This window comes from Spodoptera frugiperda, chromosome 15 (genome assembly GCF_023101765.2).
Source record: "Spodoptera frugiperda isolate SF20-4 chromosome 15, AGI-APGP_CSIRO_Sfru_2.0, whole genome shotgun sequence".
In the NCBI taxonomy this organism is placed as follows: Eukaryota; Metazoa; Arthropoda; class Insecta; order Lepidoptera; family Noctuidae; genus Spodoptera; species Spodoptera frugiperda.
This window is the reverse complement of record NC_064226.1, coordinates 11,322,999-12,247,625: the sequence shown is the minus strand read 5'-3', so window position 1 is coordinate 12,247,625 and position 924,627 is coordinate 11,322,999. Positions and strand designations below refer to the sequence as shown.

Here is a 924,627-nt window from a genome sequence, read left to right as displayed (position 1 = left end):
ATGACAGGTGTGTTAACTTACTAGCAGACTAAGTAAGTATATACTTTATTACTATAGCCTTCATATTTTAAGAAGAATAGGTAAGGTACTGACTGTATGACCCAGTACTAATGATAATGAGTTCATAACTAAGTAAAAGTTGGTGTCACATTTTAAACTGCGCACCTATCTTCTAAAGACAATAATATGTGAAGATACCTACTGTAGGTACCATCGAATATCGCTTCAGCCTATGCCTTGCTGCACACAAAGGTTATAACTACGACAGTTGACCTTATTCTTGGGCGACGTCGCACGAGTGTCATCTTGCTGGCGGGTGGCGCAGGGCGGCGCGCTAACCGCCTGGTACGCGCTTTGCCCACTTACTGTACTGGTCGCAGAAGCATTCATACAATAAAAGTATAAAAAATTGGATCTAAACATCATAGTAACGTAACTTGTTATTTTCACATTAAATTCAGGCAGTTATTAATATGACAGCGGTAAGAAGACGTGAGATTTGAGCTCAAAAATAGTTTGACTGAATGGTCATCATTCTTTCAGGACTTATAAAAGACGTGACCATTTTGATTACCTACAGCAACGAGTTTGAGTCTCTTAATTTTCTAGTAGGCATCTGTAATAACTAATTATAATGAAGTTAATAGGTACAAGATATACCTACTATACTAGTGGTACAGAGGTGTATCAAGAAAGTTTCATATTCTATCAGATTGCTTCAGTTAATCCACTTTTTGTGTACACCGTACACTTAATGTATTTTAGTATAGCTATGCTGATGCTCGTTACAAAGGAGACATCGTTCCATAATGGCATGCCGTTGGGACTTGCGTGACTTGCCTTTTGCCTCTACCTTTCGCAGTCCTTGCTTTGTCAAAGACGTTCCAACCGGCGTAGGAGAAGCAGGCTTTCAAAATGACTTAACTTACAAAGAAATCTTTTATTCTAACCAAACATGGACCAACAGGCTCCATCCTCATCCAACCAGGACCCTCGTTTTGACTTCATAGGGTCTTATGCAGTAAAATCGCTAAAACTAAAGCCTGAAAAATGGATGAGGGTGCTGGGTTTAGAAGAACACAGGTCCACTTTGAAGGACTTTGTGGACAAACCCTTGCCCATGCTTTTGGTGGTGGTCCTGACGAATGCCCTGCAGTTGGTACCGGTCGTGTCATTCCCATGTTATTTGAAAAACAAAGCTGTTTACTTCGTCAAGAAGAAGCCGGACGCAATACCGAAAGAAGATTGTGCGCAGATGGTTATTTTTGGTAAGAATTTATCATATCCTCCTTTAAAATCTACAACATTTTTAGAATATTTACATGCGTGAATACCAAAATCTTCTTCGTCCATAGGCGATTTAGCACCAAGACTAATAGATGAGTTAGCAGCGCTGGTCGATGAGGTATTTGTGCCTCTTCTTTCTAATCCATTGAACCATCAAGGCTGGCCTCTTGTCGTCTCCCAAGATATCCTCAAACAAATTCACAACCTTAAGAGCACGGTTTATGAGGTGAGAGAAAATATTTTGCGATCGATTATTCTGGTTTGTCTATCTGTAACAACTTTGTAGACAAAGACTTATCCGCCGATTACTGAAGATATTTTAAGACAAATAGATACAACATGTTCGTTTAAAGCTTTTCTAATTAATTTTATTTAGAAACCTTCTAGATATCTTCTGATTCTAAAACTTAACAAGTCAGGCAATCCGGTTATAATACCCAAAACGTAAAAAATATATTTTAAACCAATAACAATGCAATTTCTACTTAGGTAAAAGGCAAAGTAAATGGCCAAACAGTGTTACCAATGCCAGTAGGTGTAGAACTGGTCCACGAAGCAGAGAAGGAGCTGATAAAAGGGAAAGAGGTAGACTTGTACCTGAAGAGCGCTATCGAGGGTGTGGTCATCAAGTGGGCACAGCAGATCAATGATGTGATGATGGAGGACTCTGCACAGGCTTTTGATAATGGACAGAACCCGTCGCCGAGTGTTGGTTAGCACTTTTTAGATCATTTAAAGGCTTTGAACATATTTATTGTTACGCTTTTGAAGCATATTTTATATATTTGTAATTTTAAAGTACGTAGGCCATTTCTGTGCACGATTACCTGTCTCGCCACGAGTATCTGTGTACCATTTATAAACTATAAATCTCCAATATCCCTTTTAAATACGTATTTAAATAAAAATACCTTTAGTTTCTATAAACATAATTCTACATTGCTTTTTGTCTTCGTCAAAACTACTTCATACCATTAAAATCTTGACGTCTCTTCAGAGCTGGCATTCTGGAAATCAAGACTAAGTAATTTGAACTACATTTACGACCAGCTACGAACAGAGAGAGTCAGGTGCATGGCAGTGATACTGGAGAAAACAACGTCAGCTTACTATCCCTGCTTCAGCAGACTGTTCAAAAACATCGTTTCAGGTTTGTATGTAGAGATATATAATGAAGACAGAAAGTGCCTTTATTAAAAGTAATATAACAGTACATAGTTCATATCTAAAATAGTGTAATTGATTATGTGTAATAGCTTATACTTGGTTTAGTAGGCGCAACTACTGAACAGCAGTCTTATTTGGATTTGCAGCATTAGCAGAGGCCCGCGAAATAGACCTGTATCTCCGAACATTAGAGAAGCATTTCCAAGGTTTAGAAGAGATAGACTTCACGGAGTGTCAGCCATTGTTTCGGCCTCTTTTCCACGTCATCTGCATGATCTGGAGAGACTCAAAGTACTACTGCAATTCATCGAAGCTCATCGTGTTGTTGAAACAGATATCTAACTTGCTGATTTATCAGGTAAGTGATCTTAGCTGTTCCCAATTTTTGTTTCTCAATATTTTTTTAAAAAACAAAAGAAGTTATGCATTATTTACGTTACTGATACGTTACAAATCAAAGAAATCAACTGCTTTCTGAAATTATAACACCACATGTATCTCGTGTTTCGAACAGCGTAGCAATGTAAGTGATGAGCTGCCAATCATTCACAGCATATGATGCAGTTCTACTCGTACTAATTACTTGGTATGCTATCACATTTCCTAGTTAAACGATCGTAAGAGTGACAGGGAGGTCGAGAAATCGGTTCTCGGGTCGAATTAAGTAATATTAACTACAAATACATCTAACCAATAACTCTTCGCGCAATAGCTGCCGTACTCATAGTCATTTAATGGTTACTTAACGCAGTCCTTAGCAATTGTTTGCGGAACAAAATCGTTACTAAGGAAAAGTTTAAGTAATCTTTAAATGTCTCTGAGTGCGGTGGTAAGAGGCATAACGTAGGTGCTTCTTAAAGACAGCATTAAGTAATTAAGTAAAACTGAAGTGAAATAGAATAATTAGCTAATATCATACAAAGTTGAGTAAGGCCCAGTCTAATTGCGGACTTGCGGTTACTAAAAGTCGTTCAATCTAAATGAGCCGTAGCTCGTATGAGGAGTTTAAAATTCTGGTATAATTGACCTCAAGCCTTACCCATGCACACACTTGCTCAACTCAATATTCAAACGCCTACATGCAATAACCACATGTGGTTACAAAGATTGCGTTACCACCTTCATTTTTCGACGTTATGTATGTTCACGTGCAAAATATACATAGTTAGGTAGATACACAAGCACTAAGTCAATTCGTACCAGTTTGCGATATTGTCAAAGTAATTCCTAGACATTCTGTAGCCAAAACGCTATATGAATTATTAATCTTAGGATGTTCACGAACGACAAAAATAAATAGTCTCGGTCTAGTTATTTACGATTTATGAACTTGCGAGTTAGCACGAAGGTACGAAGCACGCGGATGTTACATAACAGTTGTTGTATTCCAATGATATTAGTAAAAGACAATTTTCTATTTTAGGCCAAGAAATGTTTGGATCCAACTACATTATTTCACAGCGACATCGATGAAGCGACACTACGGATCCAAGTCACGATAGACATACTAAAGAAGTTTAAAGCGACCTTCGAATATTTCAAAGAAAACTTGGGGAAATATTTCGTCGACAGGCGAGTGATACCGTGGACATTTCATCCTAATGTTGTATTCGAGAGGCTCAATAAATTCTTGGACAGACTAAACACTATACAGTGGTTCTTCAAAACAGTTTTAGAATTTCAAAAATTGGAGAAGATAGAGATTGGTGGGATGAAAGGAAGGGTCCTCGGTGGACAGATCAGAGAGATATCATCAGAATTTGACGCTTATTTTACTGGATTTGCTTCAAAATCGTACGATGTACTGGACCCAGACGATGAAACATTTAACGAAGATTTCAAAGCATTTCAAGAGAACATAATCGATCTGGATCTCAAACTTTCGACGGTTTTAGTTGAATCGTTTGATAATTGCACGACATTAGAGTCTATTTTCAAGGTAAATCGATTGCATGACTGTGATAAATTATTTAATGAACACTCAATTATGAAAATAAGCGAGAGATCGCACGATACAGTAATGTTATACTTGTTTCAGCTGATTGATGTTGTTGGGTCGGTTTTGGATCGACCTCTAATCAGCAAAGAATTTACAGCAAAATATGTGGAGATCATAGTTATGCTTGAAGAAGAAATTAATACTTGCGAAGTAAGTTTAGTTTATTCCAGATTCATTACGACTTTAACTAGACTAGTACCTACTATGTGTGGTAGAAGAGTTTTATTAGCTAATTGACGTTGGGTGTAGCTTAGTCTTTCTTTCAGGAACTGTTCAATGAACAGAGCAACCGTTTGGAGAAGTACGGCATGATGGAAGTGGATGCCTACCTGCCTCCCATTGCCGGCGGTCTGCTGTTCATGACAACGCTAGCTGCCAGAATAACCAAGCCTATAGCTAGCTTTCGCAATTTGCCGCACCCGTAAGTGAGCCTGGGTGGGGCAAATTGCGAAAGCTGATTATTTGGCTTACACTCGTCTATATACTTTACAAAAATCCATGTCCTGAGGTTTCATGTTTTTGGATTAAGTAGATTTGGAACACATTCCAGTTTTTTCTTTTTGTAATTACTTCCCGCACCTACATAAATACTACACATTGCTTCTTAAAGTCAGTAATTACAATAAGGAATACGTTATTAATTACGTTTCCTCTAGGATAAAGGGTACGGATGAGGCGAAGAAAATCTTCATAAGATATGAGGAATTGATAGAGAAAATCAATGAATTTAAAAGAAAATATTTTTACGATTGGACACTAACAGTTTCAAAGATCATCGAGGAGACTACTAACAACATGATTCTTGCAAGACAAGGCTCAGATTTAGTTCTGAATTTCCATCCAATGGTTAGTTCTAATATTTTGTATAGACTGGAATGTTAATACAAATATATGGCATATTTAAAATAAAAATTGTGATGTTTACGTTCAGCTCCTCGATATTCTAAAAGAAGTACATCAGTTACGATCAAATGATGAGTACAAAGACATGTTACCAGCTGATGCTTTAGCTATATTTGAGAAACAAGAAACATACAGACAATACAGAATCAATTTGGGAATAACAATAGATTGGTACAACCAGATTAGGAAGAACAGTCAGAAAGTGGAATTTGATTTAGTAGAAGATGAAATTAAGGCTATTGATCAGAGAATTGAAATGGCACAGAACAAACTCAATTGGAATTCTAATGGTGATGCATTGATTTTAAAGCATGAAGTAGATTAAGCATTTGGAACAGTTGATACTAAAAGTGAGATTTATTACAGATTTGTGGAATTACTTGCAAGAACTACACACATTAGTAGGTAATCTATTTGAAAGGATGTCGAAAATCCAATCCAATTTAGTGGAAATTAAAGAGACAATGAAGGATTGGTCAGTGCAGCCATTGTTTGAAAGAAGGGAAGGCAAGAAGGTGAGACAATCGATAATAGAGCTTATGACAATGTGTGAAGGTATTTGATTCTTAAACATGGTTATGTTTTTAGGATACTTTAATGAACTTAGAAGATCGACCGGATAAGAAAGCTAAACGTTACAATGATATAATAACCACAGCTAATCGAATTAATGAACTATTGAATGAGAACATGGAACTATTCAATATGCAAAATAACCAAAATAGTGAAATTTGGATGAATTACGTCGCGTTTATTGATGCGTTATTAGAGGAAGCTTTGTTCAAAACTATTGCATGCAGGTATAATATCATTTTTATGTATTTGAAACTCGTTTTATAGAATAGAATAATTATTTTTATTTAACTACCTAACTGGACCGATTATGATGAAATTTTTTGTGTGTGTTCAAGGGGATCTGAGAATGGTTTAGATTCACAATTTTGTCCGCTGGAAAATGTTTTTTTAAATAATTTTTAATTTATTAGTAGGTAGTTGTTGATGCAATTACTAGTTTATAGGCAAGTACCTATCTACTGAATTCTGAATCATTTGTTCTATAAGTTTCAACTTTGTATTCACAGTTTGGGCTACATAACAGAACACATGAATCCCAAAAACAAATTAGCTCCATTATTTGAAGCACAACTGGAACTTCTTGACCCAGACATGGTGTTTCTTCCAAGCTTAGACCCAAGTGATGAAAAGGGATTCACAGCACTGATAAAGAGCATTATTGATGATGTAGTAAATATGGCCACCTTGATTGAAAGGATTGACAAGCAGAAAGAGCAGACATATGAGAAGGAAATTATTGGTAGTGACGATGTTATTGAGATGAAGGAGGAAATTTTGAATGGAATCGAAAAGGTAATTGTTGTCTGAAAGTAAATACCTTCTAATAAAGCAGTCTTTATTCTACAACTAGTTACTCGTCAGTTTACTCATCAATTATTTTGTGAACAAAAAGTGTATGTTTAAAGCATGCTCCACATATGTCTTTAATTTTGAAATTATTTACAGGTCATTGAAGATGCAAATGAATTTTGCAAAACCTTTGAGAACTATTCCTACTTATGGCTTGAAGAGAGAGATGCTGTAATGGAAATATTCTTAACCTACGGTAGAATTCTAACTCCTGATGAAGTAGACAAACTAGCTCTGGACGAAAAAGATAGAGTAGAAGGCGATGTACCAGTGCCATGCGAACCTAAAATGGAGGCTTTTAGAGAACAGATTGATCATTACGAAAACTTATTCATGGAAATTGAGGATATGCAGCCTTACAAAATCTTCAATAATTGGTTTCAGGTGAAAAATTAACCAACAATAATATACAGTTGTAGTATTTACTTTATCCTTTTAAATTGTTGCTTGTTTTGTCTCAGGTGGATGTACGACCGTTCAGACAAGCTTTATTGAACACTGTAAGGAAATGGGGCAACATGTACAAAGAGCATTTGGTCAATAAAGTGACTTGCAGTCTCAGTGACTTAGGGAACTTTATACGAGACGCCGATGAAGGTATATAATACAAAATTTGATACTTTTCATATTAATTGTTTAACTCTTTATATCAAAACATGATATATTTAGATTAAACTGACAAAGTTACTTACTCTCGCTATTCATTTGCAAAGGTTTACTTCAACCAGTGCCAGAAGGAGACTACGAAGCCCTCGTCAGGATAATGGGCTACCTAATGCATGTAAAGGATAGGACAGTAACCACTGATGACATGTTCCAACCTTTAACTGAGACCATTGAGCTTCTAAAGTTTTATGATATGGACATACCAGAAGAAGTGAATGTGTTGCTGCAGGTATGATACAAATTAACAGTCAATTAGATGAACGTAATTATACAGGAGTATAATAATGTGGTATTGTTATGAATCTATAGGGCATTTATTATGAAATGATTTTTTAGGAATTACCAGAACAATGGCAAGCAACAAAGAAATTGGCGTTGACAGTGAAGCAGCAAGTAGCGCCGCTGCAAGCTGCTGAAGTATCTGGGATTAGAAAGAAGATATCTACGTTTGATAGCCACGTCACTTACTATAGAGAAGTGTTCAAAAGATATGAAGTAAGGACTATAATATAGCCCTGACTCTTTGAAGCCCTAGATATAATTTTAATATCAAAATATTAATGCTAAATTATTTTGCAGTTCTTCAAATATGATTGTGAAGACCCTTACGAAGTGATGTCGAGAGTAGACTTCGAATTATTGTACCTGGAAGAAGAGATGAGAAGTATACAGGAATCAGGATCACTGTTTGAAGTAAACGTACCAGAATTCAAATTGCTAAAGCAATGTAGGAAGGAATTGAGGATGTTAAAGGTATTAAACAGGTTATTAAGAACAAACTTAAGATTTTGTAGGGTGCTAATAATGTTATAACGGTATTCTAGCAACTTTGGGATTACGTATACATTGTAAGAACGAGCATAGAAGATTGGAAGACTACGCCGTGGCGTAAAATTGATGTTGAAAACATGGATATTGAATGCAAAAAGTTTGCTAAAGAGATTCGGTTACTTGACAAGGAAATGAGAAGGTAAGTGAAGAACAAAATAAAAAAAGTACAGGAGGAAATGTAAATTTTAAATACAAGTGTTATGTAACTATACCTTTTTAGTTGGGATACATACATAACCTTGGAAGCCACGGTAAAGAATATGCTCACATCACTACGAGCAGTTGGTGAGCTCCAAAATCCAGCGATTAGGGAGAGGCATTGGGACCAACTGATGAGTACGACTAAGGTGAACTTTACATCATAAGGGAAATTAAATACTTAAATGGAATTGTAAATAAATAAATAAATATAAAATGTAAATATAACATGAATGTTGTGTTAGCACTTTCAAGTTCGGGATCGTGAATCAGCTGATGGGTTTGGAATTTTCAATTATGCATTTTGCATGGTCGTTAGAAGTTATCATTCCATTTGCTCAAATCTTTGTTGAAAATATTTTGAACTTGGTAATTTTTTTTTACTTTATACTCTTGGAATGGTGATGGTAACTTTTCGTTTGAACGCGGCATGCATTTGCTTTGAATGAAACATTCACCTAATTGTACAGTTTGTGATTGCCTGATATTTTGTATTATACAACGTCAATGTTTTGAAAGTATGCATCGAATGAATTGTTATGCGAATGTAAATATGTTTGTGGTTCACAGAGCTTAGCAGCATTACCACGTGAGCTCACTGTAAGTATGACAATGCCTTGGTGTGTATAGTGTACATATTTACCATGTACAATAACGACTTTACTAACTTTTTAAATATTATTTCCAATATTTACTTTATGTTCGACATCTTCACATATATTTTTATACTCAACAACACTGTCTACACCGCTTCGTGTTAGCGCATTTTGGAAGTGTGTCATATTTATATTAGTTTGTATTCCACTAATTAAATATTGAATTCCTATCATTCGAGTAATTCGCACTTACGTAAGTATTTAACACGAGTTAAACAATTTACATAAACCTTAATATAAAATCTGTAGACATAAAATTTACTATTTATCATCATGTAAATATATTTTTTCTTTATTCATGTGAGACTGGTTTTCTAAAAGTCGATGTACTAAAACAGGTAAGAATTGTAATGGACATGAATACAACGTTGGCTGATTTACTTGCCCTGAACTTGCACGAATGCGAAGAAGAGGTGAAGAATATTGTAGATAAAGCTGTAAAAGAAATGTCTATGGAGAAAGTATTGAAAGACTTGCATACTACATGGAGTCATTTGGAGTTTGAACAAGAGGTGCATGCCCGTACACAGTGTACATTATTGAGAGCCAGTGAAGAGCTTATTGAGACTCTAGAAGAAAATCAGGTAAAATTTGATGAAATAAAATCTTTTGGAACTCATGTTTAGGAAGGAACACATTTCATAGAATTGTGAATTGTTGTAGGTGCAACTGCAAAACTTGATAACATCGAAATTCATAGCGTATTTCTTGGAAGAGGTATCAGGCTGGCAGCAAAAACTGTCTATAGCAGATCAGGTGATCACAGTGTGGTTTGAAGTTCAAAGGACTTGGACACATTTGGAGAGTATCTTCATGAGCTCGGAAGATATTAGGAAACAGCTGCCTGAAGATTCCGCTAGATTTGATAGGATTGACGCTGAGTTCAAAGTAAGTTAAACTATAAACCGATATATTTTTTCATGAAATGGACCTTAACTCACTAGCAATAAGATTTTCACTGAGTTTTCATAATGGTTTTTTAGATTTTATCTGCTGAAATGGCAAAAACTCCTAATGTAGTGAAAGGCACAAACAAAGAAGGTTTGGTAGAACATCTAGACAGCATACAGAAGGACCTTATCATTTGTGAGAAAGCTTTAGCTGAGTACTTGGAGACAAAGAGATTGGCGTTCCCAAGGTTCTATTTTGTGTCCTCTGCAGATTTATTAGACATTTTGTCCAATGGTAATCAGGCAGACTTGGTTATCAGGTAAGTTATTGCCTCCAATAAAACTTTTAGAAATGCTCTAACAGTACTTAAAGTATTGTAATATTTTCAGACATTTAACAAAACTGTTCGATTCCATTGCTAAATTAAAGTTCATTGAGGATCAACAGCCTGGTGAAAAGGTGGCTTCTGGTATGATAGCTAAGGATGGAGAGCTGGTACCGTTTCATGGTACATGCGACTGTACTGGAGCTGTAAGTCCCTGCATTACGATATTTACAACTTCTATCAGTTGGATATACTCGTATGTAGTACCTAACAATATAAAATCTATCAGTTTTAATTTGGCCTTAAGAAATTTTCAAACCTTACTAACAAAATACATTGTAGGTTGAAATCTGGCTAAACAGACTACAAGACATGATGAGATCGACCATCAGACATTACTTCGGAGAAGCCATAGTATCATACGAAGAGAAACCACGAGAACAGTGGCTCTTCGATTTCATGGCCCAAGTATCTTTATGTGGATCCCAAATCTGGTGGACTACTGAAGTTAATATGGCCTTCGCGAGGCTGGAAGAAGGATATGATAATGCTTTGAAGGATTACTATAAGAAACAGCTGTCTCAGCTCAGTACGCTGATTTCTTTGCTCATTGGAGAGTTGACGAAGCAAGATAGGCAGAAAATCATGACAATTTGTACTATTGATGTGCATTCTAGAGATGTTGTTAGTAAGATGATTCAGGCTAAAGTGGAAGCTGGGTCGGCGTTTCAGTGGCAGTCGCAGCTTAGACATAGGTAGGTGATGGAATAGATAAGGAGTTATATATAAAAAGTATTCATCCCATTTCCTGGTTGCAGGAAAGTAGAAGTATTTTCAATTTAGTTAGGTTTATTAGCTAAACAATTAGAATAAACAAGTCGAATTTTCGAGCTGATAATTGGTTTGAAAATACTATGTACCGTGAGGAATGGAGAAATCTCATATCGGAGGATCTTGATCCACGTAGTGTCGCTGAGCCAACGGAGTAGTAGTAGTAGTCATAATTTTATAATACATTGAAATTGTGTAGGTATGTGATTACTTTGGTTAACATCAATAACTTATCTCTTACGTACGTCTATGTTTACTTATATATGCAGCCACATACGAAAACTGCTGCGTTAATAAGGATCATTCATCAAATTCTTACATTCATGCCAATTATATAAAAGGATTTGCTTTTTCACGCACATAAATTATGCTATAATTATAGACTACTGCTACTTACTACATAGTTACTTTTAATAATTAGTAGAAAGTACATTTAATGCCACACTTACTGGCGAAAATAATCTGCATAGATATGCACATATGCGAATAGTAATCGTACTTTGAAATCCTTTGAAATAGAGGGTGATCTGATTACTGTATAAAATTCCAGACTTTGTGGTCTTATTGAAATTTTCTTAAATAAACTTTTATGATAATATTATACTCGGGAATCAAAACCTTTTCTCTTTAGGCAGTTGTCCCACCGGCAACGATGAACGAGTAACGAGTAGAGCTAGAACTAGAAACGAGTTAAGCGAGACGTGGCGAGCGAGTGTGTAGTTGTGATATTTGTGTAGCTCGGCTATAAGCGAGTGTGCGAGTGAGGCGGGCGATTACTCGCACTACGATACGCACTGTAGAGAAATGACCACTGGTTGCTCGCTCGGCGTGAGTTTTAATCGCTTGGCGAGTGTCGCCGAGCGAGTGTTATCTTTCATAGCTCTTGTCGCTCAGCGACAAACTAGTGAAGCGACCACTCGCCGGCAGTGTGAACAGTCAGCGATCAACTATTTGTATATGCATCTCTTTTGTTTACACGGAAAGTATATCTATTGTACGTTTCTTGAGCGAGAAAATAGCCAATAGTTAGTCGTTCACTCGCCGTTGGTGGGACAACTGCCTTAGGGTCGAACGAGACTTATAAGAGATAAGTCTGGAATCGAAATCAAGCCTTAATTTCTGTTGCAGATGGGGAGAGAAAGAATACCATTGTTTTGCGAATATTTGTGACGCGCAGTTTACGTACAGCTATGAATATTTGGGAAACACTCCGAGATTGGTGATCACACCGCTGACTGATCGGTGTTACATCACTTTGACTCAAGTAAGCACCATGCTATTTAAGACTGTAATATTAAGATATTATTGTCTTCTAGCATTAATTTCTTTTTCAGTCTTTACATCTAATCATGGGTGGAGGTCCTGCTGGACCAGCCGGAACTGGCAAGACAGAGACCACAAAGGATCTGGGACGAGCTCTGGGCATCATGGTCTATGTCTTCAACTGCTCTGAACAGATGGATTATCAGGTAATTAGCCATTTTAATATTATGCGTCTTATTTAAAGATTGAGATTGTTACTATGTACTAAAATTATTGTTCGTTCTCAAAATTGTGAATAATGCAACCATATTTTGTAACCAATGACGTGTTTTAGTTTCCTTAATGGATTTTGCTCCTGGCTAATTGTATGACTCAAATCTGAAAGAGTCCTTTTTAAGAACGTAACTAATATGGATGAAAGTTGCTAAGATCACTTTGCGGTAAATCCGCCTTTGTGCCTAAATAGTTGGAACTAGGTCATTTGCTAACAAAAGCGAATAACCTGTCCTCGTTTTTCCATATAGTATGGTAGGAAGAAAATCACTTATTGTGCTACTTTGTTGTTCTCGAGTCGAGTAAAGGGTATCGAATATTCATGGAGCAACACGGAGTTTAGAATAGAGACCGTGGTATGACTATATACTTACTCATTATCTGAGACTTATGAAACATTATTAGTAAAAAGTGACGTTGCATTTAATAATATGACAAATATCCTATTTTTTCATCGAATAACATAACAGTTAAGTATTGTGTTTTGTAGTCCTGCGGCAATATCTACAAAGGGCTCGCACAAACAGGCGCTTGGGGGTGCTTTGATGAGTTCAACCGAATCTCGGTGGAGGTGTTGTCTGTAGTTGCCGTGCAAGTGAAATCTGTTCAGGATGCTATCAGGTAAATATGAAACAAATATGAAGAAGTTAACATTATAGAGACTAACTGATTGATTATAAAATCTTGACTGAACTTTTAAGCCGATTTCATATTTTTAGTAGAAGATGGAGTTTCTTGCTCGTTCTTCTCCATTCGAAGCAACACTTTGGAACGAGCGCCTAGCTTCACTGACAGACAGACTGACGGACAATTTAATTTGACGTTTCAAAAGTGCCTAATTTAGGATTAATTGAAATAAATGCTTTGACTTTGACTTTGAAGAACGATGCATAAATTTGCAAATTAAATTAAACTTATTTTAATTTCTTTCCTTTAGGGACAAGAAAGAAAAGTTCAATTTCATGGGAGAAATAATATCACTAACTCCATCAGTTGGTATTTTTATTACCATGAACCCTGGTTATGCCGGTCGTACAGAACTACCTGAGAATCTAAAGGCTTTGTTCAGACCATGTGCTATGGTGGTTCCCGACTTCGAACTAATCTGTGAGATCATGTTGGTAGCCGAAGGGTTCCAGGAAGCTAAGATCTTGGCTAGAAAGTTCATCACATTGTATACTTTGTGCAAGGAGCTACTGTCAAAGCAAGACCACTACGATTGGGGATTGAGGGCCATTAAATCCGTGCTGGTCGTTGCTGGATCTTTAAAGGTAAGATATTAATAGAAATAAAGTCTTATTTTAAAGCGGTTAAGATATAAATTACCATGTGTGTTTCTTACAAACATTTGTGATATTTACTTAGAGAGGTGACCCAGGAAGACCTGAAGAAGAAGTACTAATGAGAACTCTTCGTGATTTCAATATACCCAAAATCGTAACAGATGACATGCCAGTATTCATGGGACTCATAGGAGACTTATTCCCCGCTCTAGAAGTGCCAAGAAAACGTGACCTAGAATTCGAACGAACAGTCAAACAGGCTGCAATGGACCTGACCTTACAACCAGAAGACAACTTCATATTAAAAGTAGTTCAGTTAGAAGAATTACTTGAAGTTCGTCATTCAGTCTTCATAGTCGGTAATGCTGGTACAGGAAAGACTCAAGTATGGAAAACTTTATTCAAAACTTATCAGAATGTTAGGAAGAAACCTATCTATAACGACTTGAATCCTAAAGCAGTCACTAACGATGAGTTGTTTGGTATTATAAATCCAGCCACAAGAGAATGGAAAGATGGTCTACTGTCTGTAATCATGAGAGATCAAGCTAATTTGGCAGGAGATAATCCAAAATGGATATTACTTGATGGAGACATTGATCCTATGTGGATTGAATCTTTGAACACAGTGATGGATGACAATAAGATATTGACGCTAGCCAGCAATGAACGTATCGCTTTGACTCCTGTAATGAGACTGATGTTTGAGATTTCTAATCTACGTACTGCCACTCCAGCTACGGTTTCTAGAGCTGGTATTTTATACATCAATGCACAGGATTTAGGATGGAATCCGTAAGTAATTCTTTACTTATATTATCTTTGGCCGTAACTTGTAACTTTGTTAGCTTCTCTAGTTTTATCTAATTATTTGATGAAATTTTAGAACTAGCTTTTTTTTAAGAAACATAGTGAAACGTAATCGAGCAGACGTATTACCTGATGGTAAGCAATCGCCGCCGCCCATGGATACTTGAAACACCAGAGGCTTTACAAGTACGTTATCGGCTTTTTGGGAGTTAGGAATTTAAGGGTTGTTGTTCGGGAATGGGGATGGGGAAGATTGGGAAGGGGGGAATTGGGTCTCCGGTAACCTTACTCACACAACGAAACACAACGCAAGCGTTGTTTCACGTCGGTTTTCTGTGAGGCCGTGGTATCACTTCGGTCGAGCCGGCCCATTCGTGCCGAAGCATGGCTCTCCCACACTTAAAAGCTAGCTAGCTGAAGCTTGAACCCAGTATTCATTCTTATTACTATTGGAATACATTACATACATAAGATTGAAATCAATATGTCAAGGTCTGCTGGTGGTACATCTACTGGCTTAGTAAAAGTTTTCATGGATAACATTCTTTGCAGATACGTAACAAGTTGGGTAGAAACAAGAAAGATACCAGCTGAAAAGTCAAACCTGGTTGTTCTCTTTGACAAATACATTCCATCTTGTTTAGAAACAGTGAGGACTCGTTTCAAGAAGATCACTCCTATAGTGGACATGGCGCATGTACAGATGCTGTGTCATCTACTAAACTGTCTGTTTGTACCTGAGAACACACCGGCTGAATGTCCTAAGGAATGGCATGATATCTTCTTTGTGTTTGCTTGCGTTTGGGCATTTGGGTCTGCCATGTTCCATGAGGGCAGTGTTGATTATAGAATTGGTGAGTAAGATAACATTAAGAGTATCAAGTAAGCTTTTGTTTTCTCTTAATTCTTTGAATTTGTTGCTGTTGATTTGATTATAAACATGAAATTATCGCTTAAAGTCATGACTACTATTTGACTATTATTGTAGGTATGTTAAATATGTGTTGGAAACGTGTCTTCAAAATTGTTATTTTGTCTACAGAATTTTCAAAATGGTGGAATAATGAATTTAAAACTGTGAAATTCCCTCCGGGCGGTACAGTTTTTGATTACTACATAGACCATGATACTAAGCAGTTCACTCCCTGGACTGAGAAGATACCAAAGTTTGAATTGGATACTGATGTTCCTTTGCAGGTAAGTCATATACTTAAGTTTGAAATATACTATGAGCACGTAGTACAGAAACCTCAGCTGATTGTTTTATTATTCCAGGCCGTATTAGTGCCAACAGCGGAAACTATAAGAGTTAGGTTTTTCTTAGACTTGCTGATGAAAAATAAGCATCCAGTAATGTTAGTAGGAAGTGCTGGCTCCGGTAAAACTGTTCTCGTCAACGAAAAGTTACAAGGGTAAGATAAATTATTATCATTCTTTAATTTTTTTGCTGTGACAATGGCTATAACTTTTGCGTGTGGGAGATAAAAACGTTATTTTTATATTAATTTATTTCAACAGCTTATCAGAAGCCTACGCCATACAATCAGTGCCATTCAATTTCTACACATCATCAGAGATGTTGCAGAAAATTCTAGAAAAACCTTTGGAAAAGAAGGCTGGTAGAAATTACGGTCCACCGGGAAATAAGACTCTAATATACTTCATAGATGACATGAATATGCCTGAAGTAGATGCGTATGGGACGGTGCAGCCCCATACGATTATCCGTCAACATATGGACTATGGGCATTGGTATGACCGTACCAAGTTATCCTTGAAGGATATCCACAACACCCAATACGTGTCTTGCATGAACCCCACTTCAGGCAGTTTCACTATAAACCCCAGGTTGCAAAGGCATTTCTGCGTGTTTGCTATTAGCTTTCCTAATGCTGAGGCTCTGAATAACATCTACCATTCTATCTTGAGTCAGCATCTCATTAATCCGGAGTTGAGGATCAATCCGCAGATAGCTAAATTGTCGAGTAAGTACAATTATACTGTTATTTTTACATTAATAAACCTAATGAGTAGATGAAAATATATGGTTGATGTGATGTTAATTTCCAGCTAACGTGGTGCAGGCAACAATAACATTGCATAACAAAATATCTCAAGTATTCTTGCCGACTGCCATCAAGTTCCATTACATATTTAACTTACGGGATCTGTCTAACGTCTTTCAGGTAATTTTACTGATAAATTTGCATTTAATCTAGTGGTAGAGAAAGTGGAAACTAAGTTTCATTACCAGGCCTTAGTCTGCTATTACAATTGTGTCACAATGGTCGATCATTGATCAGTGCAGAGGGACGGAGCTAAGGTTGTATAGCTCCGTATAAACGGACAGTTTGATTCAGAAATTTGATAATTTCTCATTACAATGAGCTACTTTTGGCGATATAAGCAAAGAAAATGTATTAAACTTGCCATTTCTTTCAGGGTTTCCTATTCAGTACCAATGAATGTATAGAGAATACATCCGATATACTGCGTTTGTGGCTGCATGAGACAAGTCGTGTGTACGGCGATAAGTTAACTGAAGAAAAAGATATCGACGCTTTTCTCAAAGTTCAAGTCGATATCTGTAAAAAGAATTTTGAGGTAACAATACAATAATATTTATCTATTGAAGTATTGGGTATCTAATATATAACGGAAATAATTTGATATCACAAATTCAACATCTTTACTATCTCCTCATATTTTTTGCATTTTAATCAAAGAATCATTATTTTCTCTTACATTTTGTGTAATAATAAGTCCTGTTTATAGTTTTGTGTAATAATAAGTGTGTGTTCTTAGGACATCGACGAAGGCGTAGTATTTGAGCGACCGAATATCTATTGCCATTTCGCTGGCGGTATCGGTGAGCCGAAGTACATGCCCATATTATCATGGGAGCAGCTCAACAAGTTGCTGACTGAAGCCATGGCGAGCTACAACGACCTCATCGCTGCTATGAACTTGGTGCTGTTTGAGGATGCCATGATGCATATATGCAGGTACAGTCTACCATTATTTTTTGTCAACTAAATAGGGATTTAGTGTGTGTGTCTCTTAAAATGGAGTGTGAGATATCCAGGCCAGATTTAGTGTCTGATGGAGTCTGACAATAAATTATATTTTATATCATCACGTTATTTTTATTTTTCGTGCAGAATATTTCCGATGGATTAATGTTTTAATTAGCGCCTTCAAAACCTTTACGACTCTCATCACTTTTTTGACCATGCAAATTAATTTTCATTTCAGAATTTCTCGTATCCTAGAAAGTCCTAGGGGCAGTGCTTTACTAGTTGGTGTGGGAGGCTCCGGCAAACAATCGTTGTCCCGATTGGCCGCATTTATATCGAGTTTGGAAGTCCTTCAGATACAACTGAAAAAAGGATATGGAGTTTCTGATTTAAAGGTAAGAAAAATAATAGTGTGCAAAAATTGATTTTCTTTAATAGGGTCGGTTCATATCTGTCGGAACATGCGTCGCGTACCATCGGTCGCATAACACCAGAACAGAGAAATGTATAGAAAAAAATTGGCCTTTCACACTCAACCGATGATAGGTCATGCGATCGACATACGATCGATGTCACGCTCGTCGAATTTTACGTCAGATATGAACCAACCCTTAATGTCATTAAATTTTTGGCGCCCAGCATGGGACTTCAAGTATCTTGTGGCTTTATTTTAGAATGAACTATCTCAACTATACATCAAAACTGGTCTGAAGAACGTTGGCATAATGTTCTTGATGACGGATGCTCAAGTTGCCAACGAACAGTTCTTGGTATTGATCAATGACTTGCTGGCATCTGGTGAAGTTGCTGATCTATTCCCTGATGATGAAATGGAAAATATTATTGCTGGTGTGAGGAATGAGGTAAGTTTTCATATTTATTTATTACTAGCTTCCGCGCCCGCGATTCCGTCTGCGCGGATGTCGGTCTTTGCGTGGAAGTTTTATTTCTCCATTTTGAGTAACTCTGACAATGACATCTTATAAATATCTATTGGACCCAAATACGGCTAGGCCCATAATAATTAAGGAGATCCCTCTATTGAGTTACTGCTGTTGAGCTTGCGTTCTGTAGAATAAAACTGGATGAAAAATAAATAATAGTTTAAAAAAACTAAACAAACACGCTTTTATATGCAACCGAACTAAAAATTTGAAAATAATTTTTCATTACAAAGAGTTTGTCACTTCATAGTAAAAAGCGTGGGGTGCATTTTACTATTTTTTCATAACTTTTCCCTCATAGATATTTGCAAATAGAATAATTATAACATTTAATAATATATTAAGCACCCCGAGAGTAGACAAATATAATCAGAAAGCTCCGAACTGCTAAGCTATCGGGAGTTATACGTGTTATTGTGAGTCAACCATAAAAGATAGACATTTGCTGTCGTGGAATATTTTTTAAACAATTTTAAGGAGAACATTACCGTCATACATGATTTCTGTGTAGCTTTAACCATTAAGGCTGCACACGCGACGGAAGCTTAAAAAATGGAGTAAGTTCTCCTGTTTTCCCAACATTTCCCTTCACTGCTCTGCTCCTATTGATCGTAGCGTGATGAAAAGTATACTATAACCTGCCCAAGAGTATGAAGAACAATTGTACCAAGTTTCGTTGAAATCTGTCGAGTGGTTTTTGTTTCTATAAAGAACATACAGACAGACAGACAAAAAAAAATCTGATTGCATTTTTGGCGTCAGTATCGATCACTAATCACCCGCTGATAGTTATTTTGGAAATATATTTCATGTACAGAATTGACCTCTCTACAGATTTATTATAAGTATAGATTGTATACGTAAGGCAAGTAAACAATCACATGACAATATTAATGATTACATAATGTTTTTTTAACAAACGTTTATGCACTATTGTTTGTGTGTCATTTGTTATTATGTTACGTCAATGTTTTTGTTGTTGTTAAAATACATCCTGAAAAAACATCCTTCGTGTCTTTATGGTAGTAGTAGTAGTGGTGATTATTAGTGGCAGACTAATATCGTAAAAGCTAAAAAGAACAATTTTACTTTACGTAACTTGATTCTTACGTCAGTCAAATTCTTGCGTTAATACGCAAAGTGATGAAGAAAACATTATATTCTAGAAAATTCTGTCTTTCTAGGTAAAAGGTGCAGGTTTACCAGACACAAGGGAAACTTGTTGGAAGTTCTTCATAGACAGAGTTCGTAAACAACTGAAAGTGGTCCTTTGCTTCTCTCCCGTGGGCTCCACTCTGAGGGTGCGATCTAGAAAGTTCCCCGCGTTGATCAATTGCACGTCTATCAACTGGTTCCACGAGTGGCCGCAGGAGGCGTTGGTGTCTGTCGCCATGAGGTTCTTGGAGGAACTCGATAATTTGCCGGTAAACATATTATTTTATTATTTTAGTAGTCTGTGTTATATGTATAAAGAATAAGATGGTTATCCTTATTAGTTCAATCACTAGTTTTGTGTAAAATTTCAATTAGTTAACGAATTTTTGGCAATGGTATTGCTCTAAAAACTAAATTAAGTTTTTTTTTTACTTTAGCCTTTCTGGGATCGTAGAATTCTGAACTTTTCTTGTGAATCTGAATCTTTGATTATAATTTATATTATTTTATGTCAGTTTTTGTGGTTTAATTGCCAGTTGATTAAGGAAATCAGTCTCTTTATCATTGTCAATTATATTTCTCCAGGTAACTCTCAGAGACTCAATATCCAGATTCATGGCGTATGTCCACACTTCAGTGAACACGATGTCTAAAGCGTACTTAGCTAATGAGAGAAGATATAACTACACCACACCCAAGAGTTACCTCGAACAAATCAGTTTGTACGCCAAACTGGTCAATAATAAAACTGATGAACTGCGAGCGAAGATTGTTAGGTAAGTTACGAGTTGTTCTTCTGAAATTGTGTTAATTTTTGTATATCTTGTTTCTGCTCCTAGTTAGTTACTTTCTCATGGTTACCATAATCATCGTTTTAGTATAGTCTACTGAAAATTGGCGGCTCCAATGGTACGCCATTATTTTCATCTTTAGGTTTTTGCATCCAAGTACCTACGTATATTTACTGATAAATAAATATGACACATTAAATTAAATTTGTGTTCATAGATTGGAAAATGGTCTCGAAAAGCTTCGCAGTACATCCTGTCAAGTAGACGCACTGAAAGAAAAGCTAGCTGTGCAAGAAGTAGAGCTACATCAAAAGAATGAAGCAGCTGACAAACTCATTGAGATGGTCGGCGTTGAAACTGCTAAAGTACAGAGCGAGAAAGCACTTGGTAAGCTTACTTCATTATTTAGAAAACATGTTCACCAATCCTAACTACTAATCCAAAATTTTAAGGAACTCATAAGCAAAGTTTAGTGACACCTAAGAGTAAGGGGTTAGATTATGTAGGTACTACGTTATGCTAAGTAGCTTATAGTTAAGAGATGATTTAGGGGAAACTGGTGAACACGGTCAAAATAATTAAAAAGAAAAAACCTCAATTAAAAATATCACTTTCTCAAAATTTTCAATTTAATCCACCATTACAGCCGATGAGGAGGAAGAGAAAGTAGCAGTGATAGCTGAAGAAGTATCTAAGAAGCAGAAGGATTGTGAAGAAGACTTGATAAAAGCAGAGCCAGCTTTAGTGGCAGCTCAAGAAGCTTTGAATACTCTGAACAAGGCTAACCTTACTGAGTTGAAGTCTTTCGGTTCACCACCTGGCGCTGTGACCAATGTCACTGCAGCTGTCATGGTGTTACTTGCTCCTGGTGGCAAGATACCTAAGGATAGGAGCTGGAAAGCTGCTAAGGTAAAGTGCTAAAATGTCTGGGTGATTATAAGTAATGCTGTATGTGACGGACTGTGTGTAATCCACAGGACTTGAACTAATCTATTACCAAAAGTATTTCTATGTATTTCTAATGTTAAAACTATTGTCTGCGGTCTCTATCTCTTCATGATCTGTACTTAATGGTTTTTGTTATTTATTTCAAATATTTTTAACGTCTGCAGGTTGTCATGGCAAAAGTGGACGTGTTCCTTGAGTGTCTCATAAATTATGACAAGGAGAATATCCATCCTGACGTCATAAAAGCTATCCAGCCTTACTTGAAGGACTCTGAGTTTGAACCAGGTATGTTTCATAAAAAATCATCAACATCAAGTTTTTATTCCCGGTAATCATCTACAGAGAACTTTAATCTTTATTTTTAGAGTTTGTAAGATCAAAATCGGCCGCAGCTGCTGGTCTTTGCGCTTGGGTTATCAACATCATAAAGTTTTACGAAGTGTTCTGTGATGTCGAGCCCAAAAGAAAAGCTCTTGCAGCCGCTAACGCAGAATTGGCTGCTGCTACTGAAAAATTGAGGTCTATAAAGGCGAAAGTTGCTGTAAGTATCTATCCCGAAAAGTTAAAAATAAAACTATATAATCAGTTTATACGAATCTATGAAATTATATGTTTTTTCCTTTCTCAGTCCCTTGAAGAGAAACTGGCTACGCTTACGGCAGATTTTGAGAAGGCGACCGCAGAAAAGATGAAATGCCAGAAAGAGGCAGATGCAACGAATGCCACGATTCAGCTTGCTAACAGATTGGTTAACGGTCTCGCTAGTGAAAATGTCAGATGGGCTGAGGCTGTATCTAGGTAAATCGTATTATCTGCTCTAGATTTATTTCCTAACTACTTGAAACTTGATACTATTCTTAAAGTAAACGCCATTTGAAGGAAAACAATGTTACGAAACATTTTTACTGATTACTAAATACTTTATACTGCTTCTATATACCTTTTACAACTTAACAACGTTATTTACTTCATGTGTATATAACTTCCAGTCTAATGCAGCAAGGGACAACTCTACCAGGAGACGTGCTTCTAGTCTGTGCCTTCATTTCTTACGTGGGATGTTTCACTAAACAGTTCAGATTGGACTTGATGCACAAAAACTGGCTCGTGTTTTTGAAGACTTTAGAGGTAAGAACTTACAAGCAAACATTTTTAAATCTCTTTATTGACAACAGTAGCTTCGTCATCAAACGTTACAGTTTGGCGAGTCTAGATTTAAGGCCAATTTATGTAAAAAAATATTATAAAATTATTTAAAAAAAGTAGTTGTAATGGATTATCATCTTTTGCATTTTGTTTATCTCTTTTTTAAATTTGATACATACATATTTATCAGTCACTCCTCTTCTTCATTGGTAAATTTTCTTTTTTGTCTTTTAGCCGCCCATCCCAATAACGGAAGGTCTGGATCCCCTGACAATGCTAACAGATGACACCACAATAGCGATGTGGCAGAACGAAGGATTACCTTCCGATCGTATGAGTACAGAGAACGCGACGATTCTATCTAACTCTGATCGGTGGCCACTTATGATAGATCCTCAAGTAAGTTTACAATAGATCGATTTTTCTTCTTAAATTCTAAATAAGATCTTTGATTTTATTGATAATAAGTATTTTGAAATTAATGCCAATTGTCTATTTCTTGAGATAGAATATACTGCTTCTGATTTTCTATCATCTTTAATCTTACCGTTGTACCTACTTGTGAGTTATATAATTGTAGTCCTCATCCAATATTCATTTATCGTTTTTATATCTACTCAATTTCAGTTACAAGGAGTAAAATGGATAAAACAGAAGTATGGTGATAAACTAAGAGTGATTAGATTAGGACAAAGAGGTTATTTGGACACGATTGAGAAAGCTATAATAAAGGGAGAAACGGTTCTATTTGAAAACATTGGAGAGACTGTGGATCCTGTGCTTGATCCATTGTTAGGAAGGACGCTTATCAAGAAAGGAAGGTGAGATATTAAGACATTTTTTAATTCTACGACCAATCGATTCGATAATTTGGCAATAAATATATTTTTGTTTGTTGTTTCTTTGTTTGATGCATAGGGACGCATAGTAATTAATACGTTATTCATGCAATCCTCTACTTAGTTAACTGATTCCTTGTTTTATCATCATGATCATTTTATTCAAGTTCTTCTTTGTAATCTTCTAACTCTTCTTAGTTGTCCATAATACAACATTGATATTTTCTTTTATTTTTGAAATTCCTTCCATAAAATACCTATTGATTTCTTAACTTCCAGAGCGATCAAGATAGGCGACAAAGAAGTTGAATATAGTCCCAACTTTAGACTAATTCTACATACAAAATTAGCTAACCCACATTATAAACCTGAGATGCAAGCTCAAACGACCTTAGTAAATTTCACAGTAACTCGCGATGGCTTAGAAGACCAATTACTAGCAGAAGTAGTGAAAGCAGAAAGACCAGATCTAGAAGATTTGAAAGCAGAACTAACTAAACAGCAGAATCAGTTTAAGATTCAGTTGAAGTCACTAGAAGATGATCTGCTGTCAAGATTGTCATCGGCTGGTGATGATATTCTTGGTGATACAGCTTTAGTAGAGAATTTGGAGACTACTAAGAAGACTGCCGCTGATATTGAGAAAAAGGTAATATCCATACATGCTTACAAACTTTCGGATTTATTGTATTAATTTAGTAGATTACTTATTGGTTTGTTAAAATCTTTTACTTTATATAGGGTGACTTGTAACTCGACTTTTTCCTTTAGCTACTCCCGCGCGGTTTCACCCGCTGCTCGGCTCTTAGTGATCGTATCATGTTTTATAGCCTTTTCTTGATGAATGGACTATCCAGCTAATTCGGGAGTATCTCTTGATAACTAGCTTTAGCACTAGGGATTTCAGAGCTAATTTTGTAGAAAATTAGTTGTATCATCACATCCCAAGAGGAATACGTCGAGTTACATGTCACTGTGTACCGACGGTGACTTAATATTTTATTTAACCTCCATATTTTCTTGTGTCTTTGTGATATTTTCGGTATGTATTATTTTTCTAAAACGTTATTCTCTTTGTCTTAGGTGGCTGAAGCAAAAATAACTTCCCGAGAGATTGATGTGGCTCGTGAATTCTACAGACCTGCCTCAGCGAGAGCATCGTTATTGTACTTCATTCTAAACGATCTAAATACTATCAATCCTATCTACCAGTTCTCTCTTAAGGTAAAACATTGAAAATAATTTCTATTTAATATCTACCAATCTGTAGAAACTTGGCTATCTATAAAGATTTGAAGGATTCAATACTGTACTTCTTTTCAGGCCTTTAGCGTCGTGTTCCAAAAGGCAATATCTCGTGCCGAGCCCGCAGATGAACTTGGCCCTAGAATCAAGAACCTTATTGACTGCATTAGTTTCTCTGTGTATCAGTATACCTCTCGTGGATTGTTTGAATGTGACAAACTTATATTTGCGTCGCAGATGACATTCCAGGTAAGCGCTTAAGTTACCGGAAACTCAATTACTTATACCTGCATGGTGCCTGTGGTGCATGTCTATAATTGGCATAAGCACATGATCTTGTGTCTTCATCGTGTTTTTCATTAATGTTGGTGTTTATTCTGTTGACGTGCCTTATAATAACAGATAAATAAATAAATACATAGTAACAAATGCATATATAAGTAACAGTGACGATAACATATATCTGACTCCAAAAATTAAGACTTTAATTTTTATGGACATATTTTTTGCCATTCAAGGTACTCCTCATGAGTGAAGAGGTATCATCAGTGGAACTAGACTTCTTCCTCCGGTTTCCTATAAAGCCTCATGTGACTAGTCCAGTAGACTTTTTATCGAACCACAGCTGGGGAGGTATCTGTTCTCTGGCTGGTAAAGAAGAGTTCAGGAACCTGGACAGGGATATTGAAACATCGCCTAAACGGTGGAAGAAGATTGTTGAAGTTGAATGTCCAGAACGGGAGAAGTTTCCTCAGGTATAGAGTATTTTTTATATATAATGGAGGCCATTAAGTAACTTCAAAGTGAACACGAGGAATATATCATATTAAATTCATTTTAGGAATGGAAAAACAAACCAGCACTTCAGCGCCTTTGTATGTTAAGGGCATTACGACCAGACAGAATGACGTATGCCGTGGCGTAAGTATATCACACACAACACAATCTCGTAAAACTCCTTGGAAAACAGTAGCCTTACTAAATTAATTATTTCTAGAGCATATATAGAGGAAAAAATGGGGGCTAAATACGTAGAAAATAGGACAGTGGAATTCAGTAAGTCTTTTGAAGAGACCAGTCCGACTACACCGATATTCTTCATTCTGTCTCCTGGCGTCAATCCGTTGAAGGACGTGGAAGCTTTGGGCAAGATCATGGGCTTCACGGCAGACAATGGGAACTTCCATAACGTGTCCTTGGGTCAGGGGCAGGAGATCGTGGCGGAACAGGCGATGGATATAGGCTTGCAGAAAGGACATTGGGTGGTGTTACAGGTAGGATAGTATTTCTGATTTAAATTTTACCTACACTTTGTTTTCGTCTCGTTGTGCCTATAACATATTTGAAAAAATATCGTGATTTCTGACTCCGATCATTGCTAATCTTAATTCCTCTTCGCAGAATATCCATTTAGTAAAGAAATGGCTTCCGAGTCTGGAAAAGAAGATGGAGAGCTTTGCAAATGGCTGTCATGATGATTTTCGTCTATTCATGTCTGCTGAACCAGCAGCTACGCCTGCAGCTCACATCATACCTCAAGGCATTCTGGAATCCAGTATTAAAATTACCAATGAACCGCCTACTGGCATGCAGGTTTGTAGAATTTCAAAGTATTGTATTATTGTTCTGTTATTCTCAAGATACCATCAGCGAAGACATTATTTATTAAATCTTAAATGGTGACGTCAGTGCAGGATAAATTACCCGTGGATGTCGTAAGAACCGACTAAAGAAATGGAGATGTTCTAAAATACTTTTAAAATCCTGAATCTATTAGTCATAGAAAACTCAAATTATGTTATCTTGTACTGCAGGCAAACATCCACAAAGCTTTGGATAATTTCAACCAAGAGACCCTAGAGATGTGTGGCAAAGAGGCTGAGTTTAAAGCGATATTGTTCGCTCTCTGTTACTTCCACGCCGTGGTTGCTGAGAGACGCAAGTTTGGGCCGCAGGGCTGGAACAAGATTTATCCTTTTAATGTTGGTAAGTATGAGTTTTTAATCAAAATAAAGGCTATGGGTCAAATGATGTGAAATTTTTATTTTGCTGCATATTTTTCAGTGTGTTCTTATATGACGTCATGTCTGTGGACTTCTCTACTAAGTTACTTAATGAAACTACGTACTTATATTATTTACGGGAAATACTAAGAAATTCTCAATCAATAAATACATTCAATGTATTAATTTTTTAGGTGATTTAACTATCAGCGTATTTGTCTTGTACAACTATTTGGAGGCGAATGCGAGAGTACCTTGGGAGGATCTGAGGTACTTATTCGGTGAAATCATGTACGGAGGACATATTACCGATGACTGGGACAGGAGACTCTGCAATGCGTACTTGGAGGAACTGATGCAGCCTGATCTAGTAAGTCATAATTTTCTTGACTATTTTTACCAAATTACTGTTTATATAATGTATTGTGTGGTTTAAGTAAATGTAACAATATGTTCGATCAACTACTATCATTGGACACTGAAATACGAGATTTGGCAAAGTATTATTGAGTCTTTATTTTTGACTGTCTAAGGAGCTTGAAGTTCATAAATGGCATTACCTTATAGCCAAAGTTACATGTATAATACTAAAAGTAGGAACTTCACATGAAACATGAATTTATTACATCGACTTTGCCTGGCACAATCTACACATCATCCTTATCAACAGGTAGATGGCGAGCTCCAACTAGCTCCAGGGTTCCCAGCGCCTCCGAACACGGACTACGTGGGCTACCACCAATACATAGAAGACGCCATGCCGGCAGAATCTCCCTATCTTTACGGCTTGCATCCTAATGCTGAGATCGGCTTCCTCACTACCACTTCTGAAAACCTCTTTAGAACTATATTTGAGATGCAACCAAGAGACGCTCAAGCTTCTGGTGCAGCTACCGTTACTAGAGAGGATAAGGTTGGTTTTGCTTGTGTTTGTGTTGAAATTTTACTGTGGTGATTTTAAATTCCTGCATTGTTGGCCATATCTTGAGTAGGACGCCCAGTCTTCTTTATATTTTTTTAATACAATAAACACAACATGTACTTTAGAACAGATTTTATTTTGGGTCGTAAAGATCACAGAGTAATTAGTAAGTAATTCTGTTGTAAGTAAAGTTTTAATTTGTATGATACAGGTAAAACAAATGTTAGACGAGATAATAGAAAAGTTGCCAGAAGAGTTTAACATGACAGAAATAATGGGGAAGGTTGAGGAAAGGACGCCGTATGTCATAGTGGCTTTCCAGGAGTGTGAGAGAATGAACTACCTCACGGGAGAGATGAAGAGGTCTCTTAGAGAATTGGACTTGGGTCTGAAGGTAAAGTAATCTGTTCATCAAAACATTGGTGTTCTATTTTTCATTGTAGAACTTAATCAAAAACTAAAACGGTTTATTTCTTATCTGTATTACAGGGTGAATTAACAATCACTTCTGATATGGAAGATTTGGAAAATGCTTTGTTCTTAGACCAGGTGAGGTGGAAGAAACAAAAATATATTTTCATTTAAAGTTTATTATTAGTTGTAGGGTTTTATTTAATGCGGAACTAAGGACCAGTTAGCAGCATAGAGAAGGTAGTAATTTAGTTGATTTATTTACCAGGTGCCAGCAATTTGGTCTAGCCGTGCTTATCCGTCGTTGCTCGGTCTATCTGCCTGGTTCGTGGACCTTACGCTGAGATTACGAGAGCTAGAAACATGGGCTACGGATTTTGTGGTAAGAAGTTTTTGAGGTTCATTTCTCTTAAATACAATATCGTTGTGAATTCTGTGTTCTTTTTGTTATGAGAAGGCTTCAATTTAAATGACTTTGGTCTTAAAACTTTTGAAATTTCTGAAAAAAATGATATATGAACGTGACATATGATATGATGACATTTGAAAGAGACCTTAGAGCCTTGGGTTAAGGGTGGAAAAAGAAGATTTAATGTGTTAAGCTTTCATAATACTTTTCTTTACGTAGCTACCAGCATCAGTATGGTTGGGTGGTTTCTTCAACCCTCAAAGTTTACTGACTGCCATCATGCAGAGCACAGCGCGCAAGTATGAACTACCTCTCGACAAGATGTGCTTACAATGTGACGTCACTAAGAAGATGAAAGAAGAATTCACGTAAGTATTTATTTAAAGTAAAATATATTATAATGAGAATGGTTTTTATCATTGAAAAATTTCCTATTTTTACAAATAAATCTGTGGACGATTAATATGGATTATGGCACGTTTAATACACATTCAAATTTTCTATATCACAAAATTTTCTTCATGGGAATGGTTTGGATTGATTTTATTTTGGAATGGTCTGGGTTGTCTTTTATAATCTCACTCATAAAGCAAGGCTGTGTTTAACATTTTTCTGTTACAAATGAAATGGTTTTCATAATTTAATTTTGTCAACATATCTTCATCATTTTCTACTTTTCATAGGTACTGGTGAGTAACAACGCTCTTTAAATTGGAATAATAAGTACATTTTAAATTCAACGCCTTTCTTGCATTTTGTATAAAAACAATTGGCTGATATACTAATTTAAAATTCACGCATGACTATATGAAAAGCACATAAGTACCCGGTATATAATTTACTTATTTGTGAGAATGTCAAGAAATTAGGTATCCTCTCTTCTATCTTCTTCCTCTGTCGCTTTGGTAGCATATCTCTTCCTCTTCTCTACTGGCAGATATTTACCAAGAGTAAATAATGTAAATAATAACTTTGCTGTATATATTTTAATATCTTCTTTCTGGAACTTTCGGTGTCTTTGCTTCGCTTCGTGTCTCTGAACAAAGAAAGCTTTGAGCGCGGTAAAGGTGTACAGGACTGCCCGTAACTATTGATGTTTTATATTTTGAAAAATGTAAAAAAAAAAACGCTTTTCAATGTACTATTATAGGTAGTTAATATTTGTACTATATCTAGGTAGTAACTTGGGTATTTGGGTAGGTACTGTGTACTGAGTTGGTACTTTCTTTAGATACTAAATTAATTTTATGCATTACGTGTACATTATTTTATATTTTGTAAATATTATACGAAGCTTCAAACTTTTTAGGTAATATACGCTTTTGTGTAAATAGGTACATAATATTATGACGTTCATTTCGTTACGAAGTAATTTGTACATATGTATTTATTCATCACCATACTGTCATCACCATTAGATGATACTTTGGTCTTTAACCGAAGACTAATATCTATTTTAATTGAACTAAGTTAAACTTGTAAGTGATGTCACGATAATAATATTACTGTGTGTGATAAAAATATTAATGATTGCACCAAAGTAGAACTTATGATATTAAGATTCCGTTAAATAAAAAAATACAAATTTACTTGAAAACTTTTGGAAACAGCCCATGAGCCAAGCTATAGATGGCTCTATACTTCTTAATAAAAACATATTGCATCTGAAAACCAAAGTATCATCTATCACACATTCTCTTAAATATCATACTAATACCAATGCTTCTCTAGGATCGCCGACACCAGGTCAGCACCACGCGATGGCGCCTTCGTCCATGGTCTGCTCATGGAAGGAGCTCGCTGGGACCAGCAGGCTGGGATTATCATGGACTCTAAGCTTAAAGACCTGTTCCCTCCGATGCCTGTTATTAATGTTCGAGTAAGTTAAATAAATATTTTTGTCCTCCTCTACTAATATCTTCTGATTTATTTCGTTGCGGGATCCAAGACAGTCATTCATGTCTCTGAGACGCGCCGGACTTCAGTGTTCCGGTGTTTTCATGGTTGTATCTACTGTAGATCTTGGCTTACAGGAGTTGCAGCGGTTTTGAGAGGTTGGGGCGGTCTTGTAATTTCATGTAAACAAGTGCAGTCACCTGCCTTTTGGGGGTTGGGAATTGGGAAGATTGGGAAGGGTGGTGATGGGGCGTCTGGTAACCTCACTCACATCCATTCTGAAACCGTGTACAAACTGACCCATGCGTATATATATTTTATAAAGCAGTGAAAAAACGACGTACACGTTTTTATTCTCTAACAAAACTAATACCTATTTCAGGCAATAACTCAAGATAAGCAAGATCTCCGTAACATGTACGAGTGTCCAGTATACAAGACTCGCACCAGAGGCCCGACTTACGTGTGGACCTTCAACTTGAAGACCAAGGACAAACCTGCTAAATGGACCCTGGCTGGGGTCGCTTTGTTGTTGCAGATTTAAATTATTTTTTTGTTAGTAATAGAGAGTATTTGAACACTTGTTATTTCGTTGCAAATAGTTGTTGTATATTTATACAAAGATTTAGTTTGTTTTTGGTTGTATATTTTCGATTTTTTTTATGGAACACGCCGGTTAACGAGCAGACGTATCACCTGATAGTAAGCAATCGCCGCCGCCCATGGACAATTGAAACAAAAGAGGCGTTACAAGTGCGTTGCCGGCCTTTTGGGGGTTAGGAATTTAAGGGTTGTTGGGGAATCGGGGAGTGGGAAGATTGGGAAGGGGGAATTGGGCCTCCGGTAACCTCACTCACACAACGCAAGCGTTGTTTCACGTCGGTTTTCGGTGAGGCTCCGGTCGAGCTGGCCCATTCGTGCTGAAGCATGGCTCTCCCACATTTAATTTGTTGCCAATTATAATGCTACGCAAATAATATTTTGTAAACCTCTAACTTTGGTATGTAGTTATAAAATCATAAGCGCGTTTATCAAGCAAAGGATGTCAGATTCGATTCTCAGAATGAGTTCATATTGAGATTTGTAGGAACAGACTACGTGCGCTTTTGTTTATGTTTTCAGATGACATCATTATTAAATATTTATTGATTTCGTTTAACAATAACAAGCGTTGTTATTTTCAGGTGATGTTTATTATTTATTTCAATTCAGTTGTGTGTAAATATTTTGTTGAATAGTGATTAGGAAAAATAAACAATATTTCACGATAATTTTCTTTTATTTTTTACGAACCCTAAAGTCAAAATAAATTGGTTTCGATTAGATTTTTAACCCACACAATAAAAAACATATTGTGTCTCGCGTCGATTCGCGTTTTGGCACACGATTAGTAAAATAGGTATAAACATTGCTAAATGCTTATTAACTATACATTAATAGTAAATAAGCATTAATTTTTTTATGGTAAACTGGTCACTTATTACCTAGGTATATGATTTGATGACTAACACGGAAATGAAATCATAACCTAACTTAACTGACCTTTTTGCCATAATCTCACGCCTATTATATTAAAGCTCGTTGTAAAAAATATGCGATTTTTTTTCTTAAAGCAGATGAGTCATCATTCGATGGTTTGTAAGTCCTAGTTTATAATGTTGCGAATTTTACCAGTGAAAACCAAAAGGATATTGAATAGTGTAATGTAAAAACTATAATAAATATGAGTTGAAGAGAGCGTGTGTTTCGTTCAGGAAATCGACTTTCATACTCGAAAATTTCTTTATAATCTAGTCGTTTGTTAGTTTTACCTCTCCTATCACCAAATTACTAGAATAAACTAACTGTCTATGAATTCTGGACAATTACTTCCAGCTAGCATACATATAGCTATATATATTTCAAGAGTGATCCAGAAAACATCGAAAACCAACTTTAATAAAATTTACTTTAAAAAGACCTACCTATTTAAAGCATCATAATAAAAATCCTAAACACTTAACTTCGCCGCTGCCAATGTAAAATGAGCCTTATATCCAAAAATATGCCATCGACGACAAACTTGACTTTGGCTAGCGAACTGTGACCTTCATTAGTAAACGTCATATCAATATTGACCACAAAGCAGACTTTCACTGATTATATCATTAATATATGAATATATTTCTCCCATAGCTTTCTCACTAGTTTCGATCATTTGAATCTCTTTGTGATATGGACCGTATTGATGTGAGAACAAAAGAAAAGAAATTGTTTTGTCTATCATTATCGAATTGCGAATAAAAAAATGAGGTTGTTCTTTGTACTAATATACCTACGTAGGGTACTCATTATCCGCAGCTGCGGACTGCCTAGCAGGTTTACCGGGGCTCCGGCTCGAAAAGCAGGAGTAGGAACGGGGTGGTTTTTAGTCAGTAAGAGTCTGACAGTTCCTTTCGCCTCGCCTATGGCGAGAGAAGTCATTGGATGATTTCCCCCCATTAGGACCTTCTCTTGTGTCGTGGATGCGTTTACAAACATACAAGTTTACATCCACATGACACCCAGACCCGAAACAACAATTTATACAAAGAGTTGTTCCTTGTGGGAATCGAACCCGCTACACATTGCGCGGCAGCCGGTTGCCCAGCTACCGCACTAACCGTGCAGTCAAAAGTAAAAAATCTAAGCTCCTTGCTCCTGAGAATCTGAAGCGTACTTACTTAATTTAAATCTTTAGCTTGGCAGCCGCACTTGTGTCTCTTCAGCCAATGAGGCAGACATATACAAATACTGGCGTGGCCACATATATGAAGAATGTATGGAAAAACTTGTTGTTTTATACAAACGAACAAAAAGTGTGAAGCCACTTCATTCTGACCTATGGCCCTGACCAACGGCGTGACTAAATCAACGGCTTGACATCAATATGCATATTCGCAAACTTATATTATATTCACTATAAATGTTTTGATGTCATCAGTTAATTTGATTGCTTTTTTGGTCATAAGTGCGACTACATTGCTTGAGTTTCGATTTTTATATCCAGCAAATGTATTAGGTATTGGTTTTTTATTTGTATAGGTAGGTCTGTACGTACCACAGCTCGGGGGCAGATGAGCAAACGGATTGCTTTGTGTTTAGTTTTTTTTTATGAAACAAACGAGCATACGTATCACCTGATGGTAAGCATGGAACTTGAAACACCAAAGGCGTTACAAATGCGTTGCCGGCTTTTTGGGGGTTAGGAATTTAAGGGTTGTTGTTCGGAGATTGGGTGGGGCGAATTGGGCCTCCGGTAAACTCACTCACACAACGAAACACAACGCAAGCGTTGTTTCACGTCGGTTTTCTGTGAGGTCGTGGTATCACTCCGGTCGAGCCGGCCCATTAGTACTGAAGCATGTTTGTCCCACACTTATTTAGTGAAACATTTAAGTTTTAGGCGGTGAAGAATAAAAGGTTAGAATTTCGTAATTTATATAAATTGGAAACGTCACATTCATAGTAGATAAGATTCCTAAAACAATGGAACATCATGACATCATCAACATAATCTAACTCGTAAGTAATTGGCAATAAAATGACTTCAACATAATTTAGGTGACATTTATCAAATGCTATATTTTACTGATGATCGAATCATCGAACTCAAATCAATTTCAGACCAGGATGTACAGTAATTTATTAGTAGTAGGTAATATTTCGCACAAAAGTATCAAGTTTGTAATAATATAGTGGGCTGGTAATTAATTTATGATTAGATATAAAAAGGTGTGGTCGTTCTCTCACAATGTGTTTTATGTTTTTCTCTCCTAATGACATTTTTTTTTTTTTGTTAAAATGAGACAAATTTATTTACAATTTTCTTTTGATGTTTTGTAATTTGGCATTAATTTGGCTGTACGTGACATTAGTCAGCTGATGGTTTGTTGGATGTCAATCAAGTTTAATGATATTGATTTTGTTATAAATATTTTCGTAATAATTAGGTAATCAAATGGGGATAAAATACCAAACAAAATGTGATTCTCATTGGTCCTACCCGTAAATTATAATTACCTCCATATTGATCTTCATTCGAAGCTACACTTTGGAACGAGCACTTTGCTTCACTGACAGACAGACTGATGGACAATTCAATTTCACGTTTCAAAAGTGCCTAATTTAGGATTAATTGAAATAAATGCTTTGACTTTAACCTCTTTACAGTCGACTTGCTAACTATTACAATAACTATCGAAAAATGTTTAAATTGTACTCTCCAGTCCAGATAAACCACATTTCCCTTTCTACACAATTAGTTTAGCATTTGTTTGGTTATTTCTTCGGCGTGGGCGCCGACATTAGCATGCTACACACAGTTACTTAGTCCGATGTTAGGATTCAAGCTAGTTCTCATGTAGGAGGCATTAAGTCGTTGTTCCTTAGCTTAAAACAAGATGAAAACGAAAGTTAATGAAATGAATTATTTACATATTCTAATATCGAATGTGGAGAGAATTTGTAAACGTTAATTTCTACCTTTTGGAATGTTTGATGTTCGATCGAATGGATGTGGTTTTATATTCATACTAGCTTATGTCAGCGGTTTCTCCTGCGATCCCAGGGGATAAAAAGTATTCTATGTGTTATTACAGATCATAATCTACCTCTGTTCCAAATTTTATCCCGATCCCTTTAACCGTTTTGACGTGATTGAACAACAAACATAAAAACACATAATCTCACCCCTCGGTTAAGAGTACTTTTATTTGGGCCTAATAAATAATAATACTCCGTAGATACTTTTTACAAAACTACTAAATCTACAAGGCAGACATAGGAAGTTCCAATTGATCACTCCACCTACGCAGAACTAAAGAATATTTTTTTCTCAATCACGAAATTGTAAACTATAAATCACACGAAATTATAATTAAACCTTATTATTGATTCATTAAATCATGTTGTATGTGATATTTTACTTGTAAAGTGCGAATAATAGTCAAGACATTAATTTTCTTGTCAGAATTTTTATAATTAATGACCTATTTTTGGTTTCCTTATGACGAATCTATTTTATTGACTTGTAATTATTAAATTAGCACGTTAAAAAGGCTTGTTTAACCTTTTTATAGGATAACGGAATTTGATGATATTGATAAAGAGACAGGAGAGTCTTCTTTTTACGTTAAACGTTTTTCTCCTGTGTCGTAGGTGCGTTTACAAACATACATTTCATATACACATAACACCCAAACCCGGAACAACAATCTCTGGATCACATAAGGAGTTGTTGCGAGCGGGAATCGAACCCGCGACACGTTGTACGGCAGCCTATTGCCCAGCGGCTTGCGGCAGTTTTCTTTAGTATGTATATAGGAAGGAGGTAAGCAAAGAGGAATAGTCCCAGGTTCTTAAACAAGTCAATAAGTACCACAAGTATCTAGGTAATTAAAAATTGTAGATGTTAACATCTTTCCATAGTTTAATAGATGTTCCTAATGGGCTTATTAAATCCAACAAGTGTTGAATTTATAATGATTTATAACACAATATTGGTTTTTAAAAACCGGTAATTGTTATCTTAGTATGATTAAGTAATTATGTTGAATGCTTAAGTTTCTTTGCTTAATTAATGTTTGCGGGAGGGATATTTAAATCACGCATGGAACTAATTGTAATTTTAGCAGAGATATTTAGGTAGTAGAGTCGGTGGAACTGATAGGAATAATTTGCTGTATTTTACGACTAGGAAACATAACATAACGTAATGCCCTAAGCCTTAAGGGGTAAGTAAACAGAGGTAACAACACAATCTTTCAAACTATGTTATGAGTTCCATGTATATAATAGAGATTGTTATGTTCATTGACACATGACTAATTTTTATTTTATTGTCCGTCTTGTAGATTACTATAATAACACATATTTTTATTTTCTTACGAAGATATATCAATTTCAAATATCGCGTGACGTCACTTTTAAGTACATTTTTTACGTAGAAATGACGTATTTGCTCCCACTCCTAAACTTTGATTCGTTTTATCTAAGTTTTATTTTCTTAAATGGCAAAATAAAAAATACGCGTATTATATTTTTTCATTACCTAACTGACGGACTAAATAGATTTTTAATTGTCATAACCCGTCATCACCTTATTTCTGACATCATGCTTATAATAAATAAACTTTGTCAAATGTTTTGACCTAAACAACTCGTATTATCCAGGCAGGTTTGCAGTTTGTTAGCTAACAATACTAATAAATTGACTAATAAACGAATTTATTGGTTTGTTAATTAGTTTCAGTTATTGCTAGAATTCTTACGTAATTATATTTCATTGTTATTATTGGTAGGTTTAGCACTAGCTAGACACTAGCTAGACTAGTGTAGCTAGGCATTAGACTATTGATTGTATTGTATTTGGTTTCCTGATCGTAAGAAAAGAATAAATAGAGTCATATTGAAATCATCGTTTGTGTATCTATTGAACCATCTTTATAACATAATAGGTATGTACACAATCAAATGTTTAATCTTAGCCCTAGGCAATATTTACACTACCATATCAAATGATGAGACTTACTCATCATTTGTTAATAATAGGTATACCATTTATGATTATGCCCCACATATGGAAACTCGTACTACTTTATCAAAAAGGGCTGTGACATGAATTTCTAGGTTCTTTTTTATTTATTTTTAGCGTTGATAAGTCTTCGTTTGACCATCGAACCCGCTTTCTGCCAGAACGACGAAGCGAAGATGTGGCCGAAGATGGAGCACACAGACTTAGAATTAATACTTAGGTAGCTTATATGTTCTCTTCTCTCTACCCAACTCTTCGAGGACCGGTTATAATCAAATTAGCTACCTTGTTTAAATAGAAAAGGCTCGTCATTTCACCTTGACACAGAGTTAAGTAATCTAATATGAAATCCATTGTTTGTCGTCGTGTGGGCTGAAGATGAAGATGAACTAAGTAGGTATCGTTAATTCGAAGATTGTTTTTATGACAATGTATAGATTGGTATTGATATTTTTAAGCCAGTTTTTTATATTTTACGTGCCATATTGTGCACCTCTGCCTACCCCTTCGGGGATAAAAAGGCGTAACGTTACTTTTTAATTTTTAATTTTATGAACTGACAACTTTTGATACAAAATTTGTCATTTCATAATTTGGTGAATATTTACTACAGTAAATATTCACCAAATTAGTAGCTACATTGGCTACAGCCAATGTAGCTACTCCTGCAGCCTTAGAAGTGATACCTATTCCCATAATTCTCTTTACTACTTTAACAAATTCGCTACTATGGTTGACTGGTAGAAAAATATTTCCTTGACTGATATAAAAATATTACCTACCGAACACTAATTCTTGATTTTCTTAAAATATATCTACCTATATGCCTTTTATTTAAGTTCAACCAAGTACCTACATGACCTTACTCCAATCTAGGGTCAGACAGAGGAACTAACATTGTTTTTTTTACGTTTTTGATTCTAGTCCCTATTTTACAGAAACAAAAAACAATATGAAGCATGCCACAAAACTTATAAGTACCTAAAAGTTAGGTAGGTATAACTAGGTTTAGATTATGTCTGGTGGGTAAACACTGAAAACATTGATATTCACATGAAATATGTGTATAAATTACACATCTATACTAATAATAAATCCGTAGAAAGGTCAATTACATGAAATATAATTAAAAAATAACTATTAGGGGATGATTAGTGATCAATACTTATGCCAATCAGTATTTTTTTTGTCTGTGACGGAGTCGGGGGCACAGATCTCTACTTTTCTGCCCGCAAAGTCATCATCCCACGCGGACGAATTCGCGGGCAAAAGCAAGTAACAAATAACGATCTTGACTTTTCACACAAAATTCTTATCAATAGGACTCATGGTATTTGAAAATAACTCTTCAATGTCAAACACTTAATTAGTGGTTTACAGGAAATATCATGACTTATCTAATTCTTTTATAATACGTTTTAATAATAGATATGAAATAGGCACCTATAGTTATTGATAATCTTTATACAAAGCTATGTATGATGTGTGTATTTATTCCGGTAGATTACTAATACCTAATTAAAATGCTGTATTGATATGTTTGAATACCTTCTATATATATCTTTTTCTGTTTAATCCAAGTAAAGGTTAAGTAAACAGTTCGTTTTGTTAGTGAATTTTGAAATTCATGTTTATTATTTTCTTAAGTTTTTAAACTGACATGCGGGTGGATGATTTGTCTCCTCATAAACATACACCCGCATATACTCCAGTTTAACCGTAATCATGGCGCTTGCAACAGTGCCGAAATATCTAAAAACTTATGAACATAAATAAACATGGTAATTAACCCGTGTCAAGTTCTAATGAGGATATTTTCTTATATGGAAAGAGGTTTATATGTACAAGAAAGTAATAATCTGAACCTAATCTTTCGTAAAAACCTAATAAAACAGACATGTATTAATTCTTTACTATTAGTAAAACCTATCGAGTCATTTTTATAAATGTCCATGTTTAGAAATCTAACAATTAATTGTTTTAAACTTTAACCTTTCATAAGTCTTGACCAGTTATCTGTGGTTAGTGCATCTGTGGAATTGAGAGAATAAAAAAGCAAAAGTATAGAGTAGAAACTTTTTGGTCGACAGTGTCTAGGTCATGACATTGTGAAGGTCGGATAAATCTAGATCTTAAACTGGGTCTTCATTCCTTTAAACCTATTTTTTGCAATCCCGAATCGATGTCAGGTAGGGACCTTGTTACAGGTATACCAAAATAACCAAAAGATATACTAAGATAAGTGGTTTATTTTTATATTACATCTTCTAATTGGTATTTTGAAAATGTTCGTTTTTTATTTTTACTCTACTCATATGTTAGTTAGTTAGAACTCTACGGGAACGTAGTTAATTGGTTAGGTCATTTAAACATAGTCTTGCAAGATAGTCATCTAAATATCGATTAGAAGAATAATGTAATTGGCAAAATGTCTACGTAGTGGTATGTGTGGACATGCGACACTAGACGCCTACAGTCACATATCCCACAGGGAAACCTAACTTTATACCGAAATTACTACGCTTTTCGGCAGTGTTTAAAAAAGTTTCAGTACCTAAAAGGGGTAGGCAGGGGTACACATTACAGCACGAAATGCCGCTATACAATGTATTCGTGGATGAGCTTAAAACAATTAAAAGGGTCTGCCTAAGCTTTTGCGAAAGCCTATAGTGTCTAGAAATGTTTTGTTTTTCTTTTCGTTGCCTTACGTGTATTGTGCAATGGTATATATATATATACCATTGCACAATTATTGATTGTTTTTTGTTTTTATTTTACCAATTTTATAGTGATGTCTTTTTTATGTTTTTCTTAATTTTATTTCAATTTTATTTTTATAATTCTATTTTGTGTGTGTTAATGTAATTGGTTTCTTAAACCGTGTTAACATATTAACAATAAATAAATAAATAAATATAAACCCACTCTTTACCATTTGTGTTATAAGTCCCATGTAATAGGGGGTGAGCCTATTGCCATATACTGGGCTATTTATTGAATACATGTTCTATAAAACAATACGGTATAATAAAAACAATTCGGAAATACAGAATTAAACGTGGGATACAGTACTGAGTCAGGATGTAAACAAGTAAGGGTACAAGCAGTACGAGTGTAGGCAGTATTGGTAGTCTTCACTCATGTAATATGCTAATTGTGATCACCACGATGTAGCTCGGGTAGGTAGCTCTGGTAGATGCAAGCTTAGGAACATTTGATTTTATTTAAGTTCATTTATTTATTTTTCTTCTTAAGTGACTCATGTTAATGTTTTGATTTTGGTTTTCTTTCTCGGGTCAGCTGAAGCATAGCACAGTTATGCTTGATATCTAGTATCTAAAAACAGTCTTAAACTGATTCTAAAATTTAAAGATCGGGACCTTAAACAAACGTTATTAATTTTTACTCTTAAATAAAGTTCTTATTTTTATTTATATTCTTAGCTTTCATGAGTATTTTAACTGCTTGAGTAATAAAATTCATGTTATGTACAGAGAAGTTTTAGTAAACAGATTTACTTACTAATTGAATGTGCATATTTTCATACATAATAAATGGGAGTGCCTAGAATTTAAAGGTCGGAATCTGATGCTCTTTGGTCTTTTAAACCAATCCTTAAACAGCCATTCAAGTTTCCATAATTCGGAGATGGGTATTATTTGTAAAGGTTTCACTCCAGTTATAACTACAAGCTGTGCTATAATATACGTATATACGTAATACTTCTAATTCCCTGGAGGTTAGTCGCCCATTCGATTGATTCATTCAGTGATAGGGATTGAAATCCAAAACCCGAATAATCCCTGAGCTGCGGATAACTTAATGTGTTACCGGAGCTCCTGCTCGAAGCACGAGTAGAAATGGAGTGGGTTTTAGTCAGTAAGAGGTTGACACTCCTTGTTGCCTTACCCAAGGCGGGAGAAGCCTGATTTTTCCCCCCTCAAAAAAGTACCCGCTAATGTTTCAGACTTCATACTGCTCCTCAGAATTTGTGAAAATTGATAAGCACGTGAATGAACTGACTGGTATGTTACCATTTTACCCAAGTCCTATACTAACCCCGAGACCCCTAAGTATAACTCACAACTCTTGTTCTAGTGATGCGAGTATCCATGGCTTGCACTGACCACTTAATGATGATCTGACCAGATAATTCATCTGGTCTTTCTTTTACCTTTACCTCATAATATATTATACGTTTGCATAGCTTACTATAAGTATACTTAAACCTTATGAAGTTGACCATTCAAAATATGTAATTGGGTGTCCTTGCCTCCATGTACGAACAAGGTGTACATTGATGAGCCCGTTTTAATAAAATTCTATATAGACATGTAGAGTGTTGTCAATTAACGGGGATTAGATTAAAATCATTGAATTCATGGTAATTTGTTTGGACTGAGGTCAATGTATTTGATTTGTTAAAGGTGTTGTGTTTTTAAATAGTTTGTATTCAGTATTTATATCAGTTAAAAATTGTTATTTTGTTAGTATGACTGCACGGCTTCCAAGTAAAAAACGTTGCCCCACATTAGGATTTTCTCGGAACAACAATTTGTGATACATTTCGGTTTCGGAACGTTTCGGGTCTGGGTGACATGTGTGTGTGAACTTGTATGTTTGTAAACGCCCCCACGATATAGGAGAAAATCCTAGTGTGGGGCAACGTTTTTTTCACAAAGAAATTTGATTGCTCAGTTTAATAGATTATTAAGCTTTTTTTTCGGTGATATTTTATATGGCTGTTTCTTTTTATGATAAGCAAATACCTATTGCTTTTTTCTAACCTGAAAGAGAAACTGAAACCAGAAAACACAATATTGTGAACCAAACGCACATAATTACAAACTACATCATTATTACTATTAAAATAATTATTTTCCGGTGTAGACTTTTTTTCATAATCTTCTGTCATACATTTGCAAAGGAAATAGTATCATAACAGAGTAGTGTAAAGTTTAGATTAGCTTGTTGATGTGGTTATGAAGATTGCGTGACCACATCGTGAGATAATGGGTGGTCAGTATTCTGTGGTGAGTGAAAGTGACCAGATACAGTAGGTATTTGTGTTCTACAGATTCCATCTCGTTGGTACTGAGAAGATACTTATGATAGTTAATTGCAATAGTTATATCGTGTTAATTACAGTTGATGTACTTATAGAAAATTTAGGAAGAGCCATGCTTCACCACGAATGGACCGGCACGAAGTGATACCAGAGCTGCACAGAAAACCGACGTGAAACAACGCTTGCGTTATGATTCGTTATTTGAGTGAGATCACCGGAGGTCCAATTACCTCCCTTCCCAATCTTCCCAATCCCCGATTCCCCAACAACCCTTAAATTCCTTACCTCCAAAAGGCCGGCAACGCACTTGTAATGCCTCTGGTGTTTCGGATGTCCATGGGCGGCGGTGATTACTTATCATCAGGTGATCCGCAAGATTGTTTAGCGGGTTATAACATGAAAAAATAAAGATCATTTGTTTCAATTTTCAGTCCATTTAACTAGAGCAATGGGGAGCTTATGACAAAACAGATAATGGAAAATTTTAGTTTTACTACATGAACAAGTGAATGAGAGATATAAACTAGTCGCATTTTAGATTCAAATCTGGGGGCCTACTCCGGTTCTCGGGTCCGAAGTTTCGTTTAATTTTCTGCCGTAGGTTTTATTGATTTACTAATAGAATTACTTGAAATAACGTTTTAATTTCATATCAAAAGTTATTTATTTATCTTCATTTCATTCGTTCATTTTTGTTCACGAAAGTTTGCAATAAATAGAATTGTAGTATACAATCTGGGAAGTTTCGTCCGAAACTTCGTTTTTCGTTTTCGTTGAATTAGAGTAGGCCCCTCGTGCCTTTCTAAATAGGGTCAGGTACCTATCTATTCCAAATAAAAATACACCTTTCTCTTCAATCCTATACACCAAGCCTATAATCCCGTTGTCCTTAAAACGTTCAGATTTACGATTTAATAAAAACTTTTTGTGCAGTAACTGGCCAGTAATAAATATTGAGCTCGGTCGACGCACGCGCCTACCAACCGGTCACTTTCCACATATGGAAGCTGTTCCCGTTACCACCGACTACTGACGGACTTCCATTCATAGGTCAGAATGGTACATTTATGTGAATCTATTAGAACTGTTGATTTATGTGTAGAGGAATTTGGATTCTAGGAAGGTGGATTTTGGGTTGATTGTTGGTTGTGAAAGTGATGTTTGATTTTTGTGTTAATGATTGTGTTTAGTTTTAATGTTGTTCTTATAGATTTTTATCTATCTCTCTGTTTTCATTTCATTTGACATTTTCGTTTGTATTCACTAGATACTGGAGGCATCTGTACCACACTTTATTACCTAACAACATACAATTTTTGGCACTCCCGTCTTATAAATATGGGAAACTTATAATAATAGGTAGGACTTAACGTAACTTGTTTTAGAAATGTTGGGTAACAAGGCCACTATATCTATTTAAGCATTGCCCTAAAACTTCTAAACACAGCATTTTAAAAAACTTTTAAAAATGAAGTTTTACTTATACCATTGGAATTTAGCTTTTCTATACAACGGCTTGACATGAAAGACTATGTTACAATTTAGTTTTTTCTTGACAAGCGTTGAAAAAGTGGACGTGATTTTAATTGGCTACTTGTATGTGTGCAATACTAGGCCGACCTGGTATTTGTAGTAGAATGAGATTCGAATCAGGTTTAAAGGCATTTTGAGGTATATAATGACGTAGGAATGTACTCGATGCCTATGAAAAGGATTAGCCATAGAAGGCTCTACAAAGAGACGTGTGGAAGTAGTGTAGGGAGGCCTTTGCCCTCTAAGACGACCATGGCTGAAAATATTAAAAAATAATAAAATAAAATGACTGTCTAGTAAATGCAATTTTTGTCATCAATATTTGTCAAAGTCTTCCAATGCCTTTTTCCACTTTGGGTGAGGCGATAGGGAATGCCAGACTCTTCCTGATTAAAAACAACTTGGTTCCTACTCCTGCTTCGAGCTGGAGCCCCGGTTACCCGTTAGGTTGGCTGCAGCTTAGTAAATAGCTAGCCTAGATTGACTGACTAAGGAGCATCTTTACTGACAGACAGTCTGTGTATTTTGTAGCGGGTAATAAAATTGTACATTGTATCAATACATAACATGTATTTGTTTATTTTTTTGAACACAATGCATTTATAACATCAGACTGCAGATACTTATCTAATTTATGTACGTATAACTTTGTTTTATGATCGAAAGTAGTGTTAAGAATTTTTACTTTCTACCTATATTCAATAGTGTTATAAAAACCAAGTTTTTTCATTGAATTTATTTGATTAAAATATATGCAATGTCACGCCTTTTACCCCCGAAGGGATCGCCTTTTATCCCCGGCACGTAATGCCGCTATACAATGTACACCTACTTTTCACCATTTGTGTTATAAGTCCCATGTAACAGGGGAGCCTATTGCCATATACTGAGTACAATTCCAGACTCCGTGCTACTACTGAGAAATTTTCGAAAAATCGATAAAGCCCATTAATATTTTTCCCGGCCCCACTTGTCCGGCAGTCCCACTTGATCAACGAGGCTGTCTGATTATATTTGTATTAGTCAGTTTGATTATATTTTATCTCTATATAATTACTTATATCAAACACCTTTCTGGTCCGATCCCAAGATCGAACTCGGGGTCTCATACAAGCACTTCTGACCTGACCACTAGATTAACTATTTATCAAACCAATTGCGAAACAACTCTTGAAGGTTCTCAACGTTACATAAAGAAGTTCTTATTACTCGTACATCGAATAACCCACGAAATAATGTCAAGTGAGCATCAGCAAACATTTGAATGTCAAACTGTTGATTGACAAAAAGTACTGATGATTTGGATTGTGGTATTTTTGGTTATAAGTATTTATGATTCTAAGAAACTATTAGTGGTATTAGTTAAGGAAAGTGAGATCACGCGTCAAACGTAGCTTTTCTAGTTATACAAAGCGACTTCACACTTTTTATCCCCGAAGGGGTAGGCAGAGGTGCGCATTACGGCACGTAATGCCACTATACAATGTACACCCACTTTTCACCATTTATGTTATAAGTCCCATGTAATAGGGAGTGAGTGTTGTCTAGTTATACAATAAATGACAAAATGTCATTTGTTATAATGGTCACATCTCAATATTGTTGCTGCAACTAAACTGCTAAATCAATTGTTGCTCTAACTAAAATACAATACTAAACATGTTTATTGTTTATCCACAAATAATAGTCATAACAGATGGGAGTATATAACAGATATAGTATGTTGGCATAATATTTTGTTTAAAAAAAAATATATATATTTACATTATAACGCTGCTAGCTGTAACAGAATATCCGGAGCTGCGGAATACCTAGCGGGTTTACCGGGGCTCCGGTTTGAAAAGCAGGAGAAGGAACGGGGTGGTTTTTAGTCAGTAAGAGTCTGACACTTCCTTTCGCCTCGCCCAAGGCGGGAAAAGTCATTGGATAATTTTCCCCTTTCAAAAAAAAGCTGCAACGGAATAAATTTGGAAGTAAACCTGAGATATGGCCTTTCAACACATTATTTTAGCACTCTGAAAAGCAGTTTTTTAACATGTATAAAGAACCCTTAATTAAAAACACGATAATCTATCGAGTCCACATATCTAATTGCTGAGTAATTACATCGAAAGTATGCTGTTAACGAGCCACGGTTAGTACACTAGGAAAGTGCTAGGTTCGAGTCCAGGTGTGCTTTCTTTTACGAGTGCATTACTGTCGTTTGTGGTTGAGTTCAACTGACGATATTGGAAAGTGGAAGAAAATGATTGTGGTATATTGGAAAAATAATGGTATCTACTGTCATATACATTATTGACTTGCGATTTTCAAAGAAGATAAAACAGTAATTATTGAACGTTTTGATTCTGTAATAAGTATTTAAAAGTAGTACACCGTTTTCATACTTTAACATAATACATATCACAAAGTAATAATGTAATATTACCTATATTACCTACTATAAACTTCTGTTTTTATATTTTAAAACCACAAGTTCTTTATGCAAAAGTCGATTTCTCAGAAAAGTACCTAATAAAAAATGGCGGCAATAAAAAATAGACAAATCGAAATTTTATTGACAATCCAAATCAATCTGTACTTACATACATACATTATTATATCACAATTTATATAATGAGTACTTTTAAAAAGTAATTATTTTACAATTTGTAAACAACAGACGCAAGCACAAGAAGCTACTATTAACTAACAATAAATATTCTTAAATCATTTTCAACTCAATATCTAAAATTAGGATATTAAGACATTTCGAACATTATTATTTAGAATCTAAACAATACATAAGGTTTAAATTGCAATAAAAATATTTGACAGATTGGATTCGGTACGTGCAATCCTATTAACACAACCTGTAGCATTGTACTTGTAAAAGCGCATTAGATGTCCGTAGGTGTGAGGTCGACTGGGAGGTTACAGAATAAAATAATGTTATAAAACTTTGCTACTTGGTTGTAAGTAGTTGCTTTATCCCACGTATTCTGTGGTAGGGCTTAAATTCTCTGCTTTTTATATGAATGAAGAGGCAAGCCGGAGTATTTCAAAGATTGACGTGTAAAAGTGTTATCTTATAACCAACTTGCAAAAATAAATATCATTTATCATTATCATTTGTATACTACTTCTTTTCTTCTAGCGAGTGCCGTAAGAGCTGAAGAAGGCACTAATAATTCGAAAAAGATCGAGTAAGTACACTCTTCTAAGAAATTAAACTGACACTACTTTTAAACTGGAACTTCCAACATGACTGCCAAATATATGTTTATAGCAAACCGTCTTATGTTGAGGAGGCTCGTAATCAAACGGTCGTCTGTCAAAGGCTGATGATGACTTCTCGTTGGTCACCCAAAAATATGGCGGAACGGGATCGAGCTCACTTCGATTATTTCGAATTGACAACTGCAGAATAACCTAGCATATACCTACTAAAAATCAGTTAAAACTTATATACACAAGTATATGTATTGTAAATACAAGTATATGGTTATTTTCACGCAGTTACAGAAAAAATATTTATTCTACAGCGATTAAGTACGTTTATTGAGCTATGAACATATAGTGTATGTTGACATTTAAGCTTCTGCAATGCAAATAACGTGTACAAAAACAAAGGTCGTCGTGTTGACCTAAATTTGGCTTGTGTTTGTTCTATAGGGTTTTATAATTCTATTATTTTCGTAGAGACTCTATTTGAGGGTATTGAAGCTCGGAGAATAATAAGTTTATTGAAACTGATCAGTATTTAATATTTATTTTAGGAATATGATGATTATAGCTAATGAGTAAAACGTTCAATTAGTAAATTTAAAACTGTATTGTCACGACTTTTATTCCCGAAAGACTAGGGAGAGGTGCACATTACTGAAGTAATGCCACTGTACAATGTACACCCACTTTTGAGCATTTGTGTTATAAGTCCCATGTAATAGGGTGTGTGTCTAATGCCATATACTAGACACAATTCCATACTTCATGCTACAACTGAGAATTTTTAGAAAATCCGAAGAAATCCCAGTAACATTAAATCATTATTCAATTTAGAACTATCACTTTTAAGGCATATACAGCTTCTAGTCGATTAGCTGCGGTACCCAGATGAAAAGTAACCTATATGGGGAGAGTACACGTAAACTATTATAATGCTATCTATTTTAAGAACTAACTCATTTTTATTTGCTCTTCTAGTGTAAGCGTCAAAGATCATCTAAATTTCTTGAATCTGCCTTCTTTTGTGGAGAAAAAAAATAGTCTGTCATGAGTGAAAGTTAAATAGTGTGTAATTAAGGTCTATTTGGTGTTCAAAGACCATCACAAAGCAAGCAACGATGCAAACCGTTTTGGCCATATTTAACAACTTTTTCTAAACCAACCAATTATGGCGTGTTTATTTATAAAATTGACAGAAAGTCATTATTTTTCGTAGTTTAGAATTTTGCGTGTAATACTTAATTATTGAGAAAGTATTTTTGCGTTTGCTTTTAATTGGATATGGTGTGAATGAAAAGTGACTGTATTTATGTTATAATTTTCGTGAAATATATTAATTTCGATATATTTATTTATAACACTCTAAAATTATATTTTTAAACATTACTTATAAAAATAAAAAACAAAATAACATTTAAAAATATAAAAATAGGAGCCGACCAGTAGCGGGAGCATGGTCCAAGCTACCGGTGGTTAGGGCTCCAAAGACAGAAACCTCCTCACAATACGTGCCGTTTCGAGGAGTACTGCCTTCTGCATCAGGCCCTTGATCCATCCGCCTAACCCCAGCCTCCTAAGGTGGTTGTCGAGGCTGTTGGGTATTAATCCGTTGGCCGACACGACTATCGGCACAACGATAGCCGAATCCACATTCCACATGTCGACAACCTCGTGAGCCAAGTCAAGATATTTTATTTGTTTATCTTTTTCAGCTTTCACGAGGTTCTCGTCATGAGGGATGGTGATATCGATTATCATCGTGCGGCGCGCTTGTCGGTCTATCACCACTATATCAGGTTTATTGGCTACAATAGTCCTGTCAGTGATGATAGATCGATCCCAGTACAACGTGATATGGCCGTTTTCGAGAACTGGATCGGGCGCATACTTGTAGTATGGAACCTCAAACTCAACAAGTTGGTAGTGCAAAGCAAGTTGCTGGTGGATAATCTTGGCCACCTGATTATGTCTATGCAAATATTCACCATTAGCCAAACGACCACAACCAGAAATTATATGTCTTATGGATTCACCAGGACTATGACATGCCCGACATATGTCAACGGTCCCATCCTTAATAATATATTTCCGGTAGTTATTCGTAAGGATAACTTCGTCCATAATTGCAAAGACAAATCCTTCAGTTTCTCCAAAGAGATTACTGAATCGTAGCCAAGATACGGACGCCAGAAAATCTACACTGGGTCCATGAAGGACCCGGAAGAAGCGTCCGTGGAGCTCCTTGCTATGCCATACCTCCTTGCGGTCATTGACGCTCAGTACCACAGGTTTACGCCATTTCTCTTTTGCTAAAGATAGTGGAGTGAATCCATTGTCCATTGCTGCTACTTCTCGATGCATACCCTCGTTTACTTTCAGGAAATATTCCCTGAGGTTGCACACCTCACGGTTATGAAGGGTCTTAGCATTTAATAAGCCTCGACCCCCACACTTCCGCGGGATATACAACCTCATGATCGATGAACGAGGGTGATGCATACGATTTGCAGTCAGCAGTGTTCGGACTCGCCTATCCAGGGAATAATGGAATGTTTTTCAATATGTTTTGTTATTTTTGTTCTCAAAATAGATGTAAGAAGTTTATAGACCGTTGGTAAACATGTTATTGGTCTATAATTTTTGGGTATACTGTATGGAGAAAACTCTTATCCATTTTTTTATTCTATCATATTTATTATCGTCTATACTGACAATGTGCAAAATATGAGGCAAAATGGCCCAGTAGTTAAGCCAAAAATTGCATTTTTCTTTTTGAGCAAATGTAACCACTCTTTGTAAACACGACACGGGTATTGACCCGACCGCACTACGCGACGTTGCCGCTCTTCTGTTTTGGTTCGCAAAATGGGAAAAGAATTGGTAGATATTATACCAATTCTTCTAACCTAACTAGACCCAAAATAAGATTACACGTACGTCACCGTCCACCAATCCGTATTTTATACGAAATAATCGCGATAAATTTTTAATTTACATTGTAGGAATACACATTAAGCTATGCAAAACCAGTATAAACTGATCGTTGAATATGAAGAAAGATCATACAAAACGAGACCAAGATATCTTGGTCTCGTATTTTTGTTCAATTTGTATTTGTATTCAATGGTTTATGTTGTTGAGGGGCACACAGATTTGAAGAAGGGTAAGCAGTAGGTATCACGAATGTGATTGAAAAACAACTTTACTCTATTTAATTTGAAAACAAGAAAACACATTTCATAACCTGTGTGCACACAACCTGCTAGCTAACAACTAGTCACAATACTTTTATTATGAAAAGAACGAATAAAATTACCTTTTTGGGTTACGCCTAATCCGGGCACACACACACACACATCCGTCTTTAAATTTTTTTCTTTAAACGACTACGTGGATTCCTCACTTATTGAATTCATTAAACACACATCACTAGCACAGAATTTACTGCCACAAATTTTCATAATTAATTTACAGTTACACTTACAATTTAAGTATTTACTTGCACTCAAAAAACAAATCAAAACAAAATTCCGCGTAAAGCTCAAGTATAAACTGTTTTGTTTTGTTTTCAAACAAGCTATGAAGTAATTCCTAGTCCAACACCAACCACACGGTGCATCACACGGCACACGAATATCGATGATTTGTTGTAAGTAGTTCGGCATTTTTTCCATAGATGGCACTTTTATCAATTCTCCAAATTATTAATCAAAATTAACTAAATTATGAATTTCTGTACGATGTTTGACATTCGTATCGATTTAATGAGTTAAAGTACGTATTTATTTACGTTTCTAACTAAGCTTTTATAGTATAAACTGTTTTGTTTTCAAACAAACTACGAAGTAGTTCCTATACCAACCACACGGCAGCACACGTATATCGATGATGTACTTACTAGTTCGGCATTTTTCCATAGATGGCACTTTTACCAATTCTCCAAATTATTAATCAAAATTAACTAAATTATGTATTTCTGTATGATGTTTGACATTCGTATCGAGTTAATGAGTTAAAGTACGTATTTATTTACGTTTCTAACTAAGCTTTTATAGTATAAACTGTTTTGTTTTCAAACAAACTACGAAGTAGTTCCTATACCAACCACACGGCAGCACACGAATATCGATGATGTACTTACTAGTTCGGCATTTTTCCATAGATGGCACTTTTACCATTTCTCCAAATTATTAATCAAAATTAACTAAATTATGAATTTCTGAATGATGTTTGACATTCGTATCGAGTTAATGAGTGAAAGTACGTATTTATTTACGTTTCTAACTAAGCTGAATATGACACATGTAAGAAAGAGAAGATAGCGATAGTGCGAATATCGTCTAGTTGACTCGCACTCGTTGTCGTAAATAATGAAGCGAAGTAGTCAGTTTTAATAGTTTTAATTCATCATCGGTAATTCAAAATATTATTGCAACCAAATATCGGGTAGATAATCGTTATCAGGAGTAGCCACAACGGCAAATAGCACCCATGTCTACCTACTTGTAACTCATTCGGCGTTGCGGCTAGGGTTGCCAACTTCTTAACTTAGGAAAAAAATGTATGAGAAAAAAAGGAATTTTTCAAATTTGATGTTTTTAGTGCTTAAAAACTTTTTTGTGTGTTAACAATTTTTTGTTATCTTTATCACAGTAAATTAATTGTGATAGGTTTACGTTTCTTTTTTTTGTATCCTAGAATGTAAGTGTTTTGGCTCCCGCTGTAAACTTTCATTTTAATGTCAATAAATAAATAAAACCTGTTTGATAATCAACATTTAGATTGAAAAAATAAACAAATCGTTTTTAATTAAACTTTTTTCTACCTGCCACTTTAGAATTACGCCTGCACAACTTTTTTAGTGAAAGCTGACTATTCACTCGCTATCGACAAAATTGTACAGAAATGGTCCGTTGGTTTTATTTTATTTCATCCATAGTCACAGTCCTGTCCTGTCACATTCTAATATTTCGTTTAATGATTATAAACCATTAATGCTAAAGAAGAAAAATAAACTTTAAGTACCCATAATGTGTATTTTGTTTATGCATCATAGTAAAGGTTGAAAATAAAGTATTTTGCAAACTTTATTTAAATGTAAACGCATAAAGTATAATTACCAAAAACAAAGTAAGATACGTTACGTTATTAGAAAGTATGGTTGGCAACCCTAGTTGCGGCGGTTGTTCCTTGGCGACGCCGCCGCGCCGGCGCCAATAAAATTGATGAAACGATTGTTCGTTTTCCGACCTATCCCATAAAAAAATTGCGAATATTTATTTTTCAAAGATCTTAAATAAATTAGTAATAAGATTACATAAATAAATAGAGGTATTAACATCAGCGAAACAAAACTAATAGTAGTAGATACATTGGCCAGCAGATCAACCTACTCCAATATGTCAAATGGATTTTCGACTTTATGTCAATACAATAAAGTTGAAAATGTAACAGAGAAAAGGATTAGTAGAAGCGCTGTGCGGTCGGTTTCTTTTGACGGCTTTTCGCGGAAGACAAGCGGCGCGCGCGGCGGCATCGTGAAAGGGGTATGTACCCTTTCGGTACGCCGCGTTTGTTTTGAGTAAAGCCGCCGCGCCGGCGCCGTGCGCTTTTGGCACGCGCCGATTCATCAGTTCACTGCTAGCCTTCCGGGATAGTGTGTGTGCTTTTCGCAACCTTCGGTGGATTACGCGCGCGTTGTGTTCAACTGTTGTTATTAGTTTTTCGTTTAGTTCTTAGTTTTATTATTATTTCGTTTTTTTACTGTGAAATAGACACTAACATTAGTATTTTAGTTAATTGTGTAATTTAGGTAATTTTCGTTTATTTTACTTTTTAGTGTGTGTGTGTGTGTGTGTGCCGAAATGCCGCGACATTATTACAGTGCTGCAGAGTACACGGACATGATTTTGATGTACGGTGAATGTCATCAGAATGCAGCGTTGACTCTGCGGACTTATCGAGAGAGATACGGAGCATCTCGTCACTGCCCGACTGATGTTCGTACAATTATTAATGCTGTACAAAGACTCAGAGACAATCAGCCGCTGATGCCTAATACCCATGATGGAGTTGCTGGACAGCAAACTTCATCGAACTTGGAACAAAGGGTTTTAACCCATTTTCGTAATAATCTAACCTGCAGTCTTAGGCAAGCAGGGCGTACGTTTCACGTGCACCATCGGACGATACACCGAATCCTCAAAAAGGACAAAGTACGTCCGTACAAGTACTGTAAGGTGCAGGCGCTGCTGCCACGTGACAAGCCCGTGAGAGAAATGTATTGTCGCTGGGTGTTAGACCGGATTGCTCAAGACCAACATTTCGTGAGAAATGTGTTTTGGACAGACGAAAGCACATTTACTCGAAACGGCATGTGGAACCGACAGACCATGCGACACTGGAGCCATACCAATCCCCACTTAATAAGGGAATCAGCGCATCAGTACCGGTTTTCCGTAAATGTTTGGGCCGGCATTCACGGAGAAAACATAGTGGGTCCGTTCTTCATTGACGGAAATCTGAATGCTCAGAAGTTCTTAGAACTCTGTGACGGTCCAATTTCTGAGTATTTAGATGGATTGTCTGTGGCAGCAAACTCAAGGGTATGGTTCCAGTTGGACGGAGCTCCTCCACACTTCGTACTCCTTGCAAGAGAGCGGCTGAACATAATGTTTGGTGACCAATGGATTGGGCGCTTTGGTCCCCAAAGATGGCCGGCACGATCACCCGACCTAACACCCCTGGAATTTTTTTTATGGGGATTCATTAAAAATGAAGTTTACGCGAGGGTATCAGAAAGCGAAGCTGAGCTCCGAACACGGATTGTCGACGCTTTCGATAAATTAAAAACAATGGCCTTGGATCCTGACCGAAATTTATTGCGCAGGGTTCGACACAATATCGTACGGCGATATAACTTATGTGTCCAAAACCGTGGTGGACACATTGAACATTTAAAAATTTAACTGGCGAGTGGTAACTTTTAGTGGCGAGAAATCGCATTCGCAAGGGTAGCCTCCAAAGATAATCCATGATCATTGATCACAACAACTCAATAAGCAGAGTGAATGAGCCGGCATGTCATCGTGTGTGTGTGTGTGTGTGTGTGTGTGTGTGCCACCGCGCCGCGCCACACGCGCCCGAACGCAGACGAGACGCAATGTTGCCGCTCTTCTGGGGTCAAGGTACGTTGATACACGGAGTGTTACACTTCTTTGAATTTATTTTATTATTTGTTTTGTTTGAAAATTTCACTTTTTTAATTTAAGGTTTTTGTTTACATTTTTGTTGGATTGTACTTCTATGTAATAGTACTACTTTATAGTATAAATTATTGGATAAGAGCGATACACATACTGTAATTTCATGATGCGTTGTAATATTGATATTTAATATTGACGTAGTTATTATATTACAATCATATTTAACGGTTTGTTGATCAAAGGTACTTACTGGGCGCTTATTCAATTAGGTTTTTTAAATCATGCCATAATAATAATATGTTTTTATAAAATCACGGATCATTAAAACATGAATAGTGATATAATAAATCAACACTATGAAATATAATAATGTTTAATTACAGATAAAAACATCGCACGTTTTCTATCAAAAAACTTTGCTTAAACATAGTTAAGTATGGCCTTTATTTTACCGGTCAAAATATTTATTATTATTCTTTTAATTTCGTAAACACAGTTTTTTTAAGACTCAACTATTGTATAAATGTGTAATTTAAAGTTTAAGCCCGCTCCTTTAGATAAATCCAGAGCTGCGGACTGCCTAACGGGTCACTGGCTCGAAAAGCAGGAGTAAAAACGGGATGATTTTTAGTCAGTAAGAGTCTGACACTCCCTCTCGCCTCAACTAAGGCGGGAAATGTCATATCAGGTTTTTCCCGCCTCAAAAAAAAAAAAAAAGAAGAGCGATTGAGACCGGAAGGGAAAGTACGAATAATAACTACTTATTGGAATACTAGATTTCAAGTTAACTAATAATATCTGCATTTTTGAATTTGTTAGTCAAATTCTTAAGAAAGTGTTTAGACTAGAACTTGCATAACACACATTAAGATATCAGGCAGATAGAAAACTATTAAAAATAGCATTTTTTCTATAGGCCTATGATTTACGAAAAACGACGAAAAGTAACTACATTAAAATTCCATCATTCTGTGAACATTAATGTGGAATTATAATTAAGAATTAGGAATTTTGCTAATGCGCATAATTTGAATGCCTAAGCTAATTAATCTGGTTGTAATATCACTACTAAGTATGCGTAGAAAGTTATGAAGATTTAATTTACATTTTCTAATTAAATTCTTTAAATAAAAATGTAATGTGCTAATTATTTTTATGTGGTGGCTAATCGTTTTGAATTGAAATTGTAAAAGAGTTAGGTGTATATGGTATTCATTTTTTCAATAAGATTTATTAATAAATAGTTCGTAGTAATGTTTGGTTAGTTAGTTGAAAAACCGCGTGAAGTGGAAAGAAAAAAGCGAAAAAGGAAAATACCGAACCCCAGGCACCGAAAGGAAGCAACCGGGATAATAATAAAAATACTTGGTTGCGAAATGACAGACAAACTATTATTAATAAAGATCAAGAAGTAGATAAAGCCATAAATGTTTACTTTAAAACTGGTAATTAAACTTAAATAAATTTAATTCAATTTTGTTAGTTTTTTTAATACAGTGATAATTAATCAGATAATTACATTTTTTCAAAACGTTTCGTATTGTTAAAAATAGTCCTCCTGAAATGCCGTGTTACATACTTACCAACTATATCATTGTGTATATGTGTAGGATAACACATTAATTGAATTCAAAGGTAGTCTGGTGACATAGTGACGTCTATTCACTTGTAGACTTAAGTAGGCAGTTTGATATGTCAAAGCCATCCTTCATATTAGTTTAACTATTCAAATATTATTCAAATATGAGTCATGAACACTCCAACCCGTTTAGTTACTACCTCCAAATATAACCTTAAATATAACTATGACCTCGGATAAAAATCTGCATGGATTATTGTAAAATCAATAACTTATGTTAATCCAAAAAGGATTTAGGGTAAAGTACCCAATTATCAGCACTTTAAGGGTTAGTCCTAATTTAAGCCAATTTATTATTGTGAAAAAAAAGCTTTCACCCGTTAAGGCAAATTTTAATAGTTATAATATTTAATAAGGAAGACGATAATAAAAGAAAAACATGATTGACCTCTATCCAAGATTATTTAGACTAGTAAGAATAAAAAATGGGTCTGTCACCATTTACTGGCACCATCTCCACCAATTACTAGCATAGAGCAACCCAATTATCAGCACCTAACTATCACTGTTAGGATTTGCATTAAAAAAAATTAGTTACATTATTAAAATCTGTTTTTAATTATTTTATTATATAGTTAGTAAGTAGTTAATAATAATTACTTATAATCTAATAATACTTTTATCTGTATAAGTCGAGCAAAAAAAAGCGTCACGGCCGTACTACCATCCTTTTCTCGAAACCATTCAGGCCAATTTCGACCGCCTATAACTTCGTTGTGGATAAATCAAGAAGCCTGAATTTTCAGATACTAAGCAGGCATTGTACAAACATGGTATATTTGAATTTTCATTAAATTTTAACCATTACTTTAAGAATTATAACACGTCAAAGTTTCGAAATTTTGTCACTGACTGACAGTTCATCAAAAGTATAAGGCACTTCTAACAGACATAGAAGCTTAAATTTTTTGCATAAAATTAGTAGTTAGTACATACATCAAGGGAAAAATCAAATATTTTGTAAATTCAGTCCAGTTTTTTAGATACATCAACTGCATCAATAACTTTGTAATCCTAAATGTATGGGATAACAAAGTTATTTATATAGTTACAATTTCATCACACCAATAACTTTGTTAACCCATATAAATGTATGAGATTACAAAGTTATTGATGCAGTAACATTTTATTGTTTAATGGAATAATTGAATCTACAAAAAGAAATGAGATACCATCAAAAACATTCTGTAAAAAAATCCAAGTTTCGCACCTCATCAGTTTATGTACCGTAAAAAAATGTGAGATCCATGTAATACCAAGTCGGTTATTTTATTTAGGCCCTACTTAAGAGACCTTCTGTCTAAAGTTATAATGTAAATTGTTATCATATCAATATTACATTAATTTTACGTTTTAAATAAAATACACAATACTACCTATATACCTACATTTTTTGACATTTCTCGTATTAAATTGTTTAGTCTATTTCATGGCAACGAATTACAATGGTCTATTGCACGATTACGTACGATGGCCCAGTCAATCTCTTTTTTTAACACCTTTTCGTTCAGATGTTTTTTCAGTAATCAAAATGTCTTGTAATTTGACTGGTATTAGTAAATATTGTTGACTATCAAGATATACAAATTGCGCACTACTAAGACAATCTCCAGTAATATTATAAGTTATAACATTGTTTATTTGTTATAGAAGTTGTCGTAGCTTGCATACCATCTACAAAATTCTTCTGCTAATATTACTGGTAATAAAACAAAAAATAAGAAGAGAAAAAATAAATAAAAAGAAATAAGAAGAGATGATGAAATTCTAGGGAAACCAATTTATCAGCATGCTTCTGATCCAATTATCAGCACCATGCTAACATTTGGATTTTGATGGTATAAACTACTTTTACAAAACAAAATTAATTCTTTGCATAAAATAAACATAATTTACATTAAAAAATATGAAATTTGTATTTATGTACTTTTTTCCATTTATCATCACCAGTGCTGATAATTTAGAATTTACAAAATATTCGATCCATTTATCAGCACTACGTATTTTACCAATTAATCACCAGAACCTCAAATTCTACTCTTCAGATTATCATAAAAAAATATCTTAAATATCAGAGAAATCGATAGTTTCAATATTAAATTTGTAAAAGATACGATATATCATATAATGTAAACACGTGTCCTTACCGGCGATCACAAGAAACAGGCAATAACAGAAGAAACTACAGAACACAAATGTTTGTTTACACAATTTCCGCCAATTTGAGGTCTCAAAGTATAATTTTCCCAATAGCAGGATTCCAAAAACATGTATTTATTTATTTATTAGTGTGGAAACCCAAATTAGTAAGTGAAAACCTTAGAATTGGTCTATTTATTCAGAGTGCTGATAATTTGGTGCAGTGCTAGCAATTGGGTAGTTGCCCCTATATGTAAAATTATTACGTTTCCTTATTCTTTATTCTTTTGTCAAAATGTTGCAAAATGTCAAATCCTATTGTTTGGGTATGTCATTTGTTAACATATGAGTCAATGTTCAATCCTGATTTGTTAAAATTATGTTAATATAAAATTAGCATTGAGGTTTTATCACAATTTTTGTACTTTGATTGATTTATTACATTTATTTTTGTGCTTAGAATTATTTTAATAAATGGGATGTTAATTCGGTAGTGTAAATTCTATGGTGATGCTATAGGTGATGTAAAAAGCCATGTAAAAGATTGTAAAAAGCGATTTTTAAAAGAAGTTTCTTGGTATATCATGCAATGACTTCTCCCGCCTTAGGCGAGGCGAGAGGCAGTGTCAAACTCTTACTGACTAAAAATCACGTTCCTACTCCAGCTTCGAGCCGAAGCCCTAGTCCACCTGAATTCTTTTTTGGTCAAAAATCTTGGATTTTGTTCTTCGTCTTAGATGTTATGGCAATCGTTTTTATTAATATAGAGTAGACCTATAGTGCAGAAGACCATGATAAATCAATTCTATGAAAAAAAACCAAACATATATGTCAATAAGCAAGATGCTTAAAATATAACAAGGTAAAGAGATGAACTTGCAAGAAAAATTAAAGCAGTTTAGTCAAGACAAACATTTGGATTTTCCAAGTGACAAACCAAGCAAGTAGGTACCTATATCACAGTATCACACCCCACTTTCCATGATGGCATCTGTCATCAGAGCCGACATAACTTTCATTCTCGTTACGTTGTATATCGGAAGATATTACACTGCCATTGAGCAAACTGATCGTTACATAAACAAACAATATCATTTAGGTACTACATGTCTATCTATTAACGTAAATGGTAGCATTTTCTGTTATGTTATAATTTTCCATGTATTATGTTATGTGAATGAAATTGAGCGAAATATAATTCGGAATTAACCTAGCTTTACTGACGTACAGACAGACTGACTATTTTTTTATTTTCGAAAGTACATATTTGTGGTTTGATTGGAATAAATGCTATCTATTTATAAAATTATATCAGTTATTTTCTAAAACATGCTTATACACAGTGTAAACAAAACGCGCCCAAACGCCGCAAATGATACCATTACCTGATGGTAAAAAACAAGGTTTTGAATTCAATATCACATACTCCATAGTCAAAAAACGTTTAACTAATGAGGCAGTAAATTATTACACAGGTTAAATAATCTCGCAATACATTAACCAATACTTTATTTAACAAACATTCATTATAATCACCCAAACTCACCCATAAAACGACAGCATTAACCAACAGTTAAATCTTTAACCATCAAACATTAAGCTTTGGTCACGTAGAACGCGGGTGTAGACTTGAGCGGGTCATGGTGCCACTCACCGCTACGATGACAAACATGATCGGAGCGGTTAGTTTCCAAATTCCAGAAAAAAACGTTGATATTTCTCGACTGCCACGCAACGTCTAGCGGGTTCAATTCCCGCACGGAACAACTCTTTATAATTATGATACATACATTGTTTTTTCGGGTCTGCGTATCACATGTCTGTGAATTGTATGTTTTTAAACGCTCCCACGATACAGGAGAAAATCCTAGTGTGCGGCAACGTTTAACAAAAAAAAAAGAATATTTCGAACTTTTTAGTAGTTAATTTTTATATTTATGATTATCGTTATGATGCATTGGGTAATATGATAATATTTTTATGAATAATGGACGTATTAAAAACCGTTCGCCTAGCTAAATTTCAAGCGATAGTCAATCGATAGAAAATAAGACTTTATTCTGGACGTAATTTTTTACTGTCAATCTTATACTTTGAATTTTCTATTTAGTAATGCCACCATTTGGTTCATCTTCCTATGCCGCTACCGCGCTCAATGTGACCAAGGCTTCACACGTTATTGCCAAACTATGCGGAGCTAATTAGTGGTGAATCAATCAACGAGTTAGTGATCATCGCTCGGTTATCTAACTGTAAAAGCAAAATATTGTAATGTTTGTTTGACAGCGATTTGTTAACTGACATGAGTGTTATAGTTCAAACTTTCGAGTCAAGTGCGTGGGATTTGAAAGTTCTATTAAAAAGTGAAATAAAACACATTTTCTTTTGAGGATGGAACACCATCTAGTGACTTATCTCGCCTTGGGCGAGGCGAGAGGGAGAGTCAGACTCTTACTGTCTATAGATCACTCCGTTCCAATTCCTGCTTTTCGATCCGGAGCCCCGGTAACCCGCTAGGTAGTCTGCAGCTCTGTGTCATATAAAACAACATGAAGTATATGTGATAAGACTGATAGATAAAGGCCAGAAACGGCCTGGGTTTGAAAAGTATCATTAAGTTTAAAGAAAATATTGAAAAATATCATCAATTTTATTGTTAATCCAAACTTTAAAAGTACTAGAGTAATTGGAACTTGATAGAAATTGCTCTACAATAGTTGTTATTAGTTTACCTTATAGGCAATTCAGTGAATTACGTAACTTTAGGAAATGCTCTAGTTTGCAATAGAACTGAACTAGATTCCAAACAGTACTGTAAGCCATTAATATTTCAGAAATACTAACTGTTACAACGTTACGTCATAACCCCATACATAATTGTTAGTTTTGTGTATATTATATGGTACAAATACTGTATTAGGTCTCGACGAATTCTTTTGAAATTGGAAAATATTTTATGGTACGAAATTTTCCCCGATCTTTAACATACTAAACCAATATAATTTTTCAGTATTTTAATAGAAGTATTTTATGTGATACCAAACATTAAATAGGATAAAACATCGATAACTTTAAAACACAGTGGGTCTTAATTGTGCCTAAAATAACACAAAAATTAATTGGTTCCATTATAGATTACTAGCTGTGCCCGCGACTTCGTCCGCGTGGAATAGTTATTTTAGGCATTATATTTATTTTTGCAAACAACTTTCTCAGCTTCATAAATTATAGCTGTTACCCATGGTTAATTTGTGCATTGAAAATTCGTGATAGCACTGGATTATGATTATAAGGAACAATCCACACTCATTTCTATACTATATGTGTTTCCATTATTTTCCGGAAACCTGTGCCTATAGGTTGGGTAACCACCACCCCGGTTTGTGTTTCAGAAATAAAATTCCTAGGGTTTTAAACTTTTTAAACTTTTTAGATGGGCTCGCTACATACGCGTTATAGCAGTGATAAGTCCCCTCTTTGAAGAGTGGCTTGAGAGGCGTCACGGCGTCCTCACCTACCGCCTGACGCAGGTACTTACCGGACACGGAAGTTTCGGTTGGTACCTGTTTCGAATTCGGCGGGAGGAAACACCCGGCCAAACGGCCGAGGATCGCCCGGAAGATATGGTGGAGCATACAGTGGCAGTGTGCATTGCATGTGCTGAGCATCGCCATGTCCTTAGGGATGTGAATGGCGACGGTAACCTCTCACGTCCGGCTCTAGTTCAGGCCAAGGTGCGGAGCGAGGGGGAAAGGGACGCCGTCTCCCCCTTCTGCGAAGTAGTCATCCTAGCTAAGGAGGAGGCGTAGCGCGTGAGGGAACGATCCTCATCACGACCCAGCCGCCGCAGAAGACACTCCGGGCGTCGAGAATCGCGTGACGATCCCCGGCCACCGTAAGTGCAGGTCTGCGGACGGTAGGGTTCCCAACTATACTGTTAAAAACAGTATTATACTGTTTTTCACTAAATTATACTTTTTACTGTTGAACAATAATAAAGTATACAAAATACTGTTTTCAAAATGCTTAACACTACACAGTGTTAAATGTTAGACGCTCACACATATTTTAAAAAAAAAATAAAATACTGTTAATTTTTCTAAAATACTGTTTACTTTCCTTCTCAGACCTAAATATACTTTATTTCTTGTAAAAAAAGTTGGCAACCCTAGCCGACGGCGAGTAAGAGTAGCTCGTTGCCCGATTAAAACCAGATCCGTGCGTACCGTGCGTCGCGTTCTGTGCGCGCCTCAAAGAGCCAGGCCACTACAGATGGGACCCAATAGTCTAACAGACAACGTAAAAGATTACCGGGGCCCCGGCTCAACGGGGTGATTTTTACACTCCTTCTCGCTTCACCCAAGGCAGGAGTAGCCAACGGATGATTTTCCCCCCTCAAAAAAAAGAAAGAGTACTTTCTAGAACAAATGTTTTCTTTCATACATGGTGACGCAAGGTTATGAAATCCTTAAGGACCATATTTTTATACCCTTGTTTTACTTTTGTTTGTCAAATATTTCAGCCGATATTATTGCACTATACGTAGAATCTGGTTGTACTTTGTTAGACAGCCACAATAAAATTTGGGCGTGTGTTAAACTCTTTTTTGCCATTCTACGCTGTAAACAAACGCTTTCGATGGTCAATGATCAAATCAAAAAATGTTTTACTTCGTTAGTAAGACTATAATTTTTTTTAGTATAGTTACACCAGGCTCCGCGTCGATCGCAAACAATGCCTCTCCTCCTGGCAGCGTCGTGTTTCGCACTTCATGTGGCGCGCGTGAATTTTATATGGGAGTTATTTTAAACTTGTAATATCTTCTAAGATGTTTATTGAAGTTTAGTGATGTCAAAGACAATTTTGTTCACAATTAAATACTCTTAATGAACAACACATTTATTTCGATAAAGATTAATATTTTTTCGTTAATACAACTCTTAACAAATAATGCATTAATTTCGACCCAGTTTGACTACCTACCATAAAAACGATTCTAGTAAGTTAATCCTAAAAGATAGACATATACTGTCGCGGACTTTTTTTAGATCATTTTAAGAGGAATAATTCTTTCATACATATAATTTTCGTATCTTGAACCATTTTCGCAGCGCACGCAACGGAAGCCCTCAAGAATTAATAATTTCCCCCGTTTTGTCCACATTTTCCTTTATTTCTTCGCTCCTAATAGTTATAGCGTGATGTTTTATAGCCTATAACCTTCCTCGATAAATGGACTATCCAACACAAAAAGAATTATTCAAATCGGACCAGCAGTTCCGGAGATTAGCGCGTTCAAACAAACAAACAAACAAACAAACAATCAAACAAACTCTTCAGCTTTATAATATTAGTATAGATGTAACTTATTCGTTGATTTGAAATCGAAAATTCAATCTTAAAACACGTAGTTACGGCATTACAACGACAAAACCGACGGTTTAACGATTACTAAGTACGAGTAGTTAGTTTATTACCTTGCCGATCGTTGTATGACTTCATCGTTAAACAATATCACTGGCTTGCGTAAGCGCAGGAAGTAATACTGTGTTTGTAGAAATTAATAGGCCTTTCTCCGGAGAGTTCCAATGCAATGATGCACTACCATCTGCTAGCGGTTTAGTATTTATAAATAGGAGATTCCATTTGTTACCGTTCCTGTGGGATTTAGTCATAGTAGCCCAGAGGTTTAAGACCCCTCTGGCTTTTCATGCATGGGAGTGCTTGTTCGAAACCTATCAACGGCAAGTACCAATGTGACTTTTTTCGAGTTAGGTATACGTATTTTTTAAGATTATTTAGACACCACTGTCAAAAGTTGAAGGAAAACATCGTGAAGAAACCTGGGCTTTTAATTTCTAATCATAAGTTTGAAATCGTCGAAGAGGCGTTTGGTGATATTAATCAATCAGTTTCTATTAGGCTTGAAACTGGGATGATGGATGTATTGAGGAAAGTTTATGTTGAAACAGTAGTAGTAGTAGTAGTGGTAGCACTTAATAGATTGTTTTACCTACTAATGATGATAATGATATAAGATATGATATGAGATTATAGCAGCCTCTTTTAAGGTAGAGGAGGCTTATAGTCCAGCAGTGGATTCTCACTAGCTTTTAATCATGTTGATGAAGAGAATGACATTAGTTGAGTGATTGTTATTACAAATACTAATCGGACTTAGAATATTATAAGTGGTGATTATGATATTGTAGGGTTTTTTTGGGAATAAGACAGAATAATCCTACTAATGAAACAAGCTATGTGTATAAACTGTTATTTAAATCTTGGCTAGTATACAAATATTATGGTAACTGTTGAAATTAATTATTACTTTACCTATAATATTACTTACTATGAGACTTTAAATATTGTCAATAAAATTGTATACGCCATGATGTTGAAAATCAAAGTGCACTTGTTTAAAGTCGTGATAGACGCTGACCTCGTTGTACTATTGAGACGAACTCTGCTAGTTAGATCCAATGAAAATGTTAAAAGACTTGAGGACGATATGTTAAGCTCTTCATAATATAATAAGGTACAAATTAAGATATGTCTTAGTAGAAGGTCTCTAATAGAAGTGAGGTTATAAAGGCCCAAACAAGCATTTTAGAACTGATCACAACATTTTATCTTTTATAAATGAATCTTCCATTTTTAACAATGCAAAATTATTTGAAAAATCGTTTGTCTCGTCATTCCAATCCAAAAATGTGTGTGTTATTATATGTATTCTAAACTAACTTATGTCTGTATGCGATGTCAATCTTAAAGTTCAAAGTTCAGTCAGAAAAATCAGTTCAAAGATTCAGAGAACTTTTAACTCATCACTTTAAAACAGTTTCACTTTGTTACTTATCAAAACTCACACAAAAAAATACAATTGGCTAAACATCACTGACACAATTCTGATCTTTTGTCAGTTTGACATGACCCTTAGGGCAACCCAATGTGTTGTTGGTTTTTAAATTATTGTTTACTACATCATTTACTATACTGAGGGCAACAGCATTGACTTGAGCGGCTTGAACGACTATTTCTAACCGCTTTAACTTAAGTTACTTTTTAAACCATTAAGCGACAATTGACTCGCAACATTTGATGCTCGATCCATAACGCGCAACGTTGCCAGTTGATGTGAGCCTCGATGTTATGACTGATGTGACTTCTCTGGTGTTTCAAGTATCCATGGGTAACGCTTAATTATCGCATACCATCAGATTCCATATTTTTGTGAGACATACTTAATTAAATTACTGAAGTAAAATACATGAATGGAGAAAAGCTCTAATTTCGAACTACAGAGGGACTCTTCATCATGAACAGCGTGCGCAGACGCGGCGATGCAGCGTAGCCTACTGTAGGCGCACGTAATTTATATTCCATATTATAAACTGTTCCACAAAAAAGGTCTTTCAAGATGTATAACAACATTTTGTGTAGTATGCTGTGCGTCAAAAATGTTGGCCAGTGGATACGATGTGTCCAGTATTCAGATGTTAATTTTCCAAAAAGCCAAACTAACGATCCTTAGTGTTGTGCCAAGAAACACATAATAGTTTACAGTTAGCTGATGAATGTAAGTGTTGGCTGTTACAAAACCACCGCGAAACTGTGTAAATGGTGTGACAAGGTACCATTGGATTTCGAAGAGATGTTCACTGTGTAGTGAGTCACATTTTGGTCGCTAGTTCTGGATGAAGAATGGACTCGTGTAATAAAATTATTTAGTCCCTCTAATTTATAGATAATTAAGATTAGATTGGTATTTTAATCACAAATTAATTCGCTTTATACGATTACACGGGCTTCATACGGCGGTAACAGGAGAAATATGAGTTGTTTTGCTAAAATTGCTTTCTTATTTTGTGTCTGAATAAACATGCCAGAATTCCTAAAAATAATTTGCTTACGAATAAGATACACATTAATCCGAAGAAAAATATAATAAACATTTACTCCTTTATCTGAACTATTGTAACCTCAACACAAACTCACTTGAATCTCACTCGCAAACAAAAAACGACACCCACTCCAATGGTTACGCAATATTTTCACGTCTATCATTGTATATTAAAGAATATCGGCATGTAACTGTTTACTTAAGTTGTTGAGATGGCCTCTGTCAGGCAAACATACGGGACTCAAGGCCGGTCACTGTTAGTTTTGAAATGTTAAATGTACCGTGTCTCATGTTAGACAATTTGAGATGGGGATTCAAGTTAACGCATTCCATAAAACATGTTAATAAATTGTTTTTATTGTTTTTTAGCTATGTAGTTTTTTAGGGATAGCATAAGAGGCTCTTGGGTATATTTAAGGTTTGATGGTACATGAAGTATAACCTATTTTCTCTAATTAGATCGTTAGATATCCAGGAAAATATATAATTTGTATTTTCCTTAAATTCGCGGAGGGTTTTTAATTTTTTATACATATTTTGGTAGACTAAATAAATATGGGAACTGTAAGGTAAAATTAATATTAACAATGAATCACTGACAACGCAATCAGCAATGCATTTAGCACGGTCTAAAAATAAAAGATTTTATTACAAAAAATCAACGTAAACTTGACAATAACAATTCGAATTCAAATAAAGAATCTATAGACATGACGAATCAGAAAATGGTACGAAACGAAAACGTACGGAATGTCAGACAGATGCGCTAGCGCAACAACATCGAAAGTGACCAATGATGAGCTGCCGTGACCGAGTACCGTCCGCACCGGTACAACATGTATTGTTTACAGTTTTATTTCTTTTACGTCATTTGTGCAATTATTCACGTTTTTTGCTAACACTATGTTAGACGGATATTAACGCGAATTCTTTTTGTCTTAGTATTTAGTGGATAGGTACATGTTTTTGGTTACCTAAATCGTGTCTTATAAATCATCAGAGTATGGCTTAACCATGCGCTGATGTCAGAGTAGAATTTAATCGTCTTCACCGCTACTCTTTCCGCGGGTATTTAAGGTATAACACAATATACAGAGGCTGGGCTGCAGCGCTCTCTGATAAACGCGAAAAATCCAACCCGCCTGTTAATGGTGTTTTACCAGCTTTGTAGCTATGCTACGATGATGTGATAGCTAAGCTGTGAAACCATGTGACCGTTTCCATTGATACTAAGCTATGTAGCTGTGTGAGGAAGATGCGCAGCTCGAGTATACGATATATCGATCTCACATCCATAACACGCATCTTTCCTTACATAAACATAGCTTAGCTGAGCTGAGTCAGTAGTGAATTTTTGTTGTTTTAAAATTCAGTAGCATGAGCATGTTTATTTTTTAACTAAATTGTACTGGTTGCTTGCACATCCGTGAGTCACTTGGGGCCAGTAGAATACCAGCGCAAGGCCCTGTCTTGCACATGCTGAACTGGTCCCATTTCACCGCAGACAAAATCCATACATCGTCAAATCTCTGGCATAAACTAAACCTACCACCTACGTACGTGTCAATGTTTTTATTTTGCGTGAGAAATAAATGTTTTTCTTTCTTTCTTTCTTTCTTTCTTTCAACAGATTATTGTTGGCAGTCAAAGTCTCAATTGATATGAACACATCGACCAACAAGGTAGTCATAAACTATGTTACCTGCCTCGGTTAATTAGTTCCTCGTGAAAGACACTTAATTATGTGACAATTACGATGACGTACGGTTGTAGTATCCATGTCGCCTCGTATTGCATGCGTGCTGCTTGATACTGCTTTCATACATCCATTATTTATCAGTTGGTCAGAAAATATGGAGATATTTGTTAGATATCGGAGTAGTGATAAGATATCTTTTGTGTTATACGAAATAAATTATGTATATTGGGAACGGCTTATAATGTAAAAAGGTGCAATATTGTAACTCACATAAACTGGGTTAAATTTAAGTGTACCAGCAATTTACGAATTAGACGTTTAATACAAAAATAAGACATTATCGATAGATTTTTTGTATGTTTGGGTGCGATTATCTCGCTTTTGGTTGAACCGATTTTGATGTGGTTTTTGGCATAGAATTTTTCCGAGCTACGAGAAGATTGTAAGGCGTTTACCTGCCTTAAAATTGGAGGCGGTAAAGAAAACTGAAGGCCCTTTATAAAAAAGTCTTCTGCTATATAGCTTATGTTTTTTTTTTGAAATCTTATTAATTGAAAAACTCGTGTGAGTATTTAAAAACACCCACCATTGAACCATAATTCTTTCAAACAAGACTGATTTTCGAGACCAATGACTTCGGTCGGTCACTTTTGGATGATTGTTTTATGTTTGTAAAAAGTTTCAATGCAAAATGAATTCGCCATATCAAATGACGCAATTCTAATGCATCTGAATGGTGTGAATGGCCTAATAATAGTTATAGTTTTATTTATGTCACCCACCCCACAGTTATGTGTTTTGAATTTTGCAAGGATTGTCCACGGTAATTTCATGTTTGTTGAATCACTTTTAAACAAAAATATTGAATTTGATTTAAGATTCTATTGAAATCCTTTTTTTATGATATAAGCCGGTAAAAGAGCTGCTGGTAAGCAATCGCCGCCGCCCATGGACACCGGAACACCAGAAGTGTTACAAGTGCGTTGCTTTTTGAGGGTTAATAATTTATGGGTTGTTGGGGAATCGGGGATTGGGAAGATTGGGGAGAGGGGTTATTGGGCCTCCGGTAATCTCACTCACGCACCGAAACACAATGCGTTGTTTCTCGTCTGTTTTGTTTCTTTTTTCTTTTATATCTAAGAAATAGGGAGTTAGAGTCAAAAGACTGTGATGATCACTACCGCTACTTCTATTTCTACAATAAGCAAATTTTTTCAATAAGCTTTTGAAAAAGATTTCATATTTTTATAATCATTTCAACACAAGCAATTCGATCAATTTATTTTCGAAGCGTTATTTAAATTGAACAGTTGCGTCAATTTTTGTAATTCGATCTAGAATCTAAGACACGACATGGTAGCCTAGAAATTTGGTTTCCGTTTTTCAAAATTTCATAGTACTTTGTGAGCTATATTTCATAGTAGTAGTTAATGTGTGGTTTCGAAATGGTCTATTGTGTTCATTTTTGATTGTGCAAAATAGATGAACTCATATTTTAAAATTGCATCGTTGCACTATGATCGCATTTGCTGCAAATGCTCTTAAACTAGAAATTTCAGTTTCGTTTCGTTTTCGTTTCGTGTTATAGAGGGACTCTTCATCATGTGCAACGTCTGCTCGAAACTAGTAGAGCTTTTCTCTATGTGAGTTTTAGTTTATTTAGTATGTCTCACGCTAATTATTTTAAAAATATAATTTGATTTTGATTATTCTATTTACAAATTGGATGTTGAACTTGTTCGTAACGCCTGTATCAAAATGTAGAAGAGCAAGCAAGATACTTGATCGTTACTCTTTTACAACGTATAAACTGTTATAATTAACATAATAGGTACCGACATGTTCAATTGAATTATCGTCTGATTAAGTTGGAACAACTCTTTACCTAATGAAATAATTGATTCTAATCACCTCTAACACATTGTTCAATTATATTATTAGGTTCGAAAACTAATCATTAGATATATGCAATTACTTTGCAAGGTTTTTAAAAAAACTTTGAGTCGTTTGACCTCAATTTTATAAGTAGTATGTAAGGGACCCTTTAGTTTGAGTATCTTTGGGGTTCATTTTACTTTAACTAAATCGATATTACATTGCGATATATTCTATCCTTGGTAAGAGTTTCTTCACATACAGAGAAGGTACCTATAATATTAACTTTGACATTTCATAAAGCCAGGCAAGTACTCGCTGATAAACTTTTTAAATTACGATTTCCAACGCTGTCAAACAGTCAGACAAACAATTTTTCTTTTTTTGAAAGGGGTTTCGATCATCCAATAACTTCTCACGCCTTGACTAAAAGTCACCCCGTCCTACTCCTGCTTTTCGAGCCGGAGCCCCGGTAAACCCGCTAGGTAGTCCGTAGCTCCGCATCAAGCATCAGCCTTATTGAACCCCATCTGTACACTCTCACAGGTTCAAGATAGTAACGACAATACTTGATTTAGTTTTCTAAAACAAAATCTAGATTACTATTACAAATGCCAAGATTAATGTTACGTTACAGTAATATAGTAAGAATCGCGTGTATATTAACATTTACCTATTTTACCGAATTCATGCGTACACGCACGTTGTGTTGCGGACCGTACGTAACTATGAAATTGCACGAGATGACAGCGATTTATTTGCACACGCGCATTATTCGTAATTTGATGGTGGGATGTTGAAAGCGTAAATTTGTGGGTATTAGCGAGTTTGGATCGAGTTTATAAGATGATTTGTGTAATTTGGTGGCGGGATAACTGGCTGATGTGGTATAATCATGTTTGAATGATATAGTTATGGTGATTGAAGTGGGACTTCTTTTAGGTTTGATTTAGTTAGGGAGTTAAAGACGTTTGGAAGACCAAAATCTATTAATATTATTATAACGCCATGCTTTTTAATTTGGTTATTTAACTATTTGTTAATATTAACTTGCTCGATGTTTACCATTGATAAACCTTTTGAGTCATTTTTGATGTCATATTGCAAATTCACGCAATATGAAACAGAAACATATCCTTGTAGTAAGGTAAAAAGCATATAACTAAATTATCATCGACCAGTATTACGCATTATTACAAAATATCTTCAATGACCTTATAAGTAAAAATCAACCTTAATTTCCTTCAATTATGTTGCAATCTACCATAATTCAAAGACCTCTCGAACCAAATATTTAACTCGAGGAGGCAGGTCGAGTTACACTGGAACTTTAGTAATATTCCAATCATGTAGGTTGTGTTTTGAATGGAAAATGTGACACACAATATTGGCCTTTAGGGCTTCATACGTGCAATCATTTGAGGGTTCTCAGTATACGACGATGTCGTACATATAAATGAAAGAGTTGCTTCACTGTCGTATTGAAGTGTCACTGGAATCACATATCAATAGCCTAAGACAGTCCACTGTTGAACTATGGGCCACCTCTAAATGTATAAAAAGGGTTTACCATATCTTTACGCTCTGCACAATCGAGATCGAGATCTTTACCAGATCACAATTTAAAAGGTTCAGGTTTATCAGAGGGCGCTACTATTCGGCTTTTGTTAATGTTACATGGTCGGTTTGTAAATGGCTTCTTAAAATATCTAAGTATCTAAGTACTAAAAATACTATTCTGCTGTTACCACATGCTGCAAAAGAGTTACAAACATTTACCCATCTTCCTATTTTTCTGCCATTGTTGGATACATACCAGATACCAATCTTCTGCTTTGCCTACAACTACTCTAGAACACTTCTACCTTAATGGTCAGTTTTCAATCCTTTCCTACATTACCTAACTTTTAATTCCAAACACGTGGACGAAGTCGCGTGTTGTAACTACTATACAATAATATCATATTGTTCCTAGTTATGCGGTCACTGGCATTTGTAGAAGTTTGCAGTCAATAACACGATGTATCTGATACTCGCCCACTTGTGGTGATGATAAATTGATTGGTGGATTTATTGGGCATTGATCTAGGCTGTGATAGAAAAACGTATAACAATTTTTTTGAGATGGTAAAATAATCCGGTGACTTCTCTTAGGTAAGAGAGAGATAGCGTCAGCGACTGCACTGTTGTTGAGGTGGTTGGGCAGCCGGCTACCGCACAGCCTGTAGTGGGTTCGATTTCCGCACGGAGCTACTCTTTGTGTGATCATAAATTGTTTTTTCGGGTCGGGGTGTCAAGTGTACGTGAACTTGTATGTTTTAAACTCACCCACGGCACAAGATAAAAAATGACTTGTTTCTATTTCTGCTTTGAGTAACCAGTTTCATTGTCCACAGTTCAGGATGTATTACTATAAGCTGATGATATAATAGTATACTTGGCTACTGAGTTTATTGAAAGGCCAAAGGCATAGGTAAGTTGATGCACCGAGTTTGGTGAATGATAAAGAGATGATATCACCGTACATTTCTGAAGGGAGAAAATTAGAAAGTGCAGGAGTTACTAACATGATCTAATCTAATCTAATATTAGCAATAATCTATTAATTTCCTTATAACCAATCACTTGCCTCTTTTAAGCGTCTATAACGATGTTATATACTAAGGTTTAATGTAAATAATCTATTAAACAGATTTCCTTAATCAACCATGTAATCTTTTACCTTTTCATCCAAATGGTTTATGTAAGTTATTATTTGTAAAATTGTTTATATTACATAAAGGATACAGAAAAAACAGGAAGCTTAAGTTTAAATAAGACTAAGTTTTACGATCATCAATAACTTAGAGTAACAACAAAAAACTTGTACTTATCTATACATTAAAATAATCTTCCGTACACATCACATCATGGGACATTGACCTCCCATTTAGGAACGACATCTACAAAATATCAAATAATTATAATAGGTCGGTGTACTAACTTGCAGAACGAGTACACAGTACAATTTTGCGCATATATTTTATTTTTATTTCGTCACGTTTTTATTCCCAAATGGGTGCACATTACGGCACGTAATGCCACTGTACAATATACAGCCACTTTTCTCAATTTATGATTAAGTCCCATGTAATAGGTGTTGAGCAAATTTTTGAAAAACAGAAAAACGCCCAGCAATAACTTCGCCTAACTCGGAAATCGAAGCCGCAGACCCCTTGCCAACGGCAGTCTGCGCATATCTCAGTAATAATTTTGCAAATATTTTATCATTTTCGATTCGGTAAGGTCCGGCAAGGTTCGGTCGTTTTCGTGAGTCATGGCGTCCACTTTCTTGCAAAATCTTGGTTACTCACTGCAGTTGCGAAAGGGTTAAAATACTTGGATGCAATTTTGGTAATTGTGGTGTAAGCTGTGGCGTGTTAGGGTTAAGTACTAATATTTATACAGCCTAGATTTCTAGACAGATGAGATGATGATGTTTGTATACTGCATTACCTAAGCTGTTCTTTCTCTGTTGGAGCCTAAAAAACCTTGATTGTTTTGTTTAAGTTAAATTTAAGTTTGTTTGTTTGTTTAATCGGCGTAATCATATGAAGTACTGGTTCAATTAGAAAAACATATTTTTCTATTGGATCGTTCATTTATCGAGAATGGCAGTTTTAGTATAAAGTTTACTTAAAAATCTCTCGTTGGTACAAGCGTTGTATACTATAAATATAGCTCTAAACCTCCCGGAGCTGCGGACTACCTAGCGGGTTTACCGGGGCACCGGCTCGACGTATAAAGTAGGAACGGGGTGGTTTCGTTAGTCAGTAAGCGTCTGATACTATAAATATCGCCTTGCCCTGGCGAGAGAAGTCATTAGATGAGTTTCCACTGCTGAACAAAGGCCTCTCCCTTAGTCCTCCACCTCTACTTATTCTAAGGAATGTATCAACAAAGTTCGTAGAGTATCCACCAGCATTGCATGCGATATGTAGCAATGTGCTTGCAGCATTTTTTTCGCGTTATAACCGAAATAATTGGCAGTAAAAATAGATATTTATAGCGGCTTAGTATATCGACGGTGATCGATGTGTTACGGTCCGTGAAGTGATTAACGCACGTAATTAACACTGCCTAATACCAATTCTTAGAATTCGGTGTTTGTACATAATTAAAAAATGTTTTCGTTTTTCTGTTATGATTAGGAGTGTGGGTTAGAAAGGGAAGGTAGATATTTCAGTGTGGATATTAGAGCCATGCTTCGGCACGAATGGGCCGGCTCGACCGGAAGTAATGCCACGGCCTCACAGAAACTCGACGTGAAACATCGCTTGTATTGTGTTTCGTGTGTGAGCGATGTTACCGAAGGCCCAATAACCCCCTTCCCAACCTTCCCAATTCCTGATTCCCCAATAATCCTTAAATTCCTAAGCTCCAAAAGACTGTTACTGACTAAAAACGACCTCGTGTTATTACTTCTGCTTTGAGCTGGATCCCCCTGTAACCCTTTAGGTCGTCCGCAGCTCCGAATAATTTTCATAACCCTGAAATTCAAAACTCAATGCTTGGTGGACATACTTGTGAGCACATCACAACATACATTTATAATTAAACAACAATGTACAACAATATTATTCATAAAATACTGTTGTTTATATGTTAATAGTATGAGTAGCCAATAACATAATAATTAATTTAGTATGTCACACGAAAGTTATAATAAAATGATATCAATAGTATTGCAATTCAGTTCAGATTCGTCTGCACAATGTATGCTCATTTTTGCACGAACAGATAGCCCCGTTAATGTATGTGGACGTGACCGGTAGTGACTCTTCAGGTCTGGTCGTCTAGAATGGATTATGAACTTATGAGGACCGTGTGACGTCACTCTTGTTTATCAATATTCTAAGTCAAACCCATGTGAAAAGAATGAGTGAATATAGCTGTGTCTAATAAATGGAAATAAGTAAAGATGTCTACTAGGTATTTGTGCAATCACACTGTAATATAATAAATGTGAAAGGTTGTTTGGATGTTTCGATGTTTGTCCGTCAATCACGCTGAAACTATTGAACGGATTTTGATGACATTTTGTATACAGAGAGGGAATTTGCTGACTTGGGATAGAATACTTTTTGTAGACATAATTATGATCACAATACTTTTAGTAGGTACTAACTTAGCTTTGCTGCAGTTCCAAGAATCAAAAATCTAGGAAGTACCTACTGGAAGAAAATAATAATTTAATAAAAGAAACTTGAGTAACAAACATTAAAATATACAAATCTCTATCGATTAAACCAAGATATTGACCGCAGAACCGAAGCGAAAGTTCTAACAGTATTGAATATTCAACACTAAAATTATACGGAAATTCAGATAAACTGCATTAGTCTAACAACTTAGACTAAAACTAACAAGCCGAGACAAAAGGAACGTTGTAATATTTACATAAAGTATTGTAACGACCTAATATCCGTGTGAAACATTACTACTAGAGCTGGAAAGTATTCGGCCTTAGGCCTTAGGCCGAATATTCGGCCTTTATTGTGGCTTATAAACTAAATGTACAACTCTCTTACAGAAAGGTTTATTGGCGTTCTTATTAATGTCAATGAACTACTTAATAAGTTTGAAATGCATTTAATGACGAAACATCGTCGTATTCCAATTATCTAAATACATAATTAAACGTCTTTGAGCAATGTCTGGCGGAAATTTGAGTAACTATTACTGGCCGGTAGTGATGTTTAATTTATTCAACATGTTTATGTTTTGTGGAGTATAACTTGCCACTATGCTTGGCGTTTGTGGACTATGAGAAAGCCTTCGATTCAATCGAAACCTGGGCGGTGCTGCAGTCTCTCCAGCGGTGCCACATCGACTATAGATACATCGAGGTTTTGAAGTGTTTGTATAACAACGCCACCATGCGCATCCGACTCCAGGAAGAGACTACGAGGCCAATCCAGTTGCGGAAGGGCGTGAGACAGGGAGACGTTATATCTCCGAAACTGTTCACGAACGCACTGGAGGACGTTTTTAAGCTCTTGGACTGGAGCGGACGCGGCATCAACATTAATGGCGAATACATCACTCATCTCCGTTTCGCCGATGACATAGTCGTAATGGCAGAGTCGCTGGAAGAGCTGAACACCATGCTCAGCGACCTCAATACCGTTTCCCAACAGGTGGGCCTTAAAATGAACATGGACAAGACGAAAATCATGTCAAATGTCCATGTTGCACCTATACCGGTTGTACGTTGGGAACGATATACTCGAAGTTGTAGACCACTACACATACCTGGGTCAGATCATCCAGCTAGGTAGGTCCAACTTCGAGAAAGAGGTCGCTCGAAGAATCCAACTCGGATGGGCAGCATTTGGGAAGTTGCATGAAGTCTTCTCGTCAAAAATCCCGCAGTGTCTGAAGACCAGGATGTACAACCAGTGTGTGTTGCCAGTGATGACGTACGGTACCGAGACATGGTCCCTAACTGCGTTTTAGAAAGGCTCGTGTCGCCCAGCCGCGTTGGAGAGAGCTATTAGTATCTTTGCGCGACAAAATCCGTATGGAAATTCGGAACAAGCCGTTACGACATAGCTCTCAAAATATGCAGGCTGAAGTGGCAATGGGCAGGCCACGTCGCTCGGATGATCGCCGCTGGGCCAGGAAGGTGACTGAGTGGCGTACCGGAAGACGCAGCGTGGGCAACCTCCCACTAGGTCGACCGACGACATCGTCAGAGTGGCGGGGAGCTATGCAGGTGGCGGCTAATGTCGTTCTACGTGGACTAAGGGGAGGCCTTTGTTCAGCATTGGACGTCTCTCGGCTGATGTTGATGAGATGATGATGTTTTGTTAGGTATAAGAAAACTAGTGTTTCACACCTTCAATATAATTAACGTTTACCTACACCGTGATGGCATTTAATATTAAACCGAACCATCTTGGGAAGCCGAAAGCCGAATATGTAGTTTTAAATATCCAGGATATTGTTCCCATCTCTATTAAAATTCTAAACTTCACGGAAATTAATAGAATTTTTAGACAAAGAGAAGGCAATACGTTATCGTGTACCGGTTTAAGTATTAACCAACTGTTGACGGACAAGCCGTTACGACATTGAATACTGAGTTAGCCAGTATTCGGTATACTGAGTCGTAGGAACGCCTGGAATGTTTTTCGGGTTTGTAGCTATGAGTCTAATTGAGTGACTATTGCAATTTGTTTCTCCTAGTTTAGTGTGAGTTTTTTTTTGGTATAAGCTAGTAAACTAGCAGAACACTTGATGGTAAGCAGTCGCCGCCGCCCAACAAGTGCGTTGCCAGCCTTTTGGGGGAATTTAAGGGTAATCGACTGGGATTTGAGCGGGAGATAGTGTATTAGTCGTGGATGTCTCTTCGTTGTGTGAAAACATGAATCATTTTTACTTTTTCGGAAACATAAGTTACGGTTACTCCTTTAAAATATGACATTCTATCCAACAGTCTTTAAGAACTTAGAAGTGTGTTGCATATTTTCAAATATAGTTTTATTTTACATAAATAATGCTTGACTAACCTTACCACTATTTCATAATTGGGCAACACGCCGGCTACAACTTTACAGTGCAGTGCTGATTTGCTGATATATTGAAAACTCATAAAAACAACTCGACTGCCTCGTTGGTCGAGTGGTCGCAAGTGCAACTGCCGGGCAAGGGTCTCCCGGTCGGACAAAGTACTACTGAGCTCTTTTCGGTTTTTCGAAAATTTCTCAGTTGTAGCACGGAGTCTGGAATTGTGCCCAGTATATGGCAATAGGCTCACCCCCTATTACATGGGACTTATAACACAAATGGTGAAAAGTGGGTGAATATTGTACAGCGGCATAATGTGCCGTAACGTGCACCTCTGCCTACCCCTAATTCTTTAGAATGTTAGCGACACAGTCACTTCCATAACATCGTATTTTTACATCCATTAGTAATGTTCTAAGACAGATATCTCAGACTTAAGTGAAACCTAATTACCATACTAATCTAAGTTAATACTTTTACCTGGTAATAGATACTGTTAGCGCAACAGACTGTGACATTACACTACACTCGACGATGTGTTATTTCATTAAGCGTACGCGCCGGTATTTATTGTGATTTGCGCGTACGCATAACATACTTACGTTATGTCACTTGAAACAATAGATGTTGTGTGTTTTGTGATGAGGAGATTAGATAGTTTGTTAGTTGTTAGGTAATTAGTATACTAATAGAATACTTCCTACGTCAAATATGAAATTATTGAATTCTATGATCCTAAAATGAACTTCCTAATCTATTGTTGAGATTTGAGATTGGGAACTACAAAGCATATACTCAACTAAAGTTCCGTAAAAGTTTGTGAATCGAACAATAAAAAAATCTTAAAAAAAGGAGGAATCTGGCGACCGGGTTCGGAAGTAGGTAACTGGGACTGCGGGCCCATTTGCCAGATCGATTTAATTTAAATATTTGGTTTCTGGCAACTAGGGCCCTTTCGTTTTCGTTAAATGATAGCAAAAATCTCTATGAGTTCGTAATCCCAACTACTTCCCGACCCTCGTCCTCTTGGGAAGACAAACACTTTCGGTAAAATAAAAATCTAATGATATTTCTAAATACCTATAAAAAAAGTAAACTTGTATAACTTATAGAAGATGCGTATGACACAACGTAAGATAGACATACGACCACGATGATTCTTTCTCCCCAGTGGTTTACAATGAATATTTAATAAGAGAAATGCTTTGCAACAGATATGCAATATTAAAATATTATAAACATACTGTTATGGGACGCGTGTGGAGTGAGTGAGAGGCACTTATGTGTGAGTGGTGTGTGGGAATGAGAGGCGTGACGGGAAATTATGAAATCATATTGAATCATGTGCCATATTTGTTGGTAATGTGTTGATGGCAAATGGTGTAAATATTACGATTGATTGAGAGTTATTTGCACTTATATTTTCTTTTAACATAATAATTATGTTTTGCCTGATCATCCCTGAAGGAGTAGGCATAGGTGCACAAACGTGATATAACACTCACTTTACTCATCTTTAGTATTTTTTGTAAGCGCGGACAATTATCCAATGACTTCTCTTGCTTTAGGCGAGCCGAGATGGAGTGTCAGAAAACCACCCCGTTCCTACTCCTGCTTTTCGAACCAGGTATCCCTGCTAGGTAGTCGGCAGCTCCGATCTTTAGTAATAGTAGGTTAACTTATTACCATACACCGTTCATATACACTTCCAGACTTTATACCCGTATTTAGTATATGTGGTATAGGAGCCAGTCAAAATAAATTACATCAAAACAACATACAACCCGTTTTAAATTGGGCTTAATAGTGCCTAAACATGATATTTCTAAACTCTATTAGCATTTCATTAATTTTCTTATTTATGAACGAAAGGAAAAGGCCTACTATCACACGTATCACAAATTAATATGACTGCGTGATATGTAAATTAGACTGCTTTCGGTTAGTAGGTCGCGAAACCGGTCGAGTTAGTCAGAACGCCCTACTGACGCATTCCTATCATAATTTAGATGACGTAGGTCCTTATGCTTGTGGTTTGATGATTGCAATCTGTTTCCTACTGTTTTTTTATGGGATAGGCCGGTAAATGATCAGACAGATCTCCTGATGGTAACCAATCGGCACCGCCTATGGACATCTGAAACACTAGAGGCGTTATAAAGTGCATTGCAGATCTTTTGGGTGTTAGGAATTTAAGGGTTGTTGGGGAATCCCCGATTGGGAAGGGGGTTAATTTGGCATCTGGTAACCTCACTAACACATTCGTGCTGAAGTATGGCTCTCCCACATTTGGATAAAACTTATTTGATTTGTATCATCAATCACCATCGTATCATCTTCCTTAATGTATTATCGACGACTATCAAAACTTTCAATAAAACTAAGGTCAGGAGAAAGACATCTTAGATTTATGTTAGTTCCCAGACATAAGAACCGTATTCAAACTCCTTTTAGGAAATTGATATGATTTTATAACACAATTTAAATAAAATACAAATCAATTCAATGATTAATGCGTGCAAAGTTGAACTCTATAACCGTTAAAATCTTTGATATTTAAAAAGTAATTGAATAACTTTCTTTTCGTGATATTCTTAAGTGTTAAAGTGACTTTCGCGAATAATTTGATCTTGACTTTGAATTTTAATGAGAATTCTATGTATTTAAATATTCTGGTTTTGTTATTGGAAGCTGTTACGAGGAGAGCAACTAATCATAATGTTGTCGAGACATTGGATTTGATAGACACTATGATTTTTCTTAGATAATCGAGTTAATTAGTCAAATTGCTTAGACTGCTTCATGTATTAACATTAGAACTTAACGGGAGAACTTCATCCGTGATCATGGCATTTGCAACAGTGCCAAAATATCGGAAACTCATGGACATAAATAAACATGGTAAATATCCCGTCTTAAGTTCTAATGATAGTGTTAGTTACCATGTCAGCTTAAAAACTTAAATGCTACATGTATGTGTAAGCAGTTAGCTAGGATGGAAAGCGTAAGGTACCTATTTCAATTATATTTTTGTAATAACTATCGTGAGACATACTAAATTAACTAACTCACGTATATTAATGGAGAAAAACTCTATAGTTTTCCTCAGTATTGGTAAAACTAGTCACATTTTCGCTTATTATTTATGTAATAATTTAATAAATATTTATGCCATACTATTACGTCAATTAACCGTAAACCTTTTATCTTTGTGCTAATTAAAAAAGAAGTTCTCGCTAACTTTTTTCGAGAAAACCTCGTTCATCCAAATATTTGCCTAACCAAATTTTATTATTCTTATTACCTTTACGTCAATCAACACTGCTATGTGTAAAAGGTTGTAAAAATTCCGACACTTGAAAATCTGTGTCAATGGTCATTTCTACTGACCATTAAATATTCATATAACTAAATTAACCATTTTAACTGCCTATATTACATTGTATTGGTTTTGTAACGTACACTTGTAATAACAAAAAAAGCTATAATTATTGCAACTTGCAGTTGTTTTTACTTCTTAATTACAGTTGTTACAATCGATGATAAAAATATTGTGGTAATGTTTGTGTTTGAGTTTCGTAAAATATTTCAGTTACCTATTGAAATATTTGTAGAGCTGTGTAGGCATAAATGGGCTTGAAAATAGACGTGAAATAATGGTTACGGAGTATTTTGCCTTCCATCCGTCCGACCCGGACGCAGCTCCCGCAGACTGCCAAGCGCGTTAGCGGACTCCGGCTCGAAAAGCAGGTAGAAACAGGGTGGTCTTTACTCTAGTCTGACACTGCATCTCGTCTCACCGAAGGCGGGAGAAGAGATTGGATGATTTTACCCATTCACTCAAAAACATATTCCATCCATCCTTGTCCCCTTCTCACACAGAGAAGGAAAAATCATTATATTCACCACGTTTGCTCAAGACAATTTGCAAATTTAAAAATATATAAACAATAGAAATTTTAAATCCAGGTTCCATCATTTTTTTTTTTTTCAGGGGGAAAATCATCCAATGACTTCTCTCGCCAGGGCAAAGCGAGAGGGAGTGTCAGACTCTTACTGACTAAAAACCACCCCGTTCCTACTCCTGCTTGTCGAGCCGGAGCCCCGGTAAACCCGCTAGGTAGTCCGCAGCTCCGGATTAAGCATCAGCCCTACTGGGCCCCATCTGTGGTGGTCTGATGGCTCTTTGAGGCGCAATTATTTACCTTAAAGTGAAAATAAAATAATATTATATGTATAAAAGTTAGTAATTTTAACTTTATTTCTCTTTTGTTCCAGATATCATCCTGTGAAGTGAAAACGACGTTTACATTTAGTGTTAAATAATGTTATTATTTAGTGTAAATTAGTGTAGTTAGTGCCTTTAGTGTGGATGCATACTTAGTGTGAGTGTGAGTGTTGGATAACTGCAGCTCTTCAAGATGATGACCTTATACAGAACGATTAAAGGGACCAGCACGACTAAGAGGAAGAAACGGGAAAGGTATGTGTTGCTTTGTATTTCAGAGGGCTTATAATACGAATATCGAAATCTGATTGGTCGGTTCAAATGAACCCACCTATCAGAGTGCCGAACGCGCTCTCGTTTATATTTCGTAAACGAAAAGCTAATTCGTACTGTTAAAAGTAAGTAGTCACGCCTTTGTAATCTCCAAGGGGGCAGCCATACCTATTTACCAATTATGTTATAAGTCTCGTGCCATATTGCGAAACACCAGGTACAAATTTCATGTTTTGGGTCGGAAAAACAGCTGCTGTTTTAATGTTACTCCTAAATATGTTGTTGATTTTCCTAATGGGAGATTATTTTTCAAGAAATCCAAATACAGGTAGCAAGTCTCTCATGATAATTCTTAAAAGATAAATAAAAGAATAGAGTAAAATAACTATATTTTTTCACCACAAAACAACATCACCCACGTATGAATGAATTCATGCGCGTACACATAGCACCGTAGCGCCACTATTCAAGTAACGGTACTATTTGGAAACGACTAGAAGGTTTCACTTTTACTTTACACCTGAGTCTTTATGTTTTACAGATAGTTCGGTGATTTGACGATAGATGGCGTTGGCTTACACTTGACTGAATGTCGTAATGTTCACTAGAATATCTGTGCTAGAGTTGGAATATTTCGCACAGATTAGATTCATTGGTAAATCTGATGAAGATGGTATCAATATTTTTTTATGTTTTCGCTGTATGATGACCGAATAATCTGAAAATCAATAACAGCCTGTGTCCGCGCACGCTTAGACTACGAACTGCCTCTATGAAATTAGGTTTTCATAAGATCCACATTTGGTAGACGGTTTGGTTTGATTACTTTAAATCATTTGTTCTCTGCTCATCTCTATAACAGGTCATCGACATCAAACCACAATACATCATAACTACAATCAGATACAAACTGACAGCCAGTTTAACAGTCTTAATTACAAAATACATAGGCAATGTAACTCAATTATGTTTTTGCATGAAAGTAATTAGTCTTATTCCGCCTGTAAGTGAGCTTGATTGGAGATTGTGCTTGTCAAATATGCAGACAAACGATTAGGTACCATTGTAGTAGAGCATTGTAATGGTTAGATGTTTAAATGCTATGCAAGTTAAGTCTAGTCATAATTATAATATTAAGACTGTTACCAGAAGATGTAAATGAAGCGGGGTTTTCCTGTGATACCATCGAACAGTCGCTTTTTATAAGAAGTCTAGGAGTTTCATTGTCTTGCTTACGGAGTATTTGGCCAAGTGACTTTTGGAGTTAAAGGAGGTCCCATCCATCCATCCGCCCGACCCTAGCTACTAACTGCCTAGCGGGTTACCAGGACTCCAGTTTCAAAAGCAGGAGTAGGAACTTGGTGGTTTTTAGTCAGTAAGAGTCTGACATTCCCTCTTGCCTCGCTCAAAGCGGTAGAAGTCATAGGATGGTTTTCCCCCCTCAAAAAATATGTTTCATTGTCGCATGGGTAATACATGGTAATACTTTCTATTGCTAAATAATTGTAGATATTAAAACTTTATCTTTATTATTAATGAGAATATCAAATTGACTTTGACAACTAACCTAGGAATGAAGTCCCAGTTCTTACCTAGGATCGGTATAAAAGTCATGCTTGAACAATAGGAACTTTATACAAACTGAAAATTTAGTAACCCTCGGTTTATATCTGACGGAACCTGCGTCGCCTATCATTGGTCGCGTAGCGACAGAACAGACAAAGGTATAGAAAAACAATTGACCGTTCACACTCAACGTGCTCCCCGCTTTGGGAACCGACTTCCTTATTTACATGTGTGCAACTGCAAGAGGAATCAAGAAATCAATATACCTACATAATTTAAATCTTTATATCTCTGTCAAATAAACAATAGGGAACACACAAAGAAACAAATTAATCTGCAAATACAGACACATATCATTTGGGGTAGGTAGAGTTCAAGGATCGGTAGTTATTATCCAGTTCATAATTAATCAATTAGGAGTTCATTTTGTCTAATCATTAGACATGTGTTGAAAGGTATCATTAACTTGTAATGATAATATGTTATTATTGCCTGACATGTAGGAAGTTTATTGATGTATGATAGGTATTGGGTTTCTATGATTGGTTATGCCTTTTGTTTTTAAGCAACTGATCAGTGGAAGAATTTTTTTTTTGAGTCTTGATTGATGAAATATTTTTGACAAAGTTTGGTGTTATATTTTTGTTTTGATGTTCTGGTTAGCTATGTAGAATTATTTTTAATGTTTAAGTGTGGGAGAACATTCACATACAGGAGTATAGGACAGGAGAGATACCACGGCGTCTCAAAAAACTGACGTGAAACAACGCTTGCATTGTGTTTTTTTTGTGTGAGTGAGGTTGCCAGAGGCCCAATCTTCCTATTCGCCGAATATCCAACAACCCTTATCATTGGTCGCGTATCGACAGAACAGACAAAGGTATAGAAAAACAATTAACCGTTCACACTCAACGTGCTCCCCGCTTTGGGAACCGACTTACCATTAGGTGATCCGTACATGGTGCAACTGCAAGACCAATCAAGCAATCAATTTGTACCTACATAATTTAAATCTTTATATCTCTGTCAAATAAACAATAGGGAACTATACAAAGAAACAAATTAATTTTTAACCGACAGACACATTATTTGGGGTAGGTTTTTCAAGGATGTATGTATTATTATCTAGTTCATAATTAATCAATTGTTTGGCACGCTCATACAGCCTAAACGGCTTAGACGGATTTTGGCTTGAGAGGTGTCGTTGGACTTCGTATTGATACTGTGATTAGTGACACTGACATGTAGGAAGTATATTGATGTATGATAGAATATTGGGTTTCTATGATTGGTTATGCCTTTTGTTTTTAAGCCAAATCAGTGGCAGAATATTATTCACTCTCTAGCCTAAACGACTCGATGGAATATTCAGCTTGATAAAGTTTGGTGTCATATTGATTCGTATTTGATGCTGTGAGAATGACAGTAGATACCTATAATTATCAAAACATAAAAATAATAAAACTAAAAGAAAGTAAAATAAAATAATGTAATTTCAAAAAGTGATACCACTGCGTTTCTTCATTATATGATAAATGAAAACCGGTAAAATCATCACAATCCCCGATTCCCCAAAACACTTAAAGCAGTCGGGACCCATTCTAGAAAGCAAGCCGTATGTGCCCTCACTAAGTCTTCATATTTAGAATGGGTCCCGACTGCTTTAATTTTACGATGACTTTCTTGTTTTAGGGTTTTTTCATTTTCATATAATGAAGAAACGCAGTCGGGTTTTTTAGTTTTTTAAATTACATTATTTTTTACACTTACTTTCTGAATTCCTGTCTCAAACGCAATGATTACCGAAAATTTAGCACTTTTGGCACATCTGAGACCTTGGAATCAACCAGTCAAGGTCGAATATTAAATCCGTGTATACCTTTGTGACAGACTACTTACATCGAGGTCTTTGTCCAGCTATTTGCTTTAAACTGAGTTTGTCAAACAAATCTTTGATTCACATGAAGTCAAACATTCCACTGACTCATGCGCCACCAAAAATCCCAAATCATTCGATTAGAATTCATCGAGCGATTGAATCGAGACATAAAATCGAAATGATCGAGTCAAATTCGGTTGTAGGTGTACGTGTTGCGTGCAAAGTTATATGCTATGTTAAGATTTATTGCAATACTGCAGTAAATGCATAAATAAATGTCAAGTTATTTTGATGATGACGGCATTGTTAAAGATGTGTTAGTCGAGGGGGACGGCTGCGGAGATTTTGAGTTTGTTCTTTGCACTGGGCGTAAGTAAGTTCTTAATTTCATTTCGGATATTCTTAGTACCTTATAGATAGACGATGCTGGTAAGACTCCACAATTGTATATGGTAACGTCACACCTTTTAGCATAGTATGACTTGAAACTAGTCGAATTCCTTGTTTAACAGTTACGTGAGTAAGCCCGAAAACTATAATAATTAATTTCTTATGTCATAAAAAATTGTAAATTGTTTAGACAATATACCCAAGATATATACATAATATACTGTGCCATCCAAATTACGCGCCTTAATAGATTATAATAATATCCATCTTTCGATATTTCTATGAACGACTGTTCTCACAGATAATATTTCGGATGCAAAATTGGTACGTTCATAGCATAGAATATAGCCTTAAATATTACATAGTGCAGCTTATAATGTGGGAATATTAGTGACATCACCACATCACCTGTTGAATACCGAAATCATTAGTAGTACGATGAGAACGTTTCCTTGGCTATGTTTTACGTTAATTTATGTGATGGCATTAATAATTATAATTAGTTGAAGCGTTGTGTCATAATACGTTTGGGAAGTAACTGGTTTTTATAGACCTCGGATTTCGATTGAAGGTTAGATCTTTATAGATTGATCCTTTTGTCCCCGAAGACCCAGGCAGATGTGCACATTACGGCACGTAATGCCGCTATACAATGCACACTCATTTTTCACCATTATTTTGTGTTATATGTAAGTCCCATGTAATAGGAAGTGAGCCTATTGCCATATACTGGGTGGGTACAATTCCAGACTCAGTGCTACTAATGAGAAATTTTCGAAAAAACCGAAAAAAATAACCAGTTATTCTTTACCCGATCCGAGAAACGAACCCGAGACCCCTTGCGCTGGGCAACTACTCGACCAACGAGGCAGTCACGTTAATTTTTGTGATGACATTAATATAATTAGTTGAAGCGTTGTGTCATACTTGGTTTGGGAAGTAACTGGTTTCATAGACCATGGACTTCGATAAAATGATGTGATCTTTATAGATAGGTAGGTATAGTCAATGATATTATATTGGTGAAACCTCATTGGGTATAGTGATATTTTGTGGTTTTTCAACGGCATCCTGTGGGGAGATCTTTAAAGAGAATTTTATGTGATTAACTATTTAAATGTATTTCCTATCGCATTTTTTATTTATTTGTCGTCTGTCGCAAGCATCTTCTTAAATACTTAAGAATTATTCAGAAAAAATATCAAATCTAACAAAATTAAACTATTGTCCAATTATTTTATTTGTGTTATGACATGCATTATAAAATATGTAGATATTTTAATAGCTAATATTGTTTTACAAAATCGGAAGTTTCCAAGTAATAAGCTCTGTGATACGTTTTCATTTCAAAACTATGGAGATTCAATAGGTTTCCATAGTAACACAAACCTTATCTTACTAAAAACAACAAAACATACTAAACAGTCAATTTATACCGTAATATTAGTATTTTGTGTGTTGGCAACACCCACGTTATGAGTATGGGGGACAGTAATGGCGGGGAACAAGGCGATGGCTTCATTCATGCGAGTGTTGCCATGTTCCTCGGTAGTGATGTCACGGGGTGCCGTGAGTCTAGGGTTTAATTTCACAGTACTGATTTGCATATTATGTGGTTAATTTAGGCGAGCGATTGTCGTTTAAAGTTCTAAGGGTTGTAGCAATTCAAATATGGAGATTATTATATAAATATTGTTTACGTTCATTTATATTTGGACTTATTAAACTGCGACAGTGCCTACAAGATTGGCAGCAGTATTTTCCTAAATTTCGGTGACCCAGTCGACAGTTTCGGTATTTCTACATCCCCACAAATGCCTGCCATATGTGGAGATTATGTTAAACCCACTCTCCAGAGAGAGTCCTTAGTTCTGAAGTGAACACATTCCGACAGACGATGTTGGTGACCTATAAAAAATATTATTACGAAAGTTTCTATATCCTACATTTCCATTGAATCCCTAATTCTCTAAACTAGGGATCTCTAGGGACTCTAAACAGTACCTATAAAACAAATACATTTCCTACATGTCCATCTACACTAAACAACGGCAGTGCAATCGGTTGCAAAGTTGCAACTGTTTCACAAGCAGTTAGCTGTCTCGTGGGCGTCATACAAGGGTCGGGCTGCATACTGCCAGTAAGGATATCGTTTCATCCGATAGTAGTGCGTATTTATTTCAAGTATCAAGTATTTAAGATAAAGGTACATGTTTTGGTGAGAGTGCGTTTTAGATATGAAAAAAAAAACAATGTTAGTTTCTTTTTGCGATGAAGTAGATGTACTGATGTATATTTTTTGTGATTTGAGTCAAATGCTTTCGATACTAACTACTCAAGTCTGGAGATCTTCAAATCCCTAATGTCCAAACGGCCAACACTTCTGGTGTTGCGGGTGTCCATAGGCAGCACCGATTGCTTACCATCAGGTGACTCGTCTGTTCGTTTGGTAGCCAACTCATAACAAAAATTGGTTATAAAGATATTCGGCAACTTATGCTTTTTTCTTCTCCTCTAATTTTTTAATTGTGGAAATTATTGCAATTTTTTTAATGAACTAATACAACAAATGTATCTCAAGTAAATGAATTCACATTGTGCTTTTCTTTATTTGAATGTCATCTCGACGTACAACGCAGCACTTAGCCACTAAATACCAAATGTAACTCACTTAGCATAGTCCAAATAATCGGCGAAATCAAAGACCATATTCAACTAAAAATTCCAAAATAAAGCAAGAAAAGTAACTTTAATTAATATTCTCGTAAACGCACAATAAGTACTTATGCTATCTTTGAACAAATTTTTAATTGGCGGTCAGATAGTCAGATAGCAGTCGATAATTGGACAATGATATAGATAAGATTGTTTAAGTGAGAATATTTGTTTGTATCTAGACTTTATATTATTTTTATTTTAGTAACGCATTTTAGTAAAAGTGCATTAAGTATGCGACTAATTGCTACTGTAAGATGATAGTCTAGTTTCCGATAAGAACGGTATGGAAACAGAAGTGGGGATTTGAGTTTCTTTTGTTTTTTTTTGTATCTGCTTTAGGAATTGTAGATTTACTTTTGATCTTGCTTGTTGGCACGTTTGCCTCTGGTTTTGTTCGATAAGTATATTTTTGAGTGCGACTGTGAGTTATTTTGTTTGTCTGTCAAACCTAAATGGTAGAGATGATTGTATGGAATGGGTAGATATATAAAATAAGCCTACAATTAATGATAAATCATATTTATGTTTGTAAATTGGTTACAAGATTGCACGTCTTTTTTAAAATAACCAGGTGAGGTATTTCCTTTCGGACTACTCTGAGAAAAATGCCAAACTCATAGAGGTCATAGTCTCTTACAAAGTCCAGACAATCAAATTAACAATAATGTGAAAGAACCAATGTGCAAGTTGATTCTGTTACATTAAACTCAACTTTACACAAACGATTATTAATAATTTCCTTTCAGTTTTTTGGGACTTCACTTACATAAATGATATGTCACGAACAATATTCACGTTCATATACATTAATCTAAAAACATTGATGCATATGAAAGCGTACGAAATGAAACATATAAACATACGGTACCTAACGAAAATCAATATTCTCTGTGTACCATTAAAATTGCAGTATCATGTCAACAAACAGTCATTATTTTGGAGATGTTATACGAATCTTAAATCGGGCCTTTGGCGTTCAGTCATTGACATTGTATTATATTATATTATATAGTTGAGGTTATATTATATAATACCAGGTAAAGGATAAATAAGGATAATATATACTTTAGGTCTTTGGTAATAAGATCCTTTTTGTGGTTATTTGATTTGAGACCCTTGAGTGGAGGTTGGTTTATAGAGTATTTTATTTTCCTTATTTGTTTTACTGACGCTTATCCATATTACGCTAACAATTTTATAGGTATGCACAATTAAACTACGTTTACTCCTAGATGAGGAGGTTACCTAATTTTTTTTTTTACCTCGTGGTGGAAAATCCACACGGGGAATATCAGACGGATTGTTACACTAAAACTATTAATTTAATTCAGATGAATTTTAATAAATGCAAATATATTATGTATAATAGATCGTTTTAGATATTATTGGGTCCTTAGAGACGGATAGATTAGTAGGGTATTAAAAGATTTAGGTAAGAACTTATACGAAAAAAATATTTATTTGCACTTACAAGTACATACTCACGTATGGGTTATCGTGTCATATTTCAAATGACTCAAATGACATAAGAATCCGTGACGGAACTCCGCGTATTTATTTAAGACCTCTCAAACGGTATGCGAGCTTAAATATATGTGTGAAAATTATGTAATGCCTGCCTGTTTATGCTTCGAACCTTTTGTTCTTAAGTTACATACTGATTATTACATACTTATGTATATGATATGAAGCTTGTTTTTCCCTAACATCGTCGGCAAAGCTTTGGGATATCCAGTTTTCCCCAGATAGTTATCAGTATCTTCATCATCAAATTATCAGCGCAACGTAGTTAGGTTCTATTCACACACGGAGCAAGTCTTTGTATGATCCACAAATTGTTGTTTTGGGTGTGATGTATATGTGAACTTGTATGTTTGTAAACGCACACAATACAGGAGAAAATCATAGTGTGGGCCAACGTTTAAAAAAAACACCCGTTAACAAGTTGCCCAATATTAAACTATTGTATTAGATCAGGGTATCTCCCAAAACAGCAACTAGTCACTTTAAATGTAAATCCTGTATCTGTAGCTATTTGCCACCGTCGCAAGAGTAAGGATTACTTTTTTAAACATTACCCTCCACTCGGAATTCATACTAAAACGTGGATGTGTTTACAAATACATAATTAATAATATTCACATAATAAAAATGCCCATCATGCAATCATCATAAACTAATTCGTATCAGTGTTAAAACGTTTGAATATTTATTTTTAATAACAAAATGCTAATAAGCGGTTATATCCAGCAACACAACACGAAACAAATAAATAAAGGTGTTGCCAATTTGAAATTTCTTTCATTCCGAATAATAAAACAAAGAAAAGAGTAATAAAATTGAATTACTTTTATGACCTCTGTATTTCATTTCAGTGAATAAATAAAAACCTTTTTGAAATTTCAGTTCAATAACCTTTAAGGTACGTGTACTTTTCACCATTTGTGTTATAAGTCCCATGTAATAGGGGGTGATCCCATGTATAGAAGCCGATTGCTATATAGGTATACTGAGCACAATTCCAGACTCTGTGCTACTACTAAGAAATTTTCTAAAAACCGAACTAAACCCAGTAATATTTTGCTCGACCCGGGAATAGAACTCGAGACCACTTGCCTGGAAGTCACACCTGCGACTTCTCAACCAACGAAACAGTCTTTAGACAATTACAAAGTCTATATAGAAAGAAATATGGAGTTTATTGTTGCAAAAGTAAGCAACCGCACCTTGCCATTAGCGAAATATTAAAACGGCTAAGAATAAAATTATAATGGCAACATTTTTCTTACTGCGTCATCGTAAAAGAATTTCAAAGGGTTTGGTTACCTACGTATTTTACTAAAAATGGATGTTGGTGGTCAAAATGGGTAAGGCAACGTGTAAAAATAGCTTTGGTGGTTAAATGCATATTATGTTTGTAGGTAAATACCGTACTAAGGATTTTATTAAATGGTTGAATATTATCTTGGACCTTTTCTAGCAGGAGGATTTGATAAGTATATAGATAACTATATGTATAGTATATTTGTTTTTGAAAAATAACAGTTTCAGTTTTATTGGCTATCTTCTGATAGCGGCGTTCCCGTGGAATAGAAAGGTTGAAAATTTTTGGAAAAAATGGTGGAATTAAGTGGTTATTCCAGACCCTAATCTACCACTGTTCCATATATTTCATCCCTCTCCCTCCCGGTTTTGACGTGATTCAGAAACATACACTCATAAACTCACAAACTTCCACATTTATTATTAGCAAACTCCAAAGCCCTAAACATAATCAAACCAAAAGGAGTAACTGGAATACCATCAATGACTGTAAGATACTATAAAAAGATTGCATTGGATGAGTTGGGTCGTTAGGTACCTAAATTAAATTATATAACTTAAATTATGGACTGAAATACATATAACAGGGACCTCAAAACTTACCTTGGAGCCGTTAACAGGAAATTCCTAAAAACCGCAGCTCAAGGAAAAAGTTTTATCAAAAAATGTTGTCAAATACAAATGGAACGAGATAGTGGGACTTGATACAACATTTGTTTTGTGCCAAATTTACCGACATTTACATTAACGGACCCTTCTAAATACATTATGACAAACTGCATGACTGCGTTGTAAATATATTAGTAAGTTCCATTAAAATATTAAAATCATACAAAGAGTATTCTTCGTTGATGTTTATCTCCTGCAAGAAAATTGGGACAAATTACAATCTTTTCACCCGCCTTGTCCAAAGCGAGACGGAGAGTTAGAGTCTTATAGACTAAAAACCACCATGTTTCTACTTCTGCTTTTCGAGCCGGAGCTCCGGTAAATCCGCTAGGTAGTCTGCAGCTCCAGAAATTACCTCACTATGACACCGCGACGACTGTTTCACCAATCGCGATTGCTGATACTGGTCTTGGCTTCGTGATATCATTGCCAAAAATCCGAACAATGGCCATGGTGACTTGATAGTTTTACGTAATACCATAGTAGGGTGGGAAGCAGGGCGGGAAGCATCCTTTAAATTTTTTGGGTGACCAAATGGTACTCCAGTTCATAACAATACATATTGTCAGAATAAAAATGATAAAGTAATTAAGTTTTTAACATGTTTATGTTTCAAGGACTTCTGGCGCTAAATGTACCGGCAAACAAGCCTAAAGTCACATACCTCATTGTTTCAAAGTTTTTGCGACAATTTTTAATTTTTGAGATCTTGTCTCGGGCCGTTGTCCATTTATGCAAACATTTTATTATACACACTTCTTACGCATAATAAAACTTATGCTCTTAGTTATAAGGTTGATTTTTCGAATAAAATGTAAAATAGGGTTGTCACTTGTCTGGTAGGTGTACCTAAAGTTAGTCAGCTGTGTCGAAATCTCGTTCATTTATCTTGAAAGATGGAGTGGCTACTTGGTGATGCTTCAGAGTTTTTTCTTTATGCCAAACTCTGTGGTTTCGTGACATTGTGTACCGTTATAAATTGTTCTTTATGTACGTGTCACTAAGGACGCGTTGTTTGGAATATTTTTAGTTCATATAACGTTTTTTGAAGTCATTGATCTTGTGTGTTTAAGGAAATAATTGTTAGTCATCATAGGCCTCATTGGTATAACCAGTCGTGTACCGGAACGCAGATTCATACGAGAGACAATCTATTTTCTATTGTGTCTCTTATACAGGCAATCAAGTGGTTAAAAAATTAATATGTTTTAAAAATCGAATTATTAATACTTGCTTGTAAATATCTGAAAATAATTTTAGGTACTTCAGAGTATGACAACTTACTACTTTTCTATTTTCCTAATAAAGGTACATACTTTGCTTCAAATCGCAAAGTTACTTTGACACTAGTATTTGCTACATAAGCATTTGTTCTTATTTTATTAGCTGGTATTCCAGTAAATTAAACAAATAAAAAGTGCCATAAAATAAAATGTTTCATCAACAATAAATTTAATAAAATGTTAAACAAAATGATCTCAATAAATATGAGGATACGGTCTCACTTCGCACGTTATCACTTACAAAAGTAATATCAGGAGACTTCTCTTTGAAAATTGTAATGTTATTTATAAAGCAAATGCGCCATTAACACGCTTTATAGCCAATAAAAATGATAAACTTTAAAAGTAATGCGCAAAATACACACAGTTTTTATATAAACCATTCTTAAATCAAAGACCTACAATGGAAATCACACTTTAACTCTTCAGTCCAAAGTCTTAAATGCCTTGTTGAGAGTTTAACCCTATAATTTCGATGCAACCTTTTCTTAGTGACAGATATGGCGTTCGGTCTGAAAGACAATAGTACTAGATATTTTATTGGAAGTAGGGTAAGTGTTGAATTTGATATGAGGTGACATTATCTGCACCCCATAAAGTTTGTAGGGTTAAAAAGATGTGTGTGGTTATATTAATTTTAGTGCCAGAGTAGAATTTCAGAGTGATGAGAACAGCTTTTTGATTTACAATAGAATAGAGTGTGTTTTATGAAAATGTTCTTAGTATGTTTTGGTTGAAAGTTTTACAACCAGTCTATGGTGCCATAAAGTCGACAAAGAGAGACTGTTATGATATTGGTCTATAAATATTTTTCTAGAATTTCAAATGTTTTTGCTCGACGAAAATTATTATTAACATATTAAACGCCAAGGGAGGCAAAAGTGACCGGCGCTAGCGGAAGATTTGCCTTCATTTTGTTGGCAGTCAGTCTTAAATTAATTAACCCGTCGTTTGCTGAAACGTGGATCTACACAATGTATTTTATATTGTGTCTTATATACAAGCATACAAGAGGTTAATTTAGTACCTTACTCCTTGGGTAACGCTTTGAATGAATTATGGCTACCTAAGTCGTAAGAGAGAGTCAACGAGAGTCTTACTAAAATTATAAGTATTTTTAATCTAGGTTTTAATGAAACCATTGACACACATGATGAAAGGCGTTCTATTCAAAGAAGTACATATTCGTATTCTTCTATCTACCTAGATATGATACCTGTTTAATCTTAAATGACATGCAAACTACAAATGAATGGTATTTATAGCAGTCTGTGTGAATGTCACCTCTTTGGAATTTGAACTGTGACCCTATTGTGTGGAGGTGATACGGATCTCACCACGCATTAGTGACTAATCCCTTTTTAGGGTTCCGTAGCCAAATGGCAAAAAACGGAACCCTTATAGATTCGTCATGTCTGTCTGTCTGTCCGTCTGTCCGTCCGTATGTCACAGCCATTTATTTCCGAAACTGTTGGGCCTACATAGTTGAAACTACTTGTAAGATGGTGTGTTTTGGTAACCGCTATTAGAATTTTGAATAAAAATTAATAAATTTAAAAATTAAAGGGGGGCACTCCATACATGGAACTGATTAAAAAAAAAATTTTTTTCGGCTTACATATCCGTGATGGGTGTCTATGGATAGGTCTTTAAAAAAGACATTAAGGTTTCTAAAACCACTTTTCGTCAAAATCAATCGTTTGAAAGTTAGACGCTTCCAAAGTGGAAAAATGTGTGTCCCCCCCTCTAACTTTTAAAATAAGAGAGTGAGAAAACTGAAAAAAATATATGCTGTAGATTTCAATAGAAACTAACAACGAAAATTGGTTTGAACGAGATATCATTATTAGTTTTTAAGAAATAAAACATTTTCAAAAACCGCATATATAACTTTGTCCTTCATACAAACACTATGTAAAACCAAGTTATTTTACAACTTTTATGTTATGTCATCTACTTGCTGTTACGGAACCCTTCATGAGCGAGTCCGACTCGCACTTGGCCGGTTTTTGAGAGCTGAATTGCTGAAGGTTATTAAGGTTTTAGTTGAGAGACTTTCCAAGAAACCATGTAATGGAATATTTTGGCCATTTGCTTGTGAAGGTGTGACCTTTTTATGGTATAAGCCGGTAAATGTGCAGACGGATCACCTGATGGTAAGCAATCACCGCCGCCCATGGACACTTGAAACACCAGAGGCGTTACAAGTGCATTTCCGGCCTTTTAGGGGTTAGGAATTTAAGGTTTGTTGGGGAATCGGGCATTGGAAAGATTGGGAAGGTTAATTGTAAAACCTTTAGCCATTTAAACTAGATGCACACAAAAATCCGAATCCATGAAAAGATATAATGAACTTAAACAGCAGCTATTCAAAGTTTTGTAATTTGCAATAAACTATTCAAGCAGCTTTATATAGGGCACCAAGCAAACACAAACTAAACTACACTCTATTTCTAAATAAGTAAAGTTTGTTTTCATTTGTTACAGGTAAGCGCAGTTAGAGAGAGATCGTGACTTATGATTTCATTATAGATCGGCGCGTGCGCCATCTTACGACATGGATAACACCCCTTAAATAAGTATGTGTTGAGTTGAGCAACGTTGAGTTATGAGATTACATGTTTTTGTCTTATTGACAATGGATTTTTAATTATAGTTTATAGTGTAGTTTGCAAACTTAATGATTTTTGTGACCTCTTGATTCTTGATCGAGGTGCGATAAGATGGTAAGTAATTGAGTTAAATTAGGTTACTAGTGTAAGCACGACTGGCACGATGTCTGTCTAAAGTTCTTTTAGTAATGAAAGGAGTCATTATTACACTACACGAGTCTAAATGAGCCTAAGTCATAGATCTAGATCTCAAAGCAAGTACAAAGGGGAGATGCCATAATGTGATTGTGAACTGTGACATAGCAAATGGGGCCTGTCCAATGATATTGTAAGTAGAAGCGTGTAGATAGGTTAAGTGCTCAGTAAGTGCACATTAAAATTTAGACAATTGGCAACATGTTTGTAGTATTGGACTACTAGATAGAAAATAGAGAGGAACATGGTTTGTAACGTCTCGCGCTTCCCGTAAAGTGTCAAGCATCATGTTAATAGGAAATTCAGTTATGACATTTGCTGTTTGTATTTGCTTTATGATATATATGCAGATACCGTGTGTGATAAAAAGGCCTGTTGTGTACAATTTTTTATAAGACACCTAATTTAGTCTTGTTATAGGTAATCTTGTATGCATATAACAGATCCCTTGTGACTTTATTGTCACATATTTCACAATTTTTTTAAACACTTCATCGAAAAATAGTCGTCTATTTATGTGTCCCATGCCCATAATCAACACAAGCGCCCTCTAGCCTTAAGATCAAACGAACACCCCTTCACATTAATAAAATACACCATTAATCCAACTTGACACTAAATAACATACGATACAGGAAACCGACACCTATTGTTTCTCCTTTACGGAGCCGGTCCACACAAATCAATTTAATATATTTACATCTGACGTCATTACACACTGGCATGCCAGTAAACTGTGCCAGTGGACAGGCGAGTGCACTAAATCACTTGTGAGATAGTATTACTAACGCGGCTTGGAGTAAAGTATGTTATAGTTTGGTGTAATGAGGTATCTATTTGTCTATGTTAGGGCATTTAGGTAGTTAGGATCTGTTTTTTTTTATATTGTAGCTTCCCTAGGCTTTTCTTCTGTATTGTGGGTGTCCTTACAAACACAACAGCACACACGGAAAACATATTTTGAAGTCTTTGTAAGGTTTGCCTTTTTTATGGAAAAACGAGGGCAAACTAGCCGACGGGTTACCTGATGGTAAACGATCAGCGCCGACCGCTACACCAGAGGAGTTAAACTCTGTAGTTCTTATTACTGAAACATTCTTGAACTGTTTTCAAATAGGCGGTGAGATTACACGTCTTTTCTTAACGTGTCTCTATATTTTTTCAGAAACCATAAATGAGTACCAACCAAAAGTATGTGTTTACGTCAAGTTTTGTAAACAAATTATCAAAATAAAAAAAGAGTGAATCGAGCAAGCCCCATCTTCACAGTAGAAACGTTGAACAAAAACTGTGACCAATATATTTCACCAACAATACAAGACTTGAATGGCTGCACTTGCTGCAACTAGCTGCAACAGTAGGATCACAACCTTACATTGTGTCCGAAATAGCTATAAATTAAGAGTAAGCGAATAAATTCACTTTATTTATAGAGACTGACAGATTGCAGTGGGATGAACACATCTTGTAATTGTATACGGTCCGCGGAGGTCTCCAATTGACAATATAATAGAACGGACTATGAATACAACCTGAAAGCGCAGCTGACTTAAGGGGAACATCATTAGGTTACGTTGTGGTCGGAATGTGACGTAGATCCTAGGAAAAAAATCGAGTTACCTTAATTGTCTTTTAATAAATATAAATAGAAAGATCTGTCAGGTTCTTTTAAAAATGTACTTTGGTCGTTTTTAATTATGTTAGGTTTTACAATTTCAGTTCTTCCCGATCTTTCCGTTCCCTGATTCCCCAACAAACCTTAAATTCCCAACCCCTAAAAAGCTAGAAACACACTTGTAAAGCCTTTGGTATTTCGGGTGTCCATGGGCGGCGACGATTGCTTACCATCACGTGATCTGTCAGCCCGTTTACCGGCTTACACCATAAAAAACTTAATTATTAGGACGAATTAAGAGGAAAAATTTCAGTACTTAACGGGTTTTTAGATACTAATAAGATAATATCTAAGTTTATTAGCGTCTAAACTAAACCTCTGACATCACATTTAACCCCAACATAAGCTAACAATGTTGCGTATTTATTCATCTATTTATATCTTTTCTGGAAGAGTATTTTCGTAGCGATGGTTAATATTTCTAGTGTATAAGAATCTCTCGACGACAGTACATTGAGTTTTGTCTTCTGTTCGCTGGGTGGCACGGCCTTCAATTTATTTCCGAACCCAAAGATAAAAAGTATTTAAAGTAGGTAATGTGGAATAAATTTTTATATTTTTACTTATTTCCCTTTACCTTACGCGGCTTAACATTTTTGTTGATCGACCGAGTGAAATTCAATGGTAATGATATTTTCCATATTAGACGCGTGTTGTTTATATAATCTTGTTTTTACTTATTTCGCTGTGATTTGTGATAAATATGTTTTAAGATTTGTTGTTCTTAAGAAAGAAATATTTAGTGCAGATTTGTTGAATTTCAGATGTAGCCAATATCTTGATCACCTACCTATATGTAACACACTAGTTTGTTTGTATGGATGTTTGTCCGTTAATTACGCTGAAATTACTGAACAGATTTTAATGAAACTTGGTATACAGACAGGGTATGAGCTAACTTGGGTGTTATGATACTTTTTAACTTACGAGAACGCGGGCGAAGCCGCTGGCAGAAGTATAGAATTGGTCTAATTTTAAAAGTAGATAAATTTTCACAAGAGTGTCGTGTAGTGAGCCTAATTGATATTTCAGTACATTCAAATCGCTTCAAATTAATGCTACCTTAAAACCATTAAAAAAAATGTCTTTGATTTCCTTTTTCATATTACACACACTCATAAACACAGCTAACCATTTTCAAAATGGCGCCGATAATAAATAGCAACTGGCACCGGCCGATATCATTCAAACAAGCACCCAATAACTCGAATAAAAATAAAAACCATTGTCCGTCAAAGATGTATAATTCAATGAGAGCAAGTGACAACTGGATGCGGCAGTATTGTATGCGAGTGTATTGAAATGCCGCGCCCGCGCACTTTGATGTCCCGTGTTAACACCGCATCCATTGCAGCGTGGCGTTAGCTTATTTGTGTGTCCCATCTCGATTGATATAGATGTTGATTTTACTGTTCAGGATTTGTTTATTGTGGTGATTTTATTAGTACTGCTACTGTAAGAGACTTTTTGATACTGAATGTAGACATAAGATTAATGTTACAAATCGATTTTGTTGCTACTGTGTTAGTATCAAATGCTAAGGTTAAAAGTAGTTGTTCTGTTTTGTTACGACTTTGTACAAATATCCTCTTTTACCATCAAAAGAAATAGGTTTCTATAGCGTTAGTTTCAGGCACCTCATGCATGTAATTTTCAATAAGCAAGCATCTTATCTTACTCACTTCAAATTCAAATTCAAAATCTTTATTTCTCTTCCTTAATGTGGTATATGTTCTTAAATAAATAAATTGGTAACAATTAAGGACCCTATCGGGCACGCAACTTAACGTCTAATATCTTAATAACACAAGTGTATATATTATTTATGTATCAATTGTATGTAGTTTATGTATTTGTTATTTACAATTTAGCATGGGTTTTTACCTATCTGGAATCTTTTTTAGAGGTATACTTTTTGTCTTGTATCTTAAAACTTTAGCTAAACTTAAACATAACATAAGCAAAACAATATCTTTAAATATGACATTCAAATATCAAGATCAATTTACAATATCACAATAATATACGAACAGAACGAGAACATTCTCACACACACTTCCGCATACCGAGTGGACATCAACAAATGTTGTCCGACATATTCCTGGGCTAAAGGGCGCATTCCCCACCCCTACTATAAGTCCACGTCTACACCCACTCTAGGGTGCCATGTGAACTTAAAGGTAGCCTACAGACGAGGGTTTAAACTACAGGGAGTCAAAGGATTGAAAGGAAAATAGCTAGTAGTAGTTCAGTAGCAAAATGTTTTTCTGGGCTTTATTGTTTCGCTACAATTCAATACAATTATCTTTATAAAATCTGCATGATCTGTTTGATGCTCATTCCGATCTTGTGCTATCTGATATGATTTTGTTCTATCTTAGATTCTCGATTGTCTTTTTATGTGATTCTTATATTGAACATCTCACAGGATATGCAAATGAGTCAACCCTTAAGTGTATCGTTTTCACAATCCAGAAGTGATTTTAGTCCTCAGTGAACAAACGTCTCTCTTGTTTGATGTGTGTAAAGCAGTCTTCAAACTTTGTAAAGCTTGAAGTCTTCAGTTTGAATTGTACAATAGACCAATACATTTTCTTTTAGATCTTACAAAGCACAAACTAAACAGTCACCAGTTATTTCCTATAGGTACTTCTGAATATTTTCACTCTACAATTGAAACTGAAAGTCTGTAGCAAGCTTTAGTAACATCCGTTGAAACTTACAGTCATGCATCACGACCTACACTCAGGGACAATGCGCACACGCACCATAAATATGAGATACGTCATCAAATACCCGGGGCGCGTCCAAAACGCGCGCGATTCTCGATACTGTTTATAATGTAATAAATAACCCGATATGTGTATTCGACACCTACTTACTTACGTACGACGCGCCGATTGATAGTCTGTGGTGGTCTATAAAACTGACTTGGAGATTGATTTCAGCTTGTTTTTATTTTTATTTTAGTAGATATTGTCGTAATAGTAGCTAACTGCCACACTCAGAGACATTAATACCTACAATTGCTAAGGACTGATTATACACTCACAGGCACATTTAACCGCTCACCTTGATTTTCTCATAATCTACGGAAATCTGGGAAAGTTTGATATATTTTTTTAAAACGAGACACATTTTGTTGATTAAATACTGTGTAGTATGAAGTAATCATTACGGCGGTAAAAGCGTTATTGATTTAAGAAATATATTGCAGTATCACTGCAACGGCTGTGCGTTTTTGTTGTCAATTTGTGATTGATGTTTTACTTATTTAACTGGACGTCTTTTGACTGACGATGCGAAAGAACTATTAATTGTACCTATACTAAAGTACCTAAGTTTTTACTTTTTTTGAGATAACTAGAGTCGAATTTTGATTGAACCCAGTTCATTCACCAGACAAACTGTTATTTAATTTTTGACTAAAACTTTTTGTCAATTATCTTAAAACTTTTTCATGTGATAGATTTTGTTCGGTAAAAAATATGTAATCAATGTAAAAATGTACTATAACCGATAATAAACGGCTTCTTATTTTGCCAAATTCTGAACGCAATTATAAAGCGCATTGTGTGGTGGAGCTTCACTAAAGTCATTTGTCACTTCCATTCTTCTGATACAAGTTAAATGCAATGTTGTTGAGGTTATAAAACATGCCGGTAATACGTTACGACAGTCCCGGAGCTGCGGACTACCTAGCGGGATATCCAGGCTTCGACTGGAAGAGCAGGGGTACGAACGGGTTGGTTTTTAGTCAGTAAGAGTCTAACACCCTCTCGCTGCACCCAAGGCGGGAAAAACCATTGGTTAATAAATACGTTTTCAATTGGTTTAAATTATTTTCTATTTAAGAAAAACAATTCGGCAATCAGAACAGGACTAGTATTTTAAAAATGGAACGCACATTTAAAAAAAATATTTTGCCAATTAATCTCAAATCAATAACGTCAACATTTTGTCAGCTTTAACATCATTGCAACGTTATTTTCCCGTAACATGACATAAATGTGTCATCAGACATCAGAAGTACAGTCCTGTCAAATTAATCAATGTATCTGACACACACTGAGACGGGACCTCAGAGTTACGAAGTTCATGGTGTTTTATTTATTATTTTTTAAGCGAAATTAAGCCGGCGATAAATACTTTAAGTGCCGTTATCTTATTACTGTATCATTTGTGTATGGTTTCTGGTTATAGGAAGTAATTCTTTAAACAATAATAATGAGTTACAATACAGGAATTTTGTTTGTGCTATGCAAATATTTGGGCCTAGTAATTTCAAAATGACCTTACCTACTAGTTGAGTTAGTTTTGAACATGGAATTGATGAGAAAAATGGGTTTATACTGCTCTATTTAATTTACTATTAAAGTATAAAAGCTATTTATGCTAACTTAAAAACTTTAATATCACTGATTTAACTGGTTGCAATTGTACTACAAGGCAAATTCAAACTTCTATATGTACAAAAGTGTTTTCTATAAAACCACCACATTCCCAACACACACATTCAAATCAGTTCCGTTACAAAACCTGGCCTAATTAAATAAATCATTCAAAACGAACGCACCAATCATCACTACAATCGATTACAACTCGATAAGAGAATCGATACTCCTCATAAGTCAGTGCTGACCATACCTGACCACATTTCGGGCTTATTCAGTTACTGTTATGGCTACACATGGAATTACACACAACCAGTTTATCATGATCTTACTTTGTATCATCTCTCCTTACATTCGAGGGTCAGTTTATATTGGTTGTGTTTAGTGTTATGTGTAGTCATGTGTACCGGGAACGTCGGGATTTACGATAAGTCTCTCAGGATCGTACATCGCGATCCCCGGGCGGTATGGCACAGTTACACTTTGACCGACTTCAATGTTACGGTACCTTCGGGATAATGAATTGTGTTCGTGTGATATTGATCTCGTTTTAATGAGGTTGTGTTTTGGTATTTATGAATGGAATGTGAATAATATTCGTTGATGGGTTAGGTTTTTCGAAGTTGCTTCCATATTATTTGTACTGTAGTGTCACTTTATGAGCTGCGGATTGCCTAGCGGGTTTACCGGGGTTCCGGCTCAAAAAGCAGGAGTAGGAACGGGGTGGTTTTTAGTCAGTAAGAGTCTGACACTCCTTCTAGCCTCGCCCTAAAAACAAAAGTGCCACAGTCAAACTTTATACGGCTAAGGTTATTTTTTCCCATGTATTTTAACATTAACTTTGGGAAATAGGTAACATCTTCATTGCTCCACTTTAGAATTTACAAACGCATCTGCTTTTGAACAAATGTTTTGGAAAACAATCCCCAGAGATAATAATAAGAATGCTTCTTTAAACTGCATAACTCCCCTTGAAAAGTGGAAAACTCAAATCTTTCTATCACTTGGACGTGAAAAGAAATGGAAATCAATATAAAAAGTGAAGTTGTAAACAACCATTTAAAGGGTTTTGCAAGAATTTGGATGTTAAATAGTTACCACGACTTGTTTTAATCATGAGTTGGTGTCGCACTTGGCAGAATGCCAAATACGTTACCATTGAGTTGCCGCCATAGTCCTAGGAATTCTAACATTTTCCTACAATGCAGGGATTCTGTAATTAGCAAGCAAATCACATTTTAGTGGCGCAAGACTAGGACATGGGCGCCAATGTTTTGGATTGGTATCATGTGCTTAAAGCGATTGGCCCAATGTAGGCAACATTTTGCACCTACGTCTACATACATATATAGGTAACTGACATATATTTTTTTCTATGAAACGATGGCAGTTGTCACCAACATTATTTAAGAGGTACATTTGAGTAAGGTTCTACAACAAAAGGAAAACCGCAAAAGAATAAATATAATCTGAATTCTATGAAAAATAATAACGTCTAGAGGTCGTTTACTCCCAAAAGTCGCTTCGTTTCATATCTTTGGGTACTCTACATTTTCCGCAGCAGATGACCTTGCAAGCCGGAGCTCCGACTCGAAGCAGGAGTAGAATTGGACTGGTTTTTAGTCAGTAAGAGTATGACTTTTCTCTTGCCTCACCCAAGATCTTAGCTGGTAAACGAGCAGACCGATCGAACCTGATGGTAAGCAATCGCTGCCGCTCATTTACACCCGAAACACCTAAGGTGTTACAAATGTGTTGCCGGCCTTTTGGGGATGATCACTCCGGTATCACTCCGTTCGAGCCGACCCATTTGTGCCAAATCAAGGACTCTCACACACGTTTGTTTGTAGCACTGCATTTAAGCACCACCCCTGAATGAAAATCAGTAGCGTCATTCCACGTCAGTTTATATTTAACCGTCTATAAATAACCTGAACCTTTAGTTACCAACCTTCGGTAACGGTAACCACCGAATAATATCACGAAGACTCACAAAACACCGCGCCTGTAACCGAATACTACATTTCCTTATAAATAAACAAATAAACATTAAAACCATGTCATTTTTATTATCAAAACTATCAAATATCAACCTTAATACGAACGATATAAGGGTTAACAAAGATGTATTTGTAAGATTGCAAAGATTCATCCGAAAAATCCTGCCGCCTACGTTTTGCAACCAAAATTTCTTATTTGTCTTGTACATTAAGATTTTGAACAGTAAACCGTTAAGCATACAATGAAATTCACCGGTATTTGCTTGCCTAATAAGTGTGAGGAAAATAAAAGACTTCGTAAGGAACATTTGCTGATGTCGGTCTGTTCACAGGAATTTTGTTTTAAAGTATTATCTTGACATTTCCCAAATTTATTTTACGTTTTCCGGTATCCTAATTTGTCTCAAAATTATTAAAATGTTGTTAATTGTTCGTCGGTTCGTCTATCGGTCAAAATGCACTTGTTTGTTTAAGTAGGTTTACACAAAATAATTCTAGACTTTGAACTACTTAAATGGAAATAATAATTTACAATAGTACTTTGCTTATCGTATTTAAACCCTGAGACCTAGTAAACCTAAGCTTTTTGGCACTACAAACCTTAACCAAATACATGTTGCAAAAATCTCATAAATATTCAAATTAGTCCCAAAATATTTGATTTATAGCGTTTATAAAAATATTTTCATAACACTATCGTTGCGATATTAAGTAGCAATAAATAAAAACGTGTCGTCAATAAATATTTATTTATGATAAATAATATGAATGCAATTAATTACTATGACTGTACTTTCTTTCGGTACATATTTGAGCTTCTTAGAACTTGTACGCAATTTGTATTGCAATGTTAAGGTTTCAGGGTTGGGTTTGCAACAGTAATGATGTATAGAAAAAATAAATTATATTTTAATGAATTAGGACTTTTTTAGTTTAATTTTATTTTGTCCCTGTTGGTCTAGTTAGATAATGTTAGGTAGGTTTAGACAGATCAGATATTGTATTAAAGTGAAAACAAAATTGAAGATATCACCGTTGTGTGATAAGACCGCCCATTGTACGCATACTACCTAAAGTTTATGTAACCTATAAATAATATATAAAGAAATAAATAAAATAAAATATGTGTCATTTTAACTGAGAAAATCTCAATTGAATATTGTGAAACACGCCCTATGTCTAGTTTATGTCTAGTAGACATAGGAAAAACATTTGGTACCAGTAACATTTACGACAACAGGTATTTTCAAAAACGCCTGATGTTTTTCTCACTATTTAAGAGAAGACGCGGCACATCGAACTATCACTATTAAAAAATTGTGAGATTACTTTGAATAACTTCTATCAAAACAATCTACGAGTATTAAAAAAAAAATATTTTTCGACTGATTTACTTTAATTAGATTTTATATTGTTAAATAAGTATTGTTTAATATACTAGGATAATCGTAGTATACGTAAAATGTATTATGGACTAAATGAATAAAACAATTATTAGGTGCAGATTTTTAAGGTATTTTTGAAGCAACCCTATACAAACATTACTGGGAGTAAGACAGATGACTTGCGGAAGCAAATCGCCCGTCGACGTGCCGAAGTATTTATTTATTTATTTCGCGAACTGATTTAAATCCCGCAAGATGTCGGTTTGATGCCCAGAGCAATGCTTTCTTGTAAGTATTGCCGAATGACGAGAAACGAACACCCACATTTTTGTTTTAATTGATTCTGATACCTGGGAATGTGTAAAAGCGTTTTTGAATAGTTAAAGAGTATTTCTTCCTATTGATTACAATGTTCCTATACCATTTAATAATGTTGTCAAGGAAAACATTAATGAATTCCAAATGGCCGATGGGCGTAATCGTAACAAAATTAAACGCAACAATTTGTTATGTGAATGAAAATAAAACGAATAACTTTAATAACGAAATATCGCTTCATCGCAATCGGTAAAGATGGTGCGATTTTTATTTGCGATCAAAGTATTGTTAACATACTTAACTTACGTTATGTGATATACTTTCATACTAAAAATTTACTTTATAGTCAATGATATACTACCTAGGTTTTAGTACTATGGGCCTTTTTAGATTAGAGAAATTGTCATAATGTTTACACGCTAAGCCGGAAAGAAAGTGGCTGAATAAAATGTTTAGGTTTATCAGAAAAGTGTGCTGCTTACCGGTTTCAGTCAAATGAGAAGTCTGAAGTCTTACTTCTCCTGCCAGAAGAGAGGCAATAGGGATAGTAAAGCGATCCGTTTTATATTTAGATCAATTTTATGCCGCAGCGTAACCTAAGCATGTTTAAAATTAAATTATTTAATCGATTCCGCGTTCTTTCTTTTTTTATTATTTGGAAACAAATTGAGGATTCATTTGGGCATCGTGTTGAGAGTAATAGGTTTTTAAATGTTCTCCCGCCGAGCTCATACATCACACGGTTGTCGATGTACCAAAGCAACTTGTATACCAATTTTCAACGGTTCTCATAATAAAGTGCCTGGCTGACAATTTCCGTTATATTGCATTAAAAAAAAGTTTTATTACTTTTAGTATTTTCCGGTCAGACGGATAAGCACACCTTCTGGACACTATAGACATCGATGCGGATGAAATATTTGATGCTTTGTAAATAGTTTTTAGTTTTCTTTTATTTTATTTATTAATTTTTTTAGTTTAGTTGTAAATATTATGTTGTAGAATTAATTTGTAATAAAAGAAGTTATATTGGGCCAATAATGAAATGTAATTTTATTAAATGTGTAACTGTAACTGTGTTTAGAACTTCAGCATTATGAAGATGATTAAAACAAATTATTTAGACTATAATCTGGAATAACACATAGAACACTTTTTATCCCAAAGGAACTCAAGCAAAGCCGCTGGCAGAAGATAGTTAAAATATAAATCATTCATTACTCTTACTTAAGAAAGTTTATCTAATTGATATTGTGATTTATGTGCGTACGCGCACCGAATCAAAGTAACGCCTTCTTCATGATTCGATCGCCATTCTTACGAAGGGCTAATTTTAAACAGCCTTATTGGTTATTAGTATCTGAAAGTTTGTATAATTAAATACTTCTTGTAACAAATTGTTCGAGGAAATTCTATTTTTATAACAGTATGTTTTTTATCACAGTTCTTTTTTATTTTTCTCATTAGTGGTTGCAGAAGTGGACACGTGTCTTATTAAGAACTTAGAAGTGGTAGGTAGATATGTGCTTATAAGTATTTAACTTAGTTAAACGTTTAAGTAGCAAATAATTATGATTCATGCCCTCCCTCATACATATTTTTTCTAAATAAATTCCGTAAATATCAACGGCATCAGTCCATCAGTCACATTACTATAACACTCCAATTCCAATTTAGATCATCGTGTCTCCTAAAATAGATGCAACCAAGATTGCTCAAATAACAACATAATTTGTGTCCAGTTAATTAGTCAAAAGTACTTATATGGAAACCAGCTTAACTCTATCTAACTGAATCTAGGTATGCCTACAACAATGCAGGCCTAAATTCAAATGTTGGCTCCAAACATTTAAAAGGAAAAACAACTCGGTTTCTATGGTAACCCGTTTGTTTACTTGTTTACTTATCCAGTGTTCGCAATTCTACGAAATAAGTTCGCGAAATATTTTAATAGTGATGTGCATTTTGATAGTCGATAGATTTGTCTAGTTATTTGTATCAATTTGTTAATAAAAATTAATTAGTGTGACATAATTGTCGAATTACTTTTATTTTTGTTACATAAATTCAAGTTAACAAGAGAATTATCTACTGAAAATCCTGGCTTACAGGAGTTGCAGAGGTATGGGAGGTTGTAGCGGGCTTGTCCAATAAAAAATGAGAATAATTAGACATTTGATGTCGTAAAAATGGATGGTAGAAAAATTGTAGAAAACTATTTTATTTTTCATAAGATCTATATTTTTATTAGTACCGATTACAGAAGTAATCTTTACTTAGTTGAATTTTACGTAATATAAGCGCTAGTTCTTTGATGTATTAATTTGTCAATAATTATTTTGATCATGAAAAATCGATAAAATTAATCGACTAAGACTACAATCGTCACGTCTCTTCTATAGTTCCATAAAATAACGCATAATCGTTTCAAAAGTCACGTTTGGAAGGACAACAACGTGACGTCACTAACACTAAGAAAGGTAAATTTGTTCTATAGGGTCATTGCACTGGGCGTACCCACACAAAACCATAAAAGGGTTTTTAGTATGGCACCTTCCAAAACAAACCGACTTTGTGGTCGACTAAGATTCTTACATGTTTCATTAACTTAAATATCTACGCCTTCATCTTGCCAGTTACTTGTGAATGTTATTCGTTCCTTAACCAATTTTACTTTACTAGCTTGACATATTTGAAGTTACAAGTCTTATTTTTTATGAACATCATTCAAATCAGCAAGGTAAACCAAGCTGCTAGTGAGCATTGACTTAAAAAAAAAAAACATCTTTTCACAAACTACAATATACAGAATTATAGGCTAAGTTGACCTGATTGTTTTAAAAGTTGATAGTTTTTATCATCTCTAACCGATTTGACTAGGGAACCCCATATTCCAAACTGTTCTCTATATTTTTTTCTTTGTTTTTCATTTCAGGGACTTTTATAGCGTATGTCAGTCCCATCGTAGTCTATAGACTGTTCTTAAGATATGAGTCAGTGTTTATATACTTACTGTATGTACTAAGTCAATAAGTATTTCAATTTAGACTAAGAAACATCGAATTACATTTTTAAACCATATTATGGTATATTCCTTGACCAATCAAGCAGAAAATAAGTGCCATCAACTGGCTCGAATACACCGAAGTCAAAGGCATTGCACATCGACACTTCATACTCTTTTATTCTAATATAGGTTATATTAAATTACATATGAACATCATTGACATTCAAGAAACCACATTTCAAATCGAATACCAAATCAACTTGTCATCTTTTCAATTCCTCATCAACCAGTATTCGATATTTCGAAACCGTATTACATCTCGCTTATCGATTGTTACCTCTCTAATTAGGTATCGAATCGCAACGGCGTATCGATTTAATTAATTTAATTTTGATTATCGATGCTATTTAGTGCAACCCTATTTGAATTTGAATTTGGGTCTTTGAGAATGGAAATAGGTCTTTGAAGTTTAATGAATTGTATTTTATTAGAGTATTGAATGATTTAATTAATACAATTAGATCTTTAAGTGATTACGATACCAACTCGCATTTTTAGCATCTTTTTGCCTTTAGTTTAAATGATAAAGGTCGCTCAATCCATGTTCGCGCTTCAAGTCGCTAGGCATGTTTACAACAGTAAATGTTTTAACTATAATATGTTAATGATGCTAATTAATTTGGAACTGACCCGACTTTAATTTTTTTTTCAAAGTCAAACAAATTATTTCAGTACCTACATACATACATCATCACGCCTGTCTCCGGATAGGGTAAGCAAAGACAATGGAACGCCAATTGCGACAAACATACATCTTTCGCTTCATCAACAGTCATCAGTCATTTTAGCGTCCATTTTACTAACCTTGCCAATCGGATATCCGTGGTAGTTCCCCAAACAAATTCCCAAGAACTTCACGTATGGAATTTATTTAAAAAAATACTAATGACGTCATAGGTAAATTTGTATCAGAAAAAATCTTTTGTTTCATGTGTACTTAGAAATAAGCAGATGGTCACTTTGAACCTAGATATAGACAATACAATGATGAGTAAGAACATGATCGGTTGTTATAATTTATGAGAACAAAAAATGTTGTAATGCTTAGACTGACTCGTTACTCGTAGAATCGCCAATGAGGTGCCAAGTAAATAATAATTATTGACTGTGTATCATCAATTTAAGCTGCTATTGATGTTGAATTATTAGGGGACGCCTATGTTCAGCTGTGGCTGATTTGATGATGATGATGTATGTAGATAAAGAATGTTAAGTTCTTTCAGCTTTTATCTAAATTTCAAACATTTTACTGATATACTAAATTAGCTAAAAGAGGCCCATTCATTCATGAGCAGCATTCCGCGACACTCGACGCGGCAACTGTCGCGCTGCTACTCAAAAGCAGCGCGATATTGCTGAAGTCGATAATATAATAATTAATTTAGTATTTCTCACAAAAGTTATAATAAAATTATAGTAAAACGCGACTAGCTGTTGCATAATCAAAATCGAGTCATTCATAGCAGAAGTAATTAAGTAATTCAGTTTTTATAGTAGAAACCGTGGTACACCTAGAGTGTATTACACCACAAATTCGTTACACTCTTACTTTCAAATATTTCATAAAGTAATAAACGATTAACGGTAGGAATTGTTAATAAACCATTCACAATAAATTGACCAATTACAACAATCCTTTTCAAGTGGTCAGATGTACAAAAATCTACCATTAACAAAGGATTACCCGAGGTCGAGTAGTTCCTACTTAATAAAACATACAAAAATGAACCTTATCGTTAATAGGTAAGGTAAATAATTACATAAGTATAATATTTCATCTGCTCAGATGGACACGTCACAATTCTTTCTGAATGGGTTTTTCCAATTGAGAGATCAATGTGACAGTGCAGGTTAATGACAGAATATCAATTTAAGTAATAGTTGGTAAATTTGAAGGATATGTGACTAAGTATTTTTATTTTAGATTAATTTTTCAAAGACTTATTTCAGGTTGATTGCTATAGTCGAATCATAGCGTTTACGTTAGTCAAAAAATCTAAATTTGCCTAACATGTTGCCTTAATTTTAAACCACTAATTTTAGGATAAAGTAGTTTGGGCTTTTTCGCATCTTTCGAAATGATTTCCTCCGATTTATATTTTTTGTCAAAACCTTTACTTGTACATTACCTTGAACATTGTTTAAAAGACTTAATTATTCCATTTACATTATATCAAAAAACATAAAAATAATACTATAAAGCATAAGACTTACTATGGCAATCAAACCTTCTGTGATTAAATTTATAGTGTCTAAAAAATGTCGGCATGAGTGACGTAGCAACAATGACGAACTTAATAAATCCATGATGTGGAAGGTCCCATAAAAAATGTGACCAAAACTTAATTTCGTATGAGCTCATTTGCATGACGTAATTATTTATATATTACGAGTATATTAATGAATACCTATAGGCTTAAGTAGATATAGTATTATGTTGTGGTAAATTTTATAAGTTTTCCATGGGTTTTTTGTAAAAGTATTCCCCGAAAGATTACCATATTATGTGTTAATTTTTTCACCATTTACGATATTAATTATATATTATTATATTAGTTATGTTCGTGTTTTCCTATCATTTATTTCAGGCAGAGAAAGTAGTTATATAGAATTTCCCATTGTTTTCCTCTTTCCAACGCTGTAATAGAGTAGGTACCTCATCCAATATTTATTTTATTTATTTAATGGAAATACAACAGCTATACATGTCAAACAAATAGCAAAAAATACAGTATTTAAGAACTGGTGAAACAATCACAAAAAAAAAACACGGTTAAATTTCGCACTTGTAACTCCTGTAGTGTTGCTGGTTTTCAATGGACGCCGATTACTTACCATTACACAATTCGTCTGCTCGGCATGCTGTAAAAATGGCACTAGTAAACTAAACTAGTGAGATAGATACTTATAGAGATTAAACTGTACCAGGAAAATGAAGTAGGTATTAGTAGCCTAATGCCGTACACCGGCTTACTTACAAATCCTCTTGAGCCTATTGCTTTTACATTTATTTGCTATTCTCATTACCCAAACAAAAACATAATTCAAAATCTAATCAAGAAGTCCCAAGCCCCCATAATGTCGAGGTTGCAGAGAAAAATTTGAATAAACAAATGACACATTAATTATAGAGGTGTATCGTGTATTCGTCACCGAGCTAGTGTTGTAACGAAATATCGATACATATGTGGGTCAATGCCGTTAGCCGCGCACTTTGATAAAGTTAAGGCGCTTATAGATCGATTATTGTAGGCTATGTGCTGTAGGACGGCGGTATTATAGGATATGGAATTATGCTTAATTCGTCAGATGTGATTTTGATTAGGTTTATTTGGAATTTCCTTCAAACTCTGCGTTAAGAAGGATATAAGACTTAACGTGATTTTAAGTATTAGTAAACATCTTTCAATTTCTCAGTTTTTTTTTATAAATTTAACTGGTTGATAGTATTATCTAGATTCTGTAAAACCGAACGAGATAAAGCTAATTTTTTAAAGAGTATTTCAACTAGGAAAGTTGTGTGTGAACCAATCTATATCTCGAAATTTTCGTACTTTTTCTTCTCCTCCAATAATATCTTCTGATTTATTTCAAGAGAGTAGTCATTCATGTCCCTGCCACGCGCCGGACTTTAGTGTTCCGGTGTTTTCATAGTTGTATCTACTGTAGATCCTGGCTTACAGAAGTTGCAGCGGTTTTGGGAGGATAGGGCAGGCTCGCCCTAAAAAGAAATACTAATCATACCTAAATTACAAGCCTGTGGTTTACTTTAAATTCTTTAATATTGTTAGTCTGTAATTCCTTTACTGTTCATATGCACTGTCCTAGAGTTTGTCACTTCAACTTGACGTGCGGACATGTGTATTCGATGTAACATCTAATTGATCTGCAAGCCGCGTAGGTTGGTACAAGGAGGTTTATGATGTCTTACTGTATGGGTTTTTATTAGATAATTATTCTGTATACTTGTCATTGAAATTGGTGAATAAGGACTTGAAATATCTTTATTTCTCATTCAGCTCTTGGAGGGAAAATCATCCAATGATTTTTCTCGGCAGAGCAAGGCAAGAGGAAGTGTCAGCCTCTTACTGACTAAAAACCACCCCGTTCCTACTCCTGCTTAAGGAGCTGGAGCCCCGGTAAACCCGCTAGGTAGACCGCAGCTCTGAAATAACAATTTTTAGTTCACACAAAGTTGCTCCGTGCGGAAATCGAACCCGCTACACGTTGTACGGCAGCCGGTTGCCCAACCACCGCGCAAAATAGAAAGCACTTATTAATTATATGTATTACAAAACTTTTACTACGTGACAAATATCACAAGACTCGTGGCTATTACATCGAAATTACACCATTTTAGTTAAACTTGCCTTCGGAACAGTGATTCAACGAACGTTGTAAGAATTTCTATCAGGGGAAGAATTAAAAATTGCAGGAAGCAAGATGTCTAGGTTAGTATGTCAAGGCTAATAAAGGAGGCCAATGTTCCAATGTAAGATCAGAAATGAATCGTCAAACCAATTTCGCTGTTCGTTGAATCAGATTCTTTGAATCAATCGCTTGGAAATATTATGGAGAGGTAATTTCCAAAGATGATTTGAAGTCTTCCACGTCGTTGGTGCCTATTAATTTCTGGTCTTGCTTTTAAAGTATAATGGTATTGCATTTGTATAGGCTTATAGGTAAGAGAGCTGCTGGATGCAGATCGCTTTCATTCGGTAGATCTCTAGGTCATTGGGAGAAGCCTATGTTCAGCAGTCTGCTGGCTTGCGGCAGCTGCGATAACGATGATAGCATGTAGTATTAAGATTTTTGATGTTGATGTACTCTGAAGTGTTTGGTTTGGGCCATGTCTTTTATTCTTCATCTCTAAGTATAGACTATTCCATTATAATATACTCGCTAGCTACTACTGTTCGGTTTTTAGAAATTTTCTCAGTATTAGCACGAAGTCTGAAACTGTGTCCGGCAATAGGCTCACCCCCTATTACATGGGATTTATAACGCAAATGATGAAACGTGGGTGTACATTGTACTGTGGTATTACGTGCCGTAATGCTACCTCTGCCTACCCTTTCAGGATTAAAAGGACAATACGAAGTCTTTTGTTTAAAAATCTTGTTTTATTTACAACCGGATTTTCACGAGGTTTCTCTGTTTGGTTTCAAGGACTATATACATATATCTTACGGACGTACGTAGTCACTGGTATTTTGATTTTTTTACTAGGTTTTGTCGAATGATCTCTAAACTTCTTAGAACCAACGACCTATTTGTGGGATTTACCTTTTATAAGACTTCAGTTTTGTACTCGTGACTCAGTAATTGTAAGTGGGCTAATTTTTTTACGTTTCAATGTTATGTATTTGTTCGTTGGTAAGTTTTATACATAATAATTAATTTAAACTATGTTTTATGTTGAGACCCATGGGAGATACACATCTCCTTAGGGATGTGCCGTAAGAGGCGTTGCACCGTGGGTGCTCTTGAGTAGGTCTAATAAGAGGACTCGCTGCCCCTTACAGGTGTTGAGTATGGCCACCGGGGTGGTTTTAGTGAGGATAAAAATCCCAAACCCTTTTGTCTCCAAAAAGCTAGGCGTCTTTTAAAGGTGTCTCCCTGTCATCAAAAAAAAAAAGATATGTTTTATGTGCTGCTCATGATAAGCTACGCTTTTCTATAAAATGTTCAGAACAGAGTAGAGCAGATTTCCAGAAAAAAAATTCTTTTTGAAATTAACATGAATTGTTTTTCATATATTATTATTAACTTTTTTTCTTTTTAATTTATTTTGTGACAACATGACAGTTTTTATTAATTTTTTCATATCATAAAATAAAATAACACTTCCAATAACCAGTAACTAAACATTAATGTCTGTAATATGAAAGTAAAATTAAATCTGTCATTAGTATTAATGACACCTTAATCGATAATGCAATTAATAAAGTTGTGAAATTAGTTGTCAAGGCACTGATTATGATGTTCTTTTTCGATGCGATGCGTACACGCACGATAGAATCACGATTTGTTAAAATCAAATTGTCATTTTTGATGTTCGATTTTTGCCTTGACATTAGACGGTGATTTAATTGTCAAATTATTTTTTGTTAAGTTTTGATTGCTCTATCATTGCATATTATTATATAATTTGTCAATCAACTAACTGCAGAAATATGAAATACAAGTCTAATGAAGTTATTTACGGGCTGCCCTAGGCTTACCGGGGCGCCGACTTGAAAAGCAAGTGTAGGAACAGGGTAGTTTTTAGTCAGTAAGAGTCTGACACTCCCTCTCACCTCACTCAAGGCGGGAGAAGGCATTGGATGATTTTCCCTCTTCAAAAGTCTTGTCGTTGTAATTATTATTTTTACGTCACTTCTTGGGCCATTTTCTTGGAAAACCTCTACACTTATAAACTATTCTGCAAAACCTGACTAAACGCACCTCGAATGCAACTCAAACATAGGTACGGCATGTAATCGACACATTTTTGCTAAGGTCAACCTCTAATTTTTAAACCATTATGAATTTATCGATAAATGACGAATACGGCAATGGCATTGGAAGTTAGTAATGTGACGTCACAATTTCCTATCCTATCGACCTCTAGTGGTCACTTAGCCTCTGATATGTTGTGGAAGAAATGACACGCCGTATCTAGATCCGTCTCACCTTGTGTCTTGTGTGGTACAAGGTATAGGCAATGGAGAGTTTTTGGGGGAAAGCCTCTATTTTTCATTTGATACATATTTAGGTATAATAATATTATTTATAATAAAAAACAAATGTATGTACGAATTTAGCCTTTGTTTATTAGACTTTGGGCAACATTTGTAGTTTATAATAAAACTGAAGAACAATATCCATCGTTTTTTCCATACTAAATTTAATACTATAGACATTTTAACTTATTTTAATCCAAAATCTGCCCAGCATCTCTGGGTATCCGCAGTACATTACTCGCTATCTCTTATCACTCGCACCTCAATCACAGTCTCGATAGCAAGGTGATTAGTATTTCGGGCGGCGATGGTGGGAGTTGCGCGCGCAGTCTCTTGCCGCCAGCCGTCCCGTGCGCCCGCGCCGTCGAGCGCACATACGCGCCAAATTCAAACCCAAGGACCAACGAACTTAACCCCCCGAAACACCCTCAAGTGTGCTTCTATGCCCCCAAAAGTGATCCAATCAGTGTTGTGTGCCAATATAGTGTTGACAAAATCCCTCTAGTCGCGACTACGGGAGCGACTTTCACTTACAACAAAACAGTTTTTGCAAGCGGTGAGTGTTTTTTCGCTTATTTTAATCAGACGTCGCGTAATTGTTCGCTGTTTGGTGTGTTACACAATGTCGTCTCGGAACTGCGCGGAAACAATTTCGAAATGTTTCTTTTGTAGGAACTGCTTTTACATGACAGAATGACTTTTGAAATTGGTCTAAGAATTAAAAAAAATACGGAGTAATTATTTGAAGATTTACCGCGGTAAAAGTTTGAATGAAAATTAAAGCACAATAACGTGTCGCTCGTTGAAATCTTTTGTATGCGTAGCGCGGAGCTACGAAAGTGTAGCGGCTTCGCGCATATTACGACGACGGTGTCGCGCGTTCGTTGCGTTTTCTCGAAGCCGCACGCAATCCTATCATACTCTTGTATTTAATATTTCTTGCGTGTGATCATCATCTTAAGATCTTTCCGAATTTCTTGTTAATGCGATGATTTATAGGTAAAACTGTACCTATATTGTGTCAAGTCCTGTTAGAGCCTTTTATATTTTTGCTACGTGAACAGGATTAACTGAGGTCAGACGTAAGCACAATACAAGTTTTATTGACGGCAATTTAGAATTTTGTCATGTAACCGCTAGCCGTAAAGACCACTGCAGTTAGGTATTTAAGGCTTAACAAGAGGATACACAAATAGTCTTGAGACAACTGTTTTTTTTTTTACTGAAAATCGAAGAACTTAATTTTGTCATAGTTCCATGGAATTATATTACAGTAATTAAATCTATATTTCGCAACATCATACCCATGCATTATATGACATAATAGGCATTTTGAGATAAATTCCGGACTATATGTAGTTATCACTACACAATACATACCACAATAAGATTTTTTTCGGGAAAATTCTTCGCCAAACTTCAACTCAATAAAATAAGTTGTAACAAAGAAACTACAAAAACAACAATATTGAATTCATTGCCGTGCACTAAAAGGAACCTCAAAACATAGGAAATAATTATTTTGTTCGTATAAACACAAGTTTACTTAAATTCTGTATGCAAATCATGTTGTATAATGTATGCGATGCGTATGTTCTTGTCAAGGTTCCCGAAAACAGAGTTACGACAGATGTGAAGAAACAGTTCAAAGATTATGTCATCTTCAGTTTTATATATTGATTTTGTTTATTAAATACATACAAAGAAAAAATTTAACACCTCCAAGATATGTATCAAATGCAGTCTATCTGATTAGGTTAAGCAATAGGTACTCTATGTATATTTAATTAAGTTCAATAATGCAATAAATAAAGCTAATTAAAAATGAGGTTTTTAATTTATAATTATGAGCATAATTATTAATAATGTGGGTTATATAGGTATGGCGTGTTGTTTTTTAATTTTGTTTTAATTCACTTATTACGAAGAGTTATTTGTAGTTTTTTACTAGTATTGATAAAAATACATACATACATATCTTCACGCCTGTCTCCCATGAGAGTAGGCAGAGACAATGTAACGATTGCCAATTGCTACGATTCTTACACACCTCTTTCGTTTCAAGTGTAAATAAATGTACGATAATGCCTAATGTAATGATTTCTAAGTTTATTATTCATTGCGTTTTCTCAATAAGGTATCAGTTAAAGCCTACATGATACTGTTCAGTTAAAGAAGCAATCATTTCTGATGCAATACTGTGATTAAACACCAACACGTTGTAGGAATCTTAATTTGTCTTTGCAATTGTTGGCGTATGATCTTAGGTACTCGATCCATCTGATAGCTAGTAATGAATTTTAATAATGTCGTCAAATATTTGCTACAAAATACCTATATAGTTAGTACCTACTAAGGTTTTATTACACCGTGAAATGCTCACACGAAACAATCAAGAAAAAACTAAAATAAAAAAACCAAATAAATAAAATACAAAGGCCCAGGGAGCTCAACATATTTTATTTGTCCTTTACAAAAAATGTAGGTACAATCGACATACAACAACATTAATTCAAAGTTTGTGTTCCCAAACAAAATAGGGACATAGAGAGACAATTATTCTTCCAACAGTACACTGTGTCCCACGCTCCACCCAATTTCAGTCAAAATACATTTCAACATATATCACTTCTTTTTGTATAAAAAATTAACACAATAGTGACTTGGTAAAGTTCAAGCTATAATTTGATAGTTTACAAAAGAACTAATGGTCCGGTTAACCGCTTTGTCATGGATTACAAATAACGTTACTATTAGGGTTGGCTAGTGGAGAAATTTTGTGATTTTTTATTTTGTGTAATGTTCAATTTTTTGTTATTTTTTTTCAATGTTTTCGTTTAAGAATGTTTGGTTTTTACTAACTAACATTATATAAACTGAGATGAACTATAAATATATATAATAATTTTAATTACTTTAAAGCTTTGAAATATATTGGATTTTTTGTCGATTTCATAAAAAAAATCTGTGCTTTGGTTGAAAAATGCAGTTTCCTGTATTATTTATTTTATTCTCATAAGAAAACCGCAGTTTAAACAACCTAACATTACTGAAATATATAAAAAATAGAAGTTTATATAAAAACAGAATAAAAATAATACCTAACTAATAAGAAAAAACACAAACAAACAGACACCGCCAGCCCTATCCTTGTGCCATATTGTTGACTCCAACAATGACAGGTCGTCAGGTTGTGTAATGTGATCATATGTTGCATTCACATGTGTGTGCGTCTATGTTGTCTATGTGTGGGTGTGTCAGTGCATGTGTACTTAAACAGTAGCGCTGTAAAACAGTTATTGTGAACTTATTCGTGAATGGTATTGTCAATCGATTTTGATGTTTATTTATATGTGCTATACATACTGTTATATCGTAGTAGGTAAAAAAGTAGGTGGTGACCAATATGTTTGTAGGTTCTGTCTAGCTTTAAAAGAAAAGACGTGAGTTTACGTATGAATGTATTTTGTGATGAAGATACACTAATTGAAAGTAAGGGCATTTTTAAAGGTACATTATTAACAGACGGTTTGAATAACATAATATATTCTATTGATTTGCTTGAATAGATTTTTAAAATACGTTTCATAAAAGAATAATATAAATTCAGTACCATCATACTAACTTATTGTACATTATTAAATTTTTGCATTATTCTAGTTTGAATTTAAACTACTAATCTAATTAAATCTACTGCATATCTGAAATACTTTTAATTATGTTTTCACAATAGTATAAAGCATACATTTCATAGTTATGCATACATCTTACGTAAATAAAATATTTACACGAATTTATGAAACTTAAATAGGTAATTATTTATTCTTTTACGTTCTTTAGTAATTTAATGAATTATTTTCGGAATTTGTTTTAACAAAACAGTTAGTAGAGTTAGCAGAATCGTATATTATTTTATTTATTAGAACAGAACTATGTTAATAGTTTACCAACTAATCTCTTTTTAATTACCATATACATAGTTTTAACACTGCTTCAATGAATTTGTTTTAACAAATCAGAACTATGTCGAAACAAAAACTATATCTGATTTATCGCCATCAGTTACAAGACATCTATTGAACATGGACTTTCCCTAGTAACTATCAGATTTTCCGATTACAAACTACTTTAAGATTTATATTTTTTTTTAAATTTAAATTTTACTTTTTGTACACGTTTTTACCGACCCTACTAAGTAACCGTACACGCATTGTTTTACTCGAACATTTCCGAATACGAGTATTAAGGCCGGCGGAAGAACATTATTTCTGTATATCTTTTCAACCATTATCTTTTCCGATTCGCTAGAAACGCTCATTCCGGTAGGATATGAACAAGATTGTGTGCCATACAAAATTCAACCTTATCACATTTTAAAACACTGTAAAATTAATGAACTGTACGAGAAGTTAATTGAGTTGTTTTTTCATTGTGTTTCGAAGACGATAATTTTGATATTAATTGCTCCTTTTAAGAAACGTACTGATTGATAGGCCTGTTCGCGTGTTTTGTATTGTTTCAATAATTAGTGTTATGTGTTCATTACCTTATCACTCATGTCTAACCTTAGTTTTAACTTGAACAGCTTAAATGACCACTTTATACGTACAAAGCGTTATGGTAGTTAATATGTTGAAAGTATAAAAAATATGCAATATGAGTTTCGAATTACTCAACTGAAGTTAATTGAAAAGTTGTTTAACGTGTAAAATTGCACATATTTTAACTATTGCTCTTTTGTATTTGAATTTTGTTTTTGTGAAATAGTTGTAATAGAAATAAATGTCGTCACATTTTATGCAAGTTATAAGTTCTGTGCTTAACTCACGTACACACTTATATGTATATATAAACACTAGATAAACTGTACGACTTTTTTGGTTAATCGAGTATTTTTATTAACTTCTGCTGGCAGTAAAATACAGCTTGACCAATGAAACATACACATAATTAATTCAATTACACCACCTCTAAATAGAGGTATACTTTCATAAAGTAGGTAACTATACTATAAAGTAAGTAATACCTAAGATTTGCGATCGCTAGATGAATGTGTCGCTTTTTGTACCGTCGTCGTAGATTTCCCTGATGCAGTCACGAGATGACACAAATACTTTATTCATGACACACTTTAGAAAATAAACATTTAATTGGAAATAAATACCTACATATGTACATACATATCCGTACTTTAAATCTATATTGTTTAAAATTCCTGTGTACAGGCAACATGACTTATTTCTAAGAAAATTCTGATAAAGCAAGGTCAAACTATTGCAATTCATAATTTTACTTTTCTTGGTCAGTGAAATGACTTTGCAACACCATAAAAGACAAACATACAGAATCATAAAAAATATATCCTACTTGACACCTTTTGAAGACGAAGACGTAAAAATGTTACTCGCGACACATTTACACATGTTCAAAGGTACAATTACGCGTGTTAAAACTTAAGCTCATACAATTCATAGTTCACTGCACAATGGTGGAGGCTAACATCTCTGTATAAATGGATAAAACACACAGTGGGCACCTGTTTGCTTTCGCCATTACAATTAGCGTCGCACGCGTTGCTTATGAAACCGAGCTGACGACATTTGCCGACGACACACGAGCGTTGAAAGCGCAATATCAACGTGTCATATAAAATATTAGTGGTCTGTTGTGTAAACATCGGCCCCTTGCATTCATATGAGTGTTAAAAAACAAACATTCGTGACTTTGTCTTCGTTACTATGAACAAAATGCTACAACTATTAACACAAGCGGGCTATTTGTGTGGTAAAAAATAATATTCAAATTTTTACCGTATGAATAATTGGAGTAAAATTCTGAATAGTATTTTCCGTGATTTATTTGAATATGTAATTGATGTTGTAAATTGATTTATCACTTACATAAATAAAAACCAAGCATATATAAAGAGTATGTATGTAATAATTTGACGTTTGTTTGTTTATTATACGCCCAATCATAGAAGCGATGACCCTTTAATAGTTTTGTAAGTAAAACATATATTGGACAGTCATAAAGTTACTATAATCGTTAGAGAAATAATAGCTGGTGGCTACTCGTGTTGAAATAGCGGGAAGCAATCGTTTTTTTAATTAAAACATATACACGTATGTACATGATAAGGCTCTTCACTTCCATAGTTTTAAATTGAACTTTTTAAATTTGGAATGCTCGGTTGATGCTTTTTCCTTAGGTCCTATACAATAAATCAAGGTAGTTATTCATTTACAAAGTTCTTTACTGTACATTTCAGGTACATTTCAGTCTATTTAGTTAGGTCCCTCCCATATTACTAAGGCCATTTTAAAAACGTATATTGTTAAGAATTTTAGTAAGTGCTGCAAACTACTGCACTTTTCGTTTCACTATGTTTGCTGAAATATTATAAGTAATGTTAATTACAGGGAAACATAAAAAGTCCTTTGTATCGCGTAGTCAGGCAAAAAACACATATAAACCCACACAATACACACCATATCCAAGACCCAATTACCCCAAATCACGCACCAAATATTGAATTTAATATCAATAAAATGACTCAGTAACATTGAACCGATAAAACTTCCGAACAAAAAATTATTCCGAAATTGCTTTAAATTATCGAATCTAGGAACTATATGAATCGGAAGCTAAGTGCTCTTGAACCATGTCATATAAGGAAATGAAACGTCCTTGCGTACAATGTACTGTACATACATAAAATTGTTTATATGTTCAATTTTATATGACAATGATAAGTGTGAATGAATTGACCGAGTTTTGTGGTTCATAAAATAATATATGAGTCATCTGTTTCTAAGGTTTTCTATGACATAACGTTATGGAAATCGTGACATAATCAGCATATATATGTTAAGGTTTAAAGTGATTATAAAACCTTAAAAGTTTGGGCGAGGTTTACGTTTGTCACATTCAGAACTCAAAGACAAACTGAACGATGCTATGTTGGTTTGAAATTGTATGGAACAGTTCAACACTAATCTAAGCTTATTCTAATGCAGAAACTGGAACATCTAATTAGACAAAGACAAACAAGAAGTATCTTAATTCCATTGGTAAGTAACTAACTCACGACGCACTCAGAGTCATTTTATGGTTACTTAACTCAATTGTTTTTTTGAGGGGGAAAATCATCTAATTACTTCTGCCTTGGACGAGGCGAGAGGGACTGTCAGACTCTAACTAGAAACCACCCCGTTCCTACTCTTGCTTTTCAAACCGGCGCACCGTTAACCCGCTAGGCAGTCCGTAGCTACCCAAGTCCTTAGCAATTGTTTTCGGAACAAAATTGTTACTAAGCTATAGTTTAAGTATTCATTAAATGATTCTGAGTGCGACAGTAATACTATAAAAATCGAATACATAGATAAGAACACTAAATACATCTATTAAACCAAATAAAAATATAAGTCATAGAAATATAAAAAGTAGAACTCATTAATATTTCGCATTCAAGTAAAAACAACCTAAAACATAATTATATAATGTTATATATGTATATAACTTATCAAATATATAAAGAAGACACTTTTATTTATAATTATTATAACCCGGATCCGAAACCAGTCCTTGTTTAGATCATCAAATAAATAGCCTTCGGACGATGGCGACATTTTTGAATATTTATATATATATGTATATAAAAGCCCATTAATATGTTTCCACCGATGGACATAGTTAACAAGCTATAAATTGTAATTTTACGTAACGTGAGAATATGATGTGGCATATCGTCACTTTGTATGTCAGTTATAAAATCATTAAGAACTTATTAAGTTTTTGACCTAGCAGTTATTCGATACGAATAACCACTAGGACCAAATATGTAGTTGCTACGATATGTTTTCTATTTTTAAGTTAGTCCCTTGTTTGCTTTATCTATATATACTTATAAATATATCTTTTCTTTTTCATTAATATTCAATAATAATTTCTATTATCAATTATTATCCTAGTAGTAGGTACCATTATGAACGACTAAATATGGTAAATATTTGATCCAACTCGCGAAGCTATGAATACAAAGATACTGCAACGAATACTACAAATTCTCAAAAAGGCCCGAGGCACTGAATAGTAGGCATAACAAATATATGGTGAATAATAAATACTACACAATTCCAAATACACGTTTCAACAAACTATTTAATTTCGCAAAATGACCTCATTGGAATAATATTCACATAAATATATTGAAATTATTCGAACTTTTGGCATAATGAACTTAATCTTATCACCATATCACGCACCATGCGCATGATTGCTGGAATTTGGTGATATTTCTAGTTTTTAGTATTTGCTATTATTAGTATCAATGTTGTAGGAATTAAAATGTCCTTGAGAAAACGCTTTGTTTTTTTTTCTATATTTAGGTGTCAACTTTTTCTAAAGACTGTTTTTCATTATTTTCGTTTCTTAGTTTGTAGGTAAAAAATGTAGTTTAGATTTCTAAGTAAGACCTGATATTGCTAAATTTCTTAAATGATACCTGCAAAGTGGATTCAACAAGACTGATAAATTGATATAAGAGACGTTTCAAAATACGTATTATTAGTGGACTATCTACACAAATCAAGGCCCAAAGAAAATTCCAAAGTTCATAAGACGAAATAGCCACAAAATCGATACACCATAATCATCCCAATACTAATAACCCCAAACCGATTTCTTCCATTGCCAACAACAAATGCAGGTATCGATATCAGAATTAATTAAAACTTGTACTCGATTCATCGATTACAACGTCTATTCGATTCTAATTAATCAAATGCATAATTTAAAGCTCAAATTACATTCGTAACTGGTTTTTACTTTATTATGACGAAAGTGATTGTCAATGAGCATATGACGGCCATATTTGAATTTACGTCTAGTGTAAAATAGTCTGTTGTTGTGTAGGTTTTATTTGAAGTGAGAGGTCAATTTATTTTGGTACTCTACACTACAGCTGCACCGTTTTTAATAGTAGCAGCGTTGATTTAGACCAAAATTTTCTTTAAGAAATGAAGTAAATTATATAATTTACGTGTACTTACCTAATTCTTAGTGTCTCACAACTGAGGTCTTAGTACGAGTTTGTTTTACGTTTAATGAGATCGAAACGAGACCATGTTCGGCGCCTGATTGGTTGGTTCATTCGAACCCGTCAATTAGAGCGCCGAATACACTCTCGTTTCGTTTTCGTTCAACGTAAAGCAAACTCGTACTAAGAGTACAGCTTATATCACTCCTCTTATGGTTTTTACTAAACATTTATGATAATAAAAGCAGTACAACAGTTCATCATCATTATTTTTGCTCTTGAGATCCTAGGTTTACCATCATGTAAACTTGAAACCACTTTAAGACATCATCATCTTGTAACAATCGACTCGAAGCAAGCATTTTACTCTTGTAATATTAATAAGGATAGATTTATAGTTTCTTCTGTGGTCTTCTGAACATTACATTTTAAACAAAGTCGCCTCCAGGCTTCATAGATAATCGGTTTCTTCCGTAGGTACCTATAACAGATTAAGTGAATGTGATTAATAATTGGAAATATATTAATTGTCAGAAATGCGTACGTCGATTAGTAATTTTCAAAGTTACTTTAATGAATGGAAAGTAAGAAATAAATTTTGGTTTAAAGATTTGTTATCGTGATTATGTTATGTTATTGTTATGTCATAGAAAACTTGTCTGATAACGTAACAAAAATACCCATAAACTTATATTGTATGTAGATTGGTTGTATTGTAACGATAAAAATAAAATATGATGACACTGCGAATTAATTTCATCGAAAAATAAAAGATAAAATAATATTTTTTCAACTAGACATAATATATTCCTACCATAAAAAAGTTCTTAATTTAAAAATAAAAGCTGTTGCTAGGTGTCACACGCCAGTACGGTTCGATATTTAAAAGTTAATAGTACATTGTATCGGGCGACATTTTAAAAACCTGTTTATTTTTATTTTGGCAACACTCGGCGACCTCTGATTCGGCCTCTGGTTGCCAGTAACACGGAATGCTGTTATTGGTTATTTTCTAATTAATAATTCTTATATTGGTGCCAACGTTGGGCCAATTTGTTAGCTTAATTCAATTTGTTTTTTTGTTAACAAACATTGGACCAACTTTGGTCGAGTTTTTAGCATTTACTTCCGTATCATATCACGTTTTGGTGTTGGCTGAATGCGTGTTCTTTTGTATAATTAATTAAGCAATTGTATTTTAAAGTATCAATAAAGCATTTGATTAAATAAGAATTTAATTTAAAATATTATTTAAAAAATATTTTTAGTCATCAATCGTGTCTTCATTGGCCTATAGCCATTAAATTAACTGGCGTCCATAAATTATTATAACTTTTTTAAAATGTCAATGCGATTCTTTCGTAATACATACATAGTTCACAATATCCGGTTTCGAATCGCAAATTAAATGAACGCTTCCGTTCCGTTAATTTTTATTTATGTTATAAATTTATGATTTTTTTACTATAAGTAAATATAATATTTATGTAGATGATGCCATCGGTAGCATAATCATGAATAACCTCAAGTTCCAAATGAGGACCTCAAACTAAATCAACGCCACCTGATGTTGTTATGTTAAAATTGTTAACCCTCATTCATATATCCTACTAATTCATACAACTCGACTAAAATAAATAAATGATAATGATAAATGACAAATGATATTTATTTTGCAAATAGGTTACAATGTAACTCTTTTACTCGTCAATCTCTTAAATAATTAGAATAAATATGTACCAAGGCGCTATAGAATGGGTACTCAGTACCTACATACACTAAAAAGGTAAGACAGTTCTAGACATCATCATATTTGCATACCTAGACAAGTGATTGTATGTAAGTCTAAGTCTAGATAAGTACTCAGTCGGTCTAGATTCTAAGGTTAGTCTGTGGTTACTGGCATGTATGATAGCTGCCTTGACATACTGCATTTGATGAGTTCAGATTACCGTCTAATGTACTGTCGTCCAATTTATTTATATAGGTACGCTACGGTTAGACATGAGTTAGAATTTTAAAGAAGATAAAGAAAAAAGTTTCAACGAAATAATTGGGCGGTGTCATGGTGACCGCGGGCAGGTGATTTCGGGTTAAATAAACCTGTGCCATGAACTCTACTTGTACCGATGACACAACACTACGCCAGTTATGTCTTTAAAACCAATAAATGTATGTCAAACCTACTTTTCAACCATATACTAATAGACACATAAAACATAATTAATTTGCACAAAAAATACAGCAAATTGGAACTAGATTAATGATGATACTTGACGACGGAGAAATCTTATAAAAGTGACATAATATTCGCATAAAAATGGTTGAATATAAATATTCATTCTGACGTAATTATGCCAGATGCGCTAACTCGGGTTATTCAACTTGGAAAGTAAGAGAAAAGCCGAGAAATTCACATCTATATACAAATGTCGTGTAGTATGGGAGCATAGACCGTAACGATCGTGCACAATTAATAGTACACCTTAAACATCATGTTTTAAAGTCGAAATTCCTTTTGTTTACAGCAAGAAAGTCTAAAAATATGTAAGATGTAATTATTGTTTTATTACAATTTTTTATTATCGCTGTGTATCTTGTTGTTTTTTTTTTTGGCTTGTTTAACACCCGTGTAATACCTAGATAAAAATAAAAAATGAGATGAAAAACGAATTATCACTGTTAATGTTTATAAATATTATCTATAGTATAAAAATAAGTCGTGTTTTCCTTCCTGACGCTATAACTCTAGAACGCACGAACCGATTTCCACGGTTTTGCATTCGTTGGAAAGGTTTCGGGCTCCGTGAGGTTTATAGCAAAGAAAATTTTGGAAAAATTTCAAGAGTAAAGCAGGAAAACAGGGAAATTCATTGGTGGCGAAACGGAGTTCGCCGGGTTTGCTAGTGTTCTATAAATTGAAGGCTCTGATTAGAAATCTGATAAAAATCTAAGTATTTGATCAGCTGACAAAAAAAAACATACAGTTTACATAGGTAATACGCGTGCGCAATGCGCAATGAACCCAAACAGGAAAGAGTTTTCATATAGATTTTCAATTTTGGAATTCCAAGTAACGAAGCACAAAATTTGAATTCAAGACCAATTTCAGAAAAAAACACACCCCTTACATAGGTAAGGGTAAATAATAGTATTTATATGAGAGTAATGATAAGAGTGGCAATCCAGTAACACCATCTCACCCCTTAAAATGTGATAATTTCTTGTTTACTTACCTACAACAACAATAACAAAATTTTGTAACACACCAAACGGAAAATAGCAAAAAAGAAGTATCTCATGAACTTTTAGTAACACGAATATTTGACAATTTCCGACCTGATGACCGACAAAAAAGTCACACAAAATGTCACGACACTCGACAGATTCTTTTATAAAAGTCAGTTCCCATTGCATTGTGAAGACCTGACGGCTCTTGTCGTGTACAAGCTATGTCGAAACTTTCATCCTTTTCAAGCAAACTATTGTAATTTTTTGATCCACTTTGAATAAGTAAACGTTTCTGGATGCACAAAAATGGTTGTGCTCTTTTTGTGCATCCAAAAATGTGGTAGAACTAAGTTGTTTAGTGATGGTTAGTGAAATTTGGGTTTTGTTGAAATGTTGGTACTCAAGGGTCTGTATCCTATGACGAGTTTGCTTTACATAGAACGAAAATGAAATGAGAGCGCGTTGAGCGCTCATATTGGCTGGTGCAAATCGACACCAGCAATTTATACTACGCTAAGTCCAAAAAGCGTACTTTACAGTAGAGGCGTTTAAAGTAAAAAACGTGATAACTTTTACATTAATTAAGATACTTTTTTGAAATTTGGTATGCTTAATATTTAATTAACTCATTATAATATCTCATATTTATATTTCCTTAATTATTTCTATTTTTTGATTTAGCGCAAGTTAGCCGTATATAAACGTAATTCATCAAAAAAATGTTACATCTTATACACGTCTAACTTATGTTAGCGTAGTGTAGTACGGGAGGTCGTAGTGCATGATCTATCATCTGATGCATATTTCAATATTATTATAAAGAACATGTACTTATTTACAAAAAGAATAGTCAACGTACCATTAATAAACTAATTAATACGTTAACACATAAGTATTTACTATGTAAAAGTCGCTAAGTCGTTCATTTTACAAACGAACAAGTATACACACGAACGCACTAAACTACGCTAACTATGAGTTAGTGCAGTGTTGCACGGACTTTGACCAAAGTGATCCCCGCGCACACTCCGCTAATTAATAGTTGGCGTAATATAAGTCGAGTGATTTCAAAAAGTACCTTTACTTAGCGTTTTATAAGATTTGTAACTTTCTTATTTTTGCATATTTCTTCTCAATTTTTTTATGACGTATGTAAACAAACATTTTAAGCAACTTGGCATAAAAAAACGTTTTTTCCAAATTTCGAGTTAGCGTAGTATAAATTGCTGGTATCGAAATTAACCAACCAATCAGAGCGTCGAACGTGCTCTCGTTTCGATCTCGGTTAACGTAAAACAAAGTCGTAGTAAGCCCTAGGGCTACATTTCAAAATCAATTTGCTTAAACAAGATGCCACATAGCTAATGGGTACATAGCTTAACTTTGGTCTGCATTTGAATACACATAGATCTGTAAAGTTGTGACATTTTAAATATATCAAGACTTAACGCTTAATCATAGTTTTCATAATTTCTTTAGTGAAAAGTCATCTTAATTGTAACCCAATTTTAAACAAACCTAACACAAAATAATTTCGTAAATCTCTATTAAACATAAATATCAAACTGTCTTAGTCTGTATTAACAAGAACAAGAGGTACTCCAGGCTATGCAAATCCAGTATAAACTGATCGTTGAATATGCGGAAACATCATATAAAGCGAGACTATGATAAACTGGTTTTGTGTAGATTCATGTGTAGCGGTGTACTGTAGGTACACAGACACGAAGAACTGCATGTTTAGGTGAAAGGTGCATCCTTACGCAATGCGACTGTGCCTAATTGTATCTGTGAATCATTTGTGACATAATATTGACTTATGACATTATGTGACTGGGTGTACGCTTTCAACTCATCTCTGACGTTTACTGAAGTCACGAATGCTTCAATCGTTATTTAAATCTATTTAAATATGTCTAAAAATTTACTAGTACAAGAAAATACTAATTTCTGTCGTTCTTGTTAGTTGATATTTAGCACATAAATAAATAGAGAAACATTTTTTAATTCGAAACACTTTTCTGAAAACTGCATCAAACTTGGTTCAGTTGATCGTGAAATAATCGCGAACAAACATACATATCTACAGGTCAAACTGAGAAACTTTTTACTTTTGGATAATTGAAAAATAGAATAGAATCGGTTAAAAAAATAGATAGACGTTACATCTTACATTACAATATTTAGGTCAGAGTCACTCATAGTCAAAACAAACAATCTATTGACTAGTCATTGAACTGTAAAATCAAAACCGATATTTACACATACATACAAACACATCGAATAGTTATTTATTTTTCTTATATATTTTAATGCCAAAAACCGTTGGAAATGATTTATTAATCGGATTTGTGATGGCGGTTGGTTTGTCAGTGAGGGATTAGTTTGTCAGTCGGGAGTGTTGCGTCACTGACGTGCGCCGGCGCTGATGTATTATTTATTAATAATAACTCTAACAATGCACCGTGAAATGCGGCGTTTTTCTAAAGATTTTTTTGATGTGACAGTATCGTGACAAAATTACTGATGTTTTATGTGGATTTGTTGATAAAATATATCTAGTAGAAATACAGTGTAGATTGTCTAATGAATATGACAGACAACAAACACGACAAAAGTAAAAAAAAAATGTATTATTTTCATGGGATCTTAATTTCTACAATATCTTCATAAGAAAAGTTAGCTTAGGTTAAGTTAGAATTTATTGTTTTCCAAATTAAAAATCACGATTTTGCTTACAAACTTGTAAAATAAACAACAAAACCGAATTACATGAATTTTTCAAATATGACTGTCAAAACGCATAAAGCTTTTATGCACACCCTGTATATTAAGATCAAAGTGCAATAGTAAAAGTAATATGTCATAACAACTCAATTCTGACGCAAAACATTTCATTTTCTAACAGTACTAGACACATACATAATATTTTTCTCCATTTCTAGTAGCACAAAAACTCAATCATTGATGAGTCAATCTATCAATCGTGCATACACTGGCAAGTCACAATTGATTTACAACTTTACCTTCTTGTAATAAAGTCGATAATCAATTGAAGATCAGGTTAGGTTAATGTGCTGTCAGTCTGTTTAGAGGAAGTGAACTCCGGAACCGAACTCAGGGTGTAATGCTACGTGATTTGGGATCGGGATGAGAGTGAGTCATGGTGGTATTGTTTTATTGGGGACATTAGATTGTTATGGAAGAAAGTAATTTCTGGGAATAATTGTGAGATGTTGTTAAATATGGATATTTGTTTAAGCTGATTGATGAGAAATGTTGGCTTCTTGTAAAGATGTTCAATGGAACTATTAAAATCAAAGTCAGAATGATTAATTTTAAGATGTTTATAGAAACTCACGTCTGTCTCCCATGGGGGTAGGCAGGGACAATGGAACACCAATTTATAATGTACCTCAAATAGACCAGAAACCGCCAGTAATGTACTTTTGAACGTCACAGCAAATATTAAAATATTAAAATTGTCTACTCTAAATATTATAAAAGTATGACAGAGATATTTCATTTTCTTGTAGGTAAACCCTTTTGAATAAAACTTAACCTACTTTCATTATCATCAAGAAATTCATCGACTTTATCCGAAAAAAAAAAACAATTGAAACCGCCCCAACTTTCACGGGCCGATTGATCTCACACATCAAACTTATCGAGCTATTATTCAAAAAACATCTAATCGATACCGTTGCGATTGAATTCAAACCCTATTCTGACAGGTACAAAGTGTATAATTGATTGATAACTGACCTCTATCAATCATTTGATAGTCAGACGTGACGTGTGATAGACACCATTATGAGAAGAAAAAGAAACTAAAAAAAGTAATAAGTGGATAGTTTTAGATGTAACCTGATTACTGTTTTCGGGTGTACGATCAGCTATTTATCTCAAATTGGCCGGTTTATAGATGAAGCGTCAATTTTGTTTTGTATCCAGAATCGGATTTAGGAATATAAGTTAAGGGTAAACCAATTTGTTGAACGTAAGACTTTTACCTGAGATGTCGGAGATGGCTGACGCTTATGATAATCGTGTATTTGTAACCTTAGTACGAGTTTGCTTTACGTTGAATGAAACCGAAACGAGATCGCGTTCGGTGCTCTAATTGGCCGGTACGAATGAACCAACCAATCAAAGCATTAAACGACCTCTCGTTTCTATATCGTTAAATGTAAAACAACCTCGTACGAAGGGTACTGTGTAAGAAATTATTTATTAATTGTTAATTATAAATAAGTTGTAATTTATAAATTGATAGAGTACACATTTAAAGTGCACTTATTTAAACAAGCATTAAACAGTAGCAAAATAAATATACATTACCTACTCTTCCTACTTATTTGCTCACGACATCAGAGGTCAACAAAATCATGTACCCGTACCTATCATAACATCAATTAACCTTATTAAACTGATGCTTATTACAGTCTACTTACATCACTTACACATATTTGTACTATCCGAGTCCGTCCCTGTGTTTCGGTGAAAGTATTATGATCGATTCATGAACATAATTTGGTTTTGATACTCGGTTGCATAATGATAAATGTAGAATATACAACTATTAAGTGCCTGGTCTTATTAACTTTGTATTTAACTTTGTATGTTGGCTTGTTGGTCAACGAAGTACTCGATTCGAATCTTAAGTCTGGTAGTGGTTTTGTTTTTATACCTTATTTCTAAGATTAGCATGGATCTTAGTTAACTCAGATGAAGAAATTTCTCGTCATTATATTAAAAAAAAAATTGGTAAAAGATGGATATTCTGTAGTACGTGCCTATTGAATTCAGAAGATTAAAGGCATGCCTCATGTAACAACACGTTTGTGACACAATTAGTTAAGTCTTTAATCTTCAATAACAATAAGAGTCAATTTTGTTTACCTTTATATATTTGAATCCTTCACCACTTAAGTACATTTTAAAAAGTATCAAAATTTTTCCTCAACAAAAATACTAATGAGCTTCATTATTTTTGTTTCAGGTACCTATCACAATTTTCTCAGAACTTTGGTAACTATACTAGCGCTAAGGAAGTCCGTAAAGCAGTAATATGGCCGACAAAGGGAAGCACCCTTTATATCAATGCACTTTACACTCTCTGAATACAAAGGACTTATTTCAATTAGTTCGAAGAACGGTGTGTTTGACTGTACTTCGTAGTACAGGCGTGTGGAAAAGTGCAATCGTTGTTTTGTGACTGGAATGGAAAATTCGATTGGGAATGGAATTGTTGGATCGATAGAATATGTGGGATGAATGTATGAGATTTGGATGTGTTTTTGAAGTTACAGGTCGCATATGATTTGGCTTAGTCGATAATCTTCGAGGAGCTTTCGATACCCAGGTCTCGGAAAGGATGTGTTTTTCCAATATTTTAATTATAAGCATAATACCTGAAAGTGTATCACATGAATTTCGGTAATTGATTCGGTCCATTTTCATTAATTTGACATTGTAATTGTCTCTTTGACTCTTTGACTAGCAATAGAAAACTGTTGAAGGCAAATCCTACGCTAACGTCGGTCACCGGTCACCGGTAATGTTCTTTTAAGACTGTCAATGTTTAGACTAGTTCAGTTTGTTACATATTTTACACCAACAACAATAACAACAAACAATTGAACACTTACCAATAATCAACAATCAGCCATTAGTCACACAGATTACAAAACTAATTCTTATCTAACGCTGTGTGCGTATGACGTATGATGACATGATAGCCTCACACAGACAACGCACACATACGCACACACGTGTCAGGATGCCTCCTGCATGGCAATGAGGTGAAATTTGTGTTATATATAAAAATGAGGCGATTGCTAACAGGATATTGCCGTGTAGAAGGTTTTTGGAATATATTTTAGAACAGTTTTTTCTAGATTTAAGCAATATAGCTGGAAGCTAGAAGCATTAGCATAGGAAGTGTTTTTCCTTCAATTCTCATTTCCCTTATTTAATTTATAAAATGTATCAGTAATTCTTTATATTTTTAATTAACATAAGTAACCTAGAGAAGAAAAGAGAGTACCGTACTCCTTTTTAAAAGACTGGCAATGCACCTGGTTCTGTCCTTTGGTGTTGCGGGTGTTCATGGGTGGCGCTGATCGCTTACAATCAGGTGAACCGTCTACTTGTTTGCCCTCTATTCCAAAAAAAAACGTGTGACATTTTGTCTCTACCTTTCACGGAATGTAACACCTACGCTTTTCCTATCCTAAAATAAAGAACACAGCCCTTAAGAAAGGACACCTAGGCTTTTTTTAAAGAGGATCTCATCAAGATTAATTACCTGCGTGTAACACAATTGATACAATCACTTATCTTGTAGACACAAACAAGATACGTGTCCTTTTAAAAGTACACACAACTACAGATCGAGCTATACAAAACCAGTTTAACATGGTCTTACTTTGAACGATCTTTCCATATATACGACGGGTCAGTTTATACTGGTTATGTATAGCTTGATTGTAGTCGTGTATACAATAAATATTTTTTTAAACTGATCTGACCACGCGATCCGAAATGGTATAAAATTATGTAGGCGACACAGTAGGAGTGAATTCATTGCTGATAATGTACTACCAAGGTCGAAGTTGCAGCTTAATTAGGAGATGTTAAATTAAGTCGTTTTGAGAATAGTTTTTTTTTATTAAGGATCTCGGACATAACAGAAAATATTGATCATTAAGATGATCTAGTTTTTAAAGGAATGTATTTTTTACACGGGATAATTTTGGTGAAAAATCTACACGCATACTTAAGTAAATAATTATTTGGTTTGTAATTTTTACACCAAAACGTAGATGTTGATTGTTCTTTCAGAATTAATCTACGTAATTGCTGAACCAATAATAACCATATTCTTCGACAAATAATTGAGAAAATAAGTAAACATTTTTAATTTCACAATTTTTTGTAAGTAACTATACTATCGTATTAGGTTAAACCTGTAATAATAGATGGCAAATAGATACCTATATCAAAAACTATTAAAAAAAAATTCTAGGGATTCCCTTAGCCATAAAAAAATAATAAGACTCATAAGTCACAATAGGAAAAATAATGAGTACTCAGTAATATTATTAATAATACATACCCCACACTCATTTTCCCAACACATCACTCATTCACTATGTATGTTATGATGTCATACATATATGACATTCTAACACAGTTCCCATTGTACATGCCTTACAATAATATCATCAAGTGAAGTAATAACTAAATAGTAACTAATTATCTATATACACGTGACCAGCGCACGTTGATATGTATATAAGGATAGTATATAAGGCTATCAAGGTCATTTCTGATTGGTTGTAAATCAAAGCTCTGAGTTTGATGAGAGTCCCGCAGCTACGGACTGCCTAGCAGGTTACTGGGGCTTCGGTAAAAAGTAGGAGTAGGAACGGGGTTTTTAGTCAGTAAGAGTCAGATACTCTCGCCTCGGCCAAGACGGGTCTTTGGATTATTTTCTCTCCTTAAAAAAAAGGTTATTAAGGTCATTTCTGATTGGTTATAAATCAAAGCCTAAGTTGGATTAGTTTTGTAGAACCTACTTATCTACTTTTTGCCATATGTACCTTCTTTATTTATTTGAAGACTAGACACTTGACCTTTCAACTTACCTACGAAACTATATTGAATTCCCACTCACTAAAACTCCAAGTATGCAATAGAGGTACAGTTAGCTCCAATAGTAACCTATCAATGGCGTAATTACGCATGCGCGACACGCGTGCGATAACGGTTCGGTACCAAACCGTCACACTACTGGTAGGTGACCGTACAGTTTTATTTATGTTAGTTTTAAAATTGTATACATTATTATATAGAACGGCAGGTGTAAATGAAAAAAAAAACTAATGATATTTTTTCCATTTTCTATCTTCTCAACTTGTAATAAAGTTGAAAATCAGTTACTGGTAGTAAAAAGTATAAACACTAATCGTATTATTTAAAGTTATTTTTGTAGAGATACAAACCTGAATTTATGATCAGAAAAACTAATACAACACATAATAGAAAAATGACACGTGCAACATCTTTTTTAATATTAAAAATAAATCGTCAGAAAAACTTATCTGCTGAAGTCAGTTTAATCGATAATTTGACGAAATAAAAATAAAAAAGCATTGACAATATTATTTAGAAAAAACAAAAACATTAAAATCCAAAACTATGAGTTAAGAAAATACACTCTATCGTCTTGAAAACTAAGCTCAAAATGCAATAGGTACGAAGACACCCGATATTCAAAATGCATTTTTAAATAAAGAATACCTAACGGTTGTATTTAGGTTTTTTGGCGCCAACGTACAAAAAGTGTTTGAAAAAAAAAGATATCATCGCACAGATTATATATTACATTTTATACGTCAGAATGCCCTTACCAACGCTTGTCAAGGAGAAACATAAATTCAGACGATGTTTGATATTTAACACTGAATTTTATAGACTGAGACTAAAACTGGACTCTAGTCAAATTTATAATCTCTTTAATTTATAGTGATGGAAGCCATTTTTTTATAATCTATCTTGTTAAGAATATTTACCTAGACTGTCTATGATCTTAAATGAGTTGCCATAAATTTTTGATAGTTTTAATATTATTGATGATTAAATTGACAAAAATTAGGTGAATATATCTTTCTATTTTTACTAACTTTGAAGTAAAACTTATACCTATCGACACTTACAATAACCAATTAGTCTTGGTCGCTGACATTATTAGGAAGCATTATTTCATTTACTTTCAGTTACATAAAACCTATTTATTATTACGTCAATGTTCAGTTGTTCTCAAGTTTCAAAAACAAAAAATAAAAGTAAAGTCCACTCTAGTTGCGTACTGGACTGTAATTTACTTCTTTTTTTTTTAAACTTAGTGAAGTGACGCGGATCCATTAAAGTTGTGCAATTCCTAATTGATAGTAAACGTAAGTTGCAATGAAATTTGATTTACTGTTAGATATTTCACGTTATAATGAAAAACTAGCTTTTAAATAACAATTCTATTAACAAATAGCCAAATTACATAGGTATCTATTTTTTGTTTAATGATTTTTGTAAAAATAAGTTTGCAGGTTTTGCATACACAGTACACTTAAATATAATAAATGGTAATAAGGATGGTCGATAAAAGTCGCGAAAATAAAGAAAAAACACTAAAAAATAAAACATGAAAACTAAAGTACCAAAAAAAGGAACACATAAAAAATAAAACAAGAAAATCATGAAAAGAAACCTAGACTCAATATGAAAAGTTTACTATAAAACTGTGGAACTGTGTATGAAACTGTCAAAAACTGGGAACTATCAGTTGCCACTAGTAACTTATTACAGAACAATATACTGAAAGAACCAATATTAATTAAACATTTTCCATCCCGTATAGTTATACCAAAAACAGAAAAGCAAGCTAAACCTTCCACAAACAAACCTTTCAAGGAAAACCATCACGGAAACTTCACTGGATTAAGTTACATAGAAGGTTCACAGTTATAACAGATAACGTTAGTATTTGTGACGGTTACAGTAACTGGGAGGATATTCTAACCACACGGTTACAATTTAACTTCACGTCACACAGTTAAGAAGCCGCCATTTTTATCTAGACGTGAATCGCCAACTAACTCCTATTTGTTGAGATTCGCTTGTGAATAAGAGCGAATAGATTTTTGCGACTGGTATACATTTTATAAACATTTGTATATTTAATATCCTATCACCCTTTATTATTATATTTTTCTTCATGCCTTAAAAAAATATATTCATGCATTAAAATATTGAGCACAAAAGTGATTTGACGTTTCAAACGTGCCTAATTGAGGATTCATTGAAATAAATACGGTACTTTAGTTACTGGAGGTAAATTCTGGTGATTTTGGACATAACCAGTATCAAATTGATAAATAACAATCACGTTATTTCGGCATGAATGAGCCAGTTTTTGATGTGTTTGTAGTTTCTGGAGACCTCTTCCATAAAAATAAATACATTCATATAAATGTATTTCGTTATAATTAATTCTTTTTAATTTGGTATTTATTTATATTCATCAACTCGTTTCTTTCCTAGACTTAGTTAGACTCCTACTATTACTTCCTACTATTCAATAAGGTCATTCTGAGTACCATGTATATTGTATATGTCAACCTAACCGTGATTTTGTGACACTTGTGATTGTACACGATAATTTAAATACCGCGGTGTTCCCTTTGACAATTGATACTACCGCTTAGGTGTTATTTTACAACACATAAGGCATGGTTTACTAACTTTTGCATATCTTAATGAACGATAAACAGGCTCTTGTCATGTTTATTGTAGTTTCGACCGTATTTGCTCTCCTTAGGTGGCGTCACTGGTGAGTTAAGTCCAGTGGGACTGATTCAACCTTTTTTTTCTAAAAATTGTGACATCCAACATCATTACAATCTTTTTTAAGGTCTAATATAATATGTATGTATAGTATGTACATACTATATGTATTATGTATAGGCATGTTTAGCTTTTAAATGAGTTCAAGCACAACCAAATGATTGAATTGTGACCTTTGCGAAATTTAATTTGCATTGCAAATAAAGATTAACAAGTTTTTATGGCAATAAGCACCGACTGTGAACACAGTCAATACGTACCTGTGTGGTATGTGTTAATTATAAATATAGAATATTTTGACTAGATTCCTGGTTGATTGATTACAAGACCAACTGCCATACAAAGTCTCGGGGTACAGATCTTATATGAAAAAAAAATTATAAGGCTCACTGTTTCCTAACAGTGAGCCTTATAATAGCATAAATCTTTCTCAACATTCATAAAAACAAAAGTTTTTTTTTATTTCCGTCAATTATTATAATCATCAAACATCAACAACAACTAAACTCATATTAATTAACAGAAGCATGCGCTTGCGACAGTCAAGTTACGACACATCGCCGTCTCTTTCCATTGGTCAGACAAAAGTATTGCTCTCTCCTTCCCTCATATGAATAGCCGACACGCTGTCGGAGTGAGATTTGCCAACAAACTATGCAATTCGTTTCTAACGACTTCGTTAAGGCTAAAACCTGAAATTTTATGATAATTAGATTGCAATACAATGTTCTAATTAATAGTTGCCAGTGTCAGTAGATAGTGAGTGGTCGTGTGTATTGTGTGGATCTCTTGTAGTTTTTTTGGTGAAATTTCGAACGAAACCGAAAAATCCATTCGAAAATGGATTTACGGAACCACAAGTTGTTTAAGACGAATAAAAAGCCGAACTTGTCGCGGTCCTCGTCTGTGTCTACGCCAAGGTTTGTGTGTGTTTTTTTATGTTGTTTGTTGGTTTGTACTCGTTAATTAATAGTATTCGTAAGTAATTTGATTTCATTTTGTGATATTAATAATTTTGGTGTGTATTATAAATGTATGGTTAAAATAACTCTGACGTTAGATTTGTGATATCACAATCAAGTTTCCATATACTTAGTTATTGAGGACAAAAACAAACAACTAAAAGTGTATATTAGGCAGGAAAATCTTTAAAACAAAAATCGTCGAAAATCGTACTATGTTACGAAGGAAAATCGTATTAAATCACATACATAAAAATAGGCTAGCTTAAAAGCTATTACCTAAAGCATTAGATGAAAATTTGATGTCTTAAATCCTAAATGATATAATTGATCAGTATTCTAGAGACCCTATAAAGTGGCTTTCCTAATTACTGTTATAGTGAAACTCTCACTTTCTCTGCTTATGCCATAAGAGCAAATAAAAACTATCAAAGCATAAACCGTGAGGTATGCCCTCAGCAATGATAACTCCTTTTTATTTTTACCAAAATACTTTCATTTAGAACTCAACGCACTTAATTATCTTTGTTTGAAGAATTTACGTAACGACTTTTTTGATCTTTTTAATTAGACCCTGTTTCAAAGTAATTAAGGTTTTATTTTGCTTGTTGTAGGTATGCTTAGAATCATACTGTTTTTTGTACTTTTAATTTCAACCGCAGTCAATTGAATATCAGCTGATGTTATAATTTTATGAGGTCGATATAAAAACTAGTAAAAATCTATGTACTAAGCATAAGAATAGAATACGGAACAGTAGATAGTAAAAACTAAAATAAAAAATAAATTTTAAGTATTAACTCAAACCTTATTAAAACCTTAAATGGAGAAAAGCTTTACTAGTTAGTTTCGAGCCTACTGAGTAGGCTACACGACGTCACCGCGTTGCGCACGCTGCTTATGATGAAGAGTCCTTCTGTGATATTCTATTACGATAGATATTATAAGAATTATTAAAACCTCGTTTTGAAGTACTCCCTATTCACTTATTATTATCACCTGTACACATTAACTAAGCAAATCATTAAAGATTTTATTAGCATCTTTCAATACATCGTTATCCTACATGTAACACATTAATATTCCCAATAAATACATCATTTTAAAACAATGTTTTTATGTAGGTACCAAAACTTGTTTTGACACATGACATTAGACTAAAACGTCAAACTCGTTTCATCAGTTCACGATATAGTGTCGTGATTATTTTATTGAGAAAAAAGACTAGTTATTTGATAAAAATAAGGAGAATTTGTGGTTTTAACATAGGTGTACCTAGTGTTAATTTTTTGTAAGATAACGAAAGATTGCCTCTTTACAAGTGGGTATTAATTAATAGTGTTCGTTATTCCAATATTGAAATTGATTTTCTACTAACTGTCCTTATTCTAAATCATTTGCGGTTAGCACAATACGTTTTCTACTGCCAATTTAGACGCCAGCTTAACACAAACTCCTTTTTTCTTCTTCATTAATTCCGATAGATATTTTGTTGGAACCTCTCGTTAACTTAATTTACATACTAAATTGAAGACTTGATGGATAAGCAATAATTTGCTTCTCACAGAATAAAGGTATATAGCATACAATTAACAAAATATTGGTCTTATATGCACGTGTACCTTATATTTAAAGCTTAATCGTAAATCTAGTAAACGTACGTTATTTACAACTTAGATATTTAATACTCATCTCACACGAGTGAAGGACATTTCGTATTTAAATTAAAAAATGACGAGATCCTAAATGTTAAGGTTTAATATGATTAGCATAAGATGTAGCCATTGATTATAAATGATACAATATTGTGTGTGTTAAATGAAAAAATATTTTTAATTGATTATGGAGGCGACTTGTTTGATTGAACCGATTTATTTTGCTTAAAAGCATCTGTGATTTAGTGATATATGGAGCCAGGAAATTGTTACGTTAATTAATATTTTTAAAAGGTCAATAGCCATTAAGTAATTTCCAAATATAGAGGATGCTTTTTAGTAATAACTGCGTAGCCTACGCGTTTTTTCTTGTATAGAACTTGTGAAAACCCGAATGAGAACTTTAAAATTCAAAACACTAATTAATGGTGGCAGTTCTTATTTATTACTATTGATTTTTTCGTGACGTTTTCGTTATACGTTTTTAAATACACGCGTGCGTGTTACAAAAACGTCATGCGTCTATTTATGTCATATTATTGTATTAATTTTCATTTTAAATTTTTAATTCTTTATAATGGTATAAAAAGTATCAATAGATCGACATTTATTCTAAATTTAAAAAAGAAGGGCGGCCATTTTCGTTCTCTATTAAAAAAAAGAAAAGCGCGGTAAAACATTCACACTTCATGGCTAGGTTTACGACCTTGATGGTTGAATCTTTCCTTAATAAAAAATGTTCTCACAAGTATGTATGTTGTAACAATCGCTATTTGATTTTTGTATGAGTAAGTGCATTGGATTAACTAGCTTTATTCTGTGTATTTACCCGTGAACATACGATTTTATGGTAAATATTTAAACTATAAAAACATGGCAAACCTTTTTAGGTTAGATTAGTTATTTTAGACGTCCTGAGTCAGAGGTACCTAATTTGAGTTTAAATTCTCTCAATACTACATATCATACCATAAAAATATGAATTAGTTTAGCTTGATTTTATATTAATTTAGCTACTAAGATAATATAATAGTACTAAAATGTAATTTCAGACCTGTTTACCAAAAAATAATCAAAGATTTTCCTATTAAAATTTTTCTATCAAATATTTTCCTGTCAAATCAAATCACTTTAATGCACCCTGTTGTTTCACGTTGTACGATAAAACCACAATACACAAATGGACAAACAAACAGACCGTTTATTCTATTAGCATGGATGAATATCTTAATGCTTACTATGTTGAATAATTGTGTAATTGACGTGTAGCAATTACTTAGTTAAGAACTTCCATCCGTGATTAATGAGTTGTGGGCATTTGTTTAGCAGTAAGTTGATAGAAACCGTTTTGGCTAAGCTGTTTATTTATTTTTCAGCTAAATTATCATTTTTTATTTCTAAACTTGTGTTCATAAGTATCTGGGTTAGTTCAGCTTAATTAATGTTTTTCTCTCTAAAGAATACGTTTCACCGATTCCGAAAATATTGGGAAATGCTTTTTTAGTGTTCTCCTTTAGCACTCCTCCTAAGACAGACATTCATAACAAACCTCAGCTTTCTAAGTAGGTGTAGCTTTACACAAAATAATATTGCAGATTGCATAAAAACTAATAAATTAGCGTCTAAAAATAAACCATCATTCACATGCATTAATGACCTGAGAAATAAACATAAATAAATATTACTCAACCCACGATGGAAATGTCAAATGATGCATCAACGGATATTACTTAAGAATTGCGCGTTCAGTATGAATAATAATGATTTGTTCTATTCTACGCTACTTTCTGCTAGCAGCTTACCCAGACCTGTTCTAAATTTCATCCCGATCTCTTTTTTAAGGGGGAAAATCATCCAATGTCTTCTCCCGCCTTAGGCGAGGCGAGAGGGAGTGTCAGACTCTTACTGACTAAATACCACTCCGTTCCTACTCTTGCCCTTCTCCTGGTAAGCCCGCTAAATAGTCTGCAGCTCCGAATCATGTATCAGCCCTACTGGGTTTAATGGCTTTTTGAGGCGTTTTGACATGATTGAGTAACAAACATAAATACAAACTTTTGCATCTATAATATTAGTAAGATAAGATTGCTAATAATTCATTTGTCTTTGACCTTCTTGTTGATTTTCTAGTCAAAGATCTCAATAAAAATCGAAAACGTATCAATAAATCTAACCTTACTGCAATACAGCTAATAAAATGTATACTAGAATAAAGTTATAAAGATTCATTATTAAAACATAAAATAATAATGAATTCCCTATAAAAAATAATATATTAGGAAAAGCCGTAGTTTCTAGTCTGATAAGATCTGATTATAATCAGAAATTAATATAACGCAACTAGATTTACAGCCGTCAGTCCATGTTTATTTACGTTAACTGGTTATTACAAGCTGAAAGTTTAATAATAATAAAATGGCAAGTAACATATTTATTTTTCTCTAATAATAGAAGAAATATAGAAAACTCGAAGCTACACTATACATAGATTAAAACACTAAGCAGAGAAAAAAATGTTTCTCTAAAATATAGCATTAATTTGACAGGATCTTAAATGTTTATATAGCTTTTCCGTACCAAAGGACCAAAAAACATGGTCCTTTCGTTCTAATGAATAACTAACATTGGTTTAGCCTTAAAATACACAACTTAATACACTTTAACAGTTCTCACGCGTATTTGAGACAAAAAAAAATAAGTCCTGTCTGTACACACGGTTACACATCTAGCTATGCAGACCCAGTATAAGCTGATCGTCGAACGTGTGAAACAGTCATACAAAGCGAGTTCATGATACACTGGTATTGTCAAGCTTTGCGTGTAGTCGTACCAGCAATGTCCATTTTAGGCAGAAGTTACTTAGTTCTTAGGTTATAATTGCAGATTACGTGAACCGTATGTGTAGTCTAGTCACACAGTCTAGCCGTGCCTTATGTAGAAAATAATCAACGGAAACTCTATGAATTTTTAGGATATTTATTAAATGATTGAAGTATGTAAGAGTTTAGCGTTGAATGAAATTGTTTTAGTATCCGGTGCTTAGTTTTTGTTTAGGTCTTTAGTAATATTTGTCCTCTGTTGATGCTGTCTTGTAAAGGCCATTCAAAAGTGCACTCAAACAAATACCTTGATTATGTGTTATTTATTGAAATTGACTATGTCTATACGATTCTATAAAACCAAATAATTAGATATAAATAAGAACTATGTCAGTTATCCGACATATCTCTGCTTGACATTATTAGTACTAGTAAAATGAGGTACACAGATGCAAAACGTTTGATAGTCTAAACATTAAATACCATAATACTAATCTAGCTTAATACATTTCAATAACAAACCCTACTTCCTTGGATTAAAGATGAGTTTAGCGTCTTCTGCAAGTCAGATGTCAATCAACATATAATAAACTGACCCGGCCCTAATAGGGAGAAAGGAAATGACTGTGTGTCATATTTAAATGACAAATCTTCTTGGGATTCTACCAAAGATCAAAAACATTTGGTTCGCCAGCATCACATTTTTCTGAATATTTTTTTTATGTAACAGAAATTCCATCATCTGTATTCAAGAATAAAAAATACTATTCTTCTTATCCTACAATCACCCTTGACATTTACCTAGCTCCAAACTGTAATACCACGCACTTAATATAATTGGGCCCACGAGATTTGGGCCAAACGGATCACGCATAAAAATTTGCAAGATAAAGAATGTGATCTGATGGTAGCAAATGATAAGTACTGCTTAGTACGTAAATAGGTTTATAGCATTTTGTTGGCACAATGTATATTTGTGATTTTTGCAAGATTTATAAAGATATTGCGTTCAAATACGTGTGCAGTTGGAGTTACTCCATCTAGAAAAATAAATACACGAAAAGTTATTAAATAGAATAATATTTTAGTGGTCATGGAAGACTTAACAATTTAGAATCCTACTTTGTGTAGTACCTACTATACCGACCTATATGTGGTGTGATATCTAGTACAAACTCTGAATACATGTAACATTTCCTGATTTATCGATACTATATCCAGTATAGCCAGCTTTTTACCTATTCTTTCTAACTTTCCTCACAAAATTAAAATATCCACCACCAATTATAAACACCTAGATCACGTCCACAAAATCCTAAGCTAACCGTTCATAGAGTTCACAATCCTGACCTCAGAATTAAGAACGGAACCCTTACCATTCAGTTACATTCAGTACATTAGTCATGCAGAGTAAAACGATATGACTTGAATTATCCCGTTATGTACGATTGTACGCGTCTCTTGTCACATTTTTTATTTTTTATGACTCTGATTTTGCGATTTTATAAGCGATGCGCGAACTGATAAGCGATCTTTTTTGGCAAACCGTTTTTGTGACGGCTCACACTGTCATGTTGTAATGTTTGTTTTTGGAGATCATCAATCCATTTGTTGTTTTGTGACATGTGTCTTTATTAGTTGTTGTGATTGAATCGTCATTTAGTTAACTGTTTAATTTGTGGTTTGTGTAATTAAAGCATCATTATCAAGGGTGATTTTATGTAGGTATTCCAATTTTCTTTGCCTTTTATTTATAGCAGTTGAAAGTTTGTTGAATGATTATTTGCAAAATGTAGCCCTATTTATCGTTAGTTTGGCGCTATATATATATTTGCGGTTTAGGTATTTGGTCCTAAGGTCTTTAAGTCCTTTGAACCTTATTTTGTTCTCTTAAACTTATAGACATATTCAGGTTCGGTTACACTTATTTTATTTGCGGTTGCATTACACTTCAAAGCAATAAGGAAATAAAATACCGCAAACATTTGCCCCATTTAGTTTTTATCTCCAATTCAAGTCTACTTTTCTTGCTTTAAACTCTGTACATGAACCAGATTTTAAAATGTCTGACAATTGTTCTAACCTAAGTTTAAGTAGCTAACCAGACTCGTCTAGACGACATTTCGGCTACACTTTTATAGATAACATCTATCAAAGTAGGACATGCCATTGTGTGTTTTATTACCTTTTCTATTGAGCTGAAAATGGCATGAAATCATAGTGGGGTACTTTATGCAGTTTTTTATGAGATATGAACATGTTTCGTGTTGCTTTACTGTTTTTTGTTTGGCAGATTCCCTTATCAAGTGTTAGCGTAGGTGTCAGGAACACCATTCATAAAGTTAGAAAAAAAGGTTCTTCATTCATCTTTTTACCATAAACAAAAGAAAAAGCGCGTATAGGGCAAGTTTTAAAAACTAGTCGTTTTGGGAAAAACTTTAAGAATCTCTCCAACGATGCTTATAAACTAGAAGTGACTTACAGTATTAAAACTTTTCTGAAAAAACAAAATCCTTATAGAACAAATAACCTATCCTTAAATTTTTGGACATAACCAAAGAGTAAAGACACCATATCATATAGCTAGAAGCACAACTGCATTACAATAATGATCAGGTATTAAAACTATTACTAACACTACATTATGGAACTCCCACACTTAGACATAATGACCTTTTGCATTACGTAAGCGTGTGGGCTACCTACAAAGGTAGTTATTTAAAATACGTCAAAAGGTTAGTTACCTTCGTATGTTAGGTCGATCTGTCATATAAATAGCGTTAAAATATTTTTATGTAATATGGTACTAAAAGTCAGCTTCGGATACCTTCGGCAATAATCGGAAAAAGTTCGGTTAATTTGGTACACCATAAATAATTAATTAAATCTATAGCTCAAAACAATTAATTCCATAAATCCATCAACAACAAAATATCAATATTGACCGAAAGCGTATCTAAAACCCTTTAAGTAAAAGCGAGCCATTCAATTTTCAATACAGTAGGTAAACTATTAAACCTTTTATATAATATACCAGAAAACGAATACCAACTATCAAATACTCACACCATTTTCTAACATAAGTGAAAACAGTTCTATCACCGCGTCATAACAGCGATATTTAAATGACAAACATTAGCATACAACGGACCAAGACTATGTATAAACACATAACAAATACAACAAGTATCAATATGTTTTACGATGTACCGATCAGTTTGCACCGCCCTATGTAGACATTGTGAATATTGTGACACAGATTGGATAACTGGCCATAACGTAACATAACCAGGGGTTATATTGCCCAATATCTCACCGGACTTGCGTATAGTGCGTGTCTTTATAATGTGCACATACCGAAATGAAAAATATCCTTTACAATAAGTCACCAATTGGTATGAAATTTATTCCCTAATGATTGGAAAAACTATGAGGAAAATTTACAACAATTGAAATTTTTCAATGAACGATTTCATTATTAATTTTTTTCGGGTATAGAAAATAATTTTCAATTTTTCTTTCTATAAAATTAAACATAGAGGTCCTCAATTCGACATGTCCTCATTATAAAGACTCATTCTATATAAGTCTATCTATAATGTATTGTCGTATCTAGACAATCGATTTAAATGATTCGTAGGTCTGTGGTGCAATTTGTTATGATTTATTATTTGAATTTTTAGTGCTTAGGGCGATGACCGCGCAATAAAATTAATGTTAGATTTATTGGTGGCATTTTAGATGTTGTAATGCATATTGTCAGTCATTATACTTACTGTATTTTCTAAAGGTTATTATGTCGCGTGTGTTTTTATTTAAACTCTACTACTTACTACCTATCATCTTCATAATATCATCTTCATACTTATACCTATCCTATAATATCATCTGCATCTTAACATTATTTCACGTCAAAATACGAAATATTATATTTAACCGAATATTTTCCTGTTACCATTGATTTGAGGAAAAATCGTTCAAGATTTCGCTACCAGTTTCTCTATAAAATCTATCCAACCGCGAAAGTAGTAAGAAAGCCTAGTATTATTTATTATTTAAACCTAGATTATAGATAGCCCAGCCCATATTTCTAACAATTTGTTTAGCTACGTGGGTGTGGCTCTTTGTATTCAATCTAAGAGACTGCCGTTTCTAACAGGTAGGCGCCCACGCGAGTCGATTATCGATCATTAAATCGATATGCGGTGACATTGAAATCGAATAGTGCATGTGTATCGCTTAGCGGTTTTCTCTTGATGAGCTGAATATTGATTGGTGCTCATGATCTGCGTTAATGATTCTACAAGAAGACTGTCGTTTAGTTATTTATTTACATCATTAGTCTTTTCTAATGTCAGCTTTCCAATGTTTGTATAAGTAACCCAAAAATAGTGAATAATGTGTCTAAAATATACGCCTAACTTTCTCAACATTGACGATTCATACAAATGGTCAGTATACTCAATAATTAGCAACATCACGAATGGTTAAGACACAATAATGAGCACAGGTCACGTCAAAAATAATTCTCTAGGTATACAAATTGTGAAAACATGTTTTGTCAAACAATAAAGAGTCTTTAAAAGGGGACGCATCAAATTGTCAATAGAAGAAACTTTTAAAATGGCTGTGATGAAAAGACTAGACTTTTAGGACGCAGAAACAAACTATTATCACTTTTAGTGCTCTTAACATAAGGTTGAAAACAAATGTTATATTTAAGAAACATACAGTGACGAAAGGACCAAACTCAAAGGACCAAAAGCCAAACTATTACAAACTTTAACACACATAGCATAAAGTAGAAAATAACTTTAACACCATACCTAGTAACTGAGATGTCCTCTTTGTTTTTAAAACATAATAGAGACACGTAATTAGAATCGCAACCACGTTGTAATTTGACTTGGAAAACAGTTTACAAGAATGTGAACTATACAATTTCTACTGACTTTTTAACTGTACATTTTGTAATGCGTCAGTAACTGTAATAAGTTGTGTTATGTCTACAATTGTATTAACTGTGTCATTGGTCTATGACTACTGTCCTCCAAGTTTGGACTCAGCTGACCGATATTAGTTCCAAATCCTCTAATTTTCATTACTATCTATAGATGACTTAATTAATATCAGCAGCAAATTACACTTCAAATCCAGACCATTAAGGTCTAAAATTAAAATAGTGTCAAATAAAAAGCAGTCAGATATATTTTTGTGCTCATAACATACACACCTACTGTCGTAAAACTCGATACAGTCGGAATGTGGTCTAATTTTTTTGTCGTTTACTATCAGACAGAACTACTATATAAACTAGTTACAACTAAATTAATGTCTTAATATGAATTTAAAATGTAATGTATACCAAATCACTTTTTCAACATATCAGCCATTATTTATGACTTCCAACGAATTTGGTCCTAAGTGCCACAATTATAATTTTAATACCAAAAATGGAGGAGACCAAATTGAGAGCAGATTATATTTTGCAAATAAGGTTCTGTTATATCATTCTTGTGAGTAATTAGGCAGTAAAAGTAAGTATTACTTACGATGTAATGAAATTTAATTGCTTATTTATATTATACAATACTGTCTGTGTACCAAATTTCATTAAATCCGTTTAGTAGTTGAAAACCTAATTTAAAAAAATATAATTTTCCAATAAATACTCACGAAGTTTTGGCACAAGGGGTAAAAAATCACAACTTTAATTTACCAAAAAGACAGGCAGAGCTAAAACAAAAACTAATATATTATTCAAGTAAATAAATAGGCCTCTCAGAAATAAACCAGCCAAACAAAACCGTATAGAAACGGCAAAATAAAAAAAAACAAAACACAACTTACACCTTAAAAGAAAACAATAGTGACGTAACACTAAACTAAACTATAAAATGTAATCTAACATATTATATTATGATGAAATCACACCTATCAATCAAGTCGGTAAAATACAGGAGAGCATCGCATTTGTCTCTCGTAAATAACAATTACCTGTAACGATAGCGAGTCAACAAACTATCAGGCGATTACATCATGGCGCGTGCTATCCAGATGTAAAGGAAATAGGGTTGTCTGTTTATCCTTTGATAGTTACTTTAATATAATTATCGTCTAGTAATAATAAAAAAGAATAAAGATTGTCTAGTTCATTGGACTCTATACATTTCTGAGGTCAACTCATGTTCCGAGTAAGCTTTGATTAAATTTTCTTCAAAATTAGGATTTTTTTAATAATAGCTCTTTTTTTATTTTGTCTTCGAATAAATTTAGATTTAGAATGAATCAAAATAAAAAATAAAATCGATCTTTATACCAATTACTCTTTTCAAAGGTATTTTACAGCTTAATTAAATTAATTTCGATACTTATAATCTTGAGGTACTAATTAAAGAAATCAGTTTTCCAAGCGTTGTTGTACAACCCTAAATGTACCGTAGTAATTGCGCCTGCGCGGGGATGCCTTCACGTATGTAAAAAGAAAATAAAAGTGTAAACCTGTTCCGCTAAGAGACTCCCGTAATGACTAGCTCTAGCGGTTAGCGGGACTCGATATCGATAGTGAACATCGATAGAAAAATCGTTAAAATAATCGATTATTCGCCCTTAACCTTTGAATATATTTTTGTCATAAATCAATCAGAATAATTGCTCTATTTTACGTCAAAAGGAACGCGGAAATAATTTATTATGCTATGGTTTAAATTACGCATGTAGTTTAAATATGACAAGTTTCTATTTACCATAAGTAATTACATAGGTATGTTGTGTACTTAAATATTGACTTGTGTAATTACACATGTTAAATATTGGGCAAATTGTTACGTACAGTTTTTTTTTTTTTTTTGTTGAGACCATCACTAATTGCAGACTACGTGAAATGTCAAAACTATGTAGCGAACAAAAACACACGTACTTACTAATATTTTTGTATGTTACGAAGTTTGAGTATGTACCAATCATAGCTACAAGTACTCATAAATCCAGGACTGTGGGGGACCGTGGGGATGAGGATGACCTTGCGGGTTATCAAGGGCTCAAGTTCCACGCAGGAGAAGTCATTTGAAAAAAATCAGCCCTTAAAAAATTTGCCTGTTAACTATATACACGTACCTAAATTTGGCTTATATTAATTAAAAAAAAAAACATAATAATACTTTTGTACGTCTGCGTACGCTGCTCTTGATGATGAGTCCCTCTGTGACTCGAAACTAGTAGAGCTATTCTCTATTAATATACGCGAGTAAAGTGTGATTTTTAGTTAATTTAGTATGTATGTTGTATCCGAAATAACTATTTTACTATTCAATAAATCAATCCTTCTATCGATGTTTCGAAATCGATAAGTTCTCGATCACAGCACTCATCTCTCAAGCATTCAACTTTCAATATGGGTCAGCGTGCTGTAAACGGGTCCTGTGACGTGTACAGGTGTAACGTTTTATGATCAGTCTTTACGATGTATTATGTCAGAAGTGTGCATTTTTATACTTAAAGACGTATTTTAAACGTGCATTTTGTTATACGGTTTTGAGAAAGCTTTCAGTAGTCATAGGTAGAAAAATGATTCGATAGAAAATAGACTATAAAATCTAAGATAATTAAACATTAAATAGCTTGTTTTGTTTGCCTTAGTAGTACTCATATCACAAAACTTAATATAAATAGCCGTGGTTTGAGTGTAAATAGTTAAGAAATAGATAAGTATTCTCCACATTTTCTTCGTAAGATAAGCATTAGAAACGTTAAAGTACGAAACTAACTTGAATTCAAGATAGAAGTGGTTGAATACCACTGCGAATCAAGCACGCGACTCGTTCAACGACTGGACAAGAATGCTAAAGCGCGTGCGTTGCATTCGATAAAAGTTAACAGTAATTTGTTTACAAAGGTTTTATAACATAACAAAAACAGGTCTACATTCAGCAAAACGTTAACATTTTCACTCTTTTATATTAAGAATTTACAAAACGTCATACGAAATGTCACCGCCATTTTGAAAAAAACGCGCGCAAATTGAGTTCTTTTTGACAGTTCGTATTCATTTGTTTTTTTTTTCAAATTAAGAACAGCACTAGTATTGTATTCAAACAGTTTCAATATACATTTTATCATGTCGAATCGGACCAGATATAAATCGATACGAATCGATAACATTTCCTTCTGTTATTCGGAGCGTTGCATGTGCCGTATTTCAGAATCGCTCGAGATCGGACAACAAACGTATCTAGATCGGATGTCGTAACAGGCATTGCGATATTTATTTAGAGCAATGTAAATCAAGTGTGAAAGTACTGACCCACTGACTGTACGAACTTAAGGTTCATTTTTACTGCATAAGCGGAGCCTTTGTCGCAAATGTTGTTCTTTGCTAAAAGGATAGTTTAAAACATTGACTTTACGTAAGATCCGAGTAAGTAGGAAAGTTTTAATACTCTCGCGAAGAGAATTTGAGTTAACAACAAAATGCTCTTACTGAAAGGTAACAAAGATTCTGATAACCTCAAAACGCATTCTACGGGCTAAATCAAGTACGACCAATAGACATTTATCAAACGCAATAAACATAAAACAGTACAAGCATGAGATAATAAAATCAACACTAAAAGTTAAATTGCATCCTAAATGACATCAAACAACTTTGAAATTAGAGAAAATCGTGTAAAGAAAACTTCGTAACTTTCGACTTTCCAGCCATTGATATTAATGGACTCTAAAATAGATGTGGTCTATTAAATGGGTTTACCCGATATTTTACGATAAAGAAAGTGCGTAAACGATAAATGGCTAACAATCCATATCGCCAGTAATTGGGTTTAAAAGTTGCAAAGATAATACGCACAAAAAGTTATAAAATACATTATATAATGCAATAGCCGAAGACAGCAACAATATCCCACAAAATATTTTATTAAATACCATTTAAATATCGACAATCATTAAATTGAAGTCGTCGATAAAGATAACTTGCGAATCAAAACTTCAACTAAAATAAAAGACGATCCAAAATCTCAAGTCCTAAGTGAGATTAAAACAAACATGGTGGGTATCAAATGAATGGGAGGAACAGACGGAGGCGATCGTTAGACACGGACCGCGAGCCCCAATGTCGAACCCAATGCCACACATTGTTAGCTGTCGGAAGGAAGCGAACGAACCGACGCTTTGTGTACTGTTAAGAACCTACGATAAGATGGTGGAATGTGTTGATGGAGAAATTAGGTTCTTGTGTGTTTTTAATAATAAAAAACATCAAAAACATGAACATGAGTATGCCACTCATAAGAACAAATAAATAAGAATGAATGTGTCGTGAATCTGAATGACTTGTTTTTGAATGAGTCGATAGCGAGAGTGAATGAAAGAAGAAATAATGGCTATTGTCTATATGGTCAGTGCCAAATCTGATGATGATATTGAGTATTGAAGTCTGTAAAGAAAAGTGTAAAGATGATGATGTATGATAGTGAATGACGAAAATCGACAATAAACAAACAAATAATGAGTCAGAAGATAAACGTAACCTATTATTATTGGATTGCAAAGGTTTCACAAAGGAAGAACAAACAAAACCTATTTATTCAAAGGTATAATAAGATATAATCTGACCAATGAACAAATCTATTGATAGATATTGTAAAAACCAATAAGCATAAAAATACTCTAAGTATGACTACACAAAAAATGCTCCACGTAACCGAGTTCCGCATCTTTGAAGTGTTAGAAAAACAGGTTAACTCGTTGAACTTTTATCTTTGTACGCAAAGTACTTAGCTGATTAAACATATGACAATTCATCACGCTCCCTTGAATACAAACGTCGATTATAAGCATAAATTGACATTAAAACAAGACTCTATCTTCTTAATAGACTATCATTATCTATGAATGGACATCAATAAGGAATCAAATGTATACAAACATGAATGCCAATATTAGCTTTCGCCACACCTCTTGTTTCATAACAGTGTTATGTATAATTGTATTCATCGATAGAAAGTCAACAATTGTATCATTTGTATCACTGATCATAATACTTGATGTTACAAAGAATTGGTTCCGTTTTATTCAAAAATATCAAAAGTCATCACAATATTTCCGTGAATTTACATAATGTGTTGGTCAATTTTGTTTAAATAATTCCATTCTATTTTTAATTCATGTGTAAATATGTTGAAGCATTGCACATATTATATTATTAGCATAAATACTTCAGTATTTGTTATTTTAGTATTTAAATGAAGCCAAGCCTTTTTTGTTCAATAAGTTTTAATAAATATTTTTTGTTGTTTCAGCCTAATCCCGTTTGAGACGGCAGTGGGTGGCGAGATGGTGTCACGACGTCGAATACTTTCGCGTTCCCGCGACGACCTTACACAGGCGTTCGCAGCGCCCGTAGAAGAAGAGGAGGATGTATGGTATCAAAAGGATAAACTCTATAAGGTAAGATATCAATCACATAATAAGATTGCTAAGCGAATTAAATTAGGATGGTCCTAGTATAGACCTCGGGGAACTCCTTGAATCTGTAGTTTTTGCTTATAATATGAACATTAAATTAGATATGTACATTGGTTAATTCAGTATTTTCTTAAATCCTCTTTTTGTTAATAATAGTATTTTATTGGCTATAGAGTAAGAATTTATAGCTCCATTCTGAAGATGTTACGAACGTGAGGTTGCATCGACTGTTGAAATATGCCTGTCTGTTTCCCCACTATTGCAATGTGAATTTGAATAATAATGTGATAGATTGACTATCGCAAGACATAAACTCACATAAATTGATTAAAAATCGTATATCTCACACATGTTAAAAAAATTTTACCGCACTGAAATCAAAAGTAAAATATAATCACGAAGTTACAAATAATAATAATAATAAGTCCGCAAGGCAGCTAAGTCCGCAAGGCAGCTTGTGGCGAGCTGTTGGGCAGTGGCGACCCCACGGACCTGACTCCCGGGAGAGGCCCTATTTTTTAACTCCGGTTAGTACTCGACTATCCGGAGTGGCCTCTCCTACCTCACTCTTGCCTTAATCGGCTGGTTTGAGTGGAGATTCGCAAGAGTGGAGTTGCCTTCAGCTCCACTTGGGGGAAGGACGTATCCCAGTAAGATGCTGGTAGGGGTCTTGACCGTACTTCCGGGATTGCTCTGATAGCCGTGGGATGCCCCCCCTTCCTCAAGCAGCTCAACGGATGTTGCTTCCCTTGTCGCTACATGCTAGCGGCCGTTTTCGGGGGCCCACTATTGAGTTTGCGAGTCACCCCCTGCCTGTTTATCCGTATTTTTCAATATTGGTCAGGGGCAGGGGCCATAGTCCCCATAGTTAACCGGTTAACTATTCCACAGCCACCCACACCCATATCCCTATCATTTTTCCTTTTACCATATCTCGCAATAGTCCTGCATCAACCGGGGATTGTCCTTTGGTGTACTTCCATAGTGCATACAGGGATAATCGCCGGCTGATGTCCCCTTACATTTAGATTAAAATTGTTCAACGGGCCTCTGCGAGTTGGCTTCGGCCCCTCGTACGCCTTCCAAAGGTCCGGGACCCCGTGGACCCGAGATTATGTAAAGAATAATATATAATAATATTATTACAGTAATAAAGTACTTCCAATTAAAATGGTAGTTACCGAATCAATAAGAATAGAAGAAACATTCTGAAACAATAACTTTTCTCAGGTATAATCCTAAAAACATAACCTCCAGCAATGTATAGGCATCAAACCATTTCCTGCCATTGTATCAAAGACTAATGAGCAGGCAATCAAATCATAATAGGCTGACGATACCCAAATTGGTATTTAAACTTTCTATGCATCAATCACGAGGTCGTCGAGCCGATGTAAGTAATGTTCACGGCTCAGTTCACACAGTCACTGCTATAATAGTAGTGAATGACAGATCATAGGAGAAACCATTATGACAATTTGTCAAAGTGAAATCTTTGACTTTCCACAAATTAGTCCTATACGTGTGTCCACTTATACCATCGTAAGTGATATTGAGAGAAATTGTTTTACATGACTTATTTACTTATTTATCAGTGTAAGACAAATATAAATGTCTTTAAGACTTTCAATTGTTGCGTCTTACTTTAAAATTTTTACTAGTCTAGGATATTTTTCATTCTCACCACAATTGTGGTTAACAATCCCTGAGAAAGCATCTGGCCCTTCTAACACAGTTTCATCTTACACAACACTTACAAATTGAAATTAATTAACTTCATTTGCAACTTAAACACTACTATCTCCAGTTGTTCCGCGTACATATTACGTTTTCCTTTTCTTTGTCTTTGGTTGCGTTTTTGTAACCGTTTCCGACTGCTTACAGTTATTAAGGACGTGAGAACTAGCCGTACTATATACTGTATCTGACACTTACCACGTTTCATTTAGCTTCAACATCACCAACGATAGCATCGCTATTTCGATATCCATCGACAGCTGAGAAAAGATAACATTCATACGTGCACTAAATTCAGTAGCATTGTATTGAAATTGGTTTGATTGTGTAGTGACGTAACAGCCACACAATAGTGTCTCGATTGACTCTCACAGTGTTGTTTGTTCGACGCCTCCATTTATAGTTTTTGTAAAGGCTTTCGCGGATATAATATCTGCGGTTGACAGTGAAAGCCTAGAATCACGAACGCCACATTCAATCAAAACATTGCATTATTGATAGATTTTTCTATTGATTCCTGTGGTTGTGGCTGAAAACGTGTTTTCTCTTTTTTCTTTTCAAAGCTTTTTCACTGCGTCTTCCTATAGTCAGATATTGTAAAAAAATATTTTTATGTAAGCCGATAACACACCGTGCGATAACAATATTTTCGTAAGCGAAATCAGTAGAACAAATCAACAATAGTTATCTTGAGTCCCTGAGATTCTCTCGCAGAATTCCGTTGTTTCTTCAGTTACGACATGGATAACTAATTATGTAATCCTTAAAGGGAACAAACCGCAGACTAGCGTAAGATTTAGTTTGGTTGTTAATTTCTTACTAAACCCACTTGAAACTTTAATGAAAAGTAAGAATTCATTCGTGTATTTCGTAGCGAGTACTGACTCGACTAGAATTACTAGTTTTTGAATTATGGTTAACATTTCTCAAGAAACTTCGGCGTCGCTTGCCATTTAGTTAATGCCAAACTATTTGCTAAACAAATATTACTCAAGGAGGGTTCTTTTCGCAATGTTTGCTTGTCTGTCAATCGCTGTACGGTCAACTCTGACCCATTGATCGCGATCGTGACCGATGACTAACAATGAACAAGTTACAGCATAGAAAATTGGACAGAAACCATCTGGTCGCGTGCAATTTTGACCTTATGGCTATACAATGTCAATTTGCAAGTGATTTGTTGGATCGGCTGGAAGTCTAAGATTGTGTAGTTAGTTTTTGTTTTTAGCAAACGGAACTGATGATGTTCTGGGTTTGAGAGTAAAAAAAGAATGTAACTACATAGTTTATTGGGAATATACATAAATGTCATACAGATAACAGAACTAGAATAATAGAAACAGGGAAAGAAACAGTTATTATTCAAATAGACAAAAATATTTTGTTAATGATCATCGTATTTAAGATAACAGACATTTCGATTACTCTAATTACAACATTTGAGATAAACAATTGCATAACTTAATTTTTTGTTACTCAATACCTGAATTGTAAGTGAAGATATAAATCGATAGTGAAGTAGAAGACTGTGAATAAAACATCGATGACCTGAAAGATGAAATGGATAAGGACGCAGAAGCAAAGACATCAAAAGCTATGGACGATATCATTTATTTGAATATTGCTCTTATTTTAAAGTTTAATACAATTACAGACAATATATTTTAAACTTCTTCAACGTCCAGTCAAGTGCAAGTAATCATTTTAAAGTCAGAATTGCCGGATACAATAATATGGGAGGGCATTGACATGACATGACAGTGGGAGGGCCAAATCGACCTTAAAAGTCCAGTTCAGCAAAATTCTTCGATCAAAACTGCAACGTTCATTCATACTCGCTTTTGTTAAGTGAATCTCGTAATGATCACGCAGATTGTCAAGTATTTTTGCACATAAAAGATTTTGAATTGAATGCAATTTCTTTTTTACATGTACCGCTATAATATGATTTTAATTTTACTCTGCTTCGTTCCGTATGATTGCTTACCATTAATAAGTTGTAATCGTCATAGCATTATGTCCAGAAAGCGTTCAATAGGATTTGTGTTTTTTTTTTTTTGAGGGGGAGGCTTTGTGTTTGACACTACTTTCTTACGTTATGCACTAGTAAAATAACTGGGCGTAGACACAATTATTCTTTATCTCTATGCTATTCATCTCCCGTCGTTGTACAATTAGATACATGTTTTGAATTGCACTAACATTTTGCAAGTGCATTATTACAATTTAGTCACGAATCTCTACTAGCTCCAAACTACGCTTTTAATATCAAGGCTTTAAGAACCGTACCGAAATTAAGAAATGAATGCAACCCAAAAGTAGTTTAAGGTCATCGTGAACTCTACTTTGAGCGTTTCTTTCAAGATTTTTATAAATATAGCCGTTATGATTTCGAAGATGGAAATTATTCCATTCATATTTTTAAGCTAAGAAATAGTATTCTGTGGCCAACAGATGTAGAATGTGGCAATATCAAACTGTTTATCATTATCATCTTCATTAATATGGTAGCTATTGGTCAACACTCCATATAAAAACATTTTATTTTTAATTTTGATGTTAATTATTTTATGTGAAATGATGTCAATATCTAAGTACATGTACATTCCTTACTTTTAATTATTATCATTCTATAACAGATACCTAAAATTCCTCAATAATTTATTCTCACAGCATTCCTCTAACAAGTAGCATTTTATGATCCAAACATTCGTGTCATAGCAACTAACTAAAAGGCTCTAATCACTCGCCGATTGTACACACAATTATACAGCAGTGTCCCTATTTACTGTATACAGCGGCCTGCGTTTGCACAGTGTCGAAACCTCACCTGACACTTGCTGTTAGCCAACCCAGCTGTCTGTCTGGCATGATTTTACGACAAAAATTATCAACACCATATTAATATTCAAAGTGTTGATACATTGCACAAGTTTCGAAGGAAAATATTTTCAATTTTGCAACATCTGTTTTAAATATGGACCAAACTGTCGTTGTTCTACGCAAAAATAGACAAAGAACGTAATTTCAGTTGTATCATCTACATAGAAATTCCCATTAGTTTTACATAACCAACATTTCTCCCATCATCTTTCTGTGATAGTAATTGTTTTGGACACTTTAATTGTACTGAGATCACGATCCGCGTGACGTTCAACGATCTTATGTACACGACACACACAAACGCATGTAATGAAAGTGAAAACGTATAGTTAGGAATGTAAACAAAGATGATCTTCATTTTGTTTTGCTATATTATTTATTTTTGCATCTACTGCTACTGCTACTGTTACTTATAAGGTAACATCTGTTTCATTATTGTCATGACGTCCAGTTAATTCATTATTATCTTCTATTAAATCAAAGTTATTAATAGCTTAGAGATTATGAATTACATTTTCTTACGCAACTTCATTACGCTTATTCTCGTTTTTACCTAATACAATATCAGCAGCTTCGATATCTGTTTAATCAATCTCATTTACTTCATCTTGCATTGTTGATTTGCGTGTAACAAGCTCTTACATGCCAATTTCATAACAGTTATCGAACGATACATAGCAACAATAACTACGATACGTAACATTTATTTAACAACATACATCAATGAAGCTTCGTTAATTTCAGATTACTATCGCAATCATAGCCATATAAGATATACAAAGAAGCCACCATGTTTCAATACTGCGACAAGTATTACAAAATTTTGAAAATGCTGTCAAATCTAATAAGTTTTATTAGCTAAATTCAAAAGAGCGTGAACATGCCTCCGGAATTTTGACGGATAATAAGACTGGTAACGTGTCATGGGTCAATATTTGACATTTAAATAAGGTGGTCTAATAGAGTAATGATGTAATGTCTTCGGTCGGTCTCGTCTTACGAAAGTACACAGTTGTCACTTTGTATGTTTGATATTTAGCTGCGTGCAATATAATTGCGCCTTAGAAAGGTCGCGGCTGTAATTGAAGACTAGATTGTTGTGCGTTTTAAAATAATGATGTAGGTATCTTGCTACATGCTAGGTGTTACGAAGATTGATAGATTTGCATCATTGCAAGTTACAGCATGCTTATACGGATAAAACAAAAGAAAGCTTTGCACCTAATTGCGTCATATTCATGGTAGCTGTATTTGTCTTTAAATTTGATGACAATCAAGTAAAGTTATCAAAAAACCCTTATTAAAATTAAAAACACAATATGTATAAATTAAAACATCCAAATATAGGTATCCCCAAAAACAAAAGACTATTAAAGCCGCATCGTCCCAGATGCCCCATGACGTGGGAACAGTTGGTATTCGGTTTGTCCTTGAACATAAAGACACTCGTATGCACCCCACATCCGGCTGGCCGATATTATTTTTAAATTAAGCAACTGTAGGTAGCATCCAAAGTGTAGGCGAGGTATGAACAAATACATTATTATCAGGAACCGATGAATTCTCCATTTCTTCAGTTATAAGAATTCTTTGACCGCAAAACATATTGTGCATGGTCACCGTAACAAGTATTGCATAAATCAATTCTTATTTTTAGCCCTTCATAAAATTCTCGACCCGCACAATGACGAAGAGTTTTTTGAGATCAAATCTTAAGACATCAAAGTTATTCCATTCGAAGAACTCTCTGATTATTTGCAATAACATCATGATTACGATTAATTTCAAAATGCATTGTGTTAAAAAGCTGAGTATGTTCGGCACAGAAATACTTTTGTTAAATATATACACTTGATTCATATTCAAAAGCGTTGTATACCGATTTGTACATTTTTCGTCATCTGTCTGTACCACGCCTTAGCTCCCTACAAGGGCTTAATCGTGGCAACCTTTAGCAATAAAATGTAGCTCATGTTTTAATACTTCACGCCCACTTGTATTTGGTTTAGCATCGTGACTCAAATTCGGACATGACCCCGCAAATCTATCTTAATCTCCGAGATTTGTACAAACAACGCAATTACAAATTATAACATTACTCATAGTGGTGTAATTACCAAATCTTTGATTAACATCAATCTCACGAATATCTTTATATAGTGCAAACAACGCACCATTGCAGCCAATTGACATTTCGTTAACTCCGACCTCTGCAAAGTTCAGCCTTCATTTCGATTTTAGTATCGAGATATTGGTAATTTACCCACCATTTATACCCAAATTCGTGGAATATTATGAGAATGATTCCGATCTGCAGTTCGGCTATTTACGTTTCGTTTAACAGTTTGTTGATTTTCAAAGCGAGGTTCTCGAATTGCATGATGTGCTGTAATTATATCCTTACGTCCTTCCCTTTCCCTCATTACGTTAACTGGACGACCTCCAAACTTCTCGTCAGCAGCTGTTTCATTTTAGTTCATTTTTGAGACTTTAACGTGCGTATTGACAATTTTTTGCTGTAAACATTGATGTGGTGGTCAAGTTTTTAAGTACTATACTTGCATTGTAAGCAGTTTGCTCGTTTATGAGTATATCATTAAGCTGTTCCAGATCGCCGCCTATATGTTTAAAAGTCATAAATATTAATGTAATCGGCATTGTTAATAAATTCATTCTATACTTTACTTCAGGACATTGTTAATCTTCTGTGATTCTAAAAACTTTCCGTGGCACATGTTAACAATTCTTTATGTTTCTTTACGTCATCATTATCACGGTTAGCCAGCATTCCGTTGCCTACGCCGATTCCAGTTTCACTTTTTAGCGTCTGTTCAGTGAAAGTAGTTGATTCGAACTCCCAACTCTTCCTTTCATTCGGCCCGTGCCGTTTCATAAAAAATATTAAATCAATCTCATACATTTCCTGTATTGTGTCATTTCAATGTTTGTTTAATGAATATAATCATTGTTTAAGCGCTAATATTTGCTTACATTAACACTTAATGTATGATTGTGTACTGTTTCATTATTATTAATGGTTCTTACTTGTATCCGAAGTACAGTGTTTTTGAAACTCGTGTTTCTAATTGAAACTAATAAACTTCCGTAATTGATACATTTCGAAACGATTAGCAGTGATTTATGGCTTAAAAGGATTTTTATTTTATTTTACTAAATATTCACCTCTTAATTTTTTTTTCAAGTATTTGCATCCTCATCCCTGTTCTTAATAAGTTTCATAACCAATTATTATAATAATGAACCATTTGTTTATTTAAATAACAATATTGGTTTTTCAACTATATAATGATCGATCTTTTGTTGCATATTTGTAACGTCCTTGCATATCAAAGTCTAAATAGTTATAGCCATACCTGGTTTCAACTCGAGGCAAACGGGTGATCAGGAAGAGAACAACTTTCGTTTTCACGCACCTGTCTTGTTCTGCAGCTTTTATATGCAGTTTTTATCTCAATTGATAGTCAGCTCAACAAGCTATAAAATAAAGTTGTTTTTTGATCGATAAGAAGTATCTGTTGTGTGATGGTCAGTGATCTCTGGCGATCTGTTCGTTTGTGTCGGTGTCTTATTGATGGGTCAGGAACTACGAATAGTTTTTGCGTGCAAAATAAGCAATTGTGTCGGTAATGTTTTATTCTATTATAATAGTGTTGCTTTAATTTGGCTCTTGACCTCTCTTTAAGGCTTCAACTGCAAATGATGTAAACGCAATTTTGTTTTGTTGTGCCTAAAGATCTGCTGTTCTATGACGACACTTACATAAAATAAGCAGCATCCAACGTCTACTACTCGGTTGTGACCTTCATACTCATTTACCTTTTTGTACCTTGCCAAATGTTATTTCTAATTTGGCTTAAGTATAATATATTCAAATTACATGGTTAGTAACGCCTAAAATTTTACGTAATTCCCCCTTATAGACTTTCGCTCACGACCGTGCGTGCTTGTAATGTGTGCGGAGATTCTCACACGACGAAGTTTATTGTAGGTAGATGTTCAAGATAATTTACAGTAGTGTCGTTATCTCTGAACCTTGTTATATCATTTGATAAAGGTAGAGTTACTACATAAGCTTTACGATTCATGTTTTCAAGTATTGAGTAATCTTTTGTTTAATAGAAACAGACGAGAGACTCTCACAGGTCCACGAAAATGCGAGGATGATTTAGATATGAATAATTATGGCCATGCTTACTTTCAAAATTAAAGTCCACCATTATTAATTGTTAAACCATTGATAGCAATATCGATTTTATAAATAGCATTAAAGCACAACCACCAAAAACAATAAGACATTCTCGGACATGTTCTGTCAGTCATCAGTCATTCTGCTCGTCAGTCAGTACTGGTTTGTCATCTAGTAATCAATCAACCATTGTACCATTCATACAAGACAGAAACACTTGTTCTTAAACCTCTTGGAAATATGGACAAACGGTACTACGACCACACATGTTTGTTAGTAATTATGCAAGAATCGTAAGTCGTTAAGACGAAGAAGTATGTGGCGAGTGGTATGAAGATTTTTGGGTAAAGCAAAGACTTGAAGACAAAAAGTGGACTTAGTTATGCTGTTGATAGTTTTAAGGATTTTATAGTTGATGGCAATGCCCTAGAATACCTCGTTAAGCAAGGTTTGTTACCTAACAAAACCCATCTTCGGTGTTCGGAACGTCATTATCATTTTTTGTACATTTAGCAGTATACTACAGCTTTAAAAAAAGAATATATTACGTAAACATTATTAGATAACAGTTATTTATTAAACGTTACGTCATTATGATCATCCTAATCGTTGAACTCCTAATCATTAATCTCTTGTTCGTGACATTATTGACTTATAAAGGTCCTACATTTAGCAAAAAATAAACCTTTGCTTTTCCAATTTGATTATAATACTCTCTGATATAAGGTTTAAAATGAAAAATCAGACAAGAATTGGATAAGGTACAATTGGTTATTAAAGATTATAGGACACCTGTTATAGGTAAAGATGTGTATGGTCTTGTGTCATCCATCTCAGTGAGTGATGACGAAATCAAACCCCAATTCATTGAATAAGACAGTTATGGTGTGAACACCAATGGAAGATCTTTAACCCACGCCTCAGATGCATCAAGCCATTGCTCACTGGCTTATTGATATGGGAAAATGTACCTTGTACTATGTGGTATTAAAACTCAAACTAGATATTAAATTTCGAACGCAGTTTTCTGATGATTCAAGCTGCGTGCGGTAAAGAACTCAATCCACTGGTTTTGTTAATTTTTAATATGATAAAGGTAATATAAATAAGGGCGAACGATTTTTTGAGTCTATACTAATTGGGCATATAGTAAAGCTGGGAGTTCCAGAATATTTCAAGGAACTTATAATTTAATGAATATGAGTCAACTTCAATCATTTCACATCCAATAATCGTCATTTCATCATATAATTGTGCTCAATTCAGCAGTATTACACAGTAACAAGATATAAATTAATAAGCAAATTGAATCAATTTACGATTTCATGCACTAATCTGAGATAAACAGATTTACAAACAATTTCAGATTAAATGTTGCATGAACATCTTCATTTTAAAATGAGTGCTCATCTCCATGTTTCAATTACTTATGTAAGTTTAAAATTGGTCTTTCAGTTATTAGCTAATCTTGTATGTAAAGCAATTTAACTTCAAACAATTGAATGCATTATTACGTAAGTCATAGTGCGTGTTATTAAGTACAGCTTCCTACGTCTCACTAAACATTAGTTTTGTATCGTTTTGTTAATACTTTTCGCCATCTAATGGATCTTAGATTACTTATCTTTGATTCTTATTATACTTTTTATTTCTTCTTTTATTCATTTCTCATTTTCATTGTCGTTGAATTGTAACAAAGTTTCAATGAGACTGTATTTTATTTATTTATTTAACATTTTATGTACAAAACGAACATAAACGGGCTTCATGCCGAATGGCATTCTCTACCAGTCAACTATTTTATAACCAAATTTTATAGTGTTATAAATTAAAAAGTATTACAAACAGAGTGAATAAATACATCTAGTCTTTTTGCCAGTATAATACTTTAATATTTTTAGAACCAGTATTCTTATTATCAAACAAGCAAGATTCTTACCAACAAACTTAATCAAATTACTTATACAAAACAAGTAACAGCACAACTTACAATTTGCCAAACCAATATAAGACAAAATTGCAAGTTTATTCCCTATAAACGTGCAATTTTGTCCATAACGCTACAGTCAAATTTAAGCCTTATCGACTAATTTGCACAAGATGGTCATTCTATACATAGTTACAATTATAACCAAAACCACATAACGTTCACTTTCAATGAACTAACGAGTCAATCGAAGAATTTATTACATTCGCAGATTCGTGACTTGCCTTCATCAAAGGTCAGTGTTCGCCATTAAATTATGGCTTAACCTACGGTCTATTAAATCAGAATCAGATTAAAATAAGATTATACAGATTTATATCTACCATTTATTATGATTTTGTTCATAAAATGTTTAATAATGTGGATTTTTTAATTAGTGGGTCAATTATTATTTGTTTGTTGTTAATTACAAATACTTATTTTTAATAGAAATATTCAACCAATCTAGTGTGTAAACAACAGTACTGGATGTTGTTTCTACTTTTGACTACAAAATATGAAGTCAACAAAGAACATATTGACTGCACGATTGGCGCGGTGGTTGGGCGAACTACTGCCATGCAACGTCTAGCGGGTTTGATTCTAGCTCAGAGCAACTATTTGTGTGATACACACATTGTTGTTTCGGGTCTGGGTGTCATGTGTACGTGAAAACGCACCCAGGATACAGGAGAAAATCGAATATAGGGCAAAGTTAAAATAAGGCATATAATAGTCATTTAATACTAAACAACACTACAATAATACAAAAATACAATCCCTTCATCGACACTACCATAAATCGAACTAAAGCCTACATTTTCCTAGAAAAGCTTCGCAAAGCCGTTCACTATTATAAAGATCTAGCATTCTATCAAAGGTCGCCAAGAGATGACCAAGGTTGCTCCACATAGCTGCTGGTTGATGGAATAAATCAAGTTACCGCAATTAAGCAGACGACATGTTACTTATGTTTTATTCAAGAACTAGGATTAAGTCTTTATTAGTTACCTACTGGTTATAGGTGACTTGTTCATTGTCGGATTGTGTAATCGTTGGTACTTAGAGCTTTTATGTGAGTTAACGTTTCTTTGTTTGTTAAATGTTTTTCTGGACTATGGTTGATAGTAACTTTATCTTTATGTAAACGTAGTCAAGGGAATGCTGACTAGATTTTTGGATGAGTTGTTATGTCCTTTTTGCGGCCGTAGGAAAACTTGCAATTTTTTTGTCCTATTAATTTTAATGACATCATAAAGTGTTATTGAGTGTAATTATAACTTTTTAAATAAAAAATAATATGTCAAAGTGTAATTGGAAAAACCAAGGAAGAGATTATTTTTAACTTAAAAAGAGGTGACGTTAATTAAGAATCAAAAAAAAGCGATCCGAAAAAGGGATAATGGCTCAACTTTACAACGCGATCAATACAGAAATTGAATTCAGATCCAAAATAAAAAGTAAAAAGATTGATACAAGTCCTAAAGATACGGATGTCGGGGCTAAAGTAAGATTTATCATCAACATTATTAATGAAATGGAACTTTTTGAAGATACCTTTTAAAATAACACTTAAGGAAATGCTAAAAAACTTTCAAAAATAATTGAATACATCCCATTTGTTAGGTAACACGACAAAGATGTTAGAAACAGAAATTATTCCGACAGCAGAAATTACAAAAAAGAATGAGACAAAACATAAATTGTCGATTACAATAAATATCTCACTTAAATAATTTGAATTTTAAGTTCGCTTGCATTTCCATGCAAATGTATTGACGTAAGTTATGATTATTGAAATTGAGAATGCAACAATATTTTTATATAACTTGGACTTGTTCGACCAGTATTTGCATAAATACCGTCGAAAATAATTACGTGAATTAGGATCGATTTTTGACATTAGTTGCATAGAATGTCTGACAAAAATCGACTATATTCCACAGATTTTATATTAAAATTCCATTGGATGGATTTTTGTCTTTTATATTTTAAAGGGAAAAATCTTGAATTCTTAAAAGCAGCCCTGTCAGATTCATTCATGAAAGTGTTAACTTCTAGTAAAATATTGCATACATACTTTAAGACCAAGTACAAGAATGCAGGAAACGACCCTGCAAGGCCGTTGTACTGTTACTTACGTTTGTAGACCAATAGCCAACGTGTTGCAATTGTGAATTTTAATGCATGCATAGAAGGGTCAGTCTTGAATGGACTGCAGTCATGCATAGTTTTGAACACACTGGTTAATAAAGGTACGTTTATTGTCATCGTGTGTATGAAACGAATTCTATATGGATATCAAAGTCTACCCAGAAAACTTTAACCATTATTTTATATTACATTTACCAATAATAAATATCACTTTGCCGTTTTTTGTATCCATCTATTGATAAATTTTATTAGAGCGTTCGTTACACTTTTAGACTCACCACTAGGCTCTAGACTGAAGTAAACAGGATAGTATATTGTATCAGCAGCCCTTAAACCCTCAATGTTACTGATTTCTTCGTACCCTGTAACACCATTACCATTTTCGTCACATTTTATCGTCACCATCTATTCCGTAGCAAGGACAAAGAATGCTTCTGACGCCTAGTGTGAAGAATGCAACACTTTTACTACACTTTGCTTTCGACCTCCACACTGGTAATGTATCGCAATTCACAATTGTTCGTATATGGTCGAACGCACGCATTTTATGCAACTTAGCATTATAGTTATGTGATAGAGAATTACTCAATAATTCGTGGTATCGGCTGCCAAATTATTGGTTTCTTTTAATTCTTGCCTTATTATAACTTTAAGAGCTTCAACTTCAAAATTGGCATATTTTATAAATACTTAACTAAGGATTACAAAATTTCCGAATACACCTAATCCAATGTCCATTTTTTTCAAGAACCACTTCCAAAAAATAAAATCTCTTCTTTGGGACCCAAGGCCGTTTTGCCAGTTTTTGGCAGTCGGGTTGAATATTAAAGTTCCCAGCGGGATGGTGTGTCTAATTCCGTCAGTGACCTAACCTTCATTATATTTAGATCTTTTAGGGTCTCCGTTGAATTCTTCTTTTATGTTGACTTTATCTTTCAGAATCGATGCAGTTAGTGTAGTCTGGTTCTGGCTAATTTTCTTGAATTTCTTTGGCTATCACTTTTTAGAGGGACTGGTTTAGCTTTTTTTAATTGTATGGTTATAATTATATGGTATGGTTTTTGTGTAGCATTATCTTTACTTCACTTTAGTGTCGATTGATATTTTTCTTTATTTTAAATACCGGACTAACTTAGTTTTAAATACTGGGCCTTCTAATTAATGTCTTAAATTTGGAGGCATTTTTTTTAACTAGATTGTTAAACGTTTAGTCATCAAAGTTAAGCCTGATTAATGAACAAAAATATAGATCACCTAAAAACATAAAGCACGTAATATTGCATACTCAGATGCCCTAAAATTAGAACGCCAAGAAGTGTTAGATGCACTGTAATTAAAAGTGATTTATTACACCTAAACCTTTGTACCTTTTAACATTTTTATTATCTCTGGAAATGTTTTCGCTGGCTATAAAAAGTTTTAGAGGCCAACGTCCCTAAATTTAAAGTAAAAAGCGACAGATCTCAGGTAGAAACCGCAAGTTTTAGGTCTTTGAATTAAATAATCCTGATATTTATTTAGAAATGATACCGGATGACATCATCTGCTGGTTTTATAATACTGTCTTTTATTGGTTGGATAACATTTATTTAAATTATATTAAAAAAAATGTCATGAAGATATTCTTTTCAAAAAAAGATTATTTAATTTCCTCAAATTCTGATAATATGTTACATAAAAATTGCTAATTTATTATGCTCTAAGTCTTCTAAGTCCTAGAAATAGTAGAATAGATGAAACTGATCTAACATTTTTTTAATATTTTATCGTACCTTGGTCTTGTATCACCAATGGCAAAACGCTAATCCATCAAATTAAATCCGAATAAGTAAACTAATTACACGTAAACCAAACATGAGATGTAAATATTGACAGACGTGATAGTAAACCTATTAATTACGCAAATAGAGTTTTGTTTGAAAACAAGTGAAGCACGCTAAGTGCTAACATGCAATCTCATAACAGTTACGAAATGTAGCATCGTGATGCACAAAAAGTATTGTGTATTTGTATCGTCGTAACTCAATGGAGATCTCACTTTTTCATGTTTGGATGGGTAGTACGAATAGAGGATTTAGACGTAGCGATGGTAAAATGGAAGGAAAATTTAGAAACTTTTTGCAATGAAGGTCGTGGCCAAGATCCAAGAAGAGCCAAGATGCCTAAATAAATATTTTAGCTAAAGTAAATTAAATATTAGCTTGGTTAGGTATTCACGACACAACTAAATGAATTAAAGCTACTCTACAACACAAATATTTTGGTTTCTTAAAACAGAACCTGCAAATTAGACAAAAGACTATGATTCTTTTCAAACAAGTGTAAACCAGTATAAATAATAGATACGATATAAATATGACAAGATGCAGGTAGCTGGAGTAATGGAAATATCTTAAGGCGATCGAGGTGTGGTCAACCTTGCATAGTCCACGACGTTGTTCGCACTTCACCGTATTTAAAATGTTCAATCAAGTGCAGAGGTGAATGTATACATGTGTACAGATTATTGCTTTGATGTAGATACTTAAGACACAATGAGTGTGTGTGTTTAATTAGACATTGTTAGTAACTAAAACTGTTGAGCGCAAGGTTTAATATAATCAAAAGTGAAATGAAGTACGTATTATCGTTAATAATATTCCAAATGTACAACACAGGACATATCATAAGACCGTTAAAAAAAGAGAGATAGAGCGAGAGACAGACAGAGAGAGAGAGAGAGAGAGATATGCGTATAAATTTCTATTATAATGTTTTGACACCATCATCGTCATCATAGCCTCTAGACGTTCAATGCTCAACATAGCCTCTCCATCATTCAATTTGGAGAGGCTATGCCATAACATAAGACAAATTCTAAATACATAGACCCAAAAGAAACGATTCATATTCTAAACCATCAGCATAATGCAACTGAATCGCAATTGAACTTTCGACCTTGGCCCACAAATCAAATCGCTGGCCACACACTAGTTGCACTTGTCTGTCTGCCAAGAGAATTAATGATGGCATTCAAACAAATGCAAGCATAATAGCCACTAATATTGGCATTATCTTGTCAGGAGCACACAGTACGATCATTACTTTCTATCAATATATCATTTGGTGCATTGTGAAACAAAATGTCAACGTCACGCCACCGCTAAAACATCACAAACCTTATCCTGATACAATATGCTATCCTTAGCGATAAATCAGAAGAATGATTAAGCACGACTGACCGTCCATTGGCGAATAAATACAAAATAGCTCTAACGAAGGCTATTCAGCACAAATAACGAACTGAATATGACAATATGAGGCTAGATTATGAGAAGGATGACGCCACGAATTGTGCATTACTTACTGCAGGGTGACTTGTAAAAGAAACTGTGGGTAGGGATTGGATGTATCGATATTATGAAGAAGAAAATTGTTTTTAAAAAGAACTACGGATTAAACTGAATTTGGAAGTCGATAAAAAGGACATTGGCCTAAACTTAGAAGAACGACATCTAGTGAGTGCTCACTAGATCTAATAACTTATTGAGCTTGGCTTATTGATTTAGATTTTTAATTACAGAAACACGTTGTAATCAAGAAATGTAATTAAAAAGAAAAATATCATTAAGACAATTTTTGAAACCATTCAGTTTTATTTCCGCTTAGGGCTTAAGGAAAATGGTAACTTTATCGACAGAATCATCTCATATTGCATCCCTAATAATAACGTGTACCATATATGATTGATTCTGATTAGAATTTGATGAAGAGAAGAGAAAGCTAGTGCGAATTCGATTTATTATCGTGAATGTATCATTAAGGCTTATAGTAAGTAGATAATTTGCGTAATGACTTAAAATACCTTTAACTTACTGAATAGCTAATCTAGGTTGTATAAAGGGTTAAGTTAATTTAAACTTTGAGTTATTTTATTAAGGTTCTGTATACCTTAAACCCTTTGTCTGTTGGGGACACTAATCAGTATACAACTTGTAGTACCGTACACTGGTAATATTGTATAGTTCTCTAAACAGATAATAGATGGCGTTAATATATTTTTTGTCAAGCTATCTCTATGTTGTAGCCAGTTCTTTTTAAAATAGCTCTATTATCACGTATACTTCTTTTTAATTTCCGCTAACCATTATAATCGTGCTAGCTTTCGATTTCATGTGAATGCGATGATTATAGCAATTTTAACTGTGCTTTTATAATAGCGCTATTTCTGTTTACTTTCGATTTCATTTTACGAGGTCTTTGATATTTTATTTATGTGCTTTTTTCCTAGTTCTGGAGAAACCTATTAGATTTAGATTTTCTCAAATAATAAAAGCTGAAGTTCGATGTTCCTCTCTTTGAGGAACATGCCCTCTATTTGACGTGTCAGTATAAACCTCATATTCATGGTAGTATGCAATGTCACAATTGACGTATCTATCACTTTAAACCAGGAAAATACGGCGCTAAGCAATAAGTAGAATTTACTTATTTCAGTACCTCTAATGTTAATTTAATGACACATCTATACGTGTGCAGGTATAGCTATTTAAGTACACACATTTCTACTCGATTAATTTAATTTAAATGTTTTATTAATTGTATTAAACTGAGATTAAGTAACTGTAATCATGTTTTCATTCAATGAGAAAGAAATTATTTTGAAATTGGTAAGCCTAATTCTTTTTTACCTCCATTTCAGTGTGCCATTGTTGAGCCCACCAGACCAACAAATAAGTTTACGTTATTAATTTCATATCGCAAAAATTACTGACCAAAAAAAATCTTTTAACAGAATCCTTTCAACACTTTCTTATTAAAGTAACGGTCTATTTAAAACCAGCTTTTTAGTAACAAACATTGCCTAGTTATTGTTACATATAACAAGCAGCAAAAACTCACTGTTTACACAGTCCGGTACCCTTTAAAATGGATACGGAATCGACCACAACACTTTATGGTAAAATATTCCTACTTCCCTCAACACTACGGTTGCTATTACTTCGTATTTCACATGATTAGTTTCTTCCTAGTTAACAATACATACAGTCTCATCAATATTTTTGTTATAAATCATCGCAATATTGATTGATTGTCTTATTACGTCATCGATGGCTTTGTGTGGAGTTTTTGCAATTCAATAATTACCAGCATTTATGTTTGCTTGTCCGTCATCATGTTTTGTGTTTGAGTCATTCAGATCCTCATAAATAATTTGTAAAAGAATTGTAACCAGTTGATTCAAGAAATGACCACCCACGACTGGTTTGTTGCCTGTTATTTGAATACTGATATTAAATTCAAGGATTACTTTATTAATATGTCTACGTATTATCTTGACGGCGCCATTCTACGTTGTATTGTAACAATATTCTCGGGTATTATTTACTTGTGATATTTTGGTGACAATGACATCTTATTGTCGGGCGCTGTGCTTGAGAACCCATATTAATTCAAGTTAAAATTTTAAATTACTTTGAAGTTGCCAAATAAAACACCTAATAACTCTGCTTTAAACATCAACTGTCAAGCTTTCATAGCAGAAATGAGCAATTCTTTATCACTTTTAAACCAGAACAATGTAAAATTAGCTACACCTAGTTATATTTACTCTTATTTGACACACCACCTCATATAAACAACATTTGAAGCAAAACTAAGAGGATTAGTAGAGCGGAACTCTGTTGCGGCTGCGACGATGTCATCTGATTACAACAACGTTGCTACATTAGGATTAATATCTAAACTCCAGTAATCGCACCTTACAAAAGTAACGCCGACCAAGGTTATTCTTAAACAGACGTTTTGCAAGATAATATGAATGAAAACGTTTTAGTAAATGCTCATAATGAAACTACTGTTGAACATGTGTGTTATGACAATATGGCTGTGTCTAGCCATGGTGATAGAGGTTGGAATGATTAAATATATAAAATAGTTTCATATAGAAAGCTAAAAAGAGTGTAATGCGTAAAACAGACTCTTAAGATAATTAAACTAATGCTATAATAATATGAAGAACTCGATCAGAACAACTAAATTTAGCTAGAGCAGTAAATATAAGTAAGCAAATTGAAGAATTGTATTAAAATGTTATTTCTTTTGTTAACAGGAACACATACAGGAAGTATTGGATAAATGGACACAGATAGATGACGAGATATGGGCGAAGGTGATAGTGTTCGAGAGGAACAGACGCGTTGCCAAAGCGTATGCGCGTGCGCCCGTGCTCACTATCAACGGCTCGGACGACGGATTTGACGGCATGAGGTAAGAAATTACACTATTTAATTATTACAAGTAAACTACATCATAAATTTCCTACCACAAATCTACTTGATAAGGTGATACTGTAGTTATAATTATGTTCCATGAGTAACACCTTAGCCATTTTATCTTCTAATACCTTGCAGTAGATGAATTTAACAACCAGATTTACTAATGATTCAAACATTCGTAATCTGGAATCAGTTTTGATACAATTTCCGTATAATTCCAAAACCAGCCAATATAAAACAGCCGCGCTAGGTATTACTCAATCTTACAAACGCACCTAGTTTTAATTATAAATCAAGTTCCAACTAATCTGAGCATAATTGCGAAATGTCTGCATTGCTGAGTACTTAGTACTGAGCCGGCACCATTGTGGCACGTGGGTGCTCTAAATTCTGAACAATCCTATTTATTAGCATTGAACATATTAATTTCTTGTTCCTAATCAATAACTGTCAGTTTAACAGTTTTGATTACAATTTCTTCTGTTGTATCGCCTTTACATTGTTCTACTTCTTAATCAGCTGTTGGTTTCAATTTACTCGCTTGTCAATCGTGTTCGTTGGGTCGTTATGGGTGATAGTCATTCATTCAATCCATTGTTACGCTTTGCTTTATTGTGTTCTGTTACAATTTTATTTTTAATTGTATTGTTGTTGACAACTTTAGTGTTATCTCGTACTAAAATGATTTCTGTTTCGCAAATAACTATTAAATATTTGTTTGCTAATACATTGTTTATATAATATATATTTAAGTAATGTTAGCATTTCTTCATTCACATCAACCTTGTTTACTCCCATAAAGTATTGATTACTTTCATTAGTTTCTATGTCAATGGTGTTGACTACTGGTGTTTTTAATTGTTAACTATTATCGTTATGGTAAATCGTTACTCAATATAATTACTATTGTGAAACTATTTCTGGTTCAGCCACACTAGGACCTGTTGGAGTCACGTTGTCGTGATACGTTTCGCTTATCGATTAGAACGAGACATTCAGCTCATTATTTTACCAGTGTGAAGGCTTTGTCATTCGTTTTCGTCAGTTGTCTTATGTCTGACCTTATTTTTGAGAACAGCTTTAATTAGGAAATGGTTAAAGATAAAAGTGTTATTAATTGGTCGTTGGTCACATAAATCATTTATTTCTAAATGCTTACTGACAGTTTTTAATAAACACACAGCAACTGTTTTTCAATTAATGTTTCCGAAGTTTTATTACTCTGCTATTTATTGGATTCCTTGAATATTTTAAGTGGATAATAAAATCTTGTGCTTGGATAAATATCGACTTCCATCTATTATACTGTTGTACTTGGTTTCACTTATACAATCGAGATATTCAACCAGCTATAAATATAATAGTTCGGTAATCTCAGCAATTGATCTATTACTTTGTTCCGGATTCGATTACTCATGGATTAGAAAATGTTAATTTAGATCATTGTTAATTAAAGCATATCGTATTACATAACATACATACAACAGATGTTTAAGAGATTGTTATTTTTAACTCTGTTACTTCCTACATATTCATTAAATGATATATCAATACCAGTTTCCATTCTGCTAATAAAATCTTAATATAGGGTTTCATATCCCCGTAAAACTCTCACGAGTTTCAAGCACATAAGCCTATATTTATTGCCTATAATTAAAAGGCCAATAACGCAGAGTTTTTAGAAGCCAATGAATTGTGTGAATTATATATAGATGCCGAAGTAAACGCTAACAAAAGACATGAAACCAACGAAGCGTGGTCCAAGCAAGGTTACGACAACGATACTAACTGTAGTTTCACCTGTTCTAGTGAAGAATAAATTGTTATCAAGATCATAATTCGTGTCAGCACGCGTGATAGTGAAAGTTTTGGCGAATAAGTAGGTGTTGAGCGTACATGTGATAAATCGGTGTTATGAAAAATGAGTAGAGACTAAGATTATGGAATTTTAAATTGAAATTGAATGCTTTTTTACTTGTGTACATTTAAAATTCTCTTCCAAAGTAATAAGGGACAATCAAGCTTTGTGTTTTAAAGAAATAACTCCAGAAAACACGAAATTCGCAACAATACCAAAGCAGTAACTAGTCCCTCTATCTAGCTTACAATCATTCAGTGCAAGCCCATACTCCTTTCAAGCGCACTGATTGTCCAATTATCCTTAGTATATGGAGACTGCAGTAACAAGCCTCTTGTTCAACAAAATCAGTAATTGTAAACACTTCAATATCCATACGTATACCATTATCATAGTCTCTCCTTATGGTAAGGTAGTGTTAGGCAACCTCGCGTGCGAAAACGTCGATAACGTTTTGATTATGGCAATCAATTGCCCAACAGTGTGGCCAGCACACATCGAGGTTACGAGGATTGATACGTTAACAGACAGGTTTCGACAAGAACTGTTTACAATTTAGCTTGATCGTGTGCATCTTGTTAGCATTTTGAGAGAATGGAGCAACTTGTTATGACGTCTAATTTTAATTTTGTCTCGTTTACGCTTGAGACAATTATAATGTCCGAACAAATTATTGTTGTTGTTAAATAAAGTTTGAAAATCAACGAATCATTTGCTGTATTAAACGTCATAAATATTAAAGTCAATGTAATCAGTGGAGTGAACGACGATGGCGTCCCATTCAATTTAGATTGAAAAACGGAGCATTGAACTTCCCTCACACCTCGAAAGCTGTCTCTAAATATTAAGTTGTTTCGAACAAACGTGATCGACTAGTTACTAATAAACTCGTGACCTAACTACTAACAACGTAGAAATAAGAGGTACTGTAAGTTTCCTTGAAGTTATGACAGATTGAGCTGTTGAGAACCAAATTATTGCTGTTCGTTTAGCAGCGGTCGTAGTTGAAATTGTCGGTAATAAATATATTTGTACGAATGTTGCAATATTAGCGGGACATGTTGCCAAACTTTGTCAGTTTCTCATGCTTGTAATTACGCTCGTTACTTAAATTAGTTGCTATTATTTTTAAATTATTATTACCTTCTTTACCATGCTCCTCTAATCTCTATATTTAGAGTCTCTTGAAATAATTTTCTGCACAAACGCTAAGAATTTGCACAGAATTGCTTTTCTCCTTCATTCCCAGCTTGTTAAAGAATGTGTGCCAATCGTCATGCTCTGATACCGTCCCCTTGTTGTCCACCTCTGTACTTATACTTAATAACACATCATTTCCTTTTAAATTACACCCTTCGATTAATGAATGTGCATGAGTATAATTTCTTTCTTCATTTCCATTAATATTGTTTAGTTTAGTCAAAGAGACTAAAGAAAATTCCTCAAGAAATTCCATATACTTCCTTCATTCTTCGTCTATTCACGGGATATTGAATAAATACATAAAATTAAGATGATAAGAGTGGTGGCGCGTGCCGATGTGATCTGTGCGCGCGCCTGCGCTCCAACCCGTAATGATACGGAAGTCCGTCGCGTCGTAGATCATCGTGCACTGTCCGTGCGCGCTGTGACTTTATACAATACTGCTATTCGTTGGTGTCAATGTTCTTTTGGTTCTTTACTTCATTTTTCTTTTCCATGTCTTGTAGGAACAAAGAAAGTAAGTAAGAGGCTTTTTGTTCAAAGAGATGCGTGTCATTTTTGTTGCAAATACATTTTAAATTTTACTATCACAGCCAAAAATTTCTGCGTCTTCTTTAGTATTCAACTACTTTTACAATGTTTCCGACTCAAAGGACCAAACAGTCATTTTCATTGCCCTCGGCAAACTCATAAAATATGCATTTGCAATAAACATACATTTACTTAAGACTGAACTAGCCACCATAATTTACTTTAAAACATTTACCTCAAAACCCACCTCTCCGTTTAATCCAGGATTTATTTAAAGCAAGATTTGCGCCTCCAGTTTTTACACTGGCTACAAGTAGGAAGTGTCGCCGACGGTGCACGCGCTATCAGATCCACACACACGAAAATCGCCATTTTAATGAAACCAGGCTCTTACACTAGCATTTAATTAGTCCAGATCTAATGTAAGCCTGGGCTAACAGCGAACAATAAAGATCGAACATTCTCCCTAATAATTAGGACTGCAACCGGCTGATAGTAAGCCGGCTTCTAATTTTATGTGAATTAATTGGCCCTATCTTGTAGGAAGTGGAGTTTATGCACTTGTGCTACCGCGCTGGGGAAAATAAAAGTAGGGTTGTGAGATATAATTGTTACGTTTCTGTTTCAGCGTAGATTCACTTTACACAGATACACAGATCTTTACGAGTGGCCAATTTGTATTGTATTTAATGAGTGTCGAACCATTTTTAGCAGTGATTGCGTAAATGTCTTTTTTAACTTAGCTGTGTACGCTACGAGGAATAAAAAAATCCAAGTCACTTTTGAGGCTAACAATCGTTCTACTTACAATGAAAGAGAATGGCCTGCCTTGGTATTTTGTGTAAAAATGGAGTAAAATGATCATAGTCGCAATTCAACTTCAGATACCACAATGGATATCATTAGTAACGTTAAATTTTAAAATCATGATAACGAGACTAAAAGTGTTGATAAAAGAGAGGACAAAAATGGTAAAGGTAATGAAGTAATCTCGAATATGATATTTCAGAGATACTGCAAAAATTACCGCTAAAGTCTTTTTATCTATTGTACCGTATAAAGAATGACACAGTAAGTATATTAGTACAGTTCAAATAATATTTCCTAATACCGCAAGCCAGACCAACGAACCCACCTGGCAATGCGACCCAGTTACCGACGCCCCGTCGATAAACTAGATCGTCAATCTGCCCACACGACTCTTGCTATCATAATTTGCAACGAGCGATCATTCGTCATGTACAACGATTTGTCCCACTGCTACCATTTGTCTTTTTTGATGAGCTGTAATTGTTTCTCGGTTGTGACATCTTTATGCATTTAATTTTGTATAGAAATCTACTTAAATAAATTCATTGTTATTTCTTCCAATAATATCTTCAGTGTCTTCAATAGTGGTAGCTTTTGGTATTTCATCAAGTAGTATTTTAGCATTTTTGTCGCATAATTTAATCGCCAGATCGTCAATCTTAGCATGCGTTTCTATTGAATTAGTCCCAAGAATTTCTGACATAACATAGGAAAAAATACGCTTAATCGCAAGTTCCGAACAATCCTACAATCGTTAGTCGCATAACAGTGTCGTAATCGCAATACACGAACGTTATTGTTTATTGTGTTCTTATCGATATGTTCTTTGTACGGAACCAGTGTGTCAGTGCACAATGGGTGGGGAACCTTGGTTTTTGTGGAACCACACTGTACTTTTGGGTAGGTCATGTTTGTGATAAAGGATCTTTAATGATAGATGACTTAGTTACAAAAGGAATTATTGAACCAAATTACATTTCACTTGCAACTTAAATTCTTTAAGTGAGGACTCATTTCGTACCAAAGGACCAACTTTTATAACATGGTGATCTTAGAGTGTTAAAAATTCACATTTACTTATAACCAGAATTGAACCACTAAATGGTGACCACGAGACACATTACAAACTTTTTGTAGATGAAAACGTAGACCAATTCACAGGAAGCTGTTAAAAGCAACGGTTTGCACATGAAGTTATAAATTTTTAAAACAAAATAACCGACTGTACTCTTAAAATGAACTGGTTTTGCACAATATCGGAGCAGAAATAGTCAGTTTGTACCGTTTCTTTTTTTAAAACCTCCGTCAATATAAAAGAGGGTTAATTTGACGAACAAATGTAATTTAAAAACCTCTGTTTTTCAGATTTAAAAACTTAAAGCGTAATATATTTTAAGATAGACAATTTTAATCCCATCACATCTCAAAAAATAATTAGAGAAATTATTACAGTCGACCGTATAGTAATCTGTCGTCAAATTGTTTTGTAATGTTTGCGCTCTGTGCGTTACTTATACTGGTTTGATTGCCTGCCTGTAATAATATAGAAGTAACTACAAACCAGAGTAAAGTTGTTTAAAATTAACCTAAAAAAAATTGCTACTGATTGAAATTTTATGAACCTTGGAACTGATTATGTGAAAAAAGAAAAATATGATACTGGAAATGATGGAAGCCCTTTGTTACAAAATGTAATCAGACAATGTTGCAACCCCAGAACTAGTAATTTTATAATGACAGACAAATTTACCAAAGTCCATAGCATTTAAGTCAATTGCTGTAACCATAGATCTAGATCAGATCCAACGCCCACTAACTTCTAGTTTCGTAACTGTCCTCATAATACCAACTTCCAAAAGTACATTGTGGCGCCGACTGGTCCTATATCCTGATTATTCAATACAGCAAATTAATATGAACTCTATTTCGTGTCCGGCAAGACCTACATCAGAATATTAAACGTTCTAAACATATGCCATTCCAGAAACATTTTGCACGAACTTAATGTCCTCGATTCTATTGTCTTCGTCGATAGCAACAACTGTATTTGCTGCTCGAAAATCTCATGGTATCTTGCTTTGAACTTTAGTGTGTGGATTTAAGACTGCTTTTGCAGTTGGTTGATAGCAAACGCAACGTGGTATACTGTGTGATATAATTGTTTGTTTGTTATATTGTCCACATAATTGTAGCTGTAGATACGTTTGGAAAGTAGGGCGGCATTGAGGTAGGCTTTTGTAAGAGATCGCGTTGGTCAGTGTCAATGAATTTGTTTCAGACATTACGCAAACTGTTGTGCGGCAAATTGGATATCACTTTTTAATTGTTAACTCCATTGCAAAATTGAAAAGATTAAGAAATTAAGATACACATCAAGTAACATGAACGGTTTAATTGAATTCCACATATTTTTCACGCAATCTTATATTTTAATATAATTTGAATATTGCGACGCGATGAGGTAAATATATAATAAAAGGTATGTACAAAGCACTTACCATAGCCTGGGAACTGTCGCTCGAGAGTCCTGCGTATCAATAAAGAAGTTACCATTATACGTATTATTTTCAAAACTAATAGGTATAATTTTTACTGAACTTCTAAATCACTAGGAAAGTTCTATCCATTTACCTACGTTTATTCGAAAGTGCTGTGTAATGTCGAATTGTTTTATTACATAGTTACGTCACCCTGCCTTTAACTTTAGGTGGACCTAAGCCCAGGCTGCGGTTATACAGCATTTGCGTAACATGGTGTGCTAACTCAACCTATTTTCACTAGCCTTGCCTTGTTTGGGGGGACAATAATAAGGCAAACAATCTTCTTCCTAATCCAGACGAGACTCGAAGACAGAAAAATACCTAAATTATTGGTTACTTAACAAGAAACTCAAGATTTCAAGAGTTTCTTTTTTATGTCAATATTTTGACTTGGTCCTTTGGTACGAAACAAGAATGATACGAGTACTGCTCTAGAAAATATCACATGATAAATCAAATACCGATGCATGGGAAACATTGCTTGGAACTCAATACTAACCATAAAAGAGCATTCTTAATTAATAAAAACATAATTGAAGACATATATATCAATTATCAACATTAGCTCATTAAAATCATTATTTCGCTTAAATACAATATCGATAACTGATAATGATCGGTTTAAAATAACCCTTTGTTCTCGAAAAGGTATTATTGCGTGTTTAAGCTTTAGAATAATAGATTCAGGAAGTTCTGCATTCATTAGTGTAAGATAAGTATCGGATAGAAAAATCCTCGTTTAATTTTACTTGAGTTTTATTCTTGACCGCTATTTAATAATTAATTCGTATTTAAGGCATACATAATTTGATCATTATTACAGTAATACACTTTTCATACTCTTTATTCGAATCTATTGAGACATATTTTTAACCGACTTCTTTTCTCAGACTATTTTTTCAGTAATTTCTGTATCCAACTGTGTCTAACTTCACAACTGAAACCAGTTACTTAAACAAGAAAACGCTTACTTTCATTAATCGACCTTAAACAATTTAAATTATCCACTTTACTAACTTAAATCGCAGTCGCGTGCTAGATCTAATTTACAAAAATGGCTGCCAAGCAATTCCAATTCTAACAACTCGTAAGAACTCAATTAAGATTTTAAACTTGCTAGCTAGCTTCTTGACGGCTAACACCGATTAACTAAAAATATACTGGGCAAACTGCATTTCAATGTAAATACTATTAGTACACTTGATGAGGATAAATCTGAACAAAACACCAATAAGATGAAAGAAAGATTAAGTCTTGTAATAGAAGTTTTAGTTTCCTTAGTTTCCCCTAAAGTGAAAACGTTCACACCTTTAGCGAAGTGAGAAGAACCGCCAATTATCAAGAATGTATTACATGAGCTACCAGTAGAACGTAGATTCATCAATGTCTATCTCTGAGGAGGATGCCAGACAACATTCACAATATTTTGATTGACACTGACTTAATTGCTTCTTACGGCTACCAGTCAACATCACGATCTAAAACAGCTACAATTAAAGCTGTAGATGAAACAGACGATAACTTTAACGAAATTAGTTCATTGTTTAATGCTAATGCAATCGATTCATTTAAAGCGTTTCACCAGATTCCCGATCACATCAATGATAATGAAGGGAATAATGAATCTATAGACGTCTTTATCTAAATTCAATGTGTGAAGCGAGTAAAAATAAATTAAAAAGCACTTATTGCGTGTGCTTAACGTACACATTCGAACAACAAATCAGTTTGATGTGTGGACTCTTACATTGACTTTTCTGAGCTGATCTAAACTGTCAATATATGCAAATATGTCGCATATCTGATGTTAGGGCGCACGTGGGTTAGTTTAAGTCGCTTCTGTCGTTTAATAAAAAGATTAGTGGTGTTGATTCGACCCACGGAGGCGCGTTCCGTGTTTCTGTTCCTGTATAAAGGGTGATACACGAGTTTTGAACTAGAATACCGGATTCTGTGAAAATAGAAAGAGAAATTCTAAAAGTATATTCCAGAGAAAATCTTGTTAGAGTTAATTTAGATATTAACGAGCAAACAGTTATAGATGAGACAAAATCTAACGAAGGAAACAACAAACTTGGTGAACAAGTACTCAAGAAATTCCCAACATTTACACCTTAAAACGACATTTAGAACCGTCCTGTAGTAAAACAATGCAAAATACGTATAATATTGAAAAGCTGTATCATGATATCCGACATGGAAACAGCAATACATTGTGTAGTCTCGACATGAACTCGTATTTCTTGTTACCGGTTGCTGGTTTTGAGATGAATGTCAAATGTTTTGTATGTACTTCCAACTTCCACGGGCTATTTGATATGAATTTCGCGCTTTGCAACCATCATGAATTTGACATGAGCTACAACTGTGATAGCGCGGTTATTGTTCTTGTTTAGTGCTGTTTTAGATTCATCTGTATAGGTGTTATGAATATTTTAGTCTGTAAATTGAGGTTCTATAAGTTTGTAGTTTTGTCTCTTTCGGATTTCTGAAGGTTTTTCAGGATATTGTGAATTTTTTTGTTTGTGTAGGAGAGGTTTTAGAGGAAAGCAAAGCTATTGTAAAGTTTGACATGATTAATCAAAAACTTTTGAGCAAAAAATCTCTAAAACTCACATCAAGATTACCTGTATTATCTATTCATGCCATAACTATTACAAAACAGAACTTACTCTAATTCCCTAATAAACTGGAACTAGGTAATTCCGTGTTACAAGAGCAATAAAGATAGTATCACACGTCTGAACACGCTCAAAGTCGGTGTGAAAATGACGAAGTGAAAGTGGGCCCTACGCAGTGACAATGTAATCTGAGGATCTCACGCGCATCTCGCTGTAGGCGATAAATGCGCACGCGACGTAAAACGTGTGACCTCTTGTGTAATAGAGACAACATTTTTGTATTGATTATAATAATTAGTTTGATTGTTTAATTTGTTTGATTGTTTGTTTGTTGAATAGCAAATAAATATGAATTCCTTTACATTATTTTCTTAGATTGAAATTGATCAATAAGTTCTTGGTGATGGAACAGTGCTTAGTTTAGGATTTCCATGGGCTGGTGATGTCATGTGATATGGCAATATGGGATCTCGTCTTATTTTAATAAAGTACTTAACACATTGAACTCCGTGGTGGTCACCGGTGACCAACGTTAGCGAAGGATTTGCCTTCAAAAGTTTTCTATTGGCAGTCAAAGACTTAAATATAAATGATTGCGATAAGGTTGAAATATGCCTATTTATTTACTTCCTCCTTCGGCGTAAGTAATATTTTATACCTTTGGCATTTAAATACTTAATTTCTTTATAGACAGTATTTCAAACAAACTCATTAAGGCTATGATTATCATCACACATACTATTAATAACTCCGTGCCAAAATGTTCCTGTCTGACCTACATCAATTAAGATCATCAACATTCGATTGTTTCTAACAATCGATTCATCGATACCATATCGATTACCGAATCGATTATGTCGACCTTGTTTCTGAAATCGATTGTTTGGGCTCGCAATCAATCATTATCGATTTTGGGTCATAGTATCTGTTGAATTAGATAATAATTAACGTTTATTGAAACCTAGACTTCGAATAGAATTGCTTTGATTTCCAAACATACGAATTAAATTATTTGGAAATATTCTTGATAGTTAAATGGGAATTAACATTTCGATGTTAGTCCACGGCTTAAGCAAGTATCTATTAGCATAGAATTTTTAATATTGTATATCTCAAACGTGTAGGTAATGTCTTTTCTTAATCTCATTATTTACAAAGAAATCTGGAAACCTGAGATCCACACACATCTTGATTGGGAGACTTTGATAAAAATTAAAAGACTAAACTCAAGGTTCCAAAATCATCGCAACATAACATCAAAACACAACCAAAAATTAATGAACAACAAAATATCTTACATACTTTTAGTTAATTAAAATCTTATTTCAACATTTATTTACATTTTATGACGGAAAATTATACAAATGACATTTAAGTTATTTCGCAACAAACTTGTCCTGTTTGGTCTAAGAACTAAAACTGATATCTACTTGTAAATGCCTTAGGATGGGCTTGTTATGTTTTGAATATATCAAAAACAAGTATTGATGCATCACCCATTACTTAATGGCTATTGAGAGCCCAACCCATAGTTAGGACATTTACTCGTTAGAGAATACCTAGTAGGTAATCATTTGCAACATAACTTGTACCTACATACTTTATTAACAAATCTCTTTAGTACCTAATGTAGCGCAAAAAGATCACAATCTAATAGATAAACATTAAATTCCCACTTTAACTTGGTCACAAGCCACCTGCTCCACAAGTCTTAAAGAATTATTGCTACTGCACTTGTATTTGCCAAGTTTAATTAATGTGAACAAAATAAAACAAATAGATAAGTAATATTAGCATAGCAAAAAAACTAGGTTCTTTGGTAATACGATCTAGAAACAAAAATCTAGCTGACTTTGACAGCGCTCGATAAGTAGTTTGATTGACGGATAGACCTTAAATTTCGAAACTAAGACACAAGTAGAGGTGACTTTTTAATGGCTAGGTAATTTATTTTGGTAATCATAATTAAATGGTCGTTGTAGCCATCAAAATGCAAGATTACCACGCCATATTTGGCCTGAGGCGAGCCGTAAACTTTTCTAAATGAAGGCCTTGTCTGACCTTGCGTGGATGCATTAGTTGCGAAGCGAGTAAAGAAGCTTTAGAATATTCTCGGAATTTTAGCTATGCATTTTATTAAAATAAACGTTTTTGGTCTCCAAATTTAGGTAAAGTAAACTTTACGTCAGTTAGCAGTCACTGAAAAGGAATGTGCCTATTGCCTTATACGTGCATTTATTAATTAGGTATTACTAAAAATCAATACCTAACTAACCTGGGATTTGAATCCGAAACCTGTTTCTTAGTCACAATGAACGAAAAACGTATTAGATAGAAATCTAATGTTCATAAGATGTTTAATTTTGGAAGTTTATTAAAAGAAATTATTAATTTCCGTTTAGCGACGGAAATGCATTGGAATGAAATCGGTTCAAGAACATTAGTGAACGATGCTATTAATAAAATCTAATTTAAACTTAACGATCTACTTTGGTAATTGTCTGTTAATTTAATTTTAAAATACACCAACTCAATCATTAATGACGATACCATAAAATCATCTTTTTTCGATTACCTATTTTAATATTTTTTAATGTAATACATAATTTGATTAATTGAATATTGGTTTTTTTTTGAGGGGGGGGAAATTGTCCGGCGCCTTCTCTCGTCTTGGGCGAAGCGAGAGGGGTGTCAGACTCTTTACTGACTAAAAACCATCCCGATTCTACTCCTGCTTTTCAAGCCGGAGCCTCGGTAACCGGGTAGGCAGTCCACATACCTGTTTGACTTCTTCCTTGTTTCTTATGGAGAAATATCCCACATATGCCTCTTAGGGAACACCCTAGTAGGTATGAGATGATTACAAATGAGATATTAATCTCTAAAGCATTTATATGGTAGAAGTAGAGGTGTATTGTTGAGACATTAAAATTGTTAAACACCTCTTTTGGATATTTCAATAGACGTCTGACGTTCTATTTAGGTAATCGTGATAGGTCAATCATAGATTCTGAATCCCTCCCATTTACTTTTACATTATAATATTGCTTGCTATATTGTTTCAGTACACTTAATATATATCAAAATTGATTCAAGTTTATGCACCTAGCTGCACTGACGGACAGACTGACAAACTATTATTTATTTCTTTATCTGTTGATATTTAAAAATTACCTATTTATGGTTTAATTGGAATAAATGATTTGACTTTGACTTTGCAATTTTGCAATCATTGTTTGCATACTCTTTACTATATCAACCACTACAGCATGTTAATTATTATGTCCTATAACGATACCATATAACTAAGTATTTGTTTATTAAGCATAACCATTAAATCAAAAATTATTGTCCTTTTCCCAACGACCTAAAGCCATGAACTTGACTGCACGGTTGGTGCGGTGGCTGGGCAACTGGCTGCCGCGCAACGGGTAGCGGGTTCGATTCCCGCACGGAGCAACTCTTTGTGTGATCCACAAATTGTTGTTTCGGGTCTGGGTGTCATGTGCATGTGAAATTGTATGTTTGTAAACGCACCCACGACACAGGAGAAAATCCTAATGTGGGGCAACGTTTTTTTAAAAGAAAGAGAAGAGAAAAGAGAAAGAGAAAGAGAAAGAGAAAGAGAAAGAGAAAGAGAAAGAGAAAGAGAAAAGATGAACTCAAAAAAAAAAAACTTCGCATCGAAAATGACCTTCCAAAACTTCAGAAAAGGGCAGAAGCTAAACCAACTAAACCAAACCGCAAAAACGGATATACGCAACTTTATTATATATATAGAAACATACAATTTTCCATTACTAAACCACTACATATTTATTTTGATCACTCAAATTACATTCGCTTCACATTCAATTTCATCTAAATCAACGCAACTCGCGATGAGCCTTCAATGTCGCAACGCTATCGTGTCGGGCCTTCTAAATTGCAAGATTTGACCTTTTCGCATCCAAACATTTTAAGTTCGTTGCCTCTAATTTAGGATATTTAGAATCTAAATTAAGAGCTAATTGCCGGTCGGATGCTAAATGTGTTGACTTGGGTAACAAATCTCTGATAAGTCTAACAGCCGTACTCAGAATCGGTTACTTAAAGCATTTTTTTTATTATGGTATAGGTAAGGCGGTAAACGAACAGACGGATCACCTGATGGTACACATTCGCTACCTATGTACACCTAAAACACCGAAGGCGTACAAGTGTATTGCCGGCCTTTTGGGGGTTAGAAAGTTAAAGGTTGTTGGGGAATCGGGAAGAGAAAATCGGGAAAGGAAGGTAATTAGGCCACCGATAATCTCATTCTCATAAAGAAACACAACGCAAGCGTTGTTTCACGTCGGTTATCTGTGGTATCACTCCGGTCGAGCCGCTATTTGTGCCGAAGCATAGCTCTTCCATACTTAAGCCAATCCTTAGTAATTGGAGCCAAACTTTACTAAGGAAAAGTTTAAGTCATCATTAAATCTCTCTGAGTACGGCAGTAAGTGCGTTTAGTTGATTTGAGGTTATGTTTGAGTTTGAGTGCTAGTCAGTCCAAGGCATTTATGTTAAGAGCTTCGTTTAATATTGTTGTTGTACCTAATTTAGCAATATGACTAATGTTGAAGGCTGTTTACTAAATTGTGAGGTACAAATTATTTTGCTTTGGTTAGCTTGTGGTCACTATTGTGGCTCGCTTTGTTTGATCCACGAACTGAGAGCGGATTAATTTGCAAATTTTTCAATTATATTTCGTATCATTGATGTCTGGTATTTATACTAAGAGTTAGGGATTTTCATCCCTTAGTTGTGACAATTAACTAGATATAACTAGCAGGGCGTCTTATTTTTTACTTTAAATACTTTATTCGGAACTAACCTATGCAATGCCATTATACCTTGTGTGCTTTACTTAAAAATATGCTAATGATAATTTCCCTTTGTTTACAGGTAAGGAAATCATCAAGCTATCTCCTCTGTAAGGATCTTGTCACGTACGTAATTAACTCGTTTTGATGTAACAAGATATTATACATTTTTGACCTTGGCGAAAAAATCTTTAAGATTATTTTCTTGTATGTCCTTTAATCAACAAACTTGTACGCACGGCTAAGTTGACCGTCGAATGCTTCGAAAGATCATACAAAGCAAGACCATGGTAAACTGGTTAGGTACAGGGTGGTGTGTAAAAAAGTGTCGTACCCTTTTCATTTTGACAAATTATTGTCTTGGCACCTTTAAAAATAACACCAGAAAAGACAACTGGTCCTTTGTATTCAAATCTGTCTACAAAGACTCCTGTAAGAGTTGTGTGAACAAAAGTTATGTGACAATAAGTACTGTATCAGTAGACAGTAAATTAATGCAAATCTTGGTCCAAAATGTCGTGCAGCCGACATCCTGGTGGCAATAGTTCAGTGGGTGTGACGAAGGTCGCCCAGTAATGTGGACGTGGAACCAAAATTTCTTTAATACAATGTCGACGTTGTTTGTTTTGGTTTAAAGTCGAAAGTTATTTAATGATGGATTGGAGTTGATTGAAGTGAACAGTAATTATCGGTATAAGAAAAGTTATAATTAGTAATTTGAAACAACTTAAAAGCATGTGTTCTTACATGTTATTAAGTATAAAGTATGAGGTCTTGAGTTCGATTTCAGGGTCAGGTAAACAGACTTATGAACCAAACAAATCATTTTAAATTTATCATCATGTATTATCTAAATTTAATTTTTAACTCTCTGCAGAAAATGACCTTATTGACATCAGTACGAAAATACAGAGAGGATCCACAATTTATCACAAGTACTTATTTCCATACAAAAAATGTACATTATTGTACATACCAGGATTACACGAACAGTTCAAATCTAATTTGCCTTTAATTTTGACACAATGTCTCATCATTCAAACCAGACGCGGAAAAACATGTCAAAACATTATTTCAATCAATTTTTTCATACTAACACATTTATTCATAGAGACATCACTGATGATGAGTAAGGTAGGGCTTGGCTATATTGAGAATAATGCCATTCATCAGATAATATCAATATGATATAACAGCAACACGATTTAAACGTACCTCCAAATTCCACCAAAAAAAAACTTAAAAATAATTTGTTTGACTAGCCATTTTTGACATAACTTTTGTCTTAATTTCTTGTAAATCAATGTTAATCCCATAATTTCATTTTTTTGTTCACTTCGCTTTGGTTAGCGTCTATATTAAAGGCTAAAGACCGTAAACCCCTTTTGACACCAAGTACCTTACTTCACTAACATACAGACTGAAGGACTATTTTAAAAGTGCCTAATTGAAATAAATGCTTTAACTTTAACCAACTCAAGCGAGATGAACTGTAACCACTCGACAAACGATGAGGCAGTCATCCACCCGTTACACATGAATAATTGGCAAGCATCCATACAAGAACTTGGCAATGTATTACATGACAGGCTAATAAAATCCAGTATTGGATTAGCATGTTTAATGAAATCTTATGTTTTGAACAGCTACACTTATCTTAATCCAACAGATCCTTGAGTCCTTGAGTGATAAAATGACTCATTTATCCTAATAGTATAACAAGCGAATACCTAAATGGATTTTTGTAAAGGTATGCTCTTAAACCTTTGAAAATCAGCAAACCTAATACTTTACTAAAAGCCGATCCAATCAATCTTCTTCCTAAACATGATGATTAACTTCTCATTTCGCAACCACCAACCGTCGATCACCGAACATTGATAGCAGACCCTGTAAATCATAAATAACTGGTTGCAGTTCCCATAATTTATGCCTGTCCTGAACTTTAGTGCTAAATTGTACCAAATATCAGAACAATGTTTTGTAAGAACAATGAATTATTGAGGTATTACTCATAGAATAATCTCGGTTAATGTCGGACAAGAGTTATTGAATACTACTTACTGTGAAAGTTTAAGTATTAGTCATTACAAATCTATTTTAGCTAAGAATTGCTTATAGAACCTCAATTTGTAAATAGAAACAATTAGCAAAATAATAAATAGCAGTTATGTATGATAAAAAACTAACCAAATCATGACAATGAGCCTACCTCATTAAATAATGACAATGAGCCTACCTCATTATCATGATTTGGTTAGTTTTTTAGGACATAAGACATGATAATGAAGAAAAACATGATACAAGCTATAGATATAGATACAGCTAATACTAAAAATCCAAATAAAAGTAGACACACGGATACAGCTAATACCTAAACGCCTTAACCAATAAAAACAAACAATAATAAAAATATGATAGCTAGGGAAATCCATGAAGCAATCCATGCCAAAATTTCCATACACCTTTGGTGAAACCTGTTCCAAACTTTAAATTCAGGCGCCTCGTCACATTTTTGCATAAATAATGAGAAATCACAAAAACGCGGTAAACTGGCTTGACGACATTAACGTGATATGAACAAAGTATTAGAATAAAAAACTTTCTAACAACAATACTATGGAAACCAGTTTTTCAAACCCTTTCTTTTCTTGTATTAATTTCTTCGAAATGTGCTACATTCCACTATCTAGTATTAAGGTCTGTTAATTTACCTTCATTAGTATCGGCCCTGCAGAACTTTCTCGCGTCTAGTTATTTTATGTGGCCTCTATTATTCGAAACGACTTATCAAGTGCTTTGTAAGTTTCTGTTGAATAGGCGTTGATTTGTGCAAAGAAACTATACACATATGTACCTTAAGTTTCATCAAATCATCAATCTAATCTTTAAAACTTCCTTATCTGTCTTTCACTGTCTTGAAGTAGGATTAATATGACCACCACATAACATTTCACGTGAGAAATGATATCTTAGTTTCTCTTCACCCCACACAACTGTATCACCTCGTAAATAGTATTTCTCTAGCAAACCTTAAACAGGAAGACTTAGATAGTTCAACTCAAGGTAATTTAGCAATAGCCTATAGCGTGGCTCGGTTGAAACACTTAGATTTGTACTAAATCGGTTGTCTTACAAAACGGACACTAGAAACTTAATAGCAATAACAGTTACGTTAAGTAACAACAGTATTATGATTAATGATGTTAATCACAGATTATGACGTGAACATCTGACATAGTTTCCAATTGAAATGTAAAGAAATGCAGCTATAGTGTATGCATTGACTTTAAAAAGCATTAGAACAATGACCTCATTGAACACACACACAACAACACACAAGACACATCCAAATTAGAAGACATATCAACAAATGAAATAAAAGAAAGTGGTATTATTGACATTGCTCTCGATAAAAGTGTAACAGATGATAAACAGACCGTTGTTAATGCTACAGATAATGATGAAAAGAAAGTGATTCTTCGTGCTGTAATCAATTGATTTTACGCATGATATGTAATCGATTATCGATACGATGCCGAGTCCGGAAAGCTTCCCAACGGAAGCGTTTGTTGTTAACCATCCTATTATCGACAGTTTGTATCCGATTTCCAATCTTTTACTCTTTAGTATTAGAGTCATAATTCCCTGATTCAGCTGTACCATTTTCTCTTGAAGTTAAACCAATGAATGAATAGTTTCCTATCATAAATTGAATGCTTTCTTGTTCAACTAACGGTATAAATGCAGCTCTTTATTTTTCTATTTAATATTCTGTTTTATTTGCTACATCGACATTATGTTTTTCGTCAGCAGAAATACATGTTATTCCACATAATACCAAAACAGTAGCAACGATCGACATTTCAATATCTGCTCTGACTTTATTTACCAAGGAAACCGTGTTTCATTCTTGCATCAACATAATTTTCTGAGTACAAGAGTTTCCTTTCAACTTTAATTCAAATGTGAATGTGCATAATAACGGGTCTAAATGTACTCGTGTTCTCGTGCGCATCTCGATCAGTTCAATTGGCCTGATTTTGAAGGCAAGGCGACAGAGCGGTGCGCATCCGATCACCTCAGTCCTTGGCACAGAACGAATCAACGAATACACTTCCATGGATCACATCACAGGCCCTATTGTTGTTTAATAGACAATGTTGACCTACAACGAACATCTTTATGATGCGTAAGAGTGGATTTGTGGAGGGCATTCGATAGAATGGCACAGAATGTTAATATCGGTTTTGCATTGTTGAATTTTGTGGGATAGGAATATGGTTACGGTGGGTTGCTGATTCTGAGTAAGCATGCAAATTGAGGGCAATAAAAAATGTAACATGGGTCTCTCTTTGTGACATCAGACTCTTCAACTTTATGGGGCAAGATACCTCTAAGTAGAATACTATAGATACAAATTGATATGTTAATGTTACTGCAAATTACCATATAAGGATGGCTTTGGAACAACAAAAAAATGCTAGCCTAAAAACGATTCTAAATCAAACAAATAAAGCAGATAATTAAGTTGTCGCCAAATTAAATTTCATTTTAATAGATCATTCTAGTGATTCGTTTTTATTGAATCAATTTATCTGCTCTAACTTTCACTGGCAACTTTTTATTTCGTGTTAAGTAGTTGTTGTGCACATGTTATAGTGGCGCCGGTGTGTAATGTATTCATTACATGGTAGCCCTCGGGCTATTTAGTTTACAACTCGTTTAGAATTGTTATGGCGAAGAAAGTTATTGTTAACAGTCAAGATCTTGTGTGTACGCAGGTTTGTTGTTACAGAATTTCTTTGCATACTTTTCTTTATTAGTTTTGTTATATTCATCATTATCATCAGTCGAAAGACGTACACTGTTGAACAAAGGCTTCCCTGCATACACTGGCCGACGTCTGAACCTGCATATTTTGAGAGCTATGTCTGTTACTCTTGTTTTTTGGCGAATTTCCATATTTCAGATTTTATCGCACAAAGAAACTCCGAAGATAACTCTCTCTATTGCTCATAATATGATGTTATTCACCAAAAGATCAGCGTTGATTATTTTATTAGTATTCAGTATCTCCTTGACTTGACTTTAGATTGAAAATCAACTTGAAGTCTTCCGAACTATGTCTAATGTTCGGTACTTTACACATGGTATAAATTAATTTTAAATAGTAATTTTGACAAAATATGTTAACCGAAATGTACCAACACAGAATCAGTATTACATCTGAAACTTATCAATTCTTAAACGACCTCGTTTACAAATCTCACTATACTTTATCTAACAAACTATAACCTTAGTGACGTCATACCACCGTATCATTGCTTCGTTAAAACTTATGGTGTATTTTAATTGATGTTATTTGTTATTTACTGTTACTTCCGATGGCACCCACAAGGTTCGGAGGTGACTCCTACGGAAACAATAGTCAGATTAGTCACTAATAATCACTCTTAGGATGGGTAACACCTACACTCGTACCTACGTATATTTTACGGGTCAGGGATTATTGGTGTGTCTATTTAAATATACAATTTCAATCATCTTCTTTTCAAAGTGCTTATTTAAGTACTAGTTTTTGCCAGCGGCTTCACACGTGTCCCATTGGATAAATAGTAGCCTCTGTATTGTTTCAGAACATAATCTAATTTCAAATTTCATCTCGATCTCGTCAGCCCTTTTGACGTGAATGAGTGACAAATAAACATACAAACCTTCGCATTTATAATATTAGCAGGATACCTACCATTATATTATTTTTTTCACAAGAATAGTAACTATGTACTTAACATTGCTTTTACATCACCAGACCAAATGTAAATATCAAATAAACACATTACAAAATAACGATTATTACAATACTTAAAGATAAGTACTTGATAATTCCACCGCAGAATCATCCTTGTTTAAGATATTGCATCTAAATCAACGCATATTTTTGCAACGGACACTATGAAAGGGACTCCGTTGTATTCAACCATTTCTATAGAAACGTGAATAAGACAAGCCACAAACAAGGAGTTTACATAAGAATCGAGAATAGCTATTGATATTACCATTCATGGTGAATAGAATAGTTTACGTACCTACCATGTAAAATGTTATAGAGCTCATTTTTGCGTCATTTTTTTTTTTTGTTTAAAACGATGAAAAATGATAAGAAAAGTTTTTAATAGTTTGGTTACCTTTAACGCAAAAATCGCTGAACAAATTGAGATGAAGTTAGACATACAGGACGATTATATTATTATGTTGTAATTAACACTTTTGATACGTTTTTAGCACTTATGTATAGACCAAAAGAATTAAGCTCAAACATATTAGTAAAACTTAACTATTAAGAAGTAATTAATGTATGACAAGATAATATTATAGATATGACTTTCTAACTTTCATTTTAGAAGTACTGCATCCAAACAATCCATCTTAATTTAACCTCAAATATGACATGAACAATCTTACAACAAAAATAACATAACATTATGTTATGACAATTCGCTTTAATTAAAAAATAATTAAAATTCCAAATTCGGACACCAACACTCATTGCCAATTGATATTCAATTAAACAAAATTACTTCATCAATCATTTTTATTTATCAATCCAGAGAATTAAATACAAATGATTGATCAATCGTCATTGTTTATAATTTTGGTTAAACAAAGATTATCCCATGTTTTACGAAGTGAGTGGACGTGACCTTAGGTCTATGTAAACAAAGTTATTAACAGTTAAAGATTAAGCATTGTTTATATTGTATTGTAAATGTTAATTAGTAGTTAAGCTCAAATTAAATGCCAAGGATTGGGAGACATCGTTTCGGGGCATATGACCATTTATTTTACATTGTAGCATTACATTGTAATACGATACTATAAATATTGTATTGTACATTTTTACATCGATGTCTTGTATATTTAGCATTGAATAACTAAATTTCTTCACTATTTGAAATAATTATCGATAAACATTGTTTCCATATAACTTTTATTATGCGACTCTATTTTGTCTTTGATATTTAAAAAGGCTTTGGTGTTAAAGTCAGCAATAATATTATTATGTTTAATAATATATTAAACACCAGTATTACAATCAAATAAACTTCAAGTAATATTCAAATAATTATTAATTAAATAAATTGGTTAATTCTAGTAGTAGGTACTGTATTATAAAAAAGAAAGTGTCATCTTCCCCTAGACACAAAGTTACAACAAGGATTAAAAACCGTGCAATATATTACCAGTTGATTGAATATAAACTATGTATAAGTAGGTAAATCCGGTACCCACCAATCAGCTTTTACTTTCATTGAAACTACGGCGCTTTGCTTCCGCGAACGAAAGTGTTGTAGCGATTCCCGCTACTTTTTTATCGATATCGACAAACTCTACCTACCTATTTTTACTTTTATATTCTTCGTGACGACATGTTTAACCCAATTAACGCTTAATTTAGAACGTAAACGTGATTTTGTCTTCAAGCATTTTAATTTTATTTCTTTTTCAATCAACCGAAACTAATTGGCAGTACCTGCAATAATTCTGTATTTTTTGCGCGTCTAGCCAGTTGATCAGAGATGTTCCCAAACCAAGATTACAATCACAACTAAGATTTAAATAAAAAAAACTTAAGTCGAGTTACATTATAATAACACGTTATGGTCTAAAACTAATACTTTATAGCCAATGCGATAAGATAAACTATGGTTTTTACAAACAAAACCCGATTACATCCATAGCGTCAAAAATCTTTTCTATAAATAATTGATCACGATATTTTTTTGCCTAAAATCCAATTCAGTTCCGCGTTCAGTAAAGTTAATAACAAAAAACGTGGCAACTATGTATTTTGCGCAGACTATGACCTAACTTATTGTTACAAAGTACATACATAGTAAATAAATAAATCATTTTAAAAACGATATTTTGCTACATAAAAATTTTGCTAAAATGCTAAAAATAGCACGATGAATTTTAAAATAATTAGACTGTACATTAACAATGACTCGATAAAAAACTGAATGTGATTGTGAAACATCGATAAAAATTGTTAACTGCGTGTTCGCACCACTAGCATCACTTTATCATCGGGTGCGCTGATCAATGACAGCAAAACTTTCTTCTTCAAACACTTGACATACAGACGACGCGTTATATGAAATAAGGTTGTACATATAATTTCACTTTATCGCTATTTTGTCGATAAAACTGGTTTTAACAAGGAAATTGATTATAGCTTCGGTCAGTGTCCATGTGTCGACGTGATCTTTAACCCCAGACAAGCTGTAGCATACGGACATAAGGTGATTAAATATATTGAAGACCATGTTGACTGTTGACTTCAAGTGGAGCTTCAAATTGGTATCACTTATGGAGGTATTCCATTAACCCAGTGTCTCAGATAGCCAGGTATAAATAAATATTTGTCTCATTTACAAAGGGTTCCATTAATGGAGGTGAACATACGGGTAACTTTACATTAAGAGGTGTGATTCTTAAATAAAACAATGTATTATGTGCACATTATAAATGAATAACAATAAGTAAATCAACAAACAAAACGATGTTGTCTCAGTTACTGAGGTTTATACATTAAAATTCACTTGCTGTCTCAGTTATAGAGGTAACTAAGATGATTAATCGAAAGAAAATCCCAGATATAGAGGGTTGTTTGGCCCACTAATAGAGGTAATTCAGTGCCAATGGGTAGGGACCTCAGTATGAGTTCCATTTATGGAGGTTTCTCACTTATCCAGGTCCCACTTAACCAAGTTTCACTGTATATTGAACACCATGTTGACTTTTGTGTTTCCGTGAAGCAACGTAACAGGTTACCGGGGCTCAGGCTCAAAGCAGGAAAGGAACGGGGTGATTATTAGTCAGTAAAAATTTCACTGTCGCTCTATCAAGGCGGAAAAGTTATTGGATGAGTTTACCAAATTAAAGTTTTTTTTTGAGAGGGGCTCTCAAAAAAAAAACATCATTTATTTTATAAACATATGAATGTACCTTACCTTTAACAATCAATTCCAAATTCCAATTATGGTCAAATAAAAAATCTCTTTAAAATCAATATAGAAAGCAGTACCATTGGAAAATTCTCTACAATATAGAATAAACAATGGCTTTCCTCAAGATTAGTGTGCACATCAAACCTTAGTTCCGTCGAACCTTGGACCATGAACTTGCTGAACGTGGTCGCTTTCCTGAGACTATTGTTCTTGGAGAAAATCTATCGGGGAAAACGGAAATCGGAAAAGGAAAATCTTCGTTATTGTCGTTTATTTTCATGTTTACTTATCAAGTGATGGAAAATAATATCGAAGAGCCATTTCGAAGGAAATTATTTTGTTACCAATAACTTCACTTTTTTCTTTTATTCAGCGGATAATATGTTAAGAAATAAAATAATCCTTGAATCAGCTTCAAATAAATTCTTGCTCAAAAATTGCTACTTTAATTTAATAAAGGTTCATTGTCCCTTAGTTTAGTAGGTACACTGATAAGTTTTAAACAAAACTTAAGTATGAAATCTTTTAATAAAATTCTTAGTATTTGCAACTACCAAAGCTGTTTACGAAAAGATCTATTTATTTCATTTCATGCCATTATTGTCTGATTTCTTTGTAGAATCAGTCTCGCTACTTACATTTCCTTGTTTACTTGCGCTACCATAACCAATGATAAGTTCATCCAACGACCCCTTCTACCATGTAATCCGTCTGAATCACTTATCACAAAAACTACATCAAGCGATGCCAATTGTTCACGCCCTCCGAATTTGTCACGGTTACACGAAATTATACCTTTTCGTAGTCTGCAATCATCGTCATTAACAGTCATATTTGCTCTCAAATTGTCTTCTTTTTCAAAAATATTCTTTGTATTTTTCCTCCATCGCTTGCTGGGAGATAAACTTCTTTTATGGGGCTAACTGAATTTTACATATTTTTTTTTCATAAGATTCAATCTGTTTATCGCCTGATATTTAAAAAGTTACTTACTTATTTTACTGTTTGACATGGAATCTGAATTCAAATACAACATTAGGTTAACGTCAAATAAGTAATATATATTTTTTATATATTAAACAGTTTTAATGCGTATGGTCCTCAAGAATAACAGTGTTTACCAAATATTAGATTGATTTGTCGCCAGGAAGGTGGAAAAATTTCAATTACTAAATTTGACCTAAACAAACGAACAAGTCACGCTAAATAAAAGCGTTTAATAAAAAGCTATTATTTGTATAAAAAAAATCGTAGCTGAGAGAACAGTTACTAACTAATCTTTCAAAATACCAATTAGTTTTAGGTAATGAAACTGCAGTTTCATTGCATCAACAAATAACATATACCGTTCTTATGTATGTATTAACCAGACGTATGCCTATTTCAATCTTACCGCCCTAATCTAATTTAATTCCACTCCAAAACTCAATTTTACACAAACCACTAGGAAATCAAAATGAACGATAGATCTAAGCCTACCTCATTACCGACCACAGAACTGGAATTCTAACTTCTAATCAAAGTAGTGTATAATTATAATAATTAACATGGCATTCCGAACTAAGTTCAATATATCGTGACTGCCTTTAATGACGAAATAATACATAATTGAATTAGATAACGGAACAATATCAGTCAGTACAAGACAGTACATTTTATTAAAACAATTGACATAGCCTTGGGTAGTCACGAATGTCCTTAATATCGGGTATCTTAGTTCTATGGGTCGAAAGACTTAATGACATAATGAATTGGTTTTCTTATCTTTTAAGGCAGGTTGTATGTCAAATAGTACATGAAAATATGGGGTCAGTAAGTCACAAAGCTTTAGAAGATAGCTAAAGATAGGGCTGATGAAAAAAATGTGATAATGTGACTGCTTACTTTTTTTCAAAATCAATTTATATTCTAATTTTATTTAAGTTGTATTAAAAAGTGCATTATAAAGTAAATTCTAATATAAAAACATCAAATCAAACCGAGGGCGGTACGCATGCGCGAGAAATGACACAGTAGTCGGTGACGGGGCACGCGCCTGCGCACGCCAAGGTCGCCGTTCACCGCTCAACTCCTGCGCATAGTGGTTCGACGACCGATCTTTCAATATTATGATTTAATTAATTTTGAGAATTAAGTTCTACATCTATTAGAATTACGTACTTTAAATATTGGCTTTATAAAAACAATGCTTTATAAATTAGTAGTAGGTATATCTCTATGCGTCAAAGGCTCCAAACAATTTCAATTTCATATCTTTTTCGTAAAGTCCAACAAAACATTTTAAGCAACATTTTACCTTAAAAATTTGAATACGCAGTCACACCTTGAAATAAAATTTCACTATAAAATTACATTTAAATATAAAATGTAGCAGACACATTGGTTGAATACATAAAGAGATACCTACTTACATTAACTTCGGTACCATACAATCCCTATAAAAGGTGTTCAAAGGAATTCTTCCGAAAAACTTGTTTTTACATTAAATTTACATTGACCATATGGAAGTGCACAATAACTTGTAATTCAATGATAAAGATTAAAATACTGATATGCAATTATTCTTCAAAGGGATAGGTAGGTATTGAAAGAGTAAAGCCTATGTTTCCCAGGTCTGAGACCTATATCTTTGATGACGAGACCATGATCTCTGATATCAGGAATTTACGACAGCGCCCCTAATTTAAGATTCGTAGCAATTGGGGATCCATTTTCTCTGCCTATCTCCATGGGAGATAGGCGTGAAGTTTTGTATGTTAACTTCTCAGTTGTAAATAATCCCAAACTGTCTCTCCTACCAAACACTACCGCACTATTCAAAAATTCAGTTACCAAAGTTAAGGTTTGTCACCAAAATTCCAAAATGGCGCCTAAACCTTGTCCTCGACAGTTTCGCTTACTGTCACTAAAACATTCCAACTTATCACCAAAGTCACGAACTTTTTAACATGTTTCTATTGGTATTTGTCATAAACCTTTTTCAATGTCACCGTGTAAAACATAATAATTAAAAAACCCTAGTAGGTATCATGTACCTAGTTTGAACACACGACTACACATCAAGCTATACAAATCCAGTATAAACTGACCGTTGAATTTGCAGAAGGACCATACAAAGGGAGATCATGATAGACTAGTTGTGTACAGCTTTAATGCATACACTTGACCCAAATCTCTTTTCTCAAACACGCTATCTTAGGAAGGTCAGATGAAAATATACGTTTATTGAAAAATGACATGGTGTCGTATCACGTAGTAGACACCATGTTATTGTATGCTAGTGAATTATCACCTTCAATTACGGCTATGTATGTCAATATCGATGTAAAGAATGATTTTATAGAAAAAATGTTACCAACAATAGTCGTGGAAATGGTATCGATAGTGAATGTAGCAAAAAGTGGTCTTGAGGCTGTAAGGTTTCCTGTAGTTCTATTTGCGGATTGTCACAATGTCAAGAGAGGTGATAACGTGACTCTGAGTACGATTCTCAAGACTGTTATTTGGTATATGATTCTGAAATTCTCAGTAACTTTGAGTCTAAGTAGAAGTAGGAACGGGGTTGTTTTTAGTCAATAAGAGTCTGACACTCCCTCTTGCCTCACCTAAGGTGCGTGAAGGCATTGAATGATATTCAATAAAAAAAGGTCTGAGTCTGATTAAACCTTTGAGCATCACAGACGTGATGTTGACGTACTTAAATAATCTCCTATAGTATAATTTCACACGCTACCAAACACAAGGAAACAAATTCCTCAACAAATACCAAACCATACCGTAACCATTTCTATAAACTTTAAAATCATATAGCGTCCATCTTTCACTTTCCATGTCAAATAATGGAATATAAATTCTTAATGCGAAACTACCTAACACGTTTTCTTCGCCGTCGCTCAAACCACCATCAAAGCTAATCGTTTCACCCATTGAATAGAAATCAACATACACACATCACTTTAAGAATCAAATAGAAATTCCCGATCAGTAAACAAAAGCAGGCATTGGTAACTATGTTGAATACCAATGTCAAGTCAGTGTGTACATTCTCAGGACAATGCCAAGGAACGGTTTTGAGAAAACGATATTCCGATAGTACGTATACAAAATACAAATGAAGTACAAATTCCTATGTCGTCATTATTCAATTCGACACATGAGAACCGACTATCGGACTAGATTTTGTATAAGAAACGCGTAAATTTGTAATTGACTACTGTTTAAATACAAATGTGTTCGATACTGATAAACTTGGATATTTAATGGCCTTAAATCTCCAGCTGTTAAGTACGATTTGTAAAACGTGTCTCAAATCTTTTTAAAGGTACAAAAGTAAACATCATAGTAGCAACGTACTTGTAAACAATGCATTTTACTGATGAAAATGCAATTCCAAGTAACCCACCCACTGTAAAAACCAATATAATGAATGATTCTATAAAAAAAATACTTAAATTATGTTTGTGGTTACCAATGGCTATAAACAATGCAATTTTATTTATTAAAATAGCTTTTTTCATATTCAACGTTATTCTAAATCGCTTGGCAAAGACCCAACTATGTAAAAATCATCGCTTGAAAAATATAGACCATGTATGCTGCATACAAATTGTGTACTTGCGCACTTACATCTTAAGTTGCAACTTTTGAAAATATTTTGTACATTTAACTTATTGTTTTTAACTAAAACAATAACTTTCTTCATGTTTTTAACCAAAATTCTTCTCCTCTTTTTCAGAATCGGTCTTTGCGGATTTGATAACCCACACAGAGATCAGAAAACAGAAGAAGTTAGAAGACACATAGGACAGGTAAGATTATAATCTTTATACAATAAAAACATCTTACGACACACCTTAGACATTGAAGTCTTCTTCAAAATACACGCACGCACATATATGGCAAATGGTTCATAATGCGTATATAAATTCAAGCGAGATAACTATCTTAGATCTTGGATAAGTCAACGTAGAACTAATACTAATGATGAAGCCACGCATGACACTGATATACCGTCAACTGATGAACGTTGACACCTACACTAAAAACTTTGATGAGCTCACAACCAAATAGGAAAATGCAAAACTTTATGACCTTAACGAATTAGATGTTTTAGCAAGCGTTCAAATCTATAATCACTACGATTAAAATATTATTAAAAACTTAGCTATACTAGGAACCAGTAAGGTAAGGTAATAGTAGGAACTAGTAGAACCAGAATCTTGCTGAAAAAAAGCAATGAACTTGATGATGTCACCTGTCAACATAAATTAAAAACAGGTGATGTCTAATAATGCAATCACATTTCGAAACCACCTACCGCGTTGATGATTTTGATTACTAACCAGGATACAAATTGGAGGCAACACAAAAAAATAACATCTCCTAGCAGAAATAAATAGAAGGAACTACATTGTCAATCATAGTTCCCATCAAATTAACAGTGAAACAAAAAAATTGACAGGCGATCAACAAAATGGATGCAAACAGAAACAATACATAGTCGTTCACAAGGCAGATGTAGGAAGTGATGGAGAGGAACGGTTAAATATTCAAACGAACATGTTTATAACTATGGAAAATAAATATCACGAACCAAACAATAGAATCAAAATAGCCGATATACAAATGAGACGGCATCGAGCTGTCAAAGACAAGGTTACTGCAGATGATGTACTGATGATTGTTCTTGTAATATACAAGGACCTGCTAAAGCTACTAACTCCTACCTATATCAATAGCCTAAAACTCATTCGATACAGTACTAAAAGGCAAACATAATGAGCCATGTAATTAGGAACAAAAGCTCCAACAAAATCAGTCTAGACCAAATCCAAATCATATTTGCTGAAACAAATCCAATTTTATCAATCACCTTGCAAGCTTAGAACATGATGTAATTACTGTCATTACTGTTAGCTCGATTGATCATACAATACACACAATACAGCATACAATTGTGATCAAACATGAGTAAGGCCAGGAGCCTAATGAGAAAACTCACAATGATCATGAGCAACCATCTCTTATTACCCGTGTCTAACAATGTACTTGAAACAAATGAAATAAATATACAAATAGACCATGAGGTCAGACGTAAAAATGATCTGCATGTATCCGGCCTAATTTGAAATGAAGGAGATTGATTCGACACAGTGTTATTTGATTACAAAAGAGACAAATTATAGTGAGACGAATCATTATGTGTTGTCGGTGGATAAACCTGTCAGTACTTAAGCAAAAATTTGATCTTTAACCTTAGCTTATTGTTGTTACATTGTGTGTATCAAACCACATATGATGCGTATAGAAGACTTTTTGCCAGAGGTTTCTTTGCTTGTGTTTTAAGAATTGATATTGGGGAAATTTATCTCTTATGAGATAAGATCTCCGAATTTTATTCCACGAAAAATTTATAGAGCATAATTCGTGGAAAACCCTATTTTGAATCGCATTTATCGTCATATACTATACTATGTCTTTCGATACCTAATTTCATTATTGAAGAACTATTTTCCCTGACTCATTCTCCACAAAATCGGTGTTCATTCAACTGCTACTATGATAAACTTAATTCTTGCTTACCTCTCTAAAAACGGTAACGATATACATAAAACCACTGACTCGCATGAATTATCAACGGCTGGCTGGTCAAAAGGAATTTGGTTGTGCCGCGCGACAATTATATGCGTTTCGTCAAACCACATGCAACTTCCCACTACCGGCTGGATTAGTAATGTTAATTTATTCCTTCATTGAATATATAGAGGAAATGTATTAGGCTACAAGGAAATATGAACAGTCTTGTAATACCTACACAATACTTGGGATGAAACAACAGATTTGTTCAAAGTTTGTGATTGGACGATAAAATTGAAAATGTCATGCAAAACTTAATCTTTTTTCTTTATTTAAAACCGGTATAAAGATTACACAAAATTCAACATATTCCGATTTTATCAAATACTTAATATTTGTTTTCACGTTGTAAAATGCAAGATTCATATTATTTTTGAATTTCCACCAAAACTTCTAACTAGAATTGCTAATCGTGTAACATTTATAATTTTATTAATCAGTAGCTAAAGTTTGATGAAACATTTGTTGTATTTTTTAGGTAATTTTTTACTGCAGTCGATGATACGATGAATGCAATATTCGATTACCTATGTAAACAAACAATTCAATGAAGTCATTATTTTTTGTTAAAACCGTGATGCTTTATTAAATAAAAAGATCCCTTCCATCATAAATATAAATAAGGAAGAAGCATTTAACAAAACATGTGCAGAAAATCCTAAATGAAATAACAAAAAGAGTTAAAACACTAATGATATCAAGCAAAACGTTGTAGACTAGGAAGCGTCAGACTCATTGCATATTCTGAGATTTTTATCAGCGCCAACGTAACGTAAGTCGTGTATTTAGGCATTCGCTTTCAGTATTTTCCAAATGACAAGGTCGCCTAAAGGTTACCTGTCATGGATCTAATTTTTTTTTTACCAAGACACTATATATTTAAAACTTATTTGAGTTTATTTTTCTAAATGTGTCAATTAAATTCAAATTCGTATTTGTTTGTCGTGTAATACTCGTACTGTAATGTTTATGTATTTATGTGTAAGTAATTTTGATGTGTGTGGACAATTTGTTAGAATTTTCATATTTTATGTGCACTTCTTTAAATTCAAAGCCATGTTTCTCATAAATTTTACCGCACCTTTGTTCACAATGCCTTTTATCTAAAAGGCAATTTATTACTCAAACAATATACTCAAAATAGACAGAAGTTACTAAGGCGAACATTCAAATGAATAGCATAAAAAAATCAATTGCAACATTAATAAAGACCATTATGCAAACCATATATGCAAACTACTTGATTAATCATCTACTAATCATGCAGAAAACAAAAAACTTCTATTGTAGTACTTTACAACTTACAAAAAACTATTCTCACACGTTTAACACAAATTGATTTTGATTTAACGCCATTTTTTACTCTAATATATCCTTCTGACCCTATCTTCCGTGTACTTCAACTAATGCTTTGACATGCACCCATAGTTTGTTAAGGTCATGATATTATAGGTCAGAGTGAACCCAATCCTATTGTTGAGAATCTTTGTCATGTCATAAATCATCAGGTGATGAATGGTGGAAGTAAAAACTGTGGCAAAGGCAAACCTTGCTGATGATAGATAAGGGATCGATTTTAAATTATGATGTCATAATTTTGTAGGTGAAGACAGTATTGTTGAAGAGGTGAATGTCCTATTTGATGAATACCAAAAAACTAACGTTTAGTACGCAAGAAAAATCTTTCATACTTTTGTTCTTAAACAAATGCTTCTCGTATCAAAGTCAGTCAAAGACAGTCCCGCCACTAGCAGCAAAATTTCGCAAAAATTTCTTGCTCAAGACTAATTAATTAATTAATTAATTAACATTATATTGCGATCGTTAATTGACTTGGTAAGTGGAACGATCACGACGATATCATATAAATAGCTTAAGTATTGGTTTATGAAACATTCCTTGAAGCTGACACGAATGGAGCCTTTAATTCATCATTAGCTGGATCATGTTTACTATCAGTAACTATAGTACTAAGATTACAAACATATGGGTTTGTTGCAACAGAACATTGTTCTGAATCACATTCACTTTTCATTCAAGCTCTGAATTTGAGTTCAATTTCGTGGCATCCGGCTGATATAATCTTTATACGCCCGTCAGAGACATCCTTGTACTAAGGTTACTTTGGAAGACATCTGGCATTATGTCATACTGTCAATTGCATAAGCTACACGTGTCTTATCAAAGTTTATTCATTTTAGTTAACTTCAATTGAACAGTCAATTAATTAGATGCTGCTGATAATCTTGAATAGATGGTTAAAAAAAAACTTTAAGGATAATGAACATAAGCTTGAACATGTTACAAACTAAACTGATCGAGAAATGAACTAAAGTATAGATTCTTGTACAACATTACGTTTGCTCCAAATAATGCCATAGGATACGCAGATTTGTACACAAACCGCAAAAGTAAACGCCATTATTACATATTACAAACACAAGAAACCTTGATATCGTTATATTAAAAGCACATAAAATTGCGCACTGTTCCATGTAAATTGCTATTATTATTTAAGTACGTTTGGTTTCGTAATTTCACACAAAATGTAAAGTAAGACAATGAAGTAAAATCGTCTGTATAACTACTTATTAAAGTAAAACAAGACATTATCGACCATATGCCAATTTGAAATGAAAGAAAATGTAAACTAACTTAAGTTGAAATTAGACTGTAAGACAGTGAACTAAGTGTTACTTTCCTTTGTCAACAGGGTGTCAAAATTAAAATGGACGACGCCGGTAATATACTCATCAGACGCTATTCCAAGAGTAGTGTGTTTGTGAAGAGTACGGCAGCCAACAGCAACGAAGAGACGGCTATTGGGCAAGATATAGTCAAGCTACCTGGATATGCATTGGAACAAGAGAAAATATTTAAGGTAAGAATAAGACCTATACTAATTATGAATAATACAGCGTTGATCAATTATAGCGTTAACCACTACTAGTTACAAATATGTAAACACAATTTTGACCAATTATATCCTTAACTATTATGTTGGCAGTTGAATGATAAAGATGATACCAAAAAACTAGACCAAAAAATTTTAAGATATTGTTTTTGGTTGTAAATTTCAAACAGATAATGAACAAATATTTGAAACCATCAAAAGTCTGCAAACATGCCATTACCATATTACCTAAAAACAAACAAAAACCATGTAATAAACGCTTATAACATTAAAACAAAGCCATTTATCAAAGTACGTGAAAAAACTTTTATAGACATAATTATCTTAAGTGTTACAAATATCGCAGCTTAACTATTTATAACAAAAACCTTAAATTCAATGCCGGAATAAAAAACTGAAGCAAAGTTGTTAAAGTGTTATATGATAAAGGTGTAACGCTTGTTTAACACGAACTATACGAATCAATGAACTTAAACTAACAAATATACAGTATTCTTTGTAAATGAATGATAAAATAGCGTTAATGAATATAAATTGAAACATATTTATTTTAAATCTCAACAATGTAAGCAAGAAGAGAACCTAAACAAATAATATTAATAATACAAATCATTTGTGAATAATAACAAAAAGCTAAATAAAAACACACGTATTCATAGTACAGAAGAAATAATTTTGGGTAGACTTGCTTCGATAGACTCAAATCCACGATTAATTCCAAGCCCAATAGGTGCATCTAATTACACGTTACTTATCCTTCCTCTTGGACCAGCCATGTTATTTACAAAAGTATCATCCAACAAAATTAAACCACTATTCTAGTCTTTATTACTATTGAAATATGAATTTTTAAAATCTAATTTATGGGTAGGCAAGGTAAACTGGTTCGCCACGAACATACCAAACAAGCGTCAGTAGAAGTTATTTCCGTCAAGATAGATGCGTTTATAAAATAAGATGTCGTAACATTTGCCTATTAATTTCATGGTTGCCCACGTAATGATCTAAATTGCTTAGAAGATCATCGGCCTGATGTTCTTCAGAAATTACTTGTTTGGTTACTCAAACATTGATTATTTCTCTCTTATGTCGACCGATTAAAAATATTCACTCACATCTTTTGATGCATGGTCACACACAATAGCGGCTATTGTTCGTCTATTACTTCATCTTTCGCTGCTTCTGCCTCCATAATTTTCTTATGTTCGTCGTTATTAAAGACAATAATCATCATAGAAAAAAAATTAAGAGGCCGAAGCATTACTCTAATGCGCGTTGCGTTAGTGCATCAGTCATTTGTGGTGCATCACGACTGCACAGATTGTGTCCGAGCACGATTCTCTCGGACCATGACATTGCCACGTAATTTCATTTTACCAACATTTTAATGTTATGAAATAATTTCTCAACTATGCTCTTTGTGGAAGCGTTTTTGTTAAAATACATAAAAGTCAAGACAAACTGTGTGAATTGAATTCCAAGTTCATAAAAATAGACTTATATTTATGAAGTGCACGTTTCCGATTATTTGTAAGACGATAGGCTTGTAGAATTGTAGATTAGTAACGAGAATACCATTCAGGTACAGGCCATGACATTTGTAAATACGGCTAATGACAAAGCGAACGCAAATGTGAATATAATAACTGGCTCCGACCACAAATTAGTTAGAGAAGCTATTAGACGTACTAATACAAATACTTTCCTTACAACCGACACGATGTAAGTAGAAGACAATGGAAAATTCACTTCCTAGCAACCAAAAGATTCATTACCAATTCATACTCCATTACCTACAAGATTTTACGTAAGTCTGTGGCAAACAATGAGAGAAGATAGCACTATTAAGCAAGGGAAGGAATGGTCATTGCCTCACTTATTTGTTTGAATGTTATTCTATTTCCTTGGGAGTAACGAAAGCGAATTTGCAGAAAGTAAACCATTGTCCGTGCGCAACGCACCGCCGAAACAATGCGATGCTTCAATTAATGGCTATTGTGAGAAATATTACATCTTCAAATTATATTATTTGGCACATTTGATTGCTTGTAATATAAGTGTTACGTTTAAAAACTAAGTTGAATATAAAATAAAAATAGGTGAACATGTTGGGAATAAATGGTCCTTAGGAACTAACTCAAATCTAAAAAACTATTAAGTCAGAAATATTTCATAATTAAATTGTCGTGCTTCCCAAGCTATAAAGTTCTTCATAGAATAAAGATGTAATTATGACGTCCAGAGGTCTTGATAGGTCACACTCTGACTCGCTGCACTATTGCACCGCAATGTACGTCTTCATTAAAAGACTCTAATTTCCTCGAAACAATACCGTAAAATGTTGAAACCGGTTGATCTCTGGGATTTTTTCCGAGCTCAACTCGTTTCCCACACCGAATTCCCTTGTGACTAAATTAATATAAAACAATACTATCAGTAGTGTCAACCACAGTTTTTAACTGGAACTAGACTACTTCCAATGTAAAGTAAACTTGGAAATATTCTCAACTCGCTATTGCAGTTTTATCGTAAGAACCTGATCTATCGAGACAATATAATATCTACATATATAGACTACGCTACCCATAACACTGCAATATGATGTAACCGTTATAGTACGCGTATGTTCATCATTTCCATTTAACCTCTGTGAGAACGGAAGATCCAAACCATTTGTCTTTACAAAACATTTACGTCAAAACTTCCATTTCAATTTGATACTTGCGTAAAACAATTCATCACTTCCCAGAATGTAGTCAATTAACTAGACGAGTTTGTGTTGTAACAATGGCATGTTTTAGTTCCTAATTAGATTTTTTGAAATGCATCAATATAACGACTAGGACGCTTGAGTTGTTTGATGATTTACGAATTACGTCGGCAAAGTTTTTGGAGATACCATCTCCGATGTACTGGACCGAACTGTCGGTCAACTCGACAACTACTTGCACTGGTTTTGTAACAACTTTATAAGCGTCATTCAATTTCGTCGATGCATCTGACTCGGCATTTTCATTTGTCTCTCAAACATCCTCAATAGAATCGGGAACCTTTGGGAACATGTTTTATCTTGATGTTGATAGATTTAGATCACTTCGTGTCGGAATTTTAAGTTTCGTGACTTTGATGTTTGGAAGAAAATTATGAAATTGACGAAAAAAAGTTATTAAATTATGGTCCATTGATTTGTCTATTCTCGTGATGGAAATATTCTAAATAAATTGCTTTATACAACTTGAGAGTACATGCGTAGATCTTCTACAAAAAATGCTTGTTCATTTTAATTACCAGCGCTCACGCTTGACATCTTCTTTGTGGAAGGGCACCCTACATGACGTCGGCTGTATTTTGTTTGATCGAGCGATTGTCTTTTCATTATCGACCGATGCCTTGTTATGTAATATTAATTCGATAAGATCATCTAATTTAAACGCATTCAATCGATCGTCCGACAATTTGTTTTAGATCATCGTTCGTGTTGATTAAGATAAAAAAATGTACTCACGCGTTATTTGTTACTGTCTGTTACTTTAGGTTTGTTTGTTATAACTCGATTACGTATTATCTCATCTTTAAAATTATCTTTATTATGAATGATATCTTTATGAACACTACTTATTTCTTTATATACTATGGTGTAATCCTAAGATTTGCCTTAGTCTATCCTTATGGTATAGACGTGTAGTACTAATTATCGAAAATGTGTTTTCAGTATCTCTAAAGTTATTAGTACCACTATCTAATGCGCTCAAACGGTGGCACCTTCTATCTATTCTTAAGAAGCATACTTAAGATTATCAGGAAATACAGGCAGCCTTTTAACCGCTCCACTTTTATAAAAGATTACATTGACGTCCTTACATATAGCATGGTTAAATAAAGAGTTTAATATGAAATTTTCTTTTCCAGTTATTTGATATGAAGAAGTTCCAATCAAACGTTAACCGTGAGCTGCGCCGTTCGTATCCTGATCGCAGACGACTGGAGACACAGTGCCTCAGTGCTATCGCCTTCGTCAAGTCGGACTCCGATCTTCTCGATTGCCCCATCTGGGTGCTCATCATCAACGTCGTTGCTATGGATATGCTCAAGTCCAAGCTGCCACCGGGTAAGTTTCATTATTAAAATAATTATAACGTCCATACCCCTATTGTCGTACCAACTTTAGTTAATAAAGTTGGGTACATTTTTATATCGCATACTGATATTGAATACGAGACCGTATAAAAATACCATCGTCAAACTACCAAACGGCTAAGATGTTGTCAGATTCACAAATTGATTTGGTAATCCGCTTATAAAGGATTCTGCAAAAGCTATATTCTCTGAAATACTAAAAATAGACGTAAACAAAAACCGATTTAAATAATATACAGTTAACTGAACACAAATTGACTTGTCCTTGAATAATGACGTTTCATAATTAACGTTTTTAGCTCATAATGCACTAGGATAATTAAGTATCTTGTTGATTTTTTATAGAAGTCAAAGCAAAAAGGATGATTCAAAGAGACAGTTACTTAAGAACGGTATTAGAACTCAAATATACATGATGTCAATAACATTGAACTTAAAAAACCTTACGCAAAAATATAATATATTATATTGGCTAAACCTTTAGCATGAATATAAAATGTAAATGCATCGGGACGGTTTTTTACACCTCTCAAAAGATTTTATATCGAAGGCAGAAAAAGAAACAAAAACAATGCAGGTTTTAGGATTAGCGATAATATATTATGCACTTTGGTGAATCACGTGAGGGCAAAAAGTATATTATCATGATGGTCAGAAAAAGGTCTTAATATACATTTTATTACAGCAAGACAAACAAAATGTTATGACGTTTTTACCTTAATATTAATAAATCTCTTCATAGCTAGTGGTGACGTCTCAATTTAAGATGACAAGGATTTGAGGTATTAATTTTTTATAGTCGAATGACCTCTCAGCGATCAGCAGTATGGGTTTCGCCACAACCGATCCACTCCTTCTTGCGTATGCCACCCACATTTGGAGCGAGGCCATAAAGAAGCACGGGGAAATAGCGGTCTCACTCGATATATCGAAGGCCTTTGACAGGGTTTTATCGGATTCCTGCATATGGACTTCCCGCTGATCTGTGCAGATATTGCAGACTTCCTGAGGGATGGTCAATTCGAGTAGTCATCGATGGCTGCTCGTCTGAAATTTGGTATCAACGCCGGAGTGATACTTTCAGCAACGCTCTTTTTGCTGCACATCAAACCTGCTTAAGCCCGGTATCTTTGGGTATGCAGATGACAGCACAGTTGTTGAAAGGTGTGTCAGCGCGGACTAAACACAGATCCAGTCTCTAATCCATGGTCGAACGGTTGAACTTCGTCCTTAAGGCATCTCCGATTATGACGCCAACTTGGTCAAGTTCAACGCTACCAAAACCCAGGCGTTCTATTCTCTGCCAAACGGAGTCAATTTCCGCTGGCTCCTACTTTCCGAAATGTATCCGTTCCAATATCGGATCATCTAGAGCTTCTGGGCGTAACTCTATCGCCAACGCTAAACTTCGGCTCTTATATAGAGTCGAAGGCGCATCTGGCTGGTAGGAAGTTGGGTATCCTCTCGAAGGTGAGACGGTACTTCACACCGAAACAACTGCTGAGCCTGTACCAAGCGCAGGTTCGGTCATGTATGGAGTACTGTTCTCACCTTTGGGACGGCTCGGCTAAATGCCAGCTAGATGCGCTCGAACACATTGAAAGGCGTGCCAAGAAGCTCATCAACGATGATGCGCTTGTGGAGGCCCGGCTTCAAAGCCTTGAACACAGGCGCAAGGTCGCAAGCCTTTCCGTTTTTTACCGGATACATTTCGGAGAGTGTGCGGGGGATTGCACAACTTGATTCCCCCTAGTCCTTTTCATCATCGAACCACAAGACAATAGGCGTCACCGCTTCATAATATCCCACCCACTCGCACGAAGCGTTTCGCTTCAAGCTTCCTTGTGCGAACTGCTAGGGAGTGGAACTCCTTGTCTGTTTTGATGGGTATAACCTGGGTGTCTTCAAGGCCCGAGTGAATTTGCTTATGGGCAGAACCGTATCATACTTACCATATGAGATAGCGGTCAAACGTCGAGCCATTAAATGTAAAAAAAAAAAAAAAAAAATTTTCTACCGCACGTTCTCTGTTATAAAAAAATGTTTTATTATTATACAAAACTTAAGATTTGTTTATTTTCGTGGTTGTTTGAAGAAATCTATGAAAGCACTAGTTTTGAAATCCCTTTTGTTTTTTGTTGGATGTTTATCTATCGAGGAGGTTATAATAGGTTATAAGCGGGTGAAACTACGCGGAAGTAGCTAGTTACTTATATTTGGGTTTACAATCTTACAAATTATTTTTATATCTGGTTTAATTGGAGTTACTCATACACTATTTCTCTGCGCAATTATTGAAAAAAACTCTAATTCATTTTTCGTTTCCAACTATATCTTTTGTTTTCTTTATTTATTTTTATAGACTTTTACACTAACGTGTATGCCAGTTCCATCATACCTATACTTATACATAATCTAACTAAAACGACCTATATCTTAATAAAGTTCTCTTTAACATCATCGTATATGTCTTCTACTATATTATTAACAGCATCGTTACCAACTTGTTCACTATGTACATACATTGACAAGGGCTTCAATCCGGTTGTCACGTCAGCTGACGACCTTGGTTCAACAATGTTCACTGTCACTTTCTAAGCCTGCACTTTGCAGATCATGTCTTATATAATCTTTACACTAAATGTTAAACTGTTAAAAATTGATAGGCCGTTTTGTGAAAACAAATTGATAATTATGTTAGAAATGGTAATTTCGAAATATGTGACGTAACATTTAAAAGAGTTGTCAGTCAATTTGATTAGTTTTTTGATTGGTTACTTTGCTGTGGGAATTAAACAAGAGAACGCTGTTTCGAAAAGTAGTGAACCACGTACGATGGTGCGTTTAGATAAAATTATCTCACTATCTCTGCTAGTTGATAAAAGTAAATTCAAGGATGCGATCCTTTTAAAAACAGCAAAAAACAAAGAAGAGTTTAAAATCTTTATAATGAGAGTTCACAATGTCAAAAATCTTATTAATTTTCTGTCCCAAAAATCCAATTTAATGTTAAAAATGCACACGTAAGTGGTAGGTTGGGTAACTAATTGCCTACAAAAGATGATGTTTGATAAAAATGATGGATACGTTTCCCACGAACCATTACGGTTCGTAAATAGGGGGGCAATTACTTTTTATGTAATTATGCACTCATGTGATGCGGTATCTAAGCTTAATGTGGAGAGATTTGAAACAGAATGTGCGTATGATCACACTTCTCGTACGTTCTCTTGAGGTTAGGTCAGGAAAGTAAAAACAATTAATAATCTTACACGAAACTTTTGTACTAAATACCGACATAACAATGCAACGTCATGCCTTTTATCCCCGACGGGGTAGGCAGAGGTGCACATTACAGTACGTAATGCCGCTATACAATGTATACCCATTTTTCACCATTTGTGTTATAAGTCCCATGTATAAGGAGTGAGCTTATTGCCATATACTGGGCACAATTCCAGATTCCGTACTACTACTGAGAAATTTTCAGAAAACCGAAAAAAGTCTAGTAATACGAACATACAAGTCATAAAAGAAACGCTATAGACGAGATACAGAACTAATCCGTTGTTATAGTGATGTTCACAACCAAAAAAAGACGATTAGCTCATCTTACAGAACAAAAATCCCAAAATCTAGGACATCACAAACATTAACGTGATCTTCACTAACAATGCGCTCTAAATCTTTATATAAACCACAATGTTTTGTACCAACATCATATTAAAAGCACTTCCGCACTAAAAACATTGCGATATCATCACTCGAGTTATTTAGTGTGGCTAGTCAGTCTTTTAAAAAAACGTACGTGTGAGCAACGCATCGTTTTTACCACCATTTTTTTAAATACAAGCTTCATTAAGTAAAGCATGGTCAAGGTAGGCGGGTTGTGGATTTGGGAAAATATTTGCGGTCGGGTCAGTAGTGTTCAAGGAAAATTATATAACATTTTATGTTTTGACATCGAATCTTTTAGCTTTGGAGACATTTTTAGTATGGCTAAGAGGAAAAAGGCGAGTAGGTACATGAACTTTGAAATTATGTTTTTACTTGTTGTCCCTTTTAATTGCATCATTGTTGAAACTCATTCTGTCGCAATAATATTACAGGTGCTATTAATAACTTTGTAATCGTTTGAAACGTAATTTATATTTGATTTCTTATGCTAATTAAAATGACACCGCACTTCTGACCACCATTAATTGAGTCAACTACGCACGACTCAAACAAACATCAATAAAATCTAACCAGCACCAGTTCTTCATTTAATCTAGCAAAAAACTAAACAGGAAATGATTTCATCTACATATTGCTTCAGATCACTTCAATAAAACTCATAAATTGGTCACAAAACCAATTAAATGTCTAACAAACATACGTGTCCAATGTTCCGCATATTCAGATAATTACATGCTACAAGCAACAGGTCGAATAGGTTAAAAAATCAATTTCAATTTAACCTTAGAAAGAAATGTAGGTACGCCTACTACCAAGTTACAAATTAAAACAAACAATTTAAACAAACATGACCTTAATTTGAAAGCTAATAAAATGAACATGGTCATTTATATTCTCCTTCATTTACAAAACGATATAAATGAGCCTACAAACAACGTTGCTAAATAATCTTCAGTTGCCGACCACGTCGCATCGTTAAGGGTGACAGAAGCAGTAAACGATTTCACGCTGTTCCCAACAATAGCAGAGAAAACAAGCAAAATTGCAATAGCAGCATTAAGGGACATAAACGCACAATACGTGTCATAGCGAATAAATTGCCTAACACCGATATCACGGACAGAGACACATAGGCCCCGTGAAGAGTCCTCAGAACGAAGAACTCCGCCTCTTTATCTCAAAACATAAAAATATTCCATTTAAGTATCGCATTAATCAAAACAGCTTGCGTGGGAGTTGCCACAACTATAACACCTCTTTTGACTGTTTAAACATCCTTAATACTGTCCCTTTCAATCATAGTATCATAATTAACTTTGAAAAGATTTATGCTATTTGTTATAATGTACATTTTAAGTCTTTCCATATCATCAGTTACAAGGCCTCTGTCGAACATCAGTTACGCGTCATCAACGTTGACAGTAATTACCATTGAATGGGCGTATGTTTGCATACGTAGACGATGACTTGAGGCACCCAAAGATCTGACAATGTTACAGTTACCTTGTCTTAGACCTCCGGGGACCGGGGCTCAGGTATTATGGAACAATGGGACGACCTCTACACTTATCATTAACTGATGAATATACAAAATTAAATTCTTATAATGCACAGTAATATTCTCACGCGCAACCGCGACCGTTTAAGTAAGTTGTATTAACCTTGGGCTTATTGAAGTTTTAAGCAGAAGAGAAAAAATGATACAGTGCGGAAAGTCCAGACCAAAATAAATTGATTATATACTTCAGCATTTTGATGTTGGAGATGGCCTTAAAACCAACATCATCGGCAGTTGTAGTCTTGTTGTAATTATTGAGGACTCGTTCAAAAGTGATCCGGTTTACTGAGACAAGGTGATCAGCCAGTAATAATGTACAATTGACTGCCCAAAGAGGTTTCCGGAAGACAAGATGGGACACAAATATCAAGTGTGCGTCATCACGTCTGCAACCACCGGCACTCCTGTTTTATTCATATCTAAAGAAAATTTGAATTACCCTTAGTAATTTGCACGTCTTTTGAAATAAGCAACAAGTGTGAATCGAGGTATTATTATTATATAGATAATTTTCAAATCTGATTCAGTTCCCATAGCACGTAACCGCATCAACTATGCAGAGCCTCACTTCTCAGTAGTCTGCTTATTGTTGTGCAACAATGCAATCTTCCATCGATCTCAAGATGTATTGCACCTCATTTCACTCAAACCATACTGGAAATTTCTAACTAACCCCATCTAGGCATGTTAACAGCAATTCAACATCTAATATTGGTTTTGCACAAATCATAGTGAGGCTATGGGAAAGAAACCGCACCGAGAGATTCCCTTGATTTTCCACCACGGATAAGATGCGTTCATAGATTTTCTGCAGTGGTTTCGCGGTCTTGCCACTGTTTATCTGTTAAGGAACTCAAATAAATCTATTGAGTAAAGTAGCTAATGTTTTCTGTATGGGAGTCGTGACACTTAAACGTGGCCACTGGTCGCTTTTACTGATATAGCGGCAAAAGCTTAACCTCCGTGTCATGGAAGCAATTGTACCTTATTATTATAGTCGTGTCTTTCGTTATTTCCATAATTAATCTATTTATATGTATTGTTGATCGGTTAATCTGTGTTAAGTTGGACAAATGGTATTTGTGTCAGCATTTATAAGATCTGCATTGTTGAAATATTTCTCGTCAAATCAATTCGGACCTACAGTAATGTTCACGTCACCCACTTAAAATTTCGATTTCATAACGAAGGTCATGCTTCGTAACTAGATCATACGAATGCAATCGTTGCCCATAAACCCATTAAATTCACTTTGAATTTGTAACGAGCACCAATTGAATCATTAGAAGCTTGAACAGACGTGAATCGTGACTGATGTTATGCAAAACTCGAATCGATTGACAATAGGAAGCAGTCTGATCGAGAGTGGTCTGTATACTTGGATTTTAGTAGCTCTAATTTGGAGTCCAAAGTTAGCTGCAATAGTTCTTGTCTTGCAAAATCTTGAAGGTACAGTTATACGATTAGCTTCTATAGAAAAAAGGAAGATGTTATCAATAAAAAAGAAATTGATATTCTTCTTTCGTTTACGCCAAGTAAAATGTCTTATCCTGCCAATCTCGGAACAATTAGACCGGTGGTCTGCTCTTGACACATCGCTTTTTAAATATAGAAACAGCGTATATAAACCCATTTTTTGTGAATAGACGCACGTAATTTTCTCAGCATTTAAAAACAGTCGGTGTATGTAACTCGGCTATTAGCATTCAGCTCATTGGTTGAACTAATCGGGATTCTAATCCCGTTGCGACATGGCGTCTACGGTATTTCCAGACACAGGTATATCTTTTAAACTTAGATTATGTGCGAAACGAAGCTTTATCGTTTCCACAACATCTGTATAATGTCGACACTGCATCTGCGAAATGCTACAAACAAAAGAACTTCGACTTCCTTATCAAAATTGCTGTAATTGCTATCTCAACTAAAAGCCTTTAAACAATTGGACGAATGTTTAATACTTAGTTACATTACGGTAATAGCATGGTTTATAAGTGGTCTAAAAGTGTATAATCAATGTAATGAGACGGCTCAATTAGGGACAACATTTTGTAATAGGTAATTGTTTAATATGGTGCACACAGCAAGGTACCACAGTTTAAAATCATTTCCGCATGATCATTCGTCATGATTGAACATGTTTGAACAAACATTTAGGACTGAGACAACGCGACACCACAAGATAGATGCAGACCTATTCCCTCTTTTGTGCCGCACCGTCGCTCAAGCAATAAATTTTATAGGCACTTTGATATTTCGCAACTAAAAGAGCCAATATTCGCGTGAATTTACATTTATTGTTCGCAGATTATGTATTCAACCTTGCGGTGTAATAGTAAAGTTGGTTAATCGTGGACGATTCGTTTATTTTTATGATTAGAGACAAAGGTACGTGTAGTAAAGTGGAATGAAGACACCAGACCTTTACCGTCGCATTAATAACCGTAGGTTGTTCCAAGTCGTGAAGAGGAGTGATTGCCATCCGATCTGAACATCACGAACCAACATTTGTGTTGTGCAAGCGTCGCCTCGCTAAATGTTTCCAATTGTTGTGTGTCCAAGTTGGATAATATTAAACCATGTTATTATATAATATATCAAACATTTTAATGGAATTTAAATTACTTTATTAACTAAAGATGAGAGTCCAGCAGATGGTAACCAAAATACAAGTTGTCAGTTTTACGATGTCTATAAAATAGCTAGTTTGTTCACAAAGACTATCATTTGAGACGAATAATTCAATATCGAATAAAATTTTCCGAAGTAAATGAATAATTGAATAAAATTATTTATTACAACGAACTCTGACATTAGTGTCGAAGAATCATTAATGGCCTTTTTTGTTGGGTCATTTTAAATGTTTTAGTAATATTTTCAACCCAATATATTCTTCTCATGGAAAATTACATATAAATAACTTCTTACGTGTGTGATTTGTCTTTTACAATTAGGAGCTAATTTACTGCCTCTCGTGTTACATTTATTATCAGTACCTGTCATGTCAAATTTTACAACGCCTCTACCGGTCACATGTAGAACTATTTGCCATACAAAAAAATTACGTTGTCGCTAACGACTATCGACAAATACTATTGCTTTACACTCATTTTAGAGGTACACTTAAATTCTTCAATTTCTTCTTACAGAAACTATAATAAAGTTACTAATTTATTCCTCAAATATTTTTTTCTAATATTCCAATACCATCTCTTTGTCAACAGTTCAAAGACTGATGGACATCAAGAACCGACCTCGCATCCCAATCCCAGATGAAGACCCATACAGCATCGCCAGTTCCAACGCCAACGGATCAGGATCCAGCGGCAGTTCAGGAGGATATGGCCACAATGGCCACAATGGACACAATAACAATGGACATGGAGTCGTCGCTGCTACCAGAGAACAGCTCATGATGCAAATGGGACAGAGGAGAGGTGAAAAGCCTCCGAAACTGCCGCCCAGAGAGAATGGGTACGGTCCAGCTGATATTCCCAAGGTACGTGGATACAAAGTGAGTTATCGATTTTGGTGACCCTTTGCATGCTACTGCACCTGCATGCTTGAATTGTCACACTTTGATGTAAGGATCTGTATTTGTAAGTCGTGTTTTGTTATTTTTGTGAACGTTGATGTTTGAACGGTTTGTATTTTAATTAACTGGTCAGGCGAGTGATCGCAAGTGCGAGTGCCGTTCAAGGCGACTCGAGTTCGAATCGGTCGTTATTATTGGGTTTTACTCCGTTTTTCAAAAATTTCTTCTCTCTTCTCAGCAGTAGCACGTTGGAATCAGTTTAATCTACTGATGTAATCAGAATTATGGAAATTTCTAACTGCCTATTTAAACAGTAGCAGAAAATGTTGTATGACCAATTTAATCAGGTTAAACGAGAGCTCGCAAACGCACGACGATCAAATAAAAAAGTGTGCAAAGCGCTTGTTATGAAAGGGCAATAAAATTGATCATTAAAGACACTTCAATGGTCGCAAGTACGCATAAAATCGATTTTCAATGTCTCATTTAAAAAGTTCGCTCATCATAAATTAATTTAATAGGATATGATTTACGAGCCCTGCAGTTTCATGATTGAATAATAATAAACTTGAATCCTCTACCACTGATATAAAAGTAAGATGCGGTTGCGAATCGACAAAGTAATTTTCGAAGTGAAAATTGCATTACGAATTATTTTTTCATTGTGAAGTTTGTGCATGAAGGCAGTTTTTGTGATGCCATGGCTATTTTTATTACGATAATTTACATGTAATTTTTATTTCTGGTCTTATAATAAACATACCGCTTGCGCTGCTCGGTGATCTTTGTATATTTTATGTCGCTGATTATTCTCTTTCTTTAAGATGTTATTATATGAGCTTTGTTCCTTTTTTAGAGCAATTTGTACATTTCCGTTGTCTCCGAGTGTTGGCCGTGACAGGGTATTTTTAGTAGTCTCCTTTTTTCGGTCATTATTTTTTTCATCAACAGTCTCATATCTAAATTACCACTGAGCGTAAGAACACCCAAAGTAATAAAAATAATAAAGTAATCCAAATTGAATATCGTTAATCTCTGTTAGCCCTTAATGCACATTTGACAAACGTAAAGAATAAAAACGACATACGAAATCTACTTAGTGATAAAGTTACGATTTATGCAGATTGAAATACAAAAATGTCTCCGTATGAATAATGGAGAGCGGCCGTAATCAATACATATAATAAAATCGTAGAAAAGTGCTGTCTGTACATAAAATTAAAAAAAATAGCAGGGGTTATTGTTATGTCGATGTCGAACCCAAAAATGTACACTTTTTTTTTGTCTGTTTGGTCTGCAAGTACGTTTGTCTGTAAAATCTGATTTGTCAATGTTCGTCATGTGCGCGCTAAAAGAAACGTGATCCGAGTTGGATGCGGTTTTCATAAATATAATTTAATTTAGTGTTTGTTTCATGTCAGGTTCATAAATAAAAAAGATGTCAAATTAAAGAATCACGTCGAACATTCTATGCTTTCCATTAATCTCCGCAACTTTTGAATTTGGTTGAAATTTGGTACATATATACTTTAGAATCCTTACCAAGGACTAGATATATTTTTATTTCAAAAATCAAGAAATAAAAATAAGAAATAAATTATTTATAAATAATTCGGTTGTCGAATCGTTACAAAGTAATTGTTCGAATTGAAAAAAAGTAAATGCAATAGTAAAAAGAATTAAAAAAATAATATCAATATAATAAAACATTGTAGTACAAAGAAAATGCTGCTAACGGAGTATAGATTTCTATGTGATCGTTACACGACTTCGGCATGTTATTGTTTTAATTCATCGATAAATTAGTAAAAAGGTGTAATATCAATATAATTATTTTAGTACAAAGAAAATGCCCGAACGGAGTATAATAAATAATCAAGTTGTCTTTATCCGCGATAGATGGCGTTGGGATCGAAATAGATCGCGCTATGGTTTCGTTACATTCATTTGGTATGGGTCGGCTGAGCGCTTCGGTACTATCGTAGAAAAAGTGTAATCAGTGTATGATTATTTGAGCTCCTGCTGTTCCGTATATTCTAAATTGATTTGTCAATTAATAAGTACATTTCCGTTGGGTCTTCCGAGTGTTTTGGTTAAACTATTTAACGTAGGTTTAGTTTGATATCGATTATTAGTAGTTACTGTAGTTAGTTTTTTTAATAAAATTGTAAGTCTATTATTTTTTTCATCAACAGATCTAATCGTTTCTTTTAAATTATTTAGTTTAAGCTTGGTTATTATAGCATAGAGGATAGGTTGTAATATAGTTTCTTTTTTAATTGTTATAAATTCGTAATTCGTAGCTTTCTTTAGTTTTAAGTTAGTTTAAGTCCGTTTTTAAACTATTTTTTCAATGCCCTAAGTAAGTATACATCTATTAAATTCAAACGCAGAGCTCATTATGTTGATTTTTGAAGAGTTCCCTGGAATATCTTCCACATCTCATTTTTAAGAGATCCCGCGAGATCGGGAACTATGTGGTTAAAATACAAAAATTTGCCGGAAGTCACTATTCCACGCGAACGAAGTCGCGGGCAAAAGCTAGTCAACAAATAAGTCACACGAGAAATGCACACCGCTCCGAATCAGGATCTTATGTCAGCTTAACATCTTTAGTCACAAAATATTCCATAATAATTAAAACGAAAAAAATATTAAAATCTGATGCCAAAATCCTCAGACAACTTCAAATTTCAATTATCTTAATCCATTTGTTGATTGAACTCGATTAATATTTTCCAGAATAGGAAACTTGTCGATTGAATGACCTTCCCTATTCGGTTCGTTTACATTTGCTATTTTATCTATTTCATGTTTAATCTGCAAGTCATTTATTTTTCCGTCATCATCAAATTAGCTTTTTCTATAACATAAAAGAACACATTGATCATTTGATCAAGTTTTATAATAGGTTACTTAATGGATCTAAAGTCGGTAATGCGAATCAAATGGTATTAAATTAATCGAAATCTACTATATTTGCTATTGCTACACGCAGAAGCAATGGTTTCTCTGTACCATTTGAAGAACCATTTGTCTGTTGAATAAGAAACTGTGTAAGCATTATTGTTATAATGTAACCCATACATCATCGAGAGCGTAGGGTTGTAAGGTGGCTGTCATGTTCTTATCCATTCACGTCAATGGTTCTTTATTCCTAAACAAAACGTATTCATCCATCATTGGGTAAATCACGTCTCAAAACATAACAATTGTAAAGATATAAACATCGAAGGTGAAAGTTCAATCCGATTAACGCCTGTCGGTTCCGACTTCTTGTCAGATAATTGTGGACATGCGCTATCGCAACTGTGTGGAGTGGACAATGGTCGGCCCAGCGGGAAGATAACCCTGACGTATCTCACATCTCATCGCCTTGAAGATAAATGATAGCGACTACATAGTACAGCGTCGGCTTTTACTCTTTTATTGGTTTACCTGGTCTCCTCAGCTTCTGACACCATACAAATGAACAATGTCCTTTGTGTGTCTGTTAAGCTTCACTTTTATGCCCGCTAGGTGTTTATTAAGAAAATATACTGCCTGAATCGATATGTTTTGCCAGGGTGGTTTCCATAACCTTTATTTGATAAGATCCTCTTTCTATGAGTTTTATATATCACGACTCTTTGTTTTTTGATGCCATCTTTGGTTCGTTACAAGGTAAAAGATTGTACGGCGCCCACACGTTCATATTATTGCATCTGATTTTTGCTTCGTGTTTTATACATGGATTACTTGCTTTTACATGTTCTTAGGCGCAATATGTGTTGTTTAGAGGACAGATTACATGGTAATTGCGCTCTGGGTGTTCTTTTAGCCGCTGACTAGCTTTCATGTCGCCAGCAATGTTATAGGATTAAGTTAAATAGGTACATTTAAAGGAATTGTCAATTATCGAATAAAAATAGCCAAGTGCAATATTAACTAATTTAATATGTAATTTATATCGTGTATATGTTTAAAATTATTATAATAACAACTTTAATTTATTTCGCAGCCTGATTACGATGACATTGAAGGAAATGACGGACGCGTGCCAACACAGTTCCCAAGAGGCAAATCAGATAAAGGCAAAGACAATAAGAAATACGGTAAGTGGAGTTATATTTTTGTTTTTAAAGAAAGTAAAGGTAAAAAATTACTTCTTTCAAGTGACCGATTTAGAAATAGTCTATATCTATCCAAATACAATACCTAGTTATTTGAAAATTTAAACACTACATACTACCCCGTTCCTGCTCCTGCTTTGAGCCAGAGCTCCGGTAACCCGTTACATTGTCCGCAGCTCTAAATTTAAGTCAAAAATTGTAGCACTAACAATCGTATGCTGAAATATGGCAACCACTACATTTCTGGACCCTAAAAGACGTTATAAAAATAAACAATAAAATAATGCCTACCTTTACAAAAGTCCCAAAACTACAAGAAACCACTAAATCTCGATTCACAGAAACAAGACTCTAATTAACTTCGATAAGGACATTCATAACTTAGTGGAACTTCAATTAACTTTCCCATTCGAGAAACAAAGGGGTGGCCAAAAAGAAAATCAGAAAAAAATAGCATTAATTACTTGGACCGTATAAATTCTGTGGTTCGTATAGTCGTATCACGGTGTTCTGTCTTGCTGAATAGGTAATAACAGTATTTAAAAGGAGAGGGTTCTGGAGGCGCCTACATTGAGAGCGGACTGCCGATCGCTCGCCCAGTTTGGACATTACTATGCTCATAACTCCTCGGTAATGGACAAATAGGTTCAACTGATAGCGAACTCCAGTCGATTGTGATTTTTTCACCGACTAATGTCTGTGCTAACTTTTTGCCGACGATTGTTGGATTGCGTTTTCTATATTTGGTTGTATGACTTGATAGAAATTCGAGTCACAATAATTTAAATCATACAAATTCACAAGTAATGCGATTTTATTAAGCTCCACTCGACACCACGTTTGTCAATTCATTACAAAACTTTCTATTTACATTTCACAACGTCCAATCACAAAGATATTATTTACCACTAGTATTAGTCAAGCAATCACCGCCCTTTGCGACCAGAACTGTCCAACTGAACACGATGCCGGTGACAATGCTATGGATTTATGAATGCGACTCGCAATTTATTCAGGCACGTTGCAAGAACTTGCAAGTGTGAACCAACAACTCTAGTCAGATCATCATTTATAAACCCATGTCCACGCACCTCGTGATTTAAGGCAATATTTATAATATATGGACTATGGACTTAAGGTTATAGGCACAATGAACTCGATACCTTTTGATGGGGCTTTGATAAAACTGATATACTAGGGCTGTGCTTTTAAAGATTCATGATATGAGTCGGTGTCACTGCATTTACCTTATGAACATCTGCTTTTAGTTGGCAGTTTTAGTGGAGATATATTTGCGTGATTTAGACTATTACTTCTTTATTTTGTGTGTATACTACTTTTTCCACCTTCGTTACCAATTTGATAAATAATTAATCATTTTTATTATCCAAATACACTTAATGTTCTTATTTATATCAGGACGATATCACTTACAATTTCAAACCTAGAAATTACTCGTACGTCTCCAAAGTGGAATTTTGTGTTTCTAAGAAACTTTTTGTACACAAAACGACAACCGAGCACCTAGGTAGTGTATCAAGAGCATGGCCATACATCACAGATTACAAGAGGACACTTACTCAACCACCACAAGCACCGTCTAAAAGGAGTAGATACTATTTAAAATATTAAGACTTATATCGACCCGACAAAGAGCCAAGTCTCTTTTGAAATATGAGCACAGTTTACGTTTGAATACACTTCGTACAGTTATGCTTTAACATTCATGAGTTGGAATTTGGTAGCTTTATGCAAATGAATTTCACGCATTATCTTATGCGTAAGCAGTTTCTGTTCACGGATTCCTGGCTGTCATTGTCGAGTCACGTTTGACACATTCTACTCGCTGTATGCCTGATCGGTTATGACGTTTTTGGATCACATTCGCACGTTTTAATTCGAACACTTGATTTGAATCTCCATTCATAAGAAGGGCTCGGTGCAGAGGTTATAAACAGACAATACCCCGGTGTCGCAACCGACGCCTGGCATTTCGGCGTATCCTTGATATTTGAATCGTCGGTATTTGGAACGAGCCAGGCGTAGGATGCGGAACATGGAACGTGCATGCGTTCCGTTTTATAAGCGTGTGTTCGCTGTTCTAACATAGGAATAGGTGAACGATAACCATGTTATGTAAAGGCTCGTTTCCAGGTACTAACACGTCTATCGGTACTTGTTTGCATGTAATTTGGTTTTGATTTTAAAGTGTCTTGTTTCTGTTTTCAGATGATCCTTACTACTGCGGTCTGCGAGCGCGTGTGCCTAACTTCGTGAAGACCAATGGCGCTAAAGTTCTACCAACCATGACTGAACGTCTGACTTTGAAGGAGGCTCCGGTGCCCAGCAAGCGTTACAGCGTGGCCCACGCCCACCCTGGACCATTCCCGCCCCACATGGCTCCATTTGCACACGCTCCAATGCCACCACAGGCTTTGTGGCACGCTCGTTCTTACGAGAGCGGAATCGGTGCGTACGATCGTCTTCCCAGAAAAGAGAAGCTCATGTTCCAATTCTATCCGAACAGGGAACAGAAACGGCTGCGACCCCTCGTGATCCAGCAGCCGCGCTAGTGTATATACAGACTAACCCCGCACTTTAATTCCACCGCCTCAACGCGGACTCTTCGCTCCAATCTTGGTATTTAAACTTTCTGTTATATTAGATCGCTTCGCTTGGTAGCACAACTCGCCTGTAAGCTTCGTTTCTACACTTTCCACACTTCTGAGTTCATCTCTCATTTTCACTAGTATCAAGTCTTTCACGTCCACACTTCCTTCTTGACAACCTTGTCAAATCTTGATTCTTCCAAATTGCAGGATTTCTATTCTTAGCTTAGCTATCATCCTTAGTTGTACTTTTCAATAGCACTACGTTCCAGATTAGGCAACAAACAGAGATCAAAAATTGGAAGAAGATACCGCACCGCGTTGTTCCCTGTGTGTGTTTGTAATTAATAAGCAGTAGCCGTCTTTATTGTACCAATAACAAAACCCGTTGCTTATCCCTAAATGTTTGTAACATCTCCACTAACACCGCAAGATTTACCCACGGCGTAGATTTCGAAGATATAGTTCACCCTGAGTTTTGGAAAGCGCTGAGCAATGAACCTATCTGGCAAGCCAAATCTTAAAAGAATAATGTTGATAGATATAGACTTTGGTATTTAGACGTCTAGAGCATGATCAATGATGGTTAATTACAGACGGAGAGCAGCACTATGATCCCTATGCGCTGTACGGTCGCCTGCCCATGCCTGGACGCGGCTTCCCCCCACCACCCGCCCCCCACGCGCGTCACATGTTCATTGGAGAGTGGGACTAGAGTGCGAATCACCTGACACCTGGCAACTAAGCGTAGAATACTGTGTAGAACAAGGGTACTGTCAAATTGACATCAACAACACATTCTGTGAACGTTGATGACTATCATTTCAAAGGCCTTGTCACCAAAGATTGAAAGGTTTCTTTCAATTTGGTGCATGAATATAAGCACTAATCAATTATCGATTCGACAGTATTCTTGAAACGTACGTTATATTGTAAATATTGAAAGATTTGTAAAATAAAATGGATTTTGAAATGTGTTTTATGATTGATGATACATTTATTTACTTTTTGTTAGGGAAAGCAAATGATTTGCTTTTCGATAATATCGAGATTTTTTTGTATGCATCACATGTAACTCTGTAAACAACATTTAATTAAGTAATAGAATTAAGATATTATCTAGCAACTTTACCATCATATTATAGTAGTAACGTATTTAACTGAATATTGTAAAAACTTAGGTTAAATAAAATAAAACAATAAGTTAACTATCACTGCCAATATTTAACGATTTGCGTGTTCAACGTCATCACATTATTTTGTCTTGTCGTTAAAATATTACTTTTTTCTTTATATTAATTAAGTGGCAATCCTAGTCAAAACAGGGTTGGGAATTTTAAATCGATTAGGGAATTTGAAATGTTTTTTTGTTATTCTATTTATAAACTTCAGGAATGTAAAGAACTTTTTTAAAAAAACAATCCACGATAATATAGTGTCGTGATTTAAATACGAGTAGAAAACTTCTGACAATATCTTTTTTATCAAGAGCTAACGAGTTTTTATGATCTTTTTAATTTCAAAGCATCACGTATTGTTAATATTTTTGTTAAAGGTGTGTAAATTGCATAATTATTATTGGATTTGAAATAATATACTAGGAATAAGTTAGGAATTCAATTTTAGTTTTAATCAAATACTATTGTAAATAAATATTTCACTTCTACTCAGTTATGATAACTTTTATATAATTCATATAATATTTCCTGATATATTTTCTACAATACTCAATTATTATAATAAACATAATTACTATTATGTTAGTAGCTAGTTGTGTACAACCATGTTGACAATTTAAATGTAATTTATCGTCACAATTTTATATTTAAGGTTTTAATACTTTTGTATATTTAGATATGTTTTGTATATGCAGGACATTTAAGATTTCATACCACAATATCCCAATAAATATAAAATCAGGGTTTAAATAATAAAAGATGGCGACTTGACAGCTGCTGTCAAACCGCCATATTTATTTACAAAAGATAACAAAATGGTCGACAATTTGAAAAACGATATTTTGTGATCATTTTAATCAGATAAATGGAACAGAGTTTTGCTGTTCATAATGTTTACTTATAAAATCTCAATTTAAAATAGTATCCTTGAAGTACCTAACTATGGCTTAGACAAGCCTAGGTCTTATAGGGTCCTATTTTATATGCTTGTAAAACTGATATGTAGCTACAAAATCAGAGGTGCTGCACAGGTTACCAATAAAATATTGTATCTTATGCATTATTCTAGATAATTATAATGATACTTTTATATGAGAGAAAGCACATCAAAATGTATAAGTATTTTTCCAAATCAAAGATGGTGATACAGGAAAATTGATTACGATAAGTGAAGTAAAAGTAAATGTATTAAGGAAAGAAATGAATAGATTTTCCAGTTTAAACTGAACTGCACATTGCACCGAAGTCTTAAAAATGCGAGGTCAGATTATACTGGAAAAGTATGGAGGTATTGCTAAGATTTTGCATCAAGAACGTACTGGCATTTGCAATAAATTTGTATAGCATTTTTTTTTAAATATACACCCATTGGTGTTCTTGGAGTCCTGTCGCTCTGGCACAATGTAAATGTACTGCTGTTTTTACGAATTTTAGTAATAAAACATCAACATCCACTTGTATTATGTTGTGTTGGGTGTTGGTTATCGAGTAACCTATTATAGGAAGACCGTTTATGAGTAAATATACAATTATTTTAATAAACATAGTCGTTTTATTGATTCATTTCAGCAAATCCTTTAACCTCTTAATTTTCTTTGTCAAAGAATACAGAAAATCTTTAGTTACCTCTTGAACGTCAAATTGAGATAGAAAATATTATAATTATGGAGCATCAAAACCCATCAATTCATTATGAATGTTCAGTAAAATTCCTTACTTCAATAGGTACAAGAACTTTTCCAGAACAAACAATATTTGAGTTAAGTTTTAACTTATTTACACATCAATGGACATACTAAGGTTTCTTATATTCTCCAGCACCAATCCATTTCTTAATTAAATATTTGATATACTTCCTCGCTTCTTTTAACTCTTCTGGATCCTTCGACCTGTCTGAGAACAAATCTCTACAGTGGGACGCTTGAGGTATCATTTTCGCTGGTGCATCATACGACACGTCTTCTAATATTCCTAATCTGCTCCAAGGATCCAATTCGCCATTCACAAATACTACGTTCGTAAGATTAGGTTGCAGGCCACTATACATCGAATTTGAAAGTTCAATTCCTTCGTCGATCCGTTTTTCATTAAACTTCTCCCCATAAGCTTTAGTACACATCAAATAAAAGAATTCTTCAGGCACATTATTAAAAGGCTGATTTTTCGAATCAGTTGTCGGAAAATAACCAAATTCCGTACAAGTCTGATAAGTCCAAGACATCGCCCAGTCAATGGTCCTCATATGTTCAATCATTTCATCGAAATCATAGTTGAAACAGTTTTCTTCTTTGCTCAAAAACACGTTATCTTCCATACGAGAATTTACATGAAAGGTTTTCTTCACGTCTTCGCAAAAATACTTAATGCTGTCAACGTTACCGTATTGCGCTTCGAACATGAAATTAGAAGCTTTGTCTAAGAAGAACATCTGCTTGTTTTCTGGTTTCGTCATATCTACGTCTTTACAAATCTCTTCTTCTTCCATAAGTTGAGCAATCCCCGAACTAGTTTTAAACAATTCATCGTACCTCTGAAATACTTCTCTTATTCTACTAATGCAGCCATCAGGTCCATACTGTTCAAAGTCGTAATTAACTCTTTCTAGATATTCGTGGAAGTTTTTCTTCGCCAGAACTGGCGCACTACTGGCGATTGCAGCATCAACCAGGTCAGGATACAGGAGTTTCATCCAAGCTGCTAAGTTTCCTGCATACGAACCTCCAACAACCACCACTTTTGATTCATTATACATTGGCGACATTTTTATGTCTTCAAGTAAGTTTGCTACGTCTGCAAGAGCTTGCCGAGAACTGAGATACGCCAAAGTTTCTCCGTTCAAATCTTGAAATGGCTTACTTTTCCCGTAATATCTGTGTTCAGACAAATACATGGCACCATTCGTTTCTTTTGCCAAATCGTATAATATTCCTGTTTGAAGAAACACGTCGCTTGCCTCTCCTTCACCGTTGATGAACAGATAGATCGGTCCTTTTGCTTTCCAAAGATCAAGTCTTTCGAAGTACCTCATCTTCCATGTTCGGGTTTCTGTTTCATTGAAGTGGTCTAACGGTTGCTCTATCCACTTAGTAGAAATTTCAGATGAATCTGCGAATGATAGCGAAGATAGCAGTTGTTGCATGATTTTGTATTCATTGTGAATGCCGAAGATGCCAAGTGCATCAGAGAAGTATAGGCAAGAAGATAGAACGATGTTTAGTTCTATGAAATACATTGCTTTGGATGCGGTCTGCTGTACTAAGTGTGGTTTAATACTGCCTCTTGTAGGCTCGTTTCGTGAAATATGTGTGGTATTTGGAACGAGTGGAGCTCATACTTTGTATACCAGATTAGACGTAGATGCGGGTACTAAATACAGTTGCGTGTTTCGTGTCTTTGAATGATGTAAATGACGACAGTTTAGACATAAAATGTTTCCACGTCAATGCAAATGAGTTAGTGATAATGAATGTTTGAGTAATGTGTTGATAGACGAGTAATCAAGTACGACAGTGCGGGTTCGAAACTTAGCAATTATACCTAATAGCCTAACAAACTATTTGGGTGATTTAAAATAGGTTTTAAGTTTACGTAAAGGTTTTAAATTAGGAAATTCATGGTAAGTATAATACAGAACATTTTATAGCATCATGCTATGTAAAACTCCTGATGAGACATGTATGAAAAGTAGCTGTTTATCTCATGATACGTATTGCTATGTAAATTAACTAGGCGCTTACATTAGAAAACAATAATAAATTAAGGTAGAACCAGCTAAAACATACTGTAGGACCGTAGGAATAAGGTATGCTTCAACAGAACAATACAAACTATATTCTAATACCAAGTACTGGCTGGCACAACATCTACAGTTCACACATCATCGCGGTTACCATGGCAACGCGTCAAACAACAAATCCAATGCGCCGGTCGCCAGACATTTGACCCGTTTAACGTGAAAAAAAGTAATTAATTACTTGGTATTGTTATGGATTTTTCTGAGGGCAGCGCGGGGGCGGGGGGTAAGAGGCCGGACGCCCCTAGACCAGTCTCGAGACGCGGTTACAGGGAATACACAAACACTAACTCAGCTGTGTCTAGGTAAGTTCTAGTGCTATAGATTTAAGATAGATTTTCCAATAACAATACTTATTTTGTAGCGTGTTGTTTGTGTTTATATTGTTTGTTAATTAGTTAGCAAGTTCTAGTGGTTTGGTGGTTTTATCTTATCAAGGAGATATGGTACTTAGTAATTTAGTTCTCTATAAGCCCTTGTTGGTACTATGTGACTAACTGAACGTGTTTGTTGCATAGTAACCTATACGTTACAAACTATCAAATTGGATTAATTAAAGATTTATGAATTTAATTGTTTCTTAAATTGAAAAATCATAGTATTTAAAATCAGGTAAGTTTTAGATAACATTAACGGATTGCCTATAGTTTCGTACTATTCTTCTATTTTTTGAAAATTTTATTTTAAACCATATTTAAAAATAATTCGTTCTGTGCAAATATTATGTCCGTATCGTGGACAGCCTTTGACTTTATTACGCAATCTTTAGCCATTTGTTAATTAATATTAGTATATACAAAACCACAACATAAACATGAATTATATCACCAATAAGACATCCAATAAATACACCTAATTATAGAAGAAAGTTCTAGACCTAATAGGCCTGTGTCGTAAATTTCAAAAATGGCTTATTTCGATAGTTTAGTACCTGTATTACCCCAAAAAATAATATTTCATGATAAAACTTATATTTAAAGCACATATTTTAAGTTTGAATAAAATATTTTTAAACTGACGTAAAAACACAAGAAAGTGTCATGGCGTCGTGAAGGACGTCACATAGTGGCAAACAGGTATATCACATTAAGGCGAATGTTTGTTTTGTTTAAATAAAAATGGAAACTTCGTATTTTAAAAGCTGTATTGTGCCCCAGTGTATAAGTACAAGTATAAAAACTCCGACTAAATTATTCATACGTGTTCCGGTCAAGAAAAATATGCGAAAAAAGTGGTTAAAACTGGCAAGGAGGACTGATGCTCATTGTTTATCAACGGCATCGAGAATGTATTTTTGTGAAGATCATTTCGATGTAAGTATTATTTAATAAAGTAGTGACTACATATTCAACTAGTAAATCTTAAGAAGAACCAAAGCTTTTTGGTTTTAAATTACAATGCAATTGCATTTTGCATTGTATTGTGTTAAACAGTCTTCATATTTTTCCAGTTGCCAAACGACACACACACACAACGTCACGCCTTTTATCCCCGAAGGGGTAGGCAGAGGTGCACATTACGGCACGTAATGCCGCTATACAATGTTGCCAAACGATATGCTGAATTATACAGAGTACCATATTATGGGAACGGTATCTTATGTACGAATGAAACCAGGTTGTTTACCACGTAAATTTGAATGTCAAGAAGACAGAAGAAAACGAAGCTGCACCAGTGCAGAGCGGCCATACATGATAAAAAAACAGAGAATGTCTACAATAGCAGAGTGTCTTCAAGAAAGTTGTACACCTAGCACTTCCAATGAACTGCTAGAAAGTTGTACACCAAGTACTCCCCTAGAGCAACAACCTCAAACAAGTTCAGCAGGTATGTACCTAATAAACTTAATGTATTATATCACATAACACATACTAGGCCGGCGAGGATTGAACCCAGGCCTCCCAGACGCAACTCTGGTGCCTAAACCGAAAACCAAAAAAATATAAATATTCTTCAAACTCAGATTCATACTCAAATTCTAAATAGATGCTTAATATCATGCACAGCTTCTTTTGATTCTAATCTTATATCTTATAATTTTTGCAGGTTTTCAAACCATTGAAGAAAATACACCAAACATGATATATAAGCCGACAGCAGATAAATCCATTCAAGTAATCTTTACACATAAATATAGAAGTAAGGCGATCCAGACCCATGTGAAAACAATAGATCAAGCAATATCACCTCTGAAGCCATCTATGACATCTAGTGCTACTTCCCCATTTATAGTAACAACCTGTAAAAAATCAAGACCTTCATCATTTATGCTAAAGAAGATTACTAGAAATATACCGATTCGATTCGAATTTTCGGTAAATTATTGCTGTTCGCTTTCATAAAACCAGGTTCCATGGCAGTTTATTATCGGTATTGTTTGATATGGGTGGAAATAGCACTCTCAACTTGTCTAAACACGATAATAATAGCAAAAAAACGAAGTGGCTTGTGCTGTTGTATGGAAATCTTAACCAAACGTCAATAACAACAATGGCGCATATCACTATGTGACGTCATACGTTCTGATTGGCGTTCACGGCGGAGGGGCGCGTGGTGTATTTTTTTGATTTTGTATTTGTAAAAATAACAATAATCTTATTATTTTGTGAGGAATTATGCCGGTTTTCCTTGATTAAATATCACAATTTACGCCTAGAAACATTCATCCATTGATTTCATTGTTAGTTGACACAAGCCTATTAACATACAAAACTGAGCAAGCTAATAAAACCGTTTCATTAAAAATATTACTTCTCCCCTTCTAGAAGTGGCACAATGAGGCCGACATCAGCATACAGAGGCAGTACAGCATCAAGGCTGTCGACAGCTGGCTTCGGACCTGCTCCTCCGACCGCCAGTCGACAGCCCACAGCCATGACCGGGTTTTCTATGGTACGTTTTACCTGTTGAAATTAATAAATAAAAAGAGATTTTAAACGTCCATATTTTGTTGATTACGTTATGAGTATTCGTTAACATTATGTTTGAGATTTTATAAATGGGCACACTAGGCCAAGGTTATTTCCACAAGTCCATCAGTCAGCAAATGTGTCCTTACTAAGTGACATCCAAGGAGTACGAGAGTTTTGTTATTTTTAGTTAGGATTTCGAGATTTAAGCAAAATTTTTGTCGCAACAACACGGTTGCTCGCGGTTTCTAATCTATTGACGAGATATCGTCTGTAATAAAGACAGCCATATATTTTTTACTTTTTCTCAGATCGACAGACCAATAACCCAGCAAGGCATATCAGGTCTTCGCACTGGCACTGCTAGAGGTTTCCGTACGCGTCAGTTACAAGATAAACGGTATTGGGAAGAGCTGATGCAAGTAAAGGTTAGGGAGATGAAGGCTGAAATAGCCAGGCTTAGTGAGCAAGCTGACGCTGGAGAAAGAGAAAGATCTGCCAAGAAACACTACGAGAAGAGAGTCAGAGAGCTGGCTTTGGAGTTAACTGGTAAGTTCTGGTGTTTACTTTAGGATTTTGTTTGCAAATAAACCAAAATGGTAGAAACAGACTCGACTAAGCTGTGTTTTTTATATGGAAAGATGCATGCTGTGGAAGTGGATATGGTCACATAATTTCAAAGCTTAGCAATTACATCTTAGTAACATAGCTACATAGCACACCTCTGGTGGAAAAGCACCTTAAAGATGGACTTTAGGATTTTGGTATTTAATAATTTTCCTTATTCCTAGATTTACAAGGCCGTCTAGCAGATTACAACACAGCGATTCGCATAGCTAATGGTGAAGCTAATAAGATGATTGTGGAAGAACAGACTAAAGACTTGGAAGCCAGCAACCAGAAGATGCAAGAAGAAGTTGAACAGGTCTTTATGGAAAAGCAAAGGAAGGAGAACCAACTGAGGCAGCTAAGAGAACAGATGGATAAGGTAAGTTTTATAAAAGGAGGTAAATCATTTCTTTAGACACTTTTTGCCTGTCATGGTATAAGTTCCATGTAAAATATGATTAAACCTTTAACTGCCATCAGAAAACTGTTGAAGGCAAATCCTCCACTAATGTAGGTCACCGGTGTCCTAGTCGTACGTAGTCTAGTAGACTACAATGGGTAAATCGCATACTGTTTTATTGGATTTGGTTAGTTATTTTATTCTAGAAGAAAAAATAATGCTTCAATACATATGAACCTGATGTTTTCTAGGAACAATCAACGATCACCAAGCTCCTTGCAGAAATGACACAAGAGCAGAAGGATGAGTATAATGAGCTAGAAGCAACTGCAGCTGCGTTAAGAGAAGAAGTAGAGCAAGCGAGGACACACATTGATCATCTCAATAGAGAAAAAGATGAATTCAGTAAAGAAATATCTGGATCTCAGGTAGCTAATCATTTTAGAAGGAATATTGATAAGAATACTTTGCAAATAGATTCTTAAATCTCGAAATAATTTAGATAAAGGTCCATCTATTGGAGCTACATCGTCGCCTAGCTGCTGCTGAAGAGAAACGCGACAATATGAAGAACGAAATGAACAACCGTTTGGATCCTCAAGAAGAAAGGGAGAAATTATTACTTCAGGTATGAATTGATTGACAGATTGATGTTTTACGGTGCTTTTCTACCAGAGATATACTGTGCTACGTTTGCTGTGGGTGCATTTGGCTTTCACCAATCATATTCTTTGATACACATACTTTAACGCTGGTTGAAACGGACTCAGCTAAGCTATGTTTTTATATGGAAAGATGCGTACTATGGATGCGGCTTCCTACTATTGATACATCGCATACTCGAGTTGCGCATCTTCCTCGCACAGTTACATAGTTTAGTACTAGCTTTTGCCCGCGACTTCGTTCGCGTGGAATAGTGACTTCCGGCAAATTTTTGGTTTTAACCACAAAGTACCCGATCTCGCGGGATCTCTTCAAAAATGAGATGTGGAAGATATTCCAGGGAACTCTTCAAAAATCAACATAATGAGCTCTGCGTTTGAATTTAATAGATGTATACTCACTTAGGGCATTGAAAAAATAGTTTAAAAACGGACTTAAACTAAAGAAATATTATAATCTTTCCGAACTTAAGATGAAAACTAACTTAGAACTAAAGAAAGCTACGAATTACGAATTTATAACAATTAAAAAAGAAATTATATTACAACCTATCCTCTATGCTATAATAACCAAGCTTAAACTAAATAATTTAAAAGAAACGACTTAAATCTAATCTAATTAATTTATAAATTAGACTTACAATTTTATTAAAAAAACTTCGTTCGCGTGGAATAGTGACTTCCGGCAAATTTTTGGTTTTAACCACATAGTTCCCGATCTCGCAGGATCTCTTCAAAAATGAGATGTGGAAGATATTCCAGGGAACTCTTCAAAAATCAACATAATGAGCTCTGCGTTTGAATTTAATAGATGTATACTCACTTAGGGCATTGAAAAAATAGTTTAAAAACAGACTTAAACTAACTTAAAACTAAAGAAAGCTACGAATTACGAATTTATAACAATTAAAAAAGAAACTATATTACAACCTATCCTCTATGCTATAATAACCAAGCTTAAACTAAATAATTTAAAAGAAACGACTTAAATCTAATCTAATTAAAAAAAAAATTAGACTTACAATTTTATTAAAAAAACTAACTACAGTAACTACTAATAATCGATATCAAACTAAACCTACGTTAAATAGTTTAACCAAAAAACCAGGAAAACCCAACAAATAAACTTATTAATTGACAAATACAACGAAACCAATTTAGAATATACGAAACAGCAGGACCACTACAGACAAATAATCATACGACTGATAATACACTTTTTCTACGATAGTACCGAAGCGCTCGGCCGATACCCAACCAAATGAATGTAACGAAACCATAGCGCGATCTATTTCGATCCCAACGCCATCTATCGAGGATAAAGACAACTTGGATTATTTATTTATACTCCGTTCGGGCATTTTCTTTGTACTAAAAGTTTAATTATATTGATATTATTTTTTTCATACCTTTTTACTATTTATTTACTTTTTTTCGATGAATTAAAACAATAACATGAACCGAAGTCGTGTAACGATCGACATAGAATTATCTATACTCCGTTAGAGCATTTTCTTTGTACTAAATGTTTTATTATATTGATATTATTTTTTTCATACCTTTTTACTATTTATTTACTTTTTTTCGATAAATTAAAACAATAACATGAACCGAAGTCGTGTAACGATCGACATAGAATTATTTATAAATAATTTATTTCTTATTTTTATTTTTTGATTTTTGAAATAAAAATATATCTATGTCCTTTCTAAGGTTCTAAACTATATCTGTACCAAATTTCAACCAAATCCGTCAAATAGTTGCGGAGATTAATGGTATAAGCATAGAATGTTCGACGTGATTCTTTAATTTGACATAACTTTTTTATTTATGAACCGATTGACATGAAACAAACACTAAATGTAAATTTAAGCATCCCACAATATATTCGTGAAAACCGCATCCAACTCGGATCAGCCGTTTCTGAGATTAGCGCGCACAGACGAACAGACAAACAGACAAACAGACAAACAGACAAACAGACAAACAGACAAACAGACAAACAGACAAAAAAAGTTAATTACATTTTTGGGTTCGACATCGACATAACAATAACCCCTGCTATTTTTTTTATTTTTATTTTCAATGTACAGACAGCACTTTTCTACGATTTTATTATATGTATAGATCAGTGGAAACGCTCATATCGTTTCACAGCTTAGCTATTACATCTTCGTAACTTAGCTACATAGCACACCTCTGGTGGAAAAGCACGATTACTAAAAGCTAAATATCGGCCCGACATTGTTCTTACCTAGTATTGGTTTTAGGTTCGAGAAGACAATGCTGCAATCTCATCTTTAGACAGTAACGCTGCTAATCTTAAGGAGCAAATAAAGAAAGTGCAAGAACTAATCGAGCAAGCTGAACAGGTACAGACTCACCTCAGACATTTTGTTATTACCGTAAAACGGGGTGAATAGAATTCAAAGGGAGATACAGGAATGGGATGAATAGATGTTAGAACATTTCCCCAACATTTATTCACCTCTCTTCTGTATCTATTCAAACCTCAAACTCTATTCACCCCGTACGTAATATTAGACAATACACCTAATCTAAAGTACTTTTTGTAACTATTTCCAGGATTTAGAAGAAGGAAACTCTGATCGTCATCAGAAATACCGAGAGCTGAAGAAAAGAGAAGAAACAATGGATACCTTCATGGCTTCATACGAGGAAAACCTTAAAAAGGAACAGGAAAAGATAGACCAGTTAGAAAAAGATATCGTCTTTGCTTTGGAACATAGCAGCTCTAACATAGATTTAGACTTAAGCGAGATTGACTCGTTGAAGCAGAAAGACGGGTACCCGACGCAATATGATGATAGCAAGAAATCTGTTGAGATGCTTACTAAAGATTATGAGAGGTTCCAGGCTAATTTAAAAAAGGTAAGAAATTATATTTTTTTAAATCTACGCAATTAAATTTAAGCGGTACCGATTTCGCTATTTCTTTTTTTATAATATTTCTTAGGCAAAGAGGATTGTTTTTTTGACGGAATCAAAAGAAAAAAAAATAAACAAAAAAAATCACAAAATAAGCAATCTCAGTAACTCCCGACTTTCCGCCATGTTGTTTTCAATCTGTCGAACCACAGTTTAAATATTCCCGCCATACGATGACGTTCATGAGCTGCGGACTACCGTTCAAAAAACAGGAGTAGAAACGGTTGGTTTGTAGTCAGTTAGAGTCTGACACTCCCTCTCGCCTCGCCCAAGGCGGGAGAAGTAATTGGATGATTTTCCCCCTTAAAAAAAATACAATGACGTTTCTTTTTTTGTCTGTGCTTATAACAATTTCATATTAAAGGAGGGAAATATTGAATTTAAGGATACAATGTGTATCGAATTGGTGTTTCAGGCTGAAGCCACTAGGGAACGTCTTGCCACAGAACTACGAACGTTACCAGAGAAGATGAGGGTCATGAAAGAAGAATTGGTGACGTTGTCAGATCTTGAAAAGCTTCGAGATGAGGGTAATCTTCTATAATATAAAAATTATTCGTAGAATGTGTTGCTAAGCGCTAATCTCGAGAACAACTGAACTGATTTCGTTAAATCTTTTTTTATTAAGATTTTTCATTTGATTTGTATATTAAAAACATCTTTCTTTATTAAAAACTAGCGCACCCCGCGAACTTTGTTACGCTTTGGAAAGTTTTGGTATTTTTTTCTTTCTTAAGAAAGTTCTTATAGAAAGTTACATTATTTGTTTAGATATATGATATTTATATTCTAGGCGAAGAGCAGAAGAAAGCTTTGGAGACAGAGCTAAAACAGCTGAAAGAAAAGTTGTCGCCCACAGAAAGCGCTGTTCTAGAGGCAACCAATAAATTGAAGAGCATACAGGTACGTCACCATTCAAATTATATAGGTATTATAAACAACAACAAAAGGCCGGCTAAGCATGCTAAGTTTCTTCAATCGATTTTTGCCCTTATCCTCTTATACTAAAGGCAAAAATCTTGTTTTACAATTTATTTTATGCGTAATATCAAATGCACCGTACCGTGATCTCATATATGGTAAAATAACGGATTAGATATTGTTATAAAACTAATTTGAAAGCTCACCAAAAATAGCGATAACTACATAAATTAAACAATACTTTGCAAATATAATAATTATTATCCTAATAAATTAATTAAAAATCACGTTTTACTTACGTATGATTAATGGAGAAAAGCTCTATTAGTTTCGAGACGCGGCGACGTCACCAGCCCACTCAGGCTTAGGTCTGCGCACGATGCTCATGGTAAATAGTCCCTCTGTGACTTAAAACTAGTAGAGCTTTTCTAATATAATCGTGAGTAAACCGTGATTTTTAATAAATATAATGTTGTAATTATAATGTCTCTTCTTGTTTACAGGCCAGCCTCGACGGTAACGAAATGTACACCAAACTCAACGCGCTTGAAGAACAATTAGCCCAACTGGAGACAAGGAAGACTGTTCTAGAAGAAGATATAGCATCTATAACTTTGAAGGCAGACTACGAACCGCTAAAGAAACAAGCCATAGATGAGCTAGCCTTGCTGAATAAGAAGATTATTGAAGATTTGAGTAGTATTAAGTCTTATTAATGTTTATAGAGTAAATAAAGTGATTGTTTTAAGGCGCGGTGAATAGACAACTTTTATGTATTTGAGGGGGTGAAGCAGGTGAAGTGGGTCTCGTGTACTGAGGGGTGCACCGTGCAAATGTCATTGATACGCGTATTCCATTTTATTTAGGAGCGTAATTTCGCTACTATAGTTTCATGGACGAGTGGCCCAGTGCGTTGCTGTCTAGATTCGCGTTCCGTGATCCTTAAAGGCGGGTCCAGACATGTATCATTTGCCCGATCCGATCACCGTATCCGTATCGTCGACGCGTATCATGATCGCATATGTGGACGGGGAATGATACGCGTATCATGATACGCGATCTCGATACGCTGTTATGATACGGCCCGTCCCATGTCATGTCGGTTTTTGTCCGATCATCAAAGGTGATACAGATACGGACGTGGGTCAGTCTGGACGCGTAGGTCTCTCATCAAAGCTCTTCCTCCAAGTCTGTATCTGTTTCTAAATAATTCCGTTTGCCACCATCGTCTCTGTTTTGGTTTCAAAGTCAAAGTCAAAATCATTTATTTCAAATAGACCAGGAAGGCACTTTTGAACGTCAAAGCAAATATAATAATATTAATAACGTCTGTCTGTCGGTCAGTCCTCTAGTGAAGCTATTTGCTCGTTCCAAAGTGTAGATTCCTATGGAGAAGAACGAGCAAGAAACTCCATAGGTTACTCTTTTTCAATCAGATTTACAATACAATTTTTGGTTACATTGTTTCGATTACTTCAGCTATGTGAGAACAATGTAAAACTAAGGTTAGAAGTTTTGAAGTTAGAATATTGTGAATGACAATAAAACAGGCACATGAAATTGCTAAATTCTCGTACACTTCAACCAACTGCGACGACATGTTTGATCGAGAGCAAAAACTGAACTAAGCAATTTGATACGCGATCATGACTATTGTGAAGATACGGATACGGAGCAAATCAGAGGCGTTTAAAACTTGATACGGGGCTTGATACAAACGCAGATACGGATACGGTGATCGGATACGGTGATCGGATCGGGCAAATGATACATGTCTGGACCCGCCTTAAGATCGAATCTCATTACTCGTATTAGTTTTTGTTTTTTTATTTTTTCAATATTATGTTGTATACATTTTTATTTTATTTTTATTTTATTTTTTTATTAGTTTTTTTTATGACTAAAACCGAAATCGAACAATAATTTACACAAACTTACTACTACTATAGTTTTTGCGCTAGTGACAGTTGCCTGTATGACGTTGACGTCTCTCAGTACCACATGATTAGGGATGGACATTAGAAAGGTATTTTTTTATCGCTATCGATACTCGCAGCATACATTGAATTCTCTTTAATTTTGTTATTAAAGTGTGTTGTTTAGTTGTGCAGTGTATCTGCGTGTATATAATGTCAATATACAGATACAGATTCAGATGATCCTGACTCAGATAATAATATGAGTTTGGACGAATAATAAGTAAATAATTTTGGTTTTAAGCAAGGAGCGTGTGTGACGTGTCGAAGATCTGACACGTTTGGCTCTCCAGTGCCCCGAACAGTCGCTACAGTCGAAGACAAGTTTTTACATTCAATATTCTGTACTTAGGGCCTATGCACACCACGTTTTATAAACGGCCGGCGACGCGCGTTTTGGAAACGCGCGTCGCCGGACGTTTTTCTCCTACAGTGCAGTTTGTTGTCGTTTGTATCGATACAAACGCGCGGCACCAGCGCGTGTGTATCGATAACACGCGCGTTTGCATCGCTTCCGCATCGCTACACACGCGTGTCTGTATCGCTACACACGCGTGTCTGTATCGCTACACACGCGCGTCAGGTGTGCAAAGGTCTACAGGCCGCGTCTAATTCTAGCGTCTGTAGCGATACAGACGCGATACGCACGCAAGTATCGCGTCAGTATCGCTAAAAACGCGCGTCGACGGCGCGTTTAAAAAACGTGGTGCAAACATAGGCACTTAGAAGCAGTAGGCACTAATCTTTTAAAAACTAAAAAACGGACAGGAGGATATATAAATAAAACACCAATTATGTATAAAATATGTATTATTCATCTTCAATAATTAGGAGAATGTCATCTAAGAATTGTGTAGGGGGCGGGGTACGTATATTTTCTTGGTATCTTTCCCAACTGAGATACCATATTATACAGGCTGAGATGCACGCCACTGACGAATAACTGATAAAATCGCCTCATCTTCCAAGACTCTTCTGCCAATAGAGTTACTGCGACCAGTCGCAATCGTACAATCTACACAGCGATCCATGTCGTCAATATCCGATTGATAGGCTTAAACAGTTGTCCAAAATAGAGAGTAAAGCCGAGGTCGTGGGGTTTAACAATAAAACATGGAAAATACGTGCGCATTTAGAACGAAACACAACAAACAAGTGTCATCTGTCAATCGGTGACTGACTGATATCAGACAGAAGTGTTGTAAGAAGTTTAAATCACAGAGTACTTATACGCATAAATGATTAAATAATCATTAATGTTTTATAACTTAATTTAAGTTTTCTCGCTTCCCAGATAGAAACAAGGTACCATATTTTGTGATTTCCTTTAGAAAAATATGACGGTTTTTTTAATATACATTTCAACTAGTTAACTGCTGGGCCCAAAAGTCCCCTTCTCCTTTCAAGAATGGTACGGAACGTTACTGAATGTGTCATCTGCACCATGCTACGCGGTAATAGTATATGAAAAAATTAATTGTATTTACATAACTTTAAATCGATTTCGTACAAAAAAATATACTGACAACCCAACTTAGAAAAAGCTAATTACAAAATAAAATATTACAAACAGCAAAAAGATATGTTAGTGAATGATTATTTTCTGAGCGGCGATTGACACAAACTGACATAGGTCCACCAAGCAGCGCGCCTCAGCGGTCACTGCCGGTCCGCGTAGGAATGAAAGAGAAACGAATAGATGTCATGATCGGACGACGTTTTGTTCGATTCGTTCTGAGTTATTTATCATGAATTATATTAATTCTTACAAATATCTCATTTCAATCGACAAATAAATAAGGCAGATCCCTTTATTATTTTAAATTACATCACTGTTATTAATTTTATTAAGATATGTTCATAAATAATATAGTTACAATGGCTAGAATTTCAATTTAAATGGTTAGTTTATGATTTTTTTTTATCGAGAAAATTTATAGAAATCGTGTTTTGAAGAAGGTGGTCCATTCATAAAAATGATCAAGATTAACATATTTTTTTTTTGTTGCTCTAACATGTAAACATTGGGCAAAAAAATCTGTTGAATCAATCCTATTTTGACTATGCACAGCGCCTTAAGATTAGTGTTTTATTTTTGACTGCCTCGTTGGCCGAGTGGTTGCAACTGCGACTGCCGGGCAAGGGGTCTCGGGTTCGATTCCCGGGTCGGGCGAAGTATTACTAGGCTTTTTTCGGTTTTTCGAAAATTTCTCAGTGGTAGCACGGAGTCTGGAAATGTGCCCGGTATATGGCAATAGGCTCACCACCTATTACATGGGACTCACAATATAAATTGTGAAAAGTGGGTGTACACAGTGGCATTACGTGTCATAATGTACACCTCTGCCTACCCCTTCGGGGATTAAAGGCGCGACGATATGTATGTTTTATTTTTTTTATTTGAACAGGTTCAACTGCTGACAACTCTATTATGAACCCTAAAAACCTGATTATAATTGAAAGATTTATGAAAAGTCTTAAAAAAAATCTGCTATAAAAGGTAAAGTAAAGTAACCCGTAAAGCCCTATTAGTCCAATCAGCTTAGCGGACACAAGTTTACTAATGTTTTGACATAAGCAAAGGTATAGTGATTAGATCTAAAACGATACGAACGCCCCCAGTGGCGCGAAAACTGTCATTCTCATTTGCAATTCATACAACACATGTTACAAAATAAAACAAAACATATTAACAACATTAATTAGTTTATTACTTCAATAATTTAATATCACAGATGAATTCAAATATTGTATAATAAAACTAGATAATTTTCTAACTAAAATAAAGCTACACTTAACGGTAAATTGTAAACTAAACAGTTTTAAGGGAAATACGACTGTATAACGACGTCATTGAATTCAAATTACATTGATTTGTTTAAAGAAAATATTGCAAATCAACGTTACAATCAGCTAAGCTAAAATAGTCGACCATAGAATCAATTTGGGTAGATATAACCTACTGGTATATACAGATATCTTTTCTATCTGGTGAGAAAACAAACAGGGACTCCTATTGCGCTATCATACCGGCTATCATGTATAGAAACACATAGTTATACTAAAATATGACCAGAATAATTGCAATTTTTGCCGACCACATTGTACAGAAAAATGTTGGCAACATTACCTGGTAGCAATGTTAGTGTTGCCAACCATTATATTGCCTATTGGCATTTAGAATTACCTTCAGACATTGCAACAACATATATTGATTTACTTTACACACTAAAAACCTCAGTCTTTTAAAGCATTCTTCTTTTCTTTGTTATGTAACATGGCGAGTCCTATCGGGATGTCTCTATTATTCGCCTTAATCATAGTTATAAGTGTGTGTACGAATTTCTGTGACGGTGTGATGTCCTGTTCTTGCATTCTCGTCCATAATGCAATTGCTTCTGAGCAGTTGTCTTCGCGTTCTGAAAGAGAATAACAAAGTATTAGAATTCATACTTTTCTTGAATTATGGAATAACTGACTCCAGTGAGGCTCCACTTGCCGTTGCTCTGTGTTGCGTTACGACATGCCCGAAAACATCGTTGCGTTGTCGAGACGCAACGCAGCGCAATGGACATAATATGTGGCTGGGGCCTAAATGGTGCTGACAGCTATAGTGCTAGTTTGGTGCCAATGTTTGGTTTGAAAATCTTCAAAATCTTTGGTTGACATCCAGAATCAAGAATGATCACAAAAATATAATACTGAGCATATCAAACAGCACTAATTTGCCAATATTTTTTAAACTAGGATCTTTTCTCTGCATCGCATGCATGTGGCAACTACATAAATATCTATCATCATAATTAGAATTCACGTTATAGCACTGCAGTCATTGAGTCACTGAATACCAAAAAATTTTTATCTCACTATGTAATTGAAATCCCACCCAAAACATAAATGTGAAAGGATGCCAAGTTCGATAGTATTGGAATGCTTCGACCTATAAAAGAAGTGAGATCTAAATAAGTACCAAGTTCCATACACAGACCTCAGTTAAAAATGATATAACAAGTTGGCAAGTTTTCACACACTTTGTTATAAACCTACTAAACGCAATGAGTCAAGTATATAATTTTCTATTAAAACTTGCCAAGTTATATCATTTTTAACTGAGGTCTGTGTATGGAACTTGGTACTTATTTAGATCTCACTTCTTTCCATAGGCGAAGCATTCCAATATTATCGAACTTGGCATCCTTTCACATTTATGTTTTGGGTGGGATTTCATTTATTTTTGTAAGGTTTATTTTCTTTTTTTCTTATTTTACTTTACTTTGACTAAATACAAACCTTCGTAACGAATTTTAGGTCGGTACGACCATTGGAAGATATAGATATTTTTTTTGTTTTAGTTCCTTAGGGGTATGAATTTACACCTTCATTATTTTTAAAACCGACTCACACTTGGCCATTTTCAGATTTTTTCCTTTACCTTGACCTAAAGACCTACCTCCATGCCAAATTTCAAGTCAATACGACTATTGGAAGTGGTCTAGGTTTTTGATAAGTGAGTGAGTGAGTCAGTCAGTGAGTGTATAGTAAAAATAGCGATTTTCTGACGTCAATATCTCAAGATCTACAATAGGTACATTAATGAAATTTTGTATTTTAGATAAGTAAGTAGATCTCGATAGATACTAGAAATTTCATATGCGTAGATAAAATAGATTTTGAGTTATAGGTGGGTCGAACTTGGCCCGAAATGGTTCGTGTAATATAACCCACGGCCGGTGTGTCGGTTTTTTTGCTCGAACTTGGCGGACACACTGCCGTGTGTCTAGATTTGGTATACATACAGAGTATGAACGGACTTGAAATATACTTTTTACCCCACGGGAACGCGGGCGAAGGCACTGGTAGAAGCTAGTAGTTAATAAATAAACTGAATAGGCATAATTGACTCACGATGAACATCCAGCATTAAGTCATACAGTTCTATAACGTCGACCCGTCTCAAATCCCTCGCGCATTCAGCAATAACCTCCAAAGCTTTAACTTTCTTCTCGTCTGCGAACCGCTCACAGCGACGCAGTATGGCATCCGGGTGAATCTTTATTGTAGGGTCAAGGAATAGCTTGCGAAGCGTCTTCTTGTAGCCCACTTCTGCTAATGCTGCTATTATTGTTAGCTGAAAATAATGAAGGAGGTGATTAACAAACAAGTTTATTTTTTGTTCTTTCCTATTTTATTTTGAACGATGTAAAAATTACTACTTTAGGGGACAGTGAGTAAAGTTTCCTAAGAAAAGGAGGTTCCTCGAACCGGGCGAGGTGATCGTGTCAGTCGGGCTTTCTGCTAAACTATTGTTCGTTGGGATTTTCTAACCATGTTTATTCGCATGTAAACTTCATGTAGGATTTATGACGTCATCCGTTGATTTGCTCGTCGACCGTGCACTTATCATCTGGCACTTGGCATGTATTGCCAGATAACAATTTAGAATTGCTATGAAGCCTTTTTATAGGATACGGCGATAAATAAGCAGCAGGTTGATAGCTTGGCGCCTTTACCCCGATATTATAACTATTACTTTTCACCACTCTAAATGTAGATATAGGTACATCTACCTCTTCTTGGAGTAATATTTAATGACATACTCACATAAAAAAAACCTTTTTTATTTACGAAGGGGGATAATAACTAAGGTATAAAAAAATTAATGATAAAATTGATAATCTATAAAATGTAAGATTACCTGTACATCACCCGCCCCATGCACCTTCCTGTCAATATTCAGTACAATCTGAGCCAACTTGTTGAGCCTCCCATTGCTCTTCTCATTGGTCAAGAAGTTCTCTTCTGACTGGCCATCACTCATAGTATCTAGTATTTTACATAGTAACTCGTGTTTCAAAGGAGTTTTGTTGTATTTGTTCGCTAGGGATACAAACTCGTTCACTGCTTCTTGTATATTGTCGCTGTAAGAAAATGTCACATAATTATGCAATTTAGTACTGCTCTGATTAGTTGGCTCATTAGAGCTGGCCTATAAGAGGGCTTAGTATGAGTTTGCTTTACGTTGAACGAAATGAGAGGCACGAATGAACCAACCAATCAGAGGGCCGAACGCACTCTCGTTTACTTCTACTACTACTTACTAAGGATACTGTACTCTTAGTACAAGTTTACATTACGCAACGGCTTTACGGTTCGAATTAACCAACAAAACAGAGCAACGCGCTCTTTTTTCGATTACTTTAAACGTAAACTAAACTCGTACTAAGGGTCCAGAATGCCGTAACGCGCTCTCGTTTCAATCTCGTCCAACGTAAAAAACAAAACTTTACTACCAGATCAATAAACACTATTTTCCAAAAATAAAACTTACTTTTTCAAATGCACTCGTATTAGTGGTCCCAGCATGATGTTGCTTGGCTTGCAGTATTTGTTAGTGACGAGTAGTTCGAACATTTTCCTAACTTCTATGTGTGTGCCTTGGGCTGCCGTCGCGTCGAGCAAGCGCCAACAATTCATTGCTATTCCTCGGCCACCTATTACATTCCTTTGAACAAAAAAAACACCATAATTGAGTATATTACGTTACTGTATCGTGTGGTGATAGTAACATTTACTACCCTACTGTTTCTGACCCGGCGCTGCGGACTACCTAGCGGGTTATTGGCGCAGGAGTCGGAATGGTGTAAATTTTAGTCAGTAAAGTAGGTTTTCCACCAGAGATGTGCTATGCAGCTATGCTACGAAGATGTAATAGATAAGCTGTAAAACTATGTGACCGTTTCCACTGATACTAAGTTATGTAGCTGTGCGTAATAGCATAGGGAAGCTATCCATATACGCATCTTTCATAATAAATATAATTGGTGAAAGCAAACGCATCCACAGCAACGTAGCATAGCGTAACTCTGATGAAAAAACACCCTTTAAGTTGCAATTGCCTGCCCCCAAAGCAGAAGAAGGACATTGGATGATTTCCCCCGCTCAAAAAAACGTTGACCATTATAAAATTTTTGAAAGCGTAATACACTAGAATACATGTGTGGCATACTAATTGTTGAAGAGATCCATGCAAGTGTGGGAGACCATGCAAGTGTGGTTAGAGCCAAAAAGTGTGGGAGAGCCATGCTTCGGCACAAATGGGCCGAAGCTCGACGGGCAGTGATAAGCCACGGCCTCATAGAAATAATTGACGTGAAACAAACGCTTGTGTTTCGCAACGTAGCATAGCGTAACTCTGATGAAAAAACACCCTTTAAGTCTGACACTCCCTGTCGCCTCACCCAAGGCAGAAGAAGGAATTGGATGATTACACCCCCCCCCCCAAACCGTTGACCTTATAAAATTCTTTAGAGCCCAGTACACTAGACCACATTCTTACCTCTTTTTAGACTGCTGAGTGATCAAATCGAATGCCTGTCCAATCTTGTTCCTATACACCATGAGGGTAGCAAAGTCTATAACTTTGTACTCGTCGAGCGTGAAGTTAGGTGAGGTCTTGTTGAGGTCCGCTAGCGCCATCTCTGCGAGGTCCAGCTCACCTAGTTTGACGTGAAGGTCGAATATTGCTGCCTTCATACCGGCTGATAGGAATACCTGGAGAAGAGAATGAGAGTTGATAAGCACGGTAACTTCTTGAGATAAGTAAATTAGGAATCAGTACGATACATACTTAATATGTTAGTGACTGGGTGATATTTAACAAAAACTTTCTCAATAAATTCAACCTTAACCCAATTCAATAAAGTCAACAATCTATGACACATGATGTGTATTGGTGTCATACAAATAAATACTTTCTCTATGACTGCCTCATTGGTCGAGTGGTCGCAAGTGTAACTGCCGGGACAGGGGGTCTCGGGTTGGGCAAAGTTTGGGGATTTTTCGAAAAATTTTCAGTAGTTGCACGAGACTCACCCCCTATTATATGGGACTTATAACACAAATGGAGAAAAGTAGGTGTACATTAGCGGTATTACGTGCTGTAATGTGCACTTCTTTCTTTATTCCATACATCTTTCTCATCACTCACCCCTTCTCTCTGGCATTTATCAGCAATTTCCCTGGCGGCGTGCAGGTTCCCGTCTCTACAGTACTGTTGCAGTAGCTTCCTGAGGGTACCCCTCGTGTTCATACCCTTAGCCTCCAACTCTGACAGGTGAGCGCGTAAGTCCTCCTCGTTCATTTGTTTCTAGAAGATTCCAACAATGGGAAATATAATTATACATTTTGTTATTTTATATCTTTGTGTAGATTCTAAGTATTTCAACATCCCGTGACCGACCACTGCTGAGCGCTGGTCTGCTCTACTAATATGATTTATCATATCACCATAGAGTCCACCGACGTGAAACAACTTGCTTGCGTTGCGTGAGTGAGGTTACCGGCGGCGCAATTACCCCCTTTTTCCAATCCGGGGATTCCCCATATTCACCATCACTTTTAACGCCTCTGGTGTTTCGGTTGTCCATGAGCGGCCGCGACTGCTTACCGCATAAGCGCAAGTAGTATTGTATAAAATAAACGGTTTTCATATTACCGTATCCAAAAAACTTACCGGGTGCGGCAATTGTTGATCAAATATATCGCCGTCATCTTGAAGTCGTTCATCAGTCACCGCGATTATTTTATCTCGAAAGTCTTCCATTGCCTGCAGCCCATACTTATCTGGATAGCGAGATATGCAGAAGTCTGCCGCTACCGTGGATATTTTTAGTGTACTTTTCTCTAGACCCTAAAAGAAAAGAAGACTGTTATGTTAGCGAAGAAAAAATGAAAATGTTTGAACAAAAATATTTCTCTTATGCTACTTGTTTTAAGAACGCAGATCTACGCGAGTCACAATGTGTTTTCTGTTTTATGTACTGACATACAAGCTTTTAAAAGATAACAAAGCAAATGGGTATTTATTTTAAGGTCAATTTTTTTTATCAGAACTGTTGAGAGCAGTACTCTTAGTACACTACGCTTTACGTTGAACGAAAACAAAATGGTGAGCGCGTTCGACGCTCTGATTAGTTAGTGCATTGGAGCCGGCCAATCACAGCGCCGAACGCGCTCTTGTTTCTATCCCGTTTAACGTAAAGCTAACTCATACTAAGATCCCAGTATTGTTGTGTGTTTTAGTAGACTACATTATATAAATACACAAAATAAAATTTACCATACAAAAAATATACAAACACAATAAAATACCAATACAAAATCAAAGCCTCACCTTTAACAGATTCAAAACATCACTGATGTCGCCCTTTATTTTCGGATGTACCATAAGCTTGCACAGGAACCGACCGACCCAGTCCTTATTCTTCTCTATAGACCTGGCTGATATGTCTTCCAAGGTATGTATGGTCGCAGTCACATCAGTACTGATCAGGTAGCCTTTTAAGAGAGGCTTCAACAGCTTTTCTGTGTCTACTTTGCCTTGGAATAGTTCACCTGAGATATGAAAAAAATAGTATGTTAATTAGATTCATGGACACCAAGAGTTTGATGATCAGTTAGGTACAAGAGTAAGAGCAAATTACAAATTTTAAAATCTTAGTTATAAATTCAAAAGATTCTGAAAACCACTCCAGAAGAACTGTAGTAAAAGTTTCTGTGTAAAAACTACTTCAACAATGATGGATGTAATGAAAGATGTTATGTTTCCTTTTTTGAGGGAAAAAATCATCCAATGACTTCTCTCGCCTTGGGAGATGCGAGAGGGAGTGTCAGACTCATACTGACTAAAACAATCCCATGCCTACTCCTGCTTTTCGAGTCGGAGCCCCGGTAACCCGCTAGGCAGTCCGCAGCACCGGGATATTATATCCCCTTGTAAGAAAAATACCTATATGTGAATTTCTATCACATTTCTTGCAAATAAAATGATTAGATTTCTTTCGACAAGTTGGACAAGTCAAATCCTCGCAGAAGTACAATGAAAGTAACAAGGCATTAAACGATCCCAGCGCCCTCATTAACAAATTCAGACACTAACACCTCCATAGTGATACTCACACAATTCACTAGCCGCTCTAACTTGCCCCGTAGTCAACAACGTTTGCATCATTGGCGTCAAAACATTTGTTACTGACAGCCCAGTCTCTATAAACTTCTTCATTAAATTCTGTGGCGAGTTGAAGCTGACGTAAGGTAATGTGTAGTCCAGTATCGTATCGTAGTCCGGCTTGACGTCCATTTGTACCATCGTTGTTAGAGTGTTCATTATACCTGGGAAAATATAAGGCATTTATACTGTTAATAAATTCTTGCACATACACGCAAAACAAACATTTTTAAATTCTGTCTTAGACCTTCTTTAACTATATATTGTATAAGAGGGCTTTTCCACAAGCGATATGCTATGTAGCTATATGCTACGAAGATTTAATAGCTAAGCTGAGAAATTATGTGACCGTTTCCATCGATACTAAGCTATGTAGCTGTGCGACTAAGATGCGCAGGCCGAGTATGCGATGTATCGATATTAGGGAAACCATCCATGCACGCATCCATAGGACGCATCATTCCATATAAAAAAACGCAGCTTAGCTGTATCCGTTTCCACCAGTGCTAAGCTATGTGTACTAATGAATATGATCAGTGGAAGCCAAACACATTCACAGCAACGAAGCATAGCAAATCTCTGGTGGAAAAGCACCCTTAAGCAACGGATATTTGTTCTCAGCCACCAATTAGGAATTGTACTACTTTTAATTTAAACTTCTTACTACTTGAAACCAAAACAACATTTACTTTCTAATTACTGGCACTAACAAATATGTGACAATAATGCACAAAATCGACTATAAAACTCACCCTTTTCGCCATAAGACTTGGAGCTATGTAGTAAAATGGGCCAGAAATAATGTGCTCTGAGTGTAATTCCAAGTTGTTTCATTCTAGTCATTAAGTCCAAAGCTAGAGGCACCTTCCCCAACTGCAGGGCAGCTTCGCAAGCATTCTGCAAGGCTATCGGATTACGGCCTGAGGACATTAGGTCTTGAGTTATAAGGCCTATTATGCTTGAAGGCTGGAAATTAAAACAATATTATATATTAGCAACTATTACTGACATCCGCATCATCACTTATCAACAGGTAAGATGCCTGTCTAGTCTCTATATATAAAAATCTATTGCTTTTCGTTAGTTCGTCGCTAAAACTAGAGATCGGCTGAACTGATATGACTAATTTTAGTCTTCAATTATATGTGAAAGTCCAGGAAAGGTTTAAAATGTAAGAACCACATGTTTGAAGCGGTACGAAGTTTACAGGGACAGCTAGTTTTAGATAAAAAATAAAATAAGTGAAGGATTCAATAGTCATGAGTTAGTCCAACAAGGAGGTTGAAAATTGGGTTTGATAGATTGAAATTCTTATATTAATAAATAAAGTTAATTTCAGATGTTTAAAACTTAAAAAATAAAATAGACATACCATAGAAGCTTTAACACAGTCTCGAACCAAACTCCTGCCATGCAAGCCCTGATCATCTTTAGGTCCAAAAGAGGGTAAGGGCAAACATTTGTATATCTCCAAAGCAGCTAGTGGATGATTTTGGAACACAAGTAGAGTGGTCACACTCTGCATCAGTGGAGTAATTGATGGGGTTGTCAATATTTCCTGTGGCAAGTATTTTAAGACCTGAAAAGAGAAGAGAATTCTTGTAACCTTGTAGTGTACACTATAATTTAAGTTGATACTAAGCATCTATAATGTATCATCTATGTAATGCAAATCTAAGACATTTTAACTTGTATGAATCAGTTACGCATGGGATTTATTATTATTAAATGGATGAATTACACGATCGTGGCCAGTATTGGGAGCAATTGATTTATTTGCCACTTTACTCTTCTGTGTAAAAAGTGATTGAGTGGCGACCGCGGACCCGAACTCGGAAGACGTAACCTGGGCAGACATCCCACTAGCTGGATCGACAAAATCGTCAGAGTCGCGAGGACACAGTGGATAGCGTCTTGTAGTCCTACTTGGAAGACTAAGGGACACATCTATCACACATTTAACCTTTCGTCTGCGTGTATATGAGACACAATAGAAAACACATTGTGTCTCATATACATCTGCACTCCAGCTTAAGATACGGCTTAAATAATAAAAGATATTATAATATAAACCTTAGGTATTGGTTGATACAATCCAGCGAAGGCCAAAGTCTTAACAATATCCATGATGTGTGCTTCAGTAAATTGCATTCTATTCATTATTGCGGCATCCATTTCTTCTAAGACGGCATTGGTCTGCTTATTCCATGCTAGAGCTCTGGCAGTAGCTGTGTATGTGTCTATTGTAGGATTAACGTTGAGAGACTTCATCATAGTCAGGACTTCCTTGATGTTCTGAATGTTACTGGAAATGTGGAGATTTTAATTAAGGAATCAAGCTATTTTGTATAGTGGATAATATGATGACTAAATAATTGGCATTGACTAAAACATCAAATAAACTCAATAGGGGTTTTCCTGTAACTGGTAACTACCAGTTACAGGATTAGCACTAACTAGTGCTAATGTCTATTGACCAACAATAAAACTTAAAAAAGGAACTGCTTCCAGTGTTTTGTAAGTCCCCAAAACCTCCTAAGCCTGAAAAATACTATGCTGAAAACGGTATGACCATCAGTTCAGCGAAACGCGAGATAATCGCACACGAACTTACATAGATACAGGTCAAATTGAGAAACTCCTTTTTTTTAAATCGGTTATAAATAATTTTGATAGCTTAGCTGATTGGAGCTTATGCTTTATAGAATCAAATATGTATATTTATGAGGGACCCTATTAACTGATTAAAGGTAAAACTTACCCTGCCTTTCCTTGACATACAATAAGAGAATTGAATATACTTTCAGTAGCCGGAAGTCCTTGCGCCTTCATGTTGGATATCACCTCTGTAGCCTGGTTTATGTCACCAGCCTAAAATAAAATACATACCAGTAAATAAGAGATATTTCCACATTTATTTTAAGTAATAATAATTAATCATTTCATCATCAAATAAGTACCTACATACAACATAAACATAATGTCATGCCTTGTTTATCTCCAAGCAGAGAAACTGAAACCACTGATACTAAGCTATGTAGTTGTGCGAGGTAAAATGTGCAGCTTGAGTATGTGATATATCGATAATAGGAAAGCCATCCATTGCACATAAAGAACAAAGCTTAATTGAGTCCATTTCATTGCTAACATATGTGTAAAACATACAAACCTCTCCGAGGGCTCTTAGTATCAGTTCATATGTTGTGATAGTGGGCTTTGCTGGTGCCATCTGACTCATAAAGTTGCTCACTGTGATAGTTCTGTTATTCGCTATGTAGACTTTCAGTAGTTCATTGAAATGTTCCACTTCAAACTTTGTGTGGGTCCTGTAAATATGTAATTATTAATACATTAATTAATTATGCCGTGAATGTGTGTATGATGTTTTGAGATATACACATAATACCATACCATTGCCAAAGAAGTAAGAAACCCCTTAAGCGCCCAGTTAAATATCAAATTGAAAAATTATATCTACACTAAATATGGAGGAGCAATTATGTGAATAGAACGAAAAAATCTTGCATGTTCTCTTTCGAAGTGATAAGATATCAGCGGCAGGGATGACAGAAATATCTGTCGCATATATGCAAAACAGGGGTTAAAAAGTACAGAATAAATATGCAACTTACTGTAATGTAGACCACACTTGTTCGAGCAACTGCATCCTGCTCGACGCAGATTCATCGGGTAACAAATCACTGCAGCATCGAATTAATAGTAAACCTTGCTTCTTTGTTGAAAAGTTCAATTCTTTCACTTTAGTCAGTACTCTCACTAAATCATTTTTATACACTCTGTTCTTCTGGTATATGTCTGTGTTTAGTGCTGCGATATATTTTTCAAGCACTTCCTCCGAAGATACTGCCGGGTTTTTGACTTTATCTTCTAACGGGTCTTGCGATATTTTAGGGGAATTTCGTACTTCTAAAACTTTTTCAGCATAACTTAAATGTGAATACGTTGCTATCGATCTGAAAGAATTAAGTTAATAAAGTAAAAGTAGTTTATAAATAAAATAATTAAGAAAACCTTATCCTAACCTAGTAGCTCGAAGATTACAAGAATTATATAAACCAGAACTCATTAAATGTTTTCTATCCAGCTTATAATTGTTGTGCAACAGCGATTTTGAAGCACGTGCAATTTTAACGTACTGTCGAATTAACATTTTTATTTATTTTGTAAAATTCAAATTTTTACTTTTCGATTTCTAAATCTTCAAAATATAGTTTGACATTTACAAAATCATTGCCAGCTCAAAAGTTATTAAAATAGGGATGCCAGTATCATAGGAAAAGACTACGGTTAAATGATTGGACCCGAGTCCAACTTATAATATGCCCATTGTCTAAATAATTATGCCAAAAATATCAAACAGCAAATAAATATATTTTTCATAAATCGGTTTGTTGTTCGGTTACATTCGAACAGAACAGAATTATAAAAACATTTTTTAAAACAATAAATATATTTAATAAATAATGCAAATATGTTTACACAGCTGTATTGTACCACTCGTTAAAACCATCAACATAACTTTGTAACTTAAAAAAGTTCTGCATCACCAAGCTTTATCGAACATCGTACATTGTAGTACTTCACGAAATTGCGGAGGTATGTGGAAGGTTAACTTTCCATCTCTTAAGTTCAAAAAATCTCTAGTTACTGCGTGTAAACGCAGTAACGTTTGGCCCTCGAAAAACCGGATGACTTACAAAGCAGCGCAGTGGGTAAAAACTTTAAAGAGTTGTAATTTTATCAAAACATAGCCATATTCTATGAAAATTAAAAATATAGTCAGAGAACAATAATTAATTAATTATATCAATTTGTCTTTCTGTTATATTTACTGGAATTCATGAGAATGATGAAAGAGAGATAATAATAGAGTGCAAATAGACTTGTATTCGAACTTTCATGCCAGTTTATAATGTTGGCGAAACTGTTTCTTGTTACTAACTTCAGACAGATTCGTTACGTGGCGCTAGTATCGAAGCGAGTGACTGTCTGTCATTGTCTGTCAAACTGAATCGTGATTCGTGGATGCCAAGTGTTTTGTGTTGTGAGTGAATGTCGAAAATTGATGTAATCTATCGTTGTCATGTGGTAAGTATTCATTATTATCTAAATTACTTCATAAATAGACCCTCACTGTCCATCAAAGCTATTGATAAGTGATATAAAGTTTGATGATTTGAAGTTGAAGCCGCCGTTACTTGACCGCCATCGCCCAAGCTTGTCGACGGTCGGCTCGGCTCCGCCTTTGCAGTAAAACGTGACATTTATGACAATTCTTGTAATATTATAAGGGAATCTACGTCCTCGTGGACATTACAGGCTGTATCCCCTATAATTAAATTTACACCAAGTGACCTAACCTTGTAAGAATTTGTATTCTCAATACTCGTAACCAGTTTTCCAGTAGCAAAGTTAATAATGCCGACTTCCCGCCGATGAATCACTACAATGTGTGTTGATATTGTACACGGGGAAAGTGTAGATTTATAATTAATTTATAAAACATTATTCATACGGTTTTATAAACTTTGTAATCAGTATATTTTTAGTACCTATTTGAATTATAACTTTTCGTGCGTTTACATGTAAATTACCCATATAATTTGAAGTAGTTAGTTATTTACATACATTCCAAATTATTGTCAAAGGCTTGTCCTACTGGTTTTTTGAATGTCAGTCATAAAAACTGAGTATATGATGTAACTAAGCAGTATTGATGCTGAAAACAACATTTAAAAACATTGATAACGAATTTTGAACCCTGTAAACAGATTCCCCACTTTCTAAATTGTTAGGGATGGCAGGGTGGCAACTTATTGTGTCATCTTTCTGCATAATAGGTCATAGGACATTGACCTTTAATTAAGTCGTTTAAGTACACATACTCTATTTTAAAGTCAGACTTAAATGTTAAAATAGCATATTCATATTGCAAAACAAGTTATCTACATTCAAACAGTAACATATTATTTACTTTGCCTCAGGCCTATAGCCCATGCACACTCATACTAAATTCTTGTTGGAAAAATTGTAGGTACATAAATTTTGAATTAATGATAAAACTATTTTGAATTACAAATATAGGTAATTAATACTGTACAGGGGAAAAATATGTTATTACATCTTCATCATATAACTATCAACTGTTAGTTTAATGCCTAGTTTATAGAAATTTCTACCTAGACTATTATTCTAGTTATTAGTTTTATGTTTGCCACTCATAGGTAACTTATTGTAGGTAACTTACTGTTTAACAAATAAGATTTGTAGACAGTTCTATTGTTATTGTTCATAAGATAAAATTCTAAATAATTATGCTAGTTGAATGTTCTTTAATAATGATTTCTGTACTAGCACTTTATATACTAGTCAACTCTGTTTGAGAGTTTAAAAAATAACTTACTATGTGTCCATTATGTTATAAAAACTATGAGATGTAATATTTAATTTGACTATGCTGATAATAGTTATTATAAAGATATAGGTATAACAGGTTATTAAAAAAATACTGTCCTAAGAAAAACATAGGTAATATGCTGATAACTATATTTCTGACATTATTCACTACTATTTACTACCTTATTTCATACCTACTGGGACTATTTTCGATTGTAAATTCAATTTCAAATAACTTAAACAAAATCAATATAACTCAGGTAACTAATAATAGCCATCACAATGTTGGACTCCATTCTTTCTTTTTTGCACAGATGCGAAAAAAAAAAATGGTTACCTTACCTACAAACTACAAACCATTTCGAAAAAAAAAACCTTTTATATTGGTCTTGATAAATGTGTGATACATATTTTAACCCCAAACGTTGGGACGACGTATTAAACCGAAGGGAGTATCAGTTTTTAAACTGACATGGTCACTAACACTAGTATTAGAACTCGAAACGGGATATTTACTATGTTTTTCTATTTCTATGAGTTACCGATATTTCGGCACTGTTGCAAGCGCCATGATCGCGGATGAACTGATCATCCGTATCCCGTTTCGAGTTCTAATACTAGCGAAGGGAGGAGATCAAAAACTGACGTCGAATTAATATTGTCACATGGCATGGCGTGGCATGATACTGTCGCATTCGCAATCCCTAATTTCGGCTCCAAATTAAGTTTACGCAAATCGCATGCTCGAACTTTGAACTCAAAGGATGAATGGACATGTTGGCTCAAGGTCATCCACGTATTCGTAACGAAGAATTATAATTGGACTGTTAGAGAGCTATAGAAAAATATAGTTACTTTGGTATTTGGAAAACCCGAGTAAGTTTTATTTAGCGTGTGCGTCTGTACATTTTCTGAAACGCTAAAATGGAGTTTCTTGCTCGTTCTTCTCCAAGCTACATTTGGAACGAGCACCTAACTACAATTACAGGCAGACTGACGGACAATTCAATTTGATGTCCCAAAAGTACCTATAATTGATATCTTAAGAGAAAAATAACCGAAGTTCCAACTATACAGTTATCGAAGTCCATAAGACCGTCTAACATCAATGTCGCGGTATTTATTAGCGGCAGCCTACCGAATCGAACGTTCGACATTCGATACTACGAGTCCCTCACCCTGGGTCAACGAAGTGAGAATTGACGCCAATTAACCAGCCTCACGTCCACATGTGACCGCCGAACTGTTCAATTTGCTTGAGAAACATGTGCCCAATGTGACCGGCATTGCGCAATAAGAATGGCGTTGCTAAGAAGGGGCTTAACACGATTCGGCTTTTGTGATCCAGAATTCGTGTTCAGATGTGAAATGACATTATTATTTATCCCGTTCGGAAGGTCGACGTCTCGTTAAAGTTACATGGGAGTATTGTTGCTAATGGTGTTTACTACCCCGACCAGCTGCGTCTTCTACCTGTTCTGATTCATGGTATAGTCACCATCAATAAAGAAGAACCACATTGAATCAGGTAACTATGAATAAATTAAAGACGCTTGGATTTCTTAACCTGACATACCAATCTATAAAACAAAGATATGAATAAACTAAAAGAACAACCGCAAAGAACTTCAATTTAAAAAGTACGCCTGGAAAGTAAACAGTAAAATATTAAGTTGTACCTTGGGGTGAAGGGGCGTACGAACTACGGCGCCTAATAACAGACTAAACGTTGAACTGTTTAAAAATTTAAATGTACGGGTAGTTGCTACACGTGCATATCGATTAACATGACTATTTAAAGGCTTCCTATAGCAAAAAATGTTTCGTAGACACGTTTCTTTTTAATAGAAATATTCATATTATTCTTCTTCGATCTTTGGAAGGTTCAACAAACTCCTTTGATGGTGTCTCGTTTTGATGATGACATTACGCCATTACCGTCTTCCGTACCTTCCCTTATCGGTATAAATAGATCTGAACATCATGTTCCACGTTTCGGTATCAAATAATTAGAATCGGAAGTCGTTAAAATAATTCATGAGAGCTCTCGTAAACTCAGGAGCTGTTTGAAGAGAGTCTTGGCACAACTTCTTAATTTTAGTTGAGTCTTGTTTTTTAAGTAAGTTCTGTTTGGTTTCAAACTACGGGTACACGGGCTTCTACCCGTACGTCCATTTTTTGTCGTTAGGTTTTTCTTCGAAATATATTGAATGTCAATAAAAGTCCTTTCTTTTATCTGGAGACTAGAATTTTCGCATCAAATTGTCGGTATTCCAAATCTCAAAAGGATAAAATATGTCTGCTGAAATTCATACTAGAAGTACCTAAGCTAGTTTGAATTTCACTAGTTCCAGACGTAATCGCTAAAATATCATTTCGCCTGAACAAACCGTAATTTGAAAGGTTTCTCTACTGTAAATCTGAAAATAAGTTCCGATCCATCACGTCTTACAAAGGCGTCACGTCCTAAACACGAAAAGTAATTAAAATTAATTAGTGTCCGTCGGAGATAACGTAAGACCGTACTATTCATCACCACTTAGTGCGACCCTCGAACAGTTTTGTAAGCACTCCGCCTTATCAACTCCTTGTTAGCGTTCTGATAACATTATTTTTTGAACCTTGTACGTTAATAACGTTTACGGAACATTTACGCTTCATAACATTTTCAATCTCAGTGTTCTTATAATCTTGTTTGTTTGATAATGTTGCTTCCTTTGTTGTTTAAGATTATTTTTTCTCAATTTTTCTTTCGTATGCTCTTTTGAGAACTGGCTATTAATATATTAACCGCTATGGAGAACAAAAATTACCGGCGCTAGGGAGAATTTGTTTTAAACAGATTTTTGTTGGCAATCAAAGCATCAAAGCCTTGGTCTTGGGAATCTGAAGTAGTAGAAGGGTATCATTTTTGCTATTCTGCGCCAAATGTACTGTTGATAAACTACCATTTCTCTTATGAGGAACATACATATAACATAGGTTAGTTACTGAACATTAATAATCTTATCATCTACATAGTAGCATTTGTTACGCACTATTGCGAGCTATGCTCGTGACATTACTGATGTATGTGGCTTCCTAAGCTTGCCGTGTTCTAGTCGTGAGACATAGGTATAAATAACATTTTTATTCCCCTTTGTCTTTCGATCAACTCGTGCAAGAATATTAAGACGTCTATAGATACTTTTGCTTCAAATTTCTTTTTCTTGACTTTATTTTTGTGTAATTTGTTATTGTGCCAAAATTATTTAATTTTATTTGCATTTCATTTTACGATGAAAGCGAAAGGACGCACTTAATGCCTCGGGGTATTCTTTAACAGCTAAATAGACTGCTTTGACTCAATACAGCGTATCCCTGATTATATACATATTTATTTATGCATTAACATCTCTTTCATAACTTAAGCTTACTTCATACTTGATCGCTTAATGTTCCTAAAATATTTTTCAAGACTTAGTTATTTCGGAACACTATTCACACACGTGTTTCCGTAATTAATGTGGAAACCGGCAGTGTCGTTTCGGACATTGAAATAAAGCCATGACTCTGACCTTTCAGGGTCAATGTCGTTCAATTTTACTATTCATTATCATGACCTTTAGCTGTATGACAAAATCATGCGGTCGTTTTTGACCTTGAATCGCTTTGTGTTTGCTTTAGAAAACCTTAGTTGTTACAATTGGCATCCAAAATGCGCCTTGCCTTGTTTTATTTCATGGCGATATGGATGTGATGATAAATGAAGTTCATTACTGATTTCGGAAATGTGTAGTAGCAGTAATAATAGCAGTGATTATGTTCCTATTTCTGATTTAAGACAAATAGGTATTACATAATCTATTAGGCAACTCTCTTCTTAGCAATTGAAAAGGTGCCTTCGTTAAAATTGTGAAACAAAAGTTTCATCTTGTAAAGTCATTACTCTGCTGCCAGTTAATAAAGTGTTCTTTCTTAACTGGCATAGTAAAGCCATCACCCATCTTATTGATTTTTAACCGTAATCCCAATTCAATTTGGAAATAAATAGAACACCAACTTTGAAATCTATATTCGATATCGTTTCTATAAATTCTGAATGTCAGAGTTGAATTGATGTTAGTGTTATCGTAGTTCCTAACTTTAGAATTGCTAAAACATTGGATTATTCCTTCAAGTTGGAAAATCTAATTAGTAAACCACTTTTCAGTAAGCCACGCAATACCGATGCCTTGATCTGGTATCGGTTTTACGTGACATTAGTGCGAAGGATCAGATTGAAACTATTTGATTTCAACTCTAGATGAAAGGATTTTAGATTGGATGGATAATCAGGACTCTAATGGATGTTCAGTAGAGGTGATAAAGGATTAAATTATGCATGATGTCATAATTAATTTGAAACTTGTTGTATCATTTGTTGGTAATGTTTAAGGTTTGCTGTTAGTTTGGTTTGATTTTCTTCAAATCGAAACTGGATGTCCATAGTTTCTAGACATTGTGATAATAAAAATGTAAGTTGGTTTGATGCCTCATTAATTTAAGACTTCCTTTGTAAATTCTTTATTAATAATGTCGCTGAATAGTTAGTTTAAACGCATTAATCCCTAGAACTACTGGTTCGATTTGGTAAAAGAACTTTTCGTTTGGACCAATTATTTATCGAGGAAGGTCAATGCCAATGGGAACCCAGCAGAGCGAGTGAAACCGTGCAAAAGTTGCTAGTTAATATTATTATAAATATTTATAAGTCACGGTGGTTACATTTATAAACCCTTCTATTACGAGTATTTACTAACGAACCAAAATTTCAGCTCCCAGTGTTGTATAGTAGACACTCCACTTAGTATATTGTTCACGCTTGACGAAATAATTGCGGTCGAATAGCCGTTGCTCTAATTTTCGGTCGGCTTTTGTTTTCAAAGTTAAACCAAACTTTTGGTCGTTTCCCATTAAAATTAGTGAAGGCTTCATAAACTTCAAGTAGTTTGAATTGAGCTAGATCTAAGAATAGTTCATTGAATAAACAACTTTATTATACTTTCCTTATAAACTAGAATTATATAAATGGTCTTAGTTTACCTGGCGTAGGCTTATCCGTGAAACCATCTTCTAAATCTGGACGCAATGAGCATATCATTGTCGGTTCTGTGTCGTGCGTGCGCGTGTATACCGCATTGTAAATAATTACAGGAGGTTGAGTTTATACGGATAGGAATTATAGAAAATATCTAATTAAACATTTGCTATTGCATTTTAGTAAGTGCTATTTCGATCTTGCAGAAACATTTAATTGTAATTTTCAGTGATTTTTTCTCAACCACTTTTCTTATTTCTCGAAATGTTTGTCATAGCAAAAATTTAAGTTATTTGACTTTATTAAACTAAATTACTAAGTTTGACCATTTTTGGCAGGTCATCGCAGGCATCTGATGCTTGATTTTATACTCAAATCCAAAGATACCAGAGTAGGAAATTGCGTGTAAAGGCTCCAGGTTAGGTTAGACCTTCTATCCTAATGTTTACTGTGGCGAGACCTCGTTACTCATGCGCAGCGGCATGGCTGCGGCGGATGGCAACTGATACGTGGAATCCGTTGCAAGTAACAAGCGTTTAGTAGCTCATGACGAATTCAATAAATACACAGGATATATCATCCACACTTCTACTTTGTTGTTGAAAACCATGTTGTGTCTCACTCGGGTTCGAAAAGGGGGCGTTTCACTCAGTCATCCTTTTATCGCCTATTTCCGAGTAGTGATAATTGCTTACTTGCTAGAAATTCCCTTAATTTTCATCAGTCACATGTAGTATAATTTTAATGGACCTCTAAAGAATCAAATTGTCTATGCATATTATATTGTCAATTACAACATTTTTGGTCCCTTTTGCCCAAAATACCATCTCTTCGTTACGTTTTACAGATTCGTTCGAATTCAAATACAAGCCCAATATTTTCTAAAACCGAGACAGCATACCTCTTCTACTTAATTTACTTAATTTCCTAAACTGACTTGCTTAAAATGATATTCAGTTATTTAATCCAATAGTTACTTTTATCAAATATCAACATTCCGCATGTCCGTTTACTGTCATTACGTTACGATCGCTACCTCGCTCGCTCGTACATTGCTCAGTTGACTTGTGGTGGGTGTGCGTTACGGACGGAAGCTTGCGTGCTCTCGCGCAGATTACCGCGCTCACAGACCAGTGTAGAGGGGCCATACACACGATGGAATGTGTCAGTTTTGTGTGTGATTTGTGATTTTGAAATTTTGTGGCTTTGAGGATTTGACCTGTGTCAAGGAATTTTTGCTTTTTGGAACATATTTTTCGGTGACAGGTCTGTATATCAGCAAAATTGATTTTTTTGCGTTTTTTACTCTCGCATATTTATTTTGGTGATATTTAAGTCCTTGTAAAGTTTGTTTTTAGTCTTTGACAATGAAGAAGTACAAGAAACTATTTAACATTCCAAGAACATAGACACACCTCATTAGATATTACAGAAACTGCAGTTGTTCTTATGTCATTTGCATCGGTGTATGATTTCAAGGTGCAGGAATGTTTTATACAAGTTGAATTTAATCCTTAACTAAGACACATTATTCAACTGTCATTAGGTACTAAAGATGGTTATTAATCGTCTGTTTCATAAGTGTTCCTTGATGTAATCTGTTATGTAGACAAGTTTTTGTCATATATTATAACCATTGAATGGTATTTTGTCTGCATTTTCCTTATTTTTGACAATTTTGAAGATACTTATTTAATTTATAGTATTAGTTACCTGTTTATGCTAGTTTAACTTATGAATAGTTAAAATGTTCGTTAGGATCTCAAAGCAGAACTGAATACTCAGTAGTTATGCTATGACTTTCATGATGATCATGATGCTGAGCTCAATACGAAATTCTTTAGGTCAGTTAGTTTAGAGAACGTGGAGGGAATAAGAACTAGTATCGCATAGCATGTTCTAAAAGATGAAAGAACAACGCCTGTTGAATAAAAGACTTTGTCTAAAGCAAATTATGATCCTTAGCTACGTGACCAAAGGCTTCAATTTTGCAGTTCACTGGTTCAAACATAATAGTATTAAAACACGTGATTTATGATAATGTTAGTTTTTCATTCTTGTTTATATGCTTAAGTAAAAATTGAAATTTAATATTGGGCCTCAGAATAACCAGGGTCTTTACCCTTGCTGGTCTGAGGCCAGAAACGACAGATTAAAAAAACCCTTTGGCTTTTTTGTCTGTTGTTTCTGGCCTTACAGGTGCTTATACTAACCGCAAGTCGTCACTTTTGGGCTCTTTCCTTGCTCTATTTATGAATATGTAATTAGGTAGATACTTACCAAGTGTACCTACGAAATTATCTTAGTAGGTTTGTATACAATCAGACAGGTGTTTTTGATAGACAACAGTTCCTAATCTTCAAAAAATATATAGGTACCTAGAAACCGACATCATTTACTACCTAGTTATATGACAGTTGTGAAATACTATTGCAGTATTTCTAACATTAATAGTTCAAAAATGTTCAACATACCGACCATTTAAAGTTAAACCGTAAAATTAGTGGAATAGAATACTAAATCATACTAGCATCGTAATATATTTTGTTTAAGGTCGTTGACATGACATCATGGAACGTGGGAAATATTTTTATTTAGACTAGGTGTCGCCTTCACCCTTAAATGGCCTAATACACGCGACACATAATTCTGTACGAAAATAAATTATTGATTCGTTCAAAACGCTTGTAGAAGGTTTCTATAGAGTTTTTATGCTTACTTTCTCGTTGGTAACTGTAATATTGTTAAAGAAAGTTTTTATGTACGCTTTAGAAATGTCATAAACTACGTTTTATTGAACGATGGCAATGGCGCTGGAGTTAACTACCGTTTGACTCACTACCGTAGTCAGAGTCATTTAATGGTTACTTTACGCAGTATTTAGCAATTGTTTTTGGAATAAAATCGTTACTAAGGAATAGTTTAAGTAACCATTAAACGTTTCCGAAAATTGCCACCTAAAATCAACTCATCGACACTAGATGATTTTCAAAAAGCTAAAACAGATTGTTATCTAATTGCCTACACGTATTCGCAATGTTATAGATCAGATAGTTTAGCATTTGATAAAACACAGCTGGGCATAAGTAAGCAAAATTCATCTAGACTAATAAATAAAATTGGAGTGTCTGTTTGTAATGCTGGAATAACCGGTTTTTTGCTACATACATATTTTTTTATATACATAGGTAGGATACACACTTCAAAATCACAGGCCGATCTCGGTAATAGCTGGATCAATTTTGACGGGACTTTTATTGGTTATTTAGCTGTAATAAGGAATAAGTTAGGCTGTTTTTATTTTAAAAATATGTAATAAAAATCCCAATTTCTGTCAGAAGTCTTTATTATACACGGACAAATTCGCAAGCAATAGTTAGTTCATACATAATAATGGACCTAACAACAGCAATACGTCACAATCGCAACAAGCGATTGTCATCTGTTCTAAGCCTTTCGGTATGCGGAAAGACTGTCCAAGGTTTCATTTGTAATTTACTTCACTGTTGTCAAGTATTGTACTGACAACAGCACGTCAACGTACTCCAATCTGTCTCTTCAGATATTCAGCTTTACCCTATTGTAATAATGCTCATAATCTATTGAAGAAGTTTCACAGAACAATAGGTTCATAGACTTGTATTGGTAGGTGACAAATCATATGTCATTTAAAGCATCGTGCCTACTCCACGTATGGTTTCCATGATTGAATTTGGTGACAGGTGCTGGAACACGTGTGGACATAATTAGTAATTAGTATTAATACGACCTTCATATTGTACGATTACTTATTATCACATCAGTCAGTGGCATTATTCAAAACTTAGATAAAGATGTCACGGTATTTTGAATTGTTTGTGACAAAGAATAAAATACAAAATGTAAGAAGTAGGTAATTCGTGACTCAAGAATTGGATTTTACGCCCGAAATAACCTTTAAAGTCTAATGGAAGTGGATAATGAAAGTGAATTCGGTAATTGAAATGTTGCTATGACGTGGTTACAAAATACGTTCGTAAACGTAGAGGAAAATAATCAAAATGAAAACGTTAGAAGTACGAGATGAAAATAGGAATTGTCCATGTTTCTTGAGAGGCTTCAAAGGTGTGGATCTCAATGATATGACTGCCTGAGGCAAGTGAAAGTAAACCGAATGGATCCATTTGCTTCTGTAAACTAAACTTAATCACGGCCAATGAAAGTCCAAAATGGGTGCTCAACGTTTTGGCTTTACTTTTACCCTTCATAATCATATTCTTAAGAGATATGAAATGTAATTTACGTGTAGTTGTTCTGTCTGCGACGCTAGGAAAATGTTTAAACTGATTGAATTTTTGTACAGAATTTAAAGTTCAGATTGTAAATTCTAGTCCAGTTCTTGTAGTTCGTTGATATTACTCACCAAGCTAAAAGTAAAATGGTAACTGTGGTTTCTTTCAAACTAATTGACTTAGTTAACTAAGTTTAATTAGAAAATGACACGTTATTAATTCCTATGATAGTTAAAATCGGAGTTATATGAAACATCGAAACGGATTGATTGGAAAATATGAGCGCTTCTGTTCTTAATTCAGAGAATATTTTACTATAATCCAATTTGGACATGTGCCAAGCAGGTTCTCCGTTCTCGTGATTACTTAATAATGGTTACAAACCACATTTATTTAAAATTTTATTGATATTTTCTCCAAACTTGATTACTTCACCTTTAACTTTTATCCTTTAATACGTAGCCTTCATCTGGCCTTTGTGGTAGCTCCTTGGACTCAAATGCCTTAATTCTCGTGGAGAATTTTCTAAAGTGCCCACGCCCACTAAGTCAGGTACAAGAACCTGATTCATGCTTCACATTTTTAATTTCGACCCAAAGAGAGAAGGTTGCCTTAAAATATATTCTCAGAAATATAACGTCTTTCCTCATTTCTGGTGGGTGATTCTTCGAAACAAGATTCCTTAAATTTGTTGATACACCTTGATTGCTTTTGACTTAATGTTGGTTGTTCTTGAGTAATGATTTCCTTCTCTGTACTATTTGTCTTTTTAATGGACTTCCATTCTTATTTCTAGTATCTAGTCCTAACTTTAAATATTAAAAAGCTTATAAAGCTGTGATGAGTCTGATTGTCATAGAAACCTATATTTTTAATATTAAGCTAACACTACTAGCACTAATGAGTATTTATTACGCTATTAAGCATTATTGTCTGATAATATTTATTATAGAAACTGATAACAGTTACTATACTACCACAACACTGTGATTATATACATTTCAAGGTTAGAATACGGCCGTGATGAGAGTGATGTGTGCTCAAATAAAGAAGTGTCCTAAGTTCAAAACTAAATCATATTGAAATATAATTATACAACTTTCGTTATACATACTCTTAATTAATTATTATGTTATCGACTTATTCAAATATTCAAATAAAAAATGGATTCTTGTTACCATGTGTAGTTTTCCTTATCGCCTTCCTTATAGTAGTTTCTAAAACGTATGGTACCTATTATGAAACAAATGTGCAAAGAATTATTTCAAAGTTAACTGACATTTGAGGATTTGGGTATTAGTATTCAGCACAGAATCTGGAATGTGTTTACCACGTGTTGTTCAATTGTTTAACATAGTTTGTCCATTGTTTCAGGTTATGTGTGCGTGCTGTTAGATAAGCAACAGTGTGGTAGGATTGTTGAAGTGATCCAACAGTGTGGAATGGTTCCTGTGTGTTGGCGGTATCTTGTTGATGTAAGTAATACTACGAAGTATATTTCTGTATCTTGGATTGCTATCCAACATAGTAATCCATCAAAACACACGAGGGATTTAAAACAAATTCTGACTATCAGAATTCCGATGAACGCGAGTCCCTGTTTAAACAAAATTATTATTAACAGCTTAGCAACCAAGTTCATTGCCAATATGAGATCAATACAACCTCAAACAGGTTTTGATTTTATCAGAAACAGATGACTCATTTTATTTTACAACATCAAAGCTGACAATTTTGCCATGGCACGATACCGTAATCAATTGGATTCGAGGTAAATCGACGTCAATACTGCTACCTATATTTAATAAGTGATTGTATTCACAGACTAAGATGAAAACTTGAAAATAAATTAATAATTCCAAGGTTTAGGGGACAAAATATTTTTCTCAAGACAAGGAAACGGTTTTACCCCGACCATTCCATTTGCGTGCTCCATCTTAAGTCGAAACCCGTCTAAAAGATCGTTAAAAATGCAGCCGCGAATCCGAGAAAGTAACCCAAACCCGAGACTCGGGTCTCAATCGGTTTCGCCTGATGTAAGTTGATACTATATTCGAGTAATCGGACGACTCGCACCCCAAAACTTAATGACCTTGAATACCTCTTGGACATTATAATAAACATTTGGACAGTTTTAAATAGGGATCCGATGTTTTTAGTTCTGTAGACGTTCTATAGTTCTGAAGAGATTGAATAGGTCTGTGAAACAGTCTAAATTACTTTCAATTGAACGTAAAGTGAAAAGAATTTACCGTGTCGTCACATTTAACAATCTCAGCAGACACTATTGAACTACTTTTTGGGCTTCGAAAATAACGGTCTATTTACGGAGTTCAATTCAATTTCATTGAACAGAAAAGCAATTTCTCTTATGTCCATCCCTTCGTACTACTTTTATCATGGCTTTTAGATCTAGCCTTTAGTGGTCCTAAGATGTACCTGCATGGCTAGGAACATGAATCGAACAGCTTTCTACCATGAATTGTTAAATTCACTCCCGACCCAACTTCAAGTGTACTTACGGGCTTAGATCAAACTTTCATGATTACATCAGAATATCTGCACCTGTATGGTTTCTTCGTTGGCAAAATTCTCGAGTCATAACAGTAAACAGGCTATTGGGAATATTTGACGAAATGTGTTTTTGGAGCTCTTACAAAAAGTAGGTACGTTTGTTCATACTCTCAAGAGACGCTACGAGGATTGTTAGTCTTTTTGAGAAACGACTTTTTTGGGCTTATATGTTAAGTTTGCTTTATGTTCGTCAGATTTCTTCTCTGCCTCTTTAATTATTCAATTTAATTTTGGAGACAATGTTCAGCTAGCTTTCTGGATTAAATATTCTGTTGAAGGTCGTAATTTCTGGAAACAGCAACTAACAACAAGATTTTATATCGTATTTTTGTGACTAATTAAAATGCCACGTGCTTCTTGGTCTAGTAGTAATCATTAGCTTGAGTATTTGACAAAAATGGGGCATATTTACTTTTTGCGTCTGTCTTTTCTTTCCCAGTAATGACGTGTCCTGACTGTCAAAAAGGACGTCTGTAAGAGAAAAAATCCTCTTAACAAACATTACTATTATTTCATGTCTAGATCACACAATCCCCGGCTTAACAACAATCGATATAAATGTGTACAGAAACATGTTCACGCTTGTTTAGTTAACTATTATAACCGACCTTAGTTGTATATAGTGCGAAGTGTCGTCTGTTTGTCTAACGTTTCATAGAGCCAACCTTTCGTACTGTTTGACTAGATTTTGGGTTCGTTTGTTTAAGTCGAGATAGTCACTTGGATGGTGCTTTCACTGGTAATATAATTACCTGACATAATGTTCTTCCCAGTGACACTATTACCTTATGAGGTTTTTGGGCTGTAAACAAACGCTCATACGTCTTCTAAAGAGACCATCCGTATTGATCAAAATTATTGCAACAAATTATATTAAACTTGTAACTTCTTATGGTAATTTTAATTTTATTCCTCCTAAGTAAAAAAAAATAATCCTGTTTTAAATTACGAATTTTGACACTTGATTTTCCATTATACCAGAGATTGGATCCTGACATTGGATTGCACTTGTCTTAACCACAACACTACACAATACTTCGTCTTCATTGCTTCTGTAATTGCCAATTGCAGACTGTGAGAATTTGTAAATGACAACTTTCATTGTTATTACACTAATTAATTAACAAGTTGGCATCAAATGAATTTAAATTAGGTGTCTTTGTTAGGTTACATGAATCATCGTCGCCTCGCCTTACCCCACACCTAAAAGTATCAGGAATTAAAAAAATAGTTATTACGCCAACTCATAGGATATTCCGAGTTAAAACGGATCGCATGTAAGTGGTTTCCTTAGAAATAATTTATGACGGGCCATTTCAGCCCTATTTGCGAGGGGAAATCATGAGGATAATGTCACGCTTTTCAACGAATGTTTAAAAATACTACAAAGACGTTAATGTGTGCAATTGGATCCCATTTATAAAGCAAACGTTGGTGTAGATATGACTTTTACGTCTAATCATATACGACATCGGTAATTTAGTAAAGTTTGTGGCTCGTTCCGGATTGAAAGTCCACAACGACTCTTTGATCTATAATTCCACAAACATGATTGGTTTATTAATTTTGACAAATCAACAATTAATAAATCGATGCCCCCGATAGAACAGTTACATTTATAATTCAATGTTATTGCATAAATAACGACTAGTTGTTTGTATCGCCTACGAATGGTTACTTGTTAATGTATTCCCTTTCATATAGTTGGCACGCCCACCATGACCAGTTGGGAAGAAATAAGCTTGTTTGACACGATATTGTCAGTGTGTAATTGCCATTCTTGGATAGTTTACATCTCTATTCTTGCTTCAAAGTCTTCAAACTGTGTATTTGTTTTCGGTGAAAGTAGGATTGTGATATTCTTCTTCATTATTAAAGTCTTCACGATGTGGTCATCACATCATCATAAACTCATCACCGCTATCCCTGCTGTTTCTGTTTTTGGCTGTAGTTCTTTAACTGTTTTCGTAATCATCAATTTTAGACCATTAACTGCAATTTTTTACAGTCAGTCTAATGCATTGGTGATCTGATACATTCTTAAGTTTTGGCCTGTTCCCAATATTCCTTCTTTCCAAAATGTTGTACACGCTTTGAATAATTCCATCAATAACCTACTTTAATAACCATAACCAATAAAGGCTGTTTAACGTGATTTTAAACTCCAAAAAGCAGCTTAAGCGCTTAAACATGTATTGGTTGAAGCTTACGTTGAACCTATTGACGGTAAACCAATTAGTATTCATGGTGACTTCGTTGACCGTTGTTCTAGCACCGCTTAACTTGTACCCAAGTACCGGTATGTTACGTACGGAATAAATTGTTTTATGTTAACATGGGGGCTTAGCTTAGGATATAATGTTTTTGCCAGTCTTTTTGGTCGGGTGGATTAAATTTGGTTTCATGGTGTGTAAAAATTTGCTTTCCGCGTTTCCTACAGGAAAGCGATTTTTTACACTGACATCAACCACATCATCATCACAAAAGACATTAATAGCAACCTAGAATAGATTCCCTTTCAAGAATATATAAATCCCAAAGTGAATGCTTTCCTTCCTCATCCTCATGTCCTGTGGTCTTCATAAATGTTCTTCAATCGATATTATGGGAGCATATCGGCCAGGCTCATTTAAATGTGAACAGCATACGGCAAGGGCATCCCGGATGTCGCCGGTACATAATTGTCGTTTGAAGGAATCAATATTATGTATTCCCCGACTGTGAGCGCGGCTGCTGTTTGTACTCATTTGAACTTCGGAAATCTTCTAAGTAGGTAGTTGGTATTGATTCTGTTTTTGGTATAGCTATGTTATGGTGCAAGGAATTATTGGCGGCATCAGTTCTTCCAAATCTCCCAATAGCAGAATTTTTATTCATCCATTTTATACCATTATCCATGCGTGAAAAATAATTTTCTTTTGTAACATATAAACATGTACCACAATAATCATTTTTATTTGTCTACGGTAGGTACGTTAAATGTGGGTTGCGGTATGCATTAATAGATCAATTAGTTCAGCAGTGATGCAACAAACACATCTGGTGTTTTTAATAGTTTTGTTCTAATTTTCTTATAGTCATCCCGCTTTTGTAATCTTTTTCTTCTATCTCTATTTAGTTTCTTGAAGTCGCATTGTTACTCAATGTCAAAATCTTCTTGGTCTTCTGCTAGATATTAGCTTCTCTAACAGCACGCCGCTTAATTCCATCTTCAAGTCTTGGTGTCGAACTGCAACCGTTTGTCGTTTTGCCATTTTACTAGAGGGTGCTCTTTATTCTAGTTCGTCTGTCTGTCTCTTAGTACGAATTTGCTTTACGTTGAACGAAAATGAAACGCGAGCGCGTTCGGCTCTCTGATTGGCCAGTGCGAATGAACCAACCAATTAGAGCATCTCGTTTCGATCTCGTTAGTAGTAAAAGCTAACTCGTACTAAGGATATTAATCCTTAGTTAGCGTTTGTCCGAAGAAGTATGGAATATAGTTACTTATATTTAAACATATTATTATGGGAGTTATTTTATCCTTATCCTTTATTCTAATACCATGACCTCGGCATCTAGTATAATAATTATATTTAATACGAGGATATTTTTGTAAAATATTTTGAATTATCGTGTTTCTATTCATGCCACGGTATGTTTTAGGTAAGTCTGATTGCATTGCCTAGCTGTAAAGTTATTAATATTATATTAGGTATAACAATATTCTTGGAAAAATATTTTAATGCGGTGGACTTTCACACGTATGTAACTCAATTAGAAAAGTAAATAGTAAGTGTGGGTACCACATAACAAGGAAGTTTATGCTCTTCCTTTTCCCACCCCTATGTCACACATTCTCCATTGTTCTTAATTGGAATGTTAGATCATTGTCACTGTAATTTTCAAAAGAGATTAATTTGTTATACCTACTACCAGAATCTTTTTTGCGACAAATCAAAACCATCAACTGCAAACTCAATCATAAAATTATGGTCCATATGGTCTAATTTAATTTAATTAGCTAAAGGATAATATCGAAGAAAATCTTGTGTTTGTTCTATAGCGACTTTGTAATGAAGATTTAGTAACTAAATTCTAATAACCGTCTAAAGAGCTCCCCAAGCTTTTAGCTCCAAGCTTCAATTCTCTATTTACTTTAGCCTCGTTAAGTGGCCTGGCTTAATAAGTGCCGGCTAATTTGTTTTCCCCAGGTGTCGAATATTTTTCCGACGCCGAATTCGAGAGCCCAATAAACCATTCTTATGAAAATTCTTTCCTTATTGTTCGACGCCTGTATTTTACGAAAGTCGTGTGAATTTTGTAAACAAGGCAGATTTCTTAGAAACAACTCTGAAATCAAAATTCTTTGCTAATTATCTTAACATCTAAACAGATTATTATGTCATTGATTTACAATGAACAGTTTAATGTTGATAATAAAACGATTAGGCGTGACTGATTGTGGTCTCGGATTTCTCGATTATAGAGTGTGCGAGGCGCCAAATAGCCCACATAAATCAAACCGAAGGGATTTGCGGTGTTAGTCATGTAGGGTTGCTAAATGCAAGTCCGTTTATCATGAAGGATATTCACACTGATGTTATGTTGTTTAAAGTAAGTGCTAGATCTAAAAATAACGAGTGTGACAACGAGTCAACCCTGGCTAGTTGTGCTTGTGCTCAAACAAGTGATGTTTACATCAACGCAGCGCGCTTCAGGGGGACGCTTACAGTAAAGTTTGTTAACCCCACACATGTGCTAAAGCGACATGCAATCTACGTAATTGTTAAGCAACGTGTGGTTTTTATTTTGAAGTTTTAACGGACTTTGAAAAGGATGTGTCATGGAAAGCTATTTATTTGTTATTTCGATGCAAATAAGATCTGGTAGATTAAGAGTAATTTTAAAATACTGACACCATTTAGTTTATTACTGTAGTATTAGAATATGTATTACTGAACGTATGAAAGCCAATAGCACCAATGGTTTGTAAGTAAATAATGGGTGATTGATTGCTTCTCTGTCAACAATTAACTTGACAATTTCGCATATTTACGGACAGTAAATATTGTAGACATGAAAACAATGCGTATGTAAATCTTTTATGTCTGCCTTTATTGGAAGTTAGATCTGGTCAGATACTTCTATAATGTAAAAGTATCACTTTAAAAGAGAGTATATTAGTTTCTATACCTACTTACTATAAACACCCACTAATCCAAAATTCAATAAAGACGGCGTATCACAAGTAGCAGCTTCAAAAAAAAAAACACTAATAGCAACAAGTCACGCCAAACTTCAATGAAAAACAGAAGCAGTCAATTACGATGTTTATTTATCGCCACAATCAAAGTCACTGGAAACCCGAAAATAATCGAAATAAACGTGGGCTCATAAAAGTTTACAACGGTTAGCGAACCCATTACAATGCTATCTCGCACCACTGTTTCCTCGTGGGTATTTTGAGATGGAACAAAATGTCTGTTGCAAGATCGTATTAGGAACAAGGTCATTAGCTAATTAATTGTCTTATTCAATGTATCTGTTTAATCTAGAGACGGATAATTAGACTGCGTAGCTTTGTTGAATGCGGTTAGTAGTAAAAATTGAGAGCCTTTGTTTTGAAATTTGATGTGTCTGGTTAATTATGGATTTGCTGATCATAATAAGCTATTATTCAATGTGTTGTCTGACTAGATGCATAGGAAGCCATTGAAAATAGAAATGTAATAATAGTATTGTCTAGAGTCTAGCTAGATCTACGGCCATGGGAGAATTATGAAAAGGATTACACGTTATACTGAATATTAAACCTAAATGACTAAACAGAAATGCAGGATTCTCGTCAACTCTCACTACAATTCTTTCCGAATTAAGATTGTACTTTTTTCGGTGTTTTTGTTCCTACCTTAAATTTTCATTTGACAGTTAGGTCACTATTGTTCTGTAAAATCCTATGCTCACTTTATCAACCCTTTGTTCGGATTATCTCTGTTCTCTTTGCAAAATGCACGTTCAACTTTTTGTAGTTACTCTAAGAGAATTTCGGATAATCTCATTTGATCCTTCTCCACAGAAAACAAGTGAGCGGGGAGATATAATCATAAATTAATTAGATACATGTTATCCTCATACAACAAGAACAAACACGGAATAATACCTTGTAGGCTTGGGGCTTATTGGGTTCGGATTTTATTACAGTGCCAAGTCCAATACAGCTATTCCGATACCATTTACGCTCCAGTTCAAATTGAATTCCAACTGGATAACTTTCATAGCTTCTTTAAGAACGCTGTAGTCAAAGCATATTGCTATTTGCTAAGCATTTGACGTCGCATACTATCTAGGAATTGTCCGTTGAAAGAATTGAAAATGTCCAAGTTGCTAAAATGCAACTATGTGTATTGTTAACGTCGTTGTCATGGCGGTTATTGACGGACATATTAGCACAGTTTCTGGGTACTATTCGTCTCGAAACGAACAATTTTTTTCTGAGTCCCATTGTCTGCATTATCATTAAACAATCGTTAAGCTCCTAAAATTACTCCCAGATGGCCAGTGTTTGCAAAATTTTCACCGCACGATTTCGAGTGTCTGGCTGGCTATAACAAACTTTCTAATGAAAACAATGTAACCGATTCACCATTATGTAAAAGTTAGTTTTACAGAGGTATATCTACATTTTGTATTCCGTGTTGGCAAAACACTTCCAAAATTCAATAAAGACGGCGTATCACAAGTAGCAGCGGCACAAAAAACACTAATAGCAACATCACGCCAAACTTCAATGAAAAACAGAAGCAGTCAATTACGATGTTTATTTATCGTCACAATCAACAGTCACTGGAAACCCGAAAATAATCGAAATAAACGTGGGCTCATAATAATAGCGAACCTTTACAATGTATCTCGCACCACTGTTTCCTCGTGGGTTTTTGAGATGGAACAGTCTGTTGCAAGATCGTATTAGGAAAGTCAATAGCTAATTAATTGCTTATTCAATGTATCTGTTTAATCTAGAGACGGATAATTAGACTGCGTAGCTTTGTTGCGAGTGTGGTTGGTAGTAAAAATGAGAGCCTTTGTTAAATTTCAAAAATTTGATGTGTCTGGTTTTGGATTTGCTGATTAGCGATTATTCAATGTGTTGTCTGATTATATGCATATGAAGCCATAGAAATTAGAAATGTAACAGTAGTATTGTTTAGCTAGATCTACGGTCAAGGGAGAAATGAAAACTAAATGCAGGATTCTCGTCAACTCTCACTACCATTCTTTCCGAATTAAGATTGTACTGTTTTCGGTGTCTAAAAAATTTCTTTTGACAGTTAGGTCACTATTGTTCTATGTGTTCTGTAATCCTTTGCTCACTTTATCAACTCCCTGTTCGGATTATCTCTGTTCTCTTTGCATTTTATCACGTTCTACCTTTTGTAGTTACTTCAAGAGAATTTCGGATAATCTCATTTGATCCTTCTCCACAGAAAACAAGTGAGCGGGGAGATATAATCATAAATTAATTAGATACATGTTATCCTCATACAACAAGAACAAACACGGAATAATACCTTGTAGGCTTGGGGCTTATTGGGTTCCTTTTATTACAGTGCCAAGTCCAATACAGCTATTCCGATACCATTTACGCTCCAGTTCAAATTGAATTCCAACTGGATAACTTTCATAGCTTCTTTAAGAACGCTGTAGTCAAAGCATATTGCTATTTGCTTGTTGACGGCGAATACTATCTAGAAATGTTTCGTTGATAGAATTGAAAATGTCCAAGTTGCTAAAATGCAATAAGTAATGACGTTGTTATGACGGTTATTGGCGGACATATTAGCACTTTCTGGGCGCTATTCGTTTTTAAAACGATTTTTTTGGTGACTCCTATTGTCTGCATTATCATTAAACAATCGTTAAGCTCCTAAAATTACTCCCAGATGGCCAGTGTTTGCAAAATTTTCACCGCACGATTTCGAGTGTCTGGCTGGCTATAACAAACTTTCTAATGTTCAATGTAACCGATTCACCATTATGTCTGGTTAGTTTTACAATAGGTTCCATCTACATTTTGTATTCCGTGTTGGCAAAACATTTTTGCGGTCCGCCACAGTCGTTAGCGGCCATGACACAAATTCCATCCCGAACCTAGTACCCATGTACCAAGAGATACCATTTATGATAAGATATTTCAAATAAACATTTACTTTAATAACACTCCCGCGATTGATGACGTGTTTAATAATAAACCTTTTGTACTAGAACGTGTTGTTGGTTTTTCAATGAAAGAAAAGGAAAGTGCATTATGTTTGCTTTCCCACGTAAGTGGGATGAATTAGATGTATAATAAAACTTGGTGATAATGTGACCGCTGTAAACTCTGGTTTATTGCCGGCAAAGTTATTAAGGTCTGTATGAGCTACATTGCTTTTTCTTTATGTCTGTACCTTTAATGATAGGCGTAATTATGAAATTAAGTCTTAATAGGATTAAAGTAGGAGGACTTGATTAGCTTGTAACCGTTTTCGCTGAAAGTAACTTTTTACCATTTTCTAAGTGAACTTCATATATTTATGATCAGTCAGTACTACGATTGATCTAAAAAAAAGAAATTGAAAAATTAGTCAACTCTGAAGAAACAAGTTGAGGCTGAAGCAGTGTAGCTTGATATGGCCCATATAAATTATAAATTAAATACTTTGCAAGAAAATCTAACAAAGGCTTTATATCCTTTGTCTATTGAGACGCGAAGCTATTGAAGATTTTCGTCACAAACGATTGAACAAGTATGGAAAATTAAGGAGTTTATTGAAGTAAACAGAAAATAATATTATTATGCTGATACAGTACTTTGTTTTTAAATGTCACATGTTATTTTAAAAGTGCAATATAAATCCGTGAGGAGAAAACCGATTAAACTTAATCTGGTGTCGCAATGCATCATGATCCTGATAAAAGAAAGAGCCATCTCCTTTTCGACCAATAAAAGAAATAACCAATATTTTATTTCTATTACTTTCTGGAACAAAATAAAAGCTTTTCCGTCCTGAAAGTATCCTTACACATGCCAGTGTCGTCATGCGTCATAACTTTGGGAAAAAATGGCGGATGGATGGTTATACCACAAAGGTTCTATCCCCTTTATCAACGTTGTACAGGCAGACATAAGACCGAAAAGTTTCCTCTTGACCAGACAAAGCATTTATTGGCCTATCATCGTCCATTGTATTAAAAACACTCCTTAGACTTGATTTTAGTCAATACGAAAAGGTTTTTTAAAACAAGTGTTTGACTAATTACGAAATAAAATTTAAATCAACCGAACCGTAATTGATACTGGTTTCCTGGAAGGGTGATGTAATAAGGTCAATCCGCAAATTGTTCTGTTCCTAAATTCGTTGGGCTGAAAATTTTATCTCCGGTATAACAATTTTGGACGAGGGTTCATTGTTAAACAATTTATTTTATGAATCAGACTGATGTTGATTTATACTAAATTAAAAAGGTAATTTACGGGCTTAGCTGAACAACTTTTGACAAAATATCGTGGTAGAAATTAAGTGCAGATTACAAAACGCAAAAAAAACATGAGAAATTTTTATAACCTACATTTGTATTCAGAAAATATGGCCGTTTTAAATAACTCCTAATTAAAGGTGAAGAATTTTGGTCAAAACCCTTTTAACGCATGAAATATGTATGGCACGGATTTTGGTGACATATTTAATGTTATAAATAAAAATAACGTTTTATATTTTAGCGGCCATGAGCAAACGTATTTGGCGGTTATGTAGACCGAATGCCAGGGTTATCAGTTCTGAGTCCGGATGTATTTATGAATGTGAAAATTGTGATAAGACTCGGTTAATCAACCGGTTAGAATGGGCTGTGTTACTATTATCGCATGTGTATGTGTATAGATAATTTACTTGTTGTAACTACTTAACTATATCTTTTTAGTAGTTTTTGTATTCGTCAATTTGAGAAAAAAGGCTCTTCCAAAAACTTGAAACCTAGCTGGAAACAGGACACTTAATGCCAAAATAGTCATTTGAGTACCTCATAAATAATCTTCGTTACCATCCCTATAGGCTATAGACCATTTGCATATGCTCCTAATCGATATTTGCGACATTTATACCAACCAATACGTGCAAATCAAATGAAACAGTTCCATGTAATTGGTTGAGCTATCTTTGTAATAATCTTCAAACGTTTTATTGCCATCAGGTCGGAAGGTCGATCGATTGCGACCTTTCCCTTGTTTTAAATCAATGCGGGTGCCAATTTTATGAGGCACGCAACTTTATTGTCGACTGTGAAAAAAATCTAACACCTTTTAGTTCATACATTATTTAGTGGTAGTGAGAAAGGTGATTGATTCTATTACGTAGGAAATAATACTTAAAAAAAAGCCAAGTCTCCAGAAGTTCTCTTAGTGATTTTATTGATAAAAGAGTTCTGATATCGTCCATCGTAAGCACTCATCAGTAAGCTTATATAGAAATTCTTAAGTGGTTTTAATGACCTCCCATTCGCTTGAGTTCTGAGCCATCACTCGCAATTTCCTAGAAAACACAACTGGTACGGATGAGGTTTATTATGACAATGTCTATGAACCATCGTGACACAAATTCCTTTAATCTTATTACGTAAGCGCTTGTCATCAGCCACATCTGGGCTTCACGTTGCATTCAGTGGGAGGTTGCAATAAACTGAACCGTTTTTGGCTTCTAATAAAAATAAAGATGATTTGCCAGACTATTTTTGTACTAGCTAGCTAGCCCACGGTTTTTTTGGAGCAAATATGGATTTTCCATTCTATATAAAAATGTTGAAGTTCATGGTGATGTAAGATGCACATGTGTTGCAAAGTAAGGATTATAAAACCATGTATGATTGTAAATAGTGATCAATAAAATACTTATGTCATTGTTCAATCTTCCGTGAAGTTTCGATCTCTTGCAGTCACCGATGGACATATTTACATTAATATTCTTGTTTAATTCATTGTCAAAGAAACATTTTGCACTCGCTTTTTGTATTCCTTTCCAGTTTTATGATAGCATGCTTAGGAACAGACATATTTAAAGAATATAAAATGGTTTAACTCAATCAATTAATCTAATACACATTTTTGAATTACACGTTCTGTGCCAACGGCAGTCTTTATTAGCGGTATCAGTAAAAGGATCTTACAAGCGTCATTTGTGTGTGTTTTTGTTATACAATCTTTGTATTATATGTACACACGCTGCGCTGTAAGTAGCGTGTTACGTAAAAGAAGGCTTCGTGAACGTTATCACGGAGTGCAGTAGTGCAAGGAAACGGGTTTAAGTCTTCCGCCTAGAAACACTTGATGGAGTGCAGTTGATTTCGTCTAGTAAATATTCATAATGGACTCCACATGAATATGCTTTTTGAAACCAGTTTTTGTAAACTTTCTTGATGAAACGTTACTGCAAAAATTGCAGTCATTTTGTTTAAAGAACTCCTATTTGGTAGTGTATGACCTTAGTCCAAAGACCATGAAGGGTATTCTGAATGCGGAAAAAGTGTGTCCTACCAATTAATTTGGCCTATTTTGTCTCCTTGTGCGTTCCCCATAACTCCAGCCCCGTTTCTGTTTGTTCCGGTCCAGTTTGATCCCCTATAGTTAAGTCACATAAAGCCAGTGGATTATCCCAGTACCTACGTTAGTTATTCTCGAATGTTCGAACTGAGAACACTGAACAAAGTTTTATGAAACGTTCGCAGATTTGTTTTGCAGCTAAGCAAACTTTCAACCCTCATTTAAACCGGTGTTCATTTGTTTAGTTAAAAACTGGATTTTGACGTTAACTGATTTTTTTTAAATATCTTGTCATTTCTAAAAGAAATTCTAGAATTACTGGTTGTGGTCCTATTATAACCGCTTGTGTGTTGATTTATTCTTGAGACGCTGATATTTTCTTTGTTTTCAAGCGGCAACCGTAGAAAAATATCGATACTATTTCAAAGCAATAAATCGTAATTCAATTTTTAGTGCGGTTCAAAACAACAATCTCGAAATGAAATCTCTGCAGATACTGAAATCCAGCTACTATTGTTTCCTGATTTACCGATCGTTCTGCTGTGTGAACAACCCCAATATGTTCTCCCCTGCTAGCTATAAATCGTATGGTGCCGTCAGGGTGTTGTTTCAAGGGGTACAAAACGTCCATGGCTATAAAAGGCAGTTGTCCGATGATAACATTAGTGCCTATGTAGCGTAAACCATAACCGATTTGTTGAAGGGTGCCTCGACATTGCGTGTGGTAGGCAGGTGATATATTACAACAATTTGGTGGAATTATTTTTATACTCAGAAATGGCATTTTTACCGTATCATAATGCTTCATTTAAAGCTTTACGAGTTGTAAATAGTCTAATAAAATTATCGTATTTCGTTTTATTACTAGAATCTCAGAATTTTATCTGTATGGTATCTTAACAGCACTTGTTTAATAGTGTCTAAGTGCATAAAATGTTATACACTTTAAACTCCTACCACGTTTTATATCAATTTCTCGTTCCAGTCTAGCTGGTTAATGTTCGTCATTCTTTTTCATATAGCTGTCGTCTGGGTCGCGCGATAAGACCTGAACCTGCTTGAAACACACGATATATCACCGTACCCCGGGACGTGGATTAAACGTGCTTAGCATGTTAAAAGGCGGGACTTACTTGAGGGTCACTTTTGCTTTCAAACTTTTTTTGAGATGGTTTTTAATCAAATTTTATGAGAACCGTTTTTTACAGGATGAAGTAGTCTTATCTCTATATCTTATTTTTTAAATCTGTTCATGAATTGTGTTAAAAACCGATGTGCCTATTTTGAGTTCTCCTTTAAGTAACATTTTATATTTGCGTCTAAGTAACATCTTGTATCTTGGTTCTCCCCACCGCAATCTCGGTCGTAACGATGTTGCTCGCGTCATAAAGCATCGTCTCAGATGTTTCCTCTCTTTTAGCTTTCGTCGCCCTAGTTGACTTTATGTTAACATAAACCTACCCAAATTAGCATTGCAAATTAAACATCTTAGTAATGTGTGATTGTCATTTCGTTAAAAGGTTCGGAAGAACGTTTATTTTCTGATGAACTACAAAAATCAATCTTGTGGGTCGTAAATCTAGGTCTCTTTTATTACTCTACTATCAAAATGCAGTTGCAAGTTCATTGATTGAACTCTCGTAAAAACAACGAAATAACCGATCACGAAATGCAGTGTTCGTTAGTAATGAATATTTTATAGAAAAAAAAAGGCTCGGGGTTATCGTACGGAAAGTCTGATGGAAACTGCTGACGAAGCCAATTTGCATCGAACGCGGTTATAAACCCCAGGTTGATGGTGGGCGTATCGAGCTCACGCGGAATAGGATAAATGTAGGCTTAAACTTGCTGACAAGGCTTAGTTGTAATGTTGTTACCATAAGCTGGGCATACGTAGAAAAAACGGCGTTGATAAAACGAAAGTTAATACGGCTAGCAATTCTGTTTACCTGGACCTAGGGACCTAACTAAATTTCATCCAATTTCTATTACACTAACTCTATAAGCCATTCCAAAAGTTCTCTAGTGAAACAAGTATTACTGGCCTAATTAGATTCCGCCACTTGCCCACACTGTCAGAAGTAGGCTATCGAAGTCTGCTGTGTTCGCAAAACAGAAGAACTGGTTTTAGTTTGATGAAAGTGCTAACTTTTGAGACTGAGATTTACGATGTAGCAAACTAGACGGTATCAATTTAATGCACTTCCTCGCTTAGAGAAATTGTGACGTACAAAGTTGTTAAATGTCTTATTTAGCTATTCATGAATGGAGCTCGCAATCTTCATCGTCATTACTTTCGAAACGTCTGCAATCTACAATAGACATCGATGTTATTGATTGTAAAATTAAAAAAGTTTTAACTGGCATGTAACAGTATAGAGTTATAGACGAAGCTTCAAGGGATATGAAATAGTTGCCACATGTTCCGTTTCCGTCCTCCTCGAATGAATGTATATTGCAATTCTGCGGTTTCGTCCCGAGTTGTCGTAGAATGCTTATGAGAATCTCGTCGTCTCGGAGTCTACACGTGAATGTAATTTAGAATACTCCCCAGGATACTTTGTAAAGGAATCCGAGGGCTTATGACAATTTTAATTGGAAGTAATCCTACGGATTTAATCTCTTTAATTGGAACTTCTGTTCACGTTACGGTTTCATTTACTTTCTTTTGCACGTCTTAGAAGTAATTAACATTTATTCTATTACACGTTCACGAGTAGGCTTTCGTTTTTGACCTATCCTTTACGGCTGGTTGTCGTATACTTGATTTATCATTTAGGGTCCAAGTATGAATAGGTCTCCCATTGTTCTAGTTTCACGATCCGATAAATACGAGAAACTGTTTGCCTAAAGTCTGTTCCGACTCGTGAATTTTAAAAGCGAAACGAAACATCTGTCTGTGATTCGAGCTATGGTTTATTTTTGGCGGCATTGTAGTATCCTATTTTGGATGTGGGTTGGTTTTACCGGTATTGAAAGGGTTTTGGATTGTTGATGTTTTGAGTTTTTCCCTTTGCCAAGAAGTTTTAATTTTTTACTTTTAGTTGGTTCGTTATTTCTGTTCGCGGTTATATTTTCATAGGCTACTTAAGAGATATTTGATTTGTATAATTTATGTATTTAACATAGTCGATTCAATCAAATCAAAAGTTGCGATTATCGTGTCTTAACTAGCCAGTCGGATGGTGTACCGTTACCGAACTGGCCGCTGCGGCGGTCACGGCCTCTGAGTGCATTTTTTTTTCTCACTAACCTACTAAGGCATCGTGTTAGCAGACAGGTTCTTCTAGTTTCTGAAGATGCTTGCTCAGTGTAGTTGGTAGTAACGCTTTTATTAGGATCAATGGTGCTCTCATGGTATGTGAATTAATTTCCAGACTTCATTTTTGTAAGTATGTCGGAAACCTTTGTTCGTTTGAGTAAAAAATAGTAAATGTATTTGGATTTATCATTTACCTATAATGCAGTGATGTCAGTTTCAAGTATATTTTCCGTGGTATTTTTTTTGTAGTTTTCCTTTTTCATAAAGTTTGTAGTTAAATAGTGCAAATAATAATGTCCTGCGTAAAACATAGTTTGGCACAGCTTGCCTGTTGTACTAACTGAATGTACACCAGCTAGCAATACCTACGATGAGTTACGAGTGTTGTGCGTTCGCTCCATACTTTGCAGCCATTTCGGCGCCGAACAGTGCAGTTAACGCTTGGCGAATTTTCGTCTATAACTTTAGTCAGTGTCTGATTCTATTTAAGTGTTTAGTTTCCTACAACAGTAATGTCTTTTAGCTTCCGCAGTAAATATTTGATTGCATGCATTTAGTTTTTTACTTGCATAATAATCATTGTTTGATTTTCTCCATCCCTACTATATCATCTTCACCTGAGAAATGCCATAAAAAAAAGAAGCGGTCACGTCAGTCTTTTACACTTTTATGTTTTATTGAATACAAACCTACGTTGGCTACCAACATGCATTTCAATTATAATGTCATGCTAAAACATACCAGACATAACGTCAATGTGTAATACTAGCTTTGAAAGTATCCTGTATGGCTTCAAACGTAATGAATTATTCATGAACAGTGTACAGTATCTACGTAGTTAAACAAATGATTCAATAAATTCATTAAAATCGTCCCCAACCGCACGTAGTTCCTTGGCCGTAAGCCAAGGTGCAATCACTGAAATGCATTTCTCCAGTAAAAAATATACGAAACTGTGCAATACAATTTTGTGAAGGAAACTAATGTGTATAAGGTTTAACTTTGTTGATTGTAGGTAGTAACTTTTTTAATTTGTCTTTGGTGGTATGATTGGTGCATTGCGAAATTGCTTGTACTTTGGTAATTATAGTTTGTATCATTTACATTAAGGTAAAAAAGAACTAAGTGTGTATCTATATTTTTAACACATTGAACGCCATAAGGGACAGCTCGTAGACCACGTTAGCGGAGGATTTGCTCTCAACTGTTTTCTGTCGGCAGCTAAAGCACAGGCTAAAGGCACTTTCGTCATTAAGAATTACATTTAGAATATGTACCCATTTTTAAAGGGGAGAAAGTCATCCAATCACTTCTCCCGCCTTGGACGAGGCGAGAGGGTGTGTCAGTGTCTTACTGACTAAAAACCACCGCGTTCCTAGTTCTGCTTTTCGAGCCAAAAGCCCTTGAATATGATTGTCTCTGAATGCAGTGTAATTAAACGTTTCAACTCACATGACTTATGCACAACAATGTTATTAAAAAGCCTTGAAAATCTACTCCTTTGCTCACTAAACATTATTAACTATGAAGTCATCCTGAGATTACGTTGACATTTTCACTATCAAGATTTGCTCCAACAAATTACCTCAGTAAAGTGCATTTATGAAATCAGTTTGTGTTAAGTGCATGGCAGATAACGCACTTAGCAGCCATATTGCTCTATCAGCGGAGTGAACTAATTAGTTATTCGATGTTGTCCAGGGTGGCTAATAAGGCCTGTAATTAATATAATAGTAAACATAATTATGCTAGCTAGCTTAGTAGCTTGGTTAGCTTTCTTAAATATTAAATGAAGAGTAGGTACATGACACTATTTTCGTTAATTAATCGTTAATGAATCCTAACCATCTTTTTACATTGATCGTTTATAGATATCGATAGTACCGATGCCATTTTTCTGTGTTAAAATTAATCAATAAGTATAGTTTGAAGTTTTCAACCGTGACTTACATACTTGCTTTGGCATTTACGTATTATTACCTAAGTTACGTGTTTATACCACTATTCATTCCTGTTATTACCCAGTGTTTCATGAGGATTTTCCTAACCAGCTATATTTTTACACATGAGATCACCTTTTCGTATGAGAATGTTGTGGTTCCTATTTTTAATGAATTTGTTATAAAGCAAGCGAATTTGTGAGTCACAGCAATTACCCGATGACCTTAAATAGTAATAATTGTTTTACACGTCTGTCTGTAAAGCGTTGTAATTGCTTTTGAATCATCGGATGGGATTATATCACACTAGTGTAGTGTTGTTAGGTCAGGTATTGCAAGTTATTTGTCTTAATTAAAGAATATAGTTTTAAGTAACGTGGGTTGAAAGGAAAAATCTTTTGGTCATGTAATAGAACGATAGACGCAAATGAATGAAGATTTTCATTCAAAATTGTGTCCCTTTTAATGTCCCTTTTAACCTTTCCTGTCCCTTCAGTAAAAAGAATTATGTTATAGGACAGTTTAGAATTTAAAACACTATTCAAAATCACCCAAGAATTGAACTAAACGAAACTAAAAAATAAAATGTATCTTAACAACATCTCAAAGACCATTCTAATTTGTATTATTATTTTATTTTAAACTAAAATTCGAGTAAAATGGTGTCCTTAAGCATCTAACGCAACATTTGTAAAGATGAATGAGCTGGTTTCAGAAGATCTTTTTGGTAATTGGCAGAGATCCAACTGGTGGGCGTAGTTGGGGTGAGCAGTAGCCCACTGGGGTGGAGCGTTCACAATTAGATCCTTACAAAATGGGATTTTCTTTTAAGTTGGAGTAGTTATATATCAGTTTTAAGGTTTTTGGTATATCGTGTGGTCGCAATATTTTAAGGTACAAATCTTGTGTGCGATCTTGAAGCCTCCGGGATGGGTGTTATCGCATTAGCCAAATTGTCAATGATAACGAAGTATGGTATTTAATTTGATGTCTACTGGACTCCACCTTTGGCTACTGCTGCCAAAACCTTTGTGCATCTACTTATAACTACTTTAGCATAACTTGAATTACTTTAGAATTGATCAGACACTTTTTACGAAACGTTTACTTAAACCCATTTAAGAACGGTCCCAGCTCCATCAATCATTCGCAATTGAAGAGATTTCATTTACTTATATAGGTACATTAAATATTACCTACGTCAAACTAGTAAATGTATATCTAACCAATATTGTAGTCAATATTATCAGCTATATAAACATACCATTATGTATAATATGTAGTATGTTATATTACATACTTGGGATATTCCGCTTGATCCGCTGGGTATTACACAATAGATTAGAAAATACAAACATTTGATAATAAGAGAACTGAATAATGAATCATGTTTTCTCTCATTAGTACGTACCTTAGTTTCATTTTAGTTTTAATACCACACACGTTAACTTTAACTTATTTTTATTTTTATCGAATATCGGAATCTTTACAATTGGATAGAAATGCAATATTCTAGCTCCCAAGGAAAAAGCGGTATTTCTGCAAATATTTAAACACTGCAAATACCCTTCTGAATCGCAATCTTTGTAAGCAAATGCTCTCTTGACTTTAACAAGACGCGAGAAGAAATTTTATAGTTTCCATATGCGAAACAGAAATCTATTCACCCTTTAACACAGGCCTCGTAAATCCACTAATTACGTTTGTAAAACAAGACAAGTCAAGTGTACACATTGTATATTGTACCATTCAATTGGCTTGCCAAGGGAAATGACGTGGAAATGGCTAACGCCCTAGGCGTTGACCCGACGGAAATAGAAGGGCGACCTCAGTGCTGACATGGTGGTTCTGGACCGAACCGACCGACACCCCTATTTTGGGGTTAGATAGGGAACTCGCGCAACTGTTTGATAGATATCTCGTGTAGGGTGTAGGACTATATTGAATTTCATAACGTGTTTTTACCATATTGGTGGGTGCCACCCTTTTTCATTTTGCAAATTTTCTTTTTATGTATAGTTTATGTTAGAACATTGCATTTTACTGACTTTTCAGTGGCAGTTTCAGTGTGTATTTTACCTTAATGCTGCATTATCGTCATCACTAGAGACCGGATAATATGCAACATAAAAAGCTTGAAATATGCATGCAAATATGCATGAAAAATGCCTAAAATATGCACGAAAACTGACAGAATATGCAACATTAAATGAGTTTTTTTTTTGTTTTGTAAATATTATTCCTTTAGATTTAAGTATTTTGTTAGTAAATACTTGTCTTATCTTTTACTTTATTATGTATGTATCTTTTTAATTTATTTTTATTTGATAAAATAAAAAAAAAACTATTAAGTTTTATATTTTTTATTAAAAAATCAGCATGCATTTATAGAAAACTATCCAATGATAGATGTTAATCGATACAGTAACATGTAACATTATTTAATATTTTTGTTCCAAATGTTCAGTGGTAAGATTATGTCTTCGATCATTCAAAATATTTTTATAGGTCGAAAATGATCGCTCCACATCTACTGAGGTAACTGGGCAGAATTTGAACTTTTGTGCTATGTTAGCCTTATATTTTCTGGCAAAACTTCTGTCGGACCATTAATACCTACTGTAAATTATAGCAATAATATGCATCATCACTAGATATTAGTAAAAATATGCTATTAGCCTTGAAAATCGCTTAAATATGCAAATGCATATGCAAATATGCAAATGCATATTATCCGGTCTCTAGTCATCACCATTATCAGCCTGTTCTACTTCACTACTGGACATACACATACAACCATTACCAGCTACCTTGCAGATATCATCACTCCACCTAGCTGGAGGGCGCCCTACACTACACTTGCCTTATTGCTTATTAAGCTTCAATTCAAATCTAATTACCAGTAAGGATTATTTGAAATTCCCAGACAACTAAACGACTACTCAATTCTACGCATAGTTACAGTAGACAAACTTGCGTCTATTCTAATTACCTATATCTCCACTTCTGGGTGATTACATCATAAGCTAATGTTCACTATCATATCGTGGTTACACTTCGTCGGGTTATTCGTTACAAATGTGAAGTTACGTCACCGTATTGTTTCCAAGGTAGAATGGATAGTTTATTCAACGATGCATCAACAATTCAACCCGGGACCTTTTTTTGTACGTAATTGAAGTAATTTTTCATTGCGGCCTCTGGGGCAGAGAACATGAACCAAAATGAGTGTTGTTTGTTTTTGACAGAGACTAAATCGGTTTGTAGTCCCAAACGCTATGCTTTATTCAATTTACTTACTTCTGAGATATATTTTTTGAACAAAATCGTTTCAAATAAAATGCCTCTTATCCTATCAGCTTTTAGACTGACAATGAACCTCAATGGATTGTCGAAAACCTTTCAGTCGGTCGAGTGACGTCAGTTGAGATGTTCTTGAAAATTCTTTCAAGTGCCCTTTGTAATGTGTTCTAAAATATATCTACTTCAACAATTTTATTTTTTACGCACCTAAGTAATTGATTTCAAAAGGTAAAACCTTAACCACGCATTTCGAAGAAGGATAAGCTTATAAAATGAAATTCAACTTAAGATAGAATTTATTTGATGCTATTTATCAACAAGAAATTATAGTGGACCCAAAAAGCTATTTTGTATCGTCAAACTACGTATACAAGTAAGCTCCACTTCAAACAGACCTTCCAAGCATCAAATTATTTAAGCACGACCTCCCAAACGTAGTGACATTATAGATACACAGAGCGACCCAATTCAGGGTTCCGTGTTCAGAGCGCCGGCAAACCCTCGTTTCCACTTTTATGATGCCGTGGCACGCCGTTAAACCTTTATTCTGTTTATCGACCAAATACCTATAGAAGCATCATGTCGATCGTTCGCCCTTTTCCCTCCGTCCGATATGATTAATCCTGTTTGCATCCGTATAGTTTGCCTAGTCCGGAATTGGCAAATTATGCCTTGTCACTGTATACCATTAACCTGTTTCTGTTTTTATAGCTTCCTAACTTTTGCCTTTTGAATTTGCATGTCGAAATCAGCCATGTACATCTAACGTTCTATCCCTGTAGAGTAAGCAAATCGTAATGTATGTTGATAACCCTTCAAGCCCGCTTCACGAGTTTAAAGATAGCTATGCTGAACTCAAACATGCTCTCCAACGCCTTCAGTTAATCACTTAAACAATTCCACAGAATTAGCAGTGGTACATTCTATCTTACATTCCAGAAATTAATGGAAGATTCTAGAACTTTAGGGCTCCAGATTTTGTCCTACTTCGTAATATTGCAAAGCCACTTAGTTCCATATCACGAGATCTTTTATTACATCAGTTTCCTTGTAAGGCGTGGTTGAAATACTTTTTTCTATGAATAGAATTGGGTCGCCTGTTCCTCCGTGGACATTTATTGGAGATACGTTAGCGTTTCCAGTCGTACCGGTTACATCAAGATTTCATTCCGGCCCGGTTCGATCAATTAATGTCAATGTTCACATTTCCTTTACATACTCAGATGATTCGGTCTTGATAGAAACGTCCTTTGTTTTCCAAATTGAGTTTGTTATAAGAGTTTGATCATGTCGAGGTGTTTGATGAAAGATCAATTTGCGAATTTGTGGTGTTGATGTTATCAGTTAACGTAGATTTTGTTTGGTACGTTGCTCTTATTGAATTGACATAAAAGCATGGTGAATGAGTACAGGTACTGTATTGTATAGTATCGAGATTGGATGTATGTTTAGTATTTGATAATGGGTTGAACTGTCTTAATAAAACTGGGAATTAGTCATGTATGACAATATAATTGGCTGTTATTCGTATTAGCTTTAATTATTTAAGGCAATAAACCATTCATAAGTTTCCTGGTAGAACAAATTCACATTTACATAATTTTCGATGTTCTTTTCGTACCGTACATTAATTTTGTTGATGATTATTTATTTACCATTCGCGTCTCATGAATTTCTTATATTCCACGAGATGGAGATGTTTTGTATTATGTAAAAAGGTACGAATATGAATAGGGATCGTTTTTCCATGAATTCTGATGAATATTTTCAATGCTTGTAATTCAATGGCCTCTGTGGTTATACATAGATTTTGTAAATTGCTTCGACGAATCGCGGGACCTTTATTTGCTATGGTATCATCAATTAGTTTTTGTATAGATTTTATTGAAAAGATTATTTATCATCGGCAGCCATTATATTCTTCATTTGCCCTAAATTGTGTACTATATTTTACCAAATAAGCTTGTGTATATTATACAGGGATGTTGTGTAAATCAAATATGCTTCTATTAAGTTATGTTTATCCTCTGTCGTCCTAGTCCTGAGCAAACACATAAATCGGACGTGTCCACACAGCCAGGGCTTAAACCCGCTACCATAAGCGGTATAATATATAGAATAAGGACGTAGTGTCGTAATAACTTATATTAATGTCTTCATTTATTGCGTTTTAACATCGTCATCAGCTTGTTTCTGTCTCTTAGACATATAGGTATACTTCTCCTTTAGCTCACCACTTGATCTTTGGCTACCAATATCTATTTGAAGGACTTTCACCCATTTTACGTTTAATTTACTTTCCTAGCTATGCTAATTTCATTAAAATGGGACACAGCTTTCATATCGTCATAACATATTCACAATTTTACCACTTTGGATATTACATTTGTAATAATATTGGTGTCATGTTTGAAGCATTTGCATGCAACAGACAAATATCGTAACTACTTTACTGCAGTGTTGTTAAACGTCATGCATTCTATAATTATTTTTAAAGTCATAACTGTAAGCGTGTTTCCACCAGAGATGTGCTATGTGGCTATGCTACGAAGATGTAATAGCTAAGCTGTGAAACTATGTGACCATTTCCACTGATACTAAGCTATGCAGCTGTGTGAGGAAGACGCAGCTCGAGTATGCGATGTATCTAATTAGGGAAACCATCCATAGCACGCATCTTTCCATTTAAAAAACATACCTTAGCTGAGTCCGTTTCCACCAGTGCTAAGCTATATGTTCCATAGTGGAAGGCAAACACATCCAGTGCAACGTAGTAGGTATAGACAATCTCCCTAAAAGACGCCGCTCTGACGTCATTAACGATCTCTGTATGAATTAATAATCCAACCACGTTATTCAGAATTACCCTCAAGTTTTGCTAATAAGTAAAAACTATGTAAATTCATATTGGTCTTCACGAACAGATGTTGAACTGGGAAAATCCAATTACATTTTTGTTCAACAGACGTTTTATCAACACGAGAGGATTTTGGTTTAATATGAAAAGTAAAGATAGGTGAATCGTGAATTTATTTGTAAAGACATCTATTTCGGTTGAAAAAGATACTAGAACATCGTGAATTTATTCAAAATCCCGCTTATTAAGACATTTCTACAAAACTGCGTCATTTTATCTTTAAAGATAACAAAAGTAACAGACGAAAGCGACTTGGTAATTCATTCCACGCCTTTTATCCCCTATTCTCGTTCCGGCAATTGCTATTTTTCTCCCCATATTAATTCTATTCGCCAATTGTGGCCAGTTTTTATACTGATTTTACTCGATAGATATTTTAGGATTTCAAAGAGGTTTTTTTTTTACATTTAATGGGTCGATAACTATAACTTAAAGTTCGTACTCGTTTATTTACAGGAACTAATTTTTGGCACATGTTTCTGAATTATTTCAACCTTTCAACCGAATTTATTTGAAACGAGCTCTTGCCCTTTAACGATCGACGTGAATTCCCTTCTATCTAGCTCTGTTGTACATATTTATTTGTACAAAGTCTTAATTTTCTTAAGTCACGAAGTGGCGATGAACAATCAGAATTTAGGGCACTTTGTAATCTTGGAGTGGTTGGAGTGGAACTAAGAAATTTCTGGATCAACAATGAACGTAAATTGCCTCGTCTTCTGTATACTTTTAATATTGTTCAATCCAATTTATTTAAGTAAATACCACTGTAGGGAGTTTCCAACTTTTGATGAACTACCTACGTTTGTTTTCCGTTCAAGCTAACTCTTTAAGTCCTCGTTGAATCCGTTGTTGAACTCCTAAACTGTTTGCAAGTCAAGAACTTCTAAATGGCAATCGAAGTACGGAGTGGCTTCGGATTCCATAGCCAAGGCTCTTGTCTATATTTAGCCTAGCTTAGTATCTAGGGCATCGACTGCCTAGCAGGTAGGTGTTGTATGTGGGATGTGGAAGTAATAGTTAGATTCCTTGATGCAGTATTGGTCTGGAACCTTCATTTATATGGTACATTCTAAGTTTCGTAATTTGAATATTGGGTTAATGATTTTATTTGCTGGTTATTTCTATGTTTAGACATTATTGTAGTGGTATGATTTCAATATCGATTGTTTAACAAGATGTTTTTAGAGAAGCTTGAAAATACTTTATAGGAAGTTTATAACTCGTACAGTTAATAAGTCATTTAGAAAACAAATTGAAAAGAAAAACTGCTATGGAAATGAAACAGTAAATAAGAAGTATGTTCCTCTCACCCTATTTAACACGTACATTTAAATAAACGAGGGTGTTCACTATGATAGACGGCTTCCGATAGAGCACCGTCGTCGCCCTGGTTCTTGTTGATTGATGATAACGTTCAATGCATTAACACGGATACATTGATATGTAGCTAAATATTTATTTTTGTGATGTGATATAATTGTTTGATTATATTCTATGCACCTATGAGGGTCTAGAAATGAAAACCCGACTGCTCGGCTTATTCCCAGGTCGTATACAGTTTACAAGATAATGGTATGGAGATCAAGGTTGTCTAGGGCTTAGGCAAATGTCAATCACTCCTGAAATCTAAAGTGATTCAAGTTTAATTAAGATGTATGTATGTTCAGATTTAGTTTTGATCGTATTATGTTTCGGAACTAATGCTTTGTCAATCTTATACATTGTAATTAGCGATACGACAATTATATCACGAATACCAATATCATTTGCGTCGACTCAATTAAATGTAAATCAACACTACACCCATTGTCGTTTTGAAATGGCTTGTCACCTAATGCTACTAATGTAACCCTTTCGATGAAAAATAATTATTTCATCCAAATGACTAGATAACATTGACAATGTCAAGTTTCCGTTTAGTCAGTTGAATTTTGACCTAAGAATAAGGTTTTAGACACAGCTACTGTATCATATTTGATGATTTCAATCTCACCTCTTAGTAAATTAAAGTTAGCACAAGATTTATCTGACACATTTTAAACATAAAATATCATCCTCCATTTTCTTGAATACTGCCTTTTAATGTCGCATTTTCGTAACGTTTGTATTTTAATTTGGATTGCGAAAACAATGTTCTGAATTTATCAACCGGGAGGGTGGTCCTTATCCTTCGTTTACCGAAACTGTAATATGATTTACAACCCCCTCTGTTTGAGAGATCTAAATTGGAATATTCGAGAATTTGAATCTATTGAGGCTCTTTCAGCTAGGGCAATATTTATGTAGATTTTTTTATTATCACTCGTACACAGGGTAAATGGAATATGACAGGTCGAAAAGGTAACCACACTATATATCATACGGCGCTACGATATAGAAAATGCAGAGTTAATCGAAACAAATAAAAACCATGTATAAAATTATGTAGAATATAATACTCGTAATACATTCAAAGTGCATTGCAAAAAATCTGCGTCGGATGTTTGTGTAGGTCATGTTATCAGTGTGCATACAACGATTCAACTTGTAGATACTAGGTACAGATAGAGCACTGTACAGCGCTCTGGCATTGAATGGACTACCAATTTATCAATTCCATACAGCGCTTTCAAAGCTGGATATTCCTCGTATCTTATCCGATTCGTTGCCCACAATTCCACGCTGTACGTAGGTAATGCTTAAAGCGCTTCCATGAAATCATTGACGTAATCCCCACTCAAATTGATGATACGCCCACAGCGAATCAGTTTCATTGATAAAGGACGTCAATATGTCTTCAAACTAACCACCAACTTACTTCATTTAACTTGGTCTCTTGGTAGACAAGATTGGCAAATTGGTACATCAAGTTTCGTCAAATACTTTTTTCTCCTGTTAAACTAACTTTGTGATTCGCTCACCGTTTACGTGTTGTAAAAAAATATTCTTTCATACTTATGTAGTCATGTTTTTGCTCAACGTAATGTTTTTCATCGTAAAATGAAATGTGAGATGAAAAGTTTTGTGAAATTGCTCGTGTGTTGTTTTTATGAACACGGTTTGATAAGTAGGTTATGGATAAAAAGAAAATTTAGTTAGATTCCTGCGATAAAGAATAAAATACCCGCCGAGATCTAAGTGTGACTTGTAACGATAATCTTGCGAAGTTTTTATGACACATTGTTCTTCAGTCATTGTATTTTTACTGTCGTAGCTTGTATGCGAAATTATGAACATCTTAATTATAGCCATTACTATACCATTAGCTCTATCGTGATTTGGTAGATTTATCTCGAAGCAAAATTAATCATTGGACAAATCACCAGACAGGAAATTGTTTTTCCACATAACTATGTTGTTTTATTTATTCCAAAGTAAGAAAAACTATCTAAGATGTGTTGTAAACTAGAACCTACCCTCTAACTATATCGTTGCAAACTTTTGAATTGCTTAACCGCGTTTGAATTTCCGCAACACTGGTTTAGGTTGTTAAGTGAAGTACTCCATAATTGATTTCTCGTTCAGACAATAAATTGAATATTAATTTTAACATAGTTAACATCATTATTCCATTAAGGTATAGGAAATTAGGTAGAGATGTCATTATAGGAACTGTACTGAGTATCAAAAATTGTTTCATTTAATTATAAGACCTCTCATAATATTCGAGTCATACTAAGTATTGAGACTTAGTTCTAGGCTCCATATTAAGACCCTAATACTTACTATACGTGGTGTCAAAATCCTAAATCAAGAAGTTTCGAACTAAAGCTGAACAGTACAGTAACGCTTACGTCCATTCGAAAGAGCTAATTTTATACCTTTATTAAAACCACGCTAGATATTTATTCAGAAAACTAATTGGCTTGGTATTTATTTTACGATCGCCGAATTTCTACTAAACTAATAAATAGCTCTCAGTTAACGCGTTTAGTTGTTTAACTAACCGACAAACTGGTTTATTTATAGATTACGATTTAGTTTAACAAGTTTTCATCGGTTTTCGTTTCCTTTATTTTGATCTATCTTCTGATGGTTTCTTGAGAATTTAAAATCTTATGATATCTTTAATCAGTAATTAATTTTATGTTTTTTCGTTTATTTCAGTTGTGCGGTTGAGGCGAGTTCAGCACAATGGGGAAGCTGTTGTCAAAAATCTTCGGTAACAAGGAGATGAGGATATTGATGCTGGGCCTCGATGCTGCCGGAAAGACTAGTATCCTTTATCAAAATTTTAAAGTAACGTGAAACATCAGTATCATTTATAGGACATCAAGTATCCAGGAAATGTTATCGATAGGGTCGATAACGAACAGTGGGAATATAGGAACTTGTAAAATGGCAAAAAGTATTATTATTTTGGGATTTATTCAAAATGAAGATATAATAGAAAGATATCCGGAGCTGCGGACAACGTAACATATTATCGGGGCTCCGGTTCGAAACAGGAGAAGGAACGGGGTGGTTTTTAGACAGTAAGAGTCTGACACTCCCTCTCGCCTCACCCAAAGTGGGAGAAGTCATTGGATGATTTTACCCTCGCATAAAAAGATATAAAAGAAGGATAACCTTATGTACAGTTGAGAATAAATAAAACTAAGAACTGAAAATGTACTCACACGTAGGCACACCCTCGGGTTTTCCATTTTATGACATCATCGATATTCACCATTTATATCGCTATAAACTTAACTCATATAGATGCGAGCGTTACGGTATTGAGAGTATGAATATCCTGTTGTGTTGTGTAGTGTTAGTTGTTAGTGTTACGTGCAGTATAAACAAGAAAAGATGGATAAACCAATCGTTTTAGTATTAAAATATGTAATTATATTGTACGGCTTACTCACGTAACTTTTGACGAGATTTTTTTTGTAACTTGACTATTGGTAACTTGACTATTTTCAAGCCACGTTAGGGATTCTTATGGCTGGGTTTTATAGAAATAATCTATTTCTCAAATATATCTCAGGCAATAAGGGGTTTCTCAATCCGCACAATACCCACGAATTCAATAATATTCAGATCAATTCTCAGTATAGAGAGCCATGAGCTCGAGCTGGCATTTCACTGGAAAGTAGTCTGGTACGTGTTTCTCAACACTGAAATATTAAAATTAAACTATTTCTTTGTTAGCTACACAAACATATATTGTGCAAACAAACCTGTCTGCATCTAGCATGCAGAAAAGTTGTTTGCACTTGCATGTTGAAAAAAAAACATGAATCATCATTAAGATCTTTCTCATATGGAGCGTATCGAAATAGATAAGCACGTAAAGCGAAATATATCCATCTAAGACCATCTTGCCAGAATGTCTTATGCCGAAAGCAGATTTATGCGAGACACAACGTGTTTTCTATCGTGTCTCATATACCGACAGACGAGATGTTAACCGAACGGGAGACAGGTGTGATATATTCTAATAAGTTTGCAAGAAAAACCTCTCTTAGATCTTTATTGCCACTACGAGAGTCGTGACAATACGCTTATGATGTGATGCAGAAATAAGATCACCTTTGAAATCATTAAGCGTCTGTTTTACCACCTATATAAGTGCCCGATAAACTTATGTGACAGATAGTGCATACAAATTATGTTCTTAATTCAAAGTTATCTGATACATAGCAGCTATCCAGACATTGTGAAACTAGTTCTTAGAATTTTGTAGTATAAAATACATAATGAATAATTCCTTAAAATATACCTACAGCTATTTTATATAAATTAAAATTAGGTCAGTCAGTCACAACGATACCTACGGTCGGTTTCAATGTGGAAACTGTAACGTATAAAAACGTCAAATTCAACGTCTGGGACGTCGGAGGGCAGGACAAAATACGACCTCTTTGGAGGCATTATTATACAGGTGTGTTATTTTACCTCTTTTATTATTTTTACCAATTGAAGCCCGACCTCTTGGTCTAGGAAACTAGTGACCAAATTCCCAAGATTGTTTGCCTATGTTTATACAAAGAATCATACGCAAATTCGTGTTTTTCAAAATCTTCAATAACAATACGAATGGTCTAACGAATTCGCCTCGCGTACTCGTTTTAGTTATTTTGGAAACTTTAATATTGATAAATGATCAAGCAAAAGGATTATAATAGCAAATTGGAAGATGGTTACCTACAGACCCAGATTTATTAAAGACTAGCTTTTGCCCGCGACTTCGTTCGCGTGGAATAGTGACTTCCGGCAAATTTTTGGTTTTAACCACATAGTTCCCATAGCTATAGGCTCATGATGATGATGATGATGATGAGTTCCCGATCTCGCGGAATCTCTTCAAAAATGAGATGTTTAAGATATTCCAGGGAACTCTTCAAAAATCAACATAATGAGCTCTGCGTTTGATTTTAATAGATGTATACTCACTTAGGGCATTGAAAAAATAGTTTAAAAACGGACTTTAACTAAAGAAATATTATAATCTTTCCGAACTTAAGATGAAAACTAACTTAAAACTAAAGAAAGCTACGAATTACGAATTTATAACAATTAAAAAAGAAATTATATTAGAACCTATCCTTTATGCTATAATAACCAAGCTTAAACTAAATAATTTAAAAGAAACGACTTAAATCTAATCTAATTAATTTATAAATTAGACTTACAATTTTATTAAAAAAACTAACTACAGTAACTACTAATAATCGATATCAAACTAAACCTACGTTAAAAAGTTTAACCAGAAAACCAGGAAAACCCAACAAATAAACTTATTAATTGACAAATACAACGAAACCAATTTAGAATATACGAAACAGCAGGACCACTACAGACAAATAATCATACGACTGATAATACACATTTTCTACAATAGTACCGAAGCGCTCGGCCGATACCCAACCAAATAATTGTAACAAAACCATAGCGCGATCTATTTCGATCCCAACGCCATCTATCGAGGATAAAGACAACTTGGATTATTTATTTATACTCCGTTCGGGCATTTTCTTTGTACTAAAAGTTTAATTATATTGATATAATTTTTTTCATACCTTTTTACTATTTGTTAACTTTTTTCGATGAATTAAAACAATAACATGAACCGAAGTCGTGTAACGATCGACATAGAATTATCTATACTCCGTTAGAGCGTTTTCTTTGTACTAAAAGTTGTATTATGTTATATTTTTCATTGCTTTTTACTATTTTGTAAAAACAAATTTCCAATGAATTAAAACAATAACATGAACTGAACAATTGTAATTACACCATTGCGCGATCAACGCCATCTATCTACGGAGTATAGGAACAGCCCGACATTGTTCAATTCCGTACTATAAGTACGAAATTGAACAATAGATGGCGCTGTATGTCCGGAATAAAATTATTTTTTATTTTATTTTTATTTTATTTTTATTTTTATTTTTATTTTATTTTATTTTTATTTTATTTTTATTTTTATTTTATTTTTATTTTATTTTTATTTTATTTTTATTTTATTTTTATTTTATTTTTATTATTATTTTATTTTTATTTTATTTTTATTTTATTTTTATTTTATTTTTATTTTATTTTTATTTTATTTTTATTTTATTTTTATTTTATTTTTATTTTATTTTTATTTTATTTTTATTTTTATTTTTATTTTATTTTATTTTATTTTATTTTATTTTATTTTATTTTAATTTTATTTTTATTTTATTTTTTGATTTTTGAAATAAAAATATATCTATGTCCTTTCTAAGGTTCTCAACTATATCTGTACCAAATTTCAACCAAATCCGTCAAATAGTTGCGGAGATTAATGGTATAAGCATAGAATGTTCGACGTGATTCTTTAATTTGACATAACTTTTTTATTTATGAACCGATTGACATGAAACAAACACTAAATGTAAATTTAAGCATCCCACAATATATTCGTGAAAACCACATCCAACTCGGATCAGCCGTTTCTGAGATTAGCGCGCACAGACGAACAGACAAACAGACAAACAGACAAACAGACAAACAGACAAAAAAAAGTTAATTACATTTTTGGGTTCGACATCGACATAACAATAACCCCTGCTATTTTTTTTATTTTTATTTTCAATGTACAGACAGCACTTTTCTACGATTTTATTATATGTATAGATAAATTATTTTGAACCTAGACAGCAGATTAAGATGATAGATGACTTGAAGTTCTATTTTGGACCTTCCTAATTATTTTTCGTATGACTTGAGACATTAGGGTTGTGCGGCTGTGCAACCAACCAAGAAGTTTCGAATTAAATTCCCTATTCTAACTAATCGCACCCTGTGTATTACACACATATACACCCTATTATAGGGAGCCTAAGTGTAAATATGTATTTCATGTGAGCTTTTCTGCCCATCTGCTCTATAAAAGTGTGTTGCTAATCTATAATATAAAAATAAGTCGGGTTTTCCTTCCTGACGCTATAACTGCAGAACGCACGAATCGATTTCCACGGTTTTGCATTCGTTGGAAAGGTTTCGGGCTCCGTCAGGTTTATAACAAAGAAAATTTAAGAAAATCATTGGTGGCGAAACGGAGTTCGCCGAGTTTGCTAGTCTATAACATTAAAGGAAGTCGGGTTTTCCTTCCTGACGCTATAAGTCCAGAACGCAAGAACCGATTTCCTCGGTTTTGTATTCGTTGAAAAAGTCTCGGGCTCCGTGAGGTTTATAGCAAATTCAAAAGCCCAAATTCTGTCACAAGTCATTATTGTACGCGTACGAAGGCGCGGATAACTGCTAGTATTGTATACATCATGACATAGTCTTAACGTCTATATAACGAAATGTTCCAGGCACTCAAGGTCTAATATTCGTGGTGGACTGTGCGGACAGGGACCGCATCGACGAGGCCCGTCAGGAACTGCACCGGATCATCAACGACAGAGAAATGCGTGACGCCATCATACTCATCTTCGCTAACAAACAGGATTTGCCTGACGGTATGGACAATTTCATTTAATTACACGTTATCGAGACCGAAGTACTTACATACATAACCTCACGCCTGTCTCCCATGGAAGTAGGCAGAGACAATGGAACGCCAATTGCTCCGATTCCTAAATATCTCTTTTGTTTCATCCACGGTTATCAGCTTTTTCATGCATTAATTTGGCCCTTTTTAATATATCGTCAAGACGAAGCACATACTGTTTATACTATTTGGAATATACTGTTATGCAATTTAACTATGTATTGGAAATTCTATGACGACTATTAAATTTTAGATCACGACAACATTAGGTGGAATGTCCACATTGTTTCTGCATTTAATACCATAATATAACTACTAGACCAAGGACATTCAGTTAAAAGTCAAGAAAACTAAAGTAATTTATGGTTTGTAATAACCCACATGTTCTTTTTCTTTCTATATGCTATAAATTGATAGACAGATCTATAGAGCCAGTCTGGAAGTTTCTAACACATTAGACTCAAAAGGAAATGAAGAAATCTAGGTCATTTGTCAAGACACGAGAGATGTGCTCGTCATTGACTAATTGTATGGTCAAAGGTCGCATTCTTGAGGAGCGAATGACAGGTTGTAGGCCGTGGTTGACCCTCATTTGACATGTATTTTGCAATAGTCAAAAGACAGCTGCAGGTCTACTGGTTTCATTAATTAAAAGGGCTCTTCCTGAAAGCGAGCACTTTGGTTTTACACTTATTTGATATTCGAAATGTATTTCAGGGCACAAATGAAAAAAAAGTGATTCATTAAAGAAGTTATCTTCAGATTTCTACTCATCTGCTTCATAATTATGTTAACGTTCGTAATATAAATCTCGCCTATATTTCCCAAAGAGCAGATCTGTTTGTAAATTATTTGATCACTGGGATAGACTAAATCTAGTTTCCTGGTTATTCAAAAGACTAAGAAAAAAAAAAATCCCCTATAATTGCTCAAACATTACCCTTTTATAATTCCAGCAATGAAACCCCACGAGATACAAGAGAAGTTGGGGCTGACGCGCATCAGAGACCGCAACTGGTACGTGCAGCCGTCGTGCGCGACGTCCGGCGACGGGCTGTACGAGGGGCTCACCTGGCTCACCAGCAACCACAAGTTATGAGCTGCAGAGTAGGCGGCTCTGTGCCGCCGCGCCCGCCACGGTACGTTGCTACAAACTCTTCCTAATATGTAGTCATAAAATTATTGCTTTTATTATGCTGCTTAATCTCTCAATACTCAAATCCTTAACCTTAATAAAAGACCGGCAACGCACTTATAACTCCTAGTGTTTCGGGTGACCATGGGCGGCGTTGATTGCTTACCATCATAATGATCCGTCCATCCCATAAAAAAGTTGTTGTTCTAATGATAACTAGAATAACTGTATAGGTTAAGATGGTTCAGCAAAGTATTGTAAACTTTTTCCATGATGAAATTCACTAAGGGAAGGGCCCAATTTCATTCCAACTTCACCTTTATAGCAATTAAATGGCGGTAATATGTTTTTGGAATTGGGACCATACCGTTTTCCTTTACACCTTTCTTATTTGAATTAAACTATTGAATTGCATTTAATTACTCTTGGTTATATTAAATTTATGGATATTCCAATAAATGAAATAGACACAGATATTCATTGAATTTTTTCTCTATTTCCAGGTGAGGATGTCGATGCCATTTAATTTAAGTAAGCGCCCGTGTGCCGGAACAAGCAACGTCATTGTGAATACCAGTGTTGATTCTTTATAATGGTTATACAGACAAAACGCTCCAGTGCGCAGTGTACGGTGCGAGAGACTGTCCGTGTGAACACAACCTTAGATAGCAAGCAAGCGAACGCTTGTCACAAAATCAAATATTCCATATTTAAAAAATAATAAAAAAAAACAAATTTAGAAAGTTTTGTTGTAACGATATTCGATTATTTTTTTATGTTATTTAAAGAATTATTACATAAAGTAAAATGATTTTTTTTTATTTAGTTAATGTTTACCTCCTTTGTATAGTAAGGTAGAATAAAGTTTCTAATGCATTATTGTGGGTAATCGAGGACTATGTATGGATGGTCGCAATATTGTTTATTACGGATATTTAAGTGATAGTTATGCACGCTGCGTAGGTCATTCGTATAGCGTGGCTTGACTGTTGTTAGCTAAACTTCATACAGATCAATGGCTAAGAAAATCAATCAAATCAATAAAAATTAACAAGTTATTTCTACCCTTCGTTATTTATAAGGACATTTAAAATTTAAAATTGACATGTTATACATCACTATTTAATTTATATTGAAATTATTTATATTAAAAAATTACTATAACACTATTCGCTTCACTTGAATTAGTTTTCGCACTAATTGAAATGTGAACATGGATTGACTAATACCTGTGCACTCGAATTTGAGTCTTATTGCCTTGTAACAATAGTCAAGCTACCCTGATACAATAATGTACATATTGAAGCAATGTATGTACATATTGAAGAGTATTTTTATTACTGTCGCTGTTTTGAATGTTGATTTTTGTATGCGAAATGTTTTAAGACAAAATCTTCTTATGTATGTATGAACTATGAATATTGCTTTCTGCTTTCTATGTGATTCTTTGGACGGTGCTGGCGCTTTACTAAGATTGAGCTGATATGCGCTTGTTTTTGTTACGTCTTGTGTATGTCGCGAGGAAATAATCTATGAAACTTGTCCTGATTTACTAATTCTATAATGGCACGCATATAAATCAATAGAAATCGCACTCAAATACGTTCCTTTATTCTGGAAGCTATGGTGCCATGAATCAACATTCAGTTAGATAGGTTAAACTTATATCCTTTTGGTGTCGTAGTTTAAACATTGTCTTCAATTATTGATTTATTCAAAGAAATACACTGCTGGAATCGGTATAATAACTCCTTAAGCAGTTTGTCTTAGTAAAGCGCCGTAAAACTGTGCCAGTAGTCGAGTCAGTACGGGGACCACCTGATTTTGTAAATACGGCTCATTAATGGACCTTGAAATGAGATTTTTCTAGCGAATTATTTAAATTTTATAGCTTTGTTTTGTGAGGGCTTTTGCCAAAGGGTGATTTTGCTTATACAAGGCTGATTTTTAGATGCAAACTGTATGCCCAAGCTTCATTGTTTATGAGTAGGGATCAATTATAATATCACTCAAGGTTTCAAGCCATGCTAGGTGCTCAACTGATAATGGCGTCGCTGTCTATGAGCCCCTAGCTTAGCTCGAAAGTAGTCGAGTTACCATGATTAATATCAATAAATAGTTTTCATGAATCTGAGATTTTTTTGTAACAATACAAACTTAGTTCTCTGCTCTATAAATTATTCGAGGCATATAAAAAGCTTACGCTATGCGACGATTGAAGGAACATGGAAGTATAGCAATAAATAGATTTTCCATACGATTTAGATATAAAGTAATTTTATCAAATTAATATATTCAACGAAATTAGGAACTCAATGAGAGTTAGAACATCGATGTCGTTGATTGTTTAAGTAATAGGTATTGCTAGGAAGGCTGGTTTCACCGTTGACTCAATAAACTTGGTTTGACGGGGTTTTTGAAGAGATATCGTTGATCCTATGTTAATTTAACGATGGTGGAGCCAGCCTGTAATTGTCCTTGTGTAAATATTGAGCGGGGATTAGTTATCGATTGTAGAACATTACAATACGCGTCTATACGTTTTTAATAATTAAGAAATTCTGTGCGCCTATCCCCGCTCTTTCAAACGTTAAAGGGACTCTTAGAATCACAGCAAAGTTAGAAGTAGATAGAATTTGAATCAAATGTACGTGAGACAATAATTACTAATACAAAATCGTCTTGCGCCTCAACGTTTTGATCTAGAACGTGCTCTCAATCATAGTAACACGTGTTTAATCAAAATTAGCTCTTATTTCCAGGTCCATAGCCTAAATTTTCGGCAACCTTTACTATTTGTTTGTACTGATTTCTTGCCTACATCTAGAATTGTGTAATTGCGAGTAAATACGACGAAAGCTTTGTTAACTTTTTTCTGTTAAAACTCACCTATACTTTGTGATATAAATATATTTCATAGAACATTTAATGTATGATTATTTTCTAGAATGTTCGAATTGATCGATGGTAATACTCTTAGACATGACAATATACAATAGGTCATGCTCTTACAAATTTAGAACTGATTTAACTTTGATAATCAATTTTATTTTCAACTTAAAGTGCAATTAAAAATTTCTAGCAACTATTTTGCACGGTGATGTAAAAATATTTATAATTTAAATGGTGATGTACCGCCGGGTTTAGCGCGGAAGCGTTGCTAATTAAAAACCTATTGTATAATATTGTAGAAAGATAAATTCAATATAAATTCACCCTTGAAACATTTAGTTTTATTCCTTTCTAGATAGAAGACCGAGTACCAATAATAGACTCAGAAATATCGTAACTGTATTTTATTTCAGACTTAATGGGCATTGATAGTAAATCAAAATTTCTTAATAAAGTCAGTGATCATCCAGTCCATGTACATGGCTAGTCTAGCTATTTTTTTTCTCGATATAGTTATCAGCCTAGTCATATTGCGGCGTGCTTTCAATCCAATACTGAGAATCAAATTAAACTTCATTAACAATTCGATCTTGTCTAATCTGTACCTTAACACATGGTGGTGTGGTTGGTTTTGGTTTAGCTGTAGTTTTCCATGGAGTTGGTTGTGATGGAAGAGTCTGCTGTGACGTCATCGTAGCGCGGAGGGAGAATGATTTGCAGTTCCTCGTTGAGTTGGACTTCTTCGTCGGGAACTGGGTCATCGGGGACTCGTGTGTCAAAATCTTCGTTAGTTGAAACGCCACTAGAATATAATAATTCCATCGTGAAATATACATATTATATAAAGAAATTAATGAAGCCTTCGATACATTTTTTAAACACTAACAGGTTTGATTAGACTAAAAATAATAGTCCAGATTTTAATACATAAGGACAACAAATATTAATCGAGACTTTTTATGCTAAGTGCGAATTTCTGACGCTCATTCTACTCTTTGATTGCCATCATTTATCGGGTAGTCCTCAGTAACCTTAGTATGAGTTCGCTTTACGTTTAAAGTAATCGAAACGAGAGTGCGTACGGTGCACTGATTGGCCGGCTCGAATAAACCAACCAAACAGAGCGCCGAACACGTTCTCGTTTCGATTACCTACTTAAAACATAAAGCAAACTCATACTAAATGTACAGATACGACAAAAGTAATGAAACAGTTTATAAATACTAGTATAATTGACTCACTCCAACTGGTCACCCACTCTAGCACCGGCAAGGACGGAGGTGTAGAGCCTTGCCCGAGCACCGTGCAGCCTCATGCCAGCAGGCACGTCCTCGGCGCCAGAACGCGTCTCCAGAATCGGGAGTAATGAGTTAGCACCGTTGCCTGTTCAGACACCAAGAAATCGGTTACTAAGTAACAAAATATTCAACTTTATTTGTAAAAGCTTAAGGTTGAAACTTTAAATTAACAAGGCTTTGTCTGCTCGGTTAGCGCCGTGCAACATGTAGCGGGTTCGATTCCCGCACGGAGCAACTCTGTGTGATCCAAAAATTGTTGTTTCAGGTCTGGGTGTGTATGTGAACTTGTATGTTTGTAAACGCACCCATGACACAGGAGAATATCCTAGTGTGGGGCAATTAAAAAAATAAAATAAAAAAGACTTTGTGACAGAATTATTATAAAACGTATCTGTGGAGAAAGTTCAGCAGTGAAGTCCTATAAGCTGTTGGGAAGATATACGCACCTTCATCAGGTCTGTTGATTTGGTCAGTTTCTATTACATGACCGTTTTCATGGGGCGGCAGTTTGTTCTTTGGTTTCTCATCACGAACGTCTGAAATAGATACCTTTCTATAATCTGTTATATTAATAAACAATTTAAATGTTAAGAAATCAGTTTAAAACATTTAAACTACGTACTAGGTAGGTACAAGAAATATTATAAACAGCAGTGTGCCCGAACGATGAAGTTAGATTGAGGTGCTATGAAATAAACAGCACAATATTGGGACTGTTTTGTGGATTTTTTCCGCTAGTTATACCACCCACTCGAATAGATAGAGTCTACAACCTATAGGGCCTGTAGGTACCTACAATAAATAAAGCAAAACATCTTCTCATACATACAGTAGTAAAATATAGTAGGTACCTACTTAGAAGGATTTTGAAAAGCAACACTCACCACTTTTGTTATTCCCTCGTGTTGGTAAGTCTGCGTATCCACGGAACAAGGTTTCCAGTTCATCAGGGGACATGCGACGCAGGTACGGAACACGCTTCAAGTCGGGCCGGTGAAGGCTCCGGAAGGAATTTCGATGCTGGCCATAATAAAACAATTTAATCAGGCAGGTACGAGTACTATATAATATATGTTCCGTTCATTATAACAACTGGTGAGCGGTGCATTTACCAGAGCTGGACTCCTTAATGAGACTCAGATACAAAAACCTAAGTACAGAGCATTTGTTCAAGCTTAAGGAGTATTAAGTAGGGCTTCCAATCTCGATATACCGAGATCTCGGTATTGCGGGATCCCGCGTCCTTTTCCACTCCCGCGTGATGCGGGATTACGGGTGCGGGATCCGCGAGATTTGCGGGACTGAAAAACGCGATCGCGCTAATACACTTGAGTCCATTATAAAAAAAGAAATGACTCTCTATGAATCTGGGGGGTCAATGGGAAAATATCTTACATTTACATATAAAGCCTTAAAAGGAATACCGCCGAGAAGTGTGGAAGCCGAAAGGGCATTTTCTGCTGCTGCTGCTATATTGCTTCTAAAATACGCAGCAGTTTGGCAGGTGACAGTTTAGATATGTTGTGTTTCCTTCGCAAACATTTTCAATTAAAAGCTTTAGCTGACAAACTAAATAAACCAACTTTTATTTTCAGTCGAAATTAGTTTTTTTAGTTGATATTTTATTTTTTTGGTGTATTTTATAAAGAAGATAGTTTTCATGATTTTTCAGTATTTGTTGCTGTATTTGTGAAGAATAAACGGTGTAATCTCACACTTATAATAATATTTAAATAAATGCGGAGTTAGTTGATTAATTCATTGTTATATTTGCCTTATTTATATATGATTATTTTCAATATGCGGGATCCCGCAAATACCGAGATCCCGCGGGATTTAAAATTTGTAGTCCCGCAAATACCGAGATTGAATTCAAGCTGCGGGATTGGAAGCCCTAGTATTAAGTTCAAGTCAACATTTGATAAGCAATATTAAAAAAAAATCTGGTGTTGTATGTATACTAGTAGTTAAGTGAGATTATTATTTAAGTAAATGAGACCTGAATAATAAAATTCAATTATTTAGGTACTTGTTTATTTTTTACCTTTACGAGACCCGGTGGTATTTGCATCCGTTCACATGCGCGTGACATGCTCAAACATTGTATCACGCTGTCGTGTTTCACGGAAATTGCTGACAGTCCACTTCTTACTAGGTCCTCGTTTATCTGTGAGAAAATGTATTTCAATGAGGAACATTCAAGTACTGCACATTTAGTAGGAGCTAGAATGCCTTAGTGATTCCATTTTGGATATCATTTAAGAGGTAGCCTACCTTTTTAAAATTGTCAGTACCCTTATTACGAGTTGACTTTACGTTGAACTAAAACGAAACGAGAGCGCGTTCGGTGCTCTGATTGGTTGGGTTATTCGAGCCGACCAATAAGAGCGCCAAACGCGCTCTCGTTTCGTTTAGGGTAAGGGTAGGGATGAGTTTCTATATTATTTTAACCAGAAACTGCGCGTTACATTTCTGCACGTTAAGATTATTGATTAATATTGATACATGCAGTGTGGAAAGCTTACAGTGTGTGAATAGTTCCCAAACCACCCCTAAAATGATTTGCTATACAACTTGTATAGCATCATAAATCATAACCGATTTTATATTTCACACGTACCTAGCTAAACGTTTAGCTAGCTAAGTAAGTTGAAGGTTATCTGTGATCACACTCGTGTAATAGCACAAAGGCGTTTTAGGCGCGTAATTCACAATCCGATTGAACATAAAATTAATTACCAACACAGCAGTAGGTACATCTAGATAACTTCAAATCCCAACTTCTACGGAATAAATACGACAATTTCTTCACACGCCTGTCATTAGCGTTTTTCGTAACGCTGTTTGATACATTTAATCAATGTTTCCGTTGAATAAACTAAGTACGTCACGAGTGGAACACGAGGCGAGTATATTGGACCACATCAATCAGAGAGACAGGACCGTTCTCATTTGATGCGGTGACCAGACTTTAATATTGTGTTATTGATTGCCCGGCACGATGGTAAAGCCGAATGGCCGAATGAAAGTGCTAAATGGAATGTACCTATGTTACATACATGGTGCCTTGTAGGTACCTATTTTAATATCAGTATGTATTAAGAAGTTTATTTAAGTAGATACTATTTTGATTATGTTTATTTAGATGTAGGTAACAAATGTTACGCTGTATGTAGCTATTCTTAAAGGCTACTGATAAAACTACCATGTTTAATAAAGAATAACTCTGAACGGACTAAGATTTGGAAATTGGCGCCAAAGTAACTTTTATTCAGCTCAAAATTCCTTATCCAATGATGTAACACACATAGCTATTGGAAGGTAGGGCCAGATTTCATAGAAACTCTGGCATCCTCCTTTATTAAGATACTATTTTGACTACCTTTAATAAGACCTTTAGACTTAACAGGACTTATGTACCTACAAGAACACACCACAGTAGGTACAATTAAAAAGCAAAATTATTTTCTTAAACCGGGATTGAAAGTAAAATTGTTTTCATATATCCGAACACAAATCCGCATTACGTTTAGGTACCCGCAAATAAAGTAGGCATGGTATATAGGTAGATATATTATACAGATTGTTCTACGGGATTAACGGAACCTGAGAGCCTTTTCGAAATCCAAATGTTTGAATTTATTTTACGATGAGAGTTGCTTCCATTTCATTATTATTGTCGTTGTTGATATTATTATGTCCTTTATAAGGTCTTATAATGGGTAAGTAGAAGTGTGTAGGTAATTATAATTCTGTTGCTAAATCATGTTTGAAAAAAGTTGACATATTCTGGCAATCCCTGTTGTTCCCATGTCAGTTGATAGTTACAGAATAAGAGTGCCGCTTCTAATGACTTGTTTGTTTTCACCGAATATACTAGTAAGTAGGTACCTATCGACGTAACCTAAATAGCTCAAATAAATCTAATCTATTTCTAAGAGAAGCTAGCGCTTATTACAACGAATAACATTAAATGTAAACACAAGAAATCAGTGTTATTAGAGGGTGGTCCCAGAGGGGTTGAGATAAAATTGCTTTCATAGTCCCCGAAAGCAATTTGAAAGATGGCCGCGATGAATACTGTTCCAGAACTATTAATGTTTTCAACTTGAATGCTTTTAAACGTTCTGTAGCATAAATGAAAGATTTGCGTTAACTCAGTCAAGTAATTGTCCGTTTTGAAAGTTTTGCAGATAATTTCTTTGATTTGTGTAGTTACGGTGCTGCTTTTCATGCATTTGTAGATAGCTATTTTAATAGGTACCTAGATATGAAATTTGGTGTTACACATTTAGTACAAACTTAAAAGTATCTAATAGAAGAACTCAAATAAAGGTTTAATGAAAGAACGACAATCGGAATTCAGCAAAGTATTGATGTCCGTCATCATAATCTTCTACCTTGTTTCTGTGACAGATATGGTTTTTGACCAGTGTCAACAACTTGTCTCCTCTAACATAGACAGTGGGTCGTTTTAAGGGCGATTGGACTGTTTTGATTAAACTCTGTTCCTTAAAGATGCTGCCTTTGAGGTAAAGATTTAACCAAACTTCAGAACATCCCACAAACCTCTATTGACACTACAGAACAATGTAGCAATCACCTGTAGTTCTCTTCCTTCGCAGCACGGCACGAGCGGTGGCAGTTCTTCTTTCAGTTTGTGAGCCGAGGTGAGCCCGGTGGCAACATTGTCACCGCTTGCCACCGGGTTCATCAGGAGCAATGATGCATCCGATGACCTCTTCTCTTTCACCTCCATGGTCTCCAATTGTTCTTTCAAGCTCACGTTGGTGCTCATGCTTCTATCCTTCACGCCCATCAAAAGAGTTTTGTTTTCGTGTAGTAGCTGCATCACTGCTATTTTTTGTCTTGTTGTGGTATGTATTTTTTATGTTCACATTTTTATTCCAATTTTGACTTAGTGTGACGTTTCTATTTTGAAATGTTGTTTGTTTCTTTTTGTTGTGTCTCTGGCTTGGTTTTGGTGTGGGATCTTTTTGGTTGGGAAGCTTGTTCTGTGAGTAGGTTTATTGGATTTATTGTGGCCTAGACTAAACCTAGTTGAAAACTAAAAGAAAACAATAAAAACAGAACGAATACTATTTTAATTCTAAAGTCTACTTTCTACTCTTCTAAACATGGTCCCCATAAAATTAACAAAACGGTTTTGTTTCTTCTTAATAGAAAAGAATTGGTTTGCAATGTTTTACATTCAGGGCGCAGATTGTTCTTTCCTTCAATCTACATTTGAAAGCAGCTCGTCAGGGCAACAAGCTTGAGATAAGTACATTGTATCGTACCCTGATCACGTAGCAACGCTTGACCAAAATTGCACCCTCCAACAATAAGCTGGGTCGAAACTTCGAGAGTACCCATCGAAATTAAGTAAGTCGTTCTCTCTTTTTGGAGAATAATTTTCTAGTCTATATTGGAGGTTTGCAGCTCAAATAGTTTTGTAAGAAGGTACCAGTGTTATTTACTGTTTAGCAAATCTGATAGATTATATCTTGCTTCAATGCAAGGGCATGGACATCCTACTTATAGTAAAAATACTTACTCTGAAAAACCTAGGATACAATAATAGGTACCAGCATGACCGAATCGTATTGCTTGCTTCCGCTTCGTCCACGTAAAGATTTCTCTCGAGTTGGCCCTGATTTTGTAGTGTATTCTGGATATGGCCGGGATCGAAAAGTTGCACAAGTCAATCTGAAAATTAACTTTTTCGAATCGACTTATCGAGCTTTCGAGCAAATTCAATACAGACAATGTTGTCCTTATAATCGTAGTCATAGAAAACTGCAAATCAACAACATTGGATTCTTTTATCGAGATAAAATCAGGAACAAACGAAAACTACTATAAAATAAAACAAGAAAGTTGTAATTAAAAATTAATTTATTACAAAAAAGTATTTCAATATTGAAATATATTCATAAAAATTTCAATATAAAGTAATAATTTACGTAATTAATTAATCAATATACAAATTACTAAAAAAACTTAGAAAAAATAAAGAAAATTAGAAAAATATAAATGATATTGACGAACCATAACAATGAATTTATCTACTTACAAACACATAGTTATTTAATGTATTTTTCTTGTATATAAAAAACAATTCCCATTAAAATATAATGTACATAGTACACATATATTATGCAATTCTAACAAGTCATGACGACAATACAACATAAACTTTTTTTACGTTTTATAAATACGAGTATAAACATATTTTATTTATTAAAACATCATTAAATTAATATTAGCACCAATACGGTATTTCTTCTAGCCGCTGGTTATCACGACTTGCCTAAGTCGTCCTTGATTTCACCCGGCACGTAAAAATCATGCGTATTATCTACTGAAGATAATTTGTTAAGATCCTGAAAATAAAAAGTGAATTTGTTACATTAATTGAAGACGAAACGGAGGAAGATAACTATCACTGAGCCACCACGTAATTAAACGTTAGAGAAAAAAATGTCCAGAGCGCTAATTTTATGGAACAAACTTTCCTATTACATATTGGCTTTTTTGCCAGCTGCAGTAAGGGAGTTCTTTAAAAAAGACATCAATAATATCTTATATGGTTAATAAAGTGGCCGTGTTGGCTCCAGTGTTACAGTGGTTTTTAGTAAGTAACAGTCTGTCACTCCCTCTTCCCTCACCCAATGGGGGAGAAAGGCTTTGGATGATATTCTTCCGCAAAAAAAGTTTAACTCCAATAGGAGTGAATAATAAACTATATTGTATTTATACAGCCCGTATGTAGAAAAATACACACAAAAACAGATAGAACGTTTCTATTTTGTTCACACGTTAAAAAAAGTAAAATAAAATAAAATCAAAAATCGCACCAATAAAAAGTTCCAACGACGATAATGTTCGTTTTCTACTTCAATCGAATTATATATCTTTCAGGGTTGGTATAGTCCCGCTCTGTGTAGAAAAAAAATAACAATAAAAAATTATAAATATAAATAATTACTGCTCGCAAGTGATGACTAACTATTGAACAGAGAACAAAAAGAGAAAGAACAAGAGGCGAAATACTCAATACAATACTCAGACGGACCACGCACTTATTATTAGGCCTCCAATTTTATAAGCACCCCGTTTAAGCATAGTTTTTCTCCTCCCATTTTTTGCCAATTCTGTAATATGCATCTAAACCTATGAACTACAGGGAACAAAATACTTTTCGCTACGTAGTTTACAATACCTAAAATAATGATAGGTAGGTAAGATACCTTTCTCTCAAACTTCATACTATTCATCAACGCCTTCAGCACTCTATGCGTGAGGAAGTCGCTGGTCCGGCGCACATCGCCACAGTCTGCATTAATGCGATTGTCCACTACAGCCGTCGACAGACCTTCCACTGCCTCACCCCATTCCACTGTGGGAAAGGAATAATGTTTATTTAGTTCTTCTTTATCATCATCATTACCATTATCATTAACGTGTTTCTGCTCAATATCAATCCGTAAAGGTAAGCTTTCACAGGCCCGCATCGTATGAATCGCACGCATCGTACGCATTTCGTATGACATCATCGGTACGCATCGCATGTAGGCTGTATTGCTAATGATACGGTCCGTACGATGCGGATCAGTGGACGCAGTTGTATGAGTTTATATACAAGACAAACTAAGATCTGTTGCGTACGATGCGGGCCTGTGGAGGCATACATTTACCTAAGGCCATCCGTATTATAAAAAAGCGTAAATTAAATTCACATTACAGAGTTAGAGTTGTGTAACATCCACAGCGAAAATCTTCATTGCATTATAAAGATTTTGGATTTACGCTACCAGCTGGGATTTAATATCTAAATAATGTGTAGATAAACTGGTGGTAAGTTCAACATTCGGACCAATTCTGCGTTCAATAAAGAATTGATTATAAATACCCTGCTCCTCATGAAAGTTTCGATTTTATTATTGCCGGAGGAAATCTGGGACATTAACTCTTAGTTCATAGCTTTCATTACACTTTATAAGATAAATACCACATTTTTGATACATCGACTTACTGGGATGTCGCATCGGTGGCAGAGTAACCTTGCCTATGGTGGTGTCCATGCCTTTCTGTACCTTCTGGCTCACAGACTTGGACAGCAGCCGCGCTGATATGTTCACCATCTAGATAATCAGAGAATTAAGAAAGCTGACCTAGGTATTATTTTATTGTAACTTTTGTGAGACATACTAAATTAATTATTATGTTATCGGCTTACTCACGTACTGTTATGACGAGGAACTCGACTAGTTTCAAGCCATGCTGCTACAGTAGCAGCGCGACAATCGCCGCGTCGTGTGTCGCGGAATGCTGCTCATGAATATGAGCCTCTAGCATGGCTTGAAACTAGTCGAGTTCCTCGTCATAACAGTACGTGAGTAAGCCGATAACATAATAATTAACTGACCTAGGTATTGTTTTTTTTTAATCAATGCCCCCCATTAGGATTTTCTCCAGTATCGTGGGTGCGTTTATAAACACACAAGTTCATGTATATGTATACATGACACCCAGACCCGGGACAACAATCTGTGGATCACACAGAAAGTTGTCGTGTGCGTGAATCGAATCCGCGAAACGTTGCACGGCAGCCAGTTGGCCAGCCACCGCGTCAACTGTGCAGTCGTATTCGTTCGGTATTCGTAATATAGGTATTAAACTATGAATATTTTTTAATACTACAAAATCTATGATCTCCTTATCCTTCTCATGAGGACAAAAATAACACCTGTAAAGGTCAACTTTTAACATTTTACACATTCATTTTCAATTTACAATACGAATTTCATTTAAGTAATTGAAACTGTCAATAAATCTTTGTTTTGAAACCCAAGTAAATAATGGGTTTCATTTTAGTTGGTTGTTTGAACGTTTTCAACAATTACGTAGTAGTAACTAATTTGAAATACAGCGCTAACGTGAGTTCCCTTTGGAGTGTTAAGTGTCAATTATTGAGAGAAGAGCCAGAGAGCAAAATGGAAAATAGCTCGCAAACGTGCGATAATAGACAACAATTTCGCTTACCTATTCGTTTTTTTCTAACATATCTTTCAGTTATAAAAATATTGTTGTATTGAAAACGTCCATAATAACATAACATTTTTCTACATTAGGTATTTGTCAGAAGTTTCTGTTGCAATATGAGATCGATCCTGAGATTTTGGATTATTAGAACTCATTAATTTCATTGGTTAGTGATTGTACTTAACGATCATCACCTAATAAACTACTTATTATGGTTAGGGATTCTGTTGGCTGTAGCTAAGAAAGGATAGTCTCATTAAGTCATTAAAAATCTTAATTACTAAAGTATTTTGGATTGCGCCCTCTCTACAAATTAGCGTGAATTAAGGTCAACGATTATTAAAATCTTTCAATGAATGATTGATCACCTCGAGTAATTTCTTCCGTTCTGGGAGGGCTGAGGGCACAGGATCAGGCAAGTCCTCAACTCTGTCGACAAAAGTGACCTCCGCCAATTTGGTCTTCGATGGCTGCAATAGATAGACATCTGGTTGATTTGTGATACTTTTGGGAAAGATTAAGGTCTTTTTTATTACGCAGTCTATAATATAAATACATATTTATAACGATGTTAGATTAGACATAATATATTGATTGCCAAAGCCTCTTTTGTAGAGGAGGCTCATAGTCCAGCAGTGCTATTATAAAACTAAGAAGCAATACTCAAAGACGTACCACAGGCGTAGGCGGTCGATCCTTAATACTTTTCAGTTCATAATCTACTTCTTCTTCATTGGGTATTCTGACAACTTCACCAAAGCCAAGCTGACTAGTGTCGCGACGTTGGAAGAACTGCCGCGTCATTTCCGAGTGCACTTGGTGTGCCCAACGCGGCTTATTACTGTGAATAATTAGGGATATAGCATTATTTCAGGCTAGCTTCTGCCAGCGACCTGCATTCTCAGAGCACAGGGTTTCACCATGTGCCATTTCAGCCTATATTCTATCTCTATACCATGATTCATTTACATCTATTCAGTTCAGTTTCTACGTAAAACAGCACCAAACATACAACCTTACGTTGGCTTTAGGCTCAGTAAAATAATTACGTTCAAAGTACTATACATTTGTACTACTACCACACAAAAAGATGAAGCTTCGTAATAATGTAACAAGATTACGAATGTCTTTTTTGACTTTTTAGTATTTTATTAATCTATAGTTTAGATGTACTTAAATATTATATCATAAATAAAAAAGTGTCCTTTGAAAAATATTAGTTTACTTACCGTTTCTTGGCAGTAGGTGGTTTGAAGTTCTGGAAGAATATCAAGGAGGCACGAGTCTGTACCGCTCGCTCCACGTCCACTAGCAGACGGTGCACGCGACGGCGAGCAAACTCCCTGATGGTGGTCTCCAGTAACTATGGACAAAGCGGTTTATGCATTATTTTATTCATTTACAGATAATAACACTGCATTTATGACTTTATTTTATTAAGAACAACAATGAGACTTATGTCATGGTTGTATGTATTTACAAACACAGTGCATCCCGATCCGGAACTACTTGTGGGTCACACAAAGGACTGCTTCGATCAGGAATTGTATACGATAGCGGTACGGATACAGATACGGTTGCGGTGAGTCGGAGATTTATATTAGGCCCCGGCCCTACCTATCCGTTGCGTCGTCGCAGTGTCGTTCTCCATATATGACAAACATCTAAACAAACATTTAGATTTATAATATTAGTGTGATGACATGCGCCATTTGTCAGTTGCATCGTAGGATAAAAGTATCCTATTACCCAAGTCAGCTAATACCCTGTCTGTATATCATATTTTATTAAAATCCGCTTAGTAGTTTCAGCGTGATTGACGGACAAACATCAATCCACAAGTTTTGAATTCTTGTATTGTCTGTCTTTTAAGAATACTTACAAACCTTATACAGCAAAACATATGCCTAAAAGTCTGTATAAACGAGGGTTTACGGCTGACAGAGGTCAAAATAATAGTCTCCACATGTCGGCAGTAAGTGGACCTACATAAATTACAATATTTAAGAGGCATCACGGTAAACGAATTGCGATTTTTTTTTTATTCTATACAAGGCTTTGAATCTTGTAAGGCGTTGGTAAATGATGCGGAAAATTAATAGATTAATTAACTTTTGATTAACATCACATCTGTTAATTAGTATGTTTTGTACATTGACGAAAACATACATACTTAGCTAATAATATTTTCTTCATACATTTTTCATTTCTAAAATGTTGCCCTATATTAGGATTTTCTCCTGAGTCGTGGGTGCGTTTCTACATACCAATGACACCCAGACCCGAATCAACAATTTGTGGATCACACAAAGAGTTGCTTCGTGCGAAAATCGAACTCGTTAGCCTTTGCGTGGTAACCACCGCACAACATCTATACTATATTCCAATTGAGTTTGTTATGCATATCTTATTTTTAATGAACTGTACAGTTTTTATAAGAAATAAATTTCTTTAAACCGAACATTATACACTATAGTCGTCACAAAATGGCAGGACTAAAACTGCACAGCATGTATTAGGGTATGAAGTTTAAAAATCTGTTTAGTCCATCGGTAAGGTAACGAAAAAATATTAGACATAAGTATTTTTTACTTTATCATAATATATAAGATAATAAAACTTAGATAAAACCAATCAAAGTTTAGGAGTTGGAGCAAATACGTCATTTCTTTGTATAAAATGTACCTGGAAGTGACGGCACGCGACATTTCAAATCAATATATCTTCGAAAGTATTTGTTTCCGTAAGAAAATCTATATCTATACATATAATAAAATCGTAGAAAAGTGCTGTCTGTACATTGAAAATAAAAATAAAAAAAATAGCAGGGGTTATTGTTATGTCGATGTCGAACCCAAAAATGTAATTAACTTTTTTTTTGTCTGTTTGTCTGTTTGTCTGTGTGTCTATGCGCGCTAAACTCAGAAACGGCTGATCCGAGTTGGATGCGGTTTTCACGAATACATTGTGGTATGCTTCAATTTACATTTAGTGTTTGTTTCATGTCAATCGGTTCATAAATAAAATTATGTCAAATTAAAGAATCACGTCGAACACTATTCTATGCTTATACCATTAATCTCCGCAACTATTTGACGGATTTGGTTGAAATTTGGTACAGATATAGTTTAGAACCTTAGAAAGGACAAATACCTGAACGGAGTATAAATAAATAATCCAAGTTGTCTTTATCCTCGATAGATGGCGTTGGGATCGAAATAGATCGCGCTATGGTTTCGTTACATTCATTTGGTTGGGTATCGGCCGAGCGCTTCGGTACTATCGTAGTAGTCAACATTATTATCAGTCGTATGATTGTCTGTAGTGGTCCTGCTGTTTCGTATATTCTAAATAAATTGGTTTCAGTTGTATTTGTCAATTAATAAGTTTATTTGCATGGGTTTTCCTGGTTTTCTGGTTATATCCTAAAGTACTTTAGTTTGATTGATACGATTATTAGTAGTTGCTGTAGTTAGTTATTTAATAAAATTGTCAGTCTAATTTATTAATCAATTAGATTAGATTAGATGACGGAGTTAAGTCGTTTCTTTTAAATTATTTAGTTTAATCTTTTATAGTCCGCATAGAGGATAGGTTGTAATATAATTTCTTTTTTAATTGTTATAAATTCGTAATTCGTAGCTTTCTTTAGTTTTAAGTTAGTTTTCATCTTAAGTTCGGAAAGATTATAATATTTCTTTAGTTTAAGTCCGTTTTTAAACTATTTTTTTCAATGCCCTACGTTAGTATTCTACGTATATTCAAACGTAGAGCTCATTATGTTGATTTTGAAGCGACGTTCATGCGAATATCTTCAACATCACATTTTTGAAGAGATTCCGCGATCGGGAACTATGTGGTTAAAACCAAAAATTTGCCGGAAGTCACTATTCCACGCGAACGAAGTCGCGGGCAAAAGCTAGTAAAAAATATGTGTAAATCTACAAGACGTACATTAAAATAAAAATTAGTCATCTACCCTTTTGGCCAACCAAATAAAGATAGACGATAAAAAAAAATAATGACCCTACAATTTCTCTTTATCCAACCGTATAATGGGAAGCCTGTAAGATTTTTATGACGGCAATCAAAACACCATTAACATAACTGGTAACCAATTCTAGATATAAACTCATTAATCATTTGTGAACAACATTTGCGAGGAAATTTCATTAATTTCAAGCGCTCAATATAATGAAATCAACATACGTCACGTACCTCACGAGTCTCTCTTTAAACTCTTTAATTAATTTACTCTGATATTAATGGATTACATAAAGACAAAATACACGTATTATAATATATATTTTTACGGTAATCTTTATATCATATCTTCTGTGTCAAAATTATCTATTATATTTCCATGGGTCCAGAGTAGTCCAGACTAAGAACGGGTCTGCCGACAGCGAGCAAAGGTAGCTCGCCGCCCGACCAGAACCAGCCAACGCGCGCCTCAAAGCGCTATCAGACCACCACAGATGTGGCCCAGTAGGGCTTATGCCTGATCCGGAGCTGCGGACTACCTAGCGGGTTTACCGGAGCTTCGGCTCGAAAAGCAGGAGTAGGAAAGGGGTGGTTTTTAGTCAGTAATAGTCTGACACTCCTCGCGCCCCCAAAGCGGGAGAAGTCATTGGATGATTTAATCCATCATGGTTCCCATCCCATTAAAATCTGTTTACCTCATTTACTATGTGGAGCGGAGCTAATGGTAGAATGGTTTCCATATCCATTCTGGCTCGTGCTTGTCCAAGGATCATAAGAGTATCTCCAGACGTGGACATTGCGTGAGTCATCGCTTCAGCGGCCATCATATGAGCCAAATGCGGACTCATACCCTTGGCACCACGCTTCGACTGAAATAAATAAATAGTAGCAATTATTAAGAACTTTTCCAATGCTGTTTATGATAGGTACTTTTCTAATTGTGCTCAACTAAAATCGAGGTGCAAAATCAACCTCCTAATGCCTTATGATTTTCATTTTAAACAGCAGAAAAAGATTTATAAGGTCCTAGAAAAATGATCTAAAACAACATAATATAACATGTACCTATCATCATCACGATCTTCTATCTCCTATAGGTAAATCTTATAGTTATCTTTGGTAATTTTATTTCCTAGTTTATTAATTACTTTATTATTTTATGTACTTAAAATTGTACAGTAGTAGACATAATGACATAGGTATTCTCATTTACTTTACCTTTTCAAACTCTGTGCCCATTTTCCTGACGAGGCGTACCGCCTTCGCGGTCCCTCCATGCAGCAGCTTCCAATTAGCTAATCTGATACGTTGCAACTCTAGATCTGTATTGTACGCGTACACTTCTGCCTTCCTGTTTTACAAACATAAATAGTTAAGTTAGTTTTTATTATCAAAATGCTAGTTTCACTGTTATTTTCGAAAGTTTGTGACCTAACTGGCAACTTATTATTACTTAAAAATTCCAGAATTTGTCCATAGTACGATGTACGTACCTAATAAGCTATTAAGTACAATAGATCCCTTTTAAATCCCTGCCTCCTCTTCCGAAGACCGGCAACACACTTGGAACTCTGGTATTATAGGAGACTATAGGCGGCGCTGATTGCTTACCATCAAATGAGTTTACGGAGTTGTCAAATAATAAAAAGCAACGGCAACAAAATTGCTGTCCAATAAAATTAGCTATGCAATAAATCGTGCATTCTACAGACCAATCAGTATCCGCCACTTCAAGCATTTCACAGTCTATTAGCTCTCTCTCCCGTTACTTCTACAAAAGCAATTTAGATGTCGTTCGGAATACAATCAGGACTTTATTGCTTTGTAATCTGTCGCCATAAAGACTAAACGAATCAACATAAATTAGGATTACTTGCTTATTGTCTCAACGATCTGGGATTTCAATAGCTTAGCCAAATTGATTCTTAATAGATATAAGCTATGAATCGGCCTGTTTCTTGAAGTTCTTAACTTTGATGATAAAAAGAATTTTATTGTCGTTTTTCAAGACATTTTAAAAGTTTTGGAACAGAGTGCTAATCCTCAATACCTAGTGGGGAAACTGTGAAACTCCCTTCGAATACCTATCGCGTATTAAGCTAAGCAGATATAATATATAACTCATTATAACCCCTCAATCTCCAGTCACCGCTTATTCGATAAATTCCAATTAATACTTCGGCAAGTTAGAATTTTGTTTAATACAAAATATTAATTGGATTTCAATGGATTGTTGTTTTAAATTCGTTATCGCCGCACAATACTTGATAAAGCTTACGGTATAACAATGATAAATTGTTATTCCAATACTTTATCATTGTTGAAAATTTCGTACAATTTTTTCACTATTGTTTCAAGCTTTTATCAAAAGTTCCATTCACAGTTATTATCTAAATAGGACTGTTGGTTATGATGACAACGCTCTCTTAGTAAAAATCAGTAACAAACCAATTTCATTCTATCAACTACATATAAGACAGAAAGCGGATAAACAAAGACTTTGTTTCTATTAAAAATTCTTTAAATAGAAACCTTATATACTTAAACAAAAACTCGATAGGAATGAAAAATCTCCTTCTAAAATTCAATATTAAGTATAGTAATATCTGCTATTAAATTTAGAAGCTATCCTCGCGCTGGCTATAGAAAAGCATCTTCAAAACAAATATTTGAATGGGTGTTAGCCCTCCAGCATGAACATCGGCGACTAGCGACTTAATTGCTTTACGGAACGTCGATGGCACAGACATTCTATACTGGATAATACGTAGATAGTTCGACTAGAAAACACAGAAGCACATAACATTTTGATGCACCTTACATAGTATTTCTAACCTGATGTTAAGCAATCGCCGCCGCCCATGGACACTTAAAACACCAGAAGCGTTACAAGTGCATTGCCGGCCTTTTGGGGATAGGAATTTAATGGTTGTTGGGGAATCAGGGATTGGGAAGGGGGGTAATTGAAAGCATGACTCTCCCAACTTGGAAACAGAGTCTGTAATTGTTATGGTTGTCTTAAGCGGCTCTTATCATTACCCTTAAGATGATACGTGTTTGTCAATTACCTTGTGCCATAAAAAACAAAAACTAACACATTTTTTTTAGGTTCGAAAATACTCACTTTCTTCTTCTCCTGGCTCCAGCTGCCATATCTTCAGAGTACAGCTGCAATAGTAGAGCTTCTTCCTGCAGCTTCGTGTTCTGAGCTTCCATGCGAGCGTTCCATTTGCTGTTTGCCTATTACAAAAAAAGAATGCCAATATCATAGACCTCATGATTGATAAACTTTGATTCTGTCATTTGACATTTACTAAAATTAGACCTGAAAAAGTATAAACCAACCCTACCTATGTAACTACTTAAGGTTAAGAATTGTAGTTTTTCTATAATTTCAATTCAATTTAATGTTAACTATTTGTTTGATAGGACACTCCCAACTATAACTAAGAAATCAATGAAACGGCAAAATATGAAATGCCGGTTGAGTATCAACTCCGCCCCTGCCCTCCGTCGTGGTTGCTCCACGGAGGTCCGTGCCTCCTTACGCAAACAACACTTTGAATAATATTCTAAAATGTTACCATACTAAATGAATGAAAGTGCGATTTCATCGGCCCATTACACGTGACTTTTATGGGAAAATGATGTGCTAAAAGTGGAAATATCTATACATGATGAGTGTTTTCTGAAGACTTATGTGTTTTCCACATTTTTATATATTTTTCTACAAGGCATAAGCTAAAGGCTGCACATTTGTTGAAACTTTACTCCTCTGATTGCAATTGAATAACTTATTTTAGTCCCTCATAATTTTTAAGGAATTAATAATATTATCGTCCCTATAATAATACCTAATCTACAATACATTGTCAAGATTTACGTTTTTATCAAACGTATACCTTCAGTAAACAAAAACCAATTACTAGGACGATTTTGCAGAGCAGACTACATAATGGTTGCGTCTTTGGTCTATCGTTCACTACAACCGCAGAAACCACTTTCCACAAACATGTTCAATGAGATTAACTCACAGTAACATACCTTCTGTCTATAAGGTAACATATTCTATATTACGTATTTGGGTATCGAATTTTCATATAAAATTAGCTAACCCGGCAAAGTTTGTACAAACTTTTTTTTCCTAAGTTTTAAACCTTCCCTGAACTTTCACAAACAATTCAAGACCAAAATTAGACAAATCGGTTCAGCCGTTTTCGAGTTTAAGCGAGACTAACGATCAGCAATTGTTTTTTATATATAGAGATTATCAGGTTGAGGACACAAACCATTTTTTTTCTAAGCCTTGAACAAATTAATCAACAAAGTCAATCTATATATAGTAAAAAGTAATGAGATAATTAATACATACACAAAATGTAGCTGAAATGAGAACCTCTTTTGGTAAAGTCAGTACAAACTTAAAAAGCCCATCAAAAAAGCGAGTCCCTACGACAAAACCTCGATGAAAAATGTTTTGCATTGCATTGTCATCGCTCCAGGGACGAAACTCAACTAGGAATCGAATTTGTCGGTAACTCGAGCATGCATTTTAAATATTGATGTGCACTTCAGAGATGAATGAAAAAATCCCTCTAGTATATTCAAAGTGCAATGGAGTTCTCGATATACAGGCAAATACCATTTTATCATTTTATTTGTACGCGCACACTTTTATTTTATGGAATGGAATAAATGCTTTAGTATGCGAAGGTTCGGTGAAAGCTTAATGTGAATACGAATGGACCTGCTCGCTATGAAAAATTTGATTTATGTTCATTTCAGCCGTTGCTTTTTAGAATTTGATTTTAAAAACACGTTTTAGAATGAATCGTGACCCTTAGAATGAAAATTGAAAGGGTGACCTTTGACTATTCATGATAGCCGTGAGATTACACCAAAAGACTGACGACCATTAAAATTAAAAGACGGATGGATATCACTATTTTAATCATCTGTTTACTTTCATTGCAATTACCGCGTCTCCTACGAATCGCAACGCAACGTTACGCCTTTTATCTCCGAAGGGGTAGCTAGAGATGGACATTACGGCACGTAATGCCTCTGCCCAACAGTATACACCTACTTTTCACTATTTGTGTTTTAAATCCCATGTAATGAAGGGTTAGCCTATTGCCATATACTGAGCACCATTCCAGACTCCGTGCTACTACTGAGAAATTTTCGAAAAGCCGCAAAAAACCTAGTAATACTTTGCCCGGCCCGGGAATCGAACCCGAGACCTGTTGTCTGGCAGTCGCACTTGGGAACACTCGGCCAACGAGGCAGTTAGACTACAAATTGGTTGCGATTAAATTTGCTCCAAAGGAATGAACAAAAAGCAGAAACCTTAACTATTTTTGTATGTTTGTAAGTACCTCATTTTCCAGGCGCACTAACTTAGCCTCCCTCTCCGTCTTCAGTCTATTTACCCTCTTCTTCTCATTCGCCCTCCACTGGCGCACCATGGTGATCTTACGTCGGAGTTCCATCTCAGCCGCAGCTTGTACCCTTTGTTTGATCCTGTTCTGTTTGTCACGCGCCTTCATCGCACGCTCCTTATGCTGCTTAGCTTTGAACTCCGCCAAATAATTCATCCTAGCTTGGATTTTCTTCTCTTGGGCTTTGGCACTAAAAGAAAATTGACAATAATTAATTAGATGATAGAGACAGTCTATTATACTGTTATGATTTGGAACAGATAAGGAAGTTTGAAAAATGCCATTCGGCATTAAGCCCGCCTGTGTTCGTTTTGTACATAAACGTGTTAAATAAATAAACTTTTGTTCGAGATTGGAAAGGACAAGAGTCTGTAAAGTTCAGGTTATTTTTGGCCGTTTAAAAGCGGTATTCCATTGTGTCCATTATTCAATACGATTGTAAGTTTGAAAGATGACAAATTCTTCCAAGAGAATGATCGTACAATGCAGTGCCGGTGTGCTCAATGGGTTAAAGATTAGCCACAATCATCCCTTAGATTAATGAGTAATATACAGACATTAGCTTATCAAGCTAACCTAAAAGTAATCTACATCTTTACTAGATTTTGAATCATCATATCATATATTTTGACAGGGGTTACTTGATATGCTGGCATATCTCTAGTCAGAATCTATTTACACTTTGCATACAAAAGTTGTTCGAATACAGAACATTGTATAGGTACTTCTTTTCTAGACTTACTTTTCTGAATAACATACGAATATCGGAATAAGATTCATGTACCAATTTCATGCTCCCAATGAATATTGATGTGCTAAAACCTTTTACTTTTTTACGCTGATTTCATTATTGTATCTCATGTAAAACAGATTTCATTTGAATATAAAATTAGGTGACACATTGTACTCATACCGTGTATCTTCTTATGCCTAGCATTGTCTATATTACATGGTTGTATGTGATATATGTCGAGTGTCGACACTAGGACACGTATAATTATTTAAGGTGTCTTCCTACTCATGGTATGTATTATTTTATTTAACATTTGTAAATGCCTCTTATGTAGAGAGGAGGCCCATAGTCGCAGTGAGAGGTTAGGTGCAGGACCAATAGATTTACGTGCTTCACTGAACTTACAAAATCTGGGTTAATAATTGTAACTTTACTCAGAAAATGCCATTATTACTTAGTTGCCGGCGCGGTAATCCAACCCGCGGCACCACCAACTACTGCGCCAACCATCCAAGAGTACACTTTCACAAACTGTTGTTGATTAGGTAAATTTTATTTATTTATTTACTTCAGGCATCTAAGGCCCATAGAAAAATTCTGTACATAGATATTACATACAATTGAACTATATATTAATACATATTTTATATAAAAAATAACTTAAAAACTAATGCACACGAAGCGTAAAGTAAATCATTATATATTAGTATTACAGATAATATAACTAGCGCATACCTACATGTAGGTACGTATACGGTGTCAACATAACATAGGTATGCTAAAATTAAAATTATGTCCTTCAAATCGTAGATTTCCTAATTAAGTCGACCAATTAAATCTATCTTATTTTGATAGACAAGTTGAGTAATTCAACAGGCCATGTTCATTATAAATGCATTAAATCGGCTCTGGTTGAAGTATCGTGATTGTGATAAATCGTAATGGTCGTGCCATACATAGTCAATGGTTTGGTTTGTAAGTCAATTAGTTCGGTTATATTCATTATATTCTATGGTATTTTTAACATCTTGTGCTTTTAGAAAACCTTCCTCACCTAGTTAATTATTACAGAAACGTTTTAAAAATGTTAAGATTCCCTGAAGTGTCAGATAAATCATGAATCCATTTATTTAGCTGTCGTTTCTTAAGGTGAATGACAATAAAAAGAACTACAGGATTAAAGGAATTACGGGATCATAGCTCACCAAAAAATAACAAAACCTGTTTCAAGCCCTTAGGTAGAAGTAAAAATAAATAATAAAACTAAATTCAAAATACACTGCAACTTTTATTCGGCATAACATCATTAAAACTTGGCCCCATCACAAAGTCAAGGGGGCTGGAGAATTTTCTAGAAGCCCGCCATCTTTCGAATCGAAACGTCGAGCCTTTGCGGTAGGAGCAAGGCATGCTCCTTTTAATTAAAACCTACTTTTCATTCATACGTTGCGACGTTTGAGTTAAACACACGAAGTGAGAACTCCTTCGTGGTTTATTTCAATTCTCAGTAATGAGTGACGTCACGTCTTGGCTATAATTGTCACAAGGTTGTAAAAGAAACAATGATTGTGCAAGGGTTGAAATAGATATTAAGTGTTGACTCAAGGATTAATTTATTTCTTTTAAAGCTATAAGCAGTAATAGTATCTTTAAGAATTATGGATAACACAATCACCAAAAAAGTTTAAAGTTAACGGAAAATATAGATCCGATAAATGTATCAAAAGATGGAAGAATATCTGTAAAAATCAATGACCTGAATATAATTTATACACTTCTTTTAACTTGGTAAGCCAATCAAAACAAAAGCTGTTGCCTAGAATGCAAGTATAAGGAATTTTGAATAGAAAACTCTACTGTTAAGCTTTTTAGGTTCACAGTTGCTTTACATTTTACTATACAGAAAATGTAAAGCACACATAGGGTGTTATTTTTAGCTGCATAGCGGGAATAACTTTATTATACGTTTTAAATTCTCGTAAAGCAAGCACATCTAGTGTGAGTGAGTAGGTACATGGTCACATACCTAGCTATAAAAAACCAGTTTATCATGGTCTGGCTTTGTATAATCTTTCCGCAGATTAAACGATCAGTTTATATTGGTTTTGTATAGTTCTATGTGTAGCTGTATTTACAGCAATGTTGTTTCTGTTCCCACAGGCGAAGACTTAATGAGTTCGTGTGTCTAGTGCAGGACGCATGGCTAGTCTCCTGTGGTTACTGTAAAAAGCAATTAAGGAGTATCGCTAGGGAAAATTGGGAAAATTGTGCTTGTCACACTGAATAATTTTTCTCACCAAGTTAGTTTTCAATTACTTTCCAATCCAATAAGCCTATCTATAATATCAATAGAACTTAAAAAAGGATATTTACCATGTTTATCAGTTTTTGTGAATTTCCGTTTTAAGTTCTAATGATATTACTAGTGACCATGTCAGTTTAAAACTTATACCAATAAGCCTAACTTAATGGCTATTTTTTCCAAAATGCATTAAGCCAGCAGACATATTGTTAAGTACACTTTGATGCCTGGACGTCTCGGCTAAGGCAGTAAGTTTAGAAAGTGATGTCGAAATGGGCTATAACAAAGTTATGATAAACATCTAAAATACCTTCAAGATGAGACAAACCATCCTTAAAACGTGTGTACATCAAACTACGATTAAAGTTCAAACATTGACAGAGCGCAACAAACAACAAACGAGCAGTTACCTCGTACTTGTCGAATGTCATCATTAAATAGGTTATGCAAATGCAGCAAGTTTCGGCGCGAACTGCACTGCAAGATGCACTGGCTTGAGTAAAAAGAACTAACACTGCATACAAATATTGGACCCGTAGTATTAACTTAGATGGTGATGTGTGAATCTGTTTGTATGTTCTGCTTTGAGGTATGTGTTTATTTGATCTGTACGTTCGTCAGACTGTCGCATTTCGGATGAATGGCTAAAGTTCTGGTCCCTACTGAAACTGTATGTTGGAGTTGTGTCTCTGAAGTCAGGTTTAAGACTGACATCAAGCTGTAAACTTGAGTGTTGGTGTTAATATTGAGAGAGAGATTTTGTTCGCGTAGAATAATGACTTCTGACAGAATGTAGGACTTTAATTTCTAAAATTAAATATGTTTTCTCAAATAAAAGTAGCCTACTTTACACCTTAGTAAATCCACCGAAAAACCTATCACTAAAATTCCCGTCACAATTGGTCCACCCATTTCAGAGATTAGTGTAAGTGTTAAAAATCAAAACTTTTCTCAAAAATTTTACGGAAAACAAAGTCGCGGTGAAAAGTAAGTTGATTTCGAGATAATGGTTGTGTATTAACAATTCGACACAAAATGCTCTCTGAGGTGACGGATGCATGCACGATACTGTTTGAGGTGTTGTAAGGCGCCGTGATATGACTTTGTTTGTGTCAAGAGCAGCACTATATTGAGCACAATGTAATACTTTGGCACCAATCCCATTGCAGTTAGGTATTTAGTTTGAGTTTAAATTATTACATACTAGCGTATTAGTGACTACGCCCCTGTTTTCATGGGATAAAAAGTAGCCTTCTTTGTGTTATTCCATGGTATATGTTGTGTTAACTGTATCATATTCATCGCTGGAAATCGGTATTAAGAGTGTTTCAAAATCAGCATAAACTACAAATGGAATGTCTTGTTTCCTTTGAAAATTTTTAAACTTTAGTACTGATCCCCTATCTGGCAAAATAGTAACGACCCCTCCACACAGATGTGTTTCAAGTTGACTAAGAGTAGGAAAAAACAATAAACAAGATTCACAATAATATAATTTACCATGATGTTTAGAAATTTGACTTCGAACTAAACGGGGTAAATTCTTAATAAGACAGTAATGGGAATTACTATCATTTTCTAGATACAATAAGTGGATGCTCCTACATTTTTTATTAATTGTTTTATATAATGGACCTACAACGGTTTTATTATTTTTCAAACCATATACATAAATATTAATATTACGATTATTTTTTTCAAAATTAGCTATATCTGTGAACGTGATGGGAAATGACAAATCATTAACATTTAAAACATCCTGAAAACGAGGATATGATGAAACTCTGTCGGCATGTCGGGTTGCAGGATACAAGCCTGCCACCACGCACCATAGAAAGCAGTACTTGTCGTTGTTCTTAATATTCAAGCAAGCTTTTTTATTTTTTATAAAACTTGGTAAAGGAATAAATTTAGATCCACTGAGAGGCTGATATTTGTTAATATTTACTTCAAAATAAGAGTTATTCAAAAATGTCCATCCGCTATCTCTTTCCTGAAATTCTTCTATTCTTTTGAGAAGTAATGAAATAACTAATTTGAAAATTGTGTCAAAATCGTAATTAAAATTAATAATAAAGTTTTTTGTAGCAAATGATTTAGTTTCTTGGTGATCGTTTTTAAACAAAAGAAATATCAAAAATAATTCAAAATTAACTTTAACAGATGTGTGTCTTTTTAATGACTGGTCGATCAGATCCTTGACTTGATCTCGAATTTTAATTAAAAAACTCTCTGGTAATTTATGGACTAACTCCTCGGTTGCAATAATCCTATAACTTACAATACGTCCTTTGAACGAGGACTTGATTATTTTTACATTACTGTTAAAAGGAGCTATGCTATTGTTTTTATGTGCATTACTACGTAAATGACCAGACCACTGACGATTATTATCTACAGATACATGACAAACTGTGCAGTAAGGCATTGTTATTGAATACACCAATCAGTATTGATAGACAAGGATTAATAGTTATTTCAGAGTTTAGACGTAACAGTCGTTATTAAATCATGTATTATAATATGTTGTGCATAGTTATGTACCTTTCATTCATATTTACAGCTTCGAAAATGCGTTAGAGAGAACCATTGTAAATAAAAATCTTGATCAGTTGAAACTCCTGTTCCTCGTTTGTTGTTTTGTATCGTTTGGACGTATTGTATGCACCCATGCTCTGGAAATAAAATGCAAAGATTTATTATATGCGTACATAGATTAATGATTTAACAAAAACTTAAAGTAAAGGGTACAAAATATATTTACCTGAGAATTGTTTAATCTTCCGCACTGTTAGAACTTATCTGATAAAAATGATGTACTTCTAATTTTCCTTAAGAATTAATCCGAGTCCCATCGTCTTTATACAACTCCAAATTCTGATGCGTATGTAGCTGAAAAAGAATAAAAGATATTGTTATTTAAATCACGATTTAACAATCAATTTCAAAAAATATTATTATGATTATTTTTATATGAATATTAAAAACAATATTTACCTGTTTAATGTTTTCAATTTCAAAATTAAACTTGTAATGCAACATATTTAGTAGTAACAATCATTTACCGATGATACGTTTATTTAATTTCAGGAAAATTCCATAACGTCAAGGTGTCGCAATAATACTAATGCTACACATATCAACTTTCAACGTTTCCGATATTATTGCGAAATTTTTACACGTGTATACAAATTGCAATATATGCAATTACAATACATGCAATGATGCAACCATGGCGCATGTTTGGTAGTCAGCTATTTTAGCCAGGGCTGTCATTACGCTGCTTATATAACTATCATTGTATGAAAATTGTAAAAAACGACGTGGAAACCCTAAGTGTTTTCGATGCATCAGCAATTGATTGTACTTTAGTTTACCTTAGTTTGTATTTTTTGAAGGTCTATAATACGACTAAATAAAAACGTTCCATCAGACGATAAAACCCAAAGATTTTAAGTATCTTTTTATATTAGATCCTTCCAGCCTTATAACTCACTACATTTTTCAATACGATCATTACAATTATTCCAAGTGAACCAAGTAGTATAGTACTACTATACTTGTGACTCCAGTCTTCAGTCGTGCTGCCGCTGCTGTCGTCTTGAAGTTGAGTAAGTCCATTACAAGTCAAGGAGAAAATGTAAGTATAAAATATTCAAGACTGTTCTGACTGTAACTGCTACACTCAGAGACATTTAAAGATTACTTAAATTATTCCTTAGTAACGACTTCTACCGAAAACGATTGCTGAGGACTATGTTAAGTAATCATGAATATCTCCGAGTATAGCATTAATCTTCAGAACCACCGTCTACTTAATAATTTATTTCATTAACACGTATGTACCATTTTTATCTTTCAGGTCCGATTCTGAGGGTTCTTATTATCAACCAACCATTGAACGAAAAACGAAAACTGGTCGCAAACCTACAGAAAACAAACGCAAATCAAAATCAGACCGTCCCAGGTAAATTGCATATTGTTTTACATTTTCTTTTTTTATATGGTATAAGCCGGTAAACGGTCAGACGGATCTCCTGATGGTAAGCAATCACCGCCGTCCATGAACACTTCAAACATCAAAAGTGTTACAAGTGAACGAAACACACGCAAGCGTTGTTTCATGACGGTTTTTTGAGTTTGTTATCGGTAGTGTTATTTAGTACGATACAAGATTAGAGCAACAATTAGTATTTGTTACTGGATAATTATTTAATCGATATACATAATATAGGTGTTACACTCATCGAGATTAATGAAAAACCTTATTAACAAGGCTTTTCAATCAATTCTTGACCATCCAGTACAGTATCAACAATATCGGGATTTGTAATTAGTAAATTAACAAAAGTTGTTTTGTTTTATTTTTTCAGTAAAAAAGCTGCGAGTGATAGCGATATATTCGGTATCAGTCACGACCACGAGGCAGGCGCGGACGTCGGATCATCAGGTCGAGCATGCCTGCCGTCGCTGTTCGTGTACCGAGTGGCCAACGGGTGTGAGCGACGCACAGCTCACACCAATGGCGAATATTACATCGACTGCAAGGTGTACCGAGCTAACGACGCGCGCAACACCGACTCGCTAGAGCTATGGAAGAAGGCAATCGTACGGATCAAGCTCCAGACCGACATAGACTCTCCTCAGTGGCAAAAACTGCAGGAGTTTGTAAAGTCCGCAGATGTTTTGTTCCCCGACAAACCTATATTTTACGATAATAAATAGTTATATGATTTTATTTCAATGAATGTTTTATTTTTTATTTCCCTACTACACATTATGTGTGAAATTATGCGTGGCTACACATAATTCCACACATGTCATACAGACACAATTAAATATCATAAGGTTATGTTTATACACAACTTTACGATATTGTATTACGTATGCATACGTTCCATGTCCCTGTTTCAGTTAGAACGTACGTTGTACGGAATTATTTGAATAGTACTAAACAGATGATAACGTTTGTTACTTTTTTCGCGTTAATATCGTTAACCGAGTCGACCGTTCACGATTGGGCATTCTGGACCACTTTTCGTTCGGCAAAATTAACCGAGTCGACCATTCACGATTGGGCATTCTGGACCACTTGAGCGAAGGCGTTCGCCGAGCGAAAAGTGGTCCAGAATGCCCAATCATATACTACTCTTGTCTTATTAATATACTTATAACCTCACACTTTTTAATTCTAGAAGGGGTCGGTAGAGGCGTATAACGTAACAAAAAAACTGACTAGACCTGGAAATGGAAACCAAGGCAGTCATACACTTTAGTCAGTAAGAGTTTGACACTCCCTCTCGCCTCATACAAGACAGGAAAAATCATTGGATGATTTCCCCCTCTTAAAATTAAAAAAGGCAGGCACACTTATAATCACTTGATCAAAGACGCAGTTTGACATAGATATAGACACTTATTACATACCATACCGTGTACCATAAAATGAAACGGACAGTCGGAAAACATGGTCCACTAATTCACTTTATGCGTAAACAACAGGGAATCATTTCTGATGCTAATTTCATTGTTTGTTTAGTAATTTTTTTGCATTATTTTGGCGATATTGAAGCTATTGTTGTGTCATGTAAATTAATTCACAAATTTATATTTTTGTCTTGTTTGTTGATTTGGTTCAAAGCGATCCACAGGCTCGCATCGTATGCATCGCACGCATCGTACGCATTCCGTTTGACGTCATCAGTACGCAGCATTGCTAATGATGCGGTCCGTATGATGCGGATCAGTGGACGCAGTTATATGAGTTTCTATACAAGACAAACTAAAATCCGTTGCGTGCGATGCGTACGATGTGGGCCTATAGACGCGTACCTTAAGAGGTCTACATTTCGAAATAGAAAATTGTAATACATACGCTCGTTTCTTCTCCGCCCACTCATCAGCATGTTCTCGAGATACCTTCTCGAGGTGTTCTCTTGCTTTCTCCGCCTTCGTGAACACCTGCAGTCTCCTAGCCACATCTGCTTCTACTCGTTTGAGGGTTAAATCGTCTTTTGCGCGCTCATCCTATAGTTAGTCAACCAAAAATAATTTTATAACTGGTATGACTCGTTAAGTTTTAAATTGTAGATATTCTAAATGTACAGACAACAGAGATTCCATTTGTGAACGAATTCATAATCCATTCACCCAGCGGACAGCAGACATCATAGATGGACATACTGTTTATGGCCTCTTAAAAATACAATAACATCAAATAGCCTATAATTGGTCACTGCTGACCAAAGACCTCTTGTCACATAGATAAGGTTTGAGCATTAATCACCAAGCTTGGTAATTGCGGGTTGGTTTTAAAAATATATATGTAGTTATTAGAAATACTGTGAATATAACTTATCATTTTCCCTTACCAGCTTCTTCATCTCCATATGAATTCTATCCATGAACTGGTTGTACAAATACTTTCTGTACTGGTTAAACTCCTTCAGCGAACACACAGCCCTTCCATCCTTCGTGCAGAACCCTAGCTGCTTCATTCTGTTCCTTGCTGGTTTTTGTGCAAAATGGTGAGCCAGGTGCGGGTCGTGCATTGGTACATAGTCGTAGGTGACGTTGTTACAGTAAGGATCTGTCAGGTCGAAGGTAGGGCGTGGACCGCCACCGATACCCAGGCCAAGTCGCCGAACCTGGAAAAATAATGTAGTTTTATCTATGTACATATCTTGTTTGTATACTAAAGGGGTACAACGTAGTGCAAGCATTGACGATTTATAGGGAATCTGTTAACTGCAAAATACAGTCAGTGTTGATTGCACGGCTGATATGGTAACTAGATAAATGATCGCTGCAGCGTCACTCAAAGAGTTGTACAATATTGGGAAAACCCTTCCCTCTCTTTGATCGATATTTTAATAACATTGTAAGTTTTCGATAAGATTAGTATAAGCTAGCATATCGGTTTCTATGCAACTATTAGAATATGTGTGTGAAAAATCTCTTTATCATACCACACATTCTGTAGATTAAATTCGATCAACAAATTATAAGTGTGTACAGCTATAAATTATAATTTCCTTTCGACTATAATCGGGGCTATCCCTACACGTCAATATAATTACATTGACCGCCCGGTGGTTTCCTGCTGGGGCAGATAATTTAATAGCAACTTGAAAACAGCACTCAATTTTGGAATAAAGCAATTATTATGGAATAACGATACCTACTTAATATTTTTTGAAATAATGCTTTAAGGAAGGTTTTAAACATCATTACTATCAGGAATCAAATAATGACACCTATGGATTTTATTATAACTTTCGTGAGGCATAATAAATGAATTATTATGTTATCGGCTTAAGGACGCGTTCTCAAATCTGACGTAAATAAGCTATTTTTCAGTACATATTACGGCCAAAAGAAACTTAACTGAACATAACTAACAATCACAATAGATAGATCACTTCTTTATCTCCAAAATGTTGATTTGTAATGTGAAAAAAGTTATATTTTATTATTGCAAACACGATTTTTCTTTACCTCTTCACACAAAATTGACAAAAAAGGGTTGAGTTTAGGAACATTTTACTGCTACTAAACGCATAATTCTGAATCTCAAAAAAATATCCCGGGAAGCAGACATAATCAAAAATTATACTATGGGAAAAAATTACGAAAATATTTCAAATTGTCTCGGAAATAAATAAAAGTTCCCGTTTAATTTTTTCTCCTATTTTGCTGTCAGACATCAACTTTAAAGCGTAGCAATAAGGGTTATTTTATTTGTTTACTATTTAGATTTATTGGATAGAAAATGTCAAATGAAATTTCAGTCTGCGCTCGAGCGCTGTCGTGGGTGGACGCTGCGTCGCCTGTTACAAAAAATGGCCTTGAAAAAGATCGCTGTACGAGTACAAAATATTTGATATTATACTTCACAAACCAATCTTGATATTTTTACCGACTTCACAAAAAGGAGGAGGTACTATGTTCGGCTGTTTGTATGTTTTTTTTTACACATTCTGTACGAGCAACACTTTACTGAATATAGAATGTTTCGTTATATTATTTTGAACATGAGGTTAAATCAAAATCCAAGATGGCGCCGACAAGATTTGCCAACTTTCCATCATGGGTGTCATTTTCGTGGTTTTTGGGGTCGCTTATAGCGAATATGGAGTCAAAATCAAAATCCAAGATGGCGCCGACAAGATTTGCCAACTTTCCACCATGGGTGTCATTTTCATGGTTTTTGGGGTCGCTTATAGCGAATATGGAGTCAAAATCAAAATCCAAGATGGCGCCGACAAGATTTGCCAACTTTCCAACATGGGTGTCATTTTCATGGTTTTTGGGGTCGCTTATAGCGAATATGGAGTCAAAATCAAAATCCAAGATGGCGCCGACAAGATTTGCCAACTTTCCAACATGGGTGTCATTTTCATGGTTTTTGGGGTCGCTTATAGCGAATATGGAGTCAAAATCAAAATCCAAGATGGCGCCGACTAGATTTGCCAACTTTCCATCATGGGTGTCATTTTCATGGTTTTTGGGGTCGCTTATAGCGAATATGGAGTCAAAATCAAAATCCAAGATGGCGCCGACTAGATTTGCCAACTTTCCATCATGGGTGTCATTTTCATGGTTTTTGGGGTCGCTTATAACGAATATAAAGTGAAAATCTAAGTTCAAGATGGCGCCGACATAAATATATAAATGACCATGCCAGATCCTGCCCCACTTAATTTCATCAATGTACAAAAAATGTAAATTAATCAAAATTATGCAATGAAAATAAGACCCTTGGTTACTTAATTATTATTCTGATAAAATTGCGGATAAAAATTAGGAAATAAAAAGAATTTTAAAAACCCAAGGCCTATTTCCTGTATTTATCGCGACCCTCTGCGTTTCTTAGTACGCTTGCACAAGGAACAAAACGAGTAATTCAATAAAAAAAAAGATTTATTAATGTAATGTGTACGAATAATATGAATTTAATATGAATTTGGTTTTAATACATACTGCTAGTTAATTTTTTTTTTATAATATATATTATAATGAATGCATATTATAATTATGATTTCGTGTTTGAACGTTAGTGATTAGATGTAACGAAACCTCATTGGCGTGCGTGTGTCATTATGTCCAAAAAGTCATTATTTGACATTCGCTCTGTCTGTTCTGTTTACATTGTTGTTTCGTTATGATTATGAATTAAAGTAGGATTACTAAAGGTGATATTGGTGATGAGTGATGACATTCCTTCCTTTCATAGCTAAACACCCTATGATAGCATTGTAATTTAATTATTTCTACCATTATAACTGCAATTAACCTAACCTAAATGTAATATTTTGTACTTAGATTCATATAGAAACCGCAAGATCTAAAGGCTTTTAATCATGTTTTTAGTTATCACTAATAGAGCAGCAATAGAATGCTACATTTGGCATGTCTGTACACTATATTTTTTTGGTGGGACAAAGCTCTATAGAGATTCTGGCATTGTCATTTTTCGACATGAGTGTCATTGTTGTCGATAAAATTAGATGTAGTACTCAGCCTTAACGGGTTAGAAGTCCCACCCCTATCACATTGTAGATTAAAAAACTTAAAAACATGTTTTTGTGATGAACCGAACAAAATAATTTTAATATTAATACTAACAGTAGGCGGAAAATTTAGTATTGTTATGAGAATAATTAGTATAAAAGATATGGCGAAAAAGTGCTCATCACGCTAAATATCTTTTCTTGAAAGTATATTCAAATCTCTTCAGGTTCGGCTGGGCTGGAGTCCATGTCAGGGATTCTACATCCTCGATTTTCGTATGGCGCTAAAATGTGCTCATCACGCTGAACAACTTTTCTTAAGATAGTATATTCATATAAAATGCTCATCACGCTAAATATCTTTTGTTGAAAGTATATTCAAATCTCTTCAGGTTCGGCTGGGCTGGAGTCCATGTCAGGGATTCTACATCCTCGATTTTCGTATGGCGCTAAAATGTGCTCATCACGCTGAACAACTTTTCTTAAGATAGTATATTCATATAAAATGCTCATCACGCTAAATATCTTTTGTTGAAAGTATATTCAAATCTCTTCAGGTTCGGCTGGGCTGGAGTCCATGTCAGGGATTCTACATCCTCGATTTTCGTATGGCGCTAAAATGTGCTCATCACGCTGAACAACTTTTCTTAAGATAGTATATTCATATCTCTTCAGGTTCATCTGGGCTGTTAAGTGTCCACGTCAGGGATTCCTGACCCTTGATTAATTTCTACGAGGTATTAATTTGCCACCGGTCCTTGATAAGTCTACAAAGTTTGAACGAAATCGGTCCGTTTAAAATGGGTAAAAATCGAGTTGGAAGAGGTCGGTTATATAGAAACATACAAACAAACACACATACATACATCCTTTACATATGAAACTAAATAAAAGCATGTAAAAAGTTAGTTTTGCGTTGGCACCATTTGATTTTTGATTTCGAACGCTTACTTTCCGAAAACTATGAAAATGACACCAATCGAATAATCCGAGCCCAAATTCGGCACTGAACGGAATTGAACAACAGATAACACAAAACATTTGAGTCTACGCACGCACTAAACAAAATAAAAATATTAAAAAAGAAAGTAAGAAAATATTCAAACTTTCAAAGTATCAAGTTCATTTTGTCATAATTTCCGCAGCTATCCGTGCGTATGTGTGTATTGTCGAGAGTCGTGTCAATGTAGTGATGCGATTCGATACCTGTCAATTATGAGAACGCGTCCTTAATCACGTAACTGTTTGACGAGGAACTCGAATAGTTTCAAGCTTTGCTTATAATTATGAGCCTCTACCAGGGCTTGAAACAAGTCGAGTTCCTCATCAAACAGTGTAATACACCTATAGAATTGCATCCCATGACTCACAAAATTATAAACCTCATTGTTCACTAGGCACCCACATTTAACTCATATCTCTCTCCGGAAGATACAATTACCGTGGCTATTATTGCAGCTAATGAATAAATTGGATAGTACAGTCTGCGTAACTACAGAGAGTTGAATATAAATGCAAAACTACATGTAAGTTTACAACATCATTGTGTAATGTGGGTAAATATATTGTAACCTTCTTAAGTAGATTTATATAGCTTAGCCTTTATGCAACTGTGCACCTGTTAGGTAGATATCAATTCAATATTGATAGAGCAACGTTGAAGTTAAACTGGAATCCCCTGTGCTACTAATCTACTTTGTGCTACAATTTCTCTCCAATGCTACGGGTTTTACTTCCAACTTCCAATATCCTTGGTAAAAAGGTTTAAAGTTATTTGTTTGGGGAAAAACTGCTTTTAATCAATTTTCAATGTTAGAGTAAACTGATATTACGAAATTACTAAAGCTTCCAATCTTGTAGAAACCATATTCGCGCCGGAATTTAAGGCATCCCTTACTTAGTGCCCACTTTTGTAAGTTCTAGCCAAGTTTCTTGATTCTGTACCTAATAGTTTACCCTAAATTAATTTAGCCAATCTCAAAACTAAACAGAACGAAGGATTTACCGCCGTACTCAGAGTAATCTAATTGTTACCTAACCCAGTCTTTTACGATTGTTTTCCATACAAGACCGTTACTAAGGAATAGTTTAATTAATCATTAAATAATATGTCTTAGTGCGGCAGTTAGACTTTGTCGAACTCTTTCAGATTACGAGTTTTGCACGCCTATTGATTTGTTTTAGTAAGCATTTTTTAAGAAATTTCTTACACAACCTTAAACTTTTTTTATTTGAAAACGCATACATGTTTCTTAAGTTAACTTATAACAGCATAAAACACGCATAATGTGAAAAAGCATCATTCAATACAACATGAATGAAAACACCTGACAACAAAATTACCAACTCCAAATTTTAACCTCATTAATATGCTTTTAATGGTTTGCAGTGTAAACAAAATGCTCTGTCGGTGCAAAGTAATTAAGTGCAGTGAGTAACAAAAGGTTATTGTCAATATACGTCGGAAGCTTGTTAAGTGATGGCAAAAGGTGGGTCCTTTTAAACCGACACCGCTACGTGGTGACGGAATACTGTGAAATGTTTTACGTTGAGCAGACAATAGATAATGACTTTCATATTTTGCTGTTTTATGTTTTAATGGAGGGAGGGTAAGGAAAAATGTGGTTATTTTTAATTTGGGGTAAGGATGAATTGTCGCTTTGGTGTGAATAGGAATGGTAGCGTTGAGTTTTCTAAACACGAATACACATGTGTGTGTAAATTAATGAGAATTGATAGTCTGCTATGGTAAAGTTCCGGATGACTTTATAACTGTTTTATTGTGCTATCATTTTTAGGGAGCTTTCTTTTTCAGAAATTATGGGGAAATTAAACATTTGGTCAGAAGTCCCCTTCTTATGTCGCGGGTGTTGCAGGTGTTGCACCTATGGCAACCGTCTATCATCTGATGCTAGTTTTACAGTTGCCAATGTATCTAAGAGCAATAATTAAATGTTTATCGTTAAAAAGTTACATAAGTTAACCCGATAACATAGTAATTAAATTATGTGTAGGTACTATAGCTATTACCTGAAATTATTTTGTTAAACAGTATTTTAAATAACTTCTTCAGCAATTTTGAAAACTCAACACCCATAACAAAGGAATTTAAAACGTAAAACTCCTTGATATAAGAAATCGAAATGTCTTGTCAATATTGAGGGGATAGATTGTGGTAATTTATAAAGCTAAGTAACTAAGTATATACGGTGGGTATATCGGAGCCTTTAAAGCTGCGAGTGGTTATATTGAATAATGATTTTGAAACGTGCATGGAAGCTATAGATGTTTCAAGTTGAAGTGGGAAGAGTGAGTTCAAGTTTATTTGAAAATAGTTGAAAATTGCGATCTAGAGGAGTTTCAAGGTTTGAACTGAATTGTTTGAAAAAACAGGCATGATATTTCTAATTTCTTTGGAAAACTTGCAACAAATATGTGCAACATGATAAAGCAAATGTTTCAACAATACTATCTTATCGTCTTTAAATCTGATCAAAACACAAGGCGACTTTCATTAATTTGTATAAAAATAAAATTCAAAGAATTCTCACTAACATATTGTGTGTAACAAACGGTATTTCCGTATCGAGTGACAACAAGATACAATGCTAGTTACGTTATCCCCTAGAGATGGCTTCGACAGGGAAATTGCGAACAAAGTCACCACGACAGTCGCCTTACAAAAGCAAATAGATGTTCTCCTGAAGCTCGTAGAAATGTTTCAAAATGAACAGCTATTTCCAAACCAACTGTAGCGTCTTGTCTTGTTATATTTTCGTGTGTACTTGATGTTAGGGTGTTTTTGAAGAATATGGCGTTTTGGTAGTGTTGATTTTTGCGTTATTTAGAATTTTTTTTATGGTAAGTGACCTTCTGGTAAACTTTCAGTTTCCATGGAGAAGGGAATGATTTCTAGGCTTGTTATGGTTGCCCGACGAGCAGATCAATAAATAACATGATGATATGCAATCGGCGTCCCTCATGAACACCCATACCACCAGAAGAGTTATAAGTACGTTGCTGGCCTACTTATTGAGAATTTGAGGATTACAGATTTAATAAATAGAAGCATTTTTGAATAAATGAATAAAACAAGTAAATAAATAAGCTACTCTCACACATTTATTAATATAACCAAAACAATCCATATCAGACTACTCCCAACATCCCGACGAAGTTCATAACAAAATCCGCCACACTATTTGACAAATATCCACTCGCCTATCTACTATACGAGTCTATCTTCCTACCTTCCTGCGATATATCGCGGCCGTACTATTTTGGCACGTGCCGAAGCCGGAGATGACAGGCTATCGTGACGGCCCACCCCGACATGGGAAACTTTGCACGTCCACCGTTATCAAGTGCACGTGTACTTTGACGTGTAAACTGATGACCGAATTTGGCTTGCGTTGCATCATTTTGTTTTGAGTTTAGTAGTGAATTTTAATGTTCATTTATGTAAAGGATTTTATTGACCTCATTGGGGCAAAGCAGGCAAAAGATACAGAGAAAGCAGTTGTTAAGATTCGAACGCTCAGCTTAACATCTAGTCAAATGATGCAGATCACAATGCACATTGATTTATAAGCGATAAAACTGCTATTCATATAAAATTAAACAACTTATCCATTCCCGAAGTCACCACACAACAGATTAAAAAGCTATGAATCACAGAAATCTTTAATCATCTTCAGCAAACAAACTTTATCTCTAAATCTGTTACTAACCACATACACACATATGTTGGAGGCGTGCTAAGGAGATTTATCGCGCGAAAACCTCCCATACACACGCCGACATTCACCGAGTGAATAGCAAGCATTAGCATAATGAGAAGAGCTGAGACTCTTAAAACAGATTTCAAGTGTTTTGTGTGAGGACAGTAGTGAGTGAAACTGTTTTTGCTCCATTTTGTATATTATTGTGTCTTTTAATACTATGCTAGAATTGCGTAATCTTAAGTACCTATTATTAGGAATCCTCACCATTATAACAGATAGGACAGGACTGCTGTCCTGTCTGTCCTGTCTATTCTGTCTATCCAGTCCTGTCCTGTCCACATACAGGACATGTCCTGTCTGTTCAGTCAGTTCTGTTCAGGACAGCAGTTCAGTCCTATCTGTGTCAAATATGTAGAGCTTTAGTCAATTTTGACACCATTCACAAAAAGACTAGGGCTATGCCGTCACTACACAGTCTAGCATTAAATATACTATTATTATTTCTTTATTTCAGCCTTAATAGTTTTAACCTAACATACCTCTAAAAACAAACTAAATAAGTTTAAAACAGAATAACTGATAATATTGCTATAGTGTTTTAAGCATTGTTTTCCTCATAATTATGTATGATTTCAAGTTTCATAGAATAATTTGTTCTATGAAACTAGCTTTACATCAAAAATTTACTTTACATTATGTTTAAAATATTTTCTAAATTTCAGCATCGTAAATTCAGATTGGGTTTGTGTTTATATTATTTAAAATCCTGATAAAAGTAAGTGGAAAATATCGAACACTTTATAACCAACGTTCATAAAATCGCGATCGCCTACAAAGCGACAGGTGTGACCATCTGCCGTCCAAGTAGACGAGACCAGAATTTAATACTATAGAATTAACTCTCTGATAAACATGCGCCGCTGAAACTGCTATCTCCAACCCAGCTCTGCCAAGCGAAGAGATTATACTAACCCAATCTTGTGTTGATGAGGCTCGGTCCAGCAGTGGACCGTCAATAGCAGTTGATGACAACCGTTTACTGTTCTACCTTTATTAAATGTCCACAAACTAAACTATATACAAAGTAGATCAGTAACATTTTGACAATGATTTAATTAACAAATTAATATCGAAGCTACCAGCTATCAATCTTTATAAGAGTAAACAGATTTTAATAAAATTATTCCATTGTGGGTGGCGGATGAAAATAATTTCATTTGTATTTTAGATTGGATATTATACGTTGAATATTTAATTTTAATAACAAAGTCATATACATGTTTGTCTAATATAGTAAATTAGGTAATATATTGTTGATAAAAAATGTAGAAATGCGAATAGTTAAGATATATGAAAGAGATGACGTCTTATAGGAAAAATGGGAAAAGAAGACATCAGAAGCTTAGAAATAGGGCTAGAAAAAGACGAACCTTATTTTATAAATACTAAAAATTTAGTCTGGAATACATAACATATCTTTCTATCTTTTAAAGGATCTAACGTTCAAAATATCGAACAGCTCTTTAAAAGATAATTCACATTATTGAAATTGAAACGGACGTTTGAATCCTACCTCTTAATAATTTAGTCCACAACAACACTTTACTAAATTAAACAAAACGTTATATATTTCGTTTTACAAGCGTAATACCAGTAAATCCCGCTAAAAGGGTACAATCTAGGGTACAAAGGTACGGAAAATTAGTGGCTGGCCTCCGTAACCTTTTCCGTCCAAAGATTTTAGAATACGATTTTGTACTGATACGTGGACTAGAATATATTAAAGTTAAGATCAATCTTCTTAGCGTTGCCATGGGAACTTCTAAAAAAAGTTTTTTGGTAAATGGAGAGGACATAAGTACGATTAATCTACGGTCAAGTTTAATGTAGGTTTGGCTGTAAGAGATAAAATTTTGAAATAGTTTTATACAGAATGTCACAATTATCGCGATTAACCATGTAAACGTGTTGTTTAAAAAATGTATGACATTCCACACAACATAGTTTAACTCGTTCAGAACGACGGTGTTTATAATAGTGATTGGCAGTTTTCTCAGTCTTTAAGTTTAATTTTGCCTTTCAACATTTTTGTATTATTATACAATTTTCCAATATACTTCACTATACAATTTTCCAAATTCACATACCTACATACCAGATAAAAATTGAACCTTACAGTTAAATAAAACATTCGCACAAGCGAATGAATCTACTTCATTACGTACAGAAATTGATTTGTATTTCAATAACATATTATATTCAGTAATATACAATTTCGACACAACGTTATTCACGAGTCCCTAGGCATTCATTTGCTTTTATTAACAGAATATTTGCTAGCAAATAGCGTTTAATGGAAATCCAATTTTTATTGTAGATAATAAAAAGCTTGTTCCTATGTACAATGTAATAACTGAACGATTTTAATATATGATCAAGAATTTTAATACCTAGATGAAAATTATTCTATGAAATTCTTTGCATAATATTTTCTTTATTAAATATTTTTTTTGCTATCATATATTTTTACTAGTCTCGCTTAGTAGCTGCGAAGACTATTATCAATATAGAGTATATCCTAAATTGGGATAAGTATTTGATTAAAGAAAATATATTTTAGCATTTTTCCTTCTCGCTTCGCCTAAGGTGGGACAAGTCATTGGATTATTGTCCCCTCTTAAAAAAAAGGTTTCCTAGAAACACTAAAACAATCTTTCATAAACTCTCACAGTATAAATTAAAAGCATTTAAAATGCTTTAAATATTGTGTAACAAAGGCGCACAATATTTACCAGAGTCGTTCATAAAGAAGTGGAACAATTTCAATGCAAAGTAACGGTTGATTTATGAGTTTCGGAGCCTCTATTCATTCGTTTACGCGTTACCAATGGTATTTGCATGACAAACATTTAAAATGGCCGTTTAAACCTTAGATATTAAAGATGTTAGGGAAGACTTAAGCTAGGTTTACAAACGCGAAGTTTTCGCCTGTGAATTTGCAAGGTTTTACTCAGAATTCCTTTGTCAAAGTCCTGTTTGGATATTTTGTTCATGAATAGGTATGTTTTATGTGAACTTGGCTTAAGGTTTTGTCGGGACGCAATTTGTTAAGATTTTTCTTTACGATGTTGTTATACGTATAACATGGCGCTAGGGTGTATTAGACTGACTTTAAAACAACCTTGTTGCATGACTCACGTAGTTTTAGAGTAAAAAACTTAAACCCACATTTTTTAAGTAAATAATACATTTGTGGTTTGACAGAAGGCCGCACGTAGCTAAGCCGTTAACGTTAAGTCGCTATAGTAACTATTGTGTACTTGGCTTAGTAAATAAAACTAGTGCTAGTATTACTTACATCTTCTCCGATCCTCCCGCGCGAAAATATAACTTTCCCGACCGGCATTTTTGGCACAGGCAACTTACACTCCAGCCCCAGTTTGTACCACAGAGGCAAGCCATTTTTTGGCACCGCTCTCACAGGTTTTGGCACTGAATCGATCACTTTCTTCAAATCCGTCGGCTTCCTCAGTGTCAACAACGTTATGTCGATGTTATCAAGATCGTCAAGCGTAAGATCAGTTGTTTTCCCTTCAGATGACATTGTGTTTTTTGTTTAATTTCAATAATTCAAATATAAAAAAATAATTTAATAAAAAGCCGCGGCGAGCCCGCTTTCGTATTCGACCGAAAAAATTGACAGATGTCGATGTTCTATTTTTAAAAATGATGTATTAATTTTATGCTATTTATAACCTGCCTGTACTTTGATACATGTCGTTTATGCTTTAAAGGAGTTTTTATTATGAATTAATATTATAGGTGCTTTATGTATGGATGAAGTTTGTTAGGATCGATATTGTTGGTAAAGCATACAACTTGAAGCAAACAAATCGAGTTCTCTGAAATGAGATTGCAAGTTTGCATAGTATGTAATTTACATACCTACCTAGCTACTGATGAGTTATTATAGCGTAGTCACAATGACTTGAAGTGCAGAATTAGTTGCCTACATTATAAATGAATTATGTAATAAAATAAATCGCTAGATTATGACTTAACACTGATTTGATTTTAATTAGGTATAATAATTGCATCCATATAATTTGACTGGATTATCTCGTTGATCAAGTTGTCGGTAGGGTGACTGCCTGACTACTAGGTCTCGGGTTCGATTCCTGTGTTTGGAAAAATATTATCAAGATAATTATAGCAATACTATCTATCTATCTACTCCATCAATCTTCTAACTGAGCGTTTATTGGTGTAAGTAGGTACCAACAAGTACTTAATACTATAATAATAAGGGTCGTTTTTAAATGGCTTTAATACCCAAGTGTTGCCAAGAAGGCATGTCGTGTGTCGTGCAACTGGGTTCGGTGCCAAGTGATCAACGTTTACGATAGGGGCGGCGGTTCGATGCTCATACTGACTGCCAGCTGGTTCATCCCCGCTAGCCTCTGTATTAAACTCTGAACTTTAATGTAAGAGTGAGATTTGTAGATTTTGTCTGAATGTAGTATGAGTATGATTGAATGGTTTTTTAGTTTGGTTATTTTTTTGGAGTTTGGTTAATATTTTTACGTTTTTATTTGATTGTCCTTTCCATTCACGGGACCACAAAGGTCCCGGACCTATTATATTTCGTACGAGGAGCATAAGTGTCAATTAAGAGGCCCGTTGAACAATTTTAATGTAAATGTAAAATTATTATGTTTTTCAGCTTACTCACGTAATTATTTGACTACTAAAACTATTATCTATTTGATTACAAAAATATATCATAATAGCGTCAATTAATAGTTACCTGTTTACATAATGCGCTAGCTAGCTAGCACTAGGTGAAATTTAACACAGGAGACAGAATGACTTGCACAACTGGGAGAAACCCAATCATCAAGTACCACGGAAATTTTAATTAAATGTAAATGTCCTATATTTGCTTCTAGTAATAGGTATGACAGAAACTCACGAACGTTATTGGGCGTTACAATGAAAATGTGTACCTCTGTGCCTAGTTCTTCGGAGTTCAATAATCATATATCTTATTTCTAAAATCTCATACATATTACTCACTTTATTGATTCGGTATGTTTGGAAATAGGTGTGTCACATACTTATAGATTAAATAAAGTTAGGTAGGTATGTACAGATATCCTGTCGAAGGAAATTAAAATTCCTGGAAAGTTGGCAGCGTACTGCGCCACCGTGGGGTTACTGGGTACACGGTAAACGTCGTTGTATCGTGGGCTAGATTTGTTTTTATTAGTTAAGTATAAGAAGAAACTAGTGCTATGTAATTTGCTTTAAACATCGTACTGGATAATGTTGCTATTTGGTTCCTTAGTATAATTAGTGGTTAGGTATATGTTGATAGTTCTTTAACTTACGAAAAAATGTTAAGATTTGAATTGATATTAATTATTATTAAGCGTGGGAGAGCCATGCTTCGGCACGAATGAGCCGGCTCGACCGGAGTGATACTACGGCCTCACAGAAAACCGACGTGAAACAACGCTTGCGTTGTGTTTCGTTGTGTGAGTGAGGTTACCGGAGTAATCCCCCTTCCCAATCTACCCAATCCCAGATTCCCGAACAATAACCCTAAAATTCCTAATCCCCAAAAAGCCGGCAACGCATTTGTAACGCCTCTGGTGTTTCAAGTGTCCATGGGCGGCGGCGATTGCTTACCATCAGGTGATACGTCTGCCGGGTGTTTCATAAAAATAAAACCATTAGTGTCAATTAGCGTTCCATTGTCTCTGCCTACCCCCATGAGAGACAAGCGTGAGGTTATGTATGTATGTATGTATGAATTGATATTTTGACTTTTATGCAAAATTTTTCCCTATGATTATTTTGCTGTTTTTTTCATATGTAAAGACAATTATAACAAGCTTATAATTAGGTAAGTATACAAAACTTATAGTTAGCGTGTGTTTACAACTTGACCATATTTTAAATTGCCACGATATAAGGCGAAAAGCCTAATAGTGGTAATTTTCATAATCTCATTAAATTAGACTGATATTGATATAATAATTATGAATACAAAATGGAGTATTCTACATATCAACCATTATTAACCTGTGGTACGTAAATCTGATGTGTGTTCAATTAAAATACGGATCAGTCGCGGCCACAGTTATTAACAGATGATGATGGAATTAATAACGCTACAATTATTCACTGTGCATCTATAGAGCAGGGGTTCCCAACCTTTTTCTGGTCATAGAAATGCTTTTTATAATTTTTGTTAAGTTAGGGACCGCTATTACTTTTTTCGTGACTCAAACTTTGATTTACTCATTCATTCATAAAAATAGTGACTTTTGAATTATTGAAATCAGTTGCTCTTCTCATTTGTCTTCTTATAGGTTTCATTCAAAGTTTATCCGTGGTATTTATTGGATAGAGTCTATTGTATGATTTTTTCATTTCACTGACCATGTTTTGCTGTCGGCGGCCCGTCGGTTGGTAACCACTGGTATAGAAGTATTGATGATTTTATTATATAGAAGTCGCGTTTGTTGAGTGAATGCAAGTGTAAAGTATAACATACATACATAACCTCACGCCTGTCTCGCCTGGTAAAGTATAACGTAAAGGATATTTTTGGCTTTTTGAAAAATTCCATTAATATTTTAGTTAGTAATCAATTTAAGCTCATTCTCTTCAATCAATAGACATAAAACCAGTTCTATATATTTAAATCTTCACAGAAATCCTTGAACCGTTTTTTTAACAAAAGGATGAATGAAATTGAAAGTTATAATCGAGTTTAATCTGTATAAAATAATTATTAAACCTTAAGCGTTGTTTGTATTTATATGATGAGATGCATGAACGTATCATTATTTCTTAATAAAATAAGTTGTCAAGATAGTAGCAACTAACTCAAAGGGTGGCAAGGCACTCCTTTTGAAGTGTGTCTGATGTTGTTAATTTTAAATTATTTATTTTTAAAACTATGTAAATAATGTAATAACGAAGTACATAAAATAGAACATATTTTTTATGGAATTTTCATGTTCACGATAATGTAATAAAAAAGGAAAATGACTCTTCTATCCTTAAATCAATCGAACACCCATTTCGGACGTAAAAACCGTCTCTTTAGCCTCACTAGACCAGGAAAGGCATATGAAATCGCCTATTAATTAGGAATTCATAATAATTCCGGTCCAACCAGCTGTGACATTATGCAATGTCACATAATTATTTATACAAACATAATTCTTATTCCACTTTTACTTTCAAGAACTAAATGGTTTAGTTTTTGCACCTTATATGAAGAACTTTGATCCATAATATAATAAAGCTTCGAAATGATAACAATATTGGTCATTGACGTTCCATTGTCTCTGCCTATCCCCATGGGAGACAGGGGTGAGGTTGTGTATGTATGTATGATAACGAAAATGCATAATCGGCCTATTTCGCTATGTCTGGATAGCCGTAATGTACTAAATTTTGAATCAAAAACGTAATTTGTGTAAACCACTTATCTGTCATAAGTTTAACAGGACTTATACATAATAATATGAAGGTGGTGAAACAGGTGCTAAGTAATACTTCTCTACATCAGCAATAAGTTCTATCTATATTTTGGCAACGTTTTACCAAGTTGCCCCTCAATTAGCTACTTAGGTAGAGTAAGTTATTTAGGTAAGTAAGTCAAACTTTCAAAATATCAAATACCAAAGTAAATTAAGGTATGTTATACTCCATTTACCGTGATAAAGCATCGATTTATTCGTCACTTGTCACCTGCTTCCTGATTTTTAGACATCACACAAGGATATAATAGGGTGTCGGGGCCCATTGACCTGGTGAACTCCTCAAGCGCCACCTACGACGCTCACGGGAAGGAACGAAGTGCGCTATTCATAGCATGTCGTGTAAATGGGTTACCGGGGAGTCTTGTAGGCTCTCGACAAACATTTGTGCCTACAGGTGGTTACCTACTGCGCCAAATGTGCCAAATTGGGGGAATATGTTGTCGTTAGGCAAGATTCTCAATACATGTTCTTGTTATGCAATGTTTTGATTTCTGAAGCGGGTGTCTAGAGTAAAAAACTAAGTAAATACAATTTAAGAATCTATTTGAATGCTGCATTTTCAAGATTATCTTCCGGGTTGTCTTAAATAAACACTTAAGCAGATTTTTATTGAGTTAAACTTTTTGCTACTATTGTCAGAAGTTGTATAATCTCATTATAATGATGTATTTCTTATATGTAGATAAAGTTTCTCAGATTCTGTGCCATTAGTTACAAAAGATTATACGCGTTAAGCAGGTTATTCCCCAATTATATTAGTCATCACCACAGTATAATAATAATAATGTTCGTATCGAATTATAATAACTTACATAAGACATCCATTGCATACTAATAAGATTACAACCAATACACAACTACAGAATCGAAGCGAGATACCAAACACATTTCCGAAGAGAATGCTATGATGTTTACATTTTACAGAATGCTGTAAATAAACGCTGTAAACGTATCAGCGATTAGAACGCGCGGTAAAACGTGGTCGCGAGTACTGGCAGTGTGTACTGCACTTTGCAGGCGGAGCACTGAGTGAAAATTGCGCAGAGTGGCGGCGCGGTGTGACCACAGCCGTTCAGACGGTTCAGACGTGTCCTAGCCGCCGTGCGACGCTCGCGTACCGCTGCGGCCCGCCACCCGTCGTGCGTGTAAACCAATAAATATACAAAACTTACGGAAACATATACAAAGTGACCGCTCTCGAATAAATGGAGGAACAGCTGTTTTAGTGACGAGCTCGCATGTTCGCAGGTGCATATTGTGCGTTTACTATAAACAAGTATTGTTTACGAATGCCGCGCGATTTACGTATATTATAAAGGTTAAGTTTGTTGAACTTACATTTCGCGGCACGAGCCGGCTTCATGACGTCACGTGTAGTGCAACACTAATTAGATTAGATACGCTAAGCCAGAGCCAGTATGTAATGTTGTCGGAGGGAGGTAAGGCCCGCGACAGACGCGGAGGATAATGTAAATACTGTTTCATAAAAGAGTTTCATTCATAGCCGGTTGAGCCATTCAAGGTCCGGTTTGTTGTAACTAAATAGTCGTGTTGTGTTATCAGTGTTTTCCGGTGTTATTAAACAATATGCTCGATGTCGTGATGTATAGTTAAATGACTATATGAGAGTAGTTGTAAAGTTATTGGTCTTAAAGTGCAGAGTTACGAGTAGACAGACGATCAACTTTCCTAACGTTACATGATCGTATGTAAACAATATGAAGATAATGTTATGCCCGTTTTATTTAAATGTCATTGCCAAGGACAGGAGAGATTGTTACGTTGTTCCCGTAATGAGAACGCCCCCTATATCAATAAAATATTTTTGACAGAGAGAGTAGTTTATACTTCGTCGTGAGGAATTTACTAAGCACAATAAAACTCGAAATTTCTCACATTCTCATACAGTTTAACAGTGAAAACTTTTTTCATATTTGGTACAAAGTTCCCTCGCTATTCGTCTGTAGGTTTATCCTACTCTAGTTTGCTAAGTACTATTCTTTGAAAGTACTCTTTCATTTGTATTATAGCTTTTCTATCCCTAGCGCGTTTAAGTTAACCGACTGAAGTACTATGGTGTTTCTTCTCACTAAGATTGGTTAGAGATTTGAACTCGATTTTGCTACTGTCTCACTTAAAGTGAAAATACCAATGAGGTGTCATTTCAATTTGATCAATGATGAATTAATAATTGTAACTGACTGTTATGTATGTCAAAAATAAACCGGTAAATGTTAAATGTATAACAGTTGAATGATAAAATAATTTTGTTGCAATTATCCCTCCCACAAAGTTACAGTAACACATAATTATGACTGTTATGCTATGGTATCTACCATCAACACGTACCACAGATATAGGCAGCGCTGATTGCTTACCATCAGCTGATCTGTCTGTTACAGAGCAACATGTATAGCTAACTAAGGAATATTTTAAATAGCTAGGTTAGAGATCACATTAAAAAAAAGTTAATCTTAAATTTTTCACTTTTATAAAATAAATAATGTTAAAAGTTTCAGTATAGAATAATAAATGCCAATCCCTTTAGTCCCTTATAAATGTAGTTGTATCTTAAAGGCAAAGAGGAATATATTAAGTTTATATACTTAGAACCTTTGTAAATAAGTAAACAGGTTCGTCTCTTGTTTTCTAACTTCGACATTGACTGATTATAGTTTAAATATTTTAACTTACATTCGTTATAGTGTTTCATTTAAGCCTTCTCACGCACGAGGCTAAGCAGAACTGTACAACGTTTAGTATTGACTCTTCTACAGATTTAATATATGTATAGATATGAATTCCATTGTTGTATAATAACTATTGTATCTATGGGCCCTTGTTACTTGAAACTGGTCTAGTACCTCGTCGAATAGTTAAGTGAGTAATTCGTACCAAGAAGTCACACTGATCACACTATGTGAAAGTTTGTTTGCTTGTATGTTTGTCCGTCAACCACGCTGAAACTAATGAACGGATTTTGAAGAAATTTGGAATACAGACAGGGCCGACTAAGAGCTGACTTGTGTGATAGGATACTTTCTATCCCTCTGCAATAGGGGCAAAGCCGCTGGCAGAAGCTAATATAAACTCTAGTAACTAATATAAACCCGACTTTAAACTATTTATTGATAAAAGTTTAAATGAAAAAATCATAGCTGTTTATTTATCTCAGGGAATAAAACTCTACCTCATTTACCTCAGACCACCAGTAGAGTACAACATTAAGTTTGATGTATTTAAAAATAAAATAACTCAAGTACCTACCTATAGGTAAATTTAATTCAACATGAAAATGTAACAATACGTTTCTTTTACCGTGCATAAAATTTTGTTTAGGTACGGCGTTACTCCTTATCAGTTTTTTTATTGTAGTTAGTGTAACGTATGTTAAACTCGCCGTTATTTTAACTGGTTTAATATAACTGTGGTTATTTTTTAAGTAACTAACGTATAATGATCTTTTTTGCACAAATTATAGACGAAGATGATCTAAGTTAAATGCGTTTTTGTTAATTCGTACATTGGTTTGCAAAAAACTATAGAGCATAATGATTTAAATATTGATGAATTAATGATCTAGATATTCTTTTTAAATTAGTTCTGACAGCGATGCTGCTTGTTCTCTGGTAAATTCGTGGTTTTTTTTACCATCTCTAACGATAATAACAGGAAGATTCGGGTGGTAACTCGAGTATTAATTCTCACCAAACGACTCTAAAATAATCTACACTAATGTATAAAGCTAAAAAGTTTGTTTGTTTAAACACGCTAATCTCCTGAACGACTGGTCCGAATTGAATAATTCATTTTGTGTTGGATAGTTCATTTATTGGGGAAGGTTATAATATACTATGAAACATCACGCTACGGTTAATCGGAGCTAAACAGAGGTGGTGTAACCACGTGGGAATAATAGTAGTAAACAGTTGTAATATAATAAAATACGTAGTAACTATTAAAGAGTTGCTAGATTTTTCCTCAAAGACTTATTTCCTCTTTCGTCGAATTAGATTTTGCGAGATCGTTTTAAAAAAATATTTTATAATTATTTGCTAGGTTAGGTTAAGTTTACAACGACTACAAATAGAGAATGAATAGTTTTACTTATAATTTGGTTGTTAAATAGGTATAAAATTAATCGTCATTAAAATATTTAAATACAATTGCTACCTACTTAATATTCTTTTAATCTTAACTAAACAAGTACATAGGTAATAATATACATATGTATGGGTTAATTACGTAGGTACTTATGTACGTGTAGTGTATATGGGAAAACCTATAAAATATGAAAACACAATGTGTATTATGTCAAAACAATGTACTGGGAATTTGTTCCTATTTATGTATATCTAATATATTTTAATATATATGATATTCTGTACAATGTAAACAATGATGAGTAATACCTATATTTGACTAGATATTATGTATTGAATATCTCAGAAACTAGCCACTTTCGGACCAGGGACCTCAGGGCTAATTTTGTAGGAAATTAGTCACCTGCACTGAATTCGTCAAATTCAGAGTCTGCATTACCAGATCATTGCTGGCTATACTAATATTATAAAGCTGAAGAGTTTGTTTATTTGTTTGAACGCTCTAATCTCCGGAACTACTGGTGCGATTTGAATAATTATTTTATGTTAGGTAGTGCATTTATCTAAAAAAGCTATAAGCTATAAAAGATCATGCTATGACCAAAAGGAACTGAGGAGAGCGGGCGAAACCGCGCCTGAGTCGGTAGTAATGAATAAATGTTCAAAATTGAAAGTTTAATAAAAATAAGACGTTTAATTAACTGCTGTATATGTACATTGTACATATAAGACGGGATTGCTTCAATAAGCACGTATTTTTATAAGACAATAAACTAGAAATCTGAGCTGAAATAACAGAAGCTAGTTCGCAGAACACTATCTTTCTATTAGTAACTTGTTCACACGATTGTAAACTTACATATTTACTTATTCTATTTATCTATGTTTAGTGTTTAAAGTACTTGTACTTTTGCAGAAAAGTAGGTAAACAACATTGGTATGCGATAATCGATAATCGACTAGGTTAGCGGTCGACCACCATTGGGATAAAAACGCCCAGTGGATATCAAGTTTGCCAAAGGATTTTGTTTAAAAAGTGTACTAGGTACTTACCGTTTTGTCGATAGTACAAGTACAAACGAATCTAGCAGAGCTTTTCTCTATTAATATGTGTAAATAAACCGTTATTTCTTAGTTATTTTAGTGAAGAAAGGAAAATCATCCCATGACTTCTACCGCCTTGGGCGACGCGAGAGGGAGTGTCAGACTCTTACTGACTAATAACCACCCCGTTCCTACTTCTGCTCTTCAAGCCGGAGCCCCGGTAAACCTACTAGTGCTTTTATTCGAATTGCAATAATAATAATCGAGTCGAAACACGACTTACTAGTCGAAAAGAGTCCCATTAATTAAATTGCGTGAATTTATATGTTGCTTTTTATAAACCGTGATTGAATATTGATGTTATAAACGTGAATCGCGCAGTGATAAGATAGAGCAGTAACGTTTTGACCGACACTTTTATCTCAATGCACTTGCAACTCATTAAAATGACTTAATAACATATACAACGTACAAGTACCGCTGATAAAATATATTAATAACAAACCACTAATCAAAAGCCGGTATTATTAAATAATGCAATAATTATTATTCATATTTAATCGTTGATTTATGTTACGATAATCGCTTATAAAATGTGCATTTTATATTATAGTGATAATGATATACGTATATAAAAAATATGTTTATTGGTGTTATTAATGATTGATATTACTTTAAAATACATAACATATCCATCAATTAATACGTTGTTAAAAAATGTACTTAATCTTTTTCAACAATGTAATAAACTAGTCACCTTAAAACCTTGTTTCGTAATCATCCAATGGCTCTACCGCCTTGGGCGAGGCGAGAGGGAGTGTCAGACTCTTACTGACTAAAAACCACCCCGTTCCTACTAATGCTTTTCGAGTCAGAGCCCCGGTAACCCGCTAGGTAATCCACAGCTCAGAAATAAATCATGTTCGGTAGAGTTAAAAACCTAGGATATTTTTTCTAATAGAATAAATGCGAGACTTTTTCAGCCTCCACAATAATATTCACTGTCTTGTACATGTCTAAACTGAAAGCATCTGGCAGGCTTATTCTGTCTTAGAACAGAATTAAGAAAGAATGGTTACAAAGTATTTTTCGCAGAAAATTTTTTAATGTTGTATTTTACATCTTGTAAATATTTAGGCAGAGTGAATATTAGTAAGAATGTTTCCCTTCAGTAAATATTAGGCACCAAATTATCTAATACTAATTATCTAGGTAACCTGGGTCAAGGTCACAGACAGAGGAGGAACACCAGGGTGGTTTTAGCCGGTAAGAGGCCGGCACGTTCGCCGTCATCCCCATGACGTGGGAATTCCATGAGTATATGGTTTAAGATATTTATTTCCCATAAAAATACAAAATATACATAAGTAGGCACAGAACGCGAACCAGTGTCAGAACAATTAATATACTCGTATTCCATTTGGATTGGATTTCCATCACGTTAAAAAAGAGGCACCTACTTATGAAAAAAATATTCACAATTTTGGTAATTTTCAGACGACTGTACCCAATATTTCCAGACTTTACTCTTGTTCTCTCATCGGCCGTTAACCCTAAGATTAACATTCCTCAAAGTGTCTCCTCTGAATGGCAGGAGCGACAAGTAAACGTTAATCTTGCCGGAGAATGCCTACAGCAGACGTTTAATATATCGACGTCTACGAAATACAGGCCAGAAGTAAAGTCTACTTCAGATTGAAGTTTAGCTGGAAATAAAAGATAAAACCTGGGGCTTTACGTATTTGTTTAACACGCCTTAGTTGATTTAAGCAAATTAATATAATTTAAATATTCTTGAAATTACGCTCGAGAATTTTGCAACAAAACATCAATATAATCATACATAATATGTTTGTTCGCGATTATCTTGCGTTTGGCTGAATCAATTTTGATCATCAGCATAGAAAAAAACCTAGAAGTAGGTTTTAGGTATCGCCTCCAAAAGTTAAAATGAGTAAGCGCTTAACTTAAAAAAACATTGTAGCTTTTCTGATGTCACGTTCCTAAAAACTTAACCTTACACCTATTACACAACTTACTTAATATGCAAAAGTCACGAAGTAACGCAAATATTACATAAAAAATTAAATAATAATGTGTCTTGTAATAACAAATCTTGTTTACGTACTATAATGTGTAGGCTCTATGCTAACGCTGACATAATGCGTCGCTTCTTGATGCTTCGAATTCCTAGAAAATCATGACCTATGGCATTTTTTAATTCAGTGTCGTAGGTGCTGATGATATGTTTATATTAATTTGTTATACTTACCTATATGTTTACTAAAAGCAACCGGTTCTGTATTTATTATATTCGATGTATTAGCTAAGCTGTGCAACTATGTGACCGTTTCTACTGTTACTAAGCTCTGCAGCTGTGCGTCAGTGGAAAGGAAAGGAAGATGCGCAGCTTGAATATGCGATGTATCGATAGTAGGGAAGCCATCCATAGCACGCATGCATAGCACGCATCTTTCCATATAAAAAACATAGTTTAACTGAATCCATTTCCACCAGTGCTAATAATATGTACCAATGAATACTTATATAATTCGTGTAAGCCAAACGCATCCACAGCAACGTAGCATAGCGCATCTGTATCTCATCTTTAAGACTAAACACCTCTCCAATAATAAGCCACTTTATATTACACACGTAAATGAGAAAAACAATAAAGGTCTAGTTATATAAATTCAATCATACTTAATAATAAATAATACAATGTTAATACAATGTAGACCAATCTTCTCGCTAAAGCACCACTGACTCGCGCAATCCGTACCATCAATAAGCTCCACAATCAGATTGACATATTTACAGCTCCTTCGAGTGAATTCACAAAGGTATTATTGTTTATTTTAAGTTACGATGGTGAATAGTTCCTTATGTACTTATTTTATATTTATTTTTTGTTATTTTAGGTTAGTTGTTTTGTTACTGTTATTGTATAATTATGTTATTATGTAAGGTTATTTAGTAGTTTTGTAATACATAGGTTAGGTAAGGGTTTCTTCATTATGATTGAGTTTTGTTTCTTTTTTTTTCTCCTTATTTTTTGTATAATTTATTTTTAGTTTCTTAAGTTTATTATGTACACTAGGTTAAGCCTCACTGTCGCATTGGGAAAATCCTGTAATGAGAGTGTAGGAAGATTTTTATAATAAATAAATAAATAAATAAAATAAATAAATAAATAAAGATTAGTAATAAAATAATGGTTTACGTATAACAACGATACGGTATTGCGCATGTGTTCATAATTAACGCATTGGTTGCGCACCTACGAGTATAAGATTTTACGATAATTTGGTAGACAACAATGAGTACTTTACTTCGTGTGAGACAGGTAGATATAATACCTGGCTTTTGTATGTATGTACATACATTTTGGTGAAGTAATCAAGTAAATAAGTATGCCTACCTATTTTCTTTACATTGGTAATTAGTATGGCTATAGGAAGTTGTATAGGTTATAGAATCATATTTTTTTGTTATAAAGTAGTGTCGATAACTGGCTTTGATTGGTTCAAGCCTAGCATAGGTTAAAGTCTTATTTTTTTGCATATTATCAGTGAATTTTCACGCATTTTTAAGATTGATTCTAATAACAAACACCTTATTACTAACTAAGTATGTATTAGATTTTGATAAGTTATTTAATTAGTTAGAAGAGAGTATACAAACTCATAATTCTTAATGAGTACCTACATTTACTAACCACTTTTAGTACCTAATATCCAATAATTACCATCAATATTATAACAAGCTATGCAAGTTGCATTCCTAGTTCATAAACTATCTCCCCTCCAATTAACCTCCGATTGATTTCTAAGAGATCAAAACATTCGCTCCCTCGATACTAGTCGATCAATTGGCCGGACATATTCATTCTACCATTCAATATGTCAATAGAATAGTCCTTTGTCAAATACTAAATGCTATTCATATCATGGTGAACTTTAGAAATAACTGTATAAGAGATTTTTTTTAATGTTGATAAGTCTGCGCTTTGCTACCAACCCGCTTACTGTCAGAACGGCGAAGCGAAGATGTGGCCGAAGATGGAGCATATAGACTTAGAAAGTACTTATTCACTCTGACCTTGAAAAGACCCGGGTTTAAAGTAAAGTAAATAAAGCATAATAATTCCGTAGATGAAGTAATTACGCGTAATAACTTCTAAACGGATCACTTGATGATAAGCAATCACCGCCGCACATGAAATAACGGGCAACGCACCCGAAACACTAGAAGCGTTACATGTGCGTTGCCGGCCTTTTTGGGGTTAGGAATTTAAGGGTTGTTGGGGAATTGGGGATTGAGAAGATTGGAAAGGGGGTTAACCTAATGTGACTGCACACAACGAAACACAACGCAACGCAGCGTTTTTTGTGGGGCCGTGGTATTACCCCGGTCGACCCGGCCCATCGTGTCGAAGTATGGCTCTCCCACAGTTAAAATATTCTGTAAAAGAGAACAAGTTTAGTGGTTGCTGGTATAATTGCTAAAATGCAAAAGTTTTAGTTGGCTAGTGAGGGAATAGATCAAGTCTATTAATTAATCTTATTAATAACTGTAACGACAATGAATGAATCGACGGACCTTAATCGATAGTGGCGCCAAATAACTTGTTAACAAATAATTCCTTTACTCTTCCAAAAATCGGCTAAACGTACATCTTACGTACCTACATAAGAAGAAATATAGTCAGGATGGATTACGTTACACATGTTTTAACTATTTGCAATGCGAGTTCAATATACGATCAGATAATATTTGTTTGGTGTTTTATAAGAATCAGAATTTATTTCGGATCAAACTATTTATATTCGTGTAAACGTTTACGTTGGAGGAAAATAAGTAGAAATGTGTAACTGAAATAGAACAAGGAAACTTTGAATTAAATATCAGAATACTGGTAGTTATTTTAATGATCCCTAAAGAAGTTAAAGAGTGTGAATTTAAGAGTGTCTTGACAATATTATAGTTGGGGAAGACTACGAAATTTGCTCTTTTTTATACTAAAAGTTAATTTGCTTAGGTTTTTCATTGAACTGACTACGCACTTGTTGCGGGTTGTCGGTTGGATCGGTTACCATTTTTCGTTTTCTACTTGTAAGGTATTCCATTCAAAATAAAATTGCTTTTAAACAGAACATAACCTTCAAAATAGTGTGAACCTGCATTTTTAGGTCGAGTAATATATCCAAAATCTTCTCCTAAGTCTGAAAAATACTATGCTCAAACCGGCATTAAAATTGGTTCAGCTAAACATGAGATAATCCCGCACAAAAATACATACCAAATCAAAATTCAATCGGTCAAATTGGAATCCTCTTTTTTTTGAAGTCAGTTAAAAAATAGACTTTATAAATGTATTTTTTATTTGATGTACCACTTTTTATCTTCCTGCAGATATACGCGGGACTATACCTGCCAGAATAATTACTTACGGGCCAGAATTTTAATTATCTAAAACTAATGACAAACAGAAACGAGTTAGTTTAATGAAATACCGATGAGGTCGGCCCTGGCGTTCAATTCTCTGTTTTCAATACTTACATACAATTGGTGTCACTTGTCCGTGCGTTTGTTGCACCGGATCGCTGCGGTGGCGGCTGATTGCTACCCGATATATGTATTTATAGAATTACTACTAGTAGCTGCAGTTACGTTAGGTACTTAGACTGTTTACGCAGTTAATTTGTTTGTGTGAATGTGTTTTGTTTATGTTTATGATGTTTAATAAGGTTATGAAAACGGTTAAGTAAGATCATATAAGACTAGAGAGTAGCTCAACATTTTTATAAAAAGGATTTATATATTACTAGCTTTCCGCCCGCGGCTTCGCCCACGTGTAATTCGGTTATATATAGCGTTTTTTAATGATCTCGACAGTTTATAGTTTTATAAATAAACAACTCGTTCATGCCAAGTTTCAAGATTATAAACCCAAGGAATAAGATTTTTCATAGAAACGTTTTTACCCCTTTTCCCCCCCTTGGGGGTTGAATTTCCAAAAATCCTTTCTTAGTGCTCCCCTACATATCCCAAGGAACCTACATTCCAAATTTCAGCTGTCTACGACCAGTAGTTTCGACTGTGCGTTGTCTGTCAGTCAGTCAGTCAGTCACTCAGTAACGGAAGAGTTTTATATATACAATGTGATAGGTGTGAGACTTCTAACCCGTTAAGGCTGAGTTCTACATCTAATTTTATCAACAAAAGTCGGGGGTCGAATGGGTCGAATCCCCTTCCCCTAAAAATTATGGCTATTTTAATATTTTTTTTACTTTTTTTGATATCAAAGGTTGTATGCGTCGTAGAAACAAAAAAAAAAACGACAAACGGTAGCTAATAACCTTGGCTAACTAATTCATTACTTTTTTCATATGTTTGATAATGTTTTGGTGAGAAAAAAATCATTTGTGAATTATTTTTACCGAAAAAATCACAATTTTTCAATATTTTCAATTAGGGGTTCAACCCCCCATATTATTTTTTTTGTCGATAAAATTAGATGTAGTACTCAGCCTTAACGGGTTAGAAGTCCCGCCCCTATCACATTGTATAGATGATTCTATAATAACAAAACACTATAAGAGGTATTAACAGGACATGTAGAAAGGGTGGATGAAAGCAGATTTACGAAGGAAATATACAAGGCTATAAAATATATATGAGTAGGACCGTCGGTAACTGTTGATGAAGCGAAAGAAGTGTGTAAGAATCGTAGCAATTGGCGTTCCATTGTCTCTGCCTATCCCCATAGGAGACAGGCGTGAGGTTATGTATGTAGGTATGCTAAGAAGTAAATTATTTCAAACAAATTAAAATATTATACATGAATTAAGAAAATACTCCGACCATGTAAGCGTAGGTGTGTAATATCAACTTAAAACACTTTAGCGAACAAATACGATTAGAAGATTTGTTAAAAACATTTCTCAGTTTTTTTGAAGAATGCAGTCTAGCACGTTGTTCTAAAATCGCAGCCTTTGTATACCATATATTCTGTACTCCCTGTTGTCAAGCTCGTAGCCGTTTGAAAACGGTACGTAGATTTTATATACCTTTAAATTCAAAGGAGAGATTTGTTTGAAAAAGGATCACAATAGGAAACAATATTAACACCACTTTAAAATACATTTTTGTTTGACAAAATATGACTCGCATATAAAGAAGAATTTAAGCTTGCGATTTAACATTCATTACTAGTTTGAAAAGTATTTTATTTTGTAATGTCTAGTTATGAATGCTATGCTAAATAAAAAGAAGAAAAAAAAGCTTTAATAAATATCAGAAGAAGACGTTACTAACAAAAAAAAAAACGGGACTATTAAAAATCAACAGGGTCATAATTATGCAAAACTAGGATTAATTATTCTTTTATCGAATTACTCACGTAACTGTTTGACGAGGAACTCGACTAGTTTCAAACCAGCTAGAGACCCATATTCAGACACAAGACGTGACTCAAAATTAGGATTCTCAATAGACATTGAAAGCATACTTTCGAAAAAGAGATTCACACCATCAGCGTAAATGCTGATAACATTTGTCTCGACACGAAATATCTCTTTGTGACTATTTACTTTTATTTACACGTAGCTTTCTAAGATAATTAATAAACTAGGGCGTTGGCAGATCGGAATGGGCCAGAATATTCTAGAAAAATACCGTGCAAGCGGGACTGCGATAGCAAATCGAATTAAAAAGATTCCTCTTGTATCTGACGCGAGCTCGGCGCGCTAAAATGCAAATTCTCCAATGTTTTTTATTTAAATCAAAAGATTGAATAAGGGGAACATCATAAATGTAAAATTCGTTGCAGGGTTTATTGCATTCTGGAGACAGAATAAGTGCAGTGACTAATACAGAGACAAAGAAATCTTTGTCTTGAGTTTGTAGTATTATAAAGATGTTTTAAATATAGTACACATGACTTATTGCGAACGATTCTTTGTAAAACGCATAATGTCTTTCATGATGAATCATAATCATCTTTCATAAAAGTCGACTATAATCTGCGATCTCCAACCTGTTTGTCAAGCATGGGGATTATGCGAAATCTTCCTTTGTGAGAGTTGGTCTACAGTTCAGCACTGTACCGGCTCTAATAAAACAACCAATCAGAACGCCGAACGCGCTCTTATTGTTATTACTTTAAACGTAAAGCAAACTTATACTAAGGGTACTGGGCTCTTATGGGCCTTTGATAATGAGATAATATCACAGCCGAAATCACTGCTTATAGATAAATAAATGCCAAAGCATTATGTACAAAGTCACAGATTTACCAAAGCATCATATCAACAGTTTATTGGTCACTAATGACCAAAGGCTCTCGCAGAAGTTTTGGGCATTAATCACCACGCTTTTTGAATTTCAAATTTATAATTATAAATTATAAGCCCAGATCTCCTTACGATGTTTACTTTCACTGTTTGCTAATCTTAGAAAATACATAATTATAACTCGGAAAAAGTCACATTGGTACTTGCTAATAGGTTTCGCACTCGTACCCTCATACATAAGGAGTCTTAAACCTTCGGGCCTTCACTACATTTTTGCATCATTCAAGTCTTGCTTAAACCTCCGACGATATAATAGACGTCAATTTATAAGAAGTTGTGCTGATATTTAATTCATACAGCTATAAGCAATAACTTGAATAAATCTATGTACTTAATACATAGCTACTTGCGTAAGATATTAAAGAAACCGGTTTTTCCTCATTTATCTGTATATTAATATTTTATTTACTTAGTTTAGACTAGGCTTAGCCTTAAGTTACGATTAGGCTATAACTACATATTAAAAGTAATTACGATAAAACGGTGTGAATAGAATTCAAATAGTGAATAGATAGAGGTATGGTGAATAGATGTTAGAAAATTTTACCAATATTTATTCACCCCTCGAATTTTATTTACCCGATATTTTAAACTACTGGTTGAGCAATCGCGAACCAAATCGTAAGGAATTAAACACTTTTTATTATAAGTTCAAAGTAACCTTATTCCCTACCATAAACTGGATTTCATTCAAAACTCCATACAAAGGACATTGAAAATAATAAATCACCCATCATAATTTTATCCTTGACCTATTCACAGTAAGTCATAAGAAATACTTTGTGTGCAAAATATGTTATTGTGTATAAATAATTCAAGTTTAATAGTCGTACGTGCAAATGGTTAGCTAGGAATCTCTGTTTTGGTCAACAGTTGGATAGACAAATATAAGGAATATACCTAAGAGGTGTATTCTCTATTACAAAGAACACATAACATAACAAACCTTGAAGAAAAAAAAAACGAAGTTACTCCTTTTTAAAAGCCTGATAACTGAACTGTTATTCCTTTAGAGTCGGCGTGCTTACCATCAGGTGACTCATCTGCTCGTTTACCTTCCGAACCATGAAAAAACGAGTGATAATTTTAATGATATGAAATAGAAAATGATCCAATGATGACGTCATGTAATCCAGGCTTACACTGTTATCTGTTATCAAGTAAGGCAGTTATATCCTTGAACATTTGGGTCAGCATTAGAGGTGGTTACGTAGTACAGTAGTAAATACTGGTTTTAATTTATTCATCTTGTGTCGCACTGATTAAGACAAGATCTGTGCAATATGCACTTGTAATATTTATGTTAAATAGTTTATGATTATTTAGTAACTAGATGATGTTTGCGGTTACACTCGCGTGGTTTACTGATGAAGTTACTTCTTATTACATCAGCTTCCTGCCAATATTAGACTCGTCTAAATCGGTCCAGCTATCGCAGAGATTAGCAGGAACAAACAGATAGATAGACAGACAGACAAATATTTAAAAAAATATTATTTGGTGAATGTAATGTGTGTATATTTATATGTGTGTAGTAAAAAGCGGTTATTTCAATACACAATATTCTTTCCTTAAGCAGTTACAATGGAGTAATAATTTAAACAGTACTTGTGTAAACAGTACATAGAAGTAATCCAAGTTAAGTAATTAGGTCTCATTAGTTCCCATTTATTACCTGGCTCAGGTCAAGCTCCGTTGGAAAAGGTCGGGAACTTTCTGTAAAAGTGCGGTGTAATGCCACAGGTAATGCTTTGAATGCTTTCAAAGAGAATTTGTACTTGTGTTTTCGCAGCAGGCCATTTTAATGTTTATTTCTATTCAATACGTGCCGTAATGTGCGGGTGCACCTCTGCATAGCGTTGCGGAATAAAGGCCTGACGTGTTCAGTTTGTTGATATTGTTGTTAAATTATCTAGAATTTAAATTTGGTTACAATTTTTCTATAGTTATGAAATAGATATTGATAAACCTATATAGCTGTTGCTAATGACTTAACTCGTGCCAATAATATCTGCTATGTGCCTGTAACAAATTTCATTAAAAACAAATCAGCAGTTTAGGCGTTAGTACACTTTGTACACACAAACAATACATTTATTGTTGTTAACCAGTTTAACTTCCCAACTAATAAAATAAATTGTTGTTCACAGACACCCGCGGCGCTTCAGGAAAAACTGTGTAAAATAATGTATAAGTGAACAACCGATACTTATCCTTATACATATCATTGTGTTAGTGACCCATATCAGTAGTGTTAATCTGTTAGTGTTAGTGTAAAATTTGTGTGACAAAAAGTGCAGTGTGTGAAAATGTCGGAGCGGTTTAAAGTTACCAAGTTTGAGGAGCCTTCGGGGAAAACGTATAAGAACTATGGAGCGACGTCAGCGGAGAGTGATGTGGAGCTGAAGGGAAAGCTGCTTCCCGACTCAGGTAAGTTTGACATTACACTTTTACTTATGGTCCGCATTTGATATGTGCACTTTTAGAAGTGCTGCACTGAAGAACTGCACGGTTGGCGCGTTGGCTGGGCAACTGGCTGCCGTGCAACGTGTAGCGGGTTCAATTCCCGCACGGAGCAACTCTTTGTGTAATCTACAAATTGTTGTTTCGAGTCTGGATGTCATGTGCATGTGAATTGTGGTAAACGCACCCACGACACAGGAGAAAATCCTAATGTGGGGTAGGGTTAAAAAGAAAGTATGGTTTTACATCTTACTAATATTATCAATGTAAAATTTTGTGAGTTTCACATGTGAGATATACTTAATTATTATTGTGTTGATATAAATATTGTGAGACTCAATCACGTCAAAACGGCTGAAGGGATCGAGATGAAATTTGTCACAGTCGGTGATCGATAGATTATGGTCTGGAATAACAGTGTCTCTTAGGTTCGTTTATAGTCTCACTAGCTGTGCCCGCGACTTCGTCCGCGTGGAATAGTTATTTTAGGCATTATATTTATTTTTGCAAACAACTTTCTCACCTTCATAAATTATAGCTGTTACCCACGGTTAATTTGTGCAATGACCATTCGTGATAGCACTGGATTATGATTATAAGGAACAATCCACACTCATTTCTATACTATATGTGTTTCCACTGTTTTCCGGATACCTGCGCCTATAGGTTGGGTAACCGCCACCCCGGTTTGTGTTTCAGAAATAAAATTCCTAGGGTACTTTATAGATGGGCTCGCTACATACGCGTTATAGCAGTAGTAAGTCCCCTCTTTGAAGAATGGCTTAAGAGGCGTCACGGCTTCCTCATCTACCGCCTGACGCAGGTACTTACCGGACACGGAAGTTTCGGTTGGTACCTGTTTCGAATTCGGCGGGAGGAAACACCCGGGCGTTTCGTCTGGGTGTCGTCATTGCGAGGACCGCCCGGAAGATATGGTGGAGCATACAGTGGCGGTGTGCATTGCATGTGCTGAGCATCGCCATGTCCTTAGGGATGTGAATGGCGACGGTAACCTCTCACGTTGGGCTCTAGTTCAGGCCAAGGTGCGGAGCGAGGGGGACAGGGACGCTGTCTCCCCCTTCTGCGAAGCAGTCATCCTAGCTAAGGAGGAGGCGGAGCGCGTGAGGGAACGATCCTCATCACGCCCCAGCCGCCGCAGAAGACACTCCGGGCGTCGAGCGCGGGTAAGCGCGGGTCTGCGGACGGCGAGTAAGAGCTAGTAGCTCGTCGCCCGATCAAAACCAGACCCGTGCGTACCGTGCGTCGCGTTCTGTGCGCGCCTCAAAGAGCCAGACCACTACAAATGGGACCCAATAGGGTTGATGCCCGATCCGGTGCTGCAGACAACGTAAAAGATTACCGGGGCCCCGGCTCAAATCAGAACGGGGTGATTTTTACACTCCTTCTCGCTTCACCCAAGGCAGGAGTAGCCAACGGATGATTTTCCCCCCTCAAAAAAAAAAAATTATTTTTTATTTGAAAGAGTACTTTCTAGAACAAATGTTTTCTTTCATACATGTTGACGCAAGGTTATGAAATCCTTAATGACCATATTTTTATACCCTATCATATTTTTATGACAATAAATTGAAGAATTGGATTTTTTTGTTTGTCAAATGTTTCAGCCGATATTATTGCACTATACGTAGAATCTGGTTGTACTTTGTTAGACAGCCACAATAAAATGTGGGCGTGTGATAAACCGCTTTTTTGCCATTCTACGCTGTAAACAAACGCTTTCGATGGTCAATGATCAAAAAATGTTTTACTTCGTTAGTAAGACTATAATTTTTTTGAGTATAGTTACACCAGGCTCCGCGTCGTTCGCTAACAATGCCTCTCCTCCTGGCAGCGTCGTGTTTCGCACATCATGCGGCGCGGGTGAATTTTATATCGGAGTTATTTTAAAATTGTAATATCTTCTAAGATGTTTATTGAAGTTTAGTGATGTCAAAGACAATTTTGTTCACAATTAAATACTCTTAATGAACAACAAATTTATTTCGATAAAGATTAATATTTTTTCGTTAATACAACTCTTAACAAATAATGCATTAATTTCCACCCAGTTTGATTACCATAAAAACGATTCTAGTAAGTTAATCCTAAAAGATAGACATATACTGTCGCGGACTTTTTTAGATCATTTTAAGAGGAATAATTTTTTCATACATATAATTTTCGTATCTTGAACCATTTTCGCAGCGCACGCAACGGAAGCCCTCAAGAATTAATAATTTCCCCCGTTTTGTCCACATTTTCCTTTATTTCTTCGCTCCTAATAGTTATAGCGTGATGTTTTATAGCCTATAGCCTTCCTCGATAAATGGACTATCCAACACAAAAAGAATTATTCAAATCGGACCAGTAGTTCCGGAGATTAGCGCGTTCAAACAAACAAACAAACAAACAAACAATCAAACAATCAAACAAACTCTTCAGCTTTATAATATTAGTATAGATTTCAGAATTAAAATGGTTACTAGTAACTGAGATTGAAATACGTACATAATGATTTACTACTTAATTAAAATAATGATCAGTAGTGGGATTATATAAAATATTTCCGACCAAACAAAATAACAATGTTTTACATAATGAATTCAGAAATGTAAAATATATAATATAATAGTTGATTTTCGCATTTTAATGAGTGATGCGAACAATGAATAAAACAGGAATGATAAGTCGGAATAAACAATAATAAACCGCAGTATTTGTTTATTTTAATTATACTTTGTATCAAATATGTATGAACTATAAGTTTACTATTAGTAATCAAGAGGAAACTATCGTATTTTTTTCTTTTTCACAAATAGTATTTTCTGATATATTTCGTTGCGGGATCCAAGACAACTATTCATGTTCCTGGGACGCGCTTCAATATTCCGATTATTTCATGGTTGTATCTACTGTAGATCCTGGCTTACAGAAGTTTCGGGAGATTATGGCGTATTCAATTCACAAAATTTGGTCTAATAGCTGAACAACAATCGCGCAATGCTGCTCATGACTATAAGCCCTAGCGCCTTTAAAGGCGCCTAGTTTTCTGGGTATAAAATGCTAGAAAGTGTGGGATTTTGCCTCAGTATAACCCCGGTGGCCATCCTCAACACCTGCAGGGGGCACCGGGTCCTCTAATAGACCTGCTCCGGAGCCCCCGACTATAAGCCCCTACCATGACTTGAAATAATTTGAGCTACCTCGTCAATTAGTAAAGTGAGTTAGCCGTAAAACATAATTAGTTAAATATGTCTCAAAAGACTTATAATATAATAATACAACAATAACTTTGATTCGTCGAATAACGACTTAGTTATTAACTCAAAATACTGTTTAAGTAACTTCAAATGAAATTCAGTAAACAGTTGAAAGGTTACGTTATAATTACTTGTAAATAAGCCATTAGTTTTAATAGCTCCTTATAATTGGAGAGTTGAGTTATAAACGGCGATACAATGAGAAAAGTCGTTGAACTTATTAAGAAATTAAGTTATTTTTGTTAGATTCACGAGAAAAGCTGTATAGGGTTTATAAAGAAGATTTATTTGCAGTATGGGTTTAGTAACGCTTATGAATTTGGAAGTAAGCAGATGTACATGTTAACGTATTGATAGTCAAAATATACAGTAAGCGTATCATGGGATTTCTGGTGCTATTTCTGTGTCATACAAAGTATTATTAAGGTAAAACCCTTAGATTATGTTTTACCTGTCTAATGAACATTAAACATCGGACTATTTTCATATGTTGTCATCACTAAAGTTTATTTATTGATGTTCAATTATACCGTGTAACTGTAACCTATGAATTGACGGGGTCAAATCACCCTTGGGTGTCATTGTGGCAAATTAACACTATGAACATGAACAGAGAGAGTAATGAAACATACGAATATTTATAGTTGTGTGTGTAATATATGTACGTGTAATCAAGCTGCGAACTGTCTAGTGAGTTACTGGGACGCCGGCACGAAAAGCAGGAGTAGGAACGGGGTGGATTTTAGTCAGTAAGAGTCTGACCCTCCCTCACGCTTTGCCCAAGGCAGGAGAAGCTATGAGATGATAGTCTCCCCTCAAAAAAAGTAAGGCACCCAGACAGAAATAATTGCGAGTGTGGGGCCACGTTTTTAATAATAAGATAATCTGATCGGCTAATCCACGTGTCAATACTTCGCTCCACAGCTGCGTAGCAACTAAAACAAGAAGCTAAACATAAACAAATACAACATTCGCATCTAAAAATAAATCAAAACTGTAATCTCAGCAACAAAATAGGGTTGCAACATTTTACTTTTTGCTACACCGCATCACTTAAGCAATGTTCCAAACTGGATCCGCGCTCCGTCCCCTACAAAGTTGACAAAGGAATGAGAGACGGGCGAGGGTTTTGCCAACCCTATATGTTTCGTACTATGTACTGTGTAATACTTATATAAAAACGGTAAGGGTATTGTGACTGGTTTGTTACTGGTAACTAAACAGATATTTGATAGCTCATCTTATACTTTATTAGATAGTTAAGCATAGTTAAATAACACGCTTAAATATTACAACGAATGCAATAATATTGAGTTGTAATAAAACTCTAAGATATAAATTAAAGGAACAGTTTAACGGAGTAACAATAACCGAGATTCTAAATTAAAATAACACAAAATATAACCCAGCTACAAGTGTTATTTTACACAAGAATTCCGTTTTTCAGCTAGTGAAAATTAATTCAATTATTAAAATTTTCTAAAATATTAGCAAAATTAATCACGGTGTCTGAAATTGTGCTCAGTAGCGATAGGTTTTTCTACTACTATTTTACAATAATAAGTGTTCAGGAAGTATAAACAGTCTGCTAAAGCTTCTAGGAATTACCGGAATAATAGTGCAGAGTTTAAATTTTTTTACTGTCACATTATTGGTATTCCCCATAGCTGGCGTGTCGCGAGATTATTACCCCATCCACCACGTTGAACGAACAGACTTCCACGGAATTATTACGGTAAAAATATTATTTTTATACGAATAGTACCTAAGTACAGTTAAATGAGGTTGTAAAAAAAGTATTATGGAAAGTTTTGTTCATGGGTCCGTTTGCTGATGTGTGTAGTTTATGTAGTCATGTGAGTATATTCATGTGTTGGCAAGGCTGTATAAGACCTAGTAGAATATTCCTAATAAAAAATGTCATTGGTTTAAAACAATCCAATTCGAAGAAATTCGCAGACATGACTGCGTAACACTCGCCTCATCGTATTTCACACATGCTGTTCATGATTATAATTATGGGCCTTGGTGTGGCTTGAAACTAGTTGAGCAACCCTAAGATCTAACTGAACAGAGAGAACAGTATCATCTCAGCAAGCCATATAACCTAATTACTTCAATGGATTACTAGATTAATTAGTTGATTTCATTTTAGCCTAAACCAAAAGTACATACTGAAAGAAGAATCATGTTTAACCAAAATAACTTGAAATAGGTTTTGTGTAGACGAGTTAAATCGATACGGTGTTTACATAAACGTAGGGTCAATGTCAGTTTAACTTTGTTAGGTAACTATTAAACACCAAACACGTTTGACTAAACGAGTGCCTAATGCGTCGATTGGACCTTCGTGTTGGTTAGAAACTAATTTTAGGAATTAGGAGAGTGACTTTTAGTTTAAAATGGTTTAATGGAACTAATGATAATTTGGGACTTTGTACTATCACAACATACAATTAATATTTTGAAGGGATAAGCAAAGTTAGTTCCATTGTTATAAGAGATGATAGTTTATTGCTACAGATTGGAACCAGTTTAAAAATATAAACAAAGTTGTGTGTCGAGAAACTTATATGAATCCCGACAGTCATATTTTTAACCATTTGGCCAAGCAAAAATTAACTTTGAAAACAAATATAAAAAGTTTAAATCAAATATTTATGAATATAACAAAATAGAACAAACTGCAGCATCACTCGTTTCTAAAACTCTACCTTATTATACTTCGACATCCCATTTTATTTTCTCAAACTAAAGTCAAAGATTCTCAAATAAATTGAAAGAACGTTAGAACAAACATGATAACGGGATTGCATACAAATAGTTAAATATGTTTTCAAAACTCAAAGAGGAAGGCGAGGAAATGGCACAAATGGAAGAGAAAATTTCCTTTTCCCATCGACTTCCTATGAGAAAATGCGTCAGCTATATCAACAATGTGAAAGCTTATTTGTCTGTCTGTTCGGTTTAAATGCTAGAACTGCTATATTGAATTTGATGTAATTTTAAAGTATTTTTTAATCTTTTATTTTAGGGGCTTTTATTCTTAGAATATGCCATCCCCATTAAGTCGTTAGTAAGCAATACAACCACACATTATATTCTAAGGCATAAGTAATAGGGTATCACTGACGCGTGAAAACCTTAAACAAGTTGATGGTAGCAGATGAAATAGGATAATTATAAGATATAACAATTGCTAGGAAAGTCCTAGTGTTGTTAGATTTATTATGACTATCTCTGAAGCTAATGTTTTTGGACAACAACTTCACAATTTGTGACAAAACGTAGCATAGGCTGCTCGATGTCGCCGCGTCTGCGAACGTTGCTCACGGTGAAGAGTCCTTATGTGACTCGAAACTAGTAGAGTTTGCGTGAGTAAACCGTGATTTTTTTGTTAACACGTAGCGTGATGTGTAAAGATACATTTATACATTTATTTATTGTGTTTGAAAACACAAGCCAAATATTCTATTGTAAACAATAACTTACTAGGGAACATGGAACTGCAATAAATTACTAGGAAACATAGGAACATGAAAATAAATGATTTTAGGAATATAAACTACAAGTTTTGCGTTAGTAATTACGTTACAAAAGTCAGTAATACAGAAATTCTAGAGCAACCAATTTTGTTAATGGTTTGGCAAACACACAATAAGTAGGTCTTTGACGTCGAGCCGTCATTTATTACTTGTAGGTACGCGTAGATGAAATTAGTGTATCTAGTTGAAGTACTTAGTCAAGTCTAGAATTTTCTTCTTTTGTCCTCTCAACTTACCCTAGCCTACCTTTCTTTTATCTTTTGTATTGCTCCCGTCATAAAGAACTTTACCTAGTGGGAGTAAGAACGGGCTGGTTTTTAGTCAGTAAGAGTCTGACACTTCCTCTCACCTTAAGGCTAGAAATCTTGATTCGCCAAAAGTAGGGCTACGTTGAAAAAAAGCCTTATTATGAGGTTTTTGAAATCCTGAGTTGCATCTAAATCATTTGTTCCGTAAAGGAATGGGTAAAGCTATAAGTCGAATACCACTCGCAATACCAATTCCCATAATAATATACTGTTATTGACAGTTGCGAAATAGAAAAAAAAAGATCTTTTTGATAAACTTGTATTTTCAAAAACTTCATGTTAAGCATTCTAAAAGGAAACTCAGCCTTTTTAATTAAAACATTTTTAAATAGACAAACTTTCACTACACTATGCGAAAAAGGAAACTTTATACAGGTCGTTTTTTGTGCAAAAGTTCGAGCGGCGCTATTCGGGCATAATCGGGAGCGCTCGGATTTTTCCGAAGCCAACTAATAACGTATCGTGAGTCAACATACAAGTGTTTGTCTACAATAAAGCTGCCTATGTTTGTTCATATGCCCACTATGGAACATGTGCTTGTGTTGTGCATTCGTGCCCGGGTATTGGTTATAAGATCGATGTTCACAAAGCTATTACTTATGTTAGTTAGTTTTTGATCAATTTGAAATTTATAACCATGAATCATATTGTTTTACTTGTGAAGCATAAGTTATAGAATATATAATAACTGTTACCGATCATATAAACAAGAGATTAAAAAATATGAATCACACTACAGAATCAAATTTATTTTTTTATACTAAACCAATGCTAGTCATAGTAGTCATACTTGGGACGATTTCATCGTCACTATCATCATCATCATCATCATCATCATCATCATTATCATCATCATCATCATCAATACTCCATGACAGTTCACTTCTTTACTTTCTATGGGCCTGTACATAAAAATAATTAATAATTTTCACACATCTAACAGTTTCTATACCTTACTACACGTAAAAAACCAATTCAAATTATTATCCTTAAATCCCCAACACACCCTGTAATTTCACGAACAAGAAATTAATTACACGAAATCATCTCACCCATTAATTCCAATTCCGCCAGCAATCCACTTGGCTATCCAAACAGAACATTTCAAGCATTATTGTTCCAACAAATGCAAATAAAATATTATGAGAATGTAATATGAAGACTACGGCTTACTACCGATGAAATTCATCGCAGCTTAGCTATTATTACTTTCAGTAGGCCGTATGAAATACCTGTGCCATAGTTTGTTTAGAACGGTAGGTATACGATGTTTTTTGTAGATTTAGGGCCTTCAGCAAATATGAGCGTCTGAAGGAATAAAATAAATGTGAGTTTTTTTCGAAAATAGTCGTGTTTTTGTCCGTCATTAGAAGAATCGATCGATGTGGGTTTTGGAACTATTTATAGGAACTGTTAGGACAGTGATGATTTGGTATTTTTAGGGACTAAGTGCTTGATTCGTTGCTTGAGTAGTCTCAAGAGGATTATAGTGGCACGGAGTTTAGGATTATGTGATGTCAAAAATATGCCGGTGAAAATTGCGTGTGTACCTACAACACTACGCCTGTGCTTATTTGTTTCAAAAATATGTAAGTGACTTACGGTAAATAAAGTCAGGTTATTGACCTTAATCGAATCAACATAAAGAGCAGAACAGATTGGTAACTTAGCTAACGTATTGGGATATTAGTTAGCAATACAGGTGTGTCACCTTAATAATTAGTTGTTAGATAATTAGGAAAATTACTTCCGAATTATTTACTTTTTATGATAGTAAGATGGTTATTTGGGTCGGATAGTTTGCCTGTTTTAGGTCTAGTTAGTGACAGTGTGAGCGCTGGACGTAGGATGTCGGTGAAAATATTATTGTGTGTTTTGATTTCATAATATGCAAGCTGGCAACGAGTCGTCTAAAGCACGAGGTAAATACCTACTAGTTTTGATCTTTGAGTTAGGTAGTGTAAGATGTTTATAGAAAACTGAAACTATGTCCATTACATAGATGTTATTTATTATTTTCTTTGACCGAAACATGACTATTATTTTGTAAAGCATATTTTGAGCGCCATTCTATTGAAGTCTGTTTTTTAGGAGCTCTCAGGAAACCACAGAGAGAAAGCGTAAAACATACTTTGTTTTAGATTTAAAAACGCGGTACCCGTGTCCCCCATCACTCAGATAAGGGTTAAATTTGATGAATAGAGCTCAGCTGAATTCATAATCTAACGTCAATCCTGACCATTCCACAATTTCAATAGGTATTTTAAACGTAAAAACATTAAAACCTTTCCCATGAATCATTCTGTCCATCGGAAAACCCATATGGATATCCGTTCGGAAGTTTTCTGAGTTTATCGCATTCACTCCGATTAACACGACTGACAGACCAACGATGGTACGGGGCTATTTTATACATGTTTAATGTGTATTTATGGACATATTTCATTGTAATTTACCTAAATACAATTCTAGGAATCCATTATGTCCAACGTAAGCAGATTTTTGATTGCTTAATTCAACTTTCCGTTTAAGTAGTATATTATTGGACAATATTTTCATATTATTAAGTAGGATTGGGTAGTTTCCAAAGTCAAAAATAAATTATTTTGATATCCTTAAATAATCGTACTTGCATTCATTACTTTGACGATTTACTTATTTTCTGATATTTTCAAGCAAATTTTTGAGAAATAATGCTATTTGACGCAAAATTTTTATGACGTCATAAGTAGCGATCTCGATCATAGAAAAGTATCACTTTTGACATTTCAATTAAAGTATAGTATAATTTGACTATCTGAGAACCATTCATACACATGCTAGCACATAGAGCTACACCCCAAACTTGATTGATTGTAAATGAATAAGATTAATGATTTTGAACTTAATATCAAAATAATAAAGTTCAGATTCGGTATCAACATGAAAAAGTCACTGACCTCAAACTAAATAACTCGTCTAACTGAATGTATGACGCATTTTCCGCAAGTCGGACATTTAGAAAGGCTTTCACTGAAATACTTTAGTACTGAAAAAGTACGTTTTGCGCTTTTAAGCTTAAAAGCGGAGTTTCACCTACCTATGTGGAAATAGAAAAAAAGGAACGTTACGACGACCGAAGTGGAATTATGCAGTGACACGGAACTCAGGAATACCGACAACAAGTTGCCTGGACTTAGGGCTGCTTTCAATTTTTATTGTGCTTATATTTCTTTTAGTTTAGTTCTAGTTTGAATTACCAGTTGATGTAAAAGCAGAGTTTAGTATATCAGTGAGCGAGATTTTTTAATGAAGTGAGAAGAAGAGTGATAACTCTAACTCGTTCTAATAAGACTGTCCCTGTCTTGTATGATGGATACACATTTAGGGATTTAGATTCATACGGTACATAGCGTTTAAGTAAAACCGAAAATTTTATTTTAAGGGTTTTTATTCATAGATAATTTAATGTTCAGGGTTTTAATAACCTAAAACGTCTTTATTACCCTAAGTAACAAACAAAAATTACAATATATTTTATTATATTTCTAAATATATTATAATATTTCAATAAAAAACAGCGGTAACCCTAGCTTGACTTGATTGCGACCATGCCATTATGATTTTAGTTTTCTGTTGAATTTCAGTTCGTCGTAACGATACGGAATGCATGTAGAACTTGGTTTCAGTATTTTGCATATTTAATTATACTTATTGTCTGTTTGGCTACCACAGATTTAATGAGGGATATTAATTAAATATAGTAAACGTAACAGAAATTTGGGGATTATTTATCAGTTTTTCAAAAATATTGCAGATCATAGTTTTATTTTGCTCGTCCTCTAATAATATATTTTGATTTATTTCGTTGCGAGGTCCCTGGGACGCGTTCGATTCAGTATTTCGTTGTTTTTATGGTTGTTTCTACTGTAGATCCTGGTTTATAGGAGTTGCAGTGGTTTTGGAAGACTGTGACCAAAGAATAAGATTAGGTTGTTTGGAATTTTGCTCGGCATACTATACGAGTATTTCTCAAGATTTCTTGGGCTCATCCTTAGTTTCATAGGACTCATAGTATAACAGGTAAACTGAGTAATACGTGGTATCTCTACAATGACATACATGTTCGCCTCTGCCTACCCTCTCTGGGATTAAATGGTGTGGTATTATATCAAAAATTCGCTTTCCTGAATCTGAAAGCATCATGAAATCTTTTACAAGCTAACCAAACGAAAATTGCTAACGTTATAAAAATCTTTCGCTCTTCACTGCTCCAATCTCATAAAATATCATTTGAAAATAAACAACGTATAGAGCTCTCATAACAACCACATTTATAAAACTTTGTGAAACCAATGAACTGTGTCAAAGCTGCTTGGGAAATCGTTTGCAAACAATATTTTGCAGCTTTTCATATTGTATTGAAGTTTCAGCTCCTTATTGGGGAATTAAGTGTGAATAGTTTAAAACGAAAGTACGTCTTAAAACTGCATTGCATACTGCCTCGTACTGTTTTAGGATTAAAGTCGTGGTATTGTTGAAGGGTCTCTAGTTCGACTTCTGAGTCGCCAAAACTGCTACAGGTAGAGGTAGACATGTGTCTGTTTACGGATAATTATTGTAAGTAGCACGGAGTTTTGTATTATGTCCGGTGAAAGGTAATAAATGGGCTAAATCCATGTTACATGGCACTCCATCATCGGCTAGAAAAATCTAGAACTCCTTGGTAGGTAGCCATTTTCCATAACTGCTACATTGTTGTTCATCATAGTATTTCTCATTTCTGTGGTTCATCAGGTGATCTGTCTGCCCGTTTGTCTCCTAACACATACAATTGTAAACAAAAATTGTAACTTAGCTTTTTTGTGAAGGGAGGAAATTATCTAATCACTTCTCACCTAGGGTGAAGTGAAAGGGAGTGTCAGACTCTTACTGACTAAAAACCACCTCGTTCCAGCTCCTGCTCTTAAGCCAATGCTTGCTAACCCGGTAGGTAGTCCGCAACTCCGGGTATTGTAATTTAGCTGCTGCGATGAATCTTGACTGCAATCTTGTGCACTTAACTGCAGTTACTAGTTATTTCAAATTTTCAAATTAGTATTTCAGTTAACTGTAAGAATGTTCTGGAAAATTGTTGAGTTTCTCCTGTTACTTGCTGCCTATTAGCGCAATATGTAAAAACGATTCTGTTTCTACAATTTCTTTGAAGCCGTCTGACTTTCTTAGAATGCTTTGATTTGAAGTTGATTGCTTTCTGATTTATTTTATTGTAGAACAATGTAATGTTTATTATGATTTTATTAAGAAAGATAGTATAGTTATTGTGATGTTAAGCTTTGGTAGGGACTAAGGAAATTGATATTAATGGTAGGCAAATTGGTCAGCGGAATGTGTAAAATGGATGAAATGTCAAATAAATATTGCGAAATATTAGTTTTCATTTCCGAACCAAATTACATTTATGTAGATAGACAACGTTGATAAACATTCATTTTTCTAAATTTTTCAATAAGATGTTGTCTTCAGCATTCAATAGATAAATATGTCCACGGTTCGGACTAAGCGTTTCGCTTCGTCGTTTATTTCGCGTACATCGAGAGACTGGAATGTATATATATCGGGTTTAAAATTATTTAGACACCACTGGCAAACCATGAAAGAAGATATCGTAAGGAAACCTGGGGTTATGATTTCTGATTATATCTTTGTAATCGCCAACCCGCATTGAGCAAGTGTGGTGATTAATACTCTAACTTTTCCGCGTGAGAAGAGGTCTTTGTTAAAAGTGGTCACTTATAGGCTGTCGATGTGATGATTTTATATTGGGTACAATACCAGATACACAGAAATAATCGGTACAAATAATTATGTTACATAAATCAACATTGATTACATAAAACGAAAAGGTCATTGACATGCGACTGTTTCATGAAACATTAGCGGAGTACTGTAGCGATAGCAAAAAAAAGTAAAACAAAATAACTTTATTATTGTACAATAATCTCATTTGAGACTAATACTTTGTTTTTCATATTTGTTCGAAGTTGTTGCCAAAGTCCTCTTAGCAAAATTTACAACAAAAAATAAACTTTCCCTAGATACTGGAAGTGAGCGAGTAATTTGTACACAGTTTTGTTTTTATGGTTTATTTTTTTTAGTATAAAGTTTATCGTACTTTCGGGGTTTAAACGATATTTGTATCGGTAAAATTGATCAAATGTTGCAGATTAAATATGACTGCAATACCAGGAGTTGGGGTCGATATTTTCTGTACCAGTACTTATGTTGTCTCGTTGGCCAAGTGGTTGCAAGAACGACTGCCGACAAAAGGCCTCGAGTTCGATTTCCGGGTCGGGCAAAGTACTGCTGGATTTTTTTCGGTTAGGTATTCAAAAATTCAGTAGTAGCACGGAGTCTGGAATTGTGCTCACTCCCTATTACATGGGATTTATAACACAAATTTTATTAATAACAACATTACGTGCCATAATGTGCACCTCTGCCAATCCTTTCGGGGATTAAAGGCGTGACGTTGTTAATAAGTAATGCAGAAGCCTGAAAACCACAAAATAATTAAAAAAAAATTCAAACTAAAAATCTTGTATACGAAAGGAAATTTTTATTCAAATAAATTATTTTCTGGTGACATTCTTTTGTTTCTATCTCTACACAAATAAAGTGCTGTGCAAATTGGTTAAATTTTAGGATAACAGGCACAAACGGGAGTATCGTGAACTTTTCCTAAGTTTTAAAAGAGTTTATATTATTAGATATTCTGTTTTAATAAAATGTATCTTTCTTTTAAATTCAATTCCATCAATTTGGCCATTACTGTGTCTATGCAGTACAATTTCAATATTATGTTAATAACATTACATCTAAATGCCACATCCATCAATTAATTTTGCTTTCAGAGCTCATACATGTATGCGTCCATGATCTAAGTATATTATGACGTATTGTCTGCGTCATATATTAATAATATTCTCTACATGCCATAACAAATATTTTCTTAATGTTTTTTTTCTGATTCAGTTAACGTTAAAGCTTAATACGGTTACATAAATATCGGTGTTTCACATCTGTTAAAGTAAACGCTCAAGATCTGATAAACACAATAACCATGTTTGGTAGGAGCATTTGGGAGACATTAAGAGCTTCCGACTTTTATCAACGCTACGATCAAATCCAAAATTTCCTTAGGTTTAGTATTATGAGTTTGGTTTATAATACTCGACTGAGTAAGTATAGGTTTTTTAGGGGGGGAAATCATCCAATGAATTCTCCCGCCCTGGGCGAGGCGAGAGGGAGTGTCAGACTCTTACTGACTAAAAACCACCCCGTTCCTACTCCTGCTTTTCGAGCCACAGCTCCATATCGGTACCACCTATTTTAAACTAGCCAGACGAAAAGCAAACACTTTACTATTAATATGTAAATCCCCCAACAAAAAACCGAACCACACATTTTGACTTAGATTAAACAAAAGTCGGTAAATATTGGCGTGACACGCAAATTAAGCAGTTCATAGCTTCAACAAGGTCAAGAACAAACACTATGAATCATATCCAGTACGTTTTATTATGGGCGTCTTACGTAATCAATTTTCTATATTTTCTAATGGCGACATTCATGCCATACGAAATGTACTCGTAAATACATAGATAAATATATTTCTGCTTTCTAAATGTCAAATAATATCCGTCTTTATGCTGTAAGGAATAAGGATCAGGTTTGTCGCAAAATGTTTGCATGACACAACGGATTTGTTATGTATGGTATGGTATCGGAAAAGTGTAAGAATTTTTCAATAGAATATGCTGTGATTTGGAATGCTCACAAAACAAGATTGTATGTAAACGTTACATCACTGATGGTGTATTGTGGAAGGATAATTAAGAATACTAGGCATTATTTTTATAATGATAACTACCGTGAGACATACTAAATTAACTAAAACTCTAGACTAGTTTCATGTAGGTTTTGCAACGTGTGTCGCCGCGTCCGCGCACCCTGCTCAAGATCTTCATCTTCCCGCTGTGCCTCGAAACTAATAGAGCTTTTTTCAGTATATTTATGTGAGTAAACCGTAATTTTCAGTTAATACTAGACAAACCTACTAGAAACCTAGTTACCTACATTAATCAGCATGCTTTAGAAGACAAGTGTACCCTACAATTAATTCAAAGTTCCTTTAAAACCCATGGGCCTATTATAAAACAACTTACATAATTCGTTCGTAGGCAAGTTTTATTACATTCGCAAGTTAGGTCTCACCCTTGGGAGCGTTCGTGACGAAACTATAGGTACGTTTTAAATATCTTTGTCACATATACCTGACTGTCTGGAATTGTGAACAAAACTTCAATAACGCCTAAATTATGCTAATTTACGCAAATCACGGTTGAACACACAATAGGGTGAGTTTGACTGCAGAAGTTCTACTTATTGCGAGCTTCCTTTGAAGTTGGTTTTAAGTTTGACTTGCGGTTACTTATTTCTGTTTGATTGTATGTATGGGTTTTTACTGTAGCAAGATTAAAGAAGATATATATAATTTATTGTTATATTTAGTGTACTTATATTAGGATTTTTAGCAAATGGTGTTCCTTTGATTGATGGTTAACAGTTTTTTATTTGAACAAGTCTCTTGGTTGGAATAGTAATTGTTAGTCGAAATTTTTGGATCTCGATGCGATTTTATGATTGGACATAATTATTTTGTAATTGTGTCCGTGGTAGAGATATCCTAGTAGATTCTTTCAGGGGGCTTTTAGGCTTCTTTTTGACTCCAATGGAATCAATGGACCCTAAATTTTAATGTACATTTAATAAGCGAAAAGTTTCGGTTACATATATAACGTATATTATTATATTGTAATAATCCTTTAATGATTTCAGAACTTCTGTGAATTTTTTTGTCTATGTAAAACAAAGTCTAACGTCGGCAATATTTCTAGAAATAAACATAATGGCTAGAAGTCAGCATTGCGGTATACTTGCTTTAACTGATCCGTAGTTCAAGTGCAATGGGTTACTACTTCTATAAATACCGTGGCGTTACTCGTCGGTTGTAGAGCGAAAATAGACCTTACTTATTTAGAAGCTTTTACTTGTGTACAAGTCGTAATGTATGTGTGTATGTATGTATGTTTGTGTAGTAGAATCTTGCAGCTTATTTTGAAGTATATATTTTCAACCGATTGAGCTGACATTTTGAATACATATTTAGTTTGTATGCCCATAAATATTTAGCTTTTGTAACAATGCAATTGTTGTAAAAACGTGCTATGAGATTTATGTATACCTTACACTTTAGGTACATCTCGTATTTTTATTTTTTTGTCCTTCTTAAATTATTGCAGTTATATTATGTGTATGGTTATTGTATAATAAAATATAGATAAGTACCTATTGATTTTGTTGCGTGCTTATGATTGAAGGATAAATGTTATCGCTATTGATTGGTTATAGGAATGTTATGCAAGGATGAAATGTTATTAGGTAGGTATTTTTTTATACTTCTATATTGTCCCGCAAGATATTGTCGCCGTAATGCGCGCCTCTTTACAAGAAACTTAAACATAACTGGCCAAAAGATTTAGTACGAGTTTGTTTTTGAAAAACGAGGGCGCGTTGGGCGCTCTTATTGGTTAGTTCATTCGCGCCAGCCAAACAGAGCACCGAACGCGCTCTCGTTTCGTTTTCGTTCAACATGAAGTAAACTCGTACTAAGGGCACAGCTATCTCCATCAGGGAATAAAATACATTATAATGTTTACATTAAAGAGAGCTCTTAACCAAAATGGTTTACGATCACCCATATATTATAATCAAGAGGGATTGACAGGAAACATAATCCAAATGATTTGTTAGCAATATCAGCAGTTTGTAATAACAATATAATTTATTGTTCCCGATAACAGTGACGTTATCAGTCGTGAAATGAAGGAAAGTCTATGTAAGGGTCAGGGCTTGTGCATTGGGGTCATGACATCATGTTTCGTACTGATAAAGTTATCAGTCATGTGACTGGTAGTCAGCTTATTGTGTCAGCCTTATCGCTGGTATAAGTGTGAATAATATGTTAATCGGCACGTGGGGATACGAGTTTGTTGGTGGTTGGTTTTTTTTTTGTAAAGGGTTTATTTTTTAAGTTTTGGTTGTAGTTTGGGAATGGTTGTTGGCGGAAGAGGTTTTATTTTTGTAGTATACTTAGCATTGTTTTGCGAAGTAGGAAGCTGAGCATGTAAACCAGGTCCTTTTTATCTATAGGTAGATATATAGGGTATGTTTTTGTATGTTGATACTATACTATAATAAGCACCTTATGTATTCATATAGAAGCATAAGTTTTATGATTTTTCTGTATTTCGACATGTAATATTTTGTCTTTACCAGTAGAGTGCTAAAACTAGAAACATTTCTGTAACCACCGATTCACAATAAAATACTTTGACGTTGGCTTTGAGTTGTAATTACAATTTTATGTGGAAAGTAGGTAATAGGTAATAATCATTAAAGTTTAAATAAATATTATCGAATTCCTACACTTCTATCCAAATCCTCATAAAAAACGTTATACTAAATACGTTATGCCAAATCTAACATAGAATTCATACATCTTGTAAAACGTTCCAGCAGAACATTTTAAACTTAAATATTTACAGCGCGCGTGAACTGACATGTGCTATTTTAAACTCGTACAGCGAATATCAACAACGATACAAACAAGTTGGATATTGCCCTTTGTATATAAATTCATATTTACATTGCAATACTAGCGAAATATGTTTATGAAATATACGCTTGTAATATAAGTAGTGTTGTATGTTCTAGAGGTCTGATTAAAATAAAGGAACACGAAGGAATTTAGCCTGTAGTTGGATTTAAATTTGAAAAATTATTGTATTCCCCTAGATCTTATAGCAATTAGTTAATACTATTACTTTTTTAACTAAAACTATGTCTTTCGGAGTAAATATCATCTTTCAATATGTATATCGCCTACAAACCGGTGCTATTACGATATGCGTAGTAGTGCACTGTTGCCATGACGTTCTCTCAATTTAGTTAATTTGCTGCTTTCCTTCATTAATCGAAATTGTAATAATTATAAATTAGGTATGTTGTGCTTAGTTTAAATTTCTGGCTAAACCTTCAAGGAAAGGAGACAGCATCCCAGTCCCCCTCGCTCCGCACCATGGCTTGTATCAAAAGGACGCGAGAGGGCGCCGTCGCCGAACATCCCTGAGGACACGGCAGTGCTCAGCCCACGCAGGGCAGACCGCAAGCGTATGTTCCACCGTGTCCTCCGGGCGGTCTCGCAGTGATGACACTCGGGCGTTTCCTCCCGCCCATTCAGAAACAGGAACCTACCGATAGCTTCCATGTCACGGTAAGCACCTGCGTCAGGCGGTAGGTCAGGACGCCGTGGCGCCTCTCTAGCCACTCCTCAAAGTACGTACCAACTGCAATGACAGCGAGCCCAGCCCTAAACAGTCGCTGCTCATTCCGCCATGAGATCGCGCCGGAGCTCATCCCGCCACGCATTAATCTGGCGCGGCAGTGGAGTTTCGCCCCGGCGACGCGCGTCGGCGCGCAAACTAAAGACGCGCGCGAGCACCTTCGCCTCCAAATCCCACGGCGGGAGTCCGGCAAGGAGGTTGGCCGCCTACCGTACTAGTCCTACTCATTACTTTATAAGTAGAACTTTTTTCCTATTAGAAAAACGTCAGCCCCATTATAGGTTTCAAAATTAGTACATACTACAATGAAGTAGTCTATAAGATGTTGCTATTACGATATGCACAGTTCAATATTGCACTGTTGTCTTGACGGCCTTTCGATTTATCTCATTTACGACCCTTCCCCTTTTAATCGAAAATGTAATAATAATAAGTTAAGTTTTACATACTTTATACTTCTGGCTAAACCTCCGAGGAACAAACAGATCTGATCTTAAGCAAACCTAAAAAGCAGTCTTCCAACAATAATTCATTACAAGAGAATCTACGACCTCTTTTATTGGGCCAATATTTGCACGAAACCTTTTCAAGCCGAGCTTAAGTACGCACCAACGTACACAGACACCTAAAACCTTTCATTTTAAAGACGCAAATATTATGAAAGGTGTATAAAAACATTCCCAACTGCGGGGATCACGGAATCTCGCCATTCTATTCACACACAAACATTTTGTGTTTGCGTCATACCTAATCCCCGTCGAGACTGAGTCCCTGGTAGCTCCCCTTTGAGTGTAGATAGAGAAACCAGTTTAATTTTATTTACAATTGGTATAAAACCGGTTAGACATTTTGACCTATTTCGTTAGTTTACTGGTCATTATCATAGATGCCAAGCAAGACATCTTGAAGACGGAGTATTGTAAAGAATTTTTTTATTAAGAACTTCTTAGCAATATTAGTTGACTGCACGGTTGACGCGGTGACTAGGCAACTGGCTGCCATGCAACGGGTAGAGGGTTCAATTCCCCCACGAAGCAACTCTTTGTGTGATCTACAAATGGTTGTTTCGGGTCTGGGTGTCATGCGTATGTGAAATTGTATGTTTGTAAATGCATCCGCTACTCAGGCAAAATCCTAGGGCGAGGCAACGTTTAAAATATAATGTTATTTTTCCTGATAATAAACTAAATTCTTGTCAGACGTTTTTATGAGCGTAGTACTTGGTTAACGAGATAGCAAAACTACATTAATACGTATACCTAGTACCTACCTACATCATTATGTTACTCGTTGCTACTAAAAGTTATACCTAAATATAATTAGGTAACTCCTTGCTATAGATACAAATTCAATAAATCAATCATCACCTTCAAAGCATACACAAACAAAAGTCAACAAAAAAGAAATCTAAATATAAAACGCTTATCAAAATTAAAAGCAAGCAACCGCACAGGATTGTGGTGGTCTATAATATTTTAGCAAACAAACCCACGATACACGGCAAAAGGTATTCTGTACACAATGGCTGGATAGAATATAAAAAGAATAAAGGAAGTAATAATCTTTATGAAGAGGCTTACGGAGATTTTGTTTCGTTTAAACGGGAACTATTCTGTACCCTTAGTACGAGTTTGCTTTATGTTGAACGAAACGAAATGAGTGCGCGTTCGGTGCTCTGATTGGTTGCTTTAGTCATCGGCCAATTAGAACGCCGAACACGCTCTCGATTCGTTTGAATGAAACCGTTTTCAAAAGTCAGTTAATATTTTACACTAAACTAAAAATCTTCTGCAAACAGTAACCAAAAGATTACTTGATAACGATATCAAAATTAACAGTTAACGCATAAAATTGGTCTCATTGTTGCATTAACTAATACCTACCTACATTCGTATTGTTATGGCATGATTTGGGGTTTTTCAACCGTTTCAAAAATAAATACGAATAAAGGTTTTTAAAATAAACAATATATACTCGCATCTATTGTTCTTTATATCTTTGAAATAATGAGGAAAGACACGTGAATTATTTTATTGCTAACCAGTGGACATTGTATTATTTTTGTATATCGAAATGTATGGGAAAATGATACTTTAGGTCCGATATTTTAGGTGTTGTTTATTTAGGATTTATTTATTTCGAACACGATATGTTCTTGTCATGGTCATTTCAAGCATGACGTCATTGTAATATATCAATTGTTTTTTATTTTTGTATGTTTTTGGAAGGATAAGAAGAGAAATTATTTCAATTTAGAAACAGAACACGATATATTGCTATCCTTTTAATTGACGTGCATGACGTCATGGACATGTCCATTGTGAATATGAATTTCATTTGAATAAGTACCTATTATTGCAAGGAAATGAATTTCGTCAAAAAACATAGGTGCACACAAACACATAAACTTACAAACTTTCGCAGTACAAACGTACAAAGTCAAGCATCAAGAAATTACTATCAAAATAGGAATTTTTACAAAGTGCTTTGAAAATACTCGTATATGTAACTTCAATGACGCCAGCCCGGGACAGTCCCTGGCCTATTTTTAATAGAGGACTACTCAAGTGTGTGAGCTAATACTAGCCTATTTCCAAGCATGTCGGGGTCAGCTGCCATTGTAGTCAGATACGGCGGGATGTTTACATCTGTTCACACTTAGATTGACCGCAAAAAATATCAAGTTACTTTACAGATGTAGGATTTAGTATTGTTGTGGAGATTTTAGGTTACGCAACATACTTTTGTTTTTAACTGTCGAATAAAATTAGATTTTTATTTGATCATCAGCCCGAAAATGTTTATTGCTGGACAAAGTACCACCGTCTAAAGAGTAAGTTTGCTATAATTCCTACGTTAGTTTAGCGGTTTCCGGAGCTACGGACTGCCTATAGAGTTTACCGGGGCTCCGGCTCGAAAAGTAGGAGAGAATAACAGGGTGGTTTTTAGTCAGTAAGAGTCTGACGCTCCCTCTCGCCTCGCCCTCGCCTGACCCAAGGTGTGAGAAGTAATTGGATGATGTTCCCTCGCTCAAAAAAGGGTAGGGGGACCTCAGTGAGATATCCAAACAGATGTTACTGCCTGTCTGTCGGTGGCCAGGCAAAGATGAAGGGATGGAATCAATCTAATAATTAAATATCATAATTGATTTCGTTTTTCTTATAAGAAATACTTAAAGATACAAGTAGAATGCTCATGAAATGCAGTTCTGTAACTAAAAGGCAGCAGTTTTTACCATTCCATGACTAATCTAAGACTACTGTAAACACGGCTACTGCGTACATTTGACTATTTGCTTAAGCGATAGGTGTATGACGTATGCAAGGAATGACGTGGTAAACTAAGTGTGTTGGTTCAATTTTGTTTAAAATGTAAATTACTTGATTTCATGTTTGTTAAAATAAAGTTACTAACGTCATAGGTTTTTTGAGTTGAGCACGTTGGCTTATCCTAAACATTAGTCCATGATTTGAAAGATGCACACGTACCTACGAGAACTCTTGTACATACCTAACTATTGTCAATTATATTCTTGTATGTACCTAACTATTGTAGACTAGTACGAGTTTGTTTTACATTTAACGAGATCAAAACGAGAGAGCGTACAGCGCTGCGATTGGTTAATTCATTCGCACTGGCCAATCAAAACGCACTCTCGTTTCGTTTTTGTTCAACGTAAAGCAAAGTCGTACTAAGGGTACAGAATAGATAATTTGATAACATCACAAAGTCTCAACATTTGGTTGGTTAGACTGTGACTAGCGGTTATGGGGCCTTGAGATTTTGCTCTATGTAGGTATTGAGAATTTGTATATTCCCATATATTTTTTACAGATCTAAATGTGACGTAAAATTGCAACTTTTGTATAATAATTATACGATATACAGTTGCACGAACAAAGGTAATCCAGTCGAGTCCAGGACAACTAAACCACTAGTCCTAAGAGATAGTCTTGAGCTAAATCTAGGTAATGCTGCCTCCACCCTAATCCGGCTTGAAAGCATCGCCTGTGTTTCAAAGGTTCATCTAAACCACATTACCTCAAGGATTTGTGACGTCATCATACCTGAAGTACCATTTGTTTGATTTTATTTTTGTTTTAAACATATTTTTTTATGAAAGTAATCAGTAGATCTAAAGACCAGTAGTGGGCGCTTGTGTGGGTGAGCAGTGGGCGATTGATATGACCACGATTTTTGTGCTAAGTTTCCCCAAAGATAACAATTCTTATCAATTATAGAATTGAATGATGAACTTCTTGTTGGAATTTTCTGCTTGTATTTGATTTTTCAACGAAGAATTTCATTAATATTACTTTATTTCATTTCATACATTATGCATTTACCTACTTATATATCTTGTCAATGCAAAATCCTCTTACTAAGGGAGATTTTTCACTCGAAGATGAAATAGCTAAGCTGTCAAACTATGTGACCATTTCCACTAAAACCACCAGGGAAGCCATTCAATCATAAAAGATGCCTATCTTTTCATACAAAAAACATATCTTAGTTGGTTCCGTTTCTACCCGTGCTAAGCTATTTGTACCAATAAATATGATTGGTGTAAGCCAAATGCATTCACAGCAAAGTATCATAGCACATCTTTCGTGAAAAAGCACCCTTATAAAGTGACATGCAGAAACCATTATAAACAAACAAAGTAACTAAAGCTTAATCGACTGTACAATTAATTAACTCGCTTAATGGGATTTTATTATCGCAATAAACTAACCTATTAAGTTTTATGAATGGCCTTTGCACAGAAGCCGTCTCCTTTCAACAGACCTATGCAGCATTTAGCATAGCCTGGTGACCTTTAGAAATTATTCAAGACATAATTTCTGATTCCATACCGGTTTTTTATTACCATTGCACATTTTATATGATTTCGTCATAATCACGAGATTTCTACCTAATCCAAGTCATGTGATGGCTGAAGTAGGATTACGTACATAGAACCGAAAAGACCAGTCTTAAAGACCTTGGGTTTAATTAACCGAATATGCGTATATAGCTCATTTTTATTCAGTTATCAGGGAGCAATGAACTGTATTTGCATTTATTTGCACAATTGTTGGAGTCATATGATCATGTAACTGTTTTATTTAGACACGTTATTTGGAATTATAATTAGTATTCATTCATTAAATTCTGGTTAGGTAAATTACTTTTTGTTGCGATCGTATCGATATTTTTTGCATTTTTGGTATTTAATTATTTTAACTTCTTTGATTAAATATCTGATGAACTATTAGAAACTACATTTGTCTTATAAAAAATTACAGGTAAATAAACCCAGTATTTTTTTCAATAGAGATCACATTTGATACTTCACATTTAAAGGTACACGAAGTATATCTTCAAAACAATCAAAACACACAAAAACAAAAACGGAACCTATTTATTTTACTTATAAAAGTCTTATGGAAAATAAAACAGATGAAAAACCGCTTGAACTACTAGATAGGAGGATAAACTCCCGAGCGAAAGCTAGTGTTTCTTATTTAACTAGGGTTTAGCTCAGTGTTCCTCCAGAGAGTGCGATAACGAGGGCCTAGGGAGGGTTTTGTTACGTGATATCCTTACATACCAATATGATCATTTTGACCTACTAAAATCATATGCGAAATCCTAAACAGTGATTAGTATTGGCTTTAGATGTATGATTTTTTTTACTTGCCATGATTTACCGTGAAGTATTTAAATTCGATTATTGATAGAGGAATACTATTTGAATTATTCAGCTTCCAAGTTAAACTCGGCAATATAAGGTCACATTTTCAGCCAGTTTCTATTGTTGGAACTATATGGGCCTACGTTAAAATAATAGGGGTTTTTAATCTTCGTACTTGGCTATTATTCTAATATGCCGTCACCATGCGGTCAAGAAACAATCTTGTAACAGTATTTCCATGGACATTCAATCAGGAACCCAGTTAACAATAATAATACTTACTAGTATATTTTGTTCATAAACGGGATAGTCACGTAATTTTTAGATTATCCATCAGAAGTATTACGCAACATCTGTTTCTTTGAAACACGCACAGCCAGACAGGTGTTTAGAATCTTTATGAGAACCTCGGTGTTCATTATATTTCTGTCTGTACACTAGAAATAATATTCTTTTGTATTATTCTATTCACAATTTTCTTGAAGACGAGATAGATATGCTAAAAGGCAGTCTTCACAGTCCTCATTAAGGTTTCAAGGAGATGCTTCTCAATAATAACTGTCTGCCATACTATCATGTTTGTTCTGGTTGCTCGAAAGTCCATGACGCCCATTCCTCATGTATAAGGGTGCGGGTTCGAAACCTATGGACGGCAAGTGCCAATGTGACTTTTTCCAAGTTACATGTACTTTCCAAGATTATTTAGACACCACTGACGAACGGTGAAGGAAAACATCGTGAGGAAACCTAGCTTTATAATTTCTAATTATAAGTCTGAAGTCTCAAATCGCCAACCCGCATTAAGCATGCGTGGTGATTAATGCTCCAACCTTCTCCGTGAAAGAAGGCCTTTGGTCACCAGTGGCCACTTACAGGCTGTTGATGTTGTTTCTGTTGATACTATCATAATCATGATTATCTTAACAGCTCTAGGATTTCTAAAAGCCACCAATAAAACAATAAACAAATTTATCTGCAATCAAATTCAAAACAAAGTTTCAATTCAGTAAACTTCAGTTGCATTGTTGTGTATCATTTGTACACGGTCTATTAACCAAATCGCAGGTTTACGTACACACAGTTATATCAAACATTAGATTATTTGTTGAACACAATTCGGTCTAATTTCGATGTTTGAACAATCTGTTCAGTTTAGATGTTTAGTACAACCATTCAATGATTTATTGATTTACTCGTACTCGTAGTTTACAATACGTAATGTGTTGTGTGTGCCTTTACAATTAGTTTGGAATTTGATTTGTGTCAATCTTCTGATATTTGTGGTTGATTTCCTAATTACATTAATAATATTATACTCTGAGTTATGGAGTAGATGATTCGTTTCATTAAGCCTTTTATCACCGAAGAGGTAAGTCAAGGTAAACAATACGGCATGAAATGCCACTGTATAATGTAAACCCACTTTTTACATTTGAGTTATTAGTCCCATGTGAGCCTATTGGCATATATTGGGTACAATTCCAGAACCAAAAAAGCCCAGTAATTCATTGCCCGACCCAGGAATCAAACCCAAGACCATGTATTGTTTTGTTTAAAAAGTAGACTACACTTTTCCTCAAGCGATACATTTTTACTTCAGCTAGATATTATTTGCCCTATAGTGAATAACTTCGATTCGGTCAGTTGTGAACAACGAAAATTCAACACTATAAAACACAAGTTAGTCTGACGAAAATCTGGATGGTAGTGTAATAGTTGTTTACAAAATGCCAAATTAATGAATGTACATGAATCATAATGATAGGACATACATTTTGTTAATTCGGTTAACACCTCATTTACATTTCTGAATCACATGTTGATTCATGGGTGAATTTCAACAAATGCCATTTTTTTATCATATCGGTGCTTTTTTTGTTTATGTACATATTTTGCTTATTTTTTAGGTTTTATGTAATCTTTAGGATAGTATATATTCCCAAATTTAACATCATCAACATATCATGTAAAACTTAGAAGAAAAATCAGTTTGAATTCTGGTTTCCACCGATATGATAAACCGTCACCGATTTTTTTTTTATGTACACCGATATGAAAAGGTTATCCACCGATATGATAAATTTATCCACCGAAATGATAAACTTATCCACCGAAATGATAACATATCCAGCGATATGATAATCTATCTATCTTTGAAATATAGTTAGTATTGCCCGCGACTTCGTTCGCGTGGAATAGTGACTTCCGGCAAATTTTTGGTTTTAACCACATAGTTCCCGATCTCGCGGGATCTCTTTAAAAATGAGATGTGGAAGATATTCCAGGGAACTCTTCAAAAATCAACATAATGAGCTCTGCGTTTGAATTTAATAGATGTATAATCACTTAGGGCATTGAAAAAATAGTTTAAAAACGGACTTAAACTAACTTAAAACTAAAGAAAGCTACGAATTACGAATTTATAACAATTAAAAAAGAAACTATATTACAACCTATCCTCTATGCTATAATAACCAAGCTTAAACTAAATAATTTAAAAGAAACGACTTAAATCTAATCTAATTAAAAAAAAAATTAGACTTACAATTTTATTAAAAAAACTAACTACAGTAACTACTAATAATCGATATCAAACTAAACCTACGTTAAATAGTTTAACCAAAAAACCAGGAAAACCCAACAAATAAACTTATTAATTGACAAATACAACGAAACCAATTTAGAATATACGAAACAGCAGGACCACTACAGACAAATAATCATACGACTGATAATACACTTTTTCTACGATAGTACCGAAGCGCTCGGCCGATACCCAACCAAATGAATGTAACGAAACCATAGCGCGATCTATAAGACCACTTGGATTATTTATCTATACTCCGTTCGGGCATTTTCTTTGTACTAAAAGTTTAATTATATTGATATTATTTTTTTCATACCTTTTTACTATTTATTTACTTTTTTTCGATGAATTAAAACAATAACATGAACCGAAGTCGTGTAACGATCGACATAGAATTATCTATACTCCATTAGAGCATTTTCTTTGTACTAAATGTTTTATTATATTGATATTATTTTTTTCATACCTTTTTACTACTTATTTACTTTTTTTCGATAAATTAAAACAATAACATGAACCGAAGTCGTGTAACGATCGACATAGATGATAGAATTATTTATAAATAATTTATTTCTTATTTTTATTTTTTGATTTTTGAAATAAAAATATATCTATGTCCTTTCTAAGGTTCTAAACTATATCTGTACCAAATTTCAACCAAATCCGTCAAATAGTTGCGGAGATTAATGGTATAAGCATAGAATGTTCGACGTGATTCTTTAATTTCACATAACTTTTTTGTTTATGAACCGATTGACATGAAACAAACACTAAATGTAAATTTAAGCATCCCACAATATATTCGTGAAAACCGCATCCAACTCGGATCAGCCGTTTCTGAGATTAGCGCGCACAGACGAACAGACAAACAGACAAACAGACAAACAGACAAACAGACAAACAGACAAACAGACAAAAAAAAGTTAATTACATTTTTGGGTTCGACATCGACATAACAATAACCCCTGCTATTTTTTTTATTTTTATTTTCAATGTACAGACAGCACTTTTCTACGATTTTATTATATGTATAGATAGGTGCCTATATATTTTTACAAGGGTGAACGAACTGAAGACCTGAACTGTCTGGTCTCATGAAAGAAGAATACATCCAACGAGAATTGATTTAAAAATAAATTATACCTATTTTATTATATTTACTTTCTACTTTTTCTTTTTAATTATTTTACTATAGGTTCTTAGAGTTTTAATAAAGAATATACATTTGTATTACCAATGTCTTTATTAAAATGAAGCACAAAGATAAATAAAAAATCATAACAACATCATAATAACGTTTTGTAAAAAGTCATAAAACAAAAGTTGTTGTTTATGGTGTCACTAATATAGTCCTGAGAGGTTGTTAGTGTTTTACCAATAACCCAATACTAATAAATCATTATTAGTATTATATAGTAAGTTTTTATAATAACCGCAGCCACATCAACATCGCTCCGGCGCTGGCGCCGCGACCGCACCGCACGAAATTACACAGGATCTACCGATATGATAAAAAGACACCGAGATGATAAAACAATCCACCGTTATGATAAAGCAATCCACCGACATGATAAAACAATCCACCGATATGATAAAGCATACACCGATGTGAAAGAAACTGTACGTCCATAACACCGATATGATAACCTAGGACACCGATTGAATTTTCTTATCATTTCGGTGTAAATTATCATATCGGTGGTAAAAAATGCCACCGATTACACCGATATGAGAACACCGACGTGAGAAAAAACACACGTTTTAGAAGATTAAAGAAAATGTATTATATTTAGGATAAATTGAGTAACAGCCAATGTAGTTAATTCACTTGCTGATGCTGTTAGAACCAAACAATAATAATAAAACTACTCATTACACTGAAAAAATGGAACCACCGATAACATAAAATAATTGTCCGGGAGCAACTGAAATGGCATACTTACGTTATTGGCGGGAAAATGCAGCGACTTGACACGCGTCCGTCTTCACTGCGCGCTAGCGCACACTAACGAGGGAAATAATATTGGGGTGGGGACGCTGTCGGACCCGCCGATGTAAAGTTAGGTTTAAATTACTTTTGGCCACCGATATGAGAGCATTTTTCGAGACAAGTATGTTTGTGCCTCTCAGTAATTATAAACGTCGGTTATGTATTAAAATATGCTCTATGTTAATAATAAAACTAATAGTCTATTAAATAAAATTAGTTACATACTTAACTTACTTATTTTTACAAGTGTATAAGCATTTTTGTCAGTAAAAAAAGTAGAGGGACAGCCACCGATATGAGAAAAATTGAGGTTTATGTATTTTTTTCTACCCTTATATATAGTCCTAGGCAAATTATATTTTTGCCACAACCCAATAACTGCCTATTGAATACAAAAAAAAAAAATCCAGAACAATATTTCTTTTTTCAAATACGAATTTCACTAAAGACAAAAAAAAAAGTCATTTGGGAAATTCACCCTCATGTTAAAAAGATTTATGATTGGTGGTTCATATATACTATTTTTATTAGATCTTTCAACATATTGCTTGATATAAGTATATAAGTTCCAGTTAATTTTTGAGACTTCATGTTCCTTTTGATTTTTTTCCATCAGAGTGTGGGTCAATTAATCCATCATAGTGAAGTAAGACCGTGAAAATACCACTAAAACAGAAAACCCAATTAACATTTCACCAACAATCGCCCAGGTGTTTGCAGATACAAAATTAAAATAGGTTCTTATCAAATGTTATTCAAGGTCTGAGCCAGGTCTGTGTCGAGTAAGTCTACTTGATCTAAATTTACATAGTTCGTCGCAGGGATCAAAGTGGTATCTTGCTGGTGACGACATCTTGTTTGCTTGAGGATTGTGAAGAGCTTGTAGTTATAATTTTTTGTGTTACTTTTCTTTAGTGTAATGTTATATATATGATGTTTTAGTTCTTGAACAAGGGAGGGTTCTCTATAGGGATGATGACGGCTATGAAAATGAAAAGTCTATTTAGTTCGTAATGAAAAAAATATTAGAAACGTATTTCTTTTTATGTTGGCATATAAGATAACAATACTTTGATGAAGTTCCGTCTAGGAAAGGTTTGGAAAAGGGAGTAAATACGTCATTTCTACTTGTAAAATATACATACTACTTGTAAAATAAGCTACGTCACTCGACATTTTAAATCAATAATTGATCTAATACGTATCTGTTTTAAAATAATCTATAAAAGGAAACAAAAAAAAAAAATTAGGTCTACTACCCTATTAGCTCACTTTGTGCTTTCTTTGTTTTTACAATTTTAAAATCAGCATTACCTTTGTCTGATTCTGGTATTGTTGTATAAAGACTAATTTAATAAATGGATACCTTTTGAAAAATCATCTCTTTTCTATCGTAGGTATGTGTGTAGTCTTTTATTTTTATTCCCAGTGCGTCAAATTGTAGTTGATGCTTTCATTTCTGTATTCTCGGTACGTAAAATGCCTTCCACCGATTCCAAACATCTTAATCTAAGTAATAATCCCATGTGAAAGACAAGTTCCTCGTATATTGAAATTCCTTTAAGCAAGTTGTCTGATATGTAAACTTTGTAGAACTATTGCGGTGGCTGTGGTACTATGCTCTCAGCTCAAACCTCTTATGCAGGAAAGTAAATCAATGAATTGAAGCGTTGATGAACTCTGATCTTAAGGTGGATACACTTACTATCATGACTTTTAATAAACACAGGAGTAGATGTAGATGCACATGATAAATGAGTCAGTGACAGAGCGAGACAAGCCTAGGAATACGAATCTACCTATGTTGACTTCACTGGAAATCTAATCCCAAACCCTTAATTTCCCAGTGCTGCGGACTATCTAGCGGGTTACCGCGGCTCTGGCTCGTAGAGCAAGAGTAGGAACGGGGTGATTTTTAGCCAATATGAGTCTGATATTCTCTCCCACCTCACCCAAAGCGGGAGATATCATTAGATGATTTTACCCCTTTATATAATTGGTGATGGTCTGACGCGTACAGTATACTTACGACTAAGTTTAATCAGTGTATGTGTCATCTAAGGTTTTAAAAGTCCACGTCTCAAAATAATGGCATACTAAATATTATCTATACATATAATAAAATCGTAGAAAAGTGCTGTCTGTACATTGAAAATAAAAATAAAAAAAATAGCAGGGGTTATTGTTATGTCGATGTCGAACCCAAAAATGTAATTAACTTTTTTTTTGTCTGTTTGTCTGTTTGTCTGTTTGTCTGTTTGTCTGTTCGTCTGTGCGCGCTAATCTCAGAAACGGCTGATCCGAGTTGGATGCGGTTTTCACGAATATATTGTGGGATGCTTAAATTTACATTTAGTGTTTGTTTCATGTCAATCGGTTCATAAATAAAAAAGTTATGTCAAATTAAAGAATCACGTCGAACATTCTATGCTTATACCATTAATCTCCGCAACTATTTGACGGATTTGGTTGAAATTTGGTACAGATATAGTTTAGAACCTTAGAAAGGACATAGGATAGTTTTTATTTGTTTTCTATCGTTTTTATTATTAGTATTTGTTGGGTATCGGCCGAGCGCTTCGGTACTGTTGTGGAAATAGTGTACTATAAGTCGTATGATTATTTGTCTGCAGTGGTCCTGCTGTTTCGTATATTCTAAATTGGTTTCGTTGTATTTGTCTATTAAAAAGTTTATTTGTTGGGTTTTCCTGGTTAAATTATTTAAAGTAGGTTTAGTTTGATATCGATTATTAGTAGTTACTGTTAGTTTGTTTAATAAAATTGTAAGTCTATAATTTATAAATTAATTAGATTTAAGTCGTTTCTTTTAAATTATTTAGTTTAAGCTTGGTTTGGCTTGGTATTATAGCATTGAGGATAGGTTGTAATATAATTTCTTTTTTAATTGTTATAAATTCGTAATTCGTAGCTTTCTTTAATTCTTTAGTTTTAAGTTAGTTTTCATCTTAAGTTCGGAAAGATTATAATATTTCTTTAGTTTAAGTCCGTTTTTAAACTATTTTTTCAATGCCCTAAGTGAGTATACATCTATTAAATTCAAACGCAGAGCTCATTATGTTGATTTTTGAGGAATTCCCTAGAATATCTTCCACATCTCATTTTTGAAGAACCAAAAATTTGCCGGAAGTCACTATTCCACACGAACGAAGTCGCGGGCTATAATAAATCTGTAGAAGGGTCAAATTTGTTCATTGAAAATATAGAAAAAATAAATAGCAGGGTGTTACTGGATCGATACCAAACCCAAATATGTGATTATTATTTTTTTGTCTGTCTGTCTATATATGTTCAGGCATCACGTGAAAACTAACGGTTTGATTTCGATGAAACTTGGTATAATTAACTTATTATCCTGGACATAAAATAGGTTACTTTTTATCCTGGAAAAATACGTAGAAAAAAAAATCTTTATTTTTCATTTTTATTCTGCTTAACAGCAGTAGCTCAATAGAGGGATCTCTTTAATTATTATGGGCCTTGCCGTATTTGGGTCCAATAGATATTTATAAGATGTAATTTTCACAGTTACTCAAAATGGAGAAATAAAACTTCCACGCGAAGACCGACATCCGCGCGGACGGAGTCGCGGGCAGAAGCTAGTGTATCATAAAAGTCGCTTACCATTAGGTGATTCATCTGCTCGTTTTCCTCTATTCTATCTATACATATAATAAAATCGTAGAAAAGTGCTGTCTGTACATCTATACATATAATAAAATCGTAGAAAAGTGCTGTCTGTACATTGAAAATAAAAATAAAAAAAATAGCAGGGGTTATTGTTATGTCGATGTCGAACCCAAAAATGTAATTAACTTTTTTTTTGTCTGTTTGTCTGTTTGTCTGTTTGTCTGTTTGTCTGTTCGTCTGTGCGCGCTAATCTCAGAAACGGCTGATCCGAGTTGGATGCGGTTTTCACGAATATATTGTGGGATGCTTAAATTTACATTTAGTGTTTGTTTCATGTCAATCGGTTCATAAATAAAAAAGTTATGTCAAATTAAAGAATCACGTCGAACATTCTATGCTTATACCATTAATCTCCGCAACTATTTGACGGATTTGGTTGAAATTTGGTACAGATATAGTTTAGAACCTTAGAAAGGACATAGGATAGTTTTTATTTGTTTTCTATCGTTTTTATTATTAGTATTTGTTGGGTATCGGCCGAGCGCTTCGGTACTGTTGTGGAAATAGTGTACTATAAGTCGTATGATTATTTGTCTGCAGTGGTCCTGCTGTTTCGTATATTCTAAATTGGTTTCGTTGTATTTGTCTATTAAAAAGTTTATTTGTTGGGTTTTCCTGGTTAAATTATTTAAAGTAGGTTTAGTTTGATATCGATTATTAGTAGTTACTGTTAGTTTGTTTAATAAAATTGTAAGTCTATAATTTATAAATTAATTAGATTTAAGTCGTTTCTTTTAAATTATTTAGTTTAAGCTTGGTTTGGCTTGGTATTATAGCATTGAGGATAGGTTGTAATATAATTTCTTTTTTAATTGTTATAAATTCGTAATTCGTAGCTTTCTTTAATTCTTTAGTTTTAAGTTAGTTTTCATCTTAAGTTCGGAAAGATTATAATATTTCTTTAGTTTAAGTCCGTTTTTAAACTATTTTTTCAATGCCCTAAGTGAGTATACATCTATTAAATTCAAACGCAGAGCTCATTATGTTGATTTTTGAGGAATTCCCTAGAATATCTTCCACATCTCATTTTTGAAGAACCAAAAATTTGCCGGAAGTCACTATTCCACACGAACGAAGTCGCGGGCTATAATAAATCTGTAGAAGGGTCAAATTTGTTCATTGAAAATATAGAAAAAATAAATAGCAGGGTGTTACTGGATCGATACCAAACCCAAATATGTGATTATTATTTTTTTGTCTGTCTGTCTATATATGTTCAGGCATCACGTGAAAACTAACGGTTTGATTTCGATGAAACTTGGTATAATTAACTTATTATCCTGGACATAAAATAGGTTACTTTTTATCCTGGAAAAATACGTAGAAAAAAAAATCTTTATTTTTCATTTTTATTCTGCTTAACAGCAGTAGCTCAATAGAGGGATCTCTTTAATTATTATGGGCCTTGCCGTATTTGGGTCCAATAGATATTTATAAGATGTAATTTTCACAGTTACTCAAAATGGAGAAATAAAACTTCCACGCGAAGACCGACATCCGCGCGGACGGAGTCGCGGGCAGAAGCTAGTTGAAAATAAAAATAAAAAAAATAGCAGGGGTTATTGTTATGTCGATGTCGAACCCAAAAATGTAATTAACTTTTTTTTGTCTGTTTGTCTGTTTGTCTGTTCGTCTGTGCGCGCTAATCTCAGAAACGGCTGATCCGAGTTGGATGCGGTTTTCACGAATATATTGTGGGATGCTTAAATTTACATTTAGTGTTTGTTTCATGTCAATCGGTTCATAAATAAAAAAGTTATGTCAAATTAAAGAATCACGTCGAACATTCTATGCTTATACCATTAATCTCCGCAACTATTTGACGGATTTGGTTGAAATTTGGTACAGATATAGTTTAGAACACGACTTCGGTTCATGTTATTGTTTTAATTCATCGAAAAAAAGTAAATAAATAGTAAAAAGGTATGAAAAAAATAATATCAATATAATAAAACATTTAGTACAAAGAAAATGCTCTAACGGAGTATAGATAATTCTATGTCGATCGTTACACGACTTCGGTTCATGTTATTGTTTTAATTCATCGAAAAAAGTAAATAAATAGTAAAAAGGTATGAAAAAAATAATATCAATATAATTAAACTTTTAGTACAAAGAAAATGCCCGAACGGAGTATAAATAAATAATCCAAGTTGTCTTTATCCTCGATAGATGGCGTTGGGATCGAAATAGATCGCGCTATGGTTTCGTTACATTCATTTGGTTGGGTATCGGCCGAGCGCTTCGGTACTATCGTAGAAAAAGTGTATTATCAGTCGTATGATTATTTGTCTGTAGTGGTCCTGCTGTTTCGTATATTCTAAATTGGTTTCGTTGTATTTGTCAATTAATAAGTTTATTTGTTGGGTTTTCCTGGTTTTTTGGTTAAACTATTTAACGTAGGTTTAGTTTGATATCGATTATTAGTAGTTACTGTAGTTAGTTTTTTTAATAAAATTGTAAGTCTAATTTATAAATTAATTAGATTAGATTTAAGTCGTTTCTTTTAAATTATTTAGTTTAAGCTTGGTTATTATAGCATAGAGGATAGGTTGTAATATAGTTTCTTTTTTAATTGTTATAAATTCGTAATTCGTAGCTTTCTTTAGTTTTAAGTTAGTTTAAGTCCGTTTTTAAACTATTTTTCAATGCCCTAAGTGAGTATACATCTATTAAATTCAAACGCAGAGCTCATTATGTTGATTTTTGAAGAGTTCCCTGGAATATCTTCCACATCTCATTTTTGAAGAGATCCCGCGAGTTCGGGAACTATGTGGTTAAAACCAAAAATTTGCCGAAAGTCACTATTCCACGCGAACGAAGTCGCGGGCAAAAGCTATATTATAATAAATCTGTAGAAGGGTCAATTCTGTACATTGAAAATATTGAAAGAATAAATGGCACTGGATTGTTACCAAACCCAAATATGTGATTAATTTTTGTCTGTCTGTATGTTCATGCATCACGTGAAAAGTAACGGTTCGATTTTGATGAAACTTGGTATAATTATACCTTATTACTCCAGTTAATCCGTGATCATGGCGCTTGCAACAGTGCCGAAATATCGGAAACTCACCAAATTCAATAAACATGGTAAATATCCCGTCATAAGTTCTAATTATAATATACCTTATTATCCTGGGCATAAGGATACTTTTTATCCTGGAAAAATACGTAGAAATAAAATCTTTATTTTTCAGTTTTATTCTACAGAACGACCAATAGAGGGATCTCCTTAATTATTATGGGCCTCGCCGTATTTAGGTCCAATAGATATTTATTAGACGTCATTGTCAGAGTTACTCAAAATGGAGAAATAAAACTTCCACGCGAAGATCGACATCCGCGCGGACGGAGTCGCGGGCGGAAGCTAGTACAAAATAAATAAGATGTATTTCGTACACGAAACGCTGATGTAAAGGTGTTAAAGAATCTGTCTCCTGAATACTAAAGTATCAATCGACAATGCAACAATCGGACGATACTCGGATACAAACCATCTGGTTTCTTATCTGGAGTTTTGGCTGGACGCCAACATTGTTATAAGGATCATTATCCCGTATCAACAGGTTGCTGTTCACTGGTGATACTTAGTTGGTCTCATCTTATACTCATCTCTAATTTTATTTGCTTTTTTTGGAAATTGGTCTTTTTGTGCAGCTGTAGTTCTATGTATTGTGGTTTCAATGCCTTTATGGGACAAATATTTGTACCGAATGGAGGTATTTTGTGGTGAGGATTCGGTTTTGCGGTTTGAGTGCGCTTCTGTCGGAAAATTCGAATAAACCTATTCGATTTTTTTGCTATAAAAACCTTTATCTTTAATATTTTTATCCATTTATCACAACATATTGTTCCTACAGAAATAGAAAATTGTTTTTATAATGTCTTTACTGCGTGATAACATATTAAATTGATACGTTACGAATCAAATGCACTCATTTTATCCCAAACTCTAACTCAGCCATTTAATATGCCAAAATGCATTCAAGCATTTTACAACGGGATGACAGCCTAGCCATGCAATGCTGCACGTATTTTCAGGGTCTATTAGGTGACCTAGCTGATAAATCTAGTTCGATATTCCGTCACGTACTAACTGTTCACGAGTGGCATCGGCTAATAAAGTCCGACTGCATCCTTCGAATTAGCAAGCGTGCTTGGACGTACAGCTATACTAAACCAGTATAAACTGATCTTGGAATGTGTAGAAAGACCATTCAAAATAAGACCATGATAAAGTGGTTTTGAATAGCTTGATGTGTACCATACTATGACCGATAGTCCCTTTTATCTATTTGACGCTTACGTCATCGGTACGGTTGGCGACAGTCATAGTTTTAGAACTGATACCGTATCTCAATTTTGGTTTATTTCGAACTATGTTTTATCTATTTGTGCGTTTTAGTTTGTTGTTTTGGATACATTTATTTCGTTTTGGGTAATGGTGGTGCCATTTTGTTTGTTAGAACTTAGACAAAGTAAATAATATATTAGGAGATTTCAGCTAACTTATTGTCGTAATCAGAGGCATTTAATGGTTACGTCACCCAATCCTTCGTCACTGTTTTTGGAACGAAATTGTTATTAAGAAATAGATTAAAAAAGGCCGGCAACACAGCTCCTCTGGTGTTGCGGGTGTCCATGGGCGGCGCTGATCGTTTACCATCAGGTGACTCGTCTGTTCGTTCGCCACCTACTCCATAAAAAAAGATACAGTTTATGCATGATTGAAGCAAATCTCCTGTAAAAAATACACAATGTCTGAGTTTTGTAGTTAATATATTTGAAGACTTCGAACTGCCTAGTGGGTTACCGGGGCTCCGGCTCAAAAGACAGGAGTAGGCGCAGGGTAGTCAGTAAGAGTCTGACATCCCTCTCGCCTCGCTCAAGGCGGGAGAAGTCGCTGGATGATTTTCTCACCTCAAAAAACAAAATGTACACTTGAAGAAAACAGTTTTTTTTTATCACAATTAGTTAGATGGCAGCGAACAGACTGAGCTAGGATCACCGTGATAAACATTCCCCACCGCGTTTTGCACTGGAAGTTAGATTGTCTTCCAACTTTCCACCAATTTAATTATGAGACAAATATAGCTTCGAAGGAAATTCTCGGAATCGATGGAGTGTGAAAGTGAAGATACGTGTACAATGTGTTGCGTGTAAGGCTTCTTTAGATTAAGTTCAAAATAAACAGCGAAATGTTTTCTACAGCGTTGGTTGTTGAGTTCAAATTCTTACAACATTTCACGTAACTTTACGTATGTCTTTACACAGAGGTGAAATTACACACATAGGTAATTAAGTAAACATCTGATAGTTTAATATTATTATTAGTTTATGTTATAGCTTCACAATGCTTCTTTCATGAAAATCTTTAATTTTTATTTAAAAATAATTAATTTGTCCATTCGACTGTTTTTAGTAATTGCACTTGATATCAAGTGAGTGAAGTAATGTGTCTGTACCTGATTCTTCGAATTCACTTATTTAATATTAAAAAACATAAAACCATCAATGTCCAAATTTGAAATAAATTTTATATAGAAAACATAAAATCATTAGCTGTTTATGTTCAAGTCCAAAATAGAAGTTTTATAAAGGGACAAAATTTTAAATGAATAACATATTTATCGATGGTAGATAGTGTAATCAAAAGCGGCCATATTGTTTACATCCAACAAAGGCTGAATACGGGCAGCTTTTCATATCGTCACTGAACAGGACCATTTACATAATATAGTATCCGATACCTTTATTGTGAAGCCGTGCTCATACAAATAAGCTGGCTTTAATAGAAAATATCACGGTTTTTTGAAAAGGTAAAATACTTCAACTTATATTATTTTTTATAACGTTACGCCTTTAATGCCCGAAGGGGTAGGCAAAGGTGCACATTATGACACATAATGTCAATGTAGACCCACATTTCACAATTTATGTTGTAAGTCCTATGTAATAGGTGGTGAGCCTATTGCCATATACTACCACTGAGAAATTTACGAAAAACCGAAAAAAGCCCAGTAATACTTCGCTCAACCCGGGAATCGAACCCGAGACTGCTTGCCCGGCAGTCGCACTTGCAACCACTCGGCCAACGAGGCAGTCACTTCAACTTATTATTCATAAAATAGTCTCCCCAGTACAGCGGTTATATCATGACCTTCATTATCATGAACTGAAAGACGTTCGTCTTTGAACAATATGAACAATATGCCTCCTCGCCTCCTCTTGACCTTTCTCATACTACCCACACCTGGTAAGTGGCTTGCGGGTAACTGATCACAGTTTCAAGGCAAACTCTGTTACAACTGACTGACGACCACTGAAATAGGGGTCTTTGTAAAAATAGTTTTCATATGTAATCAAACTTAGTAAGTTTTCATCGTTTTAATTGATAAATTCCTAACATATACACAAGAACAGACGTCTCTTCTTTTTTGAAATTATTCCAGTTTTAAGTGTGGGAGAGCCAGATTGGGCCGGCTCGACCGTACTGAAATCACGGCCTTACAGAAAACCGGCGTGAAACCGTGCGTTTTGTAAGTGAGGTTACCGGACTTCCCAATCTTCCCAATCCCCGATTCCTCAACAACCCATAAATTCCTAACACCCAAAAGGCTGGCATTGCACTTGTAACGCCTCTGATGTTTCGGGTTATCCAGTGATACGTCTGCTTGTTTGTCGGCTTACACCATAGAAAAATACACACAAGCACACACGTCTGTTCTTTTTATTTTTTGAATTCATTCCAGTTAAGTACTCGTACCTGGTATTATACTTCAGTACCTACAAAGGCATAATCACGTGGAACCTTGACTGAAAGAAACGCGATAGTCTAATTTTGGGATTTTATCGAGTCGTATGTGAACGTGTTCGGTAACAACTTACATACTTGGTGTATTTTATTACTCAACGGAATTTAAGGGCGGGTTTTCACGACAGCACTAATGTACCATGATACATCACTTTGTAGTCAGGGTTTTGCCTTGAAAAAACTATTTTTGTTTTAAAATTAATCATCGCTTTGGGTTGAGTTATGGTTGTTAATCACAGGGTAGAGAGGCTACTTCAATTCTTCTCGAGGAGCTGTTTATGGGACTGTATTGATAGGAACTTTTGACTTTTTATGCAGGTAGACGAGACCCCTAAGCTAGCAGTAGGCTGTCACGGGCTTGTTACAGTATATAGTAATAATATTACGTAACCAACAAAAAATAAGTTTCATTCAACTCTATCTCCAAAACGGACGTATTCGTGTAATCACTCTGGCGCTTTTCAGATAATATATAGATATTTAATGGTAATTATGCTTTAACATTCAAAAGTGCCTTTCTGGATATTTGAAATTATTAATTGTGACTTTCACTTTGGCAAATTTTACCGATTTTTACATCAGTATCTACCACAACCCTCTTGAGTAAAGTGTAATGAAGCCGAAGTATTTTTCAACGACCACAATTTGTAATCGTGAACTAATACCAAAACGAACTGAACACGGCAAGTAAATTTGGCCTATTTTACTGAAGCCTTATTATTTCGGCCTCGGATTAATCAACTAAGTCCTTTCGTGCGGAGCCTGCAGTTTTGAGTGTCGCCCTAATCGTTTTATGTTTCATCTCTTGTAGTAATGAGATTTATTTTCCTAACCAGATTTTACTATGCGTCTTTGTTATTTGCATACCTACGTAAGTTTTGTGTTAACGTGTATGTATATCTACATATTTCGTAGGTCGTATGCGTTGTTTTCCATTTTCCATACTTATGATGCTATTTTGCCCAAAATCCATAATGCTTAGCGATTTTTCACCATTCCATTTTTTTATTTAATAAATAACAGATATAATTCGTTAATAGTATGTAGTACTTCGGTAAAAATCTTAACTTGAAGTTAAATTTTATAAGTGATGATTTTTTACGGTTTTGTACGTAACTGTTTGACGAGGTAACTCAAATAATTTCAGGCTAGACTAGGGACTCATAGTCTTGAGCAACATTGTGCGATAAACAACAAGGCAAGCGTCGTACCGCCAATAAGTCTAGCTAAAATCTATTTGCATCTTAAGTGCATTTAAAACGTTTTATTGCTAGTTTATAAATTGTATGTTTATTGCCAGACACTCAGAATACCATTTGCCTGTTATTGATGTGTTAATGTAGGTATTTAAAATTCATCCTAAGTGTGTTAAGGTTTTCCGTTATAAGGATCAAAATCGATTGCATCTAATTTATATGCGTGAATTGGAATAATATAATATCCGAAACTTTAAAATTAAGGAATCTAATATTAGACATCTTACCTAATTTGTAATCTCAAGCAGTTCTAGTAGCTGTGGACTGCCTAGCGAGTTACTGGGGCGCCGACTCGAACAGCAGGAGTAGGAACGGGGTGGTTTTTAGTCAGTAAGAGTCTAACACTCTTTCACCTCGCCCAAAACGGGAGAAGTCATCGGCTGATTTTCTGCCTCAAAAAAAAGCAGTTCTAGTAACCCTAGCTTCCCTGACAAACATACTGACGGACAATTTAATTTGACGTTTCCAAGTATACCCAATTAAGGATCATTTAAAATAAATGCTTTGACTATGACTTTTCTATCAACAGAGCAAATGTAAAATACAAACAATATTTGTTACAAAGAACCTTTGGACAGTTTCCTTGTACCCTATTTGTTTAACAAGAAGATATTTTGAAATATTGATGCTTAAATCACTTCGAGGAAGCATAGAAAATGTAAATAACAATATTTTCCTAGAAAATGCATTTGGAACGACAACCTATCAATTTCAAATACCTATCCAAGGTTTCTACTTCAACCATTTTCATGTAAATTCTGTTTTCAAGGTAAGACAGACGTTACGAAACTGTGACTACGTCATTGTTTTACTTTTAAGAACATAGATTGCATGTTCGTTTGGTTTTAATACAAGTGTGACGAATTAAATTAAAAATAATTATCATACTGGGGTGTACATTGCATATAGCATATAGCATTGTGAGATATTAAGGTTAAAAAACACAATTTAAGTAGAACGTTTGAGAGTAACTGATTAACTTTGCAACAATTTGCAAGTACAAAGAAATGAATTAAATTATTAACATCAGTTGCACCTTTAAAGTCGGACAACAAATATTCCCTATTAATACATTTTTATTTTTGATGGACAAGCCCGCCATATTCTCCCAAAACGCTGCAACTGCCAGGATCTAGTAGATACAACCATTAAAATACTGGAACGCTGAAGTCCGGCGCGTCTCAGGGACATGAATGACTGTATTAGATCCCGCAAGAAGAAGAAAAAGAGAAACCGATAGTTTCCACTTTCCTAGGTGAATATATTGCAGGAGACGCAATGACTTAAGCCTAAAGACACAAAAGAGACTGCACAACTGGGAGAAGCCCAGTCACCAAGCACTATGGAAGACTTAAAACTACAACTTCTGTCTAAATACTTCCCTACCTACCAAAGTTACAATATTATTCCGTGTTGGTTACGATTCACCACGAAATGTAATAAAACCGACTTACGGCTGTATTTGACGTAACTATCAGTTTGTAATGCCGCTGGTTAAAGGTCACGGGGCTTTCCGATCGGAACTTGTAGTGTATTATAGCCTTTATATAAAGCTTACCTATGTACATGTTATTCCTGAGACTTATCTCTTTGATTTGAAAAGAGTTGGTGGATGTTAGTGTTTGTATTAGAGATTTTTATACGGCACCTATGTAGTAAACAGTACATTATGATTATTTGTGTTCTTAGTTATCTCTTGTTGACATGTGTGTGCATTTTTAGAAATTTGTATTATTCTAAACATTAAAATAACATTATCATCATATTTATCAACTTTTTTCATCTAATAACTTCTCTCGTTTTGGGCTAGACGAGAGGGAGTGTCAGACTCCTACTGACTAAAAACCACCGCGTTCCTACTCTTGCTTTTCGAGCTGGAGTCCTACCGGGACTCCACCCGCTAGGCAGTCGTTTAAAGTAACCACATTACTTATAATTTTCTTTAAGGATTTCTAACAAATAATAAACGTTGCAAACAGACGTCTCGAACTAAGTAACCATGTAACCACAACCTCAGCTCCGTGGACTTCAAATGTAAACCGGCCGAGTTTTATCAAATTATTCTGTTGTAGCTGAACGGTATGCGTTCTTTGGGTTTGTATGTCTGTACGTGACAAAGAAACTGGGATGATGAAAAGCTTTATACCTACACAACTGTATATAGGTACTTACATATGTACTGTTTTTTTGCTTTGAATTTTCGGCTTTATCCCAAAAGAATAACGTTGAAAATGCAATAAAGGAATTTGAATGAAATATGTAATTTGACCTGCTATAGTGAATACTACACTCAAAGTACCTGGTTCTTGTAATCTTTTGGTCCTCAAGCTATTTTATTTATATTCGATATGTTTCCTAGAAAATTTAATCACTTTTCCGTTTGAGTTTGACCTAGAATTTGTATTTAACGAAAATAATGTCATCAGTGGTAAACAGAAATCCAAATGTAAAAAAATATAATATTTCACTTACACAATTATTTATTTAATTCCATAACATTTTCTGTGAGTAGAAAGAAAATATATTTTTAGGGAATGTCCCAAATTGGATTATTTCTATCTGTAGATATTCCACGTGGATGAAGCCACAAGCAGAACCGATACACGGCCGACAGAATTCCATATCTTCACACATAATACACGTACTTATTGTCAATGCCTACACATCAGACTAACCTAATTTGATTCCCCTAATGCGACTTCAGATACAAAGTGCTTATCAGTTAACGTAATAATACTACTGAATATATTAGATATCTGAATGTACTGAATACGATCTCCCAAGGCCTTACAACACAAAAAATATCGCTCACCTAGTAATATATTGGCACATCTGTAAAAAATACTAAATTGACTTTATATGGTTTACGTGTTTAAAAATGCATATCATATGTATTAATCTATTTATTTCCATATTCATCGAGAGAGGTTGTAAGTGTCATTATACCATTATTGTAGTTCCCCCCTCACGCACGAAAAACAACGGTTCATTGGTCAGTAAACTAAAAAAACTAAACAAGTCAGGTAAACTATGAAAACCGTAAATGTGCCAATCTATTACTAGGTGTGCGATATACTCAATGCCAGTATCACTCATTTATTTGTCCGAAGCCAATTTTTCTGTCAAAATGTTGTCGATCTCTGAAAGGTTTTCTATGTAATTTGATTTAGAAACATACATCCACGTACTGTTTCGTCTTTCGGACCTCAGAGACTAAAAACATTTGGTTAACATTACAAGTTCTCGGATTTAGTTGTAGACACATTTTGCGAGATACCGTTAACTAAACTAACTGTAAAACTTTTGGAGCTAAACTCGTCTTTATTGCTTAAGAAATAAAGAAATTGGAGGTGAGGAGAGTTCTACCATCGATGTGAGAGTGGAGATGGAGGAAAATGTTTCCTCTAATCGGGTAGAGTGGCGAATTAAAGTGATGTTCCGAGTCCGACCTCGATAAAATTTGATGGCTCTAAAATACACGGTTTTCTCTTAAATGATTATTAGATTACTGTTCTCATCTTGGTTTTTACGTTTTTAATATAAATTCCATTGTCTCAAATCTATGTCTAGACAAAAGGGCGGTCTCGTAGTTTTTGGTTTCCATGTTTAAAATGTAGTAATTCGTTTGAGACTAATTTTAATGGTAGGTCTGCCATCTGGTGTCTGGTTTTTTTCGTATAAATAGTAATCGGCTTAGTTTATTTCTTTGCGTTAAGATTTTTTTTAATAATGAAAGAATAGGTAATAGTCCGGTTTAATCTTGATTATTTTCAATCATACAATATTCGTTTTTATATTTCTCTTGGTGCAAAGTTTTGAATGCGTAATGCGTGTACATACATACGAATTGGTATAGATAGATAAAATAAAAATAATAAAATATAAATAGAGAAAAGTTATAATAAATACATTCAGACCGATTTGGTATGGGGTTTCCAATTACTAAAAAATAACACAAACGAGTTTAAACAAAAGTTATGATTTTTCTCAAATCAATTACACTTAAGAAACCGTAGTACTTACGACGGGTCTCTGTACCAGCATTTCAAAGTATTGAATAACCTTTTCGAATGATAAATGATGGTATTACGTCGGATTGAATGCCAGTGTATACTCGTACGGTGATAATTGACGTTTCTAAAAATATATCTTCCACTCTCTAGCACCTTGAACTTGAGGAAATATCAGTATTCTTTTAGAAAGACATATGCATCAGTAATGTATTAAGAAGTACCTACCTAAGCAGAGATTTCTGGATTGTGGATTAAGCGACTATTTTAGGTTCCGAAATTATTGAAATCTGATAATAACTACTTGTAAACTGATTTATGATTTTCATGGAAAAATATGCAAATCTACTATTTATGGTGATAAAGTGAATTTATCAATTAAGACTGCCATTGAATGAAAATCTCTAGTTACACTTGATCCGATTTAGAGATTGAACCCAGAGACTAAAACCACTATTCATGATTGCGACCTGAAAATTCTTCTGTAGGCCTTTTTCTGGTTCTCTTGGGAACAACTTGAGTTATGTTCGTATACCTACTTTAAAAGAGCTAAGTAAATGTTTATCGTTTTCATTACAAATGTATTTTGTTTTATCTTTCATTTCGTTTTTGGTCATGTTATCAACAGAAATGACAGAAATAGTTAGGATAAGGTTTCATCCCAATTAGATTGGTGATCTTTTATGACATGTTGTAGGCGTTCGGTACTTACGACGTGTGGGAAGTATGTAAGAATATATTTTTAGAGAAAAATAGCCCATGATATTATACCTTTTATTTATTGAAGGACTAAGTACATAGAGGTTTAGTTATAGAACACGTCTATTTAAAGTTATAATTGTTTTCAAATATTTTCATTTACCCGAGAAATTAAAAGACAATCCCATGCTTAGATCTGCTTTCAAATAAACCAATCTTAGTTTCATTATCAAATGTATCTTTTTTTTTCTTATAACTACTTTCTAGATTCTGCAACGAAATATTTCTGAAACATTTTACATAAAAAATCCAGCAGAATTACACCGTCCATTAACGTCAGTTCTTTCCCGGTTTTCTAGAAGTGTTCATTATGCAATTGTGCGTAATCTGCGGCTTAAGTGGCACTCTATACGAAGGCTGTAATTGGCACCGACGCACCGTGAAGCCCCTCAGCTTCAGTCACGACATTTGATTTCCCACTTATTTTATCACTAGGTCAGAATTATTTACCGAATATACGCTGAGATACTACGTTATTTTTGCACGGGAAGAGATAAGAGTTGCATTTTTACGTTATCATATAAATTAAGATATTGGTGACGTTTGATTTGTAGATGATGATGACTTGGCTGCATTAATTGGGTGTTAGTTTGTATGTATCTTAAGGTGGATTACTGGGGCTCCGGCTCGAAAAGCAGTTTAATCAGTAAGAGCCTGATACTCCCGAAAAGTCATTGGATGATTACCCATCCCCTCTACCCCGCAGAAGAAAAACCTACCGAATGAGTAATTTAGTGCACTCATCTGAGTCTACGTGCAAATACAGCAAGCCTTTGTCAATGTTTAGCCTTTTTAATAATGAGAGTAGTCAAATAATTGATGAAAGATTATACGAGATATGAAGTCTGCAACGTTCCTAATTTGTTATTTCTGCCTATTAGATAAAAATGTGAGTAGTGGTGTAGTAAAATGCTGATAAAAAGTATATGTAAGTGAACCGTGACGTTATGTTACGTGAATACCCGTAATACATGCTTATGACACAAACTTGTAGATATCTGACCTATCCTAACATTCCTATTTTCCGTTTTACCCCCGAAGGCGCAATCTGAAATTGGATCTGACCAAAAATATCCCATGTCGTCAAAACTTCGGTATCAGCTTTGTTGACATTCAGCCAAAAGTTGACAACCCCTGAATTTCGTGGAAACAGCTTTGCTCAACTGCCGGAATCCGATTCAAAAGAACGTTCATATAATAATTATGCCAAAATAAATAGGAAGTTTACATACTTATTACTTCTTTAAATAAGTAGGGAATGTTAAATGTAGATACATATTTGACATTCTATATTTGGATCTGCCAACATTTTTAATACAATCAATCATATCAGTGTTTAAGTAAGACTACAAACAGTACAAAGACTAAACAACTATTCAATGGGCAAAATTAAAAGAAAATTCCTATGAAAAACGTCCTTTTTTCCCTGATTTAATAGAACAAAAGCAGGTTATTAAACACGACACGAGCGAGATACACGTGATTGCTGTAATATCAGTTAAGAGAAACGCAACAGCTCTCCTGTCGTCATGTCGTCACTCATAATGTCACAAAATTAATGACTTGGACCCGGGTCACGGGCTTATTAGTTGCTGTCCTGTCTAGAATGTTCTATCGCTTGGAAAAAACTGTTCTTTTTTCTTTTTTTTTTTGTGAAAATTATGTAGCGTTGTTTCTATGTGTGTGTGTTATGTTTATGATGCTTGTAGCTATGAGTTAATGGCTGAATACAATTGGATTGTAAGATTGTCAGTGCTATATGATAGAGATAGATTTAAAAGGCAAGGTTTGAGCTTCGATTTATAAATTTAATTAAAAAAAAAACTTTTGAATAAGTATTTGACTTCAATGTACCTAAAACCTACCTAATTAGCACAAACCTATTCACTAAATAACTTATTTATGACAAACAAAAGAGAAAGAACCATGTTTACTACATAACCAATAAACCGTGAAGCCCTACGCCATTCGATAAGTGGCAAATAATCGACCGAGAAACGATTGATCGAATCGATTATGTATACAATTATATCGAGTATCGCTTTGCCGTCGGGAAATTTTCTTCAAGAGACGAATAATCCAGTCTCTTGTTTTATTCTGAATGCTTAAACTTAAGGCTTTAATTTATTAATGACTAGCTAAAGTTCAAGAAGTCTGCTTTGGAGACAAATAAAGTATATTCAGCTGAATATAATTAAATTAGTAATGAAGGTTTGACTCGGAGAAAATGCCAAATGGATAATTTGATTTCAAGTGTTACTTGACTTTATGTCTATCACTGTCTTCTTAGAGATGTAATATTAATAATATATTATATGAACATCTACTTAGATACGTAAAAGTTCACATAGGTATATTATGATAAAACTTTTTACTAGTTAAACTAAAAGTCGCATTTAAAAGGGGATACTTACTTAAAACAATGGGTATAGGTACACAGTAATAGGAAAAAGGTATTAAAATACTAAAAATTCACTTACTTCATTTCGCTTGTATGCATCAAACTCAATTTCCGAGAGAAATCTAACAAAAATAAAGTAAACGAGCATTCTTCGAACACTATCATAGTTGCTGTCACAAAAGCGGAATCCGATTTCGCCCTTATTGGATTTTTACTCAGTAACTACGAGGCACACGGGGCCTTAGTTACTGGAGTAAAAATATACTAACAAGCACTCATTTACCTGACAGAGTATGAAAATCATAGTGACTTCTCCTGCTCTGGGTAAGCTGTAAGGTAGGAACGGTAAGGTCTGATTCTTAGGAACTGTTTTACCATCCTATATAAGTCATCGATAAACTTATGTAACAGATAGTTCATACTAATTACGTTTTCTATTCAAATATATGTATCTGTTACATAGCAGTTGAAAGAAGCCCTTACCGACTAAAAATTACCCCGTTACTACTCCTACTCTTCGAGCCGGAGCCCTGGCATCCCGTTAGGTCTTCCTTAATTTCGTATCGGTTACCTGACAGTTTAGGTAGGTATAGTAAAGATTCACTTACTTTTTACTTATGACGCCATTATAGCTTTAAGCTTAGGAGTTCTGATTGGGACCAATCAGTTTTTATTTTTAATGACAAACGAGTGAGGTTCAATTGTGTTTGTATCTTTGCCTGACTTGCGCTAGTGATTCTTGGGTGTTCCATGCGCGCCGATGATTGGTTACCATCAGGTGATACATTTGCTCGTATGTCGGCTTCTTTTTTTAAAAAATAGTTTAAACTACGGTTTGATTGATTTTGTACCTCCTGTTTAATAAAACCTCGACGTCATCAGTATTAATATTTTATTACCTAATTAATCAATGTACGTATAGGTAAACGTGTGGCTTCCATCTAGTATTGCTTACTTCTTTATTATAACTCAGAATAAATAAAACATCAACGTCATTTAAAATAATTATATACACAAAATAATATCTTGTTTGACGTAAAACAACTGACTGCACTGCAAAAAACAACCTAACGCCATTACCAGACAGTTGTTTTTGCAATCGTTCCTCTTGTACTGCACAAATCGTATCATAATGTTCAAATTAGACTTACGAAACAGAAATATTATACAAGCTCCTACTAATCGGCCTTACTCGTGGAAATTATTAATTCGAGAAGTTTTGCTTGATCATCGCTCGTTAGCCGTTTGGTGATTATAATTGTGTTAATAATAAACTCTAGCCAATTTATATGTATCGTCTGATTTTGACTTTTTGAAGTAATAAGAGGCCAGAAAATGGATGTCAACTGACATCTTCAATCGTCTATGAAGGAATTGGTTTTAGTATAAAAGTAATTGATTTAGTTTTAATTGGGGTGTGAATTACGGCGCAACGTATTCAGTTCTTGGATTTGGTATTCAAATTATGTTGGAACTTCTACTTCTAATAATAGCTTCCGATTTATTTCTTTGCGGGATCCAAGACAGTCACTTATGTTCCTGATACGCGCCGCGACTTCATTGTTTTAGTGTTTTCATGGTTGTATCTACTAGAGATCCTGGCTTATAGAAGTTGCAGCGGGCGGTTTAGGGGGGTTGTAGCGGGTTTGTCCCATTAAAAAGATCTTAGTGCTATATTTTAAAGTAGTCATCTAGTAGTAGCTGCTAGCTAGTCTATGCATGTGAAATACGGGTAATCTGATATCATATCATGATTAATTAAAATATAATAAGATCATTGGGTAAAAAAACTCTGAGAGATCTAGTATCTATCTTGATGATAGGTTGACGTTAGAGTAAAATCTGATTAATTTATATTAATTAGGTACCAATTTAATTTCTCTATCTTCGGACATAACTTGCCATCGTTGTCTCGGCTCACTTCACCCCACTTTAGTGTTCGCTAATCCTTTAATTGGATTGCTCGACCCACCATGTAAAGGCACATACACAGCTTGTAAACAGATACGAGTTTTCAATTCTGTGGTTGACCTACAATCGTTGGAACCAGGTATGGGGAAAAGAAGCTTTAAGTAGTTGAGGAAGTATTGATTATTTTTATTAAGATCGTTTTATTACGTTCTTAGAAAATATAAGTTTTTAACTGACATGGTCACTAACACTAACATTAGAACTTAAGACGGGATATTTACCATGTTTATATAATATACATATGTCAACAGTGCCGAAATATCGGAAACTCATCAAATAAACATGGTAAATATCCTTCTAATGTTATTCTTGAAAATAATCAAGTAGATTCTATATTGTTTTAGTTATTGTTTCCAAAGTAACATTTGACAATTACATTATTGTTTATCCCACAGCGAAGCATTTGTTGCATAGTTGTCTTTTTAAATGCTATGTTAATTGGGTTCAGATTTAATCAGTTTTAATTAGTTGACTGCCTTACAATTTTGTAGCGATTCATTTGATATGCGGCGAGTTTTCAGCGAAATAATCTTTACCTCTTTGTTTTGCACCGATGTGTATGTTCTTACTTCGTAGATATCATCATTACATTACACGAAAGAAAAATCAATGTACACACAGCTTTATCCACTGGTTGATTTTTCATTGAAAATAAAACGAACAATGGGCATAAAAATGTTTTGATCCACTCTATGCCCACCTCAGTAACAAAGGGCAGAGACCCGAGACCTCTTCGTGAGGTCGTTTCTTAGTCGTTATGTCGCGTGTACCTACTTTTTATCATTACACTACTTACGATTTCTAAAGGTCAACGTAGTACTCGTATTTACAATTCTTTTCCTTTATGTGATACGACAAACAAAATGTATTTTCTTGCTACTATTGTGTGTTGTTCCTGACATTCCTTGTGGCTTTAAAATTTTTCCTTTGTGCTTTTTGATATTTTTCTGTTGTGCGAGGCTTTATATATTAAAAGAGCGGTGAAGTTACATATATCTGTTATATAGAGATTAGTTGTGTAGTATTTGTAAAGATATTAAAGAAATCGTATCCCAACTTTAGTAGTTTCTCCGCTTCGTTTCAAAAACCATGCTTTAAATGTAAAACCTTTTTACGATTATTTTTGATAAATGTACAAATATATAATTCATTAAGATAGCGTTTCGATTATAACTGTAATAATGTTGTAACTCATTAATTTATTCAAAAAGGAAGCTGTTTACCATAGTGAAAGGTCTAATAATTTAACACGGCGACACACCAAATTTATTTTTATTTTTACTCCAAGCCGCAGTAAATAGTAATTCGTAGTTGAAGTATTTATTCAAGCAATATATTTGGCTAATCTCAAACATATTTCATGACCTAACACGGCCTAAAATGCCTAAATATACGCAGGAGACGAACAAATTACATTTTTGGCCTCCAAGTTTTGGGGGTTGTTTAAGTTTGCCCTTGATTTTTGACCTTGAGGTTCAGGTGTGACCCTATAAAAATACTTTCACAGACACTACTATAAGTAAGATAAGTTTGTAAGGTAAAAGTCGGTGTAAAAGTCAAATAAGTTTTAGTAGAGGATCACAAAATACAATTACTAGAACACTGGACACTCGTTTGCACTAATGCTCTTTGGTTTACTAATTTCATGATTTATGTAGTACCTTTGCTTTTTCAGAATTTAGGTTTTTTTTTAGATCTTAACTACTGTTCTTGATTTAGGACCTATAATTTGGAGTATCAGAAATCAAAGATTTCTGATACTCCAAATTCTTAGAAGTGTTATTTTGGTTAGGGTGGTGCTCTAAATTGTAAAACTTTAAGTGTGAGAGAGACATGCTTCGACATGAATGGACCGGCTCGACCGGAGTGATACCACGGCCTCACAGAAAACCGACGTGAAATAAAGCTTGCGTCGTGTGTGTGAGGTTACTGGATCAATTATTCCCCTTGTCTAATCTCCTACTATCCAACAATCCTCAAATTCCTAACCCCCAAAACGCACTTGTAACACTTCTGGTGTTTCAGGTGTTCATGGGCGGCGTCAGTTACTTACCATCGGGTGATCCGTCTGCACTTTTACCAGCCAATCCCATAAAAAGTTTACCTACGTTTACTCAAAATTATGGCCAGCGAATAAAAAAAAATAATGTGAATATTTATTTTTACTTTATCTAGAATAGAATTTGACATTCGATAGCCTAATGGCGTAATCGTAGTCCTATTATTACACTACGAAAAAGTTATTTTAAGCATTTCCTCCGCAGCGATACCGGTTAACCCTTAAAATTAAAACTTAATAGAATTTTAATTGGCTCATTATTTTTAGCCGAAACCCCACAGTATGATCCTGAGCTCAGGGATTTTTGAATACACATTATTGTTACTAAGAAGATATTATATTTATAATTTTTCAACAGAGCTACACAATGGGTAGGTAAGGCTCGTTCAAAGGTAGTCTTTGGGGAGGTTTAACAATACATCTCTCACATGTGAATTTGAAATGAGGATACGATACATATCTTCCAGAAACTTCCTGAAAGTAATAACTTTTAAATATATTTACATCTTTGTATGTATTTAATTACTACTTCTTCAATAGTCTTTATATTTAGCCTGAAATGGACTTCGTAATGGGTCTTATCTACATATATTTACCTACTTAACCAAGGGACATTTATAATAAGAAAGAAAGTACAAAAATAAATAAGAAGTCCTCAATAAATATTGATTGCACGTTTAGTGCAGTGGCAGGGCATCTGGCTGCCGTGGAACGTGTAGCGTGTTCGATTGCCGCACTGAGCAACTCTTTGTATGATCCACAAATTGTTGTTTCGTCTTTGGACATCATGTGTGTATGACGTACTCACGACACAGGAAAAAATCCTAGTGTAGGGCAGTTTTTTTTAAAATTCAAAGTGATGTATGTGCTTGATGCTCATATAACCATATAATAGTGTTGTAATAAATAATTGTCACACTATCATAAGCTCACATAGCAGAGATAATGTGTGATGTTACTATCGGTCATTAAATACTCATTGTTGGTCATGAACGTCGTTTGTTGAACTAATCTCTATAGATTAGCCGGTGATATCACTATCATATTCAGCCCGTCACTTGTCAGTCTCGTCTGATAGTAGATGTATGTACACAGTTTAGGTTTTGTTGCAAGCTTTTGTTATACCGATAATAGCTTATTGTCGGTAGATAATGACGAGTTTATAATTAAAGTAGTAAAAAATAATGCAACGTCACGACGTTTATCACCGAAGGGGTAGGCAGTGGTGCACATTACGGTGTTATATGTCCCAAGTTAATTGGGGGTGAGACTATTGTCATATGCTGGGAAAAAATTCAGACTCCGTGTTTCTACTGAGAATTTTTCCGACTCGACCAACGAGGCAGTAGTAGTAAATAAGACACGATAACTATGCAGAAATGAAATTACTCCAATTCAACATCAAAAACATCAATAGCCTGTAAGTGGCCACTGCTGACCAAAGGACTTCATACAGAGAAACTTTGAGCATTAATCACCACGCTTGCTGAATACGGAGGCACCAATTACTAATCAAATTCATTACTCTTGAATAAGCAATGATCTCTATTAACTCTTGAATAAGCATTGCTCTTTTACTGATAACAAAGAAAACTTGAGGTTTCTTTGAAAGATTTTATAAACTTTAATTCTTTAACATCTAATCACGGCAGTGGAAAATGTTCAAGATTAAAGCTCCTACAAAAACAATTCTCACTCAAACTTTAAATATCGAGGCTAGAAGAAACCAAAGTCTGTCTCAAACCTAATGGAGCACGAAACCTTGAGGAACCCACTTTATTTTATGAACTTGTTGCTTGTCAAAGAACTTTACAAAAGAAAATTGAACGTTATTATAATAATAGACCTTTTGAATTGGCACGCTATTGTGCAAAGAAAACTCGGAGGGGACATGACACGGCTGAAACTATTCAATTTGCATAATCTTTTTAAGGCACAACGATCAGAACTTGGACTCAACCTTTGTAGACGTTTAATGTTAGCCGATAGTCTAGCACTCGTTTCACTTTTAGTCGGTTGATTATTCAAATATTTTTATGTTAGGCTGAGAATACGAACTTACATTTGGAATTATGCGAAAATAAACGAAACAGTGCGCGTTTGGCGCTCTAATTGGTGGGTACAAATGAACCAACCAGTCAGAGTTTCGAACTCGTTCTCCTCGTTTCGTTTTCGTTTAACGAAAAGCAAACTCGTACTGATGGATAATGTGATTTTGAAATTTTTCAAGAGTTCTATGTGGATACAATAAACTTGCTTTGGAAACTGCACTAAAATAAATCTCTATATATAAAAATCAATTGCTGTTCGTTAGGCTCGCTTAAACTCGGGAATCGCTGGACCGAATCGGCTAATGTTGGTCTTCAATTATACTTTTTATCCCACGGGATCGCGGGCAAAGTCGCTGGCAGAAGCAAGTATGCTATATTTTTCAACTTATTTTCTCAATCCTAAGAGAACCTTTGTCTGCACTTGATTAATTAGTTTGAGATCCACCTGCCTAACGTAATTAATAGCATTACAGTCTATATTTTATCAATTTATCTTTGAAAGAAAAAGATTTCAAGTTCAAAAACGTTCGAAGACGACCTTGTAGTTTTTTTATGATATAAGCCGGTAAACGAACAGACAGATCACTTGAGGGTAAGCAATCGCCGCCGCTTCTGCACTCTCGAAATACCAGAAGTGTTATATGTGTGTGTTTTTTTTAAGGGAAGGCATGTAACGCAACCGTTGTTTCACGTCAGTTTTTTGTGAGGCCGTGGTTTCACTCCAGTCGAGCCAGCCCATTCGTGCCGAAGCATGACTCTCCCACACTTAAAAGTAATATAGTGTGTCGTGTACACCTGTAAAGATGATGTTTGTTGTAGATATTACCACATAGTATCTTTATTTTATGGCAATAAGTTTGCCTGGAAACAAAACAATCAAATGGTACGGTAAACTATGGCAACTTTACCGGGCCCTTGGCAACTTTACCATACTATAGGTATTCGGTATAAACTCATTTATCTAAAAATCTACCCACTAGAATTCTGTTTTGTAATAGAAGTATTTTTTAGACATTAAAAGGAAATATTTACTATATTTTGCGTAGACGTAAGACTGCTATTATGCCAGTAATGGCCGTCACAATGTATGCGTGAAAATGAGCTAAAAGTTAGTTGTTCCTAAATTGTGCTTACAGAGCCTTAACTATTTGTCACAGGTGAGTGAAATTTTGATCTTGTATGTATATTATAGTTAGGATTACTGTTGTAATGTCAGCAATTGCTTTTTCTTTAATTTATTGATAAATAATCGCTTCGGTAATGTTGACACAGGTTAGGTAAAGTTGGCCTGCTTTGTGGCAACTTTACCTACAGTTAGGGTTGGCAATAAATGTTTTTTTCTTGTTTGTGTGTATGTAACCATTTTCGAATACCTAAATTTCACAGCATAATAGTGAATATCCTGGATGATAAGATATAATGTATTTAATAATACCTCTTGTTTTACAGCCAAAATGGCTCCCATGAAACAAAACCGCAGAAAACTCGGAGCTAGACACTATAAAAATTATACGGAAGTGATGTTATAATTAGCTATGGAGATAGTGAAGTCATAAAATTAAAAAGTCAAGGATTAAACATTCCATTTTGTAGCCTTTTTTACAATTTTAAACATAAATACTTAAAATTTTAGAACTTAATTTAGTTTAAAAGGGAATAATATTTATGTTAGAAATTTGTGCGTTTTTTTACTTTAGGTTTAAGGTTTATTGATTTTTTTTTTAAATATACATGTCATAAAAAAGTTCCTCCTTTTTTGACAACCCCGAGCGTAACAAATTATTTGTATGTAAATTACGATGAAACCCGTGGCAACTTTCCCTAATGTCTGTGTAGCCGTTATCTTTATAGATTTCCTCATATTGTTTGCATTATAATACGAAGAGGTCCTAGATGAAGCCCTCTGTACCTCAACAACTCTTTAATATGCAATACACGATGCATACGGCGCGTAGGTAAAGTTGCCAAAAATTTGGTATCTACAATTCTAAATATATAGTTTTGGTTTCTATGCGTCTTATGGTTAAAAACATATTTCGTGTTTTGTTCTAAAATATGGTAAAGTTGCCATGTTTTACGGTACACTAGGAAAAAACGAAAAAAGAAAATCTTTAGATTATTAATAGTACTTATCCACGTTTCTTGTACTTTTTTGACCTTCAAGCCGTAACGAGGTTTAGGCAACAAATCTTATATGACGGGCATAAAGCACCTCCATAAGTTACGATACTTAAGTTGGGCAGTCAACTAAGCAATGCAATAAAAAACTCAAGTACCTAGATAATAAATTCTACTATCGGTCGTCGTGGACGTATTTTTTAAACGGATTAGGTATCTGTGAAGTTGCTGTAGATTTGGTAGAAACTAACATTATAAACTTTATTCTTATTTCTCTCTTAACCTTTTAATTAATTAATCAAAACGAAAGCTCGTACTGCGCTCTGATTGGATGGTTCAAATACACCAACCAATCAGAGCGCCAAACGCACTTTTCGTTTCGGTTACTTTAAACGTAAAGCAAACTCGTACTAAGGGTACCTACTGCCAGAAATCTTTTGAAGGCATCTTCCTATAACGATGCATTTTCTCGTGTATTTGATATTTGTGGGAGTCAAAAGCGTCACGTCGTATAAAGTTTCTATTATTACATATTTTTAATGGTTCTTTATTTCCATACCTCTTTGAATACTTACTTATTATATAGGTCATATGATACACATGGAAGGAGTAAAATTGATATTGGGTCTAGCTAAATAAATAATTAACTGAAGTTCCTTTTAAACTCTGTTTCGATATTTGCCTATTTGTGTGTTTCTTTTTCTATGTTGAAGCTTATAATTGTAAAGTTAATTTTATGTATGTATTTGTATATTAGAAACGGCTGGCCTAGTTGTTAATCATGCTAAGGTAATTGAATCTCAATTTAATATCTAGCTAGCTACGGCACTAGTTAATTTGGTCCTAGATCAACTTGGTGGATCAATTTACCTATCAGTATAGATTATTTCTGCTACATATTATGCGAAAATAGCCGTGAATTCTAGCCTTAATAATATCTATGTTTATCATATACTTAGCCAATTAATGTTAGGCCTAAGTGGTAGTAAATTTATCAATAAATAATTGGCTTCTTCATCTAAATTTCATGAGGTAAATGTTGTGAGCAATCTGCGGTCATGTGTTACTTGCGTTGGTTGTATATTATGTATAATTGAGCGTGGTATATAAGTTTGAAATAGGGCTCATTTTTTCAACGTCAGATATTTTTTTATCGTAGGATAATTTTAATATGCATACTTAAACCTATCAATAGTGTACATTTTTATCTGTTGATAAAAAATCAACCATTCGTGAAGCATATTTTATTGATTCACCAGGGAAAAGCCAGATTCGCCATTTTGAAAGAGTAGGTATTGTTTATCATCATCTCACATGGATAAGGTTTCATGTATTATTATTTCAGCCTGCCTGTCCTGTCATCTGTCCAGGTATAAAAATTGTAACGTCATTTTGTTCACGTAATAAATTTCGGTCTAATTTTTAATATTCTAGCGACACATGACATGACAAGTGACAGACGACACAAGTCGCACATAGACGGTTGACATCATAAATCCTACATCGCACATATAAACTTTAAATCCCAACGAACAAAAGTTAGGCAGAAAGCCCTTCAGACACGATCACCTCGCCTGGTCAGAGGATCCTCCTTTTCTTAAGTAACTTTACTCTCTATTCCGTAAAACATGTTCCTAAAACATTGTACTCTAGACCCCATACCTCCACTATATTTATCAACAACCTACCAACCAAGAAGCTTTATCAGCAGAAACTAAACACACTCCTTACCTTCTCTAGAAAAAACATTGTGAAGTAACCACACACCTTGTTATCTCAGAGCTACAGCTGAGAATAATACGGAGACTGGATTAAGTTTAACTGGGAGCGGTATTGTGTCACGGTACGATGTTAGTTAGCGTCCACTCTAACTGGCCTCATTGTTTTGCAGCTTGGGGGCGACGCATCTCCGCTGGTCGGGTCATGGTTTTGTCTTATAATATGATAAGATGTTACGTACTAGGTTTAGTATAGGTTGGATTGAAACAGGTTTAATTTTAAGCTAAAATATCTTATATAAAATAGAATCAGGCGTTACTTTGCGGAAATCTATGCTAGACTAACAATACATTAGATTTTTATATAGGTACTTATAGCTTCGCATGGGCGCAATTGTGATATAATTATGATATATCGCATCAAAATCTGTTGTGTAGTTTTAAAGACTAGTGGTCGCCTAGTGGTCGAAATTCGACCATATACGATTTAATTTACAATACCACTTAACATACGTTCAAGGATAATTTTTATTTTACTCAAACTCAAACAAACTCTTTTATAAAACTCTATTCATATGAGACGTCAGAATATCATCGCAATGTCTATTGATTTTGACGTTTTGTCAAATACGATCAGATACTATGCATGTGTGTGTAATGTTTTATTTATTGATTTAATGTACTTTATAAGCATTATTTTTGAAAAATATTAGCGTTCTCCACTTCTCCTACACATAAACTATAAGTGTACCAAATTTTATGCTCCTACGTCCGCGCAATTTTCGTAAAAAGCGATCCAAATTTTTTGCATCACGTATTAATATATAGATAAGCGGAATTAAAACTAAATATATTATGTATTGTTAATTTAAAAACCTTCTAATTATTATTGTGTATTGGTCCTTATCTATCTACGATAGGTTTTATGGCCATGTAAATGAATAAGAAGTAAAAAAATGGTATATCAATTTTGTACTTTTGATTGACAAAAGACTGCTTTGTGTGTTAGTAATCAGTGCGAACTTCTATCGAAGTAAAAACTACGAAAATAAATTACTAAAACATATTATGTTTTTATAACCAATAAAAGTTTGGAATTAAAAGAGTCAAAAGTTATTTAAATCTTAAAACCAATATAATTTTATAAGTTTACGTTACATTGGAGCCTAAAATCACAGATCAACAAGTCAGTACAGTCCCTAGGCTAAAAAATCACGAGTAACTAACCTTTCTAGAACAAAAGGCCTTAGGTAACTGAACAAATTAGTGGTTTGTCCTCAAAACAATTTTCTCACGTTAATAGTTTAATGGAAACAGCTAAGTTACGCTGAAAGGGCCACGAAGTTAGTAGATAGGCTACCATTGTGGTTCGAAATGGATAAATGAAATAATACCAAGTTTATCCTTGTGATTCGTACTTACAACTTTGTGGTTTGATAGAATAATTTTATTAATCATTAATTTTAGATACTTCTAAGTACTTTCTTACTATTGACGTAGACTTGCGATTTTATTAATGCTATACGTAGCATTATTGGATAGGCCGTCAAACGGGATGACGGATCACTACTGATAGCGAATCACAACGTTAAGTTCTTTCATACTGGTTTTTGAGGAGGTTGACTCTTCCACGTGAATTATAATGACAACTCGATACATAATAATTTATACCCTTGAGTACTTACACAGTTTTTGTAATCGTTGCCACGCTCTAGGATTTTGTCCTGTGCCGTAGGTGCATTTACAAACATGCAAGCTCCCATGCACATGACACCCAGGTTTGATAAAACTATTTGTGATCACACAAAGAGTTGCTCCGTGCGGATATCGAAGCCTCTACACGTTGCACGGCAGCCATTTGCTCCGCCAACGCGCCAACAAGTCGTTACTAATAACACGAAAAATATACTTTTTTATAAAACCTGTAGCACTTCAACATTTATGAGTATTTTTCCATCAAAAACAGTCTGTTCTCGTCTTTACAAGTGACGATTAACGTAGTTACTATTGGAGGATGCACTTAATAGGATCAAGTTGACTGTGCCCCACCGTGCTCCATCGTGCTCCATCGTGCTCCACCGTGCTTTGTGTTCCGTCGAGATAATTGCCACAATAGCTTACTTTGTGCCGATACCTAAACAGAGGAGAAACCAATTGTTTGAATAAGGAGTTTGGTTGTGTTTTATTTTTGAATCGGGATTGTTACTATGGATTTGATTAATGGAATTGAGTTGAAGTGGTGGATGGGTTATAAAGGATGCTTGATAACTTCATAAACGTTAGGTATTAACTTCTATTGAAATGTCTAATTGTAATAGGGTTTAATGCATTTGTAAATATTACTAATGCTATCGCATTTGCAGTTATAACAAGAAGCTCATGGTGAACATAAAGTTATGTAACATACATAACCTCACTCCTGTCTCCCATGGGTGTAGGCAGAGACAATGGAACGCCAACTGTTATGAATCTTACATACCTCTTTTACTTCATCAACAGTCATCAGTCTTTTTATGCATGCTCGTCGGTTAAGGGTACTTTTAATTTAGCCTTTCTTTAATATATCGTGGGTAACATATAGTTTGTTATGCTCTAAAGAGAAAAGATGTATCTATAATAATAAAGGTAATTATTTTTTATCAGTCATATTATTATTAGGTTCAGGTAATAACCAGGATAGAGCACCACCAACAACGTAATAAAAAGGCAAAGATAATAAAAACAGAACATCACTAATTAAGAGCATAACCAGCAAAACCAAAACATTGCAGCCCATTATAAAAGATTCATAACAACGTAATACCCGAGATACTTTCGTGGCAAAATAATAATACACAGTATGAGTCCCACAACGCATAAACGAGAGAGATTACGAGCACACAAGTCAAACAGTAAACATTCCCTAAATCCGGCGCTAATCTAATTCCCATGCATTTTCCTTTTGTTAGTCCATTTTAATCATAAAATAAAACAATTTCTACAAAATAAACAATTACAAATTAGATTCCGTTGCTGTAATGAGTCTTTCCCACTTCGAATACCAAACAATTAATTTTGGTCACGTTCCGACACCAGCAGCCGAATCCATCTGGCCGGTAGTTTGATTCCATCCAAAATTGTATGTTTTGGTATTAAATTAGAATAAATTAATTAAAGGAAATCTTTGCTGGTTTACACGTGGATTGAATTATTTGTACCTTAGTCAAGGCCCTTTTTTTGATGGGGAAAAATCGTCTAATCACTTCTCTCGCTTTGGGCGAGGCGAGAGGGAGTGTCAGACTCTTACTGACTAAAAACCACCCCGTTCCTACTCCTGCTTTTCGAGCCGAAGCCGTGGTAACCCGCTAATCAGTCCGTAGCTCCGGGTCGGCACCAGTCCTACTGGGCCCCATCTGTGATGATCTATTGGCTCTCTAACGCGATACGCCGCACTAGTCTACCCGAAATAAAATCTACGAACTTATAATATCCAGACTTCACCAGTTCTTGATCATTCATCATTGTATCAATGAATTGCTTATCGAATTTTTCGTAAGGTATCGAGATGAACAGTTTCTATGTAGCTTATTTAGCATTATATTTTGAAACAAATTCTGTTCCAAAATTCTAGACGATTTAATAAATTATAATATATTAGTAACTCGCCCCAGATTCGCACGGGTGAATATAATTATTATCCACATAAATATTCCTCTTAAATCACTCTATCTATAAAAAAAAACAACATCAAAATCCGTTTCGTAGTTTTAAAGATTTAAACATACAAAGGCATGTAGAGGACAGAGAAAGCGGCTTTGTAAAACAAAGCCGCTGTACTATGTAATGACGAGTAGTTAACATAAGTAACTAAAACCACCCAATCGTATCCTCCAATAACAATCAGTACATTCAACCATATTAACCAATTGATACATTTACAGTTACCCACAAAATCAATCTATACTCGACTACAAAGACATTAATTAATTGGCATTCCGGGAATATTTAAGATATTTGGTGATTTCATACCATTCTCAGGTTTCAGGTAAATAATGATTAATTGTCCGGAGAATGCGATAGCTTCCAGTATTGATCGGGCCCTTCTAATATTACTTACTGATTTATGAATCTTTGAGGATGCTGTACTTTACGTAATAGTACCTACATCTAGATACTTGTATTGACTGATATGTACTACTATTATGTACAACCTATATAGGTAACACACATAGGTTACAAAATTTAATGTATGGTTTTCAGATCAGACATAAATGCAAATAGATTTTATTTTATTAAAGATACAAGAACTGTAACTTACGTTAAGCTTTATTGGATTTTAACACTAGGTACTTAGCGTACTTACCTTAAATAAAAGTATATCCTACTTATACAATATAGACATTGTGAACTGTTAATCTCCATATCATTAAATATATTGTTATATTGTTAATGCTTACGTGCATCTCTGTTATAAATCTCACATATATCCTATGTTATACGTATAAAATCATGTATATTATATGTAGCTGAAAATCCTGCATTCCTGAAAAATATTCAAGCCATTTTATTGCATTATCTCGTATGAAGTGTGTGCAGAAAAAGTCACATTTGCATCATAAAAGGATATTGAGCGTTAAGCAAACCTGTTTCATCGCTGAATGTTATTTCAGCACGGCTTACGGTTCACTCGGGTCAGTACCTGACATGGAAATTATAACTTGCGTACATTCTTTTAAATAAGATAATATAAAGTCACCTTTTATTTTCCCTTGTTTCCAAAACTAGAAGAGTGCAATAAGTACTGAAACTGTGAATAGTAATATTATGTATTAGGATGTGAGTCTATTACTTAACACTCTGGGCTCAATCACATACTCTGTGCTATTATTGACAATTTAAAGACCTTAAAAACAATTTTATCTTATTCCAGTTTAAAGACCTTAAAAAAACCTTATGTCTTACTAATCAAAAAGATAGTCTTCAATTTTAATTAGATGAGTATCTATACTATCTTCGCAGTTCCTTTACCTATAAAATAATTATTAATTTATAAGTACAATTCATAAAATTCCTTTCGAATTTTAACATTTTACCTGAATGTTTGTTTATCCAGAATTACTGTTTTCTGTTATTACCAGATAATAGGTAATATTAACCAATAAATAAACGATAGGTAAATTGATATTTGATATTAATTTAGACGTAAAAACATACCGGGAAAGTAAATATCATATAAGCTTATTATTGTTACTTGATAATATGATCAGGCAAATAAATATGATATTTGCAATAAACGAATAGATAGGTAATTAGAGAAAGAAAATATTCATGTTTTTCCGAGAACTACCAAAAGGTTGGTATTATTGTTATACTTGGGTTTAGGATCTATTACTACCGATTAAGTTTCCGTTAACCAAACTCATACGTAGATAATATTTTCTCTCATCATGTATGATGACTGACTGGTATGACTTATTTTTGAGGGGGGAAATCATCCAATGACTTCTCCCGCCTTGGGTGAGGCGAGAAGGAGTGTCAGGCTCTTACTGACTAAAAACCACCAGGTTCCTTCCTTCCTTGTCCTGCTTTAAGCCAAAGCCCCGGTAACCTATTACGTTGACTGCATCTCCGGATAACAGAAATAGGCTAATGGAAATTTAATCAAAAGTAATAAAGCATGATCCTAGTTTACGTACATTTAGGACGAATCAGCATTCAACTGAACGTATTTTTGCAATAAATTCCAATAAATGTAGGCCTTAAGAGTTCAATAATGAAGTAGCTCTCAGTTCAAGGTCGACTCTGTAATAAGACACAACATCGCAAAACAAGAAAGATTTAAGATTTATGAAAACAACACTTGGTTTTCAAATCTTATGGGCTGAACAGACGAGCTACTTAAAGCAACAAGTTGCCGGCGATTTAGTTGCTTGTAAACTTAAAGCTGGTTAAGACTTCATCGCTGTATGACTTTTAGTTAATTTTCGAAAACTTGTAAGCTGTATATATTTGTTACTAGTCTATGCAAACTTTAAGAAAAATAATACATTTTTTTTTGTAAATCATTTATAAAGCTCAGCATAACTTTATTTTTTTAAGCGATTACACTATAAAAAATGTGGATATTGAACTCAAGACAAATAGCGATATACAATCAATTCCACGCACATCCCTCAATTTTATCTTGATATCAAAAGTTGCTAGAACACAGAACTAGAACGCTAGAACACAACACAATATCGATACAGTTGGCTATATTTAATATTAAAAGTGGCGCGTCTGTGTGCATTCAAAAGGTGCTTTTAAATAAAAGTATAAATTACCTTTTATACAATTGGTAGTGTTTGGTCTAAGTTACAAAAAATGGAAAGGGTTCAACATTCGAAATACGTAACTAACCTCGTTTTATTTTATGCTATTTGAATGAATTAGTTAAAAAATGCTTGCAGATGTTATTTTAGGGACAATAATAATCATTCCGAACATAACTAAATATTGATTTATAACCAAAGAGTTGGAAAGGTTCGAGGTAATCGTAATTATGTCATTATGTACGAGTCAGTTGGTATGAACAGATAGCGGTCGTTAAGTCCTTTAATTTGAAATACAAATGACCAGAGTCTGGTTAACAATTTTACCCTAGCAAAGTGTAAAAAGTACAGAAGAAATCGTTTTAGTATTCAGACAAAAACACAATATTCCAATTAGGTATGCAATTAATAGGTACCTAATTATATTATTTAAAAAAAAATTCGCTATTGCTTACAAATTGTAAGTTAACAGTATAATGAACGCGTCAGAAATTGCCTCTGAAAGGGGCATTTCACGAAAATATCATTTAAAAATATTCAATCATTTGTCTTGGACTGGAAATATAAACGGTTGCTCTCTTAAAGACAAGTTGTGAGGTTCTTTTCTTTTGAATTGTTAGTCGATTAGTTTTAAATGGTCGTTGAATTCGCGATAAAAGTTCCAAATTGAATAATATAGTAGAGATACTAATGCTTTTTGCATTCAAATTTAAAGTATGTACCAAATGCACTTCTTATGAAGACGGCTCTAGTACAACCCGTATTAAAATACGATCACTGCTTAGTTTGTTATTTTTATATTATAAACTAGAGGTGACACACAAAATGTAAAAAAAAAACGTATATCATACTTTGTCTCGCGTCGGACACCAATATCTTTACATTTAATAAGTTCGCACACCGAAAAACATACTGGCAATATTGATTTTGTAAAATAAACATAAAACAAGCGTAGACGTACTGGTACCTACCTATAAATTAAATAACTTCAGATGTCTAACATAAATATGAATAAATCAAAGTGAGAAATCGGGTCAGGGTTTAATTTAATTGAAAACAAACACAATCAAGTTCGGCCCGACCTTTAATCCTGTGACTGGAAACAATAACAGTTGCTGACGAAAATTTTATAGAAAAAAAACGTAACTCAATAGGCATGTAGACATTATTACGTCACTCCTGTTGTTTTTTCGAAGGGGATGGTAGTATTGTTCTGTAGACTGCCTAGCGGGTTACCGGGGCTCCCGCTCGAAAAGCAGGAGTAGGAACGGGGTGGTTTTTAGTTAGCAAGAGTCTGACGCTTCCACATGCCTCACCCAAGGCGAAAGAAAGCATGGAATGATTTTCCTCTCTAAAAAAAAAGTTTTGTGCTAGGTTAGTGATGATAGTTTAAGAATAGGTACAGAATTAAATCCGATTTTTTAATGGTAATCGGAGTTGCGACTTTTGGATAGAACTCAATATTTATTGATTCATTCATTTATTTACTTATTTTAATTTGAATCAACAACCTATAAGTAGCTAGAGTCACTGCTGACCAAAGACCTCTTTTCACATGGAGAAGGTTTGAGCATCACCGCGCTTGTTCAATGCGGATTGGTAATTTCAAATTTACAATGACAAAGGGTTTTAGGGTTTACAAATACATTTTTTTTAATAAATATTGATTGATGTTTTTCTTTGTTGCAGGTAACACATTTGCCGCAATGGTCCTGATCATTCAACTTCTCGTCTGACGCTATATGAGACACAATAGAAAACACATTGTGTCTCGCGTAGATCTACGTTCCGGACACGGATTAAGAAAACAACAAGAACCGTCGTAAAATCTAAGTATTTACAGTTGATACGTAAAAATATTAATTTTATAATTCGTAGTATATTTACTAATTTATTATTAGTAGGTACCGTACATTCGCAATAAATATTTTCTTAAGCACTTTTTTTGCTAACACGCTAAGCAATTACCTATCTACTTTTAGTGTGTCGTACTTAAAAAGTATCTTGATAAATTATGCAAAGGTAAGTTCTAAGTATTAAATGCCTTCGAAATTGATTAAAGAAAATTGACTTCAGAAGTCAATTTTGCTCTGAAGTAATCAGCTGATAGTGCTTTTTTATCTTTTTATCTAAACTAGATTTAACGAAATGGTATACTTTAACCTTCGATCAACCGACTTATCATAGTTCTGTTGATCTAAGATTTTAAAAAGAAAAAGTAAGTTTGCCTTGTTACAGCAAGCGAGATTGCTGAGAACTGGGTTTCTGGTTTCATTCCGAAACAAAACATAAGCGGATCTTTCAATTAACAACATTTTTAATTTGCTACGTTCGAAAGACTCTCTTTATAACGAAACTGATTTTAACATTACTTGGCAATAGAAGTAAAGAGCCATGCTTCGGCACGTATGGGCCGGCTCGACCGGAGTAATATCCCGGCCCCACAGAAAAACAACGCTTGCGTTGTATCACGCAAGTTTGCACTCAGGTTCAGTTTCATTGCGTGAATGCGGTTGCCGGAGGCCCAATTACCCCTCTTCCCAATCCCCGATTCCCAAACAACCCCTAAAAGGCCTCTGGTGTCTTCGGTGTCTATGGCGGCGGGGATGGTTTACCATCTGGTGGGTGGTTTACGGGCTTGTAACATAAAAAAATTTGGTTTCTGGTTTAATTCCATCCATAATATATTGATAATAGTGAATGTTTCAATTATATCAAATATTTTTAGTATGATACGTTGTGAAAGACAATATTTATAACTGAACTCGTTTTAACATGACTCGTCAATAGAAAAAACTTCGGTAAATAAAAGGCGTATATATGTAGATGAAATAAAATGTATCGGAACTTCATTTTGCGAAACGAATTCACTTTACCAATGGACGCGTTCATTTTTACGGAATGCTGAGCGATCTCTTTGATCGAAGAGCATTTTCGATGCGTATCGCGTATCGGAGTTCGTTCGCAAAAATTGTTGCATTATTTTGCTATGGTATACGGTCAATTCTGTAAGAGCTTTTCATTTCGTATCATTTATTTGTCCGTAGTTTGTCTTTCGCGTATCAATAAACTGGTTTTGTATTAAATGGGTCATTATTAAGATAGTAGAATATAGAGTAGATACAAGTTTGTGAAAAAAACTTTTAAAAAAATATTCTCATTTTTGATGCTCGACTAAATTGATGACTTGTAAACAGATCTCTGAATGGTTTTAGATTCACAACTAGCACTCCAAGATCTTTGATAATAAACCAAGGAAATAAGTAAGAAAAAGTAAACAAAATACAATTTTTACTACATTGTATTTAAACAGCAACCAATTAGAAAAAAAGAAATGGAACAATAACATAATTAAAGCATGCACATGAAAATTCTGCGCCGGCCCTCCTAAGCCCTCTTCACCGAGTCCTCTCTCTTAAGACCTCTTTTCGCCACTCCTTTGGAGCTCGAAAACGTAATGATGCCATACATATTTAGCAGTGTGAGAAACACAAGTTCCTAGCAGGAAATGCCGTTTGTGAGATGTGAGCTCATTTATTAAATTGACGGGCGTAAGAGGTAAATTTCATCGCGAACGATGTCGTTTGTGGAGCTATGTTAGTGTTAGAATTTATTTTGTAAGGAAATTTGGGTGCTGTACATATGTCTACGTACAGCACGTATCATCTGTACAATGTACATATGTAATATGTACAGGTGATTGTTGAATCGTGATTTAAAAATATAGTGATGTAAATGTCTTTCCTTCTTTCTAATAGAGCGTCCATAGTGACCACAGAGTATGTTGAGAAAGAGTTAATACTATTTATGTTTCTTCGAACATCAAAGAGGATTTTCAGTAATACCTACGAAGAATTGAGTACGTTTTCTTTATAGCGTATCCTGTATTTGTGAGTAGGAGAGAAAGGTCAGCATCTAGTAGTACGTATAAAGGTACTTATCAGAAAACATGGTATTTTTTTAAAATAAAATATCCAAAGATAAAATATGGACATAGATAGTTCACTGCCATTTTATTCAGGCTCCTAAATGACACCCACTTTTTCTTTTACCGCAAAAAAATGCGGCACTTGGAAATATTTTCGCGAAATCTCTCGGGTATTCTAGGGAATCTGCGAATTGTTTTACCGATTCTTTAGGATAAATTCTGATCCCAAATAATCTAGATGTATTTAGACAAGAATGTTTGAGGCGTAAACATTGAGCCTGTTGTAAACTCAGTCATAAAGTTTGACTGCCTCGTTGGTTAGATGGTCACAAGTACGATTGCTTTACAAGTGGTCTTAAGTCGATTCCTGGGCAGTTTTAGTATGGACTTTTCAGTTGTTTTATCGATATATACAAGGAGTTTGGAATTATGCTTCGCAGATTAAGTAACCACATGGATGACTTTGATAAAAAGTGTGTGTTACATTGTGTACACTCTAAAATGTTCTATACAGAAAAAAAGACACACCTTTATGATGAAAGACGACAGTGCGCTAACCACCGACCCTCGGCTTTTTTGAATTGATGTTATGAAATATATCATACGACATGCGATTTAAAGTTCAAATTTAAATGACAATTCAATTGCTGGGTGACCATGCTTCTCATGTGTCTTATATCTTTTACTATTATATCGAAGTTAAAAAAGATGATCTCATGTTATTATCAATGTACTTAAACAAGAATGTAAATGCAATAAACATTGTGCCCGACTATTGAAGTGACTACAAATTGCGTAATAAAGTTTCAACTAATCGTTTACAGAAACGGTTTAGAAACGTGATATTGTTTGGATGGTGTTGTATTAAGCATTAAACTGACTTAATTGAATTAAACAGGGCGCGAGGTAAAAGGGTTTTACTTTATGACTCTTGAATTGAAAGGTTTTTCCTTGATTGCCGTTTGTTTAGTATCACGCCTTTAGTTGGATTTGTTGTTATTGAGTAAAAAATCTAATTAAAGATATTAGAAACTGGTCACCTCGTTGGTTTGTGGTCTCAAACGTGTTTGCTAAGGGTTCGGTAAAAGTACCTATTAGGAACCGGTTGAAAATTTAAAAAAATTTTTTTAGTTAGACGGTGTTTGATATAGTGTGATTTTGTGTTATGTAAAAACTTATTGAATATGCAACAAACAATGAATTTCGGCTTATTGACGTAACTATTTAACTTTGACAAGGAACTCAACTAGCTGCAAGCAGTAGTGTGTCGCCAGAATGCCGCCTTTGAATGCCTCTAGCTAAGTGAGTAAGCCGAAAAACGTTATAATTAATTTAGTAGGTCTCACGAAAGTAAATATAAACAATTCAAAAACATTCTGAATTAGATAGAATAAAAAATTATTAACTCACTCTTCAACTCGAAAGTTGAATAACCTTACATCACATTATATATGAATATATCAAGCTTATCAGTTATCATCATTACAAGCAAAGCTTATAGTGATACCGCCCTCTACCGATATCAGTTGCATTATAAAGATCAATAGATATAGCTATACAGAAGTGCTTTGCTTATCAATCAGAGCTGAACATCGCCGCCACTTCTATCAATGACGTCAAGTAGTAAAATCGCATAGTCATAATATTTTAATAGCACTTCATGTACATGTATCTCATCGATAGATTATTCCCTGTGTTTTAGACGAAAATAGTTAGGATATATAGAAATGTTTACTTGTAAATTCTTATGATAAATCGTTTTATTTTTATATGTGTTTGTTTGTTTAGATCAAATTTAGGAATTGAATATACTCCCTTTTCCTGACGACAGATGAATCGGATTATTGGCGCTCACTCTTATTCTTGATGACTATATGTATACATTACAACCGTTTAACATATAAATTTTATTATTGTTTTATAAGTGCGAAAGTATGCTTGTTTAACTTTTTTATGCGGTACAACAAAACGGTTTTCAAGGGTTGATGTCTTTATCTTGAGATAGTTAGAAGACTCTTAAGAGTTTACTACTTCTTTGTCTTCGAACACGCGGTTGAAACAGTTAGTTTTGAAATTTAAATTGGTTACAATTAAACATTTCACTGTACTTGAGAATCAAAAAAATCTATTCATTTCACGCTTACATTACCCAACACTTCACATATCAAAACACAAACACACAGGGCTCTATTAAACAGACAGGCAGACAAACAAACAGACAAGCATTTGACTAATCGAGCCAGTTTGTTTGCTCAATCCGATTGAACTCAATTACTGGACGGAAATAATGTCATCACTGCGACATGTGTTGACGAGGTGATCGTAAAATAGTAAAGGATTAACTGTAATCTATGTGTTTGTAAATGTATGAGCTGTAAATGTACGAGTGTGAGCTGTAAAACCCTCTTAACTGCTTTACCTTTTGATTGCTTTACAATTTGCTTACATTAAGTAACAGTTATTCATCGTAGAAGGAAATTGTTGAAGTTTTGAGATGCTATGCCACTTATACCAGATTGGCTACAGAAAGGCCAAATTAAAAGCCCCCTTAACCGGAGAGCATGCTAACTAAGCATTATAACTTATTATTGTATTATCGGCTTACTCACGTAATCATTTGATGAGGAACTTGACTAGTTTCAAACGATGCTCGAGGCTCATATTCATGAGAAGTATTCCGCGACACACGACACGGCAGTAGCAGCGCGACAGTCGCTGCGTGAAAATAGTCGAGTTCTTTGTTAAATAATTACGTGAGTGAATTAAAAAACATAATAATGAACGAGTATCTCCTTATGTTCTTTATGACTAGAATTCTATTCTTCTACTAGCTTCCGCCCGCGACTCCGTCCGCGTGGATGTCGGTCTTCGCGTGGATGTTTTATTTCTCCATTTTGAGGAACTCTAACAATGACATCTTATAAATATCTATTGGAGCGAAATACGGCTAGGCCCATAATAATTAAGGATATCCCTCTACTGCTGTTAAGCTTGCGTTCTGTAGTATAAAGTGAAAAATTAAGATTTTTTTCTCTACATATTTTTCCAGGATAAAAAGTATCTTATTTTATGCCCAGGATAATAAGGTATAATTATATCAAGTTTCATCGAAATCGAACCGTTAGTTTTCACGTGATGCCTGATCATAGAGATAGACAAAAAAGACAAAAAAAAAAATTATCACATATTCCGGTTTAGTGTCGATCTATAATTAATAAAAGTACCTACGCCTTTACCTACTTAATAGAAACTAAGCGTAATTCATGTATATATTTGGTGTTTCTGTACCGATTTCTATGTTTTTTTTTTATTTAATAGGTAATAATGTTAACATTTTTTAATTAGGGATGAATGAGTGTCATAAACGTAAGAATAGGTAGACAAATATAATCAGAAAGCTTCGAACTGCTAAGCTATCGGGAGTTATACGTGTTATTGTGAGTCAACCATAAAAGATAGACATTTGCTGTCCTGGAATATTTTTTAAATAATTTTAAGGAGAACATTTCCGTCATACATGATTTCTGTGTAGCTTTAACCATTAAGGCTGCACACGCGACGGAAGCTTCAAAAATGGAGTAAGTTCTCCGGTTTTCCCAACATTTCCCTTCACTGCTCTGCTCCTATTGATCGTAGCGTGATGAAAAGTATACTATAACCTGCCCAGGAGTATGAAGAACAATTGTACCAAGTTTCGTTGAAATCTGTCGAGTAGTTTTTGCTTCTATAAAGAACATACAGACAGACAGACAGACAGACAGACAGACAGACAAAAATTTTTCTGATTGCATTTTTGGCGTCAGTATCGATCACTAATCACCCGCTGATAGTTATTTTGGAAATATATTTCATGTACAGAATTGACCTCTCTACAGATTTATTATAAGTATAGATAATTAGAATCACAGGTACCTAAAGCAAGACATTCCAAAGCTTCTTGTTTTTCTTTCTAACCTCAGAAACATTCGACCATTGAAGCATTTTTTATTTCGCGTTGTAATTAATTACGAAGAAAGGAAAACCTTATCGTTCCAAAGACAGTTTTATTACCCCGCAACAAGGTTTAAGTATGTGATGAAATTCCGAAACAATTCCTTACGAAATTAATCTTTAAACATTTTCAAAGGAAACTTGACGTTTATTACTGTAAGGTAATTAACGCAGGACTTTATATGAAGTACTGCAATATATGAGTTTTTGAATGAAATACTTTGTGAGTAACAAATTAACTTTAAATTTACCGTAAAATGGCTGTTATCTTGTCTTTGGGAAGTAAAGTTTTGCTCACATGTAACTTCTGCCTACACTCCATGGGTATGTATATAATAAATATGTATGGTAAATAATAAATATGTGTCAGCGATACATACTTGAGTTATGAGAAGATTATTTATATAGACGAATACAACTACAAACTACAAATCTAACAAAATGTGGATCATAAGGAAATAGTATTTAAAACATCAGAAATGAGAGATTTGCAAGTAATTTATGACATTTAGTTGTTGTAGTTAAGTAACAACATAGTATAAGTAAAATCAATAAGGAAATTATTTTATCAAAGTCTCGTAGTCTTTTATTAAAATCCAAAGATTTGCATATGTACCTACTTACCCTTTCGTGTATGAATGTGTGAAGAAGAAAAAACATGATTAAAGTTCTAAGTAGGTATCGAGGACCTGGCAATTTCTATCGACATTGAACATTAATGTGTAGAAGCAGGCGCAGCTGTAGACACTAAAGAGATCGTAAAAGGAAACACGGTTCATTTTATAAGAATAGTTGCGTCACTGAATCAATTGCTACTCGATGCAAAGGACCTTTACAATCGATTGCTTTGAGCGTCTTTTATATCTATTAGTTTGATAAAATAAGTGATTTGGGGTAATGGTTATAGTCAACAAAGTTATTTTTCTAGCTCCATACGGGTTTTTTTTAAGGGGGAAAAATCATCCAATATCTTTTTTCGCTCTCGGTGATAGGTAGTGTCAGACTTTTTCTGACTAAAACTACTCTTGTTTTTCGAGCTGGAGCCCCGGTGAACCCGCTAGGTAGTCCGTAGCTCCGAGCTCTTTATGGATGCATTAACTAATACATATTATTATGTTCATCACACTAAGATCTAGATTAAAAATTCGTAGATTCTTGGCAAAACCCATTGTGCCGCTATAGATTTTCTCAGACCCTACAAAATACAAATACAATTCGTTAACAAACCTCAACTGCTACTAGCATTCAATTCAAAAAATCCTTTCGCTATACTCAAAGCTCCATTGATTGACAGTTGACTGTGAAACGAAGAGCTCCAAGCTACAATCGCGTCGAGACTTACACTGATGTGGATTCTGTTCTGGGTTTGACACTTGTTCCAGTCAATCAAGATTATCCGGACGTATCGAAACGAGCCGGCAGGCACGTCCATCGTACACGTACATCGAAGTATGCATATCCAGTGTAAGATGATCGTTGAATGTGCGGAAAGGTAATACAATGTGAGACCATGATAACTGGTTTTGTATAGGTTGATGTGCGGTCGTGATCACAATGCTGTGGTGGTTATTCTGTGAAGGAATTACTACATATTTTAAGGATGATATTTGGTGCAGTATGTTGGGGTTTTTTAAGGTAGAAATTAATAACTTATCTCACTTAAAAATTTGGAGATATATTATCGATTTTTGTCATAAACTCCAAACCACTAATGTCAAAAATAGATATTAATCCGTGTACAATGATAATAATAATAATATATTTAAATTACTAGTATTTTTACTGAAAAAATACAGGTACAAATAATTTACTATAAATATTCAGTCAGATAGCTGATATTTACATGTGTCCTCACGTATTTCAACCGAGTAACGTTATTTGTTATGCTAACTAGAAATACGTGGAAAAACAGTAAACATTTTATCAATACAAAATTTCGAAACAAATAACAAAATGTTTTTTTAAAGCATTTACATCATTGTATTCATTGAAGAGGAAAAATTGTGAAAAAAATTGTATACTACAAGTTGTACAGACTTGAAGCCACAATTTTAAATGGACTACCATCTAAGGCGGAAACGAGCCGAGAGCGGAAGGCGGGACACTCTTTTGAAATTAGAGGAAAAATCTTAACTAAGAGCCAACGATGTCTCGGTGTCGAAATTCTTTTTAAGAGAGAAATCTAGGTGACGTTTTCGAGTGTCTAAAATACGCCTAGTACCTACTGAAACTATTTATAGTGATGAATTTTTAAGCTCACTTTGAGCTCTGTAAACACCGCAAAGTTGGGTTAAGTCTTAGGTCGTCTCTGAGCTACGTGGATAAGAAGGTTGACACGTAAACATAATATTTCGTAGTTGGTGAAAAGTGGGTGTGACGTTAAGTATACGAATAATCTAGAAAATGTGAGGAAAAAATCTTGTGAAGTAAATTATTATTATATTTTCAGTTTTTGTACAGATTCAGAAGTGTTTGCAGGCTTTGTTTTGTTCGATAACTGAATAATCTTAAATAGTTTTTGCATAGCTACTATCATGAGATCTAAGTAACTTGATATACGGCGATTCAGTTAACTGACGCACTTTACTCCTTAATATGAGTCCTGCCATTACTTGAAACTAGTCGAGCTTTTCTCGAAAAGTTGTCATGAGAAAACCGTATGTCTTAATTAAACTTAAATAGTTGTTCACTAAAGCAATAATCGCTACTCTTAGTGTTTATCTACTAAGTTAATGAAACCTAGAAGATACTCACTACGGGCTGAGATAGTGTAGTAAGCATTAACTACAGCAATAAAGTAACGTCAGTCTCCTGTATAGAAGTCCTTGTTTTCACACAACATTAATTCATCTAAAGGACAAATTACACTTACTGTGTTCGCTCGCGTGGGTAAATTGCGAATGTATTAAAAAAAGTAATTGTTTACACAAGAACTATTTTACTTTTTTTTTCAGTGATGTAATGGCAATTAAGTGGACTTAATTAAATAAGCATCAGAGTATTTTTTAGTACTGTAAGATCAGGATTTAGGATTCTTATCAACCGTAAAACGTTAAACTATTATTTCAGTCTAAGACAACACAAAATAACTAGATAGTTATGCCAAATTGGTCATATCGTTTTGACCAATTAATCAATTCTGTTTATTTCAATGATAAATCTAATACTGTACAACCATGCTTTATGCTACACTAACAAAAATATTATAGCTAGTTTTCACCATACCAGCCAAATGGAGAAACGATGCGTTTCGCTTCAAGTTTTCTTGGGTGAACAGCAAAGAAGTGAAACGCTTTGTCAGAGTATGTGTTTAATGAACACTGGGTGTCTTCAAGTCTCAAAAGTATGGGTTGCTTATGGACAGACGTACTTTATTGTAGTCCGTATCGTCGCTTACCATCAGGCGAAATAGCGATCAAGCACCCACCTATTACCTATAAAAAAGCTACTAAAGACTTAAATAATAAAAATAATACTGTTAACATAAAATTTATCGCCGTACACTTCCTAGGAGTTTTATCGTATACAAAAATGGGTGAATCGAAACTGACAGTTAGCCCAAGTATTTTGTTATGGGCGTTCTTGCACGAAGTATGTGTTAATAATATCTAAGCGACCCGGTTTCGGCAGTTATAAATCTGTCAAGACATGTCCTGGCCCGCTTTTAATGCCTTTTCGTTCATGAAAATATGCAAACCGTAAGCGCCATGAAATAAACTAAGTTATACATATGTATATATATCTTGTTACACCTGTCTTCAATTAGTGTAGGCAGAGATAATAGACTAAGTAGTAAGTAATATTGTGAAAAGGAAAACATTTCATTGTTTGTTTTAACATGAGTTGAGTAACCCCTGAAACCACTTAACCAATTTGATAAATTAGGTATTTAAGACTTAAGGGAGTATCTACAGTCTACAGGTTCCGGATTTAATCTTTAACTATTTATCGATAAAGAATATCCATCTTAAAAAGTAAAGCACCTATGTACTTATTAACATTAATGTGTTAACCAATTTTCGTAGCGCGTAGCGGCGTAGCATACATTTCGTAGCACTTTCTTTTAACCAAGTTATTCTTTTTTTATATTTTTCTTGTTGGCCGTAAATTAATGCGATTCGTATTTTATTCCAACTGATTATTTTCTAATCGAATTTTATTGGACGTTATAAATTATTATTTTTTTATCCTAAACTAACACATACTTCATTTCACACATTAGAAAGCTCCCAATAACTAAATTATTGAATTAAGTAAATAAATCAGAGCTCTGAAATAATTTAGATTTCTATAGAAAACAGATAAAAACCGAATGAAATACAGGTCGAAGAAAATAATCATGTTCACAAAAGGTCCTCATTTTCTATATCTGTCATCTATAATCTCTTGAAAACGTTTTCGGATGATTCCGGTGTCCCTATTACGGGAATGACTTTCAACTTTTTTATCTTGCCCTCTTTAAGGGGATGACGAGTTTCTGTTAATATCTCGCAAATTAGATGTAATGGAAAATATTTTTTTTCTTTTTCGACAATCAGCACGACTGCGAATGCGCTTTATATTATTTCGTTATGGAATTTTTTTGAAGGGAATTTTGTTTTTGAGTTGCGCGTTTTTTTTTGTCTTATTAAAACAATGTCAGAGTAAATATACTAAGTCACACTAATATTATAAATGTGTATCGATATTTGTTTGTCAATCACGCTGAAACTATTTAACGGATTTTTGATGAAAGATAATATACAATGAACTGACTAGGGTGATAGGATACTTCTTATCACAAGGGAAACCGCTGGCAGAAGCTATAATAAATATTTTCCACTTATTTTCTCGGTTCTAAGAGAGTATTTGTCTGCACTTGATTTATTATCTTTGAAAATACATCTGCCGTAGATAATTAATAGCATTACGGTCTTTATTTTAATATTTTTTACATTTGAGTACTTTTTATGTCCTGCGAACGCGGGCGAAGTCGCTGGCGTTTTTCATAAACTAGAAACGATAGACGTGCGTTATATACATATGTTGTATTTCTTTGTTGCCCAATTATTTTATTCCTACGGTTAGTTCAATAGAAGCCATTACTAACGCTACCATAAATGTAAATTATAAATAGAAAAATAAAGATTTAATGAAAATATGTAAAACAATTCCGCTTTTCGCAGTATTCACCATATTATATGCATTTGTGTACTTTCAGCAAAACTCTGTTAACCATTCATTTACTGTAGTTTACTCAAGCACTAGTTAGTTAGCTACATAACTTATTTTCACGTGTAGCAATGTAATCCAACGTTCCAACAGTTTGATGGATTCGTAATCCAGATTATTAAAGGTCGAAGGTGAAATTAAAGTAAATTAACCACACATGGGAGGTGAAGGTAATTGATACGATATCTACTTGGTATAAATTCACACATAGTATGTAAGTACGTAGGTCCTACGAAGAAGTTGAACTGAACATCTTGATATCTGGATCAAAGCAAACAACTCCATTGTATTAAACTTTTAAATCGATTTAGTAGTAATATCTAAAAGGGCAAGCAAACGTATTTATACAAATGTTTAACCTTAAAGTTTTAGTATAAGCACCGAGTATCCATATCATCACTTTTATCCCAGAAAGAGTAGGCAGAGGTGCACATGTCATAGGTCATCATCACCATTTGTGTTATAGGCTCTATTTAAAGGGGGTGATCCTATTGCCATATACTGGGCACAATTCGAGAGTCCGTGCTGCTACTGAGAAATTTTTGATAAACCGAAAAAAGCTAAACATTCTGTAGGTAGAAAAATCTATATTTTATGCCCAATCCACCCTTAAACATAATATTTCGTAGAATTTGTGGATTTAACTTCAAAAGAGCAGTAGTTAGCAGCTACCCATTATATTATTATTAACCACACTCTCTCAAGTAAGATTATGTATTTTCCTCTCTGTAGTTCCATTTGATCGACTGTCGATTGTTTAGAAATGGATGCACATCCAACTGACAGGACGGTTGATCTACTTAAATATGAGGGATTTGTTTGTAGACATTTTCTTTTGAAATAGACAAAAGAAAGGGTATCGAAACTGCCAAAACTGTTCGCATATAAATTGAAAGTCTAAAGCGATTTTGTTTTGTTGTAGGTATACGTTAGACCAACGAGGTTGAACCCTTTTGTTTTCTTTACAAAAACATCACGTCTGCTATTTTTTAAGCATATTTGAAAAGGGTAAGTACAAAAAAAAATTGTACCTGAAAGAAAAAAAAAATCACACTATCAAACTAATTCACCCTAGTATTATAAATGTGAAAGTTTATTTGTTTGGATGTTTATCCGTGACATGAAAGTGAATGACACTGAATCTACACAACGGATTTTTATGAAATTTGGTATAGAGACAGGGTATGAATGAGCTGACTCGGGTGATAGGATACTTTTTATCCCACAGCAATGCGGGCGAAGCCGATGGCTGAAGCTAGTTCATAATCAAATTAATAATGCAACAGTGTATTACGAATTTCTTACCCACCATGGAGTGAGTGTTATTTCAACACGATAAGGACATCGAAATAAAAGAACCTGACACACTGACATTACATAGTCCAATTCAATATATCGTGCTGGAGCTTAAACTTCCAACGTTTAACGTTGTCGAAACTAAAAAGCGTTCGGCGCTCTGATTGGTTAGTTCATTCGCACTGACCAATCAGAGTGCCGAACGTGCTTACAATCCGTTTAATGGGAACAGTTCTAATGTCTCGAAACAAAAAAAAAAAACTCAGTATCTCCTTACGTACCTCAGTTTTGATTAAATTTTATTTCCATGTTATTCGTGTGCCGTGGTTTATGTACACGTACCTTTTACTGGCCTTTAACTCTGCTCACGGTTTAGTTAACTTAGATGATGGCTATGAAGCTCATACGTTTTATAGTCCCTGTTAATATACTGCCGCAAGTCCTAAGCTACAAGATACTACAGGTTTGGTAAGTTAATTCGGTAATATTAGATTTGGTACGTGATCACACTAATACTAAAAAGTGAAAATTTGTTTGGATGGTTGTCCATCAATTAGGCTGAATTAGACTTAGTATATACAGGGTATGAACTAACTTGCTTGATAGGATAACTAACTTGCTTTTTAACCTACGGTAACGCGGGTGAAGACATGAGCAAAAGCTAGTTATATCATAATTTTATCATCCTCATCAACAGTACACTTCTGAACTATGAACCTTCTGTAATTAGAAATGATTTACATAAGAAATCTTCTATCTATCTTTCCTTCTTCTTCTTGATTTTATTCACAAAGTATCGGTTCGTCTGTCCATTCAGAAATACGCTCTTTATGAGAATTTTCATCTCTAAAATATAATAGTATGATGTGCTTCTATAAAACATAATTGCGAGTCTTGAAGAGAGAATAATATTGACGTCAGTGCTTTCAATTTATTAGCCATTGAAGCATGAATTTTATATTGAACTACTCTCTAGAAAGGTTCAGTTTTAAGTCCAACGAGTTTTATAAAGTTTATTGGACTGTCGATCGTAGTTCTATTAATTATTCCTGAGAAGAAAGTTTGTTTTTAAATACAGTTTCTTGAATCGATGAAGTGGACTAAGTGAATAGAAGTTTTTAACCCTTTTCTTAGTACTTCTTTTTGTCTTCTAAGTAGTAGCAGTTTTAGTACAACTTTTATTTTTATTGTAGTACCATTCACTGATGTTTATGTGCTTTTAAACGTAATGATTGTGATCGCTTTCGTTTAAATTGTCTCCAAAAGATAAACATAATGTGACTCCAAATAGGAACTCCAGTATGCAGTAGTTATTTAGTGTTTTATCATGATAAAACACCACTTTTACTTACTTATTACTTACTTACTTATTATTTATAATGCATACTAAAGTAACATTACCCGTTAGAGGCATATCTGTAGCCTAGTATATGATGTACATAAGTCCATTGAAGTACAAGAAAATCGGACTAATAAAAATTATCGTTACGTTACCATTTACATACATTTTATGCTCAATATACTCCATAACTTATGACTAAATAACAGCGTTACACAACCGAAAACAAATGAAAAACAACCACACATTTGGGCAAAGTCAAACTTTTTAAGCGGTTTCAGCAGTAAAAAATATTCGCGGCTTTTGCCAACAATATGTCAGAGAAAATACTTTAAACTCTTCGGTAAGCGAGCCCTGTGGCCAGTTTGGTTCGAAACCGCTCGAACAATGGCCAGCCAACATTTTCCCGACGGATGAATGGAAATGAATGATTGACGATTTGAAAAAAGAACTGTTACTTCGATAAAGACGCTGTGGATTGAAAAGGGAAGTTTAAAAAAATATTTGTCGCCATTTCTTTTTGACTTTCTTGAGCACCTTAGTAAGTGTCCTTTTGAAATTAAATTACTTTTTCTTATTTTCACTTTTTTTTAATAATTTCATTTATGTAACTCGTGTTTGTAGATAAATTGTTTTGTATATTCAGTTATGTTTTCTAAAAGTTATTTTGAATTTCACACTCGTGCGTCTCTACTCAGCTGTTGTAACGACCTTTGACTGTTATAAGGACAGTTGGAGGTCCAAATCTGTTACAACTTGTATAATAAATGAATGAACTATCAAAGCGTAAAATTTTGATATTCATTCAAATAAAGACATTTGTAGAGTTTAGTGTAATTTTCGAAACTAGTAAAGTATGGTTTTAATCAATATTTTTTTTTGGTAATCATTGGTCGTAAGGCCAGGTTTTAAACAGTCCTGTTAGTATACTATTATGTTTTCTACTAACTCCTGTTCAAAACCCAGTTACTAAGAGATTTAAAAAGGCCAAAACGACAAGAAATACCCACATTTTCACCACACCCCAGTTTACCAAGCACACAATTAGTGCTAGCACAAAATTAACCTGAATTTGCGTCGAGATAGGAATCAAGGCATGCAGCTATTCCACAGATGGGTGGACATAACCAACTTAAAGGCCCGCATCACAACCTCGGAAGTAATAGGAAATAGACGAGGGTCGTTACGCCGTTTTCTAGAAACGTAACGTAATGAAACTAGTGACGATGACGGTGTAACTCGTTACAAAAGTTACCCGTTAATCTTGGTAACTAGTTATTTTCCAGCCGCTGTGATTTTTTACTGCATACCAAACGAAAATAATGTAACTCACCACGTAGTGACGGACGCGGCGACTCTAGTGTCACTAAAATAACGCGTTACAAAAATATTATCTGTAACGGAATGCGAAACTAGTTAATACAAATTTAATACAAATTATAATAAGATATATTTATTTATTATAATATATTTAAACTAGTTAGTTATATATTTAAGCCGAGTAACTGGTTACTGTAACTAGTGACGTGAAATAACGCCCTCGTCTTATAGGACCGCCTATTAGAAAAACGAAACCCAGTTGTGCGGTTACGGTTTGAAAACTTAGAAGAAATATTTTTCTTCTGTACTAATTGGAGTGAACTTTTCCTCGGATGTCGAAGGACACTTTTTAATTAAGGATTGAATATTGAAATTGATTTAGTTATTGTTTCTAAAGGTTGAGTTGTTAGTCGAGTGGTTGGGGAAAAGACTGAATGTATAGTTAGGTTAGAAAGATAATTTCATCCCTAAATGTTAACTATTTTTGTCTCATAAATACTTAGTAAATTTCGCGAGAAAAATGTTAAATTATATAACCCAGGGATACATGAAATTATAAGCCCGTAGCGTAGGAACTCAGAGCTGCGGACAGCCTAGCGGGCTTACCGGGGCTCCAGCTTGAAAAGCAGGAGTAAGAACAGGGTGGTTTTTAGTCAGTAAGAATCTGGCACTACCTACTTCACACCGAAACAACTGCTGAGCCTGTACCAAGCGCAGGTTCGGTCATGTATGGAGTACTGTTCTCACCTTTGGGACGGCTCGGCCAAATACCAGCTGGATGCGCTCGAACACATTGAAAGGCGTGCCAAGAGGCTCATCAATGACGATGCGCTTGTGGAGGCCCGGCTTCAAAGCCTTGAACACAGGCGCAAGGTCGCAAGCCTTTCCGTTTTTTACCGGATACATTTCGGAGAGTGTGCGGGGGAATTGCACAACTTGATTCCCCCTAGTCCTTTTCATCATCGAACCACAAGACAATCGGCGAGGCGTAACCGCTTCATGGTAGATATCCCACCCACTCGCACGAAGCGCTTCGCTTCAAGCTTCCTTGTGCGAACTGCTAGGGAGTGGAACTCCTTGCCGGAGTCTGTGTTTCCTGATGGGTATAACTTGGGTGTCTTCAAGGCCCGAGTGAATAGGTTGCTTATGGGCAGACGTGCTCCACCGTAGGCCGTATCATCACTTACCATCAGGTGAGATAGCGGCCAAACGTCGACCCATTAAATGTAAAAAAAAAAAAAAAAAAACCTTTCGCCTGACCAAGGCGGGAGAAGACATTGGACGAATACCCCTTTAAAAAAAGCGTAGCTTGAAACAAGTTACTTTATCAAATCATAATTAATAATTATTAATATACGGTGAACATAAAATAAGGGAAAAAAGTGAATGACCAAATCAAAAAAAAACAATAATAGGATTAACTACAAGCTCGGCAGTCAGGTCGTATATTACAATGAACATAGATAGAGACACATCAGGTGCCTGTTATTACCCTGAAACCAAATTCTCTGAGTTGCATCGCTCCAATAGTGTCGGTCACCAAATATAGAATCTGTATACGCTACGTATGTAGATTTAATGGAATATTCTCTATCTCTAATCCAGTGATTGGATTCAGGAATACTGCCTTTAACAATTAAATGCTTTATTTCAGAATATATATTATTATTCATCATTAACGTGACGGTCTACTGCTGGACTTTTGGCCTTCTACATACATAAGTGGGGCTTACCCAATAATCACCACTTTTGGCAGACAGAATGGAGATTGCAGTCGCAGGCAGATGAATGGCAGGTGCAGGTTTATCAGAGTTGAACGTTGTTGTTCGGTATCTTTTAAGTGCGCAGTTTTCTATTCAGCTTGTGATAACAGTGATGGGACAAATAAGCATTCTACTTTTTTTTGAGGGGCGAAAGTCATCCAATGTCTTCTCCGACCTTGGACGAGGCAAGACGTAGTGTCAGACTCTTACTAACTAAAAACTACCCCGTTCCTACTCCTGCTTTTCGAGCTGAAATCTGTGTAACCCGCTAGGCAGTCCGCAACTCTGGGTCATGTATTCTACTTTGCCGTAATCACACAGCAAAACAGTTCGTAATAAAAGAAAATTAAACCAATTCAGTAATAGTAACACGACGCTATATTTCTCCGTTCTCATTGTGACTTAATAAAGAAGTTCTTAAGACCAATAAAATAGGTTACAGCCATTTTATTGCGAAAGCTAGGGGTGTTAACTAACAATGAACACTATCGGTGCAGTTCGAAGAAATAAAGCGAAAACGTTTGTGTTAAAAGCTTTTATGTGTTGTTAGAAGTGTGTGTTATAAATACAGTTACAGTGACTGGTCGCATTATTAGACGCACTCTTGTTTTTTGTTCAATTTGTAATAGATTTAAATCACGGTTTACTTATGTAAATTAACGGAGAAAAATTCAACTAATTTCGAGTCACACACAAACCGGGATTTTTAGTTAATTTTGTATGTATCACGATAGTTACCTATTATAGAAACACATTTGAAATATAGAATTCCAGTATTGATTAATTCCTGTATCTTTACTACATATTATAAACAGAGGCGCACAATTGGTTTCAATGCGCTTATATTCGTAAGCACTGTTTCCAATCGTCGAGGATAGTCCTTGACTTGTTAAGGCGCTGTGCATAGTCAAAATAGGATTGATTCAACAGATTTTTTTGCCCAATGTTTACATGTTAGAGCAACAAAAAAAATATATGTTAATCTTGATCATTTTTATGAATGGACCACCTTCTTCAAAACACGATTTCTATAAATTTTCTCGATAAAAAAAAATCATAAACTAACCATTTAAATTGAAATTCTAGCCATTGTAACTATATTATTTATGAACATATCTTAATAAAATTAATAACAGTGACGTAATTTAAAATAATAAAGGGATCTGCCTTATTTATTTGTCGATTGAAATGAGATATTTGTAAGAATTAATATAATTCATGATAAATAACTCAGAACGAATCGAACAAAACGTCGTCCGATCATGACATCTATTCGTTTCTCTTTCATTCTTACGCGGACCGGCAGTGACCGCTGAGGCGCGCTGCTTGGTGGACCTATGTCAGTTTGTGTCAATCGCCGCTCAGAAAATAATCATTCACTAACATATCTTTTTGCTGTTTGTAATATTTTATTTTGTAATTAGCTTTTTCTAAGTTGGGTTGTCAGTATATTTTTTTGTACGAAATCGATTTAAAGTTATGTAAACACAATTAATTTTTTCATATACTATTACCGCGTAGCATGGTGCAGATGACACATTCAGTAACGTTCCGTACCATTCTTGAAAGGAGAAGGGGACTTTTGGGCCCAGCAGTTAACTAGTTGAAATGTATATTAAAAAAACCGTCATATTTTTCTAAAGGAAATCACAAAATATGGTACCTTGTTTCTATCTGGGAAGCGAGAAAACTTAAATTAAGTTATAAAACATTAATGATTATTTAATCATTTATGCGTATAAGTACTCTGTGATTTAAACTTCTTACAACACTTCTGTCTGATATCAGTCAGTCACCGATTGACAGATGACACTTGTTTGTTGTGTTTCGTTCTGAGTGCGCACGTATTTTCCATGTTTTATTGTTAAACCCCACGACCTCGGCTTTATAAAGGACTTTTGACGGATCTTGCATCTCTAAATTACCTTACTCTCTATTTTGGACAACTGTTTAAGCCTCTCAATCGGATATTGACGACATGGATCGCTGTGTAGATTGTACGATTACGACTGGTCGCAGTAACTCTATTGGCAGAAGAGTCTTGGAAGATGAGGCGATTTTATCAGTTATTCGTCAGTGGCGTGCATCTCAGCCTGTATAATATGGTATCTCAGTTGGGAAAGATACCAAGAAAATATACGTACCCCGCCCCTACACAATTCTTAGATGACATTCTCCTAATTATTGAAGATGAATAATACATATTTTATACATAATTGGTGTTTTATTTATATATCCTCCTGTCCGTTTTTTAGTTTTTAAAAGATTAGTGCCTACTGCTTCTAAGTGCCTATGTTTGCACCACGTTTTTTAAACGCGCCGTCGACGCGCGTTTTTAGCGATACTGACGCGATACTTGCGTGCGTATCGCGTCTGTATCGCTACAGACGCGATAGTTAGACGCGGCCTGTAGACCTTTGCACACCTGACGCGCGTGTGTAGCGATACAGACACGCGTGTGTAGCGATGCGGAAGCGATGCAAACGCGCGTGTTATCGATACACACGCGCTGGTGCCGCGCGTTTGTATCGATACAAACGACAACAAACTGCACTGTAGGAGAAAAACGTCCGGCGACGCGCGTTTCCAAAACGCGCGTCGCCGGCCGTTTATAAAACGTGGTGTGCATAGGCCCTAAGTACAGAATATTGAATGTAAAAACTTGTCTTCGACTGTAGCGACTGTTCGGGGCACTGGAGAGCCAAACGTGTCAGATCTTCGACACGTCACACACGCTCCTTGCTTAAAACCAAAATTATTTACTTATTATTCGTCCAAACTCATATTATTATCTGAGTCAGGATCATCTGAATCTGTATCTGTATATTGACATTATATACACGCAGATACACTGCACAACTAAACAACACACTTTAATAACAAAATTAAAGAGAATTCAATGTATGCTGCGAGTATCGATAGCGATAAAAAAAGACCTTTCTAATGTCCATCCCTAATCATGTGGTACTGAGAGACGTCAACGTCATACAGGCAACTGTCACTAGCGCAAAAACTATAGTAGTAGTAAGTTTGTGTAAATTATTGTTCGATTTCGGTTTTAGTCATAAAAAAATTAATAAAAAAATAAAATAAAAATAAAATAAAAATGTATACAACATAATATTGAAAAAATAAAAAAACAAAAACTAATACGAGTAATGAGATTCGATCTTAAGGGTCACGGAACGCGAATCTAGACAGCAACGCACTGGGCCACTCGTCCATGAAACTATAGTAGCGAAATTACGCTCCTAAATAAAATGGAATACGCGTATCAATGACATTTGCACGGTGCACCCCTCAGTACACGAGACCCACTTCACCTGCTTCACCCCCTCAAATACATAAAAGTTGTCTATTCACCGCGCCTTAAGGAAGCTTCCGAGATATGAAACATCACTCTATGTTCAATAGGGAACTCTAAACATGTGTTTATAAAATTGTATGATTATAAACGCACCCACGACACAGGAAAAAATCCTAGTATAAGGCAACACTTTTATAAAAAAAGGTAATCGAATAAGCGTGTTATCTTAGTGAGACCAAAACAATAACGTTTTGTGAGCTTATTGAACTGTGAACAACTGCGTAAAGATTTAAGTTTCTTCGCTAAGTAACGAAAGGGTCAGATGTGGTTACAAAGTCAGAAAATTGATTTGAGGATTAGACAGAACATTAAACATCACCCTTATAATTTCTTGAAGGGTTGGGCAGAGGTAAACGATTCAATAAGACCTTTGCCATTTGCCTGTAATAAATAATATACCGTTGAAATATTTTTATGTGGTATCTAGCATATCAACTTATTTTAATTTTAAGCAAAACTTGTGCAGCAGTGAATGACACACAACGTATGAAAACCTGGGCTTTCAATTTCAAATTATAAGTTTGAAATCCAACCAACCCGCATTGAGCTAGCATGGTGATTAATGCTTAAACCTGCTCTATATGAGAAGAGGCTTTGGTCAGCAGTGGCCACTAACAGGCTGTTGATATGATGATGTGTGATGTTCAGCAGCGAACGTCTTCTGGCTGATGAGAGAAAATTGATGGTTGACAGGCCACAGCAAAACTGTGGAATGAGCTGTCGTCGGCGGTATTTCCGAACCTTCAAACCTTCAAGAAAAGAGCGTATTACTTTTTAGAAGGCCGGCAACGCATTTGTGACTCCTCTGATATTGCGGGTGTTTAGGGTGGCGCTGATCGTTTATTATCAGGTAATCCATCTACTTGTTTTCCCCTATGCCCCAAAAAAACCCTCAAAGATCGAGTAACAAATCGAATCGTTTACTCACTGTGGTCTTTACTTAATTCTCTACTCACTGGTCACATTTACAAACCCCACACAAATGTAAGTCTCTTGGAAATGAAACGAGAACCGTCTTCATTATAGACGTGATCCCCCATCTAACTTTGTAATAGCACGGATTGAAAATGAAACTGATAACATCTGCCTTGTCTGCCGAACTAATGACAAGATACGGCGGAGACACTTTCTGTCTATTTGCAACTGACGATAACATTGTATAATTTTATTATAATTATAATTGTATTGTACAATTTTATTATATACTAGCTTTTGCCCGCGACTTCGTTCGCGTGGAATAGTGACTTCCGGCAAATTTTTGGTTTTAACCACATAGTTCCCGATCTCGCGGAATCTCTTCAAAAATGAGATGTAGAAGATATTCCAGGGAACTCTTCAAAAATCAACATAATGAGCTCTGCGTTTGAATTTAATAGATGTATATACTCACTTAGGGCATTGAAAAAAATAGTTTAAAAACGGACTTAAACTAAAGAAATATTATAATCTTTCCAAACTTAAGATGAAAACTAACTTAAAACTAAAGAAAGCTACGAATTACGAATTTATAACAATTAAAACCGGCCAAGTGCGAGTCGGACTCGCCCATGAAGGGTTCCGTAGCAGCAGGTAGATGACATAATATAAAAGTTGTAAAATAACTTGGTTTTACATAGTGTTTGTACGAACGACAAAGTTATATTTGCGGTTTTTGAAAATGTTTTATTTCTTAAAAACTAATAATGATATCTTGTTCAAACCAATTTTCGTTGTTAGTTTCTATTGAAATCTACAGCATATATATTTTTTTAGTTTTCTCACTCTCTTATTTTAAAAGTTAGAGGGGGGGGACACTCATTTTTCCACTTTGGAAGCGTCTAACTTTCCAACGATTGATTTTTACGAAAAGTGGTTGTAGGAACCTTAATGTCTTTTTTAAAGAACTATCCATAGACACCCATCACGGATATGTTAGCTGAAAAAAAATTTTTTTTTTAATCAGTTCCATGTATGGGGTGCCCCCCTTTAATTTTTAAATTTATTCATTTTTATTCAAAATTCGAATAGCGGTTAACGATATACATCATCATACAAAGTTTCAACTATGTAGGCCCAACAGTTTCGGAAATAAATGGCTGTGACATACGGACGCACGGACAGACAGACAGACATGACGAATCTATAAGGGTTCCGTTTTTTGCCATTTGGCAAATTATATTACAACCTATCCTCTATGCTATAATAACCAAGCTTAAACTAAATAATTTAAAAGAAACGACTTAAATCTAATCTATCTAATTAATTAATAAATTAGACTTACAATTTTATTAAAAAAACTAACTACAGTAACTACTAATAATCGATATCAACGTTAAATAATTTAACCAGAAAACCAGGAAAACCCAACAAATAAACTTATTAATTGACAAATACAACGAAACCAATTTATTTAGAATAGGTATACGAAACAGCAGGACCACTACAGACAAATAATCATACGACTGATAATACACTTCTTTTACGATAGTACCGAAGCGCTCGGCCGATACCCAACCAAATGAATGTAACTATCCTATGTCCTTTCTAAGGTTCTAAACTATATCTGTACCAAATTTCAACCAAATCCGTCAAATAGTTGCGGAGATTAATGGTATAAGCATAGAATAGTGTTCGACGTGATTCTTTAATTTGACATAACTTTTTTATTTATGAACCGATTGACATGAAACAAACACTAAATGTAAATTGAAGCATACCACAATATATTCGTGAAAACCGCATCCAACTCGGATCAACCGTTTCTGAGATTAGCGCGCATAGACACACAGACAAACAGACAAACAGATAAACAGATAAACAGATAAACAGACAAACAGACAAACAGACAAACAGACAAACAGACAAACAGACAAAAAAAAAGTTAATTACATTTTTGGGTTCGACATCGACATAACAATAACCCCTGCTATTTTTTTAATTTTTATTTTCAATGTACAGACAGCACTTTTCTACGATTTTATTATATGTATATGTATAGATTCGTGAGACGTACAAAATTAATTATGATGTTATCGCCATAATTACGTAATTGTTTGACGAGGACCTCGACTAGTTTCAAGCCAAGCTAGAGCCAGTAATAACGCGACAATCTTGATGATCATAAGCCCATTTAAACTGCTTAACATAAAAAAAAACTGTATTGCTTGTAATCATTTTTTATGGAATAGGGGACAAACGAGCAGACACATCACCCGTGGATACCCGCAACACCAGAGGAGGCACAGATTTAAAAAGGAATACGTCCTTTTCTTGAAGGTTTGAAGAGCATTTGTTTTGTTATTAGTTACCTCAAATTATGTAAACATAAAATATATTCTTAAAACATTACGATCAAGATCAATACGTTCCATGTATTTTCAACACTGATGGATTCTAAACACCAGAACAAAGTCATAAACCGAACCGAATTGTGGTCTGTACATAGAGACCTAGTACTTTACATCGACATTGACTTTAACCCACTGACCACAGAGCGTTATTTTAGGAAACAAATTAAGGACGATAACGGAACACGTCGGAATTGGCTCAGAGTAGAATTACTCCGAAACATTTCGGTCGAAACCATTCGAAGGTCTTTTTTCGGTTGAATCAATTATTCAAGTTGATTAATTTTAGATAATAAATACATGTATTGTATGCTATGTTCGTACTGTTTCCTTGGCCTTTTGACTGTCAGGAAGCAGTGGATACTTAATCAGAATTATTCCAAATGAGTGATTTTCACACAAAGCTATTGATCTGTACTATGTAGGTATAGGTTGCTATGGAAGTTGTCCTACAGGATACATAATACCACGTGTAGGTACAATGTATAGCCACTTCTCACCATTAATGTTATAAGTCCCAATTAAATGGGGGTGAGCCTATTGCCATATACTGGGCACAGTGCCAGACTCCGCACTACTACTACATACTACAATGCGATATGTTCAAACAACCGAAAAAAAAATGAATCTAAGATATCGTATATTCTATCAATGAAAACTATGACTAATTGATCCAATATTAACACCGTCATCAAATCAACAGTCAGCAATACTCCTTGTATCAGCGTTTGCTTGTATGTCTCTGGTATACAGTTCGGTTCAGAGAGCCACGCAAACATGATCGATACTGTTATTGCAATTGTGATGTATACTGCCATATTATGTAAAGGGCTAAGCAAATTGATGTATGTAACTTGGTGTGGTTAACAGAAAATATTGTATTATTATCTCGTTATTTCTCAAAGGATAATAACCAGGGTCATGTTAATTACTGGGTAAATATTGTCAGATAGTAATTGCAAACCCATTAGTTTACATTTAGAATTAAGGTTAATTTTTTACAACGTTCTTTTCGAACCAGGTGTTGGACAGCAATAGCGCATACGTATGTATTGTGAAAAAGATATAACATCCAAAATGGTAATTCGGAATATCTTGGAAGATACATACAAAGTGATCCCAAATTACCAAAACAACATTTAAGAGAGCAAATTCTACCATATACTCTGCAACAAAGAGCCTATTTTTGCTCATCGACAAGGATAAAGTGTGAAATCTCGTAAAAAAATAAAAACGTTACATGTACTGGGCTAGTTTGGGTAATCAATCATTCAATTTTGTTGGGCCCGTCGTGGCCGGATGCGGGCACGCACCGAGCTACTAATATAATTTGAAATGTTTACTATTATGTGTGGTTTCTGAGATTAACGTGTAATATTTTGTGATAAAGGAAAAAATAGGCGTTTGTTTTGATGTAATATTAAGGAGGTTTTTATTTAAGAGAAATTTGTCAAATCAATGTTAGTACTTGTTCTGGTTTCCCTGTGAAACACCATGCATAGGCGACTGGTGGTGTAATATGCATAACCACAGTATTATTTTCAAATAGAACTCTAGGGCAATATGTATTCGGAGCTGCGTACTACCTACTACCCGGGTTTGCCGGGGCTCCGGCTCGAAAAGCAGGAGTAGGAACGGGGTGGTTTTTAGTCAGTAAGAGTCTGACACTCTGTCTCGCCTCGCCTATGGCGAGAGAAGACATTGGATCATTTTCCCCCCATAAAAAGGGGGAATATCGCATATCCACGATCTACCTGCTATAAAATAATTAGTGATAATTAATTTATGATTCAGCAATATCAAACCATTTGCCGTATCACAAGCATTGACGGTAATATACCGAACATTTCACTAGAAACAGCATAACAAACGTATTAAAAAAAAAGAAACATTAGCAAAACTCCCCTACCAACACCAACACACATACAACAAGTAAAATAATGCGTCCAGAAAATCTATTAGTGCGTCCAAAGTACGCATAGTTGTGTCACACGCAAGATGGATGGCCCATCGTACGAGCCCCGTCTCCCATGGCCGCGGTGTTAAATTACGGTAAACGTTTTTGTAGGTTAACAACTAAGTAAGCGGGCTTGTTAAGTAGAGGTTGTATAGTTTGTTAAAACTGGTATGTAGGGTTCATATTTTTAGGATAGTTTTTGTCTGAAGGGGCATTTGTGCAATGAACTTTAAGTTGTTTTTGATATTTAGATATACATATACAGTACTGGCAAATCCTGTTTTCCTGCTTTTCTCTTTTCCTGAATTTTCTTTGCTATAAACCGCACGGAGCTCGAATCCTTTCCAACGAATGCAACACCGTGGGAATCGGTTCGTGCGTTCTGTTATAACGTCAGGAAGGACAATCCGACTTATTTTTGTATTAAAGAAGATGATTAAATTTTAAAAAGTATATTAATCTGAAATTGATTCTGACCTGAAATCGTATGCAAATTATACATTGATCCTCATTATTCATAGGTTATTACTTGTAGAACACATTGATCCTTATTGATCTTACGTTTTTGTAGGACAAGCAGCGATATCCCCATTTTTAAAATTTTGTCTTTATTTTTTACTAAAGCATGATGAAAATTTGTTATTCCTTTTCAATTTATCCTAATTTTTTATCCTAATTTACCCTTTCTTGTGTTTTTCAATAATTATTTTCCATTTATTTACTAGTCTCCATCCCCCTTTATTTTTACCTTTTCCTAAAAAGGTTCCAACATTATTATTTTTGTTTTTATCTACAACCACACTCATTTTATTTACAGAACAACGTGTTGAGATTCGAGCAGTATCACCTAAAGGTAAGATTTTGGTTCGTTTGCAAAAATAAACATACTAACAATGCTTGGTATATGGTGAATTACTGGTGGTGGTATAAAGATTGTTATTGATGTTGCTACTAATATGTACATAACTATAAATATAATATTATATAAATATATCTGGTTGCTTCTATTGCCTTGTGTTTTTAAAGCCATATTATTTGTATCAAATCTTGGAGTTAATAAGTGTTCTAAAAATCGATGAGATGAGATTCAAATTGTATTTTATAATAAACTTAACTCTTCTTTTGTCGAAGTTATCCTGCACTTTACATTTGTAGTTGTGGCTAAAATTTTGCAGTTTAATGTGCAGTAATTTAAAACGCAATTAAAAAATGAATGGCATTATCAACATCAGTTTTACAAAAGTTTCAGAACTTGTTAATTAAAGTAGAAAATGACAATGACAAAGTCATACTTTTTGCCTAAATATAAATAATTACAAAGCAAACAACACCTGCAGCAAATTAACTTACTTACCTGCCTTTTGTTTGTGAACTGCTAATTATATTCGAAAAAGTTCTCTTTAATTCCCTTTGAGATGTAAATTATTTATGACTTTTTTTAATAAGCCGTATTTCGGTATACTAATTGTGTTTTAGAAATAATGAGTACCTTAGAACTGAAGACGTAGAATTCAAAGTATATTAATAGGTTTAAGTAGTTTTACGGTGGAAAGATTTGCCCTAATATAAAAAAAACTACCTATTGCCAAATAAGTTGGTTGGCACAAGAGAAAAGACACATTTTCTTACTAAATGCATAGGTAACTCATATAATTATCACTCATTCATTGCAGAGTATTCTGTTTCATTGGATGTTCGATTTTATATTATAGCTTTTAAAGTTGAAAATCTAAATAAGATATACAGAAAGGGTTAGGTTAACGTGCAGGCTACTAGTACGTTTCTAGAAAGGTAGGTTTTCTATGGTAACTTTGTAGTCGCGTCAGAATCCTTTACAAAAGTTTGTAGCATTACGAGTTTTTAGTCACGAAGTCTCAAATTCTATGACTTTCGTGACTCCATAAATACATTAACGTGAGTTTGTTGTTAAAGAAATATTGTAGTTGTTAGTTTGAAGCATCGAAACTTGTGTGTGAAGAATTTTATGATGAAATTGTCGTGATAGGTTTTATTTATTTATTTTTGAGGAGAGATGTCATCGATTTACTTCCCTTTATGGGTGAGGTGAGTAGGAGTGTCAGACTCCTACTGACTAAACCTACACCATATCTAATCCTGTTTTACGAACCGGAGCCTCGGCAACCCGATAGGTAGTCCGTAGCTCCGGATCAAGCATCAGCCCTAGGGGGCCCCATTTGTGGTGAAACTAATGAACACGGTATTTCTATTATCTTTATCTTTTTAAATTATCTTTTCTATTATCAAAAGTACAGCTGGACTGTAATCCGCCTCTACATAACCCAGCAAGCAAGGAGATTGTGGTTTGCCATAATATCCTTGCTTGCCGGGCGGATTGGAGATTGCACTTAGGAAGATTTATGTTCAAATGCAAAGTCTACTCCTAAAAGTATGTTACCTTAAGTTTCTTAAGAATATACGTAGATAAAATTGGCCCCAATTTCAGGTAGTACCGATTACGACAGCATAAAACTATCCCTGACTACCTAACTATGAAGGTAAACTCCAAAACTTTAAGAGAAAAATATGTTACACAGAGATACCACTTTTATTTCGTTTTTTTCCGCTTGAGATGTTTATATTTTATGTCCCACGTGGACAATATGTTTTACCGGGATCAAGAAACATTGTCTAACACGACATGACAGAATACGTGAATTTTGTAAACACGAAAAACTTTAAGGACACTAAGTTGTATTACTTCTTAAAGTTACGCTCACAAACTTATAAAAGGATATAGGTTAATCTGTTTGTGTTTTCAAATAAATTGTATGCTGCATATTAATCGATTTGTATTATAATTGTTTATTAAATCTCATCTAAAACTACCAGTACAGGTTTTCTTAAGGCGATAAAAAATAATAAGATCGACTGCCCGGCTTAGAAATTTTAGCAAATTAGATCGCCGAAAGAAATAATATTCTTTCATCCACCAGCTAGAAAGCTAAGAGTTCACTTATGGTCAAACAATTTGAAGTGACTAAAATAATCTATCGTATGCACTTTTTTCATTAAAAACAATTCAGTTAATCTAGCATAATTGGTTTCCTTTACCTGTATGTTTAACAAGGAACAACTAGAACTACACTTAAACTTAAATTTACGTAGTTGAAGTTAAAACAGCCACTTACAACGGTAGGACAAGACTGGTCGTGTCCGAAACTTTAGTTAAATGGAATCTCACGTTAATGAAATATTTTAACTAAGTTTGGGACTGGTGTAATGTATGGACATAACATAACATAACATTGCTGTTGATGTTATCTTGAAAGGTTAGGTTATGATAAGTTAGTGGTAGAGTACCTACAAGCTGTATGAAGATGTTCATTGGTCGGTTCCAAAATAAATTGGGTAAGCACGATGTCAAAATAAATATAGAAGAGAATACCTGATTTGTTAAATATCATAGTAAATTCCTATTTAACTATGATATTTAAGCCTTTTGCCTGCCTCAGGCAGAGGTGAACTTGCAAATTACGGCACGTAATACCACTGTACAATGTATACCGTTTCACCATTTGTGTTATGGGGCTTCCATGTAATAGTTGCCATTTACTGGGCACAATTCCAAACTCCGTGTTAGTTTGAGAAATACTTTGCCCGACCCGGCGATGATTTATTAATAAATTGTTACCAATATATCCACACTTACACCTCAATTTCGATCATAAAAATGTGATCACTATAGCATAGCAATATGCTATAATCATCACATTAGCAATATGCTATAATTTCCAACATTTCTCTTCAAAACACATTCAAACACATAGCTAAGTCGTTTCGCCTGGCTGGCAGAGTGCAACATATCTATTAACTAGCGAACATTCTATATACTGCTATACTATGTTTGCCTGTTAGCCTGGCGACCCTAACTGGCTGAGGCACAATGCCAAACTGTCGTCACCACGCTTAGGAGGATGTCAAATCATACACGTCACTGATTTAGAACAATGTAGCCGTGATAGACTGAATTCTATTGAATTGAGAGAGATATGGATGGCAATTGAGTTTTAATAATTGAGTTATTTATGAGATAATTATTAACATTCCACTGACAGATTTTTTGGTATTTATTGTTACATGTGTATATCATTGTTTACAATTCAAATGTACAAACAAACATACACTAGTCAATATAAATATCTTGACTTGTCATTTCACATGAATGTTTTAATAATTGAAATAATTTACTTTTAAGTGTGCTTATACATAAACATGATATGGATTAGGACAAGAACGTATATACCTACAGTAGGATTTTTTAAATAATGAAATGTGTATTTTTTATTCTTTTATTTTACGGACTTTTCGTTCATTTAAATATTTATTACACTTGTTTATTACATTTTAAATATTAAATTTAAAAAAAAACATTTAAAAATATAAAAAGCTGTTACGGGCTTTATTATCATTCATTTATTTCTTTTACTTGGTTGTTACATTTTTAAATATCAAATTAAAAAGAAAAAAAAATAAAACATTTAAAAATATAAAAAGCAGTAGCCCACCAGTAACGGGATAAATCCAAACTACCGGTGGTCAGGGCTCAAGAGAGAGGAATTTCCGGACAATACGCGCCGTGTCCAGAAGTACTGCCTTCTGCATCAGGCTCTTGATCCAACCATCTAACGTTAGCCTACTCAGGTGTTGGTCGAGGCTTTTGGCTATAAGGCCATTGGCAGATACGACTATCGGCACAATGATTGCTGAATCTACATCCCACATGTCGACAACCTCATGAGCTAAATCAAGATATTTACTGGCTTTATCTTTTTCAGCTTTCACAAGATTCTCGTCATGTGGGATTGTTATATCAATTATCATTGTGCGACGGCTTGGTCGATCTATCACCACAATGTCAGGTTTGTTAGCAACAATTGTCCTGTCTGTGATGATAGTTCGATCCCAATACAGTGTGACATCTCCATTTTCAAGAACTGGGTCAGGCAGATACTTATAATACGGCACTTCAGATTCAACAAGTTTGTATTTTAAAGCAAGTTGTTGATGAATAATCCTGGCTACAAGATTGTGTCTGTGCAAGTACTCTCTTACGGGCTTTATTGTTAGAACGTCCCGTATAAACGTATAATAATAAGTAAGCAATACAACTACACTTTATATTCCAGGGCATAAGTAACAGGATATCACTAACGCGCGAACACCTTAAATAAGTTGATGGCAGCAGATAAAATTGGATTTGCTAAAAACACTAAAAGAGGCCCAACATCCATCATATTCAAATTAAATTCGCGCACCAGTGATTCCCTGACACTTTTATATTTTATCACATTCTATTAATATATGCTGAACATCGTCAAGTACCTATCACACACATCACAATTAGGAGAGTATACTTTTCACATAAATATGAATTAAAATTCATAAATTATGACGCTAACTATTGTAGTTCATTTCATGATGTTATAAATTCGAAGATAAATTAATAGTAGCTTAGAAAAAAGTTCTCTCAGTAGTAGTACGGAGTTTGGAATTGTGTCCAGTATATGGCAATAGGCTCACCCCCTTACTATAACACAAATGGTGAAAAGTGGGTGTACATTGTATAGCGGCATTACGTGTCGTAATGAGCACCTCTGCCTACCCCTTCGGGGAAAAAAGGCGTGACGTTGCTTAGAAAAAAGCTTGTTTACATTTTTGATATAAAATTGTAAACCAATTATTTTTCGCTCACAAAAACAAAACATTCTATTAAAATCTCAGTGCGCGCGCTATTGATACATTTTAAATCGCTAGCACAAATCTAGAACAACATTGAACTGTATTTTGTCCCGAGTCGAGGAGAAAACAATGAAAGCAATCATACAACTGATACCGGTTCGTTATCTGCGCTATGTAAGTATATAAGTCTCTATAGTGAAGTTCCACAGTCCATTCATCGAGTACTTATGTAAGTGCTTTGGCTTGAACTTATGTTCTTACTTCTTAGTCGACTAGTGGAAAGCAATTGAAATGCTGTGTATTGTTGTTGCTTTGTTTTTGTATTTTGCACATAAACTCATCACACACACATAACGATTTATTTTCTTTTAGCATAAATCATATTGTTATTAAGCATTCTGTTCTGTAAACACAGATCATTGGTAGACAAGAAAATCTAATTATGATTAATTGAATGTCCTCAGAAATAGAATATATGTATTTGTCGACGCCCTTAAATTTCTGCGTGTGGTATAAGAATTGTCTAAGGTTGACTTCATTTTGACAGAGATGAAGCAAAAGCGCTCATGTTATACTAAAAGCAAAAACATCTACACCTCACTTGTTAGACGTGGAGATTGAAACCCGTCTAATGAATATAAGAGCCTTAGTGCAACCCAGCGGTGTTGATTATGATGAGGTAGGTATTTCTAAGGAGCTGCGGACTGCCTGCGGGTTATTGAGGATCTAGCTCGAAAAGCAGGAGTAGAAACGGGGTGGTTTTTAGTCAGTGAGAGTCTGACACTCCCTCTCGCCTCGCCCAAGGCGGAAGAAGTCATTACGAAGGTATATCTTTGTAACAATTCCTGTATACATACATACATATTCACGCAGTCACAAAGGCTATACAGAATGGTAGGTACAATATAATTGATAGGAGCATCGTCCCGTGTGCTGGAAGTAATAATAATTGGGTCCTCACAACTAGTTGCACTGCATTCAATTGCATTTTACAACTCACGTATCATTGTAATTGGAATGCATACATAGTTGTTGGTTATTGAACTGCTGTTTTTAATATTTTTATTCAATATGATGAATATACTCCTGAAAAGAAATGTATCAATGAGAATGGGTGCTGATGATAATGATTATATTCATAAGAATTTTTACGACTAACGAATAGGCCCAATATAAAAAGGAATAATATAAAAAAGTAAATATTTAAACGACGTTGGTCGAGTGGTCGCAAGTGCGACGTCAGGCAAAGTAGAAGTAGTACGGAGTCTGGAATTCAGCCCGGTATATGGCAATAGGCTCACCCCCTATTGCATAGGACTTATAACACAAATGGTGAAAAGTGGGTGTACATTGTATAGTGGCACTACATGCCTTAATGTGCAACTCTGCCTAACCCGTCGGGGATAAAAGGCGTGGCGGTGTGTGTGTGTGTGTGTGTGTGTGTGTGTGTGTGTGTGTGTGTAAATATTTAAATTAGTTATCAGAATTTGTAGCTATTCATGAAAACTTGCAAATAATAATCAAAATAAAATGTGTTCGCTGAATAAATCGTTATGATTTTCGTTAAGCGGAATTAATGAAAAGTACTCGTTCATTAATTGTGCTTATAAATTAAAAATAATTAAAAAGAGATTGGGAAGGGGAGGTTGAGATGGAAAATATTAAAAGGTTTTGATTAAGGTAAATTAAATGAAATAATAACTGGAATAAATCATAATGCTTTGGCAATAGGAAATAGAAAGGTGTTGGAAGGTGAAAAAAATTGTTTAATGGCTTTTATAAGTTTAAATAAAAAAATATATTTATTCTAAATTTCCGTTTAAAAATGTAGAATTTGCTCTTTGAAGAAGCTCAATATGCTTTATTTTTACTACAATACTTTGATTACATTTATATGACACTTTGTTGATTTTAAGTGACTTAACACAGTTTCTTGTCGTGTTAAAAAACATTAAACCTTTAATGCACACACCTTACGATTTAAGTACAGATATACTGAAGACAGACCATATAGGCTGTAGAGACTTACAATTGAACTGTACAGTTAAATCTGATCTGTAGCCTATAGTAGATAACAGAAATATTAATCCCACAAAAACATTTCATGTTAAATGCTGCCAAGACGAGACCATATAGCTCGCACTGTCAAAAAGTAATCAGATCCCGTGTAGAGCCAAGTTTCTAACCCTACATGCCCAGACCTAAATCGATAAGCCCTAATTTCACACTCAAGTTACGGGGAAATTCTACAGCCATAGCTCGTACTGCGTATTTCGTAGCGCGTAGCAGAGTTTTTACGCTATAATCTCGTAGGCGTGCAAACCTTGGACGTAACTGGCGAGTCGGCCGCACGGACTTTTTGCTATTCGTCATATGGGCTTGAGCTTAAAAATCTATTCAATCTTCTAAACTCTTTCCGTGCGGCCAACTCGCCAGTTACGTCCAAGGTTTGCACGCCTACGAGATTATAGCGTAAAAACTCTGCTACGCGCTACGAAATACGCAGTACGAGCTATGGCTGTAGAATTTCCCCGTAACTTGAGTGTGAAATTAGGGCTTATCGATTTAGGTCTGGGCATGTAGGGTTAGAAACTTGGCTCTACACGGGATCTGATTACTTTTTGACAGTGCGAGCTATATGGTCTCGTCTTGGCAACATTTAACATGAAATGTTTTTGTGGGATTTCATTTCTTTTTGTAGGTTGCTTATGATAGAAAGATAAAATGAGCGACAAATACCTACACAAAATTATTTTTAACACTAGATTAACAACTATCAATATCGTAATTTTCTACCTACTATACAATATTCAAACCGTACGTAATCCTAAACTACTTAAGTTAAACCTATTAACAATGAAAATTAAACAATGACCTACGTATCAAATTATTCTCGATAAGTCGTACCTACATAAACAACTATAAACATATTATACCTACTAACCTATACTACTTAATTGCAAATACCTACTTATTCAATCTTTGAATTTCTTAATTAAATTTGTGAGAAAATTGCAAACGTAATGCTAATACTTTTTATCAATGAAAATTAAAACACTAGTACCTAACTAAACCTTCACCTACTAAACTACTAAATTTATAAGAAAATTGCAAACGTAATCCTAATACTTTTTATCAATGAAAATTAAAACACTAGTATCTAAACCTTTACCTACTAAACTACTAACAATTAAATATTAGGCAAATGGTTTTTTTCTCCGCGATAGCAAACTTTTAAATCACCGAAATATTCCGAAAATTTTTCATTCAACGAGACAACCGTCAACGACGTCTGCCCTCGCGCGTCTGCCCGCGTTCGGGTGCCGCGCTCGCTGACGGGCCGATTATTTTTAGCTACTGCGCGGGGACGAGGGGGCAGGCGGCGGGCGTTGGCGCATACTATACTTACGATGCTTATGTTCAAAAGTATAGGTTGATTAATAAACACTTACCGAAGTGAAGTGTAGTAATATTATTCATATCTAAGTACTTATGGGTAGGATAATGTTTTGATTTGATGAAAAGTTTGTGTTCTATGTACTTGTGTATAATTTTCAGATCTCAAGCAGGAAATAGGGAATTAAGTTTCCCTATTTCAGATTTTTACCCCTCCGCGGCCGCATTCAGACCTCTAGCGTCAAAAGTTGCGGAAGTCTCGAACAAACTTTCACCCCCTAGTTTAAGGGGTTGGGGGGTAAAAGTTCCAAGTTTTAGGATTTTTTTGTTGTTTGGGTACTAATACTAGCTTACATACCAAATTTCAGTTTTCTAGGACTTCAGGAAGTACCTTAAGAATTTTGTTGATCATCAGTGAGTGAGTGAGTGAGTGAGTGACGAAATCGGGGTATTTTAGATATCAATAAAATCTAAAGTATAAGAGCTATGCAATTGAAACTTTAGAGGTTTATTAAGTCTACCACTGACATTATATCCTGAAAATTTTGTTTATCTGGTATAACCCAAACTCAAGTTATGAAGGTTCAAAAATACGACGAAGCGCTTCGAGAAAAGGTAGGTAGTGCCCTTGCGCTTCGCTTGGCTCGTCTTGGCGGGGGCACTACCGTGCCCCCAGATTCAAATACATACATAAATGTAGATGTACGAATGTGTACTGATTGAAAATGTTTAAAAATAGTATTTTGATATTTTGTTGCTATCTCCGTTGAGGTATATAATACGTAGAATACCCATACTGCTATACCCAATTATACAAATAAGTTTTGCTAAAAGAGTTTTACAAAAAACCTTTTCAGATACATCTGTAAATGTATCGAGATTTCCTTAACTCTTTTAAAAGGGAACCCTTAAAGGATCAAAGATTATCGCTCGAGGCTGTTTGAAAATAAATTACAATGACAAATATTTAAATGCTTTTGTATTTTTTTAATTTTGCCTACAATTCCTTTTTGACAAGCTTGTAGACCCCAAAAATCTTAAAGGAATTCATTACAGCATATTTTTTCCATTTTATCTATCCTTATTAGCAAAGGATCTCTTTAGGGATGAATAGGATATGAACGAGTCGTTTAGGTAAAGCAAATATTTTATAATGAGTTTATTTTTTGTTATAAGTAACGCCTTACACGTTAAAATCCCGCTTGCAGCTCATGCAGACTTTTGCGACCACGGGTATATAGGCACTTGTGGCCAAAAAGGTCTCACTCTATAGTGGGGACCCTAGGTTCTCATCCAGTGGTCTCAGAAGGACGGTGGTACAGTGGTCACGTGCCGCCGTGAACAGCGAAGCTCAAGGGAGACGCTCGTCTCCCTATAGATATGTCGTAACAAGCGTTACACGGTGAGGGCTTCGGGGACAGGTCTATTAAAGGACCAAGTGTCCAATAAAGTTGTTGAGGGTAGCCACCGGCACTGGGGTGATTTTCGTGAGGTAAAAATCACACACTCCGTAATCTTTACCTCCAAAAAACTAATCACCTATTAAGGGTTTCCCCTGTCATCAAATAAAAAAAAAACTGTAATAAAGATTGACCAGCTTGAAATAAAGATCGCCAACTTTAGGGTTTTTGAACATCGTAGCCAGTTACTAATCCGAAACTGCGGACTACCTAGCGGGTTTAACGGGGCTCCGGTTCGAAAAGCAGGAGTAGTAACGGGGTGCTTTTTAGTCAGTAAGAGTCTGACACTCCCTCCCGCCTCGCCCAAGGCGAGAGAAGTCATTGGGTGATATTCCACCCCTCAAAAAAAGTCAGTTAATAACCTGCAGCTAATTTACTCGCACCATTTTAATGTTGAGTATCACTGTCTATTTTAATGGGATGACAGTTAATTGATTAACAATATCAGTTTAACAGTCCTTTCTTTATCATTATCGTGGCTTTATAACGCCATAACGTTATTAAGTGAACCACAATGCTAGGAGCTGAACCTTGATGTATTTATCTAGACTCGATTACGTGCTGCTCTCATACAGGATGTTGTTTCGAGGGCATTATTGGATTTGAAAGCATTTTAGTTTGTCTTCTGTATTGAACAATGTGTAGGTACACTGGGATATTCAATTTAATTTGTACTAACTTAAAGTATAGAAAATTGGTGGTGTTTTATTCTGTCCTGTTAGTTCAGTTGTTGAAAATTATGGTTTGAGTCTTGGGCAATGACATTAATACACACGCAAATCACACATCAAACATCAACAGCCTATAAGTGGTCACTGCTGACTAAAGGCTGGAGCACGAATCACCACGCTTGCTCAATGCGTGTTGGCGATTTTAAAGTTATAATCAGAAATTTTATAATTTCAGAAATTTTATGCACAGTCGTTTTCACGATGTTTTCCTTTACCGTTGGTCTGTGGCGTCTAAATAATCTTAGAAAGTATTTATAACTGGCATTTAATTTAAAATAGTACTAGTTCTTGACAAAATATTTTATCAACAATATTATAGTATCGGTTCATGGTAAAATCGAATTCTCCAATGGTAAGTAAAAGTGATGTACTCTGTAAACCGTCTGTACACAATTGTGGAAAATAAGGCCAGATGCTAAGGCATCTCCTTATAAGTGAGAAACATCATTTCTGTCTCTTAAACCTCTCTCGAAACTGTCACAAACAATTTATATTCCTTGCTCTTTTGTTATTATGTTCGTGACACACAATAAAACTCATAACACGATGATCAAATAAATGTCGACAAAGGGTTGCGAACTCCGTTTGAATTAACTTGATTGTCCTTCCGACCCGACAAATTGTACATACACTCACTGTATATTACACAAGTTGATCTTTTGTAAAAACAACTTCTGAACACATATTTGTTGGATAGGGGTCGTACAGATCACTTGATGATCATGTAGATGGATGGGTGGCAACATCATAGTAGTTAAAAGTCCGTTGCGATAGCAACTTGTAATGTTTTGACTTAAAACGATAACGGTAAAATGGGGTGAATAGAATTCGAAAGGTAAATAGACACAGGAATAGGGTGAATAAATGTTTCGCACTTTACCATTTAAAAAACAGCATAGTTGACACCAGAAACGGTGTCAACTATGCTGTTTTTTCATCAGTGCTAAGCTATAAGTGTTAATGAATAAGATTGGTGAAAGCCAAAGGCGTCCACAGCAACGTAGCATAGCACATCTCTGGTGAAAAAACACCATATAAGTTATAAGTAATTTGCTTGACCCGGTAAATTGCTGTTCTATATGGTGTTCACGACCATTTCACAAATGGCCAGTCGATGTTTTTAATCAATTTGATTTTATTGGACACTCCTCATTAACGTTATGAAGCTGACCTTTCATCAGGCACATACGATACCTGATAATTGCTTTTGTGGTTTGGGTGGATTTACGCATTCCCCGCACATAGGCATCAAATTAATTTCAATTAGTTATACAACGGAGGCCCAACGTTTGGGTACGAAATCGTTAAGATAAACACTGAAATCTATCGCATTACAATTAAATTCTTGTGGCTTCTAGCGTAGTATGTGTAGGAAGAAGGTTCGATTCACTGCCCTCTTACAGCTACTTTCAATCATCTATCCAGTCATAGATTTACTTGTATAGAAACGTAGATATTAAAAATAGAATTCAGAAGAATAAAGCTCCATACAAAATGTGTCCAATGTAATCTGGAGTTAGCAAAATGATAGACCAGCAGATAATGATAGACGGATTATTGAAATCGGCTGTTAGACAACTAAAATTATTTAAACGCTAGACGAACGAATAAATAGAAAAGTCAGAGCGTGAGGCTCTAATGACATTGGATAAATTAAATCAAAACTTAGGCCGTAGGTAAGTTCCTACATTGATTTTTCCTTTCCCTTTGTGACTAGAGATTTGCCCAGGTGTCCAAGTAAAAGATGAAAGTAAAGATAATATAATATCATTCAGTTTAACTACCAAGAGGTTGGTAGTAGTACTAGTACACATTTCACTAGTTAAGTTATGAGTTTTGCGTAATAAGGAAAATGAAAATACTTAGTAGGTTTATTGAAATGAATGAAAAGTTGAAATAGAGCCTATACTATAATGCCTACATTATTATACTCTGAGATTGTGTGGGCATCATGAAACAACTTTGAAAGTTGGAACAATATCCGACGTTCTGTATTGTAGGTAAATAGTTATTAATTCTTCATTGTTTCAAAGATGATTCGTTTTGTGTTTGACATTTACTTCAATAATTATTAATTACAAATTAATTTATATTAAAAGATTTTAATAATATCTTAAACTTTTACACCTACTGTTGTGTCTCTCTGCATCACCCTAAGGATGACTGTTACTAGAAAAGAACAAATAGGCATTAAGTCCATCATTGTTTTAATGCACATAAAGGGAAAATAAAAATAAATTTTAAGTATGGGAGAGTCATACTTCGGCACGAATGGGCCGGCCCGACCGAAGTGATACGGCCTCACAGAATAAATAAATTGTGCATATTTTACAAAGTACAATTAGCATAGATGGATGTCATAAGACACATAGCTCGTTAGTCAGGTCATCAAGAATAATTAAAATCGAACCAGTACTTTCGGAGATAAGCGCGTTCAAAAAGAAAGCAAACTATGTCTTTATTTTATAAGTGTAGATTAAAAAGTATAGAACAACTACAAGCAATTAGTTTGCCAATCTATTGGCTAACTGTTGTGGTGCTAGCAGTTAGAGCGTACATCTAAAAGTTAGCACAGTTGAACCAAAGTTTTAGTATCTAGCAGTAAGTAGTTGCGGTCATTGTAACTTTGTGATATCTACCATAGGAAACAGAGATAATTTGATAGATTGCTGAGAAAATAATAAGTTTATACTTTATCATGCCTAAAAAAAAATTAGTGTAATGTTTTCTAAAAGCCATGACATTTTCTTTCTTTATTTTTTTATATCTTATATTACGATGAATCAATTAATGCATCTATTAATAATAAATATAAGAATGTCAACGTCCCATTTGACTTAGATTAATTTTAACGGATCTCTGCGAATTGGCTTCGGCTCCTCGTACGACTTCCAAAGGTCCGGGACCTTGCAGATATACAGATAACAAATCCATTCCAGATAATAAATCCATTAATAGCCATCAACCAAAATAATAACTACCTACAATAAAATACTAGTCGAAGCATATCACAATCACAAGCACTAATTAAACTACTCTCGTTACATACAATTAATATCAAAGAGCAAATTGACACAATGTAATTCGAATACAAATTGAAATTAGCATCTATTTATTGGGTAGGCAGAGCGACCGCACTGGTGACGTGATTAAAGATTGATTGCCGATAGTAGGTACAGTCACCGTCATAATTTAAACACCTGGCTTTTCTGACTGAGATTTAGAGTATACAATAGGTAAACAATCAAATAATGTATTACTTATAGAAAGATTGTAAAAAAACCTTATCTTTTGAAAAGAGTAACGGTGGAGTTTCTTACTCATTCTTCTCCATTCGAAGCTACACTTTGGAACGAGCAGCTAGTTTCACTCACAGTCAGACTGACGGACAATGCAATTTGACGATGCAAAAATGCCTAATTGAGGATTAATTGAAAAAAGTCAAAGTCAAAATATTTATTGCAATTAATCGGTAAATAGGTACTTTTGAAATACCGACTTTTGATTAATGATAATATTGTATTGTAATAACTAAATATCCTAAAATAAGCGTTACTCTAGAAATAACACATTTGTCACGTTTTTGTAAAGGATATTACGACGACGGCTTATAAAACGAGAAATGATAACCTCAGTCAGCCGCCAGCTGCTAACTTCAACGCCATCTATTATCTTTTTGCGAACTAATAAATGTCGATCTATCGTTATGATTTTAGTTATTTTTTCTTTTGTATGGGCTGATTGAGACACTTTGTGTCTCGCATAGGTCTGAGTTCTGACATACAACGGTCCTAATTATGTAGCATCTTAATGTACACATGAATGCAATAAATGATTTGATTTTGAGTTTAAAATTATATATTATGCAACGTCAAGCCTTTTGTTCCTGAAGAGAAGGTAGAGGTGCACATTACGGCACGTGATGCCGCTATACAATGTACACCCACTTTTCACAATTTCTATTATAAGTCCCGTATGATAGGTGAGCCTATTGCCATACACCGAGCACAGTTCCAGATTCCATGCTACTACTGACAAATTTTCGAAACACGGAATATAGCCCAGTAATAATTTGCCCGACCCGGGAATCGAACCCAAGACCCCTTGTCCGGCAGTCGACCACTCGACCAACGAAGCAGTAAAAAATATTACCTAACAAAATCTACAGATCAGATTTCTATGTAGATATCTATCCTATCTTCCTCAATTTCTATACAGTAACACCTGTCAACTATGATGACATTTCAGAGAATCAGATCGCGTAGATACGAGTATAGTCAGCTCTGACTGTACCAATCGAAATCGGCTTGATTCGATTTACGCCCGTTTTGGTATTGGATTTGACGTTAATTCGATTATGTAATATGAGTGTACGACTGTACGAAATTGATCATATCGTTGTACAATACCAATCCTACCTAACCCAGGTTTTAATATCAAATTGAAGTAGGAAAAAATTGGAAACGAGAGAAATTATGATGAGGATCTTCGAATTTCGTAATCCTCAAGTTATTTGGGTGCCAATCCGAAATGTTTTATATATTTCATTGTATAACGTTGTGTATTTGTGTCATTGTTTATGTGCTATTGCATAATTATGGCTATTAGAAAATTTATCTGAGTTTCGGCTCGGCGATTCGTAACAGGCTCACAATCTAAAAAAAAATATGAAATCTTTGAGAATACTGAAGTAAATACGTAGATCGGATACTTAATAACTGCTACACTTTGCCTATTACTGTAGACAGGGCGCAAACGTGGACACGTCTTTCGAGTCTGGTATCAAGCAGCCGATGAACATTAAATTTTATTTTTATGGAACTAGCCAAACCATCCAGTCCCTGCATATACATATATCCAGTTGTTTCTACATGGTTAATATCGATCAAAAAAATATTCGGTGTAAAGTGACAACTGAAAATAAAATGTGTCTACGTTTATTCAGTGCTTTCTGGAACATCAGTACACTTAGTACGAGTTTGCTTTACGTTTAAAATAATTTAAACGAGAGCACGTTTGACACTCTGATTGGTTGGTTTATTCGAGACGGCCAATCAGATCGCTGAACGCGCTATCGTTTCGATTCTTTAAAACGTAAAGCAAAGTCATACTAAGGGTGCAGGTGAGACACTAGACGTGAGAAAATGTAGTTCAATGCTAGTCTAAGTTCACAGATTGCTTAAATCAAGTTTAGATGTGTTCGGTACGAACAAGTTTTGTTATCGCTCTATGTTTAATGTTTACTTAATGTGTATCACTTAAGAGTCAAGTCTGTAAGTTTTCGCTTAACTTAACACATGGTGAAGTATTAGACTTAGGCTTCAAGTTCGCAATCTGGATCTTCATGATCTTGGGCAACTGTAATTTGTTTTGTCATTCCCTGGAAGCCTGTTATCATTAGTACCTAGTATAATAAATAACCTTTTGTTTTTATGTAACACATCTATCGTAGAACTCTTAGAACAAGGACTTTTAGAGATAGAGGTTATAAAATAAACTAAAAATATATATATATATTAAAACAATAACTATGAAGAGCTTGGAATTGTGTCCAGTATATGGCAATAGGGGTCTATTGGATAGTGGTTTAGTTGATAGGGGATGAGTATTATATGGGACCCCTACTATAAAGTGAGTGTACATTGTACAGTGACATTAAGTACTGTAATGTGCAAGTGCACCTCTGCCTAACCTTTCGAAAATAAAAGGCGTGAAGTTGTCTAAATTAACAAAAATAACACTACTCGAAGTTATTACTTTTATTATCGTAGTAGCAAAAATTTAATCTACTATTTCTCGATCTCAACGCTATGATGAGTGATAAATCAAACTGAGAGAAGTCCAAACTCTTTGTGGTTACTCAAAATTAGACAACACTAACTTATTCATCTAAAATTCTGAAATTTGCTAACGAACTCACTCTACAGCTGATTATCGTCTGCAAAAGAAACCTTTCAAGTTTTCTCGTTCTTCAAAAAGTTGTTGAAATGTTCATTTTGGGCTCGTTTTCGAAATAATTAGTTGATAACTTAAGGTACTAGGTTATTCTTGAACAAAACTTATCGGTCTTCTGTAAAACGTGACTGTCGACCATTTTGTTTGAATTCTCATTTAAGATAGGTACAGCTGTTGAAATAGTCACAGTATTTTTAAACCTTATACTTCTAGATTGTCCAGTGGTATTAACTTCTAGTTTTGATATTATGTTTTTGGGCATTCATTACTATTATTACAGTTAAGAAGCATGACGTCCAATCTTCAGTACCCTTAGTACGAGTTTGCTTTACGCACAACGAAAACGAAACGAGAGCACGTTCGGCGCTGTGATTGGTTGGTTCATTTGCACCGGCTAACCACAGATCCAGACGCGCTCTCGTTCCGATTGCGTGCTTATACTGTACTAAGGGTGCAGATCTGATAGGTTTATTAAGTGGTATTACATTTTGTTTTAATTTTTACACGTTGCATAGACGACTAACTCTATCATTGAGGCAGTAAAGTCCCTAATATTTCCTTCCTACCATAAATACTAATAAAACCAATCACAAACCCTAAGTTTCTACTTTCTAAGACCAGCAATAAACCAAGCAATATTATGGTCTACCCTAATCAACAGGGAGGGATCGTAATCTACACCTTAATTGTTTAATATCACACACTACACGGCCTAAATCCTTGAAGTATTAAATCTTGGCTAACTTGAGTATAGTTTCACACTATGTTATCAAACTTATAACAAAGTCCATGATATGGGTAGATCTGGGTACTTGCCTAATTTTACAAGTAAATGTTTACTTTAAGTTTCTAGTTGTACGTAATTGTACCTATGTAGGTGGTTCGTTTGGCTATGCTAATGCTATATACACGAAGAAAGTACGTTGACAAAATATTAAGTTTTTGAAAATCAGATATTTTTTGCAAGTTATAACTTCTGTATATCGTGACGCCTTTTATCCCCGAAAGGGTAGGCAGAGGTTCACATTATAGCATTGTACAATGTACACACACTTTTCACAATTTATTTGGTAAGTCCTATGTAAGCCTATTGCCATATACCAGGCATATTTCCAGACTCTAATGCTACTACTGACAAATTTTCGAAGAACCGAAAAAAGCCCAGTACTACTTCGTCAGACCCGGGAAATCGAACCCAAGACCCCTTGCCCGGCAATTGCACTTACGACCACTCGGCCAATGAGACAGTCCTAGTCATAACTTTTATCGAATGAAGTAGGTATAGTAGGTGGTCTTCTAGAGGAAAGGGATCTTGTAAAAATCCTGTATTAACACAAGTATAGAATAGGATCAAAAGCTACAGAGCACTGTTACAAGTTTCGTTTTCAATGTCATTAAGTTTATATTTTTATCTCGTCTACTGACTACGAGACAGGTTCTGATCCTCGGATCAGACATGTTATGATTATTAGATTTTTCCTATTTGTAATGCAATAATAATGTCACGTTATCCTAAAAATTATACTTGGTTAATATCGATAACATCCCTAACTGGTAAATAGTGGATGTTTCGTAATACTTTCGAGGAATAGAGGGGAGTAGGTAATGTTGTTTATTATTTGTTGTAACAAAATTTTCTTCTTACCGAACTGGGTCAAAACGTACAAAATAAAGTAATTGGTACTCTTAACTTTGATCAAAAGGTTCGTTTTGTAGCGGTCAGAGTTGAGAAGCGGGCAGCTAAAAATATGTTTGAAAAATTTACCTTTCAAAGATCAAGGATTAACAAAGTGCAATTTTTAAACGTTTGATGAGGAATATTGAAGCAGCATAATTTTTGAGGGGAAGCGCTCCCTGAATTAAACAGTTTTCCTCTGGTAATTTAGATGTACTATGGTTACGGTGACCATAAATTGGTTCATATATTTTGGTGCTGTAAAAGATTCTACTAGATATGCTATAAACACTATCAGATTGCAGTTTTTTATGGTATAAGCCGCAAATGAGCAGACGGTCCACCTGAAGGTAAACAATAGCCGCCGCCCATGGACACCCGAAACACCAGAGGCGTTATACCTAAGCACGTTGCCGGCCTTTTGGGGGTTAGGGATTTAAGGGTTGTTGGGGAATCGGGGATTGGGAAGCATGGAAAGGAGGGTAATTGGGCCTCCTAAAAGCCTATCTTATCAATAGCCTATACTAGGCTAATGAAATATCCGTTTTATAAATTGGTTACAGTAGGTTCTCAAGTACAAGTCCTAACTTGTTTCAGGTTATTAATCAAGTTATCTTAACGGTGATTGGTGTTTGATGTTACTCATATGGACAACGCAGGGAAATCCTATTTCCTTGTGTTGAGCTATAGTTTTATTCAGTTAAAATGTTCAGTACAAACTTTTATAGTGGTTCCTAAGTTTATGTCACCGTTTATCACCATGTTTTAAATTAATATCTATTTATTTTTTTAACGATGCGTCATCCACTGAAGAAAATATCAAATAAAGAAACTGCCCCATTTATAATATTAGTATGGATACGTGAAAATAAATTTGCGTTCCTTTTTGAAATGTTATCATATTTCATGCTATAGCTTTTACAAAGAAGGTGTATTGAAGTCGGCAGAAATCCATCTCTTTTGTTTTAGGTAACTCCCATTGGTGAATTTGGGATAGTTCACTCCATACTATAACTGATGGTCATGTCGATAAACTTAATATTAATTGGCGAATCCAGTTTTAAGCTTAGAACTCATCTTAGAGCCTGTACAATACCTATAATAGATAGTTTGTTACCAACTTAACACACATGCACCTAAAAGCCTGTGAGACAATATACGTCATCTTGAGGGATCCTTTAAAAGCTGATGGATCAAGTTAGGACAGAGTTGGACGGGTTATGATTGATGAGGACCAAGTTCGGGAGCCTCGGTATTAGAGCATTAGTTCAAATAGATACGATAGGGTTGTAGATTGTGGAAGTAGAAAATCGGATATTTATTTTGTTATCATATATGTGATATTTTTATAATAATTATGGTGAGTTAGTTATTTGTAGGCTGCGTGATATTGCCCCATCTGCTCACGCTGCTTTTAAGGAAGAGACCCTCTATGACTTGAAAATAGTGAAGCTTTTCTTAGTAAATTTAGTAAACCGTTATTTTAAGTTAAATATGTACTGTAATGTTTTGATTACAAGTGCGACTGCTGACCCGGTTTGAGTCCGATTACAAGGTTCGGCAATGTATGCAACAAACAACACGAATTCTGGAATTTACTGACGGACTACATTAATCTAAAGATGCTTTATTTTATTTTTATTGTCATATAAGTACCGGGCGATTCCATGCTATTATAGAGATGTTTTTACACGGATTTGCGAACTGCCAAGCTGGTTACCGGAGTTCTGGCTCAAAAATCAAGAGTAGGACAGAACAGAGTGGATTTTAGTCAGTAAGAGTCTGACACTTTCTCGCCTCGCCCAAGGCGGGAGAAGTAATTGGTTGATTTTCCCCCCTTAAAGAAAATTATAAAGATATTTTATACTATGCCCAAACCGGAAAATAAAACTCTCTGCTCAAAACGTCATCCAAATGATCAAAGTCATTTAAAAGCATACCTTAATAGAATAAATCGTACTGCTTTTATATCCCCATCCCGACTCTTTACTTGTTTACCCCAACTTACCTTGACAACACTCTAAAACTAATTGAAAATTAATCCCCGGTTATGTGCGAAAATCCAATTTCCTTGAAATGTTCTGAACCCGCGTCGCTCCGTCATTTCATATGTTTGACACTTCGGCACTCTTCGTTCAACGTAAACCGTATCCCACAGGTTTTCACATCGTTTTCGATGAAACTGTTTATGAAATGTTTAACTTGGTTACTATTTTGTTTCGGGGGATGATAAGTGATTTATGTTTTAATAGAAATCAAGTTATTCTTCGCAAATTTGGGTTTAAATGTTTTATGAGAGAAATAATCGTTAGTTTGACGGTCTCAATAGTTAAGTGGCTGCATTGCATTGTTGGGAAATGATCTGGTCTTGTGTCACTTCCAAGTCTACACACGAAGTAACACCTAATAAATCGGTCACAAGGTGGTTTTCGGGTTATTACAGTTATTCCAAAGCTTGTCTTGAGTTAGATCATTAATTAAACGATTTAGGTAATTATAAGGGCCTGTAAACCTATCACAATGTCTACATTAAATATGTTTTAATCCAAGTTGGATTGAAACATATAATAAATTGAACGTTTTTTTTACTTACGGATGTAATACATTATGTATCAGTTAACTGTAATCAAATACTGTGAAAAGGTTACTACTCGTATTATAGTCTATCATTTGTCGACAAGTTTACGTAATCTTATAAGCAGACTTAAAGGATACACACGTACTATGATAAATATGTATTCAGCGCTTCTCGTGCGAACTGAATTTTCTAAGAAACGTCTAAGTATCTACAGTCGTACATGTGTGCTTACTTTGTTATTCTTAAACTGTGTGTGTCATATATATTTTTGTCATGTATTTAACGTTGGGATTAACTATGTAATATTCGACGCTTCTTGTGTTCTAACTTATGTAAGTTAACATACGTATGTAAAGAAGTATGTAATTGTGAAAGGTGAGGCAATATATTACATAATATAGTGCCTGTTTCATAATGAACTACTTTTTTTTAACGGATTATTATCATCCAATGTTTTCTCAGAAAAAAGGGAGTGTCAGACTCTTAGTAACTAAAAACCACCCTATTCCTACTCCTACTTTGAACCGGAGTCCCGTTAACCCCTTAGGTTGTCCGCAGCTCCGGATCAGGTATCAGCACAGCTGGGACCCATTTGAACCCATTTCAGAACTGTCTGTATTGCTGTTATGTATCAGAATTTGTATTAAGAACCGAATTTGTATGAACTATCTGTCTTAAGTTTATCGGGTTCCTACATATATGAAGGTGGTGAAACAAGCGCTTAAAGTCAATATAACACATTAAATAACAATAAATTTTCTTTTGTTCCAGGTAATTCCGATCGTTACTTCTTCGCAAGATATCTACGTTCACAAAGCCTTTCCAATCTATCTTTAGATATCGACAGACTGACAGAAAATGATTTATGAACCTAGACCGAAGGAAATAAGTCTTTATCTTAGTCTCGAGAATCGTTGAAGTTCTGTAAGTGTCGTGTTGAAAAGATCTTCCGAATTATTACGAAAAATGTCTGGGAGTTCTGTCTAAGATATTGTCACAAAAGATCTTTGGATATTTTTAACAAGTTTTCTTGTAGCTTAGTCTAAGGAATTATAATTATTGCTATATATTTCGGTTTTAATTTTTGTTCTGTAGTAAAGAACAATTTATTTTATCATCTTAACTGTATTAACTATTCATATCAGGACATGATTATTATTGGGCACTATAATTTTAATGGTCTTTGGAAAGGAATATAATATGTAAGATTTTGTACCTACAGTGTCCTAAGGCTATGCCACTATGTACTAAACAAAAATATTGAAAAATGTATAAGTTAAACTACAAATAATATTAATATTTTCAATGAATTCAATGTCCATACTGCGTACATAATACACTTTTTTTACATTACTGCAAAATCTGCTGACTCCCTTAATAGATGAATGCCTGTAACTCAACTACTTTCAAGCCATTTTAGAGGCCTATATTCATCAAATCAAAGTCATTAAAAACACCAAAATCTTGTCGGATACTCGCAAACAATTTAAACTGTTCCAACAAAATCTCATTATTTTCTTACAAATATGCAAAAGATGACATTATTAGGAGTTATAGCCGTTTTTAACAAGTTAGGTAAAAGTCGTAAACATTTATTTCAATTCTGTTAATAAAATATGAGGTCAAACATCTTTCGGTTTATTAGTTTCGGGATTTAAAAACTTTTGTTTAAAAACGGCCATAACAAATTATTATTGAGCTCTTATTTCAAACTAAATACAATAATCTAGGTAACCTAACATTTTTTGTGTTTGTCTCTCTGTCTGGTACGTTATAACTTCAAAACTACTCAACGGATTTGAATGCGGTTTTCAGCATAGTATTTGGCAAACTTAGGAGAAGTATATATTGACCTGACTTAAAAAAATCGAGGCAGTAAAGAAAAACGATGGCGGTTTCCTTCTTTTTTAAGTTTTTATTCATTATTTTTCTCTTTCAATAACAAAAACCGTCCATTGTTTTGGTGAATTGTTTTCGAACGCCGCCGCCTGCTCGCACAGAGCGGTGACATTCTTTTTATTGAAATTGAGAAAACAAAGAAAGCGTTTCGTATTCTAATAAATGTTATTGTCCTATACATATAAAAGGCAAGAATCGACCAACTTTAATTATTTCTTGAGGTCACATTGAATAGTATAAGTAAATTCAAATAAACTAAACAAAGATTTTGCAAATCTACTTAGTGTGGGACAGCCACGCATCGGTACGAATGGGCTGGCTCGACTGGAGTGATATCACGCCCTCGCAGAAAACGTTCGTGAAACAACGTTTGCGTTGTGTATCGTTGTGATCTTCCCAATCCCCGACCCCCAACAACCCTTAAATTCCTAAACCTCAAAAGACAGGCAACGCACTTGTAACGCCCCTAGGGTTTCGGGTGTCCATGGTTGGCGGCGATTGCTTACCATCAGGTGATTTTTTGCTCGTTTACCGCCTTATACCATGAAAAAAACCTGAACTAGAATCTAAATTCGTTTAAATTCGTAGATTCCGAAAAACACAGAATTGATTCAACGCTCCCTTTCATACAATGCAAGTTAAATTTATTCTCGAAAAGGGATTCTTTGATTTTTATTAGGAATGCATTCCCTCCCAATTGTACCTCACAATTTAATTAAAACCTCAGGCGAAGAGTGCTCCAGAAACAATGAGATTTCGTATTTGTATTTTTATCAATCGTTGTGGATTGCAAACAGTGTTTGAATTTCAAAGGAGAAGTTTTTAAAAAGATTTTTTAAATTCGGTCTGTTGATTTTCCACGGTTTTGTTTTGAATTCTTTCTTTTTAAAAATTAGGATTACCACATTAGGATTTTCTCCTGTGTCGTGGGTACGTTTACAAACATACAATTTCACATGCACATGACACCCAGACCCGAAACAACAATTTGTGGATCACACAAAGAGTTGCTCCGTGCGGGAATCGAACCCGCTACACATTGCACGGCAGCCAGTTGCCCAGCCACCGCGCCAACCGTGCAGTCAATGAACGGAGAAGAGTTCTAGAAAAACATGCATAATCATTTTAATACTTAATTCTGGCCTTTATTTATTTGTCAATTGATACCATAGACGTGTATGAAGTATGTCAAATAGTTGATACATGGTTACCAGAAAAAGATGTTGGATATAAACATCATACAAACTGTGTCTAAGGTGTGTCGTTTGTAAGCAAATCCATGGCTAAAAAAGACATATTCAAGTAAAATTTGGCTTAACTTGGATAACTGAACTGACTGCTAAAAACTTTGAAGTCTAAAGGTTACCTGAGTTTTCTGATAACGAAATTTTCAAAAGAGTACAGAGCCAAGACCTTTTAGAACAACTTGCAGAAAATCCATATAATATTAATGTTCAAAGTTAGAGTCCGGAAGTAATCCTACTGTATGAATAAATGTAATCTTAAAAAAATATATATTTATTCATATTTATTTTAGTTTGTATACCTATACAAACAATAATACCTATATTTTCATTGTTACAATATTGTCATAATTTTTTCTATTCCGAAACATGACAACTTACCCACAATACTTTTATCGTTCAATTTGACCGAAGGAAATCGTAATGAAAAGATACCTCATCCGAAATAACATGACCGTACTTCAGGAAGTATTTGATATACAAATATAACTCTTATTACTATGAAGTTAAGGGCTTAATAACTACATGTTGGTTGTATGCTCAACAAGTGAAAGGGTTTGTAGACCCAAAGTGTATATACCCGTAAGAAATATGTGTATTACGTTTTTGTAGAAAAACATTATTTGTTATTTTGTTAAGTCCGGGATTTGGAGTAGTTTTAGGAAATACTTTGAAATGCTCAATGCTTTTAGTGGGTTTATCCGCATTCTGATTCGACATGACGTAGACATTATTACAAAATATACAAAATAAATTAACTATAATAGGTATATTTTCTTGTTTGGTTGATAGCGGAAACCTGAGATATAATCATTACCGTTAATTTCCGCCCCTATAGGGGTACATCTGACTGGCCACCAACTTAGACGAATGACTTCCAAATATATTAAAAAAGATACATAATATTTTACTATCTTTCTTCCCATCTAATATTCTCGTATTATTGTCCACTGCTAAGTAAATATGCCTCCTCCATTGAAACTGCATTCAAAGGCCTGTCCTTCAACAGATCTTCAAAAACATGGTTTATAACCTCGAATAAGTTTCAAAGTTCCCACATCTAACGTTAAATACAGCTTCCCTAAACAATAATTGTAAACCCACATCGATTTCCCGACTCGATACAAAACAAAGGTCTACCACAATCGATTCATTACAGTAACCACTTCAGACGGTACTAACGATTCTGGGAATTAATTTAACTCTGTCTAGTATTGTGTGTAGTACTCGTATAAGTCATGTGGTGAAGGCAAACTAGAATAGAGGTTTTACTATCGTAGGGTAAGAGTACTTTTACCTTTTTTTAAGGGGGGAAAATCATCCAATGCTTTCTCCCGCCTTGGGCAAGGCGAGAGGGAGCGTCAGACTCTTACTGACTAAAAACCACCCCTTTCCTATTTGGGGTTTTTCAAACCGGATCTCCCCCCCCCCCCACAGCTCGGCTGCCCGGAGTCTAGGCAGTCCGCAGCTCAGGAGTACTCTTACCAAGGGATTATTCACATATTTGACGAACCCCAGGCAGCAGCAATAGCTGAACCTTTAACATTATAAAATCCGAGAGTGGAGATATTAAAAACCTTTACGGAGAGGAGGTTTTCTTTTTTATATAAAATATGCCTAATCTGAGCCTCTAGTCAAATGAAATTCAGCGCTTGTCTACAAAAAGAGTAGAAAACAAAATTATATGAGATTAACGAATATTTTAGCACTTATCAGTCTCATCCCCATACATCGAGTCTTCTATTCTCTCAGTAGACAACCGCTAAAGTGACATATGGCTACAACAGCTATCTACTAACGTAATTCGTAAGACTTAGTTATTAGGTATTAAACTCAAAACAATGGCTTTGTTAGTCTAACCTTCCACTATTTTAAAGCACGAGAAGGTCGCGTGACCTTGGAAGGTGATCGAAGTGACCCCGATGCACTGGTATCAAAGTCTCGCCTGCTCTATATTCAGATATGACATTGAATGGTTTATTGCAATTTAAAAGTTTAGCGATTCACTGGCTTTTGATTAACTGAAATGGGTTGGTTATACAAATAGAACTTCTATGTGGCTGTCGTGGTGGCCCGGAGGTTTAAGACGTCCGTTAACCTACCAGCAACTACCAATGGTACTTTTTCCGATTTATATGTACTTTCTAAGATTATTTAGACACTACTGACAAACAGTGAAGGAAAATATCGTAAGGAAACCTGGGCTTATAACTTCAAATTATAAGTTTGAAATCGACAACTCGCATTGAGCAAGCGTGGTGATTAATACTCAAAACCTTCGCTTGGCTTTGGATATCAGTGGTCACTAACAGTGGCTATTCATCGTAGTATTTGCAACCTTTAAAACCGATTATTAATCAAATGCATTTAAAAGATTTCAATCAGAAAAGGGCCGATACTCCTAGAATGCAGAATTTAGTACATAAAAGTAATAAGAGATAAAAAGATCCAATATCGCAAATAACCTTTACAAATATCGTATTCATACTTATAAATCTTGTTGTGTTGAAACTTTTTCCAGTATCTTGCTACAAAGTAAAAAAGTAACACTCACATTGCCTTCAAAAAGTTTCAACTCTTATGTTAAAACAAAAACTATTCCTTCCTATCCATATCCCAACACAGAGCCGGAGCTACAGACCACCTAGCGGGTTACCGGGGATCCAGCTTGAAAAGCAGGATTAGGAACGGTTTGGTTTTTAGGCAGTAAGAGTTTGACAGTCCTCGCCTCGCCCAAGGCTCGAAAAGACAGGATGATTTTACAAAAAAGCTGCATAGACATGGTAGTACATTTTTTTACCATATCTATCCCCTATCATCGTCACCATCTTTTTCCACCATTTCCTTTTCGTCGTATAAAGTTCTTTAAAAATATAAGAATTTATGAATGAACTTTACAATCATGGTCTTATATTCAATATTCCAAAAGAAAAACAAACAATAGATCCACAAATGACCTTGAATCCAGTCTGCGCTGTAGATCCAGTGCATCGTTCCAACTTAATCCGTCTATTTCTACTTCCGAACCTTGACCAAACGAACCCTGACCGTGTATGGAGGTCGGATATTTTCGTGTTTAGTCGATTTCGTCTGCCTCGTGTTTGCACTGTTGAATTGTTTTAGGAGTTTGGCATCGAAATGAATTTCATTTTTAATTATTTTGTAAAAAGTTCATGCTGTTATGTGTTGTTTTTTATATTGTGAGCTATGGAAGACGATTTTGTTTATGTTTTAGCAACAATATTTAAAGTATTACTAGGTTTTTTCCGTTTTTTTTTTTGTTTACTTTCTCAGTAGTAACACGGAGTCTGAAATTATGTGCGGTATATGCCAATAGGCTCACCTTACCCTTACGTGGGACATAAAATAATTGGTGAAAAGTGGGTGTACATTGTATAGCGGTATTACGTTCCATAATGTGCACCTCTACCTACCCCTTCGGGGATAAAAGGCGTGACGTTACTTTTTATTGAAGTAATAGATTAGTGCACTGTAATAGTTTTTTTTAGTTTAAATATAAGACTTATATATGGCTAAACATATCTAGGTATATGTTCAAGAATTAAATTAATAACCCTTCGATGGTTTATTACTGTTCGTGATCTTTGGTACCGCTTGCGGTTTGCTGGCTTAAACATTCATTATTGATAATAACCAGAATTGTACTATCATGAATTTTGGAACAATAGCTTGCCAAATAGACAATCCTATATATGTATAAAGAGGTTTCCTGTAATTTATTGTTTTGTTGATCAGTTCTGATACCTATGTACATCGAGAACGTAATCAATTTTAATCTAAGCTGCTTTATTAAAACTAAATATGGATAAAAATAGACTCTCTGTACTTTTCTTGTGTGGATGGTCCAGTTAAAATTTATGACACAAAACAATACCATTGGTGGTACGCGAAATGATAAGAAATTCACTAGACCATATTTGCGTCCAATAAATACTACGGTTCTTTTTTTAATGGGAAATACTACGATTAAAGCTCGAATCACGTACGTCTTTAAATCACCTAAAAAACTAGTAATTAAATGTCATCCATATTATAATAATAGGCCTAAAATAAACCTAAGAACCATTACTTAGCCCTACCATTAAACCCCAACATAAACTTTCAGATGAGAAACTACTGAATGTTGGCTTTCAGTTCTATTACAACTGTTATAACAATAATATCGAAAGGTCTTGAATTCCATTTGTCCTTTCCTAACAATAGTGGCTGAATAGTTTTCTTTGCCAGTAGTTATATACTTAGTAAGCCTAGTTATATCAACAAGGGAGGTACAAATACCGAGGAGGACTTTGTGGGGTCTAGTTGTGACTGAAGAAGGGTATTTTTGGGTTGAATTTGATCGAGTAAAGTAAAAGGTTGTGATAAACATGACAGAAGCTTACATATATCTAGCAGTGTGTCTACCGCAAAAATCTGATTATGTTGAGATAACAAAGTACCTTTAATATGTTTAACTTATCCTGTGGTGAACGAACCAGAATCAGACCCATGCGTACGGTTTCTCAAACAGCCAGCCACAGATGGTCCAGTATAGCTGATGCCAACCCGGAGCTGCAGACTGCCTAGCGGATTACCGGAGCTCCGGCTCGAAAAGCAGGAGTGGGAACGGGGTTGTATTTAGTCAGTAAGCGACTGATACTCCCTCTCGCTTCACCAAAAGCATAAGAACACATTGGATGATTTAATTTTTACCCCATGAAAAAAAAGCACGGAATTTTTCGGAATTCATAGTTAATGTTCTGTATTGAATTAAATTCGGTTCTTAATAAATGATAAACAAAGGAATTAGTAATATTACAGGGGAAAATGTCTAACCATTTCAGAAATAAAAGCCTTCATTGATGTTTTAAAGTCCATTTTAACCTATATGTATATACAATTACTTAAAGGATTTTCCGACTCAAAATTTTCTCCGTAAAAAAGATTATTTAAATCGATTATCAACCATATTAGTTTACCGATATGGCTATTATTCCAGTAACTAATAAATTAGGTAAACTTGTGACGTCTACAATGATTTATCGATAAGTAAATACTTAATTGTGATTCTGTACGCGTGACCCGGCGATACAATTGAGAAACAAAGTTTTCTGTGGCTGTGTGAAAGTCATACGTAATTAGTAAGGGTAGTAGACGTTTATTATGTTTAGTTTATAGCTAGAAAATCTAATTCTAGATCTCGGAATTTGAAACTGGGAATTAAACTGGTTTTTGCCTTTATACCCATAATTTTTCTTCTTGAACTAAATTGAAATAATCTTCATAAAATAAAAGATCTAATCGAAAACGAGATCTTTTATTTTATTTTAATTATTTACTCAATCGTTTAAAATATATTTTTACGAAAATATGAAAAGCGCCATCTATGATAGCAACGTGTGACTAAAATGGTTACACGTTCAACGGTACGAGTTCCGGCAAGGACCTCTAGAGCTTGGTTTGCTCTTACCCATTTAATGCTAGTCGGTGAAACTAGGTGGCGCTGTAAATTTAGTTCAGGAAAATTATGCCAGGTGGCGCTGATAGTCGGTTGCTTAATTTTATAGAGAAATGGGATCTATCCTGTTAAAGACTATTTTACGTTATTTATTTAATATCTTTTACTGTTATGTATGTAGATACATTATATTCGGGCGTAAATATCAAATAAAATATTTAATTGTGAGTTTTAACTTGCCCCCATCGACCCCATAGACTTGTTGGACTATTGGATCAATATCATTAAGACCTAATACGCAATATTAAACCTTTTAATAAATGTATGCCATGATAGACTAACTCAATGTAAATACAGAAAATGTTTTTATTTTGTTTCGAAAGTTATTTCATCAACCAATTACGTACACAGAATAATATATTTTTTCCTCTTTCTTGACTTCCCTAAATTTCCTTACAGAGATCAAGAAACAAAATAAACGAAACAAAAAAGTAACTAAGTCGCATCACAACAGAATCGTGCGAACAAAACAATAAACAGGAAGTTTTCTAACTTCTTGAGATACAATCAATTTCTTCGGAACAAAATTAACACATAGAACAACAAAAGTTGGCGGCAATCCAAACAGTATCATCGAATTGTTCGAGCTTCTCCATTCCCAAGTACCAGGGCACCATAGCATAGCAACGATGATTTATGTCGACTCAACGATTTGTCGCGAAACGCGAGAAGCACTTACTTTTTTGACGTGGTATCAAGTAGGCTTGAGACCTGTTTAATTTTCTGCTATCCTGGTATTTGAACGGGCTGCATTAGCGGATTTTCTTTGTAGCTTTTTTATGAGTGTTCGGAATTAGACAAAGGCCTTTTCGGAAGGCCTTTCTGCAAGGTTTTTACGTTATTATTTCGAAATTGTTCGCGATGCTGAAATTCTGGGGTTTAGGCGGATAAGTAAGAAGTTTGGTTCTCAAAATGAATCTGTGTGGCTGGAAGCCGTTTAAAGTTTTAGTCATTAAATATAAGTAGGTATCTACGATTACGATACTACCTAAGCTTTTTTTTATTCAAATTTGAAATACGCTGCATACGGTCCTCATATTTTTGCTAGTCTGGTAGTAGGTATAAGGTATAGCGCAGCTGAAAATTCTTATTCTGTCTAAAATTCTGAAGTTAAAAACGACTTTTCAGAACATGAACAAGTGAAATACAAACGAAACACTCGTAAAAATATCTCTACAACATTACTAGTAAACATGAAAACGTTAAAGAAGATATAATCCACGAGAAAGCCACCCATTTCGAGAATACGAGCATTTTGCACCCGGGGCTTTGTTCAACTTTGCAGAAAATAGCCATTTACCTCACTGTTTCTGTGTGGTCACCAGACCGTTCACAAATAACAAAGGAAATCTTTGTCACTGGTCAGAATGAGAGAAAAAAATGCTACATTCATAGAAGTATATGATTAGGAATATTCTTTCGTGTGAATCGGGTTTTGTTTGAGATTTAGGTCACTGGGTTTCAGGGTTTAGACTTAAGATATGTATTCGTTTTGATAGTATTGTGTCCGGATTCCGTGAGTTATGTATTTTGACTAAAATGTTTTATATTTTTATATGATTTGCTTCTATCTTTGACGCTTTATTTGTCTGTTCGGTTTGTTGTCTGATAATACTGATAATACTGAACATAAGATGTTCTATAAAATAAAAATAAGTCGGGTTTTCTTTCCTGACGCCATAACTCCAGAACGCAAAACGGAGTTCACCGGCTTTGCTAGTCGCTTTTATAAATTATAACAACTGCGTTGTCCGTCTATTATATGTAGTCTAAATAAAACTGTTCAGGAAGACTTTTCTATTCAATATAAGTATTATCTTAACATTTATTTAAACCAAAGTCACTGGCCCATCTCATATACAGCCCAAACAGATATAACTTTACAAACACATTTTCCTCATAGATTTTCTTCCTTTTATATTTCTTTATTGTTCCCATAGCTGCAATGTCTTCACAGCAAATTCCCCGAACATAACACAACATTGTCTCAACAATAAACTTGTTCCATCGAAGGTCTATTCAGTTATAAATTCCGTTATAACTTCTATATACTTGAAATTTTATTATAAACTCTCTGATAAGTTTGGGAACAAACTTGTATTGCCCTCTCGCTCACATGTTACCGCCTTACCAACTTGCTTCATCTCAATTTGGATTCTGTTTGCAGAATAGTTCCTCAGTAGTTTTACGAGCGAAAAAATCTTATGATGTATGGTAAGTTGGTGGGGCTGCTAAAATTGGGATTGGATATCTGATTCTTTAAAATAGCCTGTATTCATCAGCACTAACCTTAGTATTTGGAGGCTGAGTCACCCTCGTCCGTAGGAGAGCACCCTTAAAAAACTGAACCCCTACACGTGGCCTCTGGGTGGTGCTAAACAGGTGACACTCAGGTGGTAGGTTTCGGCCGACGGCATTATAACCACCCACCGAGCAAAACCGTGTCGCCAAGCGGCCTAGCCGTGTTCCGCCACGATGCTCGGTGACGCCGTACGAGAGGATGGGTCGAAATGTTTGTTCCACTATGGGTAGACCGATCTGGCGCGCGCTGGTGTGGCTGCATCGGGTGGCCAGTCGCGGAGGGTAGCGGGATCCGAGGCACGGTGCACCGCTGGCCGACCGCAGATAGTTGGGGGCCCAATTAGCGTGCTAGCCACACGTGAAAGGCTGCCCCGCCATCTAGCGAAAAATCCCACGTATACGCCATCGTGCCGGTTGGCGACCGGAAGAGAGGGCCCGATGGATTTACGTGGGGGGGCTCGGGCGTCCCCGCAGTCTCCAGGCTGGCCTCCCATTGATGTGGCTAACTGCAGTGCGCGTCTGGGGTCGCCTGTGAGGAGGAACATTTCACTGCCATCCTCTCAGCAACTATATACGACTATGAAAACGAGAGCTAAGAAAAGGGTTCAACAGCGGCTGCATTCCCTCTCCCTCAAAGTGCACCTCTCCAACATCCGAGGCTTGCACTCAAATCTCATTGCGGTCCATCACCATCTGGAGACCGAGAACCCAACGCTCTTGTTTCTCTCGGAGACCCAGATCAGATGTCCGTCGGACGTATCATACCTGAACTACCCAGGCTTTTCTTTGGAGCACAACTTCGTTCCCCGTGCAGGCGTATGCCTATACGTCCAAGACGGCGTCTGTTACCGGCGTCTCCGAAACTTTGAGGACCCCAGTTTTTCAACCTTGTGGATACTGGTGGACACAGGCATAGAGAAAATCCTCTATGCCTGTGTCTACCGGTCGCACAGCGGAGATTTGGAGACGACCAGATTAGCTCAACACCTTGTGGAGACGGCGGATGCGGCTCGGCAGAGGTACCCTTCGGCCCAGTTGGTGTTACTGGGGGACTTTAACGCTCATCACCAGGAGTGGCTGTTCCCATACCAGTGCACTGACCATGCTGGGAGGGAAATGCGTAAGCTTGCGCTAACGCTTGGCCTGACCCAGCTGGTCCAGGAGGCCACAAGGGTGCCCGATGTCGACTCGCACACTGCCAACTGCCTAGACCTTCTGCTGACAACTGATCCAGACAGCTACTCGGTGTCAGTATCTTCACCCTTGGGTAAATGATAAATGATAAATGATAAATGATACTGTCTGGTGAAATCCGTATCCACGTACTCCCCACCGGATCCTTGTCCCAGAGGATCTCGGCGGATGTGGCGGTACAAGTCAGCAGATTGGGATGGGATGCGATCCTTTTTTGCATCCTATCCTTGGCGGCCTGTCTGCTTCTCTACTGAGGACCCGTCAGCTTGTGCGGATGCCATAACAGGGGTGTTGCGTCAGGGCATGGAATACTACATTCCATTCTCTGACGCGACATCTTTCGGTGGGACTCGTCCATGGTTCGATGCCGACTGCAGACGTGCTGAAGCGCGAAAGCATGCGGCATACTTGGCATGGGCGGATGCCAGGCGTCGTAAGGCTGACGACACTCTTCAGAGGAAGAGAGCCTATAACAGGGCTGCCAAGTCATGCAAAAAGGCATTACGGATGGCCCGGTTCAACCACATTGGCCGAATAGGGAACAAACTGGCTTCTTACCCAGCGGGTAGTAAAGCATTCTGGTCCCTGGCCAAGGCGGTTGAATCGAACTTCTGCCGCCCTTCACTCCCACCTCTCCTGGGGCCTAACGGGACGCTGGCACACACCGCGGTAGAGAAGGCAAACCTGTTTGCTTCTCTATTTGCGGAATCTTCACGTCTTGATACTGGTGGCGCTATACCTCCTTCTCTAAATAACGTATGCGAGACGAAAATGTCGAAAATTCGCATCCGACAGAAGGAGGTGTATAAGACGTTGCGTAATCTCGACGTGAACAAGGCCAGTGGCCCCGACGGAATCCCGGCCGTGGTTTTAAAAACCTGTGCGCCTGAGTTGTCTCCAATCCTGACACGCCTGTTTCGACTTTCCTTGGAGACTGGTCAAGTGCCGGTTGCATGGAAGCTGGCCAACGTGCAGCCTGTGCCCAAAAAGGTAGTCGTGCCGACCCTAACAATTACCGACCAATCTCGGTCACGTCCATACTCTGTAAGAGTATGGAACGTGTACTCAACAACAGGCTCCTGGCATACCTTGAAGGTAACGACCTCCTCAGCGATCAGCAGTATGGGTTTCGCCGCAACCGATCCACTGGGGACCTTCTTGCGTATGCCACCCACATTTGGAGCGAGGCCATCGAGAAGCACGGGGAGGCAATAGCGGTCTCTCTCGATATATCGAAGGCCTTTGACAGGGTTTGGCACGACAGCCTTATCGGCAAGCTTCCTGCATATGGACTTCCCGCTGATCTGTGCAGATGGATTGCAGACTTCCTGAGGGATCGGTCAATTCGAGTAGTCATCGATGGCTGCTCGTCTGACCAATTTGGTATCAACGCCGGAGTCCCTCAGGGGTCAGTACTTTCAGCAACGCTCTTTTTGCTGCACATCAACGACCTGCTTAAGCCCGGTATCTTTGGGTATGCAGATGACAGCACAGTTGTTGAAAGGTATGTGTCCGATGCGCGGACTAGCGGAACACAGATCCAGTCTCTAAGAGAATCCATGGTCGAACGGTTGAACTCGTCCTTGAAGGCGGTCTCCGATTGGGGTGACGCTAACTTGGTCAAGTTCAACGCTACCAAAACCCAGGCGTGTCTATTCTCTGCCAAACGGAGTCAATTTCCGCTGGCTCCTACTTTCCGAAATGTATCCGTTCCAATATCGGATCATCTAGAGCTTCTTGGCGTAACTCTATCGCCAACGCTAAACTTCGGCTCTTATATAGAGTCGAAGGCGCATCTGGCTGGTAGGAAGTTGGGTATCCTCTCGAAGGTGAGACGGTACTTCACACCGAAACAACTGCTGAGCCTGTACCAAGCGCAGGTTCGGTCATGTATGGAGTACTGTTCTCACCTTTGGGACGGCTCGGCTAAATGCCAGCTAGATGCGCTCGAACACATTGAAAGGCGTGCCAAGAAGCTCATCAACGATGATGCGCTTGTGGAGGCCCGGCTTCAAAGCCTTGAACACAGGCGCAAGGTCGCAAGCCTTTCCGTTTTTTACCGGATACATTTCGGAGAGTGTGCGGGGGAATTGCACAACTTGATTCCCCCTAGTCCTTTTCATCATCGAACCACAAGACAATCGGCGAGGCGTCACCGCTTCATGGTAGATATCCCACCAACTCGCACGAAGCGCTTCGCTTCAAGCTTCCTTGTGCGAACTGCTAGGGAGTGGAACTCCTTGCCGGAGTCTGTGTTTCCTGATGGGTATAACCTGGGTGTCTTCAAGGCCCGAGTGAATAGGTTGCTTATGGGCAGACGTGCTCCACCGTAGGCCGCATCATCACTTACCATCAGGTGAGATAGCGGTCAAACGTCGACCCATTAAATGTAAAAAAAAAAAAAAAAAAAAAAAAAAAAAAAAAAAAAATTTGTTGATTATGAAGTTGGTCGTACCATGAAAGTGCTAGCTGTCAAACAGCAGCAATATTAATTGTCATATTATCGGCTTACTTACGTAACTGTTTGACGAGGAATTCGACTAGTTTCAAGCCATGCTAGCTTGCTAGCTTTTTTTGAACTACGACTTGGTTAGTCACATTAGCCGTGGCACCTCTACTACTACGTAAAAAAACCAGGAGATTAGATTCAACAATTATTAATAGCTCCAGTAACTCGTACTTTGGATATTACCGACATCATCAAAAGCTAACAAAACAACATCACCTTCCAAATAAAGAAGTAAGTAATACGGGAAATTCGAGTATTTGAAACACCTCACATTACGAGGTACACCGAATACCGACGTCACATCTAATTTATCAGCGTCCGCAGTTTTTGTGGCTTCATTCCTGTTAAGGCCCAATCCATTTATTTGGGAGGTGAAATATTTCCTTTCGATATGTAAAACGGGCTGCGCCTAAGAGCTGTTCCAATAAAATACATCAATATAATCGTATTTATATAACAAAACTGTACACTTTTATGAATTGAGTTTGACATTCATATTTTGTTGATAAATATATCTGTTTGCGTTTGGGAAAATGAAATATTGACGATTATTTGGATAATCATATTACATATTATGGTGGTAAACTCATATGATAATGTTTACGAGTTACTTCCTTGTAATGTGTATTGAGATTGACCGACAGAGCTATACTGTTGACTGCCTAGCAGGTTACCGGGCTCTGGCTGAAAAGCAGGAACAGCGTGGTTTTTAGTCAGTAAGACCTCTGAAATTCCATTGGACGATTTTCCCCCTCAAAAATAGGGCTATACGAAGGCTTATTTATCTGGAAATAGTCTGCAATTAACATATATTTAATATACCTTCACTAATCTAGCTTACTAACTAGTCAGAGGCAACGTAACTTTACCGCCTTATCCTATCTGCAACATATGGAATGAAACAATTGTATGTACTTGAACGATATGGAATGGATACAACAATGTCACGCATTCTTTGTGGTGTTACATACATATTTCGCCATAGCAATGGTATCCCAGTATTGCGTCCGGTATTTTTCGACCCATGAGGTAGCGGATACCGCTTTTATCTCAATAGGCCTTTAACATTCTTAAACGTATTTTTTCGAGCAAAAAATAGCGAGCACGGAGCACCCACTTGACACAAATGCGCGTCGATTGAGCACCTCTTTTCCAAAAAAAGTTAATTACAGTGAAATTCTATGTCTAAATGGAATTTTCTAAGCAGTCACTCTTAATTCGAGAGAATTTTCCCTAACGATGTCTTCTAACGTTTTATTGCTCAACTTGACTTTAGAAAGTTCACATTTTGCAAGATAAAATAAGTATGGAGCGAAAAAGCAAGAAGCGTCCTATGAAATTCATTCGCAAAAGAAACTTTGCAAGTAATTTACGGCCATGAAAAATGAAATGTTCTTTATTTTATGTGATAATACTGAGCACTTATTATAACATAATATTACTTGCACGACCTATTTCTCTGAGAAGTATAAGCAGTACGATTAGGTTTAACTATTTACGTTATATGATGCAGGCATTATTCATTGATTCTTGATTCAAACCTTATAACCCGCCTGCCAAGCGTAAAGATCATGATTATCATGAAGCAAATACAAAGAGGAGATGTCATGACTGGATTTCTCTTTAACGTGACACTTTACGGGAAGCGCATTACAAATCACACCCCTCTCTATTTTCCATTTAGCGGTCCCACACTACAAACACGTTGCCAATTGTCCAGATTGTAATGCGCCACTTTCTGAGCGTTTATAACCTATTTACACCTTTTTACTTGTAATTCATCATTGGGCAGGTCCGATTATTTTATTTTTTTGTGTGCACTAATCACATTATGGCATCTCCTTTTTGTACTTGTTTGGTGGTAGACATTGTGGCAAATATTTTTTTGCAGAGAAAATATAGTCCAATAGTGAACTGCGTAGCTAACGTACTTTGTGTTCAGTAGTGACACATAGCAAGATCTTGTTCACCAAGACAGGTACCACTTAGCGCTTAAAAATACCTAATGGATAATCTATACTAGTTTTTTATATCTACTTAAGTATAAAAAACGTGATTCCCTACTGCGACAAACTAGTCAACATAAATTACACTATTGTATTTTATTATTAACGAAGACTCGAACTTATCACTTTATAGAGCGCCATGCTGAGAAATCTCAACGCGATGTCCATAAAATATTTATCTAATGTGTAAAATAATAATAATGTTGCACTAAATAATAAGAATTCGATTACTTGCTTTTTAGTATTCCTACAACATTAATGTTGTTGAAATACCAGAATAAAATTGTAGTAGAACATATTTATTCTTATTAAATTACGAACATTTGACTTACATGACTAAGGTTTTTAATTTTTAATACATAATAGTTTTAATAAGAAACTAAAGAAACAAAGAATCTTCCCAGAGAGGTACTGAAAATTATGAATAAATGCTATAAGGACAATAATAAACTATGAAAGTAAGTGCTGTTACTACATGACTACTAAACTACAAAACATGTTTGAAGTATAGAAAGTGAAATTCTTCGAGCTAAAACTAAATACAATTTAATATCATCATTCGTATCGTAAATTACAAACTCTTCAATAGTAACCATCCAATTTTAAATCACATTTACCTATTAATCTAATACCTAAAATCGAGCCCTAACACGAAAAGTATTTAGCCAAAACACAGTACTAAAAGACAGAAATCTGACAATACTAGGTGCTCGTCAGATGAGTCGGCGGCGCGGGTCGATACAGCTTGCCCGGGCTGTGCTCTACAATACAAAGTAGGTCTTTACACCGTCACAAGTTATGATTGCATGTACTCCTGTTTTATCTAGATTATTTTTGGAGGAGACTTAAGTATTGGATTCTTTATGTATTTCTGTGTAAGTTAAAAGTGAGAGATTCGTCTCTTAGTGATGTTATTCTTAACCTTTATCAGGTTTATATGTACCTATTCTGGTTTTATATAAGCATAAAGTGGCTCGTTTAACATGAATAAATAAAGAAATATTAATTTAGAACTGTGTTCTAAGTGTAAAAGACTCGTAAAGTAATATGAATATACCTAAGTAGTACGAATGATAACGAGGTTTGAAAAATAAATATCGATTTTACACGTACGAATGACACGTATTTTTTTATTTTGTCATATACGAAAACAATACTTAGATTAAACGAAACAAAGTTTAGAGCAAATACCTTATTTGTAAGTATAAAATGTAGTAGTAACGTCACGCGACATTTCAAATCGATATATCATATAACACGTGTCTTATATTTTAAAATATTCTACAAGACCAACCTTAATATACAATACTATGCCTAAAAATATGTCTTCGTATTTAAATCATATAAATATAAAAACAAAGAGATTTGAAGACCTATTTTAGTATATGTTTTATTCATGTTATAATGTCGAAACTCTGCTATTTTAGTGCGAAATTTGAGGCCCGCAATAATAAACATATCTAGTTTTATATTGCTGTTTTAGTATTAGGAATTTTATTAAATACTTGAGCTTAAGAATTTATACAAATAACTGTCATAAATGATAGTATTTGAATAATTTATTTAATTATTTTTGAGAGTGAAGTCTTTAAATAAAATATTAAACATACGAATCTAGTAAAATATTAATTTCTTGTGATTAAATCGAGAGGCGTTTCAATTAAATAAATCCACTAATGTGAATAATATCAAGAGTTTTACTACGGGATATTGACCTGCCCCACGGAACATTATATTGTACGCATTGCCCTATAATTATATACGTAAAGGACAAAAAACTTTCATAACCGAAAGTCCTTAACGTGAGGCGGTAATGTAACATTTTTCCTTGTTCGAACTTTCTGTCAGATATCTTGAATATCTTCAAGAAAATCTTTAGAGAAAAGTTGTGATAAATATTATAAAAGTAAATTATGCTAGCGACTTCACCCGCGTTCCCGTGGGATCAAAAGTCTTATCCTATCATCCTGTCTTCTGTTCAACGTGATTAACACGTGACAAACATTTAAACATCTAAATATGCAAACAAATAAATGTTCACATTTATAATATTAGTGTAAATATAGTATAGCGGCATTACGAGCCGTAATGTGCACTTCTGCCTACCCCTTCGGGGATGAAAGGCGTGACGTTGTGTGTGTGTGTAAATATAGTTTCTGAATAATCTTCTTACCCTTTGGAAAATAGAACAGTAGATATTATAATTACAGAGTTTATTTTTGTATAAATCCTTTTTTTGAGTCTCCTGGGCAAAAGAGGGTGTTTTTGACTAATAACCACCCCTTCCAACTCCTGCTTCGAGCCGAGGGCTGCGGTAACTTATTGCTTTTATCCGCAATACCGGTTTTATTTGCATATTGTTAAGAATCAAGTAGTAGGTGGCTAGGTCACTGCTTACCTTAGCGCGCCAAAAATACCCACCTCATCATAAACAACAATAAAACACCACACACAAGCAGACAAAAGCACACACAAGTGTGGGAGAAACATGCTTTCGCACGAATGGGCCGGCTCGACTGGAGTGATACCATGGCTATGGCCATCTTAGAAGACCAACGTGAAACAACGTTTGCATTGTGCTTCGTTGTGTGAGTCAGGTTACTGAAAGACCAATTTACCCCCTTTACCAATTCACGATTCCCCAAAATTTAATTCCTAATCCCCAAAAGGCCGGCAACGCCCTTGTAACGCCACTGGGTTTCGGGTGTCTATGGGCGGTAGCGATTTCTTACCATCAGATGATCCGTCATCTATCTAGCCGCGGACTAAATAGCGGATTTACTCTAACTCGAAAAGCAGGAGTAGAAACGGGGTGGTATTTAGTCAGTAAGAGGCTCATACTCTCGCCTCGCCCAAAGCGGGAGAAGTCATTGTTTGATTTTTTCCGCTCAAAAAATAAGGTGATCCGTCTGCTCGTTTACCGGCTTACATCATAAAAAATAAATCGTCTCCGAAAATAATATCGTTCTCATAACAATTATAATTTGACCTTTGACGGATATCTTTTGCCTTTGTCGTCATTTCAGTCCCAAAAACATTCCACGTTTAACGTTAAAACGTTATAACATTTATATTTCCTCCTAACCTATGTCAATTTTCATTTGTCACAACACAGAAATAGGTATCAAATGTCAAGTCTTTGTGGCAAATAAATAAGTATTGCTGAAAATATTTTCTTTGTTTACAATATGGAATTTTATTTTAGTAAGTATGATTTGGAATTAGGTGTATCTTTATGGAGCTGTCAGCGGCTTCGGCCGCGTTCCATAGACTACTTTGTATCCATGCGCGTGGGTCAAAAGTAGCTTTCCATTTCAGACCTAAGTCTACCCCTGTTTCAAATTTCATTATTTCCTGATCCCTTCAGCTGTTTTAGCGTGATTGAGCAACAAACATACATACAAACTTTCGCATTAAGTAGTAGTATAGTAAGATGCTTTGTTGCTAAGTGTGTTAGAAAACTGCTAAGTAGCTAGTTATTATAAAATCCTATTCGAAATTGTGGCAATCCGAAGTGTAGGCACCTTAATAACATAGTAGATTCATTTACTAAAATTGAATTTATTCCCAGTCTCTGCATAGGCATAATTTTTTGATATAGGTAAATACGCAAAATTCGCTTCACATTATTTGATCCAAGATATTTCATAAGTTATAACAGTTAAACCGTAATAACATTGGATAATATAAGGCTCTTCTCGAACATAATCCGAAATATTAGTTTAATATAATATCTAACGTGTTTGGAAGTTTACGGCTGCGAGTAAATCCGATTTGAAATTAATAGAAAATCATCGACCCGACTAAAACGTATAAGCTACACATTACGTATGTATATCTTTATGTAATTCAATTTTATATACGCCCATTACATGTGGTTACTGGTTAATCGTAAAAGCAATGTTAAGCAAGTACTTTTAGCCAGTAAGTAGGGCGTTTTGGGTCATATTTCCAGGTCCAGTTTGGAAACTAGGCAATAGGTCTATCCATATCCATACAATAATGAGGTAGGTATAGGTACAATAAAGGCAATGCGTTGCATTATTTATACTTTCTAAGATTATTTAGACACCACTGAAAGTGGTGAAGATGACAAATGATAAAGGAAAATATTGTGAGGAAACCTGAGCTTACAATTTCCAATTATAAGTTTGAAATCGCAAATCCACATCGAGTAAGCGTGGTGATTAATGCTCAAACCTTCTCTGTGCGAGAAGAGACCTTTGGTCAGCTGTGGCCACTTATAGGCTGTTGATTATTACTTCATGATATTAGGTGTCACGCTTTGCTATATTTTTGTAAGGAATATTGACTGACACAACCTTTTCTCAAAAAAAAACAAAACATTTAACAAAATATAAAAGCTGATTGCATACTGACTCCAGTCCGATGCAGAGCAAACTAAGTTGTCGGGATCCTATGAATAAATTTTACTGGTTCCCTTTTAGCTGATTCCTCCATGCATTTCAAGATGTGCCGATAATCCGCTTAGCTAGTCAAGTATGTACCGGGACGGGTTGTTTTATGCAAGAGCTCTGAATAATGCTGGATTTTGACTTGTGAAATGCAAGTGCTGTTTTTAAATTTAATGCTTTAAATCTGCTTAAGCTGTGTATTAGGGTAAGCTAAACAGCTTGTAGTTGTAGATAGAATCAAATGAATATTGATTATTAGAACATTAAAAGAGGTTTGATCTCAAAACTTATCCAGCAATAAGATGACAGGAGCCAGTGGATGCAGGTGGCGGTTTATTCTACGTCGAGGACTAAGGAGGAGGCTTTTGTTCAACAGTCGACGTGTTCCGGCTGATGATGATGATGATTACCTATCTTCAAATCCGTACACCTACCTAAACAATAGTCTACTATACAGATGTCAACTAACCTCACTATCTATGACTAAACCAGTAAACATTAAAAATTACTCACAAGAAATCTAAAAATAGAACGCGCACAGCGCAACCCACCCGTCATATTCCCGAAACCCTCGCACGTTTAAAACCGATTAGATACAAAAAAGGGTAATAAGAAAGCGTTGAAAAGATTGATGTGGTCTAAGGTTGGCCGAAGGCAGGTATTTCAAAAGCCCCGTACGTTAAGGGTTAATAATGAGGGCTCTTCAAAGGGTCCCCCGTAATACTGTGGTACCTAATACTGAAAAAGTGCCTGATATATTTTACTTGACTATTTTTGTGAGGACTCCGCGTAAATATATTGATGAAGCGACGAATCTAGTGGAGGGTTTGTCTTGTCTGATCTTGGTCTTGTTGATTGAGAGGTCATCAGTGTACTACCGGGTAGCAAGATTTATTTTTCGATCAGGCTGTTGTGAAATATATTTAAAAAAACAACCAGATAGTGTAATCATTCATGTGAAAAACTGTAATAGTAGGGCAAATATTATAAGGTTGTTATACAAGTAATATAATAATTGCCTTACTTTTAGGAATATTTTATTGGTTTATATTGAATTTCAGTTAAGTTTGATCTGTTCTTGAAGTTAAATTATAAGAGAACTAGCTTCTGCCAGAGGCTTCATTCGCGTTTCCCTGGGATAGAAAAATCCTATCACCCAAATTAGCTTATACTAAATTTTATCAAAAATATTAGTGTAATTTCAGTCAAAATTTTCTGAATTATACAAATTTAAACATAAAAACTTGACTACATTTTATCGTGTGATAATAAATTTTAAAATGACAGCTTCCGATTCCGAATCGACCTAAAACTATGAAAGTAGGAAATTATTCGGTGAACGTAGACCGTGGTTTGGCAGTTGGCAGTGTTTCAACCCTATGCTCCGTTGAGTGCAGAGAGGCGTCGGTCCCTGTTTTCGTACCAAGATTTATGTTTTTCCCCTGTTTTCTGAAGTCTGATTACGGGTGACAGAAACGTAAATAACATCAAACAGGTAACGGTGAAACCTCGATGGAGTAGACAAAGGTATTTTTAAACTATATGGGGTGCATACTATTGTCACAGAGGCTAAACCCTAGACTCCGCGGTGTTTCTGACGAAATTATTTAATTAATAATATTTTTTACCAAAAATCAAGTCCTGTATCTCCTTTTTTTAAGCTAGGACTGCCTATCGTTTTACTGGGCCTCAGGCTCGAAAAGCAGGAGTAGGAACAGGGTGGTTTTGAGTCAGTAAGAGACTGACACTACCTCTCGCCTAGCCCAAGACGGCAGAAGTCATTGGATGATATTCTCCCTTTCAAAAAAACCTATTTATGCACATAAGACAAACAAAGGACATTCCTTTCTTGTCCCTTTATACCTAAGCTACATTTATTAAAATAAATGCACATTGTACATTACAAATGAATTATTAAGTGTTGTAAATAAAAGCAAACCTTAACTGCTACCTATGAATAAAACACAAGAAAATATATTATGTAGCTTTCTTACTTATAATTTTCTAGACTTTGTTTACCCATAATAATAAATTCTGTATACAAACAGATTGGTCACGCACAACCAAGAATACTCATTAAGTATGCCTTACTAAGAAAACAAATCAAGGTATGAAGTTTTTATTACTGAACTATGTAGAGTAAATATTTACAAATTATAATAACTAAGGTACTGACTTGTGTTTAATACAAAATTGACTTTATTCAAATAATTTCTTATAAGTCTTCTTTATTTATAGTATTATGGATCGTAGTATTACCGAACTAACGTAGTACTAACTAGCGACGTTAGTTTTGGTTGTTTGGTTTCTAAATGAAATGAGGTTTAATTTTTAGGCCACGAGATGGCGCTAGGGAACGGTAAAATCCTCTTAGTCAACAGTTTGACTTATTAATCTTTAGACTTATTTGACATTAGCAAACAAATAAATAAGTATTGTTATTGGTTAAAGGAGTTTAAGCTATTTTGGCACATCTAGGGGCATTATAACTTCATGGGTTAAAATTAAACAAGATACGTCGATTTATGGAAAATTAATTTATTTTTTACAATTTCTATTTTGTACACGGGTAAATATTTTTAAATATTTAGAAAAATAAATCTATACATCTTTAAATAAGGCTTATTTACTTCGTTTTAATAACATACTCAATAGGCCAAAATAAAAGGCAAGGAATACAACACAAAGTTAAAGCATAAAATGCTGGCACGTAGTCTTGGTACACATCTTTCAGTAATCCTGAAAAGAAAAGAAAAATCATTAAGTACTCAATTTTAAAGGTGTTCTAATATTATTTGCCATGGCATTAATGGTAGGTAGCGTCGACTTTAAAGATTACAATAGTGAAGAAATTTCGTACCTTGGACCAGTTAATTCAGTTTGTGAATATAAAGAACTTAAATAAACATTGACTCTACTCTGCATGGTTCACAAATACGCACGATGCGTCGCTTTGTCAATGAAAACAATTGCTATCAATTGTTTTCAGCGAAGCGATAGAAACAGTGAAAAGAACTATCTCTTCTTTTATAGCAAACTCATAAGTAGATTTTCATAAATGAAAGAGAGAATCCTCATAATCAATCATTTATATTTACTGTCATAATCTTTAAACAATACACTGCCTCCCATTAAAGCCGTGGCAAATTATTTTAGAACACCTAATACAGGCTTAAGCTTCATTAAGTCACAAAATGCGTTCTAATTATTAATCTCAGGCCCACAAGAAGACTAGGGATAGTAACAAATATCTGACGTCATCATACCCAGCATATGGCCTAATAAACAAAGATATAAGTAAATAAATACTATAAATTAGTCATCCATTGATAAGAAATAGTTTCATCTAATCGATTTGGAAATTTACCTCAGATATCAATATCGATTAGTAGTTTATTGGCTTATTATAAAAAGATCATTGTTAAGTTATCTTTATACGATTAGTCTATCTTTGTTTATTCATATAATCGAAAACGTGTGCAATAGGCTAAAGTATTACAACATTGACGAGTGCAACTATCATAAGGGCTTTACCATGATATTTTTATTTATATAGAACTTCTAAATCTTTAGTAATCTTTCGCAATCTGGATTAATAATTTATTTTTGTGCATAATCGTCAAAAATTTTGCAGAGTAAAGAGTGAGTCAATTAACAAAAAACGACGTTTCTGATTATAAACTCGCATTATGTTTAAAAATAATTTGAGCACATAAAAATATTTTGAGCCGTATAAGCATTAGTTATAGCGTTCAAAGAGCCGATATTTCTTCAACGACTTTGAAAAAGAAAATTGGCTTTTCCAAGCTTTAAAGTTACACGTAGCAACATGTAATTAAATCTAGAGCGAGTCTCTATAGAGCCTTTATTCTCGGAACTTACTTTGACACTGTTTTTAATTATTTCCCTTCTATAAAATGGTATCGGTATCATTTTAAAATTGCTGTAGCTTGTTTTTCTTGGAATTGGTTTTATATAAGACATGTAAGAGTATTAAGGACTTGTTTCACAATGTCTGGATAGTCGCTTTGTATCGAATAACTTTGAATTAGCAGTACCTAATTTGTATGCACTATCTGTCACATAACTTTATCGGACACTTTTAGGTATGAAGGCGTTAAAAGTATTGGTTTAAGTAAAGTCCAGCTTTTGTAACTTCTATATTTCACTTCTTTGTATTAGGGTTTTTATGATTTGAGAACAGGCAGGAACTAGATGTGACTCATAATCACATCTTTGCGTCTTCTTCAATCATCATTATCATTACACTTTAAAAATCGTACCTATTACTGGTGAAAAAGTGACGTTAACAGTCCCAGCAGCAAGCATGTACATTGCGTAGGCCCCAGGAAAGTCCTCGTGGGAGACATGATTGGACACGAGCAGTGGACTGGCCACGTGGAGCCACGCTCTAAGAACTCCTAAGGCCCCAGTGACTGTCGCCATCCAGAGGAATTGAGTAATTTGTAACATGACTGCAAATAAAATAGTAGAAGAAAATAATTAGAGATTGAAGTCTCGCCGCCGATTTTAGAGTCATTTAATGGTTACTTATGTTTAATGGGCCGACGTTTGGCCGCTATCTCGCCTGATGGTAAGTAATGATTTTAATGGAAATTTTAGATTCCATATAATCTAAATCTATCTATTCTAGAGGATGGAATTTTTAGAACGATCGCGCACTTTATTGGTTACAGTTATAGTATTGAATATGAGGTGATGGATATAATTTGCAAAGATATTTAGTCTAGATCTAAGACTATCAAGTCTAAAAGATTTTAGTTTTTATTATTGAACGGACAGTTCAAACAAACTATTTAACTACTACCAAAAACATCCGAAAGTAGACTTCTAAGTCAGGGTCTCAACTAAGCCAATAGGCTCTACACATATCATTCATTCAAGGTCATTCTGCAAATTTTCAACACGAAAATATTTACTTGGAGATCAACCAACAGACTGATTAAACATCAAACAAAGAAAGATATCTGTTCCTGATAGCATTTATTGCTGCAAAACAGCAAATATGATAAGGAAATGGTGATAGACAAATATATTCGTACGTAATCTGATAAGGAAGGTGAGGAGTGTTGCTAAGTAGAACAACATTCTGGTGTTGATGTGGAAAATGCTGCTGATGATGGCCAAGGTGAACCTTCCACCGACGTCTGCAGCTGCACAGATCGAGATGCACATTGCTACTTGTGTCTGTAACAAAATACATTAAATATTTTACTTGGCAATGGCCTAAAAGAGGGTCAAAATCTGTTTACTGTTTTTATTAGGTTCGTCAATTTTTGTTCAATTTTTCTTAAAAACTGAGGAAGGTTATCGTAATATTCTTTCCAAACTCTTGCAAGACAAAGTGATGAGACAATCAATGTATACTAGGGTACTATTTAGAAAATATATTATTGATGATTGCATTAGTAGAGATTTCCACTGTGTCTAAATGCCAACTATTTAATTTTCTCCCATTTCATAGAAATAGTACCAGTAGTATCTGAAAAAATGTCAGACAAAAATCGTGTATCCCAAAAATCTCTTAGGCCGTCCATAAAAGGTTTATCTGGGCCAATGATAACCCCGATTCCTATATTATAGGAACCAGCCAAATGGCCTCCATTGGGAGTTCTGGGGTTAAGTTAGGAACTAAATGATCTCTTTATGCAAATTACTTGAAGGATAAGTTTACTGAATAGGTTAATAATCCGGTTGAAGCAGCGTATGGCCTGTGTTTTATAGCTTTACATCAAACCCGGTTTCTCTCTAGTTTCTAGTATTAACTTAAGGGTTGGTGTATTGTGCGCATTTATAGATATCTGAACTAATTTCGGAAACAGAGTCAAGAGATCATGATTTATGTCAGCCTGTTTTGTTTTTATGTTAGAGACAAGATATCTTTAAAGTTACTAAATATTGTTCAACATTGTACTATTGGGATAAAGTGACATTTATTTAAATTTAACTGAATTTAGTCTTTGAAACCCTCAAGATGGTGTTGATTTCTCAGCTTTTTAATTTCTGATAGCCTATTGTGATTTTCACGTTATTACATTTACGTTTATAATGATGACATAATAATTAATGATTACTTTAAATATTCCATACTAACAATATTGTATCAAAACAATTGATACTTAAGCACTGGGTTAAGTAACCATTAAATGACTCTGAGTACGGCAGTATAATGACAAGGTACTACAACATCCTATATTCAATTCCTTTGTATTAAATCCCATTAATGTTCTTGTCATTTGATAAATAACATCTAAAAGATTCCATAATATCTAATCTTATGAAAACAACATTATCACACGTGACTCATGAGTCAGCAAGTTTTAAATATTACTTTTATTATATTTATTTCCATTTATGTCTATTTTTGTGCTATCTTTATAAGAGTAATATAAATAGGCTAAGTTTTATAGCTTGTGTAAATTATTGCGATGTTATTGTTGGAACACGTAGTTGGTAGCGTATTCTTACGATAGGATATTTTCTAACCATATTAAAGAAAATATTAGTTTTCTTAAGGTTTGTTTCATAAATATCTGTTATAAGATCTCAAATTTGATCTCTGCTTTGTCATTATAGAGTTCATTATTTATGTTTTTAACAGTAGTAGTTGGGTTTAGTAAAGCCCAGATAAGTTTAGACTTTTGTAGACTAAACCTAGATAGGTTACAGTAAAGATATTATACCTGTAATAGTATTCAACAGAAAAAAAATCTTAACTAACTAAAATTCCATATTTTAGACGAAAATCTTGATATTATACATGCATAGTATAATTATGTGTATTACTTCATTTTAAAATAATGTTATTTTCATTTTAATGCAAAACAGTAAAAAGTACTTCAAGTATTGTATTGACTAAATAAAACTTACCCTATCATATCCATACTGGAACAGCAGCATCGGTTGTAGTATGAAGAAAGTGAGATCGGAAAAGTTGACGAAACTTTGTCCCAGACAGATATTGCAGTAGACGACATCTTTCAATATTTTAAAGTTCAATATTTCCTCGATCTTCTGTCTGTAAAGTAAAACCACAATTTTATACTTTACCAATTGTAAATAAATTAAAAAATATATAAAAATATACGAAATATACGTTTTTCTAAAGGGGGAAAAATCATCAAATGACTTCTCCCGACTTCCTAGATGGTTACCGGGGTTCTGCCTCGAAAAGCAGGAGTTGGAACGGAGTAGTTTTTAGTCAGTAAGAGCATGACAATCCCTGGCCTGGCATAATGCAGGAGAAGTGATTGGATGATTTAACCACACAAAAAAAAAATTGTTCATAAGACTTCGACTTTCAAGGTCATGCTCATAAAACAAGAACTCAAAGTAATCTCACCTAATTTTCACCATTACATTTTTATTATGATCCTCTTTCAAATCCCCATTGTCTTTTGAAAGCAACAAATCTTCATTTTCACGTTGCTTCCCATTTTCTAGATCACCTGCAAACATTTAATGAAATTCAATGTCATAAACAAATTCGTCATAATCATTACAAAGCTCAAACGAAAAAAATACTTGCTGTTCTTATATTTCTTGGCTTTTTCTTGTCAGTGATCATAGATAGCATTCCTGGAAAGGTGTGTAGGGACATTCCAGCCAATAGGAACAAGGTTTCTCTGAATCCATAGACTGACATAATTTTCTTTATGAGTTGAGGGTACCACATCAGTAACACCCCTTGTATGGCCTTGCAGATACTCATCACTGTTGTTCTTCTCCTTACAAAATAGTAATTCAAGGTTGAATAGCACACTGGGACCATTATGCCGAAACCGATTCCTTGGAAGACTCCAAATGTGATCGGTAGTTGGTTCGTGTTTGATATAAATACGGTGCTAAATGAGCCTGTACATAGTAGTACTGCTCCTATCAAGCCTCCTGTTCTTAGTGAATATTTCTTTGTTATGCTGTTGAGTATTATTCCTGATAAAAGAAAAAGGGATGATTAGAAAGCTGTATGAAGAAAAACAATGTAGGTACTTTTGAAATGAAATTTTCTCAACCTATAGATGAGACTCGTGCAAAATCGTACGTTCGTCAGACAACTCCTGCATTTCTCCTATATAATATAGAGATTGACATTTATTTACTTACCTCCAATAGCAAGCATGATAGAGAAAACCCCATGCGCAGAAGTTAAAGACTTAGCAGTTGATTGCGTCTCATTAATAAAATCATTATAAATCAATCCAAAAGAATTCACATGCCCAATACCGGCGATCTGAAACATTAAGGACGAAATTAAGAAACGTTAAAAAAAATCCTTATTAAAGACGGTTCTCAAATCGGATAACAGTTGGACAAGATAAATACACCAATTCTTCAATTCCATAATTCGTTATTTCACACCTGAACGAATCAGAGTCGGTGTAACATTGAAATTGAAATGAAAACCCACGCATTTAAATTTTCCTTTGAACTGTTATTAATTTTGAAAGATCGTTAAGAACAATTTTAGAATTTAGCTTAAAATTGGAGTCTAGACATTAGATTTTTGACATTCGTAATCAAACGTAGCTTAGTCTAGACACGTCTAATCTAGGGTTTAGATGAAGGATCACGCAATGAAAGAACATTAAAAGATACATTAATAAAATTTCATTACAAGTAGTGCTGGTACATGAATGAATGTGCATTACCTACTTGACAATAAATGTGTATTGTATAAAATGATACTAGTTCTTAAATTAATGAATATACAGTTTTAAATCGATACCATCTATACAAATATTATAAAGCTGGAGAGTTTGTTTGTTTGTTTGAACGCGCTAATCTCCGGAAGTAGTGGTCCGATTTGAATTTTTTTTTGTGTTGGATAGTCCATTTATCGAGAAAGGCTATAAAACATCGCGCTATGACCAATAGGAGCCGAGCAGAGCGGGTGAAACCGCGCGGAAATAGCTAGTGCGATATAAATAAAAATAAAAATATATGTTGTGTGTAAATTATGTTTAAATCAAAAAAGTTGGTAAGTCAAGCATAATTAATTATAGAAATAAGGTCACTTCCAAACCATCGTATTAGTACCCACTTATCATTAGAACATAGCTACAAAATATTTAACGAACAATGATTAAAACCAAAGTCAACATCAATTAAATTATTTGGACGAAACGCGAACGCGAACGTTTGCTCCGAATCGGTTTCACAATTTAATTACAATATTGTGGAACGAACGTTCTTTGTTTCATTGTTTTATTTAGAAAATGGAATTCGATTTAATGAAATACTGTTTCATAATTGGAATGGCTTCGGAACCAGCGGATTAATCAATTTATATGAGACTCGTCTGTTAGTGTGATTGAGTAATTGGGGTGACTGACAGACAACACACAGCCGAAACTATTGGCTACAGAAAGCTATGTAAAATAAGATAGACCTTTTATTTTTCGATGGAGAATATATATTACTTACACTACACACTACATATATTTTTACATTGTAATACAATACAATGTAAAAAGGCAAATAATAAGAAATATACTCCGGTTGCTTACTTAGTTTAATTATAATCACTTACGGGAGTAAAAATGAATGTTTAGACAACGAAGACATTTTTAAAATTACCTAAATTAAATCCTTTACAGCAGTTCCATAGTCTCATACTGTTCACAATCACCTCAATAACACTTAATGAACGCATTTCCACGGCATTAATTTAGAACAAACAATTAATGATAAGTATTTCAAAATTAGGAGCTGTGGTTTAGCATCAAATCGAATGAATTTGTAACCCATTTCTTACAGATGTTCCAACGAATTATCTAAAAAGATTCAAACTTCAATATTTTAGTTACGTATTAAATAAGTAGATTTTCAAATGACTGTCAGTGTAGTGTGTGTGATAACTCGCCCCTATAAGAAGGGTAATAGGGCATATAATAGAATTAGAGACTCTATTAAAGATTATCATAAGAATCAGACATGTCCTCATTAATTTGCTCCCGAAGTCTCCACATTGCACGAGTGCGACTGCCAAGCAAGGAGGTTCCATTCTTTGATTGGTGAAATTATTATTGGAATTATACGGTTTCTTGCAATTATGAATTATGAATGTAGCGACTGCAAGTTCTCTGATCAATTATGAATCTTTCATAGATACTTTTGTTCAATTGTTTACCTCTATATGTTTACTTCCAAAAGTTTTTCATCATCTTTACTTAAAGTAAAACTGTAGAAGTGTTATTTCTGTATATTGAAAATATTAAAAAACTACTAATGTATAAAACGTTCGATGGTCTAGGTATTAAGTGTAAGACGCAAAAGAGTTATTAGCTCAATAGGCATATTAAATATTTAATTTCAAATTACTAAGATTTACACAATCTAATGCATAATGTCGTACTTAGTAACACTGCAATGTATAATATTTAATGTTTACATTATAATGTTATCAGCCCTAATGTAATTATAAACTGCATCATGAATGTGCAACCAATGGCACGGAAATATGATATCTAACATGTAGTCAAGGCTATCAACGGGTTATAATATTACATATTATTATACATCTTAATCTCTGGATGGTTAGGCTGAAATACATTGTACAAATGTACACTAGCAATTCTCACACAACAACTGTTTCTCTACAACTATCTACTAACTACATATAAAATCACGTCACTCCATTTTGCCGTGAAAGATGAACACACAAACAAAAACACACTCTCTGTCACATTTATAATATTTTAGTTTACAGGCTTTGTCTTGCAAAACCTGTAAATTTTGTAGATTCCTGTTCTGTTCCATGTAGATTTTAATTAACTTCTGAACAGTCAGATAAAGACTTGTTAATCTTAATATACTGCACCGTTCCAATAGGTAGAGTAATATCCATATCGTCACGCCTTTAATCCCCGAAGGGGTAGGCAGAGGTGCACATTATGGCACGTAATGCCACTGTGTACACCCACATTTCACAATTTATATTGTAAGTCCCATGTAATAGGTGGTGAGCCTATTGCCATATACCTGGCACATTTCCAGACTCCGTGCTACCACTGAGAATTTTTGTAAAAACCGAAAAACGTCCAGTAATACTTTGCGCGACCCGGGAATCGAACCCGAGACCCCTTGCCCGGCAGTTTGCACTTGCAACTTTAAGTCTGATAAAGACTTGTTAATCTTAGTATACCGCACCGTTCAAATAAGTAGAGTAATATCTGTTCCGCATATACTGTTTAGCTAGGTAGAGTGTGTCTGTCGAATCTGTGAATCGAAATCTGGATGTAAAGCGTAGGAAATCGAGAGCAATAGCATACTATTGGGGAAAGCCAAGTTCAATAGTGGTCTGAAACGAATTACTGATGAGGAGGTTTTAAAAAATAACATTATTAAAGAACAAAACACTTAAATCAAACTGACTTTTACAACTTCCTTCAACTCCACATAAGTAACTGCTCTTATGAAAGAACAGACTATTATTCAATCATTCTTACATTGGACAATTGGACCTGTAATAGCGTGATAACGCGCTGACTACGAATACTGTAGGTTGGTGAATGCAATCACTAGATATTAGATAGGTCATCAGTCGCCAAGATAATGATGTTAGTGTTGAATGGACTGTAATAAGACCTAGACCTAACCTTACTACGTATAGGTAATAAGTAAAATTATTTTCTTATCTTTTCTTAGTATTTTTATTTATTTATTTATTTATTTATTTAAAAAGCTTTATGCACAAGTAGGTACATGGGCGGACATAATGCCGTTGGCATTTTCTACCTGTCTGACCCTTGGGTGGTGCAGAGAACATAACAGGTTTTTAATCCAACATTTTTTACTTACTCCGACCAAATAAAGAAATGGTCAAAATTAAAACATTCAATCGAGAAATGCTATTATCTCTGTTCAGCCAAATAGAGAATGCTGATAATCATCATTATTATCATCAGCTGAGAGACGTCCACCGTTGAACAAAGGCCTCCCCCTTAGTTCTTCGATAAAAATGTGTAGGTGAAATAAAACAAAGCGTTCGAATGTAGAACCATTTATTAGTAAAAAAAAAAAACAAATACTTTACATACACACTTACAACAAATACCGTACAGGCTAAAAATAAACAAGAGCAATGCACCCCATTGTAAACAAGACTTGGAAACAGCTTCCATGATTTATTTGCATTTTAAAATGGACTTTATTTAACCATATATTTATGAACTAAATCAAGTTGTGGGTCAATTTGGTGTAGGTATCTATTTAAGTAAATGTAACCTATAATTTTTAGGTTATGTAAAGTAAGAATAACAAAGAATCTAAGAGCCTTTGTTCTACGGTTCATCCAAGGAGTTCTTCAAATAATGAATCATTCAATATTTCCTACACTTTTATAATTTGTGAATATTGGCTTGCTAGAGGACCAATCTTAATATATATACTACATTTGTAATGCCAAAACGATGAATAGAAATGTATTTTTCTATTATTATTTACATTAAAGGTGTTGAACTTTGAATCTGAATGAAAAATTCAAACAATTGAAAATAATATCAATGGATTTATTTAAATAAACGTCACATAAAACAAAAACAAAAATACTCACAAACGTTATAATAGTTCCAAACCCGACCACATAACCCCAGCTATTTCTATCCACTTTCTCTTCAACATCCTTTACACTTCTCAAAGTCTCTCTCTTTGGTTGCAAAACATCTTCGACCGAACTCACATTATTCGATTCACCCATTTCACAGACACTGTGATAAACCGTCTTGTATAAGCGTCGCAATTGTACTGGCCGGATACCGGTGATAAACAAAAACATGTACTAACTCAGTACTGTATGCTCTATGACTGTTAAAAACAGTACAAATGACAGCTGATAATAAATACGCGAGGCGCACACTACGCGACAATGCGAACAACGCGTCCGTGTTTCTGAATAATAAGAAATGTGTTTTGTCGATGAATATGCGCAACAAGAGGCCCTTTGAGTAAAGGACGGCTTGTTCTATTAATATACGTTCCACTGGTGGATTCGTTTTGTAATTTTAGAAACAGAAAACCATCTTTATTTATTATTGTTGATTTTATTAGAACTGAAATGTGTTTAATAAATATACTACTAATATTGTAAATACGAAAGTTTATATGGATGTTTGTTTATTTGTTACTCCTTCACGCAAAAACGGCTGAAGAAATCGGGGTAAAACAGAGATAAATTATGGCCTGGAATAACACATAGGCTACTTTTAATCCTACAGGAATGCGGGCGAAGGCACTGGCAGAAGATAGCAAAATATAACGTGTATTCTGTAGTTTACTAGCAAATATTCACTCGCTTCTTTCTCTAACTTTGTATTATTGTCACCAATTATTAAGGTTTGTCAAGATTATCAATGCTTTTTACCTTTGCGATTTTCCTTTAAAATATTATGCATATACACACTTACTGTTGATGCCACAAATTGTCTTAGTCGGTACTAGACCAATTGCAAAGTGTGTACTGTTCCTTATATCACACGTAATTAATATAAATATTATACGGTGATAAAGTTTATTACCTTCTTGATACATATTAACCAGGTCTTATTACATACTATACAAGTTGTATTGTGTACTATAGTATCGTGTACAATTCCGTGTGCTATATTTGTTTATCCATTATTTTATGCGTGTCACAAATATTTGAATAGAAATTCATTTTTGAATACTGTACTATCTATAAAAGACGAACGTCATCATCATCCATAGACCATGGTTTGAATAGGGTTAGGAGATAGCAGTAAATAATTCTTGCTCATCAAAGTCCGCTGCTGTACTCCAAGTCTCCCATAAATGTATAATTTCTTAGGCGTATCTTACAATACCTTTAAGAAAAGAATTGCTAATGGATTCCACTCGAATACCAAACGACAAAGATTTTTAATTGTGCACACAATTCCATCTATACATATTTAAGTAGAAATTCTACATATTATTATAATGGAACATACCATTTATACATACCGTGACATAAAGATAAACAGTAGACATTTTCTTCTGTGACGTATATTTTATCTTTAATGTCTGAATAGAGGTGACATTTCTAGTGGGAAATCTTTTTACATCTCTAAATACTCGATGATAAATCTATGTCAGTGACAGATATGTTTTTATCAGAGTGATCGTATCAATATAAGAATATTACTATATCTGACAATTCAATTAATGATGTAAAATTATCATTCATTAGGTAGGTACATCGTGTAGTAAACGGTATACAATGTGATAGGGGTGAGACTTCTAACCCGTTAAGGCTGAGTTCTACATCTAATTTTATCGACAAAAGTCGGGAGTCGAAGGAGTCGAATCCCCTCCCCCTAAAAATTATGGCTATTTTAATTATTTTTTTTACTTTTTTTGATATCAAAGGTTGTATGCGTCGTAGAAACAAAAAAAAACGACAAACGGTAGCTAATAACCTTGACTAACTAATTCATTACTTTTTTCATATGTTTGATAATGTTTTGGTGAGAAAAAAATCATTTGTGAATTATTTTTACCGAAAAAATCACTATTTTTCAATATTTTCAATTAGGGGTTCAACCCCCCATATTATTTTTTTTCTCGATAAAATTAGATGTAGAACTCAGCCTTAACGAGTTAGAAGTCTCGCCCCTATCACATTGTATACTGCTATAACACCTGGATGTTCTTATTTAATCTGTAACCCTTTATTGTTACAATAATGTTACCGAAAATGTTTCATTTAAACCTTAAATAAAACCGAAGTTAATGGTTCCACAGTTTAAGTGCTATAATAAAAAATGTTTAAGGGGTCAAGTACTAACAGATTATTATATTTTTTTTTTATCTCGGCACTGTCGAATTTAGACCAAAATTGTACTAAGCGTGATTTCCTAAAGAAAAATTAAATTATCAACAATCAGGTCACATCTAGGTATCCACTAAGTTTCTGAAAATGAAGGAAAGAAAAACTAAAACAGTCTCACGGTATTAAATTATTTGTTTTCTTAGCTAAAAAGAATTGCATTTTATCGCAGTCAATCATAGGATTCACAGGTAAATATTACATAATATACACCTAAAGCAATAACTAAAATACATAACAATTACAATAACATAATATAGACAGTTCATCAATGCATATACAGGTATATTTACTCAATAATTTTTCTAGCTTACGAATCTTCCCCATAAAAATATATTTTTATAAAAAAGTACAATTGACCAAATTTCGGCTGCCACTCATAAATTCTGGAGCGCAACCAGTCTATCATATGACTCGATTTTATTTACATAATAATAGCCTTAAAGTTGAAACTTTTTAATTCATACATTCAGACTAGATATTTCGAAAAATAAATTATAAAATTTTTAACCAAATATCTAAACAAGATCTTCGTCTGACTTTAGTTTTATAAAAATATAATAATCCTACCTTTAATATAATTCAACATTTCTTTTATAATTTCAAATACTAATACATAAGCAAAAATAAGACCATTTCTTTACATCTTATTTTATACAAAGCATACATAATGTAGTCTTTTACTAACTAAGGCAAGATATGGCATATTTGTTTTACGTATATTACAAGCTGCACTTATCTACTGGCCATAAATAGGACCTTGACTAAAAGTAACCTTAAAATATACCTACTACTAACGGCAGTGTCTAAATATATTTACAATTTCATTTCCTCGAAGCCTTCTCTGATAACTAAAAATAAACTTAAATTAATAATTCGGCATTTCATCGTTCAAACCTATATGTATACATATATTATCTAAGCGACTACGTATACGTAAACGTTTTAAAAAACCATTCTATACATATAATTAACCATTTTCGATTTTCATTATGAACATGAATTATAAATACTTATTTGTACACTTGACAATAATATGACGTGCTTTTGGCATATTTATGATAAAAATTATTAACAATATAATATACACATCTGGGCTTCGTCAAACCTATGATTCCGAATTTAATGCGAATTATATTCTGCCCATGCACCAAAAATTTTCTCGACTGTACTCTTTAGCATTCACACACAAAAATAAAAACGACCTTAAGCCTAAATAGAGTATCAAATTCTTTTATAAAAAGAAAGACTTGTTCCTGTAACTCCGAATTATGCTAAATTATACTTTATGTCTTTGGTGGATTATTGGCAGCGTTTTTATTCTTTCTATATTTTATTACACCTTCAACGGCCCATGGTAGTACGCATAGCAGATTGCAGACTGTTAACATGTTGAAAGCTAACGCGTAACTGCCTGTGTAGTCTCGGACGAAACCTGGAAAGAAGAAAAACTATCATAAATTTACGTTTTATTAATTTAAACAATATAAATTTACGAATATGAATGGGCCGTCGGTACAGGGCTCTAGATGGACCATAGCATACAGCAATCAGATTGGCGATATATTAAAGAAGGACCAAATTAAAAGTACCCTTAACCGATGAGCGTCCATGAAAAGACTGATGACTGTTGGTGATGAGAAAAAGGTACGTAATATTCGTAGCAATTGGCGTTCCATTGTATCTGCCTCCGATTTAAATTTTGATATTTAATACGAAGTATACCTAGATTATTAAAATAATAAAAAAATCATTCGCAACTTAGACTTTAAAAAATCGAACTCTTTTATTATTAATTTACATGCTTTTCAAATCAATTCCCTACAAAATCAACACACTAAATTGATTTGCAACTCTGCATTAATAGTAACAAGACACTGAATTAATGTGTCGATAGTACACATTCAAGTGTTTCTACACATGAAATGCTGAACACACAAATTGAAATGACAGACATAATAGAACGGGCACATCATTGGACGCGTATGATATTGATTGAACAGGATTGCTGAATCGTGTTCAATAGTTAGTAATAGTGTACACATACACATCAAACTATACACGACCAATATAAACTGACCTTCGTTTCTATGAGAAGATCATAGAAAGCGAGACCATTATAAACTGGACACTACGACACATCGAGCTAGATAAAACCAGTTTATCATGGTCTAACTTTGTTTGATCTGTCCATATATTGAACGGTCAATTTATACTGGTTCTGTATAGTGTGTATGTCGATGTTTAGTGTTGACGGATTGAATTGATAATGGAAAGTGCTTTAGTAATTAATGTTTCGGGTTCATTGTAATGATTCTATCGTTGTTAAGTAATGAAGTCCTCATCATTGGATGAGAGAAAATACCTAAATAAAATAGAATTTAAAAAGGAATAATGTTTAATTATGCAAAGACACGTTAAAAATGTTTGTCTTTGTATAGTACAGAGATGTGTACCCGTAGTATGAATTTGCTTTACGTTTAAAGTAATCGAAACAAAACTGCATTCGGCTTTCTGATTGGCCAGCTCGAATAAACGAACCAATCAGTGCGTCGAATGCGGTCTTGTTTCGATTACTTTAAACGTTAAGAAAACTCATACTAAGGGACACATACATACAGATTTCTTTTAAGTGTCTTTGCAAACCCATACTAAGGGTGCAGATCCTGAAAATATATTTTGTGATAATTTCTTTTGAAATAATAATAGTTTTAGTGAGTTTCGCCAAGCCAACTTAAATTTTTCTGAGTTTCTAGTCTCATAAGACGGAACCGATTTTCTGAGTCCTTGAATTCGTATCGATCACAGTGATTAAATTTATTAATAGAAAATATTTCATAAATTAAGAATCAAGCATAAATAATTTACTGCCTCGTTGGTCGAGTGGTCGCAAGTGCGACTGCCGAACAAGGGGTCTCGGGTTCGATTCCCGGGTCGGGCAAAGTATTACTGGGCTTTTTTCGGATTTTCGAAAATTTCTCGGTAGTAGCACGGAGTCTGGAATTGTGTCCATGATATGGCAATAGGCTCACCCCCTATTACATGGGACTTTAACACAAAATGGTGAAAAGTGGGTGTACATTGTATAGCGGCATTACGTGCCGTAATGAGCACCTCTGCCTACCCCTTCGGGGATAAAAGGCGTGACGTTGTTTTTGCATAAATAATTGATTTTTATTTTAAAATCTGACACCCACCTGCATAGATTCCATATTATATGTGTTATCGATCAATCGATCGATAACACATAAAATATGGTTTAGATCCGTTAGTAAAATTAGGTATTATTATCATTTAAAATGCTAATTAATGATAAAATGTTAGGCAAATTGCTTTGTCTTATTTTAATTAAAAAATATACTAATTGGCGGTCGTAGAACTCTGATCATAAAAATAACATGTGTATCGATACTAATAGGTATTAGATTATAATGGGACTGTCTGTCTACATTTCGTTCTGATCTGGTACATTTCGTATGTAAAACTTAAAGGTATATTATTATTGAACATTATGATCCACTTGGAGGCCAGTCTGCCAGCGGCTTCACCTGCATTTCTCTCGGATAAAAAGTATCTTATCACCCAAGTCAGCTCATACCCTGTCTGTATACCAAATTTCATCAAAATTCGTTCAGTAGTTTCAGCGTGATTGGCGGACGAACATCCGAACGTCCAAGACAAAACCACGAAACTTGTCAAGTGTATGATTATGATTGCACCTAAAAAAAATATTTTTGTAATTTTTCTATGAAAATACCGACTTAATCTCTTTAAGATTAAATCATTTGATACATATATAAATGTTCAAAATATAAATATTTGGTTTATTTATACATGTGAAATAACATTTAACTATTGTGGCTTAATTAAAAGTGTGAAAGATTAAAACAAGGATTAAGATAAGATAAGGATTAAGACTTACTGATATTTTTTTACTAAAATGTTTGATCTAAATAATATGCAAACAGCGTGTTTACAATGTAATATACGACAAGAACGGAATTTTATGGAATATTAAATGAATTTCTGAGGAAATTGCCGATTTTTTTATAATGTAATATTAAAATTAAAATTTTCTTTCTGTAGATATTTAAAGAAAAAAATACTTACAAGGATTGTCTTAAAATTGTTCTAAAAATCTCATTTTAGAAACTTTAAAAGCATTTCCCTTACATTTACTTACAGATTGTATTATAGGTATTATTTAATTTCAAATTTTGTATCTTTTTTATGAAATCAAAAGCAATCATTAATAATATTGTTTTATTGACGTATCACGTCTGTTTGAACAAACAAGATGCATTCGTTTTTTTTATTCATTCGTGATCAATCTAATGCCAATACCTCTTTTTATAAAACTATCGAAATATATTTATCATAATTTTATTCATCAATAGATAAAAGTAGAAATTAGACGTAGGAGTAAATAAACTTGAAATAAAATACTGGTAAGTTGTGAAGAATATGTCATTGTGTATTTGTATGAATCTACTCGCCAGCAATAGGTATAATTAGTAATTTTTATTTTAATGTCCGTCCTGTAGATTATTTTAAAACATTAGACACTTACTTTTTATTTTCTTACGGAGACAAATACTTTCGAAGATATAATATCGATTTAAAATATCGCATGAGGTCACTTTCTATGTATATTGTATACGTAGAAATTGCGTATTTGCTCCCACTCCTAAACTTTGATTCGTTTTATCTAAGCTTTGTTATCATATATGACAAAATAAAAAAAGCCGCGTCTAATATTTTTTTATTACCTAACTGACGGACTTAATAAATTTTTAATTTTCTTACCCCGTCATCATCTCTATATCAATACTACCAAGAATCTTTAAATGTTAAAAATCTAATATATATTATACTTCATCCTCAGTAAATAACTTTGAAAACATAATACAATATCACTTCAGCAGTAAAAAAACATGAACTCACCAATCATAGGTCCGACGCTCAAACTTATAGCTCCTGCAAGCAGCATATACAGTCCATAGGCTGGTGGATACCTCTCAATAGGCACATACTCGGCTAATACTATTGGCTGGGCGATATGGACCAGAGACCTCATGGAACCAAGCACGCCAGTCAGGATCAGAAGTGGCACGTAGGTTGTAAACTGGATGAATACTGGAAGAAAGAAAATTAATTGTTGACATACGTACATACATAACCTGTCTTTCATCTGGGTAAGCATAATTTCTTGTTTTAATTTTTTTATGTAACACTTTTTGGACAAATATAAAAAAATGGGGTAGACAAAATGTCCTGTTTTATTTTTTTATGTAACATTTTTTGAACAAATATCTAAAAATAAAATTATACAATTAGAATGTATTTCGTCTTTCCTTTGTATTTTATTTAAAAAATCAAGTTTCCAAAAAAAAAAAAAAATAGACGCGGAGATATCTCTGTGATATTATATCATTTTAAAATGCTACCTACGACAAAGTGATAATATTTATAGTTGTTATACAAGATTTTTATTCATATTTCTTAGTTTCTAGTTATTTTAATTCGTTGTACATTATTTATTGTCAAATGGTGACATTAAATAAATCTACATGTAATAAAAATAATGTACAACCTACAATGATTTAAAACTATAACAAAGAAAAAAATCCCTCTATTAGGCGTCAAAGTACTCCGCATGAATTACTGTCACTGGGGAACGTTCCCAGAAGACTGGCCGCATTGCCACGTTGAATGACAATGCTTATCTTCTAACCGAAGAAATAGCCAGCCTTCTGGTCACGTGTAAAGTATATGCTTACCAACAATTTCCTTAATAACAAAATGTGAATTTCTTTATTAATTCCCAAAATAGTATAAGCCTTATCTAAAAGATGAATATTTGCATTGTTATGTGTATTCGTTGCAATAAAATAAATTGATATCTCTTGTATCATTCTATTGTTATCAACATAAACTCCCAACTGATTTAATTTTATTGTTACATTAAAAATTCATAACTCAGTTTTAAATAATCTATGCATATTAATGACAATTAATAATATACAACATTTTATAAAATTATTATAAAATTTTGGATAAAATCAAAGCTAATCATTTACTCAAATTAAACCATGCAAAGGTACTTTCGAAATGTCAGCAAATAAAGAAATAAATAATAGTCTGTCAATCTGTTCGTCATTGAAGGCAGGTGCTCGTTCTAAAGTGTAGCTTCGAATAGAGAAGAACTAGACAGAAACTCCATTCGTTACTCTTTTAAAAAATATATATGTGACAATTTGTCTGATACATTTTTCAATCAAGAATTGTAATAATTGTAGATAAAAAATATTATCTACATATACATATTTTTATGTGCATAAAGTATCAAATAAAAAATGGCAAAATATGATACAAGTAATATTTCATTTTAACACCTATGCATGCAACTATGTATCTCGTTTTTAATATATCGCTTACATATTTCTTAATTATAATATAAAATAAAATAAATATATAAAACGAAATGATTAATGAACTAAGGAAATACAACCAATTTTGTAATATGCATCATGTACACACACCCCTTGTCCGGCAGTTACACTTGACTAACGAGACAGGTCATTATAATAATAGTTATCATTAATATTTTTTTACAAAATATATTGTTCCATTTAGACTACAATAGAGCGACCTTTTTTAGATTCTACCTACCTATAATATAATATATTCTATTATTCTATTTCTCTAAATATGCCAATTTATTGTATTCACTGATTTCAGATATTATTAATATCATCGGTATTGTTTTAAAATAATAATTTTGCCATTATGTATTTTATGTGGCAATTTTAAAATAGATTTTATGTGACTTATCATCCTATATACCTATGTTCATAAAACGTTATATTCATCAAAAGGATATCTAAAGTATCTGATCTTATTAAAATACAACGTAACGTAATAAACGTAAATTGACAATAATGGCTTGGCAACTTCGATAAATTATAATGTAATAAGAAAATAACAATAAAAATTGTTTTAAAATATGTCTAAACTAGCTTCTGCCAGCACTCCGCCCTCGTTCCCATGCCTTTATACCAAATTTCATCAAAATCCGTTAAATAATGTTAGTGTGATGACGGACAAACACCAAAAAGCAAACTTTCACATTTATAATATTGAAATGTGATTTTATCACTAGATACATCTTAAGTTGTTATAAAATTAAGAGCATTTTAATTTATTATTATGACATATAGTAGCTTTGATTGATACAATAAAATAAATTGAATGCATATTTCTTTTTAGTGTTGTTCTAGAAACTACTTATTGCACAATGTTATGCAGTGGATTAAAAAGGTTTTTAAAATTTTTCGTTAATGCACTTTAGTATAAAGACCAAAATACCTATGCATATTAAGTTTCGGTCACTAAGAGTGGGATTATAATTGGTATTAGTAATATTGGTTTAAAGGTAAATCTGTGCCAAAATGGCGACATACCTATGGGAGAAAATGTAATAAAGACAAATGTGAGCATTTCAATCATCTAACGAATGGAATAGACAGATAGATCATTGGTTGGGAAATTTTTCATAAAGTAGTTTCGCAGATCTGAATTTGTTCAATTTTTTTTACAGACATAGAAATGTTAATGGTAGCACGGAGTCTGGAAATGTGGCCGGTATATGGCAATAGGCTGTTCAACATTTTTTTTCAAACATAGAAATTTTCTATGTCTCTTCACTCATTATAATAATAGAGAGATAGATAACTCACCAAATCTAAATATGGCTGTAAATAAAGCTCCGCAGAAGAACATGTATCGGCTGTTCATCCTGAAGAATTGCCCCGCCACGCCCAGAAACAAACGCGCCGACATGTCTGTCGCTCCCCCAACCGCTATTATTGTCGCTATCTCAGCCTGGAAAATAGGTAAATACATTTTAGATAGGTATATGTTTATGCAAGTAAATATGTAAACGGATATTGATGACATTATGATTAAAAATCACGAATAAAATGTGTCCACTTTCAGTAAAAGAATTTAGAAAACTATATAAGTATATACTAACTATGAAATCTAACTTTATTTAGGGAAAAGATAGATTTTGCGACCTGTATTTCATTTGTCCTTCTCCTAAATTATAATACGTCTTATGACATGCCTGAAGACATAATGGCATATGGCATAAGGCACTGGATAGATTTATTAACATATTATATGCTAATAAATCTATCCATAACTATTCATGAAATATTATTAAATGTATTTATTATATTCTATAACTAAGTCAAACAGAGATGCAGCTACAATTTAATATGCACCAAATAGCCCAAAATAAACCAAGTTAAACTTCTCACACCCATTGTGTTATATCTAGCGTGTGTTGCCAGAACTTTAGCTAACATTTAAATTGTAATGGCAACTCAGCAGTGCATGAATTCAAGAATGGAATTGCGTGTAGTTAAAGATAAGAATTATGCATACAGACTAAATAATGCAGGGAATTTACATTTGCTCGACTATAGAAAAGCTTTTCTTTTTTTTATATTCCATTTTCATAACGAACCATTGCTTTTTTTCTTTTGTTTTACATACAAACATACAGAACCCTACGACTGCCTCTCATAGCGGTAGGCAGAGACTATGAAACGTCAATTGCTACGAATCTTACATACGTCTTTCACTTCATCAACATTTCAGTCATCAGTCTTTTCATGCATACTTGTTGGTTAAGGGCACTTTTAATTTGGCCCTTCTTTAATATATCACCAGTCTGGTCGACCTAGTACGCCCTCTATTCGCTCCCATTCACATCCACTCTGCATACTTCTTTTCATCCATCCTTTTTACATGTCCAAACCATCGTAGCATTCTCTTTTGTTTTAGAAATGCATAATTGAATATTTTACATAAAATAAAGCTTCAAAAAAAGAGAGCTTCAGTTTCTTAGTTGATCTAATTTCCATACACACAATACACGTAGTTAATTATAATATCTCATTAAAATAAGTCCTGATTAATGTGACTTGTTATTAATAATGAAAACTTATCTATACATATAATAAAATCGTAGAAAAGTGCTGTCTGTACATTGAAAATAAAAATAAAAAAAATAGCAGGGGTTATTGTTACTGTCGATGTCACACCCAAAAATGTAATTAACTTTTTTTTGTCTGTTTGTCTGTTTGTCTGGTCTGTTTGTCTGTTCGTCTGTGCGCGCTAATCTCAGAAACGGCTGATCCGAGTTGGATTTAAATTATTGTGGGATGCTTAAATTTACATTTAGTGTTTGTTTCATGAATCGGTCATAGAATAAAAAAGTTATGTCGTGTAAATTAAAGAATCAGAAACATTCTATGCTTATACCAGAATCTCCGCAACTATTTGACGGATAATGGTTGAATTTGGTACAGATTGTTTAGAACCTATAGAAAAGCATAGATATTTTTTATTTCATCAAAAAATAAAAATAAGAAATAAATTATTTATAAATAATTCGATCGTTACACGACTTCGTTCATGTTTCTTTTAATTTATCGAAAAAAGTAAATAAATAGTAAAAAGGTAAACTTATCAATATAATAAAACATTTAGTACAAAGAAAATCTCATAACGGAGGCAGATAATGAAACTATGTCGATCGAATTACACGACACGGTTCATGTTCGTTTTAATTCATCGAAAAAAAGTAAATAAATAGTAAAAAGGTTTTCATGCAATATAATTAAACTTTTAGTACAAAGAAAATAAGGATATAAATTTTAATCCAAGTTGTCTTTATCCCGATAGATGCCGTTTAAATAGATCGCGCTATGGTTTCGTTACATTCATTTGGTTGGGTATCGCCGAGCGCTTCGGTACTATTCGAAAAAGTCCCATCAGTCGTATGATTATTTGTCTGTAGTGGTCCTGCTGTTTCATATATTCTAAATTGGTTTCGTTGTATTTGTCGTTAATAAGTTTATTTGTTGGGTTTTCCTGGTTTTTGGTTAAACTATTTAACGTATTTAGTTTGATATCGATTATTTAGTTACTGTAGTTAGTTTTAGAAAATTGTAAGTCTAATTTTTTTTTAATTAGATTATTTAAGTCGTTTCTTTTAAATTATAGTTTAAGCTTGGTTAAAGCAAGAGGAGAGGTTGAATATAGTTTCTTTTTTAAGTTATAAATTGTAATTCGTCAGTTTAGTTTTTTAGTTTAAGTCCGTTACAAACATTAATGCACGTAAGTGAGTAATCTATATAATAGAGCTCATTAAAACAAGTTCCCTGGAATATCTTCCAATCTCATTTTTGAAGAGATCCCGCGAGATTATGTGGTTAATGATGACCAAAAATTTGCCGGATCACTATTGCACGCGAACGAAGTCAATAAAAGCTAGTTAAAAACAGCACATATCGTATAAGATGGCAAAATCAAGTAAACATTAACTAATTTTTACTTGTGATTCACGTGGCTCACAAAATAGAACTTCAGCTAAAGAAAAATTCACTGGAGTAAGATATAATTCAAGAAAAAGACATTACATCTATCTTAGGCTTTAATATTCATTCTGTGGCAAAAATAATAAAGGATCTTACCTTGCTTAGATGTTTTTTGTCCAGAAATAATGGCTCTAGAGTAAAAAATGTGAGGTCGGAAAAGAAGGTTAATGCCAGACCAAATATAATATTAACGTAGACCAAGTCTTTTAGGAGGGATAAGTCGAGGAATTCCGATATTGTTTGCCTGGAAAGAAATTGTTTATTATTAAAGACAAAGCGTATAGAAATTTTAATTGTGGGAGAGTCATGCTTCGACACGAATGGGCCGGCTCGACCGGAGTGATACCACGGCCTCACAGAAAACTGACGTGAAACAACGCTTGCGTTGTGTTTCGTTGTGTGAGTGAGGTTACCGGAATTTCCCCCTTACCAATCTTCCCCATCCCCGATTCCCGAACAACAACCCTTAAATTCCTAACTCTCAAAAGGTCCATGGGCGGCGGCGATTGCTTACCATCAGCTGATACGTATGCTCGTTTACGTGTTTTATAAAGAAAAAAAATGTAAAGTTTGCGTAATGGGTGTTTAAAACCGAAAACGTTGCTAATTGATTTTTTTAGTAGTATTTAAATACTATAGATTTAAATTTAATTTTAAATACTAAAATGGTGGAATACGCACGTGCCACATTAAAAAAATGAAAATGTTTCGCATTCTAAGAAATATTATGTAAAAGACGTTGGTATGTTTATTAGATTAAATTATTTAAAAAAATGTCTGATCTACATGGTATTTATGTTAATTGTTGTTGTGTATCCGTGAATTATTTAAATAAATACTAAACAAAAATGTACACAAAAAATACATTTCGACTAGACATAGAGGCGTTGTTTTATTTACAACTTAATGGTATTTGGTAGTAAATGTATTTTTGTATAATTAGTTCATATTATTATTTATAAAACCTAGTAGCAGTTTTAGAATAATCTTACAAGCCTAATCCGTCGTCAAGGTTCTTATTAGCTTAATTTAAAATATATAAATAATGCGTTTAAAGCAAGTAGAGTGAAGTGACATTTTGTTTAAAGAAATAATTTTTAATGTCACTTGAAGTTTTTTATATGGTTAATGCACGACATTAATCATATAATGGAGTGCAAATTAATGTTTTTTTGAGTTACTGTTTAATTAAAAATTCATTGGTTAACTTTTTTGTTGGCACCAAAGACTTGATTATATTATTTTATATGACAAAAAACTGTCTATTTTGGATGTCAGGTAGGAGTCTAGTTAATCAGACTAACTAGTAAAATATAGTTAAATTAATATGTTTTTTTTATGATTAATGTTTTGTTTATGTCTGTATATTTTTCTAGACTGTACACAGGTTACACGTGCCACGAAATGGCCATTGACTCTTTTATTGGTCCAGACAAAAATATACATAAACATGAGACTATTACATTAAGTATATAATAGGAAAGCAATACAATGAATACATTATTGTTTTCAACTAAATAAATTTACAGAAGATCATTTTTACAATTCCATATTTTAGACTATAAAACGATGTGGTTGTGTCCGCAAATATGATTTTGTATTAGGTACCTACTCGATAAATGATTTTTATTAATTTAAAATCACTATGAAACTTTTATGGTATAAAAGTAAATTAAATCTAGTTACTGACTGTAGACTTTAACCCTATATTAATAAGAGTTTAAATTACCTAACTGGTGAAGTGCTTATGCAACATAGGTACGAATATTTCCTAATAGGTTTTCTCAAAAGAAAAACTGAAGTGAAAAATAATTACAACTCACCATTTTCCTTCCTTATTCTTTATTATCGGCATGGGTTCCGCAGCAATATTCCCGAAGTTACCCAAACTCGATACCGACGCAGCTTTGAACAAATTCTCTCGATACACATGGTCACTCGTATCGAAACTACTATCGATTTTTCCATCTGCTGGGATCAAGACAACTGGTATGCTTAATCGTCTGGAATCGCTTAATTTCGACACAAATAGTAATTCGGCTCCTTTCTGAGGATTTTCCAATCGATTGATTCGATACAGATTCTCGACAGATCTCGCATTTTCTGACGAATCCATTCGCGGCAAGGTCTTCGTGAAATCGAACTTATTATCTTTGTTGTCTTCTTTGGCGGGTGTCGGTGGTATTACTGGAAATACGACGTTAATTTTACGGTTGTAAGGTTCCAATAAGATTGTATAAATATAAGAGAGGAGATTGTATAAAAGCACTTTGATGAAATAGATTAAAATCAACATTTCCACTTGGTAAGTAAGTAATAGACTTGATTCCTATAAAATATTAATTTTAAACTTCAAGTGAGCAGATACAAAAGTTGGAACAAAACTCAAAGCTGAATAGCATTACTCTAGCTTTGTATTAAAAGCTGAACTTTCAACAGTAGAGAATGGAACAGTTTTACAAAGTGAAATGAATTTCGCTTAAAGAACAGTGACCTTTATGAATGATTTTTTCTCAAATGGAAAAGGAACTTACAAACAATTTTCTCGCAAGGTTTTGGTTGCTTCACCATATGCCACTTCACAGGATGCATCACTATCGCCCCAAATATACTATGCGCAGATATCCCACAAAGGATAGCAAGAGTCCCTCTAAACCCATACTCTGACATCGTAAACTTGATAAACAACGGGTAGAACATCGTTATCATTCCAATTGAAGCCTTACACAGACTTAGATAGAGTACTTTTTTCTTTGTGAAATAGCTGTTGAAACTTGTGTAGGAGACAGGTATGAGGAGGCCCATTCCCAAGCCATGTAGGAAGCCATTTGTTATGATCAGCTGTGTCGTAGATACTGCGAAAATGGCTAGGAATGACGCTAGAGTATAAATACAGGCTCCTATTATACCGACTTGTCTTAACGATAGTTTCTTCAAAGCTATGTTTGCTGAGAACCCTGGAACAAAGGAAAATAACATTTATTACTTTAGTAATAGTGCTTTTATTTAGTACTTTTTCTGTTACAAGATCCTTGTGACCAGCTTATCTATAAAGAAACTCTGCTTTACAAAGAAAGATTATTAAAATGTCATTCCCCGGATTTTGTAAAGTCGTTCTAAAGATAAGAGTTTTTTGTAAGACAGCTGTTGTTTTTTAAATGCTAAAATGAATTAATGAGAACATAATCAGTCTTGTCATCGTGAAAGAAAAAATAAATTGTTTTGTAAATACATATCATCATTTGTTTTTTAGTCTAGTATTATTTATGTTTACGATTGTTAATGATTGAATTAGAGCAATGTGCGTGACCCAAATGGGTGATTTGCAAATATTAATTATCTCATTAATAAATAAATAAATAATTATTTCTAATGATAATAAATTATCTAGATGATTATTGAATTCGATACTTTTTATGTCTCAGAATGTCAATAAAAAATTGTGATTGGTAAACAATTTGCACTGGCTAGTGAGATGAAAGATCAACTATAATCATATTTTTAAATGCAAAAGTTTGTGAGTTTATGTGTTTGTGTATATATTTGTTACTCAATCAGGTCTAAACGGCTGGAAGAATCGGGATGAAGTTTGGAACAGTGGTAAATTATAACACATAGGATACGTAGGCAAAGTTGCTGGCAGAAGCTAGTATTACATAAGTGAACGTTACAGTAGCAATAGACTCTCTAATAATTATAGACTCCTTCATACTAATGACAATTTCGTGATCATAAAAAACCATTCTTTCTCAGTTCGTCTTTCTAGATCTAACTACATAGAAACAACTAGATAAGCGGCACACAACAAATCAATGAGTAAATATAGTAAGTAAATAGAGAATACTCTAAGAGCAAACCAGCATTCTCGCATTCTGAATGAATATTCCACAATATTAGCACTTCAAATAAAAGAGAAAATTCTCTGACTTAATTAAGAGAAGGAAGTATGCATTTTAAAAATTGCATCGTAGAGCTAAACACTGGCTTTATCCTGTTCGCACGAGAATGCAAAAAAACATTAACAAAACGCTCCAAGCATTTTGTGTTGACACAAGCTCTTTCATCCCTTTGGCTTAAACCGTGTTTTCAAATACTGCAGTATTTATACTTTAAAATGTAGAAGGATTTACTTTATTTTGTAGATGTGTCTTGATCTAGTAATTTTGACTGTATGCTGAGTACGGTGATGTGATAATTTATTGTAATATGACGAGTCGTAGGGTCGATTATTGCATGGAATAACTAGGCGTTCTTGATTGACCAAATGGCCGATTAAATTGTTGTTCTGGGTCTAAAATATTGATTTGTAAATGCATTACAAACAATGGATTGAATCAAAATAAAAAATACGGAACCCTTTAGGTTATATATTATTCAATTAATATGTATTATGTATTCCATTTAAGTCCAATCCAAGTGTAGAACAATAAGCATCCTTTAATGGGTTCGACATCGACATAACAATAACCCCTGCTATTTTTTTTATTTTTATTTTCAATGTACAGACAGCACTTTTCTACGATTTTATTATATGTATAGATTTAATTAACAAGTATTATGTATGCCATCTTAAGTGTAGAGCAATAAGAATCTTCAATGAATGTTAATAATAGGGAAAAAGTAAATGAAAAAAGTCTGTATTATTTCCCATTCAACGACTAAAGAGCGATTATTTGGCCGTCATTTGCAATTCACAAACAAAACGTTAAGAGGGTAAAAATGGACTTTTACGTTGACCTCATTGACGATGACTTGTAAAAAGGTCAAGTGCCCTGTATAATACATACAATTGGCCCTTTCATTATATATGGGTCCTTTTATACCTGTACCTATTATATAATTTCCGGTATAATAGTGATCCCAATGACATATCTGATTCTCGGGTCAAGAAAAGCACTTTTAAATTTACTCAATATTAGATAATCTGATATAAATGACAGCAAGGATTATAATTTTTTGCTCAGTTGATGGCGCTTGTCTTGCGTTTTGTTTGTCTTTTTTACGGTATAAGCCAGAACACGAGCAGACGGATCCCATGATGGTAAGCAATCGCCGAAACACTAAAGGCATTACAAGTGCGTTGCCGGCCCCCTGTGGGTTAAGAATTAAAGGGTTGTTGGGAAATCGGGGATTGGGAAGAGAGGTAATTAAACTTCCAGTAACCTCACTCACACAACAAAACACAACACAAGCGTTGTTTCACGTCGATTTTCTGTGAGACCGTGGTATCACTCCGGTCGAGCCGGCCATTTATGTCGAAGTATGGCAATGCCACACTTCAAGTCACAGTATCTGTTAAAAATTCAATCTTCAATGGTAAAACCATTGAAGAACTTACTTGCAAATTCTAATTTTTCGTAGTAGAATTATGATTTCACACTGCATAGACCAAAAAGTACCTAATGTATATAAGACATTAGGTACATTTTAACAATACGGGAAACTTTTCTTGACGGGACTAGGTCACTTGATCGAATTACATAAAAATAATACTCAGGTATAAATTCAACAGACTTCAATTGAATCTGATACAAAACTAAACAATAATGTCATTGAACTACGAGTATGTATTACATATTTTTGTTACGTATACGTAATACATAGTTAATATTGATCTTTAAACTCTTTGTATAGAGTTTTTTTTTTTAATTTAAAGTTCAAGTTTAAACCTATTAATTTTTTTTACAAAACAAATGCTAAATAAATTGTTATGTGTCTAATTGAGTAACTAATTAAATTGTCTATGCGTTAAAAAATCAATGATTGTAAGAACAGCCGCTAAAAATATTATTCACGTAAATATTTTTTTGTTCTATCTAAAAAAATGTTTTATGCAATAAGCATAATATGATATCAGTTAATACTTATTAGTATGTCTAAGCCTATCATGGCCGTCAAGAATTTTCGAGTTATTTCTAGTGTTAATAAAAAGCTGATAATATGTTTCGTCTATATTCATCTATATCAAAGTTTACCAAACAATGGGTCGCTAGCGATTTTTTAGAGATATTGTCTGTAGAAAGACCTATATTTTTATAACCAACCGTTTTGTATGTATTGTTCGTATTGCTATCGGTTTAATTCCCTGAATGTGGGTTGTAGCCTAACCGTCCTAAACATATTTCTGAATAATTATTACCTGCAACAGCTAACGTGACTTGAAATACTCCAAAAACAACTGTGACTGCCGCCGTGCCGACTCCTAGATCGTCCAAAAAGTCGTTGTATATAAAACCAAACACAGGCTGGTGTGCTGTGCCGGCAATCTGAAAAAAAAGAACAATTTTGACGTCATGTGGGCCGTTTTAAAAATGGAACGCTAGCAAAAGCGAAAAATTCTCGTGCCTTTTTGTATTCTTAGTCCATTTTTTAAGGGTGGAAAATTCTCTAATGACTTCTAGAAGGGAGAATCAGACTCTTACTGACTAAAAACCACCCCGTTTCTACTCCTGCTTTTCAAGCCGGAGCCCCGGTAAGCCCGCTAGGTAATCCGCAGATCCGCAGCGGACAATCCTTAGTCTATACTAGCATGGTTGCTTATAGATCTATTGTTTTATTAAAGTATAATGGGTACATAATTTAAATTGTATATTAATTTAAATAACACTATAAAATTGATATGTATCTAGGTAATTATCATAAAGTAGAACGATCTTTTAAATGAATAACATTACTAGAATTTTCAATACTTAATATAATTTTCGAAACATTCACTTTCGATAGTATTTTTCCAGAGATAAGATAACAGTTCTTTATTTAAATATTGTTTACACGTGCCAAAATATTAGGTAACAGAAAACGTTTAAGATTTAATAGTGCATTTTATATTTAAATTTGTTATTTATAACAAAGAAAGATACATAAATTAATGTTTATTGTCTGTAACAGACTGTCTAACAAGATTGTCAACATTTTCCAAACACAACACCAGGTATTTAGAACTCTTGTTATTAAATCAATCTATGTCATACACATTAATAGCATTCGTTTTCTAGATTACTGTTTAAAATACCTAATAAAAATATTACAAACTAAACTAATTAATAAATAAACCATATTAACTAAATAAGAATAATAAATATATAACTAAAATATTTACAACTCAAATATAGTTCCTTAAAAGAAATTAAAAAGAGAAACTTACTTAATACCTAATTAATTTAATGATAAAAATATGATATTTCCATACCCACCCAATTAAACAGAATTACATAAAATCTAACGTCAATGAATAAGGAGCAATAAAGCGTTTCAAAAAAGAGGCAAAAATATTCAAAATTTTTGCAAATGACTGAAGATGATGAATGATGTTTACGTAAAATTACTGCTTTGAACAGATTACGTATTCTTTATCAAAAAAGTTCCTTACAAATATTTCACAAAGCCACGAATTCAAAAGATTATTTTTTTTTAGTTAATAGGTAGTTAATAGCAGTTAGTCCCTTTTTAACCTTAAATACCTATCCTAATAATAATTGAAACGAAGAAGAAATGAATTTATTCCAACCGTTCTCAATTATAGGCTTAGCAACACATTTTATAATCCATAATTATTTAAACGTGAATTTTAAGGCATCTGTTATGCGTAAAATTTTACATAATATATGAATCATGCCAAGTATGACACTTAAAGGTCATTGACATTATTTTTTAATCGCATTATATACTTAAGTTCACCAAAGTAAGTATCTGTGTTCTCAGACCCGTTTAAAAAAAACATGAAATGAGGATTTTTTCAACTAACAGTAACGTTATGAAAATGATAATTGACAAACAGATATAACAGAATACTGGCCATAAAAATTGTTAGATAATAATATTGCACTTCCTCATGATAAAACAAAGAGGTTAGCCGTGACTTTCAAAATGTTAACTGGTCGAATCGAAAACGAATGCCTTGACATTGACATTGACTTAAAGAAAAAAAAACAACATTGTATCGTAGGTAAAGAAAATATTCTTAATAACTACTGTTAATAAAAATATGTAATATTTTCTTTCCAAGTATTTATATGCATAATATTATACCTAATCCAGTTACTTTTAAGAAATATTTAAAAAATGAAAGACGCTACTATTTGTTTCACGTGTTGAATAAGTGGCCAGTTCTATGATTGACGGAAATAAGACCCAACGGTCCAAGAGTAACCTTCGAGGCTATAACAGGTTCGTAACATATAAAAATATGGTGCAACATAGTGTAACTCCAAACCAATTGAAATAACTTTGGACTGACGGCATTGACCGCTGGCACGGACAAACAAAATTAAAAAAGGTTTGAAACTATTTTTGTCTGAGATATATGAATTATATAACACTATTTTTATATACAGACTTATATTGTTAGACGTCATTTGAAGAATAGAAACTGTTTTATATATATTTTTTATTTTATCAAGCTATCATTGAGTTTGTTCTTGACCCTGAGACACATAGGGTTTCTTGGTTTTGGTGAATTATTATTTCTGCATATATTTTTTAATTGTATAGGTAATGTTTGATGCTACTTGTTGAAGTCTAGGGTTTTTTTATAGATATTTTGGATAACGGACTTAGAGTCCACTGTGGACTGGTGGTATTTTTGTCTCTTCTATATGAGAGAGTTTGCTACAACTTTCATGCTAGGCAAATGTGTTGGATGGTTAGTTTAAGGGTAGGTTTATCAAAGATCGCTACATGGATTTTAACACAGAGACTGACAACTCTTTATCTTTATACAAATAATGGACTTTAGAAGCAAAACACATTTTTATCCCCTATCCTTCACGTATCACTGTAATACAGATAATATTGTATAATTCATCTTACAAATCTATAAGTAAGCTTCGGAAATGTTGCGTGCGGAAGCCTCATTAAAGCGGTCTAGTAATTTTGAATGGTGAACATAAAAACGGATGAACATATTAATTTTAGATGTTATATGGTATGGACTCATTATTTTGAGTTAACAAGACGTAGCCAAGTGGAGTGGTCCACGTGTAAGAGCTTTGGGACGACGTCACGCCTTTTATCCCCGAAGGGAGAGGCAGAGGTGCATTTACACATTACGGCACGTAATGTCACTGTACAATGTAGACCCACTTTTCGCCATTAGCGTTATAAGTCCCATGTAATAGGGAATCAGCCTTTGACACGAATGAGTGATACCATGGATTTAAAGAAAACCGGCGTGAATCAACGCTTGTGTTGTGTTTTGCCATCTGAGTGAGATAATTGGAAGCTTAATCACTCTCATTCAAAGGCCAGCAATGCACTTGTAACACCATTGGAGTTATACCCATACACCATCCAACTCTATAAGTGATTATTGCTCACCATCAACTTGTCTTTGACTTAAATTAAAGTATTAACTGCCGACAAAATACTGTTGAAAGCAAATCCTCCGCTAAGCGCCAGTAACCAGAAACAGACGAGGCGGTTAAGTTTTAAGTAAAAAAATCTGCGCGGAAATTGTACCACTGCAGTCTAATTAATTTAATCGAGTATTTGATATGTATCAAATTACATTTTGACAGTTAAGGTTGTCAATGGCTTGTCAAATTAGATTACAAGATTTTTATTGACATGTTTTAAAAAATGTTAGCGCTCAAACTGTATATTAATTGCATATTTATGTCAGTTCAAAATTATGTCAGACAGATTTTACACTTTTAGATATAAATATTATTATATCTATATGTATAAAAAATATGTAATATGTAAATGATATTTTTGAATGAAACTAACTGCTTCATGTTAGGTTCGGTTTTTGAAAGCAATCATGCATTTTTTTTTTCAATTAATTCAGATTGAAGCACTTTTAAACGTCACGTTATTTAGACAGTGACCAGACCTTAAGTGTAGATACTCATTAAGAAGAACGAAGAATAATTATTAGTTACTCTTTATAAAAAAAATACACAGAGTTTGAATTTTGTGCCTATTACGTGTTGCATATAAAAATATTAATAAACATATAACTAATTACAGCTAATAATTTAATATGCTATATAATAATGCATTTTTTTAACTTTTGAAGTGTCTTTGCGGTCTAAATACATATAAACACAAAACACACAATAATGATGTCGTATAGAAATTGGGAATTTCCGATTTTAGCGATACTCTAAATAAATACTATTAACATAACAGAAGAAAAATACATATTATGAAGTTATTTAATAGAATTTAAATAACATTAGGACGAGTGTAATAATACTAATAGTACACATCTTGACGTCATTAGGCACATCAATTAGATGATAATATAGTCTAAGTATTTTGTCATTTTTATTCATAATATCTTGTAGCTATTTAAATAAAAATAGCAAAGAATTTTGTTAATAATATTTTTATAATTATAGACTAATCCAGTATTTATAATCTGTCATAGACATAATTTAATTATATTATTTATTTTGTCATAAAAGCTAGGTAGCTACAAAATATATACACACATAAAATCTTGTGTTTTTCCATACTTATGTAGGAATTTATATTTTTTTATATATTTTTTTCTATGATAAAATCGTTGAATGTTATTATTATTATTATTTAAATTGAATTTGAGTATTTCAAAGATATTTTAATTTCACTTTTAAAATACCTACTGTTATCAATTTAAAAAATAAATTGACAACTTTTTTTAATATATAGGTATTGACTATTTGTGTATAAGATAAATGTTACAGATAAGTAATGTATAACAGATTAATTATAATAATATTATGTTTATTAAAGCACGAGCCATTTCTACTGATTACGCTTTGACCCAATTTATTATATCATTATTTTGATAGTAATAAATATAATATATACACACTTCTTAAAATAAAGCTTCCGTAATTTTTATCATCGTCTTATTGTCTAAAGAAGTCACCTAATTTATTTTCGTTATCAAACGTTTTTGTTTTCTTTTTATTGAGATTATTTTTTTATATCAACATCAATAACTCGTGACTGTCTACTACTGGACTATGGACCTTCTCTATATTCATATAGTCATATAGTAATATGTAGTAATATTCAGTCCTGCTTTATTTTTGAGGGGGAAAATCATCCAGTTACTTCTTTCAACTTGGGTGAAGCGAGAGGGAGTGTCCGACTCTTACTGACTAACAACCACCCTGTTCCTACAGTTACTCTTCGAACCGGAGCCCCGGAAACCCACTAGGTTGTGCACAGTTCCGAATCGGGCATAGCCCAACTTGCACCATCTGTGGTCTAAAGTCAGAAAGAGCGGGCAGTGAGCTACCTTTGCTCGATAATCAATGCAAGCAGAGATACTATCGGTTGATAATATGCCTGCTTGCATTGCAGTTTCAACGGTTCAGGTTTACACAATGCACTGATCAATCTCTGTCAAATATGTAGTCCCTTAGCTGTTAGCTCTTACACCCATAGGAATAGTAGGGATATTTAAAATTGTAATTTACATCATCAGGTATTGACCCCCAACTGCATGAGACCGGTTTAGTATTATCAATGTTAATGGACTAAGTGTTTTATAAAAATAATAGGTTATTAATAAGTCATTAATATACAAATAGTAGTTGTAAGTAGACTGGAAACTTCTTTAAATATAATTAATTTTATTTAAATGTCATTAAAAATAAATTTTAATATACAACTAAACCTCGTAAAGTATTTGAAAAATATATCTGAATTTTATTTAATAATTTAACATTAAAATATTAATAAACATTTCACTAGAAGTACCCCTCTAAAATTCAAATTCACTTTTGTCTAATTTATACCGTATATCACTTTAAAAAATACCAAAATCTATTTTCCACTTAATCTTTAAACACTACAATTGAAACACGTTGTTTAAAAAAGTTCATTTCACTACACAACAAATCTATATTCGCAATAAGTTTACATGAAAACAAAAGCCAAAACCTCAATGAAGAATAAATAAACATAAAAAAGAAATGTAAGAAAACATTACTTACGAATATGACAGACAGGCCGATGCAGACCATGTACCCCCATCCCCCTTCGGGAGGCACGTACTCATAGTCCACGTCCTCACACTCAACAATTTTACCCTTCACATCCATTTTCACAATCCTACCTCTCTCCCCGAAGTAGCGGTTTTATAAATCTTATGTTATCGTCAATTGTACAGATGCTATTTGCTCAAAGCTTAAATTGTAACACCTTTATTGAGGGTACGAAATGTAAACAGATTCTTCGGATTTCCCACAAACACAAGCTGATAATATTGTAAATATATTATTTTAACACGTTACTGAACACTTGTAGTTAAAGGAGACCCTTTCACATTTTTTTGTTAGTTTTTTTTGACGAGACGACGTAATTGCTCGACTGTTTCGAAGCAGATGAGTCGTAGTGGTCGCTTAGTGAGGTGCTTTGGCCGTCCTCCACGCTAGCTACCACGTGCCGACCGAGATTCGGTCTCAATGAGCCTTCGATATGTTCAATTTTACGTTACACATTCCACTTAAATAGTCCAATGACACCAACACTGATTGTTTTTATTTATTTCTTGGCTCGCATCTCCTTGAACCCATTAATACAATACGTCTTCTTACGATTTGGTAAAATGTCTGTTGCTATGTGCAATTTATTTGCATTTTCACATGAATTTTTAAATCACTATAAAAACCGTTTAAAATTTTCAGACTAGGTACTACCGCACTACCACTATCACACATTAACTTTAAAATGCCACATGCAACCGACCAAAGTACCAATCTCATTTACTTATTTGTTTAACTTGCTTGTTAGTTAGTAAATTATGAAATCAAAGCAGTATGTAGGCTGATTTTGATATCAGCATTTATTTATGCGTGACGTAGGTGCTGCAGCGCACGTGCTCACATGTAGTCAATGTACAAGTAGGTACAGCTAAATGCAGTTTATGCAAAAATTGCGACACGAATTCTTTAAGTAAGCGTGACTTTTATACCCGGAATTTTGGGTTCAATTCCAGTAAAATGGTATATTGTAGTCATAGATTGTGTATTATGGCAATATAAACGCTTCAAAAAGTAAATCTTTCAACTATGTTCTTCTTAACTTTCAAAGACATAACGTAACGAAACAAAGACAAAGCGATTTGTTATACGATAAAATTATATAATTCAGTAAAATCAAACTAAACGTTTTAGACACACGATACGAGTATTAACTCGTGTCATGGATTCTTAAAATAAATATTATAAAATACTATATTAGTATTTACATCTAAATATTACAATGTATATGTTAGTTTATTCAAACTCAGTGACATTTAAAAACTTAGGTAGGTCTCTGGAAATGTCCCAAAAAATATATACTTATAGTAATAAATGTCATAATAAATAGAATAAAAAATTATAAATATGAGAATAGTATCACATTCTTAGGAACAAAAAATTGTATGTATGAATGTAAAATACAAGTTATGTGGTCATTTTGTTTGTTGGTCTATAAAATGTGTATAAATAAATGAGTAAACAGGTAATAAATAACATTAAATTAATAGAATCGATGGAGTTGGAATTAACGGAAATGGTTTATTCATGTCATTCTGGATTTTTTCGTCAGCGGTCTTGCTTTTTTAGTAGTCGGGTAAAAAAAGACCACAGCATTATTTTAAAAGCAACGAGAAGGCAGACACACCCACTTATACTAAACTAATTATTATGTCTTTAGGTTTATTCACATCACTATTTGACGATGACCTGGACTAGTTTCAAGCCATGCTTGAGGCTCATATTCATGAGCAGCAATTCAAAAAACGTAATAATTAATTTAGTATGTCTCACGAAAGTTATAATATAAACACATACTTGTCTAATACTATTTATTTATGCATCATTTTACATAGTTAGTCTGGGACAACTACCTATTATGAACTCCTATTTGTTTTATTTTATCTATTTACAAACAATTAATTATACTGTCTATAATTATTCCTTGAACTTCTACTAATTTGTTTACGATATTATTGTAGTAGACTCTAGTCTCGTCTACGTGATGGTACCTAATTTATTATTACAATTATCATTTATTTATTTAGAGAAGTTATTTAGCTTCAAATTAGTTAAGATGGTCAATACATTCGTAGTATGGGGATGCAGGTACATGCAGGCGTTAACAGCTGGTTGACCTAAAACAGTTTTCTGTAACAAAAGTTTTAATGAAAATAATTTACTCGCAAAATAAATAAATTACCAAAGAAAATCGCCTTTAAAATTATAAACAAAATAACATCTAATGAAGTTCATTCACTAAAATTACAAGCCTTCGTCAATCAGTCTCACTTTGTGGGTACCATTTTGAATAAGTAATTGTTGATTTGCGGGTAATTCTCGGGGGTAAAATGTACCGAGTGTTCATGTATCAGCTTCTCAATTTATCAGCCTCGGGTTAGATTGTGTTGTATTAAATTAATTGTACGGTACTTACTTATGTTTCGTTTAATTAATTGTTTTTCGTGTTATTCTGCAGTAATTATGCATGATGTGGATACCTATGTTGTGCGCATTTCGGTGAAAAGATCATACATCGCATCAACAGCCTTCAAGTGATATAAGTTTTTAAACTGACATGGTCACTAACACTATTAAGTTAATCCGTGATCATGGCGCTTGCAACAGTGCCGAAATATCGGAAACCCATCAAAATTAATAAACATGGTAAATATCCCGTAATAAGTTCTAGTAATAGCCTTCAAGTGGTCACTGTTAACCGAAGCCTCTTCTCGCACGGAGAAGTTTTGAGCATTAATCACCACGCTTGCTGAATGCGGGTTGGCGATTTTAAAGTTATACAACATTAAAATATAACAATATTAAAATATAAATGAATAAATATAAGTAATTGAGCTGCACATAGTCGATGGTAATGAGTTTTAATCTTATCGTTTGTCTTACTACTATTACTACTACTACTACTACTAAGAAACTATTTTAAATTGTATATAATTTTTGTTTTCAGAGATGGGATATAGATATTGGGTGACTTACTCCCTTAAAAAAAGAATACTTTTAGTTCTTTGATCACGAGAGTGGAAAAGTAGTAGAGTTAATAAAATCAATATTAACGGAATATAACCAAAACTAAAACATTAATCGAAGTTGTTAGCATGGCATTTATTTTATCACATTTTAACGAAGCCAGCTAGATAGTTATATTAATTACCTAGTGCGGGGTTTAAGTTGCAGTAGGATTTGCAGTTACTTATTTAGACAAATAAATATATGCACGTCACGCCAATTACATAATAATATTACATAACATATAAAGATAATAAATTAATTAAATTACCTAGTTTAGTCCACAATCTATCCGTTTGTGTCGTAAAGATTAACCCAAGACATTCTAATGTTACTAATTTTGGTCGTGATCCTCTACGCAAGATAAATTACCTAATTATAATTATGTACCTTTATAAAGAAAGGAAAATTACAATCTTTAACGATTTCTTCAAGCGGCCCGAAAACAGACCCCTGTCTGCCAGATGTGCGACTCGAAAAGCAGAAGTAGGAATAGGATGGTTTTTAGTCAGTAAGAGTCTGACATTCTCTCTCGCCCTCCCCAAGGCGGGAGAAGTCATTGGATGATTTTCCCCCTTAAGAAATAGAGGCCCCATGTAGAAGTTATATTCTAACAGTGGATTGTTACAAGCATTATAAATATATGATGATCAAACATTTTAACAGTCATTAAAGAAGTTTTTGACACATCATAAACAAAAAATATGATAAAAGAAGCCTTTATAAAAGAATACCTATTTTGAAAATGTTATCCTTGATATTAAAATAGCAAAGTTCAAAATAGAAACTGGTTTACAATTAGGTATTATAACTGTGTATAATACTTATAGTTAGTTAAATATGTCTGTAATATTTTCTTATATATGCTGGATGCTGGGGCTATACTTAATTGATGTTTGTACGAACATTTAAAGTTCATAATCGTTCATTTGTTTTCAAAACCAATGGCATATTCCATTAGTTTGGCCCCAGCATTAGAATAGGTATATACCAAGGTAAATGTATATTTTAATTGAATGTATGTACATTAGAATTTAATCTTAGGTATTTAAAAAATGAGCTCTGACGTATAAAAAAAAAATCTTCTTGTCTTTTTAATTACTCTGCATTTTCCGATATTATTTATTAAGTAAAAAAGTAAATTAGGTGTCTATTGTGTAGTGGCATTACGTGCCGTAATATGCACCTCTGTCTACACTTTCAGGGATAAAAGACGTGACAATTATGTTACATAAAAAAGTAAATTATAAACAGATTATTAAATAAATCGCAAGTTCCATTAATTTAAACCTTCTTAGTTTTTATTATATACAACGTAAAATAGTAACGTATGAATGACACTAAAATTATAATCGATTTTATTCTTTATTCTAATAGCTGCCATCATTACCTTAATTACCACATATTTTTAAATATGGACGCCATATTTTTGTGTAATAAAATATTAGCCTATCATAGACACCATAAGTAAACACGTTTGGTATGTTACACATTATCGTTTTGTTACTAAGGATATTTTACAAAATATCAAAATCAAACTCGGCTTAAGAAGGCTTTGACGTAGTAAACCAGTTCAGATATTTATAGTTAAATCAGTTAATCTAATTTTAGACAATAACTGGATTTTTAAGGGCTTGCGTAATATTAAAGAAATAGTTAATAATTAATTATCGTGAATTTATGGTTGACCTTTTTGATTGATACTTATTTTTAATTACTAATGTCCGAATACTCAAACGGTACTCAATTTTAAGACGCTCTCAAAACTAGTTCTGTCCCTATCAATTCTTTATAAAATGACAGAGATAACACGATATTTAAATACAACTTAAAATTGAGTGGCATTTCAGTAATCGGGCGTAAGTTTGTTTTATTAAAAATGTCGTAAACGGGTAAATGATAAATTTTAATTTTAATGTCCGTCTTGTAGATTCTTTTAAAACATTAGACACGTAATTTTGTTATTGAAACAAATACTTCCGAAAATATATTGATTTGATATATCGCTTGACGTCACTTCTAGGTGCGTTTTATACGTAGAATGACGTATCTGCTCCCACTCCTAAACTTTGATTCGTTTAATCTAAGTATTTTTATTTTATATGGCAGAATAAAATAAATATATATGTGTAATATTTTATCATTACCTAACTGACGGACTAAATAGATTTTTAATTGTCCTACCCCATCATCATCCCTATTTTGCCCGTAGATAATAATTGGTATCGCTTTATAATAATAATGGATTAAAGATCCTTTTATCGTCTAGGCACATTTTTCCATAGCTCATTCCTAAAGGTCCTGACAAAAACATGTTTTCAAATATAACATTTTTGTCTACCTTAAAATTAATTGAAAGTCTTTATACTTATTGTTCATTATTTAGATATAGAATGCGAACAAAAATTATGTGCTTCTTAAAAAACTTAGTAATAAAAAGGAATTTTCTATATTCCCGCTAAAACAGGTATTTTAGCGAATAAAATCGCGAGTGATAAAATTATATTCCGTTTTTTTATACAGTATAATATAATAAATATATCTACATTTTATAATAAAGGATTTCCGTTGAGATATAACATTTGAAGAATAATGGTAATGGGTTCTCTTAATTTTTAATGATATCGTCTTTTACACAGGTCTTGGATCTCATTCCATAACTCCTCATTAACTTGAGCGTATCTATTTTTAGTATATAAAATGTATTTATGTATTAACACATGTGATTAATTTGTAACCAATGGTAACTCTTAAATGGATCGATTTTATAATATGAAATTGTGCTTTTATTATTCTCTAATACTACTTTATTTACCGTGGCAGGATAATTTACATACATTGATAATTATAAATATTAGTTATAAACTTAGATTTTTGGTTAGAGTAGAATATCTTCTTCTTACCTATACATAAAAAATATTTTCTGTTCGTTAGTCTCGGTAAAATTCGAAAATTGCTGAACCGATTTGGTTAATTGGTCTTGAAATATTTGTGGAACTCCAGAGAAGGAAATTAAAATAATTGAACGTATAGAATTGTACAGGAGACTCTATTTTATTTCTTGGTTTTTCGGAAAAAGTTATAAGTATAGTTAAGTCCAACATTATCCTCGTAGATAAAGGTAACTTAAAAAGGAAAGAAAGAGTATCTGATCAGATAGTCTCCTAGCCCTAATTTAATAACGAAACATTAATGATAATGACACAATATTATTTCTCCATCTAATTCATACTATTCCATTGAATATACTCTGCTTTTCTCATTATCTAAATCTTATTAAATAATCACAGATGTGTTGACAAAATATTATTATGTAGTTTACACGTAAAAGTATTTACTTAAGAGTCTATTGTGGTATATTCTTGGGAATACCTAGTTAATTTTATTGTTATATTTTCATATAGTTTATCGGTATGATGTAGATTACGTTTTTCAATGGTTTACTTACTACCTTGTTGATTACGTGTCAGGGATGAATTAATTGTTATTGTGATTCATGATAAAAGATTGTTTTTTATTTGGACTCACGTTTCAGGAAAGTTTTAATTATAGACTTTTTCCTTCACCGTTTGTCAGTGGTGTCTAAGTTATCTTAGAAAGTACATATAACTTGGAAAAAGTCACATTGGTGCTTGCCATTGGTAGATTTCGACTCGCACCCTCATGCATGAGGATCTTAAACCTCTTTGCCACCACGACACACGATCCTGGTTCATAATTAGGTAAATAAGTACGTTCTACATCCACATAAATAAACGAGAAACCACAGGACTGTTTGCTCCAGTGTGTTTTAAACGTTTTACTAAAATTAGATATTTAATTTTTTGCGGTTTCCTGAACAAAAGTTTCGTCGTCCTTTGTTACCCAACAAAAGGTGGTTGGCGTCTGAATTTTTTTGTAAAACAATTGTTTTGTTAGCAAATTTTTTAATTGAATTTCCCTTTTTATACGTTTTCATTGTGAAAGAACAAATAAATGAAGTGGACCTAAATGTTTTGGTTTTATGTTATTTTTATAGAATTCGGGGGAATAACTTGAATACTTGGAAAGTTTTCGGTTTTTGTTCTAACCATTTTGAATTTAATAATGTCAAAAACGGTGAAGGAAAACATTGTGAGGAAGCTTGAGCTGATAATTTCTAATGTTTAGTAATAGTTTGAAATCGCCAACCCGCATTGAGCAAGCGTGATGAGTAATGCACAAACCTTCTTCGGCTGAGAAGAGGCTTTTGGTCAGCAGTGGCCACTTTTGATGTGAATGTGAAAATATTTCCAACTTATTTTACTTCATTTTACATGCAAAACAAAACGAAACTGCTACATTTGGTAAATTATAATGTTATGCTATTTTCTTAAATCTTGTTAAGACAAAGATTTTTTATAGCTGTACCTACCTAATGATTTATAATAACTAAGAGAGAATAAAACTAAAATCATGTGAGCGTTCATATAAAATAACCAATTATTTTTCTTTTGTTACAGGTAAATATTAACACACTCTCCTGAAATTACCCGTCGTCAACCACTATACTGGAGAAACACGCAATCTTTAATGCGGTTTGTCTTAAGATAATAATTAATATTAATACATATTTATTACTTACACACCTTTAATTTATTAGTATTTTAACTAACTTACCGCCGTACTCAGAGTCATTTAATAGTTACTTAACCCAGTCCTTAGCAATTGTTTTCGATACAAAATCGTTACTAAGGAATAGTTTAAGTAATCATTAAAGGTCTCTGAGTTTAGAAGTTAGACCCTTGAGGGCCTCGACCTCCTCCAGTTCCGAATATGTCGCGGTTATGCCGTTCGCAGACATGAACAGTGTTTTATGTCTGGATTTTTGTATAAATATACGTTCAGGTCACATACAACTATAGTCAAAGTCAAAATTATTTATTTCAAATAGACTAGGTAAGCACTTTTGAACATAAAAGCAAATATAATAATATTAATTACGTCTGTCTCGGTTAGTCCTCTAGCGAAGCTATTTGCTATATAATTTGAAAAAATTATTACATTACATATTAGTGTTGGGGTACATCCAACTTAATAAATGGTGATGTATCATAGAATTAAAGATGATTAATGTATCACGTTCACCTAAGCAATAGTTCATGTAAAAGCATTAACGTTTTAACCGAAAATGTCCCACAAAACACGATCGAAAACCTCAGCAATTGTTACAATGTAACATTGTAGTTTTTGTTACAACCCAGTTATCGGATTCTCATTAATCTTCATCAGACTATACACGGCTCCATTTTGGTAGCGACATTTCGCTTACCATACGTACTAAGAGTACACGTGCTGAGTTTGCTTAAACGAACTTAACGAACACATTAAGTTACTTTAAATCTTGTATAGATATGTGACTTTATTACCATAAGAACAGGATTGAATATCCATTGAACAATGACAGACAAGTGTAGGTTGATCTACTGCTATCCTACAAGTACTTCGCCTGTAAGGTCTTTGACCCTTTGAACACAGCAAGGCAAATGACGTCATCACGTTCACTGACCTAGGTTATTAGACTGTCAATTATGCTGTAAAAAATAACTGTCCACTAAACTCTCTGAATTTCTAATTAAACATTTTATTTCATTCTGGTTTCAATTCTCTGAAAAGGTACTCATTCTTGTACCTAATGTCTTCTCCTTCCTTGGGCGAAGCAAGAAGGAGTGTCAGACTCTTACTGACTAAAAACCACCCCGTTCCTACTCCTGCTTTTCGAACCGGAGCCCCGGTAAATCCGGTAAGTCCGCAGCTCACCTACTTAGCCTAAGTAACTTTTGTTATGAGTCTTACGTAATAACAGATAGGCCTATAACTAGACATTATAATACATCATGTGACATTAAAATACTTATCTATTATTATACACTATTTGAGAAAATTAAGTAATTTCTTAAATTCAGCCATTGGATGATTTTCTCCCTTCAAAAAAATACCACGCAATCAAGAAGCAAGCTAAGCTTTTATTTAAAGTTATTTATGTCCCTTAGTGACGGAAATCTATTTGATATATATGTTGTAGTTTGATAATGATATTGTTAAATATTCTCAATTAACCGGATTTTTCCGTAGCTACAAAGTTTTATAACCTTTATCAATATTCATAAAAAAATAATAAAAATATTCATGATCTTTATCAAGATTAAAATATCGAATGATATTTTAGAAAATCTTGATAAGGGGCCAGACATTTTCCACTGAGACCTACTATCTGGGCAGGTCGATGGCCATACACGTGGCATACGGATTATATTTTATTTATGGCTATTTTGAATTCGAATTTGAGTTTCAAATCACAATTTTCCGAATTTTGTTAGTAAAAATACGATTTTGTTTACATTTGTAACAGTAGGTACCAGTTTTGATAAATTTTGTCTATGACAAACAATTAAAAATTGTTATACAATATTAATTGTCAAGCAGAACCGTATACTCACATAAATAAACTAATTTCCCACATTAAAAAGTAAGAAAACACCTATAAATCAATTTGATAACACAATTAAGAAACAATTAACAAGCATTTTAACTGATTCACACTAAATTACCTACGCCCAAAAGCCCATTAGTTACACTTTCGAAATGTTACGCAATGTTGTCTTAAGTTAATTTGAAGTTCAATTAAATAAAAAATGTCGTTCTATTCACCACATACCTGTTATTAAGCCTCATCAATAACCGGTAAACAGCTGTGAGTCAACACACTTGAGTTAAAATATTTTAAACTACAAATATTAATGTTTTACAAAGCAAAATATTATGGAGACATTCATAAGTTTGTATTATTGGGGTAGGTAAATTCATAGATCTTCCGTTAAAAGCACGTGGCTCAGGTAACAGCTGATTCCTGGTGTTGCGGGTGTCCATGACGGCACTGACCGCTTACCATCCGGTGATCCGTGTGCTCGTTTACCTCCTATTCCATAAAAATCCTGTTTATTCCAGCAGGATATCCTATGAAGCCCATAAGAATATGAGGGTAACCTATTTTCATACATTGGACATAACTTCAAACTTTGTGGTTAAAACCTAATATGAGCATTTTTGAACGACTTCACAACTACTGCATAGACACTGGCAGTATAGTCGACAACCACTATATTGGAGACTCAGTTGCCAATCAAGAAAAAAAAAACTACTGCATAACATACCAGTTAATATATTTGCATTTATTTTGCAATTAATTAGATATTATGTAATTAGAACATAATATTGAAATAGCTACTACACACCTTTCATTTTATTTTCACATTCTTAAGCTACACAAATAGAACCTTGGATCAAAATGACAGCTTGACGTATTAGAAATCTAAAGCCGATCAAAAAAAAACAAAACATACTTGTACCTAACCATGATCACTTGTACTTGTGATCCGGTTAATCATATTTCTATTAACCGGATAAAACCAGTAAGGTAATCGATACCTTTACCAATTTTATCCGGTTTGTCAAATTGTTGCGAAATATTGAATCACATTGCTTTTGTTTTATTAAAACAAAAATAGAACATTTGGCTTTTATTTTTGAACTAGTTTATTGTCTTTGCTACCATTAGAAGGCAAAGCTAGACATAATATTCTTTCGTAAAATCGCGAATTCTCGGCGTCCGACTTCGCGCCTTCTCCTAGTTGTACAGTCTCTTTCTCTCAGTCATTCTGTATCTTACATTAAATTCACTGAGGGAAACTATTGTTTTCTTTTTCTTCTCATCTAATAATATCTTCTTTATTTCGTTGCGGGATTCAAGACAGACATTCATGTGCCTGGAACGCGCCGGACTTCAGTGTTCCGGTGTTTTCATGGGTGTATCTACTGTAGATCCTGGGTCCAATCTTGTAGATTGCAGCGGTTTTGGAAAGATGTGGCGGGCTTGTACCATTAAAAAAAACTTTTCTAGATCAATCTCGAAATGTCTTAGAGACAATAAAGATCAGTGGTATGGTAACAAATTCTTGTACACAAAAAAGCAACTGACTACTACAGGTTCGTTAAAAATAAGATACGCAAAACGCAAACAAATTAAAATCAATTTGGATGAAACCTTATCTACGTGCGTTGAGATAGTCATCTCGTTAGAATGATAAGGACTAGAGCACTGCCGGTTACACAAGAGTAATCATAAACAATCTACCTATGTAATAAAGATAGATTATAGCTATTAGATAAATATATTTAGATTTTTTTATTTTGACTTCTAGTTTCTCAAAATTCATTCGAGAACTTTTCGTCCCCCAGTTTTACTTTAGCTTTATAGCGTTAGCTTTATAATTGTAGCTGCGGACTACCTAGCGGGTTTACCGGGGCTCCGGCTCGAAAGCAGGAGAAGGAACGGGGTGGTTTTTAGTCAGTAAGAGTCTGACACTCCCTCTCGCCTCGCCCAAGGCGGGAGAAGTCATTGGATGATTTTCCCCCCTCAAAAAAAAGAAAAAAAAAAGCTTTATAATTGTAGGCTGCTAGGTCGCTTCTGAACGTGGCTGATGAAAGGAACTGTGTTCAGTGTTTGTTTCAAATATGTTATACAATTGATGTCAAAAACAAGTAAATTCAAAAATCTTACATATGAAAATTCAATAATCTTACATGTATAGGAACGGGGTGGTTTTTACCTCACCCAAGGCAGGGGTAGTCATTAAAGGACTTGCCACCCTCTAAAAAGGCAATCCTAAGAATTACATTATTTAACCTATACAAACTTATGCAACATTTTCAGTCTTAAGTCCAGCACAGGTGCCTAGTAAACTGACTGTCATGATCGATTCGTATACATAAATATTAGGATAAACACAATAAAAAAAATACGATAACGGATCTTAGTGTCTAAACGTGATTCTAAAAAGAAAAACACGTGTTTAAAGTCTTTAAAATAAATTTGTATGAAAAACAAAAGGTCAAACCATAAAATGTGGTGATATGTGTATCATTAGTATCATTATAGTGTCCAAAATTAGTTCTAAAATCGATAATTGCTAAATCCTACTGTTAATTAATGACATAAACGTGACAGTGAATTTTATTAGAACTATGATGACCAAATAACTGGAGATGATTTGATAATTTATATATTAATTAATGCTAAAAAACAGATGTATTTTCTATTTATGTGTTTTTATTTTAATTTACTAGACAATGTGTTAATTAACATGAGTAAAGCTGTCATTAAATCTTTAATTCGTTTTAGAAAAAGCTTTGTTTGCTAACAAGGTACAATGTGGATAAGTAATACCTGCCGCTGTGCCTTTTGCTAACAAGGGGCCATAGAAGATTCTCCCATTATTATGTATACTAAATCAAAAATATATTATACCACTAATCCAAAAACACGAGCACAAAACGTGAACATCTGTCCTCTCCTAAATTTATCATACCCAATAAAAGGAGACTAGATAACGTCATGTAGATAAAAATCTAAGTAGTAGTAACTATAAATTATATACAAAAATTAAGATCGATTTCAAACAAGTTTGTTTTAAGTAGTACCTATACAGTATACATTTATTTAAATACTAGCTTCTGTCTGCGATTTCGCCCGCGATCCTACCAGGAAGTAATAGCTAAGTTGTAAAACTATGTGACCGTTTTCACTAATACTAAACTATGTAGCTGTGCGAGTAAGATGGACTAGGAAGATGCGCAGCTGGAGTATGCGATGTATCGATAGTAGGGAAACCATCCATGGCACGCATGCAAAGCAAACAATTTCCGTATGAAAAAAAAAAAAAACATTAAGCATAACATTGGCCATCTTAAATATCCTGGCCGCCACTACAAATTACCAAGTTCTATACTTCTAGTAAAGCAATCAATCCAAGGCATTGGAACCATACATTCAGCTTTCACAGTAACCATCTCTACTAAACCAATGAAACCAGTTAATTTACCGACGACTTAAAAATAATACCGTTAAAAGTAACTGCTCGATAAAAAAGTATACTACGTTCAAACCCTAGCGAGCTAAATAAAAAAAAGTGAACATCGTTGGACGTTCGGTAAATTTAAACCACGTTGAACCTTTCCCATCTAGTCAGCCCACACGTAACTTTGTTAACTAGAACCACTTTCATAGCAGGTATATACGTACTTAACTATATGTTTTCGTGGAAAAATCCGTCCTATGTAGGTTGTAATACGGATTTTACGATCTTTGGAATATTTTTATGTAAGTAGATCTCCCGTTCTTATGACATCGTTGTTTATCTCAGAGTTCTACGACACACATAAACAAAAACATCGTGTTATAGTGATGAGTATCTTGTTGTATTATGGTGCCTTGATTTTGATTTCCCAAACGTACTGAAAACATTCACATTACACTTTTTCTCAGTGCATCAATGCATTAGAGACGAATCAATTGCTAAATCTTCTAATACCCAAAATCAGTGCTCAAGTAGAAGAATAAAAATGTTCAATAAATGTTTTACTCTATCCTTACTGGGGTTCAGTCTGAGATTTCAAGCTCTGTAGACAGAGACAATGTAAAATCTAGCTTAGGACTAGGTCTTGTTATAATTGTGCTGACGTAATTGAGTTCCGCCTCCTCTACTGGCTCGACATAATTCTTAGCTTAAGCCAGGCAAACGGTAATTGTCCTTTTACGTAGCCAACCATTGGTTAGGTAACTACATTTAAGTAAAAGTATTCAAAAGGGCATTGATTTTTGTTATTTGTTAGATTTCTACGTCAAAAACTTTGGCTGTGTAGGTAATCTAGGTCGATGTACATCAGAGAGCCCTCACACCACCACATATGGGGCCCAGTAGGGCTAATGCCTGATTCGGAGCTGCAGACTACCTGTTTACCGGAGCTCCGGCTTGGAAAGCAGGATTAGGAAGGGGGTGGTTTTTAGTCAATAAGAGTCTTACACTAAGAGAAGACGATGATTTTCCTCCCTCAAAAAATAAAATAAAATAAAAGGCCGAGAGGAGCGTTGCACATTTCCAGAAAAATATGTTTTAATGCAGTCGGTGCTAATTGAGACAGAATAATACATTACGAATGCATCAGTAAACATAGTGGCGCGGCGAGACATGTCAATATTTAACTAAAGAAGCTTGACAAAACATCTTTTTATGGTTTATACACGCAATTTAAGAAACTAATGACTAATTATATCCACGGAAGGTTCCTTTGAAAAATATTGTCTAAATGAAAGGAAAGTTTTAACATTGTATAATAATTATCTTTATAGCCATACCCCTGCGAAGATCCGTGATAATATGGTAAACATGTTATCTCAGAGTTGTTTACAATAAGAGGTTCAAAAACAACAATACCTCATAAAATTAGATTGTCGAATTTCCTGACAATGTTTTGATGGGATGCGTTTATTGAAGCGAGAAAATCAAGTTTAATATTTTTTGTTTCTTGTTTGAAAGTGTATTATAAGGTACCTACTTATGTTTCTTATTTAGTGAGAGTATCTTCAATCGATATAACTTTTCCGAACACATGAAAATCAGGTGCATTTTATTTATACTTCAAATAAAGATCTGGATAATAACAAAACATACATACATAACCTCACGCCTGTCTTCCATGGGGGTAGTCAGAGACAAAAGAATGTCAATTGCTACAAATCTTACATACTTCTTTCGCTTCATCGCTCAGTCTTCATACATGCTCGTCGATTAAGGATACTTTTCTAGATTACATCGTATCATTTGATAAAGTCTGAAGAATGAATTTAATCCATACACGACGGACATACCACATTTTTACTTAAATTCTATATTTTATTATATTAATATATTTATTTATTTAAACAGTCTTTTATTAGACAAATTGTATTCAAGTCTAGCTCAATATTGTCGTCATAATGAATGGAAAATTTAAATTTTGGAATATATTGTTGACCTGCGCAATATGCATTGTTACTGACCTTCTACCAAGAATCTAAAAATAAAAAATCGCATGAAATTTTATATTGTTCTGATATGGGTCATCAAACAAAATACTGGCTGGTAAGTTAAAGAAATGTTAATTTATTATTTAATTGATGAAACTATTAGGAGATAAAGATGGCAATTGATACTATGATACGTAGATATGATAAGAGTAATTCTAGAAACTGAAGTACGTTATCTGTGTGACCTCTGTTTTTTTTTTATTCACGCAAAGCCTTGATGTGTACTCAAAATAACAACAACAATCTCATAAATTGCTTTGCCACTTTATTGGTGTGAAAATCTTATGAAAATTGGCTTATATTTCATGTTTTCATATTATTTTGTTATACATAGCTCCGTTCTAGTAAAGTCACGTCTGTTTATTCCCGAAGGGGTAGGCAGAGGTGCACATTACGACACGTAATACCGCTATACAATGTACATCCACTTTTCACCATTTGTGTTATAAGTCCCATGTAATAGGGGGTGAGCCTATTGCCATATACTCGGCACAATTCCAGCTAATACTGAGAATCTGAGCTTCGTAATTGCGTCGCATAATACGAAATGTAATCTGTATACTATGTAGGGTACTCAAGTAAAGATGTGGGTGAAAGCTATTGATTTTATCGTACGATTTCCGTCAATTCTATAGGATTCACATTTCGACGGCCCCTACGTAAACTATCGAAACTACAAAACCTCTACTTTACAGGAGAGCGATTCTAAGTTTCGATTTAGATTTTTGTTAAACATGAAATTCGTATATTCAATATTACCAGTATATCTGACGTGGAAAATATTAGTGTTTTATACTATCTACTGTAGTTTTTCATAATTATCATACTTTTTCTAATATTACGCACTCGATACTTTTCTTGGTTACTTCTGGTTACTTTTTTATCGAATGTGCCAGTTTCGATAGTGTTCTATGACAAAAAAATTAATCTACTATCGAATGTGCCCGTTTCGATACTTTTCCACGACAAGTATCTCTAGTAAACTATTGAATGTGGTACTTTCGATTGTATTCATTGTTACATTGCTCAAGTCAAGGTAACATAAGACTAGTTTCGATATGAGATACCTTCCAACTATTTATTTATGTTAAGCTTTTACTGCTGTTTTTTCTGGGGAATTAGTGACAAATGAAGAAAATCAATCAAATATTGTTAATCAAGCAATTTGTATTAAAAAATAAAGAACTTAAAAACGTAGTAATTGCACGGTTCTGCACTAAAGTTGAATCGAACTTCTGCCGCCCTTCACTCCCACCTCTCCTGGGGCCTAACGGGACGCTGGCACACACCGCGGTAGAGAAAACAAACCTGTTTGCTTCTCTATTTGCGGAATCTTCACGTCTCTCCATAGAGTTTGCGAGACGAATATGTCAAAAATTCGCATCCGATAGAAGGAGGTATATAAGACGTTGTGTAATCTTGACGTGAACAAGGCCAGTGGACCCGACGGAATCTCAGCCGTGGTTTTAAAAACCTGTGCGCCTGAGACTGGTCAAGTGCCGGTTGCATGGAAGCAGGCCAACGTGCAGCCTGTGCCCAAAAAAGGTAGTCGTGCCGACCCTAACAATTACCGACCAATCTCAGTCACGTCGGAACGTGTACTTAACAACAGGCTCCTGGCATACCTTGAAGGTAACGACCTCCTCAGCGATCAGCAGTATGGGTTTCGCCGCAACCGATCCACAGAAGGTCCCCTTCTTGCATATGCCACCCACATTTGGAGCGAGGCCATCGAGAAGCACGGGGAGGCATTAGCGGTCTCACTCGATATATCGAAGGCCTTTGACAGGGTTTGGCACGAGAGCCTTATCGGCAAGCTTCCTGCATATGGACTTCCCGCTGATCTGTGCAGATGGATTGCTGACTTCCTTAGGGGTCGGTCAATCCGAGTAGTCATTGATGGCTGCTCGTCTGACCAATTTAGCATCAACGCCGGAGTCCTCAGGGGACAGTACTTTCAGCAATGCTCTTTTTGCTGCATATCAACGACGAATTTGGGTATGCAGATGACAGCACAGTTGTTGAAAGGTATGTGTCCGATGCACGGACTAGCGGAACACAGACCCAGTCTCTAAGAGAATCCATGGTCGAATGGTTGAACTCCTCCTTGAAGGCGGTCTCCGATTGGGGTGACGCCAACTTGGTCAAGTTCAATGCTACCAAAACCCAGGCGTGTCTATTCTCTGCCAAACGGAGCCAATTTCCGCTGACTCCTACTTTCCGAGATGTATCCGTTCCAATATCGGATCATCTTGAGCTTCTGGGCGTAACTCTATCGCCTACCCTAAACTTCGGCTCGTATACAAGGTGTAACAAAATACCCATATACATCAAGAAGCCCTGATGAATACAGGTTGAATAGAATCTCTAGACAAAGTTTCAGCAAAAAATATGTTTAAAAAAATTAGTACCAAATACTTGGTATCGCATAGTTCTTGATTTCAAATCATACAAACGTGTCACAACCCTGCAGGGATCACTCGCTAATATTACGAAACATTTTTTCTGTCAATCTGATCACCTAGTACCTGTCTACCTAATTTTGATTCGCGCGTCGGCGCGATTGGAAAAACTTCATAACATGGTACCATGAAAACATGAGTTTAAAAAACCCTTCCCGTATCGTTTGTTATGTTATCTAGAAACCGTGCAATTGATATGTATACCCCCTTTTTGTTACACGTTGTATAAAGTCGAAGGCGCATCTGGCTGGTAGGAAGTTGGGCATCCTCTGGAGGGTGAGACGGTATTTCACATCGGAACAGCTACTGAGCCTGTACCAAGCGCAGGTTCGGTCTTGTATGGAGTACTGTTCTCACCTTTGGGACGGCTCGGCTAAATACCAGCTCGATGCGCCAGAACAAATCGAAAGGCGTGCCAAGAAGCTCATCAACGATGATGCGCTTGTGGAGGCCCGGCTTCAAAGCCTCGAACACAGGCGTAAGGTTGCAAGCCTTTCCGTTTATTACCGGATACATTTCGGAGAGTGTGCGGGGGAAGTGCACAACTTGATTCCCCCTAGTCCTTTTCATCATCGAACCACAAAACAATCGGCGAGGCGTCACCGCTTCATGGTAGATATCCCACCCACTCGCACGAAGTGCTTCGCTTCAAGCTTCCTTGTGCGAACTGCTAGGGAGTGGAACTCCTGGCCGGAGTCTGTGTTTCCTGATGGGTATAACCTGGGTGTCTTCAAGGCCCGAGTGAATAGGTTGCTTATGGGCAGACGTGCTCCACCGTAGGCCGCATCATCACTTACCATCAGGTGAGATAGCGGCCAAACGTCTACCCATCAAATGTAAAAAAAAGGTTTGGTTTGTTGGACAATAAAAATCTTGGACAGATTTAGGAGATGGAACGATTTCAGAATCGTTATACAGAAAATCCCCGTCAACCGCATCAGTTTCTTTGTAAATATCATTTAAATATTTCCACTCTTGAATCGGTGAATTGACATCGCACAGGAGATGCTGAAAATCCAAGACAAACATATTATATCTATCGAAATTGTAGGACAATCTATTACTTTGCCGTAGTAAAGTATCGAAAGTGGTACATTCGATGTGTTCATAGCAGAGAAAAGTATCGAATGTGTCACTTTCGATAAATTGCTCAGTACAAATACCAAGGAATACTATCGAATGTGGTAGATTCGACAGTACAAATTTGCTCTTTGTACTAGAACAGTATCGAATCTACCACTTTCGATAGTATAATATATTTACCATGTGTATACCTCTCCTATTCATTTTGAATTAAAAGTAAAAAAAAAACACTAACGTAATCCTAACCTCAAAATACACATGCGTCCTCACCCACATTTCGGGGAACACTGACGAAACAGGCAGTTTCGTGTCTCGCTCGCGCAACGCTGACCGCGTATATCATCGAAAACGGCAGGTTCGATGTTTTAATGTGTTCATTTTATGCAGTTACGATTCTGTTCGATTGAAAAATAGTTGTAGGTATACAATTGGAACATAATTTATATATATAATAATAGATCTTTATCTCCACATACTATTAGTGCAATAAAATGAAAATGGCTTTTTTGTAGTTTCGATAGTTACGTAGGGGCCGTCGATTTGAAGGAAAACTCTTGAGAATAAATAAAAATTAATGAATAAGTAAGTTCTCGAGACGAACCCAACCTTTAGTAATCCTAAGTACCTTTTCAATAAAGGTCAATTCCGCTTAGCAATTTAAATCAATTTACCGTTCAATCGATCACCGCCAAGTTACTAAGCGATACCACGTGCTTTACCCACGGTTATTCAAATAAAACAATTAATAAATCATAATTAAGTATAACGAGTTCCCTGTAACTTGTATTATGACGTCATAGTTTAGAACCACGTTTAAAAGAACGTGGTATGTGAATATTTTTTTGCCTCGTAAAAGGCTCAAGGCACACTGGTGGGTTCTAGCGAAGGTCTAAATAAAACTTTTAATTAATAAACACATGTGAACCAAATAAACAACGGTAGTTTCCACGATATTCTAGATGGATATCTTTGAAAAACATGAATATATTACAAAAGTCAGATGATTTGCATTCGAAATATTGATAAAAGGCGGTCGATTGTTGCGAAATTTGGTTGCAAAATTATTTGTTTGTTTTTTTCCGATAGAAAATTTCGTTGCCAATGTTTTAATAGATGCATAATGTAATCCGGGTAGCGGATTAAACTGGGACCGTTTGTTTTTCTATCTACGTAAATGTTTGGTTTTGTTCTAGAATTAAAAGAAAGTTCAAAACAATCGATGTCAACATTTTTTTTACATCAAACTTATTTTCTATTTTTTTGCATAGACATACTTTATGTCATAAGATTTGTAGTTTGGCGTTTTTTTTTATTGCACTTGGTATTTTTCTTAAATTTTCAATAATTTAGGGTCGTAGGGGTGCTTTTCCACCAGTGATGTGCCATATAGCTATGGTACGAGTATGCGATGTGTCGATAATAGGGAAGCCAACAATAGCACACATCCATAGCACGCATTTTTCCTTGAAAATAATATAGCTTAACTAAGTAAGCTTCCACCAGTGCTAAGCTATTTGTAGCAAAGAATATAATTGGTGCAAGTAACGCATCCACAGCAACGTAGCATAGCACATTTTTGGTGGACAAACACACTACTTATATTGCACAAACACTTCTTTTACTGCATTTTTCTTTAACCTGTCGTGTCGAAACACGAGACATAAAGCATTTTTATTGTTATTTTATATACATAAATATTGTTTAAATTGTTGTCTTATATATAAAAGGTTAAACTTCATATAATAAATGAAGCATTATGAATTCAAAGTTTTTACCTACATCGATTTTTGTATACCTTAGTAACACAAAAGTATTTTAGACCAAACTCAAAATGGAGTGATTATCTATAGACAGCAGATCAAATTGCCGATCTTATCTTTATCATAATGTAAATTTATTTTTTAGTAATCTTATACCTAGTATGTGATCTTGAATCTTAGATCTGTACTGAGATTAGCTTCAAAAACTGGCTTTATTTTCACATTCTAGAAATATTTTATTTTTGACTGCACAGTTGGTGTGGGTTTGATTCCCACACGGAACAACTCTGTGTGATCCATAGATTGTTGTTCCGTGTCTGGGTGTCATGTGCATGTAAAATTGTATATTGTAAATGCACCCGTGGAACACGGGAGGCACACAACACAGGAGGAAATTGTAATGTAGGGCAAAAATTAAAAAAAAAAAACTTAAAATGTTTATATCTTATTATAATCGGAATAATACTAATATAGATATTTTGGATTCGGGTATTAAAGCTTTGAATCAAATTTCACACATACATTAGTGCTGAATTGATGCGAAAAGATCTTTAGAAATCACTAAAGTTTACTTAAGATTTTAACCATTTAAGAACAATGAACTTATCATTCCTGAATTATTCTAATGCAAATTCTGTTTTTATAAAAATTAATACAGATTATCGCAAGAACCGTTTATACGGTCCTACTTTTATCGTTCCCATTTTAAATATGTATCAGTATACTGCCAAGAGAGAATAAATTAAAAATCAAAAAACCAAGTAGCTAATATAGTTGCAACACCGGTAATATACCTTACAAGCATTGAATTAAGGTTTACTTTTAACAGTGTATCTTTTCAAAGGCTATCTCCTGACCACAGCGGATAAATAAAGTGACTCCACTTCCCCGTTTGCTCTCAGACTATTACGTCGACAACTTTGTTGACTTGTTTTGGGGAAGTTTACAGCGAAATGTTTTTTGGTACAAGTAATAGTAGAAGCTTTAATAGATACCGTTTCTGTTTGGTTTAGTATCGAATTGACAACATCTTTGTTGCATTAAACTGCTTATAGGAAAGCTTTGAGTTAATATTTTATATAACTATTTTTTAGATACATATTTTTTTAAGAGGGGAAAATTGTGACTTCTTGGCTTCTCTCGCTTTGGGCGAGGCGAGAGGGACTGTGAGACTCTTACTGATTAAAATCCACCCCATTCCTACTACTGCTTTTCGAACCTTCGGGAACAACAACAACGTTCAGGACTGATACTGGAATTTGCTGAAACAGCTGAGTTTTTCTTAGAAATTATAATTTTACCAAATTTTTTGTAATGTCCAAGCTGAGTAAGTAGCATGACTTGAAAATATTAATAATTAATTTATGTTTAAACTATACTTGACGATTTTCTATATTTATTTAAAATTCTCTAAATTTACATTTTTAAATAATATTTAAAACACACAATATAAAATAATATTTAAAAATATAAAAATAGGAGCCGACCAGTAGCGGGAACATGGTCCAAGCTACCGGTGGTTAGGGCTCCAGAGACAGAAACCTCCTCACAATGCGTACCGTTTCGAGGAGTACTGCCTTCTGCATCAGGCCCTTGATCCATCCGCCCAACCCCAGCCTCCTAAGGTGATTGTCGAGGCTGTTGGGTATTAATCCGTTGGCCGACACGACTATCGGCACAATGATAACCGAATCCACACTCCACATATCGACAACCTCGTGAGCCAATACTATACTTGACGATTATTGTTACTGATCTGTTATTGACTATACCTACCCCTACCCATGATAGAAACCTGTGTTTGTAAAACTGCACAAACCTTGAGAGATGATGATTCTATTCCTGTTGACTATCAACGATTTGTTATAAAATATGTAGGAAGCAATTGTAATATGATCAAACAGCTCATCATCTTTTAAGTCTTGTGGCCATAAGCCTCATTAGAAATAAACACACAAAACATTCATTTTAATTCTTTCTTTAATTGACTAGATTCATAATCTTCTTTGTTTACTCTTCTTCTTTGCTTTCTACTCTTTATAATCATTTCTATCGGCCATAACACGCAGATGAGTCCATACAACATGATCAAAGTGTAAAATGCTGACGCGTAGCTATTGGTGATGTCTCTGATGGCGCCTGTGAGAAAATATATAGCTATAAGTTGTATATCGTATGATTATTTTATTATAACGTCACGCTTTTAATCTTCGAAGGGGTAGGCAGAGGTGCATATTATGGCACATAATGCCAATGTAAACCCACATTTCACAATTTATGTTATAAGTCCCATGTAATAGATGGTGAGCCTATTGCCATATACCGGACAATTCCAAACACCGTGCTACCACTGAGAAATTTTCGAAATACCGAAAAAAGTCCAGTAATACTTCGTCCGACCCGGGAATCGAACCCGAGACCCCTTGCCCGGCAGTCGCACTTGCTACCATTCGGCCAACGAGGCGGTCTATATGTATATCGTATGAAATGGGCATAAATTAACAATAAATGTTAACAAATCAATATAGTGACACTAATCGGATCCGATAAAGTTAATAATGTTAGCTAAAGTTTATGGGGAGCGTCACAGTCGGTAGTTTCAATTTATGAAGCCATATTAGTGATTATGCCTACTATACTATACAAGTAGTGTTAAATCAAATTTTGACAGTTATGTGATGTTTGTGTTAAATAATGTTATTTAAAGGGACATGTTTAACTATATACTATCGGTAGTGTTCTGTAAAGTGATTGAATATAATATATTAAATTTTCGTTAGTTACGAATCTTTATACCCATAAGTTGATATTGAAAACATTAAGTGAGTGATACCACGGCCTCACAGAAAACTGACGTGAAACAACGCACATGTTGTGTTTCGTCGTGTAATTGGAGTTACCGGAGGCTCAATTACCCCCTCCCCCATTCCCCCATGATCCTAACTTTCCAAAAGGCTGGCTACGCACTTGTAACGCCTCTGGTGTTTCGGGTGTCTAAAGGCGGAGTCCATTGCTTACCATCAGGTGATTCGTCTGCTCGTTTACTGGATTATCCCATAAAAAAAAAACCTGCCATTTTCATTTTATTGATAAAGCCCTTAGTCAAAACAAAACTTCCTAACCTAATTTAAGAGTAGATTAGATTAGATTTCAGCCTTGATTGTGTCACTGTAGGGCAAAGGGAATAACTTAATTCTAAGAGAAATATTTATCTTATTACTAAGATTCTGTTATATATAATATAGTTAAAATACGTACCAATAGCAGGTCCAATACCCATGCTCAATGAACCAGAGAGAAGTAGAAGGATGCCCATAGCTGATGTGAACTTCTCAGGAGCTACAGCATCAGAGACGACCAATGGCATAAGTACGGCGATGGAACAATGAGCTACTCCCATTAATGTGAAGAAGACTAGGATCACCATCGTGCTGTTGGACCAGAGCATACCTGGAAAATATTGCATTTTTTAAATGAATACTTACATCAAAATAAAGTACGGTGATAATGATTTGTGGTTGGAAATTGGAATGGCTTTAAGTTAAGACTTTTAAAAGACATCTAGCGGTATTTATTTGTTTCTATCTACACTTACGATAAATTGTATCTCTCTGGTCATTCTCGGTCCAGTCATTTCAGAGATTAGTCAGAACAAACAGACAGATTATTTTGGTGTATGTATCGTATGTATGTAGTAAAAAGCTGTTATTTTAATATTACAAACAAATCTCCAATTTTATTTGTATGTGTGTATTCCCTCTTTGTCTACTATTAAATCATGTGATTTTATGACGTGTATTACACTAACGTTCTTACCAATTCTGGACAAGGCTGCTATAGCTACACCAACAATATAAATATTCTGAATACCAAGTTTGTACATCCACTTTGAGACAACCGTGAATAGGACTCTTGTTGCTAGATCTCCAAAACCATATAACGTGAGCGCCATCGCTACATTTTCCTAGAATAAAGAATGACAAACATTTAGCTTTAACTTTCCTTCTGGGCTTTTCCTATTTGTATCGAGTTAGTACCAAGTTTCCTGATCAAATTCAATTGAATGCCTGTATTTTATATAGAACAACACATATAAAACCGGTGTGAAACAACGCTTCCGTTGTGTGAATGAGGTTACCGAAGGCCCAATTTGCCCCCTTTTCCGCCTCGCCTCAGGTGTTTCGGGTGTCCATAGGCGGCGACGATTGCATACCATCAGTTGATCTGTCTGCTCGTTTACCGGCTTAAACCATAAAAAAACTACTGCTGTCTTGTGCTTCTCATCTGATCCCAAACAAACATCTGACGACAAGCATAGTCACCTTCAATCAGAATAAGCCACATCGCCGGATTTTTTTTGCATATCTGCCTTTATTTATACCTCTGTTTAAGATAAGGGAATATAAACCATATTGTACAGAAAGTTCAAACAAATTCAACTTACTTGATTCCATTCCATGGAGTATAAGTACTGAGGCACCATAACAATGTAGATACCATCAGCTGTCGAGCACAATGCTGGTCCCAATGATGTGCAGGAAAGCAGAAACGTCTTGATCAGAGATGTGTCTATCACTGATTCTATTACTCTTCTGGAATCAGAACGTATTGTTTTATAAAACCAAAAAAATTCAAAAAAAATGTTGTCCTTAGAAACAAGTGTTTCATCTGGTGATTAGTATTCTTATATACTTAACATGGTTGCTTAAACATGGTTTCTTTTGTAGAAAAGCCGGTTAGGAATTAATTATGACATACTTAAATACATAATTATTATTTATATGTGACGTTATGCACTTTACGTATAAAATAGTAAATAGGCATGGTTATTATACATTTGATCTTTGGCAAAATTACGTACCTAATTCTATTTTGTGTAGGTTTTATGCAGTTGTTACCTACCTGATACCACTTTTCTTCTTTGCTGGTATTTCGAAGTACTTTTCTAAAGTTTCCTTAGTAGTAGTACCTTCTAAATCTGATAGATCTGATAGTTTTAAAACTGGAGTTTCAGCTCTGTCGTCTTTGTTCTCTTCTACTTCTAGAAGGTTCTCTGAAAATAATGATTTGTTGAATTATAAATATTGGAGTTTGCAGACTTAGGAGCAGTTTGAAAGATAGGTTGAAGCGCGTTTATGACATAATTTTTGTGTGAAGTTAGTTGAAGGGCTGCCAAATGAAATAGACATTTTGTCTCATTCTAAACCCCATTTTCTTTAAAAGAGGGCTGAATATTCCATATAAACCATATGCACAATTTTCTAGACAAAAAGCTAAAAATTGGTATGCGGGCTAAATGTGACTAACAAGAAACTTCATAATTTGTTTTTGGAAATCTGCCCTAACCCCTTAAAAAGTGAATGGGAAGCCGTGTGATGACAATGGAGTCGGAAACATTTCTTACTCCTTCTACTCTTCCACCGGGTAAGCAGAAATAGCAGCGTTCCTTGATAAATTTTACATAAAAAGCTTACCGCCGTACTCAGAGTCATTTAATGGGAACATAACCAAGTCCTTAGGGTTTGTTTTCGATACAAAATCGGTATTAAGGAATAGTTTAAGTAATCACTTAATGTCTCTGTAAGTGCGGCAGTTATTATTAAATTTTCTATCATAAGTACTTACTAAGTTCAGTCTTTTCGTTTACTTCAAATGGAACTTTTTTCATGTGCCACTGAACTGGTTGCATCAGCATCACAGCCACAAAATTGTTTAACGATAAACCTCCAATGAGTAGTAGAGACCCCTTCGATCCAAAAGTCTCTTGCGACCATTTCACAAATATTGGAGCTACCATTGCATTGAGTCCTGTTGAACAGATAATGCAACGTCATGCTGATTAAAAAAAATATGTATAAATTCAAAATTAGCATTTTCTCAATCAAATCACCGAGCAATAGCTCAAAAACATTAGTCTGTCCATCAGTGAAGCTATGGGCCGCAATACACGGGCTTAACACATTGAACGCCGTGGTGACCGACGTTAGCGGAGGATTTGCCTTCAACAGTTTTCTATTAGCAGTCTAAGACTTAAAGCAGTCAGGATCGACTATTTGAGACTACATACTACTACAGAGTGAACTATAGACTTACACACAGACTGCTCGAGCAGTAATCAATGACAGATTCCAGCTATTGACTCTCAATGCAAGAGAGATCCGAACAGTGCGTTTATGGCGGCTCTTAGTATCTCAAAATGTTTATTATGTGTTTTTTAATCAACAACTATATATAAAAACTAATAAGACAATGATGGTTATTTTTTGAGGGGGTATAATCGTCAAATGACTTCTCCCGCTTTGGCCGAGGTGAGAGGGAATGTCAAACTCTTACTGACTAAAAGCCAGCCCGTTCGTTTTCGAGCTGGAACCCTGGTAAACCTGCTAGGTAGTCCGCAGGTCCAGATCATGAATAAAAACCAGTGTGCTAGTTCGTTTTATTTATTCGTTATTAAACTAGTTTATTTAAATTTTATACCTGTCATAGTTTGTACGAAGCTCATCATTAATACTCGTTTTTCAGTAAAGTATTCGTTCACAATAGTGCAGGATAAGTTATACATTATGCCCAAACCGATACCCTGTAATGTAAAATAAAATAAACATAGTTTATATCAATTTAAATCTACTGAATGATGCGAATTCAATTGTCATATTGGATTTTTTTAAAAGGGTTTCATTCATTTAACATATTGTTTTTAGACCCCTTTTCTTGGAGGGAGGAGGGAATCTTTTGTTCCTTAATGTACATAGACTCTAAATAATTTGAGATAAAAATGTATTAAACAGTCAAACCAAGAAATATCTCATAAATAATACTCAGAAGTCTAAACTCGCATTCAACAATCATGCTTAGAAATATTTATATGGTTAATGAATATTGTTATAAGTTTTTAAACTGACGGTCACTAACAATATCATTATAACTTGCAACGGAATATTTTTCATGTTTATTATTTTCTTTGAGTTTTTAATATTTCGGCACTGTTGTACGCGCTTTGATGTGTCATAACAATGGATGAACTTCATCCGTGATTGTGACACATGGTAAATATCCCATTGTAAGTTCTAATGATAAAATATTGTTACATCTAGACTAAACATAATAATTGATCGTTAGTAATTTACCTGAAAAACTCCAGCAGTAAGGAAAAACATAAGCGGTGTGGTCATTATGACGGTGCCTAGCGTTCCACACGCAAATATCACTGAGGCGACGAAGGCGAGTTTACGCTTCGACATTATATTCAGCAACGCCGATGTGAAGAAAGCTGGAATCATTTTTAATTTGTATGCTTAAATAATAATACTGGATACTGGACTGGCCGTTTCTATCGAAAAATATCCAATAAGTTTTTCCATTTTAAATTGTTGTTAACACGTTAATCGCTGCGTAGGTCACAGGTCGCTGTTCTAGAATGGTGGACGATTTGCCTTCAACAGTTTTCTGTTGGCAGTCTAAGGCATACGTAAAACTACAAAGTGTTTTCTTTATGAGATTGGGGCAAACAAAGAGACTAAGTAAGTGATTAACGTCATCGGGGAGACCTGTAATACCAGAGGAGGTACTTCTGTGTTGCCCTTCGAAAAGTGTAGAATATTGCGCAGTGAAGAATATTTCTGTAAACTATACATGTCACTTGTTTATTTAGCGTGTGGAATAAATGTTTTCTCTTTGTATATTTTTGCTTGGTTTCTACTAAATTAAGTTTAGAATATAACTGGAGAAAGGTATATGTAGCATTCATGTCAAATAGTTCAACGTATAGTTACCAGCTAACGCAATAGATATGCAGTATATTCCCAGAAGCAGAGTGACGCTTGCAGAACTCATTGATACAGCATTTATGAAGTCATCGTACATCATTCCAAAACAGCCAGCAAACGCCGTAGTTGTCGACTGAAATTTTGACGAAGAAACTCATTATTATGAAGTAAAAATATAGGTAGAAGTAGTATTATTCATAAGTTCCAAGTGATAAAATATAGGGACAACTTATTTTATATTTGAACATTTTTTGGTGTATCTGTATTAAATGCATGGTGAGGTATGAGGTATTTTTGCTCCCACTCTCACTTTGATTCGTTTTATATGACAAAATAAAAAAATACGTAGCTTAACATTTTTTTCATTACCTAACTAACAGGCTAAATCGATTTTCTATTTCATCATTCCTATTTTTTATGGTTTTATGTTTACATAACATACATACATAAGTTTTACATTATTTGAACATTATGTTTCTGTCACCAAAAAGTTTACGTGTCTATTAGAAAAACCGAAATCAACTAGATATATCCTTATCATCAGTAGACATAGTAAGATCTTGACGGACAGACAGTAGACAGATTGAATAGTGGATTTGTTACTACGTATCCTTTAAGGGTTATTCTTTCCCTTTAAGTTACGGAACCGTAAAAAAGGGTTGTCAAAATAAATACAGTGTCTATTGTGTTATTTTAGATGTTTATTTTATTTAGTAGCAAATTCGTGTTAAAACAGCGTGTTGAAGAAAAAATAAATATACAGAAATAATTTTCAATAAACTACGTTTCAAAATGATTTTGATAGCGTTCATTTTTGAAGTCGGTGAGTACCTAGACTAAAACCTAATTTACTATTGATTAGTAACGATTTTATTCCGAAAAAAATTGCTGAGGACTGGGATAAGCACATGGGATAAGTAACCATTAAATCTCTCTGTACTCTCTGTGACTTACGACTGCGGTAAGTGTAACAAATATTATCTGAAAACCGCATCAAAATTGATTCAGGTATTTGCGGCGTAATACGTATGTATTAAAGTAAATTGAATTGAATACCTCCGTCTTTTTTAAAGGCGGAATTTTTTCATATGACATAATCAATGTGTAATAAATACTGCTATACTTATTTACATACATAAAATATACATGAGATAACGAAATGTCAGTTATAATACTCTAGACACTTAAACTGAGACTTATCTAAGACTATTTGACTTATAATTGTTATCATTTTAACAAGAATGGATACTGCCGGCGTTACATATGCAAAAACGTATTTGTTTTACAAAATCCTGACGTAAAAAATAGTTTTTTTTTTTATGTAAGAGTATTTTCATGTATACATAATATATGTTACTATAAAATATGTTGTGTAACTGTTACAGGTATTAATTTATATTTGTAGTTTATATACCTAGTGGTCTGATTTAAATAGTATGTACTGTGAATACTATGTCATATATCACACTAATGTTATAAATGTTGTTTGTCCGTTAATCACATTGAAAATACTGAACAATTTTGATGAAATTTGTTAGGTATAAAAGCAGGGTATGATAATTTAGGTGACTTTTATCCTATGGGAACGCGGGCAAAAGCGCTAGCAGAAGCTAAATAGTGTGTGTGTGTAATCTATACATATAATAAAATCGTAGAAAAGTGCTGTCTGTACATTGAAAATAAAAATAAAAAAAATAGCAGGGGTTATTATTATGTCGATGTCGAACCCAAAAATGTAATTAACTTTTTTTTTGTCTGTTTGTCTGTTTGTCTGTTTGTCTGTTTGTCTGTTTGTCTGTGCGTCTATGCGCGCTAATCTCAGAAACGGCTGAACCGAGTTGGATGCGGTTTTCACGAATATATTGTGGTATGTTTCAATTAACATTTAGTGTTTGTTTCATGTCAATCGGTTCATAAATAAAAAAGTTATGTCAAATTAAAGAATCACGTCGAACACTATTCTATGCTTATACCATTAATCTCCGCAACTATTTGACGGATTTGGTTGAAATTAGGTACAAATATAGTTTAGAACCTTAGAAAGGACATAGGATAGTTTTTATTTCAAAAATCAAAAAATAAAATGCTGTTTCGTATATTCTAAATAAATAAATTGGTTTCGTTGTATTAGTCAAATAATAAGTTTATTTGTTGGGTTTTCCTGGTATTCTGGTTAAATTATTTAACGTAGGTTTAGTTTGATATCGATTATTATTGTTATATTAGTAGTTACTGTAGTTAGTTTTTTTAATAAAGGAAAATGCTCAACGAAGTATGGGGAAAATACCCAGGCCCGGCGCAAACGATTTGTATCTCAGTTTATCAGTATAAATGAGTAATAAAATCCCGTATAGTTACCATCGTCGAAAACGATGGCTAAATGTAGGAAATTGCTATTTGCTTTTGTCAGGGACTATGTTTAAATCGATCAACAGTGGACGACTTTCGGCTGGTATGATGATGATATTTAAAAGATATTTCGAGTAGAAAGTATGAAAACAAATGTATACATTATCAAAACATCATGTATTAGATTATTCAAAGTTCAATCATTTTCTACATCTAATATTACATTTTGTAGTGAAAGTGCGGGATTTGCAAAACCATCTTGGTGCCTTGCACACCCAAGGTAGTATTTTCCCATGTATGCATGAACAATAATATTCGCCAATTGCATTTCTCCCACTACCTCTACTATATAAAACGTCTTATATCACGCTGTATTGATGAGGGGGTGGTCTGTGATTGATGCTCATGGCGTATACGAAGCGTATTAACTCAATAAAATAGAGATATTACTAAGTTTCATAAATCAAAACAATGATAAAAATTAATCCATGCTAAAAAATAAATATCAATTTCCAACATTTAGCCATCGTTTTTGATGATGGTACCTATATAGCATTTCATTACTCATTTATACGGATAAACTGAGATACGTATAGTTTGCGCCGGGCCTGGGTTTTTTTGAGCATTCTCCATTGTAAGTCTAATTTATTAATTAATTAGATAGATTAGATTTAAGTCGTTTCTTTTAAATTATTTAGTTTAAGCTTGGTTATTATAGCATAGAGGATAGGTTGTAATATAATTTCTTTTTTAATTGTTATAAATTCGTAATTCGTAGCTTTCTTTAGTTTAAGTCCGTTTTTAAACTATTTTTTCAATGCCCTAAGTGAGTATACATCTATTAAATTCAAACGCAGAGCTCATTATGTTGATTTTTGAAGAGTTCCCTGGAATATCTTCTACATCTCATTTTTGAAGAGATTCCGCGAGATCGGGAACTCTGTGGTTAAAACCAAAAATTTGCCGGAAGTCACTATTCCACGCGAACGAAGTCGCGGGCAAAAGCTAGTATTTTATATATATTGTATTGCGTATATCTCGAGGTTTTGTGGAAAAATGAAATCTTTTTTTTATTTAATTAATTAATACGATTTTTAGGAAAAAAATAAATATTTAATAAAACATGTATACAGATTGGATAGAACTCTACAGAACACCCTTTTACGCTACGCTTTTCGTATTCTTATTGACTTGGAAAATAATTGATCGCTGTATTCCGCACAAATCTATTTATTGTCAAGTCTAAATAAATAACAAATCATGAAGTATCGAAGATAATGGACGATAAGGCAAAATGGCAACAAGCATGAACTTGAACTTGCACCATCCCATTAGCGGACAAGAATGCACCAAATATTTCGTTATTGAAACATTAATGGCCTTCAAATCAATTAAAAAATAATCACCACAAAATAAAATTACTCACAAAACTTATAATCGCCGATATTGCTACTAAATACCCCCATCCCCCATCGGGGGGCACCAACTTATACTTCTTTCCCATCAAATTGGCACCTTCCTTTTTTTCTATAGACACCATAGTTTCACTATACACCACATATAACAAACATCCCCATATGTTTTGCCACTGGTTTTATTCATATAGATATTTGCTTACGATATCTTGTTTGTACGTTAATTATTTAGACATTATAATACATATGGTTTTATTCTATGATAAGATAATTTAGCTATAGATCTGCCAGTCACACTAACCAATGTAGTTTATTTGTTAACAGCGTGTCTAAAAATTAATAAGTCTGAAAATAATGTTATACTAATGATTGGTACTGTTAAATGCAGAAAATAGTTGTTTAATGGTCGTTCTAATTGTGTGTGTTAAATGATTATTACGTCATAGACCTAAACTAAACTATAATTTGACCAAAATGATGTTTTAGACTTACTTTGTAAATTATTAAATTAGGCTTAATGCTTATTAAATTAGGAAAAAATCTTGGTGAAGTAGAAAAATATCAAAGACAAAATAAAGTAAATTATTGACACGTTTATGTTATACAATATATTAATTTAAAGTTAATTCCAATAATGTGAAGCCAATTTCATTAAAGTAAATTTTCAGAAACATGAGTATGAGTAAGATAATTATAATTATGAAGCCAAAAAAAGAACAACACGCTGTGTACGCATACAAAGTATAGTAGACGAAATGATGAGTAATTACAACTGTCTAGTTATGTCAGCTATCAGACGTGCATTAAAAATGTAAACTCGTGGAATTAAACAAAATCGTTCCGCGGGAGTTTCTAACTTGATAATTCGATTTGATTTTATAATATAATAATATAGCTTGGCTTTAAATGTTACATTTTCGTTGCTGAATATAATATGTTACATATAAATTTCGAATGTGGTTCTTTAAGGTAAGCGTCCATATGTCCGCATCAAACGCATCGCAAGCATCACACGCATTCCGTATGACGTCAGCGGTACGCATCGCATGTAGGCATTGCTGATGATACGGTCCGTACGATGCAGATTAGTGGACGCAGTTGTATGAGTTTCTATACAAGACAAACTAAAATCCGTTGCTTGCGATGCGGGCCTGTGGATGAGACCTTTAATTTACCATTTAAAATTATCAAAGTTAATATTTACTTTATAGCTACCGTGTGTCAAGTTGGTATCTAGTGCATTTTATTTCAAATGAACTTTAACGCCCTTGTTGCATATCGGATTCTGAACCAAAAATGTCAACAAAAATATCAATTTTTGTCTAAATATGCAGTATTTGTCAATTCGAAAGATACGTTGTAAATTACGTAAGTGTATATTCATGAATAACGAGAACGGAAAATATTTCGCAGAGTGATTTTCGTACATACTTATTTTTTTTTTCTATTATATATCTCCAACGATAATGGTATCTTGGATTTTGTACTTCTGGTAAGGCAATAGGCACTCTATTAAACGGCACTATCGTCACGCTGGGCTACTGAGCACAATTACAGACTCCGTCCTACTATTGAGAATTTTTTAGTTTTGTAGGTACCATGCCTGACCCGGAAATCCAAAAATAAAATTGGCGTATGTGCTTGTAATATTGAAGTAACCGCTTTGCTATGTATATGCAAATGAACGCACGATTCATACACCAAAACAATATATTTTTTCAATTTTTGTCTGTCTGTTTTTTTGGCTAATCTCTAAAATGGCTGAACCTATTTTGATGGGTCTTTTATTGGCAAGTAACTAATGTACTAACGAGTAACTTATAATTAACAAGTTTGTTGGGCCAGCTAGTAGTATATAAAATACGTATATGTGCAAACACCTATCTTTGATAAAAAGGTGTGACGTTATAAAGATGATGATTAATAATTAGTTAGCGTACAAGTCATCCAAGTCATTGTCATAAATTCATCTCACGTAGTTTCTGATCTCTACGTAATGTAATATGGTTAGGTAAATTACACAATGTTTTGTAATGCAATATGTAATTAGTTTTATATGGCTTAATATTGATACGTCAGCAAAATATTTGAAACGTTATTTCTAGCATACAAACATACTTTTTGGCTTAACTGCGTCTTAGTCCGCTCAGGTCAAAAAGGAGATAGCAGGACTCGACAGCGATGACAACGATTGGCCGCAAAAAGGTTACACAGAGAGGAGTGGAAGGAGGGTAGGATAGAGCATTTCTCCTGCAGTGGAATGATCATGGCTGAACTCTAAATTGGTGTTTTGTTTAATTACACATTAGCTAGGTTTGGAAATAAGTGGAAGTAAAATCAAGATATTAAAAGTAACGATTTTTTATTTTTTCTGGGGTGAAAATCATCCAATAATTTCTCTGAAAATCAGCGCCGCGACTCGAGCAATCGCGCTCGGGTCACGGCAATTTAGCTGAGTACTGGCCTTTTTGCGCTGTTTATACTTATATTTTTTTATATTAATTATTTATTATTTTTTAATCGGCGCAAATAAACTGCTTTTCTTTCTTTCATTCTTTCTTTTTTTCTCTCGCCAGGGCAAGGCGAGAGGGAGTGTCAGACTCTTACTGACTAAAAACCACCCCGTTCCTACTCCTGCATATCGAGCCGGAGCCCCGGGAAACCCGCTAGGAAGTCCGCAGTTTTGGAAAGCAGTTATCATTCCTCCCATACCTATGTAATAAATTCTTGGATGATTTAGATAAATGTGACGTATGTGATGTATGTAACGCAGTGCAGCATTGAAGATACCAGTAAAATACTCAGAATTTACAATAACTTTTAGGCAAGGAACTTATTACGTAATGAAAACCAATTTTATAAAAAAATATGTTTATTTATTCAATAATTTCTTTTGTCGTAAATATTCCCTGCGTTGCAATCTCTTGTGCTTGTTCCTCTTGTAGCAGAGTTCTATTGACCAGAACAGGACTATAATGGCTAAACAGGACGCTATGAGGTAGAAAACTGGACCGTAACTCTCTGATAGCTCTCGGACTGCGCCTGGGAAGATAAAATAGGACAATTTAAGTTATTTACTTTGTTTATTCCACGAACCATTGGTTTCAATATAGAATGATATTAAATCTATTCACTTTTATTTATTTATTATATATTATATGAAGACGTATCAACAATTGAAACACAAATATTGAAAGTAAAAAAACTACAAAGGTACAGACTAGTGTTTTACATAATGGTTACAACATTTTCTTTAAAAAAACGTTACTATTCGTCCTCGGCTACGTTTCGTGTTAAGCGAAATATTAACGAGTATTTTCGATTTTCAAAAAATCTATAAAATTGTACGAAGTTTATCGACTTCGTACAATTTACGCATTAGAAAATCTTGCCACCGCCGCCGCCGCGACGTCGTATGTATAGCTCCATACAAATCCAAGTGAAGCTAGTGCAGCAGTCTTATGGTACCCAGTTGTTTATGACAATAAGCTAACAATATTAGTTAATGGAAAGTTAATTTTACTCATGGCACCTCTGCTTGACTGCAGACCAGGCAGAACAACCTGACTGCTTCAGATTTTTTTAGTTATGGCTCGATTTAATACTCACTTATAGCAGGCCCCAACACTACACTGACAAGGCCTGTCACCATCATCAGCATACCCAGAGCTGATGTAAACTTGTCAGGTTTCACAGCATCAGCCACCAGCAGTGGTATGAGGATAGTCACAGCACAGTGGGAAGCACCCACCAAGGGAATGTAGACCATCTTCGCTATAAAGCTCTTGGACCATAGTGTACCTGGAGAAAATGTGTTTATGTATTAAAAAATATCAGGTAGGTATTGTATATATTCGTTTGAGGGGTGAATAAAATGTGTATGTAAAACTATAGTGAATTTATTATTAGAACTTATGACGGGATTTTTACCATGTTTATTCACTTCGATGAGTTTCCGATATTTCGGCACTGTTGCAAGTGCCCTGATCACGGATGAACTGATCATGTCATATCATATCCCGTCTTAAGTTCTAATAATAGTGTTGGTGACCATGTCAGTTTAAAAACTTATATAGTGAATTTATACGTTGTCAAAACGTACCTACTTAAAACGTGGACAATGGGTATAATTTATATTCAAAAGTCAATTTGATTGAAACAAACTAAATCACAGTAAGGAAATAGAAGCTGTTTTCGAATTAATATTGATTCAAACTGATATACTAATTAAATAAATTAAAACATTAAGTAGACACAGGCTATCTCCAGTGTTATCTATGAATGAATAAATACCCTCCTTTGAAACATGCGACGTGCCACTGCACGTTTTACCACATTTTGTAGACATTTATTTTGTATGCATATTCTTATACACGTTTCACACTCACGAGTTTATCATTTTCAACAGAAAATTAGGACTAGTAAGCAAGAGTTGCTCATTAACTTAATTGGATTTTTGGTTAGCTAAATGATGCATTTATTATTATTAAAATAGTGAAAATCATGTTATTGACGTATAAAATACCATTAATGCTATTTAGTATTCAGACATGTAATTAAAAGTCTTGTGGTAAATTAGTATTTATCAATCTTCCAATCAGATAGATCAAACGGGGCAAGATAGAGATTGGAAATAGACTTCTGTTTTTTTAAATATTTTACTAGCTCGCAGCTCAGCACGCACGAATTACTTTGTAATTTCCTTTTCTAAAGTAAACATACCCTAACTTAATCATTAGTACATCAGCTACCTGCTTCCCCGTCTAAATCCCGTCAAAATTAGTATAGTCAATTCAGAGATTAGACGGAATATACAAACAGACAGATAGACAGACGAAAACTGTAAAAAAAATATATTTTGGTGTATGTATATGCGAGCAGTAAAAAGCGGTTATTTCAGCTTTACAATCAAACACTCTAAATTTATTTATCAGTCTAAAAGATAAAGTCCAATTCATGCATGTCATGGTTGCATACCAGAAAATGATTTATTAAACAGATTGTCTTTCAGAAATTTGCCTCTGCTTTGCTTAAGTTCAGTACAATTTGTAAACAAGCAAGGCTTTGACTTGTCTTACTTACCAAGTCGAGAGACTAAACCTAAAGTAACTCCGAGGATGTACAGTTCCTGGCTGCCCAACTTGTGCACCCAATTACTTAGTAGAGTGAACAGGACTCGTGTCGCCAAGTCTCCGAATCCATATAGATGTTGAGTCAGAGTGACGTCTTCCTGCAAAACAGTTATGCTTGTGAATATTATATTAATTAGAGAGGAATTCAGAAAGGCTACAGTGCAGTCAGTGAATTTTTATTTTTGAAAGTTACATTTGCATGATTATAATGTTATAAAATTAGCACAAAAAATTATTATTATTATTTCAATGTCATCTACATACATATATGGTATTTGTTTTAACTTTTCTTAATATATTTTTCCTATTATAAGGCTAGCTGAATAAATTTTGACATGGACAAAGGTTTTACGACTCTTATGGCACTACTAAAATTTTGAATCATTTTGAACTAGGTACCATTTAATTTAAATGTCAGTAGTTTTTCAAAAACCCGAAATCTTTTGAATAAATATTTCATTTAGATAAACAAAAATATTCAAAATTGATGTCAGTCAAATCTAGATAAACTGATTGTTCCTAGAAATAGATAAGAATAGCAAATGAACTTTAGAATATTTATGCAAACAAAAAATAACATCAAATTTTAAAAAGATTATCTGATAACAGATAAACAAGTAAATAATATTATTTTGGATGATAATGTTTATTGCTTCAGCTAAAATCATGTTTATTAATTAGTAAAAAAAACTAATTTTTCTTCACATTTCCTACCCTTGCTTTATAACCAAATTGTGAAATAAGATCTACCGAAATATAGATTGGTATTTTTATTCGTAGGTTTTATTGGTGATTTTATTGGTAGGTTTATTTGAGTCGGCCAATCAGAGCGCCGGATGCGTTCTCTTTTCGATTACTTTGAACGTAAAGCAAACTTGTACTAAAGGTACTGTTTGTGGATTATTCGATGTAGTTTATATTGTATTTTTATGTACATTTATAATCAATGATTATTTTTTATTTAGAAACGTAGTTCTTACTTACTTGCAACCACCCAGCAATGAGTAGAGCATGCGGTAAAATAATCGAGTACTTTGTGTCAGCGAACAAGGCGAGGGCTGGCCCAGCACATACACACGACTTTAGGAACTTCTCACATAGTGACTTATCTATTAAGAGGTCCTTGATTTTTCTGAAACTTAACAAAATAAATATTTTGTTAATAATCTATTACTGCCACTATTTCGATAGGCAAGTGGTCGCGAGTGCGACTGACGAACAAGGGGAATAATGGATTTGTGCCCGATAAACAAATGTGCCCGTTAATAAATTGGTACTAAATGCAATCGAGCTCATTTCAAAAGTTCAAATTGACAGTTACCGAATATGTAGGCTATAAAATAGCTTCCCCTTCGAAGAATACGAAGTCCAATATTATCATTAATTAATCCAATATAACTTGAAAAAATAATAAAAGTCTTACTTGATTCCACCATTTTCTTCTCCCGTTTTATAAAATTTTTCATTATTACGGTTGGAAAGATTGCCATCTGTGTTGGTCACTTTGATAATTGGCACGGTACAGAAGTCTTCCTTTTGTTTTTTGTCTTGCAATAACTTTTCTGTAACAAGCAGTTCTTGCTTTTAAAAGTTTTATGGCATGGATTTATGACTAGTGCATTAAATCAAATGTTATTCATACTCTGGTAACTTTTATTTTTAGTTGTTTAACTGCAGTTCATATTTTAAGTCAATAAAGGTACGCGTCCACAGGCCCGCATCGTACGCATCACACGCACCGCACGCAACGGATTTTAGTTTGCCTTGTATGGAAACTCATACAACTGTGTCCACTCATCCGCATCGTACGGACCGCATCATCAGCCATGCCTACGTGCTGATGACGACATACGGAATACGTACGAGTTGTCAATAATAGATGGCGTTATTGTATTATATTCCCAAAAAGTTTTCAAACTTACCATTGTTTTTATCGGAAACTTCAACCCTCTTCAAGTGCCACTGTACTGGTTGCATGAGAGCGACTGCTATGAAATTGTGCATGGTTAACGCTGACATCAGCAGAATAGTATTACGGAATCCATATTTTTCTAAAGACCATTTTACAAAGAGGGGAGCGATCATTGAAATAGTTGCTGGAATAAAAAAGTATGAATATTAAAGTAAATACATATTTTCAAAAGCAGAGATTTCCCGTAGCTTGATCGTTTAACAAGAAATTTCCTGGGGATCTCATAGTTGTGAATTATTCTATACAAAATTTTGCAGTTGCTACATTATACATAATAATACTATAGTAATGAACAAAGTTGCGTAAAATAATTACTTCTGGTAGAATTTTTGATTTTGACTTTTATAAATTTATAAATCCTTATCAATATCTTTATCAATTCTTTTTTAATAATAAATAAATTTTTAATAATAAAAAGCTTTATCAAATTTCATCAAAGTCAATTCAGTAGATACGATAAGTTTCTTTTCCTTATTGGGAGATCGCAATAGACTGACATAACTAGCTATTACATCTTTTTCGGGATTAATTTCCTTGTATGGGTCTCAAACCACCCAAATCATTTACGAGGTTTAGAAGACAAAGTCCCGGGATTTCGCCACATAGGTATATAGAGATATATCTGAAAAATCTTCCATTATCCAAAACACTAATACAATACGCCAAACAAATATCAAAATATACTTTCTAATCCCGCTCTAACCCCACACACAATACAAAGTTACATCAAATTACGCAGCTCGTACCACATATGAAAGAAACATTAATCAAAGTAAAGGATATGGTCCACCGCATCTGTCTAGCTAACCTAAACGATCCGGCGCAGACACACCAGCTGGCCTGAAGATAAATGAAATAGTAGTATTTATATCGTATATATTACTTTATGTAGGATTTACTAATGGGCTTAATAGATTATGTGATTTGTAAAATAATAATAATGAACTTTTAATTGAACTGTCTTTAAAAGTGGTATTTTTTGGGAGACTGTTTTATTACTCACATACTCAGTCACTCAAGGTAAGGACAGTATAATATAAAAATATACTATTCTAACTAAACTAAATTTAAAATAATCATTTCTTCAGTTTAAATTATTGAAATTATCCCAAATAAATACTATACAAACCTTCTTTACATAATAATATAACTGCATCAACGCTTTAAAGTATTTGTGATACGTTTCATATTACCAGAAATATGTAACCGAAATATCAAATTGACGAGAAGATATGCGTTTAAGCGAACATAAGTTACATAAACCATGGTTCAATGGAGAACACATTGATCCACAATAAATGACAATGTAAGAGTAAGAAAGCGGAAATATTTTACATAATTTTATTATGTAGGTACAATCGTTGTAAACGCTTCGATGCGCGAGAAAATTTCACATGATTTATAACTCGTGATGTGAAGACGAATGGAGTTGACTAAGTTATGGAGAGAATTATGGTTCGGGCTATTCGTCGTATATTTTACGATCGTAATTTTAAAAGGTCAGATTTTTTGTAATACTTTTGCTTATTATATAAGTAATAACCTCGTTGACTCTATTTTACCACTTTTTGTTATAAAAAAGTTGTGTGTTTTCAATTACATTACTAAAATAACGCCATCTATCGCGTTTGATGAAAACTATCTTTTCTTTGGCGGAAAATCGTTGAACGATGTGAAAAAGAAATATAAAGACTAAACTTTGTATTAACAAATCCTATAAAACGGCGAATCCCAATCCTGTCTCACCGTTGCAGGGAAAAAGGTCATGATAAATCTAGAGACCAAAACACAATCTAAAATGACTTTAAAAATCCTCACGTTACAGTGAATAAAGCGTTAACAAAGAGTTGATTTTGATGAATGACATGTCAACAATTTTCACGAGGCATGGCGCTTCAGTGACGTCATCTGACAGAGTGCTTTGTTAGCCCTCAACAAACAGGGAGTTTTTAGACTTTCTATAGCTCATTGTCCGTGTTTATCGACAGTTCTTTAGGGAAAATGCCTTTTTTTAGACATTTTTTTATCGATTTTGTTTGTAAACGTTTGAGAAAATTTGCTTCGTAGTCTTTCTTTGGGTTTAAATAAGTTTCTTTGCAAATTTTTATTTTTATTAAGTCTTTGATTGCCAATAGAAAACTGTTGAAGGCAAATCTTCCGCTAACGTCGGTCACCGGTGACCACCACGGCGTTCAATGTGTTAAGAACGTTACCCTAAACTAGGAATTTTGTCGTGGGTGCATTTACAAATATACAAGTTTACATACATATGACACTCAGACCCGAAACACCAATTTGTGGATCAAATAAAGAGTTGTTCCGTGCGGAAATCGAACCCACTTCACATTGCGTGATAGCCGGTCACAGCTACTACGCCAACCGTGCAATCAATTGTTTGGTAGACTCAACTGTTTTTGAGACAAAAAAATGAATGTACCTCAGATAACCGGTTAGATATTTAATACAAAGCAATTAACGTCGGTCTTAAGCACTATAGTTAGGTATGCTAAAGCAAAACTGAACTTACCAACTGCACTGTAAACTAAACCAATTGCCATTAATCGTTTCTTCAAGAAATAATCAACCAGTATAGTGCAGGATAAATTGTATATAAGGCCATATCCTAGTCCCTGAAATGAAAATAAAAAAGTATTAAACAAAGCATTAAGCGTAAGTGAATATGGGGGCATGGGGTCTCGAGTTTAATTCCCGAGTCGAGCACAGTACAGTTGGTTTTTCGACAATTTCTCAGTAGTAGCACGGAGTCTGGCATTGTGCTAGTATATGACAATAGGCTCAACCCCTATTACGTGGGACTTATAACACAATTGTTGAAATGTGGATGTACATTGTACAGTGGCATTAAGTAACGTAATGTGCACTTCTGCTTACCCTTTCGGGGATAAAAGGCGTGACGTGACGAAACTTTGGAGTTGGCTCAATTTTTTTTTTATTCCTTTATCTATTGTCGAGAAAGATGTGATATGTATCTAATGTATGTATTATGTATATGAGTAAAATTACAAATATACTCATTGCTATGATTGATACAACAGGCGCTTATAATATTATGTAGAATATCGTTTTGATTTATTTATTATTTACGTATTAGTAATATGTACCTATATTAAGATTTATAATTGAATGCATACATTTTGTTTTTACTCATGTAATACATTTGTTAGATACTAAATAAATTAATGTTACATAAAACTTATCTTACTTGTAATATACCATGGCATATGTGGAAAGTGAACGTGGATTTAACAAACATGATACAAATAACACCAATATTGAACAGTATCGCTGAAGCCAGCGACAACATTCGAAAACGTATGATGGACAGCAATGGACCTGTTAGGAACCCTGAAAATGAAAAATAAAATAATTTAAACATTTTAACTCAACATACAGTATGTTAATTAACAGAGGGCGTTCCTGTTAACCCGTAACAGTATAGCATCCATACATGCAAAAAAATATTACCATTCAAAAACAAGACAATTTTATTTTTTTTAATATAAAAATATTCACCAAACATTTTAAATCGATACGTAAAAGAAACACCCTGTGCACGCGTAGGTGAAGGAAGGTAACGTTGCAATTTATTGCTTATTTTTCTATGCTGATATTTTTATTTTAATCTATTAATGATATGATTAACGAGTTTAAAGAAACGCCCTCTGTTTTCGTTTTCAAACTGTATAACACGACAGGATGAAGTAACTTATAACTCAGACGTTGTGTTTATCACATTTTAAACCTCCATATGAACATTTCAAACGAATTTTTCGAAGGTAAATTCCCACACTACTTTCAAATGGTTAAATATTTACCCGCAGTTGCCGTGCAAATTGCGCTCAGACCTCGCATCAGTGAGATGTTTGTGGAACTCGACCCGATTTCCTTGAGCAATTCTTTTAACAGCAGTTCGTAGCTAGATGTGAAAGCTGTCGATGTTGACTGAAATTTTGTGAAATATAACGCCTTAATACATCATAAGCTATGTAGGTCTCAGGGTTACATTCATTTAGAGTTTATTTTTGTTTAATTGGCAATAATGACTTGAAGTCTGGGCATGTATTTAGCTTTTGATGATAATATCACGATCTCTAAAATGACCAACATTCTATTGGAAATAAATCTACAAAAGCAATTAAAGGATTTTTAATTTTAGTATCCAATTTCTTTTAACAACATCAAGAAGTAGTAATGGGTATATTTACAAACTGAACCTAGCTTTAATGACGGATAGACTGACAGACTATTATTTCTCTATTTGTTGTCATTTAAAAAAAACTTTTTTAATTGTTTAATTGGAATAAATTATTTGACTTTGACTTTTTAAATTGAAGGATAATACATATTTTTGGAAACTATGTCTATAGTACCTATGTAAATAATAAAATCTTATCATCACACTGTCCTTCAATGATCACTAGAAATGTAATCTTCATAATTAACCCTGTCCTGCGTTTCAACCGTATCATCGAAACGGATTACATGCACTCACTTTCTTCCAATACTGACTAGTATAACAAACTTTAACACTCACAATATTAATAGCCACAGCTACAACTATGAAAAACCCCCACCCACCATCGGGGGGCACTCTTGTATACTTCTTTTTCACATTACTTAGATCTTTGGCACTCATTTTAAACGAATTATAACTACTCAGAATATGAACTAAACTCATGGGAAGAACAAATTACTCTTTAGTCTTTATCTCCTGTCAACATTGTCTATAATTAATTTTACTGCTCAGGATCTAGAGTGATAACATGAGGTAAATAATACAATTATGTTATTGCTATGTCTATGTCAGTTTAAAAACTTATATTGCGAGAATCTCTGTGAGATGTCGTTAGTGTAGATTTTTCAAAATTTGGAACGTTTGAAAAATATCAAATATTTTTTGTGTTTGGCAGGCTCATTTTGGTAATGGATGGTAAATACAATTACGAAAATAGGAAAATGTTTATAGAAAATTTTGCATAATATTAATAATACATTTTTGTACAAGTTCACTGACCATTTAATTATAATAGATATAGTTATTTAAAAGTTTTGCATTTCCTATAAAACATTATTCTTCTTAAAACCTCACGAATTTAAATTCATTCACTATAAATCTCAGCAATATATCTCGCAACTACATGAGAGAACCGTCTACCTGATTACGTACAACACTATAAAAGTCGAAGATAAGACGGCCATAATTCAACAAGAGACAGAAGGTAATCTACCCGACTTTAGCCGTAAATATACAGGCCTCGCCGAGTGAATTACGAGTCTTTCGCTCTCTAGAACCTTCCAGATGTTTCTAAGTCTTCAATTATAAAAGAAATTACATATTTTTATTGAAGCATTAGCATAGTAATCTCGGTGAGGAAGAAAAATTGAATCAGCTGTTTGTTATACTTTACAAAGTAGCAATGGATTAGGAAGTTATTGCGAATTTTTCTTCGTTTTTTTCTTTGAATCGTGTCTGAGGTTAATCTACAAAGTGCTCAAGGAAAAGTAAATACTTATCCATGTCAGGGTGCTCTCGATTGTAATTTTGTTTGATACGAGGATTTGTTCGGTGGGAGACAAAGTAATCATCAGTTAAGCGTTGCTATGGTAACTGTGACCAATTCTTTCAAGAATGCGAAAATATTCATTGATTTTTTTTGGATTGAAAAAAGAACACAGAAAGAAAATTAAAGTACTTCGAATTGTAAACTAGAATACAAAAGTATAGCTAAGTAATAATATGAAAGTTGTCAAGTTCAGTACTTATCTACCAATAAAAAAATTAAGGAATAAAACAGACCTGTATCGTATGCATCGCACGCACCGTACGCATTCCGTATGACGTCATCGGTACGCATCGCATGTAGGCAATGCCGATGATGCGATCCGTACGATGTGGACCTGTGGACGCTTACCATAAAATGACAAAAGGTCGTGAGACACCTATATTTGTATGTGCCATTTGAAAACTAATTTTAAAAGGTTTATTGCTCCATTAAATGTAATAAATCCATAACGATTTATTGGATAATTTTATTTATTTTTATATGCCATTAATTTTACTTTATGTATCTCAATCAATTTAAAAAAAAACCTAAGGTTTTTATAATAGCAATAAACTGTACTGGTTTGTAATCATTATCACGTCCTAAAATAATTTAATTGCCTACTAATTATTGATTTTGGAATCTATAAAGTCAAATATAAGGTTGTTTTTACTAATAACTAGATACGCCTTGAAGGACTCGTACTGTGCCTAAAATTTACACGCATGTGCCGATCGATGTAACCCGAAGGTCTTGTTGTTTCGTTCAGTAAGTACATACCGCAGATGTAGAGCAGGGCTGCATTTGAACAACAATTTTGTACATTGTAACCCATAACAATTATTATTATGTTCAACATAATATATTTTTTAAGAAGCATTGCCCCACCATAGGATTTTCTCCTATGTCGTTGGTGCGTTTATAAGCATACAAGTTCACATACACATGACACCCAGACCGCGTGGCTGCTCAGCGATGACACCAACCGTGCAGTCAAATTTTACAATGAATGTAAATATTTTCAAGGTCAAAGTCAAAGTAAAAGCGTTTATATTTTTTATTTTTTTTTATAACGTCACGCCTTTAATCCCCGAAGGGGTAGGCAGAAGTGCACATGGCACATAATGCCAATATACACCCACATTTCACAATTTATGTTGTAAGTCCCATGTAATAGGTGGTGAGCCTATTGCCATATACTGGGCACATTTCCAGACTCCGTGCACCACTGAAAATTTTACAATGAATGTAAATATTTTCAAAGTCAAAGTCAAAGTAAAAGCGTTTATTTTCCTTTTAAAATATTCATTAACAGCCCGTTCATTAAATTCAAGTATTTCACAATAAGTATAATTTTATGAAACAAACAATGTTTCTCTGTTTATAATAAAATCCCAAGGACACAATACAAGAATTATTACATTAAAATGTAAAACGTGAAAGTTGACGATGAATAGTTTTTCATAAAGAGATACACAAAAGTTATTTAGATATTCGTAAATATTTCAAATCTCCCATTGTAGGTACTTTCGTGAATAGATTGTATACGTCTGCAAAGTTTCGCTCGAATAACTAAGATGTCGGCACAAACGTATTGAAAAAGTTTGCGAACATTTTAACATATTATTAATATTTGTGACAGTTTCTATGCCATACAAATATTTAAGGTCCCTTTTATGTATTCGAAAATCGCGATAGAATATTTAAAGGTCAGGAGATTTTGAAATGACAGATTATTTTTAGAGAGGTTATAAGCGTAACTTACTGTTGAGTTACTATGGAGTTGTTTTATTTACCTGTTTATTTCAATTATTAGAACGGTAATAAAAACCAATTACACTACTCAATACATTATAAAAATTAAAAGAGAGAGAATAAAATAAACACAATTTAGACAATTAATATTAATTAATTCATCCATCTCTTTCACAAAACTTGAAGCATTCCGACAAATAAGATTTTTCACTCAGAAAATGTTAATTTCTTGTAATTTTATTGTCTTGTTAAAGATTAATATAATTTCAATAAATAGGCATTACCTCATTAATCTTAGCTTGTAGTATAAACTTTGTACCCTTTTTACCGAACAGCTGTGTGTCTGAATACGAAGAGACGAATTCGTCTCTGTATCCACAGTCGATGTGTATTTTTTCTTCTATCTTTCATTGATTGGCAGTCGTAGCGCCTGACATTCACTGTGATGCAATTTTCACTTAGCGAGATTGACTGTCGCATTTGAGAAAGAATAGTTACCTAGTTGTGTAGTATGTACTCTGTTTATAATAGTAAAGTATACGATACACGTTTTCTATTAGGCATACATTTAGGCTGATTTATCAAAAAAATTAGGGCTCATAAATATTACTAGTGATGTCTAGGTTGAAATAGAGTAGAATAAACATTTTTTTTAATGAAAAGTCATTTTTTTATCATAAACAACATTTATGTTAATAAATATAAATCAGCAAAAACTACGTCCAGTTTAAAACATGAACAGTGTTAAAGCGAAACAAAGTCTCAACTTGGAAAGATTTACGATTCTTTTGTTGACTTTACAAACTTTGACGTGCTCTTATTTTACTTGTGTACTTTGTGTACGGCGAGCGAAGGGTTAAAAGGCGCGGCTGAGTGGATCAATAAGGTGCGGCGATCGAGGGTTACTGATGCACTGAACATGTTTACTGGCCAATGCAAATAAGACGTGTTTAGAGTCGGCAATGTTTGTATGTGTGCTTGCTTGCCTGGCGAACCCTCTGTGTAAATTGGTCTAGTGCCATGAATTGAACGTGTGTGAAGATGGCAGACAGTAGTTCAGTAGTATGTTTGAAACCAGATAGATACAGTTTGTGTGTTGACCTTTGTACGTATGTTGTCAAATAAGTTATGTTACTGTATGTACTAAGATGTACCTACATGATATTTGTCTGAAAGAAATCATAAAGTCGAGCGAATTATGACTTTTACATTTTGATTAATTTAAAACTTTAACTGTGTTTAGTACCTTTTAACTGCTCAGTTAAGACCGCTAAACTGAGATGGCTCTTACATATAATTAAAAGGTCTATAAACTATTCTATATCCATACATTTGAACCAAACCAATAACAGCTGTATCGGATATTATTCAACAAAATAAACGTCGATAACTTTCACTGCAATCAAATCTGTAGCTAAAACTGTAGAACGTATCGTATCCGCCTGTCGAAGCATCAGATGGATGAGTGTTCCCGTCGCATCGTTCATCAAGCTCACTTTAAAATACTTTGTGTCTATGTTCATCCATCACTTCGGTAGGAGGCATTTGGCCCTCCAGGGTTGGGCAGGAGCCGCTTCATCAATAGCTCCAATAGCCCAAGACGTCCACTATAGGACTATGCTTCTTCTTAATTAGAAAGTTTGTCATAATCTCCATCTTAAACTTTTCTTGCACCCAGAGGTGTAAAGTTTCGGTTTAACATCGATAATCCGGGATTTCTCCAGAACTAGCGTCTGTTGTAGTGCACGCTTTACTCCACTCAAGCAAACCCGGCGAACTCTGTTTCGCCATTAATGATTTTAGCTGTTCCTACTTTTCTTTATTTTTTCCTAAATTTTCTTTGCTATAAACCCACTCAACAACAGCTAATCTAACTACGTAGTTAGATTAGCTGTTGCCCGATCTCTGTTAAATGTGCGGTTACATACCTTGAGATTTAAATTTAAATACAATTTTAATTGTGCAGTTAAATCATAAGGTGTGTAGGCTGTATGAACTTATGATTGAACTGTTTTTTGTGGGAAGAAAATTATCCAATCTCTTATCCCGCCTTGGGCGAAGAGAGAGCGAGTGTCAGACTCTTACTGACTAAAAACCACTCCATTCCTACTCCTGCTTTTCGAGACGGAGCCCCGGTAAACCCGCTAGGTAGTCCGCAACTCTGTTGTAGTTTTAACTGTACAGTTAAATTGTAAGATGTGTAGCGTACATAAGTTAAGTGAGTAATGAACTGCAGATTTACTCACAACAGTGAAAATGACAAAATAATGTATTTTACTCAGCCATGGCTGAGTACAATGAAATACTATGCTCACGTCGCAAATACAGCTAGCAATATAAAGAAATACACAAAGACTTGGATCAATACAGAAAGTTTTGCTCCATGGGCGCGTGACGCGATTATCATTGTGAAGACAAACACTTCGCGTGTTTAGACTTTTATCGGTACCTACCTGACAGGTCAATGAACTTTACAGGGTGGTACCCGTGTTTACCGTCTACAGTTGTAAATAACGTTATGTTCTTGATATCTGTTGAAAAGTTTTTATTTCTCAAGTTTTGATGAACATTATTATATTACGGATGTTTTAAGTTTTGAGCTGTTAAAATTTCAGTAAGTACCTATCTAGGATAAACGTATTTTTTGTGAGTTTTATAGTCACCTCAGTTTTTCTTTCTATTCAGAACTTTTGGAATTAAATCGATAAAAGCTTGAAAGTAAAACATGTTTTATTATGTTACTACTTATACATCTAACTATCTCTGTACATAATCATAGCGGTAATCAATCGGGGCTGACAGAATAACTACGGTACTTTAGTATTTAATTTTATGAAATTAAACTATTATTTTTATGAGATTTCACGTTATTTTCCGTAGTTCACAAGGTTCGCGTTCCGTTACCTTGCAAAGAAGCTAAATCGACAATCTTGTAATCTACAAACGTGTTCGCTTAGTACCGTTAGTCAAAAAAGTACCTTCAGTGGATATAGATAATATACACTTTTCTTTACTTACCATTGATGTATGATATTGTTATTACTTAAGCTGACTACTGTTGATATTTGAATATTTAAGCTGATAGTAGCAGGTTTATGCGCCTGAAATAAAATAAATATATCTAATTATGTAAACTTGGTCTGTATTCTTGCTCTTCATAATAAACAGGTACAGTGACAAGAAATTTAATAGTAGTATGTTGTACGTATGTTTAGCTTTCAGAGTATACAGATAGCTAGATCACTGCAGTTTGGGACCATACTATTATGATAAGTTATTGAACTACATAATACGCTTTCGATATTCACATGAACTAATGGAGGATAGCTGGAAACCTCTATTATTTTGCATTTATTTTAAGTCACAGTGGGTCTAATGAACATACTAGCTATATAAAAACATTAAACACAGAAAACGATATTAAATTATTAGAAATCCTGTTCCAATTTCACACTCGTTTAATTCTCGAACTGTACCGACATTGCCTGAAGGAAACGGCGTGTGAAGAGCAGCCAATTCCACGTAAGTACTGCAAGTAAGCGATACGGTCCGAGTCGCTCTCGACCCGATAGCTTACACTTGAATTGTGTTTTTATGTCTCTGAACCATTTTAAAGAGGAAAACATTACAATAAAATGTATAAAAAAGAAAAACTTTTTATATTCGTACTCGTTGCTTAGTAGGTACAATGTTTGTTTTGGAAAGTATTTAGGGTTAGAAAAAAAAAAAAAAAAAAAAAAAAAAAAAAAAACAAACAAACATTGTACCTACTAAGCAACGAGTACGAATATAAAAAGTTTTTCTTTTTTATTTTAGGGTTAGATATGACGCCCTCCAGACGCGGAGATTAGAGAGGCGGAGTTGTACGAGGGGTACAAGGTGGCGAAGGCCGCCCTCAAGGCGGAGATTTGGCGGGCTAAGGAGGAAGCCCGCCGGCAGATGCTGGAGACTCTGAACAGAGATCCATGGGGGCGCCCTTATCGGATGGTGCGTGATAAGCTCCGCACGTGGGCTCCCCCACTGACTCAGAGTCTCCGGCCAGAGGTCGTAGAGGAAGTAGTCGGCACCTTGTTCCCCCGACTACGGAGGGGTTTTACCCTCCATCTATGACTCCGCCCCCTGCGGTTCTCAATGCGGGTCACAGTGACGACGACGACGACATCGTTCCGGAGGTGACCGAGGCAGAATTGAGAGCGGCGGTGCGCCGGATGGGCGCCAAGAACACCGCCCCAGGACCCGATGGCCTGCATGGCAAGGCGTGGGTCCTGGCCTCAGAGGCTCTCAGGCCTCGATTAATCGGTCTCTACAGCGCATGCATGGAGAGGGGCCAGTTCCCACTTCAGTGGAAGACGGGAAAACTGGTCCTCGTGAAGAAGCCGGGGCGCTCTGCGGACTCTCCGTCCGCGTACCGGCCCATTGTGCTGCTCGACGAGGTGGGAAAAGTCTTCGAAAGGATAATTTCGAACCGCCTCGTCGCGCACTTGTCCGGAATTGGGCCGGACCTCGCGGATGGCCAGTTCGGCTTCCGCAGAGGGCGCTCCACGGTGGACGCCATCATGCGCGTAAGGGACCTCACGACGGGGACTGCAGTGTCCAGGGGTAAGGTCGTAGTGGCGGTGTCTCTGGAATCGCCAACGCCTTCAACTCCCTACCCTGGAGCTGCATACTGGAGGCACTCCGGTATCACCGGGTGCCTACCTACCTCCGTCGTATAATCGAGGCTTACCTGACAGACAGGTATGTTATATACCCCGGTCACCAGGGCGAATGGAAACGGCGAGAGATGTCGCGCGGTGTTCCACAGGGTTCGGTTTTGGGACCGCTCCTGTGGAATATCGGTTACGACTGGGTGCTGCGCACCGACCTCCCGAACGGCGTCGACGTAATTTGCTACGCCGACGATACGCTAGTGCTAGCGCACGGGAGGTCGCACCAGACGGCGGCCAACTTAATGGCGAGAGCGGTTGCGACAGTAGTTGAAAGGATCCGGCAATTGGGACTCGAGGTGGCGCTCCACAAGTCCGAGGCCATGTGCTTTCATGGCCGCGGGAACGCGCCACCTCCGGGTGGGTCCCAAATAACGGCGGGAGGAGTTTCCATCGGCGTCGAGACGACGATGAAGTACCTAGGACTCGTCCTCGACAGTCGATGGAACTTCGTGGAACACTTTCGACGTTTGGCTCCTAAGTTGGAACGGACGGGGGCTGCGCTTAAGCGGCTATCTGCCAAACCTCGGCGGGCCAAATGCCTCCTGCCGGAGGTTGTACGCGGGGATCGTGCGATCCATGGCCCTCTACGGCGCCCCTGTGTGGGCGCCGAACCTGATGCGGCGGCCAGCTCGGGCGCTGCTCACATCTCAGAGGGTCATGGCCATCCGGGTGATCCGTGGATATCGCACGATCTCCGGGGAGGCGGCGAACCTCCTTGCCGGATTACCGCCGTGGGATTTGGAGGCGAAGGTGCTCGCGTACGTGTTCAGTTTGCGCGCCGACGCGTGCCGCCGGGGCGAAACTCCACTGCCGCGCCAGATCAGTGCGTGGCGGGACGAGCTCCGGCGCGATCTCATGGCGGAATGGCAGCAACGACTGTCGCAACCGAGGGCTGGGCTCGCTGTCATCGCAGCGGTAAGTCCCCTCTTTGAGGAGTGGCTAGAGAGGCGCCACGGCGTCCTCACCTACCGCCTGACGCAGGTGCTTACCGGACATGGAAGTTTCGGTAGGTTCCTGTTCCTTATTGGGCGGGAGGAAACGCCCGGGTGTCATCACTGCGAGGACCGCCCGGAGGACACGGTAGAACATACGGTGGCGGTGTGCCCTGCGTGGGCTGAGTACCGCCAAGTCCTCAGGGATGTGGTCGGCGACGGCGACCTCTCGCGCCCGGCACTGGTTCAGGCCATGGTGCGGAGCGAGAGGGACTGGGATGCCGTCTCCTCTTAAATGCGAAGCAGTCATGCTAGCTAAGGAGGAGGCGGGGCGCGTGAGAGAACAAACCTCCTCACGCCCCAGCCGTCGCGAGAGACACTCCGGGCGTCGGGGATCGCGGGACGATCTCCGGCCACCGTAAGTGCGGGCCTGCGGGCGGCGAGTAAGGGTAGCTCACCGCCCGAACAGAACCAGACCCGTGCGTACGGCGCGTAGCGTTCCGCGCGCGCCTCAAAGAGCCATCAGACCACCACAGATGGGGCCCAGTAGGGCTGATGCCTGATCCGGAGCTGCGGACTACCTAGCGGGTTTACCGGGGCTCCGGCTCGAAAAGCAGGAGAAGGAACGGGGTGGTTTTTAGTCAGTAAGAGTCTGACACTCCCTCTCGCCTCGCCCAAGGTGGGAGAAGTCATTGGATGATTTTCCCCCCTGAAAAAAAAAAAAAAAAAAAAAAAGGGTTAGATATGAAACCAAAACTATAAACTCTTCATTTCTAGACTGTTTCGTTGGTCGAGTGGTCGTAATTATGACTGTCGAGCGAGGGGTCTCGGTTCCCGTGTCGGACAAAGTAATGCTGGGCGTTTTTAAGTTTCTCGATAATTTCTCAGTAGTAGCACGGAGTCTGGAATTGTGCTCAGTGTATGGCAAAAGGGTCACCCCTTATTACATCACGCTTCTGGTGTTTCGAGTGTCCTTAGGCGGCAGTGATTGCTTACCATCAGGTGTTACGGCTGCTGGTTTACCGGCTTATATCATAAAAAAATAAATATCGGCGTAAAGATGTATCAAACTAGTATAGGCCGAAAGCCAATATAAAATAAATTTTAGAAGGCAATCAAAATGCAAGTGAAACTCCTTGAAACAAACATGTGCTCCACCGTAGGCCGCATCATCACTTACCATCAGGCGAGATAGCGGCCAAACGTCCGCCCATTTAACATAAAAAAAAACATAAAGTAATAGCGATCAAATGTGATACCTTGTGATGCTATCTACTATGTATTATTGCTGTTTTTTAACCTGATACGACAGATTAAGTGGGTTATCTGAGCACGAGACTGCAAAATAAATAATTAATAACAAATTAATGTCACACCTACATTCACATGTTATTCCCCCAAATATTGTGAACAATAGCTACATGGCAGATTTTAGTACACTTGTACTAGATACTTATCTGGTCAATATTATTGATTCAAAAAACACTATAATATCACATCCAGACTAATAGGTAATATGTTCGAATAAAAAAACATATTTCTTGTATCGTATTAAACTAATAATGCAATGCAACGCAACGTCACACATTTTATCCCCGAAGTGGTAGGCAGAGGTGCACATTACGACTCGTAATGCCACTGTACAGAGTACACCCACTTTTCACCATTTATAAGTCCCATGTAATAGGAGGTGAGCCTATTGCCATATACTGGGCTAAACTAATAAATCAATTTCAATTTGGTCTCATCAAAGGACCAGGGTCGATATAGATTTTCTCTTTTAAAAAAAACCTCGCCCGACACTAGGATTTTCTCCTGAATCTTGGATGCGTTTACAAACATTTCACATACACATTACCCCAAATAACAATTTGTGAATCACACAGAGAGTTGCTCCTTGTGGGAATCAAACCCGCTACACGTCGCAGGCAGCCGATTGCCTAGTCACCGCGCCAACCGTCATTGATTGATCATAGGTAATAAATAGAGCCATAGATGTACTCAAATAACTGTACGTATTTTATATCACTTATCACTTCATTGAACACATTCATAGGTACCTATACATTAAATTAAAAACAAATTAGTCATACTATTCCACGAAAAGATATTATTATACCTAGTACGAATATACCTAGTTTAAGGCAGAAGTATCCGTCAACAACTTCTCAAGCGTTAGTAACTAGTTCTGAACAGCAAATCCGGACATTTTATTCCATTCTCAAATTCCAGGTTCACTCAGGCCGCAGTAAATCCATTGCTTTAACCTGGGCACAACTTATTTGGGACGCGTCTGGAATACGGGGAAACTAGAGAGAGGATTTGTGACTTGCAAATCCATTCACGCGGTTAACCCGTTGTGTCCTAATCCTCTTTGACGTGTTGAAAACCAACGGTTGCAACTTGAGCCGGTTGGAATTTTGTGTCGTCACTGTTGGTTGTTGAGGGTTAGTTGTATTTTGAAGGTTTTTGTATTAGAGACGTTGTTTTGTGAATCAGTAAGGTATAATATATGAAAATTGAAGTTAGAGTACTCTGTGGTGTCATAATTGTGTGTGATTACTAAAGTAATAAATATGATTCTAAAATCTTTATCTCTATTTTTGTACATAAAAATCAATTGTTGTTCGTTAGTCTCTCGCTAAAACTCGAGAACGGCTGGACTGATTTGGCTAATTTTGGGCACAAATTATAGGTGGAAGTCCAGGAGAAGTCTAAATGACAAAAAAAATGTTTGAGGCGGTACGTGGTTTGCCGGGTCAGCTAGTAACGTATATTTTTCTAATAATATTGTGGCAAATTGGGACAATTTGTTTTGTTGTACGTAAAATATACATTACATACAGACCTACTAATATTGCAAAATGGTTTATTAACTTTCTTTGAATATGTTGAATCTCCTTTGAAATCAAAGGAACATTTATAAATTGATTTTTGCAAATTAATGCCTGCTATAAAGTAAGGTACATCTTACAATTAATTCTATGGAATAATTTTATCATTGAATAGATAATTTTCAATGTCTATTCAATTAATTAAGCAGATAAGAAACTCTGAGGACACTCGTGATAAAATTTATGGGACGCTGAAACTTTGTGAAGATTTCGATTAACGGGAATTTGCGAATGATACCTCGAATTACCTCTTTTTGTTGTTGAGAGAAGTTAAATGTTTTTACGATGCGAACATTCAGGGAGGATCTTGGCATGTTTATTACTTACAAAATACTGAAATAATTGTGATTGGTTGTCATGGTTGGTCTGTAAATATTATCTTACGCGAAAATTTTTGTGAATGTTTCTTACTCAATCACGTCATAACGGCTGAAGAAATCGGGATTAAATTTGGAACAGGGATATGCTGTGGTCTTTAATAGCGCATAGGCCATTTCATACCAAGCGAAACCGCAAGAAGAAGCTAGTTATGCTTATTAATTTAAGTCATTATGTTGAGTTTCAAAAGTATAGTAAGTATTTTATTCACAATATTTATATTTATTCATCACAAAAACAACTACTTCAAGGATCCTCATCAACCAAACGGTGACGCATTTACCTTGAACATCGACAACGATAAAATATCATCCGAATTCAGTAATGAAAAACGGCTATAAAAATATGCTAAACAGATGATTTAACGGCATCTTTTCACATAATCATGGGTAAAATTGCCAGTTTAATATTAGGGTCGCAACTAGGTCGCGAGTTCGTGCAGATTCTTTTTATCAGATGATCGCGTGCGACCCTCCTTGGCCAGCCCTACCCGCCCTATATTCGTCAGCTTGCTACTTGATACTCAGTTGTTGCGAAACAGGGTTTGGCGCCAATAAGGCGTATTATGTTTTCTAGTGCTTTCTCAAGTAGTTTTTAGTTTTTCTTTGTAGGTTCTATCTATTCTAGGGTTTAGATTCTTGTGCAAAGATTTTGGTGAAGAGACTTGTATGGAAATTAGCTCTATATGTGGTTCTTAGACTGACTCTTTTTATAGGTAGTGTGTAACTGAATTAATCTGTAGCTATGTATGCCATATTCTATACTAAATGTACATAATTGATTTCTCTGTTGCCTTTGTTTATTTGCGTTTAAAATCCTTATATTATGAGTGTGTTAAGAGAATGGAATATTTTTAAATGATAGGTACGATGATTTAGGCAATGATTATCATTATATATAGACATGAGTAACACTCGTAAATAACAATGATAAAATCTGATTCACTTTCATGAATCACGTTTGTATTTCTATTTTATTATGATTACGTAACTTAATGTTTTTCTTTGCGAAGCTAGGTCTTTGCCTAGCTTGTAATCCTACCTCTTGATAATGGTACCTAAATGTCCTTTAAACATTGATAACAAATATCACCTCAAGTTCAGCAAAAGGTCAAGAGTTTATATTTTGCACTATTAACTTTTGAAGATTTTATTACATCCAAAAACCTAGACGTCATCCAGGGACCGAAGCTGAAACTTTTAATAAGAGATCATTACGCAAATCGTGGTGTGATCTTAAAGTGTTATTAGATTTAGTGATCAACACGAGTTTACTTATCGGGTATATACACTTGGGAGCGAAGAAACGGAGATACTGAAACAAGTTTTTTATTAATTGCTAACGCATGTCTTATGTATGAAAGACAATTTCATTACTTTTAAAGTGAGAGTATTTTGCTGTAAATTTTTTTTTTAGAGTAATAGACAGTTCTTTAATTAACTTTAAAATTATAACTTAAAATAAAACCGCCGTGGTTTCCCTGCTCTCAAGTGTAACATTGTCATGGTAATTTCACTATATTTTGTTACAGATTTATTGTTTTCTAATTATGATTTATTCTTATAATCCAAATTCAATTAGTATAATTATAATCAACCTGCATGAAGAATTATATCGCGTTTATATTTGTCGATGATAAAACTAATTCTGCGATAATAATGGCCAATCATAACAAATAACGCGTCAAAAGGTAATATGCTGATAAGTACTAAAAACAGTAGCTTTTCCACTAATATTGTAATCTCTGTATTTAGTTAATCATTTGTAATAATCCATAAGTCATTCAGGTTACCTAAATCAGGATTATCAATAAAATGTAAATTTTTTTACACGATTGAATTCTCTTTTTTATGAAACACGCCGGTAATCCAGCAAACGTATTGCGCCGCCGCCCATGGACACTTGAAACACCAGAGGGGTTACAAGTGCGTTGCTGGCTTTTTGGGAGTTAGGAATTTAAGGGTTATTGTTCGGGAATCGGGGATGGGGAAGATTGTGAAGGGGGGAATTGGGTCTCCAGTAACCTCACTTACACAACGAAACACAACGCAAGCGTTGTTTCACGTCGGTTTTCTGTGAGGCCGTGGATCACTCCGATCGAGCCGGCCCATTCGTGCCAAAGCATGGCTCTCCCACACTTGAACTCATTATTTTAAATTGTCTGTTTTTGAAACATAATAATTGAATTGTTTACCTCGTTGGTTGAAAGCTGGTAGTTGTCGCTACCGAGCAGGATAGCTCCAAAAATAGTGTCTAGTCTAGGATACTTATGAGGCTCAGTAGGACTGATGCCTGTGCCGGAGCTGCGGACTACCTAGCGGGCTTACCGGGGCTCTGTCTTGAAAAGCAGGAGTAGGAACAGGGTAGTTTTTAGTCAGTAAGGTTCTGACACTCCCTCTCGCTTCGCAAGGCGAGAGCTCCCTTTAAAAAGAAAGTCTCGAATACTTAGTATACTTTACTTTTTGTATAGGCTAGGTCTGAAACGTGATGTTTTCGACCTTTCGAAACAACATAAAAGTTAAATTATTATTAAGTACAATGTATAAATTTCCAAAACTTACTAATAGATGGCGTTAGTCTTAATATGTTTTTAAAACAATTTAATCGATACCGTACCAAGTTTTAATCAGTAAAGTCTTATCCAAATGCGATTATAAAGGTGCAGACTTCGTTTCCTGCTATTAATCTATAGAAGCGGTAGTAGTATTTGATAAATAGATTACTTTTTATGGTGTACAATATACGTAATTGGGTAGTATCCTTGGTCAAAAATAATCACACTCATTCATAAATTTGATGGACTACTTAATTTTCAATGTTTTCTAGCTAAACTTCTAGAAATAAGTCTGCGTTTTGACGTAAAAATCTGACGACGTCATAATAGAGTAGGTACGCGAAAATTAAGGATAAAGTTGTCTGTGTAATTACGTCACGTAGATTTTCAATTTTATTTTGTACTGATAGAATATTTTGATGATATTAATGGCCTGAAATATTTGCTATATACTATGCCATAACACTGTTGAAGTTCAAACATCACAATTTTGAAGTTTTCTGTTATGAGATTCGTAATAAAAACTTTAAAAATGATGTTGTTTAAGATAAACAATATCTACCACCAAAAACAACACAAAATTGAACCCTCATCCACAACATTTAAGGTAACTTTCACCTTGAATGCTTACTACAGATTGCTTATAAGAATACCAGACAGAATTAACCGCTTCAAATACTGCATGTACTAAGATTAACTGAGCGAAGAAAATCGGTCTCTTGCGCGTAAGCAATGGACCTTATCATTGCTTTTGTATTATTATATGAGGATAAAATGTTCGCTCTATGTGTTCTTTACGAAAGTAAATGGAGTGAATAACTGTTGTATAGGCTGTTCAAGTTCATATTTTGGATATTGGGTGGTTTGTGGTAGCTATAACCACATGTATTTTTTCTTCTTATTTATAACAAGTTACCTATCATTGGATGTTTCTCCTGTGTCGTAGGTTCATTTAGAAACATACAAGTTCGCATACACATGACACCCAAACCCGAAACAACAATTTATGGATCACACAAAGAGTTGTTCCGTACGGGAATCGAACCCGCTACACGCTGCGCGGCTTTTGGTTGCCTAGCTACCTCGCAACATCGCGTCAACCGCACGTTATGTGTACCTAATAACAGATATGCAAATATGCCTGCGTCATTTGAACGATGCATGCTTTTGGTAAATGACGCAATAAGTAATAACGCAACGTGGACTTAGCATGAGATAAATACAAGAACATACGCAACCACTGTTAATCCCTCAAGAAATAAGCAGAGGTGTACAATTGCAATCGTTATGAGTTGTCATACACCATACACGATTAAAATTTGCAAAAGATTGTATTTCTGTTTGTTTGTTATTCCTTCACGTCAAAATGACTGAAGGGAGCTACATGAAATTTTGTACAGGGGTAATAATAATATATAAGCTAATTTTTATACCACGGGTCGCGGGTGAAACCGGTGACAGAAGCTAGTAAGCTATAAGTTTCCATTGCATGACAAGCTATCTGTAGTTAAAATATAATAAAATTGTTCATCAGATAAGAGGTTATTTACATAGTTTTTTATCTATAATGACACTCAATGGAAGTCCCTTTGTGATATTAATTAATATTAGAGATCGTTATCAAAGTGGTAACAACGTAAATGTAGATGTAAAAAATTGATAAAAGTTGCACTGTGGTTATCTAACTTGGGTAGATAAGTATAATATAATATTATGTAAGTATGTATGAAAACGAAAGCTGTTGTTTGTTTATTAACACCTATCCAAATTATCAGTATTTTATATCAACAAACTCGGACTAACAAACTCTTGAAAACGTTGGTTACGTTTAGTTAATTTACACTCCAAAAACAAATAATAGCAATCTACAACGTAGAACAAAGCCGAATTTCCTAAAACTATGCACATACTTATTACCAAAACATGTTCGGAGTAACATGTACAATGAACACACGACACGATTACACTTTGAGCTATGCACATCCAGTATAAACTGACCGCTGAATGCGCGAAAAGATCATACAACGCGAGGCCATGATAAACTGGTTTTCAGCTGGTACATTATTGCAGGTTACCGAACAATGTCGACTTCGTGTTTATTACTAATATCCATGAATATGGAATACCTACACCAACTTACCTACTCGTGAAATTATGGCTGTTGTACAAAAATGTACCTTAAGTGTTGTTGCTTTCGTTTTTATGACAACAAATGTTGAGTAAAGGTTTATGGTGGCTTAGATTTATAGGTACATGCATAAAGCTTTGTTACTCACGCCTTTGTGTCATGGGGGTGGAAAGTATAGATTTACATATTAAGGTTCGATGTTCCTTGCGGGGACACTAGGAACATTTATTTGTCGAGCGACATGTATCCCACGATGATTATGACGACATCGCCGCGACATGGTTGACTGTGCGACAAGGAATTGTTTGAGATGTCGCTCGGCAAATGTTCCTAATGGAGACAATACTTTAAATTCGAATTACGAAAAAGGATTGCATCGTACCAGGGATCTTCTTGTACAACTACAGAATTAAAAACAAGTTTGCAGCCAACCTGATGAAATCATATTACATTTCCGATATTGGAGTACTACATACAATACCTCTGTATGTCTCCTTTAGGATTATTATCCATTCTCTTCTCTAAATAAACCGTAACAATATTTAGTCCATATTTCTTATTAATTATAGTATGATAATTGCTTTGTCTACACTTATAAACAGTCCTAAGTTGAGCCTTAATCCAATAACCGTATGACTCACAATAAGTATCCAATTTCCCGAACAAACACAAACAAAGGCAGGTACTTCATTGAACTAAATATACACTAGTAATAAAGAATTGCATGCACGCTAAAATAGGGTGTGTCGCCGCGCCGGTCAGTAAACGAGCGCTGCAATATTAGCACCCCACTTAGTCAATTAAACGAGCTACCAGGAGCGCAGAATATGCAGGCACTAAAAATATAAGCAGTACATTTTTTTCTTTGGACTTTGAGAGTGAATACGATTGTGACTACCACGCATTGTATGAAGTCCTGGTACTTTTATGATTAGAAAAACATTGCTACAAACACTTTCTTGTGTGTTTTTTTAATATACCTACCAGGGAAAACTGCGAACTTTGATTCGTCTTAAAAATTGCGACGCATATTTGTTAATGTTTTTTCTCAAATAAAAATATTCTCCTGACAATAGCAAACTTAACAGCTACATATTTTACGATTCGTTTTTATATTATAGAATGTTACGATTAATATAAATTACATCAACGTTTTTTCTCCGAGGGCAAACCCGTAACACGTAATAAAACACCCTATGACTCATAGTCACACAAGCTAAACTGTAACGTAGGTTAAAACTTACCAACTAGGGAATATTGTACGTTGATATTATTACAAGCTTTACACAACAAGCGAGAAACGAGTGAGGTAATCTACAAACTTTTTTTGAGAAAGGGAAAATCATCCAATGATTTCTCCTTCCTTGGGTGAGGCGAGAGGGAATGTCAGACTTTTACTGACTAAAAACCACCCCGTTCCTTCTCCTGCTTTGAGCCGGAGCCCCGGTAACCTTTTACGTTGTCTGCAACTCCGGACAAACAGTACCCTTAGTATGATTTACTATACATTTAGGTAATCGAAACGAGAGCGCGTTCGGCACTCTGATTGGCCGGCTCGCATAAACCCACCAATCAACAACAAACCTCGTTTCGATTACTTTAAACGTAAAGCAAACTCGTACTAAAAGTACAGTTTAACGAAATTACACGTACAAGCATACATCCGTACCTACCTCTACGTATGTCGAAGTGATGTGCAAGAAATCAATACTTTGTCATGCAATGTTCCATGGGAACGGTCACGGTCGCATTCTTTAACGACATAAATTACTTAGAGCCATGAAACAAAGTTCTCAATGTCTTATTAAAAATTCATCGGGCTATTTCAAGCATAGACGTCTACCATGGACACGTACATTGAGCTACGAATATTTTCATATTAGTAATAATGAAACAAGAAACATATTTTTCGAATTTGCACACAAAAAATTTGCTATCGAAAACATAAGAGGTATTTTATAGATACTTTTACTTTTATAATTTGAATGATTGATACAGTTTGAGTGTAAAGGTGCCCTTCGCGTCAAAACACAGCTCAAAGACAAATCGGCCGAAATAAAAATGACAAATGAAAACAAGAACGTAACAAAACGATTGCTAACAAAAACAAGCAGTGGCTTAAAACAACAAGTTCACGAAAAAGTTGGTAAAGTTACTCTTGTACCAAAGGATAAAGCAGATTCGAAGAGCAAAACAAGTCGAGGACAGATTACACTCCAACTTTCCTTCAACTCGATTCAAATGAATCAAATGAAATCTCGAAATGAGTCCAAAGGCGGTTGGCAACGTTAATTTGTCAAAGTGCTATCGTCGATACGGCTTGCCTCGATCCGCATACCAAGTACTCGTTTCACAGTTGAAAGTTTCTTCAAATAATCACGGCAAAACTAACTGCAAATAGTGCGGATTTCATTTAAATGTTGTGGCGTGATATTCTGTTTTGAATTTGCAGCGCTGGGATGCAATGTTTTAGTACTAGGTATATTTCAATCTGCGCTGTGGACTACTTAACGGGTTTACCGGAGCTCCCGCTCGAAAAGCAGGAGTAGAAACGGGGTGGTTTTTAGTCAGTAAGAGTCTGACACTCCCTCTCACCTCGCCTAAGGTGGGAGAAATCATTAGATGCTTTTCCCCCCTTAAAAAAGGTATATTTACTGTTTTTTTTATTTGCAATGGGTCCTGAATAATTTTATTTCATCAATGTCATGATATAATTTCATTTCTTATAATTTAGATACTTACGAAATCATCAATGTCTCTTATGCATAATTTTTATCATCTTTCGAGTGATGTTTTCTTTGTAGTAACACTTTCACAAACATTCAAAGATTAGTGACTAGCAGTACAGCCGTTTAGAACATGATATAGATATGTACCACTACTTATAAAAACATACTTATAGATTTTAGAAAAGATTTTGGTACTTATTATAAAACCTTGACATGAACGTTGTATCAAATTCCAAACAAAAAGTTTCTCCAAAGTTATTATGTAAAGAAATACCACGTCCATGGTTTATTACGTTCGTGGTGGTGGGTTTGGTGGTGCTATGGGGTGGTAGTGAAGTCCCACCACCAGGCTCGCACCGACGTGCCACGCCGCCGCGAAAACAACGTACATATTATTCGTAATATTAAATTGTTAGTTCAAACTATTCAGTTTTGTATTGTGAAATTGTTGAATAGTGTTTGTTATTATTTATGAATTATATTTTAAACTGTATTCGTGGTACAATAAGGTGCTGATTACAAAAACATTTTTGATTTATTATTTTTTTAGTGATATAACATTTGTTTATACTCTTATGCTCTTAATAATAAACAAATATTTAGGTTCTTCGTAAATTAATAGAAATATGTTAAACATAATAAACGTTTTGGTTATGCTACAAGCCAAACCTTAACAAGATTATGTAACGAACAAATAGATTTAAAACGTTATAAAAGAAGATATTTTCAACGCTTTTAGTTTATTTAAACTTCTATAACTATAATAATGTATTTGAATTAATAGTCTAATGTCGGCGTTGATATTTTAGGTGCCGTACTCAATTGAGTATAAATAAATATATTACAATTTTACTAACAGAATTAGGATAAAATCCTGGCAGAATAATCTTTAATGTAGTTATGTAATAAAATAATAATAAAAAACAATTGAGGCTCTTATAGTTTTTCGTGACGTAATGGTACAAACAATACACATAAAACTATGTTTTTATGTTTTTGTTCGACATAAACAAAAACATCATTTTTGTTTATTTTAAATTCATTGCTTTAAAAGCTTCCAAATAAATATATTCAATTTACTTCTGACATAGAAAAACATGTCTGAAAAATATAATTATGTTTAACCTAGATACAATATGAAACGTTACATTACTTATGGACGACCTCGACATTACGTTAATATTGAAAATATTTATAATTCAATATATTATGTAGATACATATAACTATCAATATTTGTGAGAGACAAACCACAATTCAAGTATTGAATTATTCAACAGGCGTTGTTGAATAACTAGCTTTTCAATTATTCGATGTTAAAAGTCTTGTCAATAATTATTTTATCATCATTAATTATAATTAATGATTGGTGGTTGTTAAATCTCATACTAATTTATAAATGTTAAAGTTTGTTTGTTTATCCGTCAATCACACTGAAACTACTGAACGGATTTTGATGAAATTTGGTATACGTACAGCAGGTGAATAAGCTGACTTAGATAATAGGATACAAATGCAAATATACATTCTTTATTGCTTTCCTTAATGTGATATAGTTCTTATATAATATATGGCAATTAAGGACCCTGTCAGACACGCAACTTAAGCATTAATAACTCATAATAAATATTGTTGTTAATTATTTTTATCCTATGGGAACGCAGTTAAAGCCACTGGCAGAAGCAGATGAGATGAAATAAAGAGAACATAGTCGTAACGCAGACACTTATAGACAGTTCCCTAGATGGTGGTCGAACTGCTTATGATACCTTTGGTGTTGCAAGTGTATAGCTTTATCAGTAATCAATAGCAACAGTCCACTAATTGACCATGACCATGGATGTTCGTCTTGGGCTCTATATAAGTGGATTTGCTATGATTTTCATGTTTAAGAACGCAGCTTAAGATCTTCAGGTGTATTAGAGAACATTGATGCTCCGTAGTCTCCGCTAAAACCAAGAAACTGGCTCACAGTTTGACGATTTTTGTATGTATTATATATGTTATACATATATTATGTGAATAAACGAATTAAAAAATATATAGTTACTAAGTCAGTTCTTATCTTATACGGTTACGGCGATAGCTTGCCATACCAAAGGTAACTTTGTTACTTATTATTATGATAGGAGGATAAAATAACCTTTTTTTTTTGTAATCTGTGTAGGTACAGGTTTCAACTTTAATATATTATTACGTAAACACGTTTTTAGTACATTCGTTTATCACCAGTTAAGTATGAATTAGTAATTTTCAAATTAGCCGGATTCCGGACACAATTCAGACTTAATGCTTTTATCTAAATTGGTTTGGAGAATTAATATACATGGTTACATACATTTTCCTTGTAAATTTAACGACTCTTTATTATAGTTCGATTTTCACACGGAACAACTCTTTGTGTGATCCACAAATTGCTGTTTCGGGTGTCGTGTATATGTGAACTTGTATGTTTGTAAACGCACACACGACACAGGAGAAAACACTAGAGTGGAGCAACGATTTTTTTTATTAATAACTATAATCAAGAGAGATATATAATTACACATTATATTGTGTAGGTAGTCGTATCATTTACACAATTAGATATGGCTACTTACCTACCTAAATAGTAGGTTAGTAAGGTAAAGTTGGTAAATATTATTATCAATTTTATCAGACCTCTAGTAAACAGGAAAAAGATTACCAAATACAATGAATTTTCTAAGAAATTTATAAAAAAATATAAACAATGACTTTATGCTATAAGCCGGAAAACGAGCAGATGGATCTCCTGATGGTAAGCAATGGCCGCAGCCGCGTTGGCGGCTTTTAGGGGTTTAGAAATTTAAGGGTTGTTTGAGAATCGGGGAATAGGGAAGATTGAGAAGGGGGGAGAATTAGGCCTCCGGTAACCTCATTCACACAACGCAAGCGTTGTTTCACGTCGGTTTTCTGTAAGGCCGTGGTATCACTCCGGTCGTGCCGGCCCATACGTCACGAAGTATGGTTCTCCCACACTCAAAAAGCTGAAGATGATACATAATGCTTATAATTACCGTAACTGTGTATTATAATACTGATCTAGAACACAAGACTAATTATATAATGGTATCGCGATCAGTCAACCAGCAAAACACAACTAATTTAAACACAAACCCGAGATTAAAAGGGACTAAGTCCAGTATTTATAGTTCGACCATTCGAATCCAAAGCGAAATTATATTGTTGAACCAGTAAATCATTGTTAAAACAACACCTTGTATAAATAAGTTCGTTCGAGGCTCTATTTTAACATGATTTATGGTGAGCCTTCGTCCCGCACTAATGAAATTGTAAAGGCTCCCACTAATTCTATAGATAAACTTCAGGACTTGGACTCAACAGATAAACGAAGTTCCCGAATGTTCTTTCGAAACCGTTATCATTTAAATTTTGTTCCTTGACTCTCGAATTAAAGTCGTCTTTCGTATTTCAAAGTTTTCTTCTATGTCAACTGTGGATAGAGTAGTTAATATTTAGTTTAAATTAACGCTGATACTACTTTGTTAGTATTGCGAGCCAAATAAGTAGCACAAAGTCTTGATAAGTATAAGGACTTTTGGTTTGATCCCTAAACAAAACATTGGTTTTAATTTTTAACCGATTTCAAATAGGAGGTTCTTAGTTTGACCTCTTTGTATGTGTGTATGTTTGTTCGCGATTATCTCGCGTTTAGATGAACCGATTTGAAGCCGTTTTCAGCATAGTATTTTTCAGACTTAAGAGGTTTAAGGGATATTAGTAGTTGTAGCCTTTTTAACAGAAAATATTTGTATTTTAAGGAATGGGAATGAATATGGTGATTGATATACATTACATATTGAACATAGTAAAAATATTTCATAGAAATCTTAACATTGTGGTATAGTGTATAACTGAAAAATTTATTTATCATAATAGTCTCATTATTTATGACATTACTGTAGCGCTTTTGAACAGCTTGTTGCCTTAACTATTAAACTAACCAAATTTTTCAACCTAAACTATAGATTTGACTTGTTGTCCCATAATTGGAACGATTTGAAATCTTAGCTATTATTGTAACGTATCATTAGAATGTAATAAAAGACACTCAAAACATAGTGTATTAAAAAAGTGTTAGTGTAATCAAGTGTTACAGTGTAAAAAGAGTAAAAAATAAATGTTATAGTGTAAAATAATAAAAAATAAGTGTTTTAGTGTAAAAAATAGTGATGTGAATATTTAATATCGTTGTACGTGCTTAAAGTGATACTGTAAATATGTACGACGGTGGTGGCACGCCATTGATGACACCTGATGGCTACAGCAGTATTAGTCAAGGTGAGTGTCGTACCATGGCATTATGGCGTGTATTTATGGTGTAATGAAGGACTATGTGTATAAAAATAAAATATAATAGAAAATAATAAATTACGTACGTATGTATGTTTCATATTGTTTATTTGTCTACTGTACGTAATGCACATATAATTATGTTGTATTATTTATTATATGTTTTTGTGTTAAGAATGGATATAATAATAATTAATTACTTATTTAAATGTTAAAAGATTTCAACTAAAGCTCAAACTTTTACATCTACTGTTGTCTCTCTGCATCACCCTAAAGTTGACTGTTAGAGAATGCCAAATTGGCATTAAGTCCACCATTGTATAGTGTTCATAAAGTGTTAAATGAATAAATAGGAATAAAAGAAATGCGCAAATGTTGTGTTAAAGTTGTTAATCACTACAAAACAAAGTTAAAGTTCCGAAGCAGTTCGACTAAAGTTACCAAGTCACCAAGTTCTGACACTGGCAGTCTGGAAACTTCTTCGAGTTGGCCGTTCCCTCTGATACGTGAGAGGAGAGGGCGAGGAGGGCGAGGTTCATAGAACTTTGTTAAGATACGTGGTAGCGTTGACCTGTTTGGTCTACCTACCTATCACTGATCCGAACTGCAATTGAAAGTTTTAAACTTTTTATACTTGTTTTGAAAGGAAATGTGATCGCGTTTTCTTCGTGTATTTTGTTTGGCCGTGGCTATGGACCTATATTTGAATGTTTTGCCGTAATAAGGTGCAATTTTATGTTGTTAATTAACCCAGTCTTTTTGTTTTCGATAGAAAATGGAGGCTAGGATTAGTTTATATTTATTATTCTCTCCACCCTTTGAAGTACCTTAGTGAATTATTTTTTTTATTACAACACACTAATAATACAACATTTTTCATACCTACTTAGCCTACTTCCACTAAGATTCCGATTGTTCAGGCTCAAAGCCAAGTCAGAACTCCAGACTTAATTTATTATCTGAAAAAGGGTTGGGAATCGAAATCCAATTCTTCTATTGTTCTTCTGGGAATCATCATTTTTCCCTTCTTATCAAACTTGCACTTAACTTTTTTAAACCTACAGATTTACAATAATGTTTAAAACAAAAATGTGGAAAATCGACAATTTTAAACATTTATGCACTTTATCAAATTTTATCGCTAATTATCGAATTATTTTTAGTTTGTGTGAACTATGAATAATTTTTAATCTACTTACCCATTAAATGTTATCCTTATCTCTATCTTAGAAACTCATTATGTTATTAGCAAACGATTATAGACCTAATTACTTTACGTTTATAATTGATTTTGTATTAATTTGAACAAAAGCAATCAATACTTATATTGTAAATATTTTGTTTGTTATCCTTTGAGATTTTGTGTCAAATTTTGATAAGAGAAAAATATATTAGGCACGTTAGCTATCGGACTAAAATTCTAGACATTATCGTATAAAATTTTCCGAGAGTAGATTTTATGTCACATTGATAATATTCACTTTTGATACATCAAATTAAGTTATTAAAATCATATCATCCATTATCCAATTCAATATTATGTGGAACTACAATGTAAAAACATCTTTCTTTCTAAATGTGGGCTGGCTAATTATCGAAGTTTTTAGTTTGCATGTGAATATGAAACATTTTTAATGGTTGAAAAGAATTAGCCTACAACTTATCAAAAAATGTTATGAGCAAACGATTATGACCTAATTACCGTACATATAATTCATTTAAAATTCTCCATTACTAAAACCACGTGGCTTCTTTGATTTCCATCGTAAAACTGTCCCAGTAACAAGAGTGGAAATGATTGTAGTTGTGAACTATCGCCGAAGTTTCCCGCTCTATGTACCAACTCAAACTAGACATTATCGTATAAAATTTTCCGAGAGTACATTTTTTGTTACATTGATAATATTCACATAAAATTAAGTGATTAAAATTATATCATCCGTGGAACTACAATGTAAAAACAAATCTTTCTTTCCAAATGTGGGCTGGAAATGGGCTTTGCATATAATAAAACAAATTAATGGTTGAAAAGAATCTGCCTACTACTTCATCCAAAAAAATTGCACATTATGCCGTACATTGCCGTATCATTTAAAATTCTCCATTGCTAAAACCACGTGGCTTCTTTGATTTCCATCGTTGAAATAATTGTAGTTGTGAACTATCGCCGAAGTTTCCCGCTCTATGTACCAACTCAAACTATACCTTAATTAACATTTCAACTTTATCACTTCCATGTAAAGTCGAAAATCCAATGGAAAATCCATAGATTACTGTAGTTTGACTTGCTGGCCGCTGTAGCAGTCTTCAAGTTAATGGCATCGCTTCAGATGATATTGCAGTTTCCTATTTGCTATCGATCTCTTTGTAGATTTCCTCGATTCGAAACCTAGTTTGATGGCGTTATTGATATGAAAATTATTCATCTGATTTCAATTAAATCGATTTGAGTAAATATTGTTGACTATGACTTAGTGTTATTGTTGCTGATCCGGAGCTGCGGACTACCTAGCGGGTTTACCGGAGCTCCGGGTCGAAAGGCAGGAGAAGGAACGGGGTGGTTTTTAGTCAGTAAGAGTCTGACACTCCCTCCAATGACAAATATCCAATGAGCCGCCTTGAGCAAGGCGAGAGAAGTCATTGGATGATTTTGCCCCCTCAAAAAAAAAAGTGTTATTGTTGAGTAGATGTAGTGAATAATATCAATCTAAGGAGATACATAATGATTACTTAAAATATTCCTTAGTAGCGATTTTGTTCCAAAACAACTGTTAAGTGACTATTAAATGACTCTGAGTATAGCAATAAGGTTTAATTTACAACGCTACAGAATAGAAGCGTCAATTTCGCCCATGACGCTGGGAATTTGCTGGCATGCTTGAGCATTCCCGCGATTTCCCGAACACGCATGAGGACATTCAATTGTTTAGTCTATCTTTTACTTAACTAGAATTACCGTTCACACCACGTCCCGCGGATTCCACACACAACAGAGTATTCTTGAGAATGCGCGAGGATTCCGCATTCCCATTGCGTGAAAATGCGCGTTCAATTTTTGACAAATTTTTAATTTGTGTTTTATGCTTTTGATATAAAGTTGATAATGCTATGTGCTGTTCTGTTACCAAGTCGCTTCCATTCTGCGGTGGTATAAATTGAGCCTAAAGATTATTTTCTATCTTCAATTATGTAACAGCTGAATTGTGAAAAATAATCACTAATTACATTTTTTCAATAGAAATGACATTGATGTTATAAACCGATTAAGATAAGTTTTTGATTTATTATTTTCAATCGTATTGCGTTTGAAAGTAAGTGAATTTTGAGTTGAATTTATATAAAAGATAATTTAGATGTAGGTCTAATCCTATAAAAGCACGCATACTGTTATGCAGTCTTATGGGATTCTATACTGAATAGAATTTCATGGACTGCTAAGACACTATTTTATTCAGTCTAAAAGCCCTTATCTATGAACACATTGTTTTGTTCATTTCATTTCTGGAATCAACGGCATTCTATTTATTTCATAAAAAAAACAAATGACAACCTTATACCATCGCTAAAAGTGTTACATAGAAAAAAAAAAGTTCTATAAACAATTCGATCAATAATACTCCCTATTATTACTAGCATACGGTTACAAATTATACTAATTGACCATGGCCAGGTGTCAGGGCTTCACCGTCCACCCAAGGCTGTGTCAATGTAGAAGGTCGGAAATGTCAATATTATGTTCCTGAAATAGAATCTTACTACTTATGGAGTAAAAGTTTTATGAGGTAACTGTAACTTTGGCTGTAGTAAAACCTCTGTACATTTTTACAACTTATCGCTTATCTCATTTCATCATATTATCATCTCTTTCTATCTCTGTACCAAAGTCTATCTAAAGGCAAACCATGGCAATCTTTTGGTGGTCTATAGACTTCCTCTTTGTAAGAGAGTTTGTCGTAATCTCCATCTTGACAGACGGTTTGGAGATTGCAGTTTAGAAAGTCACGTTTACCAGTATCAGTGAGTACCTTCTCTACCCTCTCTGTCTGTCTGTCTCTGTCAAATGTAAGGGATTACCCCTTAAAGGGCTTTCACAACACATTTGGAATGAGCGGACATAGTGACAAATATATTCTACTCTGTGATAGGACAAGTTAAAACTTTAATTATTATACTAAATAATAAAATAAGAACTGTAATCATACTGTGCCTTCATATAACCCTAAAGTGGGAGTATCAAGGGCGATACGACCCCAAGACGAATCAATGTCACGCGGCCATAACAGTGTCAGTTCGATACCAAGGCCGTTCTATTGAGGGTTAATAATTGAGCATCGTTATATTGACCTGGTTTTTAGTTCCTTGGTTTGGTTCACTTTAATTTTAAATGAATTGTACGGATTTGGTTGTAGAGTAAACTACCATTAAGTATATTCACGAGGGAAAGTCATGTTTCAGCGGTATTGTGTTGAATATTCGGGTCTGGGTATCATGTGTATGTGAAATTGTATGTCCATACGCACCCACGACATATGAGAAAATCCTAGTGAGGGGCAACGTTTGGCAAAAAATAGGCAGCCGTGTTTAATTGATAAATGTCGGTAGTTTAATTTAAAAATTCAGAAATCCATTTATATTCTTTGTTTTGAACGACGCTGTCGAATGAAGTAGGTAGCTTATTATCAATTAACTCATTTTGTTGTTTGCACTTCCAATCGCACATTTGCAAAAATTATATCAATATTTTCTGACTATATGTTTTCTCACAAATCGCTGAACGATATGGTATTCGTCTCCTATTGGTCGGTTCTGGTCTACAGACCGCAGCCATATTTTTCTCGTATCTATAAAGATTAAAATCATGCGACGAGATATTTTAATAATCGGTCAAAATAAGTCGTCGAGCGTCACATATTACATAATGAATTACTTTATGAAATGTAAGATTTTTTATTAAGTACTGCAAGAAACATAATATTTCTGTACAACTACAACTATTTAGATATTTTAAATTTTATTTAAGGAGATAATCTGGCATTATTTCAATAATATTCATTCAACTATCTTGTTAAATAAGAGGTTTTCTCTAAGAGTGTGCTTTTCCTCCAGATATGTGCTTTGCTACGTTGCTGTGGATGCGTTTGGTTTCCACCAGTCATAATCATTGGTACACATAGCTTAGCACTGGTTAGATATGATTTTTTATGTGGAAAGATATATGCTTGGCGTATTCCCTACTGTCGATACATCGCATACTAGAGTTGTGCATCTGCCTCTTTCATAGCTTAGTATCGGTAGAAACGGTCACATAGTTTCACAGCACTCGTGGTTGCACTCTAGAATTTTATACTATTTGCTTTGTTGATACTTTTGTTGATATTTTCTATAAAAAGTTTAATCCCAATGATAATTCGTCTTTATTACACTAATTTCATGTCAATAATGAGATGGATTAAGGAAGAATGAGTTCTATTGTCTACTGAAATTAATTATGTTTTGGTAAAACAATTAAAATAACAGCATTTTCCTTCAAATTAATCTTTACACACCCATTTATACGCTTCATTGAATAAAAAATGTCCCAAATCATTATTTCACAACATTTTGAAATGAGTCAAAATGAGAATTAAATTACGTTTTTAATCCAATCTCGTGATAAAGGTTTCTTGGCTCACATATAATATAATTTGATAAAATCCAATCTTCAATTTATCTTGATAATTAATTAATTCAGATCCTTTGAGATTGTCTCATTATGTTCGAAGGAGTTGACGAGACAGACATGTGTATATATATACTGTATAACATATTTATATTGTATTTTATATACTCAGTGTTATTAATGTCTTTAAGATTTAAATTGGTTAATATTTGAACATTGTAATCGTGATTACCATCTGCCTTGTGTTATATAATACCCTGGAAATGGTTTTACTATTTACGTAAATGTTTTATATATAATTTGATATTTTATATGTAAAGTGACCATATATGAAACTGTGCAAAAAAAAATATTCCATTCTTTAATTCCTGATTAATCTAGAAAGAAAAACAGTGTTTCAAAAATACAAAACCTCAATTTCAGACTTTGATCGTTTTATCTGTTATGATAGATTTATAAGGAATTAATTTCAAATGTCGTTAATTTGACAACTTATCAAAACTTTATGATAAATTACAATTTTAAATTTATAATTATATTTTGATGTTATGAGCTCAATTAATCTTAATGATGATAATGCACAATACATAAGTATGTACTAAGCCTGAAATTATCTATGTAATAAAATAATCTTCACATAATTAATCAGTAATACGTATCACCTGTAAATGTCACTTTAATACTTGCTTTTGATGTATTTAATAAAACATTTCCGTTCATACACGGATTGGCATAGATGAAGTACCTTTTTTGAGGGAAGGAAATCTTCTAATGACATCTCTCGGCTTGGGTGAGACGAGAGAGAGCGTCAGATTCTTACTGACCAAAAAGCATCCCATTTCTACTCCTACTTTGAGCCGGAGCTCCGGTAACCAATTATGTTGTCAGAATCCAAGTTAACCCCTTTCTGACAGGGCTTAATGTTATAAAACATGCGTTTGTATAACTATACGATCGCAACTATTATATTGATACCTTAATTGGCAAACCAACTCTTTATGAGCAAATTTTTCAGGAGACTCTTAAAACTCATACATACCTTTTGTTCCATACCATTAAAAAAAAAAAACAAGTTTTGACGAAATGTGGACTTGGCTGGTTCGCCAATTAAAGTATCGATACATAAACTATTATAAACCAGTCAATTTTTTTCACACACTTTAGGTAGTGACAGCTGAACTGACGATAAGGCTGTGCCAAATTGCAACACCAATGCATTACGAGTGCGGATCATTTAATTCTGTTATCGTTCCATAAAAGGAATATTGCCCTAAAATATTTTTGATGTGAAACATCCATGCTGTCAGTCCTCTAACAAAAACTAACATTTATGTTTGAACACAACAATATAATCCGATCTAATGACACTTGTCTATCACATATCACAAGACCGATCCAAAACCTATTTAAAAATCGTATGATTGATGTGATCACCAATTATTTATGTAATAATTCACGTGGCAATAAACAAATAAGCCTGTGACATCTCTTATTATTTGTGCGAATACACAAAAGACTAATTAACAGATAAATATTATCTTCAGAAGTGATAAATGTGAATCAAATCACATGAATAAACAATGGTTATCGAGGTTGAATCAATGGTTTCGATCAAACGTTGGAAGTCAATCGCTCGCCGTGGCATTGTACAATGAAATGGAGGTCGAAACATGGCCTTATATTAGCCTTAAACCAGAATACAAATAGAACACCAGCATACATGAGCATCGGTTAGTTCTCTACTACAAAAATCGATCCAGGTGTTCGGCCGTTTCCGCCGCCGTTCGGCCGCCTTCGCCGCTGACATTGGCATTCGTCAGTCACAACAGATGGAAAGTTGGTCTGAAACAAGTTAAATAATTCATCGCGGTAATACCAGTTATATCATCAAAGCTATTCAGACTCGGTATTAGTAGGGCGAAGTTACACAATAATCAACCTTATTTATTCTATTTGAAAAGTTGTTTTCGTTGAATTGGAAGATGTGTTCGATTACATACCAATTGTGTTCCAATATCTCGTATAATTTCAATGTTTTAAGATGATGCACTCTACAAAAAATAATAAAATTGTTTTGTTTATGAAAAAAATGCACCACTGCGCATGAGTATCTATTTCTGTGTAAGTGCAACTCTCTGGTCTACTTTTAGACTATGTGTCTCCTCCGAATGAGAGTGTATCATCTATACGTTTAGTAAGCAAGCTGGCTGATAACACAGTACCGCTAGCTGATTTTAACATATATCTAGAGGGTCTAAGTCGAAGTGTCGAGTGACAAAAGTAGGTAACCATTCAATAAATAAATGTCTTTAACACACTTGGTCAAATTTTAAGCTTTTTTTAATATAATATTTCTTATTGTTTCAGGTACGTACTGAGATAAACTACACGTTCAAAGATAAGCCGTATAGTTACAAAACCCATCTGCGCTATTTAAACTATGATACACATACTTAAACTTTATTTTAAAATCCAAAATATACTAACTAGACAACTACTTTCATCTAATCTAAGTTATATACCGAAATATTATGAAAAACAAACTATTTGCCATTCAATTCTACAATGATGTCTATTTTGTAATTATTCTGTTCAAATAAACTTCACATACTGGTCACTACTATCTTAGACTAATAGATGTAATAAAAATAATAATAGTTATCAGATTGTCCGCTTCCTATACAGTATTATAAGTAACAATTGAGTAACTCTTTATAATAATTTTGTAACGACAGTTTCCTTAACTTAGTTTAATGAAGAAGTAATACATCAAAAAATGTTATACAAAGGAATGGAATCAATCTATATTTTAATCACATAAGCCTATAATAAGGATAAGGCTATCAGTACAGGCGTGCCCACTATCCAATGATGAAGATTTATTATCGATTTGATAACAAGTGACTTGTGCAGTATAAATATTATCTTTTTTTTAATGTGCACTCCAAAATCTAAAAGAGAACTCCGAAAGTACTGATTACTTAATTACTTTGTACTGATTAGCCCCTCCTCAATCCCCGAATCCCCAACAATCCTAAATATACTAATTCCCAAAAGAGCGGCAATGCACTTGTACACAACACCTTTGGATTTTCTAGTATCCATGGGCGGCGCCAATTGCTAACCGTCAGGTGATCCGTTTGCTTTTTAACCAAATTATCCTATAAAGATTGCGTACATCCAATTCTTTGCCTATATCTCAGTATTTTATTGAAACCACCGAAGTCATAAAACTAAATAGCACCAAAATCATTTATATTTATTCCAATGTTCACTTATCAGATAAAACTATTGTATTTATTGATTTCATAGTTATTACGCGTAAATTAATAGATTTTGATTTACATAAATATGAATGATTGTATTACTTGCAGAAAAAAACAGTGATTTGTTTTCATCGATGTTAAGACGAAATCTAAATGATTTCATTCTTAAAGTTATACAAATAAACGATTACTTTGCGAGAGACACAATAGTTGATACACTTCGTAGCACAGAGAGCGTAGCAACGTGCTACGACATGGCTACGGAGTGGCTACGAATCGATGTTGCTACGAATGCTGACGAGATTGTAGCAGACTCGCTCCTGTTAAAGCGTATCAATTTGCTTAAATATCTCTGTTAATAACCCTAATACATTCGTTTAATGTTGTTGTCTGAAAATTATTACTTTATTTTTTTTATCTCCTACTAAATATCAAAACATTTAAAAAAAATCGTTAAACTAGAGTGTACCCATAAAAAAGTCTTAAACCTAGTTCAGAATAATCTTGCAAGCAACCATTCAGATGTAGTTAAACTCTGTCATGGACATGAGGGTAAATGGCGTTCAGTAACCATGTACTAACAAGGCCGGTTATCGTCCGCTGTTCACACAGTTAGCAATCAGCTGGATGACTGTTCTCAACTACTCGGTAACTTTGGATCCGGTCAAACTTATCTATTTAGTTAGTTCGGTTTGTCTGATCAATAGTCGGAACTGGCAGTTTACAATGAGTTTAATCACATAGGTGTTTTCAATCTCTAGTCCTGTGATTACTAACTACGAAAGCGCCAGTTTTAACCACTTTCATAATACGTACCCGATAAACTTATGTGACAGATAGTGCATCAGAATTATATCTTTAAATGTCAAATGTCCGAGCTCCGAGATGACCGAGCAATTTATTTTTATTGAACACGTCTAAACGAGCTGACTTATTACTTGATGGTAAGCAATCGCACCCGCCCATGAACACTTTAAACACCAGAGGCGTTACAAGTGCGTTGCCGGCGTTTTGGGGGTTAGGAATTTGAGGGTTGTTGGGGAATCGGGGATTGGGAAGGGCAGAATTGCTGTCACGTCGGTTTTTGGTGAGGCCGTGGTATCATTCCGATCGAGCCTGCCCTTTCGAGCCGAAGAATGGCTCTCCCACACTTATCTTAGTATAGTTTATTTTTTATTCTAGTCTAGGCACTCTAACAAATCGAAGCCATTGCGGTATTTTTTCATAAAATTGCAATCAATCATGATCATGCCGAATAAATAAACCGAAATATGTATAAGTTATATTTTTTTCTATACTCTCACATCATAGGAAAACGACCCCTTACCATGATAAACTAGACACATTTTATTCGTATATCCTGACAATTTCATCTCTGTCCGCCGTGGATTTTTATCCCATTTTTTGCCCATTGACCTTTATCTAGGACATTGCGGCTATTCGGACGTTCTGAAACAAGCCCTTAATTTTCTTTCGAACCTACTTCGTATTTTGATGGAGAAAGTATCATAATTTTTAAAATAATTAACAATTAATATTACACAAGCAGTCTCTTCCACATAATTATATAACATCACATGATTATGAACTATGACCCATATCTATACTAATCTATACTAATATTATAAAGCTGAAGAGTTTGTTTGTTTGATAATTAGTGTGTTGAATAGTGCATTTATCGAGGAAGGCTATAGGCTATAAAACATCACGCTGTGACCAATAGCAGCCAAGCAGAGCGGGTGAAACCGCGCGGAAGTAGCTAGTCTATTATAATAACAATTTATCTGACCTGTGGTAACTTTACGCTCTACTCTCTAAGCTTGTAGTAAATCTACGGGGCGTGGTATCGAGCCAAACTCAAGTGTTCTCGACGGCTCCTGAAAAACCGATAAATTTTCTCGTTTGAAAAGCCAACACGACCAGATTGCTTGACCTGCTCCGTTTGCTGCAAAATATATTTTTAATTTCAAAATGATTGTTTGGCTTCTATCTCATATGTTTATTATGTTCCTAAAGTTTCTCACGAATAATAATTATAATTCATTATTTTTACAAAAGGTTATTATAAAGTTATTTATTACAAAGTTATTTTCCGGTGACATATGCATAGAAATATATATTTATTTATGTATTCAACTCTTTATGCAAATAAAATGTCTACACATGGTGGGCTTAATGCCGTAGGCATTCTCTACCGGCCAAATATTTGTCACAATGAAAACAAAATAATTTTATGGCAAAATTTATTTAAAAGCAAAGAAACATAAGTGGTGACTATTCCAGTTTACTTGATTACAAACATTATTTTATGAATCAAACTGGCCAAAATTCCCTTCTTATGCATTGGATTGGATCCAAGATGCGTAGCGGGACACACGAGCGTTGACACCAGGGAAGTTAACTTGTCCGCATCCAATACCGAAAGAGCAGACACCAACAACGATGTTGTTGTGGTAGAGAGGACCACCAGAGTCACCCTGGCACTGGTCGCGACCACCGGTGGGCCAGCCGGAGCACAACATGTTGTCGGTGATGGCGATACCGCGGCTAGCGTAGTTGCTTCTGCAAGTAGCCTGGTTGATGACGCGCAGTTCAACGTGACGAAGCTGCTCAGAGCTGGAGCCACCAGACTGTGAAAATAAAGGGTATATTCTCATTTTCCGTCTTCAACAAGGTTTTTTTACTGATTTATTCTAAAAAAATAAACCTACAGAGGTGGTTCCCCATCCTGCAGCCCAGGCAGCTGAGTTGTCACCGGGGAAGTAGTTGGCACCAGCGATGGAAGCAGCGCGGACATTGTTGTTGAAGGAGAAGGTGGAGGCGGAGCGGAGGATAGCGATGTCGTTGTCCAAAGTTCTGGAGTTGTATGAGGGGTGGACGATGTTGGTGTTGACGTTGTGAACGACACCACCGCTGTTGGCCCAGGTGGAGCCAAGACGGATTCTCCATCTGTTAGCGGCATCACCACTACAAAAAGAAGATATTATTGAAAATTTTCTCTAAATGCCATGAAACATAAATTTTATAAACGTTAGATACTTACACTGTGCAGTGAGCGGCAGTAAGGATGGCACGGTTGTTCAAGACGGTACCACCGCATGCCTGCCAGTAGGAGCTCAAGTTCCAGGAGTACAGGAGAGAAGCGATGCTAGGGTACCGATCAATGGTGGTAGTGGAACCGCCCACAATCCTTTGGGGATTGGATGGGACAGCTGCAACAAAAATCGGTATCAATTTAAACGTAGAAAAATAAGGATTAACTTAATGTGATTATTATACTTGCTATTCCCGCGTTGTTTTACCCGCTCTACTTGGCTCTTATTGGTTGGTTGGTGAAATATGTCCCTCGACTACGGAAGGTTTGCTATAATCTCCGTGTTTGGCAGACAGATAGAAAAAGCAGTTTAGATAGTGAAATCAGAGATCTGATGGTAACTCCTGCGTGGTTTCACCCGCTCTGATCGGCTACTATTACATCATACCTAAATTTAAAAAATTTGTGAACTATTTCTTACTTTACCTATCAAAAGAGGGTCTAAACCAATTTTGAAACTGTCGTGTACAAGAAAAAATTAAATGCAGCCAAACTCAGAAATACCAGTGTCTCGACAAAAGGGAAGTTTTAAAAATTGAAAATAAGTTGAAAAACAAAGCAGAAATTGCTAAAGCACTTACCCACGACGGCTGCGATGCAAAGGGCCAAGAAGATGAGGACGCGCATGTTGTCAATCACTCGCTGAGAAGTGTGAAGTGGAAAGGTTCATTTGTGGTATTTATATGAATGCAAGAAGAGCAGGCTTAATTGGTGTTATCTACCGACACGATCCACGATAAAGTGTTAAAGATAATGATAAAACGGAAATACAAACAATTTCGCGACTTTATCGTAAAATAATTATTTTTTCTGTTCCATAATACAATATTCGTTTTATGTTATGTTCTGTTAGTGACTTCTAAACTAAACTGGCATGATGGCTGTTCATGGTATACGTCTATTTAAGATCTCATTCACCTAAACTACTTTCGGTGATGGAGGATTATCATAGCTAAAAACTTTGCATAATTTTGCACAAGTTTATTTAAGTATATTTTCTTGCATGTCCCTAATATTCCTTTTGTAGACAAAGATTTTACTCTATAGCTCTTCGATGCACCAGACACAAAAAGGACAAACAGATTTCAGTTGTATATTAGTGTTGATTGATTGATAATACGACAGAATGTCATCAACAAATAATAAGTCGCTTGATCCAATAAGTAATTGATCAATTTGTAGGCGTTAGGTATATAAAACAGGAATCCTATCTTTTTCAAAAATATTCTATTTTAGGATTGCGAAGAGGTCGGACGGTAGTTTGTGCAGATTTATTTATCGTTGAAGTGAAGTAGTAGAAGTGTTTTATTTCCAGTTGCGTCGTTTTTGTGCATAGTCAAGTTAAAGAATTTATTTTAATAAATTCGCATCACACAGACATATAAGAAACGTTAAAAATTAAAATTTTCCATCCATTGTTTCGTTAGTGAAGTTAGATGTTAGTGGTTTGTCGTTTCCTTGTGGGTTGGGCAAAAGTGTAGATGTGTACTACATTATATCGATTGTAAATTATTTTTGAACTTCCATAAATCTGAATCCAAACTAATAGCTGTTATAAATGGCGAATTGAGTTTGTTTGTTATTTGTTTCCTAAAGGACATCGGGCGTTTTTTACCCGATTTTTTAAAAGTCGCGAACATAAACCAAAATATTTTTAAATGATAGTGTTTGCAATCATATTTAATATTGTGTAGTTATTTTGATTCACAATAATGGGAAAATGGAAATAATTAGTAAAATGAAAATGATATTTTAAGTTGACTATTTTTCCTAATTACTAAACGACCGCTCAGTAAGTTAAAATATCACTCCGTGGTATTTTTATAAACCCAATCAGACTAAATCCGTCAAGTTGATGTGCATGTTTCGTTCTCACTCTCGCCCATAGTCTTAAAACTGGTATTATGTTGCGCTCGCGCAGGTAGCTAGCTTATCTTACTACATCGCAGTCCTTCGTCATCATCATCGCAGTCCTTCGCCAAAAGTTAAGAGAAAAATATGTTGTTTTAATTATTTTTGATTCCCTTTTTCCTCTTCAATTATTGCCCAAAAACATTTATAAATATTTTTTAAATGTCCAATTTCTCCTTATTGCCACGACCCACAGATATGGGAACTATACCATTGTGAACTAGATTTAATTGCCTATCCACCGTACCTAATTTTAATTTTGTTCGCCGTAGGTAAGTGTCCCATACAAAAATGCCCGATGTTCTTTCCTTAAATATTATTAGGAGCACATAAAAGGATATGAGTAAAAATTTCGAGGTATTCCACATTGGGCACCCGTTTAAATGACACCCAAGCTAATGGCAACGATGATGTTCCATATAGGGCACCCATAGGTCTGGTATTTTTCGTGGTTGCCATTTGTGGAATAATTTTTAATTTTATATTTTATTTCACAATTATGGCACCTGCGCATAAGTAGATGACTACTCTATGCTGTAAATGGTTTATTGTGACAAATGAGTATACTGATCACTCGATGGTAAGCAATCTGCTCGGTGATATTCGCAATACCAGAGGAGCTACAAGTGCACTGCTGGCCTTTTGGGAAGGGATTTGAGGATTGGGGATTTGGGGTATGGGCAAGAGAGGAATTGTGTTTCCATTAACCTCACTCATGTAAAACACAACGCACTCATTATTTCATACCGGTTTTCTGTGAGGCCGTGGGATCACATCAGTCAAGCTAGTCCATTCGTGAAAAAGCTTGACTTTTCCATATTTACAATAAATGAAGCATTACTAAAATACAATAAATGTAATATATTTACTACTGAAAATTAATGTATTGCTTATTAATTTTCCATTAGATATGAAGAAGGTTGTTGTTGTTAAAGGTATAATTTTTAATACGACGCGCTTTTGTGTCCATTAAGAGAAATAGAACATTGTTGAGCAATCATAAGATGTATGGTTGTCGTCTGCAGTTTCGTAGAATTGCAAATAAAGCAAATTAAAATCGGTTATTTTTGCGTCTTGAACATAATTTTAGTGTAAACTGAGTGTCCGTTTGGGTTCGAAACACTTGGGCCATGGGGTCCTGGTGCACATTCTGTATTAAAAGAGATTGCACATAAGCTATTCGATACCGCACGTGACCAGAAGGCTGGCTATTTCTTCGGTCAGAATATAAACATTGACATTCAACGTGGCAATGCGGCCAGTCTTCTGGGAACGTTCCCCAGTGACAGTGATGCGGACGAGTACTTCGACGCCTAACTAGAATTTTTATTTTATTTTTTCTTTATTTTAGTTTTAAGTTAGTTTTTATATCTTTTTAGGTATTTTTAAGTTGTAAATAATGTGTAATCATAATAATTCACTTAGAATAAAAATATCTTACATTATTATTCGTTTCAAATGTTGTGTATCACAATAATTCATACATTATAATAAAAAGAATAAAAATGAATGCTAGTTTTATTTCAAGATAAAATACTCCAGTAAAATTATGACAAACATTTCATTTTGGTTACAAATAAATTAATATTATTTATCTCTGTGTTTTTCTCAGCAAATTTTCTTCCATGCATTTGAGGTTATCCAAGATGTGTAGGTGGATACTCGAGTAAGTAAGTAAGAACACTTGGGTGTTCAGGATCGGAGATGTCGAATCTAAACGCGAACACGCCAATAACAACTCTATTGTGTAAGAGAGGAGCACCAGAATCTTCTGAACAGTGTCCACGATTACTAGCAGGCCAGCCGGCACACAACATGTTGTCAGTGATGGTAATACCAAGAGGAGCATAGCTGTTTCTGCATGTTTCCTGGGGCCTTAGTCTGCTATTACAATTGTGTCAGAATGGTCGATCATTGAACAGTGCAAGAGGGATGGAGCTATGTAGGTTGTATAGCTCCGTCCCTGTTGCTCTGCTCAATTGTAATAGCAGACTAAGGCCCCTGAGGCGTTGTCAGAAGCGGTACTTCACGCATTATTTCAGGAAACCGCTTACCGCTCAAATAAAACAAGTGCAAAATAACATAAACGTACATTATGCCTAAAATATAACACCCACCAGGTGCGTTAGGAGTTTCATAGAAGTAAATATGAGCTTCTTGCCACATAATTCCTGAAGCCGAGCCATCATTGAGAAATAATAAAAAAATTATAGTACCCAAAAATTGTTTATCCGGTTTGGGTATAAATACCCAAAATCCTTTGCTTGAAAATCTTACGATTAATCAACAACATGGACACAGACAATAGAGCCACACAACTAAAGTTCAATAATTATGCAATAGAATGAGTATGAAGATAAGATACTGATAATATTGAATCAAATTGCGAATCTAAGAATGTTATTCTTTTAGTTAATTACTCATAAACGTGACCACATTGGGACTTTTAGCTTATTATATTCTAAACATTTTCTCGGGTTTAATACCTTCGAAAATTATATCTGGAAAATAAAATGTTTGGTGTTATATACAAATTATATCTAAATAACAAAAATAAATTAGTTTATTAACTTCCAAAGAAAATAATGAAAATATGAGAAACAAAATAATATAATATATCACCCGTTGGAGCCACAGGAGTAGTAGCCAAAAGTCTCAGCAGATACACAGACAAACTAGAATCACTAGAATTGGAACATTAAACGGGATATTTACCATGTTTTTCAATTTTAATGAGTTTTATTCATTTACTCCAGTTTATCCGTGCAACAGAGCCGAAATATACAATACTACAAAAACAAGCCGCCATTCACACAACAATCATTCTTAGCAAAGTACTAGGAGGCACAGTCTTCGTCACAAACATTCCAGAAACTGATCAACTACAGCCATCCCAACACAGACCCCACACACCACTCAATCAACCATCACACAAAGCTCACGTTCCACACCTGGCATTCAATCTACATCCACACAAAATTCAGAACAACACACAAACAACAGTATCAATACTGAAGAAGTCAGCAGAAGAGGATGGAGAAGAGTTATAAATAAATAATAATTAGTAGGGGGCAATGAGCACCGTTAATCCTGCGGGTTGCGGGAAGCGGTGCTCATTTTCACCGGGTCAAACCCAAGAAGGAGAGACTTTCTCATATAATATATCTCCCGTTTAGAATACCGGTGGCATTATGTCCGCATTTATACTGTGATTGTGCAACGCTTGCGTTGTGTTTCGTTGTGTGAGTGAGGTTACCGGAGGCCCAATTCCCCCCTTCGCAAGCTTACCAATCCCCGATTCCCTTACAACCCTTAAATTCCTAACCCCCAAAGGCCGGCAAGGCACTTGTAAAGCCTCTGGTGTTTCAAGTGTTCATGGGCGGCGGCGATTGCTTATTATCAGGTGATACGTCTGCTCGTTTACATAAAATGTGTTTTATAATAAAAGTCTTCCATAACATTCCATTTTAATCAAAGTGTTCCGAAAAAAAAGTATAAATAAATATTTTTTTCCTACGAAATTTATAACTTAATACTTCTAGTTATTTTCCGGTGACATATGCATTTTTTTTTTTTGTTGGGACAAGCCCGCCACAACCTCCCATACCGCTGCAACTCCTGTAAGCCAGGATCTACAGTAGATACAAACATGAAAACACCGGAACACTGAAGTCCGGCGCGTCCCAGGGAAATGAATGACTGTCTTGGATCCCGCAACGAAACAAATCAGAAGATGTTATTAGAGGAGAAGAAAAGAAAACGATAGTTTCCACTTCCCTCGGTGAATTTAATGCAGGAGACAGGATGACTTAAGCCTTAAGGCACAAAAGAGACTGCACAACTGGGAGAAGCCCAGTCGCCAAGCACCATGGAAATTTTACTTAAAACTAAAATACTAAATAGTGACATATGCATACAAATATTTATTTATTTATGTATTCAACTCTTTATGCACATAGATGTGTACACATTACGGCTTAATGCCGTAGGCATTGTCTACCGGCCAAATATTTGTCACAATGAAAACAAAATAATTTGATGGCAAAATTTATTTAAATGCAAAGAAACATAAGTGGTGACTATTCCAGTTTACTTGATTACAAACATTATTTTATTAATCAAACTGGCCAAAATTCCCTTCTTATGCGTTGGAGGAGATCCAAGATGCGTAGCGGGATACACGAGCGTTGACACCAGGGAAGTTAACTTGTCCGCATCCAATACCGAAAGAGCAGACACCAACAACAATGTTGTTGTGGTAGAGAGGACCACCAGAGTCACCCTGGCACTGGTCGCGACCACCAGTGGGCCAGCCGGAGCACAACATGTTGTCGGTGATGGCGACACCGCGGCTAGCGTAGTTGCTTCTGCAAGTAGCCTGGTTGATGACGCGCAGTTCAACGTGACGAAGCTGCTCAGAGCTGGAGCCACCAGACTGTGAAAATAAAGGATATGTTCTCATTTTCCGTCTTAAACAAGGTTTTTTTGACTGATTTATTCTAAAAAAATAAACCTACAGAGGTGGTTCCCCATCCTGCAGCCCAGGCAGCAGAGTTGTCACCGGGGAAGTAGTTGGCACCAGCGATGGAGGCGGCGCGGACGTTGTTGTTGAAGGAGAAGGTGGAGGCGGAGCGGAGGATAGCGATGTCGTTGTCCAAGGTTCTGGAGTTGTATGAAGGGTGGACGATGTTGGTGTTGACGTTGTGAACGACACCACCGCTGTTGGCCCAGGTGGAGCCAAGACGGATTCTCCATCTGTTAGCGGCATCACCACTGCAAAAAGAAGATATTATTGAAAATTTTCTCTAAATGCCATGAAACATAAATTTTATAGGCGTAAGATACTTACACTGTGCAGTGAGCAGCAGTAAGGATGGCACGGTTGTTCAAGACGGTACCACCGCATGCCTGCCAGTACGAGCTCAAGTTCCACGAGTACAGGAGAGAAGCGATGCTAGGGTACCGATCAATGGTGGTAGTGGAACCGCCCACAATCCTTTGGGGATTAGATGGGACAGCTGCAACAAAAATCGGTATCAATTTAAACGTAGAAAAATAAGGATTAACTTAATGTGATTATTATACTAGCTATTCCCGCGTTGTTTTACCCGCTCTACTTGGCTCTTATTGGTTGGTTGGTGGAATATGTCCCTCGTCTACGGAAGGTTTGCTATAATCTACGTGTTTGGCAGACAGATAGGAAAAGCAATTTAAATAGTGCACTCAGACATAGTAACTCCTGCGTGGTTTCACCCGCTCTGATCGGCTCCTATTACATCATACCTAAATTTTAAAATTTTGTGAACTATTTCTTACTTTACCTATCAAAAGAAGGTCTAAACCTATTTTGAAACTGTCGTGTACAAGAAATATTAAATGCAGCCAAACTCAGAAATTTGTGTCTCGACAAAAGGGAAGTTTTAAAAATTGAAAATAAGTTGAAAAACAAAGCAGAAATTGCTAAAGCACTTACCCACGACGGCTGCGATGCAAAGGGCCAAGAAGATGAGGACGCGCATGTTGTCAATCACTCGCTGAGAAGTGTGAATTGGAAAGGTTCATTTGTGGTATTTATATGAATGCAAGAAGAGCAGGCTTAATTGGTGTTATCTACTGACACGATCCACGATAAAGTGTTAAAGATAATGATAAAACGGAAATACAAACAATTTCGCGACTTTATCGTAAAATAATTATTTTTTCTGTTCCATAATACAATATTCGTTTTATGTTATGTTCTGTACGGACTTCTAAACTAAACTGGCATGATGGCTGTTCATGGTATACGTCTATTTAAGATCTCATTCACCTAAACTACTTTCGGTGATGGAGGATTATCATAGTTAAAAACTTTGCATAATTTTGCACAACATAATTTTAAAACACATTTTATTCCATTTGTTTATTTAAGTATATTTTCTTGCATGTCCCTAATATTCCTTTTGTAGACAAAGATTTTACTCTATAGCTCTTCGATGCACCAGACACAAAAAGGACAAACAGATTTCAGTTGTATATTAGTGTTGATTGATTGATAATACGACAGAATGTCATCAACAAATAATAAGTCGCTTGATCCAATAAGTAATTGATCAATTTGTAGGCGTTAGGTATATAAAACAGGAATCCTATCTTTTTCAAAAATATTCTATTTTAGGATTGCGAAGAGGTCGGACGGTAGTTTGTGCAGATTTATTTATCGTTGAAGTGAAGTAGTAGAAGTGTTTTATTTCCAGTTGCGTCGTTTTTGTGCATAGTCAAGTTAAAGAATTTATTTTAATAAATTCGCATCACACAGACATATAAGAAACGTTAAAAATTAAAATTTTCCATCCATTGTTTCGTTAGTGAAGTTAGATGTTAGTGGTTTGTCGTTTCCTTGTGGGTTGGGCAAAAGTGTAGATGTGTACTACATTATATCGATTGTAAATTATTTTTGAACTTCCATAAATCTGAATCCAAACTAATAGCTGTTATAAATGGCGAATTGAGTTTGTTTTTTATTTGTTTCCTAAATTTCCTTAAATATTATTAGGAGCACATAAAAGGATATGAGTAAAAATTTCGAGGTATTCCACATTGGGCACCCGTTTAAATGACACCCAAGCTAATGGCAACGATGATGTTCCATATAGGGCACCCATAGGTCTGGTATTTTTCGTGGTTGCCATTTGTGGAATAATTTTTAATTTTATATTTTATTTCACAATTATGGCACCTGCGCATAAGTAGATGACTACTCTATGCTGTAAATGGTTTATTGTGACAAATGAGTACACTGATCACTCGATGGTAAGCAATCCGCTCGGGGATATTCGCAATACCAGAGGAGCTACAAGTGCATTGCTGGCCTTTTGGGTAGGGATTTGAGGATTGGGGATTTGGGGTATGGGGAAGAGAAGAATTGTGTTTCCATTAACCTCACTCATGTAAAACACAACGCACTCATTATTTCACACTGGTTTTCTGTGAGGCCGTGGGATCACATCAGTCAAGCTAGCCCATTCGTGCTAAAGCATGGCTTTTCCACATTTACTATGAAGCATTACTAAATTATAATAAATGTAATATATTTACTAGTGAAAATTAATGAATTGCTCATTAATTTTCCATTAGATATGAAGTTGTTGTTGTTAAAGGTATAATTTTTAAAACGACGCGCTTTTGTGTCCATTAAGGGAAATAGATCATTGTTGAGCAATCATAAGATGTATGGTTGTCGTCTGCAGTTTCGAAATTTTGCAAATAAAGCAAATTGAAATCGGTTATTTTTGCGTCTTGAACATAATTTTAGTATAAACTGAGTGTCCGTTTAGGGTCGAAACACTTGGACCATGGGGTCCTAGTGCACATTCTGCATTAAAAAAGATTGCACATAAGCTATTCGATACCACTCGTGACCAGAAGGCTGGCTATTTCTTCGGTCAGAATATAAACATTGCCATTCAACGTGGCAATGCGGCCAGTCTTCTGGGAACGTTCCCCAGTGACAGTGATGCGGACGAGTACTTCGACGCCTAACTAGAATTTTTATTTTATTTTTTCTTTATTTTAGTTTTAAGTTAGTTTTTATATCTTTTTAGGTATTTTTAAGTTGTAAATAATGTGTAATCATAATATTTTACTTAGAATAAAAATATCTTACATTATTCATCATCATCATCATCATCAGCCGAGAGACGTCCACTGCTGGACAAAGGCCTCCCCCTTGGTCCTCCACGTAGAACGACAAGCCGCCACCTGCATCCACTGGCTCCCCGCCACTCTGACGATGTCGTCGGTCCACCTAGTGGGAGGTCTGCCCACGCTGCGTCTTCCGGTCCGGTCTTACATTATTATTCGTTTCAAATGTTGTGTATCACAATAATTCATACATTATAATAAAAAGAATAAAAATGAATGCTAGTTTTATTTCAAGATAAAATACTTAAATATAATCCAGTAAAATTATGACAAACATTTCATTTTGGTTACAAATAAATTAATATTATTTATCTCTGTCTTTTTCTCAGCAAATTTTCTTCCATGCATTTGAGGTTATCCAAGATGTGTAGGTGGATACTCGAGTAAGTAAGTAAGAACACTTGGGTGTTCAGGATCGGAGATGTCGAATCTAAACGCGAACACGCCAATAACAACTCTATTGTGTAAGAGAGGAGCACCAGAATCTTCTGAACAATGTCCACGATTACTAGCAGGCCAGCCGGCACACAACATGTTGTCAGTGATGGTAATACCAAGAGGAGCATAGCTGTTTCTGCATGTTTCCTGGGGCCTTAGTCTGCTATTACAATTGTGTCAGAATGGTCGATCATTGAACAGTGCAAGAGGGATGGAGCTATGTAGGTTGTATAGCTCCGTCCCTGTTGCTCTGCTCAATTGTAATAGCAGACTAAGGCCCCTGAGGCGTTGTCAGAAGCGGTACTTCACGCATTATTTCAGGAAACCGCTTACCGCTCAAATAAAACAAGTGCAAAATAACATAAACGTACATTATGCCTAAAATATAACACCCACCAGGTGCGTTAGGAGTTTCATAGAAGTAAATATGAGCTTCTTGCCACATAATTCCTGAAGCCGAGCCATCATTGAGAAATAATAAAAAAATTATAGTACCCAAAAATTGTTTATCCGGTTTGGGTATAAATACCCAAAATCCTTTGCTTGAAAATCTTACGATTAATCAACAACATGGACACAGACAATAGAGCCACACAACTAAAGTTCAATAATTATGCAATAGAATGAGTATGAAGATAAGATACTGATAATATTGAATCAAATTGCGAATCTAAGAATGTTATTCTTTTAGTTAATTACTCATAAACGTGACCACATTGGGACTTTTAGCTTATTATATTCTAAACATTTTCTCGGGTTTAATACCTTCGAAAATTATATCTGGAAAATAAAATGTTTGATGTTATATACAAATTATATCTAAATAACAAAAATAAATTAGTTTATTAACTTCCAAAGAAAATAATGAAAATATGAGAAACAAAATAATATAATATATCACCCGTTGGAGCCACAGGAGTAGTAGCCAAAAGTCTCAGCAGATACACAGACAAACTAGAATCACTAGAATTGGAACATTAAACGGGATATTTACCATGTTTTTCAATTTTAATGAGTTTTATTCATTTACTCCAGTTTATCCGTGCAACAGAGCCGAAATATACAATACTACAAAAACAAGCCGCCATTCACACAACAATCATTCTTAGCAAAGTACTAGGAGGCACAGTCTTCGTCACAAACATTCCAGAAACTGATCAACTACAGCCATCCCAACACAGACCCCACACACCACTCAATCAACCATCACACAAAGCTCACGTTCCACACCTGGCATTCAATCTACATCCACACAAAATTCAGAACAACACACAAACAACAGTATCAATACTGAAGAAGTCAGCAGAAGAGGATGGAGAAGAGTTATAAATAAATAATAATTAGTAGGGGGCAATGAGCACCGTTAATCCTGCGGGTTGCGGGAAGCGGTGCTCATTTTCACCGGGTCAAACCCAAGAAGGAGAGACTTTCTCATATAATATATCTCCCGTTTAGAATACCGGTGGCATTATGTCCGCATTTATACTGTGATTGTGCAACGCTTGCGTTGTGTTTCGTTGTGTGAGTGAGGTTACCGGAGGCCCAATTCCCCCCTTCGCAAGCTTACCAATCCCCGATTCCCTTACAACCCTTAAATTCCTAACCCCCAAAGGCCGGCAAGGCACTTGTAAAGCCTCTGGTGTTTCAAGTGTTCATGGGCGGCGGCGATTGCTTATTATCAGGTGATACGTCTGCTCGTTTACATAAAATGTGTTTTATAATAAAAGTCTTCCATAACATTCCATTTTAATCAAAGTGTTCCGAAAAAAAAGTATAAATAAATATTTTTTTCCTACGAAATTTATAACTTAATACTTCTAGTTATTTTCCGGTGACATATGCATTTTTTTTTTTTTGTTGGGACAAGCCCGCCACAACCTCCCATACCGCTGCAACTCCTGTAAGCCAGGATCTACAGTAGATACAAACATGAAAACACCGGAACACTGAAGTCCGGCGCGTCCCAGGTAAATGAATGACTGTCTTGGATCCCGCAACGAAACAAATCAGAAGATGTTATTAGAGGAGAAGAAAAGAAAACGATAGTTTCCACTTCCCTCGGTGAATTTAATGCAGGAGACAGGATGACTTAAGCCTTAAGGCACAAAAGAGACTGCACAACTGGGAGAAGCCCAGTCGCCAAGCACCATGGAAATTTTACTTAAAACTAAAATACTAAATAGTGACATATGCATACAAATATTTATTTATTTATGTATTCAACTCTTTATGCACATAGATGTGTACACATTACGGCTTAATGCCGTAGGCATTGTCTACCGGCCAAATATTTGTCACAATGAAAACAAAATAATTTGATGGCAAAATTTATTTAAATGCAAAGAAACATAAGTGGTGACTATTCCAGTTTACTTGATTACAAACATTATTTTATTAATCAAACTGGCCAAAATTCCCTTCTTATGCGTTGGAGGAGATCCAAGATGCGTAGCGGGATACACGAGCGTTGACACCAGGGAAGTTAACTTGTCCGCATCCAATACCGAAAGAGCAGACACCAACAACAATGTTGTTGTGGTAGAGAGGACCACCAGAGTCACCCTGGCACTGGTCGCGACCACCAGTGGGCCAGCCGGAGCACAACATGTTGTCGGTGATGGCGACACCGCGGCTAGCGTAGTTGCTTCTGCAAGTAGCCTGGTTGATGACGCGCAGTTCAACGTGACGAAGCTGCTCAGAGCTGGAGCCACCAGACTGTGAAAATAAAGGATATGTTCTCATTTTCCGTCTTAAACAAGGTTTTTTGACTGATTTATTCTAAAAAAATAAACCTACAGAGGTGGTTCCCCATCCTGCAGCCCAGGCAGCAGAGTTGTCACCGGGGAAGTAGTTGGCACCAGCGATGGAAGCAGCGCGGACGTTGTTGTTGAAGGTGAAGGTGGAGGCGGAGCGGAGGATAGCGATGTCGTTGTCCAAGGTTCTGGAGTTGTATGAAGGGTGGACGATGTTGGTGTTGACGTTGTGAACGACACCACCGCTGTTGGCCCAGGTGGAGCCAAGACGGATTCTCCATCTGTTAGCGGCATCACCACTGCAAAAAAGAAGATATTATTGAAAATTTTCTCTAAATGCCATGAAACATAAATTTTATAGGCGTAAGATACTTACACTGTGCAGTGAGCAGCAGTAAGGATGGCACGGTTGTTCAAGACGGTACCACCGCATGCCTGCCAGTACGAGCTCAAGTTCCACGAGTACAGGAGAGAAGCGATGCTAGGGTACCGATCAATGGTGGTAGTGGAACCGCCCACAATCCTTTGGGGATTAGATGGGACAGCTGCAACAAAAATCGGTATCAATTTAAACGTAGAAAAATAAGGATTAACTTAATGTGATTATTATACTAGCTATTCCCGCGTTGTTTTACCCGCTCTACTTGGCTCTTATTGGTTGGTTGGTGGAATATGTCCCTCGTCTACGGAAGGTTTGCTATAATCTACGTGTTTGGCAGACAGATAGGAAAAGCAATTTAAATAGTGCACTCAGACATAGTAACTCCTGCGTGGTTTCACCCGCTCTGATCGGCTCCTATTACATCATACCTAAATTTTAAAATTTTGTGAACTATTTCTTACTTTACCTATCAAAAGAAGGTCTAAACCTATTTTGAAACTGTCGTGTACAAGAAAAAATTAAATGCAGCCAAACTCAGAAATACCAGTGTCTCGACTAAAGGGAAATTTTAAAAATTGAAAATAAGTTGAAAAACAAATCAGAAATTGCTAAAGCACTTACCCACGACGGCTGCGATGCAAAGGGCCAAGAAGAGGAGGACGCGCATGTTGTCAATCACTCGGTGAGAAGTGTGAAGTGGAGAGGTTCATTTGTGGTATTTATATGAATGCAAGAAGAGCAGCCTTAATTGGTGTTATCTACCGACACGATCCACGATAAAGTGTTAAAGATAATATAAAACGGAAATACAAACAATTTCGCGACTTTGTCGTAAAATTATTATTTTTTCTGTTCCATAATACAATATTCGTTTTATGTTATGTTCTGTTGGTGACTTCTAAACCAAACTGGCATGATGGCGGTTTATGGTATACGTATATTTCAGATCTCATTCACCTAAACTACTTTCGGTGATGGGGAATTATTATAGCTAAAAACTTTGCATAATTTTGCACAACATAATTTTAAGACACATTTTATTCTATTTGTTTATTTAAATATCATTTTCTGGCATGTCCCTAATATTCCTATTGTAGACAAAGATTTTACTCTATAGCGCTTCAATGCACCAGATACAAAAAGGACAAACAGATTTCAGTTGTATATTAGTGTTGATTGATAGATAAAAAGACAGAATGTCATCAACAGATAATAAATTATTGCTTGATCCAATAAGTAAGATCAATTTGCAGGTGTTAGTAGATATAAAACAGATAATGTGAGGAATCCTATCATTTTCCGAAAATATTACATTTTGATATTGCAAAGAGGTCGGACGGTAGTTTGTGCAGATTTATTTATCGTGGAAGTAATGTAGTAGAAGTGTTTTATTTTTCAGTTGCTTTTTTTAGTGTCTAGTCTTGTTAAAAAATATTATTTAGGGGGGGAGGGTTTACTGGTTGTTTGGTTGTTTTGTGTCGCAGTCGGCCAGGATGGGGGAAGGGTTGTGCCGTAGGGTTCGTTGCCAATACTACTCAAACGCGCGCGCGCAGGTTGGCAGGCCGAGCTGGCCGGGCGGCCGACCTTACCGTAGTAATAGTATCTAGGTAGTAGTAGTAGTAGTAGTAGTAGTAGGAGGAGGTACAAGTGGATTGCGGGCCTTTTGGGGGTAAGGGTTTTGAGGATTTGGGGATTGGGTAAGAGAGGAATTGGGTTTCCGTTAACCTCATTCATATAACACACAGTGCAATCATTGTTACACGCTAATTTTCTATGAGGTCGTGGAATCACATCAGTTCAGCCAGCCGGTTTTTGCCAAAGCATGGCTTTTCCACATTTACAATAACTGAAGCAAAATTTACACTGGTATCATGCTCAAACTAAATAGGTAATATGTTACTAAAATACCATATTATGCTATAAATTTTTTATTAGACATGAAGAATTTTTCAAAAATTTTATACTCCAGTAAAATTATGACAAACATTTCATTTTGTTTACGAATTAATGATTTTTATTTATCTGTCTTTTTCTCAGCAAATTTTCTTCTATGCATTTGAGGTTATCCAAGATGTGTAGTTGGATACTCGAGTAAGATTACTTGGGTGTTCAGGATCGGAGATACCAAATCTAAACGCGAACACGCCAATAACAACTCTATTGTGTAAGAGAGGAGCACCAGAATCTTCTGCGCAGTGTCCACGGTTATCAACAGGCCAGCCGGCACACAACATGTTGTCAGTGATGGCGATACCAAGAGGAGCATAGCTGTCTCTGCATGTTTCCTGAGGCGTTGTCAGAAGCGGGACTTCACGCATTATCTCAGGAAACCGCTTACTGTCTGAATACCACTGAAATAAAACAAGTACAAAATTACATACATTATGGCTAAAATATAACACCTACCAGTTGCGTAAGGAGTTGCATAGAAGTAAAATTGAATGTTTTGTCATACACAACACATTATTCCTGACGCCGAGCCATAATTGAGAAATAAAAAAAAAATAGAACCCAAATATGCCGTTCTGGCAGAAAGCGGGTTGGTGGCCAAACGTAAACTAAAATACTTTATCCGGCTTTAAATCCCTTGCTTGAAAATTAGTTTGCAGTAAGGCATAAGTTTTTAGAGGTATTCAGTTGTAAGTGAACATATTATTATATGATTTTTTTTTATATTACCAGAGATGGAGTGCAACTGTAGCCCCAACCCCAACCAATAGCTATGACCCCTTGGTTGTCTGCGACGCTGTAGTTAGGACCTGCGATGGACGCAGGGCTGATTAAGTTACTGAACGTGAAGGGGACGACGACATGTATGATAGCGATGTTGTGCTCCATAGTTTTGGAAGTGTATAAAGGATGGACAATGTGTCGCTGGATCTCGTGGACAGCACCACCGGCGTTGGGATAACTTGTCCCTACACGGACGCGCCACAAATGGAGTCTCTCATCGCTGAAAAGTAGTAAATATATCATTTAAAGTTACACGTTGTAAAATTTGAATCACGGTTACTTTTTTACAACGAACTAACGTTATGCAGTGAGCAGCGGCGAGGACGGCACGGTTGTTAAGGATTGTGCCAGAGCAGGCTTGCCAGAACATGTTGAAACGATCAGTGTCCAGGAGAGCAGCCAAAAAAGGATAGTTTTGAATATTAGAGGTCGAACCTCCCCATATCCTTTGAGGACCAGATCGGGTGTCTGAGAGGATTCAAATATCAATTTATCTCTAAAGCCAAAATCAAAAGTAGTTTAGCTCATTAGAAATTGAAAATAATCTAATAATATTTGTAGATTACGTGCTACAATTTATATGCACGTAGTTTTTATAATTACAATAAAGAAAATAAACGGGTCTTTAAGTACTATCTATCAGATATTATTGACATGTGACTCAATTTTATTGTGTACCTGTACTCTCGGTCACTTATGTGACTTGGCGTTATAAACGGTTTTTCTTTCTTTTTCACTAAAGAGAGTATACTGCGGCTTATTCTATTTAGAATCTATACTAGTATGTACACTTTTTACCCGACTGCGCCAGAAGGAGGGTTATGTTTTTCGAGAGTATGTATGTATGTATGTATGTATGTATGTATGTATAATTGTTTGGCACGCCCTGCAGCCTAAACGGCTTGATGGATTTTGACTTGAGAGGTGTCGTTAGATTCGTATTTACTGTGAGAGTGACACTGGATATATCAAAATGTTTAAAAAAACAAAATGGCGGATTTTTGGCGCCAAATTCGAATATTGCTCACTCTCTAGCCTAAACGACTCGATGGATTTTGGCTTGAGAGGTGTCGTTGGATTCGTATTTACTGTAAGAGTGACACTGGATATATCAAAATAATAATAAAATCAAAATGGCGGATTTTTGGCGCCAAATTCGAATATTGCTCACTCTCTAGCCTGAACTACTCGATGGATTTCAGCTTGATAGGGGTCGTTTGATTCGTATTTACTGTGAGAGTGACACTAGATATATCAAAATATAATAAATAGTAAAACTAAAAGAAAATAAAATAAAAAAAGTAATTTAACCCACATAATATTTAGGACCCATTCTAAATATTATGAAGACTTAGTGAGGGCACACACGGCTGGCTTTCTAGAATGGGTCCCGACTGCTTAAATTTTTCTTGTTTTAGGGTTTTTTCATTTTCATGTTATAAAGAAACGCAGTCGGGTTTTTTAGTTTTTTAATTTATAGTTTTAAAATAAAGGATAATCTACAACGTGATCTTCAAGATGCAAAATGAATCAATTAAATAAAAAAAAAACAGCGACGTAATTTTTTTATGTACTCCAGTAACACAGTTGTAAAAGTAATAATATCTACATCATTTTATATTTTTCTTTTATTTTTATGGTATTTATTACCATTAAACAAAGTCATAGCAAAATAATTGCAAAACTTACCACCGCCGGCGACAGCAGCTGCACACAGCGCTAGAACAGTCAGGATCTGCATTGTGCGTGCCTTAATTACTCGGAGACAAGTGGAATGGAAAATGTCCTCAACAGTATTTATACAACTGAAAGATGGAGTCGACAGGAAGATGACGATTAATTACTATTTCCTATTTTTGTGATATGTCAATCAATCAATTATCGGTCTCCGGTAGACAAAGATAACAAAAAAGGTTCTCCAATATACGTCATAACTTGATATAACACTTGTAAATGACGATTATGTTAAACTAGCTTCTGCCAGCGGCTTTGCTTGCATTTCCTATAGTGATAAAATAGCGTTATTGTTATTCCAGACCATAATATGCCCCAGTTCCAAATTTCATCTCCATCCTTTCAGCCGCTGTGAGGTGAAGGAGTAACAAACATATACATACTTTTGCATTTGTAATATTTGCAGGATTGTATTTTGTAGTTAAATTACTTTTTATCCCATTATGGAATCAATTCCTTTTTTTTTCGACGTATTATATATATATATATATAAACGTATATATATATAATACGTCGCCCCACACTAGAATTTTCTCCTGTGCCGAGTGCGTTTACAAACATATAAGTTTACATACACGTGACACCCAGACCCGAAACAACAATTTGTGGATCACACAAAGAGTTGCTCCGTGCGGGAATCGAACCCACTACACAATACCCAGCAGCCGGTTACCTAGCCACCGCACTAATCGTGCAGTCAATTTGATTCCGTGATGTATTTCTGTATATTGTGTATTTGGGATTTTTTCTTATCTGCGTCTACCGGTGATCGATGATTGATATGTAAAGGAAATACTTAATCGTGATCTTCCTGTCGACTCCATCTTTCAGTTGTATAAATAGTGTCGAGGACATTTTCCATTCCACTTGTCTCCGAGTAATTACCAAACGCACAATGCAGGTCCTGACTCTTCTAGCGCTGTATGTAGCCGCTGTCGCCGGCGCTGGTAAGTTTTCGTACATATTTTCTTTTTAATTTTGTTTAATCTATCATTAAGTACTGTATAAGTAAAACTAAAATGTGTGTGACTGGGACTTAGTGCGCTTAAAAGTAGGTACGAATATCTATTACTGTGAGCATCCCTAGACAAAAATCTTTAATACTCATATATGATATGAAATAAAATATTGTAAAAATAATATTACAAAATAATTTATAATTAGTAGAAATTGATACAACTAGACTAAACAAAATATGAAGCATATTTTCAATATTTTTATGAGGCAAACAGCGTTTGTCATTTTTTCATCGAGACACACGAAATCATATTTATTTATAATCTTTGTCTCATTAGGTAACCCGTCCGATTCTCAAAGAATAATCGGAGGTTCGACCAGTAATATTCAAGATCATCCTTATTTGGCTTCGGTAATGGAAATGGATCGTTTTAACTGGTTCTGGCAGACTTGCGCTGGTTCCATACTCAACAACCGTGCTGTCCTCACCGTAGCTCACTGTATAATGTGAGTGTGTTATAAAAAAAACTATAATCGTAATCTGAATGTTGAAACAAGTGCTGTTAAGAATAAAATATACTCTTTTTCAGCGATGAGAGACTACACTATTGGCGCATTCGGGTAGGGTCAAGTTATCCCAACGCCGGTGGTGCTGTCCACGAGATCCAACGCCACATTGTCCATCCTTTATATACTTCCAAAACTATGGAGCACAACATTGCTATCGTACACGTCACAGTCCCCTTCACGTTTAGCAACTTGATCAGGCCTGCATCCATCGCAGGGTCTAGATACGACATTGCAGACAACCAAGCAGTCTTAGCTGTCGGTTGGGGTTGGGGAGCCGGCTGCGGTCCGTCTCTGGTAAAACAAATCAATTCATAACGTATAATTAGATAGTACTTATTAGTACTTCTTGACTGCACAGTTGGCGCGGTGGCTGGGCAACTGGCTGCCGTGCAAAGTGTCGGTGGTTCGATTCCCGCACGGAACAACTCTTTCTGTGATCCACAAATTGTTGTTTCGGGTCTGGGTGTGTATGCTGGGTGTGTAATGTGCATGTGAAATTGTATGTTTGTAAACGCACCCACGACACAGGAGAAAATCCTAATGTGGGACGTTTTAAAAAAAAATACTTTTGAAAAATGTTCATAATATCGATGGTTGAAAAGCTAATTGATCGAAGCTAATTTTTTTGCGCTATTAATTCAATAATATATTCGGAATTACGGATTTTTTCTTCATCAAATGCAATATATAACAGTCGATACGTTACTGCCTGCCTCGTTTGTAAGTGGTCGCGAATGTGGCTGCATGGGACAAAGTATTAAGGTTTTTATAAAATTTCTTGGTAGTAGCTTGAAGTCTGGATTACTACGTATTACGTGGGACCAATAACGTAGCTTGTGAAGGCATTATTGCATAATAATTCATGTATACGTTCCTTATCCTTTTCCTGGAATTTAAAAGCGTGACATTGTTTTATGTTAAATGTCGCAGCGACTTGTCAATAATAAAGTTGTGACTATTACAATTTCAGTCGTCTGCAAATGATAGGCGGTTTCCTGAGATAATGCGCGAAGTACCGCTTCTGACAACGCCTCAGGAAACATGCAGAAACAGCTATGCTCCTCTTGGTATCACCATCACTGACAACATGTTGTGTGCCGGCTGGCCTGTTGATAACCGTGGACACTGTTCAGAAGATTCTGGTGCTCCTCTCTTACACAATAGAGTTGTCATTGGCGTGTTCGCCTTTAGAATGCTTATCTCATATCCTGCATTCCAAAGTGTTCATACTCGAGTATCCAACTACACAACTTGGATAACCTCTAACGCCTAAAAGAACTTTTGAGAGGGTTGCTGATTAAAAAACTGTAATTTTTTCGTGAATGGAATGATGTCATAATAAATTAATATTTGAAATTAAATTATCTACGTATCATTTCTGTACGGAACGGTGTATATTACCCTACTCTAATAAACATTTATAAGCAACATTTTAAACATTTATATTAAGAGAATTGTATTACCGTTAGGCCTACTGTCTACGTTGCGTTATTTGACGAATGCACGCATTTGTCACAAACAATAGGCGGTCTACAAATAACAAATACGCAAGTATTTGTCTTTCACAGAAACAATAAAAACTGTTCTCAGAGCGGCAATGTTAAATCTGAAAATCATTTTTAACTTTACGAACATAATTTCCCTTTACAAGAAACTTACCTTATACAGTGAGCACCAGTAAGGACAGCTCGGTTGTTGAAAATTGTACCAGCGCAAATCTACTGGAATACCCCAAACGTTCCGAATCCATGACTGAAGCCAGATACGGATGACGATGAATATAACTGGGCGAACCTTCGATTATCCTTTGAGAGAATCGGACAGGATACCTAGAAATTATTAAATTTAATTTGAATTATTTTAAAAGACGAAAATAGGTACGATCACTTACTAAAGCCTGAGACACCAGTAACACAGCGCTAGAAGAGTCAGGACCTGCATTGTGCATTTGTTAATTACGCAGAGACAAATGGATTGAAAAATGTCTACGACTATATTTATGCAACTGAAAGGTGGAGTAGACAGGAAAATCCAGATTAATTTTTTTTTTTACCTATTATGTCTGTGATACCAATCAAATTATTATTGATCACTGGTAGACACAGATAACAAATAAAATAATAATAAACCCGACTGTGAAAAGTAACTATATACAAAAAATAAAACTAGCAAAATAGTGCGACTTTAACTATCAGGACTTGTTTATATTCTAGACTCAAATATTCTCAGCTTACAGGGGTTTCGAAAGTCTAACATACCATTTTGAAATCCTCTCCATGAGCTCGTTCATTAGATACTGACATAACTTTAAAAAGTAAAAAATCTATACACTAAATCGTCTGACAGTTTTTTTTTTAAGTCTCTCATATTTAACTATAAGGTACTTTATATCTCTAAAAATTATTTACTTACTTAAAGTCCCCTATATGAGGCAGAGGGCGTCCACAGAGATCCTCCATCTCGATCGGTCTTGAGCTCCCTGCTTCACCTCGCTCCATGCCATTCCAATGCCCGTCCACTTCTGCTATCACTGAGCACCACCAGATTTGCCGAGGACGGTCACGTTTCCTTTTCCCTTGGGGCTCCAGTCCAAGGCCTGCTTGGGAATATAGTCGGGACCCCTTCGGTCTCTAAAACATTGTTTACAATAACTTAATATTCTTCCCACTGTCGGGTACAGAGGTCCCACTCGTAAGTAAATAGATGACGATTCAGTTTGAATTATAAAGATTATGTTGTTAAATTAAGGAAATTACTAAATTAAATACTTCTTAGTCCATTACAGAATAAATGTAACTGCAGGATACCTACCGTCAGCATTTTTAAACTTAATCATAATTTTTGACTATCAGATTTAGAATTAACGTGATTGTGATAATAGTTTTTTACTTTTTTGTTATCAATGTCTGCTGGTGATCGATGATTCCTTGATGTATCACGGAAATGAGTAGTTTTATCTGCTGTGATTTTCCTGTCGTCTCCATCTTTATTAGTATAAATAGTGTCGAGGGCATTTTCCATTTCACTTGTCTCCGAGTAATTAACAAACGCACAATGCAGGTCCTGACTCTTCTAGTGCTGTGTGTAGCTGCTGTCGCCGGCGCTGGTAAGTATTATTTCTTATAATAATAAAATATATAAGGAAGGCCCAATTACACCCCTTCCCAATCTTCCCAATCCCCGACAACTCTTAAATTCCTAACCCCCAATAGGCCAGCAACGCACATGTAACGCCTCTGGTATTTTGGGTGTCCATGGGCGGCGGTGATTGTTTACAATCAAGTGATCCGTCTGCTCGTTTACCAATTATACCAATTTTATTTTATTAACGCAATTTTATTACGAACTTATCTTAATTTTATTAGGCATCCGATCCAGTCCTCAAAGAATATGGGGAGGTAACCCAACTAGTATTGAACGTTACCCGTTTCTGGCTGCTCTTATGGATACGGATCGTCATTGGCACTACTGGCAGACTTGCACTGGCGCAATCATTAATGACCGAGCCGTTCTCACTATAGCTCACTGTACAAGGTAAAATGTTGTTGCAAAGAATAATCTGACTGCACGGTTGGCGCGGTGGCTGGGCAACTGGCTGCCGTGCAACGGGTAGCGGGTTCGATTCCCGCACGGAGCAACTCTTTGTGTGATCCACAAATTGTTGTTTCGGGTCTGGGTGTCATGTGTATGTGAACTTGTATGTTTGTAAACGCACCCACGACACAGGAGAAAATCCTAGAGTGGGGCAACGTTTAAAAAAAAAATATATATAAATTGTTATCTAATTTTGTAGGATTTTGTAATGAGTGACGTTAATAATACACTTTTTCAGCAATGAGAGACTCCACGCGTGGCGAATCCGTGTTGGGACCAATAATGGTAACTACGCCGGTGTGGTCCACGTTATCTCACGGCACATCGCTCATCCTTTATTTTCTTCCAAGACTTTGGAGCATAACATCGCTGTTCTTCACGTCGCCACCCCCTTCACTTTTAATAACAAGGTCGGCCCTGTCATGGCTATCGCAGGTCCCAATTACAACGTTCCAGACAATGAAAATGTCTTAGCTGTTGGTTGGGGATGGGGCGATGGTTGCAATCTATCCCTGGATACAAGCAATTCATATGATGATCGTCTACAGGTATATAAGTATAGTATTTAGTGCTTTTACTATTACTAAATTTAAAGTAATGTCCATGGGTAATTATCCTACCGCCTTCCTCGTTAGTCGAGCGGTCGCAAACGTCATTGCCAAGAAATGAGTCTTGAGTTCAATTCCCAGGTCGGACAGTGTTTAAATATTCTAATCGGAAATCAATGGGACTCATAATACAACTAGCGAAGGTGCTGTTACATTATGTACAATGTAAATTTCTGACTCCATTTAGGGATTAATAGGCTTGTCATTGTATTCTGACTTACGATAAAAGTAATGATTGTTATGATTTCAGTCGTCTGCAAATCGACACCAGCAATTTATACTGCGCTAACTCAAAAAACGTACTTTACAGTAGAGGCGTTTAAAGGGAAAAACGTGATAACTTTTACATTAATTAAGATACTTTTTTGAAATTTGGTATGCTTAATATTTAATTTATTCATTGTAATATCTCATATTTATATTTTCTTAATTATTTCTATTTTTTGATTTAGCGCAAGATAGCCGTATATAAACGTAATTCATCAAAAAAATTTACATCTTATACACGTCTAACTTATGTTAGCGTAGTGTAGTACGGGACGTCGTAGTGCATGATCAATCATCTGATGCATATTTCAATATTTTATAAAGAACATGTACTTACTCACAAAAAGAATAGTCAACGTACCATTAATAAACTAATTTATACGTTAACACATAAGTATTTACTATGTAAAAGTCGCTAAGTCGTTCATTTTACAAACGAACAAGTATACACACGAACGCACTAAACTACGCTAACTATGAGTTAGTGCAGTGTTGCACTGATTTTGACCAAAGTGATCCCCGCGCACACTCCGCTAATAATAGTTGGCGTAATATAAATCGAGTGATTTCAAAAAGTACCTTTACTTAGCGTTTTATAAGATTTGTAACTTTCTTATTTTTGCATATTTCTTCTCAATTTTTTTATGACGTATGTAAACACACATTTTAAGCAACTTGGCATAAAAAAAGATTTTTCCAAATTTCGAGTTAGCGTAGTATAAATTGCTGGTGTCGAAATAATAGGCGGTTTGGTGAGGTAATGCGTGAAGTCCCACTTCTGGCAATAAGTCAGGAGACATGCAGGAACACCTACGCTCCTTTTGGTATCACCGTCACTGACAACATGATTTGTGCCGGCTGGCCAGCGGGCACGGATCTTAATAGTCGTGGACACTGCGCAGAAGACTTTGGTGCTCCTCTCTTACACAATCAAGTTATCATTGGTGTTTTCGCCTTCAGACAAGGTATCTCCGAACCTGAATACCAAAGTGTTCATACTCGAGTATCCAACTACACATCTTGGATAAACGACAACGCCTAATAGAAATATTGACCAGTTTGCTGAGAAATATACCAATGATAGTAAAATATTTCTTACCGTAATGAAACATTTATTACATATCATTCTGAAATAATGTATATCGTTAAATAAAATTGTCATTCAATATATATTTTGTACTTTTATTATCTTACTAATGATGAAAATGCGACTTCTGTCAGTTTTTGTGTATGTTTGTTACTCTATCACGTCCAACTGGCTGAAGGGTTTGGGATGAAATTGAATAATTTTATTTACTAGGTGTTATTCAATAATTGATATCATTCTTGCTATACTATAAGGAAATACAAGATGCTTTTTTGTTTATTCTTACCTGATATTGACATTGTATACCTTTAAGTTTATTTTTGCGAATCTGTATTTAGGGTGGGTGTCCCGCAGGGATCGATTCGTGGTCCGCTTTTTTTCTCACCTTATTTTTTTTTAATTTATTATACTTCGTTATTATCGTTATATTTCAAAGCCATCGACTATCTCAATAGTGTTTCTCAGAAATAGTACACAAGTTTTGTAACAATAACTTATTACTAAACGAAACTAAAACTATTAAATATACAACACTAAATATTATACAGGGTTTCCTAGTAATCCCATCCAATCCCAGCCTAGGTTTGAAATGCTTGTCAAACGTTGCAACGTTGTCCTTTTGAAATATTGTGCACATTTACATATGAAAATGCTAAAAGATACGTGCCAGCAACAACAATGACGCCAATTGTTTGATATATTACTCGATAACTAGGGAAAATGGTCACAGACAGGAAGGGTAAGATTAAAATGATATCGATATTATTTGTAATATCTCCATATATATTATGTCAGTAACCGGTAGATGGTAGACACAGATAAGACAAATGGTGTCGAATTACAATACACCTATCGCAGCTACATCAGTTTACTCAAGAAAGTCAATGTCAATATTATGATTCATAAAGTTGTGTTATTTATTATAATAATATAAAAAATAGTAAGTCACTTTTCTGTGATTACTTAAAACAAGTTGTTCAGTTGCATAGTTTGAACCAATACTAGTAAACTCAAATAAAATAAAAACGAATTAAATTCAACTTTTATTGATTCCTATACAATTTCAGTAAAATTCAAAAAGCAAGTAATAAATAAAGTGGTTAAAATTTTAAATCATGCGTTCGAGGTAATCCAAGAGGTGTAGCTGGAAACGCGAGTGTGGACACTGGGGAAGTTGGCTTGGGCAATGCCAACACTGAAGGTGAAGATACCAACAACCACACCATTGTGGTAGAGAGGACTGCCGGAGTCCTTGTCACAATGTCCACGACCATTGGTGTGCCAGCCAGAACACAACATGTTATCAGTGATGGCAATGTCACGGGCAGCATAGTTGCTTCTGCATGTCTCCTGGTTTATAATCACTTGTGCAACTTGACGGAGTGCTTCGGAACCTATCCGTCTTTCATGAGTAGTGGACTGAAATACAACAACATTCATTTTTATGTTATTTTTTTTAAAACCCGAATTTTTATCAAATTTATTTAAATTATTTTTTTTCTTCTTCACGATGTATACTAAATGCTTGTAAAATCATGCATATACTCGTATTCTTAGTACGCTAATTTTTTACTAAAATAATTTCCAAAAGTACAAAAAGGTATAAGAGTAATAGGAACAAAATTAAATGATCTGTATTGAACATTAAAAAAATGATCGCGAGGATTGTTCGATCAGCATAGGATAAGACATCGATGGATGAAAACGATCCGCTTAAATTAAGGTAAAATATCGTTACCATAGATCGTGGCTCCGAACACCCATAGATCTGGCCCCATCCAACTGCCCAAACATTTTGGTTGTCTGCAATGTGGTAGTTAGGACCTGCGATGGAAGCAGGGCTCGCTCTATCATTAAAAGTAAATGTAGTAACAGAGTGCAAGATAGCGATGTTATTCTCCAAAGTTCTGGAGCTGTATGAAGTATGTGCAATATGGCGGTCGATCAAGTGGGCTTGTCCATATGTATTGGCAAAACTGGAACCTATGCGGATTCGCCACAGATCGACGTTATCACCACTGAAAAAATAAATACAGTATTATACCTAGTAATAAGATATGGACTAAGTTTTCCTTCTAGCTCTTATTTAAAACCTACTTACTCTAAACAATGGGCAGCAGTGAGAATCGCTCGATTGTTGAGGATAATTCCACCACAAGCTTGCCAGAACATATTCGTAAACCAATCCCATGTCTGGAGGGAAGCAATAGAAGGATGGCTTTCAACGTAAACCGATGAACCTCCAATTACCCTTGACGAGGGCACGCCTGTTACAAAAAGAAAAACAAATTCTTATTTCCTAGTAATTATAAATAAATTAAAAAAGTTAAAAGTTTGGGTTATAAATGTGGTATCAAATCAAGTTATAAGGAGGAGCAAGAAATTAAAAGAAAATGATTATGCACTTACCTGTAACAGCAACGATACTGAGAGCTGCGAAAACCAAGACTTTCATTGTGGCTGCTAATTACTCGAAGCCAAATGGCGTAGAACATGATCTGAGAGATATTTATACCACTAAAGATGAAGGCGACAGGAAGGGCAAGATTAAATATTCTTATCCATTTCCATATTATATCAAAAAACAAAATAAATTGGTTGATGGGTTGACACCGATTACTAAAAATTTATTTTAGTAATCGGTGTCAACCCATCAAAATAATTTTTTAGTAATCGGTGTCAACAGTTGCTATATACACGAATATATAATTTATCCCCAAAGGAGAAGGTACAAATGCACATTTCCTATGTGACACCTACTTTTCACCAATACTTGGCTAATTTTTATTTTAATGTTCGAAAAAGGTCCCCTGCTAAACAAAGGCCTCCTCCTTAATCCTCCACATCGAAAGATAAATATTTGTGTGGTAGTAGTTTTGAAAATTGGTGAATTTATAGATTTGGGTATGTCTTTTTGAATTTTTTGCCACCTCTCACCCGCCGCTGATAAAGAAAACTTAAGTATAATTTTATCGATCGAAGTTTGATACAGTTCTTAGAGAAATTATATGTATCAAAATCCCAAATGCTGCCAGAAATCATTATTCAATGGGGACGACGTCGCGGGCTCAAGTTAGTTTTAAATTACATAATAGAATTTTTGGTCAAGATGATTTTATAGATATAGCATTAATTTATGCATTTTAAGTTAGATGTGTCTTACGTTAATAATAAAACAAAGGTGTATTTTGAAATGCTCATTTATTCTAAAAATACCGACAACTTTATGTCAAAGAAACCAAAACAAAAGTCTACACTTTTATGCATTTGACGATATCCAGGTGGTGTAGCTGGAAATTCGGGTGTTTATTCCAGGGAAGTTTGCTTGACCACATTTTGACAAAAGAGGGGGAGAAGGAACGGGGTGGTCAGTAAGAGTCTGACACTCCTCGCCTCAAAAGAAAAGTCATTGGATGATTTTCGGTAAAAAAAAAAAAAAAAAAAATGGGGACCATCCGGGCTCAAGGCATTAATTTACGCATTTTAGGACGTCAGGTTCCTAATAAAACACGATGAAACCAAAACAAAGGTCTACACTTTTAAGCATTTGACGAACTTTATTCGAAGTTTGCGGCACATAATACACGACGTTGTCGGTGATAGTAACGCCACGGCTAGCGTAGTTGTTTCTGCAAGTATTCTGGTTGATGGTCTCTAGCTGGACGTGACGGAGCTGCTCAGAGCCGGAGCTTGAGCCATACTGTAAATAGAAAGAAATACACGTTCAATAAACGTATAAGAGTAGTAGCAGTTATATGGCAATCTCTAGTCTCCTCATAAGTTTCCAAAGTCCAAATAAACTAAACATGGTACAGAAACTGGGAAGCAGTTCTTTCTGATTTATCTTTTAAAATGCGATTTCTGACCCGCCTGTCCCGCGGTAAACTCCCTTACCCTTTGCCGATAGTCTAATGAGGACTGTCACGGACTATTGATATTGACTAAAATAGTATACCTACTGATTTCTAAACACAACTTACGTTAGTTACACCCCATCCGGCTGCCCAGACGTATTTATTCTCAGGAAGGTGGTAATTTGAGCCAGCGATGCTAGCAGCTCGAGCAGCGTTGTTAAAGGAGAAGGTGGAGGCGGAGCGCAGGATAGCGATGTCATTCTCCAAGGTCTCAGCGTTGAATGATGGATGGACAATATGCTGGTTTGAATTGTAAACCTCACCGCCGCTGTTAGCGAATACAGAGGCAATACGGATGCGCCATCTGCCAACTTCGTCGCCGCTGTAAAAATAATTAGAATTTTATTAATTTTTTTTTTGCCTTTATATTTCACTATGTTTAGATTTCACCACCGCTGTTAGCGAAAACAGAGGCAATACGGATGCACCATCTGCCAACTTCGTCGCCGCTGTAAAAATAATTAGAATTTTATAAGTTTATTTTTGCCTTTATATTTCACTATGGTTAGATTTATTTCTTTTTGTGGTCCTAGTGATTCCATTCAAGAACTGAACTCAATTTCCGATTGAATTTGTTAATTGAATTTAAATCTGGAATTATGTCCAGTGTATGCCAATATGCTCTCGTCTTAATGCATGTGGTTTCTATGTAGTAGACAAACACCGATTAGGATAACCAGCTCTCTCTCATCTAGTCACATTTGAATATGTGTCACGGCATACACTTTTAGAGAACAAAAGTATGATGACATGTTACGAGAATGATGTCTTATTTAAACAAGAATATTACTTACGCAATGCAATGGGCAGCCGTCAAGATGGATCTGTTGTTCAGGATGGTACCAGCACAGACTTGTGTGTACTGACTCCAGTTCGTGGTGTAGAGAAGAGAAGCAATGCTCGGGTAGCGGCCAATGCTGGTATTATGACCACCCACTATCCTTTGTGGATTTGTAGGAACGGCTGGAAAAAAAGCAATTATGAAACTTAAGTAGTGTTTTGTTAATTTTGGCGTCACAAACAACTGCTATGAAAGTGATCTTCGATACGGTTGGTCCTAAAATAAAGGTCCTAAAATTTTTTATACTAGGGTGCCAAAAAAGCATACGGCTCACTTTATGGAAAGTGATTACCGTGGCCTATGATTAGTTTGGTTTTGGTTGGTACCTCCTTTTGTAATTTCTATCATTCAGTTTTGGTTCTAGGATCTACACCTCGAGTAAAGGCTTGTAGTCCTACATAACTTGCCTTAGACATATATTGAGGAAAACTGAGAATAACCAACTTATTGTATTTGTTTTGGTAAATAAGAAAAGTACATACCCGCAACCGCTGCAATGCAAACAGCCAGGAAAGTAATGACACGCATGGTGGAACTTGCTGAGCAAATGTTTTCTGACAAATCAAGTTTTTCGTATATATAGCAACGTGTAACAAAAAGGGGGTATACATATCAAGTGCACGGTTTCTAGATAACATAACAAACTTGATACGGGAAGGGTTTTATTACACTAATTAGTTTTCACGGTACCAAGTTATGAATTATTTCAAATCGCATAACGCGCGATACCAAAATTAGATAGACAGGAAATAGGCCGAATCAGATATGACAGAAGAAAATGTATCGTATTAGCGAGTGACCCCTGTAGTTTTGTGACACGTTTGTATCGATTTATAATAATCAAGAACCATGCGACACCAAGTATTTGGTATCTAATATTTTTTTCAACTTATTTTGAGCTGAATAACCTTGAGTAGAGGAAATATCTAACTTCAACCTGTAACGACAATCAGGGCTTCTTGATGTATATGGGTATTTTGTTACACGTTGTATACAGCAACTCAGATTGATTAAAATATATCCCAAGAAGAGGAAATGACTTTGTTATTTTTAATCATCTACTTGAATTACTAATAAATCCCATATTACACAGATTAGTTTATCACAAATTAAGCCCTTTGACTTCTTATTTAGTAGAAATGCATAACGAGATACAAAAACTTTATCGACATGCCTAAATGAATAGCAACCGTAATACTTGCACCATATGATCCAATTCCGAAAATTTCTTAACAATACTAATGAATGACTTTCATTGCGTTTTAGTAATTTTAATCGATTTATCGAATAACAGGAGGTTAATATGTTATGAATAATATCTTGCTTGTCATACTCCTACACATATCTGAGATGACTGGCTCATTTTGCGGTGGGAATAACCTCATGAACGTACACATCTGGAAATATATTAACTTATCAAAGCTTAACGACAATTGTACCCACGTGAAACTCTCATATTATCGGAAGTAAAATTCTTAGAATGTAATCAGTGTTTAAACCAATATACAGCCTCTAATCAAATCTATCAAAATACTAATTATTCTTAATCAATTTTGCAATTCATTATTTGTTTCAAGTAGATTCAGATATTAAACAAACAGAAATCATGAGATTAAAGCAATGAAAAATCTTTGATATAGATTTTCCTCAACTAATCTCTATTATTGGTCTTAAGAGCGTGATTAGAAAATCACGGAGTCATTCTCTTCCGAGCAGAATATTGTAATCAAACTAGTTCGGTATAAATATCGCTCATTTATACCGAATAGTCCCAGTTACCAACTAGTACCAGAAATAGTAAAATGCGTGCCTTCGCCTTCCTAGCTCTATGCATCGCGACTGTTGCTGGTAAGTTTGCAAATCCCATAATTCATTCAATATTATTTAGTACTCGACTCTAGGAGAGTATTGTTTTTCCAATATACAATTAATTAAATCCTTCCAAGCCCCATATATCTCTGAATAATTTTGGTCAAGGGTTGTTCTCGGATGACTTTTAACAATGCATACCAATATTTGCCTACAAATTGTAAAATGGACACTACAAAATAACTGGGATCTTCAAAGTAGGAATCTCATACTTACAAAGGCTCGCAAAGTTAAGGACTCTTGAATGTGGTCTCGCAAATTAAAAATGAGTTTAGTGGTATAAATAACAGTCCCCAAGTTCAACATCTTGAGATGTTGACAAACTACAAAAAAACAAATCTTTGAAGATTCAACAATATTTCGACATAACATATATATCGTTTTAAATAATTGCTTATATTTCCAGCCGTCCCTTCAAATCCTCAAAGGATTGTAGGCGGTTATGTTACCAGCATCGGTAGATACCCCAGTATCGCTGCCCTTCTCTACACATCGAACTGGAACCAGTACTGGCAATCTTGTGGTGGAACTATCATTAACAACAGATCCATCTTAACTGCAGCTCACTGTATCGCGTAAGGAATTTTCAATGGCAAACATTTTAAACTAAATATCAAACCAAAACAACATTTTATATAGATTATATTACAATATTATTACAGTGGTGATGAAGTTGGTCGTTGGCGCATTCGAGTTGGATCTACTTTTGCTAACAGCGGTGGAGTGGTCCACAACGTGAATCAGCATATCGTTCATCCCTCATACGACTTCAGATCTTTGGACAATGATATCGCTATTCTCCACTCCACCTCTAGCTTTTCTTTCAACAACAATGTACGCGCAGTGTCCATCGCTGGGTCTAACTATGACCTCCCTGAAAACAGATACGTGTGGGCTGCTGGGTGGGGAACGACATCTGTAAGTTTATTTTACACCTCACGAGTAATTATTCTGTGATTTGTGCCACAAATTATACTAATTCTTTTGTGTCACAGTCTGGTGCTAGCTCCGGCTCTGAGCAGCTTCAGCACGTCCAGCTCGTGACTATCAACCACAACACTTGCAGAAACAACTACGCCGCTCAAGGTGTTACTATCACCGACAACATGTTGTGCTCCGGCTGGCCCACCGGTGGTCGCGACCAGTGCCAGGGTGACTCTGGTGGTCCTCTCTACCACAACGGCATCGTTGTTGGTGTCTGCTCTTTCGGTATTGGATGTGGACAAGTTAACTTCCCTGGTGTTAACGCTCGTGTATCCAGCTACACTTCTTGGATCTCTTCCAACGCTTAAAAACAATCCTACTGGAATGAGACTTAAAAATGTTGAAATTTCATAAGTGAATAATAAAATATTTCATGTTCATAACTTGAATCTTTTATTTTTTTTTTGCCTTTTATTAAATTTAACTTAATTTTATTTTTAACTTGCAATGTTTGCTTTACGTATGTGGAAGAAGTGGAATTATGCGACAAAATTTTGAAGCAGAATGATGTCTTTAATCGATTGAGCTCATAGATGTTTAGATTTAGGGTCATACACCATAAATATGGAACGCTACATAAAAGCTCGTTCTTAAAATGATTTTTTACTAAGCTTTAAGCTTCATTTTTGAACATAAAGTGATACCGTATTGTGGACTCGTCTTCTTTCATTGAAATCTATTAAGTATTGTTTTCACTTTAAATTATTATTTGTTTATATCGCAATGATTTCAATACTAATTTAGCTTTTGAAAATGATTCTGACAGTAATATAATTAACTGCTCGGTTGGCGCAGTTTCCCGCGAATTCGTTTCCCGTAAAGAGCGGTTAGTACCCATGATACAACAATATGTAGTGTATACCGTAGTATGATTCACATATTGTTGTATCATGGGTATGTGAATATGTATGATTATAAACGCACCCACAATTCAGGATCCTATCAGAATCCTAGTGTGTAGCATGGAGAACTGCTGATTACTTTATCTTATAGGGCATAGCGACTATAAACGTATTCAAATCTCCAATAAAATAAGAGAGAGAGATGAATAAACAAAAAAATATTTTTGATGCAGATCATTTTATATTAAACGTATTTTCTAGTTTTCCGATACCGATAGATACAATATTATGATGGTAATTAATGGTTAACATCAGCTTGATTGACACCCACAAACCATTTATCATTGATAGATAATTGTTAACTTTAAAATGCTTGTTCTTTCATCAAGTACTGACAATTTAATTTAATCTCTTAGGTATACGATCTTATTGATCTCATCGAGTGACATCTATGTGCTTTTTTGAGGTTAAAAATCATCCAACTGACTTCTCTCGGAGCCCCGGTAACTCCTCAGGTAGTCCGCAGAAAAGAATATCTTCTAAATATAGAGAATTATTTTAGAGAAATATGGGCTTTTCCATTAGGAACAACGTATAATGATGACTGAAACGTCCTTGAACGGGAATGTCATACGCGAGAAAGATAAATAGAAAGAGAGACAGATTTTTTAAGCCGGGGAATTTATCCCATGGCGTTTCCTCTCTTGGGGCCAGGCGAGAGCGAGTGTCAGACCCTTACTGACTAAAAACCACTCCGTTCCTACTCCTGCTTTTCGAACTGGAGCCCGGGTAACTCCCTACGTAGTCCGCAGCATCTCAGGTTAGGCTAACAGTTAATTAATTGTTACTCGGGAGTTATCCGGGATCCAAACAAATGTCGGTACCGGTACAAATTTCAACCAAATAAAATATTTTTGATTGAAGTGTGATTATTGTAAATTAGTGTTATACAGAAAATAGGGCTCACTAAATATTTGGTTTTTTATATTCAACATATATTATGTCTGCATCTACATAATTCTTATGATGTGTACAATAACTAGTGTTGTAGACGTTGTGGTGTGTGTAGGTGGTTTTGTTAGCGAATTTGTTGAATTTTGTACGAGTCGTATGATTTCTACAGGGTTTGTTAATTAAATAAAATTGTAAATAGGATTAAAGTAACATTTTATTACAAAAAAATATTGTTAGCACCAAGTAACATCTTATGCGTTGGAAGAGATCCAGGCAGTGTAGCGGGATACACGAGCGTTGACACCGGGGAAGGCAGCCTGAGCACAGCCAATACCGAAAGAGCAAACACCAACAACGATGCCGTTGTGGTAGAGAGGACCACCAGAGTCACCCTGGCACTGGTCGCGACCACCGGTGGGCCAGCCGGAGCACAACATGTTGTCGGTGATGGTGATACCGCGGCTAGCGTAGTTGTTTCTGCAAGTAGCCTGGTTGATGATGCGCAGCTCAACGTGACGGAGCTGCTCAGAGCTAGAGCCACCAGCCTGTGAATAAAGAGTACATTTTTATTTTCCTTGTTCATCAAGAATTATTAATATTAATTTATTTTTTAAATCACTACACGTACGGAGGTGGTTCCCCATCCAGCGGCCCAGGCGGCAGAGTTGTCACCAGGGTAGTAGTTGGCACCAGCGATGGAAGCAGCGCGGACATTGTTGTTGAAGGAGAAGGTGGAGGCGGAGCGGAGGATAGCGACGTCGTTGTTCAAAGTTGCGGAGTTGTATTGAGGGTGGACGATGTTCTGGGCGACGTTGTAAACGACACCACCGCTGTTGGCCCAGGTGGAGCCGAGACGGATTCTCCATCTGTTGGCGGCGTCACCACTGCAAACAAAATTTTGTTGTTAAAATTTGTCCTCTACTTACTAACGAAGTTGAGACTTTTGGAACAGTACTTACACTGTGCAGTGGGCAGCAGTAAGGATGGCACGGTTGTTCAAGATGGAACCACCGCATGCCTGCCAGTAGGAGCTCAAGTTCCACGAGTACAGCAGGGATGCAATGGTGGGGTACCGGTCAATGGTGGTGACCGAACCACCCACAATCCTCTGGGGATTGGAAGGGACGGCTGAAATGATAAATATTGTTTAATATTTTGATAGATGATACATGAATTTAAAAGACAGAATATTTGTCAGATATGTTAGAATTTGTAATCAAAGTCTAATAGAAGATGGTATATTACCTGCTACCACAGCTAAGAGAAGGGCCAAGCAAGCGAGGACACGCATTTTGTTGCTACTTGTGAACAAGTGTACCAAATGAAACTAGCCGGTGGTATTTATATCAAAACGAAATGATTAGGTTACAGCGCGAAAAGATTAAATAGAATTATTTTTGTATTATCAAGCGCTGTGCACATTAAGAAGATTACAGATCTGGGGAAATACAAAAAGAAAAAAAAACATTTGTTGCTTTATTTTAATGTTTGAATTGATCTGAAAACTTTACTTATACAATGTGATAGGGCTGAGACTTCTAACCCGTTAAGGCTGAGCTCTACCTCTAATTTTATCGACAAAAGTCGGGGGTCGAAGGGGTCGAATTCCCTCCCCCTAAAAATTATGGCTATTTTAATATTATTTTTATTTTTTTTGATATCAAAGGTTGTATGCGTCGTGGAAACAAAAAAAACGACAAACGGTAGCTAATAAATAACCTTGGCTAACTAATTCATTACTTTTTTCATATGTCTGATAATATTTTGGTGAGAAAAAAAATCATTTGTGAATTATTTTTACCGAAAAAATCACTATTTTTCAATATTTTCAATTAGGGGTTCAACCCCCCATATTATTTTTTTGTCGATAAAATTAGATGTAGTACTCAGCCTTAACGGGTTAGAAGTCCCACCCCTATCACATTGTATAGAACCTTATATAAGGATGTTGAGAAGGTCTCTCCTTCTCGAGTTTGACCTGGTGAAAATGAGCATCGCGTCTCGTGACCCGCAGGAAAAACGGTGCTCATTGCCCCCTACTAATTATTAATTTATAACTCTCCTCCGTCCTCTTCTGCTGACTTCTTGAGTATTGATACTCTTTGTGTGTTGTTCTGAATTTTGTGTGGATGTTGATTGAATGCCAGTTGTGGAATGTTAGTTTACAAACCTTCTATTACCATATTATAGAGGAACTTTTTTATTGTCTTATAAATTATGTGCATCAAGGTTATTGAAAAACCACAAAATGTGCCGCAAAAAATTAAAACCTTATGTGCAGGATCCATTACAATTAGCATGATCTGAGATAAGTACAGTAGGTCTATTTTTAATCTTTCTTTAATCAGACTACTGTCAGAGAATGTGTCATTCATAAATTCTTATTTACTTGGAACGGACACTTGCGTTAAATAATTATTTAATTTTTGTTTGTAATAAGATAGATTGTAAAAGTTTTACGATTTCTCTTTGGCTAGAAAAGTAAATCAATGCCGTTTATAAAAGTGAATAATTGTGATAGATATTTCACATAGTTATACGATTTACTTCAATTAAGTGACTTTATTTATATGAAGAACACAAAGTGAAATTCAAAATTTATAGTATTTATGGTAAATTAGTGTTCGATGCAATTGGAATTTGAGATATTCCTAGTCGCTTTTAGGATACATGTGAGGTATTTTTTTCATAATTCGATTATTTAGGATCAGATCAGGATCTTATGACGGGATCCTAGGGACGCGACCCTACCATTTTAAAAGATCCCCTTTTAAAAGTTATAGAATCGGTTAGTGCGTTTGGTATTTTTAAATAAAGTTTTAATAAATACGAATCTAACGACACCTCTCAAGCCAAAATCCATCAAGCCGGTAAGGCTGCAGAGCGTGCCAAACAATTATACAAACATACGTACTCTCAAGAAAAACATAACACTCCTGGCGCAGCCGGGTTAAAACCACTACGGTACCACTATTGTCACACGATTGTCATTAGGGGCCTGATGATAAAGTAGTACTATAGCTAAGGGAATTCCTCACTGGTTAACAGTGGCTGCCTAGTGTTTTGGCTTGAATAATTGGCATTGGTGAGAACTTTTCACCTACGTGGGTTATACGTAGTATACCAGGTTTGTTTACTTAACCATGTCCTAAACTAATAAGTAAAAAATAAACAAATAACTACGTATAAAAACAAACATCAAAAACCAAAATCTACAAAAAGGTAAAGCTACAAAGAAAGACATAAATATTATAAATCATATGTACTGATAGGTTACGCATACTTTAATAAGATAGAAATTGGTGCCAAATAGTGAATAGAATTTTTTTTTTTGTTTTGCCCCCAACCCCTTAAATGTCTGATTCGACGCCGCGGAAAAGCTGATAAAAAACGGATGTATAGTGTATGCTTCTGTCTAGCTGGCAGTAAAAGAGATGTATAGATAAGTATGTTTTATTTTTCAGGAGCAAAATTAAAGAGATTTCAAAATTATTGAAAGATGAATTAATAAAGTTTGAAACAAATATTAATCGATCCTTCATAATTGACTCTTGAATTTTCTTAAAATATAAGAAATGATTCTTAAATAACAGAAACAGAGTTCATTTTTGAAAAATAATAAATGTTTTGGACTTTGTAGTTATATAGCTAGACTTAGCACATTTGACTAAATTCTGTTTATCGCCTTTAATTTTTTAACACCTTTTGAATCATTTGGAAAACCAGATTGATCAAGTATTTACAATGACTTTAATTAATTTTCCTTAATTTTTTTCCTCGTTTATCATTATGCGTGCACAGTTAATGTAATGTGAGTGGTTAACTTATCAGTATGTATGACTAATACGACTGCACAGTTGGCGTGGTGGCTGTTCAACTGGCTGCCGTGGAACGTGTAACCAGTTCGATTCCTGCATGCTGCAACTCTTCTTCTGTATGCACAAGTTATCCAAAGATCAGATCAGATCAAAGAACAGATCCAAAGTACTCTGGGTCTCACACATTCATACCCTTTCACACATTCTTTCAAAATTAATAATTTCCACTCCTTGGCTACCTGTCTGGGAATCTAGACACACGGCAGTGTGTCCGCCAAGTTCGAGCAAAAAAACCGACACACCGGCCGTGGGTTATATTACACGAACCATTTCGGGCCAAGTTCGACCCACCTATAGCTCAAAATCTATTTTATCTACGCATATGAAATTTCTAGTATCTGTCGAGATCTACTTACTTATCTAAAATACAAAATTTCATTAATGTACCTATTGTAGGTCTTGAGATATTGACGTCAGAAAATCGCAATTTTTACTATACACTCACTGACTGACTGACTCACTCACTCACTCACTCACTCATCAAAAACCTAGACCACTTCCAATGGTCGTATTGACTTGAAATTTGGTATGGAGGTAGGTCTTTAGGTCAAGATAAAGGAAAAAATCTGAAAATGGCCAAGTGTGAGTCGGTTTTAAAAATAATGAAGGTGTAAATTCATACCCCTAAGGAACTAAAACAAAAAAATTATCTATATCTTCCAATGGTCGTACCGACCTAAAATACGTTACGAAGGTTTGTATTTAGTCAAAGTAAAATAAAATAAGAAAAGAATAAAATAAACTTTACAAAAATAAATGAAATCCCACCCAAAACATAAATGTGAAAGGCTGCCAAGTTCGATAATATTGGAATGCTTCGCCTATAAAAGAAGTGAGATCTAAATAAGTACCAAGTTCCATACACAGATCTCAGTTAAAATGATATAACTTGGCAAGTTTTAATAGAAAATTATATACTTGACTCATTGCGTTTAGTAGGTTTATAACAAAGTGTAAGAAAACTTGCCAACTTGTTATATCATTTTTAACTGAGATCTGTGTATGGAACTTGGTACTTATTTAGATCTCACTTCTTTTATAGGCGAAGCATTCCAATATTATCGAACTTGGCAGCCTTTCACATTTATGTTTTGGGTGGGATTTGAATCACTATACCAGTAAGAAAAGTATTGGCCATGGGCGGTAGCTATGCAATTCTTTCTTTTCGTCTCACTCACTCCTAACACATCAATCTTTCTCATATTCATCATCTCACCTATCTCTAGCATCTTGCCTAATATTCATTGTAGTAAAATGGCAATCCCCAGCCCGTTTTCTGCCTGGGCACAGTAAGATAAGACGTAAAACCAGAGCACGTCGCCATCGGTAATTTACCCCTGCAAAACAGTGGTGGTCAAAAACTTCCACAACTCGAAGGTTGACGGGGATACTGCAGAAACGGAGGGGATATGAGAAATATTCTTCCAGTAGCTTGGGTGGCCTGGGTTGCGTAACATTTATATTATTTAACTGTCAAATAAATTTTCTATAAATTTTATAACCAAAAATATGTCAAGAAATAATAAAAAAAAAATTGGTGAAAGGTACAATTTATTACAATAACAATATTCTTAATAACTATTCATATCTTATGCGTTGGAAGAGATCCAGGCGGTGTAGCGGGATACACGAGCGTTGACGCCGGGGAAGGCAGCCTGAGCACAGCCAATACCGAAAGAGCAGACACCAACAACGATGCCGTTGTGGTAGAGAGGACCACCAGAGTCACCCTGGCACTGGTCGCGACCACCGGTGGGCCAGCCGGAGCACAACATGTTGTCGGTGATGGTGATACCGCGGGTAGCGTAGTTGTTTCTGCAAGTAGCCTGGTTGATGATGCGCAGCTCAACGTGACGGAGCTGCTCAGAGCTAGAGCCACCAGCCTGTGAATGAAGAGTAAATTTTTATTTTACATGCCAACAAGCAACAGTTTTCTGGATTTATTTTCTGGATTAGATTTATCTAAAATATACTTACAGAGGTAGTTCCCCATCCAGCGGCCCAGGCGGCGGTGTTGTCACCGGGCAAGTAGTTGGCACCAGCGATAGAGGCAGCCTGAACATTGTTGTTGAAGGAGAAAGTGGTGGCGGAACGGAGGATAGCGATGTCGTTGTTCAAAGTTGCGGAGTTGTATGAAGGGTGGACGATGTTAGTGTTGACGTTGTGAACGACACCACCGCTGTTGGCCCAGGTGGAACCGAGACGGATTCTCCATCTGTTGGCGGCGTCACCACTGCAAAGAAAATTTGTTGTTAAAATCTATCCTCTACTTGATAGCGAAGTTGAGACTTCTGGAGCAGTACTTACACTGTGCAGTGGGCAGCAGTAAGGATGGCACGGTTGTTCAAGATGGTACCACCGCATGCCTGCCAGTAGGAGCTCAAGTTCCACGAGTACAGCAGAGATGCAATGGTGGGGTACCGGTCAATGGTGGTGACCGAACCACCCACAATCCTCTGGGGATTGGAGGGGACGGCTGAAATGATAAACGTTGTTTAACAATTTGATAGATACATGAATTTAAAAGACAGAATATTTGTCAGATATGTTAGAACTTGTAATCAAAGTCTAATAGAAGATAGAATATTACCTGCTACCACAGCTAAGAGAAGGGCCAAGCAAGCGAGGACACGCATTTTGTTGCTACTTGTGAACAAGTGTACCAAATGAAACTACCCGATGGTATTTATATCAAAACGGAATGATTAGGCTACAGCGCGAAAAGATTAAATAGAATTATTTTTGTATTATCAAGCGCTGTGCACATTAAGAAGATTACAGATCTGGGAAATACAAAAAAACTTTAAACATTTTTTCCTTTTTTTTAATGTTTGAATTGATACGAAATCTTTACTTATAGAAAAACTTTATGTACTACCATATTTATAGAGGAAGTTTCATGATTATATTATAAAATATGTTAATCAAGGTTATTGAAAAACTACAAAATGTAACAACCTATCGTGACGTTAAATATTAAAACCTTATGTGAAGGATCCATTACAATGTGCGTGATCTGAGATAAGTACAGTAGGTCTATTTTTAATCTTTCTTTAATCAGAATACAGTCAGAGAATGTGTCATTCATTAATTCTTATTTACTTGGAACGGACACTTGCGTTAAATAATTATTTAATTTTTGTTTGCAATAAGATAGATTGTAAAAGTTTTACGATTTCTCATTGGCTAGAAAAGTTTATCAATGTTGTTTATAAAAGTGAATTGTGAAAGATATTCCACATAATTATACGATTTACTTCAATTAAGCGACTTTATTTATATGAAAAAAACAAAGTGAAATTCAAAATTTATCGTAGTTATGGTAAATTAGTGTTCGATGCAATTGGAATTTGAGATATTCCCAGTCGCTTTTAGGATACATGTGAGGTATTTTTTTCATAATTCGATTATTTAGGATCAGATCAGGATCTTATGACGGGATCCTAGGGACGCGACCCTACCATTTTAAAAGATCCCCTTTTAAAAGTTATAGAATCGGTTAGTGCGTTTGGTATTTTTTAAATAAAGTTTTAATAAATACGAATCTAACGACACCTCTCAAGCCAAAATCCATCAAGCCGGTAAGGCTGCAGAGCGTGCCAAACAATTATACAAACATACGTACTCTCAAGAAAAACATAACACTCCTGGCGCAGCCGGGTTAAAACCACTACGGTACCACTATTGTCACACGATTGTCATTAGGGGCCTGATGATAAAGTAGTACTATAGCTAAGGGAATTCCTCACTGGTTAACAGTGGCTGCCTAGTGTTTTGGCTTGAATAATTGGCATTGGTGAGAACTTTTCACCTACGTGGGTTATACGTAGTATACCAGGTTTGTTTACTTAACCATGTCCTAAACTAATAAGTAAAAAATAAACAAATAACTACGTTTAAAAACAAACTCCAAAAACCAAAATCTACAAAAAGGTAAAGCTACAAAGAAAGACATAAATATTATAAATCATATGAACTGATAGGTTACCCATACTTTAATAAGATAGAAATTGGTGCCAAATAGCGAGTAGATTTTTTTTTTTGTTTTGCCCCCAACCCCATAAATGTCTGATACGACGCCGCGGAAAAGCTGGTAAAATACGGATGTATAGTGTATGCTTCTGTCTAGCTGGCAGTAAAAGAAATGTTTAGATAAGTATGTTTTATTTTTCAGGAGCAAAATTAAAGAGATTTCAAAATTATTGAAAGATGAATTAATAAAGTTTGAAACAAATATTAATCGATCCTTCATAATTGACTCTTGAATTTTCTTAAAATATAAGAGATGATTCTTAAGTAACAGAAACAGAGTTCATTTTTGAAAAATAATAAATGTTTTTGACGTTGTAGTTATAGAGCTAGACTTAGCACATTTGACTAAATTCTGTTTATCGCCTTTAATTTTTTAACACCTTTTGAATTATTTGGAAAACCAGATTGATCAAGTATTTACAATGACTTTAATTAATTTTCCTTAATTTTTTTTCCTCGTTTATCATTACGCATGCGCAGTTAATGTAATGTGAGTGGTTAACTTATCAGTATGTATGACCAATACGACTGCACAGTTGGCGTGGTGGCTGTTCAACTGGCTGCCGTAGAACTTGTAACCAGTTCGATTCCTGCATGCTGCAACTGCAACATGTGTATCCACAATTTATCCAAACATCAGATCAGATCAAAGAACAGATCCAAAGTACTCTGGGTCTCACACATTCATACCCTTTCACACATTCTTTCAAAATTAATAACTTTCACTCCCTGGCTACCTGTCTGGAAATTTGCATCACTATACCAGTAAGAAAGGTATGGGCGGTGATCTCCGGCCACCGTAAGTGCGGGCCTGCGGGCGGCGAGTAAGGGTAGCTCACCGCCCGAACAGAACCAGACCCGTGCGTACGGCGCGTAGCGTTCCACGCGCGCCTCAAAGAGCCATCAGACCACCACAGATGGGGCCCAGTAGGGCTGATGCCTGATCCGGAGCTGCGGACTACCTAGCGGGTTTACCGGGGCTCCGGCTCGAAAAGCAGGAGAAGGAACGGGGTGGTTTTTAGTCAGTAAGAGTCTGACACTCCCTCTCGCCTCGCCCAAGGTGGGAGAAGTCATTGGATGATTTTCCCCCATGAAAAAAAAAAAAAGAAAGCTATGCAATTCTTTCTTTTCGTCTCACTCACTCCTAACACATCAATCTTTCTCATATTCATCATCTCACCTATATCTAGCATCTTGCCTGTTATTCATTGTAGCAAAATGGCAATCACCAACCCGTTTTCTGCCTGGGCACAGTAAGACAAGACGTAAAAGCAGAGCACGTTGCCGTCGGTAATTTACCCCTGCAAGACAGTGGTGGTCAAAAATTTCCACAACTCGAAGGTTAACGAGGATACTGCAGAAACGGAGGGGATATGAAAAATATCCTTGCAGTAGCTCGGGTGGGCAGGGTCGCGTAACATTTATAATTATTTAACTGTCAAATAAATTTTATAAACAAAATATGTCAAGAAATAATAAAAAAAAAATTGGTGAAAGTTACAATTTATTACGATAACAATATTCTTAACAACTATTCATATCTTATGCGTTGGAAGAGATCCAGGCGGTGTAGCGGGATACACGAGCGTTGACACCGGGGAAGGCAGCCTGAGCACAGCCAATACCGAAAGAGCAGACACCAACAACGATGCCGTTGTGGTAGAGGGGACCACCAGAGTCACCCTGGCACTGGTCGCGACCGCCGGTGGGCCAGCCGGAGCACAACATGTTGTCGGTGATGGTGATACCGCGGGTAGCGTAGTTGTTTCTGCAAGTAGCCTGGTTGATGATGCGCAGCTCAACGTGACGGAGCTGCTCAGAGCTAGAGCCACCAGCCTGTAAATAAAGAGTAAATTTTTATTTGACATGCCAACAAGAAACAGTTTTCTGGATTTATTTTCTGGATTAGATTTATCTAAAATATACTTACAGAGGTAGTTCCCCATCCAGCGGCCCAGGCGGCGGTGTTGTCACCGGGCAAGTAGTTGGCACCAGCGATGGAGGCAGCCTGAACATTGTTGTTGAAGGAGAAAGTGGTGGCGGAACGGAGGATAGCGATGTCGTTGTTCAAAGTTGCGGAGTTGTATGAAGGGTGGACGATGTTAGTGTTGACGTTGTGAACGACACCACCGCTGTTGGCCCAGGTGGAACCGAGACGGATTCTCCATCTGTTGGCGGCGTCACCACTGCAAAGAAAATTTGTTGTTAAAATCTATCCTCTACTTGATAGCGAAGTTGAGACTTCTGGAGCAGTACTTACACTGTGCAGTGGGCAGCAGTAAGGATGGCACGGTTGTTCAAGATGGTACCACCGCATGCCTGCCAGTAGGAGCTCAAGTTCCACGAGTACAGCAGAGATGCAATGGTGGGGTACCGGTCAATGGTGGTGACCGAACCACCCACAATCCTCTGGGGATTGGAGGGGACGGCTGAAATGATAAACGTTGTTTAACAATTTGATAGATACATGAATTTAAAAGACAGAATATTTGTCAGATATGTTAGAACTTGTAATCAAAGTCTAATAGAAGATAGAATATTACCTGCTACCACAGCTAAGAGAAGGGCCAAGCAAGCGAGGACACGCATTTTGTTGCTACTTGTGAACAAGTGTACCAAATGAAACTACCCGATGGTATTTATATCAAAACGGAATGATTAGGCTACAGCGCGAAAAGATTAAATAGAATTATTTTTGTATTATCAAGCGCTGTGCACATTAAGAAGATTACAGATCTGGGAAATACAAAAAAACTTTAAACATTTTTTCCTTTTTTTTAATGTTTGAATTGATACGAAATCTTTACTTATAGAAAAACTTTATGTACTACCATATTTATAGAGGAAGTTTCATGATTATATTATAAAATATGTTAATCAAGGTTATTGAAAAACTACAAAATGTAACAACCTATCGTGACGTTAAATATTAAAACCTTATGTGAAGGATCCATTACAATGTGCGTGATCTGAGATAAGTACAGTAGGTCTATTTTTAATCTTTCTTTAATCAGAATACAGTCAGAGAATGTGTCATTCATTAATTCTTATTTACTTGGAACGGACACTTGCGTTAAATAATTATTTAATTTTTGTTTGCAATAAGATAGATTGTAAAAGTTTTACGATTTCTCATTGGCTAGAAAAGTTTATCAATGTTGTTTATAAAAGTGAATTGTGAAAGATATTCCACATAATTATACGATTTACTTCAATTAAGCGACTTTATTTATATGAAAAAAACAAAGTGAAATTCAAAATTTATCGTAGTTATGGTAAATTAGTGTTCGATGCAATTGGAATTTGAGATATTCCCAGTCGCTTTTAGGATACATGTGAGGTATTTTTTTCATAATTCGATTATTTAGGATCAGATCAGGATCTTATGACGGGATCCTAGGGACGCGACCCTACCATTTTAAAAGATCCCCTTTTAAAAGTTATAGAATCGGTTAGTGCGTTTGGTATTTTTTAAATAAAGTTTTAATAAATACGAATCTAACGACACCTCTCAAGCCAAAATCCATCAAGCCGGTAAGGCTGCAGAGCGTGCCAAACAATTATACAAACATACGTACTCTCAAGAAAAACATAACACTCCTGGCGCAGCCGGGTTAAAACCACTACGGTACCACTATTGTCACACGATTGTCATTAGGGGCCTGATGATAAAGTAGTACTATAGCTAAGGGAATTCCTCACTAGTTAACAGTGGCTGCCTAGTGTTTTGGCTTGAATAATTGGCATTGGTGAGAACTTTTCACCTACGTGGGTTATACGTAGTATACCAGGTTTGTTTACTTAACCATGTCCTAAACTAATAAGTAAAAAATAAACAAATAACTACGTTTAAAAACAAACTCCAAAAACCAAAATCTACAAAAAGGTAAAGCTACAAAGAAAGACATAAATATTATAAATCATATGAACTGATAGGTTACCCATACTTTAATAAGATAGAAATTGGTGCCAAATAGCGAGTAGATTTTTTTTTTTGTTTTGCCCCCAACCCCATAAATGTCTGATACGACGCCGCGGAAAAGCTGGTAAAATACGGATGTATAGTGTATGCTTCTGTCTAGCTGGCAGTAAAAGAAATGTTTAGATAAGTATGTTTTATTTTTCAGGAGCAAAATTAAAGAGATTTCAAAATTATTGAAAGATGAATTAATAAAGTTTGAAACAAATATTAATCGATCCTTCATAATTGACTCTTGAATTTTCTTAAAATATAAGAGATGATTCTTAAGTAACAGAAACAGAGTTCATTTTTGAAAAATAATAAATGTTTTTGACGTTGTAGTTATAGAGCTAGACTTAGCACATTTGACTAAATTCTGTTTATCGCCTTTAATTTTTTAACACCTTTTGAATTATTTGGAAAACCAGATTGATCAAGTATTTACAATGACTTTAATTAATTTTCCTTAATTTTTTTTCCTCGTTTATCATTACGCATGCGCAGTTAATGTAATGTGAGTGGTTAACTTATCAGTATGTATGACCAATACGACTGCACAGTTGGCGTGGTGGCTGTTCAACTGGCTGCCGTAGAACTTGTAACCAGTTCGATTCCTGCATGCTGCAACTGCAACATGTGTATCCACAATTTATCCAAACATCAGATCAGATCAAAGAACAGATCCAAAGTACTCTGGGTCTCACACATTCATACCCTTTCACACATTCTTTCAAAATTAATAACTTTCACTCCCTGGCTACCTGTCTGGAAATTTGCATCACTATACCAGTAAGAAAGGTATGGGCGGTGATCTCCGGCCACCGTAAGTGCGGGCCTGCGGGCGGCGAGTAAGGGTAGCTCACCGCCCGAACAGAACCAGACCCGTGCGTACGGCGCGTAGCGTTCCACGCGCGCCTCAAAGAGCCATCAGACCACCACAGATGGGGCCCAGTAGGGCTGATGCCTGATCCGGAGCTGCGGACTACCTAGCGGGTTTACCGGGGCTCCGGCTCGAAAAGCAGGAGAAGGAACGGGGTGGTTTTTAGTCAGTAAGAGTCTGACACTCCCTCTCGCCTCGCCCAAGGTGGGAGAAGTCATTGGATGATTTTCCCCCATGAAAAAAAAAAAAAGAAAGCTATGCAATTCTTTCTTTTCGTCTCACTCACTCCTAACACATCAATCTTTCTCATATTCATCATCTCACCTATATCTAGCATCTTGCCTGTTATTCATTGTAGCAAAATGGCAATCACCAACCCGTTTTCTGCCTGGGCACAGTAAGACAAGACGTAAAAGCAGAGCACGTTGCCGTCGGTAATTTACCCCTGCAAGACAGTGGTGGTCAAAAATTTCCACAACTCGAAGGTTAACGAGGATACTGCAGAAACGGAGGGGATATGAAAAATATCCTTGCAGTAGCTCGGGTGGGCAGGGTCGCGTAACATTTATAATTATTTAACTGTCAAATAAATTTTATAAACAAAATATGTCAAGAAATAATAAAAAAAAAATTGGTGAAAGTTACAATTTATTACGATAACAATATTCTTAACAACTATTCATATCTTATGCGTTGGAAGAGATCCAGGCGGTGTAGCGGGATACACGAGCGTTGACACCGGGGAAGGCAGCCTGAGCACAGCCAATACCGAAAGAGCAGACACCAACAACGATGCCGTTGTGGTAGAGGGGACCACCAGAGTCACCCTGGCACTGGTCGCGACCGCCGGTGGGCCAGCCGGAGCACAACATGTTGTCGGTGATGGTGATACCGCGGGTAGCGTAGTTGTTTCTGCAAGTAGCCTGGTTGATGATGCGCAGCTCAACGTGACGGAGCTGCTCAGAGCTAGAGCCACCAGCCTATGAATAAAGAGTACATTTTTATTTTACATGCCAACAAGATACAGTTTTCTGGATTTATTTTCTGGATTAGATTTATTTAAAATATACTTACAGAGGTAGTTCCCCATCCAGCGGCCCAGGCGGCGGTGTTGTCACCGGGCAAGTAGTTGGCACCAGCAATGGAGGCAGCCTGAACATTGTTGTTGAAGGAGAAAGTGGTGGCGGAACGGAGGATAGCGATGTCGTTGTTCAAAGTTGCGGAGTTGTATGAAGGGTGGACGATGTTAGTGTTGACGTTGTGAACGACACCACCGCTGTTGGCCCAGGTGGAACCGAGACGGATTCTCCATCTGTTAGCGGCGTCACCACTGCAAACAAAATTTGTTGTTAAAATTTGTCCTCTACTTGATAGCGAAGTTGAGACTTCTGGAGCAGTACTTACACTGTGCAGTGGGCAGCAGTAAGGATGGCACGGTTGTTCAAGATGGAACCACCGCACGCCTGCCAGTAGGAGCTCAAGTTCCACGAGTACAGCAGAGATGCAATGGTGGGGTACCGGTCAATGGTGGTGACCGAACCACCCACAATCCTCTGGGGATTGGAGGGGACGGCTGAAATGAAAAATATTGTTTAACATTTTGATAGATACATGAATTTAAAAGAGACAATATTTGTCAGATATGTTAGAACTTGTAATCAAAGTCTAATAGAAGATAGAATATTACCTGCTACCACAGCTAAGAGAAGGGCCAAGCAAGCGAGGACACGCATTTTGTTGCTACTTGTGAACAAGTGTACCAAATGAAACTAGCTGATGGTATTTATATCAAAACGGAATGATTAGGCTACAGCGCGAAAAGATTAAATAGAATTATTTTTGTATTATCAAGCGCTGTGCACATTAAGAAGATTACAGATCTGGGAAATACGAAAAACCTTTAACATTTGTAAATGTTTGCTTTTTTAAATGTTTGAATTGATCTGAAAACTTTACTTATATGGAACCTTTACCACCACTACCATATTTATAGAGAAACTTTCTTAATTATCTTATAAAATATGTTAATCAAGGTTATTGAAAAACCACAAAATGTAACAACCTATCGTGACGTTAAATATTAAAACCTTATGTGAAGGATCCATTACAATGTGCGTGATCTGAGATAAGTACAGTAGGTCTATTTTTAATCTTTCTTTAATCAGAATACAGTCAGAGAATGTGTCATTCATAAATTCTTATTTGCTTGGAACGGACACTTGCGTTAAATAATTATTTTATTTTTGCAAACAATAAGATACGTTGTAAAAGTTTTACGATTTCTCATTGGTTAGAAAAGTAAATAATTTCCGTTTCTAAAAGTGAATTTTGAAAGATATTTCACATAATTATACGATTTACTATTTACGGTTTTAAAGTAATTAAGTGAGTTTATTAATATGAAGAAAACATTGTGAAATTCTGCAATTGTCATATTTATAGTAAGATGGTGTTTAATACAATTGGGATTTGAAATATTTCTACGCATTTTAAGGGAAAATTTGTAGCGACTGTGGTAATTTTTTTCTTAATACGATTAAAATAATTGTAACCGACTTCCTCAAAAAGGGGAGGTTATCAATTCGACTGTATGTTTTTATTTAGATATATGTTACGCGATTACTCCGGTGTTTGTGAACTGATTTTAATTATTAGTTTTTTGTTTGAATGGTCATACCTTCGACTTGGTCCCATTTCTACCAAGTCAAGATATCAGATCTTAGGATGTCAGGGAATAGAGGGGAAAGTTTAAAAATTGATTTTTTTTTTAATAAAATATTTAAAACATCTCCCACTATCATACACCTTAAAGGTCTGGAGTCGATCTGATGATGAAGCCGATAGATAGACATTTGAGGGAACTCTTTGTTGACTCCTACCATCGTATTCCATCGTAGTCCGCATCATCACTTACCTTCAGTCAAGATAGCGGCTAAACGTCGACCAATCAAATGTAAAAAAGAACTTACAGCAATGACCCCGTGTTTGTATTGATGAGAATTTTACACTTAGATAGGGGTTTCATTGTCCTACGTGGTTTATACCTAGTATATCGGGTCTGTATACTTAACCTTGTACTAAAATAATAAATTACAAATAAAAAAAAAACAAAAAACTTCAAAAACTAAAATTTAAAAACAAACATATGCCCAAAAAAATAACTATTATAAGTCAAGTTTGTGTACTGATACGATGGAAATTGCTATTTTTTGCTTTGCTCCTAACCTCTTAAATAGCTGATGTGAAGCCACGTTCAGAAAGGTTGGAACTTTTAAAAAACGGACGTATGTTTATGCTTCTGCCTACCTGGCAGTAAAAGGGATGTATAGATAAGTACATATTTTTATTTCAGATTTGAGCAATATTGAAAGATTAATCAATAAAGTTTAAAACATAAATACTACGCCAAGTCCTGCTGAGATGTCTACGTCGATTCATAATTGACTCTTGAATTTTCTTTAAACATAATGAGGTGATGCTTAAGTTAAGTAACAGAAATAGAGTACATTTTTGAAATAAAAAAAGAGTTTGTGACGTTGTAATTAAAGAGCTAGACTTTGCACATCTGACTAATTTCTATTTATAGCCTTTAATTTTTTAACACCTTTTGAATCATTTGGAAAGCCAGATTGATAAAGTATTTATAATGACTTTAAAATTAATTTTCCTCAACTTTCTGCGTCTTATTTCTCGTTTATCGTTACGCGTGCGTAGTTAATGCTTCAAAACGCTTCTTATCTTTTATTTTAATTGATAAGTTCGAGATGTGATTTTGTTTAGTCATTTTATTTTACAGGTACTTGCCATTCTAGATTACCTATTATTGTTGTTCAATCTATCTTCATTACTGTTTAGCAGTTGACGCCGATAAGTCCAGTCACCGATTGTGGATTAGACTTAGTAGGTACGTCATTATTAATTGAAAATTATTGATCTTCAAATGTAGCAGACTTTTTTGAGATGCGTATGTAATCTCATCATAGCAAAGACCTGTCATGCATTGCCATAGTTTACAAGTTACGATATTTGAATGCGACTGGCAACAGTTAGGACACCAAAAAATTAAGGATACTGGTATTGCACCCACTATTCAATATTTGTGTTATAAGTCCTATGTAATATGGTGTGAGGCTATTGCCATAATATACTGGGCACAATTTCAGAGACCGTGCTATTACTGATGTCTATCAATTCTAAAGTCCCAGGTTTGGGATTATATTTAAGCTACAGCTAATCGAACTAGTAAAACGCGAGTATAAGATTTACCTCAATTGCCTTATTCACGAAGTAGTCACGCGTGATGTTATTATTATGCATTTTCATTGACATCAATCAAATATATTTCCAATCTGACGATAAATTATATTTAACAGGGTTCATGAAAAAGCGATAGGTATAATTATACTGACAAGTTAAATGATTGAATGCTACATAATACATTTATAACACGTGCGTCGTATCTTATCCGTATGATTGGGTAAGTAAAGGTGCATTTTACACCTGTATAATAGAAGCAAGGATATAGGCACGTAATTGCCACTATGCAATGTACACCCACTTTTCACCATTTATGTTACAAGACCCATGTAATAGGCTTTTACAGCACTCACAGGGGAAAGTGGTAGTATTTTGCCTAATCACTATAATACAATAACACACTAATTAATAGTTATAATTATAGACATTTTCATCATCACTTTGACTTTTAACTTTGTTGGTTTTTAATTAATGTTTTGATTATGTCGTTGAACGAGTGGTTTTTTAGAATTTCAAAATTTGTATAAAATTTTTCAGACTTTGTCTCTGAATAATTATCGCTAATATTTATGACGAATTTACGGCAATAGACTTATTTCCACTTAATGTATAAAAATTTTCAAATAACTGGTAAACAGTGTGTTTATATTGTACTATTGTAGGTATAAATGTACCACTGCCTGCCCCTTTAGGGATTAATCTTACATTTAGCGTATCAGTGATAAGTAATTTAGTACATGTTTAGGCATGTTAAGTATTTTATTGAATATTACTAATATCATTAATCTAAATCATCAGGCAAGCGACATTAATGCCCTTATCAATCAGTTAAATAAATACGATTAAACTTATCATATCATTTTTATAATGACACATCACATCACATCATACACATGACACCTGAATACGTAACGAAAAATATGACTTTGTAAACAGATTAAAGTAACAACAAAAATATTTATAGTTTCCTCAAATGATAAGTTACATGAAGTAGAGAATGGAAGGGAAGCCTATATAGGCAAATAGAAGAAGAAAACAAGATTTATGGAACAATATTCAGTAGTTTATTCGATTCGACTTAGCTTAAATTTTATTCGATATGTATTTACGAGTTAGAGCTGATCCAGGAGGTGAACCTAGATACGCGAACATTGACACCAGGAAGGGAGTCCAGACCACATCCAAGACCGAAAGAGCAGACACCGACGAGAACGCCATTGTGGTAGAGGGGACCACCAGAGTCACCCTGGCACTGGTCGCGACCACCGGTGGGCCAGCCAGAGCACAACATGTTTTGGGTGATAGTCAAGAAGACGAGACCGTAGTTAGCTCTGCAAATGTCCTGGTTGACAGTGACCACCATCACGTGACGGAGCTGCTCAGAGCCAGTGGGTGCGCCATACTGTAAAATAAAATATATATTATGAGATACTAATGTAATGAGTCTTACTCAATTTATCAAAACGCTCCTATTTTAATGCCTGTACATATTGTTTGAATTTCATGGTTAAAAATAGCCAGTAACTCTCTAGCTTTAAGTTGATTTCCTAACTAAAAAAATCCTTTCTGAAATCTCTGTATGAAACCAACTACAAAACGGCTGTGAATATGACAAAAGTAATGTTTAACTTACGTAAGTTGTACCCCAACCAGCAGCCCACACGGGTTGGAAGTCACCAAGAACGTAGTTGGAGCCAGCGATGGAAGCAGCTTGGACATTGTTGTTGAAAGAGAAGGCTGAAGCAGAGTGCAAGATAGAAAGATCACTGTCCAGGGTGCTGTCATCGTAAGATGGGTGAATAATGATCCTGTTGACGTCGTTTACAATACCACCGCTGTTGGCGAAGGTGGAGCCGACACGGATACGCCATCTGTTCACTTGGTCACCACTGTAAAAGAAATTATAAGATTATTCTCTGAACGAACTAAGATGGTCAGTAAACTTGAAGATTAAGGTAACGTACACTGTGCAGTGGGCAGCAGTAAGAACAGCCCTGTTGTTAAGGATGGTACCGCCACAAGCTTGGAAGTAGGTGTTGAAGTTCACCGTGTACAAGAGAGCGGCAATCGAGGGGTACTGGTCAATGGTAGTCACCGTTCCACCCACAATCCTTTGGGGATTTGCTGGGACAGCTGAAAACAAAGAAAACGGTTTACGTCAGTATTAATAACAGAGATTGGTATTGCCAATATTTCATAATATGACGAATATATTAGATGCTTATTAAATAGCACCTGCCACAGCCGCGATGCAAAGGGCTAGAAAAGCGATGACACGCATTTTGGATAACTCGTGGACAAGTGAGGTAAATTGCCAATTGATGACAGTATTTATATCAAAATGAAATCGATTAGTGTACTATACCGGGAGATTAAATGCCAAATTATCACTACACATGCGCAAACGGCATTAATAGATTAATTCTAATTAGGCGAATAATCTTCGGGTCTCGTGCTCGCACGCGACTGCCTACTAGAGTACGTGCCTACGAATTTTTAGATGATGACGAACCAAATTCTTAGATTGCGAAAAAAGTCTGACTAACAGGTAAATAACATAAATTAAACAGTAATAGCTGTATTAAGTAAAAAAACAACAATAATTGTATATTATAATATACCAGATTTTGCTAACACGATAATTTTTTTAAACGAATCTACCTATAGTGAAAAGTTGCTTAGAAAACCTACCAGTATCTTATGAATTTAATTCCTTCCAGCTTTACTGCGAAGTAAGATGGATGCACCAATATATTTGGTTGTACTAGACAAGATAAAAATAGCTATAGTTATTGTTTTTACTTTCTTCGAATGACTTCAATAGAAAAACGAACAAAAAATTGTTCGTTAATGATAATTTTTTTATCAATACGTACAGGAAATACTTATCTTTTCGTTTCCGTCTTAATATCCGATTATTTTAAAAAGACTTGCCACCTTACTAAGTCAGAGTCATTTAATGGTTACTTAATCCAGTCCTTAGCAATAGTTTTACCTACTTTGTCTCTGGAGCTAAAATCATCATTGTCGATTGACGATCAGCCCATTTCCATATCTACTGCTTCTCTAATAGCACACTACAGAGGTAAATCTTCAGTAATTTGCAGCCATTGAATTGTAACTACTACTATTTAAAAATAATATGACATTACAGTTCAGTTACACTTTGCTTCAAAATAAATCGTTTAATAGGCAAAGTAATATTGTGTATTTTTAAATACTTATCTTCTTCTTTTATATTGGATTTCAAACATACCAAATATCATCATAAATTCCTATTGCTATGTCATCAACTTTAATATCAGCAACTTTAAATAAAAACTATGATATGCCATAAGTATTTCCTTAAAAGATTTTCTAATCGATACTCATGCCCAATTGAAGAATCGTAAATTTTATCATTATAGGAAATTGATGCTATAAAAATCATGACTCCCTTTGATTTCAAACATCGTTTATTACTAAATTGCTCGCAAGTAATGTGTTGAAGATAAGATAGGTAACTCTCATCTAATTATTATTTTATGTTGTTATACGTACTTATGTATATCATATTGCAATTTAGGAACTAAGGTAGTTTATAATTATTGTTAGAAATAATGTGTCTCTAGTACCTACCTCCTACGGAGCTGCGGACTACTTATCGGGTTGCCGGTTCGAAAAGCAGGAGTAGGAACGGTGTGGGTTTCAATTAGTTAAAATCTTACCTCGAATGGCCTCTATTGGCTGATTTTTTCCCATTTAAAATACCTACCTTCTAAGATTAATCATTTCTTCAAAAAGTTAAACAAAAGAGCATACAAACTTTCGTAATACCGTACTATTTTGATTTTGTTTAAATTGTACATATTTTATTACTACGATTGTATTTTTGTTTAATACTCGGCGTACATGACACGTAATGCTCGTTATCTTTCATTTTTATCAAAGAAACATTGTTTCAGCGCCGTCTGTTTATGATTGAGCAATTGTTATTAGAGCATTTAAAATATTGCTAAAAAGTTTTCAGTGTAGTAACACTGAAAAGATTTTACTGAAAACATTACTCAAATTAAATAAACTTCACTCAAATTAAAGGAGAATGCTCAGCAAAATCCAGAGTTGATTAAAATGAATCACGAACCATTTTATTTAAAATCGCAATTAATACGCTATTTGTATATCATAACCGAACAGATCAACAACCTGCGGCATATTATAATTTTGTGTAGCATAACGCTTGAATTACCGAGTAAGAGTGCCTTACCACCAAAGACGTGCTATGCTACGTTGCTGTGGACGCATTTGGCTTGAGTTAATTCATTAAATGTTTGGACCACCAGATTCCTTGGAGCATTGCTCCTCATGGTGCAAATTAGGACGCGCGAAGAACATATCCTCTGCTATAATTACAGAGACATCACTATAATTATTTTCACTTTACTTCTGATTAACCAATATATAAAAAAAAAAAAACTAAAATGACATCGTATAATTTTTTTAAGGTTGTAAATATTAGAATACTACAATATTGGTCTGGGTTGTCAAAATCTGGATTAAATCAAAATTTCAATTCGAAGTCATAATTTTTAACAAAATACAAAACCAATATTGGAAGAATATTAATAATAAATATTTTTTAGGTACGGAATAAAATAATACAATGGGCGGTACATTTGAATACTGACATTAGTGAATTTCCGGATATGATGGGATTTTTAATGTGTGATAATATCTCACCTGTCCTGAATACCTCATTTTATCAAAAATAATTTTCTTTTATATCTTTTCAATATCCGGATTACAGATAACTTTTCTTTGATTTGGGAAAATTTACAATAAAATTTTGCACCTGTTGGATCTAAATTGTTTTTATCTTGATCGGCAACCGAGATATGTATATTATATTAAACTAACTATTGAGTTCTACTTTCTACGCATGCTACTCCAGTAACTAAAGAATTTGAATTTGATTATTATTAATTAGATTGCAGGTGGAACAACCACGATACAGGAGAAAATCCTAGTGAGAGGCAACGTTTTTAGGATATTTAAGGAAAATTCTGATATGTTCTTTCATAAAAATCTTGCCCTGACTATCGTTAGGAGTCATTTTAGACTTCCTTATTCACTATATAAGTGTCACATAACATAGCAGAGATTAATTTTATTTTATTTCTTTAGATAAATATGCAGAGATATTTTGTCAAACTTCTCTCAGTTGAAAATGGTAAACGTGTCTAGTGAATTTCAGATTGACTAAAACCTCTCCGTTCTAATTTGTGCTCTATGCCGAGGCCGCGATATAGGTAGTCTCAGTTACAACCCCAGAAGTAACACAAATCTAAAATTGTATTTTAACGAAAAAAAAAAAAAATGTTAATACGTTTGAACTTATTTTATTGAGAGAAATCGTTTACAGCATCTTATGCATTAGCGGCAATCCAGGAGGAGAATCGAGATACGCGAACGTTGACACCGTGCAGGGAGTCAAGACCACATCCAAGACCGAAGGAGCAGACACCAACAACGACGCCGTTGTGGTAGAGAGGACCACCAGAGTCACCATTGCACTGGTCGCGACCGCCAACGGGCCAGCCAGAGCACAACATGTTTTGGGTGATTTGGATGAAGACGAGACCGTAGTTGGATCTGCAGATGTCTTGGTTAACAGTCAGGACCATCACGTGACGGAGCTGCTCGGAACCTGGTCCACCGTCCTGTAAATTATAAAATAAATGTTTTTAAATCGGTCTTTCAAAACCTTTAACTAAGATTATTCAAAAGAATTTGGTAATTGGAAAATTATTCATTTGTTTCGAATACTGTTACTAAATAAACCCTTATTTTTGAAAGGAAACTTACAAATTGTGAGCCCCAACCGGCAGCCCAGACAGGTTGGTAGTCACCAACATTGTAGTTGGAACCAGCGATGGAGGCAGGTTGAACATTGTTGTTGAAAGTGAAGGCAGATGGAGAGTGGACGATGCAGATATCACTGTCCAGGGTTGAGTAGTTGAAATCAGGGTGCATGATGACATTGTTAGGAGCGTGCATAACACCACCACTGTGTGCGAAAGAAGACCCGACACGGATACGCCATCTGTTGATCGGGCGATCTCCACTGTAAAAAGAATTTTGTTAACATTAGAATTTATAGCAAAAAGGTATTATTAGGTACAAGATTTATCGTTGTCTTTTGTGAAATCCTGTTACTAATTACATCATTAATTTTTGGTGAAACATATTAATTCATTTCATCATCTGTAATGGAAAGTAGTCCTATCTATGTAGTTATCGATATATCTCTAATTGTTTATATTTCGATACATCAGTCTACTTTTACCATAGAATAGAAAATAAAAGAATTTAGCGAAAAAAAATTAAAATGGAGACTAAGTATTCCAACATTTCTCTTAATTTATGCATATACTTACTAGAAGCAGTGAGCAGCAGAGAGAATAGCCCGGTTGTTTATGATGATACCGCCACAACGTTGAAAGAATGAGATTAAGTTTTCAGAGTACAACAGGGTAGCGATGGATGGGTACTGATCAATAGTTGTCAGTTGACCACCCATAATTCGCTGGGGGTTAGAGGCAGCTGAAAATAAAAATAATGAAAATTAGGAAAAATAATCTAATATGAATAAAATACATTGTTATATAACTCTTTATTGCTTGGAACAAGTTTGTTGAACTTTTGAAAGCAGACAAACTGTCTGTAACTAATTTCATAATTAAATAATAGTCATAGGCAAATTAAAGAAATTACTTTATTGGCATCCGTGATTTAAAAACAAACTTTACACATATAATGCGAATTATATGAAAGTAGTATCGTCACAAACAAATACTATTACTACACTTATAATAATAGGCACAATATAACATATTATGGACATACCCGAAGCTGTTGCGATGAAAAAAGCAAAGAAAGCGGCGACAATCATCTTGTTGTGGCTCGAAGACGAGTGAGGTAGAACTTCAAATTATTACGATATTTATATCAACGACATTAAATCAACCGAAGCGAAACGCTGTCAGATAAAATAATTTGTTATGGTTTATCATTTTTCTTACGTACATAAAAGGATTAACAGATAATTTAAGGCATGTCGATTAAAAAACCCCACTATTTACCTATAAACTAGGGAAATTAAAAGTAGTTTGTGATAGTTACAAGACAAGTTTATCTAAAGAATGGTTCACAATCATGAAAGTGTATTTTGTTAAACAATTTTATTATATTACTTAAATGGGTATCTTAGAAACTATTCGTCTCACATGGTTGAAATTTTCAAATATTATATTCAGATGCACTAGAACACACCGAGCGGCGTACTAAGAAGCTGTGCAACGATGTTGCGTTTGTTCACGCCTTCACAGGTGCATGGTTGCAAGTTTTTTGGTTTTTTACACAACTTGATTCCCCATAGTCCTTTCCATCGTTAAACCACATGACTATTGCCAAAGCACCACCGTTTCTTTGTAGATATCCCACCTACTCGCACTAAGTTCTTAGCTTTAAGCTCCTTTGTGCGAACTGCTAAGGAATTCTTTGCCGGTGTAACCTGGGCGTCTTCAAGGCCAGGGTGAACTGGTTGATTTTGGGCAAACGTGCTCCATCGTTTGCCGCATCATCACTTACCACCAGGATAGTGACCAAACATCAACCCACCAAATATAAAAAAAACTTTTGCCTGTCTTCTATTACAAGATAACTAAAATTATCAACAGTTTAATTGTTTAGGCCTGCATAGAACCATAATCGTCTGTCTGTGTGGAAATGCACGTATTGTAAATGGGTGGAAATGCACTACTGAAACGGGTAATTTTGTAAGTGCAAACCTAACTATTGTCAACTAATTTCAAATATATGGAATATTAAAAGGGTGGCACTTTTAATATGTACACTTCATTATAAGATAACAATGGAGTAAATCGATTATCATAATTATGGATATGCCCACCGAATGGGTTTTTCGGGTTTGATATCTCTTGGTGTAAGCGAATGTTAGATATTATTCTGAAGCAGTCAGTTGAGCTAATACATATTGTAGTGAAATATTCGATCGTTGTGAGAAAAAATTTAAAGCGTGTTAAATTTAAAAAAAAAAGTTAAGTTTTAAGAAGTTTCGTGTTTTTACGAGTAGTGCATTTTTTTAACAAAGATCGCTGTAGTGGTTCCCTGTGATACCAGGATGGTTATACACCAAAAGTTCGTTCGATGGCCCGCACATTGATCGTAACAGTGTAATATTGGAAAAATATGAAAAACGAATTGTAATGAAATACGAACGTTGTAAAGTTACGCGTTGTACGATGGTTGGGAAGTCCGGTCACCAGTAAATTGTCACTACATTATTTTAGATAAAAAATGTAGATACAACTGTTTTAGATAATATTCAGCACTGAATTAATCTACTATTATTTATGAGTGTTTAGGTGGCATTCGTTTTTTTTTTGGAAAATCCAACCAATTAGTAAGAAAATTCAGATAATGCCATTTCGAATAAAAAAAAAAATATATTTTTTTTATTTTATTAAGGACAACAAACGGCAGTACACTAAATAGGTATATATACATGATACAGTAAATCATAAATACTTAAATGAACAAATACACTGCCCACGACGTTATCCACATATTACTGTACAAAAGAATTTAGTGTTACAATAATAAAATATATTAAAACACGTGTTTTAAGTGAACATTATTTTCATCACAAAAACTGCACGATTGGTGCGGTGACTGGGCAACTCTCACACATTATTCATTTTCAAAAAACCCCTAAGTGCGTGCTAGGATCAAATCAACACCTATGACCGTAATAATTATTATGAGTCACCTTAATGTAATCATTTTTTTAATAATTACTAGTCTTATCGACGTCGATTAATTATGATGTCTACTGAAAAAAATATGCGGGTAAATTCAGTTCGGTTGCAGTCGACCTATTTGTTTAATTTCAATTCTTTATTTTGTAATAATGAAAGTTGTTAGCAAAATATTATTATAAAGGAGGTAAAAGCACTGAGATGAGAACAAAATGAAAATTTAATTATGTGTCTTTTGATAAAAAATATTGGAAAGCCTACTCAGTCATGATGAGTTTTTTTTAATGAATATGAAATGATGAGCTTTAATAAAATAATTGTTTAGGACTTTACTAAAAAATATTTAATTAATTAATAATTGCATGAACATAATACAATATATGTATTTTTAAAAAATTTGCTGGTGGTCCGGAGGTTTAAGACACCCGTATGATTCTGTAGCACTCAATTCTGCTCGTAAGTACAAAAACAACAACCTATTTCATCATTAACAGTCCACTGTTAAACTATGAGGTCCCCATACATAATTATAGTGTGTGTCATAATCTACCTGAGATAAACTATTATATCAAACCCATACATTAACTTTTAGATTAACTGAATGTAATTTTAAATGAATCTATTTGTCTAGAGAATGCCATACCATAACTACACTTAGGGTCAATAAGCTTCTAACTTTTTTACGGATAATGTAATCTACTAAAATATGCACTTAGTGGAAAATATAAAAAACTCATTGTTTATTTATACCTATTGTATGTGCAATGTATGATATAATCTACAGATAATGATAGATTAAAGTCAAAGTCAGCTAAAATGAGTCACTACTGCCCACGAATTATAGATAAAAATTGGACGACATAAATATACACGCCTATTCGAGGAACCGGGCGTGTATTAATAATATCTCCAGTTATATACTGGTGCTGGTACCGGTAATATGTTATCGAATGGTGACTAAGGAACGAAATACTCATATGAAAAAATCTCTAGCCATTGTTAGCAAGAGGTGATTCCACGAGCAATGAATTTTACTTTGCTGATAGATTTTTATAGGATAGTAATGCAACAAACCAGTAGACGTATCGCCTATTGGTAAACAAATAGCACTGATTGGACATTTGGCAGTCTATCTGAGAGGAAACCTCACTCACACGGCGAAATACAACGCAAGTGATGTTCACGCTGGTTTTTTGGAAGTCAATAATATTACTCTGGTCTAACCGAAGATATTTCATCGAATTAAATTTTATTATTTATGTATTTCTATCTAGTAAGAATATAATGAGCATCAAACAATAAAGCTTTGATCGTGTCTAACCGAAGATGTTCCATCGAATTAAATTTTATTATTTATGTATTTCTATCTAGTAAGAATATAATGAGCATCAAACAATAAAGCTTTGATCGTGTGTAAAAACATCGTAAAAAATATACGTAATGAAATCAAAAACATTAAATTGATGAAATTAAATTTTATTATTATATTAAACATAATATTTTCTTCTTATGAGTTGGAAGAAATCCAAGTAGTGTACCGAGAAACGCGAGCGTTCACACCAGGGAAGTTAACCAGACCGCAACCCAAACCGAAAGAGCAGACACCAACAACGATGCCGTTATGGTAGAGAGGACCACCAGAGTCACCCTGGCACTGGTCGCGACCGCCAGAGGGCCAGCCGGAGCACAACATGTTGGCGGTGATGGTAATACCAACAATGCGGTAGTTGTTAGCACAGCTGTTCTGGTTCATAATCACAAGTTGGACGTGACGGAGCTGCTCGGAACCGGAGCTGGCACCAGACTGAAAAATAAGATAAAATAAATATCAATTAAGAAAATACCATGAGTACCTATAGTGGTGTATTCTAGATTTTGACGTTTTTTGTTTCTTGTAGACAATAAATGGCTCTAATGCAGTTTCACGCACCCGGCTATTGTTTACATTTACGGCTCCTTTGATTAATGTATAAATCTGATAATTAATTTTCACTTGCTTGTTACAAAAAATCTAATTACTCAATTCCAAGTCAGTTCCACATTTAGCAGTCGATTTTAAATTTTTTATGACTTTTTGTTGATTCAGGAATTATAAAGCCCAAAGTTTAAATTAAAATAAATAAATGTTCTAAATAACTTACAGCAGTTGTACCCCATCCTGCAGCCCAAACAGCCTGATTGTCAGCGACGTTGTAGTTGGCACCGGCGATGGAGGCAGCGCGGACATTGTTGTTGAAGGTAAAGGTGGAGGCGGAGCGGAGGATAGCGATGTCATTGTCCATAGTATTAGAGTTGTATGAGCCGTGGACAATATTCTGGTTGACATTATGGACGACACCACCACTGTTAGCCCAGGTGGAGCCTACGCGAATACGCCATCTGCCGACCGCATCACCACTGCAAAGAATGAGCAAGTCATTAAGAATTGTTATTGAACTCTGTATAACCTAACATCTATACAACATTCGTTACTGGATACACGGGTTCTAATTGAGAAATCATTTTTAAGTATAAAATAATCCATTTATTCAGAAATCACGTTATGACTCCTTGTAGTTGAGAAGTGATTGTGATCAGAGCGTAGCTGGTTAAATATAACATGTTAGGTACTTACTGAGTGCAGTGAGCAGCTGTGAGGATAGAACGGTTGTTGAGGATGGTACCTCCGCAGGCTTGCCAGTAAGCACTCCAGTTGCTGGTGTATAACAGAGCGGCGATGGTGGGATATTGATCAATTGTGGTCACCGAACCACCAACAATCCTCTGAGGATTTGTCGGGACGGCTGAAAAGGAAATTTATTTTTTATCACAATTTGTTTTTCCATTCTTACATTTTAGCCATGTCAAAACACATTTGTCACATACCCTAATCTTACCACGGGTGTCATTAGAGTCTATTATAAAGGATTAATTGAGAACCAGGCACTGAAACTTATCCTTTTAAACTGCAATATTGAAGTATGGTGGAATGGGTTGCGGGCTACTCAAAGGGCGAACGAGATGGTTTTAAGTCAGTAAGAATCTGACACTCCGTCTCGCCTCACTCGAGGTGGGATAAGTCATAATAAATAACTATTTTGTAAGGAATTCACACAAGTCCAGTAGTAAACTCTCACAGGCTATTGATGATGATGAATTATTTAGTGTTATAGTACTTACCTCCTGCGTCGTGGGCTAGTTTAGTTAGACTTACCAGCATGATCGAAATCGATCGGGTGGCTTAATTTTATTTTTATAAAGTAAACAAGTAAAGGCAGTGGAATATTTAAAACATTTTTGAGAGTATTTTTTAAGAAAGTAATTTAATTTAAAATGACTTACCTGCTACTGCCGCTACTAAAATGGCTAGAACACTGAGGACGCGCATGTTGATTGACTAATTACTCAGTGACTTAGCAATGCGCATTTATACTCTCAAAGATTGATAACATGGGAGCTAAGCTAAGATTATTTAATCTCAGACTTAGATAAGCTGATATTTTTGTGTTCTTGATTTTTGACGTAGAATGATTTTTGACAGCGCAAGCACATTTTCTCCTTATTTATTGCCACTGTTTGTGTTAACTTCTTTAATAAATTCTGAAGTTAAATCTAAATTAAACCTTTGCTAGATCTATACAATAAGTCAGTTAACAAAATCTTTTGAGGTAGCATACAATTCTACTAGATAATTATATTCGAGATAGGGATTTAGGTAACATAATTTTATAATAACTATCATGAGATATACTTAACTAGAAATCACGGTTCACTCATGTAAATTAATGGAGAAAAGCTCTACTAGTTTCGAGTCAACTATAGCGCAGTCAATAGGTAGCGCGACATCGCCGCGTCTGCACATGCTGCTCATGATAAAGAGTCCGTCTGTGACTCGAAACTAGTAGAGCATTTTCTCCTAGTCAATTTAGTTTTAAGTAACACTTTAAAGGTATTTATCCCTGACTTATAATTTATGACTTTTATATATTTATTAACTTATGGAAATAAGTTAGTTATAAAATTAAAGGTTTCACTACTCAATGAAAGAAAAAAGGTTATACTTAATTGTAATACGTACATATATGAGCTAAAATTCTCAAAAAGAAACCACCATACAACAAACAATTACAAAACAAAGTAACAAAGAATTACAAAGATAACATGTAGAATTTTGATACAATTAATCTTGTACTAATTAATAACATGAATTATTTAATTTTATCAGTAAATAAATGATTGATGGCCATTGGTCATCGTGTCATTTTTACTTCTTGTTGATTACTAACTCCTTAATAATTTCTTGCCAAAGGACAAATCTACCGCTATTTTCATTCAATACTATCCTAGTTCTTCTTACCAAACTCGAGATGATAATTTAATTTTAGAGGAGATTACGGTAATTTGAACACCTGTACGAAAGAAATAAAATGTAAAAATATTTATTACATATAAAAAAACATAGAGTACATTCGTGTATTTAATAAATGCAAAACACAAAGATTTGTATACAATCTTAAGCATTAGAAGAAATCCAAGATGTGTATCTACTAACGCGAACGTTGACTCCAGGAAAATCAGGTAAGCCGCATTCAAACCCGAAAGAGTAGACGCCGACAAGGACATCGTTGTGGAAGAGAGGACCGCCATCATCACCGCGGCACTGACCACGACCACCGGTCGGCCAACCAGCGCACAACATTTCGCCGGTAATAGTCATTCCTTGACCAGCATAGTTATAGCTACAAGTGTCATGGTTAATAAGCACGAGCACAACGTGAAGGAGCTGCGCAGACCCAGCATTAGAACCATACTGAAATGAAAACATCAAACTTTAAGCTTGAAACCAACCAATGAAAATTAATGATAAAACATTTTAAAATAATTACGTAAGTGTCACCCCATCCAGCAGCCACGACAAAATCGTTTTCAGGAATAACGTAGTTAACGCCAGCGATGGGAGCATTGCGCACATTATGGTTGAAGGAGAATGTTGAAGCAGAGCGCAGGATAGCTAGGTTATTTTCCATAGTTTGATAGTTGAATCCGCCGTGAACGATGTTAGCGTTGACGTTGTGAACGATACCACCACTGTTGGACCAGGTGGCCCCAACACGAATGCGCCATCTACCGGCTTCATCAGCACTGTGCAAAGTAGAAAATCAAATAAAGTATGTAACGTAACATTATCAGCCTATAAATGCCAACTGTTGAACAAAGTCCTCTTCTCACATAGAGAAGGTTTATACATTAATCACCACGCTTGCTCAAGATGGGTTGATGATATTAAATGTTTATTTAAAGTTTGTAATAATGACTCGTACTCGTCATATTAATTCTTGCCAGGTTCTGAATCCTCTCCCCTAAACCCTCATGCATGAGAAGCTTTAGCTTTAGCCTCCAGCCTCCTGGATTATAAATGAACTAACTTGTAACATAAGATAGTTGACTTACTATACGCAGTGAGCAGCGGTAAGGACGGCACGGTTGTTGATGATGGTGCCAGCACAAGTTTGAACGTATGTACTCCAATTCCATGTGAATAAGAGTGAGGCGATGCTAGGATAAGAAGGACTAAAATTAGGCGGCACAGAACCGCCGACTATTCTTTGGGGATTAGAAGGGACGGCTGAAATTAAATATGATATACAAATAAATAGGTTAGTATTATGTAGATAATATGTACTCATTGATTGTTAAATTGACGGCCAAGTAAAGCGCAGTGGCTTAATCTAAATAAAGATCGAAATAAACAAGAAATAGTTTGATAAAAAATTTACAAAATAGACGGCACACGTATCTTATTAGTTGTAAGAGTAAAAGTAATTGACGTTTAATAGAAAACAATAATACTTTTACTTATCTCATCACTAGATATTAGTAAAAATATGCTATTAGCCTTGAAAATCGCTGAAATATGCAAATGCATATGCAAATATGCAAATGCATATTATCCGGTCTCTAGTTATAAGATATTATCAAAAGCATACCTGTAACAGCCGCTAAGTAGAGAGCTAGTAGAACAAAGACGCGCATGTTGTAGACTGCAGTGCACCAGTGTGCAACATTATTGTGATTGCAGGTATTTATAGGGAAAAAAAAAACTTTGAACTGTTAATCAAAAACACTAAAAAGTCCCTTCTGTTCGTTATCACAGGAATTTGCATTATTAATCGGAAAAGGGATTGCATTAAATCTGATAGGATGATAATGTCATAATCTTGCGATAGGTATATGTATCATTCATCATCATCAACAACAGACACATAGCATAATATTATGGTACAAGAGGGCACCGAAAATTTTAGCAGGTAGAGCACAGACAGACTTCGTGTAGGATCGGAATTAGTGAATCCAGTTTCCATGCATAAAAGCCGTCACAGCCCTAGCTATAATACATATAAATATATCATAGTATAGCAAACCCGGCACCATGACCCAAATGTTTTTATATAGACGAGAAGGCGTATAACTACCAGAATAGGAAATGGAATGAACTCATTTTTGGAATGAGTGATAAATATTAATAATATAAGATAAAAAATATGTGATAATATTATTAGTTATCTATATTTATTTACGGTTATTACATTATCGAAAAACAACAGCAACATCAAAAACGACAAAAACTAGTTAATCCGCATTTGATAAACACGCCGTAAAGTATATTTGTACCCTTAGTACGAGTTTGCTTTACCTAAAGTAATCAAAACGAGAGCGCGTTCGGCGCTCTGATTGGTTGGTTTATTCGAGCCGGCCAATCAGAGCGCCGAACACGCTCTCGTTTCGAATACTTTAAACGTAAATCAAACTCGTACTAAGGGTACTAATTACCCTTGTTGTAATGGGAACAAAATAGATACTTCTTTTATTATATTTATATTATTTTATTAATTTTAATAAAACTTACAGCTAATATATCTTTTAGTTATTTGATTATATGTATGTTGATGAAAGCCAATTATGACCTAAAATATAAACAATTATTCTAATTATACAGGGCGTTTGGTGCATGAAACGACACATTTTTGTTCAGAGATTTAAGGTGTCATTATATTTTATCCATAATAAACCCAACGTCCCAAATATCACGGTTGGTTACATATGATTTTTTTATTGAAATATACCCAACATATAGCAATTTAATTTATTTTAAAAATTTATTATTTCATTTAAAAAATAATAATAATATAAATGTCCTTTATTGACAATATATTTATAAATATACTTCATTTTAGAATATTTCTATTTGATATTATTTTAATACTATGTATTTAACATACCATTTCATACCAATTTCATACAAAAGTTTCGGTTTCGACATTTTCATAATAGTTTCACTAGTTATCAAATACTGAATTATGAATTAGCGATAATCCAAGCGGTGTAACGGGATACGCGAGTGTTGACTCTAGGGAAAAAGGCTTGACCGCATCCGATACCGAAAGAGCAGACACCAACAACAATGTTGTTGTGGTAGAGAGGACCACCAGAGTCACCATGGCACTGGTCGCGACTACCGGTGGGCCAACCGGAGCACAACATGTTGTCGGTGATAACAACACCGCGGGTAGCGTAGTTGATTCTGCAAGTATTTTGGTTGATGGTCTGCACTTGGACGTGACGAAGCTGTTCAGAGCCAGCATGTGAACCAAACTGAAATAAATAAGTCAATTATTAATTTTCAAATCAACTAGGATACAACAAACATTACACATAAATCAAAAAGATACTTACGTAAGTGTCTCCCCATCCGACAGCCCAGACGAGACTGTGGTCGGCGAGCAAGTAGTTAGGACCGGCGATAGAAGCAACACGGACATTATCGTTGTTAGCGAAGACGGAGGAGGAACGGAGTATAGCGATATCGTTGTCTAGAGTTCTAAAGCTAAATGCATTGTGAACGATGTTATGGGCAACGTTGTAAACGTTACCACCGGTGTGGGCCATGGAGGAGCCGACACGGATGCGCCAACTATTGGGTGCGTCGCCACTGGAAAAACATTCATTTTATAGAAAAAGAAAACACATTATAAAAGTAAACAAAAACGTAGAAGTTTTACTTACTAAGTGCAGTGGGCAGCTGTAAGGATGGTATTGGTGTTCAAGATGATACCTCCACAGGCGTGCGCGTAATGATTCAAGTTCCATGAATACAGGAGAGCGGCGATGCTAGGGTACTGATTAATATTAGCCAGGTCACCGCCAACAATCCTTTGATGATTTGTGGGGACGGCTGAAATAAAATAATATTATGGTGTAATATTTATTGATTTTAGACCTGATTGCAGTCATAACAATACAATGTGCAATGTATCCCAAAGTCTTTCTCAAATGGTGTTACTTATTAAAAATATTTCACTTATATGAAAATCTATTTGACTAATGAAAAGCACATCAATTCTTTGTTTTGTTTATATTAGGTTAGTAATACAATAATAATGATAAGTGTGTACCTGCAACAGCCGCGAAGCAAAGCCATATCAGAGCCAAGACACGCATGTTGTGGATTGTAGTAAACAAATGTGTTATATTACTGTAATTACTGATATTTATACTCGGAATTTGTATTAGTGAATGATAGGAAAAAAGATTAAAAGACACCAATATTTTATGTTTTATTTTCCTGTGTCTAAATATATTGTTGGAAATAATCGCTTACGATTTACGATACGTTATCTTTCGCGGCTCAAATGTGTCGTGTGGGGCTTTGTTTTTTTTATTTTAAAGTTAGTCAAACTTGCTTTTTATTTGCCTCAAAAAAGTAGACACAATACATAATCACACTGTCACATATAATATTAGAAATGTTTGTTTGTCAATTACGCTGAAACTACTGAACGTATTTTGATGCAATTTGGTACACAGAAGGATATGAGATAATCACCTCATGGGTGATAAGATACTTTTTGTTCCAAGAAAACGCGAGTGAAGCTACTAGCAGAAGCTAATATCGTATAATTTTATGATCACGATGATAAGACTGATAATTTATTTGTCTATTTTATTAAGTAATTTACAATTAATATAATCTTTATAACCTGTATATTGATCCACTTTTGGACATTACATACACAATATTAATAAGGTAAGGTTTTCTGGTATTGTTTTTTTATTTATTTACACTTTTGTCAATAAATTGTGTAAATGAATAACTGTCATAAGTTGCTAGAATAATTAGAATTAAAATATTATAACGGCTTTTAGATTCAATGAAAAGCGGTAGTCGGCCATGCTATGCAAATTCTCAGTGGACTACTGTTTAACAGTCGTACGGTAAGAATTTGTATATATCTTAACTCGCGTATGCTTATCAGACTGTATAGCTTGTCGATTAATTATTATTTGTACTAAACGCCATCTATTGGACTTTGTTGGAACTATTTGGATACAAAAAGATAATCTTCAATACTTTATTCAGGAAGCACTTGTGACCAACGTGGCCTAAATGTTATTGCATGAATTTGTGACAAACTAAAAGAATAAAATATGATAGAGAGGTTTGTTATGAGAGAGAGAGTTGAGATGGAAAAAAAAATAAAAAAAAACATTTGACTAAATGAGTAAATTTAAACATAAAATGGTAAAGGTAGACAAATGAAAAGGAAGTTTAGGTAAGAAACGATATGAATGACTTGACTCTATGTAACTTGAGATAGCCTTAGAAAGATGAAAAAACATTCTCTGCTTGTCACTATCAACAAGGTTTATCAAAGATATTTAAGTCCTGACCATCAGAACGATGAAACTAAGGGTGTTAACAGGATTTTAATTAATCACTCAGACAGTAAAAAGGTTTAGGGTTTGTTTGAACAAAATCTTAGTAATTAAACGTTAAAAATAATAGTTGGCTACCTCATATATTTGGGGCATACAACAGAAGTCAAGTTTTATTAGTATCAATGTATCGTCGTAAGTTATTGAATTCAGAAAATAATGTCCCTTACTCTGTGATAATTCAACATGTTTACTTAATTTAGGTACTAGATAGGTATTTAAAAAATGGAAGTAATATCAAAGAAAATCAAGATGAATGTGTTTCAATAACTTTATTTAGCCTTAATTAATGCGGTCTCCAGAAAACTAAGAATACTAGTTTTATGCGTTGGCGGAAATCCAGGAAGTGAAGCGGGATACACGAGCGTTGACACCAGAGAATTGAGCCAGAGCACATCCTTCACCGAAAGAGCAGACACCAACAACAATGTTGTTGTGGTAGAGGGGACCACCAGAGTCACCCTGGCACTGGTCGCGACCACCGGTGGGCCAACCGGAGCACAACATGTTGTCGGTGATGGTGAAGACAGTGTTGGCGTATTGGTTTCTGCAATGGTTCTGGTTGATGATGACAACCTGGACATGACGGAGCTGCTCGGAGCCAGCGTTTGCTCCAGCCTGAAATAATAAAGAATTAATATGAAATTGTTTTCTATAACTGCTGCCTAGAGTGCTTCACTGACAAACAAAAATATGTCTCATAAAATGAAGAGAAAAAATTGGCTTTTAATAAAAAAAAATATATATTTTGACTTACGTAAGTGTCACCCCATCCAGCAGCCCAGGCAGCCTGGTTATCACCAGGGTAGTAGTTGGCACCAGCGATGGAAGCAGCGCGGACATTGTTGTTGAAGGAGAAGGTGGAGGCGGAGCGAAGGATAGCGATGTCGTTGTTGTAACGACCTCCTTGATTGTATTGAGGGTGAACAATGTTCTGGGCAACGTTGTGAACGACACCACCGCTGTTGGCCCAGGTGGAGCCTACGCGAATACGCCATCTGCCTGGGGCATCACCGCTGCAAAGGATTTTTTTATAATTGACTATATGGATAATATTCTTCCTCTGAATGCTTTACAAATTGTTCTTCAATTAAATCTAATTATTATCTAATTCACAGTTTCAAAATACATACATTGTGCAGTGAGCAGCAGTAAGGATGGAGCGGTTGTTGAGGATGGTACCACCGCATGCCTGCCAGTAGCTGACCCAGTTCCACGAGTACAGCAGAGAAGCAATGCTAGGATACCGGTCGATGGTGGTCACCGATCCTCCCACAATCCTTTGGGAGCTGGATGGGACAGCTGAAAACATATTGGCATTTTTATTACTATTTTCGTTCTATTGATTAACTAAATAATGCTCAGTATTGCAACGAGGAGTGTATTTTACTCTTTAATAACTTTTAAAATAGATGTATAGCACGCGTCACTAAATACGAGAGTAAAGAATAAATGCAAAAAAAATGCAGCAAAATTGTAACACATCCCAGTCCTTTTATTTTTGACGGGGGCAAATCATCCAATGACTTCTCCCGCCTTGGGCGAGGCGAGAGGGAGTGTCAGACTCTTACTGACTAAAAACCACCCCGTTCCTTCTCCCACTTTTCGAGCTGGAGCCCCGGTAAACCCGCTAGGTAGTCCGCAGCACCGGATCAGGCATCAACCCTACTGGGCCCCATCTGTGGTGGTCTGATGGCTCTTTGAGACGCGCGCGGTACGCGACGCGCTGCTCGCACGGGTCTGGTGCTGTTCGGGCGGTGAGCTGCCCTTGCTCGCCGTCCGCAGGCCCGCACTTACGGTGGCCGGAGATCGTCCCGCGATCCCGACGCCCGAAGTGTCTCTCGAGACGGCTGGGGCATGAGGAGGTTTGTTCTCTCACGCGCCCCGCCTCCTCCTTAGCTAACATGACTGCTTTGCAGAAAGAGGAGACGGCATCCCAGTCCCTCTCGCTCCGCACTATGGCCTGAACCAGTGCCGAGCGCGAGAGGTCGCCGTCGCCGACCACATTCTTGAGGACTTGGCGGTGCTCAGCCCACTCAGGGCACACCGCCACCGTATGTTCTACCGTGTCCTCCGGGCGGTCCTCGCAGTAACATATCCTAGTCCTAGGATAACGACTATTCGACGCCAACTAGAGGCAAGGGTCTTTGGGCAGCACGTCGGCAAGCCAATTGTTAGTAATTGCTACACTGCTTTTATACATTGGAATCAAAATTTGGATTTTTAATAAAAAAACTTCACATACCTGCTACTGCAGCTAGGCACAACGCCAGGATAGCCAAGACACGCATGTTGTTAATTCGTTGACAAGACAATGATGTTCGATTAAGATATTCCGATATTTATATCAACGCAAATAGATAATTTTACCCCCACGTATCATTTTTTATCAATAGTTTATAATCTAATTCAGTAAATACCTAATTAAAGAAGATATTACATTCACATTTTGAAGTACATACGTAATAGTTTTGTAGCCTTTACATGTTACTGTTACCTTCAATGATTACTAGTTAAATACAATATTAGAATGTTCTATTTGGTCTCCTCAAAATAGTAAAAATTCATCATCATCATATCCTTTCTGAATAAGAATCCATAGAATACGTTAGTAGATAAATGCTACTACTCTATAAAATACTTCTTATTGGACAAACAGTGGTCAAACAGTCCCACGTAACAAGCTCACTCCCTATTGCGTGGGACTTATAACACAAATGGTGAAAAGTGGATGTACATTGTATAGCGGCATCACGTGTCGTAATGAGCAACTCTGCCTACCCCTTCGGGGATAAAAGGCGTGACGTTGCGTTGGATAAACAGTGCTATAGAATATAGGCTCGTTCTGTCATGATGCGCACAGTCTGTTTTGATGTGGAGCTATTTTGTGTGATTTTTCATGTGAAATATACTCCTACGTGACTATTGCATGTCCAAAGGGCGGGATATGGCTGACCTATATCATGTACAAACCTGTAATCCACAATAAAGAATTTTGGGATTTGATTGAGTTTACTTTATTTTACACAGATGGCAAGTTGTGTTTAATGCACGATTAGTTTAACTATTTTTTTTTCTATTATGTAACCAAATTAATTCTCATAAATGCTATGTATCTGGATAATATGTAGACCTCTTAATATCATCGTTTTTGTTATCTATTCGGGTACATCGTTTATCCAATTGCGGTAATAAATAGATATGAGGGGAGAAACCCATTTAAGTTCGTGGGTCTGAATTTGGAAAATCCTAAAAACCTGAAATTCCATCAATAGTAATCGATTAGAGTCCAAATCTATCCGCTATGCTTCATTTGTCAGTCATTGAGCGTTTTGAGTGTTCATCTCCTGCGGAAGAGTATATTTTTATGAATTTTAACATTAGACTGCCATATAGAAATAAAAAGTGCGTAGTAGTGCAAATTTCACGGTTCAAAAATTACGGATAGCCGCGTACATTAAAAGAGAAAAGATCTACTAGGTTTGAGTCTCTTCATCATAAGCAGCGTGAGCCGACGCGGTGGTGTCGCGGAGCCTACTGCCTTAGTGGTTTTTTAGTTAATTTACTATATCTCACCATAGTTATTATAAAAATAGTGCAATTTTTTGTTTAATTTAATAAAATAAAATAACATGGTTTTATACAAACTGATTATTCTGATCTGGTGCATTTTTAACATCTGCAGAGTCTAAAGTTGTGTTGTGATTAAGTAGGAATCGTTCTTACTCAAAAATGTACGTAAAATGTGCATTTTTATTTACTTTCTAATTAATTCTAATTTGGGTCTACAAAATACTGTGAAAAAATGATATGTGGCTTGATTGCGATGGTAACTTACGTACGTCATTTTATATAATTATTTGAATAATTATAATATCGACTGTCTTGTAAGCAAGTGGGTTTGGAAAATTCGTGTGCAATTCGAAAAAAGTGTTATTGGATTTCCTGTATTCTGAAATTTACAGAATTGGCGCAGACCTAAATTGTGTCTGGCTATATGCTTGTTTCCTAAAAAATAGGTATGGGTCTTACTGGGCTATAATTTAACAATTTTTTTTTTATAATATAAGCCGGTAAACGAGTAGACGGATCACCTGTCGCCGCCGCCCAACGACACTTGAAACCCCAAAGGCGTTACAAGTGCGTTGCCGGCTTTTTGGGGGTTAGGAATTTAAGGGTTGTTGGGAAATCGGGGATTGAGAATATTGGGAAGGGGGCTAATTGAGCCTCCACTAACCTCACTCACACAACGAAACAGAACGCAAGCGGTATATTACATTAGTGCCAAAGCATGGCTCTCCCACACTTAAATATATTTTTTTATATAATGTGATAGGGGTTGGACTTCTAACCCCTCTAAGGCTGAGTACTACATCTAATTTTATCGACAAAATAATAATATGGGGGGTTGAACCCCCAATTGAAAATATTAAAAATTAGCGATTTTTCGTTAAAAATTATTCAGAAATGATTTTTTTCTCACCCAAAACATTATCAAACATATGAAAAAAGTAATGAATTAGTTAGCCAAGGTTATTAGCTACCGTTTGTCGTTTGTTTTGTTTCTACGACGCATACAACCTTTGAATAATTTTTAGGGGGACGGGGTTCAACACCCCTATCACATTGTATTAATAACGAAATGGATGTCTTCTTATTGCCTTGATTTTGTAAGCACTTCAAAGTAAAACTCATTTTAACTAAAACATTTATTATAAATTAATAAAAAATCCCGTTAAGTATTTTTTGCATAAACTAATGATTGATTTTCTTTTGTTCCAGGTATGTGAACCCAAAAATAATTAAGTAAGTAGTAAACATAGCCTCAGCCTTTTCAAGGAATTCTTTGTTATTTCTTTATCTTCACAGTCCTTCTAAAGTAGAGGAAAGCTTCAGTACGTATTGTCATTCTTTTCAAACTCCGTTTTAGTGCATCTATGGAGCGGACAATTACCATTTCATATTTATTTACATAGCTAACTACTCCTACACGATTTCACCCAGTAATGTTTTATAGCCCATATATCCGTCATAGATAAATGGCCTATGCAACATATAGATATTTTTTTAATCAAACCAGTAGTTATTTATCCTGAATACATTTGGTTTGGTTTTGGTACTCGAGCCCCTCACAAGAAACATCTTCAAACAAATTTTTACAGGCTGATAAATAATTTGTTATAAAATATTTTTTCATGAGATAAGCCCATCAAACGACCAGACGGATCTACTGACAGACACCCGAAACACCAGACGCGTTACTAGTGCATTGCCGACCTTTTAGGGGGGGTTAGAAATTTTAAGATTGGATATTATAATAAATGGCGAGTTTTTGATAATATTTTTTTTTAATATGGCAGTAATGACTGTTCAAGTAAATCCCTTTGACTGATGCATTGTTGGTAGGTATTTAGTTAATGATCTCACTAAAGAAGTTAGTTCACGATAAATCATAAAAACTTAATAACATTAGATCTGGTATGTAGACTTCTTCAAATGATTCGATTTTTAATATTTCCTAAAAATTACAAATTACTTTAATCAAATTAATCAAAATTGGTTTTCTCAATTTAAATGTTTTTTTTTTCATTTGTATCTGGAATTTCCACACAGACATAGTAAGCTGAAATCATCATATCACTATTACATGGGACTTATAACACAAATGGTGAAAAGTGGGTGTGTAGCGGCAATACGTGTCGTAATGAGCACCTCTGCCTACCCCATCGGGGATAAAAGGCGTGACGTTGCTTTTTATAATCTATCTACATTGAAAGTGAAACTGTACATTGAATATTCTTTTAAAAGAATATTTGGGTGTGATCTGCAGTGGAAATTGATGCCATAGATATAGTTTTTAGAATTTTTGTCTGTTTGTCTGTATGTATGTACGGACTAAACTCAATAAGGGTTCCGATTTTCGCCATTTGGCTACGGAATCCTAAAAGTACTACATTAATTTACTTGAATTGGAACTTAAAACGGGATATTTACCATGTTTTCAATTTTAATGACTTTCCGATATTTCGGCACTGTTGCAAACGCCATGGTCACGGATCAGTTTATCCGTGAATGTGTCCGTGAGTCAGTCTAGTGTCAGTGACCATGTCAGTTTAAAAAAAAACTTCATGTCTGAATATTACTAAAAAGTCGGGTCACTATTTATAAGGTATAAATTATTACTGTGATCGCGAGAAATCTATCCAAAGTCACTATTCCACGCGGACGAAGTCGCACAGCTAATATTAAAATGTTATTAGAAAACCCATTTTTCCATTTTTCATTAAATGTGAAAGTTGACTAACGAAAACTTATACTTCAAATTATAACATTAAATTGTGGGAGAGCCATGCTTCGGCACGAATGGGCCAGCTCGATCAAAGTGAAACCACCGCCTCACAGAAAACCGTGAGACAACGCTTGCGTTATGTTTCGTAGTGAGTGAGTCTACCGGAGGCCCAATTACCCTTCTTCCCAATCGCTGATTCTCCAACAACCCTTAAATTCCTAACCCCAAAAGGCCGGGACTAGCTTTTCGATTATTTGATAAGTTAAAGATTTTACTTTAGAATAGTGCAGAAAACTCTATTTTACTAAGTATTATTTTCTATATACAATTTCCAAATTGATATTTACAATAATTTGCGACATAGGTAATCATAAAAACCATCAAAATTGATTGAATAATAAAATTTATTGTGTACATAAAAAAGGAATCTTAGGCTAAATATCAGTCTTATGCATTAGCGGAAATCCAAGAGGTGTAGCGAGACACACGAGCGTTGACACCAGAGTATTGAGCCTGAGCACAGCCAATACCGAAAGAGCAGACACCAACAACGATGCCGTTGTGGTAGAGAGGACCACCAGAGTCACCCTGGCACTGGTCGCGACCACCGTTGGGCCAGCCGGAGCACAACATGTTGTCGGTGATGGTGTAGATAGTGTTGGCGTATTGGTTTCTGCAATGGTTCTGGTTGATGACAACAACCTGGACGTGACGGAGCTGCTCGGAGCCAGCGTTTGCTCCAGCCTGAAATAGTAAAGAATTCATATAAAAAAATTTTCTATAACTGCTGCCTAGAGTGCTTCACTGACAAACAAAAAATATGTTTCATAAAATGGTGAGAAAAAATTGGCTTTTAATAAAAAAAAATAGTTTGACTTACGTAAGTATCACCCCATCCAGCAGCCCAGGCAGCCTGGTTGTCACCAGGGTAGTAGTTGGCACCAGCGATGGATCCAGCCTGAACATTGTTGTTGAAGGAGAAGGTGGAAGCGGAACGGAGGATAGCGATGTCGTTGTTGTAAACTCCCCCTTGATTGTATTGAGGGTGGACGATGTTCTGGGCGACGTTGTAAACGACACCACCGCTGTTGGCCCAGGTGGAGCCAAGACGAATGCGCCATCTGCCTACGGCATCACCGCTGCAAAGAATTTTCGATGATGAACTATATGGATAATATTCTTCCTCTACATGCTTTACAAATTGTTCTTCAATTAAATCCATAACTAATAATCATCTAATTCACAGTTCCAAAATACATACATTGTGCAGTGAGCAGCAGTAAGGATGGAGCGGTTGTTGAGGATGGTACCACCGCATGCCTGCCAGTAGCTAACCCAGTCCCATGTGTACAGCAGAGAAGCAATGCTGGGATACTGGCTGATGGTGGTCACCGATCCTCCCACAATCCTTTGGGAGCTGGATGGGACAGCTGAAAAGAAATTGGTATTTTTATTACTATTTTCGATATTTTTATTAACTAAATAATGCTCAGTATTGGAACGAGTAGTCTTGTTGATTTTTTTTTTACTTTTCAAAATAGATGTAAAGTACGCGTCACTAAATATGTCAGTTAAGTTAAAGATAGGTAAAGCCATATATATTTATTTTTCAAAATGCAGCAAGAATTGTAACGTATCCTAGTCCTAGGACAACAATTATTCGACGCCAACTAGAGACGAGGGTTGTATTTTTGGGCAGTAATTTTTTAAATTCAAGTGGAAGCCAATTGGTAGTCATTACGTTTATACATTGGAATCAAAATCAAAATTTGGATTTTTAATAAAATTACCATCACATACCTGCTACTGCAGCCAGGCACAAGGCCAGGATAGCCAAGACACGCATGTTGTTGTTATTGATTCGTTGAGAACACAATGATGTTCGATTAACATATTCCGATATTTATATCAACGCAAATAGATATTTTTTTCCGTCACGTATATTTTTTTATCAATAGCTTATCATCTAATTCAGTAAATACCTAATTAAAGAAGATTTTACATTCACATTTTGACCTGTGTTTTTTTTCACCTGCTACCGTTACCTTCAACGATTACATCAGCTAAATACATATTAGAATGTTGTATTTGGTCTCCTCAAAATACCAACAGGGGCTGATCTGTTTCTTTGTTTGAGACCTATATGATGTACAAACCTGTAATCCACAATAAAGTATTTAAGGATTTTATTGAGTTTACTTTGTTTTACACAGATGGCAAGTTGTGTTTTTGTATAACGGAAATGAACTGAAAAGTCATGCTGAAATTAACATCTACCATATGCACAATTAGTTTAACATTTTTTTTTTATTATGCAACCAAATGTATTGTATTCTCATAAATGCTAAGTATCTGGATAGTATGTAAACCTCTTAATGTCATCGTTTTTGTTATCATTTCAGTTACAACGTTTATCCAATTGCCTTAATAAACAGATATGAGGGGAGAAACCCATTTAAGTTTGTGGGTGGGAATTTGGAAAATCCTAAAAAACTGAAATTCTATCAATAGTAATCGATTTGTGTCTAAATCTATCCGCTATGCTTCATTTGTCAGTCATTGAGCGTTTCGAGTGTTCATCTTCAGCGGTTGAGTATTTTTTATGAATTTTACTAACATTAGACTTCCATATGGAAATGAAAAGTGCGTAGTAGTGCAAATTACACGGTTCAAAAATTACAGATACCCGCGTACATTAATAGAGAAAAGATCTACTAGGTTTGAGTCTCTTCATCATAAGTATAAGCAGCGTGAGCTAACACGGTGATGTCGCGGAGCCTACTGCCTTAGTGGTTTTTTTTAGTTAATTTACTATGTCTCACCATATTAATTATAAAAACAGTGCAAGTTTTGTCAAATCTATTAAAATAAACTAATATGATTTTATACAACCCGATTATTCTGATCTGGTGCATTTTTAACATCTGCAGAGTCTGGAGTTTGGAATCTAAAGTTGTGTTGTGATTAAATAGGAATCGCTCTTACTCAAAAATGGGTGTTAAATGTGCATTTTTACTTACTTTCTAATTAATTCTAATTTGGGTCTACAAAATACTGTGAAAAAATGATATGTGGCTTGATTGCGATGATGGTGACTAACATACGTCATTTTATATAATTATTTGAATAATTTATAATATCGACTGTCTTGTAAACAAGTAATAGGGGGTTTGGAAAATTCGTGTGCAATTATAAAAAAGTGTTATTGCATTTCCTGTATTCTGTTTACAGAAATGAAGCAGACCTAAATTGTGTCTGGCTATATGCTTGTTTCCTAAAAATAGGTATGGGTCTTACTGGGCTATAATTTAACAAATATTTTTTTACAATATTTTTCATGTTTTTTTTTTAACACGCCGGTAATCGAGCAGACGTATTACCTGATGGTAAGCAATCGCCGCCGCCCATGGACACTTGAAACACCAGATGCGCTACAAGTGCGTTGCCGGCTTTTTGAGAGTTAGGAATTTTAGGGTTGTTGTTCAGGAATCGGGGATGGGGAAGATTGCCGTGGTATCACTCCGGTCGATTCGTGCCGAAGCATGGCGCTCGCACACTTGAATGATATGATATAAGCCGTTAAAAGAGTAGACGGATCACCTGTAAGAAATCTCACCTCAAGTGTCCATGGGCACACTTGAAATACCAAAGGCGTTACAAGTGCGTTGCCCGCTTTTTGGGGGTTAGGCATTTAAGGGGTTGTTGGGAAATCGGGGTTTGAGAATATTGGGAACGCTAACCTCACTCACATAATGAAACAGAACGCAATCGTTATATTCAATTTGTGGCAAAGCATGACTCTCCCACACTTAAATATTTGTTTTTATCTAAATTGACGAAACGGATGTCTTCTTATTGCCTTAATTTTGTAAGCAGTTCCAACTAAAATTCATTCTAACTAAAAAGTGTAAAATAAAGTAAAAATTAAAATTAAATCCCGTTAAGAATTTTTTGCATAAACTAATGATTGATTCTCTTTTTTTCCAGGTATGTGAACTCAAAAATAAGTAAGTTAGTAGTAAACATAGCCTCAGCCTTTTCAAGGAATTCTTTGTTATTTCTTCATCTTCACTGTTTTATTCCACTTTAGAAGGACTGTTGCCATGTTGTCATTCTTTTCAAACTCCGTTTTAAGTGCATCTGAGAAGCGGACAATTACCATTTCATATTTATACACACGATTTCACCCGCTCTGCTCGCCTTCTATTGATTGTAGTGTAATGTTTTATAGCCCATAATATATCCTTCATAGATAAATGGGCTATGCAACATAATTATAGATATTTTTTAATCGAATCAGTAGTTCTAGTGATAAGCGTGTTCAATTAAACAAACTCTTCTGCTTTATAGTATAAAAAAATTAAAGAATGAGATAAGAATATTTTAAGTTTATTGTGTTTTTAATATAGTGCCTTTATTAGTATAAATTATTAAAAAAGGTAAATATCCATAATGTGCAGTTTTTTTTTTTAAGTGACACTTACTTCTCACCTGTTATGTCATAAGTTATATATATAGGAAGTAAGAAGGTATTTAAAAAACACCTACAATATCCAGGATTTTTTTCCGACCGAAACCGAGAATTGAGACAAACATCATTTTCTAAAATGCAGTAAATTTTAGTAGATTTTTAATATACAAATTAAAATCAAAATCATATTTTCAAAATTTTATTTGATGCTACAAAATGGACAGATCTGATCCAATTAACATAGCGATACACACGAGCGTTACCACCAGGGTACCTAATGCCTGTACACACCGAAAGAGCAGACACCAACAACGATGCCGTTGTGTTAGAGAGGACCGCCAGAGTCACCCTGGCACTGGTAGGGACCACCGTGAACTGTGAGGATGGATCGGTTGTTGAGTCAAAGTCAAAATCATTTAATTCATATAGACCAGGAAGGCACTTTTGAACGTCAAAGCAAATATAATAATATTAATAACGTCTGTCTGTCGGTCAGTCCTCTAGTGAAGCTATTTGCTCGTTCCAAAGTGTAGATTCTAATGGAGAAGAACGAGCAAGAAACTCCATAGGTTACTCTTTTTCAATCAAATTCACAATACAATTCTTGGTTACAAGTTGAGGATAATGCCACTGCAAGAAGCTGCTACCCCAGCCGTTAAATAGTTAGTAGTGCAGTAATAGTGAGGTACCGCTCAGTAGTGGTAATTGATTACAATTAAAGATGATTATAGATTTACATAATATTTAATTTTAAAATTCATGTTATGCAACTTGAATACATTTGGTTTGGTTTTGGTACTCGAGCCACTCACGAGAAACATTTTCAAACTATTTTTTACAGGCTGATAATTAAATTGTTATAAAAATATTTTTTTCATGAGATAAGCCCGACAAATGACCAGACTGATCTACTGACAGACACCCGAAACACCAGACGCGTTACTAGTGCATTGCCGACCTTTTATATTCCAGTCATTTGGTAGTTTTACCTGGAAAGTTTTCCGGGAGTTTTGAAAATTGGTGAATTTATAGATTTGGTTATGCTCTTTTCGAATTTCAACTTTGCCACCTCGTAGGAATTTTTTTCTAGTTTAATTTTGTAGATAGATATTTTTTCGGAAAATGCGTCGGAACGGAGATATTAATAAAAAACTGTTTTTAGGCGCCATTTTTTCAATATGGCGGCGCAAGCGGCGGGTGTACGAGGAGGCAAAGTTGAAATTCGAAAAGAGCATACCCAAATCAATATATTCACCAATTTTCAAAACTCCCGGAAAACTTTCCAGGTAACCCCTTTTTTATTTACCAAATGACTGGACTATTAGGGGGGGGCTAGGAATTTTAAGATTGGATATTATAATAAATGGCGAGTATTTGATAATATTTTTTTTAATATGGCAGCAAATCTGTTCAAGTAAACCCCTTTGACTGATGCATTGTTGGTAGGTATTTAGTTAATGACATCACTAAAGAAGGCCATACATATAGTTCACGATAAATCATAAAAACTTAATAACATTACATCTGGTATGTAGACTTCTTTAAATGATTCGAATTTTAATCTTTCCTAAAAAATACAAATTACTTTAATCAAATTAATCAAAATTGATTTTTCTCGATTTAATTATGGCAGATACCACCAGATAATGCTCATGAATGGATTTTTCCATTTGTGTCTGGAATTTCTACACAACGCTGATTCTCCGACAACCCTTAAATTCCTAACCCCCAAAAGGCCGGGACTAGCTTTTCGATTATTTAAGTTAAAGATTTTACTTTAGAATAGTGCAGAAAACTTTATTTTACTAAGTATTATTTTCTACATACAATTTCAAAGTTGATATTTACAATAATTTGGGACATAGGTATCATAAAAACCATAAAAACCATCAAAATTGATTGAATAACAAAATTTATTGTGTACAAAAAAAAAGGAATTTTAGTCTAAATATCAGTCTTATGCATTAGCGGAAATCCAAGAGGTGTAGCGAGACACACGAGCGTTGACACCAGAGTATTGAGCCTGAGCACAACCAATACCGAAAGAGCAGACACCAACAACGATGCCGTTGTGGTAGAGAGGACCACCAGAGTCACCCTGGCACTGGTCGCGACCACCGTTGGGCCAGCCGGAGCACAACATGTTGTCGGTGATGGTGTAGATAGTGTTGGCGTATTGGTTTCTGCAATGGTTCTGGTTGATGACGACAACCTGGACGTGACGGAGCTGCTCGGAGCCAGCGTTTGATCCAGCCTGAAATAGTAAAGAATTCTTATAAAAATATTTTCTATAACTGCTGCCTAGAGTGCTTCACTGACAAACAAAAATATGTTTCATATAATGGCTTTTAATAAAAAAAAAACAAGTTTGACTTACGTAAGTGTCACCCCATCCAGCAGCCCAGGCAGCCTGGTTGTCACCAGGGTAGTAGTTGGCACCAGCGATGGAAGCAGCCTGAACATTGTTGTTGAAGGAGAACGTGGAGGCGGAGCGGAGGATAGCGATGTCATTGTTGTAACGACCTCCTTGATTGTATTGAGGGTGGACGATGTTCTGGGCGACGTTGTGAACGACACCACCGCTGTTGGCCCAGGTGGAGCCTACGCGGATACGCCATCTGCCTGCGGCGTCACCGCTGCAAAGGTTTTTTTATGATGAACTATATGGATAATATTCTTCCTCTACATGCTTTACAAATCTAGACACACGGCAGTGTGTCCGCCAAGTTCGAGCATTGTTCTTCAATTAAATCCATAACTAATTATTATCTAATTAACAGTTCCAAAATACATACATTGTGCAGTGAGCGGCAGTAAGGATGGAGCGGTTGTTGAGGATGGTACCACCGCATGCCTGCCAGTAGCTGCTCCAGTTCCATGTATACAGCAGAGAAGCAATGCTGGGATACTGGCTGATGGTGGTCACCGATCCTCCCACAATCCTTTGGGAGCTGGATGGGACAGCTGAAAAGAAATTGGCATTTTTATTTATTACTATTTTCAATATTTTTATTTACTAAATAATGCTCAGTATTGGAACGAGTAGTCTAGTTGATTTTTTTTTTTTGACTTTTCGAAATAGATGTATAGTACGCGTCACTAAATATGTCAGTGAAGTTAAAGATACGTAAAGACATATATATTATGTATTTTTCAAAATGCAGCAAGAATTGTAACGTATCCTAGTCCTAGGACAACAATTATTCGACGCCAACTAGAGACGAGGATTGTATTTTTGGGCAGTAAATTTTTAAATTCAAGAGGAAGCCAATTGGTAGTTATTGCTTCACTACGTTTATACATTGGAATCAAAATCAAAATTTGGATTTTTATTAAAATTACCATCACATACCTGCTACTGCAGCCAGGCACAAGGCCAGGATAGCCAAGACACGCATGTTGTTGTTATTGATTCGTTGAGAACACAATGATGTTCGATTAACATATTCCGATATTTATATCATCGCAAATAGATATTTTTTTCCGTCACGTATATTTTTTTTATCAATAGCTTATCATCTAATTCAGTAAATACCCAATTAAAGAAGATATTACATTCACATTTTGACCTGTGTTTTTTTTCACCTGCTACCGTTACCTTCAACGATTACATCAGCTAAATACATATTAGAATGTTGTATTTGGTCTCCTCAAAATACCAACAGGGGCTGATCTGTTTCTTTTTTTGAGACCTATATCATGTACAAACCTGTAATCCACAATAAAGAATTTTAGGATTTTATTGAGTTTACATTGTTTTACACAGATGGCAAGTTGTGTTTCTGTATAACGGAAATGAACTGAAAAGTCATGCTGAGATTAACATCTACCATATGCACGATTAGTTTAACTATTTTTTTTTTTATTATGCAACCAAATGTGTTGTATTCTCATAAATGCTAAGTATCTGGATAGTATGTAAACCTTTTAATATCATCGTTTTTGTTATCATTTCAGTTACAACGTTTATCCAATTGCCTTAATTTACAGATATGAGGGGAGAAACCCATTTAAGTTTGTGAGTGTAAAATTGGAAAATCCTAAAAAACTGAAATTCTATCAATAGTAATCGATTTGAGTCTAAATCTATCCTCTATGCTTCATTTGTCAGTCATTGAGCGTTTTGAGTGTTCATCTCCTGCGGAAGAGTATTTTTTATGAATTTTATTTATTTATTTTTTTTTGTTACTATTTCTCACCATAGTTATTATAAAAATAGTGCAAGTTTTGTCTAATCTATTAAAATAAACTAATATGATTTTATACAAACCGATTATTCTGATCTGGTGCATTTTTAACATCTGCAGAGTCTGGAGTTTGGAATCTAAAGTTGTGTTGTGATTAAGTAGGAATCGTTCTTACTCAAAAATGGATGTTAAATGTGCATTTTTATTTACTTTCTAATTAATTCTAATTAGGGTCTACAAAATACTGTGAAAAAAATATATGTGGCTTGATTCTTGATTGCGATAATGGTGACTAACATACGTCATTTTATATAATTATTTGAATAATTATAATATGGACTGTCTTGTAAGCAAGTAATAGGGGGTTTGGAAAATTCGTGTGCAATTCGAAAAACGTGTTATTGCATTTTCTGTATTATGTTTACAGAAATGAAGCAGACCTAATTTGTGTCTGGCTATACGCTTGTTTCCTAAAAAATAGTTTTTTTACAATATTTTTTACGTTTTTTTTTTAAACACGCCGGTAATCGAGCAGACGTATTACCTAATGGTAAGCAATCGCCGCCGCCCATGGACACTTGAAACACCAGAGGCGTTACAAGTGCGTTGCCGGCTTTTTGGGAGTTAGGAATTTTAGGGTTGTTGTTCGGGAATCGGGGATGGGGAAGATTGCCGTGGTATCACTCCGGTCGATTCGTGCCGAAACATGGCTCTCCCACACTTGAATGATATGATATAAGCCGGTAAAAGAGTAGACGGATCACCTGTAAGAAATCTCACCCGCCCATGGACACTTGAAATACCAAAGGCGTTACAAGTACGTTGCCCGCTTTTTGGGGGTTAGGCATTAAAGGGGTTGTTGGGAAATCGGGGATTGAGAATATTGGGAACGCTAACCTCACTCACGTAACGAAACAGAACGCAATCATTATATTCAATTTGTGGCAAAGCATGACTCTCCCACACTTAAATATATATTTTTTATCTAAATTTACGAAACGGATGTCTTCTTATTGCCTTAATTTTGTAAGCAGTTCCAACTAAAATTCATTCTAACTAAAAAGTATAAAATAAAGTAAAAATTAAAAGTAAAAATCCCGTTAGGTATTTTTTTGCATAAACTAATGATTGATTTTCTTTTGTTCCAGGTATGTGAACTCAAAAATAAGTAAGTAAGTAGTAAACATAGCCTCAGCCTTTTCAAGGAGTTCTTTGTTATTTCTTCATCTTCACTGCTTTATTCCACTTTAGGAGGATTTTTGCCATGTTAGCATTCTTTTCAAACTCCGTTTTTAGTGCATCTGAGAAGCGGACAATTACCATTTCATATTTATTTACTCCCACACGATTCACACGCTCTGCTCGCCTTCTATTGATTGTTGTGTAATGTTTTATAGCCCATAATATATCCTACAGATAAATGGACTATGCAACATATAGATATTTTTTAATCGAATCAGTAGTTCTAGTGATAAGTGTGGTCAATTAAACAAACTCTTCTGCTTTATATAGTATAAAAAAATTAAAGAATGAGATAAGAATATTTTAAGTTTATTGTATTTTTAATATAGTGCCTTTATTAGTATGAATCATTTAAAAAAGGTAAATATCCATAATGTGCAGTTTTTTTTTTTTAAGTGACACTTACTTCTCACCTGTTATGTCATAAGTCATATACATATATAGGAAGTAAGAAGGTATTTAAAAAACACCTACAATATCCAGGATTTTTTCCCAAACCGAGAATTGAGACCAACATAATTTTCTACAATGCAGTAAATTTTAGTAGATTTTTAATATACAAATTAAAACTAAAATCATTATTTCAAAATTTTATTTGATGCTACAAAATGAACAGCGTATTTATAAAAATAATTAAGAGTTGGATCTGATCCAATTAACATAGCGAGACATACGAGCGTTAACACCAGGGTACCTAACGTCTGTACATCCCTCACCGAAAGAGCAGACGCCAACAACGACGCCGTTGTGGTAGAGAGGACCACCAGAGTCACCCTGGCACTGGTCGCGACCACCGTGAACTGAGAGGATGGATCGGTTGTTGAGTCAAAGTCAAAATCATTTAATTCATATAGACCAGGAAGGCACTTTTGAACGTCAAAGCAAATATAATAATATTAATAACGTCTGTCTGTCGGTCAGTCCTCTAGCGAAGCTATTTGTTCCAAAGTGTAGATTCCCATGGAGAAGAACGAGCAAGAAACTCCATAGGTTACTCTTTTTCAATCAGATTCACAATACAATTCATGGTTACATGTTGAGGATGATGCAACCGCAAGATTAAAAGAAGCTGCTACCCCAGCCGTTAAATAGTTAGTAGTGCAGTAATAGTGGGGTACCGCTCAGTAGTGGTAATTGATTTCAATTAAAGATAATTATAGATTGACATAATGTTTAATTTTAAAAATCATATTATTTAACCTGAATACATTTGGTTTGGTTTCGGTACTCGAGCCACCCACGAGAAATATCTTCAAACAAATTTTTACAGGCCGATAATTAAATTGTTATAAAAATATTTTTTCATAAGATAAGCCGGCAAACGACCAGACGGATCTACTGACAGACACCCGAAACACCAGACGCGTTACTAGTGCATTGCCGACCTTTTAGGGGGGGTTAGGAATTTTAAGATTGGATATTATAATTAATGGCGAGTTTTTGATAATATATTTTTTTTAATGGCAGTAATGACTGTTCAAGTAAACCCCTTTGACTGATGCATTGTTGGTAGGTATTTAGTTAATGACATCATTAAAGAAGGCCATACATACAGTTCACGATAAATCATAAAAATTTAATAACATTAGATCTGGTATGTAGACTTCTTTAAATGATTCGAATTTTAATCTTTCCTAAAAATTACAAATTACTTTAATCAAAATTGTTTTTCTCAATTTAATTATGGCAGATACCACCAGATAAAGTTCATGAATGGATTTTTCCATTTGTATCTGGAATTTCTACACAACGCTGATTCTCCAACAACCCTTAAATTCCTAACCCCCAAAAGGCCGGAACTAGCTTTTCGATTATTTAAGTTAAAGATTTTATTTTTTTTTACTTTAGAATAGTGCAGAAAACTTTATTTTACTAAGTATTATTTTCTACATACAATTTGAAAATTGATATTTACAATAATTTGCGACATAGGTAATCATAAAAACCATCAAAATTGATTGAAGCATAAAATTTATTGTGTACATAAAAAAGGAATTTTAGTCTAAATATCAGTCTTATGCATTAGCGGAAATCCAAGAGGTGTAGCGAGACACACGAGCGTTGACACCAGAGTATTGAGCCTGAGCACAACCAATACCGAAAGAGCAGACACCAACAACGATGCCGTTGTGGTAGAGAGGACCACCAGAGTCACCCTGACACTGGTCGCGACCACCGTTGGGCCAGCCGGAGCACAACATGTTGTCGGTGATGGTGTAGATAGTGTTGGCGTATTGGTTTCTGCAATGGTTCTGGTTGATGATGACAACCTGGACGTGACGGAGCTGCTCGGAGCCAGCGTTTGATCCAGCCTGAAATAGTAAAGAATTCATATAAAAATATTTTCTATAACTGCTACCTAGAGTGCTTCACTGACAAACAAAAATATGTTTCATAAAATGGCGAGAAAATAATGGCTTTTAATAAAAAAAAAAACAAGTTTGACTTACGTAAGTGTCACCCCATCCAGCAGCCCAGGCAGCCTGGTTGTCACCGGGGTAGTAGTTGGCACCAGCGATGGATCCAGCCTGAACATTGTTGTTGAAAGAGAAGGTGGAGGCGGAGCGAAGGATAGCGATGTCATTGTTGTAACGACCTCCTTGATTGTATTGAGGGTGGACGATGTTCTGGGCGACGTTGTGAACGACACCACCGCTGTTGGCCCAGGTAGAGCCTACGCGGATACGCCATCTGCCTGCGGCGTCACCGCTGCAAAGGATTTTTTATGATGAACTATATGGATAATATTCTTCCTCTACATGCTTTACAAATTGTTCTTCAATTAAATCCATAACTAATAATTATCTAATTCACAGTTCCAAAATACATACATTGTGCAGTGAGCAGCAGTAAGGATGGAGCGGTTGTTGAGGATGGTACCACCGCATGCCTGCCAGTAGCTGCTCCAGTTCCATGTGTATAACAGAGAAGCAATGCTAGGATACTGGCTGATGGTGGTCACCGATCCTCCCACAATCCTTTGGGAGCTGGATGGGACAGCTGAAAAGAAATTTGCATTTTTATTACTATTTTCGATATTTTTATTTACTAAATAATGCTCGGTATTGGAACGAGTAGTCAAGTTGATTTTTTTTTTGACTTTTCAAAATAGATGTAAAGTACACATGGTGACGTATCCTAGTCCTAGGACAATAACTATTCTAAGGAGGAGGCGGGGCGCGTGAGAGAACGAACCTCCTCACGCCCCAGCCGTCGCGAGAGACACTCCGGGCGTCGGGGATCGCGCGACGATCTCCGGCCACCGTAAGTGCGGGTCTGCGGACGGTGAGCAAGGGTAGCTCGCCGCCCGACCAGAACCAGACCCGTGCGTGCGGCGCGTCGCGTTCTGCGCGCGCCTCAAAGAGCTATCAGACCACCACAGATGGGGCCCAGTAGGGCTGATGCCTAATCCGGAGCTGCGGACTACCTAGCGGGTTTACCGGGGCTCCGGCTCGACGGGCAGGAGTAGGAACGGGTTGGTTTTTAGTCAGTAGGAGTCTGACACTCCCTCTCGCCTCGCCCAAGGGGGGAGAAGTCATTGGATGATTTCCACCCTCAAAAAAAAAAAAATGGACAATAACTATTCGACGCTAACTAGAGACGAGGGTTGTAATTTGGGGCAGTAAATTTTTAAATTCAAGAGGAAGCCAATTGTTAGTTATTGCTCCATTACGTTTAGGTATAGGTACATAGGAATCAAAACATTTTTTTTTTAATAAACAAATACTTCACATACCTGCTACTGCAGCCAGGCACAAGGCCAGGATAGCCAAGACACGCATGTTGTTGTTATTGATTCGTTGAGAACACAATGATGTTCGATTAACATATTCCGATATTTATATCAACGCAAATAGATATTTTTACCCTCACGTATCATTTTTTATCAATAGCTTATCATCTAATTCAGTAAATACCTAATTAAAGAAGATTTTACATTCACATTTTGACCTGTGTTTTTTTTTACCTGTTACTCTTCCCTTCAATGATTACATCAGCTAAATACAATATTAGAATGGTCTATTTGGTCTCCTCAAAATACTAAAAATTCATCATCATAATATTCTTTTTGAATAAGAATCCCTACAATATATTAGTAGATAAATGCTACTACTCTATAAAACACTTCCTATTGGACAAACAGTGCTCGTTCTGTCATTATGCGCACAGTCTGTTTTGATGTGGAGCTATTTTGTGTGATTTTTCATGTGAAATATACTCCTACGTGACTATTGCATGTCCAAAGGGCGGGATATGGCTGATCTGTTTCATTGTTTGAGACCTATATCATGTACAAACCTGTAATCCACAATAAAGAATTTTGGAATTTTATTGAGTTTACTTTGTTTTACACAGATGGCAAGTTGTGTTTCTGTATAACGGAATTGAACTGAATAGTCATGCTGAGATTAACATCTACCATATGCACGATTAGTTTAACTATTTTTTTCTATTATGCAACCAAATGTATTCTCATAAATGCTATGTATCTGGATAATATGTAGACCTCTTAATATCATCGTTTTTGTTATCTTTTCAGTTACAACGTTTATCCAATTGCCTTAATAAACAGATATGAGGGGAGAAACCCATTTAAGTTTATGGGTGTGAATTTGGAAAATCCTAAAAAATTGAAATTCTATCAATAGTAATCGATTTGAGTCTAAATCTATCCGCTATGCTTCATTTGTCAGTCATTGAGCGTTTTGAGTGTTCATCTCCTGCGGAAGAGTATTTTTATGAATTTTACTAACATTAGACTTCCATAATATATGGAAATGAAAATTGCATAGTAGTGCAAGTTTTTTCCTAATGCAAAGAAATAAAATAATATGATTTTATACAAACTGATTATTCTACCTGCGGAGTCTGGAGTTTGGAGTTTAAAGTTGTGACCACTATTCATCATCATCAGCCTATAGCAGTCCACTGCTGGACATAGGCCTCCCCAATTGTTCGCCACTTTGTTCTATCACTAGCGACTCGCATCCAGCTCCTGCCAGCCATCCTGCGCAGATCGTCACTCCACCTCGCCTGGGGGCGTCCTACACTACGTTTACCGAGACGCGGTCTCCACTCCAGGACTCGCTTACCCCAACGGTTGTCGGTCCTGCGGCTAATATGGCCGGCCCACTGCCACTTCAGCTTGCTGATCCGGTGGGCTATGTCGATCACCTTGGTTCTCTGCCGAATCACTTCGTTTCGAATGCGATTCCGGAGAGAGACACCGAGCATAGCCCTTTCCATAGCTCGCTGAGCGACTTTGAGTTTGTGGACCAGTCTAGCCGTAAGTGTCCACGTTTCGGCACCGTATGTCATTACGGGTAGGACGCACTGGTTAAAGACTTTCGTCTTTAGGCACTGTGGGATTGACGATGAGAAGACCCGACGGAGTTTTCCGAAAGCTGCCCAACCCAACTGAATTCTCCTATTCACCTCATCCTCAAAGTTGTTTCTACCTAACTGCAACGTTTGCCCGAGGTAGACATATTTCTGAACAACTTCGAGGACGGCTCCGTGAATCGCAATCGGTTCCGGTAGAACATGTTCATTGAACATGACCTTGGTTTTGTCCAAGTTCATCCGTAGGCCGATGCGTGCAGAGGAGTCAGCCAGGTCGTTCAGCATCCCTTGTAGGTCCTGCAGCGTTTCTGCCATTATGACGATATCATCTGCGAATCGCAAGTGAGAGATGTGTTCGCCATTGATATTGATGCCACGTCCTTTCCAGTGCAGCGTCTTGAACATATCCTCCATTGCATTAGTGAACAGTTTCGGGGATATGACGTCCCCTTGTCTCACTCCTCGATGCGATGGTATGAGACGTGTTTGCTGATTCTGTACTTGGACGGACATAGTGGCGGCTTCGTAAAGACATCTCATCACTTGGATGTATCGCCAATCAACCTGGCATCGCTGCAAGGACTCCAGGACAGACCAGATCTCTATCGAGTCAAAGGCCTTCTCATAGTCCACAAATGCTAGGCACAGGGGCTGATTATACTCTTCGGTTTTCTGTATAATCTGCCGCACTGTGTGGATGTGGTCTATGGTGCCGTATCCGCTCCGAAATCCAGCCTGCTCCGGTGGTTGGAATTCGTCGAGTCTTCGCGCAAGACGGTTCGTGATCACTCTTGAGAACAGCTTATAGACGTGGCTTAGAAGCGAAATGGGTCGATAGTTCTTCAGAAGGCTTTTGTCCCCTTTCTTGAAGAACAAGACGACCACACTTCTGCTCCACGCCTCTGGAGTTCTCCCTTCAAATAGGACAGCGTTAAAAAGCTTTTGGAGCTCCCTCAGTACGGGTTTGCCTCCAGCCTTTAGCAACTCTGTGGTAACGCCGTCCTCTCCAGGGGCTTTTCCATTTTTAAGCTGCCCAAGAGCAATCTCGACTTCGCCAATGCTGACTTCTGGCAGGTCTTCGGTGAAATGGCGCGTTAATGTAGCTCTAGAGTCCTCATTTTCGGGATCAGGACGAGATGCATGCGAAGCGTATAACCGGCTATAGAAGTCCTCTATTTCCGAAAGAACCGCCGGCTTAGAGGCAACAACTTCTCCAGTTGCTGTGGTCAGTTTCGTCAGGTGGCTTCTGCCGAGAGATTGTACGAACACCTTAGACCCCCGATTCTGCTCGATGGCTTTTTCAATAGAAGCGGTATTAGAGCACCGGAGGTCGTGTCGCACGCGTTTGTTGATCTCCCGGTTCAGTGCTCGTTTTCCTGACGAAGTGACGGGTGGGTTTTCACGTCGTTGCCTCATCAGCCCCAGGGTCTCCTCGGAAAGTTTAGACTTCCTGCCCTTACGTCGCATGTTACAGAATCTCGTACCTTCGTCCCTGAGGACTCGAACTACATTTTCTAGGTTCTGGTTAACGTCCGTTGTGGTTTCCAAGGCAGCAAATCGGTTTTCCAGATTAAGCTGGAACGTTTCAGATCCGGTGATGGTTTGGAGCATAGTAGGTCGGAGCCTGGACTTCATCAAACGGACGCGTTCGGCTTTAAAGTCGATATTCAGAGTGCCTCGGACAAGTCTGTGATCACTGCCGGTGTTAAAACTGTTGATCACGGAGACATCTCTGAATATGTATCGCCTGTCCGCTATGATGAAGTCGATCTCATTTTTTGTCATAGTGTCGGGGCTCCGCCAGGTCCACTTCCTTTGGGGCTGCTTTTTGAAAAACGAGTTCATCAAGAACAGCCCCTCCCGTTCGAGGAAGTTGACCAGCATCCGCCCCCTATGGTTTCTGGCTCCAAAACCATGGGATCCTACTACCGATTCACTGCAATTCTGTACTCCCACTTTAGCGTTAAAGTCTCCCATGACAACATTGTAGTGGGTCTTAGTAGTGAAGTGGAGGGCCCTCGATATGTCATCGAACATTTCCTCCACCTCATCATCTGAATGTGCCGAGGTCGGTGCGTACACTTGCACCACCTTAAGGCTGTACCTCTCGGTGAGCTTGATAATGAGGTACGCTACCCTGCTCGACACACTAGATATTTCCACAACGTTATCAGAGAGAGACTTATTGACCAGAAACCCGACGCCACCTTGGGATTGTTGGTCTCCCTCTCGGAAGTACATTAGGTGGCCGGACTCTAGGGTGACGGTGTCCTCCCCCTCTCTTCGGACTTCGCTTAACCCCAGAACGTGCCACCTAATCTTCCCAAGCTCCACCTCCAGTTGCGCCAGATGCGAGTCAAGCCGTAGTGTGCGTCCGTTGTACGTCGCCAGGGTCAATTTGTTTTGGTGGCCTCCCATAACCCGGGGATTCTTCGCACCCCCTGCCCCGCCGCTACCATGACCGCCACCGTGGCCAGGCCTAGCGGGGCCGCCGGGAACTAGGGGCCGCGGCCTTGTTCTTTTAAACATTGGAGGAGTTGCCCGTAATCGCCACGCTGGGCAGGCGGGTTGGCGATCGCAGGGTGTAAACTTCTCGCACCAGTGATGCTGCTGCCCATCATTGGCCTGTAATTTAGTTTACGCCTTAGTAGTGATGGTTATCCCGCCATCAGTCGGTCGCCAGAGCCTCGTTCGCTAATCGGCAGGATGCACCACGGGCAGGTGAGGTTGGCATTTGGGCAATATGGTGGTAGTTCACCCCTTACACCCCACCACCACTATTAAAAATAGGAATCGCTCTTTCTCAAATATGGATGTTAAATGTGCATTTTTATGTACTTTTAGGGGTATCTTAAATTTTAATTTGGTTCTACAAGATATTGTGAAAACATTATATGTGCCTTGATTGCTGTGATGGTGACTTACGTATCATTTTTTGTAAATAATTATCATATCGACTGTTTTGTTAGCAAGTAATAGGTAGATCGAAAAAGTCGTGTACAATTTAAAAAAATGTATTATTGGATTTTCTGTATTCTGAAATTTACAGAATTAGCGCAGACCTAAAGTGTGTCTGGCTATTTGCTTGTTTCCTAAAAATATAGGTATGAGTCGCACTGGGCTATAATTTAAAAATATTTTTTTATAATATTTTTTATTTTATAAGCCGGTAAACGAGTAGACGGATCACCTGTAGGAAAAAAAACCCATACCCATACAAAACTTAATAACACTAGACCTGGAAGCCTACTCTAATTCAACGAAAAACGAAGTTTCGTCCGAAACTGCGCGACACACGAACATTTATTGTGAACAAAAATGAACGAATGAAATGAAGATAAATAAATAGGATTTGATTTGAAATTAAAAATAAAACGTTATTTTAAGTAATTTTTTTAGTAATTTTATTAGTAAATCAACACAAAACCTACGGCCAAAGATTAAACGAAACTTCGCATTCGAGAACCGGAGTAGCCCTACTGGTATGTAGGTAGACTTCTATACGACAACAACAATAATGTTATCTCCTAAAAATGACAAATTACTTTAATCAAATTAGTCAAAATTGTTTTTTTCAATCTAATTATGACAGGTGTCACCAGATAAAGCTCATAAATGGATTTTTCCATTTGTATCCGACGCAAAAATATGGCAAAATTCCATTTTTATATCGGACAGATTAACATAGACCGTTGTGCCGACATCACGGGCCATTTTATTTTTGGATTTCATTAGTATTATACTGTCGGTGTTAAAAAATATTCTAAATTTAAAGTTCATTGTCTGTAAAAGTTTTTGTTTGTTTGTCTGTGTGTTTGCCTGGGCTAAAAAAACGTACTACATTAATTTACCACATGAATATCGCAATTTATAAGGTACATATTATTACTGTGACCGCGAGAAATCTATTTAATCATGATCTATTCAATCAAATTCTGGTTAATCATCACTATTTGAATTTATTTATATTTAGAGAAATTGTTATTAATCTTATCTTCTATTTTCAACCTAAAGTAGATTGTAAATAATTACAGTTATTTTTTTTAGGTTAAAAATATTTACTTTATAAATAAATAGATTCTTTTCATCTTATCGTTTTTTAAATTTCCTGAAATAAACAGGGAAGAGTTTCCTGCTAAACTGATTTTATCAGTTAAGTACTTTTTTGATTTTACAGTCATTAGTAAGAGTAAGGGCTCGAAACAGAAATCATGTGATAGCATAGCAAAATCCAAAGTGGTGCCGCACCCGGGTATCGCAGCACTATGAGGTTAATTTATCAGCTTTTTTGTGAATGTCATAGAGTACCGCGGAATTTGGTGTTATGGCTGATGTATTGCGATAAGCTTACCCTTTATGACTTGGTATTTAATAGGACGCATTCAATGATGAAAAGTGGGTGAATTAAAACGACATATCTCTGCCAAACCCAATGAAATCATTACATTATATTTAAGTGATAAATTACATTATTTATTTCTGTTAATAGGTACTACTACAAGGTAACACTTTTACACGTATTTTTTTTAAATTACAAGATGAGGCCAGCATTTTTTTTTGGACTAATCTGCGAAGAAAAGCCTAAAAATATTTAAAGGTCTCTTTTAAAGTCTGGACAAATAAAGAATAATGTGAGTCATATTGTTTTTTATAATTCCCTATATGTATGATCTAATAATAAAGTAGCTTATCGATAATCAGCAATCATTATGCCGATAGTTTTATCTACCAAGCCTTGACCAACACCTGGGTAGGCTAACGTTAAATGGTCGGGCATGATGCAGAAGACAGTACTTTTGGACACGGCGCGTATTGCCTGGAGATTCCTTTCTCTTGAGTCCTGGTCCAGGTAGCTTGGATTTCTCTCGTTACCGTTAGGCTACTGCTTTTTATATATTTAAAATTGTAAACCACAGGAAATAAATAAAGTAGCTAATTGATAAAACACTGAAATAATCTTATCTTTTTAAATTGGAAAATACATTCGTAAAATTAATCGTTACTGTAAAATATTTTCTTGAAATTGATAAAAATGGGTAAGTCCTTATTGTGCTTACTCATATTCATTCATACCTTTAAAATTATTTGAAACAATATTTCAGGTAAACTTTACCTTTATGTATTTTAAGTACTAAAATCGTATTTTGCATTAGTATTAGTATAGATATTTAAAAAAATTTAAACCAAAAACCTAGAACGCTCTCCAGAGATAACATTAAGATTGATTGCTAATTTCGCCCGGTAGTCGGTTCTTGAGGTAAATTTATTTAAACGCCGAGTCAAAGCGCTCATCAAAATAAAGTAATTTAAAAAACTAAAAAACCCGACTGCGTTTCTTTATAATATTAAAATGAAAAACACCCTAAAACAAGAAAGTCAACGTTAAATTTAAGCAGTCGGGACCCATTCTAAATATAAAGACTTTGTGAGGGCACATACGGCTGGCTTTCTAGAATGGGTCCCGACTGCTTAAATTTTACGTTGATGTGATTAAATCCAAGAAATGTAGCGAGACACACGAGCGTTGACACCAGAGTATTGAGCCTGAGCACAGCCAATACCGAAAGAGCAGACACCAACAACGACACCGTTGTGGTAGAGAGGACCACCAGAGTCACCCTGGCACTGGTCGCGACCACCGTTGGGCCAGCCAGAGCATATCATGTTGTCATTGATGGTGAAGACAGTGTTGGCGTATTGGTTTCTGCAAGTGTTCTGGTTGATGACTACAAGCTGAACGTGACGGAGCTGCTCGGAGCCAATTTGTTGACCGTACTGAAATAAAAAAAAAACAATATTTGATATACAATGTCTTTAGAGTGACTATGTAATAATAACAATGCTAAATTAAACATTTTATAGAAGATTGAAATATTAAAATGATTATTTAGTGAGAATAAAGTTTGACTTACGAAAAGGTCACCCCATCCAGCAGCCCAGACAGCCTGGTTGTCACCGGGGAAGTAGTTGGCACCAGCGATGGAAGCAGCGCGGACATTGTTGTTGAATGTAAAGAAGGTGGCGGAGCGGAGGATAGCGACGTCATTGTTTAAAATTGCTCCTACGTTGAATTGAGGGTGAACAATGTTTTGAGCGACATTGTGACAACTCCACCACTGTTTGCCCAGGTAGAGCCTACACGGATACGCCATCTATTGGCAGCGTCACCACTGGAAAGAAAATGTAGCTATTAGCCCTAACTACTTACGGCGCATTCCAATAACCTACCGATCGGTAGATTTGCCTACCAGCGGTAGAATTTTGACACATTTTGTATGAAGCTTATGTCAAAATTCTACCTCTGGTAAGCAAATCTACCGATCGGTAGGTTATTGGAATGCGCCGTTAGTTAAATAGTTTCAAACATAAATTCTCCACATTATGGTACGTACTAGGTGCAGTGAGCAGCAGTGAGGATGGATCGGTTGTTGATAATAATACCGCCGCATTCTTGCCCGTAAGTAATAAAGTTATATGTGTATAGCAGAGCAGCGATGCCGGGGTACTGGTCGATGGTGGTCAGCGATCCACCAACGATCCTTTGTGATTTCGATGGAACGGCTGCAAAACAGAATATAATCATTGTTACTGGAATTTGGAATCATTCTTTTTGAAGAAAGAAATCCCATATACTCTTCTTCATACAATAGACCATACTATAGTAAATGCGCAATATGATGAATCTTTAAAGTTTTTATTATGTTTGTACTTAATTTCTTTGCACTTAATTACTTAATTTTTTTTTAATTGTATGAAATTGCTTGAAATTGCTTTAGATTGTCAGTATGTATCTTAGTTGGTAAGTCTTGATAAATAAATAAATAAATAAATTATCTAAAATTGATCATCAAAATCAACAAATATAAAGGGCTGATGAAGACTTACCAGCTACCGCCGCTAAGCACAAAGCTAGAATAGCAAGGACACGCATGTTGTTAGACAGTGACTCGCTGGGTATACAATAGTAATTGATTCAGGTGTTGTGATATTTATATTATCGTCAAAGGAAATTGGTTGTTAACTAGGGAAAAATTAATCTTTTGCTCGGAGCCAGCGTTGGAACCAGACTGTAACACAAATTATTATGATATTAAATAAATGTTATTATAAAAATCAATGTTCAATTAATGTTGGAATGAAGTTTGACTTACGTAAGTGTCACCCCATCCAGCAGCCCAGACAGCCTGGTTGTCACCGGGGAAATAGTTGGCACCAGCGATGGAGGCAGCGCGGACATTGTTGTTGAAGGAGAAGGTGGAGGCGGAGCGGAGGATAGCGATGTCGTTGTTGTAACGACCTCCTTGATTGTATTGAGGGTGGACGATGTTCTGGGCGACGTTGTGAACGACACCACCGCTGTTGGCCCAGGTGGAGCCAAGACGGATACGCCACCAGTTCGCGAGATCACCACTGCAAAAAGAAATATCAATAACTTTAATATTTAGCTCTGGGTATAAGATTTAGCCATGTTAGATGTGGTTTGATTAAAGTTAACTTACAGGGTGCAGTGAGCAGCAGTGAGGATGGATCGGTTGTTCAGAATGGTACCACCGCATGTTTGAGTGAAGGTGCTACCCCAGCTGTTATACAGCAGAGCCGCAATGGCAGGGTAGCGGTCAATGGTAGTGACTGTTCCACCAACGATCCTCTGAGGGTTGGACGGGACGGCTGGAAAATAAAAATTAGATATTTTTCTGGTTTTAATTCTTGTCATCATAAAGAATAATAATCAAATATGAAATATGTCGTTGCTGCCTTGGAAGATGGGTAGGCCTTTGGTGTGGGACGCTACGTGTGTAGACACCCTTGCGCCATCTCACCTTCTAAGTACTGCTGCATGCGCTGGTGCGGCTGCTTCCGCGGCAGAGGACCTCAAGCGGCGCAAATATTCTAACTTAGTTGGCAATTATTGTTTTGAGCCGTTTGGGGTCGAAACACTTGGGCCATGGGGTCCTGGTGCACATTCTTTATATAAAGAAATTGCACATAAGCTATTCGACTCTACGCGTGACCAGAAGGATGGCTATTTCTTCGGTCAAAAGATAAGCATTGCCATACAACGTGGCAATGCGGCCAGTCTTCTGGGAACGTTCCCCAATGACAGCGATGCGGACGAGTACTTCGACGCCTAACCACACCTAACCACGCCTATTGCCTTTATTTTAGTTTTAAGTTAGTTTTTATTCCTTATTTTTTTTGGTATTTTTAAGTTGTAAATAATGTGTTAGTTTAGATTAATACTTTCTCATATTATATTAAATTAATTAATATATAAAAGGTGTAATAAAATATGAAAACTCTAAATGTATTTCTGTAGATGATCTTTAGAAGACTCATTCTTCACCACAACTTTGCTCTAAAATACACTCTGCTTGTCAGTTAGTTTGGGTGAGTAATCAGTCCTAATTGGTTTAAGAATTTTGTAGTCACTGCTAACAGTGCTTCCCTTGGCGATGAAGGATCACCCAATATTCACATTCTACACTACTTTAAAAATATTTACTAGACCAAAACATTTGAATGTCGTCATCAACTCTTTGACATTGTGCGACAAGCAAGTATTTGGACCTGAGGGTAAGCAAAGAGATGTAGCTTCGTTGTGCATGTACTATCGCTTATGCCACGGGGAGTGCTCTAAGGAATTGTTTGGTCTGATACCTTTTTTGTTTGGTCTGATGTCTTTGTGGCATCGACCTACACGGCAGCACTTCTATTCCCATCATATAGATGGTTGGCAGGCCACAACTGCACGCTTTCTGCCTCACACAGCAAAACTGTGGAATGAGCTGTCGACGGCGGTATTACCAAACCGATACGACCTTCAAACCTTCAAGAAAAGACTCTTTTTTAAAAGGCTGGCAACGCCCCTGTGACTCCTCTGATGTTGCGGGTTTTCGTAGGCGACGCTGATTGCTTACCATCATGTGACTCGTACGCTCATTTGCCACGTACTCAATAAAAAAATATCACTGAAAATATGTCAAAACTTACCAGCAACCGTCGTCGCTAAGCACAGAGCCAGAAACACAAAGGCACGCATGTTGTTTGACTTGGTGAACACTTTGGTAATCTATTGTAACGCTACTATATTTATATCATTGAAAATTGATTAAATTCATTTATAGCCTAGTGATTAGTGACAATCATTTCATTATCTCTATTTTAATTTATTAGAAGGTTTGCAGATTGTAGTTTTTCTTGCACAGTGTAGTGTTTCAATAATTATTATCGTATGTATATTTTCGTATACTAAAATACGCATTTTGATTGATATTAACCATATAAAAATTTCTCAGTGGCAGCACGGAGTCTGGAAATGTACCCGGTATATGGCAATAAGCTCACCACCTATTACATGGGACTTACAACATAAACTGTAAATGTGGGTGTACATTGGCATTATGTGTCATAACGTGCACCTCTGCCTACCCCTTCGGGGATTAAAGGCGTGAAGTTATGAGAGATAAAATACTTATACCTAATCTTTAGCACTATACAAAATTTAAGTATATTTTTAGTTGCGTCCATGTGTTTTAATATGTTTTGAAAATATTTTTTTTATAATAATTATCGTGAGACATACTAGATTAACTAAATAATCACGGTTTACTCACGCTCATAAATGGAAAAAGCTCTACTAGTTTCGAGTCACAGGGGGACTCTTAATCATGAGCAGCGTGCGGAGATGCGGCGACGTCGCGCAGCACAGTTAGTCAATCAGTCAGTCCCTCTGTGAACGAAAGTAGTAGTAGCTTTTCTCCATCAATGTAAGTAAATAAACCGTGATGTTTCAGTTAATATTTAGAAATGTTACTTTTGCAAAAAACCTACTTAATTTCTACTGTTACTATGCAAATACAGCCAGTGTGTAATCTCCATTACATGGTTCAACGTCTTTTTATCTGTAGGTTATTTTTTACCAGAAATATAACATTCTTTTTTCACGCTTTCTCACCTGGGAACATGTATGTGATAAGCCCGACTGACAGCAAGCGTTCATTCACTTTTATAAAAAAACAAACTGGTGATTGACTTTGATAACTCTTCACATAAGACAGACGTCTGAAATGTAGGGAACGTTTAGCTCTCGTGAAGTTTTTTTGGCTTACTGAAAAAGGATTTTAATTTCTAAAATTGCTTCCTAGAGATGAATTAATATAATTACAATTATAAAATCTTTACTAGTATATTTTACCATATCAGATATGCCTGTTTGTAAAATCAATTATGGTATATTCTAGCTATTTAAATCCAATAATGACATAGTAAAAAAGTTTCGTCAAAGCTCTCCCAGTAATTTGACAATGACGTACAACTTAAACTTTTATAGTCAACTAAAGTTGAAGTTTAGCCTAAATTTAACACCCACGTTTTATTGGCAAGATAATAAGGTGAATGATAACTTATTTCTTTTCACAGAGTCATGTCTGCCTCTATCTCAAAGACCCAACTTTAATAAAAGTCTTTTACGTAGGTAAAACGTATTTTTTTAAGTGGAGAAAATCATCCAATTACTTTTCCCGCCTCGGGCGAAGCGAGATGGACTGTCAGACTCTTACTGACTAAAAACCACCCCGTTCCTACTCCTGCTTTTCGAAATAGAGCCCCGATAAACCCGCTAGGTAGTCCACAACTCCGAATCAGGCATCAGTCCTACTGGAGCCCATCTGTGGTGCTCTGATGGCTCTTTGAGGCGCGCACGAAACGCGACAGTTAAGACGTGTTACTTTGACATTTATTTTGTAATACTGAAGTAATAATACATTGTAATGACGTACCTGCGACCGCCGCTAGACAAAGGGCCAGGATACCAAAGATACTCATACTGTTCCTTACTCGTTGCGAAGACAATGGTGGTGTATTTAGATGTTTGAATATTTATATCACCAAGAATTTTATTAATTACAAATCTACTTTCAACACAAAAATCTTTTTATCTTTCTTAATTATGAAAACTAAAGAATTTACTTTATCAATTTTTGGATGGTCTTTGACGATTATTTTTGGACTTACCTAAAATATAGGTAAATTCCAATGATGTTCCAAATGATCATGCTTACTCATCATTATTTATTTGTATCTAAAAAACTGTCTCAGTCTTAATTTTGCCACCGACAACGGGTGTCGACCAAGGGTACTACATATTTCAACTTTTTTTAGTAATTATTTATTAAGAGACTGCAGCATGGCGCAGTATTGTACTTGGTATGTATATTTTAATGTGAACATTATTTTTGTGTTTTTTATTCAAGACATTTGAAGTACTAAAATTACGTTAACAGGTATAAGTGTAAAATAATCAGATCCATTTCGGTAACGAACTCAAACCAATAAGTACCCTTATTGCCATATGTACAAAATTTAAAATGGATTGAATCAAGTGATCTGCAACATCATTTCACAAATAACAACGAAGCTAATTTTCTTCATAAAAAAAATAAACAAACTGAATCATTTCTACCAAAATTTATTAATCTTTAGAAAGCACATTTGTATGTTGAATAACTATTACGCATTAGCAGTAATCCAATCAGTAAATCGAGACACGCGAACGTTGACACCAGCATAATTTGGATCGCCACATCCCATACCAAAGGAGCAGACACCAACAACAACACCATTGTGTAAGAGAGGACCTCCGGAGTCACGCCCGCACTGGTCGCGACCACCGGTGGGCCAGCCAGAGCACAACATGTTGTCAGTGATCGAAATGCCAGCGTTAGCATACTGGTTTCTGCAAGTGTTCTGGTTGATAACTACAACCTGGACGTGACGAAGTTGCTCGGAGTAACCAATTGGAGTCTGGAATAGAAAACTTATTTTAACAATTTGAAGGCCACGGGGGTCACCGGTGACCGACGTTAGCGGAGGATTTGCCTTCAACAGTTTTCAATTAGCAGACAAAAACCTAAGTATTAATATTTAACACAGATGTGACAATTATTTTTTGAAGTACAATCCATTATTATTTGTTTAATAATTTGACTTACAAATGTTTGACCCCATCCAGCAGCCCACACAGGTTCATTGTCAGCCAAGTTGTAGTTGGCACCGGCGATGGAGGCAGGACGGACGTTATTGTTGAAGGAGAAGGTGGTAGCGGAGCGAAGAATGGCGATGTCGTTGTTCCAACGAGCTCCTACGTTGTATTGGGGATGGATGATTTCCTGGTTGATGTTGTGCAGGACACCACCACTGTGAGCCCACGAGGAGCCTACACGGATACGCCATCTGCTGATGCCGGAACCTCTGCAAAAGAAATGAAATAATGATCAATTTTAAAAATAATAATATTTTATTACTTACAAACGTGAATTCTTCACATATAAATAACACGTACTCAGTGCAGTGAGCGGCGGTAAGGACGGACCGGTTGTTGAGGATGATGCTGCCACATCGTTGCCAGTAGGTGCTCCAGTCAGATGTTAGTAACAGCGCAGCAATCGAAGGATACTGGTCGATGGTGGTGACTGATCCACCGACGATCCTCTGAGATCTAGATGGAACAGCTGGAAAATAGCATAGATTTGGTTTAAAGTTTGTTCAAGTTTATTTTAGATTATGTGGCTTAAAATAAAATACAATCTCTATGATTGATACTGTAGTTTACAAGATGTAGGTTTGTTATAGAGCACTACTGCCCAGTTTCTGTAAAATTTATCATACTTTAGTTCGCTCTTACAACATCCACAAGAAGAGTAAGGGTTTTAAATATATTCCACTCTGTGGTCCACTGTTGGTTCCACAGGCATCGTTTAGATACCTTTATATTTTATTGAAATTAGTTGACTAATTTTAGACCTGAAACAGGCTAAGTTACTTTCACATTGTATTAAATTAAGCTAGGTTAGCACACACCTATGACCACCGTTAAACAAAGAGCTACTATAGCAAGGACACGCATGTTGTTACTGACTACTTGACAAGACAATAATCGTATAATAAGATTTTTCGATATTTATATGACAAAAATCGATACAAAGTCTTTTTATCTGACATAATTGGGAAAAACTTTAAGCTACAGAAATGTTTTTGCAGACTGTTCAAAATTGATAAATCCTTATCGACTTCGGAGCATCTTGGGCGATATCCATATTTTGGGTAAGTCCAAATGATGTTCCAAGTGATCATGCTTAGTCAACAATTTTTCACTTATTAAAAAATATTTCATTCCTTGTTCTACCATTGTGGGAGTCAAATGTCCGTACTACCATATTTATTTTGAGACCGTTTTATTTCGAGACTACAGTGAAAGTAATCAATTAATCATACACCTGTCATAATAATTTCTAAAGCAGTTTTTGTATTACTGAAATTAAAATTTTGTGAAACATAGAGACGGCGTCACGTCCAAGTGTTGAAGATAAACTTGGATAGATGCAAACAACAATATGATGTGGTGCATATGGTTATTATTGCTGGCTGGCCCACCGGTGGTCGCGACCAGTGCCAGGGTGACTCTGGTGGTCCTCTCTACTACAACGGTGTCGTTGTTGGTGTCTGCTCTTTCGGAATCGAGTGCGATTGTGCTGATTTCCCTGGTGTAAATACTCGTGTGGCTAATTCTCAGATTGGGTTATAGATAACACATTAATGATTAATAATAAAGTAAACATAGACTTGTATAGTTTTTCTATTGATAAATATATCATTGATATTACCCTATCCCAAATAACGGTCTATTCATACACCGTCATCAATGTCATCATCAAAATATTTTTAATAGTAATAATATTTTAACTTATTATTGGTTTATGAAGAAATATATTTTAAGTAACTTACTCGATGTCACTCGAACAACACTTTAAACACTACTAAAGTACTCATCGTCATTCAAGCAACAGAACATATGATCCCTTCTGATATCATGAACTTAATCAAACATCAGATAGTAGATACATTATCTTATATAATTACCTGTTCTAGTAAATACCACGACCTGTTTATAGTAATTAGCAAAAAAAAAACAATCGGATTAAAGCTTTTACACAACGACAATTGAGAATGAATGATTTTTACTTGTGTCATCTATTAATAGCAGATGATAACAATCTTGTAAAAATAGGAACCAAAATAAGTTGATGTCATTCAGAATACAAAACTAATAATCTGGCAACCCAGTAGTGTCGTGAATTATTTCAAAATTCTCCAAAGTGCCAGGGTACGGGAAAGAACATATCTAACGTAAAATACCCCGACCGATGATACGAGCACATCGGTCGCTCTAACGTATCATTGGTTGAGTGTGAACGGTCAAGTGTTTTGTATACTTTTTTCTGTGCTGGTGCTACTTTTCTTTTGATTGATACTTTCTTTATATTTTATGGAACCCCAAAAGTGATAGCAATGTTTGGAAACATTAAAAATTATCTTAAGATATCATAGCTAATCCACTTCAGGTTTTTAATAGGAAAGATTTCTTTCTTAATCTTTTCGCCTTATTTACCGCCTTATTGACTGATAGTTCGTTAATCGTTGATGATAGTCTTATATATATAACAAACCATTTGACACGAATTACTACAGTTATCGGACAGTCAGTAGCCGTTAATATGCGTATCATCGTTTTGTTCGCCGTATGTTTTGCGGCTACCGCAGGTAAGTTACCAGAATACAACTGATATCATTGCTCGTCAAGTATGAGACATGCAACATTTGTATATATCCATCATGAATTGGTTTTAAGAGAAATTTTGTTTTTCCTTCTAGCGAGCTCCAACAGTCCACAGAGGATTGTAGGTGGCAATCCTACAACTCATGACCAATATCCTAACGTTGTTGCTCTTTTGGGCGTGCATGAATGGTTGTGGCATACGCAAGTATGTGGTGGTGTCATCCTTAACTTCAGATCCGTCCTCACTGCAGCCCATTGTCCTATGTAAGTATTTTATCAGAAAAAATAAAAGAATTAATTACATTACTTGCAATTGTAAAACTTATTATTTATTATTTTATAGTAATGACAGAGTCGGCTTATGGCGTATCCGTTATGAATCAAACGTTTGGAATGAAGGTCCTCTTAATGGTGTGACCGGGATCATCGTCCATCCTGACTTCCGGCAAGGAGATAGACTGCATGACATTGCCATCTTACGTTCTGACGACTTATTGAATCATCGACATGGCAATCCAATACCTGGCCCCGAATATATTCTCCCTGACGATACGAAGCTCGTTGCTGTTGGATGGGACGCGAGTTGGGTAAGTTTGCTAACAATATTATTTATTTCTAGTAGGTATATTATTAATAATTATGTGTAAATCATAATTCGACTAAGGATACTTAGTAGAGTTTTGTATTGACAGTACTGATGTTTCATAATATTTTGATATATCTTTTCTTTTCTCTCAGCAATCGGAATCTGAGCAATTACGTCACTCGGAAGTAACAAAGGTGAACGAAATGTTGTGTGGTGCTCAATATGAAGATTCTGATATTGTGATCAATGAATACACACTGTGCACAAGCAATCCTATCACCGACGGTCCAGAACACTGCGAAGGCGATTCTGGTGGTCCTCTATTCGACAATAATGATCTGGTAGGCATCAGCACCTTTGGAAATAAATGCGATGGCACCAACTTGCCCCGCATCTACACCCGCCTTGCCAGCCACAAGGAATGGATTGATTGGAACATGTAAAAAACTTTTTTAATAATTAATAAAAATTCATGTTCTAATTTGTGTTTTGATTTATCCTTCACAAATGAACAGATATTAAATAAAATAAACTGAATATAATTTATTACTTGAGGTCATTTGAAATAGTTCACCAGTTTAATTTTCTTCTTATAAAGTCACAGACATACATATTATTATAGACTTGTTTCATAATCTATATAATAAAATATTGAAAACAGTGTGTCTGTACACATATACGTTTATGAAAAAAATACAAAATAGGGTGATAGTAAAACGCCAATAGAGTCCTACATATTTGAAAAAAATGTTGTATGTTTATACAAACTCATCTCCGAAACAAATAGACAGATTAGATTGAAAATATCTTTGTTGTATAGCTAATGAGCCTTAGCAACATATAAGGTACAGTTTGTTTTGAAAATTGGAACAAAAAATCATGCTGCTTGAAGACAATATTTTACACGTGTACATATCCGTTTATATATATTTTTTTAAATTAATAAATACAATGTATAAGTGACAAATGAACTACCCAACACAAAAATAATTATTCAAATCGGTACAGTGGTTTAGACGTAAAGAAGAAATAAAAGCCTTACCATACTTTCGTATTTATATATTTTTTTGACCCACGGCTCGGCTCCTATTGGTCATAGCGTGATATATTACAACCTATAGCCAACCTATGTGGTCGGCGACGGCGACCTCTCGCGCCCGGCACTGGTTCAGGCACGAGAGGGACTGAAGCAGTCACGCTAGCTAAGGAGGAGGCGGGGCGCGTGAGAGAACAAACCTCCTCACGCCCCAGCCATCGCGAGAGACACTCCGGGCGTCGGGGATCGCGGGACGATCTCCGGCCACCGTAAGTACGGGCCTGCGGACGGCGAGCAAGGGTAGCTCACCGCCCGAACAGAACCAGACCCGTGCGTGCGGTACGCCGCATTCCGCGCGCGCCTCAAAGAGCCATCAGACCAACACAGATGGGGCCCAGTAGGGCTGATGCCTGATCCGGAGCTGCGGACTACCTAGTGGGTTTACCGGGGTGGTTTTTAATCAGTAAGAGTATAACACTCCCTTTCGCCTCGCCCAAGGCGGGAAAAGTCATTGGATGATTTTCCCCCCTCAAAAAAAAAAAAATGTTGCCAAAAAATAGTTTTATTATGTTTCACGACATCCGACATGATTGCAAAGGTAAATTTTTATTGAATCTCATCATCATAAAAGTATTAAACATAGATATAGAGATTATTTTGTGAAAATATGTCAAAAAGATTTTTCTAGACACATGATCCTCAGAAGTAATAAATAAATAAATAATAAAAACAAATAAATCTTTCTTCTGAAATATTCGGAACTGCATGGAATTATAATCTGCATTATGAGTAATATTATGATATCCGTAATCATATAAACCACATAATCCATAAATAAAAAGCTTTAGGTGTCAAATGAAGGTAAATAACATAAATGCATATGTCACAAATATAGAAAGCAAACAATCTAGGTTATCATCATGCTGACATGAATTTGTCATCATTATTCGGTCAACACCAGCATATTGGATACAGGATCAAGAGGTCACATTTATTTATTTAATGCACTAACAGCTTCCATTACAGATGTAATCTAATGCGATAGTGTAGATGTCTACACTGATGTCACAGACTGATGTCAGTCTTACAACATATTTTAGTATTTACTTTTTTAAAACGTCATGCCTTTAATCCCCGAAGGGGTAGGCTGAGGGCACATAATGCCAATGTACACCTACATTTCACCATTTATGTTGTAAGTCATGTAATAGGTGGTGCGCCTATTGCCATATACCGGGCACATTTCCAGACTCCGTGCTACGAAGGCGATTTGCGCCTTATTCCCTAATATTGACTTCAAATTAGTTTAGTTGTAAAGTATTTTTATACAAAAGTTCTAAAATTGTAGTGGTTAGATTTGGTGGATTCTTCCCAAAATAAACTACGACATCAACTTAGCTACAACTAGCATTATGTTTTACAGCTTAATCATGTAACTAAATAACTAGGCTAGAATTCAGCCACACCATACAGGTTCATAGTCCGAATATAACTAAAGTAAAGACCAGACAGAAAATTTTGTCGCATAGCTAATAGACCACCCTATATGTTGCCCGTTTTACCCTATATAGTACACTAGCTTTCCGACCGCGGCTTCGCCCACGTGTAATTCGGTTATATATAGCGTTTTTAATGATCTCGACAGGGCTTTTTCTTCCACAGGCTGAAATCTTTTTTTCATTTCAATTACGTTTTTGACAATTTCATAGATCTGTTTAAGTATTTGCGTCTGATAGTCATCATCCCATGTGAATGAGCTGATGATGGAAGGTACAACTCCTCAACGGTAAGGAGTTGAAAGAAAATTCTTACGAAGTTATACGTACATGTAAGGCTATTAGGTTGACCTGATAATAAAAAGTAAATCTCATTAACGTTAAGAATTTAGGTGAAAATGGATGCGGACAAATTTCTTCTCTTCACTTGTTTCCTTTTAGCTGTTTGTATGGGTAGTGTTAACACAAAATAGGGATTTAAAGGCGTGATGTTATTAATGTTATGCATGTATGTACATAATTATGTATGTTATTATGTATGTTAAAGAGACGACTGAAAGTTGTCATACAAAGCCTTTTTTTAAGGATGGGAAATCATCAAATGACCTCTCCCGCTCTGGGTAGAACGGAAGGGAGTGTCAGACTTTTACTGACTAAAACCCACCTCGTTCCTTCAGTTGCCCTTTGCGTTCCGGGGCCACGGTATCTCGTTAGAACTTTCCCGCAGCCCCGGCTCAGTTTATCCCGTTTGGGGGTTGACATTTCAAAAATCCCTTCTTAGTGCTCACTTATGTTACTAAAGGAACCTCTGTTCAAAATCTCAGACTCCTATACCGAGCGGTTTCGGCTGTGCGTTAATAAATCAGTCACCCAATCGCACCCCTAAATCACGATTGGAGGGTAGTTTGAAAAAACGTATAATGTCAAACATATTTACTTGCCTATGTACGTGTTCATGCCAAGTTTCAAGTTTATAAACCCAAGGAATAAGATTTTTCATAGAAACGTTTTTACCCTTTTCCCCCCCCTTGGGGGTTGAATTTCCAAAAATCCTTTCTTAGTGCTCCCCTACATATCCCAAGGAACCTACATTCCAAATTTCAGCTGTCTACGACCAGTAGTTTCGACTGTGCATTGTCTGTCAGTCAGTCACTCAGTAACGGAAGAGTTTTATATATATATATAGATATAGATATAGATTGTAATTTGTTTTTGAATTTAAAACAAAATGTTCTACGAATACGACATTGTGGGCAGTTGACATTGACATAGCTATAAATCAATAATACCTAGGTACGTGACAATATTATGCTTGGTCATAATCCTTAAATCACTTAAATTCAGATTCGAGAATGCGATTTGTAAATCTACAATAAGTACCTTTTGTTTTTATGTATACCCCTGAAAACGTTATCTTAAATCCAAGCAGATGTAATTTATCGGTGTTAAAGTAATAAAAATAATACGGAACCAGGTCGGTCATATCCTTTTTATCAAATAGAACAGATCCTTCTTACTTAAAATCTACAAAATTCATGTTAATCAGCTATCACCTTTCTTTATAATTGGAAAAAGGTTTATATTGTGTTTGTGATTACACTTGTATGATAGTCTGTATTGATATATATACCATTACTTAAACCGATTAACTACACAAATCAGACTAAATTATCAATATGCGCGTCTTCGCCTTAGTCGCTCTGTGTTTTGCGTCTGCGGCAGGTACGTTCTGGTCTTTATCATATTAAATTTCGACATTAAAGCTACGTAGTTTATAAAAACAATGTCTCTTTATTGAACCTATGCTTGCGAAAATTTTACCATCTTCACAAGATGTTAAAATAAAAATTATAATTAAATCATCAGAATTTTAGTTTTAAAACTGACATTGTCACTGGTAATAGCATAAGACTTAAAACGGGTTATTTGCCATGTTAATTAGTATTTGTGAGTTTCCGATATTTCGGCATTGTTGCAAGCGCCATGATCACGGATGAACTCTGAAATAAACATGGTAAATATTCCGTTTTAAGTTCTAATGATATCAGAATTTTACATAGAGCCAGCTAACTTTATGTTACCGGTTGCAAAATGTTCGGAAATTCAGACAATGGGTCTGGCAAATGTGATAAATGTTCATTAATTAATTTATCGAAGTTGTAAAGAGTTGAGTCTCCGTAAAAACCCTACATATTATGGAGTTACTCACAATAATTTTAGTATGTACTTAATTATTATTGTTTCCCTTTTAGCGGTCCCTCACAATCCACATAGGCATGTAGATGGTGACATTGCCAGTATCAATCAGTACCCCAGTCTTGTCTCTCTGCTTTACGCGTACGAATGGAGTGTGTTTGTCCAAGAATGTGCTGGAGTCATTATAAACCGTCGTTCCATCCTTACTGCTGCTCACTGTCCTTAGTAAGTCAATTTATCAATTTTTAATATATTACGTGGTATTCCTAAAATAACGATTATTTAAAACTTCTAAGTGTCGTGTCGTCGTGTCGTGATGGTTCAAAAGTTTAAGACCGCTTTTGACACAGTGAGGGATCGATCCCTCACTGTATACCTATGTATTACCTATGAACGGCAAAGACCAATGTGATTTTTACCAAGTTAAATGTACTTCCAAAGATTAATCAGACCAGAAACCTGGGCTGGTTGAAATTGCCAATCCTCATTGAGCAAAATGTGGTGATTATTGTTTAAACCTTAAACAGGCGGTTAATATGGTCTGAAAACTTTTAAATATTCTTTGATTATTGATTACGGGCTGTAACTTTAGTTCATAGAATAATAACCTTTTCCCTTAACAGTTATGACGCAGTCCCAAAATGGCGATTCCGTGTTGGTTCTTCTTTGCCAAGCAGTGGTGGACAAGTGCATGCAGTCAATGGAATTCTCATTCATCCATCATATCGACCAAATGCTTTGGACTTTGATGTCGCTGTTTTGCGCTCGGCTACCGAGATACAATTCAATGAATTTGTTCAGATTTCTTATATTCCATCTGCTAGATATGTGGTACCAGATAACGACCCACTCTGGGTAGCAGGATGGGGTGCAAACAGTGTAAGAATGCTTTTAATATATGCGCTAATTTGATTTTCCAAAACATAATACATTGGAGTAATCTGTTATTTCTTTTTACAGTTTGGTGCACTGACCGGATCCGAGCAGCTACGTCACATTCAAGTTCAAAAACTTAACGACATAGCTTGCAAAAACAGATACGCTTTACGTAATATACCTATCACAGCCAACATGGTTTGCTCTGGCTGGGTGTCTGGTGGTCGCGACCAGTGCCAGGGTGTCTCTGGTGGCCCTCTCTACCACCGTCATAATACTGTTGTTGGTGTCTGGTCTTTTGGTTTCGAATGCAGTAGTGCAAGTGATTTCCCCAGTGTCAGCGCCAACGTGCCTCGTCTTAGCAACTGGATCTTGAGTAATGCGTAAGATGAAAAGGCACTTAACTGACGAATTTGTTAATAAAAATACTAATCATTAATAACTTTGTTTCTTTACATTTATAAAATTCATTTCGGTTAGAAAAAGAACACTAAAATGGTCAAAATAACTTTTATTTCGGAGGTCAGTGTTAAATAAAATGTAAACGATAATGAGAAAAACCGACTTTCATGCCTTTGCCACGGAACAACCACAGCACATAATGTAGACCACTATATGCTAACATAACCTATGTATGTATCATAATTCGTAATTATCTATTATCATCAAAACTTATTTATAATCCGGCCTTTGAATGGTGAAGCAACTATTAGATTGTATATTATCTATTCTTCCGCTCATACTAGTGCAACCTGGAATGATAGATAACATTAGTAGGTGTAGCAATACTAACAATACAATACCGTAGATTTTTACTTTTTCTTGCTCGATTTCATACGAGCTGCGGGAGCCACGAGTCAACACCTCCTGAGGATACTCCGTAGAGGAACAAAATATATTATGTCGAGTGGTATATTGCATGTTAATGTGTGTGTTTTTATGTTGCACCTCTGCTGCATGAGCATTTAATGGATATGTTCATAAGCATGTTAATAAATACATGTATAAATACATAGATTTTTTAACACACACATAACATGCAATATACCACTCGACTTTTGTTTCGCTCCTCCACGGAGCATCCTCAGGAGGTGTTGACTCGGCGGCTTGCGCAGCTCAAATGAACTTCGAACGGAATTAAAACTAAAAATCTATTGTATTGTTAGTGTAGCATGGATTTCCGCAAAGTAACGCCTGATTCTATTCTATATAGGTGTAGCAATGTTATCATCAACGGATTATTGTCTGTAATGCTTTTATTGTTATCACATATCTTTATGATAACACCACTACCTGACCGACTACTGTTGAAAATGATGTCAATACTTTTCTTAATTATTTTTCAACCTTTAGACTGTTATTCCATCAGTTAAGATAACATTTTAAGTGCTATTCATAAACATGGATTCCGTATTGAACATTGAAATATAGATAGGTAAATTATTATTGCTACCTTTCTGTTCTTTATTCTCTATTTCACAAGAACCATTTTGCCTATCCTAGAGCCTTTTTTGAAGCTTCATATGAAAAGAGCATAAGCACAAATGGCGTAATTAGTACGCCAACCGTATGGAGGCCTTTTACCAAGCTAGTTAGTGTTGATTCTACGACTTAAGGCATAGCAAGCAAAGATCATTTACTTATCATTTAAATTTGAAGTTTAAATAGTAAATAGAATGATATATTTCATAACGTCCATATAAAAAAGCTGAAGGTGAAGCGCATGGTCCTCTTAAGTCGTAGTGGAGGCTCCCGTACGCTGGAAGCGAGCAGACCGCGCGCTTACTACTCGCCGACAGCGAGCAGGGTGACGGCGAGCCGCGCAAACGAAACGTATTCATATTCATCGGCGCACCAACTGCGAGTTTGCACCTCGCGGGCGACGCGCCGTAAGCATGCTGGCAGCTAGCAGTAGCCACAATGCCGTGCCGAAGCCGATCCGGGGCCATGTTTGTTAAGTAGATATGTTTAGACCTTTATTTACAAATCAAAAGTTTGATAACAATAAATCGAAATGCATTGTTAGTACCATACAATATTATTTAGACACATTCAACACATCATTATCTTTTTATTAGATAACGAATTGATCACTTAAAATTTTCCAAAATATCCAATTAAGCAGATATTGATTGATACAAAAATCTTATCACTTTATCGGACGATACTCGTTTCATTCATAAACACCACATTTCATTCAGAGACACTAAAAACAGACATCTTAATGTTATTTTTTTTATGTTAAATGTGATTATATTTTTTTAAACTATTCGTTCTTGCAGTTCTTTTTCAAGTCCTAATCATAAGTTTAACACAATACCTCGTCTTCCTGTATTTTCTCCTAACAAATGTGATTCTACAAACTCCCTTTGAGGAGCCCGTATTCATAAGTGGCATTGCGCGCCATGACTATGTAGCGGACGTCCCGCAAAGCTGCTCATGAATATGAGCCTCTTGCAAGGCTTGAAACTAGTCGTGACTTGAAACATAATAATAAATTTAGTTTGCCTCACGAAAGATATAATATAAAACCAAACTCCTTTTTCAAAAAATATATTTATTTCTCTTTTTTTTGCATTCATCCACATTAGAATTCAGTAGTCACTTTGTCACAAGTCACAACATAGTTTTCCTCGCGATGCGTGTCGTATCCTCCTAACGCCAGCCTCCCAAGTTATCGAGTTACGGTTATCGAGGAGACTTTTAGAGACCCATTCGCCGACACAACTATCAGCACAATGATAGTTGAATCCACAATCCACATAATTGTCGCCTATTATTACTTATTATTTTCATCGTGTAATCTAACTTTCTCCGACTAACAATATCTAACGTAAATCTCGAATAAAGTTGTTTAAAGACAAACTAATTTCAATAATACACATTGATTATATGATAAGTAGTAATATCTCATAATATTATACTGTTATGTAATTAATCGTTTCACACTTTTTCCTGTTGATAATTTATCAGATAAAATCGCGCGATGTCTATGTATGGATAAAAACAATTTTACTTTCATTTATGAAGTATACCTACAATACTATATAGGTACTTTAGTTTCATTGTGGGTTGTAAAAAAGTTCCCCTTTTAAATGTTTGTATAGTTTATAATAGTTTTATGTTCATAATATCTATATGATATTCATATTTGTCTATTAATTAGTATACCTATTCATGTCTGTACCCGTTCAGAAACAGCAACCATGCATGACTTTAAATCTTTCAAGAAAGACCAGCATAATAAAATTAATATTAATACCATTAAATTGTTTTGTTTCAGGTAATATTATGTTATGACTGACATACATTAGTCACCACGGTGGCACAGGGCTCGAAACTGAGTAAGTACCAATTCGAACTTTTCGAAATTACGTGAACTTTTTTGTTTAATGTAAATTAGTGAAAAAAAAAATATCGAGAGAAAACCTGAAATTGCTATTTAAAAATAAAAATTTGAAGTCGCCAATCCGCATTGAGCAAGTGTGGTGTAATTTTTTCTCTATTCCAAACTAGGTTAATTACCTACACTAAGACTAATATTGATGATTCAAGTAAAATTACATATTCCTTAAAAAAACCAAGCTTCTTAAGTTTTTGAGAATTTTGAACCAAATGTTAAAAAATAAAACTGAAAAAATCATAATAATAGTCGTTTATTCAATACAAATTAAGTATTTATGCATTTGATGAGATCCAAGAGGCGAAACGGGATACACGAGCGTTGATACCGGGGAAGTTAGCTTGAGCGCATCCATTGCCGAACGAGCAGACGCCAACAACCACACCATTGTGGTAGAGAGGACCACCAGAGTCACGCTGGCACTGGTCGCGACCACCGTTGGGCCAACCAGAGCACAACATGTTATCGTTGATAACAGAGTTAATAGCACCATAGTTGTTTCTGCAAGTGTTCTGGTTGATGGTCACAAGCTGAACGTGACGTAGCTGTTCAGAGCCGGCGCCGGAACCGAACTATGAATAAAAGAGAGAAAATTATAAAATCAAAACGATAATATGGTACGAGTCGATTTAATCAAGGCCATTATATACTTACGAAAGTGTCACCCCATCCAGCAGCCCAGACAGCCTGGTTGTCACCGAGCCAGTAGTTGGCCCCAGCGATGGAAGCAGCCTGAACATTGTTGTTGAAGGAGAAGGTGGAGGCGGAGCGGAGGATAGCGATGTCACTGTCCTTGGTCCAGGTGTTGTATGAGCCGTGGACGATGTTCAGGTTACAATTGTGAACAACACCGCCACTGCTACGGAACGAAGAGCCTAGGCGGAGTCTAAATCTATTAGCACCGTAGTCTCTGTAAATCAAGAATAAACCCATTGGTACAATCACATTTAAACATAAAAAATACATTTGTGTTGACAATAATAAGTTCACGTCTGTGATCAGTCTATATGACAAAAATTATCTTTTAATAATTACATCGATAATCTACTTATTTACCAACACATTGTCGGAATATGTTAAGTTAAACAATAGTTTACGACATTTTTATTTAAAAAAAAATCAATTTGACATACTGACTAATGCTTGACAAATAATACGAGTACTTACGCTGTACAATGAGCTGCAGTGAGAACGGATCGATTATTTAAAATGGTGCCGCCACAAGTATGAACGAAATTCACCCAATCATATGTAATTAAGATTGCAGCAATTGTGGGGTACCGATCTATGGTGACGAGTGACCCACCCACAATCCTCTGAGGGTCCGTAGGGACCGCTAAAATAATAAAAAGAAAATAAATTGAGGAACGAATTTAACAAAGAAGAAATAAAAATTATATCAAGTCAAATCCTTGCTAAATGACGTACCTGCCACGGCCGCGAAGCAAAGGGCTAACAAAGCAAGAACACGCATGCTGCTAACTACTCCAACACAAATGTTGTAATCAGAGCCACACGTATCGTATTTATACGGCAATTGTTTGAAATATTCATCCAAATAGATAAAATTAAGGCAAGCATTGTCAATTCCTTATAGCCAAATAAAGAAGTTTACTCAATAGTTTCAATATTTTATTTATATGTGTATAAATGACAATATCTATTAAGTTCAATTTTTACAACTTTTATTTATTGAGTTTTCGTGTATAACAATATAAAATGGCATCAAAATTGTTCAAAGTTCTGAGAAATTACTAACCCTAAAACCAAAGACTGCACAACTAATACTATGGCTGGGCAACCATCAAATAGGTTCGTTTCCCTGGTTGACTCAAAGTCAGTATTACAAGCAACGCTTACTGTATCACACCCCAGACTAGAAACGTTGTCGATGTAGACTTCAAGCACAGCTTCCAGAAATTTTCCGATCCGTGCTTCGCTTGGGATGATGCACGGACTGTAGGCTGGGCACTACCACGCGCGAGGAAGCATGATGAAGAGTCCCTCTGTGACTCGAAACTAGTAGCGCTTCTCTCCATTAATTTACGTGAGTAAACCGTGATCTTTAGTTAATACTCATCAAATTAAATGAATACAATGAAACCACTCCTTTATAATCAAGTTAATACCTGCCCACATATTAATATTATTCCTTATTTTATCTTTATTTATGACATTTTCATATCTGAAATGTGTTTTTGTGTAATAAAATTATCGCAACAGAAGGAATTACTATCATATGATCTACAAAAAGCCTTGATTGATAGATGACGATATTTTAAAGCTTATTTTAAGTAGGTAAGGTAGATTATTCTATGACTGAGGAAGAAGAAAGGTATATAGGAACTTTTATCAAATCAAACTTACTCTGCATTATGCAATAGTTTGGTTCTCTAAAAGTTATAACAAAACCATTGCAATAATAATAATAAAATGTGCAGTCTGGTGTTAAGTTATGCCAGAGGTCTGTATTTTGGGTCACACATCCCCTCCAAACTGTAATAAAAATGTCTAACTTACGTACAATTGACAAAAGATTAAAGAAAGACAAAGAACAATGTGATGTTAAATCATTACCTATTTAAGTGCGAATGTGTATTGGAAAGAAACAACTAAGTCAAAATCAGGTTCTTTATTAATTTACAACACTTTTAAGCATTTGATGAGATCCAAGATGTGAAACGAGATACACGAACGTTGATACCAGGGTACCTAGCATCAGCACAGCCAATACCGAAGGAAGAGACACCAACAACGATACCGTTGTGGTAGAGAGGTCCGCCAGAGTCACGCTGACACTGGTCGCGACCACCGTTCGGCCAGCCAGAGCACATCATGTTATCGGTAACCGAGAATGCGTGTCCATAGTTGTTTCTACAAGTATTCTGGTTAATTGTTACCAGCTGGACATGACGGAGTTGCTCGGAGCCAGCGCCAGAACCAGACTGGAATGTGAAGTACAAATATTAGTTTGAAATTATTAAATAAAAGGACAGATTTCACAAGTTTAGAAATGTCAAGTAAACTAAGGAAAGTTTCAAGCAAGCTAATGCTGTGACTCCTTTCAACTAAACTTACATAAGTGTCACCCCACCCAGCAGCCCAAACAGCCTGGTTGTCAGCGACGTTGTAATTAGATCCAGCGATGGAGGCAGCGCGGACATTGTTGTTGAAGGAGAAGGAGGTGGCGGAGCGGAGGATAGCGATGTCACTGTCCATGGTCCAAGGGTTGTATGCAAAGTGGACGATGTTCAGGTTAACGTTATGAACAACACCGCCACTGCTTCGGAAAGAAGAGCCCACGCGGATTCTAAACTGGCCAGGTGCATCACCACTGTAAATGAGAAATAAAATATATCTTCGTTTGGAATTCGACCGAATACAAAACTATTTGGTAAAGACTTTTCAATAGTTGCACCGTCCAAATTGATTTAAAATATTACTACTTACTCAGTGCAGTGAGCTGCAGTGAGAACAGATCGGTTGTTTAGGATGATGCTTCCACAAGAGTGGTGATAATTGACCCAATCGAACGCATACAGGAGTGCAGCGATTGTGGGGTACTGATCGATTGTGGTCACTGAACCACCCACAATCCTTTGACCACCGGTAGGGACCGCTGAAATGAAAAAACAAACAAATTAATGGTAATGGTTTAAGATGATCCAAATAATGTTATTATTTTCAAAAGCATACGAATAATAAAATTTATATTATTCAAATAAAACTCTTTACTAAGTTAATCACTTACCTGCAACAGTCGCGAAGCAAAGGGCTACCAAAGCAAGAATCCGCATATTGCTAATGACTCCAACACGAATGATGAAATCAGTGCCAATTCAACCGTATTTATATCAAATACCATATTAAAGGCTATCTTTAATTTATATTAATATGTAGAGATAAAAGATACGATTCCGGAACAGTCTAAACACGTTTACTCATTGTTTTATAATCAAATTTTGTAGATACATAAATTTATTTTTTTTCAAGTGGGGAAAATCATCCTATAATTTTTCCCGCCCTGGGCGAGGCGAGAGGGAGTTTCAGACTCTTACTGACTAAAAACCACCCTGTTCCTAATCCTACTTGTCGATTCGGAGCCCCGGTAAAAACGCTAGCTAGTCCGCAGGTCAAGGTCAAGCATTAGCCCTACTGGGCCCCATCTGTGGTGGTCTGATGGCTCGTTGAGGCGCGCGGAATGCGTCGCGCCGTACGTATGCCGTAACCGGATACATTTCGGAGAGTGTGCGGGGGAATTGCACAACTTGATTCCTCCTAGTCCTTTCCATCATCGAACCACAAGACAATCGGCGAGGCGTCACCGTTTCATGGTGGATATCCCACCCACACGCACGAAGCGCTTCGCTTCAAGCTTCCTTGTGCGAACTGCTAGGGAGTGGAACTCCTTGCCGGAGTCTGTGTTTCCTGATGGGTATATCCTGGGTGTCTTCAAAGCCCTAGTGAGTAGGTTGCTTATGGGCAGACGTGCTCCATCGTAGGCCCCATCATCACTTACCATCAGGTGAGATAGCGGACAAAAGGCGGCCCATTTAACAATAAAAAAAAAGCCAGCTAGTTAAATTTGTAACGAATTCAGTCTTATAGTTCGACATAGATATAATTTAAATTAGTCTTTTTTATCAATATTCAATAATAACGTTGTGATATCCGAACTATTATTTCCATACATGATACATTATCGCGCCCAAAACAGCTGCTACCAAAAAATCTGTAAAAACCATACCATTTTCATTAATGACAATATTTATAGCTTATCTTGAATGGGATTTTTTAATAGAACAAATAATTATAATTAAATTATTGATAAAATGTAGATTCGGTAGTAGAAAGTTACCTTAGCACTTTGAACGAATATTAAGATTCAAAGAACTCAAGTCGTTAAATAAAAATAGTCTTAAAATTCATATGACATTTATTAAAAAAACCAAACAGGTTTATGCATTAGCTGAAATCCAAGAAGAAAAACGGGATACACGAACGCTCACACCGGAGTAACCAGGTTCAGCACATTTGTTACCAAATGAAGTGACACCAACGACGACCCCATTGTGATACAGTGGACCACCAGAATCACGTTGGCAAGTGTCGCGACCACCGTTGGGCCAGCCAGAGCACAACATGTTGTCGGTAATCGTGTTGGGAAAATTTTCGTACTGGCGTTTGCATATCTCCTGGTTGATAACTACCAACTGGACGTGACGGAGTTGTTCGGAGCCAACGCCAGAACCAGACTGAAATAGAACAAATATTTAAAAAAGTTTCAAGCTAGCTAATGCTGTGACTCCTTTCAAGTAAACTTACGAAAGTGTCACCCCATCCAGCAGCCCAGACAGCCTGATTGTCACCGGGGTAGTAGTTGGCACCAGCGATGGAAGCAGCGCGAACATTATTGTTGAAGGAGAAGGCGGTGGCGGAGCGAAGGATGGCAATGTCACTGTCCAAGGTCGAGGAGTTATACGCGGGGTGGATGTTGTTCAATATGACGTTGTGAACAACACCACCACTGCTTCGGAAAGAGGAGCCAACGCGGATTCTAAAATTGCTAGCCGGTTCATTCCTGTTAATGAACACATTTTATAGCAATTAAAACAAAAAAGTTGGTTCAAGTAGTTCTATCAGACCAAAATAAAAAAAATCGGTTTCTAAATTACATAGACAGGTCAATCACAAATGAATGCCCAAAAAGGAAACACAGACAAGAAATTGGTTAAGTCCATAATTAACTTACTCAGTGCAGTGAGCAGCGGTTAGAACGGATCGGTTATTTATGATGATGCTGCCACAACATTGCTGATAATTATTGAACCAACTAGAACACAGGAGTGCAGCAATAGAAGGGTACTGATCGATTGTAGTGAGTGAACCACCCACAATCCTTTGTAAACCAGTAGGGACCGCTGAAACGAAAAATAATATATTGAATGATTAATATTGGTAATTAATATAAAATGTAATTAGGTTTCAATTGAATTTAGTGAGGCAAAAGGATGAATGAAAAAACTAGTAAAAATCAACATAATTTGGGAAATAAACGCAATGAAGATTGGGGGGCAGATCAATAAGTAATCACTTACCTGCAACGGTCGCGAAGCAAAGGGCTACCAAAGCAAGAATCCGCATATTGCCAAATACTCCAACACGAATGTTGTAATCTGGGCTAGGTAAACCGTATTTATACCAATGACCATTATTAACTATCAAAACGTCCACATATCAAGATAAAAGGAATGAAATTTCCCCGATTGCTTCCATGGGGGCTTGTGGTTTTTTCTGTATGTATTAATCTATATGTAATAATCAATGATATACACGTAAAAATTTGTTTCCCCTGATATATCACTAATGATGTAAATAATTGTCGCCGGTGGTATTATGTTTTTTCAGCTGTTCGATCTGAGTAATTAGCATGGAGTCTGAAGTTATTCCTTTTACAGTGCACCGCGTTCCGCGCGCGCTACAAAGAGCCATCAGACCACCACAGATGGGGTCAAATTGGGCTGATGCCTGATCCGAAGCTGCTCAAAAAGCAGGAGTAAGAACGGGGTGGTTTTTAGTCAGTAATAGTTTGACACTCCCTCTCGCCTCGCCCAAGGCGGGAGAAGTCATTGGATGATTTACCACCCTTAAAAAAAAGAGGTGTGGGATACAAACAAGTACAGTAGGAAGAAGTTGTTGGGTAAAAATTACGGAGTGCTTGTTCTCTAACGGTCTGTGGTTTTAGTACATACTTCTGTTTTTTATAATAACTATCGTGAGACATACTAAACTAGCAGTTACCCACGACTTCGTCCGCGAACAATAATGACTTATGGCAGAATTTGGGTTTTTGAATTTGCTTTGCTATAAACCTCACGGAGCTCAAACCCTTTCCAACGAATGTTAAAGCATGGAAATCCGGTCGTGCGTTTTGGAGTTATAGCGTCAGGAAGGAATTATTTTTATATTATAGTTTATCTAAAAATCTCGGTTTACTCATGTACATTAAAGGAGAAAAGCTCCACTACTTTCCAGTCATAGAGGGACTCTTCATCATGAGCAGCGTTCACAGACGCGACGACGTCGCGTAGCCTACTTATTTATGTACTGATGTACTAACATTTTCTTCATTCATGTAAGTGAGTAAACCTTGTTTTTTAGTTAACCTACTTCTATATTATCTAAATGTCGTAGTAAGTGCAAAATACACCTGTCTAGACTAATATCTTAAGAGCAAATAAAGTATGCATCGTTAACAAGGATAAAGGTAGATTAAAAAGGCGTAATAAAACTAAAAAAGAAATTATACTAAAACAAAAGAACAAGTGCTTCTTGGACAGTTATTTATGATAAAAGACCCATTCAAATAAATTGTTTCTTCAGTAGACTTGATGGATAAGAAAAGTTTGCAAGTTTCCTTTGTAGTTCCTAAAATACTTGCCAGCGGTTTGCGAGTTACTTGCAAACTCCACATTTGAAACATGCAGAGTTCAATTCCGTCATAAATAATACTTGTGATTATTCCTTTCCTAAGATATCAGAAATCTTATTTTCAAAGTAGTTATAACATACAAAATTGACTATCTAGAGCCATAATTCTTTATGGCTCTAGATATCACATAGAGTTAAAAGCAGCTTTTCGAAAAGTTTTGGATTCTCTATTTGATTTTTTTTTTGTAGCTGACTTTCAGATGACATTAGCATATATCTCCTTATTAGTTCTTCATTAAAATAGTGTTTTTTTAGTTTTGTCGCTTTAGCTCATGTGACAGACGTCAACAGTCCTCAGTCCTAAATTTTGACTTTCTATCTTATTTTTTTACTCTATGCAATATAAATTATTATTATTTAAATGTGCTTAATTTTTAAATAATCTATATTTGTTTTCCATCAATGACATCTAATCATGCAACTATGGGTAGAAACATACCAACAAATTGGGTTTTATTTTTACTCAATATATAAAGTATTATGCTGAACATAATACCAACGTTAAAGGAAAAAGGAAAAACAAACTGACATTTGAAATTATATTTATTCTTGAAATTAAAACAAAACAGTATTATGCGTTAGCTGAGATCCAAGATGAAAAACGGGATACACGAGCGCTAACACCGGCGTATCTCACATCAGCACATCCCATGCCATAAGAAGTTACACCAACAACGACACCATTGTGGTAGAGAGGACCACCAGAGTCACGTTGACACGTGTCGCGACCACCAGAGGGCCAACCAGCGCACAACATGTTGTCGTTAATTGGGTAGAAAGTATTCTCGTACTGTCGCCTGCAAGTCTCCTGGTTGATAACTACCAATTGGACGTGACGGAGTTGCTCGGAGCCAGCACCAGAACTTGACTGAAATAAAAAATAAAAATGTTTCAGAAATTTCGTGACCATGATCAAAACTCATTTGATAACATATTTATATATACATACGTAAGTGTCACCCCATCCAGCAGCCCATACAGCTTGGTTGTCACCGGGCAAGTAGTTGGCACCAGCGATGGAAGCAGCGCGGACATTGTTGTTGAAGGAGAAAGTGGAGGCGGAGCGGAGGATAGCGATGTCACTGTCCATGGTCCAGGGGTTATACGCAGGGTGGACGATGTTCAATATGACGTTGTGAACAACACCACCACTGCTTCGGAAAGAGGAGCCTACGCGAATTCTGAACTGGCCCGGTGCACGATTACTGTGAAAATAAAATTGAAAATATAATTTATATTTTAGTCCAAACGAACAAATAGATTTTTAGCAATTAAAAAATAAGTTGACTTAAAATGTGAATCAAAAGACTACTTACTCGGTACAGTGAGCAGCAGTGAGGATAGATCGGTTGTTGATAATGATGCCACCACAAGATTGGGTGTAGTTAACCCAATCAAAAGAGAAAAGGATTGCAGCGATTGTCGGATACTGATCGATGGTAGTGAGTGAACCACCTACAATCCTCTGTCCACCAGTGGGGACCGCTGGAAAGAAACAAAATAAAATAATAACAAACACGTTTTAACTGACAGCAAAAAAATATTCTTTTGTACTTGAGGCAAGCGTTAAGCGCTTGCTTATAAATGCGCGCGCTTGCCACCATAGGCACTTGCCACCATAGGCTATAAGCACTATAAGTCAAATCTTCACTCACCCGCAGCGGTGGTTAAGCAAAGGGCTAACAAAGCAAGAATACGCATTATGTTATTACACCATAACGAATGTTGGAATCAATGCTTTGTGGTCCGTATTTATAGCAATATCGAACATTTATTCATTGACTATCAAACATTGAAATTTAGAGATAAAAGATACGATTATCTCACGATTCGGAATTGACCTAAAGCTGCTTATACTCATTGTTTTGGAATCAAACATACCTAGTGTATAAAGCGATTAATCTTTTTTATTGTATAAGCCGGTAAACGAATAGACGTATCGCCATGCAATCATCATCACCCATGGGTACCCGAAACACTAGACGCGTTGACGGATGCCTTTTTGGGGTTAGAAATTTAACCATTGTTGCGGAATCGGGGCTTAGAAAGATTGGGAAGGGGAGTAATAGAGCCTCTAGTAACTTCCCACGATGAAACACAATGTAAGCATTGTTTCACGTCGGGTTTTTTGGGGTCGTGGTATCACTCCTTATCCTAATCTCCAATACTAGTGGACAATTGGACATGTCATGTGACAGTCCATAGGAATCAAGCTATAGTTGTAGAAAAAAAAACAATTCAATAGATTTTTACAATTAAAATACAATAAAATAAAAACACAAGGGGTGTTTATGAAAACATAATAGCCTTTAGTTAAAATTATCAAATAGTGATGTATTTAGTTCCTTATAGTTGTGTCATAATGTAATTCAATGTTTCTTTTTATCTACACCCAATAATAATGTTCTGATATCTGGACTACTATTTTCATACAAGAACATAATCACCAAAACAGTGTTTATCACAAGATCAGTAAAAAAACCAGATTGATTGGTGACGATACCTTTTTTTAGCTTATCTGGAATGGGTTTTCTAATTACGTACTGGTGACTGAAAGTAGCAGTTGTTTGGTAAGTGAATAATAAAATATCGCTTCGATATTGGTGGTTCGAGTAGATTAATAAAATTATTAAAATTGAAACATATGAGCTGAGTTTGTCCCATCTATATCTTCCAGAGAATAAACAAATTGACTTGCACGCTTAGCACGGTGGCTAGGCAACAGTCTGCCGTGCAACGCGTCATGGGTTTGATTCCTGCACGAAACCCCTCTTTCTATGATCCACAAATTGTAGTTCCGGGTCTGGATGCATGTGAAATTGTATGTTTGTAAACAAACCCACACACATAGATCCTAGTGTGGGACAACGTTTTTATTTCTTCATCTTCAATCTTGGTCATTTATAGTCCAGTCTCAAGAATCATTATGGTCTACTGACTACTAACTAAAGGTGTCCCTCTGATAAAGGGACCAATGCCTATACTTAGTGGACGGATCGAAGGTCATAATTCCTTAATTTGTATTTTAAAGGAAACTGTTAAGCGGCCTTCAGTTACTGATATCAGTTTAAATCACACTTCAATGAAACAACAAGTTGTTGATCACATATAGAGTTGACACTCCCGCTACACGTTACACGGCAGCATATGTCAACAAGGATTAAGCAAAATTTTAGTTCCAGCTGATATTGCGTGGAGTTCATAAACGATCCAGGTAAAAGTGGCGATCTTTTTATTTTAGACCTCTACCCTTAAACTTTATCTCATAAATAAAAAAAGTTAGATGAGATCACCACTATAAGAGCCGTTTAGTTATCCAGAGACGGACTACACCTAGCATGTTACCGGTCCGGAGCTGCGGACTACCTAGTGGGTTGAGCGGGATGGTTTTTAGTTAGTAAGACTCTGACACTCCCTCTCGCCTCGCCCTAGGCAAGAGAAGTTATTGTATGAATTTCTCACCTTAAAAAGAAATCAGTGCTCATACAAGATAAGGGTTACAAAGTTCTTATCGGATTACCACATGTAATTAGTGTCCATCCACTTTAATTGTTTTATCAAAACAATTATTGCTGATAACTTTACTTATTAAACTGATAAGCGATTGTAATCAAGGTATATCCCCAAGTATAATACTTAACTTAAGGTAATTAATGGAATTAATTACAGTTAAGTATTATTGAGGTATTAATGGCTGGTTAAACGTCTATTAAACTTAATTAGTTCTTGGTAAGGTTCTATGGTGCTTTAGTGACCATAACAAACACCTTAAGATTCCTCTATAACTTATTAATGTGTTATGTCTATTTAATTCTGGTTGCCATGTCACCTTAAGACGAAGACTGCGCGTTAGGTGCGGTGGCTGGGCAACCGGCTATCGCGTAACGTGTAGCAGATTTGGTTACCGCACGAACTATTAAATATGTTTCGGGTCTGGGTGTAATACGTATCTGATTTTATATTTTTGTAAACGCAAACACGATATCGGAGAAAATCCTAGTGTGAGTCAAAGTTTTTTTTAAAACAGAAACAATAAAAATGGAAGTCCGAAACGTCAAAATCAGATAATTATCACTATTTCAGGAAGGAAGGCGCGAGACATCGCTCGTATTGTATTTCGTTGTGTGAATGAGGTTACTAGAGGCCCTATCGTCTTTCTTTCCTCAATTCCTAAATCCCCAAAAATCCAGCAACGCACATTAATCCTCCGATAATGCGGGTGATACATGTCGATATTGAGACCATAAAGCTCGAAAGACGGCATGCCTTATAGAGTATCTCAGGATCCCTGCAATTCCTTATTGGCTTCAGTCTCAGCTTTGTACTCTGCTCTTAAATTTAATGAGCATTTTCATCTATGTTAATAAAATTATCTTTTTTTAACATTGCCCCACTAGTGTGTTTTTAGGGCCCAGTAGGGCTGATGCTTTATCCGGAGCTGCGGACTACCTAGCGGGTTTACTGGAGCTCCAGCTCGAAAAGCAGGAGTAGGAACGGGGTGGTTTTTAGTCAGTAAGAGTCTGACACTTCCTCTCGCCTCGCCCAACGTGAAGTCATTGGATGATTTTCCCCCCTAAAAAAAAACTAGTAGATTGTTTACAAAAAGGTGCTCCGTGCGGGAAACGAAACCGCTACACGTTGAGCGGCAGCTGGTTGTCCAGGCCCGCGCCAACAGTACTTTTTTATAAGTCGTCAATCAAAATTTGAATAGAGCCAAGTAAAATACCTTATCTTGGTAAAAGATAAATTATAGGAACACATCAAGGTTGAGCTTACACAGATGTCAAGATGGGTTAAGGTTAAGCCAGTAAACGCTACTATTTTCTCCCAAATCTTCTCCAATTGATCTGGGGTCAGCCCAGACTTACAGTATGGTAAGGAATGTACATTATCCCAATACCTGACTTTAGATTTTATATCCTATTCTATCGTAAATTTTACCTTACACCTGTTGATCAAGTAAAAAGAAGCGTGGCTTTCAGGATGGAAAAAAACATTAGTTTAATCATAGAATAGAAAACTTCTAGATAAATATGTATATTGTAAATGTATTTAACTACTAAAATTTTTTAGGGGAGAAAATCATCCAATGACTTTTCCCGGTCGGACGAAGTGGAAAGGAGTGTCAGACTCTTGACTAAAAACCACTCAGTATCTACTCCTTGCTCTTCAAGCCGGAGCCCGAGTAAACCCGCTAGGTAGTCTGCAACTCCGCATCAGGTATCAGCCCCACTGGGCCTCAGATGTGATGGATGGGTCTGGTTTTAATGTACGAAGCTTAATATTTATGTACAGTGTCTAAATCTATCGGCGTATACCGAAAATAACTGTTAACAATCACTCGATTTCAAAAATTAATACATATTTAGAGAACAGAGATTATGCCTGGCGGGCTTTCTGCCCAACTGTTGTTCGTTGGGATTTTCTATCCGTCTTAATTCGCATGTAAACTTCATATGTGCGATGCAGGATATTTCTGACGTCATCCGTTGATTTGCTCGTCGATAGTCTATGTGCGACTTCTGTCATCTGTCACTTGTCACTTGTCAATGTGTCGCCACACATATTTTCTATAATTTTCCATTACATTTAAAAATATAAGAATTTAGTCTGGCGTCCTTTCTCAATATTTTGACCAGTTTTGTTATAAATAGCATTTAATCTTATAATCTAGTAACTTATCTGTGTCATGTCCTAGTGTCTCACTTCGATAAGTTCTGTAATCAGGGGTATTTCTAAAGATAGAAAATAAATTATATTGTAATCTATTACAACATTATCAAAAAATTAAAACAGAAAAATCAACAACAAAAGAGAACTATTGCTAATTACAATAATAGCAAAATGCTGTATTTCTCCTATAAACAAAGAAAAGATATGCAACCCAGTTATTTAAAAAATATGTGCTAGGAATTTCTCCTGTATTTTGGATGCATTTATAAATACAAACACAGACACGTCACACTCGGATCCGGGACAGCAATTTGTAGTTCATGCAAATAATTCTTCATACAGTTCAGGCAACAAAGCTGAGTAACGTGCCATAGCACTAATCTGCTTTTATAATAAGCCTGTGCAAAAACTCAATAAAACGAGTTTGATGTATGTAGGAACATATTATTTTGTCAGAGTTACATCCCATCCCATTCATCGACTTTTCTATTCACTTATTTAACTACCGTTAACATGCCATATTTTGCCTAATAAGTAAGTTTGATTCGGTTAAAAAAATATTTAAAAACTTGTAAAATAGAATACCTATCATTCACTCAGTAATTCTACACCAGTACTCCTAAATTGCTATGTAAGAACAAAGGCTTCTTAAAATTAAGTGTACAATGGGTAGTCTTGTACTAAATAGCGATCTCCCACGGACAACTTAAGTATTTCTTTTGTTACATCGTAGCTGAAACCAGAAAACTAAACGTGGAAAAATATGTAATCACAACAACAGTTATTAATTTAACAATTTATTTCGCATTTTCGAAAATTTCTCAGTAGTAGCACGGAGTCTTAAATTGTGCCCAGTATATGGCAATAGGCTCACCACCTATTACATGGGACTTGTAACACAAATGGTGAAAAGTGGGTGTACATTGCATAGCGGCGTTTCCCGCCGTAATGTGCACCTCTGCCTATCCCTTCAGGGATAAAAGGCGTGACGTTGCTTTGCGATAATTATATCACGGTTGAAGTTTGAGTAGCCAAGATATGTTCCCGCACGGATCTAATCTTTGTGTGCTCTACAAATTGTTATTCCAAGTCTGGGTATGACATAATACAAAGTTAATTTTGTTGTATACGAATCTAAGGTACAGATGTAGTGCAATGCAGCCAAGAAATATGAAAGAATCCTAGTGTGGAACAATGTTTTTTAAAAGTTTTAAATGTAAAAAATGACGAATAATATGCTTGGATGACATTTCCACGCTCATTCATCCTTGATACCGTACTAATCTAGACTACTTATAGTAATTAGCAATAACAAACTGGAAAATACGTTCAGATAACGTATAATTAAAATTTATTCTCTAATATCAATAATTACGATAAAGCTCCGTAATCTATTGACGACAAAACACTTCATTTACACGTGAATTACATTTTCAATGAAAATTTGAAGGTTTATAATTAATGTGTTCCAAAATAGGAGTGAAAATTTTCACCAATTTCAGTTAAATTGTGTATCCTAAAATAATTATTTACCTATTTTAATACATTACCCAATTAATTAACTGTTATTCTACAATAACAAGTGGGAAAATAATTTAAACCTAAATATTTTTATTTTCATAACTTTCATACATTTTTTAATAATAAAAATAAGCTACTCTTTTTATAAAATATCTACACAATAATAGGTTATGTAAAGTAAAACAACCGCACTTTTTAAATAACTGCCCACAAACGCATTACTTCTTATTTTTATTTATGAAAATTGATTTCAATTGCAGAACATTTTGTTTTATTCCATCTATCCTGAATTTTAAATTATTATCATTTGAAGACACACAGGACACAGACGCGAGATATTTAATTAAATAATTTCTATTATTTATTTCTAATAATTTATATTATTATGTAATTCCTATTTATTCCTTCTTTAAGGCTTACTCCAACTCCTTATAATGGGATGGGCACTGAGTCTAAACAATATTCGGTAAATGTTAGTATTTTACATGGAGCGCCATCTATCGGCCACAACCCGCTAATCAACAATGTGATGTGACACCCACACCGCATTATTGGTTAGACTCGTTGTCAGACTTCTAAGGGTATTTGACGAAACATTTGATTTGTGAGTATTTTTATTATTTTTCTAAAGATCTATGTCGACAATAAATAACAATAAATATTTTGGTATTAATAAATGCTTTTTTAATTTGAATGTTTTAAATAGTTTTTTATTTTTTATAGACAATAATATATAAAACATGGATAATCTAGTAGTTAGGAAATAGATAGATAAACAAAATCATGACAGTCGTTACAAAAATCTAAGCAGTCACTGCGCCATATTTTATAACCGACAGGGACTTGGGGAATTCACAAGTAAATAATCTTTTTTATTATTGTAAGATAATTATGACGTAAGAATTGATATTTCATTAATCTACAAGATATCAATGTAGATAATCTGCGACTTATAAAATTATCGTAATCTTAGTAATTAGTGCTAAGGTAGCCATTCACTGTATTTATAACAACATATATTTTTTATGATGAAAATTAAGTAAAATGTGGCACTTTTAAGTAAGAACTTCAATATCTTAAATATGTTAAATATATTTCCATCCATAAAGTTGTGTTTACATACATAAAATTATCAATTAGCTCATTAAATGAAGATCTGCTATTACATTTTTTCCCGCTTATTCATTTATTTACATAAATAATTTTAAATATTTCAATATTGTTAAAGAGGCACTACTTAAATATACCTTCTCACGACAGTAAGATCTATAACGTAAAAGAATTGTGCATCTGTTTCTATCTTAGGATAACACAATATGTTTTCAAAAATGGTACATAACTTTTTATATAGCAACTTTCTCAGCAATGACAAACAACATACTTTAAAATCAATTTAAATGAGATTACTAATACATAATGTTCAGAATTTATGACGACGAACATTCATGAAAAGACTGATGATGATGAATGAAAGAACATGATGACTGTTGATGAAGCCAAAGACTTACGTAAGATTCGTAGCAATTGGCGTTCCGTTGTCTCTAGTTAGGCAGAGGCCTAACTCAATGAGAGACAGGCGTTATGTATTTATTTGTTAGATAATTAACTTTACTAACACCTGAATCTTGTGAAAAAATGGGAAAGCAAACTAGATGAAAGGTGTTGAACAAAAAGACAACAAAGTTCATGAAACACATAATAAGTAAATGAGAAGCAAAATTTTCACAGTAATTCGTTTGTTTGGGTCCAAAAATTAAGGTTAATCAACCAAATCTCTAATAGCTGGTTTCAAAAACTATTATAATGAAAGTTCTATACTCGTCTAGATACAAAATTTAGTTTAGTTTCACTAATCAAGTTCGTATAAAGCTAAATCCAGGAAATATACTCAGTGAGCAAAGACCTTTAATTTCAGATTATGTGTATTATCTTACAATTAAAATTAATACCTTGATATATTATCATTGGAAAACCCAGTTGGAATATCCCAATTAGCGAAAAATAAATTATTCTTGTAGGTTTTATATATACATATATTGGAAATACCTTACAAATTGGTTTCTAAGAAATTTTCGAAATCATTTTGTGAAGGAAAACGGTCATTACACTTATTTTTTTATGATATTGGACACGCTTACAATGACACATAACGATATGATATACTGTTAAATAAATGACCACTTTAAAAAATCGTTTTATTCTCATATAAAAATTCTTCTTATATAAAAATTTAAGACAAAGGGTAACTAATATGAACATATTTAGCAGCAAGCAAAACATCGTCTGTACTAAATTTACAAATACAAGTCATTTTAAAATATTAATTAAACTAGTCGCGTGCGGATGGCTTGAGTCCCTTTAACCCCGTGACCTGATCCCTAACATATTTTTAATAAAATAGCTGCCCCTATTTTGCAATTTATGCAAATACATTTTTCACCAAATGTGAAGCGATCACCCATGAACACTCGTTACACCGCTTAGATATGCTCGCTATTTGACATCTACATTACCGGTCCTTCTATTGAGGTACATTAGAAAACCGGTGAGTTTTCTTGAATCCATATTGACAGTTTGGAAATACGAGTATTGACTCCGGGGTAGCCAGGAATATCGCAACCATAACCCCATGAACTGATCCCGACCAGAGTGGTGTGATGGTAGACCGGGCTGCCAGAGTCACCCTGGCACCGATTGCGAGACACACCATAGGGCCAGCCGAAGCACAACATGTCGCTAGTCACATTAGCACCGACTGCAGCATACTTGGATGAGCAAGTATGCTCGCTGATGATCCGACCTTCGATGTGACGAAGCTTCTCATCTGGGGCTGCACCAACCTGTTTGTCATCACAAACTGATTATTCTATAATACAATGTGATAGGGTTGGGACTTCTAACCCGTTAAGGCTGAGTACTACATCTAATTTTATCGACAAAAAAAATAATATGGGGGGTTGAACACCTAATTGAAAATATTGAAAAATAGTGAGTTTTTCGGTAAAAATAATTCATAAATGATTTTTTTTCTCACCAAAACATTATCAAACATATGAAAAAAGTAATGAATTAGTTAGCCAAGGTTATTAGCTACCGCTTGTCGTTTTTTTTTTGTTTCTACGACGCATACAACCTTTGATATCAAAAAAAGTAAAAAAAATATTAAAATAGCCATAATTCTTAGGGGGAGGGGATTTGACCACTTCGACTCCCGACTTTTGTCGATAAAATTACATGTAGTACTCAGCCTTAACGGGTTAGAAGTCTCACCCCTATCACATTGTATAAAAGTAAGTCGGGTTTTCCTTACTGATACTGCTATAACTCTAGAACGCACGATCTGATTTCCAGTTTTGCATTCGTTGGAAAGGTCTTGGGCACTGTGAGGTTTATAGCAACGAAAATTCAGGAAAAAATCAGAGAAAAGCAGGAAAACAGGGAAAATCATTTGTGGCGAAACGGAGTTCGGCGGGTTTGCTAGTTTAAACTAAAATTAACTTCCCCGAATGGGTAAAAATTATTGTTAGGTGATTACGTTTCGCTTGTTTTTCCCCAAAACCGGCAAGGTTCGTATTAGTTAGTACCGTACCTAAATGTATCACAATCTTATTCTCAAATTACTGACCATTAAAATTTTGATTTTTATTTCTGCAAACCAGTCTAATTCGCAAAATCAATCGAACAGATTTGGTTGTGAAATAATTATCGTGAAAATACATAAAAATAATCGATAGACAAATATACTTACGACTGAAGATCCCCATCCTGCGGCCCAGACAATGTCGTTTACAGGAAGGTTATACTTCGGGCCGGCAATAGAAGCAGGTTTAACGACGTTACCAATTGTATAGGCGATATCAGTAGTAGGGTGTAATATGGCAATGTCATTGTTCATAGTTCGGAAGTTAAAGCTGGGATGGATGATGAAGGACTTAAAAGAGTACATAAAGCCACCCCAGTTGGCCCAACTCGAACCAGCTCGGGCGCGCCATTTGTAGACTGCATCACCACTGGGCAAAAAGAAAAATACTTGATGTTATTTTATGCCTTATATCTGAAACATACTACATTATAATGTGCATAATAACATATTAGTAAAAATACTATTTTTGCCAGATGATATCAAAAAGCTTGTAAATGTCATAGTGACTGAGTCGACATACAATAAATAAAACCAGTAGAAACCTGATTTCGTAGCCAATCTCACCAAAAATTCCTAATCCCCAAAAGGCAGGCAACGCACTTGTTACGCCTCTAGTATTTCGGGTGTCCATTGGCGGCGCCGATTGCTTACCATCAGGTGATCCGTTGGCTCGGTTGCCGGCTTATCCCATACAAAAATAACCCAAATAAAATACTCTTTCCTCACATTTTTCGAACTTAGATTTTTACACGCAAAATTATTTACTCGTATTTAAACTTATAAATACTCACTATACACAATGTGCAGCAGTCATTATAGACTTCATGTTGACAATAGCGCCTACACATACTTGGTTGAAGTTGTTCCCATCGCTGGAGTACAACAAACCAACGATGCTAGGATACCTACTGATGACGGTCTCCGACCCACCCACAATCCCTGTAATGTTCGCTGGGACAGCTGCAAAAAATAAATAGACGATTTTAGACCTAAAAACAACGATTTAGACTTCAGTTCAGGTTGTCATGATCTCTTTGAAACAGAAAGACGCTGTTTCAAAATTGTCCTTTTTTGTAATTGAAACTCCTAGTCACCAGTTCGTACGGTCTGCTGCAAGAAACAAATAAAATGTTTTAGACCTAAATTAAAACACTTTACGATTCATTTCAGGTTGTCATTGTCTCTTTTGTTAGTGATTTTTACGGTCTTTTAAATTTTGTTTATTTTTTCCAAAATTGAAATACTCAGTAATATTTGGTGTACTCGGCCACTGTGAGAACCAAGCCATCAAAGAATTTGAGGTTTATTTTGAAAACGTAAACGACATGGTACGAGCAAAACGTCAGCTTAAAGTATCAACATTATCTGGTTACCTGCAATGCGTTGGTAATATTCATAAATATTCGTAATACTTGGTTTAAGACAAGTCAACGATAAGGAATAAAGGTTAATTAATACAATCTGCAAGTTACTGATAATAATATTAAACGCAAGGACTTTCTAACAAATTATTTACGATTCACGAACTTGAACAAGGATTTGTGGCTAAAATGAAATATTGCTTATAAAACAAAGGCACCTTGTTGGTGTATTAATTGCCGTTATTAAGGCATTTAATGCTATTAAGTTCAAATTACAAATGTTTAATAAATTGATACTTGTCCTCCTTAGACGATTTATCGATGTCTCATGTTTATGCAAATTCAATTATGTATGTTATGTATTTTCTAACGAAAATACACAAATATAGGGTACAAACTAAATGTAGTGTAGGGTACAATACAATCATAAACCTGACTTTAAAGCATTGAGAATACTAAAAACTAATTCTTGAAAACCAACTTAGTAGAAAGACTTGAATTACTTACCAGTAACCACAGTTAGGCCTAGAGCGACTAACACAAAGACTGCTCGCATCTTGACAACTGATGCATCAACTTGCAGTCCTAGTTGCTAACGTTACTTTATACTAAGTGCACTGAATCATACACAGTATAGTTCCCGATATAACTATATCATAGAGAATTTCAATAACTACTCTAAACATTTGTTTGGAGTCCTTGTCCAATTAGAAAGTTTTATCTTTTTACTTGAGAGTTTTCCTTATTTACCTACATGATTGTCTTCATATATAGTAAATAGGTTGTGTCTTCGTAAGTAAATAGGAAATTTTTAGTGTACTGAAAACCTTTGTTGGATAAATTCGTAAATTACGTTAGTTTTAACTTTTCTATTAAAAAATAATACTGTTCGTTTTAAGGATGTATCACGTATACTTATTCAAAAACTAATCATAAAGTTTTACCCGTATAATTCATTAAAATAAATAGGACTTAAAATTGTTTGATTATTTTACTTTTAAACTTAACTTAAATCTAACAATCGATCACATACGAAAACATTGTACTTTTCCAGTAACTACAAAAACAAATAACTTTTGAAACAGATCTTCATTAAATTAAGCGTTAGTTTGAATCCATGTAGCCAGTTTGGAAATTCGGGTATTGACTCCAGGATAGGCAGCATCAGCGCAACCATAACCCCAGGAACTGATGCCGGCCAGATTGCCATTATGGAAGATTGGGCCACCAGAGTCACCCTGGCACTGGGCACGAACACCGCCTTTAGGCCAACCGAAACACAACATGTTTGCAGTCACATTTGCACCGAAGGCAGCATAACTGGAAGCACATGTGTTCTGGTTGATGGTCCAAGCTTGGATGTGACGGAGCTGCTCCTCTGGGGCTGCACCAACCTGTCAAGTCACCATAAACTGATTAACCACATCTTTAATTCCCAAAAAATAATACCAGATATTAAAATCCCTAGACATCTGAGTTAGATTTTCAAAGTCTGATAGGACGGTCTTAACCACTTTTGTAATCCAACGAACCAATTTGTTATTAAATAATATTATACTTACGAGTGAAGTTCCCCATCCAACAGCCCAAACAACCTGATTGTCAGGTAGATTGTAATTCACGCCGGCAATAGAGACGGGCTTAATGACATTAGTATTGGTGATGACTACAGGAGTGCGCAAGATGGCAATGTCATTGTTCATGGTTCGGAAGGTGAAGGTAGGATGGATGGTGAAGGAGTTGAGAGCGTAAACAGTGCCACCACTGTTTGCCCAACTCGAACCAGCTCGGGCGCGCCATTTGTAGACTGCATCACCACTAGAAAAACGCAAAGGTGGTTCTTGTTATACCTACTCAATACTTTATCTACGTTTCTGATATTCAGATATAATTATCTAGAAATAAGGAGTTTTGTGGAGATGAATGAAGCGTCCGAAAATTAAGATCACCTTGATGCATTTGTACCACATAAGTACATCAACCAAAATCATATTTCTTATTGCATTTAAAATACTTTCAAAGACAAGAAGTTTTAGCCTAATTAATGTATATGAGCAGTCACTTTTAAGTTGGACATTTAAATACAAACTAATACAAAGCTACTTATACTTACTATACACAGTGCGCAGCGGTTAGAATAGACTTTGTTGTGACAATAGTCCCGACACACACTTGGTAGAAGTTGATCCCATTGCTTGAGTATAACAAACCAACGACACTAGGGTACTGGCTGATCACGGCCACGGACCCTCCAACAATCACTGATTGTTTCGGAGGGACAGCTACAAGAAATAAAAAAAAAGATTGGGAGGAAAAATTAGAACTGAACAGAAAAATATTAACTTACTAACGGTATAAAGAATTTAAAAAAATACTTACCGGCAACTACAGTTAGGCTTAAAGCCAACAAAACAAGGACTGCACGCATGATGACAACTAATGCATCAACTTGCAGTTCTAATCGCTAACATTATTTTATACTCGTTGCACTGAATCATAGTTTCCGATATATCTACGATCTAGATAATTTCAATGACTTCCCCTAACATTTCAGACTAACTAGAGAAGTTTCCTTGTTTACGCCATCGGTGTCATAAGTAAAAAGTTTTTTTTATGCTTTTCTTCCTATATTATTATCATATTAATATGTTTTTATGGGATGAAATGGTAAATGACCAAGAACTTGATGGTAAGGAATCGACACCACCCACGGATATCCGACACCAGAGGAATTACAAGTATGTTGCCGGCCTATAAAGAGGTTTTTACCTTTTTAGAAGTTCATAAACCTATACTAATCTCTAAACAAAACACAGACCATACGAGACGTCATAATTAATCTATCAAGATAGCCAACAGTATCACACACGTGATGGATCGACTGTCATCAAATTGACGCAAATAAAGTGATTATTCTAACAAGCAATTCGTAGTATTTCACCTTTCAATACTTGGACGATAAAATTTACAAGTAAACATGCAATTATCTTCAAGTCCCTTGATTGTAGAACGTTTTCAAATAACATCGAGGCTTGAACGTCAATGCTATATAACAAACACTTTACTAGATGACACACGCATCTGTTGTTTGCTATTAGTCACTTAAGAAGTACCTTCACGTAAAATGAGTTTGAATTTTCGTCGCTAAAAAGTCCCCTTTTACTTTGTATCCTTTATTACGTAAGATGTTCTTTTCAAATGAACTTTATACAAAAACCGTTACTGTTACATTCTTTTCATAAAGATTATTAGTATTTGATTATTAAATATTGGTCGTAGCAAAGATTGTCAAATCTGTGCTTTCACTGAAAATTTTCATAAGGATGATGATGATGAAAATTTGAAATCTTTCCGTCAGTTAGGTGATGATATTTTTTTTTTTTTTTTTGTTATATGTACATGTAACATGACCATACTTAGATACAACGAATCAAAGTTTAGGAATAGAAACAAATACGTCATTTCTGCGTACATGAAATCAGTATATCTTCAAAAGTATTTTGTTTCCATAAGAAAATAAAAAATACGTGTCCAATGTTTTAAAATAATATAATCTACAAGTCGAATATTAAAATAAAAACTAGTCTTCTACCTTATTCTCGAAAATGTTCATTCGGCCTCGAAAATCTAGTATCCCTTAGTAAATTCTTAATAGTACTATCTCAAGTCAGGTAAAATAAATTAATCTTTACGTTGTTAAGAACAAAGATTTACTTCAATGAATAGCAAAGCATTAATACTGCAAATTGGCTCTTTGTAAATAAATTAAACACTTCGGTTTCGTATAAATCAATCCCAAACAGCTATAAATAAATGATTTCGAGACTTACTAACTTGTTCTACCTCATTGCGGGAGATATTGTTACGTTACGTTACTACATTTTTTTTTTGCTGTATACTGTTTTCGACCGGGAATGTATCCTGTTTCCTAAAATAGCCTATGTGCTATTCCACGTCTCTGAGGCAAATATAAAAATCTTTTATGACACTTTGCATAGAAAAGTATTAAAAGACACATAGTTCTTCGTAGTCAATTCAATGAAACAACAACAGTACAAAAATCGATTTATTTAACATTTATGCATTAGCCTGGATCCAAGAACTGAAGCGAGAGACACGAGCGTTGACACCAGGGTATTGAGGTTGTGCGCAACCAAAGCCCCAGGAACAGACACCAACAACGACTCCGTTGTGGTAGAGAGGACCACCAGAGTCACCCTGGCACTGGTCGCGACCACCAACGTCGAGGACGCCAGAACATAACATGTTGTCGGTGATGGTACCGCCACCAGCAGCATAACGGTCGCGGCAGGCGATTTGGTTCACAGTCCAGACCTGGACGTGACGGAGCTGTTCAGATGCAGGGCCTCCTGACTGCAAAAACAACAAAAGTCGTAGTTAAAATTTCATAGCGTAGCGTCATAGTTGATATTATATTGATGACAAAGATCATATAGTTCTCTATATTGTTTTTTTTTTTTAACTTAGTTCATTTTTTATCTTTTTCCAAAAAAAAATGTTGATGAATCATCTTTAACATTTGTGCTACAGTTATAAATTCAAACCATAACAATATAAATAACGTAAAATACAATTTTTGGGGATAATCATGGGGATCAAAGCAAAAGCCTAACCTAACAAAAGCAATACGATTCTCATTATCCTCAAATACTAATTTCATTACTTACAGAAGTAGTACCCCAACCAGCAGCCCAAACAGCCTGATTATCAGCGAGGTTGTAGTTAGGACCAGCTATAGAAGCAGCCTGGACCACGCTGTTGAAGGAGATGACCTGGCTAGTACGCATGATGGCCACATCAAAGTCCATAGACCATGTGTTGTAGTTGGGATTAACAAGGATGGAGTCTAGGGCGTAGACTGTCCCACCGCTGTTGGCATACGAAGATCCAGCACGAACACGCCAGCTTAAGGGGGAGTCACGGCTGGAAAGAAAGTTGCAGATTAATCTTCCATTGATTACATAACGTTATAATAAAATATGATTCGATACATCATCGAAAGAGATGCCTTAGTTGATGAAACTAAATTATCTGTTTTTTTAATTACACCAGATAGGCTATTGTAACACAGAAATTAGCAACAAGCCCATCATACAAATTTTGTAATTAATTAAAAAACACCTTTTCCGACGCGCACACTCGGATGTTCAATTATATTTGTCAAATCTACGAAATGGATATGCACTCCTTGATAAGTGTTATATTATATTATTGTGGAACTCACAAAGGGCAGTGAGCAGCAGTCAGGATAGCTCTGTTGGTGATGATGGTACCGCCGCAGTTTTGGAAGAAGCTGGTGGCACTCCATGAGTACAGCAGAGACACGATGGTGGGGTACTGGTCGACGGTGGTTAGTGAGCCACCCACAATCCTCTGTGGAAATGCTGGAACCGCTGTACAAAAACAAACATCTATGAATGTGGAATATGCGAATGGATATATTAGATGTCTTTATTTTGCTATTACCTTCTTATAGTGAGACTATCTCCAATTATAATTATTTTATTTTCAGCTAACAAACCCGGTTTATTCATGTAAATTAATAGAGAAAGGCTCTACTACTTTCGAATCACGGAGGGACTCTTCATCATGAGCAGCATGCGCAGATGCAACGACGTTGTGCAGCCTACTACTACCACCATTAAATTTGCGTGATTAAACCGTGATTTTTATTTCATGTAGTGTGCCCCTTTTAGCTATGTCTCACGCTAGTTATTATAAAAAAATGTATTTTCCTCTAGATATGGTGTTATACATTAAAAAACTATATATCGCCTAGCACCTAAATAATAGCAAACAATTTCATTATTGATTTAGAACCGAGTTATCTAATGACAGTTAATTAATCATAAAAAATGGCCTTACAAATCCATTACACAACGCATTGATAATAAACACACATGTAAAATAATCTTATCGAAACATGGCTCCCGAATTAATCCTCAGCCTATTAGCGTGGTGTCGTAAAATTATAGAGCTGCAATAACATTGGATTTTTATTCGATGGTTACTGAGTGAATTCGATTAACTACCTAAGTATATAACTGTGTATTTGATTATTTTATAGTCTGTAATTTATTTTTATGTAGGCTTTTTGATAGTATCTAGATTAAATGGTGGACGTGAACCGATACAAAGGACCGTTAAGATTATTACTAGACTATCTATAGCTAACACCCGCGACTTCATCTACAAAGTCAAAGGACAAAATATCTAAAAGTGGACTACCTGCTAATATAAACTTCAGTACTCAGTATCAGTAATTATATAAACACAAAAAAAAACATACCACAAAAAGAAAGAAAGATAAATCCACTTACGTATTTACATATTAAAATGAATTTAAGCAAATTGGAAAAAAGTTAAAACTTTATTTCCTACTCTTCTGGTTAGACGAACAAGATTTTAATATTAGTCGAACCACTCAATCACGGTAGTCTGCACTTATTTGATCCCCACTCGAGAGCCTCGATCTAATTGGTACTCGAGGGTGCAGTATTGAAAATATCTCGCCTATTTCTTTACTTAGAGTAAGGGCGAATGATTCTGGTAGAAAAACAAATAGGAAATAAACTAAATAATCAGTACAGTGCAGTGAGTAACTTTATAAATCGAAAAAATAATAGTATTTTTCATACTTTTAGTTAAACTTAATAATTTCCTAATTAACAGCAAAAATGTACTTGTAGAACTTAATTTCATTATATATTTTTTGATAAGAGAAAAATCATCCAATGTCTTACTGCGCATTAAGTGAACAGACAAGGTGTGTCTCTTACTAACTAAAACCACCTCCTTCCTTCTCCTGATTCGAACTGGAGCCTCGGTAACCCGTAAAAATGTCCGCAGCTCCAGAATTTAATTACATATACCTAATGTAAAACAACAGCTGAATAATTGCAAAACCAAAATCAATTTCACTTTTCACAAATCGATGAATAAAGCCCAGGAATCATATTTAACCATATATCAAAGTTTCAAAAAATAAAGTTATTCCTAACATAATAAGGCCTAGCAACTCAAGCTTTTTATGGAAGAATACACATCTATAGAACCGAGTCAACGCTTATTTGAATATGAAAAAGGGATAAGCAGAATTTTACTCAGCTATTCGATACTTCTTGGCGTTATTGGTTACCATATTGTAAAGGAAAACTATCTTATATTCAGGGTCTTTATAATAGTATGTATTGGAAATAGGGATCGGTTTCATACAAGTTTTTATTGCGCTGTTTGAGTACTAGAATAAATATATTTACCGAAAATATTTAGGCTTTAATATTATTACATAACATACATAGGCTTGGTTATGTGGTTGCTTTTACATTCAATAAAATATTGAAACATTAAATATCACAGAATACACATACTTATTACCACGAAGTCTAAAATTTATACAAATAAATTAACTGCATAAAGACACAATCTTAAATGCAATGCAAGTACACAATCTTAATCGTAAAAGTGTTAACAGACGTCCAAAAACAACATATTGCTATAACATTTTATTAAGACAGCGTCTAAATACGAAACTATATGTATATATCTCCATATACTCTATAATCTTTTAATCGTATAGAGCAATCCGTCCAGTTATTCAAAATCGACTCAACAAGACCAGGAAAATGTTATGGTGTATCAAATAAAAATGGCATACCTGTGACAGCAGCTATGCAGCCCAATAAAGCAACAAAAATACGCATCTTGACTCTTTGTCCACCAACCTTCTAAATAAATTCATAAATTAACTCGTATTTATACAAAATCCTCTAAAACAATTTAACTAATAAAGTTAATAGATAAAATTAGAGATAATTAGTTCTAATGAAGTTCAGTCTATCCATATCTAACCTTCTTGGATAGTTACAAAATAGTCTGAAGTCTGAACAGTTCGGCTTTAGTTTTCAGTATCTAATATGATAAATCTAATACTGTTTAACCTCCAAAGATGTAGACTATGAATGACCTAATTAAAAAACTACAAACAGAAATTGTTATTTATACCAAGTTTTGTGAAAGTCAAAGTTAAAGTTAAAGTTAAAGTTAAGGTCAAAGTTAAAGTCAAAGTATTTATTTGAAGAAAAAACATAGGGTACATAAGATGTTATATATGCTGCTATACATGACATGATCCTGCTATGTTTTTGTAGAAAGTTATAACTGTTTTAACACTTATTTATTTAAGCAACAAATATCATAAATTATTGCAGGCGCTTTAATATTTTCGGTAAACGCGTAAAAGGAGATAAGGAAACCATTTTAAATCGTGACTTAATAAACACTTATCTCTTAATCTGAAATCACCTTTAGCAAAAGGAGCAATGTTATTTTCTTTTAAAAACGGTTTTAAGCTATAAGATAGTTACATGCTTATATTAATAACAGTTGAAGTCATATTAATAAATGATTAAAATAGATGACTAATTTTTATTTGAATGTCCGTCTTGTAGTTTATACTAAAACATTAGACACGCATTCTTTATTTTCTTACGTAAACAAATACTTTCGAAGATATATTGATTTGAAATATCACGTGTCGTCACTTCTAGGTACGTTTTATACGTTGAAATGACTTATTTGCCCCCCACTCCTAAACTTTGATTCGATTTGTCTTAGTACCTATTGTTATCTTATCAAAAAAAAAAATATGTGTCTAGTATTTTTTTATTACCTAACTGATGGACTAAATATATTTTGAATTTTCATATCCCGTCATCATCCCTATTATGTAGAAGTATCCATGCACCTTACGCCTGATAAAATCTACATATCACTTATGACAATAGTAATTCAGTATCATTATTTATTTTGAGGGGTTTAATACCTTTACTTTGGCTAACAATACAAAACAAAAAGAATGAGTAGAATAATAACTTAGTACACAAATACATAATCTCCGCAATAAATCTTTTACTCAAAAAGGAACGTTTTTCTTTGACAAATTAAAGCGTCGAATTCAAATAATTCAACTGAGAGGGACCAAATAACTTATGTACTTCCAAAATGGCAGACCCTTTTCGATGCCTACATTAATCTTTGTGAACTAAACATTTCACAATTGTGAAAAAGTCTCTAAATAGAAGACCATTCTATATTTTCTTTTTTTTTAGTTTGCGCCTAATTTATTTGTCAAATTTATTATCTAATGGGAATTTATGTGATTTTGCTATACCTATTTGGACATCAAATAGAATCACCAATTCATCAAAATTTCATGTTTTTTAATAAAAGCTGCCGTCTTATTATAACTAAGTACATAAACTGCAAAATTTCTAATCACTCATGTGGACGATACATGACCTCACTTTACAGCATTAAATATATAAAATAAAACACTTTTTAAAACGCAATCTGTATTCGTTTACAAAATTGTTTTTTAAAGTCTCGCTTGACTCTGAATCCAGTTTGTGAATCGAGACACTCTGGAGTTGACTCCAGGGTACTGAGCTGATGCGCAGCCAACGCCCCACGAGCAGACGCCAACAACTACTCCATTGTGGTAGAGAGGACTGCCAGAGTCACCCTGGCACTGGTCACGACCACCGACGTCCAGCCATCCGGAACACAACATGTTTTCAGTAATGTTCAGGTTTCGGGACCCATATCGAGACTTGCAGAGACCTTGGTTCACTGTCCACAGCTGCACGTGTCGTAGTTGTTCTGAAGGATATCCACCAGACTGGAAAAGTAAAATCAATAAATTAATGTTAAGAAAATTTAAATGTCGTCAAAACATGTACATACTTTAAGTTTAAAACAGAATTAAGTTTTCAACCTGACTGTATCTTTTCTTGTTTTTAATTTCTTAAATTCACACTACTGTGTACATATTGCAGAAGATCGACTAAAGGGTCAGTTCTAACGCTATTGATTATTTTTTAAATGTGTGGAAACGAATAAATTTATTCGCGCCCCTTCAAATAATAAATGCGCAAGTTGCTATCTAGCGACGATCTATAAATCTTAAAAGCGATCTAGATAATAAAAAAATAAATTGTGTTCAAGAAAACTCACAGAAGTAGTGCCCCATCCAGCTGCCCAAACAACTGAATTATCAGGAAGGTTATACGAAGACCCAGCTATTGAAGCAGGTCGAACCACATTTCCATACTCGATGACGTCAGTAGTCCGCAGGATTGACACGTCATAGTCAATGATACGCTGGTTAAACTTCGGATGGATGAAGATGGCAGTCAACGTGTGTACAATCCCACCACTATTGGCAAAGCTTGACCCCACGCGAACACGCCAATTTACAGTTGTATCACCACTGGAAAAAATATTATGTAAGTGAAAATACTGGCTTTTTTGAGGGGGGGAAATCATCCAGTGATTTCTCCTGCCTTGGGTGAGGTGAGGTGAGGTGAGTGAGTATCAAACTCTTACTGACTAAAAACCACCCCACGTTACTACTCCTGCTTTTCGAGCCTCTCTTTCTAACCTCTTTCTCTTGGGGGAGTGAAAGTTTGTATGAAATATTCATCAATTTTCAAGATAGAAAGCTAAAAATTAGTATGTGGACTATTTGTGATTAAAATAATCGTGGATCATTTATTTTATTTTTTTGAACATCTGCCTCCAATTCCTTGAAAAAACACGTATGAAGCCGCGTGTGAAATGTTAGTAAATCTATGAATGAATGAATACTTACTAGGGGCAATGAGCAGCGGTGAGGATAGATCTTCTATTGAGGACTGTTCCACCACAGGACTGGCTGAAGCTCGTCCCGAAGAAAGAATAAAGCAACGCAGCGATAGTTGGATACTGTTCCACTGTTGTCAGGTTTCCTCCAACTATTCTCATAGGATTAGCAGGAACCGCTAAAACAGAAAAATGATATTGTATTAATTTTAAAGGTATTATATAGAAAATCTCTTGGCAATATTTCACAGTTCATCGTTTTAATTTTGTTCTGAAAATATTTATAATGCAGCTTAGTATCATTGGTATAATAATTTAGGTTACAGTGATTCAATATTAATTCAATATCATAGTATTACTAATTTAAATGCAATATTATTACATTAATGTGTATAATTGTGTAAGCTATCGCGGGCGCCCGTGCATTACCGGCCTTTTGGAGGTTAGGAATTTAAAGGTTGTTGGGGAAACTGAAACACAACGCAAGCGTTGTCTCACGTCGGCTTTCTGTAAAGCCGTGGTATCACTTCAGTCGACCCGGCCCATTCGTGCCGAAGCATGGCACTCCCACACTTAAATACTTAATTACGAACACCGTTGTCTATTTTAATATATTATCTTCAGACGTTATTCCAACAAGTAACTAGAACAAAGATATACCTAATGTATAAGTCCGTACATCATTAACAACATTAACCCACTTCTCATACTTGAAATTTTAGGATTTTCTTTAAGTGTTAATTAAATCTTTCAGCTATTATAAACTTTTACGTCCCACATAAAAGGCGAATGTAACGAAGATTATTGTTTATGGTTAATAAAAAACATTTTATAAACATATCTCGCGGCTACAATTTTCATAACTTTTATTAGCCTTTTGAGCTCACTTTAATACCAAGTTTTCTTTTGTTACAGGTACCTATAACATTCAAGGTTTCATCTAAAATTTACTGAAAGTCCTGTGTACGTATTTATGTAAGAAATTTAAGAGTTACCTCAGTTCTTAATGACGGGTAAATATTTTACTGGTTTATCGAGTAAGGGACAATGCATGAAGCAAATACAAAAAGGAGATGTCATAACTGAAATGTCCTTTAACATAATATGTGACAGTTCACAGGGAGTGCGAGGCGTTACAACCACGCCCTCTCTATTTTTCATCTAGTGGTCATATGCTACAAAAACTGCTGCTACAAAGTAGCTGTGCGAAGATGATGCGCCGCTCGAGTATGCAATTTATCGATAGTAGGGAAGCCATGCATTTATGGCACGCATCCATAGTACGCATTTATAGCATGCATCCATAGCACACTAACATAGCACGCATCTTTCCATATAAAAACATAGCTTAGCTGAGTCCGCTCCCACCAGCTAAGTTATATGTATCAATGAATATGATTAGTGGAAACCAAACGCATCCACAGCAACGTAGCATAGCATATCTCTGGTAGAAAAGCACTCTTAAGTGGATGTCACTTATCGTTCAAGTGGACATACTCCTCATATCTCTCAATACTCTCAACTACACTTTATCCAAGGTTTCACTTATTGACAAGTCAAGGCAGGATTACTTATCATAAGTACTTACTTAAAGGATTCTATTGACAGGGTCCCTGACTGATCTGTCGACTATAGATGTGACCACAAAGTTAGTAGACGATACCTTCGCCAATAGGGTTAAATTTGACCTAAGCAATATAATTTAGGTCTCGTCTAAGAACCTACTTATTAAAATAACTACTCAGCAGTAATTCAATATTGCAGAAATATATATGTATAAGTATACTAGCAAACCGAATAAAAATAAAAAACCGAACCAAACGAACTCCGTTTCGTCACCAAAGATTTTCCCTGCTTTCCTGCTGTTCTCTTGAATTTTTCCTGAATTTTCTTACTATAAACCTCACGAAGCCCAAGACTTTTCCAACGAATGCAAAACCGTGGTAATCGATTCGTGCACTCTGGAGTTATAGCGTCAGGAAGGAAAACCCAGCTTATTTTTATATTATAAATACTAACGCAGTTGTGTACTATGTCTGTAAACGCAACCCAAAATACTTGTTCCTAAAACTGAATATATATTACAAAATATCAATTTCAAATTACGCTTAAGTAACCTTATCGTTTTCTAACCCAAGCTCCCATATCCCTAAGCCAAGGAAGCAATCACAACACAAACCGGCTATTACAAAAGATGTAAATGATGCTTTTTATAAAAAAGGGACAGGAAGAAGGAGGTTAGTGGTTCATCCACAGAACGGCACATTAACCCATTTCTTATATCCCTTTATCGTGTTCGAAGAAATTTTGCTTAAAAACACCCCATTGTCGGTCGGTCGGTCTACCTTTATCCTTTATGTTTACTCATTGCAAGCATTTTTACTTCGTAATCTTACATTGTTGAGTTAATTTATAGCTTATCTGTATTATTATAAGAGTGATATTTATTAGTTTTGCTTGAGGTGTGGTTGCAATTTATTTATTGAAGGCGTTTACTTCTATAATGTAGTATTGATTTGTTACAAACTAAACGTTTTCTTTTCATTATAAAACTATCTGTGCCCAAAGCTTGGATCTTTCCATCAAGAGTATTTTGTCTTTCCACATTTTGTCATTTTTTAAACATCCCTGATTTTTAACATAGATTGCAAACAAAATTAATTAAAATTGGTTCAGCTATTGTTGAATTGGTACGGTTGGCGCGGTGGCTGAGCAACTGACTGCTATGCAACGTGTAGCGGGTTCAATTCCTGCACGGAACAACTCTTTGTGTGATCCAAAAATTGTTCTTTTGGGTCTGGGTGTCATGAGCATGTGCACTTGTGTGTTTGTAAACGCACCCACGACACAGAAGAAAATCCTAATGTGGGGCAATGTTTAAAAGAAATAATTTTGATTTATGTAACCGAAATACGTAACAAATATCAATAGCATTAAACAGCAAAGAGTTTACATCAAGAAGATTTAATAAAAATAAAACATGTAATTCTTTACAATACCTGCAGTACTAGCGAAGAACAACACAAATACAACTAAACCTCTCATGTTGCACTCCAGCAATTAAACTTCATTGTCTTTACTGCAAACATCTCTTATATTACCTCCCAGCTATTGATTCTCTTAAGATATCCTGCTATCAGTCAATAGGATAACTTCAAACTAGTAAAGACCTTCAATATCCAACTCAAAGCACTTAAAAGTACTAGATTTTATCTATAGTAATTTACAAATATAATCTTTATAAAGCTGCTATACTATTAAGCCCTTTTATTTCTTATAGGATCTCTGCAAAAGTGTTTAAATTATACCCACTTTTCACATTTTTTTTTATAAGCCGCTTAATACAGATGGTAAACCTATAGCCATGCGTCCAGCACATTTTCAGATACTGTGTTATCTGTATATATAAAAATCAATTGCTGTTCGTTAGTCTGGCTAAACTCTAGAACTGCCGAAACGATTTGGCTAATTTTGGCCCAGAATCATTTGTAGAAGTCCCATAAAGGTTTAAAAGGTGAGACCAAAATGTGTGACGTCTCAAACTCGTATGAAGTTTGCCGGGTCAATTTCGAAAATATTAAAACAATGGTTTATCCTGTCCACTCAGAAATCGAATCCAAAACCAATTTCCCATCAGTCACATTTGCAACCAATTTTATTTTATCATTGTCTAAAGTTACCTGGAGTCAACAAAATATCTATCTTCTATTTCCATTCCCTATCACAAATTTATTACGCTACTGTATGTTATAGTATTAAATTAGATTTGTATAATTACAATATCCCATCATAATCTCGGTATTAAAATATTATCGAATTAATTCATTACGATCAAAATCATGACGCGATTAAATTAAATTTAATTATTATCTACTTAATTATTTGTACCAGCATTGAATTACAAAATAAAGATAACATTATCGCAACTGAATACACGTTAAAATAATTAGTTCTACGTATTTTAAAATTACAACATGGACTGAATTACTCGGCGAAACTGTATAATTATGTATGTCATAAATATCGTATCAGATGACGGCCGTAGACTTCCCAGGGGAGAGGAATGTAATTAACACAACGAAATAATTAATGAAGATCGCGCACTAGGATTACCTGTGTTGTGGGTGCCACTAAATAAACGCAAAAATGTTATAATTAGACGTTCATTATCATGTTAGGAAAGGAATTTACTTAGGACCCCTTCATTCTTACAGTCTTTCCCAAAAGATTACAAAACATACTCAATTTGTGTGAATTACTCATCATCCAGCTACATTATTTATTTTGACTATATTGCCAAGTACAATCAAAATGTTGAAAAATGTAATAAAGTCAGACAAAATAGAGTTAACCTGCTGACATCTTTTAAACGATAAAATGTAAGGTAACAATGGCTATAATGATTTCCGCTAAATAAGCTTAGAATAGGCAGTATGTAAGTAATGGTATAAGCCAGTAAACGAACAGACCTTAGACGTTAGCAGCTTACTGTCGCACATGGAAATCTGAAACACCAGAGACGTTTCAAGTGTGTTGTCGGTAAGAATTTAAGGATTGTTGGGGAATATACGATTGGGAAGATTGGGAAGGAAGGTAATTGGGCCTCCAGTAACCTTACTCACACAACAAAACACAACGCAAGCGTTGTTTCACGTCGGATTTCTGTGAGGCCGTGGTATTACTTTGATGGGGCCGACCCATTCGTGCAGAAGCATGGCTCTTCCACACAAATAAAATAGTAAGACCTTCTACCCTGCGCACGCTCCCTAATTAGCTAGATATCTTCACTCCATCAGTCTTACTCGACGTGACAGCTCGGATCGACATTAAAAACGATCCTTCAAAGCCAAATGCGTAAATCCACCTCCTTTGCGTAATATTTCCACCACGTTGATCGTAGTTACAAGGAAAAGAATCTATCGAACCGTCACACAAAATTCAATTTCACTATTGCCCTTTGATCCACAGTCGAACAAACAAGAACAACTTCTTTCAAAGCAGCTGAGATATTATAAGATACAATTGTGTCATAAGAAAACTATTATAACGTACTCGTATGTTATCTAAGATTATTTACTAGCCCTCAGGCTTGGTATTTGATGTCTATTACAAAGAAGATACTTTCAAACAAAAAGTACATTCCAACCATATTTTTGAGATACCATTTACCCTTTACCCTACTCTGACAGTCGCAAAGGATACTAAGTAAATAGCGCTTACAACATCCAAATGTGAACTCAGACTTATATATAATAAGGTATATATTATATTTATGTGCCTATGTACGTGCTTATTAGCTTTACGTGATTTAATTTTGCAATATGAAGTTGATTCGTAGACTCTTTGAGATATTTTTTCAAATCTGCCATTCTGATATTAAATTTTATATTGATATTAATGTCTGCATCACGTACGCTGAAAACGTTTTATGTTCATGCTTTTAGTATTTGACGCCGTATTTCATGTGAATTTGCTTTTATTATTTGTCTTCTATGCATAAAAAAGTTCGTTTCAGTATAATATTTAAGCAACACGCCTTAAAATTGAGCATGCGCCTGCCGTCCATTTTATTTCCCCCGCACGCCACACATCCGCACAGAATATTGTGAAAATACACACAGGGCGACTTCGTGCAGATATAAATCAATTTGGCAGCGGATAACATTAGTATTCAGTGTGCGTTGAACTCCGCTCTTATCAGAAATTTCACTGACCTTACCTATTATTTGGGAGGATTACAGTAGCCCTTAACTAACGCTATTTGGACATTTGGCCCACTCTGGGGTCACGGCGGCCATGACTTTTTGCCCACCAAAGCTATTGTAAGCCCATTAACACGAGTCACTCATTTAGCCTATTAAGCATTGTCGGTTAATAGACTAAATGAGAACCTCTTGGATTACAGAGAACCTTGCAGATTAATTAATTTGTTACTCGAGGACGACTAAATGCCATCAAAGGTTTATGGAGTTTTGTTATTTTATTTATCGACTGTCTTATAGATCGAGCGGAGCATGAGGTTTCGGTCTTGGTCCTTGGGTTAGCAAAGTAGATTTTAAGTTTATTTTGTCATGACAGTAACACGAGTCTAGATTTTCATGAGACTTATTAGTCTCACTAAACACGTTAACAGTGGGCGTTTTCTACCACATTTTCGTATCCGAAATCCGAATCTAATTACTTAACCAAACACTTAATACCTATTAGACTTAGACCAACAGAATCCCAGGAGAAACTAGATATTGTTATCGGGGTAACATCATAGCATCATATAAGGTAACGCTAGTCGAGTTAACCCACTTCATATACCCAGCTCACTTACGACGCCCCGGGGAAATGATTTAAATATACATAGAAAGAAACTTCACGTATGTTTAGATTGGTCTTTTGATACGGGAATTTAGTTAGAATTTGGTCTTTTGAAAGCAAAAGAAGGTTGTGATTTGATTGCTGTTAAGAACGGAGATAAAAATGTATGAGTTGTTTTAGGTTAGTGTGTGTTATAATTGTGTTGTTTATTCTTTACACATATTATAAATGTGGGTGTGTTGGTGAATGAGTTATGTGTATGTATGTTACTCAATAACGTCAAAACGGCTGCACGGATCGGAGTGAAAATTGGTACAAGAGTAAAGCGAAAGCTAGTTTAAACATATTTTCACTTAAATACGACCATATTCGTAATAGACATGACCATAACAAAGATTTTTACCAAGATATCTTAAAAATATATCTGGTAGCCTATATTTATCACTAAAGGTTTGTTATCAATATTTCACATACTATCCAAAAACCTTATCAGCGCCTACTTGTTTCCTAATCATAATTTAAAACAATATCATGTCACATTATGCTGTCTAGATTACCATATTGGTCAAGTGGCTGCAAAGACGGCTATCGATCAAGGGAATTTGAGTACAATTTTTGGTTCACGCTAATCTAGTTGAGATTTTAGTTTTAAATTTTATCAGTAACTAGAGAACCGCCCCAGCTTCGTATGGATGAAATATTGATGTACAATGCATGTATTATACGTATAAACCTTCCTCATGAATCACTATATCTATTAAGAAACGCATTAAAATCCGTTGCATAGTTTTAAAGATTTAAGCATACAAAGATACATAAGGACAGAGAAAGCTACTTTGTTTTATACTACGTAGTGATAATACGAAGCCTACAATAATAATAAGTTCACCTATATTAAGTGAATCTAAAAACATAACTGGTAAAAAGTAATAAATAATATTGGTACACAACTACACATACAAAACTTACTTTGCGAGTTTATGAGAACAATTACAAATTGGAACGATTTAAATCTTTAATAGATAATATTCGTTCATATTGTATATAACAATTCTCAATTACAATAAAAATGCACACTAGAGCCGGCTTGTCATCGAGTACTACGTATTTAGATAACGATCAAGTGATATTAATCGACATCGCACTAAACAAACTCGGTCAACGACTGCTAGTCACATGACGGTAGCTTATCACGTATCTATGTTTAAAATATTAATTACAATCTATTTTTTAGACCACGACGTTGGCAAGAAAACACATAGCAGACCTGATGGTTACCGAGGCCTATGAACGCTTGCAACACGCGCTTTGGCGACCCTTAAGAAACCTATTGACTAATGGGAAAACCTCGGAATGAACTCATTCCACAATCTTATACTCAATAAGGTGACGTGGCCACCAAATCGCCTGGTGGTAAAAGATAATGTGGCTGATGATAGAGCATGGTTACCTATGAGCAACCTGTTCACTCGAGACTTGAAGACACCCAAGTTGTATTTTGCAGGATACAAAGGCTCCTGCAAGAAGTTTGATTCTTTAGCGGTTCGCAATATACCTAATATGGTATTGTTTGCCACTAACATCTGGATTATATTATGCCTAGACCAATGCAAATTAACACTGTCAATCTGTTGTTTACGTTGGCTCTTTTTGACTGATGATACTTCTTCCGACTATTATTAAAGCATTACCTGCCGAAACAAAACTGTTAAAGGCAAATCCCGCTAAGCGTCGGATACCAGTGACCGACATAGCGGTTATGTATAATATGTAAACGGGGAGGTAGGTAAAAATTGTGTGTGATTTGTCCTCAATACCTGACTTAGGCAATATTTTTCCAAAAACTCGTGTTTGAAGCATCTTATCAAAACCGATCATCAACATATTTTCGTAGAAATGTCCAGTCTCAGTACTGAATCAATTTTTATTTTCTTACCGCATAGATGTTGACTCACCTTTTCAGAGAATAGCAATCATATTGGGAAATGCAATAATATACTGTACTTTTATCAAATAGATAAGATAAAAAAATAACTATAATTTTATTTATCACAACAAAAATGTCTGGAGTTAGTTTTATTTTTGTTCATTCTACAATGAATATTTCAGGAAACATGGTACCATATATGTATATTCGATATTTAATCGAAACCTCTAGAAAATAAATTTTATTTCTGTCAGTCAGTTATTAAATTGATTAAAAGATGGCGCTGAACCATATTCCAGGCAGTTTCGCCTTAATACAAGATACATTTTGAGACGTCGCAACGCTCGTAACCTAAAAAATGTTTATGGCCTACGGTAAATAAAACAGTAGATAGGGCACTTGAAGTAAATATATGAGAATATAAGAACGTCCATTGTCTAACTTATTTAACGAGTCATTATTATCCTTTTGTCTAAGAGTATAATGCGTCATTACCATACCATTAAATAAATTGAGGATATCCAGGGCCAGGGCGTCGTGTTACTGGGAATTAATTTGTCTGGAGAGAACTTATTGTGTCCCCTGGCTTATGTTATTAAAACTCCATTAGAAACCTCAATACGCTGTTTTATTCTATTTTTACTATTTTGCGTCGAGAGGTCACATGTGTGACTATTCCGGAGCTGCGGACTGTCCGGAGCTATGGACTGCCTAGCGGGTTATCGGGGCACCGGGTGGAAAGGCAGGAGTAGGAACGGCGTGGTTTTTAGTCAGTAAGACTCTGACACTCTCGTCTCGCCCAAGACGGTAGAAGCTATTGGATGATTTTCCACCTCTCAAAAAGAAAATGCAACTGTTGTTTTAAGCTGAGTGGAAGACAAAATTTGGAATTGTGCTAGAAGATATATTACAATAGGCTCCTCCCCTCTTACACGGGATTTATAAGTCATAACATAATTGGTGAAAAGTGAATATAGCAGAGTATACGTGCTATTAAAAGGCGTGATATTATGATAATCTGACAATCTAGCATTTTGTTAGCATTCCATACATTCATAAATATTTACTGCCAAGTATTTACACGTCAGTTTATCACGATCTATGTAAAGAGCATGCAACTCTTGTGCAAATATTGAGAACAGATACTGTGGATGATTTATCCACTTTCTTAGCAGTTTATTATCTGTATCAGTACCGTTAACGTGGTTAATTAACAAATGTATTTTAACATACTTATATTATGTTTTAACTTCGAACCAGATTACGATCAGTATTGAGTGTTTTATCAATCTTGTCCTAGAATCTATTGGCCTTGGTACTTATTGAATACATAATTATAAATAATTGTAATAACAATAACAGATGGGTGATCATTGTAACGGCAACACAGCAGAGACTAATGGGTATACGCCAATGGTATTTAAGTTTAAAGGTATGAGTATGACATTATTTTATACTTGCAGAAAATCTTTTGACCTCCATCTTGGGAATACACATCAATTGATATTGATGGTAGAGAATGCCATTTGGCATTAAGCCGCCTATGTACATACAGTGTTAAATATTTAAACAAATCCGTCTTAGTGATCCCTACCTATCTATCTAATTCGATGAAATCGAAAAAATCTACGTTCACTAGATTTAGCTGTGCGTTTCTAGTCAGCCATTCACTACTCAATCACTTGTTACGGATACAAAGGGATGGCAAATGACATTAGACCTTCGACTTCGCTTAGAATGGTTATATTATATTCTTTTTCATTTTTTTTTTTTAAAAAACGTTGTCCCACACTAGGATTTTCTCCTATGTCGTGCAATTACTAAATTATCATCGATGATGACCAACAAACAAGACTGATTCTCGTAATTTTAGTAGTCAGAATCAATCTTTCTAGAAGCATCTATCTAAATATCACAAACTGCTGCACTCAGAGACATTTAATGATTACTTAAACTATTCCTTAGTAACGATTTTGTTCCGATTGCAATTGCTAAAGACTGGGTTAAGTAACCTTAATTAATTAACTTGTCAGTAAGAACTACACAGACAAGAACTATTAAATAATAATTCAAATTTACTTAAATAATACAAAGAATTTTTAACTTTAATACATTCAGAACAATCGAAGATCGTTCTTCAAATTGGACCATAAAATCAGCCAACTTTCCAATTTCTATAATGATTTATTCAATAAAACCCGTTGCACAGCGTAGTAACAACTTGATATCTACATAATCCCTTCAAATTTAATTATACTTGCTGTTATTGGAAATATTCCGTTCCAAATATTAAATAGGTCAATGATAAATTATTAAGCGCTATACCCTTTCTGCATAAAATTAATGATGATGTTGGAGCATTAATTTATTTATTGATAGAGTGCCGTAAATATAATAAACTAGGTAGCTGACCTGGCAAACTTTGTACCACCTCAAACATTTTTTTTCACACCTTTTAAGCCTTCTCTGGATTTATTAGTGGAAGACTAATAATTTATTCAAGATCAAAATTTGCCAAATCCGTACAGCCGTTTTCGAGTTTTAGCGAGACTAACGAACACCAATTGATTTTTATATAAATAGATGTAGTACTGCTAGTATTTACTCGTAATTATGTGTCCAAAAATAATGAATAATGTCGTAAAAGTATATTGATTATTACTATTATATATATGCATTGATTACAAATCAATGCATGATATTACTTTATTGCAATTCAATAAAAAAAAATCATAAAATATTGACTTCATAAAATAAATTTATTTGACACAAATTCATTTAAATAGTATAATTTGTACCTACTACTTATCCAGTTCATTCAATCCTTTGTCTATAAATTGTCTACATAATATAAATCCATCAAAATATACTTTAATATTATTTATCACATCATATAACAATTCAATGACAAATACAGAATTATCTAAACATATTAGTATCAGGTGCAATCAATTGCGCCGAGTTCAAAAACACTTCAAATCATTTTAACCACATTTTTACAGCCCTTTTGTTTACTCATTCACTATCAGTCACATGAACATCTATTACGATAAAGGATAACCTACTTTAAACCCGTATATATAAGATTTCTTTATATGAAAGCCGACAGTTTTCTTTTATTTACAATTGATTAGACGATTAAGAGTGTTGTAAGAGGTTGTGTTGTGAAAATGAAGTTATTATCGGGGCAGGATAAGGAGGGAGGGTCATCAACTCCGTCAGCTGCTGAACAAGGACTTCTGAGAGGTCAGTGGTCCCTCAGGCTATGTCTAGGACATTTATTATGCCTTCCCATTCCCAGTGTTTGGTCTGAACATAACACTCGTAAAGGCCAACTTAATCCTAATCCTAACAAATGACGGCCTAATAAAATGAAATGTTCATGTACATTAGACGACTATATTTTGAGAGAAAAGCCGCTTTGCTCTTTGTAAATGTTTAGCACATTCAACGTTATTATTGCTTCAGTCACATTTATAAATAATTTTATTGTTAACCCAAAAAAAGAAACATAATTCGCTATATTTACCTAACTGCCGTATGCAGAGACATTTAATGATTATTTAAACTATACTTTAGTAACGATTTTGTTATGAACACAATTGCTAAAGACTGGGTTAAGCAGCCATTAAATTACTCTAAGTACGGCGATAAGACTTAAAGCCGGTATTTCTCTTAATATCCATAAACATACACATACCTTAACGCAGATTTTAACGTGATATTAATTACTAGAGCGTTATAAGAAAGTGTTTAGTACAATGCTTGTACATCAATAAATACATTTCTTTTAATTAAATTAATTAATGATATTGATCAAAGATGTCTGCCTGATACCGTGACTGATTAAATCAAAGTTATTCGTACATTGACTGGCTGATGTTTTGCTGATTTTATCAATTCCTAGTACGTATAAAGTTGCAAATAAATGCGACCGATTTTTTATATATACATTAAGTACCCAGTTCATAGCTACTAAACCTCCTTTACATAGTCTTCACCTTTCATAGCTTGGCAGATGGGTTGAAGACGTTAAGGATACTTTTCCACCAGAAATGTGCTATGCGTCGTTGCTGTGGATGTGTTTAGATTCCACCAATCATATTATTGGGGCAAATAGCTTAGCACTAATTTTATACACTGTTTTTATATGGAAAGATCCGTGATATGGATGTGAGCTATGGATGCAACTTGCATTTGGCCACAGCGCATCTTCATAGCACATCTTACTCGCACCGCTACATAGCTTAGTATCCGTGGAAACAGTCACATAGTTTCACAGCTTAGCTTATATACTAGCAGCATATAGCACATCTCTGGTGGAAAGGCACCCTGAAAGATTCGGGTCTATCAAAGAGTACCGCGGTCCTACCAAACATTATTTCTAGTGTCTTAATCGGCTCATACGACACCCACGAAAAGAGTAAGAATGCTGCCGTCATCACACGGCGTGTCACTATCACACCATAAACACATACTGACTGATCATTTTATTTGGTAAAAACACGGTTTAAACTTCAACCTAGTTGGGAGACAGCCAGGGAAACATTAGCTGTTTCTCACTACATTTGTCTTCACATATTTCAAATTCAGATTCATTTTACAACTATTTTGAGGATTGATTTATCTTCCCGATTTAACTTCAACCGCTCAAAATGTTTTGAAAGATTACTATGAAATAAGTTGTGGCACTATTTTCTTACTCAGTCTTAGTATTTTCACATGATGCATGAACGATCAAAGGCTGCTTCTGCATGAAACAAAACTTAATACCTATCTTAGGTAATAAATATTTTTATTTAGTGTACCTTTAACAAAATAATAATCTCTTAAAACAATCATTTTGATCTTAAATGTTGTTTCTAAAACGCTTTGCAATTTATTTGGCAGCTACTAGGTACGAAAGTGAGTCTTATCACCCTTCAAACTAGACTGCTTATCAATTGTATTATAAAATTAATCCTTAATTACAACCTGCCGACAGAGTTATTATGTTTTGAATTTGCGATATTAAAGTGATAACGTATTTTTCGCGAAGTAGTATAGGCTATAAAAGCAAGCCGCTCCCTTATTTGTCGGCCACTACTCAAAGAAATGTAGGTAATCGATAAAGAATCAGTGTCGATTCAGAAATTGAATGACGCATTAACATATCAGAATTTGGTGTTAGTGTTGCGTTGATAGACAAATATATCGAGAGTGAATATAGGTACTATGTAGTTTTATGCGTTTTTATCATATCTTTATAACTTATTTCCTAGTTTAAAATAAAATTCTAGTAAGACAACTCTCCATCTAAAGGTAAGCACATTCCGTATTGCTGATGATGCGATGCGTACGATGCGGATCAGTGGACGCAGTTGTATGAGTTTCTATACAAGACAAACTAAAATCCGTTGCGTGCGGTGCGTGCAATGCGTACGATGCGGGCCTGTGGACGCGTACCTTAAACATCATTATGACTTAACACCTTCTATCTCGGAATTATTACGTTATTGCGAAAAATATAATATGAATATCATATCACAGCTAAATTCGTTTATCCAGCACAAAATGGTCGGAAAACAAGAAATGCTCGTCATGTAATTAAACGTTATTGTGTTTTGGAACATACATTCTGCTTGCAAGCTGTTACGTCGACTTAGCTTCATGTCATTTTGCTCTGCTCTGTCACTCCCGACATATGAAATGCTCTAAATTAAAATTGCTTCGGACAAGCGCTTTTAGATGATACGTTTGGTCAAATCTGATATGAAATTTTATTTATAGTACTAGTTTAGAGTACATTTTAGTTGGGGTATATATTTTTAGATTTTATCAAAGAATGAAATGTTTCTGGGATAAGTAGTATGATATTGTATTTGCATAGTTTGCAGAAATCAACATCTAGACAAAAAGTACACAATCGTGAAATGTAAAAAAAACTGAATGAAAATATTATGTAGCGATCTGTACCCTTAGTACGAGTTTGCTTTACGTTTATAGTAATCGAAACGAGAACGCGTTCGCTCTGATTGCCCGGTTCGAATACACCAACCAATCAAAGCATCGAACGCGCTCTCGTTTCGTTTTCGTTCAACGTAAAGCAAACTTGTTCTAAGGGTACTTAGAACTGATCTGAGGAGTGATAAAATTACAAGAAAAAATATTTGATAAGAAAAACATGTGTTTATACCATACACTCCTTCATCACTGTCGTGTATCTATAACTGCAGTGACATAACAATTAACTTATGAGGTCAATTGAAAATTAGATCGTATATCTATAATTACTACGATCGCTAATCGCTCAACATAAATAGTTGATCTGTTCAAACCAATTAGGAGTATGTCGCCTATGATTAATAACTGCAACGGTCGGTCGGTACATTCATTAAGCAACTGACTGATTGCCGCATCCACTATAATGGCCTCCACTCGTTTGTCGGTTATTTGAATGTTCAATGAAAGTGTTCGTGTCAGCGCTTTGATGGTAAACACAGGACTTAATGATAGATTGATAATTATGTTTACTATTCATTAACGTATTCGTACTCACCCCTTATTACGTGGGACTTATAACATAAATGGTAAAAAGTGGATGTACATTGTACATTGCAAGGGTAGCTCGCCGCCCGACCAGAACCAGACCCGTGCGTGCGGCACGTCGCGTTCTGCCCTCAAAGAGCCATCAGACAACCACAGATGGGGCCCAGTAGGGCTGATCCTGATCTGGAGCTGCGGACTACCTAGCGGGTTTACAGAGGCTCCGGCTCGAAAAGTAGGAGTAGGAACGGGGTGATAAGAGTCTGACATTCCCTCTCGTCTCGCCCAAGGCGGGAGAAGTCATTGGATGATTTTCCCCCTCAAAAAAAAAGCATTACGTGTGGTAATGTGCACCTCTGCCTACCCTTTCGGGATAAAAAGGCGAGACATTATATTGTAATATTTTACTGTAATTACATAATATCCGTACAGAATATTCCATGACGCACATCACTGCACCACTAATTACACACAGTCTAATGGACTTCACGTTAGTTGAGCCAGTCCAATTAATGTAGTCTAATGCATAAAGTTATTAGGTGCAACGTTTAGATGGACGAATGGCTTTCAAAACTAATTGACTCATCGCTTTCAGTTGAACTAATTAACGTAACCTATTTAATCGGTATTTTATGTTAAATGTATATTCTGGTTCTAATCATAATTGTCATCATTCACTGGAATATGTTGACTAACTATAAAACACAGAAAGAGATTTGCAAGATATTTATAAGTTGTACCTACTTTTTTAAAATGCAGTTTGCAGTAAAGCTAGAATCAAGAAGCTCCATTCGTTTCGAACTGAAATTTGTAAATGCTATTGCCCGGAAAAGTACTAAATCTGGTAGTAGCGATATAACGTAAATAAAAATAATATACAAACATCTAATATTACAACCCAAAATAATATTATTTTCACAGAAATATTTTTGTATCTATTTTCAAGAAAAATCACGGTTCTCCGTAATTTTATGAGATCGGTAAAAAATGGAAGAAAATTACGAAAGGTCTACACAAACGGAAATTACGAAATTATAAAGGTTCCCTCAGTGACGGAGGGCTCGGAGGGCTCGGAGGAAGTTTGTTACGTCATATAAAAATATGATCGAGATCGGGATCACTTGACGTTTTTGTGACGTCGATACCGGAAGAAATTTCTGGAAATTACAGAATAAAATATTCATTTAAAGAACTCCTCGTAGTTGTTGAAGTTTTATTTTGATTCGTTTCAGTGGGTTTACGAGCTTGGTTTTTATTATAGTGGAACTACATTAAACCTGTTTACTGGAAAATTGGACAGACAGACATAAAACTTGTGGAAAGCTGAAATGCAAGTCCAGTTGTTAAAAATTTTAGACTAACCAAAAAATTGTGCATCATTATTTTTACTAGGTAAAACATCACGTTACGGACAATAGGAGCAGCGGGTGAAACTACGCAGTAGCAGCTATTAGTAGATAAATTGTATTCCTATAATGTGTAGATATATACGATGCCTTAATTACACTAGGGCTAAAACGGTTCTTGTAATTAAAAGCACACCTAGGGTGTTTGGAATGTTAGGGAGGGCTCACGAAATATTTTAAGCAAAATACCTTTTCTAACATTCTTAGGCATTCATCGGTGAAATGTATTTAAACAAATATTTGGATGTTTCCCTTTACTATCACATGTAATAAATCTTTTAATTTATCCTTTTCTACTTCCTGCCCCTACTAAGTAACTTAGGAGCCACGTAATATTCTTTTTTACTCATTACGACCTTATGACTTCATCCTACAACTTTCTATTTCATATCACAGATATTGTTTAACTAATAATTCAATAATATTTTGTTTCATTCGGGCATAATATATATTTTGTTTCACTGTTAAGCTTGAAGTCGCTCGACTGACTAGTTTTTGATCATTTACCTGAATAGCATAGATAGTAACCATATTTTTTGGAAGTTTGTACTTTCAAAAAGTTCGACGACTACTTGGATAGAGCACAGCCCCAGGGAATGATAGAAGTGGCATGGTAATTGCTCCATGGAAAACCGTAAGAAAAAGGATTGCCATTTTATTAAAATAATACCACGACAAAGACTTGCTTTCCCTCAGGATATTAAAGCAGAAATAACAGTCGTTCGGAGCGAAATCAATATCTTATATTCTCATAAAATTTCCAAGGAACCACTCTTTGCTTTTAACTCAATAATTCACAGTGAAAAATGTTTGGAATATAACAGTACGTTCCACCTTTTGTTCCTTTGTTCAGTTCGACTTACCAACTATTCTATATAGTTTTACAATCACATTACGTACGGACAATGCGCTTAGATTTACTTAGTGTAAGTACAACACGTATTGTTATACTTTCCAAGTCACAAAGTTTGTACAGAACCCTACTTTGGTCTGTTGCTTTTAGAACACAAAGTTACTTGTAAGACGATAAGTATTACACAATGCACATAGGTAAAGTTAGTTACCGCTTATATTCATTATTATGGATGTAAAATCTTCACACATCACATCTCAAGCTTATAAGTTGGCCACTGCTGACTAGAGTCCTCTTCTCACAAATTCGTTAAATTATAATAGTTAAATTATATCTTGTTGTCATCAAAATATTTTATTTTACTTGTTATAAAATATTGACTTCATAGTTCACTTTACGACTGTCCGAATGACACGGTCAGAAATATTTATTCCTCAAGATCATTTAATTTTTTACGTTTACAACAGTTATAATAAATTATAAAATTTTGAGAAACTGGATACTATACTTTTACACATTTTTATAGTTACTTTCAATATCTAACAAGAGGTAACAAAGCAACTATCTACGTTCTATGCTATATACTTAATAGATGTACTTATGTACTGCGTTCGATGTTAGAGACTCCGCCAATGCTAACAGCAGCTTCACCGAGCGCTGCGAGGTTATACCCTAATGAGCGAGCAACAAAGGAAACCCCCGCCTGTCAAATTAAGCTGACCCACCTCCGACTCAATTGTTATTCCGTTTGAAGCAAAATCGTTGATTACATTATTCCCGATAGTAAATCCCGATGAATGAAGCTGAATTTGTTGAACATTTCAACGTCTTGAACTTAATTTTATTTCGTTGTTTTGGTCACGGATTGCTTTGTCGATCGAGATCTATGTACGGTACTAGATTTTATGTCATTATTTCCATAGAAATAAATAATACAAAATAAGATGAAATTATGTTCTACGCCTTTTTAGAAGAACTAAACTAATTTTGTTTTAAACGTTGCCCCACACGCATTTCTCCTGGGTGCTTTTACAATAATACAATTTTACATTCACATGACACCCAGACCAACAATTTGTGGATCACACAAAGAGTTGTTCAATTCGACAACCGAACCCGTTATACGTTGCATGGCAGCCTAGGCACCGCGCCAACCGTGCAGTCAAGTCAAACGAAGTGATATTACGAGGCAGTCCGCAAGGAACCGGTCCGAAAAGTAGTCACTGCGAGGGAGATACAAGTGATCTTCTGCCTGTCATAGCATTAATTTCCATAAAGTCCAAACCAAAAACTCTATATCGAAAATCTTCCTCATTTAAACAACAACTCCTATTCAGACACGTATAACAAAGGCTATAACAGTTCTCAGTAAAGATCCGCCCCGTTTATTTTACACGCAACTCCCGAGACGAGTATTAAATAAACTACAAAACAAACTTTGTCTACACACTTCAAGTTAGAATCCACGTCGGAAATATTAGTATGCCGTAGTTTCGCGAAATAAAGTTATTAAGACATTCCAAGTTAACGGGAACCAGTAAGTGTGGAACTAATTCTCCTAGTTATTGAAATGTTCAAGCTCAAAGCATAATAAAAGAGTTACGTTAGCCTAACGGGCCTGTTATGAGAACTGAAGCCAAAACTTGGTTCAGTCGTTGATCGATTGGACTTTAGAACGATTTATCGATCAAATTCTAGTAACTTGTTATCATACAATTTTGTTATTATACAATCTTCACTAGTACCTTACCAAAAATATACAACATTATAACAACTAAAAACTTAACGTTTCAAATAGTGTATTCGACCTATTCACGGATTCTAAAGAGAAGGTGGATTTTTTGGCTTAGTGCGATTTTCCAAAATATTTTTATCAATATTAGCTTGGATTATAGGCAAATAGCGAACATGTGGCGTGAATTCAGATATTTTTATCTGAACTTGGAAAAATGCCAGTTTAAATTATTTGGTTCAGAATTAAATTTCAACTTACTCAATAATAGTCTTTCTTAATCTTCTGGAAAGATTAAATAATAGCGTTAAACGATTTCTGATTGCTTTTAATGTACCAATCTACAAACGACTGACACATTTTGCTGCAAAAAAGTACTTACTTCTGTAAAAAATCACAATATCTCTCTTTTTCTTTTTATATTCGTCTTATTATACTCTACGTTGTACGTTTGTATTTTTATAAAAATCATAATTATACTTCAGCCAACGATTGTACAGTCTTTCTATTCATAAACCCAGTATTTTCACAAGAATTTATATTCCAACACTGCAAGTCATAGTTCACAAGTACGCCTCCATTGTCCAGTCAACTTGGAAAACAAAATGGCGGCTGGCTCGAAGCAAATGCAGGGTTAATGATCAACTTAACCCTTCGCAGTAAATAAGCACGTCTAGCCTGCTGACAGCCGCGGCCGTGTAAGAAATAGCCTGACTTTACTCGGGCTAACTAGATAAGTTGCAACGAAGTGAAGTTGTGCTGTTTTTTATGTCATTAGTGTACACTTCTTTCTCTAGCTTCTTTTAAAAAATACACTACTAAGTTAGTATTGTAGTTCGTATTTTACACAGTTTCATCGATATTTTTAATTGAGTTCTGTGGTATGGAATACGACTCCGCTCGCTAACGAGCGCGTGGTTATGCATCCGATTCATGAAACGAGCAAAAAGGGAATTGGTTTTTGTTAATAATGTGAGCCGAAATTGCAGTTCTCCCTTCCATCGGTCTACTGAAAGTGATTATAGGGAATCGAGGTATTTTTATTGCGAATGTTATTTATTTTTTGCTCCATCAAATCTTTTCTTTGCTTTTTCTTGCTTCAAAGATACGCAACATGGCTTACTCAATATCCTTACATTATGATTGAATGTTAGCAGTCCCACGTTGGGCGCCATTAAGGCGGTCGCTACACTACCCACAATTTCTTATTTTCCGACTTCTTACACAGAGGAAATGTGCTAGCTATATTTTTAGTCCCACAAACAGTAAGGACAAAGTTATTTTTACTATTATACATTATATCGATTACTGTAAAAGTAACAGATTACATTCCTCTAATAAATGCTATAAATTCACATTTCTATAAATAAATGCTACAGACTTCCCAAAAATTCGATGTTTATTTATATTTACATTACCTATAAATAGATCGTAAACAAGACATTTTTACATCCACTCAAAGATTATGACACGGCCACCTGAGAGCCAATCGCGGTACCTGTCAAAACATTGTTCCTCCTACGTCCGCAGGCGTTAAGGATAATTTGAGGGTCAACAAAAGAATTTCCTCACATAGACAAATAGACAATAGACTACTTTACTCGTAGATAGAGTTACCGGGGATAAGGGAGTGGAGTATGAGCGATCGCGATGGATATTAGGCGTAGGATAATGTGTTACCGCACTGTTTTAGGGGACTGACCCACATATTTATTCGGATTTTCGTGTGAGGGTCAGAAACAAAGTGCGGCTGATACACTAATAATTTCTACGTAAATGAATTTCATAACTCGATGTTATTAAGGTTCATTGTGTGTCAACTAATTGTTTTCTAGAACTGTACACTTTAATGGGTCTTCTTTGCGAAGTGACTCTTTTAAAATGTACCACCTGATGTTTAAATCAACATGACAAATCAAAGTCATAAGCTAAAATATAATCACGTTTGTGACTACAGTCGAATTATATTAAGAAACTCGTAATAATAAATTTCACCAAAAAGTACGAAATAATTTCGATGACAAATTAAAAAAATATTCTTACCCGCAAATATAAGACTTTCTCTATTTTCTCGTTAATTTCGCTTTTCGTCGCAAACGTCGTGAATGTCGCAAATTCGCTAGACTCGCAACAATATTGTGTTCGAGAAAGTTGAGAATTAGTGGCGGCGCGCGATTCAGCAGTTAACCACTGCTCGTTTAATTTACTGGCCGTTCTTTTTGCTAAAAATAGGTTTGTTCGTCCGACGTTTATTGCCAAAGTAGTTTACTAAACTTTAGCGGTATGAAAGGCCAAATGAGTTGGTGAACTGCCGCTGAAACAGCAAAATACAGATAGAAAACTAATATCTGAACCATTTTTATAAACCATAAATGAAATGTTTGCTCAATAAGTGAAATTCAATTAGGTTTGTGATTGCGCTGCAATAACTGCCAAAACTTTATAGTGGGGCTCAATGTGGGGCAATAGATTTTAATATGCATTCTAAGAACCTAACATAAGATTTATCCATTCTAAACGACAAGTAACTATACTGATTTCTACCGAACGGGTTTCCGGTAAACCCGGATCCGGCTCAAAGGGCCGAAGTAGGAACGGAGTGGTCTTTTAGACATTAAGAGTCTGGCACTCCCTCTCGCCTCTCCCAAAGCGGGAGAGAAATTGTATGATTTTCCTTCGCTTAAAAACTACACTGATTAACCATATACAAAAATTGGTAACCAACAAAAAAATACCTTAAAGTATTCTACAAAACAAAACATTAAGCTGATACTGAAGAAAAGACGCAAAGCTGCCTCGTTAAAGTTACAGCCTTCTCATGAAGAAACAATACAAATAAATGCGCCAACATCTCCACAATACTTAACAAATGAACGTTGAATTCCCTGCCTCGAACAACCGTCTGCAATGCGTTGCCTTTGCCACTAATTAAACGGTTCACACTGGTATTAAAAAAACTTAATGAAGTAACTTGCTGCGAATGGCTGTTTCACAATAGCTATGAGATAATTATGGGCGCCTGTTAAAAATGTAGCTGTTATCAGTAGCGTAGCAGATAATAGTGAATATTATTTTTTGTACTCTATTGTTCTTAAGTATGAGTATTTTTTGAAACGAAATGCAAATTTATTACCTGATTTTACAAAATAATACAATATTTTGATTTTTTATAAATCATTTTTGTAGATGTCTGATTTGCAATATTTTAATGATTGACAAATACGACTTGTTTCTTAGTCTAAATTTCTGTTAGCTGCAGATAATATAAATAATTAACTTTTCTTAAACCAATCCATAAAAGCAACTAATTGAACTGAACTAAACTACTAAATCATTGAGGCACTCGCTTTTACATTTTAAATTGAGTAACATTTTACGCTAAAATTTTATTCAAAACTCTCGACACAATTTTATACTGTGCAACGTTTAAAATGTCAATGTTGCCTCAAAGGCTTTGTGTGCAAGTCTGATTTAATATTTTAATATTCTAAACACATTCGTAGTAAAGGAAAAATTCACGGCAGAACACGCTACGTCAAGCGCTACGCTTTGAGCTACGGCGTAGTCCGTAGCGCTACGACCGACGTAGCCGAACATATTTAGCAGCTTTGCGCTTTAATCTCCTTAACGGATTATTGTTTGTAATAACTGTAAAAGTAATTTAACCCAAATTCATCTCCATTATGGAACATTCGACCCTTTTGTATAATTTACATATTTTATTTTCACAACCCTTCGAATAGTGGCCTATTTTCGTATAAGTCAGTGAATTTGCTGTATCTTCATCGTTGACCCAATAAAAACTGTTTGATAAATGTTAATCGCAGACACTGAAGTGATTAATGGTCTAACTTTGACATAGTGATAGCCAAAATTATATAAATTTTCGCCTTCGTCGGATAATTACTTAATTTTCTTAAAAGTTAATCAGGGTTATAAAGGACGAATAAACTAACAAAATTTTTAACTTTATTAAATTAAAGTAAATACTATTTGTTTAAAATAATTTCAAGTATAATAAATACCTGTACAACTAAGGAAATCTGTAACTGACCTGAGTTCGTATCCTTTATTAAGTATCACTGGTCATATCATTGATCACATTAAAAAAGAGAAGATATGTCATTCGTTTCGACTAAATGATCAAAAATGGAACAGAACACATACAAACACACATAAACAAACATATTACAACTACTAAACTACAGCATTAATGTACCAAATTAATTAAAAACGTTTTACATAAAAAAGCGATACGCCATTTTTAATTTCCTTCACTACGCAGCTTATACCCGTCACAGCCTGTCTATTAAAACGTTATTTCAATCAATCTTGTGTAAAACACATGGATTTTTTACTTTGTCACCGTTATGACGTCACAACGCTTTGAAAACTCCATGCAATACGTTTATGTCAACGGTTTTGTCGCAAAAGCGATTTCCAGCTTTACGATAGTCATATAAATTGTTCCATAGAACGTCATAATTTTAATGCTTGTAACATCACGTGTTTGAATATCTTTTTAATAATAAAATTCTTAATTGACAGAGCAACTGGTCTCATTTAGGTACGTACAAATTTACAACAACACGGGGGCGAAGCCGTTCCAGGAGTTAGTGAATAAAAACTAAATAATTAACTATTAAAATCTTTAGATACAAGAAACTGTAACTAGAGATAAAGAGGTATAACATAGGGATAAAGTTAAATTAAAGCGTTACCGTTAATAAGTTGAGTGTAACTGTACCGCTGTAAACTAATCAGATTGTTAGTGAAACCGCATTTGAGTGAGAAACACAATTCGGTCTAATCTCATATTGGTTAACCGAAAATGAGATTAAGTTTCACTCATTTTGTGTTTAATCTGCTTACATTCTGTTGTTACGCGAGGCATTATAATTTGTTCCAAATTTTGTTATCTTTACTTTCACATTCAACATCCTATAAGTGTCCATTGCTGACTTCTTCTCACACAGAAAAGATTTGAGCATCAATCACCATGCTTGCTCAATGCAGGTAGGTGATTTTAAACTTCTAACTAAAAATTATAAGCCAAGGTTTCCTCACGACTTGCCTACCACCAGTATTTTGAATTTTGAAATTATACCGTACCTAATACATTCACAGAATTACATAAAAACTGCTACAAAATAAAATAAAAACTACAGAACTAACTAATGCTCCAGCGAATACAAAGAAAATACTTTATTTGCGACAGTACCAACAAGATATATGCAAGCACTCGTGAGATACATTACGTTATTACATTAGCATGTACAATCGCAAACAAAAATGGAATATTGAACAGGATTTTCACTTCAACAATTTCATTGTGACGGAAAAAAAATCTGTCATCACAGAATACTTTGGCTAGTACAGAATTTATCGACGTATCGAATTGGCAGACATATTGACCGATCGCCAAATGTACAAATGCACGAAATTAATCAAAAGTGTAACGTGTACAGCTATCACGAAATCGGACAACTATGTGACTGGAATTTATGAATTGAATTCGGCAACGTATGGGAACTCCTCACAATACGATTCATTGCAATCGTGATCAAAGAGTGCTGAGTAATTCTATCAAATTAAATAATGTCCATGACATCATGTCTTCTATTTGAAAGAGAAAGAAGAAAGTTATATAATTTTAATTCATATTTTAATAAGGTGAAAGCCTATATGTGAATGAATAACATCATTCCTGAAAACATTTTTATCTAAAACAACTAAAGTTACCACTTAGGAGTATTTAAAAAAATTGGTCAAACGGTGCAATGACAAGATTTTGAACAATTTAAATTAAGCAAAGATTACAATTAAAAAACTTCGAATTAATTACAAACCGTAAGATTTCTTATTAAAAAATACCCAAAGTCTGTCTAAATTAATTGCAATGAGAATCAATTACTTCGAGATCTGTTCGCTTCAATGAGTCTCATCGTTTTATTCGATAAAAATGGTTTGGTATCTGCTTAGCAATTATGTTCCCCTGGTACTTCTCCCCACGCCTCTCTTGATTGCAATCGTCTTTATGTTAATCTTAAAACTCCCTTTGGTCTAATAAACAAATTATAATTATTCTTTTGCTGATTACTCGACTACTCGTGGTACATAATATTAAATATATTTAGTAAAAATCACGACGGAATGAATATCCAAATAAGTAATTATAATAAGCATTTGGCTTGAAATAACTACACAACAAACTAAGACTTCAATGCCAGTGGAATAACGAACTCTCATTATTATAAATATCTAATTACGCTACATTCTACATAATATACGTATTCGTCGCTTTTTCAGCGCCATGTCAACAAGATAAAAAATAATAAATTGACCTATCATAATCAACAGAACAACGCACATAGACAGGCTGCGTATAATCAACACACGCACACATCCACACACTGAGGGGTTGCGTGGTGACGTCACGGGTAAACAAGACGCCGTATATTATCAGCCAGCGGTGTGAGCAGGACGGAATATAGGCCAAGAACCGACCTACCTTCTGATGCTGATACAGTGGCGAGCCGAGCCACCTATAGCAGCTAGGGAGCTTGTAATAAGGTCGCTCGCAAACGGTGTATAGCCTTCAAATTATACTATTCACCATTTTTTCACAGTGGTGACGCAAATTTACGATATACTCTAAAAACTAGGTTAAACTTAAATCTAAAAATAGAAATTCCTGCATATTTTGCAGTTCACAGCGAAAATCCTATCGAGGCTATCAATATTCAAATAAAGCCTTTCATGCGTGCAGCTTCGAGTTTTCCCTGGAACATAAACTGATTTTAAAAATTCATCCGCACTCGTCTGCAAAAAAGTCATTTTAAATTTCCACTTCGCCAACTTTATTCATGAACTTTTGAAGCTAAAGTAGAACAGCTCTTTGCAAGATTGTTATTTGAATTATGTTTTTAATTTATAGTGAGCTAATAGTACCTATCAGCTATCTTTAACATCAGCAACGTTAATTATCTCCATAGTAAAAAATAATTTTATATTAATCAAATTGAATTTTCATGTTTGAGGTCATTGAAATTGCAATTATAATTATTTTTTATAGAAAATAACTGATAGACTAACAAATGAGTACTAATGTATGGCAAATTGTGTAATGGCAAATTACTGTTGATTACTATGTACATGTGTATTGTGGCTAAATACTCTTTCGGAATCCCCAATAGCTTAAAATTCTAACTAAACCATGGTTAGAAATTTTGTTTTTTTCTATGTTCGTAATTCAATTACATCCTTAATAGTTTATGGGAGACAGATGGCACCCGTTACATGTAAAATATCGACCTTCATCCGAATTAAAGACCATAGGGACCAATAGAGTTAGGAAACGGTTGACTTATAAATAAGTACAAACTAAATGTATTTTTTTTATCATTAACTATATAAAAAAGTATAGTAACGAAAAATGAAATCGGTATATTAATTTCAGAGCCTATTTGAATACAAATAAAGAGACAATCCAATTTTTACTCAGAATAACAATTAAATTGGTTTACGAAAATTCATTTTCTAAAATTAAATTTCTCAACGTTCGTCAGAATCGTTCTGATTGGTCCATTTGAACAGTATGAACAATAACTTTTAAGTGAATGCGGCAAGTATACGAGTTACCGAGGTAATAAAATGTAGCGGTCATTAAATATTTTACGAGTCCTCATAAGCCTTTGTTCTCCACAAGTTTAATATTATGTTAGTGTTTTTAAAACAGTATATTATGACAACGTTCTTAATGTGCACATGGCTTTAATGTTATCTGTATCAAAATTTATGAATAGTTAAAAACTGTTATGCGTAACACCATGAATGCATTCAGTACCTCTACCATAAGGTTAAAGTCAAATAGCAATGTGGTATAGAATAAAATATTTTATACGAAGAATAAATTACTCAACAGCGTCCGTTATGATAAAATCGCTACCTATCTTAATTAAAAACTTTAAACCCGGTCTTAATAGTAATTCCTTTAGTACCTACTTATTTATTTTTCGTTCCAAAAAATTAAGTTCCTTCCATTTAGAAGAAACAATCAACAAAATCTTGGAATAAAACAATACTCAAAACATAAAAAAATTACCTATAAATACCATAACATACATACATACATATCGTCACGCCTTTAATCCCCGAAGGGGTAGGCAGAGGTGCACATTATGACACGTAATGCCATTGTGTACACCCACATTTCACAATTTATGTTGTAAGTCCCATGTAATAGGTGGTGAGCCTATTGCCATATACCGGGCACATTTCCAGACTCCGTGCTACTACCGAGAAATTTTCGAAAATCCGAAAAAAGCCCAGTAATACTTTGCCCGACCCGGGAATCGAACCCGAGACCCCTTGTCCGGCAGTCGCACTTGCAACCACTCGGCCAACGAGGCAGTCAACTAACAAAAAATACCATAACATTATATCATAATACAATTTTATTACCAACACATAAAGTTTAATTTTGCATACGACTGTTATAATACATGCAAGCTCTTAGATCTCAATTTAGCAGATGAAACTGTCCCCATTTCGCCGTCATTCGACAAGACGGCTTCAAGACGTTTAACACACGGAAATGAAGACCCAAGGGAAGGAAACTGGCACCAGACTGTTCGGATATGCTAATGCAATGGTGCAACTGTCATTTGCAGATGAACTCCAGTTACCTCTGAGATATTAAATATGTTTCAAACTAAAGCTTGTGCTACGGTGATAGTGTTCATTTTGTGAAAATTGGTTTGTACATTTGTGACACGTAGGTATTTATATTCTGCCTTCGATTTATCGATAATCTACAAATGTACAAAATTAGAATTAGAATCCAACAGGACAGAGTTTACTTTTAAAACTACACTGTCCTCATTAAGATTTCTTTAATTTAGAACCTTATTATTTTTTTAAACAAAACACCTACTTCTTCTTGTTATAATGTTGCTACTCGTATATACACAAAAACATCATCAACAAAACGATTCGTATTCAACAATTCGTATATTTAAAAAACTAAATAAATCTTAAGAGACAAATGAGAAATGAATACTAAAACATTTTGACTTCTACATCCCAATATCGTCGTTCGAGTCACCGACGACGTCAAGCTGCGATATTCTCATAAAAATTGGAACAAAGATTTTAAAATGGTGAATATTTCTGTCAGTCGATCATTCGTCCATCAATCAATGTACCTGCATCATTGAGATCCTTTCAATCCAAAACGAAAGCATCAAGATAAATCTCCAATCTTTCAACCGAAATAAAAGGCCATTTTATTTGATTTCAAATCGTTTGTGAAAAGCAATTTGGGTTAAGAATCTTTTTCGTGCAACATGGACGATAGTATATTGTTTTATGGTGCATTGTTTTTAACAGAAATGTTATTATAACATTAATGTTATTATCATCCGATGCTATCTGAACGATTAGATAAAGGTAGATCTATAGAAACAATGAATATCACATCAATTTATCTCTGCTAAATGAATTTTGGACTCCGTACACTTATAAAAAAGTCTTAAAACTCATTAAATACTTACCACGCCTAGCTATAAAACCATAAACCTCAGTAATCGTAGTTGGGATACTTGACAACCAAAACAACGGTACTTATTTGAATTGGTTTAGGTCTTAAACTAAGGAAAGCACTGAAAATAAAAGTAAGAAGAAATTCGGCTTACAGGCGCTTCATTTTTATTCTCCGAAAACCTTTACGAGCAAACGTGGCAGTCCCTTCATTTGAGCTAGCTCAGAAAACGGCAAACGTTGCGCCATTTCGATCTAACGTCTGCTGTAACTAAATGTACAGATATATTTCCTCTATAGCATGACATATACAATCATCATCTATTAATTCATCATCTAATAATCATCATATTCTTTTTTAACATTTGATGGGTCGACATTGGCCGCTATCTCACCTGATGGTAAGTGATGATGAGGCCTACGATTGAGCACGTCTGCCCATAAGCAACCTATTCACTCGGGCTTTAAAGACACCCAGGTGATACCCCTCAGAAAACACAGACTCCGGCAAGGAGTTCCACTCCCTAGCAGTTCGCACAAGGAAGCTTGAAGCGAAGCGCTTCGTGCGAGTGGGCGGGATATCAATCACTAAACGTCCACTGCTGAACATAACCCGCCCCCAGTGACTTCTAAATATGCTGGTGGGAAGCGACCTGCATCCAGCGGCTGCTTGCGACCCTAATCAGATAGTCGTCGTGCGTACACGTGACGTAACGTCACGCCTTTTATCCCCGAAGTGGTAGGCAGAGGTGCACATTACGGCAGTCGTGCGTACAATATAAGTAAATAGCTAAATTGTATCATTAATCTTTTGACTGAATATTGTTATGACTTAGGATAAGTTATTATGACAGTAATAGTAAAGTAGTAGCTTCTCCATAGATATGTATGTCCCTCTGTCTACCCTAAATAGTCGTGATGTTACGGCAGTATTACAAGTGTGCTACAGAACATAAGCCGGCGCTCGTCCCAAGGGGCAGAATGTCCAATCCAACCCAGAGTGGCCGCCAAACATTCCCAAGGTTAAACGTTCCTCTATTTTAGAAACACCCTTTATATTATTCAGCAGTTTAGTTAGCGCGTTTCTCCATTTCAGTTGAAGTATTCATAACTTGTTTGTAAAAGTTATTGTGTTAAGCTCGTGCATAATTGGTTAGAGGGAGTTATTCTTAATTCTTACTACGTCGCGGCTCGTAAACCGACTAAATATACAACAGCCTTTGTGTCGGAACACAGCTAATCACGTTTTAAGTGAAGTAATTATCATATTTGGAATAATGTTAGTTTAAATTAATAAATAAATAAGGAAATGGAATGTCATGTTTGTCATAAAAACCCAGACTTTGTTGACAATCTTGAATCACATGATGAGTAATTATCGGCTTCGTCTTAACTCGTGGACTTTGGGAGATGATTGAACTCTAACAAGAATATAATTTGATACTTTAGTACCGAGCTATTGTTAGCCATCTTTCTACTACTACTGCAGCCATATTATAGCTTAGTAGTGGCCACTTTAATAACTTCGCAGTAAACTGTAAACGAGAGTGACGTCGATAGTGCTGCAGTTGTGCTAAAGGTTTTGTTGTACTCTATTTTATCTTTTTTGGGAATATGTACTTTAATCTTTTTGTTTAATACCTAACCTATGTTTAAACGTAGTACTTACCTACCTGCGCAAGCAAAAAACTCATGAGAAAGGTCATTAATTCATAATAATATTTGCATTAAAAAACTCAGCGGAAATAACAACATGTTTATAAAAGCATGGCTTTGAAATCATGCGTTGAATATAAATGAAAATCATCCATTCTTTATGCTAGGTGGGTGTGATCACTTTTACTTCCGACCCCTTCGACGTAACCGTGCATGTCACTGTCCAGCCAATGGAAAGAAAAACCAAAACATTTAATTTTATGATCACATGGAGCAAATACAAAGTGGAAATATCATAACTGGATTTACCTTTAACATAATTTGTGACAGTTTACGGGGAGCGCGGGACGTTACAAACCAGCCCCTCTCCATTTTCCATCTAGCGGTCCGATACTACAAAAATGTTGCCACTTGTCTACATTTTATTGTGCGCTTATAACCTAATCACACACTTTTACTTATAATATTATTGAGCAGGACCGCTTGATTGTATGCATCACAACGCAGCCTCTCAACTGCTGATAGCATTAGATAACAGCGAATAGGACGTCCATAAAGTACGTTTTCTAGCAAATATTTAAACACAAAACTATAAAATAATTCAGTTTGGGCCTAAGCGAACCTTCTATAACACAAATGTAATGTGATGTGTAAGGGGTGGCGACATACGAATAGAGCCACGAGGTCACGCCACTGATTTCATCTTTTTATGTTATTTCTCCCGTTTCTATAAAGCTAATTCTCATGTAGAGGGAATTTTTATGAACAATTTCACCAGAAAAAGGTGTGGTGGAGATGTAGTTGTTTTTTAAGTCATTAACGCTTAGAAAATGTGTACAACCCAGTACAGTTTGCAGCACAGTTTATATGATTCCAAAATGATAATAAATTAATAAATAAAATTACCAAGAAAACAGAAGGTACCCTACTCATTTTCAATAATCGACTATAAATTCCAATAGAATAATTCCAATAATGCACTGCGTATTTTAATTAAGTAGAAAACTGATTTGGCTGTGCAATCAACTGAATAATTAAATGAAAATTTTCGCATATAATCAGTATTTGGTAGTAGTAAAGTAGATTGTCGAGTAATCTTCCTCTCTTAACAGAGTTTTCCAAAGTCCTAACAGATTATCTACTTACCTGAGAAGAAAGTAGTTATCCCGTCCGAAACTTTAGATAGGAACGGCCCCGTTGACTCCTTAAATATTTTTTTTCGGTAAAGCTAAATTGGTGTTTCGCAACCGACCGTTGTTGGTTTGTGTGTTTTTCGTGTTTGAACAAGAATTTCTCGGTTTATGGCGGAGGATAATGGGCTTTGTTACTAGCAGTACAATACGGAGTAGGCCACAGCCGAAGTGAGCAATTTATCGGCCAGTGTCAGGCCAACATCCCACATGGGGCCCGTTGAGAGCTAGTGAATAGGCGCGACCGCAATTAAAATATGGCCGCCGCAACACCCTCGTACAAAGACCTTCGGACGATAAATACGTGGTCCCTATGGCTCCTACAACGTACGTGCTATTTCTCTGTTTGGAACGCGAATTACTTTACCTTTTTACTAGCAATAACTTTATTAGGATGACAAAATTCGTTTTGGGAGTTTCCTCTTTCATCGTGAAAAGTAATTGGTTGATATAAAATGGATCTCGTAGGCTAAAAACTTTGTGTTAGTACTGTTGCTCCTGTATTGAAACAAATTACATACGTTGTAGAGAAACTATGCGCACAAATCGAACGTTACAAAAAATTACTTGAGAATAGTTAAGTGAAAAACCACGGTTTACTCACATAGGTTAATGGAGAAAAGCTCTACCAGTTTCTAGTCACAGAGGGATTCTTCATCATGAGAAGACATAGCGACGTCGTTAGTTAGTATACGAGTAGTATATCTCACGATAGTTATAACAAACATATTGAGGATAGTTGATCAAACCTTAACAGCATATATCTCGATATTCACAATCACTTTATTTATTTACTAGTTACCTGTTACTTTATACTTTAATAGGATTTGTAATAAAAGTTTCGATGTTGATTCCGGGAATTAAAAGAAAATAAAATTTCCGATTGACTGGTTTCTCGATTGAATCGATTTGAGCTCCATAGCAGGTCGGAGCGGTGCGAGCTTACAAACTACGCTTAAGTGCGCTACTCTAAACATTTATATTGTATGTAATAGCTAGCCGTTGCTTCGGGTCACGGTTTATTCCCTAGGGATTCTCTAGTAATCATAAATGTAGGTTCTTGAGCGTATGTAAAAAATAAACTCAATCATTAACTATCTGATTTTCCAACAAAACACTGAAGTCCGTCTTACTGCTGCTTAGTCATTTAATGATTACCTACTTAATTCAGTCCTTAGCAACTGTTTTTGCAACAAAATCGTTACTAAGGAATAGTTTAAGTACTCATTAAATATCTCTGAGTGCGACAGTTAGCCCAGTAAACTCCTTCAATTTCCAATTCTAATATTTAAGTTGAATACATCCAAACCAAATTAATAGGTTACCTGAAAATCCTGAAATCTAATTGAAAGCTGCCTATTACAACTTATTTCGCTATAAACTCAATCCAAAAAGGACGTCCTGTGTACTAAAAAAGTTGTTTTAACTCAATTCGTAAAAAGAATTCTATTTGCTTACTAACTAATCTTTTTTTTTCAGGTATGGGCATCTCAAATTGTCTTCCAACAAAGTTCAATTCGTTTTGTAAGTAAGCATTATGACAAATTCTCAAATATTTATGACCTGTAGATTTTTTAATTTTTAATTAATAACAGAATCCTTTATTTGTTTTATAAAAAATAGTACGGTGCAATACATAAACTGACCAAACTGTTAAGACAATTTGACAGCAGATAAAAAAACCAATGATTTTTTTTCCATAATATGTTTAAAACATACATCGTAGTTGGAACCTACCGCCGCCATAGGTATGGGACGGACAACGGTAGGTCGAAGTCTGACGGGTGTGGTGATTCCGTAAGGGTAACCGGGGTCACGGTCACAGGCAGTGGAGGAACACAACGGTGGTTTTAGCCAGTAAGAGTCCGGTAAGCCCCTCCCCCCCTTCCCATCATGTCGTCCCCACTACGTGGGAAGTCCATGAGGATTTCCATCGCGATAGAAAAACAAAAGACAGACCATTTTACACCATACACCATTTTACCCTAAAATAAAATGTATTCGTACGATTCCGCACGATTGTTACCCAGTACAGTTAAGCCTGTTAATCTGAATGATGGATTTCAATCAATTTTCTGTACGTGTAATATTTCATTTCCAATTTATTTAAAGAGTACCGCATTTTGATTGTGTTTTATTAACCATTCGTGTGGTTACGACAGAGTAGAATATAATATCTTTAGTAATATTTTGTCTCTAGGACGATTCTTCCCGCGAGCATTGTAAAAGCCGACTAAGGGTTACATGCGGCTAACACCTTATAGCTGTGACCGGCCAACCTGCCTGTGAAGTATGGAGATTATAACGAACCCTCTGTTACATGTAGAGGAGGAATTATAACCAAAATAGTGTACTGCTAATGATTACTGATGATCATCATTTGGAACATCATCACAAATATTGTTGTTCCTACCTGTTATTGATCAAAAGACCAGGCAATAGACAGAAATGTAGGTACCATTTTTTGTACATTCTTTTTTTTGCTGAGGGAAAATCATCCAATGACTTCTCCCGTCTTAGACGAGGCCAGAGGGAGTGTCAGACTCTTACTGACTAAAAACGACTCCGCTCCTACTCCCGCGGTGGTCTGATGGCTCCTAGAGGCGCGCGCAAAACGCGACTCGCTGGAGTGTACGGGTTTTGCGGGTCTGGTTCTGGCCTACCTTGCTCGCCGTCTACACACCCGCACAGATTAATTTAAGACTAAAAGGGTGGATAAAAGTTCAACGATGTTTACTATACAATATACCAACATAAAAACATACGTATACGTTTGTGTACGTAATATAGTCAACTGTTATATTACGTACACAAATGTATACTGTTTAAATGTCAGGTATATTTGAATACATATTATACTAGTTTCCGAAACAATGGCTACGTAAACAGAATCAAACAATCGAGTGTCTCCCTCCATTGCCTCGCAGCGTCCCTCGCCCTCGACGCTTCGTTAACGAAAATTTATCTGAAACAAGGAATCGTCTTTCGTCTCTTAACCCTTCCATTGTTAAAGAATGTTATTACAGCTCCGAATGTTTCAAAAGTGAAAATTGTGCCGAATGGAAAGAGTCTAAAGTAATACCTAGGGAATTGTTACATAAGCCTTTATTGATCCGAAACTCGGCGTAAACGTTTTTACTCTGTAATTGATTTTACGTTTTTATGGATACCGCCTCGATTTTTATATTGATAAAAGCGAACGTTTATGCTAATATATTTTTTTATTACTGGCTCAATGGTTCGGTGGCACTTATGTAGAGAAAACAGAGAACTTTATTGATCTTACTAAGAGGAGCCTAGCGATCGTCTCTTTAATATGCATTAACTTTGAAACTAGTTATCTTAATCTCATTCTGTAAGAAAAATGACAGAACTCGAAACTGTAATCTGTGTGCACAGAGCCTAATTATACGAAGCATACATTTGGATACTATAACATCATTCATAACTCGAGTAAATGTAACTTTTTTAAGAAAATTGTAGACGTCGCTAAATATTAGCCAGATTGACAGTATTTTATGTCAAATAATTAAATTGCCTACTTCAATTTTATCAACACTTAAAAAATTCTGTACCATTTCAGCTTGTCGTAACAGTAGTTACGTTGAGGAAAATGAGTTGACGACCCATTCATGATGAATTTCTAATTATTTTTATGAGATCCTCGTGTAATATTTATTTACTTTATTCTGGTTGTGATATTGTCTTGGTTGCGTTTACACAACCAAACAAAACAGTTTAATTACATTTCATAAACAAGTGAACTACCTGTATCGGTCATATGGGCAACTGAGATTTAGAGTTTAACGTTGAGCTGCAGACTGCTTAGCCCGGGTAGCCTAGGGTTACCGGGGCTCCGGCTCGAAAAGCAGGAGTAGGAATGGGGTGGTTTTTAGTCAGTAAGAGTCTGACACTCCCTCGCGTCGCTCAAGGTCAGAGAAGTTATAGGATGACTTTTCCCTTTTAAAAAAGTGTCTAGCCTTAAATTCTTGAATCGAAAATAGTATTATCGGGTACTTTTTCTGCTACAAATTCACACTCATAGAATGCTACGTAGTCCATTAAAATTTTACAGGAGCACGCAATCATATTTTTTGGCCTATTAGGTGAATAAAAGCGTAGCCTCAAGTTTGTGAGGTTGCCACCCTTGTCCTGCAAGTGCTATCTAGTGACCAATTAATCATGGTCTCATTCTCATGAATATTAAAAAAAAACTATATTCTAATTTTTGTTCCGTGAATTGTAACATTTCAATTGATTTGTGAGTATATTTTTTTCTTGGACCTTAATATATGAAAAGCATGTTTGAATTTAAAAACCTCTTCACACAGAATAAAAACATATGTTGTTAGCTAATTTCAATAATATCTTTGAATAAATACATAAAGCCGATAATAGTAAAATGATTGATTAATTGCTTATTACAATCATTAACTACGACTGTGGCCTAATCTCTTGCAGACTACTCGGGGACAGGACTTGATTAATGATATGATCGGGTCACGACGATGATAGATTCTAAATGGAAACCTTTTAACTAGTTTTCATTTATCATCTACATTTAAACCATGTTTCAATCAATGGATATACCAGCAAAGGGCATTCATGAATGATATTTTTCTAATAATAAAAAATTGAGATTAGCAATTTTTCCCGAAATCAATAGAAACTACAACGGTTACTAAAGTCGTCAAAATATAATCAATACACAAGGAACAACACTATCACACAGTTCCTTGTGTAAACGAGTGAAATGTAAAGCAGTCAACAGTTCCAGTCGCACCCTGTGTGAAGCATAAATGCAGGTTACAACTCCTTGCGGCACGACGTCTCTGTGCCATTTACTACGATAGGATTATTTCCACTTTAACACCATTTCATTTTTATAGGTTAGCCTTCTGTGTTGATCCCCAACTGAAAGAGAAATGCAGAATAAATCTTGCGACACTGTTTATAGCAAATCGTAAAAGTTATCTGGTGGAAACTGGAACTGAAGTACTTGTGTAATGTATTTAATCGGAAAATGTTTGTTTTCATTAAAAGACTTGAATGATCTTAACGGTTGCCCAAATTAATAATGGGCAATTGTAATTCAAATGTGTAAATTAAAAGGTGTTACTATTTTCACTCTTTAGTAGGTATACATTTTTAATAAACTAATGTGATTTTGATGTTGTCTCTCACAGACAAAGCCACACCATACCAAAAAAAAACACATTAGATATCCATTTTAGGGAAATAGTATTTTACCAATGTTTGACTCCAGTTTCTACACTAATAAACACAAACGATGTCGCCTAGCTCCTTCTAGTATGGCGTTAAGAAAACTTCTTAAAAAACTAATTTCGATATACTTAACCCTCAAAGCCGTGTAATATTAACAGCCCATAAAAAATCTTAATACATTGATCACCTTAGCAAAATGCGAACACACTTTACGAAATAATTTGCCGTAGCTAATCTTGAAGGTAATATTGGAAATATTGCAAGCCGGGGAACCCATCTAGCGTTAACTTAACGTGGTTATACACATCCGTGGCCCCGGCATCGGCCGCGTTAACCTTGTACGGGGGTTTCTGAATAAATTTCCGCGGGCACCAAACTTTTGGGATAACATCTTTGAACGGCTGTCGCTTTATAAGTATTATATGAATACCACTCCCCACGTTTTTGATGGAACGCTAGATATGCTAACAAGTAAGTTCGTAACAGTATAATTAATATTTTAGTCTGAGTCTGATTAGTTCGCTACACTTTTTTTGTAGAACACCTTTGTACCCAATGATGACAACGTTTTCATACTTTGTATCATACTTTGGTAAGTTAGTAGGTACTAGTGTCACCAATTTGGTCAAATGTTATATGACTACAATATCGGACCTTAATAGCGTGACGTTAATGGTGACAAATTATCTAAACGATGGACTATCTACAGAATTCTCACAGTCCACACCGTTTCTGCTTAAATCAAACTAGACTTTTGTGGTTTCCAGTTTACCTGATGCATTTCACGTTACTATAGAGCTGACCGCAAACTGGGTAGTGTTGCATAGGAACCTTTACTTTTGTTTCTTAAGCGATAAGGTCAACGTTTAATTGAATTTCAAAAGTACGGAGAATCATTTTGTAAACTTGCAGTTGAAAGGAAATTATAAATCCAAATATGCAATAAATACAAAACTGGAAATAAATACTCATAGACTTCTTGTACGCATAGAATTCACGTATAACGGACACAACACATTTCCAATTATATCGCACATAAAAATACTTGTAACATATAGAAGGAACTTGCATTGAAATGTACTTAATTCTAGAATAATCTAAGCTAGTAGTACATGATGTCAATAAACTAAATTAATCTAGCTACATACGAATAGGAATCCACTTAAATCCGAATCCTTTGAGCGAACGCGTTCTAATCTTTACAGATGTGGTTTTAATGAATAAATCCTTGCGTTGTTGCTTTGTTATTATGTTTGTAGATCTGAAAAGTCACTGGAGAGTTTTATTCTAGACAATATGATCATACGTAAAAAAATATCTAAGTAGCAATCGACAGGAAAACGTCGTATATTGAACACTTCATATGTACAAAATGTTATAAATCGCAATTTTATTATTCCTGTCTGCTGTTAAATGTCTGCTTCATCGAGCAAAACCATATGGTTTTATGTTATGAATATTTATAAAATACCAAATAACAAACGCTTTTTTTAAGGGGGGGGAATCATTCAATGACTTCTCCCGCCTTGGGCCTTTTACTGACTAAAAATCACACCATATAAAGTAGACTACCTACTACGGAAAAAAAATCACTCGTGCCGTCGCACAATTTTAATAAATGATTTTCACCCTTATATAATACAGTACTAAGATCAAAATTAAATGTTAAAGGGTCGTTTGAGTTTGAGCTTTATGTTTTGAGTAATTTGGAGTAAAGTTGTGTGTGAGATTGAAATAGCATTCGTGATTACAAACCATGTTCGATGTCTGACTAGCAGACACCCATTGCAAATTAGCGTGTACATAATATATAATGTGCCATTATACTAAGTTTGGAGGACACGCAATAATTGAAAACGTCATATGTAGACTAGACTGGCATGATATTACAAAGTTAAGACAAGATGTTAGCGAGTTTTGGTGAGATACATATCGACGTTTGAAAGGCTTATTGATCTAAGCGTCATTTTTTTCATACATCATTTGATGGAAAGAAATTCGCGTTTCCGAATGGCGCTTCGGTCAATTTAGTGTTTCAACCGTGGATATGTATGTATATACAATACTAGTACTACATTTTACTAGTCAACAGTACTTTTGACTGGTTAAGAGTAACAGAAATTGCAAGACTAGAATGAACTCTAATAACCAGAACATTAATTACATTCGTGATAGTATGAGCACTGGAGACAAAACAACATTATTTTAACTAAGTGATGTCTCGGTGGTGGTCAGACAATGCAGGGCACACTGCCACCATAGGCTTCAATGTGTTCTCCCAAATGTGGGGCTTAAAGCACTTTTAACAACCCATCCGGAGCTGCGGACTACCTAGCGGGTTTACCAGGGCTCCGGCTCGAAAAGCAGGAGAAGGAACGGGGTGGTTTTTAGTCAGTAAGAGTCTGACACTCCCTCTCGCCCAAGGCAGGAGAAGTTATTGGATGATTTCCCCGCTCAAAAAAAAAGCAGGTATACAAGGTAAAGTATGATGGTATATTATAATATGTACCCAGTCTAAACACGCGTGTTAGTCAAAGCATTTGTACTTACGTGACCATGTGCTCATGTAAGTATACACAACCAACTGAAATAGCTCGAGGCGTTGCCTTTGTGGAAACTAACGATGCAAACAAATCTATGTACTACACTAGCAACTTTAGCCAATTACCATAACACAATAACGCTCATTTATGCTTGAATGGCAAATACACATTTCATAAATGCAGGAATAGAGCATAATTATCTTATTTACTGTAGTTATTAGATTAGAAACTGAAATATCCAGATATTTTGAATTTGTGCACTTGCAAATATTTTCATTTCCCAACAAACTAAAAAGACATGTTTGTGCTATTTACGAGTAATTTCATAATTATTGCATCACCGGCAGTATTATCTTATACTTCATTACGTAAAACCCTAGCCACCTCATTTGAGATAGCGCACGGCACATAATATGAAGTTATTTTCCTCTATTTACTATCTGCCCTATAAACTGTGGAAACTGCTAGCTCTCCTCGCCATGTTTCATGGTATCTGAGCACATTATCAGTACTCACTCTCAGAATACAATTTTATACGTAAACTAGACGCGGTCCGGGCTTCAAGCTCGGTACATATTTTATGAACGCTTCGTTTACACAGAATTTTTGATGGAAACGCCGTTTTATGTGAATTCGAAATGAGGTCAAATAAACCTACATATTAAATCATAATAAATCATTTTGTTTCACTACTAGGTGCTACTGTAAACAGACAAGAACGTATTAAATAATGGCTTCTAAGAGTAAAAGTAACACTTGGGTACTTACAGGAAAATATAGTAGTACTTAAACTGAGCTGTACGTTATACCGCCCAGCTCGTTCATTGAGACAAATACCCACAAAGCCGATGCCATCTACTTGGCCACATCGCCCTTTGTTTAGATTGGACCCTAATTAACGGAAACTCTTTGGAGAGTGCTACAAAAACTTTACCTCGGTAGCCGCCTACTCCGACTGTACCCTTTAATTAAAATGAAGCACTCGCTAGCGAGCTGATTGGCAGCGCGATGTAAATCGATAACCGACAAGATTATGAAATTCTGACATTAAATTGAAAATTATGCGGAAAATCCGTCAAATTATGTCTTAAATTATATATCTCCAATTGGGTAAACGTTCTGGGCGTTTTAGAACTTTGATGTAAATATCGTTTAATTGAAAATAAATTGTATCTAAATACACACTACACACGATTATATCGATAAGATTCAAAGTACCATCATACCATGGTACTTTGTGACATAATTATGTACGTTTTATTTATATGTAGATCAAAAGATGTTAGTTGTTTGTTGCATTATTATTATACTTATGAATGTCAGATGATATTCTTAGAGGCTTCGCTCACGTATCACAAGTATAATTCAATAGTAGTTATGTTTACACAAACGGCTCGATCGCTCGATCGGCGCAGAGCATCGAACGCTCACACGAGATAGCTTGTTACTGGATATACAAGTCTCGGTTGCACACAAAGCTTGTTACCAATAGCAAGTACTTACAAATATGAATATTTCAATAAAACATCGCTTTACATTTTCACAAAATTCGTATAAGGTTAGATTAAGATATATGGTGTTAACAAAGAAAATTAACTAGTAACTTGATCGTTTATAATAAAATTTGTTCTATAAAATTAATGACATCGTTTACCAATGAAACACATAGGTTTTTAAGTAGAAACTGTATGAAGTGATTTTAGTTAAGAATAAAGTAATTTCACGAGTATTAAACCACGCGCCGCCGTCGCAGTAGTCGGCTCACTCCCGCAAAAGTTTGCTTATCTAACCGCGTATTACACCCGTTGCCTTTCAAAGAAAATTATAGCCCGTGGGCCTTGTTGCCTCTAACGCTTGTATTCATGTTGACTTTTGTATTTTGAACTTGATAAATAGTTGAAAATTTCTATAACTTAATATTTGACGTAAACCCTAAAACATTTTACCGAACTTTAAGGGAAATTATTCTATAGGTCTATATAATTATGAACGTACATAATGTACTTGCTACCACATAATTTTTGGGTTTAGTTATCAAAAATGAGAGAAATGTTTATATGATACTAACTTTAGCCCGCGACTTCGTCTGCGTGGAATAATAACATAATTACCGGCAGAATTTGGGTTTTTGAATTAGTGTTTTCCAAGTAATATTATACGACGATAGCAAAATCGACTCAGCAGCTAAGTTGAATTCTGGGCGCGCGTCGCCGGGGCGAAACTCCATTGCTGCGTCAAATCAGTGCGTGGTGAGTCGAGGAATGGCAGCAACGACTGTCACAACCGATGGCTGGGAGTGCCCTGCATGGGCTGAACACCGCCTTGTCCTCAGAGATGTGGTCGGTGGCGGTGACCTCTCGCGTCCGGCATTGGTTCAGGCTATCGTGCGGACTTTGAGGGAACGAACCTCCTCACGCCCCAGCCGTCGCGATATACACTTCAGGCGGCGGGGATCGCGTTACGATCTCAGGCCACCGTAAATGTGCGTCTGGAACGGCGAGTAAGGATCGCTCGCGGCCCGACCAGAACCGGACCAGTGCGTACGGGGCGTCACGTTCCGTCAAAAATACACCAATTTTTATTTCTCTACCTTACTTTGTAACAGCTAGTATTTAATATTTATAACATCATCACGAAATCTGCCTCAAATATTTATAATAACATTTTCATGGCGTCATAGAGCAACCACAGTCGATCAGATTAAATGAGATCAGCTCATGAATAAAGATTTACATGTTTGTTCACTTACTGACAGACTCGTTATCACCGAGCTGACAGGGCCTGTTACAGACATAAATCTCTGAACAGCACGGCAGCTCGATGACGTCACTCTTCATAGATGATATACCAATTTCCCGCGACGGATTTGACGCCCATAGAGACAGTAGCTGTCTGACTTGCCTAAGCAATTTTGCTAGCAAGCTATAAAAGGTCATTTGAGTGACATTTTGCGGTTCACATAAAGTTGTATTCTGTGCCTAAACTGAGATTCCTGATATTAGAAGTGTTTTAATGCCAGCGTGAAGGAGTTCATTACATTGTCATAGTAGTTCGCGAGTGTCCACAAATATGCTTAGATAGACACTAATGTCTAATACAGTTACAGTACAGTATAGAGTTAGTCAAGTTAAGAGTTAACTCTAACTTGACTAACTTTTTTTCGTACTTTTTTCGAGGTAGACATAACTTTATAATAATGCATAATGTGATAATCTAACACGACGAACGGAACGAAAACAAAAATCAGAAATTATCTTTCAATTTAAGTTATTTATCGCCATTCAAAATTTCACTGATAGATATAATGAATTAGGAAAACTATTATGGAAATAATAAATCTAGAAATAATACATACAAAAAGTATTTTCCCATCGATTCGCTTTGAAAACAAAATTAAACTGTATAATTCACTGAATATCAAAAAAAAAACCGGCCAAGTGCGAGTCGGACTCGCCTATGAAGGGTTCCGTAACAGCAAGTAGATGACATAATATAAATAAAAATATTATAAAATAACTTGGTTTTACATAGTGTTTGTATGAATGACAAAGTTATATTTGCGGTTTTTGAAAATGTTTTATTTCTCAAAAACTAATAATGATATCTCGTTCAAACCAATTTTCGTTGTTAGTTTCTATTGAAATCTACAGCATATATTTTTTTAGTTTTCTCACTCTCTTATTTTAAAAGTTAGAAGGGGGGGACACTCATTTTTCGACTTTGGAAGCGTCTAACTTTCAAACGGTTGATTTTGACAAAAAATGGTTTTAGGAACCTTAATCTATTTTTTAAAGACCTATCCATAGACACCCATCACGAAAATGTTAGATGAAAAAAAAAATTTTTTGAATCAGTTCCATGTATGGAGTGCCCCCTTTTAATTTTTCAATTAATTAATTTTTATTTAAAATTCGAATAGCGGTTACCGAAATACATCAACCTACAAAGTTTCAACTATGTAAGCCCAAGAGTTTCGGAAATAAATGACTGTGACATACGGAGGGACGGACGGACGGACGGACGGACGGACGGACAGACAGACAGACAGACATGACGAATCTATAAGGGTTTCGTTTTTTGCCATTTGGCTACGGAACCCTAAAAAGTATTAAGCATTAAAAAGCTTACTGTTATAAATGACACATTTCATTGCCACCCACATGAAATTATATTTCACGATAAGATTTTTAAGGAATAAATTCTTAAGACGCAATATGGCCGGGTTTTAGTAATTTTCCTTTCCTAGGTCATAAAAAGGAATCGAAAAGTCTAACAATAACAAGCTTTTTGTCAGGCATCATTAGTTTTAGTATGAATATGTAGAACTTGCTATCACATTTTAGCATAATCACACTGCACACATATTGAAAGGTTAAAAACATTGAAAAACATTATATATTTTTTTTATTTAACATCTTAATTATGATTTAAGAAATAAAATAGAATATAATCCAATTATTAATAACGGCATAGAAATATCGCTGACGGTAGCTTTGTTGCAATATCTACCTTTGCACACACAGACGTGGTAGCGAGCCCACAGATAAATACCTCGATGGAACGGAGTCAACGATGCGCTAGGACTCGTTATGCAAGTAGTATTTATAGCGTCAGTCAGCGGTAATTGCAATCTAACAAATCTGTACCTAACAAAACCACCAATAGTCATCGGCCAATACCCTCGACAACCACGAGTAGAATAAAGGTCACTAATATCTATATACCTTTTAAAACATCCAGTTAAAAAGCCACCGATGCGGTGTACTGTAAGACCACGGCTATGTGGATATTTATACGTTTTTGACCACGTATACCACTTAAACCTCTTAATTCCATCATTACGATATTCCCAATTGTAGTAACAAATAGTCCGAAAGTATCTCGCCAATGTTCTGTATATCCATTGGTCTGAATTGAACATTCTATGACACACTGGGCTGGTCGGTATTTCATAGTCCTGCTCAACGTTGCAAACGTAACAAGCTCCAACCCTATAAGCATCTTTCCAAGGATCCTTTTTAAACCAATCAATAAACCAACGTCGGTTTGCTCCTATGAAAGGAAGCATGGCTGTTTCATTGGACTTAACTTTCAATAATTGTTCTTGCAAAACGGGCGGTAATTTTGCTGATTCTGTTGATCGACCGTCCTTAAATTTGCTTAGAGGCTGCGTGATGTCATCATCATCATTCTCGATTAGCTGCACCACCTCCTCTTTATTTTCTTCTTGAATAGTCTTCTGGTATTCTTTCATAGATTTAGGCATCTCTTTTTTCCGAAGTAATAGTTTTCTCTGTCGTCTTAAGATAGTCTCCAAGTCCGGTCTCTCCTCGACAAGGTATTCGAAATCATCCTCAGGGAGATCTGCAGGTAAATATACTGGCGCCGAAGGAAGAGAATATTTTTTCGGGACTCTATAGTTCGGTAATACAAAAGTACAATTACAACTTTGTAATATTATTATAAATATTAAATACAAACGCTCCCAATATAACGTCATCTTGACAATGTTTTTGTTTTGTTTTCTGTTTTTCATTTATAGAGTATACTTATTATTACTCTTCGAATCGAGTAAAGGAAACATAACAAAACCTCCGTGGCAGCAATGGTGTGCGCATTGAAACCATCAACTTTATTTACTATAGCTTTTGCCCGCGACTTCGTTCGCGTGGAATAGTAAATTCCGGCAAATTTTTGGTTTTAACCACATAGTTCCCGATCTCGCGGGATCTCTTCAAAATTGAGATGTGGAAGATATTCCAGGGAACTCTTCAAAAATCAACATAATGAGCTCTGCGTTTGAATTTAATAGATGTATACTCACTTAGGGCATTGAAAAAATAGTTTAAAAACGGACTTAAACTAACTGTAAAACTAAAGAAAGCTACGAATTACGAATTTATAACAATTAAAAAAGAAACTATATTACAACCTATCCTCTATGCTATAATAACCAAGCTTAAACTAAATAATTTAAAAGAAACGACTTAAATCTAATCTAATTAATTTATAAATTAGACTTACAATTTTATTAAAAAAACTAACTACAGTAACTACTAATAATCGATATCAAACTAAACCTACGTTAAATAGTTTAACCAAAAAACCAGGAAAACCCAACAAATAAACTTATTAATTGACAAATACAACGAAACCAATTTAGAATATACGAAACAGCAGGACCACTACAGACAAATAATCATACGACTGATAATACACTTTTTCTACGATAGTACCGAAGCGCTCGGCCGATACCCAACCAAATGAATGTAACGAAACCATAGCGCGATCTATTTCGATCCCAACGCCATCTATCGAGGATAAAGACAACTTGGATTATTTATTTATACTCCGTTCGGGCATTTTCTTTGTACTAAATGTTTTATTATACTGATATTATTTTTTTCATACCTTTTTACTATTTATTTACTTTTTTTCGATAAATTAAAACAATAACATGAACCGAAGTCGTGTAACGATCGACATAGAATTATTTATAAATAATTTATTTCTTATTTTTATTTTTTGATTTTTGAAATAAAAATATATCTATGTCCTTTCTAAGGTTCTAAACTATATCTGTACCAAATTTCAACCAAATCCGTCAAATAGTTGCGGAGATTAATGGTATAAGCATAGAATGTTCGACGTGATTCTTTAATTTGACATAACTTTTTTATTTATGAACCGATTGACATGAAACAAACACTAAATGTAAATTTAAGCATCCCACAATATATTCGTGAAAACCGCATCCAACTCGGATCAGCCGTTTCTGAGATTAGCGCGCACAGACGAACAGACAAACAGACAAACAGACAAACAGACAAAAAAAAAGTTAATTACATTTTTGGGTTCGACATCGACATAACAATAACCCCTGCTATTTTTTTTATTTTTATTTTCAATGTACAGACAGCACTTTTCTACGATTTTATTATATGTATAGACTAACTACAGTAACTACTAATAATCGATATCAAACTAAACCTACGTTAAATAGTTTAACCAAAAAACCAGGAAAACCCAACAAATAAACTTATTAATTGACAAATACAACGAAACCAATTTAGAATATACGAAACAGCAGGACCACTACAGACAAATAATCATACGACTGATAATACACTTTTTCTACGATAGTACCGAAGCGCTCGGCCGATACCCAACCAAATGAATGTAACGAAACCATAGCGCGATCTATTTCGATCCCAACGCCATCTATCGAGGATAAAGACAACTTGGATTATTTATTTATACTCCGTTCGGGCATTTTCTTTGTACTAAAAGTTTAATTATATTGATATTATTTTTTTCATACCTTTTTACTATTTATTTACTTTTTTTCGATGAATTAAAACAATAACATGAACCGAAGTCGTGTAACGATCGACATAGAATTATCTATACTCCGTTAGAGCATTTTCTTTGTACTAAATGTTTTATTATATTGATATTATTTTTTTCATACCTTTTTACTATTTATTTACTTTTTTTCGATGAATTAAAACAATAACATGAACCGAAGTCGTGTAACGATCGACATAGAATTATCTATACTCCGTTAGAGCATTTTCTTTGTACTAAATGTTTTATTATATTGATATTATTTTTTTCATACCTTTTTACTATTTATTTACTTTTTTCGATAAATTAAAACAATAACATGAACCGAAGTCGTGTAACGATCGACATAGAATTATTTATAAATAATTTATTTCTTATTTTTATTTTTTGATTTTTGAAATAAAAATATATCTATGTCCTTTCTAAGGTTCTAAACTATATCTGTGCCAAATTTCAACCAAATCCGTCAAATAGTTGCGGAGATTAATGGTATAAGCATAGAATGTTCGACGTGATTCTTTAATTTGACATAACTTTTTTATTTATGAACCGATTGACATGAAACAAACACTAAATGTAAATTTAAGCATCCCACAATATATTCGTGAAAACTGCATCCAACTCGGATCAGCCGTTTCTGAGATTAGCGCGCACAGACGAACAGACAAACAGACAAACAGACAAACAGACAAACAGACAAAAAAAAAGTTAATTACATTTTTGGGTTCGACATCGACATAACAATAACCCCTGCTATTTTTTTTATTTTTATTTTCAATGTACAGACAGCACTTTTCTACGATTTTATTATATGTATAGATAGTCGGCACAATCTAAGAATTCAACTCTGACGTTTGCCAGTCCACAAGGTAGTTTTGAAATCGTGATGTATTCAAGGACGTAACTCAGCTGTCGATTCTGAGTTCGAATCAATAAAAAAAATATAGGTAATATTTTTTTTTTTTGGTAAATTAAAATATGTGAACTACCTTTATAAACCGTTCGCTCGCCTGCAACTAGTTTTAAAACGTGGGTCAACACATGTAAACTAAAATACATATCTAGACACACGGCAGTGTGTCCGCCAAGTTCGAGCAAAAAAACCGACACACCGGCCGTGGGTTATATTACACGAACCATTTCTGGTCAAGTTCGACCCACCTATAACTCAAAATCTATTTTATCTAAGCGTATGAAATTTCTAGTATCTGCCGAGATCTACTTACTTATCTAAAATACAAAATTTCATTAATGTACCTATTGTAGGTCTTGAGATATTGACGTCAGAAAATCGCTATTTTTACTATACACTCACTGACTGACCGACTCACTCACTCACTCACTCACTCATCAAAAACCTAGACCACTTCCAATGGTGGTATTGACTTGAAATTTGGCATGGAGGTAGGTCTTTAGGTAAAAGTAAAGGAAAAAATCTGAAAATGGCCAAGTGTGAGTCGGTTTTAAAAATAATGAAGGTGTAAATTCATACCCCTAAGGAACTAAAACAAAAAAATTATCTATATCTTCCAATGGTCGTACCGACCTAAAATTCGTTACGAAGGTTTGTATTTAGTCAAAGTAAAGTAAAAATCTTACAAAAATAAATGAAATCCCACCCAAAATATAAATGTGAAAGGCTGCCAAGTTCGATAATATTGGAATGCTTCGCCTATAAAAGAAGTGAGATCTAAAGAATTTTAGGTATTTCTCTGAATAAATATCATATTAAATACCTAAAATTCTTTTTAGAAAAAAATTAATAAAAAATGTTATAAGGAAACTGCTGAAAAAACAGGTTTGCGTTTTTGTAAGTATTAGAATTTTAGGTATTTAATATGATATTTATTCAGAATCTACTTTCCAAACTGCGGAAAATCAAGTGTGCATTCCTGTAACTATTTTTAACTGAGATCTGTGTATGGAACTTGGTACTTATTTAGATCTGACTTCTTTTATAGGCGAAGCATTCCAATATTATCGAACTTGGCAGCCTTTCACATTTATGTTTTGGGTGGGATTTAATATTATTACCAATTTCCTAAAATTCCAATAAAAATTCGAACGCGCGATCGTGAACTCTTCACCGGCACCACCCCTAGCACCCTCACCCCTGTGGCGCTCACGCACGCATTCAGTTTTTGCTTTGGCACTGCCGGTAATCGCTAGCAATTTTTTTGTCAGATGACCTTGAACTGCCGTCACACTAATTGTCAAATAATAACAGACAATAAGAAGAGGTACTTCACCTACAGGCCACCTATAAAAATAAATCCGTCGAGCTATTCAAATGCTCGTATTAACCCGAAACTACCTACACATGACATTCATGCTGGCTGTTACCCCACCATCTGGTGCTTGAGACACATTAAAAACATAAGTGTCTTAGTGTTACTTAGTGTCTCAGAGTGACACAGGTAGTTACATAATTATATGTATGTAATTTATTTACTTGTACATTCCGTCCCTAAAGTTACCCACTGGCCCATTACTAAATTTGAAATAATTTATTTAATATGTATAAAAAAATTCAGTGGTATTACGAATCATCTGATCAGCTCATAAATAAAAATTATAAGATGAGTTATTTATTGAATAGGTAATTATATTAAGTTTTTTAGAGATGAGTGAGTGTTGAAAACGTAAGAGTAGAAAAATATACAGATCTCCGAACCGCTAAGCTATCGAGAGTAACACGTGTTATTGTGAGGCAACCATAAAAGATAGACGTATGCTTTCATGGAATATTTATCTATAATATAAAAATAAGTCGAGTTTTCCTTCCTGACGCTATAACTCCAGAACGCACGAACCGATTTCCACGGTTTTGCATTCGTTGGAAAGGTTTTGAAAAGAAAATTCAGGAAAAATCAAGAGAAAAGAAGGAAAATTGCTAAAATCATTAAAGGCGAAACAGAGCTCGCCGGATTTGCTTTTTAGGGTTCCGTAGCCAAATGGTAAAAACGGAACCCTTTTTAGATTCGTCATGTTTGTCTGTCTGTCCGTCCGTATGTCACAGCCATTTTATTCCCAAAACTGTGAAAATCATTATGTATTTTCTTTTATTATATTATTACCCCCATGCAAAGCCGGGATGGGCTGCTAGTATTGAATAAGCCGGTAAATGAGCAGACGGATCACCTGATAATAAGCAATCGCCGCAATAATTTTATTACACGTATTTATATGTAGACATGTTGCGAGTCTACGGGAAATTATTAAAACCCACCGTAAAACAACTGGCCGAGCGATATTTCGGACGGCCAACATGTGCTGAGTAGAACTCTCCATTAAAAGCGATAAGACACGCGGCCATCGAGATCAGAAGTCAGCTGCATCGTCTTCGTCCACTGAGCTCCGAAGGGGCCACAGCCTCGACACTAAAAATGAAAATATTTTTGTCTAAGCTGACAAACAAGTCAAGTCCAAGCCTGATCTTTTGATAACAAAATTATCGTTCCGCAGCCTTCCACTAAAGATGTTACTATGCATATACTTATTTAGAAATATTAGTCGGACAAGTAAATTGAGCGTCACTAACATATTACTAAAATTGTGTTTTCACACGGAAAGGGGTTTATATGTTGTTTCTGTTCCGTCTCTTCGAAAAGTGGAATTTTGAACTAGCATCGAGCACATGACCAACACGCGCCGACCACACCGACAATTTGTAGACCGATATGAAAAAATATCATTATAAGATGGAACATGTCGTAAATCAGTCGGGGATGAAGAGGGAATTGAAACGTGGTATGCGGCGTCGGGTCGGCGGTGGGTCGGCGGCGGAGCGAGCTGGCGGGCGCGTGCGCGACGCGAGCGGGGCGCGCGGGGGCGGGGCACGGCGCAGCCTCCCAGCTGCTGCACTCCGCCGCCGCCCGCCGCCCGCATCGATCCCGCCCGGGCCGCAGCCTCCGGCGAGCCGGGACCCGACGCGCGCGTCCCGAACGCGCGCCGCACGCGACCTCCACGCGTACCGCACGACGCCCGCACGCCGCGCGCCCGCCAAGCTCGCAGCTGCACCGCCCAAGGTCCACAAATACCCCTGCATCTCATCTCGCGCCCACAACAATAACAGTAATCGTCAATGTTGCAGGTTATAATCGTGGCTTACGTAACATTTGAAATTTCGTGCGTATTGAAAGGTTATGTGTGTCAGTGGCCCTCGTCAGAGCCGTCGTGACATCCGTGAAGGTTTCCATTTGTTATGTCTGTGACACAGAGAGGGCCACTGCGACGGCGGCGTCACTCACATGTAAAGGTTGCATAAATATAATAAAATATGTGTAGCAGAGATTTATCTCAACACTTTGCTTCTCGTCGAGTGAATATTTTGGCTAGGAGCGCTACACACAGAACCTGAAATCTACGAAAAATTAGCTAAATCTATAGTGTGTGAATGTCGAAAACCTAATTTAATAAAATAGTTTTTCACTAACAGGCGAATAAAGCTTTTACATATGAAAATTCTGAAAACTCCGCGATTCTTAAAAACAGTAATAGTAATAAGTTTAAAAACATCTTTAAGGAATCTAGATTTACTTTTACGTAGAAAAAGGCCTGACATAGACATCGTTTCAACTACAAAAAAGGTTTTGTTAAAAACTTTTTTTTAATTATCAGCAACCGTCTCTTATTTGACTCTTAATACTCATATGAATAATCTTAATTCCTATTTTATTTTTTCATTTTTATCCATTAGTATAAAAATAATTAATCAAACAAATAGAAATTAAATGTCTGTCACTTTAGTCATAACTTTTTAAGTGCTTCACTGTTGTATAAAAATAATTATAAAAACCTTTGTGCATCAATCGTAAAACATAAAGTCATTATAAAATTACATAAAAATATAAAATACAATTAATCGCTATCTAAACATATTATGTACATAAAAACACACATACATTTTGTAAACGAGCACGGAAAAATTGGTCACATGCTTCTAGTATAACATCGAGTATATATGTATAATGTATATATCATTGTAATATTTACACTGTCAATTAAAAACCCGACTGGGTTACGCTTAAAGTACGTAACAAAGAACTTGTCAATGTACGTGCTTTGACCTTTTACCAAGTTGTTAATGAGTAAAAACATATTGAATGTTCAATTAGAGCGGTTTAAATAATCCAGTATTGTAGTAGGTGTTGACAGCTCCAGTACCAGTCGCAGTATCAACAGGCTAGGCTAGTCACGGCGCCGGCGCAACGTGATTTCGCACCAATTGACCCATCACGTATAAGATATTACTTAAAGTTAAAGTTACCGGCCACTCGACAAACACGAGGGATATTCCCATTGCGACAGTGCACGGTCTATCAATATAAGCAAATATCATGTCAGCTCATTTGCGGTCGAATTATTTAATTTTTACGTGTTAAAGTACATATTCGATTGGCTGTTTGCCAAATTTAGTCATCAGTAATCACTCATCGTTCATTATCGGTAATAGTCATTTCTGTGGTCCTTGGGTGCGGTCGTACGCAGCCCGTTTTAAAATCAAACGCTTTACGATAAAAACAGGTATGAGCAGCGGAGTGACCGTGTTATAAATTCGGACGTCTAGTGTGTACTACGCTTAACATGGCTTCCGAAAAAGAGAAGATGGCAGCTGCTGAGACTAAGTCTCCCTCTAACAAGAGCAACTGCACCTCCCCAGGGAAGAAAGGTGACTATTCCATCATTCTTCCATCAATCATTCAAGTAATATCATCAACACCATTTAGATAATATACTATTTATTTGTTGTGCTATGATTTTCATTGATTTGATTAAATTTTCTTTGTTACACTTCCCGCCGAATTGAGCGACGGCATTTTACGCTCAACTTATTTTTTCTTATCAATGAACTATTCTGCCATACTTCAATAGAAAAATACGGATTTATGTTCTTTCAATTGAGTAGGTTTTATAGCGATTTTTATTAGACAACTAGCTTTTGCCCGCGACATCATCATGGGGTAGTGATTTACGGGCAGAAAATTTAGCTGTGCCGGCGACTCCGTCAGCTTGTAAATCTTTCCGTTACACAAAAATAATCACACGCGATGACTTATTACCATATGTCATGTGTAACTTTGGTGTTTCTATACCGATCTATAAGATTAGTATTTTATTGAATAGTTAAAATATGAACTTTTTTGAATTAGAGATGAGTGAGTGTTGAAAACATAAGAGTAGATTGATTATATTTGATAATCAGAAAGCTCCGAAGTGCTAAGAATATTTTTTGGGTCATAGAATATTTTTATATTATTTTAAGGAAAATATTTCCGTCATACATGATTTCTATGTAGTTTTAACAATTAAGGCTGCACACGCGACGGAAGCTTACAAAATAGAGTAACTTCTTCCATTTTCCTAACATTTCCCTTCACTGCTCTGCTCCTATTGATTGTATCGTGATGAAAATTAAGATAACCTGCTCAGGAGTATATAGAATAATTGTACCGTCAAGTAATCGTATCGTTAAAATCCGTCTAGTAGTTTTTGTTTCTATAACATTTCTGAACATACGGACACTGTCTGACATACAAAAAAAATTCTGATTACATTTTTGGCATCAGTATCGCTCACTAATCACCCCCTGATAATTATTTTTTAAATTTATTTTATGTCCATAATTGACCTCTCTACAGATTTATTATAAGTAGGTTTAGAAGATATTTCTAGAAATAAACTCAATTACGTTTTCATTGAAAGCAGAACTAACAGCTATTTATGTAAGAGCCCTTGAGATCAATAATAATTCATAGGTAACCTTAACCTGTCGATGCATACAAGGCGAAGGAAGGAGACCACGGAAATAGTAGGCGCACAGTTGGCCGGCTTCCCGCCTTGGTGTTGAAGCCTGATCGGTTTAGCGTTGTGTGAAGCAACGTGATTGCAACATCAATAACTTAGTTAGGTACTATCTATACTTACTAATATTATAAAGCTGAAGAGTTTGTTTGTTTGTTTGTTTGAACGCACTAATCTCCAGAACTACTGGTCCGATTTGAATAATTCTTTTTGTGTTGAATAGTGTATTTATCGAGGAAGGCTATAGACTATAAAACATCACGCTATGACCAATAGGAGCCAAGCAGAGCGGGCGAAATCGCGCGGAAGTAGCTAGTATGTAATATACTTAAATGTCACAATGTTAGTTCTTTCCTTTTCCATGACACAATGTTAGTTACCGTACTCCTCCGAAACGACTTTACCAAATTTTATATGCGTATTCAGTAGGTCTGAGATACGGCTTCTGTCTATTTTCCATACCCCTAAGTGATTTAAGGGTTGTTCACCTTTAAATTTTTTATTATTTCAGATTTTCTTTTCAATATGAATATTCTAAACAACGATCCAGTGTTTATTTCTCCTCAATACAAGTATACCTCGTCTGGATATCATTTGTGACATATATATGAGGGAAAGGAAGTGTGCTATAAATAAATTGCTCCGTCCCGTCGGCGAATACAAATGAATGTTGTTTTTACGCGTATTGAACGGAAATAAAGAAAAATGGTTACATGATTTATCTTCCACGAATTCAACTTAACATTATTTTATGCTTCATGTACCTCCAAAATTATCCTAAATATAAATATCTCCACTACACTTCTTATCTCTAACTTACTCTAAAGTTTAGAGTCTAAACAATGATTATCTTTAAACGAAATATTATTTAATGCTTTATGTGCCTCCAAAATTATTTTTTATATTCTTTAATTCGATAACGTTTAGGACGTTCAACATGTAACAAACACCGATAGTATTTCACCTACGATGCCCTTTTAGAACTATCGTGATATTAGTAAATATGAGTACTGTGCGACAGTACATCAAGTTAACCGTTTCATAAAAATACTTATCTTATTGTGGAAATAAGCCAAACCAATCTTTGCAATGTAAATAGCGATAACACTCAACAAAAAATATTTCTAGGGTACGACAAACGAAAGATTTTGATTCTCAACTTTTGGGAAAATTCGTCGGACTCGTTACAAAAAGAAACATTTTTTTTATAAAGTCGGGTGATGAAGTGTCGTGATGAAGCAATATAAGTTACCTATCTTTCTCTATACGAACCGAAAGGAGGCAATACGCAAACTCAACAATAAATTGTTTCAGTACTTAACTACAACCGTTAACGTAAGGGTCTTGTTAATTTTTCACGTCGTTGAGCAATTGTCAAAGTTTATTTTATCTAGCTGCCCGTTTATTGTTCCGGCTCGACTGTACCCAACTAACATTAAAATTCCTTTGTTTCAACACAAAGCCGGCAATGGATAAATTACAAGATCTATACGCATAACACAACTTAGCATTAGGCTAAAAATATCTACATGAAATATTTGGGAAAGTCATCCAATTGCTTCTCCCGTCTTGGGTGAGGCGAGAGATACTGTGAGACTCTTACTGACTAAAAATCACCCTGTTCCTACTTCTGCTTTTCGAGCCGAAGTCCCGGTAACCCGCCAGGCAGTCCGCAGCTCTAATCGCTCTTTAAGCCACGCGCGGAAAGTGACGCGCCGTACGTACGGGTCTGGTTCTGGTCGGGCGACGAGCTACCCTTGCTCAACGTCGCAGACCCGCACTTATGGTGGCCAGAAATCGTCGTACGATACCCGACGCCCGGATTGTCTCTTGCAACTGCTAGGCCGTGAGGAGGTTCGGCTAATCACACGCCAAAATTCACAGACAGATGTATCTGAGTATCAGTGAATAATTTAAATTGTACCCCGCTATTACCTTCAACCAAGTAAATGTCGTGACGCCCTTGTTTCTGCCTCTCTAGTTCCTGAATGTCATAATTGCGCATCATTACGGCACGGTGACGTCTTGACACAATAGTTGCCTATTCCGTAACTGACGGTGATGGCAGGAAAAGGTTTAACGTTAAACATTTGCAATTAACCGGCTTACTCCTCAACTTAATCGAATAGTACAGTACACAATTATGTCATAAAAACGCCGTAATGACTTCTGCAGGTCCACGTTACATTTATACTTGATAACCCTTTTATTCTGATGTTCTTTCTATAAAACCTTATGACATAGGTAATAAGCTATTTATTATGGCTAGCAATATTTTTTTAATGATATAAGTCGGTAAACAAGTTGACGGATCGTATTGTTTCACGCCGGTTTTCTGTGAGGCCGTGTTACCACTCCGACCGAGCCGGCCCATTCGTCCCGTAGCAGGACTCTTCCCCACACGTGATAAATTACGAAATTTTCCATTTTAAACAATTAGCTTATATAAAAAAAAACGTTCTGACGCTTGTATTATTTGTATTTAGAGAGAAATGTATAGCTTATTTAATAGAAAACATCACTGTGATAAGAACCATTGGTCCTTACTTTTCAAGTTACTAATATTAGAATTGCCTTAAAAATGTTTGTACTCAAGTAGCAGCATATAAGTAGTAGATATGTTGTAAAATATCACAACAAAGTGTAATTTTTAAGAAATTTAACTATGAAAAATGTTTTTGAATATCGAGATGTAATTTAGTTGTATACCTATAGCTGCTAAAAGATAGATACATTCATCTACGTAATATGGATTTTTCCTCAATTACCGCTTCTCAGTAGTCAATCAATATTAATTTAACGCCTTAAAGAACAAGAAACTTGTAAATCTCCGACAGAAGCTAACATTTTTACTTTGGCGGCGCAGTTGCTATCAAAAGATAAAACTTCGTAATTCAGAACTATCAGAACAGCTTAAAGAGGGGCCATTTTCGAAGATACTTCTCGGTATCTTAATGTTTTGCTGTTGTAAGTCCGTCGCAGTTCTAAACGTACATTTAGGATGGGTCACAGAACTAACAAGTCTCGTTCTAAACTTTTTAAATTGAATCCAATTTCTCCAGCCTCGCCCAACTTGGGACCCCTACTTAGTTACTCTTGTACATAATAAATGTCCGGGTCTTTGCCTATTACTAATATTTCAAAGTTTAGGGGTTAAATTATGCGATGTAACAAAACTTGCCAAAATCTATTTTCGAGTTATTTCCCGAATTGGGGTAGAGAGGAAACAATTAAAATTTTACGGCTTTCAATCTGTGTAGTTTTAATAGGTATATATCTCGAAAGCGAATAAACAGCAGAAACAAATTTAAAGACAATCAGTTTCTCTGTGACGGCCACTTAACTTTTAAATGGCGGTAAAAGCCTTTCATTTTCTTGGCCATAAAGAGTTTTCACAGGTATATTCTAAAGATTTAAATAAGTATTTCTATATTTAAAGAGATTACAGCGTTATGCTTAGCATAGTATTAAGGCGCTCGTCGACTCGCTAAGACGCAGGTAAAGAGTTAGAAAAGCATTGTTCTTAAATCCAAAGAGACGCTACACGTGAGCAAGCCGACTGCACTCGTTATGTTACAAAAGTGCTGCTCCACTATGCTCTTCACAGAGCTGCATTAGCGCACACTGAGCATTTAATCCCAGCGCCTGGGGCGTAACCAGTTGAACTCGATTTTATTTTTATGACTCGCATACACTACTTCAAAGTTTTATGAGATTAATTTCTAAAGTTGACTTTTTTAATAATCAATAGGATGGCACTTGGTCACCATCTTACTTGGTGGTAAGTGATGATGTGGCCGATCATGGTGCACGCCTACCAATGAGCAAACTGTTTAGTCAGGACTAGACACCCAAGTTTTATTTTTCAAGAAACACTGACCGCTACAAGGAATTCCACTCCGTAGCAATTGACTTGGTTATATTGTTTGATTATGGTTAATCTTGTACATGAATGTAGATAGGGATTATTAAAATGATAAAAGTGGAATATCGAACTGATGTTATGTAACATTTAACACAACACGTAAAACACGCGGATGTAATTAACGCCAGCTTTGAATGCTTTTATGAATGAATTAAAACATTTCCAGTAGTTGGCGCACTTACTCACTGTCCAATATTGACTATTCTCTTAAAAAACACATCCGTGAACGACATGAGTAAAAACAACATGCAAGTGCTGACGTCACTGCGGTGCCAATATTCCTTGTGTACACACAGGGCTAGTTCAGCCGTGTGTTTTTTTATCAATACAAACACACGCCTCTGTCCTCGATCGAAAATTGTGACATATTTCACAAAACGCACGGATTCGGATTAAGTACAGTATTGTCCAGTATGTTTGACCACCAAACATAGCCTTTGTTATTAAGTACCTAAATCTTGAAAGTGATACTCATTACTTTATTATATTATATTAAAATGTTTCCATGGTTTTATAACTATGTACTGACGCGTAAGTTATAAAACCTGTTTCCTTTATTTACCGATGAGTCAGTAAGTTACCTATATCACATTAAGTGCAAAAGTCTTCCAATGTTTCTGATCTGTAACTCGTCCTTTATAAGACTGTGCAGTACTAAAGATTTGCAATGAGTAAAATTTCATCGAGTTTCCATAGTAAGACTGCCCGAAGCGATGAAAGAAGATTACGTGCTCCAACATGAGGTATATCCTAAAGCGTTTCGGTCGGACGAACAAATTGGTTCTGAATTCATCTATCTTTTATGGAAATTCAGTGAAAAATGTGAAAGTGTATAATATATGAGATAACCTCACATTTCACGCGAACTACTTTTCAAAATGGCCTATTCTTTGGAACTTTTTCTAAGCGGGGAAAATCATCCAATGTCTTTTTCCGCCTTTGGCAAGGCGACAGGGAGTGTCAGATTCTTACTAACTAAAAACACCCCCGTTCCTATTCATGCTTTCGTCCGTCCCGGTGAACCGCTAGGCAGTCCGCAGCCCCGGGTCGGCATCATCTAGGCCCCATCTGTGGTGGTCTGATGGCTCTTAGAAGTCTGGTTGGGTGGCAAGCTACGCTTGCTCGCCATCCGCAAACCTAAGGCCAGCCGTCTCGCGATCCCCAACGCCCGGAGAGTTTCTCGCAACGGCTTATTATATTATGATTATGTTTATATGATATTATGAATATTATGATAAATACATTAGAGTTCAATATACAAAGTTTGCTTTGTGTATAAATTTTGTAATGACTAAATATAAAGTCCTTTAGTACATTCACAACATACAAGTAGTTAAGTATAAAGAACGCTTAGAAGTTACAAAAGCACTCAGCTTTTGACAGCCATACATTTAGTCGAGATTCTAACAAAGTAGCGGAAAAAATGAATTACACCATCATTCTGTTGCTGTACTGCAGTAACGTATAAAGAGATTCAACTCTTTTTATTAGTTAAAGATATGGTATTAAGTAACAATGTTGAACAAACACCTGCAGATCACACTGCCCCAAACGGACAATATTTTTCAATAGCGACCTGCTAGAGAGTGGAACTCCTTGCCGTAGTCTGTGTTTCCTGATGGGTATAACCTGGGTGTCTTCAAAGCCCGAATCATCACTTACCATCAAGCGAGATAGCGGCCAAACGTCGACCCATTAAATGTAAAAAAAAATAATTTAAACTTTAATAAATATTAAAGTTAAAAACTTAATTATAAAGGGTAGTTTGCCAGTACGCCAAATCTCCCTCGTCATAGTAGCTATTAGTAGAATAAGCGATGCGTCTGTTTTCCGACTAACAATTGGTGTCCGCTATTTTTAGAAGGAAAATAGCTGCAAAAATACAATGTAACTTGCTGATATTTTCTTTAGCCTCAGGAAAAGACTTGACATTGCTTATTGATTTTTCCTCTAGATACAGATCTGCTTCGAACAGACCTAGCCTAGATACCCAGAATCCAGATAATATCGCGTGCTTCGAAAATAAATCAACTCGCACAATCTCAGTTGCTATTGGAAATATTCCATTCTTGGATTTAGACTTGTATTCGTAGGCCGTTCTTATTTTCGCAACCTTATGTGTGTTGTCTCCGTAGGGATTCTGTTACTAATTCGGTTCATCATTATCTTTATCATGAGGTTCGACGTCTGGATTATTTTACTTACCACTAAAAATAGGTATTTCGTAAATATTGTTTATTGAATTCATATTACTATGGACCATGACTGACATAAATTGGGTATACTACGAGCGGGACCCTTTTTTGAGGGGGAAAATCATCCAATGACTTCTCCCGCATTTGGTGAGTCGGGAGGGAGTGTCAGACTGACTAAAAACCACCCCGTTCCTTCTCCTGCTTTGAGCCAGAGTCCCGGTGGACCCTACCTACTGTTTTAGGATATAGTTAGTATTTACTCAGTGAAACAATAAAAATGCTATATGTATACTTAACTCGCCTCATCACTTTATAATTATTATTAAATTAATTAGTTCCTCATTTAATATTCTAATATTTTGCGTTTCATTCAGATTTGCGACACATTGTGTTTTTCTTGCGACTTTCATTTATATTTAATTGCATTTATATTATTGTTTCAGGTAAAAACTCTAGTCGTCTATGATTCTACAAGTTTATGGGTAAACATACAAATGGAACAATTTTTGAATGAGTACATCCAGCTATATTTGTTTGAAATTTTTTTTTTACTTTTTATCTTGCATTTATAAATTGTAAACGAAATAGAATTGAAAGTAAAATATTGGTGCATTGACAGACGTTTTCTACTCATACTTGTTTATACATACTTTAAACCAATTTTAGCTCAATACCTTTTGTCCTGTATATATTTAAGAAAAAAAAAGGTACAATAGAAACTGTAATTGAACACAAAACAATCTATTTTTATTCGGAACGATCCCTTTCAAGTTACGTTTCAAATAAAATAATGACTTTTCGTATCGTTCTTTTATCAAAGGACAATTTATATTAAGAACAATTCTTTGTTCTCGCTCAGTAGACTTCTTCGATATTAATGTTTCTAAGAAAACGTTGTCTTGATGATTTAATCGTATCGCCTACCTTGAACAAGCTTAATTTTACTTTGAATCAAAGTTATGACGAAACTTGGGAATTCTATACGCAGTTGAAGGCAATTAAGTTGGCTATAATTGTCTTGAGTTAAACTTGGTACAAGTATATTAGAATTTAATTGGAACTCTCTATATCAACCTGGGAGTTTATTAGTTCACTCCCACGTTCATAGTTTTTGATTACGATGCTTGTAATATATTATGGTATAGAAAAGATCTCAGAAAATAATAACGTCAAAATGTACACCAGTAAAAGGAAGAAGTGATAAAAGAATGGATTATCGGAAAAAAAATGGCGGACATTGACTGCTACTTAGTAACAAAAAAACACTCTGTCCACCTCATTAGATTTACGCTCAACTTTAACATCGATTAGTCCCACAGTGACTGTTTGCAAACAAATAAAAATATAATTCGCGAAATCGGTAAAACAAAGCAAGAACTCTTAGCACCAAGTACTAGTCAAGAAAAGTTCGTTCGTTAGCTCGTTTTACTTATCAAGAATAGAACTGCAGTGACGAAACAAAAATCAGTGGATGTAAAAAATTTAAATTGAAAGTACTGTTTGTATAATTTGAACAAATCTTATAAACGATTACGGCCTCGCAGAAAATAGACGTCAAACAACAGAATGTTGTGTTTCGTTGTATTAGTGAAGGTTACCGGAGACCCAATCTTCCCAATCCCCGGTTCCCCAACAAGCCTTAAATTCCTAACCCCCAAAAGACCGGCAACGCACTTGTAACGTTTCTAGTGTTTCAGGTGTCCATTGGCGGCGGCAATTGCTTACCATCAGGTGATCCGTCTGCTCGTTTACCATACCATCTTATACCACAAAAAAAATCAAATAGCTCGGTTCAATAACGGTGCTTCATTTATCTAGAACATTCCAAAGTGCTGTTCGTACACTAAACTCACATCGTCCAACTTCCTGACTATCTTAGTCGTACATCCTATCATTAATAACCGAGACTTACTTGGCACTGGACTCTAGCGTCAACGAGAAATCACTAAACATTCGGCCCAACTCCTATTAGTACACTAGCTCACTATCGACCAATGAGTTTAGCAAAAGTTTTCTATTCTACCATGGACCATATAATTTCAGTCGAAAAGAAAATTAGGGCATGGTTAATGGTCGGACGCCATTTGGATGTGCGCCAAACGCCCTACAACGGATTTGGGGACAAATCCACTGGAAACCAAAACCTTAATCCGACCGAATAAAAAGTTCTCCAAACGTTGTTCGAAACTGATTTATAGGACTTAAACTAATCAGTCGGGGAACCAACGTGCGGTCGTTGTAACGTGTCCAATTTATCAGAACGAGTTGACTTTCAAGCTGCAAAGCTTGAATGGTATTCCTGATTATAATTTCAAATGGAAGTCTTATCAGAGGAGTCTTTGAAAAAATATTGAATGGATAGAGTTACTATGTAAAGCTATATGAATGGGATGTATTCAACCAGAATGTAGGTTTGTGATTATAATCGTTTGACAAGCGATGATAACCAAGGAATACTTTTTAAAGCCACTTACGTACTACATGTCTAATAAAACTTGTAAATACTTGCAAGATACATATAATTAGTGACCGTAGTTGGCTTACAAACAAGTTAAGTAGTACAATGAAGCAAAATAAAGAAATATACAATTACACTTTCAAATGTAAGCTCGACAAATACCCTAAGATGCAAATCCTAGGTTCACAATAGCTTAGTGCGGGGAGAACCTATCAATTATAGTGGACAAACAATTTACATTAACCCAGCACATTTTGCATTACTAAATAAAGTTGAAGAAAAAGAAACAAAAGAAAAATAGGACGGAAAGTCTTTGTTCGAATTCTTTTGTTTAGCGGCCATATTGCGACGTAGGCATCTGTACGAAACATTTAAACTAAACTTGATGTGCTAAGTAGTCCGTAGTGACCTATTTGCTGAATAAATTACTGGAATTCCATGCCTGGGAGCTATTGGAGTGACTTTTTGAAATATTAAACTACGTGTAGCGCGAACTAGGTACCATTTTACTGTGCTTGGAATTTGAATAGTAGATTAAAATAATCGGTGCCAATATTCATAAAACTTTTCACTTTAATTGTTGGTTCGGAAAATTTTCAAAATCGGATGGAATAAGTTTATTCGTTTATTTGTTTGAACTACCCTTGTTAGATAGGTATTTGAATTACCTTAGTGGTAACAAAGGCATGTTTACAAGTACTCAGACTTGGAACATTGCGCTGAGTACGACACACTCACAAGTTTGCGGGACCGTTCCACTTAACGTCAGTTCCAACTGCTGTCTTCTAACTTTAACGCTTGTGGTTAGAGGCTGACACGCTCGCCTCGTCGCCGCCTCGTCGCCGCGCGCCGGCGACAAGCCTAGAGGTCGAACGATAAAAGAAAATTGGAAATATCAAACAATTTTCCAGATCGTTCACGATTGAATAAAACGAATAATTTGTTGATAAATTGAGATACATATTCCAATAATTTTGATGAATAGTCATTTTCCGTTCACGGTGGAATGTTTTTAGATATAAAATATAAAAAACTGAAATATATATTTAAGATATTTAAAGACTTGATAAATGGATAAATTATAATTATTTTTTACTTGTATTGAAGTGTACCTAGTGTAACTTTTTATTGTACATATTTTTAATCACACAACAACTTACATAACATCACGGTTTTAATCCTTGAACACATGGCTTGTAAAATATAACGGATACAGTTATATCATTGAAAGTTATAAATTATGTATATAACATATAATAACATATTATGTTACATTGATGAAATCAGTAACTAATGAAAGCATTAACCACTGTGGTCCACACGGACGTTTAACACACGATATCCATTTTAGCAGTTTCTTTTTTGAGAGGTCAAAATCATCCAATGACTTCTCTTATCGTCTCTAGACACATACTGAGTAAAAACCACCCATTTCTACTCCTGCGTTTTGAGCTGGATTCCTGATAAGGCGCTAGACAGTCCACACGGATCCACTTCAGCAGCTAAGTTCACGTCAAAGTCAAAGTCAAAATATTTATTTCAAATACGAAGGCACTTTTGAACGTCAAATCCGTCGTCCACCACTTCTCTAAGGCAGTTTCTAGATTATTTTAGTAAGATTCATTATACGCTATAATTTAATTTAATTCAGCTACATGAAGACCGCCACATGACGAACTTTGGTAATTATGAATAATTGTCTCATCTAATTAGCCGCTTCGGAGGGAAATTGTGAAACTTTTTCTCTTAACCGTAATGGAAAGTACAAAAGAATTAATAACTTTTCTATTTTCACTTTGATAGCTATAATAACAAGTTCTTGCTAAAGGTAGATACTATAGAGAAGTTTTACTTCCAACTTTTTATGTACCTACTTATGTTCTATAAAGTATTAGCTCCTACCAGCTAGTAGTTTTGATCCGGAGCTGCAGACTACCTAGCGGGTTTTCCAGGGCTCGAAAAGCAGGAGTAGGAACGGGGTGATTTTTTAGGAGGTGCATCCTTCATATAAGTGTCCAATAAACTTATGTGACAGATAGTGCATACAAATTACGTTCTTAATTCAAAATTATCTGATACATATAGCTGGTATCCAACCATTGTGAAACAATTCCTAAAACAGATATACATACTATGTGTTACGTGTCCTTACTCTACTTTTGAGTATTCTTGCTTGATATTAGATAGCCATACGCTTCAATCGAAGTAAACCATGATTAAGTGTGGGAGAGTCATGCTTTGGCACGAATGGGCCGGCTCGACCGAACTGATACCACGGCCTCACAGAAAACCGACTTGACACAACGCTTGCGTTGTGTGAGTGGAGTTACCAGAGGCCCAATTAGCGCCCTTCCCAATCTCCGATTCCCCAACAACCCTTAAATTCCTAACCCCCAAAAGGCAACGCACTTGTAACGCCTCTGGTGTTTCAAGTGTCCATGGACAGCGGCGATTATATACTAACCATCATGTGATCCGTCTGCTTGTTTACCAGTTTATTCCATAAAAAGCCATAAACTTATTTAAACAATAAATCATACAGAGGTTCATCTGTCTCCTGTCATAAATCTGAAATGACATAGGCTTTGTCTGACCTTTGCGATCACCCAAAGCTGTTATCAGTGTAACTAGCAAACAATTTGACATATTTTTTGAAAGAAAAATGTCAAAGTATGTGTTAGTATCTATACTACAAACTAAAAATAAATAAATATAATATCACCAAGTACAGTTAAAATAGTTTTTTAGATAAATTAAATATTTGGAAACTGATAACACTTTATTTTAATATTTATTTAACACCTTATAACAAATTTACGTACGGAGGCCATTGATCGGTATTGACAAGACAGCCGTTGGCTGTCGGTTTGTTCCCTTGTTCGATACTAGATGGCGTTGAACACGACTCACGGTTTTGATTAATTAATATTATAATGTTTACTTAATACAACAAGTACAAAATAATACAAATTCCACATAAATCAAATTAATATGTACATGAATGTTGGGCAAAACGTAGTAGTATTTCGCGCGGATCTAACATTGCTAGGCAATAATTAATTGGTATAATTTATGGCCGACCGTAATCACCACACACCTCCCTCGTTGCGGCAGATAAATAATATAATATTATCATAATTAATTCCCAAATTATTTGCTTTTCTTCTCCTCGTTAGTGGAACAATGCTTATTTTAGTAATTACGATTTTGTTATGTACATAAATTCTATAAATTGATTGTTTATTTTGTAATGAACTAGATTCTGCCAGCGATTTTGGCAGCGTTGCCTTAGAATAAAAAGTATTCTGTGTTAGTCTAGACCATAATCTACCCCTGTTCCAAATTACATCCCAATCTCTTCAGCAGTTTTGACGTGATTGAGCAACTAATATTAATAAGATGTTTGTTTTGTGTCAATATGTGATTGCTAATGGTTTAACGGTATAATATAATTACTGAATATGAATGATTGCAATATAAGATTTTCTATTTCAAGTTTTATGGTCTTTCAAGGTAGAGTGCGACAATTTAAAGTAGAGTGCTACAGTTGTTTTAAAACTTTGAAAAAAAAATCAACAAATTTACGACTGTTTACGAAACAATAAGTCACATAACCCAACAGCTAAGTGAAACGATAACTTAGTTCTAAACAATACTATTAAGCACCAACTTAATGGAAGGAATTTCTGTACGAACGTACCTACGTACGCAATTAGCTGGCTCCAAGTTTACCCACCTCCATTCTAAGTTAACAGCTTAGAATACATAAGCATCGTGTACTTATTGTGTAACACAGATGAGACCCGTTTTTGAATAATAACTAAGTTATGGAATACGCCCGCTATGCCCAAGTTAGACAATTAATTTTCATTTATTTTCGGTTTACGTTGTAATTCCTAAATGATGTGATGTGGGTACAATTCTGTTGGGAAACTTGTAAATTCTGTGTTCAGCGTAATTCAGGGTTCCTATGTTTTGAATAATCTAGAAAATAAATGTTGCGGAAATTATAATTTATGCAGTTTATACTAATCATTCTTATTAACTTTCATTAAATGATGTTCAATAAACTTTAGAATTTAAACATTCAACTAAACACGATTTTGTCTACTTACTTACTATGCTATAAATTACACTAATCTAATATCATGAAAGATCTATAAACTCTACCTTTAGTACGAGCTTGCTTTACGTTGAACGAAAACGAAACGAGAGTGCGAGTTCGACGCTCTGATTGGCTGGCACGAATGAACCAGCCAATAAGAGCGCCAAACGCGCTCTCGTTTCGATCTCTGTTAACGTAAAATAAACTCGTACTACTCAGATTCCTTATCACCATTGAAGCGCTAAACATTCATAAAGGAACATTCATTTCAATATACCCGCACGTCACTCAGCTATTTCCATGTAACATTGAAAGACATCCATACGAGTGAGGCAGCTTGATAGACACGAAAACAAATATAAATATGGCAATAAAGAAGAAAATGTCGCGAATTCAGCTTGGATCGAAATTTATATGGAAATAAGGTAGATAAGGACTGAGGCGGCGCGTGAGCAAATACAACGCGAACTGCAGAACGCCTTCGCAAACATAATTTCGATAAGAGGCCTTTCTGTATCCGAAAATTACCTACGTTATCAAAAATCGCGATGCTTTTTTGTGTTATACGCATTTTAATTTTTGTTCTGTTTTTGTGTTGACAGTGCTCTTCTACCATTATTCCCATGTGAGTTTTTCTATCATTAGTGTTTGTTGGAATTTTAATTATTGGCTATCTACAATACTAGGTATAACACACATCCTTACTAATATAATACAAAAATGTTTTTTTCTTTCTTTCACTGTGCAGTGAAAAACTTTTATGAAATGATTTTGCATCTGGAGATACTAAATGGATACAGAGTTCCCAATGGCCTAACTAAATGCGGGTGTGTAGCTAATTTTATACCAGAAAGTAGATAATCTTAAACCTATTATACATACTCATATTACTTGTGCATGGGTTCTCATAGTAGATTTAGACGCATGGCGACAAGCTGTGAACCAGTCGTGTGTTCTCAAAGTTCCCCAGTTTATTCGAGGAGGTGCCAGCGTGTGGTCATTTGTTAACAAGACTCGCCTTCTGCCTGTCCCGCAACTAACAAGGACATATCTAATTAAAACTTGGCTCTAGTTAAACCAGCCAGCGAACGTCGAACAAACTTTTTGCTCTAGCAACGACACGCTTAAGTGCTCCTTCGGAAAATGCCGTAAAACGTTTTATTTAGAAATAAAATTCAAAGTAATGAAATCAACTACGTGAGACATTTAATTATACCCTACAGCGTGAGGTCACAACGCAGAAGCTGACCCGTTTACAACAGTTAATGGAAACAAAATTAATATGTCTACGACTGGGCAAGCTAATCCTAAAGTACTTGAAATTTATTTACGGTCCCAATACTTGGTCGTGGCAAAACGTTTCAATTTGACGCATTAATTTTATACGGCTCGGACATACGACCCAAAACTTCCCTATGTAAATAAAGACATGCCTACTTAAAACTCGGCTACCCTCATGCCACACTGGCGTTTGCTGTCGGGACGGCGACCAAAGTTTTTAGTACGTACACGGACACAATGAAAATTTCAAATGTTCGGGATTTAAAAGTACGGGCTGCGGACAGACGTCAGCCGGACAAGTTCGTGCGGCACACTTTAATGGAGTCCGCGGTGTGAGCCTCCGACCGAAACGAGACTTACAAGAGATTCCCAGCGAGTGGATTTAAAAACCATCTCCTATGTGTTTTACTGCGACACGCTCAAAGAAATATTGCGATTACTAGATCGTGTCTTAAGTAGTTTCATGAAAATTGATAAAATTACTTTGAAGCATAATTTATTCTTATTATCAAAGTAAATTCCTGATTATTACATTGCATCTAAAAGCAGTCATCACGCTGCACACTGATGTTTTGTATGTAACAATAACACAACATTTGCCTATCAGTTATATTATTTGATGATACTAACTAACCTCTAAAGCTTCTAACAAATCATTAGCGAGCCGCTAATTAATGTAAGGCAACGTATTTTCCAGTTACACTAGTAAATGACCGACTCAATGCTAATGACCGACTCAATGCTACATGATAATAATATATTTACTCCGAAGTAAATAATTAGCACTTTGGTATAAATTGTAATCATATGACTATTAGTACTAGCACGTTCCATACTAATTGAATAATATTATTGCAGCATTAACATGTACACCAACACTGCAATAACATTCAAGTCCTCCCGAATATTTGACAAACACATTAACTTAATACAAATGTGACATTAGATATTGTTTATATTGACGTCACCGTCATAAATTTGATTTATAGCATAACACAGTGAAAATATGAATCGCTCGACAACCGTATCGTTAGTGAGATGAAACTATCCCTTCTGGCGACCCGCCAAAATGTTAGCCCGCCCGAATTGTCATCAATAAAAGTTATCATAGTACCCGCCACGACCGAACAGCCCAAAAAACCCACATTTGTGTTCGAAACTTTTGTGAGCGTTGACAAATTCGGTAGCAAAATATTTTATTAGATACACATAATGTCACAACCTCCTTTCAGGACGTGCGAACGTGTCTACTGATTGTACATTGTACAAACTAGGGTGACATATAGCAGCACAGAAAACAGATCGACGCAGTGCGCTACCCTCCGGGAAAATATCACCTATTTACCTTTGTCATAAAAGAAAAACCTTTGCTTTAAAACTGATCCTATTATATTTCTTTTCATATTAAAACGGAAAAGCTTTTAAAGTTTCCGATATTTAATTTTCTGTTGTAATTAGTTACTATTAGAACTTTATACAAAGTGCTATAAAAATAGGAGTACTTAGAACAACAAAATAAGTAGGACGTCTAGTATCTATCTAATAAGCAAATAAAAGAAAAGTCCAAAGCTGACATGAAATCTTGGTATTTCAGTGCGAGCTGATGAACAAGTGTACGTAAATGACATCGGCGAGTATCTTACGCGTCGCCACTCAGCCGTTTGTTCGGAGACTTAGTAGTCCCCGGCCACCCCCTCATTTTGTGGGTCGGGCATCAATAAAGCTTATCGTTGGTAGTCTGGCCGCGACATCTCGTGTACACAACGAGCCTCCTAGCCACGTAGGCGCCTATAAAGAAAATATTGCAAATTGAATTATTTTTTATCCTGGCACAATTTATGGCCGCGCCGGGTTTATGTAAGACGCAATGCTACCTATGTGTTAAAATTATTGTGCTCCTGAAAGACTCAGGTCGGGTCGTTAAAATTTCATGTCGACTTAGGAACATCCTACATACTTACTGTGTGTTTTAAACGTAAACTTTTATAATGAGAAGCTTGTAACATTTTATACCTTGTTGACAAGTTATGCATGGCTGCTGTTATACGTTCTTAAATATACGTAAAGTTTTAAAAGATTTTATAGAAAGTATCACGTAACACATAATATTTAAAGATCAATCCATGCGTCTATCCCAGTCGTTTAATGGTATATTCGATGAAGGTAACCGCACCGCAACTAGCCTAAATCGACGCCATCCGTGATGCCGGCACCGCCCGGGGCCGACAATTTTCTGATCTCACGCTCCAAAGGCAATGATGGCACATTTATAAAAATTGGCACGAAGGGAAAACTTCGTAACTAGATAAAAGAAAGTCTGAATTTTATAGGTTTGGGCTGAGATAAATTGGTTTGATCAAGTATGAACACGTTTGTGGAGAAAGTAGTTAACGAATGTTTGGATAAACGTATAAGGGTACAAAAGCGTCTCTATAATACAAGTTGTAATAATGGCCGAGTTGCCCAGCCGAGCGTGTGATAATACATTGTCTTAATTCCTCATAGGAACAATATAGCTAACGACTTTGTGGTGGTAACAAAAGGGAATCGCCCACTACAACGTTATATTGCCAGAAGTCGGCACACGTTCATTCAACAAGCTTCTGTGTAGGAACGTGATTAAAATTTAATTAGAACGACAGTATTGGAGCTGGGAACGAATGAATACGAAAATAATCCGACACTGATTATCTGTCTGTTCGATTAATTGTGTGGCACACGAGTGGTCGCACCGGAGTTAGAATATTAATTGAATCGGGCGCAGCTTAGTTCGGACTGCGGACAAATGGGCTCCGATATTCGACGGATGACGAATGTCTGTTACGCTGTAGGTGACATTACGACATCACGCCTTTCTGTTGTTGATACACAAACGAATGCACTTGACATTAGTATGGAATTGATATTCATACATGTCGTTTTTAGTTTAATGGCCGTCTTGTATATTTGTTTTAAAACATCACACACGTGAGAGTTGTTATCATTAACTAACTGACGGACTAAATAGATTTTTAATTTTCTTACCCCGTCATCATCCCTACTTTTAGTTTTATGGGAGGTACTTTAGAAACTGACTGACAATTAGATTTCCATTTTTTTTATAGTTTTTAATAATGGCTTACTATGAATTACTATGGAACTTTGGTAGCTTATTGTCAATTTATTTGTTCAATTAGATATATAATAAAACAGTTCATAGTTACCTACATGTAATAAAATATTCTAAGATACAGAGATACTAAGAGAGTAATATTTGGTTTTCTTTTTCCATCCCGTTGCCCTGGCTTAGTGCCAATATAATTATCTCCGATTGTTTTACAAACCTACATAATAATATAACTTTATATCACACAGCTCTGATAAATAATAAAATACTAATTTTGTATTTATTAAACATCCTGGATTCATTACAATTTGGTAGATGACATTTTTTTATATGAATGTCCGTCTAGTAGATTATTTTAAAACTTTAGACACCTATTTTTTATTTTCTTACGGAAACAAATACTTTCGAAGAAATATCGATTTTAAATATCGCGTGACGGCATTTCTAGGTATATTTTATACGTAGAAATGACGTATTTGCTCCCATTCATAAACTTGGATTAATTTTATCTAAGTATTGTTATCTTATTTGACAAAATAAAATAAAAATATCTGTCTAATATTTTTTATTACCAAACTGACGAACTAAATAGATCTGGGGGCACGGCAGTGCCCCCGCCAAGTCGAGCAAAAAAAAAGCGGCACGGCCGTACCATCCTTTTCTCGAAGCAATTCGGGCCTTTTTCGACCCCCTATAATTCGGTTGTGGATAAAGCAAGAAACCTGAATCTTCAGTAACTAATTCGGCATTGTATAAACACGGAATATTTAAAATTTCAGTCAATTTGAACCAGTAGTTTAAGAATGACAACTTGTTAAAGTTTCTAAATTTTGTCACTCACTGACTCACCGATCATCAAAAGTCCAAGGCACTTCTAGCAGACTTAGAAGCTTCATATTTGGAATACATATAGAGTTTAGTGTCTTAATCATGGGAAAACTTAAATATTTTGTAATTTCGGTCCAGTTTTCCAAATACACCAACTGCATCAATAACTTTGTAATCCCATATAAATATATGGGATTACAAAGTTATTTATGCAGTTGGTGGTTGGTGGTGGTTATAAATTTAATAGGTGTAGAAAGGCTCTACAAAAAGAAGTGAGATCCCATCAAAAACATCCTGTAAAAAACCCAAGTCTCGCAGCTCAGTCTTTCTACCGTCAAAAGTTGTGAGATCCATGTAATACCAAGTCGGTTAATCTATTTAGTGTCTACTTGAAGGACCTTCTGTCTTAAGTTATTACATAAGTTATTATCATGCCAATATTAAAAATATTTAACGTTTTAAACAAATAGATCGACTTGGACATCGCATGAAAACAAAATGAATATTACAATATTATATTAGATTCTTTAGTCTCTCGCGCCTCACGCGATTGAAACTCTCGTTCCTGTTGGTCGCTGGCCCGTCGTGCTGTGTATTGTGATACATACTAATAATCAAATCAAGCGATGTCCAAGTCGATCTATTTGTTTAAAACGTTAAATATTTTTAATATTGACATGATAATAACTTATGTAATAACTTAAGACAGAAGGTCCTTCAAGTAGACACTAAATAGATTAACCGACTTGGTATTACATGGATCTCACAACTTTTGACGGTAGAAAGACTGAGCTGCGAGACTTGGGTTTTTTACAGGATGTTTTTGATGGGATTTTTATTTTCATGCCCCGTCATCATCTCTGTTATCTCTATTGAATAATTATTAATTATCATTATAATACTCCTCCATATCTGTAATTAAGTTTTATTATATTTGAAAATGAAAAACATACATTAATATTATTATTCCTCAATATTATATTTACTTCTTGATTTACTGTATACAAATGCGACGTTGAAATTGGAAAACGAACTTTATTGCTCATAGAAAACAGGCTTCATTCCATGGACCTCATCATAACACATACCTAATATAATGCAGTACTCAAAGCTTATATATAACCACTGACCAGAATTAACAAAGAAGTAGTTACCGTACATTACCCGTGAGTGAAGAACAATAGCTATTTAATGTGTTTACAGGCAACCCCGTAATGGCTGGTAGCATTGTAATGAAATCTTGGAGAAAAGCATCAATCAGGGTGGACGTAATATACCTACGTATCTATGTATAGGTAGTACACTAACAGTTTCTAGCTAATTGCCACACTCAGAGACATTTAATAATTTACTTAAACTATTCTTTAGTAACGATTTTGTTCGGAAAACAATAGCTAAGGACTCCCATTACCGGCCTTTTGTGAGATAGAAAATTGGGAAAGGGGGTAATTGTGCCTCCGCTAACTTCACTCATACAACGAAACACAACGCAAGCGTTGTAGAGAAAAGCGACAAGAAAACCGATGTATAACATACGTCGGTTTTCTTTGAGGTCGTGGTATCACTCCGGTAGAGCTGGCCCATTCGTGCCGAAAGCACGGTACTCCCACACCGAAAACGTACTAAAAAATATATTGTACTATTTTCATTTACATCTTTTTGGAGATCTAAGGAAATAAATAAAGTTTAAAAAAAATACAGAACGTCACCTCTCTTGGTCTCTTTGCTTTTTTCACTACATGTAGCATTTCTGAGTTCGTAAGAAAAATGCTGACTTAGACAATATTTTCTTGTATTCATTTTGTAATACAAACATCAGTCTCTATTTAATATTCCACAGATGAATAGATCAAAGTAAAGCATAAAAAACATGTTTCGTAAACCAGAATTTTAATTAAACTAATCTGTAAAGTATTGCATCTTAGAAAATATTAATACCTAATAAAGTTATCGTGTTCTCATGAAAGCAGAAGTTAGCTTTCACCTCGGATTTTTAATTAAGTAAAAGTGCCGTAAGACAAAGTTTAGCGTGATTTAATAATGAAGGCATGGACGCTCTAAGTCCTGAGCTCAAAAGTTAACTAACTACTTAAGTTAGATACGTACCTACAAACAATATTACCAATTTAATAAAATTTTTATAAAACCAAAATTGGGAACCGCTACAAATGTACATAAACTCAATTGAGTTTTCGAAATCAAGAATTCCTTGTGCCTCCAAAGTCATTTCGGATTAACAAACGTTGTGCGCTAATTTTAAAAGCTCGGAACTTGCTAATCGACTTTCGTATTTATTGAAGAATTAATTTCTCTTATTATTTGCAAGATTCGAATTTCTAAGTTTATAGCTTACTGTGGCTACTTGAAATTTTAGAGTTATGTAAACTATCATTTATACAAGTAGTATTTTAAGCAAACATATTCTGTAAAAACCTTTCAAGTATCCTGATCGATATTGAATAGAACAAAAGCTATAACTATACCTTCGTTCACTTACAGACCAGCAATTATAGTGCAGCAACCATTGTGCGATATAAAGGGTAGCAATTGAAAAAGTTTCAATAATAGTGCGCCTTGTACATCGCGCAGTTCCGTCATCGTCGAATTGGAACGTGCGCCTCTCCACGGCTTGCATACAGGCACAAATGAACGCGTCGTTTATATACGAACCACGTTCACATATGTACACAGCCAACACACGGCTCCATTCATTCAAAGTAAAGTATACACTATCCAACTAAAATAAATGAAAGCAATAAAAAACATGGAAAGAAAATTAAGCTAAGGAATTAATTACTCAAGTTTCTACGTAGTGAAATATCTTCTAAATAATTTAGCTAAACCTCTAACCCTTGTTTTAACAATTAAATAAGTTATTACGGTTAATCTTACCTAAACATAAGCTGGGTTGAACTCAAAATCATGGCTAGCTCTCAAAGCAAAGTCCGATTAAATCGCATAAGAAGCCTACAAAGCGAACACAACGCAATAACAGCTAATACCGAACTTTGAACATTATAATATTGTCTAATACTTGGTCAGGTAACCGCTAAGTTACGCTCAATAGGAGTCAAAATTGTATCTAGAAGATTTTGTTGCTCTTTGAAGTTACGTCTGACCTTTAAATCCTTTGAAATAGGGAATTATTTTAGGTAGAGCTACGTGTCTACAGACGATGCGGGGGTATGAAATGGAATTGAACAATGTGATGAAGGTCGCTCCCTGACAGTCTCGTATACAGACTCGTGGAAGAATTTATTCGTGATCGAATTGTCCCGTGACTTGTATCGGTTCTATCAATGAATCACTTTGATTGCATTACGTATGCTACGGTCTTAAATAATCTAACACCAAACAACGGTTATAATACATAAAAACTTTGTTGCGCATTGTAAAAAAAATATGATATCTTTTCACGATTTCAAACTACCTTTCTTTTTACCAAACTGCAGCAGAAACGTAACGATCTCTTTTATATAAAAGGTCTATAGACCAGCAGTGGAAGCTCATTGGCTGTTAAAGTAAAGTAATTACGAGCTTTACATGGCTAAGCGTGGGTATAGCATATAACTAAACACACACTGTTGTACATAGAGCCGTCCACAATGTGTTTGCACGCCAACTTGTACATATTTACTGAAGGGAATACATTACGAGTCGCACGGGAATTATGCGATGCCTAATATATGAGCCCGTTTTGATAGAAGTAATCAAACGCTTTTTAGAAACAAATATTGTACATATCATACCGAATATCTCCGTGTATTCGGATTGTGTTATGTAATTTTGTATCTTTTTGGGCTCAAAGGGTAGTAAGTGTAAGAATGTCGTATTGTTATTATTGAGTTCATTATCAGAGATATATCCTAAGTTCATATTTAGTAGATCTCTTCATTTTTATACATATAAAAATACTGTTCCCGTGGTATAAAAGTATCCTATCACCCAAGTCAGTTTATACCCTGTTTGTGTACCAATTTTCATCAAAATTCGTTCAGTAGTTTCAGCGTAATTGACGGACAAACATCCAAACAAACAAACTTTCATTTTTATTTTATTACCGTGTCCATATTTTTAATGCCGCCCAAGTAATTCGCTTCCTCCACCTACTATAATGATTGGTAATAAAATATATATTCATCCTATGTCTAAAGTCTGACATAAAATTAAATAATTCATTCGTAAGCAAATAAACAAAAACAATATCCGTTAAACCTTCCCTTCATAACGTTATCTTAGTTGTGCCGCATATTTCTCTTATTTCACCAGTTTCTATCTATAGCTCAATTTCCTTACTACAAATGTGTTTCTAATATGTACTTTATATGTCTTCTTCCGTTTCCCGGTAGCTGTGTAGCTATATGGCATATAGTATATGCTATCTGCAGCGTCAACAAAACGTAGAAACCTAATAAATACCGGCATTGTGTCGTCACTTAACATCGGCACAGGTTGCGCGTACCTATTATAATTTTATTTCATTTTCTACAACACAATTTTGTTCGCGGTCGACTTTGTTATAATAATATTAATGTTGTAATATTAAGGTTCATTTTGCAGTTCACGTGGTAAACGTATACATAGACCTACGTGAAAATTAAATGAAACATTCTAACATTGCGTTCTATTGATATTATCATTGATTGAAATAATGTATTCTACTTTAGGTATATAATGACTTTTTACTCTTTAACTTTTAAATCAAAGCATTATAAAATAAAGCTAAATATTTTTTCTAATTCTAACCTTTATTTTCAGGAGAAACCGACGAGCATGGCTTGCCAACGGAGAAGGACAAATCGTGCGACACCAACCTGTACCTATACCATGTAAGTTTGTCTTACACCTGTTCACTAAACTTATATAAAACCTTTTAACAGCGAGATAACGGTACAGAGCATTGAAGGTAACTTAGAGAGGCTTATCCCAACTTCGCTGGGCATTAAGCATTGAAGGATTTTCATTATTCAACGTCTAGTGTCTTTCTGCGCTAACTTTTAAGTGCACGCCTTGCAAACTTGGGGCGCGTCAGCAAGGCTGTTTTTTGCTTAAATTTTTCTTTATAGTTTATTAGCACAATGTTTATTTTCGATTCTAAATATCTACACTTTCAATTGGCTCGTATCTACCAAGGAGGCTGTACTCGTCAGTTTTACAAATTTCTACTATAAGAAATGAAATTGTCCCTACTTTTTCAAGGCCTTTTTCCGATTAGATTGAGGTTGGGACATACTATTAACCAGATTCGCTTAGACTTCAATATTCTCAGACTTGAACTTAACGACTGGCTTTGATATTCTAAGACTATTTGAACCGACAACGGCCTTACGTACTCTCCTAAGCCCAGAGGAATTTAGAAGTTTTCCAAACAAGGTTCTTTCAACATTCATAACTTGTTATGTTTTCGTTATATGGTAATCCGGAGCTGCGGACTGCCTAACTGGTTATCGGGGCTCTAGCTCGAAAAGCAGGAATAGGAAAGGGGTAGTTTTTAGTAAGTAAAAGTCTGACACTCCCTTTCGCTTCATCCAAGGCGAAAGAATTGCATGATTCATCATTCCTCAAAATATGGTAATTTGAAACACGACATTGTTTGTCGTTTTCAAATATAGATACATGTATACCTACATATAATTGCAATAGCTACCCATATAGTAATAACATTTCCCTCTATGTAAGTGAGATTAGCCTTCCCATGATCCCTGAAGTCTGAAGTTGTCTGTCAACAAAGAAGACAACTGTTCATTATTCAGGAGACGCCTGGACAGCAACCTTATGTAACAATAGAGTTTACATATGCTGTAATCCAAAGGATCAGAGCCTCTTCTTAGTGAGACTAAATCAATTAAGTATGTATTATGTTCGTGGGCTCACTCGTGTTCATTATTTTGGGAATAAAACAAAAATATTTTTGTGAGGATCTAGTGTGAATACTATGCTGTTATTATTTTATTTTTTTAATTGTACTCACACAAACACAAAGATAGACTGAACAAAAAAGTCTCGCCTCATTTTTAGGTTCTCATCAATGTAGTAACACAGACCGTTACTTATATTTTTTTTATATCTTTAATATACAGAATTTTCATTTTGACATTTTTATTATATGTGTATACCAATTCTTGATTTTTTACCATATTTTTTTTTTTATTTTATCAATACATGGTGTTTTCAAAAAATACTTCTACATATATAATTCAAACACACTATTCTATCTACAAAAGCGTAGCGTCCTAACTAAGGTATAATCATTTAAATGTTTAGCCAGACAGCACTTTGGAGAGTGTCGTAAAAGTCTTGAGAAAGTTATGGCCCCAGTTTGTAGGGGAGAATTTATTTTATACACTACACAAACTCCACAGAATTCGAATGTTTCGGCCTACCCACGTTTAACTAGTTCTAGTTTCCAAGCTCTTATCTCCTTGAAGGACGCCTATTCGGTGAATTTATGCTGATCTTTAATAAACTTTATATGTTGCATTAACCTACATCTATTTATTTACCCACGCATGTAGGTACTCCAAACACAAATTACCCTCATTTCCTTAAACACCGTAAGGTTTTCTGTACGCAACAAGCGCCTAATAAAATCTACCTCCCACGCCACAGCTACGTACTACAGTACGTTTCATCTCACGGTTTTCATCACGAAAGATAATACCTAATAATTAATTCATTTAATCTTCTCCGCCAACGCAGTCCCAGCGGGTGCCTCGAGATTAAAAAATCATATCACATTACGTGTTATTTCGTTTTGGTTAGTCTCTCCACACTAATTATCCTTGACCCAGCTTGCTCTAATGCACGTTTCATAGTAATCAAATTAACCCTCTCCAATATTAATTTCCAATACCCAGACGTAAATTATTTAAAATTAACCACATAGTTCCCGATCTCGCGGGATCTCTTCAAAAATGAGATGTGGAAGATATTCCAGGGAACTCTTCAAAAATCAACATAATGAGCTCTGCGTTTGAATTTAATAGATGTATACTCACTTAGGGCATTGAAAAAATTGTTTAAAAACGGACTTAAACTAACTTAAAACTAAAGAAAGCTACGAATTACGAATTTATAACAATTAAAAAAGAAACTATATTACAACCTATCCTCTATGCTATAATAACCAAGCTTAAACTAAATAATTTAAAAGAAACGACTTAAATCTAATCTAATTAATTTATAAATTAGACTTACAATTTTATTAAAAAAACTAACTACAGTAACTACTAATAATCGATATCAAACTAAACCTACGTTAAATAGTTTAACCAAAAAACCAGGAAAACCCAACAAATAACTTATTAATTGACAAATACAACGAAACCAATTTAGAATATACGAAACAGCAGGACCACTACAGACAAATAATCATACGACTGATAATACACTTTTTCTACGATAGTACCGAAGCGCTCGGCCGATACCCAACCAAATGAATGTAACGAAACCATAGCGCGATCTATTTCGATCCCAACGCCATCTATCGAGGATAAAGACAACTTGGATTATTTATTTATACTCCGTTCGGGCATTTTCTTTGTACTAAAAGTTTAATTATATTGATATTATTTTTTTCATACCTTTTTACTATTTATTTACTTTTTTCGATGAATTAAAACAATAACTGAATTATAGAATTATCCTTGACCTTTGTACTAAATGTTTTATTATATTGATATTATTTTTTTCATACCTTTTTACTATTTATTTACTTTTTTTCGATAAATTAAAACAATAACATGAACCGAAGTCGTGTAACGATCGACATAGAATTATTTATAAATAATTTATTTCTTATTTTTATTTTTTGATTTTTGAAATAAAAATATATCTATGTCCTTTCTAAGGTTCTAAACTATATCTGTACCAAATTTCAACCAAATCCGTCAAATAGTTGCGGAGATTAATGGTATAAGCATAGAATGTTCGACGTGATTCTTTAATTTGACATAACTTTTTTATTTATGAACCGATTGACATGAAACAAACACTAAATGTAAATTTAAGCATCCCACAATATATTCGTGAAAACCGCATCCAACTCGGATCAGCCGTTTCTGAGATTAGCGCGCACAGACGAACAGACAAACAGACAAACAGACAAACAGACAAACAGACAAAAAAAAAGTTAATTACATTTTTGGGTTCGACATCGACATAACAATAACCCCTGCTATTTTTTTTATTTTTATTTTCAATGTACAGACAGCACTTTTCTACGATTTTATTATATGTATAGATAACATTTACGTGGGCCGCTGTAAGACCCTGGCTGGAGGAAACGGAATAAATTGAGCGCCTTATTGAAATTGAGTTTGGAACGTATTACCCGTTGCTACGAGTGCGCGAACGTATATACGTGTGATTTCGATGACCCGTATAGATCGTAGCGTTCTCGTAGCGGTCGTAGCTAGTTCGTAGCTCGTTACATGGCGGTCGTAGCACTTCAATCTCTTACGCTATTGGCTTGAGTTACCCGCTTCATTCGTTGCGATTCTTGATGCAATTTCTGAATTTTACGGGTAAACTTTTCAAGCATCCAATTTCAGCTTCAAATTTCATATTGCCGCTAATTTTTTAAGCCTAACTCCTAAAATAAATTAACCTGAAAACTTTCATACGTGTAAACACCTGAATACATTATTATAAAGCGGTCGCGTTAAAAAAACATACGCTTCTCGGAAAAATGGAACGGGAATAAAAACATTTGTATTCCGCAATACAATAAAGATGGTTATTTACATAAAACGCGAACGTAGGGAACTTCACGTGATGAAAATAATCCTTAATAAAAAAAAACTCTTTAGTATATAAAGGCGAGGCCACACCTGCGGTGCGCCGGTAGGCTGGAATAATCCAGGAGCGCAATCTCGTATATAATTCACGCACCATTTGCGAGCCGCGTGACTTCCACCCCTATTACGTGTGGTGATGGCAAGGGAAAGATGGCAATAGAATTTTTATGGCAAGTTGGGCATAGTTTGAGGACATTGAAGGTACCCGTAGATGTGATATTAACAGAAAGTTTCAACACTATAGCCGCTGGTAAAGCGTATCGGAAATCGATCGTTTTCGATAAATCTTTTACAAAAGCCTCTGACTCAGATCATACAATAAAATAAGTGTGTCCCCATCTTTAATTATTAGATTAAGGAGTGATGAATTTAGTCCAATGTCATTATATACTAATTACCTGCATAAATTATTATTAGAATTATCTCTCACGTGAATTTGTGGTATAATCGATTAGCTCGTTTACCGTGCTACGGTAATTACGATCCAAGCTTATGAATATACAGCTCATGTTGCATTTTCAATGTAACGGTGTTATATTTTTATGGTAAAATAACACTTACAAACCAGATGTAAATGTATTTTCATTCCTGAAGCATTTTTTTATTTTAGCTATGACAAAATAATTCGAATCTGATCCCTTCAGGCAAAATTTCGCATTTATAATATTAGTAGGATTTATGTCGAATTATTTAGAGTACTCTAAAATTTCCACTCTTTTTTCAAAATGCATTGTCTGTCTGTATCTTGAAAACAATCTTGAGAAATGATAAGAATATTCGGGAGGTTCGCTAATAAAGCGTGCACCTATAGCCGTCGGATATTGGCGAGGCTGGCCTCGTTGTCTAAGCGGCACTAAGCACCCTACAGCCGAGGCCGCCCTCAGCACAAGGCCACCGAACGCTCCCAAATCAATGTGAGAGCTTCAATAACGTCTCCACTGAGGTTAAGAGCCACACTTCCACAAGCTGCCTTGTCGTAATTTTGTTTGATTCTTTATTATTATGGTGTAGCCGAGCTCTGATGATACTCTTCACTACTGAAGAGCCACTTTCTCCTCTTTAATCATAAAAGAATCTTATTGTTATTCTGCGTGAGATTTAGAGGTATGGGGCTGAATATTTGCCATGTTTCTTTGTCTTTGAAAATATCTGATATGATTTTATTGTAACTTTCGTGAGACATACTAAATTAATTATTATGTTATCGGCTAGTAGCAGTGCGACAATCGCCGCGTCGTGTGTCGCGTAACGCTGCTCATGAATATGAGCCTCTAGCATGGCTTGAAACTAGTCGAGTTCCTCGTCAAAACACTACGTGAGTAAGCCGATAGCATAATAATTAATATCTGATAATAAATTTCCGTCCGTAAATATTTCCTAATTATGAGGTTTATAATAGAGTTACTAAAGTTCGATACGAGATTTAACAATATCAGAACTACTAAACTGACTTTGCTTTCATTGTTCACAGCACAAAATCTAGAACGAAATGGCTCTATAAAGTCCTAGGCAATGATCTGTAAACCTATAACAACTCGAGCTGTGTTTAACGGTTGTTAAATCTGATATTGTCATTTCTGGCTGTACCTAACTTGAATTGGTATCGTTCAAGTTTATGTTACGAGTCTCCGCAAACTTCTTAGCTTGTACAATAGTAACTATGTATATTTTAATATAAAATACTGCTGGGTAATGTTAAAAGGATAAATTTATCATTTGTTCTATATTTTCAAAAACTAATTTGAAGAAAATACTGTTATTTTGTTATAGTTGGGTGATTTCAGAAAGTATTTACTAAGTAATACCCGTTGCCAGAATCTACTGGATCAATGAAAACAACAAAGATCCTACTGGATCTATACGAGCGACAAACACCGCCATTTTGTAAGCCAAGGAAATAAATAACAGGATAACAGTTACCTCTGTTTCTGGCGCATTGGTCACATTTACAAAGAAATATCACCCAAATGTTTTTCTTTTAGTCAAAACAGCGTATGAATCGAGTAATATTTCAGACTACTCACATTTTAAACTGACTTTCATAACTGATTTGAAAGGCAGACTTGTGATTAATTAAATAACGTAACAAAATACAAAAGCTCCAACAGAAGCGAGTGAATGAGCGTCATCGTCGGTGAACGTTAATATTATGACAAGGGCCACGCTCTCGAGCTGACTTCGTAAAACCTCACAATCTACTGTGGATGAACAAAGAACTTCATTACGCTTGCGATTCCAACGGACAGCCATCCGGATACCAAATAAAGTGCCGAATAATGGCGACGGAACAAATGAAAACAAATAGGAAAAGAGCGGGCCTGATAAATTGCTTGTGTTGTGTGCCTTTATTTTATTGCCCAACATTATTTACAACACGACGTTAAGGGTCATCATTGGTATTTAAAAGATTTGCTCCTCGCGTTGGTCTTTCAGGGGATAATTGATTATAGAGATTACTGCGATGGAATATATTGGATGATTTAACTTTAATATGGTGCAAACATATTTATTTTATACACTATAATACCTTCGTAGTCTAGTATTCAAAAGAAAATTGCATCACATAAAGGAACAAACACGAAGCGTATAGGTGTGAATTCAAACGAAAACAACGTAATCCTGCATCGGTGGAACATATCCGAAACCCATTTCAAATAAACTCGGGTGATTCATTCTTTAACAACTATGTACTGGGGAAATTCTGATTTACTCGTACCTACATTCTTTAGAGGGCGCTGGGGGCACCACATTCCGCGCAAGTGACGGTAAAGCCCTAGGTATGGGAGAAACGACGTTACCGGCGAGCGGCGCACATCGATGTGATGCTAATGGCGCGTAAATAAAATACGAGCTTTCAGAGACGAACGCGCCGACTCGAGTTACACAAACTCGGCACTCGAGTCTCGCCTCCAACACCCCACTCTCAACACTATATCGTATTACACATGTGAAATTAAAAACCCCGCTGTATATAACAATTTTAATCCCATCCCGTACGAATATCGCGAGCACTTTCAACTTTTATGTATCTCTAATGAATTTTACACTCGCACAATAAATGAAAACAAAAGCATTCCAGTTTAGTCGTAATATTAAAAAATATCCAGTCTGAATTATTTGATCGTTGTTGTAAACAGAATTTAATATTGCTTGTAGCGTTGAATTGCACATTAAACATTTACATTCGCTTTGGACAACATTATTTGTAAGTGAAGACGCAAAATCTTTTGATATCATGATACGTATTCGGGTGATGTTGTTTTAGATTGGAAAGATGTTACAATATGTACAGCTATACCACAAAAGACTTTACATAATGTTGATGCTTATCATAACGGAATTAACAAAGAACTCAGCTTCAACAAGGGCGGTATCATGAAGACGTCAGTTTCTAACTTTATCACAACCGCTTTCGAGATAACGATAGCAGGATAGGCGCGTGGCAGCCGATGATTACATAACCTTCGGTTAGGCAGACTGCGCAAACTTACCCGTGGGGATCCACAGCCTCATTTTTACGTATGAAGTTAAACATATTTCAAGTCTCCTACGTGATTTGGATACATATTCGGTACTAGGTGTCTCGCATACCGAAGCTAACGTTAAAGAGAATACGAAATCGAATGTCTCACCATTATTAGGTACAGGATAATGTAATGCGGTATTCATACTTTATATATGTTTTGCTTGCTTGTATAACCTAGGTTACATAAGTATGACAATATACTAAAACTTTATCATTTTGGACGTTAATATTCAGCGAGAACAAGATTAACATAGTTAATTACACATGTATTTGTTTTAAAGTCGTAAACGTGGCTTATCCTGGACTTAATTTTAGTTTATTACCCTTAAAAATGTTTATGTAACCCTAACTACGGGTAGCTAACTTTGTTTGGATATTAAATATGAGTTTACACAATGTATGTTAACTATTAAGGCGTCTATCGAAACTTATCCATTAAAAAATACATTATTAAATATTCTAAGAGTGATGATATATTGATAAGCTTCAAACACGTAGATCTCTTTTTCTTTTCCCAACATAAACCTTTTAACCTGACGAAAATACATGGGCGGGGTTACTAACACACGCGGTCTTACATAATGCTCGAATTTTCATATTTCTCTGTTAATAAAAAATATTTACCCGCAATAATTTCTTACTTCTTTATAGTAAGCACATATCAATCACCATCTTCTTTTGACCAACAGGAAGAGTTGGAGGACAGGCCTCGAGCGGCGACGTTCCTCAGCTCGTTGGCGAACTACTCCAACACGATCCCCACGGCTTCAGCCGCGGACCCCGACGTCAAGCCGGCACCACCAGCTCGCATGGGCACCCTCATCGGTGTCTACCTCCCTTGCATCCAAAACATCTTCGGTGTGATCCTCTTCATCCGTCTGACGTGGGTTGTTGGAACTGCTGGTGCTATTCAAGGATTCCTGATTGTTCTCGTTTGCTGCTGTACGGTGAGTCTAGTTTTGTTTAAAAATATGTTTCAATATGCAAAGTAAAAATACGACTCCAATATGCTACCCACGAAACCAAAGTTGTGAGAAATTCTATAGGCCGTGATATTTTTTGTAGACGTATCCAAAGATACTCACTCTAAGTACTTCATGATTTGTGAAATTTTCCAACTACCATTAATCTCTCTTGAATACTGCTAAGTATCCATATTTTTCCCGGGAACTGTCAGCCTACGTCTCTCCGAACTAGTTTTATTATTACCGAGATGACGCATTAGAAATTATTTCAACGTATAATTGATCATAATATCTCTCGCCTAGCTACAGGCTTGGAATTTTCTCTACTCGTACGAATTCTACAGAATAGAGGTCCAAATCAACCCTTCTGTAAATAATCGTGTAACAATAAACATCTATTTTTGTGTCGCTCGTATTTTAAGTAAATAACAACGCAATATATAATATAATCAGCGCTCCCCGAACAAGACCGTGGTTGAGGTACCTATTTTGAATAAAATTACCTACGCATGGAGCTATTCATATTCGTCGAAGCAGGGGGCGATGACGCACGAACCACAACGACCATAATATACTTCTGTGTCAAAATAGAGTGGGAACAAAAACAATTGCTTGTTCGTACTTATCGCTGTACCTGCCACGAAACAAAAATACGAGAATGAAAATAACTCATCGTCCGCATTGTATTCCCAGCGCAGCCTTATATTTGCTTCTGATTACGTTATTGTTGCGTAGAATTTCCCCCGGGTCTGTCCGAGTTTCATGCCTAAAGCTACAGTGCTGCCGCATCTAATAATGGTCGATCCTTCAACTTATCTAATTGAACTTGCCGACGGCTTATTAAATCTTCTAGTCACTAACTGGATTATTTGGCCAGACTAACTAGTCTGTTATTATTGATGTTATGTTTGATAAAATCTAAACTAACTGCGGCTATTGGATAGACCGTCTGACCTTTATTGTGACTTTTATGTTATGAGTCGTTGTCCAGTCCCTTGGCAACCCTCTTCTCTTTATTTTATATATTAGATAATATGGCAAAGGTTACATGTTGTGTCTGAAATGTTAAAAAAGGTTTGTGTCTTGAGAGAATTCGAGAGATTTAGGGGTTTGTATAACGTGAAGAAAGTTGTTTTGAAGATGTTGATCGTTGAAGAAAACCATCTAAAAACACTTTTACCAATTTTGATGTTGTTTTTTGTTTTCACAGACAATGTTAACTGCTATCTCGATGTCTGCGATCGCGACGAATGGCGTGGTGCCGGCGGGCGGGTCGTACTTCATGATAGGGCGCGCGCTGGGCCCCGAGTGCGGCGGCGCGGTCGGCATGTTGTTCTACACCGGCACCACGCTAGCAGCCGCCATGTACATCGTCGGAGCTGTTGAGATCGTTCTGGTAAGTACCTTATCCTAGTAACTCAGTGGAGCAATCAAGTTTTCATGTTAATACTGCAGCACTACAAAATATTTTTATGTTCATACCACACACATACCTGAATTAGCTTGCTACGTATCTGCACTAGTGACTAGTGACCATAGGATCGACGGAGCAATTAGGTAGTACCTCTCATCTTCAATGACGTTACCTCAGTTGAAATACAAAACCGCTTCCCAGTTAGTCACGTAAGCCACGTCCAGAATTGAATAATATTTCCAACATGATTTTACAATTTTGTTATGCAGTACACATTCGTTAGATTCGCCTACACAGTACAGTAATTCAGCAAAACATAATTAAATTTTATAGCACTAGTGGAGACATCTATGAAACGATAGTTGTGGGTGAACAACAATAGAGGGCTGTATATGCTATGTTGAAGTAAATACATAGGGCCGGTAGGGTTGTTCCATCGTACGTCGTTTCGGTCTCTGGGACTCAAGCTTGACACCGCGCTGCGGTCAACTTTAAAGCCGACCCTACTGCCAGTATTATTAATATTGGGTACATGAGAACTTGGCAGATCTATCTTGTCAGTAATTTTAACGTCTAGATTCTGGCGTAAATTGTGACACTTTCATACGACTATTTTTATTCTCAGAAAATGTTAGCGGAAATTTAACGTGAAATAATGTAAATCGCATAATGTTAAAGTCAAATGAAAGTACATATTATGTTACTTATTCACATATGGTAGGTATATCTATGCAGCTGTTTCGTTATCATCATATCAGCCATAAGATGTCCTCTGCTTAACATAGTCCTCTCCCAAAGACTTCCAGGTAGACCGGTTGGAAGCTGTTAAGTTTATCTATAGTTTATTGTTTTTAAGGTTGTTATTGTCAGACTAGAATGCTATAAAAACAAAATAATTACGGTCTTCTTTAGAAATAGCACCAATACTAATGATATACAATACAGATAAGCAAGAACATACATACTTCCTTCCTCTAACGACAATATAATGAGATATAATCAGAATAAGGAATATTTCCACTTTCCTAAAACTGAGAGATGTCATTAGTTAGCTAATTACAGCTGGTTGTTGCTAAGCAATTTGGTATACAGAACACGGGCCCTTATTGTCTCTTGTTTACCTTATGTTCTCATATGAATATACACTTGTGAGATGTTTGTTAGTTGATAGAGTTAAAAGTAAAAAGAACTATGTTAGTATAGGTATAAAGTTAATTTTCCATAATTACCGGTATTGTGTTGACTGAATGCAAAGTCTCAGATCGGTTGCCAAATCGAGAAAAGTCTTGTGCCGTTGTATTCACTGAGATTAGAGTTTAACACGATGACCAAGCTTTAGACAAAGGCTTACCCCATCTTGATATTTTACAACATAATTTGGAAAGTAACTAGTATTAAAATGCATCGTTTCCCGCCCACTCAGTACCTAAATGTCATTATGTTTTTCTCAATTATCACGATCAATAGGAATGTATTTCATGTCATAACAGTATGTAGATTTATCTGCGCATTAAGCTGTCTGCCGCTGAATGATACAAAGTTAATATGCATCAGCCCACTAATTACTCTTTTACATGATTAAGCGCATCGTTTGCATTCTGCTTGCGGTTAATAACACGCATGACTACGTCCGTGGAAGCCCGAGAGCTCTAATCATAATTTATAATTACAGCAGACATTGAATAGCATAAGTAATAGCAATAAAACCTTGCATTTAGTTACAGATGTGTGATTTCCAAGGTTTTTGAGTAGGTAATTTACTTTGTAATTATAGCTTTTTTTGTATTGATAATTGACTTTGGTGACATAATTGTGACTTATTATCTCACCGTTTTAACAAATAATAATTACATTCAATATTTTCTTTTGTACACACGTTATAAGCAAGTATACCAAGAATAGAAGTATATCACTAGACGTTACTGCGTGCCTAACTAATCTCACCCTTATCGTGACTGCGACATAGACTACATTTCCATCTCCTTGCTTACATAACACAATCCCCATCTCCTTGACAGACATACATGGCGCCGTGGATGTCGATCTTCGGGGACTTCACGAAGGATCCCGAAGCAATGTACAACAACTTCCGAGTGTACGGCACGGGGTTACTGCTGATCATGGGCATGGTCGTATTTGTGGGCGTGAAGTTCGTCAACAAGTTCGCCACCGTCGCCCTGGCCTGCGTGATCCTCTCCATCACTGCGGTCTACGTCGGTATCTTCGTCAACTTCAACGGAAATGATAAGCTGCAGTGAGTATTCCTGTTCTTTCTTTGCATGTATATATTTGTTTTACAAAATGTCATTTAGACTCTTCGAATTCAAACTTAGGTCAACACAAATAGGTTTAACTAGCATACATATTTTTAACTAATAGCCGTTGTCGTTAGTTTCATTGTTACATGACTCTGTGACCATATCTTTCTTTATTGGTTGTACAACGTACTCGTATAAGTATATTGTTAACAACAATAAGAATAGATTGTCCAGTACAATAACAATTAAGTCCAGTGCTAACTAAATTAATGTTTTCACATAACGAGCAAAAGTTAGCAATTCAGTACAGAAACATGAGCACCATCGCATTAACTCGAAGTGTACGGAGTAAAGTCGTGACTGAGATAGTCGCAGTCATTAGGCCCTTAATGGCACACATGAGATACTGAATTTCAGAGATAACATCACCCAGCTTTTACAACATTTTGTAGCTAAAAAAGTTTTAAAGTATGATTAGGCTCGCCACCATCAATCTTGTTAGCGTCGCCAAAAACGAGGAGTTTTTGCTTGAGTTTTTGTGTGAACCATTTTATTTTATCGCGTAATTACGATTTTACAAGAATTTAAGGCGACATAAAAAAGCAAATGCCTTGTTTCTAGAAATTATGACTTTTTGTGTTGGGTTTAGTTGTAATCTGCGAAAAGTAGAATTAAATTTAGTGAGATCTTATTGTGGCTTTAACCAGTTTAACATTAAATATGTATAGATTGTTATTCTAAATATTTCTATTATAGAATGTGTGTGCTGGGTAAACGTTTACTGAAGGACATTGACATCAACAACTGCACGAAGACGGTCGGAGCGCCGCTGCACCAGTTGTTCTGCCACAACGACACCTGCGACCCTTACTACCTGGCACACAACGTCTCTATCGTACAAGGCATCAAGGTAAGACACGTATATTTTGCTTGGAATGATATTACATTATATGTCCATATGTCTTGCAATAGGCAAGACATACACACATCTGACCTGACCTAACCTGTATATGATTTAAATAACACAAAAAAAAAATATAACACTATATAAACGCAAAAACTTTTGCATAAAACAAACCTTTATACCTTCTAGGGCTTGAAAAGCGGAGTTTTCTTCGACAACCTTCAAGACTCGTTCCTTCAACTCGGCCAATACATCGCTTACGGCAAGGAACCTGAGGACATCGAGCAGATGGAGAGACCAACTTACAACCAAGTTTATGCTGATCTTACTACGACCTTTACCATCCTGATCGGAATCTTCTTCCCCTCCGTAACTGGTAAGAAAAGAGGATTACATACTGCTGTCATAAGATTATACGTTGAATGAATCTTGCTATTTAGGCTTTTTATGTAACATCCATTCGAATCACATACGGAAACGAAGACTGACTAAAATGTCCATTCGAATCAAATGGCTCTACCATGTTTGTGTAAAGATTAACGTAGTGACGTCACTATTTTTTTTACGTATTAGCATAAGAAATTACACAGTAAGACTACTACTTGATTGCAATTTTCTGCTCACCAGGACGATAAGACCTTTCTCTCAATAATCAGTGACTATTTCCAACAGGTATTATGGCTGGTTCTAACCGTTCGGGTGACTTGGCTGACGCTCAAAAGAGTATCCCTATTGGAACGATCTGCGCTATCCTGACCACTTCCACCGTTTACCTGTCCTGCGTACTTCTGTTCGCTGGCACTGTTGACAACCTGCTCCTCCGAGACAAGTAAGAGATTCTTCTAGAATCATTTCAATAAGCAAGATATTTCTCCAACACTTTACATTATACAAAATAATTTATTCTTTCTTCCAGGTTTGGTCAATCTATCGGTGGAAAACTCGTGGTGGCAAACATGGCGTGGCCGAACCAATGGGTGATATTGATTGGTTCCTTCCTGTCGACCCTGGGAGCTGGTCTGCAATCCCTCACCGGAGCCCCACGACTACTACAAGCTATTGCTAAGGATGAAATTATTCCGTTCTTGGCACCTTTTGCCGTCTCATCCAGCCGGGGTGAACCAACAAGGTAAAGCGAAGCTGAAAACATCTTGCCTTAGAACCTCTTATATGAGCTGGTTAAATTCAACGAAAGTATGAAACACTATTCTCTCTGATTATATTATAATCCAAACAAGTATGCTTAAAGATTTAAAATAAGAAAGTGTTATCAAATCTCTTCTTTGTATTTCCAGGGCCCTGCTTCTAACGATGGTGATCTGCCAATGTGGTATCCTTCTGGGCAACGTCGACATCTTGGCTCCTCTACTGTCCATGTTCTTCCTCATGTGCTACGGCTTCGTGAACCTTGCCTGCGCTCTGCAGACTCTCCTTAAGACTCCCAACTGGCGACCTCGGTTCAAGTACTACCACTGGTAAGAAGCTATCTATTCCATGATCTTCATAAGCAAACGAAGCAAATCAATTGTTTTTCTTGGGAGATGTGAAATATTAATGTTATACGTTGGTTCCAGGTCTCTCTCGTTGGCCGGACTGACGCTTTGTATCTCCATCATGTTCATGACCTCTTGGTTCTATGCTCTAATCGCCATGGGCATGGCTGGCCTCATCTATAAGTACATTGAATACCGCGGGTAAGTGTTCAATCCATGTTATACAAAATATATTACCGTTTCTATTAATTTCTCACTTAAAAAATGTAACCAAGCTTTAGAATTTCTGAATCTTATAATCGTGATACTTCATGTTTTTAGAATAATGCTGCTAAAAGCAAGCCGACCATCATTTTGTCAAAAAATGTAGCAAATTTTGTTTCTTTTAAGTTTTAAATTCTAGTCACATTGCTCATAATTATTCAATATCACACTTTCAGCGCTGAGAAAGAGTGGGGAGATGGTCTCCGTGGTCTGGCTTTGTCAGCTGCTCGGTACTCGCTGCTCCGTCTGGAACAAGGACCTCCTCACACCAAGAACTGGCGTCCCCAAGTTCTGGTGCTCGCTAAACTGAACAATGAACTGATGCCAACCTATCGAAAGATGCTTGCCTTTGCCAGTCAACTGAAAGCTGGTGAGACATTTCATTTTAAAGTAATGGGAAAGCTACTTAACAAAGTCTTATTAAGTCAGTAATCCTTATTTTATAAAATTAAGCCTTATTGCCTATCGTATCTGTCTATCAGTCTATTTACGATGAACTATCAAACGTATTTTACGCAATGTACCTCTTGCATGAGAACAAAGCTGAGTGTAGAAAGCTAGCACTATATTTTACCCACCTCCATGGTAACGACTGTTTTAATACAATAGGTACATCAACATCTAAACTAATAAAATCTCTAATACCTCTCTATTTGTCTTCCAGGCAAGGGTTTAACGGTATGCGTATCAGTGTTGGGCGGAGACTTCCCTCGACGTGCTGGCGACGCGGCCTCAGCTCGACACAACCTCCGCCGCTGCATGGATGAGGAGAAGGTCAAGGGCTTCGTCGATGTCCTCGTGGCACCCGATGTCGCTGATGGATTGAGCCATCTGTAAGCAATATTATAATTTATTTATATCGCCATAAAGGATGTAATTGGATGACAAATCTTATTATCCACTAGCTACTTCCGCGCGGTTTCACTCGCTCTACTCGGGTTCCTATTGATCTTAGCATGATGATTTATAGCCTATAACCTTCCTTGATAAATGCGCTATCCAACACAAAAAGAATTATTCAAATCGGACCAGTAGTTCCTGAGATTAGCGTGTTAAAACAAACAAACAATCAAAAAAACTCTTTAGCTTTATAATATTAGTAAGTATAGATATAAGTAATGATTCAGTACAACTTTATCAAATTAATTTTCAGGGTACAAACGACTGGTTTAGGTGGTTTGAAGCCTAACACAGTGATCGTGGGCTGGCCGTACGGCTGGCGCGCGGCCGAGCGGCCCGAGCCGCGCTGGCAACACTTCCTACACACCGTGCGCGCTGTCGCCGCCGCACGCATGGCCATGCTTGTACCCAAAGGAATCAATTTCTTCCCTGACTCCACTGAGAAGGTACTCTAATGATTTCTATAATATTCAATGTCATGTTGGTGAAGATACACAGTGAAGAAAGGATAATATAGTATTTATAAAAACTAATTGACAAATGACAGCATATCTTATAAAAAAATCATTCCAAACGTCATTCCAATCTTTGACTGCACGGTTGGTACGGTGGATGGGCAACTGGCTGCCGCGCAACGGGTAGCGGGTTCGATTCCCACACGGAGCAACTCTTTGTGTGATCCACAAATTGATATATCGGGTCTGGGTGTCATGTGTATGTGAACTTGTATGTTTGTAAACGCACCCACGACACAGGAGAAAATCCTAATGTGGGGCAACGTTTTTTTTAAAAGAAAAGAAAAAAAAAACAAATTGCTAATTTCAAAATGAACTGCTCAGGTATCCGGCAATATCGACATCTGGTGGATCGTGCACGACGGCGGCATGTTGATGTTGCTCCCGTTCCTGCTGAAGCAGCACCGCACCTGGAAGAACTGCAAGATGCGCATCTTCACCGTCGCGCAGATGGAGGACAACTCCATCCAGATGAAGAAAGACTTGAAGATGTTCCTTTACCAACTGCGACTTGAAGCTGAAGTGGAGGTTGTGGAAATGGTTAGTAGAACATTGACTAGTTTGCTTTGGATAAGCCATTTATTATATAAATCGTGCCTGCACAAGGTCTGATACAAAATATGTATGCATTTAGAAAGAAAGCATTAAAAATGGAATGTAACTAAGTCTGTATGTAAATATAATTCCAGACGGACAGTGACATATCTGCGTACACGTACGAGCGGACCCTGATGATGGAACAACGTAACCAGATGCTACGCGAGCTGCGACTGAACAAGAAGGAAACCATGGGCATGGTGAGTTCAACGACCACACATTACCTAACAATGAAATATAATAACAATGTTCTCAAATAATTGTTGACTATGTTGTACAAAGCTTTGTATATTAATAACTCTACTCTGACCTAGAACTAACATGTTTGTCTGTCGCCTATATACAGATGCAAAATTTCGTGGATTATCGTGAAAACGCTGAGGAGAAGTTGCCTTTGGTAAAGTGGATATATTAACCCCTGATTCGAGTCCACTTATTTTCTTTAAGAGCATTTTGTTGATAGCTAAACGTTGATAGCTCCCGCATTTTCAAGTCTACACTAATTACTTATTACTTTGGTCCAAGCAATGTGTAGATGATTTTTATTTTTAGCTTTAAATTCTTGGTGTATATTTAAATTCATTAGATTAAATGTTGTCCTCCTAATAGCTAAGATCTTCCACGTTCACTACTTCATCTCAATGTACATTTCTATCATCACATCTCCACCAATTCAGTACTCAATGAATTTGGCTATCTACTACTAAAATGTTTGCTTTTGATGTTTAGATCATTCCTTCATATAAATGTTCTTCACTTCTCACTTAACTCCTTTTGCTGTATTCTCACTGTTTGCACTTACATTCTATTCTACTTCTTTATTACTCTTAACACCTCAACTTTACCTTTTACTCTCGATGTCTATAACTAACGGCATGGGACCCCTTCGATTTACATTTCATTACATTATTTGATGTTGACCAAATCTTTAAATTTCTTGGTGTGATATTTTAGCTAATGTTTGTTTATTAGAGATATATTAAAATTTAAGGTATTAAAAGAACATCTGTTGTGTTCAAAAAATCTTCTATCTTTATTGTATGCCTCCAATCTAATTCTCACAAAATTATGACAATACTCCCTACAAGTGGTCTCCATAGGTTCACCATCTTGAATTTTAACGATTTGTACGATTATGTTACAGTTGAATTTGAATCGTTTAATAATTAAACGTATGTATTTGTATATTCGTTTAGTATCTTGTTCATAGTTGACTGTACTGAATAATAATAAGACAATGGTCTAAAATATTTCATCACAGTCTAAAATAAAATTAACAGTCTACACCACCATGTCACGACAGAGCTACATCTCAATCATTCCTAACAAGTACCAAATACGTTAGATTTAAATACAAAACTAATGCCAACATTGTGTAAACAGGTGCAAGCCATTGTGGATCATCACCACGCTGACGTGAAGACTGCTAGCAAGGTTCGATTCGCGGAACCTGGTGATGAAGCTCCAACTGATGCACCATCACCTCCACTCGCTGATACTGAGGACAAAGACAAGGATGACAAGGTGAATATAACTCCTGCACGTACTACAATACACGACTATATCTGTACTGGTTTAAAAGAAAACACTTATATTAATAAGAATATTGATTTGTATGAGAAAATCAACCTCAATGAGAAAGTGAACTTGAATGAGACACATAGAAAACAATATGACGGTTGCTTTAGACTGGTAGAGATATTTATGGTGTTCCTGTTTTCCTGCACTTAGATAACCCCTTTTGATGATGCTAAAACAATGAGTGCTTTTTAAAACTGAATGTACCACTGAAACTTAAATTTCTATTAAATTCTTTATACAATGATAGATTCTAATTTACATTGAAAAAATATTTAAAGAATTAAAATAAACTTTTGATAGTCCAAAGAATACTTGCTGAAATTGAAACAATGATTTAAAGTAAAAATAATGACGTTAAAATACATTAACATGAACAAGCTTCTTATTTTCTCAGCTAGCCCACACTTCATGACTTGTACATAATTTGTTACAAAATCTCATTCTCATTACCATCAACCCTTTTTGTCTCAAGAAATTATGAACATACATACATACATACGGTCATATTATTATTGTGTGTAACTTGTCTTGGTATACAATCTTATTGACAGGTACAAGGCGAGTTTTACCGGTAGCCTAAACATTTTACTTTGAACAAAACCTTTTACTTTAGAATTTGTTTTACGTAGGAATTCGTTCCTCGATTGTAAGTAAGATGTTGAGGCTTCCGCCAGTACAATTGTGTGGTACATACAAGCTAGTGTTTCTATGCACTGCAAACCATGATCAACCATTGTTACTTATAATTTATTTTAAGTTACTCATGTTCGCCCCCTCTATCATTACGTCACCAGCGAGTCCTAGCGAATTTACACACGGTGGTCATATGTTTGCGATGAGTTCATTCACGTTGATTTGTTCACTTTAGTTTGTTTCGTTGTCCACATTAGTTAAGAGGTTGGATGTTTGAATGTCAGTAGTGAGTTATCGTTTAACAATTAAAATAATATATGACATCCCGTGTTTCATTCGCCTTGAATCCGTCATGTGCAACACAAACAAACAAACAAATCGCGGTTCAAAATTCAATTTGGAAATGGAATACACAAATTGGGGTTAATAGGACGACTTTCGAAGTAGTTTGTTGCACATAATCGATTCAATGTGGGACTCGCCCGATGAACGGTCGCAGTGCGAGGACGCCAGCCCGCCCCCCGACGACAACAAGCACAAGGACCAGCCCGCCAACGGCGACGTCAAGCCCAAGCCCAACCTCTCCGACATTACGCCGTGAGTAAAACTTTGCATTACTACTTTACTTTAATACAGATAAAGCAAAAACTAGTCAGCTAAAAATATTTGAATTCAATAATGAAGCTATATTTTGTAATGAAGAAAGACGTCAAGACAATAATAAAATTCCATGTATCAGTGACGAGGGCACGGTGCGACGCATGCACACGGCGGTGAAGCTCAATGAGGTGATCGTGTCGCGCTCCCACGACGCGCAGCTCGTCATCCTCAACCTGCCCGGCCCGCCCCGCGACACCAACATCGACCGGGAGTCCAACTGTAACTATACTTACTACTATACAACTAAAGTAGAGACAGGAAAATTAAAAATCCTTGCTTAATTTACCCTGTTTATTTGGCGTAGCAAGTACTACGAAGTATTAATTGTACTTTGAATCTGTTTAAGTATATTACGACATTCGAGTCATTTGTGTTGAATACACATATAATATAAATTAGGGTGACGGGGCGCATCTTGGTATGTAATATTAAAAAGATTTTGTGTATGTGAAATATACTAGTGTATTGGCTACGATAGGAAATGCGTAGCAAGCGCTACGCGGTTGTAGCACTCGCTACGACGAACCTAATAAACGGCATATGCTAAGATATGACGTTTGTATGCAGACATGGAGTTCCTGGAGGTCCTGACGGAGGGGCTGGAGAAGGTGCTGATGGTGCGCGGCGGCGGCCGCGAGGTGATCACGATCTACTCGTGAACGCGCGGGAGTGCTTCTCTCCTAACTGTTAGTGCTATGGTTTGGAACGTTCCGATCGGTCGGGCTCGAGTCTCGTCGATCGAAAGACTTAACCCGCGCATCTCTAAGACTGCCGACACGACCGTCGCGTTCCGGTTCGTTCATAAATATTGTATGTATTTTCTTACGATGATTGTATTCGGCGTTCGTTTTACTTGTAAATGTTAGCTTAATTCTACGATACGTTTTGTTGAATTTGCTGTTTAGAGTGATGTTGTTTTGAAATTTATTCACTGTTGTATAGATATTTATGGATATGACGTATGTATCTAACGAGAAGCCTTATCTGTCGGACGTTAGCTCTAAGTTCGTTGTTTTGTTATTATATAGACTAGCTAAGAGTTACTTTAAGCACCCGAGTGGTCTCTTGTTTACCAACATGCCATATAGTTTTACTTTACTGTGCAGACGTCAACAGTTGTAGGTTAATTTGTATCATTTTTGTACGTTATTTTATTTTCTATGGTTGTTATCACGACATAGATATACTTTGTAAGAGTATACATTTCTTGAAATCATGAAGATTTTTAACTATATGAAATTGTATTTTGTAAATATTATTCTGTTTTAAGATTTACATCTGCTCAACTTAAAACTAACCGTGGGACTGACGCAGGAAGGTACCATTTCCAACTGTCGCTATCCACACATACATAGATTTCTATAAATTTTCATTTGAACATCATTTCTAGTCACTTTTTGATATTAGTTTTATCTAATACATACACAATTCGTTATACCAAAAATAAAGAAGTCATTAAGTGAACTCAACCGGAGAACCCCTCGAGTATAAATGAATAGATAGATCAGCAACAGGACGCGCTGAGGGACACCTAGGTAACTATTAACTATTCGTATTTTAGTATTAGCGTGAAGATTTAATAGTTAAACGCGATCTCTCGCAAGTAACTTAGAAAATAACTTGAAAACTTATTGCGCACATTCGCGTAGGTAGATGATTTCTTACTGTGATCGTTTATATAAAGTTTTATTGTTTTAGTTTTATTTAAGTGGTAGCGGTAATATACAGACTATCCTGTAGTAGTCATCGTTCAGCAGAATGTACATTCCTTTTACATATATTTGTATGTAGTTGCCTTCAATCGCTCGTGCTATTGTTTTCGTCGATTAGGCTGCCTTAAACGACATGCGTCATTAAACCAAATAAAACTAAAACTTTGAAAGTTAAAAGTAAACGCTTAAAGTAGTCGACGACGCCGATGGGGTCATTGACATTACAAAAGTACAGAGCTATATTTTCGCAAACCACTCTTGTCGTCGAACGAAAAGATGAGCTATAAAGAGATGCAAAGCTTTCAAAGAAAAAGTAAAACATTCGTTTTGTTTCGAAATAAAATATTTGAAAGTAATATGGCTTATTTAGGTGTAACCGTAAAGTTAATAGATCTTGTTATTTATTCGTTTTGAATGAAAACATCTGAAACAGACTACAGCTTGGTACTCAGATGCGCGCGTACGTATGATGAAAACTTGTCAATTTTGATTTACCGTTACACCACTCTAGTTAAGGAACTATTTCTTATTCGTATAAAGAGTGTTAGATAACTGCCAAATAGGAATCGGTGTTGTAAAATATCCTAGTCCATAAGTGAGCTACCATCTTCTCAATGATAACTGTGTTTATGAACTTTCATAAATATTTACGAAACATTTACAGTTATAAACATTTAATGAAGTAACTAACAAAACTTTGTAGACGATAGTTAGTTTACTCTACTCTCTTTGTTTCACAAAACTATTTATGTATTAAGTTTCCCACTCGATTGTTAGCATTCCTTCGATGTTCATAAAGAACTTAACTGTAAATGTTGTTTTAAAAAAAATATCAATTACCTTACTAATGTCCTAAGATTTTACGATAGCGTCAACTCGAATTTTGTACGAGAGTTGATATTTTTAAGATTTCCTCAAATAAAAAATAGTTTAACATTTTCGTAACTCGTACTCACAAATACAATTAACGTCATTTAATGTTCGCGCTCCTCGCGTTACGAACAAAGTAGGAATTAATTCGAAGGCATTTAAGAATTCCTTTTTGTCATGGTTGTAGATGCCATAATAATAAATTAAGTACGTAGATGTTAGTTATTCTATGAATCGACTGTCGACTACCCGTTTATCGAGATACCAGTGAGCAGTAACTGAACACTCGGTCGCCTAGCAACCAGACGAGCTCGCGGCCGCCACTTTATTTACCACATGGAAGCATAGCGATATTTTAACAAAAAATATATAACTCACTTAATAAGATTAAGTATAAATCATTCTAAATTATATAATTATCTGTAACCCCATGTTCGACATCTTTCGTGATAGTACATCTCTCGTTATGATTTTGTGAACGTGGTTATCACTTAGTGATTGTACCTACACAGGCGTAATGAAATAGTGATCACATATCTTCCTTTCACATAGAAGAAATATATTATCTACATTATAAAACTATTCATGCCTATTAATAGGTAATGGACGATAATTTATTTAAAAGGAAATTTATTGAATTATATATTATCTAAATTATAAAGTAGGCATTTATTACGTCTAAGTCAGTCTTCAAATTGGATATTAACAAAAGTATTTGTGTTCTTTAAGAACATTTTATTTAGTTAATTGACGGTTATATTAGACAGCTAATTCATACCAAATGACAATAGGTACAGACGTACCTATGTGTAAAAGAAAGGCGACGTGGAGCGCGTTGACCGACGGACGAGCTGACACCTGGGATACACCTTGGTCTTGGTATTCGAGCACCACAGGAACGAGTCCACACCGGTGACAAGGTGCTTCGCTCCTACATACTTAATCTTACTTGATAACAACATTGTAGATAGTTCAAATTATTAAGTAGAACTCTAGTTAATGTTTGATGCCCACGATAACGTCATACATGTGCCAAACATCATTATTTCAGAGAGTAAATGACACGGTGGCGAATCTATAGCGTAAGTCATCAATTACTTACATTTTAGAATTCCTACAAAATATTCTCTTGATGAACTATCAGTAACGTGTGTCATAATTATATTAAAATAGCTTTCGAAGATACATTACTTATGTGTTAGAAATGTCACGTTTACTATCATAGTTGTATTTCAACAACATGCACACCTACATAGTAACCTACTCGGGATAGATTAAAAATCGTGTTCGTAATTTCAGTCGTTACATTTTAGCTTAATAATAATAATAAAAATCATTAAAAATTATTAGCCGTACAGCCACCGACGTATTCACTTGCAGGAGTGTTAATGACAGCACCACTGAATACGCCTGTGGCTGTACTTTACGAGTATCAAATAATTATGATGTAAAACTATTAAATTACCTATTTTAGATTTTAGGCTGTGAGTCAGCGTAAACACATTCTTTACAATTTAATATTCAAGCTAGAGTTGCTGTGATACACCATTATGGCTATAAAATTATAGTGTAGTCATTTCTGGCTATGAATAACAATGGGAGATAACGTGGATAACGTTCAACGCCATATTCTATCTGTGATTTCACTGATGTGTAGATGCACCTTTATCCGCGTAACCTAACACAGCCCTGAGATATCATTCCCCATCTATGCCTTGAGTACGACTCGTAGATATTCTGTCTCATAAGTATCTGTACTATCTTATTGCGAATTACAAACTACATAATGAAGTGTAACTAACAAGGCTGTCTCTACTTTGAAGATATTTTGAAAATTGTATTTTATAAAGCCTATGTCTAACAGCCAGAAATGTAACTAGATTGTCTATTATTGGATCTACTTGAAAACTATTCTTGGTCTTGTGAAACTATAAAGCGAACAAAGATAGCCTACATCACGCTAAATCTCAAGATATTGAGCAATAACGAAAGTATTTAGATAGTGATCGCCGGGCGGTATGCTATTTAACTTATAAATATTATGTATTTTGATCTGGAACGAGTTTTTCATAGAAAAATATTTCGAAGTGTAAAAGTTGTTTAAGAAATTATTAAAATATTCAAATAATAATTCTAGAAAGTTAGTCAGTGAGTAATTATAAGAAAAAGATGTTACGAGTATAATAAAATAAACTAATAAAATGTCGCTTCATTTATTTTCCCTTTCCTCACACAAGCTGATACGTTATACCTAGGTACCTATGTCTTATTTTTTTACATATTTTCTTGCACTGCTTCCAGCTGCTATAAGTGCCAGGTTCGATGCCTGATTCAAGTAACTGGGCAACTGGCTACAGTGCAACATGTTGCGGATTCGATTCCCACACGAAATGACTAAATTGTGTGATACACAATATTATTGAAATTGTTCCGACCCTATATGCAATGTGTATGTCAATGGAACAACTGTAAATAAAAAAGTTTTTAAACATTTTTGAGGGGGGATCATCCAATTACCTCGCCCACCTTGGGTCACAAAGCCACCCATTTCTACTCCTATTCTTCGAGCCGCAGCCCCGGCAACCGTCAGAACTTCCGCAACACCAGCTATCCTCCACCAGTTATGTTTAATATTATACATATTAATAGGCCCACTCCAGCCTATTAATATTATAAATGCGAAAGTTTGTATGTTTGTTACTCCCTCTCATCAAAACGGCTGAAGGGATCGGGATGAAAAATGAAACAGGGGTAGGTAACTAGATTATTATCTACAATAATACGTATGCCCCTTTTATACCGTGGTAAAAAAGTGGCCTACGCGGACGAGGCCGCTGGCCGTAGATAGTAAATAATATAAGTGAAAATTAAACTACTAGCTGGATGTACTCTCAGAATAAAAAGAAATGGTTTTGTGTAAAAATCTTTATTATTCCTCACAATTTACAATGATGACATATTACCTCAAAAATTACAGCAACTTACTAATCTATTGTTAATATACAATAAATAAAACAATACTACTAAAATATTTTTTATTCTGTTTATAAATATCACCACCTAATTTTTATTTAAGGTACAAGATTACATTAATTTGGCATACCCCATATTAATATTGCAGCCTTAAGACTAGAAAAATAATTAATGTATTTGAACTATGTTTCTTAGTAACTATGTACATTCGTAAATTTTTGTTTTATAAACATAAAATTTATTCTAAAAATTGAAATATATCTGCTCCCAATACCAAAAATTATTTTAGTGTTGTCTGCCTACATACATTGTTCTGCATTGTTAATACTTTCAAGAAGGTATTCCGTCAAGCCATTCTTATTGTAAGTAGTGTAGAACTGACTTAGTAAAGAATACTTCAAGCTCACAACTTTCATTCCTAAAATTTTGAGATGCCTCTTTTTCATTACTTGAGGACCAATCAGATGTTCATTGTTGGAGCAATAATGGTCAGGCAAATGTATTAATATAGCAATATTAGCATTCCGAACTGTTTTCGATTTCCAGTTAAAAGTTTTACTACCCAGCCCAGCGGAGTGCAACATGACATCCAGTAAATATGTTTCATCGGACGGTAAGTATGGTATAGACACAGCTACTGATAATTTATCTTGACCTCCTGCTACATTCACAAGAACATCCATAATTTTTTCCAAAATATTTTTAACCCTAAAGTCTTGAGTGATTGGCTTGGACCATTGGTCCTTTGGTAAAAGAGGACCTAAATACTTCTCACATTCTAAAGTCATTGCAGTGTCTATCAAATAAAACCTCTTCCACATATCAGCATTTTTTACTTTAGCCAGATACTCTGGACTTAACATTCTTCGGACTAAAGCAGAGGGGTACTTACCTAAGTAAATTGATGATAATATTATCGAACTAAGATCACAGCTGGTCATTTTATCGAAGTTTTCATTCATGATTTCATCTACAAGCTTCCAAAATTCTGTATTATTTACAGGATCATATTGTAAATATCCAAAAGGATATATGAAAGATTTGAGGAAACTAGGTGGCACAACATGCCAATTACTCAAAAAATAATCACAGCAAGAATTCAAAATCTGTTTGTTATAAATTTGGAACTGCATACAAAAGTTCAAAAGTCCTACAATGAGGACATGGCTCTCTACCTTATCGCCTCTAAACCTCATGTACTTCTCGACAGCCTTCTCAATTTTGTCATCAGTATATTTCAGTCTAGTCAACTTAGAAATAATATCCAACAAGGAATCTTCATCCAAAGCATGTATATTGGCACAGAGCCAGCTGCCAACAACACCAAATGATTGCACCGATAAATATTTTTCCATTACAAAAGAGGTCAATATGTCTTGCATGACAGGCACTTTAATTTTAAACCACAAATCACATAATTTTTGCTCCAGTAATGTCAATATTATTCTTTTGCTGACTTTTAAACCATGTAGGATGCCAAACACCTGTACTATATTATTCTCATCTATTTCTTTTTCTTTTGCAACAAATCCAACCCACAGTTTGTCAATGGTTTCAGAGTACTTTATATCATTTTTATTTTTTATTAAAAAGTTTATAAATTCACATAACTGATCAATACTTAACTTGTTGTCAATAACACGAAGAAGTAGCTCATCATGGAATTTGTACTTGAAAGGCTCCATGAATGATGAAACAGTGTTCAGTATCTCCAGTATTGTGCATGTGTCTTCAGTTTTCATAACAACCTTCAGAAGTTTATCTAAAATGGCACCTTTTGCTAAATTAATTTGCATTATTTTAGGATCTAGGCTAAGTGAGTTTGGATTTTTCTCAATGTCGTATATTCTTTCAATGGCTCCTAATGCAATGTTTGGTGTAATTTTGGTACACTTTGAGAGTAAAGAAAACACATCGCGAAGATCCAGACATTGTTTGAATTCTTCTTGAATCAGCTGATAGCTCAGAGTGTCTTGTGCACTAGCTGCTTGTTCTTCGTTTGGCTTATCGTCGATATCAGCGAGATTTCGCAATTTCTTGATAGCCACTGGAAGTTCTTGTACGTTAAATCCATTTTCAATTAAAATAGTGCTACTGCTAAATTGTGGATTATTGCCAGATTTGTCTTCACTGAACGTTCGAGCCACAAAAGTTTGTAACTGACCAGACACTGAAATATTTCCGGTACCAGGAGACAGGATATTATTTTTAGCTTTTAAATACGTTCTTCTCAAAACCAATGACATTTTATAACATAAACAAATACGTCGTAAAATAATGAAAACAAACAAAGTAAAATCTTCAACTTTTACGATCACATTTTTGACAACTTTGACATTGAATTCAAATGAATGTTACCGTGTTACCCTATTAACAGTTACTAAATAATAACCAAACCCTGAAATATAAAGCTATATTAAGTCAGATATACCCAATAAATTAAATTTTAAATAAAATGACCACATATTTGTAATAAATTGTAATTTAAAAACTTACTAATTACTACGTGAATTTTCTTTAACTAATGGCAACATTTTTACCTAATCTTCATTCAATGTTTTACTTCATTCATGAATTTCATTTACGGAATATTTGGTTCACTAGTTCTGTAGTTCATTCTAATATCTTTGGACGCTTGTACCCTATTGTGTTTTTCCTCTTCTTTTTTCGTATATTCTTTGATTTTAATAAGATATGACGCTAATTATGTAACTTAAAAAGTGTCACGAATATTGTACTCTAAAATTTGATAGCCTTTAAACCAAAATTGGGTTAAGCTTCCGGCGAACTATTCTGAGCTGATATTTTTATTTGCACAAGTCAGCTGATTTTCTTTTTTGTAAGTTGTAACTTTATAAGTTTGTTTATAGTAGACTTTGTGCGGGTAATTTGGTGGTAATAATTAGCCAAACAGATAAATGTGGTAGTTGTAGTTTCTGTGTTTAAAGTTTCTAAGTACTTACTGGAATCATTTGTGTTGTGTAGTTCTGTAAGTGGAAATTCCTTAATTATTTTATTATGACTAACAAATAACAAGTATTTTAATCTCAGCCACTTAAATAAAGGCACAGTAATATCTTGATAAACGATGAAATATTTACTTTATTTCTTGTAGAATCCGTCTTCTAAAATTGGGTCCTGGAATAAGTAGTTCTATTTTAATTGAAGCTGAACGAAGATCGACATTCCTGCCTACAGGGCTATAGTTCTCCAATATGCCTGATCAAACGAACGTAAGTATATGCTACCTAATTGCAGTAATAATGTCTAATTGTATACAATTACATATCCAACCACTTTATTAACATTAATTAATTGTGCCTACCAAGCTTGTTGCGCGCTTAATTTATACGTCGAGATGACTAGGCCATGGGTCGTCTCATACAGTCGTAATTAGCGAGATGTTTCACTGTTTCAATCTAAATATTCTATTTTAAAAGTTCTACACTTCAGTTTTTTGAAGCCTTTATAGGTGCGTACGTATTGATACATATACCTACCTAATAGGTAGAGATCAACAGTTACCTAGATTACCTACCTAGGTAACTGTCGATCTCTTCCAAATCCCATAATTGGAAATCTAAAGCAGTATCATCAGTCTTAGTCAATGCTAATTTTGATACAGGATGCACCAACATTATCCAAATAGATACCTAACTGGTTACTCCTACATCCTACATCTTACTATTGTTTAAATCCGGTCCCTTACGTTTATAAATGAACTCATAGTACCTAGCTAATAAGACTTCGAGTTTAGCATAACGGCTAACATCATTACTGCCTACCTATTTAAGTACTTACAGTTTACTTGCTATTAAATTTCACACAGTACCAGTACTTACCTAGTCGTTATGCGAAACCTACAGTGCTTTTATTGATGGGTGTCTTCCATAGATAATAATTATAATAACGATACGAATGTGTTGTCTTCTCTAGTTCAAACGAACTTTTCCTGCACGCTTAGTTCTATTAAGTACGATTTTTACCCATCTTCTCACAGCTGACTTCAAAATATTTCAACTTTCATCCAAACACGCAATGGCTTGGATTGAATTTTAAATAATCTCGCGATAACTATCTCGCCAATTTTAGGGACTTGCGAGATTGGTAATTTTCACGGTTCAAAAGGACAGCAAGGCACTTGTAACACCTCTGGTGTTTCACGTATCCATGGGCGGCAGCTATTGCTTACCATCAGGTGATCCGTCTGCACCCGCAAGTGTTCAGGCTTATACCGTAAAAAAAAAACGAGATCTCGCGAAATCGAGATTGCGTTCTCTGCATCCAAATATTCAAAAGTAACAGACACAAGACTTAGTTACAAAATTTTAAGTAAATTGACAAATGATTTATAATCAATATTACGTCCATCTGGTGTTAATTATTTGTAACATTAAACTGATATTTATAAAAGTACCTATTAGCATCTAATGAGAGTGGCGCGTGCATCTATTACAGTTTGTTAGTGTGAGTTTGCTTCTCATGAACATAAATAAACATTATTATGATCTCCTGTCGCGCATAACACTAACAAACTACCAATCAACCCAGTTGACCAATGGACGCATATTATTCCACTCGTCTACCTCTACTGACTGACTGGTACTGACTGTCATGTAGGTACTGAGTGTAATTAACACATATTTAAGAGGCCTGCACAGGCAACTTGTTATATTTCCATGTGTGGACAAATCTCCGTACAGTCACTTTGAAGGCGCGATAACTATTGTGTACCTTTTCCGTGATTATCTTAAAAGATAAGAAATATCTACCTAATGCAATGTTATGTTTGCCCACCTCTATAAAATACTTTTCAGACACTTGTTTTTATTGGCCGGTGTCGTGTTTCTTATTGTTCACTCAAGTACATTAATATTGAATTACAAAAGTATTTATTTGATACGAGTGCGGTGTAGGCAAATAAAAGGTTGCTTTGTATGAGACCGTGATCTAATTAATTCAGGTCGTATTACGAAAAAATTGTGGGTGCTCTTTATTATTATTTATACTGTCTCATCAATTAGATGGTAAGTAGAAGCAGTGTTGAATTTATTACACGTTTCAATTCAATAAAAATTTAATTCTGCTATCAAAGAAATTACTTTAGATTACGCAATGAAATCATTTTATCTTCCAAAATTACATTGAAGGACAAACACATGCTTACGTACGTAATATAATTCAACGTTGGCACCTAATCTTATCTTATACGAAATTTAAATCTTATGTCGATTTACGTTAGTGTCAATGTTGTTTACATACTAATTTCCGTATCGTATGATTAATTTTCAGATGGATTTTCAATTAAAATGGGGTGTGGCCGGCGTGGGTATGATAGCTCACGACTTCCTTACTGCGCTGGGCACGCTACCTGCTGACCAGCACAAGGTCGTCGCCGTGGCCGGCAAAGATCTAGAACGTGTCCACAGATTGGCTACGCTCCACAAAATCAACACTGCCTACGAAGGCTACGAGTCACTGGCGCGTGATGACTCTATAGGTAACAAAACGTCCTATTGTTTACACAAGGATCAGTACACAAACAAAAGATAACGAGCTAAATCATTAAACCTGAATGACTTTGACACTTCTCCTAACATAGCACTTCTACTCGGAGGACTTGCCTTTCCACTAACCTGCCTGATTTGCTTGACGCCTCAACTCTTATCGCGTTAACAAGTATATGGTTAGGTACCTACATTGTGCACACAAATATGATACTAGTCGAAATACGCGACCAAACGATGGTATTATGTTACATACTTTGCAGGTGTTATACAAGATCATTTGACGCAAATAGTTTCGTAATTATTTTTTATGGAGTTGCGAAATAGACTACACGATGACTAGTATACCCAGATACCTAAATTCGTTGCATGTTAGGGGTGATTCATGAATTCCTATATCCGTTCCATACCTATATTTTACGTCCCGTGCATCCCGACTAAACAAAAATCTGTTATTTATTATTTAAAAGCTGATATATGTTCACAATGGTCCATAATTATATGTATGGAATATGTAAATCATTTCTGATATGCATCTGATGAAACATAACTCGCCGCAAGCCATTTAAGATGTACCTTCTAGAAGCATAGTGCCTGTCCTTATTTTCGTTCGGCACAGTGCAGATTACCTCCAAACTTGTAACATGCATGATTACTGTAGTCTCGAGGTATTTAATACTTTAATCCGAGGTTGTACTTCAAGGCAAGGTAGATACGATTGTCACTACCACGACATGACAAGACAACACGACACGCGACTCGCGCCTGCCAAGAGCCTTCAGATTTATCTGAAATATTTTTCTTGTTTCCAGACATTGTATTCGTGAGTGTGCTCAATTTGCAGCATTACGAAATAACTAAATTAATGTTAGAGAACGGTAAACACGTGCTATGCGAAAAGCCTATGGGCATGACTTACAAACAAACTAAATCGCTGGTGGACCTGGCTCGCGAGAGGAAACTGTTCCTCCTTGAAGGGATGTGGTCGAGGTTCTTCCCTGCTTACGACGCTTTGGATCAGCACATATCTTCAGGCGGGCTTGGGGACATCTATCACATCAGCATACAGTTTGGGGTTGAGATTAACGACATTGAAAGAAACTTGTAAGATATCTATAATCGTTCATTGCTTTTGTCATAATCATGCTTTTCTTGTACAGACGCGTCAGCGCTATTTTGATTTTATTTACGTCTGTGTTATTCTCGTGGAAGATTTATATGCTGTGATTGCTCCATTGATATCGTTCGTCAATTTCAGAATGAAGGACTTGGGAGGTGGTGCTGTGTTAGACTTGGGCATATACATGTTGCAACTGGTGCAGTTTATATACAAGGACCCGCCTACAGACATCGTGTGCACGGGCCACCTGAGCAAGGCCGGGGTGGACGAGTCCATCTCGTGCGCGCTCAAGTACAAGGACGGCAGGACCGCCACACTGTCCGCGCACACACGAGCCAATATGACCAACAAGGCGGAGATCGTGGGCACAAAGGGGGCAATTACGGTAAGTGCATAATCTATATATTAATACGTGATGCAAAAACTTTGGACCGCTTTTTACGAAAATTGCGCGGACGTAGGAGCATAAAATTTGGTACACTTATAGTTTATGTGTAGGAGAAGTGCAGGACGCTAATATTTTTCAAAAATAATGCTTATAAAGTACATTAAATTAATAAATAAAACATTACACACACATGCATAGTATCTGATCGTATTTGACAAAACGTCAAAATCGATAGACATTGCGATGATATTGACGTCTCATATGAATAGAGTTTTAAAAAAAAGATTTTGTTTGAGTTTGAGTTAAATAAAAATTATCCTTGAACGTATGTTAAGTGGTATTGTAAATTAAATCGTATATGGTTGAATTTCAACCACTAGGCGACCACTAGTTATTTTAATTACACCGTTTACTCACTATGGTATTTTTAAATTCATATAATACCAGTACCACAGTTCCAACCTCCGTGAAATTACTGAAAACTGGGAATCGAAATGAAAGTCGCACTTGACAAAGAGACAGCAGCTATAAAATGATTTTCATCAGTCATGTTCGTGCTCATCTGTTAACCACTGCAAATAACAAAAAGTGTGAAATCATACATATAAATTCTCAGACTCTGAATAAAGGATACTTATTTATAGGTCTGCGATTTTCACACGTACACAATAATATCTAAATATCATCTTATGATATTTCTTGAACTATTTGAAATCACAATCGTCAACAATTCTAACATTCCGCATTCAGATTAGTTACGACGTCAATGCAAATGATGCTAATTGTTTGTAAATATAATCTCTTGCAGCTAGACTATTTCTGGTGTCCCACGGTGCTACAAATATCGGCGGCTAACAATACCGAGTGGAGTTTACCCAAAGGAAAATACAAGTTCCATTTCCATAACAGCGCAGGCCTCAGTTACGAGATACAAGAATGTTGGGACTGTCTCAGTAAAGGTAAGGAAACCATAATATAATTATAACAAAAATATTATTACAACCGGTACACCCACTGCCAAGCTAAAATAAACACTACCTCTTTTACATACAGCTTTATTTTCAAAACATCTCGGTTTACAATGACATCTTTTAATTTATTTTTAAAATAACAATTCCATGTTTACCTTGCTCGTATATAAAAGACACGATCTTTCCGACGACTTTTGTTTGTAAGTAGTCATTAACTCTATGTACTTACGTGTGCAAATAAGTACGCAACTCATTGTTATATTATACTCCGTCACGTCACGTTAAAAATGCTAATTACATTTGTTTTCTTTAAAATGGAGTTTACGATAGTGCGGGATACATTTTTAATGGAACCGTTACTTCCTATTCTTTCATGTTATGTAAATGTATGTTGTTTCATTACAGGCCAGCTAGAGAGTCCAAAGATGACATTGGATGAAACTGTTTTGCTCTCGAAATTAACGGACACCATGCGAGCTCAAGTCGGCGTCCTGGAGACCGAACTAAATTAAAGGGAACAATTTGCCTGATATACTGGCAGCTCCAAACTTTTATAATGTTATACTTAATACTACTTAAAGTTCTGCTTTAATTATTTTATAAATAAATGTACCAATAAGTGCCAGTCGAGGAACAAATGCTACGCGTTGTGATATTTTACATTAATTCGGCCCATTGTATACAATAAAAGTTACTTAAAGTACAGTATTTACCTCAACTAACTGTGATTATTAGTGTGTTGTGAGATGGTTGTTAAATGTTAATATAAAAATATATACCGCACGAAATCTGCAACTTACTTTTATTTACTAATAATCGCTCTTAACCTTTCTAAAATACGATAGACTGTAGGAATATTCCTCTCAAATTGATGGATACATGATACACTTACAATGGGTATATTTCCATCTAGCCAAATACCAAATACAGCACCTTCAAAATGCAACACCAATATTCAAAAAAAAATCTACATGACTGCACTTTGAAGTCATAATTTTTGGCATATTTATTTTTATTAATACATAATATAATTTAAATCAGATACAGTGACTTATTGGATTGGACTAGGGGAAACATCCCAATACGTATATTTTAAAATACAGTCTATCCTGACGCGGACGTTATATCCATTATGTTACGTCGTCGTGTTTCGAAAGTATGAGTTTATTTGTCGTAGCTCTCAAGTACTGTGCGAATGATGTTGGCTCCCTCGCGGATCTGTTGTTCGGTGATGCATAGTGGGGGCGCTAGGCGGATGGTCTGCCCATGTGTGGTCTTCGTCAGTAGACCGGCGTCCCGCAGCCGCAGGCATAAGTCGTATGCTGGGATGCCTGTGAAGGAAGAATAAAAAATCCTAAGTATATCGAGCATACGTGGTGAATAGGTAACAAAAAAATTACCATATTCCAAAACCTTAGTAAAGAAAAAAAAATTCGTCACGCTTTTTATCCCCACAGGGGTAGGCAGAGTTGCACATTACAAAACTAAATGCCACTGTACAATTAATACCAACCATTTGTGTTATAAGCCCCATGTTATACCGTATAATATACCAGACTCCGTGCAACTACTGAAAATTTTTCAAAAACTGTAAAATGTCCAGTTGATATTGTTCCCGACCCGGGATTCGAACCCGATACCCCTTGCCTGGCAGTCACGCCTGCGGCCACTCGACCAACGAAGCACTATTGAACTTGAGACTACATACTTTAGTTAGTCATTCACGTTTACGAGGAATCTAATGACGGCGTCATGTATAGAAAATATGGAAACCAAAACAGCGGGTATAAAATGCTTAAAATTATAAAATAACATACTGTCATGAATAACGATGGCACACATGAGGCCCCTGCCTCGCACCGTGGCGATCTTGTTCTTGGGGATTTTGTTCAACTCTTCAAGCAGGATCTTGCCGAGCTTCTCGGCATTCTCACATAGTTTCTCTTCCAACAGCACCTGGACACAATATTCATTTAGTAGAAAGGTCAGACGTAGTAATAGAAATATTTAGCTATAAACTTTACTACGGTATACAATACAGCTTACCTAATCTGAATTCAAAAGATTTTCGATTCTATTACAGTAAAAGAAAATTAAAAATCTATTGCAGGAGTTTGTCAGATTGGAGTAGGTATCAAAGTGAAAGTACATACAGAAAATCTGATAAATTAATATATTATAGGCACCTTGATGGCTTCAGTGGCGACTGCGCAAGCGAGAGGGTTGCCTCCGTATGTAGATCCGTGGGTACCGGGTGTGATCACCTGAAACGAATGCATAAAACAATATTAATCACAAGTTTGAAAATAATGTAAGAATACTTAGATGATACATCCTCACTGATATATATCTAGTACCTACTGACTAATTAAAAGTCTGTAAGTATTATTACATTTTGTAATTTGGTAAAATATAAAAAGGGCTTTCGAAATTCTCTCAGAGGGTTGTACGAGTTAGTTTTACGTTTAACGAAAACGAAACGAGATCGCGATCGGTGCTCTGATTGGCGGGTGCGATTGAATCAACTAATCAGAGCGCCGAATGCGCTCTCGTTTCGATCTCGTTTTAAAACGTCTTACGTTACGAAACTGCTACTAAGCCCTCAGAAACCGCGCTGCCTTGATAATGTCCAAACGGCGAAAATCTAGTACCTACCTACTTACTGTAATGGTCAATAACCTTTACCTATTAAACTTAGCTAATTAACCCACCTACTACTTATTCAAGTAACAATGTGCCACCCTTCACAATATCTATGAATACAACTTACATCCATAACGCTGTTGTTGGCCAGTACTGCGGAGACTGGCATCACTCCTCCACTGAGCGCCTTGCCCAGGATCAGGATGTCAGGCTTGACTCCCTCGTGGTGCACCGCCAACAGTTTTCCAGTACGACCTGCGACCAATCACCAACCAATAAGAATAGGTTTTTGAATAACTGGATAAAATTTATGCCCCTATCTATTAATTTAATAACCACCTACCAGTAAATTACTAATTCGAAAGCTTTTCGCAGAAGCTCGTTTACAAATAAAACCAGAATCCGTCATGATTTATGATCAAGGCAGTTGGATATAAACATGTATGTATAAAGTGGTATTAATGATTTGCTATTTACCTATTATTAGCATAGATTGACTGTTGCTAAGTAATTTGGCATACTGCATGCCGTGTAGGTCCCCATAGCATGACTTAATAATAAACGCGATGGACTACTAAAGCGGTAATCTACCTAAAAAATTAGTTATAAAATATCTTAACAGGATTTAAGCATGAATAAAGATGTATTCTAAAACGTGTCATTAGCATTTCATTAATTTTTGCCTACCCCATTGGAAGACAAGCGTGGCGATAGATGTGTTTATGAAGCAATCGAAAAAGTACAAGCACAATCTCGTAGTTCAGTCGTAAAGAGGTTAGTGTAATTCATACTAAAGTTTTACATAAGCCAAGAGTAAAATGAATAAACAAAGATAAAATTGTTGTGTGTGACTTAGTCACAGGATAAAAACAACAAAGGTTACCCACTGGTCTAAAAACGGAAAATCACAATGGAATAGTTTTATTTATATCCTCCGTATCTTAAGTCAACGACGCCGAACACTTTCATCTATCAATTGTTTACGTTCTGGTCTCGATAAACTATTGCCCTGACCTTCCACGCAGTAGGTACCTACTCACGCCACCCCCTAATAAAAAATAACTACCAACATTAAGTGATGAAATATCATATTTATTTAAAAAATCATAAGTAATCGATAACATACCTATGTATCTCTTTAATTAAAAGCAATGAGTAGGTAGGTAGATACATCGTTAATCGAAAATATTGACTGTTTTTAAGATCGGTGTATGAATGAGATGACATCTAGAAAAAGGAGATAAGAGCCTATAGGATATTGTCCACTGTCGTCATCGGGAATGGTCAAAACAATACGCATAAAACTGCGCAGTGCAGATAAATTACGTAGTAAACCACTATTATTGCAAAGATTACTGTCGAATAAGGTCAATGTATTTGTGAATAAACTATTGACGTACTAGCGACATAAATATAACTGTTATCCTACTGTTCTAAAAACGGAATCGGAATGGAAATATTTTATTTATATCCTGATATCTACATAGTAGAACGACGCAAACACATTCATCGATACACATAATCATATTGTTTACACTCGGGCCACGATAACTTGTTTGTGACCTTTCTAAATACTCACCCAAACCGGTCTGTACTTCGTCGGCGATCCAAAGGACGTTGTACTTGGTACACAGCTGTCTTACTTTCCTCAAGTAACCGTCGTCGGGGATCACGACACCCGCCTCGCCTTGGATGGGCTCTACCATGAATGCCGCTACGTTAGGGTCTTGAAGCGCCTTCTACGGATTTAAAACAAAATGTTTATTTTACTTTACTGTTCTGATTTTTTCTTTTTAATTCAATTTGGTCCATTAAACAGAAGTAGACTGTTTACCTCTAGTGCGTCAGTGTCGTTGTAAGGGATGAGGTGGAAGCCAGGCATGTAGGGCCCGAAGCCCTTGTAACAGCTGGGGTCTGATGACGCCGACACTGCAGACATAGTACGGCCCCAGAAGTTGCCTTCGGCGAAGATGATCTGAAAATACACAATGAAATTGATAAATACATTTTTATATTTTTCTTTGCACTCCGAAAAAAACACTTATTTTCTTTAAATAGTTTGTTTTCTAGAAAAAAATAAAGTAAAGACTTTGAGGGGCTTGTTTAATTCCTACTACATTTATTGGATTTTACGGATGTGTAAGATCGTCTAGAAAATAAATTTCCCGGACTATTCTAGTCGTATAAATTATAATATGATAACCTGTGATAAAAATAACGATTTGATGAACTATCAATACCTACTCATGGATAAGTTTAATAACCCATAGTTCAGAGCCAGCGCTTAAACACACAAACAGACAAAAGTCAGAGGTTACAAACAAACTGGTGCAATCCAGTTAAATGATGAATCAGCTCTTTATGAACATGTGCAAATCTTAAGCCAATTAAATCTGTAGTTTAGACATGTTACACCGTTGGTACCTACTCTCAAATTCGTTACCTTTGAGAGCATTCCTTTAATTTTAATCCAAACAAATCTCTAAATAGTATGATCGAGGTCCTACATCGATTGGAATGATAAGATCGAGGAACATGAGTAACAAATATCAACTGTGACAGTGGGTAACTAACTTTATTGATGAACTTGAACTAATATAGAAAAGCATTGACTATGTATAAATTAACTGCAACGAACATAAACATTATTCATCACGTCAGAGACGTCACTTATTCATAATCGCCATTAAGCAGTAAGCCATAAGACTTACCTTAGCTTGTCCCTCTGGAATTTTCTTAACATCATAACCCCATTTCCTGGCAATCTTGCAGGCGCTCTCTCCACCCTCGACGCCAGTGTTCATCGGCAGCAGGCGGTCAAAACCAAGGAGTTCCGTCATAAACTTCTCATAGATTCCCAGCTGATCCGAGTAGAAAGCTCTGGAAAATGATTTTATACTTATTACCTAATGAGAAAGAACATATTATGTTAAGTACTTTTGCCATAATCATTAAAGGTGTTCAGAATAAAAACAATTAGGTATTGTGTTATGAAGAAATTATTTCTATCTACTAATTTTACGATATAAATATAAATTCATATTTCTCGTACATAACATACTACTAGTATAAGGCATACAACTTCATTTTATGTGGGGTATAATTATATTAGATGGTATCATATTGATGCCTTGCAATTCAGCGAAGCACAGATATGTAGCTATATTTTTTGCGAAAATATTGTGCAGGAAATCGCCAATTTTATTACTAACAACGACTTATAATGTGTGTTGTAAAAACCAATTTTTGTTCTTTGCTATGCGATTGTAACCTTGGCAATGTAGAAAACGAAAACAATTGACGAACGAAATAGTTATTTTTAATTTAATGTATGTTGCATTACTAAGAACTACGTTGTAATCCAGAATAGATCAATTTAGCGCAGATTAATGAGAATATCAGACCCTGTGTATGTGCAATAAAGGTTGGATAGAGAGGTTTGATCTAGTTTCATCATCACCAATAATCACCATCAACAGTCCGTGACATCCGCTTCGCTACTAGAATATCTGCAATCTCTACAAAAGAGCTTTTTCCAAAATCTACACACTGAATCTGAAGGTGAGTCAGAGATAATAATTTAAAAAATTCATGATTATTTAGTAAAGTCTGGTCCTACCCACCTCAGTCAAATGCAACGTAATTCCAAATACAATACTCGCGGAAATAGTTGATGAAATATGTATTCTACTGTAGTACCGCCACACGGCTTTGACTTAATGTTTTTTTTTCTATGGAATAAGGGGCAAACGAGCTGTTGGGTCACCTGATGGTAAGCGATGGACACTGTCGGTCAGAGCTGTATTAAATTTACCTGGATACGAGGGTGAGCTTCTCAGCTTGTTTCTTCAGAGCAGCGATGATCCTTGGGTGACAGTGACCCTGGTTCACTGCGGAGTATGCGCTCAAAAAGTCGTAGTACTTCTTTCCTTCGACGTCCCAAACAAAAACTCCTGAAGGAAAAATACATTAAAAATGTAACACTGCATGACTGTTTATTGGGCGTCCAATATAGGCTATACTCGTAATAGTAGATAACGGTTAATTTTTACCCGACTGCGCCAGAAGGAGGGTTATGTTTTTCGAGTGTATGTATGTATGTATGTATGTATGTATGTATGTATGTATAATTGTTTGGCACGCTCTGCAGCCTAAACGGCTTGATGGATTTTGACTTGAGAGGTGTCGTTAGATTTGTATTTACTGTGAGAATGACACTGGATATATCAAAATTAAAAAAAAACAAAATGGCGGATTTTTGGCGCCAAATTCGAATATTTCTCACTCTCTAGCCTAAACGGCTTGACGGATTTTGACTTGAGAGGTGTCGTTAGATTCGTATTTACTGTGAGAGTGATACTGGATATATCAAAATAATAAAAAACAAAATGGCGGATTTTTGGCGCCAAATTCGAATATTGCTCACTCTCTAGCCTGAACGACTCGATGGATTTCCGCTTTATAGGGGTCGTTTGATTCGTATTTACTGTCAGAGTGACACTAGATATATCAAAATGAAAAAATATTAAAACTAAAAATAAATAAATAAAAAAAGTAATTTAAAAAACTAAAAAACCCGACTGCGTTTCTTTATAATATTAAAATTAAAAAACCCTAAAACAAGAAAGTAATCGTAAAATTTAAGCAGTCGGGACCCATTCTAGAAAGCAAGCCGTATGTGTCCTCACAAAGTCTTTATATTTAGAATGGGTCCCGACTGCTTAAATTTTACGATTACTTTCTTGTTTTAGGGTTTTTTAATTTTAATATTATAAAGAAACGCAGTCGGGTTTTTTAGTTTTTTATTTTCCAAAAATTACAATAATGTATTCGATTCAATTTTTGGGATTCTCAGTACAAATCACGAAATTATCCCGATAAAAAATTACTCATTACTCCAGCAGTAAAAGTTCAGTAGGTACTAAGATCAAACCTAGAGATGTGCATTAACGGGCGTTGCACCATTAGGAGCAGGTCTTATTAAAGGACTCGGTGGCCCTTATCGGTGCTGAAGGGTCACCTTCATCGGGATGGTTCAGTGAGGTAAAAATCCGAGACCCCAAGTCTTTCTCCCCAAAAGGCTACGCGCATTTTGAAGATTTCCCCCGTCATAAAAAAAGGTACTAAGAACCTTTAGAAAATTATAATATTTAGCTACTTAGTTGTATATACCTACTTATTGGTAGACGTGCACTAACATACAAAAACAAACAACTTACAACTGAGTTCATTGTAAAATATTTTATCAGTTAATTGTATGCACAATTATAAACTAAGGAATTACCATTAACCTAGTTAATTATAGTGATATAAAGATTAGACAAATAAGTAAATAAGTTTTATTTACACACTTATTTGTTCTGTAAATACTTGGCTATAAGTTATATGAGATTTACCACTGAGATATTTACGGATTTTTATTGTGTTATAAAAGTGAGATCTTGAGAAACACTGGTTTATTAACCTGACGTAGGTACATAGTACATAATATGTAAAGTGTACAATCTACACATTGCACTTGGGACTTTGGAACCAACAGATTAAAGAGGTAAAAGAATCCTCTTTTCCTCTCCAACACAAAATTGTGAAAATTGGGTGTACTTATTGTACATGTACAGTGGCATTACGTGCACATCTAACTTAACCCTTCGGGGATAAAAGGCGTGACGATACAAGAATCCTCTTTTATTTGTTTTATTACATAGAGAATGGTAACAATTTTCTCAGTCTGCCTCGTTGTGTAATTGGTCACAAGCTCGCCTACAAGTTGAGCTCCCATCATTGTTATGAATGTACCGTGTTACGGTACAATCACAACACAAGGTGCACAATGGAAACTCCGAAGCTGAATCTATTGAATGACTCTTGACGGTGATCTCAGGGATGGTTTTAATGAATGAGTAAAATACGACACACTCTAATGTTTGTCGTCATAATATGTTTAATGTTTTTTGTAGTATATGTCATAATGAAGAGGTTACCATTTCTATCGAAAACATTCAATGACAATGGTCATCACTCTGAACTTCTAATCTTTTACAAGCCGAACTTAACCTTATCATATCGTATTATACTCGTATGTTTCATCCTAATACAAATATTTCATTTCATCATTCTATCAATTTGATAGAATGTGAAAACAAAAATATGGGGTCAGAAATCTAATAATATAAAACATTGTTAAATATTAGCCTTAGGTACCTACATTGTTAAATATGTAGTAGAGCCTAAATAGTTGACTGCCTGCCGAGTAAGGGTTTGGGCCTGGCAAAGTACCAGCTTATAAGAGTCTAACACTCCCTCTTGCATCGCCCAAGGCGAGAGAAGTCATTGGATGATGTTCTTCCCTGTTTAAATACTAAGATAGGTACTTAAACGGTTAGTTATTACAAACATGTCAAATTAACTTTAATGGGTAATTCCTATTTATTTTCTAAAGGTAGGTAAATAACAAAAAAATATGAAACAAACAAGGCTAATTCCTTTTTATTTTGTATGGGTAATTAACAGGAAAATTCACCAGTTATGAAATAAACAATTGATAATACAGTACTGAGTAATAGCATTGTTTTGTTAGATACGTAAATATTAGGTAAATAGCTGCGTATTTGGCTTGTTCAGTGACATTAGGGCGGCAAGATGGCAAATTGCCATACACTCCAGTCTGTTAGATGCCAAAGTTCGAAAGGGGCAAACAGGAGAATGAAAATGTTAACAGCAAAATTATAATGGTTGAAAAAAGAAAATGCAGCACTGAGCACAGCTTTCGAAATAATAGGTTTGATTAATGTAAAAGGCTTGAAGTTATGTCATGTTATCATCGTCCTTTTAACCCTTGAAGAGATGGGCACACTAACTGTGCTTATAAAAATCAATGGGAGTTATCTGGACGCTGCTGCCGTTTTGGTAATTATTTAAAAAAAAAGTTAACAAGAATTGTAAATAAATACATATATCGTATATTAAAACAAGTTAATTTAAGTTTATAAAGTTAAAATTAGAAGCCCAAAAATTGGTTAAATTAAAATACACCAGTAAAAAATTTAACTGTTAAGGTGATAAGAACAGATACGAAGATTGGAATAACAACTTCAACTCGATACAAGTAGGTAGGCATGTATGTAGTGTAACTATCTATAAAATAATAATTTATGGGCAGACTAGACTGTATTTCATCATATTGCAGTCTTCGAAAATTGGCAAAACCCTTAAAAATTGTATTAAAGGCTCTTCATCAGAACTCATACATTTTATTTTATTCAGAACTCCCAGAACTATATTATACTGCAACTCTAATAGGACAGGCAAGATACCATTAGCAAAAAAAAAACAGATTAGTCAACGCAAAACTAGAGGAATTATCTACTTGAAGAATGTTAAGTCAACTTACCTTCGGCGCGGCTGACGGCGACCGGCACGGGGGCGTAGTTGCGGCACCCATGCTTGTCTTCCAGGGCGAAGATCTCCTGAGACGACAACTGCTCGCTCTTTCCAACCATGCTGCACAGAAAATACAAAAAAAAAAATAGAACACCAAGAAAAAAAATAGAACAAAAAGAAAAAAAAAATAGAAACTTCAACCAAATAATTAAAACCCTAAATGTTTAAAGTCAGATCTATTTCTATTTTCAAAAAATACGTACATTATTTCGTACGAAACTAGTGTTTGTAGCTGTCTAACACTGAACCTATTACTTCTATGAGCATCGGTGTTATAGTGACAAAAAATTATAAACATGTGTCTTTATATAGCGCCGCCCTGAGATGAGACAATAAAGAGTTTAGATTGCAGACTATACATAACATAGACGTAGCCACTTTAATTATTTCAATAAATAATTATTATTGCGGCCGGTGATAAACCCACAATTGACTTATTGTTTGATTGATTACAGAAAGTAGGAAAGATACCAAAAACAGTTAACGGTACCTTGTAAATGACAATTAACTATTTATGTCAACGAGTCGCTAAACTCATATTTCAGACAATGCCGATGCTGTTTTATTATAAACCTATATTTCATTCATGCAAATATCTGAATGGGCAATGAAATAAAATCATTATTCATAATTAAGTAAACAAACAAAGTACACATTGGCGATAAACTCTTAATGAAAGTTTTAATTGAAAGAAATGAGGCGGATGATATATCTACCTTGTGTCTGTTAAGTAACGCATTTTGTTTAATTTTCAAATAAAATTCGACGAGAAGAAAACCGTTAGGTAAATAACCCGGGAGAGGTGTGTCTGCGGCCAAAAATGTCCAATGACTGACAATAAATTACTGGCGTCGGAAAAATACAAGTAGCTACAGATTGTTTACTGTGTCAAAACATTACGTCATTCGCCCCCCGGGCTGATAATATCAATCGCGAAACTGGACGTCATTCGCCGCATTTAACCCACTAAACGAATTTGACATACGAGCTAAATAGAGGAAATTTTTGGACACCACCACCACCTTAAATCGATGAACACTCTGTATATTGTATAACTCACCTTTATTTCAGACTTGGTAATAAATGACAGGAGTTTCTTATCACGTATTACGTGACTGTCTTGTTCTAACGATTAGGTATGTCGATTCAATTTCGTTGATCAATACTGGACTTCTAGATACTTCTAAAGAGGTAAGGAGAGGTTATCAATGCACGGTGTGGTGATGTTATTTATAAATTTTACAACTAAACATCACACCTCTTCGGTTAGCCAATAATACCCCCGGTTTTCCCTGAACGTTTAGTCGGACTGCAGCACTGTTATAAAACGTAAAACTGAATAGTGCCCGCTGTAAAGTAGGTGTTACTTATATATACGTGCTTCTCTACCTACCCCTTCGGAAAATAAAAGACGTGATGTTATATTAAATTTGTTCATTGTATTTGCTATCATCATCGACAATGTTTTCATAATAAATTACGTTTGATGTGCCTCTGTACAATTGAATCGAAACGAATTCAGTCGCAGTTATAAAAATAAAGCAACGTGTAGTTCGGTAAATAATTATCCCCCACAGATATCTACGAGTATCGATTATTCGGAGCTGCGGCTAAAACGTAAGTACCTAACGTAACGGGTTACCGAAGCTCCGTGGCCTTTAGTATTTTTTATAGGGACATGCCCGTCCACAACCTCCCAAACCGCTACAACTCCTGTAAACCAGAATCTACAGGATAAGTAGATACAACCATGAAAACAACGGAGTCTGACACTCCCTCTCGCCTCAACTAAGATGGGATAAGACATTAAATGATTTCCCCCTTAAAAAAGGCATCCTATTATAACATACTATAATTAAAGATAATTAATATTGGTTTATTTCAGAGACAAGTTCCTGGCATTCGTGAAAATCAATAGTTCGCGAAACTGTGTGTTGGTACGAGCCCCCCAGTATCTTAACATCATTATCACGTCCAAAAGTTAAACATAACATGCCTCTTGTGACAAATAGATAGCAAACATTAAATAAAGACATAAATATCTATTTTAGTAATGTTTAAAAAAATAATGATTTGTATGTTTGCTTACATTGAAAAAATATATTTCATCACTAAAAATAAACTTTCAATGGAAATCTTAGTTTTCAGGGAGTTATTTATTACCCAATACCTAAAATAATGCTATTTTCATTCCGACTTTCCTATAAATTCAAAACTTAGTCGATAGACATCTAACAAGCCAAACCGCAGGCGAAAAGTTAGTTTGTAATGTCCATCCAATTACTTGGCAATGAGTTGACCATCGTGATCTAGTCTTTATAGCTCTTCAGAACAAAAACTACATTACATTGTTAAAACATAAAATTATAAACAATTTGATCATGACCTTCCTTAAATAGTTTCACGATTCATGCAGTTTCAATATTATAGGAACTAACTACAAAGCTACATAGTGATAGGTACCTACGTTGGTCCTCTAATTTTTATTTATTAGTATACAATAACGTCATCCGGTATTTTCCTTTATTTGTGGGCGTGTCCGTCACAACACAATTAGGCTATTCAAATGTAAACTTCACGATATTAAGATGACGGCTAGGTAGGACAGCACAAACAAACAAACGTCTGTACAATTTTTACTGCGACATCTTTTGCATATGTATTGCTATAGGTAGCCTATAGATACATAACTTAATAAGTACCCATGTTCCCGTGACTCTCGCCCAAATGAGCTCATCTGTATACCAAATCCATCCAAACCCAATTCAGTAGTTTCAGCGTGATTGACAGACAAACAACTTTCACATATATTCATTTTTAATGTGTCAGAAGAACTATTGAATGACTTCACAAGTTCTTTTTGTTCTTCGTGGATGACATTAAATAAAGGTACACACATTAAGGTTTTTATTGCTCTCACGCTCCACACTACAAAGGCTAGAGAAAGCCTAGGCCCTTAAATATGTATTATAATATAGTTTTGTAACCATCACTAAAGTGCACCTTAATTCATAAAGCTGAAGATTTTATATGAACGCGCTAATGTCTGGAACTACTGGTTCGATTTGAAAAATTCGTGTTGTTTAGTCCATTTGTCCGCTAGAAATCATATTTCTTACCACGTGTTACCTACCTCACTATCTCTTGGTTCCATAACTGTCTAAAGAATATAGCATTGTTCTTATTGTTATTGGTAAAACTATAAAACAAAGGTTGTATTAATTATCGCCTACAGTGTTAATGATAGTGATATAATACTTATTACGATTAATCCTTTGGTGATAAAACTTCTTAGTAATTTTTAGTATTAGCAGTAGACATATAACGATTAATCTAGTAATATAGTTAGTACACGGGTATCTTTTACCGCATAGCCTTTCAGTTTTTCGTCACATATACCGCAAAGCCTGAAGACAAAAGTTTTCAACGAGTGCGCCCTTCCTGTAATGACATACGGAGCCGAGACGTGGACTAACAGTGCGACTGGTCCACCAATTTAAGGTTGCGCAGCGAGCTAAGGAGAGAGCTATGCTCGGAGTCTCTCTGAAGGATCAAATTCGCAATGAGGTAATCCGACAGAGAACTGAAGTTACCGATGTAGCTCAATGGATTAGCAAGCTTAAGTGGCAGTGGTAAACCTGTTCTAGAGTGGAGACCGCGTCTAGGCAAGCGTAGTGTAGGGCGCCCTCCAAATAGGTGGAGTGAAGGTGGATCCTCAAGGAGGCTGGTAGTGAGAGCTTAGTGGTGTGCCATTGGAGATGTCTATGTCCAGCAGTGAACGAGAACAGGCTGATGATGATGGGTTTAATTTGCAACGAAATTGGACTCTTGCGAATGAAAGTAGAAGTGCGTTGCGCAGACGCTAGTAAGTTGTAATTGTTTTAAAGTCTTTTCTTTTTCCGGAAGTACGTATGACGTACTTCTATGTAGGTACGTATGATATAGGCTATTTTGCAAGCAAAATTTTATAGGCCACTGCTAATATTCAAACAGTACAATTTAGCTGTAATCGTAAAGCAAGTTCATATGGTATGTACCTAAGTAATAGGTATTGTCGTGCAACCTGCACAGCGAAGCTCAAGGGATATTCATGTCTTCATAAGGATGTATCGTAACAGGACCGTGGATGTTCTGCAGCAGGTCTGTTAGAGGACCCGGTGCCCCTTACAAGTGCTCAGGGTGGTTTTAGTGCGGTAAAAATCCCACACTCTCTAGTATTTTATCCCCAGGCTATTTATCCCCATCTTGGCGCATTTTGAATGTTTCATAAAATAAAATGGTGTGTAAATATTGAAACTTTCAGATTTACCTTACCTACGTCTGAATCTTGGAGTGCTATACTCCTATAAAATCTTTATATGACCAATCAAATTCTAAGAAATCTTATTAAGTATGACCTACAGACGAAGATTCTCTTTTATTATCCCCACTTATCTTATCACTTTCAACCTTCCTTAGATTCAGGGGTAAGATTATAAGATCAGACATCAGACTTTGGTTAAATAACTACATACCTGAGTAATTAATTATCTATTTATTCTACTAACTGGAATGCATATACATACGTCTGTTGCCATAAACAAATATTAACTAAATATTAAGACACCTAAATAATTTTATGACATGTTTTATGGTTAATTGTAATTTTTATAACAATGTTGAATTAGAATTCGTCTTAAGTAGGTACGAGAATTACGTTGATCCTTGTTGATATGTCAAGCGCTATCACTTGTTATTGACGTGATATCTAAGATTATTTATACAACTTTCTTCTTAACCACGGCAATATGAAAAAATAAATGCTTTGGTAAATATCAGATTTGCCTACATACAAATAAGTAGGTACCTACAAATATTGAGTTATGTAAATAAGTAGTTAATTGGGTATTTTTCCCCCAGAAATCACCGCTAACTTGCCGGTCGATAATTAGATAGAGCTTCTATTTATACAAATTAATGATGCAACAATGAAATGTTAAATATAATAATTACAATTATATCTACATAACTGCCTAAGTATATAAGTAACGTAGGTACTACTAATTAAGTATTGACAAGTTAAATGCTTATTCAATTGGAATCCACGGAAATCTAGTTTGTTTGAACTTCAAATGCGCTTAAAGCCGGTCATAACCAGAAAATTAATCAAATAAGTCATGAACTTTGTTTGTTTTACTTCATTAAGGAATACTCGTACATAACTCATGCCTACAGGCAATCAGACAGTTGTCATTGCTATTTATGGGGTTTCAATTTAGCTTATTATAAAATTATTATTCCAATGAAGTCCCCATTGATTGATCCAATAAAAAACGAGGCTACCACACAAAGCTACATAGTGATAGGTACCTACGTTGGTCCTCTAATTTTTATTTATTAGTATACAATAACGTCATCCGGTATTTTCCTTTATTTGTGGGCGTGTCCGTCACAACACAATTAGGCTATTCAAATGTAAACTTCACGATATTAAGATGACGGCTAGGTAGGACAGCACAAACAAACAAACGTCTGTACAATTTTTACTGCGACATCTTTTGCATATGTATTGCTATAGGTAGCCTATAGATACATAACTTAATAAGTACCCATGTTCCCGTGACTCTCGCCCAAATGAGCTCATCTGTATACCAAATCCATCCAAACCCAATTCAGTAGTTTCAGCGTGATTGACAGACAAACAACTTTCACATATATTCATTTTTAATGTGTCAGAAGAACTATTGAATGACTTCACAAGTTCTTTTTGTTCTTCGTGGATGACATTAAATAAAGGTACACACATTAAGGTTTTTATTGCTCTCACGCTCCACACTACAAAGGCTAGAGAAAGCCTAGGCCCTTAAATATGTATTATAATATAGTTTTGTAACCATCACTAAAGTGCACCTTAATTCATAAAGCTGAAGATTTTATATGAACGCGCTAATGTCTGGAACTACTGGTTCGATTTGAAAAATTCGTGTTGTTTAGTCCATTTGTCCGCTAGAAATCATATTTCTTACCACGTGTTACCTACCTCACTATCTCTTGGTTCCATAACTGTCTAAAGAATATAGCATTGTTCTTATTGTTATTGGTAAAACTATAAAACAAAGGTTGTATTAATTATCGCCTACAGTGTTAATGATAGTGATATAATACTTATTACGATTAATCCTTTGGTGATAAAACTTCTTAGTAATTTTTAGTATTAGCAATAGACATATAACGATTAATCTAGTAATATAGTTAGTACACGGGTATCTTTTACCGCATAGCCTTTCAGTTTTTCGTCACATATACCGCAAAGCCTGAAGACAAAAGTTTTCAACGAGTGCGCCCTTCCTGTAATGACATACGGAGCCGAGACGTGGACTAACAGTGCGACTGGTCCACCAATTTAAGGTTGCGCAGCGAGCTAAGGAGAGAGCTATGCTCGGAGTCTCTCTGAAGGATCAAATTCGCAATGAGGTAATCCGACAGAGAACTGAAGTTACCGATGTAGCTCAATGGATTAGCAAGCTTAAGTGGCAGTGGTAAACCTGTTCTAGAGTGGAGACCGCGTCTAGGCAAGCGTAGTGTAGGGCGCCCTCCAAATAGGTGGAGTGAAGGTGGATCCTCAAGGAGGCTGGTAGTGAGAGCTTAGTGGTGTGCCATTGGAGATGTCTATGTCCAGCAGTGAACGAGAACAGGCTGATGATGATGGGTTTAATTTGCAACGAAATTGGACTCTTGCGAATGAAAGTAGAAGTGCGTTGCGCAGACGCTAGTAAGTTGTAATTGTTTTAAAGTCTTTTCTTTTTCCGGAAGTACGTATGACGTACTTCTATGTAGGTACGTATGATATAGGCTATTTTGCAAGCAAAATTTTATAGGCCACTGCTAATATTCAAACAGTACAATTTAGCTGTAATCGTAAAGCAAGTTCATATGGTATGTACCTAAGTAATAGGTATTGTCGTGCAACCTGCACAGCGAAGCTCAAGGGATATTCATGTCTTCATAAGGATGTATCGTAACAGGACCGTGGATGTTCTGCAGCAGGTCTGTTAGAGGACCCGGTGCCCCTTACAAGTGCTCAGGGTGGTTTTAGTGCGGTAAAAATCCCACACTCTCTAGTATTTTATCCCCAGGCTATTTATCCCCATCTTGGCGCATTTTGAAATCTTGAATGTTTCATAAAATAAAATGGTGTGTAAATATTGAAACTTTCAGATTTACCTTACCTACGTCTGAATCTTGGAGTGCTATACTCCTATAAAATCTTTATATGACCAATCAAATTCTAAGAAATCTTATTAAGTATGACCTACAGACGAAGATTCTCTTTTATTATCCCCACTTATCTTATCACTTTCAACCTTCCTTAGATTCAGGGGTAAGATTATAAGATCAGACATCAGACTTTGGTTAAATAACTACATACCTGAGTAATTAATTATCTATTTATTCTACTAACTGGAATGCATATACATACGTCTGTTGCCATAAACAAATATTAACTAAATATTAAGACACCTAAATAATTTTATGACATGTTTTATGGTTAATTGTAATTTTTATAACAATGTTGAATTAGAATTCGTCTTAAGTAGGTACGAGAATTACGTTGATCCTTGTTGATATGTCAAGCGCTATCACTTGTTATTGACGTGATATCTAAGATTATTTATACAACTTTCTTCTTAACCACGGCAATATGAAAAAATAAATGCTTTGGTAAATATCAGATTTGCCTACATACAAATAAGTAGGTACCTACAAATATTGAGTTATGTAAATAAGTAGTTAATTGGGTATTTTTCCCCAGAAATCACCGCTAACTTGCCGGTCGATAATTAGATAGAGCTTCTATTTATACAAATTAATGATGCAACAATGAAATGTTAAATATAATAATTACAATTATATCTACATAACTGCCTAAGTATATAAGTAACGTAGGTACTACTAATTAAGTATTGACAAGTTAAATGCTTATTCAATTGGAATCCACGGAAATCTAGTTTGTTTGAACTTCAAATGCGCTTAAAGCCGGTCATAACCAGAAAATTAATCAAATAAGTCATGAACTTTGTTTGTTTTACTTCATTAAGGAATACTCGTACATAACTCATGCCTACAGGCAATCAGACAGTTGTCATTGCTATTTATGGGGTTTCAATTTAGCTTATTATAAAATTATTATTCCAATGAAGTCCCCATTGATTGATCCAATAAAAAACGAGGCTACACCTACCGCTTGGAAACAATAGATATTTTTATTACCATGCACTTATTTACGTATAATAATTTTATTTTATTTATTTATTACTATTAAGTTACCTACGTCAACAGAAGAAACAATAGTTTAATTGACAATAATAATATGCCTAATATACGGGTAAAATGTAAAATCTATATTCCCAAGCAAGCCTTTTTTTTTGAGGGGGGAAAATCATCCAATGACTTGGATGAGGTGAGGCGGGAGGGAGTGTCAGACTCTTACTAACTAAAAACCACCCCGTTCCTTCTCCTGCTTTGAGCCGGAGCCCCGGCAGTGGCGTAGCGTAGTGGGGGCGGCAGGGGCGGCCCGCCCCGGGCGGCACTTTTTAAGGGGCGGCAAAATTAAAAGATAATAATAATAAAAAAAATACCATTTTATATTTTTATCGCAACTGCAGTCGACTCTGTCTATAGTCTAAAGGTTCTCGCTGTTTTAAGGTTCCAGGATACATTCGTTAAAGGTTTTGGCAAATTCCCCTACTCTTTCATTCTCGAGTGACCAATCACAATTTGGTCTTTTAAGCGCTACTTTTAAATTACTGACTGATATTACACGAAAGGAATGCAAGGGCGCGCGGTGAGGACTCGCGCGCCTGCGCGGTGAGGACTCGCGCTCGCGCCTGCGCGGCTTTTTCTCGGAACGCCGAAAACGGCGTCATCGTTACGTTTTGCTTTTATGTATTGTGAGGTAGATCAGTAAATGATAAATGATTCATTGAACATTCCATAAATAATTATATTACGTTTTCGAAAATGTGGTTTTTGTGCAGTTACGAGTAGTGGTTATAAAATTATTGAACAACTTTCAACTGTGTGAGTATTAAATATTAGGTAGGTATATTTATCTAATTGTATTTTGGACTATCTGATGTGTTGTTCAAACTTAAAACTTTAATTTATTAAAATAAAACTAAACCGCCCAAGTGCATAAAGTGTTTTCATATTTTAAAGGGATATAGATCAGAAACTCAGATATAAATTTCAATGTAATATGTACTTACTCGTACTCGTTCCTATGAAAAAAGGTTATGATGACAGATAGATGGCCAATGAAATGATTTTAGACTGCACGGTTGGCGCGGTGGCTGGGCAACTGGTAGCCGCGCAACGTGTATCGGGTTCGATTCCCGCACGGAGCACTCTTTGTGTGATCCACAAATTGTTGTTTCGGGTCTGGGTGTCATGTGCATGCGAAATTGTATGTCTGTAAACGCACTCACGACACAGGAGAAAAATCCTAGCGTGGAGCAAGGTTTTTTTTTTAAAAAGCTAGAAAAGAAAAAAAGGGATTTAATAAAAGTAAAGGTAGGTAATTTTTTTTCCTTTTGAGGTACAAAACCCTAGAAACGGAAAATTTCAGTAAAGCAAGGTTTTTTTAAATATACTACTAGGTAATTGTTTGTTTACAACTCTAACTTGTGATTATATCATTAATTATTTTTTTTTATTTTAGCATCAAAAATGAAAAGAGTAAAAGAAAGTGGGGCATCTTACCGTAATAAAAGAAAAGCTAAGTTGGAAAATATTAGAGCAAATAAAGGAGCTTTACTTAAATATGTTAAAAGTGTTGTTCCTGAGACGTCAGATTCCTCGTTAGGCTTAAATTCATCACAGACAACTGGGGCTTCAAACCCAGAACAAGCTGAAAAAATACAAGAACTTGACACTGTTCCTAAAGATCAAATTCCAACAACTTCTACTGCATTAATGTCTCCATCTGTATGTCCAGATATGGACATACATTGTTCCGAAACAGAGATTGATACAACATCAGCATTGTCTGCTATTCAGTACCAAAATTTCAATGATATTGGAAAATGGCCTGAATACATAGACGACAATATCCGATTGCATCTCATTCAGCAAGGACCGGAAATTATTCAGCATATTGATACTAATTTCGCTGAAATGTCAACAGCAACACGCTCAGATTCATGCTCTTTAAAATTAAAAGGGAACACAAGACGGCTTACTAAGGAATGGTTTTACCGTACGTTGACTAACGGCGAAAAAGTTTTACGTACTTGGATGGTTTATTCTCCATCTAAAGCATCATTATTTTGTTTTTGTTGTCGTTTATTTGAGAACGTAAATTCACAGAATGGTTCTAAATTTTGCTCATCTGATGGATTTAATACTTGGTGGAAATTAAATCCTAAGGTTTCAAGTCATGAATTAAGTGCACTACACATTCAAAATTATTGCAAATGGAAGGAATTGGAGAGCAAACTTCAAAAAGGACAGACTATTGACAAAAACGAACAAAACATAGTGGCAAAAGAAGTAAAGAAATGGCAGGAAATTCTTATCAGAATGTTTGATATTATAAGATTCCTTGCCAAACAAAATTTGGATTTACGTGGACATATAGAAAACGACACCGGTACCAATAGAGGAAACTTTTTAGAATTGGTTAATTTAATTGCAAAATATGATCCTGTACTTCGTGAACATCTTGTAAGGTCTAAAATGTCTGGCAAAATTTCAATAACTTATATGTCACCACAAATACAAAACGAATTTATTGCCATTTTGGGAAATAATGTTCGCCAACATATCATCGGACAAATAAAAAAGGCTAAGTAGGTATTATTCAATTATATTCGACAGCACTCCAGATCTTTCTCATAAAGATCAAACAAGTCAGGTATTAAGATACGTAGTAATTGAAAATCAGGAAGTAAAAGTAATGGAATCTTTTATAGATTTCATTGAAACTAAAGACAAAACTGCTGAAGGTATTTCAAAAATGATTTTGGACAAGATTCAAGCTGATGGCCTAGATATAAGCAACTGTAGAGGCCAAGCATATGATAATGCTGCTGTTATGGCTGGAAAGTATTCAGGAGTTCAGCAAAGAATTAAAGAAATAAACCCTAAAGCTGAATTCGTACCTTGCTCAAATCATTCTTTAAATCTAGTTTGTTTACACGCTGCCTCAGTTGAGGTGGATTCAGTAACTTTTTTCGGCACTTTAGAACGTTGCTATTCTTTTTTTTCCTCATCAACACATCGTTGGGAAGTTCTGATAGCAGCTACCGGCAAAAGCTTAAAAAGGGTTCAAGAAACGCGATGGAGTGCAAGAGGCGATGCCGTAAATGTGACATGGCATCATTACAAAGACATTCTCGTCACTTTGGAAACACTGACAGAGGTAGGTGAAAGCTTCAACACTAGGACAGATGCAGGTGCTTTACTAGTTTCGATGCAGTCATTTTCCTTTCTTTGTTTTTTGGGCCTGTGGCAACCAGTGCTACATGAAGTCAATGATGCACAAAAATATTTGCAAACAAGAGGACTTGACATTAGATTGTGCGCTCAGAAACTAAGTGCTTTGTTGATTATATTGACAGAGAAAAGAGAGGAATGGGCAAATGGTGCTGTAAGTTATGCAAAAAATATTTGTGAAGAGCTAGGAATTTCAATAAAACCTCGGAGACGCATAACAAGAAAACATATTTTTGACGACGGAACTAGAAATGCGAACTTGTCTTGGGAAAATGAGTTGAAAAGAAAGCTATTTTCTTCGTTAGATAGAGTTATTGCAGAAATTCATGAGCGTTTTCAACAGCTACAGAATTTAACGGATAAGTTCGCCTATCTAATGCCGGCTGTATTATTAGATCCAAACACTGAATGTAATCTAGCCGACGCATCTGACGAAATTGACGAGCAGGATTTCAAGCTGGAAAGACTTAGACTGCGGACTTTCGTTGCTGCTACAGGCAACGAAAATGAATTGATTAATGCAGACTCACTGGAATTATTTAAATTTATTGTAAAATCTAAGCTAGAAGATACTCTGCCCAATATTTTAATAATGTTTAGAATATTTTTCACAGTTGCTATAAGCAATGCCAGCTGTGAAAGAAGTTTTTCGAAATTAAAATTGATAAATAAATATTTAAGATCGACAATGAGTAGTCTAAGACTAACTAATTTGGCTATTTTGTCTATAGAGCAAGAGGTGTGTGATGCGATAGACATTGACGGTGCAATAAAAGAATTTGCTCTTAAAAAAAGTAGACATATAAATTTTTAATTGACGTCAGAAGAAGTTTTATTTTTAATTCTAAGAAATACTCGTACTGCTTTTCTATAAACATAAAAATATTACATTATAGTGTCGTTCTAGTTCTAATTAAAAATTGATTTTATTCAATCTTGTCGATCGTCAAGGTGTATTGAATATACCTAAGTTATTTCAATGTGTATCAATGGTTAAAGTATAATATTTTTTGTATTAATAAATGTGATTGTAAAACTTAGATAAACTTTTTTTTGCTCTCCGGGCGATAACTGTCAACTTTCGTCCCGCTGCGCTTTGAATTTTTGTATTCTTTCCTCGGGAAGTAAAGTAAGAAAGCCTCTGATCTGAGACTTTTCTTACTTTCCTTACCTAGGGAGGAAATATACTATTATTTAAAATCCAACCTGTATAATGCAAATTGATGATGTCTGATCTCGCCGAAAAGTTCTGTATTAATGAATGTAATGTATAGTAAACATTAAATTAAAAACCTAAATAGGTAAGGGGGCGGCAAAATTTTCTTCCGCCCCGGGCGGCCGACACTCATGCTACGCCACTGACCCCGGTATCCTTTTACGTTGTCCGCAGCTCCGGATCGGGCATCAGCCCTACTGGGCCCCATCTGTGGTGGTCTGGCTCTTTGAGGCGCGCGCGGAATGCGACGCGCCGCCGTACGCACGGGTCTGGTTCTGTTCGGGCGGCGAGCTACCCTTGCTCGCCGCAGACCTGCACTTACGGTGGCCGGAGATCGTCACGCGATCCCCGACGCCCGGAGTGTCTTCTGCGGCGGCTGGGGCGTGAGGAGGATCGTTCCCTCACGCGCTCCGCCTCCTCCTTAGCTAGCATTCCCAAGCAAGCCTTGGACTGGAATCTCCAAGGTAAAAGGAAGCGTGGCCGTCCTGGCCAAACCTGGCGGCCTACATCGATAGCAGAAGCAGCGGGCATAGGAATAACGTGGAGCGAGGTGAAGCGGGAAATTCAAGACCGATCGAGATGGAGAACCTCTTCGAACGATATATCAATATGATATAGTTCGTTACGGGTCCATACGACTATACAGGGCTCACACAATTTCTCTCTGACGAGGTGGCGAGGCGGCTCACTCATGAGGAAGCGTACCGACACGACTTTGAGAAACTGTATAATTTCAGCTATGATCTACAAATCCCATGTAAGAAATTAAACACAGTTTAGAAACAACTCAATATAATTGACTACGATCACAGCTCATAACTACAATAACATTGAAATGAAACTACATTATTAAGTGAAGGATCGATAACTATCATTATCATATCGTATAGTAAGGACAGCACCTGGTAATGAGAAATAAAATTCCCACGATAAAACGTAGGTTATGAGACGCCAAAACAGCGTTATATAACATTGCGATAAAATAATAAAACATAGAATTTACTTTTGTACTTTTACTAATCAATTATTACCAATGCCAAAATGTTTTATTTTTCTTTTGTTATCAAGAAATTAATTAACACACTGGTATTTTACATTAAACTATAACTAAACAATGAACCACTAGTATCTAAAAGCTGGTTGCATTGTTATTGAGAACTCAAAGACAAGTAAATTACCTATTACTGGTAAGAAAAACCAATTATTACAACAAAAATAATATCTTAAGAAATTGCTCAATAACTTGAAACATTCTAATACATAATTATATAGTTGTTTTGCCTTTTAACAATTATTTCATTAGCTAAATAAATATAATTTATTTAATAACTCTTCATTTACTGGGTAGTTCATTCTGTGATTCACCAGGATGGTAGTCTGGATAAACGGGAAATGAGTGGTGCCCCTTTTCTGGTACTGTCGGCAAGGATCCACCTTCAGCCAACCTTTTAGCTTCTATTTTAGCTGCATTTATTTTCTTCATCTGAGCTATAGCAAGATTCTTTGTAATCTCTTCTTCTGTTGGTGGGTCTTGTCTGTAAAGTGTACATTATTATTATTTATTACACAGTAGCAATTATTTTTCAAGATTCAAATGTTATTAAAGGATTAATAAATAGTGGTACAGTAAAAGTAAGCATTAGTACAACAATCAGGGTTATCAGGGTTATCATGTATGAATTGTCTGCTAGAAGCACCAGTAAGTGTGTGACCTGTAGTACATCAATGAGGGCTATCATTTATGAATTCTCAGCTAGACTCACCAGTACCTAGGGACTCTAGTGAGGTCTAAGGTCCGTTGGCTAATATAAAATTTCCTTTGTCAAACCATTGGATAATTTAGTACAGCTACAGTGAGTGGAAAAACTGGACCACATGCTCCAGTAGTGCCATTTCATAACTACAAAACCAACAGCCCACAAGTGCTGTGTGATATGATAATATCCAACAATAATAAGTACCTTCGCATCCTCAACCAAGCCTCCCATTCTGCAGGTATGGGATCTTGAAAATCTTGACCCTTTGGTGGGTTGTACCACCTAGTAGGCTTCCTTTTACCTGCACTTGGTTCCGCAGGGATTTCAAAATAAGAATTGCCTATGTAGTCTTTACCTGAAATTTGAAAACAATAAGTATGAATATATTTCATAGGATTGTCTACATAAAATATGGATATTGAATATTTTATGTAATGTGTTGACAATAAACAGTTGGAACAATGCCAGAAAAACAGAAACTATACTTACTAAATACCTACACAGTATTTAGTTATTACATTTATGTTTGAAGCTTAATAGCATAAAAAATTATGGATTACATAAATAAAAGTATGAATGTTTATTACCTACTAATGTTCCATTCATAGTCTTAAATAAATTAAATAAATAATTCATAGTCTTAAATCTTTGTTGATAGATAGTGTATTGAATGAGATTCTTTTATTCAAATTCTAGGACTCGAATTTATCTTAAAATTTAACAACAGTAAATTGAGGTTTTAAATTATGTTATGATCGTGTAATGGAGCTAAGATTACTAAAGTTAAGACATTTATTACATAGCTACATACCCATATCATTTCCCCTAATTCGACGGGGTTTAAAGGAATTTATGAAATTTTTAACTACCGTCCAATAGACATTTCTAGTTGGGCCAGACATCTGAAAATATAAATTTATTTTAAATTGTTATTAAGTAAACAATGGTTACCATAATAGGTATTTTGTATTAACAACGTCTATAACGAATGATGGAAATAATTCCGATTGTTGAAATTTATTAAGACTATTATTTTATTACATTTCTTGCATTTTGCTTGTAACAAATAGCATTACCTTTTCTAATATCAATAATTTCGTCGTTTCTTTTAGGAATTTGTTATCGTTTTTATAACCTCATCAGTCAATGTCATCAGCTGATTTCATGTTGTCAATTTTTCAATGACATTGATGGTAAATCGAATGAATGAACCATAGATAACTTATAATTTAAACGAACGATTGAACGAAATCGATTTCGACGACGGGCAACTTTGCACTTTGCCGTTATAGTCTATGCGTTATAGTAACTAAATAGTGATGTCGCCAAGATTACATGATGTTGATTAAGAAATTACACTCACGGAACATATTATAATATTAATATAAATTCAAATATTTGTGAGACTTTTAGGTTTAATTTTAAGCCTTAGGATATTTTAGTTCGACATATTTTCCATTTTATTTACTACTCAATGTTATCTAATTCCTTCTTTCTCTCCTTCCGTCATAACTACAACACTCGAAAAGTCATAGGAGACAGATATATGTGTTACACATCACTATTGTGTTAATCGTGTTTATGCCTATACGTTGTTATAAAGTTAGAATATAATTTATTATTATTGGTGTGTTTCCATTTGGATTGTTGAATTTTTTACCCCGCAAAGAGTATAATAATTAAGCAGTCACCATGGCGAAAATGGCATTTCAACACCAGGCTGGAACAGCTATGGAGTGTCTTAGTGTAAGTTTGGAAGACCACTCCCAGTTTTGTTTGTTTTATTGTCTTTTCATATCAACAATGTATTGATAATCCTTTTCAGATACCTATAACACTCCAGAAAGAAGCTGGTGTTGACTCAGAAGGAAGGGAAGTTATGAAATGTGGTTTTAAAATTGGCGGTGGAATTGACCAAGATTTTCGCAAAAGTCCACAGGGATACACTGATAATGTAAGTTTTCCGCATATAGAGATGGATTTGCACTTATTATTGTAGCAGTTACATTAAACTATACCTGTTTTAGGGCATATATGTGACAGAAGTACATGAAGGAAGTCCTGCAGCAAAATCTGGATTGAGAATGCATGACAAAATACTGCAATGCAACGGCTATGACTTCACGATGGTGACACATAAAAAAGCAGTAAGCTATATAAAGAAACACCCCATCCTAAACCTATTAGTGGCAAGGAAAGGTGTTACATCTACATAAAACAATTTGTTATAGACCATCTTACTTATAAACATTATTTAGTTTTTAACAACTTGAAGGTTTATCTATTTACTATATTTATAGAATAGATTACCAACTTTGTGCTATCTTTCAAGATAACAATGAAATGAGCAATCACAAACACAATGAGACACACTTATGACTTACTATCAACAATCCAATTAGTTTAATACTGGAATCATACTACTGACATGCTAACATGATTACTTGTTCATCGTTTACATTCATTATAATTTATGTTTTTGGAATGTAAATAAAATGTTGATAATTATCTGAAATCATGTACTTAGTAAAGTATAAGAACAATCTCCATATATTTCAAATATAAATATTATTTGAGTTATTTCTATTTAACTCATTTTATCGGAGTCTTATTAGAAGGGAAATTGAATAGTCAAACAACTTTCTGAGAATGAAGTTTGATTAATAAAAGCGAGTTTGCCACTCTGATTAGTTGGTTCATTTCAATTGCACCGGCCAACTAGAGTGCTGAATGCTCTCTTGTTTAGTTTTTCTCTTACCAATGATGTTCAAACTATTTGCAAGAGCCTTAGACAAACTAATATAAGTACATACTTCTTTTAAGTTTAATATTTTAAATCAATTTACAATGTATTTAAAAATATTAGCTTTTATATTTCTCAAACTAAACAATTATTCTAAACAGTATTTCCTAAATACCAATAACATGTATGCATTAAGATTTACAACTACAACAGTTACATAATTACATTTTTACACCCATTTTTGTATCCTTTTTTTATACATTTTGCATTTTTTTGTAAAGTTTGACTATAATGTATAATAATTAAATAAATAATAATACCCAAATACTCAAGCGCTACTCAATAAAGTTTGTGATAAAATAATAATTGTCAATATTAATAATATGTACTTGGACTTATGGTCTCTCTTAAAATTTTCTTAGATTTTGTACCATTAATATATTATTATTTTTCGGTCTGTGTCATAATGCCTGATTATGTTGAAGTTAGCGTAACAGACACATATTTTCGTGGAATAACATATAAAATGATTTGTCAATTCAACTAACGGAAACTTAATCAAATATTGTGAAATGGGCCTATATTTTTAAGCATAGAAATGTTACTGTTAGATTTTATTTAAAATTTAAAAGTAAAAAAGCCTCAAGTAATTATAAGGTTTATAAGTAAATTGGTAAATTGTTTGAAATTTGAGTTAAGAGCTTGAAGTATGGAGCACTGAATTAGTATTATAAAATGACAAGTGATTATAATAATGTTATTTATTTTTTTACTTATAAGTTTAGTTAATAAAATATTGCATTACTGTTTAATTGTAAAAAAAATGTAAAACTGTCCTACATAGTACAGCGAATTACTAAGAGGCATTTGAAAGTATTTTATTAAATGAGTTACCAATGACATATTTTTATACTAAACAATTGCATTTACACCAGCAATAGTTATAATTTTTACTTGATAAAAATTAAGCATGAATTTGTCATGGAATAATGACGTAGTTTAAGTATTTATTAGTGGTTATATTTGAATTTATAAAAATTTATAAATTGGTTATATGTATAGATACTATTTGCTTTACTCTCACATACGTAATATTAAAAATTAAAATATATGAAATCAATTAAAATGTGAATTTAATTTACAAATTGGGAGTGTAACTAGATATGGTAAAGGTGTTTGAGAGTAAGGCAGTTATTATAAGTTACTTTTAACTTTGTTATGGCTCATTATACTTAAGCATCATTACGGTCTTCATGATCTAACCTTTATCTACTGTATACCATACTGAAAGTGCAAAGTATTATTGGAATATGTTTCGAAAATATCTCAATAATAGTTCTGAGTCTGGAGTTGTGCCATGTATGGCAAAAGACTCAAACAAGGGACTTATAGCTGGTGAAAATTGGCATTTATACTGTATGCACTTATGCTTTCTGAAATTGCAAATTATTGCACATTCACATTATCTCTGATAATGCAAGCCTATGGTCAGTCAGCTGAGTATTTTACAGATGGAGAAGATTAGTAGCTAATATATAGAGCCTATAAATATTTGACCCCTTTTAAAAATAAAATAATACTATTACAGACTCTTTTGTATAAATAACTACATGGTTTTATGCACTGTGCCAAATAACACTGCTCCATCTATTATAATTATTTAATTTTTACATGTATTTGAACTGAAACATGTTATTAGTTAATAAAATGAAAAACCATTTATATCATTTGCTTTTTATTAATTGTATCCTGTTTCATATTTCTTAAATAAAGTAAACTTCACTATGATGTACTGTTATCTACATTTTGAAGCAAGAAAATGTTTATTCACATTAATATATTACTACTTTATAAAGTTGCTAATATGAATTATGTTTAGGACTTGGTAGGAGGCCAGTCCCATTGGCCTTTGGGAGGGACAGATACAAGTGGTTCCCATGGCTTCCAGTTCAGCATTTTTCTAGCCAAGTTCAATTCATTTTCAGCCTGGATAATCAGTTCCTCAGCTTGGCCACAGTTAATTTTTGATTCCAATTCATACACATCTTTAGTCTGAAAATAAAATAAAGATATGTCACAATATTGTAAATTAAGTATGTATATAGAAAAATGTTCTGGTTTAATAAAAAGTCTTTGAGTTGTTTACCTGTGTCAACACAGCAGCTCTCTCACGAATAAGTGGTTCAGTATGTTTCCTATACCCAGCGGATTCAGGCATTTTTTGTAGGATTCTCAAAATTTTGCCGTACAGAGAACCAAGTGTGTGATGGGCATTTGGCGCTACTGCCATGCCAACAAGGCCCGTACTCTAGAAGCGTGAAAAAATTAACATTTAATTAATCTGATATTCAAATCAGGAACAGGAGACAATCATATCCACTATATTTATATTAGTGTTGTATTGATGTACTTTGTGAGTAAAAGGAATTAGTAAAATATAATAATACATGACCGAAAATAATGGTCTTGAAGTCATAGATGTAGAACTGAATCTCTTGTAGATAACAAGTTAAAACGAATGTTAACTCTTTACTGGTTTGGGTAAGTGGTAAGTTTGGGTTAGTCAGATGGTTGTCCACGATTATATTTTGATTCACATGCGAATTTCTTTACATTCTGTATGGGCGATTTCCATAACAAGTATGTATTCTACGGGGATCTTACTCAATAAAACTTTACCTTTTTAAGAGGTCCCATTGCTAGTGATTAGATAACTCAAATAAGAAAACACTGCAATCCCTCAGTGTGTGAGATTGATTTCAATTTGACAATGACAATTAGATATTATTGACATTGACATTTTATCAAAATTTGACATTTATAATTCGACGCCACAACCACAGACATTAAACTCACACCATTTAAAAACCAATAGAAAAGTCAATTTTTTCAACTTCATTAATAAAAACAATTTTCTTAATAATTATTATAGGTTTATTTGATTACGTTGATCTTTCATAGACTCTAGTGATTATTCACCTAATAGTTAGTGGCTTCAAATCTGTTACCATTCAATAAAACTCGTATCTTACTCCGTCCTCATATCCATTAGATTTAATAGCAATAAAATATTTATTAAAAATAACTATGTTATTGTTAATAAATGTTTTGGTCAGTTAACGATAAAATCAAGATAAAATAAACGGAATATTTTAATATTATAGTCGACCCGCCGGTCGTAGTGTATAATAGATAATCTGTTCCTCCTACTCATTTGGCTTTATTGTTGCCATAAAGAAAAACCAGTTGTATAAAATAATGAAAATTGTCAAGCTGTTTTTCTCAGTCTGAGAAGTTTTCTGTCCGTTCCTTTCTCGGATTTTACCAGTAATAAATGGCCTTAAATGTTACTTATGAACTTTAGTGTATGTTTTAATACACGTGGATTCACATAGTTTGTAATACTGTTAATCCATTCCAATTTTGTGTGTGCAAACGTGTTTAATAATGCGCTATAGGAGCTCGTTCATTTGTGTTTTTATCACTGGTTCAGGAAATAGATTAAGTCGAATGCAATTATGACTATTGAAATCACGATCCAATGGTCATGTACCTGTATTTTAAGACAAATGAACTATAGATTTTTATGTTATTTGGATAAAATCGAATCTCAGTGACCGAACTCTGGTATATCTCGCTCGGCACGTCACAATTCACCAGAAATCTGTCAAGATCACACTGTCAGTAGGTAAGGTAGGTACGTGAACGTGAGTTTTATCATCTGATGAACTTCCATTTTATAAACTGCTGTGTTATACAGTTTAAATAACACAATGAGACGGAGTTTCGACGTTTACTTGTAATCAAATTGTGGAAGATGCAAACCTAAATGTATGTGCATGTATAAACATGTTCTTAGTCGTAATCTGACATACACATAATTCATTTCAAAGTGAATAAATAACAAGTACTTACCTATTGATACATAGCTTTAACTTTAACATACCTAGTTGTATATAGAGCATACATTATGCAGGCATTAATAACTTTCAAAGCAAATCAATAACATAGCCCATGAGGCATCAATATAAAAAAATAACAAAACATTCCACTCAGTGGAGTTACCTGACCAATATAATTATGTTAAAAAGATTGAATTTTAAGGTTACTCATGATGATTTAATGAAAAGTCTAAATGCCATTTCATAATGATATTACAAGATGCCATTTTCATAATGATAATAACAGGTATGGTACCATAAAACTAAAGTGTATGATTACCATTTACAGACAACCAGCCATGGAGACAGTGCCTGTTGCTCCAGATGACAGTGCTGGAGCGAACCCCAGCAGTGTCAAGAGTGATGACAGCAGTCCCAGGCCTGACAGCCGGTCTGGCTCACCGCCACCAAACTGTGCCATATGCCTCGGCACATGCAAGAATAAATCATTCACAGACTCATGTTTACATCAATTTTGTTTCACATGTCTTCTAACATGGAGCAAGGTGAGTTTGACAAACAGAAAACTTTTTAGAAAAATATTAATCAAGTTTCCTCAAAAGTCACTATCTAAAGTACTGCAATTGTTGATAATGATTCTATTAATAAATAATTAGTTGTTGCTTTATTACATTTGATGTGCTATTGTCTGATAGTTAGTGTGATTTAATAATATGTGTATATTAACTGCCCAGCTAGCTTTGATTATTATAACAATTATTGAATATCTTTAAGAATGAGTTTTAGTATTGAATAAATGTATTCCAGGTGAAAGCCGAGTGCCCACTCTGCAAACAGGCATTTAGATCTATCATACACAATGTGAGGTCTAACCATCAATATGAAGAGTACTTGGTGGTGCAGAGGGAGAATGAGGAGTTGAATAATCGGATTGACATAGACAGAGTCACCACAGCCACACAAAGGTTCAGATACAGGTACTGTGGTGGGTCTGGTACTTGTATGGTGTTGCTAATGACATCATGCATAACCATCACACCCTACAGAACTATTCTTTCCAGTTATTCTATAAATTGTATATAATTAAAAATGACAAATAAAATTCTGTATTTCATAATATTATTGTTCATTGTGCAATGTTAGTTAGGTCTAGAATCTTCTACCCAAAATATGCTGAGTCATGATTTTACCTATGACCTTAAAATATACCTTTAACAGTTTCCTTATCTTCTTATACATAGAATCAGGATGAGTAATAAAATATAATGAATATTAAGTCAAATATCCTTGGGATTTCAACCCGAGACTAAACAGTATACTTTAGCATATGTTTCCTGCACATCAGTGTGCATGAGGAAGAAACAAGTGTGCACACCTCACCTTATTGCAAAATGTACGGTCTGGTTCTATATTGCAATATATTTCTTGAGACAGATGAGTTTGTTATTTTTAGTTATTTCAGTATACAGACTTATGAATAACGTAAGGCATAAGCTATTGTATTGTACCATACAACCTTTGTTGTTCTGGCCACAGGACTACGCTGACGCTGCCGCGAAGGGAGACGATTGCCATCCAGCAGTTGTTACGTCACTACCCGTTCATGGCGGACGTGTTCCCGCCACCAGCGACGCGCGTGGAGCCCGCCCGCCGCCGCCGCTCTCCCGCCTCCTTCCGACGCACCGTCTACAGACACAACCTCTGGGCCCGCCCTCTACCCGACTTCACTGGCAGATTTCGTGATTGTACACCAGAATTCTATAGGTATAATGGTTCACTTGTTCGTCGATTATACTTTGGTACCAAAATATGCATGGTTCTTTCGAATAATATCCTCTCCATTATGCTTTTATTTAAATGTACCAATTTGCTCTTTCAAGGTATAATGACACACAAATGCATCGGTTGGTCCCTTGGCTTAACAGAGAGCTCCATTATTTGTTGAACGAAAATGAAGGCCACATTTCATATGTTATGACTCGAATCTTGGAATTGCTACCACGACACCATATCAACTCGTCTGAATTCAGAGAAGTAATGCAGCGATATTTTGGAGAGAGAACAGAACACTTCTTGCATGAACTATATTGTTTTGCCTCTACTCCTTACGACATTACTGGCTATGATCGCAATGTCCAATATACTACGGACACCAGATTCTCTACAATGGTAAACGAGGTTATATCTAGTACTGACTCTGAGGGAAGTGCAGATTCCGACATTGTGATGGTTTCAAGTTCAGAACCAGCCGAACCTCCCGCGGGACCTTCGAGGTGCCCGGCGCCTGTTTATCCAGTCGGATACATACCCATGCCTTCAACAGCTAACACCGTTATTCCTATTGAGACCATAGGGTCTCAATCGGATTCGGACGACGACGACTCCGAAGTAATGGTCGTGGGCTATATCAAACCGCCTCAAGAAAGGACTCCAGAAATTGTGGACTTGCTAGGATCCGACAGTGACGTTATCGTCCAGGACAATCCGCAACCGGAGCCAGAACCAGCGATAGCGCCACGTATGCCATCTGTGAAAGTGACACTGAAGCGGCACCGCACGCGGGTCGATTCCGACAGCTCGGACAGCTCGTACCGGCCGCCCCTGCGCCAGCGACGGCGCGCGCGTCGGGCCTCTGCTTCCACCAGTGACACTAACCGTTCCACACCTTCATACACAGCCTCTAACTCGTCATCGCACAACCCTCGAGTCGCCGAAAATTCAGAGACCGGTGAAAACTCGTGGCATTCTCATTCTTCCCCATCCGCCTTATCCACAGTATCCACATCCACAAAGTCTAGTACGACCACTGCGCGTTCCTCCTCGTGCGATGACGATAGCGACGATTCCCAGTTTGTAGTTAAAAATAAATCAAAGAAAAAGTCTAACAGGGAAGCAACTTCTAGTAGGGATCGAAGGAAAAGCAAAAAGAAGTCATCACGGTCACATCACAAAGATAAAAAGAATGGCCAGTCCTCAGATAAGGACAAGAGAAGTAAGAAGTCGTATTCGGGGAAAGGAGTAAAGTCGTCTAAAAAAGCGAGTAATAGCTCTGTAACCTCGGAACAAACTTTACCTCCCTCCTTAGACGAACCCAGCACGAGCGGCACAAGCGGCACGTCGACAAAGGAGAAACGTAAATCAAGCAAAGAAAGGAAACGTCAGCGACGCGACAGTCGCGAGAACAGAAGACTGAGAAGTGTTGTTAATGTTATGTATAATAGTCATAATAAAAATACTAATGGATCAAAGTCAAGTGCAAATCATAATAATGTGTCTACAACAACTACAAGCAGGTCTGAAGCCGAGTCCACGGTTACTACTTCAAGTGGGTCACGAGTTGCCGAAGCGAGCTCATTGAACGGCTACAGCGAGCTACCGTCGACGAGCCGTCGACAAACAGACTCCTCGTCGGATTCTGAAGACAATTTGCCATTAAATCTTACGTTACAGAAACTAGGGCCGCATTCATCTTCGTTATGAACTGCCGAGTAGACGTCATATTGTGATAATTTAATAAAACGAAAGCATTAAATTTTGTCTTACATATACTCGTAAGTACTGATTGTGATTCAGTCGCATTTCACTTTCTGTAAAGTACTGGAAAATAATAAACCAAAGCCTTTGTGACTGCAAGTATTTGTACAATAACTTTGTATGTATATTCACACGAAAATGTTAGCATGTATGTAGTGGTTATCTGAAAACTATATTAGGAAAGGTTTGTTGCTATTTCGTCAGTGTCACATTTATGTTACACAAATCCCTGAAGTGAAACACTTAGAAACTACTTGTAATATTTACACAAGAGCTGCTATAAGCTAAGGCTCCATTTTCCATAAGATGTGTAAGTACAACATGACTACAGTTCTGTTGCAATTGTTTGTGTTTTTGTATTTAATTTTTACTCAAAAATTTTAGTACCAATTCTGCCAAAAATTGATCATGTAATATAAACATAATCTCCTACTTACTTCAATTTCTTAATTTAATATACGGGTATTTATGTAGATTATGGATGAATTCATTTAATGTAAGATTTTTTTGATAAATACATAGTTATGAACAATTTACAAGTTGTGAATATTGAATGCTGTGTAAATAGTAAAAATGATTTTAATACAACATTTATTTGAATCTTAAATGAAATGTTAAGTTTTCTCATTTGAGCGATAATCGCGATATTATCGAAGAACCAGAATGTAAAGGAGATGAAAGTGCATTAATTGTAGCTTTGCCTTAAAATTAATTCAAACAATGAAGCACCGACTTGCGGATTCGCTACTTTAGCCAAGCCTTTACGATGACAATGTTGAGAAATATTATTGTTGCAGATGGTCGTAAGGTTTACAGAGGCACCGTATTTTACTGATAAAGCCAGAAAATAAAGTGATGTATAAATAAATTATTGTATTTTGTTATTAACCCGTTCCTATTATATCCTCCTATAAAATTAGTATGTGACAGTTCATTGAAGATCCAGTAGTATACGCCAACACAGAATTTCTTATAATTTATTGGTATGTAATGCCAAAAATACCTATGCTATGCGTTCCCTGTCCGTCCCACGCCTACTTTTGTTATCGGATCTCTCTAAACTGCTCAGCCAGCGTACATCTCAGCATCAATCTAACTAGTAAGTATGTTTGTACCTGAAAAAGAGTCACTAATGCTTAGTGCGAGTTTATTTTGCGTTAAAGCGAACGACGCGTTTATAACGTTTGGCGGTCTGATTAACTGCTCAAAGTTAGACGACCAATCAAATTGTTAAACGCATTAACGTTTCGATGAACTTAAAAAAATACGGCACAGGCATCTGTAGTGAAGACAGATGATAAGAAATTGTTGTTTTTGATCACACAACTTATTACTGGTCGATCGAGTGTTTTAACATAATAATAATTGTATGTTAGAATCCCACAGCTCCAGAAATATATCGTAATTATTATTAATTAAAAAGGGGTTTAACATTTTGCAAAGGAATAGTAATAAAATAACTTCATTTAATTATTCCATTTTACTCTTAGAATTCAACAAAATACATATTCTAAAGTCCCCGTCACGAGAAGCTATAAATTTTGTAAACAAGTGTTCAGGAGTTCACAACGTAAAAGTAAAAAGTGATAACGAAACAATAACAAAATTAACAATAACAACCAGATCCGCAATATATGCAAAGCAATGAAACAAACTCGTAAGCATTTTGACTGTTTATTTCAAAATGGCGATGGCGTCCCGATAGTTTACAATCCCTGCGACGGACGCGTTCCTGTACCAAAAACACAAACGATAGCGCTTTGCGTCGTTAATTATTCCATTTTACTCTTAGAATTCAACAAAATACATATTCTATGTTGTGTAATACTTACAAATTGTTGACATAGTCTGTATTAAAATATAAGATTATATCTTAAAATAGCAATATTACTACATTTTGCTGCACCTAGTACACTTGATATTACATAAATATAATTATGGTCTAAGAAAGCTAAAAAAAAACGTGATAGCTAAATCATGACCAATATAATGTTGTACCTAGCACAACAATAGTTCTCGTGATGAAGTTCTCATCATCTTCACTTACAATGTAGGCCATATATCAATTCATCAGTGGCAGTACAAAAATGGCAACTATATTTCATGTTGTTTCTTAGAACCCTCCTCAAATCCCACAAGCCTACTTTTATAAAGTAAACATTTCTACAAGTGTAGTGTAAAACTGAGCAAAAATAAAAAACACCTTGATGGACGGCTAGTCAAGTCATCAAAATATGGACAACAAAAATTGTACATAGGTATAATTATATTATTATAACTGTTCTTTCTGAAGCATGTGAATTAGATTTTCATCTATAAAAATCTTCATTTTCTATTTAGACCTTATTTCTAACTAATTATTATTAGCAGCAAATTAGTTAGCACCAGCGTATAAAGCCAATTAGTAATGGGTAACACTGTACTGACTACGGATGACGCAGAATGCAAGGCAACAATTACAAAAGCATTTTACTTACAAATAGAATGCATATCTATTTAAATTTCTTACATATAATAAAATATATTGCTCTTATTATCACTACAATTTCAAAGGCTTTATTATTGATGTTTTGAACAGGTGACTAACAATTACATGTTGTAAACAATTACATGTTGTAAACATGTAATTGTTAGTCACTATACAAACTATTATCATTTTAATGTTGGGCATCGGTACATAAACTTGTATTTAGGGAGCACAAATAGGTATTTAGGACTAGGAAAGACTGTGCAAAATTGATAAGGTGATGAAATGAAACTTTCGAAAATCTACGAAAGACTTGGTGAAACACACACAACAAATGATGATTTAAAACTTATAACTGGTGTGCAGTGCCTGACAGATACACACATAATATTTTCAAGTTCACATTGTACTTCTTCAATAATAAAACAAAACCATATATTGTCTCTATACCAACATCCCAACATCAATAACTATTTCACATAGAGGCATTAAATGCCAAAAGGTTGTGGCCAAACCAGTAATATTATAAAATATATTATTTTCTCAATTTTGTGCATATATTACTTATCGCCTAAAGATAAAACCAATTACATAATATATAAACAAACTATCTGACCATAATCGTTGTTACTAACGAAAATATCGATACAAATTAATGTATAATTTTTAAAATCTTAACAATAATGTTAGATTTACTTATGCTTTTGTTATTGAACTTACAGAATATAGGGGTAAATGAAGATTACATAAAACGCAGTAGACAGACAGACAAGGTGACAAAATATCGATGAGCTTACTACAGAGCTGCTTTGTACTGGACAAAATCTTAAGTTTATACTTTTATGGAATCTTAGGATTAACAATTAAAATTAATAGATAGGGGCTGCTGTCTTAATTTACTGGATTAAAGTATTTTACAAAGGCAGCGTTCGTGTTTGATCATCAAGCTGAGAATTGTTCAAACACGAAACAGCACATAATATAGTTTGACATAAAAATAACTCTAGTATACACTTTATACTTATGAAAATTACTTTATAAGATGATTTATTGTCACATATTTCCATGTTTATGTGCTATGCCAAATATGATTCAAAAGTGAACGTGCGCCTCTGTATACCCCTTTTAGGAATAGTAACATGATTTGTAGTCTATCATCTAATAATTGTCCTATATCCCTGATTATTGTCCCAAGGAATTATAAGAGTTTTCTAGCAATAAGCTAGACTTACAACAGCTGACATTTAAATAAGAAGAAAGGTCTCAGTCTGTCTACATTAGCGCTAAAAAATACAAGTAAAAAGTACATAATTTGAAATAATTTACCCTGGTTTTACTAGCTTATAAGATGTAGCCGGCGTTGCAACAAGGTTCACATAGATCTGTGGTAACTAATATAGAGTACCCTTAGTATGAGTTTGCGTAACGTTTAATGTAATCGAAACGAGAGCGCGTTTGGCGCTCTGATTGGTCGGCTCGAATAAACCAACCAATCAGCTGAACGCGCTCTCGTTTCGATTATTTTATACGTAAAGCAAACTCGTACTAAAGGTACAGAGTATTTGACTTTACGAAGGAGTCACTTCTACCACTGTATTCATGTGTTGAGGGTGAGGCTTGAAATCCACCACTTCTTTCCACACCAGCTCTGCAAATATAAACGTACTTTGTTAATATAAAAAATACAAACGGGCAAGGGGTCTCGGGTTCGATTCCCGGGTCAGGCGAAGTACTACTGGGCTTTTTTCGGTTTTTCAAAAATTTCTCAGTGGTAGCACGGAGCCTGGTAATGTGCCCGGTATATGGCAATAGACTCACCACCTATTACATGGGACTTAGAACATTAATTGTGAAATGTGGGTGTACATTGGCATTATGTGCCATAACGTGCACCTCTGCCTACCCCTTCTGGGATTAAAGGCGTGAAGTAATGGATGGACTTTGTTAATATTATTAATTAAAAAACAGTAATTTTATCCAACTTGTGTTTAACATAATTATGTCGAAATTCATTTAGGTACCTATTACTTTTAACAAAAACAACAGACATATAAAGGAAAGCACTTCATTAAAATATGCTTAAACTTAAATATTTTCCTTTACTTTTAGTATAGAGTCGGTTTATTTACAAATTAAATGTCAAAGTCAATGCATGCATGATGATGAGTCAAAATGCATGATTAAGACTAGGTATAAAAACAAAAAACTTGATAACTTGTTTCGTTAACCGTTATCGCTACAATACAATAATAATTAAGCATAAAAAAGGTTGTATATTCCCATTTCGTCTTTCTGACGCGATCGATTAACAAACTTGGAAACTCCAAGGTTTCAAGTAATCACGATATTTTATAGAGAAAACAATAACAGGCTGGCACGTAGCGTCACAAAACCAACTTATCGAAAAAAATAAAAAAATCGTTCAAGCCCATCATTCATTACTATGAAAAACAACTAAACCGTTGAAATTCCATTGAATATGAATTACAATCATCGAGAGTTATTTTATCGTTAGTCTTAAAACATTATCGTAGCAAATCCGTCAGATAAGCCGCGCCCCCGCCGGGAAACAGAACATTCCTCTTTATTACATTAGTATGCTTGATAACACTATCACAATAACGAGTGCTATTTATTGGGAATCACGGTATAATCGATCGCAAACCACTAATGCACTCCACCGCCTATCAATATCCTGAAATCCTTATTTAACACCCTTGAATGAACGACTAACACACTCAAAATTCCCCAAAAAGATGTGGTAAATTATCTATATGGGTAGGTATGTGTTAAATCAGGTCATGGTCTACTGAATTCACAAAATGGTTTAGTTTATATTCGTATAAACTTTCACATTTACTCATTACCAGCTTTTTGTACGTAAATTAAGTACGTAAATAATTATAACGTCGAAATCAACATACCTATATGTAAGAATCACACTACCTATTGATGCAGTAATTTAATACAAATATTGTGCAGTAGTTTTTGAAGTTTAACTTAACCGCGTCACGCATACTTGCTTTCCTTGATATCAAATGTCCAAACGTTAATAGGCGCCGATTCTCTCTTTTTATAAGTGAAAATAACTTCTTTCATTACGCAGTGCACCCAGAATCTTAATGCCTTACGTGGGTTATATAAATGTGTTTATATTCATATCTATACCTGATAGTGCATACAATAAGTACTTAAACCACATTTGTTATCTATAAATACTATAAAATGAAGGCGTTACCTTTCCACTTGTCAACGGGGAGCTCCATATCCTCAAAGCTCTGATCGTATGGCGCCGACACTGGCTCGTCGTCTGGGTCAGCATACTGCGCTAAGTACTCGTGTGCCAGCGCCTGTTCCGCTGTTATACGCCTGAAACACGTACATTATATACAAGTTAGTGTTAGGTCAAACAATCGCCTGGTGGTAAGGGGTTATCCATTAATTGCGTCACACAGTTTAAGGGGAGGGAGGGGGTCGACGAAATGTGACTTTATGTGACAATTATTATAATCTGTATAATATCTTAATTAAAAAAAAAAATATTTGAAATATAAATTAGGTACTGTTTTTATTAAATCATTATTTCTAGATGTAAAATTATAAAATGTAACGTCAGACTAGGGAGGGGGTGCATATCGCGAATGCAATCTACGCAAACGAACGCAAATCTATGCGAGACACGATGTGTTTTCTATTGTGTCTCATAAACTATATACCTGGTATACAAAAGATTAAGCAACCTTTTCACTGGGGCTTAAAGATACAGGTTGAACCATTCTGGAAACAGACTGGCAAGGAATTCCAATCCGAAGCGGTTATTAAGCATTACGTCATTATAGTAAAAAATATGTGGTACAATGTTTTATAATGACCTCATTGCTAAGTACTGCAAGTACCTATCAGCACAAAAACTGAAGTTCAAAATGTAATTTAAATTCACGAAACTGTTAGTCACATGGTGTCTATTCGCTCAGAATCGATTCTCGGGATTCAGTCGGGAAAAGTAATGTTTGGTTTTCATAGCTTTTAGGCAATACTACTTATTTATTTATAGGCGTATTCTTTTATAAGGTTAAATGTATCAGACATGTTTTAAATATTTATGGTAATCAGTGAATAACAAGTTATTCTTGAGATTATTGAAAAACATCAGATCATTGAATTAATGAAATCCCCCACACATACAAGTTTGTTTTGGAGGAAAACCAACAAATAAAAGGTAGGTACCTAATAGCTACCTCGTCATTTCTTGTTTATGTTATGATTCATTTATATCAAACAAATAATTTAATAAGCCAAGGTTCTCGTTTTGGTAATAGGGGAATTCTCGTTTTGGAACAACCTCATTTCACAACTTGTTGACCTAAATGGAAACCTAACATTAAGTACATCATTTTAATCCCCATAGGCTGACATGCAGACATGTAATTAATTACACAATGTAACACTTTTCATCTATACTAATATTATAAAGATGAAAAGTTTGTTTGTTTGAACGCGCTAATCTCAGGAACTACTGGTCTGATTTGAATAATTCTTTTTATGTTGAATAGCGCATTTATCAAGGAAGGTTAAAGGCTATAAATAGTATAAATCACGCCACGATCAATAGGAACCAAGCAGTGCGAGTGAAACCGCGCGGAAGTAGCTAGTAGTATACTAATATTTCTTTTGTTATAACTTTTCTGTAATGGGTGGTGGGACTATTATAATCAGGCAGGATACCAAACTTCGTTCTACCACTTACATAAACATAAAAGAAAAACGATAATACCTTAGACCCAGCAATCTTGGTCCACAGTCACACTAAAGAGATGGTAATAGTAAAAAAGTAATTAAAATGTCTTACTTGTCAGCATCTAACTCCAGCATGAGTTCTAGCAAGTTGACGGCGAGAGGGTTCGCACCACGGAACACCTCACGGAAGTCACGTCTCTTCAGGGCAGGCAACGACTGAATGTAGTTCCTAGCCTGGAACATACATATTATAGCTTCTTTAAAAAACACCTCTGAAAATTTCACTTGAATATCTACTGCTTTTATCAGTCGCGGATCTAAACTCTCCAAAAAGGTTATTGCCCTATGTGGTCGCAGCGTTTTTATCTTTAACCTATCGATCTCAATAAACCTAGAAAATGAGACTTTATCGGTTATAATTTGTATATTAGAGCTGTGCCCAAAACGACGCATACTTAAACATGGGTTAAGTAGAATTAAATTGTTTTGACGATCAACCAGCAGCCTATCATTTGGAATAGCGTAGGTAACCTGTTTTATGATAATTAAAAACAAATATAACTGAAAATATTATGTCTTACGGTAAAATTAATGAGATAACTGTAATAGGTAGTAAGTAATAAACAAGACTTTACGGAAAATTGAATTGAAAAAAGGGGTAGGTAGGCACCTAAATAAAGAACGCCGCGCTCTCTTGGGACTTGTTAATTCATGAACCGGTTAAATCGGTTTTATTTCCGTTTCTGCAGAGGCTTTCGCTTGTAAAAGTCCCATTCATTCATACACACGTCGTCTATGGCCTAAGTGCCGCTGTGAATACCAGTTAGACCATTCACGACGTGTTTTATTACGCTAGTGTCATTAAACCGTCTCATTCAGTCAAGATTGATATAATGAATTAGCTACCTACTTATCTAGGCTACTTAAACAATAATTTAGTCAGTCGTATTTTCGGTAAGGACAAAGATGCGCGATGATATCCATAAAAGAATTTTACGCCTGTATCATTGTTCCACTTCCAACAAATATGCAAATATTCGTTAGCGAACATTACGAGAACCAATTAAAAACTATTGTGCAAAATAAATTATTTCCAATGATGAGTATGATGACTCATTGCACACAAATAACATGTACTTAACTAATTGCCACAGACACAAGTTAACGAACATATAAAACTGGCACGTCACGAACAATAAATAAAACGAACACCATATTTCTTTTATGAATTAACGACGATTACAACTATTATATTTATATACATTCACTTATTCTACAGACTAGACATTATTTTGTTAATTTCTTTACTCAAAACTAGCATTAATATGGCGATTATTTATTAATGGTTTAATTCTATAATATTATTACTAACCAGCATTATTGCTTTCAATACCTTTAATTTTAATATATTAAAAGATTAGTTTCCTTACCTCTTCGCTAATTATTTTGTCAATTGTCTCTTGATCAGGTCTTCCACACAGAAACAATATTCTTGTGAGGTGATCAATATCTGAGTACACGCATGTTAAGGTTACACAAGCACCAAACTTACACAAGCCATTTATTGACACGACACAATAACATCAATATAAGCGAGTTAATGGCCAAGCTACATCTGACAATACTGACAGTACATAGTAATATTTACACCTAACGTTACACCACATCACCTGTGATAAACAATGGATGCAAGCTACAATACTTACAGACTCTGACGATATCTTTGACATAAACTCCTGAGCAGGTGTCCCAAGTACCTCCATGATCAGATTCAATTGATGGATATCTGTCTCATCCATTAAGGTTGAAAGCCATTGATGTTTAATAAAAATAATAATTTAAAAGCTAAGCTGTAACTGAATATATAATTTTCATAAATAAACTAACAAAAATTAAATAAGTTTTACAAAACATCAAAAGTATTGGAAAAAAATAAGGATATAAATAAACACAGTAAATGTGCTATTAACAGATGATTAATGATTTTATATGGTTATGTAACAAGTACACTTACTTTCCCTGTTAGCAAATGGATTTTGTGACTAAATCCTATTCATACATGTAGATATTATTATGTACATAAAACATTAAAATCCACTTTAGTCATGAACATAAAATCCCTCCAGAGATTAAAAAATCCCAAACACTGTGTACACATAACCACAGTTCAACAGAACTCCCAATAAAAATCAAAGTTGAAGTATAAATATTCTAGTTTAACAATACATACATTGCATGCATAAATAATGTCTACACATTCAATAAAGTTTGTACTAAGAAACTGTTGAATTAAAAGGATACGGTCTGAACCAGGGAACAAAGTTCTGCCAGTCAATAATTCAGCCATAATGCAGCCTACAGACCAAATATCAACAGTCTGGTTGTAATGCATCCAGTTCAGCATAATCTCAGGAGCTCGGTACCACCTGAAAATTTGCTTATTTGTTTATCTAAGAAAGGCTGCAAACATGACCTAAATGTGTCTGGTAGCCACACAAGAAACTTAAGTTTAAAGATTTCAAAATGTCTGTAAAGTTTTAATATTATAATCAGGCTATCAGTAGTCATGGTAATCAGCACTAAGTGAAATTTAATAGTTCTAATCAGAGAGTAAATAATAGTGTAACCTTTGAAATTTATTAGAATGCCATTGTTAACAATATAAAGTCTGTACATACCTTGTCGCTACATAGCCAGTCATCTCTGTTTCAGTTGGTCTGGCTAGACCAAAATCTAAGATTTTCAATTCACAGTCCTCATTGACAGCAATGTTAGAAGGTTTTAGATCCTACAATTAATAATGATGTTAATGTTTTGTAAATACACAAACTGCTAGTGTAGTTAAAACATGCAATGGAAATAAAATTGATTAATTACACATTAGGAAATTATTTGTCAATTTTCCTCAGGATAGAAAACAATCAATGAGCAAAACAATGAATGACTCAATGACTGTTGGATCAATTAAATGATTTACAATAATGGAAAGTGTCTTACACCTGTAGTCAAAAGAGGAAAACAAGAACACATCTTAAGTGTAAGCAGACAGTACTATTTATTGGTCTGACTCACACATTCCGTACTGGGTGGCTAGTGCCAAGTCTAGTAGCTGGAGCATGTACTGTATATAGACAACAAATAAACAAAAGGAAACATACCCTGTGAATGATTCCTGCTGAGTGAATATATTTAAGACCACGGAGAATTTGATAGACCAGAAATTGAACATGGTCATCAGACAGTTTTTGAGTACGAACAATATTATTTAAATCAGCCCCCATCAAATGTGTTACTAGGTACACTTGCTGAAACTCTTCCAAGGTCTTTTCGGGGCTGAACACATCCAGCAGACCTGAATGAATATAATAAACACATTTGATTATTATAAGTATTATTTGAATGAGAATAACTAACTTATTAAGTGGTTTCTTTAATAATATAATAGTTAAATTAACTATTTACATTAATAATGTAAATTCTTATTAGATATCTGTTTATGTTTGAAGTTTATTATTCAAAATAGGATAAATGTGAAGGCAATGCCTAGTTGATATTTGGAAAACAAATGTAGGTTCTATATAAAGCTTTACAATGTTACTAAGATTATAATTAACCAGTATATAATTTCGTATTTATTTACCGATAACATTCTCATGGTTCATATGCTTCAACATTCTCAGTTCGCGATAAGTGCGCTTGGCATGCACAGCAGACTGAAACGGTCTCGCCAATTTCTTAATTGCCACTTTCATATTATGCAGAGTATCGATCGCGGAACTGTAAACAAATTATTCACTTCAAGAACAGACAAACACCTTAGTCTATACTGTACGCCCACGTAGGGGCAATGTACCTAATATTACATATTCTGTTGCTAAGGACATATCAATTGGTATTAAAATAAACAAGATTATTACTTATAGCACAAGAATTACAAATAAATATTGGCATATTGCCGAATATATTGATAAATACATACCAAACTTGTCCGTAAGCACCTGAGCCTACAGGTGTAAGCATTTGATATCTTTCTGGGACAATCCATTCTGTTTTATTAATTTCTACCTTATGGTAACGAGGCATCTTGGATTCTTGAAAAGCAGATTTCAATCACTTCTGAATAAAAAGATTAATGAAAGTATTTTATCACGACTTATCACCAACAACCAACCCAAGAAGATTTTAATTCTTATTTTTTATCACAGAATTCACAGATTCACAAACGAATTGTATTGCAATTGCAAATTATTATTGTAATGTTGCAAGTTTTCTAAAGATTTATCATCTTTAATCGCGCGATATAATAAATGTGAAATAACATTGGAATTAATACATACCTACAATACAAATTAAAATACATACTCGTTACCTACTATAATTTATTTATAGGATATTTCAGGATATTGCCTCATTTGAAAAAAAATTGTCCGCTTTTTTGAGTTTTTAGTGTATAGGCAATTATTATTGTCACTGTCATGATAATTGACTGTCACTTGTCAGTTAAATGTCAACAACCGATTGCGACTTGCTTTTTTCCTGAAATTTTTTATAAAACGATAGCATAATCAGTGGAGACATCAAGAATATTTAACAAACATGGCTCAAACGGCGGGCGTGAAGCCTATGGCCATTGCCGGGCGTGTGGCAATTGAACGTGAAAGATGCCTTGGTATGACCGATGTTGAGAGAGCTTGGCGCAAGCAGTGGTTGAAAGATCAAATCTTGGCTCCAAATGAACCTGTGCATGTCGAAGAATATTGGAGAGAACGCACCAATATATTCCGCCGTATCTACCGCATGCCTTTAGACAAAATTTACTCGATGCTCACGCCAGTGTTGGTGAGATTACATAACACCAGTAACCTATCTGTTGTAAACAGTGAAGTGTGTGGAAATTACAATAACCTTTATTACAGGGTGCATCGCGCGCTGCTGACTATAGATACATCACTGGCAAACTGGGATTAATCGGTGTCGGCATTCTTTGTGGTCATTATTACTTCAAATACAATGGAAATGTAAGTTTTACTTAACTTTAGCAATTTAAAAATTTTATTTAGTCTAGCTGCAGAGATTTATGTAGGAGAAACAGATGAGTTTATTGATACTAAGTGTTGTTTACAAGACAGAAAACATTATTGATTATTATTATATTTTCAGGACTGGACTAAGAAGGGAGGCTGGAGAGTACATAAGTCCAAGCCATTAGTTTTGCCAGGCCAAGCAGGTTTCCCCTACAGATCTGGCTTCAAACCTGACGATTATGCTTCCCAGGGATTTAAGAAGTCCCCAATATAAATACTAACTTGAACATTTACAATGCAAGGTTTTCATCTGTTATTGCATGATCATGTTGTTTATTAGTTTTATCAATGATAGTAAATAAAAGAGTATAAAACTAATAATATAGATTTTATTCTTAAAAATAAATAAACTATGCAAAGTGAATGCCTTCAGAATTGAAAGCATGTAACACCTTCATGAAGTCGTCTATGTCCATCATCCTGGCTCTCATTTGATCTGTTTCAGATTTTGTTAATATTTCTTGAACCTTTTCCTTTATGTCAAAGTTTTCTGGTATATCCTGAAAAAGTGAATAGCTGGTTAGTGATTCTGAGAAAAATAAACAGGCAACCAATAGACAATGTGCCAATAAAAATTATAAAGTATTTGTGATTATGGCAACATTAGTCAGGCATACCTTATTATGAAGAGAGCAATGCACCCTATAATTTTTCTCTAATACTGCCATTGTTGTGCCATGTTTGAAAACAGCTGCTAATGTTTTATTTTTCCTGACAAATGCTATCCTTGTTAAACCATCCCATTCAATAAAATTTATAGGCGGAGGTGGATTTCTTGGCTCTATCCTCACAACACTTGATTCTACTTTTGGTGGTGGTCTGAAGTTGTTTTTGCCAACCTATAAAAAGTAAAAATGTTTGTTACAATAATTAACATATAATATTGGTAATTAAACAAGCACAGTATAGTATTCTTACCTTCATCAACATATCAACTCGTGCCAACAATTGTGTGTTTATTGAGAGCCTGCAATATAACTTATCACCAGGTTTTGCAACCAGCCTCTGTGCAAATTCCTGTTGAAACATGAGAACAGCACACCTAAAGAATGGTCTGTGTTGTAATAATTTGAAGACTAACGGAGAACTGATTTGATATGGTACATTAGCCACACAAATGTTAAAGAAGGGCAATTCTGTTTTGAGAACATCTCCCACAATAATTTGAAGTTTGGATTGATAAGGAGTTCCTTGAACTCGCTTCTGAAGTTCAGCAACCAATCTGAAATACAATGATAAGTTAACATCTTAGCAAAACATTATATTCCAATAGTGTTGACCAAGTTATCAATGATAAGTGTATTTACCTTGTATCAATTTCACAAGCTACTACTTTCTTAACTCTGTCGAGTAACTTTACAGTCATGTTACCAGTACCAGGACCAATCTCAAGAGCAACATCAGTGGGCATCAAACCAGCTTTATCCAACATAGAAGTTATAATCAAAGGATTTTTTAATATATGTTGACCAAAATCCTTATTAAATTGGATACCTGAAACATTATATGGGTTGGTTACACTCTTGTCATTTATAAAAATAAATTATCAACAATATTTTATACAAATAACAATAGTTCAGAATGGTAAATATAACCTAATAAATTTATCACCTTGCTTAGCAATTTCATTATGAACACGACTCTTCTTTTCTGCTTTGACTTTAGGCATTTTGATAGAGTTTCTTTCACAGTTATATGATTAATTTTAATTACAGAATTCAATTCAAAAATAAAAACACGCGCTACTCTAGGAACTTCATTGCAAATTGCAGGGTTGCCACAAACTTAATCTTTTAACTTGTAGTCATTGCACATTATTAGATTTGGATGCTTAGTCTTTATGACATCTTATTTTAGGACAAAAAATAAAATAACAGTGTAGTAATTTTATTTGATTCAAAAACAAAATTGGATTTCTATAAAAAAAAACATAGTAGTGCATATTATACTAGTACAACAAACTAATCAACTTCTTTGGCATGAATAAATGTCTAAAATGTTTCAATAATTTTATTCTTATCAGATGCAACATCTGAATTATATTATATTTTAGAGGAAATTTTTGTTTCTAATTTCTAATCTTTAATATACAAAACAACGTTAGTTATGGAAATTAATACGTAGCTCGACAAAGAAAGTATTCTCGATACCATCACTAAGATAACAAGCAAACAACTTTTCATTTTAATATTTTTATCTGGCAACTCTACAAATTTTGGCATGGTTGATCTTTACGGGACCGAGTGAAATAAAACCGTTTCGTAGAATTATTATGAAAATGGAGTGGAAACCAGAACAAGAAGGACTAAGACAAATACTAACACTTCTCAAAGAGTCTCAATCACCAGATACAGCAACGCAGAGGGCTGTACAACAAGTATCCTTTTCATAATTTTCATATCTTTACAGCTATCGGCGTGGATATTTTTTGCATCTTTAACCGCTTTATTTTTTATTTATGTACTAATCGTTATCAATGTTTTCATATTTCAATGCAATTCATCATAAAAGTAGGTGTTAATGCTTTTTTATCAACTATTCTTTTCATCTAGACGCTTGCGATAAAATCGATTTTTCCGACATGACAGCCATTGACAACCTTTATTTTCCTAACAATGTAATATCAGAAATTGGAAGAATTGAACAAGTATCCAGACTTCAACAACTATTTGATTTTTGTCTTGACTAAACTTGTAAGTGAAGAAGAACCTACAAGATCTTTGAGTGGTTTGATTTTGAAAAATAATGTCAAAGCACACTACAACAGCTTTCTGCCTGAAGTTGCGGAATTCATAAAACGAGAATGCTTATCAGCAGTCGGGGATCCCTCTCCCTTGATTCGCGCTACTGTGGGTATCATTATCACCACTATAGCTAGCAAGGGAGAGCTAACATCATGGCCTGAACTGTTACCAGCCTTGTGTCAGATGCTTGATTCACAAGACTACAATGTTTGTGAGGTATGTATTAAGTCTATATGTTTGGTATAAAACTCCACCTTTTTTTACTTGAATACACCTAATGAATGTAGGACATTTGATTGGTCTCTTTTTATTGCTAGAAAATTGATAACTTTGAAATGACCTCATTCTAAGAAAACACTTCATATAAGCATCTTCTTTAATGATCTGTATAATGAACTTGAATGATTTTGCAAAATAAAGATTGAAGAAAATAGTTTAACGATTTAGTTAACAATTCAATGAAAGCTATTTATTATATTTCCCTGTGATATTAACAATTTATAAGATCAATGTGTAAAACTGTATTATTGTTTTAGGGTGCATTTGGGGCTCTACAGAAGATATGTGAAGACACAGCTGAAATTCTGGACAGCGATGCACTGAACAGACCGCTGAATGTGTTGATTCCAAAATTCCTACAGTTTTTCCGGCACTCTTCACCTAAAATCAGGTGTCATGCGATTGCTTGTGTCAACTATTTCATCACGGGCCGAACGCAAGCTCTCATGTTGCATATTGATGCTTTTATTGAGGTAGGACAACTTACTGAGCTTTCGAAACTTCTACATTTTAACACATATTTTCATAATATGTGTTTATTAATCTATTTAAATTTAATTCCAGAACTTGTTCCACTTGGCAGCTGATGAAGATTCTGATGTCAGGAAAAATGTTTGTCATGCTTTGGTCTTGCTACTGGAGGTGCGATTGGACAGACTCATTCCTCACTTACCTAACATTATTGAGGTAAATATAGCAATTTTATTTATTTTAGAATATTTAGAAATATAAAAATTGATGCATTTAATTATTGTGTTATATTACAGTACATGCTGGTGAGAACCCAAGACCCTGAAGAAGGTGTTGCTCTAGAAGCCTGTGAGTTCTGGCTCACACTAGCAGAACAAAATGTTTGCCGTGAGGTAATTATGTAGTTTATAGCAGCAATACTTCATCCACAGCTCACATACAAATTTTATTAGTTGCATTTCCATGTATTAATTTATTAAAACTTAATACATACAAAAAATGTGTGTTGATAGACTTAATGCCTTATACCAGTTGAGCTTTTGGTTGTCCATATTAAAGAGGCAGGTGACATTTTGTTAATATTTACAGGTCTTGGGCCCCAGACTACCAGCCTTGCTCCCCATCTTGGTGCGTGGTATGCGGTATTCTGAAATGGACGTGATCTTACTGCGAGGTGATCGAGATGATGATGCAGATGACGCAGAGCCAGATCGGGAATCCGACATACGACCACGATTCCATAAACCTCGATCACACACAGTCAAACATAATGGTAAGATTATCACAATTCCGGAGCTGCGGACAACGTAAAAGGTTACCGGGGCTCCGGTTCAAAGCAGGAGAAGGAACGGGGTGCTTTTTAGTCAGTAACAGTCTGACACTCCCTCTCGCCTCACCCAAGGCGGGAGAAGTCATTGGATGATTTTCGCCACTCAAAAAAAAAAAAAAAGATTATCACAATTATTATGGTAACAGGTTGTTGTGACTTAGTCAGGGATTGTATTCTCTCAATAAATATGTTTTGATACAGCTGGAGCTGGTGACAGCAACATGTCGGGAGGTGGCGAGTCGGACGACGAAGACGACGGCGGCGCGGACGCGGATGATGGCTCGTTGTCGGACTGGAACTTACGTAAATGCAGTGCGGCCGCGCTCGACGTGCTCGCCAACGTGTTCGGCGCAGACTTACTACCTGTACTCTTCCCAATACTTAAAGAAACACTTTTCCATGAAGATTGGGTCATAAAGGTATAAAAAGATTCCAAAATAGATATTATGCTCTTTGAATAGCAACTATACTATAATTGTAATTTTTGTGTAATCAGGAAAGCGGCATTTTAGCCCTGGGTGCGGTAGCCGATGGCTGCATGGGTGGTATGGTGCCACACCTTCCGGATTTGGTTCCATACCTGGTATGCTGTCTGGCTGAACGCAAGGCCCTGGTACGCGCAATCACTTGCTGGACGCTGTCTCGTTACTCACACTGGATTGTATCTCAGTCGCATGATCTGTATCTGAAGCCTGTGATGACTGAGTTACTGAAGCGCGTGTTAGACAACAACAAGCGAGTACAAGAGGCGGCGTGTTCAGCTTTCGCCACCCTCGAGGAAGAAGCGTGCACAGAGCTTGTCCCCTACTTGGGCTTCATTTTACAAACACTAGTGTATGCTTTCAGTAAATACCAGCATAAGAATTTGCTCATATTGTATGACGCTATTGGTACACTAGCTGACTCAGTTGGTCACCACCTAAATAAACCAGAATACATCAACATGTTGATGCCACCACTCATCAATAAGTGGAACTTTTTGAAGGATGAAGATAAGGATCTCTTCCCACTGCTTGAGGTATGATTCAAACTATTACAATACTGTATAGTAGTTGTTTGAATTGATATTAATAGAAGTTTTGATTACAGTGCCTGTCATCTGTGGCCACAGCTCTCCAGTCAGGATTCTTGCCATACTGTGAACCAGTCTTCAGAAGATGTGTATCATTAATAGAACAAACATTAAATCAAAATATTGTAAGTAACATGTCCATTTTTTAACTTATTGAACCTCTTTAATAGACTGAAATTAAATAATATAAAAAAGATATAATGTTTAACCACTTAGATTTATTACATTTACATTATTGTAAAATGATCCAACTAAACTTGAGTAAATAGAACCACTTTTCCCTAATCTTATCAAATATCTTTCTGAAGTCATAAATACAAAATAATGATGACTCAAGTGATCTAATGATAACAAGCAGACATATTTAGGTTGCATAGTTATTGTTGACATATCAAGGACAAGCAAATTAATTTTAAAAATTCTTGACACTACTCATTACTTTTAGGACATCCTAAATAATATGTATGTATTAATAATGTAATGTTGCCAATATTAACTAACTGACTATTATCAGCATTGCTAACAAATTGACGGTCACTTCATCAATGCATCAATGCATATCCAATATAATATTAATCAAGTCAAGTATCTTTAAGTACTCAACTTTTTACTTAATAGTTATGTCCAGATTTATACAAATCAGTTAACTTATCAGTTTACATCCTAAAATTTATATGTTGGGCTTAAGGTTACCTCACAAATTGTGTAATAAAAATACGTAATTTATAATAAAATATAAGTAAAATCTCTGATAGTTAGCATGTTCAAATTTATATTTCCAGGCGAACACGCAAAGTCCAGAACAGTTTGAAGCACCTGACAAGGACTTCATGATTGTGGCACTGGATCTGTTGAGTGGATTGGCAGAGGGACTGGATGGCCACATAGACCACCTGGTGTTCAACTCCAACCTGATGCAGCTGCTCTACCAATGCATGCAGGATCCGATGCCTGAGGTATATCTTGTATGTGACTCTCGCTTATCTACTCACTGGGACAAGGGCGCATAGGGTATTTTTTCTATATCAAGGTATTATGGAGTTTTAATGTATTTCATCATTCATTTAAGCTTATTACTAATTTGGAAAATTATGTTTACTTGTTGCGTTGTCCAAATGTTGTTTTTATATTATCATTTGCATGTGTAGTTACTTGGTTTATACAATATACTCTAACAAACTATTATTGCATATACATTAAGTATTGAAATTTTGAAGTTGACAACACCACATACAAACATCATTTCGACATTATAAAGCTGAACTTCCTGTATAGATAGAAAGACTATGTATTCAGAGCACTAGCAAAATTCAGTATTTGCTCTTTCATTATGTTACTCAATGTTGAAATATTTTTTATCATATGAAATATATTTAGCTATTTGAAATTCCAAAAAATCCTTAAGTTTTGGATCAAACCTTGTGTTCATAATATAACACAATATATTTTATACACGTAATAGTCACTCTCTAGTTTACTTACTGTTGAGCTTGTGAGGTACAAATCTTTGGATCGCGCAACTG

General features: G+C 35.1%; 54 protein-coding genes, 6 long non-coding RNA genes and 1 pseudogene across 103 annotated transcripts in view; 20 read left to right on the top strand and 41 right to left on the bottom strand.

Annotated features, from left to right (window-relative positions):
* Window positions 1-890: 890 nt before the first annotated feature.
* LOC118271936 (dynein beta chain, ciliary) lies at window positions 891-31,365 on the top strand. Its single transcript, XM_050698952.1, has 66 exons — window positions 891-1,268; window positions 1,356-1,513; window positions 1,777-1,999; window positions 2,285-2,437; window positions 2,601-2,812; window positions 3,878-4,393; window positions 4,493-4,603; window positions 4,720-4,874; window positions 5,110-5,299; window positions 5,385-5,646; window positions 5,723-5,871; window positions 5,945-6,156; window positions 6,439-6,724; window positions 6,878-7,165; window positions 7,243-7,378; window positions 7,495-7,676; window positions 7,784-7,942; window positions 8,027-8,200; window positions 8,272-8,417; window positions 8,499-8,625; window positions 9,047-9,076; window positions 9,471-9,716; window positions 9,796-10,020; window positions 10,116-10,342; window positions 10,413-10,554; window positions 10,691-11,103; window positions 12,308-12,443; window positions 12,514-12,648; window positions 13,206-13,336; window positions 13,653-13,986; window positions 14,081-14,793; window positions 15,361-15,662; window positions 15,851-16,005; window positions 16,084-16,220; window positions 16,327-16,793; window positions 16,879-16,994; window positions 17,251-17,412; window positions 17,614-17,813; window positions 18,064-18,220; window positions 18,500-18,688; window positions 19,954-20,193; window positions 20,510-20,700; window positions 20,933-21,102; window positions 21,362-21,624; window positions 21,828-21,948; window positions 22,029-22,204; window positions 22,292-22,461; window positions 22,653-22,791; window positions 23,044-23,208; window positions 23,437-23,630; window positions 23,928-24,297; window positions 24,732-24,872; window positions 24,972-25,142; window positions 25,412-25,648; window positions 25,735-25,814; window positions 25,891-26,167; window positions 26,295-26,486; window positions 26,708-26,879; window positions 27,091-27,266; window positions 27,567-27,809; window positions 28,030-28,212; window positions 28,308-28,367; window positions 28,498-28,611; window positions 28,858-29,006; window positions 30,370-30,517; window positions 30,917-31,365. Exons 1-66 carry the CDS (start codon window positions 956-958, stop codon window positions 31,076-31,078), a joined length of 13,473 nt encoding a protein of 4,490 aa, XP_050554909.1. The 5' UTR covers window positions 891-955; the 3' UTR covers window positions 31,079-31,365.
* Window positions 31,366-81,189: 49,824 nt separating this feature from the next.
* On the top strand, window positions 81,190-228,211 carry LOC118271946 (uncharacterized). Of its 6 annotated transcripts, none has more exons than XM_050698931.1 (10): window positions 81,190-81,389; window positions 153,519-153,666; window positions 172,723-172,880; window positions 201,048-201,120; window positions 205,662-205,829; window positions 209,772-209,970; window positions 218,460-218,734; window positions 222,771-222,864; window positions 225,112-225,351; window positions 226,088-228,211. In XM_050698931.1, the coding sequence occupies exons 1-10, from the start codon at window positions 81,328-81,330 to the stop codon at window positions 226,204-226,206; spliced, it is 1,536 nt and encodes a 511-aa protein (XP_050554888.1). In that variant the 5' UTR covers window positions 81,190-81,327; the 3' UTR covers window positions 226,207-228,211. The 6 variants fall into 6 exon arrangements, 5 of the variants coding, with proteins under 5 accessions (XP_050554888.1, XP_050554887.1, XP_035444136.1 ...); XM_050698930.1 differs by having other exon boundaries at window positions 81,207-81,389; window positions 218,460-218,749; XM_035588243.2 differs by lacking the exon at window positions 81,190-81,389 and adding an exon at window positions 115,426-115,662 and having other exon boundaries at window positions 218,460-218,749.
* A 114-nt stretch (window positions 228,212-228,325) lies between these two features.
* On the bottom strand, window positions 228,326-229,993 carry LOC126911494 (thymus-specific serine protease-like). The gene has a single exon (XM_050698934.1). It carries the CDS (start codon window positions 229,899-229,901, stop codon window positions 228,465-228,467), a length of 1,437 nt encoding a protein of 478 aa, XP_050554891.1. The 5' UTR covers window positions 229,902-229,993; the 3' UTR covers window positions 228,326-228,464.
* Window positions 229,994-230,547: 554 nt separating this feature from the next.
* Window positions 230,548-239,658, top strand: LOC126911493 (intraflagellar transport protein 74 homolog). 2 transcript variants are annotated; one of them, XM_050698928.1, is made up of 11 exons: window positions 230,548-230,767; window positions 233,228-233,354; window positions 233,683-233,920; window positions 234,163-234,359; window positions 234,632-234,808; window positions 234,883-235,008; window positions 237,313-237,414; window positions 237,629-237,934; window positions 238,407-238,521; window positions 238,785-238,894; window positions 239,416-239,658. In XM_050698928.1, exons 1-11 carry the CDS (start codon window positions 230,655-230,657, stop codon window positions 239,626-239,628), a joined length of 1,824 nt encoding a protein of 607 aa, XP_050554885.1. In that variant the 5' UTR covers window positions 230,548-230,654; the 3' UTR covers window positions 239,629-239,658. The 2 variants fall into 2 exon arrangements, with proteins under 2 accessions (XP_050554885.1, XP_050554886.1); XM_050698929.1 differs by lacking the exon at window positions 230,548-230,767 and adding an exon at window positions 230,941-231,074.
* Window positions 231,334-233,167, top strand: LOC126911502 (uncharacterized). The gene is made up of 2 exons (XM_050698948.1): window positions 231,334-232,289; window positions 232,509-233,167. Exons 1-2 carry the CDS (start codon window positions 232,004-232,006, stop codon window positions 232,802-232,804), a joined length of 582 nt encoding a protein of 193 aa, XP_050554905.1. The 5' UTR covers window positions 231,334-232,003; the 3' UTR covers window positions 232,805-233,167.
* Window positions 239,659-243,577: 3,919 nt separating the features above from the next.
* Window positions 243,578-255,142, bottom strand: LOC118271969 (leucine-rich PPR motif-containing protein, mitochondrial). Its single transcript, XM_050698927.1, has 16 exons — window positions 254,938-255,142; window positions 254,527-254,868; window positions 254,064-254,220; window positions 253,656-253,765; window positions 252,968-253,199; window positions 252,267-252,473; window positions 251,647-251,860; window positions 250,846-251,058; window positions 250,061-250,281; window positions 249,401-249,577; window positions 248,876-249,034; window positions 248,225-248,439; window positions 247,217-247,390; window positions 246,584-246,806; window positions 245,794-246,016; window positions 243,578-244,307 (listed from the first exon to the last, which is right to left on the bottom strand). Exons 1-16 carry the CDS (start codon window positions 255,063-255,065, stop codon window positions 244,126-244,128), a joined length of 3,177 nt encoding a protein of 1,058 aa, XP_050554884.1. The 5' UTR covers window positions 255,066-255,142; the 3' UTR covers window positions 243,578-244,125.
* A 696-nt stretch (window positions 255,143-255,838) lies between these two features.
* LOC118271985 (ADP-ribosylation factor 6) lies at window positions 255,839-305,485 on the top strand. 3 transcript variants are annotated; one of them, XM_035588276.2, is made up of 7 exons: window positions 255,839-256,003; window positions 268,016-268,116; window positions 296,281-296,389; window positions 297,887-298,042; window positions 300,948-301,094; window positions 302,083-302,265; window positions 302,765-305,485. In XM_035588276.2, the coding sequence occupies exons 3-6, from the start codon at window positions 296,308-296,310 to the stop codon at window positions 302,223-302,225; spliced, it is 528 nt and encodes a 175-aa protein (XP_035444169.1). In that variant the 5' UTR covers window positions 255,839-256,003; window positions 268,016-268,116; window positions 296,281-296,307; the 3' UTR covers window positions 302,226-302,265; window positions 302,765-305,485. The 3 variants fall into 3 exon arrangements, with proteins under 3 accessions (XP_035444169.1, XP_035444175.1, XP_050554906.1); XM_035588282.2 differs by lacking the exon at window positions 255,839-256,003 and adding an exon at window positions 263,430-263,636; XM_050698949.1 differs by lacking the exon at window positions 255,839-256,003 and adding an exon at window positions 263,431-263,543.
* A 244-nt stretch (window positions 305,486-305,729) lies between these two features.
* Window positions 305,730-311,402, bottom strand: LOC118271979 (uncharacterized). The gene is made up of 6 exons (XM_035588264.2): window positions 311,055-311,402; window positions 308,496-308,618; window positions 307,336-307,471; window positions 306,898-306,987; window positions 306,395-306,536; window positions 305,730-305,955 (listed from the first exon to the last, which is right to left on the bottom strand). Exons 1-6 carry the CDS (start codon window positions 311,301-311,303, stop codon window positions 305,790-305,792), a joined length of 906 nt encoding a protein of 301 aa, XP_035444157.2. The 5' UTR covers window positions 311,304-311,402; the 3' UTR covers window positions 305,730-305,789.
* Window positions 311,403-312,562: 1,160 nt separating this feature from the next.
* On the bottom strand, window positions 312,563-345,898 carry LOC118274583 (uncharacterized). 2 transcript variants are annotated; one of them, XM_035592180.2, is made up of 14 exons: window positions 345,554-345,898; window positions 334,331-334,606; window positions 333,835-333,986; window positions 324,862-325,114; window positions 322,608-322,723; window positions 320,702-320,834; window positions 320,179-320,352; window positions 316,729-316,862; window positions 316,175-316,340; window positions 315,868-315,969; window positions 314,490-314,598; window positions 313,705-313,853; window positions 313,312-313,393; window positions 312,563-312,837 (listed from the first exon to the last, which is right to left on the bottom strand). In XM_035592180.2, the coding sequence occupies exons 1-13, from the start codon at window positions 345,797-345,799 to the stop codon at window positions 313,361-313,363; spliced, it is 2,043 nt and encodes a 680-aa protein (XP_035448073.1). In that variant the 5' UTR covers window positions 345,800-345,898; the 3' UTR covers window positions 312,563-312,837; window positions 313,312-313,360. The 2 variants fall into 2 exon arrangements, with proteins under 2 accessions (XP_035448073.1, XP_035448063.1); XM_035592170.2 differs by lacking the exon at window positions 313,312-313,393.
* LOC118281378 (uncharacterized) lies at window positions 330,338-331,103 on the bottom strand. The gene is made up of 3 exons (XR_007706017.1): window positions 330,957-331,103; window positions 330,724-330,851; window positions 330,338-330,634 (listed from the first exon to the last, which is right to left on the bottom strand). It is a non-coding gene; the product is annotated as an uncharacterized LOC118281378 (long non-coding RNA).
* Window positions 330,964-332,703, top strand: LOC118273196 (uncharacterized). Its single transcript, XM_050698951.1, has 3 exons — window positions 330,964-331,599; window positions 331,822-331,926; window positions 332,333-332,703. Coding segments are annotated over exons 1-3 (459 nt in total). The 5' UTR covers window positions 330,964-331,597; the 3' UTR covers window positions 332,685-332,703.
* Window positions 345,899-350,826: 4,928 nt separating the features above from the next.
* Window positions 350,827-861,954, top strand: LOC118274591 (solute carrier family 12 member 6). Of its 17 annotated transcripts, none has more exons than XM_050698908.1 (23): window positions 350,827-351,005; window positions 365,412-365,691; window positions 458,011-458,046; window positions 837,421-837,491; window positions 845,676-845,933; window positions 847,162-847,347; window positions 849,384-849,619; window positions 850,380-850,533; window positions 850,717-850,903; window positions 851,200-851,356; window positions 851,444-851,656; window positions 851,823-852,002; window positions 852,102-852,221; window positions 852,461-852,654; window positions 852,949-853,117; window positions 853,438-853,630; window positions 854,024-854,239; window positions 854,389-854,496; window positions 854,643-854,693; window positions 855,680-855,820; window positions 856,941-857,107; window positions 857,250-857,389; window positions 857,738-861,954. In XM_050698908.1, the coding sequence occupies exons 2-23, from the start codon at window positions 365,571-365,573 to the stop codon at window positions 857,827-857,829; spliced, it is 3,390 nt and encodes a 1,129-aa protein (XP_050554865.1). In that variant the 5' UTR covers window positions 350,827-351,005; window positions 365,412-365,570; the 3' UTR covers window positions 857,830-861,954. The 17 variants fall into 17 exon arrangements, with proteins under 17 accessions (XP_050554865.1, XP_050554866.1, XP_050554868.1 ...); XM_050698909.1 differs by having other exon boundaries at window positions 350,827-351,014; XM_050698913.1 differs by having other exon boundaries at window positions 350,828-351,005; window positions 857,010-857,107.
* LOC118278709 (uncharacterized) lies at window positions 393,773-395,020 on the bottom strand. The gene is made up of 2 exons (XR_004783912.2): window positions 394,492-395,020; window positions 393,773-394,046 (listed from the first exon to the last, which is right to left on the bottom strand). It is a non-coding gene; the product is annotated as an uncharacterized LOC118278709 (long non-coding RNA).
* LOC126911503 (uncharacterized) lies at window positions 396,772-400,103 on the bottom strand. The gene is made up of 2 exons (XR_007706018.1): window positions 398,576-400,103; window positions 396,772-396,963 (listed from the first exon to the last, which is right to left on the bottom strand). It is a non-coding gene; the product is annotated as an uncharacterized LOC126911503 (long non-coding RNA).
* On the top strand, window positions 420,471-421,016 carry LOC126911504 (uncharacterized). The gene is made up of 2 exons (XR_007706019.1): window positions 420,471-420,847; window positions 420,885-421,016. It is a non-coding gene; the product is annotated as an uncharacterized LOC126911504 (long non-coding RNA).
* Window positions 502,293-512,692, bottom strand: LOC118274614 (monocarboxylate transporter 7). Its single transcript, XM_035592246.2, has 8 exons — window positions 512,349-512,692; window positions 507,899-508,025; window positions 507,320-507,727; window positions 507,138-507,243; window positions 506,666-506,813; window positions 504,838-504,982; window positions 504,058-504,249; window positions 502,293-502,513 (listed from the first exon to the last, which is right to left on the bottom strand). Exons 1-8 carry the CDS (start codon window positions 512,568-512,570, stop codon window positions 502,401-502,403), a joined length of 1,461 nt encoding a protein of 486 aa, XP_035448139.2. The 5' UTR covers window positions 512,571-512,692; the 3' UTR covers window positions 502,293-502,400.
* On the bottom strand, window positions 514,735-537,496 carry LOC118274593 (monocarboxylate transporter 1-like). The gene is made up of 8 exons (XM_035592208.2): window positions 537,004-537,496; window positions 531,210-531,336; window positions 527,605-528,027; window positions 526,894-527,257; window positions 525,167-525,314; window positions 522,359-522,503; window positions 519,564-519,755; window positions 514,735-516,054 (listed from the first exon to the last, which is right to left on the bottom strand). The coding sequence occupies exons 1-8, from the start codon at window positions 537,109-537,111 to the stop codon at window positions 515,906-515,908; spliced, it is 1,656 nt and encodes a 551-aa protein (XP_035448101.2). The 5' UTR covers window positions 537,112-537,496; the 3' UTR covers window positions 514,735-515,905.
* LOC118274611 (monocarboxylate transporter 1-like) lies at window positions 559,248-568,995 on the bottom strand. Its single transcript, XM_035592231.2, has 10 exons — window positions 568,827-568,995; window positions 565,058-565,184; window positions 564,413-564,555; window positions 563,763-563,865; window positions 562,911-563,093; window positions 562,188-562,338; window positions 561,730-561,877; window positions 561,102-561,249; window positions 560,544-560,735; window positions 559,248-559,424 (listed from the first exon to the last, which is right to left on the bottom strand). The coding sequence occupies exons 1-10, from the start codon at window positions 568,938-568,940 to the stop codon at window positions 559,249-559,251; spliced, it is 1,485 nt and encodes a 494-aa protein (XP_035448124.2). The 5' UTR covers window positions 568,941-568,995; the 3' UTR covers window position 559,248.
* On the bottom strand, window positions 571,656-580,720 carry LOC118274603 (monocarboxylate transporter 1-like). Of its 2 annotated transcripts, none has more exons than XM_050698933.1 (10): window positions 580,519-580,720; window positions 579,756-579,882; window positions 579,143-579,285; window positions 578,447-578,549; window positions 575,870-576,043; window positions 575,371-575,509; window positions 574,932-575,085; window positions 573,898-574,045; window positions 572,425-572,616; window positions 571,656-571,857 (listed from the first exon to the last, which is right to left on the bottom strand). In XM_050698933.1, the coding sequence occupies exons 1-10, from the start codon at window positions 580,519-580,521 to the stop codon at window positions 571,688-571,690; spliced, it is 1,353 nt and encodes a 450-aa protein (XP_050554890.1). In that variant the 5' UTR covers window positions 580,522-580,720; the 3' UTR covers window positions 571,656-571,687. The 2 variants fall into 2 exon arrangements, with proteins under 2 accessions (XP_050554890.1, XP_050554889.1); XM_050698932.1 differs by having other exon boundaries at window positions 571,657-571,857; window positions 580,475-580,718.
* Window positions 615,051-616,664, bottom strand: LOC126911499 (trypsin CFT-1-like). Its single transcript, XM_050698945.1, has 4 exons — window positions 616,497-616,664; window positions 615,865-616,033; window positions 615,533-615,788; window positions 615,051-615,451 (listed from the first exon to the last, which is right to left on the bottom strand). The coding sequence occupies exons 1-4, from the start codon at window positions 616,540-616,542 to the stop codon at window positions 615,158-615,160; spliced, it is 765 nt and encodes a 254-aa protein (XP_050554902.1). The 5' UTR covers window positions 616,543-616,664; the 3' UTR covers window positions 615,051-615,157.
* LOC126911506 (uncharacterized) lies at window positions 615,533-628,987 on the top strand. 2 transcript variants are annotated; one of them, XR_007706022.1, is made up of 2 exons: window positions 615,533-615,674; window positions 628,886-628,987. It is a non-coding gene; the product is annotated as an uncharacterized LOC126911506 (long non-coding RNA). The 2 variants fall into 2 exon arrangements; XR_007706021.1 differs by lacking the exon at window positions 628,886-628,987 and adding an exon at window positions 622,486-622,542.
* LOC118274783 (trypsin, alkaline C-like) lies at window positions 621,861-623,466 on the bottom strand. The gene is made up of 4 exons (XM_035592488.2): window positions 623,300-623,466; window positions 622,676-622,844; window positions 622,344-622,599; window positions 621,861-622,261 (listed from the first exon to the last, which is right to left on the bottom strand). The coding sequence occupies exons 1-4, from the start codon at window positions 623,343-623,345 to the stop codon at window positions 621,968-621,970; spliced, it is 765 nt and encodes a 254-aa protein (XP_035448381.2). The 5' UTR covers window positions 623,346-623,466; the 3' UTR covers window positions 621,861-621,967.
* On the bottom strand, window positions 628,262-629,840 carry LOC118274819 (trypsin, alkaline C-like). Its single transcript, XM_050698946.1, has 4 exons — window positions 629,704-629,840; window positions 629,077-629,245; window positions 628,744-628,999; window positions 628,262-628,662 (listed from the first exon to the last, which is right to left on the bottom strand). The coding sequence occupies exons 1-4, from the start codon at window positions 629,747-629,749 to the stop codon at window positions 628,369-628,371; spliced, it is 765 nt and encodes a 254-aa protein (XP_050554903.1). The 5' UTR covers window positions 629,750-629,840; the 3' UTR covers window positions 628,262-628,368.
* Window positions 630,995-632,319, bottom strand: LOC126911501 (trypsin, alkaline C-like). Its single transcript, XM_050698947.1, has 3 exons — window positions 632,115-632,319; window positions 631,762-632,035; window positions 630,995-631,433 (listed from the first exon to the last, which is right to left on the bottom strand). Exons 1-3 carry the CDS (start codon window positions 632,183-632,185, stop codon window positions 631,131-631,133), a joined length of 648 nt encoding a protein of 215 aa, XP_050554904.1. The 5' UTR covers window positions 632,186-632,319; the 3' UTR covers window positions 630,995-631,130.
* On the top strand, window positions 638,026-640,715 carry LOC126911495 (trypsin CFT-1-like). The gene is made up of 5 exons (XM_050698936.1): window positions 638,026-638,182; window positions 638,442-638,610; window positions 638,909-639,218; window positions 639,529-639,540; window positions 640,285-640,715. The coding sequence occupies exons 1-5, from the start codon at window positions 638,131-638,133 to the stop codon at window positions 640,585-640,587; spliced, it is 846 nt and encodes a 281-aa protein (XP_050554893.1). The 5' UTR covers window positions 638,026-638,130; the 3' UTR covers window positions 640,588-640,715.
* LOC126911496 (trypsin, alkaline B-like) lies at window positions 641,663-643,144 on the bottom strand. Its single transcript, XM_050698937.1, has 4 exons — window positions 643,042-643,144; window positions 642,734-642,899; window positions 642,371-642,650; window positions 641,663-642,051 (listed from the first exon to the last, which is right to left on the bottom strand). The coding sequence occupies exons 1-4, from the start codon at window positions 643,085-643,087 to the stop codon at window positions 641,746-641,748; spliced, it is 798 nt and encodes a 265-aa protein (XP_050554894.1). The 5' UTR covers window positions 643,088-643,144; the 3' UTR covers window positions 641,663-641,745.
* LOC118274774 (trypsin, alkaline C-like) lies at window positions 647,157-648,624 on the top strand. Its single transcript, XM_035592475.2, has 4 exons — window positions 647,157-647,235; window positions 647,663-647,831; window positions 647,919-648,174; window positions 648,252-648,624. Exons 1-4 carry the CDS (start codon window positions 647,190-647,192, stop codon window positions 648,546-648,548), a joined length of 768 nt encoding a protein of 255 aa, XP_035448368.2. The 5' UTR covers window positions 647,157-647,189; the 3' UTR covers window positions 648,549-648,624.
* Window positions 650,233-651,432, bottom strand: LOC118274813 (trypsin CFT-1-like). The gene is made up of 4 exons (XM_035592534.2): window positions 651,282-651,432; window positions 650,996-651,164; window positions 650,665-650,920; window positions 650,233-650,581 (listed from the first exon to the last, which is right to left on the bottom strand). Exons 1-4 carry the CDS (start codon window positions 651,325-651,327, stop codon window positions 650,288-650,290), a joined length of 765 nt encoding a protein of 254 aa, XP_035448427.2. The 5' UTR covers window positions 651,328-651,432; the 3' UTR covers window positions 650,233-650,287.
* On the bottom strand, window positions 655,449-656,670 carry LOC126911498 (trypsin, alkaline C-like). The gene is made up of 4 exons (XM_050698944.1): window positions 656,505-656,670; window positions 656,222-656,390; window positions 655,892-656,147; window positions 655,449-655,797 (listed from the first exon to the last, which is right to left on the bottom strand). Exons 1-4 carry the CDS (start codon window positions 656,548-656,550, stop codon window positions 655,504-655,506), a joined length of 765 nt encoding a protein of 254 aa, XP_050554901.1. The 5' UTR covers window positions 656,551-656,670; the 3' UTR covers window positions 655,449-655,503.
* On the bottom strand, window positions 659,434-660,655 carry LOC118274791 (trypsin, alkaline C-like). The gene is made up of 4 exons (XM_035592501.2): window positions 660,490-660,655; window positions 660,207-660,375; window positions 659,877-660,132; window positions 659,434-659,782 (listed from the first exon to the last, which is right to left on the bottom strand). The coding sequence occupies exons 1-4, from the start codon at window positions 660,533-660,535 to the stop codon at window positions 659,489-659,491; spliced, it is 765 nt and encodes a 254-aa protein (XP_035448394.2). The 5' UTR covers window positions 660,536-660,655; the 3' UTR covers window positions 659,434-659,488.
* Window positions 663,419-664,640, bottom strand: LOC118274806 (trypsin, alkaline C-like). The gene is made up of 4 exons (XM_035592520.2): window positions 664,475-664,640; window positions 664,192-664,360; window positions 663,862-664,117; window positions 663,419-663,767 (listed from the first exon to the last, which is right to left on the bottom strand). The coding sequence occupies exons 1-4, from the start codon at window positions 664,518-664,520 to the stop codon at window positions 663,474-663,476; spliced, it is 765 nt and encodes a 254-aa protein (XP_035448413.1). The 5' UTR covers window positions 664,521-664,640; the 3' UTR covers window positions 663,419-663,473.
* Window positions 668,086-669,446, bottom strand: LOC118274631 (trypsin, alkaline C-like). Its single transcript, XM_050698942.1, has 4 exons — window positions 669,280-669,446; window positions 669,009-669,177; window positions 668,678-668,933; window positions 668,086-668,446 (listed from the first exon to the last, which is right to left on the bottom strand). Exons 1-4 carry the CDS (start codon window positions 669,323-669,325, stop codon window positions 668,150-668,152), a joined length of 768 nt encoding a protein of 255 aa, XP_050554899.1. The 5' UTR covers window positions 669,326-669,446; the 3' UTR covers window positions 668,086-668,149.
* Window positions 672,407-674,094, bottom strand: LOC118274829 (trypsin, alkaline B). Its single transcript, XM_035592557.2, has 4 exons — window positions 673,930-674,094; window positions 673,461-673,626; window positions 672,889-673,147; window positions 672,407-672,743 (listed from the first exon to the last, which is right to left on the bottom strand). The coding sequence occupies exons 1-4, from the start codon at window positions 673,973-673,975 to the stop codon at window positions 672,450-672,452; spliced, it is 765 nt and encodes a 254-aa protein (XP_035448450.2). The 5' UTR covers window positions 673,976-674,094; the 3' UTR covers window positions 672,407-672,449.
* On the bottom strand, window positions 677,324-679,343 carry LOC118274714 (trypsin, alkaline C-like). The gene is made up of 4 exons (XM_035592392.2): window positions 679,185-679,343; window positions 678,478-678,646; window positions 678,005-678,260; window positions 677,324-677,667 (listed from the first exon to the last, which is right to left on the bottom strand). The coding sequence occupies exons 1-4, from the start codon at window positions 679,228-679,230 to the stop codon at window positions 677,371-677,373; spliced, it is 768 nt and encodes a 255-aa protein (XP_035448285.2). The 5' UTR covers window positions 679,231-679,343; the 3' UTR covers window positions 677,324-677,370.
* Window positions 680,266-699,876, bottom strand: LOC118274665 (trypsin CFT-1-like). 5 transcript variants are annotated; one of them, XM_050698939.1, is made up of 5 exons: window positions 699,729-699,876; window positions 699,172-699,340; window positions 698,900-699,012; window positions 686,374-686,519; window positions 680,266-680,652 (listed from the first exon to the last, which is right to left on the bottom strand). In XM_050698939.1, the coding sequence occupies exons 1-5, from the start codon at window positions 699,772-699,774 to the stop codon at window positions 680,356-680,358; spliced, it is 771 nt and encodes a 256-aa protein (XP_050554896.1). In that variant the 5' UTR covers window positions 699,775-699,876; the 3' UTR covers window positions 680,266-680,355. The 5 variants fall into 5 exon arrangements, with proteins under 5 accessions (XP_050554896.1, XP_035448209.2, XP_050554897.1 ...); XM_035592316.2 differs by lacking the exons at window positions 686,374-686,519; window positions 698,900-699,012; window positions 699,172-699,340; window positions 699,729-699,876 and adding exons at window positions 680,729-680,984; window positions 681,294-681,468; window positions 681,830-682,040; XM_050698940.1 differs by lacking the exons at window positions 680,266-680,652; window positions 698,900-699,012; window positions 699,172-699,340 and adding exons at window positions 685,874-686,234; window positions 686,750-686,918 and having other exon boundaries at window positions 686,374-686,632; window positions 699,729-699,848.
* Window positions 682,703-684,463, bottom strand: LOC118274720 (trypsin CFT-1-like). The gene is made up of 4 exons (XM_035592404.2): window positions 684,296-684,463; window positions 683,907-684,075; window positions 683,577-683,832; window positions 682,703-683,495 (listed from the first exon to the last, which is right to left on the bottom strand). The coding sequence occupies exons 1-4, from the start codon at window positions 684,339-684,341 to the stop codon at window positions 683,199-683,201; spliced, it is 768 nt and encodes a 255-aa protein (XP_035448297.2). The 5' UTR covers window positions 684,342-684,463; the 3' UTR covers window positions 682,703-683,198.
* Window positions 692,292-693,828, bottom strand: LOC118274696 (trypsin CFT-1-like). Its single transcript, XM_035592368.2, has 4 exons — window positions 693,706-693,828; window positions 693,167-693,335; window positions 692,786-693,044; window positions 692,292-692,649 (listed from the first exon to the last, which is right to left on the bottom strand). Exons 1-4 carry the CDS (start codon window positions 693,749-693,751, stop codon window positions 692,353-692,355), a joined length of 771 nt encoding a protein of 256 aa, XP_035448261.2. The 5' UTR covers window positions 693,752-693,828; the 3' UTR covers window positions 692,292-692,352.
* On the bottom strand, window positions 703,760-705,702 carry LOC126911497 (trypsin CFT-1-like). The gene is made up of 4 exons (XM_050698941.1): window positions 705,542-705,702; window positions 704,637-704,805; window positions 704,256-704,514; window positions 703,760-704,117 (listed from the first exon to the last, which is right to left on the bottom strand). The coding sequence occupies exons 1-4, from the start codon at window positions 705,585-705,587 to the stop codon at window positions 703,821-703,823; spliced, it is 771 nt and encodes a 256-aa protein (XP_050554898.1). The 5' UTR covers window positions 705,588-705,702; the 3' UTR covers window positions 703,760-703,820.
* Window positions 712,581-714,181, bottom strand: LOC126911500 (trypsin CFT-1-like; annotated as a pseudogene).
* On the top strand, window positions 721,593-722,829 carry LOC118274623 (trypsin, alkaline C). Its single transcript, XM_035592258.2, has 4 exons — window positions 721,593-721,746; window positions 721,858-722,026; window positions 722,106-722,349; window positions 722,501-722,829. The coding sequence occupies exons 1-4, from the start codon at window positions 721,701-721,703 to the stop codon at window positions 722,789-722,791; spliced, it is 750 nt and encodes a 249-aa protein (XP_035448151.2). The 5' UTR covers window positions 721,593-721,700; the 3' UTR covers window positions 722,792-722,829.
* LOC118274659 (trypsin, alkaline B-like) lies at window positions 726,450-728,394 on the top strand. Its single transcript, XM_035592304.2, has 4 exons — window positions 726,450-726,602; window positions 727,133-727,301; window positions 727,700-727,955; window positions 728,037-728,394. The coding sequence occupies exons 1-4, from the start codon at window positions 726,557-726,559 to the stop codon at window positions 728,337-728,339; spliced, it is 774 nt and encodes a 257-aa protein (XP_035448197.2). The 5' UTR covers window positions 726,450-726,556; the 3' UTR covers window positions 728,340-728,394.
* On the bottom strand, window positions 731,593-732,926 carry LOC118274729 (trypsin, alkaline C-like). The gene is made up of 4 exons (XM_035592417.2): window positions 732,784-732,926; window positions 732,523-732,691; window positions 732,010-732,265; window positions 731,593-731,927 (listed from the first exon to the last, which is right to left on the bottom strand). The coding sequence occupies exons 1-4, from the start codon at window positions 732,827-732,829 to the stop codon at window positions 731,631-731,633; spliced, it is 768 nt and encodes a 255-aa protein (XP_035448310.2). The 5' UTR covers window positions 732,830-732,926; the 3' UTR covers window positions 731,593-731,630.
* LOC118274837 (trypsin CFT-1-like) lies at window positions 733,973-735,257 on the bottom strand. Its single transcript, XM_035592570.2, has 4 exons — window positions 735,107-735,257; window positions 734,806-734,974; window positions 734,434-734,689; window positions 733,973-734,300 (listed from the first exon to the last, which is right to left on the bottom strand). The coding sequence occupies exons 1-4, from the start codon at window positions 735,150-735,152 to the stop codon at window positions 734,007-734,009; spliced, it is 765 nt and encodes a 254-aa protein (XP_035448463.2). The 5' UTR covers window positions 735,153-735,257; the 3' UTR covers window positions 733,973-734,006.
* On the bottom strand, window positions 736,267-737,568 carry LOC118274764 (trypsin CFT-1-like). The gene is made up of 4 exons (XM_035592465.2): window positions 737,454-737,568; window positions 737,108-737,276; window positions 736,681-736,936; window positions 736,267-736,610 (listed from the first exon to the last, which is right to left on the bottom strand). Exons 1-4 carry the CDS (start codon window positions 737,497-737,499, stop codon window positions 736,314-736,316), a joined length of 768 nt encoding a protein of 255 aa, XP_035448358.2. The 5' UTR covers window positions 737,500-737,568; the 3' UTR covers window positions 736,267-736,313.
* Window positions 739,372-740,613, bottom strand: LOC118274747 (trypsin CFT-1-like). Its single transcript, XM_035592442.2, has 4 exons — window positions 740,502-740,613; window positions 740,163-740,331; window positions 739,796-740,051; window positions 739,372-739,714 (listed from the first exon to the last, which is right to left on the bottom strand). The coding sequence occupies exons 1-4, from the start codon at window positions 740,545-740,547 to the stop codon at window positions 739,418-739,420; spliced, it is 768 nt and encodes a 255-aa protein (XP_035448335.2). The 5' UTR covers window positions 740,548-740,613; the 3' UTR covers window positions 739,372-739,417.
* On the bottom strand, window positions 748,434-753,585 carry LOC118274683 (trypsin, alkaline B-like). 3 transcript variants are annotated; one of them, XM_035592280.2, is made up of 4 exons: window positions 751,552-751,698; window positions 750,475-750,643; window positions 749,789-750,050; window positions 748,434-748,880 (listed from the first exon to the last, which is right to left on the bottom strand). In XM_035592280.2, exons 1-4 carry the CDS (start codon window positions 751,598-751,600, stop codon window positions 748,575-748,577), a joined length of 786 nt encoding a protein of 261 aa, XP_035448173.2. In that variant the 5' UTR covers window positions 751,601-751,698; the 3' UTR covers window positions 748,434-748,574. The 3 variants fall into 3 exon arrangements, with proteins under 3 accessions (XP_035448173.2, XP_050554895.1, XP_035448234.2); XM_050698938.1 differs by lacking the exons at window positions 749,789-750,050; window positions 750,475-750,643; window positions 751,552-751,698 and adding exons at window positions 752,607-752,862; window positions 753,158-753,326; window positions 753,424-753,585 and having other exon boundaries at window positions 748,447-748,880; XM_035592341.2 differs by lacking the exons at window positions 748,434-748,880; window positions 749,789-750,050; window positions 750,475-750,643; window positions 751,552-751,698 and adding exons at window positions 752,115-752,438; window positions 752,607-752,862; window positions 753,158-753,326; window positions 753,424-753,585.
* On the bottom strand, window positions 755,097-758,880 carry LOC118274756 (trypsin, alkaline C-like). The gene is made up of 4 exons (XM_035592454.2): window positions 758,723-758,880; window positions 756,290-756,458; window positions 755,733-755,988; window positions 755,097-755,418 (listed from the first exon to the last, which is right to left on the bottom strand). The coding sequence occupies exons 1-4, from the start codon at window positions 758,766-758,768 to the stop codon at window positions 755,122-755,124; spliced, it is 768 nt and encodes a 255-aa protein (XP_035448347.2). The 5' UTR covers window positions 758,769-758,880; the 3' UTR covers window positions 755,097-755,121.
* On the bottom strand, window positions 760,266-764,865 carry LOC118274649 (trypsin, alkaline C-like). Its single transcript, XM_035592291.2, has 4 exons — window positions 764,706-764,865; window positions 761,717-761,885; window positions 761,080-761,335; window positions 760,266-760,744 (listed from the first exon to the last, which is right to left on the bottom strand). The coding sequence occupies exons 1-4, from the start codon at window positions 764,749-764,751 to the stop codon at window positions 760,442-760,444; spliced, it is 774 nt and encodes a 257-aa protein (XP_035448184.2). The 5' UTR covers window positions 764,752-764,865; the 3' UTR covers window positions 760,266-760,441.
* A 708-nt stretch (window positions 861,955-862,662) lies between the features above and the next one.
* Window positions 862,663-865,076, bottom strand: LOC118275048 (FAST kinase domain-containing protein 3, mitochondrial-like). The gene has a single exon (XM_035592895.2). The coding sequence runs from the start codon at window positions 864,969-864,971 to the stop codon at window positions 863,025-863,027; it is 1,947 nt and encodes a 648-aa protein (XP_035448788.2). The 5' UTR covers window positions 864,972-865,076; the 3' UTR covers window positions 862,663-863,024.
* Window positions 865,077-865,325: 249 nt separating this feature from the next.
* LOC118272203 (trans-1,2-dihydrobenzene-1,2-diol dehydrogenase) lies at window positions 865,326-871,506 on the top strand. 4 transcript variants are annotated; one of them, XM_035588567.2, is made up of 7 exons: window positions 865,326-865,564; window positions 865,841-865,958; window positions 868,018-868,225; window positions 869,045-869,336; window positions 869,491-869,737; window positions 870,549-870,699; window positions 871,117-871,506. In XM_035588567.2, exons 2-7 carry the CDS (start codon window positions 865,941-865,943, stop codon window positions 871,221-871,223), a joined length of 1,023 nt encoding a protein of 340 aa, XP_035444460.1. In that variant the 5' UTR covers window positions 865,326-865,564; window positions 865,841-865,940; the 3' UTR covers window positions 871,224-871,506. The 4 variants fall into 4 exon arrangements, with proteins under 4 accessions (XP_035444460.1, XP_035444466.1, XP_035444479.1 ...); XM_035588573.2 differs by lacking the exon at window positions 865,326-865,564 and adding an exon at window positions 865,571-865,714; XM_035588586.2 differs by lacking the exons at window positions 865,326-865,564; window positions 865,841-865,958 and adding an exon at window positions 867,280-867,341.
* Window positions 870,780-881,675, bottom strand: LOC118272194 (ornithine aminotransferase, mitochondrial). 2 transcript variants are annotated; one of them, XM_035588555.2, is made up of 10 exons: window positions 881,511-881,675; window positions 880,745-880,854; window positions 877,169-877,307; window positions 876,066-876,234; window positions 875,189-875,329; window positions 874,934-875,093; window positions 873,482-873,609; window positions 872,898-872,975; window positions 872,529-872,667; window positions 870,780-872,042 (listed from the first exon to the last, which is right to left on the bottom strand). In XM_035588555.2, exons 1-10 carry the CDS (start codon window positions 881,531-881,533, stop codon window positions 871,876-871,878), a joined length of 1,254 nt encoding a protein of 417 aa, XP_035444448.2. In that variant the 5' UTR covers window positions 881,534-881,675; the 3' UTR covers window positions 870,780-871,875. The 2 variants fall into 2 exon arrangements, with proteins under 2 accessions (XP_035444448.2, XP_050554892.1); XM_050698935.1 differs by lacking the exon at window positions 881,511-881,675 and adding an exon at window positions 880,998-881,164.
* A 185-nt stretch (window positions 881,676-881,860) lies between these two features.
* On the top strand, window positions 881,861-882,934 carry LOC126911505 (uncharacterized). The gene is made up of 2 exons (XR_007706020.1): window positions 881,861-882,411; window positions 882,680-882,934. It is a non-coding gene; the product is annotated as an uncharacterized LOC126911505 (long non-coding RNA).
* An 8,780-nt stretch (window positions 882,935-891,714) lies between these two features.
* On the top strand, window positions 891,715-894,180 carry LOC118272965 (E3 SUMO-protein ligase KIAA1586). The gene has a single exon (XM_035589701.2). It carries the CDS (start codon window positions 891,731-891,733, stop codon window positions 893,081-893,083), a length of 1,353 nt encoding a protein of 450 aa, XP_035445594.2. The 5' UTR covers window positions 891,715-891,730; the 3' UTR covers window positions 893,084-894,180.
* Window positions 894,181-894,260: 80 nt separating this feature from the next.
* On the bottom strand, window positions 894,261-896,463 carry LOC118272981 (NADH dehydrogenase [ubiquinone] 1 alpha subcomplex assembly factor 2). The gene is made up of 4 exons (XM_035589707.2): window positions 896,319-896,463; window positions 896,054-896,144; window positions 895,447-895,597; window positions 894,261-895,020 (listed from the first exon to the last, which is right to left on the bottom strand). Exons 2-4 carry the CDS (start codon window positions 896,142-896,144, stop codon window positions 894,819-894,821), a joined length of 444 nt encoding a protein of 147 aa, XP_035445600.2. The 5' UTR covers window positions 896,319-896,463; the 3' UTR covers window positions 894,261-894,818.
* Window positions 896,464-896,779: 316 nt separating this feature from the next.
* Window positions 896,780-899,709, top strand: LOC118272989 (tax1-binding protein 3 homolog). Its single transcript, XM_035589719.2, has 3 exons — window positions 896,780-896,988; window positions 897,068-897,196; window positions 897,270-899,709. The coding sequence occupies exons 1-3, from the start codon at window positions 896,935-896,937 to the stop codon at window positions 897,456-897,458; spliced, it is 372 nt and encodes a 123-aa protein (XP_035445612.1). The 5' UTR covers window positions 896,780-896,934; the 3' UTR covers window positions 897,459-899,709.
* On the bottom strand, window positions 899,704-900,807 carry LOC118272999 (NADH dehydrogenase [ubiquinone] 1 alpha subcomplex subunit 5). Its single transcript, XM_035589730.2, has 3 exons — window positions 900,665-900,807; window positions 900,132-900,293; window positions 899,704-900,037 (listed from the first exon to the last, which is right to left on the bottom strand). The coding sequence occupies exons 1-3, from the start codon at window positions 900,680-900,682 to the stop codon at window positions 899,861-899,863; spliced, it is 357 nt and encodes a 118-aa protein (XP_035445623.1). The 5' UTR covers window positions 900,683-900,807; the 3' UTR covers window positions 899,704-899,860.
* Window positions 900,808-901,234: 427 nt separating this feature from the next.
* LOC118270240 (E3 ubiquitin-protein ligase Topors) lies at window positions 901,235-906,289 on the top strand. 5 transcript variants are annotated; one of them, XM_035585730.2, is made up of 5 exons: window positions 901,235-901,673; window positions 902,216-902,432; window positions 902,695-902,864; window positions 903,424-903,651; window positions 903,768-906,289. In XM_035585730.2, the coding sequence occupies exons 2-5, from the start codon at window positions 902,226-902,228 to the stop codon at window positions 905,365-905,367; spliced, it is 2,205 nt and encodes a 734-aa protein (XP_035441623.1). In that variant the 5' UTR covers window positions 901,235-901,673; window positions 902,216-902,225; the 3' UTR covers window positions 905,368-906,289. The 5 variants fall into 5 exon arrangements, with proteins under 5 accessions (XP_035441623.1, XP_050555081.1, XP_035441602.1 ...); XM_050699124.1 differs by having other exon boundaries at window positions 901,236-901,673; window positions 902,695-902,852; XM_035585709.2 differs by having other exon boundaries at window positions 901,237-901,682.
* A 900-nt stretch (window positions 906,290-907,189) lies between these two features.
* Window positions 907,190-916,878, bottom strand: LOC118270255 (mitogen-activated protein kinase p38b). 2 transcript variants are annotated; one of them, XM_035585761.2, is made up of 9 exons: window positions 916,605-916,878; window positions 916,266-916,402; window positions 915,784-915,977; window positions 915,304-915,413; window positions 914,927-915,051; window positions 914,056-914,135; window positions 912,738-912,859; window positions 911,127-911,257; window positions 907,190-909,536 (listed from the first exon to the last, which is right to left on the bottom strand). In XM_035585761.2, exons 1-9 carry the CDS (start codon window positions 916,706-916,708, stop codon window positions 909,457-909,459), a joined length of 1,083 nt encoding a protein of 360 aa, XP_035441654.1. In that variant the 5' UTR covers window positions 916,709-916,878; the 3' UTR covers window positions 907,190-909,456. The 2 variants fall into 2 exon arrangements, with proteins under 2 accessions (XP_035441654.1, XP_035441646.1); XM_035585753.2 differs by lacking the exon at window positions 914,056-914,135 and adding an exon at window positions 914,332-914,411 and having other exon boundaries at window positions 916,605-916,873.
* Window positions 916,879-917,108: 230 nt separating this feature from the next.
* Window positions 917,109-918,030, top strand: LOC118279291 (uncharacterized). The gene is made up of 3 exons (XM_035598947.2): window positions 917,109-917,464; window positions 917,542-917,643; window positions 917,786-918,030. Exons 1-3 carry the CDS (start codon window positions 917,222-917,224, stop codon window positions 917,921-917,923), a joined length of 483 nt encoding a protein of 160 aa, XP_035454840.1. The 5' UTR covers window positions 917,109-917,221; the 3' UTR covers window positions 917,924-918,030.
* LOC118279284 (probable dimethyladenosine transferase) lies at window positions 918,021-919,503 on the bottom strand. The gene is made up of 5 exons (XM_035598936.2): window positions 919,321-919,503; window positions 919,017-919,203; window positions 918,628-918,931; window positions 918,327-918,548; window positions 918,021-918,209 (listed from the first exon to the last, which is right to left on the bottom strand). The coding sequence occupies exons 1-5, from the start codon at window positions 919,376-919,378 to the stop codon at window positions 918,060-918,062; spliced, it is 921 nt and encodes a 306-aa protein (XP_035454829.1). The 5' UTR covers window positions 919,379-919,503; the 3' UTR covers window positions 918,021-918,059.
* Window positions 919,504-919,905: 402 nt separating this feature from the next.
* The window catches only part of LOC118279299 (transportin-1), an 11,475-nt gene continuing 6,753 nt past the window's right edge, over window positions 919,906-924,627 (top strand). Inside the window, exons 1-10 of one of the 2 annotated variants that reach the window (XM_035598958.2) lie at window positions 919,906-920,086; window positions 920,337-920,669; window positions 920,990-921,205; window positions 921,297-921,419; window positions 921,500-921,595; window positions 921,792-921,975; window positions 922,234-922,451; window positions 922,529-923,050; window positions 923,122-923,229; window positions 923,887-924,069. In XM_035598958.2, the coding sequence (XP_035454851.1) occupies window positions 919,982-920,086; window positions 920,337-920,669; window positions 920,990-921,205; window positions 921,297-921,419; window positions 921,500-921,595; window positions 921,792-921,975; window positions 922,234-922,451; window positions 922,529-923,050; window positions 923,122-923,229; window positions 923,887-924,069 (2,088 nt within the window). In that variant the 5' untranslated portion in view covers window positions 919,906-919,981. The remainder of the gene's footprint in view (window positions 920,087-920,336; window positions 920,670-920,989; window positions 921,206-921,296; window positions 921,420-921,499; window positions 921,596-921,791; window positions 921,976-922,233; window positions 922,452-922,528; window positions 923,051-923,121; window positions 923,230-923,886; window positions 924,070-924,627) is intronic. The other variant, XM_035598966.2, reaches the window with a different exon arrangement.

What these genes read in the sequence shown, in the direction of transcription:
- LOC118271936 (XM_050698952.1), top strand. Translation starts at nt 956, where the DNA reads ATGGACCAACAGGCTCCATCCTCATCCAACCAGGACCCTCGTTTTGAC. An exon ending in GAACCCGTCGCCGAGTGTTG is followed by an intron (nt 2,000 to 2,284) that starts GTTAGCACTTTT and finishes ACGTCTCTTCAG; the next exon opens with AGCTGGCATTCTGGAAATCA. An exon ending in CTATAAAGGCGAAAGTTGCT is followed by an intron (nt 22,205 to 22,291) that starts GTAAGTATCTAT and finishes TTCCTTTCTCAG; the next exon opens with TCCCTTGAAGAGAAACTGGC.
- LOC118271946 (XM_035588219.2), top strand. Translation starts at nt 138,625, where the DNA reads ATGGATTTACGGAACCACAAGTTGTTTAAGACGAATAAAAAGCCGAAC. An exon ending in AACAAGAGAAAATATTTAAG is followed by an intron (nt 205,830 to 209,771) that starts GTAAGAATAAGA and finishes TTTCTTTTCCAG; the next exon opens with TTATTTGATATGAAGAAGTT. An exon ending in TTCTTACGAGAGCGGAATCG is followed by an intron (nt 225,352 to 226,087) that starts GTGCGTACGATC and finishes GGTTAATTACAG; the next exon opens with ACGGAGAGCAGCACTATGAT.
- LOC126911494 (XM_050698934.1), bottom strand. Translation starts at nt 229,901, where the DNA reads ATGTATTTCATAGAACTAAACATCGTTCTATCTTCTTGCCTATACTTC.
- LOC126911493 (XM_050698928.1), top strand. Translation starts at nt 230,655, where the DNA reads ATGGATTTTTCTGAGGGCAGCGCGGGGGCGGGGGGTAAGAGGCCGGAC. An exon ending in GCTGGCTTTGGAGTTAACTG is followed by an intron (nt 233,921 to 234,162) that starts GTAAGTTCTGGT and finishes CCTTATTCCTAG; the next exon opens with ATTTACAAGGCCGTCTAGCA. An exon ending in ATAAATTGAAGAGCATACAG is followed by an intron (nt 238,895 to 239,415) that starts GTACGTCACCAT and finishes TCTTGTTTACAG; the next exon opens with GCCAGCCTCGACGGTAACGA.
- LOC126911502 (XM_050698948.1), top strand. Translation starts at nt 232,004, where the DNA reads ATGTTGCCAAACGATATGCTGAATTATACAGAGTACCATATTATGGGA. An exon ending in ACCTCAAACAAGTTCAGCAG is followed by an intron (nt 232,290 to 232,508) that starts GTATGTACCTAA and finishes TAATTTTTGCAG; the next exon opens with GTTTTCAAACCATTGAAGAA.
- LOC118271969 (XM_050698927.1), bottom strand. Translation starts at nt 255,065, where the DNA reads ATGTTAATTCGACAGTACGTTAAAATTGCACGTGCTTCAAAATCGCTG. An exon ending in ATGTTTTGAATCTGTTAAAG is followed by an intron (nt 249,578 to 250,060) that starts GTGAGGCTTTGA and finishes CTTTTCTTTTAG; the next exon opens with GGTCTAGAGAAAAGTACACT. An exon ending in ATACGAGTGCATTTGAAAAA is followed by an intron (nt 246,807 to 247,216) that starts GTAAGTTTTATT and finishes ATTTTCTTACAG; the next exon opens with CGACAATATACAAGAAGCAG.
- LOC118271985 (XM_035588276.2), top strand. Translation starts at nt 296,308, where the DNA reads ATGGGGAAGCTGTTGTCAAAAATCTTCGGTAACAAGGAGATGAGGATA. An exon ending in CGATGCTGCCGGAAAGACTA is followed by an intron (nt 296,390 to 297,886) that starts GTATCCTTTATC and finishes ATATACCTACAG; the next exon opens with CTATTTTATATAAATTAAAA. An exon ending in CAAACAGGATTTGCCTGACG is followed by an intron (nt 301,095 to 302,082) that starts GTATGGACAATT and finishes TTATAATTCCAG; the next exon opens with CAATGAAACCCCACGAGATA.
- LOC118271979 (XM_035588264.2), bottom strand. Translation starts at nt 311,303, where the DNA reads ATGCAGCTACTACACGAAAACAAAACTCTTTTGATGGGCGTGAAGGAT. An exon ending in GCGAAGGAAGAGAACTACAG is followed by an intron (nt 308,619 to 311,054) that starts GTGATTGCTACA and finishes ATTTTCTCACAG; the next exon opens with ATAAACGAGGACCTAGTAAG. An exon ending in AGAGTGGGTGACCAGTTGGA is followed by an intron (nt 305,956 to 306,394) that starts GTGAGTCAATTA and finishes ATTATATTCTAG; the next exon opens with TGGCGTTTCAACTAACGAAG.
- LOC118273196 (XM_050698951.1), top strand. An exon ending in TCAAAATCAGACCGTCCCAG is followed by an intron (nt 331,927 to 332,332) that starts GTAAATTGCATA and finishes TTATTTTTTCAG; the next exon opens with TAAAAAAGCTGCGAGTGATA.
- LOC118274583 (XM_035592170.2), bottom strand. Translation starts at nt 345,799, where the DNA reads ATGTCATCTGAAGGGAAAACAACTGATCTTACGCTTGACGATCTTGAT. An exon ending in CGCTCCACATAGTAAATGAG is followed by an intron (nt 316,863 to 320,178) that starts GTAAACAGATTT and finishes CTTTGTCCATAG; the next exon opens with TTACTGGAGACCACCATCAG. An exon ending in GTATGAAGTTTGAGAGAAAG is followed by an intron (nt 312,838 to 313,704) that starts GTATCTTACCTA and finishes TTTTATTTTCAG; the next exon opens with GATCTTAACAAATTATCTTC.
- LOC118274591 (XM_050698908.1), top strand. Translation starts at nt 365,571, where the DNA reads ATGTCGGAGCGGTTTAAAGTTACCAAGTTTGAGGAGCCTTCGGGGAAA. An exon ending in CTATCGTACAAGGCATCAAG is followed by an intron (nt 850,534 to 850,716) that starts GTAAGACACGTA and finishes TATACCTTCTAG; the next exon opens with GGCTTGAAAAGCGGAGTTTT. An exon ending in CTGAGGAGAAGTTGCCTTTG is followed by an intron (nt 854,694 to 855,679) that starts GTAAAGTGGATA and finishes TTGTGTAAACAG; the next exon opens with GTGCAAGCCATTGTGGATCA.
- LOC118274614 (XM_035592246.2), bottom strand. Translation starts at nt 512,570, where the DNA reads ATGTTTTTGTTTATCACCGGTATCCGGCCAGTACAATTGCGACGCTTA. An exon ending in AAGAAATATAAGAACAGCAA is followed by an intron (nt 507,244 to 507,319) that starts GTATTTTTTTCG and finishes AAATGTTTGCAG; the next exon opens with GTGATCTAGAAAATGGGAAG. An exon ending in CACTTTTTCACCAGTAATAG is followed by an intron (nt 502,514 to 504,057) that starts GTACGATTTTTA and finishes TTTTCTTTTCAG; the next exon opens with GATTACTGAAAGATGTGTAC.
- LOC118274593 (XM_035592208.2), bottom strand. Translation starts at nt 537,111, where the DNA reads ATGGATGTGAAGGGTAAAATTGTTGAGTGTGAGGACGTGGACTATGAG. An exon ending in ACCTTGCGAGAAAATTGTTT is followed by an intron (nt 527,258 to 527,604) that starts GTAAGTTCCTTT and finishes TCGTATTTCCAG; the next exon opens with TAATACCACCGACACCCGCC. An exon ending in GAGCGTCGGACCTATGATTG is followed by an intron (nt 516,055 to 519,563) that starts GTGAGTTCATGT and finishes TCTTCTTTCCAG; the next exon opens with GTTTCGTCCGAGACTACACA.
- LOC118274611 (XM_035592231.2), bottom strand. Translation starts at nt 568,940, where the DNA reads ATGGTGTCTATAGAAAAAAAGGAAGGTGCCAATTTGATGGGAAAGAAG. An exon ending in AAACGAAAAGACTGAACTTA is followed by an intron (nt 562,339 to 562,910) that starts GTAAGTACTTAT and finishes CATTATTTTCAG; the next exon opens with AGAACCTTCTAGAAGTAGAA. An exon ending in ACTCCATGGAATGGAATCAA is followed by an intron (nt 561,250 to 561,729) that starts GTAAGTTGAATT and finishes TCTTTATTCTAG; the next exon opens with GAAAATGTAGCGATGGCGCT.
- LOC118274603 (XM_050698932.1), bottom strand. Translation starts at nt 580,618, where the DNA reads ATGAGTTTAGTTCATATTCTGAGTAGTTATAATTCGTTTAAAATGAGT. An exon ending in TATGCCATGGTATATTACAA is followed by an intron (nt 578,550 to 579,142) that starts GTAAGATAAGTT and finishes TTTTCATTTCAG; the next exon opens with GGACTAGGATATGGCCTTAT. An exon ending in AGGTTTAGTCTCTCGACTTG is followed by an intron (nt 572,617 to 573,897) that starts GTAAGTAAGACA and finishes CATTTTCTCCAG; the next exon opens with GTACACTATGGTCCAAGAGC.
- LOC126911499 (XM_050698945.1), bottom strand. Translation starts at nt 616,542, where the DNA reads ATGCGCGTCCTCATCTTCTTGGCCCTTTGCATCGCAGCCGTCGTGG. An exon ending in ACTGCCGCTCACTGCACAGT is followed by an intron (nt 615,789 to 615,864) that starts GTAAGTATCTAA and finishes TTCTTTTTGTAG; the next exon opens with TGGTGATGCCGCTAACAGAT. An exon ending in CAGGATGGGGAACCACCTCT is followed by an intron (nt 615,452 to 615,532) that starts GTAGGTTTATTT and finishes TTATTTTCACAG; the next exon opens with TCTGGTGGCTCCAGCTCTGA.
- LOC118274783 (XM_035592488.2), bottom strand. Translation starts at nt 623,345, where the DNA reads ATGCGCGTCCTCATCTTCTTGGCCCTTTGCATCGCAGCCGTCGTGG. An exon ending in ACTGCTGCTCACTGCACAGT is followed by an intron (nt 622,600 to 622,675) that starts GTAAGTATCTTA and finishes TTCTTTTTGCAG; the next exon opens with TGGTGATGCCGCTAACAGAT. An exon ending in CAGGATGGGGAACCACCTCT is followed by an intron (nt 622,262 to 622,343) that starts GTAGGTTTATTT and finishes TTATTTTCACAG; the next exon opens with TCTGGTGGCTCCAGCTCTGA.
- LOC118274819 (XM_050698946.1), bottom strand. Translation starts at nt 629,749, where the DNA reads ATGCGCGTCCTCCTCTTCTTGGCCCTTTGCATCGCAGCCGTCGTGG. An exon ending in TTGCATCGCAGCCGTCGTGG is followed by an intron (nt 629,246 to 629,703) that starts GTAAGTGCTTTA and finishes TTTTTGTTGCAG; the next exon opens with CTGTCCCATCTAATCCCCAA. An exon ending in ACTGCTGCTCACTGCACAGT is followed by an intron (nt 629,000 to 629,076) that starts GTAAGTATCTTA and finishes TCTTTTTTGCAG; the next exon opens with TGGTGATGCCGCTAACAGAT.
- LOC126911501 (XM_050698947.1), bottom strand. Translation starts at nt 632,185, where the DNA reads ATGTTCTGGCAAGCCTGCTCTGGCACAATCCTTAACAACCGTGCCGTC. An exon ending in GCCGCTGCTCACTGCATAAC is followed by an intron (nt 632,036 to 632,114) that starts GTTAGTTCGTTG and finishes ACTACTTTTCAG; the next exon opens with CGATGAGAGACTCCATTTGT. An exon ending in ACAGTTGCACTCCATCTCTG is followed by an intron (nt 631,434 to 631,761) that starts GTAATATAAAAA and finishes GTTTTATTTCAG; the next exon opens with TGGTATTCAGACAGTAAGCG.
- LOC126911495 (XM_050698936.1), top strand. Translation starts at nt 638,131, where the DNA reads ATGCAGGTCCTGACTCTTCTAGTGCTGTGTGTAGCTGCTGTCGCCGGC. An exon ending in AGCTGCTGTCGCCGGCGCTG is followed by an intron (nt 638,183 to 638,441) that starts GTAAGTATTATT and finishes TAATTTTATTAG; the next exon opens with GCATCCGATCCAGTCCTCAA. An exon ending in ACTATAGCTCACTGTACAAG is followed by an intron (nt 638,611 to 638,908) that starts GTAAAATGTTGT and finishes ACACTTTTTCAG; the next exon opens with CAATGAGAGACTCCACGCGT.
- LOC126911496 (XM_050698937.1), bottom strand. Translation starts at nt 643,087, where the DNA reads ATGAAAGTCTTGGTTTTCGCAGCTCTCAGTATCGTTGCTGTTACAG. An exon ending in CAGTATCGTTGCTGTTACAG is followed by an intron (nt 642,900 to 643,041) that starts GTAAGTGCATAA and finishes TTTTTGTAACAG; the next exon opens with GCGTGCCCTCGTCAAGGGTA. An exon ending in GTTCGGAGCCACGATCTATG is followed by an intron (nt 642,052 to 642,370) that starts GTAACGATATTT and finishes GTTGTATTTCAG; the next exon opens with TCCACTACTCATGAAAGACG.
- LOC118274774 (XM_035592475.2), top strand. Translation starts at nt 647,190, where the DNA reads ATGCGTGCCTTCGCCTTCCTAGCTCTATGCATCGCGACTGTTGCTG. An exon ending in ACTGCAGCTCACTGTATCGC is followed by an intron (nt 647,832 to 647,918) that starts GTAAGGAATTTT and finishes ATATTATTACAG; the next exon opens with TGGTGATGAAGTTGGTCGTT. An exon ending in CTGGGTGGGGAACGACATCT is followed by an intron (nt 648,175 to 648,251) that starts GTAAGTTTATTT and finishes TTTGTGTCACAG; the next exon opens with TCTGGTGCTAGCTCCGGCTC.
- LOC118274813 (XM_035592534.2), bottom strand. Translation starts at nt 651,327, where the DNA reads ATGCGTGTCCTCGCTTGCTTGGCCCTTCTCTTAGCTGTGGTAGCAG. An exon ending in ACTGCTGCCCACTGCACAGT is followed by an intron (nt 650,921 to 650,995) that starts GTAAGTACTGTT and finishes TTTTGTTTGCAG; the next exon opens with TGGTGACGCCGCCAACAGAT. An exon ending in CTGGATGGGGAACCACCTCC is followed by an intron (nt 650,582 to 650,664) that starts GTACGTGTAGTG and finishes CTTTATTCACAG; the next exon opens with GCTGGTGGCTCTAGCTCTGA.
- LOC126911498 (XM_050698944.1), bottom strand. Translation starts at nt 656,550, where the DNA reads ATGCGTGTCCTCGCTTGCTTGGCCCTTCTCTTAGCTGTGGTAGCAG. An exon ending in TCTCTTAGCTGTGGTAGCAG is followed by an intron (nt 656,391 to 656,504) that starts GTAATATTCTAT and finishes TTATCATTTCAG; the next exon opens with CCGTCCCCTCCAATCCCCAG. An exon ending in CTGGATGGGGAACTACCTCT is followed by an intron (nt 655,798 to 655,891) that starts GTAAGTATATTT and finishes CTTCATTCACAG; the next exon opens with GCTGGTGGCTCTAGCTCTGA.
- LOC118274791 (XM_035592501.2), bottom strand. Translation starts at nt 660,535, where the DNA reads ATGCGTGTCCTCGCTTGCTTGGCCCTTCTCTTAGCTGTGGTAGCAG. An exon ending in TCTCTTAGCTGTGGTAGCAG is followed by an intron (nt 660,376 to 660,489) that starts GTAATATTCTAT and finishes TTATCATTTCAG; the next exon opens with CCGTCCCCTCCAATCCCCAG. An exon ending in CTGGATGGGGAACTACCTCT is followed by an intron (nt 659,783 to 659,876) that starts GTAAGTATATTT and finishes CTTTATTTACAG; the next exon opens with GCTGGTGGCTCTAGCTCTGA.
- LOC118274806 (XM_035592520.2), bottom strand. Translation starts at nt 664,520, where the DNA reads ATGCGTGTCCTCGCTTGCTTGGCCCTTCTCTTAGCTGTGGTAGCAG. An exon ending in ACTGCTGCCCACTGCACAGT is followed by an intron (nt 664,118 to 664,191) that starts GTAAGTACTGCT and finishes TTTTGTTTGCAG; the next exon opens with TGGTGACGCCGCTAACAGAT. An exon ending in CTGGATGGGGAACTACCTCT is followed by an intron (nt 663,768 to 663,861) that starts GTAAGTATATTT and finishes CTTTATTCATAG; the next exon opens with GCTGGTGGCTCTAGCTCTGA.
- LOC118274631 (XM_050698942.1), bottom strand. Translation starts at nt 669,325, where the DNA reads ATGCGTGTCATCGCTTTTCTAGCCCTTTGCATCGCGGCTGTGGCAG. An exon ending in TTGCATCGCGGCTGTGGCAG is followed by an intron (nt 669,178 to 669,279) that starts GTGCTATTTAAT and finishes CTTTGTTTTCAG; the next exon opens with CTGTCCCAGCAAATCCCCAA. An exon ending in CTGGTTGGGGTACAACTTAC is followed by an intron (nt 668,447 to 668,677) that starts GTAAGTTAAACA and finishes TTTATTTTACAG; the next exon opens with TATGGCGCACCCACTGGCTC.
- LOC118274829 (XM_035592557.2), bottom strand. Translation starts at nt 673,975, where the DNA reads ATGATTGTCGCCGCTTTCTTTGCTTTTTTCATCGCAACAGCTTCGG. An exon ending in TTTCATCGCAACAGCTTCGG is followed by an intron (nt 673,627 to 673,929) that starts GTATGTCCATAA and finishes TTTTATTTTCAG; the next exon opens with CTGCCTCTAACCCCCAGCGA. An exon ending in TCTGCTGCTCACTGCTTCTA is followed by an intron (nt 673,148 to 673,460) that starts GTAAGTATATGC and finishes TTCTTTTTACAG; the next exon opens with TGGAGATCGCCCGATCAACA.
- LOC118274714 (XM_035592392.2), bottom strand. Translation starts at nt 679,230, where the DNA reads ATGCGCGTCCTCAGTGTTCTAGCCATTTTAGTAGCGGCAGTAGCAG. An exon ending in TTTAGTAGCGGCAGTAGCAG is followed by an intron (nt 678,647 to 679,184) that starts GTAAGTCATTTT and finishes TTTCCTTTTCAG; the next exon opens with CCGTCCCGACAAATCCTCAG. An exon ending in CAGGATGGGGTACAACTGCT is followed by an intron (nt 677,668 to 678,004) that starts GTAAGTTATTTA and finishes CTTATTTTTCAG; the next exon opens with TCTGGTGCCAGCTCCGGTTC.
- LOC118274665 (XM_035592316.2), bottom strand. Translation starts at nt 681,875, where the DNA reads ATGCGCGTCTTTGTTCTACTAGCTCTCTACTTAGCGGCTGTTACAG. An exon ending in CTACTTAGCGGCTGTTACAG is followed by an intron (nt 681,469 to 681,829) that starts GTATGCTTTTGA and finishes ATTTAATTTCAG; the next exon opens with CCGTCCCTTCTAATCCCCAA. An exon ending in CTGGATGGGGTGACACTTAC is followed by an intron (nt 680,653 to 680,728) that starts GTAATTATTTTA and finishes TTTTCATTTCAG; the next exon opens with TATGGTTCTAATGCTGGGTC.
- LOC118274720 (XM_035592404.2), bottom strand. Translation starts at nt 684,341, where the DNA reads ATGCGTGTCTTGGCTCTGATATGGCTTTGCTTCGCGGCTGTTGCAG. An exon ending in ACAGCTGCCCACTGCACTTA is followed by an intron (nt 683,833 to 683,906) that starts GTAAGTAAAACT and finishes ATGTTTTTCCAG; the next exon opens with TGGCGACGCACCCAATAGTT. An exon ending in TCGGATGGGGAGACACTTAC is followed by an intron (nt 683,496 to 683,576) that starts GTAAGTATCTTT and finishes TATTTATTTCAG; the next exon opens with TTTGGTTCACATGCTGGCTC.
- LOC118274696 (XM_035592368.2), bottom strand. Translation starts at nt 693,751, where the DNA reads ATGCGTGTCTTGGCTATCCTGGCCTTGTGCCTGGCTGCAGTAGCAG. An exon ending in GTGCCTGGCTGCAGTAGCAG is followed by an intron (nt 693,336 to 693,705) that starts GTATGTGATGGT and finishes ATTTCTTTTCAG; the next exon opens with CTGTCCCATCCAGCTCCCAA. An exon ending in ACTGCTGCTCACTGCACAAT is followed by an intron (nt 693,045 to 693,166) that starts GTATGTATTTTG and finishes AATTCTTTGCAG; the next exon opens with CGGTGATGCCGTAGGCAGAT.
- LOC126911497 (XM_050698941.1), bottom strand. Translation starts at nt 705,587, where the DNA reads ATGCGTGTCTTGGCTATCCTGGCCTTGTGCCTGGCTGCAGTAGCAG. An exon ending in GTGCCTGGCTGCAGTAGCAG is followed by an intron (nt 704,806 to 705,541) that starts GTATGTGAAGTA and finishes ATTTCTTTTCAG; the next exon opens with CTGTCCCATCCAGCTCCCAA. An exon ending in ACTGCTGCTCACTGCACAAT is followed by an intron (nt 704,515 to 704,636) that starts GTATGTATTTTG and finishes AATCCTTTGCAG; the next exon opens with CGGTGACGCCGCAGGCAGAT.
- LOC118274623 (XM_035592258.2), top strand. Translation starts at nt 721,701, where the DNA reads ATGCGTATCATCGTTTTGTTCGCCGTATGTTTTGCGGCTACCGCAG. An exon ending in ATGTTTTGCGGCTACCGCAG is followed by an intron (nt 721,747 to 721,857) that starts GTAAGTTACCAG and finishes TTTTCCTTCTAG; the next exon opens with CGAGCTCCAACAGTCCACAG. An exon ending in TTGGATGGGACGCGAGTTGG is followed by an intron (nt 722,350 to 722,500) that starts GTAAGTTTGCTA and finishes CTTTTCTCTCAG; the next exon opens with CAATCGGAATCTGAGCAATT.
- LOC118274659 (XM_035592304.2), top strand. Translation starts at nt 726,557, where the DNA reads ATGCGCGTCTTCGCCTTAGTCGCTCTGTGTTTTGCGTCTGCGGCAG. An exon ending in GTGTTTTGCGTCTGCGGCAG is followed by an intron (nt 726,603 to 727,132) that starts GTACGTTCTGGT and finishes TTTCCCTTTTAG; the next exon opens with CGGTCCCTCACAATCCACAT. An exon ending in ACTGCTGCTCACTGTCCTTA is followed by an intron (nt 727,302 to 727,699) that starts GTAAGTCAATTT and finishes TTCCCTTAACAG; the next exon opens with TTATGACGCAGTCCCAAAAT.
- LOC118274729 (XM_035592417.2), bottom strand. Translation starts at nt 732,829, where the DNA reads ATGCGTGTTCTTGCTTTGTTAGCCCTTTGCTTCGCGGCCGTGGCAG. An exon ending in TTGCTTCGCGGCCGTGGCAG is followed by an intron (nt 732,692 to 732,783) that starts GTACGTCATTTA and finishes TTATTATTTTAG; the next exon opens with CGGTCCCTACGGACCCTCAG. An exon ending in CTGGATGGGGTGACACTTTC is followed by an intron (nt 731,928 to 732,009) that starts GTAAGTATATAA and finishes TTTTATTCATAG; the next exon opens with TTCGGTTCCGGCGCCGGCTC.
- LOC118274837 (XM_035592570.2), bottom strand. Translation starts at nt 735,152, where the DNA reads ATGCGGATTCTTGCTTTGGTAGCCCTTTGCTTCGCGACTGTTGCAG. An exon ending in TTGCTTCGCGACTGTTGCAG is followed by an intron (nt 734,975 to 735,106) that starts GTAAGTGATTAA and finishes TTTTCATTTCAG; the next exon opens with CGGTCCCTACCGGTGGTCAA. An exon ending in CTGGGTGGGGTGACACTTAT is followed by an intron (nt 734,301 to 734,433) that starts GTAAGTTTAGTT and finishes TTCACATTCCAG; the next exon opens with TCTGGTTCTGGCGCTGGCTC.
- LOC118274764 (XM_035592465.2), bottom strand. Translation starts at nt 737,499, where the DNA reads ATGCGGATTCTTGCTTTGGTAGCCCTTTGCTTCGCGACCGTTGCAG. An exon ending in ACCGCTGCTCACTGCACTGA is followed by an intron (nt 736,937 to 737,107) that starts GTAAGTTAATTA and finishes GTTCATTAACAG; the next exon opens with GAATGAACCGGCTAGCAATT. An exon ending in CTGGATGGGGTGACACTTTC is followed by an intron (nt 736,611 to 736,680) that starts GTAAGTTTACTT and finishes GTTCTATTTCAG; the next exon opens with TCTGGTTCTGGCGTTGGCTC.
- LOC118274747 (XM_035592442.2), bottom strand. Translation starts at nt 740,547, where the DNA reads ATGCGTATTCTTGCTTTGTTAGCCCTTTGCTTAACCACCGCTGCGG. An exon ending in TTGCTTAACCACCGCTGCGG is followed by an intron (nt 740,332 to 740,501) that starts GTGAGTGAAGAT and finishes GTTTCTTTCCAG; the next exon opens with CGGTCCCCACTGGTGGACAG. An exon ending in ACTGCTGCTCACTGTACCGA is followed by an intron (nt 740,052 to 740,162) that starts GTAAGTAGTCTT and finishes TTATTTTCACAG; the next exon opens with TAATCGTGCACCGGGCCAGT.
- LOC118274683 (XM_035592280.2), bottom strand. Translation starts at nt 751,600, where the DNA reads ATGCGAGCAGTCTTTGTGTTAGTCGCTCTAGGCCTAACTGTGGTTACT. An exon ending in ACTGCTGCACATTGTGTATA is followed by an intron (nt 750,051 to 750,474) that starts GTGAGTATTTAT and finishes CTTTTTGCCCAG; the next exon opens with TGGTGATGCAGTCTACAAAT. An exon ending in CAGGATGGGGATCTTCAGTC is followed by an intron (nt 748,881 to 749,788) that starts GTAAGTATATTT and finishes GATGACAAACAG; the next exon opens with GTTGGTGCAGCCCCAGATGA.
- LOC118274756 (XM_035592454.2), bottom strand. Translation starts at nt 758,768, where the DNA reads ATGCGTATTTTTGTTGCTTTATTGGGCTGCATAGCTGCTGTCACAG. An exon ending in CTGCATAGCTGCTGTCACAG is followed by an intron (nt 756,459 to 758,722) that starts GTATGCCATTTT and finishes GTTTTTGTACAG; the next exon opens with CGGTTCCAGCATTTCCACAG. An exon ending in CTGGTTGGGGTACTACTTCT is followed by an intron (nt 755,419 to 755,732) that starts GTAAGTAATGAA and finishes TTGTTTTTGCAG; the next exon opens with TCAGGAGGCCCTGCATCTGA.
- LOC118274649 (XM_035592291.2), bottom strand. Translation starts at nt 764,751, where the DNA reads ATGAGAGGTTTAGTTGTATTTGTGTTGTTCTTCGCTAGTACTGCAG. An exon ending in ACCGCTGCTCATTGCCCCTA is followed by an intron (nt 761,336 to 761,716) that starts GTAAGTATTCAT and finishes TATTTTTTCCAG; the next exon opens with TGGTGATACAACTGTAAATT. An exon ending in CTGGATGGGGCACTACTTCT is followed by an intron (nt 760,745 to 761,079) that starts GTGAGTTTTCTT and finishes TTACTTTTCCAG; the next exon opens with TCTGGTGGATATCCTTCAGA.
- LOC118275048 (XM_035592895.2), bottom strand. Translation starts at nt 864,971, where the DNA reads ATGTCATTGGTTTTGAGAAGAACGTATTTAAAAGCTAAAAATAATATC.
- LOC118272203 (XM_035588567.2), top strand. An exon ending in AACGACATTGAAAGAAACTT is followed by an intron (nt 869,337 to 869,490) that starts GTAAGATATCTA and finishes CGTCAATTTCAG; the next exon opens with AATGAAGGACTTGGGAGGTG. An exon ending in GCACAAAGGGGGCAATTACG is followed by an intron (nt 869,738 to 870,548) that starts GTAAGTGCATAA and finishes AATCTCTTGCAG; the next exon opens with CTAGACTATTTCTGGTGTCC.
- LOC118272194 (XM_050698935.1), bottom strand. Translation starts at nt 881,092, where the DNA reads ATGTTTATAATTTTTTGTCACTATAACACCGATGCTCATAGAAGTAAT. An exon ending in ACGACACTGACGCACTAGAG is followed by an intron (nt 875,094 to 875,188) that starts GTAAACAGTCTA and finishes TTAAATCCGTAG; the next exon opens with AAGGCGCTTCAAGACCCTAA. An exon ending in CGAAGTACAGACCGGTTTGG is followed by an intron (nt 873,610 to 874,933) that starts GTGAGTATTTAG and finishes GATTGGTCGCAG; the next exon opens with GTCGTACTGGAAAACTGTTG.
- LOC118272965 (XM_035589701.2), top strand. Translation starts at nt 891,731, where the DNA reads ATGGAATCTTTTATAGATTTCATTGAAACTAAAGACAAAACTGCTGAA.
- LOC118272981 (XM_035589707.2), bottom strand. Translation starts at nt 896,144, where the DNA reads ATGTCTGGCCCAACTAGAAATGTCTATTGGACGGTAGTTAAAAATTTC. An exon ending in AATTAGGGGAAATGATATGG is followed by an intron (nt 895,598 to 896,053) that starts GTATGTAGCTAT and finishes TTCAAATTTCAG; the next exon opens with GTAAAGACTACATAGGCAAT. An exon ending in GCTTGGTTGAGGATGCGAAG is followed by an intron (nt 895,021 to 895,446) that starts GTACTTATTATT and finishes TACACTTTACAG; the next exon opens with ACAAGACCCACCAACAGAAG.
- LOC118272989 (XM_035589719.2), top strand. Translation starts at nt 896,935, where the DNA reads ATGGCGAAAATGGCATTTCAACACCAGGCTGGAACAGCTATGGAGTGT. An exon ending in CAGCTATGGAGTGTCTTAGT is followed by an intron (nt 896,989 to 897,067) that starts GTAAGTTTGGAA and finishes AATCCTTTTCAG; the next exon opens with ATACCTATAACACTCCAGAA. An exon ending in CACAGGGATACACTGATAAT is followed by an intron (nt 897,197 to 897,269) that starts GTAAGTTTTCCG and finishes TACCTGTTTTAG; the next exon opens with GGCATATATGTGACAGAAGT.
- LOC118272999 (XM_035589730.2), bottom strand. An exon ending in GAGCTGCTGTGTTGACACAG is followed by an intron (nt 900,038 to 900,131) that starts GTAAACAACTCA and finishes TTTTATTTTCAG; the next exon opens with ACTAAAGATGTGTATGAATT.
- LOC118270240 (XM_035585730.2), top strand. Translation starts at nt 902,226, where the DNA reads ATGGAGACAGTGCCTGTTGCTCCAGATGACAGTGCTGGAGCGAACCCC. An exon ending in ACACAAAGGTTCAGATACAG is followed by an intron (nt 902,865 to 903,423) that starts GTACTGTGGTGG and finishes TTCTGGCCACAG; the next exon opens with GACTACGCTGACGCTGCCGC. An exon ending in TGTACACCAGAATTCTATAG is followed by an intron (nt 903,652 to 903,767) that starts GTATAATGGTTC and finishes TGCTCTTTCAAG; the next exon opens with GTATAATGACACACAAATGC.
- LOC118270255 (XM_035585761.2), bottom strand. Translation starts at nt 916,708, where the DNA reads ATGCCTCGTTACCATAAGGTAGAAATTAATAAAACAGAATGGATTGTC. An exon ending in GAACCATGAGAATGTTATCG is followed by an intron (nt 915,978 to 916,265) that starts GTAAATAAATAC and finishes ATATTCATTCAG; the next exon opens with GTCTGCTGGATGTGTTCAGC. An exon ending in ACTGGCTATGTAGCGACAAG is followed by an intron (nt 915,052 to 915,303) that starts GTATGTACAGAC and finishes GCAAATTTTCAG; the next exon opens with GTGGTACCGAGCTCCTGAGA.
- LOC118279291 (XM_035598947.2), top strand. Translation starts at nt 917,222, where the DNA reads ATGGCTCAAACGGCGGGCGTGAAGCCTATGGCCATTGCCGGGCGTGTG. An exon ending in CGATGCTCACGCCAGTGTTG is followed by an intron (nt 917,465 to 917,541) that starts GTGAGATTACAT and finishes CCTTTATTACAG; the next exon opens with GGTGCATCGCGCGCTGCTGA. An exon ending in ACTTCAAATACAATGGAAAT is followed by an intron (nt 917,644 to 917,785) that starts GTAAGTTTTACT and finishes TTATATTTTCAG; the next exon opens with GACTGGACTAAGAAGGGAGG.
- LOC118279284 (XM_035598936.2), bottom strand. Translation starts at nt 919,378, where the DNA reads ATGCCTAAAGTCAAAGCAGAAAAGAAGAGTCGTGTTCATAATGAAATT. An exon ending in TAATGAAATTGCTAAGCAAG is followed by an intron (nt 919,204 to 919,320) that starts GTGATAAATTTA and finishes ATAATGTTTCAG; the next exon opens with GTATCCAATTTAATAAGGAT. An exon ending in ATTGCTCTCTTCATAATAAG is followed by an intron (nt 918,210 to 918,326) that starts GTATGCCTGACT and finishes TCACTTTTTCAG; the next exon opens with GATATACCAGAAAACTTTGA.